The sequence below is a fragment of the Phyllopteryx taeniolatus genome, chromosome 5 (assembly GCF_024500385.1).
Source record: "Phyllopteryx taeniolatus isolate TA_2022b chromosome 5, UOR_Ptae_1.2, whole genome shotgun sequence".
Taxonomy (NCBI): Eukaryota; Metazoa; Chordata; class Actinopteri; order Syngnathiformes; family Syngnathidae; genus Phyllopteryx; species Phyllopteryx taeniolatus.
Window position 1 is genome coordinate 31746151 of NC_084506.1, and position 1026876 is coordinate 32773026.

Here is a 1026876-nt window from a genome sequence, read left to right on the forward strand (position 1 = left end):
TGAGCTACTCCACTTTTCCTTTTTTGAAGGGTGCTGTGATGGCCAAAGTACAGGTTCAAACTCTTGCAGCGGTAGCTTCAATTTCTTGAGCTTTATTGATTGTACAGAATGCCAACAGGAGAATGTAAATAATCATTTCCTCGCAGGATCAATAAAGAATATTGCTATCATATGTATGACTACAGTGAGCTGGTCAGCTTCTGTCTGAATGCACATAACTGCTCATAAAAATTAAGGAACGCCTAAATCATACATCCTATTTATTTATTTACGTCACCTCTCTGGCAAGAAAGGAGCCCAAGCTGATGTGTCAGGTTGCGAAGTTCCGGTCAGACTCGCCTCCGCACGCAGCTTGGGCTCTGGTACCAGTCCTCTTGAGAGGCTTTGGACTCTCTTCCACTCTGGAGTTGCCCACTGTGAGAGTCGCCAAGCAGGTGTGGGTATACTTGTTTACCCCCGGCGGCTGGCGCCTGTACATTGGGGTTCACCCCGGTGGACAAGAGGGTAGCCTCCCTCCGCCTTCGAGTGGGGGGGACGGGTCCTGACTGTTGTTTGTGCCTATGCACCAAACAGCAGTTCAGAGTAGCCACCCTTTTTGGAGACCTCGAAGGGGGTGCTGGAGAGCGCTCCCGCTGGGGACTTCAATTCTCATGTGGGAAATGACAGTGAGACCCGGAAGGGCGTGATTGGGAGGAACGGCACTCCCGATCAGAACCCGAGTGGTGTTCTGTTACTGGACTCCTGTGCGCACCGTGGATTGTCCATAAACAACACCATGTTCAAGCATAAGGGTGTCCACACGTGCACTTGGCACAAGGACACCCTAGGCCGCAGTTCGATCATTGACTTTGTGGTCGTGTCATCGGACTTGCAGTCGGATGTCTCGGACACTCGGGTGAAGAGAGGGGCAGAGCTGTCAACTGAACACCACCCGATGGTGGGGGAAGATGCCGATCTGACCTGGCAGGTCCAAACGTATTGTGTGTTCTGTTGGCTTCATCAAGCCGTGATCTCCAACTCTCACTGGAGCGGTGGGATGAGGATCAGCACCTCCTAATGTGAAACCACGGTCCTCAGTCGGAAAAGGGTGGAGTGCCATCTCCAGGTCGGGGATGAGATCCTGCACCAAGTGGAGGAGTTGAAGTATCTTGGGGTCTTGTTCACTAGTGAGGGATGAATGGAAAGGGAGATCGACAGGCGGATCGCTGCAGTGTCTGCAGTTCCGGGCACGTGCCACCGGGAGGAGACCCCGGGACGACCCAGGACACGCTGGAGAGACTACGTCTCTCGGCTGGCCTGGGAACGCCTCGGGATCTCCCCGGTAAAGCTGGTTGAAGTGGCTGGGGAGAGGGAAGTCTGGCCTTCCCTGCTAAAGCTACCGACCTCAGATAAGCGGAAGAAAATGGATGGATGGATGGAAAGTACATTGATTTTTAACTCAGAAAGCATGGATCAACATGGATCCATGTTGTGCATTAGAAGGGGTGTGCTTCAAAGGCTTGATAAAAAAAATATTTGACGGTGTCAATGTTATCTCAGGATGGCATGTGGTACTTTTTACCTCTTTCGTTTAAGCACGTCTGAGAGGCGACATACTGTGTTATGCAAATTTGTTCTCAATTATAAACAGTTCCCAATTTTCCATAATGATGTCCCTAAGGTCAGACAACTTTTCTCAAGTGTCAATCATCTTCACTGTCAGCCCAGAACAAAAGAAAATGTGTTTGCTAAGGAAATGCTTGTGACCAGCTGCTGTTGCAATTGTTTGTTTTGCCGTTGTTGTTGTTTTTAGGACCACCTTCCGATAATGTGAAGAAGAGCTCATTTGAGGGCAAGATTGTGGAGCATTGCTTGGCTCCAGGGGATCCTCATGAACATGGTCTGTCTATCTATCTATCTATCTGTCTGTCTGTCTAACTGATTTGCTCTATACTAGTTATATAGAGGAGAAGTTCATAAATAATAATAATGATTTAAAAATAATAATTCGACACACAATCAGAATCCAGTTGCCTTGATTCAACCTTTGCGGATTACCATGACCTGGATGACAGACAGTCTCCAGAGCCATAAAGAAAAAACGACATTTGTATTTATATTGTGACAGTAAGTTAAAATTAACTCAGCTATTATGCTATTAGGCAAACAATATTCAAAGAGGCAAAGAAACTATTTACAACTAAAATAGTAACAAAATGTCTCTTCCTTAAGGTGAATAAAGATCAATCCATCCATTTACTGTACCGCTTATCCTCACGCGGGTCGCGGGAGTGCTGGAGCCTATCCCAGCTATCTTCGGGCGAGAGGCGGGGTAACACCCTGAACTGGTCGCCAGCCAATCGCAGGGCACATAGAAACAAACAACCATTCACAGTCACATTCACATTCATACCTACGGGCAATTTAGAGTCTTCAATCAACCTACCATGCATGTTTTTGAGATGTGGGAGGAAACCGGAGTACCCGGAGAAAACCCATGCAGGCCACAAGGAGAACATGCAAACTCCACACAGGCGGAGCTGGGATTTGAACCCCGGTCCTCAGAACTGTGAGGCAGATGTGCTAACCAGTTGGTCAACGTGCCAGAGTGAATACAAATGGTAAGCAAAAATTGTTTCCTCCACTTTTTGTTCCTTATCATGGTCCAATTAATGATTCTAAAAAATGTCAGCTAGCAAAATATTTAGATTTTGAATGTGAAGATCAACACAATGCAGGGGCAGATCTATTCCAGTAGCTAGAATCTGCAGTCGCTCAATTGCATGAGTCAGGGGAAAATGGATGGATGGATGGATGGATGGATGGTGATGCAATGCCAAACTGTCCAACTTCAGGTGCATTCTACAGTAGAGGGTCTCACTCCGCTCTATTTCTCCAAGGCATCTCCCCCCACGTGAGTTTAAGGGCCTCTGTTTGTTCTCCATAAGGAATTCATTAAACCCCTGTAAGGAGCCAGTGAGAGCCAGAGTCAGGAATTTGTGTCGCTTCTTGGATGAGAGTCTGCTGCCAAGCAGAGTTATGTGAGGAATTTGCTGATGACAGTGGGAACAGCGCTGCCTCTCTGTCACCTTCCTCGCTCTTGTTTCTTGAGACCTCAGCCTCTCCATCCGCCTCGTATCCTGCTCAAAACCTCTGTCTGTGGCTTTCCCCCACTGTTTTCTTCATTTCCCTGGGGATTACAGTAGAAGGAATTAAACAATACATGTGATGTTATGTCCAAGCAGAAAGTCAAATTCCAGCATGCCAGAACAGCTTAACATTCACCGCGATTTGGATCTCCCCACTACCACCAACCACCCCCCACCTCCATTCTCATTTCTGCTCCTACTACTTTCATGTTCTGTGTGTAAGACCACTCGTTTCATTTTGTATTCATTACCTGCAATGCAACAAGTGTAATGACCTTACTCCTTAGAATAGAATAGAATCACCTTTTATTGTCATGAACATGCATGCATGCACACGAAATTTGTTCTCTGCATTTAACCCATCACAGTGAACACCTACACAAGTTAGTGGAACAGACTGGAGCAGGGGGCAGCTGAAGCGCCCGGGGTTACTGTTGCTAAGTCCAACAAGCTTTCAAAACCAACTTCCACAGGTTCTTCCTGTGTGGCTTTTGCAAGTCCTCCTCGCTTGCTTGCGTGGGCGTTCTCTGGGTTCTCGGGCTTCCTCCTACATTCCCAAAACGTGCATTTTGGGTTCTATGAATACTCTTAATTGTCCGTAAATGTGAGTGTATGATTGATTCTCTCCATCTACCCTGTGATTTAGCAATGACCAGAATCAGAATCATCTTTATTTGCCAAGTATGTCCCAAAAACCCACAAGGAATTTGTCTCCGGTAGCTGGAGCCGCTCTAGTACGGCAACAGACAGACAATTGACAGGGAACACTTTTGAGACATAAAGACATTGACAAAAAACAGTCACTGAGCAATAAAGAGTTTCTAGTACAAATTATCATTTTTTGATGACAATTGTGCAAAAAGATGCAGAGTCCTCTAGCTATTAGAGCAGTTTGAATGACTAATAGAACACACCGCCGCCTCACAGTTCTGAAATTCGAGTGCAGCTGGACAAGGATAATTGTTTTCTTCCTTTTCTTGTCTGTCTCTCTCACTTCTACATCATGAAGGTGTTTCTTTGCTTGCTCTTTAGTTAGGGGGGGACAACTCATCATGACTTGTACCTTTTCCTCTCTTTGCAAAGATGTTTCTTTTTTCCTTGTAATAAAAAAACCCACAAAGACAAGATTGCTTCCTTACTTATTCTATCAGAAAAAGATTTGCCAAAACAATAATAATCCCAATGGTGAAGTATTTTGCCATGTCTGGGGATTGTTGGAAAGAATACATTGTTGGGAAACAAGTCTTTTTCCATAAAGATTACAGAAGGTTCCGACACCTGAACACCTTCTTTGCCTGAGATCATAAATCAGGAGGAATATTGGGAAGGGCCTATGAAGAGGGGACGAACGTGGGAGAATGGAGTAACTAAAAGCGTGACAAAAGTTGGCCCTTTTGATTTGTAACTAGTCTCCCTCTACCCTCAGATTTAGTTTAAAAACTATATAAGCATTTGTGTGACTTTTATCCCTCTTCTTTCCTCCATATACTGTAGTTTGAGACGTGTAAGAACATTTGCTTCACTGTCACTACTTGCAATAACTACTTGACAATTTTGAGACGTGTTAGGGAAAGTGAGGGAATGTCTGTGTTATTTTCAAGCATTATGTACGCATACCTCGATACCATGACCGAACTTACCCAAAATGAACGCAGACGCTACAGTGCAGACGCTTTTCTGCTCGCTCTGTTTGCTTCGCCTCTGTTTACATTTTTCTTGCTGATAAGCTTGTTTTTCGTCTCCCAAAGAAATTAGAAGCAGCAACTCCTGGATATTTGTAAACCTGTGGGACTGTACTTTTTTTTGAAGATACAGTCAGTTGTTGCCATATTCCAATATTTTTTGATACCCCCTTACCATGACGTGAGCGTGGCCTGCTAATTAGCATAACCCTGCTATTAGCAACGAGACCAGCAACAAGAGTCCTCCATTTTCCATTGAAGACTATCACAAACTGCTACAGAAGAGGGCGGTCCTGGAAACGTAAATACACCGTCTTGTAGTGCATGTGAACGTAAATGGACAGTTGGAGAATGAAACCACTCTACCGATGTCTCAAAATGGTGAGCAGAAGCATGCTAACAGACAGCCACTTAGCTCCACAAAGAGGACGGATATGGACTGTGGAAACATCCAGCAGTTCTCCCTGGAATTTACTGGGAGCAAAGCCTAAGCCTATGGCACAACATCTAAAAGGGAAGACAGAACACCAGCAGATTACAGAGGAATCCGGCTGGCTTGCGCTGTGTCCTTCTTCAAACCAGAGAGAGCGGCCATGGACGGTCGCAACACCGAAGGGCAAGAAAATTGACATCAGACTTACAAATAGATTTGAGCCACTTTTAAAAGACCCTGGCCAATAATACTCATCCCCCACCACCACTGAAAGGTATGAAACTAAATCATACAAGAAAAAAATGCCCCCCCCCAAACGTTAATAGTTGGTGATGGAGCTGTCAAGGATGTCAAACGTTTTTTCATGGAGAAGAACACCAAAGTTCTGTGTTTTACCAATGATATGGTGTCTGATATAAGGCGACACGAGGCGCAGATGGAGTCACCAGGGTCACCCAGACAATCAGAGGAACGAATGAGGAACGAGATGAGGCAGCACTTTGAATCTCCCACACCCCTCCCTGCCCCATTGGAGGAAATGGCAAAAACTCACTCTCTACTAGCCTAAATGCCCTGTTAGATGTGACGGACAGGATGAAGGCTATTGTCAATATTGGAATCCAACACACACCACACCAAGATCTTCCTCCCATCCCCCCTCGCCTGAATCCAACATCCATTAAAATGTGAAGGGCCCTTCCTCCACCCATGAATAATCTTATCTCCAAATCTGACTGAAATGTGGGGGGTCTTTTCCAGAATAAGTCAGACCCCTATGGAGATCAGGCATTTTGTATCCCTGTAATTACAAGGGACAGAAAGTTGGTCAAAGAAATATGGCACAAAAAAAAAGTAGAACTGCAAACTTAGTGAGGATAAAATGTGAATCTATCAAACCATTGTGTCCAGTTATCTCTGCAAGACTAGCTATTTTCAATATCAGGTCACTGAGTAAAAAATCAATGCTGATTAATGACATCATTACAACCTATGGTCGAGACTTTTTGCTGCTAAATGAAAAGTGGTTAACAGAAAATAGCTGTAACACCATCTTATATGAGGCAACACCAGCATTTTTTTATTTTATGAACAAGTGTCAAATAGGAAAAAAAGGCAGTGGTATTGCTGTTATTTTTAAGTCATTACTTTAGTGTAAAGAAATTATACTGGGTGAGGTTAGCTCTTTTCAACATCTCTGTTTTTTTAGCTAAACGTGACCCAAAGGTTATTGTTTTAATAATTTATGGTCCTCCAAGATAAAATGGAAAATGTATGGAGGATTTCTCAGAACTGCTGTCAGTTATTTGTACTCATTACAACTAGTTTGTCATATTGGGAGACTTTAACATTCATGTTGACAATAACATGGGGAAAAAATATAAAGAACTCTCTGCTATACACGACACATTTGACATCTCTCAACATATAAAGAGTCCAACCTACACTCAAGGTCACATTTTAGACCTTAGATCTTGGACCTAGAATTTCAACATCTCTGAGGATGTTGAAATTCTATCAGTTGACATTAAGGATATGGCAATTTCTGACCATTTTTGTGTATTCTTTAAATTACAGATTCTCCCAAAAGTTCAGACAACCTCTATGTCTATTAAGAAAATGTACAAAAATGAGAATACCGCTACTGTGTTTATGGAGACCATAGCTGTGCCACAAACTGCTGAGACAGTTGATGAACTTTTGCTCCAAGTCTTTTGAGAGAGATACACTATATTGCCAAAAGTATTCGTTCACCTCCCTTGACTCATATATGATTTTAAGTGACATCCCATTCTAAATCTATATGGTTTAATATGATGTTCGTCTACCTTTTGCAGATATAACAGCTTCAACTCTTGTGAGAAGGCCTTCAACAAGGTTTAGGAGTGTGTTTATGGGAATTTTTGTCCATTATTCCAGGAGCATATTTGTGAGGTCACACACTGATGTTGGACAATAAGGCCTGGCTCACTGTCAACTCGAAATCAACCCAAAGGTTTTTCTATCGGGTTGAGGGCAGGACTCTGTGCAGGCCAGTCAAGTTCATCCATACCAAATTCTCTCATCCATGTCTATGGACCTTGCTTTGTGCACGGATGCACAGACATGTTGGAACAAGAAGGAGTAATCCCTTAACTGTTTGAATGTCCAAAATCTATTGGTATGCTTAAGGATTCAAAGTTCCTTGCACTGGAGCTCAGAGGCTAATATTTTGTACAGATAGCCCCCTTCCTGTTCCAGCATGACTGTGCATCGGTGCACAAATCAAGGTTCATAAAGACATGGATGAAAGAGTTTGATGTGGATGAACTTGACTGGCCTGCACAATCCTGACCTCAACCCTATAGAACAACTTTTGGATGTGTTAGAGGGGAGACTGAGCCAGGCCGTCTCGTCCAACATCAGTGTGTAACCTCACAAATGCGCTTGTGGAAAAATGGTCATAAATTCCCATAAACACACTCCTAAACCGTGTGGAAAACCTTCCCAGAAGAGTTTAGGGTATTATAATTGCAGGGTGGACCAATGTCATATTAGACCCAATGGATTAAGAATGGGATGTCATTTAAATTCATATCTGAGTCAAGGCAGGCGAGCGAATACTTTTGGCAATAAAGTGGATTTCGTAGGGCGTAAAGAACTCCTCTCAGAGAAGGCTCCTCGGGTCTAAGGTTATCTTATCACCACTTTCCGACATTAAATTTGACGGTGAATCTGTCTCCTAGGACATCTTCCCACCTGGTTTGAGGCTTGCCGCGGCTTGATGGCAGGGGCCCCCGACGGTATTTTTCAGACTCCCAAAGCGAACCTGCAAATCACTTTCACCTTCCAAATTTAACATAGAGGAGTCGGGGCTGATAAGAAATCCCTTTTTTATTCCACAAGAACTGCATTAGCGGCACATACTCAAATGTTCAGAGGAGTTGTCGACATTAAGGCAGGTTGTATTTGTGTTCGCCACATGCTTCACATGCATGTATCCATATCCAATCATTGAAAAGTGTCGTTTGGCGGCTACCCAGTCTCAGGGCCTAAGGTCATTGCATAATTATTTTTAAACTTTGTGTGTGTGTATGTGTGTCCTTTTGGAATGGAATGTAAAGCACTTTAAATTGCATTTTGGATTGCATCTGGACATGCTGGGATTTGACATTTTCATTTCGTCTTGTTTTTGTCATTACTTCCGGCTTTGTAAAGAATCAGAATCGGAATCATCTTTATTTGCCAAGTATGTCCAAAAAACACGCAAGGAATTTGTCTCCGGTAGTTGGAGCCGCTCCAGTACGACAACAGACGGTCAATTGACAGAGAACACGTTTGAGACATAAAGACATTGACAAAAACAGTCACTGAGCAGTAAAGGGTTGCCAGTTATCTGGTAATGCCGGTACAATTATTATTTTTTTGACAATTGTGCAAAAAGGTGCAGAGTCCTCTAGCAGTTTGAATGACTAACATAGGAATAGTCCGGTGCAATGACCATTGTGCAAATGTATGCAGTTTAAAGTGACTAGTTGTGCGATAATCTGGGACAATGTTGATTGTGCAAATGTTGCAGATACTCCTCAGTCAGTGTTCAAATGGGGCAGGTGCTACTCTGGCATGAGTGTCCAGTATTGGTCAACAACAGATATGCAAATAGTGCAGCGTGGCGAGACTACAGTGAGTGCACGAGAAATATATAATTGGCCCGACAGAAATGTGACAACAAACTCAAGACAAAAACAATTGGCCGCATGTTGCAATGGAATTGTAGGTTAGCTGTTTAAGACGTTGATTGCAAGAGGGTAGAAGCTGTTGGGGACTTGCCTTGTGTATGAATAGTGCTAAACAAACCAACTGGGCGAGCCTAGTGAAGGTACAGAAGAACTGTAAAACTTTCATTTTGTGCGAGCTTGTGAGGGGCGCGCTCCCGAGGCAAACTTCAACAACTGTGCGCGCGCCCGAGCGGCTGCTGCTACTATTTAGCGCCTGGCGTCTTGCCTTTGCTGCTCCACGACCAGACTGCGGTGAGTCGCTGTCGACCCCCTCGCCGCCTGTTCGTCGTTTTATCCGCTGTGAAATCCAGGATATTTCGTCCGAGGTAAGCTCCCTTGTGCTGTTGATGGCGGAAAAAGGGGATGTTTTGGGAGTGTGAACGAGTGTGTGCGCTGTGGTCAAAACAACAGCGGTGTTAGCGGACTTTAGCTTCCCTTCTATTAGCAAAGGGGGGGGGGGGGGGGTGAAGCTAACATAAGCTAGCCTTGTTTGCGAGCTTCACTTGTCAAATTAGCCTTTAATTGTGGTGTTCAAATGCACGTTACCCGTTACTTCTTGGAAATGGAGATGTTTTCGTTTGTTTGGGAGGGTACTAGGCTTGCTAAGCTCACAAATAGTCGATTTCGTGAGATGACAGGCTAAGTAAGGCTGCTGCTGCTGCTGCTCTCCGTCACGACGAGGCCTTGTGTGGCTGTAACACTAGATAGCTACGAATATCCCGAAAAGCACACATCGTTTGGACTTGGCTTAGTTTGAATCAACCTAAATGCATGTTTTAGCTTGTCTGGGTTAGTTACGAGTTACTTCTGTGAGCGAGATGGGGGGGGGAGCAATAAACACCGATTATTTGGTTGTGGTTGTGGTTGCCGTGAGTGACCTGGCTCCGAAGTGGAGGCTTATAAAGTCAGCATTAAGCATAAACTGTAATTGAAACATCTCCGTGCTGGAACATTGTCTGGTCTCGTCATTTTAATCGACTACTGTGAGCAGAAGTGGTCGTAACATGCGGACCTGGATATGTGTAATGATGAACATTAAGCACGGGAGGTATATTCTCGGCTGAATTTGGTCATTTAGCGTCTATGCTTGTGGAGATTAATGCTTCTGTGTAAGAGAATCTTTATTTTATTCAATGCCTCAGCAATAATAGGAGCAACAAACAGTTGTCCATGCTTAAGATGGACGACATTGTCATGCTTTTTTGTATGTTACTGAAATTAGCTGGGCTAACAATTATTACATGATTGCTTTTATGTAATTTAGAAAAGACGTAGCAGCAAAGAGGTGGCATCAGACTGCCACACTACTCTCCCTCTTCATTTGGCTCACGGATAACTGTTCGTGATCAGCTGAGTAGGCTGTTGCCATAACAACACTCAGTGAGTCAAGCATCAACAGTGGTGCTTTAACACTGCTTGAAGGGGTTTGTGTGTGTGTGTGTGTGTGTTCCCCGTCATGAGACACAAAAAAAATTGCAGCAGCAATGATTCGTCTTGCTGTTCGTATTCTTGCAGTGGCAATATACCTGCTTAGATTAGTTGTGTGTCACTTGTGCAATGTCTTTTAAGGCAACACAGGGTTGTTAGTAATGTAGCCAAATTTTGTTGTTTGCAAATAATAAAACTGAAGTGAAATTAAAACTAGTATATGTTCTCTTATACTTGTTGAATTACTGTTTTGTTTTTTAAGCAGCCAACAGTGATGGATATGATTTAGTGATGCACCAAATTTTCACTCACTGAAAATTTCAATCCGAAAATGGCCCAGTAGTGCATTTTCTGTTTCAGACCGAAAGACTTCTGTCACCAAAATAAAACTGCCGAAATATAATGTGTTATGACGCAAGCCAAAACCACAGCCAGTACGCGGCTGTTTAGACTACATTGTAAAAACCAAAACAACACACATTGCCCAACCTCCCTGGTTTCCGCTATTTGGATACTACAGGGGAATGCTTGTTGCACGCTATTTTGTGTCGCTACAGCTAATGCGGCTAAATACAATCCCGAGCTACAGAGGTGAAAGTTGGCTTCGTGTCCAGTGCCAACACGGCATCAGTCACTAATCATCAAGCAGAGTCTGTCTGTAATGGTGGCCCGGGGACACTTTGCCGCTGTGTCGGGCCACCACCGACATATGGACACTGGCTGGCTCGGGCCAATACAAATTAAAAAGTAACTGAAAAATGCTGAAAATGGCCCAAAACTGCCTTTTCGGTGTCTTTCTGAAATTCTTTTATCAATGTAACATCCCGTCGAGGACAGGATGTGATTACGTAAGGAGAATCTGCGACCAGCGTCGCCTGACTGGATAAACGGGCATGCATTTGGGTTAGCCTCAAGACAATAGCCAAAGCTAACGCCGCTAGCCACATGCAGTAGCTCGTATTTTGCAGCCTGAAGAATGTTAATCTGCCCTCCCTGTGTGTGCTTTAAGCTGTTTATTGACACCCCAAGGTGGAATTTACTGTAAAACTAAGCACACAACAAAAAATGATTACCCCATATCTTATACGTAAATAAAGACACACCGTTTTAGAAATCGCCAGATTAATGCTAACAGTCAATGTAAAATGCTATAGATGACCTAGCTTGACTTGACATTTGGTCATGGGAAGGATTTACCTTCAAATAACGAATATTCACACACAAACGCCGTACTAACACACACAGGCAGGAAATATAACAAAGCTCACGGGCATATATTCTTTTAAATCTGTGAAAATACAAGTTAATTACAATGTTACCCACATGACCGGAATCTATTTGTGGTGGTGGGTACCCGCAAGCGTTGGTGGGAGGAGGGGTTCTCTTTTTGTGCATCATTCATGACCCCCCCCCCCCCCCCCCCAAAAGAAAAGTCTGATCTGGGTTTTAATGGAACACTGTACTTTTCTTTTAATTTAAGCTTAGAGTAAAATACATTTAACAACAATAATTTAATGTTCAGTAAAAAAAAACCAAGAAATTCAATAAAAAATGACATTCACTAACTCAAATTTAATTGTAATATCAAATGCCAAATAAAATAAATTTCAATAGTATGATCCATTACCTAAATAAGAAATAAGATAATAAGGTAATAAATCAAAAGAAGTAAAAAGTGTTACTTTTTCTTGCAGAGTTTGCACTGTTCACTAGATTATTGTATTTTACATGGCTTCCTAAAAATATATTGCAAAGCCTTTTCAAAATGTAAGTCCACAGGATCATGTTCATTAACAGATATTTTGAAGGAAGCAGCCAGGTGTTCTCCTTGTAAACACTTGCGGAGGTCTGTTTTCACCTAAGGATTAATTGAAAATGTAACTGTTAAAACTGCACCAATAAAAACAGGTTTGTTTGTTTGTTGTTTTTTGTGTTTTAATCATTAAAATGATGCTCTTACCCTATTCATTTTTGAAAAGTGAGTGAGAAAGATGCTTACTCCTTGCGGTGCTCTGTTAATATGCTGGCGGTTCCAAGTAGTCTTTCCTGTAAACTTTGGCTCCAAACTCAACAAGCCTTTCTTAGCTGTACACTTGTGTATTCTGCACAATTGACAAAACATCTGTAAAAATGTAGCAATAAAAAAAACGATAAGGAAACGGATGGCTGGAACATGGTTATTACTAACTGAAGATATAATGCAGCTACTAAATTTACAGTGCTGTGTCACATACAGCCGTGACTTAAACGGAGGCATTTTGAGCCACTCTGGGTCCCCAGGTCTCACCTGTTGCTTCTGAACTAGTAGACTCGACAGTATTTTGGCTTGTGTCCTCAGGATGATGCTTTTTCATGATTTGCTTGAAATAATTTTCAATATTCATCTGTGTGAATGATGCGTCATTCGTGTGAAGTAATAAGCAGAACCGCTCCATGCAATACGAACATAGCACGAGTGTTACTGGTTACTGTGAGTGTGACTGGTTGGTTGTTTATATGTGCCCTGCGATTGGCTAGCGACCAGTTCAGGGTGTACCCCGTCTCTCGCCCAAAGATAGCTGGGATAGATCCAGCGCACCCGCGACTAGGGTTGGGCATCGTTTCAATGCAAGCGATTCCGGTTCCGATTGTGCTTCCTCATTTCGATTCAGGTTCCAAACGATTCTCAATACCGGTTCTTTTCGGGGGCTGGATCAAAAACATTTGCATGGTTTAAATAAAGGGTGTTCAAATTATGAACATCCGCATCTTAGCAGCCTGCTGCATAAACTAAAATGAACATTTTATTCTGCGTTATAACCAGTATCAATATCAAACCTATGAACTAAAAGGCAATGTGTGTGGAACTAACCCAATTTACTTAATATTCATTATTGTTTCAGCTAAAAGTTAAATACAGCGTTGTTAAAATAGTTATTTGTGACTGTTTTATCAAGTCAAATGGTTTATGTGCAAGTTTTAACTTGAATTCCCGTTTTAAGCATGTAGCCTTTTATAGTGAAGGGTTCACACCAGAACTCAGCATTTTGGCATGAAAAGTAACTTCACACGACAGTGGTGAATTTTGACAACGAAAGTAATGGAACCAAACACAATAAAACGTTGATTCCTTTTCACCGATGAGACAGAAGGTTAGTGTTTGTGATACTGTGAGACGTTTTTGTGAATTTTGTCCCAATTCATTGTGATGTAAAGTTGCGAGTTTGACCTTTGATGTTTTAGCGCAATGCTAAGCATGTAAGGCAGCTGTTTCTACTTTTTTCCAGTATAGTAAAGTAATTTATTTTTGTCTGTCATCAGCGCTTACGTTGGTTTGAAGACTAAAATAAACACTTAAATCCATTAGTGCAAAAGTGGAACCCACCGTTAACCTTGTTAGCTGCCTCAATGTTGGCATAGATGTATTTTATTGTTTCACTCACCCAATTGACTCGACTGAAGTTCCGCGTGGTGTAGACTGAGGCTTGGAACGGGGGGGTGTCAGACTTCTTACACATTGTGAAAGCCTCCTTTGCACAATATAATCTTAATCCAAATGTTGCATTGGGGTGACTAGTCATTTATTTTAACATAGTTAACACTTTTGTTCACGGCTGCCGTTGGGCACCAGCTTCTTGCGTGTTCTTCATTGGGTTTCGCCGCTTCTGTGTTGGTTTTTGCCATTTTCTCATTCGGGGTTGCCAGACTGTAGGTATCGAAACTGGGAACCGATTTTTTTTAAATTTGAACGATCCCGGGAGAACCGGAATGTTAGTCCTCATTCCAATTGATTCTTGATGCCTAACCCTAATTGTGAAGGATGAATTATAGCGCTGACAGAAACAATGCGGTAGGGAGGAAACTTCTCGGAGATCGAAATCGACATGCTTATTGGCGAGGTGGAGTTGAGGAAGGGTGTGTTGTTTGGTGGCTTTGGAAGCGCCACGACAAATAAAATAACACAGCGAGTGACAGGAGGTCACTGTTGTAGTTAGGGCCAGGAAATCGGCTAAGTTGACCCCAAAATTGATTGACGCAAAAATGTCTGCCTCAAAGCAATAAAAGTTATGATTAAAAGCATATTTGCGCTGCCAGGAATCAATTTGCACCGCCCGGTAACATGTTTGGTTATTGTCCATGTTTACGCACGGGCATTTGTTGCAGGCGCTACGTCATGACCTCCCAAACATGGCCGCCACAGAGACATGGCAGTCAAACTGCAACAGCGCTGGCGTACCTAGTCTTTATATCTATGGTTCGGCGCTTGGGAGCGCTGCTGGAACACACTGCTGTAGTTGGAGGATTTCCAGGTTTTGAAATAACTTTAAGCCAAAAAGGATGAAAACGAAGTGGTTGCAATTGCTGCAAACGTGGAGGTGGCCTAATGCCTGCATCAGACTAAAAGACAAATTTGGTCGAACCCGATTGCACTATGTTAGACTAGTGCAATCTGGTGACATTGGGGAAGCTGTGGCCCAGTAGGTAGAGCAGGTCGTCCAGTGACTGAAGGGTAACTGGTTCGAATCCCGTGTATGACTGTCCGGATATCGAAGTGTCCTTGGGCAAGACACTGAACCCTAATTTGCTCCCAGTGGGCCTGGCAGCGCCTTGCATGGCAACTGTTGCCCATTGGTGTATGAATGTGAGTGGGTGAATATGAGGCTTTGTAAAGCGCTTTGGGCACTGTGATGATATAGATAAAGCGCTATATAAGTGCAGTCCATTTACCATTTAAAATCTTGCTGGTCAGACAGTGGCCACGCAACACAACATGTATTGCCATACCACCGCATCCAGTCTTTTACGATCACTGGGTTTTATCTTGTCAAATCAAGCACTGTCGGGGTGGCGGAACCAGAGAACGTGTGACCGGTCAACGCGACAGGATACACTCGTTACCGTGGCGACGACAACAACAATGCACCGCTTCAATGTATTGTGTCGGGGGGGGAGAGAACAAAATGAGGAAAAACGTGTGGTGGTCATCACCGGTGCTCGGGAGAGGATGTTTATTCAAGGATTGCTTGAGCTATGTTCATGTACTTTCAACATGATATGGCTCGCAAGCAGGCAACAAAACTATAATTAACCTAGCAAGCAAGTGGTAGCACTAACAGTTGTATGTAAACATGCCAGCGTTCTGTCGAATCGTGCTCTAAAGCTTCAGTAAACATTGGTTTGTGCGCGTGAATAATTGTTGACGACAGCGACCAAGTATGTAGACAACGGCAGGCACGGGTGGCGATGCGCCAGTCACAATACGTAATCCTATTGGTTGAAGTCAAGCTGCGCTGTCGTTGTAGTAATGTCACCCTACATGGATGATATAAAAAAAATCTAACATGCTAGACTTTTAATTTTGGTGTCGTAGGGCCAAATCGTTGGTCGTGGATTATGTCACACTACAAGAAATTTTGTTGTTCCCGACAAAATATGTCGGGCCCGACCGATCTAGGAAATCGGCTGCGATGGCTAATCGAGAGGGGAAATAAAAAAACGACCAGTGTAATTTTGCATCAGCTCCATCTCAATCGATGAATCAATGAATCTACTTTATTTATCCCCTGTGGCAATTTTAAAGTTATGAGGCGTATCATTATTTAAAAAGGACAGCCTAAACAACAACAAAGGCATACACAAAATCGAATCCATAATTTACATTTGATATTATGTTAAACTGGAAATGTGGCAATTCTCTACCTCATGCGTTTCCTTGTCTCCAAATTGTGCGTGCGGATGGGTTAGTGTCCCAGTTCGGATTTATTTATTTATTTAATTATTTTTGATGGGTCACATAATTTGCACAGGAACTTGCATACACATCTTTCAGGCGATTTCTTTGAGTATGCAGTGTTAAGTGGGTGTCCAGGGCTGTAATTTGGAGCACGTTGTAAAAAAAATAAAACACTCCATGCATGCGCAAAAAAATAAAAAATACTCCAAGCATGCGCAACAAACTGCTCAGTCTCCCAAATGAAGCAGGTATACACTGACCACCCACAACATTGTAAACCCATTTCTACTGCACTGTACGTTCTGTGTTTGCCATGGGTGTACTTGACCCTTCTCTCTTCAGTTTGGTGAACACTAGTTGAGTTTCTTATTTTTTTTCCATTACAAAAGAGAACGGCCTCAATTGTGGCGGAAAACTGCTCTTGCGTCAGTAAGGGCATTAGTGGGAGACGCACTAACAAGCAACACCCAAGGAGCGGATTGGGTTCTTTTTCCATAATCTATCTCAACTGTATGTTCTCAACTAAAAGACACACTATAACCGTCAGGTCGAATAAAATGCTACCTCAGTTCCAGTCACTGCAGGTGACTTTACACTGCACAGAACACTATTACCTTGGTGTTCTGATAGATTTCGACCTGACTTTCAACAGTCAAATCAATTATTAAAACTGCCTTCTACCATCTGAAGAACATATCCAGAGTGAAGGCTTGCATGTCTCAAGCAGACCAGGAGAAGCTCATCGATGCTTTTATCTCAAGTAGACTTGACTATTGTAATGGGCTTCTGACTGGGCTCCCCAAAAAGAGCACTAACGTCTTTAAAATGGCTTTAGAATAGATTTTAAAGTTCTGCTACTGGTCTATAAATCACTAAATGGTTTAGGTCCTGAATACATGAACGAAATGCTAATGGAATATAAACCCAGTAGGGCTCTGAGATAGACAGACTCAGGTCAAATAGTGGAGCACAGAGTCCAAAGCAAACATGGTGAAGCAGCATTTAGCTATTATGCTGCACACAAATGGAATAACATGCTAACAGAAGTGACATAAGCCCTAAGTGTGAATGTTTTTAAGTCCAGGTTAAACTTTTTTTCTCCTGCTCTTTAGAGCATTTCCACTTTTAAATGACATTTCTTGCACTGTACGTTGTTTTAATTATAATTTTTTTCTCTTTGTTTTAAATGTTTATAAGCAGTTTTTTTCTTTGTTTTTAAATACTTTTAATCATGTAAAGTACATTGAGTTACCTTGTGTACGAAATGCACTATATAAATACATTTGCTTTGCTTATTACTTTAAACCTTGAATAATCTTGAACCAAAACACAATGACATAACTAGTGTCATGTGTTGCTAGAAAGCAGTGCAAATGTGATTTTAAAATTAAAACAAAAAGAAAAGTTTGCAAACTATTCAAAGCGTATATCCATGCCAAAGCATTCCAGGCAGGTTTTTCGTGCATAACAGTGACTTAAAGCTGTAGTGGGAAGCCTCACCACAGTTGTCAGTCGTCCATCACATACATAGTGAGCAAAGGAAAGTGTAGTTCATGTGTGGGGAGGGGAAAACCCTGATCATGGTTCACAACTAGCGGGTGAAACCAAATATGCAGGCCTGCTAAGTGATCCATCGTGATTACAATATGGTGAGAAATGTTTTCTGTTTAAAACTTTAGCCCGCTGGCAGCAATCTTACAGCCACTTTATAATTGACATCATGTAAATGTGTTTGTATCAGTATTGAATGAATGATCATGTGCATGTGCAGCTGCTGCTTGTGTGCTTGGTACTCAGATGTCCTCACAGAGCCTATTTTGTGACATCTTCTGCCCTATGGATGGGGGGCTTTGTTCTCATTCTTCCCCATTCATCCATTTATTTTTTCTTTGCTCATGGCTGAAAGTGTCTTAATGAAATGTGATTATTGCTGCTTGACAAATGCTTTGGTTTGATGATGCGCGCATGAGTTGTCAGCTGCGACGTGTATATAAAATGATGCTGATTAAACTAGTTGGTGACAAATTTCTGCAGACGAGAGCCCTGCATGGAAGCCACACAGGGCGCAATGCAGCGACTGAATGAACAGGGTTTGGCAAAAAGTACCAGCAATTGTCACATTGCCTAATAAGTAGTATATTTTTTTTTTAAATAAAAGTGTACATGCACCTTTTTCAATACAGTGCTGTCACTTTAGTGGCGTAACGATGAGGCAGGGTCCGAAATTAATACTCGCCATGCGCCAAATGCGACTAAAATGGCGAGTGGATCTCAGAGCGCTACCTGCCACGTTGTGAGTGAATGTTTGTACCAACGCACACAAACATACACGCACCAGTCATAGTGCAGCGGTGTGTTAGGGATACACCTAACAAACTTTTGCGAAGTTGCAAAGTTTGCAAACTTTTCGTTAGGGATACACCTAACACACAACTAATTTCAAATTCAGAAAATGGCCAATAAAAACAGAAAAATACTTTACTTAATATTTTCCTGGAGGATGCATTTGGGACAAGCGTTTGAAGTTGGTAATAGTGAAAATTTAAGTGAAACAGACAATGATTTTAGTCAATTCTTTTCCAAAATGAAAGTGCTTAAAGAGTAGGATGCTATTCATGTGGCGCATCAGGTGCAGGTGGAGATGGGCCTGGCTCAAGTTGGAGGTCAAAACAAACAAATTAAATTTGTACATCAACATGTACTGGAGCGGTGTAAATGTTTTTCTGCGTGAACAAAATTTATTTTGCCTTATTGTACTCTTCAGAGTCTTCCAGATTGCTTAATTTGTAAAAACAAAAAAAATAATAATTATCTGCGGGGGGCCGGGGGATCCCCCATACACCCCTACAATGTTGTATTTTGGATCCAATTTTTCATGCCTTTTAGTGTTTGCATGTCTGTGACTGAGGAGTGTTGTTGCCTGATCGAACAACCCTCCAACTAGGCCCGTCACGATAACAAATTTTCTATATATTTTCCCCAAAACTATCACGATAAGCGATTAGTTTTTTAATGCCTCTGAAATCATGGAAAATAAGGCCTGCGTGTATAATTTTTAATTGTTTTATTTTTTGCTTTTAAATCATTATTGTTGTAATTATTATAATTTCATTTCTTGTTTCGCTATTAAATTGTTTTTCTTTACTCTGTGATATGGATCCCCTGAGTCTGAAATAAAGAATAAAGAGCTGCAAGACCAGCATGGTTTATTTCAATTATAATCGGTTGAGAAGCCCAAACAGAATGAAAATGCTCCATATAAACACCTCAATCAGAATAAACAGACCGAATCCGAATGGAATATCATTCAGTTTCACAGCGGTGGAATATTCCTTTTGCCAAACCGATCAGAAGTAAATTTTCGCCATCTATACTGTCATTCAGAATAGTCGGGAAAAGCTCTGTCTGCGCATGCTTCGTCTTGACGTGAATGGGTGGTGACATAGTTTACGCACGATGCAAATATTGCGGCTCCCAACGGAGCTCGTATGCGATGATCTTGTTTTTAACTACCTATAACTAGGGTTGGGCATCGAGAACCGATGATTGGAACCGGGACTAACGTTCCGGTTTTCACGGAATCGTTAAAATAAAAAATGTCACTTCCGAGTTTCGATGCCTACAGTCTGCCGACCCCAAAGAAGAAAGTGGCAAAAACCAACAAAGAATACGTTTCTGCCAACATTGAGAGGCAGCTAACAAGGTAAACGGTTGGTTGCACTTTTGCACTGATGGTTTTTAGCGTTTATTTTGGTCTTCAAACCAATGTGAGAGCTGATGACAGAATAATAATTAAAAAAAGCTTAATTAACCTTGAGCTAAAACTTCACCAAAGGTCAAACTAGCAACTTTACATACCAATTAATTGGTTCAAAAGTCACAAAAACGTATCACAAACACAAACCTTGTTCCTCATCGGTGGGTAGGTAGTGTAATCAATGTTTTATAGCATTTGGCTCCATTCATTACTCTTTTTCTTGGCTTTTAGGTTTACTTTGGTTTTCAAAATTCACCGGTGTCGTGTGAAGTTATTTTTCACACCAAAATTCTGAGTTCCGGTGCGTACCTTTCAAAATAAAAGCCTACAAGCTTAAAAAAGGAAATCAAGTTTAAACTTGCACATATAAAACATTTGACGTGATAAAACAGTCGCAAATCACTATTTTAACGATGCTATATTTGACATTTAGCTGAAACATTAATTAATGAATATTAAGTCAATTGGGTTAGATCCACACACATTGCATTGATGTCTGTATTTGTATCGAGTGGACCTATGTTGTTTTTCCATTTTTGGGACAAATTGAATGTGCTGGCGGAGGAATTTTTTTGTAACGAGGAGTTTCTGTCTGTCTGTCTAGCTAGCTAGCTAATCTTTTTAAACTGGGCAGTAACGACACAGTGCCATAAAGTGTCATGGTGTTTTGGTGTGCGTTTGTGTCCTCCTTAGTATAGTTTACTTCCATGTTGTCACTGTCCAATGTTGTTGGTGTAGTTGTTTACCTTACCTGCAGTCGTGCCGTAAAGTGTCATGGTGTTTTGGTAGCCATTTTGTGTTCTTCTTAGTATAGTTTACTTCCATGTTGTTGCTGTCCAATGTTGTTGGTGGAGTTGTTTACCTTACCTGCATTTTGGACGACTGCCCATGTGGATTGTTTAATTTGTTCAGTGAATGTAACCACCGTGACATTGAATATGTGTCACCAGAAGTGTACATGTCAATAGACTAAATAAAGGCACCAAATTCAAATTGAATACTAACACCTGCAGTACTATAAATCCAGGCTTGTCAGCGCACACGGAACTGAAGTAAACATAAGAAAGCAAAATCTATGGCAGTGAAGGATCATGGGAATTGAAAAGTGGTAAAATTTAAGCTATTTAAATCATTTGCATTGCATTCCACTGTTACTTTAAACCACCAGCTTTTTGTTTTTAAGGGCTTTGGCTTGCAACTATTTTGAACGTGTTCAATAGACTTTCCACCAATCTGATCGGCTTGATCAGCCGATAATTGGCATTTTATGCTGATCGGCTTTTATGTCATAAATTTGCCGATTTGATCGGCTCCTCAAGACATTTACTCTGTCGCCATTGTGTGCAGTATATTTGAATCCAAAAGCTAGTTTATTTTTAGCCTTGTCGTGTGTCTTTTGACGTACTAATGTAAATATCTGACAGCCCAGAAAGTTATTTTTTTTTAAAACATGTCGGCGGTGTGGGACAGACAACAGGTCTGAGACAACACGTAATACCAGCGGTCAGACTACAAGACACATTTGGTCTTTCACAGTAGCACTATGTCAGAGTACTGCAATAAAATCTTCGCATCCCGTCTTTTACGATCACTGGGCTTTATCTTGTCAACTCAAACGCGACATGATACACTCGTTACCATGGCGACAACATCGCGATGTGGATATTATAAGAACAAAATGGGGGAAAACGTGTGGTGGTGGTCACCGGTGCTCGGGAGATTACGTTCATTTAAGGATTGCTTGAGGTTTGTTGAGATGTTCACGTACTTTTAATACGATACAGCTCGCAAGCAGGCAACAAAACCTTATGTAGCCTAGCAAGCTAGTGCTAGCACTATCGGTTGTGCGTAAACATGCCAGCGTTGTCGAATCATGCTCTATAAAGTTTTGGTGTGTGTGTGTGAAGTAATTTAATAACAATTAAGTAATTTAATTACAATAAAGTAATTAATTGCAGTAAGTTAGCACCCATTATTTCTGTCATGATGTAATGTTGGTTTGACCTGACTGATTAGAATACATGACCTGACTAGAGCAGTGAGTTCCAACCTTTATTGAGCAAAGGCACATATTTTACAATTGGAAAATCTCACGGGCAAACCAACAAACAAAAATGTCACAAAAAGTAGATGCACAGTAATTACTGTGTGTACTTCCTGCCATCTAATAGAAGAGCATTTATGTGTGCTGTCTGTCACTATACCTCACTGGCATGAATAAAGGAACAAAGATATAGTTTCTTTTTTGGGCAGTTAAGTAAAATTTTATAATTTCCCATGGCGCACCTGCAGATGACATTACACACTGTGCCACGGCACACTGGTGTGGAATCATTGGACTAAATAATACTTTTGAAGATACCCTGTATAAAGTACACAAGTGTATACAGTAAATGAACAAGTCATTTACATAGACACATTGCTCCATCTTGTGATCAGACCGGTGATCGGTTATCGTTTTTTAAACTCGCTGTTTTTTTTAAAATCCTGATCGTGTAAAGCCTAGTGTTCAATATTGGTGAAATGTCCCAATCTGGCTTTTAAGTACTCCACCAGCAGCTCCTTTAATGTACACTGTTTTGAACCAGGCATCAGCTATTGTAGGTTTTAATTTTAATGCAATTATGCACACATTTGGGCAGGAATTAGTTAGGATGATGTTTGCAATGAGCAGTACACCGTGAATAGAAAATGAGGTATGGTGTCAGTGAGGGCAGCTGGTGGTGGAGCCTGCAGACAGACGAGGCTGAAATCTGAGCACTGCATATCCAGTTTGGTGGAGGGAATGGCGGGTGGGGGTGGCAGAGGGAAAGAGTGAGCGAGAATGTCCACGGTGGCAACAGAATTAACAGTTGTGCCGCTGAAAATGGAGCTACTGACATGAGTAGGTGCATAAAGAAAAGCGAACCAAGTGGAGATGGAGTTATTAGTTTGGCTAGCGTTTAGATGGGGAAGGTGGTAGGGAGTGTGTGCGTGTGTGTGCGCGCACGCATACTATGCTAGTGCTGACACTGGCTCAGTTCCACACCCTGCAGTGACACCTACTGCACTCCAGGAACGGGAACAAGTCAGACAGTTTGGGAATTTCCCTCTTCTTTCTCTTACCAACTACAACACCCCCCCCCCCCCCCCCCCCCCCCCCACCCCCTCTGGAACACCACGTGATGTGATCTCTGTTTTCCAATCCTTCTACATAACTGCACTGTTTTACTTTGGGATTGTGTTTTTCCTTTGGATGAAGAATATAGCCCTCTGAGATTGCAATGTAACTGCTATTACCCTTTGACACATGGTTGCTAAAAAACATGGTTTGAAAACAACCCTCAGTGGTTTGTCATTACTGTATATTATTATTACTGTATATTTGTGACATTGGTCGGTTTGACCATGTTAACAGACTTATTAGCTTCAGACTTCATTTGCAGAATGATTTGTAGCAGGAATCAGTCTGTGGTATTCGCTTATTTTTCTGCAGTGCATGGCATAAATACTTATTTGGTGTTCTTTTCTTGTCCTGTGTTTATGCTTAGACAGGATGATGGATACGGGGCTCGACACTAACTTTTGCACTAGTAGCACTGGTGCGACCAACTTTTCTTTGTCGATCGCACCAGCACATGATTTGATCATGGCATGCGATAGTTTCGATTGACAGTAACTCCAGATATATTTGCAGTAACAGACAAAACGGGTCCATTAAATAAAAACAAAAACAAAAAACAAATGCTTTACTTTTATTTGTTTGACTCAGAGTGCCCGTTGTTTAGGGTGTACCCTGCCTCTCGCCGAAGATAGCTGGGATAGTCCAGCACGCCTGCGACCCTAGTGAGGAAAATCGATACAGAAATGGATGGATGGATCTTTGTAATTAGCGGTAAAGTCCCCCCCCCCCCAAAAAAAACACACACACACTCGTAATATTGAGTCGATCATACATGACGTCACTCGGCGTAACAACTTTGGTTTTATACCCGTGACAAATGTAGCAGCATGGATATTGTGTGTAAAAAGAAAAGCTGTGGGTGACTTCTGGCGGGTGGAGTTTACCGGTTTACCAGACTTTACAAGGTAGCCACAGGCTTGCTTGCTTGCCAGCAGTCCAGATGAGTTGACAGCTCGTACTTGTCATTTAAAAGGAATATCGTAATTTATCGTGTATAATGCACATTTTTTTCCCCCAATGAAATTTTCAAAAATCAATAGTGCATTATAGATAGCTAAAGAGGAAAATGAAAGAAACTTTTACATTTTATAAATGGATGCCGCCATCTAGATGTTGTGATTACGCTATACACTTTCATTCAAATATGCTACCGCCACCTAGAGTTTATGAGAAAGGTGTAACCTACACTTTCATTCCAATATGACAGGAGTACGTATGACTGCATATATGTACAGTTGTGCTCAGAAGTTTACATATCCTGGCAGAATTTTTTGAAATATTTTTATTCATTTTTTAAAAATGCGACTGATGACTGAACAACAAGCATCATTAATTTCTTCATGGTTGTGTTTTGTTTAATGATGATGCTTTTCTGAAATGCTTGCCAGTTTAATTTGAATCCTATTAAAATGTGTTTTGCCTGGCCCTTCATGTTTTTTTTATTTTTTATAAAGAATTGTACCTATCTTACAAATTCTGCCTGGGTAATCAATCATATGAGCAAAACTGTGTGCTTTCACATTTAAAATAAATAAATAAAAGTAGGGCAGTGAATTTCAAAATAAGAGCAAGTAAATAAAAAATAAAGTATTACAAGTTCAAAATAAAGTGCTTTACCAGAATAATTCTTCGAAAAAACTGACAAAATACAGATAATACTTCATGCTTTGATCATATGGGTCGAAGCAAAGTCATGCATTGTAAAAATGCATTTTATATTGGTTGAAGAGTTTTCCAGAATTTTGAGGTCAACTTTGGGGGTGCGTATTATACATGGTTGCGCATTATACACTAGAAATTGCGGTAAGTAGCGGGCCAGGGTCAATAAAAATCGAGTAACTCTGCTAAATCAACTTCAACAATAGGACGTGAATTCCACCCGGAACCATGTTTTTATTAAAAAAAATTAAAACATTGTTTGTTCCATTTTGATACGAGACTATTTACCTTTATAGTAAGTAATAATAGTATGGTGTTTTGCATATTGTTCAGAATACAAATGGTCTCAAAATGGCCCAAAACATTTTCTCATCTTCTGGATTGTCCAAGAAAGGAAAGAAACATCTAGTCGATATAGCGTACCAGGGCTCGGATTGCGACCCTTTTTTTAAAGTGCATGTGAGTGAAAGTTTGTGGTCGGTCTTTTGGAGTGAATGTTTTAATCCTCCCTTAACACAGTCTCACTATATAAGACATGGTGGTTGAAAGTCTTTTTTATTTTTATTTTTTCCCCCCACCCCCTCCTCCCGTCCTTCTCCTCCACCTGCATGCTCTTCTTTCTGATGAAAGGACACCACCTCGTTATTATGAACCGCCAACGGGTGCACCCGTGCCCTTTGGTGCATTTAGCCCCCCATCACGGTGAGAGCGAGCCTTGCGTGGCAGAGCGGTTCCCTGCGTCGTCGGGCAAGAAGGTGCCGCTGAAAAGGGCGCATATAGTACTGATGATACCCACTCAGATTCATAATGACATGACCGAGCTGTCCACCCCACTTTGGTAATCAGCCCCTCTTCTTGAAGTCAGATCTCCAACTCTGCAAGGGAGATGACTCTTACAAGCATGACATGGAACTTGTGCTATCTGCTTCTCATGTAAAGCACTACCTGTATAGTTATGTTTTGTTGTACATTTGTAAGGCTGAGAAGCGCTGGGAGCACACAATACTGGACTTAAATGTCGTGAGCTTTATAAATTCCGACTATGTGGAAATTGTATACACCGTCATGAGTCATTAATCTCACTACACGCACTGTAAAACATGGTGTTTGCTCAACTTAAAACGAAGTAAGAATTTGCACACTGTACTCAGATATTTGTAACTTTATCTCTACTTTGCTAGATAAGTCTTATACCATGTACTCGACACTAGGTGAATTGAAATATAGGTACCTTCAAAATATCTGCGGAAATAATTACATCTTTTTCTAACTTTGAGCCAACACCAAATCTTTTAGTGTGCGGTCAGTGGCTAAGGTCCTTAAAGCATGTATCCAGCGGTGTTGTATTGTTTAGAAAAAAATAAAACGAAAGTAGTATTTTTTTTCCCCCATACATTGTTTTTATGCTTTATGCACGATAGGGAATTTTTTTTTACTTATGTAAATGTGTCGTAGTTTAAGCTACAGTTCATACGCAAATGTTAAAATAAAACATTTTGCAATTGGCATGAGGTTTTGGTGGGTGATTAGCATTCCAGACAAGTTTCATCATGTATGACTAGTATTGATTTGGTAGGCATTTTGTTCACATCGGGTGAAATTTTCATGTCAATAGCACCTTTGGAAATATATTTAGTGATTAAAAATGGTGACGTGTTAAATACTTATTTCAGCCGCTGTATATCCAATTGTTTTTCAGTTATCAACCTAATTCTGTGTTTTGTTTTTTCCAGAGGTCCCCACATTTCATAGAAGACGCAAAAGCCTTATTTGGAAATCTTATGGACGAAGGTGAGTGCCCCCCCCCCCCAAATGTAATTTTAAGCCATATCCTTCTCATAAATTAACTTTTGAAGCGAACCTTTGTTTCTAAATGCATTGGCTTTGACTCTCAACTTGTTTGCTTTAGAAGTGGATGATTTCTAATGGTCAGTTACTTGAGCACAGTTACTAATCGCTAGTTGAGTCTCGTTTAGCACTGCAAAATGAATCAACCCAGAATAGCAGATTTATTCGGGTTTTGTGGTGTGGTTGTTTGGGTGGTGTGGGTTGATTGTGACATGAAAATAAAAGCTATAGTATATGACAGGAAGACGTTTGATTTTTAGGAAGCATGATGGGAAATTCTTTATTCATTAATTATATCAGGAACTTTGCGTATCTCAATGACAGGGGTGTCCAAAGTTTTTTTAATGAGGGCCAAATACAGAAAAATTAACAATGGGCCGGGCCACACACTTAAGGTGAAATATTGACACATGAGTACTGTGTGTATTTGCAACTCTCCTATAATGTGAAGAACATTGTACTCAGTGGGAGCAGTGATCCTTTGGATTTAAGGATGGCTGACATGTCAGGAGAAAGTTTGGTGGCTGAGACACGAAGGACTTCACAGAGATCAGTCATTCTGGTTCTCAGTCTGTTTTTGTTCTGATTTAACAGAGAAAATGTTTCTTCACATTCTCATCGCATGCTATCAAGTAAAAATCAAAAGCACTAGCTTTGTCTCTCAGCTGAATTTTCAAGTTAGCTGACCAGTCTTCGATTCTCCATGCCACTGTATTTCGGGATAAACTCACTTTGAAATCCTGTACTTTTTCCGGGCACGTTTTCTATGACTTTGATGAGGCATTGCTTAATGAAATCACCGTCTGTAAACAGTGTTCCATGTTAGGCAATAAGTTCAGCGACTTCATAGCTTGCTGTTGCGGCGTTTTCCTGTATCTTGTTAGCACTGGGGGAAAAAAACTGTTGAGCTTGCAGGCTAGCTGCCATTTGCTTGATTTTCTGTGTTCATTCGGCGCCTGTGTACAATGTGTAGTTCTCATGTTTGGTCTCATAGTGCCTACGGACATTATACTCTTTCATCACAGCAACAGCTTCATTGCCAATCAAACACACACTTTCCATTGATATCTTTGAAGAAGTAGTCATTTTCCCAGTGTTTGAAATCTTCTCCACTCACTTTCTATTTTGCGTTTGCGTCTATGGTGCTGCCATTTTCTGCTGACTCATGGTAAAGGTTTTTCTTAATCTTAATTGTGTAATTGTGTTGTGGAGAAGCAGTTTATCAGAATCATCTTTATTTGCCAAGTATGTCCAGAAAACACACAATGAATTTGTCTCCGGTAGTTGGAGCCGCTCTAATACGACAACAGACAGTCAGTCAATTGACAGGGAACACTTTTGAGACATAAAGACATTGACAAAAAACAGTCACTCAGCAATAAAGGGTTAATAGTTATCTGGTAATGCCGGTACATTTTTTTTTTTGACAATTGTGCAAAAGATGGAGTCCTCCAGTTCGAATGACTAATATTGCAATAGTCCGGTGCAATGACCATTGTGCAAAGGGCGCCGAGACGTCAAGGAGTGTATGCGGTTTAAAGTGACGAGTAGCGCGATAATCTGGGACAATGTTGATTGTGCAAATGTTGCAGATACTCCTCAGTCAGTGTGCAAGTGGTGCAGATGCTACTCTGGCATGAGTGGCCAGTATTGGTCAACAACAGATATGCAAATAGTGCAGCGTGGCGAGACTACTACAGTGAGTGCACGAGTAAAATATAATTGGCCTGACAGAAATGTGACAACAAACTCAAGACAAAAAAGAATTGGCAGCATGTTGTAATGGAATTGTAGGTTAGCTGTTTAAGAAGTTGATCGCAAGAGGGAAGAAGCTGTTGGAATGTCTGCTAGTTCTAGTTTGCATTGATCAGTAGCGCCTACCTGAGGGAAGGAGCCGGAAGAGCCGGTGACCGGGATGTGGAGGTCCGAGAGAATTTTGCACGCTCTTGTCTTAGTTCTGGCAGCGTGCAAGTCCTCAAGGGTGGGTAGGGGGGTACGGACAATCCTTTCAGCAGTTTAGATTGTCCGTTGCAGTCGGAGTTTATCCTTTTTTGTAGCAGCACCAAACCAGACTGTGATGGAAGAACACAGGACTGATACGATGACCGCCGTGTAGAACTGCCTCAGCAGCTCCTGTGGCAGGCCGTGCTTTCTCGGAAGTCGCAGGAAATACATCCTCTGCTGGGCCTTTTTAAGGACTGAGTTGATGTTGGTCGCCCACTTCAGGTCGTGAGAGACTGTAATTCCCAGGAACTTGAAGGTCTTGACAGTTGACACAAGGCAGCTGGACAACCTGAGGGGCAGCTGTGGCGAAGGATGCCTCCTGAAGTCCACGATCATCTCTACAGTCTTGAGCGCGTTCAGCTCCAGGTTGTGCCGGCCGCACCGCAGCTCCAGCCGCTCCGCTTCCTGTCGATATGCAGACTCGTCACCGTCCTTGATGAGGCCGATGACAGTGGTGTCATCTGCAAACTTGACGAGTTTGACAGCCGGGTGCGCTGAGGTGCAGTCGTTCGTGTAGAGAGAGAAGAGCAGCGGAGAGGACACAACCTTGGGGCGCCCCAGTGCTGATGCTGCGTGTGGAGGAGGTGGTCTCTCCCAGCCTCACCTGCTGTGTCCTACCCATCAGGAAGCTGTAAATCCACTTGCAGATGGCAGGTGAGACGCTGAGCTGGAGAAGCTTGAATGAAAGGAGTTCAGGGATGATGGTGTTGAACGCTGAGCTGAAGTCCACGAACAGGATCCTCGCGTAGGTCCCTGCACTGTCGAGGTGTTCAAGGGTGAAGTGCAGTCCCATGTTGACTGCATCATCTGCAGACCTGTTCGCTCGGTAGGAAAACTGCAGGGGGTCCAGCAGGGGACCTGTGACACTCTTGAGGTGGTTCAGCACGAGACGTTCAAAGGACTTCATGACCACAGATGTCAAAGCGACAGTAGTCATTTAGACCCGAGATTGCAGGTTTCTTGGGGACTGGAATGATGGTGGAGCGTTTGAAACGGGATGGTATTTCGCACAGTTCCAGAGATCAATTGAAGATCTGAGTGAAGACTGGCGCGAGCTGGTCTGCGCAGACTTTGAGGCAGGATGCGGACAGATGGTCTGGGCCTGCCACTTTGTTAATATTTTGTTGTTTGAAGTTGCGTCTCATCCTGTTCGTGAATGGTAAACGCAGAAGTCAGAGGTGTGATTGTGGTCGGGGGTGTGGCCGGATGGGTGTGGGGTGTGAAAGTGTCCTTTTCAAATCTGCAGTAGAAGGTATTCAAGTCATTGGCTAGTGTGCTATTGTTCTCAGCTTGGGGGGATCGTCGCTTGTAATTAGTCAGCGATTGGAATGCATGCCAGACTGATTTAGTCGTTAGCGCTAAACTGTTTTTCCAACTTTGCTGCATAGTTCCTCTTTGCAATGTTAATTTCTTTAGTCAGCTGGTTTCTAGCGCGATTATACACGGCCCTGTCCCCGCTCTGATATGCGTCCTCCTTAGCTTGGCGAAGCTGCTTAAGTTTGGCAGTGAACCACGGCTTGTTGTTGTTGAAAGTGCGAAAAGACTTTGTTGGTACACACACATCTTCACAGAAACTGATATAGGATGTGACAGTGTCTGTATATTCATCCAGGCTGCCAGCTGAATTTTCAAAGACACTCCAGTCTGTGCAGTCTAAACAGCTCTGAAGTTCCATCTTTGCTTCATTGGTGCACTTTTTCACTGTTTTCACACTTTATGTGACTGGCTCCATCTAGTGTTGAAACTGAGAAATGCAACAGAGTTGAGGCTGAGCTCAAGTTTCTTGTGCCGGCCATATTCAATTATATTTTCATAACTTGGTTCGAGCCAATAAAAACTGGGCCGCGGGGCTGCAGTTGGCCCGTGGACAGTAGTTTGGACACCCCTCCTCTATGACATCTCAAAGCAGACAAAAAACAGGAGAGAATGCAAATGAGAAATGAGAGCCTTGGTTTACAAAAGTAGCTGGAATCGAAAAGCAGTTTGTTTCATGACAAGGATGTAAGTCTGATGGAACAAACTGCCTGCCTAACCCCAGTTTGTCCTGTCCCCTCCCGGATGCAACTGTCACCCGAGTGTGGCCAGCCACCCCACCGGAAAATGTTTCTATGCTTTGTCATGTTTTTCCCTGCTCTTTCCCGTCCACTCAAAGCACTTCGTACACAATGCACCCTTTTAAGAACTTAATTTCACCATATAGAGGCATATAATTACACACTGGCATAGGGCTTATTACTAAACTTCGGTTCGCTTATGGCACTGACCGAAATGCTTCAGTAGTACAAAGTATTACAATATACTCCATGTTTCGGTACCCTGACGTTAATCACGTGGTCAAGATCTTATAATGTTGCTTGTGATTGGCTATAATGTCACTTGTAGTTGGGACATGCAAAAAAAGTACATACTGGGTAGGGTTGGAATGGTTTTTGAAAACTGTCCAACCCGTCCGTTGCTGTGATTATCTGGCGACCAGTTCAGGCTGTGCCCTGCCTCTCGCCCAAAGTCAGCTGAGATTGCACATGGCAACATTAGCCCTATTTTATGGCCAGAACGGTAAAACATACATACTTCTGGGGTATGTTCTGTTCTCTCTCTTTCTCCCTCTCCCCCCTCTTCCTCTCCTCTATTTTCTGTACTTTTCACTACTCTGTGAGATCTTGAGCACGTCACTTCTATCATTTGAGAACAACCTTAGTCTGCAAAAGGCGCTTGAAAGATATTGAAGACAGCATATTCGTGTAAAATCACCTAAAGATGAAGCACGCTATTGAGTGTGATGCACGTATCACACTAAAGGGAGCCGTGTCTCCCTATGCCACTCTTGTAACCGCAACAAAACAAACTTAACATGATCTTTGTTCACCTCCTCTCGTTATGAGAGGTCGAGCACCCAGAATTCACCAACCTTTGGATTGTTTGTCCAATACTCACAAGTCACAACCCCACAGATGAGGAGACATGTCAAGTGGGTGAAGTAAAATAGAGGATATTCTCATTCAATCACTTTAGCGTAGCTGGCTCACGGCATTCCATCTGTCGCTCACATTTTGTCGACGGTTACATTCAACATCATGCATATACTGAAGTATAGTTTTTAAACACAGCGCATGTATGCTTTTATATACTGTATTTGCTTAACTTGTGACGGCTGCACAGCCAGCTGGCTGCCACGCTCCCGCACATGCACTTCCAGCAGTGTATGAAAGCGTATTTTACAAAGTCATCCTCCACAAAATGGGCCCGAACACAGCACAACTCTGGTTCCGAGATGCTTGGGTATCTCTCTCAAAATAAATTGAAGCCATTTATTCCTCAACCCCTCTGAGTTTGTCAGGTGACACAGAGTTTAAGCTTTTCACAGGACGCAGCCATGTTGCCACTCAGCCAGTTTTCCAGAGAGAAGTGGGCATGTAGCAGCCATGAAGAAGACTTGAATAATGAGTTAACTTTTGATGTCAATAAATGCATGGAAATCTGATCCTGTCGATTTGCAAGCCTTATGCGCCTATAGTCTTTTGAGTTCAGTCGACGAACCTCATAGATTGCAAACTTACTAAACGGGTGCTTAACTCATTCACTGCCAGCCGTTTCCTGAGCAGTCAAACCCCTTTTATTTTTTTTTTGTCTCGGGCCGAATTGTAGTTATGATTTCATTCTTCGGTGGCAGTGAATGGGACCTTGTGTGGTTGTCATTCTCCTTGAAACTAGTCCCTACTTCTGCTCGAAGCACAACCTGTGCAGTTTAGAAATATAACTATTACTATAAAAATACATTGTTGAAATTGCTGTCGTGGGACGTGGAGGAAAACAAAGCTTTCAATTACCTTTTTTGTTTGTACTGCGTATTGGAATGGGAGTCGTAGGTCTGCTGGATGCATAACCTGTAAGTTTTAAAAAAAATACATACGATTACTAGAGAATACTTTCTTTTGATGACGTGTTTTGCAAGGGTTAAAAAAAAAAAAAAACTTTTACTTCGTCCCAATCCTAAAAGACATTCGACTTGCGGGTCTTGAATTCCTGCAAGATGGACGAGCTGTAAATGGAAAATTCCAACCAGTATTGGCAACAGATGTTGCATTGTAATGTGAAATACACTAGGACTAAATTATTTTTTTATGTAACAAGGATTGAAGGAGCGAGTTTGCTCGCTAAATGTAGCTAATGCTAGCTGCAAACAAGTTACCTCAGTCTTCATCTTCGTCTGTCTTCGTCGGAGGAAGCTCTGGATGAAGCTCGGCTGGCTGTCCAGACGGAGTTCACTCATCACGATTCCGGATCCCATTTACTCAAATCCTGGTCGGCAGACGATCAGCTGGCAAGCGGCCGAGAGCATCTCGCCATATCTATGGGTCGGCATTTTGCGCAATAGCTTTGCAACAAATGCGATTGGCTTGGAGCGTCATCCTTTATTCCCCCGTATGATCTAAGGCGGCATTCCTGTCGGTCGCAGGAATATTTTTCTTTCCTTGGCGCAATAAACTTCTAGCACCGAAAGCTATTTTTTTTAATTTTGTTTTTATTTTTATTTTGTCTTCCCTCTTTTCTGCCATTATGTTTGCCTTCTCTCATTGTCTCTTGCACTCCACCTTCTCCTTCCTCTTCTTCCTCTGAGGGAGGGACACTCACCTCAAGGCATTGTTGTCCTCTACAGGGTGCCATTCCTCATTGCAGTTATCCAGAGGCTTGGCGATCACACACAAACGGCAAAAGACCCTCGCCGTCGGTGTCGTCATAGGCTGTTTCGTACTCCTTGAAAGCTGGCAGCTAGATCCATTCCACACATCCATTATCCACACACTGATGTGATTGTGACTGTTACTCTGCAGCGGACTAATATGCAAACGCATTGGCCTGAAGTTCCGCCTGTGTGCTCGGGACCTGCTTTGGATAAGTCACAGGAGTTGACAAGACCAGAGAAAAAACTTCTGTTGTTAAGAAGTAATGGTACTTTTACGCCGTTACAATGATCTAAATGTCGCTGTCTACTTCTTTGATCAATTATTGCTTATCAACTATTTAGTGCGCAAGACTACGACCTCAGCATTGTGTGCTGCTTGCGCCAATCCAATGTAAGCACTAGTGACGTTTTAGTCTAGTTCACCAATCAAATGACATGCAGTCACATGACCTCACACAACATCTTCTATTGTCTTCCCAGGCATGGGTATTAACGCCAGATAAGACAGCCCGGCTGATCGTCGGGCCTACGTGGCCACCATTTTGGGAACGCCGTCGTTACCATGAAGGCAACGGCGCGCTAATCTTGTTCACATTTAGATGAACGAAAACAACAGCTTTCATATACAGTGTTCCCTTGTTTTTCACGGTTAATGGGGACCAGAACCCCGCGAAAGGTGAAAAACTGCAAAGTAGGATCTTACTCGAGTACTATGTTTGGCTACTCTACCCACCTCTGGAGCAGACATCCTCTTTTGCTACTATTACGTTTAAGCAACATTTTTGCTCATCAGATCAGCCAGTGTTGTATTTATTGCACTGTTCTTTTGTATTTTCGCGTTGAAGTACTGTGGGTCGTGGCCCTGGTTGTGGTCCCAGCGGAACAGCGAAGCACACGTAACATCGGCGACAAGAGGTGGTCCGCTAGTACATCTTGTATTAATTAGGAAATGTGCCTACAATTATCTAATTAGTTTACGGATGTTAATGTTAAATCTATTAGCGACGAAGCGATGTTAGGGATTCTGCCACGACACAGAATGAACAAACATCAAATTTAGAAATGGCCAATAAAAACAGAAAAATATTGTACTTAATATTTTTCTGGAGGATGTATTTGGGATTAGCCTTTGAAGCTGGTAATGGTGAAAAATGAAGTGAAACAGTCAATTATTTTCCAGAATGAGAGTGCTTAAAGAGGAGGATGCTATTCATTTGGCACAGCTTGAAGCAGGTATCAGGTGCAGGTGGATATGGGCCTGGTTCAAGTTGGAGGCCAAAACAAAAAAAGCAAAGAAATGAGGCAAATTAAATTTTAATCTTAAATTTGTACATGTACTTGAGCGGTGTTTTCTGTGTGAATAAAATTTGTTTTGCCTTATTGTACTCTTCAGTCTTCCAGATTGCACCATTTTTGTTAAAATAATTTAAAAAATTCTCTTACAATGTTTTTTACATTTTTTTTTTTTTTTTAATTTTGTAATCTTTTTCATGCCTTTGGTGTGCTGCTTGCATGTCCGCTTAATCCATCATTGTTACTCTTATCCTTGATGTGGTCATAGCAGTGTCCTTAAAATGGATTCGCCAACTGAGTCATTGCCTGGAAGGACCTGCCTTGACTGGTTATATCAGCTAGCGAGCAGACTGTGACCATGGCCTTAGACTAGCTCAATGTCCTGTGCTAATTTAGTCCCACTGCTGTGGCTTCTGTTGCTGGTATGCTTGCCAGCTAAAACGTGCTATTAATAGTTGCTAAGGCATTATTCCCATCACAGCAGATGTGCGCACAAACAGTCAAGCACGGTGTAGAAACATTAACCTTGCCCATACTGATGCCACTACTGACTTGGATGTAAAACCAAAGCTACAGTGGATATAAAGTCTATACACCTGTGTTCAAGGGCCAAATTATTGTGATGGGGGGAAAAAAAGAAAATTGAAAAACTTTTCTCAGCTTTTAATGTGAACTATAACCTTTACAACTCGGGGGGGGGGGGGCAAAGTGTCAAAGCTTTAAAACCATCTTTTAAAGCTGCAATGCATATCTTTTTTTGTTTTGTTTGTGATTTTCAGCCAAGCCAATGCTATAAGAAATAACACAATGCTGATTAAGCCTATGAGCTCCTCTTAAGCTCCTCTGTTCTTAATTATTTTGTGTCGACCGGCGACATTCCTCTGTCCCATGTTTCCTGCCACACCAAAAATGATGTACAATCGAAAATGACTCGTTTTTCCTAGCAATTGACAGAGCAAACTTTTTAAGGTCATGCCACAACATTTCAGTCGGATTCAAGTCCGGACTTTGACTAGGCCACCCCAAAACCGTAGTTTTTTTTTAAAGTCATTCAGAAGTTGAGTTGTTGGTGTGTTTTGGATCACTGTCCTGCTACAGAACCAGTCTGAATGGGTGGCAGCAATGGAAAAATAAAATACCCCTATTTTGAGGGTCATAGCCCATCAGCAACATATTGAGGGGAAAAACAACAACTATGAACTAGTTAATTTTTTGAGCAGTGAACTTAATTTAAATTTGTGAACTACGAAAATGTTTGTAATGGTGTAATGAACTTTGAACTAGTTCACGTAGAAAAGGAACTTTCTCAACAGTGTCCATCAATCACAGCAAGCCGTCCAGGTCCTGAAAGGAGCAAAACAGCCACACACCATCATACTACCACCACCATGTATGACTGTTATCATACCATCAGTCAAACATGCATTGCAAAAAACAAAGTTTGTCAGTGAGAACATTAAATATCGTCTTGTTGTGTATTAAATTGAATATAGGTTGAAAAGGATTTGCGAATTATTGTATTCTGTATTTTGTTTTACACAATGTCCCTACTTCATTGGAATTGGGGTTTGATTGCTTTGCTGATGGTGTATGCATCTCCATGTTACTGTGCCATCACCCAATTATTTTCAGTCCTCACATCCCACACATTATCCTCTAATGTCCACATATTTGATCCTCTATGCCAGTGGTCCCCCAACCTTTTTTGCACTACGGACCGGTTTAGAGTAGGCATTTTTTAAATTATTATTATTTTTTTTATTTATTTATTTATTTTCCCCCCCATGGACCGGCTGTCAAGGTATGGCATATATAAACAGCAAAAATAAATTAACAGGACCGGCTTACAAACAAATGTTAAAGGCATGAAAAATACAACTCACCATAAATATAACAGATAAAAGAAGCTTTCTTTTTCTTTGTCATAGGCTCTTCTTCTGGCTCCTCAGGTGGCCTTTCCTTTTGAAAAGAAGCTCTCCAAAGATGGTTTTTTTACTCATTTTTGCTAGTTTGCGGACTTATTTTTAGTAATGCATCACGTGACCGACGTGCAGTCTAGTGTTGTTTTGTTCAAAAGAACAAATCTTTTCAGTGAAGATAATGAACTGAATCAGGTTATGGAAATACTCGTTCTTCTAGCTTGGCCGCTGCCATAAGCGAGACGGCCGGGAGCGGAAACGGAACTGCTGCAGCGGTCTGTGCAGTCTTGACGTGTCAATTGTGACGCGCAGCTGTTGCAGCGGAGAAGATCTGGTCTTTTTTTTTTGACATGCAAAAACGTAATGCAAGGGAAATTATATAAATTGGTCATTCCTTCTATGCGGCCCGGTAACAAATGCCTCACCGACTGGTACCGGTTGGGATTGGGGACCACTGCTCTATGCCACAGGTGTCAAACCGGGGACCACATCCAGCCTGCCACTTTTTTTGGCCCGCGAAAGCAAATCATTTACATCAACTTCCATGGTTCTTGGTAACACATTTCAAGTCGTCATATGTAATAAGTAATTACCTTAAGATATTGCCTTTATTTTTTTTGTTGACCCCCTTTTTACAATAACTTAAACAATTGACTTGTGATTTCAAAACTGGTTATCCATCAATTTGTTGTGTATGTGTAATACTATGATGTGGCGATGAAACATTTACAGTATACAGTAATATTTATACAGGTTTCACAGTCATAAAATCCCTCTGAGGGAAAACCATACCAACAATGTGGCCCACGACAAAAATTAGTTTGACAGCCCTGCGCTGTGCTCTGGGTTGTCTTATGTTGTCAGAGTGTGGGCAGGTCTATAAAAGGATGAGCTATGCAAGGTCACAGTTGTGCCACCCTTCTTAATCCTTTCTTTACCTAATTGTACATTTTTCATTCCTTTGACTTAATAAATACTACTGTGCATTAGATTAATTAGTCAGTTATACTACTTTCCTCCTTTCTTTTCCTAGCTGAGCCAGGTGTTTCTTGTTTGTCCGAATCAGAATCATCTGTGATGTACAAATTGTCACATTTCATACCATTTGCGCTCCAAAGGCTGGAAAACCCATAAGTTTGTTCACACAAGTCAAGGTATCACTGTATCGTTACAAATTAGAAGGGTCATCAACATGTTTGAATGTTCTCTACACAGAAAGGAAATATGCACTCAAAAATGGGTTACTTTGTTTTAGGTAGTTGATAAAAACAGGTTTAGGTTTACAAAAACAAAAACGCTAACAATATTCCTGCTGACAATCAATAATCAAGACGTGTCTTTCACTAATGCCCTTCCTCCCTCTGTGTGTCGCTTGACCAGAAATGAGTCGCCAGACTGCCACCGCGCTGCCCACAGGAAACTCCAAGTGCCCTGCCTCCCAGCGCGTGCCCACCTTGTCAGGGACCACTGCCTCCAACAGTGACCTGGCCAGTCTGTTCGAGTGCCCGGTGTGCTTCGACTATGTCCTCCCCCCTATCCTTCAGTGCCAGTCGGGACACCTGGTATGGAAACACTTTCTTGGATATTTGTTGTTAAAGGTCCCATGCCATTAAAATCTCAAATTTTAAGCAAAGGTACCGTAATTTCTCGTGTATAATACCCTACCCCCAAAGTTGACCTAAAAATTCTGGAAAACCCTTCTACCTATGTGTAATGTATTTTTACAATGCATGCTTTTGCTTCTACCTAGCACTTTATTTGAATACGCAATACTTTTTTTAATTTACTTGCTCTATTTTGAAATTCACAGCCCTACTTTTATTTAATAAATTAGAAAACACACAGTTGTGCTCATGTTTGCTTACCCACGCAGAATTTGTAAAATGGGTACAATTCTTTAAAGAAAACACAGGAAACACACCAGGCGAAAAACACTTAATTTTATTTTAATGGGATTCAAATTAAACGGTCAAGAATTTCAGAAAAGCATCATTAAACAAAACATAACCATAATGACATTAATGATGGCTGTTGTTCAGGTATCAGTCATAAAAAAACATCTATATTTCACAAATTCTGCCAGAGTATGTAAATTTATGAGCGCAACTGTACATATATGCAGTCATACGTACCCCTGTCATATTGGAATGAAAGTGGACGCTACACCTTTTTATAACCACTAGGTGGCGGTGGCAGATTAAAATGAAAGTGTACACCTTTCTCATAACCTCTTGGTGGCGGTGGAATTTTGGAATGAAAGTGTACAGCTTTTTCATAACCACTAGATGGCGGCATACATCTTAAAATGTGAATAATTTTCCCCCCCCGTTTGCCCCTGTACCTATGTATAATACGCACTATTGACTTTTGACATTTTTTGGGGGATAAAAATGCGCATTGTACACCAAAAAAACAACAGTAATCAATCGATTGTATCAATACAAGGAAATGATGCATTGGATTTACACACGGCAAACTTTACAAGGTGTGTATGTTTTATTTCCAAGATGCATGCTTTTGTTTCCTTTTACTTAGCTTCATTTTCCAGTCATCACACAGCTGTTAGCTTCTCCAACACGCGCCACACTCCTCTTCTACAATGCTAAATTCTTTCTTGTCTCTTTTTTTCCTCGTATCCTATATAAGCCCCAAATCTAGAAACTCATTTCTGTAGTGCCCCCAGTGGTCGGACTGAGACTCCATAGTTTGTTTTTTTAAGCACTTTTATTGACAAAGACATCGGCTTGTCTAGCAGATAGAAGGCAACGAGCGAAAAATTATCAATATGGATCCATGTGTGTGACTCGCCTCGCCATGCACATTGAAGCCTTTCAAGCTCGCTAGCTTTGAACTTTGGACAAAAAAGAACGAGAGACTACGAGGCGCTGTTTTCAAGCCTCACTTTTTTTGTTACAAAAAGCAGGTTTGTTTCCTTGTGTATTATTAGCACTATTCCTAAAAGATTTTCCATGTGGAAACCTCAAGGTGCTTCGTTTTTAGTCATTATTATTTGACTGTTTAAAATGGATTCTCAAACTTTGGCTCCAGAGTGGAGACATTTTTCCCAACGACCCACTCCTAATTCTAACTCCAATTAAACATCTCTTTCCAAGGAGGAAATCAAAAAACAGCTGAACCAGAAAAGTCATAGTTGATATAAATAATAATAAGTTGCCCTTTCTCCCTTTTGTTTTATTGTAAAGCAATACAATTACATCAGGAAAATATTTATATTTAATGAGCATAAATCATTTTAACCTGATTCCCTTACAAGAAACAACAGGAATCAAGGAAATTTCACATGCAGTGTTCAGAATGCAGGTATGTATGTCAAAGTCACACTGGTTGAATTTTTGGCTAAAAAGTTACTGAATTGATTTGAAGCCACTATATCGTTTCGGATTGTATCGTTCTAAAAATGAACCAATATCATCCTTGAGTCGAATCGCAAGCAGGAGTCATGATACAAATCAAATGGTTGGTAAAACAAATCGTTACAACCTTACAATCAACATATAAACAAGTCTTTCTTTTAGGTCAGGCCGAAATGTTATGATGAATTGATATGAATAGCATAGGTTTATTTTGTTGAATTGTAAAGTGAGTGTCAGCTGAGGATGAATCGTGACACGAGTGATGCTTTTCATTAAGATGTGCGAATTCAAGCAGTCCAAATGGGAAACTATATTAAATGTTGATTGTTCTTGTCAGTTACAGTATAAGTGTTAAGATGATTTACTTGTTGGATAATAACCTTCAAGAAGGACTTAAAATGACTTCATCTAGATCAGGAAATAGAATTTTCCCATTCACACTTTTTAGTTGATAATAAACATTAATATTCAAAATTTTTTCGGGGGTAAGTATTCTGCGGGAGCATAAAAAACAGTGATGTACAGTAACTGTAGCTTCAGCTTTCAGATAATTGTAACAGATTTCCAAAGCAGGACAAAGTGGCCTAAATGATATACAGTACTTGCCATTTGTCAAAACGGAACTAAAGTATAATACTTGAGTTCATGTGGATGTGGAAAGCGTGTGTGGCAAGTTACACCACTGTGCCCAGCCAGCAACCGCCAGCCCACATAACCAAACTGTGACAGTGTAATGGTGGCTCACTCTGCTTGTGCGTTGATGAAGAAGGCAGCTAGCTAGCGCGGTTGCTGCAGGCTGGAGAATGATCATTGACGCTTCACTTTGCAGTTATATGCTTTAATTTGGCGCAGAGTGGGGGCCTGGCCGCCGAGGGCTGCCCATAGACAGACTCCCCCAACCTGTTGGCTTCTCTTTACCAATCAATTGTGAAGTACTCGTGGCTGCAGCTCTCTGCATGTGAAAGCCAGTGAGCCTGTCTGCCGAGCCCTCAGCAAGCAGCGGCGCCACCCCACTCAGAGGAAAAACTCAAGTGAAATATAAGATAACCATACAAAGTGTATGGTAAACGTTTTTACAGCGCACGCCTCTATCCACCGCACTCGCTTATTTTTTTTTTTTTTTTTTTTTTTTGAAAAAAGAAAACATACTTTGAAATTTCGGTTTAAATTTGATTAATTGTTCAGACCTACTCAAAATACCCCACACTCTTTTTTTTTTTTTCACACACAACCCCTATAAGCGGGCCAACAATCCAATGACCACAATCCAAGGATCCAAACGCAAAGTCTCTATGAATGCTTGGCGGCCACAAGACTCTGTGATATCGCCAAGGACCATTGAGAGCAAAGCTATTTTGCATATTTAAATGAACAATAACAGTGATGTAATCAGAGCAAAGGTCATTTACATATCAATTATTAATGCTAAATCCAGCTGTCTCAATTGCCAGGTGTAAAACATCAACTAGAATAGCTTGAAAAGGGACATTCTGGGAATTTTCAACCCAAATTATTTTTGAAAACCCAATAAAAGGGACAGATGATGATGAGGGGAAAAAAATTATGACATGGGATCTTTAAAACATGGGATGTGTAAAAATGCATATTGCATAGCATTTTGCTCTATAAACTGTTTTTAGTATTCCGGCCCGATTGACCAACTACCAGACTTCCTTTTTAATAACCATAAAATAAAAAGCTTTTTGATGCATAACATGTATTGCCTTTTCTGCGCTGCCTTTCTCAGGTATGCTCCAATTGTCGGCCCAAACTCACCTGCTGTCCCACTTGTCGAGGGCCGCTGGGCTCCATCAGGAATCTGGCTATGGAGAAGGTGGCCAACTCGGTGCTCTTCCCATGCAAATACGCCTCGTCGGGCTGCGAAGTCACGCTGCCGCACACCGACAAGACGGAACACGAGGAGCTGTGCGAGTTTCGGCCGTACTCGTGCCCTTGCCCCGGCGCCTCCTGCAAATGGCAGGGCTCCCTGGACGCCGTCATGCCTCACTTGATGCACCAACACAAGTCCATCACCACACTGCAGGTCAGCCTTCAGCTTGCATCGCGCAGAGTGTCCACATGGTGGTGCTTTTGTCAATGTTTTAATGCCATGTTTCTAGCATGATGAAAGTAGTAGCCGTTTTACAATATTTAAGGCATGTAACTATCCTTTCTTTCATTGACTGTTACATGAAGATGAAAATATATGAAATAAGTGCGCTTATTGTTCCATGGCCTTGTAAAATACAACCAGATCCCTAGTAAACCACCATCTCTTATGTTTCACTTTGTAAGCATCATACTTCATACATGATAGTGAAACAGTACGCAATGGATTTCTAAACTAGGGCTGAAATCTTTGAAAGGTCCAATTGACCCCCTGCGCCCATATTGTGATTAGGATTTGATATGCAACACAGACTTTCAACTCCCTCCAAAGATTTTCTCTGGGGTTGAGATCTGGAGACTGGCTAGGCCACTGCAGGACCTTGAAAAGTCTCTTAGGAAGCCACTCCTTCGTTGCCCGGGCGGTGTGTTTGGGATCTGTGTCATGCTGAAAGACCGAGCCATGTTTCATCTTCAATTCCCTTGCTGATTCACTCAAAATTTCACCATACATGGCCCCTTTCATTCTTTCCTTGACACGGATCAGTCGTCCTGGTCCCTTTGCGTAAAAACAGCCCCAAAGCGTGATGTTTCCACCCCCATGCTTCACAGTAGGTATGGTGTTCTTTGGATGCAACTCTGCATTCTTTCTCCTCCAAACACGACAATTTAAGTTTTTACCAAAAAGTTCTATTTTGGTTTGTTGTTACATGTCTGTGAGCGCCAGAAATCTTGTTTGTAGGTGACCAAATACTTATTTTCCACCAAAATTTTTACATAAATTCTTTAAGAATCAGACAGTGTGATATCTCTGGATTTGTATTTTTATTTATTTTTTTTTGTCTCTCATAGGTGAGGTATACCTATGATGAAAATTACAGGCCTCATCTTTTTAAGTGGGGGAACTTGCACAATTGGTGGCTTACTAAGTACTTTTTTTTGCCCCACTGTATCTATAACTTCCCATTTTACAAAACTATTCCCAAGACCAAATTTTTCTCATGTGCAAATTAAAAATGACTACTCAACACTGTCAAACGCTTTTTCAGCGTCCAGGGAAAGCACAAGACCTTCTGTTTTGCTGTTCAAAAATCGGGATAACATTGATTTAATATTGTTGGAAGAGTTCCTTCCTTTTATAAAACCAGTCTGATCTTCTTAAGTGCTGAGTTATAATTTTGACATTTGAGATCTAATTAATCGGATTTAAAAGATGTTTTTTTTGGGTTTTTTTTTAAACCAAGCTTAAACAGAATTGGTAGGCACATTTTTGACGATGGCATGTCAAAATCTCATAACTTTGATTCAGGCTGCGACTGCATCCACCATTAGAAGGTTGATGCAATAAACACATTAATATAACAAATATTGAACCCATAATATATGATTAAGTTGCGCTATTGAACAGTATGCAGATTTTTTTTTTTTTTTTTTTTTTATCCTAATACAAAATATACTGCAATAACTGTCCTGCTGTAATGTTCTTGACAAAATTTTGAAAATATGGAAATTTGGACAAATTGTTGACGAAGTGAATTTTTATAGGATGGCAGCTCTGTAACCACATTGGCTTGGTCTGATAGAACTACACTACCTATGTCACAAGACAAAACCGAATACATTTGAGTTTGGGAATAAAGAAATGGTCAATTCTTGACTGACATTAATGAGGAGAGTATATTCCTTGTGAGAAGGGCGGAGACTTCTCCAAACATCCTCCAATCTGAGATCCTTACAGATAGCGCAAGAGCTTTTGCTTGGGAAGAAGGAGCTATGGTACTACGGGGAAAGCCCATCTATTGAGCGGATTTAACATGCAATTAAAATCTCCTCCTACAGTCACGGTTTCGGATTTAATTCCTGCCAGGCCCAAAAATATTTTAGTAATCAAATCAGGTGGGTGTGCCGGTGGATAATATCATTCATTATTACAATTTCTTGTCCTTGTAAACAATAACATATTGTCAATTTTTCTTTAACATTGTTAGTCAGGACAAATGGTAGTGAACGTCTAATGAGCACAACGACCTCCCCATTTCTAGTTGTAGATTAAAAAAAATAATAGTTGACCGACCACCCCGTTGTAGTTTTAAATGTTCTGTCATGGAGGTGAGACTCTTGCATCCTTGCAATATCCAGTTACCGTTTTAACTGGAACACATTCCCTTAAAATGCTGAAAAAAATGAATGCGCAGTTTGAAACAACAAGCAGTACCAAAATATATTTTTTTAACAAACCTCAAAAACGAGAGGAACATCCCGAGCAACCATGCAGGACATTACAATCTTCAACTCCCACTAACAACACATTCAAACCTTGTCATCAAAGTAACAGTGGCTCCATCTAGTGCCTGGAGATATAACTTCAGTTCGTGTCGTGTATGAGGAAAAATAGACGCCTCATAAACGCCTAGTTACGTATGTTTGAATCGGTCTGGTAATTGGGGAGAGGAGGAGAAAGAAATCCCTTTTTTGATTAGGATTTATGTTGCGCAAGACACTCTAGCCCAGCGGGTCCACCAAAGCCGCGGCATTCTCCGGTGTATCGAACCTCTTTTCCGTTCCATTAAGTGTAGTGGGGTAGACCGACGTGTAAATGACGATCTTCTTTCTTAGTTGCTCTTTCACGCTGTCAAATGACCTGTGTTTTTCGACAATTGCTGCGGAGTCATCATTAAAGAATGAAATGCCCAGTCCAGGGCGCATGCGTAGCTGTGGATCCAATCCCAGACTATGGGCTTCATTCATGACGCACTGTTTGTCGTGGAGCTTCATGATGAACAGTCTGGGCCTTAAAATGTGAATTTATTAAGAATTGTATTTATATACTGTGCATGTTTTGACTTGGGGGGGACGAGGAAGCACTTCTTATTGATGAAGAAAAACTTGTTTTTCCAAGTTAATGGTGGGGGGGGGGGAAGCAAAATGTCATTGCCATTTGGAGGTGAACTACAGCGAAAGCATAGGCAATTAAATATAGTCTCAATATGTTACATGAGAGGTGTGGCAATCATGAGGGATGGCGGCCAGTGGAGTAATGTGGATATTACCAGATGGGATATGCGTCACTGGGAATGTATATGGGAATGGAAGGAAGAACTGATACAGGCATGAAAATTAGTATTGGGCACGTTTTGCATGAGATTATTGCAAATACTATTTGTTCGGCCCTGATGAACCAATAATGAGCGTCCCTGTTGTCTTTTCCAGGGGGAGGACATCGTGTTTTTGGCCACAGACATAAACCTGCCTGGCGCAGTGGACTGGGTTATGATGCAGTCATGCTTCGGCTTCCACTTCATGCTGGTGCTGGAGAAGCAGGAGAAGTACGACGGCCACCAACAGTTCTTTGCCATCGTGCAGCTCATTGGGACACGCAAGCAAGCGGAAAACTTTGCGTACCGGCTGGAGCTCAACGGCCATCGGCGCCGCCTGACCTGGGAGGCCACGCCGCGCTCCATCCACGAGGGCATCGCCACCGCCATCATGAACAGCGACTGTCTGGTCTTCGACACGTCCATCGCGCAGCTCTTCGCCGAGAACGGCAACCTTGGTATCAATGTGACCATCTCCATGTGTTAAGAACTCACCGGATAAGCGAGGGGGGTCAACAAGTTTCCAGACTGGTTCAGCGGGCATTTTGAGGGGGTCGGAGCAGCTCGGCTCAGTCTCCGCGGGACCCCTTGAAGACGGTATAGATGTGGAATTGGACTGTCTTGTCAGGCAGCCACGAGGGCCCGGGAGTGGGTGGACGGACATGAGGATAGAACTGTTTCAAGGTGGCCGTAGCCTTATAAAACGCACACAAAACAAATGTAAATGTAAGGTTCAAGCTTGCGATTTCACCTCTTTTGTCGTAAATGCGTCATCTGTCAGTGTCTTCTCCTTCTCTTTTCTTGTTTTCATGTCTGCCTGCCCAGTCTCTCACTTCCACTACCCGTTATCACGGGCTCCCTGAAACAAGCTAGGCAGTCGGCAAGCTATCTAGTCTCATCGGAACGGCCCCTCCCGGGCCCCCGTCTCCCGACTGACACCTCTAGTTCTGCAGTCGCAGGTGTGGCCCCGGACGAGAGGACTGGACCCCTCGTCACTGTGTACGTGTGATGGAAGTTATGTAGCTCCCGGTTCTGTCTAGGAGTCCCAAGCCCCGGAACTCAGGACGTCCTCCGGCTTGCCTCCCTCAACGTGGATTCCTGGCGACTGTGCGTCGGCCGGACACGTGTTTCATCGCATCGGTGTGATGACGCCGAGTGATTTTCCACCCAAAAAGTGATCGACGGTTTCCCCGATAAGTTGTGAGTGCCCGTGTGCGCGTGTAACCGAGAACTTTGTTTTGAAGAACGGAAAAAGAAATCAGTGTTTCAGTTGAGACAAATTTTCTTTGTGGGTTTTCTGAAATCTAGCAGCGTGTGTGTGAGAGAGAATGAAAGGTGAACAAACTGGCCTGCTTACCTCCTCTGAGCATCCGAGCAGGACTCTTTTCTCCTCCGTGAGCAGGATGCTATTATTGTTATGACATGGAGATCACCCTCATTATCGTTTGTCTAATGAATTTCCAAAAACAAAAAGGCGGTGGTCAAACTTGTGGCTAAACAGTGTTTTTGTAGGTAAAAGCAAGTTGTATTCTCCTCTCCTCCTCCTCCACCCAGTTGGATTGTTTTCTCCCTTCATCTATTTGTTTGTCTGTCCTCTTGTGGTAAGTTTTCCTTTTTTTAAACATTCTTTTCATGTGGAGTCTCTGTCATCTTGCTGCTCTCCCTCAACTGGTCACTCCCTTTACCTTTTCTGTTTTAACATGTCATTAAATAAATTTATCTTTTTCATACAGAGTCTCCCCCTGTTATGTATTTTTTTTTCATTCTATACCTCTGAGGGTTCTTCACGGTTTAAGTTGTAGCCGCAGGCAGCATTGTACCCTAGTGTTTAGCACGGCTGCCCCACAGTTGTGAAGTCCTTGTCTGGAGTTTGCACGTTCTCTCCAGGTACTCCGCTTTCCGCCCACATTCCAAAAACCATGTTTGAAATTGTCCCTCGGTGCGAACGAGAGTCTGTCCCTTACGCCCAGTCCAGGGCGTTCCCTTCTTTTTGCACAAACTTCATCTGACTGGTGACTCTAATAAGGACAACTGCTATATATTAAAAGAAAAGGATGGAAGAATGTTGGAGGTGTTTCTGTGCTAAATGAAATTCACATGTCCATAGTTGCCCAACAACATTCAGTTTCATCTATTCTCGACCTTTTATTACGTTTCCTTGTTAACCTTTATTTTCAGCCACAGGAAACGGCATTGTAGTTTACGCTCCATTTCACACATCTGGAGTGCCGCTTTATTCTTGTTCCAATCCAAACAGAGTGAAGATGTTAAGTGTCACAGTCTCAAAACAAGGTGGGAAATGGACTTCCCGACAAGGTCAACAGCAAAAAGTCCTTCAATCAAAATCCAGCCTTTAAACTATAAACAGCCCCCTCCCTTGGAGTAGAAAAGTGAGTGAAGAAAACATTCATACAAGCTAAGTTGTGTTATTTTCTTACAGCCGCGTTGACTGCACGCAAGACAAGCAGGTCTCTACTTTCGTGAACATATAATCTGCCTCCCACCTGTTTTGGAAGCTCCGGATTTCCATCTTGCCCAAGGAGACTGTTTACATAGTTGCTCATGACTGCAACGGAAAAGGAGGTGGGAGCGCTTGCGGGCCAGCTCTAATACACATTTGTTACGGTCTCGCGGGCCAAATATAATTACATCGCGGGCAAGCTGAGTGAGACCTTTCACGTAATGCAAAGGAAATACACGACCAGAAGTCAAATGCGCAATCTAATGCCATCCAATTTAATATAGCAAAATTTCTCCTTTAACAAAGATAATTGTGACTTTTGCTTGACACTGTCAGACATTTTACCAATATGCCTTTTGTGCACTTATCCATCCATTTCTATATCCTATCCACTAAACTCACAGCTGACCTGGGGCCTCATGTACAAAGACTTGCGTGGATTTCCTCCTGAAACATGACGTACGCTCAAATCCAGGAAACGTCGTGCGCACAAAAATATCCAGATGTATGAATCTGTGCGTACGCATGAATCCAAGCACATTTCCTTCGGACATTCCAATCAACGTGGAAATGAGCGCACATGTTGGAGTAGCTGACCCCTCCCTGTCCACGCCCACATTTGAATATGCAAATCACATTTAAATGAATCCTGCACCTGAGTTGCCGATCTCTGCATGATCAGAAAAAAAGGAAAATGAGCAAAGTAATGAAGCAAGATATTTTTCCCGAATGTGAAGTTGCTCAATAAAGTGGAGGTGCGCAAGAAAATCCTCTTTGGCACGCTGTCCTACGGCGTTAACAACACGCGAAAGAGGAGCGAATGGGGCAGCGCGTGTGCGGCTGTCAATGCTGTGGGGTCGGAACAGCGCACGCACGCTGAACTAAGAAAGAAGTGGTCAGACATAAAGGTGGATGTGAAGCGGAGGACGGCTGCCCACCGCCAAAGTGTGGCCAAAACAGGCGGAAGAACCGGCGCGGAGGGCCTCACCCCGTTCGAGGAGAGAATCGCTGCGATCGTGGGTGACGCTGCTCTCTCAGGGGTGATGGGAGGACATGTGACTGACTATGATCACCCCACAAGGATAATATCATGTATTTTTTAGAACTAACAACAAATGTGTTCATACTATATGCGGCCCGCGATTTCCTGATGACCAGTCCAGGGTGTAACCTGCCTTTCCAGGGGCCTCATGTACAAAAAGTGCGTACGCACAAAAACGTGGCGTACGTTCTTTTTCACGGCAAAGTGCCTCACGCCAACTGCTTGGCTGGCGTACGCTCGTTTCTGCAGCTTTTGGTGCTTTGGCGACACTTAGAGGTGATGCTGGGAAACTGTTCTCATAAATCTGCACACCAGAGACACATTTGATATTTGTGATGGCACCTATTAATTGATCAAGGCAATCATTTATGCCGCCTATTGCCCTCACGATCGCTTCGTGACTCCAGCACATGCACTGAAAAAAAGTCCTTTGAATTTACTTCATTTAAACATGTCCATCGGTTGCACATGATTAAAATGTTTAAATTGACATAAAAAAAACATGCTTTTTTTCAGTGTGTGTGTCCTCTCCTGTGTATTAAAATAATGAAAGTGAGTCATCAAAAAGGAGTCAAAGTTTTTTTTATATCCTCTTTGATATGCTGATGTGCTTCTATTCGAATTCAAAAGATTTATTACAAATACCACACATACAACATTTACGCATGAACCTTTATCTCACAGGGCTGAGTGTAGGTTACTGTATGAACACATTTGTTATGAGTCATAAAGATGCATGATATTAACCTTGTGGGGTGAACAGAGTCAGTCACATGTCCTCCCATCACCCCTGAGAGAGCAGCGTCACCCACGATCGCAGCGATTCTCTCCTCGAACGGGGTGAGGCCCTCCGCGCCGGTTCTTCCGCCTGTTTTGGCCACACTTTGGCGGTGGGCAGCCGTCCTCCGCTTCACATCCACCTTAATGTCTGACCACTTCTTTTTTCGTTCAGCGTGTGCGCGCTATTCCGTCTCCACAGCATTTTCCTTTTTTTCTGCTCACGTAGAGATCGGCATCTCAGGTGCAGGGTTCATTTAAATGTGATTTGCATATTTAAATGTGGGCGTGGACAGGGAGGGGTCAGCTACTCCAGTATGTGCGCTCATTTCCACGCTGATTGGAATGTACGAAGGAAATGTGCTTGGATTCATGAGTACGCAGTTTCATACATCTGAATATTTTTGTGCGTACGACGTTTTCTGGATTTGAGCGTACGCCATGTTTTCACGCAAGTCTTTGTACATGAGGCCCCAGGTGTCATCATAACATGTCTGTGACATTATTGTGTAAAACTACCCACAGGATCAAGAATTAAAGTACGGTTCGCACACCCTCTTTTATTGTGAAATTAGCTTGTTTCATGAAAATGAACCAGTTGATGGAAAAAAACATAAGCGCCCAAAAAGACCACCAAGGCATTTCAAGTCTTGGAGGCAACTCTTGATACTCTCCACTTCAAACACTTTGAGTGAAGATTCATGTATTTGCCACGTGCAGCGGACACACACGTGCCGGAGGCGCAACCCTTAATCACGGCCTACAGGGTCACACGCTTACAGCTTGCTGCTGATCTGCGGGTGTTCTTGCATACGTGCCGCCCCGGGGAAGCCCCCGTCGAAGGCGGCGTTCAGCACCTGGTCCAGGTCGGCGGCGGTGACGAAGTCCAGGTCGTCTCGCACGTTTGCCGGAAGCTCCTCCAGGTCCTTCTCGTTGCGTTTGGGCACAATGACTCGCTTGACCCCCGCCCGGTGGGCCGCCAGCACCTTGTCTTTGATACCGCCCACCTGAAGATGACCACAAACGCATCTAATTGAATCTGTGAGTCATTTTTCCCCATTGTACCACATTATCGAAACTGGTTTTATACACCCAAGTAAATTTCAGAGTCTGTACTTTTTTTATTCTTCAAGGAGTTGAATCAGGACTCCTGCGTTTACCAGTCTTTTGCAATTAGCAGGATCCAGCCATCCATTTTCTAAACGGCATATCCTTACGAAGGTTGCAGGCGAGCTGGAGCCTATTCCAAGATGTGGGGTAAACATGAGGTAACATGACATTCATTATAATAATTATATGATTTGTATCGTAATGGAGAGAAAAACCCTTGGGCAAAACGTAAAACTTCCTATTTATTTTATGATTATGTGCTTCGATGTGATGCTGAGTACAAATATGTTGTGGCTCTGATGACTGATCACATGATCAGGACATAAGGAGACAGTTGTGTGCACTTTATGCAAGAGGAATTTCTGTGGTCCGGCAGACCCGTTTATTTCCATCATTCCATTCAAAAAGTTGAACTTTCATAGATTATAGAGTCAGGTCCCACAATTGAAACAAGTATTTGTTTGTTTATTTTTACATAATTTGGGATTCCAACTCCTAAAACCCACAAAATCAGGAATTCCCCCAAAAAAAAAAAAAAAAATAGAATCCTTATGAAGCTGCGACTCCCGCCTCATTCCACTCTGATAATTTGGGCTGATTTCTTCACAGTATTCAAATTTTTTGAATTCCTTTTTTCGTGGGTTTTATGAGCTGGAAGCCCAAATCATGTAAAAAATAAACAAATACTTGAAATGATTTCAATTGTGGGCCCTGAATCTATAATCTAGGAAAGTTGAACTTTTTGAATGGAATTATGGAAATAAATAAACTTTTCCATGATATTCAAATTTTTGGAAAAGGGTCTGTATATTCTGCTATGAATCTTTTATGGTTCAATAAATCAAAGCTTGCTGGTCGTATCAGAATTACTTACCATTGGGCCAAAAAATAAATACAATACATGTGAATACGTGCAAAATCATCATAGAATAAATCATTTTTTTCTAACGACTTGCTCGAAACTACCAAATAGGAAATGAAATAATCATTTTATTTTTAGTTTTTATTACAACAACAACAACACAAAAAGTCAATTCTTTTCTTTTGTGTTCTAACGTGATTCAACTACTTTTCCATTGTAGGCCAACTCATGAAATTCTTCTATTATATTCAGTATCAGGAAAAACAGCATTCAAAATAATGGCGTTACTAACACTTTTAATGTCTTACAGTAACGGGTAATCAAACTAATTACTATGACATATGTTAGGACGTCGTTACCGCTAATCTTAGCACGTTAAGTAAGCGCTGATATCTTACAGTATCTGAGCTCGCTCGCTCAGACAGTCGGGAGCTGCAAATAAAAGATGTTTTATATTCTGCTTATCCTACTTTGTTGAGGGGGAGGGGTGACAGACACAACTAATGATGATTGGCTAACAGTAGAGTAACTTTTTACGGTAAACCAATCAATGCCGGAGTTCAGGTAGGCGGGTGATGTTACGAAACACACCAAAAGCATTCGCCCTTTTTCAGACAAGCCATCAAGTGATTTTCCAAACCTCTTGCTGAAGTGGTGCGGCTATTCTAAGCAGACTGTCGTTTTGGGAAATCTTGTCACCTTACTAATAGAAAAGGCAAAAACATGCATGCGAAGTAGACCTTCTATCCCAGAGAATAGCGGGGCCGCCCCGGTCCAACGCCTTCTGGCGTCCGCCTGGCGTGTTGTGTGGTCTTTGATTTCCCATAACAATTTGAAATGCATGTGGAGACATATGTCTCAAAATCATTTGCACGTGTCTCTTTCAAACCCACAAATGAATTGCACGTGCGTTTTTCAAACCCACAAATTATTCGCACGAGTTGTTCACATTCACAAATATATCTGCGATTAACACGCTTTTTTTAATGTTGTGTGTGTGTGCATTTATCATGACTTATCATTTTTAAAGATTCAATTTTGCTTGGGAATTGTTTTAGGAGCGTTTGTGGCTCAGCGGGCACGTGCATTTATTTTTGATCACGGTTCGGCACAGTCCACTTCATGTAAACGGACAGACAGTTGCGCGATGCGACAAACAAATTGTGTCACACGAGCAGACATGTCCTGTATGATTCGAACATACTTCTTCTCCGGGTACTCTGCCAGAAGATACACCAAGTACTCTCCTGCCTGCCTCTCTGATCACCTTGGCTGCAGCGGTCCAGTCTTCCGGAAGCTCCTCCGGTCTCACCTCTTCCCGAAAAGCTGCAAAACACTTGTCCTGTCTCAGCTTCCACCGCATGGTTCTCTGCTCTGCCTTTGTCTTCCTCATCTTCCTCCCCACCACCAGAGTCATCTTACGCACCACCATCCTATGCTGTCTAGCCACACTCTCCACTACCACTACCTTACAGTCGGTAACCTCCTTCAGATGACATCATCTGCACAAAATGTAATCCGCCTGCGTGCTCTTGTAGGTCACCCTATGTTCCTGCCTCTTCTGGAAAAAAAGTGTTCACTACAGCCATTTGCATCCTTGTTGCAAAGTCTACCACCATTTGTCCCTCGAGGGTCCTTTCCTGGATGCCGGACTTACCCATCACTTCTCCATCACCAACATGTCCATTACAATCTGCACCAATAACGACTCTCTCTCTCTCTCTGTCCGGGATACTCAGAAGCACTTTGTCGAGCTCCTTCCAGAATGTCTCTTTCACCTCGAGGTCACGTGCTACCTGTGGGCCATAGCCACTAATCACATGATACATAACACCCTCAATTGCAAGTTTCAGCCTCATCACTCGATCTGATACTCTTTTCACCTCCAAGACATTCTGAGCCAACTCTTCTTTTAAAATAACCCCGACTCCATTTCTCTTCCCATCTACACCATGGTCAAATCATTTCAACCCTGCCCCTAAACTTCGGGCCTTACCGCCTTTCCACCAGCTCTCCTGGACACACAACATATCAAACTTTCTCCTAATCATCATGATTTTCCTGTCATAGTCCCGACATTCAAAGTCCCCACATTCAGTTCGAGGCTCTGTGCTTTGCTCTTCTCTTTCTGCCGAAGAACCCGCTTTCCACCTCTTCTTCTTCTTCTTCTTCTTCGACCCACAGTAGCTGAATTTCCAACGCCGCCCTGCAGGTTCTCGGCACCGGTGGCGGACGTTGTTAACCCGGGCCACGACCGATCCGGTATGAAATTCTCTGGATGAATGCTCATATTTGTTTGGCAAAGTTTTAAGCCGGATGCCCTTCCTGACGCAACCCTCTGCATTTATCCGGGCTTGGGACCGGCCGACAGTTGGCACTGGCTTGTGCCCCCCATAGGGCTGCATTTTTACCTAATCATAACTCAATTAAATTGATTTATTAAAGCTAAATAAATAAATGTGTTGAATTATGCAATTTGTTTCAAATTTAGTTAATGAGGTGATTGAATTTACTCCACCAAGGAGCCCTTCACAATTGTTTAAATCAACGATTAAATTGCCAACCCTTACGCAATTTTAATTTGATCAAATAAACTTTGTGCGCAAGATTTGACATCCACAATTTTGTTCTTGTAGATCACTGCTTCTACGCACCTTCCCGAGCTCATTTAAGGATACGCGATAAACCCTCCACACCATAATTTGCGAATGCCATTTAATTGTTTAACAATTAATTACCCCGTTATCTTGTGGATCTATCCCAAATTGGACGCACCGCTTAAACGAGCTTTCAATAGTAACAACCCAGTTGCGCGCAACGTATAACTACTGCATGCGCAACGCAATTATGGCGTAACTTGTAGAAAGTCCAAGTCAGCATGACAATCTCGACACGTTACAAAAGCTTGTGAACAACCTAAGGACCTCATCCGAGTTATGCAGAATCCGTCAAAGACGCTCGTCTTGACGTCCTCAATGCTAACGTAGCTCAACTCATGAGAGATGCCAAACACAAAACGCTCAAACACTCGGTTGCATGGTTTTGAACTTAGTGTCGCAATTAAAATGGAGCGATATGGAAGATAGCCGAATGAGGCTCAAAATTAGAAGCTGAACGGCAGAAACCAATCAACTTGTTCAACAAGCTGTGGGTCGTGACCGGAAGAGCAAGATCCCGGATACAAGCGGCCGGAATGAGTTTCCGCATTGAGAGGTGCCAGATGAGGTGGCTCGGGCATCTGATGAGGATGCCTCCTGGACGCCTCTCTGGTGAGGTGTTCCGGGCATGTCCCACCGGGAGGAGACACCGGGGACGACCCAGGACACGCTGGAGAGACTACGTCTGACCTGAGAACACCTCGGGATGCCCCCGGAAGAGCTAGCTAGAGCTAGATGAAGTGGCTGGGGAGAGGGACGTCTAGGCTTCCCTGCTAAAACCCGAAGAAAATGGATGGATGGATGGATATATAATACCCTTTTGAGTTTCTGGAGAAAACCACCTTTAATGATGATGTAAAGTAAGACCTTAGCTGATTAAAATCAATGCAACGGGGGTGGGGCTCCAGCGACAGATGACATACCGGAAGAACCAGGCCTCTCAGCGTGATCTCTCCAGTCATGGCGACGTCGGATCGGACCAATCGTCCACTGAACAGAGAGGCCAGGCAGGTTACTATGGTAACACCAGCAGAAGGACCATCCTTGGTCACAGCTCCGGCAGGGAAGTGAAGATGGATATCTGTCCCTTCCAAAGGATCCGGACCCCCCACCACTGTTCCCAACATTAGTTTTCATGTTAAAATTCCCGTACAATATGACTTGATATGGGCCGATTGACTCACTGTTAGTGAGCTGGTAGCGTTTAGCGTTGGCTCTCAGCCAGCTGATGGACAGATGTGCTGATTCTTTCATGATGTCGCCCAGCTGACCTGTAAGAGTCAGCTGACCTTCACCCTCCATTCGACTGGCCTCCACGAACATGATCTCGCCGCCCAGAGGGGTCCAAGCCAAGCCCAGGGCCACGCCGGGTAGAGTAAGCCGCTCCGACACCTAACACATACACGGATAAGAGCAAAATTCATTGTCTCAAAGGGAGGTGATGGATTTTGAAATGGGATGAGACGATGTGACCAAGGGAAGTGAACATGATGGACAGCAGATGTAAAAACTGAAAGACTCACAGGAACAACCACTTATGAGAGACATTTGAAGATCAGTGGAGGTCCGGTTTCCGAACATTTACGACATGCTGGGAGCATTAGGAGTACTGTAATGTTCTGCACGTGCTCTTCCTCCCGCTTACCTCCATATCGAAGGGGGGAGTTCCCAGGATGTCTTTTAGGGCCCTGTGGTCGATCACGATCGGCATCGCGGGGGGGGCTGCCTTCTCTGCTCAGAACAAAACAGTCAGATCAAGGTGAGTCATGTGGTGAGCACATCTTCCTCACAGCCAAAGGTTCTGGATGTTCATCTAAATGTATGTTCTCGCATAACCAAAACATGCATGTCGAGTTAACGGAAGGCTTTTAATAACCAACAGCAGTCAGTGGTTCCAAACCAGGGTGCCGTGGCAGATCATCAGGACTTAATTTGTCCAAAAAATATGATTTATTAATTACCATTATATCCTTTTTCATCGGTCTATGCCTGTGATGTATAGTTACAGGCAGAACAATTAAATGCTCTGCCATTAGATAGCAGAAGGTACAATAAAGCCGTGTATCCACCTGCTGGTGACTGGCTGAATAAGTGAGAGCATGGCTCGTGCCAGCGTTGAAGTGCTACACGTTTCCCCCCCCCCACAAAGATTTATTTATATTTATATGACCACAAAAAATAAGTACAAGTCTAAGGTCCCTGACGTTGGACTGTTTGGAAGTTTTTCAGTCAAACAAGACTTGAACATATATTTTTAGAGAGCATCAAAGGATTAATTCTGCACTTGCTTTTTCTTTGTGTTTCTGTGACACGCAAAACCACGCCCACTTGATTTTTCTGACCAATTGCCCAGTGGTTGTCAGAAAAATAATGCATCACGGGCAAGCTGAGAGAACTCCCAAATCGGGGACCTTTTTTTTGATGCAATGAGCTTAAAGAACCAGTAAAGTGAAAACAAAATGTCTTGTAAATTTGACACAACACAGAAAAGAGTGCCGTTAACAAGCCTGCCAAATTTGAATGAATGAAAAAATTGCCAAGAGCAACACATCCCGCAGACGTGCCATTGGACTGAGATGTGGAGAAAATGAAGGCCAAGTTGACCCATCCATATTCGACATTAGCGTCGCGGGCTGCTGGAGCCTATCCCAGCTATCTTCGGGCGGGAGGCGGGGTACACCCTGAACCTCATTATTGTCTTTCTTAAGTGTCCAGACCATGATGTGCACTTGTCTACAAGGCCTACATCCCCTTTTGACTGCTCTGTGAACAGGCAGGACAAAAAGCTCTTCCGGGCGGGATCCCGAGGCGTTCCCAGGCCAGCCGAAGGACGTAGTCTCTCCAGCGTGTTCTGGGTCGTCCCCGGGGTCTCCTCCCGGTGGGACGTGCCCGGAACACCTCACCGGGGAGGCGTCCGGGAGGCGTCCGAATCAGATGCCCCGGCCACCTCATCTGGCTCCTCTCGATGTGAAGCAGCAGCAGCTCTACTCTGAGATCCTCCCGGATGACCGAGCTTCTCACCCTATCTCTAAGGGAGAGCCCGGACACCCTGCGGAGGAAACTCAATTCGGCCACTTGTATCCTGGATCATGTTCTTTCGGTCACGACCCACAGCTCGTGACCATAGGTGAGGGTAGGAACGTGGATCGACCGGTAAATCGAGAGCTTCGCCTTTCGGCTTAGCTCCTTCTTTACCACAACGGATCGATACAAAGTCCGCATCACTGCAGACACTGCACCGTTCCGCCTGTCAATCTCCCGTTCCATTCTTCCCTCCCTCGTGAACAAGACCCCAAGATACTTGAACTCCTCCACTTGGGGCAGGATCTCATCCCCGACCTGGAGAGGGCACGCCACCCTTTTCCGACTGAGGACCATGGTCTCAGATTTGGAGGTGCTGATTCTCATCCCAGCCGCTTCACAGCAAAAAGCAGAGATGCAATACTGAGGCCACCAAACCGGACCCCCTTTACGCCTCGGCTGAGCCTAGAAATTCTGTCTATAAAAGTTATGAAAAGAATCGGTGACAAAGGGCAGCCTTGGCGGAGTCAAGTCATTCCGCTTGGCCAGCCGGTACCCATCAGCTGCCTCAGGAGTCCCACATGCCAAAAAGGCCCGATAGGACTCCTTCTTCAACTTGACGGCATCCCTCACCGTTGATGTCCACCAACGGGTTCAGGGATTGCCGCCACGACAGGCACCAACCACCTTATGGCCACAGCTCCGGTCGGCCGCCTCAGCAATGGCGGTGCGGAACATGGTCCACTCGGACTCGATGTCCCCCGCCTCCCCCGGAACATGAGCAAAGTTCTGTCGGAGGTGGGAGTTGAAACTCCTTCTGACAGGGGATTCCGCCAGACGTTCCCAGCAGACCCTCACAATACGTTTGGGCCTGCCACGTCGGACCGGCATCTTCCCCCACCATCGGAGCCAACTCAACACCAGGTGGTGATCAGTTGACAGCTCCGCCCCTCTCTTTACCCGAGTGTCCAAGACATGCGGCCGCAAGTCCGATGACACGACCACAAAGTCGATCATCGAACTGCGACCTAGGGTGTCCTGGTGCCAAGTGCACGTGTGGACACCTGGTTGAACATGGTGTTCGTTATGGACAATCCGTGATGAGCACAGAAGTCCAATAACAGAACACCGCTCGGGTTCTGATCGGGGGGGCCGTTCCTCCCAATCACGCCCTTCCAGGTCTCACTGTCATTGCCCACGTGAGCATTGAAGTCCCCCAGCAGAACGATGGGAGCGGGAGCGCTCTCCAGCAACCCCTCCAAGGACTCCAAAACGGGTGGGTACTCTGAACTGCTGTTTGGTGCATAGGCACAAACAACAGTCAGGAGACGTCCCCCCACCCGAAGGCGGAGGGAGGCTACCCTCTCGTCCACCGGGGTGAACCCCAACGTACAGGCGCCGAGCCGGGGAGCAATAAGTATACCCACACCTGCTCGACTGTGGGCAACTCCAGAGTGGAAGAGAGTCCAACTCCTCTCGAGAGGACTGGCACCAGAGCCCAAGCTGTGCGTGGAGGCGAGTCTGACTATATCTAGTCGGAACTTCTCGACCTCACACACCAGCTCGGGCTCTTTCCCTGCCAGAGAGGCGACATTCCACGTCCCTGGAGCCATCTTCTCTAGCCGGGGATTGGATCGCCAAGGTCCCCGCCTTCGGCCACCGCCCAGCTCGCACTGCACCCGACCCCTATGGCCCCTCCCACAGGTGGTGACCCCATAGGAAGGGGGACCCACGTTACCCTTTCGGCTGTGCCCGGCCGGGCCCCATGGGTGCAGGCCCGGCCACCAGGCGCTCTCCTTCGAGCCCCACCTCCGGGCCTGGCTCCAGAGGGGGGCCCTGGTGACCCGTGTCCGGGCAAGGGAAACCTGAATCCATTTATTGTACTCGTCATAGGGGTTTTTGTCTGGTCCCTCACCTAGGACCTGTTTGCCACGGGTGACCCTGCCAGGGGCATAAAGCCCCAGACAACTTAGCTCCTCGGATCATTGGGACACAAAAACCCCTCCACCACGATAAGGTGACGGCTCAAGGAGGGGTAAAATAAACCTGAATTTAAAAAAACCCTGCTTTTTCAAAGAACCACTTCATGCTTGCAGCCAGCCCCACCACCCCCATCTCACATGATCATGATTTAGACAAACCAAAGGAATTAGCTTTTATTATTTCATTAAATTATGACAGGCAGAATATTAATTGAGTCAGCAGTCCCAGAAGCACGTGTGAATCATTTGCTGGACCATGTGAGGGTCAACAAAAGCTATTGCGATGAATTTGCGATATTGCGAATCAATAGTAAAGAGAGCCATGTTGAGCTAAATACAGCATTATGTGCAGTGGTAAAGGTGCATTTGACAAAAGGATCTTCTGGGAATGTCACTTACGCAAGGTCGTGCGATATGCTTCAACGTGGGAGATCATTTGATGCGAAACTGCTTTGCCTTGTCTTGTTTTCGTTTATGTTACAAATCTATTTGAATTCCCCTTGACATTTTCAATCCAAGTTGTTCTTTTCAACTGTTTCAGTTTCAAAGGTCAGCATTGTTTGAATTTTATTTGAATTTAATTGTACAGGTACATTTCAAACCTGCTGTTTAATTTTTATTCTATGCGGCAGAAGAATTTCAAAGAATAATCAAATTAACACAAATTAAATCAACATACAAGCACGAGCGCGCGCGCACACATATTCTTGAAAACTGTTTACACAACGAGGTGTGTGGCAAGCTGTCTTTAGGAGCTCAGTGCTGTCTTTGTGTAAAAAAAAATTTAAAAATACACTATCGTGCAAATGAATGTCACCGGTGTTCTTCCATTTTTAACATTTTCCCTCAGGCTGAAAGGCCGCACATCATTGCTGTGTCCCACATTTCCCAAGTCTACAATTTTAGAATAACAAAGTGATTTCTTTCATTAATTCAAAGGTTGTTGTTTTTTTTTTTTTTTTTTACTTCCAGGTGGTATCGGGACCTTTCTTAGTGTTGTCTTTTTCCATAGACGAGGCTTTTGAAAGTCTGGTGTGTGTGTGTCATCAGCAATGTCTCACCTCCCTGCTCTGTGTGACCCTCAGGAGTCAACTCTTCAGTCTTGGAATCTGTTTGGGCTTCAGCGATTTTCACGGCGACAGCTCGGCAGATGGCTCCAATCTTCCTCTCCAGCGAGCGCACACCGGCCTCACGCGTGTACCTGTCGGGATACAAACAATACAAACAGGAGTACTTAGATCAGGGGTCACCACCGTGGTGCCTGTTGGTAGCCCCCAAAGACCACATGAGTAGCACGGGGGTCTGTTTTAAAAATAGCTCACTAGTGAGATATGTTTTATTTGTTATGTTGCTATTCAAAAAAAATAATAATAATAAATGAATAGTTCAAAGGTCTGAATTGTAGCGCAGGAACAAACCATAGCATTTGTGGTGACTCATTAGCGGGCACAACAATGATTGGGAGATTTACCCCAAAATAATTTGAGCAAATTAGTTTTTCCTAGAAGTGTGTATCAAACGGGCAGACCTTTGCATTAATCAGTACACAAGAAGTAGCTCTCGCTTTCGAAGAGGTTGGTGACCCCTGACCTAGACCTTCACCAAGGAATAACAGAATCCTCATTAACTTAAAAAATAATAATAATCAATGAGTGAAGTGGCTGCAATTTTGGACCTTAAACCTTCGTCAAGAACAACGGTTTCTTCCATATCCAAGGTAACAAATTCTATTTTTTTTTAAACAGAATATCACTACAGAGCCACCAAAAATGAGAATAGACAGTGTTTGGTTTTAGTTCATGTTTGCATGTATGAGCTCATATTTGTAGAAATAAATGATATACATGTATTTAACACTTGTCCAAAGACATTTTAGCAAGTTCGGCTTCAAACAATCAATCCTAGATATGATCGTGAGCAAAGCATACACAGGAAGTCAGCTATTCCGCGTTCCACATTGGTCATGTGACGTTCCACATATAGCGGATTGCTAGCCGATCTGGTAGCTACATTGCGATGGCACTCGTAATTTTTTTGGGGTGATTGACTCTGACATGAAAATTTCACCAGATGTTGGGAACCACCCAACTAATCCATACACACAAAGAAAGTAGAACAAATAAGCTCAGAAATTAACTTGTATGTAATAATGTGAAATGGCAAAGGGAAAAAGTATTGAACACGCCAACTGGTATTTATTTAATACTTTGTACAAAAGCCTTTGTGTGCAATGACAGCTTCAAGATGCCTCCTGTATGGAGAAACTAGTTGCATGCATTGCAGTGTGATTTTGGCCCATTCCTCTACACAAGCAGTTTTCAAATCTTGAAGGTTCCATGGGCTTCTTTTATGTACCTTGGGTTTCAGCAATGCCATCGTTAGTTACGTTTTGCAACAATTAGTTTGCGATGGTCTTGAGACAGCTCTTTGCTCTTACCCATCACGAGATGTATCTTGACTCACATTTTGGCAATGAGACCTTTTTGTAGGTCATCAATTAGGACTGAACCAGTTGTTATTTATTTGTACTGACAAGGGGCTGGATTGCTGTTTGATTATTGATATATTTTAGGTGTTGTCTTGACTTTCCATGCCTTTTTGCACCTCCCTTTCTTCATGTGTTCATGTGCACACTTTTCCCTGTGTCATTTCACATTTCTACACACAACTTCATTTCTGAGCTTATTTGTTCTACGTTCTTTGTATGTAGGGATTACTTGGGTTGTTCCCAACATCTGGTGAAATATTCACATCAATAGCAATAAACACAAAGCGGCCTCCTTGTTTTTCTTTTTGTTGTTGTTTTTTTTTTTAAACCTGTCCCTGTTCGGCTGTTAGGTCAAGCAGAAGACATGGTCAGTTTTTTTAGACTATGTCAATAATATGTCTTCCAAAGTACACATTATATTGCATACTTTCAAAATGCACATTCTTTTTTTTTTCTTTGCATTGTGATGGATATTTATTGAGAATCACAGTCGATCAGTTGAACAGAACAAGGTTTTTAGAGTGGAGTGACAAAAAAAAAGGAGCGAGTGAAAAGATTAAATAATATAGGTAACAAAAGACAAAGCACTAGCTATAAACATGATGAGGAAAGGAAATCATTATATACCTGGAACAATGACACATTAGATATGAATGTTGTATGGGGCAGTAGTGCCTCGTTTTTTTTTTTGTTTTTTTTTTGTTTGTTTTTTTAAACCTGTCCCTGTTCGGCTGTTAGGTCAAGCAGAATGGAGAATCTGTATCCATAAATATCCATATAATCCATATTCAATGCAGTGGCCATTCAGTGGAGTTACCCCTTCCTTATTCATAATAACGTTACCCATTTCAACCACTATAGCGTGCAGCTAGCCATCAACCTATGTCGACAACTTAAAAAAATACACTTTCCTTAAGTGTAATGTGTTTTGTGTTATTTGGGCTACAGTTTATCTGCCGTGGTGTGACCCCACATGCGGGTAAGCAGGGCAGCGACTAAGTGAAGAGCTCCGCCACCCTGGTGGCTTCTAATAGTAATAATAATAATAATAATAATAATAATAATAATAGGACACCAAAAAACACCTAATTTGTACATTTTCTTAAAACAAAATCTACCATAATCATGTGTACTGGGTATGGAAGCTGTGTAATTATTTTGAAGGGCGCTCTCGCCAAAAGTTCAAATCAAATGTTTGCAGCTCTGCTGTGAAACAAATAGTCACTCAAGCACTTGACAACTTAATGACAGCCGATAACAAATAGTGGAATTCCAAGTTAGCAACAAATGTGAGCAACTTGCTGTAATTGTGAGAGGGGCCTACATCTATCCTCCCATAGAAAACAGCCTACGTATACGCTGATGCACTTTCAAACATAATGTCATACTGTAGAGTTTTTGTATGGACTTCTGTGCACCTGTTTATAATGTCCTTGGTGGTATCTGGGGGTATATGCAGTTGTTGCGGTGATAATCCGTGCTGCTCCATTTGGTTAGCGATCAGGTGCCGGTGACTTATCTCCACCTTCTCCTCCTGCGTGTAACCTGAAACATTTGAAGACATGGTCAGTTTTTTTAGACTATGTCAATAATATGTCTTCCAAAGTACTCATTATATTGCATACTTTCAAAATGCACACTTTTTTTTCCTTTGCATTGTGATGGATATTTATTGAGAATCACGGTCGATCAGTCGAACAGAACAAGGTTTTTAGAGTGGAGTGACAAAAAAAAAGGAGAGAGTGAAAAGATTAAATAATATAGGTAACAAAAGACAAAGCACTAGCTATAAACAAGATGAGGAAAGGAAATCATAATATACCTGGAACAATGACACATTAGATATGAATGTTGTATGGGGCAGTAGTGCTACTGTAGTGCCTCCTTGTTTTTTGTTTTGTTTTTTTAAACCTGTCCCTGTAGTGCTACACCCTGTGAGGGAAGGACAGGACAAGATAGGACAGGACAAGGACAGGAGGGGAAGCATGCAGGACAGGGGTCGTGGACCCAGCTGTACAACTGAAGTGTGGTGGGAGTGACTATGTAAATTATAAATGTCTATAGGACCAGACTGGGAGTGAGGGGATACCCAAGAAATTCACATTGTCAGAAGTTATTTGTCACAATGAGTGAGTGGCCCCACACTCAGCGAATAACTCCCAGGGGTGTGTGACTGCGAACACATGCAAGTCAATCGACACAACCCCCCCTGTTACTATGACTCCCAGGTCCCCCGACTGGCAGTCGGAGACCTGGCAGGCACTGCTGCCTCACAGCCAAACCCTCACCCACCCAAGACCCGCCGCCTCCCAGAGATGGGTGTATGTGGTGCATTACAAAAAAGGGGGAGGAGTGTGTGTAATGCATCAAAATCTTGGGGAGTTGGCAGGGCATATAGACCGCGAAACAGCACTGGCATGCTAAAACCCGGTCCGACACCCACACCCTCCTGAATCCACATCAGCCCCCCAAGAAACCCTGAATATGTGCCCGGATGTGACTAGTGAAAAAAATATTTCAAAAAATCGTCCCACTCTTTCCTCACAAATGAATTGAAGTCCGGGTCTTTTGATAGGGAAGCGTTAAGGCGCTTATGTTGGTGGAGGTGGTGAACCTTGCCCCATCCTTGCTTGAACAATTGAGAATGTGTTGCTGGCACCAAATTCGAAATGAATGAGAATATTTGCAAAAATATTAATGTTCAACAATTTGAACATTAAATATGTTGTCTTTGTAGTGTATTCACTTAAATATAGGTTGAAAATCATCATATTATGTTTTTATGTATATATTTTACACAACCTCATTCGAATTGGGGTTTGTAATTAGAAAGTTACATAAGAGAGGACTTTAAAATTAGTTATACTGATTTTTGGAAGTGGCACACTGGCGCAATCAACAGACAAAGACTGGTACTAGAGACTGTCATTTACTTGAGATGCTCGTCGTGTACATGTCTCCAGAACATGCTATACTGATTTTGGTCAATTTAACAGTTGTTTTTTTGTCAAGCCCTTCACAATGGCATCCATTCGTAACAAGTGAGAAAAAGAAGCTCACTACCCTTGCGGGTCATGAAAGCGATGCCGACTCGCCACCATGGAACAAGAACTTTCTCCCACCAGGATGCCATTATAAACTCTGCTAAGCACCAGTGAACGCAGCACTTTCATGGCAGTATTACACCATCTCAGCAATGTTTAAAGCTCAGTTTAAGTAACCTTCTTCGACGAAAAGCTTTTTTTTCTCCCAGAACAGTTCCTCATTCCCCGCTCTCTCGCCGGTGTCCTCCCTTTATACGGTGCACAGTTGGACAGAGCCACGGCAGCGGAGCGGCTCAGCACCGAGAGGATCAGGAAAGTGTTCGCCGCTAGCTATCTAGCCGCAGCTCGTACTGTGCTGGCTGGTCCAACACAAGCGAGCATTCATTCCCACAGTCCTTTGTTTCTGAGCAGCTGGTAAAGCAGGGAGTGCGCTGGTCTTTTAACCAGCTCCGTAAATAGACGTGCATGAGCCATTTTTATACTGAGACAGATACGATGACGTCATCAGTAAGCGTTATTGCGATTGGTTGGTTAAAGTCCAAATCTGTACCTGCGTCCAAATGTATACCTTCGAGCAATTACCGTAATTTTTCGTGTATAATGCACACCCATGTATAATACGCACCCTCAAAGTTGACCTCAAAATTCTGGAAAACCCTTCTAGCGATGTATAATGCATTTTTACAATGCATGATTTTGCTTCTATGATCAAAACACAATTTTCTGACAATATATGGTATGGACACTAAATGCTCTGCAGTGCATGCAGTAGTGGCTGTGGCATGTTGTACGCATACTGGTGTATTTAATGCTGACTGGACACACAGTTGGACATGTGTTCATTTCATGTGTTCCTGGAATCAAATTTGTACTGATGCACTCTGCTTGGTATTAGTTCTTTCCCAGTGCCAAGACTGAGCCATCAACATTCAATGGAAAGTGATCAAAGTGTTCCAAAAAGCGACTCTGGAGTTAAACTCACCGGGCACTTGCAGCACCTCCATTCTGTCCAGCAGGGCGGGGGGGATAGTCGCTGTGGTGTTGGCTGTGGCGATGAAGAGGACTTGAGAGAGATCGAAGGCCACGTTGAGATAGTGGTCTGTGAAGCTGTGGTTCTGCTCCGGGTCGAGCACCTAAAGGAGCAACATGAAGAGTCTGCTTATGTTTGCCAAAAGGAAATCAAGCACTGCTGATTAAGCCTTTCAAGAGAAGCTGAATCATTCTTTATAATCTTCATATCCTGTCCGGTTGAGAGCTTCCCATGCTGACAGGACAAAATTGGAACATTCTCTCTGTCTCCACGATCCCTTCCCATGTAAGAGCGGTTCTGAAAGTTCGGCACATGACATGTTTCGCACACATGCCGCCCGCCTTGACAGTGTAATTACATTCATTGCTATGTGGGCAGGCGAGAGAAAACTGCTGTCTGAAGTGATTACTGCGGATTTAATTCGCAGTGGGAAAAGACACACAAATTCACATGCTATGTGAAGAAAAGAGCTGACCTCCAGCAGTGCAGCTGCAGGGTCTCCTTGCAGGCTCTTTGCCAGTTTGTCCACTTCATCCAGGAGGAAAACTGGATTATTGACCCCCACGGTCTTCAAACCATTGATGATGCGGCCGGGCATGCTGCCTACATAAGTACGTCTGGAGGCAGAATAAATATTAGAGACAGTATGATTATTATTTTTAAGAAATACACTTAAATAAAAAGACCGGGGGCTTAACTGGGAGTAATTTGAGGGACGACATCTAAAAATAAACACCCATCAAATCAAATGGACGCCTCTGTTTTCCAATCAGGAAAAAAAACAGGTTGTGACTGTAGATAATAGACGTTACAACAATTTAATACATTAAATAGTTAACCATTTGAACCCCGTTGCTAACCAAACGTAGCACCACAGCAGAAAGACTACATTTGTCCATAACACTGGGGAACAATTTGAAAAAAACAATTCTGTTGAGCTAGATTTTTATGCTGATTCCGAAATTGCAGTCAAGTTTTTTCTCCACAACTTACCATCCAGATAAGCAAAATTCCACTGATCAGCTGTAGTAAGACTTGCCAGCTGATTACGATTGGGCTCATCTACAGCTACGTGGCAACTTGTTTGTGCAGTCAAAAATTGAGACAGTGCGGTGAGAGGTGTGTGCACCTCCCAATAGGTCAGTACTATCAATATCTGCAAACAGAAAGCTAGCATAGTAGGAATTAAGGGGATTTGTGCTGGCTTTGCTCTTAACCTTGTAACCATCGGCATATCGTAAATTCTATTTCGTTTTATGCTGTTTTTTTTGTTTTGTTTTCAAAGGTTGTAACTATTCCTTTTTAGTGTTTTATTTACATAGGTATGTATTTCCTTTGTTCAAAAACTTGACTGTGATCAGTTTTGGATTCCGCACCCCAAAATTCGTTAAAAACACCTGTCAGACCTAACTCAACAAAAATGGTGTTCCCCATTATAATGGTCCTTTTTATTGTCTCAAACTCCACATTCACATGACAAGAATTGTTCCTGTAAAATTGTTGCATTACTACAAATGTTTTGTTTTTTTTAAATTCCCCTTCGACCCAATAGATAAGGCATATTTCAACTGATACCTCCCAAGGTGCCAGTGTAATTATTCAGGAGAAAGAGCAAGCATACACGTGGATACAATTGTTAGTGCCCCTCTGTTAATGACACAAAATAACATGAATCTGACAAAAGTAATAATAAACATTGAATCAAAATGAACCAATGAAAATCAGACATGGCTTTGAATTGTGGTTAAAAAAATAATATTTTGTTGCACAACCTTTTGAGGCAATTTTTGTGAGTTTCATTGAGACTTCTGGCACCTCTCAGCAGGTATTTTGGCTCGCTCTGGAGCAAACTGCTCCAGTTGTCTCAGGTTTGAAGGGTGCTTTGTCCAGACAGCATGTTTCAGCTCCTTCCACAGATGTTCTTTAGGATTTCGATCGGGGGCTCATGGAAGGCCACTTCAGAATACGCCAATGTTTTTAGCTGTGCGTTTTGGGTCATTTTCTTGTTGCAAGACCCATGACCTGTGACTGGAACCACGCTTTGTGACACTGGGCAGCACATTTCTCTCAAAAATACCTCGATAGTCTGGAGATTTTATTATTTATTTTAAAGCCTTCAAGTTGCCAACACGAGAAATGTATGCTTTTTCACCGGTTTTACAGAAACCTAACTTTCTTAATATTGATCACTGGAATTGTCTATAAAAGATATGTCTAACAAACGGATTGTCTTGCGGTACAGTACGTAGGACTTCAAAAATTCTTCATCTTTTGCACGTTGTTGGTTTCCTATTGAATGGCCTTTGCTTGAGAAATCAGTCTCTAGTCTGAGATGAAACCCGCTGCTCTGCTTAGCCCTCCCTGCACAGCACACACAACCATACCTCAGAAACACAATCACAGTGCCTGTGTTGTGTGTTTAGGCAATTTTGAATGGAGCCTGTCGAATCAAACTAATAATAGGTGCATGTGAATTGTGACTGAGTGGGTTTTCTACAGGTACTCTGGTTTTCTTCCACAGTCCAAAAACATGAATGATAGGTTCATTGAAAACCCAAAATTCCTACGCGTTACTGTGCAGTCAAGAGCTCATTGATTTACACGGGACTGCTACACTACAGTAGTTCTTCATCATTATCACCAGACTTGTTGACGTGTACCTACAGTTAGGGTTAGTTGTGTAGGGTTGTGTACTTACTGTAGCTTAGCTTTGAGCAGTTTATTGTACTGTATTTTTAAGGATACAGCAATGTTTGGAAGCATTTGAAATGCTACTAAAGTGTTTTGGTCTCATCATTTGAGGTATGTTTGTGGTTTACACTATTAATAAAGCCAATTATAATAATTTTTAGGGGAGCCTCAATTAGACATGCAAATTCATTATTCATGGTCAAGCTTGGTCCCTAGCCCCAACGAAAAGGTGGGGTCCACTGTACCTGTGTCCTCGGATGTCCGACTGGTCGCAAACACCCCCAAGAGCAATGCGGTGGAATTCTCTGCCTAGAGTCTTGGCGATGGAGCGCCCCACACTGGTCTTACCGACTCCAGGTGGTCCCACAAAGCACAGGATTGGGCCCTGATGACAAATCCAAAGTCTTGTCATGTGTTTATTGTCCAAACAGACAGTCAAGTATGAAGTCATCTACTAGAGGAACCTTCAGTGAAGCTCTCAGTTGTCTGACAGCCAGGTACTCCAGCACTCGTCTTTTCAGCTTGTCCATTGCATAATGGTCATTATCCAACAATAATCGGGCAGCTCGAATATCCAAGCAGTCTGTGGAGTTTGTAGCGTTTCATGGAAGGATGACACAAACAGTTCGTGAATTGTAGAGCTGCAAAATATATTTTTAAATACTTTTCAGTTGAAGATAGAGATTTTCACACATTTAAACGAACCGTGACATTCTCGTAATGCAGCCAAGTAGCACGCTTCATTTTGCCTCGATTGCTTCAAGACACGATTAATCAACAATCAATTCCGCGCATTGAACCAAATATGTGTGTCTGTGGAGAGTATTTCCAGAATGATATGAAAATTGCTAAAGTGGTTTTCACAAACCTGTGAAGGGGTGGAGAATCACGGGCCAAAGAAGAACCCATTCACTTCCGAATCCGTTCAGCAATTAGCAACTAGTTTGTAATCTGCATTACGTCGCTGTCTGATGATCTCTGGCTATGTCACTTTCTTTGGCGGAGCAAAAAATACAGTATCTTAGCTTTATTTAACTTGTTTTATTCAATTCATTTTAATTTTGATAAAATAATAATTTAACGGATTAATTGTAATCCGGCGGAACGGTGAACGACTGGTTCGCACTTCTGCCTCACAGTTCTGAGGACCGGGGTTCAAATCCCGGCCCCGCCTGTGTGGAGTTTGCATGTTCTCCCCGTGCCTGCGTGGGTTTTCTCAGGGTACTCTGGGTTCCTCCCACATCCCAAAAACATGCAGGGTAGGTTAATTGAAGACTGTAAATTGCCCGTAGGTATGAATGTGAGTGTGAATGGTTGTTTGTTTATATGTGCCCTGCGATTGGCTGGCGACCAGGTCAGGGTGTACCCCGCCTCTCGCCCGGAGATGGCTGCGATAGGCTCCAGCACGCCCGGGACCCAAGTGAGGATAAGCGGAACAGAAGATGAATGAATGAAATCTGGTTGCACAAGGACGCACTCCCTCTTATAACTGGCGTGGGGCTGTGTACAGAAGTAACACATCACATTCAAACTCCTGTTCAATGGGAGTTCACACACACCTACCACCATTTCAATGGTGCCTAGCAGAAACATAATTTGCTTTATCCACAAAAATGACCAAATGAAGAAGCTGTTTGCTGACCAGACTTTGTGTGTGTGTGTGTGTCAGCCAAAACAACAGCAAAAATGTCTGCAACTTAGCGCAAGGTGGTTTCTCAAGTTAGAAGTGGGCCGAAATATCCAAGTTTGGGCAGTGACAAATGCATGTTAAAGCTGTTGTTTTTCGTAGTCTGTAGTCTGTAATGTAAACACGGCTGTCACGACTTACTCTGATTGGCCCGTGAAGCCCAATAGAAGACTTTGTGTGCAGATGTGACTTTCTCGTGTCGTTTGATTGGTGAACTTGAGTCTAACATCCTTGTGGTAATCACGGTGGATTGGAGCAACGGCTGCCTGATGCGAAAACGAAAGTTTAAAACGAGATCGCGCACGCAATTATTGATAAATGAAAGTAGCGAGCGGCATGTAGATTATTGTAACGGAGTAAAAGTACTGTTTCTTCTTAACACAAATGCTCGAGTAAAAGTAAAAAGTAAGTACTCTGACAAGTAAAATGTTTCCAAAATGTTACTTGAGTAATTTCTGCCCACTTCTGCATGGCACTACTTTTGCCGGTGGATGATCAAGCCTGTGTTTACTGGCTAGCGAGGCTACTAATGCTAGGTCAACTACTGGAGGAGAGCGGAAGACAAGAAGAAAACAGCTCGAGTAAAAGTAAAGGCTGACTCAATCGCAATCACAGCTGATGGATGAACGTTCCGTGCCAAAGGTCCATGACCATAACCGAACACTTTATCGCAGAGAATTGTACAACACCGAACCCGGTCCTCTCAGCATGCGTTGTGTACACAGCTCTTCGGTGGTGTCGCAGAAGTACTGCAAGCGCTTGTGGAAGAGCGGGAATTCAGAAAGTCAGACGTCCCGGCTCCTCGTTGGTTCGTGGTTCGTTGGTCTTATACGAGTAATTGATGATCAGAATAGTTGTTGATTAATTTGATCATCGATTAGTTGTTGATTAATTGATCAATTGTTGCACCTCTATCTGAAATTGTAATCTCGTGAACCTGAAGGTTGAATTTAAACAAACCATTGCGCTTTTTCCCTCAGCCACTAGTTCGTCCACGGCACAACCTAACATTCCCCGTATTGATCTGAGGAGAGAAAAGTACAAATTTTGTGTTCGATTTAGTCCTCTCTTTACTGTATTGCCAGCTCCATTTCATTTGCGTCGATAATCTCCACGAAAATATATTTTGAATAAAACGCTGTAATAGTCCAGACGGTTTAGCACCAGGAAAAAGGAATACTAGATTGGAAAGATTGGAAAAATAAAGGACAAAGTTAACTGCGCTGTTATGACGGGCTGCAGACTCACAGGCGCACACAACATCAACAAGGGCCGATATTTGTGACCAAACAACATAACGGCTAAAATGTTGTAAATAGTCCAAACGGTTAAGCACAATCCAAAACAAATACAAAAATGGTAAAAAAAGGGTGGAAAGTAGAAAAAAAGGAAAATTAGTGGAGCTGTTGCAACATGGTTCCAACCACAGGTGCCTCTGATCTTTCTAATACTCCTTACTTTGAAGCTGTTCTCACTCTAGAATTTTTTTTACAACAGCAGATGACAGGCGTTGAAGCAATTACTATCATTAAAATGTTATTTACCTTTGGTGCTTTTGTTCCATGGAAGCTCTACCATCAAGTCCAAGTAGTTTCTAGTGAGGGCATATTCAGGCATGGACTGCGGCATCTTCTTCAATCTATATAAAGATGAAAATTTGCAACAATGCTCACGGTAAGGCGAGGGATCCTGGTTAAAGTAAGCCATTTTTAACTAAAAATAATTAAATACTTTTCCTGAGGGAGAAGCAGAAGCCAAAACACTCCAGCATACTCTCTCGCCAGTTCAATAGATAGTCTTCAAATAAACAGATTGGATTTTTCACTAGTTGGACTACGACATCTCTTTATTTCGGAATAGAACAAGGAGTAACAATTTGATCCGGAAGTTACTGTCAACACGAATAACGAATCAGGATTTAGAGGGCGAGTCCGGGCCCTACAAATTCGTCGCTGACTTTCCCCAAACTTTTGTGCCGACATCATGGCAGTCCACCAGACTGCTTTGGTTACATGTTTGTTTTTAATCCTCTTCTACTTGTCCAAATTTCTGGAAAAAATCCTCATTTTGTCTTTTTATCAAACAGCTGAATCAATTATACATCAAAAGAAAAATGGATACCATCAAATGCCTCCAGCTGGGACTACTCATTAAGTGAAGTCTGGATCTCAACTTTGTTCCCAAGAATATTGAGACTTTTCGCACCTCAGATATGGTCGACTGCCAAAACAACATTCCCCAATGAGATCAATGACATTTGGAATCATTTGTTCCAGAGCCAGGTAGCATGGTGGAGAAGTGATTAGCATGTCTGCCTCATATATTCGAGAAGTTCAGATTTTGACTGTTGGCTCTGGACTTCCTGTGTGGAGTGTGTATATTCTTCTATACTTGTGTGGGTTTTTTGCAGCTACTCCTGCTTCCTCCCAGATTCTAAAAAACATGCATGTTAGGTTAAATGAAGACTTTAAATTGTCCATAGGTGTGGGTGTGAGTGTAAATGGTTGGTCTGTATATGCGCCCTGTTAATGACTGGTGCTCAGTATTGAGGATACCCTCTTGCCCATAATCAGCTGGAACAGGCTGCAGCTCCCTATGACTCTGAACAGGATGAGTGGTGTGGAGAATAGATTGATCATAGAGTCATAAAATCAAATGTATTCCAAATTCCAGATTCATTTCAGTCGAAATTCGATTTTAGAGTCCCACCACTATTTGCCCAAAACTCAACTAATCAAACCACAGTATGCATAAAGGTTGCTATAATGACAGTCACCTTTTGAGCTCTTTTAAGCAAACTCTGAGAGCTGCGTCTGGCATGTTAGCCCCATGAACTTTCTTCTCCAGGGTGGGTGCATCATCCCCATCCTCGTCCTCATCTTCCTCGTTCAGATTGAAATGACGGCCTGGAAACACCCCCCCTTTGCGCACCTGGCAAGACAGTACACAAGTGGTCTATAATGATGCTCTTGACTGCAGCTGTTCATATGCTTGTTACCTTCTTTTCTGGGCCAGGCATCATTCTCCTTGTTTTCTGCAGCAGTTTAAGTCCTTCTATCTGTCTGGTCAGCATGGGCAATGTTTTCTTAAAACGCTCCTCCAAGCTAACGGCATCCAGGACCTTTAAAGTTCAGTTGCAAATGTTATCGTGTACCACTGGCAGGATTTAAACATTGATAATTATCATCATTATTATTCTGCATCTGTGTAATAATTTGCTTCTTTATTTTTCCTTCTGCTTGTGCTCTCTTTTCCAGCCACCCCATTTATTTGTCTCACTTTAGCAAAGCATTGGGTCAGTTAAATCAGTTTTTTAGTCTAGAAAAAGTAAGTACTTTTAAGTACTCCAAAATAGAACTGAATAGAATTGTGGAAGAGTGGTTAGTTGTCTGGCATCGTGGCGCCACCGAAGCGTCGTCAGTTGGTATCCCCGCCTGAGTACATGTCGTCGTGGTGTCCCTAGGCAAGACACTTAACCCACATTGCCTCCTGTGCCTCCCTGTGCTTGGGTGGGTTTTCTCTTGCTTACTCACAACTGAAGACTTCAAATTGTCAAGAGGTGTGAATATGAGCGTAAATGGTTATTTGTCTACATGTGCACTGCGATTGACTAGCAATCAGTCTAGGGTGGCAATCAGTCACCAGCGACCCGAATGGGGACGAGTGCTATGGAAAACGGATGGATATGAGTAATGAGTTTGAATTTTCACATCCGGGAGTCACCTCACCTGTAATTTCTCCTTGTTTGAGGTGCGGATCATGGAAGCGACAACATCAGGCAGAGTTTCCTTGGGAAGGCTGTCCAAAAGACGTCTGAATTTGGCCACTACTGGAACAGACATGTCCAGCATACCCAACAACTACACGCACGCAAACAGAATTAGTGTCACATTTAAGCATTTTTTCAAAATATATAATCCGATCAATCATTGTATGTTGCTGCTGGCAATGCACCTTTGAGCCTCTTGATGTTTTTCTAATGAACACCTGACTACCCAATGAGAAAAATCTGATCTGTGTTAATGACTATTTGTTATCAATAAAGTTTAGCAGTTTGAACATTAAATATCTTGTCTTTGTAGTGTATTCAATTAAATATAGTTTGAACATGATTTGAAAAATCATTGTATTCTCTTTTTATTTATGTTTAACACAACGTCCCAACTTCATTGGAGTTGGCGTTGTATCTACGGCGTTCAGGTTATCCCAAAGTGTGACTGACTTTGAGTTGAATAAGCTTAGCATAATTAGGCCTGTCACCCTAATTACTATATCGACTTATTGTTCGATAAAAAAAATGTACACGATATTTTTTCCGGACTCGATAAATTGTCATTGTTGTGGTGAGCCGGGCGCGCGGCTCACACAGCAAGCCGACGGCGAGTCGGACGGCTGTTGAAAACGTGGAATGCCTTTTTCCTAAATTTTACACACATAAAAAGAGACGTGGTGCCCTTTACGAGACAAAAATAGTTTGATTGTGACGTTCAAACGTAAATCGAACTAACCCGGAAGTGAACGTTCACCTTGGACAAATGTATTCCTGAAATAAATTACTTTTTATCCAAACACAGGAATATGTAATGTGATGGTGTTATGGAATGTGATCCCTTGAACATTCGCTGATGCTGTGTTTTTCCGGGCAAGGAGTCAAAACAAAAGCAGCGATCACGGGCAGATGAAACCTGCAGGGAGTCCTGCTTGCCTTGATCATGTAACTGCTTTGAGCATTATTTTTCTTCTGCCACACGAAAGTCAGGAGGGGTTTAAGAAATTATACAAATAAAATGTGAGAATAAGTTCTCAAGATGAATGGCCAAATTGTACAACTTCACAAGTCTATTTGGGAAGGGACCCTAAATTAGTCCCCATAGAAATGAGTGGATAACCTCAGAGCAGAAGATTGGGTTCAATTGTTCAGAATAAGATGCTTAATTAGTCATTGCAAATTTCTCAACTCGTGATTTGTTGCCCTTTCCAATACAGTGGACCCCCTCACACTTGCGGTCCAGCACCTATATGTAGCTTATTTTTCCCCAATTTTTTTTTTTATTGATGATCTATCCTTGCTTATTCAAGAATATTTGGAGTTTTCATTTTTTTTTTTTTTTCCCTCAATGTAATTATAATGGCCGTCAATTATCCACAGTTTGGCAGTCCGGCTCGGTCTCTACTCCCCGCTAATATTAGTGGATTGCTCCACTGTAATCCAATTCAACTGTCCATCATCATACATTATTCCTATTCCTAAATTAGAACACTCTCAAATAATAAAAGACGACTAAATCAATGTCCTAAAAACATCACACACCTGTAGAGCTGTCTGGTAGAATTTTTGGGACAACTCCTGCAGCTCTCCATCTTCTGCTGTGACACCGTCTGCCGGGGTGGTGTAATGCTCCAGTTTATCCAAATGCTCCACCTGCAAATTTGAGATAAGATGGACACAAAGTGTTTCTTGATAGACGCGTAACATTCATATGGATGTGTGCTATTGTACAACACAAGTCTCCTCTCCCATGCCTCACCGGGTTAAATGTACAGACATTTTAATCGACAGCTCAGGACACCTTGGTTATATTTCTACAAAGATACAGGACATAGAAATGTAATACAAAGCCATTAATATCTTTTCACCTCTGCCAAAACAAAGGGCCGTTCCGTCAACAGGCTTGACACGCTAAAGCGGCACAATCCAGTGATGAGTAGTGTATAGTGTGGCTTTGGCCAGTTACTGCCCACTACCTGCACTGCGATCCCGGCTGTACCAATCCTGCACACAAAGAGATATAAGTGATGTAAGTCAGAGGAGGTCAGCTATAACAATAAATCAATCGTTTTTAAAATAGCCTAAAATAACATTTAAACAAATAAAAAGTCCCCTTGAGGCAGTACTACCCAGTGCTTCCTTGACCCTGCTTGACCCTTGTCTCATCCATCCATCCATCCATTTTCTGTACCGCTTATCCTCACTAGGGTCGCGGGCGTGCTGGAGCCTATCCCAGCTATCTTCGGGCGTGAGGGGGGGGCTACACCCTGAATAATATTATTAGAATATAAAAAGCTTTAATCGCATTAGAGACACAGAGGGAATGATATATATGTGTAGGGATATACATTTATTATGAATTTAGATGTATTTTCAATATGTGTGCTTGTTTTCATGTGCTTGACTGACTCAACTTTAGCCGTTAGCTTGAAGAAACGGCTGCTTCATCCAATGAAGTCCCGCCCCGCCTGCAGGCTGGCTGCTCATTGGTCATTCCCTGAAGACTCATAAGTGAGTGACAGAACGCTTCAGCGGTTCCGTTTCCGCTCATAACGTCACAGAGGCTGCTCAGAAAAATAATAATTTTACAATATCACTAAGCGGAGGAAAAGAAACTACGTAAGAGTCCCATGATTATTTTATTTATTGTTACTTGGCTCTTTCTAATCCTGCCTTTAAAACTGTTCCTGCCTCTCTAACTTGACTTGAATTTTTGGACTCAAGCAAATAAATCACTATTAGTAGGCAGTCATTTTTCATGTTAGTTAGAATAACAGAAATGTCTAATGTTCTAACTTTAAAAAAATAAATAAATAAATAAATTCTGTTCAATTAGTGAACAGACAATTTCAGTTTTGTTATTGTGAGCATGGCATGATTATTGCTGCAGCAATAGGTGTTTGGAGGTACTGTATATGAATGTAAACATTGGATTGGACGGGGATAAAAGTGCACAATAATATATGATGTGAAGATGTATTTTTCACAAAAACCTGTGGGGAAACGCACAGAAACTACTAAAGCCTATTGAGAAAGAAAAAGAGGTTTTTCGGTATTCCTGCTTTCACATCTTCACCCCACCTGTACCGTCAACCTTCCTGCGATACCGAGAGCTTTCCAACAATACCGGAATAATTATCGTACTGTGAGATTAATATCGTGATAAAACCGAACCGTGGGATATAGCAAACATTTGAGTGCATTTGACCGAACAGGGCAAGCAAAAATTATAAAATGAAACTGTTTAAAAAGTTAACTTTGAGCCATGGGGCTTCTTTTCCAACATCAGTGTGGCCTCTGCCACGTCTTGCCCCTCACAAATATGCTCCTGGAACAATGGGCAAAAATCCCCATCAACCTTGCTGAAAGACTTGAAGCTGTTATAGCTGCAAAGGGTAGACCAACACCATATGGATTTAGAATGGGATATCACTTCAAATCATATGAGGCAACGCAGGTGAGCGAATACTTTTGGCGATAAAGTGTACATTGGAGTCCAGTCTCTTCGCGTCTGTGCTCTGACCGGCGCGCCATCTTATTAAAGGTTTTCCACTTACACAAACTAGCCCAGATTATCGCCTCAGTAACAATGTTTTGGAAAAGAAAAACAGTATGCAAACATGGGTAGAACATGCAAAGGCCACACAGGCCGAGACTTGAACCCAGAACACAGAGACACGTGTGCTAACCAAAACACTGCTTTGCTGCCCAACTCTAGAACAAATGATTCCAACTTTAGTTGATCTTAATGGGAAATATTTTTGTCAGTTGACCAAAGTCGACCGGCATCATGAGATTCCAGAGATGTTATCCAGGCTTCACTTCACATACTGGCCAGCCACTTCAGTAAGTAGTTCAAGCCCGAGGTAGTCGGCGGTGTCGATTCTTCTTTTGAAGATCAGTGTAATTTAATCCGTTTAGCAATTTCAAGCAAGCAGAAGTAATTCAGTGTTCTGGGAAAAAACCTCCACAAACATTTGCCCTTTCAAAAACAGCATGTTTCTCATTAAGGTAAGTTGGTATATATTAGCTGTTCAATAAAATGATGCGCCAAGAGGATTCCCCCCCACGCGACCCACATGAGGACAAGCAGTAAAGAAAGTGGATGAATGATTGTTCAGGCCAGTAGAAAAGGGAGGGGGAACAGAATGGCCTTGTGGTCGGTTAAAGTCCATCTTTGTGTGCTTGGCTGTGTTGCACGACTCCGCTCTAGATTTCCCCAGAACGAAAATACATAAATAAAACAACATTTAAGAGGCTGAAATAGATAGGAAGGTATGTAGTTTTGCACTGCAGTTACATACGTGTATATCCTACCTTTAGGGTAAGGACTACTGGGAGCAGAAAGAACAGCTCCACTTACCAGTCACAACATTAAGCAATGCCGTTACAAAGATTCAACCTGCCAACAGACAAGTATTCATAGTAATTTTTTTAAAAAATCAGTGAATAGCTCTCAATCCAATCATTATTAGCTAAGGCGTGACAGATATTTGTTTTGTTTTGTACTGATATCAACTGTACCTAATGTTGTGTCCATTGACTTTGAGTTAGCTACTTGTGGGGTCACGAGTACTCAGTCAAGAGCTGTAATGCAATGTCACTAACACCTGTCTCAACTCTGTGATTGTCAAGTTTACTTGTGCAATGTGGGGAGGTCCTCGGCATCCTTCGCAGGGTCTCTGGTGTTGGGGATCACTCCAATGATGGTGCTTTTGAGCGAAGTCCCTTTGAGCAGGCGGTGCTTGATCAGGTGCATGTTCCGAGGAGTATCGACGTTGAAGCGGACGGTCGAGCCTGGAAGCAGCACCCCTTCGTGGGTCAGGAGCAACGGGAGACGGCTCGGCACCGTCATTCCGCCCAAGGAGGACATTTTTTCGAAGTATTAGGACACTTGCTGTCGTACCTAGACGCTAAAAAAGTGACCTTAGATGCTTATGTTGTCGAGTACCACCAATAGCAAAGTCAGGTTAAGTTGGAAACATCCAAAATCGCCTTTCGCTGTCAAACCTATTCCAGTCACGGGAAGTCAAATCACTTCGTTCCTTCCTACTTTCAAAGTAAAACGGTGATTGGCAAGCCGTTTCGATGCAACAGGAAAATATACCATTATTATTTGAATTTTATTTTAAAACAAATTCAAAATAAATTATAGGTGATCGACGTTACATAACTTTAAAAAATATATTTATTTGTCTTTTGTTTCCTAACTAAACTTCCTGTGTACGTCCGGGTTTACCACGGCGAGTCGTAAGGGTAAAAAAAAAAGCGCAGATACCTTTCGCTTTATTTACTAGTGTATTGATAGCTAAAAGTCGTGTGTGTGTGTGTGTGTACACTCGAGTTATTTCGCAGCTATATATTGTTTTCATGTTTCAGTTTCTAGAAAAATAAACATTTTACTACCCATTGAAAAATTCACTGTGTCAATATGAAATAAATTGTGGGAGTGAACGCTTACAGTATGCAGCCTACTGTACTTAAAGGAAACAATACTCAGCATTAGCATTCAGCACTAGTTATAAATATGTATCTTATTAGGGTAAATGGATCTTGTAAGTAGCTCATCAAACTGACGTTTAAAGCACAGTACTGAATACTCTAGAAATGTCTGCTAACTGTGTAGTTATTATGAAATAATGTAAAATTAGACAATAATCAAAAGTGGAAAGAGCAACGTTTTATTATGTACTGAAATATTATTAAAACAATGACATCAATTCAGAGCACTACAGATAAAATTGCAATTTTATGATACTTCTTTCATAAAAGTAGTCACATACAGTAGCATTATACATTTTCAAAAATAAATATATTCAGTATCCTGTGTATAAAAAAAAAAATAATAAAAAAAAGAGATCTCTTGTTCAAACCAGACAACAACAATCAATGTATTTGCACTCATATTTCTGTTGTCCTTTGTCATTCAGCGGTTGCACATAGCACTTCATGTTGACAATCTGTTTTGGGGGATACACTTTTAAAATGTTCATGTTGTTACAAACATGTATCATTACATTTGCTTCATTGTGTGAGCAAAGAGAAATGCATTCCCAACAATACACGCAATTCAGCAATTACTATATTATATCACGGTACACATTTCTCCGCAGCGTTGAACCCCATACAACATATGGAAAGTGTCACTGAATTGGTTTCAGATCCCAAATATGATCAATGACCATCACCCCATGTCAATGTAATAACTGACACATTGGGTCAGAAAAGTTCCGGGACTGGTGTCACAAAAGCCATCCATCCATTTTCTACCGCTTATCCGAGGTCGGGTCGCGGGGGCAGTAGCTTTAGCAGGGACGCCCAGACTTCCCTCTCCCCAGCCACTTCATCCAGCTCTTCCGGGGGAATCCCGAGGCGTTCCCAGGCCAGCCGAAGGATATAGTTTCTCCGGCGTGTCCCGGGTCGTCCCCGGGGTGACGTGCCCGGCACACCTCACCGGGGAGGCGTCCGGGAGGTATCCGCATCAGATGCCCCAGCCACCTCATCTGGCTCCTCTCGATGTGAAGGAGCAGCGGCTCTACTCTGAGATCCTCCCCGGATGACCGAGCTTCTCACCCTGGTGTCACAAAATATATATTTCAAATCCTAACTACAGGTTTTGCCCTCGGAAGTGATCCCCCTGGTTTCTCATGCACTCGCAGCCTTCTCTACTGCACCGTCATGCACTGATGGAAGGATTCTTCCTGGATCCTCTGCAGCGCTGCCATCTTGATGTCATCCAAATCTTTAAAACGGAACCTGTTTTAAAGACCTACTTGAGCTTAAAAAAAGGGGGAGGTGGGGTATCACATAGAGCCAGGTCCGGTGATTAGCAAGGTTGCTCCAGCATGACACAGTTTCTCGACCAGCAACTGTTGGATGCTCAGAGCATTGTGAGCAGATGTGTTGTCATGGAGAATAGCAATAAGCAATAAGTTGTCGTGCCAAAACTCTCGGCTTTTCTAGTGCACTGAAAGTAGTACGGCACTTTTTTTTTTTTCTTTTCTTTTTTTTATGGTCGAACGTCTGGCCGCCATTGAAGAAGAAAACTCGTAGTTTGGGTTTTCAATATATCTTCTGTGACACCAGCCATAGTACTTTTCTGACACACCTCTGACTTTAAAGCTTCAACACACATTCAATATGTAAGTAGGTTCGGATTGCTAACTGGAAATAAGTAAGCCTTCAGTGAGCCTTTACAAATAAATACTGTATGTGTCTTTATGACATGCATGATAAAAGTACCTGAGGTTTACACACCCTTATGTAATTATACACGTTGCACTTTCAATGCTTTTTCCACTGTATGCCAATTCTGAATATTTTAAAAACTTTGACCTTTTTTTCCCACCAAAAAATCATAGAGGGTTTTTTTGTATATGCATTCAAGGAGAGTATTGTACTTTACAGTATTTGTTGCTCCAATCAACTATTGTTACACCAACTTTAAACATTTCTATGAAACTATAGAAAAACAAGAGAAGGACACCACAAACTGACTAAACCAGCAAGTCAGCATTTAAAAGAGTGAATACCCCACATCAAGATGAAACTTCCTGAAACTGACAATCAAATGTATGTCTTGTGTTATTTCTATAAAGGTCTAATACAGCAAACATACTGTGACCTTTGATGCCAATAGGCAAAGATAAATGCATCTATTGATCATCTATTAATCCTAGCTTGATGACATTGGCCCAGTTACAATGGCTTGGCCCATTTATGATTTATATTATTTGGCTCGTCCGTGACCCTCGTGTGGATAAGCGGTACAGAAAATGGATGGTTGGGGGGCTCCAAGTCCTTACCATGTGAAGATTTACATTATTATAATTAAGTTCTAATTTGACAAGGGAAAAGTCATCCTTTGAAGAGAATAGATTTGCATTGTTATGCACAAACGTGAAAATATGGCCCATTGTGAGGATTTGTCAAGAGAGAAAGTTGAATAAACAATACTCAGTTTAATAAAACTCATCTGATCTGACTGTCTCGGAGTTTCATTGATCACGAGATAGTAATGACTTAAGCAGACGTTTTTGCTATGTTCAACAAAAAAGAAAAACTGATGCAACTTTAGTTACTTTATTGTAGCTTACAATGCTACATTTCTGTGGTAGGCAGCTTCAGTGGAATGAAGCTTCTTCATTTACTGTAGAATAACTTGTAGGTAAGTTCACTGCATTTGCCAAGTAGCTGGCTCAATGCTGAAATAAACTCATCATGTGAAATGTTACATGAATACAGTTGTAAATTAGGGGAATAAAGTCATGTTAGGAGAATAAAGTTACTAGGGAAAAAAGGAAGTAAAAATATTACAAGAATAGCGTTGTAATTTTACAAAATAAAAAAAAAAAAACTAAAATTGTAATTTTAACCAGTGATATCAACGCTGCTGCTCTCTATCTTCAGACGATGGCTTCATATATATATATATATATATATATATGTATATATATTTAGTGTGGGTACAGAAAGTATTGGGACCCCCTTAAATTTTGTACTCTTTTTTTTATATTGCAGCTATTTGCTAAAATCATTTAAGTTCATCCCCCCCCCCCTCATTAATCTACACAGAGCACCCCATATTGACAGAAGAAAATCGGAATTGTTGAAATCTTTGTAGATTTATTAAAAAAGAAAAACTGAAATATCACAGAGGCATAAGAATTCAGACCCTTTGCTCAGTATTTGGTAGAAGCACCCTTTGCAACAAGTTTTTCCCACCTGGATTTGGGGATCATCTGCCATTCCTCCTTGCAGATCCTCTCCAGTTCTGTCAAGTTGGATTGTGAACGGTGGTGGGCAGCCATTTTCAGGTCTTTCCGGAGATGCTCAATTCGGTTTAAGTCGGGGCTCTGGCGAGCTGTAAGGTCTTATATCGACAGGTGTGTGGCTTTCCTAATCAAGTTCCATCAAACACAGCTGGACTCCAATGAAGGTGTAGAACCATTTTAATCGGAAGATCAGAAGAAATGGACACCACCCGAGTCACAGCAAAGGGTCTGAAATCTTATGGCTGTGTGATATTTCAGTTTTTCTTTTTGAACAAATCTGCAAAAATTTCAACAATTACGTTTTTTTTTGGTCAATATGGCTTTCTGTGTGTACATTAATGAGGGGGGGAAAATACTTGATTTTAACAAATGGCTGAAATACAGCAAAGAGTGAAAGATTTAAATTGGAAGGTGGCACGGTGGACGACCGGTTACAGCGTGTGCCTCACAGTTCTGAGGAGCGGGGTTCAATCCCCGGCCCCGCCTGTGTGGAGTTTGCACGTTCTGCGTGGGTTTTCTCCGGGCACTCCGGTTTCCTCCACCATCCCAAAAACATGCATGGTAGGTTCATTGAAAACTCTAAATTGCCCGTAGGTGTGCATGTGTGTGCCAATGGTTGTTTGTTTCTATGTGCCCTGCGATTGGCTGGCGACCAGTTCAGGGTGTGCCCCGCCTCCTGCCCGATGACAGCTGGGATAGGCTCCGGCACGCCCGCGACCCTAGCGAGGAGAAGCGGCTCAGAAAATGGATGGATGGATGGACATCATTGGAATAAATCTTTATAAACTCTTCTGGTGTCCCTCTGATTCTTGTAACATGTTTCTTTGAACATACACACAACTTCATTCTACTAGCATTGTCTCAGACTGAAAACTCTTATCTCCTGTAGGGTGTCGCAAAGGAAAGGTCATATATTCAACATATTAATATGAGACAGAAGCAATTTGTTATTATTCATAGGCTTCTTAGGTTCAGGGTATTTTTCATCAGTATTCAGCTGCGGTGTACCAGTAAGTGTTCAACAAACTGACCTACTTTGCAGTGTCATTGACGTGCCCTGCTTTGTCTCAATATCACAGTCTACTTTTAGTTTTACACTTTGAATTCTTTTAAGTTGGAATTTTTATTTTTTTTTTTTCAGCATCAATATTCTATGAATTAAACAGAAACATTGAGAATACTGTTAAAATAAATGAAAAGCAATATAGTGTGTTTTTATGTTTGTCTAATACAGTTTTGGCGTGATGATTCATTTAAAGAAGTTCCTAAAAAGCACTTGGATTACCAGTGCACATTGATATATGTGACATATATATTTCACAAATGCAACATTGGTTCGAACACTGGCAATAAATCCATGTAGAATCTGTTTTGTCATGCTCTTGTCGGTCAAGCTTCTTCGAATGCAAAGCAAGTGCAGGGTAAAACGCGAAAGCTGGACATATTTAGAACGATTATTCTTCATCTGTGCCCAAGTCTCTTCATGCACAGCAAATGTTCAAAATCAAATAGTCCATGGATAACACACGGAGGAAAATATGTAAAGTATGATAAAAGCATAATGTACAGCCAAATATGCTTCTATTGACAGCAGAACGGAGGGAGAGAAAATTCAAAAGCTGTCTTTAGAGATGATGTCCACAGCCTTGCAGTCACTGAAGGTGGCGTTGCTAAGCAGAATATTCTTGTGTGGTTGTCCAGTGGTTTGAAAAAAAGTTACTTATTTATTTACTTGAGTTATCATAACTCCAATGTGAGGCACATTGATACGAAGCAGGCAGGCACACACAAGAGCACATTGCGGTCTTTTCAAGGCAAAGTCCTCCAGAGATCAAGTTAACCATTCGCTGCGGATCAGGCAGCTTGCGGCACATCTTCCATTCCAAAAAGACCCCAGCGTAGCAAATAATTTAAGTCACATAATGGATCATGCATTGAGTTTGATACATATCAAAATGAGCAAATCTCTTTGAGGAGATATTAGGGCCAAATGATATATAGCATATCATCCAGCAGGCTTTGGCTGAAGACATGGATTGTCTTTCGAGCTCCCTCTAGGTCAAGGGAAATAATAACTATTTAGCATGAAGAGGGATGGCCCCCCCCACAACCCCCGCTATAGCCTCCTCTCAGCTGTTTGCCCTTAAGGCTTTCTTCCTGCCTTTCTGACAATGGGAGGTATCCAAGTCTGAAAAATAAAAGACAACATTTATCAAAACAAATTCAGATTTGTATATAATGGATGGATGTAAAAAAGCTCAAATGAAAACGGTGTGTTTGTATTTGCGAGAAGTTGAATGCCCCTGAGGCTGTCAAATTCTGAAATTAGGAAAAACATTCCTCTAAAGTCGCACAAAACCTCCTGCATGACATCTCTCAAGACTTTATCTCAGTGACCATCTTAAGGAGTAGTATTAAAGTAGTAAAAGTATTTTTGCTTTTGGGGGGGCGTTACTGTGTTCATTGTGTAATGCAGGTCAGAGTACCTCAGAGTACCAGTGATGGCAAAAAGGAAAATGACATATCGCGGCGGTGGATAAAATTAGAAATGAGCTCATCAGAGGGACAGCCAAGGTTCGATGTTTTGGAGACAAAGTTAGAGAGAGCAGACGTCGATGGTTTGGACACGTCCAGAGGAGAGAAAGTGAGTATATTGGTAGAAGGGCGATGAGGATGGAGCTGCCAGCCAAGAGAGTTAGAGGAAGACCAAAGAGAAGGTTGATGGATGTCGTGAGGGAAGACATGAGGGCGGTTTCCCTCCGAAGCCATGAAAGTGAAGGGTCGCCTTCCTCCATCTTGTTCTGTGTCTGTAACTCTCACAAGGTACAGCCACGTTGCAAAAAGACAGCTTCAATGGGCTTTGGTCTTTCCCAAATTACCCTGCACCATCTTTCGTGATGGATTTACTTGTACAATGCCGGTTTCTGGGTGTGTAACACGATTTGTGGTCGGCGAGGACAAGGACAATATTGGTTCATTTTGAACGATATCTGAAACAATTCCTTTTTTTTAGCCAAAAATTAATCCAGTGTGACTGTGAAACAAAATTCCTGCATACTGGGCAGTGCAGGTGACATTTCCTAGATTCCTGTCGTTGCAGGGGTGTCAAAGTCATTTTTGTCGCGGGCCACATTGTAGTTACGGTTTTCCTCAGAGGGCCATTATGACTGTGAAACCATAAACATTTTGAATTGCCTCATCATATTATTACATCCAGTATACACAGCCAATTGAGGGATAACTGCTTTTGAAATGAGAAGTCAAGCATAACAGTTGGTTCAACTATTATTCCAGTTACTATTAATAGGGGTTTGGCAACCAAACAAAATGCTTGCAATATCTCAACATTATTACTTATTACATATGACAATTTCAAATTTTGGTAAAGACTTGAACGAGAATCATGGAAGTTGGCACCCCTACTTTGCTTTCGCAGGCAACATAAAATGATGTGGCCGGCCAGGATCTGACCCAGAGGCCTTGACTTTGACACCCGTGTTGCAAGGGAATCAGGTCAAAGGAAATATCAAGATTTTCCTGATTCACTTGCATTGATTTTCAATAAAACAAAAGGGGAAAACATCAACTTTATTGTTATTTATATTATTTCAGCTATGATTTTCTTCAAAAAGAGATTTTTAAATGGTGTTAGAATTATGAAGGGGTCCCTAGCTGGACCCAAAGTGTGAGAATCCCTGTTCTAAACAGTCAAATACTAATGGCAAGAAACTAAGCAGTGTGAGATTTCATGGGGAAAATCTTTTCGTTAATAATACATAGAGAGCCCCTCCTGGAAACCGTCACCTTATCGTGGTGGAGGGGTTTGTGTGTCCCAATGATCCTAGGAGCTAAGTTGTCTGGGGCTTCATGCCCCTGGTAGGGTCACCCGTGGCAAACAGGTCCTAGGTGAGGGACCAGACAAAGCACGGCTAAAAGACCCCTATGATGAAACCTATTAATGAATCTAGGTTTCCCTTGCCCGGACGCGGGTCACCAGGGCCCCCCTCTGGAGCCAGGCCTGGAGGTGGGCGTCGAAGGCACTCATGGGGCCCGGCCGGGCACAGCTCGAAAGGCTAACATGGGTCCCCCTTCCCATGGGCTCACCACCTGTGGGAGGGGCCATAGGGGTCGGGTGCAGTGCGAGCTGGGCGGTGGCCGCAGGCAGGGACCTTGGCGATCCGATCCCCGGCTTCAGAAGCTGGCTCTAGTGCCGTGGAACATCACCTCAGTGGCGGGGAAGGAGCCCGAGCTGGTGTGTGAGGTCAGCAGTTCAGAGTCCTTGGAGGGGGTGCTGGAGAGCGCTCCCGCTAGGGACTCCATCGTTCTGCTGGGGGACTTCAATGCTCACGTGGGCAATGACAGTGAGACCTGGAAGGGCGTGATTGGGAGGAACGGCCCACCCGATCAGAACCCGAGCGGTGTTCTGTTATTGGACTTCTGTGCTCATCACGGATTGTCCATAACGAACACCACGTTCAAGCATAAGGGCGTCCACACGTGCACTTGGCACCAGGACACCCTAGGGTCGCAGTTCGATGATCGACTTTGTGGTCGTGTCATCGGACTTGCGGCCGCATGTCTTGGACACTCGGGTGAAGAGATTAGTGGAGCTGTCAACTGATCACCACCTGGTGGTGAGTTGGCTCCGATGGTGGGGGAAGATGCCGGTCCGATGTGGCAGGCCCAAACGTATTGTGAGGGCCTGCTGGGAACGTCTGGCAGAATCCCCTGTCAGAAGGAGTACCAACTCCCACCTCCGACAGAACTTTATTATTCCGGGGGAGGCGGGGGACATCGAGTCCGAGTGGACCATGTTCCGCGCCTCCATTGCTGAGGCCGTAAGGTGGTCGGTGCGTGTCGTGGCGGCCATCCCCGAACCCGTTGGAGGGATGCCCACAAGCTGAAGAAGGAGTCCTATCGGGCCTTTTTGGCTAGATGTGGGACGTAGAATAGAATACGGGGAAGAAAAGAGACAAAAAAGAAAGCAGCATTGTGCTAACTGCTGTGTGCTAACTGAAAATTCAAGCGGAGTAGAAGGAATTGTGCGTGTGTTTCTTGGAAATACAATACACACACATCGCCATATAAAGTCTGCCAATGCGTTATTTCCCAGTATCAATACATTACCTTTCAAAACAATTTAGATCAATATAGTTTTGTCCGGAAGGCTAACTTGCCGAGCACATATGGATCCAGTTGGATCGTAGGAATATAACTCGATGCGTCGAAATAATGAATGGATGGTTACACCACTACTGGTGTCCTACCCCAATTTCCATTGGTTTGGCATCCAGTTCATATTGATAGGGTTTATCCAACGCGTTTTTTTTACGTTGCAGTCGCATTGGCAGATATCTGATACATGGCAGGCCTGTTTCCAATCTGAGGAGCTAACATGACCCATTTCTGAACTGGGCCTCGTAGCAGTAAGAAGGGAAAAAATATATAATTATAATAATCGGAATTGGCTAATGTGGTGTAAATATGCCCCAAACAAGCATCAAAAGAAATTTCAGCAGATTGACTCTGCGGTGTGGTGATATCCCTTAGGTTGTGTCACATGTCTCTGACTGAGACGTCACCACAGCCCACTTGAACAATTTGGCCTTTCTCCAGAGACAATCTAGCTCAAGCACATTTAAAATGTTTTAGTTTAATGCAAAGCCACGTTGCACTGGTCACTGCAGTTGAAAGTGAAGCCTTTTCTCCCAGACATAATGACAGAAAGAATATATTCTTTGAGTGTGTTTTAGTGTGAGCCAAGTGTGGATGCGGGATTATATTGTCACGCTCAAGGGGAGAATTGGAGACTTTTAAAATCGTTCTGCACAGACGATCAGTGAGAACATCATTCTCAGTGTGTTCCCAGCACAAAACGAACCAAATGGAAGGCTCTAAAATGTGGTGCCCGCCTCATCATTTTCAATTTCAACTTTTGAACGGGAATGTGGAGGGAAATTTTTGACATCAATTAAATGCTATGACAGCTCGTACTAAAGGCGTGTATTTTCCAGTGGACTGCCAAAACATGAGTGGGATTTGTGTTTTCTCTGTGAGACTGTGAGCAAGAACAATTGGAGAACGTGTTGACTTTTAGATACAGTCAAGCTTTTTGCTCAACTCATTCTATTGAGATGCAGTATTGAATGTATGTTATCAAGCAACTTTGAATATTCTTTCCCCCCCCAAAAAAAAAAATAACTATTCCTGACCGGACTGGTATTTTTCCAGCTTCTTTATTTTCTCCATAGCCAATTTGCCCATCTTGGATGGCCTGAAACAAACCATTTGCAAGCAAATCTTTAGTCGTCCAACTTGACTGCACAGTGGAGGTTAAGCGTCACAAAGTCGCCGGCGTAAAACGTTGAACACCTCCACAAGCAGCGCTTTAAATGACAAGTTAACATTCTTAACTGGAATACAAGTGTTAAAAGAAGTTATCCGCTGTGTAATAAACTAAACTACAATCCAACTACTCATCCCTTGACTTTGCTGCTACGTTCCGCTATTCTTCTTTTCTTGTTATTGTTGTCGACCTATTGTCAGTTCATCCCCATTGAAGTGAACGCGTCACTTTTGTTGCTTTGCCTCGCTTTCCCTCTTCTAAGGTCACCACCATCATCACACTTTTTGCCATTGCCAGTTCCTTGACCACGGCTGAACTGTCGCGCAGCGTTTAAGTTCAAATGAATGGGAGCGAGCAAGCCTATTATAAAATATCCACACATTCGCTTTTAGTCTCGCCCATGTCCACTCTCTCAAGCAACCTGCATCTTCCTTAATTAGTCATCTATCCTTTGATAGTTTCATAAATGTGATCGAGTCCAATATACGGCATGTACAGCGTCTGCTTTAGCATACCTCACACAGCTCACTGAGCTGAGGTCGCCAGTGATAGACATATATATATATATATATATATATATATGTCGGAAAGGTTTGTGTGACCTTAAAAAAAATAGGATGACTTCATTGGTCGAAGAGTAAATATGCACAGATACTCCAAACATCTACATTTTTTTCATCATGCCTACAGATACGGTGAAACACAATTCACATTGAATTCTAGGTTGTTACTGATGGACTAAGTCGTCTTATACTCACAGTCCAGTGTTTCTGTGGTGGCAAAGCACTCACTGAAGAGGCAGTACATCGTGTGACAGAAATTGTCCAAAAGGGATTTTGGAGAAGCAAACCTCCAGCTGGACTCTGGCACTCTGTCTGACTCTTCTGTTAAACCATCCCAAATGTCCTGGACTGCATCTGGAAGCTCCTGCTGGAACACCTGCACACAGACGCACGCTATTGAGTCGTTTGTTGGCATCATTGCGGTGCTGAATATCTCACATCGACATTGCAAGCTCCTTGTTTTGTTTAACTTCCCATTCGCAACTTTTTTTTTTGCTTCTAATTTTACAACAACACATTTTCCTTTTCAGTGTGAGCGTAGTACTCCCTAAATGGTCTGTGACTTGAGAAGTCCCAGGCCTGGATATCAGTCAAGTATCAGTTTTGAGATTCTTTTTGCAAGTCCCATTATCCTGAACAAATCTCCCCAGTTACCACTTTACAAGCTCGCCTACACTGGACGCCAATTTTTATCTTCCTTTAATGGCTGTCGCACTCTAATTATTCCACGGGTCCTTTCCTCTATTCATTCCAAATAATCATACACAGGATCAATGTGACATCCCTGCTCTTCCAAATGTCATCGGAGCCCTGCGTTCCGAGACAAACTCAATTATGGGTGAAATTCCTTCAATCAATGAGCAACTTAATACAGACGTGGTAAATAAGCAGAAACTCCGCCTCACCTCCGGAGGATGCGACTGCACGAAGACTCCCTCTGCGTCTTGGAGACGTTTCTCCAACTCTGTGGTGTAGGGACGCGAAGGATGTCTCTCTGGCATCACTCGGATTATCTGGGAATTGAATTTGGATAGAAGACACTACTTTTATACGTGCAAAAATTCCATTGGATATATTGGAGCGATTCTTCACCTTTCAGGCGTATCTGTAACCTACCCAAGCACACACGCAACTTGTTTGTTTGTGTGTTAGCAGGTTGTTGCCGCCAACACGGATGGACTGATAGATGGGTAGATCATTTCGATAGATTTCAATTCCGGAGTGACATTCGACAATGATGTTATACATTACAGCACGCAATAGTGTATATGGCCACTACAGCATTGCCTCACAGTTGTGAGGACCGGGGTTCAATTCCCTGGCCCCGCCTGTGTGGAGTTTGCATGTTCTCCCCGTGCCTGCGGTTTCCTCCCGCGTCCCAAAAACATGCATGAATTGGAGACTCTAAATTGCCCGTAGGTGCGAATGTGAGTGCGAATGGTTGTTTGTTTGTATGTGCCCTGCGATTGGCTGGCAACCAGTTCAGGGTGTGCCCCGCCTCCTGCCCGATGATAGCTGGGATTGGCTCCAGCACGCCCGCGACCCGCGTGAGGAGAAGCGGCTCAGAAAATGGCTGGCTGGATTACAACATTAGCTTTGCAACGTTGCTTTTTCTCACCTCAGTGTGGCCCAAATACACGGAAAAAAAAGGAAAAAGATCTATTTGTGGCCCAAAACTTTAGCAGAGTAGGCTACTATGTATTTTCTAAGTCCACGACTTGGTTGGAATTTAGCACTTTGAATTTGAAAAACTATGTGTCTCCATCCAAAATATGAACATTTGGATGGATGGATGGACAGATAGCAGATCTGATCAAAAAGAGCAAGATGACTTTTCTTTTTATAAGCCCCAAATGAAAAAGTGATTTTAAGGGACACGGTGCATGAATCACTCCCATCTAGCGTTGAAATTGTGCATTGCATCCAAACCAATACTGCCCTATTGAGCCTCAGTTTTTCAAAGACGTGGTAGCCGTCATATATCCAAAAACCTCGAAGAACAACAACACTGTCTAACAAAACAAATGAAAAAAAGTTAGCTTTCGGCTGATTTAGGCAGTGTTGTCAAGGAGAAACCTGGCAACTTCAGTTTCAAGATGGCAGACTGTCATGGCGCTCCCCAACTGGGTCACCACTCTTGCGTATAAATAAATCTAAACATTTGTCGTTTACAAGAATGCATCAGATTATCAGCAGAGGTTATAATAAACCAATGATAACATATAAACGCAGACATTGATTTTGGCGAGCAAACAACGGAAAATGTTACACAGTGTCCCTTTAATGCACCTTAATTGAATTAATTGTCGTGAAATGACCAGGAAATGATGGCGATACGCGGACCATGGGATGTTATTTGCGTGAGCTTGAAATGAAAGGATGCTATTCAGGACTCTTAGCCCGAGCAGAGAGGAAAACGGTTGAATTGTCTATGGGAATGGTTATCTGATCTGCTTTTAAACTATGCCCATTCCAGAACGCCCAGATCTTCAAATAGAGGCATTTTAACAATTCCCAAAACACACGGTGACACAGCTTTTGCCTGTGGAACAGCCTTGTCTGAAGACCTGAGAGCAGCTGAGAGTCTGGTGCTTTTTTTCAAGTCAACTTAAGACATATTGTTTTGCTTGTTTTAGTAGATTCCATCCTTGTATTTATATTTTTATTTCATGTATTGATTTGAACCTCTCCACTGTTAACTTTTCATTTGTTGATTTTATTTTGGTTTTTATTGTCTCAATCTTTTAATTTTTAAAAATAAAAATAAAAAACTAGTTGCTTTCATTTATTCGAGAAACGGGTATTTCCTCACGATAAAGAGCTGATAGTAAAATTCCTTACTTCACTTTCTTTTCATTCTCTTGCATTTTATCGTTCGGCGGGTGTGTAAATGCACATGTGCAATAGCGTTTGTGTGTGCACTTGTTCTGTTGTGTTCCTTTTGTGCTTTGTGCTGCATTTAACATGCATGAAGAATGCTGTACGAATCAAGTTTTGATTGCTTCATTGATTGATACTGACACTGGGGGAAAAGTACTTGAAGGCACATCAAGTTCTATTCTTTGCATTGGCCTACTTCAGAGAAAAGTACCGCAAAAAGCCCCCCCGAAAAACACCTCATGGCTAAAATGAGGTCTCGTGTGGTGCACCGTCGGCTCAGGCGACGTCACGTACGATGACTGCTCGCCTTCAAGGTTTGGGAACTTCCAGGTAGGGAGCACTTTATTTTTGCCTTTCGCAAGCACAAGCAGCTGGCGGTAAAGCCATCGATGTGACAGTTAGCTCAAAAATACAATACAATAAAATGAGCGCTTACCCTTTTCAACACGCCGTGGTTAACAAGGAACCACATCCTCTGGAAGTGAAACTCTTCTAAGTTGTCCACATTTAACCTCTAAAAGAAGAGAGAGAAGAGGACCGCACTATTCCACAGAAAGAAACAAACCGGAATGAAAAGTCCACTCGAGCAACGCACTCGAGCGCTTACCATTCTGCTGATGTTTGATAGTTTAAAAACTTCCTCGCGATGAACCCTGATGGTGTAGTTGACAGGGAAGTTGTGTTTCTGCAACACATAAAGAACACAAACATTGTAATGTATACAAACAATGACATGCTTTTATGAAACTATGTAATTGACAGTAACTTGATTATTGTAAATTATACCTTTTGTTTATTACCTTCAATATTACATGCTTAACATTTCATGGAATTATTCCTCCCTTGTGTTTGTGTAATTACTATATCCACGGAAATTCAAGTTTTGATTTAAAATAGTATTTAAAGCTCTTGTACTGTTCATTCCCCATCTAATCCTGATGTTGTTTTGGACGTGTTGTTTGGATGTCGGACATGGTTTTTGATACGATAATAAGAACATGTCTGGGCTTGTTCAGTGCAAGGGGATTTTCCACACTGAAGGTGCACAACCCCGTGGTCAGAGAAAACACATGTTCTTGGTTTTGCAGATCTTCTACCATCTCAGACGCCCGATGTCACCTGCTGAAGCCACGCGAGTACCCCCGTTCTCTACAGGCGCATGACCCTCAAACATCTCAGACATGCCATGGCGTGTGTGCGCGCGCGTATGTACGTACGCACGCCACCATGGCCGGTCCGTGAGAAAAACGCCGACTCCTAAACGGTCCGCGGTGCAACGAAGGTTGGGGAACACTTTCGTAGAGCATGTCTTTGTGATGATTAAAGACTGTTCCACCACAGTTTCCCGGCTCTACTCTTTTGTTTTGCTTTGACGTTCAACTAAGGAGGTGGTCACGTTGACAGACCAGCAACAATGACTGCCTTGGTGTGCGCTGAGTATTAGACAACAAACTACACTGAGCAGATTTACAGTTCTTCTTTAAACTTCTGTTTTTGCACACATTTTCCTCCAATTGAAGCGAAAGATATGACTTTGTTCATACACTGTGTCTGGTCTCAATTAATGGTCTCATGCTGTCCTGGGGCCCTGAATAGATGCCTCCTTTGGAATTGCCTGTACTCTGTAGATTATTTACAGACGTTAAAGAGTTAACTCGTGATTCAATGTGCTCACTAAAACGGTCTCGCAGAGTGTGGGGTCTAACCGTCTGCCACAAATGCAGAATTAAAGACGACTTCAGTTATGTCAGGACAGCATTCCAGTGCATTCCATCTGTTGATTGATTCGTTCATTCATCATTCATTCGTTCAAAAACGGACATGAATAAACATTTGCATGTAAATATGCCAGCATATAGTCGGAGGCTAGGTTCCATCTGTAGTCCCTTAGCAGGTTGATTTAACATTTTGAGTATAAACACAGTAAAAGTAGGATAAGAAAAATGAAGACATGAACAATACCAGTACCAAGATTATTCATCACTCTTCACGCTTCTAGAAATGTATTTGTGAGGTCACTGTGTGCACTCTAATTCATCCAAAAGGTGTTTTATCAGGTTGATGTCAGGACTCTGTGTGCAGGCCAGTCAAGTTCATCCACGCCAAAGTCTGTCATACATATATACGGTGGGTATAGAAAGTATTCAGACCCCCTTAAAATTGTCACTCTTTCTTTATATTGTAGCCATTTGCTAAAATCATTTAAGTTCATTTTTTTCCACATTCATGTACAGACAGCTCTTAGGAACCTTAAGTGCATCAGAATTTTTTTTGTAACCTTGGGCAGATCTGTGCGTTGCCACAATTCTGTCTCTGAGCTCTTCAGGCAGTTCCTTTGACCGCATGATTCTCATTTGCTCTGACATGCACTGTGAGCTGTAAGGTCTTATATAGACAGGTGTGTGGCTTTTCCTAATCAAGTCCAATCAGTATAATCAAACACAGCTGGACTCCAATGAAGGTGTAGAACCATCTCAAGGATGATCAGAAGAAACGGACAGCACCCGGGTTAAATATACGAGTGTCACCGCAAAGGGACTGAATACTTATGGCTGTGTGATATTTCAGTTTTTCTTTTTGAATAAATTACGGTTTTTTTGGTCAATATGGGGTGCCGTGTGTACATTAATAAGGAAAAAAATGTACACACGAAAAAAATGTGTGTACAACACAGACACATCAGCAAACCGTCATTGATAAATCAACCAATGGTGGCGTAATCTATTTGCTTATTGCCCCATCCAAGCCTTAAAAATGTAACTTAAATGATTTTAACAAATGGCGGCAATATAACAAAGAGTGAAAAATTGAAGGGGTCGGAAAACTAAACCTGGCCAGCTGAGTTGGGAATCCTTCACACGGTCATAAACATGCCATTGTTCTCTTACCATGTATCGTCGCCTGTGGCTCAGATTGTCATCGAGCGTCCTCAAAGGAGTACACATGCTTGGTGGTGTTGGTGCCATCAGAACAGGCATGAGCAGAAACAGGCCTGTGAGGACAAAATGAACAGATACAATGCGAACAGGGGCAAATCAATCCTTAGCAGAATCTCAAGAAATAAAGGCCCCCCATCCATCAATTTTTGTATTTGACTTTTAGAATCTTTGACGTCCTTTTGTGGGGTTTGCAAGATAATTTGGCTTGGAAATGCCCAAAATGTCCCTTTTTCAAGCTATCGGAGTTAGTCTTTTCCAACTGGCAGTGTGATGTGTCACCCATGGATGGACGGACGTCACAATGACGGTGATTTCAAATCCACCCGTCTTGTAAGCCTTATACCGTTTATTGCTTTTTGCATTCAGTCGACAAATTGCATACATGCCGCAGACTCCTTTTTGACCTATGTTATGCATTAAACAGTACAAAAATGTTGTTCTGATAGCAAGGGACCTTTTCAAAACTTAACTTTTAAGAGGAGATCTTTATGAAATGCCTTTTGCTGTTAAAGGCCGCACGACTTGGAGGCCTCAAGCGCGAGCAGAGCAAGTTTAGTGGCTTGCATTTTTGACAGGCACCAAATGGAACATATGGAAATGTTACTTTGTAATTGCTTGTATACAAATAGTTGGCTCTCTGGAGTGCCTTACCCAACCATCAAGTGTGAAATCAAACAAGCAAGTAAAGCTTTTGTTGGCTGAATTTTGAGGAATTGTAGATGCAATTTACATAACCCCCCACCACCCCCCACATCGTGTTTCTCCACCCACGACCTGGAAGGTAGGCTGGCAGAAGAGCCGCCATTTTCATTATGTCCAAAAGGTAAGCAGTGCCAACACAGACACATCAGCAAACCGTCATTGATAAATCAACCAATGGTGGCGTAATCTATTTGCTTATTGCCCCATCCAAGCCTAAAGCCTTTAACCTTTCGAAGTTTCCAGAAACAACCTCGATCCTACTAACAATGTACGCTGTATGTGTAAATGATCTGTCATTCAACGTTTGTATGGATGTACTACTTAGGACTGGTTATATTAAACTGAGAGTCATTTGAATGATCAAGGCCGATCAAATGTCAATTCCTGCCGCCAGATTTGGACAACTATATCGTAGCTCATTTTACACTGGAGAGACCCACATGCCTGGAAACAATGAGTCCTAGCCCTGGAACAATAAGTCCTTATCATCACAGAATACAGATAGATCCTCCGCAATGTGACGGTTTTTGCGTCGCAGTCCTGCTGTATTGCAGATGTTTATTTGTACGATTTGGACAATATTTTTGTGTCATCCATTGCTCTTGCTCTCTCTCAATATATGTTTCAGTCTGCCACGATAGCAATTTATTTAGGACGATATATTTTTTCTCCAAAACTATCAAGCTAAACAATAGTATCGTTGAGGTTGTTTTTTTATGCCACTGATATAGAGGATCATAATTCATGGGCATCCTTTTAAAGAACAATTAACTTTCAATTTGAAAGAACATTGAACATTGTACTGTAGAAAAATAAATAAAATATCTTGTAAAAATTCTAAATAAATCAGACTCAGGCTCTGTCCGTAAAAACTGCACTTAAACAATTATGACATATTTGACACATACAGTAGGTATGAAGACATTAAAGAAGTCACTAAAGAGCCCCAAAAATGTCTTAAAGCCTGACAAATTTGAATTTTTAAAAAAAAAACACCATGTATGTACTCAAAAGCATTTGGGCTTTGTCACTGTTTTTAAATCAGATGTCATACATTTTAATATCACTGTTGTTGTTTTTTTGGTCTTTATTTTTATTTATTGTATGAATGTTGTCGTGTTATGTACTGTATAATTGCTGCTGCATCTTGGCTTTTGAAAAAAAAAAGTTGTATCTCTCAATAATCTTTGACCTGAATATATAAAGGATGAATAAAATGTAAAATAAGGGCCACCCTCGAGCTGCTGTATTGTCATGTGAGACCTTTTCCTGTCAATCCAATGACGCTGAAAAGGAGTTTGTTGAAGTCAACTACTGCCTGAATATTGATATCATGTGCCGTTGTGGTTATGGTTTATTAAACAGTTAACGTTCCCATATGTGGTGTGTGTGTGTGTGTGTGTCTGTACGTGTAACACACACAAACACGCACACATACGATGGGTGTTAAACCATACGTCTACCGACGTAGAATGAATATGCTTCATGTGTTCCTGCTAATCTTTTGTGCGTCCCAGATGTGGGGCCCAAATCAAACCAGATCCCTGGTATATCGCGTCTCAGAATCCTCATTAGGAAAGATACAAAGGCAAACTACCAATCGTGGGCAGATGAAATGTGGCTGAATGCCATTCCTAAGAACAAACGTAACAATCACTTGGTTGATGTCCACAAGACATTGATTCTGAACATCTTCAGATACAATTTCGACGAAACTCTTCCCACGTGTCGAGATCAAAGGGATGTATTTCCAATAACATGATTTGGACAACTCAGCATCAATTGTGTGCACATTTCATGAAGAGAATGTTTTCTGACCACATTCCATTTATCTTTTTGGTCTTTGTGTTGTGGTAGGGCGTACACCATCTCTCACCCAAGTCAGCGGAAATAAGCTAGCCTGATTCCTGAACTTGATTAGTAATAGACAATGTATGGCTGGATGGATGGACGGATGGATGAGTTAGAAAGGTTGACAAAGCATCGATGCATTCTCTTGACCGCTTATCCTCACTAGGGTGTGCTGGCGCCTAACCCAGCTGACTTTGGGCAAGAGGCGGGGAACACCCTCAGCCAATCGCAGGGAACATATAAACAAACAACCGTTAGCCCTCACATTCGTAACTATGGGCAATTTATAGAGTCCTCAGTTCACCTACCATGCATGTTTTTGGAATGTGAGAGGAAACCAGAGTACCTGGAGAAAACCCACGGCAGTGATACGGGGAGAACATGCAAACTCAACACAGGCGACGCCGGATTTGAACCTGAGCCCTTAGAACTGTAAGGTGGATGCGCTAACCAGTCGGCTACCGTGCTGCCATTGACAAAGAAGATCAGAGCAAAAAGCAAAGAGCAAGAGACAGGCCTGTTGCAAGGTCAAAGTCGAAACAACACCTGTAACTGAATCTCTCTGTCTGTCTATATATATTGTCGTGGTGAAAAAATCGGGGCTAAATTCGACTCAATGCCCCATTCATTAGTACCGTGTGATTGCCTGGTTATTAGTCCGGGGGGTAGTGTTTTCCTTTCAGAGAGCATGGGCTCTCCATGGGCCTCATGTACAAAGACTTGCGTGGATTTCCTCCTAAAACATGGCGCACGCTCAAATCCACAAAACGTGGTACGCACAAAAATATTCAGAATTCAAGCACATTGCCTTTGTACATTCCAAGCAACGTGTATGTCCACGCCCATGTTTAAATATGCAAATGATATTTAAATCAACCCTGCACCTGAGATCCCGATCTCTGCGTGATCAGGGAAAAAAAGGAAAATGAGCAAGGCGATAAAGACAAATCCATTTTCTGAATGTGAAGTTCAATGAAGTGGAGGCGAATGGGACAGCGCGTGTGCGGCTGTCGGTGCTGCGGGGTCGGAACTAAAAAAAGAAGTGGTCAGACATAAAGGTGGATGTGAAGCGGGCAATATAGTCACCAATAGACGTAGTGTGAAGTCTGGGCTTGTTTAGTTGAACATAAAGCCGCAAGGCGCCATGACATCTTCTGTTGTATGAATTGCAACATGTTTATTGTACGTTTTGCCAAGAGCATTTTGGAAGAGCATTTCATTGTACTCCCTTTCACTGTACACCGCTGGCAAAGGGAAAACAGCAAACTTATATTTGGATGACAGAAGAGGTATTTTCCAACTTTGGGTGCAGCTGGGGACTCCTTACAGTGGAGACATTTTTCAAAGGATCCCCTCATAATTCTAACACCAATTAAATATCTCTTTTTGAAGACAAAATGGCCGAACAAGTAAAATCATAGCTTAAATAATATAAATAACAATAAGTTGCTGTCTTCCCCTTTGTTTTATTGCAAAGCAATACAAATAAACCAGGAATAGCTTCATATTTAATGATCGTAACTAATTTGATCTGATTCCCTGACAAGAAACATGAATCTAGGAAATTTCAACTGCACTGTCCAGTATACAGGTAATTATTTCACAGTCACATTGGGGGATTTTTGGCTAAAAAGTTACTGAATCAATTTCCAGCCACTGGATCGTTTCAGATCGTATTGTCCCAAATGAACCATTATCGTCCTTGAATCGATTCGGCAACCACAAATCGGAATCAGAATCGTCTTTATTTGCCAAGTATGTCCAAAAAACACACAAGGAATTTGTCTCCGGTAGTTGGAGCCGCTCTAATACGACAACAGACAGTCAGTCAATTGACAGGGAACACTTTGGAGACAGAAAGACATTGACAAAAAAACAAACAGTCACTGAGCAATAAAGGGTTAATAGTTATCTGGTAATGCCGGTACATTTTTTTTTTTGACAATTGTGCAAAAGATGGAGTCCTCCAGTTCGAATGACTAATATTGCAATAGTCCGGTGCAATGACCATTGTGCAAAGGGCGCCGAGACGTCAAGGAGTGTATGCGGTTTAAAGTGACGAGTAGCGCGATAATCTGGGACAATGTTGATTGTGCAAATGTTGCAGATACTCCTCAGTCAGTGTGCAAGTGGTGCAGATGCTACTCTGGCATGAGTGGCCAGTATTGGTCAACAACAGATATGCAAATAGTGCAGCGTGGCGAGACTGCTACAGTGAGTGCACGAGTAAAATATAATTGGCCCCGCAGAAATGTGACAACAAACTCAAGACAAAAAAGAATTGGCAGCATGTTGTAATGGAATTGTAGGTTAGCTGTTTAAGAAGTTGATCGCAAGAGGGAAGAAGCTGTTGGAATGTCTGCTAGTTCTAGTTTGCATTGATCGGTAGCGCCTACCTGAGGGAAGGAGCCGGAAGAGCCGGTGACCGGGGTGGGGAGGGTCCGAGAGGATTTTGCACGCTCTTGTCTTAGTTCTGGCAGCGTGCAAGTCCTCAAGGGTGGGTCGGGGGGTACCGACAATCCTTTCAGCAGTTTTGATTATCTGTTGCAGTCGGAGTTTGTCCTTTTTTGTAGCAGCACCAAACCAGACTGTGATGGAAGAACACAGGACTGATTCGATGACCGCCGTGTAGAACTGCCTCAGCAGCTCCCGTGGCAGGCTGTGCTTTCTCAGAAGCTGCAGGAAGTACATCCTCTGCTGGGCCTTTTTAAGGACAGAGTTGATGTTGGTCACCCACTTCAGGTCCTGAGAGACTGTAATTCCCAGGAACTTGAAGGTCTCGACGGTTGACACAAATCACACATCACAAATTGTGATGCGAATTGAATTGTTGATCAAAAGAATCGTTACGCCTGCACGGTGGACGACTGGTTAGCACAACTGCCTCACAGTTCTGGGAACCGGGGTTCAAATCCCGGCCCTGCCTGTGTGGAGTTTGCATGTTCTCCCCGTGCCTGGGTGGGTTTTCTCCGGGCACTGCGGTTTCCTCTCACATCCCAAAAACATGCGTGGTAGGTTGATTGGGGACTCTAAATTGCCCGTAGGTGTGAATGTGAGTGCGGATGGTTGTTTGTTTCTGTGTGCCCTGCGATTGGCTGGCGACCAGTTCAGGGCGTACCCCGCCTCCCGGCTGAAGATAGCTGGGATATCCTCACTAGGGACCCTAATAAGCGGTTAAGAAAATAGATGGATAGACGAATCGTTACTCCCCTAGACCTAGACACCAACGTTGTCCAAGTAACTCCATCATGAGAGATGGTCCTGGATCATTTGGGAAAGACTTGAGCCCTTTTCCATTGCCCATCGAACCTGTCTTTTTCCTGTGTGGCTGTACTACATGAGAGCTATTTCCAGCGAGTTTGCTATGCAGCATTAGCACATATGTAGCGGCATGTACATGCTTTGGCAACATCCATCCCTCCATCCATCCATCCATTATCTGAGCCGCTTATCCTCACAAGGGTCGCGGGAGCGCTGGCAAATTGTACTGATGCTCGCATTTCATGCTTTTCACATAATCTAGTTATCACGAGATGGGGGCTTGCCAGTTTTATGATTTGCGAATTGCTTCACTTGACTTTAGACTTGGTAGCCAAGAGACTTGACTTGACTTGGACTTCAACTACATGACTTGACAAGTCATCTTGTTTAGGGTTGGAAATGAAATTGAAATGAAAACAGTTTGCCTTGTTTTGAAAGAAAGAGAGATATGTTGGGGGGAGGGGGGGGGGGGGGGGGGGGGTCTCCAAAATTCATAACATTTGGATTCAAGGATTATGTTGTCGATGAAGTCTTTAAAAAGAGAATGGCAACCTGCATTGTTTGCAACTCGTGCATTAAAGACAAAACAACGACGACGACGAACTTCATCGGTCACTACAAAACTCACAAAGACAGGTAAGCTAATTTAACAGTTTAGCTAGTTGGTCAAAAATTAAGTTTGATAGACTGGTTTTGGACAAATAAAAATGATGTGATTGTGAACGTTTTAGTACAGCTAAGTCATGTAACTCGGGGTGGGAAAAATGACCAAAGAGATGCCAATTGCGTTATAGCTATGCTGTATGGGAAGTCTTTGCATTACAATCACGGCGATTAAAAACTTGTGCATTCCACCATTAGTAAGTACAGTACAAATTGTGCGTAGCTACGTGTGAATATCATTTTCATAATACTGAACATGCTTATTGAAGTGTCACCATTAAAATGTCATCTGTTGTGTCCGCTCTGAGAAAGCCTTTTTAAAATTGAGACCTTAGCGTATGAAACATAAGCTTTCATCGAATGCCAATTTTCCATTGTCCAGACTCAGTGCTTCTAAATGAATAGACAATTTTGTTCACATTACTTTTTTTTGTCATTTACTATTCCCTTAATGAGGAATCTTTTTCATTCACCATTAGCCCATTAGGTACACGTCTAATTATATTTGACTTACAGAAAACAGTCTTGGCTCAGAAAATGGATGGCTGATTTATGGGGGGGGGGGGGAATTGTGAAGTATTACCACTCCAATATATGGTGCGACTGGAGCAAGATTGTATGACTTGACCTGCGACCTGCTTAAACCAAGTAATGACTTGACTCGATTTGCTTGAAATTTAGTGGCGACTCGACTTGACTCCCTTGATTTTGTTTTCCCCCATAGTGATGTGGGACTTGCTTGAGACTTGAAGGTTATGACTTGAGACTTGTTTGTGACTTGCACATATGTGACTTACTTTCTTTGGTCCTGACAAAGATGAAAATGTACCTTGATTTGGGCATCAAAAATCACACGTTGATAGGATTAGGAGGACTGTTGTGGATCAGACACATTTGAAATTCTGGTAGGTGTGTCCTGACTCTAATTTAACATGAGTTTAAATGTGATTGGTTCATTCAGAACACAGCCTCATCCCCAGTTCTAAGAGGGTGTGCACACTTGTGCAACCACAATATCGCAGTTGTTTGCGGCAAAGCAGTTCATTTTTTTTTTTCAAATGAAGTTGTATAATGTAGGTTAGAACACAATAATGGCGGAAAAGGTTTGAAAAGGATTATTTTTGGTCTCACTTTTTACATGACAAAAACCTGGCATTTGACCTAGGGTGAGTAGACGTTTTATATCCACTCTAAAAGTATATCAAGACTTGTCAAATCCAGACAAAAATAATTGACTGGTTTATATCTGGAAAGATAGAAAACAACTCAGCAATTGGCCTTTCTACAACAGTCAGTTTTGTCAACAATGTCTCTCAAAAAAACAGCACAAGTGATGAGACGTGTCTTTCGTCTTCTCATGCTATATGGTGGTAACTGATGTTATGGATTTCAATTCTTAAATGCTTAACAACAGTGCGACCGTGACCACCTGTGAATCTCTCAAACAAGGAAGTGAACGTCAGGTCCAAAACCACTCCAAAGTATTAAAAGTAGCTTATGGTAGCTTATGCACACAAGGCCCAGCTACTCCGGTCAGATGATAAAACTACAACGTCAATTGCCTGAACTCATATTTTCCAAATCAGGTACTTGACATGTGGGGGTGATTGTAATTTGCAAGTCAATGTCACCATGCGTTATACATTGCATTTGATAGACAGTGAGAAAACTGTCTCGATGTTGTATCCGTCTTCTCTAATGAGCATAGCTCTGTAAACACAATGAATAGAGGGTAAGTCATCCCAAACAAATGTTGCAATAGCAGAGTTGCGCTTTGAAGACACACTGTAGAGTACAAAGCACTTCATCCCAAATGCAAAGTGGCGCCCAGGCTAAACAATGCAACACAATGGAACCGCTTCAATTCAAACACGATCCATTCCTCGGATTTGTTCAGACTTCAAAGCAGAATTTCCCATAGAAAATAAGGGAAATATAGGGTGTTGCAAAAAATGTACTTCATTTTGTAGTCTTAATAACAATGGCAATTCTCACTCAAATAGTCGCACATTTTAATGACGCGTGTAAAAATGAAATGTCACTTCAATGTTTTACGTTTTCTGTTCTTCAGGGTGAAGCATGACAATGGCAGTGAAAGGCAAATGTGCTTGTTAGAATATGCTTGAACGCAAGCAAGGAAGTGCCTTTGGAGGAAATTCAATAAAAAGCAGATTATGACATGGCACAAACAAAAACAACAACATTGACACAGGAAGGCAAAAAGGAAAACGTGTGTCCTGCAGCACACAGGTGGTGGTTCATATCAAACATTTGTAAATCTTTGTGAAATATTGTGTCTTGCCCTTCTTGTAGAAGAAGTACCAAGTCACCAGAAAGCCAAAGAAAAAGCTAAATATGCTCTGGGTTAACTCTTGTGAGACACACTGAGTTCAGTGCCTCTGCCAATGTCTTACATATCGACATCCATGACTGGCGTCCATCGATTGGAATAGAGGCTTCGAAAAAGCCAAAGAAAAAGCCTTTCATGCCTCCTGAGCTGTGGTGGCCCAATATTCGCTGACTGTCATGCTTATAATAAAGATCAATTTGCATAACTTCAAGGCATTGGATTCAAGAATGAGTTCAGCTGTATTGTGTTTTAAACTGAGGTAGAAGTTTCTATGTAATGTCCATTCGGCTCGAATCGACTGCAACGCACACGTCGTGTGACGCACAGAACAAACCAGAAACTGCAATAGCTCATATCTGGATAGGAAATTCTTAGTTCTATGTAAACATTCCAATGTTTATCTTGATGCAGTTACTGTTTGAAGACCACTGTCAGTCAGCCGGACCATAAGCTTCCCTCTCACATGAACGTTCCAGACTACATTCTTTCAATAAATGGAAACAACAATATTGTGGACAGCAAAGGTCAATTTGTCAGTGGATCCTACTGTGATGTAGTGTCTGCCAGCTTCTGCTGTCACCATATCTCCTAACATTATATATATATATATATATCTCCCCAGCATCAAACGTTCCTCATTTTTCATCTCATTTTGGATTTTCTTTTGCATCTTACCCAAGAGGGCTCCCAGCAGGCGGCCTGAGATGAACCGTTGGACCATACTCTTGGTTTTAATTCCTCAGCTCCAGAGTGCTTTTGAATTCAGCACAGTGTGCGTGTGTATATATATTTGTAGCACACATATATACATGTGTCTATGTATATATATGTATGTATATATATGTCCACACATGCAGGGCAAGTCAGGAAAACTGCTGCAATACGAGCCTCTTCAGTGGGGTGTTCAGCGCGCTAAACATGGGCGGTGGGACGTCATGTCTTCATTGCAATTGCGGCGCACGCTGGCAAAGGCAAGTCATTTTTGTTTGTCTCTCGTACTTCCGTGGGGAATCTGAAAACAAAGTACGACGTGCAATTAGGAAACAGACAACAATCAACGCTGAACACGGCATATTTAGCGGCTATAATCAGCATGAATACCACAACAGGTTCAGTCACATTCTCGAACTGAGATACAATTTGAATACAATTGAAACAACGATTACTTACATTGTATTAGCAATGAGCATAATAATCGATTACTAAGAAGTGATTGATTATGTGGGATTGTTGATCGATCCTCTACATGTGAACTGTCATGTGACCAACTTGCAACATGGAATCACTGACTTCTTGTGTATGCTTGGGTCATGATCATAACTAGTATTGATGACACGTTATTAGGATTCCCACAGGGTTTCAAGGCGGGGCCAAGCACGCTGCACTATGATTGGTTGTATCCTTAACTGCCGTAAGCCCCAATCCTTGCCCTAAACCTAACCATAACAAACGTCTTTGCTTTTATATCGTATAAATGTCATACGTTTGGGATGGTCATCTCGTTGTACCATCGGTGTGAATGTGAACGGTTGTTCGTTTATATGAGCCCTGCGATGAGCCCCGCCTCTCGCCCGCAGTTCGCCGGGATAAACTCCGGCATACACGCGACCCTACTGAGGAAATGCGGTGTAGAAAATGGATGGATGGATGATTTCAGGCCGCTCGTCAGAAAAATGTCTGGGACGCAGAATGCGTGGACGATTTGAATTTATATTTCATGTTTACTGAGGCACCATCGAGACAATATTACATCTCAAAAATCGAGTTTTCAAAGTTTTCCTGTGTGATGTTTTTCCCACGACATTGAGTGATGTTCAACGTAATCACGCAGTTTAGTCCTCATAATTAATGGTTTCTGTCATGAGCCATCCTGCAGTACTACGGTTGGAGCCATCTCGCCTCTCTCTCTTTCCAGCACCTTCCTCGGCCACGCACCTTTCACCAATCAGCCCCCGTTACCACCTGCATTTAAGCCTGCCTGATCCCAGAAATCCTTGCCAGAGTATTGCAGCTTCTCCAGCGGTACAACGGCTCCCCAGTCTCCACATAAGCTACACAATTCCTTGTCACCTTTCCGACCTCCGTGTCTCTCCTTGTCCTCAGTATTCCCTCGCCAAGTGAATTCCCGCCACCAAGCCGGCCGCCTGCCCTCGTCACCGCCTGCCACGCATTCCCTGCCTCCGTAACCGGCCAGCGCATCTCCAGGACCAGCTACAGTTCCCTTTTTCAATAAACGTTTCTTCGCAACCTCTCAGCCTCCGCCTGCTCTTGGGTCCAGTCTCCATCCGTTCATGATAGGTCCATACTTGTTAAATGTCCTGATTTTTGGCATTACATTTTTGGCATGGTTCACCCAATTTTCTCAGTTTTGGATGTGTTTAAACTGATTAGGGCGGCATATTGGTCGACTGGTTAGCTCATCTGCCTCACAATTCAAATCCGGCCTCACCTGTGTGGCATTTGCATGTTCTCCCCGTGCCTGCACGGGTTTTCTTCGGGTACTCCGGTTTCCTCCCACATCCCAAAAACATCTTAAACTTACATTTTTTTCTCATAATTTGTCAGTGTGATCAAATTTGCAGTAATAACTAATTGTTAGTATTATTAGTATTATTTATTAATATATTAGTGCGTAGTGTGTATAGCAACATAAAAGCTCCAGCGCTTGTTTTGACGGCAAAGAGTGGTCTTAGTCATTGTTCTGGACCTTTAAGATGAATATTCAGAATTGGAATTTTAGAATGTGAACTTTGCGAATCCCTTATTTTAAGGTAAAGAAGTAATTTTGTGTCACTATCTACGTTCCCTTGTTGTAATTATCCCCAAGTCCGTGGTCCAGTCTTTCTTTTTCTTCATCAGATTACGCCCGTGGACTTGCAATTGCCTCACTCTTTTCACCAACATCTTGACAATGGCCATCGGAGAAGCAGTACCAAAGAATCATTTCATTGGTGGGTTCAATTGAATTTGACTTCTGTAGCTCCCAATTGTAACAGAATGTCTTACTTTTGACGACAGTTTTTCAGACTTTACACAGCAACATTTGAGAAGGAACTTGGAGAATGTCAAAACAGGACAGATGATTTTTCTTTGTCAAGATATACTATAAGTCATGAGATCTGATTTGCTATGTCTTAAGGCAGCATTTCTTATTCTGGACTACTTTTGTCAAATGTATCCAGCATGCAACCACCGATAGGCATCTTTTCTAAATAATTATATTGCATCTGAGATAATCTTGCAAATTGCAAAAGTACAAAAGTATCAGCACTCATATGGATAAATTACAGACGTGCAGACGTGTCTGGGGGATAATCTAAATAATGACCCCTGTCATCCTTTGAATTCATAACTACAGGATGAGTTACGATGCGTGAAAATGCTTGAACTTCAATCATCTTCCCTGTTTAACTCAATGTCGACCAAAGACAATGAAAGCAGTGTGCAAAGCTTATTTTTCACAACAAAGGCTCAGACTCGCAGGTGCAAAGGCCCATTCCCTTAAGAATGGGAAGCTTTTGTTTGTTTCTACAGCTATGTGTAATGTTCTGTATACAAATGCATTCATCTACGTCTGAGATTTCCAAACCAAATGTTACAGCCAGCTAAGCAACTGTCCTGCTACTCTAAATCTGTTTGGAAGTTAAACTTAATATTGTTAATCAGCAGTTGTTTACAAGGAGCACCTAAATAAGTTACAATGTTATTCATTATCGAGTCTTAAATGAACATAGCAGACAAATGACATTTTATATCCTTATTATGGCATTAATGGAAGTCAAATATCATTATAAACCACACAGTGCTTCTGCAAATACAGCACATCGGGGGGTGTCAAACTCAAATTCAATTTAAAAAAAATTGGGACAACGTCGCGGGCCAAATTCCATATTTAATGGAAAATCACTGCGATGTGCATGTTTCCCTTCTATGCAGAAATGTAGCGTTAAAGTTGCGGCCTGGTATTTGTTTGCTGTTTTGTATTTCAATAGATAACATGAATTCTTCTGTGTTATGTAAATCTTCTTTCAAAGGCCAACAACAAAACAACCCAAAGAAAATAAGGATGTTCTTCAATAAAGAGCCAAACTTCAAACTATGAACAGTCCCTGCCGAGGAGATGATAAAGGGCATTCAAAAATAGGAATTCAATTCTGTTATATTCTTTGTTTACTTTAGTGAACAGATAATCTGCCTCCCACCTGCCTCGGAAGTTAACTGTTTTCCATCTTTCGTTTGGCCATTTTTGGGAAGGGGACGTGTAAATTTGCCCAAGGAGACCGGAGATGGGCCAACACACTAGCAAAGCATTCTGGGATTTGTAATATTAGTGGTCTAATACATATTTGATATGGTCTTGGGGGCCAAATATAATTATATCGTGGGCCAAATTTGGCCCCCGGGCCTGAGTTTGACTTACGTGCACGTGATCCAGTTTGAGTAAATTAATAAAACTTGTTGATCACTACTGTGAAACTGTGTTACTATCTAAAGCTTCATGGCAGGATCCATTTTCCAGATGTGTAGACTTAAGTCGCATGACTTGGACTCGAGTCACACATTTGATGACTTTAGACTCAACTTAACAAAATGTCACAAGACTTGCAAGTCGACTTGGACTTGAACAGCAATGACTCCTGTCTTCGCTGACTTGGAGAGACCCCCAGAAAACATTGAGCAACAGCTGCAGCTCTAAATGGCTAAACATGTCAATATTTGCCTTCATATGGAGATTTCAATTAACCTACCATGCGCGTTTTGTAAGACACAATCCATATACAACGTGTGCAGCATTTTACAGACGCCTCATTTTTTTAATACATACAGTAAAATTCATTAACATTCAGCGGTCACAGTTGACTTCATTGAAACCTGGGTTGAAATCCAAAGAGTTGACTTTAAATACATATGTGTCTATATTATAACACAATATGTCCCACGTGGGCTCAGATGCCGCTAATTGTGTTGCCTAAGTGTATACGCAGCGCACTCGTTCATATCCAGTGAATCTGTTCAAAAGTGAAAGTTCAACCTGAATATTGCTCGAAATGGACACGCACCTTTTGCCCTGCCTTCAGTCCCAAAAGTTCTGTCAGGTGCGCCGAGCTCGAATCCTGGCTGAGTGAGAGGATAGCAAATCCGATCCCGAAAAGGAGCGAGAAGTGTTCTTTAAGGGAAGCCCATCACTTGCTGCGCGCGATCAGAGACGACAGAGGAGACAAGACCGCAACACATCCTCCAGTCTAGAAATACGTCAAGTCCGCAGTTGCGCACTTATATCCGGCCTGCTATCAAAATAAAGGTACACTTTCGGATTCCAATCACCGGCCCAAAACATACATATCAGGTCTAAAATGTCGCCGTTGTTTTTGTTGTTGCCATTAAACACTTGGGCTCTATAACTTTGAAGCATAATAACAATGACCTAAACGAGACTAGACTAAACTGTATAACCTTACCGATATGAAATCTGTATACCTGATCTTGAAGAGCCCGTGTTGTCACGTAAACGCCAAAATAAAAGCCCTAAAGTACGCGTGCCTGTTGACGTCCATCAAATTTGGTGGACTTTTACTTTGAAAAGCGCAAGCGCGTGTGTTTAGTGTTCAATCGACAGCTTGCTGCCGAACGGAGGCCACAGTGGTCTCGCCAGTCGACGCTCGCACGTTGCCCGACTTCACATGTTTTCTTTCACCTTCCGTCCCAACTGTCCCAGCACTTGTGATTCATCCCGTCTTATTAATGTATATACTGTATAACGCTCTCGGTTAAGACTGCGCAAGTTACAGCGCGCCGTGTGATTAGATTTGATGCGCGCTTCTCGTGTGCATCTGTGCGGTTCATCAGACAGCCAGTAGAACGTTCAGTTCGCACTGCATTCCTGAGAGATTTCTACGTTGTGTTTGAAACTTGAGACAAATCAGCCGTCAGGAAATTCCGGATGAGGAGCAAAAGCAAGGTTTGTCCCTCCACTGCGGTCAAGCCAGCCTCCACTCGTAAAGTAGCAGTCAAGCCAGCCGCCCCTAATTCCGTTCATACTAGGCATTACGGTAATAAGTCGCCGACTCGCCGCGAAAGCCACCTTCAAAATAAAAGCCTCCCAATAATACCGACGTCAATGCTCTTCGGTTACGGAATGGAACCAGCAAAGTTCATTTGAATCTTGAGATGCATTTAAAAAAACTAAATGGTAAATGGACTGCACTTATATAGCGCTTTATCTACACCATGCAAGTATTCACAGTGCCCAAAGCGCTTTACAAAGCCTCACATTCACACACCCATTCAGGAACCAATGGGCGACTGCTGCCATGCGAGGCGCTGCCAGGCCCACTGGGAGCAAATTGCGGTTCAGTGTCTTGCCCAAGGACACTTCGGCATGCGGACAGTCGTAGCAGGGATTCAAACCTGTTCTACCTACTGAGCCAAAGCCACCCTAAAATAACCCCATTGGTATCGCAAGACAAGTCCAGATCTGTGTGACAGACCACCAAGGACTCCACGAAAAGAGGGTTGATGAAGATCTGATATTGTATTTCAAAATAAAAGTCTCTGAAAACTGCATATTTTGCTGTCATTACCCCTGACTGAAAAAATCTGTTAAATCTTTTTAATGAGATATCGCAACACCGGTCCAGTTCTGGGGGACACTAAACCACCCCAGGTCTCCAACAAAAGTCCCATCCAAATCTGATGTGGCATTTCAAAATAAAAGTCTCTTGAAATTGGTATATAAAAAAATCTGACATATCGCAACACCAGTCCAATTCTGGGGGACAGTAGACCACCACAGGTCTCCAACAAAAGAGGTCCCATCCAAATGTGATGTGGCATTTCAAAATAAAAGTCCCCTGAAATTGGTATATTTCACTGTCACTGCCACTGATTTCAAATATTCATTAACAAAATAATCTATGAAATATTGCAAAACCAGTCCTGTTCTGTGGGACAGTACACCACCCCAGGTATCCAACAAAAGTGGTCCCACCGAAATCTGATGTCCATCCATCCATCCACTTTCTACCGCTTATCCTAGGTCGGGTCGCGAGGGCAGTAGCTTTAGCAGGGACACCCAGACTTCGCTCTCTCCAGCCACTTCCTCCAGCTCTTCTGGGGGGATCCCGATACGTTCCCAGGCCAGCCGAGAGACGTAGTCTCTCCACCGTGTCCTGGGTCGTCCCCGGGGTCTCCTTCCGGTGGGTCGTTCCCGGAACACCTCACCAGGGATGCGTCCCGGAGGCATCCGAATCAGATGCCCCAGCCACCTCATCTGGCTCATCTCAATGCGGAGGAGCATCTGCTCTACTTTGAGCAACTCCCGGATGACCGAGCTTTTCAGCCTATCTCTAAGGGAGAGCCCAGATACTCTGCAGAGGAAACTCATTTCGGCCGCTTGCATCCGGGATCTCGTTCTTTCGGTCACGACCCACAGCTCGTGACCATAGGTGAGGGTAGGAACGTAGATCGGCCGGTAAATTGAGAGCTTCGCCTTTTGGCTTAGCTCCTTCTTTACCACAACGGACCGATACAAAGTCCGCATCACTGCAGACGCTGCACCGATCCGCCTGTCGATCTCCCGTTCCGTTCTTCTCTCATTCGTGAACAAGACCCCAAGATACTTGAACTCCTCCACTTGGGGCAGGATCTCATCTCTGACCTGGATAGGGCATGCCACCCTTTTCCGACTGAGGACCATGGTCTCAGATTTGGAGGTGCTGATTCTCATCCCTGCAGCTTCACACTCGGTTGCGAACTGCTCCAGTGAGAGTTGGAGATCACGGCTTGATGAAGCCAACAGAACCACATGCTTTACAAAAAGCAGAGATGCAATACTGAGGCCACCAAAACGGACCCCCTCTACGCCTCGGCTGTGCCTATAAATTCTGTCCATGAAAGTTATGAACAGAATCGGTGACAAAGGGCAGCCTTGGTGGAGTCCAACCCTCACCGTAAACGAATCCGACTTACCTCCGGCAATGCGGAACAAACTCTGACACCGGTCGTACAGGGACCGAACAGCCCGTATCAGGGGGTTCGGTACCCCATACTCCCGAAGCACCCCCCACAGGACTCCCTGAGGTACACGGTCGAACGCCTTTTCCAGGTCCACAAAGCACATGTAGACTGGTTGGGCAAACTCCCACGCACCCTCGAGGACCCTCTCGAGGGTACAGAGCTGGTCCACTGTTCCACGGCCAGGATGAAAACCACACCGCTCCTCCTGAATCTGAGATTCGACTTCACGACGAACCCTCCTCTCCAGCACCACCGAATAGACCTTACCAGGGAGGAGTGTGATCCCCCTGTAGTTGGAACACACCTGCCGGTCCTCCTTCTTAAAAAGGGGGACTACCACCCCAGTCTGCCAATCCAGAGGCACTGTCCCCGATGTCCACGCGATGTTGCAGAGGTGTGTCAACCAGGACAGCCCCACAACATCCAGAGCCTTTAGGAACTCCGGGCGAATCTCATCCACCCACGGGGCCTTGCCACCGATGAGCTTTTTCACCACCTCGGTGACCTCAACCCCAGAGATAGGAGAGCCCGCCTCAGAGAACCCAGACTCTGCTTCCTCATGGGAAGGCGTGTTGGTGGAATTGAGGAGGTCTTCTCCCCACCAACTCACAACGTCCCGAGTCGAGGTCAGCAGCGCCCCATCCCCACTATACACAGTGTTGATGGTGTGCGGCTTCCCCCTCCTGAGACGCAGGATGTTGGGCCAGAATTTCTGCGAAGCCGTCCGGAAGTCTTTCTCCATGGCCTCACCGAACTCCTCCCATGCTCCAGTTTATGCTTCAGCGACCACCAAAGCTGCATTCCGCTTGGCCAGCCGGTACCCATCAGCTGCCTCAGGACAACGAAAACCCCCCCGAAAAAACCCCTGGATCTCAGTTTATCAAGGTTTGATTCTCTGGGCGTGGAATTAGGCCCTCCCCGGGTGCACCCGGAAGGTGGGTGCTCCTCATGACCATATTTGGAGTGTTAAACTGGCCACCAGTTGGCACTCTGTGTCCGTGAAATAACCATATTCGCCTCTCAGTCTAGCTAAGCTCCCACCCGGGGAGCTTCTCTTCTACAATGCAAAACAGTCCTCTTTGAAGACCGGGACGCCTGTTGTGAACCCGAGAAATGTTACTGTCTGGGAGGAGAAGGAAACCCTAATAAACATACAAATGGTTGAAGGAAGTCCTTTGAGGTAGAACTACAAAGAAAAGATGGTTGATGTGAATACAGATCTCCAAACATTTGGCCCTCTCAAAGGAAGTCTGACTTAGGTCCTCTTGGAATATACTACAATATCAAATAAACTACATTTTTTAATGCATCTCAAGATTCAAATGAACTTTGCTGGTTGCATTCCGTAACCGAAGAGCATTGACGTCCGTATTATTGGGAGGCTTTTATTTTGAAGGTGGCTTTCGCGGCTAGTCGGCGACTTATTACCGTAACGCCTAGTATGAACAAAATTAGGGTCGGCTGGCTTGACTGCTACTTTACGAGTGGAGGCTGGCTTGACCGCAGTTTACCTCCGGGCACATCTGGAGGGGTGGGGGGTAGATGGGGGCCTGGGGGGGGGGGGTGAGAGAGCACGAAGGCGGACAGAAGGAGACTTCCACAACCTTGCCGCAAAGACAAATGCAACTTAAGGCCAAGCTCTAAAAGGCCAAATGAGGCCACCGTGAAATCAAATTTTGCCTTAGTACTGAGCTCTGATACAACCCTCAGCTTTCTCTGGTAAATGCACAAACTATAGGCGGACGGGAACTGCCCTAATGAGATCTCATCTGGCAGAACATTGTGCTTATACTAAAGTAATTACAAGCGCATGGTCGTAGACGACCAGAGGGCATCCCCTGACATCCTATACTGTAGCTTTTCTCTTCTTCACAGGAAAAAACAAACAAAAACATTAGTGGCTGAATATTTGAGGGGGCAAATTATGGAAAATGTACTTTTTCATCAGTTCATAAATTGGACATATTCTCCCAGATTGCTGAAATATGGCTCAGTCTTAAGTTCCTCATAAAAACTGTTGTTATTCTACACGTGATGTTTACAGAACTTGCCCAAATGCACTGCCATGTCCAGGAAAGCAGGTTCTGGCACAGAACACGTGTAATCATCATCGGTGGGAAATCCCTGCTATCTTAAAACGCCGCAGATTTTGGATGATAATATACGCATTAGAACACAGCAAATGTTCATGGTATTGTTTGTGTTGTTTTTGGGAGAAAGGTCTTTTTTTTTTCGATTCATTAATTTACTCAAAGACTATGAATCCTCGGATGTTGTATAATTGTGCAAACCATATTTTCCACAATACAAGGCTTTCATTTTGCATAAATCGTATTACCATCAACGTATAGGACATGCTGAAAGTGAAAGTGTCCTTTTCAAATCTGCAGTAGAAGGTGTTCAAGTCGTTGGCAAGTCTTTTATTGTTCTCTGCTTGGGGGCTTGGTCGCTTGTAATTTGTTAGCGATTGTAATGCATGCCAGACTGATTAAGGGTCATTAGCGATAAAATGTTTTTCTAACTTTACTGCATGGTTTCTCTTTGCAGTTAATTTCTTTAGTCAGCTGGTTTCTCGCGCGACATCAATGTTTAAAGGATATCACCACATGGGCTCAGGAACACTTCAGAAAACCAATGTCAGTAAATACAGTTGGGCGCTACATCCGTAAGTGCAACTTGAAACTCTACTATGCAAAGCAAAAGCCATTTATCAAGAACACCCAGAAACGCCGGCGGCTTCTCTGGGCCCGAGCTCATCTAAGATGGCCTGATGCAAAGTGGAAAAGTGTTCTGTGGTCCGACGAGTCCACATTTCAAATTGTTTTTGGAAATTGTGGACGTCGTGTCCTCCGGGCCAAAGAGGAAAAGAACCATCCGGACTGTTATGGATGCAAAGTTCAAAAGCCAGCATCTGTGATGGTATGGGGCTGTGTTAGTGCCAATGGCATGGGTAACTTACACATCTGTGAAGGCACCTTTTATGCTGAAAGGTACATACAGGTTTTGGAGAAACATATGCTGCCATCCAAGCAACGTCTTTTTCATGGAGGCCCCTGCTTATTTCAGCAAGACAATGCCAAACCACACTCTGCGCGTGTTACAACAGCTTGCCTTCATAGTAAAAGAGTGCGGTTACGAGACTGGCCTGCCTGCAGTCCAGACCTGTCTCCCATTGACAATGTGTGGCGCATTATGAAGCGTAAAATACGACAACGGAGACCCCGGAGTGTTGAACACTGAAGCTGTACATCAAGCAAGAATGGGAAAGAATTCCACCTACAAAGTTTCAACAATTAGTGTCCTCAGTTCCCAAACTTTTATTGAATGTTGTTAAAAAGAAAAGGTGATGTAACACAGTGGTAAACATGACCCTGTCCCAGCTTTTTTGGAAGGTGTTGCAGCCATAAAATTTAATGATTATTTGCTAAAAACAATCAAGTTTGTCAGTTTGAAGATTAAATATCTTGTCTTTGTAGTGTATTCTATTAAATATAGGTTGAACATGATTTGCAAATCATTGTATTCTGTTTGTATTTATGTTTAACACAACGTCCCAGCTTCATTGGTATTGGTGTTTTAGTATAGCAGTGGTCTAAAATGTTATTTTCCCTGGTAGGACAGTCGATGTGCTGCTTGTATTTAGGGAGTTTGTGGTTGACTTTAGCTTTGTTAAAGTCCCCAAGAATAATGAGGGGTGAGTCTGGGTGATTTTTTTTTCCAATTTCGTTTACTTGTTCAGCGAGCGTTAGCAGTGCGGCATTCGTGTTAGCTTGAGGCGGAATGTGATCACCAATGAGAATGAAATATGCAAACTCACGAGGCGAGTACAATGGCTTACAGTTCAAAAACAGCGTCTCGAAATCCGGGCTGCAGTGTGTGCTTAGCTCCGTGACGTCAGTACACCAGTCGCTTTTCGCTCGGATCACTACTACTGAGTACGCAGTATCCTAATCAGTCTTTTGTTTCCTGTCCAGGAGATCAAAGCCCGGAAGCATTACAGTGCCATTGGGAACACCCTCACAAAGCCATGTTTCCCTAAAGCACAGGGCGGCAGAACATCCGAAGTCTTTACTGGTCTTTGTCAGAAGATGAAGCTCGTCCATTTTGTTGGGTAGGAAGCGTAGATTCGCGATGTGGATCGACGGGAACGCCAATCTGTATCCTCTCTTGCGGAGCTTAACTTCAATGCCGGCATGCTTCCCCCGTCGTCGTCTACGTCTCCTTAGACCGCAGCCGCCCCCCCGGTGCGTAATTCAGGGAAAAAACTGAGTGGATTTGTGAAAGTTGGTGAAAGAAAGTCCGGGGTAGACTCCCTGATGTTTAGCAAGTCTTGCCTTATGAAAGTAAGTCGCGTAATGTCTCCAAAGACAATCGAAAAAGACAAAAACATAGACAGTACTAGAGAGCATGAGGCGTCCACACAGATAAGTGCCATCTTGGAAAAACACATGTACAGTTGTGCTCATAAGTTACATACCCTGGCAGAATTTGTGAAATATTGTTTTTTTTTAATATGACTGATGACTGAACAACAACCATCATTCATTTCTTTATGGTTATGTTTTGTGTCATGATATTGCTTTTCTGAAATTCTTGACCGTTTAATTTGAATCCCATTAAAATAAAATTCAATGTGGTTCTCCTTTTCTTGAAAGAATTGTCCCCATTTTACAAATTCTACGTGGGTAATCAAACATATGAGCACAACTGTGTTTTCTCATTTACTAAATAAAAGTAGCGTTGTGAATTTCAAAATAAGAGCAAGTAACTAATAAGAAAGTATTACGTGTTCAAATAAAGTGCTTAATTTCAGAATAATTATTTGAAAAAAACTAACAAAATACAGATAATACTTCATGTGTTGATCATATGGTAGAAGCAAAATCATGCATTATAAAAATGCATTATACATAGGTAGAAGGGTTTTCCAGAATTTTGAGGTCAACTTTGGGGGTGCGTATTATACACGAGAAATGACGGTACCTTCAATCCATGTGTTACTAACCCTCAGGACCCCTGTAATGACTGCAACCTTCATGGTGCTGTGACTAAAGGAATGTTTAGGTCACAAAATGCTGCAGTCTTTTAGATTTTTTAAGCCTTGTCTACACTAGTAAATGTTTCCAAACATTTTTGTCAGGGCTGCTGCCTCGGCACCCTGAACTGCGCCTTGTGTTTGTTGTGTGTCTATGCAGGTGGGAGGAGACGAGCTGGAGCTGGGACCAGCTGCGACCCATCATGATTATCGTCAGCGTACTTAAGCCAGTCCCGAACTCCACCTCGTTGCCAGATTGACTTTAGCAGCCACGCTGTCAGTCGCTTCTCGCTCGGATCACTACTACTGAGTACGCACTATCCTAATCAGTCTTTTGTTTCCTGTCCAGAACCTTCAGTGCCTGTACTCCTGTTTGGAATCTCCTCGCCTGCTTCCTTGCCTGCACTCCTGTCCACTGAAATCGCCACCTGACCCAGAGTTCGCATCGCAAGACATTGCCGCCTGCCAGAGTCCCAGTCTCCTAACCCTCCGGCTACTCATTGAACTGAACACACTCTGAATTCTGACCTGCCTTTCCGTATCTGCTCTTGGATCCCCTCCTGCACCGCAAACCGTAACAGTTCCATCTGGCCAAAGAATGGACCCCGCATAGACGGAACGCTTGAACGGACAAGCAGTTCTGTTAGAACAACATGATCAAGCACTCCATCTACTCCTTGGCAAGGTAAAAGAGTTTGCTGAATCACTCTCTTCCATACAGAGTTAGTTGGCGGCTTGGCAGACACCCGGTCAACCTCTATTTACCCCGGCACTTGCACTTGCACCTGCTCCCGCTACGCCCTCACAGTCAGTCCGAGAACCATTCGTGCCTTCCCCCACACCTTCTGAAGGGGACTTGGGTTCATGCCGCGCATTCTTAATACAATGCTCGTTGGTGTTTGAACAACAACTCTACACATATAGAGCAGACCGAGCAAAGATTGCATACCTCATCGGCTGCATACCCCTGGTACTCGGGTTGCCCTGGCTTTAGGTTCACAACCCGGATATTGATAGGAACCACCTTAATCTTACCGCCTGGAGTGTATTTTGTCATACTAATTGTTTAAAGTCTGCTCTCTTGCCTGCCAGAGTCCCAGTCTCCTAACCCTCCGGCCACTCGTTGAACTAAATAAACTTCTCTGAATTCTGACCTGCCTTTCTGTATCTGCTCTTGGGTCCCCTCCTGCACCACAAACTGTCACAATTTGTTTGCAAACATCACCAAACACCGAGTTCGTTTTTGTTGGGGTTGGACGTCGACACAACTACGAACACTGTCAAACAAATGTTTGGTTGTATTTTTTTATTGTTTTTGGTAAATTGTAGGGAATATCATTGCATTTTCCATCCAATTTCACAGAAAACAATGCAGAAATAATAAAAATGGAACACGCATGAGACCCATGACCATCCTGAGTGAGGGGGTCGGGGGAGCGAAACCCCTTCACTATGTGTAGGGTCTACATTTCAATGATGAATGTACTGTATACATTTAACGTTGTGCCCTTTAACATTGTGTACCTAGTCATTGGCCCAGCCGTCACCTGCAGGCTCCATTATCACAGGCTAGTGCTCGGTCCCCGATGCATGCAGCACATTTGACCACCTACTTGTCAAAGCTGGTGTAGTCTATTTCAATAGTGCCGAAGTCAGAGTTCCTTTGAGAGGGCCAAATGTTTGGAGATCTGTAGTCAAGCCAACCATCTTTTCTTTGTAGTTCTACATCAAATCCAGGGGTTTTCTGGGGCTTTTTCGTTGTCCTGGCTTCGTACACAGCTGCTGTGACACTAAGGCTTGTTCAATGAATCGAATTAGCCCAAACGCCAAGTGTCTCGAAGTCTTCATTCATTCCTGCCCAACGGAAGCCGGAGTTCTCCCGGGTGACCTCCGACTCGGAACCACAGGCGGAAAAATCCACAACACTCTTCTCTGTGCTACTACTGTATGTCAAATTTAGAAACTATTTCTTTCACTTACGGGGACTTTAAAGAAAAAAGTAAATAATGTGTTAGCTGTGTGTTTGCGGGTGTGGGTGTGGATGTGTGCCAGTCAGCGTAGGGGTTAAGGTACCGCTAACAGCAAAGGTTGCCTTCATGAGTTGAATAAGCCCTCTGTTTTTTCCATTTCACACACTCAGTGTGAGTCATCTCGATAGAGTTTTGCTGCTGGTAGTCAACAGGAAGTATTATAATCACCCGAGACGCAAAAAAAAAAAAAAAAAAAAGGCTTCAACTTCTGTGACAAATTTTCAATGCTTCCAAGAGACAAGACATAAGGTTGCCAAGATGTTGAAATAGTCCAGAGTAAAAAAATAAAAAAAATTGAGAGGCTTCAATCAGAGAAATGAACTATGAATTCTGAAATTCACTGTTTGATAAGTAATAAGTAATTGTACAATAATGTTATTTCAAGCAGAGTGCATTTTCAGAATTGAGGGTGAAGACGCAAGGACCAACAACATTTCTGTAAGGTGTCCCTTTATGGAATAAAATGGTGCAAATATGTTTACACTTCCATTTTAGTGTAGTTTTTGTTTGGCATTTGTGTTTTTGGATCATCTTGAGATTTCCCCCCCCCCCCCACACACATTGCAAATCTTTTGCTTGCAATAACTCCATCAAGAATTGCGACACATTGACTTGACCAGCTATTTCTAACTATCATGCATCTTGTTACTGTATCCACAATAGTCCGTCGTACTGAGTACACGAGTGCAGCTTGACACAGCCTTCTGCTCAGTCCTGATTTGTGACAGTTTGTGAAGATGACCATTTGACACCAAGATTAACATCAGATTTTATTAATGTTTTTGCCCGTTCGCCAGAGGATAAAAGGAGCAGATGGGCAACTGATATCTGTCTTCTGATCATGCTATTTTCTAACTCACCAACAGCCAAAACAAGCACATTAAATGCTCTGACTCATCATATCATGCTGATTTTTCTTCTTTTTATTCTGTCTCTGAGGCACCATTACACATTTCCCTGTTGAGTTGATGAAAACCTTCCCAATGTGGCAAACCAGTTATGCTTGTAAATGTACAGATTATCCACACGTACAGGAATGTCTTGTGAAGGACCTGAGGAGGACACTCCACCTTACTCAGGCAAACGTGCATGTAAAAGCATACATTTGGCTCCACTCCCTTCTTTTGCTGAAATGTCTGTTTCCTGTTTGGTTACAACGCTCATCTGCAGGACAACTGCATTCACTGTAGGCTATTGGGGTCAAACCGCAACACCCACCAAGACTTTGCTCCATCGATCCTGTGGCCATATGAAACCGTGTTTCTCGTCACATTTGATAGGGTGCAGCTCCAAAGGCAGAGGCCTACAACTCACCTCAGAGAATGGAAACAATACCAAGCTTGCACACAAAAAGAGTCGAAAAGCACGCTGTGGGGCTCTTGCGGCAGATTCTGTGCCGCAAAGCAAACACCTATTTTCAGTTTTTTTGCACGTGTCTAAAACCCATCTGTTGTGAGAAAGGATGTGTGCTGCATGGTATGGTATTGTAATGAATATGTTAGGAAACTGTCTTTATTCCAATTGGGCACAATACAATCCGTAACCTCGGAAATAAATATGGACTTTATTGCGTTAAGAAAGTAATAATGATGAGGCTGGTGAGTGGTTTACAGACTCATTTGTTTGCTATGGATGTATGCAGAAGAGGCGGAGCCAGGGGGCCACTGGGGGCACGTGCCCCCCCCCTCACGTTTTACCCGATGTGCCCCTATGCGTGTGCCGTGCTTCATGGATTACGTCACAAATAATATGTCCCGGCCACACTGTACAGGAAGTCCTCGAGTTACGACGCACTCGACCTATGACGTTTCGATTTTACGACGCCCGTGCCTCGTCCGCCATTTTGTCCCAGCACCATAGTGTTTCTACTTAGCTAGTGCACAGTGCTTGACTGTGTTTGTGCTCCGGGAGTATCGTTGCCTTTTTCGCCCTCCTTTTTTCACACTCTCAGCAGTAATGGTAAGTACAGCATCTTATTTTTTTATTTTAATGTATTTTAGTTTCTTTATACGAAGTGTTAACCTTTCCTGCTACGGTCACCTGACCGTGGTCGGGAGACGCAGGGGTTAACTCCCTTCTCTCGTTGCACAACTGAGCTGGCTGGCTGCAACAATAAAGGCACGTTCAGACTAGATATAGTCGGGCTCGCCTCCACACACGGCTTGGGCTCTGGTACCAGTCCTCTTGAGAGGGGTTGGACTCTTTTCCACTCTGGAGTTGCCTACGGTGAGAGGCGCCGAGCAGGTGTGGGTATACTTATTGCCTCCTGGCTTGGCGCCTGTACGTTGGGGTTCACCCCGGTGGACGAGAGGTTAGCCTCCCTCCGCCTTCCAGTGGGGGGGACGTCTCCTGACTGTTATTTGTGCCTATGCACCAAACAGCAGTTCAGAGTACCCACCCTTTTTGGACTCCTTAGAGGGGGTGCTGGAGAGCGCTCCCACTGGGGATTCCATCGTTCTGCTGGGCGACTTCAGTGCTCACGTGGGCAATGACAGTGAGATCTGGAAGGGCGTGATTGGGATGAACAGCCCCCCCCCCCCACGATCAGAACCCGAGTGGTGTTCAGTTATTGGACTTCTGTGCTCACCACTGATTGTCCATAACGAACACCATGTTCAAGCATAAGGGTGTCCACACGTGCAATTGGCACCAGGACACCCTACGTCGTCGTTCGATGTTCGACTTTGCGGTCGTGTCATCGGACTTGCGTCCGCATGTCTTGGACACTCGGGTGAAGAGAGGGGCAGAGCTGTCAACTGATCACCACCTCGTGGTGACATCGGGGACAGTGCCTCTGGATTGGCAGACTGGGGTGGTGGTCCCAGGGGGACCGGAGGGTGTGTTCCAACTACAGGGGGATCACACTCCTTTTTTCGTCCTGACCGTGGAACAGTGGACCAGCTCTTCACCCTCGGTAGGGTCCTCGAGGGTGCATGGGAGTTTGCCCAACCAGTCTACATGTGTTTTGTGGACTTGGAGAAGGCGTTCGACCGTGTCCCTTGTGGAGTCCTGTGGGGGGTGCTTCGAGTATGGGGTACCGAACCACCTGATACGGGCTGTTCGCTTACTGTACGACCGGTGTCAGAATTTGGTACGCATTGGCGGCAGTAAGTCGGACTTGTTTCCGGTGAGGGTCAGACTCCGCCAAGGCTGCCCTTTGTCACCGATTCTGTTCATTACTTTTATGGACAGAATTTCTAGGCGCAGCCGAGGCGTAGAGGGGGGTCCGGTTTGGTGGCCTCGGTATTGCATCTCTGCTTTTTCCAGATGATGTGGTTCTGTTGGCTTCATCAGGCAGTGACCTCCAACTCTCACTGGAGCGGTTCGCAGCAGCGTGTGAAGCGGCTGGGATGAGAATCAGCACCTCTAAACCATGGTCCTTAGTCGGAAAAGGGTGGAGTGCCCTCTCCAGGTCGGTGATACGCTGGAGAGACTACGTCTCTCGGCTTGCCTGGGAACGCCTCAGGATCCCCTCGGAAGAGCTGGAGGAAGTGGCTGTGGAGAGGGAAGTCTGGGCTGCCCTGCTGAGGCTGCTGCCCCCGCGACCCGACCTCGGATAAGTGGAAGACAATGGATGGATGGACAACATCCCAACTTCATTGGTATTGGGTTGTATATATACACACATACATACAAAATAAATGAACACAACTGGCTGAAAAACGAATGTTAAATACAACCACTCACCCTAATGCAGAATCAGTATGAGCCCTGGGCTTGTTCCATATGTCCAGTCTCCTCCGTAATTTTTTCTTCGTTACTGTCACTGCAGAAAAGCCCGCTTCACAAAGAAATAGTAGCAGGGTATTCAGTTTATCTCTTTCTTTAAAAAAAAAAAGAAAGGAAAAAAACTCCCAACGGTTTATCTTTTAGTCCAGGATGATTGGTCTCCAGAGAACAAATCTTTTCAGTGAATGTAATGAACTGAATCAGTTTAAGAAAAGGATTTGTTCTTTGAGTTCGCCGCCATTAGCGAGTCTGCTCGGAGCGGAAACCGAACTGCTGCAGCGTTCTGTGCAGTCTTGACGTGACAATTGCGACCCGCAGCTGTTGCAGCGGAGAAGATTTGAAATAGGAAATGACAATACATATACAATTTTAAATATAAACTACATTTGACACAGGAAACGCAATACAAGGGAAATATAAATATACAGAAATCTAAATTGGTCATTCTTTCTCTGCGGCCCGGTAACAAATGCCTCACGGAGCGGTACCGGTGTGCGAACCGGGGGTTGGGGGTCACTGCTTTAAAGGACAACGTGCTGTCAAGGAGGACTTGAGGGGAGGGAGGAACAACACAGTTGTCGATGGAATTTTTTTTTTGTGGCATCTTAGGCAACGTTCACACTACAGGGCATGATGCTCATTTCATTTTCTCATTTTTTTTTTGTTAAATCCAATCTTTTTATGTCGACATTCACATTACAAAAACAAATGCGACTTCTAACGAGTCCATGACATGACACGCATGCGCACAAAACACGAAGCGCCATGTGTTTACAGAAGTAAATATGGTCCCGCGTGTAGGTCTCATGATGCATTTGTGGCAATTTACAAGATTCTGTGCTTGAACTGACCGGTCCCCCCATATATTTATCACTTTGCTGTGCTAAGGCAGTGGTAATGGGAATTTCTTGGGAGTATAGGGTTAGCAATAACTTTGCTCAAGGTCATCAAGACACTATTTAGAAACAATGTATTATCAATGTAAGGTTACCAGACAGTGGGGGTTTCCTTTGTCTCTGAAGTACAGGCATGCTGTGGAGCCCAACCTCTAAATTATAAGGCAGATTATAAGGCTAACCACAAAGGTCACTGGCCAGAACAACGTGGGGGGAGGAAAAACAATCTGACCGCCTCAGTGGCTCTATATTGCTATGTGCTAGAACTTTATTTCAGATGTTAAAGAATTTCACTAGTTGTCGGAAGAGACAATGAAATCTTTAAAAGGAAATCAGAACATAACTAGGCTGGAGTATTCCTTTATACAGTATGTAGCATACCTACTAGTGGTTGGTTTCCCCTCCAAAACAAAAAGTCACTGATTGCAGGGCAAAGCAAAAACATCTTAACTCCCTTATCTGTTTGGATAATTGGCAATCTTTATTTACATGGCAATTTTCATACAAAACAGTAAGTTCTCTCCACAATAAAAAGAATGAAAACAGCATCCACGCAAATGGACATGGAAAAAAAAGGAATTGAAGTATCAGGAAACACCATTAATGACTCATTTCAGTTGGGTTCAAAACATCCAGCCAAAACAAGGACTATGTAAGGTAAAGCTATGACTCAAATGAGGCATCAATGAAAGTACAGCATGTACCATTCAGCAGCAATGATTAGAACCACTTCAATTGAGCAACTCTATTATCAGAGTCAAATGAAGTTCAGGCATTCTTGCCTAATAGCGGGTAGTTCAATCAAAGAAGACTCGTGTTAAATATTCAATAATAAATATGAAACCAATTTATTATAGCAAGAAAATAAGAGAAGCGTCCATACTAAAATTGTTGACGTCAACAGGATTATTAACATATCCCACTATAATGACTTTATCTCTGAGTGCCTAACTTAATAGGAAATCTAAGAATTCCGATGCGATCCATGAGAGCAGCACACTGGAACAAATAATGCAGGCCTGTGTGTCGTGCAGATGGGACTTAATGGATTAGGGCCAGGACTCATTATGTATGGCCTCTAATTGAGTTACGTGTTGTGGATTAAATCATTGAGTGCAATAAGACACATACCACTGTGTGAGTATCAATGACCGTGGAGGGAATGTTTCAACGATAACAATCATTAGTTACCATTGATATATTGTCATATTTGAAAGTTATTTTTGGGATAAGAATTAAGTTGACAACACAATTGCCTCGCAATTAGTTCGTTCTGAGTTCTGGTTTCGAATCTTGGCTCAGGTGCTCCTGTGTGGAGCTTGCATGTTCTCTCCGTGGTAGTGTGGGGTTTTTCTGGGTACTCCCATCTTATTACCACATTTCAAAAACGGGCATTTTAGGTTCATTTAAGACTCTTAAATTGTCCAGAGCAATGACTGTGAATTGTTGTTTGGCCGTGTGCCCAGGGTGTCCCAGCCTCTTGCCGAAAATCAGCTGGGATAGGCTCCAACCCGTGCACCTGTGACCTTACGAGCAGTTTCGAAAATATAGACAATGAATGGACAGATGGATGGAGAATTAAGTAGTTCTTTGTATCAAGGCTAAATGTAAAATAAGCAACTATAAGGAAGGTGATTGTTATATTTCATACTCATGAAGCTATGTTCCATTATCTGACAATTAAGTTCCGTTTGCAAAACTCTAGGGTGACACATGATTAAGTTTTGTCATCCATAAAATGATGTAGGAGTTTCGATTACTGAGTAATGCTGGTTTTAATATGACTCCCCCATTTTTGATAACGCCCAAGGCCAGAGATACCTTCTGCCAAACAGTCATATCGAAACCTTCTGATGTGTATAAAAGGAGTTAGCTCAATAAACGACGTGTCTCATTCAGTGGACTTGCACTCTGGTGTACAGTTGATTGAATGAACCCTGAGACTCAGCCCTCTGGTGTCTTATTTTTTCCTCTCTTTTTGGACAAAGAAAACGAACGCGCAGGGACGATTGAAGGTTCCATGATCTATTGAACATTGACCATTGGATTACGTCCTTAACAGATGGTGACCCCGACGTGATTTGTCCGTTAGGAGAGGTTCATTTTGGTCAACTACCTTTCCTGGACTCACAAACAAGAGCGCTCACAAACTAAGGTAAGCAGAGACCTTTTTAACAAAACTCTGCACATTGACAGTTACCAAATTATTTGTGAGTCCGAGACAAGTCATTTTTTCTAATCATAAGTTTTGTGTGACTCGCAAGCTAGAGAAATCCTACAACAAAGATTTGGGAAGGTTATCCACCAATCACAACAGATTGGGGAAGGTTATCCCCCAGTGACGGCTGGGGAAGGTTATCCTCTGGCGATGGTCGGGGAAGAGTGACCACTATTGAAAGGTAAATATTAGTAGTGAAGAATCCCTCTGGTAAGGTCTTGCGGGATAAGACTAATTCAGTGTTATTTATGGGTAGAAAATTCTTTCAGCCATTTTTAGTACACGCCGAAAGAACTGTTAGGAGAATTCTGAAGTGAATTCAAAAGATGTATCAAGTGTGGGGAAACACCAAAGAGAAAGGCGCCACTTGTGGTAGAAGCTTCCTTTCTCACACTTGAAATGTCTGTCACTGACACATTCACTTTTCTACGAATTCTCCCCATATTTATATGATGGAAGGAAATGTTGACAAACATTGTCAATCGGTAGAAAACCCAAATTGATATTGGGAGAGAAAAAAGGTAAGTGGTTAGATAAAAAAAGAGGAAGAAGGACAAATCAGAAAGACTGGGCCTTTGCTTCCTGAGTTACACCTTCTAAAGGACAGAGTAGTTGTAGAAATAAAACTTGTAAAAAACATGAAAAAAACGTCCATCTTTAAGAAATCCGCAGTCAACTCTAAAATTGTTGAAAAAGAACAAGATCTGTGTACAGTGATGAATGTGCTTGCATCGGTGGGGATGATTGACTCAAAAGATGACGCCATGATTATGGCATTACAGAAGGAAAAAACGGAAAGAAAGGAGGATGAAATTGAAAAAATACCCCAAAAAGGCGCAGGCACCACAAACTTCCTCACTATACCCAGAACTAACAGGACTTGACTTTATGAAAAGATGGATAGACAAAAAGACTTCTGAAAACAGTGAGATAGAACAAATGCAGAAAACCTTGCTAAAACTGCCAGAGAAAATGTGTCAGAACAAAAACAAAAACAAAAAAGAAACAGGCACTATGTGTCATGGCACCTCAGCTACTGTCGCAGGATCCGACGTGGACCACTTTGCTACTACAGCAGCAGACTAGAGGGGGAGTCACAGGAGGTTTCAGGGGTCAGTCCCGCGGCGCGAACTCCGTAAGATGCTTTGCATGTGGAAAAACTGGACACGTTGCACGTGTCTGTCGAGGCCCTGCTGGAGCACAGAGTAACTACAGTTGTTACGCCTGCCAACTGTCGTCCCAGCCTGCTAGCCAGAGGACGCGGCGAAACAACAGGACGAGCCAGGGGAAATGTGACAAAGAGATATTTTACAGAAATGTAATGCTGCCATTGTTTGTGCCCAACAAAAAACCAAACAAAAAACTGTGACTCCTGTTGCTGACATCTATTGGGACTGCTCCACACGTGTCAAATTTGCGGAGTGGAAGCCTGGATTGTGTCCTTGGGGCCATTCCAGCCACCCCCTGACCCTCCACATTATACCTTGTTCTATGATAGAGAACACGATTTGATTTATCAACAAGAATAACTATCAGACACTCATGGTATTGTACCAACTAGTACGGGGTGAAAGAAAGGTACTACTAGACACGAGTGTTTTGTTAGAACCAATAGTAGCACGTGCATCTGACTGTGAGAGGTATGCAGCAGCAGCTGCGGCTCTTATCAAAAAAAACTCGCACATACGGGTGCTTGTGCACCCGCTCTGCGTACACACCACACACTCCACAACCGCTTTCACCAACTCACGACTATTTACCTTTTCAAACTAGCGAAAAATGAAAATATGATCATTGTTAGAACAACCGCATATTCAGTTGACACCTGTCAATACGAACATGGCCGACGGTGTAACTGAAGGAATGCTTTGGAAAAGACAAAGCATGTCGTTCAGATTTCTTGTCGGAACCGTTGAAGGGAGGGAGAAAGTTGTTTACGGATGGTTGTTGTTAAAGGAAAAACTAGTGGCCGGATGGGCTGTAATTGAACTAGTAGTGAACGAAAGGAGTCGTTGAACGTATGAATGCAACTTTAAAACAAAAATTGCCTAAATGCTGTGCACAGTCAAATATGTCACGGTCGCGAGCTCTCCCAATCTGTAAATAGTACACACAAACTCAGCCCTTTCGAAATATGCCATGGCTTTTCTTTTCTTTTTGGCTCCTCTTTTGAGTCGCCTTCTTCCTTGTCGCGCCCGTCTTATTTTGATCAATGAAGAGGTGTTCTGGCCAGCTTTGCAGGCATACCAGTCGGACGGCGTTAATCCACCTGCATTTGTATGGCGTCGAGTGATAAAGAGGAAGCGGTCTGAACCGAGGCGTACGGGACCGTCCGCCGTGACTGCGAGGACTTCACACGCCTGCCAACCTGAAGGAAAAGGGACGACCTGGTTCCACAGGTCACAATGTCGTGTTGCCAAACCACTTTGATTGTTTCATTCGTGTTCCATGTATTGCCTCAAGTTGCATTCGGCAAACGGGGGGGGGGAATTTAGTAGACCAGCAATTCATGTAGCAGGAGAAAGGGTACCAAGCAAATGTGGAATCCCATTCCAAATTCCAACCCACGTGGTCTTATCCATATCAATGTATTTGAGGAAGGACAAACCGCTAACAACCGATCAAGTTCCGAGGCTGTCGCAAACCCTCCTGTAGTTCAAATACTTAACAACCCTCCGATGGTGGAACTTTTCAACGCAGACAAAATTACATCAAGTCAAATTTGAGCTTTAGCCACAGGATGCACACGACAAAACCCGTGGATAGCCTACTTACAAGAAACGATTGTATAATGTGTGCAGCCGCACGACCCGCTGTATATTCAGCTCCAGGACCAATTATGGATATGAATTCACTAAATTGCATGATTGAAATATACAAAATAAATAGCTCTCGGTGCGCCAAGTAGGAGAATGTGTGGCCAAAATGACCTAAAAGTACAGTACCACTCATGGCCCATTATGCAGAAGGTAAATGACACTTGTTGACAGCCCCACAGAATCAACCAGAACAAAACTGAACATGTGGGGGTATTTTCCATTTTGTCAGAATATAATACATGGGGAAATATTACGGTATTGAGCAAAAGGTCTTTAGATGATTTGGCACATATGTGTGAAATTAATGTAGCAAGAGCTGTATTACCTTACAAATGGAAAGGGACATTTCATATGTGGCGTCAACCACTGTCATTTTCGCCGAGGATCGAATAACGAGACCACAAACGGAAACTAATGTGAGGTCAAAGGGATCAAGCGGCAATAATTGGTCACAGGACAGAACCACATACATAGATGGCATTGGAGTGCCCAGAGCAGTTCCAAATGAATACAGACTTGGTTGATCCAATTGCAGCAGGATTTGAAAATATGCCCATCATCTCTACCTTGTTCCCAGTAACTCAAACAAGAACGTGGATAGGATCAACTTTGTTTATTACCATTTGCAAAGAGCAGTAAACTGAACCAGTGATGCCATCGAAGGCTTAGCTGAACAATTGGCCCCCACTCCCCTCAAGGCGATTCAAAACCGCATGGCCCTTGACGTGATCCTTGCGGAAAAGAATGGTGTTCGGTCCACAATGTCGTACTTTTATTCCCAACGACACAGCCCCGGATGGAAAAGTAACGAGAGCCCTACACGGGTTCCAAACTTTGGCTGCTGAAATGGCAGATTCAACAGGCGTCTCCGACCCCTCGGAAGATCGGGCGACGTCCGTGGAAACACCTTGTAATTAATTACATTTATAATTGCTATTGTTACTGCGTGGCAAGATGGTCTCGGGAGTGGTGGAAAAGAATACGAACCGGCCGGAATCACAGATGTTGATGACCTCCGAAGAAGCTCCTACTCCTGACGTTCTGCTCACACAAGACCACGTCGTGTCCAGATGGATGAATTATTGATTAAGAATATACAGTGTCCTTTCTCTTCGCATGTTTTCCCCTCCTCAAATCAATATATGCGGAGGTTTTTGCCCTGCATCAAGAGTAGTACTGCCTTATGAAGAATGCTTAGCTCAGTTGACTGTCTCATTCAGTTGCACTTGCACTCTGGTGCACAGTTGATTGAATGAACCCTGAGACAAAGAAAACGAACGCGCAGGGACGATTGAAGGTTCCATGATCTATTGAACATTGACCATTTGATTACGTCCTTAACAACCCTTAACCTTCTATACCGGTGATTCTCAACCAGTGTGCCGTGGGAAATAATGAAATTGTACGGAATTGCTCAAGAAATGTATTATTTCCCAGACATAAGATATCTTTGTTCATCTATTTATGCCAGTGAGGCCTAGTGACAGACAGAGCAAATAAATGCTCTCCTATTTGATGCGGGGAAAGTACATACAGTAATTCATTTATCCACTTTTTGTGACACTTTTGTTTGTTGGTGTACCGTGAGATTTTTAAATTGTAAAATATGAGCCTTGGCTCCACAATATGAGCCTTGGCTTGGTTGGAAATCAGAGTTCCATACTGCCAAGGCTGCAGATGTGCTTTTGTTTTTATCCGTCTATCCATTTCCCCAGCTGACTTCAGGCGAAAGGCGGGCGACATCCCGGACTGGTCGCCGGGGCAAATAGAGAGGGAACCATTTCCTCTCACATTCACACGATCAATTAGGGGGAACCTGAACTCACACTGTCTGCATGCAAGTCAGGCGAATGTAGCACTCCAGTTTCAGCGAGCTTTTGTTATCATAAAAAGTGAACAACAATTTACGGGTGACTCTTAATATAGAATGTGAAATTGGTTGCAGAAGGACAGCTTACCTTTCAGCAGTATTTCATAACATTTGACTGATTTACACACTTTAAATAGTTTATTTACACGGTGTTTGCTTTGTGCTGTCCTCCTGCACTGGACTTCGGGGCTCAGTTAGAGACCTCAGCACAGATCAACCCAAGTACTGTTTTGTTATTAACATCAAGGCAGAGACGCACCCAACCCGCTAGGGGTTTTTTTTTTTTTTTCCACCCGAAGAAGTTAAAAGTCAGATGGCAGAGAGACTTAATAGCTCAGTTGTCAGTGAGAGGTTGTCCGGTATCATCACGATCTGAGGATAAATTCAATGCAAAGAGGACGCCTTACTCTCTTTAACCCATCACCACTCAAAAACAACCAAAATGTACTTTTTCAACTGGAAATTGCCTTTGGCAACTCTACTTGCACGTGATCACAAGTCTTATCGAAGACGATCTTTTGTCTACCCTCTGTTGCATGCAAGTAAATGTAGAGTACAGTTGGAGATCTGCTTTCAAATATTAGTATTTTTGTAGTTTCAAAAGGCTTCTGTCATACGTTTAAACAAATACTGTTTGATCAATTTTCAGTGGACTAAATGTCAACATTGTATTGCTACAATTGTCGAGTTTCAAGCTATAGCGGAGGCAGTTTGAGAATCAAGAATTGAAAAAAGGGAGTTCAAATTTGAATTTCATGCAATCGATCGAGATAGTTTCTTCTTGATGAACCCGAACTCCTCGGAGAAGAAATTGGAAAATAACCAGATGTCCTGTAGGGCATATATGTAGGTACGAACCATTCGCCTCTTTGTTTAGCTTCTATTCACATTCCAATCCACACGAAGGCGTGGCATACAGTGATGCAGGCCCTAAACCAGCCTAATGAAAACATAAGAATAAGACCATGAGTCTTTCAAAAGATCATTACTCATTGCAACTTTGCAAAGTTGCAAGGCTAGTTCAGTATCCACTGTGGCCTATGATTTATTGTTGTTCTTTAGCCAATTTGAACGTATTGAAATTACATTTCTGTCAATCAATGTAGAGGCACACCATCACATTTTAAATGTCTTTTCAAAGCAGATGTAAAAATAATCAAATCAAGCATGAGAGTGAATGGAAGGCCTGAGAGACATCACAAGATAGGAATCAACAGGCTAGTTTGAAGTTTCCTTTCATGGCGGGAACAAATGTTTAGATAGGCATTGGTTAAAAAAAAAAATCAGCAGAAACATGAAACCATGAGTTGTTTTGGTTAAGTGATCAAGTCAAAACACGAGTGAAACAGTGGACTTGCCATCTAAGCTCAGAAATACAACTAGAAGATTCCAGGGGCTTCATTTACTTAAGTGTGCATAAAGCATGCGTACAAACATTTCCACGCCAAGTAAGACATTTGTCAAGTTGGCAGCGCTGTACCGGAACGGTTTCACTGAACGAAAGTCCAGTTGGATTTTGGGCACACGTGAACTGGACGTGGTGTATTTCGGCCCGATGAACCATTTAGAGAGCACGCTCATTCTTGCGTCTGTGAACGGTTTTTGAACGGCGGTTTCTTTCCATTCCACAATGGCAGGGTTCCTTTAGACTCCCGTACGGTAGAGACGAAACGAAACGAAACGAAACGAAAAGCTAAATTGCACCTTCCTTTTCCTCGTCACCATTTGTGGCGTCGCTAAATGCTTATTTATGTTCTGAGCTCTCAGTTTGGTTATCCACCGGGTTCAGTGGATAGTCAAAATCTTGGTTTCATTTGGAAGTCCTGTTTAACGTTCCCACTTTCTATTCGAGCCGCAGTCACGCAACATGCAGTATGTGACGCAGGTTTTGAGCCCGTTTATAGAAGAATAGAAAAGTACTGGTCCCTCCTGTCGTTCCTAAAAACTCTCTTTTCTGAGTCAAATTTGAAATAGGTCACGGCGCCCGCATCTTCTCCCGCAAACCTCACCTGCAAGCAAATGATTTGATTGGTTTACTACGGCCACGTGGCCATAACGAGACAATCAAACTGCTTGTCGTCACACAGTCTGTGACGGCGGTCTACGGGAGAAAAAAAAATAGGCATTATCTTTACTTACAGTTAAAAGCGGCTCCGCCTTGACTCGGTCCAGACCCGGACCACGGTCTGCCATTCGAAGATGTCCGGCTTATGTGAAATACTATTATGAGACAATGCATTTTGGAACAAACAGAACCTCGTAAACTATTGAATTGTTAAGTGTGTTCAGTTCAACTATGTCAAATGATTTGAGAATGTTGTGGTGAGATGCAAAACAGAAACGGGGAAATTTTCACAATTTACACTTTGTATTTCCTTGCTCTTAATTTTGAATGCATTCCTACGTTTCTTTGGTACACGAGAGAACATTACACAGTCGTGCTCATAAGTTTGATAACCCTGGCAGAATTTGGAAGGTGAAGGTGATTTTTATTTTGAACGGGATTCCAAATAAACTGTCAGGCATTTCAGCAAAGCGCAATCATTACAAAAAAAGATAAAGATACATTTTAATATTAAAATAGCTAATGATGTTTGACTGTAGACGTGCCATTGTGTAACTTAAACCAGTTGGACTTCGCAAGAGGCAAATTGCACTTTAGCTGCTGGAAACGATGACAAGCGTTTGACGTGATCTGTCTTTTACACACTTTTGACGTGCTTATCGCTCCGCAGTAAGTCTGCGTGCGAAAATAATAATAAATAATCCGCAATATATCGTAATATACTACTTTTCCTGGGTAAGTAGTCAGACTACAGTTACTTCTTCAAAACAACAACAGTTACTTCTGCGTCACCAATATTTCTCACCAAGTATTAATTTATGGCTGGTGATTTGTTCAAAGAGCAGTCCAGCTATTCAAAAGTATTATACCAATCACGCAAACAGCTCATTATTAAAAAAAAATACACAACAAAGTGATTGGGAGGTGATTGTTTATGATACAATGCACAGTGCCGGATAGCTGGGATAGGCTCCGGCGGCCTGCGACCCTCGTGGGGATAAGCGGTAAAGAAAATGGATGGATGAATATTTACAATGAAAAGTGAGGACTTTCAAATTCGTCTGTTTAACGCGCTTGCACGGCTGACGTCACGTAAGTAATTGCTTCTCCTCCCCGTCAATCGGCCACAGCTTTGCTAGTTAAACAGTTGCGCAATCTTGTCACCTTTTCTCGCTCTTCGCATCAAAATTACGACGGTGGGGGCAATGGTGTGCGCCTGTGTGGATGCCCAATATACACGCACGCACAAACGCAGTTGTTGCCTTCATGGAGCACAATCGACATCTACAACCCCAATTCCAATGAAGTTGGGACGTTGTGTTAAACATAAATAAAAACAAAAAACAAAGACAAGATATTTAACGTTCAAACTGATCAACTTTATTGTTTTTAGCAAATAATCATTAACGTTGAATTTTATGGCTGCAACACATTCCAAAAATGGGCGGCGCTGCATCAAAAACCGACATCAATGTGTAAAGGATATCACCACATGGGCTCAGGAACACTTCAGAAAACCAATGTCAGTAAATACAGTTCGGCGCTACATCCGGAAGTGCAACTTGAAACTCTACTATGCAAAGCAAAAGCAACAACACCCAAAAACGTTCTGTGGTCCGACGAGTCCACATTTCACATTTTGGGGAAATTGTGGACGTCGTGTCCTCCGGGCCAAAGAGGAAAAGAACCATCCGGACTGTTATGGACGCAAAGTTCAAAAGCCAGCATCTGTGATGGTACACATCTGTGAAAGCATCATTAATGCTCAAAGGTACAGCTTTTGGGGAAACATATGCTGCCATCCAAGCGACGTCTTTTTCATGGACGCCCCTGCTTATTTCAGCAAGACAATGCCAAACCACATTCTGCACGTGTTACAACAGCGTGGCTTCGTAGTAAAAGAGTGCGGGTACTAGACTGGCCTGCCTGCAGTCCAGACCTGTCTCCCATTGAAAATGTGTGGCGCATTAGAAGCGTAAAATACGACAACGGAGACCCCGGACTGTTGAACAGCTGAAGCTGTACATCAAGCAAGAATGGGAAAGAATTCCACATACAAAGCTTCAACAATTAGCGTCCTCAGTTCCCAAACGTTTATTGAATGTTGTTCAAAGAAAAGGTGATGTAACACAGTGGTAAACATGACCCTGTCCCAGCTTTTTGGGAACGTGTTGCAGCCATCAAATTCTAAGTTCACGATTATTTGCTCAAACCAATAAAGTCCATCAGTTTGAACAATAAATATCTTGTCTTTGTAGTGTATTCAATTAAATATAGGTCGAACATGATTTGCAAATCATTGTATTCTGTTTTGATTTATGTTTAACACAACGTCCCAACTTCATTGGAATTGGGGGTGTATCTATCAGTTAAGAGTCTTTAGAGAAGTGTACTGAGAATGGTGTGCTTGTTTGCATGTTTCTGTAATTACTGTATTTGGCATGTCAAGTCTGCACTAAGTTTCCTCATTTAATGTGGCTCCAACCACACTAATATTTATGTTATGGCTTCATGCTGATGACATCATTCTGTTACTTGTGTGGCGTATATTACCAAGTAACGGCTACGGTTAAGATAATGTTAAAGGGAGGATTAAAAGGGTGAAGAAAAGGCTTTAAAAATTGAAATAAATCTCATCTGACAACTATGAAAAGTTGAATGGAGTAAATAAAGTCTGTGTCGGGACACATAATCATCCCTCCACTTATCCATTTTCCTAATCGCTTCTCCTCACTGAGGTTGGAGGCGTGCTGGCGCCTATCTCTTGACTCTGGGCAAGAGGCGGGTACACACTGACCTGCTCGCCAGCCAATCGCAGGGGACACATCCACAAATAATCATTCGCACTCCCATTGACACCTACGGGCAATTTCAAGTCTTCTATGAACCTACCATGCATGTTTTTGGGGTCTGGGAGGAAACCATTGTAGCCAGAGAAGACCCACGCAGGCACGGGGAGAACATAAAAACTCCACACAGGCGAGGCCGGCTTTGAAACCGGGTCCTCAGAACTGTGTTAACCAGTAATCAATCAATCAAATTGAATTCAACGTACTTTGTGATACTAGGGGAAACAAATTGTAGATTGTGCACAAGGTTTTATTCTCTGATGCAACTCTGTTCTGCATTTATGCTGGGCCAAGGAACATACAGTATGTCAGTACTGTACCAGTAAAACTGTCCCCACATCATTGGAGTGCAGACCCCCTAATGGGATGATGGAGTGGAAAGGCGTAACCATTCATGTTACCGGGTTCGCATGTGTGCTATGTTCGGTCGCAAATAACTTCCTGTTTTCTGTCTTCCTGTTTTTGACCCATTTGGGACTGGATCCTTTTGGTCTCTGACCTATTCACGTCTGGTCAGGAACAAGGAGAACCGTGTATGAAATTGAATCTATTGAGGAAATTGGTGAAGGATTTTACATCCACTGATTTGAAAATAACATTTTCCCCCAAGACCCGAACTCCAGGACTCCTCTGTGACTTGCATTACTTGCAGCTAAGAGAAAATAATGGTTTTTTTTATGAGCAGTCTTTATTCTTTTAACCCTGCCTATAGTTCAGGGTTTGAGTAGGAAAAAAAAAATTGTTTTCATCTTACTGCAGAGAGTAAAACAAGGTGACATCAGGCTTCAATTGTAATCGTAGAACTAAAAACCTTGAATCCAGAGTGCCCTCTTTTTTTTTTTTTTTTACTAACTTCACTCTCTGTGAGGTTTGTAGACTTAGCTATTTTGTTTCACATCCTCACGCGTCGGACATGGATCTGTGCTCCTTAACATCAATTGGAATTGGCATCTCGGAATGCTGCTGCTGTTACCATTCATAAGTGAAAACAATCGGTTGCGTCTCAACGCAACGCCGACAAGTTGTTGCCAACTGTTTTGGCAAATCCGCTCGTAGTCACAACATAGCTCGGAACAATGAGTATGCACATTACAGCTAGTAGTCACAATGTCTCAATAAAGCATGTGAAGGTTGTATAAAACTAATAGAAGTCTTAAAATCTGACTCAAGAACTTTGGTGACATCTACGGGAGTTACCGGAGGTAGTTCCTTTACCGTAACTCTATGGCAGAGACTTGGTTGAGTTTTTTTAGGCTCCGATGTGAAGCCACCAACAATCACAATCTATTCTTGAGAAAGACCGATGAGGAAAATGTGTCTTCTCTTTTTTTTTCAGCCTCCGTACGTCAACGAGACCAAAGTCATCCATATACTGCTCTAGTATATTGGAGCATTGTGGCTGATTCCTATTTTTGATTTTAGCGTTAGGTTGAAATCACCTCCCATAATAATTGTAGACAAGTGCGAAAAGAGCGTGTGAAAAAAGGCCGGATCGTCTTTATTTGGAGCGTATACATTGACAATTGTATAAAGCTTGTGAAATATTGTAGCCCGTATAATTATATATCGGCCTTCTGGATCTGCTACTGTACTATTTATTGTATTTGATGGACTAGTATTGAGACTCCTCTTTGTCTACAGTTGTAAAAGGCCGAGATCACCTGAGTGAAATTCGAGTCAATGAGGCATTTTTCTTCCGACTTCGTAAGGTGGGCTTCTTGGAATAAGAGGAGGTCTGTTTGAAATGGAGTGGTATAATCCATCATCTTCCTTCTCTTTGCCTGCGATCGAATGCCGAGACACGAATGTTAAGTGTGACATATAATGGGTGTGTGTATCATCATTTGAAATCGATTTGGTACCATGCATTCTTTGTTGTTGTTGTTTTTTTTGTGGTATTGTGTTGACGAATGTTATTTAGACAGGGTGATAGAGATGCTATGTTTGAGTACTGCATAGCCAGGGTTCATAGAAGGGCAACGAGTAAACACTGAACACAGGAAACAAACGGTGACGAGGGGATAATATGGTGTGTGTGGTGGTGGTTTGTGGTCGAGTTTTGAGCCACTTGTGCATTTAGTGTGTGTGGAAGCAAGCAGAGCAGGAAAGCAGAGAGATAGGAGTGACGATTCATGCTGGCATGCGCGATTCCGTTTTTTTGTTTGTCTAAGCAAAAGTGGAAAGAATGAAACAAAATACGATACATTTTTCACAATTCATAACGACAACAGATCAGAATCAGAATCAGAAGTCTTTATTTGCCAAGTATGTCCCAAAAAACACACAAGGAATTTGTCTCCGCTAGTTGGAGCCGCTCGAGTACGACAACAGATGGTCAATTGACAGAGAACACTTTGGAGACAGAAAGACATTGACAAAAACAGTCACTGAGCAATAAAGGGTTGCCAGTTATCTGGTCATGCCGGTACAATTTTATTTTATTTTATTTTTTTTGACAATCGTGCAAAAAGATCCAGAGTCCTCTAGCACTAAGAGCAGTTCGAATGACTAATATTGCGATAGTCCGGTGCAGTGACCATTGTGCAAAGGGCGCCGAGACTTCAAGGAGTGTATGCGGTTTAAAGTGACGAGTAGCGCGATAATCTGGGACAATGTCGATTGTGCAAATGTTGCAGATACTCCTCAATCAGTATGCAAAAGGAGCAGATGCTACTCTGGCATGAGTGGCCAGTATTGGTCAACAACAGATATGCAAATAGTGCAGCGTGGCGAGACGACTACAGTGAGTGCACGAGTAAAATATAATTGGCCTGACAGAAATGTGACAACAAACTCAAGACAAAAAAATTGCCAGCATGTTGTAATGGAATTGTAGGTTAGCTGTTTAAGAAGTTGATGGCAAGAGGGAAGAAGCTGTTGGAATGTCTGGTAGTTCTAGTTTGCATTGATCGGTAGCGCCTACCTGAGGGAAGAAGCCCGAAGAGCCTGTGACCGGGATGTCAAGGGTCCGAGAGGATTATGCACGCTCTTGTCTTAGTTCTGGCAGCGTGCAAGTCCTCAAGGGTGGGTAGGGGGGTACGGACAATCCTTTCAGCAGTTTTGATTGTCCGTTGCAGTTATTGTAGCAGCACCAAACCAGGCTGTGATGGAAGAACACAGGACTGATTCGATGACCACTGTGTAGAACTGCCTCAACAGCTCCTGTGGCAGGCCGTGCTTTCTCAGAAGCAGCAGGAAGTAGATCCTCTGCTGGGCCTTTTCTGAGGACGGAGTTGATGTTGATCGCCCACTTCAGGTCGTGAGAGACTGTAATTCCCAGGAACTTGAAGGTCTCGACAGTTGACACAAGGCAGCTGGACAGCGTGAGGGGCAGCTGTGGCGAAGGATGCCTCCTGAAGTCCACGATCATCTCTACAGTCTTGAGCGTGCTCAGCTCCAGGTTGTGTCGGGGGCACTACAGCTCCACCCGCTCCACTTCTTGTCGATATGCAGACTCGTCACCGTCCTTGATTAGGTCGATGACAGTGGTGTCATCTGCACGTTTGACAGTTTCACAGCCGGGTGCGTTGAGGTGCAGTCGTTCGAGTGGAGAGAGAAGAGCAGGGGAGAGAGGACACAACCTTGGGGCGCCCCAGTGCTGATGCTGCGTGTGGAGGAGGTGGTCTCCCCCGGCCTCACCTGCTGTGTCCTGCCCGTCAGGAAGCTGTAAATCCACTGGCAGATGGCAGGTGAGACGCTGAGGTGGAGAAGCTTGGAGGAAACGAATTCAGGGATGATGGTGTTGAACGCTGAGCTGAAGTCCACGAACAGGATCCTCGCGTAGGTCCCTGCACTGTCGAGGTGTTCAAGGGTGAAGTGCAGTCCCATGTTGACTGCATCATCCGCAGACCTGTTCGCTCGGTAGGCAAACTGCAGGGGGTCCAGCGGGGAACCTGTGACACTTTTGAGGCGGTCCAGCACGAGACGGTCAAAGGACTTATTGACCACAGATGTCAGCTTTGGGGGATCGTCGCTTGTAATTTGTCACCGATTGTAATGCCTGCCAGACTGATTTAGAGTCGTTAGCGTGAAACAGTTTTTCCAACTTTGCTGCATAGTTCCTCTTTTCAATGTTAATTTCTTTTGTCGGGTGGTTTCTCGCTCGATTATAGAGGTCCCTGTCCCCGCTCTCATATGCGTCCTCCTTAGCTTGGCGAAGTCGCTTAAGTTTGGCAGTGAACCACAGCTTGTTGTTGTTGAATGTGCAAAAGGACTTTGTTGGTACACACACCTCTTCACAGAAACTGATATAAGATGTGACAGTGTCCGTATATTCAAGACACTCCAGTCTGTGCGGTCTGAACAGCTTTGAAGTTCCAGCCTTGCTTCTTTGGTCCACCTTTTCACTGTTTTCACTGTAGGCTTCGCGCATTTAAGTTCGTGGCTGTATGTCGGTATTAAGTGAATTAAGCAGTGATCAGACGAGCCCAGTGCTGCACGAGGTTTGGCACGGTATGCGTTTTTTAGCGTAGTACAGCAGTGGTCTAAAATGTTATTTTCCTGGACGAGGGCCCCCCAATCGGTGGGCGCGGTGAAAAGTAAGCTTGTCGCCTGTATCTCGTTGTATCTATACACTTTTCAATCTGCTCCTCGGAAGAAGGAATTGAACAGATCCCGAGACAAAACAAGGGTCAACAAGGTAAACATATGTAAGGTGCATATTCAGGTAAGTGAAGGCTGTGGCTTTAGTCAGAGACGCAAGACCCAGGGGAGGGAACAGTGAAGTGCGAAAACATTCAAATCTTGCTAAGCAGCTTGAAAATTTCTATTCTCCCTGCCAAAGTGAAAAGAGATTTTTGATAAGGATGACGTGTTCAGTGGAAAAATAAAAACATTTCAGACTTGGATCTTAAGCCGTGCGTCATCAACATAGCCTACCTGAACCAGTAGCTGTGCTGAGTGAGTCAAATCATGGCACAACATGGGAGACCAGCCTCTTCAGGTCCAGAGTCAGCAGTTCATTTGCATCTTACAAAGAAGAAGAAACTGAGCAAAACAAGATCCAAATTCTGGACAGCGAGGACCGCTGGTTTGAGGGAGGTGTGAAAGAAGCCTTGTGAGTCAAAAATAGAAAAGTCCTCTCGAAATAGAGCAAGAGGTTTACAGCAACGTCTGGACATCCCTACTCCGAAGGAATTTTCCCTTCCTGGGGAAAACTGTCGACGAGCAAATCGGCCATTTACATTTATTTCATGAGGGAAAAGTGCGGGGTCAGTCCGCACTGGATGACCACTGTTACAGTAGATACAGGAGTGAGGAACCACGTTTGTTAGCATTCTACCATACAAGAACCCCCTCCAGGTTTTAGTTTCACGTTGCTACTAGTCTAAACATCAATGTTGTACATTAAAGCAATGATTCAAAGCGGCCTGCTCAGGCAGAACTGGAAGGAAGCAATGCAGAGCCAACACAAACTAGTCTATAGAACTGTTATAATGCACCTATTTTTACAGGTTTTTTACTACTGATACAAATCAATAGACTCGTGCTTTCCTCTAGTTAAAAAACAGAGAGAAACACCCTTTATGAGCGAACAAAGACTGGTTGTTTTCCCAGCTTACAGCCTGGAGCTTTTGTTGATTTGCAGCATGCAACCAAGTCACGGATTTGTGGGGATCTTTTGCTGTTTGTTTAGATGTAAGAAATGCAGCCATCTAATATGTGGTTAATTTTTCTGAGCATCAACAACATGTTTCTAATTTCCATATTAAACATATGGTTCGTGCTGCTTATGCTCACATGCGACGTGGCGGGCGGCCGCTTGGAGGGACGTCAGACCAGGTTTTGGTCATTTGCAGACAAATGCAAGCCGGCGTATTTAAAGGAGGGAGGTGTGAGGTCTCAGAACTGTCAGGCACATGTGCTAACCGGTCGGGCACCGTGCCGCCCCGTATAAACGTACAGTAGTTAAAGCTATAGCATGTAACTTTTGCTAAACTCAATTTCTGCATTACAACAAAAGAACAGAGCCGTCGCTTCAATATGACCCAGGCAATGCATGTTATGGCCCTTATATGTGATTCTGCATTTATTTGTTCTATGTTTTGATTTCCGTGCCGTCATTTGCAGGGCGCCACCAACCGGGCAAGCACGGCAAATGAATGTTAATATGTCCACTGTGATTGACTGGCAACCAGTCCAGGCTGTACCTCGCCCCAACACAAATGAAGAGCAGCAGCTTACCCCTTTCCAAGGTTTCTTCCGTTTTTCCCCAAAACGGATTTTCTCTGGTCACCGATGGTGTAGCGGTCCACTCGCCTGACTTTGGTGCGGGCAGCGTGGGTTCAGGGTGGACCCTGCCTCTCGCCCGAAGGTGGCGGGGACGGGCTCCGGCACGCCCGTGATCCTAGTTAGGATAAGCGGTGTAGACAATGGATGGATGGAGCTCTGCACTCTACTGCGGGCCTTTTCAATCAAATTCATCGTTTTCCATCCATTTGGAAAAATTGACCATCCGATGACTTTTCATACTGAAGCTGAAAAACAGAGTGAGCACATGTGGCCACGCATTATATTCAGGCTCACATGTACTGTGATGACCCTCAGCTTTGTGACCCAATAAAATGTTGGCCTGCCTCATATTCATCTTCCCCCTCTGGAAGTTGGATGAACCCAAGATTTCGGTCTCTTGATTAAGTAAACAATTGTGTCTTTTTGTGTGTCTCTCTTGTTGTGTCCAGCTGGAAAGTTTCCTGCCCAAAGGAAACAATCAGTGTAGCTTACGTATCACTTGGCTTGGCTGCAGGGCTTCGGTGTTTCTGTCGTAGCCATGGCAAATATTGTCCTTTTCTTGTGTATGTTTGTAGGATTACTGTACACAAAAACCCACTCAATTGCAAAACAATGTTCAGTTGTGAAGTTTTACAATGAATAACAAATGTGCAGCGTCAGCCTCACAGTTCTGAGGACCGGGGTTCAATCCCCGGCCGCGCCTGTGTGGAGTTTGCATGTTCTCCCCGTGCCTGCGTGGGTTTTCTCCAGGTACTCCGGTTTCCTCCCACATTCCCAAAACATGCACGGTAGGTTAATTGAACAACTCTAAATTGCCTGTGAGTGCAAATGGTTGTTTGTTTGTCTGTGCCCTGCGATTGGCTGGCAACCAGTTGAGGGTGTGCCCCGCCTCCTGCCCGATGATAGCTGGGATAGGCTCCGGCACGCCCGCGACCCGCGTGAGGAGAAGCGGCTCAGATAATGGATGGATGGAACAAATGTGCATCCAATTTAAACAATCAAAAAGATAAATTAGAATTAAAAAAAAAAAAAAAAAAAGCAGTAATCGTGTATTCATCTTGGTATTAAGCCGAACTTTTGCGCTCCACCATTTTTCAGAGTCGATCAGTCGAACAGAAACAGAAGTTTCGAGAGGGGAGTGAGAAAAGAAGACAAAAGACAAAGCACTAACTGTAAACAAGATGAGAAAAGTAAATCCTTATATATCTAGAACAGTGACACATTAGATGTGTGTGTTGTATGGGGCAGTAGTGCTGCACCCTGTGAGGGAAGGACAGGACAAGATCGGACAGGGCAAGGACAGGACGGGAAGCATGCAGGACAAGAGTCGTGAACCCGGCTTTACAATTGAAGTGTGGTGGGAGTGGTTATGTAAATTATAAACGTCTATAGGACGAGAGTGTGAGTGAGGGGATACCCAATCAATTTGCATATTCATGAGTTATTTGTCGCAATAAGTGAGTGGCCCCACACCCAGCGAAAAAGTCCCAAAGAGTGTGCCTGCGGACACATGCAAGTGAATTGACAGCGTTTCGCATGCACACTGACTGACAGAAGTGTCCTGTAATGGCAGCGCCTGCACCGCGGTGGCTGAGGACCGTGAGGCAGGATCGAGCCCAGCCAATTCGTCCAGCTCTACCAGGGGGATCCCGAGGCTTTCCCAGGCCAACGTGTTTTTGAAACGTAAATAAAAAAACACAATACAATGATTTGCAAATCATGTTCAACCTATCTTTAATTGAATACACTACAAAGACAAGACATTTAATGTTCAAACTGATAAACATTATTGTTTTTAACAAATAATCATTAACTTAGACTTTTATGGCTGCAACACGTTCCCAAAAAAGCTGGGACAGGGTCATGTTTACCACTGTGTTACATCACCTTTTCTTTTAACTGGATGGGGCCTGCCAAAAACTTTTGATATTGTACGGGGTCAGGGTGGGGTCCATTTGAAACCATCAAGAACATCTAATGTTGTGTAAAGATGATTTTTTTTTCCTTCAAAGAAATCATGTAACAATCTAATTCCTACAAAAAAAAAAAAAGAGAGAAAATAACAATTCTGGGGGAAAAAAAAGTCAAATTTACTGAAATAAGTTTCCCTTAAATGTATTTATTCATTTGTGCAATCTTGCCATTTAAGTTAGGAGCTCCCTTGCAGGGTGGGCCCTCAGCCATCTGCAAATGGACCTTGGACTTGGCAGCCCAAAATTGTAATGAGCTCCCTGGTTCACCATGACTGTCAACCTCTTTACACAACAAATGTCTCCATTCAGACTTCGGCTGAATTCCTATTTAGTGCCCCTCATATGAAGCAAGTTATCAAAACTCACTGACACCAGCCGACGAGTAAGAGAGTGAAATGAATTGTGTAAAAGAAGCAAAACAAAACAAACAGCAGCTTACATCATTTTGTCACAAGACTGCATGGTACTCAAGGCCAATCATAGCTCCTCAACATAGTCGCCTTGGAAATGATTTATCAGGCAGCATGAGAAAGCAGTGATCTGTCATTTGTATACTCAGGTTAGTGAACTCCCTTTTGTGCGTCTCAAAATGGAGAGCACGTGTGGGACAATGGTTTGTGCCTGCAGTGCAAAAGTACACGCGAAAGCGTACTTGGTCCAAGTTAGCTTGTGACCATCGGCGAAGGTAGGAACGTAGACCGACTGGTAAACCGAGAGCTTCACCTTTCGGCTCAGCTCCTTCTTGTCCACGACTGACCAATGCAGAGTCCGCATTACTGCAAACGTTGCACCAACCCGCCTGTCAATCTCCCGCTCCATTCGCCCTTCACTTATGAACAAGACCTACTTGGGGCAGGATCTCCTCCTTGACCCAGAGAGGGCACTCCACCATTTTCCGACTGAGGACCGTGGCTTCAGATTTTGAGCTGCTGATTCTCATACCAACTGGTTACCAGCTGTAACTGTTACAGTTTACCAGGACGACTGATCCGTGTAAAGGAAAGAACGATCGTTGTCATGCTGAAGAACGAAGACCACGCCCATCGAATCGAATTTAGTCTACGAGCTTGTCCATAAAATCATATTTTAAGATAAAATATTCCCAACTTTGTACTCATTACTCATAGATCAAGCATGTAGAATGACTAGTTAAAGTTTAGTCTTGGCAAATCAACTGTTTGTGGTTCAATCACATTTCATGCTGCTTGGGGTTTCAAATCAAGACAGAGAGTTCTCAAAGTCTTGCAGCTGCACCGGTAAAGTTGGCACACTGACACAGACATCAAGGCATACATTTGAAATACTTACGCAGAGTTTGTGAAATATCAAAACTGACATTTTATCTTCCGTTAAAAACTGAATGTTAAGTTTATGGATTGCAGTACTCTCCAACGCCAGTGAGTCCCCTCCTATGCACATTTGAATATTAAGCAAATAGTTAATTGCTTTATTTGTCCCTCTGTTGATCTGCCCCAGCTTGGCCTTTTGGCTGCTGTGAGTTCAAACGAAGAAAAGGACTGACGACTGTAAACCAAAATTTCGAGGGGACCTGCTAATTAATTTAGGGTTCAGTAGGCATCTTCTCGTGGTCAAACACCAGGGCCGCAGGGAAGAATGCAGCTTATCAAGTTGTGTGGGAAAGTTCTGGCTACTGGGTCAGTCACTACACAGAAAACGTTTGACCTCTGCCATTGCCAACAAAGGGTGTATATATATATATATATATATAACAAAGTATTGAGATGAACTTTTGCTATTATTTTCCACCATAATTTACTAATAAATTCTTTAAAAAAAATCAGTGGCTCACTAAATACCTTTTGCCTCACTGTAGTAGTAATCATACCACACTTCACAAATCACTGTTCTAACAGGTCTATTAATTAGAAATGTGTTCCAGAAAAGCAATACTGTAATTGTGTTCATTTTGTAACACATCACTCATAACAGCTACAACTAACACCAGCAACACTACGCGAGAAATTCAAGTAAACATCCTTGGTTGTGGTTGAACACGGAAAGAACGTGCACAGACAAGATTTTGTCAAGTAGAAAAAGCAACTTTATTTACAATTCAGACTGCCGTTCTGAAGCCCACAAATCCCCGTTTCTTCGACAAGAACTTGCTGGAAGCACTTGGGGCTGAGGTGGGGGAATTTACAGGCATGACCAAGACAACACAACTGTTCAAACTGTGCGGATTACCGCCCACCTATTTTGTCTGACTCTTAATGTCACAACCACCGCAGACAGGAAACCAACAATGTCATTTCCCCCTTTGGGTTTGTGATAAAACTCAAATCAAAACATTAAAACAGCTGCCTCACAAAATAAGATTCCGATACCACCACCTTGCTAATTCCCCTTTTTTTTCAGGTCACAAAGATCAAAGAATGTAAACGAGGGAATCGCTACACTCCATGTGGAGCATCGACTTGAGAATGTGGGAACGATGCAAGCTGCCGATGTGAGGGGAAATGCACTTTAGACAGCTGTGCCGTGTAAATACAGGATGATTGTACATCGGCCGTGGTGTCCGTACACTAATCCTCGTGATATGTGTTCGCTGACTTTGTGGTGCTGCGTTGCCTCAAGGGTGACAAACTAACAATTTACTTGCGTCACTAAGGATGTACAACACAGAGGGACACCGTTCTAATGACCCAAGGTCGGGGCCTGAAATGCCAATTGTCAGTGTAAAAATATGATATGCTATTTTAAGTGATGGGGCTTTTTGATCCATGATTGCTGTAATTCAGTCTTCATCTGTTCATGTACAGTAAAGTTCAATGTTATGGGAAATACATTATGTATTTTTACTAAGTTTGAGCCCCGAGGAGTTTGAATTTTAATTTGAGGATCCAAACGGTCGCCCCCCCCCCCGATGTAACGATGAAGCTTGAGGTCAGCGTTTAGAATGCGTAACGTGTGCGGATGTCCTCCAGTTTCTTGGAGACCTCAGGTGGTGTCCTGTCCAGCTCCTCTGCCACACTTTTCTGTTTGTGAGGCTCCATGCTGTTGAACTGCTCGCACAGGTCGCCGTCAATCACATTCTGCCAGCATGCCAAACAAGGACAACAACGTGAGGGTGAGGTGGAAACCCCGTTGATGGAGGGGGACAGTACTCACAAGAGTTAGGGATGTTCGCCTTTCAGGTGAAATTTCGGGCCGAATTTGAAATGCACTATAACCTTAACCAGATCATCTCTCAAGAAACAAAGAGCTGAATGGCAAAATTCACAACAGGTGTTATTATCCATGAATGGACCAATATATTTCCTGGTTCAATTAGAATTTGTATTTGAACAGTCCCCTTAATCAAGCTGTTCATATTTTGACATCAAAGACAAAGATGACACCTAAAAATTGAGCAGCGGTACCTCGTCATTGCGAGGCTTTGAACAGGATGTTCTCAGTGGGAAGTGGACAGTGAACTCATCAGCCATTTAGGATATTCAAAGAGACTGGAAGGGTCACAGAAAGGCATAGAAGTGGACGTCCTCGGAAATTTTATGGATTTAAGTAAACACCTGCCGTGAAATTTACCTTTCAGGTCCTTGATAGAGAGCAGCGAGTTGTGAAAAAATTAAACAGTCGCACATGGGAATTCAAAAGTTTAGGTCAAATTAAAATCACCTGTAAATGTTAAAAAAGTTACAGCGCAGTTTAGGTTCATCCTGAACTTTAACCCGAAAGCCCAATATCCCTAACTTTTTCCCAAGTATTGTAATTAGTTGTCATTATTATTATAATTCTCATAATTAATTCACCTTGACGGGGAAGTAGTAGGACCTAAAGCTGAGATGGTCTCTTCCACACAGTGGCGGGAACTCTGAGCGCATGTGCATCTCTAAATGTTGGAAGAAATCATGGTCCTGGACAAAGAGAAGTAAATGCAATAGATGACCAAAGCACAATGAAATGATTGCGAGATGACCGGCATTTACCTCATGTGAAGTAAAGGGGACCAGAATTCCGATGCCTCCGGACAGGGTGGTGTAGACCAGTGACTCTGAACCTCCGGGGATCAGTGTGGTTTTCTGCAGGGACAAGATGGTCTCCCCCACGTGGTAGTTGACGACCACGTCAGCCTGGAAAACACGCACAAGTGTTCATGCTGACTCAGCGCTTTGCCGGTTACACAGAGTCACCCGGTTGTGTGTGGTCGGCCAAAATGTGGTGGGCTAAAAAATGTGTGGCGAAAAATTTAGTGCATAAATGTGTGCGTCACTGTCTGATGAAAAAATGCATCTCCACCAAGAAATCATGCTCCTTCACTATTGAAACCCATTAAAGTTTATTTTTCTTTGTCCATGTGGCCAAGATCGGATGTCCACAGATCCGAATGTGGATAGAAACATTTGCAGATATTAAATATGGTCTCAGTCAAATAGATTAGAGAGACCATTAAAGAAGGACGAAATCTGGGCATACAATGTGCGAACTCAGCTTGTTTCAAGGCCATTCCCTCATGTTTCAATCAGGGCCGATTTCAAGCCTCGTCAGGCATTATTATTTGCGTGTTATATGTTTCTTGATCATTCCAGTAATTCAAAGCACTGTATGTACTACATTGACTAATGCCGAACTCAGGCAACACAAATGTAGCCTGATTTGGACTCAACAGACACGTCGCAGACAAACGTTCAACTGTCGTGGCCGATCATTTGAGTCACAAGTCGCCGATCAAGCATCGTCAACCTGTGTATTGCGACAATCAAAGACTGCCGATCTCGCATCTAGGACGCCTCATGACCACGACACAAAGTCCTGTGAGTCAGAATTATTTGTGTTTTTCTGCATAGTGTGAAATGGCCTTTGTATTCCTACGATTGTTTTTAGACATAGACCAATAGTGTGACGGAGCGCCTTCAAAACGCCATGCGCTCGTTCCTGCGGAGCCAAGCTTCGACTAACCCTAACTTGTGTCCCGCGGTCCTGCATACACACACAAACTGTTTCCCTGCTGCTAGGACTTTTTCTTCTTGTCCCGCCTCCCCGAAGATGTGCCGTCGGACGGTGCTCCTGGAGACGGGACGCGTTAATCGGGCGGGGTCTGGTTGGTGTCATACTTACTCATAGTGTGGCCACTTACCCCGGTCTAAGACACAGAACAAATTTATAACACCATGTGTGGTAATCCGACATAGTGAGGTCGTGACGACGAAAAAAAGTCCTGTAGTCTGAGGTCGGCATAAGGCAGACATTGTGTGACCCATGTACCGCATATTTTAAACCGAGGAAGAAAAACGGAGCAGGACTGACGGGTAGTTAAAAGGATGGGACTGGGACTCTAACATTGTGGCTCAGGATTGGGAGGGAGCGGGAGTCAAAATGTATATTTATAGGTGAAATTCAGTTTGATAGCAGCACAACTGGAGGAACCTTTCAATCTTCAAGACATCTGAAGTGTTTTTAGTGGAATTAGGAAAGACTGATCATGTGACATTTGTGTGCAGCAACACAGATACTCAACTTTGGTTGGAATATTCACTTTGTAGTAGCCCTTTTACATAAAAACACATTTTCCAACAGTGCTGCCTCAAGTCTGTTGTATTTAGTTAGTTTCGACATTTGAAAAGTTGTAAAACATTTTTGGAGCGATGTTGACGGCCTCATCAGCCGTAGGCTATCAACACTTGACACAACCACTGAAATAACAAAGCCGAGTGCTGCAAGCTGACTCCATAACAAAATGCTTTTGTAACTTATGAAGGATAGAGGAATCCTTCATAAGTTACAAAAGCATTTTTTCATATTCCCTTTGGTTTGTTGAAAGGAATATAGCTTGACAACAGAGCAGTCAGCTGTCCTGACTGGTGGAAACTGGGCCGAGATGAGCCTTTCTTCCTCTCAGACAACTGGCAAAAGCATTCAGCTACAGGTCATCTTGGTCTCTTAATTTAAAAAAGGTATTACAAAAGGTGATATGCTAATCAGTTTTTGTGGGGTCAGCGTTACTTTTATTAATCACATAGCCTTTTATCTATTTCAGGTATCCTGTTGATGAAATAGGTTGTAATAAATAAAACAAAGAAATGGTTACTTCTCAAACAAGGTACAATGTGCATCATGGTTTATTGAAACAAAATTTAATGCGCCGACTCAGCAAAATTATAGGATTAAGTTCAGAAGACCATGTGTTGGACAAAGGGAGAAATGGGCGACTACCATAATTTCTCGTGTATAATCCGCAGCCCCACCCCCCACAAAAAAAATGTCAAAAGTCAATAGTGCGCATTATACATTGGTATAGGGGGAAATGAAAACGACTTTCCGATTTTACAAATGTATGCCGCCATCTAGAGGTTATGAAAAAGTTGTACACTTTCATTCTAATATACCACCGCCACCTAGTGGTTATATAAAAAGGTGTAGCCTACACTTTAATCCAAATATTACATGGGTCCATATGACTGCATATATGTAGAATTGTGCTCATAAGTTTACACGCTCAGGCAGAATTTGTGAAATAGTTTTTTTTTTTTTTAAATGCAACTGATGACTAAACAACAAGCATCATTAATTTATTTATGGTTATGTTTTGATTAATGATAATACTTTTCTGAAATGCTTGACAGTTTAATTTGAATCCCATTAAAATAAAATGAAATGTGTTTCGCCTGGTCTATGTTTTCTTTAAAAAACATGTACACATCTTACAAATTCTGCCTGGGTAATCAAACACCCGAGCACAACTGTGTGTTTTCTCATTTACTAAATAAACGTAGGGCTGTGAATTTCAAAATAAGAGCAAGTAAATAAAAAGAAAGTATTATGTGTTCAAATAAAGTGCTTAACTTCAGAATAATTATTTGAAAAAAAACTAACAAACTACAGATAATACTTCATGTTTTGATCGTATGGGTAGAAGCAAAATCATGCATTGTAAAAATGCATTATACATAGGTTGAAGGGTTTTCCAGAATTTTGAGGTCAACTTTGGGGGTGCGTATTATACATGGGTGCGCATTATACACGAGAAATTACGGTAAGTTAAAAAAAAAATATTTGACCAAACAAAAAAACATGTCTCCTTTTTTTGTAATAATTTCCATGTATTTGTCCATTCATTTTATTTTGTAAATTAATTTATATTGTGGGGAGATTTTCTGAACACGCTGCATATCCCCTATGTGGCTTTTTACTGCCAATGTATGGGCCACAACATAAAAGTGACCTCTACAGCTTACCTTCTGTGATGAGCCATTGAGAAGCCCTCTGTCCCATAAGGCCTTGTTGCCTGTTGGATCCTCATCCACATCATCACTAGTGTTGGGAGGAAGACGCACCTGCAATGTAAATAATGCATGACAGGTTGTGTAAGTGGGTGAATCAAATGGAGGGGTGGGGGGGAAACAAAACATTTGTTGATTAATAATACTGTATACGTCAGAGGTACTCAAATCTTAGAGGGCCATACACTGGGGAACACATTTTTGTTAATTTAGGTCTGACAGCTCTTTTTAACAAATTTTTGGGTGCGCAATCCAAAACTGATCTTGGTTTTTCTCTATCACATCAAGTTTTTCAACAAAGTGGAACAGGAAATATATACCTATGTAAATAAAACACTAAGATGGAATAGTTACAAGCTTTGGAAAAAAAAAAAAAAAAAACAGCATAAAATGAAATAGAGCTTACAACGGTATGCCCATGGTTACAAGGTTAAGAGAAAAGCCAGCACAAGTCCTCTTAATTCTTATGTTAGCTTTCTATTTGCAGATATTGATAGTACTGAGCTATTGGGAACTGCACACACCTCTCACCGCACTGTCTCGATTGTGACTGCACAAACAAGTTGCCACGTAACTTTAGATGAGTCCAATCATCATCAGCTGGCAAATCTTACTGCAGCTAATCAGTGGAATTTTGCTTATCTGGAGGGTAAGCTGTGGAGAAAAAACTTGACGTGCGAAAAAAAACTGACTGCAATTTTGGAAACAGCATGCCAATTTTTGTTTTAATCAGCATGAAAGTCTAACAAATTATTTTTTTCAAATTGTTCCCCAGTGAAATTTTTCAATGAGTCAAAGTTCCATTTATCGAAGTTGGTCAGGCCACATCCAATAATACTGTAACAATCAAAACAAAATGTCTTTTTAATTCAAATCAACAACAAACTTATGAACTCAATTATGACGTAATTTCATTTTGACATACACAAATAAATTGTTGAATAAAACATGACCCCTGTCATGAATCCAAAACAAATGTATCAGAATGGGGTTAAGATTTTTTCCCCCCTCCAAATATAAACAAAGAATCACAGTAAAGAAGGAAAAATGTATTGGGGCTTTACACTTTGGGTGTGTCCCTGTGTCTGTGGTTTTCTGAGGAAAGAAAGGATTCTGTATCCTTATAGGTAAATTAACTCAAATATATGATAACAGTCAAATAGTACATTTACAAATGATATCTATGAAGAACGGTGTCAAGTTAGCAAATTGTACACAGTTGACATAATACTTCCTGTTATTATGCTCTTTATTCTGAAAGACAAAGCACACCACTTCCGGCGGCGGAAATAGCTTAGTGATCGTTATGCCGAACTACCATTAATAAACTTCACATAAAACACTAAAAACGCATTCTGGTGGAACAAGTAATGGGTATTGCAAATAAGGCACTTAAAGTATATAGCCGAATGAAATTTATAATCCGGTACACATGCCAATGACTGTGTTGCACTCTCTGCTTCCAGACAGTGAGTGTGACGTCACTGGCCGTGACCTGGACCGCTCAAATGCGTACAAAAATGAACACAAAAGTAATAAATGCACCTATGGTAAATTATAGAGCTGAACATATTTTCTACAGGCTGTCTGTGTATCGTTGGCATGGAAACAAGTCTCAGTCTACACGTGCTGACCCAAACAAAACGTAGTAAACATTTTTCATTTGGGGCACACCTGCCGCACGGCAAGCAGCCCCCTCACATACAGAATGATTGGGCTGGTTCATGCCGCACTAAGTTGAACTTGTCTGATCTTTGGAAAGAGCCGTAACAGTTCCTGGGCCACTAAGAGGCCGCCTGCAGGCCGGATGCAGTCACTATCGAGTAGACTTTACAACGATTTTACAACGAAGCATTATTTGGAACTATTCACTACCACTAGCTCTTAGCGGCATTAATCCTTTTGCTCTGAGCGTTAGCATGCGGAAGCACACATTAGCACGCATTAAGGCTTCTTTATACTCGTGACTGTTCTTGAATGGCCCAGCCAGAGCCCTGTCTTAAACCCAATTGAGCATCTCTGGAGAGACCCGAAAATGGCTGTCCAACGTTCACCATCCAACCAGACAGAACTCGAGAGGATCTGCAAGGAGGAATGGCAGAGGATCCCCAAATCCAGGTGTTGCATCAATCCCCAAAAGACTCATGGCTGTATTAGCTGAAAAGGGTTCTTCTACTAAATACTTAGGAAAGGGTCTGAATACTTATGGCTGTGTGATATTTCACTTGTTCTTTTTTAATAAATCTGCAAAAATTTCAACAATGCCGTAGTTTTCTGTCAATATGGGGTGATGTCAGTTTTCATTCCACTGCTTTTACTGTTTTAGATATTTGCCATTGTATCGTTTCAGTACCGGTATCAAGGTATTTTATGAAGGTATAGTATCGAAGTTACAGTTTTGGTATTGTGACACAACTCATGTTATAAATGTATATATAATACGGGATACCACAATTTTCACTGCTCACCGATAAACATGACAGTGCAATTAGAGGCCCCCTGCTGGCAAGCCTCACGCCGATGTTCGGGCAGATGGCTCCTCCGGCCTGCCGAGGAGGCCCAGCTCCACAGCGAGACCGAAGATGCCCTGTCCGCCTCAGAGGTCCTCCCACAGTGCCCGCCGCCTCATCGACAACCAACCTCACCACGGACAGGCAGTTTCTCCAGCCCGCGACCACGCCACCAAGCGAATGTTGTTGGATATAGAATACTAGTAAATTGTTTATTGCTAAGTAAGACGTATTTTCAACAGTACTATTAAAACGTTATACATCAATTTGAGTTCATTGGCGTTGAAATGGTAGAAAATCGAATCACCATCGAAATCGACACGAACGTTATCCAATTGAAGCACATTGACATAGAGCACAATATTTTTGGGAAAAAAAACTAATAAAATACGGATAATACTTCATTTTTTTTAGTATGGATTCCAGCAATTCTGGAGTGTGTATTACAATATAAAGTAAAAGGAAAATCCAGCCGTGGAAGCGCAATTCTGGGGATGCGTATTATACGTGAGAAATATCTCTTGCATTATGTATGTTTTGGATTGTTTTGGGGGACCAGACAATGGAATACAGATTCCACTAGCTAGTTTGTGCACACTCGATGATGATGTGTTCCATAACCAGCTACTTAACAGTCTGTAGTCTAGTACTCACAATGGTAATGTTCCCAAACTTGTCCGCGGAGGCCATGGTGTCATAGTCCAGCAGGCATGCTGTTGTCACCCAGCGGGGACAAGTATCGTCAGCGAAGATGATGAGCTGGTTCTCGTTACGCCTGTAGCGGACCCAGAAGAGACTCTCCTGTACGTCAGAGACGACCACACGCTGGCCAATGGTGTGGATGCCAGTCACCAGATTGGGAACATGCTAAGGAGAAAACAGAGTGAATAAAGAAAACGTACTGTAAACTTCAACTTAAATCTATGCATGTGTTACCAAATCTAAAGCAGTATCCTCTGTATTGTGTGTGTAAAAATGCAAGGGACTTCCAATATTAGGACAATAGTAGTGTTAGAAAGGAATGTAAAGTTTCATTTGAAGATTTGGGTCCAATAAAAACCTTTTGGCTAAATGCTGCATGACTTTGGTTTATCAATGAAATGCTTGAGAAGACGTGAGTAGCTCACTTACCTTGTTCTCACACTTGCGCAGCAGTTTCTTTTTGCCCATGTCATAAATTCTCAGGAGTTTTCCGACTCCCACCAAGGCCCGCCCCTGGAATGGAGCGATGGCCAAGGGCACATCCTCTACTGGTGTCTGTCAGAAAGTTAAGTTGGTTTTTGTTTTTTTAAAAGGATTCTGTTGCACAGCAATTCAAAAGCAATGCTCGTATTTTGGTTGATTTTGTTAATTTTCAGTAATTTTTCATTGATTATTTTGTCAGTTTCAAATGATTTCAAAACTTTACATATTGAGTTAAATCACACTGCATCAGTGAACACTTAGCATTGTGGGAGACCCCAGCACCCCTCAATCAACCTCTTCTCCCATCGGTAGAAACCGGCCGCACTCAATACTATTGCCTTCATAGGTTGTATGTCATTTCTACCTTATTCACGCAGCAACGCAACAGTTCTATTATTTTTTGTAAAATGTTTGCGTCACCCTTTCTCTGCATTATGGTTTATTTCAGACAGAAATGTTTTTTAGATTCTCTGCATGTCTAGTATGTGACAGTAAAACTGACAACAGAGCTTAAAATGCAACTACAACCCCAATTCTGGGTCAAGACGATAATTCAAATCATACACAGTGAAGGGGAAGCCCGAGACAGTCACAGCAATAAATGGTCTCAGTCAAGGCAAAAACCAAACCACATTGGAATTGACACAAAAATCGAATGTAGGAACAAAAGTACACAGCCAGGCAGTACTTCATAATCTTGATAAAGCTCTACACGGATGACATATGACAGCACAGAAATCTAATTTAAGTAAATGTACACCATTGTGGTAATTCAAAGCCACTTTTAAGTTTGCCAAACGGAATTTGTGCACTAACAATGCAGCCATGGTTATACTTTGTACAGCTCTAAGGTGTAAGTGGCTAACACCGCAACACATTCCTGACTTGTTTCCCTGTTGATCCAGACCAGAGGGCTCATTCATATCCTGATCATCCCCTCACTTTCTTTCATTCCATGGGAGTCTCCCAAAGAGCGAGTGTGCGGCGGCCGAGGCATTGGTCTCTCTGGATTATCAAAGTCCATTATATTTGCCCTCACAGAATATTGTAAGTGCCTTAGAAAAGGTGTATGAATCATATGAAATTGCATCCAGAACCAGGCCAAATGTACAGTATATACAGCAGTGATTTCCAACCTTTATGGAGCAAAGGCACATATTTTACAATTGGAAAATCTCACAGCACACCAACCAACAAAAATGTCACAAAAAGTAGATGTACATTAATTACTGTATGTACTTCCTGCCATCTAATAGAAGAGCATTTATTTGTTTTGTCTGTCACTATGGCTCACTGGCATAAATAGAGGAACAAAGATACATTATTTATTGTAATGGAATAATTTTTTGAGCAGTAAAGTAAAATTTGATAATTTCCCTCGGCACACCTGAAGATCGCTCATGGCACACTGGTTGGGAATCACTGATATACAGGCATGTCAATAAATTTGAATATGGTAGAGAAGTCCATTTATTTCAGTACTCATACATTATAAAGATTCATTAAACACTGAGGGCACTTTGCTGCCTAATTTATTATAAATAATTTTCATTGTTTCTTGATTCTTTGTTACGTAATATTCTCGTTTCTCAAGAATTGAATTTGAGTATTCGCTTGCTGTAAGCTATAGTCATTAAAATTATACATATTTAAAAAATAATGAAATATTTCACTCTAAGTGTGTGGGGTGCATCTCTGACTTTAACTACCTAACTAAATAAAGGTTTTGACACTAATCTAATTTATTGAGATATACCTGTATTGCATCCTTTTTTTTGGTATGAGTGCATCTACGTAGCCTTAGTGTGGTTAAAAAAAGACAAGTTGACAAACCAACAATGACAATTCTAATAGCCTGAAAACTCAAATCCACCTTGTGCACAAACTCCAGCTTTTCCCCGCCACCAATGAGGCGGTAAGTGTAGATGAAGCCACCCCCAACTGATCTAGGGTTGAGGATCATGTCTCTGGCCACTCCCACCAGGACGTACCAGTCATCCCCTGCATTGTGGAAACGACACACTGCAACACTAGGAAAAACCATGCACAAAAAGCATGTATTCATTAAAATGGGACATGCAAATGGGGAGATTACGCTCTCGGCATCATTCAGGCTTGTCTAAATAAGCCAACATAGATTTTCAGCTAAAACATCACATACCTGAATGCAGCTTCATTCTGCTCTAACTGCACCTGGTCCAGTGTTGCACCCTGAATGGGGTTGACCAGCCGCACCAGAGAAGCCCACTGGCCAGCGCCAGCTTTTGGTGAGCCAAAAATGGCTTCTGGAAGATTCTCATTGAGGAAGGCGGCTGCCATCTCAGCAGCCAGTTCTCGTTCATCCTCACCTGCAGCCTCCACCATTTCCTGCATGCACAAGAGCAACACACAACTAAATGCTTCAGTTGGAAGCATGAGACAGTGTGAAACACACTCATGCTGGGTTTTTTAATGAACTCTGCAAAGTTAATTAAAATCACTGCGTTAGAAATGGAATATGAACTTTCAAGATGCAGCTTATTTTGAGCCTACAACAGCAGGGTACAACTCTGGCAGGCATGTGAGATGACAGGACAGTTTATAAGACTGGTGTCTTGTCTGCTACATTATCTTCTCTTATGAGAAAATAAAAATAATGCTCCTTTAAATAATTCAATCCCTCATGTGAGAAGCTCCAGGGACGTGGGTCTCTCCAGGTTTAGGCTCCTTTATGTCAGCTGCAAAAAGCAGCCAGATGTGCATCTAAAACCTGCAGCCCACCTACACTATGGTGCATGACAGGTACAGCTCACACAATATGATATCCAACTGTTTCAAGGATGTCACTGAAGTAATAAAAATAACTCTTGAACACAAAATATGTTCAGTCCAAATTAAAATTCTCATAAGTTTAGAGAAAAAAAAAAGACATCCGTTCAATTAGAGACTACACTAGATACATCAGGGGTTCCTTAACACTACACTTAAGGCCTTTTCACACTGTACTTGGTTTTCTTGGTGTTCACCGGGGGGCAGAGTGCACGGACGATGGCGCTCCGGCGCAAACTTGCCCACATTTGTAAGCTGTTGCTTTGTGGCCTACCAAGAAGTTGCATGGATGCTTTTCTCGCTGGTTGGTCTATTGCTGTTAGCACCCTGAAGTCGCTCCACTAACTCCTCTCAAAATCTCTTGGTATGCTGACGCATTCACAGTTCCTTTCACTGGAGCTCAGGGGCTAACATTTGAGATATTTCCAACTTTGTAGGAACAGTTTGGAGATGGGCCCCTTCCTGTTCCAACATGACTGTGCGTCAGTGCACAAATCAAGAATGAGAGAGTTTGATGTGGATGAACTTGACTGGCCTGCACAATCCTGACCTCAACCCAATAGAACACTTTTGGATTAATTAGAGCGGAGACTGAGAGCCAGGCCTTCTCGTCCAACATCAGTGTGTAACGTAACAAATATGTTCCTGGAAAAATGGTCGTAAATTCCCATAAACTCACTCCTAAACCTAGTTGAAAACCTTCCCACAAGAGTTTAAAACCCTCATGCATCATCTGTACAAATTATGGCTTTTTGTTGACTCTGATGTCCTTCATCTAACACAAAGCATTTAACTCATTCCCTGCCAATGCTGTAAAGACATCATTCAGAATCCATCTATTCCCTGCCAATAATGTCTAAAGACGTCACCGGCATTTTTTAATGTGGATGGGTGTGGGTCTTGTGCAGTTTGTGTGTGATCGTCAAGCCTCTGGATAACTGCAATAGGGAATGGCACCCTATATAGGGCAGCAACGCCTTGAGGTGAATGTCCCTCCCTCAGAGGAAGTAGAAGGAGGGGGCAGAGTGCAAGAGACAATGAGAAGACAATGTATAGTGGGTACGGAAAGTTTTCAGACCCCCTTAAATTTTTCCCTCTTTGTTATATTGCAGCCATTTGCTAATCACTTAAGTTCATTTTTTCCCCCTCATTAATGTACACACAGCACCCCATATTGATAGAAAAAAAAATGTTGACATTTTTGCTAATTTATGAAAAAAGAAAAACTGAAATATCACATAGCCATAAGTATTCAGACCCCTTGAGCCTTGGTGAGAGAGGTAAAGAAGAACCCAAAGATTACTGTGACTGAGCTCCAGAGATGAAGTCGGGAGAAAGTTCTAGAAAGTCAACCATCACTGCAGCCCTCCACCAGTCAGGGCTTTAAGGCAGAGTGGCCCGACGGAAGTGCAAAAGGGTGCTTCTACAACCCCAATTCCAGTGAAGTTGGGACGTTGTGTTAAACATAAATAAAAACAGAATACAATGATTTGCAAATCATGTTCAACCTATATTTAATTGAATACACTACAGCCACAAGATATTTAATGTTCAAACTGATAAACATTGTTTTTAGCAAATAATCATTAACTTATCATTTTATGGCTGCAACACAGGTGGCAAAAAAGACTGAGAATGTTGAGGAATGCTCATCAAACACGTGTTTGGAACATCCCACAGGTGAACAGGCTCATTGGGAACAGGTGGGTGCCATGATTGGGTAGAAAAGGAGCTTCCCTGAATTGATCAGTCATTTACAAGCAAAGATGGGGCGTGAGAAAATAGTCGGACAGTTTAAGGACAATGTTCCTCAACGTACAATTGCAAGGAATTTAGGGATTTCATCATCTACGGTCCATTATATCATCAAAAGGTTCAGAGAATCCGGAGAAATCACTGCATTTAAGCGACAAAGACGAAAACCAACATTGAATGCCCGTGACCTTCGATCCCTCAGGCGGCACTGCATCAAAATCCGGCATCATTGTGTAAATGATATTGCCACGTGATCTCCTGAACACTTCCGGAGAGCAGGGTTAAGATGTTATAGCTGCAAAAGGTGGACCGATGTCAAATTAAACCCTATTGATTAAGAATGGGATACCACTTAAATTCAAGGCAGGTGAGCGAATACTTTTGGCAATATAGTGTATGTCTGGACATGCCTGTTATGCTTTTTCTCTAAGTATTTTATAAATTGTGACGTTTGGAAAATGATAGCTGTGTGCACAAGGAAGGAGTAAATCTGTTATTTATGTACAACAATACATAAACGCGCGCGCGCGCACACACACACACACACACACACGCGCAGTATATAGTTGTAGTCCCTTTGGCCTGAGCTGGAGAGATGATCACTTAGAGTAGAGGGGAGTTCATTTAGGTCACTATTTGCAGCGAGCCACAAGTCCTTTCACCCTAAAACAGCTGCGAATAAACAATGTGTCAACCGAAAGGAAATGGGTTTTGCCATTTCATGACAGCCGGCCTGTTGTCTCGTCTGCCATCGGGTTATGTTACAGCCATACTTTTTCTGAAGACAATTTGACCTGTCAGAGTACGATTTGCTTCTCATCACTCGTACCCCACTGTACGGTAAAATGCATTGTAAATATCTGTGGGTCTGTACAACTCGATGCTACCATTATTGTTCTGTTGAGGCAGGACAAAACCTGTTTTGCAGGAAGTTCCTGGAATACTAAAAGTGGTCCACTCTTACAGGTGATACACAACTGCACCATAACACATATCAAAATCCTGTTTTCCCAGTGGTTATTTTGCAATATTTCACTACATTTCAGTGAGTTCGAGTGTCACCAGTTGTTTGCTTTGCCCCAAGGGTTGCCTATATTATTACTCTCTTTGCTCATATTCTCACCCTAAAAAAAATCCTTCATACCTCAGCCATCTGTTGTTTCCTTTGAGCTTTGGTCGCCTCAGTGTAGGCATTATGGTCAGTCTCAATCAAAATTAGGTTGTTGGTCTCTGGATGGATCACAAACTTCCTGGGAGTGTACTGCAGGGGAAAAGCCACCTGGTTGAAGACAGCTCCTAGTTTCTCCAAAGCCAAGATTCTGTCAGGCAAATAAATCAAAGAGAGCTGGATGATGTAAGAGCCAGATGGACACAAATCTTTCTAATACTGGCGAAGACAAGGAAATGACGGACACAAAGATAACACTCAGAAGTGGTTGGCTGGTAGTCATAAATAGAAGCAATGTAAGGAACAGCTATACCTAAGTGTGTTGGTGGAGATGGCCACTATGCCTTCTGGGCATTGCTCAGAGGCAAAGCCTGAGGCATACTCCAGAGTCTCATATGACAGAGGCGTCAAATGGAAACGAGACTGATATGAGTAGCTGAGCCACGAGCGACTGGACATGGCAAGAACCTGATCAGGATAAGAGAGAGTTTGACATAGTATTCATACATACTTTGTAATAAATAGTTTTCTCTCTCAACAACAAACAAACAAACAAAAAAAAAAAACATACAGCGTCCTGTCCTTGCATCTTGACTCTGAAAAGTTTGACAGGTCGTGAGCCCAGGTAGCGGGTTCTGGTATCGGATAGATCACCGGTGACTGGATCCAGCACAGTCCTCAGCAGTACACCATTCTACAATAGAGAATACACACAGACACTGTTCAATAACGTCTGCAATTTAAAAAGACGATACGTAGTCCGTCTGAGATTATTGCATAACCTTAAATGCAACCGTTTATATCGTTGTGTTGGTGCATTAAAATAGATTACAAAATTGGTAGCTGATATTTCCAGAGAGCTTGTATGGTGGTTGCTTCCAAGGAAATATGCATTTCTACAACTTAAATATCAAACCTCCGTGAACGTTTCTATTTTCTCTGCTTTTGTGCATAAAAGCTTTTTGAAAATGGGAACCAAGCCCAGTTATCAAAGAAACTGTACTGCTTGATGGAAACCCTCCAGTCCATTCACTGAGCATTCTAGACTGCCAAGGTACGGTGTTGCTGATTTTAAAGCAGTAATAAAAAACGTATTTTCATCGGCATATGCAACATTAGCAAGAGTTTGAGAGCTAGCCTATGAAATTATTCCAATAAATAAACAGAAGCAGGTTTATTCACTGTTTTAATTAGGCTTTACACGATCAGGATTTTTGGGGCTGATCACCTATCAGAGAGTTAAAAAAAAAAAAAAACGATAACCAATCATCGATCTGATCACAAGAGGGAGCAATGTAGAAAGTATTCAGACCCCCTTAAATTTTTCACTGTTATATTGCAGCCATTTTCAAAAATAATTTAAGTTCATTTTTTTCCTCAATGTACACACAGCACCCCATATTGACAGAAAAAACTGAAATATCACAGAGCCATAAGTATTCAGACCTTTTGCTCAGTATTTAGTAGAAGCACCCTTTTGAGCTAATACAGCCATGTGTCTTTTTGGGAATGATGCAACAAGTTTTTCCCAGCTGGATTTGGGGATCCTCTGCCATTCCTCCTTGCATATCCTCTCTAGTTCTAGTTCTAGTTGGATGGTGAACGTTGGACAGCCATTTTCGGGTCTCTCCAGAGATGCTCAATTGGGTTTAAGACAGGGCTCTGGCTGGGCCATTCAAGAACAGTCACGGAGTTGTTTTGAAGCCTCTCCTTTGTTATTTTAGCTGTGAACCTTTGGCATAGTTTGAGGTCCTGAGCGCTGTGGAGAAGGTTTTCGTCCAGGATATCCCTGTACGTGGCCGCATTCATCTTTCCTTCGATCGTAACCGTCGTCCTATCCCTGCAACTGAAAAACACCCCCAACAGCATGATGCTGCCACCACCATGCGTCACTGTTGGGACTGTATTGGACAGGTGATGAGCAGTGGCGGGTTTTCTCCACACATACCGCTTAGAATTAAGGCCAAAAAGTTCTCTCTGGGTCTCATCAGACCAGATAATCTTATTTCTCACCATCTTGGAGCCCTTCAGGTGTTTTTTTTAGCAAACTCCATGCGGGCTTTCATGTGTCTTGCACTGAGGAGAGGCTTCCGTCGGGCCACTCTGCCATAAAGCCCCGACTGGTGGAGGGCTGCAGTGATGGTTGACTTTCTAGAACTTTCTCCCATCTCCCGACTTCATCTCCTGAGCTCAGCCACAGTAATCTGTGGGTTCTTCTTTACCTCTCTCACCAAGGCTCTTCTCCCCCGATTGCTCAGTTTGGCCGGACGGCCAGCTCGAGGGAGGGTTCTGGTCGTCCCAAACGGATTATGGAGGCCACTGTGCTTTTAGTAACCTTATGTGCAGCAGAATTGTTTTTTGTAACCTTGGCCAGATCTGTGCCTTGCCACAATTCTGTTTCTGAGCTCTTCAGGCAGTTCCTTTGACCTCATGATTCTCATTTCTTCTGACATGGCCTGTGAGCTGTAAGGTCTTATATAGACAGGTGTGTGGCTTTCCTAATCAAGTCCAATCAGTATAATCAAACACAGCTGGACTCCAATGAAGGTGTAGGTGTGTCATAGCAAAGGGTCTGAATACTTATGGCTGTGTGATATTTCAGTTTTTCTTATTATAAATCTGCTAAAATTTCAACAATTTAGTTTTTTTCTGTCAACATGGGGTGCTGTGTGTACATTAATGAGGGAAAAAAATAAATAAATGATTTTAGCGAATGGCTGCAATATAACAATGAGTCTGAAAACTTTGCGTGCCCACTGTATGCCAGTGAGGCATAGTGACAGACAAATGAATGGTCTTCTATTAGATGGCAGGAAGTACATACAGTAATTAATCTATCCACTTTTTGTGACATTTTTGTTTGTTGGTGTGCCGTGATATTTGTAAATTGTAAAATATGTGCCTTCGCTCCATATAGGTTGGAAATCACTGCTTTGGTCAGGTGATGTATTCTAATCAGTCAGGTCAAACCAACATTAATTACAACATGACAGAAATAATGGGTGCTAACTTACTGTCAGTAAATTACTTTATTGTAATTACTTCACACACACCGAACCTTTAGAGCATGATTCGACATAACGCCGGCCTGTTTACCTACAACCGTTAATGCTAGCACTTGCTTGCTAGGTTACATAACGTTTTGCTGCCTGCTTGCGAGCGGTATCGTATTAAAAGTACGTGAACATACCTCAACCAACCATTAAACGAACGTTCTCTCCGAAGCACCGGTGACCACCAACACACATTTCCCCCATTTTGTTCTTATAAACACACGGCGCGATCCATTATTGTTGTCGTTGCCATGGTAACGAGTGTATCCGGTCACGTTTGAGTTGACAAGATCAGGCCCAGTGATCGTAAAAAAACAGGATGCGGTGGTATCGGAATACCAGATTTTATTGCAGTACTCTGACATAGTGCAATCGTTAAAGAACAAATGTGTCTTGTAGTCTGATCCGGCATTACGTGTTGTCTGTCCCACACCGTTGCAGTTTTTTTTTTAAATAACTTTATTGGTGGTCAGATATTTACAGTACTATGTCAAAAGACTCGCGACAAGGCTAAAAATAAACTCTTTTGCATTTGAATATACTGTACACCACGGCGACGTGGCGTAAATGTCTTTTGCGGAGCCGATCAATGACGTCATTGATTGGATCGGCGAATTATGACAAAGCCGATCAGCATAAAATGCTAATTTTAGGCCGATACCGATCAGAGTAAAGTCTAAAAAAAAATAAAATAACTTGCAACTAATTTTACTATTGTTGATGTGAAAGATGAATCATACCTGAAGCCCTATGTTAAGGTAGAGGAAGCCGATGGTTCCTTTCTCTCCAAGTTCATCCTGTTTCTCAACCCCTCCCATTTCAACAATACAAAGACTTTCTGGCTGGGCTGGGAGAGCCTGCATACTCAGTGGCTGCAAGCAATCCTGAAAGATTCAAATATCAATTTGAGCAGGTGTTTTCCAAATTAGAAGGCATGTTGCTCAAGTTCAGATTTTGAGAAATCACCAAGTTATGTTATCCTTTACCATAAATACATTCCACTTTAACCTGTCAAACAATCATTTTCAATTGAATTCATTGATATTGTGTTTTCAATGTGACATTGTGATTGTATACTCCTCTCGTTTAAGATACAAACTAAAAAAGACTGACAATCAGTCCCGTGTTTGCAGCTGAGGTCAATGTGTTGCTGCTTATGAACGTAGATGCTAACAAGAACAGTTGATTATGATTATTTTGTTATTATATTGATGCTGCTCCATGCTTTCGCCTAAAGCAGTGTTTCGCGAAATGAGGCTTCAACTGCATTTCTCGGTTGTCAGTTCTCAGTCTCAAGCCATTTAATCCGCTTTATGCGAAACATCACATGACCGAATCCGGAAAACAGGATAGCTGACGTCCAGTGTATGCTACGCTAATGAGAATGACTGCTTTAATACAGAACTTCCTAAAACGTTGTTTTAAATCTTGTTCGTGAGGTCACTGAGACATTGATTTAAAAATTTTCAAAGGGCATGTATTCATTCATGTTGAGCACAGTAGGTCGAATAGATCTGTTAAAAAGCCTCATAAGCCTGCATGCATAAAGGTAATGCGATTATAAACTAAAACGAGATCTTTTATAACGTGCCAGAGTGGTGGTAAGATTTAACGGCAAGATGGAAAGCCTCACAAGGGGTCTGTTATTTGAAAAATAACAAGAATTTTATTCATACCGAAGGGTCGAGGGATATGATTCGAACAGTGTTGTCAACAAGTCCCACAGCCAGGAACCGAGAGCGCTGTTCACCGGGAGGAACATTGGCCAAACTCATGCAGACTACATCAGCGGACATCTCCTTGCGCTCGGTATATTCATTTAGCTGGCCTGACTGGAGAGATGGGGGTGGAAAAAAACAAAGATTTCAAGAAACAAGCAGTAAACAAGAAGCAGTTGCCATGATTAGCAGAGTTTTGTTCAAATGTTACAGGTCGGACTTTTAACATTTACAGTAGCTTGCAAAAGCCCTTGAACTAAAAACACAAATGTAAATGTATTTTGTGGGTCTTTCAAACTGACATGATTGTAAGTGGAAGAAAAATACATGGGTTTCAAATGTTTCTTTTGAGTTGTCTCTACCAGTTTTGGAAATCAAGACAACAACAAAAAAAAAAAAAGCTACACGCCCATTTACAAATGCCATGGTTTGTGTATTATTTTCAATAATAAAAAAATGAAAAAGAAAGCATTTCAAAACATTTTACACCATTAATACCCAATAACCTGTACAACTCAATTGGGGGGAAAACATTTTAATGAGGGGTATTGAAAATAAACAATGGATATAATGTGGTTGCACTAGTGTGCACAATTATGACAGGGGATGTGGCTGTGTTTAGAATTAATCAATCACATTCTAACTGGGGCTATTAGGATTTTTTGTTTTATTTTGAAACGTTTATTTTTACAGGGACAATGCACGATTAAAAAGAAATTGGATCAGAGTTTGCTAAATGCTAATTTGCGTCTGTTGTCCCTGGGCTGGTAGACCAAAACAAAACAACCGAGCACAACAATTACACAATATAAAATCATGACAGTGCATAAAAGCAGTACGTATCATAATACATTACAGCATAGCAGCATGACAAATACAGTGAGAAATGGCCTAGCTTCTTCCTCATCGATATACATCAACAGTGATCCGGTAAAAAGAGAAATGAGGTGAGCCTCAAAGCTTCTGTTGTAGCCTCCAGCAAAATGCTTGCAGTTTGGTTTATTTCCAGATTTTTTTCGATTGTACATTTTATCTAACGTATATTCTATTGATATCCATCACGTGTCTATCGCGATACAGTATTTACTTTCTACAATGGTTGGCAATGCAGTGTACCGTCTACACTGTGTACAGTGGGGATGGTGCACTGCTGACCTCAACTCAGCACGTTGTGAGTGGGTGGGCCGAATACTACGAAGCCCACCGACACGCCTTCCTATGAGGAAGCTGAGTCTGGGGACTCTGTGGTGGGTTCTTCTATCTCTGAGGTTGAGGTCACCGAGGTGGTTAAAGACATCGCCTGCCACCGTGGGGGACCTAGGTTCAAGACCCCCACCGGACCATCGGCCAACACCTCGGGATCAACCCAGAAGAGCTGGACGAAGTGGCTTCCCTGTTTAAATTGCTGCCCCCGTGACCCAACCTTGGATAAGCAGATAAAAATGGATGGATGGATGGATGGATGGAATGGTTGGCAAGGCAGGAGAATAGAATTTGTTCTTATCGCTCATTTCCTTGTTTTCAACCAATCACACAAGGCGCTTTTCCATTAAAACACTAAGTTCCAAAACGGCCTGGTCCCGCTCTGCCCCGGCCTGGCTTTACCTCTGTTGCTTTTCCATTACAGCAGGCACCAATCAAAAGTGGGTGGGATTGGGGCGGGATCAAGAAGAAGGTGACACGCTCGAGATGGAAAGTGCGACCACTTTCCATCGCTCGCTGTATTTCATCATCTGCCAATATGAACAAAAATGCCCGCACCTCCTCAGTCGAGCATGAAACAAAAACTGCTTTAAGCCTGCCGCACATTGCGCGACATGGTCAAATCGTGTAAGAGTTGTCGACGCACCCACGCAAATTAAGCAATTTCACAAGTGGACGCCCTGAACAACAAGCTTGAAAAGGCATTTTATGCGGTGTATTGAGTATATTGTACTTGATCACATTTCTTAAACCATCAAAAGATAGATTAATAGTTAAGGAAGAAGCGGGTTGCTAAAGAGAGGGAGAGGGTGTTGGTGAGAATAAAAGAGAGTATGGATATTTGAAAGGAGACTTGCTGGCTCCATTAATGTACCCAGCGTGTACGTACGTTTGCATAAATTTTGGTCACAAGCCTTGCTTTTTCATCCACAGGCACATTACACATTATGAATGTAATTAAGTATTGATGTAAAACAATAGTGTTGTTAGATGTGACATCAAGGTCAGCTTAGTAAAGAATGCTCTTGATATTGTTCTAAATGTGGAGATATGATTCTGCTGCTGCTCAGTAGAGGGTGGATCTATTCTAGGGGGACACAGGACCACTGGCGACCCCATAATCCAGAAAAACATTTTGGCTTTACACGAGCCGGATTTTTGGGGCTGATCAGCGAGTTTAAAAAAAACCCGATTACCGATCCGATCACAAGATGAGCAATGTGTCTATTTAAATGACTTTATTTACGGTATATACTTGTGTAATTAATTGCTCCAAAAAATATTTACAATAAATAATGTTTCTTTGTTCATCTATTTATGCTAGTGAGTCATAATGACAGAACAAATGAATGGTCTTCTATTAGATGGCAGGAAGTACATAGAGTAATTAATGTATCCACTTTTTGTGTCATTTTTGTTTGTTGGTGTGCCGTGAGATTTTTCAATTGTAAAATGTGTTCCTTGGCTCCATAAAGGTTGGAACTCACAGCGCTAGTCAGATCATGTATTCTAATCAGGCAGGTCAAACCAACATTACAACATGACAGAAATAATGGGTGTAATTTACTGTAATTAAATTACGTTATTGTAATTAAATTACTTCACACACATAGAGCACGATTCGACATCACGCCGGCATGTTTACGTATAACCGTTAGTGCTAACACGAGCTTCATAGGCTACATAACGTCATGTTGCCTGCTTGCGAGCGGTATCATATTAAAAGTATGTGAACATACCTCAAGCAAGCCTTAAACGAACGTCGTCTCCGGAGCACCGGTGACCACAAACACACGTTTCCCCCCATTCTGTTCTTATAAACACACGGCGCGATCCATTATTGTTGTTGTCGCCATGGTAACGAGTATATCCGGTCGCGTTCGAGTTGACAAGATGAAGCCCAGTGCTCGTAAAATACGGAATGCGGCAGTAACGGAATACAAGATTTTATTCCAGTAGTCTGACAGTGCAATCGTGAAAGACCAAATTTGTCTTGTAGTCTGATGCGGCATTACGTGTTATCTGTCCCACACCGCTGACATGTATTTTTTAAAATAACTTTATTGGTGGTCAGATATTTACAGTACTACATCAAAAGACACGTGACAAGGCTAAAAATATACTAGCTTTTGGATTCGAATATACTGCACACTGTACAATTATGAGGGGTGTCGACTACTTGCTCATTTTTGCTCTTCATGGTGAGTCTTGGTCCCTACCCTCCACAAATAGCCAAGATTCACTGAATATTATATATTGGAAGAATAAATATTTGCGCTTACCGGGTCCATCTCGAAGTAGACCAGCTCACCACCTGTGAGAGCGATAACCACTTGCCGCTGATTCACAGCACAACGGACAATGGTCTTCTTCCCAGGAGTCTTCCACTCATTCACACGCTTGTCCGCTCTAATATGCCGGATCCCGTCTGGGTACACCTACACAGAGAGACAAAGACCAGAAAAAATGTCATTGTGCTTGCACAGTTCAGAGACAATTTTAAAGGAAAATATTACACACCTGAACTAGGGCATCTTCACCCAGCAGCGAGCAGGAGAGGGTGGGCGTTGTTCCCAGGAATCCAGAATCAGTCACCTCCTCTACAGTCTCCCCAATGGACAGAACCAGCGTAGCGTTGACGAAAGACACGATGATGTAGGCATCAAATTCATCTAAAAATCAAAAGAAGCATTGACTTTAAAAAAAAGATATTTAAAAAAAAGCATTCTTTTTGTGTGATTACAAAAGGCAAATACTGAAGAAACATGCTAAATGTAAAGAGATGCTGCTAACCAATAGAAATTAAACTGTTGAACAAACACACTGCTGCATCACTTAACTTCAACTAATGAATACTCTGTGTGTATATTTTCATCTGTGCAAAATGATAACGTAAACGATCAGTTCCAAAAAAGTTTATGATACAAGGATCTCGTTTGAAGTGTGTCCCGTGTCTGACACGCACAAAAATTAGCAGGGACGCATGAAGAATATTCATTCAGCGTACATAGACTCATGGTTTAAGACCCACCCTCCGTATGTGTGTGTGTGTGTGTGTTGGTGAAGAGCTTCCACACACACACAGTATCAAAAGTATAAAACCGTGGTGCTAGCCAATCAGAGGCAGAGTGGGACGGGTTATCACTCCATACAATGGGACACAGGAGTTTTTTCTGGGCTCGATAAATTGTTACATTTTACACAATATTTGATGCTTGATATACAGTGGGTACAGAAAGTATTCAGACCCCCTTAAATTTTTCACTTTGTTATATTGCAGCCATTTGTTAAAATCATTTAAGTTAAATTGTTTTCCTCATTAATGTACACGCACCCCATATTGACAGAAAATAAAAACAATTGCTGAAATTTTTGCAGATTAAAAAAGAAAACTGAAATATGACAGCCATAAGTATTCAGACCCTTTGCTGTGACACTCATTTAACTCGGATGGTGTCCATTTCTTCTGATAATCATTGAGATGGAAAAAAAAAAAAAAAACTCCACTGTGACACAGTACAACTGTTTCGCCATAAAAGGGAAACAGATCCTCCATTCTGCTTGACCGAACAGCTGAACAGGACAAAAAAGAAAAAAAGTTTAAAAAAAAACATTTGGTAGGCTGATTAAGGACTCAAAATTGTCCGCAGTTGTAAATTTGAGTGTGAATGGTTCTTTGTCTATGTGTGCCCTGGATTGCCTTTTGCTGAATTCAAACAATTCTGCAAGGAGTAGGCCCAAAAAATCTCCACAGAGATGTAAAAGACTAATTGCCAGTCATAGAAAAACACTTGATTTCAGTTGTTGCAGCTGAGGATGGCCCAAGCAGTTATTAGGTTTAGGGGGCCATTACTTTTTCCACACGGCCGGGTAAATATGAACGTTTTTTTTTAATATATATAATAAAAGAAATCATCATTTAAAAATAGCATTTTAAGTTCACTTGGGTTATATTTGTCTTATATTTACATTTGTTTGATGATCTTAAACAAAGTGGGTAAACTACGCAAAAATAAGAATTTGAGAAGGGGGCCATACTTTTTACGACACTACGATAAATATGATGTTAGTACAATACTATTTCACATTTATATATTACATTAATAAAAATGCATTCTATTATGCGACCAGTTTGATATAAAATACAGTTACATACAATATACATAAGAGGAGGACCAAACTCCTGCTTTCTATCAGTTTGGGGGAGCCTCGGCCTGGAAATTGTTGAAGGCCCTTGATATAAACCATAAAAAAAGTATTGGGTATCAGTAAATTAAAAAAAGAAAACATTTTGTGCATCCATATTTTGACGTTTTTAAAAGGCTAATTCACTTTTTTTTTAAACCTGTGATATATTTTGCAATGTGAAATAATACAGGATTAGTGTTCTTTGCGAACTAGTTTAAAGTTCAGTTCAATGTTCCAAAAATCAACTACTGTAGTTCTTAATTAAAAAAATTGTCGTTTAGATGGTAGATTTCCCCATACCAAACTGCAAAGCAAGATCACAAACACTACTCTCGAGTTTAGTTATTTCCTTTTTCCCCAACAGTAATACATTTTGGCCTACTAACAACACTATCACTATCAATTTTCACTTTCTTTTGCACCGGACTGAGGGCTATTTCAAAGCAAAAAATAAATGTACCTGTAATGTGTGATGCACGGAGCCAATGATGTTTATGATGCATGAGAAAAAGCACAACCGAGCCTTCCGCGGCCATGCAAGACTGCGTGGAAACTGAAAATTGTATGTGCAGGAAATGTTTTATTTGAATTCTTATCTATATAACCTGTGAATTATTTTTGGTAAGGCTAATACTGCTACCTAATAAAATGGTGCCTTTCAGTTTTTCATTTTTAATAAATCTGCAAACATTTCAAAAATTCGATTTTTTTCTGTCAATATGGGGTGCTGTGTGGGGGGGGGCTAAAGGGCAAGACATTCCTGCCAAACAATGATAGTATGGCATTTGCTACTGAAACTCTACCCTTAACAGTAAAATTAAATTGATTCTTTACTGAAATGTCTGCTACATACCTTTGTGTGCCGGGTAACAACAAACACCCTCCTCCTAATTTTGTTTCCACTGTGAGCAGTCTTAAGGAAAATAACGGAAGCTAATTTCACTATGATAGCGAATCGATCTGGTACAAAGTGGCACACGACAATATTAATTTGAGCCACCCACAGTTTAATGGAACTTAAATGACCATCTTGTATTTACAAATTTTTCCGTCAGTTGAAGCGCTCAAGTTTTTCTGTCCCTTAATTTTCCCACTGGTCTAAAACTAATTTTGCTATCATTTGTAAGATGCGAAATTCGTCAAGAACCTGGTGCACATAGTCCATTGCCAGCAGTTGCAAATACATAGAGTAATCGTGTTTTAACGTTTTTATTTGTATTCTTGTGTGCTGCTGCTCTGCACTTTGTTACCATAAAATCATAATTTTCACAGTGCTAAAATAAGGCCTATTCACATTCACTCAGGCAATGAAGAAAAACTGAAAAAAAGAAAAGAAAGCCATGTTACTTTACAGACACACCACAAAACCGTGAGCCCATCCACCAGTCTCGCTAGGGAACATCCTGTCAACATTGCAGATAAATTAAAGAATAATGTTCTTACCGTCAATATGTCTGCGTACTGTCCACACAGCATTGGGGTTACCAGGAAGCTCAGACACAGCCATCTCAGATACCTGTCGGAAAGAAGGGGTAGGTAAAATTATTGATTTAAAAATGCATTGCAATTCTTCCCCCAACAATGAAGAATCAATTCCTGTGAATCGATTCACCTCCTGGGCAGTGGGGGGTGCTTCGCATGTGATTGGCATTGCGTGGACGGAAGCTGCATTCGACCAAGCAACAACAAACTGCCGATTAAAGCAAGCTGCAGCAGGTGCATTGTGACGCAAGTGACCTACTTTTAAATCTGACGTTTGGGCTCATTTTGGATTCCTCTGTAGGAAATGGACAAAAGACACGAACTGTGATACGCAATACCAACGTGAAAACATGTCGTAAGTCACAACAGTGAAGTTGGCTCCATCATCGTGTCCCTGTCAATTCAACTTTCTGATCCATCTTAAAAGAATGGAAGTTCTCATCCGAAAGCTGTACTTCTAGTTAAGACAAAACTTGGAGTCTTAAGTTGGCAGAAAGAGAGGCACTTACATGTGATGGTTGGACTTCCAGAGCAACTAACCAATACAGTGGGTACGGAAAGTATTCAGACCCCCTTAAATTTTTCACTCTTTGTTATTATGCAGCCATTTGCTAAAATCATTGTTCATTTTTTTCCTAATGTACACACAGCAGAAAGAAAGAAAAAAAAACGAATTGTTGAAATTTTTGAAGATTTATTATAAAAGAAAAACAAATCTCACACAGCCATAAGTATTCAGACTCTTTGCTGTGACACTCATATTTAACGCTGATGCTGTCCATTTCTTCTGATCATCCTTGATCCTCCCTAATCCTTTAATGGAAGACGTTTGGGACGACCAGAACCCTTCCAATAGCTGGCCGTCTGGCCAAACTGAGCAATCGGGGGAGAAGAGCCTTGGTGAGAGAGGTAAAGAAGAACCCAAAGATCACTGTGGCTGAGCTCCAGAGATGCAGTCAGGAGATGGGAGAAAGTTCTAGAAGGTCAACCATCACGGCAGCCCTCCACCAGTCGGTGCTTTATGGCAGAGTCACCAGACGGAAGCCACTCCTCAGTGCAAGACACATGAAAGCCCGCATGGAGTTTGCTAAAAAAAACACCTGAAGGACTCCAACATACCCTCAGGTATGTTCTGGGAGGACTCAATATGCGTCATAAAAACCTAATTTTTAGCTAAACTATGGTTGAAAACTTGCTGGAAGTTACATGCATGTATTACATAACATACAAACAATGCAAATATGAATTTTAACTGACCCCATAACATCTTTGTCATCTGACCTTTAAGCCAGTACATGTCCAGGCCCGTCTGAAGTTTGATAGAGAGCATTTGGATGATCCAGAAGAGGATTGGGAGAATGTCATATGATCAGATGAAACCAAAATAGAACTTTTTGGTAAAAACTTAAATTGTCGTGCGGAGTTGCATCCAAAGAACACCGTACCTACTGTGAAGCATGGGGGTGCATCATGCTTTGGGGCTGTTTTTCTGCAAAGGGACCAGGATGACTGATTCTCGGAAAGAAAAGAATGAATGGGGCCATGTATCGTGAGATTTTAAGTGAAAGCCTCCTTCCATCAGCAAGGGCATTGAAGATGAAATGTGGCTCGGTCTTTCAGCATGACAATGATCCCAAACACACCGACTGGGCAACGAAGGAGTGGCTTTGTAAGAAGCATTTAAAGGTCCTGGAGTGGCCTAGCCAGTCTCCATATCTCAACCTCAGAAATTTTTTGGAGGGAGTTGAAAGTCTGTGTTGCCCAGCGACAGCCCCAAAACATCACTGCTCTAGAGGAGAGCTGCATGGAGGAATGGGCCAAAATACCTGCAACAGTGTGTGAAAACCTTGTTAAGACTTACAGAAAATGTTCGACGTCTGTCATTGCCAACAAGGGGTAAAGTATTGAGATGAACTTTTGTTATTGATCAAATACTTATTTTCCACCATCATTTGCTTATAAATTCTTCAAATCAATGTCTCTTTCAGATTTTTTTTTTTCTCATTTTCTCTCTCATAGGTGAGGTACAGTATACCAATGATGAAAATTACAGGCCTCTCTCATCGTTTTAAGTGGGAGAACTTGCACAATTGGTGGCTGACTAAATACTTTTTTGCCCCACTGTATATGTATCGGATCGGTATCAGCAGATAATTGAAATCAAAGACTCTGGTGCAAAAAAAATAAATAAATAAAAAATAAAAGTGATTGGGACATCCCTACTCGATACTGCAATAAAAAAAATAAAAAATAAAAAACTTTACGACTACTTCAGCTTATTAGGTATTCATTCGGTCACCATTTGTATTAACATCAGTGCTAGTAAAAAAAGAAAAGCATTTTAAAATATTGAACCAACAATATTAAAGTGTATCCACAGTTACTTACCATTTATAGAAAAAAATAAATGTGCTGCAGTGAAAACCATGTTTGGATCAGTTTGAAGTCTTAATCTTTTGTTTTATGAGGAGATGTGATGAAGAAAAACTATTAAAAGATAATTGACGTGTGCTTACCTCCAGTCCGTGTCTAAGAACCCTTAATGTAGATTTGGGTCCTCGTCCACAGGCCACATAAAGTTGTGGTGTGTCTTCATTGGCCAAATCAGCAATCTATCAAAAAAAAATACAAAAAAAAAAAGAAATAAGTAAGGAAATAGAGGGGAACCTTGATTTACAAATTTAATCCATTGTGTGAGTAGCCATGTGACAAGTGGCCACCATCTTGGTGAGAAAAATAAAAACGTGATGAGAACTTCAAACACCTAAAAACCATAAATAAATTGATTAAAAAAAATTATTGACGACTAAAGTACATGATGTATTCTACTGCTCAAAACTGCTCTTCTGACGAATAATGTTAAATTTGAGCTGTTAAGTAGAGTTTTAGGGCAAGTAGTGACACAGAAATGTCAGTAATTCTTAGGGGTCAGCAGCCGTATGAGCTTATCAGGGAAGGGGTTCACCGAGTAGCAGACAAAACGAAAAGATGGATTTTCGCTGTGAAAAACTGTACGATGTTGCCAAAGAAGATATAAAATGTGGCTTTTCTGGGTAAGTATTACTCACCCAGAAAAGACAAAATGTCACTTTTTTTTTTAAACCTGTGATATATTTTGCAATGTGAAATAATACAGGATCAGTGTTCTTTGCGAACTAGTTTAAAGTTCAGTTCATTGTTCCAAAAATCAACTACTGCAGTTCTTAATTAAAAAATGTGTCGTTTAGATGGTAGATTTCCCCATACCAAACTGCAAAGCATGATCACAAACACTACTCTCGAGTTTAGTTATTTCCTTTTTCCCCAACAGTAATACATTTTGGCCTACTAACAACACTATGGCTATCAATTTTCACTTTTTTTGGCACCGGACTGAGGGCTATTTCAAAGCAAAAAATAAATGTACCTGTAATGTGTGATGCACGGAGCCAATGATGTTTATGATGCATGAGAAAAAGCACAACAGAGCCTTCCGCGGCCATGCAAGACTGCGTGCGAACTGAAAATTGTATGTGCAGGAAATGTTTTATTTGACTTCTTATCTATATAACCTGTGAATTATTTTTGGTAAGGCTAATACTGCTACCTAATAAAATGGTGCCTTTCAGTTTTTCATTTGTAATAAATCTGCAAACATTTCAAAAATTCGATTTTTTTCTGTCAATATGAGGTGCTGTGTGTACATTGAGGAAAAAAATGAAATATTATTTTAGCAAATAGTTGCAATGTAACATAGTGAAAAATTTAAGGGGGTCTGAATACTTTCCGTACCCACTGTAGGTAGAAGTGTTTTCTAGAATTCTGAGGTCAACTTTGCGGGTGCGTATTATACACGGGTGCACATTATATACGAGAAATTACGGTATGTGACGTCAGCCGCGCAGGGTGTTAAACCAGGAATTGATTAGTTGCATTTCCATTAATTTTAATAGGGTAATGTGGTTTGAGATACGAGTGCTTTTAGATAAGAGAGCATGGTCACAGAAGAAATTTAACGCTTATCTCAAGGCAAAACTGTATTGCTAGTGTTAGCCATACCAAAAACGGAAGACACCTAATTTAAAATGAACACCCACCTGACAGAACATGATGGGTGACAGGTTCTCCTGTTCATCAACCAGCACCAGATTTTTGAGGGGGCGGGGCTGGAAGAAGAACGTGTCCCCTTCTTCCAGAGGCATTGCAGAGGAGAACTCAGGCTCTTCGTCGTCGTCGCCCAAGTGAGCAATCTGGTAAAGGTAACTAGAAGGTGAAGTACAACATTAGTCATCATGGTGAGGAGGAAAAACAAAAATGCACAAAATAAACATGGCTCACAGCTAAGAGGGTGTGATGAGTGTATTGTATTAAAAATAATAGCGACATCCTTTCAAATAAACTTCAAATGAGCTGAAGACACCTACTGATTTCCAAATTCTGAAGCCACAAACAGGAAGCCAGTCTTCAACACGCACATGGCTGTTGCCACTGGGATTGTGTCAAAATACTTCAGTCTGATTTCTGTGACCTAAACAATTAACATTCAGGATATATCACAACATATTTTTCTATTACATAATTTCAACCACATAAATTGTAAATAGGGATGTCCCGATCCAAGTTTTTCCACTTCCGATCAGATATCGATATTGCAGCCTTGAATTTTAGCAGACACCGATATCAGCAACAATCATCCATACTTTAGTTATTTTGCAGTATGAAATGTTAGAAAACGCTTGATGAAGTTATATTATGCAAACAGATAATAATCAGCAACAGCAGGTATGCGAAAAACTGAGCCATTTATTATTAACCAATGGGTTACATAAACAGGGCTCGAGACTGCGACCAAGTTGGTCGCATATGCAACCTTTTTGTCAGCTAGTGAGATTAGAAATTCCGTCGCATTTGCGCGAGTGCATGTTTTAACTGTTGAATTTTTTCCACTGCAATCTCCTCCTCGTGTGCGCGAGACAGAGATCGAGAGAACGAGAGCGAGCGCTTTGACGCCGTGTCAATCATTACGAGTTCCATTGGAGCTAAAAGCGACCCGCTGCAATATGATTAGCTGCCTGCTGCGACACAATTGACTGCTTCTTCCAGATAGAAGACGCAATACGAAAAAGCACCGTCGCGTACATGCGGACCAAGAATGCGTGCCACAGAAAGGATGGTACGCGCTTGTGCCTGGCCAGTGGCCACCACGTACCTATATTGACGCAGGGCCGCTACTTATTAATTTTTGAAATGACAATTGTGAGCCTTCAACTCATCTGGACTACCAGTGAGCAAGCCAGATAGCCCACACCTACCTTGTAAAGTCCTACAACTTTACTTTTTACACACAGCTGTTACATACAGCTAACTGCAAAGACTGCCACCTTAATTTATACTCATTATTACAAACACAGTCATGTGCAAAGGTTTTAATACCTTCATAATTAGGGTAGCAAAGCTAAAAAATCTGTGTCTGTCTAAACCCTGTTTATAGAAAAGACATGAAAGATACTGTATGTGCAAAGTTAAAAAGCCCAGAATCCTTCCTTGTATAGGAAAACAAATTATCATTAAAATAATGTGCAATAATTGCAGTAGTAATGATTAATCCATACCCTGTTTGGGACTATGATTTTAAATGGGTAAATTGGTTTGTTTTGCTAGTCAATTTGCAAAATAGTGTGAATAATCATAAACGCTACTTGGAGATACACTTGTACAATCACTTTTAAATCTATGTCAATCATATGGTCGTGGTAATGCTCAAAATTAAGTGGTTTTCCCAGGGGAAGAGGGTTAGGAGCCCTCACTATAAAAACTGGCCGCGCTGAGTCGAACAAATGATCAAATAAAAATAAAGCCTTTGTTTTTTTGTTTTATTAAATTGAATTGACCTGTTTTGTCTGGTACTGCTTATTACGAACAAACAACCTGTTCACGGTAACATATTTTGTAAATATATCTCGAGTCACTGTCAATAAAAAATATGGTCATGTTATACCTCCTCAAAAAACGTTGGTGGCACCAACTGAAAACGTTGGTGGCACCGGTGCTAGCAACTGAAAACGTTGGTCACACTGGTGCTACCAGTGCAAATGTTAGTGTAGAGCCCTGATAAAGTAACTTTAAACATTGGCATGTACTGCAATTGAATAAAATAAACATTTATATTAGAAAATCCTAAAAAATAACTTCAGTAAAACCAATAAAAATATATTGAAATTGAAACATCACCACTGCTTTAACATTATCATTCTACATTTGAATATATTAAATAAAAAACTAATTAGAAAAGCATGAAAAATAAATTCAATAAATAAATACAAATTATACTTTTAAAGTGCAAAATACCAATTCCAGTTCACTTTAGTTATTTTTTACTGTCAGTATATGGTGGAAACAGCATTTCGTTTCTCCACATGTTGGGTGGAAATGTATCTGGGGTACAGTTTTACTCGCTGTTCCTGCTGTGCACGTCTTGGCCTCTGCGAGGCAGTGCGGTGAAAATGAGATACACACTTGCATTAACAAAAGAAGTAGAAGTCACGATCAAATATTTTTAATATAACTTGTTTTTCAGAGTTTGAAGAATATATGCCTGACTGTATATTTATATGGACCTTTTGTATGTGTTTTGTACAGCATTTGTGCACTAATATTCATTATTTTGAGTGGGGCTGCACGATTATGGCCAAAATAATAATCACGATTATTCTGATCAATATTGTAATCGTGATTATTAATCACAATTATTCCTCGTTAGGGAAAAACATTTATTTTAATTGCAGTTTTCACCAAACAATATGTAACTGTTTTCAATGCAAAATGAATCTTTAAATAAGAATAAATGAGATGATGATAAAAAAATAAAATGTACCCAAAAAATTTCCACTTTACCAAGGGCTAACTGAATATGCATTTACAAAGTACAATCACAAACTGCAACTTAATGGAAGCAAATACAGTTAATGCATAAAACGCAATAACAGATTGTAAGCACCGACTTCATTTGAAAATCCCCGTCAATATAGTGAATTGTCAAGGGTGGGTACGTCTCCGGTGTTCTGCTTGAACATTGGTCAGTCGTACATGGTCACAAACTGCAAAGAACTCGACAGTTGTGATTTCCCACTCCATTTACTCAGACCAGTCGAAACGGTGAAGTCAAGGCAGCCGCTACGATGATTGTTAATAGTGTCTTACCATGACAAGCCGCCTCTCATGCAGAGGGCCACCTTCAAAGTAAAAGCTTCATATATTACTACATTGAACATCAATGCCATTTTGAGCTTTTATTTTGAAGTTGGCCACGGACCGTGGTGCCAACCGTTAACCATACGTTGGCCCCCTAGTGGCAGGCTGACTCTGTTGCGGACACTGCTACAAATGAAGCACATTTCTTATGCAGCAGTGCCCGTATTTTAAATGTTAAAAACAATCACAATTACTATTCTATTAACTGTGCAGCAATAATTTTGAGAGATATAAATGCTGCGAGTTCATTGCTAATTTTCGTTTGCTCGTCAATGGTGTTTTTCATTCATTGTGTTAGGTTTGGGCTAGCAATTTTTCTGAACAAAAACGAAGAGATGAAGTCACTCTTCTTGCTACTATATTAACACCTTAGCAACCTGTTGGTGTGATCACATGGGCTCTGCATGCCGTTTGGGTGCTGCTTGATAGAAGTACTGGAAGGGAGCATGGAATGGACTGCTTGTATAAGAGTGGTAAAGTCGTAGATTTCAGAGCTCAAAGGTCAGATCGGGACACCCCTAATTGTAAATTCGGATTTTGGTAGAGGGGCATCGTTTGATTTGTTCTAATGCAATTTTGTTACCATGGCGTTTACACAAAAACAGTTTGTATCATTATGAGGCCTTCTATTTACTGTATATCACACAATGAATCCATGCACTTTGCTCACCATTTCTTCATCAGTTTCCAAAGTAACCTTAAAGATGTCTCCCTGCTCGGTCTGAGCTAGGAAGAAGAACATGGACTTGGTCTTGTGAGTTGCTGAGCAAACAAATATCATACCACGTTCTGGGTCGTCCAGGTCATTCTAGCAAAAAGAAAAAGAAAGATTACTCATATGCATGTTTATTTTTTGGGGGGGAAGAGATGGGGTAGACCGTGCATAAACCCTGCAATCGGTATTATTAAGCCGGGTACACACAAAGACAATTGGAGTGTTTTTGTCTTGATTCTGCCCCTTCCCGACCAAGTACATCTAACGCCAGACAATCTTATGTCTTATAATGTCAATGTATTCTCCTCTCCTCGTTCCTCTCAGTGTCCCACTTCTTATCTTCCCTCTTTCCTTGTATGATAGCCTGTACTTTGAGGTTCCACTACCAAGTATCCTTATCCCCTTTTAGGCCAGAAGATACACCAAGTACTCTCCTGCCTGTCTCTCTGATCACCAGAGTCATCCTAAATACCACCATCCTATGCTGTCTAGCCACACTCTCCCCTACCACAGCCTTACAGTCAGTAACCTTCAGATTACATCGTCTGCACAAGATTTAATCCACCTGCGAGCTTCTAACTCCGCTCTTGTAGGTCACTATGTTCCTGCCTCTTCTGGAAAAAGTGTTCATTCCAGCCTTTTCCATCCTTTTTCCAAAGTCTACCACCACCCCCAAGCTCCTTTCCTGGATGCCGCACTTACCCATTACTTCATCACCACCACTGTTACCTTCACCAACATGTCCATTACGATCTGCACCAATCATGACTCTCTCTCTCTCTCTTTCTGGGATGCTCAGAACTACTTCATATAGGTCCTTCCAGAATTTTTCTTTCACCTCTAGGTCACATCCTACCTGTGGGGCACAGCCGCTTATCGCATTATACATAACGCCCTCAATTTCAAGTTTCAGCCTCATAACTCGATCTGATACTCTATTCACCTCCAAGACATTTTTAGCTAACTCTTGCTTTCCATTTCTCTTCCCATCTACACCGTGGTAAAATAATTTAAACCCTCCCCGTAAACTTCTAGCCTTACTGCCTTTCCACCAGCTCTCCTGGACACACAATATATCAACCTTTCTCCTAATCATCATGTCAACCAACTCTCGAGCTTACCCTGTCATAGTCCCAACATTCAAAGTCCCCACATTCAGTTCTAGGCTCTGTGCTTTCCGCTTCTCTTTCTGCCTGAGAACCCTCTTTCCACCTCTCAGTCTTTGACCCACAGTAGCTGAATTTCCACAGGCGCCCTGCAGGTTAACGGCGCCGGGGGCAGACGTTGCTAACCCGGGCCACGGCCGATATGGTATGGAATTCTTTAGATGAACGCTCATATTTGTTTGGCAAAGTTTTAAACCGGATGCCCTTCCTGACGCAACCCTCTGCATTTATCCAGGCTTGAGACCGGTCTACAGTTTGCACTGGCTTGTGCCCCCCATAGGCCTGCTTTTGAATTACCTTTAAATAGCATTTAATATTTGGTTGCATTACCCTTACTTGAATTAACTGCATCAAGCCTGCAACCAATTGACGTCACCAGTCTTCGCCACATTATACTGTAGTTCAATACCTTTGACTCAGTTCACATGATAAATTTGTTAACAAAAAAAAACAAAAACATGAAATTTCATCCATCTACAGTGGATAGATGGATGGATGATATGACTCACCCTGCGACGTGGGATAGGACAGCGAATGTCAGGCTGGTCTCCAAAATTCTTATATGTGATGTAGTTTTCAGAGCAGATCAGAACTCCGCTTGGCCCATCAGAACCACCAGGAACTAGATATGCAAGAGAACTTTAAGAATGAGAAACAATGGTACCTTGACAGTTTAATTCAGTCCATGACCAGACTCCTAAAATAGATTACTTGTAAAGTGGACCCTCGCATACTCGCGGTTCGGCACTCGCGGATTCACCTATTCGTGGATTTAAAAAAATAAAAAAAAAAACCCTTTATTTATTTTCAATTTATTTTACTTTTTTTTTTTTTTTTTTTCCTTCTTCTTTATTGGGGGGAACCAACCCCGAAAACCCTTATTGGTGGTTTATCCCCGCTTATGTAAAAAGAAACAAATAAAGGCTTACATTTTCACAAATATTTGTTTTTATTTATCAACAACCATTTTTTGCCATAGTAACTATTTAAAAATCTGAACTGCAATGAACAAATGTACACTGCCAACTGCAAAAATCTGTGTCTGGTTGACTTATAACCATTTTAAATGAAGAGGGATGCAAGTGTAAATCTTTTAGCCAGAATTGCTTTTGGCAAACTTGATGTTTTAAAACCCGTATACCTTTAAAACGATAACTGGCCCATGCCTACTCGGAAGTCAAGGTATTTTGCCTTCTCAATTTATTGACTATCTACTAATCCAAATATATATAAAAACAGTCAAGGAAAATAATTTGTTTATTAAATGTTGCTTTACACTCAATGAACTTGTTAACATCTGCCTACCAGTGATGAGAAAGTTTCCGTGTTCTTCTAAAGCCTCGCTGTACTTGCGGACCACGTGGTTCAAGCCAAGGTCCAGCTCATAGAAAGTGAGCGTCTGTTGCGTGTTGGCAGCAGCTTCTCCGGTAGCGTCATTGTCAGCTTCCTGAACAGTGGAAGACAATCAAAAAAATTAAACATAAATAAATAAATAAAGACAAAGAGAAAAAATAAAATGTACAACAACCCAGCATTTGTTTAGTCCAGTCAGATATCGTGAATGTTTCTTCAGTTAAGGTCAGAGAAGAGACATGACAAACTCATCACATGCCGTTTATGATAAAACAAGTAACAAGTGTCATTATTCCATTTATGTGACAGTACCTCATAGTCCATTTCAAGACAAGCGAACATGGGATTTTCAAAGCCGACGTCCACACCCACTACATGGTAGACCAGTGTGTTTGCTTTGTGGGCCTCCAGTGGGGATGAGATGGTCAGTCGTGCTGCTGCATCTCTGTTCAGAATATAAACCAACTTCTGTTTCTCTATTGCTCCTAAACAAGGAAAGGACAAAGACGGCTCATGTTAATGTCACCATAGTGTGGTTTGAGGCAGGATGCAATAACTCACAGGTTGACAAAAACTTACACACATTATTCAATGTGCAAACACCTTCTAAAGCTTTACTGAACACACCTATCATGACAGCTCTGCCTTTGGGGTCCACAGCCAAAAACTGTCCTGGGACAATACGACGACAACCACTCTTCCCAAATGTCTCCTGGTGGATTTTCTCAAACATGTTTTTGGACGGATGGTACTCCAAGATGACGATACGACCACTGTCACTTCCAACAACAATGTAATCTACAAAACACAAACATGGGTCATATTAAATCCAGCAGTGAGGTCTGGTTATGGACGCAAAGTTCAAAAGCCAGCATCTGTGATGCTATGGGGGTGTGTTAGTGCCAATGGCATGGGTAACTTACACATCTGTGAAGGCACCATTAATGCTGAACGGTACATACAGGTTTTGGAGAAACATGTGCTGCCATTTAAGCAACGTCTTTTTCATGGACGCCCCTGCTTATTTCAGAAAGACAATGCCAAACCACATTCTGCACGTTACAACGGCGTGGCTTTGTAGTAAAAGAGTGCGGGTACTAGACGGTCTCCCATTGAAAATGTGTGCTGCATTATGAAGCGTAAAATACAACAACGAAGACCCTGGACCGTTGAACAGCTGAAGCTGTACATCAAGCAAGAATGGGAAAGAATTCCACCTACAAAGCTTCAACAATTAGTGCCCTTAGTTCCCAAACGTTTATTGAATGTTGTTAAAAAAAAAAGGTGATGTAACACAGTGGTAAACATGACCCTGTCCCAGCTTTTTTGGAATGGGTTTCAGCCATAAAATTTGACGTTAATGATTATTTGCTGAAAACAATGAAGTTTGTCAGTGTGAACATTAAATATCTTGTCTGTGTAGTTTATTCAATTTGCAAATCATTGTATTCTGTTTTTATTTATGTTTAACACAACGACCCAACTTTATTGGAATTGGGGTTGGACACACAGCACCCCATATTGACAGAAAAAAAAACAGACTTGTTGAAATTTTGGCAGATTTATTAAAAAATAAAAACTGAAATATCACACAGCCATAAGTATTCAGACCCTTTGGCTCAGTATTTAGTGGACGCACCCTTTTGAGCTAATACAGCCATGAGTCTTTTTGGGGATGATGCAACAAATTTTTCACACCTGGATTTGGGGATCCTCTGCCATTCCTCCTTGCAGATCCTCTTCAGTTCTGTCAGGTTGGATGGTGAACATTGGTGGACAGCCATTTTCAGGTCTCTCCAGAGATGCTCAATTGGGTTTAAGTCAGGGCTCTGCCTGGGCCATTCAAGAACAGTCACTGAGTTGTTCAGAAGCCGCTCTGATATTTTAGCTGTGTGGTTAGCGTCATTGTCTTGTTGGAAAGTGAAACTTCGGCCCAGTCTGAGGTCCTGAGCACTCTGGAGAAGTCTTTTGTCCAGGATATCCCTGTATTTGGCCGCATTCATCTTTCCCATGATTGCAACCAGTCGTCCTCTCCCTGCAGCTGAAAAACACCCCCACAGCATGCATCACTGTTGGGACTGTATTGGACAGTGCCTTGTTTTCGCCACACATACCGCTTAGAATTGAGGATTTCTCATCAGACCATAGAATCTTATTTCTCACCATCTTGGAGTCTTTCAGGTGTTTTTTTTCCCCCAAGCAAACTCCATGCGGTCTTTCATGTGTCTTGGACTGAGGAGAGGCTTCCGTCGGACCACTGCCATAAAGTCCCGACTGGTGGAGGGCTGCAGTGATGGTTGAATTTCTAGAACTTTCTCCCATCTCCCGACTGCATCTCTGGAGCTCAGCCACAGTGATCTTTGGGTTCTTCTTTACCTCTCTCACCAAGGCTCCCCCCCGATTGCTCAGTTTGGCCAGACGGCCAGCTGTAGGAAGGGTTCTGGTCGTCCGAAACGTCTTCCATTTAAGGATTATGGAGGCCACTGTGCTCTTAGGAACCTTAAGTCCAGCAGAATTTGTTTGTAACCTTGGCCAGATCTGTGCCTTCCCACAATTCTGTCTCTCAGCTCTTCAGGCAGTTCCTTTGACCTCATGATTCTCATTTGCTGACATGCACTGTGAGCTTTAAGGTCTGCTATAGACAGGTGTATGGCTTTCCTAATCAAGTCCAATCAGTATAAACAAAGACAGCTGGACTCCAATGAAGGTGTAGAACCATCTCAAGGATGATCAGAAGAAATGGACAGCACCAGAGTTAAATATACGAGTGTCACAGCAAAGGGTCTGAATACTGATATTTCAGTTTCTCTTTTTTCAGAAATCTGCAAAAATGTCAATTCCGTTTTTTTCTGTCAATATGGGGTGTTGTGTGTACATTAATGAGGAAAACAATTAACTTAAATTATTTTGGCAAATGGCTGCAAAGAGTGAAAAATTTCAGGGGGTCTGAATACTTTCTGTACCCACTGTATATCAAACTAATAGCCCTTCGCATTAATTAGCTGTCAGTTACCTCTCGTTACTGCACATTTACGTCGAGACGAGGCATGCGCAGAGAGAACTTTCCCCTGCTTCATTCCGAATGGCGAAAATTGACTTCTGAACAGTTTGCCAAAAGGAACATTCCACCCCTGTGAAACCGAATGAGATTCCATTCGGATTCGCCCGGTTTATTCCAACTGAGGTTTCCGATTTTCATTCAGTTTGGGCTTCTAAACTGATTATAATCGGAATAAAATTGTCCATGTAATCCAGGCTAGTCTTGCAGCTCTTTGTTCTTTATTTCAGACTCAGGGGGATCCATATCACAGAGTAAAGAAAAACAATTTATAGAGAAACAAGAAAGGGACATTATAATAACAACAACACTCATTTCAAAGCAAAATAATAATAAAAAAATAATAAGGGCGGGCCTTATTTTTCATGATTTCAGAGGTATTAAAAAAACAACCGTTTATCGTGATAGTTTTTGGGAAAATATATTTTTTTAAAAGTATCGTGACAGGCCTACAAACAGGTGTGTTTTTTTTTTTTAAGCATTCCTCAACTTTTCCAGTCTTTTGTTGCCCCTGTCCGAGCATTTTTGGAATCTGTTGCAGGCATCAAAATTCAAAAGGAGAGAATAGTTGCAAAAAAAATACATAAATAAATGAATAAATAAACAACGTTCATCAGTTTGAACATCATCTTCTCTTTGTAGTGTCTTCAAATGAATATAGGTTGAAAAGGATTTGCAAATCATTGTATTCTATTTTTATTTACGTTCTACACAACACCCCGACTTCATTGGAATTGGGATTTGCAAAAGCAACAATTTGTAGACATCCACAAAACCAGCTGACACGGAGTAATGCGTCACAGCAATTTGTCTGTTAAAGAAAAGTGGACATGTGCTGGGTTGCATACCTTTGGTTCCTCCTGTGAGTCTGAAGGCCATTAGTGAACGCACAATACCAAACACTTCCATTGTGAGCAGTGTGTGCACCTTTCCCGTGTTTGCGTCTGGCCGCAGCAACTCTATGATCTTTCCTCTGGAAACTACAATCTCCTGCATCTTGGTTCCTACAAAAAAAATACAAAAACACTTAACAGATTGGGAACAAAATACAAAAACAGGTCTTACACAAGCGCAACAAATTATGAGTCGATCTGATGAGTTCCATTTTGAAGAGAAATGTCGTAAAGACAGACATGTATAAATGTGTAAAACAAGACCGAGATTGATGAAGACATCTTTGGTAGAAGTATCCAGATGGTGTGACGCACACATACATTGTAGGTCAGAAAACTTCCAGGACTGGTGTCACAGAAAATATATTTCAAGTCCAAACTTCAAGTCCAAAGTTCTCCCCTTCAAAGAAATCGTCATGGACTTTCCCAGCCTAATCTGCCGTACACTGAATTTACACTGAGCCGCGTTCTTCTTGGCAAAGAAGCAGACACACGTTGTCCAGCCACAACTACGGATGGGTACCGAGCCCCAGTATTAAACTGGTCCCGGGGCTAAATTATTAAAGACCCGAGTATAGATAAGGTCCACCCTAAACGGTTCTGTTGTTTTTGGAGAAATTACTCAAATGTATTTATTTAGCATATATAAACGTTATTTTGAACCTTTTATCGCTCAGATCTAGTTTCTAACCTGCAATAAAATGTAGACATTCATCTTAGTAACCTTTTCACAATCAAAGGCGAGCCATCTCGCCCCGCTACAGCTCTGTGTGCGAGAGGCATGGCTGGCTCCTTCCTGTGCAGTCATGTATGGTCATATTACAATGATTTGTAGTATTATAATAACACGTCTGCCGTGCCATATAACCCTATATGCAGAGGCCACTAAATGGAGGAGAGCTGTCCCATACGGACCCACACCAATAGCCACAAAAGAAAGGTTATGAGTCAAGACATACGGGGGTCTCCCATTTTAAGCCACAAAGCATTACAGTCTTTACTGTAGTGACGCAACGTACAGACCAATCGCATGGGAGTTAAGCCATCCAACGTGACCATACTTATCAATCAACTCTGCATCTCAGGTGGTAATCCCTGACTGAAAGCAGACCAGAGAAAAAGACAAAGAGACACATACTGTGGCAGGGGAGAGAGAGAGAAAGAGACTCAGCATGGAGGTTGTGTTAAAGAGAGAAAGTTCAGAAAATGACCAAGAAAGGAAGAGAAAATTCAGAACTAATGGTGCTTTCCCGGAAAATTTTAATGGAACGGCCAGAGTCATTTTTGTTTATACTTATCGCACTTATCAGGGCTCTACACTAACTTTTGCACTAGTGGCACTGGTGCGACCAACTTTTTCCATTGGTCGCACCAGCACATGATTTGGTCGCACCATTTTTTGAGGAGCATGACCATGGCATACCATAGATTCCTATGAAGTAAACATTGACAGTGACTCGAGAGATATTTGCAAAATATTTTACTGTGAACAAGAAGTTTGTCCGCAACAAGTGGTGGCAGACAAAACAGGTCAATGAAATTAAAACAACAAAGGCTTTACTTTCAGTTGATCATTTGTTCGACTCAGAGGGGCCAGAATATATAGTGAGCGGTCCGAACACTCTTCCCCTGGGGAAACCACTTAATTTTGAGCATTACCTCTCCGATATTATTAGAGCTGGTTGCTCGTCTGGCCCACAAAAAATGGGAAAACTCTTTGGGTTTGACATATAGCTTTGTGACACCAGTCCTGGACCTTTTCTGAGACACATCCTATACTGTATCGAGCCAACCAGATAGGAACAGGCATCAGGCTGACGAGTAGACAATAATGATGAAGACAAACTCACCAGAGAAGTTTCCATGGATAGCATGCGTGATGCCAGTGGCGCGCTGTAGAGTGATGTTGTACAGAAACATGGCTGTGTCTCACTGTGGCTTCCCCACAGCCCTCTCCAGGTGCTTAAAATACCACTTACGGTAGGTAGCCCAGTTCAATCTGAAAGTGGGGAAAACTGGTCAGTTTTGAAAAGGCCTGAATGAAGTACGTATTAGTAGGAACGAGACAAGTGGCCGCCATCTTTGTGGGATTTTCTTTAAAAAAATGGAATGAGCACTTCAAATGTCTCTAGAATCCTCCATTACAAATACATTCATGAAGAAAACAATTGATTGCTGAAGTACATAACCTATTCTACTGCCCACACTGCTCTTCTCGAAATCAGTTTGATTGGCCAAGTATGTTACAAGACACACAAGGAATTTTTCTCCGGTAGTTGGAACGACTTAAGTAGGCTATAACAACTAACAGCCACTATGACGAAATATACAATTAGGACATAAAAAACGAGTGGCGAGTCACTGAGCCAATGAAAATGTACCACTAGTGTGGTGATAATGATGTAATGACAAATGTGCAATAATAATCAGTAATATTCCATTTGTGCTAGTTAAGTCAAGTTTTTAGTAGACTTTACGCCTATCTGATCGGCTTGATCGGTTACGGACGATAATTAGCATTTTATGCTGATCGGCTTTAATGTCATAATTCGCCGATCCGATTGATCGGCTCAGCAAAAGACATTTGCTCCACATTGCTGTCGTGTACAGTATATTTGAATCCAAAAAGCTAGTTTATTTTTAGCCTTGTCGCATGTCTTTTGACGTCATTTACGATCACTGGGGTTTAATCCCACATTTCAAAAACATGCATGATAGTTTGATAGACGACTCTAAATTGCCCGTAGGTGTGACTGTGAGTGCGACTGGTCGTTTGTTCCTATGTGCCCTGCGATGGGCTGGCGACCGGTTCAGGGTGTACCCCGCCTCCCGCCCGAAGATAGCTGGGATAGGCTCCAGCAGCCCGCGACCCTAATGAGGATAAGCAGTAATGAAAATGGATGGATGGATGGATGGTAGTAGCAATACACAAGTCCTTAGCCTACAGACGAGCTACTGCCGCCCCATCAAATCATGTTTTTCTCAAACTCACGCTATGTCGTAACAATTAGTGCAAACATAGGTCTCGCAAAGTTAAAATTAAAAAAAAAAATGGAGTAACTAATTTGTGTTGAACGACAAATTGATATCTGCTGCTTGGTGTAGTGACTCTACACTCAAGTGAAACAATTTAGACAATACAGTACATTATATCGTGTAGAAGATTGTATTTAAAACGACGTTCTGTATTGCTATTAGAGAAAAACAAAGACGCCAAGTATCGCTTGATAGCATTAGCTAAGCCAGCGAAGTTGATTTTCAACAAATCAAAATTTGAATTTTATGCTTGCAAGATTAAATATTCGATGTAAGACATTGTTGCTCAAAGCAAGAAATTCTCTTAATAACACATCGACTTAGACTTCACTGTGGCGTGAGACCATTCATACAAAGCGCTACTTTTGCCCGTCGCATCCGCTATTTTATTCTAGCTTCCGAGCTCACATACGATATGTGTTTGATAATAGACAAGCAGAAGATTCATAAAATACCATATTTACCGGTGTGTTACACAAGATGATTATGATTTCAGGTCGATACAAAAGCATCAACTTTAAGTGAATCTTTGAATGTAGGTCAGCCGCCGTTGGTGGGGTCCTTCCACAACCTACACTGCGTCACATAAGGGAGCCCACACAGTGCCTGACGGAAATCTGTAAAACGGAGTTAGTGGCGCACACATTCCAGCAGATGTCAATAAAGACCAGATAAGTGGTGCAGGGTGTCTGACTTTTTTCTTTTTTTCTTCCTGAGAAATGATGTTCAGGTGGACCCAAATGATGACTGCATGTCTACTACTCAGTACATTATTAAGTAGTATTTTTTTTATTTATGTAATTTTTTTTGTATTTTTTTGGGTGAGGTTAGGAACCCGGCCGTGCCACGAATAGCGAAAATGTGTGCCTAATTGAAGCCCACCATAATTGCGTTTTCGGGAATTGGTCCCCCCGAAAAACGAAACAAATACAATGAAAGTCAATAAACAAAAAGAAAAAAAATAATGAAAACAATGGAAAGAAACTGGGAATAAAATGGAAAGAAATCTGCAAAGAGGTGAATGCCGCCCCCCTCCACATATATATATATATATATATATATGTGTGTGGCAATTGGTTGCACTGGATTGGATTCCACATACCTTCGTCTATCTAAGATTCTGTCAAGAGAATCTTTTTATTTGCTTTGTTTCTTTCCCAAATGTCGTCCCAAGGCAATAAGAAAGCGGGAGCGTGTGTTCAGTTCCCACTCGGTGAGGGTGTGAATTTACGAATGGTTGTCGGTGTCTAGATGTGCCCTGCGACTGACTGGCGACCAGTTCAGAGTGTAGTCCGCCTTTCGCAATAAGAACGTGTGTGATTTTGAAAAGAACCGGAAGTAGTACATTGTTAGCATTGCATTGTTGCCAACCTGACAGCGGTAGTGGTCTATGTGATGGAGAGTGCATTGAGAAGCGTTCTTCCCAGAGGGGTGGGGGGATACAAACGCACACCCTCCACCTGCTATTCCTGTTTGGACCATGAGGGTCGGCTACTACAATAGTCCGCCGCCTTGTTTATGCGCTTTTTCATTCATTGAATACTGAAGCGGGATTATGCGAGGACTCAACGCTCCCTAACATCTGTTTTTTTGTTTAGCTAGTTGAGACTCGCTAACATCCTCGACAAGCGGGCTTCATCTAAATCCATCTTCCAAGAGCAGAGACCGAACAAATACAATACGCATTTAGATTCAGAGTCTGGTGACGAGTCGACGACAAGCGACTGGGTGCGTGAAGCGGGCTGACTCGGGAGCAAATTCAAGAGACCGGCTGAAGAAAACACCTTTGGGTGATTTATAATCCCCCCCCACCCCTAAAAAAACAAATCATCCCTGGAGGAGCATCTGCTACAGTAAGGTGGATCTTTTTTTTTGGTGGCATCTTGTCTTTATAAGATATTGCAAGGAAATATAGCTTTGTTTATTTGTGTTATACGGATGAACGCATTCATCTCCACTGGTGCTGGAGGCTAGCGGTTTTTGGATCTCTCTTTCCCCCGGTTGGAGGTTCACTGTACCGCTAAACTGCATGCCAATGTCAGCCTCTGTCACCCCCCATTGAGCCCCCAGTGTAATGCATTTGCTTCCAGTATGATTTACCGAAGCATCGAATGAATCAATCCTGTATCTTGAATCTCATTTGCATCCGTCTTAATTCCCCTACAAGGACAGATTAAAAATGTTGGTATCTTTCCAATACATTTTGTACATGTCCTTATAACTTTTGTGGAAGACCATTTTTTTGTTCTGCTACAGTGGTAACTTGGAATTATGCACCATCGAAATGATCACTGTAGGCTACTGTAGTACACACTTCAAGCTACATTTCAGTAAGGTAAAGATTACGATGTCAAAATCAACCCTCCAAGACAAGCTTGTGTATTATCTAACTGGGGTTGGATTTATTCTGCAGGTCCAAGTGCCCAACTCTGATTTAATGCTTGTATCTTTTTTTTTTTTTATATAAATCTCCATGGACATTTCACTTGACGCATATCCAATATTACACAGGAGACAACGCACATGCTCAGACACCCAAATTGCATGAAAGCAACTAAACATAAGTCAGTGGTTGAATTTGGTGACATTGCCTCAACATTAAATACTGTAAACCTCTTGTTCTTTTATCTATTTTTGCTGAAGAAAATGAAACTGACAGTCATTCCCAATCATATCAATACATTTTGGAGCAATTGGTAAATACGGTAACTCATCTGCCTTTGGAACGTCCCCTTTTCTTCGCCAAAATCGACACGACCCCCATGTCTTGGTGTGACATCAGTGGCCGAAGTGGAGACCGAATTCACTGCATAGCTGGTGTGGAAAAAGGAATGTACTATTATAAAGTGGCAGTATTGAGTCATATTTTATATATTGTCACTCTCGGGCAGAATCCCCCCCACCTCCAAAATGACACCTTTTTAGGAAAAAAAACGACAACAACTGGAGTAGACAAAGGAATGTACTATACTATAAAGTGTATTAACTCCTATTTTATATATGGTAGCTGTCGAAAATGCAACTTTTCAGGAAATTGAAAAAAATAAGTGAGTTTCCGCTCACCGGTTTGTTCAAGTTGGTATTGTAGCTCATATTACTGTCACATATCGTTGCACTCTCACATGAACAACAGCGAGCACCCCAGAATTATGTTCAGATGCTGATTGAATTTGCTGCTTAAAATAATGAGAAATAAATCGCAAATTTATTAGGGTGTCATCGATTGAAATGGTACAAACACAGCGGGCCAGTGCCACATCTTTGTCGTTCCGTTCAAATTGAAACATTTCGGTTGCCAGTTTCGATGCCTAGTCCTCCAGCCGCGAAGAAGTGGCAAAAAGCAACGACGAAGCGGCGTAAACCAACGAAGAAGGCATATATAGTCAATATTTTCACAACCTTTTTCACCTTTAATGTGACACATAACCTAACGAAATATCTATAGGATATGTCACAATAATAATAAGAATAATAACAATAACACAATACGAACCGAACAAAACCCGAACATATTACCTAATTTCCAGTGAACTGGGTGTCACCTTCTTCCTCTCGTGCCTTTAGCTCCTCTTTTGGTCACTTGACACCAGTATGCTCTGTGCATCCTCTCCCCTCTTCCTCTTTTTTTTGTCCTGTGACCCCCCCCCAACCCCCATCACGTCACCCCACGTTTATCTTTATATATCTGTCTTTCTATTTTCCCCTTCATCGATTTGCCTGGCACTGTTGCTAAGAGACAACCCCAGTCTGTTATAGAGCAGTGAAGGATAGAGTGAATAGTGCAGTAGGTTTGCTGTGCTCCAAGACTGAAATGAGACTTCTTTTTATTTTGCTTCTTCTCTTGCGAGGGTCACGAAACAAATATTAAACGAGCTAAACTGACAGATCAGAAAGTGTGTGTGCTTGAGGAAGGAAAATGCTGGCAAGGTCATTCTGCAAACAGTTGTGTGCACGTTCCAACACACTCCAGAGACTGACCCGCTAGACCTCCACAAATGTGTGTGCTGTCTTTGTCCTGTACGTCAATGGGTTGATTGTGCAGCCAAAAGGAATGAGTCTTTTTTCATATCAAATGTTTAAAAAAAACATTAACATCGTTTTAGTCTTTTCTTCTCATAATTTGATTAATGCTGATGCATATGCTTGTACTTGTATCACAAAAAAAGAATGTTAAAACGTCACTCTGTAAAGTTAAAAGGTTCGATGATGGCAACTGTTTGGACTTGAAATGAATACAAAGGCCAACAACCGATCAGGCCGATAAAATCGGTGTAAAGTCTGCTAATAGGATTTTTACCTTTAAATCTCATGTAAACTAGACTTTACACCGATCGGATCGGTATCGGACGATAATTAGCATTTTATGCTGATCAGCTAATCCGCTTTGTCATAATTCGCCAATTCGATCAATGACATCATTGATCAGCTCCGCAAAAGACATTTACTCAGTGTTGCCATCGTGTACGGTACATTTGAATCCAAACGCAAATGTATTTCTAGCCTTGTCGCGTGTCTTTTGACGTAGTAGTGTAAATATCTGACCACCAATAAAGTTATTTCAAAAATACATTTCCGCAGTGTGAGACAGACACCACGTAATGCCCGGCCGGGCATCAGACTACAAGACAAATTGGCTCTTTATGTCAGACTCCTGCAATAAAAGCTTGTATTCCGATACCACCGCATCCCGTTATTTACGATCACTGGGCTTCATCTTGTCAACTTAAATGCGACCGGATACACTCGTTACCATGGCGACGACAACAATAATGGATCGAGCAATGTGTTTATAGGAACAGAATGGGGGAAACCGTGTTGGTGTGTCGTGTCTTTTCTGCACATGGCACTTAAGTGGGTTGCAGTTAGGCTTACTGACAATCTGGCCAAATTTGAGCATTTTCCCTCCCCTTCTGATCAAAGTCAGCAATGGCCCATTTTTTGGGATGTCTCAATTATTTGAATTCCCGTATCCTGTGGCATTGGGTGTGTTGAGAGGGAGCCGACAATCATAAATGTTTACCTGTTCAATTTTCAAGATTGCAAATGCTTCTGTGTGCGCAGTGAATACCAAGCGGCTGAACAACTAACTCTGTGATTGTGATGTGAAACAGAATGATAGCCAGTTAGGAGGCGACCTGAAGCTTGCGCTGTTGTTGACAGGAGCGACTGGTTGTTTTGAATGTTTATACAACACATCTCCTCAGCTTTTTTTTTTTTTTCTTCTTGTCATGTGCGAAGGTGCACACATTTTAAAAATTGGCTAAAATGTTCAAAATCGGTAAAAAGCTTACGCATCAAATACAGAAGAAACACTCCTGGGGTTGTACAGATCGTTGTGGATTTGGATTTGATTGACATTACTGATCGAAAGCTAATCGAATAAACACTACTACTATGGTGAGGCAGAAGAATTGAGCCACAATCTGTAAAAATATGCCTCTCAAGAAACCACTAGACCACAAGACCTCAGAACAGCAACCTTAAAATGATGAATGCTGATATTTTTTGTTTTTTATTTCGCAATACTTATTCCAAACATTGCTGATTATGTCAGGCGAGATGTCCTCATATCACCTCACACCTCTGTGTCCTTGGCACATGAGCTTTGCATTTATTTCTTCCAAAAGCAGGGCCAGCGTCAACAAGGGGTGATAACAGATGAATAAGAGAAGAGAAGAAGAATATTCAACAAAAGTTCATTCTTGACAATGGTTCGCTTCGCTACGTGAGGCACCTGTGCAATGAGAATGTCCCACCCATTATGCCTTTGCCAGTGTTTTATTGTTTTTATATTTCACCATTTTTGGTTAATATATTTTATACTTGTGTGACAGTGGATAATGTTAAATTGCTTTCTAGAAAATGACCTGTGCAGCTGCAGAGGTGGAATTCCAGATTTATTTCCAATCCTGTCATCAGGAGAACATCTCCTAAGTTAATTTAATATCCTAGGAGCAGACGGTTTTAATAAAGTCACACAGGCTAATTGAGAGTAGATTGCCTTTTCTATCCTCACGGAAAACTGGAGGTGGTTGGTTCTGAGGAAAAAGTCGAAAATGGTTACTGTGGTGACAGTGGAAGGCCGGCAGCAGCAACAGCTGAGCTGAGCCAAACAGAGCGGAGGATGTCGAGCTAACCAGTCGGCTGCAAGACAGATTGCAGGTTGGCACAAGTGTTCCAAAAAAAAGAATTGATGTGAGGGAAAAGGGCACAAGAAACCCAGCAGACATTTTGCAAACTTTATACTGGCAGTATTAATGCAGAATGTTTTATGTGACCCATCTTAGACTCACTTTACTCCGGCTCAGGCACAGAAGAACTTCTAAATATGTATGCAAAAAGTATGGGCATTTTAAGAATGATTCAGTCGTGTGAAATTGAATGTTGTTGAGCCACGATGAGTGCGTCGATTGCTTACAACCACCAGATGTGCACTTTATTTAGTCTCAGTTAGTCTGCGATATGACGAATGACATGATATCAGCTAAGAGAAGTTGAGCTACTGTACATTCGTGCAAAACTACTTTATGGCAAACCTCCTCCAGGCCATATACTGATCAATGAATGAGAATAATATATCGTGACTGGTTAGCACATCTGCCTCAAAGCGTCTGTAAGCAAACGAGGCACATAGGCCATTCAATTCGGTGAACATGTATTCTGCTTCCTGTTTTACCTGAATGACAATTTTCTTGACCTGATTTATTCATGGCGCTGCTTTTCGCCATGGTGTGCTGTCTCTTCTTCTCTGATGGAGAAGACCCGGTGGAAATGCTAATAAGCGATGTCTGCCGTCTAGTGGTGAACAGTGTTATTACAACTTCAAACTGATCAGAGGATTGAGGATGAGGCTCGGGGATTTTCAAAAATTATTCAAGGGCCATTCAATGTGTGGGCATGGGCCGCATGCCAGTTGCCCCCTTCTAAGTCCTCATATCAAAAAAAAAAAAAAAAAAACACATTTTCAAGTGACTTCTTAGTTTGGCATCCAAATAGTAAATCAATCTGCATCTTGACTTTGATACAAGCTTAAATAATACTGTACCTAATGGTGTGTAGACGACTGGATGTATCCATTTCTTTGAGGGTATGTTCTCCCTAAATCAGGTATCCATCCACATGATGAGCAAAAGATATTCAATCAAATGCCCGCGAGACCAAAAAAGTTAAAACCATGAGAGGTAATGGTTTTTCAGCGACACCTTTGATCTCAGTGTCACTGAAAAATATTGTAAGTGCTCTTTAAACGCACTTATCTTTCCACCAGGAAAACCAGACATTCTTCTTCAGATGTTTCTGAGGTCAGGGATGTCAGTGAGAAATGTAGGCTGGGGGAAATAGATATGAATCAAAGGACAAATGGCAAGTGTGCGCGCACACACACCCCAACACATTCATTTCTGTGAACTAATCTAGAGCGGTGTGCACAAACAGTCACACACAGCTGATTGGCATTCCACCAGCGAAGAGATGTCTGATGATGGGTTTAATTGGACACAGGGGAACTGTGTGAGGGATGAGATGCATAGACTGTGCCTTTTCCCCCCTCACTTTATTTCTCCCAGTCTTCCGTCCATCTGTTTGACTGTCCAACACAGTGAAAACAAATATTTCGAAATTAGGAGAGACAGTCAAACAAATTCCCTAGTTAAGTTATTTTTCTTAGATTTTCCAATGAATTTTCAGACAATTCAAAATGAAATCTCATCTAAAAATCTAAAACGATACTTTATTTGAACAACTACACGTCCACTCAAAATGTACCAAAGCTGCAGGTTTGCATGAACACAATGCGGCACCTTGGTCATTCACTTTTCATAGATCTGTGACCTTGTGTTGTTAGTCTAATCTCAAAACATTTCATTTGTATATTGATGGCAATGGTACACCATAGGTAGTAATACAAGGTGCATAAGGAAGCTCCTTTTGAACAATTCAAGTCTGCAGTAATGTAGTGACATCGGAGCGATACAACTTAATTACATAAAAGCAAAAATCTGAGAACAATCTTACAGGAGGGTACAAATATTTGGTTCCCGTGGCTACAGCCTAGTGCGCAAAGCTGAACAGTTTGGTTTGTCATTCCAGCAAACAAATTGCTTTCATCTGGAATTATTTCCTCATCATGCTGCAGTTCATATAATGATTGAATTGTCCCCTGTTGCTGTGCCCTATTGGTTTTTCCCGTTGAAAACAGCAGAGTCGGCAAAAAGCAAAAACAGACGGCGAGTCAGTCAATAAATTGATCTGGCGACAACCTGCAGTTTTGTTTTCTGAAAAAACGGTTGCCAATATCCTAAGTTCAAGGCTGTAAAGCCGTTGACAGAAGGCCGTATGACCGTATACTGAAACATACAGTATGTGTGTAAGATTTTGTATTCTGTCGCTACTGTAAGTAATATAGCCATTGGGGAAACATGTCCTGTAGCGCGATGATTGATATCGAATGAGATATGGAGGCGAACAGAGCAAAAAAAAAAAAAGAATAATAAAATGACGAGAGAAGGAAATGGATGGAAGATGTTTGGGACCTGTTTGAAAATTAGTAACACTTCTGCGACTGAAAAATATGTCCACCACTTCAACAACGAACATTACTTCAGGACTGTGAAGCAGACGTGCTAACCACGACATCACCGTGCTACTGTGGTAATTCCAGCATGATCTAATAACTACCAGCAGGTGTTAATACCGCTCTGAAAATACCTGCCTGTTCCATTTATGTCTGTCAGGCATCTTCAAATGGTGAGCAGTTTTACTTTATCCATCCATCAATCCATCCATTTTCTGAGCCACTCCTCCTCACTACGGGTAATTTAGAGTTGTCAGTTAAGCTACCATGCATGTTTTTGGGATGTGGGAGGAAACCAATCATTTGCAGCCGTAGTCTAAATAACCTGTAAATGATATGCAGTAGAGCCTCAAGCAGCCTCAGAAGTGTACGTATGTCAAACTAGTAGCCCTTCGCATGTACCCAAGTACCCAAGAAGCAGCTCTCAGTTTCAAAAAGGTTGGCGAGGACAACATCACTCCCTCTCGTGTGATATTGCTTAATTGTTGTTTATTTGGTTTGGTGTAATCATTACAATACTTATTTGTTTCCTTTGGGCTTGTTCCTTTAGGGGTCGCCACTGCTCGTCATCCTTTTCCATGCAAGCCTATCTCCTGCATCCTCCTCTCAAACACCAACTGCCCTCATGTCTTCCCTCACTCCATCTCATCTATCAAGCTTCTCTTTGGTGTTCCTCTCGCTCTCTTGCCTGGCAGCTCCATCCTCATCATCCTTCTACCAATATACTCACTATCTCTCCTCTGGACGTGTCCAGTGTCTGCTCTCTCTAACTTTGTCTCCAAAACATCGAACCTCGGCTGTCCCTCTGATGGGCTCATTTCTAATCGCATCCAACCTGGCCACTCCTAGAGAGAACCTCAACATCTTCCTTTCCGCCACCTCCAGCTCTGCTTCCTGTTGTCTCTTCAATGCCAGTGTCTCTAATCCGTCCATCGTGGCTGGTCTCACCGCTCTCTTATAAACTTTGCCCTTCATCCTGCAAAGACTCTTTTGTAACATAACACACCTGACACCGTCCTCCCCCCGTTTCAACCTGCTTGGACCCTTTTATTCTTGGGGGTGTGCCTACAACTTGGAGCATAAATAGTTGAGTTTCACGACCCCCCCCCCCCCCCCCCCCCCCCCCCCAAAAAAAAAGCTACTTTTGTTGTAACTTAGCCTTGTTGCATGAATTGATGAAGCCTACTCAGTACAGTACAGTAGCATAGACATCAGAAATTCATTGAAACATTACAACTGAAATTAAATTTGTACTGTCGTTTTTGGACAAATGAAATACAATTTGACGGAGACAAAATAGTAGACAAAACCATGCTGGAAGTCCGAGCCTCCTTGCCAGATTTAATTAACATGCATCCAGTCTTATCAACCTGCAATAACATTTGCTCCCTAGTGGCTAGTAGTACTTTATAAACTTGGATTTTGGCCAACTAAGTGAAATGTAATTACCTTGTATTCCCTAATACATTTTGGTCCAAAGAAGAATAATTAAAACAGCTGTGATTGATGAAGTTGGACAGACTCGTTAAAAATGAGGTCAGCAGCAATGTGCATAATGCTTGTATACAGTAGGCCGAGCCTTCGTTGGTACAGAGGGTTAGAGAGGGGAGATGTTTCATCTATCATTAGTCTGGGCTTCTGTGAAGGTCATGTCAATGTCTGTTGTGCAAAATCACAATAACTGTAGAAGTAATCAGCTAAATACTATGAAGATATGAATAGCTTTCAGATAGGGTCATTGATATTCCAAACATGGATGTACCTTATCACCACAGACTATATGAGAATATACTAAGAGTAATATCTTTTAAGCAATGATTTTTTTTTTTTTTTTTTTTTTTAATTGTATTGAACCAATACTTGTTGGTAAAATTAGTATGAATCATCCCTGTAATATACCTGTGAAAAGCTGGCATGTTCCCATCAACATAATTGCTTGACCTGTATGAATCTACGTGGAGGGAATTAAGGAGAATTTTCATTAGGAAAATGACCAAATAAAATGTGTATTGCCTTATTTAATAAGCAGAAAGCATTTTGCTATCATTGCAGTCCTACGTACTTTTGTGGTGAACACAATTCGTTTGGATTTCTCCCCATAGGAAATAGCGTCTAAACTGTCACACTCCTAACAACTATTCTGTACTAGCAATGTTTTAAGTAACATTTAGAATTTCTTAACTGCAATACAATTATATTACTCACTGAAAGAATGTAATATGTCTGGATGAGCATATGACTACAATTAATTGACTATATAAAAGGAATGATCACTTAATTCAAGATTATTATTATTTTTTAAGGGTATGGGTAAATCTCACTCTGAATGTTCTGGACTCCAGTTTCCATGTCAGTGTCATATTGATAAAAATACGACTGCCAATTGGAAATTCAACCAGTGGCGCGCGCCAGTTCAGCAAGTATCAAATGGTCATGTGTTTTGGTTTTCCTTTGGCGTTTAGTGATTTTTTTTCTTATTCTGAAATATGGAGCAGTATCAACAAGGGGAGTTAAGAGAACAAGAGTAGAGTTAAAATGTGTAAAGGAGATTCTCACTCAAAGCAGTAACGCTCCAGTGTCAGCATGCATGTCGTCTAGAGGCAAAGTCTGTAATTGTTTTTACTTTTGCTAATTGACTGTAAGCACGTTCTAACTTCTTTTAACTTGCATTATTTCATATGGGAAATTGTTTTCAATGACTGATTAAGTTGGTCTCTGAGTATCCTGTAATAGATTGTGTTTAACTTGAGGTGTTCTGCTGTACTACTCTGCACATTGCAGCCAAGAAGAGGTACAATTTAGCCTGTGTGCAAATGAGATCACTCAACACAAGAGACACAAGAGTTTAGCCTTAGATTTCGATCACCTGATAAGAACCGTTGTTAGTCATTGTTACAGGAATGGAATACAGACAGATGATTAGTGAGTCATAACAACTAGCTGTGGAAAGGGGGAGACACCAGACTTAAAAAAATAGATATACATATATACTGTAGTATAGACAATGGAGAGCAGAGCAAACAATGTGGGTGAAGGTTAATTGCAGATTCAACAGGAAAGTTTCTGTTCAAGCTCGACTGAAATCATCCATCCATCCATTTTCTCCACTGCTGCTCCTCACGAGGGTCGCGGGTATGCTGGAGCCTATCCCAGCTAACTGTGGGCAGGAGGCGGGGTACACCCTGAACTGGTTGCCAACCAATCGCAGGGCACATCTGAGCAAACAACCATGCGCACTCACCTTCATACCTATGGACAATTTAGAGTCTTCGATTATGCATGCATGTTTTTGGGATGTGGGAGGAAACCGGAGTACCCGGAGAAAACACGGGGAGAACATGCCAACTCCACACAGGCGAGGCTGGATTTGAACCCGGGTCCCGAGAACTGTGAGGCGGATGTGCTAACCAGTCGTCCACTGTTCCCCGCCAGACTGAAATCGAGGCAGCAAAAATATACTTGACAGAAAAGAAAACACAAAGGTCAAGTTCACCTACTGCAAGCTGCTGCAGAGATGTACACCACCGAGAAGGCTTTCACGCCAGAGTGGAAAACATGCCATGCGATGTGTGCTTTGTGTCTGTATATATGTATGACACGCATGCGTTTGGCTTAGCAATGAATCACAGTCAGTTGTTTCGTAGAAACCTGGTGCAACACACATCACATACATGCAGGGGCTTTTGTTGACAGCTGTGTGGGATTTAACAAGACACCAGTGAGTAAACTGAAAATATAAAATAGATGCTTTCAGTAACAGCATGGATAGCCAACACTTATCTATATTGCTTTGCTGCTGCCCTACAAATGAATAATAAATGAACTTGCATCCAGATCCTTTGTTCATAAACCCAAAGGAGTCGAGGCGTGTTTTAATTGTATCCCTGGGCACCAATGACAAATGGTAGGAACGCTAACAAGCCACTACACTGAATGGAAAAACTAGATCAGTGAAGTGCAAATGTAAAAAGATCCCAACTTAGTTCAAATCTCTGGTCACTTCCTTGGGAGTTGTGTTTTTGGTGTTGATCCATCTGTCTGTTAGCAGGATGATGTCAATTCCCACTGAACATACTTGACTGGCATCGAGACAAGCCTGCTGCAGGTAGAGCACGTGGCCTGAGCATAGGCAGCAGCGGTCTGGGCTGGAGTCATTTTTTCCCCCCTCTCAGACATTCCGCGTTTATGCGGCTAGACAGACAGTTGCACAATGATGTGGCCGCGCCCGCGTCCACAAAATCAAATTACTTTTTATATTATACCTATATTAATCTGGCCATGATACTTACCTGACCCAGTGGTTGAGTGTAAAATGGATTAATGGGATTTACCGGAAATAAAGAACTGCTACATCCTGAAGGTAAATGGTGGTCAGTGGTCACTGACTTTCTACCCCTTTCTCTCTCTGTTCCACTTTTGCTTTTCAGATTCTCCATGGAAGAAAAATCTTGCCTCCTATCAGATGTGGTTGGATTCCAAAACACACAGATGATCAGAAATGGAATGAACAATTTCCTCCTTACTTGAAATCTGTGTGTCGTCCAGGTTAGACACAAACGTTCCAAAAATTACAAATGACTTGGTGTGGGGAGTGAGTTCAGCAGTCTTTCAAGGGCATCCAATTCACGAACTGGAGCTACCAGTGAGCATAAAAGGTACCGCTGCAGTGGTGCTGCCTTTCAAAGGCAGCTTAGCAGGTTAGCATCAACGGTCTTCCTTGCAAGTGTATCCCTGCCAGCCACACATTCACACAATTCAATCAATGCAACCGGCAGACGGTGCACTAACCCTAGCGCGCACACATTCGATCAAAGGCACAAAGTCGCACGCGTCCACATGTATACAGTCTGTGGCTAGCAGGACAGATGCTACACCCACCCTCCCGCCTATGGTCCCCTCAAAGCCAGCTGGGGAGAAGATGAGATTTAGGATTTATTGGTTCGGTCGTCTTTTTTTTTCTCCATCGTACCCTCGCCGCCTCACTCCCCCCGGCCTGGCCCTGTCACCCTGCGGCCAAGTCCTTCCTTTAAACATCATCATGGGTTCTCTCTTTTATAAATAAACCACAAAAATCCTTGAATTGAGTCTTACGGACTAGTTTCTGGACTTTACTGCAATCAGAACTCTGCAATTACATTACTGACATCCGAATGGTGTTTACTGGAGGTTTATCTTTACCCCAAGAACGTTTGTGTCTCAAACCCCAGAGCAGGATCACCACAATTGCTAATTCTCCAAGCAGAGATGCTTGTGTGAAGCACTGAAAGAAAAGAGTGAACGAGGAAAACAGGCATAAGCAGTCAGTAAGTACAATGGAAGCAAGTAGGGCAGGAGTAAATAAAGAGGAGCAAGATGACGACAAGGTAATATTTGTCTAGAATGGCACGAGATGTGACAGAATACCCTTCAGGCTGGACCTCCTCCCTTTTACTGCCCCTCCTCCTGCATTCATCTCTCCCTCTCTCTCTGCTGCGCTCAACTCGAGTGCAAGCTATCCTGGGCGCTGACTACAGTGCAACGAAAGACACGGGGAAAGAGAAAGCAGAGTGCTTGAGCCGAGCCTGCACAGCTGGTAGAGAGGAGTACGACGACGACGACCTGCTGCATCTACCCTCGCTCGTCGCTGGATTGGCATTGAAAGGAAGAAAAAAGGAATGCAACGAGAGGGATGGACATAAAGAAATGAGAGGACATGAGGGGACGTCAGGGTAAAGATAAGGATACGAAAGCTGATGTAGCGTCAGTGGAAAAGAAAAGGAATATCTCAGACCGCAGCTGTGTGTAATTCAACGGCAACTTCATTGTGTGAGGCAAGCACATATTTGTGGAGGGGCAAGCGTAGGAAGATCACCAAGTGCACAGCTTGTGTGGGACAAATAGACTTTGACGCTTTGTCTTGTGTGTATTTACTTAAATGATAGTGTGTGCAACCTCGTAGTCCGCAGCGATAAACGGGAGGTTGGCCCAATCAGGCTCACCAGGCCTTGGTGGCTGGTACGGGCAAGAACCATAGGAAAAGCATAGGAGGGGTACAGTGGCAGGCCCAGGGGTGGGGGCATGGCCATGGGGGGCCCGCATCCCTTCCTCCGCCCTGCACCGGGACAGGCGCTGGGGGTTTTGGGGTGGGGGTCCTTTCAGGGGTGCACCAAGACTCTCAGAGCTCAGGCCTTGGCTAGGTAGAGCAGCCCCTGGGATGGGGGGCTCAGGTAGTGTGGAAGGTTGCGGAGCGGAGAAAGCAAGGCGGGCAAGATGTCCTCGAAGAGTCTGGGTTATACTTGGCTCGCTGGTTCTCGTCTTTCTCACCTCGCTCTTCTTCTCCATCTCATTACGGGGTGGAGTCAGCTTCAATTACCTGGAACCGCCCGGCTGGGAGGATTCTCGGCGGGTGAAGCTGGTGCCCAGCTACGTAGGCTCATACAGACAGCCCCCCTCTGATTCTCAGCAACAGCAAACATGCGCCTGCCCTCGTTGTGTGGGAGATCCCGGTGTCTCGGATTGGTTTGATGACAACTACGACCCAGATATCTCACCTGTTTGGACCAGAGACAACATCCAGCTGTCCTCTGATGTCTACTACTGGTGGGTGGTAAGTAAGAACCCACTTTTATTGCACAAGTTCAAATAATATACACCAAAACAAACACTGCACATAACACACTTGCAACCATGTTTGCTCATGATCCATTTCTAAACAGACGAGTGTTATTGATCCTCTCATCATCCCCAACAAAGTGGATAGACTCATTTCTTAAAAGTCCTACACTACAGCGGTGCCTTGAGATATGAGTTCAATTTGTTCCTTGACCACGCTCGTATCTCAAATCATCTTTTCCCAATGAAATGAATGGAAATGCCGTTAATCCATTCCAGAACCGTATCGAACCTTTGAGCTCCTGGGACTCAGCAGCCCCTTGTGCCCACAGCCCGTCGTCACCTTGAGAAACTTAGCAAGGCTTGAGTACAGATGAAATAAATGGCCGAAATCCCACAACGCACTACATTTCGGGAAAGCGGGGCTGCTGTGGCTCCTGGAAACAGTACTGTAAACGTAGCCTAAACATTGACTTGTATCCTTAACCTAAGCTACAATGGAACCTCTGCAGTTTAACACACCTCAGGCTATACATTAATAAAATACATTTCAAACCGCTGTCATGTATGACGTCAGGCAAAGCTGTATGGAAAACCTTGCGAGTATTGGTAGGATTTATTGCGCAACTGTGTTTGTGTTCTTTGTTATTTGGCTTTTGGTAACGAAGCCTACCATTGATGCAAAGACAAAGTTGAATGATGACCGTAGAACCACAAGTGTAATACATAGTACATATGTCTCTGTCTTTGCTGCTCAGTACATTATGGCACATTTATTCTAAGTATTGACGATCGACATCCCGTAGAGATTTAGTTCATATAAATGATCATGTGGCATTTACAATCTTACACTATCAATCTTAAAAACAGACGTATCAAGCTGTATATTTTTCTTTAGTAAGCTATGAAAGAGATTCATGCATCTCAAGCCCTTTAACAGCTCAGCATCCGAAAGCCTCATGAGCTTTGCATTTCTGTAGGCTTTGCTGTGCCTAGAACTGATATAGTAGATGAAGGTACATTGATCACTTTTTCCACCTCCTTATTTAAAATATGGTATTTTGCCCACGTTTATTGAATTTATGTGTCCCTCTCTTTGTTACAGCGACTTTTGAATATCTCCACACACCCTATTCCCCCAAAACACTTGAAATAAAAGATCCACTCTCACCTTTTCGGTCAGAATATATTTAAAGACCACAGTAAAATGAAAATATATTTATATTTTTCCCATATGTACATGTACAGAGGGAAAATAAATGTCATGTTTTTTTTAAACAGAGTGGTAAAGTCTAATCACAATTCCACTTCATCCTCTGGTGTCGTCAAGCCAACCACTCCACTGCTTTAATTTTCATTTCTCCATATTTCCCGCCAGTCACATGGTAAGATGCTGGCAGGGCAGTGACATCTTTGAAATAAATACTGTACAGCCCCTGGAAGTGTTTAAGCTGTAGGTCTGAACCCTGCTTTTAAAACTAGGAAGTGTTGCGGGAGCATATGTGGCTTCAAGTCGGAAGGCTCAGTGCAGCTCATACTGCAAACACTGACGAACAGCTGCCAAGTCATTAGGTCACACCGCAACAGGGAGATGATGAACTAGGGAGGAGGAGAGTGCAGAAGGGGAGTCCAAAGCACAGAAAATGATGGGGGGGGGGGTAAAAATTAGCTGCTGGCTGCAGACCTGTAAGACCAATAGGAGCTGACATAGCCTTGAATCCCTGAATGTGCTTTAACCTCTTTTTGAACCTGTTGAATGATCTTGATATGCCTCCCCTTTTTCTTGCAAACCGACATGGCTATAAATTATGTCGATGCAAACCAACTGTAAAAATCATCACTATTCTGTGATGAAAGAATGGAATGAATTTACATTCATATGCACAACGTGTATACAGTATACTGGGGATACTATAATCTGTGAACAGGAGAAGAGGAATATCCCTGCGAAGTCAGCAGACTCGCATTCTAAGCAGAAAACGTACATAATGTCCAAGCACGTTCGTCCAGCGTGAGTATTTCAGTGGCATGGAAGTCGAAGATAATCAGCAGTGATGTTTAGTGCCCTTATTGGTTTTATTTTGGTAGGTTTCTACTTCCTGTTTTGTAACCCAGTTCTGTTTCCTTGAAAGAACCCTCAGCTGGAGCCGGTATTGATAATCATTTTTGTTTACATATTTGGTATATTGGGTATTGATCATCATTTTGTTTATATATTTGAGTCCACAAGCAGGAGCACTGAGTAAAGATGTTAGCTTCTCACACTATCCATTAGCTAGCTAGCCACCGATTGGTTAGCTGTCATATCCTTGTCACTTGTGATCAAAAGGTAGCATTATCAGTGTTATTGGTGACGGGCGACCACAAATGAATTTTGGCTGCCACTAACAGATTGTGGATTTTGCTCCGCGGAGATTGTGCCGCTGTGTGATCCTTCTGTGTGTCTGCTAATCGACACCACCGCTTTTCTTCCTGATACGAGACTGCTAATACAGTACTTCAAAAGGCTGAAGTATCAAAGCTATCGATATTTCCATTTGATAAACGATCTTCTGGTGCCAGCCGCTGGACACCCACCACCTCAAATAGATTCCCGTCCTGCGGGAAACACTGGTTATACATTTTACATGACGTTAATGTTTCATTTCAGTTTATGCTTTAGTATATCGAGTGTTTACATGTACATGTATACGAGAATTAAAATGCAAATTTCTTCCTACATTCACAATTATTACAAAAACAGTGCCTGCATAGTTGTTAAACGCTTAATGATGGTGACATTTTGGACTCTCAAATAGTTATTTCAAATACAATTTCTTTATGCAAAATTTGGTGGGCCGCACTGTGCTGTAGTGGTACGCACGTTTTCGCAGGTTTGAATCTCACCTCAGGCCCTACTGGCTGTGGAGTTTGTATGTTGTACCTGTGCTTGCGTGGGTTTTCTCCGGGAAGGATACTCCACATGGCAAAAACATGCATGTTAGGTGAATTGTCTACTATTGTGAATTTGAGTGTTAATTGTTATTTGTTTAATATGTGCTCTGCTCCGGGGTGGACGCTGCTTCTTGCCCAAAGTCACCTGGGAGAGGCTCCAGCTCACCCACTGCCCTAATGAGGAGGATAGAAAATGGGAAATGTGGGTTTGAAAGTTGACCAAATTGAAGTTCTACCATGATGGATTGTGTCCTTTACATGACTGTCATTACAATCTTGAGTTTTAACTCATGCTGGTGTATAAGATGCCTGACAGTTTAATGTACGTATAATGTGTGTGTGTCTTTACTGGCTGTCCTGAAAAACAAGATACCCATGTGTTAGAAGTGCCTGCCAGGTATCTCCTACCTTAGTAGTCAGCTTACAGAAAGATTAATGGTCGGTCCCGGAACAACAGAGGTGCAATGTGCCAAGCTGGATTTGGCATCGTGCGGGGAGCATCAGACAGATAAGCTGAAGGATGGACGGAGGGATGAAGAAAGATTGGGAAAAAGGGAAAAAAAACGATAAGGCAAGGCACCAGATGGTGAGTGAGAGAGGTAATGGGGAAGTAAAAGACAGATTTAGTGCTCTCTGATCGGCACTGATGAGCTGCGTGCCGTTCGGGCGCCCCAAAGAGACCAAGAAAGACAAGAGGAGGAGAAACAAAGAGGGAGCAGGGGAAATGAGAGAGAAGGAATTAGACATGAGGGCACGCTGGCTGCTGGTGAAGACGTGCGTGTGTGTGGCTGGAAATATAAGGTAACAAGATGTGTGTCAGGAGTGGGGAAGCTAGGCCGACTGCGACTGAAAGAGTGGGGAAAAAAGGATGACGAGGCAGTAGTTCTGTTTTGGTGCATGAATTCCGATGTATGAATGCATGTGCGTAGGCCCCTGTGGTTTGCCGAGTTGTTTGAGTTGGATACTTTCAACGGCGCCCTTATGTAAAACCTTTCCACTGTAGTACAATGGACCAGGAATAACCAAAATACGCAGAACACAACAGCCACTATAATTGCATTGAAATGTTTTTACTTTTTTTTTTTTTTAACCTCAAAAATTATTGAATAAGCGGGGATAAACCACCAATAAGCGTTTTCTGGGTTTGTTCCCCAAAAAAGAAAATTAAATGGGGGGGAAAAAAACGAAAAAAATAACATCTGCAGGTGCTGGTGGAATGTTGGGTTACAAACAGCCCAGTTTATGAACAATTCGGGTTATGTCCAAATTTTCCGCAGAAAACGCACCTCTAGTTATGTATTATTATCAGTTTATGAATTGTCTTGGTATGGTCGAACAGAAGGATCTATGTTGTGCTTCTACTCACGCTGCATGACAATCATTAACAGTGCATAATGCTTGGATGTACACTGAAAACTATCTGAAAAAATCTGTTCTGCGCGGTAGTTCCTCCTCCACATCCTCGATCATTCATCCATCCATTTTCTGAACCGCTTATCCACACTAGGGTCGCGAGCGTGCTGGAGCCTATTCCAGCTATCTTCGGGCGAGAGGGGAGGTACACCCTGAACTGGTCGCCAGCCAATCGCAGGGCAAACAAACAACCATTCGCACTCACGTTCACACCTACAGGCAATTTAGAGTTTTCAATCAACCTACCATGCATCTTTTTGGGATGTGGGAGGAAACCGGAGTACCCGGAGAAAACCCACCCAGGCACGGGGAGAACATGCAAACTCCACACAGGCGGGGCCGGGATTTGAACCCCGGTCCTCAGAACTGTGAGGCAGATGTGCTAACCAGTCGTCCATCCACGATCACAAACAAACAGATTTGTGATTGATGTGGTAAAATAAGTCTGGAAATCATTTTATTTTTGTCCAAAAAATACCATTTACAGTATGTGTTATTTCTTGAATTGTAGCATCTATTTAATTAACACAATGAACGGTTGATGTCGGCCGTAATCACGTCAAAATAGCTGTCTACATTGAGAGATGTGAACACTAGCTATGCCAGCGCACTGTAGTAGCCCGGCGAACCGACATGCCTACGTGGCAGCCATATTGGTAGGGGCAACGTTTTCTGTTACATCGATTCATCCAGCCAGAAAGAGCGCACACACGCGTGCAAATGAACACAAATGTGCACACACACGCTCACACGTACACACTGCTAAATTTCAATTATGTTATGAGATGTGGTTCCTCAGCAGGACCTCCTAACCATGTTTTCCTCTCTCTCTAGATGTTGCAGCCCCAGTTTAAACCCCACAGCATCCAGCAGGCGCTGCTTAAGTTGTTCCAGGTATCCACTTGAACTTGTCATTTTACTTTGCCACTTTTAAATTAGCAAAGCTTAAGCTATAAAGTGACAACATTTCCTTGCCTTAATTTCCCCTTACGGAATTGTTTTTTTTCCCAAATGTCTGTATTTCTGAGAGGCACTCTATTATCACATATTATTTCCATCTACATCATATTTTATGATAAAAAAAAAACATTCAGCCCACTAATGTACAAACAGCACTTAGTTTAATTATTTTCTCATGAATATTATTATTGTAAACTGCTCCGAGTGGTGGAGTCGTGCTTCACTTTTTCCGACGTTCCACCATCGTGTTTTCTGACAGGTTATTCCTGGACGATCCCCGTATGGCTCATGGGATCCGGGACGATGCCTACGGTGCGCCGTAGTGGGGAATTCTGGAAACCTGCGCGGGGCTGGATACGGGGCGACCATAGACGGACACAACTACATCATGAGGTGAGAGGATTGTATTGTGTGGATACATGGGAAGCGTATTAGATGAGGTAAGAAAGTGAGGATGCAGATGGCTGCAGAGCACCGTCATTCACCCCAGCATGTGTCGTTAAAGTTACATCATGGCTAAAGGACAGGAAAGTAAACAGATGCAATATTTAATCTTATAGTTTGGAATGTTCCTATTGGTTGCCGTTTGGTGGTGGTGGTGGGGGCGGGGGGGGTTATTGACTTCTTGGAAGTTCAAGAATCCCAAGAAGTTGAATTACATTGCCTGTGTTGTCTCACAGGCATGCAGAGTAAATCCTTTGGTCTCAATCTATTCCCTCTGTTGTGTTGTACCAAGAGCAAATCCCTGAGATAAAACATTATTTGTAGTTGAATAGTTACATGATCAGCAATCAGTTTCCACAAAGTTTATATATGCTAGCACACACACACACACACACACACACACGTTAGCTTAAAGTATGGTTATAGTAAAGGATCAAAAGCTCAATAATGGAGTGATGGGAGAGACCCATGTACTCGTCAGGGGATGCAAATATTCAACTTGTCACTGGCAACAGACATGTTTCAAATTGTCTACAGTACTGTGCAGCTCTAGTTGATTATGGTATCTCAATGTTAAGAGAAGAAATAAGATTTTTTTTTTTAAAAAAGCATACAAGCATTGCATTTTAAGTAGACGTGTGTGGGCAGCTTCCCTTCCGACTCTGGTATCATGTTCCATGTTCTCATATCTGCAGTTTGACTCTAATTGGTATTTAAAATGAGCTCGAGCTCGAGCTCTGCCACCTCTGCCACCTCCTGCCTGTCCGGACAAACCGAATTCACCGTGGACAGACACTTGGGTACAAAATGCAAGCGTAGCGTAAAATGTGATGCCGTAAATTTAGTTGTACCATCTGACTTTTGACAGAAATTGTTCTCTCGCTTAGTGTCTCCATTGCATTGTCTGGATCCTCCGAAATCATCATGCAAATAAGATGGTCATTATTGATTCAGGTCACTGTCTCAAGATCAGTGCATCAATGTTCCGTTATTGCCTTCATTATTCAGTACATTTTAAAGTCAGTGGCTTCAGTCCTAGTCAGACTATCTTTCAGGGATTTTGGACATTGACGAACGAGTGTTAGTCTGTATTATCGTGATGTTCCTCATCTCAGAGGGCAAATTACGGCGAAGGAGCGAGGTCATACTTTTGCCTGGCCAAGAAGAAACTATAGTTTAAGTGGAGCTCTGAATAGGAACGTTTCACCTATTGTCAAAACTGTTATCCACAGAAAACGTCTCATCACGACTTCTCCTTCACTACCGCCTACAAAACGGGAAGGGAACATTATGGACTGCTATTTATTAAGATTTTTACAACTAGGCTCAATCAACAGGTTATTTTCGTTTTTTTCTTTTATATTAACAGCAGAACGAATCAACTTTGTCACAATGCGATTTTAACTGGACCCAGAAGGAGGCGGAGGCTGAAGAGGTTTTGTGGAGAAGGGTTTATTCTGAAGGGATTCGGAGGTGGATCTTTGAAGCATACTGGCGGGTCGTCGAGACAAGGCGCGTGCGGGCAGGTGGTGGCGTGAGCGAGTGGATGGCTTGACGGCGTGGTGGAAGAGGTCGGCAAGGTGGGGAACATGGAAGGAGCACTGAGGACAAGGAAGAACATGGAGATCAGAAATATTGCGAGGACCGGCGTAGCTTACGTGTAAGTAGCGGGCCGGTGTACCACGGGGGAACGTTAATACTCTGGCGGCGGAGTCTTGGATCGGGCAGGCGACGAAGGCTGATTGACCAAGGGTGCGCGGCCGAGGTGGTGCTGATTACTGGGAAGAGAGGGCGAGAGGGGCTCATAAACGTGCCCCCGGGTGGCTCCATTCTTTGCTAGCTATCAGAGTGCACCCCGAAGACAAACATCTCTCCTACTGCTCCCCTCTTGCACTGTCAGGATAAACTTGGCCCCCACGGTGGGCTACGAGGAAGATGCCGGCAGCCGCGCCACTCACCACTTCATGTATCCCGAGAGCGCCAAGAACCTGGCGGCCAACGTCAGCTTTGTCCTCGTTCCTTTTAAAACACTGGATCTCGTTTGGATCACCAGCGCGCTGTCTACCGGCCAGATCCGATTGTAAGCGCACTATACAATTCAGACAACTGGCCAATTAACAATCCGTCTTATTTCAATCAATCCAACTGATAGAATTGTAATTCATCCTTTCTCCTCTAGCACCTACGCGCCAGTGAAGCAGTTTCTCCGTGTGGATAAAGATAAGGTGAGATATTATGAGTTGTTATTAGGAGACATAAATACACACACACACACACAGAGAAAGAGAAACACACAGACATCTTTCCCACAATTCTGTCCGCTTTGCTGATGGGGGATGAGTTAGGCTCGAAAGCATCCCTTTGTTTTAACTAATCTTCGCTCACTCTTTAATCCATGCAAATAGATCAACTTCACATAATCCCCACCATGTGGAGACTTCATGGAGAATATCTTCGCCTAAGCACCAACACAAATTTTACAGCCTATTTTGGAGTTTCACCAAAACCATGGATTTGTAAGATTTACCGAGAGTCGTCGCCTAAAGCCTTGTTTGCTGGCACTCAATGTTACCTGTGGATTAGAAAAGTGGAAATTCTCATCAGATCATTAACTCTGGTTGTTTTAAAGTAAGCAAAACCTCAGGCAGTGTTTCACAAGGCTTTTTTGTTTATGTTCAGTCATAGAACCCAAGTAAGTGCCATCTTCTTTTATAACCCTGCTGAACAATGCATTCTTCTCCAAAATAACCAATGTGTCAAAAATGGTCTTTTCCCCTATTAAGCACATTTTTAATCCTTTCCCCTTAACTCCTACAAATGCTCTTTGTGAGGATTTTGCATCCCACTTTAGATGCTTCAACTTCTTCTGAGTGATAATAATCTGAGGAAACACTGGACAGTTCGGGCCTGGTAAAAGCAGAGACGCTTGACAAAGGTCTCTCCACAGTGAGGCCCACCGTGTCTTCTGGACCCGCTGCCATCTTTTTGGAAAAACAGATCTTTTAAGCATTCTGAGTTACAGAAAATGGATGGATGGATGAACTGCTCTCTTCAGACGGGCAGCTTTCAAAGCAACAGTGGTAAGGCCACGTCTGAAGAAGAGCGCTTTAGATTTGAACAATCTGGACAACTACCCACCAGTATCAAACTTGGCATTTTTGAAGCAAAATTTGAGAAAACCTGTATTTTATTCAACTCAATGAACAGTGTTAGTTCTGCTGGATCCAAGCGCCGCTCTCGTTACGGTAGACCACATCGGACTTTAAAATGGACTCAAATATCTGGTTGGCCTCTCTGGTGCTGTACGCAAAGGGCTTTTATCCTACCGTACGTGGGAAAGTTTGATAGTAAGTTTCGATACAGTACATGCTCCTCGAACGTCTATGAAGTAACGCAGCGGGCCGACGAGAGAGCGCTGAGCTGTTTTTGGGATGTGGGAGGAAACCGGCGTACCCGGAGAAAACCCCCGCAGGCACGGGGAGAACGTGCCGGATTTGATCCCCGGTCCTCAGAACTGTGAGGCGGATGTGCTAGCCAGTCGGTCACCATGCCGCCGCAAATAAAACAGAATTAATACAGAAAAATACAAGAAGAATTTTCACTCAACTGTGCAACGAATGTAGAAAAATCTATATTTTGAAGTCCTAAGTAGTTTTGGAGGTATACAAAATAGAAAATAAACAAACTGCCCCTCGACAATAATGCGGACACCTTGGATTGTAAACATTATCATTCTCCAGTTATGATGCTACATACCTTGTCAACATTATTGCGACTTTCAAATGTGCGGCATCTTTAATAACAATACAGGTGAACTAGTTTTGCAATTTCACCAACAGCCTGAATAATAATGACACGATCGATTGCTGCTTCGGTCTGGTGGCCTCACGGCTAGCAGTGGCTAACTGCTAACGCCGCGCGTGCTGACAGGCTCTGCTGACGCCGCTCGCGTTTTTATGCTTTCCGCATCATCACATACCTTGCACATCGGCTGATTATTAGCATTGCTCCACGTCGCTTTGGAGACGTTGGGTTGTACTGTATGTCTGGAAGTGCTATACAAATAAAGTTTGATTGATTGACATGTGGGAATGTTGATCTTGACAGCAATTACAAATGGCTTCTTTTCATTGACTATGTCCAGGTCCAAATCTTCAACCCAGCATTCTTCAAATACATTCACGATCACTGGACGAGGCATCATGGTCGCTACCCATCCACAGGCATGCTAGTGCTCTTCTTCGCCCTGCACGTCTGCGATGAGGTCAGTGGAACAACGGTAACATCTGGTAACTTCATTGTTTACATTACAGAACTTGACATGTCATCACGACTTCTCTAGGTAAACGTGTTTGGATTCGGGGCAGATGGCCGTGGAAACTGGCACCACTACTGGGAGCAGAACCGCTACGCTGGAGAGTTTCGAAAGACGGGGGTCCACGATGCAGATTTTGAAGCTCAGATCATTCAACGACTGTCTGAGGCTGGAAAAATCACTGTCTACCCAGGGAAATAAATCAACTCCGGGAAACAGGTTCAGCCAGAGATAGTGTGTTAAGTTTGGGTTTTTCATCCAATGGCCAAGTCCTCCTAAAAGGGATACGAAAAGGTCATTGATGTGTCCCATCACATCACATTCAAGCCCTCTAGCTAGTAACTAAATGTTTGGATGTGGACCGGCGCCGAAAATGTGGCAACATATCAATCCGAGTGAGGTTCCGCTCACACGGTGATGGGGAGGGGAGGGGAGGGGAGGGGAGGGCCTCAGGGTTTCACCTCTTATGCTAAGAGCTGAGACTCATATTCACAAACTTCCAACTCAGGAGTGAAAACTAACAGTGACGATGAGCGGTACCGAGCTTGGCATTGAGAGCGCTCGAGAGGGAATCGTCACATTCTCTCACGTACTCTATCAATCTAATCCACCACCTTTTTTAGTGATACACATTGCCTTGGGCAGGAAACGGCACCATCAGCAGTCTTGAGGACCTCTTTGTTTCCAATAGCAACAAACTACGGAGCTCTGGATGTTGACCGACACACAGTGCAACACTGTAGGCGTGCAGACAGACAGACAGACAGACAGTAGTGACTCACCGCACACCAACTGAAGCGCTCGGCGAGATTTTCCATTTCTAACATAAAGATCTCATCACGAGAGGCATTCCCCGTTGTGGTAAGGAAACAGTTCTTCTTGAATCCCTTACAGGGATGACTGCTGTGTCGCGGAAGAAAGTTTCAGTAGGTGATTAGTGGGAGTCGATGGAACGATTCTCCTGGAATCCCCACACAGTGACTGCACGTTTGGACGGCTGCACGCTGGACTCAAATCAGATGTTTAATCATCCCCGTGTGCCGTGTCCCGGTCTAATTTAAGAGCCAAAGCGCGACAAAGCCGGCGGGGCGCGCGCCATTTGGTCCGGGTCTGTGTGGTATTGCAAGTTCTGCTGCGATGTAAGGCTCTCGGCGAGCTGTGCTGCATTTGATGTTTGACAGATGTTTGCAAACACTCCAAAACCTACTGATTAGTGCCCGTGTGATTGGTGGAAGAACGCTGGAAACCACATGGATGTGAGATCATTGAACACGATAGCTTCATCTACTGCTCGTCCTGGTAAACTTTCGCTGTCTGTTCGAGGAGTACAGCGCCACCACACGCCTTAGAAATCACCAATCCCTTCCGTTTGTCATGACTATGTCATATTCACTGCTGCAGAATGTTTTAATTTGATTGTGTTCTATAGTTTGCAACTGTTGCTGCACCCTCAAAGGACGTTCACTTTATCGCTGCCTTGGTGATCCCTAAAATATTTCGATTTTGAGGAAAGAAATATGCTGCGAGTGGCTGGCGACCAGTTCGCCCAGGGTCAGCTGGGATAGGCTACAGTAGGCCTGCGACCTTCGTGAGGGTAACGGATGGAAGGAAAGAAGTATCACATTAAGGGTACATTTGGGGGAATTCTTTCATTTTTTGTTGAGGAGCTACAGAAAAAAGGATGAATAGAACTCTCGTAACTGTCTGTTCAATTTATAAGCCTAACCCCAAAGAACGTTTCCCTGCAAACTGAAGTTACCTGCCCACAGTGTTCAAATGATGATGCGTGTTTGGGCTTTAGATTTGTAGTTGGAATACAAACATAAGAATGGTATAAATCACAGATACTCACCAGGCACTTTGTTCGGCCCACCATCACAACTAAATGCAATGCAATGCAATACAGAAGCTACATTAACATTGTGACTATATAAGACAAAATGTTGCCAACATGTTAAAAGCAGCTTTCAGTATGATGCAGTGCAGTTCTACTCACTACAACCACAATATCAACATATTGTTGAAGGAATACATGACTGGCTGGTGAGTGTCGATATTGAACTCATTTCCACAATGAACACAAAACTATCATGAATGGCATGCCTAAAAAAAGGAAATAATGTTTGGACTTGATATATGGCCCCCCGAGTATATGAATAGTTAGGTTAGAGGCTGATGAGAACGTTTGAGATGATTTGACCGAGAGGAGAAAACAACACATAAGAAGACTCCTTTTGAAATAATGAGAATAAGTCCAATAATTGAAGAGAATAGGAGATCATGTTGCTTTGCTAGCAGATTTTAAGGCCTACCAAAAAAAAGCTCCAAAATGTATCAGAAAAGTTCCAGCTCATAGCTCTCAGCATGTCCCTGTGGTGGTGGTGCTACTTCCGCTTCATTTCTCAAAGATAATGATGATCTTTTAGAGCAGCTTTGGGCAAAGTCTGGCCTGTGGGCTACGTACGGCCCATCCAGCATTTGCATATTTTACATCATCGGCAATTGCACAAGCTAATACAAATATATGCCTTCAATTGATTCTTCTCATTAAGTAATTGGTTGTCTGATTTATCGTAAATATTTAAAAGATAGTAGTTCTACGTATTTAATCTTGAATAGTTGTTTAATTAATTACAGTTCAATAATTATAAATAAGGCCAGTTCTTTGTTTTCCTTTTGGCTAAAAATCAGAATTATTTGAATGTTAAAAAAAAAGCTGTATTGAATACACTATGTATTTTTTTTTTTTTTTTTTAAATGTTAAAAACACATTTTCATAATTTTTTGTTTTATTTTTTTTTAATCTCATCTACGGATGGCCAGGCCTATCTGTCCCTCTTAAAACAAAATCTAATTTCCCAACCCCGTTTTAAGCTGTAGCATATATTTGTTTCCATTTGCTGGCGAAGGAAGAAGTACTTGTTGTCATAGCGATGAGAGCTGAGGAGCCTGACTGCGCCCAACCGGTCATCAGAAGAACTCTCCCTCCTCTGCTAATATCAGCTCTGTGTGCACATGCTTGTCTTTTATCTTTCTGTCCGTCAATTCTCATCATCTTTGCACATGACAGCTTTTACAAATTGTATTGGATTTTTCGGGACAAGAGTGCTTGAATGAGTGCGAGCACTTTTCGCTGACTGCTGTATGTTTGCTGGCTGTGAGCTGTGCCTTCTGAGTTGGATACAGTCAGCACATACAAAAACATTCACCTCTGACAACTTCTTTTTTTTAAAGTTAGCCACAGGACAAAAAGAAGAGGTTTTAGGCTAGCGATATGTGTAATTCATTGCCACCTTTTATTGGAATTGCGTGCATTTACGATGTGACAGGAACAATACTTACCTTGTTTTACATATCATATATATTTGTCCACTAGTGACTCAATAAACAATATGACATATTCAAGGACCAGGCATGCCTTTTATTTCTTGCTAATATCAATATACAGTGGATGTTAAAAGTCAACACTCCCCTACTAAAAAATCTGAGACTAAAAAACCTAATAGGCTTCATACACACTTTGTTTTTTTTTTTTATGTTTAACAAATTTCATGGAAGAAAGATATGTGGTTGCCCAAGTATTCGTTTTCAAGTTACAGTGAATTACTTTGACTAATGTCTTCTTTCGGTTATGAGCATGGCACATACTTGGTAATAATTATTATTATTATCATTATTTATTTGCTCCAAATGCAAAATATTTGCACGATCTTGAGGGCTTCACTTGCCTACAGAATTGCAAGTCGAATTAAGTTCAGGCTCTGGCAAAACTAGTCCATTTAGTTGTCCCGTGTCTCGGTCATTTTGGACTACCAGTATGCCCAAAATCTTTTCAAAGATTGAAAAGTTTTAATCTTGTCTGCAGATTTGGAGGGATAGATATCCTCGGCCTTAGTAACTCCTTTTAGCAAACTTCTTACTCATAATGTTTTTTTTTATGGTTTTGCTTTATTAGTTATTTTAAAGTTACACCAAAACACAACGGGTTAGTCGAGTAGAAATGGGCGATGGCTCATCTTTCATCCTTCCTGCACACTCAGTCTTGCACTGTACTTGTTATCACTCTTTGTATCTTCGGCTGTAAAAATAAAAGCTTCTTGAAATTTCGTGCGGAGTCGTGTAACTGTGTATTTTTGACTCAAAGCAAAACAACATTCGATGAGAATAACTGATTCGAATGGGATTATGTCGCTTAAAATAGCGCAAAATGAGAACAAGCAACAGGCTTGAGTCGGCTGATTGGCTCCAAAGGTAATTTGAACAATTGTGGTACCTTAATTTAATGTTTCATGTCCAATCAAAGCTCCATTTGAAGACAGTCCACCTACACACAGAAAAGGAAGGTTCATTAGCTAACTAGCTAAGAAGCGCTAATGGAAATGCCCAAATTAAAGTAGTTTACGCACCGAACTTCTGGTCACAAATGTACCTTAGTGATAATATCTCATGAAAAAAAACAAATGTTTAAATCATTCATAACCAGTTTTTAATTTTGGGGGATGACGAAGTCCCCCAAAATTACAGTGTTCTTCGCTCGGTATGATGGCCAAAATGGCCTCATTAGGGCCCATTTAGAGTAAGGTGACAGTTGTACTTGTCCGCATGTGATTGAAATCTGCAAATTACAGCGCCCCCTTGATGTTCGTAAATGCGTTTGACCAATATTAGTTCAGCGGCATCAAGAATACTTCTGCACTTTCGTCGACGTACTCAAAAGTGCGATATAAACCTGATTGCCACGCCCTCTTCAGGCCCTTTCTAAATGCTTTTTGCACCAAATTTACCACACAGTATTTGAATCCTTCAATTCTGATCACTATGCCCAAGCACAATTTTGATGCTGTACTCAAAATGTGATGTCAATCAATTTTGGGGGCTCAATCAGGCAGCGCCTGAGCTCACATATGTTGACGAAGATGCTGGGGATTGAACCCAGGACCTCACGCAAGAAAAAAGCGCTCTGTCACGGAGTTGCATCCCGATACATTCATACTGGCACCTCATACTGTATGTTGTGCATCAGTAAGATGTGAAAGTTAAATACTGTATTTTCAAAATATTTTTGAACAATTTATTCTAATCCCGCGTCTCTCCCATGGAACAGCTTTGATACGACAATTTAAATACTGTGCATTAACGTGATATATTAAAATAAAAATGAAGTTACATATACTGAAAGCAGAACATGATCATTTACACAGGACATACAAAGTTATTGATTTACTACATTAGAACTTGTGACATGAGGGTTTCTTAATTTTCCAAGCAATGATACAGCTCCAGTTCATCCAATCATCCGACTCCCGCAAAAGGGACCGACTGTGCCGTGGCGCTGAGTTTAGACAGCTGCCACAACGTTTCCGAACAGTGAGGCTGAGCTAAAGCATTGCGAATTGTTGGGTCAATTCATCAGGAAGACAAAGTGCTTTCAGGGATGTTTTGACATTTACAAGACTACAATGAATAAGAGAAGGGCTGCACAGATTGGAACTTAATGCTCAAAACAGAAAATTGTCACATTTCTGCACTACCCGAGCCAAAGTCCAGGATTGTAAATCCCTTTCCTGTCCTCTGTACGCAAGCATGCAAAAGAAATCACAGGCCATCTACGCTGCCTGCGATGTCCAGTCAGTGTACGTACGTAGATGTTGCCATTAACTTATTTAAAATGTGTCATTTCCACAGATATACATTTTGAGGGCGCTAAATTAACAAACCCGCTCCCAAAAGTGGCCACCACCGGTCAGCAAAGTGGGAGCAAGAACCAGTACTCTTCCGTTCCTAATCAGATTTAAAAGGAGCAGATGAGCTGATGCTCCAATCTTTCACATTTATTTATAGCACATGACACTTGACTGCCTCCTCTTCCTCCCTCTTAGCCCGTATCTTAATTCTCTCCCAGCTTGAGCGTTGCAAACTGCTCGGCCATCTGTAGCGCCTCCTGCAGACACTGTGTGTTGCGACCAGCGGCCTGTGCTGACATGTCCTTGCCGCCTCCTTTACCGTCCATCAGGGGGCACAACTCCTGAACCCACTCGTTGGCCTTCAGTCCACGGTTGGCTTTTTCCTGCGGGGTAAACGGTTTCCCATTAGCAGCAGCATTACAGCGTTTGGGTCACGATACAGGACCAAAATACACAATAAGATCAGCGTGTATGTGGTGGGAATGAAGGTGGGCTGTGAGACCGCATTTACCTGAGGGACTTCACACAGGCAGATGACCTTGCTGGCATCAGGGTCCACGGCGAAGAGCATGGCAGCGGTCTGAGGGGAGTTGGACTTCAGCACCTTCAGGCACTCGTTGAGAGCCTGGGAGAGTGGGAGGCGTGAGTGGACATTACAACGTCGGCCTCGCTGATGTCTCAAGGTCAGAGCTAATGAGCCAATTTAATCCCATGACGAAAACAATGAATTTTAAAATGGTTGCACTTTCTTCGAGAAGGATACGCAGGACACTTGAATTGTGCTCTTTTGTCGTCGCCACATTTCCGTCTCAAGACTTCCTTTTAAAAAAGTGAACTCACCTTGGCTGAGGCCCCAGTCTCCATCGCCATCACCAGCAGTGCTTGATTGGGGTTGCTCTCGATCACCTCCTTGGTCTTCTCCAGGACTCTCTTCTGGATGTCCGCCTTGTAGGAGCGGTCCAGGTCATCCATGGTCTTCTTTAAGCCCTTCAGGGTCTCCCTCATCTCATCCTTCCGCCACTGCGAGATCACTGCCGTGCCGATCGACTGTATACAAGCAGCCATTGTCAATCACGTTACAGTTCGCAGAGATCTTACGAAGCGTGTGCTTTACCACTGTGCTACATAACCATACCAATGCCGTGAAAAAGTATTGGCTCCCCTCTCACATTTTGGCATATTTTCCCACTTGAATGTTCAAGATCATCAAACTCATGTAAATAGACAAACATAACCCGAGTGAACTTAAAATGCTGTTTATAAAGGGTGATTTCATTTCTTTAGGGGGGGGGGGGGGGAATATTTAAAGTTACCGGACCCTGTGTGTGAAAGTAATTACCCCCCTTGTTAAATCAGCAATTAATTGTGGCTAATTACAATTTTGGGTTAATTTTCACTGATCACACCCAAGCCTGAGTACCGACAGACCTGTTCAATCAAGAACTTCAACAGAACCTGTCCCGACAAAACCTCAAAAAGTGCCATTGCTCTCACTATGGTTCGCTGGAATCCTAAAACTTTAAAAGTGGCTTTCGTAACCCCTTTCCAGACTGATAGATCTCAGTTACCCATTTCTCTACTGTTATGGAATTTCTTTGGCTCGTGTCATTTTGTTGATTCTGATTCAGATTCTGTTTACCGTAATTTCTCGTGTATAGTGTGCACCCATGTATAATATGCACTCCCAAAGTTGAACTCAAAATTCTGGAAAACCCTCCTACTTATGTAAAATGCATTTTTACAATGCATGATTTTGCTTCTAGCCGTATGATCAAAACAAAGTATCTATTTTTTTGTTTTTTCAAATAATTATTCTGAAGTTAAGCACTATTTGAACACGTAATACTTTTTTTTTATTTACTTGCTCTTATTTTGTAATTCACAGCCCTACTTTTATTTCGTAAATGAGAACACACACTGTTGTGCTCACGTTTGATTACCCAGGCATAATTTGTACGATGGGTAAAATTCTTTAAAGAAAACAGGCAAAACATTTTAAAATTTTATTTTAATGGGATTCAAATTAAACTGTCAAGCATTTCATAAAAGCATCATCATCAAAGGGAAAAAAAAGAAATTAATGATGGCTGTTGTTCAGTCAGTCGTAATAAAAAAATATATATATTTCACAAATGATGCCAGGGTATGTAAACTTATGAGCCCAACTGTACATATTATGCAGTGATACGTACCAGTCATATTGGAATGAAAGGGTAGGCTACACCTTTCTCAAAACCTCTAGGTGGCAGTGGCATATTAGAATGAAAGTGTACATCTTTTTCATAACCTCTAGGTGGCGGTGGCATATTGGAATCAAAGTGTACACCTTTTTCATAACCTCTAGGTGGCGGTGGCATATTGGAATCAAAGTGTACACCTTTTTTATAACCTCTAGGTGGCGGTGGCATATTGGAATGAAAGTGTACAGCTTTTTTATAACGGCACTGTACATGGACATAATGGGACCGTATATGTAAAAGACAATGACCAGCCTCGAAGTGCATTGGTAAGACTAAAATATGTTCAATCAATCAATATTTATGAAATATTACAAATCAGTACGCAAGTAATACAGTTTAGGGCTGAACAGTCCTTTACTAACATGGTTCACTTAAACTAATCTCCCGAGCCGCAACAAAAATCGAATACATTTTTAAAAAAAGCACTCGCAAGTCAAGTCAATGTCCTTACATCATCATCATCATGGATGGAATTTCGAGAAATAGAAGGTAAAACATGTTCTAGATGCACAAACATACCTCTGTCACGTCTGCAATCTCTTTCTGTACATCCTTGTTGGGTATGGTTTGCTGCTTGACTTTGTCTGCCAGGGCTGCCAGAGCTTGGTTCAGCGTGTCTGCTTTCCTCTGAGCCTGGCGAACAACATAAACACGAACATTACATCACCGTCAATTGCGCGACCCTTCCCCCCGCTTTAACCACTGACGTTTGAACAAATGTAAGGCTTTTTTTCATATTTTCTTGTCTATTCTTAGCTTTTTTTTTTAACTCGCCAAAATTGAGTTTACTGTTCATTCATTTCCCATGAGCTCCATATTGAAGCGTTAACTGGTCCTATTTTTAAATTAAATGCGCATTTGAAGCATTCAGGATTAAATTGTGCTTTGTATTGCTTTTACTTCTTTTATACAGTAAGGTTGGCAGTTCCCCCCCCCAATATTTATGTGTGTAATATGTGCAGCATAAAAAACCTCCGAAATGTGTGGGCGTGCCTTCAATAGACCAAACTCAGCAGTATTTCTAAAATGACAGCTTATTGCGTGATGATTTGCTACTAGTGTTGAGATGGTTGTCAGTTTTTTTCTGAGTACAGTATACGGCCCATGAGCTCAGTTAGTGGGCGGGTATGAGAGCCCCCTTAGTGCGATGGTATTGTCATAATTTATATTTCCATCCATCCATTCTCAATAGCGCTTATCCTGTTCAGGGTTGCAAGGTGCTGGAGCCTATCGCGGCCGACTTCAGGCGCAAGGCAGACTACACCCTGAGCTGGTCGCCATTTTAGTCGCAGGGCACACAGAGAGACAACCATTCGCACTCAGTCACTCAACCCACACTCCCCGCACCAAAGTCAGGCGGATGTACCGCTACACCATCAGTCACTTAGAATTTATATTTGATCGAGCTATATACATTTTGACCAAGCTGTCGTGTGCAACCAGCTAAAAGCCAGCATATGCTTGCATGACATAATCCATGGTTAACAGAGAAAATTTAGGGGGTAGATGGGGGGGGTCGACTCCATCAATAATTAAGTGCACATCCACTTAAGCGATTACAGTCTGCCTGCTGAGAAGACGGAATGTTGCCTTTGCGCACACATCCGAACTAGACATCAAGTTTCAATATAGTCAATAATGTCATCCTTTAATGCACTTACAAAGCCCAGTGTGCGCGCTATGGAGTGAAATGTGGGCTTTTGTGCCATCATTATTATTATTTGATTGAGTTTTATAGCTGCTCTAAGCGCAGGATGGCAACTTTTGTGGCCTTTTATACCTTACTGAACTCCTTAGTTTCGTGATGATGTGCTCTAAAATGCAACGTTGCAATCATCTTTTCAATGGCCATTTGTTAAAAATAAATCCATTCGGTTCCACCAAGATGAAATTGGTTTGACGGCCGGGCCGCAGTTGAAAATCCCTGCTCGAGAGCAAAAGCATTTTTAATGGAGTGAGGTTGTCAGCAGAAAGCAAATCATACGTTGACAAGCTAACCATAAACAACCAAGACAAGTCATAGTTGAATAGCGCGCTTATGTGCGCGAGTCCCGACCTTCTGGGCCTCGCTTCCCGTCACCGCAACGATGCGACGAATGCCCTTAGCGATGGCCTCCTCTGAGACGATGACAAATGGCGCAGCGTGAGCAGAGTTCTGCAGATGGCTATTGATAAGAAAATGGAACAGGGTAGTTGTTAGGGGGAGGCCGAAGAGGAGACCGGCAGGAAGTTGAGTATTAAGTGATTCGCATAACCTTAACGTTTTCTATAACAGTGATAACTACAAAGCTAGAACCCCCAAACAAAGACGCACATTGGAGCCTCCTTTGCGTTGCATAATGTTCTGCGGCTCCCGCGCACGACCGAAGTCACGGGAAGTACTCACGTTCCACCACAAAACTCAATAGAGGTGAGGGAACCGGCAGCAGCGTTGGGGTCATCCAGCAGGTCCTGAACGGGGACGCCGATGGACACCACCCGGACAGGGTCGGGGTACGTCTCATCGAACACAGCGCGCAGACCCTGAATGGCCTTGGCTTCAGCCAGGGAGGCATCCATGGCGTAAACAGGCTGAAGCAAAGAGTCGGCTTGTCAACAGCTATTTAAGTTGGACTTTCGAGAAGTTTAGTTTAAGAATGACATGCTGATTTTCTTTTTCTTTTTTCTAAGTGTAAATTCTGTCCATACATATGGTCTTGCATACCGTGTGTGCATTTGGTCTCGGCTTGGGCAAATGTCTTTTATCTTATCGAACACGGCGAGAGCTTGAATTTGTTTGTTTTTTCCTTTGTAAGCCTTTTGTCTTTGGGGTCTTTTGTTTCACCTCTTTATCCTCATTCTGTATTTCAAACCTTACTATAAATGTAAATTTAACAAAAGAAAATTAAGCAGCAACACTCAATCTAAGCCAAGAGACTAAACCTGCAGTTGACAATACGTAGAGAGCTACAGCAATGAAATTGACTTGACAAATGAGAACTGTTACATGATAAGACAAATACAAAACTTGGAATTCTTTATTGACGTTCGCGCCATGAGCATCACTGACCTTGGCATCCCTTATCATAGCACAGGCGATCTCCTCTGTCCGACGGACCTCGCCCGTGCTCAGGGCAGCTTTAGCAGTAAAGTCAAAGCGAAGTCGGTCTGACGCCACCAAGGACCCCCTCTGGTCTGCCTCGCCCAAAACTCCCCTTAGAGCAAAGTTGAGGATGTGTGTAGCAGTGTGGTTGCTCATGATGGGCCTACGACGAGCCTGGAGAGAGCAGATGAACAGACGGTCACAAGAGCGTCCGGGATTCTCCCCGCGTACGCATATTTCCAGTGACTGATGAGCTCACCTCGTCCACATGCAAGGTGACACGGTCTCCGACCTTCAAAGTTCCATAAATGGTGCCCACGTGGAGAACATAACCTCCTCTAACCTGTGTGTTCTTCACTGAGAATTCCATTCGCTGCAAAACATAGGAACATGGTCTCCATAGAGTTCCGACACAACGCAGTAAATTCTGTTGAACATATTCAGGGTTAGCAACGGGTCATGAAACCTCTTCGCCAATGTGGCCAAACAACATAAAAATCTCCTACCCACACTTGTGTGTCGTTAGCCATAACATCCACGTGTGTTTATGTGGCTAAACCGTTAGCCACTCTTAGCCAGTCCTCGTTACTCATAAGCTTCAACGATGTGGGCCCAATTAAAACTACCGAGACATCGATCAGGACTGGGGCTGAACCATTTGCGGGGGGGGGGGGGGGGGGGGAGTCTTCATTGCTTCATTTGTTTGTTTCTTTTAAACAAAGATGGACACTGAAATTTAGCATACGATTTTTCAGGAGGAAATAAATGACCAACACAACAATGGATAAAGCCAACAAATAAAAATGGCTTTCCTGTAAGCTAGGCCTAAATGTTATGATGAATTGATATAAAAACATATAAGACATATAATAAGAAATGACTTTTATTCATATAGTGTGTTTCAAGGAACCCAAAGATAAAGATTAGTGACACCTGTCAGTAGGACGCCGCACAAAAAGAACATTTAAATTGATCTCTGACAGCACGCGTACCTAATAAAGTGTCCAGATCTGCACGGTCATGTGACTGCACTTACGTCCTCTGTGTTATCATCCTCTCGAAGTAAGTAGCCCTCGTCGAACGTCTGTCCGCCCTGCTCGGCGTAGAAAGACGTCTGATCCAGCAGCACGCCGCATTTCTGACCCGTGGTCACTTGGTCGCAGAAGGCGCGGTCGTGGCGCAGGGCCAACACCGTGCCCGACGTCTGCGGGAACTCTGACGACAGATCAACCAAATGAAGAATGCAAAAGCTCGGGTCTGTGTGTGTGCGTTTGAGGGTTTTCGTACCGTAGGTGCCATTTCCATCAGAGGCGTATTTGTATTTGGGAGAATCATCTGTGGCGGGGATATTCCGATTTCTCAGCTCTTCAATGGCATAGATGTCCAACATGATGTGGTCCACATCTCCTGCACCCTTACCCTGGGACTTCAACTACACACACACACACACACACACACACAAACAGACGCATACAACGGCTTGTTACAAAAAAATATTAAGTCAAACAATGGAAGGGGGGGGAAGACCAACGTTATATACACTTATCAAAACTAACCTTATCAATATTTCATAGGCAGCTCTTGCACAGCTAACCTTGCCAAAACACAAGAATGTAACCATCGCGCAAAGTGTTTTCTAATGTATTCATATTAAATGCATGAAGGCTAAGCCCAGATGGCATTTTGATCATGAACTTGTTTTGGCTGAGTTAAGAAACGTGTTCGTACTCTTGGAATGAGGTTGATCCCTGAGGATGAATTGACCTTGAAACTCATATGTCAGCATGAGGGGGGTGGACACAGCCACAGCACATCAGTTTACTTGCTCAAGAGTACCTCGGCACTGACCAATTTTGCACATTTTCATCCGCTGCGCGAGGAACTGATAATAACCACTTTATGGGTTATCAACAAAATTCTGGCCCACAAGATTGCGATGATGTCAGAAGGTTCCCGCCTTCATCTTCCTTACCTGTGCAGCCTTCTTCTCCTCCTCAAAGGAGGCCAAGTCCACCACCATGCCTTTCTCCTCCGCGATGAGGGAGGTCAAGTCCAGGGGGAAGCCGTACGTGTCATACAACAGCCACGCGGTGTCACCTGGATGCAAAGATGGAGAAAAGTCCTGTTCAACATTGGCAGTGAGCACGCACGCAGCTGTAGGAACGCATGCGACGTTCTCCCACCTGGGATGGTTTTACTGTCTCCCATGCTCATGATCTTCCTATCGAGGATACGTCGCCCCCTGCTGAGAGTTTTGAGGAACTGTGCCTCCTCCTCGTTTATAAGGTCCTTCACAACTTCTGGGTCTTTCTTCAATTCGGGAAATGCGTCGCCCTGAAAAATAGAACTAAGGTTGGCGAGAACAGTGAACGAGAAGAAGCAGAACGATTCACGTGGGGTGGGGAGAGCCGATGAAAGAGAAGAAGAAATCATGAAAGAGGATGCGGTCCGACAGGTCGGAGCTGAAGAGCATCTTTAATCTACAGATCAATTTAAGGCTATCTACATTTGTATCATTCTGTCGTTTAATACAACGAGTTTATTTTATTTGTCGCTTATGTTGAGGCGTTCCGGCCATCGGTCCTCCTCGCCGAATGCCCGCGACTTGCATGGGATATATTGCAAACCGTACAACTGAGGCAGGAAAACAAACAAGTCTCACCAGAGAATGGACCACCACATCCACCAGCGAGGCGAAAAAACCTCTCTGAGCGCCCAACTTCTCATGGGAATAACGGACGGCGCGGCGCAGGATTCTCCGCAGAACGTAGCTAAGTGGAACGGAAAGCACAAATCAAATATTTAGCGCGGCACATGACTTCCTCCGCCAGAAACGCAAACTAATGATTTCCAATGAAATGCAGACCCGCGGACGCGTACCCTCTTCCGGTGTTGTCGGGCCGCCCGCCATCTGAAAGGGCGACGGTGATGGTGCGAGCGTGATCAGCCAGCACGCGGTACGCCATGTCGACACCGTCGGCATCCTCGGCGCCTACTTTGCCGGTGTACGGCCGAGCGCCGGTACCCTGAAACAAACGTCCATTTAATCGCCTCTGGAGAAAATAATGATACCGAGACCTCAGAGTTGAATTTGTTCCGTGACCGAGCTCGACCTGCCTCAACCAAGCTGACCAAACTCCATCGACTCATATCAGATTGATTTTCCCATTTATAATACCATTAATCGGTTCTACCCCTCCAAAAAAAAAAAAAAAAAACATTTTTGTTCCATTTGAATGCCTCAAAATAGCGTTGTGTTGTTTAAGAATGTAAAACAAGAGAAGGTAAAGAAATAAATTGGTTTTATGAAGTGTAATTACTGTACATTGGGAGAAACCCAAAGTCCCAACCCAAACTGCAGCATCCCATCTATGCGCTTCAATTGGGCAGTTTGTCCGCGCGCGAGCATCTGCGTGCGGGTTTCAGCTCAGCAGCTGGAAATGCATCGGCAACTGTGACTGAAAGTTTGGGCTCGCGACAAAAGTTGACCGAGCGATTGGCTCTTAACCTTGAAGTTTGGGAACTCATCAGTCAAGGTACTATCGTATACTATTTAGTAAAAAAAAATAAAATGAAATGACTAAATTATTTCAACAGTTTCAATGCTTAATTTGAGATGTTTCGCCTGGAGAAACGTATACATATCACACCTGGTCAAAGGAACACAATTCAGAATTTGGCTTAATTTCCATACCTTCTGAATCGCTTCAAAATATGGAACGAAGAGGTCAGTGTCATAGTTGGACATCTTGTTCTGCAGCACAGACACCAAGCGCTCCAGGCCCATCCCGGTGTCGATGCTCTTCTTCGGCAGCGGCTTCAGCGCCGTCTCGGACTCTCTGACGGGAAGAGCAGAAAATCCCCTACAGGCGTCTCGAAGTGGAACTTCCGAGCGAAGCCGCTTTCGCCGTGCGTGCGCACTACCTGTTGAACTGAATGAACACCAGGTTCCACACCTCCAGGACGTTTGGGTCATCCATGTTCACCAGGTGGGAGGCGTCTCTCCCGCCGATGCGGTCGTAGTGGATCTCACTGCAAGGACCGCAGGGGCCGGTGTCTCCCATCTCCCAGAAGTTATCCTTCATACTGCCTGGCAGGATGCGAGCTTCCTCCATCCTGACGCGGCGAGAGAGTTTTTAATGAATCAACTCACAAAGCTAAAACATTTATATTTTACACATTTTGACACACTGCCCTTCTGAGTCCTGGGACGCACGCGTCATGGAAAGAACGAGTCCCAGCCGGGGAACAACGAGCAATTTATCATCACGGAATACAGATACGGCGATCGTCCGCTACATCGCGGTTCTCGCTTCACGGTGCTGCTACGGTTTTTGCTCTCCTTTACACTGTTTGTACGATTTTTTTTATCCATTGCTCTTGCGCTCTCAATATAGGTGTTCAGGCCAGCCACAAATTTTAAAACACTATATTTTCCCCCAAAACATCCACAGTAAATGATAGTATTGTTTTTTTTTATTCCACTGATATAATGATAGAGCATAATAAAAGATTGTACACACATTGCAAATTCTGCCCTGGTAATGAAAAATACGAGCACAACTGAGTAATGTTCGCTCATTTCCTAAATTAAAGTCGGGCTGCATTTCACAATAAGAGCAAGTACTTAAGAGAGAAAGTGATACGTGTTCAAACAATTTTAACAGCTGAACATATCCAACAAAAGTCAAACGAGAGCCACGAACTTCACTCACCCGAGAGCCATCCAGATTTCTTTGCACTCCAAGTCGGCCTCCAGGCCGGCGTCGTCATTGCCACCGAAGTAGGTGACATACAGGCGGTCAATGGAAATGCCAAACTCCTCGGTCAGCAGCTCCAGGGCCATCTTGCAGGCCAGATGCTGCAGCGCGCGGAGGTCGCGATGCGGAAGGAGCGCATGAAAGGACAATGAAAAAAAGAGCAACAGGAGCATTTCAACCAAAGTTTCTCCAGAAACGAATGGCCGAGGCCCTCTTGTGTGGAATATTTAATGCCAAAGTGGTCGCGTAATGTATTAACACCAACCTACCTTGAAGTAGTCCCCGAAGGACCAGGACCCCAACATTTCGAAGAAGGTGTGATGGTAAACGTCTTTACCCACATCGTCCAGGTCGTTGTGTTTTCCTCCCGCGCGGATACACTTTTGGGTGTTAGCTGCGCGACGTAGCCTCGCCATGGGGTGGGATGGGTCGATAGTGTTGAGGAAGATGGGCTTGAACTAGCAGAGACCAAGAGATCTTTAAGTCTGTCGATGAACGCAGCTTTTGACATGGTGAGACAGAGGCGGCCGAGGCACGCTCAGGTCACCTGATTCATGCCGGCGTTGGCGAACAGCAGCGTGGGGTCATCCAGCGGGATGGTGGATGACGAATGCACGTACCGGTGCTCATAGCGAGAGAAGAAGTCGACGAACCTCTGGCGGATTTGAGCACCTCTCAAAGAAGAATCCATTCTGAATCGGCTCTCTGGAACGAAGAACAACATGACAAGTTCGGGGGAAAATTACGCCGAGTACATCGTGAAATAAGCGACGAGCACACGTTTTAGCTCGCTGCACGTTCACTGATCGGAATTAACTTCAGATTCCATCACTTTTCCTTGCAGCACTGATTACATAGACCCTCAAAATGTTAAACTGAATGTGTCTGAACTAAAATGAATGTGTGTGTGTGTGTGTGAGAATGGGTGAATGTGAGGCTTTGTAAAGTACTTTTTGTCGATTGAGCGCTATATAAATGCGGTCCACTGAGCATGACTATTTTCCTGTGATACAGTCAAGGAGCTGTACGTTCAGACAAGCTTCTTGCGAGGCATTCTTCATGCTAATTTCCCAGCCACAAATTAGCCTTTGGCGCTTTTCACAAGCTACCAGTTGCTTCGAGAAGGTGAGGCGGGTGAGGCCGCAGAACGCCTTTCTTTAACATCACAGCCAGAGAGCTTATTTTATTTTTGAGGTTGTCTTTTTAATTTGAGTTGAATCATTTGTTTGCATCATTATTTTGTGCTGTACCACTGACATGCCATAAAAAGATTATTATTTTTTTTTAAATATTTTATTTCTTGACTTGGTTTGAACCACTACCGCACAAGAAAAAGAAGACCAAAAAAAAAAAAAGACAATTTGGATACACAGCTAAATCAAAACAAGTCTCTAAAGTTGCAGTTATTAAAAACCGACATGTCGCCGCAACTCCTCGAGGGAACTGAAGAACTATACCCAACTATACCCGTGACACGTCGTAATGAACAGTGCACGCTCCCTCATTTGAAGGCATTACGAGTGCTGTTCATTCACATGCTGTGCAGTAAAGCAGCAGAAGTATGCAGGCAAAAAAATAAATAAAAAAATAAAATAAAAATAAAAATCAATAAAAAGTAAACAGCCCACACCTGCTCCTGACTACGAAACCACATCGCGGCCGTGGCATTAATCGTCCGTCAGATAGCTGAAAGTGTCAACGCACTGGAGGTCGCTCAGCCGACTGCCGATTGCTGATTGCTGATTGCCGTTGCGGGGCAGTGACGAGGGCTAGCTAAGGGTTAGCTACACCGGCTAGCCCGCTCCAAGCTAACGTCGACATTTCACGCAACGACTCCGACTTGGAGGACTTCCCGAGTATCAGAATGAATTTTGTGCATTTCGCAAGCCGCCCGGGCAAAGATGAATACTCACAGATGATGTCGCAGAATTAAGTCGGTTTTCGGATCCCGAACACTCTGCTGTGTGCCCACGCTGCTCCACCACAAGGACAGCCCACCGCTCGCCGACACGCCCCAGCTGCGCGCCGATTGGGCCACGCGCACGAACGTGTCATCAAATGTCGATTGCCATTGGTCCGATTGACTGTCACTCTTCGCCGGGCCCGCCGCTCCACGGACTCGGAAGCGCCTCGCTTGGCTGATGCAACTGAAATGTGTTTTGTCGCGAGTGACGCTTCATTGGTTTGCGTGATGTATGTCGTGTTTATAAGTTTCAAGTTTCATGAATTGGATGCAATCACGTGTAGTAACTAGGACATTTTATTGCATCATATTTTAATTGCAACTTCAATTGTTTCAACTAACTACCCAATTTAGTACCATGGATTTGTATTCCATGTAATCCTACAGATTTCCCCATTTTGTAATTCATTGTTTTATGTTGAAGATTGTTGAAATGCTTCTTTTATTTGGGAATGAGCAATTCTCACTTTTGCAAGTCAAATGCAGTAAACCATCAAGTCGTTTCTAATAAACGTGAGGGCCATTTCTGTTCGTACAGTAAAATATTTTGAGGGAGGCGTTAAAAACTGGATTGTCCGCATATGGATTTAATGAATCTCTCATTCCCTACGATTTGTTAGGTAACGTTGGATCGGTCCGAGCGCAGGTCACGCAGTTTAGAGAGCATTTGCTGCCCTTTGAGATTGATGCCGTCCTGCAGAAGATGTCCCTTGCCTTCACCCGAGGAAAGAGCATTGCACGAGTAATAACCCCAGCCGGGAAATCGCCGGATTGCCCTTTACACAGAACAGTGACACAGCAGAAAGCTGGTTTTGACACAAAGTGTCAAATGGACAAGTAGACAAACACAATTACTGGACTAAACTTTTGTTTTTCACTTTGGGTACTAATTTAGCCTTGGCAGAGGTCTACCATCTACTGCCATACACTAGTTCAGTTTCTATGCCTCTTGTGGGTGAGGCAGGCCGGACTGGTTGCCAGCCAATTGCGGCGCACAAACAACTTGAGTGTAAAAGTGACTCTTATATACCGGCTTTTTGGCGTGCCCCGCACAAAACCCATGCAGGTGCAAGGAAAGCTAGCAAACTCCAAACAGGAAACGGCAGCCGAGAGACCAACCTCGGACCTCCGAACTTTGAGGCAGACGTGCAAGCGAGTTTGACATGCTGGGCTCAAATGCTATTCCAGTTAAAAATCAAAGCCCGAAATGACATTTGGAGTGCTTCACCGCACAGAAATACAAAAAGCCTACTTGCAATCTCGTTACCAAGCCTCGTGATGTTGGAAAATACAAACTATCCAAAAAAGAAAGAAAGAAAGAAAGAAAGAAAGAAAGAAAGAAAAAGGGGGGGGGGGAAACACTTTTAATGAGCACACAGCTGTAAGTTAAATGCAAGTATAATGGATTGTTATATTATAGAACAGTCAATATTACCATAAGGTGCCTTTGGGACGTCCCCATTTCACGATCCATATTTGGGGAATTTCTGAAAGGTTTTTACATGAAGTGATATTTCACTATGACAGAGCGGACATGTTGAGCTCAACAGAGTGTAAAAATGGATTCTGGAAATAGCCACGGTTTCAGTGTCCGTTGAAGAAAGTTGAAACGCTTGCCGTAATATCGCTGAAAACAACTTCTTAAAGAGCAGTTAGTTACCCGACGACGACAGGGTGGAGCTCAGTTTCAGTAATGCATGCAAAATATCCAATTATGAAAATACAACGAGCAAAATGACTCGTTTTATCAGATACCTTACAATACGGATGTAGTATCGTTTAACCGTTTATTACATACACACTGTGGTTAGCAGTGCGTGGGACATGCCAAACTCATGCGCATCCAATAGGGAACAAAATGAATAAAAGACAACTTCAGAGACTTATCACCGTACTGGTTGGTATATGTGCAAATGTTTGCCCACATATACTCTCATAAGACCTCCGTTTCATTATTGCGCCACATGTTTATGATTACCGAGCGAGTCTGATGAGGACACCGAAGGCACTTTATAGTGATATTGACCCAGAAAACAACTAACTCAGTCAGCTTTCTGATGGTGGGGGAGCCACCCGCCGAACTGCCTTAGCCAGAGCTTGTTGGATGACTGGATAGATCTTATAGCAGCCCTCAATACAGGTGCGCACCCCAGCAGACAGAGTCTCTTCGGTCATTTCTCCGTCAGACTGCAGCCCAGAAATCTGGTTCAAGCAGGGGAGGAAGGCAAGAGTCAGTCTTCCCTGACTGTCGCCGCTGCCATTTTCCTCCGCGTACGTCGGGTCGACCACGTACGAGGCCCCGTCCTGGCGGATGGCGCAGCCGAGCACCAGGTCGTACATTTCAATACCCGCGTCTGCGAGAGCGAGGGAAGCGCAGGTGACGGCGTGTGCCACAACTGAGCCACTGTTTTCTAGAACCATCACGTTGACCTCTATCTGTGAGCGGGGGTATTTGTGAAGGCACAAGGCGGGCTGCAGACTTTCGTGCAGCATCAGGGAGAAGTCCTTGTCCTGACTCCCTTGAATCCAGGAGCCTCTCTCCAGGCACGAGAATGGAGCAAACCGCATGTCTGTTGTCAACCTGGTTGCAAAAAGATCAACACTTTTGTTGGAGATCCTCTAAATAATAACCACCACATAGTTGGAATCAATGTCAAGATTTTTCTATTTAGCATACAGATAATAAGTAGTGTAAACATGCATTGTTGACAACCACAACATTTCACTGGGCATCCTCCAAATGGTTTGAGTGTGTCTTCATCCTCTATACCAATTTGTCCCAGAGTACCTGAAGGAAACAAGTATGGCGCAAACATCCATGGAGCTGAATCTGGTACCCTGAACATCAGAACTGTTAAGCAGGCATGCCAAACTCTATTACGACATGCTGACTGTGTATATGGATCAAACGTTGCTAGACAAAACAATGTCTTTTTTTTTTTTTTTTTTTTTTAACCTGAACAATGCAAAGTGCGTTGCCTAACTAATTTTCGTTGTCCCTGTGACAGTGACAATAAAGTTCTATCCTAATCTTTGCTATTCTATCTCAAATGAAGTAAACCATCTAGAATGGAATTGAATCTATGAGAAAAATAATCAAATTTGCGACACAGTTTTTTTTTTATGTTGAAGAGCTCAATTAGGGTCTCCTGTCATAAACACAAAACATTTTGAACACGTTCCCCAAAAATGGCGGCACTCAAAATCTCTGCAAAGAGCAAAGGATAACTGTGATTCCACTTCAAGACAAATTCAATACAAATATTCTGTTTTGAAAAGTTAAGTGGGCTGCTAAGTTGATACCAATCAAGTCCACCTCGTTTTGCAAGATGGCCTTTATCCGTTCCGCAATGGAGAACTTTGCAAATACAATATAAAGTTAACATGGAATAAAAAGAGAGTACCTTCCACACTTCATATCGGTTTCATCTTTACGCTCTGTTTCTCTGGGACCGTAAACGCAGCACATCAACTTGGTGTCTCCAGCCTCCATGTACGCGGAGCCCTTAGCCTGGCTCACCAGGCCGCACCTGACGAAAACGGGCCGGACGTCCACCTGGTCCCGCTGCCGGCCGTCTGCTCGGGGGCCGTGCGATGGCAACACTGCCGCCGGCTTGCACGCGAACTGAGACGGGCTTTGGGAAACTTCTGGACCGCGTAGTCGTCTGGTGTCAACAGGCATGCTTTTGCTGGTTTAGCGGTAGACGCGCAGCATGTGAATAGGTCCAGCACGTAAAAATGTCCCCCTGAAACACAGACAATAAACATATCATTCCGCCAAGTGATTATGATGCAATATCTTAAATACTTTTTTATGTTGAAACTCTGAAACGTAGAAATTCGTATCTTCCGTTACTTCTATGTTCTGTATTTGTTGTACAGACTTTTTTTCCTTTGTATAGTCTCTACTTATAATATAATCGTTATGACTTGGTTGGTCTGACTCGAGAAAATCCCGGAAGTCACGCGCAGATTGCGTACGCGTACAACGTGAAGCACGTAAACTTGTCAATTGACGGGTCCTGCCGCCCCCCAGCGGGTGGAAAAAAGAAACGCACCAAGTAGGAGGAGGCCACTTTTGCGCACGTCATCAAATGTGGTCAAGTACACTGCCCGATTGGACAAAAAATGCTCCTTTGATAAACTGACGACTGTGAATTGTCCTTTGATGTGAATATGTGCTGGTCCAGTCTACAGATCAAATCTTGCTTGTAGGAACGCTGAACATCTTGCCGTTACCGAGCGCCCACCGATACGATGCCGACGACGAGACGCTTGATGTGGCGGAACTCCAAGCTTGGAATCACGGCCACGTTAATGTTGCCTCCAAACGCGGTCCTGGAAGGCGTCGCGTTCCCGCAGCCGCAGCCGCAGCCGCAGCCGCAGCCGGCCGCAGCCGTTAACGCCAAGGTGGGTACCCGCGACTCGCCGAAGCCGGGACCCGGCGCCCAACCGGAGGTGAAACGTCGCCCTGAAGGCCCGCCGCAGCCGCCGCCGCAGCTCCGGACCCCCGCCGACCCCGACGTCCTGCGCACCGACACAAGGCGACTTATCGGCCGCTTTCTCAGTGACTTTACCGGGTTGACCACGGCTACTTGGATCCAAAGCAAAGCCCAGTCGACGATGAAAAGGGTCGTGGCCGGACTCGTAGACAAACACAGCATCAGATACAATGGTATGTGGATGCCCTCTCTCCTTTTAACCGTCGTGCATCAGAAGCACAGTACATAACGAGGAGCCATTTGGAGACACAACATGGTTCAGGCTGTTAAATATAAGTCATATCAATATATATATATATATATATTTTATGGCCTCTATGGGCAATAAAAGCAGTATTATGACCATAACTTTCAATATGCTGTACATGTGGAACATTTTATATGAGGTAATTAGAGCCATGAATGAGTCAATAAGTCATATAACCCAACATATGACAGATATACTTTAACCAGGGACTGACCTGCAGCCTTGCATGTTGGTCATGTCCTGGATTGACTTCAAAATGTCCTTGTTGGGAAAAAAAATGCAGTCTCAGGCACGGCTGTTGGAGTGAAAGTGAGCTCGCCGGACTGATGAGCTTTTAGTGGACGTGAAGGCCCTCAAACGATAAATTGAAAACAACAACAATTTTTAAATTTAGGCCAGGACCTTCTTTGATCCACACGCATGTGCACACGCACGCGAATACGCGCTGAATAAAGTTCATGAAAGCGCATCTCTCGACCAATTGAAGTGCACGTTTTCAGATGATAACGCTTGAATTTGCAGAAGAGCTTAGGTCAGAAATGTTGAATTTCACAGGCACACAATGTATTCACATCTGCACACGAATACTTTATAAGTACCTTGGGGAAGTAAAACTAAAAAAATTAAAAACATGTTTTGTCAGACTGGTCCCGTTAAACCCGCGCACACAAACATACACGCACATACAACTCGTATAACAATCCCCAACTCGCCAACATATTTTTTTGGTGGCATAAAATGTGTGAAATCATAGCTGTGTGTGAAGTCGTCTGCTGCAGGGCTGTGCAAGAAAAATAATGACCTGATCTCTGGCGCCATCTGGTGTATATCGAAAAATAGGATTCATAACAAGTCAATGAGACAAAATATTCAAATTTTGACTCTTGCGTATGTCAATTAGCAGCTCCTATGTCTAAAAATTTCGAAATTTTAAAGTTTCGTTCAAAGTCTCCAGCGAAAATTTCAGCCCTCAAGTCTCAAGTCTTTGTCTCAGATGAAAGACATCAAAGTCAACAAGAACAAAAAAAAACGGCATAATTTGTACAGATGATGCACGAGGGTTGTATTTCAACGTCTTGCTCTTTGGAGTTATTTGAAACCGTTTTGTCAGTGTAATCTAATGCCTGGGTCAGACTACAGGACGTTCGCCCCGATATCGGCCCGATTAGCCATCGATCGGCAGCCGATTCCCTCGATCGGCCCGACATATTTGGTCGGGAACGACAAAACGTCTTGTAGTGTGACATAGTCCACGACCGATGATTTGGCTCTACGATAGCTCACCGACGGCAAAATGAAAAGTCTCGAATGTTCGATTTATTTATTTTTTGAATCTTCCGCGTAGTGTGACATATCAACGACAGCTCTCCGACGGCGCACCTTGACGTCGACCAATAGGGTTGGGTATTGTGACCGGCGCATCACCTGCCGTGCTTGCCGCCCCTCAGCATTCATTCACGCGCACGAACCAATGTTGTCCAACGCTTTAGCGCATGATTCAACAGAATGTCGGCATGTTTACTAGCTTGCTAGGCTACGTAACGTTTTGTTGCCTGCTTGCATCTGTCTTCAAGGCATCATCAGCCAACTGGCATTGGACGGGAGAGGGCACGACATGGCGTTCGTCAGCGAGGTGGCCAGGATTCTGTTTGGAGACGGGACTACCAACTGGGGTCGCGTCGCCAGCCTGGTAGCTTTCGCCGCCGTGGTGTCTCGGGCCTTGAAGGAGAAGCGGCGGGAGAGCTGTGTGGAGCTGGTGGCCCAGGAGGTCTCCACCTACCTGCTGTCACACCAGCGCACCTGGCTCGTGCAGCACAACGCTTGGGTGAGCAATGCGCCAAACGTGTCCTCTGTGATTTCCGAACTCCCCGACTTATCGTCCTCTTCTATCTTTTTCCTCATCAGGACGGCTTTGCAGAATTCTTCGAGGAAGATGACCTGGAGTCTAGACTGAGGAACGTCCTCTCAGCCTTTGTCGGTTTGGCCTGCGTCGCCGCAGCGCTGCTCCGTTTGTCGCAGTGAACTCCGAGGACGCTTGGCACGCCACGTTTCAGCTTTGTGTCGTTGCGCAATCACGCATCGATCCGTTTGTTATGGCCTTAAGTGCACGAGAATGCAAATATGTTCACCAATAACTCGGGATCATAACTCGTTCATGCTTCTGTGTGTCTTATTACCCATTCGCTGTTCAGTCAAATTTATTGTTACTTTCTTTAGTGACAAAGAATTTGCTAAAAATAAGTTTATATATCATAAAAAGGTAGTTATTCTGGTGGCAATGTTTTTGCAAGAATGCAAGCTTGTGTTCAGCTATTCACTGCATATTCAAGTAAAGAATCTATTTGTTTTATTGTTTACTGTTAAAATGCCACTTACCAAAAACGTTTATGAAAAGATTGAAATGCACGTGTTAAAAAAAAAAAATCACTTTGCCCATTCATTGGGGAAATGCATTTTTGCACTAAAGCTAACTTTGAGATGCATGTTTCCTATTTGAAATTTTTTGTTTTTTTTAATGTATTCATTTTTTCTGGTTCACAAAATATTTTGTAAATAATATATTGTACTTGAAACGTGACTGAAGTGACCTTATTTTTACTACTGTATCTGTTGGGAAGTCAATTGTTCATCTGAGTATTTTTGTAAAGATAAAACAATTCACTTGAAATGACATTTCTTGGTGTTGTAAATTCTTGCAGGGTTTGTGAACGTTCCCCCTTGGGTACTTATTTGCTTGACTCCATTATGATCACTTAACTCATTCATCAAGAGCATGTTGGTCTGTCCTGAGTGGACTCAATAACTAGTGTTTGCAGAATTTGTTTATTCTAACCGAGCCTTATGAATGTAAAATGAGGGGCTTTGGCGATAAGACTATACTAAATACAGTTGGTTACAATGACAAGTTATCCTGTAGAAAATGTTAAAGAGTGTAACTTTTTCAATTACTTTTTCAAGTAGTATAACTAATTACATTTGATTACATTTTGATCACTTTTCTTAAATTTGAATAACTGCAACTGGACACTTGGTTGTGTCCTCTAAAAAGTGGATTCAAACCATAGGTCATTATTTTGCAATTAACCACATATTTCTTCTTCACACAAATAGTAAACTGATAACCAACAAAATGATCAAATGTGAACGAGTACGTTATATAATTTCTGTTACATTATGAATTTAAATATATAGTAGCAAATACACGTATTGTATATGTGTGTAACGTGGAAAACGTGATACCATGTTGACCTAATGACAAATGTGCACAATAGACTATCGCTTCATATGACTCACGAGATAAGAGTAATTGAATGTTCCTTAAAAAAGTCTAAAATTATCGATGAAACTCATCGAAAGTCAAAGTTATACGTTAAGTGTAACTAGGAGTCTATAAAGTTTTCCAAATTTCAGAAAAGCTAAGATTTTGCACCACAAGGTGGTGCTTCAGTTATATTTGGGAAATGATGTCATGTTTGAGATTATAGCACCTGACCAGAGAGAGCCAACCACAAGCAGCGGCTTTACAACGAGGAAGTGATATGGACCATTTTCATATAATGGTAAAGACACACACAAAAAAGCGAATTTATCGAATTTCTTTATGCAGTTTTTTATTGGTTTTATGTGGCTACATGTCTCCCATGCTGAAACAGCCACGCATAGCGTACTATTTACAAAAAGTTATTTATGATTTAAAAATTTGGAAATAAACATCATACAAATCTGAATTTTATGTGTAAGTGTTTGGTCCCGCTCGCTTCAAAATTCATTACTTGAATTTGAACACATTATGATTGTAGCATGAATACTATTTCTTTTTAAATCACACTTGGACTAACGCGCCGGTAGCCATGTGTGTAAACTTCATGTTTCAACATGTAAACAGTTTTTGTCTAGAAAGTATGAAATGACAAATGTGAATAACGGTCAGTTGTAATAAAAACAAAGATTTTTTTTTGAAAGAAGAGAAAAAACAATGATAAGACTATAAGACTCCTTCATGCAAATAGTGCATATCTAATATGTATGCTATCATCATACTGTATAGACTAAATCCTGACCATGCTATGGACGTCGATGACTCATTTGGAGAACTCGTTCGTTTATATGCATATGGAGGAAAAAGCGTGTACTTCCTTTCGTGTCGGTGTGCGGGTGTGCGGGTGTGCGTGACTTCCTCACCAATGCGAGACTCTGTTAGCACTTTGGTGGGAAGTCAGTCAAAGAGCTTTTTTGTTTCGCTGACACATGACTGTGTCACCATTCCGAAGTAGAGGACAGGAACGCTCATCCGGGACATTTCACATTGACAATTCTCGAGAAATAACAGTCAACCATCGTGCACTTTCGACATATTTGTGTTTGGCGATGTGTCCGCTGCACGCATGGCCGCCCAAGTGGGCAGACAAATGGGAAATGGGAAATGGGAACGATCATCCCAGGACCCGTGGGCATGGGGGGGGGGGCCGCCCTGTTTTTTTTCCACTACTGTATGACATTTTTTGCGTACTTGTAGAACAACTATTGTGCACCAGTAAAACAACTACGCTACAAGTGAGGCAAAACTGTACTCGTTGACACGTGCGCACTACTACTACTACTACTACTACTAGTGAAGCACTAGATGTCAACCTATAGGATTTAATGATGTCACTCTCTCCTTGACTGCCGACATTCACGACATTCAACAGCCTTCTTTCACCTACTCAACATCTCCAAGATTCGCTGATAACAGCAATATTGATAACAAACCATGCATTCGTCTCTTCTAGACTCGACTAATACAATGTCCTTATTTCCCCGCCGACTCCAATCAAATATTGATGACAGCTTTTGCATTGAACTATGCAGGTGTGCCTGATGCTGTGGCTGGTCTGCGTGTGTTAAAAGTGCGTTCCCATTTCCAGCACATTCGGGATGCGATCGACATGCAGTATGAGTTGCTGGGTGTAACACACACACTGAGAAGGGTGTTGCTTTTTACATGTAGAAATTGCACAATCTATTTCTGGTCCATAACCGAAGATATGTGTGGGAGGTTTCTTTTGGCCTGACTGACTCAGAGGAAGGTCAAAACCTTCAGTGGGAGTCATTGGTTTCATTTAATTCGTTTCCAATCCACGCATCCGATTTCTGCAAAACAGGGGTTGTGGCAAAATGAGACATTCATGCGTATGTCAGATTATTACACAAATGCATCACAGAACAAAATTCTCACAAAGGGAACTACAGTCAACCCTGGCCCATCCGCAAATCAACAGTGAACTCCACCTGCTTATTCACTCGAAAGCGTACCAACTTGCACCTATCCATGTCATATTTGACTCTTTCTGTCAAACCCGAACTAAGGCGCCATGTTAGTGATGAAGTTGCGAGTGATGGAAACCAGCTGATAGCTGGCAGTCAATCATCGTGCCGAAAACAGCGGGGGCGGTAAAGTCGTCGAGATGAACCATAAAAAAAAGCCCGGCTTGCTATTGTCAGTGGTGGAAGTCAACAGCGGATCAGCTGGTAACAGCTAGCTGCTCAACATAAGGTACAGGAAGTGCCCAGCTAAAGACGAATAGTCGTTTGGGATGTATCTTTCCATCCAATTGCGATGCCCCTTATCCTCACCAGGGAGTTGGAGCCGGAATTTGAAGCCCCAACCTAACAATTGTGAGGCTTATGTGCAAACGACTCAAACGCCGTACCACCCTTTTTGTATGTGTATTTAATTGAGAAAATGAGACTAACGGTGTATTACTGAGTCAAACTGAATAAAAAATGACTCATTGGAAAGTAGTAAATGGCATTTTCCAACATCAAATCATCTGTAAACATTTTTTAAGACTAATGTTGTAAGATGAGTTTGAAATGATATCAAAGTGTTTTGGGATCATAGTTTGGGGTAAATTTAGCGTTGGAACTTGATATCGGCAATTATATATTTTAAAAATGTTTGTTTTGTACATTATTCCCCCTGAGAATGGTGAGTGTCCATTGCATAGTGAATCTGTTCATAGTGAATGTAGGGGAATAGTGACTAATAGCTTGCTGGTATAGCTTGCTCACAAAACACTGTGTCAGTAATTGGCATCATTATAGCACAGCAGCGACAAATGTGCACTACACTGACAGTCTCTTGAGTTATGGACCGGCCGGCTGCTTGCGTTAATCACCTGCGATGTGTCAGCCCGCTCCGTTTTGTAGAAGCCCCAATTCCAACGAAGTTGACACATCGTGTAAAAACTTAAATGAAAACAGAATTCAATGATTTAAGAAAAGTTTAAGAGCCAGCATCTGTGACAGTATGGGAATGTGTTAGTGCCCATGGGAATTTGCACATCTGTGAAAGCAACATCAATGCTGAAAGGTACATACAGGTTTTGGAGCGACATATGCTGCCATCCAAGCAACGTCTTTTCAGGGGCGCCCTTGTTAGAACAACTGTGTTTTGTAGTAAAAGGGTGCGAGTACTAGACTGGCCTGCCTGCAGTCCAGACCTGTCTCCCATTGAAAATGTGTGGCGCATTATAAAGCGCAAAATAAGATAACGGAGACCCCGGACTGTTGAACAGCTGAAGCTGTACATCGAGCAAGAATGGGAAAGAATTCCACCTACAAAGTTTCAACAATTAGCGTCCTCAGTTCCCAAACGTTTATTGAATGTTGTTCAAAAAAAAGGTGATGTAACACAGTGGTAAACATGTCTCTGTCCCAGCTTTTTTGGAACGTGCTTCAGGCATCAAATTCAAAATGAGTGAATATTTGCAAAAAAGAAATGAAGTTTATCAGTTTGAACATGAAATATTTTGTCTTTGCAGTGTATTCACTTGACTATACGTTGAAAAGGATTTGAAAATCATTGTATGCTGTTTTTATTTATTTTTGTTACACATCCCAACTTCATTGAAATTGGGGTTTGTAAAAGTGAGAAAAATGCATTTTGGTTTGTCAGGGCGATGAAGGAAATAATGACCAAGTTTGCACTCTGATACGGTGTATGTGTAAAATAAGGCAATCCGAAATGTGTGCTAAATGAATGCAAAATACAAAGCAGTCCGATACATGATGAAACTTGGCAATGAAACGATGACCCTGAAGTTTAAAGTTAAAAAAAATAAAAAATAAAAAAAGCCCAATGCAACTGTTTTTGACTCATTCCAGAGTAAATATTGAGAAACCTTTACGAGAAGAGGCAGTTAAGGCCCAGTGGTAGAGGTCAAATCAAAATGATAAGCATTGATAGTTTCATCAAACTCATGCAACTGAGTTTCATCATGAATCATGGATGTGAACACGACATACAAGCTAAGGCTAAGGATAAGTGGAAGAAAATGAATGTATAACAATATTCATTCATCAAAACCCACAATTGCACAGGGAAGAACATGCAAACTCGGATTTGAATGAATAATGTAGGAATTGTAAAGCGTCTTTGAGTGTCTGGAAAAGCGCTATATAAGTGAAATGCATGATTATTATTACCCTAATTTCTCGTGTATAATGCGCATTTTATCCCCCCCCAAATTGTCAAAAGTCAGTAGTGCGCATTATACATTGGTATAGAGGCAAATGGAAAAAAAAATTCATCCATCCATTTTGTGAGCCGCTTCTCCTCACTATCATCCAGCTACCATCGGGCAGGAGGCGGGGTACACCCTGAACTGGTTGCCAGCCAATCGCAGGGCACATACAAACAAACAACCATTCGCACTCACATTCACACCTACGGGCAATTTAGAGTCTCCAATGAATGCATGTCTTTGGAATGTGGGAGGAAAGCGGAGTGGCCGGGAGAAAACCCACGCAGGCGCGGGGAGAACATGCAAACTCCACACAGGCGGGACCGGGGATTGAACCCCGGTCCTCAGAACTGTGAGGCAGACGCTCTAACCAGTCGTTCACCGTGCCGCCTGGTATTACTAGTGAAATAATATTATGAAAAAATAAGAGTAAAAAATAGCACCACGGTCTATATTACAGAGTGAATGTAAATGAAAATTGCTTTTTTTTTGTCAGCTGCATGAAGCAAAACAATTTGTCATACAAACCAGCACTACAAAATTGTAAGGCACCCTGCAGGACACCCATACGTTAATGTCAGTACCATTGACCCAGTTGTCAATTACCCTCTGCCGGAATGTGTACAATTGTGGGATGTTTTCCATTGGCGCAAGTGCAGCACCGCAACATAGTGATCATTGACCCCATTCAAAAGTGAAGATGCTGACTGGAAGACGACCACTCTTCATGGAAACTCAGTGTCAATGGCCTCAATCTTTGCAAAGAAATACACAATAAATTACAGACCACCCTTGAAAAGCATGCGTCAACAAAGAGCCCAGTGTGTGTCCCAAAAAAGAGACAGCGAGCGACGCGTTTTAGACGATCGCAGTGTAAACACACGCGGACGTGCAGATTCTGGAAGAGGAGTCCTTTTGGGAAGTGAGGGTTAGAGGTCACTTGGGGGGCAGCGGGTTGCAACTGTGCTTCAAGGGCAAGTGTCATCGTGGGAGGGTTGGTCTTTGCCTGTATAAATAGCAGACAGTGATGCGCACCGAGACAAGTGTGTGAAGATATTTGAAGACACAACCTTTTGATAAGACGATGGCAAACTACAGGAGTGAGTCTATCTATCTATCTATCTATCTATCTATCTATCTATCTATCTATCTATCTATCTATCTATCTATCTATCTATCTATCTATCTATCTATCTATCTATCTATCTATCTATCTATCTATCTATCTATCTATCTATCTATCTATCTAGCTCATGAAATGTAATGTGATGTAAAGTGATCCTTGCTTTTGTCTATCGTTAGGTTGCATTAAGGATGTGGACCCGAAATGTCGCGAGAACAACTTGGCTCACCATAGCGGGGAGATCGATTGGAAGCGCTTGATTGTGCGTCGGGGTCAGCCCTTCGCCATCTCGGCGCGGTGCTCCGAGTCTGCCCTCCGCCCAAACCAGCTGGCTTTGGCTTTGCACCTCGGTGAGTAAAGTGGTGATCCTGAAGGAGGCTGATAGTTCTAATTAATGAGAAGTCCTGAAGGATTAAGACAGAGTAAAACATTACTTGTAGTATTCACTGCAATAGCACTGATGTTCATCATCACAATGCTCAGATATTAGCTCAACATGTACTTACTGTACATGGATATGCTCCAGAATAGCCAATGATAGCCTTATATCATGATATTCGAATGTTCCTCATATAATACAAGGGTTGCGTGTCAGCTGTTGTCATAAGTGGGATCTCGGTGGTTTCTTTGGTGTCAAGCTCCAAAATGTTCAAATCTGTGTTTTCAACCCAATAGATGTGGGCCCAATCCAGGCACTTGATAAATGAATGTTACATCATTTCTCATTTGTTGTGTGTTTAGGTAAGCGAGACGAGGTGGTGATCAAGGTTGAGAAGGGCAGCCGCAGCAAGGACGCTTGGTGGTTTGCAGAGGAGGTAGCCCAGGGCCAAGTGCTGTTGACTCTCCACAGCCCGGCGGACGCCATCATCGGCCATTACTGTCTGGACGTGTTGGTGACGTCACCCGGTGGACACGTTCTGGAGAAGAACGATAAGATAAAATTCCACCTGCTTTACAACCCATGGTGCAGAGGTAAAAAAAAAATTAAGCATGTGGTGGTTTACCTAGCTTATCTTTCTCTCGCTAAGTCAAATGACGATGTTTCGAATTTCTATGCGTGCCATAGATGATGCTGTGTACCTCCCCGACGAGAAGCTCCTCCAGGAGTATATCATGAATGAGCACGGTATCATATACGTGGGCAGCTCGGACTACATCAGCAGCCGCCATTGGCATTTTGGACAGGTACGTTTGCGTGTGTAGACAACCGACGTGTGAATTGCCGCAGCTGTGTGATAGCAGAGGCTGTCAGCCTCATCATAAATTGTTGTTGTCGGATAGCGAAAGCTTCTCAAGTGAGAGTGTCAGAATGTAACCAGACCACACAAACAAGAGCGTCACCCATTCCCAGTGTGACGGGGAAATTCTTCATCCATCGTCTTTGTTTCTCTGTCACAGTTTGAGGAAAATGTTATGGACATCTGTTTTGAAATCCTGGACAACTCCAACGATGCCTTGAGAAACTCAGAGAAGGACATGAAGCAAAGATGGGACCCCGTCTACGTCGGCAGGATCATCTCTGCCATGGTGATGACAACATTAAAGACCCACTTTTCAGTTTACGGCCCTGCAATTGGTTGGCAACCTGTTCGGGGTGTACACTGCCTCCAGCCCAAAATGAGCTCCTCTCCTTGACTTTCGTTTTCTTCTCGTGCTTATGCACTAACCGTTGAGTACGCGTGCCCAGGTGAACTCCAACGGTGACCGGGGCGTGTTGGTCGGCCGTTGGCAGGAGCCGTACACTGACGGAGTCTCGCCTTCCAAATGGACCAGCAGCGTTCCGATCCTCCAAAAGTGGAGCGACGGCAGAGCCCGGCCGGTCAAATACGGCCAGTGTTGGGTCTACGCTGCCGTTGGGTGCACAGGTGAGCCTTTGGAACATCTCTAACTATCCAGACCTCTCACACCGTTGCGAGAAATAGGGCCACTAGTGACTTAATATACACTACTCACTTCAAATTTGGGACATTTGCCTTTGGGGGTCAGTCACGATGTCATACATTTCATGTCCTTTTTATTTGGGGGTGTCACCCTGTGTGTGATAAAGAGTCCTGTTGTGTGTTCTTTCCAGTACTGCGTTGCCTGGGCATCCCAACACGTCACATTACCAACTTTGCTTCAGCCCATGACACTGATGGAAACCTTTCTGTTGACTTCCTGTTTAATGAAAAAATGGAGAGCCTTGATACAAGAGGAAGGTCCGACAGCAGCTGGTCGGTAGCAAGTCCAAATGAAAATGATGTCCTTCTCTGACGTCACATTATTCATCATCACATTTCTCACAACCTGCTATGTTAGGAATTTCCACTGTTGGGTCGAGTCCTGGATGAAGAGAGCGGATCTTCCGCAGGGAAATGATGGCTGGCAGGTTTTGGACCCAACTCCTCAAGAATTGAGTGACGGTACATTCCAACTCTTTATTATCTCTCCGACCTTGTTTGAGTAATGGAAGCTTCTGGATGTAACATTGGGGAACTTGCCTTTGACAAAAAACCTTTAGCTAGCTCAGACTACCATCAAACACATGCGGTTGATAAGCTAGCGTGACAGCTCGCACAAGTCTCGAGACGCGCGCCAAAATCTGCAAATGTAAGCAAATTCTAGCTGCAAAATGTCATTATGCCGTTTTGCTTCTCAGGGGAGTTCTGCTGTGGTCCGTGTCCTGTCACGGCCATCAAGGAGGGAAATCTGGGCGTCAAGTACGACGCTCCGTTTATATTTGCTGAGGTGAACGCTGACATCATCCACTGGATCGTGCGAAGAGACGGCCGACGTCAGAAGGTGAGCCGACGTTCATCCTTCAAACCTTGGACTGCGTGTATTTCATTGGAAACGAACGACGAGCCATAATGTTACAGATCCGAGTGTTCCAGGACAGTGTCGGCATTAACATCAGCACCAAAAGTGTTTTCAGCAACAACAGAGAAGATGTGACTTTACACTACAAGCATCCAGAAGGTTCGTGAACCGCATCGCCAGGGGTAACCTTTACTCAACCAATGAGCTATTTTCTAACTACTGTAACATGACTTGAACGTAGTTGTCTTTGTACATGGTGCTTCAGGATAGATTTCATGGGGATATACAGTAACTCAATGAGTTCAGTGAAGCTAACCATGCAGCTGGCGTGGGATTCATTCCCAGTCCCTCTGATGGACTAGCGACCAGTCGATGGTGTCGTCCGTTCCCTTCGCCTTACGCCATGCTTTGGTTTTAAAAGGCTAATTAACGTCTTCTTTTTTACTTCTTCAGGCTCCAAAAAAGAGCGAGAAGTGTACGAGAAGGCGGGACGACCAGCCAGAGAGACGTCCACCGACATGACAAAACCAGGCAAACTGCAGATGACCATCAAACACGCACAACCTGTATTCGGATCAGACTTTGACGTCGTTGTTCAGGTATGGGGTGCTCACACAGTGACAAAAGAATGAATGTGCTCATGATACATTCGCAGCACTGTGCAAAAACGTCTCTCGTCACTTTCACATTGGAGATGGGAAATGGGAAACGCCTCAGCGATGACATGATTTGGGGTACAATTGGAAATGGATGTTGTTTGTCAAGCAGCCTCGGGAACGCTATAATTAGTTATCGTACGCCATTGAAAACAAATCTGTAGTCTCCTTAGCATTTTTTACGGCGGTGATATGTTCTAATGAGAGCCGAGGTTGCTTGCACAGCGCTGTGGTTTATAGGTCGCACATATTTGGGGCAACTGTTGTTTCTCAGGAAACCTAATCGAACTGATTTCGCTTGCAGTTGAAGAACGAAGGAGGAGCAGAAGTTCACGCTCGTCTGACCACGCTGGCCACGGGGGTAACGTACAACTGTCGGGTCCGAGGGGAGTTGGAGAGACAAACCAAGAACGTCAGTGTGCCGGCCCACAAAGGTTGGTCGCTCTATTGTAAAATCGAAATGTAAAAAGATAGTAAATGATAATAAAAGAGAAGGTAACATCTGTACGTTTGCGTGGCGTGATCAAGGAGTCGACGTCCGCAGCCTGGTTGGCCGTTGACCACGTGTTCGCTGTTCGCGTCTTCTCCATGCTCCTCATTTTTCGATTTGTGTGCTCGACTGTTTGTGCTGTTGCGTCTCCAGTTCACAAGGAGGTGCTGCGTGTGCGCTACGACGACTACGCCAAGTGTGTTTCTGAAAACAATGTGGTGAAGGTGATGGCGCTCCTGGAGGTTCAGGGAGACAACGAACCCGACATGGTCACGGCGAGAATCCCACTCAGTTTGCCTGAAGTCCTTGTCGAGGTGAGCGAAGGCTGACAGTCTGCATCCCTTGGTGAGCTTGGGCGGCTCTGGCTCTCTGACACGACTTTGTTCAATTGTCCTCGTGCAGCTTCCCGGTACGGCTGTGATACACCAAACATTAACAGGCTCCATCTCCTTTACCAACCCTCTGCCGGTGCCATTGAAGAGGGGCGTTTTCACCGTGGAGGGGGCCGGCCTGGTGTCCCCGACCGAGGTCAAGATGAAGTGAGGACAGACCCGGCGAGCAACGACTTCGTTCCGATCGCTCCATCCCTAACGCGTGAACCCTTCATCTGCTTCTCTTTCAGCGGTGACATCGGTCCAGGCCAGAAAGTGCGCGTCAAGCTCAACTTCTCCCCCGTGCGGAGCGGCGTGAGGAAACTCCTGGTCGATTTCGACTCGGACCGCCTCATGGACGTCAAGGGGGCCGCGACAGTGGTTGTTATCTAGGCTTCGGTGTGCCCCCTTCTGAGAAAAGGACCACAGAATTCACATTTATATTTTCGGCTGGCATATGAAACACAAGTAAAAGTATCACCGAAAAACTTTTGATGCTCCTAATTCACATATCTTTTGTCCATTCACTCGTAAAATTAATCACTGAACGAGAAGTTTGAAAATTCATCACTCCAGTAGCATCGTATGCGTATGTATTCCAAATCAAAATGTATTTTTCGATGCTTGATTTTTACCCAAAATGTGTGCACGATTCTCTGATTGTGTGTGCGCGTGTAAACCTGAAATGAAAGATTTGCTCAAGATTCTTTTAATAAAGAAAATGTTTCTTGAACGGATCACTTGGAGTGTTTTCCATGTTGACCTTTATTGAAGAGAAGCCAGCGATATTTTCCGTTATATCTCGGAAATGAAGTTTTGCTTTTCCTGTCTACAACCCGTTTAAAAGAGCCTGTAAAGTGAATTCAGATTCCAAAATACGTACATACATGTAGGCATATGCTGGACGACGTATGAACGTGTTTGATTCATAGCCGACGGTTTAGCGAGGCGTGTTTTCAGTGCATCGTGAGAGCGAAGAGAATGTCTCCATTTTTCGCCATTTTGAAGCCTGATTTCATATACTTGCCAATTTTTGTGTGTCATTCATTCAAATTTGGCAGGTTTGTGAACAACACTCTTCTCGGTGGTGTGAAGATGAATGAATGAATGTCATGAGCATAGCCAGCCAAGAGGTCTTTAAGGCCTTTTTTTTTTTCCCCCACTGCAATGCCCATCACACGCAAGAACTACGGTGGCCCCAAAGGGTCAAATAAACTCAACTAGAGGCCCACAGGTTAGCAAACGCGGATATTTGTGTCAGCCATGTGGCAAATGCCTCATTACTCAGTTAATACGTGCTTTTGGACCCTTGAATGAATGAAACCAGCCAGCCACTCACATTCATCTCTTAAACTCACACAGACTCATTGGTCAACATGAACAAGTGTATGAAGAGTGGGCATACGTGGCACATTGTTCAAGTGCCATTAATCATCCAACTTTTATTACGTCCACCAGCAGGCCGCCGCATGTTAATTAATTTAGGAGACACTTAGTTTGAAGAGTGATTTATTGTTTGAACTGAACGGTGGTTACTTTGCTTTATATTATTACACTTAAGAATATTTAAAGTGTGACTTAAAACACTGCCTATACAGCTAACTCAGGTTTTACTTTGACCCTGTGGCATAAAAATTACAATTTAAAATTGTTCATTCATTCAAAAATGTTTTAAAATCCAAACAAGCCTTTCCATTGTGTTAGTATTATTAACAATTTTCACATTTACATGGGTCAGGTTTGGGGTTGAGTCCCTTTGCTTGGCATTCAAATTAAAATTGTATTTATTATTATTATTTATTTATTTATCTCAATTTATAAAGCGTCTTTGAGTGTCTAGAAAATCGGTTTGGAGGTGTAATTCATTATTATCATTATTATAATATTTTCAATACATTTTTTTTTTAGGTCCACTATGTACCGAGGGACCCACATAAATTCTGCTCCTACATGTTCATTAAATTATTCTATATGCAGCGAATATTATTTTAATCATGGGATATGTTGGTGAGAATTATTTATTCACCAACAAATCGTTCATGTCCAAATTATGTTTTTTATCCGAGCTCGTTTCTGTGTGGACAGCATAGTTGCAATGTTAATATTCTCCAGCAGAGGGAGACAAAGTCCAGCTTTTTGAAAAACTAAAATGCTTCCGCCTGCTTCGTCTAACTGTCTGTTACGGAGGTACACGTTCAAGGCCCAATATTATATATATCCGGAAATTACGTCCAATGCAAACATAGGTGCATGTACTACATGCACCTATGTAATATGACTTTTCTCACCACACTGTATATGTCAGGATGGCCGAGCGGTCTAAGGCGCTGCGTTCAGGTCGCAGTCTCCCCTGGAGGCGTGGGTTCGAATCCCACTTCTGACAGAGACATTTTTTTTTTTTTTTATGAAACCGTAATTGGTTAGATGTGAACTCAATCCAACCTCTCGACTCTTATTGACGAAATTAATTACAGACAATTAATTACAGACAATACCGCCAGTAATATAACACCGGTCGAGTACACACACATACAAAAGTATTATCATTAAAAAGTATTATCATTATTATTATTATTAATATTATTATTATTATTACTATTACTATTCAAATAATACTAAAAAATGCAGATTTTTTTCAAGTATATGTATTTCAGTAAGTGCCCTATGAAGAGAATTTCAGAAATCATTTTTTTGAAAGAGAAAAAGAAGTGAGGTCCTTTGTTTTGACAAAGGCTACTATTCTTTGAGACTATTATTTGATGAATGAATACACGAGTCGGAGTATTAAATTATGTTACAAGCGAAACAAACATTTTGTAACAGTGCAAAAGTCTTTAGCACGATCATTAGATTCCTCGTTTAAAAACATATGCCACTAGGCTGTTAATCACAGAATTCCACCAAACAACAAAAGTGAAGATAAAATAGTGGCGCATCACGCCTTCGTGTTTGTAGCGCACCTTTAACCAGATCTGCATCCAAATTGAATGGGTTCTTCAGTGACCTTGTGTTAGCTTCTATCAACTAAAATCGGTTTGCTAATGTTTGCATAATCCTGCTCAATCCAGGGTGTACCCCACCAAAGTCACCCTGGGTCAGATGGGATAGACTCAAGCATCCCTGTGACCCTGAACGGTACATAGACATTGCACACATGGATTATGTATCCTGTCGGGCCATGGAGTGCCGTGCAAAATTGTCTGAACTGCCGCCGTGTTTCCCCTTGGCCTGGTCTCCTCCCACTTTTCAAATATTAACAGGTGGCGAGGCCTCGGGAGCTCACGTGGGAGGAGTCATGGAAGTAGGAGACAGTGGCAGACAGCTGGAGGATGGCACTGTACGTGCAAGTGTGCGTGCGTGACTCAGACGCAGGTACGCAATATCAGATCGTGGAATTTTCACTGCAAATCCTGATATGTGCTTTTTTGGCGGCGTATTTGGCTTTTAGTCTGTTGGGCTTCTTTTTACTTTTCCCACTGGAGACCTCTTTTTTTGTTGTTTTGGTTTTTTTTTTTTTTATCTATCCAGCCAATCATGGCAGACTTCCCATCCAAGGTTACCACGGAGACTGGTTCCCAGAACAATCAGCAGAGGACCAACAGCCTCAGAGGGCTGGCAGCTAATGTCACCGCGAGCATGGACGTGTCTTTTATCAGGAGCATGCCCTCGGTCCTCATGATGGCTCAAATAGTGAGTGCTTCGGATGGTTCACATCATCCTTTGTTTTCCCGTTTTGAGTGTCAAAAGTCGGGGCGGGGGATTGAAATTATGTGTGACAAACAGCAACATTTTACAGTGGCAGTCCATGTTATGGGGCGCCCCCAAAAAGGCCAAAGAAAAAGCACCAAAGAAAACCCTTCGAAGCGCTCTTAACTAAGCTGACGTGAGGGAGGCCTTTATCCATGACGGCGGTCCATCTTTTGGGATTAAATGAGCCCACCCCACCCCGTGATCGTTTGATCTGGGTGACGTTCGACTTTTAAAGGCTGCGCTGTACATTTATTGTCGGGTCGAGTTAATGGCAAAGCCACATGATGTGACATCAGCAAAAGAAGATAACAGAGGAGCAGTATAAAGTTACAAAGTCTTTCCCGGTGCGGTGGGAAGTGGAATGTGTGTCAGCAGAGAGCAGAACAGCCCACTAACATCATGTTAAGGTTTTAAGTTAGTTGTTGTGTATTGTATAATTGTGTTTTGAATGACATGCAGCACAGAATTGTTGCGTAGGTCAGCGTTTTCCAACTTTTATTGAGCCAAGGCGCATATTTGTGGCAGCGTTTAGGGTTAGGGGTTTACAGCTGACTTCATTCCCCGCCAGTCAAAGCGGCTCCTCTCATTCCCTTGAAATGTTGCGTAATGACAGCGTCAACAGAGGAATCATTGTGCGGAAGAGGACAGTGTGTAATAGCAGCGGTCCGCGCGTGAGTGGTGCATCGTCACTGCCTTCACCTGGCTGGCGTGGCAGCGGGCAATGTGAGCGGGTACCCGTATTGAATACAGAATGATAAACGCGGCTTCAATATGTCTTCATCTGTCTGCCTGCGTCCTGATCAAATTCACCAAAACAGAGCCCCATGTGACACTGGCGTAAATAGATGAGCAAAGATATATGAATTGTAGCAAATAATCATTTTCAGAGCAATTACGTGACATTTGATTATTTCCTGATGATCTCTCGTGAAAAAGACTAATGTGACGAGGAACGATCGATGTGGGTCACCGTGGTCGCACGATACTGTACATGTTTGGACGGTGGACATGTGACCCACTGTTTGAGCAGCGTCGCCTCCTTGGATAATCACTCGGTAACACTAGAAGTGGGTGTGCGGGCCATGTTTAAAGCGCAGGCTGTAGAGGACGTGACTGTTGAACATTTGCCTTTATCGGCTCCGGCCGAAGCGAAAGCCGGACTCCTTCGGCCTCTTTGCGAGCAGTTTGGGGCTTTTCGACGCCGTTTTTTTTTCAACCCAGCGCCACTGTGGAGCGTGCGATCGTTCACGTGCTCGCCGCATAAATCATTAACTTGTGTTAACCTGGTGTTTTATGATATCATATATGTAACTAAATACCTCCAGACACATTATAAAGTACACCAGTCCAATGTCATGAGATGTGCTACCAAAAATGACCCAGCCACAGATGAATGTTCTACCCTGACGATACACTAAAGATGGCTGTCTATAAAAGATCGAACTGCGCCAATTGAATAGGCTGACACGCAGTCATCCGCTCTCTGAATGACCCCTCTAAATGTTAATGATCATTTGGTATTGCCTCACATTTTCTTGGCAAGCGGCCTGCTTTTTTCCTGCCTTCTGCATTCATTTGCACGTAAACACTTGTTGATGTTATGACAATGAATGATACATTTTTGCAAGTTCTGGGGAGGAACAACATTTTAAAGTTGAGGGGGTTCATAACATAATGAACTCATAAATCTGAAGGAACATTGATTTGCATCAAATATCGAATGTAATATGATGCGACGATAGGTTGTCGCATCACTTGACGTCTTGCGTGTGTTTGACCTGTCGAGGTTTGGGGGCTGCTCCACTGGGCGCTGATCGCCAGCGCGCCTTACATGTGGGCGCCGGCCAACGGCTGGGTGCTGTTTGTGGCCATCACGTTCTGGCTTCTCACCGGCATCCTCTTCTCCGTGAACCTCTTCGGTGCCCGGAGGAGACTCACCGCTGTGCCCTGGCCGCTCACGGTACGTAGAAATCATCGGCGAAGCCGCAAAAGCTGCCACTGAAACAAAACAATGGGTATGTTGTCAAATAAAAACGGGGATTAGAAAGGAGATTGTGACAATGTTACAGTACATTTCTGCGATGTTTCCTTTGCCAGGTGATGGCGTACCACGCAGTAGCCACGCTCCTCTATCTGACTGCTTTCCTGGCCAATGCCGCATCTGTTCAGGCCTTCTCCTCCAGCTACTTCTTTGGACACATGGCCGCCGCCGCTGTGAGTGCACCTCGCGCACGCACATGCAGTACACGAGGACACAAGGCGTTCTGATGAAGGCTCACACCAAAACTATTGGGATAAACCTCCAAATCAATTATTTAATCAATCAAGACACTTTAGACAATAGTCTCGCTATCACTTGTTGTCTTGTTATAAGTGGCCCAACATTTTGCAAACATTCCAGTACAATAAGTCTTGCTAAGTGAATCGTGTTGTATTTGTGTAAGCATGGGAGCTTGATCGATGTGCCATAAACCATTATGTCTGACAGCATAACATTGACTTAATCCAATGAATATGAAGTTCATTGAAAAAAATCTCAGATTTTGGGGGGGCGTGAAATGCGGAAGTCTCAAAGGCACCTTAAGGTGATATTGACTTAGTGATTAGTGTTTTATTGCAGGCATTTGTTTGTTTTTTCACCATCATAAGCATACTGTGAATCGTAACGCTCCTGAGATGACAACAGCTAGAGAGAGAACAGATGAGGGAAAAGATGTATTATGTACGTATTTGCTCCTCAAATATAGTCATGGTGTGGAAATACGAGCTGTGTGCAGTTTTTCAGTCTCACACACACAGCCTTGGCCTCTGTATTATAAAAAAGGGTTATCTGTGGCATGTGACAAGTTAAAGGCCCATTAGTGCGACGTTAAAGCTTACAATCCTTCATATGACAAGGACGTGCACACCAAACAGAGCGTGACCGTGACGACCTTTGTCTGGCGGTCGTAACGACTCGAGTTTGCCGTCGATGTCTCTCAGCCATGTTGTTTCTCCGCCTGTGCAGTTTTTTGCCGCAGTGGTGACGGCGGCTTACGGTGTCAATGCTTTCTTCTCCTATTTGGACTGGAAGGGAGACGGAGGGAACGCTGCCACCGCCACGGTGCCCACCTAGGAATCAAAGAAAAACCTTAGAAAGACTTTTGTCACTGCCAGGTCTTGTTCGCAATGTCAACAATCAACAAGGAGCCATGAGATGATCATTGTTGCTGACTCTGAAGATGAATGTGAATAGAAACACAATAACTTTGTCTGTTCAACAAATGCCGACAAACAATTATTTTTTGTCTCTTTTGTTTCAAGGTAATGTTATTAATAAAACATTAGTACACATATTACAGTTGGAAGGTGATTATTCAACTGTGCATTCACAATATTCAGAAGACATTCTAAATCCGGCTTTAAGTTCCTTTATAAAATACATAGGGTCATTTTATTTATTGGCAATCTTAGATAAAACACCAAAATGAGTCATGTTTGGGTCTTCCAGCGTGTCAATGACCCAAAAAGGTATTGCCAGGGCAACAAGGTTCCAGAAAACCTAAAGAATTGAGAAGGTTTCTGAAAAGCAATGACTCTCAACTGATGGGACAAGGTCAGCTAGTCCAAAATATTTATTTGTATGCATCGTGTATTCTTATTTCGATTTTCCACTACAGTAGAGTTCCCACATGCAACAAAGGTAAACAACAGGAAGTGGAGCTGCCTCACGCTTTAGCCACCACGAGTTTCCTCTGAGAAGCATCGCCGTTTCGAGTGGGCCAAAATCCTCCCTGAGATGAACAAGAAACATCTCATCGTCGTGCTTGCCACCGGCTACTAACTTGTGTTTTGCTTGGCGATCAAATCATTCTTTCACTCAATAAAATGGACATTTTATAACAACTGATATTTTGTCTAACACCATGATCAACAAATCAGATTGTTCATTTCTTTGCGAACAAATTCAGCAGGGATCAAATAATTATTTCCCCCTACTGTATATTAAACTTTTTGAAGGTACTAGTGAAATTGCACATTAAATAAAAAAATGACAATTAAAGCAATGGCAGATTGAAGGCTTTTCTCCTGTTTATTAGAAAATGTGTCACAAGCATTTCATCATTACACAAATACACTATACAAATCACTATTTACATTTTTTTTTTTTTTTTTTTAAATCACTTTCACAGGCACAACATGCAATCAAACCAATATTGTAAAAATGTGAGGAATTCTTGTTTAGCCACAAACTCAAAACATCTAATGCAAACGTGTTTTTTTTTTCCCCATCAGTCTGCGCATCTCTCATAGTCCTATTTGCTCGACAAAAACATAAGTTAAGATTAGTACCAACAAGAATAGTATTTATGACAACAACAAAAAAACAATCCTCCTGATGTTGTTTATGAATAAAGATGAATGTAACATATCAAGTCTTCTTCATTTTCCATCTTAAACCACTGTATAGGGATGTACAGGGAATTAGCATTTGGGGATGTTTTGGACACAAATACACTTTTCAGGGGTCCAGCTGTGGTAGCACACTGGCACATTGGTTAGCACCTCTTCTATAACAACAAGCATGTTTCGGTTTGGATGAGTCTCTGAATCTGTGTGGGGTCTGCATGTTCTCCCTCAGCTTGTGTGGGATCGCCAACTTCCTCCCACGGTGCAAAAACATACACGCAAGCTTCACTGAGGACTACATTTCTATCGCTGTGAGGGGTTGTCTGTTCCTATGTGTCAGACTTGAGGTTTATGGATGCGTTTTGAGTTCAATCAACAATATTTTACATAATGTGGCATACATACACGTGTCTATTGTGTGTGTGTGTGTCATTGCAACTGATTGGATCCAGTGTGGGTGGAGGCTGCAGGGGTTAAAGGTGTGACTATCAGTCCTTGGCTCAGGTCCAGACTTCGTCCCTCCTTTTCCTAGAAAATACCCAATATCGTTTCAACAAAAATGCCACGAATTGAAAATAGGTGATATAAGCGCTCTTTATGGACATCTTTTCCCCAACGCACCACTTTGTATTGCAGAACCATCTCCTTGAAGGCCACAAAGTCAATAAAGGACAGCAGTATGTCAACAATGTCGCCTGACACCTCGTCTTTGTGCTCCCTATAGGTGGAGGGGAAAGAAAGACATGATGGGAATGACCGCTTTCAACGTGTGCCATCTAGTGGCTAGCTGTGAAACACAACTTGCATACACGACAACAAACAACAACATTGTAGTACAGCGAACCCCACACCAAGTCGTGGTTTACCATTTACAAATCCATCCATCCATCCATTTTCTGAGCCGCTTCTCCTCACTAGCGTCGCGGGCGTGCTGGAGCCTATCCCAGCTATCATCGGGCAGGAGGCGGGCTACACCCTCAACTGGTTGCCAGCCAATCGCAGGGCACATACAAACAAACAACCAATCGCACTCACATTCATACCTACGGGCAATTTAGAGTCATCAATTTACCTACCATGCATGTTTTTGGGATGGTGGAGGAAACCGGAGTGCCTGGAGTAAACCCACGCAGGCACGGGGAGAACATGCAAACTCCACACAGGCGGGGCCGGGAATTGAACCCCGGTCCTCAGAATTGTGAGGCAGACACTCTAACCAGTCGTCCACCGTGGAGCTAAGTTTAGCGTGGCTTGTTAGTGGAAGTTACGGAGAGTCTTCGCCATGTGCATTTTGATTCTAAAATCAATCAATCACAACCATTTATTTTAAGGGGGAGGGGGGGGGGTGTCAATTTCTTGGTGGGTGTTTACTGTAGTAATAACTCATGTTTTTCAGTAGTTGAACAAAAGCAATACCAGTAAAAACAATTCCAGGACAAAACCATCTTTTGGACACCCTTAGTGTGAGCATGTGGGTTTAAAAATTAGACATATTGAAGAAATGTTAATGTCAGATAAGGTCATCCACATTCTCTTGACAAGCGCAACAGCACGGTGAGCTGCCATGTTTTTTTCTTTGCTTTGGTTGTGATGGACTTAGTAATAGCATCAATAGCGAGGAGAGCCAAGAGCCTTGTGCCACGCGCTGGAAAAGGGGTGTGGCAAGTGGCTGATCAGTCACGTGTCACCTGTTTCAATTTGGGAAGATTGAGGGGGAAATAAGACACTGAATGTGATTGCAATGCTTACATGAGATGCTCAATGAAGGTGGACATATTGAAGCTGGGGATCCTCTTGATCAACTGCTGCTCCACATATTTCTCCAACAGCTCCACCTACACACAAACAACCAATGAGAATCAAAATACAGCGACAGGCTGTCGTGCAATTAAAAGTCGCAGATATGACAACACCAGGCGGGTAATGGAGAAATCAACTAAGGAAACATATTGGCAACACGCACATCTAGTGAGCTGGAGCCTATCGCATCAACAAAAAGTTCAGAATTCCAGCTTTCATTTCATGGTATTTACATCTAGATGTACAGAGCACCTTTTGCTTGAAGCCTCCCACTTTTCAAGTGAGCAAAGGTATTGGAACAGACATTATTAAATTAACTTTGTGTATTACATTTAATATTTGGTGGTGTAATCCTTACTTGCAATAACTGCATCAAGCCTGCAACCCATTGACTTCACCAGCCAGTTGCATTCTTCATTTGAAATGTTTTTCCAGGCCTTTGCTGCAGCCTCTTTCTGTTCTCGTTTGTTTCTGGGGGTTTCTCCCTTCAGTCTCCTCTTCAGGAGGTAAAATGCATGCTCTATTGGGTTAAGATCCGGCGACTGACTTGGCCAGTGTAAGACCTTCCACTTTTCCCCCCTGATGAAGTCCTTTGTTGTGTTGGCAGTATGTTTTGGGTCATCATCTTGTTGCATAATGAAGCTTCTGCTGATTAGTTTGGATGCATTTTTCTTTAAATTGCCAGACAAAATGGTTTTGTAACAAAATACAGATAATACTTCATGTTTTGATCATATGGGTAGAAGCAAAATCATGCATTGTAAAAATTCATTATACATAGGTAGAAGGGTTTTCCAGAATTTTGAGGTCAACTTTGGGGGTGCGCATTATACATGGGTGTGCATTATACACGAGAAATTACGGTATCTTTTTACCAAGGTCATCAGAATGGCATGAGGAGTGTGTCGGGGAGAGCACCAGTTAAAAAATAAATTAATTAATTACAAATAAATTTTTAAAATAAAAATCACTTTTGATACCAATTCAATTGTTGATCTTTTTACGGTAATAATGCTAGAATTTGAATTTTGATGAGTTTAATTTTTTATTAATAATGGGAAATAGTTTTCGAGAAACGATACATCCGCACGGCTTGTCCTGGATGAGTGGTACAGCCTACAACCACACAACCAACCGTTTTGCCAAAAATGTAATTTAAAAGGCAAAAAAACTGCCCGAGGATCATGCAACGCAAAGCCGGAATAGACACAACATGGCATCCGTAAACCATGTGATGTGGCCTTCACCAATGCGAAACAGTGCGGTGAGTTCAAAGCTTGTCCAGACTTGTGTTTTTAAAATATATTTTTTTATAAGGTTTATCCCTGGACTGGTCACCAGCCAATCGCAGGGCGCATACTGAGAAAAAAAAATATTCACACAATTTAGTCTTCAATTAACCTAACATGGATGGGGTTTTTTGGATGTAAGATTGAACAGGCGAGAAGGAAAATTCAAACCCCAAACTATGAGATCGACGTGCTAACCACCACTCACATATTCATTGAAAATGGCCGTGTAGCTGAGCTTGTTCTCCTCAGTGTTGTCAAACTCTTGGTAGTGTTTCTCCATGAAGTTCTGCTGTAGTAGCTGGAAAGCCTCCTCTAAAGGAGAGGGCAAGGAGAGACTTTATCACTTTTTCATTCTCACCCAAAAATCCTGTACTGTACATTAAAACTGAATAGGAACGTATTGCGATCATCTCACCCATAATGATGTCTTCTATGCAACCAATAACAGAGTCGAATGCAGTGTCAGCAGCTGAGGAACTGAAGGCAGAACGAAAGACGTGAAAGACTGGCACATGCTTCAGTGTTAAATTGCTTGCTGGTTTCAACCCACCTGGAGATCGCAAAGGTTTCGTCCTCCATGTCAACCATGTCCACAATGTTTTCGCCGCAGCCCTGCGCACCTGTGGCGGGGAGGTGGGAGGAGACGTCTGCTTTAAAATGTAAACCTCTGTACTTCGTCACAGCTGTATTTTATCACACACCTTATAAGTTTAGCTCTATACTCAACGCCCACGTCAGATAGCCGGCTAGCGTAGCTCGGGCTAGCTAAACACGTGAGTCAATACAAAGTACCAATTGTCGCCATTTTTAATGCCAACTAGTATTCAATTATTATTTTTTTTAAATTCACTTACTTCGTCCCCGAATGTCCATGTTTAGGCGTTAATGTGGACTCGTAAAATAGTGAACGTAGTGGTGTTACCAAGGAAACGATCACCGGGTGCGGCTTTCCGTCGTGTCCGACAAAATCAAGCGTGAGCAAAGTTAGTTCCTATATAACCCGCGCTAGATACAAACCATGTTGCTTTGTAGGTAAAATACAAATAAAAAATAAATTAAAAAAAATGGACCACTGCCGACTTGAGATATTTGTCTCAAAATGTTGGTTCTTACAACACCTGTCACAATATTCAATGCGATTGATACACGTACAGACAAGAAGTCGAATTGCAGTGAAATCGCTTCTTTTAATGAATGTTTGGCATTTTACAACTGTCATTAAAGCCAACGCAATTTGACCTACATTAATTTATAGGCAAATGACATTGGCAGTACTGCATCGCCGTTTTCCAACCTTTATTTAGCCAAGACACATATTTTACATTACAGCAATCTCACAGGACACAACCAAACAAAAAAAGACCCCAAAACTACTGTGTACATCCACAGCACCGGACTAATGATCTCGTTTCAATGTAAAGGTATTCACAAATGTATTTAAGTAACCACAGGTTGATTCGGGGTCACAAACCTGTTTGACACTGATGCGATGGGCTCCCAGTTTGATACTCTTCTGAAATAACAAATTTGCTCAAATTACCTTTAATTATATGTTCTTAATAATGAATGATATGCATGTATGGGAAGACATGGTGGATCACTTTAAGGCCCCCCTAAAAATCACAAAATTCCACTGATTAGTTGAAGTAAGACTCGCCATCTGATAACAATAGGACTCATCTACAGCGACGCGGTAACTTGTTTGTGCAGTCACAATCGAGCTCCAAATAGGTCAGTACTAGCAATATCTGGAAACAGAAAGCTAGCATAGTAGGAATTAAGAGGATTTGTGCTGGCTTTTCCCTTTACTTTGTAACCATGGGCATACCGTAAGTTGTATTTCGTTTTTTTTTTGTTTTCTAAGCTTGAAACTATTCCATTTTAGCGTTTTATTTACGTAGTTATACATTTCCTTTGTTCCACATTGTTTAAAGAAACTTGACATGATAGAGAAAAACTCAGATTAGTTTTGGATTCCGCACCCAAAAATTAGTTAAAAACAGCTGTCAGACCTAACTCAACAAAAATTGTGTTCCCCAGTGTATTTATTCTCAATTAATCCATTTAAGACCACATTAAAATGGTTCCAAACCTAAGAATTTATTCAAGAAAATAAGAAAAATAGAATGTTTATCAACTCTTCATAAAAGTAAACAGGAGGGAGGCCTGAATTCTCCCCACTTTAAACACTATTATTTAGCTAATCAATTACAATACCTCGTCAAATGGATGCACCACAATGAGGAGCATCATTGTTAGCTAGAATTACAACGGATAGACTGCGACATCATCAAACTCTCAAAACTGCATGTAAACGTTTCAAGAACCCAATAATCGCATCCACCTTAGCGGCATGGTGGAAAAGTCTTGAAGCTACAGAATCTCAATTAGCTCCCACTATGCTCTCCCAAATCTAGCACAATCCAGATTTTGAAATTAACAACATATGCCTTTACTTTCAGCACACGGGTGTCAAACTGGTGGCCCGGGGGCTAGATCCGGCCCGCCACATCATTTTATGTGGCCCGCGAAAGCAAATCAAAATCGCTAATTGTGTTCTGGTGTAATACCATTGAGATATTTGCAAGCATTTTTTTTTTTTTTTTACCAATCCCCCTTTGAAAAGGCTTCTGATTTCAAAACTGGTTATTCATCAATGTGTTGTGTATACTGTAATTACAGTATTTGAGGTAATCTTTCATTTATATGGGTCGACAGTCGTAGCGCCCCTGCGAGGGAAGTCATAACTGCGATGTGGCCCGTGACAAAAATGAGTTTGACACCCCTGCTTTAGCATATGGGAACATGGAACAACTATTTGACAATAATACTTTTATGACACGTGATGAACTGTTCCAAGAATTTCAAATAACAGGCGGGAACTTACTTCAATACAATAAACGCAGCAATAAAATAACAAAAAGAATACCAACACTTCAGGGCACCCTTGAACCGGCGGAGTTTGTTCAGACAATAGTGAAGCTTCTCCCACAAAGGAAAAAAAGTTTATAACACCATGCACTAAATCAATGCATTTACTAATCACTAAATGGGAGGAAGACCTTTCTATGTCTGCTGCCGGTCTTGGTGGTGGGGCCTGTGGGGCAGTGTGGGGGTTGGCTGGAGGGGTGGCATTGGGTCCCTGCAGACTCCTCTGGGTGGCCGGTTTTCGGGGCGCCTCGGTGGGGCCGGTGGACCACCCTGCACCCCTCGGTGTGGGAGGTGTCTCAACACCAGGCCGCTCTCGGGTGGAGTCCTGGGCTCGACCCCGCTTCTCGACTGGCTAGGGTGGGGTCCTCAGCCCCCTTTGCGCAGGCTGGCACGGCAATTACAGGACACTTCTGATGGTCATTGTGCATGCGGAACGGTGTCAATTCACTTGGATGTGTCCGCAGACACACACCCCTGGACTCTGTCGCTGGGTGTGGGGCCACTCACTCATTGCAACAAATACAGTAACTTAAAACTACGCAAATACAAAACTTTAAATTTACGGAGTTTAGTCAAACAACTGATGATGAACAAATGATCTGACGACGTAAAGGAACACCTTGTCACATAAACATCACATGAACATACATTTATTACAAATGGCACAATCCAGGATACAACAATTCTTTGATGAATCACATCTTTGGGAATTCTGGGGGAAATTCCTCAGTTAATTTTTCAAAACAATATTTGACAATTTTATCCTGAATTTTGTCTCCAGCCATACAATTCATTATTTCTCTCAGCTGCTCTTATAAGGTGCTCCAAATCAGCAAACAGTAGGTACAAGGATTTGTCTCACTAAATTCAAGTCTTCAGAAATCCTCCCAGTATACTTTACTATTACAGCTCTAGTTCATGCGAATGGTGGATACATTTCTGTGTTGCTTTTATGAACAATTGAACCACATCTTTAGATAAGTCACTGAAAGGGAATCCTCCTCGAAAACCACACTAAGCCAGAGATGCTTCAAGTAAAAGTGGGCAGTAACTCAGTCAGAAAACAGGATATCCATTGTAAAGGGTCAGTCTGAAGCTGTCACGACCGCTTGTAACCAGGATGATACAGCAGTTTTGGAAAATTTTGTAAACAAGCAGACGACTAAGAGTGCCATAAAAAATAAATATAGTTACAAACAGATGCCACCACATCTTATTGAGAAAGACTTGGGGGATACTTTCACATTAGTCTTTGAAGCATTTAAACGCTACAACACCATCCCTGACATTTTTTTCAATTTTCATTTGATTTCGTTAAATCCCATCACATATTCGTGTTTGGAAAGACAGATGTCTTAATATAGTCAATTAAAGGTGTCAGTCATTTGTCGCACACTCATTGCATCCGGGGCCTTGTAAACAAGAAAACTGCAGTTCAAAGGGTGTTTTTATTGGGTAACAGGTCAGCGTGGTGCCGCAAGGGTGTGCCCGCAATGGGTGTGCCGACGAGTATGCAACAAATGATTGCGACTTCCTAAGTCACGCCGTCTGTCACTGATTGGTTGTGGTTTTTTCTCGGTCAGTGGTTTCTTTCAGGAATATGAAATGAGAGGCACAAGATGAGGCAAGAGATGGCAGATTTTTTTTTTTCCAGATCATAGTTATCATGTACTACTGTCCAGTTATAGTGACTGTTTTAACAAATATGAGTTTTTTTGTTTTTGTTTTTGTTTTTTTGTTTTTTTAAATTATTATTATTGTAAACTCCTCTCAAGTAGAAATTAAGATATTTACTTGTGGCGACACGTGCCACATTTATAGGTCAAGCTGATTAAGTAAACTGAAGACTCGGGTGGTTCGCCTTTGTTTACTATCAACGTTAGCCACAACTTTACTGGGAACAAATAGGCTCCTGTTACTCCCTTTGGTCCTTACTTACATCACTGCAAGCAAAGGACAATCTAAGACTTGAAATAAAGCACAAGCAAGCAGACACTGTGTAAAATCATTAAAGTCCTCGATTGAAGTTTGCTTATTGGCAGCAATGTACATTTCTCTGGTCAGACTGGATTATTTAACATTTGACTTTGTAAAGTAAATTAGGTATTTGTAAACTAATGGAGTCCTGCACATTTTTGGTTTTCGGACATTTATATCAGAGTAATGTATCAGATGGTGCGGATTTGTGGAAATTCCACATACCGGGCGGGCTATGGATCAGCAGAGGAAGTGACATTAACCGAGGGATGTTAGTACAACACGGAGCAAAGACAAGGATAATGCTACCTTGGGAACACAAATTGCAGATTTACACCCAGTAATATAAAAGTGAAATATATCTCACATTTGTCTGTACCTTAGGCTTAAAACTTTACTTGCGACTTACTACTACCGTGCTTTTGCAGATCCCAACGCAGTGCTCTCTAAACAGGGGGTATCTTCATTTGTGAACAGAGGTCCGCTAACTGAGTCTTGCAGATGAGAGGTTTGATGTAATCTGATTACGTTGTTTTGACTCCCTCCTTTGGAGCGTGAACAGTTCAGCAGGATCCTTGTCTTGCTTCAGCTCAGAAGAACACAAGCAGAGGTGTCATTAAATGAGTGAAAACTAACGGGAATTCTGCTGTGTTTGGCTTCCAATCTCCTCATCTCCTCTCTTTCCTATCATCACCCCTCCACCAAGACCTCCTCTGACCAGAATGCATAATTCTGGTATGTTCACTGTAGCACCGTCCTCCAAACTGGCTGGGCCAGAGGGGCTTGGAGGGGGCAGGTGGCAGTAGGGCTTGTGCGTCTCTCCTTACACGAGGAGTGTCAGGAGACATGTGCAATGAGTCTGACGCGAGTCTGGATGTCTTGGCGACACAGGGGACACGTTTCTAACTGTAAGGCACACTCCATACACATACCCCTGGAAAAAGAACAGCCACAGAAACTGTCAGGTAAAAAGTGTCATCTGCTCAGTTATCAGACCGACATTCAGTGAAAAGATTTGTTAAAATTTTGAAACCATTTTTATAAAATGAAAAAAAGAACTGGAACTACAGGTAATTAACTATCAACATTTTCCACTCCTGATAAAAAAATTTTTTTTTTTTTTTTAAAGCAGACTCAACTATAATGGCAAAATGCAAACATGATTCATGCCACACATGGATCTGTTTTTTTTTTTTTTTTTAGTTTAAACAAAAGTGTATACATAATATAAATGGTAAAAATAACAAAACAGCCAAAGAAAAAAATGAGCATGTAGATTAACTGCTTTGGCAATAGTTGAACTGAGTCTCACAAGGTTTTCGTGTAATGTTTTGCATGACGTTCTTTTGAACTTCAGAAAATAAATATGCATGGTTTGCGTACCCATGTCCACAGGGCCGCAGCTCTGTGTCAGCCATGACGTCACAGCACAGCGTGCAGCAGTTGTCCCGGATGCTAACTTGTTTCAGTAAAGCCAAACGCCGATGTCTAGATAAAACAAGCACAGAAAAACACGTTTTCTGTGATGACTCAAAGCATTACAATTGCAACGACAGGTTGGTCTAATAGTCGCCCACAGAGTATTTTAACGTTTGAATTTTAATACAAGAAAGTGTAGCGCATTGAAGGCAGAACTATACATCTAATCACCTGTTTACATTACATCTTTTCAACGGGCCAATTGTTATAATTTACAGGACATTTTTTAGGACTCAAGCTTTTCCAGTACCCAACAGCTTCACATTGAAATACTAATCATATTTAAAATGATTATTTTATCCATTGGAGTATATACATTTTGCCATTATGAATGAAAAATCAGTTTCATAATGGCAGTGGGGTCACTTTTTATTTCTAACAAAATGCTTCTCCAGATAGCCGAGAAGGTAGTGCTTTAAGCACTTTATAACCTACAATATTATGACTTTTTAAACCTTGAAAATGCAAGTTCAAGTCAAGCATGAAAACCTGTACAGTATTTGAAGGGGGCGGTTTCAACAGATTGTACGTGAGGACCTGCTGGTGCTTTTACTCTATTCCGATGACACCCAGGTGGCAGCATTGTTAAAACATCCATCCATCCAGCCATTTCCCATACCGCTCATCCTCACTAGTGTCGCGGACGTGCTGGACCTATCCCAGCTATCTTTGGGCGAGAGACGGGGTACATCCTTAACTGGTCGCCAGCCAATCGCAGGCCAAATAGAAACAAACAACCATTCGCATTCACATTAACACCTACGGGCAATTTAGAATCTTCAATTAACCTACCATGCATGTTTCTGCGATGTGGGAGGAAACCCACGCAGACACAGGGAGAACATGCAAACTCCACACAGGTAAGGCCGGATTTGGATCCAGGTGCTCAGAACTGTGAGGCAGATGTGCTAACCAGTCGGCTACCGTGCCGCCATTGTTAAAATAAATGTAATCAAAGAATAGAGATGGGAATCATTTTATTGGAAACCATGCCTACAATTAAAAAAAATATTAAATAACCTTGTAATATTGTTCTTTTTGATACATTCAACTTAAGATATCTAGTAGATACAATGCTTCCAGGATGAATAAAGTTATGTGATGCTGTTTGAAATGATCAGATGATAATGTTTAAAACCTATCATTCCTATGTCCTTGCTTTGTAAAATAGCAGTGAGAGGCTGGCCAAGAAAATTAACCCAGCTTCATCTTACCTTGGTAGGATGATCTTTTCACTGGGTAGCAGTGAAGCAAAGTCGTTAAAGGTGCTGAACTTGACCGAGGGTGGGTGGCGGAAAGGCTTGGCGCCAAAGTTAAACTCACACTGCTGGTATGACATGAAACTGGCTGCCGCAAAGAAGCCGGACCTGACAGATCATAGAGGGGGAAAAAAGATCAGTTGGGGGAGCATGAATAATAGAGTGAAAAGAAAGTGTCAACTTACGTAGCGGAGGAGAAGACCTGTTTCTCTGGCGGCAGCTGATGTCCATTCAGATAGAAGATCATCTGCTTTCTGCTGAGGTCCAGCAGGAAGCCGACTGCATCTCCTACAACAAGAAGCCATCATCAGGTCACAGGAAAATGAAAGTTACATGGTAATTACGGTTCAATGAATCCCGAACGATTGCCAGACGGCGGTGCTAAAAGCACTGAATATTCCCATCACGCATGTGCAGTTCGAGCATGCATACTAAAAAAGTCATGTGTGATTCCCAGGTGACCCGAAACGGGTACAAGTTCTGGTGTCACACGGGGCTCAGTTCCAACAGAATCTTCTCGCGTGAACATAAGGATTCCGAGCGACAGAGCGTTCTGGCGGTCATTCGGGATTCATAAAAATATATAATATGTAACTTTCGTTCTATTTCATCCCCGCTGACCGCAAGACGGGGGTGCTGAAAGCACTGAATGACTAATACCAGCAAAGTCACAAGGAATCCCAGACACTGATCACACCTGATAGCAAGGGATGGTTTGACACCCGACGAGAATGACGAATGGCATCCATGATCCAGTGAGACAAACGCACCTCACCACAAAGCACCACAGAGAAAAAGCTGCGCAGATGAACGAACGCCTGACGAAGCAGCAAAACAAAATCTCAGAGTTCTCACCTTCTGGCGGTCAGCAAGGATGAAATAGAACTATGACGACTAATATTGTGGTTGTGACCTTATAATACGAAAGACAATCTAAAACACGTCATCTTCAGTCGTTCCAAAATTCCTACCCTCCTTCCAGCAGGGGTGAGCGTGAGGTTTACTGCGAGCGTTGTACCAGATGAGCTGCCTGCAGCCATCATATGCGCACGAGTATTCATCATCGCCAATCCCGTAACCCTCCTGCAACACACGTTCGCACATGTAGAACACTTGCAGAAACAGATGAGATGAGAAATGGCTGGATAGCCCGGAGACAGAATGAGTACATGGTTGAGGAACTTGCTGTCCTTGGTGGCCCATCCGATCTGCATCACGCCTGATGTAATGACTATCACCTCGTAGTACCACACGCCCGAATCCACACAGAACGTACAACGCACACTCTCGAAGGAGGATGCATCACACCGAGCCTGTGGAAGGGGAAATAAATTTAATGAATGTGATATTGGTTCAAATTTAGTTGAAGATTTGGAATTTCATGAATCTAACATCTCTATCAACCGACTTGATGTGGTTTAAACACTCGGTCTTGAGAATAGACCAAGGGCGGATTCTATTTAATTGTATTTCATGTACGCAATATTAATCAGAATACCGAGTTTCGATTAGCGGGGGCACATACAACGTATTCTCGCAACCAAAAATAAATACATCAAAATAATTACAGAGAATTTACTTTTGAACAGCTCATATACAAACCTGGAGTGCCTTCCCATCCATCAAGTGTGAAATTAAGCAACCGAGGAAATCACTTTTTGTTTTTTGTTATTTGCCTCTTTCTGAAAATGTGTCTTTGAGGGACTTGTTCTGCAATTCTTTTCCACTGTTATGGAACAGCGAGGCTAATTTATATACTAACCAGCACACAGTTTTTCTGCCCATGACAATCAGGTAGGCTGGCAGAAGATCCAGAGCCACTTTCAAACAATGGCCCAGACTAGACGTAAACAATATCATGCAGAGGTACTATAATCCAAAAACACCCAAACAAGCCATGGATGGATATTGTGTCAAAGCAAAAACGTAAAGCAAACAGGAAGAGGCCAAGGATTGGGGCTGGATTTTTTTTTGTTAATAATGCAAAATGATTCATTATTAACATCTATAACAGATAGAGGTGGAAGTGTATTAAAAATTTAAAAAATAAATAAAAAACACCCTTTTTCGTATTTTTCTAACATTACAATAAACAATAGACAGCCTGACCTCTAATCCACTGGGGGAGATCTTGAGGTACTCGCTGACGTCGTTGCTGTTGAGCATGGCGTTGATATGAGTGAGGTTGACCTTCTCGTAGGTGAACTGACGCCCTTCCTTCAGGACTGGACCGAGAAGAGGAGCAGCACATCGTCCTCTTGAGTGATTCGCCCACACAAAATCACTCTAACGGAGGTTGTTGAATACGCAGGCCTACTCACACAAGTTGTCCAAGCTCCACTGTGAGCAGAATCCCACCTGCCTCTTTAGGTAGTCGGAGTGCTCTGCCCACGATTCCAGCACAGCCAGTCTCTTGCTTATATAAGACTCTGATACCGTTAGCTTGTTCTCACCTGAGGGCGAGAAAAAATATTGTTGCTTTTTGTAGACATCTAACCATTATCTGCTATTTCCGAGCTAACAAATGAACTTACTGGTCTGAGAGAACTTCTCCAAGGCAATCAGAGCAAACAGCATGACAGTAGGGTGCGCCTCAGAGCTCTTGGATAGGAAATACATGAAATTCATTCAGTTGCATATTTCCACATTACCTTGACATTTTCCGCCTCAGCAATCAGTCACAACTTGATGTGACGTTCGGAGGCCTTTACTAGTTTTTCTAGTTCTACATAGTGTTTTTCTCCAGGGAAGGACTTGTTTAGCAGAGAGGAACAGAAAGTGAACCAAGCACTTGCTATCACTGTGATTGCAGAACTGGTTTATTTCTAGCATTGACTGAACTGTGTTTCTTATCAAAACCAAGAATAATTTGAAACCTTTTTTTGAAATTTTTGGAAAACAGTGAATATCAAAATGTATATTAAACAGGTGACTTGCAACATTGTACAACCAGCAAATTAAAATTTTTTTTTTTTTTTTGCCTTTACTACGCTCACCATGCTCTCTAGAAGGTACTCAAGAGTTCCAGGGTTCAACAGTCCAATACTGGCTGGTCCTTAGGAGAGAAAACACAAAATGACCAAGTTGACAGCCGCAAATCGTGTGTCAGTGCGGAAAGACAAACATTCAAGGGTGTCAATGTACCAGCCAGTTTCTCAGCCAGACATCCAAGGACGGCTGTGGTGTTTCTGTGTTTGGCAGGGTTCAGAGCGTCCTGTTGGGCCACAGCTGCACTCAGACTCAGCATATCGGACAGCTTCTGGAGAGCATCCTAATGACAACACGAGCCAATTTAAAGACCCATTAAAGTCACTCCAAAAATGTGTTGTAAGTTTGACACACCACAGAGTATTGTTAACATGCTGGACAAAGTGAATGAATAAAGAAAATTGCAAAGTATGTGAAATCAGCCTTCAAAATGTTCAAGATTTGAGAGGTTCTTTCAGCTTCCAGATGCTGTGGGCGTGTCGCTAAATGCGCTGAAAACCCTGCCCTGCCAAAATTGTAGTTGTCAATCAAATATATGCCTTCTCTCCCGGCTCCCAAGCAGAATTCCCAGCAATGCACACAGAGGCACTCTGTGGCGGCCAGGCAGCCTCTTAGCCCCGGCAGCCGCTCTGGGACATTTTTCCCTACTTTGCCTCAGATTAAATTCAGCAGGCCGTACCAGCTGCTGTGGCTGCCCAAAGGTGCATCATATGCGGCCACAGCAGTGCGATGGACCGTGATCTCCCTGGATTATTTTTTTTTGTCCTCCTCACCCCGCGACGTCACGGGCGAAACTGTGAGGCTGACGGCCCTAACATCGGTGGCCGGAGGAGAGCCGACTCATACGGCTTGCCGGTGCCGGGCGGGGCGAGCCAGGATGCGGGCTGCGCGAAACCACGCTCTGTCAGGCGTAGTACGCCGTAGCAAGTTGCAATGCTACTTCATCCCTTCCAACACGAGCCTTTCAGTCACATGGGTCAGTCAGCCAATCAGTGGATTTCTTGTGACGCGCCCACATGGTCACATAGGTCAGTCAGTCGATCAGTTTTAGAGTTCTGTTATTTGTGTGTTGTGATTGTTTTTAATAATCACACTGAAAAAGGATTATATATGGACATTAAAATAAAACTAGAAATGTAATTTTGATCTTTACACAGTAGTGTACATATATCATTGTAATAGAATTTAATAATATAATGCAAAGGAAAACAATCTGATCTATGCAGGTACAATATTGCCTCGAGCACTGAAAAAAGAACAGATTCTAGCAGCTAAATAAAGCAAACCACACCCAGTAAATTGTATTTCTTCTTTGGAAGGGACACACAGTGTCACTAATGGAGTTGGACGGATATAATACCACCTGAGAGCAACAATCACAACTAAATAGACAGGATAGGGATAAGACCAGCAGCAATCGCAATCTTATTGATACATACATTTCTTAAATGTGCTAATTTTGTTGGACAGCGCACCGATGTCATATTTGTCCTAAGACGACTTACCTAATATTGATTTGTGTCCTTCAGTAGCTGAACAAAGTAGCATTCAAAAAAATTACTGCGGTGAAAATAGGTTTTACTCGTAGCCAAAAAGAATTAAAAACACCTGCAGCTCTATAGTGATACAAACATATTCCGATGTATTATCAGGTCCAGGTTGGGGAACTCTGATACGCATCTTGCAACATGATTTCCCTAGTGAATGTATGCCTTTTGAAATATTATGCAAAAGGATTTGTGATTTTCAATTTCCCTTAAAGGGTCAAATCTACTACTGTAGTAAATTCCCAACACGTTTCTAACCTTAGTGGGCAGGGGACATTCATCCAATAGAAGGGTGATGACTGCTGGGCCAAGTGGGTCATCTAATGGGATCACTCGAATCAGAGACTGTACAACTTCCAGCCAGCCGTCATCTAAGCGAAAAGAAAGACAAGATGAACATGAGCTTCTGGTCGGATGCGTCGGCAACATGCATCCTAGTTGATGTGCTCCAAAAACACACCGAAGACACGACTCAAGGTTTGTGGAGTTCTCTTTTTCATCGTGAAACCCCTAAGAGACACACTGGGAGAAGAAAATGTGTGAACCCTTCGGAATGTCACTGATGTTAAGTGTGCTTTGCGGTTCCGCTGGGACCACAACCAGGGCGACGAGGCTCTCCACCTCAATGCGAAAATGCAAAAGACCAGTGCAACAAATAAGACAATGTCTGATCTGATGAGCAAAAATGTTGCTTAAACGTAGATCATAGAGGATGTCTGCTCCAGAGGTGGGTAGAGTAGCCAAACATTGCACTCAAGTAAGAGTACTGTTACTTGACAATAATGTGACTGAAGTAAAAGTGAAAAGTAATCCTCCCAAAAAATTACTTGAGTAAGAGTAAAAAGTACACAGTGAAATAATTACTCAACTACTGAGTAAATAGTAACTTCTGTTTTTTAACCAAAGCATGACCATCAATTAAAAAAAATAAAAAAATAAAATGTGAATGTGCAAATACTTATGTTTGTGTGTCTCATGTACAACAACAAATCGGCAAATTACTGCACAGTGTTTTCTAAAGTTATAAGTGAGCTGAAGCATCCACGTTTGGGCAGACAGTGCCAGACAAATACTACAATACAGCAATAAAGCTGTTGTTTTTGTTTGTCTAAATGTAAACAAGAGTAGTGCGCGTTGCCTTCATGGTAACGATGTCCTTCCCAACATGGCCGCCACCTAGGCAGGACAATCCGGCGAGCTGGTTTATCTTGTGTGCCCAGGAAGCCCAACAGAAGACGACGTGTGAGGTCATGTGACTTTCTTGTGTCGTTTGATTGGTGAACTAGACTTAAAAGTCACTAGTGCTTAAATTGGATTGGCGCAAACAGCGCCTGATGCGGGTGGAATGGATCTAGCTGCCAGCGTCCAAGGAGTACGAAACAGCCTGTGACGACAGCGACGGCGAACCCCCCACCCCACCCCCAGGAGAAACTAATCTGATCCATAGGATTCATGTAAATGGCCTGTTTTGACTTCAAAACGGCAAATTTCGCCAAAAGGCGACTGGTTTGCATGAATGGAATATACAAATGTATTGAAAGTTTTGGGTGTGCTTTGGACATAGGGAGAAGACATAAATTTCTGGCATCAACTTTGGGGCTGCGCATTATACTCGAGAGTGTATTATACACGAGAAATTACGGTAATACGGTTGGTTTAAGCCACACCTCCAATCTTGTCTCCTTGATTGAGCTCTTGGAGAAGCCATAGCCTAGAGGTTCACTTACTATTTCCTCCCTCTCTTGTGAATGTTTAAGTTAATTTTCAATGAAAAAATATGAAACCATATAATTGTTTGTGTGGTATTAATTTAAGCAGAAACCTTTTATTCTTGTGATTTGGATGAAGTTCAGACCACATTTTATGAACAAATTTACACAGAAATTTAAGAAAGGTTCGCATACTTTTTCCTCCCACTGTTCATAAAGCACAAAGCCATTTTTTTTAAATACTGCGGTGTCCACCACTTCTACACCTGTTGCCAACAGTGCACGCAACCTACTAGAGTGAGTGAACATGCAATTTAGATCGTAATCGTAGTATATCACGCGCAACATGCACGTCAACAGCATGCACACACTTAAAAGTGAAAACGCAATTTAATGCCACCTGTTCGGGATCTTAGTAAATTAGGCCTGTAATGCTTTTGGTGGTAGTAAGGTTTGGTGTGATGCAATTGAAACAGGACCTGCAATCACCTAGTCATCACTGATTCCAGTTTATCTGACCCGTCTGCAATTAGTCGTGTGTCATCTATTCGGATTACGCAAAAACTCTCCAACAAATTATCACTTCACTTTGTAAAGCGGTGGGGCATAGGCCAAGGAACATTACATTTTTTTTGTGCAACATCCAGGGTCCTTTTTTCCTTAATAGCTCAGTGCTTAATCTGAATATATACAGGAGGTCAGCACTTATTAGAGTGAATAATTTGGTACCGTTCCAAATTAGAATTGAGTGGCCTTGGCCGATGTCTGTGCGTTTCTGAGTGCCACTCACTTATATTACCGCAGACAGAAAAAAATGCCAAGTCGGCAAGCTATGAAGGAAAACAATTTACATCCTTTATTTCAAAATAAAACTAAAGTGCGTTGCCAAGTGCCTATGAATAATGCAAGGCATCATATGTTAGAAAGAGTGAAAAAAAAGGAGGCATCTATACGGGCCGGTGCATTCATTTATTCAAATAGACCATAGACGACCTACCTGATGACTAAATGGGACAAAAAAGTGGAGGCCACTATTTCAGGACAAACAGTGTGAGTGTGTTGGTGACATCTTTACCTACAGAGTTTGGAGGGTTTCTCTAGAAGACAAAATTTTATTCTGTCTCTGTGTATGATTAATTCATTCCAATAACTTAATGCATGATTAGGACCAATTACTATGTTAGACATGAATATGAAAAAGAATTAAACTGGAGATGTTCTCACCTGTCTCTGCCATCTCATGTAACGTGATCATGGAGTAAGGTGGTTCTTGATCACTGGTAAAACAAACAAAAATATGTTCAAACAATCTGAAAGCAGCCCCCTTCTCAAATTCTTTTTTTTTTTCCTCCATAGTTTCGAGGGATGTCTCAATCCAACTTTTTCACTTCCAATCCGATACCGATATTGCAGCCTTGAGTTTTGCCCGATGCCCATATCGGTCTGATCCAATATCAGCAATAATCGTACATGCATTACTTATTTTGTAGTATAGAATGTTAGAACAGGCTAGATCAAGTAATATAACAGAGAACAACAATCAGCAACAGTAGGCACAGGTCTGTGACGTCTGTGACGCTAGTTTTAAGCCCTGCTCACAAAATCAGGAACATTTAGAAGGTGAAAAAGTTTTAAGCCATACCTCAACAAATCAGTACTATATTGTTCTCAGTCTTTGCAAGTTTTCAGCACTTATCTTCAAACATGTATTTAGAAACAAAACACGTTATTGACTTTGGCCGAACTTTAATACTTTCAGCAGAAATGTATACCTGTGTGTTCAGATTAGGACCATTAAGCATCGTGCCCTGATAGCAGGGTTCCTACACACTTGAGATTTCAAAATTCCATACTTTTTCCAGACCCTGATTTTCAGACTTCTGAGTAAAGAATTCAAATAATTCGTGACATTTGAGTAGATAGACGTGCGTCATACAATGGGTTTTTTTTATGCCATTATGTCACCAAATAATTTCCAGAAGATATCTAGGTAATGTAGCTCATGCATGTAAAGACCAAACGCAGATGACAAAATGTTGAATGACCCACAATTGCTGCCTCCCCAATGCTGGAGATGTCAAATGATTTCATACAAAGTCTACATTTAGCTTTCTTTATCTATTTGGTATCCTTAGCCAACCAGTCTTTATATTTGGAATTTATAAACCAGTCATCAGAGAATTTACATCTACCCATAATGAGTTACGTCAATGATCATACAAGATCGGACTCGTATACGTCAGGGTTAATGCCCGACAACGTACAATTATTAGGAATTAATGGACGTCATGGAGGCGTGAACCAATGCGCAGCGGAGGATGGTTGTGTCTGCAAAGTCCATTAGTCCCTGATAATTATCAGCTGATAATGTACACTGACGGAATGTTCAAAGCCAATCACAATTGTGTATTCATCAAGATTAAGGTATAATACTGTGTGCTCTCACACAAACATAGTAGCTGCGCTTCCAAGCGCCTTAAAAAAAAAACACAGATCAATCTATGTATATACTGTATATATATATATATTTTTTAAGATATTTTTTTTGTTTTAGAAAATACAGCATTCCTCATAACAATCTTGGAAACATGAATATTTTATTCCATACAATACTTTCCATTTTCCATACTTTTCCAGACCTGGAAATTTATTAAATACAATTCCACACAAATATGAAAAATGCAGTTTTTAAATCGTGATTTCATTTATTACGGAAAAATACTATTCAAAGTTACCTGGCCCTGTGTGAAAAAGTAATGGCCCCCTAAACCTAATAACTAGTTGGGCCATCCTCAGCAGCAACAACTGAAATCAACTATTTTCTCTAACTGACAATGAGCCTTTCACATCTGTGGAGAGATTCTGGCCCACTCATCTGTGCAGATTCAAACCTTCATTTTCTTTTTTAAGCCATTCGGAAGTTGACTTTTAATCAACATGTATGAAAAACAATTTTAAAACTTTCTGCTTGAAACACAACGACAAGAGCAACATCACACTCTCAACACTTTCACTCGGATTTTCTAAATGAAACATTCACAATTTTTATTGACTGTATATTTTAAAGATATCAAAAATATTTTACATTTAAGATTAAGAGTACAATAACCTCAATAATATTGTATGTTGCCTGCAATGCTATTTAAGCTCCAGCAGCTGTCTATTGAGCAACACAACACACAGTACCAACACAGTATCAATAGTTTGCCCAATGTGCTGCAAGACTCCACTAGAGCTCATCTAACCATCACTAGCAATTATTGTATTATAATATTAATGTGATTGTATGTGCGTGTGTACACTACACTGACGAAAATCAGCTAATTTGTTTAATTAACAGCCAGAAGGATTTTCAACAAATATTAAAAAACATTACCCAATTGTATGGCAGAAAGACACCAACTGCTGCATTTACATTTGTGTGGAATTTCTTACTCTCGTTTGCTTGAATTACTTGTAACTTTTACAATTTTGTTTGCTACTGCTTCATACTAAAGAAAGGATAAAGTTATCCAAGCATGCCTTTATGGACCTTGCTTGTCACATTGGTACACAAAATTGTGCCGTATAATGTGGCTAATGGATTGCAGGGCTGGAATGACTCTCGTTGACAAGGAAGACAAACAAACACACTGTATGAGGCTCATTAGTCTCTGTTGGGCTGCTCACATTTTGAAACTGCCACAAATAGTCAGGATCCAAATCAGTTACTGATTAACAAAACGGTGGAAACTTTATCGCCACCAGGTAATCACAAGGGAACAGTCGACTACTTATTTTACAATAGATAGGTATGTTAGGTCCACCAAAATCGCATTTTCTCATTGTTTCGCACAAGGTAATACTTGTTCTTTTCAGATACATTTGTTGGGAAATTCCTTTGCCAACTTGTTTTTGAATTTTTCAATTCAGTTGAGATTTTCTATGGTTCTGAAAAAGATGAAAATGTTCCTTGATTTCAGAATCAGAAATCACGTTCGAATGATTCAGTGACGATAGAAAACTTTATGGTGGTGTTTGACTATTATTCTTAATTTCTGTGAAGTTTGGAGTATTGCTGATGATTTGCTTGCTCTCAGTTTGATCATCGAAATGACATGCTGGCTTGAGCACCCTGTATAAACATCACATTTTCAGAAATGTCTGGGCATTTTTCTACCAAGGTGTCAAGGTTTCAGTCACACATTTCCTAATGATTTATGGGCAGAAAATTTTGGAAAAATTTCAACACAGACAGTGCCATAAATTCCTTAATCCTTATGTGATTCTTTCAAGCTAGGGCTCATTTTATTCATGTAATACTCTATCCAGTGATATTGTCTATTTTGATATAAAGGTATCTTGAAAATGTTAGTAACATACCTATGTTAGGGTCATTACAAAGCTGTTGTGAAATAATAAAATATGTTTTTTATAATTGAAATGCTCTGAAATGCATGATTAACATTTTTTCTTGATTTAGAAGCGAGAGAACGCTTTCTATGTATTGTATGTTGTCACACTATGTCCATTTCCGTTTATGCTTGCTGTGTCCTGTAATGTCTTTAGTTAAATTGTGTCAATAGAGGCAGTGAGGAAAGTCTCAGCTTACTTATCTACAAGGGTCCTGATGACAGCCAGCGTGTCCAGCACCAGGCCATCAACGTTCTGCTTCTTCCGTCGTGGCTCGTGGGGTCCACGCCCTCTACGCGGGGGTCTGACCGGGTCCCTCGGGCGACTGCTGCGAGACTCTCCCGCATCAACAGCCGTGCCCGTACCGTGGTCCACCCGCCTGGCTTGTCCTCGAGACGCTCTCGACGTCCCGTGGTGTTGGTCCTCCGCATCGCTATCCTCCCGGCACACGCAGCTATTACCCATGGTTCCACGGCCGGTGAGCACACAGGCGAGGGTCTCCCACAGGGAAGGAAAGGAGTTTGTGGAGGAAAGCAATACCAGAACCTGTGCAAAGCTCCTGCAGGCACAGTAACTGATCCAGGCAGCTACTATCATATCATTTGATGAGCTTGGTTATGGGGGGTTCTTGTCCCAAAGGGCAGGGTTGGATCAGCGCAAATGATCATAGTGATTCCAAGCGGGGATTAGGGGATAAATTTAACACACCACTGGGTTAGCAGACCAAGTGGGGCCAGGTGATGTGAATGTGCTGAAGTCTTTCAACATCATAAGCATCACAGGGCTCAGATCCAGAGGTCCTCCTGGTCTCACACAACTTTGGAAGACTAAGGGACAAAAAAAAATGAAGACAGGTCCAACTAAAATATAATCTTAGTCAGTGTTTTGCATTTTAAGGTCAGTCTGTAAAAATCTACAGTGAAATGCATGATTAGAGAGATTAATTTAATCCATTTACATGCTTTTGATTCACACAAGTCTGACTCAAGTAGACAGAATAACAATAATTACTAAAGCTCTCGGTGTTGACAGGAACAACACCCCTAAACAGTTAGCGCGTTAGCTTGCTAGCCACCCACCAAGCAACAGTTCTAGCGACGGTAGCTCCAAATAAAACCACGAGTCTTAAAACATCGTATGTCATTTCGCGTACGAGTTTAATTTTATTGACGTACACACTTATTTCTCAGTCGCTTGAAAAAAAACTACTGCATCTAAATAAAGCCACGCTACAAAGTAGCCAAGTTAGATAGGTTTCGAGCTCCGGTGGGCTGCGGCTAAACAGCTGCTAAACGATAGCTTGGTCAACCGTGACTGTCAAACGCCATAAGTTAGCAAACACGAGTTGCACTCAAGGCGTAGTCCTTACACGGCCATAGTAATATAGAACAATATTTACCCGGCGAGCGGCTATTCCGCAACACACCTTTGCCAACGGCTCAACCGACACGATCATATGGTCACTAGCGATGTGTCACACACACTGGGAAGACGCTACACAGCATAGGATAGCTGCCTGTTAGCAAGCTCCATGCTCACTTCCGAAGCGTAGCCAGCTCGGAGACTGACTACCGTCACCGTCGTCAGCTGGGGATGCAAAGAATTTCTATAAAATAAACATTTTAAAAAACTCAATTTAAAATGAAAATAACTATGACTTTAAGTTACAAATGTAAACAAATCTGCAGTAAATATCTATGGCAATGATATTTTTGTGATTATACAAAATGGTATCTTATGTAAGTCAATAAGTTATTATACAGTACATTGCTAAACATTTATACATTATATAGTTAAGCAATATAGTAACACATTATTTTTACTATCTTTATTATTATTAAAACGTTTAAATGAAGAAAAAGTAACATATATGCTTATCTGTAAGGATTTGGGCTTTGGAGAAGGGTCTCTCTCGACAAATGTTTGTTTTTTTGAAAGATGCTACTCCGTAGTGATGGGCAAATGAAGCTTTTGTGAGGCACTGAACCACTTTGGACCATCTTTTTTCGAAAATGGGTTCATTACTTGAAGCATCAGTTACAGTGACCTCTCCTGGCGAAAAGCAAGACTGGAGTGGATTTAAAAATAGCTTTGGCTTTGAAAAAAAATGACATACACACAAACACACAAAGACTGAATAACATCTTCATTTACTAACATTGACGAATGTGGGGATTGTGTTATTGACTAGAGAAAATGTCATCGTTTAGGTATGCTTGTATAACCATTATGTGAGATGTCGAACACTCAAATGAGGCACATGAATTTTTTCGAAACTTTTTTTTTACTCACAACTTTACCGCATTTGGAAAATAATCACTCAAAAAGAACAGATGATGCTAGTATGCATTAAAAAAAATGTTTTGTTAGTAGAAACAGATGAGGATAGCCCTACACCTACATAAATAGATATAAATATGAGTAACAAAAACGTTTTGCGGTGGATCGAACATAAGACTTAACAATACAGGACTGATTTTCTACTGATTGAGCTAGCTATTCCTGCTATGTGACAAAACTGACACAACCGCTACTCCTACAAAACTACTTACTACCACCTGATTGGAATTTGAACCAGTCAGGTGATTGATTCAGGCAATGAAGTAAGTAGTTGCTGCTTCTGATGTCAAGTGATTTGAAGCAAGCTTTTGAAGCAGCAGTTCTATGAAATTGGGAGTCCAGGGTTTCAAGCACGTATTGAAGCTTCAGTGTCGAACTGCCATCACTACTACTCTGCTTCCTGGCTACTGTCAAAGGTCCCTTGGGCTAGGCACCTTCCCCAGCCTCCCAGCTTGAGAGGTGCAGAGAGGGCGAGGGAGGGGGACATTGAGTGAGTGACCGAGCGAGCGAGCACATCGTGAAGTGTGCATGTGAATAACAAACGTGCTCCAATGTTGCCCAGCGTGCACCATCAGAATGTGATGGCCCAGAAGGGAACATACTGGCGTCCGTGGTAGGCCACGGGCTGAATCGTAGTGCGCCTTCGAAGCTCAGCAGCCCCCCGCCCCCATGATCCATCACCGATACCGTAATAGACCGTGGAGGAAAAAAAAAAAAAAGCTGAATATGGAAGAAAAAATAATTGGTTTCGGGCAAATGGGGCTGTCGTGGCTGCTGGGAACATACTATAAGAATAGCCTTAAACTGTATGAAAAATACTATAGATGGATGGTATTTCAAAGCACTACAAGGAAAATAATGGGAGAAATTAAGGCGGGAGAAATAATCAGGGGGAACTATTGAAAATCATAACAATGAGCCATAGTATGATGTCTCACACGTAAGTATCATTTTTGATAGCGCTTCTTTTCATGTTCACGGGGAGTTGGAGGCTATGCCAGCGGACACTGGCCAATCACAGCGCACATATAGAAAACACACAACCAATCACACACTCACATTCACATCTCTGAGTGGGAAATGAACCCAAGGCAGGTGAGGGAACCACGTAAGTATTTTTTTATTAAATGTCTCAAACTCTGAATGCAAACAAGTAGCTTTGTTTCAAACATTAGTATTTCTACACAACCACAATGTGCAGTGAAAATAATGGCTAATTCACCAATAAAATGTGAAACTGTACTTGCATGCATGCCTTGGATTCTGATCAGATCACACACTAATTTACAGAAATAGTTGCTGCCACATTGTTTTGTCCAAACTTCTCATTGGATTAAGATATTCATAGTGAATAAAGCATTTTGAGCCATTATGATCACATCAGTGTTCAGATAGTGTGTTGTAAATTGGGACAGTCATACACTCTGCTGCGGTCGAGAGTAGTGTTGAAACAATTGTCGCGGTACATCCCACTCTTGCCCAGGTGTCTAGTGAATTTCTGTGATTTAGGGTGGAATGTACATGGTGTAGTTTCAACGGTGGGAGGGTACAGACCATAGTCACTGGAGGTGGTCCTGTACAGGGGGTTCTGAGGTTTGAACCACGGTGTTGGAGCTGCGCCTTTAAAAGATGGAGTGGTGGTGCAGGAGAAAACTGGGTTTCCAGGGCTGATGCATGTTTTTAGGTTTTCTGCCTGCTCTTCATCCGGGGCTGACATCACTGAACCACCTGCTAAAAAAACAAAACAAAAAACGTGCTTATTAAAATTGTAATCATAACACAATGAAGACAGTTTAATATAGTTCTGCGAATACCTGTGCTGTTGGTAAAAATGTGTCAATATGAAATACAAACACAGAAATGTCTCTAGTGTCTTGTGGAGGAACGATCGTAGTCTTCATCTTCATCCACACAGATGCCAATTGGAGAAAGCATTTTAATTAAGATATTATTTGGTTTTAATTTGATCATTTACATTACCCACAGGCCACATATAACACTATATTAGAGAAGCTACTTGCCATTTTGCTAGACTGGTTAAATGATGACGTTTCTTCACCATGTCTTTGTCATTGCAGCATAGGGGGATCAACAGGTGACGCCATTTTGTCACGTGAGTACTGTACGCCGATTCGTGGCAAACTATTATTTCGTGTTGTCAATATTTCCTTAAAAATATTTAATTGTGATAATTGAATAATAGATGACATTGTTACTTTAATTATAATAATAGTAGTAAATTAATCCCTAAATCGATTATAATATTCGCACAATTGAGTACTAGTACTTAAGGAAAAACATAATTGGGGAATTAGTCAGATTTGTTGCTCCAAACCTCAACAAAAACAACATAGTTAACTTTAAAAACGTACAGTCCAAAGGGGGATCCTCAGAACTCGTGTCTGCTTTCTTCAGTTGTTCGCAGTCCAGTCTAGTTTCCATAGTGACCATTAAACACCGGCGAGGCCTGCAAGTCAAAGGCTTACAAAATGTTTAAGCTAATGCGGCCACAATAACCACATTTCCGAAATTTTTTAGAATGATTTAACTTTTAAAAGTGTGTTTTCAAGAACGTTTCTACGTAAAATTCTGGCATTTACCAAAACATACGGATGCGTCATTTTACGTCATCACCACGCGTCGGAGTATGACGTCTGAAAACACGCGCCGTTCTTAATGCAAACCACATAACGTCTCAATTTCGAACTTATTTAAATCTTCGCCCCGTGCCGCACATTAAGAATATATTATACATTTGTCGAAGGAGCGGTTCCGTCAAGTTTAAAGCAGGTCATATTCTGAGTATGGACAGTGAAATCCAACGAGACGGAAGAGTTTTGGATCTAACCGATGATGCCTGGCGGGAAGACAGACTACCCTATGAGGATGTCACAATCCCAGTAGTAAGTCAGCTCATGCATGTTGACAACCGATGTTAACATTAGAAACGGACAACCGTGCGTTATATAGTCTCTGTTAAGCTAAATGTCAAATTTCTCAAGACAAATGTTTTATTTTTAAGCAGTAGTTGTGTTTTTAGAGAGGGGATAACACATCAGTGCTTTACTTACAGTAAAGTATTTGGAACAATGCTGATTGTAAGGGAGTAAAACAAACTTCAGAGTCACAGTAGGAAAGTTACAATTTTAGGTTGTATCCTTTGACTGTATGTGTATCTCTCCCCGAATGATGTGGCCTAATGTTACAGTCTAACAACTGAACATAAACTCGGTCTGATTTCTACTCCTATCCATTCATCCAGCCTCTGTTTTTGCTTTTCAACTTATCATGTTTTTTATGGAGTCTACTTTTTTTTGCTCGTTTTAAAATCTTGCAGCCTACGTATGTTTGGATTGCGGGAGGACTGACTACCCGGAGGGAGCCCACCCAGTCCACAGTAATTTGGTTAGAGTAATCTCATCTTGTTGTTGCTGCCTTTCAGAGCGAACTCCCTGAGGCTGAGCAGGACAATGGGGGATCCACAGAGTCTGTGAAGGAACAAGAGATGAAGTGGACAGACCTTTCCCTGCAGAGCCTCCATGAAAACACACAGAACACCGGGTGTTGAATGACTACTGGCATGGGAGTGTAGAACATCAGCTTTGTTCACATCTTCGTTGGGATGCTTTAGCAAGCTCTGATTGCTTTGTTGGGATGTTTTAGTCTGCTAATCTTAGTTGCACATATGGTATGCAGCGTGGCTTCATGAATGTTATCTCACGATTAACCGTTGCAGGTTTTCGGGTGTTCTAATTAAGGAGCAGTCACTTGAGAAAATGTTCATCAGCTCTAAGTTGTCACATTGTGCTTTAATTGACGTCTTCAAATCTGCGCTAAATCTCTCCAAGCAGTTTAAGAAGAGGGAGGTTCGCGTTTGAATGTCACCCTTTTATGTTAATATTTCTAGTGTCTTTAACCTAATTAAAACCTAAGACACACATGACCCAGGTGGTTTCATTGGACACGGAGAACAAAAAGGGAATGAAAGCAGGCCTTACAAGTTAGTTAAAAGCACTGAAACTGCAATGTATCAGTTCCTTATCCTGTGCACGGTCATGCAGATATAAAAATTGCAACACACACAAAAACATTCTCTCTTGCAACTTCCCAAACTTGTCTCTCGAATACTTTGTAAGTAATATTCTAACTACTGCTCAATTGTCACTGCCTAACAGTGTCTGCCGCAAGCTTGCGGATGTGGACATGTGGTCCATTCCCTTGGAGGACTGAAGGGTGTTTGTAGGAGCCTCCCAGACGATCCCAGAAAGTAAAGCATTGTCCATAGTTGTAGTTGAAGAAGAGGTGATGATCCACGTGGTGGGCGGCGCCATTTATAATGCTTATCAAGGGGCCGGGGATGCGGTAGTCGCCGTCGTGAATGGAGATGGTCCAGATATTGACGAAGATGAAGAGGGACAGGTAAACAACCTGAAATACAAAATGTCAAAAATATACTTTACATTAATAGAGCCTTTACAGAATGCAGTCAATTCAATGTGGATTATTGTCATACACAATCACCTTGTGGAGCGGGAAGATGAAAGGGTAGACGTGGTAGGGTAAGCTCTGCAGGAAGCCGTCTAGTGGGTGGAAGGCGTGGCTTGCAAACGGTGTGGGGATCTTGAATAAATGATGCTGCTTATGTAAGTACTGAGGGGGGTAGGAAGGAGATGCAAATCAGGCGCGCTGTGGTTCAGTCATTGTCTCAGTCCAGAGAGTAAGAGTTTCTAACTCAAATTTTGAAACCTGAAAGTCAACTAAAATGACAACAAACACGAGACAAACATAAGAAGCCTAGATCCTAAAGACAAATCAGAAGTATTTCAAATGAGGGGACTGCACCATTGTGACTTACATCCCTGTTCAAATGTCAGGTTTTTGTGTTATTAAAACATTTTTAGACCAAGATGAGACATTTCAAAACTTCCTCCACCATTAATATGACCTATAACCTGTACAAACCCAACCATAACAAAATCGAAATGTGAGAGAAGGTGTTCTGCTCGGATGAAACTAAGATTGAACATTTTTGCCATAATTCCAAAAGGTATGTTTGGCACAAACACAACACTGTTATCACCAAAAGATAGGATGTTGGTGGCAGCATCATGCTTTGGTGGAAGGAATTACAAACAGTTCAAAATAGCAGTATGTGCTAGCACAAAAACTTTAGACATGCTAAGATAATGTGAGAAAAAAATTAAGGAAAAGCCTACTAGAACAGCTGGAATAGAGTCAGAGGCACTTTAAGTGGTGGCAGGTGTGTGCTGATTAGTTTGAATGTGAGTGATTAACCTTAAGCACAGCCACATCCCAGTTAGAAGAGGGTGTGCACAATTGTGCAACCACATTATTTTAGATGATCATTTTTACTTTCCTCAAAGATTTTTTTTCAATTCTATTGAGTTGTATAGGTCACATTAGTGGTGGAAAAAAACATATTTATCCAGGTCAATTTTTTTAATAGATCACAAAAACCCTGCCTTTTCAACATGCATGTGTACACTTTTCATATCAAACAAGCAAAGTTCTTTCTCGGAACATGTCAACCCTCCACAAAGTTTCATGGAGGCCAGTTGAATTTTCAATCACTCACTTTGAGACTTCATGTAACCATAGAACAAGTCAACAAACATTGCATACATTGCTACATTAGATTGCAACGATGGAGCTTACAACTATGCCACTTTGCAAATTAATTACACCCCCAATTCCAATGAAGTTGGGACGTTGTGTTAAACATAAATAAAAACAGAATACAATGATTTGCAAATCATGTTCATCCTATATTTTATTGAATACGCTCCAAAGACAAGATGTTTAATGTTCAAACTGATAAACTTGATTGTTTTTAGCAAATAATCATGATCATAATCGTTCCAAAAAAGCTGGGACAGGGTCATGTTTACCACTGTATTACATCACCTTTTCTTTTAAAAACATTCAATAAACGTTTGGGAACTGAGGACGCTAATTGTTGAAGCTTTGTATGTGGAATTCTTTCCCATTCTTGCTTGATGTACAGCTTCAGCTGTTCAACAGTCCGGGGTCTCCGTTGTCGTATTTTGCGCTTCATAATGCGCCACACATTTTCAATGGGAGACAGGTCTGGACTGCAGGCAGGCCAGTCTAGTACCCGCACTCTTTTACTACGAAGCCACGCTGTTGTAACACGTGCAGAATGTGGTTTGGCATTGTCTTGCTGAAATAAGCAGGGGCGTCCATGAAAAAGACGTTGCTTGCATGGCAGCATATGTTTCTCCAAAACCTGTATGTACCTTTCAGCATCACTGGTGCCTTCACAGATGTGTAAGTTACCCATGCCATTGGCACTAACACAGCCCCATACCTCCACAGATGCTGGCTTTTGAACTTTGCGTCCATAACAGTCCGGATGGTTCTTTTACTCTTTAGCCCGGAGGACACGCCGTCCACAATTTCCCAAAACAATTTGAAATGTGGACTCTTCGGACAGAACACTTTTCCACTTTGCATGAGTCCATCTTAGATGAGCTCGGGCCCAGAGAAGCCAGCAACATTTCTGGGTGTTGTTGTTTTTGCTTTGCATAGTAGAGTTTTAAATTGCACTTACGGATGTAGCGCCGAACTGTATTTACCGACATTGGTTTCCTGAAGTGTTCCTGAGCCCACGTGGTGATATCCTTTACACCTTGATGTCGGTTTTTGATGCAGTGCCGCCTGAGGGATCGAAGGTCACGGGCATTCAATGTTGGTTTTCGGCCTTGCCGCTTACATGCAGTGACTTCTCCAGATTCTCTGAACCTTTTGATGATATTATGGACCGTAGATGATGAAATCCCTAAATTCCTTGCAATTGTACATTGAGGAACATTGTCCTTAAACTGGTCGACTATTTTCTCACGCACTTGCTCACAAAGAGGTAAACCTCGCCCCACAACAATTATTGTATTCTGTTTTTATTCATGTTTAACACAACGTCCCAACTTCATCGGAATTGGGGTTGTAGAATATGACTGAATATTTAAGGCTTTTTAACAAGTTGTTAGATTGTCCAGTTTAGACCAATCCATCATGTTACTCTTGACTCTATATGGCTACTGCAGTGGAATACTGTAACCTGCCTTATAGATACTCCTATGATGCATGGAGCGGTGTATCCAGTAGATGCACATGTCCGTAAAGAACAAGAATCCAACGATGTTCAGGAACACCCCAGGCCAGCCTGACACACAAACAAAGCACTTGGGTCAAAGAACAAAGTTTGTATTAATGCACGGCAGTTTAGAACTATTGGAATGAGTGTGTTTCTTCTTCAGTGCAATGACCCTCACCCTGAGAAGATTGGCTGACATCATCAAAAAGTTTGCTGTGTCCCCTAATCTCCAAGAAGAATAGCACCACTGTCGGGAAACTCATCCAGATGAGGGAGGTAGTTGCAAGTTGGATCTCTTTCCTCACCTGGTTCTATCGTTGGATAAAAGACACATAGTCAAGAGTTTGATTCACCTATTTTGAATCAGCTAATTTGACTTTATGATTTGGAACTGCACCGACCAGCTACATTATTAGGTAGTCTTTTCACAATCTAATGAGCTACAATAGTGCAAGCGAGTATTAAAGAAAATATGCATTTACAAATACAATAGTACAAGCGAGTATTAAAAAAATATGCATTTACAAACATAATGCTCATTTTATACCAACATTTATCATTTCTTGTGATTGTGGTGGTGTAGAACTGCTCTGCATTATACTGAGAACTCTTTCTAATATTTCGACTCTGATGTGGCTCAATGAGGTAACCAATTTTCACAAATGGCTACCTGTTTATATTAAGTGTTTGGACTCATTATATTGTGTAAGTGCCCCAATAATCTATTCACATTTACCTTTAACACATTCACTGCCATTGGCGGCTTTAGAAGTCAAATATCCATGTTAACGAGGAAGGCTGGCAGTGAATGAGTTTTGATAAAAAAAATAATACTGCATTTCTTCCCGCCCACAGCAATTTTTTATTTTTTTTTGGATGACATTCTTGCAGAAAGCTCACATTTATAACAAAATGTTAACATAAGATGTATTCAACAGCCCACCTCAATGAAATGTGGATGTTTCATGAGCCTGTGGTCAAAGACGAAGTAGAAACTCAGTGTGCCAAAGACTAAGTAAACCATTTGTGCTCCCAGGTTGGTCAGCAGGCTCAGGCTGATGAGTTGACGCAGAGCCCCGTCCTCGGGCCACGACGCTGGGTAAACATATGGAGTGAAGACGTAACGGTCTGCAACTTTCAGCACATGATCCATGCCACTGTCTGTCTGTTGGGAAACAATAATACTATTATCTACCACAACAAAGCTAATCCGATCATGTAAACATGATTATCATATCATATACAGACCACTTGCAAAATTTCATCCTATAGCCAAAGCAACCTTTGGCGTCGATGAGGTGACTACACGTTAATATGGCTTTCACCAGTCAGAACTACAATGTGGCCCGCAACCAAAATGAGATTAATCATCTCTACCGTCAAGTTTTATGACCATTTAAAAATGTTTTAATTCATCACTTCTATACTTTATTGTCACAATGCAGCTATTACAGGAAAGTATGCAGCTGCACTCCAATCACACAAAGTGTTAAAATGAGAAAGAAAATGCAGCCTTAGATCCAGATTCATAAGCAACGTATTCCGAAAGTGTACTTTGAATCATTGTTACGCTGAACTAACCTGCTACGGGACTGAGGCCAGCTGTGAAAAGATTCCTAGACAGTCGAAAAGTCCTTCCCCACCTTTCAACACACCTACGTTCACCAGCTGTAATTCCTAATAAAACAACACTGTGAGTGCACGATGCAAACTAAGCCACGTGCTGCTGACACAAATTCTCATTTCATCATCTGAATATCTATTTTTTTTTTTTTTTTACATACTAAAAGTTTTAGAGAGACGAGCTGACCCTTCCGCTGCTTTTTCCCTGCAGACATGTGGCACAAGTATGTTGGGAGCATTCGCAGCCTCATAATGTGGACTTGAACCAAGATCCCAGCACGCTCAGCAAATACAGTAAACGGAGCTCATATTTTATCATGTCTGCTATGATCGGCAGTAACTTCACAAATATATTTCAAAATGTATCTATCTCAAAAACATCCCGTCTGACTTGTCCTATACATGCCAACTAAACATATCATGGTTTCTATCCACGCATGAAAAAGTGAACAATGCGTTATTTCTTCTTAGAATCTGGAAGTATACAAGAAAAAAAAAATAATAATAATAAGGAAAAGGGACAGAATTGTCATTTTTAAATAAAGCTTCGATTTTTAAAAAATAATAATAAATTCAATGAATAGAAAAGTCAGTTCAACTCTGTATTTGATTTCTTTTAGGACGTTATGTACCACATAATAGTGTAATAAATTTAAAGCTGAACTTATTCATATTTGTACAACTTTTTGAATACTGTGTTGCTGCCTCAAACAAGAACCGTAAAAAAAAACTTGTGTATTTTAAAAGTATCCAAAGTAGAATTTTACAAAGTGGCTCCATTAGATTTTTTACAACAGACAGATAGGCTGGGGCAATTCTAGGATCAGAGGTTTAGGGGTGCTGGGATTCATGCTTCAGCACCCCCAAAAATGCATATGGTTTGGACCAAAGCATTTTTGAGGCACTGAGGGGGTGCTGTAGTTTTTGTTGTCAAAATAGCACATTTCAAGCAAGAACTGTATGGTTTTACACGGATCTAGATTGCTTAAAAAGGACATACAGTTTAAAACTTTTTTTTTTTTTTTCCTCAAATTTTAGGGGTGCTGAGATTGATTTTAGGGGGGCTTCAACTGACTGCAGATGGGCCAGGTCGTTTGAAGATGAGAGAGAAAAAAAAGTTTGAATTCAAAAAAAACTATCTGTAGAATAGTTATTTTTTAAAGATGAAATAATAATTCATCTTCATCTTCAAACAATTATTAATTAACCAATCCTTTAATAAAAGACATTAAAAAAATGCTAAGTGTATGCGATTGGCTGGCAGCCAGTCCGAGTTGTGCAATACAGAATGGGGGGCGTCGAAAGTTTCCCTCGTTTCATGGTCATGGACAGATGATGATGACGTATCATGACTTGACATTATCGGCAGGAGTGCAAACACCTTGTTCCCTAAAGGAGAAAAGCATTCCAACTCGATTTTGGAGTGAGATTAAACGTTACGCTATCCACCAATACCGTTTTCAATTCGCGTCGGGTAAACAGTTAGTCGTCCTTAATACACGCCCACAACTGACATGTGATTGCGTTAAATGTTGTTTGTTTTTTTCCCACTGCACACGGTCCTTGAAGGCAGCACCTCGCACCACAATAGCCTGTTGACTGTTTTGCTCACGAGCGCCTTTGAGGACGAGTGGCGCATTTAGGTGCCGTGTGCAGCTCGAGATTACGAGGACACAAAAATACAAATCGTTTTGAGAAATTCCCCAGATTGGAATAAGTAAAACTGTTTTTTTGTTTGTTTTTTTTTACGTGATAACTCTTTATTACATTACGATTGCTTTTACAATCAATGACATTATGACACAAACACATACAAAAAATACAAAGCAAACCTGAATAACGTATGCCCATTCTCAATCCACATCAAACTTAATTATACATTTAAGTTCACGTTTTCCTTTTCAAATAAACAGTCATCTTTGAATGACCCCATGGAGTTAAATGGGTTTACGTAATGTTCACAAAACACACCATGTGGTCGCCTGAGATGAATCTCTGTTCCCACTTCTGGCTGCACGTTTAAAAAAAAAAAAAAAAAAAGGTCGTGTGCACAAACTCATTTGTAACAAACGCATCTTGCACACGGCCCCGCTGCTCGCTGGACTTTATAAAACGGCAGCTTTCTCCTTCACTCACGACGACCCAAACATCACTTGCTCTCTCTGCGAAGCAACTGACCAGCACACAGCATGGACCCTTGCGACTGCTCCAAGAGTGAGTACATATCAAAGCCGCTTCAATTCTCTGTGGCAAATTATTGTTTTGGATTCGTTTTAAATCTGACCTTATTTTGATTTGGATTTGTGTGTGCGTGTACAGCTGGAACCTGCAAATGCGCCGGATCTTGTACATGCACCAACTGCTCCTGCACCACTTGCAAGAAGAGTAAGTCAAAACTCATTCACTTAAACCACCGAGAAGGAATGCTCACTGGTTGTCTTTGAAACCTAGTAGGGTTTTTTTTTTTTTTATTTTATTTTTTTTTTTCAAAGTCCTTTGCCACTGGGCTTTTAACGTGTCACCAAATATCTTTGTATAGGCACTCGTGGATTTTGTTTCGTGGTGGGGGGAATATGAGTATGTATTTCTTTTGTCCTCCTTCTGCAGGCTGCTGCTCTTGTTGCCCCGCCGGATGCAGCAAGTGTGCATCGGGCTGCGTGTGCAAAGGGAAGACGTGTGACACCGGCTGCTGCCAGTGAGGAGCTTCTGCCTTCATCTGGATGCAACCTTCATTTGATTCGCTGATTTGATGGGCACCTGCCCTGTCTATGTAATGTATTTTGTATTTGATCAGGGCTGAAATAAATGATTTCCTTAATGTGAATTCAGTTGTGTGTTTGGTTGTTGTTGTTGTTGTTGTTTTTTTTAAAATCGTAGTACGTTCACAAAGGTGGGTGGGTTTGGAATTAGTTTGTATTTGTCGTGCAAGGGCCTACTCATTTTTGTTTTTATGCCGAGGAAGTTGAAACTAAAACACTTAATTTGGCTGCACTAAATTATTTTTTAAAAGTTTGACCATTTTTGATCCAAAAGGCTTTTTAATAATTTATGGTGGCTTGTCACTAGTGATTTTTGCCTCTTTTTGTTTGACAAACGAAACAATGTTTGACCAAGTAATTTCCTGACATAAAGTAAAATATATATTTTTTTTGTATGCTGTGTGTAAAATGTTCATTTGCTTTGCCAGGTTGTATGTATGTAAGACCTAGGGTTCTTGGGTCAGCGGCCATCAGCCTGTTTCCGAGGACTGACGTAAACTGTAATCTCTCGCTATCCCTACTGTCCAAGCTATGTCCAAATTCCAAACTGTAAATGTAAATAATGAAATGGTTCATCTTTGATCCAAAATGCCTTTGATTGTGGCTTGTCCCCTAAAATAAGTATTGAAGGGGGCATGTGGTGAATGATGCAACCACTCCAAAAAAAACACAACTGAATTATTTTGGCATTCATGGGTACAACTGTCAACAACCAAGCATAAACACATTTTGCTTCCATTCAATTTTTGGGAATTGAGAAACTATTTTAAAATTGTGTGCAAGAACCACTCAATGGCAGATGTGAGAAAATTAAATCCACATGCCGGATTTAGTTAGAGAGTATAAGCAGTACAGAAAATGGATGGATGGAGTCCTGTGTGCCCTACTCGTACAAGATGTGATAATATCCCTGGAAGACATGCATGTTTGGATACAAGAGGAGAGCAGGAAGACCGAACTAAGATTCATTGTATTATGTTAATAAATCGAGGACGGTGAATCCGAAATCTGACCAGGTGCTGGAGTCGTTATTTGAGACTTGGATTTGCTTTGTCATTTAAATACACACAGACCCGGTGCCCTAGGTCACAGTATCAAATACATTAAATAGACTAATGACTATGCGCATAGAAAAAAAATAAGTATAAATAAAATAAAGTGACCTCATGATTACATTGCACCGTTGTCATCATTTAGCAGCATTATGGCACCAATGGTAAAATTGTAGTCTAGTGGGGCTCGCGTGGTGGCTGTTACATCGGGATCAATTCCTTATTATTATTATGTATGAGTGTTCGACAGTTTTATGGTCAGAGAAAAGAAACTGTCCCTGAATCTGGATGTTCTGATGTGGATACTGCGAAACCTCCTGCCAGAGGTCAGCATGGAAAACAGTTTTGTGGTAGGGTGGGTAGGGTCCAAGACAGTTGGTGATAAGTGTTACAAAAGATGGATGGATAATCAAATGTTTAAAAGTTCTTAGTCTCCTCTGGAGATTAATATTGCTTATAATTAAGATGTCTTTCCACTTGTGACATTTTTGGGTGTTGGATTCCCCCTCCCCCCAAATTTTTTTTAAATGTGGCTATTAGTGAAGCTTGAGAAATGTAGTTTTAGAGGCATCTGATGATCTGGCATTTTGTTGACTTTGATCAGAAGTGCAAAAAAAAAAAGTTCTAATTTGACAAAATTATGAGTTTAACCTACTTAAATGATATCAACGTTATTAAAACCGTAAACGCGTAACTGAAAAAAATAAAATAAAAACAAAACAATAAAACGAAAGGTTTTTAATTCGACTTTGCCCATCTCCGGAACTTTCGGACTATGCTGACTTTTGTTCCCCGTAGGAAATATTACAGTGTGGTACACCGGAAGTGAAGTCATACGGTGCGTAGCTGTTGATTTAACGCCATGTCGGTTAGGCAGTAGCGCGTTACCTACATCGAATATATTTGTTTCAAATTAAATCAACATGCCGAAAGTCGTGTCGAGAAGTGTTGTGTGCTCAGACACGCGAGACCGAGAGGAGTACGACGACGGAGAAAAGCCTCTCCATGTCTACTACTGCCTGTGCGGCCAGATGGTGCTGGTCCTGGACTGCCAGCTGGAGAAGCTCCCCATGAGGCCCCGAGACCGAGCCCGGGTGATCGACGCCGTCAAACGCGCGCACAAATTCTGCAACGTGGAGCAGGACGAGAACACGTACATCAAGAGAGCCGAGGGCATCGAGAGGCAGTACCGCAAGAAGTGCGCCAAGTGCGGCTTGCTGCTCTTCTACCAGCACCAGGAGAAGAACACCCAGGCCACCTTCGTCGTGGAAGGAGCGGTGGTCAAATTCGGACAGGGGATCGGGAACACCAGTATGTACAGTCAAAAGCAGCCTGAGGCACCCAAGAAGGTCCGCGTGATGATGACGAAGCGAACCAAAGACATGGGCAAGTTCAGCTCCGTCACCGTGTCCACCATTGACGAGGAGGAGGAGGAGATCGAGGCCAGGGAGGTGGCCGACTCCTACGCCCAGAACGCCAAAGTGATCGAGAAGCAGCTGGAGAGGAAGGGCATGAGCAAGAGGAGGCTGCAGGAGCTGGCCGAACTGGAGGCCAAGAGGGCCAAGATGAAGGGCACCCTGATTGACAATCAGTTCAAGTAGAGAAGGCCTGATGAAGGACACGAACTCTGTGAAGAGACTTCAACTGGGGCCATACAAAAGGCACTTGTGGTGGACATTTTGGTTAAAATTTCATTTTGTAGGGTAGCACAGTGGTGTACTGCTGGTGAGTGAGTGCTTGCATGGCTTTTCTCTGGGTACACAGGCTTCCTTCCACTTTCCAAGTCAGGCATGTTAGGTTCATTAAAGATTAAATTGTACACTGGTTTGTCTATATGTGCCCTGGTGACCACTTCACTGTGTACTCAATTGAGGAAATCAATGTTATTTTGTATTTCTACCAAATAAAGTTTAAAAAAAAACAAAAAACGTTTTTTTTAAAAATTCAAGAAACCCAGACTGACTTTTTAAGTGTTAAAACCACAAATTCAAACTACGCCACACTGTTACTGCCGTACTTTTTTTTATTTTTTTTATTTTTACTTGATGTGAGTGTTTTTCATGTAAATATTTACTGTAATTATGACTTTACTACTGCATTAGCATAGGATAGTGATAGACTATAGCTCCATCATAAAACGAGGACCCCAGTAGTATGTTGTCACAACCCGAATGTTAAAACTGTCTTCTAAATAAATAAATTTAAAAAAGGAGTGGGGGGGGGGGTTAGGTTTCTGTCTGTAAAGTGGCGTGAGCTGCAAACTGCAACATTTTGTCACATTTAACTCAAAACAATAATAATAATTAGAAAAAAAAACCTAGTGTGCATTTTTGAGTGCCGCTTATTTTGGCACATTTACTGCTATATTTGTCAACTTAAAATATATTGAATAGTTTTTAAAAACTTAAAACTCAATGCTAAATCTAAAATGTTACATGTGAACTCTAAATCTGAATGTTGAATATAAATTGCTTATATTGTGGCAGGAGTCAAGGGGGTGTGTAGAGAGCTGGGCAGCAGCCGAAGGCGGGGACCTTGGCGATCCGATCCCTGGCGACAGAAGCTGGCTCTAGGGATGTGGAATGTCCCCCACGGTGAGAGAGAGGCACCGAGGAAGTGTGATTGCGCCCCGGCTCGGTGCCTGTACGTTGAGGTTCACCCCAGTCGACGAGATGGATGGGGGGGATGGGTCCTGACTGTTGTTTGTGCCTATGCTGTACATAGTACATACTGCGTAGAGCAACCATTTCTCTCTAAGATAGATATCCCTCCCTTGTCTTATCGGAAATGTTGCTTGGTGTGTTCCTCACACTACACCCACAGCATATGATTTTTGAATAGGTTTACAAGACTAGCGATGAAACGGCCACCACGTCAACATAAATGTAAATGAGTAGTTTAGTAAGAATGCTAGTTTCTCTCATGATTCTTAACTTGCATAAAATAATTTGTGTTGTCTTTTTGATAACTCGAGTTCCTCAAACCCTTTTGGATAGTGGACTGCACTGAGTGTCTTCTGCAGTACTGTTATTAACCAGCTGGGGGAGTGACGAGCTCTTACACTGTCTTTTGAAGAGGGCGAGCAAGTGGGATATCCGGCGCGGGTCTGCTCCCTCGTCCAATCAGCTTCGCCCTCTGAATTGCCGGGGCGAGTAACCATAGATCACCATACATATACTATTAAGGTGGATGGTATTCTGCTGCACTTACTAGCATTTTTTTTAATCGTACGTTGTGAAGAGTCCACACTCTATTTCTTCTCAAACCGCAGGTAAGGAAGATTGTGACTACGTGCAAAAAAAAAGTATTTGGAAGTCGAGCTATGACTTTTCCATGTGAGTTAGTATTAGCTCGTAAGCTAACCGCTAATCGCCTCTGAATATACAGCAAAGCTAACACGCTTAATGTAGCCTACACATCAAAGCGAGACCAATGTGGCACCGGGTTTACTGTAAAGGCGCAAGGTTTTCCTCGTACCACCTTTGATCGTGGTCACACATGGCAGGAATTATAGCTGGTGTTGATGATTGTGCTAGTTAGATAGCCAGCTGTCAAAGGAGAGGTTTTTCGTAGGAGATATGTGTTTGACGTTTTATGACAGCAGTGGTTTCTTTCCCATGGGTGGTTAATGTAGTTTCCTTTTTATATGAATTCATATGTCCCTGTCACAATAGCTACACGTGGATGTAATCCTGAATAATCGTTGTAGTTATAGTAACCAAATCATGTGCGTCTAACAGTCTACTTCATGCTTTTTCTTCAATCTGTTGCAAAATTGCAAAGTGTCTTCATTTTTAAAAACCTTGCGGCTGCAAGCATTTTTTTTTAATAAATTGAACACATTGTCATTATTATTAGATCCTAATTTTTTGTATATACTGTATGTAATAATATGATGACGCGATTATACTTTTACATGGTTTCACAGTCATAACGGCCCTCTCGGCCTTCCTTCCAGCCATCCTTCCTTCCTTCCCTAATGGACATTTGAAAATACAAGATTACCACCACAAACCTTGCTTTGTTTTCTATGTAATGTCTATTTGCATTCATTCCGCCACACAGAGGCATGGATGCCGAGGGCTTCGGGGAGCTGCTGCAACAGGCCGAGCAGCTGGCTGCAGAGACGGAGGCCGTGTCAGAGCTGCCGCACGTAGAGAGGAACCTTCAGGAGATCCAACAGGCAGGGGAGAGGCTTCGATCACGCACGCTCACCCGCACCACGCAGGATGCTGCCGACGTAAAAGCGTAAGGAATTTGCCCTCAATTAAACTTGTGTAGCCAAATGACGTAAGGTCCTTTGACATTCCTTGATGTGATGCGTTTGTAGCCTTTACGACATATTTTTCAGCATTGCTTTTCTACTTAATACTCCTGTCTGATATGTTAATTTTAACTTTGCTCACTGACACCACATCCAGTCTTCATTGAGCTGTCCAACAATGTCTATTTCCCCCTCTAGTGGACACCAGGCAAAATGACAGGTCTTTTACTCTCACTATCAGTCATCGCAGACAATTTCTCTGTCCCTACCTCAGGTCTATACTCCTCGGTTCCAGAGGTTTGGATATCTTCCACATTTCGCAGCGACTGGAGAGTTTAAGTGCAGCTACTACCTTTGAGCCACTGGAGCCAGTTAAAGACACTGACATACAGGTACGATTCAATTAAGAGGCTGTGAGTCCACTTCGCTCTAAAGCTAAGTACACATGTAGAGCCCAAACATGTTGAGTGGAAAAAACAATGGGAATGTAGTTATTGTGTGTGGTGTACTTGAGGGAGACGGTAACCCACACAATGATATCTGCACTGACTATCGGAAGTCTCCTGCTCCAAACCAGATGTCTGTCATAGTCCCAAGAATGAGAGGCTGCATGGAGCCACAGGGAATCCAGACAGACAGAAAATATTGAAAATATTTATTGTGGCTCAAATTCAGCCCTATTGGTACGCGTGTGCTCGGGCTGCACAATATTTTGTTTGATCATCGTCATCTCGATGTGCGCATGCACGATAGTCAACCTCGCAAAGGCCCTGACGATGTAGGGGGAAAAGAACTCTGGTACCCAACATGCACTGCACGCATCAGTCTACCAATCACAATTGTACTTTGAATAGTGCTCACAAAACATTCTCGAAACAAGAGGCAAAACTTTCTTGCTTCATCTAATTTGTCACTCCCAGCAGCTCTTTGCTGTAAAACTGTCACCGAAAACATAATTAAACAGCGAACGTCTGCTAACCTAAGTGCTAGCATACGGTGATAAGAAAAGCTAGAGATGCTAATAAGATTAGCACCGATGTTACACTTTACAGTACATTATAACCTTTCAAACAACACACGTAGCAGTCCTGAGATGTGGTGACGTCACCGGGTGCTTCGGAGGACGTCCAAGGAGAGCTTGGGTTAATGTTCACATACTTTTAATAAGGCTTGCAAGCAGATAATATAACTCTCTAGCTAATGCTAGCACTACGTCAACATACTGCGTTCTGTCGATTTATGCTCTGGCGGAGGTCACTAACTGGTGTCCAGACCCAGAAGGAGTCCCATGCGGACCCACACCATAGCCCAAAAAAAAGAAAGTTGATGATTCAAGACTGATGGGGGGGGGGGGCTTTGATTTTAAGTGGTGCAGCATTACAACTTACAGGCTTTACGGTAGTGACAAACCCTAACGACCAATCACATATGAGTTCGGCCACCCTCTTCAGCCGATCAAATCAGCATCTCAGGCCGTAATCACTGACTGCGCACAGACCAGACAAAGACGAGACGAGACGAGAAACGTAGCAGGGGAGGGAAGAGTTCTGAAATGCAGTCCTACATTTGTTTTCACTTGATTGGGCAGCTGTGGATCAGTTGGTAGAGCAGGATGTCCAGTGACCGATTGGTCGCCGGTTCGAATCCCGGCTCCAAATGTCCGCATGGTGAAGTGTCTTTGGGCAAGATCCTGAACCCTAATTTGCTCCTGGGCCTGGCAGTAGCCGCTCATTGGTGTGTGAATGTGGGGCTGTGTAAGGCGCTTCGGGCCCTGTCATTGTGTAGATAAAGCGCTATATACAGTCCCTTCCAAAAGAAAGTGAGTGTTGAGAGGAAGAAGCAGTTGATGTGGATTAAATTAAATCTTGAACTTGTAGAAAAATTGGAATTTTCATGTAGTCGATTTTCAAAGCAGTACGAGCATAGTACTTGTACAATATGTATCGATAAACAGCATAGATGTCAGACTTAAACCATGTCACATATGGTACTAATTTTGGACTGTTAGGCATAAAATTTTGATAGAAGGGCGTCCTTTAAAGCACCATCGCTCAGCAAATGTAGCTACATGAACAGAGTAAATTTTATTCAGTCAGTGCACACATCTGTGAGCCTCTTGTCCTCCTCCAGTCAATTAAAGATCATTCTGTGGGCTGTGACATGTTTTTTTGGCATTTGAGTTTGATGGCAAACCATGTATTCCCCCCCCCCCCCAAGACTGTTCTTTTCTCTGATCCAACAGCAGCTGTCATTCTCCAAGATCTTTCTTTTCTTTTGTTGGTAACACCTGCATGAATCGGTCCAAACAGTATTTTTTTGGTTTGTTTTCAATTCTCAGACAAGTATTGTCGTCGTCCTTGGAGATACACACGTGGACAAAAGTGTTGGTACTCCTCTGTTCATGGAAGAAAAACCCCCAGTGGTCACAGAAATAATGTGAATCTGACATAAGTAATAATAAATAAGCATTTTGTGACAATTAGACATTGCTTTTGAATTGTGGTGCAATAGAATTATTTATATCTTACATATTTATATTATATACCCGCGGCACGGTGGCCGACTGGTTCTGAGGACCTGGGTTCCTCTGTGTGGAGTTTGCATCTTGTCCCGTGCCTGTGTGGGTTTTCTCTAAGTACTCCAGTTTCCTCCCACATCCCAAAAACATGCATGGAAGCTTTATTGAAGACTCTAAATTGCCCGTAGGTGTGAATGTGAGTGCGCCCGCAACCCTAGTGAGGATAAGCGGTACGGAAAATGGATGGATGGATTATACACCCAAGAATGGCTAAGAGCAAAACGGTGGCCTATTCTGAAGTGATCTTCTATCAGAATCAGAATCAGAATCATCTTTATTTGCCAAGTATGTCCAAAAACACACACAAGGAATTTGAGCCCTGATCTAAATACTATTGAACATCTGTTGAAGTAGCTGAAACATGCCATCTGGAGAAAGCATCCTTCAAACCTTCACTCCTCTCTGATTCAATTTCACTCTTCTCCTTAAGTGTTTTTTCATCCCCATTCCCATCTTTCGCTCCTCTTGTGGCACCGGATGTAAGTTAGCCTGGGTGCTTCTGACCGACTGATTGACCAGTAGTGCACTTAGCTTTTGGCAGCATCGGAGTACACACAGACAAGCACACACAAAATCTAATTGACTCGAATAATTTCTTTTGTGTGGAGGCAAACCACGACTTCACATTAGCAACTAGATCCTAGGAAGGTTGTTAGCACAAGTGTTAGCATTGTATAACAATGTCTGCTCTGTAAGTCATTGTCGTGATATTTTATGAAGCATGGAACAGATGCAGGGCACGTGTCGTTGATGACACAGTATACAGTGCCTTGAAAAAGCATTTATACCCCTTTAACATTTTGTGACCTTACAATCACAATCTCACGTGTATTTTGTGGAGATTTTATGTGACTGACCAACACAAAGCAGCACATAATTGTGAAGTGAAAAGAAATTGATGTCCATTTTTCACAATTTTACAAGAATCTAAGTCTGAAAAGTGTGGTGTGCATTTGTATTCAGCCCCCTGTACTCTGATATCCCTAAATACAATCCAGTGCAATCAATTGCCTTCAGAAGTCACCTAATTAGCATATAGAGTCCACGTGTGTATAATTTATTCTCAGTATAAATACACTTTTGTGTGAAGTGTTGATCAGTGATTTGTTAGAGAACACTAGTGAACAACAGCATCATGACGATAAAGGAACTCACCATAAAAAAAAAAAAAATGTGACAGAATCGATGGGGTATTATCAAGAGGAAAACGAGGGGCACCAGACCCACAAACAAAGAAGAAATGACAGCAAGCATCAAGGAAATCTGGGCTTCGGTAACTCCAAGGCTGATTGCCTCAATGTCACGGCGCATCGAGGCAGTGATTAAAACAAAGGGGTTCCCAACCAAGTATTGAAGATGAACATATAGTTTTGAAAGTACTACAATAACTGAGAAGTAAATAGTCATTTCTTCACAGTATTTCATTTTTGAATTCCTGATGTTTTTTGAACTGGAAGCCCCAATTATTTTAAAATAAACATACTTGAAATTGTTTAAATTGTGGGTCCTGATTGTATAATCTATGAAAGTTTTACTTTTTGAATTGAATTATGGAAATAAAGAAACTTTTCCATGATATAACATTTTTTTTGGAAAGGGTCTGTAAATCGTGCACTCCACAAATTTGGGCTTTATGGAAGAGTGGCAAAAAGAAAGCCATTGTTGAAAGAGAGACATTAGAAGTCCCATTTGCAGTTTGCCACAAGCCGTGTAGGGGACACTGCAAACATGTGGAAGGTGTCTTGGGTCAGATGAGACCAAAGTGGAATTTTTTCGCCTAAATGCAAAACGCTGTGTGTGGCAGAAAACTAATACTGCCCATGTCCCTGCACACACCATACCCACTGTGAAACATGGTGGTGGCAATATAATGCTGTGGGGATGTTTTTCTTCAGCAGGGACAGGAAACTGGTCAGACTTAATGGGAAAATGGATGGAGCTAAATACAAGGCAACCCTAGAAGAAAACCTGTTGGAGGCTGCTAAAGACAAGGAGATGAATCTTCCAGCAAGACAATTAGCCTAAACAAAGCTAGAGCTACAATTGAATGGTTTAGATCAAAGAATATTTGTGTTACAATTCCCCCGTCAAAGTCCAGACCTAAATCCTAGTGAGCATCTGTGATAAGACTTGAAACTTGACTGTTCACAGGTGCTCTCCATCCAATCTGTCTGAGCTTAAACTATTTGGCAAAGAACAATGGGCAGATATTTCAGTGTCTACATGTGCAAACCTGGTAGAGACATACCCCAAAAGACTTAAAGCTGTAATTGCAGCGGAAGGTGGCTTTACAAAGTATTGACGCAGGGGGGCTAAATACAAAAATGCATGCCACCTTTTTCAGATGTTTATTTTCTTAAAACATTGAAAACTGGGGGTCATTTTCATTCCACTTTACAATTCTGTGCTACTTTGTGTTTGGCGATCACCAAAAAATCTCAATTTAAAAAATGAAGTTTCTTGTTGTAAGGTGGTAAAATTGGAAAAAGTTCTAGGGTTATGAATACGTTTTCAAGGCACTGCATTGTGTGTACAATATGAGTTTTAACTGCACAATTCAATGACATCCAACAAGTTCTGTATCAAACGGTTTCCTTCACTCTTTGTACCTGGGCCACTGTCACCCTAACATCATCAACTTCTTTTTAACTGTTGGCATGGATATTTAAAGAAATGTGCTGTATTGATGAAAAGGAATGTACAAATTAACAGGATGGTTTTTTATTTGTTTTTGTTTTTTTTGTGTGTCCTGTTCGGCTGTTAGGTCAAGCAGAAAGGAGGATCTGTATCCCTTTTATGCCGGAGCAGTTTTGCTATGTCACAGTGGACTTTTTAAGCTGCCGCTGTGGTTTCCTTAGTATTTTAATAGATATTTATTGTGAATCAGTCGATATATAGTCGAACCGAACAAGGTTTCTAGAGGGGTGTGAGAAAAGAAGACCACAAAAGACAAAGCACTAACTGTAAACAGGATGAGGAAAGTAAATCATTATATACCTAGAACAATGACACATTAGATATGAGTGTCGTATGGGGCAGTAGTGCTACACCCTGTGAGGGAAGGACAGGACAAGATAGGACAGGACTGGACAGGACAGGAGGCGACGGCGGATGGTTAACACATGACGAGAGTCATCTATCAGTGCTGTATAGCTACCTTTTTACTAAATATTAGAAATAGCTGGATTGTCTAGGTCACGGGTGGGCAAAGTATAGTCAAGGGGCCACATACTTAAAGTAAAATAAAAAAAGCAACTTGTTTACTTAATTGTATTGTTTCTGTTGTCATTTGAGCATCCGTGGTTTGTGTGACTCTTTGTGATGGTGTTGGCTGTTAATGGCTCTGTATAATTGTTGAGTTGACCATGCCTGGCCTATCAATTAATTTAGGCGGCGGAAAAATTAAAGAAAGCCGACAGAAAATGGCCTTTTTGTCATGTCTTATGAATTATCCGACTGAAACTTTATAGAAAAAAAGCACACTAACAGAACAGATAGATAGATAGCCCTGCTGATCCCTTGCCTTGTGTCAGCTAGGATGGACTCCGTAATAGCAGTATAAGGTGGTGGATGGGTTAGCCTTAGACAAGTGATACTTTAACTGTCATCGAGGTGAATGTAAACACTGCCTGTGTCTGCGCATGTTTGTGTGCAATTTCGACCTAGTATGTGAGGCATGAGTGAGCTAATACATGCTTCTGTGGTTCCAGTGCAACACGCATAAACACAGCAAGGGAATTGCTTTGTAAATTGTTAACGTTTGAGTGAACACAAATTAAAAAGGAATTTACTGAAGAAAGCCGTGGAGTTTCATGGTCCCAGACTGAAGGTTTAATAGTCGTCTACATGCGTATATGTACAGTATGTTTCTGAGAAGTATTATGTTTCAACGGCGAAATTCTGGTTTAACAGAAACATTTGATTTCCGTCAAATACTTCCTCTGCTTATATCTTATTTTTAATCATTCGGACAGAAAAGGGTTTTAGGACAAAGGGACAGAACGGACAAGGGAATAGGGGTGTAAACCAGAGCAGAACAATAGTCAGTCTAGATATTTGACGACAAGTAACTTTACAAAGTCAAATCGTATTCTTATTTGTGGACAGGGGGGGCACCCGGTGAGGACATGCAACAGATAACCAATAGAACAAGATGAGAGAAGACAGAAAAGGGCAGGAGCAGGGCAGGATGTGGGAAATGAGCAAGGCAGTGCTACTGATGATTGGGGCGGCGGGTTGCTTTTATAGTGTCTAAACACTTTTAAGAACATGTAAGTTGATATCTTAATACAACCTGTGTTGTTGTTATTAGTGGTCCCAGCAGAAGCAATTCAAGCCTATAGCGTGTCTATGGAACTCATTAGTGAATGAACACCATATCACATGCATGTTAGTCAACTGGTGTACAGAGTCGCTGCACATCGAAGGTGTCTCCCTGGTCCCCCCACCGCCCCCCCTCCCCGCCGTTAGGGGGACCAGGGGGACGCCACACACTCCCCAGGACCCAGAGCGGTCCCCCAGCCTAGCTGAAGAACCCCTACCCATCTCCAAGGGAGGGGCAAGTGTACTAGACCACCAACCTCCACGTCTAATACCCTCCACCCAGCGCGCCTCACGGCTGCCACTATCCCCGGAGAGAATGGGGGCCCCAACCAACAACGGGTCCCAAGGCAGGAGCCAGCTACCATACGAAAAGGTCACAGCCCGCTAAAAGCAAGCCTATCGTGAGTGACGACGGGTGAGGGCGCCAGGAGAGGGGGGGGGGGAAGGCGGGGACTGCACTTGTATGACAGTTAATCTTACGTGAAATATTGCTTGTACAGTTTATAGGGTGTTATGATGCCTGGAACACATTCTTTCCGTGTTACAGAACCTAATATCAAAAGTAGTACCCCAAAGTACATAACCAAGATTGAGCATCAAAACAATTTTATTTAACCAAGGGAGTACCTACCGGTAAACAACAACGATGGGCAAAAAATAAAACAAAACCAAAAATAACGCACTGATGTGAAAAAACATGGAACTAAACAAAAATCCACAAAGTGGATGTACGGAGCGCAACAGGGAACAAGACACGATGAAGGAAAAAACTGGACTCGGAAAAAAAAGAAATGAAAGCGCTATATCGTAATAACAAAAAGACTCAGCCGTATAGGAAAAACAAAATGATAGTAACAAATTCCTTGTTTTTTTGACATACTTGGCAAATAAAGATGATTCTGGTTCTCTACACAGTGCTTAAGGTGCACTGCTTCCCCTTTCTGAAACTCAGGATGGTGGACCAGAATTTTCTCAAAGCCGCCCACAGGTTGCTTTCCACGACCTCACCAAAGTCCTCCCACGCTGGAGTTTTTGCCTCGGCAACCACCAAAGCTGAATTGCGCCTGGCCTGTTGGTACCCCCTTTTCAGTTTGGTGGAATCCCTCACTGTCAGTGTCCAGTTGAGGGTTCATGTGTGTGGGTAATACCACCTTATGGCGACAACTTCGATCAACGCCTCAACAATGGAGGCTTGGAACATGGCCCACTTGGACTCCAATGTCCCCCACCTCACTCGGGACATGGTTGAAGTTTTGCCAGAGGTGGGAGTTGAAACTCCTGACAGGTGACGCTGTCAGATGTTCGAAGCAGCTAGATTTACAAAAGCTATGAGACAGAAATTCTGGTGAAAACCCATTTGTCATGGATTAGTTGTTCTCCATGCCCTCGAATCATGGCCCTAGTGGCAAAGGAGGAAACGAAAGTGTAACAAAGAAAAACGAGGAACTCTGGAGCACCCCAAAAATGAATAGAATAGTGAAACATAAGGCGTGGAATGCTGAGAGCATTGCTGATGGGGGGGGGGGGGGGGGGCAAATGACATTCAACTGCTATTGATTGCATCTCCGTGCCCTCTTCTCACTTTTCCCGTTTCCATCTTGGTCTCTCACCATGCTCGTGTACATTTTTTTTTTTTTTTTTTTACAGTTTATATTTTGTCTTTATCTCATTTACATCCTCTCCTTTCCTCTGCCCCCCGCCACCTCCACCCCCATCGTCTTTTTACATACCCACTCATCCTCCAGCAGTGATGGCAGCAGATCCAGTTGGCTGAGCACAGAGCGTCTGCAGCGCTACGTGAACATGGCTACACAGGATGCACGTGTGTGTGTGTGTGTGTGTCTGTCTGTGTGTGAGCAGTGTTGGATCAGTGTGTCAGTGACGGGCGGTTACTTGTACCTCCACTCTTCCTGGGATTATGAATGAATGAATTTGCATGTGCGGCACGTGCAGCTCGCTATTCTAGCTTGTGCTGGCTTGCACACAACGACTGCAGCTATGCCATATGCCGCTGTGAATGAGTGTGACTTCAAGTGGTGTGTAGAGTAACATGTTAGCTTTGTGTGCTCCCCCCACCCAACTCTCCCCACCAATGTGTCTCCGAAGCCCTTCATTAACTAAACATGACCCTTAAGAGCACGATTAGCCTCATTTCAAGACAGGATGTCGGAAGCCATCAACCGAGGAGGGAAAAATCCATTACTATAATTGCATTGAGAAAAGGGAGGAAGGAGAGGGGATGGAACGAAAGGATGCATAGATGGATGAAAAATAAATAAAATGAGTGGGATGGAGGAAGGTAGGAGGCGGAGGGCTGTCAGCGATGTTTAGATGAAGTGAGGGAGTACGTGAACGAGAGTAATGATATGTGGCTGTGGGAGGGGGGAGTCAGCTGATGGTATGAACAGATACCCTTTACGAATCCATAGTTCCTTCCCATGCATCCCCCCCTGTGTCTGCCTCCGCAGTTGGTATGGCCCTCTGACAATAAAACCACCTCCAGTGAGTCTTGATTTGGCACTTGCACTCACTTCTTTGGGGTTCACAGTCAGTGGCCTGGTTTCAGACAGGAAAGGGCTGCAGGCGCACTGCCATGCTGGCCGTACAGGGCAAGGGGAACACGCCCCAGAATGGCGGCCACTGTCACCGCTGCCGCCTCCCTGACACGGAACACCATGGAGGGATGGAGAAACCGAAGTGCAAAGCAGGTCTTTCCTGTTCTGTCAAAGCCCGGAAACCCGGGCACAGACAAAGAATATATATGTGTATATATATATATATATATTTTTTTTTAAATTCTTCTGTGTTCACACGTCCTCTTTTCTGCCAGGCAGCCACTGAGCATGAGTGAGTATTACCCACACACACGAATCTCTGCACACGCTATTAGACCGGTATCTGTTTTGTCTCTTACACTTCTCACCTGTCTGTCTTTCTTGCTCTTTTCTGTGCTTATATGATTGATCACTGGCAAATGCAATATAACGTGAAAGTACTTAAAATGTAATTAATTGAAAATGTTAATTAAAATAAGATTAACATATGTGCTTACATGTGGTGTATGCATATGTAGCTGTATAATTATGATAATGGGAAGTGTAGTGTGTTGTTTTTTTTTCTCCATACGCGGGCACGCAGGGCACTGGTCAGCTCTTTGTGTCATGGCAAGTGAGGGCAAAAACGCCATGCACTCAGAGTATGCCGCCCACCCTTATTTTCTCTCAAACGCTGTTCGTGTGCCGTACTCCTATATTGAATATCCCTGTCACACACTTCGTGACAAATTTCCCTGCAAATGCAGAAAGGCCGCATTCAGTTGCAGACCAACTATCGAAGAAAGACGGCCCGCATGAGCCGGCGCAGTGAACCAGCCCATGTGTCCATGTTAACATACATGTGAGACCAGACATGCGTCACTCACCAAACGTGCATGGCGATACAATAGGCACTTTTTCCCTCCAATGAAGAAAAAATGTTGACATTTACAAATCTTGTTAGGGTAAATGAAGACAATGTTAGAAACTGCTTTCTTTTTCCATTGATTTAAAGACCATCCGCACTCAGTTTGACCCATGTAATGTTCTTACACACTTAAGCTAAGCATTTATCTTTTTCCCCTGTGGTTGTGCTGTTGAAGCTTCTGGGCTTTTATGGTCAACTGGCTGCAAATGTTCATTGTGGTTAGTAGGTCTTTGAGGATGCACAATGTAAGGGTGGGGCTTCCAGAAAACCTACATCCTTGGCTACCCTACACACCATGTCGACCGTTTGAAAATTTGCATCGATTTTTCTTCGTTTTCCTTTTTTCTATGATTTAACTTGATCTCTATTCTGCTTTGCACTGGCTTTATTTGACAGTTTGCGCTTGAACGTGTGGAAGAATTGAAGCATCAGCAGTCAACTGCTCAGGCTGAGGAACATGTCGCTCTCAGCCGTCATGTACTGACCAAATTGTACATATTAGTTCCTTGTCATTGTTTCCCAGATTGTTCTAAAATGAATTTCCTACTACCCACACATGAAACATGATCCCTAAATAGGAAAAGATTTGTATGTCAGACCAATGGTCTTTTTGGCCACCGCAAAATACATTTGGCACCAAAAATGCCTTCTCGGCGCATTCTTTGGCAGAGTGAATTGTGCTGACAACAAAAACACTGCACCGAAAAATCGTTCTGGTTGCAGTTCATTTGAGGCAAGAATGCAGCAGAGATACTAGTGTGTTTCTCAACGTGTCACTACTGTTTAAGATTCTGGCCGAATGAGCAGCTCTTCTCGCACCGCCTGTTTCTCAAAGACATATCATTTCCCCTCCCCTTCAGATATAATAATTAGATGGAGCGGCACGGTGGGCGACTGGTTAGCACATCTGCCTCACAGTTCTGAGGACCGGGGTGCACTCGGCCCCGCCTATGTGGAGTTTGCATGTTCTCCCCATGCCTGTATGAGTTTTCTCCGGGTACTCCGGTTTCCTCCCACATCCCAGAAACATGCACGGTAGGTTGATTGAAGACTCTAAATTGCCTGTAGAGAAAATGGTTGGATGGATAATTAGATAGCTGCCAGAGACAAAGATGATGATAGGAATGATATATGTTCATTATTATACAGACTGGCTCACTGAAGTGTATTACATCTTTATCAGCAGGGTAAATGCACAGGCTCTTGTTTCTTTAAGCAAGTTAAAATTGTCTAGACGCTATTACTATTGCTTTTTCACCAACATTACATTTAGTTTTTGACAATCTGGTCAGTGATGGTAAAATTGCATGTATTCTCAGTTTCAGGGGGAAAAGGAAGACTTGGAAATACTGTATACGACAAAGGGTGTACGTGACTAATGGTCGGAAAATGAACCAGCAGGTGGCTTTTATACGGTACACAAGAGAGGTGATGAGGGAGGAAATAGGAGGCCAAGAGTGCTCACTTCCCTGTAAGCGAGCATCCTCTCTTGTTGGCTCCAAGAATAGCTGTCGCATCCTTCTTTGCTACGAAGATGATCCTGTCCGCCGTCGAGCAAATAGCACCAAAATGGCATAATTATTAAATAGATGAGCTATTTATTATCTGAAAGGCTCTTCCATCAGGTCAGAAGGCGTTCAGTTACAGTACATAAATTCAGAAAACTACAACCTTCCTCAGGGCATTTAATGAGAAGTACCAATTTTTGTCCCCGTTGCAGATGTATTGATCTCAATGGCTGCAAAACCGTGAAAGAATAAAAGCTAATCCACTTAAAAATCTCCTGGGCATGTCTGTCTTTGTCTCCTCAGTTGAGTACAGCCAATATTGACACATTTGTTCATTTAACCAGTACATTATCTTTAGATTACTCATTGTATTTCAATTGCAATCCAACACTGGAGCTTATTCAGTGTACTATCATGTTTCTGTTTAACCTCTATAAGATAAGCACTTTGTCCTAAATGATAAATTACAACATTTAGAAGATGGCAAATCTTGAGTTTGATGTCATGTTTAGTAAATGACTAACAGCAATTATGCTCATTTGTGGCTTCCGAGCAAGGTCTTCAGTGACTCGATTTCCTAGAAAGACATCAGCTACCTGCCATTTTGATGGTTTCTCAAAATGGCCGCTCCATATGCTCGTCTGCGGTCACTGCGTTTTCCGATTGCAGCCTCATACTCATCTTCATGCAGCATTTGTTACATAAGAGCCACTTGCAAATGAACACTCTTGCGATTGCTAAGTGTGTCTTTAAAACACATCAAGTTGGATGAGAGCACAGGTTTTACAGGGAGAGGCGCACGAGAGGGAGGGAAGTTTCGCAGCGGAAGCCATTTTGCGAAGATCTCAAAATGGAGTCTGTGCTGATTGCTGTCTCATTGCAAAATGGCGCGTGGAGAATTAGTACAGCTCAAAGTGCAAACATTTGCAGTTTCAGCTGTGTGAAATAGCAACTGTACGTTTCACTAATCCCGACACATGCTTGATAAGCGGCTTCTTGTCTCCCGCAGAGTAAATGTCTGTTACATTTCTCCCTGTAGGACTCTTCACATTTTTTTTTTTTTTTATCATCATTTTGTCCAGCCAAGCTAAGATGTCATCCTCTCTTTTTCCTCTTCTGCTGTCTTCCTGTTTTTGCACAGGGCTTCTTGAAGAACGAGAGGGACAACGCCCTGCTGTCCGCCATCGAGGAATCTCGCCGAAGGGTCAGTGCCATGCCTCAAGTGTCTGATCTCTGCTTGGGTCTTTGAGATGCGTGACAGACCAAAGTGGGAGTTTAGATAACACACCTCGAAAATTAGCAGGGCTAAATGATCTTAGATGATGAGATGTTATCATATCGGAAATTAGAAATGACTTCAGTTTTAACGTGATTAAGTGCCGTTTTTGTCCCGTATTGCCTGGATTGAAAAGACTGCGGGGGGTTTTTTTTTTTTTTTTTCTTCGACATGAAGTTAAGAAAATCTGCAAACACACATGCTTTTTTTTCTCACGTGTTTTGGCTGTGATCTAAATGGTGCAAATCTTTAGGGAATGGGTTTGAAATGGCTTCCCTGATGAGCAGATCTAATAGCCCCAGCCTTTAATTAGTTGTTGTTCCCATTATCTCCCTGTTCCCTGTGGGAGCAGGAAAGACTTATGTGAAGGGTTGAATCACCAAATGCTCTAAAGACTAATAAAGAAAGCTTTTATTACATCTCCCTCCAGATGTCTACATCCTGAACCCCAATGTAAAAAAGCGAGAGAGAGTCTTTCTGTGTCCCACAGGTTCATGACAGAATACAATGCTCACAACCCTTTCACTATTGGTTTAAATATTCAGTTTATCAAAACAGCTTTATAAAATATTCATTTGATATCGACAATATTCAAAATTTCAGCAAGGTTTGAAGCACCCTTGAAAAGTATTATAGCAATAATATCATAAGTAGCCCAAAAAAGTGCTCTGGTGGTTTAGTTCTAGAGACATTCACACTAAATTAGCACAAATTTTGTGTTGCATTGGCGTGTAGCTGCAGCGACGTACTCAAATGTGTAAAAAAAAAAAAAAAAAAAAAAAAGAGCTGAGAGACCCAAGTAGTGACCAATTTAACTCTGTAAATGGGGACTCCAGTCCAGATTGGTATCTCCCTGGGCTGGAGATGGAAAGGATTTAATTATCTAATGTTCCCATTATCTCACGTTGAGTCTCTGTGGAGGGTTAAAATAGACAAGTCCTGATGGGGTTTCACAAGCTCTACTTGAGTCTAGAGCTAGCTATTGACATCCTTTACTGAGTGTATGCGAAATGGTTTACATGTGTAGTGGTCTTGTACAGGAATATAGCAGACTAGGTATCACATACGCACAAATTGTACTTGCAAAATGATCATATAAATACAGGTGTATTGTTTGGATCCGGTATGGCACAGTTTTGTGTGATTCGACATATATGAATGTACACTTTAAATGAAGCAAAGTGTGCTCCAGACATTTCTGCTGGCTGAAGAGTACCATCGTGAGTCCATGCTGGTGCAGTGGGAGCAGGTGAAGCAAAGAGTGTTGCACACTCTTCTCGGAGCAGGAGAGGATGCCCTTGACTTCAGTCAAGACGTGGAGGTACAAGACTCCCAGCACAAAGCTTAAGCAGCCTTCACATTGACGGCAAAACAATGTAATAAATGGGAAATTTGCCATTACTGTTCACATACAAGACAATTGTTGTTGCTGTTTTGCAGAGCACAATGCTGCAGGTTGAATTCCTTTTCTTTTGTATCCGTAGACCAGTTTATTTGAGCTACTGTCGATCATGAAAAAGAAACATTCCCCAAAATAGAATGCCACCTCCACCTCTTGCTTTTAAATAATGAAGACAAAAGGATATGTCTATTTTTGGTCTATTTTACCCGACTTTCTCAAATGTTTAATATAGCATCAAATAACTTTTTGCTCTCAATATGTCAAATCTGGTAGCACATTTCTTAGCTTGTATTACCTTTTTGTAGTAGCTACGTTTGATCCATTTCATACAAACAATTTACACAAGTATAAGTTTAAAACGTTTTTGTTGTTTTTTTTCGTATCGGGGGGGTCTTGGTATCAATCTCGACAGGAAAAAGAATTGCGTTATTGTACATCTTCAATGTTGAAACAAAACAGCAGCTGGTTCATATTCACCTGCGTGCTGTACCAGCAACAGAATTACAAGCGGTGCTTAAACTGCCCAACAGGCTGAAGAATTTTTCACTTTTAGAAATGAATCAAAACAGCAATAACAAAACAAAAAGTTCAAAGTACATCCATCACCTTGCCAGGATAGCAACAGAAAATGTGCATATAGCATTCCGTACTTGTGTGCGTCGTATTCAGATGGTTGCTGCTGTTTTTGTTGTAGCCCAGCTTTGTGAGTGAAATAACGGCACCAGGAAGGAGTGCTTTGGACAGCGTGGAGGTGGCATATGGGCGTCAGGTGAGTCAATCCAATGGCAGTCATGGAGGGAGCTGGTGGTGCTAGAAAACATTCTTTCGTTCATCTTTGGGTCACGATGGCAGAACTGGAATCTATATTATGTATCTTTATATTCTCTAGAGAATATTTTAAAATGACGTAAATTAGCCTTTTAACAGTAATCAGTACCTTTTTTTTTTTTAAACTTAAAGATATTTATTTTGAGAAAATGTTGGTTCCTGTGTACACACAATCCTAACACATTTTTATTTTGCCTTTATACACCATTACAGTGGATTTGTAATGGTGTATAATACAGTGGCAAGACGCGATGAAGAGTTTTCATAAAAATATGGTATTTACCATTTACGAATATTAGTCATTTATAGTGTTTGGATAAAGGGATCTAATTTCAAATATAGCCATAAACTGTATATTCTTTTAACTAGGAATTTGTTGTAGCCATTCCATCATCTACTCATATTCTAATAAATAGATTCATCTGAATTCAAGCATAAAGTGGATCAAATTAAATTGCACGCATGCCTGATCATTAAAGAAAAATGAGGTCACAGGAAGACAGATCAAACGTATTGATTGATTGGGCAGCAGAGAAGGATTGTGGGTAAATTGTCTCTCCCATTGCTTACCCTCACTTGTTATCCACTGTGACCTTCCCTCTGTCTGTCATGATCCGCGTCCTCGCACAATGTGTCGGCACATTGCTTGCAGCATCATTTGTCTCGTTTTTGTCATCTTTTTTGACGACCTCTTCAGTATTGTAATTGTCTTTTTGCTGTTTTTTGTTGTGAACCATTTCACTCGATGGTCATAATGTTTTGCTTTTAGTCGGGAAACTGAAGATGGAACGGTAGGCTTTTTAAATTTATGGCGTGATTTCAAATGTCAATAAAATATTATTACTGCACATTTTCCTGTCTGCTGCGTGCGTAATGTCTGTTTTATTTGTTTGTTTATAACTGCCGCTTCCTCCTCTAGATCTACATTTTTAACGAGAAGCTTGTGAATGGTCACATTCAGCCAAATCTGGGGGATTTATGTGCATCTGTAGCAGAAAGCTTGGACGATAAGGTAATATCATTACACGTAACTGCAAATACGACTCTTCTTTTGCACTTCTGTATGTAGGTGATTCTCATTAACGACCATCCACCCTCTAGAATGTGTCAGACTTGTGGCTGATGGTGAAGCAGATGACTGATGTTTTGCTGGTTCCTGCCAAAGAGACACTGAAGAGTCGCACTTCAGTTGAGATGCAAATGGCATTTGTGCGGCAGGCGCTCGGTTTCCTTGAGAACAGGTAAACTAAATTACAGGTAAATTAAAGTGGCCCTAAGCAGAAATGTGTGTTTTGTTTCTAAATATATTAAATATCTTTGGAGATAAGTGCTGAGAACACATGCAAAGACTTAAAAAACAATATAGTGCTGAATTGTTGAGCTATAGCTTAAGCATCTTTTTCACCTTTTGTCCTTATTTTGTGAGCGGGGCTAAAACACGGGGGCTGGGGCATAGCCTTTCTAGTGAGAGTTCCCTCCCCCACTATATACGGACAAAGTGACAATGTTTCGTTTGGCTATGCTGCTTAGTTGTGAGTTAGCTGTGCTTAACTTCCATAACAAGGCCCATTTACCACTCCGGCGTGTAGTTGGCAAGCTCATGGTGGCTGCAACCCGAAAATGCGTCTTCGCTGGATGCCTCAATTTACAGAACAGTTCGGTGACGTTATTTAAGCGCCCCCAAAAAATTTGAAAATAAAAAAGCGATGGATTGACTTTTTGAAGACATGCAGATGGCGAGCTGAACATCAACACCACCACCCGACTGTGTAGTGTGCATTTTACGATGGGTAGTTTTGTAAACTTTCACCAGCGACAACATGGCTTTGTGGGTAACGTTGATACTAGTGAATGGGCCAGTGCCCACGGTCTTAACTGTCGTCAGGTGCCGTGTTCGGCTGTGACATTATGTCACCAACAACGAGGGTACCGTAGTTTCTCGTGTATAATGTGCATCCCCCTTCCAAAAAAATGTCAAAAGTCAATGGTACGCATTATGCATAGGTATAGGGGAAAATGGGAAAAAAACTTTCCCATTTTAAAAATGTATGCCATCATCTAGGGGTTATGAAAAAGCTGTACTCTTTCATTCCAATATGCCACTGCCACCTAGAGGTTATGAGAAAGGTGTAGCCTAAACTTTCATTCCAATATGACGGGTACGTATGACTGCATATGTACAGTTGTACTCATAAGTTTACATACCCTGGCAGAATTTGTGAAATATATATATATATTTTTAAATATGACTGAACAAGACCCATCATTAATTTCTTTATGGTTATGTTTTGTTTGATGATGATGATGCTATTCTGAAATGCTTGACAGTTTAATTTGAATCCCATTGAAATCATACATGGGACGGTGGGGGGAGACTCGCCGTCGCTGTCGTCATAGGCTGTTTCGTACTCCTTGAACGCTGGCAGCTAGATCCATTCCACACATCCACCATCCACACACACACATGTAATTTCTGAATATTACCCCGCGGCGGACTAATGCGAGTGCCAGACCAGAAAAAACACTTCCGCTGCTTCTGCTGTTAAGAAGTAACGGTACTTTTACTCCGTTACAATGATCTAAATGTCGCTCGCTAATTTTATTGATCAATTATTGCTTACTTATCAACTATTTTGTGTGTGAGACTACGACTTCGATTTCCGCATTGGCCGCTGTTTACGTCAATCCAATTAAAGCGCTAGTGACGTTTAAGTCTCGTCCACCAATCAAACAACACAAAGTCACATGAACCTCACACATCGTCTTCCACTGGGCTTCCTGGGCATAGGTATCAACACTAGATAAGCCAGCCTGGCTGATTGTCCTCCCTACGTGGCAGCCATGTTGGGAAGGTCGCCGTTACCATGAAGGCAACGGCGCGCTACTCGTGTTTACATTTAGACGAACAAAAACATCAGCTTTCATGTATTATATATGTCTGGTACTGTCTGCCCAAACGTGGATATTTCAGCTCACTTCTAACTTGAGAAAACACCCTGCAGTAAATTGCAGTTTTTTTGTTGTAGTTTTGACTGTGCGTACACACACACACACGCAGCAATATCATAATTTGCACATTCATATTTTATTTTGCAATTCTTTTTTTATTGATGTTCATGCTGTGGTTAAAACAAATCAGAAGTTACTATTTACTCTGTACTTTGAGTAAAGTACTTTGTACTGTACCTTTTACTCAAGTAATTTTTGGAGGACAACTTTTTACTTTTACTTGAGTCACATATAAAACAGAATAATATTTTACAGTTGACTAAGGTACTGTGGGTTGTCGCCTATCTTACAGTTATAAAAATTACACCATGGTGACTGTGTTCGGGAACCTTCATCAGGCCCAACTAGGAGGGGTGCCGGGAACGTACCAACTTGTCCGCAGCTTTCTCAACATCAAGTTACCAGGGCCCCTGCCTGGCATGCAGGTAACCAATGCTTTCGATGTACTGTACTATACATATTCCTATCATTGCTCAAATTCTTTGATTGTGTTTTGCAAAATTCCAAAAGAAAAAAGGATGCAACTCGAGTTTGCACCGAGGTCTGAGTTCATTTTAATCACTGGGGACGTTCTAATAAATGGGAATAGACTATCTTTGTTCCATTGTGTTAGCTGTAACATGTCTGCTCATACAACAGGATGGTGAGATAGAGGGCCACCCAGTTTGGGCTGTGATCTACTACTGTCTACGTTGTGGCGACCTGAACGCAGCCATGCACGTAATCAACCGAGTGCAGCACCAGCTAGGAGACTTCAAGACCTGGTTCCAGGAGTATGCAAACAGCCCAGACAGACGGTGAGAAGTGTGTTTTTTCTTGTTGTTTTTTCCCTCGTTTACACATGATAGAATACTCTTCTTAGTCTTCCATCTGTTTTGTCTTCACCGTTTAGCCTTTCCCCAACTTCGGAGAACAAGCTTCGTCTCCACTACCGCAGAGTGCTGAGGAACAGTGCCGATCCTTACAAGCGAGCTGTTTACTGCCTCATTGGGAAATGTGACATCAGCGATAACCATGGAGAAGTGGCAGACAAGACTGAAGACTATCTATGGTTTAAGGTAATGTATGTCTGCTTTGTCTCTTTGTTGGACTATTCGCTGCTCCCAATGCAAGGACCTTTTTAATGCAGGTATTGATCTGCTTCCTGAGTTGTTATCTACTGTCATCTAAAATTCTGGTTGCATAATTCCTTTTCCCTGCAGCTGAATCAGGTCTGTTTCGATGATGATTGCAGCAGCTCCCCTCAGGACAGACTGACCTTGCCCCAGCTACAGAAACAACTGCTGGAGGACTACGGTATGTACAGTAACTGTCACAGTTTCTCACAGAGCTACAGGTCAACTGTAAAGCTTTATTTCCTTTGCTGCAATTTTTATTTTACACTGTGATTGCAAACATAATCTTTGTTTTTGTCTGATTGCTGATGATTTGGATGGATATCATTTAGTTATAATAATATCTTAGGTCAGTATCCAATCTAAAAATGATTACAAAACCAAATGTAAATGAAATGTACTACATTGTACTACCCAACAGTACCCATAAGACTGCTGTTTGACAAGAAGCCACAAAGACCTGTGACGACGAGGCGAAGCAAATCCAGACTCCTTGGTCATTCTAAACAGGGAAAAAAAGGAGTTAATTAGTTAATGGAAAAGTGGACGAGAATCTGAAATCACTTTAAATGACTTTAAAGTAGTAACTGTAGAAACTGAGTTGCTCATCGTTTGAGACGTATCATCAGTTCCGAGTTTGTCCATTAAAGCAGCTATTTTGTGCAATATGCTTCTTGTAAGTGTAAAAATGTACACGTAAGAAGAAGAAATGGAATTGTCTTCTTTTGCATGCTATTTATATTACATATTTATATTTTCTGTATCCACAATGATGCAAATTTCCCCATTGTGGGACTCATTATTACAAATATTTATTAATATTCATAATATACTTTTAACCTGCCCATGTTCGGAAGTGACTTGTGCGGTGACGTACTAATTCATTTCCGGTTCAGACGTGGCGTCCTGTGTGGATGTGTGTTAATTGTCCTGTTATTTTGTTGGTCACTCTCTGCGAAAACGCGGTTCCAGCCAGACCTACGTTATGTTACAAGTGTATTGTTTCACCAAATCACTTATTTCGATGTTTTGCGACTGCTTGTAACGATAGCTTAGCAATTAGCATGGCTTCGCCGATCCACTCCTCGTCCTCCCTTCGTGACACTTTTGTAAGAAGCATGGTAATAAGTGTAGCTTATTTGCTACCATGGAGGTGATGATCAGTGACTTACAATGCATTGACACCGGACGCAAAGAGAACTCTCGCCTCTTGGGCTTGGCAGCCGGGGGGTGTAGTAAAATAGCCTGCACCAAGCAGCTGTTCAATGTGGAAGCGACGGTAATGTCAGATGCTGCCCCCACCCCCATCATCCAGAACAATCAGTGTTACGGCTGTAACGAGTCAACTTTCAGTGACGTTCCGTAACAATTGGCAGCTCTGCAAATTTCCAGCCCGCATGTAAATGTGCTATCTCAAGGTGGTGCGTTAGGCCACCTCTGTGTTTGCAGTAATTGGAACCACTTTGTTTTCATCCTCTGTGGTTAAAAGTCATTCCAAAATGTGGACATCCTCTCTCTACAGCAGTGTATTCCAGCAGTGGTTCCAAGTTCTCAACCATAAATATGAAGACTAGACATGAGACAACAGTATGTTCTAACTAGCGATGGTAGGGTTACAGTACGTTTAAAGTTAAAACTTGGGCTTGTAGGGTATATTACATTGGCTAAAAAAGTAAAAAAAACAACAACAACCTTACCTTTAGTATGCCATGAAGCTAGTGCAACACGTGTGTGAATCTTGTCTTAAGCACCTGTTTAAAGGCCATCTTCGCTTTTGCAGTAATTGGAACCACTTCGTTTTAGTCCTTTTTGGTTGAAAGTTATTCCAAAACTTGGACATTCTCTGTCTACAGCAGTGTATTCGAGCAATGGTCCCAAGTTTCCATCCATAGATATGAAGACTAGATACGTCATCGCCCGGTAGCAGCTTGACTCGTGCCAACGTGGCGGCCATGTCGGGGAGGTCATGAGGTTGCATGCATCTGCAAGTATATTTTCTGCGGATTGAGACGTGCCTACGTGGCAGCCATATTTGGGAGGTAATGACGTAGTGTCCATCTGCAACAAGTGTCCCTGCGAAAACATGGACAGTAACCAAACATGTTTCCGGGTGGCGCGAATTGGTTTCTGGTGCCGCAAATATGCTTTCAATCATAATTTCATTGTTTTGAGCAGAAATCTTTGCGTCAACCAAATTTTGGGGGCCGACTTAGTCATTTTTTTGTTTGTCCCCTCACGCCGGCCCTTGTTCAGAATCAGTGAAGCTTATTTTTGTTAAAATAAGTTAGTTACGCAAGTGATGTTTTTATCAAACGTGCCCAAATTGTAAAAAACACCACCTTTTTTTATGAAGTCATTGGATGTAGCCAACTATAACAAGTCATGAGCATAAATATAGTTTATTACTGAGGATAAGAGAGACCCTGTTCACCCCTGTTCTCTTAGCTGCTACTTTTAGCAAGCTTGCAGGTGACAGGCAACTTCATCTGTCAGGAACTTTTCTTACTAAACATTCCTAAACTTGTTTGAGAAGGAACTAACTACGTATCTGTGACATGAATTTTTTTTTACAGCAGGCCCTGTGTTCCACAGTTTTCTTCCCTGGCTGTCTATGCACAATGATGCTGCTGCATTCTGATAAAACTCTAGGCTGCGCTCAGTCGCCCTCATCCTCTCTCGTGTCGCCTCTCCCACCCTCTCTGCTCAGCAGAACGTGCAGCCTCAAGCCCCATTCTGTTTTCGCTCGGTGCCTCGGCTCCCTCAGTTGCCTGGCACCATGTTTCCCGTTGTCCTCCATCTTGCTCAACAGCGGGACACGAAGCCCAGAGCTTTCGCTTTCGTTCCGTTTCTGCCAGCACTCACCCGCCTCACTTGGCCTCTTCCTGGCGTTCTTTCACTGCATCCTGCTCTGTCCTCCTCTGTTATCCCTCCTTTTTGTCGTTGTTTGTCCATCACCCTCCCGCTGATTTTCTTCCCCCTTTTTTTTTACACCCCCCGCTTGTACATTTGCTCTTTCTCAAACATCCACACTCTTTATCTTTCTTCCTTTTTCCCCTCGCCACTGCTCTCTATGTCTCTCTTGCGGTCTCACTCTCTTTCTATTTCTCTCACTCTTCTCTCTCATATGCTCAGTACTTTTTGAACTAAAGCGCTGCCATTCTGAGATAAGGCTATAAAATGGCTGACACAGTCCACCCTGTTCTACTCTTCAAACTTGGAGGGAGCAAGAGGATTAGGCGTTATAATTAAAAAGTAAACTTGATGACGAAGTACCTGTGCATTAGAGAATATTTTCAAAAGTCTTCTACTTCCATGTTAGTTGTCATAGTCAAACTGTCAGAAGGTAAAATATTAGATCTCTGAAGTATAGCTCATACTGTTCATGTGGAACAAATTAGACATTCCTTTGTGTTTGGGTAAATTTAAAGCCTTGATACATTTAATTGCATTTTTTATTGTTACCATTGTGAGCTTCAATGTGCAGCTAATGGATGCACATGCAGTGTTTGATAGAAGCAGGCTGAGCGGCGACGTTCCTCTGTGCTGATTACAAGTGATATGGAAGCAGCATGCCACTTAGATTATTGTAATGTATGAAAACTGAAGCCGCCAGTGCACTCACACTACTGCCTTTTCTGTTATATACCGCATTTTTCTAGTAGCTATTTTCTATACCGGTTGTCTTCATTTGTGTCGTTGGTGAGTTGGAGCATATCCCAGCCGATTTTGGGTGAGTGGCAGGGTACACCCTGGACTGGTCGACAATCACCGAACATTTCATTTTATGTACTCTATGTACATTATTTAGTCATTGAATCATAAATGTAAGTCACTGATAGTGCAGTATTGCGGTTTACTCACCTGCCTTCCACGCAGGCAGAGTGGGTTTGATTCCCACTCGGTGTTGCTTTGAATGGGAGTGTGAGTGGTTGTCATATGTGCCCTGTTACTGATTGGCGACCAGTCCGGGATGTAGTCTGCCTTTTGCCCGAAATCAGCTTGGGTAGGAGGACAAGTGGCATAGAAAATGGATGGAATATTATTTTTCCTTGTGAATTAAAAAAATAGATGTTTTATATATGTAGATTATTTAATATAAACATGTTTTTACAAATCAAGGCCTCCAACAATAATTATGTACAATAGTCATCTGGTCCCCTTGCCGAGTCAAGTCGAGTAAATGAATGCCCCTGGCCGCTATATGAGGAAATATGACAGTTGTCATTTGTTTGTCACGTTTCAGCAAGTTAAAAGAAGCTGTAATTTAAAAAATTCAATTACATTTTTATTTTGTAATGTGAATTACAGAAGTATGTAAGACTAGGTTTTAACATGGTTGAGGAAAACAAATTTAGGTGTGTATTTAAATATGATGTTGTTTCTTTATTTTGAAAAACTCTGTTGTCATCCAACAGGGGAATCCCATTTCTCTGCGAGCCAGCAGCCCTTCCTGTATTTCCAGGTCTTATTCCTGACTGCTCAGTTTGAGGCCGCCGTGGCGTTCTTGTTTCGGGTTGAGAGACTTCGTAGTCATGCCGTACACGTGGCATTGGTGCTGTATGAGCTACGGCTGTTGCTGAAGTCCTCTGGCCAAAGTGCTCAGCTTCGTGAGTATAGGAACACACAAATGGACGAGGGAAAGACGACTTGGTTTTTAAACTGCCGTCCCTGTGCAGTGAGTCAAGAGCCCGGCGACCCTCTCACTGTGCGGCGCCTCAACTTCATCCGCCTGCTCATGCTTTACACTCGCAAATTCGAGTCCACGGATCCACGGGAAGCCCTGCAGTACTTCTACTTTTTACGGTAATTTTACTCCAATTGTTTTTTTTTTTTTTGTTTTGTTTTTTTTAAGCAATATTTTTTTTTCCCAAAATGTTTTCTAATGCTAACAATGTGTATCTGCAGAAATGAGAAGGACAGCCAGGGAGAAAACATGTTCATGCGATGTGTCAGTGAACTTGTTATTGAGAGTCGAGAGGTGAGTGACCTTATTTCTTTCCGACACCTTTTGGTCATCTAAATATGAACATACGGTACGGAAAGTATTCAGACCCCCTTAAATTTTTCATTTAAGTTCATTTTTCTCCTCATTAATGTACACACAGCAAGCCATATTGACAGAAAAAAACTAAATTGTTGAAATTTTAGCAGATTTATAATAAAAGAAAAACTGAAATATCCCACATCCATAAGTATTCCGACCCTTTGCTGTGACACTCGCATATTTAACTTGGGTGCTGTCCATTTCTTCTGATCATCCTTGATGGTTCTCCACTTTCATTGGAGTCCAGCTGTGCTTGATTATACTGATTGGACTTGATTCGGAAAGCCACACACCTGTCTGTAGCAGACCTTCCAGCTCACAGTGCATGTCAGAGCGAATGAGAATCATGCGGTCAAAGGAACTGCCTGAAGAGCTCACAGAATTGTGGCAAGGCACAATGAAAGCCCGCATGGAGTTTGCTCAAACAAAACACCTGAAGGACTCCCAAGATGCTGAGAAATGAGATTCTCTGGTCTGACGAGACCAAGATAGAACTTTTTGGCCTGAACATCCACCAGTTTTTGTATTGAGAGCAACCTCTTAATTTGCTGGGAATTTTGTGTCTGTCTATTACAGTTCGATATGTTACTGGGAAGATTGGAAAAGGATGGAAGCAGAAGGGTAAGAATTGTCTTTTAATAGTTCATCAGAATTTTTCGTTGACTCAAGTAATTGTTTTAATGAATCCACCTAAATTTAGAAATGTTCCAGTTGGTTTTTGGTCTTGATGGAGGGCTGTGCTCAGTTGAGTGCCGTTCTAGTTCTTGTTTGATGAGCCAGCATATAGCATTTACTAAAATACATGTACCTCATCAGCTCGGAACGTTTTTCTTCGAATTGAAAATGTCATTAATTTGACCGATAAACAACAGAGATGATCAAGCAATATATACAGGCACATCTTAATAAATAAGAATCAGATTTGAAAAGTGCATTTCAGTAGTTTAAGTCAAAACATGAAATTCATATGATATAGATTCATTAAAACATTTTCATAAGGCAAATTCCTACCTGAATAATGTTTTTCTTATGTCATTTTGAATGGAACTACTGCAATAAATAAGTTTTACACAATACTATAATTTCTTGCGATGTTCCTTTACAGTCAGGCGACATGTTACAAAGGTCCTCACATGGAATCACTACTCCTGGCATGATTCATTTTCCTTGTAGCTTCTAACGCCATCTGATTTGACCTCTGTCTTTCTCCAGCCCGGTGTCATTGATAAGTTTGCAGGTGACACCAGAGCTATCATTAGTAAAGTGGCCTTGGAAGCTGAGAACAAGGGTTTGTTTGAGGAAGCAGTCAAACTCTATGAGCTGGCCAAGGTGAGCACTCCTTCATCATTGCCTTGCTTTCTTCCAGAGCAGAGCTCATTTCTACTGTCCTACCGTTTACTTCTGCCTGTGTTCTCTGCGTCATCACCCTTTGGTCCTTTTGAAGAATCCAGACAAGGTGTTGGAGCTGATGAACAGGTTGTTGAGTCCTGTCATTGCTCAGGTCAGCGCTCCTCAGTCTAATAAGGAGAGGCTAAAAAACACGGCAGGGGCCATTGCGGAGAGGTCAGAACACACAGAAACACTATTTGAAAATCATTGAAGTTGATAGAAGCGATTATAGCAGATGATTATTTGTCTCCGCTTACAGGTACCGCTCTCAAGGCATTGCAGGAGACAAGTTTGTCGACAGCACTTTCTACCTGCTTCTGGATTTGATGACCTTCTTTGATGAGTACCATGCAGGTCATGTTGATCGAGCATATGATGTGAGTGCTTCCTGTCATTGTAATTGTTTTTGCTACTTATTTACGAGGAGAAGAAAATCAGTTAATTTGTTATGTTGAAGTGTCATGGTTGTCATGAGAAGCGAGATTATGTGAGGTTAATGGAATTAATATTGGCCCTGCATGTGTCAGGTGATGGAGCGTCTGAAGCTTCTACCCCTCAGCCAGGAGAGTGTGGAGGAGAGAGTGGCGGCTTTCAGGAACTTCAGTGACGAGGTGAGGATAAGTTCATGAATCAAAATAGAAACATTATTATTCAGACATAATAATTAACAATCCCCCCCCCCCCCTCCTCTTTAGGTGCGCCACAACCTGTCAGAGGTGCTGCTAGCCTCCATGAACATCCTGTTCACTCAGTACAAGCGTCTGAAGGGGGCGCCGGCAGGCACACCGGGACGAGCTCAGAGGACATTGGATGACAGAGACACGGTGAGGAGTCTTGTAACAAAACACAGTGAAAAGCCATTTTAGAGACAGTATGTGAACTGTTTAGGAAGTTGACAAAATCTTTGCACAAATAGATGTTTTTTTTTTTTTTTTTTAATTCAGGATTTTGCCAGTAACTTCAGTTTCGAGGAAACAGGCATAATTGATAGGCTTTACACGATCAGGATTTTTGGGGCCGATCAGTGAGTTTAAAAAAAAAAAAAAAACAATAACCGATCACTGATCCGATCACAAGATGGAGCATTGTGTCTATTTAAATGACTTGTTCATTAACTGTATATACTTGTGTACTGTATACTGAGTATCTTCAAAAGTATTCTCTATTCAAGTCATGTATTCTAATCAGTCAGGTCAAACCAACATTACAACATGACAGAAATAATGGGTGCTAACTTACTGTCATTAAATTACTTTATTGTAATGAAATGACTTCACACACACACCAAAACTTTAGAGCATGATTCTACATAACGTAACGCCGGCATGATTACGTACAACCGTTAGTGCTAGCAATAGCTTGCTAGGCTACATAACGTTTTGGTTCCTGCTTGCGAACGGTATTCTATTATAAGTACGATAACATACCTCAAGCAATCCTTGAATTAAAGTCCTCTCCCGAGCACCGGTGACCACCAGCACACGTTTTCCCCCATTTTGTTCTTATAATACACACGACACGAACCACTGTTGTTGTCGTCGCCATGGTAACGAGTGTATCTGGTAGCGTTTTTTCAGTTGACAAGATAAAGCTTAGTGATCGTAAAAGATCGTGCAAGATTTTATTGCAGTAGTTTTTTTTTTTGTTTTTTTTTTTTTAATTGCAGTAGTCTGACAGTGCAATCGTGAAAGACCAAATTTTCTGATCCAGGCATTTGTGTTGTCGGTCTCAAGACGTGTTGTCTGTCCCACACTGCCGACTTTTTTTTTTTTTTTTTTTTTTTTTATAAATAACTTCATTGGGCGTCAGATATTTATAGTACTACGTCAAAATACATGGGACAAGGCTAAAAATAAACTTGCTTTTGGATTCAAATACACTGTACATGATGGCGACGCGGAGTACGTCTTTTGCGGAACGGCTCGGCCGGCGCATTATAATATTAAAGCCGATCAGCATAACATGCTAATGATCGTCCGATGCCGATCAGATCGGTGTCAAGTCTAATAATTGATCACTAAGCAGGATGAATGTTTTAGTCCAGCACCCATTTTGAACTAAAAACTAAGGGTAAGTTATGTTTGATATAAATACTCTTATACTGTACTCTGAACATCTTTTAATCGATACAGCATTGTGTTAAGTGAATGGCTTGAGGATACCCAGGCCAGCAAAGTTAATATATCTGCACATTTTTAACATTTTAACTGCGACTTTAACATGATCTACCACAATCAGTATAATAGCTATTTTCTAAACTTGCTTTTGAATGTGAAAAGGTTTTGCTCGGAGTACCAGTATTGCTTTTTGTGTGTGTTGAATTATTAAGAGAGGTGTATGTACAGGTGCATCCCAATAAATTGGAATATTATGCAAAACTTACATTTATTTCAGTAGTTCAATTCATAAATTGAAGGTCATATATTTACTGCATACGGAGGGAAATATTTCATTTTATTTTTTAAATATTTGTATATTATGGCTTATAGCTAACAAAAACCCAAAATCATCATCTCATGAAAAGTCAATACTGCATAAAAACTATATATATATATAAAAAGCTCTTGTATGTTAATCTTCATTTGGTGTCTTGTGATCACAGCAGCTGCGCGGTCAAGCTCGAGCCCTGATAACCTTCGCTGGGATGATTCCCTACAACATGGCCGGAGACACCAATGCTAGACTGGTGCAAATGGAATTACTGATGAACTGAGACGTCACTACACACAATTAAAAACTACCAGGGAATGTTTTGGTGACACGAACCACAATCTCATTTGCATCATTTCATTTTGGTGAGGCAAACATTCATTGTTTGTGTATTTGTGTTTCTGTCCGTAGTTGATTTCTTTTGATCGTTTTCCCGTTGTGCTTTTTCATATTTGTACTACCAGTTATTTGGAATAAAAAAAAAAAAAAAATAGTACTTTTCAGTTGTCGTTCTATTGCATTCATATTTTTATTTAGCGTGATTTATTTAAAATGTCTTTATTTGATCACCTGCATTTTTTTAATGCAGTAAGGGTTTCTAGAAAAAGAGATTGTGAAAGCTCTGGTTATTTTTCATTTTTACCATAGCCCCGCAGGCTCAGACATGTCTACATGCACTCAGTATTGGAGACACCATATTCTATAATCTGTACTGTAAGCCTCCTTTTTATTCCCTTGGATAAGTGTTCAAATCTGTTTGAACTGTTTATAAAAAAACAAAACAACATTTGGAATTCTTCATAAAGTTGTTAAGAGGGAAGTAAAATTGGAAGATCAGAGGAATGTGCTATTCTCAGTTATAGAAAATAAATAATCGAGGCAGAATAGTGTATATTATCAATTCTTCGTTACTGGTGTAGAAAGGGCAGGTTTACAGACTTGCGGTGTTTTTTTTTTTTATTTTTATTTTTTTTATATATATATATAAATACTGTTCACTGGTAGTGTACATGGGGTGACACTGTGAATGTGCGAAGAGTAGCATTTTGACAACCATTGAAAGTTCTGCATAATAATTAGCTGATGGCCTTTATCTTGAGAAGTAACAACCCCCCCCACCCCTACCCAACGCCCCAACATCTACTCTACTATTCTGTGTGCCCCACACTCTGTGTCCTTCAGTCTGGCCTGAGAGAACACAGATGGTGGCTCATTCTGTCAGTGCTGCTCCACATACTGTACACGCGTTCGGTTCACTCACGGCCACAGACGAGCCACATTTACCTTCATACTGTTATATTTTGTCACTTAGACCAGGCCTGGATTTAGTTCTATCATTTGTGTCATGAGGTGCCATCCCGTTAAGGACAGCTCATTTCTTTCGACTGATGCAAGCATCATCCAGCAGTAACCGCGGCAGAAGATGTGTCCCTCAGGTGCGTGTGCCCCAGCTGGTGTTGTGAATCAGGCCGATGACAGACACCGCCTACAAGCCGGCTATTTCACAACACCAGGGTGGCACCGCACCACTGTCGACGAGGACTGACTGCAGAAAATTGAAAGGGTGTACAGTATTCTCAACAGGGAATGGTCTTTCTATATTTGTTGTCGTTTTGTGTATCAGAACAATAATGCGGTTGGACAAACCTAATTTGCATTGATGTGTAAACACAAAAACGTAAAAGTCTAATTTTCATGGGAGTCAATAAAGTGTTCCATTGAAGAGTGTCCTGTGTTTATTTGATATATTTAACCTTTATACAGGTAAGGCAATAGAGAACAGATTCTCTTCTGCAATGCCAACCTGGCGGCAGACAGCATAGTAAAACTAGGCAAACTTAAAGCAAATACAAATAAAGACGTATACAACAAACTATACAATGTGATGTATGTACTGTACACAAAACAGAGAGCATACACAATAATAATAATACAAAAATCATAACCAAAAGAAAATCTCCAATCGAAATACATGTGGGACACAAAGGGTTGACAAAAAGAAATTGCACTATTTGGGGTAGGCCTATTATTTGTCAATGTTGTGAAATAGAGCTCACAAAAAAAAACAACTCTTGTGTTTTTATATTTAAGGCACATGACGAAGAAGAAGAATCATCTTTTATTGTCATGAACATGCATGCACACGAAATTTGTTCTCTGCGTTTAACACATACACGTTAGTGGAACACACTGGAGCAGGGGGCAGCTGAAGCGCCCGGGGAGCATTTCGGGGTATCAGTGTCTTGCTCAAGGACACCACAGCCGTGAGTCCGGGGGATGTTGGCAGATGGTCCAGTCGGGGTTTTGAACCTAGGTCCCCCACGGTGGCAGGCGACGATCTTAATCATTGGGCCACGGCTGCACAATGGAGGATGATGCTTCAGTATTTCAGGCTTTAGCTTCCACCATTGATGACCTGCAAAAGCTGTCTCGTCAATCACTAGTGCTCTATTACCCACAACCTCTTCTGCTCCTGTCACAAACAGATGGAAGACAAGGAGTGATGGTGTCTGGGGAAATGGCCCCTCTAGTCATGTGACACAATGCGGCACACTTATTGTATTCACTTGGTGATCTGTCTACTAGTGAAGCATTCAAAATACTTCTGTTAAATCAGACGTAGTGCATTTCTGTTTATGGCAATAGATTCATATTTTTTATACAAAAGTGTCACCTACCACAATGGTTAGATATTGTTGAAAAAAATAGCCGCAGTGTTTGTTAAGATAGAGTTTTTGGATCTCATGAGTTTGCGCGTTCTCCCCGTGATTGCATGAGTTTTCTCCAGGTAGTCCGGCTTTTTTCCCATATTCCCAAAAAAAAAGCATTTTAGGTTAATTGAATTGAAGACTAAATTGTTGAGTGTAAATGGTTGTCTTTATGTGCCGTGCAATTCACTGATGACCAGTAGGTCGACAAAGCGGCCACATCTTTTGCTTGACGTAGGCTGCGGTCCCTCGTAGATGCAGGGATTTTCAGGGTCACACCCTTAAAGGTCCCATATTTTACCAAGCCAACTTTTTCTATTATTTGGGAGGTTGTATTGGCTCTATGCTGCCTCAGGAAACATGTGAAATATGAATTCAAATCATCCACACATTCCTGAGTTACAGATGTTTTTCCGCCAATATCGGGTCATTCGAATTTCTCGAGCTCATCTATGTCACTAGCAAAGATCTCCGCCAGAGCCGGCGGTGTCAACATAACGTGTGCTCTCACAAGTAGTGAGGGTTGGGTCTTCTACACGGAGGCAACCAATCAGGGGTGGTCTTTGCCAAATATGGACAAAGCAGATACTTTGTGCAAATGCTTTGAACAGAGTTAACATTGTATCACTATCATTGTAACGTAACGTTTTGTAACGTTATGCTTGAACGGCATAACATTGGTGTTACATAAAATAACGTTCCCTCTTTATGACGTCGGAAACACGGCTTGAGCTGTTCGTCTTCTAGCTTTCCTTTGCCTATTGTCTCGTGGCTGTTACGCCGACGACTGCGATAGTTAATGACGCAACTTTTTACCATTGTCTCCATTTACCGAGTTAGCTGATGCTAGGCAACGACCCGTTCGCGATTACCACTTCCATTTCGTCCCGCAATTCTTCGTGGTTTTATCGCGGAAATGACGACACGTTTTCAATCTCTCTAGACGGTCGTCGCACAGGACGCTATTCGGTCCAGGACCGCATGTGCACAGTGGTCATTTGGAAATCGAGTTTTTTTAAATCTAGCTATAATCATATTAAACAAAATGGTGGCTAGTGCAAATGCTGAGTGGCTAGTAACTCTGGGAAACCACAACCCACAGAGGCTGTGAGCAAAAACGTTCATGGCAAGCCAGCTGGTCCCAAACGTCAATTTTTGAGTCAACTGAGATGAGATAATCATTATATCAGTATTCATACTTTTGTGACATATTTTGTTTGGTGGTGTGCTGTGAGATTTTTCAAATGTAAAATGGGTGCCTTGGCTCAATATACATTGGGAAACACTGGTTTAGAAAATGGATGGAGGGATGGAGTAGGCACATGTATCTTATTCTGTGGCCATTGTTAGTGAGATTTTACTACCTGTGCCCTTAATAAAAAAATAATAAATCTGTTCATTATCCATGTTATTATTCATGAGGCCCTACAATGGTTTTCAAATTAACCTGACGTTTACATTCAATCATCATGACGAATACTTCCCCTCTAGAACATTTAGCCAATCACAGTGAGGTAATGGTGAAGCACTGTCAGGGATGTTAGCAAGTACATTTATATAGTTTTATGAAACAGTAGTGAAAAAGATTGCTGTCAGAAGAGGGATTTTGAACACAAACCACAAGGGTCTATTATTACTGTAATTATAGTATTATTTCAAAGAGATTATGTCGCATTAATCAAGATTTAACTTCTCATTGACTTAAAAAAAAGCAGTTTATTGAACGAAAATGCCAGTTTGATCATTCATATACATTTTCTCGTTTCGACACATGAGCGTGATAGCGACACCTAACGGTCGAAATTTTAATCACTCAGGGAGAAGTGAGAGCTCGTCCTTGTGTTTTTTTTAATTGATTTTTATTTTTTAATTACAAAAGAAAAATCTAAACCATTGCTGTGAAGAGAGCTGGAGCAAAACCAAGTTTGATAATAGTAACCTTAATGGTTCTATTAAACAATGAAAGGATATAAAAGTCAAACGTGAGTCCAAATTGCTCATTTTTAGCGCCATGACAGAGCACAGGTGTTTTTAATTGCAGGACGTCCGGTGATGAAGACGGCGACAACAGAACCTAACGGCCCCGTTTGACCGCCAATAAAATCTTTAAAACTAAGCTTTATATATATATACAAAAAAAAATAGCACAACAATGACTTTAAACAACTGTAAGGTGGGTATGAATTTACTTTTGTCATTTGGGAGGGCAAGCTAGCGCACCTCGAATGCTAACGAGCGCAAGAATAACACAAGGCGATGTTTTAAATGGAAATATTTCATGTTCACGCCAGCTCGCTGTTCTTCTCTTGCTGCTCCTTGGCTTCCTATACCACCAAGTTAGAGGTAATTCTAAACAAATGCGAAGTGAAGTGTAGAATGGGCGTGTTAGCTTGTGCCACTGTGTTATGTGAGAGCAGGAATCTGCGACGTGGAGCTTTGCGCCACCAACCCAGAAAGATGTGCCCTGTCCAAAGACAAGAGCACCTGCAAGTGTCTCGAAGGATTTTATGACGACCACTGTGACAAAGGTAGGCTTGCTTCCCCCCGCCTTCATTTTTGCAGGGTGTCAGCATTAGAATCATAGACGTGTGCGTGTGTGTGTATATACTCTACGTTTGACCCTCATTGAACGGGTTGGCCTGTTGCTGCGATACGTATGCCCGTCCGCCATATTGGTTGTGGCAGATCTACCTCGTGTTTGTCACAAAGTATTTATACTGAAATAATGACGATGTCGGCTCAATTAACTCACAGGTTTTCGTGCATGGTGTGAAATGTGGGCTTGTTAAATTGAACTCAAAGCTGATATATTTGAAGGAATTGAAGAAAAACATGGAAATCTTAAATGCTGTAGTAATTTTTTGGACCATTTAAGTGAAACTGGAGAATTTCTCACAGCATACTAATGTGCTGCAGCGTAGTTGTTGGGAGTCACTGTGGTTAAACAACCACTCGGTGAACTTTAAAGGCACATTTCTACAAAGTCAATGCCTCTCATTTGCCCAGACAGGCACACTGATATACTGTATTTGGGAAACAGATTAGAGGTAGACAGGTTGTTTTTTTTCAGGGTCGATATTTGATTATTAGATTAAATTATTAGTATTTAGTCAAGGAGGTCAGTAACTGATATTTGGGTCGGTTTGTACCTCAGTTTTATGATCACGCTTTTCAGTTTGGTTCAGTACACCTTGACTCTGAGTAAAATCAATTATATGTTGACGGTTAGGTTAAAACTGGAAGTATAGCTTCACGGCACTATATTTTTATTTATTCATCTTTCAATTTAATTTCTGTTTTTAAGGGTGGAGTAGTTCACAAAATCCATGGTTCCGTTCGTATTTCGGTTTTGTGGTGACTGTTTTCACTTTGGCACATGTTGACTGTTATGAAAGTTGTCTTCTCTATTTTGTTATTTAAATACTTTTATTAATCAGAAATATATTGTCTGTCTATGCCACCAGCGAATAGTGACAGGCAGAACAATGAAATGCTCTTCCATTGGAAGGCAAAAGGTAGAATAAACCCGTGTATCCACTTGTTACTATTCATACAACAGAATAAGTAATGGCTTCCTGCACATGTACATCTCAATAAATTAGAATATGGTGGAAAAGTTAATTTAGTTCAGTACCCATACATTTTAAAGATTCACTTGGGAAAATACCTTTCAGAAGGTAAATTCCTGCCTAATTTCAACATTAAAAATGTATTTCCAGTTTCTTGTTTTGTTATATAATATTCTAGTTTCCATTGATGGTGGATTTTGGTTTTTCTTTGCTATAAGGTATAGTCATCAAAATTCTACATGTATATTAAAGTGTGTTGTACAGCTATAATGAGTTTCACTTTTTCAGTTGAGTGATGTAATTTAAGCTTTTGATACTAATTTATTGAGATGTACCTGTATATCAGCTTTGTGTTCAGGTAAACAAGCCCAGATTTCACACAAAGTACATTTGTGACTAAATTGAGATATCATTGTCAGTATTTATTCTTTTTACATTTGTTTGGTGGTTTAACAATGTTGTTCAGTTTTAAATAGGAGAGAGAAATTCATTATTCAGTGTTAATCCCATAATAATAATTATTATTATTCATTTTATTTATCAGTCAAATCGTTATGAGCTGCCTTGGACTGTAAAACGTTTTGTACATCTCCAAGCAACAAATGAATGGCTCCACTTTGTCACATCCAATATGGTGGAGATGTCAGCATCCTATTCAGCACTCAAGGGGGTGTCAACATACTGTATATACTGTACGTCTATGATTATGCCGACTTGCCCATTGCAACATCAATACAAGATTGAGACATCCTTCTACAAATTTAATAATGCTCAGTTTTGATACACTTAAAGGTATTCGTTATGATGCATAATATTTTGCAGTGGTGTAGCTAATATTTTAGCTACACGGGAAGAAATATTACAGACAACTGGGTATAATGCAGTTCTACACCACTGTAAACTACAACCGCAATAGTAAACTTAGTGTTAAACGATGATCTCTGGCAGCGACTCACACTGAGCATTACATTTGCAAAGGAATTTGTAATTCAACTAGTATTGAATCTTCATTGTTGTTCAGGGGGGAAAAAAACCAACAAAACCTTTTGCTTTTAAACAGATGCACACATCAAAGTCTTGTGCACTGAAAAGTACATGGGAGTCAGAGCCCGTGAAGAGTTCTTCATGTATTACAACACGCCGGTCACGTCTTTGCACCTGCCCAATAGATCGTGCAAAGCATATAGGGAAGTTATCAACAAGGTTCCGTACTACATGGTCAAGATCGCAAAAAAGGAATACATCAGCTGTGGAGGCAAGTCAGTTGAGGTACGTTCAGCGTTGCAAAGTCTAACACTGACGCCTGTCAAATACAATGACATATGCTAATCTGCTCATGTTCATGTTTCTGTTCCTAGAAAAACTTTACTCATGTCACGTACACCCTGAGTCTTCAATCAGAGCCTCAGGCCATTGGAAACATTATCCGAGATCCAGTCATCAAGCTGGATTTCACGTGCATCTTTCCATTCATCAGAACAGTCAGCCTGCCTTTTCCAATTGAACCTATATCTAGGTAAAGTCGCTTTCATGTTATTTCCCCGTTCTCACTCAAAGAGCCATGTGCAGTGTCCAAACGTCCTAGTTGAACTGTCTGTAACCAAACGCACCTCTGGCGTTGCGTAATTCCACCTGAGAGAGGTACGACTAGGAGATATCTGTAATTTTTTTACCAGGCTGCCATTTGTTGCCTGTTGCACTCGCGGATGAGGAAAAGCGCTACAGAAAATGGATGAATGGGTTTCACAGCTGACAATGATGCGTATAGTACTACTGTGCCTCCATTAAATGTATTGTTAAGATGCGATTCGTCTCATTCACGCTCATCTCTATAGATTTGTACGACTTAGTTGTCATCTTCAGTGGAGTTAGCTGATTTAGTTGTCATGGACACAGGTGAATCACCAGTGTGTCTCAGAGGATGTTCTATAGGTGCCAGTGGCTGTGAGATCATTTAGCAGTGTACATTTGGAGACTCGTGTTCAGCCAACAGTTTTCAACTCTGTGAGCAATTACCTGACCGAGTTATGATTTGCTCACACAAACAGTGAGGCGATGGTGCGTGTCGACGAGCTAGAGGCGACCATTAGGATGATGCTGTACATGGATCACAGCTACACGACAGCCTTCAGCAGTGCCCCCACTGTTGAGCTGGGGGACCAGGTAGTTTGTCCAGCTTCACTCTTAATTCTGCCTGTGGCACTCTGCAATTCATTGTCAACATTTCGCCATTCTTTCAGGTATATGTTGAGGTGGCTGTGACAGAGCCCGCAGACTTTTTCCTTCTTCGAATAAACGACTGCTGGGCCACACAGAGTCAGCAGGCCAATGCCTCGGAGGGATTGGTTCACAGCCTGCTTTTGAATGGGTCAAAACATCTCTGTATTGAAATATTCACTCTTGGCATTTCAAGAGTAAACGTGTCTGCCTGCGTGTATAAATATTTATGACTCCTCCTCCCCCCGTGTCCCCGTCCAGGTGTGTGACCGACGACACAGTTGCCTTCCACAGCCTACGTGAGGGAGAGTCTGGTCTGAACGGGCAGAGCTCCACCATTCACTACAGCTTCGCCATGTTCCGCTTCACAGTGGAGCCGCACTTGTTCTATCTGCACTGCACCGTGCAGCTCTGTGACCCGGATGACGGAATATCCTGCGCACCTGTGAGCTCATTACTGTCACCCTAGTGAATTCACCGTGTCCACGTAATACTATCTCAGTGTGTATGTGTTGGGCTTGGAGGTTATGCTGAGGAAAAATGACATGCAATGGGCCTCGTTCGCTAGTAAATGCGTGAACAATGTCTCTTTCTGCGCAAAAATTGAGCACATATGCAGAATCATTGTCCAGATTCGTGACACGTGCGTACCGGCCAGTTTTCTTCGCACCGCCGTGCGTATGTTAGTGAATCAGACCTCATTCTAAATGACGTGCTTGTTTGTGCCCGTGACCCGCAGTCTGCGTAAACTGCGCCCCCATTTCCCTGTAAAAGGATCTCCGTACGGTATGTCTCAGCCAATGCGGGTGGTTTAAGTCATAAGAGATAACTGACCAAAACTTGAGAAACTTAGAAGAATCGTTATCCTATTTTCACAAAAGTTGCTATGATCGGAAAGCTTGCTAAACACAGAAACCGACATATAGCCTTATCGTTTTTCATTTTTGAGTTCCATAGTTAAATTAGACAATGTAGCACAAAACATACATAGACTGTACCTATAGAAAAACTAGTTAATTGCTGAGAATGAACAAACACTTGTTCGAGTTGTTAAAATACATAGTAAGGAATGAATATAACACCACGAAGAGGCATTTGTAGTTGATAAAATTCATGACATTAGTGTTGGAAGCGACAGAAAACGAGCCATGCCGGCTGGAATCTGTCAAAACTTAACCATGCTTATTGATGACTCACAGATTTGTGTGTGCATGATTTAAGCACAAACCTGTGCATATGCACGGTTAGTGAATGAGGTGCAGTAAGCAGGTCTTTTTTTTTTTTTTTTTTTTTTTTTTAAATATAAATAAAGATGGAGCTTGTTTTTCTGTTTCCAGAACTGCAAATCCATCACTAAGCGAGAAGCCGTGCAAGTGGACCCTGCCCAAGGCCTCTTGTCATATGGGCCCATCAGAATCGAAACGCCAGACAAACCTGTGTCTAGTAAGCCGACATTACATTATCACTCGCCCCGCTCCTTTTTGGTGATACTTTGGTAATTCAGAAAAAAACACAAGCTGCATCTGTGTGTGTGATTTATTTTATTTATTTTTGTATTGATTTTATTTATTATTTTTGTTTTTTTACTCACAGACGTGGTGACGACTGTGGTGCTCCCCGTAGCAGGCGTCTGGGCCGTGGGCTTCATCCTCACCCTCCTCATCGCAGTGGCAAGAGCCGGCAGTAGGAAGATTGCACAAACGGAGCAGCTTTGATCATTTCAATAAAATGTCAAAACATTGTTTTCCTGCTTATTTTCACAACAAGCAGCGCTAAAAAGATCGAATTACAAACGAGCAAGCAAAAGACTTGAGTGTCACTTAAGTAAACCTTTGGATAAATTCTCTTCCAAGTGATGAGTTTCTCCTGTTTATTAAGAGAGATCAGATTTTGATAAGCCATTCTATGCATAGAGAAATGTCTTATTTGGTTAGATATTGGATCTTTATATCTTCTATTTGGAAAACATTTTTGTGCTGCTAAGTGTGTTATTGCTGAATGAGATTCCAATATGCTTTGTACAGTCTTTCCAAATGCCAGAAAAGAATTGAAAGGAACCAGAGTATCACACTTTTTAAAGAGCGTTTTGTTAGTCAGTAATGTCAAATGAATTTGACTTGAGATTTCTCACTCGGTGCCCAGTCCAGGGTGCCCCTGCCTCTCCGAAGGCTGGCTGGAACCGTAATGAGGACAAGAACGATAGAAAATGAGATTTATCAATGGATTTAGCAATCATTGTTTAGTCACAGCTAAATCCTTTAGGAAAAGGATCTTTGTGCAAAATAACATTTCAAAGCAATCGTTAACGAGTCGTGGGTATAATTCCGGGTGTGGATTTTTAATTTACTTTTTTTTTTCTTATTTACTGTAACCACGGGCTTGCACGTGCCAGGCTGCTCTTCTACAAAATGACTTGTATTTTCTTTAGAAGCCAGCAGAGGGCGATGTGGGCATAGTGTCTTTCCCCCTTCTCCGTAGTAATGCCCTTTTTTTTTTTTTTTGTTGTTGTTGTTGAGCGGGGTGGGCTCTATTTCCATCGCATATTTCTCTCTTACGGCGATCTCCTGTTTGTTTCTGGGTTTCCTCCACGCGTAAAAGACATCCGTGACGGACATCGACCGCTTTCTTGAAACCTCGGCGTTTTTTTTTTTGTTTTTTTTTTTTTTACGACCGCTTTGTTATTTTCGTCGCAATGCAAGTCATAGTCGAAGTTGACCTCGCAGTGTTTGCTCGGACGCGTGCTGCCGACAGTGAAGGGAGATCATGTGGAGCAACATAGGAGCTCCTTAACTTGGACCATATGGAGTTCTAGCAATTTACTGCAGTTGACCTGTGATCGTCAATATTTTGTGTGCGTGTAGTTTTTCGCCAGATTTTCTTTTTTGTTCCACGGTGCCTCCATCACTCCACAGCGAACCGTGAAGATGTCGGCTCGAGAGCCCGGATCTCGAATCCTGATCACTTGGCTCTGTTTACTCTCGCTGCTCCTTGGCAGTGCAACCGAGCGGGAGGGCTTCAATGTGGAGGTAAATTAGCACAATTTACCGCGTTGTTCGAAGTGCGCTTTTAACTTGTATCCAGTAAGAAAACGCAACCATGCACATGATCCTCTTCTGTATAAAGATGGGATTGTGCTCACGTTTACATCAGACGAATGAAATTTGTAAAAAGCCAACCAAGTGACAAAAGTTGCAACTAATGTGCAAGGCAATTGATTTCCCATTCCGTTTTTGAACTGTTCTTTTCATTAAAATAACACATCAGAAATGAGCAATTCATGGCAAGTAATTAAATATCTGGGCTGTTTTTTTTTTTTTTTGCACTTGGTGTAATGCTTACAAAGTGGATCAATTCTAGTCACCTTCCCCACTACGACATTTGCCATGCTGTAAATTCAGAACTACACGTTTACTGTCCACGTGCACATTTATGGGTGTGTGTGTGTTTCGCCTCCATGCTGCGCGCACACAGTTGAAGTCTTGCCACTGCTGCCAGGTGAAGGCTTCTCAAATGGTCCGTCTTAGAAAGCCACGAACATCCGTCCTCCTGTCCCGATCACGTGGCTCCATGTGCTCCACGTGACTGTCGACGAACCCCCAGCACTCAGTCACAGGTCATCTTGACGTTGTCATGCGCTTCCATAACATCTGTTCACATCCTTTTATTTTGGGCTGTCACTGCAGAGAAGGCGCAGGAATGTGGTAAGATTGTTCGAGGCCATCTGGTTTCGATCTGCTTTTCTTTTTCCCCCTCGGATATTTCTCCAGTTGTTAGACAACGGCCGCTTTCCCCGACGAACATGGTTGCCGATTCCTAGCTTTTACAGAAGATGACGACTACCGCGACATTTCTCAGACAAAGATGACCCCTCCGCTTCCTCTCGCAGGCGTGGCTTCGTCAGTTCGGCTACCTCTCTCAGGCGAGTCGACGGATGTCCACTATGCAGTCAGCTCAGACCCTGTCCCGAGCCACCAGTGACATGCAGCGCTTCTACGGCTTGGAGGTGACCGGAACGTCGGACGCCGCCACTGTCGCGTAAGGCCCGTATTCTTCTGTAGTTCTGATGGCCGTGCATTCCAAACAATGGCCGGAAACCGATTCCAGAGATTTTGCGGCCCTTATTCATATGCCCTTGTATTGTCATGTAGCGGTATTCCGGTGAAATGCCACCTTCTAAACGGAATTGAAATATGATCAGCAATGCAAGAAGATCACGGCTTTGTTGCCATCATTTTTAAATCAATTGTTCCATAAAGGCCATCGCAGATATTGTGCTTAGGTGGGGTATGAAAGTAGTATTTGAATCACCGAAGTTCTGATAATGGGGCATCCATCCAACCATTTTCTGAACTGAACCACTTATCCACACTCGGGTTGCAGGTGTGCCGCCGCCTTTCTCAGCGGATTGAGTAGCAGTAGCTGTCATTTGGAAAGACTCCTTTTTCTGGTCCAACTCGCAACTCGTGCTGCGCATTGGACCGCTCGCCGCCGATTAAAATGACTCATTCACGAAAGGCATCTCATTCACGTAGGTGTGCTGTCTGTGCCGTGCAGGGCCATGCGTCGACCCCGTTGCGGCCTCCCAGACAAAAAAGCCGACACGGATGACGGTGCGAGGAGGAGACGCTACGCTCTCACAGGACAACGGTGGGACAAGGACCGCATTACCTACAGGTATGCTGCACCGACATAGCGACCTATTAAGTGCAACGTGGAGCCGGTGAAATGCATTTGTGTGCATCAGTGTATTGGACCAGCACATCCCAGTGTCCCTGGGCGCGCAGAAGACATCCGATGCAATCCGCAGAGCCTTCGATGTGTGGCAAAGGGCCGCAGCGCTCACCTTCCACGTGCTACCAGCTCAACGCGGCAACGGCAGCCGGGAACAGCTCGCAGACATCCTGTTGTTGTTTGCTTCTGGTTTCCATGGTGACATGTCCTTGTTTGACGGCGAGGGGGGCTCACTGGCCCATGCCTTCTACCCTGGGCCCGCAACGGGCGGGGATACACACTTTGATGCAGATGAGCCTTGGACGTTGGACAGTCCGAACCACCAAGGTCAGTGGGTTGCTTCTATTTCCGAACCAGTCGATGAAGCCGACGGCGGCGAGCACAGCTGCCTCACAGATTTCTCTGACACTGTGTCGTTATTTTGTTTTGCTCCCTGAAAGTACTTAACGTTTATTTTGTTTGTATTTTGAGCGTTTGTGCAAATTTGTATCTCATGAGTTATTTCATTCATGTTGATCCATTTTCCTTGCTGCTCTTTCATCTTCTGTCTCATCGCCTTTCCCGAACGATGTCAAATTTGACGCCTATCTCAGCGCATTGAGCCATTATTCTGATCCGACGGTTTCCGCCGCAGGTATTGACCTCTTCCTGGTTGCGGTGCACGAACTCGGTCACGCTTTAGGTCTGGAGCACTCCGACAATCCCGATGCCGTCATGGCTCCTCTCTACCGGTGGATTCATACGCACAACTTCACACTGCACGAGGATGACATCCGGGGAATACAGCACATATATGGTGAGTGGCTTACACTTTCGCACATCGCGTTGGTTTTATATGTGACGAACAAAAGTGCACAAATGCCTACGTCTCTCTTCACTTCAATGATGCTAATATTTATTGAAGCAACGTTTTCCTGTTCTAAAACTCGCTAGCACCGAGGCGATGTGGATTTTGAACACACGACAGAAGAATCCAATCTTTCTATCTGAGTGAGATAAACAGAACGCTCCGTTGCGATTCAATCTAGCAAGTAGAGGCAACACAGGTTCTGGAACATTTTGAATGAAGCGAGTAGCTAAGATCATGAATTGTTTGTACTCGTTATCTTACAATGCAACCCCCCCCCCACCACCACCACCACCACCCTCCAAAGCATTCACTGTCAATTAAGTGAGCACTAAGGCGCTAAATGCAAAATGACAATGACAATGTGTAAGGAGTGTGTTTTATATGAAAGACAGATTGTGTTTGAAATGTGACACGCGATTCTCTAGAAGTACGTTTATGTTGCACAGCGTTTGTTCAATCTTTCTTTGTTTTTAAGGAGTGACTTTTTTCTTACTCTTCCAGGTCCCCCTCGTGTCAGTGAGGCTCCTCCCACCTCCGGTGGTGATCAGGAACATGCATTGCCCGCCTCCCTTTCTCCCCCTGAGGAGAAAACCAGCCGCCCTCCCCCAGTTGATGCCGAACCTGACAGCCCGAGCCCCACCGAAGGAAGCCGACACGTCCCCGGCGAGCCCGAACCGACCACCCGTCCCGTAATCCCCACCGCCTCCCGTTCCGAAGTCACACCGCCCATCGGAAAGGACGTGCCCCTTCCTCCGCCTACTCGCCGGCCTCCTAAGCGGCCGGATAACGAGGCTCCCGATATCTGTGATGGAGACTTTGACACTGTGACACTTCTGAGGGGGGAGATGTTTGTGTTCAAAGTGAGACAACCCATCGATTGTAGAATGAGTGTGATTTTCCCGAATGCAACGCAAGTACATGATAAAGGGCGGTGAGCAATGACATCGGGTATTGTTTGGTCACGTGTTGCAGGGTCGCTGGTTTTGGCGCGTGCGGAGGAACCGGGTCCTGGACAACTATCCCATGCCGATATCGGTCTTCTGGGTTGGTCTTCCGAGCGACGTCGATGCAGCTTATGAACGCCACGATGGCAAATTTGTCTTCTTTAAAGGTACGCTCTCAGCAGTATCGTCTCCTCTGTTTACACAGCATGCACTTAGCTCTTTTAAGAGCGTTTTCTGTCCTTCCGCAGCTTACGAAAGAACTCACCCGATGTTTCTCTTCCTCAGCGAAATCCCAGTCGGCATGGAGCGGTTTAAGCGCTTCTCGATAAAGACAACATTGGCAGTGAAATTCCAACCTGTGTTTGGATTTAGAAGGGTCGAGCTCGGAGAAAATAGCGCTAAGTCAGCATTTTTCACTCGCCAAGCCTTGGAATAATTCTACGTGGTCAATCAGGAATGAGGAAACAGAAACAGTGTTCAAGTCGGGCACGCCCACTTGCGTCTATTACAAACTTGCCACTTCACTTCGTCCACGCGTTATGCTTGGTTGTCCTAATAGCCTTCCGTATAGTATATTGACTTCTTGGCAAATTTGGAATGTGGAAGGAAGCCAGCGTGTAGGGGAACAAGCAGGTGACGGCTGGAGCTAAGATTCGGACCCCAACCTCAGAACTTCGAAGCGGATGTGCTCACCACGCTTGGTTTTTGAACGGGATGTTATGTATTTTGTCTCTGCAGATGATCAGTACTGGGTGTTTCGGGAAGCTGACGTCCTACCGGGATACCCGCAGCCCATTCGGGAATATGGTCACGGAGTTCCGCCGCACGGCATCGACACAGCGGTCTGGTGGGAGCCCAATGGATACACCTACTTTTTCTCCGATGACCGGTATTTTACACTCAGGCTTCTGCGTACAATTGAGCAAGGCATATTGAATTATGTTTTGTATATTAATCTGCATCAATATGTATCCGCGTAGGTACTGGAGATTCAACGAAGAGACGCGTAAGACGGACAGAGACTTCCCAAAACCAATCAGCAGATGGGGAAAGATCCCGCCCTCACCCAAAGGAGCCTTCCTCAGTGACGATGGCGGTAATTGATTGCGTCGAAGTGAACGAATTTCAAAGAGTAACGACTGCTGACGTCCGTGACAATCACAGCAAAGTTCCCCCAAAAATATTTCGAGCCTAAAAGTGTTGTTAGGGAAAGAATCACAAAAATGAAGTCCAATTGGGTCGCGAACAATGTTTCTTGTTCGCCTTCGTGTCGTATGGCGCTTAGGACAAATGAGATTGTCGAGTGAAAGAAAAGTTGCAGTTGAGGGCGGTTGGCAGGTCTGCCTCACAGTTCCGAAGTTGTGTTCAAGTGTCGGCCCGCCTGGGTTTTCTCTGCGTATTTTCTCTGCCTTCCGCCCACTTTCCAAAAACACGCGTGCTGGGTTGATTGAAGACAAAGTCAGCAGTGTCCAAAGCTTTTCCTCTGAGGGCTGTCGCATAGAAAAATGGAAGGATGCGAGGATCGCTTTGACACCTTCCAACTTTGATTCGTTAAACACACTAAAACCCACCCATCAAGTAATTCTACATTGTTTTGACGTGCTGTATATCACCGGCAGTTATTTTGAGAAACTGCGACATCATAGCCTTTTGCTAAGAGTGAAAAGGATTTTTGGGAATTTTGCCTTTTTGCCCTTGCGAGCCGAATGCCTTCGCGACATTCAGAACCAAACAAAGAGCAATCTGTACTAAAATGGTATTTTTTTCAAAGCAGTTAATTGGGGCTCATTAATGTGATATGATCACCAATCGGCTGCCGGCTTTTACTAGATGCTGCAGGACGCTGTAAAGTGGGAGACGGGCCACAAATGGCCCCTGGGCCGTTATTTGGAGGCGTTGCTCCAAATTGTCCATTGTGAGTGATTGTTTGTCTCTGTGTGCCCTGTGATTGGCTGGTGACCAGTCCAGGGCGTACGCTGCCTCTCATCCAAAGTGAGCTGGGATATAGTACAGCTCACCCACGACGCTAACGAGGGCGAGGGCTATAAAATGGATGGATGGAAGTTGCAGATTATTTTGGGGGGGATCTAACTTGAGTGCAAAGTCCTGCTAAAAACAAACTTCCTGTCGTCTCTCATGCAGCATACACCTATTTCTACAAAGGCGCCGATTACTGGCGGTTTGACAACCACAAGACGGTAGCAGACAAAGGCTACCCGCGCTCCATCCTCAAGGATTTCATGGGCTGCGCGGGTGTCCCCGAGCCTCAGCCAGACCCAGACATTGAGCCCCGAGCTGAAGACGAACCCGCTAAGCCCTCAGACAGAGGAGAGGAGGATGAGTGCAAAGAGGCGCACTGTGGGAAGGATGAAAACACGGCACCCGAAAAGGATGGGGAGGAGGAAGACAAAGAAGTGAACGTGGTGGTGACGGTGGCCGACGACGCATCCAAAGTTATGACGTTAATCGTGGTGGTGGTTCCTCTGGTGCTCATCCTGTTCATCCTGGTCCTCATCTACGCCATCCTTCGGACTCTGCAGAACAAAGAGACCCCCAGGGCCCTGGTGCACTGCAAGCGCTCGTTGCAGGACTGGGTGTGACGCACACTGACAGATAGATGCGCTATTTTGTTCTCCGCAGTGTTTTGGTAGGAAAATGGTTTGATTATGGCTATTTTGCCATGGATAATAATCAGCAACCTGTGAAATGGTTACTATAGTGCCTGCGGAGCTAGTTCACAATCGTACGTCCTTTCCCTCGTGCCTTTTTCCGGTTCATTCGGTCCCTTTTTCTCAGCTGCCGCAGACGTACTGTGAAAAGACACACGGGCGCAATAGGAAGAAACTCTTTTTAATCATTTGTAGCCATACAGAGGTTAGGAGAGACACGTGTCTTTTTCCGCAATGATTCAGCAATGGTCACACATCTTCATTTGCACTTGGATTCTCTTTACGCTGTTGCTGCTCGCTCTGCTTGCTGTTGCTCCCTCGCGGGCGCGTGCGAAAGCGCTCTCAACGCGCACACCGAGCAGGGGTCGTCCTTCCAGCGGCGCAGGAATGTCAGACAACACACGGGCCCCAAACATCACATGATCTCAAACGCCCCGAAAGAGAGAAGACGCATACGGAGCGCTCACCTAAATACAGAGATCCACTTTGTGGTATTGAACGAGCCACTCCTTTTGCTTTAACTTCAAACGGAATCTGTTTCTTACCCTAAAGCAAGATAGCGGTCCGTGACAATGAGGTGTTGAATATGTGCCGACGACAGAAGAACAGGCCAGGTTGTGGTTTCCATTCGAGGGCCGAATACTGCTAAGTTAGTCACGCCGGCACATGAAAAAGGGAGAGAGAAATGTCAAAGAAGAAATAACAATGTCGAGGAGGTGATGAGGGGGGAAGCGAAGGGTCTGCCAGATTTTTTGTTTTTTTTTTTCCCTTGGAAAAGGAGGAGTGACGGAAGAAAAGAAAGGGGGAGGAGCAGCGCTGGCGTTGTGCCTCTTGACCTACATGACTCAAATCCCACTCCTCTTCTTTTCGGTTTGTTGCCATTAGCAGGAGATGACTTCCTCTCGCAACTCCTCCCCCCCCCCCTCGTCTATCTTTGTCCACAAATTCTTCGTCTCACTCTGCGTTTTTTTTTTTGGGGTCCCATATGTGTTCAATTGATCTCCATTCTTCTGTAACATGAACCTGAAGAATGTCAAAAGACTGATGCCCGTTCTGCACTCTTTGCAGATTCAACGTGAAAAGGCCAAAATCGCATGCTACGCTCCTTCGCATTTGCCTTCTGTGGATTCTTACTTTTATATTCAACTTTATTTGTAGTTTTGTACACTCGAGCAGTTTTATATTCCAAAAGAGTTCATGCATGCAGAGCATGTTGTGTATCGGGGCCTGCATGCTCCTGTGTGGCGTTTGTTACAAAATGGAGAATAAAATTCACTGGTGAATGTTAAACGCTGCCCTCCTCGCATATGTTTGTCGTTAACCGGAACACTTTCTTTCCCAGACTCGTTCAGAGTGGATTTTTTTGTTTTTCCACCGCAAGAGAGAGCCCTTCCTCAAAAGTGTCCGAATGCACCGTTTCGCACAAGACCAAATGAATTGAGTTTTTCCGATGGACTATTCCATTAGCTGTAAACATTTTCGGCGTGCACGTTTGATGTCTTCTAATCCTAACCCTGTCTGCCACATACACACGGTGCAGCTTTATGGTGACGGAAGCTTCTGAGCGAGTCCCATTTACATTCCCCTGCATACCGGTTTTGCACCATTTTTATCCCATTTATTTATTTACATTCAAGGCGATGCCTCATGTCGGCTAGGATAGGCTTCAGCTCACTCGTGACCCCAATGAGGACAAGCAGTATAGAACATGGATGGATTTTTGTTTAAAAAAAAAACAAAAACAAAAGAAAATCGTTTTTTTGGCGCGTGTAGTGTCCAGTGTGTGCTTTCTGTTGTGAGGCAGCGAGTGCCCCTTCCTTTATGTCTTTGTGTCGCAGCTAATCAGGATTAGCTCCTGTCACAGATCATCCATTGCCGCTTCTGCTTCCTGTTTTTCTTGCCCTCGCTGTCGTCGTCCCGCGATAGTATGCCCTTAACATGCGGTCTGTCCTCCGTTTTATCTCCATGTTGAGTTGAGATTAAGGCCAGCGCGGTGCCGCCATCGACCTGTTCTCTCAAGTTGATCCGCTGCTGAGCGCATAATGGGATCTGCAATCTGCAACCTCCCCAACCTTTTTCTTGTTACTCCTGTTCAGCACTGAAGCTTTCGAAGGTGACCTGCTGGACTTGAAAGTCTTTATACCTGACACACACTTCGTTGTAATCAATGATGAGCTCGCAGTTCCAAACCCCAGTTTTCGAAGAAGTTGGGACATTGTGTACAACGTAAATAAAAACAGAATACAATGGTTTGCAAATCCTTTTCTTCCTACGCGTATATTCAATGGAATACACCACAAAGACAAGATACAATATTTTAAAGTTCAAATTGATCCACCTCTGCGTTTTTGTGCAAAAATTCACTGATTTTGAATTTGATGCCAGCAACGCGTTCCAAAAAAAGCTGGCACACCTGTGTTGCATCAATTATCCCTTTAACAACATCCAATAAGCATTTGGGAACTGAGGACACTAATTGCTTTTGTAAAAGCTTTGTAGGTGAAATTCATTTTTGCTTGATGTACAACTTCAGCTGCTCAACAGTCTGGGATCGCCGTTGTCGTATTTTGGATTTCCTAAAGAGCCAAGCTCTTATAACGTGCGGAATGTGGCTTGGCATTGTCATGCTAAAATAAGCAGGGACATCCCTAACAAGACGTTGCTTGGATGGCAGCATATGTTGCTCCAAAACCTGTATGTACCTTCCAGCAATAATGGTGCCTTCACAGATGTGCAACTTACCCCCATACCGTCACAGATGATGGACTGTGATCTTTGTGTTGATAACAATCCAGATCGTCCTTTTCCTCTTTAGTCCAGAGGACATGACGTTCATCATTTGCCCCAAAAATTTGAAATGTGGACTCCTCAGTCCACAGCACGCTTTTGCACTTTGCGTCAGTCCATTTCAGATGAGCTCGGGGCCAGAGAATCCGGTAGCGTTTCTGGGTGTTGTTGATACAGTGTACGGCTTTTACTTTGCATGGTAGAGTTTTAACTTGCATTTGTAGATGTAGCGACCAACAGTGTTTTGTAACTGGTTTTCTGAAGTGTTCCTGAGACCACGTGGTTTTTAATGCAGTGCCACCTAAGGGATTGAAGGGTACGGGCATTCATTGTTGGTTTTTGGCTTTGCAAATGATTGTATTCTGTGTTTGTTCAATTTTGCACACCGTCCCAACTTCATTGGAAATTGAGTTTGTCGATGCACATTAAAGAGGTGCACCTCAGTCAAATGGAATATAATGAACAAATTCATTTGAATACATCCATCCAGCCACCCATTCTCTGTTCCGCGGGTTCTCAATGTGCCAGCTCAGCAACTCCGTACGCCCGTTGACTAACGTGCACGTGATATGGTGTTCATCCACTAATCAATTCGATAGACGCACCGTAGAGGCTTTAATGACCTGTGCTGGGATCACTAACAACGACACAGCTTATACTAACATATCAACTCACAGGTTCTTACAGGTGTCACAGCAACAGGATCGTGCAGGTCCCGCTGCGACAACTGTGGAGAACCAATGTTCGAGACTGCTCGAACTTCAATTAGAATGGTGCTAAAAGTTTGCAAAATTGTCCAACAAAATCAGGGATATGAAAATGTCAACTTCAGCAAATGTTTCGCCAGGTGCACTAGAGAACTGAAAAAAACCTCCTCCAACACGTAGAGGACTGTAAATCCTCCATACACGCAGTAGGCATCGGAAATCTTGTTTTTAAAACAAACACGAATAAGACCTCAACATTACAATAGTTAATTGCTTTCCCCACAAAAGGCAATCTATTCAAAATCAACAAGGACGGATAAAGATTGAACTGCACGCCCGCATCTCCAGCTCCAGTCCATCTTCCCTGGCGGAGGTAGCAACAGTTTGCATTGCTTATGTGCGTCAACACACTTGACTCATCCTCCATCTGGCCCCGAGTCCAGGATCGGGCCTTAACCTTTAGGTGGTGCTCCTTAATCCAGTTATGCTCGGGCAGCCGCTGTGGAAGATCCCCGCGGAGCTGTGTCACACTGTGGATCTTTTCGACAGCAGGGGCATGCAGGGCCACCTGTAGACCCTCAGGTAGGAAACTACAATGTTTACTTTGTTCGTAGTATTAATGTCGATGATGCTGCCGCCGCTGTGATGATTTGGCGCACATACCGCCAGACATAAGAGCAGCTTCTTCGCCAGAGATGTGGCAAAGGTGCAATATCCATCGGCTCGCCATTCCGGACGCGCCACACGTGTAAACACAGCCATGTGTTATTATATTGTCGTCACGCTGCAGTGTTTCTCCACATCGCTCAACCCGATGCAGCGATAGTTGCTTATACAGAACAGTACAGTACTGTGTATACATTTGCATACTCTAGAATTTTTTTCATTTATTTTTTTTCACATTTTGTATTATTTTACTTCATTGTTAGTTTAAATATCGCCTATTTAATTACAATACTTAAATTAAAAATGCTCAAAATTTGCACTTTAGAGAATTTCTTTTCTCTATTGTATTATAATATGATCATTTAATTTTTTTTCCATTTTTCAGTCTTATAAGGCATGTGGAGTCCATTTTGATTGACATTTGAGCTTGAACTATAACAGCCAATGATCAAATACTGGAATAAAAACAAAAGCGACTCGTTTCCCTTTTGTGAATTCCTGACCAGGTTTGACCGTGTCGATAATGTTATCATAAATGTATGAATTTCAGTACAATGGACTGAAAAGAATCATTTTGAAGCCTTCTCCTTTCCTTTGAGGTCAATTGGAAGGTCGAGTGGCCCGGCGCCCTGTTGCAGAAGTGGATTATCCAAACAAGCTGACAAACAGTTCAGTTAGCGTGGGCTTAATGCGTCATCACATCTCCTTAGCTGCACTGGAGGCCTCCCTGTCTGTCACGTGAATTATCATCCTTATCGTGAACGTTCATGTTGATAAAGGGGCTGTGTGCGTGTTGGTGCGCGTGCGTGTGTATTTCGACAGGATGTTCAACTGGGTGGTGAAAGTGGTCCCCCATCCCCCCGGATCCCCTCACACAGATGCCGAAATCAATAATCCTGCTGAGGTACACGCACACACATGATTGTGCACACTCTCTCATTGGTGGGCTGTATGCCTATAGTATTATCCATTTTGCGAAGGTTTGTTAAGCCAATCAAATTTTGAATTGCACACACATTTGAACCGTCTCCAAACATCTAAATATCCTTTCAACACTTCTCTGTGTGTCTCAGATTAAACAGGAGTGCTCCAAAAACAGAGTTGGTGAGGATTATCACATAACATATTTGATTCCCTGTGGGGGGGGGGGTTATGATTATTCTAATATCAATTGTGTCCACAGCCAAGAGTCCTCCACTGAAGAGCACAGGTGATGCTTCAGAAGACAGGTAAACTTTCATTTCAAAAAAACAACAACAATCTTTCGATGCTTTGCGAATGTCAGTCTTCATGTACAAGTGCATACGTAGACATGCTACGTGCGGTATGTCATGCTGTCTTGACACCTGCTCGACAGTCAGTGCCAGGCGGGAGTCTTAGGTTGGCTGTCCAATGGCTTTGCCAGCGCCCTGCCTCAGCCCGCTGGCTCCCCTCACCTGGATGGCAAGGTGAGGCGTTCAAGTGCTCCTCTAGTCTACGCATGAATACATTGAGCGACCCTTTATGTCGTTTGCATTTTGTCACTATACAGAACAAAGATGTCATGTTTGAGTCCTCATTTGTTCAATCAGAAGAAATGTAAACTGTTACATTTCCACACTGGATGACTTAAAAGAAAAATAAGTCGACTTGCTGCCGCACACTTGCATGCTGTACGCAAAAGGATAGATTTTGCAATTAAAATGACATCATCTGCTGCGTCGTAGAGCTTAAACTATTTTGCCTACGAATCATTCTGTTTTCTTTTTCTCCCGACCAGTCTGTTGGGGATGGAGAAAGGTAAAGTGTGATGCGGTCAGGTGCACATTGTGTGGATGTTGTTCGAAGGTGAACCGCAACCGTGCCTGTGTCCCAGGTCGGGAGTGATGGGCTGGGTCACTCAGAGTCTGACCAAGGTGCTGCCGCAGCCCGACGACAAGTACAGAGAAGTCGACGATGGCAACCAAGAGGCGCACACGGAGGTGAGACGCAAGCGCTCGGCTTTTCTGAGCTACTGAACACTGGCCTCTGACAAAAGGCTTCCCAAACCAACCGTGTCACAATTCAATTTATTATCCTTCCTCTTATAGACCCAAAAACGTCGCCTGCTGTATGTTCCATTATTTTAGGTCTTGTCAATTCAAAAATAGTAATAAACAATATACAACAAACACAATAAATAACAGAAATAATAGCAGCAGAAGAAATTATATCCTAACTTGTTTTGTTGATCAGTCTGGCCTGCAACATAAATGGTGGGTTCAAGGAGTTTCAGAGGGGCTTTACCCAGGTTAGGCGACCTTCATTTACTCGACGACTATTTACAGTAAATCAATCTCTCGAGATCTGTTGTCTGTCAGTTTTCTCTTTGGTCTAACTACAGAAGCCGTTTTTATTGATTGAATCGAATGAATGGCAACGATGAGAGTTACAGCACTTGAATTAAAAATGAGCGCTCAGGTTCACCTTATGTCCGTGAAGTTATCATTTTCTCCAAAGTTGTTTGTCCCTTTCGTTGTCGCAAAGTTGTGCTCGCTTAACTTTTGACAACAGTAACAGTTTCCTCCACTAGCAAAAATAAATCTGTTACCACGTTGTCCTTAGCTAAACATTTTCTGAGGCTTTTAGATAGATAAATATAGGTTATGCTAGCATTAGCATTGACGCTAGTTCTAACGGAACTAAACTATGACTCCCAAGAGCGATTTATAAGCTGTTTTTAATATTAAAACGTAAGCCTTTTACATGTGCCGTTTTTCTGTGTGTATTACAGGTCTACGAAGTTGAAACAATGCCAGGTATGTTTTGTCTTTATCGGTGTGATAAATAAATACGGGCGGTCCTCAACTTCGGCATTTTGAGTTTAGGAATAATGAGGCTTTAATTGTTGTTTTTCATTGAATTTTATTCATTACATATGGCCTGTTTTTTTTTGTTTTTTTTTGTCATTTTGACCTTACTTCTGCGTTATTGTAGGAGCACTTACGATAGGTTTGTACATAAGTCGTAGCAAACAACCTGTAGGTTAAAAAAAACAAAAACACCAAAAATGGCCACCCATTGGTCCACTTAACGAAATTTTAATACCATTTTGGTATTACTAACAATGAGTAATGAGTAAATAATTGAGTCATTTGTTGCCTAATTTAGAAGTAATTCTCTGGTATCTGTGTGTCCAGATTACGACCCGTTCCCACACATCCCCGTGGTGGAGCTGGTGTCAGAAGATGAGGCAGAGGAGGACGACGGTCAATTTGTGTTCCCCTCAACGTGAGCATGAATCAAGTGTCGTCACGCATGTTTGCACCTTCGCAACAACAACTGATCACGTGAATCCAATTGTCTTTCTTTCTCGGCGGCTGCAGCGTGGTGACATGGCTCAAGCAGAAGATCCCTCAGCCGGTTCTAGTTCCTCCTGGTTCCGTGCCCATTGAGCCCAAACCCAAAAAGACTCCCCGCTCATCTTTGGACAAAAGTACATACTTTACGTTCCTTGGTGGGAAGACTCACATCTTGAACCTATCTGCACATCACAGCTGACGTTATAGTTTGGTCACTTGCATTTTTTCCATTTCATGTCATTTCTGCTGCAGTTCTCTCTCCACCACCTGAATCTCTCAGTGGAATCTCACTGGACACTGACGGCAAGGCCTCAGCGTAGGTTGACCTCCTTAAAAAAAAAAAAAAAATATATATATATATCTAAATAAATCTTAAAAATAAATCTCAAATGTAAGTATAACCATAAATATTACATCTAAAAGTTAAATCTAAATATTAAATATAAATGTTCCATCTAAATGTTTCGGGCTGAAATGAACATTCAGCTAATATGCAAAGAAACGGAAGTACCAAAATAATTAATCATTACAAAAATTATAGTTACAAGTTAGAGGTCACATTCGATGGTGGAAAGTTTTGGAATGATGTATCCTCATCTCATGTTTTCATGACAAAAAAAAAAAAAACGTAGCATTTTAGACTCGTGTAGATTTTTCCAGTCCGATGTAAAAGATTTGGATGAAGTGTTGAATGAGAGTGTTTCTCGTCAGGATGGCCGGCTGGTTCGTGTCCAGGCTTGGCTTAAAGATCCCTCAGCCTGTTCTTCCTCAAAATGACATCGAGGTAACTTTTGGCCTTCTCTTTTTTCCTGTTGACCTCCATCGTGCGTCTTTTCTTTCCTTCTCCGCACATTGATGCTAACATTGTGTGCTCTGCAATCAGGCCGCAGCTGAGGTTCTAAAGACAGGTGAGTTTAGACTTTTACCTCGTAATAGAAAATCCCCTCTGCTAGCTCATTTATTTCCTCCGACGGCACAATTCACAGTTCAGTTCAGCCAAGCGGTCGGCACTAGTTGTATTATTTTTGTTGTTTGTTTCCGTCGCTCACAGTGCGGCCGTTCGGAGCCTAACTCGGTACCTCTTCTCCTTCTGTTTCAGGGGGGAAGGCGCTGCGAGCCCCTTGAACAGCAGGAGGAGACGACTGGGGGGGGGCGCTCCCGTTCTGACGCATTTAGAGAGACGCATAATGTATCAGCACTTAGCGCCGAGCTATGTGGCCCTTCTGCAGCTTCGACATACGCATGCAATTATACACAAAAGGCAGCTGAAAAATATTCAACTCACCTTACTGTACTCCTTCCAGTTCAATATGAATGTATAACATTTGTTTAAAGTCATATATTCCATTTATGAGTCCTCCCACATTCCAAAATCCAGTTTCTTAGGTTAATTCAAGCCTCTAAATTTCCCATTGGCGTGCATATGAGTGCCAATCGATTTGGCCCTGCGATTGGCTGGCAACCAGTTCAGGGTGTGCGACACCTCTCGCCCAAAGTCAGCTGGGTTAGGCTCCAAATCACCCGCAACCTTACTGGGGGGGGGTAAGCAGTACGCAAAATGGTTCTGTAATATCGATTTCTAATTCTGTTTTAGTCCATAACATTGTACATTCGCATGCATGCCAATAGGTCACATCTCACGGGAATAGACTATTAAAAAGATGTCACTGCATATCATCATGCTCATAATTGCATAACAAATATAATTATGTAAGTACATTCCCCACATTTCTGACTAAATAAAGAAAATGAATGTATGCTAAACTTGTTTAAATGGCAGCTATGCATATATTCTATTGTGTTATTTGTTGGACCGCATGTAAAGATTCTTTTTATTTAAACCATGTTACATATCTAACCCTATTTATACCAAATACTAAAAGAGATTAATGCCATATAAATATGTAATATTGTATTATTTGATCAAAGCTGAATTCCGGTAGAGGTTGCAAGTCTGGTAATAAAAAAAAAAAAAAGAGAAAATTCAATGTTCTAAAATACTGCGTCATGAAAAAGGCCTGTTTTGATCCACTTCATTTGTTTCTATGGCCTTGAACTGTGAAATGTTGCCTGTGAATGTGTGCTGTGTTGTTCCTGGGGATGTAAAATATCCTTTCATTCTCAAATTGAAACAAATATGTGAGCAAGCTGTCATGTAAAGATGCTGGGATGAATAAAGTTTCACTGTATGAGATGAAGTGCGAGTTTTCTTGTGTGAGTCACCTTATCTCACCTGCACGCCGCCTATTAGTCCGCTTGCCCCCCGCAAAATGACCCTTGCCTTCCTTTCGCAGCCTCGACAAAACTCAATCCCGACATGGTGTTAGAAGACGTGGATTCAGACAACGAAGGCCAACACTCCTCAGGCCACACGCGGCAGGCCACGACACAGAGGAGACGGTCCGGTTCCTCCATGCACCTCCGCAGGTGTGCTGAGACAAACCAAGTACTGCAAGCGTCCCATCCAGCCGTTGCTGAAATTCTTCAGGAGGACGCTGAGACCCAAACAGGCCGTTGGACGCCATTCGTTGAAAGCATCAAGCGGGAGGCCGAGGATGTGGCTTTGGCCACCATGGAGGAACGGTAGGTTTTCGAGGGTTCTTTGTTACACCTCCTCGGGATTGATTGGATTGTGTTATTTCAACCTTGACGGGAGGGCCAGCATTTGAAAGAACCCAACTATCAGTTAAAAAGTACATTTTCAAATCTGACCAAAGAAGGAACCATGCACAGGTTTCCTACTCTTGCATGAGAAAAGACGAGAGAAACAAAATCTAACATTTGATCACGTATGTTGTTAGTTTGCTGCAGGAGCGCGTGGAGATGGCCGCCATGGCCGCAGAAGTGGCGAGGCAGGCGGCCGAGATGGCCGTACGACAGCTGGCCAGCGAGGGTCAGTCCATCAAACTCTCACTGGGGAGCCAAGAGCTGCTGGAAGAGCCTGACGCAGAGTATGTGTTCCTTTTCTTCAGTTTGCGTGTACGCGCGAGGTTGAAACATGACGTGGCGTTGTGCTCGCTGTGACCGGACAGACAAGTAAATAATCATGTCAGAGCGTAAGTTAAAGAAGGTTAACGTCAAGTCACTGCGGGGCCCCTCGATGTGCTGCCCGGTCGAGCTATTGTTGTTTTTTTGTTAGTGAGTTGATCACGATGCACTGCGTTATAGAAACTAATGGTAACTATTACCGTACAAACTCATATACCGGTACACGCTGTGTGGTCAGTGGAATTTACTTTGAAACTCAATGGGATGTTTTTATGGGATATTTTCGATTTTCAGCCATCCATATGAGCATAGAGTCATAAGGGCCGTTCGTGGGTGATCTATCATGAATTTGTCACACGTAAGGAAGCAGAGTCACGGCAACGGCAAAAATAAGCGGATGCGATCCAAAGTTTGATTAAATTGAGATCCATTCAAGTTGTGTTTCGCCGATCCCGTTCCAAATCCTACGGGTGTCTTGTTACGTGACCTGTGCACAGGCGGCCTCAGCCTCACAGCGATATCGTGTCCTAGCGACCGCAGCTTCCCCTGGCAACAGCCTGGTCCGCCCTCCCCCTCTTTCACGCACCAGCCTTCCCTTCCTCCGTCCCCATGGTTCCCACGGTAACCCCCACACCTGACACACGAAAGGAGAAAGACACACATTAAAACGGAATATTTAGACTGCTGTTTGACTGTATTTTAAGGAATTGTTTTTTTAAATAACCTGGAATCTTGATTTTAATAATCAGATGCTGGACAGATTTCTTTCCAAAACAAAAGCATCATGAACATTGACAGATAAAGTGAGTATTGCGTAAAACGTGAGCACAGTCTTATGCCACCGGCCGATGCTTAGCATTGAATCCTCGTCTTACATTGACACTTTGATGATTTAAATATTGACATCTCGGTGTTTCATGTGATAGCTTAAATCACCTCTTGCGACTGATAACGGTGCATTGCATGAACGCTGGGCGAAAGCGGAGAAAGTCCATGTTCACACACACTGTCATTTGTAATGTAAGTCTGATTTTGATTTCAAAATGATAACGACAGTTGCTCTGGAATTTAGGGATCATTACGTTTCAAAAATAGATTTTTGCTGACCAATTCATGGATGAATCATTGTAAAAAGTGTATTGACAAATTAACGATAAAAATAATCCGTAGTTACTGAGTAAGTGATGCAAATCATGTATTATGACATGCCTTTTTCACTAGGAAAGTAATTTCCATATAGGGACTGTCTGGATACTATACCGTCTTAAGTCTGCTGTGATATTATACGTCACATTCTGTTTTTTTTTTTGTTTTTTTTAAATTACATAATACAATACCAATACCAATGACTTTAATGTAAAAAAAAAAAGAACAGCAAAGGCAAGAAAGAAAATGATAGCAAAAAAAAAAAATTATTTCATAGTTTCCCCACTTTCAGTGTTTAAGATCATCAAACACTTGCAAATGTCAGACAAAGACAAACCAAGGAAACATAAAGTGCAGTTTTTAAATGGTAATTTCATTTATTAAGCAAAAAAACCAAACCAAACAATTCAGTTACCTGGCCCTGTGTGAAAAAGTAATGGCCACCTAAACCGAACAACTGGTTGGGCCAACCTCACCAGCGACGACTGAAATCAAAGATTTTCGATAAGCAGCAAAGAGTCTTTCAGATATTTTGGCCTACTCTTCCTGGAGTGTTTTCCAACATGAATGGCCTTTTTAAGGTCACGCCACTGCCTTTCAATCAGATTCAAGTCCGGACTTTGACCAGGCCACTCCAAAACCTCCAAAGCCATTCGGAAGTTGACTTGCTGGTGTGTTTTGGATTGTTGTCCGGCTGAGGAACCCAAATGCTCTCCAGCTTGAGGGCGCAAACTGATGGCCGAACATTCTCCTTCAGGATTTTCTAGTAAAGAGCAAAATCCATGGTTCCGTCAATCACAGCAAGTTGCCCAGGTCATGAAGTAGTGTAGTGTAGTATATTAATGAAAAAAATGTGAGAAATATGGCATGCGAGGTCTGGTGTGCAAGTTGATAAAATTTTGCTTGGAAGAAAGATTTCAATATGTCCCATTTCATAATGAATACTCAAATCAATTAAATATCACTTGTCGGGTCCGCCAAGGATTTGGTCTGGGCCCCGTGTTATTTATACTATTTATCAATGATACCTGCAATGCAGCTACATTCAAATGTGTCTTATCTGTTTTGTCATGAACACTGACCTTAACTGAAGCGACACCGGTCTGCAGTTCTTGAGCTGATGTCCTGTGGGTGCCTTTGTTCTGGATGAGTCGCCGCTCTGCTCTTGGGGTCATTTTTGTAGGCAGGCCACTTCTGGGAAGGTTCACCACTCTCCCATGTTTTTTCTATTTGTGGATAATGGCTCGCACTGTGGTTTGCTGGAGTCCTAAAACATGAGAAATAACTTTGTAACCATTTCCAGACTGATAGCTGTCAATGACTCTTCCTTCGGATCGTGGCATTTTCTTGTATCTTTTTCAGATTTGTTGGCCAACTTCATTTTGTCAGTCAGGTTCCGTGTAAGTGATTTCTTGATTGAACAGGTCAGGAGGTAATCAGGCGTGGGTGTTGCACGGCACTGGAGCCGATCCCAGCTGACTTCGGTCGAAAGGCGGACTACGCCCTGAAATGGTCGCCAGTCCAACTGGGCACCAGTCAGTCGCTGGGCACATATAGACACGGACAACCATACACACTCGCATTCACGCCATTGATGAGTGGGAACTGAACCGGACCAAAGTCAGGCGAATGTACCACTACACCCTCAGTGACACCATACAAACCCAGCAGTAGCCGCCAAAAACAATTAAAAAAAAATATTAATAATAAAAATACTAATAATAATAATTTGAGAAGGAGGCAGCTATTTTTTCATGCCACTGTAATATCAACTCCAAACAAAAGAATCCGGTTTCACCCGCCACTGGCACACAGTTGCGCCGCCTGCCACGCTGGATTTACAGTACGCCAGTCATGAAAATAGCGCTCCATGTCTCCAAATCGTTTACATCCTTTACAACTCTCAATGTATAGAGATATGACAACGCTACCGTCAATCATAGGCTCAAGGACAACATAAACAGGAGAGGGCTTAGTTGTAAAAAAGTCAACATTAGAAATCATGCTTTCTGCATACAGAAAAGAGGAGCTTCTTGCCGTTGAAGAGCAGGAGGAAAGCCAAGCTGAGGAGCAAACCATTATTGATGAAGGTATAGAATAGCACACACACGCACACTCTTCACTACAAGGACACTTCCACATACTTAATATTTGCATCGTATCATAACGCTAACTTTTTTTAATTCCGTGTCATCCAAAGTGAAAACCAAGCAAGAGCCCGAAGAGGAGGCCGAGCCACGAGTGATATCCCCCCCTGCCCCTCCGAGACCCCAACCGGTGAAGGCTTTTGAGCCGGAGCGTGTTCAACAAGTAGTGGTCCAAAGCCAAGAAGAGGAGGTTTCGCAAGTTGAGCCTGTAACCCAGCAGCCACAGAAGGCTGAGGAAGACGCTCAGGACGCCAAGACTGCTGAGAAGGTAACGGACACACATGCGGTGAAGTGAACATATTTGAATAAGCCTGAATAATTGAGAAATCAGTCGCGGCTTGGGCTTGTGTGTGCGAAACAAGTTCCATGAATTTAAATTTGAATGTGTTTAGTGGGGAAGAAAAATGTGTTTTTTTACAAACATTGCAATAGACAAACGCCCAACGACACTCAAGAGTAGTCTTCCCACAAGAGCGTATGGTGTTTAATCGTCATAGGGGGATCAACTTCATATTTTCTTCCATCTTCGCTTCCTGTGGGTATAAAAAATGAAGTCTCATAGAATATGATTGATTTGTATGTTTTTTGCAGGAGGATGCCACTGAAGACGAGTGTGGCGGTAAGCGTTAGTCGCTTGGATGCGGCTCGTCCAGTAGGTCACTCTTGTAAAGCGCTTGCCTTCTATCGGCTGCTGTTTTGCTCGTAGACGGCAATAGACAACATTATTGTACAGAATGGGAATGTATTGGACGATAGCTTGAGCTCCTCTCAAAACGGAGATGGGCATGATTGATGACAGGATATCTCTGCTATCCACTTGTCTCCTCTGTAGCGCCAGTAAACTGCAATGCATTTAAGAGCTGCCTGATGCGCATCCCTCACACCTCCGAGTGCCTGGGCAATATCAACGCTTTCTTCAAAGAGAACGGCATCTCCCGTCCCAAGGTCCCCCCCGTGCCTAAACTACCCGCCCAGCTGTCCGACATCACCAAGCATTTACCCTCTCTGCCACCCGAGCTGCGCCAAGAGCTCTCTCAGATCCGACTCACGCAGGCTCCTCGAAACATCGCCCGCGGTCTGAGTGAGCTCTTGCCCGAAGCCTCCACGGTCGGTTCGGGTCTGACCGCGGTGTCCCGGAGCTTGTCAAACATTCCTCAGAAGCTCTCCCAGTTTACCGGCAGAACGCAGGAGTACCTTGGCAACATCCGGAGCCGCCTCAACAGCCTTATGCCTCAAGATGCCTAAGAAACGACCACAACAACAGCAAAAACAAAAGCAGGACTTGGAACTCAATCCTTTTGCTAGACAAGGCCCTCTCCCTCCTCATCACCATCAGCTCCGCTCCCGCTCCCCGTCTCCGTCCTCGCCCGACGCCAGTGCCCTTGACTTGCCAAATGTCCCCGCCTACCCCCGCCTGCCGCCAATTGTCAGCCCCCCGTCAAAGCAACTCCACTTGCTGCCCCGCCCGCTTTCAGGTCTCTCTAACCCAGCCTTCTTCATTGAAGATGACTCCCACATTTCGCCGATAAGATGTTCAGGTGAATCAGTGGAACGCAAAATTGAACTTCTTCTCGTCTTTCATTATCTTGCAGGAAAATGTGTTTGGTGGTTCACTCACCTGCCTGCAGCATGTGTTCAGTACTCACTTAGTCACGCTGTGAATGGGAGAGTGAATGTTTTTCTGCCTCTACAGCATACGCTATGCGTCCTACGGTCGAGTGGCGACCGCCGGTCCAGGGTGTACCCGCCTTGTGCCCCAAGCCAGGTTGTATAGGCTCCCTAAGAACCTAATAATAATGAACAGAATGCTGCAGGAAATTCATAATTAAAAGTGTTGCAGTATGAGCCTTTTGAAGAGTTGATCTCTAAAATTGTATAGTATAGTACTTGTGGTGAGGCTATTCCATCACTATATATATTCTAATGTTTTGACCTCCTTCACACTGCTCAAGAAGACATACAGTATTTTGTCCTTAAAGAGGGAGGCACAGCTGAGCCAGATGACTCAGACTGATTAGTTTATGAGATGAGCTATCAGGATCCACTTATAGATGGTCTAATTCAGAGGTCCTCAAGTATTATGTCCTCTTCTAAGCCCCATCAGCTCTGCTTGTGACCTGCTATGCTGCATGCATTTGTGTGTTATATTTTTCTCTGTGTAGCTTTCCTACCTCGTAGCTCTCTTTTTAACATAGCACGTGTCACTTGCCCCTGTAAACTTCCACAGAGAGTTCACGACTCAGCCTCCGTCCAGCTGTCAACGTTGAGGATGTCGACTCGCACAGCGAGCGAGCCGGGGAGGGCAAACGGCAAGAACTCCTCACCCCTCAGGACCCCAAACTAACAACCCTGACTGTCCCTGTGACCCCGACAGGAGGTCGACAAAGGTGTGCATTGCAGACAACAAAATAATTGCGTTAAAGTCTGTATTGACTCAATAGTGGCGGAGAACATCAACTGAAAGTAGCAAGCAAGTCTTTTTTTTTTTTTTGTCAACCTGCTCTGTTTGTCAGTTTTGTCACGCAGTGCCGGTGGATGCATTAACGCCCGATAGCCTGCAGTTTGAGAGTGGACAAACAGACAAGAGAGTTCAAAAAGCAATAACAACATCCAGCAGCAGCTAGTATGTAGTTTGAGAGAGGATCGGGTTCTATAACGGACAAGATAATAAATAATAACTATTTGTTTAGGTTTTTTATCCTCTCCCCACTATTTGAGGAACTACGGTCTATAACTGCATTGCAAGATTTCTTTTGTTTGTTTTGTTTTAAATGTTCACCATCTCTAATGAGTGCACTGAATGTGCTTCTTTGCATCGGCAGCAAAGGAGATAACGAGTAAGAAGGGCGCATGGATTGTTTGAATTGTTGTTGTCTGTTCTCTATGTTTGTTGACTGTAATAAGCCCTGCAGTGAACTATAGACACACGCACACCTTCAATGCACGTCTGTCATGAAACTTAGCTTCACATGGATACATCACTGCAGTGACGTGCTGTGAGGATCATGGCTAATGAGGCGCTGACAATTGTCAGTTTAAAAAAATAAATAAATATATATATATATATATTATTTTTTTTGTAAATCTGACTTTATCAATAGAGTCAGATTTCCACATTTTTGAGTCAAACAGAGTGGCACATTTGCTATTGAGTTAGCGGTCTGACATTACAAACTGGTAAACTGTTATTTTCTGACCGGATTTTTAAAGCAGATATTTGAAGTGTCTGTATGGGAGCCAAAACATGTCTTGCAAATTCGACACACCACAGAGAAGAATGTTTGCTAAAGTTCAATGAATTAAAAAAATAAAATAAAATAAATAATAAAAATAAAAAAAAACAATCACCATATATGTAAAATAAGACTCTAAAATCAGGAAAATTAAGCCCCGCCCTCGAGCTGCAGGACTGTGTGGGTGTGTCCGCTGAAGTCTCTGGAGATGAGCCCCTCACCTGTCAATCAAATATGTTCGCGACTGTAGTCAGCTACTATCTGAACAACTTGTGCCGCTGTGTTCATAATAGTAATATTGATAATAATAATGCATTACCTTTAAAGAGCGCTTTTCTAGGCACTCAAAGACTCTTTACAATTTCATCCATTATTCATTCACTCCTCAGTCACACCCTGGTGGCGGTGAGCTACTTATGTAGCCACAACTGGCCGAAGTGGCTGCCATTCTGAGCCTGCGGCCCCTCCGACCACCACCAAACACCCAACCACATTCATTAGTAGGCGATGCGGGTTAAGTGTCTTTCCCAGGGACACAACAATGACATGCGCTCGGGCATGGATAGGAACCGATGCCCCTCTGGTTGAAGGGGGTAGGCATACCCTGTGCGCCACACCGCCCATCGTGTGTTTATTAAACAACTCACTTTCCAGTTTCTCTGTTATGTGGGCCGGGGAACCACACACAACAACACCGAGCGAGTGTCTGTAAACATTATATTGGAGACGCCAATTAATTACAAACCTCCTCATCCGCGTTAGTGAAGCATTCCACAATTTTAGGTGAGGTGAGGCTGCTCGCTGCTGCAATTTGTGTTTTGCCTATGTATTTGTTTGAACAGGAAAGACGCAATTTCAGCAAATTTGACTACCAAATGATGGACATTACCGGATGAAAACAATCTATGTAAAGGACAGACCACAGAACTAAACATTTTGTAATGTTTGTGAATGTTTCCGTCTTCATGATGCCTCTCCTCTCCTGACTGCACGTCCTTGCATCGCTGCTTCCTTGTCTGGATGTGAAACATTTCTGTCCACAATCTGAGGATAAGCAATTCAATTGCAATTTCATTCAAGAATGAATCAGCATTTTTTTGTGATGAAGTGGTTCACATTTTCCTTGTTTATAAATTGCTGTCTTTGGTTTCGGTGTCCTGCAGATCCCATTGTGTTTGTGTGTGTGCGCGCATGCGTGCACACAGCATGTACACAAAGTAACTTTGTAAAAGTAAAACAAATATGTTAAGGACAATGTGACACTCTGGTCTTTGCAGAACACAATTTTGTTTAATGTGATGTTAAAATGAGTTGGAAAGCTTTTTTCTTTTGCTGTTGTCATTTGTTGTGGTTGTGTCATAGTCACTGTGATTTTAGCTACTGTCTGTCAGCATAAAGAGGCATAAAAGTCAATAAATGGATGCATCAGCCTTACATTCTGGCCGCATCAATGTGTTGACTACATGTTTTTTTTTTTTTTCATTTTTGTCCTCTTATCCCCTTGATTTTTGTCTCTGGATATTTCACACTCTTTCTCCTCTTTCTTAAACCTTGCTGCAACCATGCCCAACACTAGTGAAGGAAATCGTAGGACTATCCGGACAAAGATGTAAGACCTTTCATGAATAATCTATCTGGTTCCAGGGTCCATTTGTCTTGTTATTATACTGCAGCCACTTCATGCTGTCCCCTACCTCCTGTGTGCATCCATCACAGTGTCGTTTGCAACTGTGAAAGAGTAACAGACCTGTCTCAAACTATTCGTAGTTATAACAGTAGGCCGCGGCAATCTCAAAGTGAAGATGATGATGAGGAAGCAAGCATCCCTGTCAGAGCCTGGCCCAGCCAGTCCAGCATCCGCAGCACCGATGACCCGTGAGTACCGTGCAGCCACACGCATACAGAACCCGCACCCATATGATGACTTGCGTCTTTATTTTGAAGCTCGCGAGAACGTCCGTCATCATCCGCCAGTCAGAGCAACACGGCGGTCAATGAGCGTCTTCAGGAGCTCGTCCGCATGTTTAAAGAGAGGACGGAGAGAGCTAAAGAGAAACTCATAGATCCTGACAGCTCTGATGAGGACAGCATCACCCCCTGTGAGTGACATTGTTTTCATATATATATATATATATATAGAGAGAGAGAGAGAGATGTAACACTCCTCCCCATGTCCTGTGTCGCCAGCTCCTCCAAAGGCCCCAGCGCTGCAGCCTGCTCCTGCTATTCAGCCTGTGGACAAGGAGGATGCCGAGGAGCTCCCTGGTCTTTCGAGTGGAAAAGCCGAGAGTGAGGCCGAGGAGGAGAAGTCCGACCGCCAGGTGAAATCCCCCCGACGGGCACGAGGCTATGCGCGCTACCGCTTCCCCACCAGCATTGACCCCTTCACCAGTGAGAAGACCCTCCGTTCCCTCCTTTGTTTCCACCAGCAATGTGCCTCTATGCAGTAGTAGGATCCTCTGGCTTAGCAAAGATAAGAGCCTACTGTTTTGTGATGTCATTATGGTCTCTCAGCGTCCCTCTCTTTCCCCAGATTTGATGTACGTGCTGTGGATGTTCTTGGTGTGTTTGGCATGGAACTGGAACGTGTGGTTCATCCCAGTGCGTTGGGCCTTCCCCTACCAGACGCCAGCCAATATTTACTACTGGCTGCTGACCGACTACCTTTGTGACCTTATTTACATCCTGGACATCACTGTCTTCCAACCACGCCTGCAGTTTGTCCGCGGAGGGGACATTGTTGTGAGTGCAATATTCCATAATGTATTCCTAGCTCATGGTGTAAATTCTATTTTTGTCTTTTTTTTTTTACATACATTCTGAGTCAACTTTGGGACATTGTAATTGTATATGTTGTCTTTTCTTCACAGTGTGACACAAAAGAAATGAGAAAAAATTACGTGAAAACAAAACGTTTCAAGGTGAGTGTTATATGTTTAGTCACTTGCAATAATAGGTTTTGGCAGTTGTCTGTATATGTATGTAGATATGAACATTTCCAGTAAATGTCTACCAAGTATTAATAGGAATTTATACCGAGGAATTCTATAAATACTGTATTAAAATTCAGATATTTTTAATTTGAATTACAGAAGATTGTTTATTTTTTTAACATTAACTTCTTTGCCACAACCCTAATGGGAAAGAGTGGAATAGTAAGTGTATGGATGGATGTGTGGACTGATGGGTGGATTTACTACTTTGGTTTATTTGTCAATTGTGTTTTCATCTGGTTCTTTCATTGGAAAAAAAAAAATATATATATATATATATATATATATATATATATATATATATATATATATATACAGAGACCCTTTCCGCAAAAAAGATTATTTTATATCATGGAAAAGTTTATTTATTTACATAATTACATTCAAAAAGTTAAACTTTCATAGGTTATGGATTCGGGGCCCACAATTTAAACAATTTCAAGTATTTATTTGTTTATTTTTTCGTAATCTGGGCTTCCAGCTCAAAAAAACCACGAAATCAGGAATCAGCATTTTCTAGAGCTGCCAATGAGTCTTTCACATCTCTGTGGAGAAATGTTGGCCTCCTCTTCCTTGCAGAATTGTTTGAATTCAGCAACATTTTATTTAATTTATTAATTTTTATTTTTTAGCATGAACGGCCTTTTAAGGTCATTCCACTGCATTTCAATCAGTTTCAAGTCTGGACTTTGACTAGGCAACTCCAAAACCTTTCTTTTGGTTTTTCAAGCCATTGAGAAGTTGACTTGCTGGTGTGTTTTGGATCGTTATCCCGCTTCAGCTTGAGGTCATGAACTGATGGCTGAACATTCTCCTTCTGTTAAAGAGCAGAATTCATGGTTCCAGCAATCACAGCAAGTTGTCCAGGTCCCGAAGGAGCAGAACAGCCCAAGAACATCACACTACCACCACCATGTTTGACTGTTGGTATGATGTTCTTTTTCCTGAAATGCTGTGCTACATTTATGCCAGATATAACAAGACACACACCTTCCAAAAAGTTCAACTTTCATCCCGTCAGTCCATATAATATTCTCCCAAAAGTCTTGGGAATCATTCAGATGTTTTTTGGCTAAAGTAAGACAAGTCAGCAGTGGTTTTGGCCTTGGAACTCTGCCATGGATGCCATTTTTTCCCAGTCGCTTCCTTATTGTCGTGTCATGAACACTGCCCTTAACTGAGGCCAGGGAGGCCTGCAGTTCTTTACAAGTTGTCCTGGCCTCCATGATGAGCCATTGCTGTTCTCTTGGGGTAATAATCTCTGTAGGCCGGCCACTCAATGGGAAGGTTCACCACTGTTCCATGTTTTCTCCATGTTTCTTCCAGGCTGATAGATGTCAATTGTCAAATGTAATCAAAAGTTTAAATATCTCTGAAAACTGAGAGGCAGCATGGTGGTCGACTGGTTAGCACATCTGCTTCACAGTTCTGAGGACCCGGGTTCAAGTCCGGCCTCGCCTGTGTGGAGTTAGCATGTTCTGCCTGTGCCCGCGTGGGTTTTCTTCGGGTTCCCCGGTTTCCTCCCGTGACATGGACTAGGCTCCAGTTTCCCGCCCCCTTGAACAGAATAAGCTGTGTGGAGAAAGGATGGATGGACATTCTTAACTTCACGCCTGCATCTTGTTTCCAATTTTGAAATTTGACGATGTCAAGCCTAATCAAGAAATAACTGATCGGTGAGCATTTACTGTCCGTATTTCAGTTTGATGTGGCCAGCCTTGTTCCATTGGAGCTCTTCTATTTCAAAACTGGCATCAATCCTCTTCTACGCCTGCCTCGGTTACTCAAGGTGAGCATTTTCCTTTGAATGATAACTCCTTATGCATATCAATAGCACTAAAATAATCGTGTTTTCTGCCAATGCACACCAGATCAACTCATTCTTTGAGTTCAATGAGCGTTTAGAGGCCATCTTGACCAAAGCCTATGTCTACAGGTGAGCTGTCTTGATCTGATTGACTCGTCTTCTTCGCTTCAGCGGTACCTAATCCTCCTCCTCCAGTAATGTTCAGTCAGTCGATATTACTGATACTGATATTACCACAATATGTAAAACAATTCCGAAACTATCAATATAGATGGAAACTTTTGTAAGCAGTCTCCGTACATATTAAGGAATACAAATAAAGGTGAGAAAAAAGTCACGAACAGTGTCGTGGGTAACTCACCTGGCTTGTGCGAAATGCTGCATGCGTTCAGTTCCCACTCAGTGACAGTATGAATGTGAGTGTGAATGGTCGCTATACAGTACGTGCCCCGGAATTGCTGACCAGTCCCCTTACGCCCAATGTCAGTTTAGACATTAAACAGGATACAAAATGGATGGCTGGCTACATTGTAAGTGAATGAGTATAAACATTTTTTTCAAGTTTTTAGATGGAATTAGCAGCACATATTAAACTGTAATTAGAAAAGTTATCACTGTATGTTGTACATGTGCATACATAAAGTAAAGGTTAGTAAGGATCCGACATGACATTAACATTTATGTATAGTATTTTGCATTGAGTTGACCAATTTGTCAATTAACCAAGCCAGGTTTTGCGCCAATCAGACTTGGTTTAATAAAAAGCGATGTGCATTGTCAATCATCAACTCAGATTTCTCCATTTGTTCATAACATACATTTGTTGGGTCATTAAAACAAAGTAACGACAAGCTTTATGATGTCAGTCAAAACAATAAGAGCGGAACAGCCACTTGTGAAAACATTATTTTATCAAATAGACCAAAAAAAAAAAAAAAGGCAAAATGCTCATAATGTGTAATACCTAAACATACCTGGACAATACTGATGGCTGATGTGTTAATAGTGGACATTAAAACATATTTGACATCAGAACACCACAGAACAAAAATGTCACAAAAAGCGGATACACTGGTTAAGTACAGCATGTACCTTCTGACATCTAGTGGAAGAGCATTTAGTTGTTTTGCTGTTTTGTCACTGTACGTCAATGACCTTGATATCTGAAGAAATAGACATTATTTGAGTAACTCAATAATGATTACAGAGGTTGGGAATCTCTGCCTTAAGCGATAGCAATACAACACAAGGCAGTGTGCGTCTTTTATGGTACAGCTGATCTTTATCCTCACCTTTTGTATTGTCTGTTGTATTTCAGGGTGATTCGGACCACAACCTATCTTCTGTATTGCCTTCACTGCAACGCCTGCCTCTACTACTGGGGCTCTGCCTACAAAGGGCTGGGCTCCACCAAGTGGGTGTACGACGGCAAAGGCAACAGGTCGGCGAAACAGACGTTGCGTGTTTTATTTGGCTTCGTCGATGACAGACAGCAATTCAAACAGGATCAAATCAAGTTCATGTCATCCCTGTTTTCTGTCAACGTCTTTTTGCCACAGTTACATTCGTTGTTACTACTTTGCGGTAAAGACCCTCATCACAATCGGGGGGTTGCCAGACCCCACCACCCTGTTCGAGATCATCTTCCAGCTCATCAACTACTTTGTGGGAGTCTTTGCCTTTTCTATCATGATTGGGCAGGTAGGTTTAAGAAAACAAAAATAAGAATGATGATAACAATGTAGTAACATAAAAGTACAAAATGAAGGCTTTTTTTTTTTTTTTTTTTTTTTTCCTCTCAGATGCGTGACGTAGTTGGTGCGGCCACAGCTAGTCAGACATACTACCGCACCTGTATGGACAACACCATTAAGTACATGTCTTCATATCGCATCCCAAAAGATGTCCAGAACAGAGTCAAAACCTGGTACAACTACACTTGGCAATCACAAGGCATGCTGGGTAAGGAAATGAGAGCTTCAACTAGCATGAACTATTTTCCACTGCCTGCCTTTATTGAAGCTGTGCTCTTTGTTGCTACATTAGGTGTAGCATTACTTGATTCTCAACAGATCGGTATTGTCTTCCTTGCATTAAATCATAATTGTTTTGAAAATGTAAAGAAAGCCAAATATGCTTAAGCAGGACATGTGAGAAAAGTGTCTTATATTTTCACCCTCTGATGTAGCAAAACTATTAGAAATAGCTTTCAGTACGATGCAGTATAGTTCTACACTTCCGCATACTACAACAATGATTAACATGCTAAACGAATACCTCTCTAATAGTGCCAGTCAACACAGAATTATTACATTTGTGAAGACAGAGTTTGAAATCTTTTTCGATTATGCAGGTATACTTCATGTTTTGGCCTGTCGATGCATGTACGTATGATGTCATCAGCTACAGTAGTCAGATACTAATAGATGTTCCAATGTCCTGTCCGCCATGCAAGATGAACAGGAACTGCTGACTCAGTTACCGGATAAGATGCGTCTGGACATTGCAATAGATGTCAACTACTCCATTGTCAGCAAGGTCCCACTCTTTCAGGTAGAAGGCTTCCAGTTTGATTATATTCGTGGTCGCATATCATCTGGAGAAAACAAAAATAGATACCACCCACCAGCAACAGACCAACTTACACTCAAGTTCAGTGTAATTGTCCTTCTTTTTGACAGGGCTGTGATCAACAGATGATCTTTGATATGTTAAAAAGCCTGCGCTCAGTTGTCTACCTGCCAGGGGATTACGTCTGCAAAAAGGTGCAGTATACAGCCATTCCCCAAGTCTGGGCGCATGGGCAGAAAAATGCATATGTTCAAGAAATGACATTTTCAACCACGTTCTATTCCAAATAACGTCTTCAATATAATTCCCAATATTTGTGATGCAAAGGTTGATGCGCAAGATTATTTGATAAAATAAGGCCACATTGCTGTCCATTTTAGCCAATTCACCCTTCATGCCAGCAGTGTTTAAACTAGCCATTTACATGCCGTCGTCCATTTTTACACTAAAAATAACATTTGACACGCCCAAAGAATAATTATAATCCAGGAAACAGATTTTAAAAAACACAAATTTTGTTTTGCACAAATGACAAACAAACAAACAAACTCAATTGTGAATGGTTGTCTGCCTGTACTATGCGTCAATCCCATGATTGGCAAACGACCAGTCCAGGGTGTACCCCATTTCTCCGGGTGTACCCCATTTCTCAGGTCACAGGTCTCAGGTATAAAATTTCAACCTTTGTTTAATTTTTTTCATCATTTTCTTCTCACTGTCTTCCTCCTCAGGGTGAGGTCGGTCGGGAGATGTACATCATCAAGGCAGGGGAGGTGCAGGTGGTTGGAGGACCAGATGGGAAGACAGTTTTCGTCTCTCTCAGCGCCGGCTCGGTCTTTGGCGAGATTAGGTAAAGATTTTTTCAACGTGCATTAAAAGTTCCAAGTGTGTATTCATCTTTAAGATCCATTTGCCTCTCTTTGATTGGCAGTCTGCTTGCAGTGGGCGGGGGCAACAGGCGCACTGCAAATGTCATCGCTCACGGCTTTGCCAATCTCTTCATCCTGGACAAGAAAGACCTGAACGAGATTCTGGTCCATTATCCCGAATCCAAGAAACTGCTGCGCAAGAAAGCCAGGTAGGCGATAGGTGGCTTTTTTTCACGGCCTAATGGACAAACGTTTTTGGACGACTGTCTATTACAGTACAGTTAAAGCAAGTGACAATGGAAAATAATAGGAAGTTGGTCACCGACGTAACAGAAAATTGCATACCCAAACTGTTCCCAATAAGTTGTTGGAACTGTTTTACAATTAAGATTCCAAGAGGGCGCCTACCTAATTGGTCGCTCTCTCGTACTGTCTATGTTTTTGTCCTTTTCATTCGTCTTTGGAGACATCACGCAACTTACTTACACTCAACTTACATTCTGTGAGTTACTTACCGGTGGAGCAGCTGCGGTCTATGGAGCATGGTGGAGGAGGAAGCGAAGGTGACGCCACAGAGGGAAGCCTGCCGGAGTGCAAATTAAGCTCTGACAGTGAGGATTTCAAATGCTGCTCCCGTCAATTCACCTCACAAATCTGCGCTCTCTACCCAAGAAAATGGACGAGCTTCAGCTTCTCGCAAAGACCAGTAAAGACTTAGGACGTTCTGCCGGAACTGTGGCTTTGTGAACGCATCGACGATGGCGCCGTAATTCTTCACGGTTTCCAACTTCACTGAGTGTACCGTGATATGGAGCTATCGGGGGAAACAAAAGGTGCCGGAATATGGTTCTATATCAACGAAAAATGGTGAACCGACGTCACGGAGCTCAACACACACTGCAGCCGGACTCGGAGTCGCTGTTTTTGAGCTGGAAGTCATTCTGCTCGGTACCCGCCACGTGAGTTTGCGCCATTCATTCTTGCCGGTGTTTACATCCCCCCCCCCCCCCCCCCCCCCAGGCTAACACGAACGCTGCACCGCAGTTTCTGTGAAGATGTGTGTGTACCAACAAAGACATTTCGGACTGTAAATAACAACAAGCCGTGGTTCACTGCTAAACTTTGCCAACTTCGCCAAGCTAAAGAGGACGCCTATTGGAGTGGGGACAGAGCCCTGTACAATCCGGCCAGAAACCTGCTGACAAAGGAAATTAACATCGCAAGAAGAAATCATGCAGAAAGCTGGAAAACCAGTTTGCTGCTAATGACTCTGCATCAGTCTGGCATGGATTACAATCGCTAGCTAACTACAAGCGATCATCCCCTCAAGCGGAGAACAATAAAGGACTGGCTGACGACTTGAATACCTTTCACACACCACACGCACCTAGCCGCACCACCGACGACCACCATCACACCTCTGACTCCCCCTTCTGCGTTGACCATCCACAAACAGGATGTGAGACGTATCTTCAAACAACAAAAGATGAATAAAGCCTAGACCTAGACCACTCCAGTCTTTACACAGATCTCTGGAACTGTGTGAAGTACCATCCTGTTTCTAACACTCCACCATCAACCCAGTCCCCAAGAAACCTTCTATCTCGGGTCTGAATGACTACAGGCCTGTCGCCCTGACATCTGTGGTCAGGAAGTCCTTTAAACACCTCGTGCTGGACCGCCTCAAGAGCGCCACAGGACCCCTGCTTGACCCCCTGCAGTTTGCCTCCCGAGCAAACTTGTCTGTGGATGACACAGTCAACATGGGACTTCAACTTCAAAACCTCTATGGCGCAGGGACCTACGCAAAGATCCTGTTTGTGTTCAACACCATCATCCCTGAACTCCTCTCCTCCAAGCTTGTCCAGCTCAGCGTCTCACCTGGCATCTGCCGGTGGATTTACAGTTTCCTGAATGGCAGAACACAGCAGGTGATGCTGGCGGACAGCACCTCATCCACACGCGCAATTAGCACTGGGGCCCCCCAAGGATGTGTCCCCTCTCATCTCCTCTTCTCTCTCTACAAGAACAACTGCACCTAAACCCATCCGGCTTTCAAACTCCTGAAGTTTGCAGACGACGCGACAGTTATCGGCCTCATCAAAAACAGTGACCAGTCTGCATATCGACAGGAAATGGGGCGGCTGGAGCTTCGGTGCGGCCGACACGACCTGGAGCTGAACACACTCAAGACGGTAGAGATGATCATGGACTTCAGGAGGCATCCTTCGCCGCAGCTGTCCCTCATGCTGTCCAGCTGCCCTGTGTCAACCGTCAAGACCTTCAAGTTCCTGGGAATTACAGTCTCTCAGGACCTAAAGTGGGAGACCAACACCAACTCCATTTTCAAAAAGGCCCAGCAGAGGATGTTCTTCCTGCAGCTTTTCAGGAAACACGCCCTGCTAGAGTAGCTGCTAAGGCAGTTTTACACAGCAGTCATTGAATCAGTCCTGTGTTCATCCATTACAGCCTGGTTTGGTGCTGCTACCAAAAAAAAGACAAAATCGTCAGTATTCCCCTACCAACCTTTGAGGACTTGCATGCTGTCAGAACTAAGACGAGCATGCAAAATCCTCTTGGTCCCTCCTCATCCTGGTCACCACCTCTTGTAGCTCCTTCCCTGAGGTAGGCGCTACCCAACAAAGCAAACTAAAACCAGCAGACATTCCAACAGTTTGCCATCAACCACTTAAACCTACAATTCCATTGTAACATGCTGCCAAGTTTGCATATCTCTGATGACACACTACTACATTATTTGCGCTGTCACCGTGGTAGTCTCGTCACTCTGCACTATTTGCATATCTGTTGTTGACCAATACTGGCCACTCATGTGCTTGAGAACTATCTGCACCATTTGCACAATTGTCACTGTTCCAGATTATCGCACTAGTAGTCGCTTTAAACTGCTTACATTTCTTGAGGACTCTGCACTATTTGCACAATTATCACTCCACCAGATAATTGTCTTAGTCACTTCAAACTGCTCTAAATTGAGGACTCTGCATCATTTGGACAACTGTCATTGTATCAGTATTACCATATTACTGGTAATCTTCCATTGATCGATGACTCTCTGTAGTGTGTTTTGATGTCCTAAAAGTACATTTTATCACAGTGGCTGTCTGTTGTTGTACGAGAGCAGCTCCAACTACCGGAAACAAATTCCTTGTGTGTTTTTGACATACTTGGCAAATAAAAATGATTCTGATTCGAAAAGATTTCAATTTTTGATACATTGATTTAGAGCCCGATTTAAGATCCCAATATAAGTGGTACATAAAAACGCCAGCTTTTTCCCTGTTCTGTAAGTCATATGTGCTTCTTGCAAGTTCTCTTCTCATCCTTTCCTCACAGGAAGATGCTCACGAAAGGGAAGAAACCTGAACCCAAAGAAGAAGCCAAGGAGCCTGCCCAGGTCCAGGTCAGCCCTGTCAGGCCCGAGACTCCCAAACTGCTGAGAGCGGCCCTGGAGATGACCGAGAAATCCACTGGACTCAAAGGAGCCATGGCTCAAGTCAGAGAGAAGACCAACAAGTCTAGCGTCTCGCTGCAGGTGAGCGCACGTACCGTGTTCTTCATGTAGTGGCTGGGGGCGTATATTCCAGTCATTTTGTGTATTGTATTCTTTTGACTCACTCCAAATGATTAATTACATTTATTTGCATAATGTACAATGTGCTGAGGTAATGACATCTACCACAACACATGCCGGTACAGTTGATCAGAAGACAGTAAGGATAACAACAGCCAACTAGTGCTACTGCCAGGCAGCATGGTGTACTAGTGGGCCACAGTTCAGAGGCTCGGGTTTGAATCTCAGCTCCAGCTTTCCTGTGTGGAATTTGCATTTTGTCCTCGTGCTTGCATGGGTTATCTCCAGGTAAAACGTGCACGTTAGGTTCATTGCAAACTAACTTTCCGGTGGTTGTTTGTGCCTTGTGATGCCTGGCGACTAGTCCAGGGTGTACGGTACTTCACCTCTTGCCTAAAATCAGGTGCGATAACTCATCTGCAACCCTAATGAAGACTATAGAAACATGAATGGATAGCGGCACCGCCTGTTTTTTGTTCCTGAGGTATAAAAAGAAGGTGTCTAATTGAGGTACACTGTTTATTTATTGAAGTGGTAAATACACCCCGCAATTACTTGAGTGTCTATTAGAGCGGAGGCCGCCATTTGAAACGCTTTCTCTGCTCTCTTCCAGGCATCCATCTGGTCTCCTTTGCCATCCCTCGTCTCCACGCCCTCAGCCACTCCCGCCAGCTCCGCCACGTTTCTCTCCACCATTGCCCGCTTCAATGACAACTGACTTGTCGCTTTCCCTCACGGAGGACATGCTGCCAATGGATCATAGGCAGGAGGGCATAGGTGAGGAGGAGGAGGAGGAGGAGGAAGGTGGGTAGAAGGTGTGACAGTAAAAAGAACTGTTTGTTAAGTCATCGTACGGGAAGAAGGAAATGATATGCTGGTGCACACAAAGGTCAACTTTAAGGGTTTTATGACTTACACCTGATGGCCTGCTGGAGGGGTAAAGATAAAGGACTTACATAAGGAAAGAAAGTACGCCATGTCCTATTTACGATATCGCACATTGATCTGCTGGCTTGTGTGTGATCGGAGCTCTCAGCTATCGACGAGCTGGCTCAACTTTGCTTTAAACGTGCTCTGACGTCTACTTCACTGAGCTGTATCATTGTTTGGTCATAACATTATGAACAAAACCTAATTGAATCGTCTTCACGCAACCTCCAAAAAGGCATTTGTTTTTGCTGTTGTTGAACGATAAATGTTTACATTTTTTGGGTAAATTCAGTTTGCCTTACTTTGACTTTGTGTTGATGTCAATAGCTTACACTGCTGAGGTTTTATTTCCCTAGATGATGCTCAAAAGCAAGTAAAGGTGTTTTAAAAATGTATATGAACGTACTTTTCCCATACAAAATGAAGCTGTGAGATATTCATACTGTTCATTTTGTTTGATTTGTGATATAACATTAATGATTGTTCTTTGAATGTCCATGTTAATGGAGCTGTATTGTGAACATTAATTATATAGCTGCTTTGATTATTAATACAACCACAGACCAGTTTAAAGCAGTTGACAATCAGTCAAATCAATATTGTTTCTCATTGGAGTGTAGGCATGTGTGTGCATGTTTGTGCAGGCTGCATTAAATGGATTCATAATCACCGTATCATTCATATGTTGTATGTATATCATAATGATGTCTGTCTTACATTCTAATTAAATACATAATTAGGCTCAATTGTCCGGCTGTCATTCCAACAATTGCCATGTGACTGAGACTGCAAACCACTATTGTTTTAAGCTGAAACACAAGTTCATTGATGCGACACCATTGTTCTCTAGGTTTTAATCTATATTTAAATACATGTATCACGACTTGCTTCTGGTGTTAAAAAGGTTAGGTTGGTATCTTGTAAGTTTCCCACATCCTGTGTGACCCAAGTTGCAGCAGAAAATCCACGTATTGGGGGAAATACTGTTTCCAGTAACTGTAGTGTACAGAGAACATGGCCTGTCTATGGTTGGGAGTGTGGTTTCATTGATTTGACTTTGCTTTTACAAAACACGCCAGAGTAAATTCCCAGAATCACTTAACCACATCAAGGTAACGTTGACTAAACTGAACTGTTTCTACCTTTCGCGTCACAGAAGTAAGACACGACCAGATGGCCACTGTGTTGGCAAAATTACTTATATTAACATTTATAAGGTTTAATGCCGCACGGCACGGTGGACGACTGGTTAGAGTGCAAGTGGTTCTTTGTTTATTGTGCTCTGCCATTGACTGGCGACCAGTTCAGGGTGTAACCCGTCTCTTGCCCGAAGATAGCTGGGATGGGCTCCAGCACGCGCGCGAAAAATTTGAAATTGGCGAATGATCTATGTAAACAAATATTTTTTGGGAGCAGGGCCTGGAGGCCAGAGAAAGGGAAATTACCTCCGGTGGTCAAAGGACATCAAAATTGACAAGTCGCGATCTTATCTATTAATTCCAAATTGTTTGTCAGAACGTCTTTTTTTTGGTTTTAAATATTGGTATAGTCGATTTTGTTTTAGAGGCTTCCATAGTTCAACGCGCGTCGCAGGCTGCCGATGTCCACGGCAAAGACTAGTTTACTCACTACTCATTTAGTTTAAGCTAGTTTACCACAGCAGTTGTGTTGCCAACTAAGCCATTTAGTTGCTATATTTAGCGACTTTTTGACCCCTCCAACGAGTACTTTTCAGGTAAACATCATTGATTCATGCTAAGAAACGCAACATGAGTGGAATCATTTTCACATTGGTATGACAAAATTTTGAGCCGAGGTATGTGCGTCCAAGCCGCAAATATTTTGTCGAGGTCGCCTTGCCTCATCCGTACAACTGGAGTTCAAACACAAATGTCAACCCCCTGATGATCTTTCACAGCACACGAATGTGTGACGGCACGCTGCTTGGGGATCACTGGTGGAGTCTTCATTGAACCTAACAATTTCACAACAACCTAACAATGCATGTTTTATTTTATTTTATTATTTTGGTTATTATTATTCGGAACGTGGGAGGAAGAAAAACAATCCCCCGTCCACACACAGGAAGGCCAGAGCCCGGATTCGAACCCCCTACCTCTGAATTGTGAGGTAGTTGTCCTACCCACAATGATTTCACATTTTTTTAAATTGACTCTTGTTTCAAATTAAAACATTTATTTATTTTGTTTTTAATATATTTATTATTACGAGTAACCCCCCCCCACCACCGCGTGACGTCACATCTGACGAGTTGAATAAATGTTGTTTACGGCATCACAGGGTAACAGTTCAAAGTAGTTTGTTCTTTATTAACATGGTACTTTCCAGATTTCCATTGCCACAAACTTTGGTCGTTATGAAGTATTGTACGGACGAGCTCGCTAGCCAGTAGCCTGGCTCTGTGGTTGAGGTTGAGGCTAGGTAGCTAGTTAGCGACTAGCTCCGCCGTGATGCGTTTTGAGGTTCCGCCCTGATGCGTTTAGAGGTCTCAGGTCAGGTGGAGTGTTTTTGACATCTAACTGAGGGCGAACGCTGAGATGGAAGGCTGCGATGAGGAGGACTCGTTGGAAGTGCCTGAGTTGCCTTTGGAGGTGAGGCAAGTTCATTTAAAGACATGCTAGTGAGCTAGCTTACAGAGAGCGTGGACGTTATCTGTACGGAAACTTTACACAGGAATTCATTTCTCCAGACTACGAGTGCTGAAAAGAAAAAAAAAACATTACAGGCGTAATATTGCAGTTTATTACAGTGATAGTGTGAGAATTGAGTCGTACATAAAATAAAAAAAGAGCGACAATTGAGTCGTTTTGTAACGACGTAATTTTAACGAGTGAATGTCAAAATTCCGACACGAACATAAACGAAACACTCTAGTCAACATTAGCTGACCTGAGTGCTTGAACAGTATAACATTACTTAACCTTATATTAACATCCATATATTAACTTCTTCTTCTTCTTCTTTTCATTTCTTCTAACCCTCTGGGAAAAGTGTTCCTACAGCCATTTGCATCGTTTTTGCAAAGTCTACCACCATCTGTCCGTCCAAGTTCCTTTCCTGGATGCCGAACGTACCCATCACTTCTCCATCACCAACATGTCCATTACAATCTGCACCAATCACGACTCTCTCTCTCTCTCTGTCTGGGATACTCAGAAGCACTTTGTCGAGCTCCTTCCAGAATGTCTCTTTCACCTCGAGGTCACGTGCTACCTGTGGGCCATAGCCACTAATCACATGATACATAACACCCTCAATTGCAAGTTTCAGCCTCATCACTCGATCTGATACTCTTTCCACCTCCAAGACATTTGTTGCTAACGCTTTCTTTAAAATAACCATTGCTCCATTTCTCTTCCCATCTACACCATGGTCAAATCATTTCAACCCTGCCCCTAAACTTCTAGCCTTACTGCCTTTCCACCTGGTCTCCTGGACACACAATATATCAACCTTTCTCCAAATCATCATGTCAACCAACTCCCGAGACTTTCCTGTCATAGTCCCGACATTCAAAGTCCCCACATTCAGTTCGAGGCTCTGTGCTTTCCTCTTCTCTTTCTGCCTAAGAACCTGCTTTCCACCTCTCCTTCATCTTCGACCCACAGCATTACACCTCTTTTTGCTTCCTTATTTTATTAGAATCATTTCATACAGTCCCCTTCCAAATGTATTGGAACGGCAAGGTCAATTCCTTTGTTTTTGTGTTTACAGTGAACACATTTGTGTTTCAGATCAAAAAGACGAATATGAGACAAAAGTTGAGAATTCCAGCAATAACTGCATCAAGCCTGCGACCCATTGACTTCACCGGACTGTTGCGTTCTTCATTTGAAATGCTTTGACTGCAGCCTCTTTCTCCCTCCAGTCTCCTCACGTATACAACAAAAACAAAGGAATTGACCTTGCCGTTCCAATACTTTTGGTGGGGACCGTATGATTTCCTCAGTGCGGTTAACTTTTCATCTTCCTCGCAACATATCGTTTGACATGACCAATGCAATGTCCCTCTGTGTCTTTCTAGATTGTAGTCTACATTCTGAGCTTCCTCCAGACTTCAGACAGAAAGGAAGCGTCACTCGTCTGCCGCAGCTGGTACATTGCAAGCCAGGATTTGTGTTTTCAGGTCATTTGTGCCTCATCACTTGCACTGTAAAGTCCACAAATCTGCAATCATGTCCAATCTGTCAAGTAAAAAGCAAAACAAAAACAAAGAAACTGTTGTCTGTCTCTCTTTTTGTGTGTAGAAAAATGCCATATTTTGCTTTCCGGCTTCAGCCTCATCCCTGGAGCTGGTCAGGAGTCTGGGGCGAAGGTCTCGCTGCAGCCTGATCATCAGCCAGCTTGATGGATTCAGCTTGTCCAGATCTCTGCTGCTGGAGGTCAGTTTTGGAGGGCTTTTGTCAACAGAACCAGCTCCTCAGAAAGCCATCATTCAGGGTACAGCTGTAATCACGACGGGTGAATGTCAAATAGGAGAATCGAAACCGAAATCGAGCTAGCCATCCATTTTCTATTCAGTTTTTTTTCTGTTTAGCTTTGCGGGGAGCTGGAGTCCATCCCAGCTTACTTCGGTGTTAGGGTGATAAGTTTAATCCACCCCGGACTGGTTCCCAGTCCATCACAGGCAAGCGTTCAACCTCACGTTCACACCGTTACTGAGTGGGAACTGAGTCAGGCGAACAAACCACTATAACGTCAGAGGTACCTTAATTTATGACTGCCTCAATTCATGAAATAAGTTATTATTTTGTGAATTATAAAATGTATGTAATTACAAGTAAGTCGAGTGATGAGCTTGATCACGGAACGAATAAACTCTGAAGTCACGGTACCACTGTACAAAACATGGATCTACTATTAAAGCAGACATCGTAACGTCACTGATAATATTTGATAGATGTTAAAACAGTTTATGCTTCTAGCTCTTTTTATTTGTTCCCAGTGTCCAAAGCAAGGTCCATAAAGGTATCCTTGGGTGATGTATGTTGTGAAAGAACTTTCACAGAACCCTGACCTCAACCCCATCCAACACATTTCGGATGAACTAGAACAGAGAACTCCATACTTTTGGACATGTTCACTTCCTGTATGTGTCCAATGCTACTTCAATCTTACCCCCCCCCCCTCTCTCTCCAACCAGGTGGGTCTATGTGTTGGCTCCAAGCTGGACAGTTTAGCCCTGCCCGGCAGCAGTGTCACAGAGGCCTCGCTGCTCGCTCTCCTCCCTCGCCTCACGTCCCTCCGCAGGCTCGACTTAAGAGGTCTGGACAGCCTCTTCATGTCTGGAGCGTTCCTCTCCAGGAAGGAACACAGACAGCAGGTTAAATCCAACATCAGTTTTTGACATTCTAATGGGAAGTGATTTGACATCTCACGTATTGTGTTTTATATTCAATACAGAGCAGTTCTTTGCTTATGAAATTTATATATATATATATATATATATATATATAGGTGCATCTCAATACATTTAAATATTGTTGAAAAGTTCACGTGCAGTGGAAAAAGTATGCGAACACTTTGGAATTTTTTACATTTCTGCATAAATTGGTCATAAAATGTGGTTTGATCTTCATCTAAATCACAGGAGTAAACAGCATCTGCTTAAACTAACAGCACACAAACAATTATTTGTTTTCATATATTTATTGAAAATGATGTGTAAACATTCACAGGACAGGGAGGAAAATGTAAGCGAACCGGATTCTCCAAGAGCTAATCAGTCAGCTGTGAGCCAACCTGGAGTCCGATCAATAAAACGCAATTGCAGGTGTGGCTCAAAGCTGCTCCGGCCACTAGGAAATACACGACGGGTGTTGCAACCGTACAATGATCCAAAACACAAAAGGAAACCAACAATAGAATGACTTTAGACGAAGAAATGAGTGTATGTGTTCTGGAGTGGCCCAGTCAAAGTCCTGACCTCAACCTGAGTGAGATGCTTTGGCATGACCTCGAGAGCTGTTCACACGAGACATCCCAGGAATCTTGCTAAACCGCGACACTTTTGCCGAATAACGTTTGTTTATTCTTGTCAGATTACATTTTATGCAGAAGTGTGTTCACATACTTTTTCCTCCCACTGTATTTAAGTATAGTTCAATTCGTACAAGTGAAACTTGATGTATTATGCAGATCCAATAAAGACAGTTTAAAATACAGAAGGCCCATTCCATACCGAATGTAAAATTGCTGATGTATTATTCTAATTTCTCTCGATGCCGAATTTGGCGTTTATGTTAGCGCTAAGCTATAATCGTCAAAATAAAAAATGAAAATCACACCAAAGTAAGTACAATCATGAAATATATGATTCTGCGTGTCTATAAAATACATTTAGAAGTTTCATGTTTTGAATTAAACTGCTCTAATAAAGAAGTTTTCCACAATACACTGTGGTCTAAACTATTGTCCTCATTTTTCTGACTAACCAATGCAATTTTCAGTGAATACAATTTTTGTGCTCTTCAAAGGTCCCATATTTTGGCTATTTAGACCTCCATAGAGTGACTCTCTAATATGGAATTAGTGTAAAAGTGTCAATTTCATTTAAAAAGAAAACAAAAAAACACCTTGGTTCTGTAATACAAGTGTCCAGAAAAGGCCCCTCTGACAGCTACTTCTGTTTGACCCAGTTTTGTATCCGCTTTGTACATATTTGGCTAAGACTGCCCCCTTTTGCCTGATTGGTTGCTTCCGTTCAGAAGGCGCACTTGTGAGAGCACACGTGTTCGTTATATTGACAGCGCTGGTTTGGGAGCGGAGAGGTAGGCGGAGATCTTCGCTAGTGACGTCGATAAGCTCGAGAAATTCCAATGACCTGATTTCAGGTCTCTCGGCAGAAAAATGCGTGGACGATTTTAATTCACATTTCACAGGTTTACTGAGGCACCAAAGAGACAATATTACATCCCAAATACTAGAAAAAGTTGGTTTGGCTAAATATGTCCCCTTTAAAAATCTCTTCTTGGCTGAAGACCAGGGGCGTAGGAGCACATTACACGGGTTTTAAGATCATTGCATTGGCTACCCGTGTGTTTCAGGATCGATTTGACAGTCAATCAATCAATCATCTATATAGCTCATTTCATACTTCAATAGCAATAGGAGAAGTAGCTGTCAGGGGGGAATTTTCGGGACACTCGTATGACAAAACCAAGTCCGTGTTAGAGAGTCACCATCTGGAGGTCTAAATCGCCAAAAATTCCCCAATATTTGACATTGTGTTCCAGGTCAAGTCCGCCTTGTCTAGCCTCGAAGAACTGGACCTGTCCGACCTGCGCTACCTCTCTGACCTCACCTTCAACCGCCTCACCAGCTGCACACCTCGCCTGCGTCGCCTCTCGCTGGCTGGCTGCCACATCGCTTTTGAATTTGACCCCTACCGCGGATGCCCCGTGGGGACTGTCGAGGTTTCCTCGGCGCTGCTCTCACTGAGGAACCTGCGGAAGTTGCTAACGGAGCAAAGCGCTACCCTCGTCGCTTTGGACCTCAGCAGAACCGCCATCGCCCCCGAGTCCCTTCGCCGTATCGCCCAGGTTAGGACATTTTGCACAGGAATATATGCGCTAATCTTGCGCACTGAATGTAAAAGTCACGAGTTAGTCGGTGTTTATATCACATACGACCTACTCCATTGTTTAATTCAGCCCGGCGAGCATTTACAATTTGATCATGTCGTATCGTTACATGATAGTTCATCTATCCATTTTCCTTACCGCTTCTCCCCACTAGGGTCGCGGCTGTGCTGGAGCATATCCCAGCAATCGTCAAGCGAGAGGCGGGGTACGTCCTGAACTGGTCGCCGGCCACATATCAACAAACAGCCATTCGGAGTCATATTCGCTCCTACGGGCAATTTGGAGTTTTCAATTAACACAGGCGGGGCCGGGGATTGAACCCCGGTCCTCAGAACTGTGAGGCAGACGCTCTAACCAGTCGTCCACCGTGCCGCCCATTTAACCTAACGTATGTTTTTGGGTTGAAAAAACAACACGTGTGTTAAGCCATTAACGTTGCATCGTTAAGGAGAGCACGCCATTTTCAACACTTTATATTGGTCAATAATTTGTAAAAATGGCACGGTGAAAGACTGGTTAGCGCATCTGCCTCACAGTTCTGAGGATCGGGGTTCAATCCCCGGCCCCGCCTGTGTGGAGTTTGCATGTTCTCTCCGCGGCTCGGTGGGTTTTCTCCGGGCACTCCGCTTTCCTCCCACATCCCAAAAACATGCGTGGGATGTTGATTGACCACTCTAAATTGCCCGTAGGTGTGAAAGTGAGTGGGACAGGTTGTTTGTTTCGATGTGTCCTGCGATTGGCTGGCGACCGGTTCAGGGCGGACCCCGCCTCCCGCCCGAAGATAGCCGGGATAGGCTCCAGCAAGCCCTGACCCGAGTTAGGGTAAGCGGTAAAGAAAATGGATGGATGGATGGAACATATCCGGGTGGGCACTGACCAATAGTATCGATTTATGAAAGAATATGAAATTGAGCAAATTTGGACGTAGCAGGTTTTGGCTAATGAAGTATCATGACATTAATGATAAATGATACTTAAAAATGAGTGGCTCATTTCCATATTTTCCATCCACAATCCTTTTGTATCACCTCTCCTACGAATGAGTGTGGCACTTGTACACAAATGCTGGTGGATATGGTCTTTGGTACAGGTTGAAGGCGTGTCCTTGGAGGAGCTTTGTCTGCAAAGCTGCAAGGAGCTGACGGACTACTCGGTGGAAGTTCTGGTGAAGCACCAACCTGGCCTCCGGAAGCTGGACATCGGCGGCTGCACCGAGCTGACCGGCAGGGCCGTGGTGGCCGTGGCGCGAAGCCTGAGCTCGCTTACGCACCTCTCTTTGTCACGCGACTGGAGGGTCACCGAAACAGGTCTACATTTAGTCTGCGGAGGCTTCATTTCAAAGACTCATAATGCTAGTATCTTCTTCTTTCCCTTTAGGGGTCGCCGCAGCGCGTCATCCTTAAAAGCTCGGCCTTTTCTTGTATCCGCTGTTGAAGTTGAGTGATGGTTCTCATGTGGTCTGCAGGCCTCGCCGACCTGGTGTCAGTCGCATCCCTGAGGGGTCTGGATCTATCGGAGTGTCTTCACGTCGGCGGGGCAGAGATGGTGAAAGGTTTGTCGCAATGCCTTGCTGAGCGAGCGCAGCTGGAGAAGCTCAACCTCAGGAGCTGCACTTACATGCGGGTCAGTCGGTAGTTCAATGAACTCCTTCGTGAAAGTGATCTGAACATGGTGTATTTCTGCCTGATGAAGGTTTTTGAGTTTGAGTTGAACTCTTAAGCAGCGCAGCAATAGAGGCTACGGACCAATTACATGCGAGTCAAGTCATCCCCCGACCTTACCCAGACAATCAAGTCTGCATTTCGAGCGGTAATCACTGACTTAAGAGGGAAAAAGGGAGAAAAGTTCGCAAAATGACCAAAACAGGAAGAGAACATTTGGAACAAATGGTGCGCTCCCCCCACCCCGAAATCAATCGGCATTTTTGTTGAGAGCACTTGACGATGAAAATGACGATGTGAAACGCCATTAGGAGACAAAACAAGTTGTGTTGGGTTTCGAATGTCAGCTGCCTGCGCGGGTTCCCTCCCACGTTCTGAAAACATGTTCAAATCGTCCTTTGGCGTGAATGGCGGCCTGGCGACAATTCCAGGGCGCACCCCGTCTCTTGCCAAAGTCGGCTTACCTGTGACCCAAATGAGGTCTTCCTTCGTCTCTCCTCAGGATGAGGCCGTTTTCTCCCTCACGCAGCTTCTCGGCACCGCTCTACGTGAACTGGACCTGACCTCGTGCGTTAACGTGACGGACCTGTCGGTGCGTGCCATCGCCACCTACCTGCGGGGCCTGGTGGTCCTGCGGCTGGGCTGGTGTAAAGAGGTGACGGACTGGGGCCTGCTGGGCATGGTGGAGACGAGCACGTGCGAGCTGGACGAGGAGAAGGTGAGCGGCACGGACGCAGAGCACTGAGTTGTCAGTTAACCTGGCGTGCATGTTTTTGGGATGTGGGAGAAAAGCCACGCAGGCACGGGGAGAACGTGCACACTTCACAAAGGGCGGGGTCCTCAGAACTGTGAGGCAGACGCGCTAACCGCCGGGATGGAGACATGAAAAAGTGCATTTTCCGGAATATGTCCCCACTGCCCTCGACAGGAGGACAAGGGCCCCAGGTTCACGCGCACCTTCGGGAACATGGGCTTCTTCAAGCCCCCGCGTCTGCCCTTCGAGGAGCGTCCCAAGCTGGTGACGCCGGATGACCTGGAGCAGTTCAAACGGCAAGCGGGAGTGTCGCTGTTGGCCCTCGTGAGGCTGCGAGAGCTCAACTTGTCGTCCTGCTACAAGCTCACGGACGGCAGCATCACGCAGGTAGACGCTCAGACGCAATGCTCGCTCAATGCGGCATGTGCCCAAAAATGTACTCGCTCTTTGACTGGCCATTACGCACCGATTTCGCTTTGATTTACACAACTGACGTAGATTTTTTTTTGTTGTTGTTGCTTTCTTTACTGCATAAAGTTTGTAAGAAAGATCATTTCTTGTCATTAGTCTAAAATATCTTGACAGCCACCCATTTTCTATACAGCGTGTCCTCATGAGGGTTGCAGGTGAGCTGCAGCCGACGCCACCTTAGCAACCGGTTGCCAGCCAATTGCGGCGCTCACATTCACACAATGGACAATTTAGATATATACCTGAAGAAATGCCAACTTAAAGTTTGTTTGCACTGCGCACGCCAAAACCTCCAAAATCTACTTTTTAATGCAGGTATGTGCCAAAAAATGGGAATATTGAGGGCAAGTCCATTTCCTCCTTATGGAGTGTGTCAATGATGGCTTTCTGCACAAGCGTCAAGTCAGCAGTCTTCCCCATGATTCTCAAGCCTATTAAGCCTGACCGAGACCATTTAAAGGCTGAGGAAAACCTCGGCAGGCATTTTGCCGTAATGACAGTTTGGGACACAGGGAGTGGAACTTAGTCATGAGATTCTAAATTTGGGAAATACTGGATTTGTTTATTTATGTATATATATTTTTGGTCTTTCTGCCATAATCATCCAAATTGAAATGAATAAAGGCTTGAAATATTTCACTTTGCTTGTGGTGAACTAATATGACATACAAGTTTCACTTTTTGAAGCAAATTATTGAAATAAATGGACTTTCCCTCGATATTCGAATTTCTTTGGCACATACCTGTACATTCTCAGTACCACTACCCCCCCCTCATATTGCTAATACAGTAGTGCAGTCTTTCAACAGTCAGCAGAAACAAACCAAATATAATAAGTAAGCGTAATGGGCAGTACCAGACTAAGTTCATTTTTGTAGGGACACCCTGGACCATCGGTGTTTCAAGCCCATTTTTGGGGCTCAAATAGAATCTCAGCACCCCAAACATTTGAGGTGGTTTTCTTTTTTTTTTCAAGCCAGAACAGGTTGCAAAATTGCAACAACAAAAATAGACTACGTCAAAAATACAGCTGCCTCAAAAGTGGTTTGTTCCACCCAATCTCTCCCACCTCCCCCCCTCGGTTCCGCCTTCACAGAGCAGCACGGTAGCCCCTGCCGTGCTGCTCTGTGAAGATGGATTCATTGTTTGCGTGTTGCATGCGCAGGTGGTGCGCTTCACAGACCTCCGACATCTCTCGCTGTCCTCGCTGCCCGGCATCACCGACGCCAGCTTGTCAGCGGTAGCCCGGCACTGCCGTGCCCTCACCGGCCTGGAGCTCAGCCACTGCGCGCGCATAAGCGACCGGGGCGTGGCGCAGGCGGCACCGCACCTGCACCGGCTGCAGCATCTCTACCTCTCTGGTTGCAATAGCATCACGGATAAGTAAGTCAGCGCTATGGTCCATCCTTGACAACAGCGGTCCCCGACCCACTAGGCCATTTGGTACCACACCGCACTAAGACTGTTTGTACCCTGTTGAGTTTTTATACTGTACAGTGCTAGTTTTCTCATTTAAAAACAAAAAAAACGGACATACAGTAAATAAGACACTTCAGGTGTCGTTGTCTCCCATGACCGCTAAATGGGAACGGCTCATTCAAAAGAAACAAGCGCATAATAACAACTACATTTAGCGCAATGGTGGCTTTGTATTTTTAATAATGTGTTGTTTTTATTTTTTTATTTTAATATCTATGCTGGTCTGTTAAAATATTGCTTTATGTGAAACCGGTTCTGAATTGTATTTGACGGTTGGACATTTCCAGATCTTTGTTCCTGCTGGCTCAGCACTGCAAGCGACTCAAAACACTCGACGTGTCCAAGTGCGACAATATTTCAGGAAGCGCCATGGAACACCTTCAATCGCAGCTTCCCTTTTTGGAAAAGGTCCACTACAAACTACCTGGTGGGACTGACTTTACAACTCTGATTTAATGTTCTAGATGACTTTTTTTTACTGACCCAACAGTGATATGAAGAGTTGATTGAGGTTCGTGACATTGTCCGCAACTGAACAGATAAACAGATCATCAATGAACAGTCGAGAGGGCTTCCAGCGTACAGGTTAAAGGTTATAATGAAATCAATTAGTTCATATACCTGTGTATCGTTGTTTTAATTACAATTTCCTGTGCTGAATGCCTGATAAAGGCTGATTTGTTAACTCATTCACTGCCGGTCCTCCATGTTAACATGGTTAATTGAATTCAACAGCCGTCAATGGCAGTGTTCAAATGTTTTGGGACACCCCGTATGCATCTAATGACATATTTCCAACGATGCGTACTAATGAGGTGGCGAAGTTGGCACAGCCCGAACATTTCAAGGTGCCACTTGTGTACTGCTTTCCTTTAAAATAAAGTCTCTCTTTTTTTTTTTTTTTTTTGGTCACATGAAGCCAAAAATCATAAAGTGCACCCATCTAATAAAGACAGCTGGAAACTAGAATTTAGACATTTCATTGTATTTATTTATATACTTAAGAGATCTTTGCAAAGTACAAACACAGATGAGTCCAAAGGTAATGTCAGCATCTTCGCTAGGACAATGTTGGCGTTCGACATTGAAGTTCATCACTTTTGTTGGCCGACGCGGTGGTTTAAAACTGCAATGCACCAGAACTGTGACTGTAATCTCATAAAATGTTTTTATAAATAAAGCAATGGCACAAAATAATTCAAAAATATTCATGTTCTGTCACCCAAAAAAAAAAAAGCTGCAACTTGTTTGCATTATTACAGAGATGATTGTGGTAAGCACATCCACATGCTTATTTTTTAGAAAATGCATCATTTCATCTTCACAGGAAGTAAGTTTACACAGGAGAGTACCTATTTGTTTGAGCAGAACATTGTCCAAGACAAACAAAATTGTCTGTTCTGACAAACATGTACCATACAAATCATAATAACAAAAAAAGGGCTATTTATACTACATCTTGGCAAGAGTTGCACAGAAAAAAACATTTGGTTTTCTTTGAGGGACCAAGTTTTGCGAGACGTCTCACTACCCCCGACTTGCTTGCAGGAATATTCCATCCAAGTCGCCCAAAATGATCATTGTAAAACACAGTAAACAAATTTAAAGCACAGGTTTTTGTTTGGTTCTTCTGTACTCTATAATAAGATCAAGGGTCATTTTTTGCTTTGACATAAAACAAGGTAGATTTTCATTCACTTCACTGAGTCTATAAAAAACTTTGGAACAGATTGGTTAAGAAAAAAAAAAAAAAAAAAAAGCAAAATTGCACTTGAAATTGTGAGGTTCAGTCACGCTGTGCTGATGTTAAAGATGAGCACAGCAGCAGTAGGAGCTCATGAACATTTGCAACAAACGCATCACTTGTAAGTCAGAGCCCCAAACACAATCATACAATCCTCTTCAATCACACACACTGTATATTTACACAGGCACACATTGGTGTCACGCCCTCTACTGCTCAGTTTGACTAAAGTCGTAGCAGAAGTTGTAGTTGCTCGGTGGTTTGGGGACGAGAGGCGCATTCTCCGGGATGGGGATGTTCTCCAAATCCAGGAGGCGAAGCTTAATCTCCATGGAGAGGAGGATGTCCAGCTCGCTGCGCATGGATTCGCTACTCATTTCCCGGCCCAGGAGGACGCTCAGTCCGTCCGTCCACAGGCAGAACTGACGCGCACACACAGACAATTTCTAAGTGGACAGCTGATGATGTTGACCTTGATGTTATGAGCCGGACTCACGTCAGTCCTTGAGGGGGCGATGAAGTTGAGGCTGTACTCCTCCACGTCGTAGGTGATGCTAAACGCCAGGTCCAACACCTCCTACGTATGACACACAGTGAGGCCTCGAGCAGTATGGAACATGAACACATCATCGGTGTTTATTGAGCCAAGGCACATCATTTACATCGGCAAAATCTCAGCACACTAAACAGAAAAGGTACTGTGGAGTATATACATTTACATTACTTTGTTTTGTTTTGTGGGAACCTATCCTCTGTTATTTGCTGAAAACTGACCTATGAGCTGTTTTTGTGCTCTTGCCAAAGCCAAAATATGACTTTGGTGCCATCTTGTGGCATTTCTTGCCAAAGACATGAGGGAAGGAAAATAGGCCAAACATTCAGAGGCTAAGAGCCACGATTTCTACTGTGTTCCTGCAAAGAGCCACATCATACACATGGGCGTAGACAGAGGGTTATCAGAGATTTCTTTCCAGAAATTCTTTGTTAACCAGAAAAGAAAAAAAAAAAAAAAAAAGGGGGCGGGGGGGCACAGTGGTGCCAGCTTTCTCCCCTGTTCCACACCCCTGGGCACACAAACTGCCCCCCCCCCATCTCTTCCACTCACAGACCTTTGCTCTGATTTACTGGAAATGTCCCACATTCAAAGAATAGTGACAACAAATGACTCCCTCAAGACCACAGACCACAGACCGGTCATTTTCAACAATGAACACCGTGTGCACTGTCTCACAAACAAACTCGGTTCAATGTTCACTTCACTTCTACAAACAAAGCTAGAACTTACAATAGCATTATTATTGCTTCGTCCATCCCTTGATCGCGACAATTCTTTTCAAATATAGTTGATAGCCAGCGGTTGCCACTCGAAGCAGTTTCTTCACGTGTGTCTATTCCAATTGAGTGTATACATGCGCACATCGGCGTAAAAGTCACATCATTTATTAGTTATTAATAACTATTAACTAATTACAAGCGACGACCCCCCCAAGCTGAGAACAATAGCACACTAGCCAACGACTTGAATACCTTCTACTGCAGATTTGAAAAGGACACTTTCACACCCCACGCCCACCCGGCCACACCCCCGACTACAATCACACCTTTGACGTCTGCGTTAACCATCCGCGAACAGGATGTGAGACGCACCTTCAAACAACAAAAGATGAACAAAGCGGCAGGCCCGGACCACGTGTCCGCATCCTGCCTCAAAGTCTGCGCGGACCAGCTCGCGCCAGTCTTCACTCAGATCTTCAATAGATCTCTGGAACTGTGCGAAGTACCATCCCGTTTCAAACGCTCCACCATCATTCCAGTCCCCAAGAAACCTGCAATCTCGGGTCTGAATGACTACAGGCCTGTCGCCTTGACACCTGTGGTCATGAAGTCCTTTGAACGTCTCGTGCTGAACCACCTCAAGAGCGTCACAGGTCCCCCGCTGGACCCCCTGCAGTTTGCCTACCGAGCGAACAGGTCTGCGGATGATGCAGTCAACATGGGACTGCACTTCACACCCTTGAACACCTCGACAGTGCAGGGACCTACGCGAGGATCCCGTTCGTGGACTTCAGCTCAGCGTTCAACACCATCATCCCTGAACTCCTTTCATTCAAGCTTCTCCAGCTCAGCGTCTCACCTGCCATCTGCCAGTGGATTTACAGCTTCCTGATGGGCAGGACACAGCAGGTGAGGCCGGGAGAGACCACCTCCTCCACACGCAGCATCGGCACTGGGGCGCCCCAAGGTTGTGTCCTCTCTCCGCTGCTCTTCTCTCTCTACACGAACGACTGCACCTCAGCGCACCCGGCTGCCAAACTCCTCAAGTTTGCAGATGAGACCACTGTCATCGACCTCATCAAGGACGCTGACGAGTCCGCATATCGACAGGAAGCGGTGCGGCCGACGCAACCTGGAGCTGAACGCGCTCAAGACTGCAGAGATGATCGTGGACTTCAGGAGGCATCCTTCGCCACAGCTGCCCCTATGTTCTCTGTCAATTGACCGTCTGTTGTAGTACTCGAGCGGCTCCAACTACCGTCGACAAATTCCTTGTGTGTTTTTTGGGACACACTTGGCAAATAAAGATGATTCTGATTAAGCTAGCGGTCCCTCGCTAATTAATTAATTAGCGCAGTAGCTGGAATTGTTTTTACACTTTCATCAAAACACCTCCTTGATTAAAAAGAAGTTCCAAGTAGTTCAAAACAAGATCTCCGCCAAATATACACTCTGGTCGGAAGCCGCCATATTTACAGGGATGTGTGTCAACGATGTCAGCGCACATTTACGTCAAAACAGAGCACGCACGGACAGGATTCATGGTTAACACGACACAAATCTATTTCTGATCCGGTTGGAAAAAGGAACATTCATGAAATGTCATTCAAATTTGGCCGATGGAGGTGTTTATATGGAGTGTGTGGTCCGGGTTGCCTGGCAACAGGCGTTATCGTGCGGCGTCAACGTAAGAGCCGCAAGCAAGTGGTCAACGAGCCGCAGGTCGGCCAGGCCTGCCACAGGCTTTGTCTGCTAGACAAAAGTGCTCGGCCACCAACTCGGGGCATCTAGAACAACACCAATTGCAGAAGTTCACGACTGAATAGCGGGGCTTCACTGTCTACTAAAATGATGATGATCTGAGGAGAAGCGGTACAGAAGCTGCATGGATGATCTCAATTTACTCACAAATGCACCGACAGTGAAATCTTGGCCCGTTCAGTTGGACAAAAAAAGCTATTCTGACATACCGACGACAACAGGTGTCGCTATACGTCGCTGGCACAAAGATGCATTAACGATGGCAAAGAAATGATCCATTCGGTACAACGGGAGCGTTTCCCGCAGCACAGCCGACGAGCCGCTCACCTTGTTCTGCTTGCCTTTGTTCTCCTTCATGTGAGGGCACTCTTTGCCCACCAGCAGAGCTTTGATGTCTGCCACCGGGACTAAACGACAAGCACAGTCCATCATTGCTCGGACAGAATATTCCTCCGCGACCTTGTATGGAAACTCGTCATCGCCTCGGCGGTCTTCCGCACGCACTCGGCCCAAACTCACTCTTTTCTTGCAGCGTTTCAATGGGTGGCGTTTCCGTGTCCTCCTCCACGTCGCCGTAGTGCAGCATTTTGTGATTGGGCGACAAACGACAGTACCACAATTTGTCTGGGGGCCGAGGGGGGGAACAGCCAATAAGATGAACGTTTGCAGAAACACTGACAAAAAAACTTTTGGTGCAAGTGCGCGTCACGAACCTTGTCTGCGCCGGCTGCTGATCTTCCGGAACAAGGTCCCCTGACACAGCCTGTTGAGTCTTTGTTGACGGATCAACTCAAGCAGCTCGGGCTTCAGACGCTCTTTCAGTTCGCTGGAATCCCACAAGTGCAACGTCATCATTCTTGACATTGAACCAATTAAGTTCTGAATTGCAGACAGACGTGCAAAGATGACATTGTTTCTTCTCAGGTATGCTATTAAGTACAATTATAATTATGAAGAGAAGTGGAACAAGATGTCCCTGTCCCTGTATATCCATGGCGCATTGGTGGAAATGCTTCAGAATCATTCTCGGCTTGCAGGAGTGCTGACACAGAAGCAAGTTCACCATCAAACTCACAGAACGGGCGGCGCCAGCGTCTCTTCCTGGTGCAGTCGCTCCGTCTGCCGCAGTTTCAGGATCTCGCTGTAGTTGAGAGCGTTCACCTTGTTCTTGAAGAGCTCCAGGGAGGTCGGCTTGGTGGACAGCGTGCGCGTGATCTGCTCCCTCACCACCTGCATCACCTGCACAACACCAACCGCACCTTTATCTATGACGCAAGGGGAACCTGCTGAGCCCACAAAGGAAGGCCGCAGCTGAGATCCGGCAGACGGGATCGCCACTCGTCCACTATGCTGCCCTTGTTTCCCCGAACGTCTGCCAATCGACGAAGCGCGGCGCCTTTTATTAACCTACTTCGCAGTCATTGGCCACGCGTCATCATTACAATCATCAATGACTGCTAAAATTGCTGTTTTATTGAGCAGCAGCAATGAACGTTCAGCTGCTGTCGCTAAAACAGGTTTACTCAATTAAAAAAACTAAACATGAAAGAATAACATTGCCAGCAGGGCAAGATGAGCTTGAATCAGAATCCACCAGATGGCTCTTTACAATGATTCGGTTCCAATTCAAATTCACGGAAGAGTCGTTTCGTTAGTTCCATCAGCACCTAGGTACGCATCTAAATAGCTCGGTGGGCGTGGCTGGCATACAGACTTCATTGTTATGGGTGAGCCGTACGAAATCTGCCTAGCAACAAACAAAAAGATGCAGCCTCTGTAAAACAATCTGAGCAATTCCGTTCTGATCCGAATTAGTTTGTTACAGCTACTAGTTTTTATTGCAGTTTTAGTATTAAACGCTAAGTTGGGACTTTTAAGGACTTCGAAAAAATTAAATACATTATCTTATACTGTAGGAGGAAGATTAGACAGCAATAGAGACTCCTCTATTCCCCCCCAAATATGCAGCCGATCTAAATAGTTGCTGCCCCACCAATGTGCCACCGAGTTGTTAAGCAGCCACGAAGTATGCGGGTGAGCGCCGACTTGTGCCGAGCATGAATGCGTCTCCTCGGCTACAAATAGCGACAGAGAAACGCATACTGTGCGTGAGCTTGCCAACTTTGTCATGCCTCACTGCTGACCGACATCATTCCTGTTCACACCCAATTGGCCTGATCGTGAACAATCATTGACTGAAGTGGAACGTGACAGCTGGAACCCTCCACCAGTTTTTTTTTTTTTTTTTACATTGCATACACAAAAGCAGAAGCTTTTGAATCGGGCGGGTGACAGTTTGCCCCTCTGGAAACTGAATTGCATACACAGTGACCAAAATAACCTCGTAATACAATGACAATAATGGACCACTGTCACATTTCATCATACATTTTTTTTTTTTTTACGCATGATTAAACTATCTATAAACGACACACAGAACCACCTTACCGCCATTGTTACTCCTTACAGGGTTATTCCAAGTCCAAGCGTCGACGTGTGTCGAGAGAGGCCGCGATCAGCTGCATGACGGCAGCGGAGGTCGCAGGCCCGCTCGGTGGCTATTTTGTAAACAGGCACCCTGGCGGTGTCGCGCACACGCAAGCCCCCGCCCACCTCACCAACATCCGACCCGTCGTCCAATAGGAGCCACGACGGGCTGCTGTCGCTCTTTCGCCAAAAACCGTCGGCACGTCCGCCAGTGTTCGTTCAACATTACAGCAGAGGGAGTACAGAGCTTTTCAGAAAAAAAAATATGAACAATTTATGTTCGTACATTTCTCATATAATACACTGTCAATCCTTGCTCCTATATACCTGTAGTATTTCATTTCTATTGCACATTTGCCGCGTACACGAACACCGATGCTGCTCAATCTCATTGGCGGAAAGTTGTAAATATGATGTTGGATTCTTGTGCTGCTACTATACACGTTGCTGCTGTAAAACAAGTTCCGCCATTGCGGGACTAATAAAGGCACGCACGGGCACCCAGACAGCATTTGATCATTTGATGAATCAAAACTAAATTGGAATGTTGCGATAGCCCACCATCACTATGTTTGACTCAAGTTTGTGTCCTGCCCTCTCATATTATGTTTCCAGAGTTTTGACATTCCCTCTCTTGTTGTCTAACGACTGCCGATTCTCAGAGAGCTTCGTTTTCCTCATTTCCTTCTCCTCCGTTGCAGCCGCCCTACACGCTTCCCTTTGTCCACCTAATGGCCCTTTTGTGTTTGGCCCAAAGCAAAAACAAAAGGCCAGTCCCGTGGCCTTGTGGCCCGCTCCTAAAAAGGCGACAGGGTCACCGGGTTTTATGGCCGTCCGGGGAGCGCTCGGTGGGAACAGGACGGCTGCGGGTGATGAGGACAAAAGCACAGCTGCTTTGCCTTTGAGGATGATTGGAACAGACAGATTACACCGGGGAACACCATTTTTGTTGACTTCGGTCTGACAGCTGTTTTTACCTCATTTTTTGGGTGCGGAATCCAAAACGGATCTCAGTTTTTTTCTCTGTCACGTACTAAATGTGGAATATCTCCTGAAGAAAACGAATCAAGTGAAACAAGCATTTTTCTATACAGAACTTGTTTGATACAAAATACCCAATGATAGACAACATTTTATGGACAGCTATTTGGGAGTGCGTTTACAGACGGCGCAATGAAGCCTTTAAGGAAAAGAACAACCTGCCAGCAGTCAAGCATGGTGGAGGATCCATAATGTTGAGGGGCTGCTTTCCTACGTCAGGTACTGGACGCCTTGACTGTATCACGAAATCAGAAAATGATCAAGCGATTTTAGAAAACAAACACACATGAATGGTTGAAAAGGAACAAATGGACTGTTTTAAAAAGGCCAGCAATGAGTCGTGATCTCAATCCAATTGAAAATCTTTTGGGGGAGCTGAAATCTGCCAGTGGGGAAAAGAACCCTGCAAATGTTCAAGAGCTTCAACAAATGGCAAAGGAAGAGTGGGAGAAAATACCAGGTGAGAGGCGCAAATAGCTTATTGATGGATACACGAAATGCTTGGAGGGCGTGCAACCAAATATGAAGGAGGGGCGCCGATACTGCTGCACATGCTCTTTTGTTTTGGTTTTTAAAAAAAACTATTTTCTCTCTTAAATGACTTTGGACCTCCAATTAAAAGAGCCTGATAATATAAATTTGGTACCTTTCCATTTATTTCTGAAGCTAAACAGCACGACTGTTATCTCATGGAGCTAAGCTGTTGCTGCTGTTCAATGTCCTTTCAAATAGATAATATAAACAGTTAGACGCCTGTGTATTGTCTACATACAGTTGCAGTCAAAATGCTCCAACTTGTTACGAACTCAGCAGTTTTCCATGAACCAAGAAGCAAAGAGCAATTTACTACGACTACTTTTCCTTTGGGCTCGGCACAGCGTGTCATCCGTCCGTCACACCGACGGCACACCTCACCGCTGCAGATGCCCTGTATTATTCCAACATACTCCTCTGCCACTCCAGACTTGCGCACGCAGTACCACAGAGAGGAACTCTGGCTTTCTCTAGGTTCACAAAGACACAATGTAGCTCCTTCTGACCTTCTCTGTACTTTTCCATCAACATCTTCCAGGCAAATAATGCATCCGTGGTACTCTTTCTAGGCATGAAACCGTACTGTTGCTTGCAAACTCACTTCTGTCCCGAGTCTCGCCTCCACTAACTTCATTGTGTGGCTCATTAACTTTATTCCTCTCTAGTTCCCGCAGCTCTGCACATCACCCTTGCTCTTAAAAAATGGGCACCAGCGCACATCTTCTCTCATTTTCCTCATTCATCACCTCCTCAAAGTATTCTTCCCATCTATCCAGCACACTACTGGCAACCGTCAACACATTTCCATCTCTATCCTTAATCAAAGTCAAAATCAAATCAATCAATCAAAGCTCAACTATTAATATTAAAAATGTTTTGCAAATTATTGTAATTCATAATTGGGTTGAATAATGTTAAGTGCGACTTTATATTCTGTAAGGGTGCTTGTTAGATGTGTACAGTTTTAAATTCATAAAATTGTTATTTCTTATGTCTGTTTTTTTTTTGTGTGTGTGTTGGGTTGTGTTTTTTTGTGTGTTATACTGGTCAGTTTGCAAGATTTAGTTGAAACGGACACCTGCCTGCCAGTCCAAGTCTCGAGCAACTAGTGATGGCCTAATTTAATTGATGCAATTTTTCTACATGGGATTATGAAAAGAAAGTGGTTGTAAACATGTAACCCTTAAAACATATTTGTCAAAGTCTACTCCACCTTGTCAAAGTCCTCCTGTGTGGCTCTCATCTCTTTCCAGGTCTTGTTGAGCAGCTGGATGCACACGCAGAAGAGCTCCTCCAGCAGTCGGTCCTGACTGAAGAAGACGGGGTGGTAGTCTGACCCCGTCTCGGAGGCTGCGAGAGCAAAAAAAAAAAAAACGGGTAGACGATCCGTCACCGTCCACATTTCTGCAGGTGGGAAAAGTGATGGCAGACTCACGGGCTTCTCCTATGCGAAGGATTTCACACAAGATGAGCGTGAGCTGGATGCTGCTCCGAGCGAAAGGACACTCGTGCTTGTCCTCCCTGCTGCTGTTCTCCAGGACAAACTGACACAGGGAAATATGAGTGAAACACCAATCGTCATGTGTATATATATATAAAAAAAAAAAGCAAACATAAAAGCAATTTGAGACAGGAAGCCAAGCGGCAATTTTGCCCATTTGCCAGACATAATCCCGGGTGCGCCCACTGAATAGATCAGCCTTCATATCTGTTTGTGCTCGTGCAAACCTTTTGCGAATTGAAAAGAACATGAAAACGATCGTCCAAAATGTCTTGTGCAAGATTCCAAATAAAGGCTTCAGGGGTTCTCGTCCAAGCCTGTGGGATTCTTTGATTGACATGTCGATATTTTCTTTTACAACACAAGATATGCGATCGGGAACAAAATCATGCTCACCCTGCTGTAAGCGTCAGGGTTGCGTGCAGCAAAATAAAACATGGTGTCCAAAGCTAAAAGACCCGGAGGCGTTCGCACCAAGTCCTGACCGGGGTTACTATTGTTCTGGAGATGTAGAAGGTGCAAAATATTAGAATGACTACAAGAGGAGCATTTACACATTTCATGGCTGACTCTTACAGAGAAACCCAACTTCTTGAACTCTTTGGCGCAGAGAGAACGTCGTCTTTCGTGACTCAGGCTGTTCTCGCTCTCCGTCTCGAAGGCCGCCTGCCGCAGACTGTGAAGGATGTCTCTCTGCTCCTAAGTAACAAATCAATCTCCGCTTGAGTCGTATTCCTTGTGGTGGTGTATCCAATTGAAATGTAAAATATATTCATTGCCCATACTAGACATGGCGTCCGTGGGACTCACCTGGCTGTAACAGTCCAGGGGTGTCCTCATCCGGGGCTCCAAATGATTCAACGTGACTGATTGCAGGACATAGAGGTAGTGGGCCATCTCATCCTGGACTGAACCTGAACTGTGGATGATATTCTGGAACAACAAGTCATTTTCGCCATTAGCATACTTTATCAGAACAGTAATTACATATCCTGTATACACGATACAGTAATAAGGTCATATGAGGGGTTATTAGGGCCACCCTAAGAAAAAGATACTGTATATAAACCAGGAGAATAAATTGTAATCTTATGGGTTATACGTATATGTGTGGAGGGGGGGGGGGGGGAGATGATATATTTCAATTAAAAAAAAAAATCAGTTTACAAATAACGTTATTTCCATTTATTTATTTTTACTTACAATCTTGTAGTAGTAGTCATTTTTGAAAAAAGATGTAACATGACAAGAGGTTAAGAGGTGGTGCGCACCGTTCATAAGCTCAAAACGTCGTATGTCGGGACTGACGTAACTGGATTAGTTTAGGAAATATTCACATCAAGATCGAGATTTTAGAATGATTGTGAAAATGCTCGTTTGTTCTGGAAAACAGTCTGCTACTGGGAAAAAAAAAAAAAAAAAAGCACACAATTTGGGAAATTCTACCAAAATCACATTATGACTTTATTAACGAGGAATAATATTGTTTGAATATTGTTCTTCATTTTCAATGTGGCAGTGATATCCGCAAGTACATGTGGAAAGTCATGTGACCAAACAGGTTAGCTGACTTTCTGTGCAACTTAACTAGCAAAACTACGGTTTGATGACAAGCTACTTTGAACGGGAACTTGACTTGAAAATGTCGTTTTCTTTATGGCTGGTGCATTTGGACAAAAGTTAAATACATGTGGATCATTTATTTACTCAAATATGATGTACTGTATAGAAACGCCAACGAGTCCCAAACATTGGATAGTGTCATATTTGGTAGCTCTTGAAGACATCTTGTGTAAAACAAAAACATTTGCAGATGTTTAAAGTTCTACAGGAGCTTCGTCCCGCCGACATTTACCAGAGCGCTGCGACCTGTTTTGCCAAAGGCAAATTCGGTTGCGCAGAATCCCGAATCTTTACCTTGTAAATGTACTGACGGAGATTCTTCTTATTCAGGTACGCGAACATTTCCTGGAGAAAAAAAAAAAAAGAACAAAGGGAAAACCTTTTCCATTGTTGTAAAAACCTTTTTTTAACACGCCGTGGCGATAGCAAGATAGTTGTCAAAAACGTGTTGAACAAATTGCAACAATGACCTCTGGTGATGAAATCATCCCTTTGCTGGGATAAGGAGGGTGGATTGTGTGTGTGTAACAAAGCGAGTGGGCGAGAATAGGAGACAGGCAGTTGAATGGGCAAACTGTTACTGCACAATGACAGAGAGGCAGAGTCCGAGCAGAGGCAGCGAAAGACTTGCCCGTCGACAGGAAGTGTAAGATGTCGCGTCGGAATAAGATCCGCCGCCTGCTCAATGCGGTGTCGATTGGCTCGATTGTCACTCTGGGCCACAATAGCTGTTCTTAGCGGTCAAAGTTCCACACATCCCTTTCAAACTTTAAGAGACCAAAGAACCAAAGCGGCACCTTTCTGTCCGCGTCCCCGGCTGTCTGCAACAGAGCCATGAGCAGAGCCATCGCTTTGGTTTGGATCTGCTGATTAGTCCTGATGGAAGAAACACACAAAGTGACATTTCACATTTCAAATCAGTCAACGCAACGGCGGGTAGATGAAAATAATTACTGGCTCCGCATGCACGCGGTGACATCGATGGGAGTGAAAGAGTCAGTCAGTCGAGGGTTACTCACATCTGGAGGTGAGCGATGAGCCTCTCCATGGTCACCACTTGTTTGACCTGCATGAAAAGGCTGTGACCGCTGAGGACCATGCTCTCCAGGATGTCTAAGCACACCTGCTGGATCGACGCCTCGGCCGCCTTGGCGTTGACGAAACAGGCTATCTGAACGACGAGAGAACACGACAAAGATAAGAGAGTTGAAACAACAAACGTGACGAAATGGAACGCATCGAGCAGGCAAATTCCGGCACCTTCTCGATGAAGACCGATGAGAGGTTTTCCCAGGACACTATGCCGTGATCCATCAGCTCCATGAAGGCTGTCAGTGTGTGGGTCATGATCAGAGCACTCCTGAATCATGCATACAAGGCAAGGAATATGCATGAACAAAACCAGACGACACGCTTGCAGACGACGAAATGGACTAACAATGCTTCATCGGTTTTGGACAAGGAAGCACGGCGAGCCTGGCGGTTAGCACGCCTGCCTCACAGGTTTGAAGCTCGGCTCCAGCCTTCCTGTGTGGATTTTGCATGTTCGCCCCGTGCTTGCGTGGATTCGATCCAAAACATATATGTTGGTTAGCAATTGATGACTCTAAATTGCCCGTAGTTATGAATGGTTGTTTGTCTGCATGTTGCCCTGAGTGGCTGGTGACCAATTCAGACTGTAAACGGCCTCTTGGCAAAGTCAGCTGGGATAGACTGCTACAGGTCAAAAAAGGACCAATGGATGGAATTTCGGACAATTCTGTGCATCCAACTTCGAGGGATGACTTCTTCCGTTTCCATGCTAGATGATTTTAGTGTGGAAGAACTCGACTGCCCTGGACTCACCTCCATCCAACAGCTTCACTAAGAATTAGAACAGATATTGTGACTGTAATTGTGATACAGGCATGCTAACCCCATATCAAATATATAATATTCCTATTCAGCATTGTAACTGTCAGATGAACGGTACTCTAGTTCAGTTGAGGAAAATGAGCATGCACACACAAAACAGAGGGAACTAACTCGCTTGAGTCTTCCACTATCTTGACCAGCAAGAGGTGTCCATCTCGGCTGATGAACTCCTGCGCGAACGTCACGTCCGTGGAAACGGTGGCAAGTTGCTTCAACGAATCGCAGCGCACTCCCAGGTCCATGCTTTGGATGCCCTTAAACAAGTCCTCCGCGCAGCGCCCCTACATTCCCCGGGATCCCAAAAAAACTCACTGGATGAACATTTCCTCACAAAATACTGTACAATTTTCTACCTTTGTTGACATTTCTGACAGTTACACGCTTGCATCGGCAATGTGTGGACTAGTAATCGAGCGGTCGCAGACGGTGACCTAAAGAATGTGCGATGTGAAAGGGGGAGTGTGGCTGGGAGACTGCCGGCTGCACAACTCACCGGTGCCTTGGTTAGACGCAGAATGCAGCCGTTCTTAATGTCCAGACGGTTCTAAAAAAAAAAATACACACACAAAGAAACACTAAAGCACACTTGGACTACGAGGTAACCGACCATAAGTGACTGACTGGTCTCTGCACTGGTCTAAACGACTTGACCTTCAACATAAAAGCCCTCGCACAGTTGCTTCACGCCAGGAATGCTTTCGCTGTGCTGACTCACCCCAATGAGGAAGCACCAAACCATCGGGCCAAAAATATTTGGAACAAAGACCAGGAACTACACTAGAGAAAGTGCTTGCCACAAGACTTTGGTTTTTTGGAGCGTGGATGGTGATTTACTTTGTCCGTATATCCAGGAGAACTTGGGTCATTATCTCTGTTCTAGTCATCATAAAACATGTTTGACGTTTGAGAGGAATTGATTCCGTGCCATACTTAGCCAAGTACATATTTGCGGAATTGGAGCATAGTCACGCTAGAACAAAAGAGCCTTCCTCCAAACCGTTGCCAGTCGGAAGCACAAAACCGTCTCATGTCCGACGGGTGACTCAGTCAATCATCGATCCAATTCATTTCGCTATCGACTCACCGATTCAGTGATGTATGTCTGCACGCCGTCGGCATACTGAAGCGCGTAGTTGTCGTGACCAGGGAGATTCCAGCTTCACGTGCAGAACGTACAGAACTTATGAGTAGAATGTAGTCAAAATACACGACAAGAGATGGTTGATGCACAGACTTACCCGTCACAGACCTCCTTTATAACAGCAGAAAGGGGCTTTTTCTGCTCACAGACAAAGAAAATGGCTCGAGTGTCACATACTGTTTACATCACGTTTAATGTGAGCTACCATTACTGTTTACTCTGCTATGAAAATGAAAACATGACATCAGTAGCAGACTTGTGTACTCTGACCAATCGTGCATTTCGTGACTTGCTCCTCGTGTGCGTGTAAATACAAGTCAGACTTCTACCATGTCTGACACTCAGCTATCCTGCTATTAGCGGTCAGCCCGGCGGTCAAGCAGTCAAAACGTTGTCAGAGTGTGTGGTGCGCCCCCGTGGCTGCTCTGTTATTAGTGGCAGCGACCATGCGTGGACCAGTTGCACATGGCGGCAAAGAGACAGCTGGGCCCTTAGGTTGAGTTTGACTGATCGTGTCCTCGTCACACATTGAAAAGAATGAACAACCACAACACATCAATGATGCTTATCTATATCGACACTGGTGAGGAAGCAGCGATAATCCCCCCTCAATCTTACAAACTAACAATTACAGACAGTCGACTCAAATGTATTACGCCCGTGCCCGTGTACGCCAGAGCCTCGACATTTGTTAACACTCTACCAACGCACGATTAGTTGCACATTTAACCCGACAGTTAACGATTTATTATAAATAAAGCATTGAGTGTGTGCTTCCACCTGGTCCAGTTGTATGAGCTGGGGGTAGGCCCCCGGCATCTGGATGGCTATTTTCACGATGTCTTTTTGCTGTGGCATTTTGGCACCTCTGGACTCCAGCACGCTAACTGATGCACACGAAAGAAAGGAAGAAAGAAAGAAAGAAAGAGAGGTGTGAGGTGCGTCTGTAGCATCTTAGAGAATCTTCGCAAGCTTTTACTATTGTGGTTGTAGTTTGCAGTGGTATAGAACTGCACTGCATATTACTGAGAACTGCTTTTAATGGTTTACCACTTTAATGGCACTAAATCTAATAATGTTGACCAAACTGTTCATTAGGCATAACTACTATGGTGAAGAGTACTGAGCATGCAGTATATTCCTACCTGTCGTGCATACCAGTGTCAGTTGTAATATGTATTGCCCTTGGATGTTTTAACATATTCCTGCAGAATTAAAGACCTGCTGAGTTCAATTTCACTCTTAACTGAAGTTTCTATTTCACGAGGAAATGGTTCGCCGACACGCCGCACCTAGAAAGAAGAAGCAACTGCGCTCCATTTGTAAAATGCTGGTGGCAGATCCGTTTGGGCTCAGAATGTGTGAATGGCTAACAAGTAGCAACAGGGCTCGGGACAAAACGTTATATCCCGATATAGTTAATTTCATACACTGATATACATCACAAGATAGTATTTTTCCTGAAAATTCTATCAAATGAATGGCAATTGTATCAGTTAATGTATAAAACACACTCGACATAGAAAACAATAGGTAACAACAGATAAATACAATAAAACAAAACAAATATCCAGTTGTGAAATGAATACCATTCCAAATTACTGGCAGTGCAACCAGTTTTCAAGGAATGCAACAAAGTACGAGGAATTACAAAAAAAATATACATTTACAAAGTGCCTCAAGTAATATTCACATATGCCTCCATTTTAAATCTGTAAAAGTGCACAAACGTGAACTGCTTCAGAGGTTGAGTTTTAGGGAAACAGGGGTTATCTTCAAAAAAATAAAAAAAAAATAAATAAAAATATATATATATATATAAATGATAGAGGGTCATATCGTGCGGTAATGGTAGATGTTTAAAAAAAAAAAAAATAAATAAAAAAAATCGCAGTATGATACAGTATATATTGTTACATGGCACAGCTCTACTATACAGACCAACACACTGAGAGATCCATCGGAATTATCGGCTACGTTAAATCCATCAACTGTCCTGAATCTTAACTCTTCATCTTACCAAGACGTTCGGACAATTCTATGCTTAGACAGTTTGATAAAGGCCGCCCGTGTGCCCCAGGATATAAAGCAATGTCTAGGAAGGCAGGTTTGGACAGGTTTGGTACAGAAGAACTTGACTGAAGCCCATGAAAAAAACCTTTGGTATGAACTAGATCAGAGGTTACGCGCCAGGCCCACACTCACGTCCGACCTCAGTGACCTCTGAGGCGCTCACACAGAAGAATAGAAGCTGTTTCAGGAGGAAGTAACTTTGCAAATTCTGCTGGTGTGATGTGTTTTGATATGTATTGGCCAGTTTTCCAAAGACCGTCGTACGGTGTACAGTGAGGGAGCATTGAGCCGATACCTGGCTGTGACATCGTGTCACTGCATTCTTCGGTCATTAATATGCAACAGCGGACTATAAACCAATAGGCTTTGTGAATAATCTGCAACCGGAAGACTGCCCTGGTTACAGCACAAACACTGTAACGAATACGATGGCCAAAAGGGCTAAAATGAACGTTCAGCAAGTTTCTCTTCGAGGAAAAGGCCGTTACTTCGCAGATGACTCACAGAGCTCCACGCATCTATCATTTTCGGTTTAAAGCGGTAGTCATGTTCCTCTTTTATCATGCGTTTATGGTGCGCTGCAGAAAAGTAACCAGGCTTTCCACCGTTTGTGCATGCGCTGTGCGGACTTAGTCACACACTCACGCCGACGATACACACTTCCTCCTCAACCTTCAGAGAGCACAGAAGAACCTGTTGTTCCCACTGACTCGCCCTCCTACTCCTTTATCCTCCCTTCTCGGCACATAAGATAGGCCAATCCAAATTCTTCTACGTGCTCATGAAGTCATGACGACACGGAGGAGTTCAAACTTGCGCCTGCTCGTGTTCAGAGCGACCAATGGACTCCGCCCTGCGCACGCTCTCTGGGATCGTTCGCATACCACGACTCCGCTTTGGAAAAGAAAGCTCCCTCTCAGTTTATCGCAGCTCCTGTCAAAACAAACCACACATCGACTCTTTTACTGTCTTCACTCCACTCGCCCTGAGGGAACGGCATCAAAATAGGTTCTCCTTATTTGAATCGAGTGCAGCAATATTTGTTTTGAATCAGTCACATCGACTGCTTAGTGAAGACAACCTGGAGTGTTGAGAAACTTAAACGAGCAGTTGCAAGGTCAACTCACTGGAATAAAATGCCCGCGATTTTGTCAGATTGCTCTGGGGCAATTTAAGAATACGATCAATCTCAAAAAGGGGCAAACCAGGTCGAGTGGCACACGAGGGTCGTCATGTCTCAAGTCAAACTTCAACAGTGGCGAACTGCTCATGGCATATTCAGATTCCCTGTTTTAAAAAAAAACAAAAAAAACAGCTGCATCTTTGGGTCGGATTCTCCCTTTGCTAATCAATGCAAACTTTGAGACAGTGCGACAGTGGAAAATCTTTCTCGTTATGTATCCAACTATATTCAGATATGGCTGTAATCAATTGAGTTGATGGAGAGGTTACATGTGACAGTTATAGGGAAGTCTGCCAGCTTTCATTTGAATAGACAAGATTAAATATTACCTTTCCCGGATCCACTTTCGGTTGAGTGTGCAACCTGATCAAAATTCAAGATTTCAGCATGTGGATAACATTTTTTTTTTTTTTTTTTTTGCAGCCGCTGTAGTCGTGTGTAGCTCACTTTTATCAACATAAAACATTTTTGTAAATGTCGCAGAATAAATATTTGGGCACCAGACACAATGCTCTTGCGAAAGAAGGCTTGTTCCTGCTGGAGAATGTACGTTCCAGCAGTAGAGTAAATATCCCCGTTGCTGAATTAATGTTCCTGCAGAAGAATTGTTTCTATAGCAAAATGTTACTTGAATAGAATGAATGTTCCTCCTGCAGAATTAACGTAATGTCCCCCTGTGACTGACTTCGCGACCAGTCCAGAGTGTACGGAGAAAGACTCCGGCTTCCTGCGGCCTTGAAACCAGATAAACTGTATCGATAGATAAATTGAATAAATGTTCCTGCAACGGTAGTGCTTGTTCTTACAACAGTTGGACAAACATTCCTGCAGAAAATGTAAAGTTCCCGGAGCTGAATAAATATTCCTGCATCTGATGACAAAGCACACTTGGCCTGCCCGTCCACACACGCTCGTGCCACTATTGCAAAGAAAAGGCCCAGGATAAACTTGACCGCAAATCAAAACAAGCTTAGTGAATGTTGTGGCCTGTTTTCTGACTCACCAGATTTGTGGCATTTTTTTTATTTTTTTTTATTTTATTTTAGTCACATTAGCTTGCAGATAAAACAATGTAATGTATGGACAAAAAATAAATAAATAAAAACATCATAAAATAGCGACTGTCAAATATTTCAGTGTACTGCAAAGGAGGTTTGTGCACTGAGGAATGACTTTTGTCACTTTGCCCGCATGTTGTTTTCATGCTGAAATATTTAAAGTGTTGTAATTGGAAGGGGAATATTATTTAGGTCAACATGGGATTACACAGGTCCTGTTGCTAATTGCGGCAGCATCAATTGACAAGAAGACCTTAGGACAGCTACTGAACAAGCTACTCTGAGGGCCATCAAATAGAAAAAGGACATGTTCGGCATCAGTCGGTGCACGGCCAGTCGGCTTTGTTAAACATAATGCCACAAGTCATTCTTTGTCGCCCTTTTGTTCGCTGCTGGACAAGCGTCTCAAAACGCCCCCGACCCATCGCCTCCCCTGGTGTGTCGAGGGGAGGGGTCTCCCAGCTGCCCAACATTTTTCATCTGACAGGCTACCACCACCCACGCAAAGTCAAACACAATTGTTAGAATGTCTTAACGTGGAGGAAACTGCTCAAACGTTTCAACAGACTCTCAAAAGTTCCTGAAAAACCATTGCCGTGTTGTGCTTTTGCGATTTCTTTTCCCCAACTGCGGCAGCCCAGTATGGTTCAAGTTCATGTCGTTAACTTTTGCGTAAAGAGGGGAAAATGGAAAGAAATTGCCATTCGAGAGGCCGTGGCAAGTCACCCGCGTGTAAAATGACTCCGAGCACAGCTTTGTTCGAAGAAGTGGATGGGAGAAGAAAAAAAAAAAAGAGAGAGGAAAATGCGTCCTACCTGATTAGAAAACGTTAGTGGAGGGCTTCTCTCCCGCAGGAACCGTTTGCCCTCGCAGCGAGGGACATTTGCAGCGGTCTGCTCTCTGCGCAAAAAGACGCAAAGTCAGGCTTTCAGAAGTCACTACTCACAGATAAATACCCCAACTACGTTTAAAACAGCCCCAAACGCACGAGGTGTGTGTGTGTGTGTTTTAATACTTCGTTTATATTAAAGTTCCGGGTTAGTTCAGTGTTCAGGCAAAGATTTTCTTTCAGCAAAGGTGTCTGATTTAGGCACACCCATTCCGGTTGGGACATTTCAACATAAAGCGACATCACAAGTCATTTAAGAATGTGCGTAAAAGAGATGTTTTATTTGCCTTTTTTATCCATTGTTTTAACATGGGTAAATTATTTAATTTGCATATATCTACAGTCATACCCTCAAGCACTCTTGTGGCTAAAATAGCGAATGACAAATTAAATGTTCAATTATTTTGAAAAGAAAGACAGGAACGCCTATGTAAATTCTATTTGTGAATAGATTTTACGCTATAGTTTTCCTTCTAGGTCGGACGGATACATACATTTGCTCAATGAAAGAAACGAGGAGGGATGTCTGGTCACGTTTCAGCTCGGTGTGAAATGTTTTAAATTCCATGATAGTAGGAATGTTGTTTCTATGATACTGAATGGAGGGGGGAAAAAATGCATGAGTGGACGTGACCCAGCAGCTCCCTGAGGTGTTCCTGGGAAAATTATTAAACGTCAGTAAGATTCATGCCAGGCAACACACCTATAAATCACTTCACTTTCTTATGTGGATTAAGTACAATAAATAAGACGCTTAGTTCGATATGCTCTTATCCTGTGAAATAATATAAAACCTAGAACAAATTTCCAGAAATATGTATGTCGTAATAGAGAACATTTTACAAAGTTATTTTAACATGAAGTGGCACAGCAATACAAAAGGAGATCTAAACAAAACAATCCTTTAATATACCTAGCAGACAAAAAAAAAAAAAAAAAAAAGTTATCTATTTAGCATATGTACAGTGTCTGGGGAAATAAAAATAAAGAAGTTTACAAAACACAGCAACATGTAGAATGACATTTGCGTTCAACAGTAACTACTATCACGTGACACACAAAAGGTGGATAAAAAAAAAAGCAAGGGCAACATTTCAGAAAGACAAAAAAAGACTAACCTATATCTACGGTATGCTGACCATAAACCATGGGCAAAAAATAGATATATATATCACTGCCTTTAAAAAAAACAAAACATGCTTTTTACATCCAACTGAACAAAATACATGAACATTACCAGAGACAGTTTCAAAGCAAATCGCAACTTGTTTTGAAGAGTGAAGTCGGTTGGTATTCGCCAAATATCTTATTTTACATATAAATAGCAATAAAACTTGCAAGGACAATGAAAATAAAGCATGTCAAGTTGAAATGCTTAACTTGAGGTGGGAAGTTTAAAAGGACACACACACACACACAAAACATCCCAAATCTCTAAAAACACACTGCACTTTTCAACTATCAAAGAAGGAAAAAAAAAAATGTTAAAAGAATAAAGGTTATCAAACATTAACATTCCACTAATCCCCATATTAATTTTTGGTCCTTTGCACATGACCTCCTTAGAGAGATCTGGGAAACAGACAGGATTCATTGAGACAATTTCCCAGTGTGGTTATTTATATATATATATATATAAAATAAAATTTAAAACAAGTTTTTACATATTTGTATAATGATAAAAAAAAAAAAATCTTTAAATTTTTACGTTGAGTCTGATACCTTAATTTAGCAACTATTTCTCTGCCTGTATTACAAATGTAGCTTTTTAGACAGACTAGTGTACTGCTAAGGCAAAATATATATTCTTTATGTACACAAAGATAGTGCATATATAACCAGCTGCATTTGGACAGATTCAAGCCATGTGTGGGCCGCTGGTGGGTGATAAAGGTTGCGCTCCGTTAGGTTGCCATGACTCTGAACCTGATTGGAAAATGGTTTCTTTTTTTTTTTTTCTTTCCTCATATAAAACTTACATAATATGCATACGGGTGTGAAGCCGAGACACATTTATTTGCAAGCTCACAGGTCGATTACATAAAAGCAACAATCCAAAAATAGACTTTTTCAGTTTTGTTTTAATTCATGGAAAAGCTGATAATAAATGGTTTTGATCTTGCTGTTTTTTTTCCCCCCCCTCAAGTGGCTGAAGGCGGCGCTACTGAGCTCAGGTTGAGATCCCCGTTCAAAGCAAGTCTTTCAACACTGACCACCGCGGTACGTACTGTTTCACGCTCACCTTCGCAGTCAGTGAATGGGGTTAGGGGTGCCTAAGCTGAGAGGGGTTCACCCACTGTGATGGTCATCTTTGGGTCAGAGGTTTAAAATGGGGACATCGAAGAGGTCACACAGGCCTTCTGTCTCATCCAGGTTGTATATGTAGTCATGGTCACTAGGTGGGGGCGACAGACGCAGGAGAGGCGAAAACACTAAAGGCACAACAGGAAGACAAATGTATAAGGTCAGGCCACGGAAGTAAATGATACAATTTGAATTTAGCCGGGTAACACATTCTGATAATCGGGCCACATTTCCCCACAAACAGAGGAGCAACAAGTGATGAGTATTAGCGGTAGCCGTATAACGAGACTCCCAAGTCATTCATCTCACAAAAAAAATGACAAGACGTTAGACTAGATTCTTCTACTTCATCGCTTTCTTCTTCTTTGTATTTTCCAGCAGTCTGGTCGTCGGTCCTTAATTTTAGTTTTATTTATTTGGTTATAATACACAGCAGTTTCCTATTACCTTTTTTTACACTTGAGTGTAAAGAATGTAAAAAGGTTTCTTTCAAAATTGCCTCAACAGTTTAAATAAAGGTTTAATGAACGTGACAGTTTTCATTATTTCCTAATCCTGAGATAAAAATATTCCAAAACCAAACAAGTCCGAGGGCAACCAGTGTCCCACAACAAATGTTTGATTTTAGTTTTTTTATTCATGAGTTTCACCTTCTGACGACATCAGGTCCTCCAACAAATCTCCACTCATGATCTCTGAAAAATAAAGAAAGGATGCTGTATGTTAAGAGCATTTTTTTTTCTTTTTTTTTTTAAATAACGCTTCACTTCACATCTCGACAATTAGTAAGTAATTTAATTGACCTTTTGTTGGATCAAACATGTCCGAAAGCTCTTTAGGAAAGTCCAGCACTGTAGAAATCAACAGAAATATAGCAACAATTTTGTCACTACAAAGCACAACTAAAAGCTTTCCTCCATTAGTGGAGCAACACAATGAGGCTTATAAATTGTATAAGTTAACTGAAAACTTTAATCTCAGAGATGGAAAAAGACTATAAAAAAAATAAAAGGTACAGTAACCTGGTTGCATGTGTGTAGGCATGTCACGATAATCTTTTTAAGACGACCGCCCCCCCAAAAAATAAATAAATAAATCACAAAAAAAAAATTTATGCCTCTGAAATGACAAAAAAATAAATCCCACTGTTATTTTTTTCATTATTTAAATGTTCCTGCTTTTAAATCAGTGTTGCTGTTGCTATTGGTTTTCTTTCTCGTTTCCATCCATCCATTTTCCGTAGCGCTTATCCTCACTAGGGTTACAGATGTGCTGGAGCCTATCCCAGGTATCTCCGGGCGAGAGGCGGGTTACACCCTGGAATGGTCACCAGCCACTCGCAGGGCACACATAAACAAACAACCATTCGCACTCACAATCACACCTACGGGGAATTTAGAGTCGTCAATTAACCTACCATGCATGTTTTTGGGATGTGGGAGGAAACCAGAGGACCCCGAGAAAGCCCACACAGGCACGGGAAGAACATGCAAACTCCACATAGGCGAGGGCGGATTTGAACCGCGGGTCCTCAGAACTGCGAGGCATAGGTGCTAACGCCCGAAGTTAGCTGGGATATCCCTTGTGAGGATAAAGGATAACAACATGACCAGATAGGCATGCTCACGTTCAGACGGGTCAGACTTCATTGGTTCAAAAACTGCCGACGCAGAAGACGACACAGATCCATCCAAGGAGGCGGAGGATTGAAGTTGCTGAGTAATGGCAGCGGGAGTCTCTGTGGTTGGACTGAGTGGCGTGGTGCTGCTCACTTCTGAAACATAACGACTCACGTAAAGATGCCATGTGGCAAATAACCCAACAATAGCGGCGGCTCTGTGTACCACTCATTATATTCCACTCAATTATACCATTCATTCAAACATAAGTAGAAATGCATGGTCGCAGATGACCACAAATTTCTTACCTATTTTTGGATCCAATTAAGCCTCCTTCAATCAGTTATGCTAATGTGTATGTTGAAGAAATACAGTATTTAAAAAAATAGCATATATAAACGTTAAGAAAATATGCGATTATATTTCACACGACTCAGGACTTACTGGGCTAATACCCGGGATCTTGGGTATCGTATTTCGTGCCATATCATGTGTAAAGGTGTGTTGGTATGACAATTACATTCCTTGAATCTCAACTCAACTTTATTTACAAAGCACTTTGAAGACAACCGCAGCTGCACACAAAGTGCTGTACATGATGTTTTTTGCTTAAACTGTGAAATGTCTTTTATATGACAATGAAAAAAACAGCTTGATGATGTAATCCAAATGATAAAATAAATATGACAAATCAGGGACTTTCTTGCCCACCTGTAACTGAGGTTGGCTGGCTGGTGGCTGATGTTGTGGAAGAAGCAGTTTTGAAAGGCTCTGGAGCCGCTTTAGTGGCCTAGGGGGAACAATTGAGAAGGTTGAAAAAGGAAGTCAAGTCAAGGCATATGATTTGCATTAGATTTAATTGACAAGCGAGAGGTTTTTTTTCGTCCACAGTTAATAAACCCAAACAAAAAAGAGCTAACAGCAAATCTGACATCTGGACCTGGGAGGAGGGCGACGGTGCTGGGAGGCTCTGAAGTACGTCATCTGGAGGAGGCACAGGCAAAACAACTGGAGCCGCGCTGGATGGGTCCTTATTGACCAGTAAAACTTCAATGGGGCCAGAAGAACTTTTCAAACGGATCTGGTATTTCCTTTGTCCATTCATAACCTGCATTTACACACACATGGCCACAGAACATACAGATGAGCAGAAGGTGGATTTAGGGAAACGTGATGCACACAGTACTTACAGATTCTGGTCTGGGCACCTCGAGCTGAGTACCAAAGGGGGCACGTATCGCTAGGAGGGTGTCGCCTGTGGAAGGACACTTGATGAGCGATGGAACGTTTGAAAGTGACAGAAAGGAATAAATGAGAGTTTAACAAAAGACTACCTTTGAAAGCTCCGCAGAGGTCCTCGTGTTTTACATAGGCCATAGTATAAACATGTTAAGGGTCAATTAGTCAGAAACAAACATTTTTGTATTCAGAAATTCTCAAGAAAGCCATGTTTCTACCGAGCACTATGGTTCAGGATCCATTTCACACTTATTTCCATTGTTTAAAGTTAAGACACAAAATAAATAACTGCTGTACTTGAACCATTTTGAGCATTCTTCCATTGGGGTATGGAGGGAGGGAGGGAGGGAGGGAGGGAGAGGGAGAGGGAGAGGGAGAGAGAGAGAGAGAGAGAGAGAGAGAGAGGATATACACTCAAGTATGTTGATGTACAGTGCCGCGAAAAAGCATTGGCCCCCTTCTCAAATTCTTAGATTTTTTTGCATCGTTTCCCCACTTAGTGAAAGATTTTTTTTTAAACTGTACATAACAGACAAATATAACCCAAGTGAACTTAAAATGCTGTTTTAAATGGGGATTTCATTTATTACTTAAAGTTACTTGGCTCTATGTGAAAAAGTAATTACCCCTCGTTAAATCATCATAATCATAAAATATGGCTAATCACAATTTTTGGTTAATTTTCACTGGTCACACCCTAGCCTGATTACCGCCAGACTTGTTCAATCAAGGAGTCCCTTACACAGAATCTGTCCCGACAAACTCAAGTCGAACAAAAGATCTAAAAAAAAAAAAAAAAAGATGCAAAAAAACGACACGATCCAAATAAATTCCAGAACAGTCGAGAAATAAAGTAATTGACATCTATCAGCCTGGAAAGGCTGACACAAGCCATTTCTGAAGCTTTAGGATTCCAGCGAACCACAGGAAGAGCCATTATTCTCACACGGAGAAAACATGGAACAGTCGTTAACGTTCCCAGGAGTGCCCGGCCAATAAAAATGACCCTGAGACCACAGCGACGACTGATCCAGGAGGTCACAAAGGAACCCAGGACAACATCTAAAGAACTGCAGGAGTGTGTGCAAGTTGAAACAGCATTTTTCCAGATAAATAAGAGACTAAAAAGGATATGGACTGTTGTTGGAGTCATCTGTGACATTCTTGATGCTCTGCTGTACCCAGACTCTCTGCTGGTCCAGCTCACGTTCCCTGACGGCGAGATCATCAAGTTCTGCCTTCAGGTCAATCAGCTTGTCTGCGATCTCCCTCGTATTACAACCTGGACCTACACCCCTGAAACACAAATTTACCATCAAAAACAGACAAGCACAGTTAGTTTTAACTTGTTGCCACTCACTCATAAAGACATTTACTTTCTGATAAATAATTTATATTCACTCGAAACCATTCTTTTGAGGCTAATCGAATACCTTACTCCCTTCGCTCTTCTAGCTTAAATTTCCTTTCATTTACCATCAATGCCCCGCTTTCTATTCGTTGTTGTTGTTGTTCCTATGTTATTATAATATTGTCGCTACGATGAATGGGCTGTTCAATAAACCATCTACCTACCTACCTCCCTTTTTACTTGCCTGAACACAAATAGCTGTGTCTCGTGAGTGCCTGCCCACCCATCAAGTGTGAAATTCAAAAACAAACAAATATTTCTAAAAAAGTGTCTTGAGTGGTTTTATTAAGTTGTAACAACATCATTTGGTTAATTTACATAAGCGTTGTTAGTGTATTTTAGCAGTTTGTTGATTAAATGCTGCTTCCACGAGGAATTACGCAATCGGATCTGTATGATCTGTATCAACTTATGTTTCGTCAGACCACAGGATATGTCTCAATAAATACTTTTTTTTTTGGTCCCTCTGTGCATTTGCAAACTGTAATCTGGCTTGTTTATGTTTCTGTTGGAGTAATGGTTTCTTCCTGATCCTGGCAGAGTAACCTTTCAGCCCATGTCAGCACAGTACTCATTTCACTGTCTTACCAGCTTCAGCCAGCGTCTTCGCAAAGGTCTCTTGCTTTTGTTCTTGGGTTGACATGCACATTTTGAGCCAAAGCACGTTCATCTCTGGGACACAGAACCTGTCTCCTTCCTGGGCAGTATGATGGCTGGACATTCCCATGGTGTTCATGCTTGCATTTAATTATTTGAATATATGAACATGGCACCTTCAGGCATCTGGAAATTGCACCCAAGGATGAAGCAGACTTGTGAAAGTCCACAATTTTCTTCCAGATATCTTGGCTGATTTCTTTTGACTTTACCATGATGTTACACAAAGACGAAGCTGCATGACAACAGCTTTGTCATGCAGCTCTTAAATTGTACCTGCCCAAACTTGGACATTTCAGCCCACTTCTAACTTGAGAAAACACCTTGCGGTAAGTTGCAGATGTTTCTGTTGTTGTTTTGACAGTGGATATAGCAATATTTGACCCGTCCTATGGTGTCGCACACACAATCACTAAGTCTGGTCAGCCAACAGCTTCTTCATGAAGTCATTTAAGTGAATAAAGCAAATCATGTCTCTGTAGCGCCCAATGTATGTGTTGTTGCTTTTTGGGCAGTTCAAAATTGAAATGGTGGCAGGCGTGTGTCGACTCCCATATATTAATTTTTTATTATTATTATTTGATGTTCATGGTCTGATTTAAAAATAAAAAAAATAAAAAATCAGAAGCTACTCACAGGTTACTCTTACCTTGAGTAGTTTTTTTCCATTGAGTACTTTCTTACAGTTACTCAAGTAAATATTTGGATGACTACTTTTAACTTGAGTCATATTATTCTAAAGTAACAGTACTCTTACTTGAGTACAATATTCGGCTACTCTACCCACCTCTGATTATAATAGTAATCTTACTGTATGTAAACAAAAAATGCCTTAAAAAATCTCTCATTATTCTGGCATTTAGCAAATAGAAATAATTTTGGTTGTCCTAATTGACCTAACCCAAGGTTTAGTCTGAGTTCATGTCAGTAAGTGATAGATCCCTTTTTTTAAACTGTACAAAATGTGTATAATGTCTACTGAAATAGACAAAGGTAGTCAAAATGATGGGCAATGAATAAAATAACTAAATATACACTACACAGTCACATTAAAGCTGAAATTTCAATTTCAAGTCATTTAACTTGACTTGCAAATATGAATCGATAGGGACTTCAAACAATGCAACTATATGTACTGTATCTGTGGCAAAAATGAACAGCAATCGAAAGCCCTACTACTTGTTTGTACGTCACGAAGCCGTTTTATTTCCAATTAAGGGTGAGTTGCTTTTGTACATTTTGTACATCTCATTGTAGAAAGTTTGGAAACAGGGGCACAAGGGGAATGTCACATCTGACACCTAAGCGCTAACAATATAATATAGTATACACAAGCATGGGTCACCACTGTCCAGTAAAGATTTCAAAAGGGTGTTTCCCCCCACAAGTATCATCTAAAACAACAAACCTTGGAACCTTGGATGGTATAACTAAAGACTGAGTGCACTTACTTCCATTGAATGCTGTTCTTGGACTTTTTCTCAATGAGTCCAATCCCCTCCAACACATTAGTGATGTCGTATATCCGCCGCTTCTGCCGCACTGCCAATGTGTCTGCTGCCTGTTTCACCCAAAACACGCACACACACACACACACAAAAAGAAAAACTGCATTCACAAATGCTGTCAATTCATTCATTCATAGTAAAGAGACTGGTGGTGTTTACTGTATATCACAAAATTCAGTCACTTGACACCAACGCGGAGAAGTGCTGTTGTTCAACTTCCTTCCTAGCTGAAGTGTTGTGCCAAGTTCGGCGCCTACTAAAACCACGATAACTAAAGTGTACACGTCTGCGTGCTGATAAGTTGAAGCTTTGCCTGTTAGGCTGCAGGTGCATCCTCATGCGGCACTGGCAGGATAACATCCCGTGTGGTTTGACCTAAGAACTATGGGAAGTGAATCATGTCTTGTTGTAAATGATTAAGCATAGAAATGGCCTAACAGGAGAAAGATTCTAAAAATAATCATTGCAGCGGCGATCAAGATCAATGCGGAGGAACATGACTTTAGTTATGTTAAAACCCTAACTCAGCTCAGCAATTCGGGTTGAAAAGGTTCTTAATGGACGGATGGAAGATGACAGTAAAAGGAAACACATTTTTTTGGAACACATCCCAAAAAATGCCCTTGGATATGAATGTCGTTCAATGAATCAATCATGCTACACTGTCCATGTGTAAAGATGCACTTGGTCAGGAAAGAGCGACAAAAGCTGACCCACTTAGTGCACTTGGAAATCTGCAGGGGGCAGCCTGGAAAAGTTGATGAGGCACAGCTCCCAAACTTCGAATTGGGCCGTTTCAAGTCAAACGTGAGCATACGGTGACATCGGCGTTTGCGCTCAGGAGCAAACGGAATGTTGACGCTACGATGTATCTAGGCTATCTAGGCTGTCAGAAAGCTAGGCTATGCTAACAGGCAGGCTAGCAAAAAAAAAAAGGTGCATGGACCCTAGCGACAGCAGGCAAGCAGGCAGGCAGCTCCGGATGACATGTGCTAGCTAACAACAAAGACTGGGTGGCATGCTCACAGCTTTCAAATCGAGGACTCCGTCCTTGGCCTCCTGCAGCAAAGTTACAAACTTCGCGGTGAGGAGTCCCAGGCTTTTTTCATGTCTGCTCGGCGTCTGCGGCTGCAGCGGGTCCCCCACGGCTCCCAGTTCGCCCCTGTTACTGGCCGACTCGAGCTCCATCATCTCTCGGGACCAGCGCCGTCGACCCACTGCCTCCCCGACCAAAACCTAGGAAGCGAGCCCAGGAACGCACGCTCCTCCGTCCTAGTCAAACAAACAGAAGAACGGCGACGTCCGTGGCATAAGAGCGTTGCGACGTTCTTGCCTGGCCGGGCTTTCTTCAAAGTATTTCGCGAAATCAACCGGTTTAAATCGAGGACGACGATTCATTGAACGAGCTTTCAGTTGGGAGAGCCGTTGGCCACGCGCGGTATGACGGGACTGTTCGACCAGCGGAGAGAGAGTCTATCAGTGTGTAGTGATGTCAAACGCGTATAACAGCGCAATCGTGGAAACATATGCGAATTTAAAAATAGAAATGTATGCACGTGCGTCTGAACATCACAATCAATATTTGTAGTTTGGGGTGTTTCATTTATATCAATGAAACATCGATTGAACAGGGACATTTCTAGTACCATTTGTAGATATTCCCTTACGGGACAAAACTTGAAAACGCCTCTGCGCAAGCGCGAAGTCATGAAAATTGCAGAATGGAACACGCCATTCAGTCATTAACTTTGGGCTTTTTCTTTTTTTTAATATTTCTATTAATTTGTTCCTCTTTCCGTTTTTTTTAATAGAAAAAGCGTTATATAAATCTGATTCATCATAATAATTTTATTATTGTTAATAAACATGTAAAGCAGGTGTCCAAAATATGGCCCGGGAGCCATTTGTGGCCCACCGTCCATTTTTTAGCAGGCCTTGGCATATACTAAAAATAGCGTTTGACACACGGTCACCTCTCAGGTGCAAATGACGAGAATTGGAAATTTCCTTATTGTATTTTCTGCTCTGCATGTGTCAAGATCGAATTTGTGAAACATATCACACTAATGAGGCGGCACAGTGAAAGACACATCACAGTTGTGAGGACCCGGGTTCAAATCCAGCCTCGCCTGTGTGGAGTTTGCAATGTTCTCCCCGTGCCTGCTTGAGTTTTCTCCAGGCACTCCGGTTTCTTCCCACACCCCCAAAACATGCGTGGTAGGTTCATTGAAGACTCTAAATTGCCCGTAGATGTGAACGTGAGAGCGAATGGTTGTTTGTTTCTATGTGCTCTGCGATTGGCTGGCGACCAGTTCAGTGTGTTACCCCGCCTCTCGCCCGAAGATAGCTGGGATAGGCTCCAGCACGCCCGTGACCCTAGTGAGGAGAAGCGGCTCAGAAAATGGATGGATTTTTTTTTAGACAATTTTTCCTTACTTTACTTCAAAGTCACAAGTTTAAACACAGTTAGATTACGATGCTTTTTAACAATTTAGGAAATCCCAGATGATGATTTCCTTTCTTTGGGAGCTTCTGATATGTTTATCGCCAGCATTTGACTTAATGTGAGACACACCTGTGGATGTATTTGAACTAAGCACACCTGAAGCACACTGCTTCTTTGTGTAACGTCATGGGAAAGTCCAAAGACTTTTTTCCTCAACCAATATATGGAAGAGAATTGTGGACTTGCACTTGTTTGGATAATCCTTGGGTGCAATTTCCAGATGCCTGAATGTCCCACCTTCATATGTTCAAGCAATTATATGCAAGTATAAACACCATGGCAATGTCCAGCCATCACACTGCTCAGGATCTCACCATTGCCTCCCCAAGTCCAATGTGCTGCCAGACCTACCGTCGGCCAAGTACGACTTCATACAAAACACCACGACGGCCATCAAACCCCCCTGCAGTCCTCCTACGAGGGGCCCTTCCATGTCCCGGAGGTGGAGGCTAAGAACTCTGTGGTGGACATCCGAAGTCTACCAGAGCAGATAACGGTGGATTGCCTCGAGACTGCTTATGTGGACATTGATGTGCCGCTGCAGCTGACACTGCCGCCACAGCGGGGGCGTCTGCACGCTGTGGTCTCCGGCTCGGCCCCGGGTCCGGCCCTGGCTCTGGACCCACCCCTTGCCCCATTCGCCCCTCCTGCTAAGCGCAGCCGTTTTGGTCGCTTGATCTGGCTCCGAACACGTTGACTGTTTATCTTGTCACTGTTCGTGACACTTCGGTTATGCAATTTTGTTATGATGATTTCTGGAGGGGACTGTGTGGTAGTGACCGACAAGGAAGAGACATTCACCAGGGACCAGTACCTTTAAGAGAGGGGCGGTAGTTACACGGGTTTCCGGCTTCAAAGAGGTGGGCCGTCTGTTGTTGTTTCACTGTCAGTTAGTTTGATGTAGAGGTTTCGCTTTCGTCTCCTGGTCTCATTATTTACCGCACCCCCACAGGATAGCAGCATCATGTTTTGGGGTTGCTGGCTTGCAAGGGGGACTGGTGCACTTCACAAACTAGATGGCATCATGAGGAAAGAATATTTTTATGTAGTGTATGTAAACATCTGGTTTCAACTGTAGGTTACTCTTGTTTTGGTTCTGAATGTGCAGGGGTAGAGCTAGTCCTGTGAGATACAGGGCCATGGACCACCCCCAAATCCTGAAAAATCCTAAACAATTAGCCTTATCACCTTCAACAGAAAGCTGTGATGCAGCAGTTTTCCCCAAAATATCTATAATATGAATAATATGTAATTGCTTGATGGATTGGTTTAGCGTGTTTAATAAATAAAAAGAAGGTCAAAGTGGCCCATGGATCCTTCGAATTTTCCTTATGTTTGGACACCCCAGATGTAAAGAAAAACCATATACTTTAGTGCGATCTCCTTTAAATTATATTTTAAAATAATATTCATTTGTATTTATTTTCAAGTGTTAAACATTAACTTCCTAAACCAGTGTTTCCCAACCTTTATTGAGCCAAGGCACACCACCAAACAAAACTGTCACAAAAGGTATCAATACTGGAATAATGATGATCTCATTTCTATTTACATACAAACTGAATTTGTGTGAAATCTGGGCCTGTTTAATTGAACACAAAGCTCGCAGCAAGAAATGACTCATTCAGTTGTATAAACGGTACTAGGTGGCTCCACGTTTATTGTAACTTCTGCCATCGAATGGAAGAGCATTTAATTGTTCTGCCTGTCACAATACGTTGCTGGCATGGACAGATTAACATACATATTTTCAATTCAAACAAAATAATAATTTTTCTGACAAATTAAGTGCAGATGGATACTTTCCCACAGCACCCCTGATCAACGCTCACGGCACACTTGTGGACCACGGCACGCTGGTTGGCTATCACTGCTCTAAACTACGTTTTAGTTCCCTAGGGCAGACTATAATCGTCACAAATACTGCAATTATTAATGCAGGTTTTCATTTTTACAAATTTTGCAGGGTAGTAGGATTAATAAATTTCCCATTAGAATGTGGATTAAAAAAATGTACTGATTGGTAAGACTCTAATAAGATGATGGACGTCAGTTTGTATTTGACGCTTGGAAATCAGTTATTTATGACCACTAGGGGGCAATAGTGCCCGTGGAAAACAAAATACCTTTATGGTCATTTGTTTAAAAAAAAAATGTTTAATTCAATCGTGTGCGAGAGTAAAATGTAGCTAAATAAATACGGGTAATAAATTCAACCTAATTGACTTCACGAATGTGTCAAATATTCAGTAGTACTGTTAAACAACTAAAGAAAAAGACGAAAGTGCGTTTCCTCCCACACGCTTAGCTAGAAGCTGTCAGCTGACTGAACCAACAGGAAGCAAAATTTATACGGGTAAATAAATGCATCTTATTCTCATATGTCCACTAAACAGAGAAACGTACGCGATTTGTCAATGTAAAAACGGGGTTGTCTTCCGTTGTAGAATATATATTAAAAAAAAAAAAAAAAAAAAAAAAAGAAAAAAAAAAAGAGCTAAATTACTCGCGAACGTGGAGCTTCATGTCTGACAAGCTGGACAGAATAGAAACCCAAGTATACACAATATTAGTGTCATTGAAACGGGCATTTTTATGTTTTTGTTTTAACACAGATTCACTAACAATCATAATGATGATAATAGTTATAATAATATTTGGTAATCATGTTGCAATGATCCAGAAGTCATTGACCACGCGAACATGCATTTATAATAAAGAGGTTGCTGTTTGGTGTTTTCTAATTTGGCTTATCTTGATTTCAACGAGGATTTGCTTTACTTTTAACTGGCTAATATTGTGTGTGAAATGAGCGATAATTATACAGTCGCCCAGATTAGGTCATAGAGAGCACAATGCACACACACAAAAAAACAAATTAAAAAATCAAAAGATAATCAACACCACTTAATTCCATTCTAACTCTGCTGTTCTTGTTTTATTTTATAGTCGAGACCATGAAGAAAATCAAAGGCAAAGCAAGTAACAAGACTGAAAAGGAATTTGTGTTTGAATTCAAGGCAGGGAGACACAACTGTGTTCTCAAAGTGCCTTTGCAGTTCCCTGTTCAGGAGAACATCAGTGACCATCATGGACGTCTGATGCTGCTACATAAAATACCCTGCTACATAGAAAACGGTGAGATGTCTGCTCTTGGTAGAAACCAGTTGTTCAATGGCAATAGTTAGTCCGATTGCGTTTTTGTAACCACCTGTTCAGTCAGCGACCTGACCAGTGACAGCAGGGTGAGTGCAAATCACACTTACTGACAGTTATGAACGTGTGAATGGTTGTCTGTATGTACACTACCGGTCCAAAGTTGTAGAACCCCAATTTTTCCAGCTTTTTGAAAATTCTAAAGTTATGAAGTTCAATTTCCCATTTTACTCTGAAATGAAAGCACAGAACAAATAAACTATACAAGTTAGAAAAGAAGTCATGAAATAAATTTCCATACAACAATGTATTCTCAACCTTTGACTCACCTTGGGCAGATATAACAGCACAACACACTATCTCTAAAATGGAAATCCAATATTCTTGAAAAACTTTTCCCCAACTCTGTTGTGCAAGTTTCCAAAACAGTGTGGCTTTTCATTGCACTTGAACTACTTGACTTTCAATTTTAAATTCAACATTTTTAAATGTTTTTGTTTCCCCCGTCCCAGCGTTTGTTGGAACGTGTTGCAGGCAGCAGATTGAAATGAGAGAGTATTTGCAAAAAATAATAATAGTCATTAGTTTTAACATTAAATATCTTGTATTTGTACTGTATGGAATGTGGTATATGCGCAAACTACTTGTGTTCAGGCAAAAGCACTTCCACTTCGCTTCTTTTAATGGGGACGGGTTTCAACTTTAACCGTCCACAATGTCTTTTTTTAAACACAAGATGTCCCCACAGAGCCACCAAAGATGACCATAGACTTTGTTTGGGCTTTGTTCATGTTTACATGCACAATATCATATTTGTATAAATAAATAATATACAGTACATGTATTTTAAGTTTGTCCAAAGACATGAACACACGAAAACAAAAATTGGAGCAAGTTCAGCTTCAAACAATAATGTAATCAATCCTAGTTATGATCTTTAGCAAAGCATACACAGGAAGTCAGCTCTTCCTCGTTGGTCACGAGACAGTCCGCATATAGCGGATTGAATATTGGTTGAAAGGTATTCGCGAATCATTGGATTCTGTTTTTATTTACGTTTCACACAACGTCCCAACTTCATTGGAATTGGGTTTTGTACATTAGCATTATTAGATCAAATTAATGTGTTCACAAATAACTCTTTGTTATTCTTTGTTGTTCCATCAGTTAGCATGAGCAAGGATAACTCAAGTATTCACTGGTTTCTTGGCACAAAGCAACCAAACAGGCAATGTTGGCATCTTCAGTGCCTTTCACTTAATATTCTAGTTCGCATAAATTCTAGTTACCATAAGAGAAATCAGTGACTCATAAAAACATATTTACAGTTTGAGAAGTCAGTCATCCTTTTTAGATGCATTCAAAAATGGTTTAATTTGTTTTTATATTGAAACATGTTTAGTCTTTGAGTAGCGGCGTTAGATCACCCCACCTCTCGCCCAGTGTTGGCTGGGATAGGCTCCAGCTCACTTGCGACACTAATGAGGACACAGAGTATAGAACTTGGGTGGATGGATGGATGGATGGATGGATGTGTCGACAGTATTGACAAGATTCCAATTTGTAACCACTCTACAGCTGACTTCTCACAGTGTGAAATGATTTCTCGTTCTTGAAATGCTTCCCTCACAGAACTAAAAGTGTCCCTGTCCGACTTCATTGAGAAAGAGACCATTTTGGATTACGACAGAGAGGCAGAACTGGCCCTGCAAAGACTCACGATAGGACATGTAGATGTAAATCAGCTCGCCAGTGCGTGGACCAGAGCCTATGTAGAGGTGAGGACAAGATCGCTATGTGTTGTATACAGCAGTCTTTCTCAACCAGGGGTCCGTGGACTCCTAGTGGTCTATGGTGGACTGGCAAGGGGTCCGTGAAAACAAAATATCTTGCATGCGACCTTTATCTACCTAAACTACAGAGGATAACAGGACTCTGTTTCAAAAGTGTAATTCATTTTTTAAAGAAGAGATCTCACTCTCATTTGCATTGTTAAAATTACTACGACACTGTTAATACAAACATAACATGAGCTGCATTCTATTCGAATTATGAGCCCCCCTTGTATTTCAGTGGGCATACACCATTTATTTTTTAAAATAATGCTTTTATTGTGCAACATCTGCAGGAAGGTGTTGCATGAAAACTCATTAACATGCGAGATTCTGGTGAGCATTTACAAACAACTTAGTTTCAAACAAAAGAATGATAAGCACACTTAGAAGGAAGAAGAAGAACAGGGAGGAGGAGGAGAAGAAGAAGAAATGGCACACATGCAGTGGCCTCTGGGCACCAGTTAGTTTCGAAACTGAAAGCTCATATTTGCCTCAAAGAGAAATTAAAGGCCACAATACTGTTTTCAATGCAGTTCATGCTCTTTCTGTCACATTGCGGAACACGCACACACACACACGCATAATATGCATTATATATTTATCTTCTAAAACAAAACAAAACAAAACAAAACAAAGCAAAAAAAAATGGCATGTGCACATTGAACAGTCGCCCAAGCTTACTGCCTCCAGCTGTTCGGGTACGATCAGGGAATGCTCTGTGCACGCTATTTTGCGTCACCCCTTTAGTCCCACAATACGGAAATTTACAACGATTCAGGAGCAATTGTGTCTACTGGACACTGGAAAAGAGTAGTATGCAAGAGAAGCCATTGGTCCAAGAAGTACAAAACCTAAACTATTGTCCGTGCGTGAACTATCCAATCTATCAGCAATGTTGTTTTGTTGGTTGTTTGCAATAGAGTACTGAGTTTCGATTTTGACTTTTGACATCTGAACAATAAATCTCAAAATTACATATCTTATTGGCTTATTGAGCTTTGCTAAAGAACCACACAACCCATTCAGAAATACAAACCCCAATTCCATTGAAGTTGACACATTTCTCCCATCAATGGGAGACAGGCCAGCAGTCCAGTCTAGTACTCGTACTCTTTTACTACGAAGCCACCCTGTTGTGACACCTGCAGAATGTGGCTTGCAATTGTTTTTCTGAAATTAGCAGTGATGTTGCTTGGATGGCAGCATATGATGCTCCAACCTGTACGCACCTTTCTGCATTAATGGTGCCTTCACAGATGTGCAAGTTACCCATGCCATGGGGACTAACACGCCACCACCCCCGCCAACCCCATATCATCACAGATGCTGGCTTTTGAACTTTGCGCTGATAACGATCCGGATGGTCCTTTTCCTCTTGACGCCCGGAGGACACGACCTCTATGATTTCCCAAAACAATTTGAAATGCAGACTCGGCAGACCACAGTACACTTTTCATTTTGCGTCGTCCCTCTTTGATGAGCTTGGGCCCAGAGAAGCTGGAGGCGTTTCTGGGTTTTGTTGATAACGACGAGCTGTGCTAACTGACATTGGTTTTCTGAAGTGTTCCTGAGCCCACGTGGCAGTATCCTTTACACAGTGATACCAGTTTTGAATGCAGTGCCGCCCGAGGGATCGAAGGTAAATGGGCATTCAATTTTGGTTTTCAGCCTTGCCGCTTACTTGCATGATTTTGATGATATTACAGACCGTAGATGATGAAATCCCTAAATTCCTTGCAATTGTACACTGAGAAATGTTGTTCTTAATCCGTTGGACTATTTACTCATGCAGGAATTCACAAAGTGGTGAACCTCCCCCCCATCCTTGTGAGCCTTTTGATGATGCTCCTTTTATACTCCCCTGTTTGTAATGAATCTGTCCGCCTGTGGAATGTTCCAAACAGGTGTTTTTTTTGAGCAGTCCTCAACTTTCCCACTCTCTTGTTGCCCCTGTCCCAGCTTTTTGTCCCAGCCACCGCAACATGCCATGCCATCACTCCAAAAGTCGCAATGTCGGACCCTGAAACACATTACGTGTTTTGCTATTGTTGTTTCACCTTTCTAAGTCACTACTGCACAAACAGTCTCCCTGAAGAGGAGCATTAAAGTTGAATTTTTTATTTGTATATTTCCTTTTGTCTCTAACCATTTTAGACCACGCTAGAGCATGCGCGACCCGAGGAGCCCTGCTGGGATGAAGATTTTGCAGATGTTTACCACGAGTTGATCCATTCTCCTGCCTCTGATACGCTTCTCAACCTGGAGCACAATTACTTTGTCCGTATCTCTGAGCTCATCAGCGAGAGAGACATGGAGATCAAGAAGATACAAGAGAGGTTTGTGTTTCAGGCGATGGAGTCCCCCGATTTCCCCCCATGTACTGTACATTTAAAAACATAATTTGCTACATTCTCTCTGCATTTAGTTGAAAATGTATAAAAAAACAAACACAAAAATACTTAGATATTACCTAAAGTCTGATTAACACAAAATTCATAAAAACTCGAACATTTTTTAGACGAACAAAATTAAGGTTGACTTATCACTTGCATGTCAACTGCCTCCACACAATAGTATTTTGTCTGTCAAACAAAAAATGTTTTCTCTAATTTATGATTCAAAATTTATCGAGTCAACATTTTTTTGTGCTTCACCCTGATGCTGTGAATATTAGTTTGAGGATAGACCAGTGTCCAAATCAATCACTTGAACAAAGTGAAATACAAAATACTCTCCTAAGTTTCCTAAGCATTTTTGTTTTATTTGGATTAAAATCCAATTGAGAATTTAGAAAATTCGGACTTCCATCCATTATTTTTCGAGCGCTTGTCCTCATTAGGGTCAAGTATGAGCTGTAGCTTATCGGAGCTAACTTTGGGGCAGAGGCGGGATACACCATGGACTGGTTGCCAGTCAGTTGCAGGGCACATATAGACAAACAACCATTCACACGCACATTCACAGTTAATTGACAATTTAAGTCTCCAATTAATCTAACAACCATGTTTTTGGGGTGTGGGAAGATGCTGGCGTAGCCGGAGATGAACCATGCAAGCGCGGTGAGAACATGCAAACTCTAGACAGAAAGACTGGAGCCAAGCGTGCTGCTATTCTAAAATACATTTGCAAATACTAAAAAGGTAATTATGGAGTTGTCCGACAGAAGGCGACATAGCTCTTCCAATTCAAATCCAATTCTTGACGGGGCGAAAAGGAACCCTTGTTGTTTTGGAGTTGCTATTTATGCTCTTAACGGACTGTGGGCCTTCCAGCTTCTGCATCAGCAGAGTCCCTCCATCCGGATACAATCAATACTCAAGTCTCAGGGCTGAAATCAGGTTGAATGAAAACACAATTAGAAATGCTCTGCATTTCAAAAATGAGAAAACAGCCAGGCAGTATTTTGCATGTGTTCTCTTCATTGATTTAAATGCTCTTTCCCCCCCTGCATGGTAGACAAGCTGCAGAAATGGACAAGGTGATGCATGAGTTGGGAAATACACTGAGTGACCATGATGTAAATGCAGTAGCTTCCCAGCACTTTGATGCACAGCAGGTATAAATGTACTATAGAGGAGTGTTATTACAGTAGTACAAATAGTAGTTATGTAATCATGTCGTATGTTCCTTAGTGGTTGTCTGCTGTCAACAGGTGCTGGAGAACAAGTGGGTCACTGAACTGAAGCAAGTGACTTGTATTCAAAAGCAAGAATATCAAGAGTGGGTCATTAAATTGCACCAGGACCTGCAGAAATCCAACAACAGCAGCCAAATTAAGTATGTTTGTCTGCATCTATTTGTGTACAGTATGAAAAAATGTTTTTTTTGTAGGCATAATACACTACATGTATTTGCACATGCACTTTGTGTTCATATTTCTAAAATGCATTGTCACAATTCCAGGCCTTATGAAACGTCCAGATTCCATTTGCTGAGTGTTTATACAGTACTATGTACACGTCTAAGTATAACATAATATAAAGCTTCCATTTGAATGACTACTATTATTGTTAATTTGCATGGTTAATATCTAGTGAGGAGATTAAGGTACAGTCCAGCCAGCTGTCAGAACCTTCCGATTCTGGAGGCAGGATGTTTGAGGAGCAGCCTCAACTGGAAGAAAGCTTCACTATTCATTTAGGTAAGTGCTCCGCTTTGACAAAGCATCAGTATTTTAAGTCTTTTAATGTATTGTATGTCTTGTGCTCATTATAATCACACCAAACTGAGAATCAGATCACACACACCAGGTGAACCTAAAATGCTCTTTTTAAATGGTGATTTAAAAACACTATTCAAAGCTACCATAGTAGCACTGTGTGAAAAAGTAATTGGCCTCTAAAGCTAAAAACTGGTTGGGCCATCCTCAGCAGCAACAAGTGAAATCAAGTGTTTTCTAGAACTGGCAATGAGTCTTTCACATCTCTCGGGACATATTTTGGCCCACTCTTCCTTGCAGAATTGTTTGAATTCACCAAAAGTGGAGGTCCACATTTCAAATTGTATTTGGAAATCTTGGACGTTGTGCCTTGCGGGCCAAAGACGAAAAGGACCGTCAGGATTTTTATCAGCGCAAAGTTCAAAAGCGAGCATCTGTGATGGATACGGGGGTGTGGTAGTGCCCGTGGCATTAGTAACTTGCACATCTGTGAATGCCCACTTAATGCTGAAAGGTACATAGAGGTTTTGGAGCACCATATGCTGACATACACATCTTTTAGTTTGTATTGTAATATGTCTTATTTTTGTATTATCAACTAATGTTATTTGTGGAAACATGCTAAAAATATAAAACACTTATAACCACGGGATGTTTATTGATCCATGTTGGATGGGATGTTTATTGACATTTGCAGACCATAGAGTTGATGAAGTACAATTTTGTTTTCGTTAGGAGCACAGTTGAAGACGATGCATAACCTGCGGCTGGTGCGGGCAGATGTGTTGGACTTTTGTAAGCACAGACGTCACGGCAGCAGTGGAGCAAAGTTGCGGCGTCTCCAAACGGCCCTTTCGCTCTATTCCTCGTCACTTTGTGGTTTGGTGCTTTTGGTTGACAACAGGGTCAACTCCTACAGTGGCATCAAGAGAGGTTAGATTACAGTAAATGGGAGTCATTTACAGCAAGTGTTTACTTTGGAAATGTAGTTTGTTACAATTCAAAGTTACCCTGTGGAAAATTTCAGAGTAGTGCAAATATTGCAATTCTTTTCTCAAAGTAATGTAACTAATTACTTTTGATTGCATTTAAAAAAAAAAAAAAAATGATGATTGCATAACAGGGCTCTTTTTTGTTTCCTCTCTTAAAAAAAAAACAAAAAAAAACGATTAAAACCATAGATCATTATTTTTGGAGTTAACCACATATTTGTTAACTGAAGATTCTAAATTGCCCGTAGGTGTGAATGTGAGTGCGAATGGTTGTTTGTTTGTATCTGCCCTGCGACTGGCTGGCGACCAGTTCAGGGTGTCACCCAAAGATAGCTGGGATAGACCCCAGCACGCCCGCGACCCGCGTGAGGAGAAGCGAATGAATGAATGAATGAATGAATGGCAAAGCAGATCAGTCAATGTTCCATAAAAAAGTACAAAATTATAAAAGTGAATCTGCTTATGTGTTCAAAATTGTAACTGGGAGTCTAAAATTTTCAGAATCTCCCCAAAAGAACAAACATACATTTTGTAATTAGTTACTCCCCAGCACTGCTTGCATGATATATATGTGCTGTATATTTGAGCTTTTGTTCATGTCGGTGTATTAATTAACACACCCTCGACAGTTAATGTTCCATCACAGTAGTTCTCGAACTGCTGTGTTATATTTAAGCACAAATATGGTCCTACTAATATGGCCTTCACTGTCACAATACAAGTCTCTTCTCTTTGAATTTCCTATTTAAAGACTCTTGAGTCTTTTCGGGATGTGATAATCCTGGTGTTCATTTCTTGTAGCGAGGATCGTGTCATTTAGGCATCATGTAATGACTATCACTGTGTTGACGTAGATTTCGCCACAGTGGCCAAGGAGTGCACAGACTTCCACTTTCTCTGCCTGGAGGAGCAGCTAGAGGAGGTGCAGCAGGTGGTGCTGTACGCCAGAGCCCAGCGAAGCAGCAAGCAAAAAGGTCAACCTGGTGAGACCTTTTGATTGCTCTTTTTGTAAAGGCGACAGTACACACACATACTTTATTTTCCAACAATAATAAGTATGCTTGGTGAGTGACTTGTGCATAGTGTCTACTGGTGAAAATGGATGACTCTATACAACTATATACAATTATTGACTGTAATTCCACCTTTTGGCCTTATTAAATAATGCTTAAAGTACACAAATACAGGTGCATTCCCTTAAATTACCCTGGAGTATCTAGGAAAACTTAATTCATTTCAGAAAAGGTGAAACTCAATAAATAGATTCCCTCCACAGTACACAGTGAAAGATTTCATGATTTAACTTTTTTATCATTTTGAACTTGCGGCTCATGAAAATCCAGCATTCAGCCCCTAAAGATATTAGTTTCACTTTTTTAATAGAACTACTGAAATAAATAAACTTTTCGACAATATTCTACTTCAGGGATGGGCAACTTGATTGATGGAGGGGGATAATATTTCTTTTCTCAGCGCTACCAGGGGGCCCCACACAGGACCGTACACATCCGAACCACATGTATGACAAAAATGCCATTTTAAATATGGACAAAATATGCCTTTTTTTAAATAAAAAAAAATAAAAAAATGGAACCAATGTACATTACAGTGTCTTAAAATATTAATGCTCAAATGCATGTGTAAAAGAGCCAGTGTTAAACAAAAAAGGGTTTTATTTTTTCCCAGTGCAAAGGGCTCATGTGCATAAACACTTAACATTCAAAGATGGCACAAAACTGCTGAACAGCAAACCAACCGTTGCCAATTGTATTTTTGGGAAAGAAGTGTGGAAAAAGTGCCCCCTAAGCACTGTGCCCCCCACTTCACCCAGCCACCCACCCACACACACACACACCCTCTATAAGTTGTTCCGCTGCCGTTGCACTCAAGAGTTGAATATTATACTTTGTTGCTGCAAGTCATTGAAAATCCCCAAATGAATAGGCCTGCTCACCCACCTGTTTACTGCAGTGCCGTCCGTACAGGGCACGAAGGTTCACTGTGCTTTGTTGAAGGAGCCTTGGTGTGTGTCTCCTGTCTTGCTGCTTGTCCAATCCACCACACGCATTTGCAACATGACTCACGGTGTTAAAAATGTCCATGTTTTTGTAGGACACGCAAGACACAACCCCTCATCGGCATATGAACTGGCAACGATTCCTATGAAGGAAAAACAACAAATCGCCGTTGTTTGTATACTTTTGTTGTGATCGGCCGTTCTCCGGTACCTAGCATGCATTACAGCATTCAATCGTAGCATTCAATGGCTCGGGTGGGAGACGGTAACATCCCCGTCGGTTCTGTGGATTGTTAAACAGAAGGTAGCATTAGCTGGCTATGCTAGCGAGTTATTACTAGTACTGTAATGATGCGATAATTTCAGTTGAAGGATTTGGCCCTTATGTGAACGACTCACTAGTGCCACAGATTCAACTATAGTTAACTGCGTCTTTATACACTTCTTTAATGGTTGAGAACCTGTGGAAGTGCTACGTGCCCGCGGGCTGCCAGCTGCCCATCGCTGAGATGCACTTCTATACCACATAGTGCCACTTGGACATCTGATGCTACATTACTTAGTAAAGTTACCTGCCGGATGATTACATGTAGTCAGTACAAGCTACTTTACAAGTTTATACAGTATTTGAAATGAGGGATACAGTTTTTCAGACAGTGTTAATCATTCATAAAGGCCATTTATAGATTTAATGATCTATCTTTTCAACATCCTGATGGTTTAGATCTATGTTCTTGCAGAGCACCCCAGGAATGGAAATGATGATAAAAGTAAAAATGTTGAAAGAAATCCTTCGAATATCTTGGCAGGTAAATGTTATTGATATTATTCAGTAGTCATTTCACAACCAAACTGTATTACTTAATGTGATAACTCACTCTTTGCCAAGGGGAGTTCTATGTCTCGCGTCACTCCAACCTGTCCGAGGTCCACGTCATCTTCCACCTGTGTGTGGACGACAACGTGCGTTCAGGGAACATCACGGCCAGGGACCCGGCCATCATGGGCCTGAGGAACATTCTGAAGGTCTGCTGCACACATGATGTAACCACCATCACCATCCCGCTGCTGCTGGTGCATGACATGTCAGAGGTAATTGGAAGGTGCATGTAGCCGAAGACATAACAGTATATGATTGCACATAAGTCCATTATTGCTATTAACAGACCCTACCAAACAATACTGTACAAAGGAAATAGAATAATAATAATAATAATAAAGCAAGAATGTAGCTAGATTGGAAGCAAAGTTTTAACTAATCTCTGGCTGGTGCAGTGTTTCCCCTACATAGGCTTTACTTGGGCGGCCTGCTGAGGGTATATTAACAGGTGCCCGAGAAGATGAAACTAGAATTCCCCCCCCAAAAAACTGTACAGACACGGGAAAAGCTCCACTCGGTCTGTCTGCCTCACGGCTCTGCAGTGTGATTAGCCAGGCTGACTAAAATCAGTTACTAATCATCACCTCAATGGCGGTGGCATTGCAGGAAGTCCCTGGAGTAAACGAGATTGCTCTGCGTCCTATTTATCCCCGCTTGCGAGCTAGCCGCAGCCGTGGAAATTTCAGAGCGGAGCTTCCCAATCGACAAAGTCACAGTTACTGATTATCACATCACTAAATTACTAATCATCGCCTCAATGGTGGCTTTTGTTTCCAGATTATTATGTCCAATCTTCTTCTTTTCCTTTGGGCTTGTCCCTTTAGGGCTCGCCACTGCGCGTCATCCTTTTTCCATGTCAGCCTATCTCCTGCATCCTCCTTCCCTCACGACATCCATCAACCTCTCTTTGGTCTTCCTCTAGTTCTCTTGCCTGGCAGCTCCATCCTCATCGTCCTTCTACCAATATACGCACTATTTCTCCTCTGGACGTGTCCAAACCATCCAAGTCTGCTCTCTCGAACTTTGTCTCCAAAACATCGAACCTCGGCTGTCCCTCTGATGAGCTCATTCCTAATTTTTCCCAACCTGGTCACTCCGAGAGCGAACCTCAACATCTTGATTTCCGCCACCTCCAGCTTTGAAGGACAAGGGGCTGGATTTCTCTTTGATTATTGATTGATTTGAGGTGTTTTCTTGGCTTTCCATGCCTTTTTGCACCTCCCTTCAAAACTTTTTCCCTGTGTCATTTCACATTTTTACACACAACTTAATTTCTGAGCTTATTTGTTCTACTTTATTTTTTATGTATGGGCTGTTCCCAACATCTGGTGAAATGTTCATGTCAATAGCACCTTTGGAAATCTATTTAGTGAGAAACATTTTGACGTATTAAATACTTACTTCAACTGGTGTGTGTGTGTGTGTGTGTGTGTGTGTACAGTGGGTAAGGAAAGTATTCAGATCCCCTTAGATTTTTCACTCTTTGTTATATTGCAGCCATTTGCTAAAATCATTTAAGTAATTTTTTCCCCTCATTGATATACACAGCAAAAAATTGAATTGTTGAAATGTTTGCCGATTTATTAAAAAAAGAAAAACTTCTGCTTATCCGAGGTCGGGTCGCGGAGGCAGCAGCTTAAGCAGGGAAGCCTAGACTCTTTCCTCACCAGGAAAATGTGTGTGCTTGTCTGTGTCTCTCTCTCGCTATATATATATATATATATATATATACACTCACACACACATTAGGTAATCTCCTAAAGTTATCAACCCTGTTAACCATTAGACCCATCCATCCATCTTCTATAGCGCTTGTCCTCATTATGTTTGCAGGGGAGCTGGAGGCTCTCCCAGCTGACTTCAGGTGAGAGGCAGGGTACACCCTGGCCTGGTCTCCAGCCAATCGTAGGGCCCATATAGACAAACAACCGCTAGATTTAGAATTTATTTTTGTTGAAGGCAGATGTTCTGGGGGGGGCAAAATCAGGCAAGTAGAATACAAACATTGCAGCAAAAATTGTTCTAGCTTGTTGTAAAAGCACTTCAAAGTGTAATGTAGCTTACGATTGCATTACAGTCCTTATTTTTGTATTCTATTTCCTCAAATGCTCTCAAAGTTCAAATAAAAACAAAAAAGGGGAGGCACCTTCCAGTCTGTAATTCAGACAAACATACCACTTCAATCAAAGTCAACAAACAAGGAGAAGCCTGTACTGCATATAGCCATCTTCGCTAAACTGCACTGATTTGATGTGAAACAAGAAGCTATCAATTATAACTCATCTGGTTCCTGAGTCTTCAAGGTGCTAAAAGGACTCAGTTCAGAAAAGAAAAAGACTTGAATCAAAAGGAAGTAGAGAAAGTGTCCAGGGCATGTTGAGGCACGACATCACACCAGCAATGTTTCCCCTAGTTTGAGAATTGACTTGTGGTGGCGCCATGGTATTTGATAAGCACATTCAAAGTAACATTTTCAAGTGGTTTTTGAACTATGTTTATTTATTGCACATATGCAACTGTCATGAGCAATGGATTTCACATCAGGCTCTTTTGCATTGTGGTTATAAATAATCCGGATAATAATAACCCACATCCCAAAAACATGCATGGTAGGTTAATTGAAGACTCTAAATTGCCCGTAGGTGTGAACGTGAGTGCGAATTGTTGTTTGTTTCTATGTACCATGTGATTGGCTGGCGGCCAGTTCAGGGTGTACCCCGCCTCTCGCCCGAAGATAGCTGGGATAGGCTCCAGCGCACCCGCGACCCAAGTGAGGAGAAGCGGCTCAGAAAATGGATGGATGGAGAGATATATACACACACACACACACACACACACACAGTAAAGGTTGAATATATATTGTGATCGTGTTAACTTGTTTTAGTCATGGTCTGTGTTCATACTGTGCTACAAATGCAAAAAAAAGTCTTCTTACTCCGTTTGGTGAAATGTCACAAGTGAAACCGACACAATTTGGATTGTGTTTCTCATATCTTTTTGTTTTGCTTTAGCAATTTCTTTATCTTGTTCTCTCCCTACAGGAAATGACCATACCGTGGTGTTTGAAGAGAGCTGAACTGGTCTTCAAATGTGTAAAAGGTACAATTTTTCAAAAATGTGATCCATGTATTCATTGTTTTTTTTTTTTTGTTTGTTTCAAATTGAATGCTTTTGTTGGAGCTGCATCCTTAAAACATATGTCACTTTTCTTCTCCACTTGCTACGATTTGGTTGCTGCCCCCTTTTACACTTAAAAATAGTAAAGCCTTGGTAGTTGCTAAAACAATGCTGTATTGAATACATCTCTGAGAACTTTGTCAGGCTAACAACAGCAACAGTGGGGGAATTCTTTTGCCCATGGGAAGGAGACAATTTCTATTCAAGAGACGAAGGGCAGCAAGAAAATGCAGCCCTGCAGCAAAGATTAGAATTTGACACTGCAGCAACAGAATAATGTTACCATGTGCGGTTATTACTGTCCTTTCCAGCAAGTGTATCCTCAAATGTGACCTCAGTTCAATGTTCGCGCTGCCCATTCTTCGCCTCACCAAAGGCTAATTGAAACAGGATGTGGCGATGTGAATACTGCCCACGTTAGCCACGCTGGCAAATCAAAATCGCCCGTGTCAAAAGCCCTATATGATAAAAGTGTCCGCGCTCATTCTGTCATATGGGAATCGTGTTTTTTTTTTTTCTTTTTACAAAAAAAAAGATTTTTTATTCATATCAACTCATCATAACATTTAGGGCTGGCCTAAAGAGTTATTTATTTGTTGCCTGTATCCAGTGTTGTGTTGGTCATACTATAGAATCATATATTCTATGTCTGAATAATACTCGAGATAAACTCCCCCCAAAAGAAATTGCACGCAATATTTGTTTAAAAATGAATAAGTTATAGAAATTGGTATTTAGAGTATTTTCCCAAATCGTTAAGGTATATTCCTGATTGATGACTGGGTTGTTTCAATTGGGCCCACATCCTTAAAAGATTGGCTTCCCAGTGACGAAGACTGGCTAAGTGTGGCTCAAGGTTTAGCCACATAAACACAAGTGATTGATGTTATGGCTAACTACACACAAATGTGGCTAGGACAGGTGCGTCAAACATGCAGCCTGTGGGCCGAAAACGGCCCGCTAGGGAGTTCAATCCAGCCTGCAGGACGAATTGGAAAGTGAAAAATACATTGCTGTACAAAAATTATTGTGGTGGTGGGCACTAAGGATCATTTTGAGAATTTTTATGCTCATATAGAAAATGGAGTGTTAATAATCCCTACGTGTGCATAAATTGATTTCATTGTATTGTACAATAATATATTTTTCAGTTCCAAATACCTGTGACTTACCGGTAGTTTTGTGCCTTAAAATAAAATCACTGTGATCAGTTATTATGCACACATGTAGGTGACCAACTGAAGCAAGAATTCTCAAGAAATCTGAGGTTGTTTTGTCAAAGGATTAAAAAAAAATACAAATTATTAAGTCTAAATATTTCCTAATGTACTTGTTTTGTTTAGCATTCAAGGGGAAAACACCCTCAGGTCTTGCGCTTGCATGAAAACGAAGATGCATCACTGAAAATAGAGCCCTCGGTCACCAAATTGTCATGTTCCGGGCAGAAGCTTACGGAAACACCCTCGCTGCGCCAACACCGCCCAGCTTGGCATAGAGCGGTCTGCCAAGTCGGCAGACTGGCACGAATATCAAGATGTGCACCATTTCAGCTCTGGCACACGTTGCGCAGTCTCCAAATAAATACAAATGCTTTTCTTGTGATTGGTAAAGCCCTTGCATATCTTTCAAATTCCTTTCAGTCTGTTAAATGTGCGTTTATTTCACAGCTCTACACGTTGTCAGCATCAGAGATAATGGAGCATCATTTTACTGGGTTGTTTTTGTGGGTGGGGCTCCACCATTTGATTGTCATTTGATTGTCAGGTTTCATGATGGAGATGGCCTCATGGGATGGAGGCATATCGCGCACGGTGCAGTTTCTCGTGCCAAAGGTGAGATGCATGTGCATGGTCTTATTTCACAGTTGTGCAATAATCTGTTGACGTTAAATGTCATGTTGACACAAGTCAATGCACAAGCTCCCATTTAATCATTGGCTGCCAGAAAAAGCTCCCTGTGAATTCAAGCGAAATGTATACTCATGGTGTATGCGAGATCATAACAGGCACACCTGGCTTTGACGCACATAACTATTGGGTGTTTTAAAACCCCGCCATAAATCATAGATTAGAAAGCCTTAAGTTTGTCTTGGCCCATGTTTACACTGTGTCATAAATGTAAGCTTGGACACTCATCCACGTACATGCGTGATAAGCATCGGGATTCACATGCAGCAGTCATTACTGCCATAAATTTACCCATTTTTATGTCTCCTCAACAACTGAAAAATGTCGCCGCAAGGTTCAGATGCTTCTGCGTGATTTGACTCCACGTTCTCAAAAAGTCATTGGGACCTGCCCACCTTGATTTTATTTTGGGCTTTGCAGAATGTTTATACCTATGAGCTGTGTGGTTTGGGAGACAGCTGAGCCTATAGCATGTAGCACCGTTGACACCGTAAGACTATGAAACCAGAGGCATCAAAAGCTCCGACTGAATCAGCTCCATGCTCAGACAGGATTGGAAATAGCTCCCCTGAAACAACATTGTTGCCTTCAAAGAGACTAAATATACACTGCGGAGTTGTGTGTTGATATGTGTATCGATCAGTACTTAACATTCTCATTTGACAGGTGCCTTTGAGTGACTCTATGCGCACGTAGATCATTCAGCATCCTCTTAGCTGCCCTCCCACAAGGAAAATACCTCGATGTTCAGTAAAAGTTGTTATCACCTCTCCCCATACATGATGCAATTTCATGCTAGGCCAATATTTCAGCTTTTTACCCTTGCCACTGAACACCATGGCTCTTTTCTCACTGGCTGTGCGTGTGTGTGTGTGTGTGTGTGTTGTTTATGTTGACAGAGTATTTCAGAGGAAATGTTCTACCAGTTAAGCAACATGCTGCCTCAGATCTTCCGTGTCTCCTCCACCTTGACACTCACGTCAAGGCCTTGAGGGCTACAGATGCATCACACTCTCAAGGTGCAGGACGAGTGATGATCTTTTCCCGTCTTTTTAAAGTCGTTGCTGTGTTTTGAGTCTGAAATTTCGGGTGGGGGGGGGGGGGGGGGGGGGGGGGGGACATGAGAAAACCCCATTGGCTCTACCTTAAAGTGCTTACAGATAAGTGAGGATCCTTAAGCAGTTTTGATTTGTGTTCTCTTTAAAGCTGCATATCTTACTGAAAGACGACTGGGTCCCGCAGCTCGCCGAAGCAGCTGCTGCAATTATCATTTCAAACCTCCAGGGTGCAGTGCCACTGACAGACTTTTATGACATCGGCAACAAACCGGGAGCTTCTGTCATTTCTTCAGAACTGCTATCTGTAGCTTACTCTGTTTGTTGGAGCTCCAGTATAATACTGCATCTAATGACGTCAAGTGTTCTACTTTCATCTCGCTGGTAGGCAGTGCAAATACATCACCTTGGAAGATGGCTTTAATACAAATGCAGTGGAGCCTCCAATGAAGACAGTTCGGGGTGCGGGTGGTTTCAAAATGTTTTATCGAACATAAAATATAAATGAATCAGTTCCAGAGTAAAACTGTGGCCATCGTCGGACCTTTATTAATTGTACAGGCAATGTTATAATTATCATAACCATCGTACAATTTGACCATTGTGTACGAGTATGTAAATATGGTACATGATCAAATATATATAACATATTTTGATGTGAGGAGGGATCAAGGTCATACAAGTGCATAAATAGGTTGACTGCTTCACAATGACACTAAACAAACAACTAAAAATGTCCTGGCTGCTCAGTACAATATGGCTAAAGCGACACTATGTTGTCATCAATAATGAAAGAGGAAAAAATAAATGTACACCGCTACAAAGTTTTGGCTTTGTGTTGGAGACTCACCAGAGGCAAAAACGGTAACCTCCCTCTGCAGCTGCAACCAAGTGTGACTACTAAATGTATAGTTTGAAAAGGGACACTGTGTAGGAATTACTCCCATCGAGCGTTGAAATTGCATATTGCATCCAAACAAATCATGCGCTGTAGAACCTGTTTTAAACACGTATTGCAACAACGGTAGCCGTCGTAGATTAGAAAACCAAATGAAGATGGGTAGCTCGAGGCTAATTTAGGCAGTGTTGACTTACTCGTTGAGGAGAAAGCTGGCAAGTTCAGTTTCAAGATGGCAGACTGTCATGGTGCTCCCCTACTGGGTCACCGCTCTTATGTATAAATAAATCTCAAAATCTTTGCTTATGAGAATCTATCATATTATTAGCAGAGGTCATAATACACCAATGATGACACATATATAAATGGAGACATTGATTTTGGCCAGTAAACTGAAAATGTTACACAGTGTCCCTTTAATGTTGTTTTTAAAAAAAATGTGTTTTTTTTTTTTTTTTTTTACACTTTCATCACAGACTTTGCTATTCATGTACAAGGCCATCCATCGTGTGTCACACGAAGCTAAGTCGACACTATAGTTTCTCGGTTTTGAACATGCGCCACAATTGAAATAGACATGGTCTAGTTCTTAAAGGAAGCTGTCATGGGTGTCACACGATAAACTATATGTTTACGTCACGTAACCTGTGGCTCTTTTGACCTTGTGACGACAACCCAGGCCTGGCAGTAGGATTAAGCAGTCATATCTCAAGGTGCCATTGTTTGGTCATTTCATGTGTCGGGGGAAAGGTTTCCTGCAGAGACAAGTGATGCCAGCTGTTCAAATTCCCAATAGACCATTTGCACTGGTGCAAAGATGAGCAGTATGCAGCTTTTTAATGCTGCATTGCAGTGAGCCCGACTGAGGATCACTCTGCTTAGGTGTGTTTGCTCCCTCCTCTCCACTTTCATGACAGCAGGTGGCACTGTTCTTGAATACAAATGTTTTTTTTCTTTTTTAAAAAAAAGAGAGAAAAAAGGTCTACAGTAGTGAATATGTATTTTTTGTCTTGTACCACAGAGCTGCAGTTCATCCAGATGTCAGTGTTTTGGTTTCTCCCAAAATATCGATGCATACCTAATTGCCTGTACATTTACTTTTTGATAAAACATGAACATATTTAAACACCACATTCTTAATTCCTCAAGAAAATCTCTTCACAGAGTTACCACTTTATATGATTAGGATTTATATTTGTCAGGCTCAGTGTGTCAATCTGAATTGATGAGTTGGCCAAGGGCACAGAACCTCTCCAACGGTATTATTAATCCATACAAGTGATTGGAATTGCCTTCATGCACTTTTTAAATGGGTTTGTCAACACTTTGAGTTTGAGTGAAATCTATTCAGGTTTGACAAGAAAGTTGGCCATCAGTATCTAGGGTGCGTCGATTACAATGGTTTATAGTCACCGTAAGAAAATTAAAACAAACACCGCGTCGCTTCTTTCGTGATAAACACAGTAAGCAGGATGTGCAGAGGAAACCTCGAGTTAGGAGTTTGCACGATATATCACGCTACCATGTTGAGAAATGATGAAATTCTAAAGTTATGTTTTGCGGAGAGTTCAGCATTCTTAGAATTGGTCTCCGTGGTCTTGGGTGTTGGGTTTCCTTAAACACAGCACACATAGTCCATTCAGTACTATAGCTAGTCCATGTCTCCCGCTTCTCAGTGCTATTTATGTGCTTGAAAAATGATGAGTGCAGTGTTTACTTTCACAGATACGTCATTTCATGAAAGCAGCTACAACAGCTACAGAAGGTTGTGTTTACAAACTACCCAAAATAACCATGACCCAACTCCCTTAACCTCGTTTGAAATGTATAATTAAACCAACATTACAGTAAGCGTTGTTTTAGTCCAAAAGCCAAAGGTATTGGTACAACAAGGTCAATTCCTTTGTTTTTGTTGAATACTGAAGATATTTGGGTTTCAGATTGAAAGATGAATATGTGACAATAGTTCAGAATTCCAGCTTTTATTTCGTCTAGGCGTGTTAAACAACTCAGGACAGAGCACCTTTTGTTTGAAGCCTCCCACTTTTCAACTGAGCAAAAGTATTGGAACAGACTATTAAATTAACTTAAAGTGATTAACGTTTTCTATTTGGTGGCATAACCCTTACTTGCAATAACTGCATCACGCCTGCGACCCATTGACTTCACCGAAATGTTGCATTCTTCATTTGAAATGTTTTCTCAGGCCTTTACTGCTGCCCATTTCAAATCTTTCTGGGGGTTTCTCCCGTCAGTCTCCTCTTCAGGAGGTAAAATGCATGCTCTATTGGGTTAAGGTCCGATGATTGACTTGACAGTCGAAGACCTTCCACTTTTTCCCCCCTGATGAAGTCCTTTGTTGTGTTGGCAGTGAGTTCTAAGTCATTGTCTTGTTGCATGATGAAGCTTCTCCCGAATAGTTTGGATGCATTTTTCTGTAGATTGCCAGACAATTGTAGACTTCAGAATTCATTCTGCTGCTACCATCATGAGGTATATCATCAATAAAGACTAGTGGGCCTGTTCCAGTATGGCGGCCTGGAAGTGCAAAACAATGGAACAAATTGTGAAAGACTTTTACATTTCAGGAAACCACAAAAGCCAAAACACTTTTACATTTCAGGAAACTAATTAACAAAAGCCAAAACACTTTTACAAAAGACAAAACAAATGACAAAAGACGAAACACCCGGAAAGGGAACGTGCCATTTCGCAGGCATTCTTAGAAATCCCACGGCGTTTCTCTGCGAGACCTGGCCCGCTTCAACATGATCGGCTCCTGCATCGCGGGTCGGCTGCGCAGATGTAACGAGATGTCATCATGAATGGGCATCATCAACTGTAAGTTGCATGGCACTTATTTTGAAATGTTTGAGGATCTATCACTATTTCGAAGAAGTCCACAACCCTTTCCTTCCTGTTTTAACGAACGGGGGTTGAAAACTTGACACTGTCAAGGGGCCCTGGCCATTTTGGGGGCCCCAGTTGTCCGACGCTGGTCCCGAGAAAATAATGAATGGCAAAGGTACTCACACTCTGTACAGTAAATATACTTGTGTACAAAATGTCTAGTAAAGGTACAAGTACTGATATAGCTCCCCCCGTGCTCATGTCCATAACTAAAAAGTAAAAAAGATTATTATTATTTTTTTTTTTTGAAACTATGTATTAGTGTATATTGTTGCTGTCAGTTGGAAAGACTTATCTCCGAGAAAAAGAAAAACATTTTTAATTTTTTACTATGTATTAGTGCATATTGTCACTGTCAGGTGGAAAGTCTATGTCCAATTACATATTTTTTTTTCACAAATCAATAAAAATGGTATGTCCTCAAGTTGTTCTTTTTACACAAACTTAAAAGTGTTGGAAATAGTTTGAGAAGTGTAATAAAACTCTGCCTCTTCCTGCATTATGTTGCTTTAAGATCGAAATTTTAACTAATAACTGAAGAAATATAGTCTTTACCTGTATGCAATGTTATTTAATTTTTTAAATTTAAGATTCCACTGAGGATTTAAACAAAACAAAAAAACACCCTGAAAAAGGAGCCTTTTTCTTCCGGGGGGGGAAAAGGGCAGGGGCTCTAGCTCCCTTTGATGTGTGCACGTGCCTGGTTGGAGGTACTGTCGTCGTCCACATGTCCTTGTTTCTTCTTCCCACGTCACGTCACAATAATTGATGCCGTAAATTGCTATGTGATCAGGTTGTTCAATTTTCCCGCATCTCAATTCAAATTAGAAATATAAACGTGGTAATACCTAAATCGCGAAACGTCAGTTTCAATTGCGTCTAATATGATCTTTATCGTGACTTGAACTCGCGCGCTTTGATTTACTGTGAAAGTAACAAGCGGAAGTTGTACGCCTGTCCCTCCTCGGGCTTGACGGTGCTTGTCAGTCACAGCTGGCCTCAACTTGAGCAATCGCGGTGTGTGTGTGTGCGCGCGCGTGTCGGGAACGAGCAAGTCGCTGCATGGATTTCCCGGAGCCGAGCTGAACTGAGCCTCCCCAAAGGTGAGCTTTACGTTTTCAAACCTTCTCCCATTTAATTGATGGTCAATTCGCCAGCGCTTCATTTGTTTCCCGTTGTTTATTGTAGTTCTGTGCCCTTCAGTGACGCTCGTACATAAACGAAGCGCCGCTTGAGTTGGATGAAACTTATTCATCGCAAGCGACTCGTCTGGCGATGGTCTGACCGCGACGAAGCCACGCAAAAGTACGAGTTTATGTTCGCCGTTTCATGTCTTCTCTTGCTCCTTTGTACGCCACCGAAAACGAGGTCGTGATGCGTTTGAGCTGCGGAATAATCAGTAAGAGACGTTTGTGTGAAGTTTTGAAGCTGCGGGGGAAAGGTGTAATGCGTCGGTCCAGCAGAGTGGGGTACTTTTTTAAAATGTATTCTTTTTTTTGTGTGTGTGTGTGTGTGTGGTTAACTTTTCCCCTCGCAGTCTGCGTCAGTAGGTCTGGCGCTCATCCACGCACTATTCTGCTCACGCACGAGTGTCAGTATCGTAGTGCCACGAGCTCTGCTGTGCAGCCACTTTACACAAAACAAAACACTTCTGTCGTGGCAAGCTCTTTGTTTAGTTGTGCGCAAACGTCTGGCGCCCTGCGTTAGTCAGACCCTTGCTGTTGTGACACATGAAAACACGAGTGAAGGCGGGGATGGCGTTTTTGGCCCCCGACTGACCGGAAAAGTGCGTCGTTCTTTGCAGCACGTTATGGTTTAAAATTCAGAGTTTAAAACAACGACAAACCCAAAAAAAAAAAGGTTTATTTTTTTGAGCCTGAAAGGAAAGGTGCTTTGCTACTTTAGTTATAATTTTTCACCTTTTAAGCCTGCTCCCTTCCCTTGTTATGACTCGTGCAAACTTGATAGCAAATGTACATTCCTAAGAAAAGTGATTGGTCAACAATGCTCTTGCAAAATTTCCAAGAAGTTTTGCTTTACGCCCCTCTTTGTCACTCACTAAAAATGGCCTTTATGCATCAATGGCTGGATTTACACAGCAGCTCCAAGTGCTTATTTACGATTTAATGTCTATATCAGATTTGAACAAATATATATATATATATATATTTCCATGTGCATTTCAACTAACACACATCCAATATGGCTGTGTTTACATTATCGGAACAGATGGAACAACCTGCACGCGCAGATGCCACATAGATAACTCCACAAGTGTCAACACGGAAGGAATCATGAATACATGAACTATACAAATATTAAAGTTTACATATTGAGTTGGCCTGGGCTGACTGACAGAGGCATTTTGAGACTGGGGGCTCTAGGCAAGAAGGACCATGGAGCCCCCCCCCCCCCCCCCCCAAAAAACAAACAAACAAGGTGACGGATAAGAAAAGACATCTTTTTAAATGTACGTCATAAATTCTAAATAAATGTCATGCAATTCCCGAATATTGACGTGTCACTGCAGTGTCTACGGGCTTACCAGTTGTGTCGTTGATACGGACCAATGTCAGTTGTCTATCTGCCCTCTACTAGCTATCAGCTAGCAACGACCATTAAGGGGCCCAATGCAGGGGGTTCCCAACAAGTAGTCCTTGCAGTGCCGTTGTGTTGTTTGTTTGGGCCAATTTCAGCAGTCCCTCAGTGGGGGTCCATAGGGTGGGGTTTTAAGTCGCATTTAGAAGAGACTTCCTTCCCGTCTGAAATGATCCGATTCCGTCAGTTTATAGTGCCATGACGTCTATCCCAATTGTGGCCCTGAAGAAATAAACCATCCGAACGTTTGTCAGTTGAAGGAGGCAGTGTGTAAATCCATCTTATACGATTTTTGATGAGCGGTACTTGCTTATAATAATTTGCTGTTGTATTTATTTATTTATTTTTCCTAAATGCTGCGACCTTCTGGCATCCCATGATATCTATGCATCTTGTTGCACTCAACCTGGAAATGTTTGAACCGTGCACTACAGCTACGACAATGCGGGTCATTGTCCTTCAAGCGTTCAAAGAGCGACCACTAGTTGTACGGGCAAGCTTTTCAATTCATTTTTAACATTACAGTAAAACACCGGTTCATAACAAACAATCTAGTATTTGAACAAAATTTCCGACATATTTTCTCAGCTTATGCAATATTTTTGGTTCTCTAACAATCTCAGCATGGATACGTTTGATTCAGTCTTGTATATCAGTGGCGCCGTATGTTACACTTTGCAGGTCTCTTGTTTTTTGGCTCTTTTTAAAAAAATGTTTGCTTGGTGTCTTAAGTGGAGGGAGACTAGTCAAGTAAGAATTTGATTGCTCAGTGCTACCATTGTTTTGACTGTATATATGACAATAAAGATTGGGAATCTTGACTCTCTTCGAGCACTCAGTATGGTTCCAAAGAAACTGAAAGCCACTAGCGATTTGTGTTATTAGGAAGCCTATTGCTACTGGGGAAAAGAAAAGAAAAGAAAAGAAATAATAGCTAAACCTGGGTAGTTTTGGGTGTTTTTGATCAGTTTGGTGTGGCCAAATCTGTGTGCTGTTGTAGTAATGATGAGAATAATAGTAAATCAAATTTGTATAACGCTTCTGTCAACACCCAGAGATGCTTAACATGGGCGCAAACAGACTGGTTAAAAAAAAAAAAAAAAAAGAAAAGGTGATCGTCAGTGTTTCCATGAAAAGCCTCTTTCCCCTTCTTGCATTTGAACATTCTGTCTTTCTCACTTTGCGGGAATCACACTATCCATCCATTTTATTTTTTATTTTTTTCCATACCGCTTGTCCTCATTAAGGTTGCGGGTGCGCTGGAGCCTATCCCAGCTAACTCCGGGCGAGAGGCCGGGCACACCGTGGACTGGTCGCCAGCTAACGCAGATGCGGGTTCGCACAGCCTTGTTAAACATTCGCCATGACTACCACTGCGGAGGCAAAATATTTGCGTCAACCTATTTTTGAAGTTGACTTAGGTGAGTTTAAAAAAAAAAAAAAAAAAATGTTTTCATTATTTTATTTGAAGAATTTAGCCCCCGTATATTTAACACTCTTAATGAACCGTGTGACTTTCTGGTGTACATTCTTTTTCTTTTGATTTATTTTTGCTTAAGCCTTTTTGTACTGAGGAGCCATGACAGGCGTGTACCACGTTTGTCAGTTGTTGCCACAAAAAAAACCGAAGAAAATATAACACACACCCATGGCGTTAATAGTTGAGATGCTCACCAAAGTAAAGTCTCTGGATTCTTGAGGGAACTGCGACAACCTCGTGACATTTGGGTTCAGAAAAGGCTTGAAATGCGAAGGCTAGACCAGCTGGCTGTACTTTTAAGGCTGTCTTACTGTCTAATATATACAACCCCCAACCCAAAGCAAGCGCAGGGATAATCGTTCCCCGTCTAGGACACCAAGCTACTTAGGCAGACTGAAGGCTTAGCAGTTGTAATCATCGTCGGCTCTTAACTCGACTTTGAGGAGGGCTTGTTGTGCTTTCCACGTTGAACTGGATTCTCAATAAATTCTCAAAATCAGGCGGAACCTTAAGCTCCTACTTTATCATTAGGTGGCTACTACAGGAGTAATTTTTGCATTCTTTTGAGAAATCTTTTTTTTTTTTTTTTTCCCCCCCCATTTCATGCCAGCCCACCGGTTAACCTTCAGGCTGAAGCTTGCTGGTTTGTCTCCTGTGTCTTCAAGTCGCTCACCTTCTCAAACGATATGACCAACTGGAAGCCTGCAGAAGGGTGCGTTTCCCTTTTGACTATCTCGGTCTTTTGAGAAAATGAAGTTCCTTCAAGCCATAATGAAATTACAGACAATGTATAATAGTGCTGCCTTACAAATTCATCCGTGTAACATGGCTGACTGGCAGCAAGTTCAAGTATGGGAGGTCATCTTAAGCTCTGTCTAGGTCACTTTTGTCTGCTGCAGTTGCTCTGTTATCAAGTGTAGCCATGAACAGTCACAGGTATGTGAGCTTTGCGAGGCTTTCCCCCCCCCACATTGCAAACACCCGAGTGGTACTCCTTTGTGTGGGGAATGCGCTCTACACCCAAGAATTGAATGACAATTCAAGGCACAACGCTGCACAACGCTGTCACGCTAAGGTTTGGGCAAATGTAGTCATGATATTTTCATTTACTCATCAACCATCATTTAAAGTTGTGTATACAGTTGTTCCTTTTTGGGAAATATATACATTCTAGAAATTATGTTGACGAATGGGATGAAATGTTGTTTTAAGAGTGTTTTTTAAAAAAAATTTTGTGGGATTTTTTTTGCCAAGAAATAATGGAATGAGGGGTCATTACTCAGTCAGTTGCCAGCATAAAACTCTTAACTGTACTGCGTAATTTAAAGTAAGTGATTTGTATCGTCTTTTCTTTTTTTTCAAGCGTGATACGACAGCGTTTTGTGTAACTTTAGAGACCTTTATCCCCAGATTTTTGTTGAATTCCATATTGTATGACCTCAGGGCCACTCCACTTTGAGGTTCCACTGTTCCGCTTGTGCAAAATCAATGTTGGTTATCTCGGTTATGGCAGACGGGTGTGGCTTAATTTGGCAAATAACTGGCAAATTGAACTGAGCTAATTGCTAAGATCTGCTTGTTGTCTTCTGTCACGATCTCTTAAATCACTTACAAATCAATTTGCCGTGCTCTTGCTCATGAAGTGAATGTTTACTTGTCGCTAATAATGGCATGAACAGTGAGATCATTTGTTGCAGCTGGAGGGGGAGTTGAAAACCACTAATCCAAAGCAAGAACACCTGGAAAATTGCTCCCAATGGCACATTACGAAGCCGCCATAACTCCCTACCAGCGGGGGAAGGTGCTGCACATTTAGCAATCAGTTTCTTCCCTACTGAATCTTCCATTGACAAGAAGCAGAGGAGCAGTAATGGTTTCTTCCCAGCTCTTTGCCGGCAGCAAGGTCAAAGTCCAAGCAGCCACCCTGCAAGAGTGCTCTGCAGCCAGCTGGACCAAAGACAAAGAAAAAGGACCTTACGTGCTCCCCTAATGGGCTGAAGCTCAGAGAAAAGATGCCAGCTACCCTACCAGCAAGGAATGTCACCTTTTTGACATTATTGCTCAGCTTTGACAGTGTGGCCACTTTCTCAGGGAATTGTAGTGCCCAATAGCAAAATACATATCTGCTACGCTACTTGTATTGGTCTCTTTTTAAAATAAACCTACAACATGCACATATTCCTCGTGGATGTGTGATGTGCTTGAATAAATATCAGTCGGGCTTCTCCTGGGATTTGCGGCAAAGTTAAAGTGTGCAAGAGCGCGAAGGAACACCTGTGCCCTTTGAACGTCTCGTCAGATTAAAGGCATGAAAAAAGGCTTCATTTGATCTTCACCTTGACATGAATTTGTTTACGTGTGTGGGTTTACTGGCACTGGTTCAGTTCTCCGGAGCTGGGCTAATTGTTTTAATTTGCTGCTCTCCGCAAAAGACATTTACTCCGCGTTGCCATCGTGTACAGTATATTTGAATCCAAAAGCTAGTTTATTTTTATTTGTTGTTTTTTAGCTTTGTAGCGCGTCTTTTGACGTACTACTGTACATATCTGACAGCCAATAGTTATTTTTGATGTTTTTTAAAAGATGTCGGCGATGTGGGACAGACGACACGTCTGAGGCAGACAACGCGAATGCCTGGATCAAATTTGGTCTTTCACGAATGCACTTTGTAAGACGACGGCAATCAAATCTTGTATTCCGATACCACCGCATACTGTCTTTTACAGTCATCGGTCTTTATCTTGTCAACTCGACCCGACCGGATACACTCGTTACCATGGTGATGACATTGCAACGTGTGTAGGTTCATGTACTTAATGTGCTACGGCTCGCAAGCAGGCAACGAAACGTTATGTAGCCTAGCAAGCTAGTGCTAGCGCTAACGATTGTACGCAAACCTGCCGCCGTTATGTTGAATCATGCTCTGAAGTTTCGGTGAGTGTGAAGTAATTTAATTACAGTAAAGCAATTCAGTTACAGTCAGTTAGCAGCCATTATTTCTGTCAATGTTGTAATGTTGCTTTGACCTGACTGATGAGAATACTTGACCCGACGAGAGCAGTGTTTTCCACCCTTTATGGAGCAAAGGCACACATTTTACAATTTGAAAATGTCACGGCACACCAACAAACAAAAAATGTCACAAAAAAGTAGAAGAGGATCAAAGATAAATTTCCTGTAAATTCATAATTTATTGAGCAGTTAAGTAAAAGTTGGATAATTTCCTATGGCACACCTGAAGATCAGTCATGGTACACTGGTTGGGAATCACTGAACGAGAGAATACTTTTGAAGATACTCTGTATACAGCACACAAGTATATACGGTAAATGAACAAATCATTTAAAGAGACGCATTGCTCCGTCTTTTTGATGGGATCAGGGATCGGTTATTGTTTTTCTAAACTCGCTGATCGGCCCCAAGAATCCTGACCGTGAAAAGCCAAACGTTTATAATTCAAACGTCAACAAAAGCGAACACCGCAAGTAATCTCTTAAAGGCATACTGTCACCAAACCATAGATCTTGTAAGGTTGAACACAATCTATGTCAACCGTTTTGATTTGTTTGGATTTTGAAAGCAATTTCCCTACCATGTCATTGAATTAGAAATAATCAATTCCAGGCTCAAATTGTATCATAAAAATTAACTATGCATGTTACTTTAACAAGCTGAGAGAAGAGAGAAACTCGATCAGAGCGATTGTACAAACATCGGGCATAGCCAATCCAACAATTTGTAATGTCCTGAAAAGGAGAGAAACTACTGGTGTACTGACCAACAGACATCGAACAGGTCAGCCAAGGGTTAGCAACAGCAGTTGATGACAACAGAAACATTGAGAGAGCTGTGAAGAAACACCCAAAGACAACAAACAGTCCGTGACATCACTGCTAACCTCCGCAGGGCAGGGGTGACGGTATCACAATACACTGTTCGAAGAAGACTTGGAGAGAAGAAATATACAGGCCATGCCACAAGATACAAACCACTCATCGCCAAAAAGAATCGGGAGGCCAGATTGGATTTTGCAAAGAAGTACAGAGATGAGTCACAAAACAAACGTTTTATGGACTGAAGAGACCAAGATGAACCTCTAAGGCCAAAGTGATGGAAAGGCAAATGTATGGAGAAAGAGAGAGGATCTGCCTGTAATTCAAAACACACAAGCTCATCTGTGAAGCATTGTCCAGGTCATGTCGCGGCTTGGGCTTGCATGGCTGCTTCTGGAACGGACTCGCTAGTCTTTATTGACGATGTAACTCATGATGGTAGCAGCCGAATGAATTCTGAAGTCGACAAAACCATGTTGTCTGTTAATTTACAGAAAAATGGATCCAAAATAATCGGGAGAAACATCATCATGCAACGAGACAATGACCCAAAACAGACTATCAACACAACAAAAGGACTACATCAGGGGAAAAAGTCAATCACAGGACCTTAACCCAATAGAGCATGCATTTTACCTCCTGAAGAGGAGACTGAAGGGAAGAAACCCCCAGACACAAACGAGAACTGAAAGAGGCTGCAGTAAAGGCCTGGAAAAGCATTTCAAATGAAGAATTCTGTTGAAGTCTGTTGAAGTCAGTGGGTCGGAGGCTTGACGTATTTATTGCAAGTAAGGCTTATGCCAGCAAATAGGAAGTTATTCACTTGAAGTTCATTTAATGTCTGTTCCAATACTTTTGCCCACATGAAAAGTGGGCGGCTTCAAACAAAAGGTGCTCTGTCCTGAGTGGTTTAACACATCGAGATGGAAAGAACATGTGAAAATTCTCAACTTTTGTCTCATATTCACCCTTTGATGTGAAACCCAAATGTCTTCAGTGTACAACAAACGCAAAGGAATCGAACTTGCCGTGCCAATACTTTAGAAGGGGACAAACAGAAATAAGACTCAGAAAACATACTTTATCTTGCCTTTTTTTTTTTTAAAGCCTCCTGAAACTTAGCGGTACCTTCTTTTAAGCGTGCAGTCCCCATCTCATGCGAATGAGCCACTCAAGCACCCTCTCCTGCTGGGCAAATGGCAAATACGGCTTTTGTGACCGTGACGATTGCGACGAGGCAAGCTGCTTATCAAATTGGTTCGAGAATACATTTGCATATGTAGTTGGAATTTTGCAAAATCTTTCAAAGCTCTTTTAATTCCGTTGTCTCAGACGTCGTTACTCAAATTTTTGGGGAAAAACTGTGTATTAAAGCACTTTTTAGATGCAGTCTGTGACCCAAATTTCTAAAGGCCTTCCTGATGTGAACAGTCTCATTTGGTAATGAATTATATTAATATACTATACTGTATTTGGGGGGAGTAAACTATGCCATCGAAGTGAAGAAAATCCTGCACTCAAAGAAATTCTTCATATCTTCATTTCCTGTAGATTGCTTTAAAAATAAACACCCCATTGTTGTTGTTGTGCTTTGCGTCACTCCTACCGCGGTGTCCCTCACTAATTCCATTCACTGACGTCACGTAGTTCTACGCACATAGTTCAAGTGTAGATGATGAGACCGCATGGCATTGGAAGCAAAAGCGCTTCCGGTCCAGCTCCTCCCTCGTCTTGCGGAAGGCGGAGAACAGACGTCGACGAACCTGTCACTTTGCTATAATTCCTCGTCGATGAGAGAGGCACTGCTTTGACGCACCAGGCTGCTCAAAGTACAGTTCAGGTTCAGATGGGGAAGTGTCGGCCCTGCAGCAGGCAACATCCCGAGACGTTTCCCCCAAAGTGATGAGGACCGAACCAGATGTTTGCACAGCAGAGTCGCACACTCGAGGTTTGTAGGACTGTACATCAAGAAGAAAGGTGCCACTTCTTGCCGCTAAAAACCTCCAGGAAAAGCAGCAAAGGAGACGGCGGGAGGTTTCAAACCTTCTGTGGTCTTGTTTTGAAGAGTGCTTCTGTGGTGACCACTGCGTATCACAAGGAGGGTTCTCTTTCACGTGGCAGCCTGAAATGGAAGCTATTGAATGCAAGAGGGGGAGACCTTTGATATGTGAGATGGCCTTTGGACTGTGAATGGATCATGCTCATAATCTCAGTCAAGAAGTGGGTTTGTCGCTACTTTGACGCTCGGTACTGTCGTAGACTCGTGGAGCAAACTGAAGGGTGCACCCACACAGACCCACAATCAAAGTAGGGTTACTTAGCACATTGTTCGCTACGAACAATAGTGTTTGTGTAGCCGTTTTGGCAGCATGATATGCCATGCACGCTTGATTCATTGTGCGTAATTCAAACGGAAGGAACAAAAGTTTTGTCAAAAGGTTTTTTTGTCTGCTGGCAGGCACTTTTTGTTTGGGAGAATTGATGCTGGATATTTCCTGTTCTCCCAGACGGCTGAGCGCTGCCCTCCCTGACTTTTATATTGAGCAAATGGGCAGACTAAAATGTATGAGTGCGCAGTTATGGTTCTAAATCAGCACGAGGAAGAAAAAATCACCCAACATTGCGTTAATAAACACAGATGGGGGGGGGCAGGGGGGGGGGACGGGGACTCGAGTCAATCGACTTGGCTTGATTAAAAATGTGATTGTGAACGTTTTAGTGTACAGCTAATTAGAACTTGGGTAGGGTTGGAACGGTTTACGATAATTGTCCGAACCTTTCATTTCGGTCCACAGACACGGAAAACTTTTTTTTTTTTTTTCTTCTTCTCATTTACTAATGAGGTGAGAACAGAGCAGAAAGTAGCGTCGAAAATATAATGACGTGAAGTGGCGTCGCTACCGATCGGCGTGGAGATGCGGAGACGTTCGCGGGCACTCGGAGAGGGCCACGTGTGTTATAGGTCCGCCGTATCGGATCACTTAACATTGCGATCGCGGCGATTCAAGTTTTAAGTTTGAAACGTAATTCCTGACATGTGGTTCCGTTTCAATGGATGGACTTGACATTTAATAATTGAATCGCCATGATTAATTATACTGTGGTGGCGTGCGCCAGAAGAGCCTGTGTTCATTTCATAGCATTGCGGGACTTGAGAAAATGTTTTTGTCATGTTCGATCTTATGATTTCCTCCGGACCTTAAGAGAATTACACGTTCCTGACATAATACAAGCGAATGGATATATATATATATATATATATATATGCATCATGCTCTCGTATTTACTTCAAGGTTAATTTGTTGCGGAAGCACGCAATGAGTCCTTGATTCCTCCAATCCAGTCTTTGGTGTTTTGTATAATGTGGCTGACATTTCGGCTTAAATAGCTCGTTGCTGTCATGCTTTTAGAAGTCGCCCTTTTGCTCTATTTCTGGAACACACGATGGGGTTTCTTGGTTTTTATCTAAACAGAGAGCAGTGTGTCATACGTGGCTGATTATGGGTAATGCCGGGTTGGGGAGTTGCTGGAGAACGCACGTTTGTGCAAAAGAATTCCACAGAATTGAAACTTTCCTTTTGTCGAATGTGGAGTGTGTACGTGTTTTACACAAAGCTTGGAATGAAAGTTACTAATTATGTTGGCAATAGAAACGTCATTCCATGAGGACATTTAAGAAGCATTTTTACTGCATTGCACTGATTATGTCCACTGGTGCAGATTATTTTCACCAATGAATATATATATGATATGATATGATATGATATATGTCGGTGAGCATTTTGACGAGCGGTTTTGTGTACGATGAGTAACATAACAACTTATGGGCCTGGTGTGTCCAACACCACTGGCACGAGTTGGCAGTCTCCAGGCCGTGGCCGTCGAGGAAAAGTGCACGCCGTACAGGGAACGATCACATTTTTAAGGTTGCCCCGCCCGGGGTGTGTACCTGGCATAAAGGTGTGTAAATAAGAGATTTGAGGAGATCGATAGATTATTGATTCTAAAAATGTACCCGTTGTGTGTAGGGAATGTTTCCCTTTCCGGCTGTTAGAACCTCGTATTGATCGCAGAGCTATTTTTATTTATTTTGTATTTTTAATCCATAATTATTCTGCCATGACGTCGCTATATGTTGGACAAACATTTGTCCTTGGGGTCGGATAATCCCTCCGCTGATGAGATAATCAGCTTTCGTGTATTTTTAAATTCTTTTTTTTTTTTTTTAACCAAGGACTTGATTCGTATTGTATGTCCCATTTATCGACTGGTGTTTGTGTTTGTCGTCCAGGACAAGGGCTGATGATCAACCTTCACCTAAAGTGGGATTTTCTGCATTCTCTTAATTCCAGAGAAGGCGCTCCCGTTACACGGCCGCAGCTGTTTCCCGCACTCTGTCTTCCTATTGATTGGCCTCTTGGCTCCACAAATGGAGATCCCTTAAAGCCGCTCGGATTGTAATGAGATTATTCCCTGCCCACCTCCTCCCAACACGAACCGTCTCCCCTTTTACAGCTCCCCCTGCTCCACGTTTTCTTTCCTCAATTTTATTCAATTAAAAGCCTTTCTGTATGCGGCTGTTCTTGGCTTCCTGGCATGGGGGTAGACTCTATCTAGATTGACTCGTAGCAGTCTGTCGGAGGTGGATTTTTGCGTGTGCTCGTGCGCTGTATATACACACGTCTACTCAAATAGGCTTAGTGCTGCCTAAGCTGGTGAACTAGGAAACGGGTTAAAGTTGTCCACTGACAAGTGGTCCTTCCAACGGATGATCTTCACCAAGACTGAGCTGGAACGAAGTAATGAGAGTCGTGGGGGATACCCGCGCCCGCCCTAGCAGGCAGTTTAGCATGATACTTAGGGAGCACAATGCGGAACTTTTACAGCATGCCACATAGTAAAATGAGTCGATTGGGGGACAGTCAAGGCCTGTGGGCTTGTTTTATTATCCTTCAATTCTTTGTCATGGGCTCTTTCTACTTAACACAGCTGACTCTGATTTCTCACTTCCACTTTAGCTATAAGCGCAATTTTTGATTTGCACACCAAATCTCGGGTGTGGGGGGGGGGAAACGAAACGTTTTGTTGCACATGAAGACAGAAATGATTGGGCTTTGGGATTTCTGCAATTGCCACCTTACAGGCTCAGGCGGGGAAGGCGTGAGGAAGAGTGACTCATGGGAGGGATGAAGGAAAAGGAAGGGGGGCTTTGTAGAGGCGGGAACGGTGGCTATAGACTGAAGTGGGATCAAGAAGCGAGTGGAGTGGAGCAAGAAGCCAAAAAGCTTCTGCGATTTGATACTCAGATCTCCGAGTGGTGAGTATCATTTTTCATAATAATTTGTTCCATTATGGATTACAATCTGTTATAAATTCTTCTGTAATTCGATGGGTACTTATCTTTTAAACTACACGCGCGCACACACACACACACACGCCTACTGTCACTCATTACAAAACCTGTTACACTGACAGTCCTATTAAACTTTTTTTCAACGACGTGAATAGACGGTAGTTATACGTTTTTGAAATTTTACATCAAATGTATAACTACCAGCTATTGATATTGTTGATTTACGGTAACTAAATTAGAGAAAAGGTAGTGACTCCATTCTCAAATTCTTATATTTTTGCATAGTTTCCCCACTTTAACAAATAAAAACCCCAGCTAATTTAAAGTGCTGTTTTTAAATGGTGATTTCATTTATTAATGAAAAAAACCAATTCAAAGTTACCTGGCCCGAATCATGAATTGTGGCTAATCACAATTTTTGGTTACTTTTCACTGATCAGGCTTCCCTTACCTCAGTTAAGTCGGTGTTCATGACGCAACAATAAGGAAGAGACTGGGGAAAAAATGGCATCCATGGCGAAAACCACTGCCAAGCAAAAAGAACAGAGGCTTCTCTTATTTTTGCCAAGAACATCTGAATGATATCCAAGACTGGGGAGAATATTATATGGATTGACAAGATGAAAATTGAGCCTTTTGGAAGGTGTGTGCCTCGTTACAGCTGGGTTAAATTTAGCACAGCATTTCAGAGAAAGGACATCATACCAACAGTCAAACATGGTGGTGGTAGTGTGATGCTTTTGGGCTGCTTTTCTCCTTCAGGACCTGGACAACTTGCTGTCACTGATGGAACCATGAATTCTGCTCTTTAACGGAAAATCCTGTAAGGAGAATGTTCAGCCATCAGTTTGTGACCTCAAGATGAAGCGCACTCGGGTTCTGCAGCAGAGTAGCAATCCAAAACACCAGCAAGTCAACTTCTGAATGGCTTAAAAAAGAAAAAAAACAAAATGAAGGTTTTGGAGCGAGTTCATACTTGAATCCGATCGAAATGCAGTGGCATGAGCTGAAAACGGCCGTTCATGCTCGAAAACCCATTTCAAAGAATTCTGCAAGGAAGAGTGGGCCAAAATATATCGAAACAGTGCTTTTTCACACGAGGCCAGGTTACTTGGAATAGTTATTTTCCTTAAATTTTAAAAACAGTATTTTAATCTGTAATCTAATCAGTAGTCAGTGTGCTGTTTATCTCAGTAATTGTGGATCTTTTTTTTTTTTTTTTTTTTGTCACAATGCAAGAATGATGCTTTCGGATGTTTGGCAAGTTACTATCAACTGGATGATAATAAAGGGACTTTTCTGAAAATGCCGACGCCAATGGAAAAAGTTGATTTGTGCTTGGTGTTTCCTCATTGAAGGGTAGCTCCGACAGCATTGACCCCCCCCCCCCCCCTAGCCTGTAATCTTAAACCCACATCCGTCACTGTGACCTCTGACCGTGCCTTTCACCACAAATCATGTGACCAACTTAACATTTTAAAGACTGCACCAGTTGGAGGAGGCTTGTTGCTAATATTCTCTTCCCGTTTTCCCCAATTATCAAATATTTGTTTTGTTTTTTGGTACTATAAAAAAATTGAGCCTTTGTTATTCCCATCCCATTGTACTGTTAGTAAGTTTCATTGTTGACTGTCTAGAATCCGTTTAGGCAGTGAATCAGTTTGGTCTTTAATTGCAAATTAAATTAATTGTACTTGCGTTGGATGTTGCCAATAACGAAATCCATTACTGAGGCATTGTTTGATAGTGGAGCAACAACATGATATAATTAGTAAAAAAGAAAAAAAATAAATAAATTTTGACTAATCAAATTGAACTTGAAGACAATATTTTAGGGCTACCAAATAATCAAATGATGGACCTTTTCAACGAGTCGAATTGTAAACTGGTTTTGCAGGCCTCGGTCTGCATTATGCTGTGTCGTATGTATAGTTTGGACTCCGGATCTAGGAAGCTATCTGCATTTGAGGGTTTTCGCCAACGATCAGGCCCATTAGAGTGAAGGAACTCCAAAAGGGAGGAGCGTCAAAATGCTGCAGCCGTTCGGTTGGAGCCAAAAACACGATGAACCCACCCCGCAGCCACAGTCTCAACTGCGGTCGTCTCTGATGTCATTCTGGAGCAATTCCTTCCGCTTCTCTTTTCCAAGCCATGCTTACTGTCGGGAGATGGCTATATAAAGAGTATGATTTTGAGTTATGGCAAAACAGTTTGGGGATTTAATGGACCGTGTACTGTCGTCATCGAACAAGTGCAGGTACCGTGGAACCTCAAAATGTTCCATAAAAAATACACACAACTATTGTTGGAGCCATCATGTATGACATTGTCATTTCAGAAAATCTCCTGTGGCTTTTTCCAACGCAGTTTGTGAGAAGAGAAATAGAAAATGAGGATAATCCGATTGTTTATCACTGTTGGTCACTTCTCTGTGAGAAAATGTCAAAAAACGATTGACAGAGTCACAATCGCCAAGGCGTACCGAGCATACTGTATGTCAAAAGCTTTTACCTGTTAGAATGCAGGTCAGAGATAAAGCGGATCTTCGTTTTTTTTTTTTTTTTTTTTTTTTAGTGGAAGGATGTGGAAGCGCAAGGTGCGCATTATGTGGGCTGGGGCTTCTAGTGGCCTGACAAAGATCCCTTGGGGCCTCACGTACAAAAAGGTGCATACGCACAAAAACGCGGCGTACGTTCTTTTTCACGGCAAAGGTCCGATGGGTCAAGAGTGAAATGAGCGTGGAAATGTGGCTGGCGTACGCACGTTTCTGCAGCTTTTGGTGCTTCGAGCCGATGCTGGGAAACTGTTCTAAGAAATCTGCACATCAGACACGCGTGAACAATTTGCACTGATGAACAATTCATGCCCGACATTTGATTTCAAGAATGTCAAAGAGGCAGGGACTCTGAATTCACTTGTTAACCAATATTATTTAATGAATCGCCGATATTTATGAGGACACCTATTCATTGATCAAGGTGATGATTTCTCATTTCTGGTGACTCCAACAGCAGCAGCCGGTTGGAGCGTAATTGCGTCGGAGACCCTGGGCATGCCGGACGAATCCCCCGAACATGTGCTGTATGTAGTGCGTGGCCGCGACTGCGCTGATAAAAAAAGAGTCCTTTTGAATTTACTTCAGATTCATAGATCTGGATACATTTTGTGCGTCCGACGTTTTCTGGATTTGAGCGTACGCCGTGTTTGAGGAGGAAATCCACGCACGTCTTTGTACATTTGGCCCCTGGTCGCCTGATGGATATTGTTCAGTCTGCCCATGCATTGTTGGAATCATAATGATCCTGTCTGTGACTCGTGCCTCGTGATTTCAATTTAAATCAAATGTGTAGTTTATCACCATTTTCTGCAACCAAGCAGGGTTAGTATTGTAATGATTCATCTTTCAGTAGCGCGACATTATTTGCAAAAGCAATTTAATTCGTCAGCAAAACAATTTCATCAATATTTTCTCTGAAAGAGATGACGACATTGTTTTACTGGAAGGAACAGATGGGCAGCATTGGCAGGGAAAGATCACAACAAATGCAAACACAGATCCTTGAGGTTTCGGTGTTCTGTCAACTTTCAAAAAAAAAAAAAAACTGACGATGACAATAGTCGTCTCTACTTTGTTTCCCTCTCCAATTTACCAACAGGGACTAAATCGGTGTTTCTTAACTGGTTGTTAAGTCGTATATCGCTGGTATACAACACAAGACTAATCGCTCTAAACTGCGTAAGTCGAGAGAAGGACCTGCGGGATCAACATATGGCATCACGGGGGATGTGGCGTAGAAGTCGTGGAAAAATGATACGTCAACGTGTGGTTGCCGTGCCTCCTGGCGACGGAATAGGCTGCAGGAAATATCCCAGGAACAGATGTTGGGCTTCACCTTTGGTGGTGTTAAGTTCACAAGCTCGGTCGTGCGGATGGAGCCCAAGTCCAACTCTGACTTGAACTCGGCGTGACGCCACCTGTGTTGATGATCCTGGAAGTCGCACTGCATGTGTTTCTTTTCAAAAGATTGTATGCTTTGGTTTGAGGTGCTTCTCGGTGGGAAAGACTGTAGCTGTCGAGTGAAACGTGCGCTTATTCGTCGCTCGCATGGTGACCGGTTGAACTATGTGAAGATTGTCCCACTCATTGAGAGGGAAATACTCTGAATGTCTTCCAGTGGGTTTTTGACACTTCGAAAAGAAAAGCAAAGGATGAGCGGGAGAGAGAATCCTCTTTGCAAATGCTTCGGTGTGTTTGCCACATTACATTGCTGCAGCTGACTCCTCTCATCTACGCCTGTTGTTGTTGTTGTTGTTGTTACTGTTGTTCTGAAGCTGTTGGCGAGGAGCTCTGAGGATCCATCGAAATCGCATCCTTTTGACTGCCGCTGTCATCTCCACGTATTTTGACATTATTATTATTATTATTAGGAAAATGCAGAGATGTTTTGTCACTGTCACTGACAGCGAGGTGGCTAAACTGTTATTTCGAGTCTGCGGCTGGTTTGACATGAATGCAGCAGCATGTCGTTGGAGTGCTGATTTGGTACTTTCTCTTTTTGCCTCTTCAGATCCAGAAAGCTGAGAGGAGGATGAATCCTCCAGGTCATCGAAGACATCGACGTGTCTTTGTTGCTGCCCGTCTACGGCGGCCCCATCTGCCTCCCAAAGGTTAACCTCCCCCGAACACTCACACGTGGGCACCCCAGAGGGTAGGAAAGGCGAGCCGGCCCCTGTAAATATGCCTGGATGGAGGTCTCAGTGGCGTCTTGTCCTTCTGAACTCCCTTACCTGTGGCTTGGAGATCTGTGTGGCAGCTGGGATCACATATGTGCCCCCGTTACTGCTGGAGGCCGGTGTGGAGGAGCGTTACATGACTATGGTTTTAGGTAAGTGCTTACCCATAATAGGTCTGCTTACCAAGTGTTATTACCATTTCGAAGGTTCCCACCATAGCAGGTCTGGTGCGAATGGCCAAAAACTAGCATCAGTTTCTTGCATTTCACCGACGACAAAGGAAGAACAAAAACCTTGCTGGGCCTTAAGGACAGTTACTGCAAAACTTCGGGATGTTATCATTTGCAGTGTCAATAACTAGCCTGGTACACACACACAGACGATCGGCCGATTTTGCCCCTTCCCGACCAAGCGCGTCAAACGCCAGACAATATTAAGTGTTATAAGATTGTCCTTAATGTATTGATGTGTGTTAAGAGTGGATTCGTACCGAAACGGATCGGGGCCGACAATAATGAACGTGTTGAATATCTACGACCAAAAGTCTTGGTGTGTGGGAGAACGGACTCCTCCCGAGGCATGACGCCATGAATTGTGACGTGGAATGGAACAATATAGCTAATCAAGAAGAAAAAAAAAAAACAGTAAAAGACCGTAAATAAAAAAAAAAAAAAAAAGACCATGCCTTATCCGATGTTTTTTTTTCCTAAAAGTGTGTTCCCCAGACGGCAAGAAGTATTTTCCAAATACAAGTCGTTTTTTTTTTTAAGACATCGCCATTTTACACTGCTCCGGCAACCTTCAGGAACCGTCGGGGAAACATCGGCACATATCTGGGAGTGTTTCTTCTTCTTTGGTTTTGTGAGATCACATGTGATCATGTGAGATTTCGACTTTGGCGGTGGAACAAAATCTTTGTGTGTGTATGTGGAATTCTGTCTTGATTACACACAACACGACCAAAACGTTAACCGGCAGATTTTTGAGCTTGTGTGGGGTCTGTCACAGATAATCTTGTCAGATTTGAAAAACCTTTGTGTGTACCAGGCGTGACTTGCTGTGGAATTAGTTAATGATTTAACTAATTTTAAGAAACCAGATTCATGATATACATTTGGTGTGAAAAATTGTTTGCCCCCTTCCTGATTTATTTTTGTATAATGGTGCCTTCACAGATGTGTAAGTTACGCATGCCATTGGCACTAACACAGCGCCATACCATCACAGATGCCGGCTTTTGAACTTTGCGTCCATAACAGTCCGGATGGTTCTTTTCCTCTTTGGCCCGGAGGACACGACGATCACAATTTCAAAAAAACAATGTGAAGTGTGGACTCGTCAGACCACCGAACACTTTTCCACTTTGCGTCAGTCCATCTTGGGTGAGCTCGGGCCCACAGAAGCCGGCGCCGTTTGTGGGTGTTGTGGATAAATGGCTTTTGCTTTGCAGCTTTGCATAGTAGAGTTTCAAGTTGCACTTCCGGATGTAGCGCCCAACTGTATTTACTGACATTTGGTTTTCTGAAGTGTTCCTGAGCCCACGCGGTGATCTCCTTTACACATTGATGTCGGTTTTTGATGCAGTGCCCCCTGAGGGATCGAAGGTCACGGGCATTCGATGTCGGTTTTCGGCCTTGCCGCTTACGTGCGGTGATTTCAGCAGATTCTCTGAACCTTTCGATGATGAAATCCCTAAATTCCTTGCAATTGTACGTTGAGGAACATTGTCCTTAAACTGTCCGACTATTTTCTCACTCCCCATCTTTGCTTGTAAATGACTGAGCAATTCAGGGAAGCTCCTTTTCTAGCCAATCCCGGCACCCGCCTGTTCACCTGTGGCATGTTCCAAACACGTTTCTGCCGCCTGTCCCATCTTTTTTGGGAACGTGTTGCAGCCATAAAATTCTAAGTGAATGATTATTTGCTAAAAACAATCAAATTTTTCAGTTTGAACATGAAATATCTTGTCTTTGGAGTGTATTCAATTAAATATAGGTTGAACATGAGTTGCAAATCATTGCATTCTGTTTTTATTTAACACGTCTTCATTGGACTTGGGGTTGTATATGTATGTGTGTGTATATATATATGTATATGTATATGTATATATATTACAAATGAGGAATTACTTCACTAACCATCCCAAACTGAGAAGGTACTATAAAGCCAGTACTGTGGAAATGAACAAGAGACAAATAAACAATTCACACAGACACTCCACTCTAGTTTGAAATGAACCTAACATGTAAACTGTAAACTGTAGGATGAATTTGGACAACCCGGAGAAAACCCACGCATACACAGGTGGAACATGTTTGTGTTTGCGAATAACTGGTGACCCTGTCAGCCTAAATGCTATGCACATGCGCCTCACTCAAATGTGTAAAATGTGTCTTGTGACCTACAGATAATGGCTAGAGTTCCACCAAAAACAAATTCTGTATGTTTTACATCTTCACTCGTCAAGATGCCTTGGGTTTCTCTTGGCTCGAAGTGATATCATTGTGACGTGCATCTCAGAGAGGCTGTGCTGCGAGGCAATTTGGCAATGGCACTTATTCAACTATCCTATTATTATAATAGAGGGTCTGAGTGTTATTTGAAGGAAAATAGATATCGTGTCTCTGGAGGCTAAAAGCCAGCTAGTGTCAGGTTCTCAAACGGTTGCTTTCCGCTTGATCTCATAGTCATTTGTTGGCTGCTCAATGTTCAAGGTAATCTTTCTTTCAGTCGTCTCTCTCTCAGGAATGTACGAACTACTCTCTACAAAATACTGCAGTCGAGAATTGTCCCATTTTGTTAATGGCAGCATTGTGGTATTGGTGGTTTGGGCGAGACGGCAATCTGATTTGTCTCTGAAAACAGAAAGTGTTTGATTGAACACACGCTACTGTTTATTTGTGCCTTATAGTGTGTGCGCGCGTGCATGCCCGTGCACATGTTTTGAGCAAATAGCTGTGTGAACAGCTGTAGCTAGTAAGACTTGTTGTGATTGGCCTTCACAGCTGCAGGACTGGGTGCCTCCCTCTGTGGTGGGTCTGCATGCACTCTATACTGTATCAAAATCATTTTACCTCACTTCTAGTGTGCTATCAGGATTGTATTTTTTTTTTTTTTTTAAACTGAGTCACTGTGTGAGATACACTGTAATAATAATTTTTAAAAAATCCTTCAGAAGGGAGATGGAAAAAATTAAGAATGCCTTTTCATTTTGTCATTTGGGGGTGGGCGGTGGGGAGCACCTGGAATGGAAATGGGAATATATATTTGTTTAATTTGTCTTAGACCATCTCTGCTGTCCATGTCGAAACAGTGATTTATTTTTGTCTTATTTTTTATTTGATTTGATTAGACTTCTTGACTACATCTGTCAAATTTGTCCGTCTCTTTTGGAAACACGACGGGTACCTTTTTTTTTTTTGTTGTTTTTCTTGAGTTGTCGAGCTCTTGCCCCCAAGAGCAAGCAATTTTCCATATTGCACGGCATCTAGCTGCGGACACGGCGTGTGCTGTGCCGTAATTAGCCAGAGGCAGTCGCGTGTGTGGAGGATGAGCCGATTACGGCATAACATCAGGCAGGAGGCCATCGCCGAGTGAGTGATGATGCCAATCCATTCCCTCCCTGGTAGGGCCAGCAGTCAGGGAGACTCAAAACGATCAGATACAAAAAAAATACACGAGTCCATAAGCTGTTTTAACACAGAACGAAATGATCAATAGAATGTAGTCCCCTTAATAACTAGTAAAGCTGAAAAATGCATTTTAACAGACGGTTATCACAATGTTTCACTTGCATTGATTTCAGTTGCTGCCATTGTCTTGGACTTTCCACTTGTACACACTATATCCAGGGGTGCACAAACATTTTGGTCTGGTTCTCAATGGACCACCACAGGTTGTAGTTTGGTGCTCATCTACCCCACCCCCGAACCACTCACATCACTGGCAGTGGTGATTCTCGGATTTATTACGATTAATTACAGTGCTGCGTTATTAATACATGCAGCATATATAGGAAAATCTTGAAAAGTGTTCTTCAGGTGTACAGTATTCATGTTGTATAACTTAATAGTCCTCCTCTTCTTCTTTTTCCTTTTGGCTCGTCCCGTTAGGGGTCGCCACAGCGCGTCATCCTTTCTCCACGTCAGCCTATCTCCTGCGTCTTCCTCTCGAACACCGACTGCCGTCATGTCTTCCCTCACGACATCCATCAACCTTCGCTCTCTTGCCTGGCAGCGCCATCCTCATCATCCTTCTACCAAATAGACTCACTCTCTTTCCTTTGGGTGTGTCCGAACCATCGAAGTCTGCTCTCTCTCGAACTTTGTCTTTCATGAAAGACAAGGTCAGACTCCTGCAATCAAATCGGGAGAGGAATTTAATTCAAGCTTGAGGGCATGTTTACATACTTTTAATATGAAACCGCCCGCAAGCAGGCAACTAAACGTTATGTAGCCTAGCGAGCTAGCGCTAGCACTAACGGTTGTACGTAAACACGCCGACGTTCGTAAGTGAGCTGGAGCCGGTCTCATTTGACTTTGGGCAAGAGGCAGGGGACATCGAAGTTTCGGTGTGGGTGAAGTCGTTTAATGACAGTAAGTTAGCACCCATTATTTCTGTCATGTTGTCATGTTGGTTTGACCTGACTGATTAGAATACATGACCTGAATACAGATGACTTTAAGATACTCGGTATACAGTACACAAGTGTATACAGTAATTGAACAAGTCATTTAAGTAGACACATTGCTCCATCTTGTGATCGGTTATCGTTTTTTTTTTTTTAAACTCGCTGATCGGTGATCGGCCCCAAACACCGTGATCGTGTAAAGCCTAGTTTTTGACAATGCGGCTCTATGAGGGTGGGGTTAGGTGGAGACAGTATTGCGGTAGTGTACTGTTTGGAACAGCAGCGGCCAGAAAATAAACAAGCGCACCTCTTCTTCTCTCTCTTCACTCAGGCAACCTCGTCCACCGTGCCGTTTAAAAAAACAAAAAAACAAAAAAAAAAACGAGGCTTGGTGGTCAAATGCGCAGTGACACAATTTAATTGTGTGCACATTTAATATTTTCAGTGCACACCTGCACACCACTTATGTGCACCCCTGACTATGTCCCTGGTTTTATTCACAGGTATTGGTCCAGTGCTCGGCCTCCTCTTCATCCCTCTGATTGGCTCAGCCAGTGACAACTGCAACAGCAGTTATGGAAGAAGGCGGCCTTTCATCTGGCTGCTATCTCTGGGAGTACTCCTGGCGCTTTTGATCATTCCCCATGCCGACATCCTGGCCGCACACCTCGCCTGGGGAGGACGCACTTTCCAGGTCGGTAACATTGCAACTGAATCAATCCTTCATTTTCAATAGCTCGTCCTTATCGTGTTCGTAAGTGAGCTGGAGCCTGTCCCATTTGACTTCGGGCGAGGGGCAGGGCACATCCTGGACTGGGTTGCCAGCCAATTGCAGAACACAACAAATCTGCTAATGAAAGCCCCCCTTCAAGTTGAACTTGATTTGCTTCTCTGCTTTAGGTGGGTTTCCTAATCCTTGGAGTCGGCCTTCTTGACTTTTGTGGACAAGTTTGCTTCACGCCATTGGAGGCGCTATTGTCAGACCTGTATCGAGATGGGGAGGACTGTAACCAAGCCTTTGCGATGTTCTCCTTCATGGTCAGCTTGGGAGGCTGTGTGGGATACTTGCTTCCTGCACTCGACTGGAGCCACAGCCTGCTCTCGGTTTACCTTGGAGGCCAGGACCAGTGCCTCTTCTTTCTCCTCATCCTCATCTTTATAACCAGCCTGCTCATCACTATGAAGGTTTCCGAAGAACCCTCCTGTGCCGTCGGCGACTCGGCCGGTGCCGCATCTTCGCCGGAGCCGGGAACGGGTGCGATGGAAGCAGGCCAGTGCGGTGTGCCTCGGTCATGCTGCTACCTTCTGAAGTGCAAGTTGAGGCTTCTGAAGTCGGGACCTCTGCTATGCTTGCTGAGAACATGCTGGTCCATGACCCCTGCCATTTACAGGAGCTACTGCTTTGTCCCGAGGGTGATGTGGCAGCTGTGTGTGGCTCAGCTCTGCAGCTGGATGGCTGTAATGTCCTTCATGCTCTTCTTCACAGTCTTTGTAGGAGAAGGCCTGTATGGTGGTGTTCCCAGTGCGGTACCAGGAAGTGTGCCCAGACAAAGATACGATGAAGGTCAGATTCATAAAATGTCAAGTTTTCTATCTTGACTGCTTGTTTTAATCTACAACACTTTTACCTTGCTTGTGTAATTACACCCTATTTTGGCGTTTGCATTGGGGTTTTTTTCTTGCTAAATTGTGTTTACACTGTAGTTTTGAGGATACATTTACCACAGTTAGTACTTAACTTAAAACACAGCCATTTGTTTCCAGTTTATTGTAAGGATGCCTTCCCCCCCCCCCCCCCCCCCCCCCCAGCACAAACAAATGTTTCAATTGAACATAGTCCAAATTTAGCAGTTTATTAATTTGATTTTGTTCCTTTTGTGTTTTCGTTCAGTCATGTCAAGTGGACTCCCCCACTTTTGAGTTCCAGAAGTAATGTTATCTAAATAGCCTTTTTCACACGAGTGATTATGTGCTCTTTTGCGGAACTTTGCGCCAACACCTTTCAATAATGTACTTCCAGAAATGGTTTGGTCCAGTCATGCAGTCGGTCCATCTTTGATGGATTTTGACAAATTTGGAGCCTTTTGTCTTCACATTTACACAAACAACCACATTACTAAAACTGTTGTTGCTGTCATGTCATTAAAAAAAAAAAATAAAAATGTTAAACCCCAAAGGTTTGAAAGTCAAATATTGACTCATTTTTAAGATTATCTTTGGACTGATTCTTGTACAAACTGTTTGTTCAGGCTATAGTGTCAACACATTGATTTTTCTTTTGGCTTTGGTGCCTTTTGTTGTTGTGAAGTTAAGATTCCCTATTTGTCCTGTGGCAGAACTTCAGCTTGATGGTTCTGTGGCCAGCCAAGCGGGTCAGACTTTGAGGCACATTGATTCAGTAAATTGTCTGTCTCCCCCCCCCCCCCCCCTGTAAATGCTGCTCAATGATTTATCTACGGTTAATGCGAGTATTTAACAAGCTTGTTGAACAGCCTCCCTTTCCTGTGTTTAAAGGCTTGACTGGTGCGTGAATGACGAAAGGTCTATTAAAGACTCCGCCATTCATAGCTTTAGCTGTTTTCTAGCATTTGGGTCTTTATAACAAATGTGTATGTAGCTGCCTAAGGTCAACAGTCTACTGGGCCAATGAACAAAACACCATTTGAATCTTTCAAAAGATTCAAACTATTTAGTTGTGGCAATGTCTTGACATGACTTGCTCGTATATCAACTGTTCAGTCGTGCCTGGACTCGCCCCCCTTAAGCCCGTTCGGTATTCATATTGACAGTAACAAATGACTAGCGAATCACAATCAAATCGTTACAAATGAGAAATCCAATTTAGATTTTTATTATTATTATTATTTTTTTTTAAATAAACTATTTAACCGATAAGAGCGTACGCTGGCACGTTTTGGCTGTCACTTTTGAGCTGCCTCGTCTCCATACAGAATATTTTTTTAAAAATGGCTTACTTTGTCCAGGATCCCTCACTGTACCTTGACCACAGGTAGAGTCCCCGGTCTGTTTTACGTTCGCCGGTGCCATAAATCCTCACGTACCAAACCGCCGCCTTTCCAACTAGCCTCCCGGACGCTGAGACTCTCTCGTCGTTAAAATTGCGGCTCCTATAAACGAAGGAAGTGGCAGCATCGCAGCTCTCGTCAGCATAAACAAAGAAGTGTGTTACTCTTTGAATCGATTCAAATGTGGAAAGTCAGGTTTGGAATGAGTGTTTTTTTTTAAGAGGAAACGTGAGTCAATTCGAATCGCCACTGATTCGTTCAGTGTGCCTATATGACTGTCACAACCAAAACAAGAAAGGTTGTTGCTGTTTGTGCATATTTCAGTTCTGTGTAAAGTGTACATTTGCTGCTCCACTCATGTGTCTACTGGAGTCGCATAACCTTTATAAATGATAAACGCAAAGCTATTTAAAAATATGGTAGTGTTTCTTGGCAAAGTCACAAAAACGGGCTACTGGCCTGGCATGTCTATTATGTTTTCAGGTCCATGAATGGCAAGTAAAGTCACGGCAATGTAAAAGAATTCAAAAACCCCAAAAGAAAATCATCCATGGCGTGCAATTGTACCCAACATCTGGCTTTAATGAGAAGAGCTGTGAGCTTTCTGTGGCCTGCTCGGATTCAATTTGTGTTCTTATTTCAGGTATCCGTATGGGAAGTCTGGGTTTGTTCCTCCAGTGTGCTACCTCAACCTTCTTCTCAATGGTCATGAGTCGACTGGTTCACCGTTTCGGATCGCGCTGGGTGTATTTGAGCAGCATGGTGAGTTTCACGGTGTCTGCTTTGGTCATCTGCCTTTCTAAAAGCGTGGTCCTCGTCACAACCATGGCCGCCCTTACCGGCTATGCCTATGCCGCGCTGCAGACATTGCCCTACACCCTCACCTGCCACTACCACAAGGAGAAGAAGGTAAGCACCTGTTGTATTTTTGGATTTATTTCTTATTATTTTTTTTCTTTTTCTGGGAAAGTCTGTAGGACAGCAGTTAAAACTGGTCTTGTCCCACTTCAGGTGTATATGCCAAAAAGGAAAGCCAAAACCGCGCGCAAAAATGGTTTTACAACCAAGAGAGACTATTTGACTCCAGCGGAAGAGGAGGGCTTACTCAACAACGCGGTCGGCCCCTCCTTTGGAAATGCCTTCTTCGGCCAGGACGGTTACTACGCTGCTCCCCTCAACCAGAACGGCTCAGCTCGCAGCCCCGCCGGCCCCGAGCCGGAGGACCTGGAGTCGGGATATGAAGAGCGCGGCGTGGGCTTGGACTTTGCCGTTTTAGATGGCACCTTTCTGCTCTCTCAGGTTATCCCCACCCTCCTCATGGGCACCATTGTGCAATTCGCACAGTCAGTCACCGCCTATATTGCCTGCTCTGCAATCTTAGGCATTGTTGCCATCTATTTAGCCAATCATATTGTCTTTGACCAAAAGGACCTCAAAGGCTGTGACTCAGATGGGAAACCTATGGGAAAGATTGTGGAATAATGGCGGAGGAGCGTGTTGGCAATGCAGTCGCCGAGTATCCCAGGAGGCCTTGCTCTATGTTTGTGTTATTTGCACCATTCTGAGGCATTGTAGAATGAGTGAATATGTCATCAGGGACATGCCACAGGTTTTGCCCAGGTGACGAAGGGTTTCCTTTCCTCCCCGCCAAACGTATTTACACGCTATTCTCGGATATATACAGGGTATGAAAGGTGACACGGCGAGGGAAGATGGTTGCCTTGCTGCTTCAATATTTCACAAAGCCATCTGAGAAAAAGCTGAAAGGCGATTGAACGGATTATCCGTTTGTCCCATCCATTTTGATGAACAAGCACGGGAACGCTGCCACCTGCAAAATCGCCCCCGAGCTGCCTCTTCGATTTCGTTAAAGACCGTTGAGTCGTCTGAGCAGCTCAGACGCAATTGGTGCCACGGAGGCACACTCCAACCCAACAATTGTGCCACATACTGCGCTGCCGTTTGCATTGCGAGTGAAGCCATTGGAACACACCCCTCCCATGTAGTGTCTCTTTAAAATAGTCAAGAGCGCTATAAAGTAGATGGAATCATATCCGCGTAGGAGTGGTATTCTATTAGAACTGGACTACAGATGTCCCAAATATTATGAAAGAGCTCTATCTCTGATTAGGACAAACATATCTCAGGTTAGCACTTTGCCGTAGTGCCCTCTTCCGTCTCAATGCCGCTGCACCTTCATGTTTTCACGTAATTGACAATCTAGGACTCCCAGATGGGCTTTTTATATACAATAGCACCTGCAAATGACATTCACATTTCAGCCATTGCCAAAAGACCAAATCATTTGCTCAGTAGTGAAAGTGAACCATTTGCTGACCGAAGATGACCGCAGGCAATGTGGAAGAGCGGCCTGTGCGTGCGTGCGTGCGTGCGTGCGTGCGTGCGCGCGTATGTATGTATTCATGCTCACAGGTAATCGCCAGGCCGTCTTCTCATTGGAGCGTTGTGGATCTATTTTCTGATTCGACTTAACCAGGTACATACAGTCCTTCGATGCCTGAGAGATGTTTTTTTTTTTTTTTAAACAAACAATGATAGTTTTGTCCCAGAATGCAAACAAAAATATGATCTAGCAGTAGCACAATTGTCCAAAAAAGTGCCTGTATATTTTTCTGCCTTTTGTACCTATTTATTTATAATGCTTTTATTGGGGGGGGGGGGGGGGGGGAGTTTTTAAGATATCGGCCTTTGGCATCTGCTTTAGGTGCAAGGATGAGGGCTATTTCTGTGAAAAAGCTAAATTATTTGTACAGTGACGTGCAACCAATCCTCTTGAGTCCTAACTTATTTGAACATGAAAACTTTCTTCAGTAGCATCTGCAGTTTGCTTTCACTCTTTATTTGCCATGCTATTAGATCTTATTTTGTCAGCACTGCTTTGATTACCACTATAATTCTCTTATTTGTTTTCAAGTAATTCTTATTTTTTATTTGTTTTTACTTTGAAGGCGAAAGTTGATTTTAGCCCCCAATAGCGACCGTCTCGTTGGAGTTTTAAGCCAGTGCCAAATTCAGACTCTTACATTTTTAATCGCATGTACCACAAGATATTACTGGTTGTTGTCGTTGATGCATAAAGCCATGACCGCAAACCATTTTACACCCATCATATTATTCTGTAATAAATGTGATTTCCCAAACAGTTGTTATAAACAATAAAACAAACTGGCTGACAAGTTTGAATGTATTTTTTTTTCATAGCAAGTACTGAAATGTGGCGATATGTGGCTCGCATTTTATTTGGGACAAACGTGTCTCGTAGAACCATCGAGGTTAAACGGTCCGTTCCAGGAAATGTTTTCAACCATCTCGAGTGTCAAAAGAAATGAACCCTTCTTAAAGGTGAATTGCCGCACAGATATCCCTCGTGTAAAAAAAAAAAAAAAAAAAAGGAACCACTTTTGTCAATAAAATGTGACAATAGAACAATAGCATCTTGAAAAAGTGTACGGCGACGTTGCGGTCTTACTATAACTTTTGGTACATAGCCTTTAGAAATTTGTAACACCTCCATGTTGAGGCTTGTCCCCTTTTTCATTAATAATTGCATCCAAAAAGCCAAAGAATAGTTCTGAGATTCGGGGTGTCCAGAAAATGAACGAAGGGATAGATGGAACTCGTGATGCTTTGTGTGACTTGACCGCATGCGTGTTCTGGATTTATAAAAGCTCGAGACTCACTTTGGATACCGCTGACCTGACACATTTTGACTCTCGCTTTTTTCTTTAAAATAGACTTTTGCTCCAAAAGATGGCTTTGTCTCGATTTCGAAGTACGGATTGGACCGAGGCCTGGAGCTTCTTCCCGTTTGCTTTTCCTTGAAGCGCTCAAGTGTGGGTAATGGTGCCATCCCTTGGAAATGTTGAGAACTGAGTGCCGCGGCCCCGCTGACACATGGCCACGCAGCTGCTGACATTATCTGTTACACGGAAAAGACGATAGGCTTTCGTGCCACTGGGAATGGCATGCGCGCTATGCGCGCCATTCCGTGTCAGGCCTCCCCGTTGCTCCTCGCAGCTCTTACATATGTACCACGGGAAACACGCTGAGATCATAATGTGTTACTTTCGGATTAAAGCTGCCATGGACAGTGTTTTTCACTCGAATGGGGGACTTTAACCTTCCAGCTTAAAGTGGTGGAGGCGGCTGTTTGCCAACAAGTATCAGGCCGAGGCACAAACTATTTTATATGAGAAAAAAATGGCAAGGATGGTTGATTGCCATCTAGTGGAAGAGCAATTAATTGTCCTGCCTGTCACTACACGTCATTGGCATGGATGGCTCAAAAAAAAAACATACTCTAGTCTACTGATTTGTGCTGAATGAATTTTCCAATTTCCCGCAGAACACCCGATGCGGTCTCAGTTCTGGTTTAGACGAGGTGTAGATTTGTTTGAAGTTGCTGAAGGGTTCCGAAGAAAATGTGGGCCGCAGGAGCTCTGCCATTGCTCTCCAGTGACAAGTGGGACTTTTTTTACACCTTCTTTCTAAATAAGGAAGCGGCCCGACAGACATATGACCACCGACCCAATTTGGGAGCGGCCCCCCGAGGGCCCGCTCCACCGCCCCGCCCTCCGCCCCCCCCCCCCCCCCCCGCTTACTGTGCCAGCACCGACAAAAACATTGAAGGCGATTTCCTGCAGCCATCAGGACCATCTCTGGCCTTGCATTGGGAGTCAGATCCAGGGAGGATGCAGGGCCACCGGCTGGCCTGAGGAGGGGGGGGAGGGGGGCCTCTCTCTCTCGCTCTTTTTTTGGCGCATGGCGGATTATATCTTGCAACTCTTTTTCTTTTTGGTCGAGGAGCAGGAGAGAGAGCAAGTGCGTGCGTGTGCGTGGGAGAGAGCGAGAGGCGTGGAGGTAGGAGCTGCAAAACATGGTAATCGCCAGCGGCAGCACCAGCACCATCACCTCCGGCGTCTCCTCTCCTCTCCTCTCCTCCTCCTCCTCCTCTGCACCGGGGCTTGCGTTTCATGCCCCGCACAGCTCCAGAAATAACCCTCAGCCAGCATGCCGAAGGGAGAAAAACAAGAAGAGCGGTATTTTTAGGCTCATTAATTGGGCCCACGTGGTCTGAAGGTAAACCGGATGGCCGGAGCTCACAGGCTCCTCGTCAGTATGTCCTGCGAGGCCGGCGCGCCGCACTGGACGCTGACCGCGGCGGTTCTCTTGAGCCTCCTGCTGGGCATCGCGTCGGCGTACCCGCGACCGAACGGCACCTCGCTGCTGGAGAAGCGATGGGAGACGCTCTTCTCCCGCTCCGTGCTCGGCATCTCCGGGGAAAAGCCGCAGCTCAACTGGGAGAGCGACTACCTGCTGGGCATCAAGAGAGTGCGGAGGCTCTACTGCAACGTGGGCATCGGCTTCCACCTCCAGATCCTCCCCGACGGCAGGATCAACGGGGTCCACCGCGAGAACCAGTACAGTGAGTTTCTTGCGCGTCGTTTTGCGTGATCGCGTGTCGTCCCGGTGCGGGCGCAAAAGACAAATCTATTTCCCCCCCCCCCCCCAAAAAAAAAGACCAAAAAAACAACAACGGCACCGGCCGAGCACCCGCGGCCAATATCCCCCCCCGGCCCCCCTCTTCCTCTCATCTCCTCTCCTCTTCCTCCCTCCCTACCCGAGCATGACATGAATGTATGGACGCTTTTAGACACAACTTATTTTTACGCTGCAGGCCAGCTAGGGCAAGCACGACCACCAAAATGGCGCAACACACACACGCGCGCGCACCAAAAATAATCAGAATAATGAATGTGCCTGCATGAGGTAGGACGTAAAGGATGCCGAACAAAGAGACGTCACGCTGCAAGGTTACGCCCAGAGGCGCAGAGAGGGAGCGCAATGCATGCGAAATCCGAATAATTCGGTGATTTGAGATTTAAAAACAAAAAACAAAAAAAAACCCCAAAACGCCCCCAGTTTGACGTCGTGCTCTCTCATTATTTGTGTGGTTTCAGGTCTCATTGAGATCTCCACGGTGGAGAGAGGAGTGGTGAGCCTGTATGGAGTCAAGAGTGACTTGTATGTTGCCATGAACAGACGAGGGAGGTTATATGGGACGGTAGGTATGCACCCCCCCCACCCACCCCCGTTTTGTTTTCTCCGCAACGACGTGCAAATGGTTAGAAGGACTAGTGATAAATGTGTATGAGCCGCTGGGATTGACACATTCCAGACATTTGACATCAGGAACTCGGAACCGATTGTGGCCACTGACTCACAAGTCAAGTCAAAATCCAGACATCGAAAATCTGGACATTGCATCTCTCCTCTGACGCTCGTTATTATATAGCTTACAAACTCAACGTCAAGTTCAGACCATGCAGTTTTCTATAGTGCTCGTTAGGTGTGCGGGAGTCTGCGCACAGAGCAGCTGCCTTCAGGTTCAGAGGCAGGGCACACCCTGGACTGGTCGCCACCGACACTGGCCACGTGCAGACGATCCATTCGCTTGCACATAAGGACAATTGAGGTTATTTGATTAGCCTAACAACAACAACATGATTTAGAAAAAAATAAAAAATAAATTGTGGGAGGAAATCGGAGTAACCGGAGGAAACTCGCAAGCACAGGGAGAACTCCGCACAGGAAAGCCGGAGGCCGCATTCAAACTCCCAACCTCAAAACTGTGGCGGCTGTGCTAACCGTCGAGCCTAAGAAATGTGTGTCGCGAATAAAGTTATGAAAAACAACTGACGTTCACTGTCAAATTTAGACATCTATCATCTAAAGAGAATCACACACACACTATAAAAAAAACAGTACTCGTCATATTCTTTATCCTGTGCATAGGGCGACTAATATTAGTGCCGAACTGAGGAGCTGAGAGTGGACTTGAGACGTCACAAGGAACAGTATTAGTAGTAGTAGTTCCCGTCTTGTCTGCTCACATACCAGGAGGAGCACAATGGCCATTCAAACGATGCAGTGTGACAAAAACGGTGTCATTATTTGTAATGTATTGAATTATGCCATTACTGCATGGTCGTAAAGTACAATATTATCAAGTGCTATTTTTGCTCATTAAAATACACATGACGGCAATGTTTGTTTTTGAAGGGGCGTCAGTCGAAAATGATTTCGGGTTTATTTGTCAGAATTGTCGTGGGTGGGCGTGGCTATAGACAGCTGATGAGCAGGTATACAACTATTAACAGCAGTATTTTATAGGTGTCACGCCTACACTATGAGCTATAAATACAATTTTATAGGCAGGTGCCATGAAGCCACAGTTCATGAGTTGGGCGGCTTCAAACAGAACAGCTATGACAGCTTTTGTTTTACTGGAGCAGTTTTTTACAGCCAATCGGCCCCTTTATGGCTACGTCTGTTTTACACCACCACTTGTGGATTTGATTGATTTTTTTTTTTTTTTTTTAAATCATCGTGGAATTGGAAATAATAAACCTTCACTGTACTGTAGGCAATGTTTTAAGTACGAGGACCTAAATGTTCTTCGCATCCACTCGAATGTGAAAAGAAATCTTAACCACCGTTCAAGGCACAACATCAAAACAATGAAACACTCGGTCTTAGTATTGTGAGATGAGCTCGTCACTTTTGAAGACTTGCGAGAAGAAGTGACTCACGGTTAATCAAATGATTCTTTTTATGTCTGCCTCTCAGTTCTGAGGTTTGGGGTTTAAATCTGTGCTCCGGGCTTGTTGTTCTCTGGCTTGGTCAAAACATATATTTGCGGTCAATTTGAAGGCTCGAACTGTCGCCGACGGTGTAGCGTTACATTCGCCTGACTTGGATGCAGGCAGCGTAGGTTCAGTTCAGGAGAAGTGTTATTGAGAAGGGATGGATGGATGAAGGCTCTAAATTGTTCATAGGTGAGAATGTGAGTGTGAGTTGTTGTTGTTGTTGTCGTCGTCTCCCTATATGTGCCCTGTGATTGACTGGTGACCGGTCTAGGATGTAGACTTGGACCATATAGCTAACACTTAACCTTACACATTTTTTGTTCATTTAGCATACAGCGGCTGAAGTAAGTATTTAACACGTCAGCGTTTTTCTCACCAAATATACTCCCAAAGGTGCTATTGACATGCAAATTTCACCAGATGTTGGGAATAACCCAAGTAATCCGTACATACAAAGAAAGTAGAACACATAAGATCAGAAATTAAGTTGTGGTTAAAATGGGAAATGACACAGGGAAAAAGTATTGAACACATGAAGAAAGGGAGGTGCAAAATGGACTAGAAAGCCAAGACAAGACCTAAAATCTATCAATAATCACCACGCAAGACCCCATCGCTGGGAAAAAAGCATTTCAAAGCTTGTTTGCTGAACAACATTTGGACAAGCCAGTTAAACACTGGGAGAATAAGAGTCTGGTCGGATGAGAGCAAAATGGAACTGTTTGGATGCCGTTATGCAAACCACGTTTGGAGGAGAAATGGCACTGCACATCACCTTACAAACACCATAGCAACAGTGAAGTTTGGAGGTGGGAACATGGTGTGGGGCTGCTTTTCAACAAATGGTACTGGTAAACTTCACATTATTGAAGGAAGGAGGAATGGGCAAATGTACCAAGACGATCTTGACAAGGATCTGCTGCCATCTACGAGGATGATGAAAATGAAACGAGGGTGGACATTCCAGCAGGATAACGATCCAAAACATACTGCCAAGGAGACTCTCAATTGGTTTCAAAGAATAAAAAAAAAAAAAGGTGCTAGAATGTCCCAGCCAATCCCCTGACTTGAATCCAATCGAAAATCTATGGAAAGTACTGAAACTCGAGGTCCATAAAAGAAGCGCACGGAACCTTCAAGATTTGAAGACTGCTTGTGTGGAGGAATGGGCCAAAATCCCACCAGAGCGAAGCATGCGACTAGTTTCTCCATACCGGAGGCGTATTGAAGCTGTTATTGCAAACAAAGGCTTTTGTACAAAGTATTCAATAAATATCAGTTGGACTGTCCAATACTTTCCCCCTGTGTCATTTCACATGAGTACATGAAACCTAATTTCTTTGTATGTATGGATCACTTAGGTTGTTACCAACATCTGGTGACGTTTTCATGTCAATGGCACCTTTTGGAAATCTATTTGAGAAAAATGGTGACGCGTTACATAGTTTCAGCCGCTGTATTGTTTGGACGTCCTCAGAGGTACTCGATCGAGTTGGAGAGATTTGCGACCCTGTCAGCGGTAACCTTGATGTCGTTGGCGCTGCAATGACAATGACATATGTTCCCGTTAGTGGCTGCTGCTTCACTTGTGAGCCAACATCCTTGACGGGCAGAATGTATCTCCTCTCGAGTGATGAAGTGTTAGCTTGCCACTGTGCTGATGATCTGATAAGAGATTGAATTTAGCCACATGAGTTTTGATGGAGGCAGGCGGCTCGCTTGCTGAACTCTGCACGCCATGTTGCCTCGTCAGCACTGCAGAACTTAGACTGTTTCTTTCTTAGTGGTGGATATTTTGTTGACTAGTGAGGGCTTTGAAATATTCTTGTTCATTGTAAGCATACCGTATCTCTTTGCACATGTTGTGTTTTGAGGAACTACTTTGAAAACCTTTACTTACGGTATTTTGTGTACAGAAAAATAATACAATCACTGCTAGTTATGGTCACTTGATATAAAATGAATTAAGATAGTGTTGGAGGTTTTGCATTAAATTAGTCCGACGTGTGGTTCAGGGATGGAACCTGTGGTACGTCTTTATTTTTTTGAAAATAACCGTGTTTAACCAAATTAAAACAGTAATATGACAATGTCAACCTTTGCACTGTCTTTTGAATTTCACAGTTGGCCTTCATCAAATATTAGTTCTTTAACTTTCCGATTTTGGACTTCCCGTGCCAGTGTGCTAGTAGACAACTAGACCTGAAACCTGTTCTTGTGCGTATTTAATAGGAATTAATACAAAAAGTCATGCATTGGAGTCAGTGTTGTCAATTTGAGTGTGAAAGGTTGACCGTCTCTCCATGTGCCCTGCGATTGACTGACAAGCAGTCCAGGTTGTCGTCTGCCTTTCGTGTCACCTGGGATAATCTGCAGCTCAACATGACCATGAACACCATAAGTGGTGTAGAAAATGAATGAACACCTTGGACAAGAGTATGCAGTCAGGTCCATAAATATTGGAACATCGTCCTCTTTTTGGATCCAAACTCCAACACAATGGATTTGAAACAAACAGGATGTGCGTCATCTTTAATTTGAGGGTATTCACATCCAGTGTAGGAATTACAACAGTTTGTATCCTGTATATGCCTCCCACTTTTCGAGGGACCAAAAGTAATGGGACAATGTAACAATCCTGAATGAAAGTTTCACTTATTATTGGTTGCAAATCCTTCGCAGTCAATTTAAGCCTGAAGTCTGGAATGCATACACATCGCCAGATGCTGGCTTTTATCCCCGGTGATGCTAAGCCAGGCCTCTAACTGCATCCGTCTTCAGTTCCTGCTGGTTCTTCGGGCGGTTTCCCTCAGTTTTGTCTTCAACAAGTGAAATGCATGCTCAATTGGATTCAGGTCAGGTGATTGACTCGGACGCTGCATAACATTCCACTCCCTTGCCGTTGATCGCTTGCACAGTATGCTTCGGGTCATTGTCCAGCTGCACTGTGACGTGCCGTCCGATGAGTTCTGAAGCATTTGGCTGAATATGAGCGGAAAATATTGCTGGAAACACGTCAGTATTCATTCTGCTGTTTTTGTCAGCAGTCACCAATAAATACAGTCATTAATAAATACAAGGGAACCAGTTCCATTGGTAGCCGTACATGCCTACGCCATGACACTACCACCGCCATGCTTCACTGATGAGGTTTGGCATGTTTTGGATCATGAGGAGTTCCTTTCCTTCTCCATACTCTTCTATTCCCCATCACTTTGGGACAAGTTGATCTTTGTCTCATTTGTCCATACGATGTTCGTTCCAGAACTGTAAAGGCTTTTTTTGAGATGTTATTTGGCAAACTCTAATCTGGTCTTCCTCTGGTGAAGTCTATTTACTAACTATTTATTGACATTACTTTAGGTTGTTATGGAGTGCAGCAGTGTAAAATGCTATTTTTCTTGTTAAAAATGTAGTTGTGTTTTTTTTTTTGGGTGTGGGGCGGGGACCGGAAAGGATTAATGGCATTTACATGAATTGTATTGGGGAAAGATGATTTGAGTTACAAGCGTGGTCACGTATAGAAGTTCAATTCAAAAAGTGAATCATTTATTGTATAGATTCACTACACTCAAGAGTGAAGATTTCATGTTCTAAAAAAATAATTTGGATATGGTTGTGATTTACAGCTAATGAAAACCTCGTATGATCATCTCTAGAAGTTAGAATACTACAAAAGAAATAATCCAAATTCATAAAAAAAAAAACATGTTGGGTAGGAATTGATATCCTGAAAAGTATTTTTCCAACTATTTAATGAATCTGTATTACATATGCCTGATATTTGAATTGTGTAACTGTCCATTATGTTTGCGCATCGGTTTTTATTGAGAGTGGTGTGCGTGTGTCCTCCTCTCCAGACAGTCTTCCATGACGAGTGCAAGTTCCGAGAGAGGATGCTCCCCAACAACTACAACGCCTATGAGTCGATGGCGTACGGAGGCTCCTTTGTGGCGCTCAGCAAGCACGGCCGCGTCAAGAGGGGCAACAAGGCCACCACCGCCATGACTGTGACACACTTCCTACCCCGAATATGACCTCCCCCAAGCAAAGACTGGCAATAACACACACATTTGCACATGTGGATTCTTTCCCAGGTAACTTCGACACCCTATCCATACTGTACATCCATAAAAACCCACGATGGACTGTCAGAGAGAGAATATCCAATAGTATTTATTCAGACGTTATATGTATATTTGGGTAGCTTTCTTTGTATTAGGAATGATGAAATGCCTTTCTTTGCTGCTTTTTTGGGATTGAAACCAATGTTTGATGGGGATGGAGAGAGGCTTCGGTGGTCTCCTCATTCTATTGTACGGGTGCTTGTTGAAGTCAATGGAGTGCGTGCCCTGTCAGCATTGATCATTGTATTACCTCAAAGCACCAACATTTCGAAAAATACATGCATGGAACTTCTACAGAGGAAACAAACAAAATGCCTGTGAACATGTTTTTGTTGCGCACCATCTCCGTTTGGGGCGGGGCGACTGGAGCACTCGCGACAATGGCGGTTGTCACTTCGTCAGGAGGCAGCGGTGCCTTGAATTCCTGTTGCGGCCGCCCTCCCTGCCCCACGCCCTCGACTCCCTTCGCATGCAAGAAATGCCGGTGCTTAAGTCAGAAATAGGAATGAGAGATCGTACGGCTGGCGGGCCGTACGATGTTCCCTCTTGGAATTAGATAAAGGAAGTGAAACGGGACTGTGCGCGGCGTATGGCGCGGCACAGCCTTTTTCTTCCCGTGGAAAGATTTGAAAGGGAGATTTGACAATCCCACGATTGATTCGATGTTTGCGGCAATGCCATTGTAATACAAGGATGAACGCAATGTCGTTTTCCTCAATGGGTGCGTTTCGGGTGCCGCCTGGCATTTGGACAAAAAGTCTCTTTTGGTCAGGCGCTTGGAGGCCTTTATACAGGAAATGGAAAAATGGTGACGTGTTCTATGCTGCTAGTCAGTTCACTGTCAGTGAGGGTCTGCTTTGAGGGACGTTTGAGGATTCTACACTTCAGTCTCTCAGATTTCGATTTGTGTTTATTACCGATGGAAGCTATTTATGCAAAGTGGTCACTGAGTATGTAGCGTACTTTACTTGAATGCAACACTTCAATATACTGTAACTGACGAGGCAAAGGTGATGCACGGAGTTGGACTTATAAGGACCTCTGCACGTGTGGCCTCCATTGTTGATTTAACTCGGCGAGGATGCGAGTAATGCGGGTGAACATTGCGGAGCCTCTGGACAAGTGGGCCCCGTCCATCGAAGCCATTTGCGTACCAGGGCCGGCCGGAGGTGCTGACGTCTCCTTCTCGGGTTACTGACGTTTAGTTATTTTCTTGTTCCGACCTTGCTCAAGACGAGGAGCTTTTGTCTCGTGCGAGATGAGACGAAGGTCGTCAGGACTCGTCGAGACTGTCTTCGGTCCCGCGATCGATGTTAGGATTGAAGTACAGTCGAAACTCCGAAGTCCTAAAGTTGGCCGATCGAGCGTTTTGAAAAATACAGAGCCCAAACTCTCAACGCCGCAAATCTGTTTTGCTTTTTCTTTGACCTTTTGTGAAATGTAGTCCAATTGCCACCGAAGAGGCAAAATATAATAACGACCGTAAAACCACAGTTGCTCAGTACATAATAATAAGTTGACAGTAATACTGTATTTCCTCAAATAGTGGCCTCCACGCGAATAGACACTTTTTCTCAATTATGAAATGAACGCCTCTTCTCAAATAGACACCTTGGCTGCCAAGTCTAAATCAAGTTCCGTTCATCAAGCATAGCATTACCACGAAGCTGACTTCCACACATCTACCAAGTTTGTTGCTAACAGCAGCACGCAAACAATCGCTCGAGCAGGTTACGCACACGTACAGCTAAAATGCGAGAGTGACACACGACAAGAAAAAAATCAGGACGTTCGTGCGTCAGCGGTGGGCCGTGCATTTGGTGCCTGGTCCTTCAGTGGGGACCACCTCTTAATCCCACTAATATCATGTCGCTATTATATATCAATGCAATATAACAAAACGCCACACAACTGTGTCATGTTCATCTGGAGCAGTTCAGAATGAATATTTGATCGAAGAACATGACATACAATACGTTCTACTCATCGGAGACGCTGATTATTACATTTATTCATGACGTGTTTCGCTTGTTGAACTTGGCTTGCCCCGATCGACCAATCAAAGACCAGCAAAATCATCCGGTTATCGTTGATGATCCATCACTGGTGTGCTTACTGCTCTTATGGTCCGCGGTGTCCGGTGTAGCAAATGGCACACATACTGTAGATCTCGCCGCTGACAAACGATGAGGCCTATTCAGAGACTCACGGCGTCCGTGGCTCGCCAAAACACACGTAATCATTTCTGCTTGTAAATATTGAACAGGTTTAGCATTGCCAATTCTCGCCCCCCCCCCCCCCCCCCGACCCTTTTCAGAACAGTTTGGGGTTGGAAAAATCTCTCTCAACACCCCACGCACCACAGGCTAATTGGTCACGGTCAGGATAATCTTGAGAAACGTCCGATGATCAGGGTTTTGCTGACTTGCAATTCATTAATTTGTGTTTTGGTCGCTTGTTTTATATGCATACGTTTAGAGCAGTTCCACACAGTCTACCTCTTTCAAGCCTGCTTTTTTTTTTTTTTTAAAGTCCCAGTTGAACTTCTCTAAATTATTGACTAACTATTACTATCCTACTTGAGCGAGCCATTCATTACATCATGGCTGTTGCATAATTACAATGTACCAGATCAACTCCAGCTGACAGTGGACCTTCCGTAATATCGAACAAACAAATAGATAAGTTATAATAACATTGTTTTAAGGTGTGGATTTTGAAAAAAATCATACAAAAAAAGAACTTTGCGTTCCTCTACTTATATTAGAGATGTTTTCATGCAGCAACTCATGAATTTGCCCGAAAAATCATACAACACAATGGAAACTGAAGATCTTTTTTTCCTGTGTCAGAGCAATGCATCATGGGATATTGCTTTCCTCCTGCCCATTGGTTGTTCCCAACTTTTCAAGCTGCGTTGTGGGATACATTTAAGGCACATTATAGGGGATAACCGATCGTCATGACACGTTGGAGGAGCACCAATGGATCGGGAGTGATTCCTAACACAGCCCTGTTGTCGCTATGAGAGGAAATGCAGTCCTTCTTGAACAAAAACGGAATGCAAATAGGAAGTTTTTTTTTTGTGAGGCGATGGCACGGTCGCTCATACATTTTTACCATTAGTAGTGGTCAAAGTTTTTACACAAGATGGTTACGAATATTACTTAAATTATTGCCTCTAATGTTAATTAAGGTAAGGGGAGCCTGGAAAAGAACTTTTTTTAATCTGGGAAAAAAAAAAAAAAAAAAAAAATGAAGCTTGATCAACATTGTGTTGAACTTTAGAGGTTCTACTGTACTACTGCAATTTTCTGCATGTAGCAAAGTACCACTAAGGCCAACTTGGTGGAGGAGTATGATTATTATTTTTTGTTTTCCTTTGAAATGTTGTCACCGTTTACCTCCTACACACTCTAGCTGTAACATGCTGTGGGCAGCGCTTTAGGGGGGTCCCGCAGGCTCCCGCAGGCTCCCGCTCATGTTTAGCAACTGAGATGAGTATGCGGCACCTGGACGCCGAGTGCGGCCACGCCAGCGCATGCGCGAGTTGTTGGTTTTCTGCCAAAGTGACAGTACAGGCCATATCAATTGACCTGGAGCCAGGAATAACAGGACATCGTGAAGGCAAAAAGGGTGGGGGGGGTAGAGAGCACAAGACTAAGTGGGAAGCACTGGAAGTAGCAAAAAGAATCCAATGCTTCCAGGAATGTTGCTTGGTTAAACACACTGAATACTGTGATTATTAGAGAAGCTGAGGATGTTAAACTGTGAGTGTTATCACCACTGATAAAGCTATGTTTTGGGTCTATCGCCATTATTACTGTGGTGTTATTCATTTTAATACATAATGGAAGATGGGGAAACTAATCAGCTGGAGCTTTCCTTTTCCTGCAACGACAGTGCGGGATTAACTTTGGGGATAAACTGTAATAGGCAGTGCAATTTAATCAACAGGGGAAGAATCCCAGCCAAACATTTAAAAGCACTTGTTTTTGGATGCAATATTGTGTGAATTGCTTTTTTTTTTTTTTTTTTTGATTTGCCAACCGTGGTTCACTATTGGATTTTTCAGAAGACACGTTTAATGAAAAGTGGTTGACGTGGCAAACTGGCAATAGCAAGACAAGAAGTTTTTACTAGGTTTTCATTCTTCTTCTTCTTCTTCTTCTTCTTTTTTGTTTTATTATTAGCAGTGGCGCTGCGTCGAATGCCACTTTGTCGGGTGTCTCGAAGGACAAGAACGTCCGTTGCGTGATGCTGACTTCTGGTTTATTGTTGAAGTAACTGAGAGAAGGTATTTATATGGGGAGAGAAAAATCACACTTCTGCAATTCCCCATTATGCACATGGAATTCTCAATGGTCCCTTTTGAATATGCACCCGTGCCATTTTGCTGACCGTCAGCTGCTTCTCAAGATGTATGTTGGTTCGCAGGGATCCACTCGAGTGAGTGGATTCGTGCTCATCGTGTGTCCGTGTGCGCCGGCAGCCTTTGTTTCCCTCTCAGTTTCCTATTCCTGCACTGAGGGGAGAGTGCTTCCTCTTGAGTCCCCCTCCTCTTTTTGAACATATACCTCACCTTCTGCCTTAGTTCCGATTATTGAAATGATTGTCAATGAGTTTGAAACAACAGACTTCTTCAATCATTGTTTCTGAAAAAAAGAAAAGAAAAATATGATGGCGAGTAAGTTTAAAAAAAAAAAAAAAAAAAAAAAAAACGATATTACAAATGGGTTTCCTTTTATTTTTGTACGTATGTGCTGTGCACAGCAGTCAACTGTATTCCTGAAATGATAATAAAAGACATTTTGTAAAAGTTGTTGTGATGTCTTCAAGCTTCCATGTTTAAAATACTTTTGGGCCACCAGAAGACTAATTGAACTCACACTTTGCATAAACTGGGGAAACATGAGAAAAAGAAAATCCTAAAAAAATACAATTTACAACAACACGTGGTAAACTCAATGTGATTGGCTGGCGACTCGTCCAGCGTGTAACCCACCAACCCACCTCTCGCACAGAGTCAGTCGGGTTTATCTCTCGCTCACCTGCGACTCTAATGAATACAAGAGCGAGAGAAAATGGCAAACCTTTGGATCGCAATACTAATAATGCATTACACTTATAGAGCGCTTTTCGAGGCACTCAGAGATGCTTTACAATTTCATGCATGTAGCCGTGGCTGCCATTCTGTGCCTACGGCCCCCCGACCGCCGCCAAACCTCCAATCGTGGGCGATGCGGGTTAGCTGTCTTGCCCAAGGGCAGGACGACGACGACGACGTGCTCGGGCGGGGATACGGACCGCTGACCCTCCGGTTGCAGAGCGTACGCTTACCCACTGCCCCACGCGATGTAAGAACAATGTCACCAAATGTGTATCTATTTAAGCAAAGGTTTACTCACAAATGGACTTACTCCATTACTTACTGGCGTACGTAGATAGATGACCAAAGATACATTATTTGGAGTCAAGCTGTAATATTTTTGCACAATTAAGTGAAATTGGATCATTTCGGTACACCCGTTGACCTCTCACAGCACACTGATGTACAGGCGCAGTGGTTGGAAATCACGGAGTTGGAGCAGCCTTCCCCGACGACACCTCAAATAAGAGTAAAAAGCTTTTTTTTATTAATTATCAGACAGGCGTGCGATTTACTGGCAAATGGCTTTGGATTCATGTTTGTGATGATGTCTATCTTTTGAGGTTTTTTTTTTTTTTTTTTCCATTAATAAATTATATGTACTGATTGGCCGACAGTCCGTTCCTCCACGGCCTGCGTTTCTAAAAAGCGGTGCCATTGTTACCGCTTGGTAGAGGTGGGTAGTAACTCGTTACATTTACTCCAGATGGATCAATACTTTTACTCCGTTACAATGATCGACATGCCCTTCGCTACTTTTATTCATTCATTCTTGCCGCGCGCACGTCTATTTTTAGACTCCATCTTCGACTTCCGCATAGGGTCCCCGGTGCGCCAATCAAACGGGATCACTGTCATTTGACTCCAATTCACCAATCAAATGACACAAGGCCGTCACATGACCGTGCACGTAGCCCTCGCGAGCCAATCAAAATGATGGTGTCTGCTTTGCGATGCCGTTCTTAAATTGTGACCGCCCAAACTGGGAGACTTCAGCCCACTTCTAACTTGAGAAAACACCTCGCGGTAAGTTGCAGATGTTTCTATTGTTGCTTTGGCAGTGGATATGGCAAAAATGAGCCCTATCGTATGGTGTCGCACAATCACGAAGTCTGGTCAGCCAACAGCTTCTTCATGAAGTCATTTAAACGAATAAAGCAAATCATGTTTCTGTAGCGCCCAATGTATGTGGTGTTGCTTTTTGGGCAGGTAAGAATTGAAATGGTCGACTTATATTTTATTTTATTTGATGTTCATGCTCTGATTTAAAAAAAAAAATAAATAATAATAATTATAAAAAATCTGAAGTTACTCGAGTAGTTGTTTTCATCGAGTACTTTCTTACTCAAGTCAATATTTGGATGACTACTTGTTACTTTGACTTGCGTCATATTATTCTAAAGTCCAATATTTGCCACCTCTGCCGCTTGGCCTTGAAAAGGTGGAACGGAGAAGCGACCACGCGGGGGCAGAGTGAGGCTGGTTGGCGGTAGAACCGGTACAAATGGCAAAGGGCCACAAGTTTGGGTCCCCAGGAGGACGCCAATCAAATGTATTGGTTAAGACAAAGTGATCCACTATGATATCACAACCCACGAGAACATTTGACTTATTATACAAGCGTGTGGAAGAATACTGAGAAATTGGTCATTTATTACACTAATGTCCGCCCGGATGGGTTCACGCTACCAAGTGAACACTTCCTATTAATGAGTGGCAAACACAATGAAGACGGCTTGGATGATGTCGAATCTACAAGATTATCCAAAATTCCTTCTCCCCCTCTTTGCGGCGCACTCGCAGTTTAGTTTCACAAGTGGCTGCCAAGGCAACTAATGTCTTTTAGTTTGCAAAGAGGCAGCGGCATTCCTTGTTATGCTGCCATTGGAAGCGCGCAGGAATTCCACAAAGGCAACCCTAAACCACTGACAAACAAGAAGGCTTTGTGTCATTTGGGTAAATGAGTTAGCCGGTTCATCGACCCCGTGTTGAAATAGGCCCGCTGGACTTTCTCCTCCTCCAGAGAGAAGCCCGCACAGTCACTGACGGAAACTCGCTCGGCTCCAGCAAGGAGAGCGCGCTATTCCCAAATGACCATGCAGGCGGCTTTCTTCCCATTCCTCTTGATTGCCGCCCGTGTGTCTATATCGGTGGATTGTAAGTCGAGGTTCGAGGATCGGAGCGTGATCTTGAACTCGGGAACGCGTGCAGACGCATCAGCCGGCAGGACGCGTTACTACATGCGGCCAAGCGCTGGATCCATGAAGCAAAGTTTCTTTCTGGGTGAGTCTGCAAGCAAACTCCCCGTTTTGCTGACTTTGGATTTTAGGCTCGTACTAAGAAAGAAGTTCCGACAAATCTGGCCTGTTGACATGAGACTTGCTTTTATTTAGCTCACCTGATTCTGCTTTAATTCCTTGCAGTTGCTCTGCCATTAAGGAGACACAGGAGCAACTTTGTGTCCATACTTGACTTGAGAAGAAAGCGCTTCGTGTGCATGGACTCTCGGGGGGAGCTGTACAATTCTGTGAGTAACTTCACCTTTGTTTGCACTCAGAAGACAGCAAATACAGCGAACCCTTGTTTATCGCAGCAAGAACGTTACGTCATCTTTATCGTCAACTAAAGATGATAGAGATGATTCTGAAGCCAACCGCAACAAATCACTCTTTTGGAGGGGATCTTCAAAGGAGCAGTGGGGCTCCTTCACTAATAAATGCATAGAAATGTTCTTACTCTCCACCAGTTGAGTTTGCATGCAAAATCGGTCAGATTCGTACCGGCCAATCTTCTTCACACCACCGTGCGTATGTTCTTGGAGAATCCAAATTCATTCTAAATGCGACCTGCGATCTGCATAAACCCCTCCCTCCATTTCCCCCAAAGGACGTCCAGCCAACGTGTGGTCGAACGTCGCAAGAGTTGGCTCCAAAAATGGAATAACATTTGACCGTATTTTCAAAAAGTTGGTATCATCGGAAAGCTAGCTAAACACGTCAAGTGACAACGTATCATAATCATCGCATTTGCAGTATCGCCGAATAATCTAGCAAGCAGATTATCGTCGGGATTAGAAAGAATAGCTACCGAAGCCTTGGAAAAAGTCAAATGCGAGCGGTCCGACAAACTTCCATGCAGGGACTGCTTGCCAGCCAATCGCAGAGCACATAGAAACAAACAGCCATTCACACTCACCTTCACACCTGCAGGCAATTTAGTCTTCAATCAACATACCGTGCATGTTTTTGATAAACACACACACTCACCTGTCTTGACTCACATATGATTTGAAGTGATATCCCATTCTAAATCCATATGATGTTGGTCTACCCTTTGCGGCTGTAACAGCTTCAACTCTTGGGGGGGGGGGAAGCATTTCGAGTTCCTGTCATTGGAGCTCAGAGGCTAATATTTTGGAGCGTTCCAACTTGGGGCAACAGTTTGGAGATGGCCCCTTCCTGTTCCGACATAACAAATAACATATCAAGGTTCAGAGAGACAAGAATGAGAGAGTTTGATGTGGATGAACTTGACTGGCCTGCACAATCCTGACCTCAACCCTATAGAACACTTTTGGATGAATTAGAGCGGAGACTGTGAAACAGGCCTTCTCGTCTAACATCAGTGTGGAACCTCACAAATCCGCCTCTGGAAGAATGGTCAAAGGTTCCCATAAACACACTCCTAAACCTTGTGGAAAACCTTCGCAGAAGAAATGCAGAGGGCGGACCGATATATTAAACCGTCTGGATTAAGAATGGGATGTCACTTAAATTCAGATGGGAGTCAAGGCAGGTGAGCGAATGCTTTTGGCAATATACACAGTGTGTGTGTGTGTGTGTATATATATACTGTTTATTACGGTGTACAGTATACACACACACACACACACCATATAATACTATATACTAATACTAGTTTCCCTAAGTGGGACTAATAAAGGTTATGTTATCTATGGTAAACCTTTGTGAACCGATAGCTAGCTAAATTTAGTTGGTTCACAAAGCAATGGCTAATTTGAACGGAAATTCATTAATTAATCATTCATTCCAAATACTAATTATTATAGGTGCTTGAGGTCTACCACTCCAAGTTTCTGAAGGTTAAATGTCAATACGATGTTAAAAACCTCCTCCTCCAAAAAAAAAAAAAAAAGACAAAAGATGATTCATTCTGTGCCGCTTATTCCTCCCCAAAAGTTATCCAATGACCCTCAAACTCCTGCCACTTGGACAATCCTCTCTGCTCTGTACTGGAGCTTGTTTCTTAATTAGGCTCATCTCCTCCAGTAGACCTCCGTGCAGCGATATGTTGCGATACAACGTGGTATGAGGTGCACAACTCTAAAGTCGGACTTGCCTGTATTCGGCAAAAACGATCCCTTGAAAATCTGCGATATTAGCCGGGGTGCAAATGATGAAACACGATATAGCGGGGGGAAAACACTGTGGAGCAAATTGTTGTTGTTTTATGACCAAACAGAGGCAAAAGAACAGCAACCGCTGTCTCTTCAGCCGCATTGCTTCCATCGGTGCAAACCGGCGTGGAAGTCTGTTTCTTCTCTCCCACCCGGAGTCACGGGAGCTGGCCTCCGTCTTCCTAAAGCGCTTCCTGGCCCCCTTGGTGAGGAGACAGAGGAGAAGCGAGGAGGTGAACCCGTCCGACCCGTTAAGATCCGAATCGCTTCCCTCGCATTCCGTGAAGGAGCACAAAGATTCGGAGCACGGGCAGCCGGAACCGGACCAGGCGGGAGCCGTATCAAAAGAGACCATCTCCTCCTGCGACGACCCCTTAAAGGTCTTGCACACCAACGGGCCAGTGAGTCCTGTCAAGACCATTATAGAAGACCTAGCGGAACAAGACTGACTTCATGAACTTGGGCAAATATCTTTTCAAGTGAAAGAACAGACACTGGAACGTCGGTCCGTTCCCGGGAGGTGGTCAAAACTATTTTTCCTATCGAAAAAAATCTGGTCCAGGGTCAAACTGTCCCCACCATAAAACCTCAGCTATTTTTTCCCCCCAGTCAGATATTTAACATTCTTAAGACAGTAACTGCTGTTATTTGAAAAATGTTTTGAAAAAAAAGCCAACATTACACATTACAAATGAGAAGTTAAGCACTAAAATAAAAATAAAAAAACCCACCCAAAACAAAAAGAGCAAGTGGTTTTGATGTTGACACTGGAGCCACTTCAGTTGTATGGAACACCCTTCGTTGAGGCTGGTCCTTCTTTTGGAATAAGTGTTGCAGTCAATCCATTAATGATCCCGGAATGGAAGTTTTGTGAGGTACACAGAGAACTTTTTTTTTTTTTTTTTTTTTTTTTTTCAAAGCCTATTTTTCAGCCAAATTTGGGCCGCGTCCCAACTTATATGACCTCAAGGACGGTCAATTTACTTCCCAACCCACTGCCATTCATCCATTTGCAAACCGCTGATGAGTCCAATTGTCGTGGCAACAATGAAGCATTTCCTGATCCAAGAAATGCAATTTTCCCAAATCTAGCAGTCGAGTGACGACGGTGCGGTGACAAAATGGGAGGGATTGTTTCAAAAAACATTGGATGGCGCCATGTGGCAGGTTCGGTATAGCACTCAGCTGTCCCTGTAACCTCCTTTTGTCAGTTAAACTTTAAACCACAGGCAATGTGTGTTTTGCATATGGAAAATGCATCATCTTTATGAGCAATTTTGGCATTTTGTTTCAATGTGTGTTTTTTTTTTTTTTTTTTTAAATGCTTCATGTTTAATTCTTTAGAATCAGCTGGTGTGTTCGCAGCCATTCATGTCAGGTGCCGGACACCAAGTCATACAAATGATAAAGGTATTTATTTATTGAATTATGCAAGAGGACTTCTAATATTATCAAGTGTTTTTATTTATATTGTTTGTTATTTTCAAGTGGATGAATAAAGTAACTTTTCAAGGATTTATGTGTCTGTATTTCTCGGAGGACTGCCTTTAAAAAGCAATGGACGGACAGAAAATGGTTTCATAAGTTTAATATTATTTGGTGTGCACAAAAGTATTGAGATACACAATGCAGTAAGCGTTCGATACATCTCGAGACATGCAGTCGATTGCTCTTGATCAATAATAAAATCAAATGTGTGCACCAAGCAAGACTGGTTAGGCCATGTTTGGGAGAGTTGGATGGAAAAGAACTTGCCTGGACTTTAGAGCATGCTGGGATTTATTGACTCATCTGCGCCACACTGAAAAGAAAAACAAAAATGACTATGATTTGAAAACAAAGTAGGATTTTAGGAGATAATTCTCATCATTTAATTGGGGAAAAAAAACAACAAGATTTCAACTAAGTCAAGACATTACAAAATTAAGTAATTTATGAGGAAAAAGAAAAGTGAATGTATATTGTGAGAATAAAGGTGAAATATTACAAGAATGAAGTAAAGATGAAGGGAAAAAGTTGAAATGTTAGGGGAGTTAAATGTTGTCAAAAGTATCCCAACTAGTGTGACAAGTTAAGAATAGACGATCAACTGACGCATCTATAAAAAGATCCTGCAGAGTTTGCGTGAGAAGATGCGAGCGTTTCGTCAGGGACACTTTTTCAAGTTCGCATACGAAACAGCAGTGGTTAAGTTCGTTCTACCCTTTAAGGTTGCTCAACCTCAAAGGGTTTTTGTTGACATTCACTTGTTAAAATTCCCGACTTATTTTCTCCATAATTGTTTCTCTTTTCAGTGTGGCTTTAATAGTAAATAGTAGTTTTCCCGAGCTTTCCATCATGTTGCAACATGATCACCCTTGTTGACAAACAAGCATTGAATGTGAGACACTTTGAACGCCTCGTCCTCTTGCGTCAAGGTGAGCACAAAGCGACTCACGCCCGCATTGGGACTCAAAGAGAACATGCGTGCTCTGCTGCAGCCCTCGGGAACGGGGCAGTGTAAATCGTCCACGAGGAAGCGCATGGTCACGCACAGGTAGGCCCCGTGGGAGACCACCAGGGCGTGGACGGCAAGGTCGTCCGCCTCTTCGCCGGCCACGTAAGGTGCCGAAGAGCGCTCGTTGTCGCCTCTGTGTTCGCACCAGACTTGTCGGAGCATTTTGAGCCAAAACTCTTTGACGCGCTGCTTCACCTGAACACAGTCAACATCTGGTGTTATTGAACACGTGTCTAAAACTCAGATCCGGCGCTCCACGTCAGTTTAGGTAGTCCACCAAAGCTTGCCGCAATTTTGGACTTCAGAACTAGTTAATAATAACCAAAAATGCAGTTATGTAATATAATGGGGCGATTATTGGGGTTCCCGCACAGCACTTATTAAGTAACTGCACGCCTTGTCGGTAAACAAACACAGTGGAGCTCAGCTTCTGGCTCACGGATGGCAAGCGATGTTTTACTTTGAAGAAACCTGCAGGGTACGACTGCAAACGCAAATTCCAGCGACGTTTAAACAGCCCCTTTGAAGGATTCTTCAGTTGCAGCCAAGGAAATAACAAATGCCATAATTAGCGCTTTCGGAGCATAATTCCGATTGGTCAAACTCTTACTGTTGCACTCGTCTGCAACCTTCAATTGCACTTTCTGAAAAAGTAAAGATTTACACTGTTGATGTTTCATTTTAAATGTCACTTAATCTATCCCTGTCACACAATTCATATGTTTATTTTGGTCCCTTTACTGCATCCAATGGGAACTTAAAAACCAAGGTAGATAGCAAAATGAACCTGTAGCGACTCTACATTATAACCGGTCACCTAAGGGCAACCGTAACTAGGATGTGGCCAGTGCCGAAAACATGTTTGACATGGCCGTTTCAGAAGCACATCCCCCAAACTGCAGCTTGCGAGCGCATTGGGATCCTGATGCAACAACCCGCAACTACGGAGCAGGCAGGCGCTGATTATGAGCCTCAAATCTATCTTTGGCCACCATCCTCATCATCATCATCATGTGCTGATACACAGTCTCGAACACAAATAGAAGCAAGTGGTGACTTTTTAATCAGAGGCGCTGTGACAGTGAAGAGGATATACTTTGATCACAAGATGTTATTCAAGCATGTGGATGCAAAGATGCCTGCACATTCTCTCTTTACAGAGGTCAGTACCAGGCACACTTGCGCAACCACTCGCTGTTTGTCCTGATATGTGCTGCCCTCTAGTGGCGCCCTTTGTGTCCAGCTGTAATTTCATCTGCCAAAGCTTTTGGCAGGGACTCCGGTTTCGTGTTTTGCTAGCTTTGCTGCATCAGTTTTCATGTTTGTGATTGCCATCACTTCGAGATTGGTGTCATGAGAAAGTCCAATTATAACTTACAGCAGGACTATTATTGTTCCACTGGAAAGTAGACTCTTAGTGCTAACCTGAAAAAAAAAAAGTAACTTGCTGTTAAAAATCTGTAAAATATGCCTGCGATAAAATAATTTGTTTTTTACCATTCAAATTGATCATTAAAGATTATTTTAATCCTGAGATATAAAATGCCAAAAGTAACGGAAAGAACCATAACTCTTAGAACACTGATTGATGAAAGATTGATATTTTAACTCTCATAAAGCTTCATTTAATCTTACGTTTTAATTCATTGCCATGAAATCCATAAAATAACCTGATTCTGATATAGGATGCAGGAGGATAAAGTTAAAATCCCCCTCAAAATTGGGATGTTGTGTCAAATGTAGACTTACTGGTAAATACAGTATATATTATACAGTAACTTGCAAATGTATTTATTCCTATAATCACTTTGAATCCATCAAAAGGGTAATTATCAATTGATTAATACTAATTATACTCTCACTTGGAAGGTAATGTATGTTTAATCACATATTTGAGAAAGGAGCCGCAAGAGTAGAGTTAGGTGTCAAGAAACGAGAACCCATTGGGCCAGGACTAACATTCCGGTTCTCCCAGAATCGTTCAAATAAAAAAAAAAATGAAAAATTCGGTTCCCAGTTTCGATGGCTGACCCTGAAGAAGAAAGTGGTAAAAACCCAACGAAGAAGGACGTGCTTGTGCCAAATGGCGGCGGCGGCGAACAAAAGAGCTTCTTAACTTTGTTAATATAAATGACCAGTCGCCACAGTGCAACACTTGGAATAAGATTATATTGTGCAAAGGAGGCTTTCACGATGTGTCGAAGTCTGACGCTGCGACCTCAGCCGACACCGCGCGGAAATGTCTATGCCAACATTGAGGCAGCTAACAAGTTCGTTAGTTGCACTTTTGCACGGATGCTTTTTAGCGTTTATTTGAGTCTTCCAACCAACGTAAGAACTGATGACGGACACAAAACCACAATAGAAATTACTTTACCGTACTGGAAAGAAAGTAGAAACTGAGACATTACTTATTGAATCTTAAGTCGATTGGGTTAGTTCCACCCACACTGCCTTTTAGTTCATAGATTTGATATTGATTATAAAGAACCCAGAGTCAAAAGTTCATTTTAGTTGAAATTGATGCTGCGGGCTGCTCAGAAAATGACTGTTCATAATTTGGACACCCTTTATTTCAACCATGCAAACTATTTGGGATCCAGCCTCCTAAAAGAATCGGAGTCGGGAATCGTTTGGAACCGGAACCGAAATGAGGAACGGGAATCGGGACCGGAATCGCTCAAATTCAAAGGATGCCCAACCTACGCAAGAGCGAGCAAAAAAAACCCAAAATAAAACAATTTGACCTGCTCTTGAGTCTCTCCTTGAGGTGGAGTGAAGATTGCGAGGGACTGACCAGCTGCTTTGGCCATATCTTTTATGTCTTGCACTCGCTTGCCCTCTGCTATCCCAAAGCTCTAACAAAACAAAAAGCAAAAAGCAAGTGGTTTACTTGATTATTCAAAAATCGGAATAACGTGTATTAGACAACATTCGTTTCACTGACTTTCTCTTTAAGCAGAGGGTCACACGCCAGCTGTAGACCAGCACAGCTACTGTTATGTTTCACAATGGTCTCAGCAGTCTGTAAAGGAACAACAGCAATTAGCGTTTATATTGGTCAGGGTCACGGGAAGCTGTCAATCGCAGGGCACAGAAAGAGAGTGGGAATTGAACCCACGCAGGCAAATGAACCTTCCACCATCAGTGACTCCGACAGCAATCAACTTTTTGAAAAGGTTGTTCCATTAATGTGAAGAATGATTTTCTTGGAGTGATACAGGGTGCTCCCGAGGGTGAATCATTTCTATTTCGTTGGAATGAAATGATGTTACATGTGAAATCATTGCCAAGTCAAATTTGCATTGAAACCAGGAGCGCTGGCAGTGTTAACGTGCCTTTGACGACGGTGACACTCTGGAACGGATTCGTTCTATTTCCATTATTTTCCTCTAAGAAAAATAGATTGAACCCAGCAACCCAGATCAGACTGTGTTCGACGCTTGACGTTTCCACTGACTCATTTCTCCTTTTGTGAGCAGACCGATATTTCTCTCCCTCTCGTTGTGAATATAAAACATTCAAACCTGTCGCGCTCGTAGCATGTCACTGACAAATAGGTTGGAGAACTTGACATCCGTCAGGTAGCGACCTGCAGCCTCGGCCTGCTGCAATCCCACCTCAGACAATGGACAGTCTATGGCCTGCCCTGGATTCAAGACACAAGGAACAAAATAAAGTGGCGTCCAAAAACACATGGAACATCATTCACATTTTATTGAGATATTTTTGAATAATGCCCTACCTTGTAGCAGGCCCTCTTTATTGAACTGGGTTTCTCCACTGTAAGAAATATTCCTATTATGATATTATATAGATACAAATCATTTCATCTAACATATAACACGGGGAAGTTAAAGAGCGCCTTTCAAATGCCATATTGGCACGATTTCAACTGCAACTAAAACGGACGGTATTGACATACAAGAAGACATTTCAAGCTTACGAACGGCCAGCAATGAACTAATATAGCACAAAAAGTAAGTTCATAATATCTGTGTTTGATATATTATTGATTTGTTGTAACAATGCTGATTGGCAATAAATCTTCAATCCTCATACCATGGTGACGCATTTGTGGAAGGAGCAGCAGATCTCTGGGTTGCAAACATTGGCCAAATCTCTGCCAGTAGCAAACAGCTGATTTTCCTCTTGCCAGTGACTCTTGTTTGTTGTTTGGTGCATTGGATGATTGATGTTTGAAGAAACAAGACATTGGCAATTTAACAATCAGGAGCCTTATTAGAAGCGTGTGGAAGACCCAAACACAGCCACAACAGCGCGGCACCTCCTGCTCATGTTGGTCACCGGCCTGGTCACACACCGCTGAGGGATGGTATCCCTTTCTTCAACCAGCTTTTGTCATAAGTCAGCCAACGTGGTTGTGTTGCAAAAAAAGCATGTCCAACCTGATCCAATATTCTCAAATTCTTAGGGTAGTCTCAGATAAACCCTACTCGTCGGGGGCCAGCGTTGTCATCTTGGGGGATAGAGTTCTGCTCCGGAATGTGCACTTGCAGGATTAGCCTACTTCTGGTACCAACTAGATGCACATCTCGAGATCGCTCCGTATCAACATTGCCTCTAATAACGACAAGCCTCGTTTTTCCAGTAAGGGAGATGTACACCACACGCCACACCGACACGCTTCCTCGACCAGAAGATGTTAGACTATCAGTGCAGCAATCAGCATAGCGTGCTACAGGTTTTCGCCTAACTTTGACCGTACGATCAGGGGTGAGTCTTGGTCGAGTTCTTTAGGTGGGCTGTGCCCATGACCTAATTTTGGGAAGTACCCTTCCGAAAATTTGATCTAAGTTTTTAGACCTTGAAAAGGACCATTTAGTGGACGAAACAAAACAGGGCTAACCTCGCCGCTGCCGTAGGAGGAACCTTGGCATATTGCAGCTGAACATAAATAACATTTCTCCACGTGTTCAGGTGCATGTGTTGCCGACACTAGTAGAAGCTCAAAACAAGAGTCAATGCTACTTGGCATCGGGAGACAAGATTTGGCAAATTTTGCATGGGCACAACCCGCACACTCCTGCCAATGGATTTACAGCTTCCTGATGGGCAGGACACAGCGGGTGAGGCTGGGGGACACCACCTTATTCTCATGCACCACCAGCACCGGGGTGCCCTAGGGATGTGTCCTCTCTCCACTGCTCTTCTCGCTCTAAATCAACGACTGCACCTCAACGCACACGGCTGTCAAACGCTTGAAGTTTGCAGACGACACCACAGTCATTGGCGGCATCAAAGACGGTGACGAGTCTGCATATCGACAGGAAGTGGCGCGGCTGGAGCTGCGCTGCGGTGCGGTCGACAAGACCTAGAGCTGAACACGCTCAAGACTGTAGAGATGATCGTGGACTTCAGGAGGCATCCCTCGCCACAGGTGCCCCTCAAGCTGTCCAACTGCCATGTGTCAACCGTCAAGACCTTCAAGTTTCTGGGAATTACAATCTCTCAGGACCTGAAGTGGGAGACCAACATCAACTCCATCCTCAAAAAGCACCAGCAGAGGATGTACTTCCTGCAGCTTTTAAGGAAGCAGGGCCTGTCACAGGAGCTGCTGAGGCAGTTCTACACAGCAGTCGTCGTATCAGTGCTGTGTTCATCCATTACAGTCTGGTTTGGTGCTGCCACAAAAACGGACAAACTCCGACTGCATCGGACAATCAGTACTGTCGGAAAAATCGTCGGTACCCCCGACCCACCCTTAAGGACTTGCGCGCTGCCAGAACTAAGACAAGAGCATGCAAAATCCTCTGGGACCCTCCATATCCTGGCCACCACCACTTCCAGCTCCTTCCCTCAGGTAGGCGCTATCGATCAACGCAAACTAAAACCAGCAGACATTCCAACAGCTTCTCCCCTCTTGCCATTAAATTGCTAGAGGCTAAGTGACTCTCTGTAGTGTGTTTTTATGTCTCCAAAGTATTTTTTGTCAAAATGGCTGTCTATTGCTGTACGAGATCGGCTCCAACTACTGGAAAAGAAAAATCCTTGTGTGTTTTTGACATACTTGGCTGATAAAGAGGATTCTAATTTAAAAAACAAAAAACAAATAAACAGGCTTTCCAACTGTATAAGGTTTATTCGCCAAAAACATTGTTACAATGAAGAAATAATCTAACAAACACGAATTTCTTTAATTTTGTGCGATTACTTTTAGTATTGCGGTGGTTATTGATAGACTACAGTGTGTTGCTACTCCATGTCCAAATCGGGTTACTGCATCGTAAACCGAGGACCCCTTGTCATGCATAAAAACAATAACTCTCCATGGACACTCCCAAAAATATAGAACTACGCAATGAAGTTTCAAGCACAGCGTTCTTATTATCTGAGCATTTATGCATCGAAACATGATGCGTGTGTTTTTTGTTTTGTTTTTGTGGACGACATAAATTATGTTAATAGCAACGTGTTATTTAAACTTCAACCTTCAACCTGTGTAGCCCACAGGTCATCTATTTTGGGCGGAAGTGGATACTGCGATACCGAGAGGGGACGGTCCAATTATTGTGGACTCTGCTGGTCACTCTGATATACTACACTGTCACTGAACAATCAAAACTCAAGCTGAGATGTGTTGATTCGCACGCCCGTCACGATATACGCGCATGTATGCGTGTGTCAGCTTTGTTAGCTCAGTCACAGCAAATCACACAGAGTGTAGCTAGCATAGAAAGAGTGTGTAGCTAGCTGTTTGTTTGTAAATGGGAGCTGCTGCACTTACTGTCGAACAAACGTCAAGCCCAACATTAACGACTTCATTTCCTGGAGACCGTCAACCAAGCAACAAGCCTTCCGCATCCAATGTGAGCTGCTTTGGACGCCCTGTGACGGAGTTTCACAGGAACACGCGCACAAATGTACTCCTGGACTTCCCGGTAACCCGAGCGTCGAGCATACTGGTGTTAGTATGGACGCGAGGCCATTTTGGAGAGCGACCGTTTTGCCACCATTACGGTAAAAGCCGCGCTTTTTTTTTCTTTTCCTTTCCATTTTTCTTTTTTTCAAATAAATAAATCCAACGTGAATGTCCATTGGCAGGCGGTGTATTTATACGTTTAGTCCTACAATATGTAAAAATAAATACATAAATAAATAGCATGGAGGGAGGAAAGAAAGAAGGTAGTCAGGAAGAGAGGAAGTTTAAATGATGGAAGGATGAAAAGAATGGAGTGAGGAAGGAAGGATGAGAGGTAAGAAGGGAGGAAGTCAGAAATAGGGACGCAAACAATGATCCTATGAAAGGGAGGAAGTGGGGAAGGATGAAAGCGAGGGAGGGAGGAAGGAAGAAATGAGGGAAGGAAACAATGTTGTATGGAAGGGAGACTAGAAGGAAGGAAGGAGGAAATGAGGGAAGGAAACAACAACAGTATGGAAGGGAGAAAGGATTGAAGGAAGAGTGGAAGTAAGGAAGTAAATAAGGAAGGAAGGAAGGAAGAAAGGATGCGGCACGGTGGCCGACTGGTTAGAGCGTCAGCCTCACAGTTCTGAGGTGCGGGGTTCAATCCCCGTCCCCGCCTGTGTGGAGTTTGCATGTTCTCCCCGTGCCTGCGTGGGTTTTCTCCGGGCACTCCGGTTTCCTCCCACATCCCAAAAACATGCATTAATCGGAGACTCTAAATTGCCCATAGGCATGACTGTGAGTGCAAATGGTTGTTTGTTTCTATGTGCCCTGCGATTGGCTGGCAACCAGTTCAGGGTGTACCCCGCCTCCTGCCCGATGACAGCTGGGATAGGCTCCAGCACGCCCGCGACCCTAGTGAGGAGAAGCGGCTCAGAAAATGGATGGATGGATGGAAGAAAGGATGGTTTGAAGCATGACATTAGGGAAGGAAGGATGTAATGAAAATGGAAGGAAGGCAGGATGGAAGGAAGACGGGAAGGACAAAATGAGGGAAGGAAAGAAGGATGGTATGGAAGGGAGGAAGGAACCACCACCGGGTGGGTCATCAACACACAAACAAACCCACACCCGAGCATGGAACGCTAAAGCTGGCCTTGAAACCCTAATTTGAAACCTTAACCCTTTTTTAAAAATTAAACCGATTTGAAAGCCAGAATTCAAAACCCTGGAAAGCCTCACTTGAAACCTGAACCCTGGTGAGAAACCCTATTTTGAAACGCTACTTTGAAACCCCACCCCTCGCTTGAAAACCCCTTTTGAAAAGCTAACCCTCCGACTTGCCTTAAAACTCTATTTTGGAACCATACCACGCTCATCTCATACCGGGTACTACAGTTCTGAGTGTCGTAGTGTTGGACAAAAGTTTGAGCTATGTTGCAGTGTTGAAGGAGGACATTTTGAGCGTTTAAGAGATTAAGCTGTGTTTAATATATGAAATAAATAGTGTAAATATAATAGAACAACAACGTTTTAAAGTGTAAACGTACTTTTGGCCAACCCTGTACAATAGTTAGCAATTAGTCTACTTAGCTTGTGATCATGTACTGTACTCAAATACGATGTGGAAAGGAAATATGTTGGAAGGGGTCAAATCTTTATTGAAACGAGACAAACATTGCTCAATGTGATGCTGGAGACAACATTTCCAATTTGAAACCCCAAAAGGTATTGTAGTACATGTCTGTGCCTACTTAAGTAAATTAAAAAAGGATCATTACATTTCATGAGTATGATTTTCTTTCTTGGCGGCACGGTGAACGACTGGTTACCACATCTGCCTCACAGTTCTGAGGACCCGGGTTCAATCCCCGGCCCCGCCTGTGTGGAGTTTGCATGTTCTCCCCGTGCCTGCGTGGGTTTTCTCCGGGCACTCCGGTTTCCTCCCACATCCCCAAAACATGCGTAGTAGGTTGATTGAAGACTCTAAATTGCCCGTGGGTGTGAATGTGAGTGCGGATGGTTGTTTGTTTGTCTGTGCCCTGCGATTGGCTGGCAACCAGTTCAGGGTGTACCCCGCCTCCTGCCCGATGACAGCTGGGATAGGCTCCAGCGCGCCCGCGACCCTTGTGAGGAGAAGCGGCTCAGAAAATGGAGGGATGGATGGAACCTTGAATGGCTGTTCTATTGACCACGCCCCTTTTATAAACATAATGATTTTGCAGGTATGTTTGCAACCATTCTGTCCTGTCTGGATCAAAATGTCACATGTTCACTTTCAGGTTTCAAGTAATTTACACCTACAGCTGATCTGTACTTTGCTGGGCTCGATGCGAACACAGGAAAGATCAAGAAACAAATGTTTGTAAGAAGGAAGGCAGGCAAGGAAAAGAGCAGTGAGCTGATGTGGTGTCACACCCTTTAAAGCAGAAGTTTATTGAACAGAGGTTGTGCAACAGACATTTGAGGTACATGATATGGGTTCCGGGGGGGGGAGGGGGAGGGGGAGGGGGGTGGGGGCTCAAAGGGAAATGTGCTTCATTCAAATTTCCAGGTATCACAATATTTATGAGTCAAAATGACAGGTGTAATTCACCTTGTCCATTCTGCGGTAGTTACAATGGCGCACACATACAGACGCACATACGCACATTATCTCAGATCTCGGACCAAACTACGTCGTTCCCACATTGGGAATCCATATTGGCGAACATTCAGGGTAATTGTGATGGAATAAAGCAACAAGTGTACTTTGGCCATCACGGGAACGCTGTTGTTACCCAAAACATGTCAGATGTAGCACCAACATGAGCAAAACATGCTAGAAGACCCGCAGAAATGTTTTAACCCCCCACCCCCCTCAAGTAAGTCCGAGTGGAAGCCAAACAGCGGGACATCCACAAAATGCTAATTTGTTGTTTTCTATTCTATTCCAGGCTCCCTAACTGCAGAGGTATCAATGATGGATTGGTTTGTGTGTGTGTGTGTGTGTGTTTTTTTTTGTATGTAGCCAGTAATCCTGAGGTATAGGACATATACCACTGATGCAGAATGTGACTGAAGAAAAAGAGCAAAATAGATTCAAAAAGGGGTAAAGGAGACATGCTATCTAAGCAAAATGTCAAAACTGTACAAAGAACATTTCCAGTCGAATACTCATTTCATGTTCTTCTATCACCTTCTACTTCGTTTTTCTGAATTTATCTCTTAAGCAGTAAAATAATTATATTATAATACAAATGTTTATAAAATAGCAGCACACTCAAGTGACACATCACAACTCTGTAATGTTATTTTGTATAAATGAAACAAATTCATAGCTTTTAGCAGCGCAAAAAGACAACAATAACTCAATAAAAATATTGACTTTTTTTTTCTTGATGTCTTCACACCTCCTCTGTCCTCTCTTCACTTTGGAATACAGTATCTCTAAATCTTAGAAAAAAAAAAAAAACCCTTTTGTGGGTCTGGTCACCCCATAAAATATATCAAACACAAATTGAAAGTGTGGTCTCAATATATAACACACGCAACAAGACATTGCAGGAAAGACATTAAGTTTGGGTGAGAGCTTACATCCGGCAGAGGCAAAATGAAGGAGGGCAATTATCGAAAACTAGATGTTTTGGCAAATCTAATCGCCAAATTTGAAACAAAACAAAAACATCCCCACATTTTTTTTCAGTCTGACAACCAGCAATGTCATTGATGAAAAAACAACAACTCAAGCACAAGTGAAAGTCCAAAAAAAGAAAAACACGGTCGTGTCTCTCTGCCTGATGAACCCCCTCGTCGATTATTCGAAGCAGCAAAGCTCAAAGAGGACTGAATGACACACAACGTAGCCTTACACAATGTTGTTCAACATTTCTGCAGTTTCAAGCCAGCACCATAGAAAGTGAACAGCCACTAAAACACGCATCACTTGTGGTGGTTTGCAAACTAAAACAAAACAAAACAAAACCAAAAAAGACAAAAAAAAAAAACCTCATTGGCCTCTGAAGAACTTGTGCAAATATTGGATGTTACGACCACCCGAGCGCCGCCCCGTGTGACATGACTGTGGCTGTGATGCAGATAAATAGAAAGAAATATTCAAGTACAAAAAAAAATCTTGACAGTGTAAAGGAAAGCCACAGATGAGGCAACTGTTTCTTGGCCTTTGTTTTTGTTCCAATCCTTGGAAATGAACAAGCTCCTTGGATCAAGTTGGTCTTTGCTTGAATAGGAATGTTCGTTTTGATTGGAATGTCCTGTTTTATGTGACTCTTGCTTGACATAGGGGGTCATTGGGAAACCAGCCCTACAAAGTAAACCAAAGAAAAGGCTAAAAAAACAAATTGAAAGAGAAAAAGAAACACCCACCCACCTCCAAATCACCACCAATTCATTTTGATGTATCTCCAGGGGAGCATGTTCTCAAAGTGCTTTGCCATTGAAATCATATAGGGAGCGGAACACAACCCTATGTGGGACTCCAGATGCATTGACAATATCCTGTACTCCTCCAAGCAACAACAAAAAAAAGGAAAGTCATCCTCACATGATCTGGCAGCCTTAGTTCCTCATTTAGCATCCATGTAAATGGAAACCAATACATTAAAAAAAAAAAAACAAAAAAAAAAAAATCAACTCAATTAACTGTGTTATAGTACACCTCCATAAAAAAAGAATTTTAATCCTACCAAATCATTCTGCTCTCAAACCTCTATTGGGTGTTTTAGTCATCATTCAGCCACCAGTTGTACATCAGCAGCATGCTCCCACGTCCTGACACTCGTCGCCATTCTATTTCATTCGTCCATGCAAACTGTCTTTTCACACCCTGTCGCCTCCCTTCCCATGAACACAGAAGTCCCCCGTCCTCCTGTCGTCGAGGCATTGTCCTCTCCGCCGATCAAATGTGCTCTAAAACGCCTCGTGTTGGAGAGTTCTGCACTCCAAAACCCTTTGACTGAGAAAACACAACATTGTAACACTATGTGACAATATGTGGTCATATATCATTAACAGAATGGCAGTAATAAAACAAACGCCTCGCATGACCTATGAGGCTGAGGTTATGAAAGACTATAGAAACATGCTCTTAGAGGGGCACTAAGCGAAGTGAAGGTTCCTTCACTCACTCACGCACACACACACACACACACACACACACACACACACACACACACTGTGTCTCATTCATAGTCCATGCAGCAGTTTATTGCTGGCCAACAACAGACCTAGATACACTGCTGATGAATGAAGGCAGTGACATAGCATAGATACCCCGTTATACTGATAGACAAAGTATGTATGGAACCTCAGCCTGCTCCATAGTCTTCTAACATTGTAAGTGCCTCACGCCTTAAAATGTTTACTGCTAATTTAGATACAGGATCCCATTCAGACTGCGCACACATACACGCGCGCGCGCGCACGCACACACACACCGAGGCATGCTGAATCCGCTAACTGACCCATACATACAAGCAGCCTGACAAAGCAGCTTATTGATCTTGACTACTCAAAATATGTCAAATAATATTATTACGACTAATAATAATTACTACGACTAATAATGATGATTCAAATGATCCTTTCTCATCCCCGGATTTGGGACCCGCCAACGTTACGCATACTGCTCTCAAGGCTTCCTCTCCACATCTTGCTGATGGTCAAGATAACATGAATATATATCAAAAGAGAGAGCGAGAATAAGACTAAGCGCCCATACTTTGATCCCACATATGCAACTTTCTTCCAACCAGCTATGGTGACAATATAACTTAATGATCATTCTATACAATCAAAGGCAGAATGCAAATATGATTGGTTTCCCTTCTGTGCATCCAAGGCACCACGGAGCGTCATCATGCCCCAAATCTGTTGCTTTTAGAAAATCTAGATTTCGCGGGCAGGCGTTTGTCTTGAAGAACAGAAAAATCTACAAAAAACTAGCAAGCATTGTTCTTTTTCTTTTAAAGGGCTTGTGTTTTTAGCATTTTGTTTTTTTTTTTGTTCTTTTTTTCTGCTTTTAAGAAATATATTTTTTTCATGATTCTTATTTTTTGTTGTTGTTGTAAATCCTGCGAAATGAGGCCCTCTTGTGGTTCACAAGTTGATGTCACGGACGTCTGTCGGGGTGGACGACTGATCCAGCTCGTCCAGGCCTTTACTGCTCGGGCCTCTCTGGCTCTGCTGCTGCTGTTGCTGCTGCTTCCGGCCCTCACGCAGGCTGCTCTCTAACACGCGCTCGATCTGCTCCTGGCATTCTTTGAGAACATCCTGCAATGTGACGAGAGAGAGACACGCAAACTTAAAGTACCGTCGATTGAGCCAAGAACCATCGCGTGTATAATAGGTTGCCCGAACTTGAGAGTAGTGCAGCATTATGGAAGCGGTAACTGCATCATACTTTTTTTCAACTCAACCTTGTTACCAAGGCTGTAGTATGATTTGCTTTCCAATCAATCAGATCCAGATCCATTTATCTATCAAGCCATCCATTCATTGGTTCAGTTTACTGAGAGTAATTCTTCGTGTGTTTCTACACCAATTTAAGACTCCCATGTCCACTATGGCTGTAGCCAACAATGGTCGAGGTTCGTCTTTCACCACTTTTATTGAGCCAAAGCACACATTTTAGATGAAACAATAAACCACGAAAAAAAAAAAAATGTGTCAAAAAGTGGGGGATAGGAAAAGGGCACGAGCGCGACAAGTGAAAATACGTAAATAATTGACGACCATTATAATTGCATTGAGAAAAAAAAACAACTTCTTTTTTTTTAAACCCCCAAAATCTTGAATAAGCAAGGATATACCATCAATTAGCATCTCCGGGGTTGGTTCCCCACAAACAAAGAAAAGAAAAAATGGAAATCAAAAAATACCCCGCCTCTCGCCCAGAGTCGGCTGGGGTAGGATCGAGCTCACCTGTGACCCTGGAAAAGGAATGGGTGGAAATAAATAAAAGAAGAAATCATGTGAATAGGTGAACCACGAATATGGGAGGGTCCACTGTACACTAATAATAATAATGACGACATCATCACAAATGACTCACAATTTCACTCATTGCGAAATCTGGAACACCAAGCTATTCCTCTGATGTATGAATGGCAATTGTATCTTATGATAAATAGGGGAATTTCATCTATTTGTTCTGCCTGTCACTATTATTCACTGGCATAGCTAGACGACTAGAGCTACATTATTTGTAGTAAATAAATACTCAAACGTTTCACACCCAATTAAGTGAAACGGAATGATTTCCCACAGATGTGCCAAATTTTGAAGGTACAGATTTACGGTACAGATCTGGTGTTATTTGTGATGCCACAAAGCATTTGACTAGGACTCGCTCATCTTATTTCTAAGCTGCAGAACATTACCTTGAGTACGATTGAAGGGCTCAATACTAATCCGGTGGAAGAGACACATGGTACAGGTAGACTAGAAAGCAAGAATTTACTCTTCTTAATAGTTCGACTTGCTGCAAACTAGCTATTGTGCCAGTGTCGCCGAAGGAGAAAATTAGCCTCCACAACCATCTTTGTGAATGGCGAGAATTTGGTGGGCCCGTACGCCAGACGACGCTTGAAATGATCACCGACTTCCCAGGAACTCCCACTCGCACTGAGGCTGAGGGGCAGACATGACGCAGATCCAAGCATTACGTCAGGCCACCGGGGTTGTGCAGCGAACTCCGGCCCTATTGCACTTCTGTCCGCACACGTACACACCTGTGCCTGCCTATCCCCCCCCCCCCCCCCCCCCCCCCCCCGACTATCCTGCCCCTTCCTGAGCCATTCCCAAGTACTGAGAAAACAGAGGTAGCCTTGACAATGACATCTGAAAACACAGGTAGTACCAAAGCTATGTTAATTACATCCACCTCCTGTGGGAGCACAAAGGTGGTGCCTTTTTAACGAGAGCCAGTCCTTGTGCCTGCCTGCCTGCGGGGGATCCGCGGGAGGCCGGCCGGCTCGCCTTTCACCTTCAAAGGCGGTCGGGCAATGTGAGAATCCACCTGGGAGAGGAGCCTCTCAACGGCACTAAGCCCTCATATCCGTCTGCGATGGCTGGTCCGCAGTGGGCCGAGGACGGGGGGGGGAGCGACTAACTGTGGAGAGTGGGTACTAGTGCTAGTGCTGACTGGTGAATAGATTGTTAGCAGAAGAATCCCACAGATGTTGCATTGACAGTGCTGCAGGAACATTTGTTCACAATTGAGTGCACTAATCAAGAACATGCTTTTTTTAGTGGTGTGATAGTGTAACACAAAATGTCATTGCCACTAATGGAGTGATGGCTCCAAGTGCACCACATTTATTTATTTCTTTTTTTAAGAAAGCTGCAGCTAATTTAAACCTGAAGAGCCAGTGTTATTGTTGGAGATGCCGCCAGGCTCGGGAGAAACACCACATAACTCACAACAGAGTTGCTCTTCAGGAGCTGCACACGACCTGACTGACAAAAGGTCATGATGTCAAAGGTCCAACTGCACCATATATTACATACTAAAACGTGCATGAGATACGTTACCGAATTGTAGTCCTGGCTATTTATGCCTTTAAATTTGGTGTTTTTTGTTTTAAAGTAATTGCCACCACTAAATCGTATTTGGTCAACACTGGTGGTTAACGTCCATGAATACGGATTTGATTTTGAGTGGTTCAGATACGGGGGTAACCCAACTCAGCGTCCATCCCGAGGGGACCGCTAACACGGGCGCGTGTGCAAACGCAGCACACCCACCAACATGTGCCCCGAATGGGCGTAAAATCTCAATTCCCGTGAGAACATTAAGCAAAGCTCTAAACATGTAAAGTAACCGCCTGTGTCTTACCGCAAGAATGCATGTGTTCACCTCTAATAAGACCGTCTCACAGTCTCTGCAGCGCAACTCCAGCGACTTGCATCACACTTAAAGCTTTTATTTGAGGATGTTTAATGACTTCAGCGTGTGACTACTGGTAACATCGGTAGCGTTTTCAGGGAAGGCCGAGGGGCTCGTACAGCGAGGAAGACTGCTGGAGATAGCGTGTTTTAATGAAGTATCTTGCGGCGCTGCCTCAACCTGGCCAGCACATGACGCTCTCACAGGCCGCCATGTTGTTAGCGCGCTCCACCTCAAACATTCATCATATTGCAATAATCCGTCTGTGTGACAAGGCATGCACATTATTCCTGGGCGGCCTTTGTGACACCAACAGCAGGGGGAAGTCGTGCAGACAGACAAAACCAAAAGGAAGAAATGTGTGAAGCCGTGGAATGTGTTTCAAGTGTCGACTGTACCGCACAAGGCTGTATGGTCAGAGCTGGAGCGCGCACACAACAGACGACACACTTATCTCGAGAATCTTCCAGAAAGAGGCTGACAGTGGAAATCCTAACTATAGAAAATGCCATCATTCCTTTTTTTTCTGTGGTCCAGAACAGCTCACTTAGTGAAGCGCTGATCCTCCAAAATAAACACGTTTGGCTTGCTGTGGTCAACGCCATTCCGCAACTCCTATGAGCCTGGCTACACTGACATAAAAAGACATGAAAACTGGAGGAAAAAGGGAAACCATGTTTTAGGTGTCTGCTTGTGACTGACACAAAGGACAGCATCAATAAAATGCTTTTCCAAGATGCTGTACATTCACTTTTTGGTAAGCATTCAAGAATAAAGATGAGGCCTAAAATTGTTGCCGTCCAGCGAGGTGTAACTTTTTATGAATGTGTGCGCGTGCGTGTATGCCTCTAAAAGTGCACCATTCTAGAATAGAAACAGTGGTTAACTTTGTTTTACACTTGTATGACAAATAATAACATTAAAAACTTGCGCAGTTGATACATCGTTTTTTATGACGGTGACCTTTTGACACCAGAACATTTGTTTGACCTTAGAGCAGGGGTCTCTAACGCATGTTTAATTTCTAGCTGGAACTTGTACTGTACAGATACCAAATCTGCTTAATAAAAATATCCTAACGAAAAAGAAATACAGCATCAGACGTCATTACTCAACCGGACATGCTGAGGAGTATGCAAAATACCAGGGAGATGAGATGAGATGAGATGAGAGGAGAGGAGAGGACTGCTCATGTTCGGAAGTAACTGTTAATGTTCCGAACAGTTATTAACAAAGTTTGAGAAGATTGGATTCCTCGTTGTAATTCGGAATACCTAAAGCCCTTTTGGTGGAATACTTGATGTGGCCCAGACTATCTCCAGCAGCCCCCGGATAAGTCGAGGTTGAGATCCATGCCTTCTGCTTCTACAGTATCATTTCTTCATACATTACTATCATCTGTCCTTCACAGGAAGCGTGAACCAGGTGTGTGCGCACGCACGCAGTGACACACATTTTTCCAGCGGCCCAAGGTGGTGACTGGGCCTTGTCACATTTCCATTGGAAAACCGCAATGCGTGGATACCGCAGATGCCAGCAGGGTGCCAGGAGGGGGCAGCCTCGGCCGTGATGCCATTGGCAACGGGAGCAGCTTTGGCAAAACCTTTCCCTCACGACTTGGCTTGGAGCTTTAGCTCGCTTTAGCGATACCTTTGCTGGCCAAAAAAACAAATACAGAAAGTTGTGTGTCCATTTGGACTTTGGTTCAAAGCATCAGCAGGGTGCCTGCAGTCAAAATGGTCATCAAGGTAGCCCTTTGCTGTGGCATTGGACTATGACATGGATCAACTCTTGAAGACCGGCCGTGCCAGTGACTTTATGCTCACTGTTATCGCAAATACTTGAAAACGAAATACATGACAAAGTAGCTTAAATTCACATTTCTTAACGCTGTTTTCTCACTATCGGTGGTTCTTGAGTAATTTACAAACCAAAACCTACCCAATATATTTACTTTTGGTTGGCTTCTTATTTCTTAAGTCTCTCATATATGTTGAGTTAGGAAAGGTGCCCTCTGCTTCGCCTCCAGCCCGCGCTGCAAAGCACGGCTTGTCTGGATCCAGGAATGTGGGGAGTTGATCATAGAGCCATAGAGCGACTTAATTCCCTCAAGTCCTGAACCGTGCAGTCTAAACACACTGAGGTCCTGTGCTGCTCGGGCTATTTGTTTTTCCTCAGCTGATGAGTGGGACTTCACACAGCACACACCAGAGGGAGCCATGCTTTCCAGCTGGGATGCTTTATGGAGCAAAAGGAGGAGGCGGGAGAGGCTTGATTGTCGCCATGCAGAGCTGATGGTCCACCTCCCCCTCCTCTTCCTTAGACGCCTTTCGGGCCGGGATTTAACAAACCGGGGTCGGGGTCGGGGCCGACATCTATCTGCCCCCCGTGTAGGATGCGCGCACAAATTCTCGTCTTAACTAAGTCAACTAGTGCAAACCAAACAGCATCATTCTTTGACGCATTTCACTTGATTCTGACCCGAGGTGCTTCTCTTCCAGCTTGATCTTCAAATTTCTGAACACAGACCTGCATAAAATGAATTTTTACTCCTAATGCTGCATTTGGTCGACTGCAAATGAGCGAAAGCGTGTTGAGACTTGAGACTTCAGACTTCCCGCTGCATGATGAATGCCAGGTATCGCTAAAGGTCCTGCCGCTGTTTGGACTCGTCTTACCCACCGCAGCAACATTCCCAGGATTGTTTATATGAGGAGGCCCCACTCCGAAGAAAACCTGCCACTTGATAACGAGTCAGGTTTCTGACAAACATACAGGAAAAGCAAACAAATGTTCTCTTACTTCAATTCGACGTAGCATGAGTAACAAAGGCACTACACGGTCAAGTGGCAACGCTATGACGTTACATCCAATCCAAAATAATAGAAACCGCAACTATGAAGCAGTGCAGGTGTACACCACTGCAAGCTCCAAGAAGAAACATCGATTGATTAACTCATTCACTGCCAGCCTTCCCAGTTAACATGGATATTTGACTTCTAAAGCCGTCAATGGCAGCGAATGTGTTAATACCGCTCGGAATATCTGTGGATTATATGGAGTATTTATATTATATGTGCGCAATCTACTGGAAGAAGCGGATCATCCCCGATGTTTTACCAAACACAGGGGTACACGGACAAAATGAGTGTCGTAAACATAAACTCACCACTTCTGTGTTTGTGATTTTGGCCAGTAGATCTGTCAGACTGTCCCCCCACTGGGAGTGGTTCACTGAGTCCAGCTGTAACCCGCAGATTGCTGCCCCCACGCTTCCTGTGGCAATCATGGATGGAGGGTACATGGCGAATCTGAAATCTGTTCAAGAGGAAGAAAAGCTAATTGAGTAAACGTGGGAGCGATGCACACTGTTTTTTTTTTTTTGTAACTACAATATTAACCCCCCCCCCCCCCCCCCCCCCCAAAAAAAAAAGTAATTCAAATGGCATTTAAAAGTTTAAATTCAAGTTGACCCCATTGGAAAGTGACCGTTGTGTCTTTTAGGGCACGTCGATTATCATGAAAAATTTGGGGATTCCGGTGGGATAAATTTTTACGATCGTATATTTCTAGTTGAACTAGTTCTAGAAAAAGAAGCGCACAGTTACTTTGAAACAAGGAATTTCATGTCTGTCTATTTAACAGAGGATTATGTATTCAGCTGGTGCCGTTTCATAATTTCAGGTTTTAATTAATATGCTCCACAATAAGCGGACGGATGGATGGAAAAAAAGAGTACAGGCATGTGAGACAATAGTGTATGATTTGCTAATCCAGCAGTCAGTTGATAAGTAATCCTTCTATTGCACACAGTCTGAATGCAGCGCTCGCTAATGACCAGCAGCCTGGATAATGAGGGTTCACTCGGCTTGTAAAGGAGCTGAAAAGCAGCCGCCCTCCCTTACCTCCCCCCCCCCCCCCCTTTTCCCCAGGCCGGCCCCTTTTCTTCCATCTCCTGAGTAAATCGTGTGCTTGCTGAAAAAGCCCCATAGCGCTTGGAAAGGGGGGAATAAAGAGGCTCAGTGCCTCTGCCAATGCTCGCTGCTGTAGGTCCTTTTTCCACGTGTGGTCACAGGCGTGCGTCTCAAAGACCAATAACCTTGTTAGCTCCCCTCACTGTCATTCATAATGCAAATGAGACAGCTTGTGAACGGGCCAGAAGCCCGAAAAGGCAAGGCAACTGGCCTACAGGCGCGAGGGAGGGGGGCACGGCAGAGAGAGCGAGAGAGAAACACAATCACAGTCTCTCACTCTGCTATTCTCCCTGTACGTCTTGCTCAACTTCTACCTTTCTTTTTGGAAAGCACACGGCCTGCTCGGGGGCCACCGAATGACACACATGCCCCGGGCTTTGTCACGACAACAGGCGGCGGTTTGCGTTGGCGGCCCTCCTATCTCTTAGCATATTAATAGAGTGGCGGGCCAGCGAGAGGGAAGGCAGAAGAGTGTGACTCCATTGTCCGGAGTCATCACCTCATTTCACCCGATTGAGAGACACGGCATCCATCCCCTGTGGGCCGATAGCAATTCAGCGAGACGGGCCGGACAAAGAGTGCGGCTGGACGGCGGGGGTGCGGGGGTCAACAGCAAGAGGAAGATGAAGAAGGAGGGATGGACGGAATGGCGACAAGGCCACGAGGAGAAAAGACGGGAAGGTGGTAGGCGTGGTGGGAGAGCATCGGGGGGTTTGACATCTCTGCCGCACATCGCTCTCGAGTCTGTGTCCGGACCCTTGTGAGGTTTTGCAGGAAGAAAAGAGTTGCCCTCCAGCGACCCTCACCTCCTATCCTTCCCCCACAAGTTTGCCTCTGTTCCTGGGCCACCTAAGGGCCGGGGCAGGGGGGCAGCGGGCAGCGGGAGGGGGCAGAGGCAGCCTGCACATTAACATATTGCCATATTCAATTGCAAAGCAAACGGCATGCGATGGCTCTGAAGGAGATTTTTCTTCCTTCTTTTTTCCTCCAGCTGGAATCAAAGAGGTGGGCCCTTTGATAGCTGTAAAGGCAGCCCCTCGCTGCCTTTTTAACATGCAGAGCTAGGCGCTTTCTCATCGTGTGGGCTCACTGTTGACAAATAAATGAACTTATTATACACCCCTGTGTTCGCGGCTGGGCCTCTGCCAAGGGGCCGATTTATTAAAGGCGACCTCGAGCCAAGAGGAAAGAGCGCACAAAGACCCTCAGCATTACATCACTGCCGTAATAGTGCAACTTTCTCCAGGGGGGAAAGGAGAAAGACATGCGTGGATTTACTGTATGTGTGATGTGAGCACAGACTGACAGGCAAGGAGTAACATACGCACCCACGCAGGACACGGACAGGCGGCACGCATGTCGTTTTGTGGCCGAGCAGGGTGGCGGCCGGCGGGCGGCAAGCTGATTTTTCGCCGACAACGAACAAGGCCGCGCGCGTGCGGCCGATGCGGGCCGAAGAATGCTCGGGTTTTAGGAGCCGCTCATTGATATTCTTGTTGAGGATAAACAGTGTATGTAGCTGAGTGGGGACGCATGCCTGCGATGGAAAGCTCTGTGTCTCGTTTGGCCTCCACGCCTCTCAGTGCCTTCAATGGCCCTTTCTCTCTCTCTCTGTCTGCAACTCACTCAAACTCCATCCTCTCTGGTCTAGTCTGCTGCCCTACATGGCACACTCCTTGTGGGTGGCTGCAACGTATGCACATTCAACTTGGACATGAATTTACACTGGAGAGTTTGAACGCCGGCCATAATAATTGCCCCCCCCCCCCCAAAAAAAAGAATCACTCTCCTCTCCGACCCCCTCCTGGTTTTCCGACGCAATAAATCAAGGTCCTGTATTGTATAGATGTCCTGCCTATTGACCGTGTTTAGTCGATGTGAACATTCAAAATGTTCGGCTTGGTAACTCACTAACACCGCAAATGCACCATCATTCCAAACACCCCTCGACTATTTCCCTTGTTTCACATACAGACGAAAATGTTGTCAAGTCTATGACAAAGACTCCAAAAGGCTGTAATGAGTATACCAGGGGTAGTATATGACAATGCTTCTTTGTAAAGAAACTACATACAGATGCACAGCAACAAAATGGTTCCAGACTAACAGAAAACATTGTCGACATGGAAACATGTCGTTTTACGATTATGCAATGGAAGATGTCATGATAGAAAAGTTAACAGTTCAGTCACATAAAGATGACATAGCCAGATATATAGTGTCAAACGGGGGGGGGGGGGGGGGGGGGGGGGGGGGGGGGGGGGGGGGGGGGGAAACAGGACAACTGTCCCAGGGCCCTGAGCATTTGGAGGGTCCCTGGCTGTCCAGCAGGCGGCAGAAAGAACCCCCCCAAGCTCCACCGGGTCAACAAATAATATCTGCAAGGAAAACTTCGTCTGCACCCCCCACCCTGTTGACAAAAATATTTTTGGGGGGGAGAGGGCCTTTCATGAACGTGGTGGTGATACGTGCCTTGACACACAGCATCAGGAGCATCTGCGGTTCGGCATCTTGCTCAAGGATACTTGGCGTGGGTGCAGGGAGATCCGCTCCACAAAATCTGCGTTGAGAGACAGCCGCTCAACGACCTGAGGCACACCGTGTCACAAGCTCCTCCCCATCTCCTATTTCTGTATTGAACTAACACCAACCTTCTCCTGCAGTAGGCGCTCCCGGCGCAGCAGATAACACTACTAATATCAATCTTTACTATTAGTACAGTTACTATTAGTAGTAACAGTCTCACTCATTGCGGAGTGACACTGCTGCCACTAACATTTACCTTGTGGACATAAAGTTCAGGTGTGCAGCGAGAAATCATCTGATTTCATTTATTGGTCTGAAACGTTTCATTTATATGTATTTTTATTCATCAATCTAAGCCAGTGACATACAGTGACAGGAAGAACCATGAAAAGCTCTTACTCACACTAGTTGGCACAAAGCAAAATGAACCTGTGTGCCCACCTGTTGCCATTCATACAACAGAATATTAGCTTTGTGTTCAAACGAACATGCCCAGATTTCACAGCGCAATTGGAGAGTAGATGGAGAGAAGATCATCATCATTCTATTGTATACTTTGTGGGACGATTTAGTGTGGTGGTGTGCCGTGAGATGTTTCTGAGGTCAAATATGTGGCTTGGCTCCCTCAAGGTTAGGGAAAGGCTGGCTTCAGTGACCTCCAAGGTTAGAAATGCAAGCTTCAAGCAGCGATGTTGCATTTTCAACCACGGGAATGTAGCAGCATCCAGAGATAAATTCCCTTTGCGCTTCTGGTGTGAGTCAGATGGCCGCAGGGTTTTGAGCCGGGGTTGCTGATGGAGCGAACTCAGGATGCGCCGCTGCGTGATTCACCCGACTGTGTCACACTTCTGGATGCGGGCTACTTCCTTTTGATCTGTTGCCAATGTGGCGGCACCGGACGTGATCTCGCATGTCAGGGATGTGAGTATAATTTGTCGGAGGGGGTGGCTAATTTGTTCAGGTTCTGACGCATGCATTTTGAACATTTTTTTGTGTGACAACAAACAGCAGTAAAGATGGTTTCATTGACCACATCTGAGATGAATCATTCATTTCGAGACCACTGTGATGAGCGTCTCCATGCCGACGCCATTCTGGTCCAGTGAGATTGGCATGAACGTGGACATGAATCACCTCAAAATATTTGCACTGTTCCATAGAAATTGCACGGGCATGTTTGCTCACGTGGAGCTAAAAGGCATCCATGCAAGAAATGTTTGTATTAAAAAAAAACGGAAACAATAAACACTATCATTTGATTTGATATGGTTTTACATTGACTTGCGATTTATTTATTGCACTCTTTCTCTCAAACAGAGGAGAGCCAATGCCGAATTCGTATGACCCGCCGGTGGAATGGACTTTACACAAAGGGTGTCTTCTATCTAGTGAATTATTAGTTTCCCTCGGTAGAACTAACAAGTTAATGATCAAGTTACTTGACAGTTCAAAGCCACTTCCTAGCCCTCCTTTCCATTGAAGAGAGAGAGAGAAAAAAAAAAAAAATCAAACACCATTCATAGCGCGAAGAGCTGGTCCTCTGCTACTTGAACCACTCGTTAGCTACATCGCCACATGCAGGACAATGGGCTCTCTCGAATGGCCAACCTCCAGGTGTAGCTTTGCTAGCGACCGTCCAAACCAACATGCATAACATCGCAGTGAAGGCTATCGGAGTGGGCATATTAAAAAAACAACAACAACAAAACAAGACAAGACATAATCGCGGCCAGAAGACCGCAGCAGACAGTTTGGGGTGCATCTGTCTGCCGCGCGCACCCCGCCTATTCTCCCGCTTTGCCCCAATTGAATAAGAATAGACGAGGAAGCTCGGAGTGCTCGGTGTGCGTGTGTAGGAATGGAGGTTGATAATCTCCCTTAATGAGCTTGTTTCTTGGCTATTATCCGGCGGGCTGCCTGAGGGAAGGGCCGGTGTTTCCTATCAAGTGGCCCCGCGGCGCTGACCCTCACACGGCTCTACATATGAAATGGAAGGGCAGAGTCTTTTGTCTCCCCTCTCGCAGTCTTGAGCTGAGCCCCTCGAGCCATTTGCATAGTCCTGAATGGAGCAGCCAGTGTTATTAATTAATACAGAGCCAGCGTACGCCACCTGACAAAAACCCACCGAGTGGCCTGAACGGAACTGTTTCATCAAAAGCGAGGAGCTATTAGGAAGGAGAGGCCTTATTCTCCACTTACTCCTCTCTTCTCTTGAAAACACAGCGCTGCGGTTTTAGGCATGTTTTGTTTTCCATTAGACAGGCAGCGGTGGCGGCTTGAATGAAACGGGTAGGCCGCAGGTGAGCCGTTGTCAACTGTCTTGCAAATGTAAATCCTCCTGAGAACTCGCCTCCTTCTGCTGAGCCTGGCTCGGAGGAAGCCTCCAGGAAGATTCTCACCAGATACCGCAAGATTGACGTCTGGGAACACCCCGCAAAAAAAGGGTTTCGAATTCCCAGATATCTTCAGATGCATCAAATTGTTGACTCACTCGCACTCTTCTGTTTCTATGTGCTAATCTCGAGCAATCTGCGGAAGGTCTCTCTCCAAAGACGCATTGTCAGGGGGACTCGGCTCGTAAATTCACTTCCACTCCCTCAATGAAGCCGTTACGGACAAAGTGCATGCCGAGTCTTTCACAGTGTTGCTTTGAGAATCGCTAATATCGCTGACATGCTGTCATTACACAAGAATCCACAAGCACAACACAGTTGTTGTTTTTCTTCTTGCTTCCCCGCCCCCGCCATTGTCAACAAAAAAACCTCACCTTTCTTGACCATACAAAAATGAATTGTATCTTTTCTTTTAAGACTGCTTCTATGTCTCGCTTCGAATTAGTCAGTCAGTAAAGAGGCGTGGATGGGAGGCCATTGGCGGCAGGGCGAGTTATGAGTCATATTAATACATCAATCGTGCCGTGTTGCTAGCTTCCTGGTTTTGAGATGATGCCTAGCTACATGAGAAAGCTATCACCTCCTCCGGTGGGTAGAGGACGGAAGCCGATACGGTATATTTTCTCTTTGGCGGAAAACCTCCTGCGCCTTCTTCGCCTCCATCTACAGATCAAGTTAAAGGCTCTGTGTCCCTCCCTGGACTCATTTGATGTTTGACCTTGTGGGAACAATCCACCTCTAAAGTTGAGAGACAATAGCCCACCGAGCCTCCACCCCTGTCCGTCACTTCCCCCAATCGAATGCTCCTCAACCTGCCGAGTGCGCTTTGAAGTGTTACTGGATGCTACCGACGAGCCTCCAAAACACTCCAAGCCACCACATACCAGAGAGTGCCGACGGAGGCGGTCTTAAGTCCGCAACCTCGTCAATGACGTACGCGTCATGTGGAATATGTTTCACACTGTGGGTAATGCATCTCACTGAAGTTACATCGGGCCCCTGAGCCGTGCGGTCCTTTGATACGGAGCTCAAAGAAGAATGTGCGGAGATGTCTTTTTGCAACATAGGAAAAGTATACAGTCGCGCACTTCCATTGCCACGTTTCCTTTTTCGACTCAGCTCTAGTTGCCTTGCTTTCTCCACTTCAAACAACAGCGCGGAAAGCTGCGGAAACGAAGTTGCATTGAACGCATCAGGACATGCTAAAAAAGATCAACAATGGAGGAAAATCATTCTCCTGTATTTCCTTTGTGGTCATGGGAAAGAGACAAATTTGATTTCGGCAGTGTATTCGGAGACTATGGACTTTAACTCCACAACATAATATGGATTGTTTTTCGTACTTTTAGCCGTGCAGCGTCAAATCTTAAATGACGATTCTGCTCGACAGCGGCTTACGGTCACCTGAATGTTCGCGATTTGGCACACTTGACGGCATAACACCAGTTTGTACATAAAGTCCGTCACAAAGCGCCGTAGTCCGTCACTCACCTAACGCAGTAGTCAAGTCAAAATGACATGACATTTTTTTTGCATGCAACACACTTCTACACTGTAAAAAGGATAACTAGCAATTGTTGATCTCATGAAAGTTTTCAAACTAAACCGACTCAGAAATCAAGGTTTCGCTTTACGATTGACGGTCTGAACCAGTTTGAACTCGACCGAGCGACGAACTCACCTCCGACTGAACCTGAGCCGCTTAATGATAGTCCGTCGACAATTTCTGAACTGAAGCCCCCGAAGAAAACTTGACCAGTCGGATGTGAACTGAATTGTTTCTACCATTACGGATTTTTGTCTGGTCTGCAGTTTGATTCTAGCGTTTGAACATTTTCTGGACAGACGCGGGAACGGACAACCATTTTGCCCTAGCAGGTAAGCTAACAAAGATATTTCCAGCCCTTCACCTACTTCTATGCTAAGGTTTTATTTCAAAAAGTCACGTTTGATACTGTTTAATGTTAATCATGTCTGATATTCAGATACAGACTTTCATCATTAAATCAGACTGGCTTTTTTTTTTTTTACTGCACGTCTGCCGTAGTAAAGCTGATTAGCTTATTAGCCGTTTTGTAGTGGGTTGAGTGTTATCCTTGTGTGGAGATATGACGTTGACATTGACCGACAAACAAACTCCCGTTCCGCAGGTGCAGGCAGGCGTCGTCACGCAGACGCATTCACGGCAGACGTGCGCAAATTATATGACAGCGATATAAATAAGGCTACTTTCAGACAGCAGGAGATTTCAATCCCAATATTAAGTTTAGCATTGAACATTTTCCCTCATGTTCGGAGAGAGGTCGCGGAGTGCCAGCCTATGGTATCTGAGGTCCAGGAGAGATGGCTGTCCGAATTTATCCAGGAATTCTCTTATTCCAATTAGGCACAAGTTATTATACTTGGGCGGCACGGTGGGCGACTGGTTGGCGCATCTGCCTCACAGTTCTGAGGACCGGGGTTCGAGTTTGCATGTTCTCCCCGTGCCTGCGTGGGTTTTCACCCGTTACTCCGGTGTCCTCCCACATCCCCCCCCCCCCCCCCCCCCCCCAAAAAAAAAAACATGCGTGGAAAAGAAGTACACTAAACTGGAACATGATAATATGCATTTGCATATTGATACTGGTTTTTGAGGGTATTTCCATTCGTGTGTAAAAGATGTATTCACGAGAGGGTTTTGAAGTAGGTTTTGCAGTTGATAACATGGAACATGGCGCAGACTGCACAAGACAGGTGCCCAGGAATTTTCTGGGCTGAATAAATGGCAATATTCTGTTGATTGTCTTGTTTGGATATCTGAAGAATTTCATCGGATCACGAGCAAAGACCGTCTGGGGACTTTCGATGCATCCCTTGGCAAATTTGTGCCGGGCCTGCTGAAACTGTACAGGTCTAAGAAGGGAACTCTCGGCGAGAAGATGGAAGAACTTGATGAACAGGTGAGTTCATTATAGCTATGCCCATGTAAAACGCCAGTGTCATTTGTGGCACTATTCTACGTACAAGCGGTTCAGTTCGGATCAAGGTCTGCGCACGAGTTACTATATGTGGCTGGACACTTTTTTTTTTTTTTACATACTTTGTTTTTCTTTATTGGTTCTGGACTTCAGTGTTAACATCTGTGCTGTGGCGGTCAAAGCACCCAAAAGAAAAAGAAACCGTCAATATTTTTTTTGACAGAAATTGACCCGATTACCCATGACGTTCTGAAATGTACTTGAGGCACTGTTAAACAAAATCAATAAGATTTCAGATAACATTCAGTTGTGCTTTGTTTTTGTTTGTTTTTTCAAAATCTACTTATTTAGCATTATTCAAATCTAATTACAGCAACATACATTTCCCTTTATTCATATAGGTACATTTTTAACTCACTGGAGTAAGAATTGTATGATTATTCAAAAAAGAATATCTGCGTTTGGTGAAATACAGAATTTCGTCGTTAGCCTTACAGGATTGTCCTAATTAGGTCAAGAAAAAAATCCAAGTTGGCAGAACTTGTAAACCTTACTTAAGTCAACAACAGCAGGCAAAAGTTGAGAAAACTCAAAAATCTCTTGCATCAAGTTGCCATGATATTTTACTTTTTTTTTTTTACAGTGTATAGGCATACCAATATAAAACAATCAAATGCAAAACAATAAGTATGGCAGAGACTGAGCACGCCTTCTTGTGTGTCTTCTCATGCCGCTGCGCGAGGTAGCACATTGCGGCTCATTTGTAACCTTGAAACCTCATTGTAAACGCAGGACCCCCTGTACTCGAAATAGCTGCCAATGGAAAAGTATTAACAGTGTGTAGAGTTGCACGGAGCTGCGTGGGTAAGTACCAAGCAGTAGAAAAGACCACTTTGTTGGATATACAGCACAGCGAACCAGCTGTTTATCGCGGCCGATAAAGAAAATCCAGAAAATCCGCGATAGAGGGACACGATATTCGGAAAAAACATTGCCACTCCTGCACACGTTTGACACATTGAAACTTGTTGGAACACACTGAAATCATGAACACGCCTTTTTTTTTTTAAACAAATCGCAAGCGTAGGTGAACACAGACAAATAATTGCGAGCATAAAATGTATGGCAAATACTGTATATATTTCAGTGTCTGTCTAAAAAAAAAAGTGCATGGGCGACTGGCTCTCCTTTCACAGATGCGAGGAGATGACAGTGACCACGGTATACACGAAGATTGCAATTTATCAATGAGTCAGCCCATAAGGGAGCACCTCAGCATCATCGTGGCCTACCTGTGGCACAGAGGGCGATGAACGTCTGGACATGTTTGCGTATAAGAGTCAGTTTATCCTCAGGCAGCGGCAGCCTCCTCACTATGTGCTCGATAAAGTCGTTGGGCGTCACTGCTGCCAGGTTCCACTTCAACTTCCCCAGCACCACCAGTTCCCATTCCTGAAGTCGAGGAGACACACGGGCACATTGTGAGACGACGGGTGGCGGGGACACAAAAAGACGCTCACGCAATTTGCAGTCGCCCCGGCAGATCGAGAAAGTGTTGCACTTTAGTTTTTTTCCCCAACATGTATTTTCTCTTTATTTTAGAGTCGTGATTCATTTGCACAAGTCTTGTTATTCCCTCATTTGACTTCCTTTATCTATTGAATTAACCCTCACTTGCCATTCAAGCAGCCTTGTGAGCAATTCTGCCTAGCAACAGGCGGCTGTGCAAACGCGTGACGTGACTACGAACAAAGATCCGAGCAATTCTGCAGCTCTACATCGCTTTGTGACCGAGATAGTTCAAATGAAAGTTTTCAAATGTTGCATACAAATATCTCCTTATTTTTGTTTCCTGTCACTGTTTATTATGTCAACAGCGAAAGGGATAACTGCATGGTAAGTCGTAGCAATACCTACAGCCACCAATTATTTTCATTCAAATACTCTTGCGGTGTGTACGCCAATTATTTGTGTTGTTGTTTTTCTCAGCCTGACGCCGAGAAACCCGAGCGATGTCGCCAGCTCAGGTGACCTCACAACTGTGTGCTCCCTCCCCGCTCGTCCGTCTGGCATCTGGGACTTTCCTAAAGAGGCCCAGCAGAGGTTCCGCTAAGTGCGAGGCTAGCGGAAGGGAAGGAAGGCTGCGCATTGACAAGAATCAGCATTTCATCTGTGTTCGAATGTCGGACGCAATGTAAAAAACACTCTTAAACGGATTTCCTCCCACACAAACCATTACAAGTCATTTGGGAAATCTCTGTCAGATCCACCATTGTCAAGTGGCGAACAGGCCTACAATTCATATGTGGCAATCGATGCCTTGGACATTGAGCAGAGGAGACACATGCTGGTGTCCATGTGACGGGACATGACACTAGGTGCGGTGTTCTCCCCTCTTTGGGCGTATTGTTACTTTCACTTCCTAGTGCAGGAGGTGATTAACTGAAGACTCGGTGACTAATTTAGGAAAACATTTCCGTGGTTTGGTTACGGACGACTGCCTTGTGACTGGAACCCTCGGATGCTGCTCATTTTCTCCCTCGAAGAGACCGCATGGTCTCAGTCATGAGATAATCCAACATGGCTACCACTGACCCTGCAAGATTTTGGTTTTTTTCCACTGACCTTTTCAGAAACGCGATGCTCTACTTATGACACACGAGCAAAACGGGGCTGTACCTTTGTGTCCCGCACACGATGACTTCTACTCGATCCAAGGATGGAATGGGAACGTCAAGATTATTTTCTTGCATTTAAAAGCTTATTCTACGAATGTGGCTGCACTATAGAATCTGTGACCAAAAAAAAAAAAGAAAAAGAAAAAAGCTTGCAACATAGCAGAGCCGAACGCTGAGTGGCAGCTCGGCCTCGACTTCCTTCTGCTGCTGCTGCCTTCCTCTGGTCACACCTTCTTTCTAACATTGCGGTTCAATTTACAAGAAATTCTTACCAAAGATGAGGACCACAAAAAAAAAAAAAAAAAAAAAAAGAAAAGAAGAAGAAGCAATCACATGCACTGAGCAGCTGATCTGTTTCCTGTATCTGCCTGACAGCCAAAATACTGCCTTATACAGAAACACTGAGAGCAAGCATCAGGAAACAAACAGCAGAGGGCCTCAAAAGTGAAAAGTTGATCGAGCGCAACTCTTTTACGCTCCGACCATATCGGCGCTAGAATGAAAACTCGTTCCCAACACGGGCGGGATTGACCGTTGTTTACCGAGGAATGTTTATGTAGCGCCGCTTCGTTATCTGATGTGAGACCGGGCCTAAGTAATTGCTTTGCGCAGGTGAAGGCGGCCGCAAGGCCTTTGCGGGCGCAACGTGGACGTCATCGCGCCAAACACAACGAGCGTGACATTACGTCGCATCGTGCGTGTGCGTCGCCGGTTATTTTGGGATGGAGGCTGAACTGTAAAAGGCAAACTTGGATTTCTCTGTGTCTCTCTCCCACTCTTGACAGGAACAGAGTCAGAAGTTTGGCTGCCATTCAAGACGACCTCGTTGCTCTGCGTGTGCAAATATCTGCCGCTAGATGGCAATGGAGACCGTGACACAGACTTAAAAGCCCGACCAGAGGGGGTTTTGTACAGTAAGACTAAGAGCCCCCCTGTGGAACGATTCACTTGTGTGTGGCTTTTGCTTTCATTACAGCACAGACTCAAGTGCACACTGGACTACGGTATGGTTTTTTTGTTTTGGTTTGTTTTGTTCTATTTGATTCAAAATGCAATAAAACCAAGAAAAACAAACGGTAGATTTAAACGTTGGTATTATGAGGCAAGTGATCATGTTTAAATGTTGCTTACCAGCAGTTCTTGTGGTCTGATGGAGTTATCTGTGTAGATGCAGAGCTTCTCTGCAGTTAATGGACGAGTCTCTTTCAATTTGGATGCGAGAAACATGCAAACTGCTCCTAGCAGCTGCAGGTTACACTTTTTGGTGGGGACCACTGCTAGAAATCTGTCTAAGTAGTTCATGGCCAGGGGAAAAACTTCTTCCTCGCACTTCTGCTCCTCACAAACCTAAACAGAGAGAGAGAGCGAGAGAGAGGGGGGGGGGGGTTGGGGGGGGGGGGGGGGGGGGAGAGAGAGATGGAGCATACAAATGCAGCTACGTTAGGTGACATCTACTTTTAATTCACATTACCTGACAAGCATACATCAACTTGAAATGACACGCAAAAGGCAGATATAAATGCGATGACACGCAAAAGTTGGGGACCAGCCAAGAATTTGCACTCGGTCCCGATCGGTTGCGACATAACACGCTTTCAATCCAAAAACGCTGAATACACAAAAGGCGTGAATTAAGTGCAAAACACGTCAAATCGAGTCGCATTCCAGCAGTTCATTCACTTACAAATGAATTCAAGTCGCAATCGAGCCGAGCCAGAAAACACCCCGCTTGGAGCGCAGCACGCGGAAACACTTTTTCCTCATTCGTCATGTTTTTCAAAAAATATTTAAAAATAGAAATAAATTGTCTGGATCCATTTCCTTTACAGCATAATAAACTACGACGCCTTACACGCCATATCCGACTATTCCTGTCCAAATCGTCCGAGAATAAAGAGGAATAAAATGTCAAAATAGAAAGCAAGTCGCCGGAGGCTGCTGTGGCGTGCGTCACCAGCCAGCCGATATATTCACTTTAGAAATTAATTAAAAATATCTAGTAGGTCGGAACTGGACAATATTGACATGAAAATAAAGCCTAGAGCCTGGGCAATGTTTGGAGTTCGTCGTTAGTGAGGAATGCATGAATTAAGGTCGACTTTTGAACATAATTCCGGCGTGAGGCATTGCGACGCAAAGGCGCAAATAAGGCCCTCGCCCTTCCTCCGTTTCAAACAGATATCGCAAAAGTTTGCAGCGTTAAAACACCTCATTTCTCCGGTCGGGGCACCAATAAGTTCGCCCTGCGGCATAGCCGATGGGTTTGAAGTGCTGTTATTGCCTTTATGACATTGTAAAGTCCTCTTAAAAAGCACAAGCGCTCCTGTGTAAAAAAAAAAAAAAAAAAAAAAAAAGAAGAAGAAGAAAAAAAAAACAACATGGCGAACGGAGGAGCGCGGTGCTCGGCGAGTGCATACGTGTGCATGGAAATAGTCGAAGGACCACGAATACAATCCTATCAAATGATCCGAACGACCGCCACACGCAGCACGAGGGCCGCGGGCGGTCGACATATGCCGTCGTCATGCATGCACGGCGAAAGTGGCGGAAAGAGCAGCGGCCACCGGCGGACGTGAAACCCCCCGAAAGCTCGTCAAAAGCCCCACAAAAAGCCGAACAATCAACGCAAAAAGGCGAGGCGAGTCAGTCGCGGGATTGAAAGGACACGACGAGCTTTGTGTGGCGTTTCTACCTCCAACATCCAAGTGGCGACCATCCTCCTCATAAAGGGCTGAATGTCTCTCTGCACGCCTTTAAAATAGGAATATTGAGGTAGAAACCTCTCCTCTATGGTCAACAAGCTCTGGAGGACTCGGTCATCACAAAGGAGGTTCGGATCGGGTCGAGCCCGTATATTGGTGTCCATTTCGAGGCACAGCAGCTCCATGGCGTTTGGCTTAAGTCGCAAGAAGAAGAAGAAGAAGAAGAACAACAACAACAGAAACAGGAAAACCAAAACCAAAAAAGACAAAAGAAAAAAAAGCAGGATCACTGATGTGCGGGAAGCAAAAACACACCGCGGTGGAAGGGAAAGTGGGAAGGAGGCATAAAGAAGAGAGGCGAGACTGCAGGGGCTCCGTCAGCGTCGTCCTGCCTCTCGCGCTGGAGAACTTTTGCTGTTGTGTCCCCGAGCTCAGTGCGCCTCCGCTCGCTCGCGTCGGGCGCATTTCAAGGCTGCGCCGCAGTCGTGCGCAACTGACGCAATTCACGCAATTAGCTCGGAGCGAGCACGCGCACGGCGGCCTCTCTCTTTGCTTCTCTTTCTTCCTCTCTTTCTCTGCAGCCACGCGTGCACGCTCGGCCTACATATTGCCTCCGCATCGACTTATGCACCGTTTGAGCCCCAAAGGTCTAATAACGCGTGTTCGCGGGGCTTGATTATCCCGACGAGCGTTGACTGCCATGGAAGTGTCGGAAAAACGACAGAATTTCATTTGGAGGCAAAGCTACTTCATCGGGGCCACGAATGCTTAGTAATAACAATTTTGTTCAATAAATGAGCTGCTGCTGCGCGGGTGACGTTTTACACTGATTCCGGTGAACAAAGAGGGGCTGCCATGTGCTTTTCCAGAGCAGGGCAACACTACAGCACAACTTTTTTTCTCCCCCCCCCCCCCCCCCACCAGCCCCACCAGCCCCACCCCCACTCTTTCGAAATGTGGCATGGACAAGCAAGACAGCAGGTGGATAGGAAGCTGAGAGTTGCATTTATTAAGCAGATTAAAAAAAAATAAAAAATAAAAAAATATATAAATATATATATGTATATATATATCATAAAAAGAGATGCGAAACTGCATGAGTAAATATGTTAATCCCCCCCCCCCCCTATTGTTCTTGGACGACTTCAAAGCTGCGAACTGCGAATGAAGGCCGCAGTGCATCAAGAGGAAGACTGTCAAGTCCTCCCATGCATTTTCCAGCAAGCTCCTATAGGCTGCATACCGCCGCTTGGGAGAAAAAGATAGGGAAATGTCTCTTTAAAGTCCCCCCCCCCCTCCCGCCGCCGCCGCCCCCCTTCTCGTCTCCAGTCTAAAGTAGTTTCCTCCTCCCTCCGCGTGTATCTAGTTGCAAAGAACCAATAGTTCCTCAGAGCTCGACCCAGCCTGGGCGATTGTTACTGGGCAGACTTCCTCTTACCTTCCTCCCCTTGCTCTTGCTCCGCTCCCGCTGGGATAGAAAGACACATCAATGAGCGGGAGCAGCTCGATATGTCACTGCAACTGGGACTCATCGAGTCGCAGGGCAGCCTATGCATATATCAATATATACATATACATATATGCATTCAAAAGAACTCTTTCTAAAAGCATTCGATCCAAATAACAGTGCAGACATGAAATGTTAGGTGATGCAATTAAAAAAAAAAACCAAACAAATAAAATTGGTTCAATTCCGACCAATGTGTGGGAAAGAGGTGCGGTGATGCGGAAGCAGGTGCTCCAAACTGTCCCGGCGTCCCAAGCTGCCGCAGGCGCTGCCCTCACCTGCGCGGCGCACACCTGCGGCTGTTTGCGCACAGATAGTCATCTCTCCACATGCAAATCGGAGGATACGAAGCCATATTTGCTTGTATGCAACCTTGACATATCAGATCTTGCCTCATGGACATGTGGAGCTTTTAAAAAAAAAAAAAAAAAAAAAAATCATGATCTTAAATCAAATCTACATTTTCCATATGTGTGACTTTTGAAATTTCATGCAAGCACCACGTGGTGGAATCACACACATGCCAGGGCGCGTTTTTTTTGGTCTTTTTTTTTTTTTCTTTTCTATTGTGCAGCTCCAAGGCGCAACACGAGCGGAAGCGTTCACTCAGCATATCAGAATAAAGCTGCAACACATCTTTGCAAAGACACGCCAAGCCTTTATGGCATTTGCTGCCGGACTTTTTTTATTTTTATTTTTTTTACTGGGAGCCAAACAGTCCATCAAAACTGAACTCGGGTTTGTAAGTGCGTCGCCGCACGCTGCAAGAAATGCACGTCGGGCAACATGAGATTGCGTTATTCAAAGTTTGAACATTTGATTGAACGGAGTTTTTGTTTGCGTGTGTGTGTGTTTTTTTTTTTTCTTCAAATATTGTTGACAAAAATATGTATAGAATGACGAGATGAAAGCGATCGGTGTTTTCAGTCGGAGTGAGTCATCATCGCCGCACTTTTTTGGTACAGTTCAAATCCCCGCGGGTCGCCGTCGGTGACGATTGTTCTGCATTTACCGACGTACGCGACAATCACGAGCAGACGAAACGGTGGGAAAAACAAAAACAAAAACAAAACAAAACAACGTAGCAAGTGAGACGATCGACAGTCTGATGGGGAATTCATTGGAGATGACAGCAGCTCACTTCTGAGTATTTGTCTCACAAGCTCGCAAATGACGCTTCCCCACCCCACCCCCCCCTTTTTAGATATGCAAGTGATAAGAAACATTTTTTTTTGGTTTTTAAAAATCACACAAAAGTGTCAACTCATGTCATATTTTATCCACAGCAATCATGGGAAGTCGTCAAGGAGGAAGAAAGCAGTAAAAAAAAAAAAAAAAAACGTGTACAAATGATTTCAATTTTCTTTTCTTATCTTTTGTCCTATTTGTTCTAAGGAGGTGTTTCCCAAACTGTAGCCAAACTCGTTTGCATAGATAAGATCTGCTGAGGTATGTGAAGAGAAAATAGCCCCAGACAAGTCTGGAGACAACATCCCTGCATCACATTCAGGCAGGGGCTCACAATTCACATTTTCATCTTTGACAATTTACAGACACAACAAACTATTTGATGGCGTATTATATGTTACATGCAGCTTGCTAAAAAAACATGAATCCATGTAGGACGTATTAAAAAGGATTCATCTCAAATCCCACCTGCATCTTGTGTATTCATTTGGATGAAATCTTTGCATGTTTTCAAATATGAGGCTCCTTTTTCAAATTATTCTCTGTTCCGAGATATTTCAAAACTATATTTTTCATCAAAGAGCACATCTTTTCGGAACTTACGAATGATTCCTGAATGACTGTTGAACCCTCTCTCCTAGTCTCAAATTCATCACAATTTGTTCCTGACAAAATTGAAGCAATAATATGAAACTTTGGAATCTTAAAATTCAAATGTGCTTTTTTCCTAAATTACAAGATGATGAATTTGTTTGAAATCCGTTTGGTGTGGATTTTACAAACATGTCAAATGTATTAGCGATGAAATCAAAATAAATGCAGAAATGCTTGAGAGATGAATACACGAGCTAATTAATAATAATCATAATAAAATCAAAAGCAAATCTTTCATCAGAAATATGTCTTACTACGGAGCAACATCAAAGAAATGTTCAAATGTGCAAATAATCCCCACGATTCAATAAAAAGCAGATCGTTCTTGATTTCTTCTTCAATTAATGACAACGTCACCCTTGCACAATATCCAGCAGCCACAACACTAATCCGCAAGTCACTGAAAACAACAACAACAACAACAACAACAACAACAACAACAAAAAAACACTACTCCTTAATTCATCACCCCAAATAATCCTTAACCGGCATTTTAAAGACCATCCCGGGGGTTATTCGCATTCATCCAACATTCATCCACCCTGCAGGCACTATACTGATGTATATATATATATTTATCTATATCTATATCTATATCTATATCTATATCTATATCTATATCTATATACGTACACACACACACGGTCTACAAATCATTTGTTTGTCACATTGACATTTCCCCATTCTTGCCGCGCTCTCTGTGGTTGAACAAGTGCAGATGTGCACGCCAAACAACAACAAAGAGAAGTTCGTTAAAAATACACCCAATGAGAGAGAAAGAAGCATCAACACAACAACAGCCGACTTCACGTCAAGCATCACTGGGAAAACACAATTCTTCTAGCGCAGTTGAAAGTCCAGAGTCGGTATTTCCAAATGAGTCTTCCGCGTCAACCTTGTTAGAAAGTGAGTCAAATCTGATTATGCCACCGAAGGGTTTCGAAATCATATGAAAGCTTCCCAATTGTGTGCAATTGTACAGTGAAGTCTTGCCAAATAACTGGCGTATCAAACCAGTGACACGTCAATCCCACACCGAGCTGATAGGCTATCTTCCCTCAAATAGTTTGGCCTGATAATATTATTGGTTCCCTTTCATCTCGAACAATGTTTTCTTGCGATGTGTTGAAATCCTTGGTCTTCCCTAAATCACCTGCTCGTCCGCATGCTGCGTTTGGCCCCCGCGTGGGGGCTGATGCTCATATAATGCGGCGTTGGCATTGAGCGCTCTGCCTGCAAACTTCCCTCGGACTCCCTCCGAAATTCTTCACAAAAACACATCCTCCCGAATTCTTTGAGACGTCCCGTATCTCAACAGCTGAAGGCAAAAATCAAACAAGGGGGAGCAAATGGGAAGATGTCGATTGTGTTGACTGCACAATGCTTGGGGGGGGGGGGGGGATGTTTTTTTTTGTGTGTGACATCAACATTTCAGAGAGGCTAACAGGTGTCAAACCCCTTTCATCCTTGGATGACACCGAAGAGTGTGAAAGGTATCAAACCTCTGGCACGGGCGTCCACTCGAATTCTTTTTGAACATTAGCGTTATTGAGCCTTGATTCGTGAATTCATTCACTTGAATGTTAGATGGGGGCTGCTTTATTGTATTGAACATTAATGAGTGAAACACATAGTAAGGGGGGGGGGGGGGGGGATTCTTCGTTGACCAATCAATACCCTCCGCTAGCATACTGAAGCAGTACGAAAAAGTATCATGGATTTGGGATCATTTGAAATGGAAAAACAATAACAGACTTTATTAAGCCTTTTGAGCTCCCCCCCCCCCCCTCTTCCCATTCAATTCATTCAATTGGAACAAGAAAGCAGACATTGTCTTTGTTAACATAAGAACAACTGCTTGCCTAGTTTGACCTTAACTGGAGAACCAAAGTGTGCAACTGCGACTGGTAGCCAGCCAAAGGGGGACTGAAAAGCGTTCTGTACAATGCAAATGCAATTAAATGTGTCGAGGACAGAACAGAACAGAACCTCTTCATCCATCACGTTTTTCGTAAAACAGGAATATATTGTCTTTTAGACCGCAAACAACTACAAGGCCTTGCACATCATACCTGGCTATTCCTTTTAAGATTTTCCAACAATAAATATGAATAAAAGTCAAAGGAGGTCGATGTGGTGTGCCACATCGCCATTGGGCTGATTTATACACTTTTACAATTTACACCCAAAAATGTCTGAAAAATATCCAGTTGGACGGAACCGGATAGAAGTCACATGAAAATAAAGCGTGGAGGCTGGGAAATGTTTGAGAAATGTACGAATTCATTCCGGCGTGAGGTATTGCGACTAAGGGGAGCAGCAAATAATAAAGATGCCGATGACGCTCTTGCCGTTTCTCCATTTGACACTGTTCCCTTCATTATTGCATGTTTACAACACATCGTTTACCAATCCAACACCTTTGCCGATCAATTTGAAAAGATGTCTGTCTGAAAGCATGCCGGTTGCGTTGGAATACACACTCATTTTAAAACTCTGCTTTTTGTTTACGTCCCATAAGATGACAGACAATTCTCTGACCTATAATGGGACAGCATTAAGCCTTGAGTATTCTGATGTATATGACGGTGACCTACCAGAAGCAAGGGAGACGGTTCATGTCGGATGTTTTGGGATCCCAATTATTTGGTTTTTTTGGTCCGTTTGTCTCCCTCCAAAAGTTTTGCTCGCCCTCCAATAGAAACGCTGACCGTCCTCAACCTATCAATTCATCTTAAGCGTATTGAAAATCCATCGATTCACTGTCATTCATTAATCATCGCCATATAGGACTAAGAGTAACAATTGTGAACTTGTGATTATCACCACAAGTTCCAATCCTGAAGTCTATTGTTACGTCATCCATTGCGCAGAGGGGGCAGATTTGTACACATGCAGAGCATCATGACCGTGAGCGAAATCAACCTCGATTCGCGACTGCCGTGCAACAAGTTGCACGGGATGACGGGCGTCGGGGCAATAACGGTCGGTAGATGTGGCAAAACCTTTACTTCAATCCAGAACCAAACCGTCTGGTATTCATTTACCTTTCCTCAAACCCCCCACTTCATTCCCGCACCCTTCCTCCCCTCGCATTCCTCTCCGGGTCTTTTGAACCCCGCTAGCGGTCTCTAATGCAGCAATTGAACAATCCAACAAATGAGCTCGAAGACAAAGAGGCTAAATATTGTTCCGAGTTTCTTGAAAGCAAACTGCTGTCCTTTTGTGTTTCCCACGTTTTGCCGTCCACACAAGCGCAAAGCGGCTCAGCTGCTGTTGCTGCTGTCTCTTCACCTCCAGCTCCTCCAGGATTTTCCCATGTTCATATCACCAGCCCTTGACTTTGTCACTCATGCAACAGCTGCTTGCTGATACCACAGCAAAGTTCCAGCCTATTGCGCTCCCTTCTTTCACTGTGCACACACAGAACAAAGGCATTGTTAATCCCACTGAGTCCTTGGAGCACTAACGGCATTTTTGGGCAAAAAAACTCCCAAGAATGTTTGAAAATTGTGTCTGTTGGTGGTTCGGAAGGATCAACATCCTGATGACTTCCACCCCCGACAAGAACAAGCTCAGACTAAAACATGAGCTCGTGGCTGGCTTATCAATTAACCAATCATGACACACAATGGGTATATCATACATTGCTTTGGCAGCTATGAGAACGGCTGAGTAATGGACAGTGAACCCACAAAATATCAAGGTTGCCCCCACAGTTTTTACACGACAGTATATGCGCAAGTCGGAACTTTGAGTTGCAGTACCGCATTGTGCCACGAGAGCACCGAGGTCTACAGCAGAATTAACAGCAAGGAGAAGAGGAAACATATGCCTGTGAGTATTGTCGGATGCTCTGTTTGTATGTGGTAATGCACCTTTTGTTTTACAGAAGCAGTTTAGAATTACGGTGACATAGATGCTAATTCTCAGTTGCCCGTCTATGGCGTCTTGTCATTTATGACAGCATTCAGCTAGGAGACTTCGATTAGACAAAATTATACGGTTTAGTTGAGCATGTCAGCGTTTACACGCACACCGTTGATTCTCTTTTGCGTTAGGGCGGCTGTGGCTCAGATGGTAGAGGGCAGTGTCAGGAAAGTTCATTTTCCATGCCGACCGCTTCAAAGTTCAGTTCACCGTTCCAAGAATCAACGGGTTCAGGTCATAGTTCAGAATTCACAATTTTGAATTCAGTTCAGCGTTCCAAAAATGAACGAGTTCATAGTTCTTTTTTGTTTTTTTTCCCTCAGTATGTTGCGGACGGGCTATCCATCAATCCATTTTCCATCAAACCACTTCTCCTCACTCGGGTTGCGGGCCTTTCCCAGCTATCTTCGGGCGGGAGGCGGGCTACACCGTGAACTGGTCGCCAGCCAATTGGAAGGCCCATATAAACAAGCAACCATTCGCACTCCCATTCACACCTATGGGCAATTCTTCCATTAACCGAAGTGTCCTTGGGCAAGACACTGAACCCTAATTCTCCTAATGCTCCTAGTGGGCCTGGCAGCGCCTTGCATGGCAGCAGTCCCCCATTGGTGTATGAATGTGTTTGAATGGCTGAATGTGAGGCTTTGTAAAGCGCTTTGGGCACTGTGATGGTGTGGATAAAGCGCTGTATAAGTGCGGTCCATCTAACATTTTACCTTTTACCATTCTACCGTGCATGTTTTTGGGATGGCGGCACGGTGGGCGACTGGTTAGAGCGTCAGCCTCACAGTTCTGAGGACCCGGGTTCAATACCCGGCCCCGCCTGTGTGGAGTTTGCATGTTCTCCCCGTGCCTGCGTGGGTTTTCTCCGGGCACTCCGCTTTCCTCCCACATCCCAAAAACATGCATTAATTGAAGACTCTAAATTGCCCGTAGGTGTGACTGTGCGTGCGAATGGTTGTTAGTTTGTATGTGCCCTGCGATTGGCTGGCAACCAGTTCAGGGTGTACCCCGCCTCCTGCCCGATGATAGCTGGGATAGGCTCCGGCACGCCCGCGACCCTTGTGAGGAGAAGCGGCTCAGAAAATGGATGGATGGATGTTTTTGGGATGTGGGAGGAAAACACATGCAGGCACGGGGAGAACTTGCAAACTCCGCACCGGCGAGGCCGGATTTGAACCCGGGTACACAGAACTGTGAGGCCGATGTGCTAACCAGTCGTCCACTGTGCCGCCCTGACGGGCGATTCCCCTTGAAACACTGACATTTTATTTTCCCATTCTTGCCACCCAGGGTATGCACTATTTCATGAACTTTTGTTGATTGAACTCGTTCAGGTACAACACCGGTAGAAGGGGTCGTCCAGTGACCGTGAGGTCGGCTGTTTGAATCCTGGCTCTGACTGTCTACTTTTGAAGTGTCCTCGGGCAACACACTCAATTGTAAATTGCTTTCATTGGGCCTTACAGCGCCTTGCATGGCAGCACCTGCCAATTGGTGTATGAATGTGCACGTGAATGCGTGAATGTGAGCTTCTGGCCGCTGTGGGCACTGTGATGTGTAGATAAAATACTATATAAAAGCACTCTATTTACCATCTATGTGTCACTTTTCAAGTAGTTAACTTCATAGGCGTGTAGTAACGCGTTACATTTAGTAGTTAAAAAACACTTTGACATGCAGGGTAGTCTTGTGTTTGGGCAAAGCTGCACATTTCAGCCCACTTCTAACTTGAGAAACCCTCTTGCGGTAAGTAAAACAGATGTTTTTGTTATTTTGCCTGAAACATGCATCTTTTGGAGTACGTTCTGTAATCTCTTGCTTGCACACGCACACGCACGCACTTTATCAATAAGTCTGGTCAGCAAACAGCTTCTTCATTCAGTCGTTTCAGTGAATAAAGCAAATTCTGTTGTTGGGTTTCAGCACTTAAACATTTGTGGCAGGTGTGTGTGGACTCCCACTGAACATGAGTTTGAATGTGATTGGATACTCCTGAACACAGCCGCATCCCATTTATAAGAGGGAGTGTATCCTTGTGCTATCAGATTATTATTATTATTATTATTATTATTTTTTGCATTTTGTTTCACCTTTATTTAACCAGGTAAAAGTCCAGTTGAGACATAAGATCTCTTTTGCAACGGTGACCTGGCTCAGAAGGCAGCAAGTTAAACAAGTCCAACTCAATCACATACAAGATTCTTTCAGTTGTTTATTTTCACCTCCCCTCTCAAACAGATAAAATACATAATTAAATAAATCAATTCAGTTTTGCAAATTCTTGGTCACATTAATGGTGGAAAAAGTTATAAAATTGATGACGATGTCATTTGTTGACTTTTTATATCCACTGCCGTCTTGTTTCTGTTTTTGTAATCTTTGCCTGGTGTTCCTATTGTGCTGTTTAACAAGTGGAAACTGAATAGAATTTACCTTACTTTGTTATTTTACAAAGATTTTATTCGTCATTTTAGATTTTATTTATTATGTTTTACCTGAAGTGATATTGTTCAACAATATCTTTATTTGCACGTTCCTATTTGATTGATTTATTTAGATTTGATTTGACGGTCATGGTTACTAGGTACTTGCGAAGTTTTTTCACTCAGTACTTTCTTACTCTTACTCAAGTAAGTATTTTTTATTTTTACTTGAGTCATATTACATAATACAGTAACAGCACTCTTACTTGAATTCAATATTTGGCTACTCTGCCTCCCTCTGGTTAACTTAAAACGGGAGTAACAAATAAACAGTTTGACGTAAGCACACTTTGCCTTTTATCGGAAGAACTGTGCGAGCGTCTTCTTTTGTTCGTTTCCTCAGTGACGATATATGATAGCCTCCATTTATTGACAGCAGTGAGAGTGAGACCAGGTGCAAATGCACTAATACTTAAAGAAGTGTGTTTGAATAAGTTTACTATATATGTACTGTATGTTTACAGTGTGTGGGAGGGGTAAAGCTGTATTTCTTGATACGCAGATTTTCACCTATCGTGGGGGGGGTCTGCAACCTATCCCCTGCGACGAACAGGGGTTAAGTGTATATGAAAAATGTAAAGGCACAGGGCATCATGTGCACATGGTCTACTATGGTTTGTTTTGTTCGCGTCGTAATCAAAACAAGTTTTTATTAACAGCGAAGAGTTCCCAAAATAACCAACGTTCTTAAAAATAAACCCCCAAACCAAACGAAGCAAACACCTGAGAGTGTAACGGCTCTAACATGTGTGTATGACACGAAGTGGGGCTACTGTTGGCCTCGTTTTCCTATCCTTGTACAGATGGTAACAGATGGCACGTGGGATGTGAGGGCGCACTGAGCAGAGATGAGAACAAGATTACTGCAACAATTCTAGAGGGCTTCCCTCCATCTGCATGTGCATCAGGTACTCACATGTCTGCTTGGGGATGAAGGGATTAAATTAACACAGTGGTCGCACATGCACAAGAGACGTCGATGCAGAGACGGAGTCCGTAAACATACAAAAAGACGTGGACTGACGATAGAAAAAAACAAAAAAAAACCCCCAGCAAGCCGTCTTAGAGACACATAGCGGGGGCTTCAATCAGAACTAAACACACGGTTAGGGAAAAGGGACAAGCCAGGAGTAAGTACACTTCTGTCTTAGTATTATTATGTCTAAGTATAATCTAGAGCAGGGATTACCAAACTTTGGCAGCTCAAGACTCGGGCTGGGTATAATAACTGATTAAGAATTTTGTCCATTGTGTAGAATTGATGAAATAGTTGATTAGCAAGACTAGTTCGCAATCCAAAGAAGAATAACATGATGTCGATGACGGGAAGTCGATCTTCATCAACGCTGCGGCAACTCTTTCAGGCTCCTTCTGAACAGGAGTTCAGCACATTCACAGAGAGACTATCCCATCTCTTGAAGAACAATATTTCAAAAGTACCGACTCGCTAGTTGAACATTCATTTTCACCACGATTGATTCAGGGAATTTAGTCAAATGACCATTGGCCAACCCTACCGAAGACCCAAATAATAATTGCGGTTCTACCCAGGGACCCAAACTTGCAAAACTATATCATTTATTGCTATCATATTCACATGTAAGTATGTATACTATAGTGAGAAATTTATTACAGCAGACAATCAACTTGCTCTTGACCAAGAAAATGTGTACCTGCTTGACAATTGACAAAATACTTTGTGTTCATTACGACACAACTACTGTATCCAGCAGTCACATGGCTACTCAGTCTTCATACACGTGTGACATATATATGATGGTTTTATACGGGAGTACAGCGGTCGCCATCATGCACACCGTTTGGCACCTATTCACAGATTATTACATTTGTTTTTATTATACAAATGTTGTTTTCCTTTTCTGCGAATGGCTGGCGACCAGTTCAGGGTGTACCCCGCCTCTGGCCCAAAGATAGCTGGGATGGGCTCCAGCACGCCTGGAGCCCATCCCACACCAGCACGCCTGGAGGATAAGCGAAACGGAAGATGAACGAATGAATATATTGATGTTATTCTTCGTCTTTATGACCGAGTGAGGATAGGCGGTACGGAAAAGGGATGGATGGATGTTCACCTTTTTCTTTTTGTGTTGTCCTTTTCTTTGGGGGGGGAAACTGACCCTGAAAATGTTTCTAGGTGGTTTATCCCCGCATATTCAGGATTTTGTTTTCCCCCCGCAATGTAATTATAATGGGGGTAAATTTGCGGTCTGGCCCGGTCCCTATCCCCCCCTGTCAATAACGGGGTCCACTGTACAAGCATTTCGTCCATCGGCATGTTTACCAAGTCATGTCTGCAACCACTGGCCGGACATACTGTACCTATGACAATGCTTGAATTTTTCTTTCTGTATTAGGTGCACAGAAATCATTTTGAACACTGCGAATAGCCGGCAAGCAGTCCGGTTGTACTTCACGTCAACCCAAAGGTGCAACAATGCACAGGAATGACAACCATCCTCCCACCACACTCTCCATCAGGCTGCAATACTATGATACTTTTGGGGAAATCGACATCGTCGCCTTGTCTATGTTGGTGGCGTCAGCCCCACGGACCCCTGTGTGTGTTTAATGGCTACATGTGTCGCTCCCTATCTCCCACTCAGAGTAGCACAGAGGTAGAGGAAGGCTTAACAGCCTGGGAAAAAGTTGAACAGTGTGAAATTACCTTGATCCAAAGATTCCTGCTGCATACCAGCCCAATGAACCCATAACAGAGCAGGCACTCAGTCATTGAGGCTTGGCTGCGAGGAACAGCTGAGACATTACAGAGGGGGAAGGGGAGAGGAGCTATGGGGAGGTGAAAGAAAGATAAATGGGTGTAGTAGAGATGCCCAGCCCCTGTAATCTACAGTCCACAGTGAGGGGCAGGGGTCAGGGTATCTATACGGTATCTAATGTACATCCTGTGATAACGCGGGACAACTGTTAGGTGGGGCAAGGCTGATTCGCTGACTTGCCAGAGTGCGGTTTCACACTTAGAGGGCGTTCTAGGAGAAGCAGCTTGAAGACCTCATGAGGGCGACAGAATTTGTGGATAAGAACTTCAAATTCAATGCACTCGGAGATCGCTGACCTCCACTGAGGCTTTAACATTTGTCACCTGAGAAATCAATGATTGAATGACTTTGACTTTGGTTTTTTACATTTTGGGAGACGAGTCGAAGATTCGGCTCAATGTCGCAACTAAGATCCTGTGCAATCACAACAAATAATCGATTTGTGTAGTGTTAGCGTTTCAACACATGAAAATGCTTCTGACCACACATTAACTTTAGACCATCGATCAATTTTCGATGCAGCTTGTCCACATTAGGGCCGCGGTTGAGCTCGAGCCGATATTGGGTGAGAGGCGGGTAGACCGTGGACTGGTCGCCAGCTAAAAAGGAACATACAAACAAACCTCCTTCACGCTCACATTCACACCTATGGACAATTTAGAGTCTTCAAGTAACCTAACATGCAGGTTTTTGGAATGTGGCAGGAAGCCGGAGCAGTGAGAGATAGGAAGCGACACGTGTGGCAATAAAACTCACAACAGCACGGGGACTTCACGTAGAGCCGTTCCAGTGGAAGTTGGAACCCAGATCCCTTGATTGTGAGACACATGCGATGGCCCTCTGTTTCACTGTGTTGCCATTTTTGATCATTTATATTACTAAACTTTTAAAATAAAAGACTAATTTGAATATCGAAGTAACTGCACGGTAAAACAGCACCTGTGTCTCACAGTTCTCTGCTCCGGTCTTTCTGTATGCTGTTTGGATGTTGCCTCTGGGCTTGTGTGTTTTTTCCTCTCCCACATTCCGAAAACATGCATGTTAGGCTAATTAAGGACTTGAAGTTGCTCATAGGTGTGAATGTGAGTGTGAAAGGTTGTTTGTCAATATGTGCCCTAGAATTGGCTGGCTACCAATACAGGGTGCAGTCTGCCTTTTGCTCAAAGTCAGCTGGGATGAGGTCCAGCTCACCCGCTATAGAAAATAGATGGATGGATGAAATGTAAAATGTAAAAATTGTATGAAGCGGGCAGGTGTGGATTTTCGTCAAAACATATTGCTTGAAGCATGCCTGCTCGTCATTAAATATTCAAGTGGCGATATCAAAAACTTGAGAGAGGAAGATGCACGTTGTACCCATTGTAATAGTGTCGTTGGACAGCGTTGGGTTCGTAAGTTAATGAATAACATCTATGCTCGTGAGTTGATAACATGTTGATCACATGAAATCGTTGCTAGCCTTTGAGACAGCCCAAAGCAAGTAGCTCACAGCCGTTGATGCTAAGTTAGCAACTAACTAGCCAAATGGCTTACCGAGATGACTGTTCCTCTTTGTCATGAATTGAATCAGCCACAACGTGCTTCCTTTTTAGTCTCGCAGGTTTCGCATCGCATTCCTCTGGAGTATTTTTGCTGAAATACTCAAAGTTTCGGGCTCTGTCGCTAACGCCGGGTAGCCGTAGTTCTTCCGGGTACGTCACACGGATAACCTGGATGACAACTACTGCGCATATGCGGACAGTGCGAGGATTCAACGACTTTTGAGAGAAAAACAGAAACGACGAGGTCGACTATTAAAATGTTGACGATTTTTATCGTTGAGGTAACTAGTCGACTTGTCACTACTACTACTAGTAGTAGTTGACTAATTTTGCCAGCCCTACTTCCTATCAATGTATATTTTATTTTATTATTTTGCTACAATTATTTTGAATATGTTTATGTACAGAGACTGCAGTAATTTATCAGTGGTGAATAATATAAAGGAGTTGTTGAAGTTCATAAAGGCGCCTTAGAAAGCTAAGGGGGGGGTAGGGTGAGAAGTTCGGTCATCCGAGTCGAGCCGCTGCTCCTCCGCATTGAGAGGAGCCAGATGAGGTGGCTCGGGCATCTGTTTAGGATGCCTCCAGGACGCCTCCCTGGTGAGGTGTTCCGGGCACGTGCCACCAGGACGAGACCCCGGGGAGGCCCCAGGACACGCTGGAGAGACCACGTCTCTCGGCTTGCCTGGGAACGCCCTCGGAAGAGCTGGAGGAAGTGGCTGGGGAGAGGGAAGCCTGGGCTTCCCCGCTCAAGCTACTGCCCCCGCGACCCGACCTCGGATAAGCGGAAGAAAAAGGATGGATGGATGAGGAAGCTAAGGGGGTCTTTTAAACCAGGAAAAGGGGTCAGCAGCAAATGAGCAGCTTTTGTAATTTTATCGCTGTTGTGCTGTGTGTTGCAGGCGAGTGCCAAAGAGATGGTTAGAACTTGCAATATTGCTTGTTGGTAGATGAGTTTGTGTCTCCAGCAGTAATGTTAATATAACGCAGAATTGGCCTTTTCGGCACATTTGCGAACACGTATTAGTCGACAGTAAACCCCAGCTATATCACGGTGCAGTTTTTGCGGTCCTGGTATTATTTACAGTTGTTACACTATTTTCTCGACAGTTTGTGCAATATTTTTGTGCGATTGTTTTTGTGTTATCTTGCTCACTCTGAATATGTGTTCAAATGTGTTTGTATTGTTTTTAAAGTGTGTTTAAAGACCTTCCCAAAAATGGAAGTACCGTCCGTATATGTTATAAAAACATGCCTCGGTTGTATTTAAACAGGGTATTTCTATTTCGAGGCTTTTCACATATCACGGTGGGCGTGGAACATGGAGGTGGTTTACTGTAAATGGTGACACATGATAATTAGTGAATGAGTACTGCATATAAGTGTAGAACATTGCATATTACGTGAACATATTTTGAGTTAGTACAGTGAGCGACAATGTGCTTTGATAGCAAGTGAACCCCCTTTGAGGAAAGTAATCAGTTCTCACGTTGTTTTGTCATATCACAATATCTTGTGCACATCTGTAGACGTAACGTCAACAGACTTGGAAGTGTGACTTTCCGTCATATTGTTTTTGAAAAAGACACGGCACGACTGCATTGGATATGATGACTGCAGGTGCACTTTGTCTTAAATGCCGAGCAATGCAACCAGATGGGAGGTAGGTCATCTTGCCCGTAACACACTATCACCTAATATAATTTGTGTCTTACGTATCAGGGTTACAACATCAGTATGTTATTTAATAACGTGCATTCAGAAAAATCTTCTCCCAAGTAGGTTTTCTGCTAATTGTGTCGTACTTTTCAGGAACGCTCCAATGATTGTATTGTGATTTTCCGTTGAATGTGTTTCTATATAAAACAAGAAATAAATGAATACAAAAACAGCTCAGCAATTTAAAATAATTATTAAAAATGCAGGGCACAGCGCAAAAGCCGAGCAATAGCTTTGTTTTTTTCATCAATCTTTTCATTTTGACTTCGCAAACCAGTAACTAATAGCATTGATTAGCATGATTATACAATAAATACAAAATCTTTGTGGTTGAGGGGTGTTGCGGGAGACAAGGAAGAACTGAAAAAATGATGAAACTGTGGATAAAGGTGCAGTCATAGGAATTGTACTTGTTTTTTACCAAATGAGTCACACCCATCCACCCCCTGGATTCATATGGCGCCTCCCATCTGTTCATAAGTCTTTCTTAACCTGGAAGGCGTCTGCTAACTCATGAACAGATGGACAAACAAAAAAAAAAAAGCACACTTTGTTGAATGCTTTTTTCTTTTCACTTTTATTAACAGTTCAGCTTTGAAGCAGGTCTATTTATACTCAACTGATTGACATTCTAATTATTGATGGTCATTACGCATCCATCCATTTTCCATACCGCTTATCCTTGCAATTGTTAAACCAACAACTCTAACGCTGGCCTCAGACATTATGCACAATACATGCAGTGGTACCTTGACTTGCCCCGAAACGTCACTTGATCTTTTTTTTTTTACTTTGTGTTGTGAGCCAAAATTAGCGTTACAAGCAAGCTTCAGTTATGACCCCACTGGAGTAAAGTGAAGAAAAAGTCGCCGATGGACTTTCAGCCGTTCACTGAACAGGACCAACAGTCAAACGCAAAATGACAAAATGACAACCCCGGCACGGAGCATGGCACAGATGTGACTGCAGCTCCTGACAAGACACAAGGTCACGCCTCTTAAAGGCACACATCAACACGCAAAAGAACTATGATGTGTGTGTGAATTTTCTTTCCTTACATTTTATTTTTATTATGTGTTATTATGTTTAGATATGGGCGGCGCGGTGAATGACTGGTTAGCACATCTGCCTCACAGTTCTGAGGATCTGGGTTCGAATCCGGCCTCGCCTGTGTGGAGTTTGCATGTTCTCCCCGTGCCTGCGTTGGTTTTCTCCGGGTATTCCGGTTTCCTCCCATATCCCAAAAACATGCATGCTAGGTTCATTGAAGAATCTAAATTGCCTAGGTGTGAATGTGACTGCAAATGGTTGTTTGTTTTTATGTGTCCTGCGATTGGCTGGCGACCAGTTCAGGGTGTACCCCGCCTCCCGCCCGCAGATAGCTGGGATAGGCTCCAGCAGCCCGCGACCCTCGTGAGGTTAAGCGGTAAAGAAAATGGATGAATGGATGGATGTGTGTGTGTATATATATATATATATATATATATCAGTCACCATCAGGTCGCCAACTCGTCTCCAGGTCAGTGAGACAGGGGCCTAAGGCAACGCTACAAAATAATAAGCTCTGTCTCTGGCAGTGTGAAACAGAACTGTCTTCGGAACTGTGATCAAACACACGCATCCGAATGTGCATATATTTAACCACCAATCCCCAAAGTGATCAATCAAATCGAGCCTTCATTGAAAACAAAGGGTTAGCAAAACAGCGGGAAAGTCACTGAACTAAGCAGATTTATATATCCTTAGTGATCGCTAAAACCTTTTTTCATTAAGTATTTTTACTGACTTAAAACTCTCACCCATGCATGGATTTTAGGATGCCTGGGCTCTAAATGTCTCTTTAAATTGCTCACGTTTCTGACCAATGATTTAGCATGTCTTTTGGGCCACAGATAAGAATAGAAGTCTCTTGTTCATACAGTGAGAAAGATGTTTTCATCTTTTTTTTTTAATTTGTTGATGTCAATGTCATGTCAATATATTTTGTCATCGGCTGAGTCTCTGCAAATTGTATGAAGTCAACGTCTCGTTTTAGTCAGATAAAAAAGGTCGTCGACTATGACAAAAACATTTTCGGCAACACAATTAACACTGACTTACGTATGTGCAGTACTTGCTCATTGGCATTGTCTGGACAGAGTCAACATAACAACTCTTTTACTACGAAGCCACACCATTACAACAGCGTGGCTTTGCAGTAAAAGAGTTTGGCATTGTATTGGTGAAATAAGCAGGGGCGTCCATGAAAAAGACATTGCTTGGATGGCAGCATATGTTTCTCCAAAACTGTGTATGTACCTTTCAGCATTAATGGTGCCTTCACAGATGTGTAAGTTACCCATGCCATTGGCACTAACACAGCCCCATACCGTCCCAGATGCTGGCTTTTGAACTTTGCGTCTATAACAGTCCGGATGGTTCTTTTCCTCTTTGGCCCGGAGGACACGACGTCCACAATTTCCAAAAACAATTTGAAATGTGGACTCGTCGGACCACAGAACACTTTTCCACTTTGCATCAGGCCGTCTTAGATGAGCTCGGGCCCAGAGAAGCCGGCGGCGTTTCTGGGTGTTGTTGATAAATGACTTTTGCTTTGCATAGTAGAGTTTCAAGTTGTACTTATGGATGTAGCGCCGAACTGTATTTAATGACATTGATTTTCTGAAGTGTTCCTGAGCCCATGTGGTGATATCCTTTACACATTCATGTCGGTTTTTGATGCAGTGCCGCCTGAGGGATCGAAGGTCACGGGCATTCAATGTTGGTTTTCGGCCTTGCCGCTTACATGCAGTGATTTCTGCAGATTCTCTGAACCTTTTGATGATATTATGGACCGTAGATGATGAAATCCCTAAATTCCTTGCAATTGTACGTTGAGGAACATTGTCCTTAAACTGTTCGACTATTTTCTCACGCACTTGTTCACAAAAAGGTGAACCTCGCCCCATCTTTGCTTGTGAATGACTGAGCAATTCAGGGAAACTCCTTTTCTACCCAATCATGGCACCCACTTGATCCCAATTAGCCTGTTCACCTGTGGGATATTCCAAACAGGTGTTTGAAGAGCATTCCTCAACTTTCTCAGTCTTTTTTCCCACCTGTCCCAGCTTTTTGGGAACATGTTGCAGCCATAAAATTCTAAGTTAATGATTATTTGCTAAAAACAATCAAGTTTATCAGTTTGAACATGAAATATCTTGTATTTGTAGAGTATTCAATTAAATATAGGTTGAACATGATTTGCAAATCATTGCTTTCTGTTTTTATTTATGTTTAACACGAAGTCCCAGCTTCACTGGAATTGGGGTGGTATATTGAATGTGTAACAGTCTAGTGTCTTATTTGCCTTTCAAATAAGCATGCGTGTGACTCACAACATATGCAGGGCAGCAGGAAATTACATGTAGCAAAGCATACTTGTATTTAAAACATTTCTATCCAAAAGTTGACCCAAAAAAAGCAAGCGCTAAAACGCTCGACTTTGACTGAACAATTGTGTGTTACATGACTCCATATAAACATGTTGGATTATAGTTTTATGCTTCGGGAACGGCAGAACACTGTGAGGTCCGGATCAGTATGATGGCGATGGACCCGTTTATGTTTCATTACCTGTGGAATGTCTACTGTGGAATAAGGAAGCACATCAGAGGCTGGCATTTACCTCTCAATCACCACCCCAACCCCTCACCCCTGTAATCATGTTAGCTCATACATAATCACATTTCAATTACTGACAGGAGTGTGACCCTTGCCTCCCGACATGCCTAATCTAATACATGTGTTTCCGAAAACACAGAGGGATGCCTTGTTGCGCTAGACAGGAGAGCGAGGGGGGAAAAAAAACAAACAAGCATGCATCAACATGCTCTGTCATGCCATGGCTATAAAAAGGGACATCGCTGTTTCCTTCTGATCCCGCCTGGGAAGCGAGCAGCTATTTTTAGCATACTGTACATGGCGCGTGGACACGAGGTAAACACTCCATTGGATTCACGGTGAGGAGGAGGAAAGAGCTGGACACTGCATGAAAGTTCATGGTAGGACACAACCAAAATGTATTGCTCCAATTGTTTGGTCACCAACCTTTCTGAAACTAAGAGCTACTTCTTGGCTATTGATTTACGTGAAGGGCTACCTGTTTGATATACACTTCTGAAATCACAAATTTGCTCAAGTTACTTTGAATTATGTTATTATTATTAATGATATTCATCGATATGAAGACCCTGATCATGTTAATTACCTCTCACAATAATTATCAACAAGGACATGACAAGGTAAGAAATAGATAAATGTCAATATGAAACATATCGATCTCTGCAATTGTTTACATTTTTAAATGATTACTTTTACAACATTCCTAGGAAATAAGCTGAGCTGTTTTTAGAACAGGCCCATGGGCTACTCATGTGCTCCTTGGGGGCACCCTAGTGCACAATAAACAATACAATAAAAACAGAACAATAATGAAGTCAGCATGAAAAAAAAAAAAAAAAAAGATGACTTCCTTAAGTATTGAATGACATCAAATCCATTGCAGAATGTAGATGAATTCGATCAAGTGACACAATGTTGACCAATGATCGATATGAATCGGATATCTGATAATGCGACATGAACAGGACCATGGTAAAAAACAAAAAAACAACAAATAATAATAAAAAAATACATCAAACATTATTGTACACTAGAGGAGAGTACAGGTGTCAAACTTAAGGATTGGGGGCCAGATCTGGCCCACTTCATCATTTTATGTGGCTCACTAAGTGTGTACTTCACATTTCTTGCTAAAATGTGCACTGAAATTGATAATTGTATTGACTTTTTGCAATGCTGATATATTGCATATTTTTGTTTGTATTCACTTTTAACAATGATGAGATATTGCACATTTTTGACACCAAACCCCTTTTCCAAACAAATGTTACAGTAGTTTAACACATTTTCCTTGACTGTATATACAGCTCTGAAAAAAAGAGACCACTGCAAAATTATCAGTTTCTATACTTTTGCAAATTGTAGGTACACATTTGCGTAAAATGAACATGTTTTATTGTAGAAACTAAGTACTGACATAAATCCAAATATTGTCATTTTAAGCATTTTCAGAAAACCTAGAGCATTTGCAGAAAATGGCAAATGGTAAAAATACCCAAAAAATAAGATGTATGTTTTTTTTTTTTTTTCATAATTTCATAATTTCTCATAATTTTTTTTCCAGGCATACATTTATATGGTTTCAGTTATAAAGGCCCCTGAGGGAAAACGTAACTACACTGTGGTGCATGACAAAAATGAGTTCGACAACCCAAAGAAAAACAATTGTCGATGGTGGCCATTGCTGTATGCTGAGTTTTCCTTCATTTAAATCAATGGATGTACATGCCACCTAAATAGAATGCAATTTTTAATATTTGCATTCTTTGTTTATTGAATTTTTTTTAACGTCCGTTTAGTCAATGTCCGATATGTTAGGCCATGTGTGTATGTCATGAACGGAACAGAGGGTAGGACCCAAAAATGCACGACTCCAAAACAAATGGACAGTTTCCAAAAAGAGGTTTGATATACGGGCAGAGGTCGGTACACAGGCAGGCAATCCAAAAAAGGCAACAGTATCCAAAAACCTGAGGCAAAAAGGCGAGGTCTATAATCGGAACAGGGTCGAGTCTTACTGTGAGTCTGTGACGTGGAAACAAGGAATGCTGGAACGCGACGACAAGGTACAACGAACTGGCGACGAGAAAGAACGAGACACGAGGTTAAATGCAAGGGGCAATTAGGGTGAACGAGGCACCGGGTGGCGAAGATGCTCTCAGGGGCAGGTGTGTACGAGACAGGGGGAAGACAACAACCGGAACACACACCCATGACAGTGTATGTGCATGTGAGTGAAAAAAAACCTCACAGCGATATCAGATAAGCGCCACTTGAAAACACAAAATCATCTGATTATCTGATTCTGATTGTTATAGTATATGAACATGTGATATCTGAAATTAACTTCAAAAGTGAATAAAGAGTTCCATTTGGTCCGTGGTCCCTATTACCTGGGTTCGTACGTATGGCACGGCCAGCTGAACACTCTCAATGTATCCCCAGTGGCATACAAGAATCTCACAGTCTGCGTGTGTTTCTGTATCATCTTCGGCCTTTTTTGCCACCCCACTGTTCAGGAGAGTGGAGAAAAAACACTACAGACACCCTCAACCATGAATCTATCTGTGCCCCATCACCGTTGGAAAGCTCTTTTTTTCTCTGCCTTTCTTCATCCCTCTCGTACTGCGCACCTTGCCTTTTCTTCTGTAATTCCCACTCTGTCACTCTGTGTCTGTATGCTTAGCGACCTTGTGTCGTTATTATGGGGCAATTTGTGTCAATGCTAACATCCCATTCATCATCGGGCGGGGGGGGTAACAGTTTCCGCCAGGGCTCTGGGGGCTCACATACCTCACCTCTCACATTTTCACCATGGTGACATCCGCTCCGCTAAGGGGTAAGAGGTCAGAGTTCCAGACCTCCTGAGTGATCACTGACTAGTCGGAGTTCTGTGCTGGAAGCTTGCTTTCCCAGCCCCCCATCCACTGCGGCACCCTGCTCCTAAAAGCTTTCTTACATTTCAAGCTCTTCCCCCTCTCCTGTCGCTTATGGAAACTTTGCTCTCTTCATGTGCATTGATAACTTCCGTGTCTTGCTCTTGCTCATTCCATACGTATAAAATGATTGTTTCTATTTCCCCCCTCAATCAAAGAAACAAATACTACTCGCCCAAATAAAGTTACTGTTAGTTGTAAGTTTACCAGAGAGATTTACACCCTTGTCCCTCTCCGAAGCCTTTCTGAAAGCTTTCTTCCACCCACAAACCTCCACTGACCCAACCCCCTATCACATCAATGGCTGACAGCCCTTTCTCTCACTAAAACCCCAGCATGCGGGACCATGGTTTATTTCTTATGAATGAAAGGGCCAAACGAAAGTGCATTCCAGTCTCTGCTTCGAGGGGGAGCAGCTGGCTGTTTGCTGCAAGTCCGTGTCTGACTGTCTGTGATTTACCTCCACGTTTGAGACACTGGAGAGTTGGACAGAGAGTAAATACAATCCCCCGCAAGAGAAAAGGGCCATCATCAATAGGGATATGGATGAACATGATGACTACGACGACGACGACGACGATGATGTGGCAGTGGAGAACTGCAGTAGCAGGTCCTCGTGTGAATCCTGTAGGCTTAAACAAAGGAGGAATTGAATGGTCCCAATTTAAAGTTAATACCCTTGGAGCTGCTTGGACATATTTATCTTTCTCTAAACTATTGCATTGACGATTTTGCTTCCTGAGAAGAGAGTCGCAAACCCCGTCCAACGTTTAAATGATAAACACATGCGTGTACGATAAAGCTTCGATTAGCACTTGAGCTGAACAGATTCCATGTTGTTGTGAAATTTCTCCTGCTTGTTTTTTGATGCTATTTGCTGTAAATGTGCAAAGGCCGCCAGAAGGAGCCAGGCATGGGGAAGGGAAGGCATGTGGGGCACGTAATTCCGTCTCCATTTCTCTCCCTCTGCCAGCTTCTAATTATGCCCAATTACACCTTTAACACAAGTGGGCCGCTGTGGACATTTCTCAGGGTGTGAGGTCAAGCATTTCCTGTGTCTGTGAATAACCCAACGTCAGGGGAATTGTCTTGCAGGGGCCTCCAACTCTCCCTCCTTCCATCATTCATTCCCATTGACCCCTCCTCCACTAAGCCCTGGTCTCCAGACCTCCAACGTTTACCAATGAGCCAGATAGTTGGGACTTAGCCCCTTTGACTTGTGAGGGCTTTCTCCTCTCAAACACAAACAAACAGGAGAAGCCATGCATAAAGGCTTCGCCAACTCACCTGTGCAAGATGCAGTTGCGAACTGCAGATGCAAAAATAAGACACGATCTCTTATGAAACTAAATAAACTGAGTAAGAAGGTAACTTGACAGGATCGAAACTCAAATTCCATTCATTTTCTTTGAAAGTCACAGGCAATCACGCCACATTTGCAGTATTGTGCTCTGCTTCCGCTTTGACACTCATCATTCTCAGGTTACACAGACAGGTTTTCTACTTTCTCATGGACCGCGTTTCCCCCCTCTATTGTTAACAACTCACCTTGAGGTGGCTTTTACTGCAAGCCTGACTGTTAATTGCATATCTAATCTCATCTAAATGACTGAGGGTGTTGGTGTGGGTGCATGTGTGTGCGTGTCGACGTGTGTGTGTGACTCACAGCTTCAGGAGGGATTGCAGGCCACCTCACAATGGTAGTGTACCAACAGGTTGGGTTCCCACACCCAGTAGGAAAATAAATACTCCACAATCGCCGCCTATCAAAACACGGAACGTACGAAGGGTGAACCGAAAATGGTACATTCCACTGGAAATCCATAGCGAGCAAGTACATGCTCGCTCCTCTGCACTGACATTTCAGAGACACAAGGGAGAGATTAGCGGCACATATGGGAGGGCCACAAAATCAGGATGAAAGATGGTCGAGGGAGATGGGGGTTAGGCCCCTTATTTTTATTACCGGTAGATGAATTGGCGGTGAAAGTGACAGTCGGATGAATGGAGGTAAAAACCAGTGAGTAGCACACGTGAGCGGACGGGCCGTGTGTTTATTCAACTGAAATAGCTTGAGGTCATGTGCAAGGTGAAAGTGGAATCTCTAAATTTGAATTACCCTTGAATCGTGCGCATTTTCTGGCAAAATACCCTCAAGTCGTACAAAACTTCAGTGGTGAAATTGCAGTCCGTACTCTTTGTATATCTCGCGAGACCTCACCTCAGTACATCGAAGTGTTTGGCCTTTTATGCGTTTGATTTTGATTATTATTCTTTTTTTTTTACTATGCTACCAATGAAGGGTACCTACCAGTCATGGCAATGTGACATCAATTAATACCAATGGTGAACGCTCAGGGCCAGCAAGGCTTTTTTTTTTTTTCTGCTGTCCTAAACCCTATTGGAAGTTACAACCTACATTTCAAACATCTGTTCCATGAAAGTGTATTCAGAAGACTCTTACAGTCGTACTATTCTCATAGCATTTCTTTTGGCTGCACTTCTTCCAGTCCGTGTGCCGCCATGCCAATCAAATCTTCCCAGCGCTTTCAGAATCAGTCGCACTGGCTAATGCGCCTTAAAACGATGTTAGCAATGGGACTTTCTTTAACCAATCTGATTTCAAATTTGCCTCACTTGGCCAGCTAGCTGGCCCAAAAATAATGTCAGCATTTTTTCATCATCTGATTGGTTGGTCAAAACAACACTTCTTGAGCTAAGTTCCACAAGGAAAACACGGTTGTGGCGATCTACACACATGAATACATTTAATGATTATCATCTCTGGTGAATATTATTTTTATTTGTTTGTCAAATATTATCAGAACTGCTCCATATTATGTATGGGGAACAGTTACATTCTTTAATATTGTTTTTTTTTTTTTTTTTAATAGTATTGATGGTTGCCCTGCGACTGACTGGCGACCAGTTCAGGGTGTAGTCCGCCTTTTGCGACTGACTGGCGACCAGTTCAGGGTGTAGTCCGCCTTTCGCCCGAAGTCAGCTGGGATAGGCTCCAGCGCCCCGCGACCCCTAACCAGGATAAGCGTTGTTAAAAATGTAAGGATTGATGGTTTCAATAGTTATGTGACATGATAGTCGTAGTGGTATTAAGAGGCGGACTGAGGGTCCAGGTAGCAAAGGCACAGCCAGCTACAGACTAATACACAATAGTAATCGCCCACTGTGGATTGTCACCAAGCCTCTGACCTCAGCTGTTCCACCTCAGATGTATTTTTATGACATATTTTGACAAAAGGTGCACATGTTACATCACCAGACGAAGAATCAAGCCCGCATGCACAAAAAAGATTGTGAGTGTAAGACACAATCTATTGCTCACTGAAAGATGATGCACATCTTGCTCTGCTAACCCACAATCCTGCAAGGCAACCAAGCAGTGGATGCAGCTACTGCAATCACCTAGCATTTCCATCTGCCAAGTGCATACAAGTTGAAACAAAGATTTTGTATTTTTTTTTTAATGCTGAGCAGCGTTTGACTATCATCGGAGGAGGAGGAGGAGAGAAATGAAAAGAAGTCATTTGTGACAAAGAGCCAAAGTATGAGGAAACCACGCTTGTGTCTGAGGCAGGCAGTGGGAACGCTGAGCGCAGTCTTAGTCTCAGCTGTTGTTCCAAGCCGCACATTGATCACACAAGCGCTTCCCCGGCTGGAGAGGAACCTCACGGGCAGCCGTGGAGGGGCGCAGACTTGCTCAAGTTACTAGATGACCCTGAACACTAGAGAGCGGCAGGTCTGTGGGATGAAAAGAGACCTTATGTTGGCCTCTGTCTGTCCATGTGACTTGAAGTGCTGCCCCACGCTAAGGTAGAGTGAGCCTTTAGAGAGAGACAAACTAACTGGCTAATATTTGTGTACAGGATTCACATTATGGCCGATAGGAAGAGGAGGAAAACTGAACTGGGTGGAATATGGCCTAAAGCTATTAAACACACTGCCTTCTCTTCCTTCACATTCTTCTACTTGGAAAAAAAGAACAGGCTAGAGAAGGTTGAAGGAGTGGGTGAGAAAGAGAGGCAGCAAACACCAACCTTCACCATAGTCAGGAGCATTGTATGTAGCACTTCAGTGAGCTAGCTATTATAGCAAAGCTTTTCCAGGTTTTGGCCATCTGTCACTTTTATGAACACTGCACTGGGAAATTAGGTCTTTGGCTTGCTTGGCTGGGCGAATAATGAGCCACTGAAAATGATTGTTATCGATGACCCGTTGGCATTGCTCTCATATGGAGCCAATCAAGATGCAGCTCCAGAGGCAGTAACAACAACCAGGGATAAATCAATTGTAAGTTACGGGTCAGGCATACGGACAGGCCTGGGAACAAGGTAGAAAGGATCTACTACGGAGAGGAAAAAAACATTTTGCTGATTTTTTTTTTATGGGTTATAGAGTGAATGATTCATGCCATACCTGTTTTAAAGACTACAGCGGAACGTCCAGCATCTCTTGTGAGACCTGTGCGAGTCTCTTGAGACTTTAGTGCAGGGTGCTCAATGCGTCGATCGCGTAGTATTGGTAGATCGCATGACATAAAAAAAAAAAAAAAGACATCGGCCTATCATCCATCCCGTTGCTTGAATGATATACATATATAATCGATGATATCTGAATTTTCCTGACACTTAGGTCACGCACATGCGCAAACAACGCCGCTAAAAGGTAACTGCAGATGCAACGGCGCCAAGTGTGTCAAAACGCCAAGTGCGTCAAAACTAACAAGCTAGTCAGTGAGTTACCTCCAATTTTTATCTCTCGGTGTTTTCTCTTAAACTGAACAAAGGGTATAAAAATGAGTGGAGGAGCTGGAGCAAGTAAGAAGACAACAACTTACCACTTTCATACGGAATGGGACGAGGAGTATGTTTTTTTCACGATGACATTTTCGAAATGTGTATGCCTCATCTGCCAGTCTGCCATCGCATTACCAAAGAACGGAAATGTGGAGCGGCATTTTAGAACTGTGCATGGAAAATACGACACTGACTACGCATCCCTGGCTGATTCACTTCAGTGCAAGTCATCGGAGTAAACTCAGGTAATGACAAAAAAAATGTACATTGTTAATTATGTTGTGTTGTGGCTCATGCAGTGATGCAAGGTACATCAACATACATTGATGCTGAGCTGTGTCGGCGGCCCAGAATTTTAGTATCAGTGGTAGCGCTCTGCGCTCTCAAACCGGAGACATTCTACCAGTCAGGTAAGTTAAGCAGGGATGCCCCAAAACATTTGACATGCTGCAAAGAAGAGGAGAGGGAGGGGATACATACAGGATGAGACAGGGATGAGTAGTGAAAAAAAAGAGGTATGTATTTCCACATTGTCTATTAGTTGGAACACCAAGCCCTCTTCGGATGTCCCTCAGACAAAACACCTGATAAGGTCGATTGTGCGCAGCATTCCTCGGCGCAATGTGTGTGTGCCGATGAGGGTGCGTTGTGTGGTCAACTGCGCGCAGCCAGCTGATACCACCAAGACCTCACCGTCTCCCGCACAGTTCCCACGACTGTAATCCAAAAGCTGAATAAACAATGTCAGTATGGACATGTACGAGACCGTCCAAAGGTGAGAGAACACGACCACAGCGTGCACACAAGCTTCAGCTCCAAACAGCAAGACATCCACCTCCGTTGAGCAATTGTGCTCTAGTGGACCTCATTTAATGATATGCTAATTCAAGGTGACAGGGCTCACTAATTAGATTTTGAATGTGTATTTAGAAGTGGTGACATACATGCCAGTAATATGCTAATGCAATGTACTGTTGACATTAACACCTTGAAACAGTAAACAAGCCTTTATTCAAGCCCAAATACAAAATTTGCAAGACTAAAATAAACCCATTACAGAGCTGCCAACCAATAAAAATTCACTTCCAGAACAATTTGTCCAAATTTGTCTGAATTTCCATCTTTTCAAAATTGTGTCAAGAACATGTCCATGCAACAGGCATAATCGTAATCGTTCAGAATTTGGCATTTTAAAGTTTTTATTACATCAACTTTGTAATGGTGGACGCAGTTGCAGCCCGAGTCAAAGTACCAGTATGTGAGACTTTGAGATTTTGCATTTATGGATTTATCCACCTTTGCCAATTCTGTTTTCAACCCTGGTAACAAAATAAACAAATCAAAAAATCAATAAAAGCAGATGAATCAGATCTCAAACGTCAAAATGAAAACTCAGCACTCTATTTTGCAAACAAACAAATAACATTGCTGATAGACTGAATCGGATAGTTTCTGTATGGACAATAGTTTTGGTCTCTATCTTGTGCAATGTACTTCTAGAAGTACATGTAAGAAGAAGAAACATAAATATGTTTTCTCTTGCATGCTATTTATTTTACATATTTACATTTCCGATATATAGCTGCTGCCGAAACAATGCAAATGTCCCCACTGTGAGACTCATAAAGGGTATCTTATCTTATATCATAAATATTTATTAACAAAAATACTATGCTTTTAACCTGCCCACGTTCCGGAGTGATGTGTGCAGTGACGTACTAATTCATTTCAGGTTCAGACGCGGCGTCCTGTGTGGATGTGTGCATTATTTTAAATTGATATCACTGAACACGTAATAAGGTTACAAGGTACTTGTGCTGTCAATTCTTCAATATGCATAACACATACAGAGGGTTGAAATTACGGAACTCAAGGGCTCGCGGTGCTGCAAAAGACAAATAATAACATCAATATATTTATTCATTCATCTTCCGTTCCGCTTATCCTCAATAGGGTGGCGGGCGTGCTGGAGCCCATCCCAGCTATTGTCGGGCGAGAGGCGGGGTACACCCTGAACTGGTCGCCAGCCAATCGCAGAACGTCAATATAAAAGCTAAATAAACTATAGACAGTATAAGAAGTATTACTTGTATGTGCAAATATCAAAGGTCAGAGTCAAGGTCAGAGAACTAAGGCAAATGAGACATTTATAAATTAGATGACGAAACCCCAATGCTGCTAAGGTGCCTAGTGGGACCCCGAGTCTGGTGTCAGTGTGTGCGTGTGTGTGTATTGTGTGTGTGTGAGTGTGTGTGGATCTACATGTTTGCGGGGTGTCAGAGTTCAGAGTTCAGGTGTTCAGATTCCTGACAGAACTGTCTTCTAGTCGACTAGTCCTGGCCCGCAAACTGAACAGTCTTCTGCCTGGTGGCAGCAGACTGAAGAAGCTTTGTGACGGATGGGTGCCATCCCCTGCTATGCGGAGGGCTTTGCTGGTGAGGCGGGTGCTGTAGGGACGGAAGAGAGGTTCCGATGATCTTTTCAGCTGCCCCCACTACGCGATGGAGAGTTTTGCGGCAGGATGCGCTCTCCTGGAGTCCACAACAATCTCATTGTTTTTTTCCACATTCAAGATTGTTGTCCATGCACCAACTGGCCAGGCGGCTCATCTCACTCCTGTAGTCTGTCTCGTCCCCATTGCTGATGAGACCCACCACAGTTGTGTCGTCTGCAAACTTGATGAAGAGGTTGGAGCTGTCGGTGTGCAGTCATAGGTCAGCAGGGTGAAGAGGAGGGGGCTCAACACACAACCTTGAGGGGCCCCGTGTTCAGAGTGATGGTGCTGCATGTGTTGCTGTACCCGTACTGCCTGCGGTCTCCCTGTCAGAAAGTCCAGCAGCCAGTTGCACATCGAAGTGTTGAGCCCCAGCTGGTCCAGTTTGTAGATCAGTTGTTTAGGGATGATGGTATTGAATGGCAGCACGGTGGATTACTGGTTAGAGCGTCAGCCTCACAGTTCTGAGGACCCGAGTTCAATTCCTGGCCCCGCCTGTGTGGAGTTTGCATGTTCTCCTCGTGCCTGCGTGGGTTTTCTCCAGGCACTCCGGTTTCCTCCCACATCCCAAAAACATGCATTAATTGGAGACTGTAAATTGCCCGTAGGTGTGAATGTGAGTGTGGATGGTTGTTTGTTTCTATGTGCCCTGCGATTGGCTGGCAACCAGTTCAGGGTGTACCCCGCCTCCTGCCCGATGACATCTGGGATAGGCTCCAGCACGCCCGCGACCCTAGTGAGGAGAAGCGGCTCAGAAAATGGATGGATGGTATTGAATGCTGAGCTGAAGTCTATGAACAGCATTCTGACATATGAGTCCTTAGAGTCCAGGTGTGTGAGGGCAGAGTGGAGGGCGGTGGAGACGGTGTCATCGGTTGACTGGTTGGACCGATATGCAAACTGGAAGGGGTCCAAGGAGGAGGGGAGGGAGGACTAGCCGCGCGAAGCACTTCATCAGGATGGGAGTGAGCGCTACCGGACGGTAGTCATCGAGGCAGGAGGGAGACGACTTCTTCGGGACCGGGATGATGGTGGTGGCTTTGAAGCACATGGGGACAACACCCTGACTCAAGGAGGTGTTGAAGATGTCCGTGAAGACATCTGTGAGTTCAGCTGCACAGTCCCACAGTCCACGACCAGGTATGTTGTCTGGACCCGGGGCTTTTTGTGTGTTGATCCAATCGAGAGATCTTTTCACACTGTCCCGGGTCAGTGTGAGCACTTGGTCAACAGGAGGGGGTGGAGTCTTGTGTGCAGGGGTGCTTTTGTGTGCCTCAAAGCGAGCAAAGAAGTCATGCAGCTCATTTAGCAGGGAGGTGGAGCTTTCGCAGTTCTGTCGTGAGGGTTTATAGTCCATAATGGTCTGAATACCTCGCCACAGACTCCTGGTGTCACTGCTGAAGCGGTGGGCGATCTTCCTGGAGTACTCCCTCTTGGCCTCCCTGATGCCACATGACAGATTGGCCCTGGCTGTCCTCAGGCCCTCCTCATCCCCAGAACTATAAGCCGCTCGCGGACCTTCAGTAGTCTGTAGACCTCCCCCGGCCACGGCTTCTGATTGGCAGACAGTGATGGACTTGCTGATGTAGGCAGTAACAGTCTTTGTGTACTCCTGAAGGTTTGTGATGGAGTTGTAGGTGGCAGCCTGTTTGAACATGGTCCAGTCTGTGGTGGCAAAACAGTCTTTAAGTCTTCTGGCCTGTTACTTTGTTGTTCAAAATTGGTTACTCTCCGTGACGCGGTTCCAGCCAGACCTATGTGACAACATGAGAAGTGTATTGTTTCAGTGATTTCCATAACAGCGGCACGGTGGATGACTGAGAACCCGGGCTCAAATCTGCCTGTGTGCCGTTTGCATGTTTCCCCCCCCCCGCCCCCCTCCCCCGTGCCTGCGTGGGTTTTCTCCGGGTACTCCAGTTTCCTCCCACATACAAAAAGATGCATGGTAGGTTAATTGAAGACTCTAAATTACCTGTGGGTGTGAATTTGAGTGCAAATGGTTGTTTGTTTATAAGTGCCCTTCAGTTGCCTGGCGACCAGTTCAGGGTGTACCCCGCCTCTCGCCCAGAGTCAGCTGGGATAGGCTCCAGCACGCCTGTGATCCTAGTGAGGATAAGCGATACAGAAAATGGATGGATGGATGGATTTCCGTAACAAAATAGGGCCGTTCCGTAACATGTGGGAGCTCTGCCATTACATAGACTTAGAAGTTGGAAACCACCATACAGTATCTTTTTTTCAGAGTGATTGCCCTCCTCCTCTGTCCCCCACTGGGCGACACTCACAACGCGCTGCACTCATCCGTACTTAACAAAGTTCAAGTTTTAAAATTATTATGTTTTCATTATTCATTTATTTTCACTCTTTAGGTGAGCTGTAACGGTGCCCCAATACTATAACTCCTATTGTCATTTAATAATGGTTAAACACAATAAAACAAAGCAAATCTGATCGCTCTCCTAGACATCATCTGTCAATTCAGCAGAAACAAAACACCCAGAAAAAGAGGAACAGGCTCTCCAAGGTCACTCCCAAGGCGTTGTCTTACGTAAGAGCATAACAGCAGTGAAATGTTTTGTTGTTGTTGTTGATGTGGATTTACTGATCAATAATCTCTCTCACAGTCTCTTTCAGTCCACTTTCCACACGCAGACATCCGGTTGGTCTGGTTTCATATGATTTTTGGCATGGTTTTCACTCCCAGTGAACTTCCTGACAGTTTGTCCTGTGGGCTTTCTACAAGCAGATTGGGAATGCCAGTACATCCTCAGGTGATGCAAATGTGGAGTGTCATAAATGTTCTAGGTGACTTCCTTGCCAGAGAGTGGGGCGGCTTGAGTTTTTATCTTTTACTCTCATTCACACCACCTGGCCAGGATCGAACATATCTCATGACTCTACTTGCTGGTGTCTCTGTTTGATCTACAATTGTGTGGACATTGTACCATAGTGGATTTGTATACCACCTGGTGATCTGAGGAAGAAATGTAAGTAAAGTAAAACTGAGGAAGTCATGTAAGATGGGGCTGGGTCTAGAATGGATTTTGGGTGGAAGATCACATCATTGCATTCAAGTATACACTTTGTGTGATAGAATAGACAATCCAGTGGTTTCTAGCCAGGGGAATATGGTGGTATGGAGATCTATTATAAAATAGTTAAAGTTGAATGCAAAACTGTTTTCGCGCAGTTGCCTCAAAATATGTCAGGTTTGATATAATTCATTTTCAACAGGGTTTGTTATTTGACCTCTGCAAACTCTGCAATCCTTGATCAGAATGAGGACTCAATGAATCCAAATCAGAAATCCAACTATCCACCCATTTGCTATGCGACTTGTTCTGTTCACAGTCAGAAAGAAGCTGGTGCCTGTCCCAGCTGAGTGAGAGGCGGGGAACACCCTAGACTAGTCACCAGTCAATCACAGTGTAACGGTGGTGTCCTGTACAGTCCGGCCACCGCTAGGCTTGAACCGACGCGCCACCATCACAATGGTGCCATGACCCAGATTGGGAGTGAGTTTCAGGGGGGGTGAGTGTAACGGAAACAAGCAAAGTGCTGTGCGCGAACGTTAGTCAACCTCAACCCCTCGCGGCCTCAAGAGAGCACTGGCCAGTTAGCGAACTCAACTCTCAACCACTGAGGACAGCGGTTTGTGGGTTCTAGCCAAAGTGTGGCTGTACTGCCAGGACACCACCGTCAAAACAGGACACTTTCTGCCTCTTTTCCACAGAGATCCCACAAAATAGCTGTATAAGAACTGTAACAGAAGAGAAGAAGAACAAGAACTAGAAGGCGCCTTCACTTTTTACACCGAACCCAGCAAAGGCAGCATATTGCGACAACTGCGGGAGCTTTTAAACAAGGGTGGGAAGTAACGAAGTACAAATACTTTTTTATTATACTTAAGTATATTTTTCAGGTATCTGTTCTTTAGTTGAGTATCTATTTTTTACTCCCCAGATTTGAAACCAGATCGCTGTACTTTCTACTCCTTACTTTGTCAAAATAGGCTGGTACATTTTTTCAACCTCTGCGGACAACGATCCAACTTAAAAAAGAGGTGACTACAAAGAGATCAAATCAACCACAGTTGTGATCTTGATTGACTAATTGATTAAGATTTTGGGGACTTTAAGGTGAAAAAAAAACAGACACAGCAGTGACATGGAGGAAAGTAAACCAGGGAACATTAACAATTACAACAATAAAATTGGATAAGCAAGATACTTCCCATGCATGGCCTCTTTTAAGATCCTTGTTTTGGTGTTGTCAGCTGCAAGAACGATTTGTGGCAAATGCGTTGTGTCTTGTCCCAGCCTAAAAAGCACCAGCTTCTTGCATTTAATGATTCTCTGTAAAATTTGACAAAATGCATAGAGGTAAGGTGTATTTTTTCAGATGTTATCATTAACTCTTAATCCATCCATCCATTTACTGAGCCGCTTCTCCTCATTAGGGTCGCGGGCGTGCTGGAGCCTATCCCAGCTATCATCGGGCAGGAGGCGGGGTACACCCTGAACTGGTTGCCAGCCAATCGCAGTTAACTCTTAATGTTTTTGTTAATTACCAACGCTGTCAGTTTAGGGCAGCAATTCTCAAAATGTTGTACAAGTACCCTTAGTGGTACATGGGCTCCCTCTAGTGTTATGCAAAAGAATCACTGAATTAAATGTTCAAACTGCATAGTTTTGCAGTTGCTTCAAATCTTTTTGATAATTCAGTAAAGTATATTTGTTGCGTACAGTTCAGTTCAGTTGTATTTCATTTTTGTATTTAACTATTCAGAGAAGATTTAAAAGATTTTTTTTCAGGTTTTATGTAAAATACATTGTAACTGATTTATTATTTAAATTTGTGATTTTCCTATATTTAAGTGCAGTCTTAATGTTGAAAAGGTGCAGAATGTTACAGTGGCTAACTATATATATATACATATACTTTTTTGGAATGAAACCTTTGCCTTATTTTTGGTGAACAATTGGGCCTACCGCATCATTGAATTTTGATGTTGGTCATTATGGTGGTACTTGGCGAGCCAAGTGATTTTTGAGGTGGTAATTGGCGTAAAAAGTTTAAGATCCACTGATTTAGGGCATTGGGTGGCGGTCTAATGAGTTTGTTCGGCACTGCTTACGTTTTTAGGCTGTGGGAGCAAGCTGGAGCACGCACACTCCACACACAAAATGTCCTGAGCCCACACAGATATAAACGCGGAATCTTAAAAGTGATGTGAGGTGACAATGTCAACCGTTGGATCACTGTGTCACTCAACTAGAGTCACTCACACATATCCACTCCCTGCAGCTTGAGTGACTTGGAGCAACAGTCACGTGCTCCATGATCATTGCTGAGTGAACACACACGCAAACACACACGCATGCACTCCAAAATGTTTTAGGCATGTGGCAGGGGTATGTAGTGTATATGCCGTTTATGTACTGTACGGGCAGGTTGCAACTCACACGAGACAAACATCAAAAAACAAAAAAAGTGAGCCTGCTCTTACAAATACTGAACATTTTGTACATACTGTATACACATGCGCTCTAATTAGTTGCAAACAATGTACGTTATGGGTAACTTATGTGCATGCACACATAGCTGATGCGAGACAGTGCTTGTTGCTTGAATTGTGTACGACGTCTATTGAAATATCTGAGAAGAACCTGTTGCTACTGCTATCCGACATTGCTGCCACAATATTTTGAAATTAATACGCAGAAAAAAAACCATCCCATCTATCTCGACAGGGGAAGGCTTTAAACTTAAAATCAAGAATATTAAAACTGAGTTGGTCGATGTACTGTATATTCACGTAATCAAGTTATTTGCATTTGGATGACGATTCCCTATCTCGCATAGTGAAAGCCAGTGATTCATATTATTGAGCTTTTGTATGAATGAAAAGCTCTTAGGGCCTTCCACGTGTCATAAAAATGATACTCAATTAAAGTATGTTTGCCAGGAAACGTTTTTTGTCGTTCATGTGCAAACAAGGAAATCGGTTGAGCTCAACAAAGAAAGTTTGCATTGGGAGGAGGTTATGGTGGTGTGGACGGTTCAATGAAACAGTGGACTTTGCTGCAGGAGGCCGCTGTTCGACTCCTGCTTCCAGCTGGGAGTCGAGACTGTTCTTGAGCTCTCGTGCTTTTGACAGCGGGAGACTGTCCTTCCTTTGCGTTCAATAACTACAAATTGAACTTTTCCAGTAGCATGTTCAGAAGGAATTCTTCAAAAGGAAATCCAAGTTATCCCATGAGTACGACCACATCGTTACATCCACCAACGCATGTACATTTTCTTCCCATTTGCTGGTTTGTTTGTTAGTTAGCATGAATATCATTGTTTTATTATTATTGTAATCGCTAAAACAGTAAAACTTAAAAGTTGTTCGGATTTTGAACAATTCCCAGAAGAAACAATGCAAAATACAATCTATTTTCTATTTTATTACATTTTATTTGTTCCTCCCAGATTCCAAAAAGATGCACGGTAGGTTAATTGAAGGCTCTAAATTGTCCGTAATGTGAGTGCGAATTTGTTTATTTGTGCCCTGCGATTGGCTGGCAACCAGTTCAGGATGTACCCCGTCGCTCGTCCAAAGATAGCTGGGATAGGCTCCCGCATACCCGCGACCCTACTGACTATTAGCGGTGTAGAAAATGGATGAATGGATGGCTATTTAGCTGATTTAGAGGGTCAAATGATTAGAACTCTGTCCCGCTCCATTTCTCTCTCCTCCTATCCTGAAGACCAGACACTATGTGTAAACTGCACAGTGAAGTAATAAACATCAGCATCTGGAGAGCTGAGTAATAATGGTGCCCAGATGGAGATGAGCTCCCCTTACAAACGTGATGCTGTAAGGAAGAAGCTGGTACAACAGTGGGAGCACTAAAAGGAAGATATGGGAAAGGTGGGGGCTAAATCCAAAAGAACATTTCCAGCTTGGATTGGGAATTATCTTCCCTTGTACTGATGTTTCCCTCATGTCTCTTTAGTAGATTTGCCTCCACCTCTTTCTCCCCATCCCGCCCCTCTGCAGACTGGCCTTTCACTTTGGGGGGCCCTCAGCTTCCCTCTCGGCTGACCAGGGAGCTTTCAAGGTACCCTGATGGATGCTAATGTTGGACCCTTTCAGATCGTTTTACAGGCGGAGCCTTTGATCTCCCAGCAGTCCTCTCTCCACGGGCACCCTATCCTGAGAAAATGCAAATCCCCACCTTCCAGACACCTGTGAAAAAACTCTGCAGAATGGGGGTACAGAGCAAGTTGCTCTAAAGAAGAAGAGAAGACACTGTATTGTGACATTTGGAAAAAGGAAGCACATTAGATTGCAGTGGCGTGTCAAAGAACGAACGCAGAATGGAGAGCCCAGGCAGGAGTGGTGAAAGTGAGACACCACAGCTAACAAAGAAGGAAAAGAAGAATGGCTACCAAAAGACGGCCAGGCAGAAGGGACATAAGGGAATGGTAATCAAGGCCGGATAAAGAATTGCTGCGAGGGCAAAACAAAAACAAAAGTTTGAGTTAAACAAGGACAAAGGTTCACCTAGAGACCCAGCGTCAAAGACAGGAAGAGAAATGGTTCTAGAGACAAAGCAAGACGGAAATGGCAGAGCAAAATTTGGGAAGGCCTGGAGTTAGAATGTACATTTGGACTCAGTGAAGAGAAAAAAGGAACTCAGAGAGACAGATGAGCCCCTGCTGTGGAGCTCATGGGAGGTGAAAAAAAACGTAGGACGGAAGAAGTGATAAAAAGAGACAAGTACAGTGGAGGGGACAGTGACAGCAATGAAAGAAGCCCTGGCTGGCCGGTAGCGCTGTAAATAGCGGGGCTGCTGTTGGACAGCTGGCTGCAGCTGATCAGAGGACAGCCTGTGGAAGAGCGCTTGTCTTCCTGCAGCCAGCTGCTCCGTCCGGAGGCCCGCAGTGACTGCACAAGGCTCGGAATTGATGAGCAGAGCCACTCGATGGATTGCAGTGATGTTAACCTCTGTGAAGTGCTGCACTGTATTGCAGCTGGCACCCGATGTATCCTCTTTTAAGAAAAAGAAAACTAGAGGAGGGGGCGATGAAAAGGGGTTTATGCTTATGTAGCTTCTGTATGCTCTCTGTCCTTTCTTCCATTCTTCCCTCTCCTCCTCCATCTCCTTCGAGGGAAGATGCCATCTTCAATCCATTCATTTTCTGTACAGCTTGTTCATGGTTGTGGGGAGCTGGAGCCTACCCCAGCTGACTTTGAGCAAAAACCTGACTACACCCAGGACCAGTTGCCAGTCAATCAGAGGGCACATGCAGAGATAGAGAACCAGACACTGCACCCACTATGAAACACGGAGGGCTTCATTATGTCGTGGTGATGCTTTGCTGCATTCGAAACGGTGTCTCTTGAATCTGCGCAAGGTCCAATGAAATCAAGACTATCAAGGGCATTCTCGAGTGAAATCTGCTGTCCAGTGTTAGAAAGCCTGTGTTAGAAATTGATATTTATTAAAACTCTGTCAGTTCCAAGTTAATTTAGTGAACACCATGGGTTTTAACGCAGTCATGCTTTACATGGTAGAACAACCAATTTAAAGAGGCTGGCGCAGTACGATAGACGAGGAGTACATCTGTCTCACCTTGGTTCAAGTCTGAGCTCATGCCCTCCCGTGTGGAGTTGGTGTATTCTCCCCCAGCTAGCGTGGGTTTTCTCCTGGAACTCTGGCTTTTCCCCAACATTCTAAAAACATGCATGCGAGGTTACTTGAAGAATCTAAATTGTCCGTAGGTGTGAATGTGAGTGTGAATGGTTCTCTGTCTATATGTGCCCTGTGATTGGTTGGCGACCAGTTCAGGGTGTACCCTGTCTTTTGCCCGAAGTCATCTGAGATAGGCGCCACAGGATATGTGGTTCGGAAAATGTATGTATGTAAAATTGAGGTAAAACAAATACAAAAAAATCGGATTTATTGGCCAAAGAGTTTACGAAATGTTCAAACATTTCTCAAATTTGAAAGTTTGCAAAGCATGGAAAATGAAAGTCTCAGAATGGAATTGGAATTGCTAAGAGGTGTTTGTTGTCATGTGCCCTGCGATAGACTGTCGACCAGTCCAGTAGGTAAAGTCCGCCTTTTTCCGGAAGACAACCTGGATAGGCTCCAACTCACTTAAATCATCAGGTAGGACAAGCGCGATAGAAAATCCATGGATGTATCTTAACAAAAGTCTACTGACACAGCTCTTGTTCAATGAATTAGTAAATCTGTTCGTCTTGAAGTATTAGGTCCCTTGAATCAAAGGCACTCATCAAGAATGCATCTATGCTTCCAATTTTGTGGGCCCAGTTTGTGAAAGGCCCGTTTCTGTTCTCAGTGCAAAAAGCAAGGTCCACAAAGGCACGGTTGGATGATTATTTGTGTGGAAGAACTTGGAAAGCGGAGACATCGACCCAATCAAAGGTATTTGGGATTAATATAGAACAGCGATTGTGACCGCGTCCAACAGACACATTCAAAAATCTTGTCGGAAATCTGTTATAGCTGTAAACTCCATATTTTCACTTCCTTTAGGGGTAATCTGTCCTCGCACCTTTTTTTCCAGATCGTGTACCTGCAATTCCAACCAGCCCAAGCATCTAACGCTGACTGATTTAGAAGAATTCCTGTGGCCCTAATTGTGTAATATTTTGAATGTAGTTAGTCTTCATTGCTCCATCAATTCAGGAGTAGCAGGAGAGAGGGGGAGAGGAAAGCATTGAGGAAAAAAAGAAAAACAAAACTTCCCAAGGTCATCTCTGGCCTCTTCGCTGATCACCACTCATGCGTCCTCTCGTGTCCGCATACTTCTTCGTGCTCTCAACCACACAGCCCGCAGCTCTGCGTCCATCTTCCTCTACCTTCCCGTTGTCCGAACCAAAACAGAAGTGATGTCATCCTCTTCGGAGCTCTGGATGGGAAGAAATCCCAGTCCAAAGTCCACAGTAGCTGTATCCTCATGTCTGCGTGTCTGCTTGTTGTCAGTCCGTCTGTCTGATTGAGGCACATCCGGCCATGCTGACTCCCCTGCGACTCGGCAAGGCCTCTGTGTCAGGAGGAAGGAAGGAAGGAAGGAAGGAAGGAAGAAAGGCCCTGCGGTCACACAGGAGGGAGGATTTAGAGAAAGGGAGGGAGGAAGCGTGTGAGGGTGTCTTTGCTGGACTTGATCCACTCCATTGGAGCCTCTCACTATAGAAGGGCTGTTTGTACAAGGACAAGGCCAAACTGAAAGGTGTGTGCGCATAAGTGTGTATGTTCAAGTGTGCGTAGCTCCGGCAGATCATAACAGAGAGCCGGAGAGATGACCTCTGCTGTACTTTATTGATGCACAGATAATTGAATATCTGCGTGGCCTTAGCTGCAAGATACTCTCGTGCACACTTGATTGACTGTACGCATTTGCGCATGTGTGTGCTTCTGTGAGTTTACTGTTCATTAGAGAGTGACAGCTTACCTCAGTGGAAATTCAGCTGAGTCATCGTGTGCAGTGAACACTGGTACGTACATGCATACTCGAACACACCCACACACGCATGCACACACACACGCACACACACACACAACTGCCATCACCTTAGCTGTGACGTATTATTGCACCAGAACATACAATTTTGCAGATTATGTTTAGTGGTCTTGTTTTCAGTAGATAATTTAATAATAATAGTTTTTTACTTTTACTTTGTCAATGGAGGGCCGGGATTCAGAGAGAGACACTTCCTGGTGTGGATAAGTGTGTGAGTGTGTGTGTGTGTGTGGGGGGGGGGGGGGGGGGCTGTCGCAACCTGAGCTGCTGCGGAAGTCCTACGGCAAGACCACTTTGACAAACTTCATTGTCACTGCCTAATTTGTCACGATTGCGGCACCTAAAAGTACCTTCTAATTCCCGTTTTTACTCAGACAACCAGAGTCAAATGCGAGAAGTACTGTGGTGGGTGAGAGAAGTACCGTAGTTACTTTGCTTTGTAATGGTATAGCAAAAGATTTCAAAACAGCCTCCAGGTATCTGTTATGAAAACAGCAGTGGATGTAGGCAACGGCGGCTGCGAGGAGCCCCGAGAACTGGCTGGTGAGGCTGGTTTGTGCTTGAAAGCAGAGCGAAGGTATGAGCTGGACGTGAACCAGTAATCGAGGAAAGCGAAGGCAGAGATTGGTGGGCCGGGGGCCGGGGGGGGGGGGGGAACAGTCCCTCGATGTTTAAAAACATTGACCCTGATTCTGTCGGACAATAGCAGTTAATAGTTAAATCATAAATCAACACATCACTTCCTGTATTAGGTCATTATTGTTTTTTATTTATTTATATATATTCCCCCCCCCCCCCTTTTTTTCTGTGTATACAGCTGATAAGACTCAGAGGAGCTTGAAAAGGCACACCCTCGCCTGCTCTTGTTCAGCGACTAAAAATAAGTGGTGAAGTAATGTAAAAACACTGCTCTATTTACATTCTGGTAAGTTACAGCCGCTAGACTGCACAGCCTGCTAGCACTGTCAAATCTGGGTTAAATGACTCAAGGGGAATTTTCCCTGCCCGTTGTCTAGTAGTGGGATATGAAAAATGGTTGAGAGGTATAGATCGAGGGAGAGAAGAGGAAACTGTAAAACAGAGGTCAGTGAAAAGGGACACTATTTCAGACAAAATGTGAAGACATTTCCGTACAGTCAGATGCTAAGCGTGTGTGTGCTCATGTACATTTACATGTCATTCCTTCCTAATAGCCAACGGGAGGCGGACGGGCAAAGATAACACCCATTGTTGGGAGGATGGTGCCGATACAAATCTCAGAGACTGAATTTATGAATGATTGGGATCAGAGGCGGACGTGGATGAATCTGTGTGCTGCGCTATGTCCCTGGTTGCTGTCACGCATCCCTTCTGACAACGACGCCACCGGCATTATCCTCAAGCAGACATCACACAGGCGACATGATACCAAATGCTAAACCATCTTTTCCACTTGACTTGGTTCCGATCAAGATTCACGAAGGAGCGAGCGCATGGATTTTCATGGATAATCACGGTGATGGTTTTTCACAGAATGTAGAGCTCGTTCAAAGCGATGAAATCACACGACTGCTGTACTTAAGATCGACTGCTGCAAGGTATTTTCACAACATTGTTGGGACACACGGCTATCGGTGTTGGCACGTGTTGCAAATGTAACACAATTACAGCACACATTGGTTTTTGTATCAATGTAGTAATTTATATGGACGAAAACCAAAAGAAAACCAAAAAACATCAGTGATTGCATGGCTGCAGTGTCTCAGGTTAACCCAGTCAGCAGGACTTAAGCTATCGGTTTAGTTCCCGCTCTCTCGAACTGTCATTGGCTGCTGTTTCCAAAGGGTATGATCACTTTTCGATGGGATATTGTTATGCAGTATGTTGTCTTCCTCTATGTTCCTTGACATGAACAAAAAATGCTTATGTGATCTTATCAATGAATATTCTTTGAATTTATTTGAGTATATAAAAAAAACAACAACTAAGAAATATGAAGTAAATGTAAAACGGAGGTAAAACAAATACAAACATTCAGATTTATTGGTAGGAAAAAAGTGTTCTCGAATACCACTTCTCTGTGAAAGTCTCCCACCATCTCAAATTAAGATGGAAACAATTTAGACAGCCTTGGGTGAGTAAATCAATCCAGCAAAGGAGCCTTGATTAAACCACTTGGGGGCCGAAGGAGACCGAAAGGTTCCATGTGGGCGTAACTAGCATATGTTTTTTCACATCATTGCCTACCAGTGACTGAACATTGTATCATAAAACAATAATGCACATGAGATTAGGCACTTCCACTACGAGCAGAGCTAAGCAGCATCACCAACAGAGCACGTTATCCATCACGTACTGCATCTTGCCACAGCGAACAATCCCCTTACCACCCAAACCTCTGGAAAAAGGAACAAATAAGTCAAATGAGCTTGTTTGCATCTTATCACCAGGAAATAGCATTAGCCAAATTGTACTCCTGGGCTGGGGCTTGAAAGGGATGGCATGGCCCTGGCCATCATTAGCCCCGTCCCCTGACATGCGGCCTGCCTCTGATCCGGAGCCAGGGCTGGGCAGGAAGGCCGAAGGTAGGCTTGAGAGGGTGGCAGTTCTGGGTGGGCTCCTCCACTTGGGTCCGGCTAATGGGCCAGCAACCATCAGGCTGGTATGTCGGAATGTGTGCAGCCACTGCTCCTGCAGACGTCAGGGGATTATGAAAAAGCAGGACCAGATGATTGCTGAATAAAAAAAAAGGGCCTACCTCAGTACACTGCACCACATGGCTACGGCCTCATTTAAAGACCATCCACCTCTCAACTTATCATGTCTGAGGAAAGTGAAGCCAAACCAGCATACACTGCAATGGGCTTGTTTTGCTTGGTCTGGTCTAATCTCTGCACTTTTATTGTCCATGTTTTCATGTTTCCTCCTCCACAGTGGAAGCAAAATAGTGCAATCCCATCGAAAAAAAATGCCTTGTACTGCTACCATTGAGGACAGTCTTTTCCCAGCAGTTTAGCGCACGCCAGCTATTTCTCTCATGCTCCTTCATCACTGGACCTATTTTGGGCGTAAATGCCATTAAACCAGCTGATGATGCAAAAATAACTCATGGAGAAGTTAAGGAATATAAATACTCTGTATTCATCGAGAAAGAATCATTTCTCAATATAGTCTATTGTGTTTGTTTCACTCTTATCTTTTCAAACGTTCTCCCAGCACAACTCTTGTTTTTTTGGACCATTATGCTGCAGTACGGCATGATGTTTCCCATCAGAAACAATGAGCCAATTTGAAAAGTGGAGTGCCTTTATAAATGACTCCCAGTGAGACCAGCGCGATGAGGTGAATGGCTTTTCTGGTCCCGAGGCAAATCTGCCAGTCAAAATAGTGGCTTTGTCAATGTGGGAGGCATACAGTACCGCCTTGGCGACCAGGATTTTATGACATAAAAGTTGAAAATCAACCTAACTCTGGTGCATGTAGGGGGGACTATCATTGTCGGCACAGGTGCGGACTCTAGTCACATGATTTGGATTCAAGTCAGACTGGAGTCATGAATTTGATGACTTTAGACACGAAAATATGTTATAGACTTGCAACTTGACTTGGACTTGAACAGCAGTGACTCGTGACTTCACTTGGGACTTGAAACCACTGACTTGAAACGACTTGCTACTTTGACCGTAGCGCTGTGAAACCAACACTTCGTAGCTTTCTCTTTCTTTAGCTACATCTGCAACTTACTGCTTTACTACAGGGAAATATGATAAAGTGACCATGCCCATCATTCTTTCACATCACTACCTAAAGTAATGGTTTCATAAAAAAAAGACAAAAAAACAAAGAAAAAAAAAGTGTACAACATAAATCAACAACAAATGTGACAGCTAAATAAGGTAGACATTGAAAGAACCACTGTTAACATCCACAGAAACGACAACGACACTTAATGTAACAGGCAGGACGTTAACGATTGCAGCAACCGCAACAACAAAGAAATCCATATTGCATTGTGGGAATCACGTGGCTTGATGTCACGCGTGCTCGTTTTTATTAGCATTAGCAGCTAGCTTTGTGAGCGATCACATAAAGTCGTTTCACGGCGGGCCGGCCGTGTGCTGTCTGGGTTTCCTGTACATCAGAGTCTGGTTTAATCACTGCAGTGTTCTCAAGAATCAGTCTTCTACTGTATTTCTTTTTTTATTCACTTTATTTATCAATCAATCAGCAAACAGCTAGCATCTATTTTACATGAAACTACATTCTTCTTTGTGTCCTTTTCTTTGCCTCTTTTTGATGTAATACTTGTACACAACGCCCCCTCGTGTTCTAACTGAGATACCACAGTTAGATCAAATTTATAAGATGACAAACTTTTTTTTTTTTAAATTAATGCCTTTTATTTTGATATTCACAAGAAATGCCTAGTTTAAACTGAAATGTATATATATTTGTGTTTGAAATAGCCTCACTAGAAATGTTCATAGACAAGAAAATGCAGTTTTCTCCTATAGGCACAATGCGAACTTAAGTAAAATATTGTTGATTATCTAAAAGACGAAGTCAATTGCTCGTTCTCATTTTCTCTTGTGTATTCATAATTCCATTAAATATATTTTATCCTATTACTGGATAATACTGATGGAATTGTCAGTAGAATACTTGATTATGAATTGCTGGATGCAAATTTTTCTTTGTGACCGGGCTGCTTAATGTCACTTCAGAAATAAAGTCAGAAAAAGTCATAGCATAGCATTTTCATAGAATAACTGAAAACCTACTATCAATCGGTTTTGCAGGGGCAATAAAATAAAGCTCCTTGTTTTCTTATAAAGGTCTCAATGCACTTGTTCAATATTATTTTGATAAATAATATGGATTTCAAAATGTATTCAATATATAAGTGTAGTATATATATAAAAATATATTTTTATTTTGTTGTTAAAATGACTCGAAATGACTCAACTCAAAGTGTAGGACTCGAATTGAGACTTGACACGGGACTTGCCTGTCTCGACTGGGGAATTGACTCAAGTCCCGAAAAGAAACCCTTAAAAAGTATAACACTCGTTCGAGATTATGGGCTGTGCCACCAAAACCCGTTTACAGGCTGACTTAGCTGAGGTCTACTATAAATACCAGTAAGCCTCAGTCGCATTGTCCCCTGAGGGAAAGACATAAGAGGAAGCCATTGATCTTTCCCACCACCATGGCTGGGAAGGACAAACCTTGTGCTTTCCCCTTCTGATGACGAGGGTTATTATACCCCCATAAGAACTCTTTTTTCCATTTCCAATTGCTGTCACAAGTAGTCGGAACAAATATCCTTGGACACCATCTACGTCGCAGTTCCTGCAGATCTCTGAATCACTGAATGATTGTCCACACTCGAGATGTGTCCTGACCAGTGTTGCCACGGTAACCTTGAAAAAGTAACTTAGTTACTACACTGATTACTTGATTTTCAAAGTAACAACGTTAGCAAAAAAGTTAATTTTCAGTTACTTTCAGCTGCTTTTTTCTAACGTTGTTACTTTTAAAATCAAGTAATCAGTGTAGTAACTAAGTTACTTTTTCAAGGTTACCGTGGCAACACTGGTCAGGACACATCTCGAGTGTGGACAATCATTCAGTGATTCAGAGATCTGCAGGAACTGCGACGTAGATGGTGTCCAAGGATATTTGTTCCGACTACTTGTGACAGCAATTTGAAATGGAAAAAAGAGTTCTCATGGGGGTATAATAACCCTCGTCATCAGAAGGGGAAAGCACAAGGTTTGTCCTTCCCAGCCATGGTGGTGGGAAAGATCAATGGCTTCCTCTTATCCACAGTGCAAAAAAAGCATTATCTTAACCATATCCATTACTTGGTAATATATGCCACACAAGTTACAGAATGATAACTTAAACTTAGTGCAGACTTGACATGCCAAATAGCCACCGAAACGTAAACAAGCACACCGTTCTCCGTACACTTCTTTAAAGACTCTTAACTGATTGACAGATAGCTCGACGGACACACACAGACTGTAGCAAGTTAGCAAACCTGCTGATTGTGTGGAGGTCCATGAAGGCAACTGCGTGTGCGTGAGTCTAGTGTACAACGAACCTTAGTATTGTCCTTTCAGATACTTGAAGTATTGATTGTATTGATTGTATCCAGCTTGAGTATGCCAATCCCTCGTCCCCGTTTGCGCCGCTGGCTGCTTGGGTACACGTGAGTTGACTATGTGCTGAAACCGCGCAATACGTCACATGACGTCATTGCCACAGAAGGCTCCATTTATAAATATTTTGCCTTTTTTTTTTTTTTCTCGATATTCTAGTTAGTCTTTGTGTCCATTTGAGTTAGGGATAGTTAATAAGATAGTGTGTTTCCTTTGTTTTATTAGTCATTACTAAACCCAAAAATCGCCGAAAACTGGTCGACAATGATGACATGCACCGTAACTGAATCAATCTTGATTATTCACTTGCCTCATGTTCCCAAGCATAATGGTAATTATGTTTAGTGGTCTAAGATGTAATGGCATATTTTAGAATCAAACACACATTAAGTTCTGGATCTTATAAAACTAAAAGAAACTATTGGCATAGATATCAAAGTAACTGTAAGCAGATTTTCTAAAGTAATGCCTTACTTTGTAACGCGTTACTGGCATCACTGGTCCTTGTTGCAGCTGCTTTAACAAGTTTGTAGTTTGATGAATGCCACAAAGACCTAACTGAGCTACAATGGCATTTCAGAATGGAGCAGGAAGCCCCCCCCCCAAAATAATTGTGGCTAGTGATGGGAGGAAGAATCAACGCTGTTGCTTGTTCATAGATAATGTCAGCGGATATCAGTGAAACATCACACGTTTATCTCCTTTGTTGAATTTATTGCCCACGCACACAAACACAACAGCGATCAGGATCTACAAATGAAAACCATATCGTGCTGGCCTAAACTGAACTGTGCCGCTTTGTTGACGATCAACATCTAAAATGTAATCTGCCGGCCGATGCTCTGCTGGAGGCCACAGGGGCCTCCCTTATTCAAAGTTCACTTTCACGGCCACATTTATTTCGTCGATTGGGGAGACAAATCCAATGTACTTGCAGTCACAAGCTTGTGTCTTTAGGTCACCACTTCTCTAAAAACATACCGAACTGATCCAAATAACATCATCTCATGCCGGTAAACCTCATTGATGGGAGTGAATTATAGAATGATTTGACGTTAAATAGAATCAGATTGAGGGCGGCACGGCGGACGACTGGTTAGCGCATCTGCCTCACAGTTCAGAGGACCGGGGTTCAAATCCCGGCCCCGCCTGTGTGTACTTCGCCTGTTCTCTCCGTGCCTGTGTGGGTTTTCTCCGGGTACTCCGGTTTCCTCCCACATCCCAAAAACATGCATGGTAGGTTCACTGAAAACTCAAAATTGCCCGTAGGTGCGAATGATTGTTTGTTCCTATGTGCCCTGCGATTGGCTGGCGACCAGTTCAGGGTGTTACCCCGCCTCTCGCCCGAAGATAGCCGGGATATCCCTAGTGAGGAGAAGCGGTACAGAAACTGGATGGATGGATAGAATCAGATTGACTCTTTGTGGTTTTGTACTTTACACAATAAATGTCCTGTTATACATTTTTGTAGAATAAGACTTGTGAACCTTTTCTTTGGCAATTGTAATGATATGACAGAAATACAACACAAATATAAACCCACAGAAATGACTTAATGCTTCATTTGGACTACTTAAAATGTATTACTCCGTATTATACAGTTTTGGAATCAAGGTTTTCTTCACTTGTTCAAATCAGCGAACAATACGAAAATATGAGGTATGCCGCCAACCGGAATATACAACAATCGAGAAATATATCTATTTTGCTTTTTTAATAGCACAGGAAAATGAAAATACCTGCCCTTCATTGGGCCCAGACTGGGGAAAAAATCTTCTTCACACATGGACTGGCCTCCAGACTTCAAGTCCATTGAGAATTTTTGGAATGTTCTGTTGGAGACGAGAGCATCCATGCACGTGCCTGGCCAAAGATTATTGTAACTCTGGATGAAAAAAAATGCTGTGACACTGCACAAGTTAACAATGAAATTATTTTGTGGCGAATGTGTGCCGTAATCAAAGCTGATGTTGGTTCAAGGGAATATTACAGTGACTTTTATTTAGCAGGTTTATGTTTTTTACATTTTTAAAAATATATAATGACTTATACTTGGATTTGGACCTAAATTAAACTCAGAATAAAACCACGTTTTATTTTCATGTGATTATGATGTGGGAAAAGGATGTTGTTTTTTTTAATTGTTCTTGCCTTTCTTTTCAGTCGTCACATGACACATCAGATCTTTAGACGTTTTGTAACATATAAAACTAACTCGGTTGGCCTCACGGTTTTGTAGAAATGTTAGGTAGGTGCTGCCCACAAAATCTGTCGATGTTCTGTGATAAGCGTGTAAGATACACACAAACCTCGCTATCCTACGTAAACTGTGACGCAGGCGTATAACAATTCGGTAGATTAGTAACTGTACTTTATCGATGATATTGGGAGAGCAGCAATGCTGACAGAAGTTGTTCAACATGTTAATTCTTTACTAGAATGGCTGTGTTGGTATTCGTATTATATCCTGTGTAAACAAGAGAGGTGGAAGCATGACGGAATCACTTTTATGGTTGTGTTGCAATGCTACAAACTGGTAGTTGAGACAGGATGAGGACGGGTGGAAGACAGGCAGCATCTGTGTGCATGTGTGTGTTTATGCATGCGTGTTCGTGTGGATCAGGAGCAGTTAGAAAGGCAGTAAAGCAGATGTTTCCTCTGTTTGGTACTAGAATATGGCCGTGAAGGGAAAAAACAGGAGCATAACCTAAACGATGCACTCATCAGCTAATGAGGAAAGTCATCAAAGTAGGGTGAAACCATTGATATTAACTGTGATAAAAACACAAATGTTGTGTTGCGTTAAATTTAATCTCACTCAAATTGAAAAAAAAAACCAACCAAAAAAAAAAAACACTTAGTCAGAGTCATGTGGCAAAATTTAACAGCCCAGTATTAGTTATCATGTAGAGATAACTATCATGAGGAGTAAAGAGTTCCATTTACTTTTAATACTTCCTTGTGATCTTAATCATAATACAGTACTTGAAAACTGCTAAATTTTCCACTGAGTGTACTGATTTATTTTTGAAGGTTTCTCTGGGAGAATACAATGGAAATGAAAAGGTTGAACCCAATCCATTCCCTGCGATCTGCTGGAGGCGAGTCCAGGGTGTACGCAAGTCACAAACCCAAAGGGACAGGCTCCAGCTCACCCACGACCTTAGTGGAAATAAATAAGCGCGATAGAAAATGAATTGATTGACATTCGTTTGGATTTTGAAATCTTGTTGTTTTTTGTTTTTTTTTGCATAGGAAATAATTCCATTGTCCAACTTTTGCCATTGTAAAAGTCAATTATTTTGTTTCGCTTTGTTAACGAGATTATACAAGTGTAAAAAGAGGTTAACCACTATAGTATAATACAACTTAGATACAATAAAAATACGGAAGTGCAGGAGAAGGCGGATTACTTAACTTTAACGACGTGTGTGGATGGAAGTGGATGCAGTGACTGATGGTCAAAGGGACATTACTGCTTGTGTTGGAGGGGAGCAATGAATGCAGCATATTTCCAATATTGCGTTGTTCTTTTTCTTTTTCGATATTTTTTTTACACTAATTGACAAATTATTGGCACTTTAGCCATACACTATTTAGTTTGAGCAGCAATAAAAGAGATTTGTGTACTCATGGCCAACATCACACTCAACCACGTGTTTTCATATGTAACCCTTTACCCTTTCACTGGTACCCTTCTGTGGTGGCATCATCAATCCATCCATCCATCCATTTCCCCAAAAAAACCCCAAAACAAAACAAAATAAAAACAAACAAAGCAAAAAACGAGTTAATCCTTTAGATCAGGGGTGTCTAACTCATTTTTGTCACGGGCCACATCGTAGTTATGACTTCCTCGGAGGGCCGCTACGACTGTGAACCCATATAAATGAAAGATGACGACATATATTCTAATTACATACAGCATACACAACGCATTGATGAATAACCAGTTTTGAAATCAAAAGCCTATCAATATATTACATTTCTTTTCAAAGGGGATTTGGTAACGAAAAAACCGCTTGCAAATATCTCAATGGTATTACACCAAAACACAATGAGCAATTTTGATTTGCTTTCGCGGGCCACATAAAATGAGGTGGCGGGCCGGACCTGTCCCCCGGGCCACCAGTTTGACACCTGTGCTTTAGATGGTCTCTGATCTGAGGTCTTGTGAGATTTGCTGAGGTCTTCTGTGACAGTACACATGATTCCGCTTTGACCGCTGATGTTTAGCGTGACTGGAGGTCAACGCTTCGTGCTTTGTTTGGTTTCTGTGCCCTGTGAACAATTCGGCATCTACGCAGCAGCTGGAATTCCGGGAGGGTGCGAAGACTCCTGACTGCATGGTTTACTTCATGTGCTACAGATATTTACATTTGATTTATACAATCTTGTTGCCCCCAGGATCATTAATACCATGTGCTCCAGTACAAACATTGCCAGCTATGAGTTCATCCCCACAAGAAAACATTTGATCCAAGTGCTCTTTTGCTACTGATGAACATCAAAAGTACTGAGTCACCCTGAGAGGTGGTGTGATTCATCACCAGTGAAGTTTTCCTGGAGTAAAATACAACGTTATTTAAAATAAAAACCAGTTCCATTTAATCATAACAACAGAGAAACCTCTGTTTACAGGAATCCAACATTTGGGGTTTCCATGGCAGACACTGACACAATCGCAGTATCATTGTGATACTGAAAATGACTAACAAGGTCTGCCTCTTTGTGACAAGAGCAGGGATGTGCACACCTGTAGCTTGCCACAGAAAAGTTTGATCTTTCAGGAGTTAATGCAAACCTCAATCCAGCATTCACAATATGCAGCACAACTGTTGTCTTAACCGCACAATTCATACAAAAAAAAAAAAAGCATACAAGTTGCAGAGAGAGAGAGAGAGAGAGAGCATTCCAGGCTTTAGTCAAAATCGTCGCTAGTCAATGTTTTATGATGTACAATCAGCATCATATGCAGTACCTGACAGTTTGGACACAGACCAGCATAACAAATAAGATAATAGGAAGCACATATTCACGTGAATCAGCTGCTCACATGAGCATAGTCATACAAATCAATGCAATTCATCTTACCTGCGATCTCCTGAGGCAAATCCTGAGTGTTTCCTCATGGATGGGATCAGATTCCTAAAGGACACAACACATAGCAGGACTACAATGAACACATTGGTGGAGATGAGGACAAATGATATAAAGGGGGTGACATTTCAACTGCCTGGAAAAGATGGCCAATACGGGCTGTGACACATTTTAACCTGCCAACTTCATTTACATTGATGAGACATACAAGATTACAAAAAAGAAAAAAAAAACCCAAAACTTTTTCAAACTTGGAAAATCACTCGAGAGATAAACGACTTCAAGTCTTCGATCAACCTACCACGCATGTTTTTGGGATGTGGGAAGAAACCGGAGTAGCTGGAGAAAACCCACGCAGGCGCGGGGAGAACTTGAGGCGGGGCCGGGATTTGAACCCCGCTCCTCAGAACTGTGAGGCTGTCGCCTTATTTTCTCAATATTTTACATATCCAAAATGTTTTAGATTCTTTCTGAATACAGACAAATCCAACGCTGGCTTAACATTTGCATGAGAAAGTATGTGAACTCGAAAGAATTACCTACATTTCTGCATAAATCAGTCATACAATTTGATCTGATCGTCAACAATAAACACAGTCTGCACTAGTAGCAGACACACAATCAACATCAGAGTGCAGGGTAGAAAAAGTATGCTTGGCTTTTAATAGATAACTTTTAATAGAAGTAACTTTTAAAGTAACAAGCACAATCAGATCCCTACATCTTCAGAAGTCAGGAAATGAGATCAGATGAACAAAGTGCAGATGTTGAGGATGGAAGATCCCGCACTATCTGAAGGTACTTTCAACAATCTCCCATTATCCAGCCTTGTCTTTGAAACCTGTGCTTTTGGTAGCAGCCTCAAGACATCCAAAAATGACGACTACACCTGACCATTTCATTCATGCCTCGTGCTAAAACCATTCAATTCTTTCATTCATTTTCCGTAGCGCTTATCCTCACTAGGGTCACGGGCGTGCTGGGGCCTATCCCAGAATTCACATTCACACCTACGGGCAATTTAGAGTACCATGCGTGTTTTTGGGATGTGGGTGGAAGCCGGACTACCCGGAGAAAACCCACGCAGGCACGGGGAGAACATGCAAACTCCACACAGGCGAGTCTGGATTTGAACCCGGGTCCTCAGAACTGTGACGCAGATGTGCTAACCGGTCGTCCACCACCCAATCTCTTATATTTATTTCACTTGATACAACCATGCAGCAAAGACGTTTTCCTGTTGATATTCTCTATCTTGCCTTTGAATTCTCTCTCCCTATGGGCCCAAGAAAAAGGCTTCTAACAATGTACCAGCAGCTTTATTGTTCATGTCATGTCCTGGAAAGACTGCAGCTGCAGAAAAAAAAGCCACACAGAGAGCTGCCATTGGAATCTCCGATTGCCAACAATGTTAGACTCATCACTTCTTCAGTTTTGAATGAAAAGAAAAAAAAAACAGCTGCATTTTACTGGGGTTTTTGAAAGTCATCTGTGATGCTACTAAACGTGAAGTTTCATGCAGGTGGGTGCCAACAAACAGAAGAAGGGCGTAGGGAGAGTCCTAGCTCTATTGTAATTTCCTAATCTTTTCATTCTGTTCCCCACTTTGATTTGAGAACCTAAGTCAACAGGCTGCCTTATTAGTCAAAACTCTTTGGTTGCTGAGAATTTGTTCAGGGAGGGTTTGTCCATCTTGAAAACCTCAGCTTGATCTTAAAAAAATGTTTCATGGCAGACTTCCGTGTTGTCTCTTTTGTAAAGCGGTTCATCTGAGGCCTGCTCGGAATCTGTTTGCCCTTTGCTTGCACAGCTATCTTCCTACAGGTGACAAATGAATGAAAAAAAAAAGTGTTCCAGATAGTCAAAGAAAGAGAAAAAAAACAACATAAAGCTTAGTGAACAAAAATGCTCATGAGAGGAAGAGCTTTGAAATATGACATCCTGTCTTGTTAATGGAGGTTGATATCTCTGGGGGGGGGGAAGCATGACAGAACCGCAAAAGAGTGATTGTGGCTTAAGTGGAGGGATTCAACGTACCTCAAGTATCAGCGATCTGAGAGAGCATGAGTGACTTTCCCTCCAGGCTTTTAAAATCAAGACTTCATTGTCAAAGCTATTGAAAAATAAACATTGTGACAACATACAGGTGAGCTGTACATAGAGAGAATAAAGTAAGCATTTTACATCTATGAACTTGAGCAAAGACAATAAGTCCATTGTGACAAAGGTAATCCATCAGGTGTGTTGTGGCCCCACACAGTGTCATGCCGTCTTTGTGCGCCCCACCCAAATCCCTAAGTAGCCGGTGAAACCTGTGCCGACAGCTCGGCCCGCTAACCTTTGCGGTCCATCTAGCGTAACACCCCCACCCCAGAGTAGCGCACCACTGGAGAAGGAAGTGACACGGTCGTGGAGGTCAAAGGTCGACTCAGATGATGCATTTTAAATGTGGGAGGAAAAGAAGGATGGTATCTGAAACAGGTAGAACAAACGGGTCTTATTTGTGTGGATTCACCGATAGGAATGATTGAAGACACAGTTGACAGTCACGCTACATTATCCTCGCTGTCACTAGTCACACCTCAAGATCTTGTTCCTTGCCACAAGGCCAAATGAATAGAAGTACTTTATGTCCACATGCACGAGTAGCTAAGATCTACAGTACGTCAAGAGAGAGAGATTAGATGTACATTATCTGACATTAAAGATTTACATCTAAGACTGCTTACAAAGACTAGTTTGACATACTCCCTCTGCTTATTTTTGTTTCATTATTCTGATTAGGGGAGAGACAGAGACAGAGTGGACAAGGGGAATATGGGTGCAAACCACAGCAGAACAATAGTTAGACAGTCTGTCGAGATATTTGAGCACAAGAAACATTACAACAGTCAAATCGAGTTGTTATTTGTGGTTGGGGGTGGGGGACACCCGGTGAGGACATGCAATAACTAACCAAGAGAAAAAGATGAGAGAGGACAGAAAAGGGTAGGACAGGACAGGATGTGGGAAATGAGCAAGGCAGTGCTACTGACGAGTGGTACGGTGGGATTCTTTTTTAGGGTCTGAACACCTGTACGAACCTGTGAGTTGATATGTTAGTATAACCTGTGTTGTTATTAGCGGTCCCAGCATAAGCAATTCAAGTCCATTGCGTTTCTATCGAACTTTTTAGCGAATGAACACCAAACCGCATGCATGTCAGTCAACTGGTGTACGGAGTTGCCGAGCTGGCACATTGCCAGTCGCAGTAGCGCTGCTGTCAGTGTCAGCCGAGTTTCGAGATGAATTGGAGCGCAACACGAGTGACGCTTTTCATCACCCAGGTATGATTATAAAAAGCGGTTGAAATGGTCAATTATATTACGTTGATTAATGTTCTTATCAAGTACGGTACAAGGGTTGAAAGGATTCAGTTGTTATTTAATAAACCTCAAGAAGGATCGTATGGACTTCATCTAATTCAAACTTTTTAGTTGAAGATAAACATCATTCTACATCTTTGGTGTTACATAGTAGTCTAACTTAAGCTGTCAGGTAATTGTAACGGATTTCAAAAGCAGGACAAAGTGGTGTAAATGACATCACTCACCTTTTGTCAAAATTGAGCTCACACCGGAAAGAGCGCGCTCGCTTAAACTTTTATCCGGCAGAGATTTTGACGCAGGCCAGCGTAGCCAACGTGGGAAATATTTGCATCGCCACATATTGTTTCGATTCGTCATTGGCGAGGTGGTGAGTGGGCAGCGCCAAGACTGGTTCTCCCAAAGAAAACTGGTGACTACTGGGACTTTCAGAGTCCCAGAGTATTTTGGTAAGCTTTGCAATGGATTTGCCAAAAATGTATACTTAACAGAACCATACTGCTTGGTGCAAATGTGGATGTAGAGGCGGGCAATCCAAATTGCATGTGGGAGGAAGACAGAATACATGGAAAGAATCCCCACAAACATGCAAACTCTACAGAAAAAAAGCCTTGTGACACATTCAAACGTTGAGACGCCAGTTCTAACCACGCATCCACTCAGTTTCTTACAGCATTCCAATGTTTCCTCTCAATTCCCAAAACGTCCCTCTCATTTAATTTAGACATGCAAAGGCAAATGTAAAGGTAATTTCACATTCATTGGTGATTTGCTTATCTCAATGCCTTCAACTCAAATTACTAGTCCCTGGTCAGTGGATCTCTGTAGTACTTTGAATAACCAGAAGCCGAGTCTTTGGGCCACATTCTTGACCTCCCCTCACTCAAATGCTAACACAGCACGTGGCTTTGTGCAGGCTTCACCGATGGCTCCTTTTAGGAGTTCTTAATGGGTCACACGCACAATACACTTTGTGTTACCAAGCAGTAAACCTCCAATGAGGGGATCACTGGCGTCACCAGGGTTCAGGTGAAGGAGAGGGAGCTGAGGAAGAATAGAGCCATGAATTCGGCTAAAATACTGGGCTGAAGTTCAGACACAGCGTCGCATTTAACACACGCTTTCAACCCCGCCATGAGTTAATGTCGCCGACACGCAGTCTAACCATTCACAGTCATTCAGAAGAAGAGACACTCCAAGAAAAACAAAAGGGGCCATGTTGTAAATGAAAGTGCCCGACAAAAACGAAAGGTTTACGTTCAAGTGACAGATGCCCAATGTTGGTAACGTGAAAAATAGAGGCTGGATGGATGAACATTTTTGCCCTTTGCTTTCAATTGTGAACCAAATCTGAAGTGAACAAAAACTTTGCATGACCAAACAGAGCGGAAACCGAACATACCAAAGTTTTGTTTGTTTGTTGGTCCTACCCTAAACAGACATAAAACCGTGAGGATGTCTTGCGCGTTACAGCCAAACGGACAACACTATTGGTACACGGCATTTTTTTGGTTTACAGTATACTGTATACTACACGATGAGATTATTAAATGTGACATTATGGCATTGTTGATCTGATTGTTGATAAGCAATCATTATTGAAAACCCGATACGCGAGCAAGCAAATCTATTTCTTCACATACAGAGGCATTTATTTGTACTAGCATCCATGCGCCCAGGCACACATACGCAAATATCCCTCGCACACATGTAAGTCCAACAATGGCGAACAGCTGCATGGGCCCGTCTGGACCGAGACCAGCCACCTCTGGGCCACAAAGGGCTGCTTGTACCCTCGGCTTGCTAAGAACATAAAACATAAGAGATAAGACCAGACACTGTTTGCCAGAACCGGCCGACCTCCCGAACAGGAACTGCAAGTGCAAGTGTTTGACACGCATAAACGCGAAAGCATGTAAAGCCGTGCATCTTTCAATGAGCTTGTGTTGAGAAGATCGGCAAGTGACATTCCTTGGGGTTCATTTGCGTTCACCTCTTGTTGTTGACGCCCTTGTTCCACATGTACAAGCTCATCTGATCACTTCAAAGTGAGAATCTAAGGCAACCAGGCAATAGGGATATTTAGAATGAGGCTCCCTATTCACAAGTTGATCACTGAGGGAGATTAATTACCAGCACAACAAAGGTAAGTTTGTTTCCAGGCTACAGGCCTTTATGCCAAGTTATTGAAGAGATTGCTGCTATTCGGTCACTTTCCTCCAGAAAGCGAATGTGAGGGATGTGTGAGTTTGGAAAAGGGAGACTTGCTATGGGCTCACCAATATATCAACATTGCTAAAAATGAGGAGTTGTGCACTTGGTAGTTCCTTAGGTTGTCTTGTTTGGTAAATGGAGATCTACGGCAGCATCTTTGGATCTGCGCATACGTTCATGTACACGTTGTCTTGAATGATTGCTATTTGACAAATTACCATTGGTGGATCATGGGGGCTTACCTACAATTTCAGATGAAACTATGAAATGACAGGGAAAAAAATCTGATATGCACACACCTAAAGCATTGCGTCGAGATTCATTTTGAATTCAAAACCAAAAAATAATCCACAAATTCTAGGCGCTTTGGAACATTGGAAATGATAAAACTGTTTGATAACATGCAAGGAAAATGACAAAAGTTATTTAACTCAGGACAAACTTCCCTTGCATTTGTGTACGATTGTAGGCGAGTGATCATGAAGATGAGACAAAAAGAATGGCCTAGTGTTACACCCCTAACAAATAAATCAAATCTGAAAAGCTAATAGGAACCATCTGAAATTTTAGGATGCAAACTGCAAACCATTTTACCCCAACCTGTCACGCATATTTAAATGTTGTGACTTGATCATTTTGAAGACGAAGGGCACTGCACACATGAAACATTGTAAAATAATGTTTCTGACAATGGAGGCCATTGCGATCGCTCCAGTCGAATGTGTAAATGCTAAGTAAGTATGTTGGTAAGCATGTAATTAAGCACAAATACAAGAGGGAAACAGATCATTTTCAATCGTTTAAAATTACACAGGTGTTATATTTTAATGGTGCACTTTTATATATAAATAAAGTAATATAGTAATGCAATACTCTCACACTGGAAATGATAGATGATGATGTCAAATTACTGCCCTACGTTGACCTTATTCGTTCTTGGCTATCTTAATGAGCAAGGCCACTGGCATGGCCGCTTTTCATTTTGGTGACTCATTGTTACCTTCGAGCAGGGGTGTCAAACTCAAAATTCAAAATTGCCACGTCGCAGGCCAAACTCAATATTTCATGAACAATCACTGCGATGTACACGTTTCCCTCCTCTCTAGAAATGTAGCGTTAAAGTTGATCATATGACAACAAACTTCGATTTTGCTTAAGCACTAAATCTGGAATAAACACACTTTAATATTATAAACACGAGAAATCAAATTTGTGATCAAATACATCAGTGGTATTTGTTTGTTGTTTTGTATTTAAAATTCGTCTGTCTGTCCATCTTCTATTTATCGATCTCCAACTGCCTTTCTTTTTGATGTCAATCTTTTTTCAAAGGCCAAAAAACAAGACAACCCCCCAAAAAATAAGAATGTCCTTTCATAAAAATCCAAACTTCAACCTATTAACAGTCCCTGCCTACGAGTTGATAAAGGGCATTAAAAAAAAACAATTGAATGATGTTATATTCTTTGTTACAGCCACGTTGCTCCGAACACAACAAACAGGTCTGTCTTTTACTTTAGTGAAGAGACAGTTCACAGAAGTGTAAATTTGCTCGAGGAGACCGGTAGCATCGTTGCTAACGACTGCAACAAAAAGGGAAGGGGCGCTCGCCGGTCTAGACTGATGGGCCAACACACTAGCAAAGCATTCTGGGATTTGTAATATTAGTGGTGCATGTGCTATAGGGCCAGCTCTAACACACATTTGATATGGTCTTGCGGCCTAAATATAATTACATCGTGGGCCAAATTTGGCCCCCGTGCCTGGGTTTGACATATATGGTCAAATAGGTTTCTTCCAAAGCAAGCCAGCACAAACTAGGTAAGGTTCTTAAAAGAATTGATCTTCAAAACAAATAACAGGCACGATAAGAACGTTTCGTACTTGTTTTATGAATGCTGCCTTATCACAATGAAGTGGTGTTCCATTCTCATCCATTTGTCTAGATTTCTGCTTAGTCATGATTTGTCCAGTCGCCACTTGCGGGCCCACACAGACACAAGCCCACACACACCATGACACAGTGGAGTCTGTGTGGCTTGGATCAAGGTCCACTCTCAATGGAGAGGAGGGTGACCGCCCCCCCATAAACGTGACTGATGTCTTTGTCCTTATCGTTGCCCTTCTTCCCCTTTTTCTATGCCTGTCTATCCATCATCAGTCCTGTTTCCATGTCTTTGTCACCTCCTTCTCTGTCCATCTGTCGCTTTCACTACTTCCCTCTCAAACTCTTGACACTTGATACAGGATAAAGTATTGGGACACCTGGATTGGGTATTACACCTAGAGAGACTGAAAATAGAAGATTTGCTATCATAGCTTCCACTTTTTGGGGGGGAATGTCTTTTTATACCATTCTGGAGTGTGTCTGTGGGAATTTTTGCCCAATCCTCCAGAAGAACACTTGGACTTTGATTTGTGCATTCGGTCATTCTGGAACAGGACAAGGCAGTTCCAAAACGGCTCCCGCAAAGTTGGACGCACAGAACTGTTCAAAACATCCTTGTAAACTGAAAAAAAAAAAAAAAAAAAAGAGTGAGCGGAAACTAAGGGGTTTAGTGCAATTCCAGAATAAATAAATCATCAACTAAGAGGCGTACGACTATTTTGTTCATATATTAAGGGACTTCTAAGATCGAACATAATCCATTGTAGGACATTCGTCAACTTCTTTTTGTTTAGCTTTGAAAAAAAAAAAATTCTCATAGGGAATCATGGAAATAATCTATTCCAGGGTCAAACTGTTGCCATCATAAAACGTGAATTAAATATACATGAAATTTTAAAAGCAACAATTTATCATTGTTAATGGTTGTACAAGTGTAAAAAAAAACTTCACTGTTACATGCTACAAACATGCTGTCATAATTCCTTCATTGTCACACAAGTGTAAACGAAAAACATGAATGAGTGCGCTTGTTTTATGGAACTATCGATGTACGCATATTTAGAGTTTGGCATGTGTAGATATCACCTACTCACAGATTAAAAAAAAAATATATATTTAAACAAAAAATTGGGTGGGGGGGGAACTACCCCTGTTTTCTATGTTGAGCCTGGTCCTTCTTTTCACATATGTGCTCCAAAAACCAACACTTCCACAAGGATCCTACTTCATGGAAGCATTTTCGGAAATGTTTTTTCAGCATTGAAGATACCCTTTTAACCAGCAATTTTTCAAAAAGGGTCTCAGCGTGGAAAAAACACAAAGCAGCTCTGCAGCATCTGCCTGCGGACAACCAACGTGCCAAGTGTATGAAAACAATGATGCCATAGTCCCCCCCCCCTCTTGACACCGTCTCGTTGGTGTTAACGTGACAACATAGGTGGTGGACTACAGGTTTGTGTTCATGCTACAGAAGCTAAAGCTTTTGTGGGTGGGACTTTCTACAGCTAAATGGGCGGCTCCTATATGGTGAGCGACACTGACGACAACATCCACTAGAACAGTGGTTCTCAACCTTGTTGGAGGTACTGAAAACCGCAGTTTCATACGTGCTTGCAATGGAAAAATTATTCTAATTTTTTTGTTATCCCAATACAAATACAATTGTATATATTTTACAAAAAAAATAAAACATAACTCAATATAATATTTACTGGCAATCAATGTGCCTTTTGCCGTTGCCTGACAGAAACAAGCTTAGAAATGTGCTGCTTCACTTAGACAAGGTATCGTTCTCATGCAGTTTTCTTCGTTTTCTTCTACCATCCGCAAAAATAGCTGCACACTATTCTGCTTGTTTTTAGCCAGTCATCCATTTTCTATTGCACTTGTCTTCGAGGGTGTCCCAGCTGACTTTGGGGGAGAGCCGGGGCACTCCCTGGACTGGTTGACATGTCTTTATTAGCAAATAAAATATACATCTCCATCAAAATTACACACTGTACTATTTCTATGCTTACCTACCAATTTTGGGCCCCTTGACTAGAAACTTAACTGGGTCTCCCAACACCTGGCCAAAAGGCCAGACGAAAGTTTTGATTATTAAATAAAACTATGCATTTTAATGCTATATTTGACTATTGCCACATTTGTGAAAAGAACAACACTGGACACACACGCTAGAAATATTCTCTGTTCTTACTGCAAAGCAGGGGGTGAGAGTCCAAAACTACTGATCAAACATTATTTTTCAGAGATAGCTCATGCTATTTAAACTGTTAAAATCATTTCGAAATAAACACAGACAATAGGCTTTTTATTTCAGGATGGCAGACTGTTGCTGCTCCTCTTGACATATCTGTTCGGACCATGTCATTTTTGACTGACTAATTATGGACAAATATATGTGATTGTATGTTTATTACTGAGTGTTATGTCATTTTTTAAAATCAGTATTATAACTGTATTAGGGACCTTTCTGGGCCCATGTCAATCATGGAGAATCCTGGACCGATGAGCTATCGGAGCCGATTTCCTAGATCGGACCCAACATATTTTGTTGGGAATGGCAAAATTTCTTGCAGTGTAACATAATCCACGACCAACGATTTGGCCCTGCGATAGCCCTACGACACCAAACGGAAAAGTCTAGAATGTTTGATTTTTTGGGATATCTTCCGTATAGTGTGACATATCAACGAAAACTCTTCGACAGTGCACCTCGACGTCGACCAATAGGATTGTGTGTTATGACCATCACTTCGCCTCCCGGGCTTGCCATTGTCAACATACTTGCACGCCATTAACATTTACTCACGCACAGAGTTAACTGAACCTTTAGAGCATGATCCGACAGAACGTCGGCTTGTTTAGATACAACCGTTAATGCTAGCACTAGCTTGCTAGGCTACATAATGTTTTGTTGCCTGCTTGCGAGCCGTATCATATTAAAAGTACGTGAACATACCTCAGGCAGTCCTTGAATGAACACCCTCTCCTGAGCACCGGTGATGACCACCACACGTTTTTCCACATTTTGTTCTTTTTTCGCCTGACACAATAATACATTGGCACGTCACGTCGCGTTGACTGGTCCCACGTTTTCTGGTTCCGCCTCTCCGACAGTGTTTGATTTGACAAGCTAAAGCCCCGTGATCGTGAAAGATGCAGTGGTCTCGGAATACATGTCGTGTAGTGTTGCCACTGTTCGACCGAGATACAGCAAGATTTTATGGCAGGAGTCTGACATAGTGCCATCGGGAAAGAGCAAATCTGTCTTTTAGTCTGATCCAGGCATTGCTCGCAGATATTCGCAGTGGTGGCTCATCAATAGAGAGCACTAGGGTGCCCCTCCACTGCTGCTAATTCACATTGAAAAAGGACATCCATGAAACAATGAAAATGAAAATAAAATATAATATAAATTACAAATTACATCTACAGTTTTTGTTGTTGTTTGTTTTAGTTTTTCGAGATTCAAGCCGTTGATCGGCCGAGTTTTTGCTTTGACTTACGAGCCCCAACTTGAGAAACGAGTGCTATGTGGCGGCATGTGGCTCAACTCACTCCAACAACAAGCAGCTCTTTGGCTGATATAATTATCAAATATTCTTTAAAAAAGAGGCTTCAAGCTGTTGATTGTCACTACCAGTTGGAGTTTACTGTCAAACTAACCAGAGAAGAAAGAGAATTACATGTCATGGGGTCTCTTGGGTCCAATCCAACTCGCATCGTGACATTACACATTGTGTATTTGAAACAACCACAGCCTCCATCAAGCATACAATGGAAAACAGCACAGCCACACAGGATAACAATTAACATAACACACACAAACATAATAATAACACCATCCAAGGTCGTTGGATGGAACAATTTAAAGCTGTGTAAAAGGAGATACATTACGCCAGCAATGTCAGGGAGGTAAGGTCGATGAAGACTGTTCGGCAGAATACGTGAGCAATTCACGCTAATGACACAATGCTCTTCTGTGGCCACCTAAGGGGGCGCATATGCGGCCACATCGCATGACACGTACCGGTTCCCATGGATACATTTTTCCCTCTTCCTCCCTCCTTGCTCCCGCGTCATGCGGTTGGGCAACTGTGAGGCTGATGGCTGTAACACAGTTTTATTGGACCTCTGGAGGCTTCTCAAACCGCATTCGGGCTGGCAATTGGGCGGGGGATCTCGTCTAAATAACACAAAACGCATTAAACTCCAGGGAAATATGTCGTTTTTCAAGTTTCAGGGCCAATTGCACGCTATACTGGTAGAACTGGTAGTTATTCACGATCAAAGAAGTGCAATTCCGTCGAATGGCCACAACATGGAATAAAGACGCTTAGTGTTCATAAAGTGGGGGAGTCGGATACTTGTGACGTCACGATGATACTTTTTTTTAGCCCTGCCCATAAAATCAGAGAAGAAGGTGAAAAATAATTTTAAACCATAGCTCAACAATTCAGTACAATATAGTTCTCACTCGTTGCACGTTTTCAGCACTTGTCTTCAAACATATTTAATGTATCTAGAAACAAATCACAGAATTTCGTTTTTTTTAATTTTTTTTAATGATGAGTAAAATGGATTCATTTATCTCTGACTGTCTCATTTTATGACACAAACTCCGGTTTAGGACGCATCAACGCATTTCCCATTGACTCTCATCAAATGTTTGCCATGCGCAGCCCGCCCTCATGCAATACAAAATATATTGCTGAAGTACGGCGTTGGATTCCCGCTGCTGTTAACGTTAAACGGGGTTACCGTTAAAACTTCCCATCCCCTAACCATGGAGCCAGTGGCTTAACTTTGATGTCAAAGGTGGGGCGCACAAATATTTTGTTGTTTACCACTGACGATTTTTATTCCCCATAATTTTAAATGCATCAATCAGGGGTCTGCTTGAGGGTCACATGTGAAAAACAATTACCGTAATTTCTCATGCATAATTTCCCCCCAACAAAAAAATTGTCAGAAGTCAATAGTGCGCATTATACATAGGTATAGGGGGAAATGAAAAAGACTTTCCCGTTTTATAAATGTATGCCGCCATCTAGAGGTTATGAAAAGTCTGTACACTTTCATTGTAATAATAGTACACTTTCATTCTAGTATGCCACCCAGAGGTGAAAAAGGTGTAGCCTACACTTTCATTCCAATGTGACAGGGGTACATATGACTGCATATTTGTACAATTGTGCTCATAAGCTTACATACCCAGGCAGAATTTGTGAATTTATGTATTTTTTTTTTTTTTTAAATACGACTGATAACTGAACAACAACCATCATTAATTTCTTTATAGTTATCCATCCATCCATTTTTTGAGCCGCTTCTCCTCACTAGGGTCGCGGGCATGCTGGAGGCAATCCCAGCTATCATCGGGCAAGAGGCGGGGTACACCCTGAACTGGTTGCCAGCCAATCGCAGGGCACATACAAACAAACAACCATTCACACTCACATTCACGCCTATGGGCAATTTAGAGCTGTCAATTAACCTACCACGCATGTCTTTGGGATGTGGGAGGAAACCGGAGTGCCCGGGGAAAACCCACGCAGGCACGGGGAGAACATGCAAACGGGGCCTTTTGAACCCCGGTCCTCAGAACTGTGAGGCAGACGCTCTAACCAGTCGTCCAACGTGCCGCCTCTTTATAGTTATGTTTTGTTTAATGACAATGCTTTTCTGAAATGCTTGATTTGAATGTTTAATTTGAATCCCATTAAAATAAAATTCAATGTGTTTCACCTTGAACCTGGACCTTCATGTTTTCCTTAAAGAATTGTACCGATCTTACAAATTCTGTCTGGGTAATCAAACATATGAGCACAACTGCGTGTTTTCTCATTTACTAAAAAAAAGTAGGGCTGTGAATTTCAAAATAAGAGCAACTAAATAAAAAGAAAGTTGTATGTGTTCTAATAAAGTGCTTAACTTCAGAATAATTCTTTGAAAAAAACTAACAAAATACAGATAATACTTCATGTTTTGATCATATGGGTAGAAGCAAATTCATGCATTGCAAAAATGCATTATACATAGGTAGAAGGGTTTTCCAGAATTTTGAGGTCAACTTTGGGGGTGCGTATTATACATGGGTGCGCATTATACACGGGAAATTACGGTGTGTCTCAAACAAAAACCTCGAGCAGTGATTCTCAAAGTGTGGTATGGGACGGGCTCCATCGAGCGTAGGCGTGTCAAACTCGTTTTTGTCGTGGGCCACAGCGTGGCTTCGTAGTAAAAGAGTGCGGGTACTAGACTGGCCTGCCTGGAGTCCAGACAGTTCCCAAACATTTATTGAATGTTGTTAAAAGAAAAGGTGATGTAACACAGCTTTTTCGAACATGTTGCAGCCATAAAATTCCAAGTTAATGATTATTTGCTAAAAACAATAGTCAGTTTGTAAAGTCAGTTTATCAGTTTGAACATTAAATGTCTTGTCTTTGTAGTGTGTTCAATTAAATATAGGTTGAACATGATTTGCAAATCATTATATTCTGTTTTTAATTTACGTTTACCACAACGTCCCAACTTCATTGGAATTGGGCTTGTACGTTGAGGACCATTGCCCTTAAACTGTTGGACTATTTCCTCACACACTTGTTCACAAAGAGGTGAACCTCGCTTCATCTTTGCTTGTGACTGACTGAGCAATTCGGGGAAGCTCCTTTTCTACCCAATCATGGCACCCACCTGTTCCCAATTAGCCTGTTCACCTGTGGGATGTTCCAAACAGATGTTTGATGAAGTTAATGATTATTTGCTAAAAACAATGAAATTTGTCAGTTTGAACATGAAATATCTTGTCCTTGTAGTGTATTCAATTAAATATAGGTTGAACATGATTTGCAAATCATTGTATTCTGTTTTTATTTATGCTTAACACAACGTCCCAACTTCATTGGAATTGGGGGATGAATCTTGATGCCACCCAGTTGGTTCAGGAAAAACATACTTCTTTCACATCAAGTTGTAAAAAGTTAGTATCAATACAGCATTGGGTGTAATTATGTACCGAAGCCATAGAGACACACGCCAGTGCGGTCCGATGCGTGACGAAGATATGGATGAAGCGATGTGGAGAGGCCCGAGCGCGTGTTGATGCATCATGCAGCATTTTATTTCAACGATTACCAATTCAGTTGTCAGCTGTCTCGGGAGGCCAGCTGTAGGTCATTCATAACCTCCGCTGGCTGCACTCACACACACACACACACACACACATCACTGGCTACCACAGCACTTATACGGTAGATACACAATAACTCCTAAATGCCCCAAACTGCCGCTATGAAAGAGTGGAGTCAAATGTGCATGCCAGTAACAGACACACATCCACACGTGCACACACACACAATTCTGGATGAGAGTGTACAGTTGAGAATGAGGCGAAGGGGATTTTGCCGAGCCACAATAAGTGTACAGAAGGTGGAAGCTTAAACATCTGTGTAGGCAAATAAGGTTGAGAGTGTCAGAAACACCTGGGACTCTTGACGGTTTTGGGAACAATCTCAAGTCAGTGTTTAATCCACAGAGCAAACTATTGCAACGATCACTCATGGGAGGAAACGTTGAATGTTCTCCATGCTTGCACAGACTTGAGCTATAAAGGCTATAATAAAGAATTCTTTGATGCTTGCTGAGCTAAAAGTTAAATTTGACACATTAAAGTTGTTTGTGATACTTTGTACAAAGGCCGCATTCTTAATGATTTAGCCACAAGACATACAAATTCAAAACACACAATCATCTGTATAGAACTGTCTTCATGTTTGCTGGCTTGAGCGTTAGATCAAGAATGTCACTTTGATGAATAAAGCAGATACTGCAGCGAGACTTTAAAATACCACTCATTCATGATTGTGAAAGGACGTTTGCACAGAGGTAACAAAAAGGGGAACCATAGAGAGCGAGAGCAGAGCTGGAGAGCCAGAACACATCGAGCACTCAATGTATAGAAATGTTAGCAGTCACACGTTACATGCACGTGCTTTCTCTCAACTTCCGCCATTCATCCTACAGAGCTATCTACAGGAAAACAGACAGAAGAAAACGTTTAGTGACAAAGGTTTTACATCAAACAAATCGACAGTAATACATGAACTCAATAGAAAATTGGTCTTCATACTATCCCATATTTGAAAGCATTTGATCATAAACCTGTGGGCCTGATCAAAAGAGATAAAACATCAAAGTTACGTGAGATCATTTTGTGGGAATTGTGAGGAAACCAATTAAAATCAACATTTTAAATATACTAATGCCATTGTTATTAACACGAAATAATGTATTTTCATTGTTAGCAACACACCTTCCTGTACAGTATGCATAGAGCAATCCGATGAGCAGGATATACATACAGCAAACGCAGAAGTTATTCTAAGCCTGGTCGAGTCATTTTTCCACGTGTATCATATGGCTGGGAATGATACATTAAACTGTAGGTGAGAAGGTGTGTTATAGTGATGTTAATGACAATCGTTTGCCATTATTGTTTGTGTACATTTCATTTTGAAAATGGTTTATATTCCTGATCTTATCTACTGTGTCACATATCATTTTTGGCTTCTGAATATTCTCAGGCGACACGGCGGGTGTACCCCGCCTCCTGCCCGCAGTTAGCTGGGATCGACTCCAGCATACCTGCGACCCTAGTAAGGATAAGCGGTGTAGGAAATGCATGGATGGATATGGATGAATATTCTCAGCTGAATTGAACTGGACTGTTTGGGTTGTCTTATAAATTCCAAGACACACCTAACAGTCTAGTGGCGATCGATTTTTCAGGTTATTCAGAGAAACGTCAGTAGGACAAATGAGATGCATCATTCACGTGTCTTTATAATCACAGCTCAAGACGAATAGACATTCCATTCTTTTTCAATCTTGGGTTTGAAGTATTAGCCTCTTTTAATTCATTTAGGCACTTAAAAAAAGACTGTGTTTGAGGTCCATGTGGAGAATCCTCCTCCACTCCCAAAGGAATCTGACTAAAAATTAACTGTTGTCAGGCGAAATAAGTCCGCATGACAAGAGGGCGACTGATTCCCATGTGACTCGTTGATAATTGCCATGTTTGGAATGACGGAAGGAATCTTTGAAATCCGCGTCGCTACCTTTCATGCACAATTTACTGTAAATGAAAGGAGCGAGGCGGAATCACTGATTAACAGAAGCCAATACGTTGGATTAAGCGCAGCTTTGGTGAACTCTGATCCAGACACAATACATTTACTAACCAACTCCATAGAGGTAGGCCACTCGTGCAATACACACCTTACTGGTAGAGGGTCACACTTCCACTCTGGCTGTGACTAGTATTGAAAGGGAGGGGGGTCTAACCTGTACATGTAGTGCTACAAAGGACACATGCATCCGAATGGCAGCAGACAGGATGTTTCCTCGGGGTGAATCAAAAGGGATGTGAAACAAAAGGTAAGCTGAGGCGTGGTGAGCAGCAGGCTACAGCTTCGCAACAGCTGACAAGTCTCGTTTTGACTCAGCGCAGGTGCTTGCTGCTTTTCTGCTGCATCATGAGCACAGCGACTCATCACACCTTTTTACACGACATCGCAAGTGTTGTGGTCTTGCATTTCTACATATACATGACAAATATAGGATTGGAATATATGAATCGTCTGATAATGCAGCAGAGATGCGTACATTTTGTGAATCCCTACGGCCATGACTTTATTAACAAATTCATCTGCTTTATCGAGTCCTAACAGAACAATTATATAATCTTCACACAAAATTAAGCATTCATTTATACCCAAACGATACAATCACAAAAATACAAATGAAAAAAATAATACAAATACACAATTGAAAGAGGCTCCACCCGACTGAATTCGCTCCTCTTTTTCATTGTACTGTACCTTGGCTTGCAACATTTCTGAACTTCTTTCATGTAGAATAACCTGTAGCTCAGCTCACTACATTTTCCCGGTAGCTTGCCCAACACTGCAAACTATCCCAGCAAAGACAAGGTCCTTGGTAGAGATTAACATTACAACGTTAAAAATTACACGATTAAACGAATTTCATATCATAGTGTGGAAATGAGGAGCCGGATGGACTATGATGTGCTCTTATTCCCTCTGTGGCCTCCAGCAGCTGCAGTGCTAGTCTCAATAGCGCCCTCTAGGAGCAGCTGGTACAAAATGTTCCAGCAGATCAGTGCAGGCAGCTGGTCAGGCACAGTGCAGCATGGCCACCAGCAAGACTCAGTCCAGTAACAAAGTATGTGTGTGCAGCCCCCAGGAAACAGCTGCTCTGCTATCAGTCACACTTACTCCACAAATACGCCATGCATGCAAGAAGTACCATAAGTTGTAAATCTACATCATACGCCAAGAATGGGATTTTATTCTGATTTAACAACTCCATGTTTAGTTTTCCAAAGCGGGATTATAATGCAAACTGTAACCTGTTTGCCGCTTTGTGATTTACAAATAAGATACCACAAGGACCCAGGTCCATGTCTCTGATTCGGTGTTCCTGAGCTTTCGAAAATGAACCACAGACTGTCAAACAGGATGAAATCGAACAAACATTGACACTGGCTATGATGAGTTGAAGTCGAGGCATTTGAAGTTAGATACAATCGTGCATTAACCACAGCAAAAAATGTAAGAATGAATAGGGACGAACAAAAAATTATAAATTCATTTAAATGGGCCTAATGGATGATTTAGTTGAGAAACAATACTACATCCAAAAATATACTGCTCCTGTATTAAAATGTTTTCACATTGTGGACATTACAAAGAGAAACATTTTAGAGGGTGCTTTCGGCGACACTGTAGGTGGGGAAGTTACTTGGCGACTTATTTTGTATGAAATTAAAGAAAATGAAACTTGTGTTTTTCATTTACATGACAATGATTTTGCATGATGGTAAGGGAAACTGTACAGATGAATAAAACTACTGAGTTCACTGCTTCGTTTTACTCAGAGTGCACAACACACACTTAAGTGTGTGTGTTTTGTTTGTTAAAGTAATACAAGAACTGCAGTATAACCTTTCCCACATAAGACTGAACTATAACAAACACGCGTTGAATGGATACAGACCAATCTTATCTGCGAGAGGAGAAATTGTCAGTGTTCAGCACACTTTCACATTTGACTCATCCCATCTCAGAAAAGGCTCGCATGGAGAAGGTGGGCATTTCTCACTGCGACTATATATCCAATCATTCCATCCACACACAGTCGTCCATCCATTCATCCATTTTCTGAGCCGCTTCTCCTCACAAGGGTCGCGGGAGCGCTGGAGCCAATCCCGGCTATCATCGGGCAGGAGGCGGGGTACACCCTGAACTGGCTGCCAGCCAATCGCAGGTGCACACAGTCGTTCCATTTAAAAGTCAGGGCTAGATAGAGGACATGCCATGTTTCGTGACGAGAGAGTTTCTCGGACAAGCAAAAACTTCCAGAAGCCGTATATTTCAATACTAAGTCAAGATAACATGAAGGCACTTAAGTGACTTCAGGTAGCTGTTTTTGATTTGCTGTAAAGTGAAAGTGAAATCAAATTGAAAGTTTGAACACTGTTTCCTCGAAGCTCACCCTCCCCTCTAGTCTCTCCAGTTTTTTTCCCCTTAGTGTGGCCTCATGGTGGCTTTAACTTCTGTGTCTCCTGCCTGTAGTTGACTCACAACAATTCAACGGCAGGCAGGCAGCTATCGTGTCTGCAAGTATCATGTGAGTCGAGTGCAGACTGTGGAGTGAGAAGGGGCACGGGAAGGTTTTTATTTATACTGTTAATTGAGCTATCAATTCCCGGCAAATCAAATGTTGCCGGTTGAGGTTTTTACATGTCCCCCAGATGTTTAGGATGGCCTTGATAAACACTACAGTGTAGGCCTAATTAGAAAGACATACGGGCTAACCTTTATTAAAGGGAGAAGTGTAATTTGGTCATCAGGTGTCCAAATAAACAATAATTTAGTGTACACTGAAGATGTATTTACAGTATGTGCTGATGAGGAGGAATTAAAAAGATAGTTTTGGAGAACAAAAAACAAACAAGAGGACGTAATGCCTCTTTCCAAAGGACACGGTAGCCAATGGCTGGCCTAAAATAGATACTAAAGCGTTTGTCATTTTTCAACATTTCCATGCGAACAGGAATGCTTTGGACAAAAAAACACACAAAAGGAAAGGAATGTTTTTGTTTAAATCATTGATTAAATACACCCTCAAATCTCTGAGACTAATTAGGAGACTTAAATTGTCTTTTAATAGTTTGAAGGAATATGCCAGCTGTCTCCTAATTTTCCATTTTACCGATTACTCTACTCTCGAATACAATACAGGAATCCATGCAAAGCAAGACTATTCAACAGTTGATTGTCACAATTTCAAATATAGTGCTCTTCAAATCATATGCCATAATGGAAATACAGCAGCCTGGCGACGCACTCTTCACTGGCCAACCCTTAACTCCAAGTCATGTTGGTGGATGACAATACTGTATGAAGGATGTCTTTGATGGGGCTGATACAATGTTCCTCTTCATTGAGGTCACTTCCTCTATCCACAATGCATGTCGTCCAGCTGGCAAACTAGTTTGAGGGTTCAGCAAGGAAGGGGGGGAGGGGCTTGGGGGTGACATGCAAACCCTGAATGGTGAAGGGACACATGTCATGCATCCGGCTCCAATCAACACAAACAGCTAATATTCTTACTTTAGAGCTCAAGTTAACTGTTAATGCTTATAATGACTTGACAATTAAAATGAAAAAGGTCCATTCAAAGAAAAGGACAGTGAGGTTTTTTTAAATGCCACAAATCTACATGCGCACTCAATGATGCTAAGCTACTATGGTCTTTCTCCCTTCAAAAAAAAATTCAAAAATGAAGAGACTCGCCTACCAAGCTGCTCACAGTAATTATGGTGGGATGGTATCGCACCTTTTCTATCAACTACAAATACACTCACTTTGTCAACATAGAAATTCATGTCTGCATGTTATAGGCCAGAAAGGTGAATGACTTTCACTATATAGACGGAACTGAACCAAGAGGCAGGGGGTGTCCTTGAACAAGAGGTGAAGCGTGGCCAGATGATTTCGCAGCACAAGTTTGGAGAGGAGCCGCTGCAGTTGGCCCAGAGAGGAGAAGCCCAGTCGGGGTGGCTGGGGATGATTCCCCCTTTTGTCCCATGTCTTTTACCTAATCAATTTTCTTTGGCAAGTCCTAAATAAAGTCATATAGTGGTACTAATGTTTTAATATAACACCATGTGTCAGTGGCACAGTTATGGCCACCCCCCCCTCTGTATCTTGATTCATTAGCAGGCTAAGGAGACAGCATTTTGTTCTGTGGCCAGTAAGAAAGATGGGTGCGAAGATGAGCAAAGTAACAAGAGAGAACGAGGGAGGGGCATGGAGGGTGGGGGGTCGGGGTTTAAGAATAATTGAAGAGCATCAGGGAAGCTTGAGAATGAGAAGAAAGAGAGACGGGTAAAAAGAAAACAAAGGAAGGAGGAGGATGAGAGAAAGTTGAACAAGAAGCAAAAGAAATAATATGGAGAAAGAGGCAAAACGGCAGACCATCTGAAGGGGAATGCTGGGCTCAGCAAGTTAGTGATTACTGATTAGCCAGCCCGGTCCCGCAGGGAGGCCGTTCTGTCCTTGGCTTGGGAAAACAACATAAAAGGGAGCCGGCTGTTTTGTGACGGGACTTGAAAGCGCGGTAGCTATCGGTAGACATTAGCCTTATCAATGGCCGGTCACTAGAGCCGGGCTATATGAAGCAACAAGGGCACCGTTCTTTCCAGGAGATAACCGACACATACCTCCCCTCACGTTTGCATGCTCTGCGGCAACAGGCGGGCAGAAACGCACAATATGGCAGACAGGAAGACAACAATGTGAGACTTGAGATGGACAGTGTTGCCAAATGCCGGGCAACCTGTCAGTCAGTGTATCCAGATCAATGCCCAGATGGATGAAGCAACATGGCACACAAGTGGTGCCCTGAACCGTAACTGCTTTCCTGATGATCCACTACAGTTCTCCGTTGGACTGTACACATAAATGGATGTGAATAAGAGGTGAACAAGTGAACATCTTTTAATCATTGAAAAGAACACGATGACACAAGTCGTGAGTTGGTCAGAGCGTTTTCTCCTGAAGAAGAGTCCATGGGTTCAACTTAGTGAACTTAAATGAGGGGAACTTTTGAAAGGTTTACCACTGTTACGTCAAACCGTTTTTGGGAAAGATCCCATTTTCTTTGCATCACAACCTACATGTAAAAAACACACGTTCTGTCCTGTTTTAACACCCCAGCTATTGGACTATGTTTAAGCAGATTGATTTTTGCGGGGTAAGGTCAACCTGAACAGCTGCTGATAGACTTGCAATTCATCTCCAGTTCAAAGAGTTTTCAGGTCGGTCAGTGCCGTTGCTGTTTGCACTTTTCCGGATGACAACATCATCAGGTAAACTCTGTCTTTTGGGGAGCAAGGGCATTTAGATAATTTGTCAGTCACTGGTCAGCCTCGAAAAATAGACACATAATCAATAGAGTTAATCCCCAGACTGTTCGTATAATCGCTTAATGGCAAGTTTTAAGTCTGGCGTCCATATTGTTCCACGGTAAATGCAAAGGATTTAATCTTACCATCTGTGCGGTACGGTAACCCCTGGAGGCATGGGCTGTATTAAGTGTGTTATTCACAAGAAAAAAAAATCCCACAATCTGAAATTAAGTAAATACTTACAAGAGTTGGCGAATTAATCTTATTAAGCAGCAATACGCCTGTGTTTGACTAAATGTTAGTCTAAACTGGCTTGTGTCTGCTTTTAATGTTAGATATGATATTTGCAATGCTCAAACATCTGGAACCAGCTTCAAAGCGACAATACAAAGTCCAGCATTTCTACATTTACCGTCTCACTCCTGTTCTGTAGTAATCTCCCTTGTTTACCCCCCGTGTGTTTGTTTCAATTATAACACATCTTGTTTTGCTCTCTCAGCTGACTGGCTGGCAAGCCTCTCGAGAGTTCAGAGTCCCAGAGTTAAAGCACAGAAAAAAGCGCACGCGCATACGATTGCTGGGACACCAGAGCAACACGTACACAAACAGATGCATGCGGAATGACATGCTGAGAACACAAAATTCTATAAATGAATATACACATAATATGGTGGCCCTTCACTCACATACAGTAGGTGACTTTAAAGTTGTAGTGTCATGCCTTCCCAGCCAATACTTGATACATCCTTGTGAAAGCCTGACAAAGGAGGAAAGGGCACTCAACAGCCTTTGAACGCTGAAACAGTTTGCATAAGAAAGCTCAGGTCACCATTTAACTAGACTCATGCCCAAACCTGAAGGGTACTGTCCCCCTTGATCTATGACTCAGACATTTTCAAGGAAATTGCACTTTCTGAAAAGTGGGGAAAAAAGTTTAGTCATATTAGGAATGCAAGACTAACTCCCTTACAACATATCAATAATGTTACTACTGGATGATCATATGATGACTTTCTACTACAATGTCATCCGTTTTTGAAAAACATAAATCTTATATGAAACTCAAAAAGACTACCCCTATTGTGACTATTAAATAAAGACATTGATTCCTAAATCATCATCATCATCATCATCATTATCATCAAAACCTTTGGTACTCGTGCTCATCCATCACACTTGGTTTACTGTCAATGATTAACTCGATAGAATATCGAAGGTGGTTGGCAATTGAGTTTGTATAAAAAAAGTATTTGTATTCACTGTCTCTTTTCTGGATGCAAAGGAAGGAAGCAGTGGACATCTGATGGACAGTTCCGACGACTAATGGAGAAATGACATGATGATGATGTCCCGATCGGATGGATACTGTACCCAAGAGCAGGTGGAGGCTGAGAGGTTGTGATGAACAGTTTATTGAAAGGGAAATGGGGATGGTCCTTGGGATGCGCTGGTGGGTTGTTGAGGCAGAGAATATGTGGCAGGCAGTGACGAGAACGGGTGGCTAGTTTGACGGCGAGGTGGCAGAGATCCACTTGACGAGGGACACGGAGGATACGCTGAGGACAAGGAAGAACACGAAGGTCAGAACGACTACAAGGAATTGAGAAGACTTACTTAGAGACTGAGAAGCCGTGGTACCACTGTAGAAGCTGCAATACTCTGGCGAGAGTTTCTGGGATTTGGTCAGGCTTTTATGCAGGTGGTAACGAGGGCTGATTAGTGACAGGTGCGATGCAGAGGAAGGTGCTGGAAAGAGAGAGAGGGGAGAGGACAAAGAAAGGGCGAGATGCGTGAAGCGCCAGTCAGGCTCCAACCGTAGTACTGCAGGATGGCTCATGACAGTACCCCACTCTCAACGGATGCCTCACGGGCGCAGGTGCAGACAGACTTAAGCAATCAGATGTGGAAGGTCGGATGAATTTTAAAAGACTGCGGGAGTTGGAGTTGAACTGACGTGGGATTGATTATTTTCGTGATGGGAAACGGACCGATAAAGCGTGGAGTGAGTTTGCGGGATTCTGTTTGGAGGGGGAGCTCACGGAAGGAAAGCCCAACGGACTGACCCACCTTGTACTCAGGTGCAGGGGAACAACGAAGATCCGCAAGCCGTTTATTCCTCTCCGCCGATCGGACTAAGGCCGCCCTGAAAACCTTCCACACAGACTTGACCCTTCTCAGGTGATCCCTCACCATGGGAACCGCCACCGCATGCTCCTGTTCCTTAAACAACGGAAGCTGGAACCCGTAGCAGGCTGGTGGCGGAACTGGTGAGGGAGTTGTGGGCGTATTCGACCCATGGAAGGAATGAGCTCTGGGCTGACTAAAGGGATTGATTCGCCCGCTCCGTCTGGCCGTTGGTCTGTCGTTTGTACCCTGAAGACAAGCTGGCTGCTGCGCCCACTGCTTTACAAAATTCTTTCCAGACCAGGGAGTAGAACTGGGGGCCTCGGTCCGAGACAATGTCGATAGGAATACCGTGGAGTTTGAAAACATTATGAACAAGGTTAGCAGTTTCAAAAGCAGAGGGTAACTTGGGAAGTGCTATGTAATGGACATATTTAGAAAAACGATCGACAACAGTGAACATGATGGTGTTACCTTCAGAAGGGCTCAGACTGGTGATGAAGTCTAAAGCGATGTGGGAGCAGGGGCGGCTCGGGATGGGTAAGGGGCGCAACAGACCAGCTGGAGGCAGGTGTGATGCCTTCCCACGGGCGCAGACGGAGCAGGCTTGGAACGAATTCCCGGGTGTCTTTGACCAGGCTGGGTCACCAGAAATGTTGTTGAATTGATTGGATTGTAGGCGGCACGGTGGCCGACTGGTTAGAGCGTCAGCCTCACAGTTCTGAGGACCCGGGTTCAATCCCCGGCCCCGCCTGTGTGGAGTTTGCATGTTCTCCCCGTGCCTGCGTGGGTTTTCTCCGGGCACTCCGGTTTCCTCCCACATCCCAAAAACATGCATGAATTGGAGACTCTAAATTGCCCGTAGGCATGACTGTGAGTGTGGATGGTTGTTTGTTCCTATGTGCCCTGCAATTGGCTGGCAACCAGTTCAGGGTGTACCCCGCCTCCTGCCCGATGACAGCTGGGATAGGCTCCAGCACGCCCGCGACCCTAGTGAGGAGAAGCGGCTCAGAAAATGGATGGATGGATGATTGGATTGTTCAGGTGATACCGGGATGACACGTGAGCTTGGAATTGTGGGCTCACTGAAGGACGTCAGAGCGTGCGGAATCGGGTACAAAAAGACGGTTCGGAGGTCCGGTCTTGGGGTCAAGGTGAGTCTGTTGAGTGTGTTTGACAATTCGTTCTATTTTCCATGAGGCAGCACCAACGAAGCAGTAGGAAAGGAGGATAGTCTCGTGTTCTGCAGGGCTGGAGGGGGGTGAGAACATGCGGGATTTACTGTTGCGTGACGGGAGAAAAAGGCACAGGGATGCAACTGTCCTTTGGCAATGACGTAGCCTATAAAATGCACGAAGGAAAGGTGGAATTCGCATTTTTCGGCTTTGACATACAGGTGGTTTTCAAGGAGGTGCTGGAGGACTTGGCGTACATGACTGCGGTGTTCTTCAGGGGATCGAGAGAGAATGAGGATGTTGTCCAAGTACACAAAAAACAAGCCGGTTTAACATGTCACGGAGAACGTCAGGTCTTTACTGAACACCGGAGTGAGATCATGATATTCTTTGGGGACTCGAGAGAGGTCAACTGGTGTGGCAGATAGTGGTGGGTTTCCAGAGGGCGGTATAGCAGAGAGCAGGCAGTGTGAATGGCATTGAGGGCTCCATCCAGTGATGGATAAGCATGTCCAGTCTATGACGCGGTTATGTTGTTTAAGCCAGGGAATTACGAGGACTAATGGTGTCTCAGGGGAAGGGATAACGAAAAGGGAAATATTTCTGTGGTGATTGCCAGAAATAAGCAAGGTGAGTGGCAATGTTTGGTGGGTAACAGGGGATATGACTTGGCCATCCCGGGCTGTGACCTTTTTGGGAGACGAGTGTGGTTGGAGAGGGAGTTGGAGCTGATGTGCTATACCTTCGTGAATAAAATTATCGTCTGTACCGGAATCTGTAAGGGCAACTATGGGTGTGTTGTGAGTGGAACCTAGGATGCAAGCAGGAACGGTCATACGGGGGAGAGAGCTAGAGGAAATGGTGGTCTGCCTCACCACGGCGCTTTCTGCTCGTGGCGAGCCTGGTCTGCAAGGGGCATGTGACGATGAAATGACCTGATTGACCGCAATAAATGTACAGCCGCTGGACGATGCGACGCTGACGTTCCTGGGGATCTAGACGTGTGCTACCAATTTGCATGGGCTCCTCAGGTGGGGGGTGCCGAAGGGGCAGTAGGTGGTGCAGAGGGCGGGTGAGATGCTGACGGCGCGTTGCTCACGGTGGGAGTGATATTGCGCACTTGAAAACTAGGAAGCAATTGAGGAGAAATTGGCTACATGTACCTAGGTCCCCGGAGTAGGGTTCGGGCGGAGGGATATGAGGTTCTTTGTACGGGAGGTGGGGTGGCTGGGAGGCTGCGGGCTCGGAAGTAGTACTTACTGGGCAGTGGTCGGATTGCATCTTCGAAGAAAGGAGGGAGACTCGTTGCGTGTGGGTGTGTAGAGATTATTTATTGAAGAGCTTTTTCTTATCGGCCTATGTGGGCGCCTTGGAGGGTGAGTGCATGTTTTAGTGCCTCCGGGATTGCTGGGTCCATTTGTGGCCAGAGTATTCTGTCATGATCAGATGGAGACTGGACCAAAGAGCAGGCGCAGGCTGAGAGGTTATGATGAACTGTAGTACTGCAGGATGGCTCATGACAGATGACATGGTTTTACTCTCTATAGTTGATAAACTGTTGACAGAACACAAGAGCGAACTATGGGTATTTGCATTATGCGAAGTTAAAATAATCATGAAATTGACTTTTTTTTGTTTACAGATATGTATCAAAATTCATTCAGTTAAGTCAAAGACACAACATAGTTGAAATTACCCATATGTATTCCAAATGTGAAGATTACATTTGACCTTTTCTTAACCACTAGTATGTAAAGGATGATAACATTGCTTTGTCTTTAGAAGCGACTGTTTTACTTGGATTTGTTGGCCATCATCTGAGCAGCAGATCCAGTATGTCACGGATGTCCATTTGTTAAAATAATGAAAAAATGCAAAGTTATTTAAGTTTATTTAAATTTCACATATGATTGCCTTCAGACGGTTGTATTAACGATGAGGGGTCAGATTTGGTTCTTTCCCAGTCAAAGTTGGGGTTTGATGGGCCTACGATGCTCCAACCAAGTTGTGTCCGCTGTGCAAAGGCCTCATTTGTAGTGCCAACAATGACTTCTAGAGGTGCTAGTGCTGACGGACAGTCATATCCTATCAAAAGTCCCACATTACAGTCTTGAAATGGTGGTAATTTGTCAGCTAAGTGTTCCAGATGTGGCCATTGTAGTGCGGTCTGACTGGTAGGAATCTGACCCTTATTCATTGGGATGAAGTCACGGGCGTAGGCTTGCTTAATCTGAATTTGACAATCCAAGTTTAGTCCTTTTACTTGTAAATCTTGAACATTCTTGCTTGCTATTATTGTGTCAGTTGCAGTCATAGTGCTCAGTTTTAGTTTAACTGATTGGATACCCACATTCAATTTATCAAGCACATCTTCCAAGATGAATGTTGAACTGCTCTGTGCATCTAATATTGCATAGGTAAGTACTTCCTTATCTGGCTCCACAATTGATGAGACAAAAACTGGAACAATACTTGATGTAGCAGAAGAACGTTTTGCTGATGAGTGAAATAGAACTTTGTTGACCCCTGCTTTTCTGTGGTCTACTATTGGAGTAAAGTCATTGTTTGCAATATTTGCAGGTCTTTTAATCGTGTTTGTATGCAGGCTAGTGGGATGACGACGGTGACATGTGCTACAAATGTGTCTTCGTTTACATTCTTTGATGAAGTGCCCCTTCTTTAGACATCCAAAACACAGACGATTGGCATGTATGAATGTTTTCTTACACTCGAGAGTCTTTGCTGCAAAGATGGGGCATCTAGTGATGTCATGACCTTCCTTTTTGCAAAATAAGCAGAACATCATTTTGCTGCTGGACACTAGTTGGGGTGTGGTATTCGTTGGTAGTGTACTCCTCTTTTGCTTTAGTGATCGATGGTCCCAGGATTTGTTGGTCATAATGGGTGGTGAGGCGATATGACTGCAGAGAGTCTGTGATTCTGTTTTCAGAAACTCTGTGAAACAAGCAAAATCAGGATATTCCCCACTGGTTTCAAGTTCATCAACAACAATTTGACTCCACTTTTGGGTAATCCATTGAGGCATTTTTTCAAGTAACTTAAAGTTTTCCTCGCAACTGTTCAAAAAGTCGAGTTCTTCACCATGTTTAACTGCTCCACTGCAGCTTTTCAAGAAGTCTACAAATGCTTTTAGTGCCAGCGGATCATTATCTTTGATCTTGGGCCATCTCATCAGCTTTTCTCTGAACACCCTTTCCAGTAGAGAGGGGCTATAAGTTCTTTCTTGGAGTACTGCTAAAACGTCTTTGCGTGACTTTTTTCTATCGCTGTGGAGGAAACCTTCCACAGCTTGGCGTGCATCACCAACAGGACAGTTTTTCAGTGTCACCATCTTCGTTGTCGGTAGGGATTTTCTGTCAATAGAAGACATGGAAGACGTTTTCCGGTCAATACATTTCAGGGGTTTACGACTGAACGTTGGTGGCTGTGGAGCTTGTGGAATATTCATGCATATTGAGCTTGCTTGAGCCAGACCAAAAGGCTCCTGAGCTACGGAAATTTCTGGAGATCCTGGTTGAGGAAGGACTGCTGTTACATCTGAGTTTGTTGTTGTAATACCTTTAGTTTCTTTTTCTGTAGCGTTAACCTCAATTTCATCCACATAATAGTTAAGACTTTTGCAACTGTCGCATGTCTTCGCAAGTATTGGATGATTCTTGTTTTCCTTTTCTGCTTGTAACTGTTGCAATTTAGTTCGTTTCTCTTCAAGTCCGAGCTTCATCTCAACCTCTTTATGCTTAATTTCCAACAGCAGTGCTGCCTCTCTAAGTTTCCATTCCTTCTGCTTCAATTCTGACAACAACATTGCCTCTTTAAGTTTCCATTCTACTTCTTTCTGGTTCATTTCTGACAATAACATTGCCTCTCGAAGTTTATAGTTGCTCTCCCATTTGTTGAGTTGTTCCTGCTGAGCTTCTCCATCAACTCTTCTGCTGGAGGCAGTACTTGAGTTTGAAAGCTCACTGGATCTTGGAGACTCTGAGATTACTGGAGAGCGGTCTCCTCCTTTTGCTGGGTGTGACATTTTGTTTATGTGGATCTACTGTAGCTTACAGTACATTATTATATAACTGCCATTGACGGCTGTTGAATTCAAATATCCATGTTAACGCGGAGGACTGGCAGTGAATGAGTTAACCCAGATGGCAATCCAGACTGCCAACAATCAGTATAGTCCTTTGGCACCTTCTTCAAAGCGCTGTCTTGTCCCTGTAAGTGTAGAATTCATTCCAGATCTTGATTTGAGTTTTAAATGTGGTGATATTTTGGCATTATCACACTGCTGCTTGACTTTTAGCAGCATCCTTGTTCCTCGAGAAAGTAAAAACAACAGAAGAATAAAAAAAGATGAAAAACCATTCTGTATCTTCCCATTTCACAAGTAGGTAATTCCAATACAAACCATGTCAGCTATAGTAAAGCAGAACATATTATGAATGCCAATTAGTCTTTTTATGGAGGTTACGTACCAAGTTGTACTTATCGCTCGCTGATTCTTGTGCCGTACCTTTCAGCATCTTCCCTAAGAATTTTCGAAAGTGTGCAATAAACCCCAAACGTGCGGCTGCTCTATATTATGACATCACCCCACATCATCTAAATTAGTTTTTCCATATTGAAACAGGTTTATGTCACCTTAAAGGCTTACATAGCAATAAAGAATTGCATCAGCATAATTTTCACAGCTTTGATAAATTGAGAACCTGAAGTCAGCCTCGGCAGCCAAGTTTTATTATTTAATACTCCAATCATTTGAAACAATTTGTCATGTTTTATTGGACTTATCTTCCCTACAAGCACATTAGTAAGTCAACAACGCAATTTAAATCTGCTTCTACTGTGTGGCCAACATCATATTCAACATCAGGTTTCTTAGTTCATTTCGGTATTGTGTTTTTACGAGTATGTGTGTGAGCGTGTATGTTTTAAGTCACTTGTATGTGTGCGTGTCTGTGTCCTTGTGGACAAGTGGTCAGGCTGGTTAATTTGAATTAATGTATAACACTTTGGACTGCAATGTATGTATGAAAAGTGATATATAAATAAAGCTTGATTAATTGACTAAGGGCGGCACGGTGGCCGACTGGTTAGAGCGTCAGCCTCACAGTTCTGAGGTGCGGGGTTCAATCCCCGGCCCCACCTGTGTGGAGTTTGCATGTTCTCCCCGTGCCTGCGTGGGTTTTCTCCGGGCACAATGCATCCCAAAAACATGCATTAATTGGAGACTCTAAATTGCCCATAGGCATGACTGTGAGTGCGAATGGTTGTTTGTTCCGATGTGCCCTGCGATTGGCTGGCAACCAGTTCAGGGTGTACCCCGCCTCCTGCCCGATGACAGCTGGGATAGGCTCCAGCACGCCCGCGACCCTAGTGAGGAGAAGCGGCTCAGAAAATGGATGGATGGATAATTGACTAAGAAATCAGGAGAAATAACAGCAAAACAAAGAAGTCTGATTTGCGCAAATTGCCCCTGCATGCCCCCATGGTTTTTTTTTTTTTTTTTTTTTTTAAACTGTAAAATACAGCTGAAACACTGTGATAAAAATCTGTCTTTGATTTAGATGGGAAATGTGGGCTGTGAGTAAATGCATGTGTGCTTATGTGTATGATCTGCATAAGGGTAAGTTTGGGAGAGACTTGCACTGAGTAACGGAGATCATATTTCCAGGCAGGCTAGACCAGCTCTTGACTCAATCACGGCTGGCCCCATGTATGGGGTAGACCTGAGTGCATATCACTGTTTGACACTGTCTGCTGCAGTTTGGTTTCCTGGTTCTAGTAAAAAAAACAGATGTCAAAAAGGGGATAAACTACAGCCTGACAAGCACCTTTTTTCCCCAGATTCTTTTGGCCATTGACAAAGTTCAACAGAAACTTTAATGCAGAAGTGAAGAGCAATGCCACACTTCCTACTAAAAAAACACTACTGCTACTATTGCAATGCTTCCGGTTAAACAGGAAGTATAGTCTGCCTGATGTATTCATCTTGAAAAAAAAAACATGAATTAAACTAGTTTTTATTAGTTACAATAATAACAATTGATGGGATTGCATTCGAGTACAATTTGATGGTTTGTTTACGTGACAACAACATAAAGGGGTCTTTTCTCTGCTTTTTTTAAATGCACAAACGACATTGTCAACACTTTCCTTGCTCACACAGCCCTGCATAAACGACTAAAAATACTGTAACACATGCCAGGCCAGTAGTTGGGGATGGCACATTGTAACGAAATCTTACATGTGTGTACGCTAACCCAGGGCACAGTCAATCGAGTTTTAATCGTGATCACGATTTTGGCTGCCACAATTAAATTAATCAGCGAGTTTTACAATTTAAAATGCGGCTTATGAAGCACTTTATTATTAACCAGTAGTCAGCAAACCATCTGGGTTTCGAAAGCATGGTTCAGGCTTCATGAATCTGGCTTAATCACAAGCGGGCGCCCCAGTCAATTGGTGGAATGACAAGAGCGAGTCATGCCAGGAGAAGAAAGTGCGGCAAAAATTGGAGATGAGGAGCTAGTGCCTCGAAAAGGGATCAACATCCGTTTTCTGGACGTTTCGATTCAGAGCAAGTGATGCTAAACAAGTCCAGCAGAGTTGACTGCCCCGCACGGTAACACAAATAATCTGTTCTACCGTCTGAAAAAATGGCCGAAAACTAGGGATGCACGATAACGGTTTTTTCTCCAAGCCAATAACGACAACCAAAATTATTGGTGGATTGCATGCTCGCGCATTCCCCCGCTGAACGAAGGGCTGTTGTGTGTTTTGATGTTAATTCCACTTGTAGAAGATAAAATGTATTATCCGGTGAGCGAACGTTGGAAAGGAAGCTAGAGGTAGAGTGGCATTTGCAGGGGTTAGCTGCTGTTACCTTAGCTGTTAGCCCATCGCGACAACCGCACGTCCAGATGCGGCCAAACCGCCCCCGCTTGCTCCTCTGTCGGCTTGAGATGCTAAGCTTCGTAGGCTGCTGGGTCTTGCCGCGAGCGTCGTAGTTACTCAAAGTAACGCAAAGTCACTGGATAATCATCATTTCAGCTGGCGATCGTATGCTAATTTACTGTGGATATTGACCATTTTTGATGTCGTAGGGGAAGAATTTGGGTCAAAAACCATTACTGTCATGAACTAATGGAACATTTGCGGTTTGCAGCAGAGTGTGAAGCGGCTGGGATGAAAATCAGCACCTCCAAATGTGAGACCATGGTCCTCAGTGCCCTCTCCAGGTCGGGGATGAGATCCTGCCCCAAGGTCAAGGTGCTCTTCTTTTATTTACATAAAGGCAATGAAAATTGCACCATTTAATAATACATGTGATGAGAAAGCCGTTACTCTGCACAGACATTTTAACGTTAGAAAAGCTGTCATTTGCTTTTCAGTGCTTGAATCAGTATCATTACAGTATTTGAAGTGGAGCACAATTAACTTTTTGGACAGTGATGCTCGCCCGGATTAAAGATCAGGTTTAGCAAGTGAAAACAGTAACACCATAGTTTTTGAAAACTTGTACTTTTTTTTTTTTTTTTTTTTTAGCTTTCTATACTGTGTAAACATCCCCTAAAACAAAGTCTAAAAAGGAAATGCATTTAATATATCAGGTAATTGTATTAAATAAAGACTTTATTGTCATCATTGAAATAGAGCTTTTGTTTCATTTCATGATATGGATCGTCTAATAAACTTAACACTGTAAAGTTGTACGTGTATCAATAAACCATGAAGGCCCCACGTGAAAGTATCACATGAAATAATATTCCCAACTCGATATACAGTATTGTGCATCATGCTTTTAAAATGAAAATGTGCTCCTCTTTTAGAAGTCTTTGCAAGGCTTTATTATAAAAACAAAAAAATTCAAATATTTCGGTGGTATTTGACCATTCAGTACCTGATTGACACACGATACAGTTTCATAGCATCAGAGATCATCCCACACTGGTTGGAAAACTCGGTATGTGTGGGCGGATATTACGTACGAATTGCGATGCTACCTGTCGCCCTTGTTCGCTCTTGTGTTTGATCCCCTTTCCCTTATGGGATAGAAAGAACATCTCATCCACAGCATCATCATGTACAATCATATAAAGGGTCCGTTAAATCCAGGCAGCGTATCAAGATTTAGCTCCTGAGTAAAATATTGTTTTTCCAAGTTACACTGTAGGAATGCATCACAGATGCAAGTACTCAGCAGGATAATTTATACAAAAAAAAAAAAGTGAACATTTTTGCTGCTTGAGTAGACGTTAAAGACAGTCTAAAAAAAAAAAAAGTTCGAATTAGTAAGCAGTTTTCATAATGTCAACCAACATATGAAAATCGTTTTCCTTTACTGTGATTGTTATACAGCAAAAAGACCATAACATCCTGACTGTGTTGTCTACTGCTCTCCCCTTCAAGATGTGGCTCGCTCTACTGTGAGGGTCCACATCAAACACATTAGCCTGGGGCTGATTAGATCCAATTCCATTTTGTTACCAAGACCTGCACTTATTTTCTGACATCTAGCATACAGAGCCCTTACAGAGGCCTCCCCATCCCAGTCAGAAGCTGAGGAATGGAACGGACTGACTCAAGAGCATCTGACTTCCATTGCCGGGTGCAGCTTGTGTGTTCCATTTAGCCACTGGTATTCTGAGAAGATGCGCAGCAGCATTACCAGAAGCCCGCTCTCAAACACATGATGTCATTGAGGTTCAATCATTACAGCCTGGAGATGATTCTGTGCCGAGCTCGGTGAGTTCCCGTGCTTCTTCCTTTTTGGAAGCTACAACATGCAAACATAAGCTGATGGCTCTCAATGAATCTGATTGCAGAAGGTGAAATCTAGAAGTGGTAACACATTAATTGTGACGCATGTTTCCCTCACTTCTCATTTTAGAGCAGTGGTTCTTCACCTTGTTGGAGGTACCGAATCCCGCAATTTTCATATGCGCATTCACGGAACTCTTCGTAATTGGAAAAATTAAATATGCTTTTTTTTTTTTTTTTCCAAATTCAAACTATATGAAATAATTACAAATAGAGGGATCATTCGCGCCAACCTGGCAACACAGTGTTTATTGTTGTGCACTTGCCAGTGTGACGTAGCCAAATGCATGAAGATCGATTGAAGGAGCGCCAAAGATAATGATGATGAAGTCTGCAAAAAGAGGACAGCAACCTGCATGGTTTGCAACTCCTGTATTAAAGACACAACAACAATGACGTCGAACTTCATCCCGTCACTACAAATCTCACAAAGACAGGTAAGTTACTATATTTTAACAGTTTAGCTAGCTGGTCAAACATTAGGTTGCACAGCGTTTTACTACAGCTAAGTAACGTTACTAGGGGTGGGACGCTTTATGATAATTGTCGGAACTTTTTGTTTCGGTTCATAGGCACGCAAAAGTCTCTCTTTTTCTCTCTCTCTCTCTCTCTCTCTCTCTCTCTCTCTCTCTCGTGCACTCTAGAGCAGAAAGTAGCCCCGAACATATAATGCCTAATGCTGAATGCAGAAGTGAAGTGGCGTTGCTGGTGTTGTGGAGATAAAAAAAAAAAAAAAAGTTGCTTCAGACGTTTGCGAGAATGATGAGCTAGAAGATGCCAGGTGTGTTATAGGTCTGTTGTATCAGATCACGGCGATAAAAACGATCACGCCGATAAAAATGGCCCTGACAAAAGTGCGTTCCACTATTACTCAGTACAGTACAAATTGTCGGTAGCTATGTGTGAATATCATTTTCATACTACTGAATGTGTTTATTGAACTGTCACCATCAAAATGTCCTCTGTTGTGTCGGATCTGCGATAAAGCTGTCTGCACTATGTTTTTAAAATTGAGACCACAGCATATGAAACATAACCTTTAAGGACAATTGTCAATTGTCCAGAGTCACTGTTTCTAAATAAATTAACAAACCCGACTGAGTGATTTAATGCAGATTTTGTTCACATTCCTTTTTTTTGAAGGATGGCAACATTTTCATATCATGTATGATTTCCTTAATTATGAATCGCTTTTATTCTCCTTCAACCCATTAGGTACACATCTAAATATATTTGACCAACAGAAAACAGTCTTGGCTTTTGCTTAATTGTGTTCTCTTAAGAACCGTAAAAGGTTACAAGGCTGTCACCAAAATGTAGACAGCGTAGTTTGTTCAGAAATCAAGTTTAGTGAAATTGAGTTTGAAATACAACTTTAAAACAATTCATAATCTTAGTTGTTGTTCATTTACATTTTATAAGGTTTGAATACTTTTTTTTAGTCTAAAAACATTTGATTATTGCAAGATTGAATGACTACACTCGATTTGCTTTAAATTTAGTGATGACTCGACTTGACTTGCTTGATTAATTTTTTTTTGGGCACTTGCTTGAGACTTGCGTGTCCCTTGCACATATGTGACTTACTCCCACCTCTGTTAATAATAATAATATACTTTTAAACGTGCACCATGTTCTGTAGTGACGTCTGCAGTGACATACTAATTCATTTCCGGTTCAGACGTGGCGACTTGTGTGGACATGTATGATTTTATATTTATAACTGTAAACACGTATTAATTGTCCTGTTATGTTGTTGTTCAAAGTTGGGTTACCCTCTGCGAAAACGCTGTTCCAGGCAGACCTACGTGACAAGCGTACTGTATCACCAAATCACTTATTTCAGTGTTTGTTGAGTCCATGTCTCAATAGCTTAGCAATTAGCATGGCTTTGAATATTGTCTTCACCTAGCCACTCCTCGTCCACCCGTCGCGAGAAGCATGGGAAGAAGTGTAGCTCATTCGCTACCATGAAGGCGATGATCAGCGACTTACAAAGCGTTGACACCGGACGCAAAGAGAATATTTGCCTCCGTCCGTGGCTTGGCAGCCAGCGGGCGTAATAAAATAGTGTGTGCCAAGCAACTGTTCAATGCACAGGTAATGTCAGACGCTGGATTTTTTTTTTCTTTCCAAAATCTGGAACAAACAGTGTTACGGCCATAACGAGTCAAAGTTCAGTTATTTCCGCAACAAAATACGGACATTCCATAACATTTGGCAGCTCTGTAAATTACAGTTGAATCCCTAAAGTCTATCTGAGTGCATTAATTACAAAGAGATGAATCTTTGGGCTTTCCTTCATATTATACAATGGTTACAATATGACAACTAAAGTCCATAGAACAAACATACTGGGATGAAATAGTCATGGGATGAATATAAAAAAAAGGACTTACAACTTAACATTAGATAAAAGATGGTCGGACTGGTGAAATATACCTGATCCATCTCCCGAGTTGACCCTTGCAGGTGGAAAACTCTTCCCTTCTGAGTTTATCTTGTAAAATGACAACTTATTCATATCATATTTTTTCTTCAACTCTGACTTTAAGACTGTGACTATTCTCTGAATAAATGTACCCTTATTTTTCATTGTATATAATTGTTTTCCAAAGATTTTAGTAAAAAATGAAACTGGCAAAGGCTAAAATAATCTTTTAACGATTTTAGTAAAAAATTAATCTGGCGAAGGCTAAAATAATGTTTTAGGTGATAACTTGCGTTGATAACGTTCTTTCACTTTCATTTTACGCTGATGTAATTGCTATTGTCGGTCAAGTGTGTCCAAATATTCATATATTAGTCAGCTATTATTTCTTATCACAGTGTATGATAAAAATGTACAACCCATTGTTCTTCCCACGGGCTATTGCAAGTTTTAAAGGAGTGAGCGGATGGTCACATTTAGATAAGATCAACAATACAGCATTGCATGAATAAAAGCACGCGGCTCTCTTGAAAATCGATCTCAGCAACTGGAGTGACTTTGTCACTTAAGATAAGGAACACAGGTAACGCGATCCAAATAGGCCATCTGCTATACTCACAAGCAACAACACAGGCTGGTAACGTGCATCAAATCGTACCGGCGTCAGCCGAGACAAAGGCAACGCAATAAAATGAAACAATCTGCTGCTTTGACACTACGAGCTGGAGAGCTCGCCATTTCGCTGCTAGGCCAGGGGCAAGAATGTGCTCTTTGAACCAGCTTTATCTAACGGCGTAGCAGCATGCGCACAGCACGCACCAAGTCTCAGAGCTGGCCCAGGGACCGTTTGCGCCTAGCGTGGGCACATCAGACGTGGGGCCACCGGGTCAGGGAGCTGGCATTCTCACCCCTGGCACAAGTTGCTCCCCTTGGGGGCGTAGGAGCTGACACCAGGATCATGGGGAGCACCAGACAGACAGGGGCCTACCAAACAGCTTGTGACCATAACCAACAGTGTCGGAGAACAATGAATGCAATTATTTACAAGAACACAGTCCAAGTCTCTTTTAGGCTCTCCCTATTACGCATGTTTACTCTCGCTCTCCTTTTGGGGAGCAGCAAGGAGGGGCTGTGACCCTGTCTGTACAGTTCTCAGCGGGATTTTTCATGGTGCCCAGGGCTACCCAGCTATTCATGCTCTATTGCCGTCAATGTCCAGCTGCAGCCTTTTTTCCTACCAAGCGCACATTTTGACAAAAAGGTCAAGGGAGAAACATCAAACCACGTCAAACTGTTCAGATGTACAAAACGGAAGGAAATTGAATGGGATTTTCCATCGGGGCAGTGTTGCGGGTTCAAACAACAATATTGGAGAGTAACGACTTGTGTTCATTCATTTCTGTGAAAGAAAATCTATTTTCCATTCAGTTTGTCAAACAGGCCGGATGAATACGTATGAATCGTTATTGCTACTCACGCAGACATATTTATGTGGAGCATCTACACATGCAAATATTATTGGCCAACAACATGAAGCTTCAACTATTAGTTTGAAGCTGTGGCTGCACTGCACTTGGTGTTTCCAAGATTTTAACTCCCATCACAGAGAGCCAGAAAAGCTGAATATTATTAATACTTTTGAATGTAATGTAACAAACTCCGCCAATGACTTGTGCGATTGAGTGAAGAGCCTCCACCAATAATCATTTGGTTGCATGGTGGGTGGAGCTGCGATTGTATATAGAAAAATGAGTATATATATTTCCAGATGTAGATATATTGATAGCCGCGTGTCTGATTCACAATTCAGAGGCTGTGGGCTTGAATCTTTGCTCAGGCCCTCCAGTGTAGAGTTTGCATGTTCTCCCATGTGCTAGCATGGGTTTTTGCTGGGTTGGCTACTTCAGCTTCCTCCACAACATGCATTGTAAATTAATAGAAGACACTACATTGTCCAAAGGTGTGTCAGTGGGAATGTTTGTTTGTCTATACGTGCGCTGCAATTGGCGGGCGACCAATCCAGGGTGCACTTCGCAACAGGCTCTAGTTTACCCATAAACCCAACGAGGACAAATGGTATAGCAAATGGATGAACAGCTAACTTACAATTCCATTACAACAAGCTGGCAATTTTTTGACTTGAGTTCGTTGTCACATTTCTGTATTATGTATTACTCGTGCACTCACTGTAGTTGTCTCGCCGTGCTGCACTATTTGCATATAGTGGCCACTCATGCCAGAGTAGCATCTGCTCCATTTGCACACTGATTGAGGAGTATCTGTAACATTTGCACAACCATTGTCCCAGATTATCGCAGTACTCGTCACTTTAATCCTTGAAGTCTCAGTGCCCTTTGCACAATGGTCATTGCACCGGACTATTGCGATATTAGCCATTCGAACTGAGGACTCTGCATCTTTTTGCACAATTGTTGTTTGTTGTTGTTTTTTGTCAATGTCTTTATGTCTCCAAAGTGTTCTGTAAATTGACTGTCTGTTGTACTAGAGCGGCTCCAACTACCGGAGACAAATTCCTTGTGTGTTTTGGACATACTTGGCAAATAAAGATGATTCTGATTCTGATTCTGATGGATGAATTATTTACATTTTTTTTATATTGGGAGATCATTTTGACCCACAACGCCAACTCCCAACAGTCACACAGTATTTAGCAAAGTGCTCTTGAACTTTTAAAAGTCTTAAATTTGGTTTCCTTAAATCTACAGTTACCCTATTATCAGTGGTGCATCACACCTTCAACCATAACTTCTTTGTTTGTCATTGAAGTTAAAAGCAAACAAAAACATTGCGTTTAAGTGAAACTATTAACAGCAGTTAACTATTTAGCGTGGTAGTTAAGAATGTTAACATGTTGCTTAAAACATTACCTGCACACTTATTTGAGGTTTTATGACAAGTTTGACACTGGAACTGATTTATTGCTATTATTTTCCAAGGAATATCTTGTTTCAAAATCTGAGGTTGACCTTGATTTTAGAGGTTCTTTCACACTACCATGTGTTCACCCAGGAACAAAGTTGAAGTAGTCATACAGTGAGTTTCATTATGTGGTTTTCCCTGAGGCTTGCTGTCACTTCCGCAGTGTCCAGATGACAGTAAAGTGTGGCAGAGGGTCCTTCCATAAACAACAAACAACAATTATCTTGTTTGCCAGCGTCTTGTGTCAAGTGGCACACAAAGCCAAGGCCGGCATCTGAGAGGCGTCTGCTCTTCTTTTTGCATTTAGCCTTGTCTCTTTCAATGGCTTATAAAAGTGTGGATGTGTGTGCACGCCCTCGGCTGTGGGTCTGTATTCACTGCACAGCACAGGGCTTCTCTGTATTGTATTCTTCGGCTGGCGAGAAGAAAAAAGGCAGAAACAAGAGTGTGGGGGCAAGTGAGAAGGGGCTCCCAGCTTACTTGAGAACTGTAGGGAGTAGCCCAGATCCCAGCTGCCCAGGACTGGCTGACAGCTTCAGGCCGGTGCCAGCCAACCTCAGGCCTCAAGGAGACGGGCCAGACAAAGTGGGAGGAGAGGGATGTAAACATTTGAAATAAATGTGTCTCAGCTATATTAACGATGTCTTTAGAGGCATACTAAAATGACATAAAGATTATGCAATATCGGAAACACAACAGAGCCATTTTCCTGAGACTGACAAAAAAAGCCTTTTCAAACAATAAGAACAGTATCAGTGTTCATATTTTAAGAAGCACTGGAACATAGACCAGTGAACTTCCTGAGTAGCAACAAAATGCTGACCTACTATTAGCGGGCTGGATGCCTCTTTCTTCGTGGGGCCTGGGTACTTAGTGGAAAACAATGTTTATCTGGGACTGTTTTAACACATTATTTGTGTAGAAATCAAGGGAGCGAGTTTATTTAGCAAATAATTACAGCTTTTTTTGCATCTGTGGCCAAGATAAGCTAGAGTTACAAACTATTAACTGGTGATGCTTTTTCTGGCAAACACAACCAGTGAGTTAAAAAATACACAATGCCCTGATACGATCACAACAAGCAATCAATATACACTTTGAAAAAGTGGATTTCTTTTCATAAGATTGATTTGCTCTTAAATTTAACATCAGATACTTATCAAAGTACAAATTCTCACGCTCTGTTGAAATTTAGGGAAGAGAAATACTGTAGAACAGTCCATAGAAGAATACAAAAGGCCCATACTGTAAGTCAGTGATTCTCAACCAGTGTGACGGGGCACATTAGTGTGCCATGAGCGCTCTTCAGGTGCTGTGGGAAATTATAAAATTTTACTTAATTGCTCCAAAAAAAACCTCATTTATTTACAAGAAATAATGTATCTTTGTTCATCTGTTTATCCAAGGGAGGCCTAGTGACAGACAGATCAAATAAATGCTCTTCTCCTGGATGGTAGGAAGTACATACAGTAATTAATGTATCCACTTTTTGTGACATTTTTGTTTGTTGGTGTGCCGTGAGATTTTTCAATTGTAAAATATGTGCCTTGGCTCCCTAAAGGTTGGAAATCACTGCCGTAAGCAGTAATTGCCTGCGGAAAACCCTCTCTCGTCTAGATACCATTGCCCCGGGAGTTGACCCAGGAATCAGCCCGGGGGTACAAAATCATGGCACCTGGCACACAGCTAACTTTATTAATTGGTCAACAGAGAAGACTCTTCCTCTATGGTACATCCCACCCACTATTTAGGTCAGCATTTTCCCGTCGGACTTTTCTGACAGAACGAACACATGCTTACATGATGGCACAATGGCTTATTGCAGCGTCAACATGAGTGAAAGGTCTGGTGGGTTCACAGCCGCGGACACGACAAGACAGGAAGTGAATTCCACTGTGAGAGGACATTATAGGAGTTGAAAGTTCAGGGATGGAAGCTGTCGTGTATGATGTGGAATCAATGTCTGCACCTCCAATCACTAGTCTGTGGTATACAGGTTGGCTTCCAGTGTCAAAGACCAGAATGAGGTTGGACATATTTTTCCTACTTGAAACATTTCCTGGCGCACGATGGACGACTGGTTAGCACATGTGCTTCCTAGTTCCGAGGACCCGGTTTCAAATCCGGCCTCCCCATGCCTGCGTGGGGTTTTCTCCGGGTACTCCGGTTTCCTCCCACATTTCACAAACCTGCATGGTGGGTTGATTGAAAACTTGAAATTGTCCATAGGCGTTAATGTGAGTACAAATGATTGTTTCTCCATACTGTATGTGCCCTGCGATTGGCTGGTGACCAGTTCAGGGTGTACCCTGCCTCTCGCCCAGCGTCACCGAGGATAGGCTCCAGCATGGCCGTGGAGTTGGATGAAAATGTTGGTCCCCTGGTTTTGCTTTGCCATAACCCAGAAGGCTGTGTTTGGATGAGTACCTCTACCACATTTACATTTACAATGACTAAATGTAAAAGCGTGACATGAAATGTGTTTTGTAATAAAAACATGGTTGTTGCCATAAAGAAGTGTTCTTCTCTCCGGTATTAGACATTTTATGGCCTAAAAATATAATAAATAAATATGAATGTAATAAAATATAATGTTGGGCCATTTGATTTTTATAGAAAATGTTCCAGACATTCACAGTAAATAGGCAACACTTCATATTTTAGTAAGTGCCTATCTACTTCTCCAAATAGCAAACCAAAGCATGGATAAGATTGATATGGAGGAACTACTAATACTACTACTTACCACACATCTGAAGCAAGCTAATTACATCATGTCTACATCAACCGCAGGAGAAATCGTAGAATGAAAGAACATGGAGGCCAGCGTAAAACCTCCAGGCCCATAATATCAATCGTTTGAAGAATTATTTAAACATGTGACTTACATTTCTAAATCTGCTCAGATGTAAGATCACTTATTAGCTGGTCCATTCGGCTTAGCTTATGATGTCTTTCACATATTGCAGAAAACCGATTTCCAAGAATGGGGTGCACATACAACGGACTTTCTGATGCCTGTTTGTTCCATTGTGTGATTCCCTCTGAGAGTGGTTTGTATCCACGTCTGGGTAGCCATCTGTAGCATTAAAAAAAAAAAAAAAAAAAAAAAAACATTGTAAGAACAGGAGCTATAGTGTCTACCATTTAAGCTTCTCTTTCCCCACAGCACTTTGGACACCTGATGTCTAGTGAATGAGTGTCCCCCGTGCCAAAACCACCCGGTCTAGCCCACCCTGTCACTGGCAACAAGACAACCAAGCTGACAATTATTATCTACCTCACTGCCCTTGCTAACAAGCTGACATGATAGGCAGCCTCTGTCTGGCAGGGTAACACAATTTATGTATATAAGAAATTCACTGCGTATATCTCAAGATCACAGCCCAACAACAAAGGCGAGGTAGACTCAGTTAATTTAAAAAAAAAAAATCTTTTACATCTGTTATAGATAGTAAAACAGTTTACAAAATGCCGTGACATAAATAAGCGAAAATTGAGACGTAATTGTGTTAACAATTTGTAGGCATGTTGGAAATGACAGAAATATTGAACAAAATAACAATTTGAAGTGTCTTCAACTGTGCGATACGAAGACACAAAATATCAGAACACTGAAGGCTCTTAAGTGATACCGAAACCAATGTAACATAATGCCCATAATGTCTAAAATGTTGAGACTCATCTACTGTACAACGAGGTACTGAATATCTTTAATCCCATAGATTTATTTGGGAGTTTGTTCATGGTTTATACTGGACTGTATATCAACCATGATACTATTTAAAAAGGGCAGACAGTAATGTTCTTTGAAACTGTCTCAAAGATGCTTTGTGAATAAAATATATATAACGTTGCCACCTCTCCATTGTTTTCAGATAGGGCAACCACAGACAGTGCAACAATAAAGAACAATAAACAGATGATAATTGCTCAGCCTGTGACCCAGATAGACTTCTTCAGACAGACACCCTCCATGTCAGTCTGAAACTGGAGTCTGAGAAACTCTGGAATTAAAAAATAAAAGTATTAGGAAATATAATTATGGCCTGCAGATGTTGCAAACTGGTGATTTGGTGTGGTGTGGTGATGCGGATGACTACGTATCACAATCCATAATATGTATTGGTCTTGAAATCTAATATTGAAGGACATAGTATGCCGTTTCTCATATATCCCAGTTGCTCTTCCAATCCAGTGGCACTTGACACTTTGACACAAACTATGAGTAATTCCGGAATTGGCTCATGCTTTTGACAGCTAAAGTGGAAGTGATGAACATTAATGAGTTCAAAATAAATTTCACATCTGTGCATCTTACATAACTACAGTCTGAGTGCATCTGACATATTTTTCACGCACATATTATTTAGTCAGTTTAGAGGTTGGAGATTGTGGCATGAAGTGAGTAATCCAGTCCTGACCTACAGTATATTCATCTTGGTGAGAAGCAGGAAGAGGGATGTTCAAAGGCAATGTCTCTCCCAAATATGCAATATGTATAGATTTAATGGAAGTGAAAATGAGCCCTGGTCAATGAGAGTGGCGAGATGCTTTTAATGGCCACTTTTATAGCCAACCTTCCATCTGTGCAAATAAACATGCTGAATTTGGTCGCACAAACAGTTCCATTCAGATTATGGTTTGCATTCAAATGAGCACTCTGGTTATGGTTCACACAAATCTATATTTTGGGGAAAATTGACTAGGGGATTATACTTGTAATTCATTTGAGAGAGTCAATACAAAACAAATCTGTCACACAATGTATGACCTTGATTGAAGCTTGATACATTGATTGTTAGAGAAGCCTTCAAGATAGGATTGACTTATTTCAATGTTCAAGTGACCTGATTAGATTTCCCCCCCCCCCCCCCCCCCATGTGACAAAGTTCAGATACGTTTCATGCCAGTCTGAGCAGAAAGACCTTTGGTACCCTCTGATCCCAATCACTTTAGGCGTTTTAGTACACACACACACACACACATTCATATTTTATATGGATTAGGAAGCAGATATAAATCCATCCATCCATCCATTTTCTGAGCCGCTTCTCCTCACTAGGGTCGCGGGCGTGCTGGAGCCCATCCCAGCTATTATCGCGCAGGAGGCGGGGCACACACTGAACTGGTTGCCAGCCAATCGCAGGGCATAAAACTAGCGACGATGTCGCTCATATCATCTTTACGTTTGCTGCACTGAAGCTCCTCTTAATAAGTCAACTTATTCAACAATAAATCCCAAGTAGAAAGTTTGCTAGAAAATAACAAAACAAATCACCAAGAAAACTTTACTTTTAGTTCATGATAACCCCTCTTGCGACCATCAACAGAGCTGAAACATGAAAACTTGGAAGGGTGCCGCATTCCCAAAGTCAAAATGACTATTTGTCTCAGCTTGGATGAGATCCTAGATGTTGTTGACATCCATGTCAATGAGATAGTCAGGGTTATTCAGACAAACTAGCTCCTTCCTGGCTCTGCTTGCTTGTTCTCACAAGATCCAACACATGCATAACCACTCTTGCCTGTCGAACAAGAGGATCAAGGGCAGGACATTTTAAACAAGCGGATTCAGAAGGTGCTGCCAAATTCTGGGATTGCCTTGATGGCAGAGCATCTTGAATTGGCAGATGACACTATTGTGAGTGTAATGCACGGATGGGCAACTGTGATGATCACAAGGGCCATAAATGCTTTATAAAGTATACATACCTGCCAGTGTCAGCCTGTGCACACCTACAGTACCACCTTAGGAGTTTGTCTTTTTTCTTTTTTTTTAAGTAAAAAGCAAAAATATACTTTATGTTAGAAATGATTAATGATTGTGAATTGAAATGTATTACGCCATGTGATTGACCGGCTGTCTGTCCTGGGCGTACCTCCCCTCATCTTACGTCAACTGGGATAGGCCCGCCCCGCCCATCATCTTAAACAGGACAAGCAGTCGAAAACTAATGAAATGTGGAATACAAACATGCATGCATTATAGGAATTAATTTACAAATACCTAACATTTGTATTTATTAATAGACCTGAACAGACTTACATTTGTTTCCAATAATGAGGCATTTTATTTTATTTATTTTAAGACATTAAAATTAGTGTCAAAATATCTTTGGCAGCTCTTGGCTACTTGATGTCCATTTGGAGACTCAAGTAAACTTAACTGGCTAATTTTGAGAGATGGCACACTAAATTCGTTGTGCAACTGCAAAACCAATGCCACAATTCATGCATCAGTAGAAATAAGATATGCTAACAAATGACAACAAATGTTTTTACTTCTGGCATATGGTTGGTGGCGACTGCATGGAGATGCATTTTATTGTTAATTTGTTGTTTATTATTCAGCGGACAGAGGGCAGTCAGGAAAACAGAATGCTGCGGAAAAGTGGAGATTGGGGTGTTAAGTACTGCAGTGTCCAGCAGTAAGAAACATCAACATGGGGAAGCTGTGTACATATTTATTTTTATAATTGCTTCTATTGTATCTTCAACTGTTTCAAGAGCATTGCGATTGCAATGCTCTTGCTTGACCAATAACTGGCCAGTCAGGGTTTCCATCACCCAAAAAACATTGGCTCGGCATGCTTGGAACCGTGGTTGACCAGCATCTCATAGTACCTGTATTTTTACCATCACCGCACAATCTGGGATGACTTTTGACGTTTGAGGTACACAGCAACGGGATTCATGAGTAATCAACCTTTAAGAAACAGTTATGTCAGTGTCTTGTAAGTCTTGTAATAATAATTCGGAGCAATAGTACCTGTGGATTATTGTCTGTCTCACTTTATTTTGACCTCTTTCACAAACTCACATTAGATGTCACTCTCGTCTCTTCTTTTCTGCCACTTGATGACCCCCAGCATCGCTTGAATATTCATAACGTATCTCTGATGAGCATGCTAAATGGATGTCAAGATGATTTGGCCACATGACAGAACTGGGTTGTCTTTGATAAGCGCCGACTTGAGCCAGGAAAATAGGACAAGACGGACAGAGAGAAAAGAGACGTTGACCTCACAGGGCTTGTGGGGTACATGGTTGAACTAATCAGAGCTCTGGAGGAAAACCGTTGGAGGTAGGACTGGGCAGCAATAGAGAGGTCAGGAGGGGGCAAACCCCTGTGGTGGTCCCAGGGGTGAAAGTCATTGTCACAAGGCTTTAATGGGTCGCAAAATTCCTAAACTGACCAAAACCTGTGAACTATTGAGAAACGAAAGACATTTGTGATTCAAATAGGATCTCTGGGGGTTCCACTATAAGGTATGCAGTTGGGGAAATTTCTCAGAAGAAACAAACACTCCCATAGCCTCAAGGACATACTAAGCAGGTCCTTGTGTCTACTGCACACATTTCCCCCCAAATCACATCTTCATCACATTACATCACAAAACATTGGGGTTTTCCTTACTTTGCTTTGAACTAAGACAGAAAGATATATGGGTACTGGTCTACTCAGTAAACATCAATCACAAACAAACAAACAAAAAAGCAAAGAGTTTTAATAATTTCCCATCTCTGTTTATTTATTGTTCTATTTTCTTGGCATAAGGCACATAAACCACAAGCTTGACAATAGCAATAATGCAAACCAGTTATTTCTTTGCTCAGTGGGCCTTTGGCCAGTTTTCCGACTGGTACGTGTAACAAAAGCCAAAACTTTAAAGTTGAACCAAAAATCTTTTGTCGTGTCGTTTTGTTTTTAAATACATTATATATGTTTGAAGGTAAGTGCTGAAAACATGCAAAGACTGAGAACAATTTAGTACTGAATAGTTGACATTGAGTTTAAAACTCTTTTGCACCATCTCAGTTGGATGGATTTTTTTTGGGTGGGGCTAAAAACTGCGACAATGGGCTGGGGCGTATACTTTCTGGCATGAGGCTCTTTCCCACTGAATAACTGATGAGCGCCATCTATGGCTATTCACCGGAACTGCAAGTTACCAAGTAATAATAGGTTGGCCATTTCTCAACTACATTGTGCAGTTGGCTGTCAAGCTCTGCCTACAACCCGAAAAAAAGCATTTTCCCTGAAGTGTTTTGTGTTATTTGGGCTCAACAGTGTCTCTGTTGTGCTGGCCCGCGTGCGGCTCATGCAGCGGCTCTATTGGCCTGCTACTAGTAACTCGGCAAGTACTTACTAGCTGCTAATGGGACTGGTTGCGGACCGGCGTTGGCTCGGTCCAATACCCCACAGGCTTGCACCGCACGTAGATCCACACAACAGAGACACTTAACTCATTCACTACCAGCCTTCCCAGGTAACATGGATATTTTACTTCTAAAGCCGTCAATGGCAGTGAATGTGTTAAGCGAAAGTTAACTGTTTATTACGCTTGCGGGCTAGCGACCTAATGCCAAGATATTGGCCCGATTAGCTGCTACAGCCGATTTCCAAGATGAGGCCCGACATATTTTGTCGGGGAACGAAAACATCTTGTAGTGTGACATAATCCCCGACCAACGATATGGCCCTACGATAGCCCTACGACACCAAAATGAAAAGTCTAGCATGCTTGATTTTTTTGGATATCTTCCGTGTAGTGTGACATATCAACGACAACTCTCCGACTGCGCACCTTGATGTCGACCAATAGGATTGTGTATTGTGACCGGTGCATCGCCTCCCATGCTTGCTGTTGTCAACATACTTGCATGCCGTTGTCAACATTTATTCACATGCACAAACCAAGGTTTACCGAAACTTTAGAGCATGATTCGACAGAACGTCGGCATGTTTACATACAACAGTTTGTGCTACCAGTAGCTTGCTAGGCTATATTTTTGTTGCCTGCTTGCGCGCTGTATTGTATTAAAAGTATGTGAATGTACCTCAAGCAATCCTTGAATGAACATCCTCTCCCCGAGCACCGGTGACAACCATTACATTATCTGGTAAGGCCGGTTCATTTATTTATTTATTTATTTTGACAATTGTGCAAAAAGATGCAGAGTCCTCTAGATAAAGATAGATAAAGCCCAGTGATCGTAAACGATGGTAGATATGCCCATACCCAAATAGCATGACCGGCCCTAGGCAATGTGGCGTCCTAAGTGAAATTTTATATGGAACCACGCTCCCCCACCATCAGAGATTTACATACGCTTACAAAGGAAGCCAAATAGCATTGTTTTTAATATGGCCTTTAATTTATAAGATACCATTCATTTTTCATTCATCTTCTGTACCGCTTATCCTCACTAGGGTGCGTGCTGGAGCCTATCCTAGCTGACTCCGGAAAAGAGGTGGGGTACACCCATGAAAACAAACAACCAGTCGCACTGACATTCCCTCCTACGGGCAATTTAGAGTCTTTAATTAACCTACCACGCATATTTTTGGGATATGGGAGGATACCGCAGTACCTGGAGAAAGGCCATTTCCAGTTCTCTCCAGAAATGCTCAATTGGGTTTAAGTCAGGGCTCGGGCTGGGCCATTCAAGAACAGTCATGGAGTTCTGAAGCCACTCCTACATTATTTCTTTGTTATTTATTGGTCTTCACCTCTCTCACCAAGGCTCTTCTCCCCTGATTGCTCAGTTTAGCCGGACGGCCAGTTCTAGGAAGGGTTCTGGTCGTCCCAAACGTCTTCCATTTAAGGATTATGGAGGACACTGTGCTCTTAGGAACCTTAAGTGCAGCAAACATTTTTTTGTAACCATGGCCAGATCTGTGCCTTAATTTTGTCTCTGAGCTCTTCAGGCAGTTCCTTTGACCTCATGATTCTCATTCGCTCTGACATGCACTGTGAGCTGTAAGGTCTTATACAGACAGGTATGTGGCTTTCCTAATCAAGTCCAATCAGTATAATCAAACACAGCTGGACTCCAATGAAAGTGTAGAACCATCTCAAGGATGATCAGAAGAAATGGACAGCACCCGAGTTAAATATATGGGTGTCACAGCAAAGGGTCTGAATACTTATGGCTGTGTGATATTTCAGTTTTTCTTCTTTCATAAATCTGCAAGCAAGAATTCTGTTTTTTCCCCTGTCAATATGGGGTGCTGTGTGTACATTAATGAGGAAGAAAAATGAACTTAAAATGGAAAATGGCTGCAATATAACAGAGAGTGAAAAATGTAAGGGGGTTTAAATACTTTCTGTACCCACTATATATATATATATATATATATATATATATATATATATATATCTCAAATGTAACATTTTCTTCATTGTCCAACAAATCAAGCGAGTAACTTGCTGTTGCGACATCTAATGGGACAAACCAAAAGCAGCAACAACTTGACCTCTCTTTCTCCCATTTTCCCTTTTTTTTCCCTTCCCTGTGTTCTGGACACTTTCGCTCATTTTGACATCTTTATAAAGTTCTCCGGGGTCACATCAATAATAATACCCCTAGCCCAACAGAGAGTGAGCAGGTACTAATCAGCCGAAAGAGGGACTATTTGATATCATTTGAAATAATATTGATTAGGCATTACTTTAAATTTGAATATATGTTAGCTTTTTATTGCAAATATGTGCAGCTTCCCACTTGAAAGTGATTGATTCATCAAATTCATAAAATCTTTATCTGAATTTTACTCAATGACCAAGCAACATTTTCCTTTTTTCTCATTTTATTTTAGCATTCAGTAGATTGACAGTACATCGAGAAGTTTCATTCCGTACATTTGTCTCTAGCAATGAGGTGCATTAAGTGCATTGGCCATTGCAATTGAATTACATTTAGGATTTTGAGAAAAATCTCCCAAAATAAAATGAGTAAACATGTTATTGTAAATAAGTGTAAGTAGTAAGAGAAACATATTACACAATTTAATAGTTTCTATAATATCGAGGCTGGAGGCCTTACATTTACTCATCCATCCATCCATTTTCTGAGCCGCTCATCCTCACAAGGGTCGCGGGAGTGCTGGAGCCTATCCCAGCTATCAGGAGGCGGGGTACACCCTGAACTGGTTGCCAGCCAATCGCAGACATTTACTCATGTTTCACATTTTTCCACAACAAATGAGGCTGTCATAGTTGGGTTAACTTTTTAGTTTAACATTAAATAATGATTTCTTATTGCCCTTTAATATGAAATACTTTACAAACAATTTCATGTGCAAATACCGTCATCATAAATTTGGAAATACACAGCAACTAACCCAGACACTGAAGAGTTAATTCAATGCAGGTGATGCACAGTGCGCAAGCGTTGCTCTGCCTGTGTATTAATTTAGGGTTTTGCTTCGGGCTCCTGTAGATTATTCAGTCCTGCACAATGTGTTCCGTCGCAGCAGTACCTTTATAAAGCATCTTTGTCCCACTCGGTACTCGTAGCATTGTTTGTTTACATCAGCCCTTAGCTGATGGTTTTCATGCAACAGGCAAGAATGCTGATTCCAAAGTACGTAATTCACCTTGCTCTTCTTCTTTTATTTAATTGCTTAGATTAACTTCAATTTTCTCTCCTTATCGTAGAAACATTTTGACTTGAAAATAGGGCTTAATAGTAATAATTCATTTGAATTTAATTATATTGAAGGTGAATTTTCATCTGATTTTTTCTTTTTGTGGCACCCTTAGCATCTGCTTATGTCGCCTGATGGGTGAGCCAGCCCTGCCAAATAGAGACCGAAAAAACATGGCCGACCTTTAATAATAGTAAGTTTATTTGTATGGCGGAGGTTGGAAAGTCCCATGGAACATGCTTGAACAATTGCATTAGCTGTCCATGCATCACGAGGGGTAGACAAGCTGAAGATGTCTCCAAAAACAAATTGTACCTAAAAGTTACAAAACAAAACAACCTTTATGTTAGTAGCAGTATTTAATCCAGTTATCTTAGTTTATATTTGTATTCCTATCCATTTAAGAGAGATATTGAGGTGTTCAATTTGTAGTTAAAATCTTTTTCTGTTAACAGATACCTGTCTCGGTAAAAAGAAACTGGAGACAAGGTCAAATTTTGGGGGGGGTTATGGTTTCCATATTCTTGACCAATCACACTTCAATGGGCTTTGGTTCCATGCAATGAGGAGTGAAGCGCAAAGGAATCCTATGTCACAACCCATTTGAGCCACAGCCACAACTCCATTCTCACATCTCAAGTTGCTAATCAGACTGTAAACTATAACCGGAAAAGGCATTAGAAAGTCTTGACCTACAGTGTTGATGTCTTTTGGCTACATAGCCTCCCAGCAACTTTGGCTGCATTGCCAACTTGTCTGGAACCACTCGTTCATTGGTCTAGCTTGTGCAACAGGTTGCAGTCTGATCTTAGTTCATGGGCTGAGTTGTTTTATTCCCATCTGCCAAAAAAGCTCCCATGGGAGGTTTTGAGCAGTGGCACTACAGGTATTGTTTCCTCTGTCAGCACTGAAAACTTACTTGGCCACACTGTCCTGTCACACAGTATACCAAGCACTGTCTGGATGAGAGACAAAGACCACCACCACCCACTCTGGCCATCCTCTCCTACAACTGCCGTTTACCAGGCACATATATTAAACGTGCATGCACACTCATACTTGGCAGAAACCTTAGAGGAAATCCCAAACCTGCTGGCTAATCTTCACTAAATCTGCCCCCCATTTGGCTTTATCTGCCTTTGCTATCAGCGCTTGGTCTGGAGAATGGCAGGGGGTCACAAGGGTAAGACTTCTTTTCCAGCATTTGCTTGTATAGGGGAGGGGGGGGGGGGGGGGGGGGGGGTGGTAGGAGAGGAGAGTTGTGCAGGCAAGGGACCTCCCCTTGCTCAACTCTTCAACCCACCACACTTGCAGCCCCCAACTCTGATATTTTTGGAAGTCTTTTTTCTTTATCGTGTCTTTTCTTCCATTTTCCCTTCCTCTAAAACACAAATAAATGTGTGCTGGATGACTGAGCAGAAGCAACACCTCCCCCATCGATTTAGAGCCACTGGGCTTTGGAGAGGAGGTGGGAGCAAGTCCCTTTGCAGGCCTCCACAAGACCCAACAGCGTGCCCCCCATGTCTCTCGCACACAGCTACTGAATCCACACGGACACAGCCTGATTATCAGCAGTACATTGTTTGATTCCAGCAAGTTCAGATGCATGTTACTCCTCACAAAGTGTACTGTGACCTGTCTGACATGTCAGACAAGATCTTGGACCTCGGCACATAAGCTAGTCCACAGCAGTCATGTGTTAACGATGATAACCCACATAAATAATAAGAATATATCAGCAAGACAATACAAAACATAGAATAAGTGGGTTAAAAGGGAATGGAAAAAGTTTAGTGGCTCATAAACAGAGACATCTGAGCAACACTGTATTTCTCTCTCTCTCTCTCTCACTCTCTCTCAGAGGACAGAGAGCAGCATGGAGCAGAAGTGAATTCCAGCATAGTGTCGTCACAGGGAGCAAAGGGAAGGCAGGGAAGTGGTTTAAGAAGAAAAAAGAAAATCCTGGTATACGTGTCTGGATAGGTTTGTGGGTGGCATGGTGGGTGGCGTGGTGGGTGGTGTTCTCTCTCTCTCTCTCTCTCTCTCTCTCTCTCTCTCACTCACTCACTCTGTATTGCTATCTACAGATCCGTCAATAGGCACACAGAAATCAGCTGTGGCTGAACATCTTGTTTATGAATACATTTGCCTGAGCAGGGAACCTCACATTTGTAGATGATAGCTTGAACCACATGAACATTCATAAATATATCTTGTCTTCATGAATGTCGTAAGCATAAAGCCACTTCATCCATCTCTTCCGGGGTGATCCCGAGGCGTTCCCAGGCCAGCCGAAGGATGTAGTTTCTCCAGCGTGTCCTGGGTCGTCCCCGGGGTCTCCTCCCGGTGGGACGTGCCCGGAACACCTCTCCAGGGAGGCGTCCGGGAAGCATCCGAATCAGATGCCCCAGCCACCTCATCTGGCTCCTCTCGATGTGAAGGAGCAGCGGCTCTACTCTGAGCCCCTCCCGGATGACCGAGCTTCTCACCCTATCTCTAAGGGAGAGCCAGGACACCCTGCGGCGGAAACTCATTTCGGCCGCTCGTATCCGGGATCTTGTTCTTTCGGTCACGACCCACAGCTCGTGACCATAGGTGAGGGTAGGAACGTAGATCAACTGGTAAATCGAGAGCTTCGGCTTAGCTCCTTCTTTGCCACAACGGATCGATACAAAGTCCACATCACTGCAGACGCTGCACCGATCCGCCTGTCGATCTCCCGTTCCATTCTTCCCTCACTCGTGAACAAGACCCCAAGATACTTGAACTCCTCCACTTGGGGCAGGTTCTCATCCTCGACCTGGAGAGGGCACGCCACCCTTTTCCGACAGAGGACCACGGTCTCAGATTTGGAGGTGCTGATTCTCATCTCAGCCGCTTCACACTGGGATGCGAACTGCTCCAGTGAGAGTTGGAGGTCACGGCTTGATGAAGCCAACAGAACCACATCCTCTGCAAAAATCAGAGGCGCAATACTGAGGCCACCAAACCGGACCCCTCTACGCCTTGGCTGCACCTAGAAATTCTGTCCATAAAAGTTATGAACAGAATCGGTGACAAAGGGCAGCCTTGGCGGAGTCCAACCCTCACCGGAAACGAGTCCGACTTATTGCCAGATATGCGGACCAAACTCTGACTCCGGTCGTACAGGGACCGAACAGCCCGTATCAGGGGGTTCGGTACCCCATACTCCCGAAGCATCCCCCACACCGCCCCCCGTATTACATTACATCTGTCAGGCTGCAAGAGATAAGCAAACTCCCCATATACATATTCTAAATCAAATCAAAATATTTTGTTGGCCAATCACATTCTGGAACAGATTGTGCCCAACCATAAGAGTTTCGACTGTAAAGTAGGCTATCTCCCACATACAGTACAAACAAGGCTTTGCACAGCCATAATATTTGTCTTAATCATCATGTGATTTGTTCTCTACATAGTCGCTACATTATTAGCAGTAAAGACGCATTCACTTGTTTAGTAACGTTAAAGCGATAGTATGCAATGACTCCCAAAATGAACTTTGAGTAGACCTTGAAAAAGTGGTTACCAGAAGCACACAGGGAATGCAGCAAAGTTTGTGACAAAGAAAAAGGGACAAACAAACAAACAAGTAAAAAGCTAGCTGAAGCAAAAGCTGTGAAGTTTCCATTTGAAGAGTTACATTCTTGTCTGCTTGTTGCCCTGCACACTCCAGCAGGCTTCCTCTCAGCACTGTGTGGTATTTGTCCCTAGCTAAGATTCAGAGAGCGAAGCATGAGCTGCAAACTTTCCCAAGGATACCATCAGACAGCGTGCCGCTGTTTGCCTTCCGTCGAGCTCACCCTTCTCCTCCGCTCTCTCTCTACTTCCTCCAATGAGTGGCTGAAGAAACCATCATTTTCATTAGGTATTTACTCCTGGTGGTGGAAACCGATTAGGACAGCTCCCTCACAGTTATGAGTACCCGGGTTCAAATCCGGCCTCGGTTTGCATGTTCTCCCTGTGCCTGCTTGGGTTTTCTCTGGGTACTCCAGTTTCCTCCAACATCCCAAAATCATGCATGGCAGGTTGGGTGTGAATGTGAGTGTGAATGGTTGTTTTATTTATACTGTATGTGCCCTGCAATTGGCTGGCAACCAGTTCAGGGTGTACACTGCGTCTTCCCCAGAATCAGCTGGGATAGGCTTCAGCACGCCCGAGACCCTAGTGAGGAAAGGCGGCGTGGAAAATAGATGGATGGAATTTACTCCTGGCAACACTATCTCTTATGGTTACCATTCATGGTCACGTTTGGAGGTTGAAACGGCAATGTCCTGCTTCGCACTCATTCAGATTTTAAAGTTATTAAATATTTAGACCGAATAGGACATTTCTGGGGTCAATGCCTACAACCACTACATACAGTATATGGGGAGTTTGCTTATCTCTTGCAGCCTGACAGTTCATGTAATACTGTTCTAATTCAAGCAGATACACTGTATATCAATAGGCCTAATTTACAGTGGCCCACAGGAGCAAATGTGCTGCAAACGACCATATTTTGCATAGCAAGAATGACGCAAGAAAAAAATGCTGCAATCACAGAAAACAACAGCAAAAGAAACATGCTGCAATCACAAAAAAGAGAGCAAAATAAAAATGATGCAAGATAAAACTGCTGCAATCACAGAAAGGAACTGCAAAAGAAAAATGCTGCAAACAAAACAAAACACACACAAATCCCAAAACAATTGCAAGAGAGAACTGCTACAAGTTCACGCCACACAATGGAAGTCTGTCAGGCCACAGTCCTGTTTTACTAGAGGCACCACAAGTATGGAAAGGTAGATATGACACGCCCATTTTAAGCTCCATGCCGACGGTGACACTAAACTAGGGAGGTCAAAGTCGTCAGCGCAGTCCACGTGTGTGGACGTCAAGAAAACCAAAAGACCAAGGATGCAGGCACATTGTGCTGCATACGGTTGAACGCCACGCAACTGTGACAAGGGAACTGGGAGTCCGTTTCACATATAATTATCATTATTATTACTTTTTTTTGGTGCTTTTTATCAAATGTTGCATATTGATAGCATACGCTTTGGTGTTGACAAAACAGTAACCCTCATGAAAATTGGTTGAAAAATGAGCAAGTTACGACTAATTTCAGTGTCCTTCTATGGGAAACGACGACCTCCCCAACATGGCCGCCACGTAGGCATGTTAGTTAGCTGGGCTGCTACAGGGCGCTGGTGTGTTATTAGAATTCCCACATAGTTTCTAGGCGGGGCGTGTCCTGCCTAGAAACTATGCAACATGATTGGCTCCTGCGTCGTGGGAAGGGGAGGCTACATAGATCCCAAACGTGTATCACATTTGTACGAATTAAAAACAAATAATTTTAAGGTGGGTTAAGGGGCTTAAGGCGGTTTAGGATGGGTTAAGGTTAGTGGACCTTGGACCCCTTCCAGTTTGGATATCAGTCCAACCGGTATGTCGGACTGCTGTTCATAGACTTCAGCTCAGCATTCAATACCATCATCCCTCAACTACTGATCTACAAATTGGACCATCTGGGTCTCAACACTTCGACTGCAATTGGCTGCTGGACTTTCTGACAGGGAGACCGCAGGCAGTACGGGTCGGCAGCAACACATCAAGCACCATCACTCTGAACACGGGGGCCCCTCAAGGTTGTGTGCTGAGTCCCCTCCTCTTCACGCTGCTGACCTATGACTGCACACCGATACACCAAGTTCCTGCGAGTGTACAACCTCTCCTGGACCAGCAACACCTCATCACTGGCCAAGAAAGCTCACCAGTGTCTCTACTTCCTGCGCAAAACTGAGAAGAGCCACAGCCCCGACCCCCATCAAAGGATATTTACAGCACCCACCTCACCCGCAAAGCCCTCCGCACAGCAGGGGATGCCACCCATCCGTCACACAGCCTCTTCAGTCTGCTGCCATCAGGCAGGAGACTGCGGAGTCTGCGGGCCAGGACTAGCCGACAGTTATATTCATCAGCCCTTCAGGAATCTGAACTCTCTGCCTGCTCTGTCCCCTCTACCTCTTCTGTCCTCTGCCCACCTAAACTCTGACGCCCCACATACACACACACAATTTCTCACTCACACATCCTCTATCAACCATCGACCATCAATCAAACCAAGATACATTTTTGACCAGCATGTATAATTATTATTATTAATTTAGATTTTTTTCAGTATCCTTTAGGCCTGAAATGTACAAGGTGACGTATAGCTAACTTAAGTGAACCACATTGTTAAAGAATATTTTGGCATCATTTCAAGTTTAGTTAATGTAACGTAACAATCTTCAAATATATAAGGGCTTTTTTAGAACTTGTGGTCACTCACAAAGTAACTCTCCCCCGAGAGCTGCCCTGGAATTTGCTGAATCTTTGAACCCTGTGCACACCCGGCTGGTTTCACAGGCCTGAGGAATCTTTCAGTGGCCCCTGGTGCCAGGAGGACGGCATTAGGTGTCAGGCCAGAGCTTCAGTTATCCTTGCTCAAGCCACCCCCAATACGAAAATGTATTTATTCTACTAAGCTACCAGTACGTAAGAGTCTGTTGTTACATAATTTATAAATATGATTGGTGCCAGGACTATAATGATCTTGTCATATTTCCACATTCTGCTTCACTGTCGGGGTGTAATCAGGGTCAATAAGACTTACCCTGGTTTAATTTAAATTCTGTGTCATTATGTTTCTCTGCTCCCCGAATGATGCAACTAGTAGTCATTTATTGTTTGTTTGTTGGAGGAAGTTGTTGTCCCGTTATATCAGGATGTGCTGTGATAACAGCAGTGGAACAATGGTTTTTCAAACTTCATTCATTTTGACTAAAATGAATACCCATCTCTGCCATATCAGACAATCGCCACTGAACTGAATTAAAACTTTGGGACCCGTAAACAAGTGCAGAAAATTGTTACCAACTGTCTGCATTTGTACACAAACACAAAATCTTATTTTCTTTTGAGGGATTTACTTAGGGTTTATTCAGACTTGGTTCAGTTATAATGAACCCTGGTGCAATTTCTCTTTTAGTGCAATTCATTCAATTGAGTGTGACCGTTATTATCCAAACCCTGGTGCACACCAAACTATCGTTGGTAAACTAAACTTTGGTAAACTAACTACAGCAGTGTAGGCTTGAGTCAGTTGTGCTAAAATGCGAGCACGACACGGACCAAAGACAGATTCCTGTACTAATAGGTAAAACGAGTATTTTACAGCTATAGCAACATCAGGACAGTCATTAGAAGCACTGTCTACTTGTGGCCTATACACATTTTGTGTGTAGCAAAACTACATTCCCTGTGACACTTTAGTTGGTAAAAGTATTGCCATACTGCATGAACATGAATCTGGCATACTGTATGTACTCCAATAAACACGTTTTATGATATATGATTAACTGTGTCTCAATACCACCAACTGTATGTCCAGTCCTCTGGCTTCAGCATTGTGAGATTACAAGTTGTCTTCAGGTTAATATTGTATTTATAAAACGAAAACAACCAAGCTGTTCCTTTTCATTGGAAAATGTTTTGTTCTCTTCCCTTCTTCTCTGTCAAATGAAGTTCTAGATAGTGCTGTTGTAGTTATGTCTTGAGGGAATAAAATCCAGTATCCCAATAGTCCTAGCACACAGTCTTATCTGAAATCTCTATATTGTCCTTCTTGTGCAGGGTTTGCATTCATGAAAGAGCTTCAGTGTGTTAGCTTCTTGGTAGTATGAGTATAGTGTCATGGTGCAGGAATGTTGTTGATGTAAGCATTTATTTTCATTCAATAACGTGGATAGAAGAGTGGTACATAAGCGTAACAACAATGTTATAAAATATCTTCGCTGGAGGGGTTTTAATAGGAATGTTAGGTTAATGATCATATTTGTAATCATACAAATATGAGCGTAGGTTTTGACCCATAATGACAGTATATTTTGGTCCCAACGACCATGGAGCCATTTCCTCATTTATTATTTATATAATATTATGTATTGTTTCCCATGTACAAAATAAATCATATCAATGTATAATTGAGTGATCAAATTTTATGTGGGTAGACAGGCACCCGAGGTTGAAGGCATCACTCTCTGCAGCACAGGCTTTGAATGTCAAGCCTGTCTGATTTGGTCAGGAGTTCAGCCATTCCGCATTCTTGACCAAAGTATAAAGCAGTCCTAATCCCCTTTACCAGGTAGCTAGAGTTGGCAGTGGAGCCAGAAATTCCTACAGCATACCAATTTGGGGAAGTTGCTAGGGTTTGGATGGACAATTCGGACAACAATAGAGCACTCTCATTCAAAGAAAAATAGGGTTTAAGTTCTGTGAGAAAGTCCTGCCACCACAGAGATAGGTACTATGTGGAATGTGACATATTTAGAGTGCTTTAGATTCACAAACATAGGTCGCATTTAGAAAAGTGGGTTGGGATAATATAGAGCATCCGGAAGTATGTTCTTAGCTCGGAAAGAGTGGGAGACATAGACAGAAATAAAAATAGGTGGTTATGAAAGTTCGAGATGTTTGTTTTTGATCTCATGACAGCCAGTCTGTTGTCCGATTGTCCAGCAAGGGAGGACTGTGGTAAGACGGGGCTCTACAGAAGCTTACCTGGACCTCAACTGAGCCACTGACCTACCAGCGTTGCTTCCAATAGCCCAATGTCAGGGATCAGGATCAGCTCGACAAGAGTGACTGAAGCGACACAGAAGGCAGCGTCTAGCTCCTTTATCTGGCGTCATAATGCTGCTAAAGTCACAGGCCTCCTCAGAGGTGGAGCAGCATTACTGACCTGTCCTGCTGCTCCTCTCAGGCCCAGTGGATTAGCAGTGAAAAGGCCCCTAGAGAAAAACTGGGGGTGAAATACACTGGTCTGTCTTTGTCTCGTCTGTGTGCTGGGCCGGGGCGCACTGACTTTAGCCCTCTGTCAACCGGGCCCGGTGAAACCCCTCAACAAAAGCTATTCATCTGTTGTACTGTATATGCCAAATGGCGCGCATTCCTCCTCACGAGTTGTTTTGTAAGCTGCATCTGTCCGTCTCTCTCTCTCTGCAATTACAAGTCTGTTAGGAGAAGAATGGTTTCTGTGCAGCTGGGGTTTTCTAAATTTGCCGAGTAGATCTGATTAACCTTCTGTCTGCTCGTTAATGACCAATGGACCTACATGTTTTTTTCTGTGATTTAGTCATTGAGATGCTTGATTAGGTTTTTGCTTGTAAAAGAGCTGTAAGGTCATATTGTCCAGTAAGATTTTCTTGACAGAGTACTGTAACCACATCTACTTGTATCTGGTTCTTGAGATTATTGCATTAGACCTCCTGCATTATACAGTGGAAACAAATAAATTAGAATGGCCCTAAAGTCATACAATTTTCATATCAATGAACAAAGCGGGAAAGGAAATACACTAGCATTTGAGAGTTTGTTCGACTCTTTCACTTCCAATCAGAATCAAATCAATGAACAAAGAAAAAGGAAATATACTGGAATTTTGAGTTTTAAAAAAAATATATTTTCTTATACTTTTCTTCTTATATATATATATATATATATATATATATATATATATATATATATATAAGAAGAAAATTATAAAAAAGTATATATTTAAAAAAACGCTCAAAATTCCAGTATATTTATTTTATTTTTTTTGTAGGTCAAGCATAAAGGGGGATATGTATCCCTTTTATGTTGGGACAGTTTTACTGTGCCACAGTGTAGTTTTTAAGATGCCACTGTGGTTCTTTATATTTTGATGGATTTTTATTGAAAATTTCAGTCGGACAGAACAAAGTTTTAAAGGGGAGTGACAGAAACAACATAAGGGAGAGACAGTGAAAAGATAACTAATCAATATAGGAAGAGAAGACAACAAAAGATAGGACATTAGCTGTAAAAAAGATGAGGAAAGTAAATTATTGTATGCCTAGTACAATGACACATTAGATTTGTGTGTTGTATGGGGTAAGCAGTGCTACACCCTGTGGAGGAAGGATAGGACAATATAGGACAGGACTGGACAGGACAAGGATCGGAGGGGAAGGTAGTGAACCCGGCTGTACAACTAAAGTGTATTGGGAGTGGCTATGTAAATTCTAAACATCTATGGAAACAGAGTGCAAGTGAGGGAATACCCAGGAAGTTCGCATAGTTATGAATTATTTATCGCAATGAGTGAGTGGCCCCACACCAAGCGAATTAGTCCCAGAGGTGAATGTCTGCAGACACATACAAGTGAACTGACACCATATCGGATGCACAGTAACCTTGAGAAGTGACCTATAATTGCTGTGCCAGTACCACGGGGGCTGAGGAACCCACTCCACCTACCTAAGAGGTGGGGCCGGGTCCTGGACCCCACTGAGGCGCCCCAGCGCCGGCGACCCGGAGGAGGCCGCAGGGGCCCAATCCCACCGCCCCAGCACCACCACACCCTCAGGAGAGCAAGACGCGCCGCACCAACTCGCAGGGCCCGCCAATGTAGCCAGTCCCTGCCCAGCCAGAGGGCGAGACAGTGTCCCCCGTTTGGTTGAATCCCTATCCACCCTCCTGGATAGGAATGCCCAACAGAGGAACCACAACGGGGACAGCCCAGAGAGCAGCGTTTGTTATACTTTTTAAAGACCAATCAGAATCCAAATCCATGTACATGTTGGAACCTCTTGTTATATTTAAACATTCTGCTTCACTGTCGGGGTGTAATCAGGGTGAATAAGACTTACCCTGGTTTAATTTAAATTCTGCGTCATTGTGTTTCTCTACTCCCCGAATTGTGCAACTAAGTGTGACTGTGTAATGTTTACTACACATCATAATAATAATAAAAAGAAAAAGCTGCCCAGAGGTCGATTGCCCATTCCCAACCAGCTCACCGTTTCAATGGCTGGAAATCCCCCTGTGCACAAAGAGGCCAGATATGATACCACAGCACTGCAGGCAAGGGAGGGAGCTAGGAACAGTATGGATACGGTAAGCACTTTTGTCTGGGAAAGTCCTTAAGGGAGTTCAACCAATTGTTGTTAATAGTATGGGGCTGCAAGTGTGGCAAGTATGTGTTACTGGTTTTGAATTGAGTTTAGTATTGTAATCTTATTGAGAATGATTGTGTGTGTTTTAAAATTCATTTCAATTCACGGGATTATATGATTGGCTCAACTTTTGAAGCTCACATGTTCCCTTTTTGCAACACATTCAAGATGATCCATCCATCCATTTTCTGAGCCGCTTATCCTCACAAGGGTTGCGGGAGTGCTGGAGCCTATCCCAGCTACCATCGGGCAGGACGCGGGGCACACCCCGAACTGGTTGCCAGCCAATCGCAGGGCACACACAAACAAACAACCACTCGCACTCACATTCACACCTCGGGGCAATTGAGAGACTTTAATTAACCTACCACGCATGTTTTTGGGATGTGGGAGGAAACCGGAGTGCCTGGAGAAAACCCACGCAGGCACGGGGAGAACCTGCAAACTCCACACAGGCGGGGCCGGGGATTGAACCCTGGTCCTCAGAACTGTGAGGCAGACACTCTAACCAGTCGTCCACCGTGCCGCCACATCTAAGATTAGCTAAATGTAAGTACACAGTTCAACTGCTAAGGTTGAACATAATCTGTTCCACTGGTCTAGTATTGATTCCCTATATGGAGTTTGCATTGTTCTCGTGTGGTTTTTCTCTGGGTACTCCCTCTTCTTCCCACATTCAAAATACATGCATATTAGGTTAATTTAAAACTAAATTGTCCTGTGGTCTTAATGTGAGTGTGAATGGTTGTTTGTCTATACTGTATTCATGTGTCCATCCATATGTACTGCTTCGTCCAGTTCCCCCGGGACCCAGCTGAAGATAAGCGGTAAAGACATTGATATATGCTTCCAGTCACGTCCATAAATATTGGGACATGAACACAGTTGTCATCATTTTGGCTCGAAACACCACCACAATTGATTAGAAACGAAACAACCAAGATGTGCTTGCTGCAGACTTTTAGCTTTATTTGAATGTATTTATATTCAAATCAGTTAAGCAGTGTAGGAATTACAACAGTACATGTTTATGCCTCCCACTTTTTAAAGGGTAGCTTGGTAGATGCTAGCATAGCATAGCAAAGTTTCTGTGTTAATCAAAACACCTCAGTCAGTCACGAACATTTTAGCAATATCACTTCCATGGTACTTGGAGAAACTCATTGCTTAAGCCGGGGGTAGGAGGGTCGTCGTCGCGGATGGCTAGGAATCGGAGGGGACGTTGCGCTACGGAGCGGTCAAGCCGAGGAACCCGAAAGATCTTGCGGAAGTACAATCGGGAGCTTACTTCTTTTTTTTTTTTACAGTCAGCACTGAAACTTACCATTTATGGCTTAAGAGGGAATTAAAGGAAGATATACAACCTCAATTCCAATGAAGTTGGGACGTTCTTAAACAAATAAAAACAGAATACAATCATTTGCAAATCATGTTCAACCTATATTTAATTGAATACACTCCAAAGACAATATATTTAATGATCAAACTGATAAAAGTTATTGTTTTTAGCAAATAATGATTAACTTAGAGTTTTATGGCTGCAACACGTTCCAAAAATGCTGGGACAGGGTCATGTTTACCACTGTGTTACATCACCTTTTCTTTTAAAAACATTCAATAAACGTTTGGGAACTGAGGCCACTTAATTGTTGGAGCTTTGTAGGTGGAATTCTTTCCCATTCTTGCTTGATGTACAGCTTCAGCTGTTCAACAGTCCGGGGTCTCCGTTGTCGTATTTTATGCTTCATAATGCGTCACACATTTTCAATGGGAGACTGGTCTGGACTGCAGGCAGACCAGTCTAGTACCCGCACTCTTTTACTACGAAGCCACGCTGTTGTAACACGTGCAGAATGTGGTTTGGCATTGTCTTGCTGAATTAAGCAGGGCCGTCCATGAAAAAGACACTGCTTGGATGGCAGCATATGTTTCTCCAAAACTTGTATGTACCTTTCAGCATTAATGGTGCATTCACAGATGTGTAAGTTACCCATGCCATTGGCACTAACACAGCCCCATATCATCACAGATGCTTTGAACTTTGCGTCCATAACAGTCCGGATGGTTCTTTTCCTCTTTGGCCCGGAGGACACGATGTCCTTTTGCTTTGCATAGTAGAGTTTCAAGTTGCACTTACGGACGTAGCGCCAAACTTTATTTACTGACTTTGGTTTTCTGAAGTGTTCCTGAGCCCATGTGGTGATATCCTTTGCACATTGATGTCGGTTTTTGATGCAGTGCCGCCTGAGGGATTGAAGGTCACGGGTATTCAATGTCGGTTTTCGGCCTTGCCGCTTACATGCAGTGATTTCTCCAGATTGTCTGAACCTTTTGATGATATTATGGACCGTGGATGATGAAATCCCTAAATTCCTTGCCATTGTAAGTTGAGGAACATTGTCCTTAAACTGTTCGACTATTTTCTCACGCACTTGTTCACAAAGCATTGAACCTCGCCCCATTTTTGCTTGTGAATGACTGAGCAATTCAGGGAAGCTCCTTTTCTACCCAATCATGGCACCCACCTGTTCCCAATGAGCCTGTTCACCTGTGGGATGTTCCAAACGTGTTTGATGAGCATTCCTTAACTTTCTCAGTCTTTTTTGCCACCTGTCCCAGCTTTTTTGGAACGTGTTGCACCCATAAAAGTCTAAGTTAATAATTATTTGCTAAAAACAATAAGGTTTATCAGTTTGAACATTAAATATCTTGTCTTTGTAGTGTATTCAATTAATTATAGGTTGAACATAATTTGCAAATCATTGTATTCTGTTTTTATTTATGTTTAACACAACATCTCAACTTCATTGGAATTGGGGTTGTAGTAGCCTGAGGGAAATGTATGTTCCCATGAGTTCCCAGAGTCTCAGTGGGTGTCAGGATTAGTGAGTGGGACCTTTCTGGTGATTCGCGGACATGTGCAGTGGATTCCTGGCCGTCCTCTAGGGATCAGCAAGGTGAATTCCCTCTTAGTCACTGCAATGCACCATTGAAAGAGAAACCAGAGAGTCCACAAAGAGATGATGTAGCCACAGAGAGGATGTGTTTCCCCCGGTAGCATAATGAAGCTCTCAGTAGGTTGATATGGTTTGACTGGACTTCAGAGAGAGAGAGAGAGAGAGAGAGAGAGAGAGAGAGTGCCACATATGTGCATCTAGTTGCCATATTATAATGTATTTTCACAGCCATGAATGTGCTGCTTACGCACTGCTTACAATCAGTGGTGGGTAGAGTAGCCAAATATTGTACTCAAGTAAGGGTAACTGTTACTTTATGCCTCGATCAGACTACAAGACAAATTTTGTCTTTCACAATTGCACTATTTCAGACTATCCATCCATCCATCCATTTTCTACCGCTTATCCGGTAGCTTCAGCAGGGACGCCCAGACTTCCCTCTCCCTAGCCACTTCATCCAGCTCTTCCGGGGGGATCCCGAGGCGTTCCCAGGCCAGCCGAAGGATGTAGTCTCTCCAGCGTGTCCTGGGTCGTCCCCGGGGTGGGACATGCCCGGAACACCTCACCAGGGAGGCGTCCGGGAGGCATCCGAATCAGATGCCCCAGCCCCCTCATCTGGCTCCTCTCAATGCGGAGGAGCAGCGGCTCTACTCACGACCCACAGCTCATGACCATAGGTGAGGGTAGGAACGAAGATATGTCAGACTACTGCCATAAAATCTTGCCGTATCTTGGGCAGGCAGTGGCAACATTACACAAGTACAGTACAGTGTTCCCTCGCCACTTCGCGCTTCACGTTTTGCTGCTGCCATATTGCGGAAAGACGCGTTGTTTCATGTTGATGTGCGAGAGAGGTTTCCCTGCATGCCAATCAAAGAGATGAGTTGACTCAGAGGCTTTGTACATGCCTGTACATGCCTGTACTATATGGGCACTCATACAAGGCGCGTCATTGGTTCCCGGCGCGACATTGACCAATGAGACCACCAGTGGATTTATCCCGTGAGCTGATTGGCTGTGCATCATCGCAGCCTCACCCAGCATCTTCCCTTGTTGTGTCTCGCCAGTCTCGTCCACACTGTTGACTGTGTCGCACACTGTATCTTAGTGTTGTGTCCGCGCTAACTTTTCTTGATTAGTTAAGCCCTTACAATGCCGCCTAAGCGCTGTGCCCATGCGAAAGCTTCCTCCGGGGCACCCAAGAGGAAGAAGAAAACGATGACCATCAGCAAAAAAGTGAAAGTTTGCATCTGTGGCATCTACAGTGCGGTACATCAAGAAAGAGGAAGCAAACATCCGCAAAACTGCTTCAATAAGGAAGCGAAACGTGTGGTAACTCCGCGTAATAAGAGACGGGTTATGTCCTTGTACAGGGGAATTTTGAAGCAAAAGAAAAAACAAAGACAACAACTACCCATCACCATGTTTTTCTCCAAGGTAAAACCCCAGCTACACCATCAGCGCCTCCAGCAGAAGAGTCTCCGAGTGAACCTAAAGCCTCTACGAGTCAAGTGAGAACCTCCTCCGCCACCAACGCAAGTCTCTTCGCCTCTCTCCGAAAACAATGTTGATGAATGTTAATTACTGTAAAAGGTTTTATAATTAAAGATTTAAGTAAATACGTGTACTGTTGTAATCTTTGTCTCAAATATGTAAAGTATAAATACTGTTTACATATTTGAAACTGGTACCCACATACACGGAAATTCCTAGGGTAGGCAAATCCTACTTCGCGGTTTTTCAGCTTTTCTGTTCCCCATTAACTGCGAAAAATTAGGGATCACTGTATTCCGATACAACCGTATCCCCTCTTTTACGATCACTGGGCTTTATCTTGTCAAATCAAGCACTGTCTGAGAGGTGTCACCGGTCAACGTGACCGGATACACTCGTTACCATGGCGACGACAACAACAATGGATTGCACCAATGTATTGGAACGTGTTGGGGGAAAAAAAGAACAAAAAGAGGAAAAGCGTGGTGTGGTCACTCGTGCTCGGGAGTGGGCTGTCCATTCAAGAAGAGCTTGAGGTATGTTCCTGTAGCTTTAATACAATACAGCTCGCAAGCAAGCAACAATAATGTAATGTTATGTAGCCTAGCAAGGTAGTGCTAGCACTAACGTTTGTATGTAAACAAGCCGGCGTTCTGTCAAATCATGCTCTGAAGCTTCGGCAAACATTGGTTCTTGCGCGTGATTAAATGTTTACAACAGCGACCAAGTATGTTGACAACGGCAAGCACAGGAGGTGAAGCGCACAATACGCAATCCAATTGGTCGACGCCGAGGTGTGCTGTCAGAGAGTTGTTGTTGATATGTCACACTACACGGAAGATCTCCAAAAAAATCATATATGCTAGGCTTTTCATTTTGGCGTCGTAGGGCCAACTCATTGGTCGTGGATTATGTCACACTACAAGAGGTTTTGTCGTTCCCGACAAAATATGTTGGACCCGACCTGGGAAATCGCCCACGATAGCTAATCGGGCCAATATCAGGGCTAAAATCCCGTTGTCTGATCTAGGCATTAGAATGACATGACTCCAGTAAAAAGTACCCCTCCAAATAATTACTTCAGAGAAAGAAAGGACTCCGTGAAAAAACTATTCAAGTACCTAGTAACTGTTGAGTAACTTAATTCAGAGCATGACCGTCAAATAAAATAACTAAATAAAATATGAATGTGCAAATTCAGATATTGCTCAACAATATCACTTAATCTAAAACAATAAAAAAATATTTTTAAAATAAAAAAGGATGAATACAATCTTTATAAAATAAGACATTATGGTAAAATTAGCTCCAAGAAATGGTCGTATACTATTTTGTTTCCACTTGTTAAAGAGAATTACATTACAAAAACAGGAACAAGGCTGCAGTGGATATAAAAAGTCTATACATCTCTGTTAAAAAAAATTATGTAATAATTTAGACCAGAATAAATAATTTTATAACTTTTTCCACCATTAATGTGACATACAATTTGCACAACTGAATTTATTTATTATCTTTTTGAGAGGGTTGGTGAAAATAAACAACTGAAATAATGCTGTGTGATTGAGTTTAACTTGCTGCCTTCTAAGCCAGGTCACCATCAGATCTTATGTTTCACCTGGACTTTTACCTGGTTAAATAAAGGTTAAATATATAGACATTATTATTTTTTTTTTTAAACATGGTTGCACAAGGATACACTCCCTCTTATAAATGGGATGCGGCTGTGTTCAGGAGTAACCGATCACATTCAAACTCATGTTCGGTGGGAGTCCACACACACTTGCCACACATGCCGATAACCAACAACACATGCATCGGGCCTTAGAGAATTGGCTTTATTTATTGAAACGACTGAATCAAGAAACTGTTTGCTGAAGAAACTTATTCATAAAGTGTGTGCGTGCATGCGTATGCGTGTGTGAGCGAAAGATTCCTGAACGTACCCAAAAGATGCATGTTTTAGCCAAAACAACAACAACATCTCGAAGCAAGGTGTTGTCTCAACTTAGAAGTGGGCTAAAATATCCAAGTTTGGCCAAACACAAGACAAAAACTCCATGACAAATCCGTCGTTTTTGTTAGGGAGTCTATTATGTAGTAAATAAAAGTCGTGCGACTGATCCCCCACCGCCCAACACAAAAAAAATTAAAAAATGAGTCCCTTTGATTGGCCCGCAAAGGCTTTGTGTGCAGTCATGTGTCTGCTTTGTGCCATTTGATTGGTGAAATGGAGTTAGTGGTGACATTGGATTGGCAAAGGAAAAGTCTAACAAATAGATCTCACACACAGTAATTGATTAATAGAAGTAGTGAGCGCCGTGTCGATCACTGTAACAGAGTAAAAGTACTGCTTCTCAGCATAAATACTCAAGTAAGGGTAACGTGTGATGCATTCAAACTACCCTGACAAGTACATTCATTCATTCATTCATTCATCTTCCATTCCGCTTATCTTCACTAGGGTCGCGGGCGTGCTGGAGCCTATCCCAGGTATCTTTGGGCGAGAGGTGGGGTACACCCTCAACTGGTCGCCAGCCAATTGCAGGGCACATATAAACAAACAACCATTCACACTCACAGTCACACCTAAGGGCAATTTAGAGTCCTCAATTAACCTACCTTGCATGTTTTTGGGATGTGGGAGGAAATCGGAGTACCCGGATAAAACCCAAACATGCCAACTCCACACAGGAAGGGCTGGGATTTGAACCCCGGTCCTCAGAACTGTAAGGCAGATGTGCTAACCAGTCGTCCAGGTGCCGACCTGACAAGTACAATTCATCCAAAATGTTACTTGAGTAAATGTAACGCTTTACTACACACCTCTGCTTACAATCCAGTCCAAATTCACCTTTCTTGACATCATGACACAACACTGTACACTACTGTGCAGTCTATAACCAACATTAAATGTATTGTTTTAGCAAAGCAATGAGCACATGAATACAGTATAACTGCAAGGTGGGAGACCTCCGCCAAGGCCAAACTGTAAATAAAACAGTTCCGTAGTTGTTTGTTTGTCCATCTGTTTGTTAGCTTGCCGGTAGGAGGTTTATGATGGGTAGTGCCACTAGGATTCTAGCTGCATAGACCATGACACTGGCATCAAATGTTGAAAATAAATGATTGCATCACTTCTATTCATCTAATTACGCTGACCAAAACTTAATGGGTCATTCCTTTTCCCACGCCCTTATGATGTAGCTGAAGCAGCCCGGCGGACGGGACACCGCCGGCCCCACCGAGGCGCCCCGACAACCGTAGCATTCATTCATTTTCCATACCGCTTATCCTCACTAGGGTCGCGTGTTGGAGCCTATCACAGCTATCTTTGGGCGAGAGGCGGGCTACACCCTGAACTGGGCGCCAGCCAATCACATTTTTTTAGCCATAGTTTAACAATAACAAAAACAGCAAGTAGCATGTGAAAATAATGCGTGATGATCACCAAGAGTTAAAGTCTTTAAAGTGACACACAAAAAAAATGACAAACACCTAACTTCATTAACAGTTAGCGGCTACAAATATGATAATGTCAGCCTGCCTTGGGCTTTTTTGTCTGTTGATGACTGTACTTCCTGTTACTCGTATTTCCTTCCCCAGAGCCCAAACCTACAGGAATTTACCAAACCTACTTACAGCAACCATTTGTGTTTTTGTGGCTAAGCATGGCTCCATTTTGATAGCCTAACTTGTCTTTCTTGTTGTTATTGTGTTTCATCGTGAGACACTGTTATCGAATTTGGTCATAGTCAACTAATCTCAAAGTGGGTAGGCCAGCTGTGCTCATAAAGCATAGGTCCACCTGCCCGTGGCTCTTAACTGTCACTTTCTCTACAGTACATGTTGTGCTCACTGTGATTGATTATGATAAAAAGAAGAAAAGAAAGACATTTCTCAATCTTGTGTGATTGAGAAATCATATTTTATCTTATTGTGTGTAGTTATTTTGTCATTATTGCCCACTGTTCCTTAAGCTAAACTTGAAGCTATATCTGCTTGCAACCCTACATTTAAAAATGTTGCTGTCCATTTCATATAAATGTTTTATGAAACCTGTATATACCACTTCTACACCCAGACAAATGGATACCTTCAGATGATCATATAACTTGTGGAGCAGTTCTTAAAAAAAACAACATCATAGGTCTGATGACTGATCCCATGGTTGTGATCAAATCTGATGATGAATAAGAACAATAAGTTTCAGAAATGAGTGTGCTAGGAAATAACTTTGGCATCGCATGACTGTGGTGCTTAAATGTTTCCGTCACAGCCTCAATAAAGTTAGAATGAAATGTTTTTGGGGTAATGTGCAGCTGCTGCTACCACTGCAGGCAGGTCGAGCAGCATACACTGTATTGCCAAAAGTATTCACTAACCTACCTTGACTCACATATGAATTTAAGTGATATCCCATTCTCTATCCATAGGGTTTAATATAACATCTGTCCACCTTTTGCAGCTATAACATCTTAAACTCTTGTGGGAAGGCTTTCAACAAGTTTTAGGAGTTTATGGGAATTTATGACCATGTTTCAATTAGCATATTTCTGAGGATACACACTGATGTTGGACGAGAAGGCCTGGCTCTCAGTCTCTACTCTTATTCTTCAAAAAGTGTTCAATAGGGTTGAGGTCAGGAGTGTGCAGGCCAGTCAAGTTCATCCACATCAAACTCTCTCATCTGTGTCTTCATGAACCTTGATTTGTGCACTGATGCACAGTCATGTTGGAACAGGAAGGGGCCATCTCCAAACTGTTCCCACAAAATTGGAAATATCCAAAATCTCTTGGTATGCTGAAGCATTCAGAGTTCCTTTTGGTGAAGCTCAGGGGCTAATATTTCAAACTTTGCAGATACTAGCGCATAAATGATCCTAACTACTTATTAAACCATTACACTCATCTTCATGCATTTGTAATAACAGTAAAGACATTCAGTTGTTCTAACACAATCTATTATGCTCTCTGCTATTGTGTGAATGCAAAATGGCGGCTACATTCAGGCACTTCAGATCACAGATCCCTCTGGGGTATTACAAGAACATAATTAGGCTCCTTCAGGTGGCATTGGTAAAGACAACTTGAGTGACACCTTTTGTAAAAGAACCAAAACAGGAACTCTTTGAGACTTTGTGTTAGTTTTCACAGAAAAGGCATATAAAAGCAATAGCGGACATATCCTATGTATCTGGAATTAGCATCTTTACAATATATGTTGCAAATCATGACATTTTAAAATTAGGACACATAACTGTGAAAAATGTCATGTTAGAACATCAAAAGATTCTTCAAAGCAATTATTACATTTTGAATGATAACAACTGCCAATAATTCAAATACTCATACCAGTAAATCATTCAAAATGAATTTCAGTGGGCGATGTCTTTATTTCCATAAGTTTTAGAACAGTCCCACGAGTTAGCACATCCGCCTCCCAGTTCAGAGGTCGTGAGATCAAATGCGGGCTCCAGTGTTCCTGTGTGGAGTTTTGCCTGAGTTTTCTCCAGGTACTCTGGTTTCGTCCCACCTTCCAAAAGCATGCATGCTAGATTAATTGAAGACACTAACTTTTCCATAGGTGGGAATTTGAGTGTGAATGGTTGTTTGTCTAAATGTGCCCTGCGCTTCGCTGGCAACCAGGTCAGGTTGGGTTAGGCTTCAGCAGACCCGCGACCCAAGTCAGGATGAGTGGTACAAAGGATGGATGGATGGTTTAGGACAACCCCAATCTTTCCAGTTTTAGTCACAAAAGAAATCATGGAATCAATCTATTAACCAAAATGCATTTAAATGTTTTTATCTCATTAAAGTAGCTGCCATGGGCAGGTATAACAGCTGAACGCACTCGAGGCATTCTTCCTACAATGGAAATTCAATGTTCTTCCAGCCTCTGTTGCAGAAGTTCCCATAAGTGTGTGGCACTTTTCACAACCTTGGTGGGTTGCCTCACTTTCGCTCCTCTGTCCAGTTCATTCCAAACCTGCGCGATGGGGTTTAAGTCTGATAAATGCACATTATCTTTCAATTTCGGGGAACTTACCGTTTTTTATTATTATTTTTTAAAACCTCTAGCAATGCACCACTTAGTTTGTACCATTTCGAGCTATTCATTGGACTGCTTGACTTTTAATTATTTATTTTTTTTAAATGGGAAAATTAGGGTGTTCTAAAACTTGACAGGTAGTGAGTGTATATATATTTTAAATATTTTCACTCAGTCTACCTATTATGTGTGTGTTATTATGCTAATTAACCACAGGGGTCTGGCCAAAGATAAACTGTGCATTGTACATTAAGGACATCGCTCTACTTGGTATACTCCCACTCATTCTTCTCTCTCCTCTGGCGGATTATTCAGAGGGACCTCTGTCCCCGTTCTCTTAAACATGTGCAAGAAAGGAGTGTAGTGTGCGCGTGCGTGTGTTTTGGCAGTAGGGGGGATACAGATTATGTAGGACCAACAGGAGCTCCATTCTTGCAACGATATGGCAGAGGTGTATTTGCATTAGTTCTCCAGACATCTATTTGAAGGATCAAGGCAAGATGATGTCAGGTGCTGATCCTGTTGGACCCAGTGGGCAATAACTTTTATTGTCTGCTATAATTATGTTAAACATGAAAAAAAACTTTTTATGGAAGGACTGGCTGGTAAATAAAACAAAGGCAATGTCGACATCGGACTTTTGATGACATAAAGATCACACACGCAAACATATTTCAGGGGAATTGGTGTTTGAAAGGGGAATTTTTAGTTTCTCACAGGCCAGCAAATGTATCATAAACTCAGACAATACAAACTACATCAATACCAATCCAGCAACGATTCATTCCTAACCCCACTGCTGAAAAACATCACAATGTCCATCTATTTTCTATACTGTTTGTCCAGATGTGGGTAGGCCTGTCACGAATTTTTTTTTTTAAAGACGATACAGTAGATATTCCCCAAAAACTCACGATATACGACATTCCTCTGAAATCATGAAAAATAAGGCTGGCCCTTATTATTTTTTATTTTTTTATTTTTTGTTTTGCTTTTAAAGCAGTATTGTTGTTATTATTATTATTATTATTATTATAATTTCCTTTCTTGTTGCTCTATTAAATTGTTTTCCTTTATTTTGTGATATGGATCTCTCTGGGTCTGAAATAAAGAATAAAGAGCTGCAAGACTGTGGTTGGTCCGCTGACGACGAGCCCTTCACCTGTCAATCGAATATACAGTACGTTGACATTCGCTGTCGTCAACTACTGGCTCAATAATGTGTGCCACTGAGGTTATGCTTAATAAACAGTTAACTTTCCGTGTGTGTTAATTTGGGGAAGAACACACACAACTCGGACAGAGGCCCTGATGTTTCGAAAGACTTAGCCGCAGTGGTGCGAGGTTTTTAGCTCCTTAGCTCATTAGCTCGCGGGCTAGCTCATTAGCTCGTTGGCTAGCGAACACAATAAAAAGTAAATGTTCCTTTGTGTCTCTGTTGTGTGAATTTATGCGCTACACAATAAAACAACCTGTCCAACTCTGTCGGCTCACTGTGTTACCCGTGCGCCAGCTCACCACAACAATGACAATTGATCGAGTCCGGAAATACTAGCCTGTCCATTTTACAAGTCGATATGGTAATTATCTTGACAGGCCTTGATCTGGGTAGCTGGAACCTATCCCAAATGACTTCAGATGAGAGGCAGGAACCCTGAACTAACTAACTAACCAACTAACTAAACCTGAACTGGTAGCCAGTCAATCGCACATATACATATACTTATATATAATGTAAGTAATAATGAATAAATGATCAAAGTATTACCATTTAAATAATATTTAGTGCCTTTGAATGACTCTTCTACTGGTCATAGTCGGATATCCTTTTCCTTATTTCATGTCTGTGTAACTCATATGTACGATATTTAGACCATCGTTAATAATCTATGCTTTTGCTGTCGTTTTGATTTCACACAGGTATTTTAGTTTTTTACGACAGCTGTGTTTGAGTAGATGCACGTGTATCCATCATCAATCTTCCTATTTCATTTGATGACAATCAGGCACATCATGTAGCTTTTGTGTTATGTACATTACGTATGAAAATGTAGATCTGATATGTCAGTTTCTCTAAAATTGGCAAATATGTAATTCATATTACATTTTTTAATCTACATTTGCAAGAACCCTGATTCCAATCTGAGCATATCTACTTCCATGTGTGTTCCCCCCCCCCTTTCTGTTGACCTTGGCTATAATCCATATGTCAATTGTGCCACATGGGAGAAAAAAATCTGAACTGTGTCACTTGAACTGTGTTGTCCAAATCCATTTTAAGTAGTCAAGTCCAACTTGCAGATTAATGAGTTAAGTAGTGTTTGTCACGACTTTTGTCAAATTAGTGAACATCATGAACAAGACATGGCTCGGCTCGGTGCATTTAAACATTAAAGGCACATCTCTGCAAGGCACAATGCACAAACGTTTTTATTTGGTGCAGTAATAATAATAATCCTCATCATCGTCGTCCTTTTCCATTACGAAATGCTCAGCGATCTCAACTCAGAACAAAAGTAGCAAATTCTTGTCGACATCGTCTAAAAGAAGCACAGACACTCCGACAACATGAAAGATAAGTAGAGTATGTCATGTCTCGAGTCTTTGTGTTTAGAAGCATTAGCTACAGACCACATCAACGTATACATGCCTTTGTGCAAACACACACATACATAGTATACTTAGAAACAGAATAGGTGCATACTGCCCTCTCAGACCTCAGGGGCCTCTGTACATGCACGCCCACGCGTTCCTGTCACTGCTCCTATACAGACTGCTCTAGCTGAGCCAGCTGTTGATAACAACACTTCCTCCTCCCTCCCCTCTTATGCTGAGCGGAAACTGGCAGAGGACAAATCTTTATGTTGCCATCACAACTGCATACCCCAAAACCTCAGAGAAACGTTTTAGTGAATCAATCTTGGCTGGAAGGAGATACTCTCAGAGGATGGAAAGAAAAGGGGCATGAAATTATTGGCGTCAAAGTGTTCAGCCCTCTTTTTCAGATTGCAATTGGTGGGTAAATGTCATGACACAAAACTTTGTCATTTTTACTGAAAACTCAATCATTTGACTAATTTCTGGCATATCCAGCAATTAAACAGTTGCAAACACAAACTGCAATTCCCATAATAAAAAAGCCCGTAAGTCTCATAGGGAGTTTTGAAAATCCAAATATGTCTGTCTCTGCTCAACTGTCAGCAACAATACAACTGTGAGGGGTAGGTACACATATCACGGCAGCCAATACAAGGGCTGTATTTTTTATTTGTATTTTGTTTTTAAGTCTGCTTTTACAATTTTTGATTGCTAAAGTCACATTATTAAATTAAGTAGCAAAAAAGTAAATTAATACCTCTCTTACACTGTCTGTCAAAAACTGCATTGTTATTTTGATATTGGTTAAGGGCAGAAGCATGAAAGTATTGTACGTATTATTTTAATTGCTCTTGGTTTGTTTATGCAAAAAGTGGACAACCAATTTTCTTAAAAGATAGTGGAGGGGAGGCACAAGAATACATTAGATGGAGTGGTGTAAAGCCAGATAGAAATAGATGATGGTGATTTCTTTTTGGTGGATGACTGGTTAGCGTATCTGCCTCAAAGTTCTGGGGACCGGGGTTCCCAGAATTTTTGCACAATGGTCATTGCACCGGACTATTGCGATATTAGCCATTCGAACTGAGGACTCTGCATCTTTTTGCACAATTGTTGTTTGTTGTTGTTTTTTGTTAATGTCTTTATGTCTCCAAAGTGTTCTGTAAATTGACTGTCTGTTGTACTAGAGCGGCTCCAACTACCGGAGACAAATTCCTTGTGTGTTTTGGACATACTTGGCAAATAAAGATGATTCTGATTCTGATTCTGATTCTGATTCAAATCACGGCCCCGCCAAAGTGGAGCTTGCATTTTCTCCCCGTGCCAGCGTGGGTTTTCCCCGGGCACTCCGGTTTCCTCCCGCATCCCGAAGACATGCAAGGTAGGTTAATTGAATACTCTAAATTACCCGTAGGCGTGAGTGTGGGTGCAAATGGTTGTTTGTTTCAATGTGCCCTGCGATTGGCTGGCGACCAGTTCAGGGTGTACCCCGCCTCACCCCCGAAGATTGCTGGGATAGGCTCCAGCACGCCCGCGACCCTAGTGAGGATAAGCGGTAACGGAAATGGATGGATGGATGGCTTTTTGCTTTTGCTCTCCTTTTGTTTGAGTCTTAATCAAACCTTATGATCCTGCTTACAGTCCTGCTCTATTCATTTTTCATTATAGTCAATGTAATAGGAAGTGGCGAACAAATGACCATACCTTATGAGTTCACCTTGGCGACAGTCTGCAAGCTACTGGGGTAATTTCCAATTCTAATTATCCTTGTAAAAGTTTCATTTATAGTGCAGCTCTTGTAGTCAATAATCAAAATTATCTGAATAGTTGTGATATTCACTTTCTAACTAATCTGTTATTTATTCTTTGCTGTCAATTGGTACGGTGACCGACAGGGGCAAATGTGCTGCAAACGGCCATGGGCTGAAAATGCAGAAATGACACAAAACAAAAAACACACAAGGACATAAAACAACAGCAAAGGAAAAATGCTGAAATTTGAAAATGATGCAATCACAGAAGACAACGGCAAAAGAAAAATGCTGCAAGATAAAAAATGCTGCAATCACAGAAAAAAAATGCAAAGGAAAAAAATGCTACAAACACACAAAAACACACAAATCCAAAGCAATTGCAAGGAGAAATGCTAAGTGTTCACACTACACAACGGAAGTCTTCCAGGCCACTAGGGGGTGGCTTTCATGGATACTAGATACGCCAGCACCGTATTATTCGAATTTCCATATAGTTTCTAGGCAGGACACGCCCTGCTCCAATATTCCTCGCACCAGGACATGCGCCACTGCACTATGATTGGCTGTTGTATCCATGTAGAACATGCTCTACTGCTTCCAGAAGGGAAAAGAAGGAAGTGACTTAAGTGTGGCGCTGTTAATATGTTTCAAGGTTTTCAAGGTGACTTTCAAAGACTACAAATGCCACAGTGCTACAAATCATAACATCAATATAAAAAGCTAAATCAAACTATTCTATATACAGTATAAAACGTATTTATTGAATGTGCAATATCAAAGATCAGGTGACGTGTGCAACATAGTTAAGGTCAGAGAACCAAGGCAAATAAGACAAATGACAAAACCCCAATGTTGCTAAAGCGGCTGGTGTGATCCTGAGTCTGGTGTGTGTGTGTGTGTGTGTGTGTCTGTGTGTTGGGTGGTCATAGTCTAAATGTCTAGAAGTGTGTCCAGATGGAGTAAAGGCCACAATGGACAGAGTGGGGACATAACAGAAACCTTAGTATCAAAGGCTAGTGGGATCACGCCAGAAATCTAGCACTTCCAAGTAGCACATGCATGGGTATCAGATAAACTTAACCCTGCTGTCAGAAAGGCTGCCTGGAAGGAACTGACTTGAGGGTCATAACCTTGAAAGCACAAGTCAAATGTTGGCGGCCACAGTGCGCAGACAGTATTGAGATAATCTGCACTATCCCAGCCTGGCATGCCAGATGGCTTCAAAATTGACTTTTGAGTTCATGGAACTCTCTGAAGACCCATGTTCCGTTCCAGCCACATCATCAGAGGAGCAGATTGATACATAAGAAAGATAGCAACTGTCACATGGTGATCACACACCACTATAGAACATTTTTCCCACAACTCATTTTGTCCTACGACTTTAAAATCTTAAAAAATCGAAAAAAGGAAAAAATACACTTGTGTCTTGAATACAATTTCAGCCAATTCGAGTGATTATGACATGATTATGACCTTACAGTGTTGCCATTGATATATTTTTGCCCACCCAACAAACAAAGCAAATAGGTCACAATGAGACATCACTTCTTTGCATGAGTCACTATGGTAACCAAAATGACAAACACACAGTATACTGTATGTAGCACACCGCAGCATAGTAATCAACCTTCACTCACAACAATATTTTCGAAAATCTTTTGTAAAGCCCAGTGACTATGATGGCTCTGATTGCCATTCATGTTGGTCCCTTTTTGCTGTGGGTAAAAATATGTTGTCTTTATTTTGGTTTGAGCACTGATTGTCATTGTGATAAATACTCATAAGGTTTATGACGGACAAGATGGGATTGAGGGGTTTTAACTCGTCTGCCCAAATTATCCCACCAATTAAATGGCACAGTGAATAAAGACGTTTTCAACAGATATTAAAAATGCATTGTTGTCAATGACTGCAATATATCATACCGGGCATCCTCCATGTTTTTTTCCCCCCAGAATCAGAATCAGAATCGGTTTTATTTGCCATTGCCAGTGAAAGTTACATTCACACCTCGGAATTTCTCTCTGTCTGATTGTGTAACATGAAACATAGATGGAAATAATAAGGATAATAATAAAAATATAAATTGGCTAAGAAGAAAGAAAATAAACAAACTGCAATAGGCATAAATAGTGTGCAATAAGTCTCAGGTGTAGCTGTGAAGTTATAATGGGTGATACCTGCTTATTTTTTGTTCATGAGTCTGATGGCCAAGGGGAAGAAGAATTTATGTGATGATATATCGTGCGCCTCACAGTTCTGGGGGACGGGTTCAAATCCCGGCCTCGCCTGTGTGTTGTTTGCATGTTCTGGGTTTTCTTCATAATGTAGTGACTACAACTGGCAAGCGAATAGACACATTTTCTAATAATTTTCATGTTCTAACATTTTCAAGTGTGCGCAAACCCTTATAGCTAGCTAGTATGTTGTTATAACTGTGTTCAAAATAAAAGATGTTCTAGTATGCTTTTGGTCACATTTTACAGCACAAGAGACATTAACAATAACAGGATGTTCCCCAAAACTGATGAAAAGCCGAAAAGAAAACTTTCTTTTTACAATCATAAGCTATCCATTGTTTCCTTCATAAAAGTATAAAGAAAAATACAGTTCACTTTTAAACTAGTACTACATAATATAGAAGAAAGTTGGCAAAATCTGGTGACATGTATCTGACTATACACTAAATGTCCGAAACGGGGAATAGAGTAAAAAACAACAACCATGAAAAACAGTCGCTTCACATTCCTAGAAGTCCTCCCCAAATATGAATACCAAGAACAGGAAGTGCATGCAGTCTTCATAGCACCACGGTGTTTCCATTGTATTGTTTGGTGGCTTGACAACAGCTCCTGTGTTGACTCTTGCCCAGGATACTTATACATACTAATACTCTTAACATAATATTTCAGCTATAATTACACATACGTTTATCTGGCATAAGGCCTTTTTCCAGATAAAAACTTGATTAATATATACCGAGACTCTATTCGTTACTAGTGTGCTATACACTCACAAACATAACTACTTACAAAAAATAACTGGGAGTTAAGTTATTCTTTAAAGACCCAAATAATGCCGTTTGATATACAGTAAATCAAATAAATACAGTCCCCTCCAAAAGTATTGGCACGGCAAAGTCAATTCCCTTGTTTTTGTTATATACTGAAGACATTTGGGTTTCAGATCAAAAGATGAATATGAGACAAAAGTTCAGAATTCCAGCTTTTATTTCATGGTATTTACATCTAGATGTGTTAAACAACTCAGGACAGAGCACCTTTTGTTTGAAGCCACCCACTTTCCAAGTCACCAAAAGTATTGGAACAGACTATTAAATTAACGTACAGTAAGTGGATGGACAAATAACATTTAATATTTGGTGGCATAACCCTTACTTGCAATAACTGCATCAAGCCTGCGACCCATTGACTTCACCAGACTGTTGCATTCTTCATTTGAAATGCTTTTCCAGGCCTTTACTGCAGACTCTTTCAATTCTCGTTTGTTTCTGGGGGTTTCTCCCTTCAGTCTTCTCTTCAGGAGGTCAAATGCATGCTCTATTGGGTCAAGGTCCGGTGATTGACTTGTCCAGTCTAACACCTTCTACTTTTCCCCCCTGATGAAGTCCTGGGTGTATATTTAGTCCCGCTGCTACACCTTGATCTCCCAGGTACGTTGTGTTGTCGGTAAAGTGATGCAAAGCAGGTAACGCGTTACTTTGTACGATCAAATATGATAGATTTTTGTGGTAACGAACTATGAAATGCGTTACTCTTTATAAAATGATAATCAGATTATAATTACTCTTTTTATCTGCATTACTATATAGATTACAGAATGCACTAAAATGTTGCTGAAGTAAAGTTTTACTTCAACTATGGCAATTGCAGACAATCACCACTAGCTTGCAGTCGAGAGTAACATGAGGCAGGTCAATGAACTGGACACGTCATTCACTGACGGTACATGTCGTAAGCTCTGAATACTTATGGCTGTGTGATATTTCAGTTGTTCTTTTTTAATAAATCTGCAAAGATTTCAACTATTCCGTATTTTCTGTCAATATGGGGTGCTGTGTGTACATTAATCAGGGAAAAAAATTAACTTAAATGATTTTAGCAAATGGCTGCAATATAACAGTGAAAAATTTAAGGGGGTCTGAATACTTTCCGTACCGACTGTATATACAGGGTAATTGAAAAGTAAATCCCTATTTTAAAATACTTACAATTTATTCATATGTTGTAATATTTTTCGAAGGTTTTTTTGTTTATGTTCCATGATTAAAGGAGCAAGTCTCTCCTACTAAACCAACGACTTTGGAAGAACTTGAAGGGGGAATGCGAGAAGTTATGGCTTCTATCCCACAAGAGTTCCTTGTGAAATCAGTTAATGCGGTTCCCAGGCGGCTTGAGAAACTGGTGGCTAATGCTGGCGCCCATATCGAATTTGAAATAAAACTCCATGCAATACACTTTCTTCTCATGTTCATTTCTTGTAAGAATTATAGTTCAGAAATAAATTACAAGTACTTGAAAATAGGGAGTTACTTTTCAATCACCCTGTATAATTAGTTACGTGAAGTCTCGAAAGACTGTCTTTATTTATTTAAAAAAAAACTGGTGGCCTATTTATGTTAAAGTGAAATCCAGACTTTCATTATTGTTAAGTAATATAAAAACAAGTATTTATGTTGAGTCAAAAAAATTATTTTATTTTTAATAAAAAACTTTATTCTTAAATATTACTGTTCAAAATGCACTTCCAATAAATTATTGGCAAAACCGGTTGTCATTTTTATGTTGAGGCGGTGCTGTTGAATGTACAGTAAATTATAAAGTTACATGGAATCTAACTTCATTCCATCCATTTTCTACATCACTTATCCTCACTAGGGTCCTGGGTATGCTGGAGCCTATCCCAGCTAACTGCGGGCAAGAGACGGAGTACTCCCTGAACTGGTTGCCTGCCAATCGCAGGGCACATACAAACAAACAACCGTTCGCACTCACGTTCAAAGCTACGGACAATTTTAGGGTCTTCAATTAACCTACCGTGCATGTATTTGGGATATGGGAGGAAACCGGAGTACCCGGAGAAAACCCACACAGGCACGGGGAGAACATGCAAACTCCACACAGGCGAGGCCGGATTTGAACCCGGGTCCTCAGAACTGTGAGGCAGATGTGCTAACCAATCACTCACCGTGCCGCGGAGTCTAACTTAGTGACTTCTAAAATCAAGTAACCAGTAAAGTAACTACCGCAATTTCTCGTGTATAATGCACACCCATGTATAATACGCACCCCCAAAGTTGACCTCAAAATTCTGGAAAACCCCTCTACCTATGTGTAATGCCTTTTTTACAATGCATGATTTTGCTTCTACCCAAATGATCACAACATGAAGTATTAAATAATTATTCTGAAGATAAGCCCTTTATTTGAACATGTAATACTTTTTATTTACTTGCGCTTATTTTGAAATTCACAGCCCTACTTTTATTTAGTAAATGAGAAAACGCACAGTTCTGCTCATATGTTTGATTAACCATTCAGAATTTGTAAGATGTGTACAATTCTTTTAAGAAAACATGAAGGACCTGGCGAAACACATTTAATTGTATCTTAATGGATTCAAATTAAACTGTCAAGCATTTCAGAAAAGCATTATCATTAAATGAAACATAACCATAAAGAAATTAATGATGGTTGTCGTTCAGTCATCAGTCGTATTAAACAACAAAAACAAAACAATATTTCACAAATTCTCCCTGGGTATGTAAACTTATGAGCACAATTGTACATATATGCAGTCATATGTACCCCTATCATATTGGAATGAAAGTGTAGGGTACATCTTTTTCATAACCTCTAGGCGGCAGTGGCATACTGGAATGAAAGTGTACAGCTTTCTCATAACCTCTAGGTGGCGGTGGCATATTGGAATGAACCTTTTTCATAACCGCTAGATGGCAGCATACATTTATAAAATGGGCAAGTTTTTCCTCATTTTCCCCTACACCTATGTATAATGCGCACCATTGACTTTTGACATTTTTGGGGGGAAGAAACGTGCATTATACACGAGAAATTACGGTGTTACTTTTTCATGGTAACTGTGGCAGCACTGCTGGTACCCTTGTTGAGGAGCTTACAGTAACTCCTTCCAGGTGCTAAATTTAGAGGCCTCTGGGATACTGTCACCGACAATACTGACCATTTTCTCCAGCACTCCACCTTTTGAGAAATGCCACACCTTGACGTGAGCACTCATTTTCTGCCAGTTGTAGAAGTGTCTTATTCCTACCTAGTGTGTGTCCACATACTGCCATGCGGCGCCAACAAAAATGTGTTCCAACAAAACACAATTTACAGGACTGCGACTTGAGCCAATCCATATCTCTGGTGGAATCAGACCACAGCGTTATCTGCTGAAGAGGAAGGTTCATGTCTGTCTCCAAAAGGTTGACCAGCTGAGCTCCAGGTATTGATGGCTGTCTTCTTGGCACTACCATGAACTCATTCCCTGTTAATACCTCCCAAAGACGTCATTCAGACTCGAGCTATTCCCTGACACTGCCGTCTACAGACGTCAATGGCGTATTTTAACGGGGGTGGGTGGGCTAGGGTCTTGTGGAGTTTATGTGTGATCGTCAAGCCTCTGGATAACTGCAATGAGGAATGACACCCTGTAGAGGTCAACAATGCCTTGAGGTGAACGTCCGTCAGATTGAAAAAGAGGAAGAAGAAGGAGGGGGCGGGGTGCAGGAGACAATGAAAAGATGCAAGCATAATGGCGGAAAAGAGAGAAAACAAAAATGAAAAAAATATTATAAAAAAGCTTTTGGTCCGAGAAATTTATTGCACCAAGGCAAGAAAAATATTCCTGGACCGACAGGAATGATGCCTGAGATCATGCAAGGGAGTAAAGGATGACACCCCGAGCCGATTCCTTTGTTGCAAAGCTATCGCTAAAAATGCCGGGCCATATGACGAAATGATCTCGTCCACTTGCCAGCGGATCGTCTGCCGACTAGGATTTGAGTAAATGGGAATTGTGATGAGTGAACTCCCTCTGGATCGCCTGGAAGCAGCCGAGCTTTATCTCGAGCTTCCTCCGGATGATAATGCAGACAAAGGTAACTCGTTTCCAGCGAGCGTTAGCGAGTAAACACGCTCATTCAATCCTTGTTACATAAACATCATTTAGTCCCACTAGTTCACATTACAATGTCAAGTCTTTTGTCAGCACTTATTTGAATTTTCCATTTCCAGATCGTCCATCTTGCAGTAATTCAACACCTCCGAGTCGACCATCTTTTAGGATTGCGATGAAGAAAAGTAATGTTTTTTTTACCCTTGCAAAACATCCATCCATCCATCCATTTGCCGTACCGCTTACCCTCACTAGGGTCGCGGGCGGGCTGGAGCCTATCCAGCTATATTCGGGCGAGAGGCGGGGTACACCCTGAACTGGTCGCCAGCCAATCGCAGGACACAGATAAGCAAACAACCAATTTAGAGTCTCCAATTAACCTACCATCAGAACTGCGAGGTAGATGTGCTAACCAGTCGTCCACCGTGCCGCCCCTCGCAAAACATGTCATCAATAAAAAGTATTCTTTAGTAATCGTATGTATTTTTTTTTAAACTTACAGGTTATGCATCCAGTAGACGTTCGACTCCCATTCCAGTACGCAGTGTAAAAGAAAAAGAAAGCTTTTTTTTCTCCACGTCGCACGACAGCAATTTCAACAATGTAGATTTATAATCATAGTCTAAACTGAACAGGTTGCGCTTCGAGCAGAAGTAAGGACGAGTTTCAAAGACAATGATAACCACACAAGATCCCATTCATCGCCAACAAAGAATGATATCCAGATGTGGAGAAAACCTTTTTCGACTTTATGCATGCGCAAGGTAATACAAACCTGGACTATTGAGCAAATGGTAGAGGAGGAGAATTTGGTGGAAGAAAGTGCAAGTGTGGGAGCCCCATTTGCTCATGCATTTTGGTCTAATGTAAATACATTTACATAGTTGTACATGTACATAGTTATACTTGTAAATACATAATTTTTCTGTCAAACAGTACTTTTTTTCTGTCAAAAGTTGTTTTATGGTCAGAGGTTTGAGATTTTCACTAAAGAAAAAACATATTGGTGTCAAAAGTCATTGTTCTGCTTGATTTGTCTGCTTTCACAAAAAGGCTGTTTTCTCAGTTTTTTTCCTGCAGAAACGGATTTGGCTGAAACTGGCCTATATTTGACAGCTGATTACTAAAGAACGGTATGAGCTAGAGAGAAAAAAAAAATTCTCATTAAAGAAGAGACTCTGGTCTTTCTTTTCATGGTTTTGGTGTTTACATAATCATATTACACAATATTCTGCGGGGCTTGAAAAATGAGCGAAATTGCTTGAAAATGGCTGGCAGTCTAGGGGTTCCCTGCTCAGGAAACGGCTGGCAGTGAATGAGTTAATCTTGCCATAACAAACAAGGTGTGGATGGTATTTCCTACGCATACACTGAGGTGAGCCACTGCTCAATATGCTCGTTCAGAAGCATCACAAAAGAGTTGTACAACCTAGTCAGATCGATGTATAGCAGTGGGGAGTGGATATTTTTGACGATGTGTCGGAGCTCATTCTGCCAGCATTCCCAAACTTCTCGTAGGGCAAGAAGTAGGTTATTACCATCCTGCTTCTATGTTTTGACCATGACTGCTGACACGTGTTACAAGTGCTCCAATAAACTCCAGGGGGTCATACGGACAGGCCAGTATTTGCGACGCAGTCATCATAGTCAGTAATTGATGGTCCTGTATTGAGAGCCACAGGGTGTCAGAAGCACAGTTCCTTCAAAGGCTTAAGCACATTGATTATTTGCCCACTATCAGATTTTGGACTCCTCTACTGCAAATAAGGCACACAATTGAATGACCGATTGTGCAGTCTTAGGTATGTTGGTGCAACTCTTTCGGCAGTGAAAAATAAGCTGGTGAAAACAAAGCTCCCTTTCCTGTTAATGGCCACAAATGATAAAGAAAACACCACCCTTCTGCAAACTACTCCACCTCCTTGGGTGAGTGCTTCTTGACATATCCTGCTTGACTGAGCTTGTTGATCTCAGCAGAGATCTCTGTGCCTCTCAAGTATAACATAACGGAGTGTATGGAACTGTTAAGTTTAGGTACACCTGTCTTCCTCAAAAGAGATGCTGCATAACGATGGATGCCCTCTATGTCCACTCACTATGTCCATGTTTCCAATAGGATCATGGTGAAGACTCAAAGGTGACCATTGGGCCTGTCACGATAATGTTTTTAGGATGATATATAAACGAGAATATTGTTTTTTTTTTTAATGCCTCTGAAATCATGAAAAATAAGGCCTGACCTTATGTATTATTTAATTTGTTTATTTTGTGTTTTTAAATCAGTATTCTTGTTATTATTATTGTTGTTGTTGTTGTTATCATTAATTTCCTTTCTTGTTTCTCGATTAATTTGTTTTTCTTTACTCTGTGATACGGATCCCCTTGGTTTTGAAATAAAGAATAAAGAGCTGCAAGACTAGCCTGATTTATATGGAGTCTTCTAATCCAATTATAATCGGTGTAGAAGCCCAAACCGAATGAAAATGCTCCATATAAACACCTCATTTGGAACAAACAGGCCGAATCTGAATGGAATTCACAGGGGTGAAATATTCCTTCTGCCACACAGATCATAAGCAAATTTTCACCATGTATACCGTTATTCAGACTAGAACGGGGACAAGCTCTGTCTGCGCATGCGTTGTCTCGATGTAAATCCGTGGTAACGTCATCATTTAAGCACAGCGTAAATGTGGCGGCTCCCGACGAAGCTCGTATGCGACGGAGATCCCGTTTGTAGACTACGTTTAAGTTGTTTTTATCAAGCGTTTTTTTTTAATAAACATATAAAACTATTTTGCTGAATAGACAACGGACCTCCATCTTGTTAAATGATGTGACGTTCATAACAAAGTGCGCATATCACACAGCTGTTCCGATTAAATCATCATGTATACGCCCAATCGGAATAGATCACATGTAAACAGTTGAACAGAGATCGTTATTCACAGACATGTAAACACCAAAGGCATGAAAAAGGCAAAACACTTTGTAGTGGGAGGTCTGGGGTGATGCCCCCCGCGGGACCCCACAGAGAATTTGCGTTTACATTTTAACATAAATTAAGCAATCTGGAAGACTCTGAAGAGTACAATAAGGCAAAATAAACACATTTTCTTCATGCAGAAAAACATTTATTTGATGTGCAAATTTAAGAATACAATTAAATTTGCCTCAATTCTTTGCTTTTTTGTTTTGGCCTCCCACTTGAGGAGGCCAAAACAGAAAATATTCTGTTCAAGTAAGAGTACTGTTACTTGACAATAATGTGACTCAAGAAAAAAGTAGTCCTCCAAAAATTACCTCAGAGTAAAAAGTACTCAAGTACTGAATAAATAGTAACTTCAGATTTTTTTTTAACCACAGCATGAATAGTGCCCTGTATAATCGCACGAGAAACCAGCTGACTAAAGAACTTATCAACTTATTAACGACTTATTAGTCATTTCAAACTGCTCTAAATGCTAGAGGATGTACCGGCATTACCAGATTACCAGATAACCAGCAACCCTTTACTGCTCAGTGACTTTTTTGTTGTTGTTGTTAATGTCTTTCTGTCTCCAAAGTGTTCTGTAAATTGACTGTCTGTTGTCGTACTAGAGCGGCTCCAAGTGCCGCAGACAAATTCCTTTTGTGTTTTTTGGACATACTTGGCAAATAAAGATGATTCTGATTCTGATGTTTCTCTCTCTTTCTCTCTTTTTTGCACAATTGTCTCTCTATATATATATATATATAGTAACCGGCATTACCGGCAACGTTGTATTGCTCAGTGACCGTTTTTCTTTTTTTTATGTCTCAAAATTACTCTCTATCAATTGACTGTTGTTGCACTAGAGCGGCTCCAACTACCGGAGAGAAATTCCTTGTGTGTGTTTGACATACATAGCATGTCACAATTGGAGCTATTGTACGTGAGGCTACCTGTTCATTGAAATGAAAGGCTGCACCCACTTAACACATACACTGCCATTGACTGCTTTAGAAGTCAAATATCCATGTTAACTGGGAAGGCTGGCAGTGATTAACTACTGGTCATTGCAGTGTTGCTCCTCTTGGCTGGCTGTGCAAGGTGGAAAGACAAGTTGAACAAGTCTTTAGATTTTTGGGCGTACAGTGATGTCTCACAGAGTATAAGGCCAGGATGGAATGTAGAGTAGTTATAGAGTTATCCTTTGAGTACATTTCCATAATAGCCAATTCAATGCAGTTTAAAGGACATTTGTTGACAATTAAAACCATGAAACTGGTTTATGGAATTAGTGACCCCAATGGGGTTCTCCCAGACAACAAAATCATGATGGAATTGTAAACAAAATAAAGTTTGAAGTAAGCGCATTTCGGTCACCATACAGGCGGTTAGGTTTATGTGCCATGTGGCAGAATTTTAAAAAGTATTCATTGTACTTGGTGAAATTTGAAAGAAAAAAAATCTAAATCTGATACAAAGTACGTATGCATTGTTTATGGTGTCAGGCTCAGCCAATCTTTTGAAAAATTAATGAAAATCCATTATGTTGGGCAATTGTTCCAGTGTTTATGACCTCACTCTTTGTGCTTTCACACCTGCTGTTTTGTGCGGGGATAATCTGTCTTATTGGGGTCTGTCGTTAACAAATGGCTTTCCAGTATTTTACTAAGAATGGGGACAATGAGAAAAAAAAGCTTCAAAGTCTGTGGTTGATGAAGTAAGGGAGCAAAAATTTAAATAATCATATTATATTTACTATATATATCAAATTATATTATGTAAATTTACCGTATTACCATGATACTTTTGAGTTGCGACAGTAAAGATTTCAATATCATATAATAAATATATAAGCTAAAGAAGACATCTTGACAATTTTTGTGTCTTAGAATTAACATTAGCATTAAAATGTTATTTGCCACAGTAGGGTAAAGGTCATGACTGCAGTCAGGTCTGTCCAGTCCCTTCGCCTTGCTCTTACACTGCCACCACTCCGTAATGTGTGAGTGTCAATGAAAAAGTCCCCTTGGAGACCACTTGTTGCTCTAAAATTCATCCATCCCTTTTCTATAACCCTTTTGACATTTCTGGTCATGGGTAACTAGCACGAATCCCAGCTGACTTTCAGTGGGAGGTGGGGATATGCTTGGACTGGTCACCACTCAATCGCATGGCACATGTGGACAAATTCACAACTATGAACAATTTCAATGAACTTAACATGCATGGTTTTGGAATGTGGGAGGGAAGCTGAGGTACCAGGAGAAAAAAAAGCACGAGCACAAGCACGAGCAGACTTGCTAACCGCTACCCACCATGCTGTCTGCTAATAATTGCAACAGAAATGCATCCTTGCATTGCCAATAACACTTACCGTTTTATTTATTTATTATTATTATTTCTCGTGTATAATGTGCATTTTTTTACCCCCCAAAATTGTCAAAAGTCAATAGTGCGGATTATACATAGGTATAGGGGAAAAAGAAAAAGACTTTCACATTTTATCAATGTATGCCGCCATCTAGGTTATGAAAAAGCTGTACACTTTCATTCCACTATGTCCGCGCCCCCTAGAGGTTATGAAAAAGTTGTAAACTTTCATTCTAGTATGCCACCTAGAGGTTATGAAAAAGGTATAGACTACACTTTCATTCCAATATGACAGGGGTACATATGACTGCATATATGTACAATTGTGCTAATAAGTTTACATACCCAGGGAGAATTTGTGAAATATTGTTTAGTTTTTGTTTTTTAATAAGACTGATGACTGAACAACAACCATCATTAATTTCTTTATTGTAATGTTTTGTTTAATGATAATGCTTTTCTGAAATGCTTGACAGTTTAATTTGAATTAAATGTGTTTCGCCAGGTCCTTCATGTTTTCTTAAAAGAATTGTACACATCTTACAAACACTGCCTGGGTAATCAAACAACTGTGTGTTTTCTCATTTACAAAATAAAAGTAGGGCTGTGAATTTCAAAATAAGAGCAAGTCAATAAAAATAAAGTATTGCGTGTTCAAATAAGGTGTCTAACTTCAGAATAATTCTTTGAAAAAACTAACAAAATACAGATAATACTTCATGTTTTGATCATATGGGTCGAAGCAAAATCATGCATTGTAAAAAGGCATTATACATAGGTAGAAGGGTTTTCCAGAATTTTGGGGTCAACTGTTGGGGTGCGCATTATACATGGGTGTGCATGATACACAAGAAATTACGGTACACATTATTTTACTGATGAGAGGGCCTGGCAGCAAGACATAGTGACCATACAGCTTCCTTTTGGCCCAGAAATTATGTGGAAATTAGTACATTCTGTAGTGCTTGCTGAAGAAATGCAGCAGTAATGCCCAGGCTACTTGCCTAGATTTCCTATGGTTGAATCAGGACTCTTGATGCAACGAAAATTCAATGATTCATGATTGCAATATGATTAAAGCCCCCAGAAGACAACTTTTCAAAATAGAGCTTCCTGGTCAGAACGGGAGGAACTGGATATTTAATTACTAAAAAAAAAGAGGAGGTCCAGACATGTTCCACACATAAAATATAAATATCAATTCAAAGATCCTTGTTGTTTTTTCATTCATATATTCAATATCTTGCTGCTACATAATATCGTGCATACAAATGCTGTTAATTTCAAGAGAACCTTAGAATTGTATTAAATCATATCTTACTTAAATGGGTTACTTTCATCATGGGTTTGGAATATGTTATAAATGCAGAATAGTTTCAGAGTTAGAAGAGGACCAGTCGATAAAGCACATACTGCTGATAAGGTGCTCTAATAATGTATTTTTTTCAGAGACAATGCACCAGACCTAATGATTGGTCCCATTTCTTTTCAGAAGTCTGTGCTCGTGATACAGTAAAAGCCTATACAGGTCGTGGATCGGCGCCGTCACGCTTGTCAAATTCAGTTGGTGCTGTCATCAGTGCATTGCATATAAACTAGGCATCACAGTTTCCCATCATTAGGGCTGCCTTTATCAATTAATACACACGACTGAATAAAACTTGACTTAAACTCTCTAAATGGCATTTCAGTACCACATCATAAACTGAGAACACACTTGAAACCCAGTAAAATGTATGCAGCAGTTCCATCTTAAGGTCACCAGTGGGTACTACAAGAAACACATCTGAGTTCCTAACATCTTTTTGTAGATGACTGACTTCATATAGACACACGTCTAAACTTCTTACAAAGAGACATTCATTGTATCTGTGTCATATCGGCACGACAGCGGAATGAGAGAAAAATGCATTAACTGCAAAATAAGTTCCATCACTGAGACCATTGACAGTTGCACTCAGAGGAATCTAAGAGGTCTGCATGTCATTGACCAGAGGGTTTTGTTCTGTCCAGCACAGATTTCTTGAACCATGACCAGCCCTATTACCGCCAAGCACATGTATTTTCTTCCATCTTGCAGCCAGAAGAATACATGTCCACACATCTGTACAGGGGTGGCATGATTAAACTTCTCAATCTGTCTGAGTTTCCAATGAAGGCTCTCTTCCGCAAAAGTGACTTAAACTGTTGGCAGGACATTAAGTGGCCAGGAAGCAAATAGCGCTTCTACTTCGACAAAGGATTGGAGCCTTTACCAAGTAAAGCAAGTTAAACTGGAGCGCTACTTGAGCTATGATAGCTATAGCTAAATGTTTGGCGCAAATGACATAGACGATGATACAGACATCTTGTGGTCAGAGAATCTTTTATTATTCTGGGTCTTTTTTGGGGAGAAAGAGAAGTTCTCTTACCTTGCTGACAGTTTCGGGTGTCACTTCCCCCCCTCCTCCCCCCCCCAAAACAAAATGTCTGAACACAAGAAATCTAAAAAATATCATAAAAGAAGACATGATAAACACTGTAGATCAAAGCAGATAGGTAATAGTGTCAGTCCTCGGAGGTGGGCTACAGTCCATTTCCCAAATGCTTGTCAACTTCTGATTTGTTCATATTTGAAAAAATGTTTATTCTGCAATTAGCTGGCGACGAAGTCCAGTATGTTCCTTGCCTATCGTCCAATGTCAGCTGGGATAGGCTCCAGCTCACATGAGAGCCTAATGGGGACATGCACTAGAGAGAATGGAAATGGATACAGTTTGTTTCGACAGTGGACAGTCAGAGACGGGATTCGAACCGCCCTTTGGCCACTTGGTGACCCGCTCTACCTACTGAGCCAGAGCCGCCAAATGAATTAGCGATAACTGTGCTTTTCCAGGGCCAGAAAGGTACGAATACAAAGATCTAGGGAACAAATGTATTATCTTTGAAGCCATGTACCCTAAGGCAAGACAGCGTAATTTTCTGCGAATGCATTATAGGATAGTGGAGATGACGTATAATACCCAGCATAGCTCCTCGTACAGTACAGTAAAGAAATGCAAAATGTGGGGGTTGAGTGGATCAAGAGAGGGGGAGTGAAGAGATTGAGCATAACAAGCAAGCACACATAAAGCCTTTTTTCCCCACCCGCACGTACTCCCACCCTCCCTCTGTCTCGCCCTCTCTCCTTACTATTACAGCAGCATTAGAACCTGAGCTGCTCAACTGTTCCAAGATGTCAGAACTACAAAGCTCCCTTGAATGAGGGAATGTGGGGCCCAGGGTGGCGAGGGAAACTGGAACAGCTGGCCCAGTGGTGGGGCCTCTTGTTCCCTCGCTCTACAGCCGCTAGTTGGGCTGGGACAAGACAGGGGCATTCGGTGAGTGAATGTATGTGAGGGAAAGAGGAGGGAGACTGTATAGAAACAGGGAATGTTTCTCAGTCTCCGTCATGGGATGGGATCACCAGCTCCAGGTCCTCCTGACCAAAAGTATTGTGTTCTCCCTTGTTTGGTATATTTTCAGACAGTAAAAAAATGTCAACTGAAATGCATCAAAACGAACCACATACGACCAATATATTCTTGTATATATTCTGTAAACAGTAACGTCGTTTGGTATACGGACTAGTGAGAGAACCATCCAGCACAATGAATTTATGATTTACATTCTAAAAAATTATGTTGACAATCTAAATTTGCACCAGAAAAGATATACTGTAGTCTCACAACAGTTGTTTTGCCCATGCCTAATTACTGTCTTCACCAAACAAACTGCACCGTGGAGAAAGCAACCTACACCTTGAGTAAAACAGACTCAAATACGTGAGGGTAAAAACCTTATTTATCTCGCATGTAATGTGAATGTAGACGGCAGTTACAGTTAAAGGAAGCCAGGGAATGTGGAAGAAACCAAAAGCACAAAGTCGGGACCCAGGTCATATTTGTAAATATCAGACATTTGGAAATGCAGTCACACAGAATCATATGCACACATGAAGGCATGGCGCTGCATCTCCATCTGCCTATGCTCTGTGCTTAAGGAGACATGGAAAATTACAGAGAGAGAGAGAGATAGAGCGAGAGAGAGAGAGAGAGAGAGAGAGAGAGAGAGAGGCCCTTGTGGCTTCCATTTTGTATTTGGTGTCGGGGGAAGTGTGACATAAAAAGGAGGAAGATGAAAGTAAACAAACTATTTTCTACAAGATTATGCACTCGGTTGTTGATTCTTAGCACACAAAAAATGTCATCCGAGACTGACGCGTCCAAGGGCGGTAGCACCATCAAACAAATCTTACAGCCAAAGTTCACTTCTCAAAACATAAAGATTCAGTAATGGTGGTGAGCTTGCCGTGTACCACCACGTGACTCGTGTTTGCATTGTGTGAATGTATATAGTGTAAGCATACTGTACACGCAGACATCCACAGATAAAGATATCCATAAGAACACGCACAAATGTAATGTTTACCGATGGGAAAAAGAGAGCTGCAGATGCCATACATAACAGCTATGTGTCCTTTTAAAGAAAGGCCTGTTTTTGTTTTGGGTTTTTGGAAATGTTTCCATTTGAAGATCCCATCCAGTTGACCACGCGCTCACTCAACCCAAACTCCAATACCATGAACCTCTTTCTTTGGGCAACCCAGGGAGGTATTCAGCTAAGATTAGAGCCAGTCTTAAAACCGGATCCTAATTGTGTACATTTGTAATTATACAATGGTTTGCATCTTCCCTTCAGAGCAGCTTCAACATCTGGAAGTGGCTATCCAAAAGGCTTTCTACGCCACTGCAATGGGAGAAAGATTAAGATAGAACACTACGTAAACAAGACGGAAAATATGAAAGACAACAACTTAGGAAGGGAAAAGTAATATAACATTCACAGTACTGAAGATTCGGTGTCTGCAAGGTAGCAAAGGCGTTCTTTCATTTTTACTCCCCAAGCATGTGAGGTATGTGCTGGCAGAGGACACCATGGATGATTCCTGGAGTTCCTCTTTTGGCGCAAAAGAGAAAAAAGTAGACAAACCAGACAGCTGTTGAGTCAGCCCAACAACCCCAGCTGCTGCAACTCATGCTCCTGTGATCCAACAGCAGCTTTTGGAAGGAAGTTGGACCGCATGCTCAAACCTCCACATGCAATGTTTTGGTGGCATATGATTATGATTAAAGTTAACAAATTAGCAAGGTCCAAGCATCTATTGCAATAAGTCTGATAACTGAGATAAGTGTCTCGAGAAAATGGAATTTCTAAATGAAAACAGCATTGAAGTCACCACATGCAGCAATACACCAATTGTTTGTCATCTTGGGCTTATCGGAAAGTATATTTACATTATACATATTGAGGGTTAGAATTACACTTATGGGAGTAGTGAGTCATCGCCGGTCACAGTAAAAGTACACTCCGCCGAAGAAGTGTCATCTTGAGGGACACATGCGACAGTTCAGTTTTCTGCCATTCATGAACGAATGTGACGAACTTGCTCACGCGCATGTCGTCTATTTTAGAGCAGATGCAGCTTTCGGTGTTTCCACGGGAAAATTGGCATTTCAAATTTTCCATTTTAACCCCATTTTGTGTGTGTGTGTAAACGAGGGGCAAAAATTATGTTTGACTACATTTTGTATTGACAGAAAAACCGTCGTTTGGGCTTTTCATTTTCAGGAGGTCATCTGGAAGCTTGAAATATTTTAAATATTTTAAACCTGTTCTTACAGTGGAACTTTTCAAAAATGGCTGTGATTGTTTCTGAAAAAAACGCTGAAAACAATTACCAGCAAAAATGGGATGTGTGCATGTGTGTTATGTGCTCAGTCCACTCAAAACAACAATATAGCGGACCACAACAGAGTTGATGCGTCTGTGCTTTCCCATGTAACATGTTGACTTGCAAACAATAGGTTAAGTTTTAAACAGACATATAGGCCGAGACCAGGGGTGTCAAACGCATTTTTGTCGCAGCCACATTACAGTTATGGTTCCACCGTTATGGCTGCAAACCCATCCGATTGCCTCATATTATTACATATACACAAATGAATGGATAATTACTTTTGAAATCAGAAGCCAGTAAAAACTGTTTGTTCAACTACAGTATGAATCCATTTTATTTTCAATGTGTGGTTGGTAAAAAAATTTTTTGCAATATCTCAATATTTGCAATTTTGGTATTTTAGCAAGAAACACAAAGTCGATGCACACTCTCGCGGGCCACGTAAAATGACGTGGCGGGCCGGATCTGGCCCCAGGGCTACCAGTTGGACACCTGTGGCCTAGATTGACAAAAGAGATGCTTTTGGATAAGAGCTGAGAGGACAGACAGTTGCTGTGCGCAACATTTGCTGACGGCAAGAAATGAGTGCAGGGGCACCAAGCGAAACTCCATCTTCACTGCCAAAATGTGATGTCCAGTAATAAACTGACAACAACTGTGTGTTAACGAGAACTGTATGATACAAGCACCAACATTGTGACACGAGTCGCTTTTCCAACACTGAAAAGGACACGTGTCAATCTACAAGAGTGACGTCAATGTATATGGCGTATATGGATGTATGGATACAACAAAGTACAAACGTGGAAATATTTGACCAAAAATGTGATCGGTAGCACAAACATTTGCAAAATATGCAAGTTTAGCCTCAAATACAATAAACGCACAAGTAAAATGGAGACAAGGAAACAGAGAAATGCTTAATTCTTTTTAGCCTAGCAACGATGTCACGTCTCACAAGACAACAAGAACATGAGACCGGCTGGCTAGTTGAAGAGAAACTGGTGCAAGACTCCTCTTCATTACAACTACAGTACATACAGCGTAATGATAAGTTGTATTTGAAATCTTTTTTTTTTTTTTTTGTCTTTACGTGAACGCGGTCCATGGCGCAAGAAAGGTTGGGGACGCTGTACTTAGCTGAAAAATCATCAATTAACCGACTTCGGCTCGATTTTCAGCACGTTATAGTCGACTACAAAACATTTTTTTAAGTCGTTGAAACCCCTGCTTAGTGACACCCTTGTACTTTTTTGCTGCATAGTTAGGCTGACTGATTAGCACTGTATGAGTGACATTACCTTCACAGACATTTTGTCAGTATTTCTTTTTTGAGAAAATCTTTCTTATGCAGCAAATTCATTCAGAAGTTGGTCAAGCCTGATTGACATACAGTCAAATAAAGGAAACAGTTAATTCGTCTGTCTCACTAAGCGGCACCCTTTGAAACCTGAGCCGACAGTCATGTAACTCCTCATAGGTACAATCTTAACACTAAGTCAGGCAATTGCACTCATTTCCTCCGTTTATTGTTACACACAATAGTTACACAAAGAGAGCAATCTTGCACAAACCATTTCTGCAGCATTATTGAAACAAGTGAGAGGAAGCTTACCTTTGTGGAAACACAAAGTACAAGCAGCTAGTGGGGTGCTAATTTAGAAATTGAGGCAGTTGAGCATTGTAACCTATGACTTTTCATTTATTGGAAATGAATGGATAACACTTTTTTTCTTCTCACAAAAATGTGCATAAAAGTACAGTGGCTATAACAGGGGACTGTTCAAATGCCAGGTTTTTGTGATATAAAAAAGATAAATTCTCATCTTTTTCTACAATGAATGTTTCTTATGACCCCTCAATTGAAAAATTATAGTTTCAAGCGGGGAAGTAAAAATAAACAACTGTGATGGTGTGTTTTCACAAGTGTGCTCACCCTCTTATAACTGAATCAGAATTAACTCATCACATTCAAACTAAAAATAAATGGGGGTTAACACACATCTACCACCATATGAAGTGCCTTTGGTCAACCCAAAACAAGTTCAGCTGTTTTGGCAGTTTTTTTCCTGCCATTTTTTTTTTCCAAAATCCTTAAGTATTTATGCTAACTCTAACTTATCTGGAACATTTCATAATTCCCTCCACCTCGACTAAGGCCCCAGTTTCATCTTTAGAAAAACAGCTCCAAACTATCGTGCTTCACCGTAGGTATGGTGTTCTTTTGGTGATGGGCAGTGTTGTACATCCATCCATCCATTTTCTGAGCCGCTTCTCCTCACAAGGGTCACAGGAGTGCTGGAGCCTATCCCAGCTATTTTCGGGCAGGAGGCGGGGTCCACCCTGAACTGGTTGCCAGCCAATCGCAGGGCACAAACAAACAAACAAACAAACAAACATCCGCACTCACATTCACACCTACGGGCAATTTAGAGTCTTCAATTAACCTAGCATGCATGTTTTTGGGATGTGGGAGGAAACCGGACGACCCCGAGAAAACCCACGCAGGCACGGGGAAAACATGCAAACTCCACACAGGCGGGGCCGGGAATTGAACCCCGGTCCTCACAACTGTGAGGCAGACGCTCTAACCAGTCTTCCACCGTGCCGCCAAACAGTGTTGTTTTGGCGCCAAATCTACCTTTTGTAATTATGGACAAAAAGTTTAACCTTGGTTTCATCGGACCATGGCACATTTTCCCACATGCATCTGGGAGATTGCAAGTGTGGTATGGCAAAATGTAGCCAGGCTTGTTTTTATGTTTTTTTTTTCTTTTTCTGAAAGATAAAGCTTCTGGCTTGCCACCCTACTCTATAGCCCAGATTCATGAAGAAGATGGGAGATTGTTGTCACATGTTGGCTACTAAGCAGCCAGTACTTGCCAGAAATTTCCGCAGCTCCTTCAACAGTGCTGTCGGTCTTTTAGCAGAATCCCTGACCAGTTTTCTTCTCATCTGTTCACCACTTTTGGAGGGCTGTCCGGTTCTTGGTAATATCACTGTTGTGCCATATTTGCTCCCCTTGATAATGACGGGACTCACAGTTTTCCAAAGTTTATTTACGGCTCAAGAAATTCGAGGTGTTTTAAAACAGCAGTACTTTAATTGGGGTTCATCAGAGGTACTTTCAATCAGTGATTCCCAACCAGGGTGCCGTGACACGCAACTGTGCCGTGAGAGATCATCAGGGGAGCTGCAGGAAATTATCCAATTTCACTTAATCTGGCCAAAAATCATCATTTGCTCATCTATGCCTGCGACATATAGTGAAAGGCAGAACAATTAAGTGCTCTTCCATTATATGGCAGAAGTTAGAATAAACCTGTGTATCCAGCTGCTACCATTCATACAAGAGAATAAGTCATGGTTTCCTGCAAGGAAATCAGCCTTGTGTTGAATTCAATAGGCCTCGATTTGTCACTGAGTGACTACATTTTGAAGTGTACTGTAAATTGACTGCTTCGCATCATGGCGGGTGTGTGTTACTCCCGTTTAACATACATTTGAATGTGATTTGTTAATTTTGAACAGCCGTATCCCCAATTATAAGATTTCTTTTTTTCTCCAATTCAGTTGCAGAGGTTATACTGTGGGTATACTATGGATCCAAGATGGCGCTTATCCGTGTGGACGCCTCAGTTACGTGCTCTCTAGTGTTGTCTATGTTTTTCGTTCGTCTTTGGAGACATTACGCGACTCACTTGCACAAGGGAAGACTTGCTAAACATCAGAGAGTCTACCCCGGACTTTCTTTCACCAACTTTTGCAAATCTGCTCAGTTTTTTCCCCGAGTTACTCACCGCTGGGTCGGCCGCCGTCTCTGGCGCATGGAGACGGAGGCGACGAAGGGGGAATTGCGGCGGCATCCAAGTGAAGCTCCGCAAGAGAGGTTACAGATTGGCGTTCCCGTTGCTCCAGCTCGCGAATCTCCGCTCCCCACCCAACAAAAATGGACGAGCTTCATTTCTGACAAAGACCAGTAAAGACCGCCCTGTGCTTTACGGAGACATGGCTTTGTGAGGCTGTCCCTGATGGCTACGTAATGCTTCCGGGCTTCGATCTTCACCGGGCAGACCGCATCACGGAGTTATCGGGGAAAACAAAAGGCAGCGGGATATGCTTCTATTTCAACGAAAAATGGTGTACGGACGTCTCGGAGCTCAGCACACACTGCAGCCCGCATTTAGAGTCGCTGTTTTTGAACTGTAAGCCATTCTCGCCTTGTGAGTTCCCATCTTTCATTCTCACCGGTGTTTACATTCGGCCTCAAGCTAACACGAATGCCGCACTGAAGTAAACGAAATTGAAAAAGAGCACCCAGACTCACCCCTCATTATTCTTTAACAAAGCTAAACTCAACCACGAACTCTAAATACTAAATGCAAGCAGCACATTGACTTGACTTACCAGGGAAAATAACATTTTAGACCACTGCTATATTCCGCTAAATAACGCATATCACGCTATACCTCGTGCAGCTCTGGGCTCGTCTGACCACTGCTTAATTTACTTAAGAACTTAAATGTGCGAAGCCTACTTGTGAAAACGGTGAAAAAGTGGCTTCCTGACGGGCAGGACACAGCAGGCAAGGCTGGGGGACACCACCTCATCTACACGCACCACCAGCACCGGGCGCCCCAAGGTTGTGTCCTCTCTCCGCTGCTCTTCTCTCTCTACATGAACGACTGCACCTCAGCGCACACCGCCTCTTGGCCAGAGTCAGCTGGGATAGGCTCCAGCACACTCGCGACCCTAGTGAGGATCAGCGGTATGGAAAATGGATGGATGGGTTTACTGACAAACTGGAGAAGCACCAGAATATTTTTTCTTTCATGGCTCACTAGAAGGGATGACGACCTTTCAAAGATGGTCCGCATCAGATGAAACACCACAAAAGGTCACTCGAGTATCCCACAGCGCAAGACTGAGTCCATTGGCAGAAAAAAATAAAGCCATTTTTGGTAACTTGTATCTTCAAAATTGGTCCAAAACGACAGTCCTGGTCTAATTACGATGCCTGCGAGACATTAGCCAAAAGTGTGCCTGTGTTATTTTCTCTCCTACCATTTCTTGGCAGACTGGGACCCATTCAACCTGCGTGATTTGACATGTAACAGTGCAAAGGCGATGACGAGTACATTCAAATATGTGATGCTTGCCTTGGCAGGTGGCATTCAGACACGCAGGATCACAAATGTGCACACATACAGATGACTCACATGCCACGGCATCTGGTTAGTGTTGGATACATTGTTAGAGGCAGCATGGTGACTTAACACTGAACATAATGGAAGGAACATGGGGAAGCGCTGAACTAAAAGGCACAATTAGAATATAATCCCTTTGTTTTTTCCTCTACTCACAATACAGAATGTCAATGCCAGTAACAGACAACTACTGTGGACAGATTGGTTGCACCCTAAGTTCAGCAGGAAAAGATGGCGACAATGGGGATAGGGAAAATATTAGATTCTAAGTTAATACCTTCCTGGAAGAGTGGCTCAGACCGGGAGAATTCCTTAGGAGAAACAAATCAAAACAAAATTTCAATTTACTTGGGCGTTGTACAAACGTATATTTCAAGTGACCCAGAGACAATATCACAGAGTTCCCGTTTATTTCACACCGGAACCAACCCACATGTTTACGCACAAAAAAATGCAGTTAAACAACTGCACGAGTGAAGCACAAAACTTGACCGGAGGAAACTGGACTCTTCTTGCTTGTTGATGTTTCACCGTTAATCCAAAAGGCTTCTTCAGAGCTAAATCTGAGGTGCAGGTCACTCTGGCCACTCTGGTCGCATCTTTTTTATTGTCCCGCTCACTCCGCTGGGATTGCACTGTCAAAGTTGTGTAAATAGTAATTAAAGGTTTAGCGCGTATTAACTAATAGTCAGCTGGGTTACGCTCCAGTTACCCGCAACCCTAATGAGGACAAGTGGTATGGAGAATGACTGAATGGATGGAAGAGAAGACCTCCAGCATCAGCATCCCAAAAGACCTCCAGCATTCAATAAAGCAAATCAGAAACCGACGTCTTGGCAGGAAAATGCACTTTTTTTTCTCTTTTTTTTTTTAGCAAGTCAAATCAAGGTCCAACACTACGCACCTGACAGATGCCGGGGCCATTTGGGCCAATACAATTGCCCTCGATAAATACGATGACATCAACACATTCTTGCTTTTTTAATATACATTTAATAATATTGAATATTTTGAGTTTCAGCCACTTAAATCGATCAAGCCATTTTACCGCATCATGTTTTGCGCCTATCAGGTCAAATCCCTCCCATAAGGAACGGCCCAGAAAAATATAAATATCCCCGTCTGGATCAGTCCATTGCCCCATTCACAGCCAGCTAACTTAACTAGTATCATTTGCTTTCTATAAAGGAGAGTGTGGATATTTTGAGAGGCTGCGTGGCCCCCAATCACTGATGCACGGTGCGCTACGTACTTCACAAGCATGCATTTTGGAGACAGACTGCATGTTTCACAATTTTCATCCACAGAAATTACAAATATTAGGCGTGGAATGGTTTTCGTTTCAACTGTTTCGGTTCAGTCTGAATGTGTCCCCTTCGGATCGGCATACATATATATATATATGTATATATATATATTTCTTTCTTCCTCATTTACTAACGAGGCAAAGTAGTGTACACTTCTGAGCCAAAAGTAGCACTAATGCACCTAAAACTAGCAGATGCAGATGAGGAAGCGATGCGCCATTGCAAGCTGTGGAGACATTTGTGTGACAAGTTGTGACATACATAGCTAGTCAATCTTAAGTTAGGGATAACTCACCTCAGTGAATTGCATTTCATCTCTCGTTCTGTATGTTGCATGTATTATTTTTCTAAGAATGATGCTCTAAATTGGCAGCACGGCGGATGACTGCCTCACAGTTCAAATCCGGCCTCGCCTGTGTGGAGTTTGCATGTTCTCCCCGTGCCTGGGTGGGTTTTCCCGGGGTACTTCGCTTTCTTCCCACATCCCAAAAACATGCATGCTAGGTTGATTGAAGACTCTAAATTGTCCGTGGGCGTGAATGTGAGTACGAATGGTTGTTCGTTTATATGTGCCCTGCGATTGGCTGGCGACCAGTTCAGGGTGTACCTCACTCTCGCCCGAAGATCGCTGGGATAGGCTCCAGCACGCCCGCGACCCTAGTGAGGAGAAGCGCTACGGAAAATGAATGAATGATGCTCTAAATTGGTATTGACGTTAATCAGGGCTACAATAATGAATGGGAAAAAAAATCAATACAAATTGATAATTAAAAGTGAATTTCATTATCAATTCTTTGTGTTATTCCGCCAGTCACCCTGTGTTGTGTGCCTTGTATTACAGAGAGTGCCATTCCTGCTCCAAGCGCCTTGGCCTCTTCAGGGCAGCGTGGTGCACGCATGCAGAACACGACTTCATCAGAAGTCCTCAGACCATAAGAAAGTCGCGATTAAACTGCATTAAAGATAACTTGTTTTTCAGAGATTAGGAAGAATATATGCCTGTGAGTATTACATTATCTGTCTGTCTATGTTGCTGCAGTGTTTGTGTGCAACTATTGGAGCTATATAATGTAAGGAACTCTACTTCGCCTGTCAATAGGATTTTGCATGAAGTCGTCAGCATTAAGATGGCGGTGGTTCTCAAACTACCTGTGTTGTATCAAGACATACGTGTGGAAATCTTTTTGTTGAGTGTTTAGTATTACGATTAACCTCAACAGTTCAAAGCAAGCAAAGGGCGATTCTTTTTGAGAGACAAAACTTGGATCATGGCGGCCGTACAGGGCAACCGCTCAAAAAGGCTTAATGTCAGACCCTGAAACCATGGTCGATAGTAACATGCGCTACTCCCATAAACTGTGCTCAAATGCTGAAAGGTACTGCATTCCTGTTTTAGGGAGTGCTAATCCTATGTTACCACCGTATGTACAAGTGAAGAGAAGAATGATGGCAGAATATGTTTTCAATCATTATTGTTTATGGAAATGACATGTCACCCATAAAATGCAGTCATTGAACCAAGAACAGTGGCTACCACCTTACAAATCTCAGTCCATTCATTCTACCAGAACATCTGAGTGTGAAACGTGATGCTGCATTTCATAATTATGCATTCTTCGTTCATTTCGATCACCAAAGGGTTAATTAGTGTATTATTTCATAACACTGGCCGGCGACCAGTTCAGGGTCTACCCCGCCTCTCGCCCGCGACCCTAGTGAGGATAAGCGGTACAGAAAATGGATGGATGGATGTTCATTTTATTTTGAACGGCACAGAAAGGTTATGCTGCTCGTGAGCCTGCAAACTTCACAGAGGTAGTCGGATTGATCTGCTCTGGCATAAAAAAAAAAAAAAAGTAATAATAATAATAATAAACCAAATAAGAAAGCAAAGACATAGTTCCGTTATTTCCATCGGGAACATCATCAAATGGGAAGACGATATGCCTCATATGCACGTGCCGTGTGCATCTACATGCACAAACAAACGAGGCCACCTTGAGCGGCAGTGGCGACTCATGACAACTTCGAAGACATTTATCCACTCGACAGGGAGTGAAAAAGCAAGAACTTAGGAGAGGGTTGAAATCAGGGCAATTGACTTTTCACCAACGCCAAGAGCAAAAAGCAAGGCTGCGACAGAAATGTTTTTATCGAGTTAGCCATTTATTGATGACAGAGTTAATGAGGTAGTTGAAAACGTCTGCAGGCACATTATATAAGTCGGTAATGTTTCACCTATTACGTTTTGTGTTGTCAAGGATGACGTAGGCGCCATTCATTTGGCTGCTGCTTTTTCCTGCCAACATTGTGTAAGTGTAAACAAAACCAGTCATGTGACAATTCGTGTCACAAAATGTTAACTCGGGATGAGAACGGGAATCAAAGAAACAATTGCTAATTCAGTCGACTGTGTGCAATTGTCGATAAGCCGTGTTATGAAGAAATGGAAGGCAAAATGGAGTACACTACTTAGCGACAAGCAGAAGAGGAACGGTGGATTCCCTCTCAGCTAATTTGTCAACAAGACATGAGCTCTGGATAGTGATGCTACAGTCCAAGCCCACAGACCTCCATCCGCGATGTCCAAAATCCCCGGAGCAGCATTATTCGGCTCAAGATAACACCTTGAAACAATCAGAAAAGGTTCTCCCACTCCCAATCAAAAAATAACTAGGAAGTAATTGATATTATCTTGATCTAAAAACCTGCCACCATTTTTCTGGTTATTGGAGATAACTTTAATGACGTTCAAAAAATGATTCCCCCCAATTCAAAAACAAACCAATTGGAAGGAACTTGGGATCGGGACCAAATATTCTATGTACCGTACGCAGCACATCAGCGGCATGTCCAGAACGATTGTCGTGTGTATTGCAACACGACTTCTCTTATCTTGCAAGCGTACGCAGACTGCGTTGGAGCGCAGGTGCGAAGTCTTATAAAATAAAATAGTTCATTTCAATTGAAATAGAGTGCTTTCTAAAATGTGTTATCATGCTGAAATATGAGCACGTTAGCTCAGATGACATATCCGCCACCACGGATGTAGTAGATTCAGTGTTTTCTGAAAACTTCAAAAGTAGTCCGATCCCAGTTTCTCACTCAAGTTTCACGGACTTAAGAGCTCGTTCTTGGGTTAAGTAGAAACTGCCATAAGGATGAAATTGGTTGATAGCGTCAGGGCTGGTGTCAATGAAACTTGACGGGGGAAAAAATGGCATTGACTGTGTATGGAAATGAGCTCGAGGCAGAAGCAAAGCGAAATAATCTGCAGTGAATTTATCCTCTCATCCCTCATTACTGCTTTCCCCCACGGATTCATCTGGGAGAGACACTGGTAGAGAGAGGCTGTTGAAGAGACCCACCTCCCTCTTCTCCCAGCACTGCCTCAGGAATGCTTTTCTTCTTGTCCCCTTAGCCCCATGTGTAGACGCCCTCTCTGCAGGGTGTGTTTTGCATGTAAAGCAGGCTGCAGATGCTGTCCGCAAAAGGGACCAGGAGGGACAAGGGGGACTGGGACACAAGGAGGCCCCACTGCCATGCCACCCGCCTGGCCTCGCTTTACCGCCACCCCCTCCGCAGCTCCCCTCCTACAACACCTCTCATTACTTCAGCCCTCGACAGTCCCCCTTTCCCTTCCCTGGGCCGACATGCCACCCCTCCATCACCCAATCCCTTCAGCCACCCCTCGACCATCCCTCTGCCACCCTCCTCGCACACGCAGTTGTGCGTCTCCTGGGAAACAAGCTGTAGTGGTGTATAGAGGCACGCTGAGTACACACAAACACACTCGCGCGCAAAAACACACGCTCACAATTACAACTTCGGCGGATAGAAAGACCTGAGAAATGGCGTTCGGTCGAGGGGGAGAAAAAGAGAAGGAGAAAGACAGGAAAGAGAGTGATCACCTCTAATAAAATGGGTCTTTACAATCCTGTTATGCATATTCAGCTTGACATGACCACATTCAGGGGTAATAATTAACAGTGGATGGCGTACATTAATATTGCATTTGACAGCAGGCAGGTGGCTGGCTAGGAGCAGATGTTCGGAAGGAAACCAGAAAGAAAGACACAGAATGAGAGGGAAAGCTGGGGAAACATTACAAAGCTTCAAGAGTTTCATGGACTTCTCACTGCATCTTTGGTGCTGTGAACATCCACTGATGTAAGCAGACCAAATCTTGAAAAGTGATATGATACCATTGCTCAAAATAAAAGACGACGCTCTTTGTCGTCTACTTGTGCATACAATAGATCTGTGTTTGAATACGGTAACTCTCATCCATCCCTGCAGCCCGCAGCTCTGTCTGCTGCACGCGAAGCACCACAGTGTGGCCGGCCAGGGTGGGTGCAACAGGGATGGAATAACGACCTTCTCCTCCTCTCAAACCAAGATAGAGGTACAAACTTACATCTTAGGGACAAAGTGGTTCATGTGTGGACTGTGCCACTTTCCCCAATATGCCAGCCTCAGCTGCGAGTGCAAACACCCGACGGAGCATCGTGCGATAATTGTGGCGGGATTTCAAGCTTTTTGATCATTCTCGTGCCCGGCTCGATTCTTCAACAACACAAAAAGGAACTATTGAATAACAAGGGTAAACATTCATTTCCTTCAGTAAAGCTTGGGAGCGCGGGCGGGAAGGCTGCTGCCACCATCGTATGGAGCTGAGATGGATTTGTTACCCGCTTGTGCGGGGCTTCGCTGTTCTCCTCGACGCTTTTATATTTGCCCCAAACTTCACAAATCTGCACTGTAACATATTCAACTCTGCCCTGAGCTGTTTCGCACAGTATGCTTCTTTTGCTATCGCTTGAGTGAGTGAGAAAGGATTGTTGTCAACCCAAAAATCTAAGAACATTTACAATTCTCCTTGCCTACAGTAGCTCCTATCTAATGTTCATTGTTTTAGTGTGTCTGATTCCAAGGCTGCTCGAGGAGCCTTCAGCACACACATGGTTCAGGGGGCATGACGCTCTGGGATTCTCCGTGCTTCGCTATACCATTTGGAATCATTCAGTCGTACAGTTGCGCTGGTGGCACCACTGTAGTCTCCTTTCTACTAATTGACAACGTTCTTATGAGACCAACAGACTGGCGACTTACCGAAAGTTATATTGCGTTCGTTTGCTCCTGTGATCGTTGTATCAAAAAGTTAAGACAGTCTGCAAATATCAAAAAAGACCTGAATGTAAATAATCACACTCCTGCCATGTAATAATATGGACTTTCTCCTAAATGTGAATAACTGTATGTCCGGTAAATAGGTGTCTTTTTGATAATAACAGTGTGCTTATATATTTTTTTTTACAATAACAATATATCAACAATACACAGGTTGTGTTTTACAACAATACTTAACTATATTATATCATATTATTTATGATATGACTGTATGTAACAGCCAAGCTCGCGGTCACTTTTGCCAGCAGGTTCAATTCCAATAAACGGGAGCGAATGAGAAGCATCAACTCCAACTTTCCCGCTCTCTTTCAATTTTCATCCTTGTCTTCTTTCTGATCAAATTCCCGATGAGAGGGCCAACCATCCGACGCTTGGTGAATTGCGCTTCAGCGATAGTAAGACATCGAACGTCGCATGAACGCTTGGCTGCCCCGAGCTTCGCAGCAGGTTCAATTCAAATGAATGAGAGCGGATGACGTGCCTAAGCCAAAATGTCCCCCTCTCTTCATTTTCACCCAAGTCCTCTTTCAGCTCACATTCCCTATTAGTGGGCCAACAATCCCATGCTTGGTGAATTGTGCTCCACAATAATAGTAACGGGGGACGGGCGTCCCGCCGGCCGCAGGGTTCGCTTGTCGCTGGCCGAGCGGGTTGCGGGGCGGAGGGGCTGGAATGAGGAGTAGAACTGGGAAAGAACCAGCTGGGGTGACGTGTTGCGCGGGCCATGGCCGTTCACAGCACACCTTGACTGGACACGAGCGCGCCGACAACCCCCTGAAGATGACCGCGGTGAGAGGAGCATATCGATGTGACGCAAATGAAGCGAACGCGTGTTCACTGTGTATCAATAACCACGCGATCAAACTCTTACGTCGGGATGCGAGTCTGAACCTTTAAGAAAACAATTGGCAATATTCAACCTCGAGAAACATTACATCTCCAATGATCGCAACACCCTATAAATAGCAATGTGACAAGAGGTCACCATCTTTGTGGACTGTTTTAAAAAAACATGGAATGAGCCATTCAAACACCTCTAAAATCCTCCATAACAAATACATTCATGACCAATTCTGTTAGCATCGTGACAAGATTTCCCAGAAATGACAGGCTGTCAAAATATTTGTGAGAAGAGCTGTCTGGACACTAGAATGAGCCTACCACGGGCATCAAGCCCCCGACACCTTAGCTTCTCAGATCATCACAAACCCCTAACCCACCATGATAAGGTGTCTACCAAAAGAGGGGTCTCCAGAACCCATCGTCCGATTTTCAAAGGTCTCACGATGGAATGGCCACTCAAAGCAGACTCAGCATTTTGACAAATCTTGCCACGTTGCTACTATAACATGTTTCCTAGTTGATGCATGGATAGCTATCACTCACAAGCACCTTGTACATTGCATGTTCAAGCCAAGATTTATTTGAGTTTATCCCACTACACAGACATGGAAGGGGACAACGGCGTTTCACCAATATCCCACCGCCGGGGTCTGTACGATGCCTGTGTAAACTTCCCCAGACCGCTCACTGTCCCGTGGAAAGCAACGATGCTGGCAAGTTCTTTCGATGTCACACCAGATGTGCTGGTGCTGACATCACATTGTCAATAGGGAAAAATCATTTGAAAAAATGGCCTCTTCTCTTCACAACACTATCTTGTTTGGTTCCTTGAAATCCCAGCAGTAGACACACAAAATGCAGGTTCTGCTGGATATGAAGCGCACATGTTTGATTTAAGGAGTGGGAAAATGGCAAAAATGGACTATTATAGTTTGCAACCTGCGTTAAACACAACCAAGAAGACGATAGTGATGACGACGGAGAAAATAAATGCGGGACGGGGGGGACAAAATGCCCCAAGTGCGAAAAGGTGAACACTGAATTGCTCATATCTACCACTTGTATTTATTGATTTTATTTGTGTTTGAAATTGCCTCACTCACATCCCTCTCCCCGGCCACTTTGTCAAGCTCCGCACGGGCGATCCCGAGGCGGTCCCAGGCCAGCCGGGGGACGTCCAGGAGGCGTCCTAACCGAGCCGCCTCATTTGGCTCCCCTCAATGCGGTGGAGCAGCTCGGCCTCCGGGATGACCGAGCTTCTCACCTTCTCTCTAAGGGAGAGCCCGGACACCCTGCGGAGGAAACTCATTTTAGTCGCTAGTGTCGTGTTCTTTTGGACACGACGCACAGCTTGTGACCACAGGTGAGGGTAGTTACGTAGATCGACCGGTAAATGGAGAACTTTGCCTTTCAGTTCAGGTCCTTCTTCACCACGACAGATCGATACAGAGTCAGCATCATTCTAGAGCACTGATTTCCAACCGTTATGGAGCCAAGGCACATATTTTACAATTGAAAAATCTCACCGCCCACCAACAAACAAAAATGTCACAAAAAGTGGGTACATGAATGACTCGATGTACTTCCTGTCATCAAATAGAAGAGCATTTATTTGTTCTGTCTGTCACTATGCCTCACTGGCAAAAATGGATGAATCAAGATACATTATTTCCTGGAAATAAATAGTTTTTGGAGCAATGAAGTAAAATTTGATGATTTCCCACAGCTAGACTTTACACCGATTTTATCGGCCTTATCGGTATTGGCTGACAATTAGCATTTTATGCTTCAATGTCATAATTCGCTGCGCAAAAGCTATTTACTCCGCGTCGCCATCGCGCACAGTATATTTGAATCCAAAAGCTAGTTTCTTTTTAGCCTTGTCGCACATAGTATTGGAAATATCTGACGGCAATATCTGGTGTGGACCAGACAACACGTCTGTGACAGACAACACGTCATGACAAGGAACATATTTTACAATTGAAAAATCTCATGAGCACACCAACAAACAAAAATGTCACAAAAGTGGATACGTTAATGACTGTATGTACTTCCTGCCATCTAATAGAAGACCATTCATTTGTTCCGTCTGTCACTATGCCTCACTGGCATAAATAGAGGAACAAAGATACCTTATTTATTGTAGATATATATATTTTTGAGCAATTAAGTACACAAGTATATACAGTAAATGAACAGGTCATTTAAATAGACACATTCCTCCATCATGCGATCGGATCGGTGATCGTTTGTTTTAAACTCGCTCATCGGTGATCGGCCCCACAAATCCTGATCGTGTAAAGCCCACACGCGGCACACCTGAAGAGCACTCTTGGCACGCTAATGTGCCCCGGCACACTGCTTGGGAATCACTGCTCTAGACACTGCACCGATCCGCCCGTCGATCTCTCCCTTCATTCTTCCCTCACTCGTAAACAAGACCCAGAGGTACTTGAACTTGAATCTATCGTTTATTCTCCTTTAAAGTTTCATTTTGCCCTGAAAACTGCAGTGCAATAAAAATACAGATATTTTCCATAACATGAGGAATAATAGCGATCGATCATCATGATTACAATATTGATCAAAATAATCGTGATTACCATTTTGGCCGTAATCGCGCAGCCCTCGTTCGAGCTATTTTTGTGTTGAACATTAAGCACTGGAACATATATTGCTGGCCCGTGAACAGGTAGCCCATGCGCACACTGCACAAACGATCAAAGCATGTATGGATAAATGCATAAATCGCCGACGTCATAGGATGGGACACCTTGCTCCCTAGATGGTGGCAAAAGCTGAAGTCATTGAAGTACATCCAATTGTCACCAACTGGTAATGAGTTAAAAGGCTTTTATGTGGTTGCTGGTTTCCCAAAGGTTATCAGAGCAACCAAGTTCCTTCTGTAAGTCAGTAACATTTATTTGTCTTCTACTCACACTTCCAAACCCAATCACTTTATTGAGCACTTTTAGTGCTCTCCAAAATGTTCCATGGGGAAAAAAAAAACTTGAGCACCTCTTTGAAATACGGCGGTCTCCATCACTTAACACCTGTTGCCACGCACCATCTGTGAAGCGTGAACACACCATTTTAGTCAATGTGGTCAATCTAAAAGATTGCATTGTTCGTAAATAACGTGCAACACGGCCATCAGCAGCACACGTAGTCTGTTAGAGCCAACACACAATTTAGCCCGTTATTTTCGATCTTCGTCTTCTCTTGGTGTAGTTGACAAACCAAGACTGGAGTGGTAACGTCACAAGCTATGTCAAACTTTTTCACATTTCTTGTGAGTTCAACTTTTTAAATTCCCAATGGGGGCAAGATGTAGTTGCAAAATATTTGACGTCATTTGACAAATGACAGAAGTAGAAAAGTACTTTGGTCCTTTGGTTAGGTTAGCGATGTGACAGAAGCATGAGTGAATTTCTGCCATGGAGCAAATGAATGCCTACTTATTCATATAAAGTTCTTCAGAGTCCACAAAAAGACAAAAAAAGCTTTGTTAGTATAGCGTGTGTACTAATCCCACATTAGCAATTAGCAATTTTACTTCAGGGACAGACTGATGCTCGTAGCCTACATTTTAAATTTTAAAAAATTGCACATTTTACTGGATGAATAATGTTGCAAAAACATTTCCTTTTGTACACTAGAAGGGCATGAAGCTCAAAGACTGCGAAGAACAAAAAGAGTGGACCGTCAGAAACATGCAACAGTCAAAATACTAAAAATGCGAACATAAACCTCCCAAGAAAAAAAATGATCTCAAATTTGAACAAGAATCGAAAACATGATCCAACCAAACCAAAACAGGATGAGTTGGTGAGACAAAAAGGGGCTTAGCATCTGGTGAGCTCAAATGTGGATAACCAAATCCCTCCCGCCTCACATGACCTCAAGTGTGGGAATATCTTGATGGAAAAAGATTCTGTTCAAATGTCTTCGTGTATGTATTTGGATAAACCAAAGAAGAAGAGAATATGACAACAATATAGATATGGGAAAGTGGGGTACTCGGACCTGTAAAGCTTCTTGGTCGGTGTCTTGAAAAGTGGCATTTATTATTATATTTCAGTGCAATATTGGGATTGCTAAAGTTTGATCTCTGGAATGGTTTCATTGTACTCTCTCTTGTTGGCGACATTCATTGAAAAAGCTGCACAAATGCCAGGTCGAACAGTCTCCTTAAGTTGAAGTTCCAAGGGTCAACTGTATGTAAATCAAGAGGTGATGTGTACAGAATGAGAGAATTCCAAGACGACATCTGGTTTGGAGAGACAGTTTGCCTAGTTTCCCAAAGAGATGTTCTGGCATGTCGGTGATCACAGACAACCTTTCAGCTCTAAATGACTTTGAATAGCAGCGAGGGGACAAAACAACGGCGGGCCCGAGCAGGGCAAGTGGCGCTGGCAGCGCTGATGTATTGTTCTGGAAGATGAGCAGGAGGCAATCACAGGCCCGCTGCTAGCCACGTGCTCGTCGCCGAGGCCTGCATGAATTATAACATTTCATTCTGTTATCTCTCATCATGCTTCATTACAGTCAGACAATTGAGTGCTGAGAGAGCACCACGCTCTGCCCCCCCCCCCAGATGCCCTCAGAAAGTGAGAGAGGGAGCGAGGGCCAGAGGGAGAGAATGAGAATCCCCACACTTGCCACTGAAAAGGATGGACAAAAACACATTGTCCTTGGATTTAAAAAGGGAGGCTTATGGCTGCTATGAAAATGTTTGAAAAAGAATGAATTTGCCCGCTGATGCACACTCAATGAAATGTATGCTAGAGAGCCCTGGAAAAGAAGCGGGAATTGAAAGGCACGGAATCTGAGGCAAATGACACTTGAGTGTTTTGAAAATAACTGACAGCTGCACAATAGGATACCAAAACAGACTGCAATCTGCCCTTGGATGAAAAGATGGGGACTTGAATAGAGGTGTGACCAAATACGCGCAGCGATACTGTCCATTCAGAGCAGATGTGGATCACCAGACAAGCGTGAAAATGGACATGAAAGGTGAAGTTTGCAATAACCACAAAGACGTTGCAAAACAATTAAGACGCTCCCATTTCAACCACGACCGTGGCTTGAGAGTCGAGTTCGACAAATATGCGCTGATATCGACGATCGCCGCTGTTTGTCTCGAGAGCGTTCTCCCATTATTTCACAACCTCCATTTTAAGTTACTCTATACACTACATATTGTATGTATCCTGTAAGTCAAGATGACAGCAAATTGTGACGACAAACGATACCGCCTGAACACCGGTGTCAAAGTCGAGGCCCGGAGGCCAGATGCGGTCCGCCACATCATTTTATGTGGCCCGCGAAAGCAAATCATGTGCATCAACTTCCACGATTCTTGCTCAAATCTGTACCAAAACTGTCATATGTAATAAATAATCATTTTTGGCTTGGTTAACAACTAAAAAAATATATATATACCCCATATATACCTTCAATTCTGATTTCAAAACTAGTAATCCATCAATTTGTCGTGTACATGTAATACTACGATGAGGCGAGAAAACATTTGTATGGTTTCACAGGCATAACGGCCCTCTGGGGGAAAGCGTAACACCAATGAGTTTGACACCCCTGACCTAAAACAACCATGTGGATGTCAACTCATTGACCACATGGATTTAATGAACCTCGCAGCTGGCTACAAAAAAAAGGAATGTGTAAATGATTTTATTTAAATGAATGGATTCATCTCCAAAATGTGCAGAAGAACGATGCCCCATTGTGTCTGTGCTAGTGTTCCTTGGACGCAGCCTTGGCTCTGTAAATTACAAACAATAGTTTCGAAACAAAAGGAGACAATATGCTATTCAAGACAGTCCTGAGTGGTGTCCTCTGACCTCTTCCTCTGCTTCAGCTTGCTACTCTTCCTCTTTCACACCCCCCCCCCCCCCCCCCCACACACACACAATGAATAGAGAGCTACACTATTACAGTAATGAAACTTTGAGAACTTCACAGGTTTCACTGTATCCTGCTCATATGCGCCTCTCGGTGTGATGTGACGCAACAGCAACGGCAAACCCTAAATAGATAAAGACAGCAGAATGACATTGCAATTGTTCTTCATCAATCATTTCCAACAAATATATCGAAGGACGTTATGTGTCTGACACATATTGTGTCCCTTCCCCCATACGGCCAGTTGTCTACCGAGCTGGAAAACTCATCTCGACAATTGTATTGTTGCACTGACGCAACTGTTCACTAAAGTTAATGACAGTTTCAATTATCTCTCGAAGGGGGGGAAAAAAATGAAAAAGGCATGATGACAAACAATCTCAATCTCAAACTCTTTGTCAAACCGCTTATTGGAAGAAAACGCGGCGCAACTGTGCCCTTTAGCAAATATTGACGATTCTGATGGGAGATTTTAAACAATATTGTTTGATATCTCTGCAAAATGAACAAACTGTACTCGGGTAAGTAACACGTCACATTTATCAATAAAGAACGACTCAAGCGAAATTGAAGTTTGATAAATGAATATCATGACAGCCTCACCGCTGGACAAGAGCTATGATCAAATGACAGTGTTTGTAAATATGACAACCATCGTAAATAGGTTTCATCGTCATGATTTATAGTTTGTTCCTACCTTCCAAAGACTGAAAAGCACTTTTCTAAAGTTGCCTTCAAGCATTCATCCGGTGAAAATGGCGAATGATTGCAACAGGTCTCCGCAAAGGTGAAATGATACATGGAGAGTTTTGCACCACTTTTGGCAGTTGTAACAAGAATTGCCCAAGAAAAGCATGTGGAGAGAGGCACGTGATGTGCAATGAAAGTCAAACTTCCAAAACAATAATCCCATAATATCTATCGAGATGTCATGTCATGTCATGTCATGTCATGTCTTCTAAAAATGTTTTTTTTCAAGAAGAGACAGGAGATGTTCCCTCTCAAAGACAAAGTACTGCCGAACCACACCGAGTTGTTCGGAGTTCTGCGACAGCTGACCATGATTCGGGTTCACACTTGATCAAAGGAAGCGAATCGAAGAAATTGAAGCGGCGTTTCTATCAAGACACCAGACATTATTCCACAATAATGACGCTTATTACCTTGAATAAACGCAGTCGCTCTTCACGACACCTTGGAGCGCGCGCCTATCCTAATACACGTGCCGCTATGTTTGTACAGAGGCGTAAGTATCCGACCGTGCGCATCTTGTCACTCACTGTACGCTGCATAACACAGACATTTTCCATTCTGTCAAAGCGAGCAGTGAGCACACTGGCTCCTTCGAAACTCAGCAGCCACTTCATTAAATGACTTCAGACTGTTGGCAGAGTCAGTGGGAAAAGTCTATATTAACTGCGTGTGAGATCAACAGCGTTCCCAACAAAGGCCATAGTTGTTCCTCCACGCCGGGTGCTGCTCGGGGGAATTCTGGAGCCGATCAGGATACCTCTCTGCCGGCTCAGGGGCCCCTAATGTGTTTCCCAAATGGTCTCGCTTCATCATCTTTTCTTCTTTACACCTCACATACATACATACATGCAGTACATACACGCTGACTCAAATCCAATCCAGGGTCACATAAAGCTCGACTGCCCTTTGCCCTACTTGTGTGATACGGGGATTGAGTATTACTGCAAGTGTGCTGGCATGGCAGATCCACATTAGTGAGTGTGTGGGTTAGTGATGTACATTGCCATTCATCCATCCATCCAGCCATCCATCATCTACAGCACATCTTTGGTGCAAGACTCAGAGACTGGGAATGACTCAATACCCTCCAAAACCTGAAAGCTGACTGGTTGACATTTTGATTAGTGTTTGGCCTATTTACGAGGCATCTGGAGTGTACTGCGTTGCAGTTCATTGTATACAAAACTCAATCCACTCCTGCTGCGACCCCTCACTTTTTTGCAGTCTCTACTTGAATGCACAGCAGGCAGCAGGACACATCCAGTACATAAAGACTCTTCCAAAAACAATAGTGGCAAGTTTTTAAAAGCCTTTAAGATTTCACTCGAAAAATGTTGCTTGAATTCGAAAACTGTGCAATTTAAGGGACATTCAAATTTGGATTAAATGAAAAAAAGTGTTATTCCTCCTCCAACATCCATGAGCCCTTGTGCTTTCACTAACTGGCAAAAATCAAAATCCTATTGACAATGTATATCGAAGTTCATTAAAAAGGTCATCGACACTGGAAACTATTCATCGGAGAAGTTGACTTGTAATTCAATATGCCACAGGGAAAAAAACAAAAAACCTCCACACATGCAAAGAGATTCCCAAGCTTCCTGAGCCATCTAGCACGTAACACAAGGATATTCAGAGCACAAACTGAAGGAATAACACCCAGTAACAATATGGCTCAGTTCTTTTCACCATGGGGTTTCACTTCACTTCACTCCATCCTTCCTATGCTATATGACTTTACTGAAAAGGACTCTGTCTCCAAGAGGCACCTTTTTTTTTTGTTTTTATTTTCTTTTTTTTTTTTTAAGTGCTGCTTTCTCTCTCAATGCTGCGCTGTCTCTCTTACAAAAACCAACCTAAAAGCACACATTCCCATCTAATCCACATCCATCCTCCCTGAAAACACTGCGGACTGGTTTTCTTCTAGTGTAAACTTCCACGTTAGGGTCAGACTTTAGGGTCACGGGGCCATGTGGCTTGACTTCAAAGAGAAGTAGGTCAAAGAGGGGAGCTCGGAGTTGGTCAAGTCTCACGTATGAGTGACAACCACTCACTCGCAGCCCGACTTTGTTGGTATTACTTTCGCTAATTGCCGCAATTAAAATGGTCGTTTTATTTTCTGCGAAATGAGACAACCTTCATTCTTGGTTAGTTGACTTTGTAACAGATTGCGTTCAAAATAATAACTGTTGCTCTTTTATCCATCTATCTTCAATACCGCTTATCTTCACGCAGGTCGCGGGTGAGCTGGAGCCTATCCCGAGCTCACTTTGGGTGAGAGGCGGGGCTTACCCTGAACTGGTCACTCCTTTATCGCAGGGACTATTGCTCTAATGTGTCGAGTACTGTGCCAAATGGTACAACAATTCCAGACTATGGCAACCCCTACTGCAAAAACATGATAGACAATGGACATGCACTCAAATTGATATACTGTACTACAGTGTACCATAATTTAACAACAGATTTACAGTTGTTTAGATCGTGGGGATTAGGGCAGGTTAATGGCAAAAAAAAATTACAAATTTAAGAAAAAGGAAAAATTTCAAATCATCCCAAAATAGCACTACTTTTGACTGAGCTCTGATTTGTTCATATGAAGAATTACATTTTCCCATAGGAGAAAACACCATCTAAAACCTAAAGAAAGTGTATAAATCAGGCCCATTCACCTGGGCACCTCTGGGTCACGGGTAGCATAAGACTGGCCTACAAGTCCATTCATTTCACGCACACAAAAAATCCAAGCGAGACATTTTTATTTTTTTTTCTTCTGACTAATAAATAGAAGCTTTATGATTCTGTGCTGATTTCTTGCTCCTGTGCACTATTAACCAGAGAAACGCCTTACAACAAAACAGCAGGTTCACACTTTGGGACTTGGGAGTATTGGAAAAAAACATTTATTGTATGCTAGCATGAAAAGAAATGTGATTGACAATCTTATTGAGCTCCTCAAATTGCCTCAGCAAGTCTTCCACTTCTCCAGCAGCCTTATGAAAAGTTGCAAGAGACGCTTTCCTCGCCATTATCAGATCTGTTATGCCATCTAGTGGTGAAAAACGGTAGTTGTATTAAAAGGAGCAAATTAGGAGGCACGGTAGGCCACCGACTTAATTGTATTATACCAAGGCTCGACTTTCCTGTGACCCTGAGTAATAGCAAATGGATCGATGGACAATGATTCGTGAAATCACATCATAATACATACAACAGTTTGAAAACACTGCAGTGTTATTACTATGATACATTATTTCACCAGCGGGTTATGGGTATTTTCCTTATACCAGAGAATAGGCATGATTAAACTAAAATTACGTTAAGATTCTTTTTGCCAGTTTGAGGTGTCATTACCTGCCAGAGTAAAAACTGATTTCAGTAAACATGTTAATCTAGTCTCAAAAAATGATTTTAAAAAGCGATCAAATATAAATTAATAAACTGCATTGGAATCTGGTATTGTAATATCAATGTCATCAATGTCATGTCATCAATTATTGAACGTCACTGTAGCAGCTGCGTCAAGTTCAACTCAAACGTTTTCGTGCAGAACATTTTCTTGCCGCTAGAGGACAGCATTTTACCATATGGATGAAACCCAGGATGAACTCTTTGGAGGAATAAAAATGATTAACTACAAATATTTTCAAGGCAGCAACAACTACAATAAGCCAGGTAATATTTGGTAAAATTGTGATAACATTTTGTGTTACATTTTACTTAACAGCATTTTTGTTTTTTCACCTTCATTCCATCCACATTATTAACTGGAAACAGTGGACAGTTTATAAGAAACCTACCCTCGTATAACTCTCTTGACTTTCGGACTCTGACATTGGCTTACTGAACCACTATAACTTTTTGGGTGGGGGAACACACACACACAAAAAAAACGTCATTTTCAGCACAGAAACATTGCAGCCAGCATCTGAGTGCCGTAATGAGAGCGAGCGAGAGCAAATATCCGTGATGCTTCCTTCATGTATGCTTTGGAAATGCTAACTGTAAATATACATAATCCCACAAAAAAAAAAAGTCATGGCTGCATTATAAGTCACATTGTGATTTGACACTAATGCTCTAAAGGTGTAATGTCCTGCGGTGTCTGTGACCTTGCATAACTAGGACTGCTTTTATTTAACAGACAATAATTCTTTTTTTTGTTTTTTTTAGTAGGCGTTGAGAATAAAGAGAGTTACATTTCATCAGGGCACTGATTCCGTATTTTATATTAGCATGAAATAATTAGACTCATAGAACCCTAACGAGGACATCAAAGTCCATTTGTGCATTAAGTTTTGTCACCGGAGTCCGATAGGAGACTGGCAATACGTGAGCTCGTCATCACGAGCCGTTCAACCAACAATTCAAAACGTGGCTTATATTTACGTTGATAAAAACATGACTGTAATCGGTATGAATATCAATAATTATGGTCACTTACATGTATGCACTTCCTTTTCCGTTCCGCCGTCTTGTAAGCAAGCTCTTCAACTGTCAGCGGAGTCCCATTCCCCTGGCTTTCAAGTGAGCTCCCCAACCACACTTGGTTTCCAGGGCTATACACCCCTTCGTGTTAGCCCTTCCCGTAGGAAATGGGATACCCCTCCGTGCTCATGCATGCACATCACCAAGGGCTAACATGACGGGGAAGGGCTCAGGGGTAGAATTGGCATTGGCCCTAAGACAAAAGCCTTTTTTGCACAGAGATCTAGCAACATTGGCACACCAGAGTAACAGAATATCCGCAATCTACCTTTTACACAGAACTCAGCTAAGCAGGATGAGCAGGGGCATGCAGAGACCCTTGGTTTTCTGGTTTTTGTTTTGGTCCTGTTTGGCTGTTAAGATAGCTCTGTATCTCTTTTATTCCTCAACAGTTTTACTGTGTCACAGTGGACTTTTTCTTCCCCCGGGCCCGCAGGAGTCTAGCCTCTGACTTCACACACTTTTATTACTCACTGTGAATTCTCCGCATATTGGGCACATTCACATTCACTCATTCAGGGTCCCCTGGGGGACTGGCACGAGGCATGATGGGGCAGGCGCCGGGCCGGGTACTGGCACGTGCTGGTTTCCGGTCTGGTCGACCCTCCTTCTGCCCTGACAGTCCTCCAGTTTTACTGCATCATAGACTCATCTGGGGGGGGGGCGGGGGGGTCAGTGTCGGCCAGGTGTTCCGGCACTCGGGCCTGCTCTCTGGCCTGTTGTGCCTTTCCCTCGTGGATTTTTAATGCGCCGCAAACATTCGCTCATCCTTTGGGGAGATGGTCGGCCCGGGTGGGGGTGACGGTTACGGGTCATCATTGCCCTTTGACCTTCTCCCGAATTTTAATGCACGACACCCCACCACACAGTCTAGTTAGTCTAGTCAGGAGCTGCTAACCATAGTAATAGGGTGGGTGGTGGGTAATCACATTTCTCTTAGCTTGACTCCTGGGGACTGCCCCACCCCCATCCCCTCCCGGGGCTCCACCTTCCTCTCCCCTCTTTTAGCGCCCTCGCCCGTTGTGACCAAGGACGAGCTTAACAAGGCGGGCTATGACCGTTTTCGGGTGGCGGCTAGCTTCTGCATCGGGCCTGGTGGTGGTTGGGGCCCCCATGCTCTGGGGGTGGTGGCGGTGGTAGGGCGCGAGGGGGAATTGAGCGCGGGACCGATCGGGGCGCTCCGGTTGGGCTGGGGCCCGGCCAGGGTCCTGGGGAGCGGGTGGCGTCCCCCTGGTTGGGTCCCCCCCTGGACGGGCTCGCTGGCTTGCCACCCATGTGGGTAGAGGGGGCTGGGCCCACCCGGGCCCACCCTTCACACCAGTTGACTAACATGCATGCGGTTTGGTGTTCATTCACTAATAAGTTCCATAGACACGCTATAGGCTGTAATTGGTTGTGCTGGGACCACTAATAATAACAACGCAGGTTATATTAACATATCAACTCACATGTTCTTCCAGGAGTTTAGACACTTCAAAGAATCCCACCGCATCACTCGTCAGTAGCACTGCCTTGCTCATTTCCCACAACCTGTCCTGTCCTCTCTCATCTTGTCCTACTGGATAGTTGTTGCATGTCCTCCCAAATCCCCCCAAATGTGCAGCTTTATTATTTTTTTCTTTGCAACCAATTGAGCGTCTCCTTGTCACTATGTCTTGGAACATTATCCTGCTGAAATGTCCACCCTCGTTTCATTTTCATTATTCTCGTAGACGGCAGCAGATTTTTGTCAAGAATGTCTCGGTACATTTGCCCATTCCTCCTTCCTTCAAACGTGTCCCCCCCCCCCCAAAAATCCACAAATAAGAACACGATTTGACTGTTGTAATGTTACTTGCTTACTCAAATATCTCGACTGTCTCACTATTGTTCTGCTGTGGTTCGCACCCCTACTCCCCTTGTCCACTCTGCCCTTCTGTCTGTCCCGTAACACCCTTTCCTGTCCGGCTACATTTTCAAGAAACATCAGAATAATGACAAAATAAGCAGAGGGAGTATTTCAAACTCCACTGTTGCGCAGCAAAACTGTAACAGCACAAAAGGTAAACATTCTGCAAGGCCATGCAGCTGAAAAGGACAGGTTAGAAGAATCTTTTTTAAAAAAGAGCAATATTAACAGCCCTCTCGCAGTAAACATTTATTTTACAACAATATAAAGAGTTACAAGCCTAAAATTGGAATCCTGTGTCTGCTTGCTGCCTTAACCTCACACTAAAGGGAGGTTTCAGCCCTCATTAACTTTGGCCCTGGAGAAGCAATTTGCTCAGTACAATTTTCTCCAGTGCACCACACATCAACATTTCAATTTGAATTGATCTACCACAGGGGCAAAGGATTGATCCGTTATTTGATCCATTTTTTATTTTGTTACACAAATGATGATACAGATGTTCAATCGGAAATATTAACGTTCAATGTTTTTTTAAAACAAAAGAAAAACTGCTCAAAATGCCATTGACAGAAATACAGCAAATCGTGCTGTCAGCTAACATGCAGCTTAAGTGAGGAAGACAAATACTGTACCAATCTGGAACAGTTGAAGCGATTTTTTTTTTTTTTAATTAAGTAATGTTACATATGATGCGGAAAAATATCAAGTGTGTGCTTACTGCTCTTATACTGTTATGTGTGGTGCACTCGACACAAATAACACAGCACACCACACACATAATGATATCTCCACCAACAATTACACCCCCCCCCTCAAACCACTATTGTAATATCATTCAGAGTCTGCCAGAAAATACAAAAATAGAGTAGTCATAAAAGAAGATAGAGAAAAAGCTAGGCTAACTGTTAGCAGCTAATGTAACCGCTAGCGTAGCTACAGCGGCTGAAATAAGTATTCAACATGTCACCATTGTTCTCATTAAATATATTTCCAAAGGTGGTATTGACATGAAAATTTCATCAGATGTCGGGAACAACCCAAGTCATCCATACATACTAGCAAAGTAGAACAAATACGCTCAGAAATTAAGTTGTGTGTAATAATGTGAAATGACACAGCGAAAAAGTATTGAACACGCCAAATGTATTTAATACTTTGTACAAAAGCCTTTGTTTGCAATGACAGCTTCAAGACTCCTCCTGTATGGAGAAACTAGTCGCATGCATAGCTCTGGGGGGATTTTGGCCCGTTCCTCCACACAAGCAGTCTTCAAATCTTGAAGGTTCCGTGGGCTTGTTTTATGGACCTTGAGTTTCAGTTCTTTCAATAGATTTTCGATTGGATTCCAGTCAGGTGATTGGCTGGGCCATTCGAGCAGCTTTATTATTTTTTTCTTTGCAACCAATTGAGAGTCTCCTTGGCAGTATGTTTTGGAACGTTATCCTGGTGAAATGTCCACCCCCGTTTCATTTTCTTTATCCTCGTAGACGGCAGCAGATTTTTGTCAAGAATGTCTCGGTAGATTTGCCCATTCCTCCTTCCTTCAATAATGTGAAGTTTACCAGGACCATTTGCTGAAAAGCAGCCCCACACCATCATTTTCCCACCCCTGACCTTCATTGTTGGTGTGGTGTTCTTAGGGTGATGTGCAGTGCCATTTCTCCTCCAAGCATGGTGTGCATTATGGCATCTACACAGTTCAATTTTGCTCTCATCCGACCGACCAGCCTATATTCTCCCAGTATTTAACTGGCTTGTCCAAATGTTGTTCAGCAAACTTTAAACGAGCTTTGATATGCTTTTTTTTTTTTTTTTTTTTTTTCCAGCAATGGGGTCTTGCGTGGTGAGCGTGCATACAGGCCATGGCAGCGGAGTGCATTACTCACTGTTTTCCTTGTGACAACGGTACCTGCTAATTCCAGGTCTTTTTTGAAGCTCTCCATAGGTTATGTTTGGCTCTTGGACAACTCTTCTGATTATTCTTTGCACTCCTCTGTCAGAAATCTTGCGAGGAGCACCTGATCGAGGCAAATTTATGGTGGTATGATTGGCTTTCCACTTAGGTATTATAGCCCCAACCAGGCTCACTGAACCATTCAGAAGCTTAGATATGCATCTGTAACCAATGCCATTGTTATGCTTTGCAACAATTAGTTTGCTCTTTACTCTTACCCATCCTGAGATGTGTCTTGACTCACACCTTTGCAATGAGACCTTTTTGTAGGACTGAACCAGTTGATATTCATTTGCACTGACAAGGGGCTGGATTGCTGTTTGACTATTGATATTGATTTGAGGTGTTGTCTTGGCTTTCCATGTCTTTTTGCACCTCCCTTTCTTCATGTGTTCAATACTTTTTCCCGGTGTCAATATCACATTTTTACACACAACTTCATTTCTGAGTTTATTTGTTCTACTTTCTTTGTTTGTTTTAGCTACTTGTGTTGTTCCCAACATCTGGTGAAATTTTCAGGTCGACAGCACCTTGGGGAGTATATTTAGTGGGAACAATGGTGACGTGCTAAATACTTATTACACCGCTGTTACATGGTTGCTTTTTTTTCTTCCCCAAGTTGTTCTTAAAGCAAGCAATGTTTTTGCCTCGTGGCTCTGTCACACAGTTGCTTTATGTGCTTAATTCAAACACTGTAAGAATGTGTCAGCATGGCTAAATGAATAGGGTAGAAACACATTTTCATTTTACAACTGCAATATGTCATTATTGAATGAAGTTGTTCATGATGTTTACAATACATGCTTCGATACTTAACTATTTTACTGATTTAAAGAATAACAATAAAGCTATTTATACTTGTGTGTATGTGTAGATAGATAGATAGATAGCTAGATAGATAGCTAGATAGATAGATAGATAGATAGATAGATAGATAGATAGATAGATAGATAGATAGATAGATAGATAGATAGATAGATAGATAGATAGATAGATAGATAGATAGATAGATAGATAGATAGATAGAAATCCACTTCAAATGGCAAAAAATAAACTGTCCAAGGATAATGCAAGCCAATGCCGGGAATAGAGACAACATGCCGTCAACCATGTGATGTGTTTTTTTTTTTTTTTTACCAATGCGGAGCCACCCTGTGAGTTGAAAGAGTGTCCAAACGTTCCTTCATACGGCCTCCTGCCCTCCTCAGTCCGTTCTGCTTATTGCAACTCCTGGAGACCCAATGATAGAATCCATTGGCGCAAATGATTTTGAGCTTGCTATTTCAGTACTACACTCGATTTTGCATCCATGTAATTGAATACACAACATTGCCTTGGCAATGCGAATACTAAAGCAACACACTGACAAAACGCTCCAGAAACATTGATTAACCTTAGTAATTGTCTCACCCATCAAAGCTTACTTGCTCGTTGCTACATACCGTGCTTCAAGTTCACAACTTTTAGAACGTAAAAACAAGGGTGTCTCACGTACCGGCAACGGGTAACAATTTGGCCACATTAGCGTAATGTAACTACTGGATTCCTCTTACGGTGACGTCTTTGTTTGGTCTACTATCTCACTGTTACAGCTACAAAGCTTTCTCACTCTCATGGAAAGTGTCACCCTCGCAGCACAACTTCATTGTGCATTTGACCCGACCCGACCACCAAAACACAGCAACCCTGTCTGTGACAGGAAGCAGTGACGTCAGTGCACTTGTTGTTTGTCTGCGGGGGCAACTCAGCTTGACAATAAACTTTCATGTCAGTGCGAGGTACCTTCCTTTTTTTTTTTTTTTTTTTACAAGATAGTCAAGTGGTTTTCGATTTGATATTAGACTGTTTCTTTGTGGCCATCAATATCAGGTTGTTCTCTGGAAGTAGCACAGCACCGTGTTCCTTGGAGCTACAAATGTAACCGTGCAAAACCATTGCCACACTTCATGGAAGCTGTTACCCGATGCACAAATCTGGCACTTTAGAAAAATGTGAAAAATGTCAAAGAAAAAGCTAAACAAAAAAAAAAAAGTGATTTTGACACTTTGATTAACTGAGCAACGGGAGCTACGCTAACGGCTTGCACGACACGAAGGGTGGCAGTTCAAAATGTGAGGTTTCATGTGACTTTGGAGGCAATAATCTATTTGCTTTCAGTTCTATTTTTGCCTCCATGTGACTGACGACACAACATTGCCTTGTAAATGTGCACCTCAGACCTACAAACTTCCACACCACCAATAAAATTCTTACAACACAACGAATTTCTTTTTTATGTGCCTAGTACCGTCGAAACTGGAAGTTGACACCTTTTAGGATCCCAAAAAGGTTCTAACTACAATTTGTTAAGAGTTTGAAGGATGTTTTACTGTAAAATGCTGGTGAAATTTGGAAATGTAATTGAACAGTACAACTCTCATTTTGCTCTATCAGTACAGTGCACCGGTGGTTAACATAATGCTTGACAGTTCTTGGATTCATAGTTCAAATCTCCGCTGCAGCCTTCCCGCGTGGAGTTTGGGATGTTCTCCCCTCGTTCTTCCATCCAAATTCCCACAACATGCACGTGAGTTTCATTGCTGACTACTGTTTGTCCGTATAGTGTGATTGTGGTGTGAATAGTTGTTTTTCTATGTGCGTGCCCTGCAATTGGCTGGCGACAAATTCCTCACCTCTTGCCCAAAGCAAGCTGGGATAGGCTCCAGCTCACTTGTAATTTGCAGATCGGAAAACAGTAAAGAGTAGGCAGAAAAATGACACAGACTCGTTGAACTATCACTTCTTATCATATCTGTTAAATCAGCCAGTGATTTCTGCAAAATCAAAACAACTTATTGGAGCCAAGAATAACCCCCAATGCTTTACGCCAGTGACCACTGGAGATGAATGCGATCCAAGGAGTTCGGACTGAAACCCATAAGAGCAGCAGAGAAGACACAAAACCCACAGATAGAACAAATAATAACAGAAGCTTGTTTGACTCAACATAAAGACTGCTACACATGAGAGAAATGCACTCCTGAAATGCGAATGCCCTTTTTCCAAGGACTGTGACCGAGCTCATGAATGCACACGCAGTCGTCACAGCATCTGAATTTCTGCCAAAACTCAAAGGCGACAGGAAGCTCTTCCCTCCCCCTTTCTCCCCCGGCCCCTCCTCGCTGGGATGGGCTTGCTGAGGGATCTCGCAACATGCACGTTGATGTTCGGCAGCTTGAGTTTTGCCCACATCCGTTTGGAGTGAAAACTACAGCGGAGCAGGTTGCACAAAGTAAGACCGACACACAGAAGCGGATCCACAATGCAACAGCCCGACTTTGGCACCGCGCCAAGAAAAGCTTGCGTAACATTGATGTTTACTTTGAGGCTTACTTTGTGAGCGCGATAGGTGCACATGTATAGCTAATTCTAACGACCGCACTAACATAACGCTTTAAGAATATGGGCAAGTATCGTGCCCCCCCCCAAACCCCAATTTTCCCCACGAGGGTCCAAACCCAATAAGCATCCTGTGTCTCCAACTTCATGCAACATCAACACTGTAACACACTGTAATATGGAAAGTCATTTGAGCATCGAGTCGATATCCATCTTAAAGTCCATGTACTAGTAGTCTCTTTGTCCTCGCCAATAGGACAACTTTGGCATCTTAGTAGGCGAGTGAGCTCAAATTGAACCAGTTGACAACTGTGTGCTACTAGTAGTACCAGTGACATTATAAAAGTACACTACTGAACTCCGAGCACTTCAATAGTAGTATTAGGAGTGCACAGAAGTCAAATAGTCCAAAGTTTTGCCTTACTCGTGTGCAGAAATGTCATACAGTAGTGTACTTTTTTCCCCTTTTACTAGTGCAATGAATAGTCATTCTATGAGGTCAAACTGCGCAATAGTACATGAACCTTAAGCTGGATGTCAAGGTATCGAAATAAATGCTTGAACAGATTTCAGGCGGAGTCACCATCGCCATTATTTGCGTGGCACCAATTCAAGACCATTACAGCCCTGGTAATTAAACCTAGAAACCATGATTCTGTTCCTGCTAGTTGTCAAAACAGCAACAACAAAAAAATTAAAAAAAAGGAATGCAATAACACATACTGTACGTTAGTGGCGTTATTTAAGCGTCGTATTGCATACTTTTCAAGCCATAACATTCTTCTGTACCAAACTAAAGCGTTCGTGTGCATTTTCAAGCTCTGATGTGTGTGTGACATGAGAACCACTGCAGCGGAATGACACAACAGTTGACAATTGTTGCGTTTCGGGTCAAATGCGTGTGATTCTCCAGCAGTGTGACCCCCTTCGTGTCGTGTCAGCTGTTCGGCGCAGTTCAGCTTTGCGCCTCTGCTTCACTGACGAACACGCGCACGCGCCCAAAATGCGCGTCCCAAAAGATTCATACATACATACGAGTAATTCCACATCAAAATAAATCCATCAAAACGTAGCGTACTCACCACCCTCGTATTTTTCGGTGGCTTTTGGGGGTGTTGGACGCAAACGTCGAGCTTTGAGGCAGCGTGTCAGGCTTGTTTACAACTTTTCTGCGTGAGCTCCGATTGGCCTGAGCGAGTTTAGTCGCCGCCCCCGATGCGCAGTCAATGGGGCGGCCGAGTCTCAATCCGGATTTCCTCCTTTCTTACGGTGACAGAGAAGGAACTTGACAACAAAACTCATCCAAATCGGCACTTTGGACGCCCAAATGTCATCAGATTATACTCAATGGATGAGACATAGTAGTAAATAATAATACACTGATAATTTGTTTATTATTATTATTTTTTTTATTAAAAAAAGATTGTATTCTTCAAATATATAATGATATTTCTCAGAATGCACGTTAAGCAGCAACTTTAACAGACCGCTTTTACATTTTGTTAAATGATTTGCTTTTTATTGCATTTCTTTGACTATGATTACATTTGCCGTTATCGTTGGCTTCGAACCATAATACATGCTTGCCTTCTGTGGTATACGTAGCAGGATTAAAAAACAAAAACAAAAACAAACAAAAAAAAAATCACATTTACAAAGCTACCCGTGCTATTTTCTTTATTGACACTGTCAGAAGTAGGATCCAGTTTCTCGACTGCTTGTCGTCATCGGGGTGGTCGCTGCTCTGGAGCCGGGGGGGTCACCAACCTTTTTGAAAGCGAGAGCTATTTCTTGCGTACAAATTAATGCGACGGGCTACCAGATTGCTACACACTTCTGAAATAGCTAATGTGTTCAGATTACATAAAACACCTTTGATGTCTCCTACAACATACCTTGGAAATCACGATGTCCCATCACTGTTGAGCAATTTTTCGAACAGGCCCACAGGCTGCTCCTGTGGTCCTCGTGCACGCGGGCACCACGTCGGTGCGTATAGGGTAGACGCTGCACTGGTCACCGCCAGCCAATTGCAGGGCACAAACAACCATGCACACTCGCATATAAGGACGATCTTCAATTAAGCTGCTGTGCTGACTCTGTGATATGATACTAGATACCTGCGACTGGTTGGCGACCGGATTGGCCCGGTCCAGAAGTGGCAGTTGGCCTCAGGAAAAGAGAACAATTCAACTCAACTGTATGACTACTATTGTTCCTGCTAAAGCTAAATAGGTATACTACATAATTCAGGATTTGAATTTGCTGTACAAATAACATTTTGTACCAGTCAAAGAAACAAGCTACAGTTACGGTATATATGCTGTGTTATTGTTGAGCAAATCATTTGTCCTCTGTTTTTGTTTTTTTGTTTTTGTATAAATCATCAAATGTCATAGTGGTAGTTTTATGAAACGATAGCATTTGAATTCTTTCTCACGACATCTATTCATGACTGGCAGAGCACTGGACAGTTACTGTGTGTGCTGCTCAACATAAAGAGACTGTTAACACCAATAGCGCATATTCTCAACCCAAACACATGCCAAGTAGAATATTAAACATACAGTACGCTTTCGAATAAGAGCAGGGGACAAGCAGTTGGTGTGTGTGTGTGTGTACATGACAATGACGTGTCTTCAGGCACTTTTGAGTGGGCTAGCTATACGTGGAAATTTCAAACAAACAAAGAAAAACACAGAAACAAAAATTCCCATTTTTACTACATCATTATTGCTTAACATGCTCCACTGCATATACTGTATGCCTTGACACTTCACTCCTTCCTTCCTTGTCTCTATGCTGCACTCATCATTCAGTTGGCACATGCCATCCCATACTACATGAAAACAACTTTCCAGATGTTTTTCATTCTGCTTTTTTAGCCTTTCTTTTCTTGACCTTATGCTATTTTTGAATGAGATAAATTAACATGCATAAAAATCCTCAATCTCCATCCAGCTAGCACATCTGCCTCACAGTTCTGAGGACCCGGGTTCAAATCTGGCCTCGCCTGTGTGGAGTTTGCAGGTTCTCCCCGTGCCTGCGTGGGTTTTCTCCGGGTACTCCGGTTTCCTCCCACATCCCAAAAACATGCGCGGTAGGTTAACTGGAGACTCTAAATTGCCTCTCAATTGAAATTTGAACTGTGAGGCAGATGTGTTAACCAGTCGGTTACCGTGCTGCCCTTACTCGATATCAATGAGCATTATATTTTTCCTCTTTCACGTTTGAGTTTGCAATGTTAATTTCCTATTATTCCTCAATTATAAACTTCTACTGTGGAAGTATTTATGCTTGCAGGAAAATATCTCCTTGGCTAAATATAACTAAAGTTTTGGCCAGTATGCTGTAATTACAATATACTGCATTGTATGTTCGTTTCTATTTTGGAGACTTTTATTGTGAGATCTACTTGACGTCCTGCTCCAAAATGGTTGCGTTCATGCTCTTGTTCTTCAGCTGAATGATTTAAGATTTGAAAAGAAATAAAACGAGTGAACTAATTCTAATTCGTAAAACCGTAAACCACTCAACTGTCTGTCTGTCTTTACTCCCTCTCCTGACAAACATCAGTAAACAGCTGGACAAGGCTTCAAAATTTCAGGCTATGCATGCTCTCTGTGTGAAAAGGAAAGCCTTTTCAGCAGGTGTGATGCCTAACCTATAATTAAAAGTTACAAAACAATACTGCAAAATCCAGTTATTTTTTTTTAGAAAAACTGTAGTTCAAATGAGCATCACATTCAATAAATGTTGCTCTATTCACTTTCCTTTCTTGGTTGCGCTCCACCTCCAAAAAGTGATTTCACTTCACTTGTTCATTGGTATTGTAAACAGCTTTTTTCATTAGAAAATCATATTGAAAAGAAAACCATTTGTCTTCATGAATATAAAAAAGTTAATGCACAAATGTAAACATTGGCCCCCGAGGAAAATATTTTAAAAAATGATGGATCCTTATTTTCTGTTTGACATGATCTGTCATTCAACAATAGCAGCTGCCTAATTCTGAAAATAAAGCTTCCAGTAACTGTAGTTTAAATGGAAAATAGGAGAAATGTCTTTTTTTCTTCTTCAAAAACTGTATGTAATGTCGATTATTTCTAATATTCATTCCAGTGTAAGACAAAAACAGATGACAAAACCATGACAGTCTACAACATAAGTCGAACTGTAAACGTGTGAATGTCGTAAAGGGCTGTGTTAAATGTGAAGTTGGCCATCTACGAGAAGGGGGCAAAGAAAGGCAACACCGAGCTCCCCCGGTTGAGGACTTTTTGTCTGTGCCTCACTCCGAGATGCTCAGGGAACGCTAGCAGCTAATTAGTGCTGTCTTAAATGCATAATCCCCATCTAAGTGATTAGCCTTTGAAAAAAAAACTGTCATGCTCCGCTCGAGCTAATTAAGACTGATCCCTTACACACAGGCTAAACATTGTAAGCAAATCTTTGAGGCTTAAACTGGCGCTACGAAGCATTTGATGTGCCACTGGACCAGTGTTCGTTCTGTCAACGCCGAACTTCATCACAGTAGATAGACCAGAACAACATTGAACATCCTTGATGCTCGCGGTCAAACTGTGTGTTTGAATGAAAGTCAAAGTGTTCTGAAAATATTGTCAACCCCCATTGCCTCAGATTGTAGATCTAATTCAAGAGGGATTGGTTTCATAGCCACCAACAGTACATTGCGTATACTGTACACCACAGCAAACTGCAACCACAGTAATAAACACGGGAAAAAATGAAGGGAACACTTCAATCACTTTGTTCAATTAAAATTACATTAATTGGCACATCAATGTTTACAGAGGTGTACAGAGTGTGTTTATAAAGGGGAACGAAGGTTTCATTAGAAAACTGCTGTGCAATCATGTCCCTCCTGCTAAAAACAGTGGCGCTGACATTGTTTGCTTAAGGGCTCCTCCTAGAGTTTGAGGTATGATTTAATATTAAGCAACTTCATCCAAATTATAGGCTGCTAAATAAAGTGGGTGATTCAAGGTCACCATGCCAATGAAAGACACTTTCCTTCTCATAAGCCAACATACAAAGGGGTTTTTAAGACTTTATTCCTAAATGTAGCAATAAAATGGCCCTTAAAAGTTAAGGAAAGTTAAGCGTGTGGAAGATAAACAGCTTGAGTACTCTTTTTTTTGTCCTACCACCTGATATCAGTTTCTTTTCACAAATGAAAGCTAATTTGTTTAATATATGTGTGTGTGTGTGTGTGCATGCGTGCGTGTTTAATTGAACGCATACAACTCCTTTAACAATTCCACACAGACTGGCTTCAACCAGATCATTTCCTGTTTCGAATGCCGTTGAAAAGTGCTCTTACGAGATTTAAGCCCCATTTTCAACATACTGTAAGCAATCAAGCTTTTTTTCAAAGTTTGGACTGAAACTCAAATAATGCAGCCCTATGGGGGGCACAAGCCAGTGCAAACTGTAGGCCGGTCCCAAGCCCGGATAAATGCAGAGGGTTGCGTCAGGAAGGGCATCCGGCTTAAAACGTTGCCAAACAAATATGAGCGTTCATCCAAAAAATTCCATACCGGATCGGTCGTGGCCCGGGTTAACAACGTCCGCCACCGGCGCCGTCAACCTGCAGGGCACCGTTGGAAATTCAGCTACTGTGGGTCGAAGTCAAAGGAGGTGGAAAGCGTGTTCTTTGGCAGAAAGAGAAGAGGAAAGCACAGAGCCTTGCACTGAATGTGGGGACTTTGAATGTTGGGACTATGACAGGAAAATCTCGGGAGTTGGTTGACATGTTGATGAGGAGAAAGGTTGATATATTGTGTGTCCAGGAGACCAGGTGGAAAGGCAGTAAGGCTAGAAGGTTACACGCAGGGTTTACATTATTTTACCATGGTGTAGATGGGAAGAGAAATGGAGTCGGGGTTATTTTAAAAGAAGAGTTAGCTAAGAATGTCTTGGAGGTGAAAAGAGTATCAGATTGAGTGATGAGGCTGAAACTTGCAATTGAGGGTGTTATGTATAATGTGATTAGTGGCTATGCCCCACAGGTAGGATGTGACCTAGAGATGAAAGAGAAATTCTGGAAGGAGCTAGACGAAGTAGGCCTGAGCATCCCAGACAGAGAGAGAGTCGTGATTGGTGCAGATTGTAATGGACATGTTGGTGAAGGAAAAAAGGGTGATGAAGAAGTGATGGGTAAGTACGGCATCCAGGAAAGGAACTTGGAGGGACAAGTTTTGCTAGACTTTGCAAAAGGATGCAAATGGCTGTAGTGAACACTTTTTTTCCAGAAGAGGCACGAACATAGGGTGACCTACAAGAGCGGACATAGAAACACGCAGGTGGATTACATTTTGTGCAGACGATGTGATCTGAAGGAGGTTACTGACTGTAAGGTAGTGGTAGGGGAGAGTGTGGCTAGACAGCATAGGATGGTGGTGTGTAAGATGACTCTGGGGGTGGGGAGGAAGATTAGGAAGACAAAGGCAGAGGAGCGAACCATGTGGTGGAAGCTGAGACAGGATGACTGTTGTGGAGCTTTTTGGGAAGAGGTGAGAAAGGCTCTCAGTGGACAGGAGGAGCTTCCAGAAGACTGGACCACTTCAGCCAAGGTGATCAGAGAGGCAGGCAGGAGAGTACTTGGTGAATCTTCTGGCAGGAAAGGAGAGAAGGAGACTTGGTGGTGGAACCTCACAGTACAGGAAATCATACAAGGAAAAAGGTTAGTTAAGAAGAAGTGGGACACTGAGAGGACCGAGGAGAGGTAAAAGGAATACATTGAGATGCAAAGGTAGAAGTGGCAAAGGCCAAACAAGAGGCATAAGATGACATGTATTGCAGGTTGGAGACTAAAGAAGGAGAAAAGGTGGGGGAAGAGTGAGGCTACAGGGAGAAGAGATAGCAAGGGTGGAGGACTTTAAGTACTTGGGGTCAACCGTCCAGAGCAATGGGGAGTGTGGTCAGGAAGTGAAGAAACGGGTCCAAGCAGGTTGGAACGGGTGGAGGAAGGTGTCAGGTGTGTTATGTGACAGAAGAGTCTCTGCTAGGATGAAGGGCAAAGTTTATACAGCAGTGGTGAGGCCAGCCATGATGGACGGATTAGAGACAGTGGCACTGAAGAGACAACAGGAAGCAGAGCTGGAGGTGGCGGAAATGAAGATGTTGAGGTTCACTCTCGGAGTGACCAGGTAGGATAAAATTAGAAATGAGCTCATCAGAGGGACAGCCAAGGTTCGATGTTTTGGAGACAAAGTTCGAGAGAGCAGACTTCGATGGTTTGGAGAAATAGTGCGTATATTGGTAGAAGGATGATGAGGATGGAGCTGCCAGGCAAGAGAGAGAAGGTTGATGGATGTCGTGAGGGAAGACATGACGGCAGTTTGTGTTCGAGAGGAGCATGCAGGAAATAGGCCTGCATGGAAAAGGATGACGCGCTGTGGCGACCCCTAAAGGGACAAGCCCAAAGGAAAAGAAGAAGGACTGAAACTCAAATGGTCACATTTTACGAGTCTCCAATCACTATTAGTAGTGCGTACGAGCTCGCAATTAACGTGACTGATTACGTTTTTCTCTAATTGGCCATCTCTGTGGCTGTCTCTCAGTTGGATGCCTTGTCTCTACTCATGTGGCTGTAGGGTCCAATTGTCATTTCTGGTGACTCAGTGCTCCATTCGCTGTAGTGATTGACATTATTCTCACTTACCCATCAGGGAAACTTTAGTTGTCATTATTATCTACTTTCCCATCAGGGACAGAGTGGAACAGAGTAATTGTAATTGCCTTCTTAGTTGTGTGTCTTTTTGGCTCCACTCTTAAGTTTGTGTTGTTCGATAAAATGTCATTAGCTGGATAATCTTTACCCTTTTGGCCCTCTGATCTGGCTTTGGGGGGGGGGGGGGGAATGCTTGCGGTGATGAATCAAAGGTGAGTACACCTTAATAGTGTCCAATCCCTTTTATGCTTTCAAGCATAGCGGTAGATTTTTGTAGAGATGTGAGATGCCTCACTGATTTTCATTGTTCCAGTGACAGTGACAATAAAGTTCTATTCTATTGTATACTATTCTGAATATTGGAACCCTAACTAGTGAGGATAAGCGGTACGGAAAATGAAAATGAAATGTTGTGACACAGGTGTGTTTATGCTGTGTTGTGCTGTGTTTGAGCACTTTTCCTCTTCCACACTCCAGTGACCGTAATACGTCCAGCGCCCCATGTAGGTCCACCATCATATCGCACGTTTTGATTCAGTTGGCCGATGGCCCGGGGACATCTGTTTTCTGCTGATTGTGCAGAATACACTTGACCACATTACGCCAACATATTATATCGTATTAATTGGCAGAAAATATCAGCGCCGGCTGACTTTTTTTCACCTCTGTGATTTCCATCAAACATCCTGCTTGGAGTTTTTTTTTTGGAAAGCGCAGGGCTCATTATTACAACAACTACTGGCATTGTAATGGCGAAATGGTAAGTTAGAAACTGAACCATTTGTTATTATTTGCTTGTATTTGCTTTGGTCGCCATATACGTTAAAGTTATTCGCCTGATGACGAAGAGAAATTACAGACCTGGTGACTTGAAAGTTGCCTATAAATAAACTGAATTATTATTGTTATTATTATTATTATTATTACACCACTTCCTGGAAATAAAAAATAAAGTGCTTGCTGAGTTGCATGCTGGAGACTGTGGTGTGGTACAGATGAACAAAATTGCACGCAGTTACAGTATTTCTGGTGGCCAGGCCTGGATGCAGCTATAGTGGAGAACAAGGTCATGCACTGACTGCCAAAAATGGAGACACCTCCCACAGCTTGCACCCTTACAGCCGTGGGACTGGCCTGAGGAAACATGGCAAAGAATTCACATCGACTTTGCCGGACCACTGGAGAATCACATAGTCTTAGTTGTAGTCGATCCTCATAGCAAATGGCCAGAAGTAGCTGTCAGAGAGAGCCATGGAAGAGCTTAAGTCTATCTTCAGCCGGTTTGGCCTAAATCAACAACTTGTTAGTGATAATGTTCCACAGCTAGTGTCGGAAGTGTTCAGAACATTCATGGAAGAGAATGATATTCAGCACATCAAGTATGCCCGTTATCACCCTGCTACAAATGGGCTTGCAAAAAGATTTGTACAAATTATGAAGCAAGCGCTCAAGTCCTCACCAAGCACACGGTCCCTCAATTCACGCCGCAGTGCTTTTCTTTTGTCTGCAGTATATTGAAGAAAACGCTCCGCATTCGACTTGATCTTTCAGACCGCAAAAGACAAAACTATTCTTAATGTGTAAATACAAAAGTAACAACAATCAACAACACTTTTACTAAGGAAAATAACCCAAAATGTTGTGGCGACAGTGAAGTCGTGCATTTCGTTGCACTTTTATATTTTCTGCACCTTTCCTGTGGATTGTATGATGAACAATGACCTCCCAGTCATTTTCCTCAAGACATTAGAAAGGTAGTTGCTTTTCTGCTTGTTTGCTAAAATGCTCGTGGACACATGCGCTGCTGCTTCTTTTTCAAGTCATCAGCTATAAACAGTTACTTGCTAAGAGTCATTGTTGCCTCAATGCTAACTCTTATTAGTTTGACAATGTAACTGTAATCTGATTACTTTCTTGGATACAGTAACATGTTACATAGCTTGTAACTCAACACGGTGGCTACTTTGGAGTAATAAATTACTTGGTAATTAGTTACTTTGTAATGTTACCAGCGTCACTGCTCTCCAAGTTGCCAGACATCCGGAATGGCATGCTAAAGACAGACTCTTTGAAACCGCATCCATTTAATCAGAAACAGGTTTTTTTTTCTTTTTCTTTTTTTGTCTGCTTGTCTTGCCTACCAAATCACAGACAAACTGCCTGGTCTAACAGGATGGAGGTTTTATTGACACAGAAAGAGATCATTACTTTGATCATTATATCATCAGGTTGGACATTGTCATTATCACTTAAAAGCAACTGGGATTATGGAAGAGGGAATTATGACGAGTGGTTTCTTGTGTCCAGAGGCACAAAATACTATTTTAAAAATATTACAAAATACATAGAAAATATTTTTTGTTCAGTCTCTGTGTGTGGCTCAGGACCAACTTTTTCACGGACCAGTACTGGCCCCCTGTCCAGTGGTTGCACTGCTCTACAGTATTTCCGGAGAACTATCTAGTAGTTGCTGCAGCAGCTGCAGTACTCTTTTATAGGTAGGTAGTTGTCTCTCCAAACAACAATTTACTTAACAAACCTTCTTGCTTTCTTGATTGGTTCATTCAGAGAATTTGATTTGTGTATTGTATACAGTATGCAGATACTCCTAGAATACTCCTGGACTCCTACAATCTTGATTCAGATGAATTTTTCGTGTTTGCCCTGCATTTTTGCGGGTTTTCCGGGCATGGTCCGAAAACATGTTTGTTAGGTTAATTGAGTGTTACTGGTTGTCTGTCTCCATATGGCAGCCTTGTGATTGGTAGGGAATCAGTCCAGTGTGGAAGTGCTAATCTCACTCTAAGTCAACTGGGATAGAATCCAACCCCGTGTATCCCTAAACAGGATGAACTGAATAGAAAATGGAGGGATGGATAAAAAATAATAATAATTCCACCATTGTGAGTAGTACAATGTGCAATCAATGAATGAAAGGAATCACAGTAAAATACTAATTAGAAAAACTTTCTACATGGCTGTTGTTTGGTGAAGGTTTGGAAATGCAGTGTGGAGCTGCACTGCAGAAATGTCGAAAGTTTGATTCTTTCAAAAACATTCTATTGAAAGGAAAGTGCTAGGCGTACTTAAGGTTTGCTGTGGATTTCTCTTTGAATGCTTCTATGTCCTTGTGTTGGGAAATTACATAACAGCTGAATATGGAGTTTCATGCGTTCTCGCTCACCAGGGGCATCGCGAGGCCTGCCTATTTTAAGCGGGAAGCCCCCCACAAAACTTCTCAAATATAATTTTGGTAGTGTGTTTATGGCGACGTTTTATTGTCTAAGCCTCCCTAAAACCAATGTTCAGCCCCCCAAAAATGATCCCCCGCCCCCAGCCGACGATTATGTTTTCGAAAATTAAGCGTTCACAATATGAGCAACGACAATACCCCTTCGGAAAGGTTTTATCAAGTGTTTTTTGTGATGGCACCACATAAGGGTGCCAATTATGGCAAAGAGGAAAAGTGTGATCGTCACCATCGAGCCAGCAGTGAAATGTGACTTGATGGCTAGCTCATCTGCCTCACAGTCCTGAGGTTCAGGTTTCAAACCTAGCTTCTGGCCTACCTTTGTGACATTTGCATGTTCTCACCGAGCTAATGTGGGTTTTCTGCGGGTACTGCTTGCGCACGCATTCTGAAAAAAGCTTCTTAGGTCAACTGAACAATCAAGATTGTCCATAAGTGTGAATGTGAGTGTCAATGGTTGTTTGTCTACAGTATATGTGCGCTGCAATTGACTGGAGACCAGTTCAGGGTGCACCCCACCTCTTGTCCAAAGACAGCTGGGCTAGGCTTCCTCTTACTCGTGACCCAAATGACGAGCAATGGTAGAGAAAATGGATGGATGAATATACTGTATACAGAAATGAATTTTACCAAGCAGATGGTAACGTAATTATGACAGAGTCTATCATCAATCTACCATAGCACAGTAGTAGTGAAGTCGTAATTACACTAAATATTTGTCTTAAAAAACACTTGACACAGGCCATAAAAATCCAGTGACAAACAGTAAGTTTGGTGATAAGCGAGCATGGCTTCTTGTGCTGCATGGCGACAAACATGCGCCGCTTGTAAACTTGAAATGTCCTATACGGAACCTTCGAAAACCAATGACCTGCTTTCAAAGAAGTAAAACAATTTCAATATGTAGCATGAAAATATTTCCCTGACATTTTCTCCATCGGCCATGACTTTATGTCTTCTAGCCATAGACTTTGAGCGTCTGATCGGCTTCGGTTCATGCCACCTACTACTGAGGATGCCTGACTCAATAAGTATTGATAGCAGTCAATTCCAACCATGACGGGAACAGCAAATCCTTCCCTGAAGTCACAAGAGAAAGAAGGAATTTTTAGGGATTTGCACTCTGGAACGACGATTCTCCTCTCCTCTCGAGGAATAGAGATTCTTGGTAAACATACACTCGATGCACAAATACAAAATAACAAGTTCTTATGTAGCTGTAAGGCAGCCTTACACTGGAGAGGAGACAGACAGAGTGTTGGTTGCTCGTATTTGCCATTTAAATGCACCAGATTAATTAGACAGCCCAAATGAGGGCTCTCTCTCTCTCTCGCTGTCTCTCTCTCTGACACTGTCACAAACCATCAATTCACATCTATTTTCTGCTCTGTCCTTCTCAACTATTGTATTTTCTTTGCCACCTATGATATTCCTTCCACCAACTCTGCGTTGTTGAGGTTAAAGCGTTTCTTCCTCAACAGTTCATGCAAAGGGAGACAAATCACACATCTAATTTGATTCAGTCAATTTATAACAGTGATTACTGAACAAAATCGCCTCCAGAATTGTATTCTCTGATGCATTGTGCCTAGAGGATAACTGGTGGTGCCAATCTAGCCAAGGCGAAAGATTGACTCAATGGGTACAATAGAAGCAACTTGAAAAGAGGCCACCGAGGAAAAATGTGCATATATTTTCTTCAGGAAGTCTTGTGACATCACACTGCTGTTTGAGAGAAACGTGCAACAACTGGTGGGACTGAAAATCTTATTAAAGTGCAAGTTCAGCACATTTCAGCCCAGAGATGCTGATCTCTGTTTTTTTTTTTTTTTTTTTCGTATCCATTTGAGACAAGGAACTGGTGCGGCGATATCAGTGACTGAGTGCAGAGCTCAGACCAAAGGTGAATGAGGCCATTTGGGGACGGTCATGTACAGTGACTACATTTCCAATCATGCTGGAGCCTCGACTTTTATGCCTTTGCATTTCTGAGTTGCTTTCGGTATAACTCTTCGGCTGGGATGAGACAAACACGGGGAAACTATCGCTTTTGTACCACTCTAGCCTTTAAGAGATAAACGAAAACGCTGTATTTCAAACAGATCCATGGAACAGGAACGACACCGATTAGCAGTGCGATTGAGTGTTCTCATATGGGGTGTCGTTTTCTTGGGAGCAGTTCCACCCAACTTGCGTGCACTATAATGCCAATGGAGTAATGGCATTACATTTACATGATCACAAGCAGGATGTAAATGTGTGGACCAATTAGGTTTTTTCACATTAGCATAATTCATAGTTTAAGAGTATATTTTGCCATTCGATTATAACTTGCACGCATTAGACTCAGTTCAAAAATGATATACCGTTATTTAAAGTCATTAATCCCAATCATCTCCATCACCTATGGTTGTTGAAATTGAGTTCATTCATGATAATTGAGGGTCATGGCTTTACACTTCGGCATGTTGCTTGCCTTCAATACAGTAAAAGTACAGTACAGTAAAAAAATAAATAAAAATAATTATATTCACCATTTAACGAAGGCCAAGCCAAAAATATGTTATTTGAGTAAATGTATTCATTCTGCAATATTTACTGTATCTTGGTATCTCTAATCTTGCACATATTGTAAGCTCAGTTGTTCACTCAACTGGTGACTTTTGAACTCTTTTGGTACAATGATGTCAATTAAGAATATTTAGAGTCTGACTTGAACATTCCGATTTGAATGTCCTACTGTTATGTCTTCCTTTTGCTGTACTTGGTGGTGTGTGTCAGTGCACTGACTGAGGAGTGATCATTGGGGATATTTTATTCCATTATTAAGAGGTAAGCTTTTAAACTTGCAATTTATTTCGTATTTCATTTTAATTGGTGCACTTATTGTTTGGAATTGATTGGCCTAAAATAGATGACGGTATGTCTGGATGGCTTCCATTTAACAACAACAGAGGATGACAGCATAATCTCTATCAGCAAGTTCACTTGACCTCAGAAGCCATTTAGCAGATCAATGCCAGATACAGCTGTTGTTTTCAATTGCTTTGAACCACAGTCGAGAATTCGTTTTTTTCCCCAATAACCATCTTTGGAGAAATCAATAAAGAATTACGAATAACTGTCACCCTCTCTAACAAAATCACGTTGTAAGGATGACTGTTTGAAAGAAAACTCCCTCCACATAAAATGTAGTCACTGCAAAGCGTAATGTTTGATTTTGCGGTTGTCCTCCTCCGTGTGGGTGGTTAGCAGGACAAATGAGACAATCATTCTCAATAAAGGCACGAAATTTCAAAGAGTACAAACAGATTGGTTTCCAAATATTTCGGAAAATTAAAACAATAGCTTCCAATGGGGGCGAGTGGATCTTTGGGAGACAAATGTTTTGACATGATACAGTACTACTCGCAAGTATAAGCACACGCAATAGTGGCTTTAAGCCCGCAAATCCGAACTTCTTCCTCTACAAGCTATCACATGCTTGCATGGGTGTCAGCAGGCATGTGTTTCAGCTGAACAAACAGTGTTGAAATGGTTTCTCCAATATTCAAAAGCTGCTCTGGAAGGTGTTGATTATGGGTAGTGGAGGTGTCAACTGACTGTTAAAGGTGAACTCAGTTTCACAGCTGCTGAGGTTTACAGGCTTTGTGGTCTGAAATATGCAAATACAGTGGAACAATCCATTTTGTGTCAGTGTATAGGATAGTATACAGCATGTAGGTATTACACTAAGAGAGGTCAAGCACTGTACAGTATAATACAACTTAAATAAAGACGGCCAGGCAACGGGAAGGTGTTCCCTCAGTGATACTTGCACCTTAGTACCATTTTACACGTATTGCTTGAATTATGAAGTGTTCCTTGTCTGTCTGTTGGCAGGCAGCATTAGAACACATGCTTTGTTTTCACTATATCTGTACTGGACGTGCCGTAAAAGTAATTTTTTGGTTGTGTAAGAAAAGAATACAGTACCCTTTTTTTTTTAGTACTTTAAGAAGCCCAGCTTGTTGACAAGCTTCTCTCGTCATACTGTATACTCATGCTAGTTATTTGCTGTTATGCTTTCACCTGTGTACTGTTCACATTAGCTTCTGCTCAGTGCTTATGACAGTGAAACCATAGAAATGTATCATCACCTCACCAAAATGATGGATAACTATTTTTCAAATTACAAGTAGAGGAAAATATATATATAGAAAACTACTGGCCCATTTGTTAAAAATAGGTTTGGTAACAAATTGATTGCAACATCCCAACATGAGTAAAAGTGAGGACAATTTGCAATTTTGTTTTACGCTGTTGCAGGAAACATAAAGTAGATGCACATACAGTAATTTGCTTTGGCAGGCCACATGAAAATATGTGGCGGGCCGGATCTGACACATGATCATTAGAAGCTGACTGAGTGAAAGTCTCACGAGACTTACTGATTGCTTGCTGTTTTGCTGTGACTTTGAATACATTTTCCCTGCACATTTTGTTTGAATTCCAATTTGTACTTTTATATATCATTCAAAAGAATTCAGTCACAGCACAGCCAGGAGCTCACTGATTGCTCACTAGCATGCTCACATATTTTCCATCATGCTAATGTTTATTTTAAACAACTATGACATTTCCGAAATGAAGTGAGAAATACTTCATTTTTTGGCATTTAAATTTGAAGGTCACATCCCTATGTGACCTTCAGCAGGTTCAACATCTCCGTGATGTCTTGCACCTGAAAGGCACTCAATGTTGTTGATAACGTTAGCTTACCACTGTAAGCTTGGTCACATTACTCACGCAGAAACCAGAGAAAGCCACCTATGCCCCTTGCTCTTTTAAGACAATATTGTATTGACAAGGAGCTGAAGAAGATCCCGTTTTGGGATAAACGATGCTGCTGAATTCTCAATGTAAGCATTGTGCACTCATTACTCATCACTGTGAGAAACTAAATTGTTGAAACATAAAAAAGGAAAGGAAAACACCATTGGAGGTATAGAAAGTAACATTGCAGAAAGTGGTAAGAAGTAGGATAGCGCTTCAGTGAAAACAGGAGTGGGGGCGGGCTGTGTGGATGTGTGGGGTAAGGGGGGGTTTAGCTATGAACTAGCGCTGTGCGATATGGACAAATGTTTATCATAAACAGTGATATACAGTGGTACATCGAGTTTGATCCGTTCCAAACTGTTCGCAGCGCAACGTGCAGGCATCCTTGTTGTTTTTGGTTTTTGTGCCATCCACAAACATGGAAGGCGCTGCCACTTTGTCCCAGGCCCACTCTCGGTTTTGCATCAAATGAGAATCTTGTATCTACCTATTGTTCATATCAATGGTTCTGGAAGGTTGAAGTGCTTCGGTGGTATGCAAACTCCTTTTTGCACAATTTACGAGGAACAACGCTTACCAAGGCTTCCATTGCGTATTTTCTTTTTATTTAAATTTGCTTCCCATAATTCCTAGCAATGCTGTTTCATCCAATTCCTCTGTTTTCATCGCCGAGCTCTGACATGTGCATCAGTGTAATGGGTGTGTGTACGAGGAAATTGTGCACGGACAAAGGTTACACATTGTTTGGAACACAAAATGTGATTCTTCTCCTTCTTTTCCTTTCAGCTCGCCCCGTTTTATATATATATATATATATATGGAAAACATGTTCTTTGGCATATCTGCATGGAAGTACGAGCATTGAGAGCTATCAGAGAAGTATGATCTGACCTAGGAGAGAGCCGTGCCAATGATTTAGGATGCTGAAGAATGGATTTGCGGCATATGATGACTTTAGAATGGTTAAGGGTCTCAAAGGTGGAACTGAAGTCGAGGAAGATGACGGTTGAGGGAATTAGTGTGAGATGAGCATAAGGCCACTTTAATGTGTGCTGTGTCTGTGCTATGTTTGGAGAGGAAAACAAATTGGGGATGTTCAATTGATGATATGACTAGAAAAAAAGGGATTTGGGAGAGAGCAGCTTTCCCCTGGATTTTGGATATTACAAATGATATGTGTCTATATTTAATGGAAGCGGCACGCTGGAGGACATATGAGTGTGACAATGTTGATGTTTTGAGAAGAGAGAGAAGACTACAGTTTTTGTGATCAGTAAGCGATGAGACAAGCCTCAAGAATAAAAGTTACAATGACTTTGTGTACTTTATTGGATACCAGTAGCCCACTTAGAGCATTTTGTAGACAGTAGTTAACTGTGTTTCAAAGCTATCATCGCTGGCTTTGAGCAAGATAAAGCAGTATTTATTTACCCTTTATTTTTGAGGATTATGGACTCTTACATGTTGGAGTGGTCAAAGTGTGTTTTTATGAATGCACACTCATAAGTGTGGCGTTAGTCAGCTGTTCTAACTCGAGAGACTTGTTCGTTCTTCTTTTGCGGTGCCAAGAGGGAGGTGAGAAGTGTGACCAGGGTGACCAATATCTGTGCTCACACAGAGGTTGAAGTGTGATACCCAATGACCAATCAAGGATGCTGAGGCGAATGTACTTCTCTGCAATGAGTTACAATCTCTTGAATTTGTTTCTCATCGGGATACTGGGCTAGACATTGTAAGAAGCCATATACAGTTCCCTCGTTCAAACCACATGTTCACACTGAGCGCTGTCATGCGCTTGTAGCACATAGCGGTGGAAATAGTACGGCGATGGGTGGTTCCACTTCAGTGAGCATGCGCTGCAGGCGAATGAGCTGCCGGTTGTTCCCTTCAATTCACACCCTGAATGAAATCTTCGAGATTTAGCTCTCTCCATCTGATTCCCACTGGCTTAATTGATTTAATTATTGAACTGCTTTGTGTTTATCCAGTCAGCCACTGTCTGGCAGATAGATAGGGCTCCACTTTATTTTGTTTCTCTTGCCCCGAATGATTCGCTTAGCCGTGTAATTGAGAGGATGTTGCCATGGCTCTCGTCTCGGTTATTTAAAGTGAACTGTTGATAATAATAATTAACAGTATGTAGATACTGTATGTGGTGCTGTTTGTAAAACGGCTCACGCTGAAAATAATAGCAACATTTTGTCACATTTAGCTTCAAGCAATGTTTCAAAAACTGGTGTGACTGTTTGAGTCGCTTTTTTTTTGTTTGTTTTTTTGCACATTTACAACCATATTTGTCACCTTAACGATACAGTATATTAAACAGTTAAATCCAAATATTGACTGTTACACCTAAATATCAAATCTTAATATCAATGTTAAATGTCAATTTTGACTTGAAATATAAATGTTAACAATAATATATAATATAAAATATCTTTAAGTTGACTTATTATTGTAAATGTGCGAACAAAGTGACTCAAATATTTCCCCCGTTTTTTGTTTTTTTTGTTCGCATTGTTTGACACTAAATATGACAAAATGTTGCTGTTAGTGTTCGTGTAAGCCGCCTTTCAAATGGTGCCCCATACAAATGTACTGGCTTTATAATTTGCACAGAATAACGGACTGGCAATACTAACAACACAAACATTAGTAAATGTTTCATTGACGCTGATAAGGTTAAATTGTATCTATTTTTATTTGCAGCCCTAATTGTCTATTTTTTTTTTTCCAAGAGATACACCTGGACAGTGTCGGATCTCATTGAGGCATTGTATTTTTGGTAGACTGATAATGGTGCCGTCGATAAGTTTGAAAAGCTACAAACAGAAAAGTGATGCATTTTCCGTCTCCTTTCTGCAGGATCAAGAGATTTGCCCCTGCAGCCATTCCTATTACCACTGCACCCCAGTATCATTCATGATCTGTATTTGTTGGACAGGTGGAATAAAGCTGTAGTCTGTATTTTCAAGGCTTGAAACCAGGTGGTAAACCGAAATATTTCATGCAGGTCTTGGCCAATTGTTCATATCAAAGCATGAAATGAATTTGAGATATGTATTTACAGGCTTAGTAGAATATATACTATGATTAAGACACGTGCTTAGTGAGGATAAGCAGTACAGAAAATGGATGGATGGCTATTCCGAAGTAAAAGAAGGCTGGCACACACTAATGGCTTTCCCTCTCACAGAAATGAGCAAAATAACTGAAAAACCATCACGAGGCTGGTAAAATACTGTCAATAAAGCAACAATGACCTAGAGGTACATTTTGAGCACTTTCAATTGTTCATGTGAGATTTGGCCCAAGGGTGGAGGAAGAAGGAGGCTTTGGCAAAGTAGTATTTCCTGGTGTTCGCTTCATTTTGTATTCCAAAAATAATATGAAGATTTGGAGCTCTGCAGAAAAATGAAACATGAAAAAAAAAATGAATGGAAAAAATGACAACATGAAACAACTGGAAAAATATATAGTTAGTATGAGAGACCACCATTCCTAACTGATGGAATTGAAGCCTCATCCACCTCATATGGTCCTGGATGAAGGGCAAAGCAGCCCGTCAATCATCCAAACGGAATATAATCAATGTGGAGAGTATTTCAATAACTATTTCAATCTACTATGACACTATCAAACGCAAAACACTATTTTAGACTGGAAAAAAAATGCTTTCAATGCTATTCCATGCTACAAACACCTTTTTCTCTAGACTAAATTGACGTTAGCAATGTGGAACTCATGCCATTCTATATATATATTTTTTTTCAAATCGACTTGATTGCGACTTTGTGTTGCTCGATGTGATTTAGTTTTCTTATTTTGACTTTTTTTTAAAGCAGACTTATTAACAGGAACTGAATACAGTGTTCCCTCGTTTTTCGCAGTTGATGGGGACCGAAACCCCCTGCGAAAAGTGAAAAACCGCGAAAGTAGGTTTCCCCCCCTTTAGGAATCTTCGTGGATGTGTATGTGGGTACCAGAATGTTTCAAATATGTAAACAGTATTTATACTTTACATATTTGAGACAAAGATTACAACAGTACACGTATTTACTTTAATCTTTAATTATAAACCTTCCACAGTAATTCACATTCATCAACATTGCCTTCCGAGAGAGGTGGTGAATACAGACCATACAGAGGCACACTTCTGTTCTGAGGCCGTATCTTTTTGGAAATGTTTCGAACCAGCCTTCGCTGGCTGAAAAGCCTCGCCACTCCCGGCTTGAGGTTCGTCGTCACCTTCTTCAGCCTCTTCGTTGTCGTCATTGGGCAAGATTTGGTCGTAGAGCGCTTTGGCCTTTGTCCTGATCATATTAGTGTCCAAACTCACTGCAATGAGCAATCCACAATGCCAATGCGGCTTCCATTTTCACAATTCTCTCATTACGCGGAGTTACCACACGTTTGGCTTCCTTATTGAAGGTTATTGAAGCGGTTTTGCGGATGTTTGCTTCCTCTTTCTTGATGTACCGCACTGTAGATTCATTCACGCCATAATGGCGTGCCACAGATGCATCACTTCTGCCCTCTTTGATCAAATCTAAAAGTTTCACTTTTTCGCTGACGGTCATCATCATCATCTTCGGCGGCATTGTAAGGGCTTGCTTAACTCATCCAAAAACCTATCGCTTAAACAAAAAAAGTTATTGCGAACACAACAGCGTGGACGAGACTGGCGGGACACAACAAGGGAAGATGCTGGGGGAGGCTGCGATGATGCGCAGCCAATCCGCTCACGGGATAAATCCACTCGATGTCGCGCCGGGAACCAATGACGCGCCTTGTACGAGTGCCCGTACAGTACAGGCATGTACAAAGCCTCTGAGTCAACTCATCTCTTTGTTTGGCATGCAGGGAAACCTTCTCTCGCGCGCATCAACATGAAACCATGCGTCTTTCTGCAATATGGCTGCCGATATGGCCGAATGTTTTTGTTGTTGTTGATGTTTTTTTTTTATGAATATTTTGGGAAAACCCGCGAAGCACTGAAGCCGCAAAATGCGAAGCGCCAAATGGCAAGGGAACACTGTATGTAGCATTTATAAAGATGCGGTTTTCACCATAAACTCTTCATTAACACATGCTGCTCGTGAGCTGACACTGGGTAGATAATAGACTTGAAAAAACACTTCAATTGTTCTATTTTCCCTGAAAAGAAGTCATACATTGAATAAGTACATATTCAACTCTTTCGAAGCTATGTTTTACATTACAGATAACAAAGTCATGCTTGAGTTGAAGAGTGCAAAATGTTTTCAGTCTCTTAAGGGTTTTGCTGGGAGTAACCCAACCCCAAGGCCGGCCATGACCAGCACTGTCTTGTCTTAATTCTTGGCTGTTGGATTGTTGATTTTGGATCATTCTCACATCCTGTTTTATGAGGAAGAAGTGCTCCCTTTGCATGTTGCCAGGTCAAGTATATCTAAGCATTGAGTTGTTCCATGTGTCTCTCAGCTGGTTCGTTCTCTCCCTTCCCTTGTTTACTCGCTTGCATGTTTTGTCATTTCTATCAAAACCCCATTGTGGTCAGTTCTTTCTTTTCATTGTGAAATCCGTCATTTGTCTTTTTCATCCACTGTGTTACTTTTCGAGACTTTTGTTTCTTTGTTCATCTTGTTACTGAACTTGATGATCCTGCAGTAATAGTGATTGATGGGAAAACATGTATTAGTTGAAAATGGACTACCCCTAAAACAAGTCCATTAGTTTTGACCTTTGGGGAATTCAGTAGTGGATTTAAGCCATATCTGGCTAATGTACTACAGGGCAGCTAGTGCATGTATACATATACATAAATACCAATAAACTCCGGAAAGGTTGCCAGCACAATCGATTTCCCAAGTGAGGGAAAGTTCACACACACAACAAACTGAAGGAGGGTCAGGAGTGACTCGTATGCTCGCGTCCATCCAAGACGGTTTGATGCACTGTAGTTTCTTTCAAGGGTTAGTTATTTTAGCCAAATGAAAAATGAAAAGGGGAAGTGGCTGACTGAAATTGGCCTTTTTTTTGAAAATTCTAAATTGTGCTAGTTGTTAACTACGTTCATGGCTTCTATTTTAGCTCATTACTGAGAAGCATCTCTTCAGACAGTTTGTAGATTGCAGTTTCGTTGCCTGTAATGGACGCATTGCTCTGGTGTATCAGTTTGGAGGCACACATTTAAGGAGAGAAAACTGAACAGGAAGAATCAAAACTGTTTAAAAATGGCGTTAAATTTGGTGATTTCTGTTGACTGATGATCGATATGGCAGCGCTATTACTGTTGCATTCAAGGAACTTTTTAAAATGTCTCCCATATTGTTTGGTAATTGTTACTGTAAAGATTGCTAGGAATTATATTCATCAAAGTCCAAATGTTCATGAATAGAGCATATGTTTAATATATTATGAGCAGTTTTTGTGTTTCCAAAAGGGGTTTCTGCATTATACACATCAAGTAATTTATTCATGGAAAACTGCTTCAGGGGAAAGCTGTGGCCAAATAGTTTAGGAGGGTTGCTCCCTTGATTCCATTAAATATCTTTGGGGCAAGAGTGGATCAGAGGAGAAAATATGCATTGCTGTGATGGGTTGAAGGGGCAAACAGTCATTCATTCATTCATCTTCCGTACCGCTTCTCCTCACGAGGGTCGCAGGCGTGCTGGAGCCTATCCCAGCTGACTTTGGGCGAGAGGCGGGGTACACCCTGAACTGGTCCCCAGCCGATTGCAGGGCAAATATAGTTAAACAACCGTCAGCGCTCACATTCACACCTACGAGCAATTTAGAGTCTCCAGTTAACCTGCCATGTATGTTTTTGGGACGTGGGAGGAAACCGGAGTGCCCGGAGAAAACCCACGCAGGCACGGGGTGAACATGCAAACTCCACACAGGCGGGGCCAGGGATTGAACCCCGCACCTCAGAACTGTGAGGCCACCGTGCCGCCGGCGGGGAGAACACATTTTTGTAATTTTAGAATTGTCAAGACTTTTAAGGGGACATATTATGTAAACTTGCCTTTTGAGTTCACCAGGTGGTGATCGGTTAACAGCTCCACCACTCTCTTCACCCGAGTGACCGAGACATGCGGCCACGAAGCCGATGACACGACCACTACGTCGCTCTCCGAACCGCGGCCCGGGGTGTCCTGGTACCGGGTGCACATGTGGACACCCTTGCGTCTGAACACGGTGTTCGTTACGGACAATCCAGGATGAGCACACAAGTAATAACCAATTACAATAGTCATAGCCAATAACAATAACAGAACACCACTCGGCTCTTGTCAGGGGGGGCGTTTATCCCGATCGCGTCCTTGTTGTTGAGCAGTATGACCACACCACTTGCACTTGGTCGCCATTGTTTTCTCAGGTCCACTGCAGACCTGGAATCTTTAGTGTATATCTCACAAATTCAGAATACTATTGCGAGCAAAAGGAACAGTACGACCCATGCTAGCTCTGCAACTGTCAATTCCCCTCTGTTGTTGTCCCTTCCAAATAAACCAATAAAAACAAAATGCTATTACAGATGGTCTGCAGCTAAGGCCTGATGATCTACTCAGGTGTTGCAAACGCAGCTCAGCAGAGGCCAAGGGGAGTTTTACTTCAATCTTATGGATGTTTCAAGAATTAATAGCATACAAATATGTATAATGTAATTTTAAAAATCCATGCTTCATGACATTACTGAGTAAATATATTTTTTTAGGTTTCTCAATGAAGTCAGGTTTATTTGTCGTCATTTTGATTTCTTGTACATTTGTCAAAATCTGTCCAAAAAATATGTTAGTAGTATTTAGGCTTGTGTGCGAAATGCATTTCATGGTTATCCAAATGTAAGATTCTTTCTGAAGGACACTTGTCGATCACGATTGGGGGGACACGAGTCAGTGTGGAATACCGGACGAATTTCTTGTGAATAAAATGCGTTGAAATACTTTTGATTGGCTTTATATTTCTTCTTTTGAATATGCAATCCATGAAAGAGTGTTGTATAGGGCACTGATGTTTGTGAACTGTGGCAATTGTGAACAAGGAACCATTCATTCATTTATTTATAACAATAGAACGATTTCAAAATGGTAGAGGTAAATGTGCAGACATTCCTGAGAGTAAATAATAAAAAATGTTCAACTCATCATAATAGCTGTACATGTACCTGTAGTCCACAAATTGATGCATATCTCGTTTTTAAAGCAGAAGTGAAGGATCATAGATATTTTTCAAGTTACTGTAAAAATGGGTTTGGTAACAAAAAAATGCTTTGCCAACAGCTCAACATTTTTTACATATGACAATTTGGAAGTTTTCGTACAATTCTTTCGCAAGAATCATGGTGGTTGACACAATTTACTTTCACCTGTGATTTACAGTTTCTAAAAAAACATTTGCGTGTAAATGCGTGTGTACAAATCATGTGAGGTGAGTATTACATGCATAGCGTGTATAGCGTACCTCCTCGTCTGCTACCCAGAGACGGACTTGGCCAGGGGTTGTAGTTGGCCGCGGTCACCAATAGCTGTGCTCTCCTCTTGGGAACTGAACAACAAAGGATCCGCCCTTTTGCCCTTCCATCTAACTGTCACGAAACAGTGGCTCATCAACATAATAACCAACCCAACACCAAGTTCCTCGGCCGTTAACTTGGCAGCTCGTCTGGAAAAAGTTCCAGAGCAAAAGAATGAAGTGATGATCATTAAGAATTCTGCCTGCGTTCTAAAGAACAACAACATGATGTCAGATATTCATCCAAGTCACTGATGATGTAGTGGTACATTCGCCTGACTTTGGTGCAGGCAGCGTGGGTTCAGTTTCCACTCAGTCACGGTGTGACCGTGTCTATATGTTCCCTGCGACTGACTGGTGACCAGTTCAGGGTGTCGTCCGCCTTTCGCCCGAAGTCAGCTGCAATTGGCTCCAGCGCCCCGCGACCCTGACCAGAAAAAGTGCTATTGAGAACGGATGGATGTTCATCCATACACGACTTTGTCATAGAAAGTTGGCAACCCATTCAATTTCAATTCATATTGATTCATAATATGGGAATATTGAAAATGTTTGGCACCAGCAGCGAGAGATTTTTATTTATTGGGGTTGTACCATTGTAACACAACCAAAATATGTATACACTGTAGAGGAATGAGTCAAGAACATCAAGAAAAGTATTGCATTAATTTCATCTTAACATCTGTCAGACAGGTTCCACAGTCTGGTTTAAAAAAATGTAGACAAATGAATCTTTTACATTCATTGAATATGGATGACTTTATTTTCTTTTCTTTCATTCCCAAATGTTGCAGAATACATCTATTTGTAATGTTGCCACTAGTTCAAAGCTTGTAGAAATAACTTGTTCGCCCCTGGCAGTAAGAATTGCTATGTGACATCTGTTTGACAAGTTAGCAATTCAGCCATCTTCCATCAGGAAAATGAGGCATCTGCCTCTCTTTGTCAGTCGAGCATGTTGCATGCAAGGAAATCAGACATATTTCCATATTGATTGCACCAGAACGTTGTTGCAATTCTAAACTATACAGGGGGGAAAGAAGGTTTTGGGTGTTGCTAGTGGCTGAAGGCTCAATGGTTCTTTACTATCATAGCTTTCGTTGGACAATGAAACAGGAACAAGGTATCATTGATCTCAATGTTTCCCCTTAGTCTACCAGTTTACTTAGGTTCTTGCAGCCTGTACACAAGTCAATCAAATGTCATGAACATGGTTAGGGCGACGGCGAGGAACGCAAGGCAAGAACATGGTGGACCCAATTGCAAGGAAGCGGGGAGGCAAGGCAGGAGTGCGGGAATCTCAAAATAATAATATTTAATTCCAAAAACAAAGGAAAACAAAGATCATGAAAAAGTCTAAATGCTAAATTAACAAAGTCCAAAATCTAAACACAAAGTAACAAAGAAACACTTGAGTGAACCCAAAACAAGAAACAAGACATGACTGGTGAAATACCTGAGCGACAATGACATGGCAAGACATGTGACAACGACAATGAACCGACAAGGACTGAAAGAACCCAGGGAACTAAATACAAACAAATTGACGAGACAACGAGGAACACCTGGACAAGACACGAGAGCTGATTGGTCGACACAAAATAGACGAGAACAGGTGGACACAACAACCTAATGAGCACACGACAAACATGGAACACAGGAAAACATGGAACAAAACTAAACACAACACAACCCAAACCCAAAACACAGACCATGACATCAAAGGGCTGAAACAACCGTGTTCACACTGCACGGAACCTACTCAGCTCGCCATGGCTCTACTCGCTAGTCATGCTTTTCTTGGAGCAAAAGCATCTACTACCAGGCACGACAAGGTGGGCCTATTTCGAGTTCTTGGCGGGCTAATGTTCCAAGCGTGCCGAGCCAGTACCATGTATCATACTCCACAATCTCTACTTTGCTGCAGTGTTCCGTTTGACAAGATTTGTCGCTCGCTCTCCTCCGTTGTCGTCGCCCGTTTGTGTCTGTTGTTCTGACCGATCTGTTTCTTTTTTTTTCTTTTCAGTTTCCCGCTGTAGTTTTGAAAAATGGAATATAACTTTCCTTGAATCACGGCGTGTGGAGTCCGGCCAAGCCTTGCATTTTAAGTGCGGAATTAACATAAAATGCGTTTTTGGAGAGTGGGAGGGAGCCCCAGCTCCAGGAGACAACCCACACAACCTCAGGGAGAACATGCAAATTCCACAAGCTGAAATTTGCAACCTTCTCACATTGAGTCAATGGTGCTAACCACTCCGTCTCTGTGCTGCCTGGTGAGAGAACTGCTGTGTGATCATATTTATGCTGTGTGGATGAAGAGAGAAAAAGAGAGCGAGTCAGTTTTGTGGCTTGAATCAGATACAGAGAGCTAATTAGCTCATCATGTCCCCAGTGTGTTTGTGTTGTTGTTACGGTTGATTATCCTAATGAATGTGAATAATTGCAAACATGTACACATGATTATATTGTGCTACAGTTCAAGGTTTGAAGAGTGCAAAGGACTCAAATTGCATTAGTTAGAGAATATAGCGGTAAGTGTAACCTGGAATTTGATTCTGTAAGACACTGGTATTATTTCAAAGAATTCTTCATATCTACATTAGTCTGAAATGTTTTGTGAATCTTTTTATATCCTTCATGCATGACTCGTTTTGATGTGTTACCTGACCTGACCTGACCTGGAGAAATGCTTGGTCAACATATGGAAATATATTTGGCTTTTTTATGGTACGTTCACAACAGGAGTATACTGTACCTCTGTCTGACAAATGAAAACATGGCACACGTGCATTTTCTTTTTTTTTTGATGTGTCCTGTTTAGCTGCATGGTCATGCAGAATGGTGGATCTGTATGTCTTGTATCCTTGTGTCCTGTATGCTGGAGTTTGCATGTTCTCCCCGCGCCTGCGTGGCTTTTCTCCGGGCACTCCGGTTTCCTCCCACATCCCAAAAACATGCATTCATTGGAGACTCTAAATTGCCCGTAGGTGTGACTGTGAGTGCGAATGGTTGTTTGTTTGTATGTGCCCTGCGATTGGCTGGCAACCGGTTCAGGGTGTACCCCGCCTCCTGCCCGATGATAGCTGGGATGGGCTCCAGCACGCCCGCGACCCTAGTCAGGAGAAGCGGCTCAGAAAATGGATGGATGGATGGATGGATGGATGTTTATAAAAGAGGGAAGGAATGACAGGGAACAAGTAGCACATCTTAATAGGTATCAAAAATAAAATCACATTTTATCATTTGCAGTTTAGGAAAACACCAAAGCACGAGCTTAAGCGCTTTATCAACAGTTTGTCAGTCCCAAGATTCCTCTCTTGGGGATGCTGTTGACTCACTGTTCGGCAAAACATTATCACCGTAGGGGTCCTCGTGTTGTTGATAACGGAACCTTCAGAGGGGACGAATTCTCTTTGATCCGCCAGTTTGTGGCTTTGCAGATCTGACTTCTCAAGCTATTGCTAATTAAGTTATTTCATACCTTCTGCCTTTCAGTCGTTGTACCCAGTGGGGGTCCTTCATGACGCTATAAGTGATAGCTGGTTTGGAGTTCTGACGTGCTGAATCCCAGTCTGCCGCCAGAATACCCTCACCGCACCCCAGGCCCCCAAGAAGCCCTGAGCGCCCGGATGTGACTCGTGCAAAAATATTTTCAGTGAATGGTACGAGTGACAGATTGAAGAGGCATGGTTCCTGCAGGCTAGGCCCGTACAGCAGGACTGCTTAGCTCTGTGAGTTTTGGCAAAAATATTCCTACGGGAATAGGGTAATGTCAGATTTGATCTGCAGGATTCCATGAGTTTGCTGTTATCGGGAGTATTGTCGATTTTGACTAATTGATAGAGTAATCTGAAAATTGTGAAAATGTCTTAATGAGATTAAAGACAGCTTGAAGAGATGACTTGGATTTTTGTAAATGAGGAAGAATATCATCCACATATAAATTGCTTTTGTGTTCTGCCATTGGCGCGCAAATACCTTTTAATACTAGTGCTCTGACTTATGGTGGTTGCAAGTGTTTTGATGACTATTGCAATTAGCAATGGTGAAAGTGGGTATGCTTGTCTGGTTCCTTTGTAGAGTAAAACCTTGTGATGTGATCCCATGAGGAGACTGTTGCTTTTGGCGAGTTGTATAATGCTTGTTATCCAATGTAGAAATTTGTCTCCAAAGCCAAATATGTGAAGTACTGCAAATAGGAAAGACCAGTAAACCTTATTGGAAGCTTTTTCTGCATCAAGTGACATGATGGTCACTGTTACATTTTTGTGCTGTAACATGCTTATTAAATTTAAAACTTCAAATATTTCCAATATTATCCATTTAAACGTCCCATTGAAGATTTCAGGAAATGTTCAGCCCCATTGAAATCCTAATTGGGTCAATGAGGCAGCCACACAAAGTGAGTCAGTACCACTACACCCTTGGCCATGATGGAAGATCATACCGCTCCTTTAGAGAGTCACAAAAATCATTTATGGGTCATAATTTAAAGATATCTCACAGGAAATACCTAAAACTGTTGGCCATTTTCAGTTTATATTAACACATATGTGTGTGTGTGGGCGGCACGGCGGGCGACTGGTTAGAGCGTCTGCCTCACAGTTGTGAGGACCGGGGTTCGATCCCCGGCCCCGCCTGTGTGGAGTTTGCATGTTCTCCCCGTGCCTGCGTGGCTTTTCTCCGGGCACTCCGGTTTCCTCCCACATCCCAAAAACATGCATGCTAGGTTAATTGACGACTCTAAATTGCCCGTAGGGGTGACTGTGAGTGCGAATGCTTGTTTGTTTGTATGTGCCCTGCGATTGGCTGGCGACCAGTTCAGGGTGTGCCCCGCCTCCTGCCCGATGATAGTTGGGATAGGCTCCGGCACGAAAAGCGGCTCAGAAAATGGATGGATGGGTGTGTGTGTGTGTTATGTTTATGTTTTCTTGTTGTTTAGAGGGACGTGGGGAGAGCAAACCAGTTGAACCAGTATTCCAAAAGGTTCAGTTGTAGCTCATCTACAACTCTGAATACTGCACCCCTCGTCTTCCTGCCACAAGCCAACACTAATACAGAAGAGAAAATTCCCCTGGCCACAACAGCAACATCAGCCCAGCTTTGCAGACAGCTGAGGAAGCCTGAACACACACACAAAAATAGCAGCGGGTACTGATGGAATGTCCCAGTAATTGCTGAAGGCCTGGGCACTAAAGTGGGGAGACCCTCTGCAGCATGATTTTAACCTCAGTCTGGAACAGGGGAGGGTGTTCAACTACAACTCCAAGCTCTGCAACAAGCAGGACTATCAGGAGTGAACAGGAGGAGGAGTACAGGACACTGATTCAGTACTTTGTCACATGGTCTGACTCCAACCACTGGCACCTGAACACTATCAAGACCAGGGAAATGTGGGCGGACTTTAGGATGCAGTCCCGGTTTAGCTTAAACAGTGACAGTGTGGCGATTGTACCAATGTACAAATACCTCGAGGTGCAGCTGGATGAAGGCAGGACAGGACTGCCAACAACAAGGCCGTGTGCAGGAACTGACAGAGCCACCTGTACTTCCTCAGAGACTGGCTTCCTTTCGCATCTGCACAAAAGATGCTGCAAATGTTCTACCAGTCTGAAGCGATGAGCTTTCATGTATGCAGCTGTGTGTTGGGGCCAGCGTCGAGAAACGCTGAGAGGGAAACGCTAACATTTCCTACATTGATCACCATGCACTTTATTCTCAACTTTCAGACCACACTGGAATTATGACCGTGACTATTTGAAATTAACATTTTTTTAAAAGACTTTCATAGATGCTATCTTTAATATTTTATCGTTTTAAATCTTATTAATAATAAGACATGCCTGCTTTGCTGTTATTTTCATTGTGAAGACGACTTCTCTAGTACCTACCTACCTACCTACTATATTGCATTCATCTCTCCATCTTTTATTTACCGCTCTATCTTGTGCATTTCATCTTCATTCTTCCAATGATCACATTTACAGTATGTCCACTGGCTTTGTCGTAGCTGACATTGCTAATTTTTAACAAGATCAACACTGGATATACAGTATTAAGATAGTATGATAGACCACCACTGCTCTTTTTGCAAAATAAATATGGCGTAGAAAACATCTGGAAGGCAATTCATGCTGTCATGTTCCACATTCACTGTGAGGAGAGAAGGCAAAATGTGACCGTGTTCCTGCAAAATACTGAGAGCCAGACACAACTACTCGTGAGGCTCAACCATTGTCCTTAGTCATTGTCAAGATGGATAGAAAAATACATTTGTCAGTGAGCCATTTAATGTTTGGAAAAGACAAAAGAAGGAAATAAAGTTTGAAGTTTATCTCAGAGTTGTTTGGCTTACCGTCAGTGTAGCAAAAGAAGCCTCGTCCATTTGTTTCAGCCTCGATGATTTGTCTGTGAGTTGGAGGTTAATGGTACTTTGCATGAAGATTAAGTGTAATCTCTGGCAGCTCAACCCCTGAAGAAAGACTGATGGTCTACTTTAACAGACAGTCGACCTTTTGGCACTGAAGGAGAGTGTGGTGCGTGATGAATAATTCTATGTTTTGTGAGGCCAAGGTCTAAACCTTTAACATCACTTACAGCAAACATTTGTTTGAATCTTACTCCCATAGCTTTGTAATATGGCGGATCGGCATTCACAGATTCACCTATTTGGGGATGTTCTTTTGGAACCTATTCCCTGTTATTCCCGGAACCATCCCATGATCGCGCTTTTTTGCAGTATTTTTGTCCCCTATTCTCTGGTTATTCGCATTGTTTTTTTTTTTACCCAATCCGCCGCTTGTTCAAGTTTTTTTGAATTTTTTAATATAACAATTTCGGCCTTTTTGACATGGCAATTAAAATGAGCATCAATTATTCACTGATTTTTTGCTATTCGCATTCAGGCGCGGTCCACTGTACATTCTTGTAACACTAATAGTAGTACCTAAAAATCCTCAGATCTTACTATGGAAGAAATGCGCAATGTTTTATTTTATTATCAAAAATTGGAAAAAAAATTAATACTGAATGGCAAAAATCGAGAATATTTCACCCACAGTCATATGAGCCGTCAGCCTCCTTCGTGCTCAGTAATTAAGTTTTTAATCATTTCAAGCTACTGTCACACAGCTGCAACTTTAGTGTTTTTTACTCCTCCAGGTGCACCTGCTCTAACCTATAGCAGCAACACATGGGAAAAAGGTTAGGGCATGAAATGTCTTCATAAATGCTGTCTCCAAATGCCACAAAAACACAAAACTGACACGTTTGTCTCCACATTTCTGATTCTGCCTGTGGATCCCAGCAGGAAACCCCTTTGTTCCAACTGAGACACAAACTGGTTATAAAAATGTTCTTGGTATCCATGAAAGATTGAGGAATACCCGTTCTTTTTAACTCCCATATAGCCATTTGAAAATATATATTGACTATCTATCAGCACAAACAAGGGATGGGGCCCCCCTCTGGAGCCAAGCCTGGAGGTGGGGCTCGAAGGCGAGCGCCTGGTGGCCGGGCCTGCACAGCCCGAAAGGGTAACCTGGGTCCCCCTTCCCATGGGCTCACCACCTGTGGGAGGGGCCAGAGGGGTCGGGTGCAGTGTGAGCTGGACGGTGGCCGAAGGGAGGGACTTTAGCGATCAAATCCCCGGAGAAGCTGGCTACAGAAGCTGGCTCTAGGTACGTGGAATGTCACCTCTCTGGCAGGGAAGGAGCTGGTGTGTGAGGTGGAGAAGTTCCGACTAGATATAGTCGGGCTAGCCTCCGCACACAGCTTGGGCTCTGGTACCAGTCCTCTCGAGAGGGGTTAGACTCTCTTCCACTCTGGAGTTGCCCACGGGAAGAGGCGCCGAGCAGGTGTGGGTATACTTATTGCCCCCCGACTCCTGTACGTTGGGGTTCACCCCGGTGGACGAGAGGGTAGCCTCCCTCCGCCTTTGGGTGGGGGGATGGGTCCTGACTGTTGTTTGTGCCTATGCACCAAACAGCAGGTCAGAGTACCCACCATTTTTAGAGTCCTTGGAAGGGGTGCTGGAGAGCACTCCTGCTGGGGACTCCATCGTTCTGCTGGGGGACTTCAATGCTCACGTGGGTAATGACTGAGACCTGGAAGGGCATGATTGGGAGGAACGGCCCCCGCCCGATCTGAACCCGAGCGGTGTTCTGTTATTTGACTTCTGTGCTCATCACGGATTGTCCATAACGAACACCATGTTCAAGCATAAGGGTATCCACACGTGCACATGGCACCAGGACACCCTAGGTCGCAGTTCGATGAGCGACTTTGTGGTCGTGTCATCGGACTGGCGGCCGCATGTCTTGGACACTCGGGTAAAGAGAGGGGCGGAGCTGTCAACTGATCACCACCTGGTGGTGAGTTGGCTCCGATGGTGGGGGAAAATGGAGAGGAGAAATTGGAACAGTGGACCAGCTTGGCAGGGTCCTCGAGGGTGCATGGGAGTTCGACCATCCACCCTACATGTGTTTTGTGGACTGGGAGAAGGCGTTCAACCGTGTCCCTTGGGGAGTCCTGTGGGGAGGTGCTTCGGGAGTACGGGGTACCAAACCCCCTGATACGGGCTGTTCGGTTCCTGTACGACTGGTGTCAGCGCTTGGTCCGCATTGCCGGCAGTAAGTCGGACTCGTTTCCGGTGAGGGTTGGACTCCGCCAAGGCTGCCCTTTGTCAAAGATTCTGTTCATAACTTTTATGGACAGAATTTCAAGGCGCAGCCGAGGTGTCGAGGGGGTCCAGTTTGGTGGCCTCAGAATTGTCCCCCTGCTTTTTGCAGATGATGTGTTTCTGTTAGCTTCATCAAGCCGTGATCTCCAATTCTCACTGGAGCGGTTCGCAGCCGAGTGTGAAGCGGCTGGGATGAGAATCAGCACTTCCAAATCTGAGACCATGGTCCTCAGTCGGAAAAGGGTGGCTTGCCCTCTCGGGGTCGAGGATGAGATCCTGCCCCAGGTGGAGGAGTTAAAGTATCTTGGGGTCTTGTTCACGAGTGAGGGAAGATCGACAGGCGGATCGGTGCAGCGTCTGCAGTGATGCAGACTTTGTATCGGTCCATTGTGGCAAAGAAGGAGCTAAGCCGAAAGGCGAGGCTCTCGATTTACCGGTCGATCTACGTTCCTATCCTCACCTATGGTTACAAGCTGTGGGTCGTGACCGAAAGAACAAGTGGCCGAAATTAGTTTCCTCCGCAGGGTGTCCGGGCTCTCACTTAGAGATAGGGTGAGAAGCTCGGTCATCCGGGAGGATCTCAGATTAGAGCCGCTGCTCCTCCACATCGAGAGGAACCAGATGAGGTGGCTGGGGCATCTGTTTAGGATGCCTCCCGGACGCCTCCCTGGTGAGGTGTTCCGGGAAGTTCCACCGGGGTCGACCAGGACACGCTGGAGAGACTACATCTCTCGGCTGGCCTGGGGCGAGGAAAGTCTGGTCAGTTCGGGTCAGTCGTAACAGACCTCGGAGTTTAATGTAACATTATTAAATGAAAGCCATAACAATGACTAAAGAGATGAACTACACTCATTTCTAAATATTTATAAACAACATATGATAATAAAACTGCACAAAAGGTGTCTCTGTGCACTAGCTACAACAATCAACGTTTTTGGGGGGCAAGCTTTTTTCCATTTCACCTTGTCAGGCCTCATCTCCTGCTCTACTTCTGGTGCCATGTTGACAGGTCAGTCACTAAAGGCTTCTTTATACTCACACGGGCTGCGACCGTGCTGACGTCACTGCGGCTATCCCGTGCGTAGTTTGCCTTTATACCGTTTTGAAAATCTACTGCGGTTCACCTCCAAGTCGGGGGTGTCGCTACGGCTGGTATTGGCTCGGACACCGCAGATTGGAGTTTCCTCTGCATTTTTTGGGCCATTTCCTTTCAGTAACAAGGAACAAAGCAACAACAATGGCGACCGTGGAACAGTGTCTGCTAGAACAAATGGGCCTAGATGACCAGATGATACGTTTAATTATGCTGCAAAATCGATCGAGAAGGTGGCGGCGTAGATGGTATGTAGAACCGAGGGGCACGCTGTGTACATCACAGCATGTGACTAAAATGGACCAGTCACAAGAGATGATCTCTGCGACGTTCTACGCGCAGCAACAATTTTTGCCGACAGCGCCCGCATTGCATCACGTGACCGACGCATTGGGCCGCGCGGCCCCTATGCTGCACTTGATGCGCAGTTGGCACAAATTGTCGCCGCAGGTAGAATGCCGCGGAGATCATCTCTCGTGATTGGTCTGTTTGAGTCACATGCTGTGATGACGTACACAGTTTTCCCCTTGGTTCTTCAATACCGCCGTCTTTAAAATACAGAACACCTACGCCGCCGCCTTCTTGTTCGATTTTGCAATATAATTAAATGATCCATTTGTTCTAGTAGGCACTGTTCCACGGTCGCCATTGCTGTTGCTTTGTTCCTTGTTCCGAAGAGTAAAAACGGCTACCGGAATTGGCCATAAAATGCAGAGGAAATTCCACCCTGTGCTCTCCTAGCAAACACCAGCCGTAGCGACACTCCTGACTTAGAGGAGAACTGCAGCACCTTTTCAAGTGCGCGTGGGTTGCTCTCGAGTATAAAGGCCAACGGCGCGCGGGATAGTCGCAGTGACGTCAGCGCGGCCACCGCCCGCGCGAGTATAAAGAAGCCTTTATTCGGTCATTAGAGCAGAAGCTTGACCAGTAAGGGAGCTTGTGGCCTTCATGAAGAGTTTTTTATTATTTTTTAAAATAATAAATAAGTTTTTTATTATTTTTTAAAATAAAAATCATCACGTACTCATGCATTCAGTCAAATTTAGCTGGTGGTAAGTTGGAACATTTAATGAACATTTTGTAAACATTACAACGTACCCCAGGCAAGTTTGTTACAACTGTACCTGAGTGCATTAGCAATGACCTAGCTTGGCTTACAGCTAACAGCTAAAACATCACAATTTGAATGAAAAGTAGCTAAACAGCACCAAACAGTCATGTAATAAACATGATATATGTTTGATGAGTTTAACTATAAAGCAAGCTATGTAATCACAAAAATAATTAGGGAAAAATAAAAAATAAACATTTCTTACCTCAATATTATGTTTCCCCTCACAAATTTGGCTGTGTCGGCTTTATGCCACTACTTCTTCACATGTGTATTCAGGACTAAACGAAGCATGTGCATGGTGAATCAGGTGATTCCTTCCTTGTTCCTAATTGGAGCAATTGCAAGTGTTCAAAGTGTCCATATAATAATAGTAATCCAATAAATCTGGTTGGAGCACTCCCTCTTTTTCCTGGCATGCGGCTGTGGTCAGGAGTAACCAATCACAATGAAACTCAAAATGGGAGCCCACACGCACACCTGCCTGGCTGCCTCCGTTTCATTTCTTAAGTGCCCTAAAACACATGCATGCCTTACAGAAACATTTGTCGCTTTATTCACTGAATGAAGAAGCTGTTTGTTGTCCAGACTTATTGATAGTGTGTGCGTGCGTGTGCATGTGTGCGCGTGTCTGGGCGAGCGAGAGAGACAGCGATTACAGAACGCACCCCAAAGATGCGTGTTTTACAGTTACTTGACCATAAAACAGAGCGAATGAAAACATCTGCATGTTCTGTACCGCAAGGTGTCTTCTCGAGTGTGGATTGAAATCATTTGAAGACGAGATCACGCACGCAATACTTGATTAAAAAAAAAGGCAGCGAGTGGCATGTAGATCATTGTAACGGAGTAAAAGTATCGTTTCTTCTTAACATCAATACTCAAGTAAAAGTCAAAAGTGTGATTCATTAAAACTACTCCGACAAGTACAATCTATCCAAAATGCTACTTGAGTAAATGTAACAGAGTAAATGTAGGGCGATCCTATCCACCTCTGCTTATAACTGTATCTGTTTGCATCCATAATATATTGATCTCAAGAGTGTCTTGTTTCTTATTCTCTTCAACTGGATAAAATACATACTGACAATCGGGTCAAGTTGAAGGATTTTCCCAACACTTGCGATCAAAGTCAGCAAAGGTCCTATTCTCGGATGTCCCTGAAGGAGTATCCTGAGTGATTATCCTGTGGAGTGGGGTGTGTGCAGTTTTTATTCCCCCCCCCCTCCTCGATCTACTCACAAAACAGGGTCGACAATCGTAAATGTTAAACTTGTTTCATATTTCCGATGGCAACACCAAGTTCGGACGAGCCGCAGACTGCGGGATTGTCACGTTAAACTAAAGACAGCCAATAAGATATCTGAACATTAATTAAGTTTCTGTAAACTTGAATTGCTGAAGGAAAAAAAAAAAAAAAAAAAGCTGGAGGTGAGGAGTCTGAATTGGATTCTGGATTCAAACTCATTATCACCACAGTTATGCTTTCCCTCAGAGGCTCATTAAGACTGTGAAAATCCATCCATCCATCCATCGTCAATACGTCATATCCTGTTCAGGATCGCGGGTGTGAAAATCATATAAATGTATAATCACAATCATAATGTTACATTATACACAATTGCCCCTGGATTTCATTGTTGAATCTGAACTCAGAAGTCATGGAAAATAGAGACAATTTATGGAAATACTAAAAACATGAAAACATTTAATTATTTTTAGTGGGCGCCGCAAAAAAAAAGAAATAAAGATTTGTCAGTGTGCATCTGGCCCCCTGGCTTTGAATTTGACACGTGCCTTCCGCTGTCCTGGTGTTAATTCACACATGGGTTCTTTTTTCTTTCTTTTTTTTTTTTTTTTTTAAAGACAAAAAGTTACTGCACCGGTTTGTAGCCCTTTATAGTAATACAGTATGCCACCATCACAAGATGATCTGAATATCCAGCGACTCATCGAATGGTAAAATGTAATCGATATTGAATTCTGAATAACTGAATTCTTCTCCTGTCGTGCCAAATTGTTACCCTGAGGTTGCCCCCCTCCCCCCCCAGCGGGTGGCCCTTCCTTCACTAATATCACACACACACACACCAAACAAGATGGGCCCTCCCTCCCTCCCTCCCTCCCTCCCTCACTCACTTAACATGCGAGCGAAAGCTGTCTGCTCGGGTGAAATGATGCGACATGATGCTACTTAACGGAGCTGCTGTGATGGGCAAATTCCAGCAACCAAATCGTGTGACGTCGAGCTTCGTGGAGAAGAGTCCGCTCTCGTGCACCTTCAGACTCCCGACTCCTCCTCCATCACTCCGCCTCCTCCTCGCCCCCCCTCCTCCATAAATCCGCGTCGGCGGTGGTCTGCCTCAACTATCAATCGCTGCGCCGGTGTCAGTGCAGCAGCAGTTTATCGGGGCCAAGTTGGCAGCTGGAGGCGCGCACGGCGGAACTGGTCGCGTCTCTCGAACGGCGGAATTATGAGCAGAGCGCAGGCTGCCTCTGTCGCCCTGTCCTGAGCCCGTGTCCGTTCCACACCGCCAGAAATTTGCACCCAACGCGATGGAGACCGGAGTCCGCATTTTCTTGCTTTTCCTCGTCCACCAGGTAAGAATGAGAAGCGCGTGTCACGTGCGCGTGTGTCTTCAGTTCACGGCGGCTTCCAAGTTTGTTCCGAACGTGCGACGAAGAAAGCGCATTGTGCACCGTGGACTCGTGCACCTTGCCGCTCTCGCAAGTTCTCACGGTCCCAGCAGGCGAAAGGCTTATCTGCATGACACGAGTCGTTTAGCTCTTCTGCATGACAATCAAAGCAAGAAGACAGATGAGGAGGGATCATTAGGGTGAGCGCGTGCAGCTCATTGCGCCGTAGCCCTTGTCCCCCAGTCACATCTATATTCCACTCAGACACCAACTTGAACGTTTCTTTGCCCCCCCTTACCACCCACCACCCCATCTCTCTCTCTTTCTGGTAAAGAGGAAAGAGAAGGACCAAGTGAGTGAGGCGGCGGGGGCTGTCAAAAGAAGCTGAAAGTAAGAGGGAGTTACAGCTTGGCTGCTCTATTTCATTTGCTCCTTACAGAAAGAAGTCTCTCAGGATGCTGAATAACGACTAACTTTCCCACTGTGATGGAGCCAGTCCCCTGTTTGAGATGATGTTATTATAGTCAAAAAAAGGCAAAATAAAAAGTGACGCCATCCAGTTGTCTCTGGGGGGGGGGGGGGGGGGGGGGGAGACATCTTTTAATGTGAGGGGAGTGAAAAACAGATCGACGTTCAGACTCGCATGGGTCAAAGTTCAATTCTGAGGTTTTCCCTGACTTTTGGACGTCCTTGCTAATAGTTTAGCGTACTCTATGGAGCTCAATAAAACAATTGACATGCTCCTGTGAATCGAAACACCTGGACTCCATGGACACAATAAAAGTGCAATATCAAAAATGTAAAAAATGCACTCTTTTGTCTATTGTGCCAGCATTTAGGATAGTTCGCTCAAACGTTTTGTCTTTTGCTCGATAATAACTTTTATACACAAAATATAACTGAACATATTTGTGCTCAAAACTTGCCATGAAGAAATTTGAATCGTTGCAAAGAAAATACTGCGTCTTACTGAGAGGTGACTAATATTTTGCCGAGTGACCAACTCAGTGCAAATATTTGTATCAATCAAAACTGAGCTGGATTCTCTTTATTCTTAACACATGAAACATCGAGTGGAACGTACCTCTAATCCACTCCTCCTCAAAAAGTGAATATGATCCAAAATAGTATGTCATGTGCATACTGTACAATCTAAAAATCTTAAATCAATAAACAAAAAAAAAGCACCAAATCCAAGCACCAAGTGGTATAGATTTTTAAGACAGCTGTTTAACATTGTCTCACTAGAATGTTGCACTTCATTTTATGGCTCAAGAGTCTGAATAGAAACTTGAAGCTCCTTCGTTAATCGGCATAATTTGCGTGTAAAGTCATCGACACAATCGAGGCGGAGAACCACGATGCACATGTTGATATGTTTGCCAGTGCAAAAATGATCACTCTTGACAAAACGCATCCAAAGGCTCTCCTACTTGACTGCGCCGAGATTGCGCACCAAAAGTCTTCCTCGTTCACGTGCCATATTAATACTGGCTCGTCAAAACCGGATCGAAGGAGATTATTTATAGAAGCGCTCCTTGTATAATCGTGCTTCACAATAAGATACAATATGTACATATCGTCTTCTCCTCGACTACAAATCCAAACTTGAGCACCGTTTGGGAAAAAGCTCAGCACAGCTGCAGGTGGGAGAATCTTTCCCACCTTTCTTTTATCCCCTCCCGAGCCTAATTGCCATTCAAATTCCTTCTTCCTTCTCTGTCAATCTCACGCACTTTCCTATCTTTGAGGCTTTAGGAGTTTTCATCACAGTTGAACTCCTTGGCTCGCACTTGGGCATTGGAAGATTTGGACATTGTCGGCATTCTGCACAATGGACTGTTGAAGGTCCCGCATGCGCAGCGAAGGTGGGGGGGGGGGGGGGGGGGGGGTGGGGGGGAATGCCCAATGTGATGGGGAAAAGAATCATTGGAAAAAAACAGTTCATCTCACTCACTTAGCAGGCGACAGATGTACTCTACACTTACACAAACATACGATACTGCATACTGAAAAACACCCTCTTCCTTCTGGTATCTCATTTGGTCTGCTGAATATTCACTGCACGGTTCAAGTGATACAAGTCCAATATTTGCTGATGTGATTCGACCAAAGGATGAAATGGACGGCTGCCAATGCGACTGCGTTGTCAATGGACAGATCGGCGATACCGACGGGAGCCCGATGGTCGATGATATATACGCATCCGTCTACCCGAATAACACACCCGAATCAAAGGTGTATAGACCATTAAATAAGGGGAAAATGATTGCCGACGGCAGCCAGTGGAGAAATGTCAACGTTACGCGCTGTGTGCGCATTTCAGGTGTTCGGTAAACACAGCGCTATTGGATACGGGGCACTTGAACATATGTACGAACATACAAGTGCAGAGAAGTTGAACTGTGTAAATTCAGCCGGAGAGTCTGTTCGCAGATGTTGCAGTGTCAAAAAAAGACGTTAGCCTATCCGCATCAGCAGAAACAAGTGCGGCGATGAGAGTGTCGCGAGTTGCGTTCAATGCTTACTTTGTCATTTGGACTTCTATCTGAAGTCCCAAACTACAGTCCAGTCTTATCAAACGACAAAGAGGGATGTTATGCCAATATGGGCACCTTCTGCTTTCCTGAACTTTATCCATAATCGCGACAGAGCACAATGAATCCTTTTTTTTCACGACCTCTGGCAGATTATTCCTCCCAAGGATGCTCGTGTGTGCGATCCGTGTCCTTCCAGACCTGCCATCTGCCTGTGCTTTTTTTTTTCTTTACTGGAGACTGGTTACACAGGAACAGTATGATGAGCTACAAAGGCTAATGATAATGCTAATGAGAAATGCCAGTTATTATGGCAGCGTGAGTTCTTTCATCCTTCCTACTTGCTTCTCCACAAACTGGATATACAGTACTGTGCGTTACCCTAGACGGTTTTGTGAGCAAAATTCTATAATGCATGGAGAATATATGTACGTATGTTGAATTGTTCACAACCGTTAACAAACGAGATAGACGTGGCACAATTCGACTACGAGGATTTGTATTATTATTTTTGTATTTTTGTATTATGTGCTGAGCATGGGTGACTTTTGCTAAGGAAGGGCTGTCGGTATTTAACCCAACAATAAAAACATGAATGTTTCATAGAATAAAAGTAAATCAAGTGTTGGATTGATCCAAAGACGTGAGCTGGAAGAATTAGGCCATGACGGAGATCTGCCTGGATCCAGGTCAACTTCCCGAGATGGCAACATTTTGTTCTTAATATCATCAACTAATTGAGACTGAATTTCCCTTTGCATAATATTACGTACTCGTTCTGTCTCACTAATACGTGTTTTTCAATGTCCAAATGTTTTCTGTAAAAGAAATACATCAACACAGCTAAGCGGTGCACAAATTCCTTCTTCGGTACTCGTGTCCTAGCATGTACAGTACATGTTTTTCCTCTTTTTGACGGGAGAGCTAAAACTTGGCCGTTGTTGACCTGCAGGTTCCCTTGCGAGCATCTTTGAGCATCAGGAGGCTGTGATATGCTATAAGGTCAAACGCTTTCTTAACGCCGCCGCGGGAGGGTGTGACCTTTTGAGGGGAAAACGATGACTCTTCTTCCATCTTGTACCCTTTGACCATGCTACCCCCATCACCGGAGAGAGGGAGCGAGTGAAGAGTAGTCATTAAAGTAAATATGTCCCCTCAGCGTTCCATTAGAATCTGCCCGCATACGTTCTAAGTGGCCTAATTATGCAAAACGCCAACGGACATTGCGCGTTGACATCGTAAAACAAGCCGAGTGAGAGGGGAAAAAATAACAGCGTGAACCCTGGGTGGATAAATGGCTTATTTGCGAGTAGCTAGGAGTGGACATGAAGGATTTGAAATTCATGTGTGAAGGAAAAAGCAGTGAAATGGCGCGCTGTTGCGCCGGTTGATCACGCTTTCATCTCAGGTCATTGTCCTCTTGTCAATTTGGTTGTCAGACAAGCACATGAACGAGCACACTGTAGAAGCCAAAGTTAAAAAAGAAGAAAAGTAGCCCTGTGAAAATTGTGCATTAGACAGAGATTCTTACCTCACACCCTTTCGCCGTCCACACTTTGTCTCCACCAGCCACCTGTGACAAACACCCTGCGTAAGGAGGCATGCTTATTTTCACCGCGATTGTGATGACTCTACGCCATGTTGTGTGCGCGTAAAGCTGCCAGCGACACATTTGGACAAGTCGTGTAAAAGGCCTTGCATTACACGGTTTCCATTTCTTTCAGAAGAATTGTTTTCCAGATGATAGTAGCAAGGTACATGATGCCCTTTCCATTGCTGGTGGGATGAATGTGTTTCTCATGAGACAGATGCCCTTTTTTTGGTTTTCCCACTACAGACTGCAATGTTGAAGATTTAAAAAGTCCAATGAACTGTATGTGATGGATCATTTATTGGTATTTTCTTGCATGCGTTGACATCTCTGATATGAAAATTGGCACACGGATAGCTAAAGTAGTTGGACATAATAAGGGACATCATTCCCTTGATTTTCTTTGGGGGAAATTAATGATTTATTAAACGTATCATGCAAGTTCAATGATTTGAACTGGTGTTTTGGACTGAGCGTTGTAATGCTGCCTGGGGATGGTGTGCCACTTTCCAAAGCTGATGTTGTTCTTCTTCAGAACACAAATGTGTTCAGCAGCACCTCTCCTGGGCCCTCATTTATCGACGGTTGCGCACCCAGAAGTGTGCATAAAGCGTGCGTCAGGACAATTCCACGCAAAGAACGGTATCTATCAAATTGGACATATGCGTGGGGACGTGCGTAGATATACACACAGCTCTGACCGTGCATCAGAGGTGGGAAGTAACAAAGGACTGGTACTGTACTTAAGTAGATTTTTCAGGTATCTGTACTTGAGTATTGATTGATTGATTTATTTTCCGGTGACTTTCTTACTTTTATGCCGTCATTTTTTTTGAAACACAAGTATCTGCACTTTCGACTCCTTACATTTTCAAAATGAGCTCGTTACTTTTAAGACCTTCTAAAGTTAGCGACGATGCGCCATAAAAGCAGAACGTGGAAAAACCTTTCGCAAGTCAAGTGCATTGATCATAGACATCGTAGATACGAAACGCCCCATTTTTGCCGTGTGCCTGTGGTGACGCTAAACTAGCGAGGGCAAAGTTTCTACAAATTCCATATAGCTAAGCTAGTGGAGGCGCATTCTCTGTTTCGAGACGGTACGGTCGGAAACCAAAATAACAAAGATGCTTGCTTGCTTGTTGGGCTGCGTACGGTTGCACACGTCGTACAATCCCAACAAGGGAATTCCGAACTGGGAAGAACCTTTCATAGGTAAGAATATTTGTGGGCTCTTTTTTTCAAAAGTGCCTGCAATGAATGAACCACGTTGGGCTTTTAGAAAGCGAGCTTGTTGAGGTCCGTCTCACTGGCAGTATATTATGTCACCGTCGAGCATTAACATGTAATATTTCAAACACATTTATTTGCCCACTGCCAAAACCATACCGTAAAAAAAAAATAAAAAATGAACATAGCCAGAATTTGCCCATTTTTGAATAGCTTCAGTCGATTCCCACTGCTGACGGGTTCCCAATACTGCTTGCAATATGGCTATAATCCATAATTGCTTGTGACACGTTTTTTGGCATTGAGTTTGATGTGATGTGATGAAATTTTTATTCCGAGACTTCTGTTTTCTCTGCTCAATAGATTTAACAGCAGCCGTTCAATTCTCCCACTGTGCCGTGTCCTTTTTTCCTACTGTTGGTGACACCTGCGTTCACAGTCCAACATTAACGGTGGCCTCGTGGAAGGTCAATCAAAATCCGAATGCACGTAAACCTCGACACAAACACACCCGGGCATTCCGGTTTCCTCCCACATCCCCAAAACCTGCGTGAATTGGAGACTCTAAATTGCCCGTAGGCGTGAACGTGAGTGCGAATGGTTGTTTGTTTCTATGTGCCCTGCGATTGGCTGGCAACTAGTTCAGGGTTTACCCCGCCACCTGCCCGATGATAGCTGGGATTGGCTCCAGCACTCCCGCGACCCTAGTGAAGAGAAGCGGCTCAGAAAATGGAGGGATGGATGGATGACCCACTTGTTCACCAAATGTCATTATCCCAAATAGTCCTTCTCTAAGTTGTACACTTTTCCTGCTGACCTGTGTGCGCCATTTGTCATCAACTAATCCTCTGTGATTGTTCAATGTTCCTCCTATTAATCCTCCATCCCGTACCAAATGGTTTTGACTGATATTTATCAGATGATTCAGGGTTCATCTCAAGTGCAAATTCGGACTTGTCGAAGAAAGTAAACAGGGCTTCATTTGAAAAGCCTGCGGTAGCTAAGAATGATAAATCTTATCTTTAAAGCTCGAGATAATAGCTAGATGTGTCATTATCACCTTGACTGCAAAGCTGTGATGTGCCTTGTTTTTCAGGCGCAAATCTGATTCTGATGTGAATGCTTTTGAAGCCGTCACACTTTTGCATTCGCTCCTGCGCTTTGTTCAGCAAGGTTTCCTGTGAAGCAATCACATTCTTCTGTTGTTAAACAGAAATGAAGGTTAAGTAGTCAAGAAATCACTTCCGAGAACTCATTTCATCCACTTGCTTGTCTGTGCGGTGTTTCCAAGTAAGCCATGTTTCCCTTCTAATGATCTTAGTCAACCCCAGCCCACACTCACCCTACTTGCTTATGAATTGAGTTGAGTTGTCGTGGGTTTTACAACTCATGTGCTTTTTCTCCATCACCTCTTAGAACTGTCTTTTCTTCCTACCTGCTGTACCAAAGATATTGCCTAGATGGCGACAAAGTGCCAGTTATTATTTGCAAGACTTCACCAGCATAGGTGCCATTCGAATATGCAGTTCAAGTGTTTGAAATACGGTGTGCTGTTTTTGATGTAGGTTTATTACCATGTGTGTACATGACTGCATGGCCTCTGTCAAGACGATCCACTGAAGTCATTTAAACCCTTTAATTTGCCTGTCAGGGAAATGGACTGAAGTGTGAGCATACACAGCAGTATATGAGTGCATATGCTTGGGGGTCTCAATTAGCATAGCTCTTTCCACTTCATGTCAGCGTAAGACGGCAATAAAAGAGAAAATAGAGACTTTTTCAGTTCACTGCCACCAAAAACAGTCTATGTATTAGTGACTTGTATTCGTGAATTTATTTTTTACATTAGACATCAATGTCTGTGCAATATGTGAGCAACGATGTTCTCCAATATTTTTGTTCTTTGATCTTTATTAGCTTTACATGCTATTAGTAACATTTTAATTTTAATTTTTAAAGTCATTAGTCCAATAAATATAAGAACAAGGCAATAGTAATACAAACAATTGATAACCTTCAGTCTTACCTTTCATTGAGGAAAGCACGATGCAAAGGTGAGTTACAGAATGTCTAAAGATGACATGATGGAAAATTGACTTCTTCTTTGCTTGTATACAAATAGTTGTTTCTATGGAGCAGCAGCAGCACACACATCAGAATCACAATCAGAATCAGAATCCTCTTTATTTGCCGAGTATGTCCAAAAAACACACAAGGAATTTGTCTCCGGTAGTTGGAGCCGCCCGAGTACGACAACAGACGGTCAATTGGCAGAGAACACTTTGGAGACAGAAAGACATTGACAAGAGTAGTAAAGGGTTGCTAGTTATCTGGTAATGCCGGTACATTATTTATTTTTATTTTTTTGACAATTGTGCAAAAAGATGCAGAGTCCTCTAGCACTTAGAGCAGTTCCAAGTGGGAACGGGTTCAAGTGGGAACTTAAACATAGTAACAGGTCAAATCTTTTGCAAGCTGCCAATTACTAAAAATGTGAATGTGTGCAAGCCCTCCTGAATTTTGCTCCATTGTGACATCACATCATGGCAAATTCACTCTACCCATGACCTTCACTAAGCTAGTCAAAGATTAAGCACTTATCTTGTCAAACCAATAATATAAGCAGAACTGCAGTGTTAGCATATAATAGCAAGAGATAATCAATAATCGTTATCAGCATTCGCGTTTGATAACTGGCACGTATTTATAGGTTTGGCAAAGTTGTCGATGTACTGTAGTGGTATTTGTGTATTCGTCTTCGCCTCTGATCACTACAAGAAGCCAAAGAAAAAGCAAAAAACAGCGATCATGCTGCAAGCCTTGGTAAATTGAGGTCTCCTATAATATCCTGCGTAGGGTTGGGCAACGAGAATCGAGAACCGATTGGAACCGATTGGAACCGGGACTAACCGCCCGCTTCTCTCGGAACTGTTCAAATTTAACATTTTGGTTCCCAGTTTCGATGCCTAGACCTCCAGCCGTGAAGAAAAAGTGGCAAAAAACAATGAAGAAGCGGCGTAAACCAACGAAGAAGAATGCGCACGATGACGTGCTTGTGCCCAACGGTGGCTGCGTGAACAAAAGTGTGTCTTAATTTTGTTAAATATGAACGATCAGTCGCTTGGAATAAGATTACATTCTGTAAAGGAGGCTTTCACGATGTGTAGCGTCTGACGCGCTCCGAGCCTCAGCCTGCACCGCGCGCCGCTTCAGCGAAGTCAACTCTCAGTCAACTGGGTGAGTGAAACAATAAAGTAAGTCTATGGCAACACTGAGACAGCTAACAACGGTAAACGGTTGCTTTCACTTTTGCATTGATGGTTTTTAGCGTTTATTTTAGTCTTCAAACCAACGTAAGTGCCGATGACAAAAAAAAAAAGGAGCTTAATTTAACGTTGGGCTATAGGCTTCGTTATACTCGCGCTGAAGTCACTGCGGCTATCCCGCGCGTAGTTTGCCTTTATACTCGAGCGCAACCCACGCGCGCAGTTTTGAAAATGTACTGCAGTTCACCTCGAAGTCGTGGGTGTCGCTGCGGCTGGTATTGGCTGGGACGCCACAGGGTGGAGTTTAATATGCATTTTTTTGGGCCATTTCCGGTCGCCGTTTTTCCTTTCCTTTCAGTAACAACAAAGCAACAACAAATGCTAGAACTCTGCTAGAACAAATGGACCTAGATGACCAGATGATACGTTTAATTATGCTGCAAAATCGATCGAGAAGGCGGCGGCGTGGATGGCATGTAGAACCGAGGGGCACGCTGAGTACGTCATCACAGCATGTGACTAAAACGGACCAATCACGAGAGATGATCTCCGCGGCGTTCGACGTGCAGCAACAATTTTTGCCGTGTGTGCGTCAAGCTACACAGAGGGGCCGGGTGGACCAATTGGTCGGTCACGTGATGCAATGCGGGCATTGTCAGCCGTGCGACCGCCGGAGTATAAAGACGCCTTAAAACTTCACCGTAGCAACTTTACATCACAATGAATTGGGACAAAATTCACAAATGTTGTCTCACAGTATCACAAACACAAAGCTTGTGCCTCATCGATGGGTAGGCAAAGGAATCAGCGTTTTATAGCATATGGTTCTGTCCATTAAAAAAAATTTTAAATAAAATAAAATAAACCCGGCGGCACGGTGGCCGACTGGTTAGAGCGTCAGCCTCACAGTTCTGACGACCCGGGTTCAATCCCCGGCCCCGCCTGTGTGGAGTTTGCATGTTCTCCCCGTGCCTGCGTGGGTTTTCTCCGGGCACTCCGGTTTCCTCCCACATCCCAAAAACATGCATGAATTGGAGACTCTAAATTGCCCGTAGGCATGACTGTGAGTGCGAATGGTTGTTTATTCCTATGTGCCCTGCGATTGGCTGGCAACCAGTTGAGGGTGTACCCCGCCTCCTGCCCGATGACAGCTGGGATAGGCTCCAGCACGCCCGCGACCCTAGTGAGGAGAAGCGGCTCAGAAAATGGATGGATGGATGGATGGATAAAATAAACCCTGAAACCATTTAGTTTACCAAGGCTTTTTCTTCCTCACAGGGCTTTGCGTTAACGCCTGACAACTAACCGTTTGCAGGTCGTTTTCAGCAGTGGTGGGTAACACTTACTCTCTCACATGCCAATTTGGCAGGTGGAGTAGTATAGTATGAGTATCTTTAAGGCGGAGTATGTCCATGAGACCAAATAAAGGCACCAAGGCTTTGCGCCTTTTGAGATCAGCTTTATTTCTAGGAGCAATGGGAGACACTCGCCACAAGTTAGCACATATGAGCAACAATGAGGCACCTCATTAACTACAACGGCGCTTGAACAAAAAAAACAGTTAGTGAACAATAATAAAACAAACGGCATGGATGAACACGTATACTACTACTGCAACGAGGGAATAATTAACATCTAACATTGACAATAAATAAGGAATCTTTAGCAACTAAATTTGAGGTCCGCTACACTTCACTATTTTGATTTATGTGCTGTAACGTGTGTTTGCAGTGATCAATAAAAAATGGCAAGACAAAAATGCATGTGATGACAAGTTTGTTCAAGTGGATTTGCTGGCCCGCACCAAATCCGAGCAAATATCAGGAAACGCACCAAACAACAGACGACATTGCTATTCGCTACAAACTTTGCGGGCTTCAAAATGTCTTTATTCAAGCAGTGGTCGGTGAAAACCCGCTTTACAGACGGAATGGACTGAAAAGTATTCGATTTTTCTGCCGAACGCAACATGTATTAAACCGGCGTGTTGACTGTGCAAAGAGAGCATTGCTGTGATGAAGAAATATAACAAACTGCCACCACAAAGAAATGCACGACTCCTTTCAAACCTTTCCAGAGGGCTCGGCAGAGCAGGTAGGTAATTGCAAAGCCTGCTTTTCAACGGAGTCAGGTGGCAATTGGTCCCTTTTGTACAGAGCAAGAAAGAGCCACGATAGCATTGTGCATTGCATGAACGCAAACCAGACAGAAGGGATCTTTTACGAGTCGGAATCAGTAAACAACAGCACGCTTGTTGTCATTGATGAAGGGATTGTTGACAACAAAACTAAGCACCTTGTCACTTCAGCTATTAAAAAAAAAATGCCTTTCCGAGACAAAACAACTCTTTGAAGAGTGGCAAAGTACTTTGAAAGGATGTTGCAGGAAAGCTTCTGAAAAAGAATTTATGTCTTGATGTGGACCTTTCAACTGATTGTATGGACATGGCCCAGCTGAAGTGCAATGCTAAAATGCAGGTCTTTTTTTTTCTATCCTGTTCAATTTTCGCTTTTAAAAGACACTCAGAGAACCCTGTGTGGTGGTTCAGACTCAGGAATCTGATATGTATGATAACGTTAAAAATGTATACAGTCTTGTTTTGTGTGTGCACAGGGGTTTCCATTTGAAAGGGTTGTAAATGTAGTTCTTTTTTTAACTAGCTATATTCATATTGAACATAATTATCCAACAACAACATTTTGGCTAGTGAAAATGGTGAGTGGCTAATAACTGTGGCTGGTGAGCAAAAAAGTTATGTCAAGCCCTGGGCTTGCGTCAGGGAAGTACTAGTTATTAACGCTTGAAAAAAAAAAATGCTGTAGCTTGAAAATGGATTCAGACACCCTCATTTCTTTGAACACATTGTCTTGTTTCACTTTCACTCGTCACTTTTTCATTGGAAGTACAGTATTTTTTTGTGTGTGCCAGCCTGTCACCATAACTACCATGTTGCTTGTCAGATGCCTCCCGGACGCCTCCCCGGTGAGGTGTTCTGGCCACGTCCCACCGGGGGGAGACCCCGGGGACGACCCAGGACACGCTGGAGAGACTACGTCTTTCGGCTGGCCTGGGAACGCCTTGGGACCCCCCCGGAAGAGCTGGATGAAGTGGCTGGGGAGAGGGAAGTCTGGGTGTCCCTGCTAAAGCTACTGTCCCCGCGACCCGACCTCAGATAAGCGGTAGAAAATGGATGGATGGATGGATGGATGGATGGATGGATGGATGTTTTCATTTTCTGTGCACTATATATACAGGTTATTGTTTACATCTTCTGCGCACCAATGATTTATTGTAATGTGAGGAGGCTTTCAATGTGTCGGTGGATGCGGTTTGGACTGTTCTTTTCTTGTTGGAATGTAACATTAGTCAAGAGGCTAGCAGGACTGTCGGAGAAAACAGTTGCCAAGATAAGACAATGTACGACTTACTGCATATCCAAATGTCAAGTGATGTCCTCAAGAACAGTTTAAATTTGATGTAATTTTGTTTGAAATGAGTTAAAGGTCATGTCAGCCAGGAGAGACTGCTTGTTCATGTTTAGTTTGAACCATAACAAAAATCTGATCTCACTGCTCCCCTCTACCTTGCTTGTGTATTCTTGGCACGCCTGTTCACTTTCCCCTTTTCCGCTTCCTGAGATTGTTGCCCAAATTGACCCAACAACCTCAATTTGGTGTAGAACCTTGGGAGATCACAATTCATGTAAAGGTTAAACATATAAGCCAAAACAAATCATTCTAAATTCAACACAAATGGCATCTCTTCAAAAATACATTCCAACCAGTTTGTCCATTCCTTTGCAATGCCTTTAATTGTCATAACAATTACATGACCTCTACACTTCACACCGATCTGATCGGCCTTATTGGTATCGGCCGATATTGAGCATTTTATGCTGATCGGCTTTAATGTCATAATTCGCCGATCGATCGTTTCCGCAAAAGGCATTTACTCCACGTCGCCATCGTCTACATTATATTTGAATCCAAAGGCTCGTTTATTTTTAGCCTTGTCGCGTGTCATTTGACTTAGTACTGTACATATCTGACCACCAATGAAGTTATTTAAAAAAAAACAATATGTGTGGGACAGACAACACGTCTGAGACAGACAACATGTAATGCTTGGATCAGACGACAAGACAAATTTGCTCTTTCACGACTGCACTACGTCAGACTACTGCAATAAAATCTTGTATTCCGATACCACCGCATCCCGTTTTTTTTTTACTATCATTGGGCTTTAGCTTGTTAACTCAAAAGCGACCGGATACACTTGTCACCATGGCGAGGACAACAAGAGTGGATCGTTCCGACTGTATTATAAGAACAAAATGGGGAAAAACGTGTGTTGGTGGTCACCGGTGCTCGGGAGAGAACGTTCGTCTAAGGCTTGGTTGAGGTATGGTCATATAATTTTAATACGATACGGCTCGCAAACAGGAAACAAAATGTTATTTAGCCTAGCAAGCTACTGCTAGCACTAACGGTTGTACCGGCATTCTGTCGAATCAGGCTCTCAGGTTTCGGGGTGGGTGAAGTAATTTAATCAGAATCAGAATCAGTACGACAGTACGACAACAGACAGTCAATTGACAGAGAACACTTTTGAGACATAAAGACATTGAGAAAAACAGTCACTGAGCAATAAAGGGTTGCTACTTATCTGGTAATGGCGGTAAAAAAAAACTTAGAGCACTTTGAACGACTAATATAGCAATAGTCCGGTGCAATGACCATTGTGCAAAGGGTGCCGAAACTTCAAGGAGTGTATGCAGTGACTAGTAGTGCGATAATCGTGGACAATGTCGATTGTGCAAATGTTGCAGATACTACTCAGTCAATTGTGCAAATGGTGCAGATGCTACTCTGGCATGAGTGGCCAGTATTGGTCAACAACAGATATGCAAATAGTGCAGCGTGGCGAGACTACTACAGTGAGTGCACGAGTAACGTATCATTGGCCCGACAGAAATGTGACAACAAACTCAAGAGAAAAACAAAATAAATTGGCAGCATGTTGCAATGGAATTGTAGGTTAGCTGTTTAAGAAGTTGATGGCAAGAGGGAAGAAGCTGTTGGAATGTCTGCTAGTTCTAGTTTGCATTGATCGGTAGCGCCTACCTGAGGGAAGGAGCTGGAACAGGCTGGTGACGTGGATGTGGAGGGTCCGAGAGGATTTTGCATGAATTACAATAAAGTAATTTAATTACAGTACGTTAGCACCCATTATTTCTGTAATGTTGGTTTGACCTGACTGATTAGAATACAGGACCTGACGAGAGCAATGATTTCCAACCTTTAATGAGCCAAGGAACATATTTTAGAAGTGAAAAATCTCACGGCACACCAACAAACAAAAATGTCACCAAAAAGTGGAGACATTAATTACTGTATGTACTTCCTGTCATCTAATAGAAGAGCATTCTTTTCTTCTGTCTGTCACTATGCCTCACTGGCATAAATAGAGGAACAAAGATAGCCGTACATTATTGATTGTAAATATAATTTTTGGAGCAATCAAGTAAACAAGTATATACAGTAAATGAACAGGTCATTTAAATAGACACATTGCTCCATCTGGTGATCGGATCGGTGATCGGTTATCGTTTTTTTAAACTCGCTGATCGGTGATCGGCCACAAAAATCCTGATTGTGTAAAACCTAATGACCTCTATAGACTTCTAAATATTTTTGTAAAACATCAGCATTTGTTATTGTGCCTTGTTCGCATGCAAATCTTACTGGTTGAATACATTGACATAAAATGTTTTATGTAATGATGATACACTGTATAAGTTTTGTACCCAGGACCACAAAAATGAAAAAGGCATTTCTCTGACGTCCATTTAGTTTGACCAACCTTGTTCTTATTGGTTGTCAATCACTCAGCCATGTATACCTCAGTTCATTAGTTGCCATCACACAAAAATCCACTTTTGTGCAGATTTCACACATGACTGCACTCATCCATTCTGTCTGAAAGGAAGGAAATGTGTTTTTTTCAGCTACTCTTGAGGACCTGACAGCTGGGTAACATTTTCAAATCGCAAATACACAGAAAAGGTTTTCTCTGCACACCTGCTCTTCTCTGTTTTGTCCATCCACCAATCTGTCCGTACATCCACCCACCCATCCATCACTACTTTCCCTGTTCATGGTAATAGGGAGATTTGAGATTTTACTGTGGGTCACACCCTGGACTGATCGCCTGTCAATTACAAGACAGATGCTGACATTCAATTAGCAATGGTACAGTTTAGATTAGGTTTGCGCTTTCACTGCAATTGCCAGTCTTATGCTGCGTTCACACCAGACGTTGAAATTCATTTCGCCCAGCGTCCCCCGCTTCCGTTTGATGGCGGGAGTCATTGAATGCGCATTTGCTTCAGAGTTCTGAGGACCAGGGTTCAAATCCCGGCCCTCCTGTGCGGAGTTTGCATGTTCTCCCCGTGCCTGCGTACTCCAGTTTCCTCCTAGATCCCAAAAACATGCATGGTAGGTTGATTGAAGACTCTAAATTGCCCATAGGTGTGAATGTGAGTGTGAATAGTTATTTGTTTATTATTAGTTATTTGTGTATCCCAACTATATTCGGGCGAGAGGTGGGGTACACCCTGAACTGGTCGGCAGCCAATTGCAGGGCACATAGAAACAAACAACCATTGGCGTACACATTCACACCTACGGGCAATTTAGAGCCTTCAATCAACTTACTACGCATGTTTTTGGGACGTGGGAGTTAACTGGAGAACCCGGAGAAAACCCACGCAGGCAAGGGGAGAACATGCAAACTCCACACAGGTGGGGCTGGGATTTGAACCCCGGTCCTCAGAACTGTGAGGCAGATGTGCTAACTAGTCGTCCAACGTGCCGCCCTCTGCATAATATATACTCCGTAAAACCACCGTAGCTATCATTTATTGAATACAAAAATCATTTTACTTGTTAAACCATTCCAATCAATTCCCAGATGTTTGTGATGTGCAACCAAGCCTCCAAAAGTGTATTTACATGCGGGGCCGTATCTGGCTCTTCCTCTCCTCTTCCGTTCTTCCCTCACTTTGCCATGTTGCCTGTTGCATGAGAGCAGAGGTGAAGAGAGGTGCTCAGAAGAAGACATTTCGTGTCTTCCGCACGATTGAATACATTCTCAAAACTAGTCAATTGAAGCATCTCCATTGTACCCTATTCACACATCAATTACGGTACATACAGATACATAATTTTTTTTTACTGACGTATAATTACAAAATAGTTGGACTCCAACAATACTGTACGTATGTGTAATTTTTTTTTAAAATTTGGATTAAACTCAGAAAGTAAAAGTTCCATGGTACAGTGCATTGTCGCTGTAAACGAGAAATTGGCTTTGAAATCCCTCTGGTGATGTAATCCACAGTATGTAAGGGCCTTTTTGTTTGAATTCCGTTCAATCCATTGTACTGCAACATACTGTACCACCGTGACCAGCATCCCAAATGAAGGTGTGCTGAAATGGCTACTTGGCTTGGTTATTTTGGGATCCTTTACTATGGAAACACAATAAAATGACTAATCCAAACAACAGTGCTTGCTGGAATCAAGGCTGCAGCATGTGCTGCCATGCATATTTGCGCACATTTTCAACATTTTAAGTATGCTGAAGTGGAATCTTCTGCACATTGTATTATGTTCCTCAGTATGGAAAATGCTAATGTTGATATTAAATGCACACACCAAGCAGGCTAATGACAAATGATTTTGCTGGAACATGCTCCGTTTCTAGTCACTGAAACTGTGGTGTAGATTTACTGCATGGTGAACAATTCATCCCAATCAATGCAGCTCAGATTATCTCTTGATATCTCTTTAGGTTGACGAAACACATGATCATCAAATTTCAACATGGACGTGCAGTAATGCATTAGCGTTTTTTTTTTTTTTTTTTTTTTACAAAATATTGTTTGTTTTAATATATAATAATAATAATGTGTGTAGTATTATATCCCAACCAATTTACCCTTACCGTAAAATGTGGTGTTTTTGCACCAGATTTTCATGTCCCTACAGCCATGATCCTGGAATATTTTCTCGTCATGAATATAATTTAGTATTACATTTTTACTAATTAAATTATTGTGAGTAAATGTCCTGTGACCCTAGTTTTTCCTTGTGTGTGTGTGTGTGTGAATGCGAGTGACATATGATTGACCCGATTTGTGAGTTTTCCGAGATGCGAGAGATCGCTCAGACGATTTTTTGCCTTGCGTTGCGAGCAAAAAAGTGAGTTACAAGCACTAAATGGTGGCAGCTAAGTATTTGGTTACAATATAGTGTGTACGTATGCGTGCTGGCCACAGTTTCTTAACAACCTCTTGTTTCAGCTGTTTGATTTTGGTGACAAAAGTGTTTCGGTCCGAAACAAAAAATACACGTTTGGGCCATTATCGGCCAAAAGATTTCGGTGGCCGAAATTTTCCTTGATCTGACATTGGCTGGCGAACAGTCCAGCATGGAAATACACACCTCTTGCCCATAGTCAGCTGGGATAGGATCTAAGGACAAGCGGTACAGAAAAGATATGGACAGATGGTTTTTATCAGTTTCTGGGAGAGCCGACATTTTCGGTTCCATTGTACTTAACGATACTGTACATGGGTGATAATGCTTTGTGGTCATATGAGATGTGTCAGAAAGGTTCCAGGATTGGCATCACAAAAGATACATTTTGAATCCAACCCCTTCAAAGTAATCCCCCGAGAGTCTAACACACTTAGTCACCATTCTCTGCCTCGCACCATTCTCTGCCTCGCATTCATGATCCTCCCCACCTCCGTCACCACGGCTATCTTGATTTGGTCCGTGTTTTCAAAACAGGGTCCCCGTGAGCTTGGGAAAGAGCCTTGGGATCCCCTCGGAAGAGCTAGAGGAAGTGGCTGGGGAGAGGGAAGTCTGGGCTTCCCTGCTGAGGCTGCTGCCCCCGCGACCCGACCTCGGATAAGCGGAAGACAATGGATGGATGGATGGATGGATGGATGGATGGGTTAAGCGTCCACTCAAGTGTGTTTGCACTCAAATGAGGAAGTGAAGCGCTGTAGCAGCCTGGCTAAGTGGTGTGGCTTCCTATAGCCGTCCCAAAACTACATTTTAAGCCCAACAGCTCATTATTTTATACCAAGACGAGACCACCATAATATTGAAGGACTTTTAATTTCACGATATCGCAATATCGTGAATATTGTGACATCCAACTGAACATTGATAAAAATGTAACTTTATAGTTGGTGCACTACTGCATCTTCAAGCATTTGTGCTTCTCCATGTGAACGGAAAAGCTTTCAAAATGCATGGAAAACACTTCTTAACTAGACAGTGTCCTCAGTTTTGAAATGATCTTCAATCTTTTTCTTCCGGCTCTTTCGAAATCTCGAACTTACAAAGAGCATTAAGCTACTTGACATTCACCTCACGTAGCTGCCTGTGTGTTCAGCATCTCGCTTCAGTCTATTAATTTAAATATGGAGAGGGAAGGAGATGGATAAAAGGAGAAGATAATAGAGAGCGAGACAAGTCGGAGTAATGATAGCATGGTAAAAAAAAAAGGTAAGATGCATGGAAGGAGGTTGGTAAAAAGCAAAGAGAAGAGGTAGAATGAGAGAAGATGGAGCAATGAGGAAAGACTAACGTGTGGATGGGGTTGCTGAGTTGTGCTTTTAAAATGGGTCCTGACAGAGTCATTTCTCACGTGTAGATTTTTTTTCACCGACGGGAGGACAAGAGTGAACGACCCCTTCCACTTGCCATGAATATTCATTTCGTGGGAGCATTCGCGGGCTGCTGCGTAGAATGATAAATTGTCTGGAAAGCAAGGGCCTGTACAGGTATTTGATTCCCATCAATTCCTTTCCCCCCGTTTTTACTTGCAACTGTCGTTCATCTCATCTCATCAATTTCTTCTTTAGTCATATTTTAGCACCTTTTCATGTATTTGGCATCTAGCAGCATTTTGCTATCCAGTTAAGTATCAGTGAATGGATTGTTATTCCTGTGAGGAAAATTATAGTCTCGATAAATAAAAACAGCAAACATGCACGGTTTAGCGAAAATAATGCTGACATTGTTTTAAATGATGTGGTTGTTTCATTACTGAAAATGTATTATCAGTAATATTTCTTTTACAGTGTTATGGCCTTATAGTGGACATTTGGACATTCAGGACAATCTATTCCAGAAGACCTTCAATTTGTTTGCATTTTTAATACATTTTCACCATAGGACATAATAGAAATAGAAATAATCCATTGCAGGGATTGCCGAAAGAGTAGAAGTAATTATTATGACTCAGCTCAACTTCATTTGATTAATTAATGAACATTTCTACCATACCATACATCATTTTCTGAGATGTACCTGTATTGAATGCAATCTTCCATTTTATTAACAGTCTTGACAAGTCTATGTTTTCATATAATTTGAGATAACAGAGCTTTGATGATTTCTTTTAAAAATGAAAAATAATGATCAACAACAAGTATGGTAAGACTTGGTGTGTATTGATAGTTGGTCTCTTTGTTCAAAAAGAGAGCAGAGGATTTACCTTTTCTAATGTGAGTGGAGTTTCATCGAGTGTGGACAGAGAACGATTTAAAGCAATCTCTTTTCTATCCTGCTGGATAAGAATCTCTTTGGGTGGAAAGATTGTGCTTGGTACTTGTGATTGGAGAGTATTAACGCAGTTCTTTGGTTGCTGGCAATGGCATACAACTGCGAAACGGGATGAAAAAACGAGGAGATCACACAAGAGGAAGTCTGAACCTGTTCAACCAGACTGGTTTGTGTACTGTCACAACTTGTTGTTGTCTGTTTATTTTTTATTTTTTTTTCATTTTCATTTAAAGGGTGGGTTATTTTAACGGTTTGAATGTGATACTGAATATGTAGTATATATAAAGTGTAATTATTAATATTCTCACCTACTGTATGTTGACTCGTAAATCAACAGCCTAAAAATAAAGTCACAGGAATCTAATGTCTGATGGAATTATTAGCATTGATGTCAGTCTTTCACTTTTGTGCCGTGTGATGCTGGATTTTGCTGGCAAACAGTAACATGAGGCAGACATTGAGACAGAGCCAGATGACGGTGTTGAAAAATGCTGAAAAATGAAGCCCTACAGAGAGGGTTTCAAAGAGAGCACAGTAGGAAACACAATACACAGAAAGAACACACAATAGGAAAGAGAGACAGAGGAAGCTACTTAGTGTGAGGAGGCTGAAAGATACAAGCAGAGTCACAGAATATACGTATGATCATCCACAAGCACTGGAGCATCAGGTTCGTGTGCGTGTAAGTGTGTGTGTGTGTTTGTGGGTTGTATGCGTGTGCGTGCGTGCGTGTGTGTGTGTGTGCATACGTGTGAGCGAGATTAGCACATACCCCAAAAGATGCATGTTTTACAGTTACTTGTGATAAAATAGGACTAATGCGGGCTTATATGCGCAGCCAAAACGACAACAACAAAAATCAGCAATTTAATGGAAGGTGTTTTCTCAAGTAACAAGTGGGCTTAAATTCCACATTTGAGCAGACAGTGCCATCCATCCATCCATCCATCCATTTTCTGAGCTGCTTCTCCTCACTAGTTTGCATGTTCTCCCCGTGCCTGTGTGGGTTTTCTCCGGGCACTCTGCCCGATGATAGCTGGGATAGGCCCCGGCACTCCCGCGACCCTTGTCAGGATAAGCGGCTCAGAAAATGGATGGATAATCTTTTTTTAGAGGGCGGAGGGGCAGGGGGGGTCCAGACTCAGTGTTATAGGTCCACTGGCTCCTTTTGACCCCCACCTAAAACTGCCACTTTACAGATGGTCAGAGCGTGATTAAGATGAATTAGGATGAGCAGCCATCACAGGAAACTGAACCTATAAGATGACACATTCTGTCAACTTTTCTGGGGGCCATAATAGCCAAAGCTAAACGCTTCATCTTAAATTGGGCGGAAGACAAATGAGGAACATTACCTGTGAAAATGTTGCGGCAGTTGAGAGGCGACTATGATGATTACATTTCTGATTCTGATGATTGGAATCTTCCAAAAACAACAACAAAAAGACAACAGATGGTATGCCAGATTTCATTTCCTCCAAAGTTTGATTGTTATTCATACAGTCAATGAAAAAAGTCTATCCATCCATCCCTCCATTTTCTGAGCCGCTTCTCCTCACTAGGATCGCGGGCGTGCTGGAGCCTATCCCAGCTATCATCGGGCAACACCCCGAACCGGTTGCCAGCCAATCGCACGGCACATACAAACAAACAACCATTCGCACACACATTCACACCTACGGGCAATTTAGAGTCTCCAATGAATGCATGTTTTTGGGATGTGGGAGGAAACCGGAGTGCCCGGAGAAAAGCCACGCAGGCACGGGGGAGAACATGCAAACTCCACACAGGCGGGGCCGAGGATCGAACCCCGGTCCTCAGAACTGTGAGGCTGACGCTCCAACCGTGCCGCCTAAAAAAAGTCTACTATTATGCAATTTTCTTAGAAATTAATTCTGAAATCACAATTGAGGGCACTTCAAATCTTCAAACTTTTGCATTGCATGTGTTTATCATGTAGGTGTGCCGAATGATGTGAGCAGCTGATGGACATTCACACTCATAAGATTTAAGATATAGGAACAGAAAGTTAACGATACAAGGAATGTATTTTTTTGGATTTTGTTATGTCTTTTTCCCACAGTGACGAGGGAAAGATTAATTGATGGTGAGAGGCATGTGAGTCAAAAGGCAAGGAAGTGCAGAAAGAAAGGTTGTTGAAAAGCCTTTTTAGAGAAAAAAACAGGCTTATAGGACATGAAATAATATGTGAACCTTAGGAGAGCCACAAAGCTTGATTGACAGAATCTGACTTTGAGGGACAGAATGAAGAATAAAATGAGATTGATGCTGTCAGCACATCACAGATGAAAAGGCAAGAAAGGATGAGATGCGCTCGGAAAGTGAATAGTAAATGTCTGGATGAATATTTTATTTATATCTTGTATTCATTAGAGAAAGGACATGATATCACTTGGGGGTTCAAAATGAGAACTTCCAGAAAGGCAGAATAAGCGTAGGGAAGCTGATGAAAAGACTGGAAGACGCATTGTTCGAAATCCTCTAACACAGGAATGCGGGAACAATGACAGAGCGGCCGCTGATATCATTCAAGGAGAATTAAAACAAAAGGAGTGCGCGGCATCTGTGCTCACAGACGCTTCCGATGAAATACTGAAACAGAAATAAGAATCTGTGGATAAAAAAAAGCTTCTGTCCAGTCCTGTCTCATTTTCTCTGATCTTACACTTCATCTTACTCTCCTTTCATCACCAACGTGGTATTGTAACTATTTGCTCTTCTGTCATCAACCATTTTAAAAGCGCAACTATTTTCTTTTTCAAAGACGCTACACTTCTATACTTTGGCCCAAAACTAACCTCATCCAAATCAATTTGATGCTACCTCTGCTTGTGCTAAGGACAGTCGTGCCTCTGTCATTGCCATGGTAGCCCCGAATTTAAGCACTTTTGTTGTCTATAATTTTTTTTTTTACTGTTTAGCACATCGGATTTTTGGCTTGGGTACATTCAGGTCAGAGGAAGTGCATCTTTATTAGTACCTTGAAACCAAGGTTACGTCTTGAACCTTTGGCTGGTTTGTTAGCAGGATGATGGAAAACAAAAAAAAATGAACATGAACCTTTTTGCAAGTTAAATAAATTCCATTTGTGCAGCTCGAGACATTATTTTCACTTTTTTTGTTCCAGTCTGCTTACATTGACAGTGACCCGCCACTTAGTAGTGTGCATGACTACCATCTACAAGACTCAAGTGGACCAGTATTAATTTAGAATGTCATGATTTTTCAAACGAGTCAGAAAGACTAGCCTTGTCGGAGGTATACAGAGTGGCATACCCTGGTTTACAAAGGAGTGCTGCGTTGAAAAGCAAAGTCAATTTATTGATGAAAGATGTCATATTTCAAGAATGAAGTCATAAAACAGCAGAAGTTGCTGTCTTTGTCGAGATGCCTGACATATATTAACATGGTACTGTAATACCATAAAACACATTTGTTAAGACATTGATGATCAAACAAACCTAAAAAAAGAGACGAACAGGAACATTGCGCTGATGTTATTGACAATTGCTTTGTTTCTTGTAATAATTAGAGAAAGGACATGACATCAGTCGGCATTGCAACAAAGGCAGAATCACAATTCATCAATTCAATTGAAAAGAAATGATCGGAATTGAAAAATTCAATTGATCGACTGTAAGTATAACTTGACAAGATCCTTAACACTGCTTGTCTGCACAAGGGTTTGCGTTCATGATCATATAATATTAGTTTATTCTCATAAAAATAACTTTTTTTTTTTTTTCCCCTTGGAATATTATTCTGGCAATATAACTTCCATCCATCCATCTCAACCTAGCACGCATGTTTTTGGGATGTGGGAGGAAACCGGAGTGCCTGGAGAAAAGCCACCCAGGCACGGGGACAACATGCAAACTCCACACAATTTTCTTTTCATAAAATTGCAACTTTTTTCATGTAATACTGTCATTATATTTGACACGCACGGTGAAACAGACCTTCGCAACTGCGGACCGGCAACCGTTTGTCAATGTGGGTTGGTGCTGACCGACCTCCCCGGTGGTTGGGGACCCCTGTTCTAAGCCGTTAATTCTGCTTGCAAATGACAGAATTTGAAATCGCCTACGGTTTGGCGGAGTTAAGCCAATTCCTATTCAAGTACCTGCCCACCTGGGTGGTTGCTACACGTACGGTCATCTCACGAGAAATTCCCGATTGACAACGCGGGTGCATCTTGTGTCACGTGCCAAATAAATGGCTTCAATTCATTTTGGGAGAAATTCTGAAGCATTTCGGAACCAGAATTGTGCTGTGTTTTCAAAATAGCCTTCTCTTTTTTTACGTCACCCATGTGACACAGCCCGTCCTCTGTGGCGTGGTGAATTCTGCTTCACGATGATAGCAAGACCCCGCCCCACATTGAATCAAATGAACACGAGGTCGCTGTCAAAGCTTGCCCTGGCAACCGAGATAACACCATGCCAATCAGAGCGAAGCTACTTGCCATTGTTAAATTAGGGAAGCTGAGCGATCCAATGAGAGCAAAGCTTATTCACATGTTGCATATTAATGAGAAACCCAGCGGTCTCAACTGCCTGGCATACAAAGTCCAACTGGTAAAGCTTGAAGAAGACTTTCAAAGCTTTTTTTTTTTTTTTTTAAAACAAAATTGTCTCGCAAACCCGCGAAAAGAACATCAAAGATTCAATAATACGGAAATAAATGTGATGGCATGGGGACTTTCGAGGTAAGTATCTTCCCATGTGTAGGGTACAGCCTGCAAGTGGCAGAAAAGCCTCCTCACGGTTTCAGCCATGGTTTTGGCCAAACACTCCAGACTTTACTTTGCCCGCGGCAGCTCTTGCATGCAGTGACTGATCTACTTTCCAATTAGAGACTGTTTTCAGGGGTCTGTTCCAGCCGATTCCCTTACATTTACCTGACAATAATATCAAGATTATTCCTCTTGTTTAGTACCATGACACATCTATATCAGTTTTGACAAAGCTGCCTCCTCCCCTCCTTCCTGGGCTCAGCTTGCAGTCCTAGAAAGTGTGCTGCTGCTCTCTCCTAAATAGATTAATACTGTGATGGAAGTGGCTGGGCTTGGCGTGGATGTGTGAGAGGCGTGTGACTGATGGAATTAACCATCACAATGACGGGGGGTGAGAGGAGTTGAATGTGGGTGTTGAGCAGTGACTGATGGAACAGTCTGTTGCTAGAGGCAAAGAATGGATGAGAAAATGTGACTGATAAAGCAAACACTTGGCATCAAGGCTGGAAATAACGGATGTGATCACTGACTGCGGGGGTCAACGGGAAATGGCAGAAGTAGAAAGGAGGACGAAGGAAACAAGGTGTGGCGAGGTATACGAGGTTAAAAGGAGAGCGATAGTCACTGTAGGTCTTAATTATGAGGAAAAGATAAGCAGTGAGTGGAACGTTCCTTCAGGCCCCAGCAGTGCTATGCTGTGCTGTATGGAGAGAATTGTCTTGAGGCAACGCAGGGTACATTCATGAACACACATTGGAGGAAAGGATGCAAGATTCTTCCATCTGTTTCGCTTATTGCGCAGTTGGCCGACTTCATTGTCCCTGTGAGGAAGAATTTGAGTGCACATCCACACGCATGCACGTTAACACTGTGAGTTCGAGGTGGACATGACCATTCCTCTTGTTTCTTGTTTGTAATCGTGCCCTTGCTCGAGTCCTCGTCTCAGGGTGTTTAACACAACTTGAGATACACTTCAATTCAATTTCACACTTGCCATCTGCTAGAATGTCCGAATTCAATTTGTGCTGTTTAAGGAAGCAAAGACTTGCTCTCGGAGGGAAGTTTAGCTTGCGTGAGGAATAATGTCCATTTCGCTTTTGGTCAATGGGCCACAGCAGAATGAGTAAACTCTCTACATCATTAAAAAAAAACTTGGGGAATGTATAATTTAAAAAAATAATAAGTCTAAATTTAGTTAAACACTATTTTATCGGGCGGCACGGTGGACGACTGGTTAGAGCGTCTGCCTCACAGTTGTGAGGACCCGGTTTCAATCCCCGGCCCCGCCTGTGTGGAGTTTGCATGTTCTCCCCGTGCCTGCGTGGGTTTTCTCCGGGCACTCCGGTTTCCTCCCACATCCCCAAAAACATGCGTGGTAGGTTCATTGCCAACTCTAAATGGCCCATAGGTGTGAATGTGAGTGCGAATGGTTGTTTGTTTCTATGTGCCCTGCGATTGGCTGGCAACCAGTTCAGGGTGGACCCCGCCTCCTGCCCGTTAAAAGCGCCCTCGCGACCCTTGTGAGGAGAAGCGGCTCAGAAAATGGATGGATGGATGGATGGATGGAAGGACTATATTATCGTCACTGATAGTGTCGTGGTGCACTCGCCTGAATTTGGTGCGGGCAGTGTGGGTTCAGTTCCCAGTCAGTGACGGTGCGAATGTGAGTGCGAATGCTTGTCCGTGTCTACTGTATATGTGCCCTGCGACTGACTGGCGACCAGTTCAGGGTCCAGCACCCTTTGACCCTATCCAGGATAAGTGGAGTTGAGAATGGATGGATGGGTGTAAGTGCAAACGTGTTTTTAGAGTTGTCCAAAGTCAAAATACTGGTAATTTTCACAAATTCATTGACAGTATTCAGAATTTTTTTTTCCTTTGGAAACTTTGCCCAGCTATTTGTTGAAAAAAATCAGCCTCATTAACTATTCACAAATTCACCCGTTCATCTTTTTTTTTTCCCGATGATGCTATCCCCATCTGTTCGGTGAAGAACTCACTAATTTGAGGTTTTAATGCTCTTTTTGAAAAGCCATTAGATGTGACCAAAGCCTTGTCTGAATGGGAAGGTAGTACAGTAATCGGTGTCAAAGAATTATGTTGAAGTGATACTGTACGTCTTGACTGAGGGACAAGCTTTGTATGTCAGGGAGGAGCTAAGTTTTAGCCTTCGTTGTTCGTCTTTGCTACATTTGAATGCACATGTGCTCTTCAAGCGAATGTTATGTATTTTTTTAATCAAATCATTTGTAATCCCTTTATATTTTAGGTTCAAGTTGTAAGATGACTTTGAATGAAATAAAAATATTTTGGCATCATAGCTTGCGGTATATTTGTCGTGTAATCAATGACTATAGGCCATTATAAATATTAGAAATGTTTTTTTCTCTTCGCAGCAGGGCTCGGACCCTGTCCCCCATCAATAGCTCCGCATTCATGTTTCGGAACATACTTTTGCTCCCCTCTAAAGCACATTTTTAATTGGCATCTTTGAACTGACTCGGCCAAACTAAAGCTTGGCCTTTTGCGCTACAGCATCAATTACATTCTCCGGCATGGCTTACAGATGCAGGGTCAACCAAACATTCCTGCCAGAAAGACAGTTTTTGCATAATTTTTGCATGTGCGGTGCTGACATTTCCCTAATGACAGTGAGCCAAACCTTCATGTCATTGGCTCTTGAAGTCTCCCTCCTTGCTTTCACATCAATTGCAAACGTGTCAACTTCTTCACTCAGGCGGACAGGTGTTGGCAGGATAGTGGCAGGATCTCAATAATCTTTGCTTCTCACTGTGAATGCGCTCACACGTGCACACATACATGCACCATGTAAATCCTCTGTCTGGAGATTTGGCCTACAGCTCTGTTGTTTGCTGTTATCAGCAAAAAACAGGGAAGGGCAAAATATTTATTTTGGAGTGTCTTCAATCACTCGAGTGAGAGCTTTCCTTGGACTTCGATTGACCTCTATTGGCAATGCTAATTAGCTGGTGTTGGATATACTTGCGGCATGTGTATCTAAAATCGGATCCTTTACAACGGCACACCAGATCAGTAGTTTTGTACAGCTTAAAACAACAGAAGTACATTTTGTGTTACTCTTCTGTCAAAGAAATAAAAACGGTGCTTCCAGATGTATGTTTTGGGGCTTTTTGCTGTTAGAGGACCCACGACCTGCGGTTGAAACTAGGCAGCACTTTGTTTCTCCAGAATCCCTTGATAGTCTTGAAATTTCTTTGCGTGCAGCACAGAATTAAGTCCCCCTGTGTAGCAAATCAACCCCTTTATTCACAGTGGTTACCTTTCTTTGTATGCTCCATTTTTGCATCTGTAAATATTGAACTGATGCACTTTGCATCTGATTGCTGGCACTTTGGTTATTAGGAAAAAGTAACAGCAACAGCAATAACAAGCTCGTCTGAACTTAATAGAATGAATCTAATAATAGCAATCATACTATTATTATTATGCAAGTTAATCTCATATAACATAAGCCTCGATTGAAGATATTTCTTTATTAAGCCTCCTCCAGCGCGTGCCATGCAACTACATTCCCGCGAACTCAGTGATCAAACATGTGACTACTGGCTCAGCTATGCTGGTTCAACTACACGAGGAGAGCGGAAGAGAGGAAGAAAAATGTCGGCCATAAAATCTGACCAAAAATGTTCCTGTTTTAGGGCAATTAGGTTTGGCAAAATTATTTGTATTTGCTAAATGCTAAATATTTCTTGTTTTCTACCAACCTGGCTGGACAGAGCGCACTGGGCGTAATGCGTCGACTCCTGGGCAGAGAGAGATTTATTTTTTTAAGCAACTCTGTTACCTTAATGTTTGTTGCGTGTTACGGAACAGACAACAAGTTTGTTTCCTAAACTCCAGAGTGTAGTTTAGTTCTTAGTATTTTTTATTTATTTATTTAAAAGTAGCTATTTTGTTCGAGAAAAGTTTCTTTGGTTTTACATATTTTATTTAATTTCTATTTAACAGCATATTTATATGTAGATAGTTCCTTGGACTCTCCATCGCTGCTAAAGCAGGTACGAGTCCCCTTTGCATTTATAGTATTTATCTGCCACAAATTTGTTATCTGAATACTAATAAGGCAAGAGGCAATTTTTCTGTTACTTTGCTTCGAAGTCGTACAGCGTCATATCAGCCGGTAATGGAAAACTCTTTAGGCTTCTCGAATGCTTCCTTTTCTATTTTGTTTCTTTGGCGCTTACACTTAATAGCTTGTCAGAGAGTGGATGGCACTTAATTGATTAATACGACTAAAAACCCTTTTTAAAGTAGTTTCACAGGGGAACTTGCACTAATAAAAACACTGCAAAGTTTCCGAATAACAAAACAAAACCACAAAATCCTGCTGCTAGTCATTTGACATTAGAGATGTTTGACGAAAAACAACACACGTGCTGGAAATCTGACTGCTGTCGACAGTCTCATTATCGATACAATCTTTTGAGCAGATGACAGCAAATCTATTTCTAGATTCTGCATCTGAATGAATTTCACAACTGAACTATAAATTGGACTGTGTTCAGATAATTGTAAATCCATTGCACTACTGACGACGATGTGAACTTCGTGGCAACGTGGTTACCTTGACACACATTGTTACAAACTTTATACATTATTTTTAATCGGGAAGAAATTCTGTATTATTTTGTTTGTGAGATCCATGAAATGTTATTCAGAATTACTCCATTAACGTACACTCAAAGGAATAAATCCTCTTCAGTGTAGTTATGTGCCTACTCTCACTGCTGAGTGGTATGATTTGTGTCGAGGCTTGGATCATTCAGTGTGTCCTTCATATCAAACATATATACTCGAGGATTGTGACATCATGGAGTCTATTTTGGTTTGTCTAGTAGAAAGATTTCGACAGCGGAAAGCTGTTTCCACGCAATGTAAGTGCTTATGTGTTTCATGACCAGAGAAGAGAAAGGCTGTGTTCGTGCACAGTAATTTGTTCAAAAAGGTAGATAAAGCGGCACCAGTATGCACTAGGACATATTGTGAAAGGGAAACTGAAGCCAAGATGTCAAAACTTTCTTTTACATTTTAAATATGGATAGCTTCTTAATCAGCTGCTCTTTACTTAAATCTACAAAGTATTTATTCTAAAAAAATACAGTTAAAACATTGCATCTCCTCGTGCATGGGGGCCTCCATTTTGATTTGCGAATGTAACCTATCTTCACCAATTCCTGCCCACATGATGAAAACCATCCATCCATCCATCCATCCATTTTCTGAGCCGCTTCTCCTCACTCGGGTCGCGGGCGTGCTGGACCCTATCCCAGCTGTCATCGGGCAGGAGGCGGGGCACACCCTGAACTGGTTGCCAGCCAATCGCAGGGCACACATAAACAAACAAACCGTTCGCACTCACATTCACACCTAGGGGCAATTTAGAGACTTCAATTAACCTACCACGCATCTTTTCGGGATGTGGGAGGAAACCGGAGTGCCCGGAGAAAATCCACACACAGGCACGGGGAGAACATGCAAACTCCGCACCGGCGGGGCCGGAGATTGAACCCCGGTCCTCAGAACTGCGAGGCAGACGCGCTAACCAGTCGTCCGCCGTGCCGCCTGATTAAAACCAAACAGTTAGTAAATATTTAGCAACAACAAGCTACATACGTATTCAATTTCATTATTTGTACAAAAGATACAAAATAAACCATGATCATAAGCTAGGCAGAGTTTTTTGTCATTCCCATTGAAATCATTCAGATTGAAGATCTCCGGTTTACTGTCGACATGTGCCGTGATGTATTCCGACTCAGAAAAGCCGTTTCACAGACGTGTGACACGCATAGAGCAATGTAAACATCCTGTAATTCATCCTGATGTCAGTCGTCTATTTAGCACAGTATTTGTGATTGTTTTGACACTTTTATTAAGGCAACAACTGAATAAAAACAAGTTACAAGTAGAAAAAGATCTCCGTCGCCCATGTTTTCAAGTGCTTAAACCGCACGGTGAGATCAAGACAGAGCATGCACAGACAGAGCGCAGCCCGGCACCATTCCGATTCACCGTTTACATGACAAAAATGTACTTCTGATCGGTTTGGAAAAAGAATATTCCACCTCTGTGAATCCGAATGAAATTCCATTCGAGTTCGGCAAGAATATCGACTCTGCTTTTGGTAGATTTGACTTGGTAGGTTACACTGTTCTAACAACATTACTTGATGTTAATTATTTAGCCTTATTTTGACTGGTTTACAGACAATTTGGACAAACGGTTTATATAACAGTTTTGGTTTGAATCTACACCATATTTTGCCGACATGACGCAAAGGACAACGACAAAACTTGATGTTTCGTGTAGTATGATTCTCAGATACGCTGTATTGCGTGACAAGGCTATCCCACTGCTGATATGACTTCATTTATTCAGTGAATTAGTTGATTACCTTTTGACCAGACAGCCAAGGTGAAAACGTCACTCATATCATAACACTTATGGTTAACGTATACTGCATGGCTGTATAAGGTTGTTTGAAAAACGAGCATATCTGTCTCTTCAGCCATCATGTACAGTAGTATCCCTCTGTTGAACAGTAACATACAGTACATTCAGCCATGGGAATACGTGTGTGTGCGTGCCACACCATCAGTCAGCATGAAGGGCAGGTCGAAGCATCACGGGATCAATCATTGTGCAGGAAACCTGGGCCAAGTAAACCTTTGATAAAGAGTGCCACTCTTGACCAAATCCCCGTCAAGGACTTATTACAGGCTTGACACTATTTGATTAACTAGAGCGCTGGAGTCACGGGGCTGGACCACTCCATGGATTTGAAGCGATCAAGTGAAGAGATGAAAGAAACACATTGTTGTACAGGTTCGAGATGGTTGGATGGATCATTCTAACCACAATTGAATTTACCTTTATTTTCTCTCAACGCTCTCGTACAGTGCAGACGCTTTTCTGCTCGCTCTGCTTGCTTCACCTCTGTTTACATTTTTCTTGCTGGTAAGCTTGCTTTTCTTCTTCCGAAGAAATTAGAAGCAGCGACTCCTGGATATTTTTACACCTGTGGGACTGTACTTCTTTTTGTAAATACAGTCAGTTGTTGCCATATTCCAATATTTTTTGGATATCCCCTTACCATTACGTGAGTGTGACCTGCTAATTAGCACAAGCCTGTTATTAGCAACAAGACCAGCAACAAGATGCCTCCCTTTTCCACTGAACACTATCACAAAATGCTACAGAAGATGGCGGAATCGAAAATCCACCGTCTTGAAGTGGATTTGGAAGTAAATGGACAGTCGGGGAATGAAACTACTCTACCGATGTCTCAAAATGGTGAGCAGAAGCATGCTAACAGACAGCATCTTAGCTCCAGAAAGAGGACGGATGTGGACTGTGGAAACGGTAACAGATCATCCAGCAGTTTTACCTGGAATTTGTGGAACAACATCTAAAACAGAGGACAGAACACCAGCAGATTACTGAGGAATCTGGCTGGCCCGCGTTGCATGCTTCTTCAACCCCGAGAAAGCGGCCGTGGACGGTCACTACAGTGGAGGGCAAGAAAAGAGGACGTAAGTCAATGCAAGACAACGACATTAGACTTACAAATATATTTGAGCCACTTTTACAAGTGTAAAGGTTGTTTAGGGTCAAGGCAAGGGTTGAACTCTCCTGACTCAAGGTGGGACTACAGCCTGGAATATTGACAATTTCAGGCACAGGACAATTGTGAATGGGCCATTGAGTGTGAATTGATCCTACGCCAACTGCACAAAAGTCACACACGTGAAGCAATACGCTACAAATGACCTGTGACAGAAGTAAACAGAGACAAGAAAAAAAAACTTCATTATGAAGGAAATCCAGCCCTCCAGAAAGTGAATGCATGGGTTTAAATAACATATTTAATTATGATGGGTCCTGATGCACAGATGTCAATTTTAAATAGTGCTTTTATTCAACAACTGTTGAATTAAAGAAAACTCAATAACTGTTTTTTTTTTTTTTTTTAAATATATTTTGCGATTGACTCGTGACCAGTTCAAGGTGTACCTTGCCTCTGGTCCATTCAGCTGGGATAGGCACCAGCACACCTGGGACCCTAATGATAATAAGTGCTATTAAAAAATAAATAAAAAATGGAGGGATGTTCTGTAGCATCAGGTACTGTTGACAGGAGAACAGAGACAAGTGGCGAAGAACAAAGAGAGTTGCTCTAACGAGTGACGATTTGTCACCTCTCACTGTGATGTGAAGATTGGTTACAGGACACTGGAAGACAAGATGATTGGTACAAGAGCCAAAATCAAAAGAAAGATGAGAACGCTTATGAAGGGGTCGATTAGGTGCAAGAAGAGTGCAGCGGGTGTGAGAATAAGAGATGTTAGACCAGCAAGAAATCTGTGGACCACTTGATGGCCTGCGACAGAGTTATGTGATCTCGCAGCATAGAAATACAAGTTCTGCCCTGCGATTAGCTGGCGACCAGTTCAGGGTCGCCACAGCTGGGATAGGCTCCAGCATTCCCGCGACCCTTGTGAGAATAGAGCGGTACAGAAAATGGATGGATGGATGAACCAAGTTCACATTACAGTGTGATTCTGAAAAGACTTGATGATGCATCAATACGGGAATTTTGAATGATTGATGAGTGTGTAAAAAGGAGTTGGGGTGGGACAAAAATAATAGTGCAATGGTGATACAATATCAGTAAACCAGCATCGAATGTACAGTATATAAATACAATGGAACTTAGATAGAACGGACTAATAGGGGCTGGGGGTCACCCGATATAGCCAATTGTCTGTTTTCATCCAAACTTACCACACGGGTGTGCTTAGTCATGGTGACATTGTTGACGTACAGTACTCATCATAGGCGAGTTGCTTTCATGAGCCGCGAGGAATTCGTGCGCTTCCTAGTTCCAAATCCGTTGCCAAAGGCAAACGGCTTGAGAAGAAAAACTGTAACTTTACCAAAAATAGCATGTTCCAGACACCAAAGTTTGTATTCCTCAGAGTTTACACTGCCTCCGTGCTGCGACTCGATGTACAATAGACAATAGATATACCCATCATTACATGGCCGCCACGTCAATGCCCCACATTCAACTTGGCCAACATGTAGGCGCGTCTTTTCGAATTGGAGTTTGAAAATCCGTGACCCGGAAATACGTCAGTCCCATTCTCTGCCTGGATTGCGCCACAGCACCAGCGGCCAATTCTGGAACTAACAGACTTCGGCAGTAAGTCCAGCACCACAGTAAGTCTGTTTACACTTGCCTAGTTTGGTAGGAAGTCACTGATGGTGGAGTGGTACACTCGCCTGACTTTGGTGCGGGCAGCGTGGGTTCACTACCCACTCAGTGACGGTGTGAATGTGACTGCGAATGGTTGTCCATGTCTATATGTTTCCTGCGACTGACTGCCGACCAGTTCTAGGGGGTAGTCCGCCTTTCGCCCGAAGTCAGCCGGGAGAGGCTCCAGTGCCCCATGACACTAACCAGGATAAACAGTGTTGAAAATGGATGGATGGATAGCTTGGCTGGTTTAAAACACTCTTGTGTCATCTATCTCCCTGTCTAGTTATCTACAAACCCATGTTTATGTACACAGGTGTGTATTTTTTGTTTAATTGAGACAGTGGAACCTTGATAAAATGGACCCCGATATAATGGATCTCAGACAAAACGGACTGTCGGGACTGAACAAACTGTCCAAAAATAGTTTCCATTTGTCACTTAAACTGCCATTGACAAAGTCTGTTAGTTCCAGAATTGGCCCCTATTGTTTACTGGCGCTGTGGCGCAATGCAGGCAGAGAATGGAACAGAGGTATTTCTGGGTCACAATATTACCAAACCCTACTCCAAAATACGTGCCTCCTGTGTCAACCATGTTGATTGTGGGGCATTGCCGTAGCGGCCATGTGACGATGGTTATATCTATGGTCTATTGTACATAGAGGAGAGAGAGATGTTCACCTTTGGCAACAGATTTGGAACTAGGTTGCACACTAATTCTTCGCGGCCCATGAAAGCGACTCATCGATAATGAGTACTGTACTTCCACAATGTCACGATGACCAACCACAGCGGTGTGGTAAGTTTGGATAAAATGTGAAACTTTCAAACATTTTTAAACTTTTTTTATATTTACAATAATTTTGTACTGTACTGGGCATTTTAGGCTATGAAAAAACCCTACAAAAGAATAATTTTGTACTGTACAGTAATATGGGTACATCTGGCCTCAAAAAAAAAAAAAAAAAAAAAAAAGTGCTTAAATGTAACGGACAGTCACCTATATCAAACGACGCCCCGTCCCTATTAGTCCATTCTATCGAGGTTCCACTGTAATATTGTTTACAAAATGACATTTTTGTATCTGTATTAGTTTGTAATCACTGATGGTGTATCAATTCACTCGCCTGACTTCTGTGCAGGTGCGTGGGTTTGTTTCCCATGTGAAAGTGAACCCTGAGCCCTGTCTGGGTGGTGGATGAGATCCTGCCCCAAGTGGAGGCGTTCAAGTATCTTGGGGTCTTGTTCACGAGTGAGGGAAGAGTGGAACGGGAGATCGACAGCGTCGGGAGTGATGCGGACTTTGTATCGGTCCGTTGTGGTGAAGAAGAAGCTAAGCCTAAAGGAGAAGCTCTCATTTTACCAGTCGATCTACGTTCTTACCCTCACCCATGGTCACGAGCTGTGGGTCGTGACCGAAAGAACAAGATCCTGATTACAAGCGGCAGACTCCGCAGGGTGTCTGGGCTCTCCCTTAGACTTAAGGTGAGAAGCTCGGTCATCCGTGAGGGGCTCAGAGTAGAGCCGCTACTCCTCCGCATTGAGAGGAGCCAGATGAGGTGGCTCGGGCATCTGATTAGGATGTTTCCTGGATGCCTCCCTGGTGAGGTGTACCGGGCATGTCCCACTGGGAGGAGACCCTGTGGATGACCCAGGACTCCGCTGGAGAGACTATGTCTCCTGGCTGGCCCGGGAACGCCTCGGGATCCCCCCGGAAGAGCTGGTTGAAGTGGCTGGGGAGAGGGAAGTCTCGGGTTCACTATTAAAGCTACTGCCCCTGTGACCCGACCTCGGTTAAGTGGAAGAAAATGGATGGATGGATGGATGAAAGTGAACACTGTTCCTGTTTTTTCCTCCTTTTGTTAGATACAGTAGCTATTGTGCGGCATCATAGGTGATTTTCTTCCAGTATATTGATCAGAATTGCTGTAGTTTGATATCTGTTGTTTTTTTTCTTTCGGAAGCATGTACAGTCACTCATGTGCAACACATTCCTAATGTTAATTTGCCTTAGCAGTGGTGTTATCTCAAGAGTTGTTGGGTTGTAAGGTGGAGCAGTGGATACGTTCATTGAACTAATATTTGTCATGATGGTTCAATGGTGGTTGGGAACTCCTAGCTTGCAGCTCACCTCACTTATTCAGTCAGAATGTCACGACAGGAAGGTCTCTAAAACTCCAAATGCATATGGTTGTACACTGGGTCTGCGCTCATTTGCAACTGTGCTCTTGAGAATTTGTCATCTCTTGGGAATCATTGCTGGTGATGTATTATTACGACAAATATGTGCATGGTTTCAAGGTTTCTTGCATGCACAGTGACACAAGCTGGTGTTTTGTTATTAATAATGCAGCCTAGGCATGAAGAACAGTAGACAATCAGGACTGAACCATATTTGATGCTAAAACCATGAGGGATAAGCAACAGTGATGCTCTGTTTGGGATTATGGTCTGTGTTTATAATATTTGCCAGGCTTGTGTATTCCTCATGAACATGAGTGTATACAGGGACAAAGAGGAGAAATACTGATGTGAAGAATGGTTCTTCAGTGGCAGGCAGAGTGGGTTAAATTGTTGCTCCTATGCCTCTCGTCAAAAGGTGTACCTATCATAAGATCGGTTCTGCTCAGGGCCTCATAGTGACTGGCTTAGTTTTGAAAATTGGAATGGATTTTGACAAATGTGCAATTGTCAAGCAAATAGGTGCATTTGTCTGATGTAATCAAACAATGGAAGGATTAGATATAAATTAGCCTGGCATGCCTGTCACAGAAAACATTTTTCATTGTTGTTCTTTCTTATGTTGCTTCTTGCCTCGCTCACTGAGGAATAATAAAACACTGGATATGACATTTGTGAAAACATGTGGACAAATAAAGGCAATACGCTGGTGTTTTGTGACCTACATGGTTATGATCAGTATTTGCTGGCCTGTTACTATACAGTATTTATAATTCCTACACCAGTACAATAATGGTATGTCTTATTTTAACCTAAATGTACTCACGACCAGTAATAAAATCTCAGTAGCAAGTTATAATACCTAAATATAAAAAAATAAAATAAAATGCTTGCAGCAAGAAAACCAAAACTACCTGGTAAGAAGAAATATATTGCAATGCCAGACAAAAAAACAAGCATACCCTATTTTGCCTTGAGTTTAGTTTTTGCAGTGTGGCCGCCCCACCACATATATGGCTGGGCCAATGGTGAGTAGCGATTCCGAGCTAAGCATGTTCTGCCCATAGTTTAAAGTGAGCGACTGTGAGACAGCATGGATTGTAGTCAAAATGCTGAATTACATTTGTCAATTAGTGTGCAGACTAGGGGTGGGTAAAAATATCGATTCAGCAATCCACTTCAATTTTTCTTTCTTTCAATTTTTCTATTCGCAATTCAATTTCCTGAATCGATTCACCTCAAATAAGTTATTTGCAAATGTTCATTTTCAGACGTTTTACTGCCTAAACAATGTGATGTGACATATGAGATATTTTTACATGGCATCAAATATTAAATATTAAACATTGTCAAAATGTACTCTTAATTATTTGTGTGTTTTTTTTACTTCTTACTGAATTGATATCGGGACAGTTAAATCAATATCGAAACGAATTGAATGGCAACCTAAAGCTCACACTCTTGGACTTGAATCTCATTTGATTACAGATTAATTAGACATCCTGACTGTTCAAGCACAAATTTAAGATTGAAAAAGACTGAAGTAAGAGAATATACTATTTTCTTGATCCCAAATAAAACAAAGCACTCAGGAGGTGTATGGCGCTTTAATCATTTTGTGGTTGATGAGGCGGAGGAGAATTTGACAGCAATGATCTACATTACTTGAGCAGAGTAGTATCATATTTTATTATAGTTCAACTTTTAATGACAATGATTTGTGGCTGCAGTCTTTCCCCCCGCTCTATGGCTAATCAAAAACCAAGTTTTTCCATTATTTAACGAGCACCTCTTTCAGACTACACACAATTACACAGTAGAATGACTTTAATAGTATAACAAGATACAAGACTAACAGAGGTCAAATAATTAGATAATGGTGTTCTTGCGGATTTGGATGGGTCATTAGGAAACCTCAGTAATTGACTTCCAGCTTCAGGCGAGTTTCACATATCTTTAACATACTGGAATAAGAAGACGAGGTGATGATTCAACTGTAGCTTCTGTTTGTGCAACATGACATTTTGAGAAGAAGAAGAAGAAGAAGAAGAAGAATCCCCTTTTATTGTCATGAAAATGTAAGGCTGTTTTACAGCTGCAGCTAAGAAAGCCATCTCTGTCACGACACCTCCCTCCCTTCTCTTGGAGACAAAAAGGTTTTTCTTGCAATTCGAGAACACACCTTTGATTGAGCCAATCAATAATGCATTTGTTCCAAGGTAGTTTAAAAGTAAGCGCCTGAAGCTTTATAGAGGAGAGGGGAGCAACCTGTTATTATTATTATTATTATTTCATTTTTTTGAAATTTGCCTTTGTGTTGGTTTCCATTCTGAGTGAGTAGATTGACAGCTGCCTGAACCCTCAGACGTGACGATCCAAGGAAGCAGAAAATTCAGATTAGCACATTTTTCTCTGCAGGTTTTAACTCTGTTCTGCAGGTCTGCAGCTTTGGATTTGCTGCTATAGAGTGAAACATTTAGGACAGAAATATTCAGGCGGAGAGATTGTGGAAAGTCTGGCGTTCCATTGTTGACTGTGTGCATGCAACATGAAGTGTCCTTGACGGAAGAGATGAAGAACGGTCATTCCAAACTGTACACAGTCAGGCTTCTCTTTATTTTACACTTGCGATAAAGAGGACAGGATGATGTTATCGTGGCCATGAAAATAACATTTCATTTCTCATAATAATTTGGTATTGTAGTATTTTACACCAAATAAGCCTTCATACATGTTAAATGGGATTTTACATGAACCTGAGAAAGCGGAGTCTGATGTCCGCCTCCGACCCTGTATATATATTTTTTCATCTATCGTTGTGAAAACTGATTTGGATTTAACGGAAAGAAACTGTTTCACTGTGATTGGCTGCCAACCAGTTCAGGCTGTAACCCCCTTCTCGCCCAAAGATAGCAGATAGCTGGGAGAGGCTCCAGCACGCCCGCGACCCTCGTGAGGATGAGCGGTACAGAAAATTGATGGATGCATCATCTGTTTCAGAGAACATGTTGATGTCATCTAAACTTTAGTAACTGTAAAAGCAATGTTTTAAGCCAATGGTGTCAAACACATTTTGGTTCACGGGCAACATTCACCCCAAATTGATCTCAAGTGGGCCAGAGCAGTCTATCTGTGGTGTAATAAACTAGAAATAACAACAATGACATTTTTTTCCCCATTTTTTTGGGGATGCAAATAATTACCACTACATTTGGGAAAATAATCACATTTTAAACATTTTTATCTTATTGCAAAACTTTAAAATTCTATGAGGAATCGGAAATGTCACCAGAAAAATGTGTGTAATTTCAACAATGAATCAGTGTTTTCATTTCCACATGCAACTTACTGATCACAGTTGATCTAGAAACTGTGTTTGTCTTTTGTAAAACAACTTATTTAGAAATCATTTTAAATTTACCGACATTTCCACATCCAAAATATAGGTATCCCCTGTCTTTTCCTTCCATCCGCTTATCCTCACGTGTGTGCTGCCGCCTATCTCAGCTGATAATTTGCAATATTCAGACTCTTAAGATATTCGTGCAGGGGGTATTCATTTTTTTTCACAGTACAAACGGCGGCACAGCATTTGAAATGAAGTCGGCTTACTTTGCTCCCGAAATGTCATCTTTTAGCCTTCTGTGAACAGACGACGCAAGACATGTCCTCATAGTAGTTTGCATGGTTAAATTTAGTCTTGACATCAGGCATCAACAGAGTGAAAACGAAAAAATGAAGACAAAATGAATGTATTAGTTATGTCGATTAAGGACATAACATATTCACAGTAAAGTGCAAAATACAAACTTAAATTAGCTGCTAATATAATAATAATAGTCACCCAGTAGCTTGCCATAAAAAGCTGAAAACGAACAATGAATCAATATAAAGAAACAAACTAAATCGTAGGACAGGATGGGTTTGGGATTGACCAATCACGATCGTCTTTGCGTCTGCAAAGTTGTAAAGAGTAACTGCCTTGATTATGTTTGACTTTAACGTAATCCCCCTTAATATTCTGTATAAAGCTTGAAGCGGACATTTGTGGTGATAGTAATAATTTAGCCACGCAGGCGGTTCATTTCTTTGGTAGACGTCTCCATGAAATGACGTCATCGAGGAACGATTGTCTTATTTCTGCCTCATACTTCCTCGTGCATCGCTCCTCTGTCAATATCCTGGCTCCTCGATGGAATTTCTGGTGGGAGGAGCTACCATGTAAACAGAGGAGCTAGGACCGAGGAAGTTCCAAATATAGAAATGAGATGCACCCAATATAATCAAAACCAAGTCAACAAAAACACAAATCATGACACAGAGGTTACAAAATGTAATTTCCAGTCTATTTTCTCCTCACGGTCTGAGTGTTGCAAAAAAGCTACAAACATTAAGCCAAAGAAAAGTTGCCCAGTTAATCCTTTGATGCTTGCTGAACTGAGGTCTTGATGCTGATTGTGACGTCCTGTACCATGGTTACTGAACTTGACTACTTTTTGTAGTACCAGTACTTCTTTTCTTTTGTTCAAATGGTCAGTCAGTTGTCTGTTTCATTTTCTTTTAAAACACTGTGTTGGCAGTATATCATCATTTGCAACTGCGTAGAAAATAATTACCCCCCCCCCCCCCTCCCTATTTGTGATAAATATTGGAAACATTGTTTGAAAATGTCCATAGCAATTATTTTAATTAAGCTGCACATTATTCCATAAATGGCATCTGATTATATAGCTAATTCACATATGTGAGCACAGTACCAAAACAGGGTGGATTGGATGTTTGACTTCACAGATACAAGAGGGGACAAGAAATTAGAATAAATGGTTTTGTCTGCATGATTGAGATGTAAAACAGAAGGGCAGCCGAGCGTTAAATTCAATTGAGCAGCTTGTGTCGATAGCCGTGCAGGAGGGCTTTTCATCCCAATACCGTTATTGGGGTTCTTTGACACCTTGTGACAGTGATAGGAAAGAAAGTGACAGTTGAAGACAGATAGTATATCGATAAATAAAAGGAAGAGCACAGAAACACCGTGTTGCTTGGCGCAAGCGTGTGGCGCATATTCTTCCGCCCTCGCTGCGTGTGCCGCATATTCTTCCGCCCTCGCTGCGTGTGCTTTAAGCTGTTTATTGACACCCCAGTTGGAGTTTACTGTAAAACTAAACGCACAACAAAAAGAATTCCACACATTGTATATTTAAATACAAGACACACTTTGTTTTAGACGTCACCATTTGATGGGAACAGTCGATGAAAAAAATCCATTGACGGGCTAGCGAACATTAGCATGAGATCACGGGAGGGATTTACCTTCAAATAACGAATATTCACACACAAACGCCGTTGTAACACTTACAGACAGACAATGTAGCAATACTCAATTACTCAAATACAAATACTCTTCGTAATCTGTGAAAACGAGTTAGTTTTATCGTAACTTTCTTCTACTCTTTTTTAGCTTACTGTAAATATGCAGCTCCATGCATCTTTTGCACCACACTGCCCCTAAGAGGCGAAGGCGTGCAGAGCAGGAACAGCAGTCATGGCTTTTTATAAAAAGACAAACACCCCCCCGCCCCCCGACTGTCTGATATGAAATATGACTAAAACGGTCCTGTTTTAGGTCAGTTAGGATTGCCAACAAGACTATTTCTATTTGCTAAATGCTATAATACTGAGAGGACCCTTTCTCAAAAATTTTAATATCATGGAAAAGTTTTTTTTATTTCCTTAAAAAGTATGTTTAAAAAGTTAAACATAGATTATTGATTCAGGGCTCACAATTTAAACATTTTCAAGGATTTATTTGTTTACTTTTACATAATTTGGGCTTCCAGCTCATAAAACCCATGAAATCAAGTAATAAAAAAAAATGGAATACTGTGAAGAAATCAGCACAAATTTTACAAGCCATAAATGTTTGAAACTGATTATCACACACTAATCATCTACTAAACTCAAAGCACCTGCACAGGTTTCCCCAGGGGTCATTAAATTACTTCAGTTTGGTTCAATTGTCATCAATATGGGGAAGACTGCCGACTTGACAACTGGCCAGAAGACCATCATTGGTACCCTCCATAGGATGGGTAAGCCACAAAAGTTCTTAGCTAAGGAGGCTGGCTGTTCACAGAGTGCTGTGTCCAAGCATATCAATGGAAAGTCTAGTGGAAGGCCAGAATGTGGCAGGAGAAGATGCACCAGCAAAAGAGATGACCGTGGGCTTCTCAAACAGGGAAGATTCAAGAATCTAGCAGAGATCCAGAAAGAGTGGAATGAGGCGGGAGTCACAGCTTCAAAAACCACCACATTCTAACACATCTGGGATATGGGCTACAACTGTTGGGTTCCTCGGGTCAAGCCACTTCTGAGCCTGAGCCAACGTCGGAAGCGTCTCAACAGGGCAAAGTAGAAGAAGGACTGGACTGTTGACCAGTGGTCCAAGGTCCTCTGTTCTGATGAAAGTAAATTGTGCCTTTCATTCGGGAATCAAGGTCCAAAGGTTTGGAGGAAGACGGGTGAAGAACAGAACCCAAGCTGCTTGAGGTCCAGTGTGAAATATCCACAGTCAGTCATGAGTTGGGGTGCAACGTCCAGTGCAGGTGTTGGTAAACTCTGCTTTCTTAAATCTAAGGTCAGCGCAACAGTCTACCAGAACTTCATGATTCCTTCAGCTGAGAATCTGTATGGAGATGCAGATTTCATCTTCCAGCAGGACCTGGCCCCTGCCCATTCCACCAGAAGCACTAAAACTTGGTTTGATGCCCATGCCATCACAGAGCTTGACTGGCCAGCCAACTTGCCGGATCTAAACCCCATTGAGAATCGATGGGGTATTATCAAGAGGAAAATGAGGGGCACTAGACCCAAACACAAAGAACAACTGACTGCAAGCATCAAGGAAATTTGGGCTTCCATAACTCCCAGGCAATGCCACAGGCTGATTGCCTCAATGCCACGGCACATCAAGGCAGTGATTCAAGCAAAGGGATTCCCAACCATCCATCCATCCATCCATCCATCCATCCATCCATCCATTTTCTGAGCCGCTTCTCCTCACGCGGGTCGCGGGCGTGCCGGAGCCTATCCCAGCTATCTTCGGGCGAGAGGCGGGGTACACCCTGAACTGGTCGCCAGCCAATCGCAGGGGAGATATAAAGAAAGAACCATTTGTACTCACATTCACACCTACGGTCAATTTAGAGTCTTCGATTAACCTACCATGCATGTTTTTGGGACGTGGCAGGAAATCGTAGTACCCAGAGAAAATCAATGCAGGCACGGGGAGAACATGCAAACTCCACACAGGCGAGGCCACATTTGAACCCAGGTCCTCACAACTGTGAGGCAGATTTGCTAACCGCGTATTTGTTTTTATTCATTGTTTTTTTTCTTTATATATATTTTTTCATATTATTTGATTTGTTACTAATTTATTTTCGTATTCTTTTAAGTTAGATGTTAAAGTTGAGTTTGGTCGTTAAATAAATGCTAAGTTTCAAAATCAATGAACAATCGCGTTCATTTATCGTGATTACAATATCAATGCAAATAATCGTGATTCTTATCTTTCACATAATCGCCCAGCCTTAATATGTAGTTAATATTGTACAGTATATGCTCGAGCTCAGACCCGCTGTCTTAAATCCCCAATCGCTATTCTCATTGACAGTAACGGATAAGAAGAGAGTCACAATGGAATCGTTGCTCCATGTTCTCTGAGTATTCTCTTTTAAGCATGAGCAGCTACTATTTTCTGTTCCCAAAAACCTTGGACACGCATAGTATAGTGATGCAGATTATGCAGAATTATTGATGGGAAGTTTGCTCATGAACGCCATGTCATTAAACTGCCTTCTTTTTTTGCAGTACAATGTATCAATAGCTTAATATCCTCCGCTAAATTGACTGGCAAAGACTGACACAAATAGTCATGCTTCAGACTTCTGGTCTGACGAAACAAACCAACAAACAAAAACATCTTCAGGTAAAATATAGATGGATCCATCAGCAGGGCAGTAATGGATTTAGAAGTCGTGAACATCAAATGAATTCAGTTTATTCAGAATACTGACAAGAAAGAACTTTTCAGAAACATTCTCACCATTTCGACAGAAAATCAGCTTACACTCAAGTAAATGACTTAGCAACGAAGTCTCCTTTCTCCTTCTCTTATTCACTATGACTTCATTCCTTTAGTTTGTGGCAGCTTTACCCTCTCACTCTCTCTCTTTCTTTCCCTTCATCAGGGCGTGATTGTGCCGTGAAGGCTATTATTGGGTGTTGTTGTGTAATTACGTGTTTGAATGAAGGCCAAGTTAATGAGATCAACTTCAGTTGTCCCGAAATAGGAAAAGCTTTGACAGATAGCAGAGTTGTGGTTGCTGTACAACATGTGTGCGCGTGTGTGAGTATCTTGTCGCCTCAACCCTTCCTCTGACATGTGTGACCACAGGCTTTCGCAGAATGCATTTTGCATTAAACTATTATTAAATTACTTTGTAAAAGCTACTCCCGCGTACAGTACTATTATACGCGTTCTATACGGTCCTTCTATTGTCCTGTACATAGCCGAGGTGGGTCAAGTCATTGCATTGCAAGTCACAAATAAGTCTTTACCTTCAAGTCCCGAGTCAAGTCCTACACTTTCTTTTGAGTCCTTTCGTGTCATTTTAACAAAAAAGTAATCATATATTTTAAGATATAGATTTGTATATGTAATTCATATTACACACAAATATATATATTAAAATCCATATTTATTCATCCCAAAAAATTGATAAACAAGTGTATTTAACCTTTATGAGAAAATTAGGGGCCTGATCCAAATTTTTGCACCTTCAAAGCCGATATGCAAGCTGGGGGAGCGGGCAGACTGTAATGAACAGGAAGCCCAGACAGCACTAATTGCGTGATTGCACACAAAGCTAGCTGCTAATACGATCATAAACAAGCTGCGCGACTCCCACAATGCAATGTGGATTTTTCTTGTTGTTGCAGTAATTATTATTGTCACATGAATCGTCGTTGTCGTTTCTGTGTATGTTACCAGTGCTTTGTGGAATGTACACCTTATGCAATGGTCACATTTTAAGAAGAATAAAGTGATGTACTGTTGGGCACTTTAACTGGGTGTTAACTGTTAAAAGTAACAAGCTCTAATTCAGCTCAAGTATGGTTGGACACTTCCAGCTGCCTGAGAGGCCTATCTGTTGAGAACATTGACTTTATGGTTTCATCATTCTGAAATACCTGCAATAAAACAAACATTGGCATGTTGCGCTTTTAAGAGAGCGCTGCAGAGTGTTCGTTTTTCACTATATTGGTAGAAGTGGCAAGTTTTTTCAAGTCAATGGGCTCGAGTCCAAGTGAAGTCATGAGTCATTGCTGGTGTCAAGTCGAGTCCAGAGTCATCAAATTCATGACTCGAGTCTGACTTGAGTCCAAGTCATGTGACTCAATTCCACACCTCTGGTACATAGTACAGTGGTGCCTTGAGTTACTCTCCACAGACACTGACTTAAGAGGTTTTTGTGGTACTAGCAATCGTTCAGACGATTTTTTTGCTTTGACTTGTGACCAAAGATTTGAGATACGAGTGCAAACGGTTGACAAACACATGTAGACAGACAATTGAGCAACACTAAGAGACATATTCTTTGTTATGCATTGCACAGCGCAATGCATGCTGGGAACCACATGGCACAGGTTCTATGCTGAAAAGTAGGTCTGCATGATATTGGAAATAAAAGTGACATTGCGATTTTCTTTCATTCTGCGATATACAGTGGGTACGGAAAGTATTCACTTAAAATGTTCACTTTTTGTTATATTGCAGCCATTTGCTAAAATCATTTAAGTTCATTTTTTTCCTCATTAATGTACACACAGTACCCCATATTGACAGAAAAAAAAACGGAATTGTTGACATTTTTGCAGATTTATTAAAAAGGAAAAAGTGAAATATCAGACAGCCTCTGATGGCTGCTGCATGTTTGCAGCCATCTCAGCCATCGTGCCCACAAGATCGTATGCTTAAAGCCATCGCGCTCAACAATTTCTCAGCCGACACAATTCAAAGGCCCGCTGTATTAGCAGGCAATGAGCTAGTTGCGCTTCAACGTCACTTCCGGTCTGCAGCTAAAAATGATTTCGCCCAACACGGTGCTGCGCTTATGTTGATGAATTATTCCGCTGGCACTTAACAATGTATTTTTGCTTTAAATATTTGAGGGTTTAGTTCCCCTTTAAGTCCAGTGATAATGTTCAAATAATGTTTTTTTTGTTTTTTACTTTTCTTGAAAATCTTTAATTATATGGAATATTTAATTCATTCTGATCTTGGACGTGATTTGAACAATGTAATATATTTGTATATAGCCAGCTAGCAACAATTTTATCATACTAAATATAGCATTGGACCTATTTCCAGGCCATATATATATATATATATATATTTTCCTATCAGTTTCTCTATGTACAAGGTTATCTATTCAATAGGACTGTTTCCGTGTTAACTTTTCCAAGAGCTAAAACTTCCTCTGCTGGTTAGAAAACAAATTCGGATTGGAAAAAGCTATTGCATTTTCCCATTTTGGATTGATGGCCATTTATAATTAATGATTCATTTGCCCAGCGTTATACTCAATTCACTCAACCCGATGTGCTCAGAGGCTTCTCAGGTGAGGGACCTTGATCAGAGGGCTAACTCCTTCAGAAGAGTTTTCTGAGAGATAGGCCGTCACATACTGCAGTGAAGCTACATCTCTGATGGAATGCTCCCATCTTTGTGTTGAGTTTCAATTAACACAAAGGATCAAATGAGAACAAGGTAAGACATTCACCAAATTCACCAAACCTCAGAAATATGGAATATAGTGCAAGCCGTTCTCAGAACAAGAAATCTGAATCATTAAGGCATAACAGAGTTTTATGTTCTGAAGGAACATCAAATTAACTCATCAAGTTAATCAAGATGGTGCGCCAGACTTTGTGGCAAAACCTAAAATATCACTTTTACACAAGAAAGGAAATAGTTTAGCCACTGTTGTGTATAGTTGCTGAAAGTCACTTTTTACAAAGATGCCTTTTGTTAATGTTCCTTTTCATTTTGAGAAGGTTTGTACATTATGGACTTACAAACACAAAGATAGCCAGAGGAGCTTACACGAGGAGCTTTGACTGAATAGAACAATCCATGGAAACTGCGAAGCACCTCCTGCATAAGTACAGATAGCTACTTAAAGCAAGAACAAACTCACCGTGTACTTGCATGTGTATAGCATATGCCAATGTGTGAAGCACGAAAACAGACTCAAGCTTTTGCTAAATTTGAAGCTATGCTTTTTTGGGGGGAATATTTCAACGCATTCAAAAATGTAGGCGTTGTGAGGGCATGCGGATTACGTGTGTGCACTGCGTTTGCTGCTTTCCTTGCAACAATTTAGTTTGTTGATCCATGGCTGTTCCTACTCAATTAACACCCCTTAAGTGATTTAACCGCTATTAATTAGAAATGTCAACACGGTTGCTATCATAGCTGATAAGTATTCATTGCACTTTACTCATGTCACTTTATTCCTGACTCCCCAGTCACTGTCTGTTTTTACATGGTCAGCAATCAGCAGACTATTCACCTTTTTACCAACCAAAACAAAAATGTTGGAATGTTACAGCACTTAATCCAAAGTGCTGACTCACAACCACTTGTTCCAACAAAAAAGATTTAACAACTTAACAATGTAATTAACAACGCAGAGCATTTAAACACCAAAGAAGGACAAGAACAACTTTGAATAATCATTTCTCCAGTTAGTGCTTATTCATAATATGACTTGACTCAGGTTCAGCTCATGTGCAAAATAATAATAAAAGTGTCCTACTATGAATAATGACTCCATTCATAATCCTGCTCTGCACGAGATTCTCTCTTCAGTTGACATATGACTGTAGCATGCGGTTGAACCAACATCATTTCATCCCAGTATCTGACCACATATTCGATTCCATTCCATTGAACGTATTTGCTGCAACAGGATTTAATCAACTTCAGCTACAAAGGAGACTGATGCGTACTGACATTTGTGGATTTCCATGCATCCATTTTCTAGAGCCTATCCCATCGGACTTTGGACAAGAGGCAAGGACTGCGTGGTCGCCAGCCAATCGATGGGCACGTTTGCAAAACTTGGTGCTCTGTTAAAAAAAATCATCTAAATAATAGCAGATACCATTCACTTAGAACATTGTATATGCTGCACTTAAAATCAAAATGGAAACTCTGTCAAACACAACTTGTTCCGGGACAATGATCGACCTTTCTTTAGATTTTAAAACAACATTTCGCATGGGAAATCATGGCAATAGAAATAATCCATTCCAGGGTCAAAATCTTGCATCATATATTTTTTTAAAAAAGCTCACAGCTCATTTCAAAGTACAAAGCAGTAACCACTGTTAAAACGAAGAGGTAATGCGAAGGGTGATTCACATCACAGATACGCCTCCCGGTTCATTTTTGAGCGTCATGCGGAATTGGAAACCATATTCAACCTTCGATTTGAAAGCAAGTGACAACAGATGGGCGGCACGGTGACCGACTGGTTAGCACATCTACCTCACAGTTCTGAGGATCGGGGGTCAAATCCGGCCTCGCCTGTGTGGAGTTTGCATCTTCTCCCTGTGCCAGTGTGTTTTTATTTTTTTTACCGGGTACTCCAGTTTCCTCCCACATCCCAAAAACATGCATGGTAGGTTAATTGAATACTCTAAATTGTCTGTAGGTGTGAATGTGTGCGGCAATGATCGTTTGTTTATATGTGCCCTGCGATTGGCTGGCGACCAGTTCAGGGTGTACCTTGCCTCTCACCCAGAGTCAGCTGGGATAGGCTCCAGCACGCCTGCGACCCTAGTGAGGATCAGCGGTTCGGAAAAGGAATGAATGAATGAATGAATGAATGAATGAATGAATGACAACACATGGTTAAGCTGGTGTCTTGCTGTACTAAATGCACTAAGTAACTTCTGCTTATTTTCTCATCTAATTACATTCTTCTTCTCTTGCCACCCTTTGTTGCGGCTGCCGAACTGGGGTCTTTAAAGGTATGCTTACGCTCTCATGTGATGTCAATAATGACAGCATTTGAACAGCAAAGCTTTGTGCAGCACATTTATGATGGAACAGTAAATGTATCTCGAAATTCCAAATTATACTCGAGGGTTATTCGAGTTTGGAGGTGCCAGTGTATTTTCAACCAATTCTAAGTTCAATGATGGACCCTATAACATATCTCAGTGGCAGAAACTGTAGTCAATTGATCCGCTCTTGTTTCATGAAAACATTACACTGTCTGGAAACATGTAACCTTGTTCATGTCATTTTTATGACTTATTCCCACTGTCAGTAAATGTGTTTAACTGGCTTGGATGGAAAGTTTTCGTTGTTGTAGTCATAGTTCTGTTTAATTGTACTTGACTGTGTCACACAAGAAATGCCTCAAGCTGAGTGGTGCAGGGGTTTCAAAGCGAGTAGGAAAGCTCATATGGTGGTAAATTGACGTGGTCTGCTCACAGCTGTAGCTTTATTAAGGCCTCGGTTGAATGGATCTTTGGCCATCTGCTCTGGATACATGCAGCAAAACTTAGAACTTGATGACTGTCACCATCTGGATCCTTAACATTCTATAGACTTGGAAAGCAACAAGCACTATACATGCATGTGGAACGAATTTCCAATTCACATTCTTGACTATATTTCATGATATACGGTACTGATTTCCCATTGTAAACATTGTTGGCATCCGTCCATTTTCTGAACCGCTTATCCTCACAGGGGTCGTGGGCATGCTGGAGCCTGTGCCAGCTATCTTCGGGCAGGAGGCGGGGTACACCCTGAACTGGTCGCCAGCCAGTCGCAGGGCACATATAAACAAACAGCCACTCGCGCTCACATTCACACCTGCGGGCAATTTAGAGTCTTCAATGAACCGACCATGCATGTTTTTGGGATGTGGGAGGAAACCGGAGTGCCCGGAGAAAAGCCACGCAGGCACGGGGAGAACATGGAAACTGCACACAGGCAAGGCCGGGATTTGAACCCCGGTCCTCAGCACTGTGAGGCCTACGTGCTAAACAGTGCCGCCAACCATTCTTGACATTCAAACGAAAAAAGATATTTCACTATCAAAGCAGCCCCAAATAGTGTAGCTGCAGCGTCGCAATGGAAACAGTAAGAGCAATACCTACAATCACGAACTGCTTAGAGCTGTCCAGTGGAACTGATTATGTGCTTTCAGGGTGATAGAATATACAATTCCATGCACTGATGCAGAACACAATGTTTTCATCCAAATCGATGAATGCATTGATGGATTTCACCGTATCTTGAAACTCATGTAAAAACAGACACAAATATCCACTTAGGCCTAAAATAATGTGGGATGGTGTTGGTTTCCTCTTTCCTCGCAAAATACTGTAGCTCGTGTAATAATATACATATGATTTCGACCCAGTTTTGTCATGAGTTGTGGCCACGTCGGTCCAGTGGGTAGCAACAAGGTGCAATACAAATGCTGGGCAACTGCTGGATACAGTAAAAACATAATTTCGATCTACGGTGGATACAAAATTCTGCATTGGCTACTGTGTTGATAATACAATAAATGGAGAGTAAAACAGAATGAAATAATGTCATTGCAAAGTGTACAACAAAATGACCCTCCCTTCTGTTGCAAGACATGACTTGAAAAATACAGGCACACCTCTAAAGCTGAACTATTACATCGATTTTCCTGTACAAAATAGATGGAAAATTGAATCCATTGTGTCACCCTATTATTTTGTTATATTGCAATGGTTAAGTAACATTTCAACATTCTTACCTGTGAAGTGTGAAATTAAGTTAACCACCGTGTAATAAAAGTGATGAGAAATGACAGAGGTGTAGCATGCAGAGACGTGTCGAGTGAGCAAGACTTGAAGTGTGTTTTGTCGCATAAAGACTTCATGCATCCAGCTTTTTAACATCGCTAACATGAGCACAAACAGAAGTTACCAGCTGTTGCATGTTAGCAAATGTGCAGAAGGAGATTATGCTACTTCTGATGTGAGTTGCTTCACCAAAAGGCTATGACAGATTTAGATTTTCATTTAGTTTTATTATTCACAGTTTTCCTTGGCATCACGAATAGTACCCCTCCGCCGCTCACTATGCCTCACTGCCACAGCCAAACACTGGGAGCTCTTGTGTTGCGTCATGCACGATGACACTTCAAGCTTGGAATGTTTGTGCGACTTCTGACTTGTACAAGCAACATCAGGGGTTCCACTATTTTGAGGAAAATGTTTTTTTCAAGCCAAGCTAAGGATCAGGTCAAACAGACAAACTATGGAAAAATGTTCACATCTTAGCTCGGTTCTGTTTAGCTTAAATTTTTCCCTGTATGCTTTTCAATCTATCCAATGGGGTAAAAGCAGAGAAGTTCAAGAGAAAAAGAGGAAAGAGATATTATTAAAGGGGCTTATGCATCGCCCAAGATTACAGTATGTTGTTGAATACTGCAAACACTATTGTGTACTGCTGTTACATCTTTATATTATTCACCTGTAAATTATCAAAGGAGTAGCTCCACTTCACGGAATCTTTTCTTTTCTAAGATTTATTTAAAGATTGAATAATGATCTGCTGAATTTCAACCACGAGCTTCCTTCCATTTAAAATATCAATATCAATACCCAAAGTACAGTATATTACTTTCTAATTAGTTTAAACTTGATTCATCAGTATGAGATTTGCGGTCGCAATAAGGAGCAGCGACAACTCAAAGATTGTGTTTGCATGTCTGCCAGTCTTCGTGCATCCTTAAAAACCCATGTGGGTAATTACAAGGATTTTGAATCATTTCTGCATGGTACATCCAGTCTTTCTCTCCTCTGAGATTATGCCAGAACCAATTAATTGCCACAAAGGACAGTTTTTGTTTATGCCATCTTTGAGTAGCAGATGCAATATCATGCATAATGCCTTGCTTGCATTTCAATTACCAGACATTTAGATTTTCAATCAATTCAATTCAAAATGTCAACTTTTTAGTCAGCCAGTACAATTATACGTGCCTACTTTGTGCTTTATGTTTCTCGCGGAATGAAATTAAACTCAAGCACGGTTTCTCTTCACAAACGTACGCATGATAGTGTTACACCAAAGCCGATCACGAGTGGGCTTTCCCAGCATCAATCATCGTTTGTAGGGTCGCAGTTCAATCTAGCGGCAGAAGTGTTGCCCTGCATCGAGAACGGTCGGCACCGTACAGGGGTAGGAGATTCCCCTATTTGAGTTGGAACCTGCTGCACCAGCGAGGCCGCAACGTGTCGTGAATCCAAGTTCCTCGGCTCATACCTCTGTTGTTTCTGGTCAGCCACTGGTGCCACCTGGTGATGGACCTGTGCCAGGTCTCGGCTGACCGCAGAGACATAGTTGGAGACCGCCAAGGTTCAAGGATTTTTATTTGTTCACCCCTCGGGGCGAGGAGCTTCATAAAGGGGAGGGCAGTGTAACAGCTGTAGTCTGTAATTATAAGTGTACGCCTTTAAGAGTGGGGGCAAGGGGAAAGACGGGCACCTTTTTGGTTGGCGTGAGTGTGGCCAACAGCACCTTCATGTTCTTGTGTTGCCGCGAGTCGAATGAAGCAACTGAAGTGCACTGGCAACTCCTTTTCTCATTGGCCACCAGAGGTGGGTAGTAACGCGCTACATTTATTCCGTTACATTTACTCAAGTAACATTTTCCATAAACTGTCCTTGTCAGACTACTTTAAATGCACAGTACGTTTTACTTTTACTTGAGTATTTATGTGAAGAAGGATCGATACATTTACTCCGTTACAATGATCGACATGCCGTTCGCTACTTTTATTTATTAATTATTGCGTGTGCGCGTCTATTTTTAGACTCCATCTTCGACTTCCGCATAGGTTGCCCGTTGCGCCAATCAAACGGGATCACTAATGTCATTTGACTCCAATTCACCGATCAGACGACACATGACCGCGCACGTAGCCTTTGCGAGCCAATCAAAATGACTCATTTTCCACCAATCAGACGCCACAACGCAGTCACATGACCGCGCACATAGCCTTCGTGAGCCAATCAAAATGACAGATATTGCAACGAGTGTAATCTGTGTCACATTTCAAGCAAACGGACTCATACTTACGAGCGATTCCGATCCACGCTGTTTTGTTGTGAATGTGATTGAACCAGCGGCTGCTCAGTGACGTCATTGCGCTCGTGCGTGCACCTGTGTTCAGGTGCACCATGGAAAATCGCCAACTCTTCAAGTCTCAAACAGAAACAAGGACGTGTGCAAGCACCGATACATCGTACCGTTTGCTTTTACGTGAATCGTTATTCTGTACAAAAAAAAGACTGCCGACTTCAGCGCCCATCCCTAATTGTGTGTTGCATTTTAGAAGCCCAGTGATATACTGGACTGCTTGGGACACCATTGTGATATGCTGTATGTTTCCCCTTGTTTTCGCTTGGGACTTTTGTTGCTAACCAGGAGTAAATAATATGCCAAATTTTCAGCCAAGCTCCTGAAGACCAAGGAAAAAAGTCAACGCAAGGCTGCGGGGGTGTGCCTGCAAGTGCAGGGCATGTCATTGACAATATGTCGTTGGTCACACTTTCTGTTCCTGATAAGTTGTTCTTCCTCAGATTCTTAAAATCAAACAAACTACAAACTCCCCCAATAATTTGGATTTGATTTCATTTTCTTTCATAATCCCTGTACCCTGCCGATGTCGATGTACAATTCAGCTTTCTAATGGCCTATCAAAGGTGTGAGCGTTATTTTATGTAAATGACTAATACATGGCACTGATGGGGGTCACTGGTGCTTATGGATCAAAAATGGCAAGATGAAAGCGTGCCTCTACTGAGCACTTAATGTCATTTAGTGTTGAGTCAGCCTGCCTTCACATCTTTTAGCTCGAGATTATTCGACAAAGATTATTTGTTTCTTTCACTGCACGAAACTAAAGTAGAATGCATTTTGAAAGGCTTTTTGTTCCTGAGGGGTGATTCTGAGCTTGCATATCTGCAGAGCTAAACAACGCCTCTTGTTTTGGGTCATTTCCACTCCACAGCCATAGAAATCCAAGTGCAAATTCAAGAGCAACACTTCACAACCTTTTGACAAAAGAAAGTCTGCCAGCTCAATGACTGCCTAACACAAGGAATCCATAAATATCTCTGCCTGTAGTAAGACTCTTAAGATGGCGAGAGGGAAGGAAATATGGTAAATCACTGCACTCAGCAGTCAGAAAGGACTCGTAATTTATTCCAGACTTCTTTTTCCTGTCCTTTATTGTTCAATATTTTCAGACTTTGACCAATCCTTTGTATATAATGGGCAATTGATATTCCATCCCCGAGCCCTGTTGTCTTAACTGTTCCTATTCAATTTCATAGATTGTAGAATGTCGAAATGACCTTCTGTCATGCTCTTGTCGTCCAACCTAAAAACAAACCAATTGACACACAAGCATATACATTTTCGCACAAAAACAGAATAACACACACGCACATCCAATTGTTAAAAGGTCACTATTGGTAGACGGCTAAAATAATTCTGTCCAACAGTATTGCATCTTTGCTTTTTGCAGATGATGTTTGTTCTGTTGGCTTCATAAAGCCGTGATCGCCAACTCTCACTGGAACGGTTTGCAGCCAAGTGTGAAGCGGCTGGGATGAGAATCAGCACCTCCGGGTCGGGGATGAGAATCCTGCCCCAAGTGGAGGAGTTCAAGTATCTCGGGGTCTTGTTCACGAGTGAGGGAAGAATGAAACAGATCGGTGCAGCGTCTGCAGTGATGCGGACTTTGTATCGGTCCGCTGTGGTGAAGAAGGAGTTAAGCCAAAAGGCAAAGCTCTCTATTTACTAGTCGATCTACGTTCCTACCCTCACCTACGGTAACGAGCCGTGGTTTGTGACCGAAAGAACAAGATCCCGGATGCAAGCGGCCGAAATGAGTTTCCTCCACAGGGTGTCCGGGCTCTCCCTTAGAGATAGGGTGAGAAGCTCGGTCATCTGGGAGGGGCTCAGAGTAGAGCCACTGCTCCTCCGCATTGAGAGGAACCAGATGAGGTGGCTGGGGCATCTGGACGCTTCCCGGGGACGACCCGGGATACGCTGGAGAGACTATGTCTCTCGGCTGGCCTGGGAACACCTCGGGATCTCTTCGGAAGAGCTGGAGGAAGTGGCTGGGGAGAGGGAAGTCTGGGCTTCCCTACTAAAGCTGCTGCCCCGGCGACCCGACCTCCGATAAGCGGAAGAAAATGGATGGATGGATGGATGGATGGATGGATGGGTGGATGGATAACTGAACCAAACTATACCGCTTGAAATAAGCCATTAGAGATATGTGTATATGTTTAGAGAGCTGATGCAGCTTCCTGGAAAAAATGTTTTATATTGAGAGTGGTTTACCCCTCACCGGATTAGTGACTTGTTGATGCTTGATGTTTTTTGTTCTTCAATTGTGCTCTTTTGGTATATCCCAAAATCTTGTCGGTAACTGTCTTACGCAATTCCCGTTCTCAACAGATTATTCTCAAATGATTGCAACTGATGTTTTAAATAGGATTTTTATTCTGTTGCCCTGGAATCTTGCCCTGAGCAAAAAATCTGTAGTTTGAGCCCATTTGGAGACCTACCAAAAGTAACTCGTGGCATGAAAAACTGACACTCTGTTTATATTTATGCAATACGTACAAATGACAAAATAACCCAAAACACCTATAATTTCTCTTTTTCTGTTACAAATTGCTTGGACAGAAACTTGTCAATAGTCCATCAGTCATAATGAATGTGGCAACACGTAATGCATCAAGGGGAGGTTGGCGGCAGGCTTCTGGATAAGACATTGTCATATAAATGTCGCTATGTTTTGGCAGATAGGTTGATTTTGTGCATCTGGACTTGAGTGATACTGTGATGATGTGCTTCATGTCCAAAAAATGGATGTGCCTCTCCTTTTTAGAAAACGGACTAATCACTCGATAATTTAAGAATACAATATGAGATGGAGTTCAGGATAGCTGAAGGTGAACAATTCAAAGTCCCAAATCTAATTAATAGCATCCAAGGTGTTAACCTCTCTCTGACTTTCCGTAGGACACTTGACACTATTACAACAGGTTAGATGTTCCTTGTAATTTCACAGCAGCACTTAAAGCAAAGGTCCTGTTCACGATTATAGTTGGGTCATCTCGTCTGGGCCAAAGCACTTGGCGCACTAAGTCACACATTTGCTCCTGTTTACTCAGCGCTCAAAGTGCCATCAGTGTTTGTGAGGTGCAATGAAGCTCCAACTTTTAAAAACTATTTGGTTTTCTGTTGAGTTTAAGTCTCATATAGTGCTAATTTCACTAGATGTTTGCGTTTGTAAAATGGATTTTAAAATGCGCTAGACAGGGCTCAGACCTTTTACCTTTAATTATTCCTCATTTCCTTTTGCTCTAGGCTTCTTTTTAACAGTTCTCTGTGCTCTTTTTACACTTAAGATGAATGAAAAGAAATGCACGAGACTAGAGTCTTCTTGCGAGCTGACCAACGTCACCTCTTGCGTTGTATTCACACTTGTAATTCCGTCCTCTGCACTAAGAGTAATAATTACATTGCATTGAATTGCTACGTATTTTCTAACCTCTTTTGACTATCATGAAAGATATGAAATGCAGTCTTATTTATTCTTTTTTTTGTTCATGACTAATAGCCCTTGAGTATACGCTAACCCTAACCCGAGCCACTACCAATTCTAAGAAGGCAGTTTTTCAAAATATGTTCAAGGACTTGTGTCCTGATAGTGCAACATACCCAATCTCTGCATCAATAACCTCCCTCACACAGCCTTCTGAGGGAAGTGCATCTTTTTTCGCCCACCGTGCCGCCGCTCTTTTATCAGTCATGAAATGATTTTACAATGTGAGTGATGAAGGCTGATGTCATCGCAGAGTTGGTGGTCGTGGACACCAATGCTGTTCTATACATCCATCCATCCATCCATCCATTTTCTCAGCCGCTCATCCTCGCAAGGGTCGCGGGAGTGCTGGAGCCTATTCCAGCTATCTTCGGGCACCCTGAACTGGTTGCCAGCCAATCGCAGGGCACATTTAAACAAACAACCATTCGCACTCACATTCACACCTACAGGCAATTTAGAGTCGTCAATTAACCTACCACACATGTCTTTGGGGTGTGGGAGGAAACCGGAGTACCCGGAGAAAAGCCACGCAGGCACGGGGAGAACATGCAAACTCCACAGAGGCGGGGCCGGGGATTGAACCCCGGACCTCAGAACTGTGAGGCAGATGCTCTAACCAGTCGGTCATCGTGCCGCCCGATACAATTTAACATTTGTTAAATGTTAATCTTTTATTTTTACAGGGACAATGCACAGTTAAGAAAATGGAGTTAGCTAAAAGCTCATTTGCATCTGCCGTAGACAAAAAAAAAAACAAGCAGCATGCCAATAATCAATTATTACACAATATAAAACATCATAGTGTATAAAAGGCCATCATTTTGAGACATTTCAGTATTTGGTAGGAATTGTGACCCTTCGGCCCCCCAATATCTCTATTAGGTGGTTTTCCTGTATTTGAACATATACAACTTTTCCAATTGACAATTCCATTTGCTCCCTGATCTGCTGCACGACATATATTCAGTCAAATTTATTGTCGAGCCATAAAATTCTATCTGACGCGCAAATGTGTTGCCAAACTAACCCTCTCGAACCATAACACCGCCCCCTCCCTATTTCAGACACGAGTCCTCACTCCATCTCCAACATGGCCACAGGGACAACAGGCCGCCTGCAAGTGATATCCCCTCAATTTGTTCCCTGGGATTGGTTACATTGCATTTTCAAAATTGAATGGTAATACATGTTAGTTTGTGTGTGTGTGTGTGTGTGTTGTTTAGTTTCTTTTGAAAGGACAGGGTGCAAAGGCACATTATGTGACTATTCTCCTGTTCACCCTGACAATGCAATGTGAATTTGTAAAGGGAATTTGTGGTCTGTGAGTGGAAAAGAAATGTGTAGCTACTGGCACAGATTAATCCTTGTGATATTAATGCAATGTAAAATTAGACTGGTAGACTGCTTTGATAGAAATTACTGAATGGCAAAGCTTGACTCAAAACACACACCGATATCAGTTTGCAGTGGAGCCCTGAGCTCCGGGCTGTCTGTACAGTAATTGGAAATGGCGAGGAGACAACCTCGGGTCGCTGTCAGCCGTACCTTGCCATGCTGAAGAAACCTTCGTCTAGTTAGAGTCGAGAAAGACTGCCGTTTCAGCTCTGAAGGCATCGTCGACTTTGATATAAAACTGCTTACCATGTATGCTGGTCATGGCAGTTGGCCTACCTGGAGGATGTCAAGGTCAGAAAGAAGAAAGAACCAGAAAATGTAGGTTTATTGAACCCCCGGAATATTACGGTATCATTGAGATTTCGATCCCTAAGAAAGACCTGCATAGGCACGCATACAGTTCAATCCACAAATGGGTTTTATTGTTATATTTTGCCACCAATAATATTGATTACACTGCAATTATGGAATAGCTTGTGTAGCTTTGGTAAGTGAGGGAGAGGGATTTTGAAAAACCTTCCAGCCAGCGCTATAAATAGTGAAAGGAGAGTGGGGAATTATTCCCCTTTTTTGCATTTGCATCCATCAAATTTCTACACTGCTTATCCTCATTTATTGTCGTGGGTAGGCTGGAGAAGTACCGCGAATTACCAACTTGCAAGCACTCATTGTGGCGGGCCCAGAACGAGGACAGGTTTACCCGGTTGCCCAAGTTGTGCAAATGGTACATGGCCATTCCAGCGGGAAGCACACAAGACGAGAGGATGGAAATACCTTTTGTGTTGTAATGTGTATGTTCTGAGTAAACTAAGTGAATGAGCTGACCATCACCGGTGAACAGAGATGATTTACTTTTTTTTAATTACACAAGGTGTGTCACAAAAGTTTCCGGACTTATGTCAGTAAAAACATAGTATATTTCCGACCCAAACTACGAACGACGTGCTTTCCCCTAAATGTGAATGTAAGCCACACGATCAACCATCACGTTTACAAAGAGATCTTGGGGAGTTTGCTTCAAAAAAATGTGTGCCTGCTCACAATGTCCTGAGCATCTGACAGTTCCTGGCTGAGAAGAACATTGCCGTACTGGAGCACCCGCCATACTCACCCGAACTGGCTCCGTGTGATTTTGTCTTCTTTGCCAACATCAAAGGGGGGGGTCAACTAGGGGACCTGTTTTGATGACGTCAAGTTGGTCATTACAGCGGACAATGCCGGGGAGGATCACGAGAGAAAACTTCAAGGAGTGCATGAAGATGTGGCAGAGAAGACAGGGAATGTGCCTCCAGAGGGATTACTTCAAAGGAGAAAACTTGTAGTTTAGTCTGGATTTGAAGCTTCTTCTATTTCATTTATTTTGTGGACCTTTTCTGCCAAACCTCGTAGTACTGCACTGAAAAAAATATCAATGACTAGTGACGGCTCTGCGACTTTCATGACATTAGTACCGACTTACAGTAAACACATCTGAAGTCGTGCAACCCATACTCCCTAATAAGTCTGATGAAACACACTTGTCTTTGGGTGTGTCAGTAATATTTTGAAAATGAAGCAGAAACAACAGTTATTAGATATATTTTGTACCAAATATGTAAATATTTGGAAAGTGGAACTTTCTGTAGAGTGTAACAAGCAGGTTTTTCACCGGGCTAATATCTGGATTCATTCTGTGATGATAGTTTTGAAAAAAGAATAAATAAATAAAAAATATCAGTCCATTCGCAAACATGCTCCAGCGTGACAGACACCCAGATGTACGCATTAGCATCCTGTCTCATGGCCAGAGACATTGCGAAGGTCAGTTCGGTTAAGGGGAATTGGAGAAACATTTATCATCCATGCATACTGTTTCGCCCTTTATTAGGTTACAGGGGAACTGGAACTTTCTCGAGCAGACTTTGTGCGAGAGCCTGGTTATACCCCGGCCTCGTTACAGCTCAGTCAATCGGCGGGCACAAATAGACAAACAACCATTTACGTTTACATTCACACACGCAAACGCAAAGAATATGCAAACTCCACAAAGGAAGGCCGTGATTTAAAGTCTGAATATTGGAACTGTGAGCCTGACTTGCTAACCTTTTTCCACAGTACTTCCCGGAACATGTATTACTCTTATAATTATATACAGCACATACAGTAACATGCAGCAATATGCATTGCTATGCAAGGGGGGAGGGCAGAGCATTCACATCGGTTGCACTTTCATATCGCAGTGGAAGAATACAGTGTTTTTGCACCACTGCTTTTGGAATACTTCAGTATGTGTGGAAAGAATAACACTACTGTATGGGTCATTGAAATCAGGACTATACAGTACATTGCACTGAAGTAACACAGTCAAAAGTATCCCCCCCATTGCATTGATGGGACTTGAATGAAATTGTGAGCATGAGGGAATGTAAATCCATTCCCTCATCCTCATGTGTTTGTCTTACACTTGCTTTCTCAATCTTCCTTCTTTCCGCATTTTGTGTTCTTGTTTTAATATACATTCACTGTTGCTGGACACACATCCTCAACAAATGAACTTACTTAAAAACAATCTTCTTTCATTATAACCTAATACCAATAGTAGCCGCTATAGAAACTCCTGCATATGGCATCAACAGAATGCAATATTTTATAGAAGATATATATTTAGCTGTAAATGTCGTGAATTATCATTACATCAAACATATGAATTAAAGGACATTTTTACAATTTAAAAAAACGTTTTGTTGTATTTTCTTAATACAATGACTTGACAGTTGTACGTCAAATAGGATCAGTGGAAAAAGGTTTAGTCTCTGGCCCCATCTGGTGCCTCGAATTTGATATACAAAAGAAAACACCATGCCCATGAGAAAACAACCAATCAGGAACAGAAAGCGTGACTTTTGAAGTGTCCATCATTTGTCGCACACTCATCACAGGCACACCTCACGGCCTCGCAAAAGCAAAACTTCAAATCGCTAACATTCAGCGGATCTATTTTCGTAGACTGCGAAACATGGGCCGGAGCCCAAATGGTGGCATATCTTGATTTCCGTGCAAGCGCAAGGATCGCTGGTGTGTTCGCCAATCTGCCAGACTAGTCTGCGCCCAGATGGCCGTACCGACGCAACGAGCGTGTGTCCTTTGACATCCACCGGGCGCATGGTGTGACTATTTGAAAGTTGGTCTAAGCTTATGCCTGCCCGGACCACGTCTAACTTTTGGCGCAAGGTAATGTGATGTTGGTGAATTTGATCGAGGTGCATGCAGGCAGCTACGCGAGCTGCGTGGACATGTGTGGTGCAGCAGATGTATTTCTTTTCATCATAAGTCTGTGAATAGCGGACATCGGACCTATAGCGGAATTAGCAAGCATTTAGCAATTCATTAATCCTATTATTATTATTATTATTGTCATTATTATTATTATTATCAATACTAGGTAATATTTTACAGAGAAACAGCAATGATTCAAACAGCAATCAATTCAGTTCTTACCATTATTAATTGAATTAGCACATGATCCACTGTTAGCCTTTCTCATCAATAATGCAGAGAAAAGTATGCTAACTGTATTTAAACAGCGCATAAGTTTTTCTTTTCAATTACGTAATATATTGGTCCATTGAGTCTTCATCAAATCATTACATCACAAACGTACCAAATGTTTACAGCCTGCTGTATCTCTTCTGACTCTCAACAATATCTTAAAAGGTCTTTAAAGAAAAACATGTTGGCATGCGGAGGTCAGGTCAAAAACGTTTGTGCACAAAAAAAGGGCTGTTGGACCATGCTTCTTGACAGATCCTCTACAAATTGATCACGCTTTAAAGCTGGCAACGCAAACCTTCCCCTTATACAATATTTTCTCTACGGATTCATGTCTGGAGACTGAATTGAATGTGCTTCATCCTGACCTGTTTGTTTTGGGTGGGAGTCATGATGAAAGATTCATTGACAACCCATCTTCATTGGGATTTACATGATTTTTCCTTAACAGAGAAAAGGCAACAACAATTCCCACCTTCATGGGTCAAAGAAAGCATTTTCCTCCAAACCCATCAAGACGAGATACCATAGACGAGAGCTTAATTTTCTTTGACCTGATCATCGCGACACTTTCTCTGAGACCTTCTCTAAACGATGCAGGTGTTCATGTGCAACATTTAGATGGGCCTGCACACATGCATGCTTTCAATATACAGGATTATGCTGCAATTCTACTCGCGGTTTTCTTTGTGAATGTCATCCCAACTGCCTTGAGACCATTAGTAAGCTCCTCCTTTATTGAATTTGTATTCTTCCATTTACAACACACAAAAACAATGCAGCAACAAGCCTTTTACTGATGTTTGTAGCCCATTACAGCCTTGTGCAGCTCTACAATCATCGTAGATGTGTTTTGGCAGTGTTTTTGTGTTGCCAATTCAGACTGTGGACACACACACAAACACACATACAGTCTCTCTCTTTCTCGCTCTCTCTATATACATATATAAATACATATACATATATATATATATATATATATATATATATATATATATATACATATATATATATATATATATATATATATATGTATATTTTTTAGATGAGATGAGATTAGTGGTACTTTCCTAAAGTCATAGAACTAATAATCTGTGTGCCTCAGGGATCACCAGATTTATTTGCTGGTTGGTAGGGGATCAAATTCTTATTTTCCCAGCTGTAGCGTTGTCAATAATGCTAAAAAAAAATACTGTGACATTCTAATTATCAACATTGTTCCTTTAGAGCAGCTGCGGCATGAACCTTACATTCGCTGGTGGTATCATGTCTCATGAGTTTGTTATCTTACTCAAGATGGTTTTTTGGTATTATTGACTCACAGAGGTGTATGGGTTTACTGCTTCCACAAAAAGCTGAGACCATTCCTTATGAGATGAATTGCATATTTGTATTTTCTCACTGGAGAGATCCTTAAATTACTCACCAGTAGAAGCAAGCAAACAAACCAATATGAGACCCTGCATAACGTATTTACTCATATTGTTTTATGTCTTTCAAGGGCAATGGAGCAAGACAGCAATGCGCGCTTCAGAATAATCTGTCCAATTCTGTGTCACTGCTGAATTTGATCCCCCAGATGGAAAGCGGCCAGGAATGCGATTCCCAATTTATAGTGCACTTTTGTCAGGATAAAATAGGATTGGATGTACAGCTAAATTAGAAAATGGTGTTCCCTATTCTTTCTGATATCAGGTTAGGAGCAGATATTCTGACAATCCATCAAAAGAACATAATTCCTGCAATGTGTCAGAGACGTGTGTTAAATTGACTTTGTGAAATTGCAGTGGTCACTCCAATATACATTTTCAGTAATTTTGAGTCGTTTTTTAGGTTGTTGTTGTAGTAGCCTCGTGTGTACTTAATATTTTGAGTGATTGTTCTTGATAACAGACTGAAGAACACAAAACTATGCAGGAAAAAGATCAAGGCAAGTCACACCAAAGCAACACATAAAGCGATGTAATGAGGCGCGCTCATTTGCATTAGGTCCAAAACGTCCATGTGGGATTTCGCTTAATGGCTCAAATGTATTCCGCATTAATATTGTTTCTTGCCTCATTAATTATCATTGTCATGGTGGTGAGGAGTACTTTTCAGAAAACACATGAAGTGAAATGTACAATGAAGTCATAATAGTCCTACTTGACAAATGTAAAACCAAGCATATCGCCACCATCCTTTGATGGCAAATGGTTTTAGAGTTAGTAGTATTTCATCAAAACACACCAGAAACTCCTCTTCTCATAAGCAAATAGAAGCTACAACTATTACAACTGCCACCTCCTAAAGTGAAAATACCATTTTTTTGCATACATACAAACATCCATCCATTTATTTTCCATACCGCTTATCCTCACTAGGGTCACGGGCATGCTGGAGCCTGTCCCATTTATCTTCGGGCGAGAGGCGGGGTACACCCTGAACTAGTCGCCAGCCAATCACGGGACACCTATAAACAAACAACCATTCTCACGCACATTCACACCTATGGGCAATTTAGAGTCTCCAGTTAACCTAGCGTGCATGTTTTTGGGATGTGGGAGGAAACCGGAGTGCCCGGAGAAAACCCGCGCAGGCGCGGGGAGAACCTGCAAACTCCACACAGGCGAGGCCGGATTTGAACCCAGGTCCTCAGAATTGTGAGGCGGATGTGCACACCAGTCGCTCATCGTGCCGCCATATATATATATATATATATATATATAAGCAACATCATATCGCCAATGTTATTGAACCATCTTTTGCAAGTCTCTTAATTCTAACATGACATCTTGCCACTTTTTTGTATAATTTCCAGAAAAACCGTATGCTTCTGTACCTTTGACTGTCAGTCATCTGCTCAAAACATTGCATTCATTATTAACAAGTAACAGTGACCGTTTTGTGGTCTCCAAGACAAAGTCAATCTTAAACGGTTTTACTGTATGTGTATTGTGGGACTGTGCATGAAGAAGATGTTTGTAAAATAATATTTTCACTTTTTAACAATACATGCAAGGGAACGGAGATAATGTCATTATGTTAAAAACCTCAAAATCATCATTCTGAAGACTTGATATTGAACAATAATTTGAGATGGAAAACAGAGTTGCAAATATGGCTGACACATCGCTTTCACCCATATGTTTTATTTCAGAATAAAAAAAATCAAGTGTGCCAGCATCACAAGAGTATCACGGTTAATTTGGGTACTTATAAATTTGATAGGAGAACGTATCTGTCATTGTTAGCCAAACTTAGTCGAAATCACTGCTATGGTAAATCTGTTTGCAGGATTCCACTACAATAGTAATGTACAATAGTTGTGACATGCGCGATGAATTCAGTTTAAGTATATGGATTTTGATTGTTCTTTATCTTCATCTGGCTCTCTGCTCTGATAAGATTGTTTATGTTGAGTTTTCTGATGAAATTCAATTCAACTCCAATTGTATCGCAATTGGCAGTCTTTCAGGGAAAAGCTGATGGCATCCAATTTCAACAACTGGCTCGCATTCACAACAGTTGAGAATGATCACACTTCTTGTCAATGTGCCTCTGTTGAGATTTCAGGACTGCGCTCCAAGCATCACGGTCAAACGCTTCCTATGCAAAACTTTGAGGTGCCTTTGGTTTAGACACAACGATGAAAAGTGAGTGACTCTGAAAAAAAGTATATATGAAACATTTTTCATCACGTTTGCAAAGCTAGGAGACAAATAGGCCTTTCAAGGTGAGTGAACATGTCAGACTGATAAAGCTGAAAGTGTTTAGACTGACATGGCAAAGCGCAACAGGGAGGAAGCAAAGCGCATTCAAATGGATATTCTGCTGGATAGCAGCTGGTGTCTGCAGCTGACGCGCTTGTTGTTTTTCGAGCCTTCACTTCACACTCCTCTGCCCGCTCGCGTGCAGTGAAAAGATGTGTGTGCGTGAGGTAGAAATATTGACAAGCTTGTCAACTCGAAGAGGGAATTGAGCAGACTGACGCTGAGGAGATGATATTGTCAGGGTTAGACCGGCTCACTTAGCACACAACTTTACAACCCCCTCAGGGGTGATGCATTTGCATGCCAATGGACGCCGTCTGCTTGAGTAGCCTGGAAACAGTCAAAGTTTCCAAGTAAAATCCGTTTCTGGAGTGGTGTGAGATGAGTCCACATTATGGGCACATCTTCGTCTTGGCCGGGAAGCTTTTCAGGTGCTTTGAATTAATCAGTAGGCCAATTACCTGTGAGCCCCTGCTCTGTTAGAGGAATAATTTTTCATGTGCTCAGAAAGAGTTCTGGCTGGTAACCCAGCCGAGAGTCTCAGATCTTTTAATAAAAATCGACTGGAACATTTTACGCATCCGATTTTTCTCGAATACAACATGAAAAGATTTCACTTTATATCAGTACGGTTATCGTGGATTGAATTGAGAGTGTTCTTTCAGATAGCAGTGAATTCTTTTAGTGGCGCCAGAGTGGTCAGAGCTTCTGTGGAGCCTCATAGCAAGGAGGGGCGAAGCCAGAGAATCCTTAGAGGGGGTGGGTGAGACCCGGGGTAATTTTGGGGTGGCACAACGCTTAACGTGTAGAAAATAGACAAGTATGAAATAAGGAAATAATTAAGGCAGCTATACACTGTAATGCTACTTTGATTAAAATTCAGACAGTAGGGCAGGGACTGGCTGCATTGCGGGCCCTGCGGGTTGGGGGGGGTGGGGCGTCTCGATCTCCTGGGGGTGGAGGGGGGGAGGTTCCGCGTGTGGGGCGGCGGGTTGGGTGGTGGGGAGGGGCATTTGGGTCCCTGCGGCCCCCACCGGGTGGCCAGTTGCCGGGGCGCCTCGGTGGGGCCGGCGGACCGCCCTGGGTCCCTCGGTGTGGGACGGGTCCCGTCCGCTGGGCTGCTCTCGGGTGGACCCCTGGGCCAACAAACCTCAATTATAATAATACCACAGCGGAAGCTTCAAAACTCCACTGTAACACAGTAAAGCTGTTCCGGCATGAAAGGGATACAGATTTTTCCATTCTGCTTGACCTAACAGCCGAACAAGACAACAAAATCAATCAATAAAAGGGTTAAGGTTAGCGTTAGCTTAAATTGTTTTTTATTTGGCAACAGATTCAGTGCGGCCGCCATTCATGTTTACATTAGGCAGCCACATCCGGCATGGGGTGCATTCAAGGACAGTCTGTAAATGGGAGAAAAATTACTAGAAAAACTGTCATTTGTGTAAGAATGTTTTTGTTAAAACACGATCACACTGTCATATTATGGAATTCATTTTGTTTTGTAACATAAGAATAGATCAAATATTTTATTAATGATGATCAATGACCGAGACTGAATTCGACTTTTACCATTATTCCTGCCGTACCATGCGCGGGTGCATTCGGCCACATTCAGCAGCGGTCCGTCACACATGCGACTCACAGCAACGCCACAGTGTGAGTAGCACCACTCCTCTGCCTCCACAAATGATACAATATCCTCCTTTTATCATTTTCAAAAATTGCACATTGAATATTACACTTTTAGGTACATACTTGTGTTACATTTGGAAATGTCATCTGATGCCCTACCTCTACTCTCGGGTGCGAGTGTCCCGAACGGCACAGCGTGTTCTTTTTCTTTTGAATTTACGAACTACCGCCTCGCTTGAACGACTTGAGCGACGACTTGAACGACGACTTGAACGACGGCTTGAACGACGGCGTGAACGACGGCGTGAACAGCTTGCCTTACACTCCGACACTCTGTCTCTCCGGCCAGAGTGGTGAGAGAGGCGCCGGTATTATCAGTGTGTAGCGCTATGAATACCCGAACGGCATATTCCAAAAATGCTCCGAGTTGCTAAACGGTCCAGAGTGCACCAGAATGCTCTCCGAGTGCATTTCGGAACACACCCTAGTTTCCTGCCTCAGCCTGGTACATACCTCAGATTGTGTTTGTGTTTGTGTCAGTCCTGTTTTTGTATAATTCCTGATTAACAAAGACCGCTCAGGCAACAAGTTTTTTCCTCATGTTTTTGAGGCTGTAGGATGAAAGTTACTAGTTTTAATGGGAAGGGTGGCAAAAATAAGAAAATGCCAGTCTAATAGCTTGCAGCAACATGTTCAAAAAAACAAAAAAAAAACAAAAACAAAATTACAACAACTATGAACTAGTTCATTATTGAACTGGACTTTGATGTAGAAAATGAACTTTCCCAACAATGCTGACAGTACATATTTCTACATACATACGGTATTTAGTTTAGCAACACAATAGGTTTCTTTTCCAAAGAAATATCAGGGACACAGACAAACTGCAAAACAGCCTTATAATTGTTATTGGTTCATAAAGAAATGACACATCTTGATAATATAATACAGGATATTGTACCCCAGCAACCTTACCTATCACATTATATTACAACATCTGTTCTGCAGTTATGGTGGTTGATAGAAAAAAGGTTCACAAACTGAATCCAGAGACTTCGCTCGTCTTGACTGACAGATAATCCAGATCCAGATCATCTTCCACGACAATATATATCTATATCTACTGGATATAAAGTCTTTACTGGGGTTGGGCATCGAGAATCGAGAACTGATTGGAACCGGGACTAACGTTCAAATTAAAACATTTTGAATCGTTCAAACTGATTGGAACCGGGACTAACGTTCAAATTAAAACATTTTGGTTCCCAGTTTCGATGCCTAGTCCGCCAACCCCGAAGAAAAAGTGTCGAAAACCAACGAAGAAGAACACACACCATGATGTGCCCGTGCCCAACAGTGGCGGCGAACAAAAGTGTGTCTTAACTTTGTTAAAATTAATGAGCAATCGGCTCAGTGCAACACTTGGAATAAGGTTATATTGTGGGTTAGTTTCACACACATTGCCTTTTATTTCATAGGTTTGATATTGATTCTGGTTATAAAGAACCCCGAGTCAAATGTTCATTTTAGTCAATGTTGCAGGCTGTTAAGAAAATGGATGTTCATAATTTGGACACCCTTTATTTAAACCATGCAAAGTTTTTTGACCCAGCCCCCGAAACGAATCGGAATCGAGAATCGTTTGAAACCGGAATCGAAATAAGGAATCGGAATCGCGACCGGAATCGCTCAAATTCATGCCCAACCCTAGTCTTTACACATCCTGTTCAAATGCCAGGTTTTGTGGTACTCGCTAGCATAAATTGACGTGACATCACACACGGATAAAAATATCTTCTTGGGATTCGAACACTATGAGTAACTAAACTCACACTTTGGCATCTACACACAATAACAAACACATAGGAATCCAGGTAATTCGTAACTGCAAAGTTTGACTGGGCGAACACTTAAAAGCTTCATCGGCAGAAGCTTTGACTTCACTCTAGCTTGGCACAAGGTGCGTTCAAAGACCGTTCACACCATAGGAGATTCCACACTCGGACAGGAAACAATGTGAATGACTACAATACCTAAACAATGTGGACTTCCTAACAGTGTGTGCAGGTGAAATGCTTCCTGGGTGTCTTGCAGCTATTTAGAAATGTTCCGCCCCTCAAAGAAACACAATTCTGGACAAGAAAATGTGCTATAACAACACACTCAATGGGGCTGGCCACCGGGTGGCCGAGTTTCAGTCTAGGTTCGCCGTGGCCACTCCCTGGCTCCGCCCCTGATTACAAGAAGGCTCTATGTTTGAATCTTTTGGCACAGACTATATTGTCAAAAGTAGTTGCTCACCTGCCTTGATTCATATATGATTTTAAGTGATATCTTATTATGATGATATTGGTCTTCCCTTTGTGAGCTGCATTGGTTTCTAGTCTTGTGGGAAGGCTTTGAGCAAGGTTTTGGAGTGAGTTTATGGGAATTTTTGCCCATTCTTCCGGGAGCGTATTTGTGAGGTCACACACTGACGCTGAATGAGAAGGCCTGGCTCACTGTCCACTTGAAACCAACCCAAAGGTGTTCTCGGGTTGAGGACAGGACTCTGTGCAGGCCAGTCAAGTTCATCCATATCAAATTCTCTGATCCATGTCTTTATGGACCTTGCCTCGCAGGAAGGGTGAATCCCCAAAGTGTTTGACTCTCCAAAATCTCTGGGTATGCTGAAGCATTGAGAGTTCCTTTCACTGGGGTTGAGGCCTAATATTTTGGACATTTCCAACTTTGTGGGAACAGTTTGGAGATGCCCCCTTCCTGTTCCAACAAGACTGCGCATCAAGATTCATAAAGACATAGATGAAAGAGTTTGAAATGACTTATGATCATGTGTCATTGAGACAAAAGTATCCATACACACTTGTTTAATTAGTGATCTATCAAGTGTCTCACTTACCCTTGAGTATGAATTATTCATCAATAAATTTTGTTACAATTCTTTCCTATTCGTCGGATCAGTTTGGCAAAGGCCCTTCTGTGTTCCGACAGGACGCTGCCCTAATGAACAAAGCAAGGTCCATCCATTATCAAACAAATGTTCTTGATAAATGGGCAAACACTGACACAAGTGCATTTTTTGTTCTTATGGTATCGTTGCAAGTGAATTAAACCAGATTCAAAACATTGCAATGGATTTTTTCAGAGAATGTCTCTTTAATGCTGTATTCGCTTTTTACTCATGATGATTTACACTTGGTATAATATAGTTTTGATGTGTGAATAATAAAAAGCATCTGCCAAATGAAAATGTGAAAGGTGAAGAAGGGGGGTATTCAAAAGTTGAAGCTTTCACCCCATGTTTGTACCCAGTGTTTTTAACTTGTGGAGTGACCACTAAACTTGTTCATTCATTCATTCAATTATTGGTGGACCAGCCTGGTTAGTTCTCAGTGTTGTTTTCAAGTGAGACTAATGTTACTGTTTAAAGATGCACACAGATGTTGTACAAACTTCAGGATCGGTGCTTATTTCCAATGATGACGCCATAATGCTAATGCGTGTGTCACGGTGAGGATTTTTGAAGGCAAGACAAAAACGTGGAGGACTCAAGTGCAGGGAGGGCGGTCACTGTGGCTAGTTTGCCTTTATACTCCAGCGCAACCCACGCGCAGTTTTGAAAACGCACTGCAGTTCTCTTCCAAGTCGGGGGTGTCGCAGAGGGGCGGCGCGGCCCAAGGCGTCAGTCACGCGATGCAATGCGGCTGTTGTCGGCCGCGGGAGTATAAAGAGGCCTCGCCGCTACCATCCATTAGCAGCACTGTTACTTCTTTCTTAGCCCCCTCACTTTGCTTTGGTGAGGTTGTGTATTTACCACTCCAGCATTGTTTTACAGGCCCAGCAGGTGCAGTCAAGGTTCGGTAGCCCATGCCAGGTACCACATGTTTTCCTGACTTAGGTGCTCCACGCCTGGCTGACCTGCCAGCCGCCTGTGTCAGAGGCGCAGCCTGATCAATTTTCTCTATTCCTCTGCATCTCGACATGTTTCTTTGCAGGCCTACGCTTAAGCATGTGCACTGACATTTAAGTCGATGGGTCAGAGGTGAAGTGAGATTGAGGAGTTGTTGCATAGAGAACAAGACGCGGTAGCTGGATGAAATGCCAGATTGTTGGCATCTTGCCTAGCTGGGCTGCTGGCAAACATTGCCTGCATGCTTGAAGAGAATACACACATGGGGAATACAACTCAATAAAGATACACAGGTGCTGTGGACAGCAGTACTGTAAGGTCTTCTTAGTCATTTTCAAATGATTACAGACTTGATTGAGACTCAGGACAATATGCAGGAGAAGACACGGCATTTGGAAAATGATTTTGTTGTGCATTCTAGGCATTCAGTATCTAATGGTTGATTACAGTGAAGCATACCCAAAATGAATGTGGCAATACAAATAATTCTAAAAAATATCATGATAAAGCAATTATGACAATTTGTCATGATAGGGGCAGCAGTACTTCAGTGTGTGAGGACTTGGGCTTTGGAACTGGAGGTCCCGGTTCACGTTTCCCACGGCAGACAAATGTAAAAATGGCAACTAGCTTTTGGACAGATGCTGGTCTGCTTCCTGACTGCTACTGAGGTGCCCTTGAGCAAGGCACCCCCTCACCCCAGCATTATTTGCTGCATGTGAGTCATCTGGTTCTCTGTGTGTTTCACTGTCAGCTTATCCTTAGCAATATTCATAAAGAATATTTCACTTCAAGGAACTCGAGTGTGTTTAATATTGCATAATGTTCACTCAATATGCAGTTATATATTTAATGCATTCCTTTTTATAGTTTTCGTGTGCTGCACTTGGTTTGAATAAACTTTATTGACACATTGTCACAGCTAACACGGACATCCATCCAGTATGAGTTATTTATCCATTCATCCATTTTCAACACCGCTTATCCTGGTCAGGGTCGCGGGGCGCCGGAGCCTATCCCAGCCGACTTCGGGCGAAAGGCGGCCTACACCCTGAACTGGTCGCCAGTCAGTCGGAGGCCACATAAGTGAATTATTAACACGCTAAATCGATCTTAAACAATTGAATGCGATCAATGTTTGACAGCAACGAGCTACTACTTACCAAAAAGCTGCATAATTGTCAATACGTAGTCATATTTATTTCTCCTCCATCAGTACTGGACTGGCCTGGTCACTTTCTCTTAAGGGCTCTTGGAATTTGTTTGAAGAAATGAGTTTAAAATGTCAATTTTAACTGGGAACTCAACTGAAAAATAGACAGAGCATGTAATGGAAATGCACTGTGTTTACTTAGTGCTTAAATTAATGCAATGTGGAGGGACATTTTGTTCTTTTTATTTTTCAATGCTATTAACAATGATGTGTATAGAAGTACAGGGCAATTTTGTATTTTTTTTTTTTTTTTTTACTAGACTACGTTCACACTTTTTCAATCCAAGTGATTACTGGTTTGTTTGCAGTTTGCGCCACAGGGTTTCATAACAATTTGTTCATCACATGCTGCTAAATGCTTGTATATTTACTTAACTAGGTTTAATTGTCATCATCTAATTACATGATAATTATTTTTGCGTGCTTGTGTTTTCCTCCCGATCAGACCAAAGTACAGAGCACTTTCCATTGAAACCCTCGGAGAACATCTTCCATTGTATGTGCTTGGAATTCTCAATGGGCAAGAAAACAATTATAACCTTAGCCTCTAGCAACCTCTTAATCGACTTATTTTAATTACTCCATCCTCTTGAGTCTGCTAAGAATTTAAACTCCTAAATGTAGCTTTTACATGTTTAATTGCATTCTGTAGAATCATCACTGTTACTCAATAACGAATTTCTGCAGAATCCCTAAAAAGAAAGTACAGATTGGCTACTGTAGAGTTACCAGACGAATATCAGAAATCAAACGGTAAATGTCACAAAAAACTTGAACTCAACAGTCTAAGCTATCTTTCACTACACATCTGTGATATATTAAGCAGTTGTTAAAAAGACTTCTTGATGATAATTGAACAAACCCAACAAAACAGGTGATTTGAGTGCGTATAGTTGTTGCTCAAATGTTTGCACAGTTCATTCAACTGCATTTGTTTATGAAATGCAACCTGCAGTGCATTGTGACAGTCTGCATCCCAATGCTTATTGTTGTAATTTTATGAAAGTAAGACTTTTATGTAAAAGTATGACTTCATGTCATGATGAAAAATTGTCATAAAATTAGAACTTAACTTCATTCTTGTGGTATCTTTTCCATTTGGTCAAAATAGTCTTTTGTATGACAGAAGCAAACACACCAGTATTCATATTGTAATTAATATCATAATTCATTTTATAATTTCTTCTCTAGATCTATGTTCTGTATGGACAATATACAAAAGATCATGGTGAGCAACTGCAGTTAGCAGAAAGTTAAATGCTAAGCTTGATAAAGTCTTGAACACAGAATCGGGGCTTGTGTACTCAGTATACACGCTCAAGATTTGATTTGAGCACCGTCCTTCTTTTGCACTGGTAATTTGACAACATAAACACACTGAAAGATCACCCTGACAAGGATCGGTTGCAAGAAATACGATCCTCGACTGTATATGTGATTTATTCTCAGTCAGGAGAATGATGGAGAGAAATGTATAGTCGATTCTGCCATATTTGTTTTGCACAACCTTCACATTTTAATGCCTTCCTGGGGGAGAAATAATGTCCAGTATGGGACTTTTTTTGTTTTGCTAAAAACAGAGGCATTAGTATTCTTCGGCTGCCTCGCTGTGAGTAAATGAGTCTAGATTACATTTCCCATATACATTACGGGTTTGCTCATGCTGTCTGCCAATGCCGTGTGTAGCGATTTGCAGGGAAACATGCATGTGAACATAGAATAATAGCTCTTTACGCACGTTTAAAATGTCCGTTCGCCGTGACGTGTATCACTTTTGACAAGTATCTTATTCAGGGTGCTTAGGAAACCTTGTGATCAAAATAAATAATAACTTTGACACCTGGAGAAAATCACCAGGTTGCCTGGGTACGCTGATTACATTGATGGGATGTAACATGTAATGACCTCCATTGCTGAACATCTGCAAGCGCCTGTTCATCCCATAGATGCACTTACAGACAGCCCATGCGGAATTATGATATATGAGGCGTCTGTCAAGCCGAGAACGGGGTGAATGTTGGCAATATGCCACCTCACCTCAGCTAAATGTCTCCAAACTTCCCTGAATGTGTTCTCAGTATGTTATCTCAAAAAAAAAAATCTCTCGATATTCAAAAGTATGTACTATTGTATGGGCATCTGACTAAATTTCTATGATCGAATATGGGGTCGAATGAATCAATTGAATTCATTTTACATTTATGTTATGTGAATGATATATTTAAGATTGATTTACATTTCATATGTATGTTTCTCTCATCTTTCATCATCTTACACCTGCTTATCTCGCCCGGCTGTTAAACGCAATACCTTTGTCTGAAGAGTATTTTCACACAAAAAAGGCTGACATAATCCTGCATCTAATTGTCTGATTTTTGGGAAGCCGCTTTGTAAAAAGCCTCCACAGCTATGGCAATATCCTGCCTTGGCTGGCGTCTGTGCAAAATACTAATGCTGCCTGCTTATTGACCACTCTCTTCTCTATTGTGGGGTCTCTGTGTAAAAGATGCTGCTCAAAACTCTTATCAACTAAGGTCAGTCCTTTGTTGTGAATGAGACTATTTCTGTTGGTCAACGTTGGGGATGTGTTGATGAAATTGGTACTTTGGAAGATAACGGAATGGCAGCCAGTATTGCATTTGGATGTCTTGAGACACATTTCATGAAGAAGTTACAGTTCACAATTTAGTACAGTAAACCATTACCTGGCTTCTGTTCCCGTTAAGGGGTTCGTAGATGGTATGGCTTTAGCTGGATCAAAAACATGAATAATGTGACATCATACACTGTAATTCAGCAAACAATATGACAGCATATTAAACAAAGGACAGTAGAGGACAGCCAGGATTTTGTGTTCTTTCTTCTTGCCATGTGACTGTTTGTTACAAAAAAAAGATAAGAAATACAAACGGGCATGTTTTGGCTTTTTCACATTCCATTCCATTCCTGTTGTTTCACTGCAGCTCTCCTCTTGCCTTAGCTAATTGAAGGATGGTAAAAAGTGGTCAAATGCAGATCAGTTACAGAATTTTGGTAGGTGCCGTTAAAAAGTTTCAAATGTAAATGGGAAAAGTTATGAAATCTATTCTTCTTTCCATTAAGGTTATTATATATTAGTCATTCACAAGTGTAGAACTTATCTGCGGCATGGCTGCCAAATTTGGCACCATTTGAAAAGTACCCACCAAAGATGGAATTTAAATTGCACAAAGACACCAAAAGGTAGCCTGTTGTCAATATAAAAATAGCTTGTGGTTATTCATCTCTTGACCCGCATCCTCTAATAACGAATGTTGCTCACTATGTGGGATGCTCTTATCAGAGGCCCCACATAATTAATTCACATATCTCAAGCTGTCTTTCATAAAGCTTAAGATACTGCGAAGCTTCTCTTGCTGCAGCAGCAGGAAGTGCTGCCGACAGTGAGACAACCCTCAGGAGAGTGCACTGACATCCCTCCAATCCACTTACAAAAGTACACAGTGAGACCCATCTTATTAGCATAAACAGAACCTCTGACAGTAATTCCCCTGAGACCGAGAGGGTGTGCTCCTCACTATAACTGTGCTCACTGGAAACTTCTGCTATTTGGTCGTTTAAAGTATGAAATGATTTTTTTTCAGATGTCACTTCTCCATACTTTTGTTTTGCAGACTTTTGTGGTTGGCCGACAGGAAGGACACCGTGAGGGCTGTGTGCCCGGTTTCCAGGTCAAACAATACCAGGTGGCATACAGGACAACTTTCGAGAAAGGCCTGCCACTTCTACAAGGTCAGAGAAATGAACACTCTTACAGTACTGCATTGTAAAATGTCTGCATAGTGGAGTTCAAACTTTGGGACTAAGATTCGAAGAGAATCGAATTGAGGGGGTTAATCCACAGACCTCAAATGGGATTATAAAGACATTTGCACCGACCTAGTACTATGCGAACCATAACTTTATAGCAATTACCCATTTAGAGGTCTAATGAGGGTAATATGAAAAGGACACAATCTGTGGCTGCATATACTGTATCATCACTTTAATAGCAAATGTTTCTTACAATGCAATGATTCGGGATGTAAAAGAACGTGGACTGTGATGAATGATGTCCATATGCATTCAGTAACTGTTACTGCATGGATATATGTATGTATGGACATGATTCATCACAACCATCGCCGTTACTGAGTAATCAATTCACGCAATGGCCTGTACAGAGAGAGAGACGTGTACGATTACTGGTGTGTATGACTGTCAGAGCAAACTGTTAGACTTGCTCAGAGATGCAAAGTCAATGGAGATCAGCCGTAGGCTTCGTTGGCTGCCGGTCTTGTAACGTAGCAGAGTTATCCACTGCTATACCAAGGTTTTAGGGGGTTCGTTGGTCTGTTCAAGAATAAATATATGGATACAGAATGCGCATGAAGTTAAGATCAGTGAATAAGATTAGGATTTACTGATCACGCTATGATTACTAATATAGTGGTTAGGGTTGGGAATCGAGAACCGATTGGAACCGGGACTAACGTTCCGGTTCGTTCAAATTAAAAAAATGTGGTTCCCAGTTTCGGTGCCTAGCCTAGAAGCGGCGAAAACCAACGAAGGAGAATACGCACAAAGCCGTGCTTGTGCCCAACGGCAGCGGTGAACAAAAGTGTTAACGATGTTAAAATAAATGATCAGTCACCTCAGTGCAACACTTGGATTAAGATTATATTGTGCAAAGGAGGCTTTCACGATGTGTAGAACTCTGACGCGTTCCCTCCCGCTCCGAGCCTCAGCCTACAGTCCGCGGAACTTCAGTCAATTGGGCGAGTGAAACAATCAAACACGTCTATGCCAACATTGATGCAGCTAACAAGTTAAACGCCGGGTTGCACTCTTGCGCTGATGTTTTTTTGCGTTTAGTCTTCAAACCAACGTAAGAGCTGATGAGAGACACAAAAATAAAATATTCATTACTTTACCATACTGGAAAGAAAGTAGAAACATTCACATTACAAGCTTAACATTGAACTAAAACTTCACCAAAGGTCAAACTAGCAACGTTACATCACAATGAATTGGGACAACATTCGCTAAAACGTCTCACAGTACCACAAACACTAACCTTGTGTCTCATCGGTGGGTAGGTAAAGGAATTAACGTTTTGTTGCGTTTGGTTCCATTACTTTCGTTTTCAAAATACACCGGTGTCATGTGAAGTTACTTTTCATGCCGAAATGCCAAGTTCTGGTGCGTATCCTTCAAAATAAAAGGCTACATGGTTAAAACAGGAAGTCAAGTGAAAACTTGCACATATAAATAATTTGAAGTGATACAAAAGTCACAAATAACTATTTGAACAATGCTGCATCTAACATTTAGCTGAAACAATAATTAATGAGTTTTAAGTCAATTGGCCTCGTGAGGATAAGCGGTAAAGAAAATGGATGGATGGATGGTTGACTTCCACACACATTGCCTTTTAGTTCATAGGTTTGATATTAATATCAAAATGCTCATGAGTAAAATGAGTAAAATGCTCATTTTAGTTTATGCAGCAGGCTGCTAATAAAATGGATAATTTAGACACCCTTTATTTAAACCATGCAAACTTTTTTGACCCAGCCCCCTAAAAGAATCGAAATCGAGAATCGTTCGGAACCGGACTCGAAATGACGAACCGGAATCGGGACCGGAATCGCTCAAATTCCATTCTCAACAACGCTTACCCTGGTTAGGGTCGCGGGGCGCTGGAGCCTATCCCAGCTGACTTCGGGCGAAAGGTGGACTACACCCTGAACTGGCACATATAGACACAGACAACCATTCGCACTCACATTCACACTGTCACTGAGTGGGAACTGAACACACGCTGCCCGCTCCAAAGTCAGGTGAGTGTACCACTGCACCATCAGTGACTCACTCAAATTAAAATGATGCCCAACCCTTATAGTGGTACATGCTGCGGCATTTTATGCAGGTCGATTCCTGGCCGGTGCCCCAATACCCAGCCTCTGCCAAACCCAAGCGAATAAACAATAGGTGGGTTGTGTCAGCAAGGGCATCCAACTTAATCTCCTAAAATCATGTTAAGAAGGATGAAAACATGAAAAAAAAGTTTGCTCAATTGAGAGTCATGACTTGCCAAGGAGGCGGCACGGGGTCCGACTGGTTAGCAGTCTATCTGCCTCACAGTTGGTTCAAATCCCGGCCTACCTGTGTGGACTTTGCATCTTCTACCCGTGCCTGCGTGGGTTTTCTCCGGGTACTCCGGTTTCCTCCCACATCCCAAAAACATGCGTAAAATACATAAAAATAAAACAAATATTTACTGTAAAGTGAACATATTTACTTTTCAGCTTTCCTCGGATTTGTTTATTTGGTGCCTATTCTGAAAGGAGTAATAATCTTTCAATAGTTGCAGAAGAGCTTTTTTTTTTCAATCACTGTACTCAAACTACTTCTCAGGTCAACCCCTAATTGCAAATTGCAAATATACTGTATACACATATTCATCTGCTCGATAACGGTTGTCTCCTGGGAGTTCGTGACATATGGAGGCCACCATGTCTGTCTACAAGGTGCAATCAGCAGCAGTTTTAAACCCACTACACACTAAGCGACGCGGCCAAACGCGAGGTTCGGCAACTAATTTTCACGAGTGGCCGACGGTCAGCCACCTGCCTGTTTTGCAACGATTCAGATATTCAATTGCCGTCGCTCGCCGTTACAACGTGGCAAACGTAATCCGCGGGTTTTACAACGTACTTAACTATTTTTATAATTTCATATGTATCTATGAAATAGATGAAATAGTGAAGCGTCCAGTCTCTATCGCCAAAATGCATGCAAGCGATGTACAAAGCGCGCTGGGCACAGTAAGTAAATGAGGGAGGCAGCCTCTCAAAATATCCATACTTTCTCCTTTATTCTCCCTGACTTCCTCTCTTTGTGGCAACCCACTGCTTCCTTGACAATAGTGCCATGTTTGTTTTGGTTCAATAATAGTGATAGAGTACAATATACTGTACATGTGGACCCTCAAAACCCGATACAGGGTTACAGTTTTCCATTAGAAAGTGTCGGTGTGTGCAGGGCTCAATCGCTCAATGTTTGGGCGTGAGTCAACAGCTGTCCTTTTTCCGCGATGGTCCGCTCCAGTCAGGTTCGGCCAACTTGCACGGCCTTTGGAAAGCTTTTATGTCATGTTATTTCTGTTAAATCAGTGATGGATAATTATGTTATGTTATTTTGCAAGGCAATGTTTTCTATTGGGGAACAAGTTTTCTTGTGGCCAAACCTCCTTGTGTATGCCTCTTTAGTGTGTGACTCCAGCAGAACATTAATTCCTATACTTGAGCACAAATGTTTCGAAATGCACAGGATGTTTTCTACTTCTATGCCATTACTTATCATATGAATCCTGAATGGCCTCGGGTATTTACAAACAGTTGTTTTTATTTAAGTATTTCGACCTACACAGCAATAAGCAATTCTTTCAACGCTAATCTTTTCCCCCCACCGTTTTTAAACTTTATTTTGTTTGATTTTGCTCATTCTGTGAAGCGTTTTGTCATCTGGAGGCTCAGTGGAGCGTATAGTGGGAGACAGAGCTCAGTTCTGCTTCAGTGCTCTGCTGTGGGACGACAGAGTGGTTCCATTACCTGGAATATGTTTCTGTCAGCAGAAACGCCTCCCACTGTGGAGGTCCCTTTGCTCACAAGCTGTGGACAGAACCATGCATATGCCAGCACATGCGTGAACATGCTTATTGCACATACATCCACGCTACAAGTTTTAGCGACTGCACTGTGCTGTAACAGTAACTCAAATTTTTTATTCCGTTTAGTATTGTTAACTCACGCCATGTAAGCACAAAAAACAATAAAAACGAGCACAACACAAATTACCACTCAACGGGGAAGTCACCATCTTCTACCCCCCCAAAGCATACTACTTCTTCTCTCGCTCTCGTACAGTGCAGACGCTTTTTGCCCGCTATGCTTGCTTCGCTTCTGTTTACATTTTTTTCTTGCTGATGAGCTTGTTTTTTTTCTTAAAAAAAAAAAATTTGAAGCAGCGACTCCTGGATGTTTTTAAACCTGTGGAACTGTACTTTTTTATTTTATTTTATTATTATAATTTTTTTGTGTGTGTGTTGATACAGTCAGTTGTTGCTATATTCCAATATGTTCTGATACCCTCTCACCATTACGTGAGCGTGGCCTGCTAATTAGCACAAGCCTGCTATTAGCAACAAGACCAGCGATCTTTTCCACTGAGGACTATCACGGACTGCTGCAGAGGATGTCAATCCTGGAAATGAAAATCCACCGTCTTGAAGTGTATGTGGATGTAAATGCACAGTCGGGGAATGAAACTACTCTACCAATGTTTCAAAATGGTGATCCGAAGTGTGCTAACAGACAGCCTCTTATCTCAACAAAGAGGACTGATGTGGACTGTGGAAACAGTAATGGACCATCCAGCAGTTCTCCCTGGAATATACTGGGAGCAAAGTCCAAAGATATGGGACAACATCTAAAAGGGAGGACAAAACACCAGCAGATTACCGAGGAATCCGGCTTGCCTGCGTTGCGGGCTGCTACAACGCCGAGTGAGCGGCCGTGGACGGTCGTTACAGCAAAGGGCAAGAAGAAAGGACGCGAGTCAATGCAAAACATTGACGTCAGACTCACAAATAGATTTGAGCCACTTTTACAAGACCCTGGCCAAGAATGCTCATTCCCCACCACCCCTGAAAGGTATGAAACTAAGTCATACAAGAAAAACATGGCACCCCAAAGATTAATAGTTGGTGATGGAGCTGTCAAGGATGTGAAACGTTTTTGCAGTGAGAGGAACACCAAAGTACTGTGTCTTACCAATGACATGGTGTCTGATATCTCTAAAAAATCCTGGAGATCACTAATCAACACCCAACTGTGAAATATGTCATTATACACACAGGGGCCCTGGATGTTCTCAAGCAGCAATCAGAGGTACTGAAGCAAGATTTCATTTATCTCCTAACAAAAGTGCAATGTTTGGATGCTGAGGTTTTTATTAGTGGACCTGTCCCATTTCTACGATTTGGAGATGAACGTTTCTCTAGGGTCAGTCAAATTAAATAAGTGGCTCAAAGAAGTGTGTACTCCACTATCCGTGAGTTTCATTGACAATTTCTGCATTTTTTGGGAGCGCAGACGTCTTTACAAGGCAGACGGTTTCTGTCCAAATAGACAAGGGGTTAAGTTATTGGCTGCCAGCATTTTTTACCATGTACGTCATTCAGCGACCCAAAACGAAAACACTGGCCTTGGTGAAGGACAAAACCTAGAACACCATGGAGGAGCACAATGATGGTAAAGACCTCTAAATCAAAGTGTAGGAAAGCAGAACATAAGTGGAGAAAAACTAAACTCCAAATTGACTATGACCGCTACAGACAAAGACAAAGACACTCTGTTTGCTGTGGTTGACAAGCTCTCATACTCCCCACCCCCCCCTCCGAATCAGATAGCTCCAGAACTCCTAACAGCAGATAAATGCCATGAATTTGCTTAGTTTAGTGAAAAATCCAATCCATCAGGTTAAATATTAGCACAAATCAGCAAAATTATAAAATGATACTATGTCTGAAGCAACCTAGGAAAAACTCTATTACCATATCAGAATTTCATACAGTTGACCAAAAAACTGTAGAGAAAACGGTTCAGCATCTGAAACCATCAACAAGCTGTCTTGACTCAATGCCATCTGACTTTTTCAAAGCTATTGCGAAGTCTGTGCTCGCTGATTTGCAGCAAATAATCAATTGCTCACTTCAGCCGAGTTTCCTAAAGCTCTGAAAATAGCTGCCATTAAGCTTCTGCTAAAAAATAGAGCGCTGGACACTTCCATGTTAGCAAGCTATAGACCAATCTCAAATCTCCCTTTTATAGCCAAGATTGTTGAGAAAGTTATTTTTTACCAACTCAGACATTTCTTGAAGTTAAATTGACTTTTTGACAAATTTCAATCAGGGTTCCAAACTCATCACAGTACAGAATATGCCCTTATCAAAGTGCTAAATGATATAAGGATGAATACTGACTCGGGAAAGGTGTCAATTCTGGAACATTCCTTAAATGGTTCAGATCCTACCTGGAGGAAAGGAGATATTTTGTAACCATTGGAAGTGCTCAATCTCACCGAATGGCAATGACGCTTTTATCTCAAGTAGACTTGACTCTTGTAATGGTCTTCTGACTGGACTCCTTAAAAAGAGCAGGTCCTGAATACATGAATGAAATGCTAATGTGATATAAACCCAGTAGGGCTCTGAGATCGACAGACTCAGGTCAAATGGTGGAGCACAGAGTCCAAAGCAAACATGGTGAAGCAGCATTTAGCTATTATGCTGCACACAAATGGAATAAGTTGCCAACAGAAGTCACGTCAGCCCCAAGTGTGCATGTTTTTAAGTCCAGTTTAAAAACTCTTCTTTTTTCCCATGCTTTCTAGAGCATTTCCACTTTTAAATGATATTCCTTGCGCTGTACGCTGTTTTAATTGTATTTTTCTTTTCTTTTTTTTATTTTTGTTTTAAATGTTTATAAGCTGTTTTTTTTCTTTGTTTTTAAATGCTTTTAATCATGTATATAAATAAATTTGCTTTGCTTTGCTACAAATCTAAAACAAAACCTCTACCCAATGTACCCCTCAAAGTATATTCACCTGTATTCATCCTACAGCACAAGTAACATTCTTTGCAACATGCATACACAGGAGAAAACAAACTAAAAATGATATATATATATATATATATACACACACACACACACACACAAAAAGCACTGTCGTAGAATTAAGACACAGCAACGCCGGCACCCCTTCACTCTCTGGAGAAGTGCCCCTATTTTAGGCAAAGATTTTCGTCAGAGTTGCCCCTTATTAAAGAGTAAAGAAGCAAAGGTTAGTATTAACAAAACATAAAATTGACACAAGAGGGCATTGGAACTCCATACAATATTGGCGTTTGCCCAACAAACCCCAGGGCAACAAGTAGAGACGATTGCTGCTGCTATAGAAAAAACTGTGAGTTTGTCGCCCCAACTTTTAATATCTCACCAAGCCCCCACTATCGATAATAGTTTAAGTTAGCCATGAGAAATTGTTAAAAGTCGACACCCCCAATGATTGTAGATATGCTGAACATGCAACTGTGTGAGAAAACCGATGGCACAAATAATAATAATAATCACTTTATGAAAAGGGCTTCCGAGAACGCATTTGTATCATTTTATGTTCCCAAAAAAAATAATGGTGAGTGCGTGATTCATTATAAATGCCAGAGGCTGCAGCCAGGCCTGGTAACACATGCAGATTTAGGTCAATTCAGCTCAGCACTTTGCCACCTACCATAGACCGCCTTATATACTTACTATTGAAAGGTGGAATACCTGTTGTCGCAGACCCAAGTTCAAGGACATGCGTCTTAGCTAATGGTCATGTATGATGATACAATGTGTGGAAACATTCACTCTTATTCAATCACTTGCACTCCTCATCAGTGTTTTTTTTTTTCATTTGTCTAATCGACAAAAAAGGTGTTTCTCTGTTTTCGCTGCCGTCCGCTCTGCACTGTACCTTTCTTCTTTCCTCAAAAGGCCTATGGTCGCATTAAAAATTCATGCAAGTGCAAATCGAAAAATACTGTATAAGCAAATGGAAAGGGCCAGGTCACAAAGACCAATACAGAAAATGTCTCGCCTCAGAGGGGAATTTCAAACTATAAATGAACCCAATGTGTAGACACACATTTGAAGCAAAATAGTTTTCTTCTTAATATGCTGAGTCGAGGCAGGAAGGTTTAGGGAATTTGAAAATGATCAAAGATTGGTAAGTCTAAATGAGATATGAATTCAGTTTTGTGTCAGCGATGTATCCTTATGCAGTTTAAGACCTCGGAAGATGCTTTTAGAGTTGTAGATAAATCGGGCAGACCAAGCAAGACCAGTATGGTGGAGAAACAGCAAGACAATTGACAAATAAATTGCTGAAGGGAAAAAAATTCAAGCTTCACAGGAATATTTGGGTTTTCATCCTGGCGTGGTTGCACGGAAAATTGTGGACAAGCTGACAATGTTGCAAATAATTGCTGTATTTGATTGGGTGTAACAAATAATCCAATGCCTACACCTCAATTTGGTTGATCAGTATATCATTTTCTCTAAATTTATATTTAAATCTCATCTTGACTATAAATTGTATGTTCATGAACCTTTCTTTTTTATTCATTTTTTGAACATCCATCATTTATACAGGGCTTCGGGCTGCTACAGCCTATCCTAGCTGACTGTACTAATTCATTTTTAAACGCAATTTTGACTTCAGGTCTTGTTGAGCATCATAATCATGTCGTGTTCAGGGAGGAATTACAAGAGATTGCAGCTCCTGACCACTTGTATATAATGATCTGATTCCTCTCTTTCATGCCAGTTGATTCTGATTTATGACTAGATTTCCCAAATGTTTGGCATCATTGTGCCTGTGGGTGTACAGCATGTAAAAATCATGTTTTGAAGGGTATCTACTTTTTTTTTTTATCTCATTCTTTGAGTTTTTGGCACAGATCAAGGCAGAAAAACGTGTTACTTTAGCATGTTGCTTTGCTTATTATCATCATTTTTCAAATTTGTATTGGATGCATCCAATTCCATGAACAGCTGAGACGCTGTCTTGATTTGTTGGCAGTTGGCAACAATTTGTGATGTTCCTTATCAACATCAACAGGACCTAAGTGGAACAGCACTGACTCAGTCAGGTAAACTATATGTGGAATGAAGCTTCGGCTCTCAGTTGGATCGTACTGTGTGAACACTTGAACCATTAGCTTTGACATTCAAATGGAGATCACTAAATTGTACAATATGAGTTGGATTTATAGATAATACTTTACAGTCATAAAGTGCATGCCCAGCTTTAGAGTGAAAGGTGGGGTACACCCTGTACTACCTGCCAGTCAATTATAGGTGGTTGTGAATGGGGCATTCAGTGTATGTACCACAATAGTCTATCCATTCATTTTCTTCCGCTTATCCGAGGTCAGATCTCGGGGGCAGCAGCTTTAGCAGGGAAGCCCAGACTTCCCTCTCCCTAGCCACTTCATACAGCCTTTCCGGGGGGATACCGAGGCATTCCCAGACCAGTCGAGAGACATAGTCTCTCTAGCGTGTCCTGGGTCGTCCCTGGGTTCTTCTCCTGGTGGGACCTGCCAGGAACACCTCACCAGGGAGGCGTCTGGGAGGCATCCTAATCAGATGCCCGAGCCACCTCATCTGGCTCCTCTCAATGCGGAGGAGCAGCAGCTCTACTCTGAGCCCCTCCCGGATGCCCGAGCTTCTCAATCTATCTCTAAGGGAGAGCCCAGACACCCTGCGGAGGAAACTCATTGCGGACGCTTATATCCGGGATCTTGTTCTTTCGGTCATGACCCACAGCTCGTGACCATAGGTGAGGGTAGGAACGTAGATAGACCGGTAAATAGAGAGCTTTGTCTTTTGGCTTAACTCCTTCTTCACCACAACGGACCGATACAAAGTCCACATCCCCCCCCCCCGAGTTGGAACACACCCTTCGGTCCCCCTTCTTAAAAAGGGGCACCACAACCCCAGTCTGCCAGTCGAGAGGCACTGTCCCCGATGTCCACGTGATGTTGCAGAGGCGTGTCAACCATGACAGGCCCACAACATCCAGAGCCTTTAGGAACTCCGGGCGGATCGGATCCACCCCCGGGGCCTTGCCACCGAGGAGCTAATTAACCACCTCTGTGACCTCAACCCATTGATTGGAGAGCCCGCCTCACAGATCCCAGATTCTGCTTCCTCATGGGAAGGCTTGTCGGTGGAATTGAGGAGATTTTAGAAGTATTCTCCCCACCTACTCACAACTCGAGTCCAGGTCAGCACCCGAGTGTCCAAGACATGCGGCCACAAGTCCGATGACACGACCACGATAGGCTCCAGCAGCCCGCGATCCTTGTGAGGAGAAGCGGAAAAGAAAATGGATGGATGGATGTAATACCATTGAGATATTTACAAGCATTTTTTTTATTACAATTCCCCCTTTGAAAAGAAATGTAATAGTTGAAAAACATGTTTGGATAGTCTTCTGATTTCAAAACTGCTTATTCATCAATGTGTTGTATACTGTAATTACAGTATATGAGGTAATCTTTTATTTATATGGGTCCACAGTCGTAGCGGCTGCGATCAGACCTGTGACAAAAATCTAAATCTGCAGCAAAGGTTTATACCTTTTTTTTCCCCCTTTGACTCATGCCTGAGTCCTCAATAGTAAAGTTATGTGGCAATCTTTAAATAGTTTTTATCTACCAGGCAAATGCATCCATATAAAAGATGTGGACTTTCAGTCAAATTTAAATTTCGGTGTTGCTTCTGGTTCCGAATATTGCAGTATTGCAACGTTCCCATTCCTTCTGAACTATTTACTGTACCACCACCAAGTGTATAAAGGATAATAAGTAATGCTATTTCCCACAAGACTTCACCATCATACATTTTCAAAGCTACAATTCTTAAGCGTGTTTCAAAGTACGTACGTGTGAAGGTACACGTATGTCATGAAGGCCACGTAATGAGTGCCATTCAAAGAGGATTTTCCTCCCACTTCTCTGAAAAGTAATTTTTAAAAGTGCAGTACTTTTTCTCTTTCCCAGGTCTGCTGTGATTGCACACAAACATGACAGTCGTGTTGATTTTACAATTGTGTTGTAGTTCAGCAAAATGGTACTTTTCTTGCCTCCCTGCAAAATGGTGCGGACCAGTCTAGTATGCTGTTAGACACAATCATTATGGATAATACTGCTACCGAGCAAGACTTTTGCTAGGGCCTTCAAGACTGAGATTGTATTATTGTTATTATTATTATTATTATTATTATTATTATTACTATTATTACGGCAGTGCTGCAGTAAACTGGAGGGCATTTCACATTTATAAATAATAGGATCCTGCAGGGCATATGGTAGGGTTCTATGGTCCAACCTTTTTTCCCCACTCATAAGCTTTGAATTTCTTGACTTGCTAAATAAATGATATGAATGGGAATCTCTACAGGCTTGGAATTCCGAGGCAAATCTACTATTTGATGCTCATCAGCAGGTCGTGAAGCTCCCCTGGTTAGCATGAGGCCCAAAACCATATTAATGAGCACCAAAGATCTGCTCACAAGCACAGTCCACGTGTCACTTCCGAGCACCCGCTGACTTTTTTTAACATCCTGAAAATTAAGAAGTACTTGAAGTCAGAAATAGTCTTTTGGTTATTGATAAATTGGTGAAACATCTCCCACAGCTCTTTTATTTCCCTCTCTCTGCTACCGCTATTTGCCTTTGAGTTTGAGATGATTTATGTTTCACCGCTGAAAGACTGGGATGAGGTACACTCTTTTAAGGGTGTTATCTTTATTTCATTAATCCATAATGCCACATATGAAAGACGGTTTTAGTGGTTCCTTTTCTGTGTTGTTACTATGCCTTCGGTTCGCCTTTCTTCACTGACTTTTTTTATTTTTGATTGTTTTAATATATTACATTAAGGCGGCACAGCGGCCGACTGGTTATCACATCTGCCTCACAGTTCTGAGGACCCGGGTTCAAATCCGACCTCACCTGTACGGAGTTTGCATGTTCTCCCCGTCTCCCGTTAATCCGGTTTCCTCCCACATCCCAAAAACATGCATGGTAGGGTAACTGAAGACTCTAAATTGCCCGGAGGTGTGAATGTGAATGGTTGTTTGTCTATGTGTGCCCTACGATTGGCTGGTGACCAGTTAAGCCCAAAGATAGCTGGGATAGCTTCGCCGCGACCCTAGTGAGGATAAACGGTACGTAGGAAAGGTCAAATCTCTCCGAATGTTCTGATTTAGCAGAATAATCCTTTCCCACCAATATAGAAAATATGTAGCATTTTTAGTTTTATTGTCTGAAAAAACACTGTTGCTCCACTTACTAAATTTAGCAATAAGCTACCCCACATTCCCCAAACTACTCCCCCACCTCGGCTTTCCAAGTCGCACCAGGCCTCACTTGTATTCCATCATCCAAAGAGTAGGCCCATGTATCGATGTTCCCACACACCCCTCTGTGCCTACCAGGGTGCATATCCGGATCATGCCACTCTTAGGCTCGTAATAGCGAAGCATTAATCAAATTCTGTCGCTGCAGTAACAAGGACTTGCAGCCTCTTTTCTGCTGTATTATTCATTTGACAATAAATCAAGGTGTGCTTTTGACAAATGACTGTAATTACAAGAAAGGCCATAACTTTGAATGGGTATGCACGTGTGTATGGTATTTGAGTGTGCAGGTGTTTTTACATTAAAGAAATGAGCAAATATAAACATCGTTCCATAATTATTTCTAATATTTGAAAGGGAATAATGAGTGTCATTAGCTTGCACTGACTGCTAAACAAACAGCTGATGTAAATGCATAAGACAAAGCAACAAAAAGAAAAATAGCAATTCATTTGCCTTTGACAATAGGATCACTCTTTCTGTCAGATAATTATGCATTGAATAAGATTTGGATGAAATAAAAAAATATAGTTGTCATTGTAGGGTTTTATCAAGATGGTTTCTGGGCCAAAGGGTTGTCAAAATCAGCTATGCTATATTGTAACGCACTCTGTAGCCTCCAGAAATCTAAAGTTAGGAAAAGTGGAAACAGAATGGAGTGCCACTAAATGTCCCCATTCACAATTGTCTGTGATTGACTGCTGACCGGTAAAGGTTGTAGTCCACCTTTTGGACTATTTAATATATATTATACATTCAGACCCATGAGGAATTTAGGAATGTTTTTTGAATGACAGATGAAACTAGAGTACCTGCCAAAACTCGGGCAAACACAGGGAACAAGATGCAAACGCCACACGCAGCAAAGCCCGAGTCGGGATGCAAACTCAGAAAACGTGCCAGTCATAATCATTTGCATTGATTGGTGTTTGAATTTATGTTGCAGTGATATTTATTTGATTTATTGGCGCAATCCCGCCACAAGTCCCCTTCAAGGAAATGGATTTTGCATCAACATAGTTTACATTCTGACTGCACAGTTAACACAAAGCAGTTTTGAGAAGAAAGGATTTTTGATTGGTGGTCATGTCTAAGTCCTCTTAAAATGAAAAGAGGAACAGTAAATGGAGGAGTGCTATTTTCTTTTGAAAAAAAAAAGTGAACTTTGTAGATATATAAAGGCATGTTATTTGCTTGCATGTTCACGTGATGTGGCGTTCCGATAGCTCGCATTTCTGTCAGCCCGCCTGCCGCTCGGTGTCCGACTGATCCACGAGCCTGCCACCAGGAGTGCAAAGCACCCATCTGCAATCAATGTACAATTTGCAATGATTACATGCTTGCTCTCTACATGTCTGTCTTCTGTCTACTTCCTCAACACATTAAAATTCACTTCCTTCCTGTCATGAAGGCACGACTGTGTGTATCCGTCATTGCACAGGAAAAACAAAATTACATTTCTGATGCAAATTGCAGTACATCCAGTAACTCGAACTAATAGCACTCCTGGAATAAACTATACATGTTTAATTCAACACAGGCTGTTCACTTAGCGGCTACTCATCAATTAGTAACATGGAAGTTTTAATTGCGGCTTTAAAATTATTTAGCAAGCACATTTTGGCGAGCCGGCACGGTGGCCGACTGGTTAGAGCCTCAGCCTCACAGTTCTGAGGACCCGGGTTCAATCCCCGGCCCCGCCTGTGTGGAGTTTGCATGTTCTCCCCGTGCCTGCGTGGGTTTTCTCCGGGTACTCCGGTTTCCTCCCACATCCCAAAAACATGCATGAATTGGAGACTCTAAATTGCCCGTAGGCATGACTGTGAGTGTGAATGGTTGTTTGTTCCTATGTGCCCTGCGATTGGCTGGCAACCAGTTCAGGGTGTACCCCGCCTCCTGCCCGATGACAGCTGGGATAGGCTCCAGCACGCCCGCGACCCTAGTGAGGAGAAGCGGCTCAGAAAATGGATGGATGGATGTTTAATTCAACACAGGCTGTTCACTTAGCGGCTACTCATCAATTAGTAACATGGAAGTTTTAATTGCGGCTTTAAAATTATTTAGCAAGCACATTTTGGCAAGCCGGCACGGTGGCCGACTGGTTAGAGCCTCAGCCTCACAGTTCTGAGGACCCGGGTTCAATCCCCGGCCCCGCCTGTGTGGAGTTTGCATGTTCTCCCCGTGCCTCCCACATCCCAAAAAAACATGCATTAATTGGAGACTCTAAATTGCCCGTAGGCATGACTGTGAGTGCGAATGGTTGTTTGTTTCTATGTGCCCTGCGATTGGCTGGCAACCAGTTCAGGGTGTACCCCGCCTCCTGCCCGATGACATCTGGGATTGGCTCCAGCACACCCGCGACCCTAGTGAGGAGAAGCGGCTCAGAAAATGGATGGATGGATGGATGGATGGATTTTGGCAAGCAGAAATAAACTGTCAAGATGAATACTGCATTATTTTTTACCAGTTGTTGCCATATCTTGATGTTAAATCAGATTAGTTTGAATTTGATGCACACCACCTTGGATCATCCAACACATATTTTTAAAATCGTTTTGTTTGTTTCATTATTTAGGGCAATTCCTGAGTCAAATTGAGTGCCGTTGAGTGCATTTGATAAATAAATAAATCCTTAAAAATGTGTTTTGATCCATCTCGGAGGAGTACATCCTGGACTGGTCGCAAAGTCAATCGTAATTAAATTCTCTTATGGGCAATTTATAGTCTCCATTTAACCTAACATACATATTTTGGAAAGTGTGAAAACCCATGTTGCATGTTCTCACCGTGCCTGCGTGGATTTTCTCCGGGTACTCCGGTTTCCTCCCACATCCCCAAAACATGCATGGTAGATTAATTGACGACTCTAAATTGCTCGTAGGTTTGACTGTAAGTGCGAATGGTTATTTGTTTCTATGTGCCCTGCGATTGGCTGGCGACCAGTTCAGTCCAGTTCAGTGCCCCCACTCTCGCCCCAAGATAGCTGGGATCGGCTCCAGCACGCCTGCGACCCTAGTGAGGATAAGGCGCATGGAAAATGGATGAATGGACTTGATAATTCCTCTGTTTCCCCCCCCCCTCAGGTTAAGAGTCTGGGCGTCATCGTCGACAGCGCACTCTCCTTCCAAGCATACATAAACAACTTCACTTGGTCTGCAGATTTTAACTTATGAAACATCAATTGCCTCCGTCACTTCCCTCCTGGGTTATTGCAACTGTCCCTTGTTTGGTCGCCCCCATAAGTCACTAGAAAAACGATCGCTTCTCCAGAACTCTGGACGCCCTCCGGTCGCCACATCACTCCAGGCCTGCGACAACTCCACTGACTCCCTGTCCAATATAAAATCCTCATCTGCACCTTCAAGGCCATCAGTAACCTTGGCCCGCCATATCTTGCTGACCTCCTGTACATTGCCATCCCCTCCCGGTCTCTCAGATCTTCGTACTCCATCCACCACACTGTTCCGTCTGCCCATCTGTCCACCGTGGTGGACAGAGCTTTCACCCCCTGTCTTTGGAACATACTACCACCTGACCTCCGAAACACAGACTCAGTTTCAAATCCAGATTCAAGACTCACCTATTGCGGACTGCCTATTCACGTGAACATTTCCAATATCATTTGCCATTTCAATTGATGCTTAATGTTAGGTTATTTTTTTTGAATTGCTTGATTTCTTTTAAATATGGTCATACGTTGACTTTGAATGGCCTGAAAGGTGCCTATAAATAAAATCTATTATTATTATTATTATTATTATTATTGGGCCATGACAAAACCATTTTTTAAGCCATTCAGAGGTTGACTTGCCGGTGTGTTTTCGATCGTTGTTCTGCTTCCATGTAGGCGGCACGGTGACCGACTGGTTAGAGAATTTGCCTCAAAGTTCTGAGGACCGGGGTTCAATCCCCGGCCCCGCCTGTGTGGAGTTTGCATGTTCTCCCCGTGCCTGCGTGGCTTTTCTCCGGGCACTCCGGTTTCCTCCCACGTCCCAAAAACATGGCACGGTAATATGCAGCTGCAAAGGATGGCTAACAAACATCCGACAAAGTTGTCTTTCATTGCCATCTTCGCGCACCTCATTATTTTATAGCCCACTCCCCATTTCTTGTCTGTCGTTCATCCATGCAACATGAAAAGTGTTATTCTGATCATAAGCCCGAGTTTTTCTTTCCTGCCAAGACATAAACAAGCGTTTAGGTTTTTTTTTTTTTTTTTTGAGAATGCCTGTTCCTCTGACATCACAAACACTTCCACATCCAGCAAGTCGCAGCTTGTTGTTCATAATGGTGCGCTCACTCAAAATAGAACTGATGGGTGGTCTCGTTGACATTGCATTTGAATGCAGCATCCCCAACCTGTTATTAACTATTGGTCTTTGTACAATAATGTGTTTGAAAGGTGACACACTTGACATGTTTTCCTCTTCTTTCACTTGTTAATATTGGTGTGGGTGTAAATGTGTTCAAAGTTGAATAGGCGTGGTTCATCACAAACACAGCGAAAAAGAAGTATATCGCATCTATAAATTGGCCTTTTATTCAACTGTGTTGTACACGGGTACAAGGGCAATACTCATCGTGTAATAATACAAATATGAGCAACCATTAAGGCAAAAATGACTACTGCTGACACTGTTAAAAACATATAATAAATGACAAATAATTGTTGGTATTTAATAAAAATAGAAATAGAGATGAAGAAATGTGGCCTGTTTTTCTTTCCTAGTTTCCTTTATCAACAAGCATTCCGTTTCAGTAATGATTTGCTCTAAAATACATGAAATGTAATTGAATTCATTGAAATACATTTAATTTGGACAACAGAATCAAAAACAACATCTCAGTATAAATGTCATACTGTGACTAGGGAGACTAGAAATAATTAAAATATGACATAGTTTGGTTGAAAAGTTTTGTTTTTGCCGCGGGTGGGGGGATTGCCGAGTAACTCCGTGGGCTTCAACCTGGAAGATTATCCATCTGCCAAGCCCAAATACAGTGCTTGGTGCCTGATATCACTTTGTTTGTCAAATTACAGTATGTTTGTGTGTGTGCGCGCGTGTGTGTGTGTGTGTGTGTGTCAGATAGCCACAGCAACACTGCTCGAGTGTCACAGCAGTTGGCAGCTATTTCCGACTTGGGTGTTCAATGCAAAAGTAATCATAATTTTAGAATCCCTTCTCTGCTGTAGTCTGTATTAAAACTAAACCGTAAGCTGCGTTTCATTGGTGTCACTTTAAGTTTAAGTTTGAAGTGGCTGAGTGCGTTTCCAATTACTAGCTTTATTATGGTCACGTAAAATCTTTGTGCGTCGATCGTCTGTTGTCATATTTTGCACCGTGACAGGCTCCAAAGAACATCGGCTCGACATTTGACATTCAGACACCTTACAGCTGCAATGAAGTCTCAAGCCCCATTTCAAACTGTTAGTTGGGTTTCATTTAGAGGTCAAATGTCCAGTTTCTACGACCCTTTTGATAGGGATTAGGTCAGTAAAGGCTGAAATCTAAAAAGGCAACAACTCAACATGGCTTTTAAAAGTCAAGCGCCGTGTGGGAGACAAGGAAATGTGTAAATGAGCATACAAAGAAGTGCAATTTTCGTTTCTATTGATATGTTTAGCCGATAACAATGTAATTAAAACTTTTCCTAAATCAAGTATGTTGTCAATGATGTAGTGTAGACATCAAGTCACATTGTAAAGAAACTTCACACACCTGCTTTTAGTCTCTAAAACTGTGTTGTTGGACACGTCCGGTGTAAACCGTCAAAAATGCCGACTCCGCCTCTGTGAGCCCCTCAACCAAGAAATGTTGACTTTGTAAGTGCTGTTTTTACAGTAGCTTACATATGATCCACAAGCTGATTCAGGTTCCAGACGTGTGCACAGGAAAAAGCTCTTATGATGAATCTCTGGGTTTTTAAGTTCATTTTCTCTCCTGCGTCCTCATATCCTCCCTGCTTTTAGCTGACTGTTCTCCAACTGATGAAAACACTCTTCTGTTCACACACATTTGCAGAACTGAGCAACTTGCTTTCATTTTCAGACATTTGCCACATCAGCCGAGTGGCTCTCCAATACTATTCATGCCATCGATTACGTATCACACATCAGCCTCTCTTGAACAGCCCGAAAAAGTGCATAATTTAGCAAAATCCCATTATCCGGACCAAATATAGTGTAGACAGTACTTCATAATTGACATATATTTGTGCTCTGTGACCAGCTAATTAATGTGTACTTTTTGTCACAAAGGGGTAGGCGTGCCTTATTGATGGTTGAGTTCTTTTGCCAGGATGTCTGTAATGCCGTAGTACTCTAAAGGGATAATCCCTTCAAGCCAGAGCAAAACTGCAGAATTGGAATGCATCATGAGAAATGCATCAACGACTGAAGTTCTACACAGAAGCCTGCCAGCACTTCAGAGCATAAACAGTGGAGAGTCCTTGTGGTCTTTTGGGCTTTCTAGAAGTGAGACTGGGTCAGAGGCATAGTTTATGCTCTTGACATCAAATGTAGAGCTTGTTTAGTGTACCACAGACATACTGTATAAAATCGGTAGGCAAGTGTGACTGCATATTTCAGAAAGGAGGATTTTCAGTGGTCCACATTTGCCAAGAAGGAAATCAAATAAAAAACAAGTATTTATCGAAGGAAGTGAGGAGGAGGAGAGTAGTGCTTCCCCCTAAATCCGGCCTCCATCAATCCAACATACGGTACATCATGTAGTCAGATGTTCTAAGTTCCAAACTCTGTTCATTTCCGCTGAGAGTTTGCAGGGAGTGGAGGTGGTTTGTTCTCATGTGGGTTTTCTTTGGGTATTCCGGTTTCCTCCCACATTCCAACAACACGCACTCTAAATGAGTCACATGTATTAACATGAGTGTGAATGGTTGTTATTCAGTGACTGACTGGTGACCAGTCCAGGAGGGGCAGCTGAGATAGGGTCCAGATCGTCCGTGACCCTTTTTGAGGTGGATAAATGTGTATGTGTGGATTTAACCTACTCTTAAGTCTCCCTTCTTACTGTATGTCCCTCAAGACACCCCACATCAAATAGCTGACGTCTTGCCATATATGACACATAGGATCAAATATCTATTCTTACCCATCTAATAAACTATCCACAGTGGGAGTCGCCTTCACAAATCTTTACAGAACCCATCCAGCTGTGCCTTGTCAGTGACTTTATTCCATGAAACAACTGAGAAGAGGCACTTGATTGTTTTGGCATTCTAAAAAAGGAAAGAAAGATGCTCTTTGTTTCTCGTAAAAGGTAATAATGCCGTATAGCCCAAGAATTATGGTTGAAACATAAAAGTAGTAGGAGTTAAAAAAAAAAAAAAAAAAAAATTCCCTTTCCCTTACTTGGGAGTAGTTTAGTCCAGATGACAGATGGTATTACTTGGTATCACGCCATCTAGACTGTCACCAAGTACATTCTCTCAGGATGAAATAGTAAATGCACTCCGTAAAGCAGAGAGCTTCTACAACGTTCTGTGCCCTACTGTGCTTATTTTTCTCTTCACACTAAATTGCACACCAGTCTTCATCAGTAAAGCACAACATAAGCATCAAGCCTAACAATGTCACGTGCAGTAGACGGGGAAAAGATAGGTGATGGGCTTTTTTTTTTGTTTTCTTCATCCTGGGGGGCAATGGAACTTCTCTTTTCATCTTGATTTGCACCTACATATATTTAATGGGTGCCACCACTCGGCAGTGTCATGGAAATGGGATGTGTACTGTCTGTGTCATCAACAAGATGACTGTAAAATAAGATAAGATTACTTCTCGCCACACTAATAAATCATTTACAGTATAACATAGATGCCAGCAAATGGACTTTTTTGAAACAACACGAGGGATTACAATTAGTATAATGAATGATCAATTCAATGACACTAGACTAATAACGCTAGGTGTTTTTACGCTCTTGTATATCACACTTACTTGTTTGTTTTGATTGTCTCAACACATAGATGTGTTCATAGATGTTAATTTAAATGATGACTAGAAAACAGGATTGTTGGGGTCATTGCATGTCGAGGTATTATAGCTATTATAGGATTTTTATAAAGGTCGTCTGTTCGAGGCTCTAATAAATATTCATGATTCTTCAATTCTTTCAACCAACTCTTTATGCATGAGGCAAATACATGCATTGTCATGCAATGAAAACAGCAGAAGTGCAATCTGTATTGCCAGACAAAGCAGTGACTGTCATAATGAGGGTCTTATTCACTGCGTCTTGCCTTTTGTTGGTGTTTGTGACCAATGGACAGCAAAGAGAAAAGGTGTCTGTTTTGCATCCTGGTAAACACGGGTGATGTTAAATTAGGTGCTGCAGCATGTCAAGGAAAATGCACACAAAAGGATGGCAGATATACGATGCTGCATCATGTGAAAATATTTGAAGTCTTGAGGTTGACCTTGTTTCGCAATGTGCTGCGTTCACAAATGAGCTAAAGTTGAGGTATAAAACGAGAGATACAGTATAGTAGATTAGCCTAATGCTTATTTCCGAGAGATGGACGCTGCACTAATTTAATTGAGCATCGAGAACATCCACATGATTGCAAGTGTAAACCGTTTGGAAATGAGTCAGATCAATTTAGCTTGGCTTGGTTCCAGCAAGCGGCACGGTGGCCGACTGGTTAGAGCGTCAGCCTCACAGTTCTGAGGTGCGGGGTTCAATCCCCGTCCCCGCCTGTGTGGAGTTTGCATGTTCTCCCCGTGCCTGCGTGGGTTTTCTCCGGGCACTCCGGTTTCCTCCCACATCCCAAAAACATGCATGAATTGGAGACTCTAAATTGCCCGTAGGCATGACTGTGAGTGCGAATGGTTGTTTGTTTCGATGTGCCCTGCGATTGGCTGGCAACCAGTTCAGGGTGTACCCCGCCTCCTGCCCGATGACAGCTGGGATAGGCTCCAGCACGCCCGCGACCCTAGTGAGGAGAAGCGGCTCAGAAAATGGATGGATGGATGGATGGTTCCAGCAATGCGGCCACGGCATCTGGAGTTGCTGATATCTGCCGCCTCGCTATTGTGACGCCGCTGGGAATCTAGAGGCGCTGCACATTCAGTAAGTCCGGGAGGGCCGAGATGGAGCTGACGTATTCGACATCGACTGGATTTTATTGTCCATTGTTATGTTGGCCCTGTTTAATACTTTGGCAATATTCTGACTTCTCTTCATGCCACCATGTGATTAGGGTTGTACTCTTTGGATTTTCTTGTTTTATGGAAAACATGTTTCTTTGATGTCATTTTTCGAATTGATTGTCTCGTCTTACGTACACGTACCGTACCTGCATCTGCCTTGTTGGGACGTGTCTCTCTGTCGCATTTCAAACCGCCATCTATATTAGCTATATTTCAGATACAACTTCCCATACGTTCCACAACAATGCATATGTGCTACATGTCTAAAGAGCAGGTTGAGTTTCTCACGAGCGGTGTGAGAATTTGTTTTTTATGCAAGAGCTACTGTTCGCTCCCTATTGGAGACATCAAAGTACAGTACACGTTCAATTACGTGTAGTGTTGTGACTCCAGGGTACTTTATAACAAATCACATGAGTCTTGTCCAAAATGTAGCCCCACTTACTGCAGTTCTTCAGTCTTACACCAAGACGTTAAGACCCGAGTTTGAATTTGACCGATACTTGTGAGCGCCATGAAAAGATTTGGCCGCTGGCATCATTGAGATGATTTAAGACACAGTATAACAGAGGATGAAATAAATTATTGTACACTCATTATTGGCACATTTCTAATCTAATTATGCCTGAGTCTTTCAGCTTTATCAATTTAAAGCAATCTCATTTTAACTGATTTTTAAAAATGATTATTATTATTATTATTATTTTTTGTATTTATTTAGCCCGTCACATATTGGACAGTTACGACAATGTATCAATGCGTTATTGATTAAACTGCATGTCCCATCCCTACCACTTTGGATTGAATTATCAGGGCGTGTTTATGGGTCTTACGGTTAAGACAGTGCTTTTATATTCGTGCCTTTTTCGAACTGCAGAAAGATTGGGTCGGCATCAGATATACTCGGCAAGATGGTTGGTTTCTTATCAATAACGGTTCAGTGAAACAGATTGAGATCGGAATGAATCTAATAGATATTAGTACTGCCGTAGGTCTGGAAAACGGCAGCGAAATTCACTGGACTGACTCTCTTGTTTCTGTTGCCGACCACTTTTGTTTTGTTTGTCCCCTTTTACATGAAAGCAAATCAGCAGAAAAGATGCCTCTCCGGATAGCGAGGCTCACTGATCAGAACACAAATAAATCCATTAGCTCTGCAACGACATATTTAGCAGAGCAAACAAAGCATCTCCTTGTACACGGTGAAAGATGTACGATTGGAATTAGCCATCTGAGGGCCCGGCGAGCATTGACTGCGCAACTGTTTGTAGAGTTACTTGTCAGCCACTAAGCTGTTAGTGACAGATCCACTTTGTAAGTGCCAGCTTATCATAATCAGCTTTAACACATTTTTAAGCTGTTGATTCAACACACAATCTCTGTACCTCCACTCAATGAGTCAGTGCTTCACAGTGTTACCCCCTATGCTTTTGACACTTTTTTTTTTGGAAACATAGCTTTGAACAATAAACACAATTACATTTTTGACATGTTTTTCTTCAAACTAGTTTAGGCATTCTGTGTAATTTACAACAAGATGGAGCTAAGATAACATTTACCCAATGAAAAACAATGTTTCCGAGTGTCTCGATAATCCTTTTAAGTTCACTGCTTGTTCTTTTCGTCCAGACCTAATACAGAAGTCCTACCATTGAAAGTTAAATCAATCATCCGTCCCTTTTCTCCCACTTACTGTATCCTCTTCTGAGTCACATTTCCAGACACTGTTACCCAAGTCAAAAAAAAACAAAAAACATTCTTGTTACGTGTTTACTACGATATGAGCTAAAGTCAGGGTTCTACAGCAAATTGTGAAACTAAAAGTCTTGTTTTGTTTTGAGTTTTTGAATGCAGCTATTTCAGGCATGTCATGCATTTCCATAACTAATGATACGCCATGTTACAGCGACGTCTTTGTTCTTTTCTCATTGTAGTTTAAAATCTATTTCATTAATTTATTTGTGTTTGTTATGAGAGCTCATTTTCCCCTGCTGCAAATGAATGCGCATTATGATCATATATTCCTTCAAATCTACTACTTCATTCATTTCTTTGTTCTTTTATGTCCATCCATCCATCCATTTTCCGAGCCGCTTCTCCTCACTAGGGTCGCGGGCGTGCTGGAGCCTATCCCAGCTGTCATCGGGCAGGAGGCGGGGTACACCCTGAACTGGTTGCCAGCCAATCGCAGGGCACATAGGAACAAACAACCATTCGCACTCACAGTCATGCCTACGGGCAATTTAGAGTCTCCAATTCATGCATGTTTTTGGGATGTGGGAGGAAACCGGAGTGCCCGGAGAAAACCCACGCAGGCACGGGGAGAACATGCAAACTCCACACAGGCGGGGCCGGGGATTGAACCCGGGTCCTCAGACCTGTGAGGCTGACGCTCTAACCAGTCGGCCACCGTGCCGCCTTTCTTTTATGTCCTTGTTGCAAATTGATGAGAGTTATGAAAGACGTCTTCCTGCTCATTTGTCTTGGACATTTTTACCATTTCTTACATTTCTTTTCTTTTTTGAAGAGTGCTTTACAAATAGTCAAACGGAAAGACAACAGTACAGAATTTTAATCATGATCTTGATTTACTGTACCTTGCAGACTGCTGTGTTTATCTACTAAGACAATCCTTTGAGACCATCAAAAGGATTTTCGACATTGTATTTTTGGATTGCACTAAAACACAAAAGCTGTAGATGAATTTCAGTTGGTTTGGGTAATGGCAATGCTTTCGAGCTCTTTATTGACAAACACTTCAGTAGGAAGTTGCCGTACTTGGCCAACCTTTAAAAGGCCACAAGAGATCAGCAGACTGACAAAACAAAGAAAAAAAAAAAAAACATAAATGAATTGGAAGAAGCACGCTGGGCAGCAATATTTATCAAACAAAGAGAGATGTGGAAATAACGGTAGTACGCTCCAGCTGGGTACATCGTGATAAACGTACAAGGCCCCTATGCTATTTAAATAAGCACATTTTTGCTAACACAAGTTGTGCTTTAATCGCTCTTCAAAACTATGGGTTGGAGCAGTGAGGCTTGGCCCGGGCAATTCTCCGAGAAGTCTTTTTATGAGCCAATATCACATCATTGTCAAGTCATCAACTCGAAAAACACCCACCGTCGCCTATTCATCAATTCCATCATATCGACTTGACATACTGAATATGGCGACAGAAATGAAATCTACCCAAAAATCCCTAAAAGGGAACAAAAAACATGGAAGTATATGAGAAGCAAAATTAGATATTAAATAAAAAATAGAGGCATGTCACTCACAGTATCACGTTCGGTATGTGGCGAGGTTTCATAGAGGAATACATTATTTTTTTTTTTCACTCAATCAACATTCTGATATACTGCATTCAATATGCTACATGGACACACACAGTAGGTCAAACCTGCTAACGGACCAAAGGTGAGGCACCAGCATGCAGGCCCTGCACCAATGGTGGCGCACATCGAGCAGTTTGGGGCTGCACCGCAAGTCCCGCATGTCCACGCACCAAGTCTTTGTGTCCATCATCATCAGTCTTCATGGGAGGTTTTTGGTCTGAAGTGAACTTTTAATCTCCAATTTGCAAATAGTCACTCACCATATTTGGTAGTTGTCTTCAGTGTGGGATTTTGGTGAGCCTAATCCATGTTTTGAACAGTTGCGTGGGCTAGCACTACGAAAAGCGTCGGCGATAAGTAGGCTAAGTTGTGTTCCGTCATTGTTGTCTGACTTCAAAGCTGCCAGCTCACCATGCTCCCTTTCGAAATCACCCCCTCTTCCTCCAAAACCTGATAGCATGAGAATACCATCAAACACTCTTTGGCTTCCTTCCTTTCAAATGGCACTGACACTGTTTGGCACTGCAATTTGTAGACTCTAAAGAGTGTGGTATTGAAATAAATCTGAGGCCTGCAAAGAGGATGGAAATGAATACATCTCTCATGTTTTGGATCAGATTTAACAGTTGAATATTGAGACTAAGAGACTAAGCCTTGGCTACAAGAGAGGATGAAGCTTGTTGAGTTTGCTATTGCTCCATGCCCTGTCATGTCCTTAGAGCTTCAATTGCTTTCTGCTCACTTGTGCATTATTATCTCACAGTATTCTCTCATACCGTCTGTCTACATGGTTAAAAAAAACAAAAACTGAATCTGGCCAGAGGGATGACTTTAAAGTGTCTGCAGCTAGTGAGATAAAAGACAGATGTCGAAACAGTCACAAAGGTTAAGTGTACTAAATGAGTGCTCTGATAAGAGTTCAGACTATTCATTTTATAGTCTAGCAGCATTAACCGTAACTGCACTGTGCACTTGGTGCTATTATAATAAGGGCATAATGTGAATGGATCGAGGGGCTCAAAGCCATAGTCTCCACACAACATAGTAGTAGGAAAAAACACCTTTCAACAGTAAAACCTTGGTGATAGACACATGCACACATATTTTAGAACAAATGCACACATATTTTTTTGTATCATGTAATTGTTTTTGTTTGTGTAGCTACATTTGGTTGGCCAGCGGTGAGCAATAAATGGCCTCGAATTAAAAGGCAGATATTTGACATTTTGATGTGTATGAAGCAGAAAAGCGTATTCCTCACTGTTGATCACCGTTGTTTCCTCTTCAAAGAGAGGTAGTCTGAAATCTGCAACAATAACCTCAATGCAAAGAAACCCCATCAATTTGGAATCTGAATAGGGCAGTGCAGAAGGCGATCTTACACCTTTATAAACAGTTTCTTCCTTTTATGTGTTATGGTTTTTTTTTGTCATAACAAATGTGTCATTTCTCTCTGGTCCTAGAAGAACATAATAAAGCTGGTTTATTTTGCACTTTCAGAAGAAGAAGAATCATCTTTTATTGTCATGAACGTGCATGCATGCATGCACACGAAATTGGTTCTCTGCATTTAACCCATCACAGCGAACACATACACATGTTAGTGGAACACACTGGCGCAGGGGGCAGCCGAAGCGCCCGGGGAGCATTTCGGGGTACCGGCGTCTTGCTCGAGGACACCACAGCCATGAGTCCCGGGGGATGTTAGCGGATGGTCCGGTCGGGGTCTTGAACCTTAGTCCCCCACGGTGGCAGGCGATGATCTTAACCATTGGGCCACGGCTTTTTGAACGTATATTAGTAATGTGTTTTGGCTTGGATTTTAATAAACTTGTGCATCTATAATCAGAACCAGATGGGGCAAGTATGCTATCAGAAAAGAATCAAGCCAAGCAGGAATGAAAATCGTACTATAAACAAGTTATATAAAGCAGCATATGTTCTGAGGCAGACACTTGGAGCCTTGTTGTCCCTTTGTTGTGCACTATGAGACCCACGCAGAGTTTCACAGCACAATGTGAATCCTTGTTGCACCTGCCTCCCTAATCAACAACACGTGTACGCGTCAACATTTGCTCACTTCCTGTGGGATACCTCCCTCCGGAATCCGCAGTGGGGGAGGACAAGGAAATCATGTTGTAACAGTGAGGTTAGGGTGTAGGAGTGATTAAAAAAAAAGAGGATGGCTGTGACTGGAGAATGTTAGTATTCCCAGCAGCATCAGTCAGGCGAGACATGCTCCCATCTGAGAAGTTGGCCATTCGAAGCAAATCTTTCTAATACAGTGGAACCTCCAGCCGACCACCCGAAATATTGGTGCAAATTTCTGGTATTCTGCTCAAACCTTCCTTGAGCAATGTGGTTCAAAAGTAAAAAAAAAAAAAACAACTCATCATACGTGGCATAAGCATCTGTCATGGCTGGATTGACAGATTTTTAGGTGCCCCATTCCCAATGAATGGCTATATCTGATTTTTTTTGTTTTTTGTTAACGTTTTCTTTTCTTTTTCAATCGCTATACAGTTGCAAGGAAAAAAGTGTGATTACCTGGATTTCTGCATGAACTGGTCCTAAAACGTGATCTGATCTCCATCCATGCCCAAACAATAGACACAGTTTTCTGACACTAACACCGCACCAACAATTACGTTTCCATCAGTGTCGTGTAGTGACGTTGATGGCTGATGAGCCACTAAAATTATCGTGTCGGATTTACACTTTTCTGAGTGTGTTTGCCATTAAATTAGCAGCCAGACATAAAAAAATAAAAACATTCTATATCATTATTTTTTCTACACGTTTACGGTCTTTGACCATAAGAATGACCGTACTAGACATTGTAATTTCTTACTTATTTAGAATGCTGCCTATTAAATAACGAGGTGTTGTGGAAAAAAACCAAAACATTATCATTTCGACCTATACCAAAATAGTTTTCAAAGTATGTTTTCAAATATTTGACCGTTTAACAAAGAATAACAACAACAAAAGATCAGTCCTATTCTGAATGAATGTAATCAGTCTTTTCAACGGCTATTGATCTGTGTTCAGTCGTGAAGTGCAACTAATATCTTTGGACATAACCAGGGGGGCCTCACTGTATGCTCACAGTTGAGGATTCAGGAGTTTTGTGTAAACAGCTGGTTCAAAATGTAAACAAAGCAGCAGGTCATAAATATTAGTGTGGGGGGGGGGGGGGGGAGGCATGTGAATTTGATCTCTTTTGGCACTTTTATTGCAACCAAGCCCTTCTTGATGTTCTTTGCTGTATATTTTTATCTTCAGGGCATCTGTTTATCTGTGCAATATTGTGTGGGTCATTTGGCAAACCCTCACGTTGCTTTCTTCACAGGGAAATCAGAAACAAGCGTTTTACTTGATCGTCTGACATTCTCCCCATTTTTTATTTATTATTATTATTCTTTTTTTTCTTTTCCATTTGCAGTTGAATTTGATGATTGTGCTGGTAATGAAGATGTGGCCTTTGAGGTGTCTGTCACCAGCTTCCGAGTCGACGGTGACCTGACCTTGGTGCCTCTGCGAGATGTGACATACAGCGGGCCGGTCATATTCATCCACGGGATTAGTGCTCATGCAGATGACATGGCACAGGTGGACATAACTGGACTACCGTCACCGCAAGCTCTCAAGGTGAGTCAACACAAGCTGTAAGCCAAACTTTGTGTGTTGAAATGCAGTCAAATATCTAGCTTGCGAGCTTGCATATGCTGATTTAAATGTGCGTACCATGCATCATGTGATATAGACAGTAGAGATGTTTAATGGTGATGTTTGTCATCAGCAAGAAACTGCCTCCACTGCAAAGTTCATCGAAGCAGATATATTCATATGACATATTCACTGAATACAATTTAATTCTCGCCCTGTGCAGTACCGCATCCTTTACAAAAAGCACCTCCTCACAACTCAGCCCCCGCCTCCCTCTGTGACCTCTTTTAGACGTACATTCCCTCTGCTCAACCTCTGCTGGTCTCCTCACCACCCCCACCTCTTGCCTCAGCACCATCGGTGCCTGAGTCTTCAGCTGCTCGGCACCCAGACTATGTGAAAACCCACACAAGCGCAGGAAAAAACCAAAACTTAACACAGCCAAAACGAATTTATTATTCTCTTATTAGTAAACTTGAATCTTTGAAAGCAAACACACAGGAAGTCTGTCTTCAATAATAGAACAGGTGTCTGTCTGAAATGCCAATTTATTTGAAATTTGCTATCTTGACCTTTATTGAAGGTGAAAAGTCTTGTAATCTTAACCTTTGAACATACTGTCACCCTAACAAGATGTAGCAACACACTATTAAAATCATTCACAGGAAATGTGGAAATGTTGAAAGCTTCAAATAGACCAACTGCATCGTTCCTTTTACAACAATTTCCTGCACGGATATTGTGCACTTGTCTAAATAATTTCCATTTGTAGTGCTCTAAACGCTTGATATGTATAAGCCATACATACAGTACGTAGCTGAGAGATTAATGCAGAGAATGATACACTTACCTGAATTATTAGAGATATATAAGTCCCAAGTGTTTGAGAAATACTTAGATGTACTGTACATAAGTTCACCAACAATATATTTTTCAATTTATTTGCAATGCGGAATATTTGTTGACCGTAAATGTTATTCGGTCCAAATGACCTCTCAGTAGTGTTGCTCTTCAATTTCTGTTTGTGTCGAGAACGTGAATACAAATTTAGGTGCCAGTGTTCCATATCCTCCATTGCCCAAACTTTTGTTTCGGTCAATGAGACTACAGTGACTTGACGGGAAAATGCTCCCAGGGACTGAAGACAAATTCTGTGTTTCCTTCAGCACTCAGAGCTCATCTTCCTTTGGGCGGAGCTCTCAGTGCCGCACTGGCCTCATTTCTCCAGCTTTGCCTTTATTTCATGCCAGTCTCTTCGCGTTGCACTTCTCACCGCAGCCTCTGCTGGGTTACAGTGACAGAGTTGCATCAAATTCTTGCCGTATGGTGTTTGCCATCTGCTCCTGCATGTTTCCTTTCGAATGTTATTGGAGTAACTGTCTTGACATTTACGCATGTGGTGCACATATTCTAACGCGAGCAAAACTGTGTTGATATTGACAAATGCATTTAATGTGAAAGAGCTAACTACGGTTAACTCTACTGACTAACTTGAGTAAAAATACATTTCTGTAAAGTTTTCTGTTTTTTTAAAGGGCTTTTCACACTGCACTTAGTTTTCTCAGTGTCCAAGGACATCAGTGCCCCAGTGCAAGCTTGCCCATATTTGGAAGCGCTTGTGTAGCAGCCCACCTGGGAGTAACGGGGAGGCTTTTCCCGCCGGTTGGTCTATTGCTGGGAACACTCTGAAATCACTCCGCCAGCCCTCCTCCTATTGGATGGACCGTACCTTCTGATGTCGCTGCTCTTGAGTTCAAATGTTTTGAATTCAAGGGCACGTCATGACAAATTCCCACATTGTACATCATGCCGCGACGCAGCACAGCGTTCCGTCCTGATACCCTCGCAACTCATACGTACACAGTGAATGGGTTCATCAATGGTGCGCTGCACGTTGCTAAGTACAGTGTGAAAAGGCCTCAACTTAGAGAGGATTTTTCCAGAAAATCTGGGTCAATTTCCAAATCCTATGACTGGACTACAAGTCCCAATTAAATAACATCAGAAGATTCCCTGTCTGGACAAAATGAGATCACAAATAAGAGTGGTTTCTACTAAAAGAAGATTTAGTAGAAACACCTTTAACAAAGCACGATTATAGTCAAATATTCTATAATTGTACTTTGTTAAAAACATGCACTTGTCTACAAAGTCTGTTTATGTAGTAGGCAGTCTATCTGCCAAAAAAAAACAAAAATCACTTTAAATTCAACAGCATTTACTTATGTAAAAGTCAAAACTTTAGATGAATTGATTAACAACAAAGCCTAATTTTTTTATATTCCTTAAGTCCTGCCACTAGTTCTTCGCTACATTAGAGGGGTTGAATATTAGAATCCCCCAGTATGATGACATGCAACCTCACACAACTGCAGAGTCCAGAGTGTACCCTGTCTCCCACCCAAAGTTTGAAAAGTAGTATATATATATAGAAAATGGATTACTGTATTAATATAGCAGCAACTGTTTTAATATACAGCTCTTCAGTTATACATTACACTTTGCATCTTATGCTGATGACTTTACATTGGACTGAGCTAAAATCACATTGCATCTTATACAAATGAAAATGGTTGTTCTATCATAACTAGTTTATATCTTTTAGATATTGCAACCAATATAAATACGTGGATTCACGTCTTTGTCTAGCTTCTAATTCATTGTTTTGATTCGTGTTGAATTTTGTTTGTGAATGAGCCAGAGCAGAGCGAGACGAAAACAATTGTTAGCAGGCCCCAGCCAGAGAGCAAAAACACGAGGGAGGTTATTTTAAAGCTCACATTATTTCACCATCAATTAATGTGCTCAAACTCCACTAGCTTAGGGTCCCGTATAATCTTCCAGCTATTGTTCCTTTCTTTATTCACGTTCCGTGTTTCCTGTCCGCTCCCCGCCTCACGCCTCTGCACCGTCTCAAGTTGACCATTGAGCGTTTTCTTTTGACGCCTTGATAACTAACAGATGACATATTTAAACAGTTGACAATAACAATAGATGATTTGTCTTACCTTTGAACTGGGTCTGCTGAAAACCTCTCAGCAAGAAACTGAGTTTTAAATCTCTACTTGAGCACTTAGTCAACTCGTTGGTCATAATTGAGGTGAGTGGGTGTTATTTGACAGAAATTCCTTTTTGATACTGAAATGTTTGTCAAAATTGAGGTGAGTGGCTGTTATTTGAAAGAAATTCCTTTTTGATACTGAAATAAATATCAAGTGCAGAGAAAAGTTCTAATCCGTGTTTTTCTTTATTCCCTCTTAAATGCTGAATGGAAACATCCAGTGACAATTTTACTAGTACGGTGACGGTTTTACTGAGGAAAGGTGGAGATAATATTCAATTCCATGAGCTATTAGTTTGTTTTCAGACATGGCCAGAGGCGGAAAGGAGGCTGTAAAAAGCTTTTTGCTGTGCACAAAAGTCTGAATTGAAAGAGATCGTATGCCTAATTGTGGAAGGATCCATTTCAATTTCACAAATCCATAATCCCGAAATGGACTGTGTGTGTTATTCTGCGATATTGTTTTTGTCACAGTGCACACGAGAGCAGTTGTGCAGAAAATATTCTTGCCTTGTGGGGGCACAGGCAAGCATCATTCAAATATAACAACTGATAAGAGGGGAAATATTCCATGTCCATAAACCTATTTATTCAGCTTTTGTTATGTTTCCTTCTTTTATTTTGCAAACGCAATGAATTCAACATTCCATCCACAGTAATATTTAATTCCTGCAAAGGCAAATAGATTTTCCTTTTACCCAGCTTTGAATGTCGACTAAGGCCATCTTGCATACACCGCACAGCAACACATGTTATCATCTTTTTCTGTCACCATTCTACTCAGTAATTCTTTTTACCGATTTTCCTATTGGCTGTCCTTTTCTTACTAGATTCAATCCTATTTATTCACACCATTTGGTTAGAAGGCTTGACATTTAATAGGCTCCGCAGCATACACATTATTTGTCAGTGTTTATGGTTGGATTTATTGTTAGTATGGAAAGCAAAATGCTGAACCTCATGTAAAAGTGCAAACGACACAAAATTTCACTGTGAAAAGATTATACAGTCAGCCATGGGTCATTCTTTTGATGAGAATTCTATCAAATGTATTGACGGAGCAAAACTAAAGTAAGCAAACGTGCACTTGTACTGAACTTTAATTTTCACTTTAGTTTTTATTTCAGTGCATTAACATACTGTACCTTTCCACTTATAAGACATGGTCCCAAAACTAATGTAATTCAAAATTAAAACTGTTTTTACACACAGTAGAGCACATACGTCAAAGACCAATAGTTCCATTCAATTTGAATGGACCACTCATTACCATTACCGTAATTTCTCGTGTATAATGCTATTTTTTTCCCCAGCAAAATTGTCAAGTCAATAGTGCCCATTATACATAGGTATAGGGGGAAAATGGAAAAACAACTTTCCCATTTTATAAATGTATGCCGCCATCTAGAGGTTGTGAAAAAGCTGCACACTTTCATTCCAAAATGCCACCGCCACCTAGAGGTTATGAAAAAGGTGTAGCCTACACTTTCATTTCAATATGACTGCATATATGTACAGTTGTGCTCATAAGTCTACATACCTTTGGAGAATTTGTGAAATATTGTTTTTTTTTAAATACGAGTAATGACTGAACTACAACCATCATTAATTTCTTTATGGTTATGTTTTGTTAAATGATAATGCTTTTGTGAAATGCTTGACAGTTTAATTTGAATTGTAATCAAATTAAATGTGTTTCGCCAGGCCATCAAGTTTTTTTAAAAGAATTATACCCATCTTACAAATTCTGCCTGGGTAATCAAACATATGAGCACAACTGTGTGTTTTCTCATTTACTAAATAAAAGTACAACCAGTTCAGGGTGTACCCCGCCTCCTCCCCGATGATTGCTGGGATAGGCTCCAGCACGCCCGCGACCCTAGTGAGGAGAAGCGGCTCAGAAAATGGATGGATGGATGGATGGATGGATGGATGGATGGATGGATGGATAAATAAAAGTAGGGCTGTCAATTTCGAAATAAGCGCAAGCAAATAAAAAGAAAATATTAGGTGTTCAAATAAAGTGCTTAACTTCAGAATAATTCTTTGAAAAGAATAACGAAATACGGATAATACTTTGTTTTGATCATATGGTTAGAAGCAAAATCATGCGTTGTAAAAATGCATTATACATAGGTAGAAGGGTTTTCCAGAATTTTGAGGTCAACTTTGGGGGTGCGTATTATACATGGGTGCACATTATACATGAGAAATTGTGGTACTTCTAATTTAAGAGTACATATCGCCGGCCTCGGGCAGAAACCTCCCATGTCCAAAACCATCACTTTTTAGAAACCCCCTCCCCACCAAAAAAATAAAATAAACAAGATCTTTATTGAACCATTAACAATGCATTGTCACAGAGCAAGCCATTTCCCAAACTTTTGTTTGGTAAATAGTTTGTAAAAACAACAAACCGATGTGGCGACTGACCAATAATACTGATTTGTAAAAAAATGTGAAATTGATCAAATTTGGACAAAGGAAGTTGTGACCTGACGCCAGCGTTATAGTGGACGGTTGGTATAATCAACATTATAGCTACCTGTGATTACATAAGAAAATATATATCACATTGACTCAGTGCTAATTAACTAAGCTAATGAAATGTTTGAGTGAGACAGTTTCTCCTTTACTTGACGGCAGATCTAAAATTTTCCTCCACAATTATATGTACAACCTTGTCACCACTGCTGGGGGTTGGCCTTGATGTTATCCATTTCTCACCAGGACTCCAACACATTGTCAGAAATGAGTAATGACACTTCTCAATATAGCGATGAAAATAAAAATGGCAGAACAGACAAGGACGTGACTTTGCTGCCACAGTAACTCTGGACTCAGATGACAATGACAATTTCCTTTCTCATGGCTGTCTGCCCATATGCAACTGTAAACTTATACACGCACGCATGCACGCACGCATGCACGCACACCCGCACACACACACAGAGATATATACACACGGAATTGTTTTTGTTTATTTAATTTAAAGAGTACAGTACACCTTTTGGAAAATATTGGTTCAAATGATAAACAGTTCAGGCTGAAATTAAATTCTACACATATGTTGTCTTACTTACTTTACTATGTTTATAATGTATCCGTCCCCAGTCGTTATGGTATTGGGGGGTGGGAAGTATTGGCTCATTGACGTGAAATAAACCCCCCCACCCCCAAAAAAATAACAAAATTAAATAATAATAATAATAGTAATTTCCACCAGTGTTCCTTTTCTCTCTACTGTTGGAGTGTACAATCAATGTACAATCCAAGAAAAATAAAAAAGAATGAACAGAAATGTTGCTAATTCCGCGTCCTCCTTCTGAATCCTTTCAGCAGCCTGAGGTCCTTCACTCTGCGTCTGTTCGCTAATCTTATACCCAGTTGCTGGCAAACGAGGGATGGGTACTTTTGTATTACCTGGTGGTAAATATTCCGCCATAGTTTCAGCAAATCTCCTGAAGCCCAAGGTAACAGGTCAGCGTGTGGCCACGGGGATATGAGCGCTATGAGTGTGCCTGCGAGTGCACGGCAAATGATTGACATGTCATCAGTCACGCCTTCTGTCTCTGATTTGGGCCAAAGAGGGCTGATTTTTTTCCAGAGATCATTTCACTCATGTACAACTGTACTATCAGGTCATACTGACAGTTTTAACAAATATGACAAAAAAAAAAAGTTTTTTATGGCAAACTCTTCATTTAAGTACTAAAGACCACAGTTGATTATTGGGTAGTAGTTTCATTCATGTACAGTGACATCGAAAAACAATTCAATAATTTAGTCTAAATAGAAGAAAAAAGCCTACGATTGGCTAGCAACCAGGGTATTCCCTGCCTCTCACCCAAAAGTTAGCTTGGACAAACTCCAGCTCACTGTGACCCTCACGAGGATAAGTGGGGGAAAAAAATGATGGATGAATTACAAAAAAAATAAAATAAAAAAGATTGACTTTTCAGTTCCCTGGTGGCATGGTGGACTTGGGTATCATTGTCTTTACATGTGGCCACTAAAACCTTCTTGGCCTTCTGATCTCATTTATAAATGCTGTATGTCACAGCTAAGACCTCTGCTTTATGGCTTTGATGTACTTATCCCTGGCCACCGGACTGAGGTCGGAGTTCTTACAGCCTGTGCTTAAAAGCCCATCATCTAGCAGTTTAACAGTTTCATGTCTAGTTTAATATTTTTGTCTTTGACATTTGGAAGGTCATACCTCAACGGGTTTGGTGAGAGTGGGCACTTCAGACATCACTATGTGTATCTCGGCTGGTTCTGCTCTGGCTGTGTTAATGATTACTGTTTGATTGTGTTTATCTGACCTTTGGAAGGGGAGTGTGAGGTAAAACGGTGAGTGCTTGACGGATGGAAGCCTCACCATTACCGTCTTCGCTTCAGTGCTGGCACTGCTTTAGACAAATGACTTAGTTTTTGCCTCTTGCCTGTTCTTTTTTGAACTTGGTGTATGAGACACGCTAACAGCCAAGAACAGCGGGGTCAACAAGCAACACACAAACAAATCCCTGTTTATACACACAGCACATTTGTGTGCGGCCAATACATAGTGTTGCAGTATAGGTTATAAAAAATGAAGGACAAAAGAGGATATCTGCATTGCAAATGAAACCGCCGAAAACTGCCTGCGTCACTTCATCTCATATCATCTTACACCTTCTAAACTGATCAAATTTGGCTGGTCGCCCTCAGGAAAATGTGGAATATTGTTGATGTTTCTTCATCTGCCAACACGAGAGAGCAAAGGAGGCAAAATGTTATTGGTCTTTTAAGGGCACATCTAAAACCCTTGAGCCTGCCCATGAATCTGTCATTTCTTTAACTATGTGTCAAATTCCAATCAAGTATGTCTCAAAATGTGGATACTGTAGCAGTAGGCAATGTGTTCAGCCTATTAGGCACCGCACGTACTAAATCAAAAAGCTGTGCTAATGAGCCAGTCTGAGTCTGACTGATGAATGCAGGTCAATATCGGGTTTGCAAATTAGACAAACTATTAATTATGCAGATTTCTATATATATTATATCCATGCAATGCTTTGATCACAAAATGTGTGAAGTGAAAAGGCCTTTTTGTGTGACAATGACAATTTGTGGTGTGTTTTTATAAAATAATTCTGTTTCCTTGGTCCTGCACAAATTAACAAAAAAAAAAACCATACAAACGTGCTGATTTGTGTGAACCTCAAGGAGCAAGAGTTGTTGGCTTAATGAAAGGATGTTCCGCTAAAATCTCCACCATGTTCACTGAAGACCTGAGTAATGTCCAGACTAGATTTGTCACTTCCAATTATTTCACCAAATGTGAGAGATTGTGTGAGAGCCCACCCATCCCTGAGCAGTCACATTTGGTCCCTTTCACTTCAGTGGTGACATTTTTTTTCCCCAATTCTTTTTTTTAATACAAGTCAATAGGAGTGGATGACCAGAATACTCCATCTCTATGTTCCACTATCCACTTTAACAATTTCGGTGAATCCCAATACCTCATTTCCAAGGTCCTCGATCCTGTGTTGACACATTAGCCCCTCCCTCCAGAAACTCAATCGAGGAGTCGAGGGAATAAATTGAGCATCAAGGAGACTTATTTAGAGCAATGTCCTTTCCTCAGTATTGTTGTTTCATAGAGATGTCAATTAAAAATGATGTGTATTATAGCAGTATTGTCTACGCAGCTGTGTTCTTACAGCTACAACATACTGTATTGCTCGTCAACCTTTTTTTTATGACAAACTTGAAAATTTGATTCATAAACAACTTTATGGACTGTACCGGACAGAGCAAATTCACTAATAAAGGCGCTAGTGTGACGTGACCACAAACCAGTGTAATAATGAGTTAGAATTAAATATTTCTCCAGCAGATTTACTTACTTACGAAGCATGATTTTTGGGATGTGAGAGGAAATTGGAGTAAATGGAGAAAATGCACGCAAGCACAGAGATAAAATGCAAAAGTTTCAAAAACAGAACCTCTCGACAATGAGGCAGACAGGATAATGACTAGCTCACAATGCTACCGTCGCAATTTTATTCGGCTTTGTTGAACTCCAAATTGTTGTGCCACTTTTGGTGTGTTCAACTTAATAAATGGGCAGGGGTCAGTACACAGCCAGGCAACCCGTAAAGGCAACAGTATCCAAAAAACGTGAGGCAAAAAAGCAAGGTCAATAATCTCGTCTTACTATGAGTCGGTGATGTGGAAACAAGGAATGCTGGAACGTGACAACAAGGTAGAATGAACTGGCGACCAGAAAGAATCAGACAGGAGGTTAAATGCATGGGGTAATTAGGGTAAAGGAGGGACAGGTGGGGAAGATGCTCTTAGGAGCAGGTGTGTACGATACAGGGGGAAGACAACAACCATAACACACACCCATGACAGTTTGAGGCAGGCGAGTCAGGCTCCCGAGTGTTCGGCCGGCCCGGTCCACACCGGGAACAGGTGGATTCGACGGAAGGGAGGAAGGCAAAAAGCAGGAGGCCAACGAGTTCCCAGGCAGGAAGTCTCTCGGGTGTCTCTGTTTGCCAGACGTTCGGAGCGGGCGCGTTGCGTCCGCCTCCGTCCCCTCGGATTGAGTTCGGGCCTCCAAGCAGGGTGGCTCGGAGCGCTTGCAGTAAGCTGCAGCCGGGGATCATCCCATGTGTCCTTGCCACCTCGGGTGAGGTGGGCGTCCTGCCTGGCCCGGTCGAGTTGGTCGGGGTGAGACCAAAGGAAGACTTCTCCACCAAAACTCCCAAAAAGCTTGTCTCCTGATCCCAGCTCCGGCCGCTTTAATGGCCGGCGCGGGTCAAAAAGGGGGGGTTTACCCCCCCCCCCCCTCCTCCTTTTCTACCACCTTTGCGAACACCAAGGGGCTGGACTGCCTTTTGCCGTTATTTTGCCATTTTAGGATTATTTTGTGGTTTAAAACCAGTGGAATAAAATATTAATTATTGGATTTAAGATAACGTGTTCCACGCTCATCCTCTTTCATACCAGTAATGACTGTTTCCAATGTTGTGTGGTGTGGAGAACATTACATCTGGTTCAGTTAAAAACATATTCGACGTTAGACATTCAAGTTTGCAGCAATACAGTCACTACTGGCGTTCATGTAAAGTTCTTAAAATATTAACTCCCAGTCGAGTCACAGACTGTCTTATGAACCCATGTCTGTAGTGTCGTTCCGTCGCCCGTGGGTGTCGCTGTATTTGAGAAATAATTACACACCCATGTATAATACGCACCCCCAAAGTTGACCTCAAAATTCTGGAAAACCCTTCTACCTATGTACAATGCATTTTTACAATACATGATTTTGCTTCTACCCCTATGATTAAACATTAAGTATTATCTGTATGTTGTTCTTTTTTTCAAATAATTATTCTGAAGTTAAGCACTTTATTTGAACACCTAATTCTTTTTATTTGCTTTCTCTTATTTGGAAATTCTCAGCCCTACTTTTATTTAGCAAATGAGATAACACACAGTTGTGCTCATATGTTTGATTACCCAGACAGAATTTTTAAGATGTGTACAATTGTTTAACGAAAACATGAAGGGCCAGGTGAAACACAATTAATTTTATTTTAATGGGATTCAAATTAAACGGTCAAGGATTTCAGAAAATCATTATCATTAAACAAAACATAACCATAAAGAAATTAATGATGGATTTTGTTCAGTCATCAGTCGTATTTTAAATAAATAAATAAAAAACAAAAAATATATATATTTCACAAATTCTGCCAGGGTAAGTAAACTTATGAGCACAACTGTACATATATGCAGTCATACGTACCCCTGTCATATTGGAATGAAAGTGTAGGCTATACCTTTGTTATAACCACTATATGGCGGTGGCATATTAGAATGAAAGTGTACACCTTTCTCATAACCTCTAGGTGGCAGTGGCATTTTGGAAGGAAAGTTTACATCTTTTTCATAACCTCTAGATGGCGGCATACATTTATAAAATGGGAACGTTTTTTCCATTTCCCCCTATACCTATGTAAAATGCGCACTATTGATTTTGGACAATTTTTTGTGGAAAACAAATGCGCGTTATACATGAGAAATTACAGTAAGAAAAATTAGGGTAGGCATTCGTTTTTGGAACATGTATCCAGGTGTGTGGACAGTTTCCTGGGTCTCTTCTATTGTAGGTCATCATCCTTATGTTAGCAGACAGGATTCTGCTTCCTGTTCGTATGTCAATGACAGAGTGTGTGTGTGTTTTTTTTCCATTCACATCCAAGCAGTGTGTTGGGGGAGCATGTCATTGTTCACAAACAAACAACAGCAGAAGGGTGGAAGATGAAATTAGTGGATGCAATTGTGTTTTGGAGAGCTACAATCTGTGATCCGCTCCTTCTCCCTGAACACGGTTTCACTTTGTCAAAACCATCTGCAGTAATTGTTACCGGTTCACTAAAGCAGTCAGTAGCTTGTTGTGTATGCCAACGTGTGTTCCATTGTTTTTTGGTGTCTAAAATCAAACGGAAAATGTTGTGTTGCCAAATCACATTATCTGTGGTTTGTGTTCCTGTCTTTTGGTCATGTTCCTCATTATGGTAATAATAATCGTAACTATGTGGTTCTAGTTGTGTTGACTTGATCAATATAAGTCGAATAATGGCAACAAACCCCAATGCAATATGGTCTTCATCTGTTGTACATTACTGCCTCATTATTCTTTTAAATACCTCCCTAACCTTTTCCTCACAACATATGACAAAAAGAAACGCCTCTAACTGTTTCTAACCGTTTTAAAATCTGTTATTGACTGCTTGGTAGGAGTGGGTATTCCTTATTCGGGGTTTGAGGCAATTGTTTCTTAAGATGCACCAATAGTTAAAATACTGTGGTTTCTCTGTTTTAGATCCTGGGTCTGCCACATAGATTGAAAAGAGCCCTGCTGGTTCCTCCAATGATTGTCACTGAGAACCAGAGAGCCCCATTCCCAAGGATTATTGGCAGGGTAAGAAAAACATGACACTACCCCAACTCTTATTAAATATCAATATGCCTCAGTCACCCAACTGCTTTTTCATATTCATGTTGAACTAACCCTGTTTTTCCCCTCAGGGGGAGGGGGGGGGGGGATTCTTGAAGCTGTCAGTTTTATATATATGCATTTCACATAAACACACAGATCCAATTTACACATATGCACAAAATGGATTCTGCAAGCCAAACACAGATGTTGAACTAGGGATGCTGCTCAACAGTTTTACCGAAGCAGATTTCAGGTTCAGTGTCTTGTTCAAGAGCAACCTGACATTGCTCAGGCAGCAGGCCTGCATTTATCCAAAGTGTGCATATTTTCGGTTCATAAAGAGTCTCAACTCTGCAAACGAGTCCCTGCAGTTTTACAGTACCTGCCACACCCAGAATTTTGTTCCGAATTTCACCATTCACAGCAATGTTATGTCAAACAGCATAGCTTTATTAATTAAGGACACCGATATTAAAGGGGAATGACTGGTTAGCGCGTCTGCCTCACAGTTCTGAGGACCGGGTTCAAATCCCGGCCCCGCCTGTGTGGAGTTTGCATGTTCTCCCCGTGCTTGCATGTTTTTTTTTCCAGGTACTCCGGTTTCCTCCCACATCTGAAAAAAAACACGTGGTAGGTTGATTGAAGACTCTAAATTGCCCGTAAGTGTGAATGCGAGTGCGAACGGTTGTTTGTTTAAATGTGCCCTGCGAATGACTGGCGACCAGTTCAGGGTGTACACCGCCTCTTGCCCAAAGACAGCTTGGATAGGCTCCAGCACGCCTGCGACCCTAGTGAGGAGAAGCAGTACAGAAAAGGGATGGATGAAGGGATGGATTTTAAAAGCTATAATGATGATGAAGCTATAGCTGCAATCAAAATCCTACAATATCGCAAATTCAAAGATGTCAGGCTTCAATAATGGGTAACTACGCTGTTTAGTCTAAAACAACAAACACATGTCGACCTAAAGACAGTTTGTAAATAACACCGAATGGACCAGTATGCACCTACTGTAAAACCTTGTCATACATAGACAACAACAACAGTGCAGAACTGTAATATTTTGTTTTAAAGTTTTAAGACTAAAAAAGGTCAATGTTTATCAATTTGGTCATTCCCGACTTCTACAATTTGCTCAGGCAAACAAACTTTGTGGGAATTTAGAAAATGTTTTTTTTCCCAGATTACCCGTTACAAGTATTTGCATTTTAATTTGATTTTATCTGTCTTACGTTCTATATTACTCATTTTGAAAGTGGAAATATTCTCCTGTTCTTGACGTTTCAGACAAGAGGAGACATGTTTTGAAAAATGGATGGAAGATTTGCATCATGTCCTTTACTCCTAATTTCCCTGCAGGCCCTTGACAATCGAGCTTGTTTCAAGAAGGAAATATTACACATCACTGCATTAGTCACACATTGTATGTTAATATATTCTCTGTAAAAGTCTTCCGAAAACAAATGAAATCATTTCCTTACAGAAGGTGAAAAGCAAAGTCTCCGTTTAACATTTTAGACCCTGAGCAGACTTTTCATTTGTGTATGCTGATGATAAAATCTATAATGTATTAGTGTCACCAGCTTGTTTGTTTCAGATAAGATGGGACACAGAGAAATCTCCCTCTGCTCTCGGTGACTCTCATGAAAGCTGTCACATGCTCAGCTATATTTATGATAATGAAACTCCGGCGAGAGCAATAGCACAGGGCCTTGCACCGAGATCGTTGTTGTGCCGGTTTCCATACGGCCTCCCCATCTGAAGAGCACTGATTTAACAAGCTGAAACATGTGACTTTTTGGTAAACTTCGGAATTCACTCGAGGTTGTGCAAAAGGACCACGAAAGTCAGCGGTTAAGTTTGGTCGATCCTTTATCTAAGTATTTAAGATCCAGCTAATGATTCAACCATGAGCTCCCATCTATTTCTCTCCCTTCCCCATTACCTTTTTTCTTCTTTCAATGTATCCCTCATTCTCACATATAGTGCCTCCATCCCTGTTTTACTTGACAGGATATACTGTTACGTCAAGTCGAAGTCATATGTCTGTGACATGGTGAAACTGATTTTCCGCATCAATAGTTTCCGTCGTCTTTCCTTGCTGCGAGGCAGCCATTCATTTTTCATGCTTTCTCCATCTTATCTTATGATAGAAGTAAGGAGAAGGAGATATGGGCAACTGTCATTGGACATGTATGATTTTGTGCACGCGTGTGTGTGTGCGTGTACAACTGGGACTGTTATGTCTGTATGGGGGGGGGGGGGGGGGGGGGACCTAAAGGGCCAGAGGATGGTGGTGTTCTGACAGCAGGTTCCAGGGGAAGGTTTGGAACTGTGCTGTTTATGTCACACATCCTGCCAGTTTCGGAATTGCTTTGATGGCGAGGTCTCTTCCCTGCCCTCTCCGGGGACACCAACACAAACTGAATTCCATCCATCCATCCATTCTCTACCGCTTATCCGGGTCGGGTCGCGGGGGCAGTAGCTTCAGCAGGGACGCCCAGACTACCCTCTCCCCAGCCACTTCATCCAGCTCTTCCCGAGGCGTTCCCAGGCCAGCCAAAGGATGTAGTCTCTCCAGCGCGTCCTGGGTCGTCCCCGGGGTCTCCTCCCGGTGGGACATGCCCGGAACACCTCACCAGGGAGGCGTCCGGGAGGCATCCGAATCTGATGCCGAATCTGATGCCCCACCTCATCTGGCTCCTCTCAATGCGGAGGAGTAGCGGCTCTACTCTGAGATCCTCCCGGATGACCGAGCTTCTCACCCTATCTCTAAGGGAGAGCCCGGACACCCTGCGGAGGAAACTCATTTCGGCCGCTTGTATCCGGACAAACTGAATTGTGCAATGGAATCCCCCCTATACTATTAAGTTTTGCCCCAAATCATTTTTTGCTCATGATTGGGTGTATCGAGTATCATGGTGCCACCACACCTTTTTTTCTGAAGGCACCATCGTCCCCCTCGGCCATTTTCACTGTCTCCAATTAAATGCAACAAAAGCAAAGCATCATCATAAACGTAACATTTCAATAACTGTGTGAATCTACTCTGACATTTTCACACTGATGTAGCCTGAAAAAGAGATTTTATGGCAAGCTTAGCAAAATACATGATTTCAAACCATGGCCGCCTTCGCTATAGAATGCCTCGTCCATTACTGGTTTGCCAGTTGGGTCGGGAAACTCCACATCAGCACATCTGCTCCTCTGATGATCATTATTTGATTTATTATGTCATTTTGCATTACTTTAGAGGCCCTATTTTACAGAAAACGCAGTCAAAGTTTAGAGGCTCCACTGTACTGAATGCTGGGGCTTTTATGTTCCTATAAACTCCATAGTGGACCCCAGCGGATCGCCATGAATAATTGCTGCTCCCCTAAAAGAGATCGGCCCAATCCCCACATGCTGCCAGATCTCGTCCGATCTCGGAAGCTAAGAAGGGTCGGTCATGGTTAGTACTTGGATGGGAGACCACCGAGGAATACCCAGCGGTGGGGTTGGGCAGTAAAAAACTACAGGTAACAGAAACCGCAATTGCGGCCTAATGTGCCTCATGTCATTGAAAGCTCTAACTAAGAGTGCTTATAATTGCCTATACTGAAATTTTAAACAATACATTGACCACAAACTACGATTCCAAAGCACTGATAGCATTTCAAATGCTTGGAAACATTTCTGTAGCCTTAAAAATACAATACATTACAGTAAAGGGCTTCCACAAAGCATTGTCTTGTAATGATGACCTGCAAGGCAAACGCGGTTGACTACCTCACCTTCTTGTTTGTTGTAGCTTCATTCAATCAGTTAGTAGCTTGTTGCTTTTACGTGTGAGTTCAGTGCTTGCACTCTGTCATATTGTGCCTGAAAGGATTCAATTAGACTGCAAAAGCAAGCTTTTATTCACAACTCAAGGCAACAAGAAGTCATTGTCAATGCGCGTTCAGTTTTCGATAGTGTATAGTTTGTAAAGGATACTAGAGTTTGAAGAGTGTTCAAAGCATTAATAGAGTTTGGAGATAGCTTGCACAGTCGAGCGAGCGAGTGTAACGGACTACACCTCGCGTGGTGCAAGGCGCCACTCCTCGGAATCCTTATAAAACAGGTTGCCGAACGCTCCACCAGCGGCCTGGGCAATTAGCCAGGCTCTTGTTGTACTCGACTCTCAACCCCGGGGGACAGTGATCGCGTGAAATAATTATCATTACCTCAGATGTATTAATTAGGCTTGTTTGTCAAGAACTGTATTTTCCATTGTTTCATATTTTATTCAAAGGTGACATGTTTACTGTGTTCCAAGGAAGTCGGGTACAATAGCAACGACAGTATTTTGCCATGAAAATATAACAAACATCCATCCATCCATCCATTTTCTGAGCCGCTTCTCTCTAGGGTCGCGGGCGTGCTGGAGCCTATCATCGGGCAGGAGGCGGGGTACACCCTGAACCGGTTGCCAGCCAATCGCAGGGCACATACTGTATAAACAAACAACCATTTGCACTCACATTCACATCTACGGGCAATTTAGAGTTGTCAATTAACCTAGCATGCATGTTTTGGGGATGTGGGAGGAAACCCACGCAGGCACGGGGAGAACATCCTACACAAACAACAACAATAACATTTTCTGACTTTTGACATGACAGAAATTTTTTAGCAAATAACCCCAAGAAAATCTGCGTACAGGCAAATATGCAAATGTCGAACCGTGAATACAATGTGCATCATTGTCATATCCACACCATTTAATCTTGACAAATAATAACGCGTAGAATATACAGCTCAGACATTGGACCAGTGGGCAGGTTTCTAATTGAGAGATTTGGAGAGGGTAAATGGTGTCTTTTTTTCTTAATATGCTCCACAGCTCCCAAAGATATTGGTTTATACTCCGCTGGTTTCTGTTGCAACATGCAGTATTTTTTCCATCCTTGGCCAGTTGCTTTCTCTCGCTGCCAAATTTGGTTTGGAAGTCAGATCCTCGGTTTTACTTGGATAAACACACGTCCACTCACGCAATGCAAATCAAAATGAAACATCCACTATGAAATACCAACACGCAATGTCAAGCTCAGGTTTCACCTCCCCAATCAACTTTTGTTTGTGTGACATCACCACAAAAAGATGTCTGTGAGAGTGATATGGTAGTTTGCTTGCAGCCCCAGGTAAAATATGAAAGCGAATAAATATATCCTCTGCATCCTGGCTTGATCCTCCCCTCAGCCTGTCTCCTGTCCAACAGGTCGTACGTTTGCTTTGTTTTATTTTCTCTCCCCACGTGCCCTTTTTGTTTTGTTTGTACTTTCATTCAACAACACACATGCTGTATCTTCTGAACACAGAACTGGCACATTGTATTGAGGAATATTACAGCATCATAACGCAAGCGGCTTCTGGGTTTATCATTCATTCCAAATTATTTGCTTAATTGTCTCTGCAAGATGAAACAAAAAGTCCTATCCCCTGCCTGCCATCGCCATGCCGGCCCCCGCTACCCACACCCTCAGCTCATTAGTTTCTTTTAATCGTTTCTTTTTTTTAGGCTATTAGTCATGTTTATTTGCAGATGCAAATTTCCAATCCTGCCTGGACTGCAGGACAAATGGAGCAGGTGGTGATATGCAATATGATGAAAGGAGCTTAAAACCAGGCAAAGCAATAAAAAACAGATTTGTCAGGCGAGAACTCCAGAATAGACGCTGACCTAATGTAGGCCTCTGTTTTCTTACCTTCTTCCGTTACCAAGCCAATGCGTAGAGCCATTACCTTTCTCCGTGGCTCCAGGCAAAAAAGCTAACTTTTATATCAGCTCGACCCTATATGACTGCTCATAAATCCATGTTTTATTGTTTTTACCTTTTAAAATGTTATGTGGCTCTACATATGCCGCTCCATGTTCTGCTAAACAGCTAAGGAAAATGTTATTGGTTGCTGCGTAAACATGTATTTCCTTTGGCCATCAAATGCACATTTCCATTGCATAGTTCACCGCACCTATTACCATTTAAGTGGCGAAGAAAAGAGACTTGCCAAATGGTCAAATTGAGCCGGTCAACATTACTCTGTAGGTCAAGAGCTGGAAACAAGTCTTGTTTGTTCCAGATCGCCAGTCAACCTCCGATTTTAGGAGTATTTCGAAATAATAATTCCCAAGAAAATATTGTCAATGGAAATCATCAGAGACATTTATGAATGTAATTAACCAATTTGCAATTGACACACACAAGTGTAAGCGTAATAATAATTTGATCACATTTTATATTCAAATCTAAACATAAATAATAAACAGAAAAACTTTACATGAACCTCAATCACAAGTGATGACACTTGGGGCAAAGAGTCATAGAAGAAAAACTGCCATTTAAAACTTTGACGCTCACTGGCCTGAGGTCTTGCGTACTCTGGCATCTCTTGAAGCATTAAGAACTTTGGAAACTTTTGTGTGACTTTACAGGGATATTTTCCCTGAACATTTTTGTCTGAATTTTTGAACTTCAGGAGTCTTTAACTTTAGGGGTTGTACCAGACAAGGTTGACAATAAACGTGTAATTTTATCCAGAATGCCCGCGTCAGACTTGCACAATACATTATTCTGATTTTAATGTAAAATATCAATTCAACTCTTTGATGACATCTTCAGTATTGCGGAAAAAAGGATTACAATTTGGGAAGAAAAGTAAACGGGAGACTCACAGCTCATAATTACACAACTTTTACACGTGAAAGCAACATTATGAATGGACTTTGCATTCAACATTTTGCTTAAAAATGCTTGAAAATTTCTCTGAAATAAACTGAAGGCGTGGCCTGCCATTGGCTGGCGACCAGTTCAGGGTGTACCTCGCCTCTCGCCCGAAAACAGCTGGGATAGGCGCCAGCGTGCCCGTGACTCTAGTGAGGATAAGTGATTTGGAAAATGGATGGGTGGATGGATGGATCAACTGAAGACTGCTTAGCGCATCTGCCTCACAGTTCTGAGGACCCGGATTCAAATCCAGCCTCGCCTGTCTGGAGTTTGCATATTCTCCCCGGTTGCCTGCGTGGGTTTTCTCGCACATCCCAAAAACATGCATGGTTGCTCGATTGGAGGCTCTAAACTGCCCGTTGGGGTGAATGTGAGTGCGAATGGTTGTTTGTTTAAACAGTATGTGCCCTGCGATTGGCTGGCAACCAGCTCAGCGTGTACTCTGCCTCTCGCCCGAAGATAGCTGGGAAAGGCTCCAGCACGCCCGCGACCCGAGTGAGGAAAATGAATGAATGTATAAACTGAAGCCGTTTATTGCTCAACTCCTCTGTGGAGACCCATGTTATGCATTATGTCGTGGGAACAATTTTTGGGGGATGGTATGGGACCTTTAAAACCTTAAACAACAACAGTAAAACATATATAGTTACATTTCTGGTAATAAAGCTGTCCCATTTTTCTACACTTTATTCCTGCTCCTAACATACGTGGTTATCATCGATGACCGCTCTTTTTGAGAAAAGGTCAAATCTGTAATAAGCGTAATAAGCCCTTTATATGGTTGTGTAAAAACAAACAAGGACGTATTGTACAAAATGAAACCTGTAACCTTTTTCCACAAGGGGCATTTTGCTGAGCAACAGTCACACAGTGTTGTTGGCTTTCAGCAAGGTGCCTGTCGATTGTCGTCCTTTGGGCTTGTTGTGCTGGGAAGAAAGCACTGATTCATAATTAGCGACTCAGTCGCAACACTGTTTTGTTGAGAACTCCATGTCCTCACCGGACCATTCCAGCTGGCATCCATCCCCTCACTACTTTGGAGGAGACATAACTAAGCACACACATTCTCCCTTATTCCTGGGAGACTTACAGTACCTCAACAATAACTTCTACAGCATGTGCCTAACCTAGAACGCAACTGCCACCCTTCCACTAGCTAATCATTTGGAAGAAAACTTTTGTACCAGGACATATTTTTTTCCATATACTGTACGTTGCTCAAGCTGTTCCCTATTGATTGCTGGTTCAATTTCAATCCGTTTTTAAAGGCACAGCAACTAACTAATCGACAACTATTTTGGTAATGGATTCATGATTTGGAGCCATTGTTTCACTTAATATTGTCTGAACAGTGAAAGAGTATGTAAACAGTCGGGTTTCTGTAGTCCAACATAAAAGCAGCTTACCTGGTTATTTTAGTGTTTCATCAAGATAAGAGACTTTTTATTTTGAAAAACAATTATCAACATTTTTTGCCCTTTTTCTGACAGTAACTCCCAACTGATTAATTCGATTTCAAAAATTATTATTTGCAGCCGAACTGTGAATAACCTGAAACAGCCTTAGAAATGTGTATGAAAATAATAGCCCGTCACATTCACCAGTACCCTTGAGCTAGCTCTGTTTCCAAAAACGGCGAGTACTTCACTCCCGCTCGTGTGGTATTATTGCTTAATTGCTGTTTATTTGCTTTTGTTTGATCATTAAAAAAAAATAAAAATAAACAACAATAATCAGTTAATAAACCGTAATTTCAAAATATCAATACGTTTTAATGCAAAATATATTTGTATCTGATTATTCTATTAATCAATGGAATAATCGATAGAATAGTAGATTCTAAAAATAGTCGCTATAGGCAGCCATAATTGCTTTTTTCCTCACATATAAACAGACCCAAACACATACAGACACTGCTAGTATCCCAGAAGAACTTTCATGGCCAGAAATCGTCATTGGGTTGATACAACCAAAAACACCACTGTGGCTAACTACTACTATACACAGCGCTGCAGTGCTCATTCTCGGTGTTCTGCAGAACAGATACTCACTTCCTGTCATTTTTACGTAGTGTGACACCCCCACTGCCTTTCATGTCTAATTTCAGCCGATAGACACGGTACGAGGTGATGGCGGTGAGGGGCACTCAGTCGCCGCCCCCACTCACAGTGGGAGACATATTCAGCACAAACAAAGTCACCGGATGTGTGTTTCGTTGCCACCACCTGCATCATTCCGTGTGTAGACATGTAATATTTGTACTGTTGGTGCCGTCTCCCACTGAGGCATCTTGTAATGACGCTAAACCTCTTCTAACACTTCACTTACGCTTCAGCCGACGTTTCCGTGTCGTCAACTCTGTAATACGTTCACATCTCATTTGACACCAGCATGCGTTTTGTTTTGCGTTGTTTTGTTTTTTGGTTTGTTGCTGAGCCATCTGTGTATCCTTCTTTTGATTTGCTGCCTTTCCACTGAATTCCTTCGTCAGCATGACATTGGTAAAGAGGATGTTTGTTTGTGTTCATTGGTGGGTACAGGAATTCAGTATTCACGAATATTCATCAAGAAGATATCACTTTGTGTCATGTACAATTTAGTAGAGAAGGAGATTGAGAACAACGCCGGATATTCACGGTCCCTCTATTCTGGTAGAAAATTCAAAGCTAAGCATGACTCATTTCAGCAACACTGGTTGACCTCCAACTTGTTTTAATTAATTTTCCCATGGGAAATCATGTAAAGTGAATTCATTCATTACAGGCTCAAACGACCATGAAACTTTATCAACCCAAAAGGCAATGTTTTAAATAGAATTTTAACATTTCTAGCTGTCAAATGTAAAAATAAGGTAACCAATGAATTGCATAAATCATAAAATTGCATGGAAGTAAAATAAAGTAGCTGTGTGATTGGCTGTCAACCAGTCCAGGGTGTACCTGTAGCTCTCCTCTAGGCTGCAGCTCACCCACGACCCGAATAAGGACAGGCAAAAAAGAAAAGGGATGGATGGATGAATGAATAGAATGAAGTCCAACTACTTGACATTTCAGGAGACCTCCCATTGTCGTCTTAAGTCATTTTGTAGAGCCTTGCACCCATGAAAATGAATTTGGGCTGCACGTTTGCGGATGTTTGATTTTAATATTTTAATATCAAATTTGAATGCGAAAACTTTGTGTTTGACCAATATCATAAAATACGTCTAACCATGAAAATATTGCTCACTCGAGTCATGATATGAATTTTTCAACTCTAATCACACTTCTGTAATCATATCCTTCTGTACTCGGAGCTTCTTCTTGGGTAAAAAGGCCGATACACACTTCTGAAATAGCACATTTGCTTAAAGTACCTTTGATGACATATTCTTATTCATAAATAAATGACACTCAACTCAGCGAAGACTGACCGTGTTTTCTCATGTTTTCTCACTTGGATTATCAATAATGATTGAAAAGGCAACATTTTGTTGATTCATTTTATTTCTATAATTCTCACCCAGTGTTTACATTTTTAAACGATGACTTGTACAACATTCTTAGGGAATCACAATGTCCCATCACTGGTAAGCTACTTTTAGAACAGCCCTGCAGGCTACTTACGTGGTCTTTGGGGGCTAGCTAGTTGCTAACCGCTGCTCTAAATGAACTATTAGATTTTGGAGGTTTTCATTATGATATGATTTTTGTCCGGCGGCACGGTGGACGTCTGGTATGCACGTCGGCCTCACAGTTCTGAGGACCGGGGTTCAAATCCCGGCCTCGCCTGTGTGGAGTTTGAATGTTCTCCTGCCTGCGTGGGGTTTTCTCCGGGTTCTCCGGTTTCCTCCCACGTCCCACAAACGTGCATGGTAGGTTAATTGAAGACTCTAAATTGTCCGTAGGTGTGAATGGTTGTTTGCTTTTATGTGGCCTGCGATTGGCCGGCGACCAGTTCAGGGTGTACCCTGCCTCTCGCCCAGAGTCAGATGCGATAGGCTCCAGCACGCGCGCGACCCTAGTGAGGATAAGCGGTACGAAAAATGAATGAATGAATGATTTTTATCTTGTCTAACGCACAATTGACACTGGGTAAACACAACATTCTTTCTTCCCCCCCCTTCTGACTGGCCTGCTCATGGATGGTGCTGGAACCTGCAGTCTCATGTGAGTACATCTATCAAAAAGTAAGATCAAAATCTAAGAAACGGTTTGACTCAAAAGACAAATGTGCAAAGCTTAGAGTTGCCGTGTGTATTTGGCCTGCAGGTGATCTCAACAGAGAAGTCGTGGGACCATATTTTTCGACTGACAGGACCTGGTGCTGACCAGGACCCCAAAGGTCTCTTTACTATTGACATAGACACAGGAGACGTGTCAGTCACTCGCTCACTGGACCGAGAGGTCATCGATTCATACCAGGTCAGTGGTCTTCTGTGGAAATTAAAACTCAAATATTGCAAATACAGTAGATTAGCAACATTCAATAGACCCCTCCCCCCTTTGAAATGGTTGATGATGCATGTTGAATATTATTTGGTGTCCTTCCTGTGATACCACATTTAAGACTGAGAGAAAGTTGCAGGAAGGCCAAAATAATACAGACAAATGTAAACAAACGCTGACAACTACTCCTACGCAGAATGACCATGAACCAATTTTTTACTTTCAATTTTTTTTTCAAACCTGTCCTGTTCAGCTGAATGGCCTTGCAGAATGGTGGATCTGTATCCATTTGTGCTGGAACACAGGAGTTTGAAATACTCCCTCTGCTTATTTCAATTATTTTTTAATGATTCTGATGCCGGACAGAAAAGGGCTTTAGGGGACAGACAGAGGGACAGAGTGGACAAGGGGACTTGGGGTGAAAACCACAGCAGAACAATAGTGAGACAGTCGAGATATTTGAACACAAGTCACATTACAACAGTCATGTGTCATCATGAGGACATGCAATAACTAACCAAGAGAACAAGATAAGAGAGGACAGAAAAGGACAGGACATGATGTGGGAAGATGAACAAGGCAGTGCTACTGTCGAGTGGTGCGGTGGGATTCTTTTTTTGTGTCTAAACACCTGTAAGAACCTGTGAGTTGATATGTTAATATAACCTGTGTTGTTATTAGTGATCCCGGCACAACCAATTAAAGTCCGTAGTGTTTCTATCAAACTTATTAGTGAATGAACACCATATTCCATGCATGTTACTCAAATGGTTTATGGGGGCGAGTCAGCACGGGACCCATCCAGGGGATTGGTGACATCCCCAGATCGAATCTGTAGGCTACTTATGTGGTCTTTGGGGGCTAGCTAGTTGCTAACCCATGCTCTAAATTATCTATTAGATTTTGGAGGTTTTAATTATTATATGATTTTTGTCAGGCGGCACAGTGAACGGCTGGTTAGCACATCTGCCTCACAGTTCTGAGGACCGGGGTTCAAATCCCGGCCCCGCCTGTGTGGAGTTCGCATGTTCTCCCCGTGCCTGCGTGGGTTTTTTCCGGGTACTCCGGTTTCCTCCCACATCCCAAAAACATGCCTGCTAGGTTGATTGAAGACTCTAAATTGCCCGTAGGTGTGAATGGTTGTTTGTTTATATGTGCCCTGCAATTGGCTGGCGACCAGTTCAGGGTGTACTTCACCTCTCGCCCGAAGATAGCTGGGATAGGCTCCAGCACGCCCGCGACCCTAGTGAGGAGAAGCGCTACAGAAAATGGATGGATGGAGCTGTTGGCTCAACAAATTAGTGATACATGTACTCTATTCCCTTAAAAATATAAACATATATTTGCAAAAAATGCTCGTAAAGCTTGAATATAAATGTAAATTAAATCTAATATACTCTTCCAATTTTCATGAGTTCACTTGATTAAAAATTAAAACAAGTAAATATCATGACTAACAAAGACAATCTTGCAAACTATCATCGTAAGTACAAAGCAACATTTGAAACGGTATCCACGTATACACGGTATTACCATCGAAATGGATGGGGATTGCATAGACGAGTGCAGGCCGGTGGGTCTGAGAGAGCCGACTTCTGTCACTGCCAATCATTCACATATAAATGCGTAGAAATGTTCTCACTCTACGGACAAGTTGAGTGTATACTCAACGTCAGACATGCGTACCAGCCAATTTTCGTCGCATCACCGTGTATAAATTAGTGAATCACAATTCATTCTAAATGGCAAGCTCATGCTCGCGATCTGCAAATGCACCCCTATTTCCTTATAAAAGGGCATCCGTCTCATGCATCCATCCATCCATCCATTTTCTTTACCGCTTATCCTCACGGGATGGGTCGCGGGATGCCGGAGCCTAGCCAAGCTATCTTCGGGCGGGAGGCGGGGTACACATCGCAGGGCACGTCGAAACAAACAACCATTCACACTCACATTCGCACCTACGGGCAATTTAGAGTCTTCAATCAACCTAGCACGCATGTTTTTGGGATGTGGGAGGAAACCGGAGTGCCCGGAGAAAACCCACACAGCCACGGGGAGAACACGCAAACTCCACACAGGCGGGGTAATAATCATGTTGATCATTTTTAATTCATTCCAAAGTTTAATTAGAGAATGTGTCATAAAACATACATATACATCGATTGCAAAAAAGAAAGCCGAGAATGTACAAACACTGCATACGTTGTTAAAATACATAGTAAGGAATAAGTATTACACAGGAAAATGCTGCAAAGGTGTGCGTGCGAATCGTTCAATTTACATTACATTTATGCATGCAAAATCACGGAAAAATATATCAGAAATCAGGTCGTTATAAGGATTTGAAAGATTAACTGCATGAAGCCTTGAATAAATGAGGAAATGCGAGTGGTCCGATCGCATTTCCCCTTCGTTTCATTCTGCACGCAGACAGCCAGCGGCCATGCAAACAGTTAGTGCACTTGAATGGAACACGTGTAAAAGTGATGAGGAGTGTCTTTTTCACGGTTATTTCAGACATTAGTCAACTCAATTGCAAATTAGTTAAGTTATTATGGTTAAAATGATTATGATTGTTTTTATAAATGACTGTAGTTTTAATATGTTGTGCATCTTGGGTAGATCGTTTTTTTTAGAAATGACGAGTTTTAATACGTTGTGCATCTTGTGTTTGACGTTTTTTCAAAAGATGATCATTATTCATGTGTACACGTTCTGAAGAGGTTCTACATTCGTTCACAGAATACGTCTAAATTCAAGTACCAACATTTTGATGAATCACAAACGTGAGGATGCATAATTTACACACAAATCTGTGCGTACGTGCTGTTAGTGAATGAGGCCCAATGTGAGCAGGTACCCGAGATACAGAATAAGCTGGTGATGATCGCTGGCAACTTAACGTGTGCAGAGTTTTGAAGTATCCCGTCTGCCTGTGCCTCGATCAAATTAACCAAAATCACAATAGACCAGTGGTCCACCCTCTGCCACAACTTGGACGTGGTCTGAACAGGCATAAATTTAAACCGACTTTTCTTCCACCAACATCTCCAGGGACACACCCTCACTGCACCGGAACGCCAAGTCATGAGGGAAGTCATGGGCAGACAAAGTTACTGTGGCGTCATTTGATTTAGCCCCACTTTTACGTCTGTGGCTCAACATTCAGAACAGTATTAACAGAAATAGCAACTAACAAAAGCTTTTCTTGGTTGTTTAATTGTACATGTGGTCCAGAAAGCCAACTATTTGTAATACGAATATTTTCCTCTTTAACGTCTGTCGTCAGGCATTGTAAAAACACATCTTGAGCTTTGTGGTTTCTTCATATGGTGTCTTCACCACTTCATATGGTATTAACATCGGTGTTTGCTTATGCTCTTTGAGATCAGGCTGGAAATAAATGTAAGAAGATTACAGCCTAACTTTAGAACGCCATCACTGAGGGATTAACGCAAGATAAAAGGTGTGCTATTACAGGCTATTATTATTTGCTGCGGGTGAACAAACACAGATTGGCATCAGTTGAGACCATGTTAAAGAGAATTGAATGTAAAATGTATTTCCATTTGTAAGTGGTCAAAATTGTATCTATTTATTATTATTATCGTCCGAGAAACTGGGAAGAAAAGAAGATGGTATTAGATTTTACATTTAATTTTGGTCAGGATGAATTTAGCTAATACGAAGTGTAATTGGCTTCATTGTAGGAAAGAAGTATGAAGCCATAAATAGTCATCTTGTTTCCACAGTTAAATATGTGAATTTATGTAATTCAGATCATGATAATTATATGTGGTTAGTTACCTGGAGAATGCTATCTAGTTGAAAATGTAGCACATATTAACCCCAGCAATACATATTATAATACATACAGTGGGTACGGAAAGTATTCAGACCCCCTTCAATTTTTCACTCTTTGTTATATTGCAGCCATTCGCTAAAATCATTTCAGTTCATGTTTTTCCTCATTAATGTACAACCCCAATTCCAATGAAGTTGGGACGTTGTGTTACACATAAATAAAAACAGAATACAATGATTTGCAAATCATGTTCGACCTATATCTAATTGAATACACTACAAAGAAAAGATATTTAATGTTCAAACTAATAAACCTTACTGTTTTTAGCAAATAATCATTCACTTAGAATTTTTTGGCTGCAACACGTTCCAAAAAAGCTGGGACAGGGTCATGCTTACCACTCTGTTACATCACCTTTTCTTTGAACAACATTCAATAAACGTTTGGGAATTGAGGACACTAATCGTTGAAGCTTTGTAGGTGGAATTCTTTCCCATTCTTGGTCGATGTACAGCTTCAGCTGTTCAACAGTCCGGGGTCTCCGTTGTCGTATATTACGCTTCATAATGCGCCACGCATTTTCCATGGGAGACAGGTCTGGACTGCAGGCAGGCCAGTCTAGTACCTGCACTCTTTTACTACGAAGCCACACTGTTGTAACACGTGCAGAATGTGGTTTGGGGTTGTCTTGCTGAAATAAGGCAGACGTTGCTTGGATGGCAGCATAAGTCTCTACAAAACCTGGATGTATCTTTCAGCATTAATGGTGCCTTCACAGATGTGTAAGTTACCCATGCCATTGGCACTAACACAGCCCCATTCCATCACAGATGCTGGCTTTTGAACTTTGCGTCCATAACAGTCCGGATGTTTTTTTTCCTCTTTGGCCCGGAGGACACGACGTCCGGAATTTCCAAAAACAATTTGTAATGTGGACTCGTCGGACCACAGAACACTTTTCCACTTTGCATCAGTCCATCTTAGATGAGCTCGGGCCCACAGAAGCTGGCAGCGTTTCTGGGTGTTGTTGATAAATGGCTTTTGCTTTGCATTGTAGAGGTTCAAGTTGCACTTACGGATGTAGCGTCTGTATTGTACTGTATTTACCGACATTGGTTTTCTGAAGCGGCACGGTGGAGACTGGTTGGAGCGTCTGCCTCACCGTTCTGAGGACCGGGGTTCAATCCCTGGGCCTGCCTGTTTGGAGTTTGCATGTTCTCCCCGTGCCTGCGTGGGTTTTCTCCGGGCACTCCGGTTTCCTCCCACATTGCAAAAACATGCGTGGTAGGTTAATTGACAACTGTAAATTGCCCGTAGGTGTGAATGTGAGTGTGAATCGTTGTTTGTTTGAATGTGCCCTGCGATTGGCTAGCGACCAGTTCAGGGTTGTGGGTGATTGGTGAAGGCGTGGAGTGATTGGACTCTGTTCCTACCCTGACACAACGGCTCAGTACCCGGCTTGAGCGGGCAGTACGGGACATGGTGCCAGAGCGATCTCCTGGAAAAAAGTCCCACACAGTACTTGGAGATAATGGACAATGGAGATCATCAGTTACTTTTGAATCTTCCGGCAGGTGCATGAGCGAAATCAGCTCGCACTTACTTTAAAACACGAAAATTGTGCGCATAATTCCCGCGGTTCATCAGCCACCTTAGTTCCCTTTTCCGCTGTGAGGAACCTTTCGGGTGACGCACGGCCGTCTTGACGGCGAGGCGGTCTGCGTGAACAGTCATGAGGTGGCGGCTAATCTTGGCTAACGGCCGCCTGCAGTACAGACAATGATTTCGCTTGTCATATACTCTACCAGCAACCTGTGGACAGCCTGCCACTAACAGGCCACGCGCCGTCAAATCATTTTATGATTCTTACACTGTACACTTTTTGCAAACAAAAACTTTCATTTTGCTCAGGTTATAGGTCGTTACGCCGTGTGTGGTTTGGTTCCCCACCACAGGCTTCATCATCGCCCAGAGAGATCGTTTGCTGCTTGTCTTTATTTTCCCTTCTTAATGGGGACGTGGAATGGAAAGTCCACGGACAGCCAGCGGAGCATATTAAGGCTTGTTCGAGAGTGGTGGCGGTCCCCGCATTGCTATCAATGTCAGAACACACACATTTAGACACCAATATACAGTAGGTGTGTTTGTGTGTGTATGTATGTTATTTGACTTATTGAAGTTTTTAAATTGTAGCGTGAGTTTGCAAAGGCTTAAGATGCTTAAATATTCCATGCTTCAGCTTGGTATTTGAGAAGAAAGTGTCATCCTCCCTTGTGATGTCCTTTGACAGCAGATCTAAGAGGCACCCGCTTGTCAAACCATGCCATGCAGTGAGAGGATGCACTCACAAAAATCATGTGGCTCTCGTTTCTAAAATCTCTTTTAACCATCACATGAATTTGAGGTCTGAAATATCCCAGACTTTTAAAGGATTTGTGAAAGGCTATCAATTGAATATGCTCATATTTTTACCTTTAGTTACTCAATATTTCCAGCAAAGTCCATATTATGTTCAGATTATACTTATGGAGGTTGACTGTTGTTCCTCTGACTCTTATCTGTTTTACATAATTGCATTTTTGAATTTGTAGAGAGCAGCTTTGAGTGTTTTATTAGCTATAAAATATGAATAATTTATTGCATGCCATTGTGAATGGGAAGCTTTTACTTACTTTTACTGTTTTGGACATGTAAGTCTATACTTCTAATTCTAAAAAAAAAACAGATCAACTGAGAATTGGGCCAATTAAAAAAATCTGTTTTATGTACTGCCGTTTCTTTTTGTCACAAAAGCCACCTTACCTGAATGAAGCAGCAACAGAAATGGAAGTATTGCTTGAACCATACGCTGACCAGAATGATTCCTGTCAATAAAAAATAAAAACTTGCCATGTACTCACCAAAATTTTCTAGAATACGTGAATATAATAATAGAAATTTAAAAAAGTTGAAAATTCCTTGTCACTGATGGTGCAGCGGTCCACTCACCTGACATTGAAGGACACATGAGTTAATTTCCCACTCAGTGACAGTGTGTGTGTGTGTATGTGTGTGTGTGTGTGTGTGAATGGTTTTCCATTTCTACATAGTATGCGCCCTGGCTTTTATGACTAGATTAATATTTTAAGAGGACTACCGTCCAGTACAGTATATGGCATCCATTAGGCATTGAAAACATTTCAATTTTGATTCCTCATGAATTACAATAATAGACAACTGTTATACATGGCAATTTTATGCCCACTCCCTTTGTAGTTGCTGCAACTGCAAATATTTGTCGAAATCCCTCTCCTGTTTTCTGCTTGACTGGTCCATAATTTGCTGTTATTTAGAGTTCACAATACGCTGCCCTGCACACAAGGAAATAGGCACAGTGCGCACATAGTCCCTGTATGTGGTCATGGATAAAGCACAGCACACACAACACACACACACAAACACACACAAATAAACACTACTCACACCTGTGGTCGTGTGTAGGTGCAGGGCAAACAGACCTGTGGAAACCATAATTGCAATAGTCTTTTTTTTCAGAATGTTGTCATGATGCTCTCATGACAACATTTGGCTATTACTTTATTCGTGTATATATATATATATATATATATATACCTAAATGCCCAACGTTGTCGTCGCTTAGGGGCTTAATTGTAGGTAAAACTACGGGACTAAGTTTGGGAAATCTGCCAACACGCATTGGGCTGGCATGGCAGATTAGAGCCTATTCCTTCTTCATGGCAGTACAACAAAAAACACGGCCCTCATTTCCCCGAGGCCAAAGAGCCGCTGCCTACGGCAGCGGGCAGACAAGCTTGACGGCAGAGGGTGCTAAGGATCACCGGGTTAATTATGGCTGCTTACGGACAGCGGACTTGGCTATGCTAGACCAGAGTACGGTTATTCCAACAAACATTTTAAGTCAAACCAAAGGACAATCTTTAGAAGAAGCAAACTAGGCTTAACGCACAAAATCTTATTTTTGGGACGCTCAACGTGCGAAGGACAATTCTCGATTAGAAGAGCTACAACATGAGCGAGAAGCCATCAAATGGTAAATAATTGGACTTGGTGAAATACGTCAGAAAGATGAAGCTATGTTGACTCTCGATAATGGCCATCTATTTTATTACAGAGGATCAGAAAGCGGACGCAATGGTGGAGTTGGTTTCATCAAAAATGTTTCCGCTAGAATCGCCACATGTACCATCTCTATTAGAAAGCGTTACTCGCTTCAATTGATACAAATATGTGCGCCGACCCTCAGCCACACCGACGATGAGGTGGAAGCATTTACGAGGATCTTTATAGTCAATTGAAGCACAATTTTCGAATAGTTTCAAGAGATGAAAGAGGAGAACGTTTACTCGAATTTACTGAACAAGAAGGCTTATACTTTATCAATTCGTTCTCAAACAAGAAATGGAACAGAAAGTGGACAAGCCCCAAAAGGTAACACTAGCATCATAGACTACTTCCTGTCCAACGACAAAGGGGTATTTACGGATTGCACCACCCTAAGCAAATTTGACATTGGAAGTGACCACAGATTGGTTCGGGTCAAAGTGCAAATCAACTGCCAACTTGAACGAAAGAAACTTCTAAAGAGAAAGCTTACCAAATTAAACTTAATTGAAGAAAGAAGCGACGTGTTTCAAATACGTTTGGCTAATCGCTTTAAAGCTCTTCTAACGCTGGAAGACACATATCTGTCAACACACAACAGCGCAATTGTAAACGGAATTGTTCAAACTGGACACAAAGTAGCGCCATCAACGAGAAAGACGACAACATCCAGAATATCGAAAGCTCCTCTCGACTTAATGAAAAAGCGACGAGAAATGAAGAAAAGGGGCAGCATTATCAACAAAATTGAATATGTTGAATTGTGCAAGACGATTCGGAAAAGGATATGAGAAGAATTGAGAACTTACAACGTTCGGCTTGTTCAGAGAACGCTTGAAGTCGGACATGGAATAAAAAACGTAAAACGTGCATTAATTCGCCACGAGAAAATATTTTTGGGTTTGAAAATGGAAGATGGAACGATATGTCACAGCCGCCAAGAAATCGTACAACGAGTTAAAGAATTGGATACAAACCTATACGGCGACCCTCACCGAATGATTACTGGAACGCTAGAAGCAGACCCAGTTCCATGTATCTTGAATGAAGAGGTTGAAAATGCTATGAGTTCACTTAAGGCCGGAAAAGCTAGTGGTCTGCTTGAAATTTCTGTTGAAATGCTTAAAGCAGGAGGGAACGAACGAAATAAGATCATTGTAAAACTATTTCAACGCTGCTTGGACTTGCAGGAAGTACCGGCGACATGGAAAGACGCAGAAATCATTTTGCTACATAAATCATAAATTTCACAGTAACACCGGATGTATTTTTGGCTAAAAAGTAACTGAATTGATTTTCAGCCACTGAATCGTTTTGGATCATATCGTTCGAAATGAACCGATATCATCCTTGAATCGAATCGGCAACCACAAATTCTGACACGAATTGAATCGTTGCTTAAACAAATTGTTACACCCCTAACATTCATTTATTTATTCATTCATTTTGCACCATTTCTGTTTCTAAAATTGCACCTCAGTTCTCTATCCATTTCCTTAACAGCTCTATGAATAGTATAGTCAGTCATACTTTGTATTCACTTGGGGAAACTCAGCTTTACATTGCACTTGACATCTTTGTCAAAGCTTCCAAACATTTAATCTTGCCTTGTAGTCAAGTTCATCAAACTCCAGGGACTGTCACCCTCCTACTGTCCTACCCTCTTAGACCCCCCTACAGACACACTGCTGTGCAGCATCCACCCAGATAACATGATTAAACAGTAAGAGGCCTATTGCTCAGCTTCATCCTACAAATTTGGCCTATTCACCGACTGCGAGGTTATGCATCTTGACCATCACTTTGAGCTGTGAAAGCCCTCACCGCATCATCTGCTTCACTAACTGATGGCCACATTCACCTCACATTTGAATTGAAGTGGACCACTGGATATTCAAGCATTGTCAAACTTACAGGGAGTTAAACCCATATGAATCAAATCAGGATTGTACTTACCTGTACTTAGGGTAAGGACCCGATATGGGTAGCGCAGTCATTTTTATTTGGTCGCCAATTGTCAGAGGAAGGTTTAAATATAGGCATTGACATCGACATGCTCTCGAAGCTGTTTGTTGTAATAAATAGCTTCTCATTATAATTTGACATATACTGTGATACAATACAATACATAATTGAATAAGTTTTGGTTCCAAGTAAGGAATACATTTTTGGGGTCTTGAACTGCACATTTCTGTGAAACTTTGATATCAGGTCACCTTCCACACCCAAGGTAGAACCCTTTATATTTGACTACACTTGACTTAATCCAAACATAAACTATAAAGAGCTTTGATGTACATGAGAACGTATATTTGGAGTTAAGTTAAATATCCTGGCAGTTCTCCAATTCGGACGTTGACCAAAAATATTTTGCCCCTCCAACATCATAAAACAACTGTGAGTTCAAACAACCTGACAAAATGACCAAAATGACCAGACAAAATATGATTCTGGACCTTAAAAGAGATACCTTGGTGCCACGATACACCAGGGGAACCTTGGTGTCAATTCCAAAACCCTTATAAGAGGGATTTTTAAAAAATATATATTTTTATTTTGCCAGCTAAATGAAAGAGTTATGCTTTTTCTATCTTTTCATTGTTTTACTTCCTACCCAATCTTTTATTCAACCTCCCCCCATCCCAAGAATAGCTATTTTTATCTTCGTTTGCAGTCCATTGGAATCTTTTTCTGCTGATGTGATGAATGAATGATTTTAGATAAGAATCTCCTAGATAAGACTTGTAAAAGAAATTTGTGCATAAAACAAACAATCTTAAGAAGCAATCTTTTTGCTAATGAGCATATAAACATCTTTCTATAATTTACCATCACTGTAATATTCTTAGCGACCTTCAAACGGGCACAAAACGATAAACACAGGCTTTCAAAGTACAAATGGGATCACGGAGGCATACACTTTTCCAATTTTATGATTCAGAAATGGGCGCTAACACATGGATTACGCCAAACAGCTAGTATTTCATCTTCACAGCACCAGGTCTCATTATGTATGTGTCATTTCAACACTGTGGGAATTCACAGATGTCATGTCATGGCTTTTTGGGCTCCAAGTGGTCATTATGCTACTTTAGAATGAATCCACAGCTGCCATGACTTGACAAGTTTCCTTAATGTAGGGGGTCTTCCGTTTATGATGGACATACAGCATTTCGAGATTACGAATAGCATGCTGTCTAGTTAAAATATCTAGTTTGTGCAAGAAGGGACAGTCACTTATCGCTGGAGACAATGTTTTTCATCCATCCATCCATTTTCTGAGCCGCTTCTCCTCACTAGGGTCGCGGGCGTGCTGGAGCCTATCCCAGCTGTCATCGGGCAGGAGGCGGGGTACACCCTGAACTGGTTGCCAGCCAATCGCAGGGCACATAGAAACTAACAACCATTCGCACTCACAGTCATGCCTACGGGCAATTTAGAGTCTCCAATTAATGCATGTTTTTGGGATGTGGGAGGAAACCGGAGTGCCCGGAGAAAACCCACACAGGCACGGGGAGAACATGCAAACTCCACACAGGCGGGGGCGGGGATTGAACCCCGCACCTCAGAACTGTGAGGCTGACGCTCTAACCAGTCGGCCACCGTGCCGCACAATGTTTTTCATTTGATTGTTAATTTCTCTGAACAGAGTTTGTACTTTTGTAAAATTATGTTCAATGTAAAATGTTAATGCAGTCGTTTTGAAGAGATTGTGAACGGGGCGGCGGAACAAATTTAGAAGTGGGGGACCACAGTACTTTGGGGGCACTTTTAAGTACATTTGGGCCCGAAAACCAATCGTCGACGGGCGGGAGTTGGGGTGGGGGTGAATTGATTGAATAAATTAATCCCACAAACCAATCAGCGAGGGGAAGTGTAGTGGTGATGAGTTGTGGGTATGTAGTTGAGCATCTACCAATCCTAAACAAGGTTATTGTGTCCGAGCACAGTACAGGGCTCAGCACTTTTTATTACTTTCAGGGCACTTTTTACCGCCGAAAACCAATCGTCAACGGGGCGGTGGTGATGGGGAGTGCTGGTCAATATTTTCCCTACCTGAAAAAGGATATTGTGGCCGGGCAAAGGGGTGCGTCACACACATAGGCGCACTTAGGGTAAAAAGTGGGAGTTCACGTGCTTCGTGTCTCAATGACAAAAAAACTGGGCCACAGACAAGAATAAGCTTTAATTAACTGGATTATACCCGTATTACAAGTACTGTATTATTGGGGACCCGTCATCCTCAATGGCAACTCCCATGGAGGCGCACATCCACGGAGCTATTCTGTAGAATGAATGAATGAATGAATGGGTTGTGTGTTCCTCCAGGCGATGTGGATCGCAGATTTTTTGTGCGTTTATTGAATGAAATCCTTTCCTGCTCACGGAGCTGAATTTGTTGTGTGATGATGCTTTCATAGAATTATATGTTTGGGAAACCTTTGTTGAATTTCGACTCGTTGGTCATATCTATATGGGTAAATTGGGGCCAGGAAAATGATTGCATCCAACTCAGCCTGATTCGGCCGAGTGTTGGTTGCAAAATGCCACGTCTCCAATCTCCCGCTAAAATGTCCCTGGGGCCACCAGTCCTTGGGACGACAGGAGCTGGGTGTGCACTCGGAGGACTTTTGTGACCTTCCTAGTGTGTTGTATTTGTAGTTTCACTGTTGTACCACAAGGTTTCGTGTGTATGCATGGTCAGAGCTGTGTGTAAATTTACTCATGTCCCCATGCGGAGGTCCAACTTGATAAATCCAGCACTCTGTGTGGGAAGTTTCGTACGCATACTTTGGGCACACTTCTGGAGTTGCTTCGTGAAGAAAAACTAAATCTCCCTTTTTGTGTCCAGGGCAGGGAATTGAGAATTAAAAGGAAAGAGAAACTCTCTCTCCTGTGCACTCTCTGAAAAGCAGAAGTAGGTTTCTACATGGTGGAACACCAGCTGCTGGTAAAGACTGAGCCACAGGAGTGTTTGGGAGGTGATGAGTAGTATTCATATAGCAGCTACCTCCGAGCGGTTTCACAGGGATCTTAAGAAAACAACCGGCAGACACATCCCCTTGAATTCACCTCCACAGCAATAGGAGGAAAGGGTGGCTACTTCAATGCCACAGTGGGAGATGAACACTGAGCGAAATGGAAAACGAGTAGATGACAGTGGGGTGCAATGGAAAGGCTTCCAGATGCATAATCCATAGTCCTTCACAGCGTCCATTCATGTCTGGCTTGAATTATGTAATTAAATTAAAATTTGAATTTATTTGAATTAATCAATCTACTCAGGCTGGTAATTGCTTAGACAATAACTATTGGCGTTTACGTACATTTATCAGTGCAAACGCTTCCAATAATTACTAGTTATGACACAATCTGGAGAAATAGACCTTCTTCTGGCACCTGGGTTGCATTTGGGAGTTGTTGGAAGTTGTCAGTACCCTGCTCAAGGCACAGTAATAGGGAGGCGAAAAAGGGACAGAATGAACATTAAAATACTATGCACCCAATACACTTATCTAGGTTTTGTGTGGATGTGTGCCACAGCCTTTTAGTTCCAAGGTGATAATGTGCAGTGGGGCAACTTATGGTAGAGAGGGTGTGTGAGGTCATGCATAACTGATTGGAAGAGGAAAGACTGAGAAGGTGGTGCAATGCTAATGAAAAATTTGACTTGCCCACTCTATAATTGCTTTGTTGACTTTTCAGCTAGCTGGGATAGGCTCCAATGCCCCGCGACCCTAACCAGGATAAGCGGTGTTGAAAATGGAAAGATGGATGGACTTTTCAGCTACAATCTAAAATAAAAAATGTAAGGCAATCATCTTCCCCAACAAAAAAAACAAAAAAACTTGAAGAACATGAAATATGAGAAGAGGGAATTCTAATTGATAAAACCATTTCATCCCTCCATTTTCCATCCCACTTACCCTCACTAGGGTCACGGGCGTCTGGAGCCTATCCCAGCTGGGTGAGAGGCGGGGTACACCCTGAACTGGTCGCCAGCTAGTCACAGGGCACACATAGACACACAACCATTGACACTCACATTCATACCAACAGGCAATTGAGAATCTTCCACTAACCTACCATGCATGTTTTTGGAGTGTGGGAGGAAACCGTAGTACCCGGAGAAAACCCACGCAGGCACGGGGAGAGCAGGTAAACTCCACACAGACGAGGCCGGATTTGAACCCGGGTCCTCAGAACTGTGAGGCACATGTGCTAACCAGATGTTCACTGTGCCGCCAAATATACGATATATTTCATATGCTTTAGCTGGCATACAGTATTCGATCATCTTTGTTTGGAACATGTAAGCAATTGAAAATATGCATATATATCATGTGCAGAAAATACTGGATGTCCACTAATGAGTTACTGAGTGGAAAGCGCATTTCAAAATTGCAAATGTGCCAGATTAGTTTCTGACAGGGCATGGGGTCCAAACTGTCTGTAAATTATGTGTCATCAAGTTTAGAGTTTAGTTTGCACTCAGGGCACAATTACCCGGCCTGACTCAATTGATCTACTTGTATACGTCTTATTTGGTGTATTACCTTTAAACCTATCAGTGATGTATTCCAGGCCTAAACCATTAAGTGATTTGTGGACTTGTAACAGCACTTTAAAATCTATCTGTAACTAAGTCGAAGCAGATTTAAGAGCAGAATAATGTGCTTCCTCCTCCTTGTCCTCGTTACAATGCGGAGTGTTTCATTGCTCTTTTTGCTGAGGTTACTGTAGTTAGAAGAAAGTTGCAGCAGTCAAGCCGACTGAGGATGAAATCATGAATAAGTTGTTTATAATAGTGATAACTTTGATATGGTAAAGAGATCAGTTATCAATTAGCATAGCAACAGTACTACTGTAGTGTGTAGTATGTAGTAATATATTATACACACAATTGTGTTAAAGCAGCAATTGTTTTGTCCACATTGTAGCCTTGACCAAGATACTCTGCCGTAATGAAGACATTTCCTATTTTCATAGACAGTGTATCTGCGGCTGAGACCAAAACTGGAGTGTCCTGATTTTCGTGCAAGCACAAGGCCCGCTGCGTGTGTTTGCTAATTTAGCAGACCAAGATGGGTGTTGAGGCGTGGCGGCGCTGTGTCCTTTGACATGCGCATGGCGGAATGACAATTTGGTAGCAGAAAGTCGATCCTGCTGAAAACATGTCTATGTCTAGTGCAGTTGGTAGACTGACGGTCTAACGCAATTTGAGTAAATTTGATTGGGGAACAGGCAGACAGATTCTGACGTTCACAGACGTGTGGTGGATGTCAAATGTAATCCATTCATACATATAGTATGTGAACAGCGGGCATCAAAACCTCTGAATAATTGTAGAAATCAATTCCTTGAATGCGTTATTAATATTATTATTAGCATTATTATACTTTTTATATCATCCCACTGGCCAGCACAGGGAGGCACACGAATTATCAGGGGTCGTGGGGGTGGTCTTCGAGGGCCCACTTCACAGCTTCGACTTGCCACATAAAATGAAAGGGAATGAGAGGAGGCGCTTTGATTGGACAAGATTGAAATCGGCTGTGATTGCGCCCTCATCAGCCAACACCAACAATTACCAACCCGCCTCTGTGCAGAGTAACGCCACGTGCCTCGTCAGATTTACGGCAGTCACAAAAATAGAGCCCTCGGAGTAATACAACTCTTCACATTCTGTGTGAAGTAATTCAGTGTTTCCCTGCACTTTTAGGGGAGCATTCTTCGGCAAACATGCACCGAGCGTATTACCGATCGTCAGCACACTTGCAATATGTAGAAGTGTGTCTCAAAGCTGTTTTGCATTTTTATGCATATGCTTCCTAAGTCTATCAATTATTTAAATCTCCCAACTGGATTGATCATGAAAGTCATAAAGTGTGGGTTCAAACTGTGAAATTATCTGTAGTTAAAAATGGATCCCACAATAAATGGTGAATACAGTTTTTCACACAGGCAATTAATTGTATCCCTTTGCAATACATTATATTTATTGTTGCGTGTCCTGCTACAAAGTTGTTATGGGTGCACACAAAACTCGGGCAACACTATGAACGGTACATGCAGTATTTTATGTTCGCATTTTCTGTGCAGTTGATATCTCAACATGGGCGAAAATGTCGATCTTAATTATCATCAATTTAAGATATTCTTGAAGGCTTGACAAAAATCTATTTCACCAGATGCTCTTCTAAGTGGATAAACAGCACTCCAGTAGTGCTCTCATCCACATTTGTGAAAATCAACTTGCTTTTGTTCTATCATTATAAAATAACAAAATGTAGACAGAAAAAAATCCACTTTAATCAGTGCCAAGTATCTGAACGAATGCTATTATAATCACCTTAATGAATAAAAAGATGTGCAGTGGCAAAACCCTGGTACTCTTTTTTGTTTGTTTGTTTGTTTGTTTGTTTGTTTTTCAAACAAGTGTGAGCAATTAAGCAATACACTACATACAGTAATCATAATATTAGTAATCATCATAGGTATATATAGGTATAGAGAGAGAGAGAGAGAGAGAGAGAGATGGAGAGAGAGAGAGCGAGAGATAGAGCACTTTTAATCAAAGTGCTGCACAGACAAGTAAAAACAAGTACAAGTACTAATGCAGATAATTGAAAGTATTGACATAATAAATACGATTTCATAAATAAAGCAAACTATAAACGGTTTCATGAATAAAAACCAAAACACAAAACAGACTTAAAAACAGAGCACCAGCTATAAATCCAACGTAACAAGGGTGTCTCGTTTTGCTTTCAACTTCTCACTCGAGCAGGCCTGCCCGATGTCAAGAGGAAGACCATTCCAGAGGGATGGTGCTCACAAGGAAAAGGCTCTTTCACCAAATGTCTTCTTTCTGACCTCGGAACAAACAGCTCCCCTCCGAGCACAGCAACCATGTGGGAACATGGATATCCACAACTTCGGTCGCATATATAGGTGCACTAGACTGTTTACATTTGTATAGCGTTTCAACAGCACAAAAGCAATCTGCTTTAACGTGAACAGGGGGCCAGTAAATAGAAGTCATTACAGGGGTAATATGGTCGTACCTCGATGACCAAGTTAAAACACAAGCTGACACATTCTGGACAAACTGAAGACCTCAAAAGCTTTTTGGGGGGCCAAACCTGATCAAAGCACATTGCAATAATCCAGCCTGCATGTCACCAAAGCAATCTCAGCATCTTTAACTCAAAGGATTGATCCGATCTTGGCAATTTGTCTGGGGTGGAAAAAGGCCTCATGTGTTACCTCTTTTAATGAAAGAGTACCCTATCTTTGCAATGAATAACACAGTCCTCAAGAGACACGGTGAAATGATCAAACTGATGATTACATTTTAACGTTCCAACGGCATCTGTTTTAGCTAGTTTTAGAAGCAAGAATTGTGTTGATAGCCGTGACCTCACTGCAGCCAAACACGCTATAGTTTTATCAGCAGCAGAATTATTCATTCCTGCAGTAACTGCCATATGTAGTAGCAACACGTAAGCATAGGAATGACAAACTATTCCAAAAGAGCACATGGTCTGACCTAATGGTGCCAGGTAAATACCTAATAAATATAACTAAATGCAGCCCTGTGAATCAGGCAATTGTTTAAAACATTGCTTGTTAGTTTTATCAGGAGAGTGGACACAGGAGACCTTCCATGATATTATATGTATTATTATTTTTCTTTTTTTCACAGCTGGAAGTGTCAACCACAGACCTAAATGGAAATCTTGTTGAGGGACCAGTGATACTCGTCATCACTGTCATCGATCAGAATGATAACCGGCCCCTATTCAAAGAGACGCGCTACACTGGAGAGGTGCTCGAAGGATCGCCGACAGGTAGGTGACACAGTCTTTTACATTCTTAGAACCCTCGTGAAATGATTTCCACCGGTGATGACTTCTTGATTTAGTAGCGAGTGTTAGTGAAATCTGTGTGGATGGTGTTGAAGTCCCATTCGTGCAGTTGAATAGTAAAACGCAGAGACAAACATGTCCCGCAAGAGACCTACACGTTATGCAAGACAGACATGTTGAAAGACTCAAGGGTCTCTTGGCCTACATCGCGCCTTAAAGGGGAAAACCATCAAAGTTTGTTTAGGAATCTTGGGGCGTACCACTGCATTGGTAGTAGATAGTAGATTGATTGAGTTGCTAAAAGCGTCTCTGGTCCCAGATGGAGACTGCAAGTTTGAAACTGTGGGAAATATTCTGAAAAATTCAACTTGCCTCAATATTGATGTAAGTTACCATGTTTAGTATGTAGGTTTAGGTTTTCGAAACCTACCAGTGTGTACATTACATGTAAAGTATGTACTGTAAGTGTGAAAAGAGAGGATATATCTGGTGTATTGGATTTTGTTGATGTTATAATCACACTATAATAGGCACACAATGAATACATTTATAAGTGAAATCCTTCAACGATTCACACCCTTGAATTCAAGGGCTCCATTTTCATAGACAGCGCCGTCTGTACCAAGCTGGGCATTCCGGAGCAGCGTGGCGCCTGCGGTTGTCCTAAAAGATGCACCTGGCGGAATGACAATTTGGGGGCAGAAAGTCCGTCTAAATTTACGCCTGCCCAGACCACGTCTAAATCCTGGCAACAAGGTAGACTGCTGGTCAAACACGATATTGGTAAATTTCCTTGGGAATATCCTCCGGTTACCCCTGACCTTCACGAGGGTGGATGAGGAAAAGAAAATGGATGGATATTCCTGTATTGGGTTGTCTGTGTCTATATGTGCCTTGCGACTGACTGGCGACCAGTTCAGGGTGTAGTCGGCCTTTCGCCCGAAGTCAGGTAGGATGGGCTCCGGCGCCCTGTGAACATGGACAGGATGAGCCGTGTTAAGAATGGGCGGATAATTGGATCAGGTTTTGCTATTTTTGTCTTTCTCTCTCTCTCTCCCTCTCTCTCTCTCTCTCTCTCTCTTTCTCTCAGTCCCTCTCTCTCACATCAATGGTTTAACTGACTGTAAAAATGAAGTCCTCTATGCCCTTCATTTTCCATCACCATGCAAACGACGCTTTTGTAAATATTCGCCTTTGGCCTCACACTGTATATAGTCCCCATCACTTAGATACCTTTGTCATTTTGTCAGCGTGGTGTCATTTATGGCTCTCTGAGGTGTTGTCACTCCTATCTCCTTCTTTCCATTTACATTTTGGGGTGACAACCATGCCCTCTTGTAACTGAGACTATAAATAAATGCAGTCTGAGTGTACCTTAGTCTATATCAGAAAGGTTTTACAGCAATCTTCATGCATACATCATGTCTTGACTTTGCAGCTATGCAGTAAAACACAAGTCAATTAAGGCATCTGTCTTGTATGTGAATGTCTGCCTGTGAAAATCTCATTATTTCTATATACAGTAAATGTGTAGTTGAGGTATACAAATTGCTAATGTTAGATTATCCCAGATCCGATCATTGTACAAACATATTTTGCTTCAATTTGGGCTATGAGGATTAGAACACATCAATAACCTAAAAAGGCTTTGTACCGAACTTATTCAAGGTTTTGGGATTTGATTGGTAATCATTGTTGGCAGTTACAGCCACCAACAATACATTGTTCAAATCTGTTCTTTTTAGTACCACTCATCTTTCAGCTGTCATGTGTGCACCGCATGCTGCTGATGACAAAATGAACCAAAATCAGTTGATTGACCCTGCAGGCCTTCGGTATTCACCTTGAACTCTGTTCTGCTGATTTACTGAAAATAAAGTGTACTGGCCAACTCTTCTTGTCTGATGTGATTCACAGAAAAACAAAAAAGTAATCGACACATCAGACTGTGCTGAAAAGTAGTACAATTCACCATGTTATTGTTCCAGCTAATATTTCCATAGAGGGGCTTATAGGTGGTATGGTGGCAGTTAGAGTGTGCCATCATGACATACAAACTAAGTGCAATACACTAAATATTTGAATCCATTCATTGATGCATCCATTCTCTATACATACCGCTTATCCTCTTCAGTGTCATAAGCAGTGTGTGTGCGTGTGTGTGTGTGTGTCTAGGTTTGTGTGTGTGAGAGAGACAGCGAGAGAGAGAGAGAGAGAGAGAAAGAGAGAGAGTGCGAGAGAGCGAGAGAGAGAGAGAAAGACAAAAATAGCAAAACCAGTTCCAATTAGTGTAAAGCAAAGATGTGGGTGCTTTTCTTTTTCATCGTCTGTCGTCACATTTCACACATCAAATCAATGATCTTATTATTCTGAAAATATGACTGGTCAATAGTTGCCTATTGTCTTGAGAGGTTTGCTTATAAAAGTTTTGTGAGAGAGAGAGAGAGAGAGAGAGAGAGAGAGAGAGAAAGAGAGCACTTTTAATCAAATCACAGAAGGTACCGAAGAAGATGTATGTTTAACAACAGCAAAAACATCTGCAACGTACAGCAACGTGTTTTCTCAGGTTATAAGTGGGCTGAAATATCCAAGTTTGGGCAGTGACAAAACTCTGCTGCCTGTTAAAGCTGTTGTTTTTTGTAGTCTGTAATGTAAACACGAGTTGTGCGCGGCTGTCACGACTCACTTTGATTGGCCCGCGAAGACCAATAGAAGACTTTGTGTGCGGACATGTGACTTTCTTGTGTTGTTTGATTGGTGAACTTGAGTCAAACAGCACTGTGGTAATCACAGTGGATTGGAGCAACGGCGCCGGACGCAGAAGTCGAAAACCAATGTCTAAAAATAGACTGCGCACGCAATTATTGATAAATGAAAGTAGCGAGCGGCATGAAGATTATTCTAAGGGAGTAAAAGTCCCGTTTCTTCTTAACATAAATACTCGAGTAAAAGTAAAAAGTATGCCTCATTAAAACTACTCTGACAAGTACAATTTATCCAAAATGTTACTGGAGTAAATGTAGCACGTTACTACCCACCTCTGACTATCAGTAACCATGAACAAATAAGTACACAAAGAAAATGAAACAAAACTCACTATTGTAAGCCCGATTTTTGAAATTGCCTTAGCTTTATTATTAGCATAGTTTTCTTGTAATTCCATTCATTCCAGGGTAGCACAGAAGAAGGTTTACAGTGTGAGCAATCAACAGGTAGAAGTGTGTGAGGCTCCACCCTTCACAGACATAAAGAAATGGACTCCTGTGACTGGCGCTGGAAAGTGATATTTTACAATCAAAACACAATGAAGCGAATCGAACTGCCCGATGAAAATTGAATAATAGATTCTAAAAATCGACATTAAAAAAAAGGTAATGTGAAAATGACATTTCTGATTTAGTCGCTTGACTTTACATGGCAATATTATGATCCCAGTGAATAGAAACAACCTCAACAGTGCTGCCTGGCAAAACGCCATCCAAGGATCTACTGTATGTACAGTATGTATAGATTAGTTTTATGAAAGGCAAGTCATTTTGTGTTTAATGTATGTGCAGCCGTTGAGTGAATATGTGCGAATTGAGTGCTCTTCCACGACGTGTTTGCATTTGTGCGGTGCCGCAGCCTGCTGCTGTGTGTGTGTATATAGTAATGGCAAGGCAGCAGCGGGAAGCTGGAGGAGAGAATGTCACAGTGCTCTGACATTTCTGTGCTTACCGATAAGAAAGGCAGCCAAATCGTTTCTCTCTCTTTATTCCTCCACTCTTAGTTTTCCTCGATATATTTATTTTTGTTGCCCCCATTGTCTTTTACATTCTGTTTACCTCACTCTCAGTTTTCGGACTTTTATTTTGAGCTATTGTCATAACTCTGGCAATATTCAACAGCCCTCTTGTTTACAGTCCTAATCCTGTCACCTGTCTTTCCAGAAATGGACTTGCCCATTTAAACGGTGCTATGACGTTCACATTTTTGGTCAGGTGGGTGGAACGTTTTGTACAAGGCAATGATGAATGAATACAAAGTGTCCGTAATGATAATGTAATTACAAGCCAAACATTAGAGAGGCAGCACACATTGTCAGTGGATTTTCACTGTGAAAATCATTTGATCAAAGTATTGCTTTCAAAATGTCCATTTTGTGTTCTCGTTGCGGCACCACGCAGAGCTTTGCCATCTCGGTCATATATAATACAGTATGGAATTGGACATGATGGAGTCTACATGAAAATAACAACTCAGGTTGCAGTCTCCATTTGTGTTCCGGACTAATTTGTGTTTATATTAGACGATTAAGGCCGGGGATCCTACTGCCAAGGCAGTGATTGATTTGACTGTGATGGATTTGGTCTTTGCTTCAAGCGCTCACAAACAAGCCGGCTTTAACAGATTATTATTTCCTGTCATTAAAACGATGCACAGTAGAGTCTGCTAGCTTTTGCCAGCTACATTGTCTAATTTTAGGAACTAAACCTGGACATTGAATGTCCGAGTATTGGGAAAACGTCATACTTCACAAATGCTGTGTGAAAATATGTATTGTGAAAATGAAGTAGTCGTTTGCCGACAGGACATCTGTTTCAGCAAGACTTGTGCCGGGTGTTGGATACAGTCAGTAATCATTTTATCAATGACTTTGTGTGACAATACAAAAGTTTTTGAAGGATGAACGCCCGTGACACGTTGACTGTATTTTCTATACTTTATCCATATCGGTGTTTTACGACATTGAACATATCATTATTACTGCTTTACCTATGTGTTTACATAGCAAGGATTTTCAGAATGTGTTCTTTAACGCCCTCCTTCAGTCTAAAAACGGAATGCGAAGCCAAGAAATTTCAAGTCAGACATATTTTGGGGGAAATATGAATCACTGTGGGGTTTCTATATTTCTTTGAACTTAGTTGAAGCTTAGGAAGGTTCCAGTTTCTTTTCATGTTTTTCCTCAAGCTGCTCTGCCTCCTCTGAAGTCCTCTGGTGCACCCCAGGCGAGGCGCAGCTTATACATTCAAACAATGCTGGTCTATACAGTAGCATTGTCTATGGCGTGGTGTGTGTGGGATTTCTTTATACGGCTGATGACAATGCCCCCAAAAAAGCATTGGTACTGCTACTCGAAGACCTTTGTAGAAAACTACTCGAATTTGAGGCAGGTTGAGAGTTTGTTAGTGTGGCAACAATACTCGAGCCTGAAAGAAATTGCTCGAGATGGAAAATGTTTCAACAGAAACAGTATACCAAAGCTGGCAGGCAATTTGTTGCATGATGGTTTCTGATTGTCACATTATGGTTTCTGCCTCTGTACTTCTCTTTTGACTCGCTCCCTCTGTTAGCCAGAGAGCAGTCTCCGCAACACTATACCAGGTGACCCTCCATCCCACTGGACCCATCAGCAGCTTGTCAGAGTGAGAAAGCCAGGCAATTTCATGTCCAAGCCCAATTATCTCTGGGGCATTTTTGTTACAATGAATTAGTATGTTTTTCTTTCCTTCATTTTTCTTCCACCAACTGGTTTTGGTCTAATTCAGTAACGGCCCACCTGGTCAGTTTATATTTCCATCTAATTACTCGGAGCTTCACATTTTGTCACAATGAGATGAAGTGTATTCAAAGGAAATTCATTCATTGGTATTCGCATGAGAAATTTCAAATTAAATATTGCAACGGTGAATGGTGAGGGAGTGAAAGTGCAGCGTTACAATGCATGTGCGCTCAACAACTGTTATGGGAGCGCAAGCTACAATTCAATAAGACCCTCTTGGAGTATTTACTCATTTGTATGCATCTGTTCTCTTTTCACCAGTAAAGCATCATTGATTTTCCCAACCCCTCTTAACCAAGCTATCTTCTCTTAAATTACCATAGGGAGGGATCTGCATTACAACTCTAAGAGGACAAATGTGTCCTAAATGGGCTTTATTTTCAAGAGACATTTGAAGTGAATGTATGCAAAGAAGAAAATGCTTTCTTTGAATACATGTCTGAGGTTTGGAGTATGTCATTTTGCTCCGCTCTGTGTGGCTGCTTCAATCATTCCACAGCTAAATAGACATCAACATTCACCTCTCCATCTCCTGTGAGTTTCTCACTCGTTCTCCTTGCTGTTTATGAATATTATGCATATAAGAATGTATTTTTAAAATCAGAGCTACAGAATAGCCCAAAGTCTGAATGGATTATACCAAATATAGTATAGTATGGATTGAAAATTCAAGGTGTAACAATGGCTGCCTGGTGGCTGTTCCACTGCTTGAGTGCTGCTAATCTTTTAAAAGGTTTCTATTCTCCTTTGCGCCTGCACAAAATCTCATATCAACTTGGCCTTGATTATCTGTCCCTTGCTTTGATTCAGCAGGGGCTTGCTCCTCTCACTGAGCCCACCTCTCAAAGCCCCAAAAGTTCCATCAGACAAACCAATCTCGCCACATCGTTTCATTTCCCCTCATTCACTTTGACTTGAAAAGGCAGCCATTATTGCTTTCATAACCTTGCAACAATCTACGAAAAAGAAAAAAAAAAATCACTTTAAAAAATACCATTGTTCGCTTGTAGTTGGTTAGTCTGTACATTGCAGTAGGCAGGCTGTTTAAGAACATATGCCAGCTGTAGTTTAATATGTTCTCACAAAGATTAAGAAGGACATTTTGTGAAATGTTATACACACTATTCATAATGACACAATTCTATAGTGTAAAGAATATCACAGCTTGCATGCACAAACCCCCACTCTGGATCCCTCCTAAACAGCAGAGAATAGCCATAACACATTTCCCAAAAATATTGGACATGTCATAAAGTGCCCATGCCCAAAAGTATTAATACATTGGCCAATAAAAGGGACATTTTATTTGATTGACGGGAATGGCTGAATGACTGAAATGACTCAAGAAAGTGAAAAAGATATGTTGGAGATATTAATGAACAATATTCACTTTAAAAAAAAAATAGACATATCCTTGACAATTCCTAGGAAGCACAGTCGTCAAAAGAATCTTGAGCCCAAGCTAGAACATTCTCATCAATTATAGATTACATTGAATTTAAAATCGCCATTCACCAAATGAAAATGTGCTAACACTTTTTCTGTAACACCAAGCTGTGAAATCTTCAGCCCCCCATCCCCAACCCTTGACGATAAGAACCGATGAGTGCGCACCCTTTTACACACAAATGCAATAGCATGAACAAGATGTGAAATAATGTATGATCCAAAATAGGTGCAATTTCTGAATGTAAACAATTGCATTAGCACCATATTATGATATGGCCTTTCTCCCAAATGTGAATAACTGTAGGTTCTTTAAGTGTGTCGTTTTGATAATCGTGTGCTTTTGACCTCAACACTGCAAATTGTGAGAAGCCTACCAGTTTCATTGTTCCTGTAACAGTGACAATAAAGTTCTACTCTACACTTTTTCAGGGTGTGACTAGATAAATACCATTAGACACAAAACTATTTCATGTTTGGGGATTGCACAATGTTTTCTAAACATTTAAAAAAAAAACTGTTTTCAAGTAGGCGGCAAGGTGGATCACTGGTTAGAACATCTGCCTCACAGTTCTGAGGACCCGGGTTCTAATCCGGCCTCACCTGTTTGGAGTTTGCATGTTCTCCCTGTGCCTACGTGGGTTTTCTCTGGGTACTCTGGTTTACTCGAAACATCCCAGAAACATGCACGGTGGGTTAATTCCAGACTCTAAATTGCCCGTAGGTGTGAATGGTTCTTTGTTTATATGTGCCCTGTGATTGGCTGTCGACCAGTTCAGGTTGTACCCCGCCTTTTGCCCAGGCTCAGCTGAGACAGGCTCCAGCACGCCCGTGACCCTCGTGAGGATAAGGGGTTCAGAAAATACATGGACGTTTTCAAGTAATAATATTTGTAATTAATTATATCAGGCAGAATTTCTTTTTTTATGAGCTTTTACCAACAAACTTCGAGGACAATTTATACAGTAAACCTCATTTTTTTATTTTTGCAAAAAACATAAAATGCCTGGAGGATCAGTGCATTTATTCTTTGCTCACCAGAAGACAGACAACCAATGTAATCAATTTACGTCAACTTTGATACTTTTATGGAAATGTCAAGGTGCTTCAAGTTTTTCCTGTTTTTATAATCACTTGAAATAACCTTTGCGCGCTTACAGAATGTTGAGACATTTTAAATAAGTTTTAGAATTGCCTCAGAAACGTGCCTACCAAGAACCGTGGTTTCTTCCAGGACCCTCCATTCAGCCATTAAGTCACTGATTTGTGCAAGAGGTGCTGACGGAAATAAGATCGAAAGAGACACTCTCCTTCATCTAGCCTGTCTGTCACTCTCCTTCCTCACCGTCTACCATTTAATTCCAAATTATTTCAGCATCCTGCTGCGTTCGAGTGAAGTAGCACTGTAGAGTAGTCTCTCAGTATTCTTTCCATTCTCTGTCATAGTCTTCCACAGTTTTCCCGTCTTTTTTTTTGTTTTCCACTAGTCGTCAAGCAGCATTCCCGGGGTTCTGCACCGAGAATGCATTAGCAGCTAAGAGCTAAAACATCCATGATTGAGTATTGATTTTGAAGTTTCACAGATGGGAACAAAGCACCAGCCTTCTTTCTCGTATGTCATGCTCTGCTCATGGAGAGAGGATAAGAGGTTTTTTTTGGGGTTTTTTTTTAGCTTGACATTACTGTGATGACTAAGACACTAACCTATTTAATTAACAGTATCCATATAAGAAATCCAACTCAATCCCACATGAGCAAGCCTTTGGTAACACAGGCAACGAAAAACTTGAATTTTGAACATCAGTGGTAGGCCATACCGTATGTCAGAACAAGATGGAGTATGTGATTGTGACATGAGAGAACCCAATCCATCCATGAATCCATCCATCCATCTTCTTCCACGGTCAGGTCACAGGGGAAGCAGCTTAAGCAGGGAAGCCACTTCGTCCAACTCTTCCGGGGTGATTCCGAGGCGTTGTGGGGAGACCCAGAGTCTCCCCAGCGTGTCCTGGGTCATCACCGGGGCCTCCTTCCAGTGGGATGTGCCTGGAACATCTCACCAGAGAGACATCTAAGAGGCATCCTAACCAGATTCCCGAGCCACCTCATATGGCTCCTTTCGATGCGAAGGAGCAGCGGCTCGACTTTGAGACCCTCCTGGATGACCAAGCTTCTCACCCTAACTCTAAGGGAGAGACAGGACACCCTGCGGAGGAAATTCATTTCCGACTGAGTACCATGGTCACAGATTCGGAGGTGCTGATTCTGTTCTCAACTGCTTCACACTCGGGTGTGAACCACTCCAGTGAGATTTGATGATTGCAGCTTGATGAAGCCATCACAGCCACATCATCTGTAAAAAGTAAAAACAAAATATGAAGGCCACCAATCCGGGCCCTCTCAATACTGTCCATAAAGGTAATGAACAGAATCAGTGACAAAGGGCAGCCTTGGTGGAGTCCAACCCTCAATGGAATTGATTCTAATTTACTGCTGGCAATGCATAACAAACTCTGACACCAGTTGTACAGGGATGGAACAGCCCTTATGATCACCCTCCACACGACTCCATGAGGGACACGGTCGAACACGAGTCCCCAAAACACATGTAGACTGGGGAAAACTCCCATGCACCCTCCAGGACCCTATTGAGGGTGTAGAGCTGGTCCACTGCTCCTTCTGAATCTGAGATTCAACTTACCGACAGACCCTCCTCTCCAGAACCCCTGAATAGGCCTTACCAGGGAGGCTGAGGAATGTGATCCCCTACACTCTAAAAACGGCTGGGTCAACACAAAATGGGTTATTTGGGTAACCCAATGCGTTCCGACATACCCAACGAGTTGTTATTTTAGACCAGCAGGTCTGGTTTGGAGGTTGGACCCTGCGTGTTGGGTTGAACGCAACCTTGCCAATGGGTCAAACGGGCATCCGTGACCCAATGGTTAATATCATCGCCTACCACCGTGGGGCATCTTGGACCATCCGCTAACATCTCCCAGACTCATGGCTATGGTGTCCTTTGAGCAAGACACTGATAACCTGAACTGCTGCCCCCTGCTCCAGCGTGTTCCACTAACAAGTGTGGGCGAATCTCATCCTCCCACAGGGCCTGCAACCGACAAGCTTTTTAACCACTTCAGTGACCTCAACCCCAGAGATAGGAGAGCCCGCCTCAGAGTTCCTAGACTCTGCTTCCTCATGGGGGTGCCATTATTATGATTATTATTATTTTTTTGTCTGCTGAGCTGTTGCATTACTTCAGTATATAGTACCTAATGGAACCCCAGAGAACACATTGGATTCCTAGTCGTCCATTGCTAGAGAGATTTTTTTTTCTCTCGTGTGTGTGAAAAACACGGGCCACATTTCTTTCAATTCTTTGTTGTGATGAGTGAAAAAAAACATTTATCGCTCCAATATATGTTGTGACTGCGCATGATTGAATGACTTGACTGATGATTTGCGAAACCCAAGCGATGACTTGATTCCACTTGACTTGCTGTGAAAAATATTACATTTACCAAATTTGGACATATGAGCTTCCCACCCAACAGTAATGGTATGACTAGTATTTGCATTTAACATTGGTGTTACGATATCTGTGTGAATGTTATTTTTCTTCCATTCCATCTTTTTTTTTCTGTCAGTATTAATAACAGTTTCAGAAACCTCTCTGTTATCGTGACCATCAGAGATTTGTGTGCAGTCACACATAATGACCTCTGTTTCTCAGTTCTACTCATGGATTACAGTCTAAAATGTAACCAATCCTATCTGTTACGGCCAATCTCTTCGGGCTGTGAGACTGTGCAGCATCCGTCCGCCGTCACTGTCGGCCAGATACTCTTCAGCCTGCCTGTCCATTCGTGTAAGCCTGCCATATTTCTAGCATTAAACTTGAGCCAGACACCCATTCTAGCTTTTAGTGAAAAACCTCTACAGCAGTGTGTTATTGTTTACTTGGCTTATATGTGGACTTTCCTTCAGTCTGGTACATCCCTTTGCCAAGAATATCTCCTTTTTAGCTTTGGTTATCTGACAGAAACAAACCTTGTTCTCTAACAAAGTCAAGTTTTATGGATGCTGGCCTGTCTGTTCTAATACCATCCCAGTCTAAGAAAATCTAACGTTATACTGAGTAGTTTTCTACCTCACCCTGCTGAACCCTGGATCAACATTAGGTGCAGCTCCACTGTCGAATGAGATCATACAGCGCAATTGAGTCATTTTTCAACATTTCATTGTGACGTAGACTATCGGCATCTTTCAGAGTACCATAGTTTTGTATATACAGCTCTGGGGGGAAAAAAAAAAAAAGTAAAAACAAATTTACAATAATAAAAAAAAAAAAAAAAAAAACCTGGGCTTTGTTTACCCATTTTTCATTTTCTGCAAAAAAAAAATAGCATTTCTAAATGACAATATTTGGAATTTGGGAGTTATGATGTCAGTAGTTTGTAGTTGTAGTTTTTACTCAAACATATGGACAGAAATATTTTTTTTTTAAATTCCAGAGCTGTACAGTATAATGATTCTCATGTAATGCAATAATACACCGAACAAAAATATAAACACTTTTGTTTTTGCTCCCATTTTTCGTGATGTGGACAACTTTTTCTACATACATAAAAAGGCCATTTCCCTCCAATATTGTTCACGAATCTGTCTCAATCTGTTAGTGAGCATTTCTCCTCTGTCGAAATAAGGCATCCCACCTCACAGGTGTGGCATATCAAGATGCTGATTCGACAGCATGATTATTGCACAGCTGTGCCATAGGCGGGCCACAATAAAAGTCCACTCTGAAATGTGCAGTTTTACCACAGATGTCGCAAGTTCTGAGGGAGCGCGCAATTGCCATGCTGACTGCAGGAATGTCCGCCAGAGCTGTTGCCCGTGAATTCAATGTTCATTTCTCTACGTACACATACGTGTGGTGCATCCCCTCACAATCATTTTTTTTTAAGTAAAATGTATTCAGTTGTTCTTATGAGTTCTGGACACAAATCAAATACTTAGTTCTTCTGTGATATGCCAGGACAGTAAATCAATCAATAAAAGCACCAAACAGATTACTCGATTTGTTCATAATGATCAGCTATCAGATTTCCATAGCAGTTACAATCCAATACAGTTTGTATTGCATAGTAGGCTATAGCCAACCCTTAGGCCTTTTGTTACTAGCCTATTTATTATTTTTCTTTCTTGGCTCGCCGTCAGAATGCTATAGTTCACAATCTTGTATAGAGGCAACCTCAGTGCGTGCTGAGGATGGTCATCATCATAAGTCCTTCCAAGTCAAGGACAAACACATGGCAGGACAGCATTAAGCAATCTGTTACTTTTTGCCTATAACTTCATGTGCAGGAACTTAACGGAATGAAGATGACACATTCAAGGACACCACACACACAAGAAAACTGAAAATCCGCTCGACACAAGTACGTATATAGTCCTGAATCACAGCATCTTTTTTGCACAGTCTACAGTCTGTGCAGTGATGCCGGTAACGCGTTACGGCAAAATTGCCACCATTTTGAGTAACAAGTAGTGATGTTACGGGTTGTGCCGAGTCTCCGAGGCGTGTGTCGCGTAATGAAGGGGGCGTTTCCGCGAGGCGCATATCAGGGCTTGCTTCATTCGGGGGAAGGGGCCGGAAATGATAACCTCCGAAGCTTCGCTGACCGCTTCAGGAAGTGGTTCAGAATTTGGCGCGATGTGGGACACTTTGACACAGCAATATTGAGCCCGTCAAGCAGCTCAAGGGGGCCGGAAATGTGCTTTTATGCCATTCTCCAAAGTTGACAAACACATTACACAAGCTGCCATACTGGTACATCTCAGTACATTACACGAGTGTCAAAAGCTTAATTGAGTTAAGTTGTTCAATTCAAAAGTGAAACTCGTATTCTAGAGATGCACCACACACGCGGAAATATTTCATGATTTTTTTATTCATGTATAATTGCGATGATTATTGCTTGCAGCAAATTCACCATCTCTAGAAACTACAACTTAACGTGACAAACTATTATGAAACAATGGAATTTATTTTTCATGTAGAATTTAGGCCGGAATTTGCCTCTAAAAAGTATTTTCCCAAGCGTTTAATGACTCTATGAGTACTGAAATCAATTGCGTTTTCTACCGTATTCTATTTTTTGGGATGTGCCTGTATATGATTACTACCATTTTGGAAAGAATACTTTATTATTTCATGTCCACACAATGATTATTTTGTTGTCATTCAGTCATTTCCAAGTGCCACAACAACCACCATATTGCAATGCGTCACACATTATTTGGCCTAAGATAAGTTCCACGAATGATTAAAAACAGACAAAACAAAACAAATAATCAATTGATTGTTACTTTTCCCCATCATTGATAAAGGAAATGTCAAAATACCTATCCTTCTCAAACGACAGTATATTTAAGATGTTATTTTGAAAACAACATTCAGTATTGTGGCCCTTGTACAGTATATGCCACAAACCAAAGATGTGAACATTGCAGACAATTCTAACTCAATACACAGGAACACTGTGGTAGTATAGTTTGAACCCATGTTCCGTGGGCTTCTCCTCGTCTCGAGCCTCCGTACAGTTAGCAAGCTGTCTTGCACTGATTGCCTTCTTTTTCAGGGTGAGAGCCAGTGAATGCCTACTAATAGGTTCTCAGTTTTATTAACTGAGCCGCTCGTACAGAATTAGAACGATTTTCTGTAGGTAATTAATTGAAGTGTCCCTTTAAAGGGAAAGTATCTTTTGTCTTGATTTCCAGAGCAGAGTCATTAATTAGAGCTTCGGTGGTGGGAGAGCACGGGAGATTGAGAGCATTCCCTTCAGTGTTACTGGGACCATTTTGACAATTACAAAGAAAATTACCATGATTAAAGAGGCTTGTAAAGCCGTCAATGGATGACTTCATGGCACATTATTTTGACTTGTAGCTAGTCAAACAAGTATATATCTATATCTGCCTCACAGTTCTGAGGACCGGGGTTCAAATCCCGGCCCCGCCTGCGTGGAGTTTGCATTTGCTCCCCGTGCCTGCGTGGGTTTTCTCTGGGTGCTCCGGTTTCCTCCCACATCCCAAAAACATGCGTGGTAGCTTGATTGAATACTCTAAATTGCCCGTAGGTGTGAACGTGAGTGCGAATGGTTGTTTGTTTCTGTGCCCTGTGATTGGCTGGCCACCAGTTATGGTGTACAGTATATGCCATATACTGTGTATGGCACATACAGTATATGCCTCTCGCCCAAAGAAAACTGGGATAGGCTCCAGCACGCCCGCGACCCTTGTGAGGATGAGCCGTACAGAAAATGGATGGATGGATGGATGAATTTCCATGTAAGAAAAAATACCTAAACAAATGTATAGAGATTAAGTAAATAATGAATCAGTTGGCTGGAGTAATGCAGATATTACAGAATGTAATACTGTGAGATCTACTCACGCGTAGTTTATTTTCTATATCTGCTTATGATTAATTTTACGCTTGTCTTGACATTTAGCGTGCCAAAATGAATGACACACGAACAACACATTCCTCTGCCTAAAGAGAATTTATCATCTCCATTTATTCAGCAGTTTACTTGTCTGCCCACACAGCCATCCTGATCTGTCCCCCCAAAATGACACACTTTTAAACAAATGTGTTTGAAAACGTAATGCATCACAAATAATAAAAAAAATGACATTCCATAGCAGCTCACAAAAACTCAATTCTGCAAATTGTCATGAAAAACATGGCAAAAATGTATGAATGCGAAATTTTAACCGCTAAATCATTTGCAGTCATTCCCCCCATACCCCTCCACAAACACACACATAGTTATTTCATTATAGTACTTATTTTTGAGGAATGTAACAATGGACTGCTCAAGTTGCAATTAACAGTTCCTGGAGAATGTTGGTATGTTTAACCACTGCATGCCGTTCCACATATACTGTATTTATCATCATCCGATAGCCACAGTATATGACAATACACAGTCATTAAAGGTTCTCCTTTTAGGTCAAGAGAACCCCCAATATACTGTGGGTTGGCGTGTCCTGACTGATGAGGCTTCCATTCACTCCACCAGATAACAAATTGCAGGGAAATTGCAGACGAGACCAGATGAGCTGAGTTCAGAGGGAAGGAAAGAAACGGCTCAACAGTATCAGTACCCAGGAATTTCCAAACGCTGTGGAAATGAATGAGCAGGATGACTCATCATTCAAAGGCTAATCCTTCATACTGTATGAATTTCCTTGTATATGTTTGAATAAAAATCACTATTGCAAATATAAGGCAACATGGTGAACTAATGGTCAGCTTGTCTCCCTCACAGTTCTGAGTTTCAGGGTTCAAAACTCTTGTGTGGAGTTAACATTTTCCCCTTGTGCTTGTATGGGTTTTCCCCCAGTATGCTGGGTTCCCGCACGTGCACGTTAGGTTGACCGAAAGCTCCAAATTGAGGTGGGAATAATTGTGCAAATGTGCCCTGCGACGGGCTGTTGACCAATTCAGGCTGGATCAAACCTCAGTCAGCTTTGATGAGCTTGAGCTCACTCAGGATCCTCATGAAAACCAGCGGATAAAAATTGAAAATTGAAAATATATGAAGTTGGGACGTTGTGTTAAACTTGAATAAAAACAGAATACGACGATTTGCAAATCATGTTCAACCTATATTTAATTGAATACACTACAAAGACAAGATATTTAATGTTCAAACTGATGAACTTGATTGTTTTTAGCAAATAATCATTAACTTAGAATTTTATGGCTGCAACACGTTCCAAAAGAGCTGGGACAGGGTCATGTTTACCACTGTGTTACATCACCTTTCCTTTGAACAACATTCAATAAACGTTTGGGAACTGAGGACACTAATCGTTGAAGCTTTGTTGGTGGAATTCTTTCCCATTCTTGCTTGATGTACAGCTTCAGCTGTTCAACAGTCCGGGGTCTCCGTTCTCGTATTTTACGCTTCATAATGCGTCACACATTTTCAATGGGACACAGGTCTGGACTGCAGGCAGGCCAGTCTAGTCCTCTTTTACTACGAAGCAACGCTGTTGTAACACGTGCAGAATGTGGTTTGGCATTGGCTTGCTGAAATAAGCAGGGGCGTCCATGAAAAAGACATTGCTTGGATGGCAGCATATGTTTCTCCAAAACCTATATATACATTTCAGCATTAATGTGTAAGTTACCCATGCCATTGGCACTAACACAGCCCCATACCATCACAGATGCTGGCTTTTGAACTTTGCGTCCATAACAGTCCGTATGGTTCTTTTCCTCTTTGGCCCGGAGGACACGACGTCCACAATTTCCCAAAACAATTTGAAATGTGGACTCGTCAGACCACAGAACACATTTCCACTTTTCATCAGTCCATCTTTGATGAGCTCGGGCCCAGAGAAGCCCGCGGCGTTTCTGGGTGTTGTTGATAAATGGCTTTTGCTTTGCATAGTAGAGTTTCAAGTTGCACTTACGGATGTAGCGCCGAATTGTATTTACTGACATTGGTTTTCTGAAGTGTTCCTGAGCCCATGTGGTGATATCCTTTACACATTGATGTCGGTTTTTGAAGCAGTGCCGCCTGAGGGATCGAAGGTCACGGGCATTCAATGTTGATTTTCGGCCTCGCCGCTTCCATGCAGTGATTTCTCCAGATTCTCTGAACCTTTTGATGATATTATAGACCGTAGATGATGACATCCCTAAATTCCTTGCAATTGTACGTTGAGGACCATTGTCCTGAAACTGTTCAACTATTTTCTCACACACTTGTTCACAAAGAGGTGAACCTCGCCCCATCTTTGCTTGTGAATGACTGAGCAATTCAGGGAAACTCCTTTTCTACCCAATCATGGCACCCACCTGTTCCCAATTAGCCTGTTCACCGGTGGGATGTTCCAAACAGGTGTTTGACGCGCATTCCTCAACTTTCTCAGTCTTTTTTTCCACCTGTCCCAGCTTTTTTGGAACGTGTTGCAGCCATAAAATTCTAAGTTAGTGATTATTTGCTAAAATCAATCAAGTTGATCAGTTTGAACATTAAATATTTTGTCTTTGTAGTGTATTCAATTAAATATAGGTTGAACATGATTTGCAAATCGTTGTATTTTGGTTTTATTTATGTTTAGCACAACGTCACAACTTCATTGGAATTGGGGTTGTACAATCCAGAGGGTTTGACAGGGTACCTCGAAAGAACAAATGTCTTACTTTCATTATGTCTGTCACTGCTTCATTTGTGTAATCCAACTCTCCGTCTACAAATGAGTCTGTCTTTCTTTGTTGAGTTGAGATGGTAAACTTATCTCAGAAATGTAACAATATTTATGCTCGGAAATAGAAAACAAAACAAATAAATACATGGAAGGTAGGATTGACTCATGGGCTATCCTACTGTAAACTGTACTGTTAGTCTACTGTACTACAACTGTGTAACAACTATATAAATTCAGTCAGCATCGAATGTGGTCCTATTGTTAAAGTAACTATGAACTGAGTTAAATATGTACATAGTGATTTTTTTTAGTAGAAAACGTCCATCCATCCATTTTCTTTTACCGCTTATCTTCACAAGGGTCGCAGGCTGCTAGAGCCTATCCCAGCTATCTTCGGGCGGGAGGCGGGGTACACCCTGAACCGGTCTCCAGCCAATCGCAGGGTACATAGAAACAAACAACCATTCGCGCTCACATTCACACCTTCGGGCAATTTAGAGTTTTCAATCAACCTACCACGCATGTTTTTGGGATGCGGGAGGAAACCGGAGTGCCCGGAGAAAACCCACCCAGGCACGGAAAGAACATGCGAACGCCACACAGTGGGGGCCGGGATTTGAACCACGGTCCCCAGAACTGTGAGGCAGATGTGCTAACCAGTCGTACACCGTGCCGGCATGTAGAGAACATTGTAAATAAAATTTAAAAACGATGTCCAATTTAATCAGAGGCCATTAAAATTCCCTGTTGAAGTGTATCATCTTGCTGAAACAAGAAAAAGAATCACTCACCAATCCACTTTTGTTTGTTTTGTTTTTACGTTTTGTAATTGAGACACCTAATAATTTTGAGGAAACCGATGACTTCTAGCATAATCTAGAGCATGTTAATCATTTATAAATGCCTGTATTGAGAAAGGTTTGAATCATCATGGTCATATAATAAAAAATGAAAATACCAAATGTGTTTTAACTCATTCACTGCCAGCCTTCCCAGTTAACATGGATATTTGACTTGTAAAGCCGTCAATGGCAGTGATTAAAAATCACTCCTTCTTATTCCACAATTTTGCCAATTCCTTATCTCATTTCAAACCAGAAGATACCCATTTAACAAATCTGTTTAAATTTAAATTTGGCGAAGGTGTGTCTCATAATACAATATTTCAGTTTACTACAAGAGACTTTTTGTTAATAGTGCTTTTTTTCTGTGTTCTCTCTCTTATTTGTGTTTTTAATATTAGCATCCATCTATAATAGTCTATCATTCATACCCACAGAACCACAGACACGAGGGGAGCATGCTAGTGAGGAGGCCCATGGGTGGGTCTATTAAGTTTAATGCGTCAGGGAGTTATCGTCCCCACCGGCCAATTATTGTCGCAAATTAACCTAACCTAGACGTTGTTTTTTTGTCTCTGGGAGGATGCTGAATCATCTCAGAGCTCTGTCACAAGTCAAGGGGCACAAACAATGCACACTCATGCACCACCCACATTGGCATCCTTCCATTGTCTATCCAATTCATCCTGGATCGCAGGGAGATGGAGCGTCTCCGATATAACATTGGGCTGACAAGTGGGGTACAAACAAAGTGACAAAGACGAACGAGAACGGAATTTGACTTGTAGGTAAGATTGCCATTGGAAGGGGTCTATTAAGGCTGTTAACGAATGAGCCTCACCTATGAGCATGATTTTGTTAACTTATCCCTTCTGCCATAGTGCAAGCATGGCGCTGGTTCATGTTACTTTTTGTAGACCTTGAATTGGTCTTTAGAGCTCTATGGTCAATTTGGCAGTAGAATCATGCTGGGTACAATCAGACATGGCCCGCTGTCTAATTTAGCAAACCTCAAGATTAAACTTCCTGCCTGGATTGATCTGTCTCTTTTTTTTGTTTGTTTTTTAATTATATTAATGGGTCTGCCAGAACAATAAAAATCAAGACACGTCTGAGCATGTCTTAAAATGTCACAGATTAGATGAATTAGATTTTCTTTATTGACGATGTGACTGTTAATGTTGTCCCTCATTCAATATGCCCTTCTTTGTTATGGAGTTTATTAATCACAGTTCAAATGCCCTGCGAATTTAACAGTAAATCTGTTCTCAAAAAAAAAAAATAGCAAGTGAAAATAAAGTTGGTTATGTCCTGATTTAGTAGGATTGGTAAAAAGATGCTCTGTCATTATATTATTTATTAGAGATAAACAACCTCAACAGACACTCTTTGAGATTCCTTTTCTGTACATACCTGAAGAAAATTCCGTTCTCATGATTACTGACTCCCACCTGCACTCCCTTTCCCCATTCACCATTGTTTATTTGGATTTTTTTGCCAAATTACTAGATGTAATTTTTTTTTTTTCAATTAGCAAGCTATGATACCATTTCATTACCAATCCTAGATTGTAGGCTTTACACCATCCGGATTTTTGGGGCCGATCACCGATCAGCGAGTTTAAAAAAACGATAACCGATCATCGATCCAATCACAAGATGGAGCAACGTGTCTATTTAAAAGACTTGTTAATTTACCGTATATACTTGTGTACTGTATACTGAGCATCTTAAAGTATTCATTCTCTAGTCCAGTGATTCCCGATCAGTGTGCTGTGGCACATTAGTCTGCCATGAACAATGTTCAGGGGTGCCGTAGGAAAATTATCAAATTTTAATTAACTGCTCAAACAATGATTAATTTACAAGAAATAATGTATCTTTGTTCCTCTATGTATGCCAGTGAGGCAAAGTGACAGACAGAACAAATAAATGCTCTTCTATTCGATGGCAGGAAGTACATACAGTATTTACTGTAACTACTTTTTGTGGAATTTCTTTTGTTGGTGTGCTGAGAGATTTTTCAATTGTAAAATATGTGCCTTTGCTCAATAAAGGTTGGAAATCATTGGTCTAGTCGGGTCATGTATTCAAAATCAGTCAGGTCAAACCAACATCGCGTGAGGATAAGCGGCTCAGAAAATGGATGGATGGATGTCACGTTACATTTAAACAATTAAGATCCTACAATATTATATTGGTTTAACTTAAAACCAAATAGATAAGAAGGCACATAAGTGTCTGCAAAATTTATATTACGAATAAAATATTAAACATTCTATGAATAAATTATTCACCATGACAAATTAGTTTTTAATTCATTGGCTTTAAAAGTGATCCATTTTTTTCACCAAGTTTGAAAATGTGAAATTACAGGGGAAGATCTCCACACTTTTGAAAATAAATCCGTATTCAACCCAACTAATAAACCCACCCCTACTTGGTAGAAGCAAAAATCCCATCTTCTGACTATATATGGTTTGAACAGATTGCTAACAACAATACATCTGTTCAGTTCAAGTGATGCTGTGACAGTGCAAGCGCATGTTCAATCCCGAAGGTGAATCTGAGCATTATACCATGTGATGAATCATTTTGTGCTCCTTTTCATGTCACAGCCGAGGACAGCCGTTCGCGCTTTCTCACTCACTTGAATCCGATTAATAGAAATTGCATTTCAGCTCTCACAATAGACATTGTACAGCGTGTAAAATGAGAACTATGGATGCACTTATGCGCAACACACAAAACACATCCGATTCAAACACATTGTAACATCACATTGTAGCTGTAATGTAGTTTGTTCACAACAGTTGCTTACCTCTAGGCTTTTACAGGCATCAACCGTATCCCTGGTGACACCCCCACACATCTGCCAAGCCTCTGTTGAGTTCTCTCGGCATTCAAAAGAATCAGAAGGTAGCTAGAAGCTACACAACTGCAATGCCATCACACCACAGCGTGTGAATATTGTTTTCTCTTTTGTCTTTTCATCTGGTCAATGATAAACTTTCTTGTCAGCAGTCTTTTTTTATTTTTTATTTTGCACTTTGCTGGCACTCTTCATGAATGACTTTGGAAAACACTCCAAATTTCCCCACCATAAAACCAATCCAATTCAGTTTAGATGGATTTCCTCCTCGCACATGTTGCTGTTGATAAGCAGTCAATGGGATCTAAACAACGCCGTGTGTGACATCACCATTGCTCATAACACCACCGTTATCATAGAGCATACAGTACCTCCTCCTTTATTGGCCGGGAGCATTCATTTGGGTTGCCTGTATTTGTACAATAGTACGTGGATACTATTATCTGAATATTTCATATTATTTTCGATAATTATTCCCCGAATAATTATTGATAGCAAAACTTAAACAATGTATCTTATAATATTAAACAGGCAGACTCAGGTCCAGACCCAGATGCCTTTTTACATGGACCAGTGATGACCAGTGATGAAAATGAATTTACAATCATTAATTAACCAGGTGTGGCGTCACAGTGGGCGACTGGTTAACACATCTACCTCGCAGTTCTGGGGACCGGTGGTTCCAATCCCCGGCCCCGCCTGTGTGGAGTTTGCATCTTCTCCCTGTGCCTGCGTGGGTTTTGTCCGTGTACTCTGGTTTCCTCCCACATCCCAAAAAATGTGCATGGTAGGTTGATTGAAGATTCTAAATTGCCCGTAGGTGCGAATGTGAGTGTGAATGGTTGTTTGTTTATATGTGCCCTATAATTGGCTGACGACCAGTTCAGGGTGTACCCCGCCTCTCGCCCAAAGATAGCTGAGATAGGCTCCAGCAGGCCCATGACCCTCGTGAGGAGAAGTGGTACAGAAAACGGATGGATGAATTAACCAGGTTAACCGAGGCAACTTTTAGGATTTACAGCTTTTCTGGTCATGATGATAGTAAATATCTGGCCCCAGGAAAACGTGCATTGGTGTGCCTCTCAAGTCAGCCAATCAAATTGTTTATTCAGAGCAGCTTTGTGAAGGACCTGTTTGGGAAGAATTGAATTAAGTACGATACCATTTAACACATAACAGCATGCGGTATAATAGCAGTCCGCAGCAAATGCGCCTGCAACATCAGTGCAATCTGCCTTTCTGGTGATCTTGGCCTTATTTTTTTCCATCCATGATTACACAGTTGATCTTCAGGAAGCAAAAGTGAGCCCACTCGTCAGGTGTGAAAGAGCTCATTAGTCCTCAAGGAGCTGCCCATTTTGTGCTTTGATTGAGTTCAAATACTTGATGGATTGTGCTGCAATTTAATGTTGTTCAAATCAGTAGAAGAACAGGTTTTTGAGCACCACAGGGTAAGTTTGTAGTCTCACAACAATCCCACAATTGTGCTCATTGCCTGTCATCCCATTGTGCAGTGATCCCCTATAATGTGGCAAGTGACTGTAGGAAGAAAAGGGTGACTATGGCTTCAAACAAATTGTGAGCGTTCCAAGTCATTATCCAGTTGTATTCTTCTGTTATTTATACCAGCAGTGATCAAGACCAGTGTTGTGACATTATCATTAAGAGATGCAGCAGAGTGGAAATATCATAACTCAGTTCAATGTGATCCTTGAGACAACATATTTACCTTCGTTTGAATTTGTAATTTGCTGCCATTTAGCATGTCTGTGTTACATTTGTGTGTGCGTGTGCGTGTGCGCGCGATACCAATGTGTCATCACTCACGGTATGACTTTCCGGCTGTGAAGTGGAACAGAGTTCAGGTAATGAAAGATATGGCACTACGTAATTAGTCCGTAGAGGAAGGCTTATCGGTTTACTTAAACATTAATGGCTCACCTTGAAGTACAAATGGAAAGAGGATAAAACCCTTCCCTGGCCTGTCCTCGTTTTCCTTTAGCCGGACTAAGAAACTTTGCTCTTATCCACACTTGGCATATTTTCCAACATTTCTCATCTTCATTAGTTACGCTGAATTGTCATTTAAGGTACATATTTGGAACAGAACTTTGCTGTTGATAATGTGTGGAGTTTGCATGTTCTCCCCGTGCCTGCGTGGCTTTTCTCCGGGCACTCCGCTTTCCTCCCGCATCCCAAAAACATGCATGAATTGGAGACTCTAAATTGCCCGTAGGCGTGACTGTGAGTGCGAATGGTTGTTTGTTTGTATGTGCCCTGCGATTGGCTGGCAACCGGTTCAGGGTGGACCCCGCCTCCTGCCCGATGACAGCTGGGATAGGCTCCGGCACGCCCGCGAACCCACTGAGGAGAAGCGGCTCAGAAAATGGATGGGTGGATGTTTTGACTTGGTTTTTGCCGTGTGACTTTTCCCTCATGCACTGTGTCAAAGTGGAGTACAAGAATGAAGGGAGAAACGTTGATGTTTGATGCTTTGTTCTCATTGGAATGTTGCACGTGTGCCTCACTCTTGTCAGGAATTTGCTATCTTGGATTAAAACGTGTAGCTGCACCGTTATAGTGATCGTTAACACTTGAACAGTACAAAGCCGATGTTATATTAGCGTATGACATTCTAGCGTTGGGACACCAGTCAGGATGCCTCTCATGCAAATGCCTATTTTACTACTCAGATTTTTGGCGCACGCTAAAGTGATCATAAAGAGAACAATTCTCTTTATTGCACTGAGTTCAGCCTTGTCAGATTGTCAACAAACCCAACTTTACCTCTGCTTACATTTAGTACAAAAGCTAAAAATGAAACTATACTTCAATATTGAAGGGGGAACAAACATTTCACGTTTCATGAAACCATGTTATCGTCCCAAATTCAATTCAGACGCACATAAATTCAAATGCTGAAATGACACTTTCTTCCATAACTATTGTACATGGGACATGATACATCCAGACTGATACATTCTGGCCACATCCCAAATTGTCTGATGCGCATTTTACAGCGATGCAGCCACTTTGTTGTACGTAGCCATCTGTGTCTTAGACATACACCCTTCTGTCACAATGCTGTCATACTCTCCTCCAAGAAGAAATCGACAGAATCGGCCTCATGTTTGTCCGATTCGGAGGCTTTGACAGCCAGAATATCAAGCACAGGAGCGCGACGCAATTTAGAACCTTTTGCGGCACTCGGAAAAAGAAAACACAGCTCAAAAAGGACATGACCCACTATGGTCTGCATCTGTGTGCGCGGATGAATCTGCATGTCTCTCAATTGGAAAGAAACTCGAAATAATTGGGTGCAAGAATATGTTGTACGCTCGCCCAATAGCCTAATCACGTTATTATGTTTAATATTGCATTCGTGGAACAAGAATTAAACAGATCAAGTCAATTTATTTTTCCCTGCTATCTTCGGGCGAGAGGCGGCGTACACCCTGAACTGCGAGATTGAGTGCGAATGGTTGTTTGTTTGTATGTGCCCTGCGATTGGCTGGCAACCAGTTGAGGGTGTACCCCGCCTCCTGCCCGAAGATGGCTGGGATAGGCTCCAGCACGCCCGCGACCCTTGTGAGGAGAAGCGGCTTGGAAAATGGGTGGATGGATGGATGGTTCCCTTGAACAGCATTAAAATATGTACGTCTTTGGCTCATTTTACTCAAATGCAGATTTTTTTTCTATCATCACTGTCAGATTGCTGAATGCTTATTTTATGATTTGATCTGTTAAATACGAGTTTAGCAAGTCCTGTTGTTGCACCCTTCAGTTCATGTTCTTGCCAATGTCTTCTCCAGGAACCACAGTGATGACAATGACGGCGTTTGACGCAGACGATCCCGCGACTGATAACGCCGCTCTGCGCTACAACATCATCCGACAGTCACCAGACAAACCATCCCCGAACATGTTCTACATCGACGCAGAGCGAGGTGACATTGTCACTGTCATCTCCCCTGCTTTACTCGACAGAGAGGTGGGTTCCTTCGGCAAGCGTGAGCTTGATTATCATACTAAGCTTACACTTTTCTGAGGCATTGAGCTTCTCTCTTGAAACAAATGTAGGCAGAGGAAAATGTGCAGTAAGTCATTTTGTGGGTGTCCTGCTGGTGTTCACTTTCAGCTCTACGATATTCGTGAAAAGCGAGATGAGTTTCATACCATTTGCTCCAATAACCAGAGTGCGCAGTGCGATGATTGCTTCTTCAGCGCGGTGACGAATGCCAGAACATCGATTGGGTTCGCTAGTGGAGGAGGAATATTAGCTGTTGTCAGACACTTAGCGCCCTGTTTAATTGAAGTGATACACATTCACTCGCCTGCTCTGGTGGTGTCCAACAAGCCTGTTTGAAAACCTGCCATCCGGAACTGTTGAAGCCATGCTGACTGCACCAATAAGCTGTCTCAGCCCTTCTACGGGATGCTGTTTAATGAAAGTGGAATTGATTAGAAGGCCAGTGAAAGCATATGTCGTCAAGGCTTTTTAATGAAGTGACTGAGAGATTCAAAGTTATGGGACGTATGTTGTATCTTTCTTTGTGTTTACTATCTTCTCACGAGAATTTAGTTCATAAGTAACAAACATGGAAACGCTATATTTTGTATGTAGTTTCCAAAACGGGGCTCTGTGCTTCATACCCAAAAACAATCATTTACAGAATCATTTCTCTACTTTTGTTGTACATTACTCCCAACACCGGTCATGGCTTTGCATTGATTTTGTTCCAGATTTGAGAGCTATAGCTGTAAAGCATGCCTTGTCATGATTATGGCGCGCTACCTCTCTACGGCAGTATCCAAGTGCAATGAAACGGACAGAAATGTCTGTTGTAAACTATTTGCTACCGACAGTTTTATCCCCTCATCCTTACTGTCGTAAAATGTGTTAGTGTGTAAGCTTTTGTTTCTAAAAGTATCTTTGTCAGGCCGGCACGGTGAACGACTGGTTAGCACACCAGCCTCACAGTTCTGAGGCCCCGCCTGTGTGGAGTTTGCATGTTCTCCCCGTGCCTGGGTGGGTTTTCTCCGGGTATTCCCGTTTCCTCCCACATCCCAAAGAAAATGCGTGGTAGGTTGATTGAAGACTAGGTGTGAATGGTTGTTCGTTTATATGTGCCCTGCGATTGACTGGCGACCGGTTCAGGGTGTACCCCCCCTCCCACCCAAAGATAGCTGGGTAAAGAAAATGGATGGATGGCCGGATTGGCATCTTTGTCATGTTCACTCCACACTGTATATGCTCTCAACGGTTACACGGCAGATCCAGATGTTAATGCACAAGACAAAAGTTCACCAAGTCTGGAGGTGATTTCCTCGAATCCTCTTCTGTGCCATTGCTTGAATAAGGCTGCCATCTATGTGGGCAGAATGCACAGCATATGTTAGAAAGAGAGACATTTACAGAACAAAATGAAAAGGATAAACTGTTGCCATTCAGTTCTCTGAATTTGTACAATGCAAGTCTGTTGCAGACAGCATGTGTCTCTCATGCAGAGACGTTGTAATGCTGAGTGGTGGAGAGTAACCCAGAGAAAATTGCCAAATCAATTTTGTCACGTAGAAATCAGTTTGGATTTCTCTCTCTAAAATCCTGCCATGATAGGAAGATTTATTCCCCAGGTCTTTGTTTTCCTCCTCATTTTATGTTGTGGGTCCAGCGAGGTGTACCACGGTAACAAAAAGGTTTACCTGTCTTGGCAGGTAGAAAGTCGATCAAATGAGGACGATGCGTCGTTTTATTAAACACACCACATACATTAAACAATATACTCATCTCGTCAAGTTTACTTTATACAGTCTTCTCGACGCTTTCTCAGTTGACTTTTCACAATATCCCACAATTCTCACAGTTCCAAAATATTCATTTCCCAAGATCAGTGACAATGCTTTTCGACTGCTTGCGTTTTCAACCAGTAAACTTGTTTTGTAAATGAAATGACATCTTTTCACAGTACGACACTGTCTAAATAATGCTTCACATTTGTAGAAGCATTAGTCGAACAAATGAGGAAGATGCGCGCTGCTCACTCCCAGATTGCGTCTGAGGAAAGCCGCGACGTCCCGCTTCCTCGCAGGTCCCGACCCAGAATAACTCAACCAACCACTTGCGCCTCATAGTTTCAAGTTATTAATACAACAATACAACAATCTTGACCCCAGCATGAATGTAAACAATAGTGTAAATCATAATAAAGAAAGTCAATTACATTTGATGAATTCTTCCAAAATACACATTTTCCTCATACGAATGTGATCCCCCTACTTCAGGTGTGTCCCAGTTACATTTGCCGCGCCAGCCCCCTCTCACACTTCGCTTCACATTATTCGGACTCTTGTTGGATTGATTGGAGCCTGTAATTTGGGACGGCTAATACGGTGATAGCATGAGACAATTTCAAGTCTGAAAAGATGGAGAAGTGTCTTTTTTTTGCAGTCACCATGGAAACCGCTCAATCCTAAAAGTGTGTCAGAAAGTCGATATAGTGTACTTGCCAACTCCGATGATGCTGGTCCCATACTCATTTTTCTCTCTGAAATAGTTATTTGCTCTTTGTGGGAAAATTATTTGAAACGGCTATACAAGAAGCTTTTTACTTTGAATTCTGAATATTTGGATCGATGGAACATAATATTAATGTGGCTCCTTCTCCGGGGGTTCTCAAATGCAAAAAAAAAACTAGCATGACACGTAAAGTGTAGTTCCAAATGTAAGTCATAATGTTAAACGTGAAAATTAGCTGTTGTGAAACAGCAAATGCTACTTTCCTCTCTGTGCTTTTATGTACACATCTTCTCATCTCGCAATGACTAAAGTAGAGAAAAAAGAAATTGAAAGAAGAGAACGGCGGGATGAAAGCTGGCTTGCAATGGCCACTGTAATTTTCTCTTTAGTCTCCAAAACAATAAAGCTCCTTTGGAAAATCTTGGTCTCATATGCTAATGTGATTATTGGCCATAAGCGTTACACAGAAATACACACACATAGATTGCAAAAAAAGCAAGGATCCACACTCTAATCTTACTTTCATACTTTCTTGATTGATACTGACCAAGCATTTTCCATCATTTGAAGATTATATGTTACAAAAAAAAAAAAAGGCAAATGAACATAATCATTGTGATGTTCATACTGAATACATTGAATAAGTTATAGCGAAAGAGTGATAACGTTCATGTGGATGCGCACAAATACACACACACACATACACGCACGTCTATCACTGTAATCGATTTTAGTCCATGGAATGTGTGTCGAGCTGTAACCAGAGAGAACAGACTGGTAATGGCAGTGTGACTTTCTGACTCTAATGGTCTGCGGCCCATCTGAGGGCCGTCACTGCTAAGGAAAGCCAATCGATGAAGGCAGCCCAAGCCCTCCATCTGCTTCCATGTTCTACAGAGGCGAATTAGATTGAGATCAAATGTCTGCTGTAGTGAGCGACAAAGACTCTTTCAATGTATAGTTGAGTAGTGTAAATTGTATAGAATTATTAAACACTGCTTTTCATGAGTGGCACGGTGGACGACTGGTTCGAGCGGACCACGGTTCAATCCCCGACCCCGCCTGTGTGGAGTTTGCATGTTCTCCCCGTGCCTGCGGGGGTTTTCTCCGGGCACGCCGCTTTCCTCCCACATCCCAAAAAACACGCATGGTAGGTTAATTGACAACTCTAAATTGCCCCTTAGATGTGAATGTGAGTGCAGATAGATAGATAGTATTGGCCTCCTTCTCTAATTCTTATATTTTTGCATAGTTTCCTCACTTTAATGTTTAAGATCCTCAAACTAATGTAAATACCATCCAAGTGAAGTTAAAATGCTGTTTTTAAATGGTGATTTCATTTATTAAGGAAAAAAAAAAATCTGTTACCTGGCCCTGGGGGAAGAAGTAATGGCTCCCGAAACCTAATAACTGGTTGGGCTACCCTCAGAGGCAACAACTGAAATCAAGCGTTTTCTATAACTGGCAATGAGTTTTTCACGTCTCTTTGGAGACATTTTGGCCCACTCTTCCTTGCAGAAGTGTTTTAATCCAGCAAAGATGTTGTGTTTTCGAGCACCGGGTCGGCCAAGGATTTGTCCGCTATTCGCTGCTCTTCTCTCTCTCGACACGAACGACTACACCTCAGCGTACCTGGCTTTCAAATTCCTGAAGTTTACAGATGACACCACAGTCATCAGCCTCATCGACGATGGTGACGAGTGCGTATCGACAGGAAGTGGAGCTAATGGAGCTGTGGTGCGGCAGACACAACCTGGAGTTGAACACGCTCAAGACTGTAGAGGGGATCATGGACTTCAGGAGGCATCCTTCGCCACAGCTGCCCCTCACGCTGTCCAACTGCCCTGTGTCAAGCGTCGAGACCTTCAAGTTCCTAGGAATTACAGTCTCTCAGGACCTGAAGTGGGAGACCAACATCAAAAAGGCCCAGCAGTGGATGTACTTCTGAGGAAGCACAGCCTGCCACAGGAGCTGTTGAGGCAGTTCTACACAGCAGTCATCGATCAGTCCTGTGTTCATCCATCACAGTCTTTATTTTGTGCTGCCACAAAAAAAGGATAAACTCCGACTGCAACGGACAATCAAAACTGCTGAAACAATTGTCGGTACCTCCCTATCGACCCTTGAGGACTTGCACGCTGCCAGAACTAAGACAAGGGCATGCAAAAGCCTCTTGGACCCTCCACCTCCTGGTCACCACCTCTTCCAGCTCCTTCCCTCTGGTAGGCACGATCGAACAATGCAAACTAGAAGTAGCAGACATTCAAACAGCTTCTTCCCTCTTGCCGCTAACTTCTTAAACAGTTAACTTACAATTCCATTGTAACGTGCTGCCAATTTTGTCCTGAGATTGTAGTCACATCTCTATTATTATTATTAGTGCACTCACTGTAGTAGTCTCACCATTCTGCATGACTTGCATATGTTGTTGACCAATACTGGCCACTCGTGCTTGAGAAGTATCTGCACCATATGCACAATTGACATTGTTCCAGATTATCTAGTCACTTTAAACTGCACAAATTTCTTGAAGTCTCTACGCCATTTGCACAATGGTCACTGCACCAGACTATTCTTTTATTAGTTATTTCAAACTGTTCTAAATTGCGAGATGACCCGGCATCATTTGCACAATTGTCAAAGGAAAAAAAATGATTGGCATTACCACTGTAGTGACTCTGACCCAGTTGTCAGAACCTCCACCCACGTGATGGGTTGCTGTGAGACTACCACTAGAAGACGCCTACTGGACCCTAAAGTAATTAGCAGGTCCCCTCGAAATCTTGGTTTGCAGTCCTCAAAGAGTCCTTTTCTTCATTTGAACTGACAGCAGCCAAAAGGGACAGATCGACAAACGTGCACGCAAGGCGCCACCCTCTGCCGTTTAAGAGTACTGCAACCCACGAACTTCCATTCAGTTATTTTTAGCGGACGATAAAATGTCAGTTTTGATATTTCACAAACTCTGCAGAAATATTCCAAATCTACGCCTTGATGCCTGTGTCAGTGTGTCAACTTTACCGGTGCAGCTGCAAGACTTTGAGAACTGTTTGTCCTGATTTGAAACCCCAAACAGCATGAAATGTGATTGAACCATCAGCAGTTGATTTGCCAAGACTAAAGTTTAAACAGTCATTCTATATGCTTGATCTATGAGTAAAAAATACAAAGTTGGGAGTATTTTATATGATTTTAAACCCATTATATGGGTCAAAATTCTAGACTTGATTCAAACTGGTGGGTGTGGTTTTCTCCAAGTTTCTCTGTCCCTCTTGAACACGCCCCCTGGGTATTTAACCTGTGACTCCCTCCTCTGCCTCTCTCTTTTTCGTCTCTGCTCTCTTGTTTTTCCTCGGCGCGGCTCAGTCGGGCCGCCGTCCCTCCCCCGTCCCCTTCCTTTTGTTCGGACACGCGGCTCGGTAACCGCGGACCTTGGGGATGGAGACTCTGCTTCCCAGCCTCTACGTGGCTAATTAGCAGGCGATCAGAGCAGCTGCTACTAAAAGTACCAGGTACGCTTGCAGCCAAGCGTGATCGCTCTGAAATTGCGAGCGAGTCCCTGAAAAGGCAGGAAGAGAAACGGTCGCGTGAAGAACAACTTCTTTCCCTTTTTCCACCTGATTTTGTTTTATTTTTGTGCATCTTTTTCTTCAACCAAACCTACCTCCTCGCCTCCTAAGACGCGCTCAGAAAGACTGCTCCCACAGACCAGCTAATCAACTTTTCATGAGTAGAAACTGCATTTGTCGCCAGGATGTCCAAGATTTAGTGCCTTAATCATTTTGGGGAAATTACTCGCGTCACACAAAATCCCAACTTTGCTCTCTCTCGCTCAGACTCAACGCATTAAACGCTAACATTCACATGTTTAGCCCAGCAGCATACGATGTCCTATTTCTCTTTTTACACGCCTATTTTTCTTTCTTTCACCAGTATTAGTGTTATCTGTGTGTGTGTGTCTTCCTGTAATTAGCCTCTTTGTTTTTCCCTAGAGATCCCTCATAGATTTCATTCAATATTCTATAAAATTCCACTTGAGGTTGTGTTTTGTGTGTGTTTTGAGTGTAAGTAAGCCTCTGTCATCTAGAACTCGTATTACATAAAATGTAGCAACCTTTAGATTATGGGACTGATAAAAGGTTTGTTGTCGCTTTCTCCTAAATTTTATAAAAAGTGACGTGGTGCCCTTTACGAGACATAATAACTTGATTTATAATGCTGAGCATCAATTCACGCTAAACCCTCAGCAACGCAGGCGTCACTGCTTCGACGAATTTATTCCTTAAATAAATGATGTTTTATCCCAAAACCAATATACGCTACAGAACATTACTGATAAAAGTTTATGGCTCTCAGTGACTGTGTTTTTTATGTTTTTATGTCTCAATAGTATTCACTGTCAATGGACCGTCTGTTGTCGTACTAGAGCAGCTCCAACTACCAGAGACAAATTCCTTGTGTGTTTTTGACATACTTGGCAAATAAAGATGATTCTAATTCTGATTCTGATGAACGAGCTTTTTAAGGCCATAACACTGCATTTCAATCGGATTCAACATCCATAACCTTAATTTTGTTTTTGTAAGCCCTTCAGAAGTTGACTTTCTGGTGTGTTTTGAATCATTGTCCTGCTGCAAAACCCAAGTGCGCTTCAGCGTGAGGTCACGAACTGAAGGCTGAACATTCTTTTTTAGGATTTTTTGTTAAAGAGCAGAATTCATGGTTCCATCAATCATAGCAAGTTGTCCAGGTCCTGAAGAAGTGAAATAGATCATCACACTTCCACAACCATGTTTGACTGTTAGTAGGATGTCATCCATCCATCCATTTTATTCCGCTTATCCGAGGTTGGGTCGCCACTGCCACTGCAACCAGCTCTTCTGGGGGTATCCCGGGACGTTCCCTGGCCAGCCAGGAGACATAGTCTCTCCAGCGGGTCCTGGGTCGTCCCCAGGGTCTCCTCCCGGTGGGACATGCCTGGAACACCTCACCAGGCAGGCGTCCACGAGGCATCCTAATCAGATGCTTGAGCCACCTCATCTGGGTCCTCTCAATGCGGAGGAGTAGCGGCTCTACTCTGAGCCCCACCCGGATGACTGAGCATCTCACTGCGCATGGCTGTCAGTGTGCTCAACATGTAACATGTTCCAGTCCAAGCATTTCGGAGGCTTCAAATGATTGTCGGAAACAGCAGAGAATTGTACATAGTAATTTGCATGGATGCGCCAAAGCATTTACAACTTGTTCAGCGAAATGAGGAACTGCTTTTTTTGATGTGCACAATGATGTGAAGATTGAGCAAGTAGTTTTGAGAGTTTCAATTCTGATCTGAGAAAAACTGTAATATGAAATAGATGGGTCTGGGTGTGTTTGTGTGTGTGTGTTTTGTGCTGCAGATCCACCTCACATTTCCCTTTTTAACACTCTTCACACTTGGATCTCTATTTTCGTACACGGTGCATCGGCGGCGGAGCGCGAATGCTGGCGTATTCTGTTTTTCATGCAAGCTCAAAGCTCGCTGCGTGTTTGGCATTTTGCCACAACAAGGGTGTGTTCTTTCACGTGTGTCATGCGGAAGGCCAATTTGATGGCAGAAAGTCGGTCTCAATGTTGGCGCTGCTGGTCGAACGCGATTTTGGTGAATTTGATCAGGGCACCGGCAGACAGATACACAAGCTCTGCAAATGTGTGGTGGATGTCAGACGTATTCCATTCAGAAATATTTCAACAATGGGAATCAAACCCTCTGAATCATTGTAGGAAAAAAGTCATTGAATGCATAATTAATAGTATCATCATCATCATCGTCATCATATTTTTCAATCACACTGGGCAGCACCGCTATGGGAGAGTGCACAAACGATCGGGGTGGGGATAGATACATGAGGTCCACGACATATTTAAGTCACCGGCGGTTATCACCAGCTCATTCTGTATTTAGTAAGGGTACCGGCTCACATTGTTTGTTCCCACACCAGCGGTGACAATGCTCCAGTCTCTTACGGATTGCTGCAATTCCACATCGCCCTCTTCTGCACAGAGATAAACCCCATGTGAGACTGTGAGTGCGCCACATGTGGAGGGATTGAGAGGAGCCGCTTTGATTGAACAGGATTGAAATCGGATGTGTTCTCGCCCACAACTGCGCAGACCTCCCTCTTTTTGATCTGCCGGGCCTGTGCTCATCTGCAAATTGACCAAAACCCGGTCTAACCCGCCTCCATGCAGATTTACACCAACCGCCACGCCGGGCTTACGGCGGTCATGAAAATAGAGCCTGTGGTGGTCTAAAGGTGCAAAAAGAAGTCAACTTTGACAACTAATGAACACATGTACAGTATGGTGTCACTGTGCTCACTTTGCATAATTGCCGGTATATATTCTTCTTTTCTTCTCATTGTTCTTCTGGTGACGAATCTGACGATCATTCTTTTGGAATATTTAATCATTTCAAGTTGTTTTTTGTTGTTTTTTATCACGGGCTCCATGCATTGTAAAACAACATGTGCAAATTGTTTTTGTTTCCCCCAAAATGTTTTTTTTTTTTTTTTTATGATGACACCTTTTTTTTTAAATGCGTTTTTGTAATCAGGGTGTCATTTAAACAAATGGCTTGCTCTCAACTTGTCCTCCCTGAATAGATAAAGATCAAAATGAAATGAATATTATAAGGAACCACAAAAAGCAAAGGTTTTGCGTGACTTGAAAAGCACATTTTCTACTTATTAGATTATTATGTATAAATAATTGTAGGTTAAATTGGTATTAGACTTAAAGATTCCACTGTGTGATTACTTAAACGTGACTTTCAGATGAACAGGTTTCTGCTTCGAAAAACACACAAATTAAACAATAATGCCTGCTGACAGGAGAGGTCGGATTTTAGTTTATTTCCATGTGTTGCCCGCAAAAACAATTGTCTCAACGTGTGTTTCATAAAATATGGATTTAGTTTTACTGTAAATGTGTTTACTCAAAGTCATTTGCTCAATATTATGGATGACAGGTCGATGGATGATGGTTGTCGCCCGATCAGCTGTATAGCGTGTAATGTTGGCCATATGGAAAGTGGCCTGGTATTGGTTTGGTGTGACCTTGGCTGTGTGCTTTCTGGCAGGCTGATAAGAGAGCTTAACCTCTCTAATGGCTTATTTGGCTCAGTAGGCAGTGTTGCTTCATGACTGGTCTATGATGAACTGTTCTGGCAGGTTCCAGTGACACTTTTTTTATCGCTGAGCTGGCACAGAATATAAATTTGATATGTGCCCATTTTTAATGTGTGCTACATTTTGCATTTATGATTATTTGATATGTATGCATTATTTTATATCTCCGCAGTTGATTGGCTATACATCCATAATGCAGTGATATGTTGAGTTCTATCATTATCTGCCCTTAAATTGTTCACTCTTTGTTATATTGTAGCCATTTGTTAAAATCATTTAAGTTCATTTTTTTCCTCATTAATGTACACACAGCACCCCATAATTGTTTGCTGATTTATTAAAAAGGAAAAGCTGAAATATCACACAGTCATCAGTATTCAGACCCTTTGCTGTGACACTCATATTGAACTCGGGCGCTGTCCATTTCTTCTGATCATCCTTGAGATGGTTCTGCACCGTCATTGGAGTCCAGCTGTGTTTGATTATACTGATTGGACTTGATTAGGAAAAGCCACACACCTGTCTATATAAGACCTTACAGCTCACAGTGCATGCCAGAGCAAATGAGAATCATGAGGTCAAAGGAACTGCCTGAAGAGCTCAGAGACAGAATCTGACCAAGGTTCTAAAAAAAATTCTGCTGCACTTAAGGTTCCTAAGAGCACAGTGGCCTCCATAATCCTGAAATGGAAGACGTTTGGAATGATCAGAGCCCTTCCTCGAGTTGGTTAGGGTTAGCCTAACCTTGGAGCCTTGGTGAGAGAGGTAAAGAAGAACCCAAAGATCACTGTGGCTGAGCTCCAGAGATGCAGTCAGGAGATGGGAGAAAGTTCTAGAAAGTCAACCATCACTGCAGCCCTCCACCAGTTGGGGCTTTATGGCAGAGTGGCTTTGAACCTAAGACTGGGCCAAAGGTTCACCTTAAAAAAAGACAATGACCCTAAGCACACAGCTAAAATATCGAAGGAGTGGCTTCAGAACAACTCCGTGACTGTTTTTGAATGGCCCAGCCAGAGCCCTGACTTAAACCCAATTGAGCATCTCTGCAAATACCTGAAAATGGCTGCCCTCCAGCATTCACCATCCAACCTGACAGAACTGGAGAGGATCTGCAAGGAGGAATGGCAGAGGATCCCCAAATCCAGGTGTGAAAAACATTCCCAAAAAGACTCATAGCTGAATTAGCTCAAAAGGGTGCTTCTACTAAATACTGAGGAAAGGGTCTGAATACTTATGGTTGTGTGATATATATTATAGACAGACAGAGAGAGAGATAGAGAGAGCTCTATAATTTTCTCTCTATCATATATATCGTGCTTGTAGTAGTAGTAGTAATGCTGACAATTGCCTTTACAGTTCGCTTACCGGGAGTCTCTTGGAACTGATTTATGTGTTTAAAGTCATGTTAATTATCACTTAAGGTCTCAGAATAAGAGTTGTGCATTTTTGTACGACAGTAAGACGATTAAAATTAATTTAGACTGCTTTAATGATACCGGCATATCATAACCACCAGCACCGTTCCATGAATATACAGAGTATGGACCATCAGCGAATAAACATAACAAGAGCTTTGCGTGCGGATTCGTCCCTGTGTGTGTGGAGTGTGTTTGTCAATGAAAACCAGGCAGGGTAATCAGACCAGCCTCCATCTTTTAAGGGTGTAATGGAACTTTAAGTTTCTGCATTGTGTGGCTACATGAAGATCAAAATGAATGGACGAGAGAACCTGAGATATAATTACAAACGCAGTTGCCTCGTTTACACCGAAGCCTCATAGAGGGAGATGGACCTATTCAAGTCCGATGCACATAGGTAGCGCCTTCAGGGGCCACTTTGTTGTCACCTGTCCTGCTGGGCAGTGTTGTACCTGAACGATTTCAATGAACAAATGTTCATATTTTTGGGTGAACGTGAGCTGAACGTAGTTCATGTCTGTCTGATGAACGTTACGCTCATTCTGGTGTCTGTGACCGGTGTTTGAGCCAAGGTTCATTTTCATTCAAGAGTGCCAGGTATTTGTTTGAGACTTTCAGGACCAAACCCGGCTGAACACACACTATACGAGCCTTCGTATGTCGGGGGTTAAGCGTCGCATTTGGCAACCCGTTCAGTGCAGCCGCGGCCGCCATTCATGTCTACATCGCGGGTGCGCGAGGTGCGTTCAGGCACACTGCGTAAATGGGAGTGCATATGTCCTTTGTTACATAATTGTAAAAATTGATTACTAGGAAAATTATTTGTATCAGAATGCTTTAATTAAAACTATACGATTACACTGTCATAATATGATATTTTTTGTTTTTATTATAAGACTAGATAAGATCAAATATTGTGTGTAATAGTCAGGCAGAGCTGCGAGAAATGCATTTATTAATGTTCTTTCACCGTCATTCTGTGTTGCAAGTTTTTGATTTTTATTTATTTTCAAATTTCGTTTTATTTTTTTTTGCACATTAAGGACAAAAGCCCTGTTTTTGTATTAATTCCCATTTTTTTTAAATTGGCTACGAGTGTGGGCGACATGGGTGGCAACAATGGGGAAATGAAATGCCAGTATTTTGAGGGTAATTGCCAGTCAGCATACGGTATTGAAAAAAGTTTGAACTAGTTCATTTTTGGAATGGTGACCTTAGTTCAAATTTTGGAATTATGAACTATAAACTGAACTAGTTCATTTTTGGAACGGTGAACTCAACTTTGAACTAGTTGGAGTAGAAAATTTATTTTCCCAACACTGCTGTCGGGAGTCAAGTGCATGAATGTGTTTATCAGTGAGTTATTTTCCTTTTTCAAACTCTCTCTCTCTCTCTCTCGCTCTCTCTTTTTTTTCTCTCACTCTATCTCTCTATCCATTTATCCACCGCTTTCCAGTACACAGTACCTCAACATCTCATGATCAAAGATGTACAGTCTGTGTGATTTAAATCCAAAATAATGTATTACTTATAATGATTATTATTATTATATTCTCACCTTTTCTTCAGCGGTCCATTTTTATGCGGTTCCTTTTGAATACAATTAATCTCATTTGTACCGACTGATGTGTTCAATAAGATATGTTTTATAATATTCAGCTTTCCGTGATGCAATGCTGTTTTGAGTTGGAAAAACAACATGCTGTAAATCAAGGCAACGATAGCCAAGACGTGTCAATAAGGTAACATCAAATAACTGAAAAGACGATATTTGTGGATTCAATGATTTTACAGTTGCAATTGAAATCCTATCTTATGCAACTGCAGAATTAAAGTAAACAATTTTTTTATCATTTTAAGAGCATTTTGCACTTAAAAACGCTTTGTGTGTTCATGATGAATGCCATATTGTTCTTTAAAAGTACCTGAGGAAAATGTGTCCCTAACTCTTGGTGATTGGCACCCATTTGTCTTCTGCTTAGTTCCAATTTGCAGTCTTTTCTATCATCAAGCCTCAGTGTCGAGCATTTTTTTTTTGTTGACGTGCGTCATTCTGAACTCTCCCTTCTGTGTCAACACTTCATTCTGGGCATCCAATTACTCTGGAGGTCAAAGCGTGATGATTCCATTCAGAGGAGCGGTGTCTTTCTGTGCAGGGCTCAAAGAGCCATTCAAATGACATCGCCGCCTGGCTTCAGAGTAACCGCTTTGCAAAATGTTGTTTTCAAGCATTTCCATGGCCACATTCTAATCTGATCCTCCTGCATATAATTGAATGTCAGTCGTCACATAAGGGCGCTTGGCTCGCTTCAATTAGTATCTTGTTTTCTCGCGTCACAACAACGGAACAAAGCAGACAGAGAAATATTTACTGCTCCCAGGTAGTGGACAAAGTTATTATATTATATCATTTATATGCAAATAATATGGCACAGAGAACACATTGATGAGATTTCATTATTGCAAATTTGTTATGTGCTTCAGTTTATAAACTCTCGTTCATTCTCCTATTACGATTAGGAGATTGAAACTGTAGTTGAGTAAGATCCAGGCATGGACGGCGTTTGAGAATGAGAAGAGATGCCTCATGGAAATCTGTCGTCCTCTTCAAGAGGTTTGGTGGAATAGCTGACAAAGATGATCAAGTGAGGTTAAAGGTTTGCTATTGCTTGCTAAATGTGCAAGGAAGGGGTTGATGGCTGTCATCGCGGGACTGTTAGTTTAGTTTAGGTGCTGGGTGTGGGGGTCACGCACTTACTGCGACAAATAACTCATGAATATGCAAATCGCTCGTGTATCCCCTCACTTATACTCTCGTCCTGTAGACTTGTATAATTCACATAATTAATCCCACCAAACTTCAGTTGTACGGCCGGGTTCACGACCCTTGTCCTGCATGCTTCTTCTCCTGTCCTTGTCCTGTTCTATCTTGTCCGTCCAATTCCAATGAAGTTGGGACGTGGTGTTAAACATAAATAAAAACAGAATACAATGATTTGCAAATCATGGTCAACCTATATTCAAATGAATACACTACAAAGACAAGATATTGAATGTTCAAACTGATAAACTTGATTGTTTTTAGAAAATAATGATTAACTTAGACTTTTATGGCTGCAACACGTTCCAAAAAAGCTGGGACAGGGTCATGTTTACCACCGTGTTACATCACCTTTTCTTTGAACAACATTCAATAAACGTTTGGGAACTGAGGACACTCATTGTTGAAGCTTTGTAGGAGGAATTTCTTTCCCATTCTTGCTCGATGTACAGCTTCAGCTGTTCAACAGTCCGGGGTCTCCGTTGTCGTATCTTACGCTTCATAATGCGCCACACATTTTCAACGGGAGACAGGTCTGGACTGCAGGCAGGCCAGTCTAGAACCCGCACTCTTTTGCTACGAAGCCACGCTGTTATAACACGTGCAGAATGTGGTTTGGCATTGTCTTGCTGAAATAAGAAGGGGGGGGGGGGGTCCATGAAAATGGATGGCAGCATATGTTTCTCCAAAACCTGTATGTACCTTTCAGCATTAATGGTGCCTTCACAGATGTGTAAGTTATGCATGCCATTGGCACTAACACAGCCCCATACCATCACAGATGCTGGCTTTTGAACATTACATTTTGAACAGTCCGGATGGTTCTTTCCTTCTTTGGCCCGGAGGACACGACGTCCACAATTTCCAAAAACAACTTGAAATGTGGACTCGTCGGACCACAGAACACATTTCCACTTTGCATCGGTCCATCTTAGATGAGCTCGGGCCCAGAGAAGCCGGCGGCGTTTCTGGGTGTTGTTGATAAATGGCTTTTGCTTTGCATCGTAGAGTTTCAAGTTGCACTTACGGATGTAGCGCCGAATTGTATTTACGGACATTGGTTTTCTGAAGTGTTCCTGAGCCCATGCGGTGATATCCTTTACACATGATGTCGGTTTTTGATGCAGTGCCGCCTGAGGGATCGAAGGTCACGGGCATTCAACGTCGGTTTTCGGCCTTGCCGCTTCCATGCAGTGATTTCTCCAGATTCTCTGAACCTTTTGATGATGATATGGACCGGAGATGATGAAATCCCTAAATTCCTTGCCATTGTACGTTGAGGAACATTGTCCTTAAACTGTTCAACTATTTTCTCACGCACTTGTTCACAAAGAGGTGAACCTCGCCCCATCTTTGCTTGTGAATGACTGAGCAATTGAGGGAAGCTCCTTTTCTACCCAATCATGGCACCCACCTGTTCCCAATTGGCCTGTTCACCTGTGCGATGTTCCAAACAGGTGTTTGATGAGCATTCCTCAACTTTCTCCGTTTTTTTTTGCCACCTGTCCCAGCTTTTTTGGAACTTGTTGCAAACATAAAATTCTAAGTGAATGATTATTTGCTAAAAACAATCAAGTTGATCAGTTTGAATATTAAATATCTTGGCTTTGTAGTGTATTCAATAAAATATAGGTTGAACATGATTTGCAAATCATTGTATTCTGTTTTTATTTATGTTTCACACAACGTCCCAACTTCATTGGAATTGGAATAAAGACCTACACTCTCAGGAAATAAAATTTCAGTTAATTGCAGTCAGCTTTAATCGAACACGAGGTTTTTTGTTGTTGTTTCCCCCCCCCCCCCACCCTTGGTGCAGTTAATTTGAATAGATGTGAACACAGACCAAATCAACCAGCTACTGCAAGAAGTGATTCTGTGTCATTTCTATTTGCTTTCAGTGTCTAAATAGTTACATTATTAACAATTCTAAACTAAATAATTACGGCTTTCACCCAAATGCGCGGAAAGGAAACTGAAACATGGAGGCTCCTAACTCAGGGATTCCACCATAGCGTATTACTTCATGTCCTTGTGTGGATGCTCACTTGCCAGATCTTTGTCAGTTCTAATCAATACAACATGGCTGTGAAGGCAACCACCTTATGCTCTTTTGTTCTTTCCCCCAAATGAACAAGGTGGACAGGCATTGATGAAATATGGGACCCCTCCTCAGCACCCCCCACCCTGCTCCCAGATCCCCCTATTCCATCATGCTTCTGCCCACTTGCATTAGTGAGGAAATGAGATACCCCTAATTAATTAGATCTCTGAGTGCTAAAGATGAAGATTACATCGGAATGAAGGTTAGATGTGTCAATCATAGCTTTTTGTTAGATAGACTGAGCATTCTTTAAGATAAATTGAGCCTCATGGGCATTGTGAGTCTCACTGTGTTGTTAATCGCTCCCCCTGCGTACACTCGCTTTAATTGAGTCTCGCAGAGAGTAGTCAATGAAATTGTGCGGCTGGCATCACAGGAGACGATTAGATTCACCACAAGACAAGACAAAAGATACACAGCTGGAAGTGACAAAAGAATAATGTGACAAATCGGATTGTTAGAATATGAAGAAAATACAACAATGGAGGACCATACGGCTAGATAACGTATGATAAGGTGATTTCAGAGAAAAAAAATGATATTTCTGCTTGGGACCTAATTGATTAAAGTAGAGTCCAGTTTATTGGTAAGTACTTTCGACGAGCACTGGTTGTGCAGGCAAAATGTGAGCTGTAATACAATTCTGAATTCATTAAAATTATCTGACTGCCGAATGGGTTCAACTATTTGCTAATGTCGTCACAGTAATTATATATGTGTGGTATCCAATGTCAGTGCTCCAAATTAAGCACAAATCACATCATGAGAACATAAGAATGCTACTTAGTGAGGTTAAAATGTATTGCTTCATTAATAAAGCCACTTGATGAAAAGTAGTTGAATTGAAATTCTCTATTCAATTTGCACGTGAACGGTGAGAAGTGAGTGCAGTCGCCGAGGCAATATGCCAAAGAAACCAGTTCATCGGAGATGTTCTACATCTTGACTGGGGTTGAGGGTGAGCTGGAGCCTACCTCGGACGACTTTGGGGGTGTGAGGCAGGGTGGACCCCGGACACTTACACATTTTGAGGCCAAGAGTAGCATGCCCCCGTCTGTGATAAGGTCATTCTATCGTGTCATTTCGTGGTGACCACAGTGGCGCCATCCCTACGCTCACAGCTAGTGGAAAAATGTCGATATGAAGCAAGCATTCAAATCACTACGCTGAAAACAACACGAGACTTTTTAAAATTCCCATGTCATCTAGTGGCGTTGCGACTGGTCGCTATTCCGGTGTCCTAAGGTGATACTGAAAGGTCAGCGTAAAGAGAAATGGGTTTGAGAGCGAAAAAAGCATTCGGGTGGAGGGCAGCATAATTGCGGTGACACAACCACTTTCTGCTCAGAGGGTAATGTGTGTGTGTGTGTGTGTGTGTGTGCGTGTGGCAGCAGTAAGGGCTTCAGTCATGTCAGAGAGATCCCGCTGATGCCAAACTGTCATTAGAACTAAGGAGAGCTTCAGTACATTTATTTCTCTCTCGAACTTTCTCTCCACTCTATCATCCCATTGGCGATTTCACCTGCTGTTTCACTCTTCATGACTGTTTCCTCTGCTGCCTCCCACCTCTTTCCGTCTTTCATCCTTCATTTTTCCCATCCTCATTGACCTGAGGATAAAGCGTATTTGTCAACAGCTCTTACTCGCCAGTAGAGCCCACCCCCTATCCACCCTTCAGGCAAGAATTAATTTCACCCTGTCTCCATGAGAGAGAGCATTGATTGGAAAAGTTTGGATGTGTGCTGAGTACTTTTTATTGTTCTCTTTCCCATGCCACCCTCTCTTCACTAATGAAACTCAGCCCGGTTCATTGCCTCTGCCAAAGCAGACACAATGCTATCGGGGCCCATCTCTCTTGAGGTGACTATCTTTATCGGTCCTTGTACAGTATATAGATCTCCACCTCCTTCTCCATCTGCCCTCCTCCTTCAGTCAAGCCATAAATCAGGCTTGTGCAGCTTAGAGGTATGGTGATACATTCGTTCTCTTGTGAAAGAGAGGAGGAGAAGGCAGACAAGAAGTTGACATTGACACAAATTGCAGCATATGTGCGGAGGTCATACATTAATTCTCCTTGTGGAGCTCATCATTGGGTTCCTATAAATCCCGTTGATAACATTGCAGACTGACGGACAAATTGGAAGTAAATGTTCTCTGCTGTCACTCTGCGTTCCATTGACTTTAATCTATTTGCAGCAAGCAAACAAACTAACATCATTTCTTTGTGGCTTTCTTGCACTTTCAGTGGTACACTTTCTGTAAATGCGGCGGCTTATTTTGCGACTTTAGTTTCCATATACAACACGTCTGCTTTGAATGCACAAATCCGGGAAGCTGCAGATTACAAATCGTAGTAACACAGTGTGAGACAAATAGATTTGTAGGATATTTCGGGGATGCCACAAGATATTGAGACAGACACCATATGATTAAATCCCAGTGTATACGAGTCCAGCGTTGATATTCTACATCCCTCTCACATTTCAATGTAATGGATATTGGAACACTTGTATCCCTCCAGAGAAAGCACATGTGGAACTTCCTTTATGGAGACGACAACCTTGCCATTTTCATGCTGCATAGTGAAACACTGAGCAGGACATCTTTTTGGTGCAACAGCCAGGGAATTTTATAGCACTGTATATTTTGGGCATTTTGGACCCAGTGAGTGTAATTGCATGTGTTGACAGGGCAAAAAAGGGCAGCGCAAATGAGACTTCGGTTTGTGGGAATGTAGGAGATCCAGTTGACTTAGCCCAGCATGCTTGTGGAAGTACTTTGCTGGCTCAGTGCGATGTCGCCCCCAGAAACCTCCAATGAAGTACAACCAGGGGAATTGAGTCAATATTGGGCTTTTTTACAGTCGAAATCTGCGAACGGGTGGTTGTGTATGGACACCATAGGCCAGCTGTCAGGAAGCAGCACCTGGTTCTCGCTGTGACCTGCACGGATCAATGCATGCCTGATAATTCCTGTGGCCTCTGCGCTGCAAAGATAAGAGCAACCTGACAGGGAAGAAAGAAGCAAAGTCACTCACAAACTCAGCATGTCAAGATTTATGATAGGACAAGGCACACACACACACACACACACATGCACATGTAGTCAGTTTCCCTTACTGAGACCTGGCTAACCAGATAGCTTTCCCTTGATGTCACGCACCGCCATATTGGAGGTTGAATCATTGCTTTGTTGCGGTGCTTACTGAGTGTAGAATAGAGGATCCCGCGGATCTCCATCGCCAACGTAGCGGACAAACAAATACTGATCATGTGATCCAAAACTGTTTATTGTCGAGCATTTTATCATCGACCAGTTAAGACCACCTTACGATAACATCGAGGTTATTCATTCATTCATCTTCCGTTCCGCTTCTCCTCACGCGGGTCGCGGGCGCGCTGGAGCCTATCCCAGCTACCACCCTGAACTGGTTGCTAGCCAATCGCAGGGCACACATAAACAAACAAGCATGCACACTCGCGTTCAAACCTACGGGCAATTTGGAGTCCTCAATCAACCAAGCATGCATGTTTTCGAGATGTGGAAGGAAACCGGAGTACCCGGAGAAAACCCACGCAGGCACGGGGAGAACATGCAACCTCCAAACAGGTGGCGCCAGGATTCGAACCCCGGTCCTCAGAACTGTGAGGCCGATGTGTTAACCAGTCGTCCACCGTGCCGCCACATAGAGGTTAGCCCTTCCATTTTATTCGCAATAGTTATAATTATGATCGAGACTTTGCACACACGTGCTTGCAGGGTAGCAAAGCAAAGCAAAGCAAAGCTAATGTATTTATATAGCGCATTTATGTGCTTCACATGATTAAAAGCATTTAAAAACAAAGGGAAAAACAGCTTATAAACATTTAAAACAAAGAGAAAATAAAATAAAAACACAATTCAAACAGCATACAATGCAAGAAATATCAGCAGTTGGATAAGACAGCAGACGCGAGTTACCGACGTCATTCAAAAAATCAAAAGGCTTAAATGGAAATGGGCTGGCCACGTTGCCCGAAGAGCTGACAAAAGGTGGACCACAGAAACTATCAATTGGATCCCACTGGACACAAAGCGACCACGGCGAAGACCCAAAAATAAATGGATAGATGAAATGATTAAACACACCGGAACACCCTGGCCACAAATTGCAAAATGTCGTAGTGGTTGGAAAACGTGGATCCTGCAGTGGATAGATAATGGCTGATGATGATATAGATATCTATATATATACTCTATGCAACAAGGTTTGACCATTGGGCAAGTTTTTGGGTTGATCTGTCGTTCAAACATTGAGACATTTGTAAATGTGGGTTCCACTGTACATGAACTCTATTTAGAGTTGTATTAGATGTACAGGGGTCCTCGGTTTATGAAGGAGTTGAGTTACTTTGGCGTTTAGGTAACCCGCATTTTTACCCAAAGTCAGAACAAGCTGTAAGCTAGCTCCCGCCTATGCTAAAGTCCTAATTACAGTGAGTATTTTCTATGAAAAACACTTCTCGGACATACAGTATCGAGGCTACAAATATAAAACACTCAAATGAAGCACGACAAATCTGGGCTTTGTTTTTCTGTTTTATGACATATTCTCATGCCGCAAACTGGTCCCACCTTCAGAATGTCGTTTACCTGGACCATCGCAAACCATAAACCTCCTGCAATTAAGATTGTGCAAGTTTTGGTTTGATAAAAATGCAGGAATAATTGATCTCTAAACACCATCATATTTACACAAGTGAAACTGACAATCAGCAATACATGTCTGAGTGCAGTTTACTCATCTCGGAGTTAGCTCTCTTCAGCCATCAAACAGCTACTTCATTTTATGGTGTCAAGGATTATAGAGAGCTGACATTATCCCATTCAAAAGCCATCAGTCTTTATGGATGATGTGATTGCCTTATTGTACTCCCCAAATCCTTTTTTACACCCTTGTTATGCACATGTAACCACAATAAGATGGGTTGCAGTGTGCAATGTCATGTACTATTGAGCTGTCAGTGCTATAGGCCATGCTGAAATATGTCATATGCAGCAGTGACAGCGTTGACTCAGGCTCAGGTGCCTTGCTTCAAAAGAGGTCTTGCAAATAGACCCATGCGGCCAATTATACTTCCCAGTTTTGGGAGAAAATAAGTAACGTTGTTTTAATGCACAACAAGAGACAATGAATGTTTTACTCAGATGAAGGTTCATGGTTAACAACAGCATAAACAGATTCGATAGCCGCCCAAATGTAGAAATGCTGCTTCTAGTGGTGTCCCGGTACCAAAATTCTGACTTCAGTACTTTACCTGCATACTGTAAAGTATCTCTCTACTGGTACTGACATGACACCACGGCAAGAATCTAAAACTTCAGGAAAAGCAGTGGAGTGAAAATCAATAAATACTTTCATATTTATGGTTGTTAATTAAAAACAATATGATGAACATTTTTAAAAATTTGTACCGGTAATAATGGAATTAGCTCTTATATTCAACTCTTATGAGCTATTTTTGTTGTCATTATTATATTTTTCTAAACAAAGATACAGACTAAAAATGCTGGGTTGTTTTCCTCACCCACTCGTTGGGTAGTTGTGAATTTTGAGCAGATTGGGAAACGTTTCCCCAAAACTGGGTTCACTATTTTGAGCCAGCAGATTGGGTTGAAGATTGGATCTGGGCGGAATGAAGTGCTGAAGCCGGTTGCCATTTTGGACACAGCAGCCCCTTCTTCAGCTCCAGAGGAATGAAGTAGAAAATGGTAAGAAAAACATTGAAAACTTATGACAACATCTGTGTTTGCATTGTACCGTAGTTATGGCTAGCTTCAAGACCCTAGATTTAGCTTACTTCACCCGCCCTGCTGACCAAAGACATTTTTGAACAAGTTTCTCTCTAGCTAACTTGATTGGAGAATAGCGGACAAAGTATATTTCTGTCGGGGCTTTTTGGTCTGTATGATTTTAACCAGAGGTGTCGACTCGAGTCAAATGACTCGGACTTGAGTCATGAATTTGATGACTTTATGTTTACTGTGTACATTGACCTTTTGTTTGGTGTTTTACATATGGTTATTTATATGTGAGACTAAAAATGTTTTTTCATTATTGAAAGATGGATGAGTTTGTCCAGGAAAAGCTGCAAGAGTGCAACCTGGCTGAGTTCATCCCAAATTTTGAAGGTATGTAATATTGTTCGACACAAATCAGTTCATGACTTTTTATTGACTGAATGAACTGACACATTGAATAAAATCTCTGAATTACTCATTTTATTGTCATTTTGTATGGATTTATTTTGAGATATTGCTATATTCTTACTCTTGCTTCTCATTGAAGTAATATCTTGATTTTTGTCTTACCATTGTTAGTGTACGTCAGAGCTGCTGGATCTGCTGGCCTCCCTCATCCCCCTTGGGGGCCACGCATGACGTTTCTGCATCATTTCAAAAAGTTGTTGGAGGTATGCCTCGAGTCACGGGTCAGACATTTTGGGTTATGTGTGCTAATTTGTATCCATTTTGTTTTGTGTTTTGTTTTTTTTCTTCCCCTCAGCCTGCCAGAAACACGGTGTAGTACCTTTCAAGGGCACCTACATAGTCCCCATATGTTCCGATGCTGGGGCAGGAGGGCAACTGTTCCCGAGCTTTTTTTTTTTATCATCAATGGGACCCCTTTGGAGCAGCCATCGCTTATTAAAGCCGTTGACATATGCTTGAAGGCATACTTTGTGTTTGAGCATGCACTCAGGTTTGGGAATTCATTCAGTCAATTGTTTTTGAAATGCCAGGAGATGTTTCAAATGTTGTAAAGCTCATGAGAGCACAACTGAATGCAATGCAAGAATGATAAGGTTCTGGTGCTTTAAAAGTCAAAGCCGCTCCATTGGAGCCTCCGGAATTCAGTTGAGCAAATTTCTGACGTTCTACTTATTAAAGTTTTCATGACCTGTTTGTTTTGAGTGTTGCACTATACAGCAAAATGATTTTGTCTCTGTGAATTCTGCTTAAGAACTGTTCTGATGTAAAGAGAGAGAGAGAGAAAAAAAGAAGAAATATGCATACTGGTCTTTATTTTCTTAACATTTCCAAAATATTGTTGTGCACTGTTTTTTTTTGTTGTGACAGTTAAACTATATGTGATAACCGTTAAAATAATGTTTGGAAAAGTACAGTATTTAGTTGTTTCATCATTTAATAGTAATTTATACCAAATTACAATTTGCTGAAGTTGAAGTAAATTGAATGTAACATTCTTAGAAAATGTTAGTAATCAAATTAGTATTTAGTAGTACAGTACAGTATATTATTTTGGTAGCTTTAACGCATCACTCTGTGCAGTTTCCACCCATTGTTGTGTCAGAATCTTGACCCACCGTGCTGGGTAGAAGCAGCCCAGCATTGGCACGGTCCCTCTTGGACCCAGTGCTCGGCTAGCCATATCACCCGATTTGGGTTACTTTTAACTCAGCAGCTTTAAGATAGTACCTTTACTTCACGTTACTGTAACTACAAACATTTGCAAGAAACAAGGCTCTAAGACTTTTTTCCATGACTATATTCATTATTTCTATCTTTATACGCAGTGGCGTGGAAGGAAGCTGAAGATAGTTTGTTAATGATAAATACCTGTTACCTCACCAAAAATAGCATATTTTAATATCAAAAGCATATTAAGCTCTGGTTCTCGTGAACAAAAAAGTAATTATTGGCAGATAAATCAAAGTAACTGTAATCTGACTACACTCTAATATAAAAGCTAACGCGTTAAATTACTTATGTCACCGGACTTGACTTTGTAACGCGTTACCGGCATAACCCTATGAAACACTGTATGCAAATGTCTGCATTTCAATAGATGGACATACGCTATTTATTTGTTTTTTTTTTAAAGAAGTCAGCCTGGTGCAGGTGAGAGACTGTAAAAAAAAAAAAAAATACATTATAGCATGGTAATGAGTTTGTCTTCCTTTCTTTTTTGTGTAGTTGTTATACTGTTCGTACTGTACTAGATTTCCAACAGAGTTGTCTATTACGCAAATCAAAAGCTGACCTTATCAACAACATATTTCTTCTTTAATAGAGCTAGAGACTAGCCAAAATGTTTGAATACTCCCTCTGAGATGAAATACTCATATTGTATTCATACTGTTACAAAAGGTCTGTGCTTTTCTGACAATAAACCAGACAGGCGGGGTCCACCCTGAACCGGTTGCCAGCCAATCGCAGGGCACATACAAACAAACAACCATTCGCACTCACAGTCACACCTACGGGCAATTTAGAGTGTCCAATCAATGCATGTTTTTGGGATGTGGGAGGAAAGCGGAGTGCCCGGAGAAAAGCCACGCAGGCACGGGGAGAACATGCAAACTCCACACAGGCGGGGCCGGGGATTGAACCCGGGTCCTCAGAACTGTGAGGCTGACGCTCTAACCAGTCGTCCACCGTGCCGCCACCTCTTTTTCATATTATTATTATTATTATTATTATATTTTTAAAGTTTCTTGTACAACATTCTAATTTCTTAGAGATGGTAAAATGTGGGTATTCATTAGCTGTAAGCTAAAATCATCCAAATAGTAAATCAAATCATAAAATGGTTTTAGTCTGTCGTGAATTTTTGTATTTTTTTGAAATTTTTGAAGTTTTGTCATTTAAATGTATTGAGAACAACGTGTATTTGCCAAGAACTGTTCGCCCTACGAGGTGATGCGATTCTTAACGTACCATTGAATGGCTAGCCAGGTTCTATTCCTGTGCCATTTTCTCCACGCCAAGGCACTTGTCGCAGTCACTTTTTCATAGAACAGTCCATGATGTAATGAACAACATCATGTGCATTTTAACAACAGCCATTTATGTGTTCCCACCAACGGGAAATGTCAACGTTTTTCGTATATTTCGATGGCTTGCCAGGTTCTGTTCCTCAGCGCCCTTTTCTCCATGTTAAGGCACTTGAAATGAACTTATAGTGAATAACATTTCATATTTGGTGGCATAACCCTTACTTGCAATAACTGCATCAAGCCTGCGGCCTTTTGACTTCAGACTGTTGCATTCTTCACTTTACTTTTCTTCTTCTCTTCTTTGGCCCTCTTTCAGTTCTTGTTTGTTTCTGGGGGGGTTCTCCCTGTAGTCTCCTCTTCAGGAGGTAAAATGGGTGCTATTGGGTTAAGGTTGATTGACTTGGCCAGTGTAAGACCCTCCAATTATTCCCCCTGATTAAGTCCTTTGTTGTTTTGACAGCGTGTTTTTGCGTCATTGTCTGTTGCATGCTGAAGGTTCTCCCGATGAGTTTGGATGCATTTTTCTGTAAATGGTTTTGTAAACTTCATAATTGGTTCTGCTGCTACCATCATGAGGTACATCATCAATAAAGACTAATGAGCCTGTTCCAGAAGCAGCCATGCAAGCCCAAGCCATGACATTACCACCATGCTTCACAGATGAGCTTGTGTGTTTTGGATCATAAGCACATCCTTTCTTTTGCCATACTTTGGCCTTTCCATCACTTCGGTAGAGGTTCATCTTTGTCACATCAATCCATAAAACCCGTTCTACAACTTTTTTGCAAAAATCCAATATGGCCTTCCGATTCTTTTTGCTTCAGTGGTATGGCGCACACAGACACGCACACGGCCGGTCAGAGGGAGGGTCGCCGCCCTTCACTATCTCTGAGCTGTTCATAGTCCACGATGGGTTTCATGTGTCTGCTTTCAAGTCGCTGACTTTTCTTTTTCTTCCTCAAATGGCTGGGCGTACACGTGCACCCTTTGCTTTTTTTTTTGCTGCACCATTTCAAAATTAGTCACACCCTCGAGCCCTGTCTTCACAAAAAAAATAAAAATAATAAATAAATCATACGTCGGATTTCCAACACCACGCCAGAGTACTTTAAGCCATAGCTCTGCGTCCGAAAATGCAGATTGATCTTACTTTATGCGTCCTTGCTAGTTTCTGTGCGTCTCAGACGTGAGACGCATACCAAACGAGAACCCTGCTTAATATTGTGTATTTCAAGCTTTCAAGCTGTTTATGCAAGCTTTTAGTGTGCAGTATTCATGTATTTTGACTGCATTTGATTTCTGCCATTGCAAACAATACATTGTGCACCCACTCGGTGCAATGCTGGTTTTCATTGCGTACAGAGCCATGACACTCAAAAAGTGTCATGGCTTTTTTCACCACTTCTTCTCAAACTACCCGATTTCCAGAGAGGTCTCCGACGACAAGTGTAGCCAGTATCCGGGTTGGAGCACTCCAAGCTGTTGTCTCATGCTATCGGTGCGATTGATCTCCTGCTGGTAACCCTGACTCTCGTGTGCATCAAACGCTGAGTTTCCCTAACAACAACCCTTTTTTTTTTAAACTACAGGTACTAATAAAAACTGGCACCGTGCTATTTTTTTTTATATCAAAATACCTCAGTATGGTACTGCTTATCTCTTTAAGGCATTTGCAGTTTGGCTTTTGCAATAAACCACACCCAAGTACCTGCAACTCATTAAAATCTGAAAACTGAATGATCAATTATGTTAGCGTTACTCAATATGAGAAAGAATACCAAACAATGCAAAACACATAATTCTGATAATAATCTCAATGCAGCCAATGGGTCAAACTCACACATTTCCATATCCTTTCACACTATCATAACTCTTGACTTAAAAGAGTGAAACTCTGTGACGGAAGCTATTTCAGTGAAGCGGGATTCGGAATATTGATGAGTCAGATTAGCGGTGGATGTTGAGAATCAATCCAGTTGAAGAATGAGATTGTCTGAGGCCGTGCAGTGGCCAAGCTTTTTCTGCTTCTCCTCAGCGACTACACGTGAGAAGCCTTCCTAAAAGATGTTTGTCTGCAGCCGGAATTCCTCTACCTGGCCGACAGCATATGTTGATGAACCCAAAGAACTGGGCAAATTTACATATGGATAGCCAAAAACATACTCTTGACATAATTAGTATGATGATCAGCACCATCTATTGTAAAAGAGGTCACAAGAGACACAAGAGGTCAAAACAAATTTTGTAATTACTGATCATAAATCTTATGGAGATAACATTAACATACAAATATGGCATTGTACTTTGTCCATACTGGTAAGCGCCAATCTCAACATCCATATGAGCCGAGGTGTGTCTTAATACGCTAAATTTACTCCGTTACATTTACTCAATAATATTTACTTTTCAGCGCAGTTCTTCTGCAACATATTTTTTACTTGTATATGGGTATTTTTATGAAGAAGAAACGGTACTTTTACTCTGTTACATTGATATACATTTCACTTGCTACTTTTATTTTTGCGCAATCTATATGTTTTGGTTTGTCAGAGAGACTTCTGCCTTGAGCACTGTCACGTGACTCTGTTTCACCAATCCCACGGAAGTACTCGTGACTTTTGACTTCTTTTGACCACTCGAATGGTTATTTTCACACTGACATCCACAAGAGGGCGCTCTAGGCCTGACGAAAGCGACGTAAAAGAGGAAGCGGTGCATCATCTACCTCCGGAGTTGGCGGACTTGTTTAGAAGTGACACCGAGGATGAAGATTTCATTGGATTTAGTGATCCGGAGTGACACTGATGGTTTGGTAAACTTGTTAGCATGTTCTTTATGCTACAGTTATCTGAATAACTGTTCCAATGTTACGTTAACATACCAGGCACGTTCTCAGTTCGTTGTTTTTGCGTCATGTAACGTTAGCTGAATGTGTTACGTTAGCATACCGTACACCTATTCAGCCTGTTGTTCTCTCTTCTATTTTTATTTTAAATTGCCTTTCAAGATGACATGTTTGTTCTTGGTGTTGGATTTTATCGAATAAATTTCCCCCCAAAAATGTGACTTATCCTCCAGTGTGACTTATATATGTTTTTTCCTTCTTTATTATGCATTTTTTGGCTGGTTCGATTTATACTCCAGTGCGTCTTATAGTCCGGAAAATACTGTACTTACTCTTATTTAAGTAATTACAGTATTTGGGAAAGTACTTTTCCTGTTAGCTGAGTCATATTATATTTAAGGTAACAGTACTCTTACTGGCCGGCTGCTTAGCACATCTTCCTGGCAGTTCTGAGGACTCCGGTTCAAATTCGGCTTCATCTGTGTAGAGTTTGCATGTTCTCCCCGTGCCTGCATAGGTTTTTTCAGGGTACTCCGGTTTCCTCCCACATCCCAAAAACATGCACGGTAGGTTGATTGAAGACTAAATTGCGCGTACATTGGATGCGAGTGCGAATGGTTGTTTGTTTGTCTGTGCCCTGCGATTGGCTGGCAACCAGTTCGGGGTGTAGCCCGCCTCCTGCCCGATGATAGCTGGGATGGGCTCCAGCACGCCCGCGACCCTAGTGAGGAGAAACGGCTCAGAAAATGGATGAATGAATGAGTATTCTTACTTACAGTACATACAGTTTGTGACTACTCTACCCACCTCTGCATTCGAATCAAAAACATGTTAATTAGTTTTTTTTATGTACATTTTGCGGTGCTAGTGTGATTGTTGTGATAATTATTTTCTGCACTTCTATCAAATCAGAGCAAAACAGCAAACACTTGCTCAGATCAAAGCAGGGAAATCCATTTGATGCCGAGCGCCGTACGTCTGTCGCCGCCATTCTCGCAAATGCAATGGCTTCCGGGTATTTCTTCAATGCTGTCTCAAACATCCACTTGGACTCAACAATGAACTGATTAAATGGATGCGCAAGGCTCCTATGACCTGTCGTATGTCGCCTCCTCATTAACCTAACCAGACAGGCTTGAGGGGAATTTGATTAAATCCTGCAGGGACATTCTCCGAGACCCAAGAATGAACTGACTGGCGGTCAACATCACTGACCTTACAAAAAATGTTTTGGACCATAACTAATATTAAAACACTGATAAGGATAATAGTCTCACACAAATTTATAATGGGATAAAATGAGAAAGTGATGTTTTATATGTCTTAAAAGGTTAGAAGCTAACTTCACAGTGACCTCATAAAAGACTGCGAAACTCCTTAATCAATGCCATTACCCTGGAACATAAGAGCGGAGTGTGACCATGACAACCAGGCTGTATGTGTCTGTACGTGCGTGCGTGAAATTAAATAATGCAATCGATTCCCAGCACTTCTATGTACATACTAGGGCTGAGACAGTACTCATTAGGGTCTGCACGGTACAATATGCCCTTATGTACTGCGTTGTTTTCGTTTCACGCGGCATGTTACTTCCATTTTGTTATGGAACACGTCGATACACTCTATAAAAATCCCACTTCTTTCTCCATATCGTATCAAAAACATGTTGTGCACAGTGCATGTACAATCGTTTTGTTTTGTTGTTTAAACATATTTGGTCACCTGGAACTAAAAACTTGGCAAAGGTAATGCACCTAGTGGTTTCCCAGACTTGTACCATGACTTTTCATGTGTTTATGTGCGCAAATAGAGTGGAAAGAGAAATCCTCATTAATATGCATGAACTGCATTAAATATTCACTCATCAACTCGAGATTTTATTTGAATTCCCTTTACAGTCGTACAAATCGCTGGTAATGAACTGTGCTGACATTTTTCCACAGTAGCAGGAAAAGCTGTGCCCGTTTGAGCACCAATGAGAGGTTTAACCAGTTTGCAACAGTTAAAGAAATAGATTCAATTAGGGAAAAAATGTACAGCTCAAAATACAGTATCGAGCTGTATTCTTATGAAATGTCCTCAATTAATACTGTCATTATATAATCATTGGCTAATTTCTCTATACAGTGGTGCCTCGAGATACGAGTGGCCCAAGTTACCAGTTTTTCGAGATACGTCGATCGGCCGAGTTTTTATATATACAGTGGCTACGGAAAGTATTCAGACCCCCTTCAAGTTTTCACTCTTCGTTATATTGCAGCCATTTGCTAAAATCCTCATTAATCTACACACAGCACCCCATATTGAGAGAAAAAAAACCTAAATGTTGAAATTGTTTTCTGATTTATTAAAAATGAAAAACTGAAATATCACACAGCCATAAGTATTCAGACCCTTTGCTGGGACACTCATATTTAACTGGGGTGCTGTCCATTTCCCCTGATCATCCTTGAGATGGTTCTACACCTTGATTGGAGTCCAGCTGTGTGTGATGATACTGATTGGACTTGATTAGGAAAGCCACATACCTGTCTATATAAGACCTTACGGCTCACAGTGCATGTCAGAGCAAATGAGAATCATGAGGTCAAATGAACTGCCTGAAGAGATCACAGACAGAATTGTGGCAAGGCACAGATCTGACCAAGGTTATAAAAAAAAATTCTGCTGCACTTAAGGTTCCGAAGAGCACAGTGGCTTCCATAATCCTTAAATGGAAGACGTTTGGGACGACCAGAACCCTTCCTAGAGCCAAACTGAGCAATCGGGGCAGAAGAGCCTTAGCGAGAGAGGTAAAGAAGAACCCAAAGATCACTGTGGCTGAGCTCCAGAGATTCAGTCAGGAAATGGGAGAAAGTTCTGGAAAATCAACCATCACTACAGCCCTCCACCAGTCGGGGCTTTATGGCAGAGTGGCCCGAATATTTAGGGACTGTGGCAGTTTTAACTGGACGGAAGTGGGATTAATGATTTTGGTGATGGGAAAAGGACCACATAAGCGTGGAACGATCTTACAGGACTCTGTTTGAAGGGGAAGGTCATAGGAAGAGAGCCAGACGGATTGACCCACCTTGTATTTGGGCGTCGGGGAGTGATGACGGTCCACGAGCTGCTTGTTGCGTGCCGCGGACCGGTTCAGCGCTGCCCGGATGTCCTTCCAAACCGCCTGGACTCTCTGGAGGTGATCTTGTACGGAGGGGACTGCCACCGCCTGCTCCTGTAGATCGTACAGTGGAGGTTGGAAACCGTAGCAAGGCATGAATGGGGAGCTGGTAAGGGAATTATGAGCGTATTCAATCCATGGGAGGAAGGAACTCCCAAGAGGAGAGGTTGCGGGCGGCCACACAGCGGCGTGCCGATTCCAGGGTTTGGTTGGCCCGCTCCGTCTGGCCGTTGGTCTGCGGGTGATACCCCGAGGATAAGCTGGCTGCTGCGCCCACCGCCTTGCAGAATTCCTTCCAGACCCGAGAGGAAAACTGGGGACCTCGATCGGAGACTATGTCGAAGACATGTAAGACAAGGAGGTTAGCAGTTTTCAGGGCGGACGGGAGTTTGGGGAGGAGCACATAATGGACACACTTGGAAAAACGATCGATGATTGTGAGAATAGCTGTGTTACCTTCAGAGGGGGGCAGGCCGGTAACGAAGCTACTATAATGGAACTGCAGGGAAGTATATGACAAAGTGTAGTTTATGGAATCTGTAGCGTTGGCAAACGAAGAGAACGGAGGGATGTACTTTATGCGCAATGTTGAAAGGTGCAGCCAATTGTGTGTCTGGAAGGTTTTTGTGGGTTTTTAAAAGGGAGCAGGGGTGTTACTTATTAACAGAAGATTGAGCCGCTACCGCAGCGCTCTAATATTTTTTATGATTAAAGTGTAACCTTACTGTTACTGAGATAAATTATGGTTTTGGGTTGTTTTTTTTTGCCCCCACTTTGTCCAGGGTAAGCGAACAATTTCCTTTTCATGGTTATGATTCTTCTTTTTTTCTCATTTGTTGTGTTACCTTTGTTTATGAGAATTGGGGTTATTTAAAGTCATTGTTTCCTCTCCAGTAAGTATTATTATTTTTTAATTTTTGTGTTTGGATCATTTCCAAGAAAAGAAACACACTAATTTGGGCTCTGTGGAGAGACAGTCATGGCCCATATAGAAGAAAAATGTTGCATTCTAGCAAATATGCCTTTGATATCTATGTTATGTCAAACTATTGAAGAAACTTAGATTTGATTTCATGTTTTAATATGTTTTTTAACCAACATCTTAGCCTTTGTTACTGTTGATATACACGGTGATGCTGTAGCCCTCCCCAAAATGGTGTGACCAACTTTTTCAGTTGGTCGCACCAGCAAATGATTTGTGCACTACAAGTGCAAAGGTTAGTGTCGAGCCCTGCCAATTGTTAGTGTACTGTATATATAAAATGGTATGGTTTCATTGCAAACAAACTTGTTTGGGTGACCCTAAACCTTTGAACAGTATTGTATTTATGGAATCATGAAGTTTATAAATATTCGTGTGTTTGTGTACCCTATTGAAATCTACATAGTCTTCTTATTGGCTCACCATGCAGCGAAGGGAACCGATCACCTTAATCGGGTTGCCGATTAATTCATCCTAATCGGTCGGTGATGAGAACCGTTCGGGAGTGTCGGTCCACCGGGATGGCCTCGCCACCTCGACTCCCAAGTGCAGGCCACCCCTGTTTGATGCGCTCTAATCTAATTAAGACATTAACAGCAACACCTGGGCTCTTCTGTGAAGGACGTGCCCACGCTCGCCTGCGTGCACGCTTGGCATATTGGGCTTTAATGACTCTGATGGTGGCAGGAGCGTGATGATGATTGCACTAAGCTCAAACACTCACATGAGCGCACTCAAACGCGTGCGCCGACTATATGTTCCGCACTCAGTGTGGACGTATGTGGTAATGGAGAACTATTTCAGTCCTCAATATACATAACTGCTCGCTAAATGAAGTGATTAGCCTGTGCTCTGATGGCGCACCTGATTAGATTAGCCACGCTTGTGCTTCCTGCTCCGACTCAGCGCAACCTAAACCCGACCTTGACCCCAATTAGCCTCACACTCATCAGAGAGAGCTAAGGGACACCAGTGCTCCAGCATCTTCTCATCCCACCACTAATCAGCGTAACTGAGTGGGATGGCTATGGTAAATGTGCCAAAGTTAATATATTGTAAGTTATTTCGAATACCACACAAGTTCAAGTTCATTTACATTCAGCTATTATCTAATGCAGCCTATCCCTGAACTTGAAAGGAATTTTACTAACTTCACTAAGGTTGTTGGCCAACAGGGGCAAATGCACTGCAAACGGCCATATGCCTCAAATGCAGGAATGACGCACAAACATAAAAACACACAAGTACATCAAAAACATCCATCCATCCGTTTTCCTCAGCCGGGCGACACCCCGAACTGGTCGCCAGCCAATCGCAGGGCACATATAAACAAACAACCATTCACACTCACATTCACACTTATGGGGAATTTAGAGTCTTGCACGAACCCACTATGCATGTTTTGGGAATGTGGGAGGAAACCGGAGTACTCGGGTCTTGAGGCATTCTCTTTGCTCTTACCCATCATGTGACGTGTCTTGACTCACAGCTTGGCAATGAGACCTTTTTGTAGGCCATCAATTAGGACTGAACCAGCTGATATTCATTTGCACTGACAAGGGGCTGGATTGCTGTTTCATAATTGATAGATTTTATGAGCTATTGTCTTGGCTTTCCCTGCCTTTTTGCATCTCCCTTTCTTCATGTGTTCAATACTTTTTCCCTGTGTCATTTCATATTATCACACACAACTTAGCGGCACGGTGGCCGACTGGTTAATGCGTCTGCCTCACACTTCTGAGGACCGGGGTTCAATCGGACTTCCGTTGAATGTGCAGCATTTCTCGCTTGCAGTTGTTTTGGGATTTGTGTGTGGGGTTTTTTTGTGTGTGTGTTTGCAGCATTTTTATTTTGCAGATGGAATTTTCTTTTCCAGTGGCTTTCTGTGTTTGCAGCATTTTTATCTTGCAGCATTTTTCCTTTGCAGTTGTTTTTTTTTTTTTTATTGCAGCATTTTTATCTTGTTGCATTTTTTTTGCTGTATTTTTTTGTGATTGCGGCATTTTTATCTTGCAGCATTTTTCTTTTGCAGGGAAGTATGGACCGCTGGAATAATGCGATTTTGGTGAATTTAATCAAGGTGCAGGCGGACATGATTGGCGGATTACACATTTCATTCATAAATATGTGAACAGCATGCATCAAACCTGCTGAATCATTGCAGAATATATTCAAAACATTATTTTATATTTTATACTGTGAGGAGGCGCACACACACGAACGATCAGGGTGGCGGGCAGTCTCCAAGCGCCCCCTTCATCGTGCTTCACCAACTTTACATCATCTGTCAGTGGAGGGTCTGCTTGCAGTTGCTTATAAATTGACTTGGCAAGCTTTGACCTCAGTTTCTTCTAACTAAACAAAAATAATTCACCTGGACGTACAGCAATATCCAGGTCCACTTAATCTGCATGTAGTTGGTTTCCAGTGTGGACTAAGCCAGCCACTTTGTCTGAAAAAAAAACTAAAAAAAACAGCAATACAGATGACAGAAAAGAAGGTCCTCAAATTTTCTTCACAACCGTCAGACAAGCAATAGTTCAGCTGTGATCGAGACAATCTGAAGCGTTAGACGTTGATGGATGACAGCAGGTCAGATTTCAACTTGATTTTCAAAAGACCAAAGACGCTAAAAGCAAAGTAAGGTCATTGTTCTTCAAAGTGAACGACAGCACAAAAGTGGATTTTTGTGCTCACAGAGTTCTGGATGAAGCGTGCAGCATGTCACTGATGTCTTTCAGCAGAAACATATTTCAACTGAGATATACGCCGTAACAAGATGCCACCGAAAGAAATGAAATGTGTGACTTTATCCACTTAGGGCAGGTTCTCTGTCCATTTTTAACGGAATTGAGATTGAGATACTGCAGCTTGAAAGGCTACGGAGCAGCAGGCAGGACTCGGGATCGTGCTAACCATCAAGTTAAATCGACAGATAACTGGAGAGAGGGCGAGCGAGAGAGACAGACAAAGATGGAGAGAGTTTGCATTTTCACAGTCATATCCCAAAATAAAAAGTTAAATACAGTGATATTAGTATATTATGATGTTGTGGGCTCAGTTATTACATTTGTAAACTTTTTTTTTTTTTTAACCTGGCCAATAATGTACTGGTAGTTTTTTTTTTTTGGGCCAAAACGTACTGCATTATAGGCTCAGGGCTTTTATTACGTTATTGGCCGGTTATTATGTTACGGGCCCATTACATTTTAAAAAGGGAGAATTCATTACATTATGGCCCTTTATTACGTTATGCGCTTCTACAATATATTCCTGGGTTTGTATGATCAATACAATAGAAAAGATATGTTTTTATATTTGTTTAGTATTAATCGTACAAATTCACAAAGGGATTAAACACATTTCAAGGCTATGAAGATCAAGATGGCGCCGACACGGGCGGTCGCCTCGGTGACGCGCTCTCGACTATTGTCTTTGTTTTTGTCCTTTTTGGTCATCTTTGGCCACACTAAGCAACTTGGTTACACGAGGGAAGTCTTGTTAAGCACTGAGGAGTACACTCCAGAACTTCTTCTGCCAACTTTCACAAATCCAAAAAGTTTTTTCTCTGAATTATTTACTGGTGGAGCGGCTGTGTTCTGTGGTCCGTGGAGGAGGCCACGGTCGGCTGCGACAGCGAGGATTTTGAACGCCACTTCCATCGATTCACCTTGCAAATCTACACTCTCTACCCAACGAAATAGACGAGCTTCATCTCTTCACAAGGGCCAGTAAAGAGTTTGCTCTTTCTGCCGCCCCCTGCTTCACGGAGACTCGGCTTCGTGAACAATATCCCCGACGGCGCTGTACTGCTGCCGGGCTTCCAACTACACTGACGGGACTGCGACATGGCGCTATCGGGGAAAACAAAAGGTGACAGAAAGGACTCGTACCGTGCTATTCCCCGCACGGTTTTGGGCTCGTCTGTTCACTGTTATTTCACATAATACCAACATACAGGCACAAACTTAAATGTGCAAAGCCTGTGGGGAAACAGTGAAGAAGTGGACCAATGAACCAAAGATGGAACTTCAAGACTGTTTACTCTGTACACATTGGAGTGTCTTTAAAACTTCAACTTGCAGCTTGGATGAATACAAGGACACTATTTCATCCTACATCAGCTTCCGAACAAAGAAATGTTGCACGTTCAATAACAACAAGGGCGGCACGGTGGATGACTGGTTAGAGCGTCAGCCTCACAATTCTGAGGACCGGGGTTCAATCCCCGGCCCCGCCTGTGTGGAGTTTGCATGTTCTCCCCGTGCCTGCGTGGGTTTTTTCCGTGCACTCCGGTTTCCTCCCACATCCCAAAAAACATGCATGAATTGGAGCCCGTAGGTGTGAATGTGAGTGCGAATGGTTGTTTGTTTGTATGTGCCCTGCGATTGGCTGGCAACCAGTTCAGGGTGTACCCCGCCTCCTGCCCGATGACAGCTGGGATAGGCTCCAGCACGCCCGCGACCCTTGTGAGGAGAAGCGGCTCAGAAAATGGATGGATGTATGAATAACAACAAGCGGTGGTTCGCTGCCAAACATCAACAACCTCGCCAGGCTGAAGAGGGCGCCTGTCGGAGTGGGGACCCAGCCCTGTACAATCAGGCCAGAAACCAGCTGACAAAAGAAGTCAACGTTGCCAAGAGAAATTATGCAGAAAAGCAGTTGGTGCTAACGACTCTGGGACAGTTTGGTGAGGATCACGATCACTAACCAACTACAAGCGGTGATCATCGCTTCTTCTTCTACTGCAGATTTGAAAAGGACACTTTCATACCCCACACCCACCCAGCCACACCACCGACGATCACCATCACGCCTCTGAATCTCCCTTCTGCATTACCATTCTCAAACAGAACGGGAAACGTGTCTTTAGACAACAAAAGATCAACAAAGCAGTCCTGCTTGAAGTCTGCACGGACCAGCTCAATCCAGTTTTCAATAGATCTTTGGAACTGTGTGAAGTCCCATCCTGCCTGAAACGCTCCCCCATCATCCCAGTCCCCAAGAAACCTGAAATTTCAGGACTGAATGACTACAGACCTGTCGCCTTGACGTCTGTGGTAATGAAGTCCTTTGAACGCCTCATGCTGGACCACCTCAAGAGCGACACAAGACCCCTGCTGGATGACGCAGGTCTGTGGATGACGCAGTCAACATGGGACTGTACTTCATCCAAGAACACCTCGAGGACCACCCCAGGCATCCGACCCCCACCCCCTCCCCTTGGGTAGGAAAATAGGAAAGACCCTGCCCCCACTGCAAGTACCAGGTTCAAGAAGAGAGGATCTCCAATACATGCATGTGGTCCTTCAATCCGGCATAGCAGTCTAAAGTGTGAGAGAGAAAAAACAACAGCTACAACAAAAACCAAAAACACTTACATTCCCTTTACAATACAACATTGTTACGGGCAGATGGCATTTTATAAACTCAGAGCAATCCAAAATCTGAAGTTCAGCATGCTGGTGAACAGTGATCAGCTTTCTGTGTAATTGTCTGGTTGATTGTTTTTATTCCGCCGATCATTTCTGTAATGCAATGTATTCTATGTTGAGATTAAACGAGAACGGATTGTGTTGAATTTCGGAGTTTTTAGACGAGGCGGAGAAAAATAAAGAAGGGAGCAGGTGAAGGTTCAAGTTGTGAGACCACCAGTGTTTCTTACAGGAATACCACCGGCACAAGTTGCTTTTCATATCACTGCTTGAATTTGTCTTTCAAGCCTTGTGTGATATGGGTGTCATCATTCATCCAAGTTGAAAGGAAACTGCCTATGATTTGATGTGCAAAGCAAGCGAGAAAAGGCCACAGGAGACAAAAGAATTTCCTGCAATTTGGATCATGACGTCATACCTCCACAGCAAGTGAACGCGGTGTGTCACGAGACATCCCACTGTTTCTCCGGCTCGTTTTCTTCTTGTCCTTTTCCTACCTATTCGCCATTCCTGTCTCACCCCCTCCTTCCTCATTCCTTACTCAAGGGCTTTGATGAAATCCATTCAAGGCACAGTTTGACAGCCGGAAATGTCATTCTCGGATCACAAGTCGCTGAAACCAGGCCTGTCAATAGCACGTGGTGCACGCCCCTCCATTACCTTTGTTCGTTTTCTTAACAGCTTTCACAAATACACACTGCTTAAGAAAAACACTTGTGGCTTACAAATTTTTATCACGCTTGGCTTTATGGCTTTTTAATATTATTTCATACAGTGGAAGCAATTGCTATTTTTAGTCCAAGTACAATAGTTCAGGGACTGGTGGCTCATACCTCTCTTGATGCAATGAAGCATTTTGATGAACAAAAACTGGTTTTCAAACGGCCTTGTTCAGTTAATAGATGCATCCATGAGGCAGATTCGTTATCTGCATCCCAATCGGGTCTTTGGCCAAATCCAAAAGGAGCTCAAAACTGAAGGAGGTATCTCAATCAACACTTTGCCCGCATCTTTCTGACACCTTCAGAGAAAATTCCCACTTGCTCTAACTTCGGCACTGAGGAGACGGAAACATGGTTTCTGGGCCAAGCACTGGCAGGGACGTTATAATTGAGTTGAGACTCTGGAAAGTCTCATTAAGACATTGTCAAGCTCCAGAGGAGACCACGCACAATGTTTTTAGACACCACCGAGACTGCAAGCATCCTGGAGCCCAGCCCTCTCCAGCTGGAGGGCAAAAGTGTATGTCTGTGTACAGGTGTATTTGTGTGGGTTTTTTTTTTCATGCGGTGTGTAATTGCGCATTAGATTCACAGGTCTGTAGAGCACCATCTGCTTTCACAGCATTTTGTCATTCAAAAGTTTCTCAGGTTCACTGCTGCCACCGTGTGTGACCAACCATTGATTGATAGGAACACCTGTTTATTATCTCAGGCACTCTCCCAGTTCCCCTGGAGCAGCTGTTTTAATGGATAGAGTTTAGAAGATACAACAAGCCTTGGAGCTTGAATTGTGTCTCAACATAAAATTCCGAAGAAAGTTAAATCTGCTCAAGTAGTGTTTCCTTTTCGTTCATTCAAAGTACTGTAGGAATATTATCTGTATTGCGCCATGTAACGTAACTTCTTATATCTGGAAAAATGTGAGCGGTGCGTGCATCTGTTTTTGTTTTCTTTTTTAGTTTACGTGAAATGTGAAAATGTTTTGACAATCAAGATATCCCTCATTTAAAAGACCAACATTGTCATGTCATGTAATTCCATGCATATAGTTTCTGACTGCATCGAGTTTCTGACTAATGTCATCATGATCAACATGAGCTTTGAGGTGCCAGTGGCTTTTGAGTGTTTAATCTGAGATGAAACGGATTGTAGTGCCAGCGATCTTGGGCACAGGTCCACCAAAACCACACTAAAACAAAAAACACGATACAGCTCAGCTGATCTGTGTGTAGCTCGAACAATTAAACAGTCTGATGAAGCAAACATATTCTAACATTTCATAATTGAATGATCACAGATCCTATTGGTCATGTATAGGCCTATCAGGCCTATATAGGCTTGACTGAGTGACACGGTGCGGCTTGTGGTGAGCGCATCAGCCTTGCAGTCTCAGGCAAGGTGAGCTTCTGGTTTTGAAATCTTTGCTGAGGCCTTTCTGTGTGGAGTTTGCATATTATCTCCCTGCTTAACTGCGTTTTGTTGGGATAATGCAGTTTCTCTCCCACTTTCCAAAAACAGGCATTGTGAGTTGATTGAAGGCTAACATTTAGAGCTAAAATGACCTATAGGTGCAAATGTGAGTGAGCATTGAATTGGGTCCCCAGTTGACTGGTGTCCAGTCCAGGGTGTATCCAGCTGTGATAGATCACCCGCGACCCTGAACAAGATGAGTGGGAGAGAACAAAATGGATAGAGGTCGAATTGTTTCTTTGCAAAAGATCTGCAAAACAAGCAGAGCTCGGCTGATTACTGGCCTATAAAGGTTGTCCACAAGGCATCTGGTTTTAGAGGCCTCGTGAAAAGCTGCACATTATAACTTTAGTAGGGAAATAAAACAAGCAAGAGTGTTCCTGTGATTACTTTGAACCTATAATAAAATGTGCTATACTGAGACCAGAATTTATTTAAGAGTGCTCAATATAACACTGAAATTCCACGAGGTGAAAAAATATAATTTATCACCATTATGTTTTTATCCTTGCTCAGAAGGAAAACAAATCCAACATTTTAACTCTACTTTTTCAATACAAGTGCAAAGAATTCAATGAATCCGATTCCGAGTCGAACCAAGCAGACTATATGAGAGACTTTAGACTGCTCATGGTTTCAAGTTCAAAAGTAACTGTTCAAAGTAACACTTAACCTTTGACAAGTCAACTGTTAGCATTAACGGCTAATATTGGCAGTCAACTGCACTGCCACAAGTTTGCAGGTGTTCCAGTTCATCTCTTGGAGGATCGTATCTCACTTCACGGTGTTGACCTCAGACGCCAGTGTGTCTGCAGCATCCTGCTCTAGTTCCTATCGGGAGAAACACTGCAGTGCACTTTGGAACAGAAGCGCTAGCTCTACCAGAGCCCACCGCATGTTATTTGTTCTCTTGAGGCATGAATTTCGGCAAATAGCGGGATTCTTGTGGATGCAATCCTCTTACTTCATGTTTCGCTCCTCTGCAACATACTGTTATTGTGAAGTTCCTACTGAGGCTCAAGAAGAAATCTATTTACAAAAAAACAGTTATGTGGTGCAATGCAGAACAATAAGCTTCAATTGACCTAGCTTAAAGTGGCCTTTTTGAATTGCCTACATTGTTTTGTAGCAATACTCAAAACAGCAAATACGTACCATAGAGTAGCAGGGGTTTTCAGGTTACATGGAGGGAAATGTTATCTATCGTCATGCTCGAGAAATCGAGAAGTTATTTTCCAAAAGTATATTTTTTCAGTGCTGGTTTACAAGCATTTTTGACTGCGAGAGATATTAAACGTGAAAACATAGAGTCAGCTATTATGAACAACTTTGCGCCTGTACCCAGTGTAAAGACAATATACACATTACTGTTTAGTGCTTGTATAAAATGTGATGTTTAAGAAAGGTTACTTTCTTTACTGGTTACTCAGATTACGGCATCAGCAGTTTCTGTTGGAGAAGAATGTTTCTTTGCTGGATTAGAGTCTGGACATTTTGTGCATGAAACGGATTCCAATGTATAGTGGAAGGCCCTATATCATGTTTTTATTGCCATATTTACAGTGAGTGTTTTTTTTTTTATACTAGTGCTGTGGGGCTGTACTCCAGGCTTGCTGCATATTGGAAAACCGATATGAGTCTGTGTCATTTTGAAATGCAGTCTGTTCAGGGTGGAGATGCTCTGAATTGGATGGTGAGTGTTATCTGATCCCAGGTTGTCACGAGAAACGCTTCATTGTGGCAGTTGACACCGGACACAAAAAATAAATTCATCTATAAAAGATGGATCTGAGGTCATGTTCAGATGTGCCGGTAATCATAACATTGCTCACTAAAGAAAACCAATGCCAATTTTGAAAGTCAGTTCATGGAACGTTGCAATTTGCAGGTTTCTGGCTGGGGCACCACACCTTTGAGTGGGTAATAATTGAATTACATTTCTAATACAGTAAAACATCACAAACAAGTCATGGTAATATACTGTATGCTAATATGTGAATTTTTAGCTTTCTGGCATAATTCTAAAAACAAAATCACTCTTTGTTTTCCAGACATTGCCAACCACAACGTATGAGCTTCAGATTGTGGCCAAGGACATGGCAGGAAGTGAGGTGGGCCTGACAGGAACAGCCACAGCAACAATTACTATTACGGACAAGAACGACCATGCCCCTGAGTTCACACATCCACTGGTGAGAAACACCGATTCGGTTTTTCCTTCAACTCCTTCTTTTACAGGGAATTTCTTTTTTTTTTTTTTTTTTTTACCTGTCGTCAGTATAGTGTAGCTGCTCTGCAAACAATGAGGGAATCGTTTGTTAACTGCTAAAAGGAGGTCTGATTTTTAGAGCAGGTTTCCAACGCATCAAGGACACTTCAATATCCTGATAAAAAAAGATTGAAACATGCTCTGGTTGTTGAGTATTATTTTGTCATCACTTTATTCAAAAGACAGCTATGGGGTCCAGTAGTACAATACAGCAATTGACTGCATAAAAGTTATTGATTTGGGTATGTCTGTTTTAGAGAGTGGAATGTTAAAATATGACAAAATTCAATAATGTTATCTATTGAGATTTGTTTTCATTACAATAGTTGGGATAGTGAACTGTAGTCCAAGAAGACTACTGCACTGTCACGCAACAAATCTTTTATGGTGTTGAGTTGTCTATGCTACATTTTGAACCCCCAGCGTGCCTTTTTTTTTTTTTTTTTTTTTTTATAGCTGTAAGAACTTGACTTTTTTGTATGGGAAAAAAAAATCTTCTCAATAAAATCTCAAGGTAAGCCCAGCCAGCATCACAGAGTCTGCAAATACAATAATGTATTGGACAAAAAAGAAGACCTCTTATTAATTGGATGATATGGGTGCACAGGCACGACAAGGGAATCGTAAGCAAGAGTGGGAGTGAACGTGTTCTCTGTCCGCAGTGCCTCAAGGCATTTGCAAAACAGGCTGAATCTGCCTGGCGGTCATAAGCTGCAATAAATGCGTTAAAATAAATAAATACAAATGAAAAAAGGTCACAATCAATGCTCATTTCTGCTTCTCTTGATGGATGTGTCGATCGTTGCCGAGTGCTGCCGCCTGCGCCCCGAGGTGCGCTTGTAACACTGATGTTGTGTTGTTGTTAATGGAAACACCCTCAGATGCAATCTGTTTTTGAGACTTATCACACTGTGCCCCAACCAAAACCTCCCTTGAAGCCCTCCCATGATGCATTGGGGTGTCAGGGGCACTTGTAAGGAGCACAGCTCAGATGTGAAATGTTACAGCTCAGAGGGCTTAGCGGGGCCGTTCAGAGTGCACCATGTCCGTGTCCCAGTTAATGTTCTCATTTCTCTCGAGGAAGAGAGACGGTTAACAGCATAAAGGAATGGGCCTTTTAAAAAGCAAGTGTTTGAAGGTGCTATAAGATCCCTTTATGAATCCTTCCGCACTTCCCCCCCCCCCCCCCCCCCCCAATGGTTTTCAACCTGCCCATGAATTCTAAATGACCTCGCAACTGACCACCAACATACTGCGAGTTTATTTGCAAGTGTGTGTCTGTGCAGGATTTGTGTCACCGCCCGAGCGTTAACTGTTTCAATTATTCATCGGCTCATTCCAGGACTGACGTCCCAGAATTCCTTCTTTTAGATGATTTGTTTTTCTTTCTTATTTAAGACATTGATACCTTCCATTGACCAAATATAAGCTAACACAAAAAATATGGTTCAGCTTTTATACCCAAGTCGCAACATCCTGGTAGCAGGAGTCCAAAGAATATTCCTCTACAGTCTATAATATAGTCTATTGTTATTTTGAATAGATGGTCGCTGGGGTTTGTTTGTTGCTCACACTGCTCCGGGGGACTTCTATAGATATTATTAAGGCAACTTTAGCTGAGACTGTTAGCAGACTATTCATTTAGCTGTCTTTGCCTGCTCACGAACCTTTACAACGCTTCCATCTCACACCCAATTTGTGTATATATATATATATATATAATTGTTTTTTTTAAATGTATCATCTGTACCTCCACAGGATTTATTGATTGGACATTTTCTTTCTCCCACTTTGCATGCCTCTGCTCCCAGCTAATCCCACACAATGTCTCACTGTGTCTTTTCCCCCGAATTACCCATAATAAGATGGCAATGGACCTTATCCCTCCCGTCAATCAACCCTAATGACAAGCAGCCAGATTTTCTCTTTCCGCTCGCCTTCTGCCCACAACAGCCCAAAATGTTCTCCTCTATGATGGCCTGACAATATGCTATCCCTGCAATCCATCTGTCCCACGGATCAAGATGTTAGCAGTGATGGATGCAGCGCCATGCGTGGGGCAGCAGGGTGCTGTCACCGCAGGCCTTTCTTGGGGGATGGTTAACGGCTTTTACGGATTGGTGTCGGGAGTGCATGATTGCTTGGGTACACGCATTGCTGTCTCTGGGAGATGCGAGTGCACAGTTGACCAGAAATAACATTTAAAACAAAGAGCCAATAGGAAAGGATTTGTGGACTGTATGTCAGGCAAGGTGAGTTGTACAAAGGGTGACATGTATTTCCGCGTGTGTGTATCCACATTATGCCAGGACTATTTGTATTCGAGCACTCCTGTCTTTCTGCCACTCAATATTGGTCAGCGCTGTGTTTTCGTGGTACACTGTCGAAAAGAAGGGTGGAGCGGGACTCAGTTTCTGCCCCCACATTAATTACGCCGTAGGGCTGCTTTTTCCAGGAGAAAAATATTCACAGTACATATGCTTGCAAGCTGTGAATGACAAGTGTCAAGCTCGGCAAATAGTGTAGTTTTGAGAAAACCCCCGCAATGACAAGATGTCTTACCTTTCTTGTGAGATGAGATGCTGTCTGCTGCTATCCAATGTAACACACAGGCTTTTAAATAGCTTCATAGCTAAATAGCTCAAATAATAATTCACATAGCTCTGTAGTATAGTTGTTTTAGACTTCGTTTTTATTCTGACTTGAACTTGTCATGTCAAATAATGCTTTGCCGAATGTCACATTCATCGAAAAGCTTTTTATCTAATACAATGTAGGAGTCGTCTATCCCTCTCAATCTTCTTCAATCATGTTGAAATGAGAAGAAAAAACAGAGAGATAAATTGTACTAACTCCACAGGTTGCAGAGGTTTTTGTACCAGCTGCATCAAGCACCTATTTTGTAAGTCCTCACTGTGTCAGGCTGTGGTTTGAAAGGTTACATAAACATAGACCGTATTTCAAAACACAACAAAGTAGTAAGGATTTTCTTTTCTGTCTTGGCTTGTTATTTATGCAGTTTGGTCTGCAACTTCAGATGCAAGAAGACTAAACAGTAGGGCTGAGACAGTACTCATTATGCTCTGCACGGTACAATATGCCCTTACGGACCGCGTTTTTTTTCCGTTTCACTCGGGGCGAGTTAATAAAACAAAACATGCCTTTTATGCAGTTTCTATTTCTTGTCTATACCTCAGTGCTATGTTTGTTTGCCTCTTCCACTAACACAGCACAATGCCCTGTCTTAAATTAGGGATATGAGCTGGGATGAGTGATGTTTCATGTGCAAAGCCACAAAAAAGGACATGCGGGTCTGTCGTCCTCCTCGCTGTGCCTAATCAAATATTTATGCCTTACTGATATGGATACAAACAGCTCTCTACCTCAAGGCACCGCAAAAGGAGCATAACAACAAGAAAATGTCGTTTGTATTGATTAAAGATGTTTGTGCTTTATTTTATGTTGTTGATAATACAGGATAAGGTGGTTGTAAAAGTCAATTCCTTTGTATGCACTAATTCAAGGGTCAGCGTTTTAAGAGACATTTTTACTTTTGTAATTTAGAAGATACACTTTTGTTCCCAGTATGCATAAAAGATTCCAACACATTTTAGTGAATAACTATTTGTTGTTTTTTGTCCGTTCACGATGAATTTATTTGCAACTAATACAGTCTCCTCCCTTGCTGCCTACTTTTACAATGACGTGTCAAATGTTAGGCCACCTCATTCTTTCAGTTTGAACCCGACAATACAAGACAATTGATTCTCCGAACAGTCAATGTACACCGAAACGGAAACCTTGATCACAAAACCATGATCTGAAGCAAACCGTCGATTGTGTTCACCGTTCCACCGCTTACATTATCGTCTACGTACATTAGCTAAATCTTGCGATTCAAACAATAGCTGCCACCAGTTTCCAATTGTCAATGATCACCATTGTTGTTTGCCACTGATGACAACATTGCGTCTCAGAATTTCAACTGTTGATTGGTGTTATTTCGTGACATTTAGTGAAATGATTGAAAAGTAACTCCCTATTTTCAAATACTTAAAATGTATTCATATGTTATAATATTTGTCTCAATTTCTTGGTGTATCTTCCATGATTAAAGGAGCAAGTCTCTCCCACCTAACCAACGACTTTGGAAGAACTTGAAGGGCGAATACGGGAAGTTCTGTCTTCCATTCCTTGTGAAAGTAGTTCATGCGGTTCCCAGGCGGCTCGAGAAACTGGTGGCTGATGCTGGCGCCCGTATCGAATTTGAAATAAAACTCCATGCAATACACTTTCTTCTCATGTTCATTTCTTGTAAGAATTAAAGTTCAGAAATACGTTACGAGTTACTTTTCAATCACCCGGTGCAGAGAGAAAGAAGCTTTATTTGTTCTACTGACGAGGAATTCAGTTCACACTCTGTTTGGACATGCGACATATACACATAGGTGGAGCATTCTATTAACATGAACTAAGGGACAGATGTCAGATTGAGAGGGTCCGGCTGAATATTAAGACTCCCTGTTTCCGCATTTTGTGTCGGAGCTAGTCTTCTGCTTTTTGTTCCAAACCAGAAACCCCTCCACAAATGCTTCATAATCCTTGTCACCATAAAATATATATAATTCAATTCAATATTCATTCAATGACTTGAACTACAAGGGCTGCGCAGGCCTCCACCGTGTTTTCTCTTTGAATTTCATTCACTCAAGTCGAACGACATTCAAGTTGCAAGTTTATTTTCCCTTGCACCATTGGGTGACCCTGATTATATTTAATAAAGCCACAGGTGAGCGCATTAACTCTGCAGGCATACTCCTATTGTGCCGGAAATGTAAAGGAAGTACAAAAAAAAAAGCATGAGGGAGGTTAGACGGAGGTGAGTTGCCAATCTGAAAAGCGTCGTGTGGGCAGAGGAGTCATTATTGCTTTTATTCCAGATATACTACACACACTGGTGCCGTCTCAATGCACAATTTTTAGTCTGGCTGCACTTCACTGGGACTCAACGTTAAGCAAGCCAAAATCCTGTAATTGTTGTTTACATTTGAAATTTCATAATTGGAACAGCAATACAAGTAATAGTCTCTAGGAATACCCACTCCCCTTCTTTGGGCCATCCCACACCACCCGTCCCACGCGTCAAAGCATTTATTCTGTTGATTAAAGACGATTAAACGACACGCCATGGCCGACGAGACGTGGCTGAGAAATGAGACGAAGAGTAAGGCGACACCGTGATGGAGGGCCACCAGCATCGTGAGCCAGAGCCACTCACAGCCCGCAGCCGCAGAGACAGAGCCACGCGAGATCATTCCGCCTTGGGCAGATGGAGGCGCCAGGACCACAGGCAAAAGACTTGAGCCCAAAACTCCCCGCTTCCAGGACTGCACCACGGCAACACGCTCCACTGCCAGAGCCAATCACGGCGAAACACTCTAACAAAGAAAGTGGAAAGCAAAGTAAGACTAAGGAATCAAAAATACACAACTAAGATTCATCAATGTGTCAATGCTAATATATCATTACTCCAGTGAATAATGATCATACATTTGTAAAATATAATAGAGGATCAGCGGTACAGAAAATGGATGGATGAATAAACCACAGGGATCTCATTTGATGTGCGTCCCCCGTCCTAGACGTAGAAACAATGATCAGGGCCGCAAAAAGAATGGTCAATCTGTGTCCGCTGATGCACATGACCTGTATATGTGTGCTGGGCTCGCGTCAAAAATCACATTCAAGAGCAAAACTGCAAATCCTTTTTTAAAATTTTTTTTTTTTTTGCAAAGACGGAAGCAGGCAGCGGCGTATGTGATACAACGTGCTAACGGTCGGCGATGTGTGACGCATTCATCTGAGGAGCGGGAAGACAGCGGTTGCAAAATGCGACGCCCGAATGAGAAGAGTGAGAGAAAAAAGACAAATGGCGATAGTGTGGGAGCATCACATCGTCAAATGCAAGTCGAGCACCCGTTCATTGTAACGCGGACCTTTCTCCATGCCGCGTTGCAACTCAGTGACCTTAACGTTTGTCTACTTTACTAACATATTGTTAGCCCTGCGGGTTGCGGAGTGTCTCTTTTAATTATGAGCACTGTCGAATGTGTGTTGTTTTTTTTACCGTGACCAAGATAGTATAGCACAACTATAACGATACATACAGTGTGCTTTTTGCTCAGTGTAGTCACTGTGTGACATATGGCCAGTATACTAGCATCGCAGTGGCAACACTTTTGAGTCAAGTAGGTAAAGAACGTGGCAAACGTGGCCATCGAGGAATAAGAGTAAAATGGATCATCATCATGTACCCAAACAGAGCAAGGTTTAGATGAAGGGAGATGGAGGAAATCTTTTTCTCTCTCTCTCTCTCTCTCTCTCTCTCTCGAGGTTTCTTCCTTTTAGTTTGAGCAAATCGAACACCTCCAAAACTGGCAGTTTCACAAAGCATATTTGTCTTATTCCTAGTCAGCTGGTCTAAGCTCCTAAATGCACGGTCATGAACCTGATGTATTAATACACAATATTGCCAAAAGTACTCGCTCACCTGCCTTGACTCACATGTGAAATTAAGTGACATCCCATTCCTAATCCATACCGATCAATTTGGTGTTTTGCAGCTATAACAGCTTCAACTCTTCTGGGGAGGTTTTACACAACGTTTAGGAGTGGGTTTATGGGAAGTTTTTACCATTGGGCTAAAGGCAGACTACACCCTGAACTGGTCGCCAGTCAGTCACAGGGCACACACAGACACGGACAACCATTCACAGCGTCACTGGGTGGGACCTGAACCCACGCTGCCCGCACCAAAGAATCAACAAGATTGTGCTTTTTTTTTATTATTTTTTTCAAGAATTGTGTGAGTATGTGTTGTTTTCAACAATGGACTGGTTTTTTTTTTTACTGTCAGTGATGATTAAGGGGATTTTTTTTTTTTATACAGCCCCCATATAATGACAGTAGTCAGTCATGTAAGCTCAAGATGTAATTGTGTGTGTGGCTTGGTTGTGGATGATGATGGGGTGGGACAGATAGAAGGAGCGACAAGAAACGAACCCCTTTTTGGGGCCCATCACCGATCAGCGAGTTTAAAAAAAGGATAACCGATCCGATCGCAAGATGGAGGAATGTGTCTATTTAAATGACCTGTTCATTTACTGTATATACATGTGTACTTAATTGCTCAAAAACTGATATTTACAATAAATAATGTATCTTTGTTCCTCTATTTATGCCAGTGAGGCATAGTGACAGACGGAACAAATGAATGGTCTTCTATTAGACGGCAGGAAGTAAATAAAGTAATTAATGTATCCACTTTTTGTTGGTGTGCCATGAGATTTTTCAATTGTAAAATATGTTCCTTGCCTCCATAAAGGTTGGAAATCACTGCTCTAGTCAGATCGTGGATTCTAATCAGTCATGACAGAAATAATGGGTGCTAACTTACTGTCATTAAATGACTTTATTTTTAATTAAATTCCTTCACCCACACCGAAATGTTAGAGCATGATTGGACAGAACGTCGGCATGTTTACGTCCAACCGTTCATGCTACCGCTAGCTTGCTAGGCTACATAACATTTGATTGCCTGCTTGTGAGCCGTTTCGTATTCAAAGTACGTCGACATTCCTCAAGCAAGCCTTAAACGAACGTCCTCTCCTGTCCTGACCACCGGTGACCACCAACACACATTTTGTCCTTATAATACCGTCGGATCGCTCCATTCTTGTTGTCGTCGTCGTCACGGTAACGAGTGTATCCGGTCGCATTTGAGTTGACAAGATAAAGCCCAATGATCGTAAAAAACGGGATGCGGAATACAAGATTTTATTGCAGTCGTCTGACGTAGTGCAGTCGTGAATGAGCGAATTTGTCTTGTAGTCTGATCCGGGCATTACGTGTTGCCTGTCTCCGACGCGTTGTCTGTCCCACACCGCCGAGGTTTTTTTTTTTTTTAATTTAAATGACGTGAGATATTTACAGTACTACGTCAAAAGACACGCGACAAGGCTAAAAATAAACTAGCTTTTGGATTCAAATGTACTGTGCACACGGTGACGCGGAGTAAATGTCTTTTGCGGAGCCGATCAATGACGTCATAGCATAAAATGCTAAACATCGGCCGATACCGATCAGCCCGATCAAATCGGTGTAAAGTCTAGTAAAAATGAAGGAATTGGCCTCACTGTTCCAATACCTTTGTTGGGGAGTGAACTCCACGAGTGAACATTGTGGTTCTCTCCTCTGGGCATTAACTGACTGGATGGTTTAAGTGCTTTAAACAAGTATTGGATAAATAAAGAAAAAGATCAAGGAAAAAAATCAATGATTGTCTCTCCCCAGACAAATGGATGGTTTTCAGTAGGGTGTAGCTTTTAGAAGGTAATCTATGAAACAACAATACTGCGGTGTGACAACAGATGCATTTATCTCGACTTCAGTTGTGCTCTTAAGTAGAGTGTTTAGTGTTTGCAAGATTACACTTTAAGCTCTGAGACTATAATGGTGCTGACAAACACAGACATAGGTACACGCACACACACGTACAGATGGGTTTTCCGTGTCTGTATCTTTTTCACTTGAGAGTGTACACCTTGTTGAATTTTGCAGGTCGACTGCTCGGCTATTTAATTGATTGAATCCTTTTGCCAAGCATGATCAGTGGGGAGCATTTTGATTGACAGTGGAAAATGAATTAGAAGCAATGTATGAAATTAGTGATGAAGGACACGAGTGTTGACTCTCTTTATGTGTCATTTCATTCCTAAAAACCAAAAATGAAGGATGAAGTATACAAAGTAGGTACAGTGACACTGAGTAATAACTATTAAAAACAAAAAAAATCTGTGTTTATCTATCAGTGTGGTAATTATCCGAGCTTACTTTCAGGTCTGTGTAGAACAAAAAGGTCAAAGACACCCTTAGGTGTCACCGTTAGGAAAATATCCAATTATTAGACCTGAACAGATGCATGTGTACCGAGTACCAGTCCAGTTACTGTGTATTACCTCAGCCTCTTGCCAAATAAAAGTAATAATTGATTCAAATGGTCTCATTGGTACCAATGAGACATTTGCTCAATGAAATATTGAAAGTACATAAACCCCGAGTTTACAATGCCCTGTGTTGAATGAAACTGAAGTGACACGTTGCTTCAGAGCTCTTTGGTCTCCTCTGGCTTTAAAATGTGCTGCTTCATAAAGATGTATTTTAAGTCTCGTCATTTCCAGAGTGGGAATTGTCAATTGTCAAACCCATCATCTATTGATTCATCATTTTTCTTATTTTTTTGTCTGTGTCTCTGCAGTTTGAAGCCTACGTATACGAGGGCTCGGCAGGCGTTGTGGTTAACCTGACAATAGATGATAGAGATGACCCAGCTAAGGGGGCATGGAGAGCTGTGTACTCCATCATCAACGGAGATCCCACACGGAGCTTCGAGATCCAGACCAACCCGGACAATAATGAGGGAATGCTTTCGGTTGTCAAGGTATATTGTAGCTATATATTTGGTCATCTCAATTTCTGTGCTTTAACATTGACTGTTTTTTCTTTTAGCCTCTGGATTACGAAGGCACGGCGTTTCACAGGATATTCATCAAAGTCGAGAATGAGGACCCCCTGGTTCCCGATGTTGGTTATGGCCCCAGCTCCACAGCGACCGTTCAAGTCAAAGTTTTAGATATCAATGAAGGACCGGTCTTCTTCCCTGACCCACTGGTTGTCACAAGGATGGAAAACATTCCAGTGGAAAGCTTTGTAGGCTCTCTAAATGCCACAGACCCGGATAGATTACAGCTACAGAGTGTCAGGTAAGGTACTTAAGGCAAAACGTCTGCTACTGAGCAGCAAAGCCATCCCTGTTATATCATTTTATACAACGTAGAGATACTGAAGATTCAATGGTTGCAGAGTAATTCGTGGTTGACCATGCCTTCCTTATCATCAGTAATGACTTTTCGTATCTTGTACGTGTGCAGTTGATTGCCACTGCAAACCTTTAAAACCAACAATCCAGTAGGCTTTGGAGTTAAAATGAGTGAGTCCTATTAGACAGAGAGGCCCTCTAGTGACATGTGTTTTTCTTTTCACGGCCTCATTTTAGCTGCATTAAATACAATTTTTAAAAAAACAAATGTTTCTCCCAAGTCCACTGCAGAAGCAGCGCAACGCAGAGTACTCATTGGTTTCATTGGCTTTGTGGCCTCTTTTTCCACCTTGTAGTTACATTACATTTACAAATGGACTTACCTAAACACAAGGGGTATGATAATGACCCGATGAAATAAAAGCACTCAATTGTGACTTTACTGCTGCAATAAATGAGGTGGCTTTGCATGCTGTAAAACATAGATTGTCAGTATCAAGCCCTACACAATGTGGAGTTGCACTGGAGGTTCCGGAAATGTTGAGATTTGTGTTCAGCACCAGTTATGTGACAAGACCGTCTACATTTGAAGTGGTCTCGGAGTCCAATTGAAATTCTGCTCAATAATAACCCGTTTTCCCAATTCGGTTTTTGTGTGTGTGTTGATTCCTTTGAAAGCTGATCGTTGCAATGAGCGGTATACCGTTCGGGGATGTGGTGAATACGCAATTAGCTGCAAAACAAGGACTATTATGTAGAGAAACAATAAGACTGGGCAGAACTAAAAAGGCGTGTATGTCCCTTAAACATACATATGGATGAAAGACACAATGCAGAGCAAGCACGTGAGAGGCTAATGAAACACAAATTGACGGAAAAGATGAAGTCCTTCTCCCCATGACAGAAGATCGGCTCTCATACCGAATCGGAAAGACACACATAAATGTATCCGAAAGGCTTGATAGGCGCCGGTGTTTTGCGTATGCCATTGGCTATTTGATTCCGAGGATAGTCGATTTGATTTGCTTTCCTTCGCTTTACGCCACTATGACGTACTGCGGAACCAAAATCTGAAAACAATCTGAATTGTGTCACTTTCGCCATGTAGCCGCCATCCCTGCTTAACAATGTTGCAGGCTTGTTGGATGAAGATCAGCAGTCATATCCCTTGGATTATAATGAAAAGCTGAACATCCGGCTCCTGATTTACATTTTAAAACTCCTAACTGCTGCGAGACACTGAGCAAATGTCAAGGGCAAGGTGTGATTGAACAACAGCTGAGCAAAACTTCATTTCCATATGAATCATTCAGGCTCCTGGAGGTTACGCATAGCTGCATCTTTCATATTAGAACCCTCTTACTTGCTCCCTCGTCTGTGGAGTGCATTTCTACATTTCACTTATGGGCTACTTCCTTTTTATTCTCTCCACCCGTTGACATTTTACATTATGGCATGCCAGATTTGTAACCCGTCAAAGGTTTGAGGACAGGGGATGGTTGCAAACGAAGGACGTGCACAGAATGAAATAGCAAGAAAAAGTGGAATAACTTCTCTTGAAACTGTGCTGCTGTGTCTGCCTCTGCATATATGTGCAGGTGTTTGCTTTGTGTAGTGAGACTGTGTGCGTGTGCGTGTGTGCGCGTGCGCGTGCCCTGGGTTCTGCAGGTTAAATGCGTTTGACACGGAACACAAGCTGTCTGAGCCTGAGATCACAGTCGATGTCATTCCCATGCAAAGCACGCGCAACTGGGATTTTTCAGTGTGTATGTTGCACATCAAGAGGGTTTTCATAAAATTAGCCCACACCTAGCGTGTTTACTCTGAGAGGGGAACCGATGACCCACCTCCGCCGATTCTATATAGCTCACATGACAGTCTGATAGGTGGCATTTTGAAAAAAAAAAGGAATGTTTAAAAAGTGAAAAAGGATTTACTTTTCGCACGAATACTGTCACCTCAGCTCCTCCTGTGATGCAAATTAATTGCAGTAGTCATTACTCTTTTCGGACCTGCGAACATGCCACCAGTGACATTTCTCTGTCCCAGCGAGACAGATTACCTTTCCAGTGAGAGACGTGCCATAAAATACTTGCTATGCTAATTTGGCTTTTTTCATCATTGTGGGTGGCATTTTACTCACTGCTAAATTGCAGGAGGTGGCAATTAAACATAGTACATTGTATAATATATAGTGAGAGCGTGAAATTGGAGAAGTTCAAGAAATTAAATAGAATTGATTGTTAATTACAAACCACAAATGTTTCATGGCTAACTTATGACTTGAATCGCAGTCTATGCCATTACATAACATTGCATTATCTGGCAATGTATAATTACGATGATGTGTTTCTTAATTTCAGCTCCAGAACACAATGATTACTCGTTGTTGTGATGTGAGTTTACATTTTCTGCTCAGCTGTTTTTATTTTGGCTGGACAGACATGAATACCCGAATGTGTCATCTCCCTCTCGTGATGGGCATTAAAAGTGTTTCCCCACCATACTGTAAACAATGTTGCTGCATTATAACATAAGGCAATATACAATATCAGCAATCTTGTTTAAACCTGAAATAATAAGCAATTTTACTTGACACATCCTCACAAAGAAATCCAAACTGATTTTATTGCTTCAATGTTTCCTTTCTCACGAAGGCATAATTACATCAAATGAAATACAATATGAGTCATTTTAATCATATTTAGAATGTTGGCCAAACTATTAGACCCCTATCTCACTGCCCTGGAGACGAGTTGACGAACCGATGGCAACTCGAATCGCTGCATGTTTGATTTCATTGGAAACCGTTTGGAGACGCCTGCATATGCTCACTAAAGACAAAAAGCTGAACCTAACTTGATATCGCAAAACTGTGATCAATCGTCGCCAACATTTTTATGGACATCTCTACTTATCGATCACTCCAATATTTGGGATTTTGTGGATGTGCGTTTTCTGCTACATATGCTCACTATAACGTTGCTAAATGTCACAAAACGGTGATCAATTGTCACCCAAATATATGTGAACAGCTCTACTAATGCCCACTGCAACTTCAGAAAATATTATAAAACGATTACCCCTATATTTCAGATTATATGGACGACAAAGCTTTTTCCTCCTTTTGAGGACTGTGATGTGTCCGTGCGCTGACCGCGGAGGGGCGCCGATTAAACTTCGGGACACCGAGCCCATTTGAGAGTTCGACAGCAAAAGAAAAAGAAAACTTATAGCACTAATACATTTTTAGGGATGTAAGTGTTCGTTTAAAAGTGCTTCTGCTCCCCAGCCTTACCTGCTGTGTCCTGCCCAAATCAGGCAGATGGCAGGCGAGACGCTGAGCTGGAGAAGCTTGGAGGAGAGGAGTTTGGGGATGGTGTTAACGCAGAGCTGAAGTTCACGAACAGGATCCTCGCGTAGGTCCCCGCGCCTTCGAGGTGTTCTAGGATGAAGTCCAGTCCCATGTTGATTGCGTCATCCACAGGCCTGTTTGCTCAGTAGGCAAACTTCAGCGGGTGCAGCAAGGTTTCCTGTGACGCTCTTGAGGTGATCCAGCACGAGGCGTTCAAAGGATTTCATGACCACAGATGTCAGGGCGACAGACCTGAAGTCATTCAGACCTGAGAGGTTTCTTGGGAACTGGTATGATGGTGGAGCGTTTGAAACAGGATGGTACAAGCGATCTATCAGTGTGAAGACTGGAGCGAGATGGTCCGCGCAGACTTTGAGGCAGGATGAGGAAACTAATGTCTTGGCCCGCAGCTTTGTTGATCTTGTGAAAGTTGGAAGATACGTCTCACATCCTGTTCATGGAGGTGCGATGGTGGTCGGTGGTGCGGCTGGCTGTATGTGGGGTGTGAAAGTGTCCTTTTCAAATCTGCAGGAGAAGGTGTTCAAGTCAGTCCTTTATTGTTCTCCGCTTGGGGGGATGGTTGCTTGTAGTTGGTTAGCGATTTTAATCCAAGCCAGACTGGCTTGGCTTTTTTCCAGTTTTTCCTGCATAATTTCTTTTTCCGGTGTGAATTTCTTTTGTCAGCTGGTTTCTAGGGCAATCGTTCAGGGCTCTGTCCCCACTTCGATAGGCGTCCTCTCTAGCCTGACGGAGTTGCTGAAGTTTGGCACGGCTTGTTATTGAACTTACAAAATGTCTTTGTTGGTACACTCACACCTTCACAAAAACTGATATAAAACGTGACACTGTCCGTATATTCATCCAGGCTTTCAAAGACACTCCAGTCTGTGCAGTCGAAACAGCCTTGAAGTTCTATCTTTGCTTCATTGGTCCACTTCTACACGGTTTTCACCATAGGCTTCGCACATTTAAGTTTGTGCCTGTATGTTATTAAGTGAATTAAGCAGTGATCAGATGAGCTCAGTGCTGCATGGTAGATAGCACAGTCTGCGTCACTTAGCGTGATGTAGCAGTGGTCTAGAATGTTGTTTTTGCCCGGTGGGACAGTCGATGTGCTGTTTGTATTTAGGGAGTCCATGGTTGAGATAATCTTTGTTAAAGTCCCCAAGAATAATGAGGGGTGAATGTGTGTGCTTTTTTTCAAGTTCGTTTACTTGTTCAGCGAGCGTTAGCATTGCGGCATTCGTGTTAGCCTGGGGACGAATGTAAACAGTGTAATGTAAATAGTCTTCAATCAACCTACCACGCTGTTTTTTGGCATGTGGGAGGAAACCGGAGTGCCCAGAGAAAAGCCACGCAGGCACGGGGAGAACGTGCAAACTCTACACAGGCGGGGCCGGGGATTGAACCCTCAGAACTGTGAGGCAGACGCTCTAACCGGTCGCCCGCCGTGCCGCCAGGCCAGTGATGAATGAAAAATATGTATTCCTCTATTTAACTTTACCATTTGCCACTAAATTCTCATGTTGTGTTGACATATATTGGCTATAATAATAAAAAAAATTATTAATCTAAATTAACTAATTTAATATTTCATAATTTACCTTGTTCTAACTATTTTCTGGTATGAAACTGTCCTGTCCAATTGCAGCTTCTCTATCTCTTGCAAAGTACAGTATGTGTATGATATTTTTTCTAAACTTGCTTTGAAAAATTAGAACATCTCAAGAATCCGGGTCATACATTATTCAGCAGTTCCCTGTCCGCTTTCACTTCGCACCGTGGCCATATGCAAGCTAAAAGACACGGGACTTTAAAAAAGAGAGTAGTGGAACCTTGGATGTCAGGCTTGAAGACTCTCAGGTAGCTTTGAAGAGCCGCGGGTGAGGTAAAGGAATAGGACACGCACTGATTCACTGCACTGCAAGGACAAAGCTTGTTGCGTGATACATCGATGTTATGAATTGCACAAAGACTGACCGAGGATGGTCAGACAGTTGTGTTGTTTCTGTACTGACTCCATCCATCCATCCGTTTTCTACCGCTTAGCCGAGGTCGGGTCGCGGGGGCAGTAGCTTTAGCAGGGACGCCCGGACTTCCCTCTCCCCGGCCACTTCATCCAGCTCTTCCGGGGGGATCCCGAGGCGTTCCCGGGCCAGCCGAAGGATGTAGTCTCTCCAGCGGTTCCAGTGGAGGCATCCGAATCAGATGCCCCAGCCACCTCATCTGGCTCCTCTCGATGTGGAGGAGCAGCGTAGCGTGTACTGACTCCAAACTGAGTAAAAGTGAGTGATTTAATGAGCATGTATGAAGGATGAAGAAATTTGTAGTGGGCTAACTAAAGGGAATATGATCTTTACCACAAGTGTGCTCTCAACAGGGTACGGGCAAGAGGTGGAGGCCTTTATACTCGAGCGCAACCCACGCACGCTGTTTTGAAAATATGCTGCAGTTCTCCTCCCAGTCGCTACGGCTGGTGTTGGCTAGGACAACACAGGGTGGAGTTTCCTCTGCATTTTAAGGCCAATTCCGGTAGCCGTTTTTACTTTCCAGAACAAGGAACAAAACAACAACAATGGCGACCATGGAACAGTGCCTGCTAGAACAAATGAACCGAGATGACCAGGTGATGCGTTTAATTATATTGCAAAATTGATCAAGAAGGCGGTGGCGTAGGTGTGTTGTATTTTAAAGATGCCCGTATTGAGGAACCAAGGGGAAAGCCGAGTATGTCATCACAGCATGTGACTAAAATGGACCAATCGCGAGAGATGATCTCCGCGGCATTCTGAGCGCAGCGACAATTTGTGCCGTGTGTGCGTCAAGCTACGAAAGGGGCCGCGGAGCCCAAAGCGTCGTGCAATGCGGGCGCTGTCGCCCCCACGAAAGCGGGAGTATAAAGAGACCTTAACAGTGAGGCTTATCACACCGGTTGGTGTCTCGCTTTGGAGCATTCTGAAATCACTCCGCCAGCCCCTCTCCTATTGAATGCGCTTTCTGACGTCACTACGACACCGCTCTCGTGTTGAAAGTTTTTCAACTCAAGGGTGTGCAAACGCCCAGCTCGCGGAGAGAGGAGAGAGGGTGAGTATATTGTGAGAACGATGACGAGGATGGAGCTGGCAGGCAAGAGAGCGAGAGGAAGACCAAAGAGAAGGTGGATGGATGTCGTGAGGGATGCAGGAGATAGGCTTACATGGAAAAGGATGACGCGCTCGAGCGACCCCTAACGGGACAAGCTGAAAGGAAGATATTGTATTTTATATTATATTATATTGTGTGATGGCACTAGTATGTGAAATATGTAATATTGAAAATGGAATGGAGACTAAAGGGGTAGGAATTGTACTTCTTCCCACTCCCTTTTGAACATGCTCGTGCTTATCAGGATATGTTTTAGTAACTGACTTTTGATGATATTGTTTTGAACAAGTAAAGATGTTCAATGGAAAGTAGGCATATTCAATTTCTGACCATTTGTCAACAGTAAGCTGTTTTGACATTGGTGTCTATAATAAAAAGGTTCAATGTCGCACTTCTACAGTTTTTGCGGATAAAGAAGTCTAGAATGGAGAAGTAGTATAACCCATTAGAATTCAGAGAAAGCAATATTGCAATGTGACTGGCTGCTTTCGAATGACAGTAACGCAGCCAGTAATGTACTGCATTTTGTAGGTAAACACACTGGTTAAGATAATAGGGTTGCAGTGTGCTTCCCAGTTGGTTAGTAGCCACATCATAACCGGCTCAACAGTTGTCTTCTCTACAGTGTTAGCAATAAACCCTTAGCTCATCTGCTGCTGTTGCATTGAGTCAGCGTTCCGCGCTCAACTTGCTGGGTAAATAGATTCCATGTCAGTAAATAATTGACAATTCTTTTGTTTTCATCCACTCCGGTGAGTCGGTATTCCAATCACTTGTGTTATGGATTGCAAGGTCTACTGTAAATGATTCCCATGGTCACAGCGAGGCATCATCATTTGTCTCAAAAACACTACACATCTGTACGGGACAAAGTGTAACCATAGATATGTCTTCATGGGAACTTGATGCTACGTGAATTCAAAACATTTTGCATGAACGCATACTTCCAAATGCTCTCACAGAATGTAATTGCAAGATGTTTGTGAATGTCAGCCATCCATCGTGATCACTCGAATGTTTCCCTTTCTTCACTGGGATAAATATCACGGAACGCAGTGCAAGCAATTCAAATCAAGCTGCTTTGTATCCCAAACAAAATGCTTGGAGAATACGAATTGGTAACCTACTGAATATAGTGCTATGAGAATATATAAATGTCAACAACCAGAAGAAAGAAATGTCTTGACAAGGGAAAAGCAAAAGTTTGGTTGCTTTCGATCCTGTTATGTGTGTCAAATAATTAGAGGGAAAAAGTTGGCTGTAAACTTGCCACACTAAATAGACCTGCGTGAGGCTGCTCACAGGGCACCACTGTCGAAGCAGATTTCAAATTTCAGGGCAAAGAAAGTGGTGGAACTATTTTTTCATTAGAACATCCTTCACAGTGTGATGCCTCCATGTCCTCACTTCCTTCTTGATCCCGCTCCCTGCTCGCCTCCATCTCTTTCCTCTACCTCTCGCTTTGCCAGCTGCGAATTTAGATGAAGTGCACAGTGGTTGTGGCCAAACACAATTCAGGACAACCCTTGCTTGCCCTTATAACCTTTGCTTACACACACTCAGCAGCTCTCCGATAGAAACAGTTTATTAGCATTGGTTCTCTCTCTCTCTCTCTCTCGCTCTCTCTCTCACTCTGTGATTAAAATTCTTTGAAAAAAAATCTCTGTCACTCACTCTTTGAAAAAACTTTCCAATCATGTTAATATTTTGCTCTCAGGGGAGAAAGTAGATAGTCACGTTATACAGAGAAAATGATACTATACAGACAAAAGTATTGGGATAGCTGACCATTGCACCCACACGAACTGAAAATCCAATATGACGATACTTCCACTCTTCTGGGAAGACTTTTTGGAGTCTGCCAGAGAGACATTTTTGAAGCTTTGTTTTCACTGCCACCTGGAGTAGGGATGGGAATTATTATTCTCATTGGGTGAGGGAATGAAATAATACAATGCAAATTATGTATGATATCATTGATGTCATTGTTGTTTCGCCATATGTTATAATACAAAAGTAGTTTCTGCATGGTGCTGTACAATATGGACAAGATTTCCATCCATCCATCCATTTTCTGAGCCGCTTCTCCTCACTAGGGTCGCGGGCGTGCTGGAGCCTATCCCAGCTGTCATCGGGCAGGAGGCGGGGTACACCCTGAACTGGTTGCCAGCCAATCGCAGGGCACATAGGAACAAACAACCATTCGCACTCACAGTCATGCCTACGGGCAATTTAGCGTCTCCAATTCATGCATGTTTTTGGGATGTGGGAGGAAACCGGAGTGCCCGGAGGAAACCCACGCAGGCACGGGGAGAACATGCAAACTCCACACAGGCGGGTCCGGGGATTGAACCCAAGTCCTCAGAACTGTGAGGCTGACGCTCTAACCAGTCGGCCACCGTGCCGCTGGACAAGATTTCATATCCCAATATTGAGAATTGTATATCCCGATAATGATATGAGTATTTTCCTTAAAATTACTTGAACTCAATAGCAATTTTTCTTTTTTCCGTGTATTTATAAAAATGCATTTTATACAGAAAATCAATGAAATGGATACAGATAGCTAAAAATACAGTAAAACACAAATATCCAGTGGAAAAATACCATATACACTGGAACGTGCACCATTGTCATGTACATTGTAAGGTAGTGGAATTTGCAATGTTGTTTCCATCTATGCTCTCGTAGCAGTGCCGTTATGAGTATTTGCGGGTGATGGAGTAGCGGTGCTGCAGGTACATTAACCTTAATTAATTTTTCATACCTGTAATGACTTATTTTACTCTGAATTTTTCATGTTAGTTTAGCATCCGAGGTGGCATCCGTTACACATGCACACTGCTGAGACCTCAGCTCAAAAGTAACAGAAAGTCTCCTCTTTAGTACAGCAGTGGCGCTCCTGGAGTGACGCACCATGATGACATAATCAAAAGGCGACTGTTGCGTTGCCATCTCGGACGCTACATTCGTGTAGCAACAGAGCAAGCACAATACCACACGTATCAGAACAACAAAATAAACAATAGTGCTGTCCTATAAGGTAGATGCATTTCATGTACTGTATTAATGAATATGCTACTAAACTCTTTTGGGAGGGAGGTTCGCTGCAGAGTGATGCAATACACTACTGTGAATGTTACTTTACTGTCCATATGATTGTAATCTCCAACTTTTAACTGTCTTCCCAAGGTATGCCATTTTGCGAGATCCAGCAGGCTGGCTGACTGTGAACCAACTGCGAGGAACTGTCAACACTTTGGCCTCTCTGGATCGTGAATCTCCTTTTGTTCATGACAATAAATACACCGCCGTGTTCATCGCCATTGACAACGGTAAGACAAAACTGAAATGACAGATGGAATATTGCTATTGTATTGTATGCTTTTAACATTCTGGGCAGTTGGAAAGAATATGCATGATCTTATACAATATGATGTACTGTAACATGGGTCAAACATATTGGGTTTTCCCATTTATCAATTAAGAAACCTCTGTTTTAGCCAGTATCGGGTGGTAATTTAACCAAAACGAAAATAATAAAAATGGTGTTGATAATTTGCATATAGTCACTAACTTCCTGTCAAAGTGCCATATCACACGTCTGATCATCAGTGAGCTGACTGCTTTCAAACTTAGCGAGGCATTTTGGAGCCTTCCACAGCAGTAGCCTACGCGAGAATTCATTCTCCACTTTGAGAAACACGTTTTCAGACCAAAGGTACACAATACTCCACAAAATAAACGGCCCGTGTTGGCTCTGCTGGCGTTTGAGGGACGTGACGTGACCCAGTCGAGTGGGAGGACACTCGCCAGCCCGTCACATTAGGAAAATGCCCAGTATGCCAACTCAGCTAAGTCTTGTGTTGAATGTACTCAGTGACCAAAGTCGAATACTGTGTTTCATAATGCTTAATGTTGAATGTGAATGTGTGTGTGAGTGTTTGCCTGCGCGCGCACATGAGGGCCATGGATGGCATATACCTGCTTCAATGTGTGCGACTGTGCGTGCGCCACCATGGCATATCTGTTGTCTAAGGCTTAAATGAGTATATGCGTGTGTGCCCCCCCCCCCCCCCCCCCCCCCAGTGCTGTTGTATTTTATAACATCACTCATGGAGTGTCTGATGTGCAATCAAAGGTTGTATCGGAATTATTATCGGGACAATGGGATGACGTGAAGTGACTTTGCCTCTGTGGAAGCCTTTGGTCAAGAGTTGGCAGTGCTCGTGGAGCTGCTGTGTCTAAAGTCTCCCCAAGCCATACGTCAAGGAAGCCTTGAAAATCCATCCCGTCCTTCATCTTGTTGATTCTTTCTCTGTGTGCGGCCCGAACTCTCATCTGTTCTCCTGTTCTTATTGAGACCCTGACAGATGCATAAGTGAAGGTGAGCGATTCTAATCCAAGGCGGCAGAATAGCGCTTGATGTGTTTTTGTGAGTTTGGCGTGTGGGAAAAAATGAACACTGAAAGATGAGTGATACGAGGCAAGATGAGGGGGCAGAGGGGATCTTTTGAAGAAGAGACATCGGTGGACAAAGATTAGGACCTTCTGCCATCCACTATGTCGATCATTTTGTATCTGTCATAAAAGAAACTTATTGAGAATAATAATATAGACTGCTACCCTGCTTAAGTGTGACATACAAATGCACTATTTTCTATTGATGCTCCATACAGATAGAACGATACCTCCGATACCAGATCTTTATGCGATAAAACTGATTCTCAAATCAAAATATCTACACTTTTGATTTCATTTGAGGTAGCGCTGTGCGATATTACGACATCGTAATGCGACATCAAAACGTCTTTAGTATGATGTGTAACCTCGTATGATTTATATGTGGAGTATTGCGTCGGGTCTGTTGCTGCACCAATGTAGCGTCTGAGACGGTAACAACAGTCGCCTTCCTTTGACACTATGTCCTTCTTGTGCCTCACTGTGCGTTGATTGGTCATGCCCGGAGAGTGGGGTGCAGCGATAACGTGCTAAAGAGGGGATTGTTATGCTAAATTGTTCACATCTTCAATAAACAGTCTGTGTGGTGTCTTGTGTTCCAAAAGTGTACAAGTTTGTGCGGTTTTGTGCGACAAGAGGGAGTTTAATAGCCCTACACCTTGGAAGCTATATTATAATTGTATGAATAATCAATGACGGTTAATGTTGCTGCAGAAATGCTACTGGTTTGCGGTAGCATTTTTCGTCACCTGCAAATAGTTTTTTACGCCAGTGCTAGAGGAGCATGCATGTAAATGCGCGGAGCTTTGCAGAGAACAAAGTGGAAAGAGAGTTCAAAGAGTTGTGCTGAAAAGAGGGAACAGAAATTAGATTTCATGGTTTTTCCAAATAAAATGATGAGCTGCAACAAAAGGCCACTAACAAATTGTGACCGATGACTCAGACACTTATTATTGTTATTTTTCTCAACTAACTGAGTGCACCAATGTAAAAGCAGGAAGAAAAATGTGGCGCACACTCCAAACCATCTCCGTCACTGGCCACTCCACCACTCGAATGCCGACACGTTCATCCAATCACATTCAGATCTCTTCAAGATACAGTCCGAATTTGTACAACTAACAACAATTCATGTAACACAACAGGATCGCTACTGTATACAAATGTTGAAGAAAAATAAAAGCGTAGGCAATAGTTTTCAACAATGTACTTTGGCAAACCTTCGTTTGTGTTACAGGGATTGTTGTTGCAAGAGCTTCATAAAATCAAACTTTCTTTGACATTCCCTGAATGTATCCCAGGCTGGTGCTACCGCTAGCTGGCGGCAGCAGCTGAACACGCTGATCACTGAGCAGACGGTTCGTCAGTTAACACTGTTCTCTTGAAATCGATGATCACATTGCAGGATCTAGAGGCACAATAGGCAGAAACTGGGCATGGAATTCATAAGAAGATGTCATTTAGTGCATAATTACCTTTTCCCCAGAATTATTATTGCTTCAAATTGCCTCGGAGTTGTGTGCCGTCATTAAAGCCAGCTCGCTGGAACTGGACCTATAACAAAAACAATTGAACCCAAGAGAAAACGGTCCTAAATTGCTTGATCTAATGTTACAAGAGTGGTTGAGGTAACAATCTGGAGAAGTGGCTGGAAAACAATAGCAAGGGAAATACCACAATCATGATGTGGATGGCAGCATGAATTTTGGAAATGGACTTTGTTTGAAGACAGAAGATGATGGTAGGATATTTTGGGTCATTTTCACGTTGGACTCATGGCTCTATATTCGTGGAGTGCGCAAGGTGCGCTTGAGCATCTTGATATTTGTCTCAGCGGATGTCTCGCCTTGCATGTTTGCCTATTGGGAAGACCGGTCTGTGCCAAGCTAGGCAGTGTTGGCGCAGCGACGGTGTGTCTTTTAGCTTCCCCCCGCAACGCGACATTTTTGTGACTGAGGGCTCTGGTTTGCTGCTTTCAAACGCAAGTCGGCTATGATGATGCCCACACCAGCACGGATGTCCCCTTTTAAATGTGCCGCCGTTCCACGAAAGTACCAAATCCGGGTCTTGTCCGCCTCCTCACAGAGTGGGCAGTAAGATACACGAGCTCCGTGAGCTCCGACGAGTCGGGGGACCTTGAAGCCAAATTCATCCTTTTTGAAACCTTTTCATCTTAGAAACACCACTGGTCAGAATACACGAAAATCAGCCCCTCAACCAAAATTGGGTTTTGGGGGAAATCTTTGGCACCCTAATGCGAAATAATGCATCATTTTCTCTGCCACCCTGTCGTTGGTGAGACAGAACAAAGTGGCTGTGGGGAAATGGAGACGCTAGGATGCTACTAAATATTCCTTACTGGTCCTTTGACAGCCTGAGGCCAGGTCAGCTGGCAAAGCCCCTGAGTGGAAACACACAATGAATGATGGAGAAAATGTACTTTCAGAAGATAGACATACAACAATGGAAAGTTATATGAGGTGGAAACAGGAGAGGATCAGGGGATTTAAGAACGTTGCGAGGTAATGACAATGTTGATGTCGAGGTCAGGGGTCATCTCAGCTGGAGACTTTTCCACAATGAGTCTGAAGTCTGTAGGTTTCAGTCTATTGGCAGAGCGTACAGCTGCATGCCCAGTGGGAGCAGCTGAGATCCTGGCGCTTTTGTTCCCCCTCGATGTGTGAAATTGTCTTTTTATCCATGCTGCATGTGAGCCTGTGAGCCCATGCGCTCATGCACCACAACATTTTGTACACCTGCACAGTTCAATTAGTGGAATATTAACAAATTAACAAAAAAGAATCAAATCTTTCAGTTGTGATCGTGAATGTGTTCATTATTGTGGTGGTGGTTGACGGTCTGTGCAATTGCGCAGCGCCATCATGAGAAGTTTCTGTTATTTCATTGACCTACTGGAGAAATATTCTTAAATCTCTTACAGTTTTGCCACATTTCAAACTAGTTGCACGTTACCAAATGTGTTGTTAAATTCAAAATGTTAAATTCGTTCTTGTACTGTGTCTCATTAGACCATAGAAATGTAGCTATTTATGACATTTGTTTTGGTTTAATGGATGAACAATGTCGACCTGCAGAGCCACGTTATTGTGAGAGGGCTTGCAGGGAGCTTGACGGGCTGTTTGTATAAGCTCTGCACAGAAGTTGCTGGGTTTAACACTTCAGCAAATTCTCTACAGCTTTCTGCTTCCTTCTTGGAACAACAGCTGTTCCTACTTTGCAATTGCAAAGTCTAGTGTCTTCACTTGAGTCTTTTGTATTCAAGGTCTGTGTGTTTGTGCACAAGAAGATTACAGTTCACTGACTGTATTCATCTCGTTGTTGTATGCGCACATTGCGCACTCGGCCTACTGCTCTCGTCTCTCTCTTCTGTGTGTTGTAGTTCATTTTTTCTCCTTCTGATTTTAATGTTGAAACACCTCCTGGTGTGTGCCGTTTGTCACTGGAAGGCCGAAATATATTATCCAAGACAGAAGATGTGGTTCCACACAAGTGCACAAACAATTTTTGGTGCTGCCAAACCTGCTATTATGCTGTAGAAATTCCTTGCTTGAAAGAGCCAAGCAGTGATTGCTTTGAACGTGTGGGTGCAGGTGGCCCTGTTATATTTGACAATGGTGTAGCTTTTAATGTTGTTCGAGTCAAGATTCTTAATTAGGAATTCAAAGTTCAAGCAGTTGTTTAAGCTGATATACTAAATCTATTAAAGGTGAAGTAATCAAGCTTTTTCTCGAGGAGACCCAAGAGTGATGCTTGAATTAAACTTACCAACAGCGACACGTATGCAACCATGGTGGTACAATGCCAGAGCTACAAAAATGATGCCTTCATGAACTGGACATGTACTTGCCAAATATGTATCAAGCCCTCCTGTTATTATGTGGGTCAATTTGACACATTTTAAAGTTGTGTTTTCAATACTATGAGTGTAATTGAAATCCATTCATTTTCTATCCTGCTTTGTCCTCATTAGAATCATAGGTATGAATTATCCTCATTGAAACATGATATGTTGGAGGTAAAGAACAGCATTGCACTAAATATTGATTGAAATGCCACCGCCATTATTCACTGTAGGTACTATATGGCTTCTTGGTGGTGATGAGTAGTGTTGGGTTTACGCCAAACATAACCTTTTGGACCTTGGTTTCGAAATTTTGCGAGACCACATTTGAAATATCCCAAATATATGAGGACCAGGGTTCAAATCCTGACCCCGCCTGTGTGGAGTTTGCCCGTTCTCCCTGTGCCTGCGTGGGTTTTCTCCCAAAATCATGCATGGTAGGTTGATTGAAGACTAAATTGCCGTAAATCACCTCACCCTTTTGCTTTAAATCCAAAAGTGGACAGGAGAAATAGGAGATGCTGAATCCTAATAGGTCTTGGTCCTTATGTGCATGTAAAATCATATTTAGCGTGTGTGTGTGTGTGTGTTGTGGGCCGGGGGGTATATTGGTCAATCTCACATAATAGCTTCATCATACCCTTTGTGAAAAGACATCCCAAAATTGGCAGTGGTGTGTACGAGTGGGCTGTAGGCAGAGCTTAATGTGTCTTTCTACACGTCCATCCCAGTGTGTGAAGTCTGTCACCATGCTGCCTCATTGCCGTGTTAAGTGCGTGATGGGCTGAGTCATTTTCCTGTTTCAGTCGCTGCCATGTCACCCACACACAGAGTGGCAGCCTGGCAGGCTAAATGCAGATAAATGGACTAATGTTATCGCTTTGGCCTGCTGTGATCAACCCGCCTCAAACTCCATCAGCAAAATAATAATGCATGACGGCTCAATGTGTCAGTCCAGTACATTCGCATTCTCGAACCCAGCTAGAAGTAAATAGAACATGAAATTGTTATCTATACTTTTCACTTTACAAGTTAGTGTTTGAACCTGACTTGCTAAGGTTTTTTGATTCTCTGTGTACTGCTTGTACAGCAATATATCATAATATATATAAATATAACAATGAACCCTATTTATTTATTGACATTTGATTAACATGGCTGAGCGCAAGAGGAATGCTGAAAATTAACTATCCCAATGACGTGAGCCAAAGAGACTGAAGAAATACAAATAGTGTAATGTAGCTTGACAATGAGAACCAAAAAAAGTCATTGATTGGACACAAAGGGGCACAAATTGGATTACATTTCGGGGAAATGTGAGACAGATTTCTTGTTCAGCCAGCCTCAGACGATGACAATATATATATATATATATATATATATAAACAAAACAGCTAGATATGAATTCTGGAGGAAGTGTTGACTTGCGTCCTCCTGGTTGTCCTCAGGGCCACTTTGACTTCATCTAGTATCTCGTTCTTGCCAATGCCTTTATGGAGACAGACACTGAGGCGAGCAGGTTAAATACCTTTCTGAAATGCGTTCTTGACCAGCCAATCAGTTATGACCCTGTGTAGCAGCGGGTAAGGGTGACGCCATCATATGGGGGCAGATTCAGAGCATCTTGACCCAGGATAATGGTGGTCTAATGGGACACACTCTGGAAAGCGTAGAAGCTCTCTGCTCGATGCTGTTTCACCTCCCCCATCTTGTTGCACTGCCTCATTAACCCCAAATTCACACTGTTCTTTGGAGAACCGCCTCCTCAACTTCTTTGTGTGTGTCCTTCATTCCTCAACAAATTGCAAAACACTTTTGTACATCATCAACAGCCTCATGTTATGTTTGTGAATAAAGTGTATCTTTGTACAGGGAGGAACAATCTTCTCTCGATGCCAGCTGCAACGTGACGATCGAGGAATCATAATCCTGATTGATTCACCAATCAAATGCTATCACTGGTAAACTACAACGTTTGCCCAGTAGAACCTCAGTTTGTATGTTCTGATTCAGGAAAATTCTGCAAAGATCATTTGAATTGAAAAGTACTGCATGTAGTAGTAGGAGAGACTAGATCGTGAATGACACATTTAGATGATGGAATCAGCCAAAGACTGTTGATAGAGGTTCTCTGCCTATTGAGCTCGACACCTTGTCATTACAGTGACATGTAGAATCTGTCAGAAGTTTAACCGCTACTGAATGGTTATAATATCCTTGGTGTGTCTGCCCGTGCTGTATAGAAGTAGTGTTGTGATTCTTATGCAATGATGACACCGAGTCCCACTATTCCAAGGTGTCACCAATAATCTATAGTCTGTCTCCGAAATATCATCAAGGCTAACAATTCGATTCTCCTTCTAGCTTCTACACTCACCTGCTACAACATTATGGCTGCCTTTTTTCCCTGTTTTTAGCTAAATACGGTCATCAAAACCACTCAGACACAGGACAGTTCTAAACCACAGCAAAACTACTTGCAAGTGCAATATATGGTACTGAACAAGTTTTGAATGAAATATTCCACAAGCTACGATCCCAAAACATTTGAATGGCATTTCAAATGCTTGCAAACATCTTCAAACATTGCTGTACCCTGAAAAATACAGTCCAGTGAACAGCTAAACATGCCCATAGACAATGAACAATGAACACTTGCCTACCCAAGAAAAGTGCAGAAGTAACATTGATGGTGCCAATGGCGTAGTGAACTTCCTCTACGCACAACAACTTAGTGCCTCCTGCTGTGAACGTTTGGTTGAGACGACAGTAGTTAGTTTTTTCGTCATGTTTACGGGCGCTGGTAACTGTTTGTTGTCTCAGTTAAAGAGATGCTACAATACAATAAATAGCATACATAATATAGATTGTTTTGCCATGAAAATAATAATAATTTAAATAATGGTAATAAAATAATTTCCTTTTTTTTTTTGTTGTCGAATAGTTGAGGCTTTCCACAAATAGGAGAATAACCAGTGATCCACTGTGTATTCCATATCAGTCTAGTGGGTCACGCATCATCCTCCGCCCATAATGTATTGTGGTATCAAAAAGTATGGAGACCTATAGGGGTCCACTAACTATTGTGGAAAAAAACTATATTATGATTTTATATGATAACATTTGTTGTCATATGTGTCTGAACAGTACAGAGCAATATTAACTTCAGCTACGCAGGCCTCACGTAAGGGAAATCAGTGATGGAATGTTAGAGGCCGCCAGCGGGTAGAATACTAACAGCAAAGGTCCATCAAGGTCATGCGTTGGTAATATTTCTCAGTATGATAAACTGCCTTGACACTTTTAATGAAGCAAAAGCTCATTAATTCTGAGATTTTTCTTCCAAACAGAAATAATAACTTAATACTTAACTTAATAACTTAACTTAATAGTTCTTGAGTGCTGAAAATAGGTCGAGTTTGGTTATAGCAACCATCACAGTAAAAAAAAAAAAAAAAAAAAAAAAGCACTTATAGTATCATGTTAGTGCAAAAAGGGCTTTGCCTACAGGGCCACTTTATAATTCATAATTCCCCCTCCCTGCTATCACGTTTTATAATAACCAGCAACTGATAACCCAAACTCTATTCTGAAAGCAATTTGCCAGACTGGCGGCCATGCACCTGTCCCTACCACTGCGTCTCTCCCTGAAGTCATCTCTCTTAATGACTTGCATCTTCTGAAATTGGCTCTGGCGGGATTCATTTTTACAGTTCTGATCGGCCAATAAGATTAGCCTGGTGTCATGTGATAGGGTTTGCCATAGCCCAGAAGGCGCAGAAGAGTAATACTACATAATTAAGTGGGTTATCCAGAGTTTCAACAAGGTCTGGAATTCATAGTGCCAAATGGCAAACTAAGGATCGAAAGCTGTTTTCACACTGCATTCCCAGTAAATTGGCATTTCAGTTGAATTCTTCAGGGGCGAAAAAATAGAGCTGGGATGTATCCACCTGTCCCCATTCAAATGATTAGCTGTACTATGAAGACGTTAGCGCGACAGCAACAATTGCTTTAAACACACACAGGGGTGTGGGTCCCAGGTGTGAAACACTCTGGTCGCTGGTGGTGGCGTTGCCTCTCTGTTATGCCTCTGATACTACACTGTACCAAATGATTACGCATGTATCGTTTAGGTTAAATAAAGTTTAAAGTGGCACTAAGCAGTATTCACTAGTATCAAGTTTCCCACAAGGCCACGTTGTCTCTGGTGAAAGTTTACAAAACTATGCGCATTGCAGATTTGGCTGGTGGTGTTGATTTTCAGCTCGCCATCTGTGTGTGTCTTCAAGAAGTCAATCCATCACTTTTTCATTTCCTCATTTTTTGGGAGTTTAAAAAAACTTCACCGAGCTGTCAATTGAGGCATCCAGCGAAGACGCATTTTCGGGGTGTAGCCATCGTTCGCTTGCTAACTGCAAGCTGCAGTGGTAAATGGGCCTTGTTGTGGACGCTAAGCACAGCTAAGTCACAACTGAGCAGCCAAACAAAATGATAATACTTCATAATACTTCAGTTTATTTTTGAAAGGGGACAATGCAATTTCATAGAACACATGAAGTACACATGGTTAAAAAAGCCAGAATTAGCCAGAAGGCTAGTTTTCATCTGTAGTCCCCTGGCCATGATGTAAAAAAGCAGTAAAATACATCTACAAGACAATATAATACAGGATACATAATCAAACTATACTATTAAGAGAGAATAAAACCATAATTTTTTTGATCATAACAAAAAGACAACATGATGCCACGCTACTTAAATAGTGGGCGAGAGAACTCGCGCTAGAAAGTGTACGTCCTGTGTTTTAGCCCGCCCACAAAATCAGGAAAATTCAAACGGTGAAAAAGATGCTAACGCTATATCACAACAATTCAGCACTATATTTGATACATCTTTGCATGTTTTCAGCACTTCTATAGACAAAAATGTTCCTAATGTTTTTCAAAAGTAAAGGAAATGCTTGCACGTTTTATTTTGATGAAAAACACTCTACTTTATCAGTATAATAAATATAACTATTCATATTTTCTACTTTATTATTATAATGAATGTAAAGATTAATATTTACTGTTGTGAGGCTGATTTGGACAATTTTAAATTAAACAATGTCTCTAAATGATTCATTGATTTTCGCTAAATGTTATTGAGATTATGTAGATTCCATCCAGCCATCCATTGTCCGAACCGCTTATCCTCACTAGGATAGCGGGCGTGCAGGAGCCTATCCCATCTGACTCTGGGCGAGCGGCGGGGTACACCCTGAACTGGTCGCCAGCCAATCACAGGGCACATATAAACAGACAACCATTCGCACTCACATTCACACCTACGGGCAATTTCAAGTCTTCAATCAACCTACCCCGCATGTTTTTGGGATGTGGGAGGAAACCGGAGTACCCAGAGAAAACCCATGCAGGCACGGGGAGAACATGCAAACTCCACACAGGCGGGGCCGGATATGGTAACCAGTCATCCTCCGTGCCGCCTCATGTGGATTCCTTTCAGAATTGATCAAGCATCCAGAGCCTAACCTTTTCAGGCAAAATAACATCTCAGTGTTGTTATCCCTTTTTTTTTTTTTACCTCTACTCCTGCTTGTGATGATTTTATTTATTTATTTATTTAAATACAATGTATTGGGCACGGTGGACGACTGGTTAGCACATCTGCCTCACCTTCTGGGGACCGGGGTTCCAATCCCGGCCCCGCCTGTGTTGAGTTTTCATGTGTTGAGTTTCCAGCTCTTCCGGGGGGATCCCGAGGCGTTCACGGGCCAGCCGAGAGACGTAGTCTTTTTTTTTTAATTTATTTTGTTTACTTACTTATCAAGGCATATTCCCTTTGGGTGTGCCTGTTTGATAAGATTTTGGTCGTACGCCATTTTCAGCTTCTGTGTGTGAATACACCTTTAGTAAGAATCCTACGCACTTTTTGATAAGTGAGGCCCCAGGTCTTTGGGTTTATGGCTACGTGACATGAACATTAACCAGTGACCTTAGACGTAGACTGGACTCCTTTAGTCCAAAACCTTAGGTATCAATTGGATGACTTTTCATCAAATAGTCAGTTTCTTGAGGACACTCTCTGAGTGTCAGCCTGGGCGGTCCCTGGGGAGAATCTCTTGGCATTAGGCAAAATGCTTCTTCCTGATAAGAGAGGATTATGGAATGGGCACCTTTGGAATGGGCTACAGCAGGTAAAACTGTAATCATTTCTTCCCCTTCAATCATGTCTAACTTTGCAGTGGCAGAATTGGGTACATTTCAAACATTCAGCGGTCATAATGCAGTTTCCATTCTACTTCTACGGCGAGAGCACAAAAAAGATAAAAGGTAGAAGCAACAGCAATAGCCAAAATGGGAGACTGTTGCAGGACTCGAGAAATGTATAAAAAAGGAAAGGGACTGTGACGGAATGGGAGAGGAATCTCAATTTGTACCCTAGAGATGTGGATTATCCCTGACAAGCCCAGGAGTCAATGAGTCATCTTGCACCTCTCATCTGTGAACACACCAGGGGAAGCGCAGAGTGACGCAACTGCCAACCAGGGGCAGGTGTCATCAGTTGGAGACAAAATAACACAACGAAAGATGCAGAAGGTGATGGAGTGTGCGTCTAAAAATAAATTCATTCTTTTGTTCCTGCACTGAGTTTCTTGCACCCAAGGCAAGGTGTAGAAGTTTGGTGGCTGAAGAGCTAGCAATTCACTTCCAAATTACTGATGAGGTGCCATAAATGCAAGGGACACACTTTCAGTTTGACAGCGACAATTAAGCTATTTTTCCACAATGCAGTACCTACACCGTTTGTTACGGCTGTACTCGCTTTAGACATGTTTGACTTTCAAATCCAGCTACGACGAGGTACGATTTCTCATACTTGGGCAGTCGGATTCCAATCAGGCTGGACCGATACAGTTCGGGGGATGTAAACCACTGCTAGTCACTCATTGGTTGAGCAGATTTGTCATTGCTGCATCTGTACTGAGTTTTCACAAGAATAACATGAACATTTGACAACAACAACAGACATTCAATTGACAGAGAATACTTTTGAGACATAAAGACGTTGAAAAAACAGTCACTGAGCAATAAAAGGTTGCTAGCAATCTGGTAATGCCGGTACAATTACAATTTAATTTTTTTTGACAATTGTGCGAAAATATGCAGAGTCCTCTAGCAATGAGAGCAGTTTGAATGACTAATAGAGCAAAAGTCCGATGCAATGACCATTGTGCAAAGGCCGCCGAGACTTCAAGAAATGTATGCAGTTTAAAGTGACGATAATCTGGGACAATGTCAATTGTGCAAATGGTGCAGATACTACTCAGGCACATGAGAGGCCAGTATTGGCCAACAACAAATATGCAAATAGCGCAGCGTGGCATGACTACTACAGTGAGTGCACGAGTAATGTATCATTGGCCCGACAGAAATGGGACAACAAACTCAAGACATAAAATTGGCAGCATGTTGCAATGGAATTGTAAGTTAACTGTTTAAGAAGTTGATGGCAAGAGGGAAGAAGCTGTTGGAATGTCTGCTAGTTCTAGTTTGCATTGATCGGTAGCGCCTACCTGAGGGAAGGAACTGGAAGAGCTGGTGACCAGGATGTGGAGGGTCCAAGAGGATTTTGCATCCTCTTGTCTTAGTTCTGGCAGCGTGCAAGTCCTCAAAGGCGGGTAAGGGGGTACCGACAATCTTTTCAGCAGTTTTGATTGTCCGTTGCAGTCGGAATTTGCCCTTTTTTGTAGCAGCACCAAACCAGACTGTGATGGAAGAACATAGGACTGATTCTATGACCGCTGTGTAGAACTGCCTCAACAGTTCCTGTGGCAGGCCGTGCTTCCTCAGCAGCTGCAGGAAGTACATCCTCTGCTGGGCCTTTTTGAGGATGGAGTTGATGTTGAACTCCCACTTTAGGTCCTGAGAGGCTGTAATTCCCAGGAACGTGAAGGTCTCGACGGTTGACACAAGGCAGTTGGATACACTGTAAATAAAGGACTGCTTCTCGGAGAGCTATTCTTCACCTGTGAGATAATTACTCGATCAAATGGTGAACTAGTGTAATAGAAATGAGCTATGTGCTGTCATTCATCAACAGGAAAAATTAAGAGTTAAAGGAAAATGCTCATTGATTATTTAAACAAGTTCACTGATCTTTCATTTTATTGCTGTGTCCAATTTAAACTTTCAGCTGGAAAAAAAGCAGACATGCATCTTTCACAGACAGACATATAGACAGAGAGATGTGTAATGTGGCAGCTATTCTTAGTGTCTCTGGGCTCAGATTATTTTCTTGGAAAAATGTAAATGCATCCAGTCAGATTCATGTTAGAAAACAAGATTACTCCTCACCAAGAGAGCCATAATTTTTGCATCATTGCAATACTTTCACCCTTTCCTAATGTGCCTGTTGCCTTCTTTACTTTTGATGTTAGTCTACTTTCTATATGGAGCCAGTTTGACAGCAGCAAGTGTCCATGAATCACATCCTCCCTGGGAGTGTGTGTCTAATCCAAACAAGGCAAGAGACACGTTGGAGTGATGCATGATTAGTTGAGTGTAGCCATATTCATTTGGGAAAACAAGCTTCGTTTGTACAGTCGCTAGACAAGCACATGGATGACTGCGCCTGACACAGCATTGCAAAAATGAACCCCAATTTTTACACACGGGATTTTATCTTAGTCTCACCTTACTTGTCACTTTGTAAACTCCGTAATCACAAATGTTGAACTGGTGAACAGTTCAGTTATTTGTCATTGTTCGTATGCACCTAAAAGTGGCCACTCCAAAACACATCTTCATATCGCAGTGTCAGAACCGTTGAAAACAGATGGATGGACGGACGGACGGACGGACGGGCGGATGGGCATTATACAGTATGAGCCCCTCTGATGTTGCCCGTCAATTTCTACTAACATTTAGGCAACAAAAAACCCTTGATTATGGAACCATTGTTGTTTGGTTGTCATGGTTACTTGAAAACAGAAAGTCCGTCTCTCACTGCCATCTAAACTCGTATATCCTATAATGTCACGGGCCAGTTTTTGTTTTCTTTCAGGTTGGATGACAAATCCGGAAATGAACCGATGACTTCTCCTCGAAAGACACGCATGCACACATGCACACGCATACACACACAGCCACACACCATACTAAATGCAAAATGTCAAGGGGAATGGAGTAGGATTAAAAGAATGTTGTAAAATCCACGTGGATGGAGAGTTTTGCCATTGTGCTCATCTGCTTCCCTTTCTTTGAATTTTCTTTATTCCAAATGTCATTCGACTTCGTTATTGCAATCTTTCTCATAAAATGTATTTTCACCCAATTAGGAAATCAAGCCACAAAGACTCGTGTGTACTTTTGTACGTTGTCGCCGAAACACATTCCACGACTTGACATTTATTGTCTTGTTACACCAATACGGCATCACCTTCTCCCTCTTCTAAATTGTCTGCAAATATATTTAGCCAGGAGGGGTGGAGGAGTCCATTTTCCAATTGCAGAATAACCTTTGAAGTTTTTTTGTTTTTAATAACCTCTAATCTCAGTTAAACCGAATTAGCAAAATAAAAGAGCACAATACCATAATAAAATATCATGTATGCACAACACAAAAACAGATTGTAAGATGAGTATAACACCTGCACTGGATAATTGTACACAGACATCATATTATTGAACCTTTAATAAAGACAAATGGAAGCATGTGAATGACTTTACTCGACTGTAACAAGGGTACGTCTCGAGATCTGGTTTGATGGACAGTCGTTACAATACCGTATTTTCACGACCATAAGTCACCGTATTAAAAGGCGCAGTCTCAGTGAGCTATCAGTTATCCGCGTAACTGATAGCTCACAGTTTGAACTGTGCTTCGTAAGCGTGTCTCTTCATAGGTGCCATTTTCGGGGGTCCTTAGCCAAACCGATGTTGTTTTGCACAATGCACACCCCGGCACTAGAAACCTACTGGGGGCGTGCCTTTAGCGTCCTCTTTCACACGCACCCTTCCCCCTTTAACGTCTGCATGCTGTCTGTCCTCAGTCACGTCCGCCTTTACGCTATAGAAGCAGCTTGTCGGCAGGAAATGCTCCCAGTCAGTCAAGCGGAGCGCTATTCAAAGTCACACAACAACATTTACAGATTTTGGAATTCGGTGCACACATAAGGCGCGCCGCATTATAAGGCGCCCCGTCCATTTTGGAGAAAATTTAAGACTTTTAAGTACGCCTTATGGTCGTGAAAATCCGCTAATTTATGTAATAAATCAACCATAATATTTGTCTTTATTTAGTTTCCTGTACTTTGCTTAGAGACCCCAGTAGCGATACAAAAGCAGAAGGAACACTCCAAGAAGCAAAAAAGTGATCAAGAAATGTTGTTTTTGTGTGTGTACAGGCAGTCCTCCAGCGACAGGTACCGGCACATTGGTCATTCACCTGGAAGATTACAATGATAATGCACCCTTCGTGGTACCGTCAGTAGCACGGGTGTGTGAAGATGCACATGATATGAATGTGGCCATAGTCGGTGGAAGGGACAAGGATCTACCACCCAACGGGGCGCCCTTCAAGATAGAGCTGGGAAAACAACTGGGACTAGATAAAACCTGGAAAGTTACCAGTGTCAACTGTGAGTATTTTATACCTTCCAACGTGCATTATGTATAATACTGTGTATGGTACACGGTATATATGAAGAAGAAGAAGAAGAAGAAGAATCACCTTTATTGTCATGAACATGGATGCATGCACACAAAATGTGTTCTCTCCATTTTATCCATCACAGTGAGCACACACACACACTTGTTAGTGGAACACACTCGAAGCAGGGGGTAGCTGAAGCACCCTTGGAGCACTTCGGCGTATCAGGGTCTTGCTCAAGGACACCACAGCCGTGAGTCCGGGGGATGTTGCCGGATGGTCCGGTCAGGGTCTTGAACGTAGGGCCCCCGCGGTGGCAGGCGATGATCTTAACCATTGGGCCACTGAGCTACAGCTACCCATATTCTACTGAAATAGTTTTTACATCATTACTCCATTCTAAAAGCATTACAACTGATCAACACCAGCACTTTCAAATAGGAAAAAGTGGAGAGTGCAAAACAGAATTGCACGCATCTTCAATACTTAAGGGACAGTCCAATATGTTTATATTGCTCATAGGAATCCACACTAAAAACAAGTACGGATCTGCACTGAGGAGGAAGCGTAAAATGATCTGAGGAGGAAAAGAGTGTGTGTTTGTGTGTGTGTGTGTGTGTGTGTGTGTGTGTGTGCGCGTGTGTATAGGCAGACAACCAAGACATCGATTCAGGGTTGCATGGCCGACAGCGCTGTCTTTATGTGTTTTAGCGACAGAGCAGCGTTAAAACTTGCCCACAGGTAACACCTGTGACTGACAGCTGGCAAAGGGAGGCACAAAATGACTACTCCACAGTCAGTCATTTTGTGTATACGTGTGTGTGCGTGCGTGTGCATGTCTACTAAAAATATCTGAATTGAAATGAATTGTATGCATGAATACATACTGTACATTTATTCCCCATACGTATGAAATCATATGCACACTGCATGCCTCATCTTTTCGATGAGCTTTCAAGACACTGCAGCTAAGTGACTCCTCATCCTCTGCATGTTGTCCAAAAACGCGCGTTAGGTTAATTGAAGAATCTAAATACAATGGTGCCTTGAGCTACGAGTGACCCGACTTGAGAGTTTTGTCAGAAACAAGCTTTCGTTCTGCCGTTTGCTTTGACTTACGACAAGACAATTACACGCCGCTCTTAAAACAACCACAGAACTTTCCTTTAAAGTCCACTAGCTTAATGTTAACACATCATGGGAAACACCATAGACGAGCTAAGGAAATGCATCGAATATTTGACCGCAAACGGTGCAGCAACGCATGTAGACAGACGATATCACAAATATTAACTGGCATATATTCTTTATCCTTGCAAAAGTACAACAAATATTACTGGAGCTAACTGAGTCACTGTAGTTCTGAAAGGCTTATTCATTTGTGTCTGCATAACTGTATAATACTGGCCCCCGGTGACAAAGTCATGCACGCCAGAAGAGCCGCTGATGCACACACTGTTTAATTCTTTACATTCTATTCAATTACATTATGGCTATATGTTTGTATACAGTACAATATAATAGAGTGCTACTTTCCTTATTAAAAACACATAGCAAAAAAAAATTCTTTTTTGGGGGGGAGCCTGGAAAGGATTAATGTCTATTCCATTCCAAGTGTTTTGAGTGACGAGCATGGTCACCGAATGAAATAAACTCATATCTCAAGGCACCGCTGTGTGTAAATATATTGTGAATGTGTCTGGTTGTCTGTGTTGTCAGTGCTATGGTTGAGAGGCCATCGATCAGGGGTGGACCCCGCCTTTCGCCTTAAGGCCAAGCCCAATCCCATGACTTGACCAGTGGGTAGAAGGTATACTCCTGCTGCAGACCAAAGTCTGGAAATTGAAAGGGACCTGTGCAGTGTCAAGATGGAACCTTAGCAACAGTTAATACAAATGGACATATTAATGGTTTGCAGCAGATCTCGGACCCACGATCATTCAGTGCCTCAGCCAAGTCGTTGTTACATGCTGAGCCGATGCTGCCCTTTTTTGTTCAATAAACCACTTACGGAGTTCTGCTTTGCAAAATATGCTGCTGTTTTGTGTGTTCATTCAGAATGTATGGAAAATATTTTTGAAAGGCTGTTGTTTATATTAACTTGACTAACTCACTCTCTCTCTTGCTCTAGCGACACACTCCCAAATCATGTTGCTGCACAGTCTGAAGACAGCCAACTACCAGCTACCATTGCTCATCACTGATTCAGGGGTGCCTCCTTTGTCCAACAACTCAGAGGTCAAAGTTCAAGTCTGCGTCTGCAAGAAGAAAAAGATGCTCTGCAGCTCTGCCCACTCACACCACGCCAGCCTTCTCATCATGCTCGCAACACTGATGCTTGCCCTACCTTGTAAGTATCACTGCACGGACAAAGAACCATTTTTCCCTTAGTACTATGAAAAATACTATATATATATGTATAGTTATTTGACATGAAACTTTAAATTATTACAGATGACATTCTCTATCGCTTCATAAATCTGGATATCCTGTCAACAGCCATAAATCCGATTCACCCGTGTTTCTTAATAGTGTTAAATAAAATTGGCTATAACGTATATGAAATAACCTCACAGTAATAACCTTCAGAATATAAATGTGTGAGATTTTTTCATCACTACTCATGCTACTGATGTACATATTTATGGCTGACTTTTTGTTTTTGTTTTTTTCACTATTATTTAAACACATCTGTTTAAAAAAAAACATCTTGTTTTTGCTGGAGGAATCAGTAGAATTCTCATGAGGCCATTAGCAACAGCATTAAAAATTCAGCCTCGTCCATTCACAAAATAAATGTCCAACAGCCACTGTCTCTCTTTCTCGAGGCTTGTTGTAGCTTTCAAGTTGTACGCCAGAGGTGAGGAAAGCAAAGGCAATTGTTAAAAGAAGAGAGTCTGAATGTGAACATTTAAGAGACAGTACTCTGAAAAGTCGACACCAAAACAAAAGTAGACTGTGATTTTAGCCCTGAAGGAAGGTTTCGGAGCAGTTCCCCCCTCATCATTGAGCAAAATCACCGCAATGCCTCTTCAAGCACTCTTTCCCATCTTCTCTCAGTCTTGTTATATTGATCTTCTATACCAGCTTCATATTACTCATCTTAGAGTCGTGTCCCTGACAGTTTTCCTATCTCTTTATCATGCTGATTTCTTTAACAGTCAGAAACACCCATAGTTTAATGTCACAGCTTCTCATTTATTCATATGTGGACCGCAGCATCTAGCAGTCCACCACCAATCCTTCTCATGGTTTGGTTCGAATTGACTATTGATGCACATCGACATATGTGGTGTGTGTGTGTGTGTCTGTTTGTTTGTGTGCGTGTGTGTGCAGATTCCAACTGTCACATTTGGGGTGGAGGGTTCCTGCTGGTGGAGTGCAGGAAAACGAGGTAGTGCAGAGAATTAGGCAAGGAAGGCAGTAGTTCAGGTGAATCTCAAAATGTTTGGGTTTTTTTCCCCCCAAAAAAGACAACAAAAAAGATTATGGCAGGATTAAAAGCACAGTACTGCATTAACAAAGTCCAAAAACCAAGATGCAAATGAACAAGATAAACACTCACCACCCCAGACAACCAGCAGCAGGACAATAATTAGAGACTTGATCGACAAAATGAGCAGGGCCGACGAGAACAGGTGGAGACAAAGACATAACAAGCAGACTGGAAAGACATGAACAAGGGACACAGGAAAACAAGACCTAACAGGAATCAAAATTGAATCCAATTAAAATAATGCAAGTCAAAAATACAGATCATGACGCCAGTAGTAGATACAGTATGTCATGATGCAGTTAAAATGTTTTATGTGTAAATATGATAATGCAATACAATTCATTGACATTGTGGGGGAATAAATAAGAATCACAAAAACTGAGGTATACTGACAGAGGAGGGTCTGATCGTGGCCACTGGATTTGCGCTGCCAGAGCAATGGGGGACTGGAGCGGCTGTCTGGGCCAGCGAGTCGCAGCATGGTCAGGTGTCTAGTGCGGCCGCCCAGTCTGAATGGAAAGAGGTACATAATTGAGCCATGATCAGCCCGTGAGCAGGCACTGCAACCCTTAGCTGCCGCAGGGCCAGAATTGGGTCTGCACCAGCCTGCTTCCAAATAGCTTGGGGGACACTAGAAACAAGGGGGGCAAAGTGTGCAGGCACCTGCAAAAGTGAACTAGAGGAAATGCGTGGACAGACTTGCACCCTTGGAAGTCAAGTGACAGGACGAGGTGATGAAACCATTGTGAAACTAGGTGACTTGGATACAGGCGTGGAACAACATGACTTGGAAACGGGTGCAGAACTAGGTGACCTTTACTTGGGCTGCTCTGTGGCCACCACGTGGTGGTCCTGTATAAATGGCCAAATGGGTAGCCAAATAAAGATTAGTGGAGAGCGAATATTCAGGCTAACATAGGTCGGAATAATGTGTCGCTAACTGACAAGGGGTTGTGAAACCATCCATCCATCCATCCATCCATCCATCCATTTTCTTTACTGCTTCTCCTCACTAAGGTGCCTATCCCAGCTATCTTCGGGCGGGAGGCCGGGTACACCCCCGAACCGGTCGCCAGCCAATCGCAGGGCACGTAGAAACAAACAACCATTCGCACTCACATTCACACCTCCGGGCAAGTTAGAGTCCTCAATCAACCTACCATGCATGTTTTTGGGATGTGGGAGGAAACCGAAGTGCCTGGGAAAAGCCACCTAGGCACGGGGAGAACATGCAAACTCCACACAGGCGGGGCCGGGATTTGAACCCCGGTGCACAGAACTGTGAGGCAGATGTGCTAACCAGTCGTCCATATTGAAACCATATTGGGCAAAACTTCCCAGAGTGGGGAAGAAGGTTATAAAGTTTGAGGCCGTAACCTTCAAAATCTAAAGAATTGGAATCTATATGTGGAGGAGAATATAAGGTTAAAGGGTGAACAGAAAGCTAATAACTACAATGAACACTGGAGTGACTACAGGACACCAGTGAGTGAGAAAAACAAGACGGCAAGACGATTTGCTTGGCCGCCATGCTCAGCTCAATGTTGAGGAGGGCGATGGCGAGCAGGCTGACGCAGTGTGCTTCCTTCTGGGTGTGGGCTCATCTGATGCTGTCAAGATCGAGCGGTTAGGGGGTTTTGACATGGTGGTTTGGAGTCAATAGTGGACCCAGGTGCAGGGAAGCAGGCTCGGATTGTGGCATTTTATTTCTTTCTTGCAGCTTTTTGACAACTTCATTTTGTCAGAAAATTCTATTTAAGGGAGTTAATGATTGAACCGGTCTGCGGGTAATCAGGCTCGGGTGTGGTCAGTGAAAATGAAATCCACTTTCCAAAAAATGTGATTAGCGCCAGGTAGCTTTGAATAGGTTTTTTTCTCTTAAAGAAATAAAATTACCATTTAACGATTTTATATTTGTCTATTTACATTTGTTTGATGAACCTAAATATTAAAGTGGGAAAACTCAAAGAAAATAAAACTGTAAATACTGCATGTAGTTTTGTTCACTTGTTATGAAAGTTTGATATTCAGGTGTAATTCCACTTCGCTTTAAGTCCACTTGCATCTTTGGCCCCCTTTTTCTTGATTTTCTACTGTTGTAACTTTTCAGAAATAATTGCACATGGGCTAAAATGGCCTCAGTATTTGGTCTAATAACACCAATAGTTGCGTTGTCAAATCTGTTCACTTTTGAACATAAAAGAACAAAATAATTACAACCATTTGTTAGCCGCCAGTGTTGGACGGAAATTATGAAAATTCCACAGTACGGTATGTGTCTGTGAGCCGATTCAAGTATAAAAAACTGGTATTGACTTGAGTGCAGAGTGAGTTTTATAACAGCATAAGCAATCGACTTTTAAGAAATGTTCTTATTTGCAGTTGTCATGGCAGTAGGTGCATCTTCATTTGCGAAGTGTGCTAATTGGTGAGATTAGGTGGATCATTTGCCATTCCTTTTTTACTCTCAAAGATAGCTGTATTAATTCAAATGTTGCTGTGATCTACCATGCCATTCATGACAAAAAACTTTTCAAATGACACATTCTTTCTCCTCTGACCCTGAGCATATACACGCCCTTTGATTTGGACTGTCCAGCAAGCTGATCTCACGCAGATATTATGTCACCTTGGACCTGACCACAAGCAGTATCTGCACGTGGGTCCCTTTTCACAATGACACATTTTGTTCTGAGCAACACAGGCTCCACGTCTAACGCAGAGCGGCTCGGTACACGAGCCCAGCAGGCACCAGGAGAGATGACTTCTGCCAGAGCTCATCTCAGACAGCAGCGCCGGGCCACAAATGTAGGTGACTGATCACTACTGTGTTGAATATGAGAAGCTGCTAGAAAAGGCCCACAGGATCCTTTTTCTATTCCCTTATCTCCTAGATGAACGCTGACCCTGACACAGAGAGATGAGAGGAAGGAAAATGGAAAGAGCCAGAGGGAAGGGAAGGGAAGGGCAAAGGAGATGAATGTGTGGAGATTCAAATCTGTGTTTTTCTTCCTTTATGGTTCTAGAACAGTCTAGTGCAGTGAATCCATATGCATCACATCATCATGTCATATATAAGTACAAACGTATATGGAGCAGTTGTGGGACTTTGACAAAAATGCTAATTACATTCAAAATGGTTAAAAGTATAGCTAAGACACATACATGCCCTCTGAAATGAAATGGAGTCAAAAATATCCCAAACGGATTCAAGTCAAATTCTGTGTTCTCCCTGTGCTTGTGTGGGTTTTCTCCAGATACTCAGACTTCCTCCCACATTCCAAAAACATGATTCTTAGTTTAATTGAAGACTGTAAATTGACAATACAATACAGTGAATACAGTAGTTGTTTGTCTGTATGTGGCTGACGACCGGTCGAGGAATCCGAAGAAATTGTCTAATACGGCATGATACTATATTGGTCGTATCCTCTCACGGTGCCTCGTAGTAAGGCAACAAAGTGGACTACACTGCCCCCTAACTGATGTTGTTTGCGTCACTTACATTCATGTGTTATCTCTCCTCAGCAGCTTTACAGGTGCTCCGAACACATTTTTCAAAGCTGAAGATGTATGACTGAAGTCAGTGTGCAAGCACAGACAGTATAGCCGATAAATTGTTTCTAAAGATTAGTGGCTTGGACTTTTGCTAATCATGCCTATGAGAGAATTTCATTTATGAAATGAACTTTCACACGCATATACACACACACACACACATAGAAAAAGATACACAGGAACACACACGCAGAAACACAAACACAGTTCCCTTGTGTAGTGCACAGAATTCCCCCACATATGCTCGTGTTAGGTTTACAAGCTCAAACCTCAATCTTTTCCATGCAGGATTACAGGCTGTGGCAGTAAATTGGTCTGAAGTTGTGGTGCACTGCGGGAAACTTGTTTGCTTCTGCTTTTCTTTGTCATTTCAGCAAGAGTTACAGAATATTGAAATGGCAAAAGTAAAGGAAAGCGAGAATGTGAGGGCGTTGTAAAACCAAGCAATTTAGCACTTACTACTGCAAAACCTCTAAAACAAGATGCCACTAATGTACCTTTCATCCCCCGGGGTTTTTAGTCCACGCTCTCTGATCCTCCACTTCACTACGACAGCCGTTTGCATTCTTCTACAGCTCTACACAAATCCCTTTTCTAACTCAAGAGAGTATGTTTACAGGCTTATTTACTCCTGGAAAGATGCAGCTTTTTCCATTCTTTTCAATTTCTTTTGATTGACAGCCATGCGTGGTGTGTTTGTTGAAGAATTGTCTTTGCTCTCAGATCACACTATGAAGACTGTTTGATCCACGAGTTGAAACAAAGAAAAAAAAATCACTTTGTTTCTGGGCATACCCACACGTTAAACATGAATTTGTGGGAGGGGTGAGGGAACGTGATCCACTAATGAACTAAAACCCTTTGATGATGATACTGTAGTGTACAGTCCCTGCAAAAGTGTCTTTCTTCAATTAGAAAGCGAGTATCTTTGACCACATGTTAAATGAAGAGCATTCGAAGTCTTTCATTTTCTTGTTGTGTGGAAGAATTTCAGAAAGTTTGAATTTTGTATTGATTGACACAAAAGTGGCGTCTGCCATCTTCTTGTCTTCTTCTTCTTTTCCTTTCGGTATGTCCCGTTAGGGGTCGCCACAGCCTGTCATCTTTTTCCATCGCAGACATCCTTTTATTTTTATTTTTATTTTTTTTTATTTGTCCTGTTCGGCCGTTAGGTCAAGCAGAAAGGAGGATCTGTAACCCTTTTATGCCGGAACAGTTTTACTGTGTCACAGTGGAGTTTCTTAGATGCCACTGTGGTTTCTTAGTATTATAATGGATATTCATTGAGAATCAAGTTCGATCAGTCGAACAGAACAAGGTTTTGAGAGGGGAGTGAGAAAAGAATACAACAAAAGACAAAGCACCAACTGTAAACAAGATGAGGAAATTCAATCATATATCTTAAAGCAATGACACATTAGATATGAAGGTCTCTTTATACTCCGCGCTCGCGCGGCCGACAACGCCCGCATTGCATCACGTGACTGACGCGTTGACCCGCGCGGCCCCTCTGCATCACTTGACGTGCAAACCTCATGATTGGTCCGTTTTAGTCCCATGCTGTAATGATGTACTCAGCGTTCCCCTTGGTTCCGCAAACCCCCGCTGCCGCCCCCTTCTTGATCGATTTTGCAGCATAATTAAACATATCATCTGGTCATCTAGGTCCAGTTGTTCTAGCAGACACTGTTCCACAGTCGCCATTGTTGTTGCTTTGTTTCTTGTTACGGAAAGGAAAGGAAAAACGGCTACTCGGAAATGGCCAAAAAGTGCAGAGGAAACTCCACCCTGTGGCGTCCTAGCCAATACCAGTCGTAGTGACACCCCCGACTTGGAGGAGAACTGCAGTACATTTTCAAAGCTGCGCGTGTGGGTTGCGCTCGAGTAGAAAGGCAAACTGCATGCAGGATAGCCGCGGTGACGTCAGCGCGGTTGGCGCCCACGCGATTATAAAGAAGCCTTGAGTGTCGTATGGGGGAGTAGTGCTCCACCCGGTGAGGGTAGGACAGGACTAGATAAGACAGGACAAGGACAGGAGAGGAAGCATGCAGGACAAGGGTAGCGAACCCGGCTGTACAACTGAAGTGTGGTGGGGCCGAGGAGCGACAGACGTGCCCTCACCAGTAGCCAGAGCGGGGGACCAAGGCAGGCACCAGCTGGCACCGCTCCAGCACCCGCGGAACATGGGCGATTTCACTACTAATGCCCTCCAGGAGCTGATATTTTTTCTAACGCAATATATTCTATGATGAGATTTAGCCAGTGATTGATGTTAACAGATTGTTTATTTTTCCAGTTTAACAAAAAAAATTCTTAGCGGTAGCTTACGCGACGAGTAATGATTGTGAATATTTATTAGGGAGGTCGATTATGAATAAGTCGCCAAGTATCCACAACCTCGGAGAAAGTGGAATCCTACAGGTCAAAATATACGAGAGTTTCTGCGTAACCGAAGTCCAAAAGCATTGAATTGCTCTCCATTCCCATATAGCATGAAAATAGGTGTCTGTGGTATTTTGGTGCATTGCGCGCATATATTACATGGCGAGAAGCCCACTTTATGCATACTGCATTGAGTAAAGTGTGTACTTATATTGTATAAGCTGTAAATTTGTGTTTTTTGTCATTCTAAACATATTGTTACATATCTGTATCCAATAATTACGCTCAGCGGACACAGAAAGGTCTTCTTCCCATTTAGTGATTGGTAAGTGCATTGTTTTAGTGCATGAGATTAATTTATAAACTTTTGAGATGTTTTTTTTTTTTTTCCTTTGCGGGAGAAGCTTCACTATTTGCTTAACAAGCTCCGGCGGTTCGAGGGTGCACTGGAGTGTTGGTATTCATTTTTTAATTGCTGCTTTTCATTTATTGTATTGAAGAAATTTTACGCCTGTTATTTGGAATTCTTGGAACTGTTCATCACGTGTCCTAAAAACATTATTGCTAAATAGTTGTTGTAGGTGGTCAATTCCATGTTGTTCCCATGTGCTAAAATTAAGGGCTATATTGTTAATTTTGAAATCTGGATTGTACCAGATTGGGAGGTAATTGAGATCATGCAGCTTCTAAACTTTTCCACCAAGCCGTTAAGATGCATGCGATTATTGGGTTCTTGAAATATTTATGGCGTTTAAGACTTGGGAGTTTTGAGAGTTTTATGTTGTTGCAGTCTATCTGTTCTAATTCAAGCCAAGAATTATGCTCCTCATTTTGATGGATCCATTTGATGAGGTATTGTAATTGGTTAGCTAAATAATAGTGTTTAAAGTTGGTAGCATTTAGGCTTCCCTCCTGTTTACTTTTCTCAAGAGTGGATAAACTGATTCTATTTTTCTTATTTTTTGAATAAAAATTTAATACAGCAAAATCCAATGTCTGGAACCATTTAAATGTGGTCTTAAATGGAATTATTGTGAAAAAATAAATTATTTATTATTTGAGGTTTTCAATTTTGTGGCTATTCTTCCCAGTAACGATATAGGCAAGTTATTCCAGCGTATTAAGACATCTGAGATTTTTTTGGTGTGTAATTTCGATTGGATAGCTCTGTGAGTTTTGGTGAAATATTAATACCTAAACACTGAGTGTTTCCTATAGGAATGAGGTCATCTGGGATTTGATCTGCAGGGGGATTCCATGAGTTTTCTGTTATTGGTAGTATTGTTGACTTTGTCTAGTTAATAGAGTAATCTGATATTTGTGAAACTGTTTTAATGAGATTGAAGACTGCATGAAGAGATGACTTGGGCTCCTGTAGATAAAGAAGAATATCATCAGCATACAGATTGATGTTGTGTTCTGTCACTGTCGAGGAGATACCTTTAATATTAGCATTCTGACGTATAGAGGGAGCAACAGGTTCGATGAATATTGCAAATAGCATTGGGGAAAGTAGACATCCTCTTCTGGTTCCTCTTTGTAGAGTAAAACTTTGTGATGTGATCCTATTCGTGGTCAATGTCGCTTTCGGCGAGTTGTATAAAGTTGCGATCCACTTTATGAATGAGTCTCCAAAGCCAAATTTGCTCCAAAGTAATTTAATTGAAGCTGTGCTCATATGGCTACCTATTTGACCTTTATCGTTTATCTCCTTGACTGTTCTGAAAAATAGAGGCACCAGTATTGGCCAGAAAAGTTTAATGAATTTGACGGCGATTCCGTCTGGGCCAGGTGCTCCTCCCGATTGCAGATTTTTTTTAATGCATTATGTAATTCTGTGATGGTTAAAGGAGCATCAAGACTCTCTTTAATTTCTGTATTTAATTGAAGAATGTTTAGATATCACCTGCATCCTCCTCTCTAACACTAACTGCCCGAACATCATCGTCCATGGGAATTCCAGCCTAACATCTCTCAGCCTATCCATCACCACTGCAAACAGGAAGGGGCTCAGAGGTGATCCCTGATGCAGTCCCACCTCCACCTTAAACTCCTCTGTCACACCAACAGCACACCTCACCACTGTTCTGCTGCCATCATACATGTCGTGTACTATGCTAACATACTTCTTTGCCACTCCAGACTTCCGCATGCAGTACCACAGTTCCTCCCTGAGTACTCTGTCATAGGCTTTTTCTAGATCTACAAAGACACAATGTATCTCCTCCTTGACCTTCTCTGCACTTTTCCATCAACATCCTCAAGGCAAATAATGCATCTGTGGTACGCTTTCGAGACAGGAAACCATACTGTTGCTTGCAAATACATCTGTCCTGAGTCTAGCCTCCACTACTCTTTCCCATAACTTCATTATGTGGCTCATCAACTTTATTCCTCTATAGTTCCCACAGCTCTGCACATCACCCTTGTTCTTAAAAATGGGCACCAGCACACTTTTCCTCCAGTCCTCAGGCATCTTCTCACCCGCTAGAATTATGTTTAAAAAGCTGGTCAAAAACTCAAGAGCCACCTCTCCTAGATGTTTAAATACCTCCACAGGTATGTGATCAGGACCAACTGCCTTTCCATTTTTTCATCCTCTTTCATGTCTTTCTAACTTCCCCCTTACTCATCATTGCCACTTCCTGGTCCACCACACTTGCCTCTACTACTCTCCCTTCTCTTTCATTTTCCTCATTCATCAACTCCTCAAAGTATTCTTTCCATCTGTCCAGCACACAACTGGCACCAGTCAGCACATTTCCATCTCTATCCTTAATCACCCTAACCTGCTGCACATCCTTCCCATCTCTATCCCTCTGTCTGGCCAACCTGTACATATTTTTTTCTCCTTCTGTAGTGTCCAACCTGGCATTCATGTCATCACCTGTTAGATTAGAGTTAGGGTTGCTGTCTGATAAACATCTTGCATTTACACAATGACAATTTACATTAAACATGATTAGAGATTCTGTGTTCTGTAAAAAAAAAAAAAAAAGAAATATGCAGCCAAACAACCAATCAAAACACATTTCATGAAATGATATTTTCAGTGAGCATCTCTATTTGCGGCTAGAACTGTCCAAAACACATACTTCTGATTTTAAGCACACGTCTCTCGTTCACTTTGTATTGGAGACGAGCGACACACACACACTCAGTCATAGTGCTGAAGAGGAAAGCCAATCACCGTCACTTAATTTGTTTTAATGAACAGTTTCCGATTGCATTAGATTATAAATGTGCTTTTTTTTAGCAGAGGAGAGAGTCAAAGTATATTTCTGGTGAATTGAATCAAATTAATGCACAGAGATCAAATTTGCGCGGCTAAAAACTCATTCGGTTATACAGACTCATTGTACTATGTGAATGCACTGATTTGATGATGACATTGTGAGCTTTGTGAAAACATGTCATTTTACGCATCGGTACAAGCTCAAATACCAGTCTATCAGAGAGGCGTTATTACATTTATACATTTGCTGCCAGTGCACAAGTTATGATTGTATACTTTAAAAAAAATATTAAATGACATATTCACATAAAACAAAGTGATGGCTGTGAAAACTCCTCTTTGTAGTAGTAAGTTTCTATCAAATGTGTTGCTCTAAAACAGATTATTGCCCCTATAAAATGAAGTGGCTTTACATTGCACAGTAACTATACATAGGTTGAACGAAAAAAGAAGTTCAAGCGACTTGAAAATATATTTTTTTTAATGTTTTTTATAAATTACTGTACATTAGTTTCAAGAAAGAAAAAACCTATGCAGCCTTTTATGCTGCCATTTATTGTCCCGTATGATAATTCCAATTTTACAGCTTGTTCAAAGTGCATAATTTTACTCAGAGTTTCATAATACTCACATTGGGTTTAAATTTTAACGTTGTGTTTAAATGGTGGTAAAATGGGTATAAAGAACAATGGAGTAGTCGATTAAAGTCAAATCACCAGGTTGCCTTACTTAATTCAGCCCTTGTCAAATGGCTCTTTGGCCCTCATGAAAGCTTGACTGATGAGTGGCTACTGCCAATCCTCCTACTGACTGGTTCCTCTGAGATCATTTCATTTGGACCAGCGGGTTCTCAGTTATGAAGTTGGACTCATTCAATCATGTCTCATCAGTAAGGACCTGTCACAACACTAGAATAGCTATCATGTCAACAGTTTATGCACATTTGACATGAATATAGACATATTTATATGCAAGGTATACACAAAGCCATAATGCATGGTTTGCCCCGTTTGCACTGTATCTGTATACCGCTACCTCTTTTGGGTGAATCTGATTGTTTTGTACTGTATGTATTTCTTCATGTAGCACGGTTACTGCTAAGCCCTGGTAGGACTGCTCATTAAGCAAAATGCATGTGGTAGAATATGGTGCAAAACAGACCATGTAAGGGGGGAGGCAATTTGACATAACCAATGTCTGTTTCTAAATAGTTTACTGTCGAACTGTGGTTTCTGTGATTCTTTTCAGAATCAGAATCATCTTTATTTGCCAAGTATGTCCAAAAAACACACAAGGAATTTGTCTCCGGTAATTTTAAGAGCATACAAGTGGGTGGGTTTCACTAGTTCTCTCAACAGTCCTGATGTGCTACGTTTCATTGGTTGGCAGTCACAATATCTTCGTTTAACTCATTGTGGAACTGCAATGTTAACATGCCACAACAGCTTGTCGCCCTCAATGCATTGGGGGTTTAAAACTGGTGTACTTAATAGGCGGCTTAATTGTGGCCCCCAAACTGTTATGGCCCTTTCCAAGATCAGACGAGACTGAGCGTTCTCATATGGTCGTGGAGCACACTTAACTTCGCACAGCTCGATGCGCACTCAGCCAGGCCATTCATTATGTATGGAGTCCAGTACGGCCAGCCCATCTTCCCTTGCAATGAGCTATTGCAGAAAACAGGTTGATCTAATGCGTCACGCATTTCCCTTCGTTCGATAAAATCAAGACTAACCTGGGGGAAAAAAGTCTCATGGAAATGTATGGAAATATGTTTGACATATTATGACAACCATTTTCCATGTAAGGGCTTATGCAATGAACAAATGCCTAAATGTTGTTGGGGTGAGACTATTCAATACAGAACACAATAAAACATTTCGATAAACATGACATACGCAATTGATAATGTCAGAAACAGCAGAGAATTGTACCTAATCATTTGCATGGACGTACCAAAGCATTTACTTTACATAACTTGTTGAAAGAAATGAGAAACTGCTTTTTTGATGTGCACGTGACGCAATGCTGTGAAACTTGAACAAGCAGTTTGGAGAATTTCAATTCTGATCTGAGAATTGTACCAAAGCAACTGAGATTAAGATCATAGATTCTACTTGGAAGCACAAAGTGCCAAAGGGGGGAGAAAATGAAGCTGCGAGCTGGAGTGAGCAAATGTTTCAGTCGAGCTCAGCCACCTTCCGTCACACACAGAAGTCAAGAAACAATCGATACTCTTATTTCAAACCACAGTCCTGTGTGTGTGTCTGTGTGTAGAGAGAGAGAGAGAGAGAGAGAGAGAGAGAGAGATAGTAGGGCTAGGAAAAATGTATTCCCTATTCCGATTGATTTGCGAATTTCAATGAGAAAAAGAATATTGAATTCAAATGTTCGCATTTGAATGTAAACAAATAGACTGACGTACCTGTATCTTATTCTGACAGGAGCTGCAATGAAGGGAGTCATATCTGGTCACATCCTTGTTTACTTCCGGCGAATGCGCAGTTGTACAGTACCCGCTGTAAGCCCTAATGTATCGTATAGTGTATCGTATCGCGGAGCCGTCTCTGCTAAGATAAGAATCTCTGCGGAACCACGTGTCCCATGATGAGAAGCTGCACGAATGCTCATAGCAGACTGCGACCGTGCCAGATGAATTGGAGAAGGTTATGCAAGATTCATTCAATACGTATTGGCAGATGATTGACGAGAGCTACCGCTAACTAGCAGCTCAGGTAACTACCTGGTAGTAGACAAGATGTTGCTAGCCTGCGTGGAGTATGCAGAGACCTGCTTGAACAGACCTTGGCCATTGTGAGGGATCAGGATGATTGGCAATTGCTTTTTTTCCCGGAAGGAAAATGTACCCGCCGCCCACTTTCTTACGTTGTGACTAAATCTGTGACCTCAAAAAACAAGACTTCATCAGGTTGCTGTAGATAGTTTTCAAATAATCAAATTGGATTGTTCTTTTGTTGGACAATTAGTTTGGAATAGCACAAGTAGTAAGAGATCGAATTGATTCAATCATCGCTTGCCAAAGACAATACCAATAGCCGTTGGGCTTTTAGGGGGCAAGTCCGAGCACTAATAGATAGATATGCTGTAGCCATACATCAGTCAAGCAGGTAAAGGTTTTATGACGGCAACCACTATTTCCTATAGGGGCATTTCTTTTTGATTTAAATTAGAAATACTGATTTCTGGCTTTGTGAGATTCCATTGTACATTTTTCCTTCACACTGCCACTCAATGATATGATACATCAAAAGTTTGCTTTATCTGATTTACAACCTCGTGTTCATTGCTCTCACTCATGTCGATCGAGGCGTCTGGGCTGCTACAATAAGAGGCTGGCATGGCTTCAGAGGGGACTCTCACATTCAAGCCAGTTGCTTATTTGCTGCAATTAGAGCCTCGCTTCTATCCTCACTGAATATTTAATGAAAATACACCGATACCTCCCGTCTGTAATTTAGCTGATTCCCTGCTGACCTTGTTTTACCTCATGTACCCTGCCCATGCCTCACTTTCCTCCAAATCAACCTTTTGCCTTCATCTCTTCTCTCACCAGGCCTGTAGCTTCTGCAAATTGGCCCTGAAACACCGGAAAGAAACAACTTATCTCCCGCACACAACGCTGGCTTAGCAGAGAGGACGGAAAAGAAGGAGAAGTCTTCACACCGTGAAAAATGATACATGACAATGGACACAATCCCCACAAGCTCAATTGCTCTGTAAAAAATCACTTTTCTCTGCTTTCCTTGGTACAGCACTCCTTCCCACATGATATCGCATCATCTTTAGTCTGTCTGACTGCCTTTGGCATTCTGCCCTCGGTCCACACTTACAGTACCCAAAACACCATGGATTTTTTAATCCTTGGGTTTTTTTTTTTTACACTTTCCACCATCTAACTTTTTTTTGCAGTGTCCAAAACAGTGGGTGTGTGCCAGCCCGTAAAATGGATCTCAATCCAACATATCATGATTACTTTTGATGAAGACCATGAACAAAAATTGGAAGATTTTAACCATTTTGTCACCATTTTAAGTTTGGATACAATGTATTATGTCATAGCATGGTCCAGCATCAAGAGAACTGTTTTGATTTGATATTATTTGATTGCACTTTGCGTCATATAATCCATATTCTACTGAACAAATGTTCCATTGAGTGCTTTAAGTCAATAGATTTCATTGTTTTAATACCCACGACTGGTTAGCACACGCATGGCAAACATCTGTCGTACCTACTTGAGATTATACATGCCATAACTTTACATACACTTGAACCATCTATACTCATGAGAAACAAAAGTATTGCTAATTCCACCATTACAAAGATAACATAACAATGTTCAATGATGTTTAATTCTCTAAAATGGCATTGCATCATACTGAGCGGTATTTCTTATTCAGCAGCAGGAAAAAAAAGGGAACTTCCGAGTACCATCATTATATTAAATTAATGGTGGGCTTACTCAAAACTGTAAATGATCTTTGCAAAAGCATATCCTGTATTCAGTCCACTCTCGGAGTTCATCGCATTCCGCTGTGCAGGTTTATCAAACAAAGTGTCTCCTGAGTGTGTATTTGGAACCAAATGCTGGAGGACAGCAGAGTTGCTAAGCCTTTGCATGTTCTCCCTGTGCTCGTGTGGGTTCTCTCAGCGTATTCCAGCGTTCTCCCACAGGCCAACAACAAATATGCTAGGTTCATTGAAGCCTAAATTGAATGTGAGCGTAACTGGTAGTGTGTCCCGACGTGTCAGCTTTGTGATTGGCAGGCAAGCAGTCCAAGGTGTACTGTACACCGCCTCTCATCCTGAGTCGGCTTTTCTGTGACATTGAACGGGATAATTGTTCTCGTAAATGGATTCATTGATGGATGGATGGATGGATGGATGGACAAACACTACAGTTATCATTTGAAACTGATTTTCACTCTTCAGTCCTTTCCAGACTTCTCCTGCTATCCTGAGTATTTTTCCTCCACCTTCTACTGTATGTCAGAGCACTCGCTCCCCCATATAACCGGCCTCCCTCTTCCCATGCCAAGAAACACGGCAATGGGTGAGACATTGTCCTGGTGGGCGTAGAGTATTGGCGTTTTGATGTGTTCTTTTCTATTCTCAACAGAATGTGTTTGATCTAGTTTCCCTGTTTCAAGGAGAGAATCTGCCTGTTTCTTTGTCTCCAGTGCTTGTGGTCTCTTTGGACATGGTGGTAGCCAATAAGCCTTTAAAGTGGGAAACTCTGGAGTCGTTTCTTCGATTTACATGTTTTAATGCATTAGTTGTCATGGAGTGGAAATAAGTATATCTTTATAGTAATGGTGTAAACCTTAAAATAAGTACTGTCATATAAATATTTTATTTTTTACCATTGTATAAATCTGCAGTCTTGATTAACTTATGTACTTTCATTGGTTCCCCACACAGACGGTAATTAGAAAAGGAATGTTTTTGTTTGTTTGTTTGTTTCCAGTGAACTTGAGCACGATTTCTAATGCCATCGGTGTTGGTGTTGCCTTTTTCATTGTAACATCTTTGCTGGTGTTTTTATTTTTTTATTGTGATTAATTGCAAAAAGGAGTCTTTGAGTTTTCAATGCTCATGTGTTTCAAATTTGGATCGCCTGATCTCTCTTCGTCTGTTTAAGTCCTAAGAATGATGTAAAAGAAGAAAACAACGAATGTGTTTGTGGTGCGTAGTTCATCTTTACTCTCCTGCCTGCACTCATCAAATGAGGGGAAGGAGTGCGGGCTCGATTGGATCCTCAAAGAAAAAGAAGACATTTTGAATGAACAATGTCTGTCTTTTTGCACTAATTTAATAAACCCGTTACTGAAAGATGCAACATGCTTTGTCTGTCTGATTAACAAACTAACAAAAAGACACAATATGATCACTAAACTCCCTGTATACATGGCAAGCTTTCACAATAAAAGCATTTGTGTTCCAGGCAAGGACAAGCCGAGTCCCAGCAGGAAGGATATGGTTGCCACGTAGAATATAAATGTAAAACGCATGAAGGCGAGATAATATTGCATCTGACTCACTGAGGCCTCAGAACAAGACCATCCATTTATTCTTTTAATTTCACATCCTAATTATAACCGGCTTATCTGTAGCTTTGCCAGCACTTAGGATGTTCTTCTGGCAGAGTTCTATGAGTTATTTCTGGAAATGCCAATAGCAACAATAAGACCCAAAAATAATGATACTAATAACCTCCATCCGCCATCTCCCACAGAGCCATTCAAACCCATTAATTCCCTCCTAGATGATCATTTAGCACCTATTAACAGAGGATCCTCATCTGTAATGACCACTCAATTATCATTTTCACTCCCATTCAGCTCAGCTTTAGCAAGGTTAAGTAACGCCCTCAACCTGTGTCAAATTGCGAGTGGGCCATTGGTAGAAATTGGTAGCAATTCCACCAACAATATATCCAACCGGGCCGAAAGGCACCTCTATTTTTCAACTCATCAGATGCATGCTGTCACCCTGATAATGTTGATCAGAATATTTCGGAATATCAGTCAACTGTATGTAAATATATGCTTGCAGAAGTGTGACGAGTGAATTGAATCAATTAAGTTTTCAAATGAAGTTGCTCGGAAAGTAATTCACATTGAACCAAAATAAAAACTGGAATATAGGGATGTTATCATGTGCTGTTAAGAAGCTTCGAATGAATGCTCTATCAAGTGTGAAGGAAGAGGGAAATTGGAAGGCTGAACTTGGTAATGGCCTACTTTCTCATCAAATTTGCAGGGGCGGAGGATCACTATATTTACAAAAGAGGCAGAAGGAAGTTGATGATCACTCTCTCGTCTCTATCAATAAATTAGGCCCTCTGAATGCAGCAGGGGTAATCTTTCAAAATCTCTCAGATTCATCTCGCCAAACTTCAAGTTGATACAACAGTGGATGACTGGACCGAAGAGTCTCTGCTACGATGAAACGGCAAAGTTTATAAGACAGCGGTGAGGCCGGCCATGATGTACGCATTAGAGACAGTGGCACTGATGTTTTTGATGAAATGTTTTGCAGACAAAGTTAGAGCGAGCACACTTCCATGGTTTGGACACCTCCAGAGGAGAGAGAGTGAGTGTATGGGTAGAAGGATGATGAGGATGGAGCTGCCAGGCAAGAGAGCCAGAGGAAGACCAAAGCTGGTGTTCCAGAGGAGGATGCAGGAGATAGGCTCACATGGAAAAGGATGACATGCTGTGGCGACGCCTAACGGGACAAGCCCAAAGGAAAAGAAGAGGAAGAAGTCGTCATTATTTATCATTTCCAGACAAAATAAAGACATTTGAAATTGGATCATTTGATCGCAGAACCCCTGCTGATCTGTCACAGCACCCTGGTTGGGAAGCACATTTGGGGAAGTCGCAGTCCTCTGTGAAAACACACCCAAAGGCTTTGAGAACATGCAAACTTCACACTGAGATGTTCCAACAGAGATTCGAACCTGGAACCTATGGCAGATGTGCTAACCCCTAATTACACCATGCTTCCACGCTAAACATAATCTTAGCGTTATTTTGAATTGTAGAATCAATACAACAAATTACAAAATTCCCAACATGTTATCCTTACGCGCCCAGGTGGAGTCACGTTTCACTTTTCAATACGTGTGTGGGTGGGAAAATTTCTACAATTTATACAGTAGTCCACTGAAATCTTGATCAAAATTAAAATATTGCAAATTCTGCAAGCATAGCGATGAACTGTGTTAACTGACAATGTTTGTCTGAAGTTTTCCTGACCCCATGTGGCAATATCCTTTACACAATGATGCCAGTTATTAATACAGTGCCACCTGAGGGATCAAAGGTCACGGGTATTCAATGTGGGTTTTCAGCCATGCTTGCTTACGTGCCGAGATTTTCCAGATTGTCCGAATCTTTTCGTGGTGTTATGGACCGTAGATGATGAAATACGTTGAGAAACGTTCTCTAATTGTTGTTTGTGAACAACTGAGCCTTGTATCGATCCGTTGTGGTGAAGAGCTAAGCCGAAAGGCCAAGCTCTCGATTTACCGTTCGATCTACGTTCCTCCCCTCACCTACCGAAAGAACAAGATTCCGGATACGAGCGGCCGAAATGAGTTTCCTCCGCAGGGTGTCCGGGCTCTCCCTTAGAGAACGGCTGAGAAGCTCGGTCATCCGGGAGGGGCTCAGAGTAGAGCCGCTGCTCCTCCGCATTGAGAGGAGCCAGATGAGGTGGCTCGGGCATCTGTTTAGGATGCCTCCCGGACGCCTCCCTGCAGCACGTCCCATCCGGAGGAGACCCCGGGGACGACCCGGGACACGCTGGAGAGACTTCGTCTCTCTGCTCGCCTGGGAACTTCATTTAATCTGTTGGGTTTTCATGGTTGTTGGGTATGAGACAGCTTGTCTGTAGTATAACGAATCATTATTTAGCACCTCCAAGGCTTTAACATCAATTCAGCTTCTGCCAGCATAACATTTTAGCGCCAGTACCCTACAGAAACAAATATTAATGAATGTGTACTAAGCTACTTCTGCGTGGGACTAAACACTCTGATGTTCAAGTCATTTCTGGAGCTTGGTCAACTTGACAAGAAGTCAGCGGTGGGCTTTGCTGCACAATGCAAAAAAACCCATCCAATATATAATTGGATGGGTTGCAGGGTTACTGTCATGAAACATCACACTGTTGGAAGTCTAAGGGACCACAAAGCTTAGTATGTGATGCAATTTTTTATGTCCCGAGGCCATTTTTATGATTACAAATAGAAGCTAATGTATGAAGTTAATCTCAAAGCTTTGGTTATCTTATAAGACGAAAGTTTTTATTAGCATAGCCTGACCTTTCCATGTTACTATAAACACACAAATAATTACATTATTTACAATCTCTGCGCAGCGGCACGTTGGACGACTGGTTAGCGCATCTGCCTCACAGTTCTGAGGACCGGGGTTCCAATCCCGGCCCCGCCTGTGTGGAGTTTGCATGTTCTCCCCGTGCCTGGGTGGGTTTTCTCCACGCACTTCGGTTTCCTCCCACATCCCAAAAATATGCGTGGTAGGTTGATTGAGGACTCTAAATTGCCCGTAGGTGTGAATGTGTACGCCAATGGTTGTTTGTTGATATGCCCCCTACTTAGACAGTCGTCTGAGAAAAAAAACAATGTCAAATCCCAAACTGTCATGAGTTTGTTTCTGTGGGTAAAATGTCAAAAGGAGTGTCGAATGACAGCTGAAGACAGTTTTATGATGAAGGGGTTGTTGCTTTTTCTTATATATACTGTAGGTACCACTTGACCACATTGCTTCCAGCTTTTAATTATGTAGCTCTTCTAACGCGGTGTATTCCATTTACTAGGGATTTGCAGTAGCGTTGTATGACTAAAGTCAGTTCACATTACATTTAGAGGAATTCACTCCGATTATAAGCACCCTGGGATGTGTTTCCACCTCATCAGCTCGAAATCTCTACAGCAGTGGTGCCCAACCACCAGTCCGTGGACCGGTACGGGGCCGTGAGGCATTTGTTACCGGGCCGCAGAGAAAGAATGACCAATTTATATAATTTCTGTTGTATTGCAATTTGCGTGTCAATGTGTTTTATTTTGGAAATTGACCAGATCTTCTCCTCCGCAACAGCTGCGCGTCTCAATTGACACGTCGAGACTGCACAGAACGCTTCTGTTTCCGGTCCCAGCTGGCTCCGACGCTTCTGTTTCCGGTCCGAGCGGGCTGGCTAACGGCGGCAGAACTCAAAGAACTAAATCATTTCATCAACTAATTCTGCTCATTACGTTTCCTGACAAGATTTGTTCTTTTGAAGTAAACGTTCGTGAACGAAACAACACTATATCAGGAGTCCGACTGAAAATACGGGTTGATCGCAACAGTTAACCCTCACGCACCAAGTCCGCTATGATGCAGATACAGTCGTAGGTGGCTGCTCGACACAGGCAGAACTACTTTTACGGAGTTAAAAGTCTACTTTCATTGAGGAGCTACGGAACTGCGGTCTGGTCTGGCTGCCTACAATAACTCCAACCCCGTCCTGCATCGCACTCACAGCGGATGCGTCACGAACGGCGAAGGAGGAAGCAGAAGCGAGGCAATGCACGCCACCGCAGCCAGTCCGTGAGAAAAATCCCCACTCCTAACCTAAGGTTGGGGAACACTGCTCTAGTACAGTAGGCGTTTTAGTCTTGAAGGTGCGGAAATAAGGAGTCCGGCTATTGGGAGTGAGACTATACAAAGGCCCAGCGTGCAATGTTATTGTTTTGTTTTTGTAAGTTTAATGTTACTCTTTTTTATTTTATTTTCTTTTTGTATATGTGTGATTTGTGTCATGCTATGTGAAAAACAAACAAAAGAAACACAACATTATTTTCTTGGTGAATGACTCTTTTTGTCATTGTGCTTGTACTGCATATATCAAGTTGTGATAATAGTCAGAAAATAATACAACATAAACAATTGTTCAAAATGAAGTAAAATAAAAAATATTGTCAATTGGATATCATTGCCAAGATTTTGCCAATAGAACATGATGAAATGATGTGTTGAGTTCTTTATACTTGTCAATGTAAGAATTTTGCTTCCATTGCACTCTGTCAAGAGAGTTTCTCAGAGTGATATTTTTATATTTTGTCAATTGTAATTAGTGGTTCTATTAATTACTGCCTTATTTCCAGAGTCAATTGAAAACAAGATAAATGCATCTCACCTCAAACCTATCAGTTGCTCCTATGACAACTTAATTTACCATCGTGAAACCTGCCTCAATCTGCATTAATTACACTGATAATTGTTCATTTAGAGTCTACTGCTGGTTTCGGAGGCTGAGGTTGCATCCGGGGAGAAATTAACGATAACCGAAACAGACAACAAACAGTGTTATTGTTTTTGTTAAATAGACACAAATGGACTGATGGAATCAAGAAGAAAGAGTGATAGTCCAGGAATCCACTGTGGAACTAGTGTGCACAATTACACATTATGAGAGCCCATCATCGTCGTCGGTATGCTGTTGTAAAAGACTGAAACGTTCAGTGGAAATTGTGACAGTCGTTTTTTTGCAGCCTTTCACTTGCTAATTAATGACGCCTAATAACATCCTGCATAGCAACATACAGTATGTACATTAACAAGATCATCAGGCCACAAACCTTAATCATTGAATCAAATGTTTCATTCACGTCTAATAACCAAGCATCATATCATGCATTCTGCCATATGAGGAATATTTGTGCAGTTATTCTATAGAGTTCACAATTTTGCACAGTCCAAAAATTAGTCAATGGTATGATTACAAAGTAGAAGCGTTTACGTAACCACAGAAACTCAACCGTGCTATGTTCAATTTCAAACAACAAGCAGCCTTAACATGAGCACCAAAACTGCGCAGCTGGCATAAGCAAGCATCAGGCGAAGTCGGTGCAGTGGAAATGTGTGTTCTGGAGTGCCAAATCCCAATTGTCTGTTTGTCACTTTAATGTTTGGTAAGGGCTATCACCATGGGGGCCCTGTGGAGTGGCCTCAAACCAACAACCCCGTTCATCGTATTCTTCATCCTATCGAGAGATTTGGACAATTCTATGCTTGCAAATTTGTGGCAACAATTTGGGGAAGGGCATTATTTTTGTTCCTCCATGACTGCACCCCAATGCACACAGCAATGTCTTGAGAACTTGAGAACTCTGATCTCAACCCCACCAAACACCTTTGGAATAAACTAGAGCCAGACCCTCTTGTCCAAAGACACACTAAAATGTAAAGTGCAGTATTTTTTTCCGGAAGTTCCACGTTGAGTGGAATAGAATTTAGGCAGGCTGGGCAATCTCCCGAATGTTTAGCTGGTCCGGTCCGCACGGGGAACAGGTGGATTTGGCAGAAAAGGAGGAAGAAAAAAAAGAAGAGCAGGGAAAAAAAGTTCCCAGGCGGGGTGACCAGAGCCCGTATGTCGCTGTTCGCAAGACGTTCGGAGCGGACGCGCGCTGCCCGCTTCTTTCAGGCACCCAAAAGGGTAGCTCGGAGCACTGGCAGGATGCCCTGCGGCAGGGAAGGGTCCGATGTGTCCTCGTCACATCGTGGTGTGAGGTGGGGCTTCCTGACTGGGCCAGTCTTCGGCAAGTTGGTCGAACGAGAGCCCGCTCTCAAAAAAGGACGCTCCGGCCTTTATGGCCAGCCACCAAGGGGGTGGTCCCCCCCCCCAAGACCATTTTCCAGCTTTGCAGTGTCATATGCACATCCTCTTTCATCCCTGTAATGAATGTTTCAATGGTATGTGGTTGTTGAGAACACTGTAAAATTTGCAATGTGGCATTTGTGTTGTGTGGGGTGAAACGTCTCATCCGGTTCAGCATCAGACATTCAAATTAGCAGAAATACAATCACTACTGGCACTATTGTGATGGTAACACTGGTGGCGTTCATGCATCCATCCATTCATCCATTTTCTGAGCTGCTTCTACTCACTACGGTCGCGGGCGTGCTGGAGCCTATCCCAGCTATCATCGGGCTGGAGGCGGGGTACACCCTGAACTGGTTGCCAGCCAATCGCAGGGCACATACAAACAAACAACCATTCGCACTCACATGCACACCTACGGGCAATTTAGAGTCGTCAATTAACCTACCATGCATGTTTTTGGAATGTGGGAGGAAACCGGAGTGCCCGGAGAAAACCCACGCAGGCACGGGGAGAACATGCAAACTCCACACAGGCGGGGCCGGGGATTGAACCCCGCTCCTCAGAACTGTGAGGCAGACACTCTAACCAGTCGTCCACCGTGCCACTGGCATTCATGCAAATTTCTTAAAATATTATACAACATTCAAGGCCAGTGAAGATTGTGATTAGTTCATCCGGCGATGCAGTAGCTATCCACTACCTGTGGATGTCGCGAGCGCTCCATCCATTGTCCCAGACAGAAGGAACAATTGTCACTGAAAACAACGGGAAAAAGAAGTCTTTGTTAGTGAGACTCTTCAGGCTGGCTGGGAGTGAAAGTTCATTAACTTAGCGTCCGAGTGAGAAACCAGTGTCCGTGTCTCAGCTTTGATGAGCTACTTGGGACTGGCTGGTAATTCATTAGCGTCCGTGCGCGAATTTAAACCTTCCGTGCTTCTTCTTTGATAAACTTAGATGTTTTGTGCACGCAGACTGGCTCAGCGGGGCAGCCGAGGCAGGTATGCGGAACAGCATGAGACTGGGGGTGCTGGGTGTCTTCTTTACTGGCGTGTCCGTTACACTGACTATCAAATGACCAAATTAAATCATGAAATGAAAATAAACCAAGCTGACAGTGTCAAGTTTCTTTTTTTCTGCACGCCTGGTCTGCTGTTTGATTTCTGTTTCCACAGCCTCCCCGGGGAGCGTTGGTGGGCGGGTTCACCTGCTGTCAATCATCATCACTATTTTTCTTTCTCGTCGATACCTTGTCTTATTGTACTGTCCAGGTTTTACTGACCGTATTTTCTGTTTCCTACATTAGTACTTTGAGAATTTTCCGGATTTCTGCTTTGTGTCGATTAGATTCCGTGCTTGTTTTTTGTATTTCGGTAGACTTCCTTCCGCTGTGGCTCCTTCCACCTCTTTTTGTTATTTCTTGTTTTCACTGAGTAGTTTTTCATGTCGTTGTTTTTAATTTGTGTATTTGGGCTTTTTCTCTCACGCTTGTGCGCCCTTCTGGTTAAATACTGTAAATTATGTTTGATGGCTCAATTTTTGTCGAGTGTTCTCTGGGGTCCTGGATTTGTGGTATTTGCCACTTTACAGACTGTCTTCGGTATCATTTGACAACAAACGCATTATTCTACGAACTTGAGAAACTGCAACATGGCTAATCACATATTTGTATTCGGTGTCAAAACATATCCAAACAGATACATACTGTATTCTTCCATCTCAACTAGTTTGTTAGCTGGTCTGCTGTTTAACTAATGTTAGTGATTATTATTTTTTTTCATATTTGGTGGGATTGGGAAAAAAGTGGTATCAATACTTTTCTCATATCGTGGCAGTGTGAGCTGTCTTTCGGGGGGGCCCTTCAGCTCAGGGACCTAAGCAGGTACCTGGCTTGCCTGCCCTGTTGCAGTGTTACTGCCCACAAGACCTGAAAAAACATTTATCTCTCTTTCCAGAGGGACAGAGACACAGTGGAGCAACTTACGGCTTCCTTGTTACCACTTCTATGAAAAGCAGCTCTGGGATATTGAGGAAAGATGGCAAAGCAATCATCAGCCATCTCTTCCTACTCCCCTCAAACCCGGTGGCAGCGGCAGCTTGATGGATGACATTCCCCAGCAGGGATGGAGCAGGGGGGCGGTATTACCATGGCGAAGGTATTAACATGGAGCCTCTCAGTCCCAGCTCATCGATTTGGGCTGCTACATGACCCTAACTTCCAAAAGGGGCCACTGGACTGGAGACACTGAAACATGCTTCTAGCCTGGGGGATGCACTTTGCTTTGGCTTGGGTCTTTTATCATCCTTATTCATCCCTTGCCAGCCCCCACCTCCTCCATAACCTCTTTCATGCTTCATCTTTCTAATGCTTTCCCTCTCTTCTTTCAGTTTCCAACACTCAAGACCTGAATATTGTGTATATACGTCTTAGGCATAAGATGGCGTGCTTTTTACCCCACCTAAATATATTTGCCTTACCTATACAAGTATACCTTGAGATTTTACGTGCATTAAAACCATTAAAGCAACAACCGGAATGGCACTCGAGCAATATCCCATAGAGCAAAACCTCTCGAAAGGTTTACAAGGGTTATGTCAAGGCACTTTAATATTCCACTGCTCAAAAATAGCAGTTTGTTCGAATTTAAAAGCATGTAATTTCATTGTTATAGCATTTGGATATTCAGTAGGCATCCGATAGAAAGTGAATTTTCATTAATGAAACACCAATATGCAATTGAAAAGTTTTTGCACTCTGTCTTTGTCGGTTAACAAATGCACACGTATCGCTGTTGCAAGAACAAAGACATAGACTTCACAACTGAGAGAGCGAAAGAGAGAGAGAAATTATTTGCTTTCAGGAAATGGCTTATGATCTTAATGTCATTGAAAAGAATTTGCTACTTTTTAATAGCTTAATACACTCTAGCAAACATGAGTGTTTTGGAAACTCTAGAGCGCATTTTTAACCATTAAAAAAAGTTTGTCCCTTTTCTCCCTCATTGTGCCTACCCTACAAACGGCAGAAAATCTGCGGAGATGACCATTGGCATCTTTTATATGAACTCTATTTTATTTTCTCTCTCTCTCTCTCTACTTACCGACCTGCCTGCCTGCCTAACACAAAATACAAAGAAGACCCAAAATGTAAATTTCTGACCTTCGCTATGTTAGCTCTGAGCTCTGGAGACAGAAAAATGGTCACCCCTTCACAACTGCCTTCAACCCTGTGCTTTGGACTTTATGAGAGAAACGGACATCGTCACCATTTGTTATAATGGAGCTCAGGCCAAACAAAATGCTTTTTCTGGTTTAACATGAAATTTTATAGACTGTGGTGATGCTGTTACACACACGCACACTCACGCACCTACACACACTAAAACATCTAACCCTCCAATCTTCTGTTTCTAAATGAGAAGATACTTTGATAACACTAATTAGTTTTGTGATTTTTTTTCAGTACCGTAATTTCAATCCTCTGTATGTGTTACGCATAGAGAAGAATTGACAATCAAAGCACCTTGAACCTAGTGAAAGTAAAAGCTGGTGACTGTAGCTTGCTATGGGAGAAAAAAGGCGAGATTTGCAGTTACAGCAACATTTCACGAGAAGGAAGAACTTAAGTAAGTCCCACCTACAGGATATACATTTGTTTTCACTGTTTTTACAAATGTTCTCACATTTCAATCTGTGTTAATTTGGTTAGCTGGAGCAGAAACCTATTGGCAGAGAGGCCCAGACTCTCCTCTCCCTGGTCACTTTGTCCAGCACCTTTGGTGGAATCCAAAAGCTTTCCCAGGCCAGCCAAGAGCTAGGATAGGCTCCAGCACCCCCGCGACCCTAGTGAGGATCAGCGGAACGGAAGATGAATGAATGAATGTATGATGTTGCCCTTTCAGTCACTTCCCACAGCTCAAGACCATAGGGGAAGGTGGGAAAAAGATTGACCGGGAAATCCAGCTGTGAGCCGCTCTAGTGAGAGCTGAAAATCACAGCCTGATCAAGCAGACATCTGCAAAACGTAGCGACTTACTCCTGGGGTCAGCAAACTTTACCCCCTTATGTCCTGAAGATTACGAACAGAATCCGTGGGTGGTGTCCAACACTCACTGGAAACAAATATGACTTAGTGACGGCAATGGCGACCAGACGCTGGTTGTACAGGGACCGAAAGGAGCCCCATACTGCCAGAGCACCGCGCGCATGACTCCCTTGGGGACACGGTCAAATGCCTTTGCCAAGTCCACAAAGCACATGTACTGTAGACTGATAGATTGAAACTCTCATGCCTCTCTTTTTCCTTTTTTTCCTTTTTCTTTCTTATGCATTTTGTCAATTCGCTATATGCGGAACGTCATGTAACCAAACCCGGAAAACGGGATAGCTGACTTCCTAATGAGCATGTCTACTTTTTGATTGCATGATTGTTTGAAGCCGAACTTGCTAAAATTTAGTTTTCTTTATGGCCGTCGTCTTCGGAAAAAAAAGTTAAAAGCATGTGTCTAATTTATTTACGCAAATATGGTAAGCTATATGGAAACACAAATGAAGTGTAAACATCAACTATTGTAATCGTTGGTGGCTCTGTGGTGACATCTCGTGTTAACAAAGACCATTGGATTCCCTATGTTTGCTTTAATCCGGTCTCCTTTGCTATTCACCCTTCCAGGAGGAAGTGCTTAGATGCATTTTGCCAAATGTGGAAGTAGGTATTATTTGATTGCCCCGCAGGGATTTATGAAGTTGTTGTTTATGAAGAATCTGAATGCCCTCTCCACGACTGCTGAGGGGTGTAAAACTGGCCAGCTGTTCCACAACCAGGAAGAAAACCACATTGCTCCTCCTGAATCTGCGGTTTGCCTTTCCGATGGACCCTCCTCTCCAGAAGCCCCAAACACCTTACCAGGGAGGGTGAGGAGTGTGGTCTCTCTGTAGTTGTAAAACACACTACAGCCTCGCTTATCAGCCAAAACAGCCCATCAGAATTTGGCGCAATGGTAACTCATCCACCCCCGGGACCTTTCCACCAAGGAAGTAGAAGGAACAGTATGTTGTCATAATCAGAATCAGAATCATCTTTATTTGCCAAGTATGTCCAAAAACACACAAGGAATTTGTCTCCGGTAGTTGGAGCCGCTCACGTACGACACCAGACGGTCAACTGACAGAGAACACTTTTGCAGACAGAAAGACATTGACAAAAAAAAAAACAGTCACTGAGCAGTAAAGGGTTGCTAGTTATCTGGTAATGCCGGTACATTTTTTATTTTCTTGACAATTGTGCAAAAAGATGCAGAGTCCTCTAGCACTTAGAGCAGTCCGAATGACTCATATCGCAATAGTCCGGTGCAATGGCCATCGTGCAAAGGGCGCCGAGACTTCAAGGAGTGGATGCGGTTTAAAGTGACGAGTAGCGCGATCATCTGGGACAATGTCGGTTGTGCAAATGTTGCAGATACTCCTCAATCGGTGTGCACATGGAGCAGATGCTACTCTGGCATGAGTGGCCGGTATATGCAAATAGTGCAGCACGGCGAGACAACGACAGCGAGTGCACGAGTAGTACATAATTGGCCCCACAGAAATGTGACAACGAACTCAAGTCAAAAAATTGCCAGCATGTTGTAATGAAATTGGAGGTCAGGTGTTTAAGAAATTGATCGCAAGAGGGAAGAAGCTGTTGGAATGTCTGCTAGTTCTAGTTTGCATCGATCGGTAGCGCCTACCTGAGGGAAGGAGCCGGAAGAGCCGGTGACCGGGGTCCGAGAGGATTTTGCACACGCTTGTCTTAGTTGTTGTTTTAGCAGCGTGCAAGTCCTCAAGGGTCGGTAGGGGGGTACCGACAAACCTTTCAGCAGTTTTGATTGTCCGTTGCAGTCGGAGTTTGTCCTTTTTTGTAGCAGCACCAAACCAGACAGATAATTGAGCAGTCATCCTTCTTGTGGCCATTGATTTTTCAGATCTGTTTTTCCTCTTGGTGAACACTATTGCAACGGGTAATTGATCAAATAACGTGTGTGGTGGCATTGGTTTTTTCAAGAAGTATTCCCCCACTGTCCCATGTCCCTCCTCCACTGTCATTCACTCGCTACACATGCGTAGCATATTGAACTCCAATAATAGATGTGTATTGCCTTCACAGGTGGCACGGTGGAGAATTGTTAGAGCGTCAGCCTCACAGTTCTGAGGACCCGGGTTCAATCCCCGGCCCCGCCTGTGTGGAGTTTGCATGTTCTCCCCGTGCCTGCGTGGCTTTTCTCCGGGCACGCCGGTTTCCTCCCACATCCCAAAAACATGCATGCTAGGTTATTTGAAGTCTTTAAATTGCCCGTAGGTGTGAATGTGAGTGCGAACGGTTGTTTGTTGATGTGTGCCCTGCGATTGGCTGGCAACCAGTTGAGGGTGTACCCCGCCTCCTGCCCGAAGATAGCTGGCATAGGCTACAGCACGCCCACGACCCGCGTGTGGAGAAGCGGCTTGGAAAATGGATGGATGGATGGATGAATGGATTGCCTTCACAAAGATATTATCCATTTTGTGCAAATTCCTTGCGAAGGCAGATTTTTTCAAATTGTATTTCAGTAGTAGTTTTCAGAATATTTTAAGTCCCTGTAAAATAAATACAGCTTCTAAGTTTGACACACCATAGAAGTGTGTTGTTAACAACCCTGCCACATTTGAATGATGAAATTTTTTTTTTACAAAAATCAGCCAGTACATGTATATAAAATGTGGTTTCAAAATCCTGAAAAGTCAAACCCTTTGCGCCGCTTTCAAACACTGTGGGCGTGTCTGCTAGATGTGCACGCTAAAACACGCTACCCTCAACTGCCAACTTCCAATCAAACACCACTCCTATGACATGGAAAAATGTGATACTATTCATCGAGCATCCTTTTTATGCCTACAAATGCATGTTGCGCCACGACACTCCCCCTGGCACTCTTCGCCAGACTCGCATTCAAATGACTTTAAATAAACATTCACATTTAAATAAACATTCACATTAATGATCTCCCCTTCTTATATTGTTTAAAATAAAAGGAACTTGAATATTTGAACCTGTGTATTATTCAAGTTTGAGAAGAAAGAAAAACATTCTTGAGTAACAAATTCTATTTATACATCGCATCTGTATAAGCATTTTTTTCAATTACATTACAGATGTTACATACATATGATATATGATGATAAATAATATGATAATATTATAATGCTATTTTAATTTCAATTATATTTTATATAAACAAAAAGGTGTAGTTTTGTACCCGAGATCAACATATATTAATGCATATAATTTTATTTTGGAAAAATATTGGACTTAACCCCCCAAATACCTTTGCAGATGAAGCATAATTCTGTGAAACAATTTTCAAAGGATGCACTTTGTTGTTTGAATGAAATTGTCTTCCGCTGCTTTTATTTACAGCAAATGACCACATTTTTGTTTGATGACATGAATGAAGAAAGAAAATCTTTTGTTTGTTGTTACAGGTAGGCCAGGGCTACTAAAATATTATAGTATGTATGTTTTTGAAGGTAGGCATGTCGTGGCATAGCACCATAGACTACCCCTCACCACTGTATCAAATATAAATGTAGGTCATCTCACTGCGTGCCAAGAGGTCTATCGCTGTAAAAGAAATACAAATAAAAAGAAATACAAATTTAAAAAGCCGTTTGAATGGTAAGGATGCTGTGAGGTCCTTACACAACAAGCAGGGAAAATGCAAAGCTCTCGTGGTGTGATGAGAGCACCCACAGGGGGGAAATTGGAGCAAGCTTAATTCAAAATCATCTCGATGAAAAATTCCCATTTTGTTGGGGAGCTACTGGCACCTCCAGGGTTGCAGAAGCGACTGTATCTGTACCTGTACCTAATCACAGTGTTGGAATAGAGAAGGACCCAGCAGCCATCTGGCGAATGTCCATTGAAAAATGAACACAATTAGCATGTGCTTGAGCTGCCTGGGTCACAGAGTCCAGATGCAAATATAGTTTGGCTTCAGTTGACAGCGCTCGCTCGCCCGCTTGCTTGCTTTTTCTTTCATGTCTCCTCAGTATGCTCCCTATTTGTTAGCACGTCGTTGTCAGTAAACTGTAAATAGGTTCTCATCGATGCAACGACGAGTCAGAACACACCTCTGTCGCACCGGTGAAATGTATTCGTTTGTTTGATTCGGCTCGTCTACCTGGTTTTATAAATGGCGGCGCAGCATGGCAATGAAGCCCATCTCAAACACCCATTAAAAATAATGAGGTGGCCATTTTCGCCGCCTGTTACTTGAAAACAATCAATATCACACAGGGACTTCTGGCACACTGAGGGGGAGCCGAGCGGAAGGCCGCAATAGCTGTGTGTAGATTTACTTCAAAAACCCTTGTTGTCCTTGCACTGGCTGGACTGCTGGAGCTGCTGTCCCAGAGGAAACAAACAAACACTGCAAACTAAAACACATCTTCAGCGCAATTCTGCTTATTTTCTGTAGTCTTATGTTGGCTATTTTGATCATACAGTAGGCGTGGGGACATCTGGTGTTTACGTGAGTCCGAGAGAAGAACATATTGAGGCATTAATGCAGTAAAATGAGACTGAAGGTGGTTCCTTCTGAAAAGTAAAGTATATCATTTGTCCTCGTCTGTCTGAAATTAGGAAGGCTGCCTGCATGCGTATAAAGAACATGTTTACTAATTACCTGCTGGTTCCTGGGAGAGGGACAGCACTTTTTAATGAAGTGTGTGTGTGTCTGCACATCGGTTGGTTGTGTACTGAAAGTACAACGCTTCCTTTCCCCAATATGCAATTGAATCGATGGAAATATGCATTATTAAAGACTAATTGCATATGTCTGACAAATGAAAACATTTCTAAAATAATGGAGAAAGTAAGCAAGAGCTCATGATCCAAGGCGTACCATCCATTCTCAATAGCACTTCTCCTGTTCACAGTGACAGGTTGCTGGAGCCTATCCCTGCTGACTTCGGGCAAAAAGCAGACTACACGCTGAACTGGTCGCCGGTCAGTCACAGGGCACATAGAGACACAGACAACCGTTGGCACCGTCACTGAACCCATGCTGCCCACACCGAAGTCAGGTAAACGTACCTACCGCTACACCATCAGTGACCTCCAGGGCGTACCAAAATGTGTCAAATGTGGTCGCGAGCATACGACGGCATGCTAATTGACAGAAAGAACAAGATGAATAGTGAGGTTCGCGGTGTGCTTCGCAGCGCACATAGACAATGACAATAAACCTGTTGTGAAAGCAACCGAAGATGTTGAATATTCTTCAATGGCCAAGTCTTGCTCTTTTCTTATTGGATTGTTACTGTACATTTCCGTAGGTTTTTCATGTGTAGCTCCATCCGTCCATAGATTTTCTCTGCTTTTTAAAAAAAAAACAAATAAATAAACATTTACACAACAGAGAGTACAGCTCATCCTTTTCGTCGTGTCTAAAATGAGTCCTTTACCAGACATTTGACCTCTATAAGTGTCCTGTTAAAAAACCTGGAAATGAACATGTTGGACCATTTGCATTTCAATTGCTCTGATAAACCACAGCCACCTAATTACAACTGTAAACATGGTCCCAACAAAGGAGTTGGCGAGTGTGAAGAAAACTACAGGAGGGAACTCCATTTGTTCGGAATTGAGTAAACAGCAGGGCCTGGGTGCGGTGAACACAAACCGAAAAGAATAGCCAATTTCTTACAAAAAAAAGTTTTCACCAAGAGAAACCGCTAGTAGCAGCAACTTGACTTGCATCTGCACTTTGCCTGAGAGAACAAGATAAAGAGGGTCCAGATAGAGCAAGGAGAGGGATAAGGCTAACAACACTGAATGGTTCAAACAATGGTCGGAATAGCAACTAAATGAGCTCCGCAAAGGGACGGGAGAGCTGGCCAATGCTGAAAGAAGATATTTCCTGAGGAACATATTAGGAGGAATTCTTCCACAATGGCCTGGGTAATACGACGACATTGTTCACCCAAGTAACAAGTGAACCAATCTCACAGCGCGGTAGAAAAGGAAATGCCTGATCGTCAACCAACTGCCTGCTTCAGCTCACATTTTGGTCAATGTACTCACACATACATATAAACAATTTGACTTCCTATTCTTTTTGTTATCCCTCACAATGGTTTCAAATTCCAGATTTTCGACATTGCTCAAATCTGACAGCAGCATTTTGTACACATTGGGACACCTTACCATTATACACACGGAAGAAAATATCAAGTTGGTCTTCACTTTGTAGTTATAACAGCTTCCACTCTTTGGAGAAGACTTTACGGAAGATGTTGGTGTGTGTCTGTGGGAAAAATCCAACCATTCATCCAGAAGAGCATTTGTGAAGTTTGATGTTTCTATTCTATCCATTCATCCATTTTCTGAACCGTTTATCCTCAAGAGAGTCGCGGGTGTGCTGGTGCCTATTTCAGCCGACTCTGGGCGGAAGGTATATATATATATATATATATATATATATATATATATATACTTGTACAGTATATACATAGAGATACATAATCTTTCGCGTTCCGAAAATATCGCAGGGTAGATAACAACATATAGTGACACAGGTAGGGTTTGGCATCGTTTGAATTTCAAGGATTCTGATCCCGATTCCGCCACTTCATTTCAATTCCCATTCTCGATTCGACTCTCCGATTCTTTTAGGGGGCTGGGTCAAAAAGTTTCCATGGTTTAAAAAAAGCGTGTCCAAATTATGAACATCCATTTTGTTAGCAGCCCGCAGTGTAGACTAAAATGAACATTTGACTCGGGGTTCTTTATAACCAATATATCAATATCAAACCTGCTGTATGAACTAAAAGGCAATGTGTGTGGCACTAACCCAATCGACTTAATATTCATGAATTGTTGTTGCAGCGAAAAGTTGTTCAAAGTTATTTGCGACTGTTTTCTCATGTCAAATGGATCATATGTGCAGGTTTTAACTTGACTTCCTGTTTTAAGCATGTCGCCCTTTATTTTGAAGGGCACGCATCAGAACTCAGAATTTTGGCACGAAAAATGACTTCACACGACACTGCTAAAAACGAATTTCAAACAAGACACACGAAAAAAAGTAATGGAAAGAACAAAATGCTCTGTAAAATGTTGATTCATTTACCTACACACCAATGAGACAAGGTTAGTGTTTGTGATACTGTGATACAACGTTTATGTGGAATTTGTCCCAATTCAGGCGGCACGGTGGACGACTGGTTAGAGCGTCTGCCTCACACTTCTGAGGACCGGGGTTCAATCAATTTATGTGAACATAGTTCACATTTTTGTTCGCCGCTGCTGTTGGGCACAAGCACGTCTTCGTGCACATTCTTCTTCGTTGGTTTTCACCACTTTCTTCTTCGGGGTCGGCGGACTGTAGGCATCGAAACGGGGAACTGAAATTTGTGAATTTGAACGATTCCGGGAGAACCGGAACGCGAGTCCCGGTTGCAATCGGTTCTCGATTCTCGATTCCCAACCCTAGACACAGGCCTTCAGGACCTTGCAGCAAAATGGAAATGTCATATCAAATCATGGTACCGGTGGTTTAAGTAGTTTATGAGAAGTGAGTTCACAGATCGCATGCTTTCATGTCCTTGAGTGGTTGTTGTGCCATTGCTTCTCACAAACATTCAAAATGTATTTTCAATTTGTTGCAGTTTTACTTCACTCGGTGATGAAACCTTTTTTCTAGATGAAATATGTGTGGTTGTGATGAAATGTGTACTTGAGGCCCTTTCAAATCTTCGTCCGTAATAGTTCCAAGGGGGTTGGGTTCCGAGCACACTGAATCTTTGATGGAAGGAGAAAGCCTCTCCGTGTTGGTCTGCATTACAATCTTGAACTGGATGTGAACTCTTGTGAACTCTTGTGACCAACAGAGAATCAATTGGAGAAATTATTTTCTTTTGCAGTCCTGGCATTTCAACATAAATAAAATCCGGAGACAACTTCTTTGCTCGTACCCTCGCAAAGAATCGCCTTCACGAATGCCTCCCTGTGGAGCCATCCTCGCCACAGCCCACCGAGGAGAGCTGGAGGCAAAACCAGAGCACGCTCCGGGGATTCCATTTCCCATCTGGCCTGTGCCACAAAAAAGTACCTTCGGAGTTATTTTTGTTTTTGTTTGGTTCTTTTAAAACGGTCCGTCTTTGTCAGTCAACCTGTCTACCGTTCATGCCACCGGTGAGAGTGAATTCACAGTAGCTGAATTTCCAACAGTGCCCCGCAGGTTGACGGCGCCGGTGGCGGACGTTGTTAACTTTGGATGAACGCTCATATTTGTTTGGCCTCAATTTTGAGACACCTGGCCATTAGATTGAAAATATGAAAAAGAAGGTCGCATAGAGTTTCTCAAGCATAGGATGCTTCCACTGAGTGAAATGAAGTGCACTAAACTTATAGATACTTGATTTCGGCACTCTCCATTACATCATTTGCCGAGGTGATGTCATGCAACAATCATATGACTGCTAACATCATCCAGTCTCCGAGCAAAGCCAATTATCTCCATCATAATCACCACTGTAAGCCTTCCGTTCCGCAGCAGAGAGCGAGAAGTGAAACAGGACGCTTGAATGGTTGTGGGATGTCAATGAAAGAGCAGGTTGTTGGGTGCCAGAGTCGTGGAATACCGCACACCGGGAAGGAAGGAATCAGTGGAATGAAAAATTCGTCAGACCATTGTCAGCTTGCCCACCCATGGACTCATCAGGCTTGCTTGTCATTCCAGCTGCTTGCGGCATCTTTTAAAGGAGACTCACAGCAACAGGGAGTGAGACTGTGTTTCCTTTCAATATGCGGTCTTGTGGCTCGGGATAAAGAAGGGTGTGAGCAAAATCAAAACAGAGCGAGCCATAGATGCTGAAGATGTAATAAAGGAAAGAAAACAATCCTCCAAAAATTCATGAGGGAGAACATCCTAGAGGAGTCTCAGGAATGCAGCTTGATGCTTGATGAGATGCACTTGAAATGTACTTTATGCATTGTTGACAAACTCTTTTTACACTTTTCTCTGGAAGAACAGAAAACAGAATCGAACTATTGAATAGTTTGATTTTATTGAATCACTGACCCCAAAGCCTTTCACTTGATGCATTCCTTCCTCTAAGATGCTGGAAATGATTTTTGGAATATGGGAAGAAGTGGGAGTACCCGAAGAAAACCTACAGAAGCAAAGCCCTCAGGAAGTCTGGAGCTGAGATTTCAACCCTGAACCACGAGGGCGCTGTGCCGTGTCAATTTTAGGAATGCAATTGACTGGTTCCAAAACTATTTTTAAACATTTATTATAACATTGATTAGGTTTCCTATAAGTCTGCTTAATCTTGGCGAAAAAATGACATGTACAGAATATTGTCCTGTTGTAACTGCAGCATCTTTTCTGCATCGGAAAAAAATGATTGAACTGTCTGGTTTTAAATATTTCCAATAAATGTCATTCATCACTTACAATTCATACAAATTGGATATCAGATTGATATAAGTGTATTAATATCAGGCGTCAGTAACCTATTATATGCTTGGTGATAACGGGGCAAGATGGAATTGAAAAGATGGGAAATATTTATCAAATATAATACAGTATATAGTGTAAAATAAAAGTTGATCAAATGTAATATATAGGATGTGCGTCGGAAAGGGTCTCGGACTGGTGTCACAAATATTCAGTGGGTACGGAAAGTATTCATCTCTTTGTAGACGGGCTCGTTGGTCATCTGGTCCAAGGGAGAAACTCCTAAGATTGTAATTTGGGTTTAAAATGTTCCCTTTTGACAACAGTCCTGAAAACATTCCTGACACACCTCGTATGGTTTGTAGTAGTATAAACTGTAGTGGTCATGATTTCGAAAAGTAACATTTCAGAGTCATATCCAAAAATGCAAATGGGCCGCGGGCCAGACCTTGGACACCCCTGTTCTATACATACTGTATGACCACAGTATACTGTACTGTACATTGCCACCTTAATGTGTGTGTTGGGTTGCAAATGCAGTTCAAACACAGGTACTTGAATGCACCAGATGTCCAAACTCACAAAGGGCAGGATTCATTCAAGGTTTGCACGTGCAGAAACACAAAAAACAAACATGAGGCTTGACTAAGCGGGAACAACCTTGTGTGTGCCAAACGCTCGCGATTCATTTTGCAAGTTGTGGTAGGTGGATATGCCAATAGGAGATTGAATTAGCAAGTCCAATGTGACTGATCAAACCTGAGAACAATTGAGGTGGCTGATTTTGCATCTTGAAATCGCAGGCGCAAACCCGAAAGATCGGAGGGCGCCTCTCGGAGCCAGTTACAATGAGGAGTGCGGCAGCATCGCCCATGACAAAACTCCCCTCAAATCTGCTTTTCCTTGCATCTGGGTCATTTCAGCACACGGTGATAATTGGTGCTGGCCCCGATTTCTTTTTGCTGTAGCTCAGTCATATTTGTTTGCCTCTTCCAACTCCCTCCATCATTTCAAACTTCATTTTGTGCTTGCTGTTCTTCCAATTTCTCCATTGTGGGAACCATGAGCGCAACATAAAGTGCCAAACGCACTTTTAAATATAAGTGGTCTTCATCACTTTTATGCTGCACTCACACTGGACGCGAAGTCAAGTTTGTCCTCGTGTCACTTGCGGGAGTTTGATCGCGGGTGTTCATTCGCATGTGGCCTACCGGAGGAAAGAAGGGGCGAAGCCTTAGGCCATATCTCACTAAAACATCGCTGAGCAGTCGCAATTCCAAGACCTGGGAGACAAAAATATTCCATCCATCCATCTATTTAATGTAGCGCTTCGCCTCACGAGTGTCGCGGGCATGCTGGAGCCTATCCCAGTTGACTCGGCGTGAGAGGCCGGGGTACACCGTGGACTTGGGCACATAGAAACAAACGAGCATTCGCACATTCACACCTACGGGCAATTTAGAGTCTTCGATCAACCTAGCACGCGTGTTTTTGGAATGTGGGAGGAAAGCGGAGTGCCCGGAGAAAACCCAAGCAGGCACGGACGGGGAGAACATGCGAACTCCACACAGGCGAGGCCGGGGATTGAACCCGGGTCCTCCGCACCGTTGAGGCAGATGTGCCAATCAGTCGGCCGCTGTGCCTGCAGAAGATTGTCTCCGTTTGTTGCTAATATTACATTTGTCCGTTAACCTTTTCCCCAATTTAATTATCCGAAATGATACAAGACGTTAGGTCAGCTAATAATGACTAATTGCAACAGATGAAGAGGGGACGCCATCAGCAATTCAAATGAGTTTCAATTTCAGCCTTTCGCCAGATGAGGCAGCTTTGTCAATCTCCAGCTCACACTCACTTGAGGACTCGAGGGTGAAAGAAAATAGCAGCATGAACCCATGGGAGAAACACAAGGAAAGAGGAATAACAACAGTTGAGGAGAAGTGAGGGAGAGCATACATATGGATGATGGGCAAACAGTACTTGGAGTAGAACACCGCTGCCCCCTAAAGACGATAACAAGCATAATAGAAGTAGCTCTCAATGAGATGTGTCGATTTTTCTGTCACGATTGCTCCCAAAGCCGAAGCCCTTTGCGGAGAGCCGCCATTGATTGCAAACCTGCGGGGGCAAGACACGAAGAGGGCGGCGAACAGTATTGTCGCGAGGTTACATGCATGACCGACGGCCAGCGCAAGCAACCGGGAACAATGGATTACCACACTCCATTAAACGTTCCCTTCACTCAAGGGAAAACGTCCTTTTCCTCGAGTACTGCAAGTGCCACAATGACATTTCACACATCACGTGTAGAAAAGTCGCAGTCATTGGCACGGATGCCGGCTGAGAGAACGAAACGCCAATGCGACAAAGTTGAGCTGTCACCTCCACACATTCTTTTCGCTTTTCCCCAGCCCACAGTATTTAGAAGACACACTGTGTCAGAATCCTCTTTATGGCCGAGCATGTCAAAAACACACACGGAATTTGTCTCCGGTCGTCGGACCCGCTCGATTATGACGGCCATTTCTACAGTCAATACTTTGAGGCGTAAAAACACACGACGGAGAGTCGCTTAGCCTTGAGCAATTCAATGCCGAGAGAAGAAGAAGCTGTCGGAATGTCTGCTGGTTTGAGTTAGCATTGTTCGATAGCGCCTATCTGAGGGGAGGAGTTGGAAGAGGTGGTGACCAGGATGTGGAGGATGCAAGAGGAG

General features: G+C 42.5%; 33 protein-coding genes, 4 long non-coding RNA genes and 1 other non-coding gene across 85 annotated transcripts in view; 22 read left to right on the forward strand and 16 right to left on the reverse strand.

Moving 5' to 3' along the window:
- Positions 1-172, forward strand: part of n4bp1 (nedd4 binding protein 1) — a 13553-nt gene extending 13381 nt beyond the window's left edge. For both annotated transcript variants that reach the window (XM_061774910.1, XM_061774911.1), the window contains exon 12: positions 1-172. This exon is cut by the window's left edge and continues 1441 nt beyond it. The gene's annotated coding sequence lies outside the window, so the exon portion shown is untranslated.
- Positions 173-9134: 8962 nt separating this feature from the next.
- On the forward strand, positions 9135-46771 carry siah1 (siah E3 ubiquitin protein ligase 1). 2 transcript variants are annotated; one of them, XM_061774915.1, is made up of 5 exons: positions 9135-9250; positions 26452-26509; positions 37847-38028; positions 41588-41884; positions 45157-46771. In XM_061774915.1, the coding sequence occupies exons 2-5, from the start codon at positions 26500-26502 to the stop codon at positions 45526-45528; spliced, it is 861 nt and encodes a 286-aa protein (XP_061630899.1). In that variant the 5' UTR covers positions 9135-9250; positions 26452-26499; the 3' UTR covers positions 45529-46771. The 2 variants fall into 2 exon arrangements, with proteins under 2 accessions (XP_061630899.1, XP_061630898.1); XM_061774914.1 differs by having other exon boundaries at positions 9165-9324.
- Positions 46772-49109: 2338 nt separating this feature from the next.
- On the reverse strand, positions 49110-78741 carry lonp2 (lon peptidase 2, peroxisomal). Of its 2 annotated transcripts, XM_061774913.1 has the most exons (18): positions 76077-78078; positions 75792-75929; positions 75531-75666; positions 75205-75315; positions 73622-73753; positions 72892-73014; positions 72670-72824; positions 71438-71532; positions 68671-68789; positions 68452-68591; positions 65991-66132; positions 65468-65618; positions 62860-62986; positions 60015-60154; positions 55596-55681; positions 55135-55342; positions 54874-55064; positions 49110-50328 (listed from the first exon to the last, which is right to left on the reverse strand). In XM_061774913.1, exons 2-18 carry the CDS (start codon positions 75842-75844, stop codon positions 50098-50100), a joined length of 2340 nt encoding a protein of 779 aa, XP_061630897.1. In that variant the 5' UTR covers positions 75845-75929; positions 76077-78078; the 3' UTR covers positions 49110-50097. The 2 variants fall into 2 exon arrangements, with proteins under 2 accessions (XP_061630897.1, XP_061630896.1); XM_061774912.1 differs by lacking the exons at positions 75792-75929; positions 76077-78078 and adding an exon at positions 78303-78741.
- Positions 78742-79327: 586 nt separating this feature from the next.
- il34 (interleukin 34) lies at positions 79328-142359 on the reverse strand. Of its 3 annotated transcripts, none has more exons than XM_061774920.1 (8): positions 141702-142359; positions 104667-105003; positions 95114-95217; positions 92833-92910; positions 92662-92739; positions 90251-90358; positions 89541-89721; positions 79328-84624 (listed from the first exon to the last, which is right to left on the reverse strand). In XM_061774920.1, exons 2-8 carry the CDS (start codon positions 104710-104712, stop codon positions 84566-84568), a joined length of 654 nt encoding a protein of 217 aa, XP_061630904.1. In that variant the 5' UTR covers positions 104713-105003; positions 141702-142359; the 3' UTR covers positions 79328-84565. The 3 variants fall into 3 exon arrangements, with proteins under 3 accessions (XP_061630904.1, XP_061630905.1, XP_061630903.1); XM_061774921.1 differs by lacking the exon at positions 141702-142359 and adding an exon at positions 109052-109243 and having other exon boundaries at positions 89633-89721; XM_061774919.1 differs by lacking the exon at positions 141702-142359 and adding an exon at positions 109052-109242.
- Positions 142360-145761: 3402 nt separating this feature from the next.
- sf3b3 (splicing factor 3b, subunit 3) lies at positions 145762-190110 on the reverse strand. Of its 2 annotated transcripts, none has more exons than XM_061774922.1 (27): positions 189946-190110; positions 188296-188444; positions 186401-186556; positions 183122-183292; positions 182807-182979; positions 182447-182588; positions 181651-181763; positions 179931-180068; positions 176434-176537; positions 176107-176272; positions 174547-174642; positions 171992-172064; positions 168881-169032; positions 168643-168798; positions 165116-165271; positions 164180-164323; positions 160958-161080; positions 160700-160854; positions 160363-160537; positions 156817-157022; positions 156529-156685; positions 154602-154727; positions 154125-154337; positions 150916-151014; positions 147670-147813; positions 147493-147597; positions 145762-146775 (listed from the first exon to the last, which is right to left on the reverse strand). In XM_061774922.1, exons 2-27 carry the CDS (start codon positions 188363-188365, stop codon positions 146635-146637), a joined length of 3654 nt encoding a protein of 1217 aa, XP_061630906.1. In that variant the 5' UTR covers positions 188366-188444; positions 189946-190110; the 3' UTR covers positions 145762-146634. The 2 variants fall into 2 exon arrangements, with proteins under 2 accessions (XP_061630906.1, XP_061630907.1); XM_061774923.1 differs by having other exon boundaries at positions 189937-190110.
- Positions 190111-190737: 627 nt separating this feature from the next.
- Positions 190738-218817, forward strand: st3gal2 (ST3 beta-galactoside alpha-2,3-sialyltransferase 2). 2 transcript variants are annotated; one of them, XM_061774928.1, is made up of 8 exons: positions 190738-191339; positions 202481-204639; positions 209826-209885; positions 210211-210344; positions 212296-212475; positions 212575-212620; positions 214540-214659; positions 214738-218817. In XM_061774928.1, the coding sequence occupies exons 2-8, from the start codon at positions 204247-204249 to the stop codon at positions 214909-214911; spliced, it is 1107 nt and encodes a 368-aa protein (XP_061630912.1). In that variant the 5' UTR covers positions 190738-191339; positions 202481-204246; the 3' UTR covers positions 214912-218817. The 2 variants fall into 2 exon arrangements, with proteins under 2 accessions (XP_061630912.1, XP_061630911.1); XM_061774927.1 differs by having other exon boundaries at positions 190738-191334.
- Positions 218818-219767: 950 nt separating this feature from the next.
- aars1 (alanyl-tRNA synthetase 1) lies at positions 219768-232737 on the reverse strand. 3 transcript variants are annotated; one of them, XM_061774924.1, is made up of 20 exons: positions 232390-232618; positions 231024-231181; positions 230746-230934; positions 230432-230577; positions 229641-229832; positions 229411-229555; positions 228597-228742; positions 228379-228487; positions 227900-228050; positions 227689-227813; positions 227004-227148; positions 226753-226931; positions 225976-226089; positions 225684-225890; positions 225021-225205; positions 224691-224799; positions 223154-223267; positions 221235-221441; positions 220906-221019; positions 219768-220777 (listed from the first exon to the last, which is right to left on the reverse strand). In XM_061774924.1, exons 2-20 carry the CDS (start codon positions 231165-231167, stop codon positions 220598-220600), a joined length of 2901 nt encoding a protein of 966 aa, XP_061630908.1. In that variant the 5' UTR covers positions 231168-231181; positions 232390-232618; the 3' UTR covers positions 219768-220597. The 3 variants fall into 3 exon arrangements, 2 of the variants coding, with proteins under 2 accessions (XP_061630908.1, XP_061630910.1); XM_061774926.1 differs by lacking the exon at positions 232390-232618 and adding an exon at positions 232107-232356; XR_009788729.1 differs by lacking the exons at positions 219768-220777; positions 220906-221019; positions 224691-224799 and having other exon boundaries at positions 221303-221441; positions 232390-232737.
- A 1051-nt stretch (positions 232738-233788) lies between these two features.
- On the reverse strand, positions 233789-236428 carry exosc6 (exosome component 6). Of its 2 annotated transcripts, XM_061774929.1 has the most exons (3): positions 236248-236428; positions 235844-236185; positions 233789-235020 (listed from the first exon to the last, which is right to left on the reverse strand). In XM_061774929.1, the coding sequence occupies exons 2-3, from the start codon at positions 236119-236121 to the stop codon at positions 234486-234488; spliced, it is 813 nt and encodes a 270-aa protein (XP_061630913.1). In that variant the 5' UTR covers positions 236122-236185; positions 236248-236428; the 3' UTR covers positions 233789-234485. The 2 variants fall into 2 exon arrangements, with proteins under 2 accessions (XP_061630913.1, XP_061630914.1); XM_061774930.1 differs by lacking the exon at positions 236248-236428 and having other exon boundaries at positions 235844-236208.
- A 57-nt stretch (positions 236429-236485) lies between these two features.
- On the forward strand, positions 236486-239859 carry LOC133478643 (induced myeloid leukemia cell differentiation protein Mcl-1 homolog). Its single transcript, XM_061774931.1, has 3 exons — positions 236486-237114; positions 238763-239013; positions 239094-239859. The coding sequence occupies exons 1-3, from the start codon at positions 236697-236699 to the stop codon at positions 239208-239210; spliced, it is 786 nt and encodes a 261-aa protein (XP_061630915.1). The 5' UTR covers positions 236486-236696; the 3' UTR covers positions 239211-239859.
- A 5712-nt stretch (positions 239860-245571) lies between these two features.
- Positions 245572-246553, reverse strand: LOC133478648 (uncharacterized). Its single transcript, XR_009788730.1, has 3 exons — positions 246326-246553; positions 246049-246223; positions 245572-245702 (listed from the first exon to the last, which is right to left on the reverse strand). It is a non-coding gene; the product is annotated as an uncharacterized LOC133478648 (long non-coding RNA).
- tgm2l (transglutaminase 2, like) lies at positions 245669-250872 on the forward strand. The gene is made up of 15 exons (XM_061774932.1): positions 245669-245796; positions 245999-246169; positions 246561-246791; positions 246886-247004; positions 247218-247346; positions 247507-247684; positions 247891-248032; positions 248118-248221; positions 248458-248600; positions 248678-248777; positions 249072-249217; positions 249579-249708; positions 249918-250078; positions 250167-250303; positions 250387-250872. Exons 1-15 carry the CDS (start codon positions 245781-245783, stop codon positions 250526-250528), a joined length of 2049 nt encoding a protein of 682 aa, XP_061630916.1. The 5' UTR covers positions 245669-245780; the 3' UTR covers positions 250529-250872.
- Positions 250873-252435: 1563 nt separating this feature from the next.
- Positions 252436-252518, forward strand: trnal-cag (transfer RNA leucine (anticodon CAG)). Its single transcript has one exon. It is a non-coding gene; the product is annotated as a tRNA-Leu (tRNA).
- Positions 252519-253385: 867 nt separating this feature from the next.
- Positions 253386-257774, forward strand: pllp (plasmolipin). The gene is made up of 5 exons (XM_061774936.1): positions 253386-253507; positions 253664-253825; positions 255672-255845; positions 255983-256099; positions 256893-257774. Exons 2-5 carry the CDS (start codon positions 253670-253672, stop codon positions 256998-257000), a joined length of 555 nt encoding a protein of 184 aa, XP_061630920.1. The 5' UTR covers positions 253386-253507; positions 253664-253669; the 3' UTR covers positions 257001-257774.
- A 164-nt stretch (positions 257775-257938) lies between these two features.
- On the reverse strand, positions 257939-264787 carry arl2bp (ADP-ribosylation factor-like 2 binding protein). 2 transcript variants are annotated; one of them, XM_061774938.1, is made up of 7 exons: positions 262838-264787; positions 261917-261986; positions 261782-261843; positions 261572-261678; positions 260024-260109; positions 258896-258992; positions 257939-258802 (listed from the first exon to the last, which is right to left on the reverse strand). In XM_061774938.1, the coding sequence occupies exons 2-7, from the start codon at positions 261952-261954 to the stop codon at positions 258704-258706; spliced, it is 489 nt and encodes a 162-aa protein (XP_061630922.1). In that variant the 5' UTR covers positions 261955-261986; positions 262838-264787; the 3' UTR covers positions 257939-258703. The 2 variants fall into 2 exon arrangements, with proteins under 2 accessions (XP_061630922.1, XP_061630921.1); XM_061774937.1 differs by lacking the exon at positions 262838-264787 and adding an exon at positions 262221-262358.
- A 144-nt stretch (positions 264788-264931) lies between these two features.
- rspry1 (ring finger and SPRY domain containing 1) lies at positions 264932-281243 on the reverse strand. 2 transcript variants are annotated; one of them, XM_061774935.1, is made up of 15 exons: positions 281075-281243; positions 279848-280475; positions 276481-276533; positions 273806-273918; positions 272157-272283; positions 272009-272067; positions 271547-271613; positions 271334-271465; positions 271122-271237; positions 270182-270325; positions 269984-270095; positions 269198-269300; positions 268968-269120; positions 267658-267762; positions 264932-267208 (listed from the first exon to the last, which is right to left on the reverse strand). In XM_061774935.1, the coding sequence occupies exons 2-15, from the start codon at positions 280243-280245 to the stop codon at positions 267112-267114; spliced, it is 1779 nt and encodes a 592-aa protein (XP_061630919.1). In that variant the 5' UTR covers positions 280246-280475; positions 281075-281243; the 3' UTR covers positions 264932-267111. The 2 variants fall into 2 exon arrangements, with proteins under 2 accessions (XP_061630919.1, XP_061630918.1); XM_061774934.1 differs by having other exon boundaries at positions 281048-281243.
- Positions 281244-284643: 3400 nt separating this feature from the next.
- anapc13 (anaphase promoting complex subunit 13) lies at positions 284644-285931 on the forward strand. Its single transcript, XM_061774939.1, has 2 exons — positions 284644-284891; positions 285431-285931. The coding sequence occupies exons 1-2, from the start codon at positions 284793-284795 to the stop codon at positions 285554-285556; spliced, it is 225 nt and encodes a 74-aa protein (XP_061630923.1). The 5' UTR covers positions 284644-284792; the 3' UTR covers positions 285557-285931.
- Positions 285932-286100: 169 nt separating this feature from the next.
- On the reverse strand, positions 286101-292522 carry LOC133478651 (lathosterol oxidase-like). The gene is made up of 6 exons (XM_061774942.1): positions 290705-292522; positions 290067-290288; positions 289302-289434; positions 289092-289192; positions 286510-286638; positions 286101-286416 (listed from the first exon to the last, which is right to left on the reverse strand). Exons 2-6 carry the CDS (start codon positions 290274-290276, stop codon positions 286150-286152), a joined length of 840 nt encoding a protein of 279 aa, XP_061630926.1. The 5' UTR covers positions 290277-290288; positions 290705-292522; the 3' UTR covers positions 286101-286149.
- A 289-nt stretch (positions 292523-292811) lies between these two features.
- mt2 (metallothionein 2) lies at positions 292812-293570 on the forward strand. Its single transcript, XM_061774940.1, has 3 exons — positions 292812-292960; positions 293066-293131; positions 293354-293570. The coding sequence occupies exons 1-3, from the start codon at positions 292936-292938 to the stop codon at positions 293443-293445; spliced, it is 183 nt and encodes a 60-aa protein (XP_061630924.1). The 5' UTR covers positions 292812-292935; the 3' UTR covers positions 293446-293570.
- Positions 293571-295360: 1790 nt separating this feature from the next.
- On the forward strand, positions 295361-296723 carry steep1 (STING1 ER exit protein 1). Its single transcript, XM_061772957.1, has one exon. It carries the CDS (start codon positions 295481-295483, stop codon positions 296156-296158), a length of 678 nt encoding a protein of 225 aa, XP_061628941.1. The 5' UTR covers positions 295361-295480; the 3' UTR covers positions 296159-296723.
- Positions 296724-297668: 945 nt separating this feature from the next.
- nup93 (nucleoporin 93) lies at positions 297669-327678 on the forward strand. 4 transcript variants are annotated; one of them, XM_061774970.1, is made up of 22 exons: positions 297669-297828; positions 298623-298805; positions 299096-299213; positions 311834-311896; positions 313161-313289; positions 314065-314139; positions 315118-315210; positions 315300-315439; positions 317500-317632; positions 317847-318004; positions 318100-318265; positions 318410-318503; positions 322738-322929; positions 322999-323125; positions 323228-323300; positions 323943-323987; positions 324579-324695; positions 324811-324929; positions 325015-325132; positions 325283-325366; positions 325451-325579; positions 327358-327678. In XM_061774970.1, the coding sequence occupies exons 2-22, from the start codon at positions 298627-298629 to the stop codon at positions 327466-327468; spliced, it is 2463 nt and encodes an 820-aa protein (XP_061630954.1). In that variant the 5' UTR covers positions 297669-297828; positions 298623-298626; the 3' UTR covers positions 327469-327678. The 4 variants fall into 4 exon arrangements, with proteins under 4 accessions (XP_061630954.1, XP_061630955.1, XP_061630956.1 ...); XM_061774971.1 differs by having other exon boundaries at positions 327361-327678; XM_061774972.1 differs by lacking the exon at positions 313161-313289.
- A 4206-nt stretch (positions 327679-331884) lies between these two features.
- zpd (zona pellucida glycoprotein d) lies at positions 331885-337420 on the forward strand. The gene is made up of 10 exons (XM_061774984.1): positions 331885-332066; positions 332185-332236; positions 332311-332421; positions 334523-334731; positions 334821-334978; positions 335511-335625; positions 335703-335830; positions 335941-336124; positions 337017-337122; positions 337273-337420. The coding sequence occupies exons 1-10, from the start codon at positions 332046-332048 to the stop codon at positions 337392-337394; spliced, it is 1206 nt and encodes a 401-aa protein (XP_061630968.1). The 5' UTR covers positions 331885-332045; the 3' UTR covers positions 337395-337420.
- Positions 337421-338332: 912 nt separating this feature from the next.
- Positions 338333-346163, forward strand: mmp15a (matrix metallopeptidase 15a). Of its 4 annotated transcripts, none has more exons than XM_061774982.1 (10): positions 338333-338705; positions 339151-339714; positions 340234-340353; positions 340424-340737; positions 341045-341206; positions 341762-342120; positions 342233-342371; positions 342943-343093; positions 343185-343300; positions 344347-346163. In XM_061774982.1, the coding sequence occupies exons 2-10, from the start codon at positions 339611-339613 to the stop codon at positions 344802-344804; spliced, it is 1923 nt and encodes a 640-aa protein (XP_061630966.1). In that variant the 5' UTR covers positions 338333-338705; positions 339151-339610; the 3' UTR covers positions 344805-346163. The 4 variants fall into 4 exon arrangements, with proteins under 4 accessions (XP_061630966.1, XP_061630967.1, XP_061630964.1 ...); XM_061774983.1 differs by having other exon boundaries at positions 339175-339714; XM_061774980.1 differs by having other exon boundaries at positions 338334-338705; positions 339566-339714.
- Positions 346164-346299: 136 nt separating this feature from the next.
- LOC133478660 (cyclic nucleotide-gated cation channel beta-1-like) lies at positions 346300-375373 on the forward strand. Of its 5 annotated transcripts, none has more exons than XM_061774974.1 (37): positions 346300-348949; positions 349856-349937; positions 350107-350137; positions 350217-350262; positions 350391-350481; positions 350793-350812; positions 350889-350994; positions 351786-351810; positions 352192-352282; positions 352378-352508; positions 352606-352669; positions 353065-353137; positions 353237-353261; positions 354648-354936; positions 355155-355304; positions 358507-358577; positions 358688-358902; positions 359226-359253; positions 360862-361021; positions 361457-361471; positions 363444-363476; positions 363635-363742; positions 363812-363966; positions 364055-364258; positions 364401-364609; positions 364738-364788; positions 366563-366649; positions 366732-366796; positions 367986-368108; positions 368227-368368; positions 368470-368629; positions 369123-369220; positions 369349-369432; positions 369970-370088; positions 370170-370316; positions 373465-373663; positions 374316-375373. In XM_061774974.1, the coding sequence occupies exons 2-37, from the start codon at positions 349857-349859 to the stop codon at positions 374418-374420; spliced, it is 3801 nt and encodes a 1266-aa protein (XP_061630958.1). In that variant the 5' UTR covers positions 346300-348949; position 349856; the 3' UTR covers positions 374421-375373. The 5 variants fall into 5 exon arrangements, with proteins under 5 accessions (XP_061630958.1, XP_061630960.1, XP_061630959.1 ...); XM_061774976.1 differs by having other exon boundaries at positions 363842-363966; XM_061774975.1 differs by having other exon boundaries at positions 352378-352487.
- A 1513-nt stretch (positions 375374-376886) lies between these two features.
- On the forward strand, positions 376887-387798 carry fbxl9 (F-box and leucine rich repeat protein). 2 transcript variants are annotated; one of them, XM_061774992.1, is made up of 12 exons: positions 376887-377244; positions 378522-378578; positions 378678-378779; positions 378901-379035; positions 379797-379976; positions 381889-382194; positions 383327-383543; positions 383702-383859; positions 384400-384615; positions 384826-385038; positions 386288-386505; positions 386889-387798. In XM_061774992.1, the coding sequence occupies exons 1-12, from the start codon at positions 377191-377193 to the stop codon at positions 387055-387057; spliced, it is 2025 nt and encodes a 674-aa protein (XP_061630976.1). In that variant the 5' UTR covers positions 376887-377190; the 3' UTR covers positions 387058-387798. The 2 variants fall into 2 exon arrangements, with proteins under 2 accessions (XP_061630976.1, XP_061630977.1); XM_061774993.1 differs by lacking the exon at positions 378522-378578.
- elmo3 (engulfment and cell motility 3) lies at positions 387571-406786 on the reverse strand. Of its 6 annotated transcripts, XM_061774985.1 has the most exons (20): positions 402403-402509; positions 401720-401760; positions 401566-401638; positions 400975-401025; positions 400593-400762; positions 399828-399927; positions 399587-399738; positions 399365-399443; positions 398862-398912; positions 397755-397877; positions 397521-397643; positions 397341-397445; positions 396879-396987; positions 396657-396793; positions 392457-392620; positions 392095-392207; positions 391901-392005; positions 391709-391788; positions 388842-388922; positions 387571-388767 (listed from the first exon to the last, which is right to left on the reverse strand). In XM_061774985.1, exons 1-20 carry the CDS (start codon positions 402478-402480, stop codon positions 388555-388557), a joined length of 2148 nt encoding a protein of 715 aa, XP_061630969.1. In that variant the 5' UTR covers positions 402481-402509; the 3' UTR covers positions 387571-388554. The 6 variants fall into 6 exon arrangements, with proteins under 6 accessions (XP_061630969.1, XP_061630970.1, XP_061630971.1 ...); XM_061774986.1 differs by lacking the exons at positions 401566-401638; positions 401720-401760 and adding an exon at positions 406752-406786; XM_061774987.1 differs by lacking the exons at positions 397341-397445; positions 397755-397877; positions 398862-398912; ... (6 more) ...; positions 401720-401760; positions 402403-402509 and having other exon boundaries at positions 397499-397639.
- e2f4 (E2F transcription factor 4) lies at positions 402403-417042 on the reverse strand. 3 transcript variants are annotated; one of them, XM_061774995.1, is made up of 13 exons: positions 416590-417042; positions 415507-415616; positions 413122-413283; positions 412083-412126; positions 411939-412003; positions 411689-411856; positions 411460-411538; positions 410757-410900; positions 409933-409980; positions 409780-409824; positions 407320-409257; positions 406752-406836; positions 402403-402509 (listed from the first exon to the last, which is right to left on the reverse strand). In XM_061774995.1, exons 1-11 carry the CDS (start codon positions 416752-416754, stop codon positions 409142-409144), a joined length of 1146 nt encoding a protein of 381 aa, XP_061630979.1. In that variant the 5' UTR covers positions 416755-417042; the 3' UTR covers positions 402403-402509; positions 406752-406836; positions 407320-409141. The 3 variants fall into 3 exon arrangements, with proteins under 3 accessions (XP_061630979.1, XP_061630978.1, XP_061630980.1); XM_061774994.1 differs by having other exon boundaries at positions 410757-410903; positions 416590-417041; XM_061774996.1 differs by lacking the exon at positions 409933-409980 and having other exon boundaries at positions 410757-410903.
- Positions 417043-420280: 3238 nt separating this feature from the next.
- ferry3 (FERRY endosomal RAB5 effector complex subunit 3) lies at positions 420281-441479 on the forward strand. Of its 6 annotated transcripts, XM_061775004.1 has the most exons (15): positions 420281-420425; positions 421019-421207; positions 422858-423003; positions 425215-425396; positions 426517-426616; positions 426713-426837; positions 427095-427201; positions 427955-428152; positions 429066-429194; positions 430969-431037; positions 431118-431320; positions 434150-434207; positions 436050-436117; positions 437092-437211; positions 437399-441479. In XM_061775004.1, exons 2-14 carry the CDS (start codon positions 421027-421029, stop codon positions 437182-437184), a joined length of 1659 nt encoding a protein of 552 aa, XP_061630988.1. In that variant the 5' UTR covers positions 420281-420425; positions 421019-421026; the 3' UTR covers positions 437185-437211; positions 437399-441479. The 6 variants fall into 6 exon arrangements, with proteins under 6 accessions (XP_061630988.1, XP_061630987.1, XP_061630985.1 ...); XM_061775003.1 differs by having other exon boundaries at positions 437092-441479; XM_061775001.1 differs by lacking the exons at positions 434150-434207; positions 436050-436117; positions 437092-437211; positions 437399-441479 and adding an exon at positions 431933-432467.
- A 533-nt stretch (positions 441480-442012) lies between these two features.
- On the forward strand, positions 442013-469906 carry slc45a3 (solute carrier family 45 member 3). Of its 5 annotated transcripts, none has more exons than XM_061775008.1 (7): positions 442014-442158; positions 442244-442360; positions 458888-459205; positions 464187-464377; positions 464584-465247; positions 467353-467618; positions 467721-469906. In XM_061775008.1, exons 3-7 carry the CDS (start codon positions 459058-459060, stop codon positions 468189-468191), a joined length of 1740 nt encoding a protein of 579 aa, XP_061630992.1. In that variant the 5' UTR covers positions 442014-442158; positions 442244-442360; positions 458888-459057; the 3' UTR covers positions 468192-469906. The 5 variants fall into 5 exon arrangements, with proteins under 5 accessions (XP_061630991.1, XP_061630992.1, XP_061630993.1 ...); XM_061775009.1 differs by having other exon boundaries at positions 442050-442158; positions 442259-442360; XM_061775007.1 differs by lacking the exon at positions 442244-442360 and having other exon boundaries at positions 442013-442158.
- Positions 463057-497601, reverse strand: tigara (TP53 induced glycolysis regulatory phosphatase a). Of its 5 annotated transcripts, XM_061775016.1 has the most exons (7): positions 497318-497597; positions 494315-494352; positions 494097-494218; positions 493517-493594; positions 493317-493427; positions 491948-491994; positions 489646-489873 (listed from the first exon to the last, which is right to left on the reverse strand). In XM_061775016.1, exons 1-7 carry the CDS (start codon positions 497584-497586, stop codon positions 489852-489854), a joined length of 687 nt encoding a protein of 228 aa, XP_061631000.1. In that variant the 5' UTR covers positions 497587-497597; the 3' UTR covers positions 489646-489851. The 5 variants fall into 5 exon arrangements, with proteins under 5 accessions (XP_061630999.1, XP_061631000.1, XP_061631001.1 ...); XM_061775015.1 differs by lacking the exons at positions 489646-489873; positions 491948-491994 and adding an exon at positions 463057-463407 and having other exon boundaries at positions 497318-497601; XM_061775017.1 differs by lacking the exon at positions 491948-491994 and having other exon boundaries at positions 497318-497592.
- On the forward strand, positions 471339-482518 carry fgf6a (fibroblast growth factor 6a). The gene is made up of 3 exons (XM_061775024.1): positions 471339-472155; positions 472691-472794; positions 478240-482518. The coding sequence occupies exons 1-3, from the start codon at positions 471819-471821 to the stop codon at positions 478414-478416; spliced, it is 618 nt and encodes a 205-aa protein (XP_061631008.1). The 5' UTR covers positions 471339-471818; the 3' UTR covers positions 478417-482518.
- Positions 485578-489587, forward strand: LOC133478673 (uncharacterized). The gene is made up of 3 exons (XM_061775022.1): positions 485578-485938; positions 486079-486182; positions 488138-489587. Exons 1-3 carry the CDS (start codon positions 485746-485748, stop codon positions 488519-488521), a joined length of 681 nt encoding a protein of 226 aa, XP_061631006.1. The 5' UTR covers positions 485578-485745; the 3' UTR covers positions 488522-489587.
- Positions 497602-499836: 2235 nt separating the features above from the next.
- On the reverse strand, positions 499837-702255 carry ccnd2a (cyclin D2, a). 3 transcript variants are annotated; one of them, XM_061775020.1, is made up of 6 exons: positions 702160-702255; positions 575067-575120; positions 521981-522196; positions 519464-519623; positions 509491-509639; positions 499837-503704 (listed from the first exon to the last, which is right to left on the reverse strand). In XM_061775020.1, the coding sequence occupies exons 3-6, from the start codon at positions 522149-522151 to the stop codon at positions 503531-503533; spliced, it is 654 nt and encodes a 217-aa protein (XP_061631004.1). In that variant the 5' UTR covers positions 522152-522196; positions 575067-575120; positions 702160-702255; the 3' UTR covers positions 499837-503530. The 3 variants fall into 3 exon arrangements, with proteins under 3 accessions (XP_061631004.1, XP_061631003.1, XP_061631002.1); XM_061775019.1 differs by lacking the exons at positions 575067-575120; positions 702160-702255 and adding an exon at positions 523867-524409; XM_061775018.1 differs by lacking the exons at positions 575067-575120; positions 702160-702255 and adding an exon at positions 523542-524008.
- On the reverse strand, positions 550528-563969 carry LOC133478672 (uncharacterized). The gene is made up of 2 exons (XM_061775021.1): positions 561909-563969; positions 550528-555035 (listed from the first exon to the last, which is right to left on the reverse strand). The coding sequence occupies exon 2, from the start codon at positions 554936-554938 to the stop codon at positions 554150-554152; it is 789 nt and encodes a 262-aa protein (XP_061631005.1). The 5' UTR covers positions 554939-555035; positions 561909-563969; the 3' UTR covers positions 550528-554149.
- Positions 584974-608881, reverse strand: LOC133478666 (uncharacterized). 2 transcript variants are annotated; one of them, XM_061775000.1, is made up of 2 exons: positions 599110-608881; positions 584974-598598 (listed from the first exon to the last, which is right to left on the reverse strand). In XM_061775000.1, the coding sequence occupies exon 1, from the start codon at positions 604384-604386 to the stop codon at positions 602242-602244; it is 2145 nt and encodes a 714-aa protein (XP_061630984.1). In that variant the 5' UTR covers positions 604387-608881; the 3' UTR covers positions 584974-598598; positions 599110-602241. The 2 variants fall into 2 exon arrangements, with proteins under 2 accessions (XP_061630984.1, XP_061630981.1); XM_061774997.1 differs by having other exon boundaries at positions 584975-598598; positions 598681-608881.
- Positions 591684-609044, forward strand: LOC133478675 (uncharacterized). The gene is made up of 4 exons (XR_009788733.1): positions 591684-591800; positions 607525-607628; positions 608718-608785; positions 608877-609044. It is a non-coding gene; the product is annotated as an uncharacterized LOC133478675 (long non-coding RNA).
- A 36237-nt stretch (positions 702256-738492) lies between the features above and the next one.
- Positions 738493-1004350, forward strand: cdh13 (cadherin 13, H-cadherin (heart)). Its single transcript, XM_061775059.1, has 16 exons — positions 738493-738825; positions 814226-814343; positions 842578-842783; positions 854744-854842; positions 865749-865754; positions 865857-866009; positions 883673-883817; positions 908588-908766; positions 950247-950387; positions 959781-959963; positions 960032-960285; positions 970033-970175; positions 985575-985808; positions 987951-988169; positions 992020-992123; positions 1002065-1004350. The coding sequence occupies exons 1-16, from the start codon at positions 738781-738783 to the stop codon at positions 1002137-1002139; spliced, it is 2304 nt and encodes a 767-aa protein (XP_061631043.1). The 5' UTR covers positions 738493-738780; the 3' UTR covers positions 1002140-1004350.
- Positions 803146-805946, reverse strand: LOC133478689 (uncharacterized). Of its 2 annotated transcripts, none has more exons than XR_009788737.1 (2): positions 805387-805946; positions 803146-804947 (listed from the first exon to the last, which is right to left on the reverse strand). It is a non-coding gene; the product is annotated as an uncharacterized LOC133478689 (long non-coding RNA). The 2 variants fall into 2 exon arrangements; XR_009788738.1 differs by having other exon boundaries at positions 803146-805217.
- LOC133478688 (uncharacterized) lies at positions 928367-936641 on the forward strand. The gene is made up of 3 exons (XR_009788736.1): positions 928367-930972; positions 931162-931253; positions 931346-936641. It is a non-coding gene; the product is annotated as an uncharacterized LOC133478688 (long non-coding RNA).
- Positions 1004351-1026876: the final 22526 nt, after the last annotated feature.

Coding starts and splice junctions, on each gene's coding strand:
- mmp15a (XM_061774980.1), top strand. CDS start 338,604: ATGTCGGCTCGAGAGCCCGGATCTCGAATCCTGATCACTTGGCTCTGT. Junction 338,706..339,565: donor GGGAGGGCTTCAATGTGGAG/GTAAATTAGCAC, acceptor TTCCTCTCGCAG/GCGTGGCTTCGTCAGTTCGG. Junction 342,121..342,232: donor GGGAGATGTTTGTGTTCAAA/GTGAGACAACCC, acceptor CACGTGTTGCAG/GGTCGCTGGTTTTGGCGCGT.
- ccnd2a (XM_061775018.1), bottom strand. CDS start 523,736: ATGGAGCTGCTGTGCCTCGAAATGGACACCAATATACGGGCTCGACCC. Junction 519,624..521,980: donor TCAGACCACAAGAACTGCTG/GTAAGCAACATT, acceptor CCTCGACTTCAG/GAATGGGAACTGGTGGTGCT. Junction 509,640..519,463: donor CATCGCCCTCTGTGCCACAG/GTAGGCCACGAT, acceptor CCTCTTGAACAG/ATTTCAGATTCGCCATGTAC.
- ferry3 (XM_061775001.1), top strand. CDS start 421,027: ATGAAGAAAATCAAAGGCAAAGCAAGTAACAAGACTGAAAAGGAATTT. Junction 421,208..422,857: donor ACCCTGCTACATAGAAAACG/GTGAGATGTCTG, acceptor CTTCCCTCACAG/AACTAAAAGTGTCCCTGTCC. Junction 428,153..429,065: donor CTACAGTGGCATCAAGAGAG/GTTAGATTACAG, acceptor GTGTTGACGTAG/ATTTCGCCACAGTGGCCAAG.
- e2f4 (XM_061774994.1), bottom strand. CDS start 416,754: ATGATGGAGCTCGAGTCGGCCAGTAACAGGGGCGAACTGGGAGCCGTG. Junction 410,904..411,459: donor CCAGCCAACCTCAGTTACAG/GTGGGCAAGAAA, acceptor GTTATGTTTCAG/AAGTGAGCAGCACCACGCCA. Junction 409,981..410,756: donor GAAGTCTGACCCGTCTGAAC/GTGAGCATGCCT, acceptor TGATTTCTACAG/TGCTGGACTTTCCTAAAGAG.
- lonp2 (XM_061774912.1), bottom strand. CDS start 78,535: ATGTCCTCCTTGGGCGGAATGACGGTGCCGAGCCGTCTCCCGTTGCTC. Junction 75,316..75,530: donor GGCCCTTTGTTTTGGCAGAG/GTGAAAAGATAT, acceptor TCAAATTTGCAG/GTGGAGCATTTGGATAAACT. Junction 62,987..65,467: donor GGAGGTGCTGCAAGTGCCCG/GTGAGTTTAACT, acceptor CAAATGTTTCAG/GTTACACGCAGGAGGAGAAG.
- nup93 (XM_061774970.1), top strand. CDS start 298,627: ATGGATGCCGAGGGCTTCGGGGAGCTGCTGCAACAGGCCGAGCAGCTG. Junction 317,633..317,846: donor GGCCCCTGCCTGGCATGCAG/GTAACCAATGCT, acceptor CTCATACAACAG/GATGGTGAGATAGAGGGCCA. Junction 318,504..322,737: donor ACAACTGCTGGAGGACTACG/GTATGTACAGTA, acceptor GTCATCCAACAG/GGGAATCCCATTTCTCTGCG.
- fbxl9 (XM_061774992.1), top strand. CDS start 377,191: ATGGAAGGCTGCGATGAGGAGGACTCGTTGGAAGTGCCTGAGTTGCCT. Junction 379,036..379,796: donor CCAGATCTCTGCTGCTGGAG/GTCAGTTTTGGA, acceptor CTCTCCAACCAG/GTGGGTCTATGTGTTGGCTC. Junction 382,195..383,326: donor CCCTTCGCCGTATCGCCCAG/GTTAGGACATTT, acceptor TCTTTGGTACAG/GTTGAAGGCGTGTCCTTGGA.
- sf3b3 (XM_061774922.1), bottom strand. CDS start 188,365: ATGTTTCTGTACAACATCACTCTACAGCGCGCCACTGGCATCACGCAT. Junction 176,273..176,433: donor GCTTCAGAATTTGGAAATCA/GTAGGTGTCTTC, acceptor TTCACCTTCTAG/TTACCTTTACCAGATTGCTC. Junction 169,033..171,991: donor AGTACGCAGACATATTGACG/GTAAGAACATTA, acceptor TTTGATTTTTAG/ATGAATTTGATGCCTACATC.
- cdh13 (XM_061775059.1), top strand. CDS start 738,781: ATGGAGACCGGAGTCCGCATTTTCTTGCTTTTCCTCGTCCACCAG. Junction 738,826..814,225: donor TGCTTTTCCTCGTCCACCAG/GTAAGAATGAGA, acceptor TTTGTTTTGCAG/ACTTTTGTGGTTGGCCGACA. Junction 988,170..992,019: donor ACTGATGCTTGCCCTACCTT/GTAAGTATCACT, acceptor TGAGCAACACAG/GCTCCACGTCTAACGCAGAG.
- st3gal2 (XM_061774928.1), top strand. CDS start 204,247: ATGGGGGGCTCAGGTAGTGTGGAAGGTTGCGGAGCGGAGAAAGCAAGG. Junction 204,640..209,825: donor ATGTCTACTACTGGTGGGTG/GTAAGTAAGAAC, acceptor CTCTCTCTCTAG/ATGTTGCAGCCCCAGTTTAA. Junction 212,621..214,539: donor TCCGTGTGGATAAAGATAAG/GTGAGATATTAT, acceptor GACTATGTCCAG/GTCCAAATCTTCAACCCAGC.
- LOC133478660 (XM_061774974.1), top strand. CDS start 349,857: ATGTTCAACTGGGTGGTGAAAGTGGTCCCCCATCCCCCCGGATCCCCT. Junction 353,138..353,236: donor TTCCTCAAAATGACATCGAG/GTAACTTTTGGC, acceptor CTCTGCAATCAG/GCCGCAGCTGAGGTTCTAAA. Junction 358,578..358,687: donor GCAAACCATTATTGATGAAG/GTATAGAATAGC, acceptor TGTCATCCAAAG/TGAAAACCAAGCAAGAGCCC.
- siah1 (XM_061774915.1), top strand. Junction 38,029..41,587: donor AGTGCCAGTCGGGACACCTG/GTATGGAAACAC, acceptor TGCCTTTCTCAG/GTATGCTCCAATTGTCGGCC. Junction 41,885..45,156: donor AGTCCATCACCACACTGCAG/GTCAGCCTTCAG, acceptor TGTCTTTTCCAG/GGGGAGGACATCGTGTTTTT.
- mt2 (XM_061774940.1), top strand. CDS start 292,936: ATGGACCCTTGCGACTGCTCCAAGA. Junction 292,961..293,065: donor CCCTTGCGACTGCTCCAAGA/GTGAGTACATAT, acceptor GTGCGTGTACAG/CTGGAACCTGCAAATGCGCC. Junction 293,132..293,353: donor CTGCACCACTTGCAAGAAGA/GTAAGTCAAAAC, acceptor CTCCTTCTGCAG/GCTGCTGCTCTTGTTGCCCC.
- LOC133478651 (XM_061774942.1), bottom strand. CDS start 290,276: ATGGATCATGTGCTGAAAGTTGCAGACCGTTACGTCTTCACTCCATAT. Junction 289,435..290,066: donor AACATCCACATTTCATTGAG/GTGGGCTGTTGA, acceptor ATCCAACGATAG/AACCAGGTGAGGAAAGAGAT. Junction 286,639..289,091: donor ATCATAGGAGTATCTATAAG/GCAGGTTACAGT, acceptor TACCCCCCTCAG/TACTTACATAAGCAGCATCA.
- anapc13 (XM_061774939.1), top strand. CDS start 284,793: ATGGACAGTGAAATCCAACGAGACGGAAGAGTTTTGGATCTAACCGAT. Junction 284,892..285,430: donor AGGATGTCACAATCCCAGTA/GTAAGTCAGCTC, acceptor GCTGCCTTTCAG/AGCGAACTCCCTGAGGCTGA.
- steep1 (XM_061772957.1), top strand. CDS start 295,481: ATGCCGAAAGTCGTGTCGAGAAGTGTTGTGTGCTCAGACACGCGAGAC.
- LOC133478672 (XM_061775021.1), bottom strand. CDS start 554,938: ATGTTCAAACAGGCTGCCACCTACAACTCCATCACAAACCTTCAGGAG.
- rspry1 (XM_061774935.1), bottom strand. CDS start 280,245: ATGATAGTAGCTGCCTGGATCAGTTACTGTGCCTGCAGGAGCTTTGCA. Junction 276,534..279,847: donor ATCAGGACCCTTGTAGATAA/GTAAGCTGAGAC, acceptor TTGTTTTACCAG/TGATCAAGAACCACCTTACT. Junction 271,614..272,008: donor AGTACCTTCTAGAGAGCATG/GTGAGCGTAGTA, acceptor TTCCTATCCAAG/AGCTCTGAGGCGCACCCTAC.
- slc45a3 (XM_061775007.1), top strand. CDS start 459,058: ATGCCTGGATGGAGGTCTCAGTGGCGTCTTGTCCTTCTGAACTCCCTT. Junction 464,378..464,583: donor GGGGAGGACGCACTTTCCAG/GTCGGTAACATT, acceptor TCTCTGCTTTAG/GTGGGTTTCCTAATCCTTGG. Junction 465,248..467,352: donor CAGACAAAGATACGATGAAG/GTCAGATTCATA, acceptor TTCTTATTTCAG/GTATCCGTATGGGAAGTCTG.
- pllp (XM_061774936.1), top strand. CDS start 253,670: ATGGCAGACTTCCCATCCAAGGTTACCACGGAGACTGGTTCCCAGAAC. Junction 255,846..255,982: donor CTGTGCCCTGGCCGCTCACG/GTACGTAGAAAT, acceptor TTCCTTTGCCAG/GTGATGGCGTACCACGCAGT. Junction 256,100..256,892: donor GACACATGGCCGCCGCCGCT/GTGAGTGCACCT, acceptor CCGCCTGTGCAG/TTTTTTGCCGCAGTGGTGAC.
- exosc6 (XM_061774929.1), bottom strand. CDS start 236,121: ATGCCTGTTGACACCAGACGACTACGCGGTCCAGAAGTTTCCCAAAGC. Junction 235,021..235,843: donor ACCGATATGAAGTGTGGAAG/GTACTCTCTTTT, acceptor TTTTGCAACCAG/GTTGACAACAGACATGCGGT.
- LOC133478673 (XM_061775022.1), top strand. CDS start 485,746: ATGACCATGCAGGCGGCTTTCTTCCCATTCCTCTTGATTGCCGCCCGT. Junction 485,939..486,078: donor GAAGCAAAGTTTCTTTCTGG/GTGAGTCTGCAA, acceptor AATTCCTTGCAG/TTGCTCTGCCATTAAGGAGA. Junction 486,183..488,137: donor GGGGGGAGCTGTACAATTCT/GTGAGTAACTTC, acceptor ATGACCAAACAG/AGGCAAAAGAACAGCAACCG.
- fgf6a (XM_061775024.1), top strand. CDS start 471,819: ATGGCCGGAGCTCACAGGCTCCTCGTCAGTATGTCCTGCGAGGCCGGC. Junction 472,156..472,690: donor CCACCGCGAGAACCAGTACA/GTGAGTTTCTTG, acceptor GTGTGGTTTCAG/GTCTCATTGAGATCTCCACG. Junction 472,795..478,239: donor GAGGGAGGTTATATGGGACG/GTAGGTATGCAC, acceptor CCTCCTCTCCAG/ACAGTCTTCCATGACGAGTG.
- arl2bp (XM_061774937.1), bottom strand. Junction 261,679..261,781: donor CATAGAAGACATCATTATGG/GTGAGATGATCG, acceptor CCTCTCCTTTAG/AGGAGGCTTTCCAGCTACTA. Junction 258,993..260,023: donor ACCTTCATTGAGCATCTCAT/GTAAGCATTGCA, acceptor CTCCACCTATAG/GGAGCACAAAGACGAGGTGT.
- elmo3 (XM_061774985.1), bottom strand. CDS start 402,480: ATGCCACAGCAAAAAGACATCGTGAAAATAGCCATCCAGATGCCGGGG. Junction 400,763..400,974: donor TGCGTCTAACCAAGGCACCG/GTGAGTTGTGCA, acceptor CGGGGAATGTAG/GGGCGCTGCGCGGAGGACTT. Junction 399,739..399,827: donor CATCGGTCTTCATCGAGAAG/GTGCCGGAATTT, acceptor CTCGTCGTTCAG/ATAGCCTGTTTCGTCAACGC.
- tgm2l (XM_061774932.1), top strand. Junction 250,079..250,166: donor TGCCTGAAGTCCTTGTCGAG/GTGAGCGAAGGC, acceptor GTCCTCGTGCAG/CTTCCCGGTACGGCTGTGAT. Junction 250,304..250,386: donor CCGACCGAGGTCAAGATGAA/GTGAGGACAGAC, acceptor CTTCTCTTTCAG/CGGTGACATCGGTCCAGGCC.
- LOC133478666 (XM_061775000.1), bottom strand. CDS start 604,386: ATGTCACACCCAGCAAAAGGAGGAGACCGCTCTCCAGTAATCTCAGAG.
- LOC133478643 (XM_061774931.1), top strand. CDS start 236,697: ATGCCGACGACGAGACGCTTGATGTGGCGGAACTCCAAGCTTGGAATC. Junction 237,115..238,762: donor ACACAGCATCAGATACAATG/GTATGTGGATGC, acceptor TCTGTCTTCAAG/GCATCATCAGCCAACTGGCA. Junction 239,014..239,093: donor TCGTGCAGCACAACGCTTGG/GTGAGCAATGCG, acceptor TTTCCTCATCAG/GACGGCTTTGCAGAATTCTT.
- aars1 (XM_061774924.1), bottom strand. CDS start 231,167: ATGGATTCTTCTTTGAGAGGTGCTCAAATCCGCCAGAGGTTCGTCGAC. Junction 229,556..229,640: donor GTGTTCATTCAGTTCAACAG/GTAGTGCGCACG, acceptor TCTTCCCGTCAG/AGAGTCCGAGACGGCGCTGA. Junction 228,488..228,596: donor CCCGACAACACCGGAAGAGG/GTACGCGTCCGC, acceptor CGTTCCACTTAG/CTACGTTCTGCGGAGAATCC.
- zpd (XM_061774984.1), top strand. CDS start 332,046: ATGACTTTAAACAACTGTAAG. Junction 332,067..332,184: donor TGACTTTAAACAACTGTAAG/GTGGGTATGAAT, acceptor TGTTCACGCCAG/CTCGCTGTTCTTCTCTTGCT. Junction 332,237..332,310: donor CCTATACCACCAAGTTAGAG/GTAATTCTAAAC, acceptor ATGTGAGAGCAG/GAATCTGCGACGTGGAGCTT.
- il34 (XM_061774920.1), bottom strand. CDS start 104,712: ATGGTCCAACGGTTCATCTCAGGCCGCCTGCTGGGAGCCCTCTTGG. Junction 95,218..104,666: donor CCTGCTGGGAGCCCTCTTGG/GTAAGATGCAAA, acceptor TTGTCCTCACAG/GCCTGTTTCTGCTCATGCCT. Junction 92,740..92,832: donor TATCAAACATCAGCAGAATG/GTAAGCGCTCGA, acceptor CTCTTCTTTTAG/AGGTTAAATGTGGACAACTT.
- tigara (XM_061775014.1), bottom strand. CDS start 497,586: ATGGAAAGGAAAAGAAAAAAAAAGCGCGGCTTTTACCGTAATGGTGGC. Junction 494,353..497,317: donor GGCTTGACGTTTGTTCGACA/GTAAGTGCAGCA, acceptor TATTTCTTACAG/TGGAGAAACCCAGTTCAATA. Junction 490,765..494,096: donor ACATGCTACGAGCGCGACAG/GTTTGAATGTTT, acceptor GACTGTGTTCAG/GTGAAGCAGCGCGTCAAAGA.